At 44.0% G+C, this 1,124,999-nt stretch overlaps 4 protein-coding genes across 7 annotated transcripts; 1 reads left to right on the top strand and 3 right to left on the bottom strand.

Annotated features, from left to right (window-relative positions):
- Positions 1-818: 818 nt before the first annotated feature.
- ACTR8 (actin related protein 8) lies at positions 819-18,302 on the bottom strand. The gene is given in 21 exon segments (XM_053447780.1): positions 819-2,358; positions 3,208-3,239; positions 3,242-3,273; positions 3,275-3,368; positions 4,087-4,180; positions 4,182-4,252; positions 4,255-4,351; positions 5,288-5,432; positions 6,315-6,337; positions 6,339-6,407; positions 7,120-7,196; positions 7,199-7,272; positions 8,754-8,850; positions 8,853-8,885; positions 9,101-9,194; positions 11,664-11,837; positions 12,064-12,168; positions 12,795-12,841; positions 12,844-12,904; positions 14,384-14,554; positions 18,031-18,302. Coding segments are annotated over 21 exon segments (1,863 nt in total). The 5' UTR covers positions 18,160-18,302; the 3' UTR covers positions 819-2,214.
- Positions 18,303-21,554: 3,252 nt separating this feature from the next.
- SELENOK (selenoprotein K) lies at positions 21,555-28,248 on the bottom strand. Its single transcript, XM_053447779.1, has 4 exons — positions 28,099-28,248; positions 23,775-23,865; positions 22,223-22,306; positions 21,555-21,645 (listed from the first exon to the last, which is right to left on the bottom strand). Exons 1-4 carry the CDS (start codon positions 28,115-28,117, stop codon positions 21,555-21,557), a joined length of 285 nt encoding a protein of 94 aa, XP_053303754.1. The 5' UTR covers positions 28,118-28,248.
- Positions 28,249-228,092: 199,844 nt separating this feature from the next.
- CACNA2D3 (calcium voltage-gated channel auxiliary subunit alpha2delta 3) lies at positions 228,093-1,108,124 on the top strand. Of its 4 annotated transcripts, XM_047691706.1 has the most exons (38): positions 228,093-228,375; positions 229,053-229,134; positions 415,809-415,925; positions 487,214-487,273; positions 576,082-576,244; positions 627,261-627,392; positions 635,198-635,258; positions 635,357-635,507; positions 647,145-647,219; positions 698,098-698,187; positions 706,317-706,430; positions 798,784-798,862; positions 809,821-809,954; positions 856,061-856,078; positions 881,835-881,906; positions 883,244-883,324; positions 891,835-891,909; positions 916,050-916,133; positions 923,554-923,625; positions 923,889-923,950; positions 925,308-925,375; positions 929,354-929,399; positions 929,558-929,655; positions 931,982-932,075; positions 935,210-935,305; positions 941,101-941,222; positions 943,757-943,837; positions 1,007,261-1,007,322; positions 1,008,315-1,008,359; positions 1,016,842-1,016,904; positions 1,020,114-1,020,184; positions 1,032,338-1,032,413; positions 1,035,131-1,035,183; positions 1,036,737-1,036,792; positions 1,046,121-1,046,232; positions 1,104,689-1,104,801; positions 1,105,023-1,105,105; positions 1,107,715-1,108,124. In XM_047691706.1, exons 1-38 carry the CDS (start codon positions 228,254-228,256, stop codon positions 1,107,805-1,107,807), a joined length of 3,276 nt encoding a protein of 1,091 aa, XP_047547662.1. In that variant the 5' UTR covers positions 228,093-228,253; the 3' UTR covers positions 1,107,808-1,108,124. The 4 variants fall into 4 exon arrangements, with proteins under 4 accessions (XP_047547662.1, XP_047547672.1, XP_047547681.1 ...); XM_047691716.1 differs by lacking the exon at positions 856,061-856,078; XM_047691725.1 differs by lacking the exon at positions 1,107,715-1,108,124 and having other exon boundaries at positions 1,105,028-1,105,105.
- Positions 962,276-971,689, bottom strand: LRTM1 (leucine rich repeats and transmembrane domains 1). Its single transcript, XM_047691744.1, has 3 exons — positions 971,676-971,689; positions 968,047-968,643; positions 962,276-962,716 (listed from the first exon to the last, which is right to left on the bottom strand). Exons 1-3 carry the CDS (start codon positions 971,680-971,682, stop codon positions 962,283-962,285), a joined length of 1,038 nt encoding a protein of 345 aa, XP_047547700.1. The 5' UTR covers positions 971,683-971,689; the 3' UTR covers positions 962,276-962,282.
- Positions 1,108,125-1,124,999: the final 16,875 nt, after the last annotated feature.

Raw genomic sequence — 1,124,999 nt, 5'->3', positions numbered from 1 at the left:
TGCTCTGTTCAAAGTCAGCCTCTTGAAGTAATCTTTTTATAAATGAGTTATTGTAATAGTTTAAAATAAAAATTACCAGAACTAAATATGTATGGTATTTTACATCTTCCAACTTTTCCTCTAAAAGTATCTTTTTGGGGCACCTGTGTGGCTCAGTGGGTTAAAGCCTCTGCCTTCAGCTCAGGTCATGATCCCAGGGTCCTGGGATCAAGCCCCGTATCAGGCTCTCTACTCAGCAGGGAGCCTGCTTTCCCCTCCTCTTACTCTGCCTACTTGTGATCTGTCAAATAATAAAATTAAAAAAAAAAAAGTATCTTTTTCTACGAATGCTTGTCTCTCTCAAACAGTACAATACTGAATCTGCCTAGAATGTGGATCAGCTTCCTTGGGTACCTGTTAGTATGTATTTGTGAAGGGTTAAAACTATCCTTAAAGAGTCAGGTCTTGTGGATAAAGTAAAAACCAAAATAAGGAAGCACTGAGTGAAAACTCACCATGTCCAACTTCAGAAGTAGGCACTTAGTAATGGCTGAGGCAGTATGTTTATGTGGTTAAGATCGCTTACTTGCATGACCAGTTTTCACATTTATAAGTGCTGGTAACAGAAAGACAAGGCTTATGTCAAAACTTGGACAAGAAACCAACTTCCTCTGAATCAACACCTACCAGTTATAAGAACAATAGGTTATACTATGTAAAAAAAAAAAAAAAAAAAAAAAAAAAAAAAAAAAAAAAAAAAAAAAAAACACAAAAATACATTTTGCTTTTGGAACTAGGGTAGCCATGAATAAATTGTGTTGAGACAGCCCAGAAACAAATCAATATTGTATAAATTTATTTGCTAAAAAGTTAATAAAGAGCATACAGTCTTCAGATTGAAGGCACATATCTTCCATAGTACCCACAAGGTAAAATCCTTTTGTTATTGGGATGGACTCTTCTTCATTCCTCGCCTACTGATCACATACGTGGGAAACTCATCGCTATGCTAATGCCCCAGGACCAGCATTTCCTCCAAGCCCTGAGACTTCTAGCCATCCTGTTCTTTCTACATTCCACTCTTACCTCCATCTCTTTTCCAGCCCTACGTTTGTCAACCTCCCGCCCCCTCTGCCACTCCCATTCCACTCCCGTTATCTCCATATCTCCAGTTTGGGATGAGCACATGGTGGAAGCAGATGCCCAGCAGGGAGTGGCAGGAATCAGGCATCCCCCCAGTGCTCCCAGGTCTCTCAGCCCGTGGCTGTGCTCACTGACGGCTTCTGTCTCCAGGCAAGGTGTCTCTTCCTCTGACCAGGGCTTGGAAGGCTTTATCAGGCCAGGACCACGGGCGCTAGTAGCTGTCTGTACTTAGATTTTGCTTCAGATGGTTCACAGATGAAGGTCAAATGAGCTTACTGAGCACAAAGAGTTCCAGAACTTTCTCTTGGTTCTTCAGGAAAAGGAAAATTGGGGGCTTGATGACTAAGTTGGTAAGCAGCAGCCACCTTATTTATAAGGTAAGGTACAGACGGCAGTCACCTTATTTACCTGCACAAATGACAATTACACCTGAATTGTTTCTATTTGGCTTTAGGAAGGAAATGGGTTTTCCTTTTCAGTTTTTGTTCTGTTTTGGTCAGATACGGACTGTTTTCTTTCCCCAAGCCTACCCTGAAGCATGTCGAGTAACAAAGTCAGCCAGCCCAGCCTTAAATCTTTGCCTCTGGAAATCCAGAGCTCAACTGGTCACTGTCTTTTTTGTAATCCAACAGAAAAAGAAAAAAAGGACCTTTTCTCTCCCCATTTAGAATTCTAAGAGCACACGAGTCAAAACAACGTGTGTCTGCTGTTAACACACGAGGAAAATGGCACGGCCAGACAGCGAGTCACATACCCATCCTTTGTGGCTGTGTAAGACTGTCTGAGGACACTGAGGTCAACCTAAACCAAGGCGTGCCGGAACATTTCACATCATCAGGGACTCCTGCGACCCTGAGAAAGGGGCAGGAGAATTTTACCACTGAAAACTAAGTTCATATTATTGGTAAATGTCCTGGCTACAAAAGCAGGTTATAATTTCACACCAATATCCTGTTGTCAACGTAAAAGTTAAAATTCATTTATTTTCCATGAAACATAAGCATCTAAGTCAATAATTAAAATATATATATTCTTTGAGTCTTTTATACCAGGAGGCCTGTTTTTGGTCTTCTAGTGACTTCCTGCCCATTTTCACCAGACGAAAGCAGCTCGCTCTCGTAACATGCGGACACCGAAGCGCTGCCACTCTCTCTGGTAGATCCACAGTTCCTGTGTGGTGTCCAAACAAGCCAGCACGGCCCCTCCTTTCCATGCGATCAGCCGGGGATCCATGTCCTAGGGAAGTGAAGAAGATATTTCAGCAAAAGTAGACAAGATGTATATTTAATCATTTCCTTGAATTTGGGGGCTAAAAAAACCCTGCTGAGTCAATACCTAAAAAGCCAGATTTTCAACCTGCATTAAAGACTCATCCATAGAGGACCATGAACTACAGACAACCTTCTGTTCCAACTGATAAGAGAACTTCAGTGTTTACTACTGAAGATGCTACTACTCACTGTAATTCCACAAACAGGTGCCCATGTGCAGGAACATACATAAGGAAATCATTATTCTGAAGTTAGAATGGAATAAATATATCCCATTACCCCTTCCTCAGGATTAAAATTAAGTAAGAACATCCCCATGAATTGTTCGTAGGATATAATGAAATACAGACAACAGTCTCTTTCTAAATTCCAGGGTCTGTGTTTCTTCCGAGATAGTTCAGCCAGAAGGAATCTGTAAATATGCCCTCGTCCAGGACCAGCAACAAATCCTTGATAGGAAAGCGAAAACTGGAGTTGTTCTGGCTGACGGGAGACCAGCCAGTCTTCTTGGCCTATCCAGTCCTTTTCCAAAGGCATGGCTTTGGAAGTCAGTCATGCAAGTCTGAAGAGCACAGCAGGGACACCCAGGGGTCCGGAGTCCTGCGAACACCCAGGACTCCAGACCCCTAGCCCAAAGCTCCTTGCACCAAATCTGTGACCTACTGAAATTTTTCCACTTGCCCAAACCCTTAATTAAGAGCTGCCCAGATGCAAGCTCATGGCTCCCAGGATTTTATCTGTCCACATACAACATTATAAAGAATCAGTCCTGGTTTTATGTACATATAATTCAACTGCACCATGAACAACAGACCTTGGGCCTTGTGATCACATCCACATTTTCATAATTCGCCTGAATGAAGGTGGCATTTTGTTGAGATTCTATGTTGCGAAATTCTTGAGCTTTATGAAACATCAAACCACCTCCCACCACGAGGATGGAACTGTACATCTTCTTTTTGGTATCATCAGATGCTGAAAAGACAAGGATAGTCTTCAACTCTTTTCTCTCCATATCCACCACCACCCTGGGCCAAGTCACCACCATCTCTTGCTTAAGAGCCTCCTCAAAGATCTCTCTCCAACCCATCCTCAGCAATGCAAACAGAAGAACCTTGTAAACACCAAAGTGAACAAGTTGCTACCATACGGCACCCTGCTACTTGCAGGATTAGGACCAAAATCTCCACAGGGACCTACAACGTCCAATGTGGCACGTATACACGGCTTCTCTAGCTCCATCCTGGCCCCTTGCCCCCCAGCCACACTGCCTCCACACAGGCCTCTTCCTCTGCCTGGAATGCCATCCTGTGACAGGCTAACCCCCACTCACCTCCTAGATCTCTCAAGTGGCTCTTCCCCAGGAAGGCTTCCCTGGCAAGCCTCCCACCCTCCACACTTCTTTCTAATAAAAATCCCTCACTAAATCCTATCAGAAGCTCTGAGAGCCAGTACCTTTAGTTTGATTTTGCAGCCCCTGCTACAGTTGTGAGTTCCAACGTGTGGGGCAATTTAACGTCTTCGGTCTCCCCTAGTAGTAGGCTGTATGCCCAACAAGGCCAGGAACCGATTCCTAACACCAGACAATGTGAGCACAAAGCAGGAGCTCCAGTTTCTCAATGCATACGCTATGCTGCACAACCACACTCTAGCTTGACCCCCTTCACCTGACCAGCCTCCAAAACATGCTTACAACAGCAGTCGATGCTGTGAAGAATGGCTTTAATCCAGGCCAGGGCTTTCCCTTCAAACAGTGAGATGGCAGTCTTCCTGGACATCAGTGCTGTGTAGAGCCTCCTCAGATTCATTGCCAGCCATCAGACAGTCTCCCGGGGAGGATCCCAAATCCACCTCCTGGCATGGAGTCTTTCTGGAAGATCGGAAGACTGGCCACGAAGATCCCCCTCAAATCCAATGGGTTTGGACGCAGACTTTCGGTCAGCAGTAGCTTTGGCAGACTTTAAATCAAGCAAAAGGACAATCAAGTGGATGGTAGGACTGTCACAGAACAGTGTGGGTGTTTCCCAGCTAGATGCCACCCCTCCTTGAGGCACTATTTACACCACCGTAAACAAAGGTCATCACTGTGGTGCAAGGGAACGCATTGCCAGTTCACAGCCAACCACCCAGACCCACTCCCAGCTCGCCTGGTACTGAAATGCGGTGTGCAAAAGAGGAGGATGTGCTGACGATTCCAAGTAGTCCAATAACAGTCAGGGCAAGTCTCACGACCTTACTATCACCCATTGGATTTAAAACTGATACATCAGTGTACATGGGCATTTCCCCCTTGAACAGAATTTTTAAGTGGAGTATTTCAGTAAGATTCTTGCGCCTGTGGCTACTGTGGAACCCTCATTTTCAGACCTGATCTAACCACCTCATGCTCAGGGACAAGGACTAGAAAAGGTTTAGAGCCCTCCTCTCTTCATCAGAGCTGCTGTTTCATTGGCAGGGAAGAGCTTCTGTGCCCCTGCATCAGACATCCTATTACTGGGACCATTAGCTCTGGACAAAAGAATTCAGTTTGTGCTACCATTACATTACATTACATTACATTACATACCATTTAAGTTATAATTTTAAAATAGGTGAGATTTACTGAAAACATGCCCCTACTGAAAAAGAAATAATGTATACACCAAAAAGAAGTATCTTCATTAAATTAACTTTTAAATGTATGGACTGGTATTCTGAAAATTGAATTAACGTCTGCTGAATAAAGAAATCTGTCATCTGGATTTGAATTTAGACTTCATTTCATATACAGTTCTAAAAACAGTATTAGCTTTAGCATGCAGTCATTTTGCAGTGACTGCCAATGATCTATTAATGACAGGCAAACTGCTGCAGTGGGCAAGGCTGCCCCCTCTCACACTGGAATCACTGCAGACCTGTTCCTGCTTGCTCTGTGTGGCTAGCAGGTAATGCTCATCATGAGGATCCTCAGGGTCTCCCTGGGATCTGTGCTGCAAAGTTGTCATTTTCTGTCCAACAATTCCAAAAGTTGCAGGGTAAAACAAAGCCATTGGGGCCTGTGCAAGGAAGGAAAAAAAAAATGATCAACCAAGGACACTCCCTTCTGAAAAAACTGATCCATTAAATTCTGTTCTTCCCAAAACAAAGCTGGCAGATCAGATCCTAGAAGGCAGACTAAATAAGCACTCACTTTTGGGAGTAGCATTATTTCCTCATTGCACAAGAGGCCAGAAAACTTACAGAAATCATCCAACTGAGTGAGTGATATGACACCAGAGAGAAATGTCAAAGCAAATATAATGCAAGTGCTGGGATGCCTGGGTGGCTCAAATATCTGCCTTCTGCTCAGGTCATGACTCAGCGTCCCAGGATCGAACCCCACATGTGCTCCCTAAGTAGGAAGTCTGCTCTCCCTCTCCCTGCTCCTTCTCTCTCAATAAATAAAATTTTAAAAAAATGTAATGCAGGGGGCGCCTGGTGGCTCAGTGGGTTAAAGCCTCTGCCTTCGGCTCGGGTCGTGATCCCAGGGTCTGGGATCAAGCCCCGCATCAGGCTCTCTGCTCAGCAGGGAGCCTGCTTCCTCCTCTCTCTCTGCCTGCCTCTCTGCCTACTTGTGATCTCTGTCTGTCAAATAATAAATAAAAAATCTTAAAAAAAAAAAAATGTAATGCAAGTGGCCCAATAGCTACTTTATAATTTGTTAGAACAGTACTCCTCTCTCTAAATAGTAACTATCATATAGTGGCTAATTAAAAAGATGGTCCTTGGAACTATTCTAATCTGTATTTCTACTGGTGCTTAAAAAGCTGGTTAGTGAACAATCTAAGCCAGTCGACACTCTGACCTCATGAGGTTTCAGACAAGCACACTTTCTCTCAGTCTTACTGAACCTGGCTGGCTTTCTTTCTGTCCATGAAAATATAGAGCCATATATTACCTGGGAGTTTTTCATCTCCTAATCGAAAACTGGTAAAGTAGGGCAGGAGAATCTGGATGGCGAATCTGAAACTCATGATCCTGAAGTCCAGAGATGTCCTGATTCCAGGAAAAGATGCTGTCAGTGAAGAGTGCATGTAAACTCCTCAAATGACAATTAGCCTCTCCACCATCTGAATTACCTCTATCAAGGCTGCCCTGCAATTTTCTGCCATTTTATCCTCCCGTTACAACTGGAACTTAGTAAAACAGGAGTCCAAAAGTACCCTGCTTCCCTTTCAACTTTTCTGAAATTTCTACCATCTTCAACAAGGACCTAAATCAGTAAGTCAATTCCCTCAGTAACTGGGAAATGATACCCAGTCTTAGGTTTTCTCAAAATTTTGTTATTTAGAATTAGATTGCTTGAAAAGTGTCAGGGAAAAGAAAAAGACCTGAAACAGAAAGCATAAGAAGGTAGAAGTCCACATATGGCAATGTTAACATGTTGACTGTTCACAACACTAAGAAAGTGCTTCAACAGATGCCATTTTATTACACGTCCGTACCTATACATTCATTACACCTGACATCTCTAAAGAGAGACAAATTTGCTAAATAACTTTTCTTTGAAAAGCCAGCTGTATTTCTAGAACCTGAGACAACCTAACAGTGCTGACCTTACCAAAACACTCGCACTCCTTAAGAACTTCAAGCCCCTCTCAACTTAGGTTGAAAGGTTAGCATAATACTATTATATTTTTAATTGCCTTTGAAATATCTTAAAATTTTCCCAGAAACACAAATAACCAGCATTTTGATTTGCTCTCACCTGATCTAAATGACAAAAAGTTTCTTTAAGGTGCTGCAGAAGAAGACAATCCATTTTATTTGTTAGCTGGCATTCTCGTAAGGGAACCCGGCTCGCTGCATCAGCCAGTAGAAACACCTTGACACGTCAGACCCCCCATAGGCCAGACAGAGGCTAGAGTTAGAAGAAAAGGCAGGTGGGTAATCTGTTGGTCAAGAAGGTACGAAGGGCATTTCAAAAACTCAATCGGGGCACAGTGAAACATGACAAGTCTCAAAGGATGTTTACAGTAGGAATAAAAATGAAAGGACAGGGGGCGCCTGAGTGCTCATTGGGTTGAGCCTCTGCCTTCGGCTCGGGTCATGATCTCAGGGTCCTGGGATAGAGCCCCACATCAGGTTCTCTGCTCAGAGGGGAGCCTGCTTCCCTCTCTCTATGCCTGCCTCTCTGCCTACTTGTGATCTCTCTGTCAAACAAATAAATAAAATCTTAAAAAAAAAAAAAAAAATGAAAGGACAGGATGGATGGATGGGAGGTAGAAATGGAACTCTAGCAAAAGACCAGTGGTGGGCATCTAGCAGCAGTCATGCTATTTGCAAAAAAGTTCCAAGAAACAGAATACTCACAACTAAATGCACTCATTTCTAAGACATTCTATTTACCATATGAGAGTTGTCTGCCTGTCCATACTCACCAGTATATCAAGTTGACAGGCAGTGACACCACAAGACAAACTCATAGGAGAAAACTTTAAAGTGTATACTACCCACTAACTGAATGGTTCTATGGTTTGGGAAAAGCCCTGCCATGTTATTTTAGAGGTGGGAGACCCAGGCCCAGTGTTTCTCCATATTTTGAGAACCAAAAGCATTAAGTAACATATAAGCAATGGATGAGCCAAATGAATGTATGCTGGATTTTAGAATGTATCATAATCTGGGGTGCGAGGCAACAGATCAACCGTTCTTATGGACTGCTTAGCTCCTCTTTTAAATGTTTCTATACCCTGCATCTCGAACTATCAACATGAGGGATAGGAAGAACTACAGCATCCTAAAGAAGCCTTCCTGGGAGCACATAATTGCTGCAGAGATCCTGTGCACTGCCTGAGTGTGCTCACCCCGTGCTGGGCTTGTCGCAGGAAGGAGAAGCAACAAACCTGCTCCTGAGAGTTATTTTATTACCTCTTGTATCAGTGATGACATTATAAAGGGACTTGACCAGAAAGCTACTCATCACTCACTGAATAATTATGATAAAAGCAAATACTCACAATGCTAGAAAGAGAATTCAGAATTGAAAACCTCTTTTCCCCAACATGGCCTGCCTAAATGGAGCTTTGCTGTGAGCAAACTGGTATGTCTACAGCAGACCACAGCACGACAAAGAGCTGCCTTCGTGGGAAAGCACACAATGCAAGCTAGGATTTTTAGGAGCTGCTGATGTGAACTCACAGTGGAGAGTTCTAACAGGAAGGATAAAATCAGTGGTTTATAGCCTTCCTAGAATTTGTACTTCCCCAATCTGGGTATACTATGCAAATTTTGAATATATAATTCCTTATAAAAAATTTTCTTTTTAGCTTCTAATGCTTTATAGCAACATAGGCTATGAGGGGAGAAGGAGCAGAGAACGCAACTTTCCAAGGTTCTTACCGAGTATTCCGATGAGAGACCCCATCCTCCACACAGCACACACTTGTCTTCTGGTCTCCAACATCTACGATACATGTGCTGCTTAAACCACTTCCAAGGTGGCACAGACAGACTCCTGATGGACCACAATCCCTGAAACACAAAGGCAGAGAAGCAATCAGCTAGGGAGCAGTAAAGAGCCAAGGACGAATCATCAGTTAAAGTCTGGGAACCCCTGGGCAATTGTCTAAGCAAGGCTGAGACACTCAGAATAAGCATTTCAATACAGCACTGACTTAGATTAACGTCAGTAAAAAAGAAAAACAAATCTCATCTCAAGCAGCTTTCTCTGGAATATCCAGACTTACCTGAAAAACCCATCTTCATTAGGATCATATTCACTAATTCTTTCACATGCTGTTTATTATAGATATCAGGAATTAGCAAGATACATCTATAATACTAAAAAAGAAGAAGAACAACAAAACAGTTAATATTAAAATCTGGTCAAAATAAATGTCACTATACTTGTCTTCAGAGACAATTCTCTCTAAAGGATGGCAGCAATGGTTAGAGGCCCAGAACAAAAGCTCAAACCTCTCTGCTATCTTATAGGTTCAACAAAAAATAGAAAATTTTGAAACTGTGTGGGTTTTCCCCCCCTTTAAAATATTAAAAACTGTGAAATGGTATCACAATCCAAGATTTCAAGATATACTACAAAGCTATAATAATCAAAACAGTATGGTAAAGACACAAAAATACACAGACCAATGGAACACAACAGAGCCCAAAAATAGACCCACACTTAAGCGATAAATTGATCTCCGACAAAGGCAGCAAGAATATGCAATGGGAAAGAGTGTCTTCACTAAATGGTGCTGGGAAAACTGGACAGCTACATGCAAAAGAATGAAATTGGACCACTTTCTCACGCCATGACAAAAATAAACTCAAAATGGGTTAAAAACATAAATGTGAGACCTGAATCCATAAACTCCTAGAAGAAAACATAGGCAAGTTCTTTGACAACAGCCCCAATTTTTCTAGAGATGTCTCCTGAGGCAAGGAAACAAAAGCAAAATTAAACTAGTAGGTCTACACCAAAATAAAAAGTTTGCACAGAGAAGGAAACCATCAACAAAATAAAAAGACAACCTACTTAGCTGGAGAAGGTATCTGCAAATGATATATTTGATAAGAGATTAATATATTGTCAAAATATATAAAGAACTTACACAACTCAACCAGAAAAACAAATAATCCAATTAAAAATACGGGCGGAGGATCTGAATAGACATTTTTCCAAAGAACACAGGCAGATGGCCAAAAGACACGGAGAGACACTCAACATCACTCATTAACAGGGAAACGCAAGTCAAAACCACAATGAGCTATCACCTCGCACCTGTCCGAATGACTACTACCAAACAGACAAGAAATAATAAGTGTTGGGGAGGATGTAGAGAAAAAGTGGGAAGGTAAATTGGTATAGCTACTATGGAAAACAGAATGGAGAGTCCTAAAAAATTAAAAATAGAAATAATACATGACCCACTAATTCCACTATTGGCTATTACCCAAAGAAAATTAAAACAGTAATTTGAAAGAATACATGTACAGCCATGTTCACTGCAGCAGTGTTTACAACAGCCCAGATATGGAAGCAACCTCAGTGTACGTCAATAGATTAATGGGTATAGAAGATGTGGTATGGGGCGCCTGGGTGGCTCAGTGGGTTAAAGCCTCTGCCTTCAGCTTAGGTCATGATCTCAGAGTCCTGGGATCGAGCCCCGCATCGGGCTCTCTACTGAGCAGGGAGCCTGCTTCCCCCCTCTCTCTGCCTATCTCTCTGCCTACTTGTGATCTCTGTCAAATAAATAAATAAAATCTTTACCAAAAAAAAAAAAAAAAAAAAGAAGATGTGGTATGTATATACAATGGAATATTACTCAACCATAAAAAGTAATAAGATCTTGCCATTTGCAACAACTTGAGTGGACCTACAGGACCCTTATGCTAAGTGAAACTGGTCAGAGAAAAACAATTACCACATGAATTCACTTATATGCGGAATCTAAAAAACAAAACAAACCAAAAAAAGCAGAAACAGACCCATAAATACAGAGAATGAACTGGTGGCTGTCAGAGTAGAGAGAGGGAGGGGGATGGCAAAATGGGTGAAAGGGAATGGGAGATAATGGCCAGTTATGGAATGAATAAGCCATGGGGATGAAAGATACCTCAGCACAGGGGAGTACAGTCAATAGTACTGTAATAGCACTGTGTGGTGACAGACGGTACCTACCTTGGGGCGACCACATTATGTACAAAGTGTCCAATCACTGTGTTGTACACCTAAAACTGATAAAACTTTGTGTCTCATCTATATTTCAACCAAAAAAGGAAAACAAAAACAAAACCAAAAACCTTGTGAAATTAAAGTAAGACAACAAATGTGAACTGAAAAAGGTCCAAAGAGAAGATATAACATGAGCAAGCCTTCTGGTTGCAGAGCAGCAGATAGGACACAATAGAAAAAAACAAAATAAGAAAAAGAGAAATCACCAGAGATGAAGTCAGTGAAGAAGGAAAGCTATCCTCAAGCTATCCCTGAATGCTTCAAGGACACTAGATTACAAACAACTCACTGATATGTTCTTTTACTGATCAAGACTCTTTTTTTTTTTTTTTAATTTTTTAAAGATCTTTATTTGTTTATTTGACAGATCACAAGTAGGCAGAGAGGCAGGCAGAGAGAGAGAGGAGGAAGCAGGCTCCTTGCTGAGCAGAGAGCCCAATGCGGGGCTCGATCCCAGGACCCTGGGATCATGACCTGAGCCGAAGGCAGAGGCTTTAACCACTGAGCCACCCAGGCGCCCCCTGATCAAGACTCTTAAAGTCAGTTCAGGTAACTGAATTTTAGCTCACCTTTAAATCTTTCAGCGGGATTTCCAAGTATTTTTGGATTGCGTGAGACCATATTACTTCAATATCTGCCAGAACAGCAGTAAGGGAGCCCCCAGGTCCCGGGTGAATATTTAACTGACCTCTTCTGATAGGCCAGTGAATATTGTAACAGTCCAATGGATTAACGTACAAGGCCTAGAAAAGATGGGGAGATGAATACATTGTTAAAACTTCTCTTGGGCGTTTTCTGGATTCACATTAAAAAAAATCTAGGGCCAGAGTTATGATTAACATTTGCTGACTATTCCAAATGTTGAGAGTGGAGAATCTAACATCACAGGAGCCAGTGTATCTGGGCCTGCAAGAGAGATTATGAACTCTAGGAAACACTAGAACTGGACAGCACTGCAAATTTGCCTACCTCTTCTCCCACCAAAAACTCCGGATGATGAGATGTGTTTGTCCACTTATTTCCAGAACAGTGATCTAAAATTGCAGGTCGCATCTGCTTGTTGTAGGAGCGTGCCTGAAACAACAAATTATCTGAAAATTTACGTAAGAAAAAAGGGGGAGGGGAAGAGAAATGTAGTATGAATCCTCTTTTCTCCGCTCTCTCATAGACCAGATACAGTAGCAAAACTAAATCACAAATCCTAATATTGGCAAAATAATAACTGGTCACAAAAAGAGTCTTTTGGCCTTTTCCAAAATTGTGATTTTTTTCCCCTGGGTTTTAATGCCTAGGCTGTGATTCATAGCCAGTCCAAAAATTAATACTGCACTCTGTTTAAAGCTGAATATACATTTATGTATCATACCAACTCATGTCCATTTCTAATAGTATTTTTTATCATATTAAAATGGCACATGTAGTAAGAATATTGCTTCCCACGAAGATCTTGGAATTACACACTTAAGACTCTCAAGTACACTATAAATTTTATCAACTTGCCAAGAAACACCATCTTTTAAATTATTCATCTTGCCCAAGCATTTGTGACACTGATTTGGTTATTATGTAGGTGGTTATGAATGGTTTTCTTCCTTTTTTAAAGAAATCCCATCTTTAGTTTGCATAATGAAATCATGAATAGCACTTATTGACAGAACAGCGGTGACAGAATGAATCTGAAGAAAGAGTGAAGACTGAACCTGTTCAGGGGACACGGGAATCCGTCTTGTACCATTTGACATCTTTTAGACCATATTGCTTGATCCACCATTTTAAGGCCATTTTGTCTTTGTTCATTACTTTCTGGTTTCTGGGGAGAAAAGTGAAAGATGAGCGGCACAAAGATTTAGTGAAAAAAGAATGCAATGTGGCAAACTACTGATTTAATCTATGGAGAGGAAATGCCCTCTCATAAACAAGTAGCTGCATTTCCTTAATTTCTGCCATATGTATCAATCTTTAGGATTCAAAGTAATCTTTTTATTCTTTATAAATAAAAAGTCAGAAAGGAACCCTTACCATAAACCAACTATTTGCAAAATCTATAACCTTAAGTGAAGTTTAAGTGATAAAACTGTTCATGGCACTAAGCACTGGATAGCTACTTAGTATTTACAGAGTATTTTAGAGACTTTTCCAAACATTTCCATATTCTCATATTTATAATTTTGTAACAACGTTTTATTCACTCGGGTTATTTTGTTTATTCAGCAGGTATTCAAGTCCCCGTAACACTATAAAGAGCACATCTATAAATAGCTCCATGGAAAAGTTACTGTTTTCTATCAACTTTTACTCCTGAGATTTATGTCCTATTGTAGAAGTGTAAGATCCAATGATAGAAATGGATTTACACTCTTACACCCTCAAGTTACACTTTAGCTTAGAAATGGACTTAGGTAGTCTTGCTAAAAAAAAGTGGAACCTTAAAGCTAACAGAAGTATAGAAACTTCAAGTTCCTAAAACTATCTTTCATTTAAAACTTAAAAGTGGATTACAATGCAATACCCATATTTTCACATCTACCATGAAAAATGTTTCTGATAATTACTATCTGCAAGGTAGGATAAAGTAAATGCTAACTGCAAGGATATATACAGTCTTGCCTTTATATTATAATTTGATCTAAAACTGGAGAAAGTGATTGTAACAATTCGATTTGCTTATGGATTGAAAATACAAACTCAATATAAACTCTAAGTATCTGGAAGAGAAAAATATGTCTGTTAAGAGACCTTAATGCATCAGTAAGTGAGTGACAATTCTGTACCTTCCATTAAAAATCTCCTTCATCAATACCCAATTCATGCTGATGGGTTAAAATCATTTTATTTGCTTTTGTCATAATTATTTCTCTACAATCTAAAACCACTAGCTCACATGAAAAATGCTACTTGTAACCCTGAATGTTATTATTGTGAAACACATTAAAGCTATGAAGATGTTAATTCAAGTATACACAGCATACTTGAAAGTCTAAGCTCTCCCAGGAAAATCACCTTGGGCTTTCTCTCCAGATCCTCCATTTCTTTTCTTTTCTTTTCTCTCTTTCTTAAGATTTTATTTATTTGAGAGAGAGAATGAGAGAACCAGAGAGAGAGAGAGAGAGAGAGAGAGCGAGCAAGCATGAGAAGGGGGAGAGTCAGAGGGAGAAGCAGACTCTCTGCTAAGCAGGGAGCCTGTGCAGGACTCCTGATCCTGGGACTCCAGGATCATGACCTAAGCCAAAGGCAGTCGCTTAACCAACTGAGCCACCCAAGTGCTCCAGATCCTCCATTTCTGACTTACATTTAGTCCTTCCCTTAGGAGCCAGCTGTCCTTATATAGCGGCTGCCCTTGTTGTTTGTGCCTTCGTGCAATGACATGAGGAATGCTGGCAGGAAGTGTGTCTGTGGCTCGACCAATCCTTAAGGTTGTTGAACCTGGATGTATGACAACAATGAAGTTGCTCTGGATTTGCTGCGAATATAAAACACGGGAGTGTGACCTTAGTAAATAACATACAGGTAACAGGCTAGACTAAGAAGTGAGTCTCCTATAAAGACTACCAGACTCACAGGTTTCAAAATAATTCAGTGAAGGTAGCTCTCTGAGAGGCAACCAATTATTGCTCTCTGCAGAATGCAAACTCTTTTCCAGTATCTGACTCAGTACACAGGTCAACATCTGTTCAAATGAACAAAACGATAAATATCCAATATAAGTTAACCTACAATTACTGAGCATTTCTGTGCCAGTACTGCGGGTACAATGGTGATCAAGACAAAATCCCAACCACCAGAGACCTTTTAGTCTACTAGGGGAAACAGACAAGGAGTAAGCGTAGGGAATACTATGACTAGCAAAATACTAGCTACATTTGAATCACCTAAAGATGCTTGTAGATTAAAAAAAAAAAAAAAAAAAAAAAAAGCAAGCTAGACTCTAAGCCTACACTACAAATTTTGATTCAGAATTTTCAGAGAAGGAGCCTAGATATCTGCAACTTTCAAAAGTTCCTGAGGTGATCATCATGACTACTCAGGTTTAACAACTACTGATCGAACAGGTTAGGGAAGAAATTCACATAAGCACAGAATTATTATTTTGTAATGCTGGAAAGTAAGGCTTTATACGTCAACTACTTCTGAGTGTATGCATAAACCACATTTTGGTTGTTGTTTTTGTTTTGTTTTTGTTTTTTTTATTTGACAGACAGAAATCACAAGCAGGAGAGAGGCCCTCCGCAGAGAGAAGGGGGAGGCAGGCCCCCCACCGAGCAGAGAGCCCGACTTGGGGCTCGATCCCAGGACCCCGGGACCACGACCCGGGCCGAAGGCAGAGGCTCCAACCCACTGAGCCACCCAGGCGCCCCTGGTCATTGTTTTTGAAACACTTTACCCCTCATTAGTTCTGTGCTATTCACCTAATCTGGCAAAAGTTTGAGGTTAAAATGCCAGAGTTCACTATTCTGTCCTCAAGGGTGTGAAAACTTTGCTGCATTTCACTCTTGCATCCACTCTTGGGAAGTGGTGAACAAGAAATGACAAAGCGGCATATGTCAGGACGTGGAGTGATTACCTGTGGGCTTTACGTTTAGATGGTAATTGTTTCAGATATGTAATTTGCAAAGGGGGCAGAACATAATCTGAATCAGTTGGGGGACTTTCAGTGGAGAGCAGGGAAAGAACCCCTGATGATCCCTGACAACAGGATCCCTCTTGGAGAACCACCACTCCTGCACAACTTCTTAGCCTGCCCTACTCTTCTTCCACGTCTCCATTTACATTTCCTAGCTTGCCCATAAGATAAAGGCCAGAACCTGTTGAAATCAATATCCGGTCTACTTCTCTAGCCTTACTCGAGAACCACCTCCTTTCTGGTCTCTTTAACCTTCTTAATCTAGATCTCTCTTGATTTCTTAACTCACCATCATGACTTCTAGGTCTGCACACAGGTTAACTCCCTCTGCCTGCCACGTCCTTTCTCCCTGGTAAATCTTACTTCTCCCTTCAGTTCTGAAGTTAAATGTTATTAGACTAGTTTGTTTTCCCTGTGCAATATAATTTTCACGGCAACTGTCATGCCTGTAATTAGTTACTGTCTGCCCCGCCAACAGAAAAAAACCTTCATGTAAGAAGGGATCACTTGTGTCTTGTTCACTACTCTGTGCCCAGCAGAAGGCATAAAGGAGCCTAGAAATTGTCTGCTGAATGCACCTCTTCCATGGGGTTGGCATGATGTTAAACAGGACTTCCCGAGCTTTTCTGGAATATGGGCGACATCTGTCCAGTAGAGTGGAGAAAAAAGATGAAGCTGCTTGCCGTCAGGGATACCTGTACCTCATTTACAGCACACAGGCCGCAGCACATTGACTGGAAAGCTCTGGGGTTAGGAATGGCAGGTTTCCAAAAGTGTGAACAAATATTTTTTAATAATTCCATATTTATATTAACATATTAGGGAAAAAAACTAGCTGGGTAGGTCCCACAAATCATTTCCCAGAATAGTACCACTTAAGTAAGACTGAGTAAAAAGGTACTAACTAAACAAAAGGGTGTTTGTTTAACAACAAACTAACAAACTAAAGGGTGTTCTACAACAGACTGACGACTGACGTTAAGGAAATGCCGCTAGAGTGATTAAGGGCCCAGGCTATGGATTCACAGACCTGGCTTCCAATTCATACTGCAGCACTTCCGTCTGGATGAAGCTCCCACCACAGTTACTGTGAGGACTCAGCCAGTTAGTCAGTCTGGCTAGCTCTTCCAAAGTTCTCCACTGCCTTCCAGAAGACACTGACTCTGGGTTTTGAGACTCTTGTGATAGGCTCTGCTAAGATCTCCAGCGTCACCTTTTGCACCTTCTTCCTCACTTCCAGACATCCTGATGCCAAAACTTCATATGATCACCAAAAACTTCACATTCGCCTCCTGGCCCAGGTCACTTCCACACTGTTCTCCTTCCCTGAGATTCCCCTGACTCCTAATCATTCTTCAGGTCGTGGTCCTGAGGTCACTTCCTTTTCAAACCATCCCAGGCCATCAGGGCTAAAAGGGGTACCTGCGGTGCGTGCCCAACACTTCCCTATGACCTCTTCTGGCACTAGCCCGGCCCAAGCCTGCCCTAATACCTGCTGCCCCATGCCCAACTGTGAGCTCTACCCTCCTGCCCTCCCACTCACAGATGAGGGAATCCTAGAGGGTGAGAACTGGCAAGGCCCTTACAGACCAGCCACTCTGCTGCCTCAACTCCATGGGTGGAGAAACTGAGGCCTGTACCACGGGAAGAACCACCCTCGGGGGTTTACGGGGACAGGGTGCTGTATATATCCTACGGCTGCCTGGCCGGCTGGGTGTTATCCTTAACCCACCCACCAGTCAGGAACTGCCTCAGAGACGGTCAACATGAAACTGAACATTTCAATGCCTCCTTACTTTTGCTGTGAATTTGCCCATTTTCCTACGGGAACATTGATTTTTTTCACTGATCATAAGCACACACACGTGCTCCGTGCTTGCCCTGCAACTCCAAATAATTCTTTCTGGTTAGCAGGATTTGCTCTTGCTCTGGTTCTGACACACAAACTCTTCACGTCTATTCACACAGTCGCCAGCCTTGGATTTTCCTAGCGTTATGCTTGAACTGGACGCCACGCCCTGAGGTCTCTCCTTCACAAAGGAATACGCCTGCCCCGCCAACTGTCTCTGCCCGGTGCCAAACTATCTGCGGTCAAGGACACCCCAGGGCAGCGTGGAAGGCGGGTGAAAGCCCGGTCCTGGTTCCGGTTCCGCGGCCGGCCGGGGAGGGAACTACCGCTTGCACCAACCACCAAGGTTGTGGGGGGGGGGCCGGAAGCCTCGCGTCACCACCTCCCTCCCTTCCCCCGCCTGCCTCCTCTCTCCCGCCCGGCCGGAAGGCCCTCACCGAGACCCGCCCCCGGCGCCGCGCCTCACCTCCTGCAGCGACTCCGGCACTAGCGCGGGCACGATGGGCCTTTTCACGCCGCGCTGCTCCTTCTCCTTCTCCCCGCCCTTCTCCTTCCCGTTCTCTCTCTCCCCGTCCCCCTTCGCCGCCTGGGTCATTGCGGGCCCGGCGACGCCTACCGGCCTCCACCCTCAGCGACGCGGAGCGCCGCGCCGGCGGAGCTGGAGAGGCCCCCGCGCACGCGCAACCTCCAGCCGGCCTTCCCGCAACCAAGATGGCCGCCGGGCAGCTACCCCGGAGACTTCCGGGAAAGCGGAGGGGCGGAGCCATCCGGAGGAGGGGGCGGGGCGGGGTAGGGCGTGATGAGTGAGTGTTGCTGCGATTGGTCCTGACGGTAGCCTGCCCAGGGCCGACTTGTTTTTATTTCGAGCGCTCACGCAGGAGCAGCGGGTACGCGGTTTTTGGCTTAGCTCACAGATTCTTTACTGGCCTCCCAGACCCCACGCATATTCTAGTTCTCATACTGCGCTGGTGATGCTCAGTCCAGCCTCTAACGTTAAGGTGTTCTTGAATTAGGGCGCCTCACTCCACATCCCTTGCGCGAATTTATCCAGTTTCCATGGCTTTACGTATGAAGATAACTCCCAAATACATGATTCCCGTCTGGAAGTCTCCCTGAGATCCAGACTGACAGCCAATTGCCTGCTATCTCCATTTGGATATCCACAAGGCATTGCAAACTTAAATGAGCCCAAACTGTAACTCTTGATCTGTCCCGCCCCCACACCCCAACACTACAGTCTCTCTCACCATCTCGGTAAATAACACTTCGATTCTTCAGTTGTCCAATCCATCAGCAAATCCTGTTGTCGCTAAAATACATCTTGAACGAACCCACTTCTCCATTCCTACTGCTACTACTTAGCCCAAACTACCATCTCACCGGCACTGTAACAGTCTTTTAACCCAACTCCCTGCTTGGTCTTGTCTTCTTTCAGTCTGTTCTTCAGTCCGTTGCCCAAGTGTCAGGTTTTAAAGTATGTAGTTAAGACAATGAAAAAAAAAAAAAAAAAGACAATCAGTACTACATACCCAGCACTCCATATAATAGCACCAATGAGTATTCTCAAAAATTAAACCAATGCTTTGTTTCCTGGCTTATGGAACAGAATCTAAACTAACTACAGCCTAGAAAGCCATTCTTAATCCAGTCCCTGCTACATCACTAAATTCACCTCATCTCTCTCCTTCTGTTGGCATTTCCAGCTACACTTACTTTCTTTCAGCCTCTCAGACATGTCAAGCCCCTCTTATCATTGAGCCACCACTCATGCTGTTGCCTTTTGCCTGGGGTGCTCTTCCTTCAGTGGGCTCATTTTCAGCCTGTCTCAACCCAAATGTCACCTCAGAGAAGCCTCTCTGTTATCCTACTACCTCTGAAGCAGGAATTAAGTCCGTACTTGCCTGCTCACTGTTTCCCACACTAAAAAGTAAGTTCCATGAGGAGGAACTTTGTCTTACTCTCCACCATTATCTTCAGCACACAGTAGGCACCTAATAAATATTGGTGGATTAAATACTGCTGAATGAAGAATCCCTTGAAGTAGGAATTTAATTCCCACTTCATAGATGAGTACACTGGGATAGAACGACATGACTTAGTCAAGAACATAAGCTATTGAGTAGCAAAGACAAGAACTGAACACAGGCCACTTAATAGGCTACTTTCTGCCCTACAGTGGTCTGCCTCATGCTCAGAGTGAGAGAGCTAAATTCCAGAGGCAGTCAGGACTGGAGAATAGCCCTAAAAGAGAGTCCTGCAGAGGAGTTAGGGGGAGGGGGAGGGGCACAGGGATCATGAATCACATGCACGGAGAAGCCATCAAGTTCTGAGACTACCCAGGTCTTCTCCCCACTTAAGTGCTTTGACAGAATGAGTTCTGCCATTCACTAGCCACACAATCACAAAACTTTGCTGAGTCCTTGCTTGTTATCTGTATAATGCAAGTATCATCTACCTACTGTAGTGTCAGAATATGTAAGATAAAATGTCTGACACAGACTTGATTAATAACTACCTTTAACCTGAAAATTGTCTTGTAATCGCCCCTTCCCTTATGTTTGAAGATCAGTAGCTCATGCCACTACATCTCCATTTCCTGGCAAACAGGGTTGAATAAATACATCCAAGTAAATATAAAAATGCCTTTACCAAGGGTACCTGGGTGCCTCAGTTGGCTAAGCATCTGCCTTCAGCTCAGGTCATAATCCCAGGGTCCAGGAGTTGAGCCCAGTGTTAGGCTCCCTCCCCTTCCTTTGCACAACCAGCCACCCCGCCCCCAAGTTGTGTGCTCATTCATTCTCTCAAAATCTTAAAAAAAAAAAATGCTTTTACCTGAACACTTTGGTCCAAATACTGTTAAACACAAAGCAGAATTATCTGTATTATTCATCTTTCCAACAGATAATTCAGTGCCTATCACATGCAGTCACTGTTCACAGCACTTCGGTAAAAAAGACAAAATCCCAACCTCATCGAGCTTCCATTCTAGTGATAGAATGTGAGAGTTAGCAGCATTCACGGGGTGTGTGTATGTGTGTGAAAGCTAACAGGCAGTATCTTAAGCGATGTTTTAGAATTTAAATTTGTCAATATAACACAGAAGTCTATGATTTTAAAGACCATCTAGCCAATCTTCATTTTGTAACTCAGGTTTGTTGGTTATGGCTTTATAATTACCCCGATAATTATATATGATAGCAAATCTGATACTCTGTATTAAAGATTCATAGGACAAATAGGTTTCAAGATAAAGTTGTATGCAGACTACTGGAATAAATACAATGTGATTTATTTATAAATGAGAACAAATTAACAATGGATACTATTTCAAGTTAAAAAGGTGACACTATATTCAATACAGAATACACAACCTTTTATTTTTCTTCAAATTTGGAGTTTTTTAATTATACAAAGATGAGAAGTCAAGGTCTGTAACCTAAAAATATTTACTTATTAAAACTATATTAATACTTTCATAAACTATACAAAAAGATAATGAGACAAACATGTACATTTATAGAAGAACTGCATGTCAGTCATGCCAGATCCCTGGGAAGGGAATTCCCAGCATGACCTCATTCGTCTGTGAGGACACAGAGCAATCCCTGTTCAGGCACACACATTCAATTCCTTGTTCTGCATGGTCAGCACTCGACTTCTTGATGGTTTCCCTCTCTTACGAATGTGCATGTCCAGTTGTCTGCTTCTTAGAGCAGACATTTACCTAAATGAAAGTGTTATAACAATCAGTTACTAGTTATTGATTTGGATTTGCACCAAAAAATCCAACAATCATTTTTTTGAACTGTTTTTCAAAAGACACTTTGATAATAAAATACAATAAATTTTTCAAGGGTTAAGATATAATTATTTTTCCAGATAAGATGTCTGAATAGTAACAAAATATTGGATAAGTTGTTTTCTTAAAAAAACTTTCCCTAAGAGGATATTTCAAAATGAAATCTCTGCAGAGTAATTTCAAATATTAAGTTACCTTCCTCATCCACCAGCCATTGGAGGAGGACTAGGGCCACGCAGATGATTAATTCGACCCATTCTTCTGGGAGGGTTGCCTGGTGGCCTAATAAAAGAAAATTTAATTTTTGCTGTTTAGTAGACATCAAGCGATTTCCTTCCAAACACTCAAATAGATTCTTTATTTAAAATAGGAACTGCCAATTATGTCAGGAGTTGAGAAAATTCAAATACAGGGAACTGACACTTAATGCACATGAGAAAAGTGAGTCAAGCAAGGAATTGTGATGATCTGAACAGTCCTCCCTGTAAATGAAAGCCCAAATGAAACCCAGCTCCCTGGAAATGCAAGCCCAACCCCATGCCACTTCATCTTCTCTGGTTTTCTTTACCAGTGGGAATCCAGATTCTAAAGTAAAATCTCTAGATTTAAGGGTGGTCATCAGTTTTCATCCTCTAATTTGGACTTTTCCCATAGGATATTTGATATACATTTTAGCTTTGTCAAAGTGACTCTAATGATCAAATCAGAGGCAACTTGACTTAATTTACAGTAATGCATTAATTTTATGAAATAGAATTTAAACCTTTTATTTCCATGAGCCTATGCCTATCCATCTATAATAGTTAACTTAAAATTACAGAGTGGTAAAAATATCTATTATCAATTTAAAAAGCTCTACCCTCTTCCATCATCGTATCTGGAATCAGAGGAGCTTCCATAGCCTCTTCTCTTCTTCACATCTTGCTGAAGCAGAGTCTTGAAACTGAAACAAGGGGCAGAAAACAAAAATACCACTTTCAACATTATAAAATGTATCTCCATAGTTTCAGTTATGTGTGTGAGCAATGACTAAAGTAAATAAACTTAGTTCCGACCCCACATTTCTCGAAGCCACCTGGACAACAGCATGTAGCACATGTCTACACAGGTGCCGTGTTGTGGCCCCAAAGCCCCCATTCCTTGTCTTTCTTACATGCTAATAACTCTCCTTGACGAAGTCTAGGAGTGACTCTGAAACCAGAGCCATCCCCAACTTCCTTTCTCCACTTTACATCAGCTGTCAGGCCTCAGTGTCTGTTCCTACAGCACTGCACATTCATTTCCCCCACATTTCCCCTGTCAACAGTCTGTCCAATGTTACCCTGCTGAGGGAGGAGCCTAGGGTGGTGCGCCAGAAGCGCAGGGCTTCTGGGAAACCATCTGTATGGAATTTTCTTTACTTGTGGAGGGGGAAGAAGTTAAAACAATGTTTTAAAAAAATAATAGGGAGTAGGTGAGATGTGTGAGACTTTAAGGAAGTTTTGTATTGGGTAACTTAATGCCCCTCTGTCCCACTGTATTTTTCTACAGAACGATCTCTTCCATTTCCCTCCCCCCTTCTACTTATGCTACATGCAGCCTTCAGATTAATCTTTTTAAATCACAGCGACAATTCAATTAAGTATAAAGATCTCAGTCTGCTATTCAAACCTCTCTGCCATCTTTCCTGTGTTTCCTCTACTCGGAGTAACTTGCTCTGATGTCCACCTCCCACAATCATGCCCAGCCCAACACCCATTGTAATATGAATTAAAGTAGATGAAGGGGCAGTCTCCCACATCTCTGCATCCATGCAGCTCTCTGCCACGTGACGTTCAAATATATACATATATTCCAACTTAACGTGAGTAAGACTTGTTGGTAGGTGATGAATAATTTTCACAAAACAAATAGCATGGGAAAGACCAAAAGATGCATTTAACTAAAAATTGCTTGAAATTATGGTAAAGTTTAAATTTTTGGCTTCTGTGTCAATTCTAACAATTTAAAAAACAATTTTATTACTTGGGATATTTTGTATCAAGATCAAATACCCCTCGTTGGTTTACTGTATAATCTGGAGTAAGAGCTGCACATACACACTAAAGTTGAAACAGCAGAAAGTGGGGCATGTCATTTGGCATTAGAATGGGGAGGCCTGGCTCCATAGATGCAGACTGAAATGGTTACAACACCAAGGCTAAGCCACAGTCAAGCTTCTAAACTAACATATTCATACTTGTTAGATGTATAAGGCAGCTTTACCACCACAAAAGTCTTCATTTTCCTTTGCAAAGCTAGTAATTAAAAAATATATATTATAATTAAAATCTGTTTTGGAAAAGCTCAGCTTAAGAACCTCAACATAACGTACCTAATGTACTTCTGTTAACTTAAATATCAGGGCTATTAAGAGCACTGTTAACACTTACAACAAAACCACGAACTCTGCTATTCCCCAGAAGAAATCTGTTATCAAAGACAATCTCCATGGGGACTGACTCCGGCTGTCCAATACTTGTCCTACAGACAAGAAAAAAGAAACTTCAGTTAGTACTACAGATCTCTGACACAAGATATATTACCATTCGTTGCTTAGGGAACAGTAAGACTCAGTTTTCAACTTGCTCATTGTTCCAGATGGCCAACACAAGGAAAGGTTTGTTATCTGTGCATCCTTCAAAAGAAGGGTTCAGGGAAGTAAAGCTCTTTGATCTACGGGTCTTTTAATACATCAAATGTTTTCCTATGTTCCTAATTTCAGTATGTGACAATTCAAGTATTTTTTTCCTCTTTCTAAATTGTGGTAAAATACAAATTAAAAATTCCCATTTTAACCATTTTTGAGTGTATAGTTCTATGGTATTAAGTACATTCACACTGTTGCACAACCATCACCATCATCCATCTCCAGAACTTTCTGAATCTTCCCCTAACTGAAACTCACTCTCATTCAACACTAACTCCCCTTTTCTCCCTTCCCTTACTTCCTGGCAACCACCCTTTTACTTTCTATCTCTATGAATTTGACTGCTCTAGGAACCTCATGTGAGGAATCACACAGTATTTTTACTTTGATGACAGGCTTATGTCTTCATGTCTCACCCATGTTACATTGCAGGTATGTCAAACTTACCCCCCCCCTTTTTAAGGCTGACTAATATTCCATCATGTGTATATGCCACATTTTGTTATGCATACATCTATTGATGGGACACTTGGGTTGCTTCCACCCATTGGCTATTGTGATCATGCTGGTATGAATGCCAGTGCATGAATCTCTGTTTATTCAAGTATTTTGAGGAAACAAATGGAATGAGTAAATATAAAAGAATATTCACACCACTTGAATGTGAAATTGTAAAATATTTCACAATGTGAAATGTGAAAACCTTTTTCACCTGCAAAGTCTCTTTCCTGTATAAAAAAAAGTTGTTTATACACACCCTTAAACTCTTTACAGTTATGGGTGCCTGGGTGGCTCAGTGGGTTAAAGCCTCGCCTTCGGCTCAGGTCATGATCTCAGGGTCCTGGGATCAAGCCCCACATCGGGCTCTCTGCTCAGCAGGGAGCCTGCTTCCCCTCTCTCTCTCTGCCTGCCTCTCTGCCTACTTGTGATCTCTGTCAAATAAATAAATAAAATCTTAAAAAAAAATCTTTACAGTTATGTCAAAATTTCCATAAATCAAAGAGTCTGGGTATTCTAAGTACTGAAGAGAACTTGCCCTGTTCATTAAAATAGCCACTATTTTTCTGTAATTCCACTGTAATGGGATGCTGGTGATTCTAATTATGGATTCCATGTTTGTTTGTTTTTTAAGTTATTTATTTACTTGAGAGAGGGAGAGAGGAACAAGCAGACTCCCCACTGAGCGTGGAGCCTGACATGCTAAATCCCAGGATCCTGAGATCATGACTTAAGCCAAAATCAAGACTTGGACGCCTAACTGACTGGGCCAGCCAGGGACCCCTATGGACTCGTTTTATCTTAAGCAAAAATGAGGATCTATTTTTCAAACAACTTTAAATAGTGGAAGCTACAACATGAAAAGTTAGAGCTCTAGAGTTTTAGCCTTGAGAATTAAGAGGTCAGAATATTTTGAAGGAACAGCTGTCAACCACCTCTCCTCTCCATTTTCTCAAGGGCTTCACCACACTGACGTCCACCCCCTCAGTCAGGGTCTACAATTCCTCTTTGACTGCCTTACTTTCAAGGATCCATCTGGATCTGAGCTCTCAACGGAGCTATTGACAAAAAAGGGATACACTTCAAGCCAGTGCGTGGGTGATACGCTCTGGTTCTGCCTCTTACTAGCTCTGCTTCATTGGCTGATGTGATATTTTCCTGCTCTGAGAAAAAGTATTCCAAAGCTACTCATCATTTAGGATTGCTGAAGAAAAAGTCATGTGATAGCAAGAGAAATGTTCTGTCCTGTGAAGTGCTAATAAATTCAATTCTTCTAAGAGAGATCTAACTAGAACACAACAATTCTTTCTTTGGGACTCTAAAGAATCCTCTGCATGCACTTGCATTGTTCTATCTTGCTTTAGCACTTTTCCCTCCTCGTTTCTGAAGGCAGAAAGCTCCCCACCCAATATCTGCAGAGGGAGATAAGTTGCTTGGATATAACTGGCATTTCTCAACTATAAAGGTGAGATAAAAGGCCTTAATAGAACCTTTATGTTATTTATGTGGATCCACTACTGAGTAAGGGACAGGTGAGGCTAGGTCGGGAGAGGTTCGTAGCTGGCTACGGGATCAGGCTCACAAAAATCACAAAAAATGTGGAGGTGTGAGGGAACCAGAGATAAGGGAACAAACCTGACCACCCTGCCCTAGGTGTCAGAGGTGGGATCTTGTTATAACAGCTACTTGTGACCAACAAAGAATTATCTGACCCTAAAAAGAAAGTAAGCCATTGAAGGTGCTATTACTAGTCCTTACTCTATGGTGCTATCAATAGAGATGTTAAAAGGATTTAAGTTCCCTGGTTAGCTTTCTATAAAAGACCAGCCCTAAAACCCCTCAGTGGCAACCCTGTTGGGGCCCCTCTCACTCCTGAAAGCTTTTTCTGTATCCTCACTTAATGAAACTCTTATCACTTTACTCCTCTCCTATGTCCACGAGATTCAATTTTCAACTGTGTGAGATACAACCCTCACTCTCCCACTTCACTATGACAATGCACATACTACAAAAGACGTACTACAAAGAATGACAACATAATGCATACATAGAAGCTGCCAGCCTTACCCATAAAGGATATAACACAAAGTCTGCAAAAAAAAAAAAAAAAGTGCCCCAAATAAGATGAAACTTTGATGCTTTTGGGTAGTGTCCATCACCCCACTGAGATTTTTAATTGGAGGAGGAGGCAGGAAGGCATATTTGAAGAGAAATGCAAAGTGCACTCAGCCAGAAGACTTCTCACTCGTCACCTGCATCCTCTCTGAAGACAAACAGATGATTCACACAGAACTAGGACCTAGCTCCACGGATCCTGCTTGCTAAGACTGCACCAAATATCACATGATTCCACCTGAGTCAACCAGGTGGGCAGAAGGTTTTGGCATTGGTCTGACCCAGTCATATTGTGTCTTTCCTTTTCAAACACTTCACTATTATTAAGATTCATTTGTTCTGGGGCGCCTGGGTGGCTCAGTGGGTTAAAGCCTCTGCCTTCAGCTCAGGTCATGATCTCAGGGTCCTGGGATGGAGCCCCGCATCGGGCTCTCTGCTCAGCGGGGAGCCTGTTCCCCCCCCCCTCTCTCTGCCTGCCTCTCTGCCTGCTTGTGAGCTCTGTCTGTCAAATAAATAAATAAAAATTAAAAAAGAAAAGGTTCACTTGTTTTGTTGAAAGAGCGAGCGAGCGCAGAGGGTAGGGACAAAGGGAGCGAGAATTCCAAGCCAACTCCCCACTGAACGCGGAGCCCCAGACAGGGCAGATCCCACCACCCTCAGTTCATAACCTGAGTCAAACCAAGTGTCCGATGACGCTCAACCGACTGAGCCACCCAGGCGACACTTTCTTTGTGGAGTCACGGAACGAAGTCACTCTCGGATTCTCTACTCCAGGAATAGTTACCTTTGTTCCTACAGGGGGCGGTGCTTCTTCCTGCGCCCCTTGGAATTAGGGCAAAGAAAAAAATTACGTGTCTGACTAGCTGCCTACTCCTGGGGGCGGGAGAGGGGGAAGGGAAGGCTATCCCACTTATTTAATTCTCCTTATACATTATAAAGACCGTCTAGTCGATAACAGCAAGGACGCGGACAACAGTCACCTCTGCTCGAAAGCCGACTGAGCCATCATTAACTACCTTCGTGCGGCCAGGCAACCTACCGGACCTAGCTGCGCCTCAGGATCTCCGCCCCTAAAATCGGGTAACAAAACAACGACCTCAACAGGGCTGCTGTAGAGACCGAATGGGTTAATAGCGCGAAAGTTACAACAGCGCCCAGACACAGGCGCTACGCAGACAGACGGTGCTAACCCTGTTGTCATTACTAGCTAAGGACGCGGGCGCCCGAGAGCAAAGAGCGCGTTAGCGACGAAGCTGGGCGAGGGCGCAGGGCAGCCGGCACCGTCGTCACCACCGGGACCTCGGCCCCCGCCTCCGGACTCAGAGACGCTCGGCTGACGCGGCGCAGGGCTCAGCGACTTCGGGAAATAGGTCCTGGGCCGGCGAGCGAGGACGGAAGAAACCGGGGTCCGGCCTCCCAGGCCAGCGGCCACCCCTCAAGACCCTGCCACTCACCATTCGAGATGTAAACCATCTTCGCTGCTAGTTGCCGGCTTCCGGAGCGACTGAGGGGCTTGGCTCCTCTCGGCCTCGGTATCTCCCTCTGCGCCCCGCCCTTGGACGTCACAGTCCGCGGTTAGACCAACCAGCGACGGAGGAAGGAGGTGGACAGAACCCATTGGCTGCTGGGAGGGACACGCACACGACTGCCGTTTTTTGCGTCTCACGCGGGCGACTTCCGGTCGAGCGAGGGCTGCGGGGCAGGTGACCGGAAGTGATGGTTGGGATTTAACCCGTAAGCGCGCGCTTACCTGCCTGCCTGAAGGGTTTGTTTTCACCGCTCGGCGAGGAGAAGCTGTTTTCTAGTTGCTTGCTGGACCCAGGGACGGGAAGGCGAAGCTGTAAAGTGGCTTGAAGAAGTGCTGGCAGGAGGAAGTTCCTGAGAATATTCCGGAAGTGTTGATATTTGAGGGTGTGGAGGGCCGTGCTCTCGGGCCGAGGCGGTGACCAAACGCGATGGAGCTTTAGTGTTCTGTTTTCGGAATACACAGGCACCCGTTAGATGTGTTCATTATTTGTAAAGCCAGTGTTTCTGCTCTGGGTTCGCCAGAAGCGAATGGGGTTACTAGCTCTTGTGAGGCAACCGTGAAAATAAATCTGTAGCGCGAGACCATTCTCTTGTTCATACTGGTGGCCACGTGGCAATCTCAGTCCTGTCTCAAGGCCTTTGTACTTGGCTGCCCTACCCCAAGTCATAACGGCTGTGATTCCCCCCCCCCACCTTTCCCCCACCCCCAAGTCCCGAGTGCTCAAGCCACGTGTCAGCTCGAAAAGGTTACCCCCTCCAGATGATTACATTTTGTACTTAATAGTGTTGGTTAAGATTTTAAGTATGTCCTAAAACCTAGAGCAAACATTTAATTTAATATTGACTTTTTGGGGAGCAATTACCTCCCTCCAAATTGTATAATAGGACAAGACAATATCCTTTACTTTTTTTTTGAGATTATTTTAAAAAATATTTTTATTTATTTGACTCAGAGAGAGAGCGAGCACAAGTAGGCAGAGCAGCAGGCAGAGGGAGAAGCAGACTCCCCACTGAGCAGGGAGCCCTATGTGGCTCTTGATCTCAGGACTCTGGGATCATGACCTGAGCCGAAGGCAGCCGCTTAATCCACTGGGCCACCCAAATGTCCCCTCTTTTGAGACTTTTGCAGCACAATCATAAAGGATCATTTTTGCAAAAATAGTGGGAAAGGTCATTAATTGTACCAAGGACCGTTTTTAACCGGTTGAGCCACCCAGGCGCCCTCCCCCAAGGACATTTTTTAATCTGGACCATGTCCCCATCATCCCTTACCTGCTCTACTCTCCTTGCCTTCTAATTGAAATTCCAGCTTCCACCTTTGACAGCCTTAACCAGTTTTTCAAACTGCAGCAGGAATGCTTTTTTTTTCTTTTTAAATAAAAATCATCTCATTCCCTTGTACCTTTAAGATGCTAAGATTTAGTGATTTCCTATTGCTCTTAGAATGAAATCCAGTTTCTTGGCCTACATGGCCTACAGGCTCATCATGACCTGTCCACTTGCATACGCCTTTCGCTGTACCTTCTGCCACAGTCCCCACCCATATTGTGCTCTACCAACATTGTTCTTTTAGTTTCTGGAGCATGCCCATGTTTTTTCATGCCTCCAAGACCTTGCCTGTGCTTTTCCTTCCACCTGGAGTACTCTTCCCCTGGTTCCTCGCATTCCTCACAGATCAGCTCCTTTTATCCTTTCGATCTCAGTTTAAGTGTCACCACTTCTGAGTACCTTTTCCTGGCCACTCATCTCCATGATCATCTTCTCCATAGTGCTTAACAATGTAAAATTATTTTATTTATCTGATAGTTGATTTTTGTCTCTTTGGAGAAAATACAGGATCTAAGAAGTCAGGAACCCCACCTGCCTTGTTGCCTTTTAGACCTTCAAGTTCTATCATGACCCTTGGCAGATAGTAGGTACTCAAATATTTGTTGGTTGACCTGGGGGTGGGGAGGATTGGTGGAGGTGCTGTCTTTCTAAAAGTTCCCTGAAAAGTTCACCAGTCAAGAAAGGAGGAAGGGAACTAACATCGGGATCTCTTGAGTACCAGACTCTGCTAAGTTATCTCTTCCTTTCCATTTCTCTGTCTTGATCATTTCTTCCCGAGATTTAATGCAGTGATTTCCTAGTGAACTACCTTTAGCTTGTCCCACTCCATTTTATGGTGTACATAACTGTCAGTTTAATCCAATTTTGCCTCCTTCCTGCTACCAACCTTCACTTTCTCCCATCCCTGCCACCTAATAATGCCCAGCCTCCCTGGTGTAGCACTGATGGATTCCCTGATGGAGCTCACATTTATCTTCCTGACTTCTCATTTCCTGATAGGCCCCTTGTCCTGCTTGTCGCTCCTGCTCATGTGCTTCTTCTTGATGAAAATTTTCCCCACTTCATAAAATCTAATCCATCCTTCCAAGTGAGACATGTTCCTATCAAATGACATGATGAATGTGAAGGGACTTTGCAAACTGAAAAATAAAAGTGTAATTAGTAGCAAGGTGGGTGGGGGACAAAGATAAGATTTCCTCGATTTCCCTAACCTTCGATGTCTGGAACTGTATGTTAACTACTAGCCACATGTGGCTGTTGAGCAGCTGAAATGTGGTTAGGCTGAATTCATATGTGCTGTGCATACGAAATACACAGTAGATTATAAGGACTTGAAAAAAACGCAAAGTATCTTATCTTCTTTTTAATATTAATTACATGTTGAAATTATATTATTTTGGCTCTCGGATTACACAAGATATTTTAAGATATTTTATTAAGAGTCCCTTTGCCTGTTTCTTTTTGCTGCTTTAACGTGACTGCTAGAAAATTTTAAATTACACACTTGGCTTACATTTATGGTTCACATTACATTTCTGTTGGATACTGCTGGTCTAGAATGAAGATACTGGCTTGGCACAGAAAAGGCACTCAGTGGGGCACCTCGGTGGCTCAGTGGGTTAAAGCCTCTGCTTTCAGCTCAGGTCATGATCTCAGGGTCCTGGGATCGAGCCCCACATTGGGCTCTCTGCTCCGCGGGGAGCCTGCTTCCTCCTCTCTCTCTCTGCCTGCCTCTCTGCCTACTTGTGATCTCTGTCAAGTAAATGAAATCTTAAAAAAAAAAAAAAAAGAAAGGAAAAGGCACCCAGTAAATATTTGTTGAATGAATGAATGAATGGTCTTAATACTGGATAATATTTTAGTCTATGTGCTGCCAATGTCAGCATCACAATGAATAATACAGGGTTTTATATATTTTGTATGTCAGACACTGTTCTATGCACTTTATTTATTACTTCATTTAATCCTTACAATAATAATGATAGCTAATATTTATATAGCACTTACCCTGTGCCATGCAATATTCTAAGTGCTTTTCCTGTATTAATTCATTTACACTTCAATCTTATCAAGTGGGTTCTACTCTAATTCGCATTTTACAGATGAGGAAACTGAGTCACATATAGCCCAAGTGATCTGTCCAAGGTCATACAGCTGGTTAAGCAAAGCAGAGGTTAAGACCAAGAGTGTGGCTCTGTAGCTTGTGCTCTTGACTCCTGTACTATAATACGTCTCCACTCAGTTATTAAATCAGTAGTCCTCAACATAGAAGGGGAGGTGGTTTCTGGAGATTGAATGTATCTCAGTTTTCTCCAAGTTGCAAAATAGCTTCCCCTGGGTTTTCTTTTCTAAACATCCCAACGCATGAAATTCCCCTAGGCATCAAAGTTAATCACCTTCCGATCTCTGCACCAATCCCCTGGCCAGAGGGCTGGGCTGTTGTGAAAGCCAGCTACCTCAGGAGCTGGGGTCAATCCCACTGAAACCACGTGGTTTGGGAATTGAAGAGGGGTAGTGTTTACCACAAGGTAGTGAAGGGAAGCTGGGTTGCATCAAAACAACAAGATGCCCCCAATACTGCCTTTAGGGAACATGGAAGATACTTGACATATATATTCATTATTAACCTTTTATGGATTTGTTCTTACACTTATTGTCTTGTATTCTTTATTACATTCAGGCTCAGAAATCTTAGCTCTTTCATTGTCTCATTTTTTGACTAATCCTTAAAAGCAGACTTTTGGTATTTTTAGACTTGCATTCCCTAGGACAAAAAAAGTATTGCTTTCTCAGCCTTATCTCTAGATCCTGAAAAATGGAGTAAAGAAATGGAAATGTACATTCTATTACTATGTTTATACCTCTCAAGATAACATTGACTTTTTTATTAATTATTTTATTAACGTATAATGTATTATTTGTCCCAGGGGTACAGGTCTGTGAATTGTCAGGCTTACACACTTCACAGCGCTCACCACATCACATACCCTCCCCGATGTCCGATGTCCGTAACCCAACCGCCCTCTCCCTACCCTCCTCTCTCCAGCAACCCTCAGTTTGTTTTATGAGATTAAGAGTCAGTTATGGTTTGCCTTGAAAAAATTAGAGTAGAGATATAGGCCCATTGATTTTAAGGAACATATAATTCATTATTCTTCTTCACTAAATGGGTCAGAGCAGAGCATTTAATAATAGTCCTTAGATTTGTTTTTGTTTTAATGTGATTCCTGAGCGGGGCACTTGGGTAGCTCAGCTGGTTAAGCGTTTGCCTAGGGCTCAGGTCAGGACCTGGGATCTAGCCCTGCTTTGGGCTCCCTGCTCAATGGAGAGTCTTCCCTTTCTGCTTCTGTCCCTCCCCTATGCCCCGCTTGTGCACGCATGTTGGCGCATGCTCTCTCAAATAAAATCTTTTAAAAAAAAATGTGATACCTGAGCATGATATAAAAAAATCAAAAGATACAGATACTCCATGAAGGACTCGTCTCCTTTCTTCCCCTGTAACTCAGAATGCTAAACTTTGATCTCCTAGGTTAGCAAGGATGTTGTAAGCACTGCTTGGCAAATTCCTCTGGGGCAGTAGTAACCTTCATGACAGACTCACCTCTCTCAAGTTCATCTTCTCTTAGATCTTTATCGAGAAATTCCTCACTCAATTATTAGCTAAGTTTTGAAAATATCTTTTCTATTATTATTTCAGCCAGATTCCTTTTAGTTGTCCTCTGAAGGAATTTCATAGCAAATTACTTAATCCTCCATAGCAAAAGTCACGTTGATGCATTTATTTAACCAAATCAAAGTGACAATTTAGGTTAAGTCGTAAACTTTGCTTTGCCTTTGAGTTTAAAGATTCTCTTATGGATGTATAAATAAATTTTTTAGAACAACTGTTTTCCTAATATAGTCAAAACACATTATTTCTCGTGAGCAGAAAGGGCCATTATAAATAGTAAGTTAAATGTGTGGGTGATTTTAAAAAATTATTTTTTCAATAAACATACTGCTTTTCATCTTTCCACAACCAAACAGATAAATAAAACCATACTTTAACTTGACATTCTTGGTTCCTTCATTGGCAGATTCATTGGAAAAGGGTTTTTTTTTTGTAGCCTCTTTTAAAAAAATTTTTAAATATATTTTTTAAAGATTTTATTTATTTATTTGACAGAGATCGCAAGTAGGCAGAGAGGCAGGCAGAGGCGGGGTGGGGGGCGGGAAGCAGGCTCCCACTGAGCAGAGAGCCTGATGCAGGGCTCGATGAGCGGAAGGCAGAGGCTTTAATCCACTGAGCCACCCAGGTGCCCCTATTTTGTAGCCTCTTAAAAGAAATTTCTTTATGGCCAGTGATGAATGTTCCTTGGAAAGATTGTTAGCCAGGCTCAAAAGGATACTGGAGGAGGTCTTTGTCACCTCAACTCAGTGGCCAGACAGTCTATTGCTGATGTCTCAACATCTTTTTTCCTTATTAACTGTATAACACATTAGCTTGGTTCATATCACCCAAGGTCAAAGATGGTTCTTAACTTCACAAATTCATCTTTCACAATGATCAGTAATTCATCTCTTTTGCTATGAAACCCTAACTCGTTTTTGATGGGAAGTATAAAACAGAGACTCTGAAAATGGAATCTGGCAACTGAAGAAGTGTTGCTTGATATTATTTTCTCGTTTCATTTTGAACGTATTTAGCTTCTTCTTAGTGGCACCCAGTCTTTCACGTTCAGACTGAGACATTTCACAAGTGTGCTGAAGACCATATGCCCAGAAAAGTAGAGAAGCAAGCAGAAATGGATAGAGTCACCTTGGGTCTCTGACCCGTTTGATCTCTGCAGTTCCTGTGCTACAGTCAGCTGGCTGGCAGGGGAGCAGAGGATGTAGATGCTGCCGGCAGGGCTGGCACACGAGACTGAGGGGCTGTCGCACAGGCTTACAGCTGCTGCAGAAGTGGCAGAACAAACAGGTCACACTGGGGCTTAATCAGCTAACCAGGTACCGGGGAGTTCAGCTTCGGGATGGAGGGAAGCCTAGTGACTAGTGATTTCACTGGAGTCACTGCTTTTAGACATGCAAAATTCCAAAGAAACCAAGCTCAATTACATTTCCCATTGGAAGCTTTGAAAATGTTCATATCCTTAACCCAACATTGCTAAAGAAACGATGAGAGTTCAGATATGTGCAAGGATCTTTACCCCAGGTTATTTGGAATGAAGAAATGGAAACCACTAACTGCAATAATGGGGACTGGCTAGGTTTTAGAATACAATAGCATATTGTCCACCAAGGTAATGGGAAACCATTCATGCCATGTTCAGTGAAAAAAGCATATTACAAAGTATGTACAGTAGATTAGTGCAAAAAAAAAAAGAAATGCATGTATATGGAAATACACTAAAAATTGGATTATGAGAGCTCTAAGAATCAATCAAAATATCCATAATTTTTTAAAGTTACATTTGTTAGAAAGTGAGGGTTCATCTTTGGTTTCATTGAATGGTCTGGGCAATTCCTTAAAAATTGTCCCCAAATATTTTTTTCTCACAGAGTGAGAAAAAAAGTGATAAGCAATTAATAACTAAAGGATTTGCTCAGGTAGTTGTTAACTTTTGGAGTACAACTTAAAGGACATTTTATTGAATAAAGTTGTGTTTGCTATCCCTAAATGCTCTCATACACAAAAGTATATGCATAATACCTGTGAAAGTCCACACATGGGATACATTCCCAGCAAGTGAGAGAATTTGCAAAGGATCCACAAAATCTGGGTTTAGAGAACACCAACTCAGATTTTGCAGGACCATAGGTAAGAAATTTTCCAGTCCTCTTTGCTTCCCTTCCCGTCGCTGGACGAGTCTGCGACCACAGTAAGCCAGCTCCAGGAGGGGAGGAAAAAGCTGGACTGTTGACAAGAAGGAACCACCTAGTCACAGACACTTCCTGCCTACAGCAAACCTCATGTGTTTGTCAATATGTTTTGGTTTCCCTTAAGTCCCAACAGAGTCTGGCAAGAATCAAGTAAACAGAGTTTCAAAGTCCGTGCTAGTTAGCTCAAAATAATCCTGACAGCTGATCAAAATAGAGACCAATCTGCATGTCCAAATTGTGCGAATGATCCACTGGCAAGGTTACTGAACAAAAACGTTCGTTTTAAACATGTGTTTTTTCAGAGTCCTCACATACTACTAAATAAAAAAGAAAACTTTTTTAAAGATCTTATTTATTTATTTGACAGAGAGAGATAGATCACAAGTAGGCAGAGAGGCAGGCAGAGAGAGAGAAAGAGAAGCAGGCTCCCTGCCGAGCAGAGAGCCTGATGCGGGACTTGATTCCAGGACCCTGAGTCCATGACCTGAGCCAAAGGCAGAGGCTTAACCCCCTGAACCACCCAGGCATCCCAAGAAAACTTTTTTTAAAGCATTCAAAAGGGGTTATGGACCTTTATAGACCTTTAGCCCTTCTTTTGGGTAGCTGATTGTTGACAGACAGTAGAATCATCTTACCAGTGTTTGGACCATACTGAAAAAAAAAAAAAAAGGACTGTTAATCTAGAAAATTTATGGAATTTTATATAATGGCAAATAACTTGAACCCTGCCCCCCCACCAAAGCCTCAAAAACAAAACAAAACAAACTCAAAATTTTGTTGTATCAGAGTTTGATCTAACAACCTTTCCTTTGATAGAATTTAGATGTTATTAAAAATATGCTGTGGCAACTTTCTTACTTTCAGGGGAATAAATCAGAATTCAGCTCAATGATTTTTGCCTCCGAGCTAGAAGGCACTCTCTAGAAATAGCATACTGGGAGTCGACACTGAAAATAAGCTAAGTTTTTTTAAATTCATATACAGTAAAATGCAAGACTTAAGCTGCCTTCTAAAACAGAGCAGAGGAGGGCTGCAGAGACCGTGGGTTGTGCCTACGTTCTACAAAGGTCCAAGAAATCTGGGAGGTTCTGTCTGCGCAGTGCCCACAAAGTGTGCTCTGGAATATTCTCTATGGGCAATTTGTTTTCTTTAGTTCTCTCACAAATAAGCAGTGTTTCAGTCTTAGGGCTAAAGAAATGACTGTTGATGGGGCGCCTGGATGGCTCAGTCATTAAGCATCTGCCTTTGGCTCAGGTCATGATCTCAGGGTCCTGGGATTGAGCCCCGCATGGGGCCCCCTGCTCAGCAGGAAGCCAGCTTCTCCCTCCCCCACTCCCCCTGCTTGTGTTCCCTCTTGCTGTCTCTCTCTGTCAAATAAATAAATAAATAAATAAAATCTTCTTAAAAATGTTGAAATTTAAGACTAGTGAAGCAAATGATTTCCTTTGATCCTCTGGGTGATGTGGGGCCTATTTTACGGCCTGTCTAGTTTTTATGATATAAGCCAGAAAAAAAGACCTTGGGATACCATAGGGTATTCTCTTTTTATCCTTTTTAATGAGCTGTAGATTTCAGGAGAGGCCCTCAGAAAAGTTCTGGACCCTTTACTTTTTGCTCTAGATCTTAAAGATCCATTAAGTTGTTCAATTACCACTACTATGAGTTCAGTTTAACTTGATAAAACATTAATTAGGCTCTTACTGTGTACAAATCATTATGCTAGGCAATGGCACAGGTAGTAATAATAGCTCATATTTATTTAGGACTTGCTATATGCCAGGTACTATTCTGAGCACTTCTGATAAGTATCATTGTATTGAGCAAACTAGATCTATGGGTCCTGATGATAATTTTATTTTTGTCTCTCAATACTCCTTTACATTTTCTTCAGTGGGGCTAGTTCTTCTCTGCACCTAAATGAAAATTTGGGTGTGTCCCATAACTTCTCCGGTTTCTCACAGGTCACGTTATCCAAATTTAGTAAGAAAAATGTCCATTTATAAGTAATAGTAAAACCCCTGATCTCGATGGAAAATTAAGGCTTTTCCCTTCCTCAGGTAAGGTTTGCTATAGGCAGGAAATGTCTATGACTTGGTGGTTCCCTCTTCTTGTTACCAGTCCAGCTTTTTCCTCTACCTCTTGGAGTTGCTTACTGTGGCTTCAGACACCTCTAGGGATGGGAGAGGAAGCAAAGAGGACCAGAAAACCTCTTACTTATGGTCCTCCATAATCTGAGTTGGTGTTTTCTAAACCCAGATTTTGTGGGTCCTTTGGAAATTCTTTCAACTGAATCACAAAAAAACCCCTTGATAAGACCAAAAGCATTGGGGCGTGTGGGTGGCTCAGAGGGTTAAATCCTTTGCCTTCAGCTCAGGTCCTGATCCCAGGGTCCTGGGATCAAGCCCCACACCAGGCTCCCTGCTCAGGAAGTCTGTGCTTCTCCCTCTGCCTCTGCTGCTCCCTCTGCTTGTGCTCTCTCTCTCTGGCTTTCTCTCTCTTTCACTCAAATAAAACAAACAAACAAACAAAAAAGACCAAAACATCTCAATTCCTGATCTTGGCTTGCTCAGAGCTCATTCCTCTGCTTCGGATAATCTATGTTTTACCTCCAGCCTTTTCTGCCGATGTCCCTGCACCCTGCCAGGCTACCAGATCAACATAATCCCAGGCCCTTCCCACATCCTTTGCTTGCCACATTTTGGGGGCACCAGCCAAGTCAACATAGCAGCAGCAATGCCTTCAGTCCTGCTTTTAAGGCAGCCATCCAGACCATTCCTCAACTTTTAGGTTTTCCAGGCAGCCATCGGATACCGTTATGTGAGAAATTACCTTGATGCAGAGGTAGCTTCTGGTATATCATCCGGCAAGCTATCCCAGAGATTACAAAATAGAGTCAGTCATAGACAAAAATAAGTTACTCAAACGAAATGATTGAGTCAATCAATCTAAAACACACAATGAAGGACAAAGGAAACACATGGGTAGGTTTATCATACCTCGGGGCAGTATACAAGCAGGGCAGAAAGACTGCATGATCTGAATCTTCTGTTTCTCATCATTCATCTGTCCCCTCTCAGCCCCAGTCCTCTTGCCACATAAGTTTCGCCATTGATGGTGTGGTTGTAAGAACCAGATCTGAAAATGAGCAGAGGCTCAGTGCCTAGAGCCAATATGCTTGCTCTGTCAGAGACACACTTGAGCCATTAGCTTGCCAGTTAGCTCGTTGAGCAGCACTGGGTTCTACGTGCACATTTTGGGAAGAACACTGGGTTCACAGTAGGACCATAAAGGGTATCACCAGTGGATGAACAATTTAGGGGTAACACAGTTGTCAGTCTGGAGGTGGTATGATCCACTCCCTACCTTATAACTTGGCCTTTCCAACCTTTTCTATCCTAAAACGTACTCTTGTATATTTCATTAAAAAAAAAGTTATAGTCCGTTATTCCCTTTATCTTTAACACATTTTAGATGTTACTAACATACTACCTTTCTAACAGCCACCCTGTTTTTTTTTCTTGTCTTTTATCACAGAACTGCAACTTTTTAATATAATCAACACACCTAACAGTCTTTCCAGAACTCAGGGGGTACATCTGCATCTTTCTAGGTGTTTTCCTTAAAGCCTCCCTCTGGTGACTCGAGATGAAAGAAGGGAAGCTCCCTACCCATTCTCCTTGGAATGGGAATCACAGAATAACTAATCCCAAAGAAATTCACCTTTTAAAAATTTCCTCCCTTGAACCCTTTTGCATTCTTATGTGCAGAAAGGCTAGGGAGTTCAGAACTGGTTGTCAGACACATTCAGGGTGACATGGCTGGCCGCAGCAGACAAGGAGCTGGTTTTCAGATGGCTACTTTGAAAAGATACATCTTGCTCTAGTTCCTTTTGCAAAATGTTATGTTTGTTCTATCCAGTCACTGAAATCAAAATTTCCATCTTAACATCCTGTTACACATGTCTGACTTCAGCGAATCCTCCTAATAACGCTTTGAAATTGGTCTGATTATCATGTCCATTTCATAGATGAAGACACTGAGGCTTAGAGAGATTTAGTAATTTGTTCACAGGTAACAAGTGGTCAAGTAGGACTGGAAACCGAGGCAGTCTGGCTGCAGAGTCTCTGCCCCTAAGGACCTTCCATTCTCTGCAAGGAAAAGGGGATTAATGAAAGCACAAATAACTCCTGTAAGATGGTCACGTGCCCTAGAAGAACCACACAGGAAGTGCCCCTGGGATGTGGTGGAGGGAGAGTGCCTGTTCCCTGGCTGGAGTCAGAAAAGAATTCCAGAGTAGTGGCAGCTGACGTTAATCTTGTAAAGAGTATCTTGGGAGGAACAATAGGAGCTAGAAATGAAATGAAGGATGCTCGAGATTGCTTCTGTCACTCAGAAATCCTCCCACTTTAGCCCGATCTCTAAGTGATCACATGCCTTAAACTTAGGAAGATTTATGGTTGGTGAGTTAACTGTATTTTAAAGTTTTTATTTAGGGGTTTGGACTGGGTGGCTCAGTCTGTTAAGTGGCTGGCTGCCTTTGGCTCAGGTCATGATCCCAGGGTCCTGGGATGGAGCCCCATATTGGGCTCCCAGCTCTGCAGAGAGCCTGCTCTTCCCTCTCCCTCTGCCTGCCACTCTGCCTACTTTCTGTCAAATAAATAAATAAAATCCTTTTTAAAAAAATAACGTTTTGAGGAGGCGCCTGGGTGGCTCAGTAGATTAAGCCTCTGCCTTCGGCTCAGGTCATGATCTCAGGGTCCTGGGATCAAGCCCCAAATCAGGCTCTCTGCTCAGCGGAGAGCCTGCTTCCCCCAACCCTCTCTCTGCCTGCCTCTCTGCCTACTTGTGATCTCTGTCAGATAAATAAATAAAATCTTAAAAAAATAATAAAAAATAACATTTTTGTTTAAATTCCAGTTAGTTAACATACAATATAATATTAGTGTCAGGTTTATAATACAACGATTGAACCCTTCCATATAACACCCCATGCCCATCACAGAAAGTGCACTTCCTAACAGAATTGACTTTTTTTTTTTTTAAGATTTATTTATTTATTTATTTGACAGAGAGAAATCACAAGTAGGCAGAGAGGCAGGCAGAGAGAGAGGAGGAAGCAGGCTCCCTGCTGAGCAGAAAGCCCGATGCGGGGCTCGAACCCAGGACCTGGGATCATGACCTGAGCCGAAGGCAGCGGCTTAACCCACTGAGCCACCCAGGCGCCCCCAGAATTGACTTTTTTTAAGCACCTGTTTCCATAGTTTATCTTATGAAAGACAATTGCTCTGTCATTGACTTAGCTTTGCTGTCTGCCTGTTGAAGCCTAGCTGGTAGACTGTCACCTTAGAAGTGTTGTAATTGGCAACAAGTCTTACATAAGATATTTTCCTGTCTCGTTCAAATTTTTTGTACATGGGTGAAATGTTATATCTTAAACCATTTTTGTGCTTCAGAACAAAATGTCTAGCTGTATCGTACATTGATTAAACTCAAGTAAATTATTTTTTTTATTTTTAGATTTTATTTATTTATTTGACAGAGAGAGAGACAGAGAGAGAGAGAGGGAACACAAGCAGGGGGAGTGAGAGAGGGAAAAGCAGGCTTCCTGCTGAGTAGGGAGACCGGTGCAGGACTCGATCCCAGGACCCCGGGATCATGACATGAGCCAAAGGTAGACACTGGCTGAGCCACCCAAGTGCCCCTCAAGTAAATTATTGATTACTTTTCATTTCATCTCCCATTGTCAACAAGGTTTTGAAGCATAGTAAGACAGGAATGGCACATTTGGGTGACTGCAAAGGCCAGGAAAATGGGACCTGTGGCAAATGGAGAGTCCCTTTCCTCTCTAAAGGGTACAGAAACTTTTCCATTCCAGCCAGTTGTCAATGTGTGGGATGTAGGTCCAGTGCAGCCAGAACTTCTGATGGCTTCAAGACAAGCTTGAAATCTGGATGATTATCTGAAATTTCCGTGTTTAAAGCATTAGAATGTTGGTAACTAATTCATATCTTTTTAAAAAAAGATTTTATTTATTTATTTGACACACAGAGATCACAAGTAGGCAGAGATATGGGGGTGGGGGGAAGCAGGCTCCCTGTTGAGCAGAAAGCCCGATGCAGGACTTGATCCCAGGACCCTGGGATCATGACCCAAGCTGAAGGCAGAGGCTTTAACCCTCTGAGCCACCCAGAAGCCCAAGTAATTCATATCTTAAAAACAAAACAAAACAAAACAAAACCAGTGCTAGCTAAACAAAACATGCCTATGGGCCAAATATAACCCAAGGACCACAAGTTTACAAGGTTTGTTTTAAGATATATCCCCTAGAAATGGCTAAAATTCCTCACAGGCTCAGGCTTGAAGAAATGTCACATTACAAACAACAATAACAACAACAACATGCCAAGTCTTTTATGATGGAAGCTTCAAACAATGAAAAGCAGAATAGTATAACTTGGTATCCATTACCCAGTTTAGACAATTATCAGCTCATAGTTAGTCTTGCTTCATGAATACTTTCATGAGTAATTATCAGCTCATAGTTAGTCTTGCTTCATGAATACTTTCTACTTTCCCTGTTTTCCTCAGATTATTTTGAAATAATTCCTAGACATTATGTAGTTTTATTTGAAATACTTCAGTGTGGGGGCGCTTGGGTGGTTCAGTGGGTTAAAGCCCATGGTCTCAGGGTCCTGGGATCGAGCCCCGAATTGGGCTCTCTGCTCAGCGGGGAGCCTGCTTCCCCTTCCCTCTCTCTGCCTGCCTCTCTGCCTACTTGTGATCTCTGTCTGTCAAATAAATAAATAAAATCTTAAAAAAAATACTTCAGTGTGCATTTCTAAAAGACAAGAACTTTTAAAAATACAAATAACTGCAATGTCAATTTCCCACCAACAAAAAATTAACAATGATTTCTCAACATCATTAAACATCCAATGTTCAAAATCCCCTCCTAATTGTCACTTTTCTTTTTCAGTTTTCATTTTTCAAATCAGGATTGATACACATTGTAGTTAGTTGGTCTTTCTTGATAAATCTCTTTTAATCTATCAAACACAACATTTATTTTTATTTTTTTTAAAGATTTTATTTATTTATTTGACAGACAGAGATCACAAGTAGGCAGAGAGGCAAGCAGAGAGAGAGAGGAGGAAGCAGGCTCCCCGCGGAGCAGAGAGCCCAATTTGGGGCTCGATCCCAGGACCCTGGGATCATGACCTGAGCCAAAGGCAGAGGCTTTAACCCACTGAGCTACTCAGGCGCCCCTCAAACACAACATTTAATAAAAATAAAAATTTAATAAAGAAGAGAAAACAACAAAACTTATACCCATGGGAGAAAAATCCACTGTTCCGGTAATGTGATGAATGATAATGTGATAAGATTTCTGGGAACTAGGGAAATATCAAATACCATGTAGATAGCCCCACATCACTTTATTACCACAGTACTTTTTAAGAAGTACTTTTTTAACTTAAAAAATCATAAAAATAATACACTTTCTAGAAAGACATCAGCCAAAATAGTGAAGTAAGAATCTCCAAAAATTCTCTTCAACTTGAAAGCAATGAGAAAACTGGCCAAAACGGGCAGAATCAACTTTTTCAGAACTGTGTGGAAATTAACCAAAGGCTTACAACAATCTGGAGAGCAAGTAATCAAGAAAAGTGAGTGAATCTTAGTAAGAATAGCAATCTTTCTGGCATGTTAACTTGTCCTATTTCCATCCTTCCTCTCGAGCTCTGCCGTAGTCTGGGGAGCTGATAGCCTGACCACCATTACAGGCCTGGAATGGGGTTGGTGCTTCATTATGGCCTCATTCATAGAAAATGGTCGTTGTTTGACCTGTCTGGAGGTTCCCTATAAAACACCAATTGCAAGGCTGCTGGAACTCAGAGAGTACAGGAGAGACTTTCCCCGGGGGCATTTGTTGAAAACAGTTAAAAGTAATGGCCTAACTTTGTAACCACCTGTGTCAGCAAATAACAGTTGGGACAAACAATAGGCTAACCAGAAACTTAAAGGGAAAAACTCGAGAACGAGATGACCATAGAGGCTTTGAAAAGCTCTGACAGGTTCTTGGCAATCTAGAAGGTCACCTTGTATGACGAAGGCTGTGCCCATACCCATGCCCATGTGTGGTCAGGAAACACCCCAGAAGGACCTAAGTTCTCAGCCCTCGGTGATCTTGAGACTCCGCACAAGCAGGAAGTAAAGGGTAAGGCAGAATCACCGACTGCCTGACTGAACGCTGAAGATAGGCCCCAACACACAGAGGGCTTCAGCACAGTGGGAAACTTAACGGGTTCCAAACATTGAAAGAAATGTCTAACCACTAAGCTTACTGGGCAGGGACGTCAGTGACATCACATGACAAAGGATAAAGCCTTTACAGGATTCCTTCCAGAAAGTCACTAAACAAACCATGAACAGCAACAACAGAGTAGAGGAGGGAGAAGAAGCGTATTTGTGGAGTTGCCACAGTATATTATTGGAAATGTCTGGTTTTCAACAAAAAAAATTGGTGGCTTATGGCCATATTTAACCTGCAAACTGGAACGGGATAAAAATTCACAGGCCGACACACTCAGACAACTCATGGATTTGAACAGTTGGAGATACCGAAGGTTTTGCAGTCAGCTGGAGTCTGCTCCATGCCATGGGACCCAATGACATTTGGCAGGTTCATTATCAGGGTTATGATAAAATCTTCAGAGGTGTTGAGGTAAAATCAGATTCCAATCACCACATTTATTGTACATTGACTATATGTGAGACACTATGTTGTAGTTCAAAACTGATTTTGCTGAGGCTGATTATGTTTATAATGAGACTCGACAGGAAACAGAGTAAAAGGAAAATTAGGAATGTCTTGAAATGTATCATATCACTGAAGATAGTTTTATTTTTTTAATTTGTATTTTCTGAAAAATTCTTTTTTTTTTTTAGGTTTATTTGAGAGAGAGAGAGAGAACAAGTAGGGGAAGGGGCAGAGGGCAAAGCAGATTCCCTGTAGAGCAGGGAGCCCAATGTGGGCCTGGATCCCAGGTCCCTGGGATCATGACCTGAGCTGGAAGCAGATGCTTAACCGACTGAGACACCCAGGTGCCCCCTGAAGATAGTTTTAGAACACTTAAATTTCTTGTTGTGGGTTTAATTTTGTACTTCTCAAAATTTGTATGTTTAAGTTCTAACACCCAGCATCTCAGAATGTGACCTCATTTGGAGATGGGGCCTTTACAGAGAGAATGAAGTTAAAGTGAGGTAATTAGAGTGGGCCCTGATTTATTTATTTATTTAAAAGGTTTTGTTTTTGTTTTTGTTTTTGTTTTTAAATTTATTTGACAGACAGAGATCACAAGTAGGCAGAAAGGCAGACAGAGAGAGAGGGGAAAACAGGCTCCCCACTCAGCAGAGAGCCCGATGTGGGGCTCCATCCCAGGACCCTAAGATCATGACCTGAGCCAAAGGCAGAGGCTTAACCCACTGAGCCACCCAGGCACCTCAAAGAGTGGGCCCTAATTTAATGTGACCGGTGCTCTTATAAAAAGGGGGAACCTGGGCACAGAGATACACACAGAGAGAAGATGGCATGAAGATACATAGGAAGAAAATAGCCATCACCAGTCTAGGGGAAAAGGCTCCGAACAGATCCTTCTCTCGAAAGAAACCAGTTCTTCTAACATCCTGATTCTGGACCTTTAGCTTCCTGAACAGTGAGACTGTCAGTTTTTGCTGTCTAAGCCCCCCAGTGTGTGATACTTTGTTACAGCAGCCCTAGCAAACTAACACATTACTCACAAGCCAACCAACTCTTCAACAATGCTCTAGAAGCCTACAAGAAATGGGAATATTTTGTGACTATTTTCATTTTGTCATTTTTAAAGTTGATGAGAATTTACAGATCACTTCTATGTCAGGCATCTTTTCCCAGTGGAGATCTACTTTCATGCAATGAGGAAATAAATACCACCTTTGCCTCCTTTCTTCCCATTATTTACAGAGTCCTGTGACATAATGCCACTGGCTAAGTTTCTCCTTGAACGTGTCCCACACAGGGGGAAGCTCACTTTTGATGTTGTTCTACTTATGGCTCATCAAAGGTCTCAGAGCTTCTGTACATTACGGCTCTCGGCAGAATTCACCTGCAACATAGCTGAGGCCTGAAAGCCATCTTCCCTCTCAGGGCCTTGCAGACTGATTTGTAGGTTGCTGAATGTAGCTAAATTGAAAACTGCTCTATTTGAAAGGTAATGGATACCGTCAATCCTTCCAGAATAGCAAGAGCCACAGAACAGATTGCTCACAAAATACAATGACTGCCTAGAAAACCACCTGTAGAATGGCGGCAAGGACATCCTACTGAATTTTCATCATCCACTTGGCCTATTGCTTTGGAATCATTTAATTTTGAGAGCCACTTTCTTCATTTCACAGCCCATGGGATAACTTGCACAGACAAAGAAAGAGACAAAGAGACAAAGAGACAAAGAAAGACCTCCCAGCCTTGTGGAACCTTTCCGTGATACTTTCACTAAATTGTGGCCCACATTCTACTATATTCCTCAGAGCCGAATAGACAGACAGACAGACAGACAGACAGGAAGAAATGAGCTTCTTCCAACATTAGGTGACTCAAGTGGATGGCTGTGGCCGTGAGCTTTTGAGTCTCCTATTTCCAGGTTCTTTGATGGAATGGTGCCTCCAAAATTTTTTGGTGTATCCGAGTCTCCTGAATTCCCAAGTTCACCCAGTGATACATGCATTTGGGGGGAAATGTGGGTTTGCCAACTCCTTTCAAATGTGTTGGGATTATGATCAAGCTGCAGAGGGAACTTCACTTGTGGGAGGACTTGGAATTTTTATGCAATGACTAAGAGAATCAAATCTTCTGTTGAAATGCCCAGGATGATGTTGTGGTATGTGAACGCTGTTTGCTATGGAGATGAGTGACTTGGATGTACAGATATGGCTTGATATCTCTTGGGAAGACTTGGGACAGGACTCGAAGGCAGACAAGGGAGCTTCCTCATCTTACCCTACCTGTTTCAATTTGGTTTTTTTTTGAAAATGAGAGTATGTGTTATGTCATTTAAGCTCAATGGAGATAAAAATATAAATCTTGAACTAAAATGAAAACAACCCCCACATACTTGGCTAATTAACACCAAACATTTTGGACAGTTTTTGGGAAAATGAGAACTGGGTATGTGCTGATGAACAGAAACATAATTTTCTTGTTTTCTCTTTCCTGGTTCTCATGTTACACTTTTAAAAAGTCTGTCGCCACAATCCATAAAAAGTAATAGTAGCCTGCACTTCACTGAGCACTTACTTAATGTGCTGGACACTCGGTAAGAGTGTTACAAAGGTCTTTACCTCCAGTCCTCACCAGAATCCTAGGAAGGAAAAAGGGGTGAATGTCAAAGGGTTAACCATATAGGTATCATCTACAACTACTGCACCAAATGTGTTATTTTTATTTTTATTTTTTGTCAGAGAGACAGAGAGCATAAGCAGGGGGAGCGGCAGGCAGAGGAAGAAGCAGACCCCCCGCTGAGCAGGGATCCTGAAGTGGGACTTGAGTCCAGGACTGTGGGATCATGACCTGAGCCGAAGACAGGTGCTCCACCGACTGAGCCACTCAGGGGCCCCTCAAATATGTTATTCTTAGGAATATGTCATAAATACCAAACTCCACAAAACACTGTTTGGACATACTGGTCTTTCATTGGATGTGCTATGCATTTGATGGACTGTTCAAACAGAAATAGACATAATTTTATTTTTCCCTTTTAGTCATTCTCTTGCTGCTACAACATAAATCCCTGATGGGCGCATCAGGAGGTCTCTCCTACACCTCTAGAAATAATGGATGTTTTGGAGTCTCGGCTTGAAGATCATATTCCAGGCTAAAAGAAACGAAATGTCAAGATGTATTCAGAAGTGAATTTAATAATATATGAAATTCTGAAAGAGAAGGAGCTGTCCCACACGGTAAATTCTTCAGATAACTGATATTCCAACACCAGCACTTTTAAAGATTTATTCTTTCTATTGGAAGTCTTTGAAATTATTTATAATGCCTTGTAGTAAACAGTATACTGCTTGTAATTTAATCTTTTTGTAATTTTTTAAAAAAGATTCTATTTATTTATTTGACAGAGATTGCAAGTAGGCAGAGAGGCAGGCGGGGCCAGGGGGAGCAGGCTCCCTGCTGAGCAGAGAGTCTGATGCGGGACTTGATCCCAGGACCCTGAGATCATGACTTGAGCAGAAGGCAGAGGCCTTAACCTACTGAGCTACCCAGGCACCCTTGTAATTTAATCTTGATAACACAAGCTTATCATTATGAACATCCATTATTCTTCTCTGCCAGAATGGGAAATAACATAATTACTTTAGAAGGCTCTTTTAATGTCTACCTCCAGTTGCATAAGGTCCTTTTCAAAATAGTTGATTATCTTGTGAGCTTTTATATTATTCTGGCAATGCTGTTCCTGTGTACAACATGTTTGAAATTCTTCCTTTCAATTGCCCTACTTAGCCTTAGTCATATTGCTTCAAATGTCCGTAGTGATGGAATGATCTCATCTGTTGAAGGTAAACTTGATTTTTGGAAGTCCATCGTACTCAGTTGGAACCAAATCTAAATTACCATCTGAGGTCAGAAACAACCTGTAATTATCAAGAGAGGAATGCAATTGGTTTCTTGTCTTAGGTCTTTGTATTTTTAGTCACTTCTACCTTTGATATCTGCATTTAAGATCTCCCTTTTTATTAGAAAAAAGCAGATACATTTCCTCACATTCTGGAACAGGAGAACAATGCATGAGTATAGTGACAAGTTAGGTGTGGGGCTTAAGGAACTAGAAGAGTAGAGGGTTTTTAGAAGTTTTTTCTGTGTGCTGTGTCTTTATTTTTTATTTTCTTGTTGATGATTTTTTTAAAAGATTTTTCTTTATTTATTCAACAGACAGAGATCACAAGTAGGCAGAGAGGCAGGCAGAGAGAGAGAGGAGGAAGCAGGCTCCCCGCCGAGCAGAGAGCCTGATGCAGGGCTCAATCCCAAGACCCTGAGATCATGACCCAAGCCAAAGGCAGAGGCTTAACCCACTGAGCCACCCAGGTGCCCCTCTGTGTGCTGTGTCTTAAGTGGTCCCTCCCAAAAGACCTTCAAGAAAGACTCATACAATTTTCCTCAACATTTTGTGATGACATTTTTCAAATGTACAGAAAAGTTTAAAGAATGCTAGAGTGAACATCCGTATATCTACTGCCTATTTTCAACTGTTAACATTTTATTATACTTGCTTTGTCTTTCCACCAATCTCTTCGTTCCTGTACCCATCCATCAGCATTTCATTTTTTTTTTATTCATTTCAAACTTCCAACTTTGTTCTTCCTTTTCAAGATTTATTCGGATATTCTAGGTCCTTTCCACTTCTATATACATTTTAGACTCAGCTTTTCAATTTCTACAAAAAAAAAAAAGGCTGCTGGAACTATAACTGAAATTGTGTTAAATCTATAGATCAGTGTGGGAAGAATTCACATGCTAATAAGACTGAATCCTCCAATCTGTTGAGCATGGTACAGTTATCTTTAAATTCTCTCAGAGTGTGTCATGGTTTTCACTATAGAGATCTTACAAGAAGTCTTCCTTCTACCCTCTTAGGTTCTGTGCTGGACCTAAGGATTAAACCGATAGAAGACAGATTAACAGGAAAAAACCCCACATTTTATTTCATATTTTTACGTGTATACAAGTATCTTCAGGAGGAAAATGAAGACTTGAGGAAGCCATTAGGACGCAAATCTTGCATACCCTTTTTAACAAAAACAATAAATTATGGGGTTGTAATAAGGCAAAGGGGCATGGTGAAGGGGCAGTAAATTGTGGGAGAGTGACTATGGGATATTTGGAGGGAAGCTACTAGAAGATAAGCTTCTTTTAGTAGGTTTTTTTTTTTTAAGATTTTATTTATTTGTCAGAGAGAGAGAGAGAGAGAGCACACAAGCAGGCAGAGTGGCAGGCAGACGGGGAGAGAGAAGCGGGACTCGATCCCAGGACGCTGGGATCATGACCTGAGCCGAAGGCAGAGGCTTTAACCCACTGAGCCACCCAGGAGCCCCGCATAATCTTAGTCTTAATATTTCACTACTAAGAATGATCTTAAACCTTGCGGTACACTATCAACAATGGTCAAATTACGAAAAGAGCCCAAATGTCCATTGACTGATGAATGGATAAAGGAGACACACACACACACACACACACACACACACACACACACACACTGGACTATTACTTGGCAATCAACAAAGAATGAAATCTTGGCATTTGCAACACCCCAAAAGGCATTATGCTAATCAAAGTCGGTCAGTCAGAGAAAGACAAATACCATACGATTTCACTCATGTGTGGAACTTAAGAAACAAAACAGATGGACATAGGGGAAGGGAGGGAAAAATAAAATAAGGTAAAAACAAAGAGGGAGGCAAACCATAAGAGACTTAAATACAGAGAACGAACATGGTTGCTGGAGGGGAGGTGAGTGGGGGAAGGGCTAAATGGGTGATGGGCATTAAAGATGGCACTTGTTGGGAGGGGCACTGGGTGTTGCATGTGGGTAGTGAGCCACTGGATTCTGCTCCTGAAAGCAGTGCTGCACTGTATGTTAATGAACTTGAAATTAAATAAAAAAGAAGGAAAGAAGAAAAGAAAGAAAGAAAATAGTAAAGAAAGAAGTAAAGGAAGAGAAGATATAAAAAAGTAGTGCACAGAAAAATAAGTAAATTGTTAAGAAACTTGAAAAAAAAGAATGATCTTATCTGTAGGTTTATTGTAGATAAACTTTATTTGATCTTGATAGAATAGAAGCCCACTTGAGAAAGTGGGTTTCTATCCCTAATTTTCTGAGTTGTTAAAAAAACCATGAATTGGATTTTGTTGAGGGCTTTTTCTACATATGTTGAAATGATTATATGGATTTTCTCTCTTATTATCTTAATTATGTATTAAGATAATTATTTCTTATTATCTCTTATAATCTTAATATTATCTTAATATTGTGAATTACATCGATTAATTTTTGTTTTTTTCTTTTTTTTTTTTTTAGGAAGACTTATTTATTTATTTGACAGAGGGAAAGAGAGCACAAGTAGGCAGAGTGGCAGGCAGAGGGAGAGGGAGAGGGAGAAGCAGGCTCTCCGCTGAGCAGGCAGCCCGAGGTGGGGCTTGATCCCAGGACCCTGGGATCATGACCTGAGGAGAAGGCAGCCGCTTAATCAACTGAGCCACCCAGGCACCCCTGATTTTTGTATGTTAAGACAAACTTGCATCTTGAGAGAAGCCACCTTTGATCATGATATATTATTCTTTTATATATTTTTAGACTCAAATATTTCATACAATTCACAGGTCTATTGTAAAAATGGGCACCTGGGTGGCTCAGTGGGTTAAAGCCTCTGCCTTCAGCTCAGGTCATGATCCCAGGGTCCTGAGATCGAGCCCCACATCGGGCTCTCTGCTCAGCGGGGAGCCTGCTTCCTCCTCTCTCTCTGCCTGCCTCTCTGCCTACTTGTGATCTGTCTAAATAAATAAAATCTTTAAAAGAAAGAGAGAGATTTCAAATAGAGCAGGCAAACCTAGCTACATGTCTCTTAAAAGAGGGTCAGGAGGTAAGGGAGGTATGGATTTTTGCCTGTCCCAGTCAGAGGAACATGAACTTCTTACCCGCGGCAAGCCCTCAGCCAACCCTGACCTCCCTCCACCCCATAACACCTGGATCTTTGGTATTCTATGGAGTTGGCTTCTTTTGCCTTTTTCACTTGGAAAAGAGCCAATTCTATTTGACAATTTTCAGTCTCTCATTTGCATATTAACCTAACCAATCCCAGTTAACTGAGTTTCAATACCTGGTTTGCATAGAAGATCATTCCTCTGTAACTCTGTCCCTTCTTTGTCTTTCCCGGTTTCTCCCAGACCTCAAGTCTCCTGAATTGCAATTCTAATTGCCCAAATAATGCCTCGTTGCTTAAATTTTCCATGAATTCTTTCTGGGGTGATGATACTCTTCAGTTTCTGAAGGACATTTTTCTGTTTTTGTAAATAAATAAAAGGGTCTGCTGAATAGTTTGGACATTCCAAAATTCACTGTAAAAGTTTTGTTTTTGTTTTTTTTTTTTGTTTTTTAAACAACTATCTTGGAGTACTTTAAAGTTGGAATCTGAGTGGGACTGTGAGGGTGTGTGATATAATAACAAATAAATGATTGAGCTTCGTCCCAACTTTCTGGCACACAGCTCCTCAAACCTTTGGAATCTCAGGAGCGACGATGATGTAGGAAAGACCTTAGGGTTCGAAGCCAGGGCCCAGAAAGAATTCTTGAGATGTCTTTGGTGCAAAAAGGTGGTTTTCTTAAAGCACAGGGACAGGACCCATGGGCAGAAAGAGATGCACTGGGGTCATGACGAAGCAGGAGGGCTAGGTGCTTGTCTTACAGAATTGAAGAATGAAACCTCGTGGACAAAGGAGAGTGAGTAAAGTGATAGAGTTTTTATTAAACAAGGGTACGGGGTGGGGGGGAAGCCCTCAGGAGTGACAGGGGTCCCAACAGGGTTGTCACTGAGGGCTTTTGGGGTTGGTCTTTTATTGAAGGCTAGCCCCGGACCTTAAATCCTTTTAACATCTGTATTGATAGCACCATTGAGGAAGGACTAGTGATAAGACCTTCACTGGCTTACTTTTTTTATGGGTAGGGTAATTCTTTGTCACAAGTAGCTGTTATAACAAGCTCGCACCTCTGACACCTAGGGCAGGGTGGTCAGGTTTGTTCCCTTATCTCTGGTTCTCTCACACCTCCACATTTTTGTGGTTTTTGTGAGCCTGATGGCCTAGTCCTCTACCTAGCCCTGCCAGTCCCCTACTCAAGGAGGAGTGGACAATTACAGACTTTCAAGCTGGGAGGAGATTAGGGAGGATGAATGTCTCTAAGGAGTTTTGGAAGCAAAGTTTCCTGGACCTTGAGGGGATTGGTTGTTGATAGGAAAATGTCGTTTGTTGTTATCTAATAAAACCTTAGTCACAAGACCCTTCAGATGTATATCGGTGGTCACACGCTTGGGGTATGACTGACAACATATATCCTGGGGAGTAGAGATAAAGGAAGTTTCCAAAGGAATTTTTATAGGTTAAAATAGACTTACAGGGAGTAAGTCTAACTTACTGGGGGTTGGTCTAAGATTGCCTTTTGCCCTTAGCAAAGTGTTAACATTGAGGCAGCTGCGTTCCTAGAGGAATGTCAACTCTGCCTGTTTCCAGGACTTGTCAGTGGGTTATAGGTAGTAAGGAAATTTAATTTTTTCCTTTGTCTTTGTTTCCCACATCAACAAGAGTGTCCTTTTTACGCTATTGAGATGACTGGTGGCTGGGGGCTCCTACATCATGTCCGTATGAGGGCTGGTCTTCATACCAGAAAGACTAGACATGATGAGAGGATTGGAGGTTTCAGTCCCACTCCCTGACCTCTAGAGATTGAGCTCAATCACTGATGGCCAATGATAGCCAATGACTGATTAATCAGATGTGCTTATGTAAGAGAACTTTTGTAAAACTCCCTAAAAATGGGGCTCAGAGAACCTCTGGATTGGTGAACTTGACTGCATGTTGGGAGGGTGGTGTGCCCCAACTCCATGGGAAAGGAGCACCTGTGCTCCAGACCCTTCTAGACCTGGTCATACGTACCCCTTCATCTGTCTGTTCATTTATATTATAAAGGCTGTATCCTCTATATCCTTTATAATAAAAGTGTTTTATAATAAAAGTAAGTAAAGTGTTTCCTGAGTTCTGCAAGATGTTCTGGTGAGTTATTGAGCCCGAGGAGAGGTTGTGGGGACCCCAGAATATATTGTCAGTTGGTTGGAAGTGATAACCCAGGACTTGACCGGCATCTGAAGTGGGGTAGTCTTGTGGGACGGATACTACTCCAGGTAGACAGGGTGAGAATTGAGTGGAATTACAGGACACTTAGCTGGTCTCAGGGAGCTGGAAAAGTGTTATTTAAAAGGTAGTATGTGTTTGGTGTCCGAAGTGCTGTGCGTGACCACAGTTTGGAGATGACAAAGGGTCTTGAGTTCCTCCTACCTTTCCTCTCATTTTAATTCTCGTCCTTCCCACCCCCAGGCTCTATCTTTCTCCCCACCACTGTGTTTGCTCCATTTTCCTCAGAGTCCAGACCTCCTCTAGTTGCTGTAACCATGCAAGGAACTCTTGAGGTCATCCAGTTTGATCGCATGTCTCAGTTCCCCTTCTAGCTTCTTTGTAAGTCCGTCGGTCTCAGCTCTACCTTCCTCAGAAGGTCAGCATGGCTCTAACTATTACCCATGGCCTGTGTTATTAAGGGCTGTGGAAAGTCTTCCAGTGCTAAAGGAATGAACTACAAAGATGGAAATCCAGGCTCTGATATATAGGGGCGAGGAAATAAATATTTGGGAGGCAGAGAAGTTTTTCCAGCTTCCCTAGTATGCCACGAAATAGGCTGTTTCTTAGCACACCTATCCTTAAACCCCCGGCCAGCCGCGGGGCTACTTGCTTTACCTGCCTTAGGCATTCCAGTCTTTGCATGGCTGTATTCCAGGCTTCTCCTGGGCCTCAGATGAGTGTCATTTCTGTGGGGGTGGTGTTTTGGACAGAGCAGGGTTTACCGACATAGCACCTCTCCACCTTACTCAGATAGTAAATATTTTAAAAGGAGAAAAGGCTTCATTTGTTACCAGCAAGGAAGGAAACCCACAAGAGCTTTTAAGCGGGACCTTGTGCCCTACCCCAAGGTGCATTTTCTGTAACCTTCATCCAAAGAGTCACCCAAAGCACAAATGTTGTCCAACTTTCTGCTCCCCTTTTTTCTCCCACTAGGTGTCGCTACATGACACAGCAACGCCGGGAAACGACCGTGGAGCGTGACAGGCTTCCAGACTTGGGAGCAACGGTGGCATTTAGGTTAGCAGCACAGTGGGCATAATTGGTTTATTTAATAAACTGTACCTTTAAGATAGGAAAGTCCCATAAAATCAGGCCAGAGAGTCAGTTTACCTCTTTTCATTCACTCTCTTAAAATGTGATCAGTCCCAGAAACCCCAGCCGAGAGCCGTTTAGAGTGACTTACTCGATCTGCCACAGGCTGGCTGGATTAGATCTGCTGATGACCCTGCACGGCTGAGTGGATCTCACCCCTCAGGATGGTAAGTCTCTTTGTTGAGAGGTTGGATTACCGCTAGATCTTTTTTTATCACTAGAGCTGAGCTCTTGTGGCTGCTGGGGATTAGACACAATCCTTCTCCATCCATGGGGCTTTAGCTCCCGCCGGCCTTCTGGCACCTCCTTTGTGGTCACTCTTCTGTGAAGGCAAAGATAAGATGCTGGAGATAAGGGAGGAGTGAACACAGCAGCCTCCGCAGCATCTCATTTCCAACACCCCAGTCGCCAAGCTGTCCCACTGGAAGTATAAAATATCCTTCCTATTCCCTGAGCATCCGCCTCTGCTAGCCCAGACCCGTGGATATCAGCTTGACCTCCAGTCTAATTTAGGATATTGGGATGCTCGCTGGAAAGCAAAACACAGCTCATTCTAGGTATTGCACAGGATGAGTGATAAATGCTTGTGAATGTACCTCAGTCTAATGAAGCTAAGCTCTGCTAGGCTGACCCCTTCCATCTCCAAGACAGGGCTCCCTGGGTACCACCATCTAACTTCCTATGGATGATGATTTAACATCCAGGGGTCAAAAGCTGGGAGAGTCAGTGATCACTCCACGTTCTGTTCTTTGGCAAGGACGAGATGCCACGAACATCTGGCCTTCCTGTTGGTGCAAGGTTTAACGTGTCATTTCAGCTAGGTCATCTGAGATTGCTGTAAGAATGTCCTGGAAGTTTGCAGGTTCTCAGAAGGAGAGCCATCACAATGAGTATCAAGCAGCATTGATAAGTTACTCCCCGTGTTTACCGTGGGGCCAGAGGGGTCTTAAATATGTTTTTCACGAAATAGAACATCTCCTCTCCCACACTTCTAAATGAAATCTCAAGCCGCATACAGTTGTGCACAACTCCAGGGGGTGCTGTCTGCCTTGCTGGCCGCGTGACCGGTCAGTGGGAAATACCCTTTTGATGAAAATAAAAATCTGAATTCACGAGCTATGCTTGGAAGTTGTCCTTTTGTCAGCATCTCAGGTCATGCAGATAAGCAGTGGAAATTTTAAGTACACTTTAATCAGACAGATGCAGATGCTCATAAATAAGAATAACAGGGATTACATATTTTGAAATTTGGGTGATCTCTGCAGAGGGGAAGAAGACAATACCTAGCAAATACACATAGGGTTTAACCCAGCAAGTCCACTTCTGGGATGTTATCAGATGTAGTCTCAAACATGAAAAATAACCTACAGACGGTTATTCATGGCTGCATTATTGGTAACAACCTAAATATCTGTGGGGGATGAATCACACAATGGAGTATGTGGCCGCCCTCACAAAGGAATGAGGAAGCTCTGTATGTGGGGTGGTTTCTAGGACAGGGTCCCGGGAGAAGAGCAAGGTGCAGATATGTGTGAATAACATATAACCTTGAATCTGTGTGTGTGTGTGTGTGTGTGTGTGTGTATTTCTCTGCTTGTATATGCATGAGAAATTTCTGGAAAGATATCCAAGAAACTAATAGCACACTTTTCTCCAGGGCAAGATGCTGACTGCCTGGGCAGAGATAGAAGGTGCTTATTGGATACCTTTTGTACCTTCTGAATTTTGAACTACACGAATGTATTACCTAGTCCAATAACAATAATAAAAGTAATATTTACAGTGGTCAGATTTCTCTTGCGACCCCCCCATCCCCTCCCCTCAAGACGTGTCATAATCACCATAGAAATCTCACATATAGTATTCTCCCAGAGTGGCCAACCCATTGCTGATTTACTTGCGTGGTACAACTTCTTAACTAACATGACCATGTAATTTAGTGCTGGGGTTAAATTCTGCCTCTGTTATTTATTAGTTGTGTGACCCAGGGCAGACCTACTTAGTTTCTCTGTGCCTCGGTTCTCTGTTTAATAGATGATGACAAATCCTATGTTGAAGGGTTATTGAGAGAAATTGACGAGTTGGGCTCTGTTAAGTGTTCAAAGAAATGTTTCAAAAGATCCAAAGAGAACAAAGAACCCCACTGTGCCCGGCTTTAGTTGTGATGTGCCTGGACGTGGTGATATGACTGGTAAGCCAGAGAATACAAGTGTAGTCCGTGGCGCTTAACAAACATTTATTCCCTCCTCACCCGCAATTAACTGGGCTGCCAGGAGCTTTATAGACTCTCTCTGAGCAGACTGAGTAGTAATTTTCTACTGGACATATTTGTGATCTCTTCACTTTAGTCTGCAGATGGACCCTTTGAGCTGTCTTAGACTGGGCCAGGTGCTTTTAAAATGGAGAAACTGTTTTCCTCTATTATTTTCATGTCAGTTTCTTCTGTCAGTTTCAGCTAAGCAAACATTTCTCTCTCTCTCTCTCTCTCTCTCTCTATATATATATATATATATATTTTTTTTTTTTTCCTCCCATCCAAGATTACGTGGCTTAAGTTGTTGCAGTGGAAATGTGCCAGGCTGTGAAATGGAAAATCTTTAGGCATAAATTGAAAGAAAGGTACAAGGTAATTATATGAATAATTCTCAGGAAAATGGAAATAAAACCAAAGGTAAATAGCCAACATTTTTAGAATGTTAGGGATCATGCCAAATATTTCACAAATTTTATCTTTAACCCCTTTGAGTTAATTACTACTATGAGTCCTAGTGTACACTTGAGGAAACTGAGGCAACTTGTTCAAGGTTACAAGGAAGTGAATAACAGACATAGGATTTAAATCTAAATTGGGATAATTTCAGGTTCCAGGTTTTGTGTACATTCTTTTTCCTCAGAGCCAAATTATCATCGAATGAAATTCATAAGCCTTAAGCAGAAATTGCTAATTGATTTTAGGATGCAGTTTTCTTTTTCTTTTTTAAAGATTTATTTATTTATTTGAGAGGGACAGAGAGAGAGCAGGCAGGGAGGGGCAGAGGGAGAGGGAGGGGGAGAATCTTAAGCAGACTCCCCACTGAGTGCAGAGCCCAACACCTGGTTCCATCTCATGACCTTGAGATCATAACCTGAGTCGAAATCAAGAGTTGGACACTTAACCAACTGAGCTACTCAGGTGCCCCGGGATGTAGTTTTCTAAGTAAGGAAGAGGCTATCATATATGTACTGTTTTTTATAATTCTTACATTTGCTCTGTGAGTTAGGGATTGTCCTCATCATCCATGTAAGGAATCCAAGACTCAGAGAAGTTAGATAACTTGCCTATGGTTGCACAGCAAGTAAAGAAGAGGGTGTTTAAACCGAAGTCTCTCTATGTCCATAGCCCTCAGACTTACAGTTCTTAAGAACTTCAAGTCACCTTTAGTCTTGTCTTGTTTTCTCTCACCCCCCTGCTGAGGCACAAGTTCAAAGAACAGTTTATGCACGGTCCCGGTGCCTGAAATTGGTCTCATGGAATTCTGTTTCTCCTTATCTAATGCCCCTGTGACTCAGAGTAAAAAACAAACCTTCACATGGAGGTAAGTCTGTCTTGCTGTGTCTTGATTCTCTCTTCTCTTTCGATCTGATACAATATTTCTCTTTAGAATATACATTTGTGACATGATTCTTAAAACAATGCAATAGTTTTACTTTGTCAGTGCCTTCAATTAGGTGGAACCCAGACTTCCTCTCAGATTAGGAGAATATGAAGGGGTTTGTTTGGATTTCCTTGACGCGGCTGTTCACAGCCAGATTCTCCTTGTCTGAGCACCCAGCACCCGAGGGGACTGACAAGGGACAAGAGAGACCCCCGCAGGCACCCTTGCTCAGATGATGCTGGGGAGGTGTGGGGGGAGAAGTTCCTGAAGGGGTAGAGAGAGACCGGAATGGTTGGAGCTCTGGGCTCTGGACTGAGTTTCACCATCGTGGTTCTGGGACTCCACAGCTGGAGAAGAGGGTGGGTTAGGTGGTCTGTAAAGTAGGTATGAAACCAGGAAGCTGGATTATGGTCTCTCACAGAAGGGAGAGGAATTCTTCCCATATACTAACTAAGTGCTTGCCACGGGCCAAACAGTATGTTGAGCACAGTTCAGGGACAACTGCTAGAATCCTCCTAACAGCCCAATGAGGGTGGTTCTGTGAGTACCCTTATGTCACAGATGAAAACGTGAGACCCTGAGAGTTTCAGTCATCTCACTGATGTCCCACAAGCCAAGAAGAGGCAGAGTGAGGACTCAGAGGCAGGCCAGCTGGCACAGGGCCTTGCGCCTTAACCCCCTAGCTCTATGGCGCTGCAGCCAGTAGAATTACCCATCATTCCACTGCCCGAAGAGAGCCCATTCTTTGTGCAAACGCATTCACGTGCACACAGTAGCCAAAACCGGATCCTTCTACGTGCGCTGTTTGTAATGGGTTTTTCTCTTAACAATACGCTCACAAGTTTATCTCCATCTTCAAGGTAAATCCCTCGCCCCCCATCCTGTGGGGTTCTCCGTGTACAACTAGGCAGACTGAGGGGTGGAATGCCGAGAAGGGCTCAAGGGCGGTGTGGGGCTCATGCTAACGGTCCGTACCAGAGCCTTTCAATGACCCCCAAGCAGCCAGATCCCATTTAGCCACGGGAGTGAAAAAGAATTTTCTTGGCTTTGTTTTATAGCTTCCATTAGCTTAACTGTCATCAAGAACAATGCTGAGTCAGGGCCCAAATTATCTTTTCCTCTGCTTAAGTTCTTGCCTTTGGCATGCTGCCATTCTCTGCGTGCTACAAGGGATGAAGACAAGTCTCACCGCCTCATCCATCTCCCAAGAAAGCGGATAGGTGTTATATATAATTTAATGGGAGAGCAACAGAACATACAAGTTAGAGGGATGCGTTCCAGTCCTCATTCCAACCTCTGTCGAGCGGTGTGTCCTTGAGCACGTCATTTACTTCAGAGCCCGGGTTTCTTCATGCATTCAGTACAGACACTGCCTCTGTCCTCAGGCCATTGTCCCCTGGGTGGGGGATAAGCTAGGCATGGAGGATGCTCGGCTCAGTGTCGGTACACCAGTTCCACACTTGGCTGGGAACATTACACCTCTGTGTCCTTCAGAGCCACCTGGGATCATGTTGCTGTTCCCAAGCCACTGGGTAAAGATCACTCTGTCCAGACAAACCTCACCACACGGGCCCTGGGGAACTCTGGGTTTTGTGACCTATGAGCTCCCTGGGGACAAGGGCATCACTCTCCCTTTCTCAAATATCCTAAATTATCTAGAGGAGATCTGTCTTCCTCTTCACCAGGAATGTGGTCACAACGATAGGGTACAGGGCCCCCTTCTCAAGGGATGTATCAGCACCTGCCCCACCCCCCGCCCCATCTTTTTCCCACTTGCTCCTTCCCTCCCAGCTTGGGGAATTTTGGAGCAGGAGAGAGCGAGTACTGTTGGACGGGATAAGCCATTCCCTTGTTCCCTACCACACATTCTTGCAAATTTTTTGACTAATGTAAGGAGATGTTTTTGAAACCCAAAAGCCAAATATTGATCCCTATTTTTGTTATGTTCTACTATTTCAAAATGGTATCCTGACATAGGAACAGGGCTTTACTTTATGGAGAATGCTAAGAACTCCTTACTTTTGGTTGCCTGGCTAATACCAGTACAGGTTAGCTTTTAAAACTTTCATGTGAGCACTGCCATGAGAAGCCTGTGAACTCCTCAGTCTTTGGCACCCAGCATAGTGTCTGGTATACAGTAAGCACTTCATACATGCCTGTTAAATGACAGCCTATCTAAACCAAGAGATATACTTCTCCTACTTGTTAAATGTGATTTTTAAGGTCCTCAGTGGTAGTTTTTGTGCACAAAGGAGATTATTGATAAGTAACATGATTTTTAATCTTTGATACATTAAAGTTAGAGTAAAAAGAACTCTTGTATTTCTTAGGCTTTTAAGTTTATATTAGAAATCTTATTATTTTGCATATAAGCCTATTTTGCATATAAGTCACTTTTAAGGGGCCTTTGATTAATGTTTGGTCCTATTTACAAACTTGGTTAAACTCTTTTTAAACTGTTTTGAAAAATTTAATATATTCAATTTCCTTTTAAGTACTATAACTGTCTGGCTTAACAAAATCTTCTTAAATACTTAAATAACTCTTTTAAATCTAATACATTAAACTTATAAATATGTTCAGGCTTCAGTTCTATTGAATTATTCAGTTCCATAATAAACTTACTATGATTTGAACTTAAAATCACAAGCTTAAATCAAGCACACATTTAAAATTAGAATCACAAGGATGACCTCTCGCTTCATTAGGCTGAATTCTCTTTTTTTTTTTTTTTAAAGATTTTATTTATTTATTTATTTGACAGACAGAGATCACAAGCAGGCAGAGGCAGGCAGAGAGAGAGGAGGAAGCAGGCTCCCTGCTGAGCAGAGAGCCCGATGCGGGGCTCGATCCCTGGACCCTGAGATCATGACCTGAGCCGAAGACAGCGGCTTAACCCACTGAGCCACCCAGGCGCCCCTAGGCTGAATTCTCTTAAACATAAATACATAAAAGGCCAAAAATGCACAGATCCCTTAACCTGAAAAATATTAATACTATACATGTAAGATTCTTAAATATGCCTATAGTTATTTTAAAATCATCCCAGAGTTAAAAGATGGTGATGCACTGAGAAAATAACCGTGCCATCCTGAACAACATTCCTTGTCTTTTTTCTCCTCTATACATCTGTTTTCCTGACTACCTTTCCATCAAGTGCCTCGGTAACCTTCACAAAAGCCATTTCTATCTTAGGGTTTTTGTTCTCTTTATCTATTAAAAATCGAGTTAGCTTAGATGGTCTTTAATGTCTTAACCACAAAATTCTGGAATTCGTATTTTTCTGTTTACTTACAAGTAGGTTTTTTTCCATTTAGGCTAATGGGAATGCAGAAAACTACTAAAAATAGGAGCATATACTGCCCATGAAAAGCCCTCATCACAGACAATGCTCACTATTGCACATATTATGTTTGCAATCCGCTCCTGCTCAATGACACCCATTAGGTTGTATGGACCCTAATGATTTTTGGACTTTTTGACTTCAGAGCATAGTCAAGAAGTCACATTGGAAAACATCTAGGAAGAATTTTAAAGCCAAGAGGATCCATTTGTAAAGTATATGTTCCAGTTTATTTTGTACATCATGTGCCTGGTAGATGGGTCATGTCATTGCTATGACTTCTGAAAACTGGACTGAATGAACATCGTCATGCCTGCCATTTGATGCCTGGCTTCTCCACCAGCATACTGAGTAACGAATGAATGGGAGGCAGCATGCATCATAGTAAAGGTTGAAGGTATGAATTAGACCTTCTTTTGTTTAAATCCAAGAGCCATTCCTTAAAATCATGTGACTTTGAGGGCCAATTTTATACAAACGAATTTGATAACTTGGACGAAATGGACAAATTCCTAGATAGACACAAGCTAACTGTCTGAAGTAGAAATTTTAAAAAACAAAATGGACCTTTAATAAGTAAATAAATTGAATTAGTAATCAAAAATTTTTGCACAGAAAACATCCTGGGCTAGAGAGTTTCACTGGTGAATTTTATTAAATTTCACTATTTGCAGAAAAAATAATCCCCATACTACACAAACTCTTCTAGAAAATAAAAGACAATGAAATCTTCCCAACTCACTCTTTGAAACCAATATCATACAAATGCCATGGCATGAAGAAGACATCATAAGAAAGGAAACCTAAAGACCAATACTGCATATAAATACAGATTTGAAAATCCTCAATAAAATATTAGCCAAATCCAACAATATACCAAAAAGATTATGCACCATGATCAAGTAGGATTTATCCCAGGAATGCAAGGTTGGTTTAACACCTAAAAATCAACAAAGGTAATACAGAAAAAACCATATGATCATCTCAGTGGGCACAGAAAATGCATTTGCCAATATTCAATATTCCTTGTGATAAAGCAAACAAATAAAACACTTAGTGAACTTGGAGTATAAGAGAACTTCTTCAGTCTGATAAAGGGCATCTAGGAAAAAAAAATCAATGAAAAGGGCATCATTGAAAAATCACACTAAATGGTGAAAGACTGAATGGTTTCTTCCTAACATGAGGACCAAAGCAATGATATCTGTTGTCAGTTTTTTTTTTTTTTCAACATTGTCTTGGCAGTTCTAGCCAGTGAAACCAGGGAAGAAACAGAAATAAAAGACATGCAGATTGGAAGGAAAGAAGTAAAATTTTTTTTATTGACAGATGATGTGACCCTGTGTTTAGAATATTCTGTATAACTGCACATTCTACACACACACGCGCGTGCACACACACACGCACTATTAGAACTAATAAACAAGTACAGCAAGGTTGCAGGATATAAGATCAACATATAGAAATCAATTTTTGTGTATACAAGCAAGCCATGAGCAGTCCAGAAATGAAATTAGAACACACTTCAATATCAAAAATAGTAAAATAGTAAGCAATAAATTTTTAAAAAGAAATTCAACAGTTATATGCTGAAAATAATAAAACTTTGCTGAAGAAAATTAAGGAAGATTTAAGTAAATGGAGAGACATTTCATGTCCATGGGTTGGAAGACACAATATTGTTAAGATGTCAGTTATCTCTAAATTGGTCTGTAGATATAGTGCAATTCTTTTTTTTTATTTTTTTATTTTTTTTTATTTTTTTTTTTAAAGATTTTATTTATTTATTTGACAGAGAGAGATCACAAGTAGACGGAGAGGCAGGCAGAGAGAGAGAGGGAAGCAGGCCTCTTACTGAGCAGAGAGCCCGATGCGGGACTCGATCCCAGGACCCTGAGATCATGACCTGAGCCGAAGGCAGCGGCTTAACCCACTGAGCCACCCAGGCGCCCTATAGTGCAATTCTTGTCAAAATCCCAGCACACCTTTTGGGAGCAAAATTGACAAAGGGATCCTAAACTTTATATGGAAATACTTAGACTAGAGAAAGCAAATTTGAGGAAGAAGAATGAAATTGAAGGATTTTCATCTCGCATTTCAAAACTTACTATTAAACTGCAGTTATCAATAAACTGTGATATTATTACAAGGATAGATATATAAATCAAAGGAATAGAATTGAGCGTCTAGAAATAAATCTTGATATCTATAATCAATTTTTTTTTTTTGTTTTGTTTTGTTTTTTACAGATGCCAAGGAAATTTACTGGGAAGTGGATAGTCTGTTTAACAAAAGGGACCAAGATAAGTAGATATCCACATGCAAGAGATAAGCTTAGACCTTCACCTCCTATCATACACAAAAATTAACTTAAAATGGATTATAGACTTAAATGCAAGGGTTAAAACAATAAAACTCTGAGGAAAAAAATGTGCAAGAGGATTGTCAAGACCATGAATTAGGCAAAGATTTCTTAGGTACAATACAAAGAAAACATAGTCAGTGAAAGGAAAAAAATGATAATTTAGATCTCATCAAAATTCAAAAATTTTTTTGCCCTTCAAAAAGACACCATTAAGAAAATGAAAAGACAGGAATCAGACTCGGAGAAAATATTGGCAAAACACATTTATCCAATCAAGGACTTGTATTAAGAATTTGCAAACATCCATTTGCAACGATGTGGACGGAACTAGAGGGTATTATGCTAAGTAAAATAAGTCAGTTGATCAGAAAGGGACAATTATCAAATGATCTCAGAGATTTGAGGAATTTGAGAAATAAGACAGAGAATCATAGGGGAAGGGAGGGAAAAATGAAACAAGAGGAAACCAGAGAGGGAGACAAACTTTAAGAGACTCTTGGTCTCAGAAAACAAACTGAGGGTTGCTGGGAAGTGACGGGGGAGGGATAGGGTGGCTGTGTGATGGACATTGGGGAGGGTATGTGCTATGTTGAGTGCTGTGAATTGTGTAAGACTGATGATTCACAGACCTGTACCCCTGGGGCAAATAATACATTATATGCTAAATTAAAAAAAAGAATTTACAAACATATAAGCACATTTGAGTTATAAGATAAATAACCAAATCAAAAAAGAAAGGGCAAAAGATATAAACAGGCATCACACACACACACACACACACACACACACACACACACACACACACACAGAAGAATGAGCAAAGATGCTCAACATGACTAGTCATTAGGGAAATGCAAATAAAAACCACACTGAGATCCCATTTCACACTCGCTAGAATGGCGGTAAGAAAAAAGACGGTAACAAATGCTGGTGAAGGTGTGGAGAGATAGGAGTGCTCACACACTGCTGATGGAATGTAAAATAGTACAGTCCCTTTGAAAATCTTTTGGCAGTTTCAAAAAGATAAATATAAAAACAATGTAGAATATGCAGTTCCACTCCTAGGTAGAGGAAAAGGAAAACAAAAAAATTACACACGAATGTTCATATCTGTGTTATTCATAATAGCCCTGAATTGGAGCAACCAAAACATCCATCAGCTGGAGATAGATACATATATATAAAATCTTTGTAAATATATATATATATATATATATATATTTTATGTATACACACACACACACACACACACACTCACACAATGGAATACTGTTCAGCAATAAAAAACAGTGAACTACTGACATATGCTAATTGTGAGTGAACTTCAAAAACATTATGCTAAATGAAAGAAGCCAGACACAAGAGACCACATATGGTATGATTTCACTTACAAGAAATGTTCAGAAATACAGAAACAAAGTAGATGAGTGGTTGCCCGTGGCTCAGGATATGAACAAGGATTAACTACAAATGGGCAGGAGGGATGTTATTGGGAGGATGGAGATGTTCTGGAATATTATGGTGATGGTGGTACCACTTTGTAAAGTTAACTAAAAACTATTGAATTGAACACTTTTTTGTGTTGGAGAGAATGGAGAGAATTTTATAATATGTGGAATATACCTCAATAAAGTTGTTTAAGAAAAAACACGTGACCTTGGGCAGGAAAGTAACTTCTCAATGCTTTAGCTTTTCATCTGTAAAACAAGTACAATGAGATTACTTACCTCTCAGATCATTGGACAGATCCAGTGAGAAAATATGTATGTAATGTTTAAAGTTACAGTGCCTGGCATATAGTAAACACTCTTTTAAATATGAGCTTCTATTATTATTTTCAAACATCAGAACAAGGGTCTGAAAGAATAAGAAGTTTGTTCCTTTTATGGATGATACTGGTGTATTAAAAACCACTTGAAAAGACAGGCAGGAACCTTAAATGCCTATTACTAAATGAAAGAAGCCAATTTGGAAAGACTGCATACTGTCTAATTCCAACCACATGACATTCTGGAAAAGGCAAACTATAGAGACATCAGTGGTTGCCTGAGGGTGGAGGGTGGGGTAAAGGAGATGAGTCACTGGACCACAGAGGGTTTTTTTAAGTCAGTGAAAATACTCTTATGATAGCATAATGATGGATCCATGTCAGACATTTGTCCAAACCTATGGGATGTATAACACCAGGAGTGAACCGTAACGTGAACTGTGGATTTGGGGTGAATGTGGTGTCCGTGTAGGTTCATCCACTGTAACAACTGTACCTCTGTGCTGAGGGTTGTTGATGGTAGGGGGGCTGTGGATCTGTATGCAGCCCAAGGGTATGTGGGAATTCTATACCTTCCTCTCAATTTTGCTGGGAACACAAAACTATTCTTAATAATTAAAGAACAACTCCCCAAAACCCACATTTTTTTTTTTCCAACACTAAACTATCTGTAGCACAGAAAACCTGGAAGGTGAGGAACGAACACTTGTGAGAAATACAAATTTTTGGATTAACAGATCAAATAGGTAAAAAAATTCAGTTTCAGGAATAATGAAACCAGAAAGATTCATCCTTTCCATTGATGAGATTCCAAGTTAGGTAAAGTGAAAGATTTTGTTAGCTAAGGTAAACTTCCATCAAGACCCAGGAAATGTTTTTGTTTTTGTCTAAAACACTTAAGTATGTAAAACATTCATAGGGTTCCTGAGTCCAAAACTACCCAGTAAAGTAGTTCTAGAAATCTAGCTTCTATCCCCATCGCCGTTTACTCTACCTTGCCCCCTTCCTTCTTCTCGAGGTAATCACTTAAAAAAATTTGGGGGGGGGATTATTCTATTTCAATTATTCATTTTCACTTCAATCATTTCATTTTTTAAAAAGGTTTTTATTTATTTTTTTTGTCAGAGAGAGAGAGAGAGAGCACAAGCATGCAGAATTGTAGGCAGAGGCAGAGAAAGAAACAGGCTCCCCGCTGAGCAATGAGCCCAATGTGGGACTCGATCCCAGGACCCTGGGATCATGACCCAAGGGGAAGGCAGAGGCTTAACCAACTGAGCCACCCAGGTGTCCCCAATCCTTTCATTTTTTGACAATTCAAGTTAACATGTATTTTTTACTTTTTTCCTCCTCCTCTCTTGCCAAAAGATGCCATTCTATAAACCTTGTCCCCCTGCTCCTTTTGTCCCCCCTGTGTCCTAGTGATTATGCTATGGGGGGGAAACGTGGTGCCCATTCCTTTGTCACTGGCATAGTACTCTGTGGTGTAGATGCACCGTGGTTTTATCCGGCTGGTTTCTTGGTTGTGATCATTTGGATTGTTTCCAGTCTTTTGCTATTATTCATAATGCTGTAGTGCATAGCCTTGAAGTTGCAGTAAATTTAAGGTGTAAACTACAAACATCCCTTGGCATCTGAACACATTTGTCCTTTGGCAAGCCAAACCGGCTACAGCTTATATAATGAACTCCGTACTGTTCGCGAAGAAATTCCACTTGGGGTACATGTTGGTTTAAATCACTTTAAAATTATTCATTTTCCTAAGCTTCTAAAATATTTTGGGAGCAAGTCCTTGAGAGCAAAGTACACTTCTTATTAACTATCACAGGCAAATACTGAATTGTTTAATACCTACAACCAAATTGCTTGATTATCTTTAATATTTCTGGGAATTTCCATTTTATTGTATGAGTTATCAATTCTGTGAACCATCTTTCACATGTTAAAGTGTGGAAATTTGGGGTCTAACAAAATTGACCAAGTTAAATGTTGGGTACTTGGAGTTTGACAGAGTCTTGGATATATTTTGCGAAGACTTTCAAATATCTTGAGTCTTTTACAAACATTTATATTTTTAACTTTTATTGATTTTTTTAAAAAAAATAAGGTATCTTTGATTAGTAGAGAAAAATTAGGAAGTTCAGACAAGCGGAATGAAAAAAAAAGACAAAACCCAAAACCTACCTATAATCCCCAACCCCCAGTGATAACAATATTTCGTGGACTTTTTCAGTGAGCATAAACAACTTGCCTCCCCTAAATACATGCACATGTAATTTCTTCATCTTTATGTGTTATGTAGTCCATCAAGATTTCAACTTTTCTATTTATTAGCTATTATCCTTTAACTTTGTTGTTCGCTTGCTTTGTACACCACATAAATGTTTTTTTCTATTTCTCCATCAAAGTTAGCCATTTTGCATTTCTCTCTATAGTGTTTACCTTAGAAACAGAAAAGCAAGTTTTTCTTTTTTTCTTTTTTTTTCCTGGGTAAATAAGTTAGAAATCGGCAAGATTTGTCTCCATGGTGCTCCAAGGCCTTGAACTGCCCTCTGTGTGTTTGCCCAGGGCCGTTTGCTGACTCCTAAAGGGACATAAGGAGATGAGATGACTGGAGCCCTGTCCTTGGAGAGACTGGTTATGCAGAAATGAAGGTCACACAGATGCTCCTTGCTTGTTATTTTGCTATTCAAAATATTTGCTGGGGAAAAAAAACCCCACAATTCTTGCAAGTGCTTTCTGTGATCGTGACAGCTTTATATCTTTTTCTAACTACTGACATTGCATTTCTAAAACTTGAAAAGTTTAAATATCTGGATGTTTTAGCGCCATGTCCCCAAAATAGTTTCTGATAATGAAATGAATTTAACATTTTCTATGTGGTTGTATTTTGACGTTTTGTACCCTAGAGTTGTGTATCTGGGGTGAAGGTGAAACATTTTTCCCTGCCATGGGTCACTGAAATCAAAGGTCACGTGAAAGTAACTTAATATTGTGTTTTTTTTTTTTAATTTTTATTTTTTTTTTAAAGATTTTATTTATTTATTTGACACAGAGAGATCACAAGTAGACGGAGAGGCAGGCAGAGAGAGAGAGAGAGAGGGAAGCAGGCTCCCTGCTGAGCAGAGAGCCCGATGCGGGCCTCGATCCCAGGACCCCGAGATCATGACCTGAGCCGAAGGCAGCGGCTTAACCCACTGAGCCACCCAGGCGCCCAATATTGTGTTTTATGACTTTTTTTTCCTTAGAGAGAAAGTAGGACATAAGAAAGATAAAATTAAAAAAAAAAGAAAGATAAAACTATCTGATTATTTATTTAATATGTGGAAACAGAGAACTTCATTCATAATGAGTTAAAATTTTAAATATGCCTTTATGTCGTGTTATAGTTGGTAAACAGGTGGTAAAATGGTGGTGGGGTAAATGTAGTCTGAGGTAGGGGTGGGTAGACGAGGAAGATAGGATAGAAGAATGAAAAGGAGGAGGGAAAGGTGAAGAAGACAGATAAGAGGGGGACAGGGTAGGGAGACAGTTGAAACAGCATGCTCCACAGCAAGAAAGGAACACTGGCAGAGCAGAAGAAATGGGTTATGAAAGGCAGTTTGAGGGCTATTGGGCAGTGTCTATCAAATATTTGCATTCCTAGTTCTTCGACCCCCGCAGCAGTACTTCTGGGCATCTCCACTCCAGGAGTACTCACTCATACAAGGATGTTTCCAGCAGTGTCCTTACAATAGCAAAAAAACTGTAACAGCCAAAAATGGTACACAAAATGTGGCACAGTGGGAAAATGGTTAAATAGATAAAAGAACATTTATTCAGTGACATTCCAGGCAGTCTTCAAAAAGAATAAGGATGGGGCACCTGGGTGGCTCAGTGGGTTAAAGCCTCTGCCTTCAGCTCAGGTCGTGATCCCAGGGTCCTGGGATGGAGCCCCACATCTGGCTCCCTGCTCAGCGGGGATCCTGCTTCCCCCCCGCCTCTGCCTGCCTCTCTGCCTACTTGTGATCTCTGTCAAATAAATAAATAAAATCTTTAAAAAAAAACCCAAAAAGAATAAGGAAGAATAGTAGCAATGTCCACTGTAGCCAGACTGTGGAAGGAGCCAAGATGCCCTTCCACAGATGAATGGATAAAGAAGATGTGGTCCATATACACAATGGAATATTATTCAGCCATCAGAAAGGATGAATACCCAATTTTTGTATCAACATGGATGGGACTGGAGGGGATTATGCTGAGTGAAATAAGTCAAGCAGAGAAAGACAATTATCATATGGTTTCACTCATATGTGGAACATAAGGACTAGTACAGAGGACCATGGAAGGGAGGGAAAACTCAATGGGAAGAAATCAGAGAGAAAGACAAACCATGAGAGACTCTGGACTCTGGGAAACAAACTGAGGATTACAGAAGGGAAGGGGGTAGAGGGATGGGGTAACCAGGTGATGGGTACTAAGGAGGGCATGTGTGGTGATGAGCACTGGGTGTTATATGCAACTAATGAATCGTTGAACACTGCATCAAAAACTAATGATGTGCCATTATATATGGCATTATATCTCCATTATATATGGCACATCATTATATATATAGCCATATATACTGGCTAACTGAACGTAGTAATAATAATAATAAAAAGAATAAGGAAGAGTTATGTATACTGATGTGGAAAGATAGGCACACTGATCAAACAATAATAGTGTGTTGCAGATCATATACTGTGTGATTCCAGCTTTGTAAAAACAAGAAGAGTGTGTGTTTATATGTGAGTATACACTGAAACACAGTCTAGATGGATACATGCTAAACTGTGGATCTGGAAGGGAAAGTTTGAATTTTGCAATGCTATTTAGTAGTCTCCCGAGAAGATGAAAATGAGAGAATAAGTCATGTGTCTGGATGCATTGAGAAGAGATTTTGTAGATGGAATGGAGCTGGTAGGAGCCCAGACAGATTCAGTTGAGGGCTGAGCCAAACCTGCAGCTCTCTTGTTTCCTGTTTCTCATGGACACCATAGAGCCCACTGGACAGACAGCCCAGACTCATGTAATTCTGTTTTTGGATATTTACAGGCTATTTTCATTACTATCATGGGATTTGGGAGTGTGTCTCTGAAGGAAAGGAGATGTCCTCATCTATCATTTGAGGACAACAATAATCCTTGCCTTCAAGGATTATTTTGAGTGTTAAATGTAGTAATATATTTAAAAAAATGCTTAGCTCAGTGTTTGGGACATGGTCAGGATTCATAAATGGAAGTCACTACTACTACTATCAACATTTTAGAAAGATTCAGAATCAAATCTCCATTTTTTAGGCCTTCATTTTCTTTATTTATGCTTCCCACTCTTGTAGCATTAGAAAGCAATTTGATATACGGAATTGGAAGTAGACAAAGTACCTAAGATTTTATGTTAAGCCATCACAGCTATGTTCTAAGTCTGTATGAAGAAGAATCTTTTGTTCATTTTGACTCCTCTCTCATCACAGCCCAGTTACTTACCTGATCCTTTGTATTTGTCATTAAGGCTGCCTCCCTCAAAAGGATCTGTTCCTTTCCTGAGCACAGACTTTTAATTTTAAAATGTCTCATATAAGCTTTGGACATTTTTGTTATTTTTAAACGAAACAACTTTTGACACATTAAATTCATTCCGGGAGATGGCATTAGGCCACATTCCTGTGTCTGCCCTCTTGGGTAGAATTAATGCACTTCCATCTTCTTCAGACGTTTTTATAATAGCTTCGTAATTACAAGTGATGCTTTTTGCAAAGTGTCGTCCTACCAAAACGGAGTTACTCCGACTTGCAGTTTTTACGAAATTTGCTAGTTCCTTAACGCTTCAGCTTCAACCAGAATGTAGGAAGGAAAAGGTCACATCACACAAGCAGCCAGTTCAGCTGTAAAAGTTCCGAGAGTCAGGAAGCATTTATATACAGGGTGACTCTGTAGCCTAGGAAGGTGGCTGTTGTGTTCTTTCCTTGATTTATTTAATCATTTCATTTAATCATGGAGGAGACTAGGTACTTAGAAAAACAATTGCCCTTCAGTGAAGAAATGTAAATAGTACATTTGTACTTTTGAAACCATTTGTTTCCAACAAAGGACTAAGGATTTCTTTAAGTGTAACCATTATCCTGTACCCTTTCTCCGATATTATCAACATCAGATGCATTATCGTTGGTTTGATGCCTAAGAGGTACTGGTTCTTGCCTCCTCCAATCCTACTCCCACCCACCCCTTACCCCACATACCCCTGCACCGTCCCCCACCCCCCCACTCCCTTGCCACACATCCATGATGGGCATCACCAAACAGTCAGTAACTCTTTTCCCACTGAGCTAAGTATGATCTCAGAAGACTTTTAAATAGGGGAGCTCCTGGGGCACCTGGGTGGCTCAGTCAGTTAAGTGGCTGCCTTCAGCTCAGGTCATGATCCCAGGGTTCTGGGATCGAGTCCCACATCAGGCCCTCCTTGCTCAGCGGGGAGCCTGCTTCTCCCTGTTCTCTGCCACTCCCCCTGCTTGTGCTCTCTCTCTCTCTCTCTGTCAAATAAATAAATAAAATCTTAAAAATAAATGAATAAATAGGGGACCTCCTGGGACTTGCAGTCAGCTGCTACAGAGGAGGAAACTCGTCAAACTTCCAAGATTTATCAAATACTGACAACATAACTAGCCAGTTCAGGCAGGTCAGTCCCCAAAGCAGTCAGTTCATTTAAAAAAAAAAATAGCCAAATTATTTTGGGCACAATGTAAACAAAAATAATTAATTTGGGGCAAAGACATTTACTTTTCAAATGAGTGTTTCAGTGCAACGTTGGTAAAGTCCAAACAACAAACTCTATCATTAAATACAATGTATGAGTAGCGTTACATGAAATAAAGTTAATTGCAAAACAGCTGATGTTTAGGCAGGCTCTTATCGGCAAGTGTGAATGTGTCCTGAACTTCTCTTGCTTTGAAACAGATTTCTCACTGACCTTCGTTCTTTGCTGTCCTCCTGGTGTATATAGGATAGTTGTTTTTTTCCGCCCCATGAAAATTCATCACCATGTCCCAGCGTTGTGGCAGATGGGAGATCTGTGGCCGGGCATCTTTTTTGGAGCTCTTCCCTGTCTATTCAGTACTGCTGAGTAGTTTTACAATGTGGGATCGTTTAGTATGGAAGGGGAAATAAATCTGACTCTCATGCCATATACCAATCACGGGCATGAAAACACCTTCGATCTCTCTCTAGCAGCATGGTGCATGGTACCCTTGGCATAGCCCGTTTGTGCAGCACACCCTGAACGCTCCTGTTAATGACTGTCTTGAGAAGGTAGAGATCCTCTCCTCTCACTCTATTTCCATCCAGCCGAATGTGCAGAAGAACATGCTGTTCAATGTTCAAGGTCAGGGCCTCTGGGGTGGTGGAGTGTCTCCTCTGAAACAGAGTGTCCGGATGGTAGGCCTTGACCTCCTAGGCATGCTGGCTGTGCAAGGAGGGGAAGAGCTATAGATAGTTGCTAGGCTAGTTGCTATGATATAAGAACTTGCTCTCCATAGATCCCAGCAATGGATGCTTTGTCCAGCCGTCCAGTCGGCTGCTCCTGGACTCCTAGTATAAGAGTAAGTTCCCCCAAGAAATGTATGTCTCCATCACCATCTCTGAGTCTTGTCTTTTCTTCTTCTTTTTTATTTTTTGTAATAGATTTTATTTGAGAGAGAGAGTGAGCAGGAGAGAGAGCTCACAGGAGCAGGGGCAGAGGGAGAGAGAGAGTCAGGCTCCCTTACTGAGCAGGGAGCCCAACACGGGGCTCGATCCCAGGACCCTGAGATCATGACCTGAGCAGAAGGCAGATGCTTAACAACTAAGCCACTCGGGTACCCCTCTCTGAGTCTTTTCTTTGGCCTTACCAGACTGTTATCCACCTAGGCTTAAGAGGCTGCTGGGGTGTGGCTGTACATATGGTCAAGGTAAGCGGCACTTGGGAGCTATGGCATGTGTTTTGTCCTTTTCTTCCAACACTCTGTTGGCTTTGTACTAGAATTTACAAAAACTAGGTGTCCTAGACCGGACACCTGGGGATTCAGAATCCCCTCTGTTCCCCTTTTGCTATGCCCTCTCAGTCTCCTTTAATAGGGACAGAAACAGAGTTAGGAGGCCAGGGGTGCTGCTGTTCCCCCAAGCACAGTCTCTAGACTTTAGACCATGGGGAAAGGCATGAAGAGGAATAGTATGAAATAAACACATGAGATGAAAAGAGAAGATGTTCAAAAGAGGGGTTCCATTTTTAGATCGTTGCTTCTTTACCCGTCTCTGGGGCCTGTCCCTGTCCTCCGAGGCCCCACTCCAGGGCATAATCACTTTAGTCTTAGCCCCTGGCTATGCCTCTGACTGACCTCTTTGTGTGGATGTGCACCACCTGCCTATTCATGAACTGGAGACCTACTGCAGGTAGAGACGCGGCGCAGCAGATCTGGGTACCAGTGCGCTGAGTACGCTGTGTTCCTTCTGCAAGATCTGCCAATTCCTCTCTTCTTCCCTGCCCCCTAAGGTGCCCTGGCGGCTTAAAGCTTGAAGATGGCACCCCAGTTTGTGAATTGAGTTTGTGGCTCAATTTCTCAGGCAATGCAGGGCATGTATGACAATTCATTCTCTTTTATTTTGAAAATTAAAGAATTTTTTAAAAAGATTTTATTTATTTACTTGACAGACAGATCACAAGTAGGCAGAGAGTCAGGCAGAGAGATGGGGAAACAGGCTCTCCACTGAGCAGAAAGCCCAATGCAGGGCTTGATCCCAGCACCCTGGGATCATGACCCGAGCAGAAGGCAAAGACCCAACCCACTGAGCCACCCAGGTGCCCCCAAAACTAGAGAATTTTTAAAAAGATTTTTTAAATTATTCATTTGACAGAGAGACACAGCAAGAGAGGGAACACAAGCAGGGGGAGTGGGAGAGGGAGAAGCAGGCTTTCCACAGAGCAGGGACCCTGGGATCATGACCCAAGCTGAAGGCAGATGCTTAACGACTGAGCCACCCAGGTGCCCCAAGATATTTTTATTAAAGTAAATTTCATGCAACAGGACTTTGGTCTCAATTGTGTCTTAGTTTTGTGTTTGATAAATAATTAATGGTCCATTGTTCACACAAGTCCATGATTACTAATGCCTCATTTGCATATGGAATTAATATGCCCTGTGATTGGTCCAAACATTTAAGCCTAAGCCAACAGGAGGAGGCATGTTGATTTGAGCAGAAGTTTAGGTTGCCATGGGATAAACTACTGGGTTTGTATTTGTATTTTGATGCTCTAATGGCAGTGCTGGGGGCAAGGAACAAGGACAAATTTTGGGGGGATAAAAAATGTAGTAACAGACTTGTCCTGAATATCAGGTGCCATGAAGATTATCCTATCATTCAGCAAGTATTTGGTCTTAATCCTCCTGTGCACATACCACTGTGCACATACCACTGTGTCCAGAGCACCTGTGCCCAAAGCATCAGCTATCCTAATGGTTGTTAGGAATACAGTAAAGAAAACAAATATGTAACCCCACTTTAATATGGAATTGGTTCCTAGATCCCAATCATAGACTATTATCAGTGCTTTCAAATTCTCTGGCTGCCGGACATTTGTCAGCATTTGACAGTGAGCCCATTAACCAAAACCTTTCCCCCCTGAATCTTAGTGCGTCATCAATAAGGATTATCAGTTATGATTAAGTCCATCATCAATATTCTGTTAACAAGCAAACCATTTTGTTATATAATGCAAATTCTAAAGCTAATTTTTAAAAATTAATGTAAGAATTATACATCAAGGGCACTTGGGTGGCTCAGTTGGTTAAGCGTCTGCCTTTGGCTCAGGTCATGATTTCAGGGTCCTGGGATCAAGTCCTGCATCAGGCTCCCTGCTGAGCAGGGAGCCTGCCTCTCCATCTCCATCTGCTGCTCCCCCTGCTTCTGCTCTCTCACTCTCTCTCTGTCAAATAAATAAACAAACCTTTAAAAAAACCATATAGATTAATATTCATTCCTTACCATATTGTGGTGGACTTCCATAAATCTTTCAAAAGTAGAACCTGAAGGGTTAGGAAGTACATCAGATAAACTCCAGCTTGAGTGTTAATGCCAGTCATGTCCTTAAACAATAATGTTATTATTTCTTCTTTTGGTGGGGGCATTGAGGAGGATACTTTTAGTTTTAAGAGGGGCCATGTACCAGTCATAGCAGGCAATATTATGTTGTGGCCACTATAGGAATAATTCTCCCCCTACCCTTTTGAGTTCTTGGTTGAGCCCCAGTTAATAAAAGACAAATTCACAAGAGAAAAACAGACAAGTTCATTGGCATGTATATGGGAGATACCTGGGGAAAATGAGTAACTCTCTGAGGTGGCTTAGAATTTGGGATTAAATATCATCTTAATAGGGAAAGAGGGGGCATGTTGGCCTCTTAGGGGGACTAAATGACTTTTAGGAAAGAAAAGCGGGCCCTTAGAAGAGTAAGTGGGAGGTATGGAAGTTTGCAGTTAAGTTTGTCTGGGTATGATACTGACCACAAGTCTCCTCTCCTGGGATAAGAGTCAGTTTTTCCTGGTTGTTGAAACTCCCAGGGAGGGGATTTATGATCACTGGGTTTCTTTTGGAGGCTCTGTCTTTGGGCAGATAAGGGGAGATCAGAGAGATCCTCTCCTTGTACATACTGTTTTCAGATGACTACATTTCAAAATAATCCATATACAAAGGAGGCATATTCCAGGATGGCATGTCAATTCCCACGGTCATATATTAGGATGACGTATTCTCTTACTGTCCATAATAAGTAGTCCCCAATATCACTGGCTTAGCATAACAAAACTTTCTTTCTTTTTAAAATTTTATTTATTTATATGATGGAGACAGACACAGTGAGAGAGGGAACACTAGCAGGGGGAGTGAGAGAGGGAGAAGCAGGCTTCCTGCTAAGCAGGGAGTCTGATGCGGGGCTCAGTCCCAGGACCCTGGGATCCTGACCCGAGCAAAAGGCAGACACCCAACGACTGAGCCACCCAGGCGCCCCAAAAGTTTATTTCTCACTCATGCAAAATCTGTGGTAAATCAGAGCAACTTTCCAAAGCAGCTGCCCTCAGTGTGTTGACTCATCATTCATCCTTCCAGAAAGTGTCAATCTTTTGCCACATCCATGCTAATACGCTCTTCTGTGATCATTGTGTCAGGGAAAGGAGGTCTGGGGAGCAGAGCAATAATGTTGCATGCTCTCAGCAATGAAATGCAGCAGAAGAGCCGTGTGCCACTACCGGGCTCATGGAAGGATTGCAGGTCACTTGGCCGTGTTCGTCTTCAGGGAGTGAGATGTTGTCCTTCCATGAACCTGAAAATAGGCGATGTCCGGACATTGACGGACAGGATGCTTGTCAATTGGTCTCCTTCAGGTCATTAGTAAAATCCAGGAGAACTTTTATTTCTCCTTTGATTAGTAAACTGGAAAAATGATTAGATATCCCTGATGAGATTTTCTTTATCGCGATGATGATGAAATAGGTGAGAAATTCTTCTCAATTCTTTTTTTTTTTTAAGATTTATTTATTTATTTTAGAGAGAGAGAGAGAGAGTGCACATACAAGTTGCGGGGGGAGGGGAGCAGAGGGAAAGAGAAGCTCAAGGTCTGCTGAGCGCAGAGCCTGATGTGGGTTCTATCTCAGGACCCTGAGATCATGATCTGAGCTGAACCCCAGAGTCAGACGCTTAACTGATTGAGCCACTCAGGTGCCCCAGTGCTTCTCGATTTCCAAAGTGGCTGTGCCACAGAAATCAAAAGTAATTCCTGATTATCTACGTATTTGGATATCTTCAGAACTCATGGACTCCCTCTTAGAGGGCTCATGTGTTGTGGTTTGCAGAATGATGGATCCACACCCGCACCCCTCCATGCCCATGCCCCAGTCTGTGGAAGCTGTGAATTTGTTGTGTGTGTTATAGGGCAAGGAGGACTTTGGGCTGCAGACAGAACGTCATCAGGTGACTTTAAGATAAGGAAATCATCCTGGCTTACTTGGATGGGGCCACTATACTCACAAGGGTCATTTAGAGTGGAAGAGGGAGGTCAGGAGCAGAGAGATGACAGCACGAAGAAGACTTAGACTGATATGGCTGGTTTTGAAGATGGAGGAAGGCGGGCCACAAGCTAAGGAATGTGGGTAGGCTCTAGAACCTGGCAAAAGGCCAGGAAGTCGATTCTCCCCAACAGCCTCCAGAAAGAATGCAGCCCTTCTGATACCTTGATTTAGTCCAGGGAGACACTGATATCAGACTTCTGACCCTTAGAACTATCACACAATCAACCTGTTGATTTAAGCCACTAACCTATAGTAGTGGGAAACTAATAGATGTCCCAAGTTCTCCAGAAGGATTGGGGCAGAAGGTTGGCATTTTCTGGAAAGCTATGCATGAAAACTGTGGAATTATATTCTCTTCTTGTCCATATCTCTCCAAGCAGCCTCAAACAGCCTTCTTCCTGGAGGAAGGAGAGAAAGCTGGAAAAGCACATTTTCTGGGAAAATTGTAAAGCTGAATCTTTTCTATTTTCCTCTAAGTAGGCTCATCGATCTGCTGAGAAATGTCTGCAGAATGTCAGGAAAAAAAGGAGAAAGGAAAGCTCTGATTTTGTAAGAATTCCACATGGCATTGAAAGAACTAAGCTTGGGGCTAAAATTGAGCAGGTGTTCAGTGGAATGCCTATTAGGGGGCTTTAAGGACTGGGGTGGATAAACCAGAAAATGACTTCATGGGAGATGCTTTATTTGGTTAGGGAAAGAAAAGTTTAGGATTATGGCTCCTGTGCACAACCTGTCTGTCTTGAACCTAAGGTGTAGCCAAGGTGAATGGCAAAGTTCCTAGTTTCCAAAGAAGACTGGGTGTGCCAAAAAAACCCTATCTTTGCATTAATGCATGACTATCTAGTTTATATATGTGAATATATATGACTATGTATAAGTATATATAATAAATACATACAATAACTAATATATATAAACTTTACATATATATAAAATTTATATATATTAATTATTGTATATATTTATATAACCTTTATATGTAAGTAAAGTTTATATATATATATATATATATATATATATATATATATTCCTAAACAAAGACTAAAAAAAACCAAAATATATATATATATATTCCTAAACAAAGAATGGAAAAATACAGCAAAGCTGTTACTTGGCATATACATGTATAGTGAGACAAGAATTTGACCCAGAATAAAAAAACTATTGAAGACTGTTCATTGAGTGGTTCTGAAGATCACCAATGCTAGACATCCAGCTAGTTTGGTTGTAACAGTCATTTATATTTTACCAGGTCCTGATATACAAGCATCATTATCTATTCTAGTTGCTAAAATGCTGCATTGAACAGAATTAGAAAATACTCCTAAAGCTCCTTTCTGTCCATGCTAACCTAGACCGCTCGTCATTTTCTCCCCGCTGCTTCCTATCCTAGTTAGCAGGAGCCGTTTTCTACTTGAGAGTGTTATATTTTGGTCATTAGTAGCTGCTTTACTATAATTACAGCAAGAGATAGCTGATAGTTCTATTATGTATTTATTTCCATTCCTGATTTGTTCCAAATAGGATTGAAGGGGGGTTGCATATGCCCTACAACAAGATGAAACAGAGATTAGCAAAGTGAGGAAATCAGGGTAAAGGAAGATAAAGGTGGGAAAATAAGAAAATGGGAGTATAAAATGTGTTCCATGAGGCTCTGAGCTTTGGCCAGGGGTGGACCCCAACTTTGGCCCTGGCTTCCTAGCAACCAGTTCAAAAAGGGGAAATGATCGGTTCCATGAGTCACACGTCAGTCGGTCAGAAGCATCTCAGTAATTCTTGGAACAGACCAGAGAAAAATTTCTTCCACCAGGCTGCACAAAGAGGACCCCTGTGGAATTCAGCCAGCTGAATCCTTAGCAACATCCTCCCAGAAGAAATGACAAATTCCCTGGGGCTGTGTCTTATCACTTGTATCTGCCTGCAACATTATTCCCCAGTCAGAATTCAGCAGAAACTCCCTGCAGAGATCAAAGGGAGGTATTTCAGGTTCTCTGTGCATTGCTGGTTTAAACAGAGGCGTAGATTAAGAGATGGGGAAGCAATTCTCCATAGACACTGTTTCTTCTCAACCGAGCCCTAAAGTGTGTGCACATTCTTTCCTGTGCTTTTGTGAAGGGGTAAGTGGTCAAAGGCATTTACAGAGAGAGTCAAGGTCTGGGAAAGAGCTTCATTCTCCCTTTTTGTGTTTGAGAGCTTTAAAAGGAGAACCCATCAGGCCCAGCAGAAGATGCTGGGAGGAGGTAAGGGTGCCTGGGCATATGTGATGTGTTGCAATGGTCTGGTGGTAGCTGGCTCTCATGCTTCTCCAAGGTCAGTCCTCTTCCAGCACCAAGGCCATTCAGGTCTTCACAGCTGCCTTGAAGGTTGCCTGGGTCCATGACTCAGAGCAAGTTGGCTCGGTGTGCTGAGGATCCTGATGGGTGACCCATGAGCCGGGTTGGCTGGTGCCCGTTGGCCATCAGCAAGGGCCAGAGATCCTCATCTCAGGCTCCTTCCTACAGGCAGGCCTACTCTGAGGCCCTGGGTGTTCATCTGATGTCCTGACATGTTGTAAACGAAGACCACCAATGCTGTCCTCCAGCAGCCTAGCACCTGCTTCTCAAGACCTCCTGAATCCTTCATGGGGTTTGAGGCCCCTCTGTGCTCCAGCAGTAGGGCCACTCACATCTCTCCAGCGGCATTGTCCTTGTACATTTCTGGCAGGAAGAGGACAAAAGGAACATGTGTTTCTTCCAAGAAGACTCTAATTCACTCTCCACACTCCAGGCACCATGGTCATTCTAAAGCGTTAAGTCTCACCATGTCACTTCCTTAATGAAAACCTGTGCCTCTCAGGAGGAAGCTGCAGGTCTGAGTATGCTTACTGGCCCCTCAGCTGCTCTCCAGCCTCGACCCTCCCCATGGCTCACCGCTGCAGCTCTGCATTTGTCCATGCTTTTCCGTTCCTTGAGCTTCCCATATGCTCCTTCTTCCTCTGGGCCCAGGCATGTGCTATTCCGTCCTCTCAGAAAACTGTTGTTAGCCTTTTTAACCCATTAAATTGGCCTTTGCTTCCTTATGTTTCAGGTTCCAGCCCAGGAGTCAATCCCACTGGGGAGTGGTCCCAGTGGCACGCCATAGCTTCCTTTGCTTTCCCCCAATCCTAGCGTTGTAGGAGTTTGGCAAATGCCAGTGGCAAAGACAAACCTCAAGACCTCAGTGGCTTTGTGCAATAGAATTTTATTTCTCCCTCATCTAACCATGTGGTGCAGGTGATCCTGGCTGTTAGGCCGGGGTGATTCAAAGCATCATGCTCGAAGCCAGGCTGATTCCTGGCTGTTCTCTCCAGGGTGATTTGAAGCCTCAAGCTCTTTCCATGTTATGGCCCTGCCACCTTCCAGAGGCTCCAGTCCTCAGCATCCAGCCAGGGCAGAAGGAGTGAGAGGGGCTTGAGGGCACATGTGCTCCCTCCTGTCTCGCTACAGAGGCCCCCTGAGTCCCATGTGCCCCCCTTCTGTCGGCATGATCATGCTGCTGCCTCCTTGCTAGGGGCAGCTGCCATTCAGGGACAGTTATAACACAGAAGGAAGGGCATGGATTTTGGTAGGCACACAAGCTCCCGGAGCATTTATTTTAATGACCTGTGACTCCACTCGACTCCAAGCTCAGTGAGGGGAAAGAAGGTGGCAGGACTGCTCACTCTTCTGCCCTTTGCCAGCGCCGTGCCTGGCCCTGGGGAGAGGGGATCGCCTGATGAGTAAGAGTGGTACGTCGGTGCTTGGCTGGAGGGGGGGAGCGGGTCACGGAGACCAGTGTCCTCTTGAAGGTCCCCTCCCCCCACCCCACACAGGGGCAGGACAGGTGGGGAGAGAGCCAACAAGCAGTTAGGGTTCCCTCGCTGTCTCTGCCAACCAAACCCCTCTGAGCGCACTGCTTCCTTCCACAGAAAGGCATTCACTGATTGCGGAGAGGGTCGTCATCACAGGTGCCCATAAAGGCATGAGCCTCCTTTGAGCTGATGAGGCTTTCTGATTAGAGACTTGTTATTGGTACTTTGTGGGGCAGAGAGAAAACACACTGCCATCCGTCCTGGCACAGCGGCTCCCTAGCACATCTGGCACCTGTCTCCGAGTCCAAGGAGATGGGCGCTGAATGCGTGTTTTTCCCTCTTTAGAAGCCAGCTATGTCTTTAAAGTGTCTCTTTTCAAGTCTGTTTTTGTGCGTATGTTGGTGCGAGCACATCATGGCAAGAAAGCAATCACCTATCAGATTGTCTGGGGAGAAAAGAAGGAATGAATAGACATGATGTCTAATTGATTTGTGAAATTGGGGAACGAGAATTCACTGTTCTTAAGCAGTGTGGTTCTAGTTCGGACAATCCTCAGGTAGGAGCATAGCGCCTTGACTTGTGAAATGGGGGCCTTGCACTTTATATGGTCCAAGACCCCCAAAGTGACCCAAGGTAGTCAGTGGAAACTCTGGAGCACTCCAACCCCACAGTCCCATATGGGAAGGGAATCTGGTACTTCTCTTCCCAAGGCCCCTCTCTTCCAGTAAGTCCAAGAATCCCACGGCTGACTCAGTTCAAAGGGTTCAAAGTGATCGGTCTCCACTGCCTTTGGTGTTTCTGCAGAAAACCGATAGTCCAGGGGCCCTAGTGATAGAGTCCAGGAAACGTTATCTAAAATATGGCATGTAAGCATGTCGACTATTTCAAGCAGGAGGGTCACTCTGACCTCCTTCCCACTCTTGCCCTCCACCCCTGCAACAGGTCATAAACCTTTCATCTGACAGGGGTACCCGGAGGAAAGGAGCATCATTACCTGCGAAGACCAAGGGGTCCCAAGAAGAGTCTGAACGAAACTCTGGGTTAGAGCCCTGACTTCCTACTCCACTTTTCATCCAACTCAGCGTATACATACACAGGTCTCACGGATTCCTAAGGTTTTCATTTCCTTATGAAGCCTTTTGTGCCGTGTAAAACTGACATTAAATACCTTTGTATGCTTTTGTCCCATTAACCTGTCTTTGTCAGTTTACTTCTCAGACCCAGCCAGGGGCTCTCAGAGGGTCAAGGGAAATGTCTTCCCCCTACATTGGGCAGCTTCTCCCCAGGGCAGGGGGCAAGGCAGGGACCCAGATGCAAGTTGCTGTGTCTGGTCTTGCCAGTTCGCTCAGGGTTTGAGAAAGGAGGGAGCCTCCCTTCTCCCGGCCGATGGTCCGCTCATCCGTGGGCACTGCAGGCCACGTGGACAGCATGGCTCTCTAGTGAGACCATCCTGTTCAGGACAGTCACATCTCTGCCTCCAGGAGAGCCAGGGCAGTGCAGAAAGGCATCGCTTTGATAAGGGAAAAACTGTTTGGCAGACCAAACCAGCAAGGGAATTCCAGTCCCCGTGTATCTTAAGGCCTATCCTGGTTCTTTGTCTCTGCCCCCTTCACGCATGCACACAACGTATCGAGTATGCGGAAGTAGAAGGGTATGAATCACCCTTCTTGCTTGTGCTCTGGGCTCAGACCTTTGGAGAACTCTCTCCTCTGAACCCGCTGGTGTTAAGTCAACCTCCGATCCTCCAAAGTCTCCGAGTGCCGCTTGGTTCTTCAGTCAAGGATCCAGTCCAGGTTCCTGACCAGGATACCCACCCGCGCTGGTCCATTGGGTGATGGAGCGGAGTGGAGAAGGCGCACCCTGCCTAATCTTCAGCAGCCTCCCACCTGGTAGCCTCGAATGGGCCCTGCTCCGCTGTTCCCGCCTGGACTCAAAGGAGACTTGGCAGGTGAGGACCTGGTCCTGACATCGGATTCTGGTAAGGCCCGGGGCCCAGTCAGGCCCAGCCATCAGAGAAACTGATCACCTCCCAGAGACCTCTAAGAGGTGTCACAGTGGGGGAGATCCCTCATGTCAGGAATCCCCCTGGAAGGGGGGACAGGAAGGAATTTCCAAAAGGAATTCCAGAGGTCAGGGCCTCCTGGGGCGCCGAGGTAGGGGAGGAACTATAGTAACTTCGGTGTGAATGCATGAGTGAATGTGCAGTTTGAGCTGGCTTGTCAGGCAGACTGATTCTTTGGCTCCACGGGTGGGGATCTTTAGGGTCCCCAGAGGCCTACAGAGTCAAGTGGGCCCTAACCTGTTTCTGTGGTGACCTCATAAGGTCTAAAGCGAGTCCTTCCGGGCACCAGTCCGGGGTTTATACAGACTTGCTACGGGCAAGAGGTACCCAGGCCTCCTCCAGGAGGGCGGACGGGTGGTTATCTGGCTGGTCTCTCCTCTGGAGGGACACCTACCCTTTGTGTTTAGGCCAGTGACACAGGGAGAAAACACACAGGGTGGACAAGAGAACCCCTGCTGATTATGGGTGGGAGCTCTTCAAAGCCTACAGTCTAAGGACTGTGTGCTCGAAAATTTTAAGAAGGGATTCTCAGGAGAGTATGGGATCAAAACATCTGGAAAATTAGGCACATTATGTGAACTGGAATGGGCCACCTTTGGGATCAACTGGTCCTCTGAGGGTGCCATGAGACCTACCCACTGTCCAGGCCATTTACAAAATTATGGTCAAGACTCCAGACACCCTAATCAATTTCCATATATTGATTCTTGGATTCAGGTGGCCCAAAATCTCCCCTCCACGGGTCTGATTCTGTGCTAATAGGAAGGACCAAAGTAGGATATTTGTAACCCAAGTAAATGAGCCCAAAGGCTGTAAAGGAAGCAAAAGCCTGTCAGGGAGGCACCTTCTGGGAGCATCAGGGGTAGCAACTCGGATGAGCTCTGCACAAGGATGAGCCTGTCAGGAAGTGCAGGGACCACAGGCCTCTTACCTGTGGCCTCTGACCTGTGGCCTAAAGCTGAGCTGCAGGAAAACAGTGCTCCTGCTGCTTCTAAGTGGCAAGTATGGTGAGATAATCTAATTTAGCAGCTCCAACAGCCCACAGGAAACCTGATCCAGACAGAAACGGGATGTAAAATAACAGGAGCTCTTGTACTTATGTTTAAGAGAAAGGTGGAGGGGCTGGGGGGTTCAGTTGGCTAAGCGTCTGCCTTCCACTCAGGTCATGGTCCCAGGAGTCCTTCAGGAAAGGGACTTTAAGGAATAGTCCCAAGCAGCTGCCAAAACTCCCTTTGCTTCTGGGAAATTCCCTGTCTTCTCTGGCCTGACAGGGACTGCCTATCCCCGCCCCACCCCCGTTGGCGGGAAAACATGGCATCTGCTCCTCTGTTGGAGCTAATGAGCTCCTGAACCAGCAACCATTTTTCCCTTTTTCCTCTGGCAGCACCTTGTCTCTTTCGTCTCCCCTCCCCCTTTTCCCGGGTTCTGGATCACCTTGGGTGTGGCCTGCATTATGGATTCTAGACCATCATTGGAGCCTCAGCCATCATGGCTCCTCCCTTCACCCTCAAGGAGTAAGAAGAGCACCACCCCCGGCTTAGCACCACCCACTCCAGATTTCCCCACTTGTCTCAGGTAAAAATTGACCTTGGGGAAGATCCAGGTGGAACATGATTCAGTATTCAAACTAAGTTTAGTGTGTTGGTTTAATTAAGATAGATGTGTCTTTTAAGTTATCAGCAATAAACAGGAAACTTTTATTCTATCAAGGTTTACTGAAGGTCAAATAAGCTCATGCTATCTCTGTTGCAATTTGTAAGCAAAAAAATGACTAAACTAATAGTTAATTGTCTCAAAGTTTTCTTGGGTAATTAAAATAGCTTTCAAAGTCTTTGGTAAACTAAATTTGGTAAACTAAATCCAAGTTTTGCTTGGATGATAAATGGAATTAAATTCACTGGACATCTAGGTCTTTTCCAAATAGGATAAAGTGCTAAGTCGTTAATTACTGGATATAGGTTTGTGCTTTTGACTTCTTACTGCAAAGAAACTAAGGATATTTAAATCTGTTGGTAAGCATGTTTTATGCTTAACTGAATCATAAATTTGCCATCTAAAGAATTCTGTTGTAATAGTTCACAACTGGTTACTCCTTAGTGTTCAGTGGGGATTAAGGTTTCCAAAGAGTGCAAAAGTCTGCTCACCTCACTGTAGCTAAGACTGATGGAAATAATGAAACAACTCTGTATGTAGAAAAGTAGGAGATAGGTAAGAAAGAGAAGGAATGGGAATGCATTTTGTTGAAGGTAAAAGAAGGTAATTTTGTCCTAAATGAGATGGCTGTTTGGAAAGAAATGGCTTGGGACAAAGTCAGAATTCGACAAAATCAGAATGCGAGGGAAAGTTGTAAGTTTATGGAGGGAAAACTTTAGAATGGAATTTTAGATGTGGTCGGGATGGACCAAGATTGAAATGAATGGATTTTAAAGTACATTGGTATGAGATTGAAAGTCTACGTTTCTCTCTGTTCAAAAAGACAAAGGATTCTCCAATTGTTGCTCTGCTCTTGATAAAAAAATGCAAATAATTGTCTTCTCTCCAGCTGCCCAGAAAAAACAGTTTCTGTGTCTTGCCTTTATTAGGTCTTTAACATCCCTAATCCTATTAAGGCATGTGCTTTAAAACTTTCCCAAAACAAAAATAAACTTCCGCAAGATTTGAATCATGAACAAAGTCTTGGTGACTAATTAGGCTTGCTTGTTTGGTATGTTACCTTCTGGTTCTGGCTATTAAAGTGTTATGTGTCAGAGAATAACTGAGTTTCCTTGTTAATCGTATCATAGTGACTCTCCTATCAGCTCATTAACAATGCCCGTTTCTGAATTTTGTTATCATTTATAATTATTGTAATTCTCTTGGAAAATGAGATTCATATTCAAGGAAGTTCATAAAAAGGACTCTTAAGACAAATACAGGTGTTCGATATCTTTAAAATCCTAAAACTGAAATTGGTTAGAATTTCCAGAAATAACTAAAGCTGCATTCCAACTGAACAAAAATCAGTAACATGGGACTAAATGAACTAAAAATACAATTATAGTTTTGTGGTTCTTGTTAGAAATATTGCTGGTCTTCTAACGTTTACTCTTCCAGATTAAGGAAACTTTCTCTTAAGATAGCCATGACTTATAAAAAAATGTGATAAAGTATTCATTTGTGAACAAATTGAAGCATTTAACTTTTCTCTCTACTGAGCCCTCTAAGATTCAAAAGGTCTCAATAAGTATTCTTTCTTCCCTGGCAGTCATAGTCATTTGCATAAGTTCAATAAGAATCTATTCTCCTTGTAACAGGACGCCATTGAAAACATTGGTTATTTTACCAAGGCTTTGACTGGAAGTCTTATTTGAGAGACATGCATAGACTTAGATGTGACCAAACAGCTTTAAGGAACTAAGGTTGACTTTATGAAACATGGAGCCATAAAGCCCCTTGGAAATGTCAGCCTGATCCCTTGCTTACAGTTTCCAGCAGCCTCACCAGGTGAGTAAAGAATGTCACTTCCTGGCAGGTGCAGGAACCTCAAGATACATTGGGGGGCCTCATGAAGAGAAAGCCACCCAAATCTACAGGTGTCGCAGGCATGTCTGATGGCAAGCACTTGGACTGGCTTCTGGCCTGGAGAGGCTACTAAAAGTTCGACCTAAAGATTCCCTGTGACAAATTCCAACAAAGCAGGTTCTATTCTTGCTGAGCTTATGGAAATAATTATGCCATTTGTTAAAACTGGATTTGTTTTTTAAACAAATCAGTCTTTTTGGCTATCTCCAAGCTATCCTTATGCCTGGACCTGAACATTGTACTTCTATAGAACATAACTATTGGAGGTCATCAATCTTGTTTATTCTAGTCAACTGGATTTAAAGATTCCCGTAGTTATAATTCACCTCAAAGGCTCTATGGCAGCCCCCCCCCCCCCCCCGCCACGCCAATAAACAGGCTTGGAGGAGACCTCAAACAGAATGGTGACTAAGAGTATCCCAGCACCTCCCAGCTCTGGGAAAAACTCTAAGGCACATCGCCTGAGAAGCTTTAAAAAGGACCCTCTCAAACCAGTTCCAACCACCCTACTGCCCTCAAGGTCTCAGGTGTCACCCCATGGGTCCACCACTCTCGAGTAAAGAAGGCTCACCAGTTGGATGAAGAATCACACCAGTGGAAAGCACAACCAGACCCTATGGACCTACTCCGGCTCCACCTTCGGCAAGACCCCACCAACTGATGGACATCTGTTCGCCATGGTCCCTGGCTATCATTGGCGCGATATCCCTCACCTCAGGAGTTGGACTTTACGCTGTTGCCCCTTCTGATTGCACTTTCTCCCAGAAACTTGTTATTGTTATTGATCATTGGGCAACCTTAGGAACCTCAAGATGGATTGCTAAGTTCATAGAAAACACCACCACCCAGATACTAGCCATGCAGGGCTATTGGCCCATAGTAGGTGAAAATGATGCCCTCTAAACGAGGCATTTAAAGGGGCATCAAAGGGGGGGAATGATAAGGGAAAAACTGCTCTAGGATGACCGACAAAACCAGCAAGGGACTTCCAGTCCCTGTCCCGAAGCTCTTCCAGGTTCTTTTTCCCTACACCCTTTCCCGCATGCACCAAAAGTACCAAGTAGGCAGAAGTAGAAGGGTATAAATTACCCTCCTTGCTTGTGCTCTGGGCTTAGACCTTTGGAGAGCTCTCTCCTCTGAGTCTGTCAGTTTAAATCAAGCTCCGATCCTCCAAAGTCTCTGAGTGCTGCTTGGTTCTTCCATCAGGATCCAGTCCAGGTTCCATAACAGCTTGATGCCCACTTTGCTCACAGCTGGAGAGCCAGCCCTCTGGACTTGGTTCAGTGGACTCTGAGGTCAAGCTGATGCTCATCTCCCTGGCCCTCCCTGGCCCTCAACTGTAGTTATAGCCCCCTAGGCCCCAATATGCACCCGTGGCTTTGAATCTCAGAGGCTTTCTTGGTTCTTTCTCTCTAGGAAGTCTCAGTCATCTTGATCTTGGACTCCCAACTTCCAGAATTATGAGGAATAAAAGTTTGTTGCTTAACCCACCCAGGCTGTGATATTTTTATTACACAAGCCTGAAGGAACTAGGAGAACTACCTTTTATCTTTATAGCCTCTCAAGACCCTGCGTGTTTCCTTTGTTATGTTGGATTGGTGGGTGTTTGGCTTTGAAATGGCTTCCCAGGGACTAGCCCTTTCTGAACAAGGGGTTCCCACAGGCACTACCACTAATATCATCCCTAATATTTATGAGCATTTACTATGTGCAGGCCTTGTCTTCAGTCTTTTATATGGATTGGTTCACTTAATCTTCACACATACTCTATCAAGTTGGCCTTAATATCATCTTCATTTTCTGTAGGAGGAAATTAAGGCACAGAGAAAGTAATTGCCCAAAATTATGCAGTGCCTGGCTTGAACCTACCCTGCCCATGCTGGCTTCTTAGAGACTCCGTGCTGGTCCATTTACAGCAAGAGCTGATTCTTAGAACACAGATGGGCTCCAAAGCCACCGGACCAGCTGCTATCATTATTGAAAATGTAAATGATGAAGTTTAAAAGTATTATGAAGTATTCTTTTTTCCCTGGCAAGAGTAAATCCTCCCAACCCCTACTTATGCATTTCTCATGCAAAAGCCCTCGGCACCTTCCTGGGCACCTTCCTGGGCTCGTAAGTCAGAGAGGTCTTCCCTGACCACCTTCCCGAAGGTAGCAATCCTGCTTGGGACTGGATGTTTGTATCCCCTCCCATTTATATGTTGAAATCCTAGTCCCTAAGGTGGTGGTATTAAGAGGCAAGGTCTTTGGGAGGTGGTTAGGTCGAGAGGGTGGAGTCTTGATGAATATAATAGGATTAGTGCCCTTCTTCACCCCTTCCATTGAGAGGACACAGTTGGGAGGATGGCCGTCTATGAACCAGGAAGCAGACTCTCATTAGACAGGGAGTTGACTGGCATCTTGATCTTGGATTCTCCAACCTCCATAACTATGAGGAATAAAAGTTTGTTGTTTAACCCACCCAGGCTCTGGTATTTTTGCACACAAGCCTGAAGGAACAAGAAGAACCCCCTCCCATCTTTACAGCCTCTTAAGACCCTGTGTTTCCTTTGTTATATGGGATTGGTGGGTGTTTGGCTTTGAAATGGACCTACCAACAAATTAATTCCATGCGACACCCTAGGGGTGGCTCACTAGCTTACTACGAGTCCTATTCAGAATCAGCCCCTTAGGCCTGGTTAATAAGCATAGGAAGATTAGAAGTAATGTTTGGCGAGAAATTTGTGGTAGTTAGGCTATGCTGGATGGGCTACACAGTTTGCTGAGTTCAGCACAAAATGAAAATATAGGGCCCCTTGTTTAAAAAAGCAGGGGAAAGTGCCATTAAAGATACTGAGGGACACCTGGGTGGCTCAGTTGGTTAAGCCTCTGCCTTCAGCTCAGGTCATGATCCCGGTGTCCTGGGTTCGAGTCCCACATGGGGCTCCTTGCTCAGCAGGGAGCCTGCTTCTCTCTCTCTCTGCCTCTCCTGCTGCTTGTGTGCTCTCCCTCTCTCTTCCTCTCTGACAAATAAACCAATAAAATCTTTAAAAAAAAAAAGATACTGAGACATAATGCTTTTTCCTTTTGCCCATTGTCTGTCTCTTGACCTGTCATGGTATTTTACAAATTTCTTATTTAATTCTGTACTCCTTCAACAACGGGTACATGTAGAGGGGTGCCAACCCACACGGGCACCCAGGTGGGGGTGAGCGGTCTTCCTCTATGACTCAGTTTGTTCAGAGGGCCCATTGACTTCTCGTTTCCTTTCCTGCCAATCTCTGTCCCAGTGCACTGTGCCACTGGGAGCCAGACATCTTCTCTTTCCATGGGCCTAGTGCCTACCCCACACTGGGTGGGTGCCCTCCTCTGAAGTATTACAACTTCTGGCCAGCACATGCTAGGTATCTGATTGGGCTGGGCAAAAAGCTTGCCCCAGTGACATTGCCAACTTGGGATAGGGACAGTCATGCCATGTTCCAAGCAGAAACACTGCAGGGCACCTACACCTACCCCAACAATCTCCACACTCTTGCCCTGAATCCCCAGTGGAAGCAAAGGCTGGCAACAGTCACAGGGTGGGACAAGGCCTGGAGGAGGAGGCCAGGCCTGAGAACCTGTCCTCTGAAGGCAGTAGGAGGTCCAACTATGGCTCCAAGCCTCTGGCATCTATTCCATTGTCCTTTTACACCTCACTTGCCAAACACAAATTCTAAGATAAAATTATTGGGAATTCAATATGGTGTCTGCAGAACGTTAAGCCCAAGTGTGAGCTCTCCTCTGCGTGCTTGCACTGTTGGCCTGCCTGTGATGCTGGCCCTGAGGTCCCCTGATAGCTCAGGAGTAAGGTGGCCAGGCAGGATAAGGTGTGGGAAGTGGGAAGCCCAGGACCTGGAACCACTCAGGGCTTCAGGGGTCCTGTTGCAAAGTCTACAGATCTTGTCCTAAGTCTACTAAATGTCTTCCACAGCAAGGTGCTGGTTCCCATACCAGAGGCAGAAAGGGGGCTCTCCTTGCCTACTACTAACAGGCTGGGGAGTCTTCCTGCTTGGCAAGAAGAAATCTGTTCATGCTCTGAATTTGATCTAGATTTGCTCTCAGTGTACCTAGTAACAAGGTGGTAGCAATGGGGGTTTGCAGCACACCCCGCTGTGTTTAACCACCCAAAGTCACTGATATTCCCAAAAGGAACTTGAGGCAGCTTTGCCACATCTTTCTAGTCCTTCTCCTGATTGGTGATTACATTAGGTATCTTCTTAACTTAGCTATTGTCAGTCTGTCCTTTGTATTGTAAACGTCCTGAAGGCAGTGGCTTTGGCTGCTTCCCATTGTCTCTTTAGGGCTCGGCAACCTGTCTGGCCCTGACTATGGCTCTGTACAATGCCGAGGGTCCTCCAGTATGAAGCCAGGTAGTCAGACGCTCGGTTTGTCATGGGGAGAAAGGAGGAGAGGCCGGTTTTGCAAATGTCCTTAATTAAGGACTGTCCAGCCTACCAGTTGTCTGGCTATGTCTACTTGTTCACGCCTAGTATTGCCTTTAGGTTGTACTATGCTTTTGAATATTCCAGGCAGAGATCAAAATAATTTTTGCTTCCATATATAGAATTCTCCTGCCTTCATCCTTTTCCCAGACTTAAATTTTTCTGAGAAAAATCTGGAACAAAAAGGCTGACAAATTTCTGTGTGCCATGATGGGACCCAGCAGGAGGAACAGGGATATAATATCAGACAGATAGAAATTTGTATTCTGTCCTTTCCATTAAACATAACAACAGCATCTCAGGTGCATGTGTGTATAGCTTTTTTTGAATCCAGAATCCCTTTGTAAAGTAGGGATAATGACACTATTTTGGAGGGAGATTAAACAAGATCATGCATATTAAGATACCACTACAGTTCCTGGTACCCAGCAGGCCATCCGTATACAGAGCAGCTCATATTACCTTTGGCATAAGGAAAACTAAGTGACATTTGATTTGTATTTTCCATTCGTTGCTCTCTTGCTCTCATTACTGATATTAGCACCATAAATGGAAAGCAGAGAAATAAGCCTAAAATATTAACAGCCTAAGAGAAGATGGTTTTCTCCCTTGTCCTACATGTCCAGGGTTGGTGGACTGAGTACGGTCCTTCATGTCTAGGGTTGGGGGACTGAGTATTCTGCTCCACATCACTGTCATCCTCTCTCAGACCCAGGCCAGGGGAACTTAGCTGGTTGCTGTGTGGCAGAGAGAGCTCTGGAGGGTCTCATAGCAGGAACCGATACTTGGCCTGAGAGTGACTTATGTCATCGCTGCTCACAGCTCATTGGCTAAAACTGGTCACGTGTTCCCACTCAATGGCAGGAGAACAGGAAGTGTAAACTTGCCATGTGCTCAGAAGGTAGAGAAACAGAATATTCAGTGAGCAGTATTAATGACAACTACGTTACAGTAACCACTACTTATTGAGTTCTTCTGCTAAGGACTGAATATTTCTGTCACCTCCCATCTCTAATTCATGCATAGAAACCTAATCTCCTAATAATGATATTAGGAGGTGGGGCCTTTGGGAGGTAATTAGGTCACCATGTATTAGGGAAGAGCCCTCCTGAATGGGATTAGTACCCTTGACCCTCCTGCCATGGAAGGTCATAGGGAGAAGATGACCACTTACAGAACATGAAGCAGGTTCTCATTAGATACCGAATCTGCTGGTACCTTTACCTTGGGCTTCCCAGCCTCCGGAACTGTGAGGGAAAGAAGTTGGTCCTTAGGCCACTCAATCTATGATATCCCGTTACAGCAGGCAGAACCAAGACAGCCTCCTACATGCCAGGTACCGTACTATGGACTTGACACCCACAGAACCACAGACTCCCCGTGAGCCCCTGAGTTTATTGGCAGTGAGAGTAGGGCTTTGGTTTTGCTCCATGGCTTGTGCTCTGCACCCCTGTGGAAGGAAGCACAAGCTCTGTGAGGCACTGCATCAAACCAGGGTACCCGTGTGCTCCCTCCTCTCTTTGCCCAGCGGTTCCTGCAGGAGGAGGGCAGATCTTCCTTGCTATGGCTGCCTCAGGGGCTTCTCTCTCAAGAGCAACTTGTCTCCAGTAGTGTCCTTTCCCTGTGAGATGTTCCAGCGGGACCTAAAATGGTGGAAGCCTGGACAATGAGACCATTTGCTTCCTGGTCACTGGAACTTCAGATGTTAGGAAGGGTTACCCCCTGCCCTGGACAGCAGATTTTTGGATTATAATTCTCCCTTGTGCATTTTGGGCATTTCATGGTTGGCAGAGTTTCTCACCAGCATCCAGGGGCTGAGAGCAGCTCTGAGGGGTTGAGAGAGGGAGGCAGCATCAGTATGGTTCCTGTGGTTCGGGCAACTGCATAAGTCAGGGAAGGCAGAGCGATGGGGTTGTGTTCGGCCCCTCCCTCCTCGCGCACACCCCCAAGCCCTCTACTGATGAGGTATTTTAAATGCAGCTAAGGAAGCTCCCAAGGGAAAATTCCTCCTCTTAAAGTTTACTCTGTTCCCCCATACTTGGTCATTCTGGCTCCTTAGAATGTAATACAATTGTGATCCGCTTTGAGGAAAGAAAGATTATTTTATTTAAGTGTCAGATTTACAAAAGAATTAAATTAGGAATTGATTTTAAGAAGACTCACCTGCAAGCTTTCTTTAAACAGAAAGGTACCTTGGAGGCATTTCAAATGATTTAATTTGCACACAACCTTTCAGGAAGATATAAGGCAGAGAGAGGAAGGTAGACACCCTGTGATTTGTGTGGGCATAACCACAGTACAGCTTCTAAACCTTGTACATATTTCTGTGATTCGATCTATCGTACTCTTTTTTTTTTTTTTTTATAAGTAAGATGACAAGAGCATCCCATCGTATTTTTTTTTTAAGATTTTATTTATTTGTCAGAGAGACAGGAGAGCGAGCGAGCACAGGCAGACAGAATGGCAGGCAGAGGCAGAGGGAGAAGCAGGCTCCCCGCCAAACAAGGAGCCCGATGTGGGACTCGATCCCAGGACGCTGGGATCATGACCTGAGCCGAAGGCAGCTGCTTAACCAACTGAGCCACCCAGGCGTCCCCGATCTATCGTACTCTATATGTTGTGATCATTTGTTCTCATGTCTGTTATTACCGTTATAATGTGAGTCTCTTGCTTGTAGGGAGCCCATCTCCATCATCCGTGTATCTCCAATATCCAGCAGGGTGGTTGACAGCGGGACTCATGCCTTACTTTCTATCCTTGGCACCTGGTTTAGGGACTGGCATTTGGGGACATTCGGAAAATATTTGTTGAATTGAAATGGCTGAAGATAAGCTTTCCTCTTTGGAAATAGTGTGGATGTTTTTGCCCTTGTAAAAATCCTCTTGTTGGTATAGTCTGTGAAAACAATTGCTGTATTTAATGTCCCCAGTCATTGGCTGTCTGCAGGCACTCTGGCTTCCCACTGATGAGTTCATTTGTTGCATGCCTATGACATGCCAGGCACTGAACTAGCAGTAGCTGGAGATATGGTGAGCAAGGCAGATGGGGTTTCTGACCTTGTGGTGCTCACGGTCAAGGCCAGGCAGAGGAACAAGAAATAACAAGACTGTGGTACGTGCCGATACGGTGGAGAGCAGGACAAGAACAGAAGTGATGTTTTACCTAAGATCTGAAGGCCAAGGAAGCATTAGTCAGGTAATATGGATGAGAAAGAGGTTCCAGGTGCAAGGTCCCAGGTTCTGAAATGAGGTAGAGCCAGAACCTAGAGAGAAATGTGCAGAGAAGTGAGAGGCAGCAGTGGAAGTTGACCAGGGTAGGTTGGGAGAGGCCATGTTTCCTCAATGGTCAAGGTTGGAATGGATACTGAGGAGGGGAAGCAGGAAGGTGGCTCTGACCACAGCTCTGACACCAACACCTCAGGCAGGTGGGATTCTTAGTATCCAAGGAGCACTTATTTTTTTAATTAATTAATTAATTAATTAAGTTTTAAAGATTCCATTTATTTATTTGACAGAGGGAGAGATCCCAAGTAGGCAGAGAGGCAGGCAGAGAGAGAGGGGGAAGCAGGCTCCTCGCTGAGCAGAGAGCCCGAAGTGGGTCTTGATCCCGGGACCCTGGGATCATTTCTTCAGAACTTGCTATATAAGGGGGTCTTCCACTATCACTTGTGTTTCCACAGACACTCAGTGGCAGGCAGAGGAGTGGGAAAGCTTTGGAGTGGGAATAAGGGGAAGAGGCTTTAGATAAATCCTGAGCCACCACAGTTGGCATGAGGAGCTGTAGGCAGACCAACTAGAAGGGGGACGTCCTATAGGACTGGTTAGGGGTGCATATTTGGTTTTTATCTAGTTAGTCTTATGTTGGAAGCAGAAACAAGCATCTGGAAAGCTATCAGTGATTCATTGTGTCCTGGCCACTTTGGGTTGATTGTTACAGAAGTTATTGTTTGACTTCTTGGATTGTTACTAGAGATAGCAGTCTGACCTAGAAGTCTCATTCATAGCAGGCCAGTCTTATTGCAGAGAAGGTGTTGTTTTTCTGGGCAGGTGACTGCAGATTATGGATCGATGTCCTATTTTTATAAAAACATACCTATTTTTATGTATGGTGTGAACATTTTCTGTGTATAGAGTGTCTTGTTATTCTTAGGGAGAACCCATTTACAGTCGCAGGTATTTAAATTAGAGTTGCAAATAAGAGCAATCACTTTCATTAATGTGTGTTAAATTCTCCTAAACATTTATCCCTAATTATACCATTCACCAATTAAATGGTCTTAAACACATTATACTACATGCGTAGATTTATTTAATGCATTTGATTTCTTTCAAGAATTCCAAATGCCTGATTGGGAAGACTTATACCCCTCACAGGCGACAGCTTCTTGAGCATTGAAGCATTTCTTGCAAGTATAATAAAACAAAATCTTAAGTATCACAGGCCATATTATTTTAAGCCATTCTAAAAACCTTTATCAGCCTGGTCATAGGCATTTTAATGCATCTTTTAAAGTTAAAAAAAAAAATCTCCCATCTGTAGTAAATTAATTGCATAGGTCCACCAATATGCCATATCAGTCATTGCATTTTAAATAACAAATAACATCTTGTCCTGAAGATGATAAGACTAGTCCTCTTAGTAGCATTAAATTATGGGGTTAAGGTACTTCTTTCAAAACTATCTCAGTTTGTAAAGTCACTTACTTAAGTTAAGAGAAGCAGTTTTGCCACCTTAGGCAGGCTTGGGTGGTAGGTCAAAAAAATCATGACCAAAATATTGTTACTTCTCAGTCATAGGGACCTGGTACTATAGACCTTCTGGATGATTCTACCCATAGCACTGAGGAACACACTGGGCCCTTTCTTAGAGAAGTTTCTGATTTCTGTTGTTGGTGGATGCCTTCCATGGCTATATCATGGCTATACCATGCCTTCCATGGCCATACCTTCCACTGGGATTTATTGCAACCTAGTGCATTCCATTTCTCTTGGGAGGCTCTCACCATTGCTCATGACTTCCCTTCACTTCCTTTTAACTCATTACCTGTGCAGTGGCTAATTTGTTATCACTTGATTGGATTAAATTATTCTTTTTACAGTCCCATTGGATTCTGAATTCCTTGTATGTTTTGCTTGGCAGCCTCTCCAGGGAGTCAGGTTAGGAGGCTGCCATGGTCAGAGGCAGCTGTGGTGGGTGGCCTGGATTGGGGGCGGATCGAGGCAATCTCAAAGGTACTTGGACAGAGGACAGATAAGATGTATTTATTTTTATTTTTTACAAAAGATTTTATTTATTTGAGAGAAAGAGAGAGAGAGCACACAGGGGGAAGAGCAGAAGGAAAGGGAGAAGCCGGCTCTGTGTTGAGTGTGGAGCCTGATGTGGGGCTCGATCCCACAACCCTGAGATCTATGATCTGAGCTGAAATCAAGAGTCAGATGCTTACCCAACTGACTCTTGATTTCAGCTCAGATCATAGATCTCAGGGTTGTGGGATCGAGCCCCACATCAGGCTCCACACTCAACACCCAGGTGCACCAGGACAGGTAAGATTTAATGACTGATTAGATGTTGGGAAAGGGGGTGTTGAAGGGAGAGGAAAGAACCAGAGATGTTGCCCAGATTTCTGGGACAACTGAGTAGAAATATGTTTTACATAAAAAATCCCTGACCACTTATTGAATATTAACTCCTTATGTAAGACTGATATAATTAGCTAAACATGTGGTAATTTGTCAACAGGCAGATGCTAATGGCAACGAGTTGGGGCAAAGACACCCAGAGTGGGAATCAGGCAACTAGGCTCTCTTCCCAGTTTGGCTACTGATTTTCTAGTTATGTGCTGGACAGATCCTGCCTCTTCCCCAGGCTTTCCTTCTCTTGAATAAGCACATACATGAAACGTCAAGAGTCCTCTTAGCTCTAAAATGCGTGAATTTGCCAAATGAAAGAGTTGGATTAGACAAAGGTTCACAAGTTTCTTTGACAATTAGTTGAACACCAAGGACCCTCTCCCTAGGAAAACGCATGAAGCATTCACACGCTCTTTCATGGAATTTATCCCTTCTCACGCTCAACACTCATGGATTAGATGGTCTCCCAAGCTCTTTGTCAGGCTCTTAAATTCTCTGATTTTATGATTCTGTGAACAAAGGCATGCCTCTTCAGCATTTTAAATCACCTTACCTCTTCCAAAGAAACAAGGATAAAAATAATTCTGCTTTTCTTAGCTTCTAGGTTCTTGCTTTCCTCTTTGAATTACCCGGCCATCTATTTGGAGTGGAGTGTCCGGGGCAAAGGCTGTCTTTCTCTGTCTTTGTATTTGTTCCAGTGGCTAGAGTGCAGTTGGATGCTTAACAATGCCTAATTATAATACTATGGCTTACAGTGTAAAGTCATCTGAAAACTGCGATAAATTCAGCACAGATTCTTAATATCTTAAAAACCCGCACAAAATAGGTGGACAGGGGCACCTGGGTGGCTCAGTGGGTTAAGCCACTGCCTTCGGCTCAGGTCATGATCCTGGAGTCCCTGGATCGAGTCCCGCTTCAGGCTCTCAGCTCCGCGAGGAATCTGCTTCTCTCTCTGACCTTCTCCCCTTTCATGCTCTCTCTCACTCCCTCTCTCAAATAAATAAATAAAATCTTAGAAAAAAATAGGTGGACAACATGTAAAGGGTGTATATATATACATATGTATATATATATACTATATATACATATAATATATATACTATATATATAAGCTCCTGAGAACTCTATATATATATAAGCTCCCAGTAACCCTATATAACATGGAAACTGGGACATTCCCAGGAGCTATATATATATATATATATATATATATATATATAGTATATATAGTATATATATACATATGTGTATATATATACACCCTTTACATGTTGTCCACATATATATATATATATATATATATATATATATATATATATAGTGTTTCCATGTTACAATGTTACAATATGGGGTAACTGGGACATACCCAGGAGCTTATCTCTAGAAACCTATGTGTCACAGAATATCAGAATATATTTAAGAATATATAAGTATATATATATATATAGAGAGAGAGAGAGAGAGAGAATATATTCATGAGTTATATATTGAATATATATATATCCCAGAATTATTTGAAGATATCCAGATTAATCATTAAACTTACTGTTCTTTAAAACCCTTTCATATTCAAGGTTGGCTTTCTATATACCACTGGAACCCTTATGGAAATATTCAGCTTAGATTGTCTAATTTGCTGAGAATTTACCTCTTGGAGTGTGAAATCTTTTCTTTTTCTTTAACTATTTTACAGAGATATCTTTCTGAAATGTACTATATACTTAAGTGGCTTCTTAAAACATTATCTGGAACATAACCTTCCCCCCCATAACATTCATTATTATCTTCTGTGACAGTCTTTAATAATCTGTAGTCTTAGGTAATCTTACTGCCTACTGAATTATATGCAGAATTGTTTGCCCCTGGGCGACAGATTTTTTAGTTTTATTCAAGTTCCAAAGACACTTATTTCAAAGAGACAAGTTCTGTAAGGTTTGTTAAGAAAAACACTGGTCCCCAGCCTGCCTTGCCCCTAGTGCCCCACCCCCATAGGGAAGCACTTTTAAATGTTTTAGCTGACTTAAAAGTTTCTTCCAGATCTGTAAATAACATGGTTGTATGCTCCTTGTTTATTTTTCTTTTTTTGGCTCTCTCTACTGCCTTCCCACAGCAGAAGATGAGGATTTAACTCTTGCCTTTTCTCATTCTTACCACACATGCTCACTTCCCATCCTCCAAAGATCATTTATCATAATTTCAGTTAAATCAACTTTCAGTGTTTACATTATTATAACTCTATATGCTATTCACGGCTCAACCATGGAGAAAACAATAATTGCTTTTCCTTTCCTGTGCAATTTTGTTTTCTTTCAAGTCAATAATTGTCTTTTTTTTTTTTTATAATTTGCTTCAGTTTTCTGTGTATTTATTTCTGATTCAACCTATTGTGTAAATTAGTGCTTCTCAAACTGTGATGAAGGACTAGTTCTTTTTTTTTTTTAATTTCTAATCTGTCACAGATAGATACTTATAAAATACAACAACCACAAAAATACATTTCTGGAACAGTTCATAGATCACACCAGTCCACCCACCATGCTTTGTGTGGCACGGAAAGATCTTTTATTATCATATTTAAACACACTGAGCATTCTGTCAGTTTTGCCTTCTTGAAAGAGCCTCTTCAGAGCCTTCTGACCTGCCGGTATGGACTGATGGCTTTCTGTATACCAGGTATGCAGCTGTTCGTGGGTCTGAGTTCTCCTCCTTAAGCCTCAGTCAACCCTTTTATTCTGGTTCCTGTGCCCTCCTCGTTCTTGATTTACTCCCTTGTTTTTATGGAGCATATCCTCCCATAGCTTCCTGGAAAAGGGTGTGTGGAAAATAAATATCGAGACCTCAAATGTCAAAGACTGAGAATGTTCCCGTTTTACTCTTTCAGCCTATTCATTTGGCTGAGTATGGAATTCTTGGGTGGAACTCCCTTTTCTTCAGAAAACCTTTCTTGTCTTCCAGCTCCTAGGGGCCTAAAACCATGCTGTTTCCAGAACCTTTTGATATGCTCTTTTTTATTTGTGGAAGTCTGTAAGATACTTCACACATGGTGTGGACTTATTTGTGTTCATTATGGTGGGCCCTTGGTGGACCGTTTTGGTGGTAGGAAACATTCTCGATCGATTTCTTTCATTCTCTTTCCTTTGTTTCCTCTTGCTGGCAGTGTCATGATTTGGGTGTTGGCCCTGCCACAAGCTCTGTCTGGATGGGGATTCTCTGCGTAAACGGACGGAGTTCTCTGCCAACATGGGAATCAGCATTCTCCCAGCTGCTAAGTGACTCGCCCTTCTGACTTCCCAAATTACGTGTTTTTGCCTCCTCTCCTGTCCTCCAGATCCAGGTAGTAATTCTTTTAATGATAATTTAGTGGGCATTCAGAAGGAAGCAAAATTAGAGAGGCGTGTTCAGTTGGCTGCCTTTCCCCAGTACCTGCTGTCTGCGTTCTAAATACTGATGTCTGCTTTGCATGGTGCTCCAGCTGCCAGCAGTGCCTTCCCTTCTGCCCAGGAACATATTGGTTGAGGATGCAGCTGTTGGCTTTCAAAGACCTTGGTGGCCAGCCCCACTGACATCACCTACCAGTCGTGTGACTTTGGTCGAATCACTTCACTTTCACAAATTCACTTTCTTCATCTGTCTGATGGGAAGAATAATCCTACAATCCCATGTGATTGTAGTGGGGACTGGAGAACTGGACATGGCACTCAGGACAAGGTCACCTCTCCATAAATGGCAGCTGGTATTGCTGCTACCGCTAAGGCTTGACCCTTCTCCCTTCCTCCTCTCTATCACAAATAGTCTGTGAACTAGAAAATTGAACTGCCATTCATGTTAGACTGAAGTAAGACTCCCAGGGGGGGCTCTCCTAAGGTATAAGGGAAAATGTTATTCTGTGGACTTGGTGGCATCTAGTTTGGCTGCCTAGAGACTCAGATATTGGCTTTCGCTATTCTTCCCAGTTCAGCCAGGGTCTTCTCTCCCAGATGCAAATCTTTTTTTTTTTTTTTTTTTAAGATTATTTATTTATTTATTTGACACACAGAGAGAGAGATCACAAGTAGGCAGAGACGCAGGCAGAGAGAGAGGGGGAAGCAGGCTCCTCACTGAGCAGAGAGCCTGATGCGGGGCTCGATCCCAGGACCCTGAGATCATGATGTAAGCTGAAGGCAGAGGCTTAACCCACTGAGCCACCCAGGTGCTCCCCAGATGCAAATCTTAGCACTGAGTCTCCTGAGCCTTCATGATGCAGGCCAACTCTTCCCAAGATGGCCGGAGGTCTTCCTGGATCTCCAGCACCTTGTCTCTGCCTCCCCCACTGGTGGCTCATAGTAATTACATCCTTGTCCTCCGAGTTCTGCTTGGCAGCCCTGTAGACCTAGACCCCAAAGCCTATCCTGTTCTTCCAACAAGAATTAGATCAGCTCTCAGCCTTTTTGGGAAGCTTCTCCTGGCTTCTCATGGCCGCCCCTCCCTGACTGTTGTCTCTCAGAGCCCACTTTGGGTTAGTGAGTTTTATGTGCCTCATCGTAACTGTCACACCTCCATCACATTTGTGAATCTCTACTGTATGTTTCTCATCTACAAAACTGTAAGTGCTCTGTAGCTAGAGGACGTGATTTTCTTATTATCCCAATCTTGGCACCCAATATAGTGCTGGTGCATCCTAAGTGTACACAGTTTTTGAAGTGAAATAATATTGGTTGAGTGAATGAATGAAAAGATCTCAAATAATAGTTTGGCGTGCACATCCTTAAAGAATGAAATCCTGGAATCAAGGAACTTAAAAATGTAATTCTCTTTGCAAGTCTTCAGAGTTTAACCCCCCCCCCCCCCCCACAGCAATCTTTACTTGGCATTGCCCTTAAAAGCCTTGAGCAGTGAAATCCTTTGGGTAGCAAAATTGTAGTTTCAGGTGCTCTAAATGCTCTGATCCTCTTCTTCCTACTACTCCCTAGCGGCCGGGTGCAGCTATCATGAGAGCAATCACCCTATTACAATTGTCCAAAAGCAGACACAGGCAGCTTTGTAATGTCTCTAATCAGTCCAGCAATAATATTTTGGTCACATTCCTGGGTGCTCATTGCCCTTCCTAAAATACAAACGATCTGCATGCTGTTTCTAGCCAAATTAAGACAGGGCAAGCTTTACATGTCTAATGAAGGAACAGCTCAAAAGATTAGGAACAAAGCATTTCGGTCGCACCAACACGCATCACAGACATGTGAGGGCAGGGAGTTCTGTTCCTCCACCAAGAGGTTCTGTCAGCCCCGGCTTTTATCCTCCTTGCTCCTGAAGGAATCTGGATTAACATAATGAGGGGGCTCATGAACCAGCTCATTATTATTTTAGAAAACTTCAGGGCCGAATAAAACACCAGACTTTATGTTCAAGCTGTACTTCCGGCAGACATTTATTTAATGAACTATTTTCCGCTTACAGATGGAGGTTGAAGTAGCACTCACATGCTCTGAATGTCAGCCTACATCTTTAGACTTGGAGCGGGGAGGAAAAGACAAAACAGGGCACTCTGAACTTCGTTATGTTATCCCAAACATGGGCATCCAGCTTCTGGTAGCATACCCTTATTTCTCTCTTGGCCTCGCTGATGGAGGAGAAGCCAAGACAGGGATTCTGCAAACGGAGGCATCTCCTGAAGCAAGTCACCCATCCAAGGTCTGATTAGGGCTGTCATTTCAAATGTAAATAATACCAAGCAGCCCTCTGGATTTGAGGTGAGAACAGCACTCTTCACAGATACGGGTTCCATCCGCGGCTGTACTCAGCAAATTGGACAATCTCGAATTATATATCGTCAGGAAATTTTTCATCTCTCAACATGTATTCATGTTTTACCCAAAGAGCGGGAAGACCCATCCATAGCCATCATTTAGGAAGGTCACAGGAAACTGGCAAAGCAAGACGCAAATTGCAAAATTGACATTGAGGAACAATGTGAAGCAGCCTTATCATTATTAAAAGGAATAAAAAGTCATTAAATGCATAAGAACCCAAATTTTGATCAGAAGAGTTAATCACCCTCATCAAGTTACATTTCTGGCAGTGCCCTCTGGGTGCAAGTTATCACCACTCTTGGACACTGGCTGTTCCTCTCTTCAAGGGCAGAACACTCAGAGCCCTGAGCCCCCCTGATCTTCGGTTGGGGCTCAGGAGGAGGAGAGAGAAGAGGATCATTGGCCAGATGGATTCCATTTATGCTGCTCAAGATGTCTGTGGTTCCACTGACTCCAACCAGTTTGCACCCATAGGTATTAAAAAATAATCTCTGTGTTTAAAGGGCTTTTAGTGTCTTCTAGGGAGGTGTGACATGTCTTTGTATTTCAGGTAAATTGGATTTAGTTGTTGAGTCTGTGAGCCACGTGCAGACAGGGAGCTTTATTGAAGAGTGACGTTGATTGATTCACAATCCCTTGGCCGCAGGAAAGGCACAAGGGAGAGCTAATGATGGCCAGCCAAGTGTGTCCATCCCACTCTCTGCCGCCCTGGGCAGGAGCTGGTGGAGTATGGATCCAGCTCTCCTTAAGGCATTCAGAGTCCCCAGACTTGTCCTGATGTTGCGTTAATTTTTTTTTTAAAGATTTTATTTATTTATTTGACAGAGATCACAAGTAGGCAGAGAGGCAGGCAGAGAGAGAGGGAGAAGCAGGCTCCCTGTGGAGCAGAGAGCCTGATGTGGGGCTCGATCCCAGGACCCCGGGACCATCACCCAAGCCGAAGGCAGAGGCTTTAACCCACTGAGCCACCTAGGTGCCCCTGTTGCGTTATTTTTGCTCCTCTCCTATGAACTGGATGTAAAGTAGCATTATATCTTACACATTTAAAATACAGTATTCTGTTGTTTTAGAAAACTGAGAGAATAGTTACTATTTATTCATTGCCCATTCTTTCCGGGCATTTGCTCGTCGTCATGCGCATCTGTAATCAAATCTTCACATCCTCAAGATAGATTTTATTATTTCCATTTCATAGACGAAGAAACTGGAGCTCAGTGAGATGAGGTGATTTGCCCAAGATCTAGTAGGTGTTGCAGCCAAGACTTCTACCTAGGTCTGTCTGAATTGAAGGGCCTTCTCTTTCCACACTGGTTCAATAAAAGATCATGTGTGTGTGTGTGTGTGTGTGTGTGTGTGTGTGTGTGGTGTGTCTATATATTTATTTATATAAAATTGGGGCCATAGTTTATATACGGAGAAAGTCTAGATTTCTCACAAAGTCAAACACAGCATTACCATATGACCCAGCAATACCACTCCTAAGTGTAGACCCAAAAGAACCAAGAATAGGAACTCAGATACTTATATACTAATGTTTGTTGCAGCATTATTCACAGTGGCCGAAAGGTGGAAATAACCCAAATGTCCACTGATGGATGAGTGGCTAAACAAAATATGGTATAGACATGCAATGTAAGATTATCCAACTTTAAAAAGGGGTGACGTTCTGATACATGTACCATGTGGATGAACCTTGAAGCCATTATGCTAAGTGAAAGAAACCAGTCACAAAAGGAAAATATTGTGTAATTCTACTTTCTTTTTTTTTTTTAAGATTTTATTTATTTATTTGACAGAGAGAAATCACAAGTAGGCAGAGAAGCAGGCAGAGAGAGAGAGGAGGAAGCAGGCTCTCTGCTGAGCAGAAAGCCCGATGTGGGGCTCGAACCCAGGACCTGGGATCATGACCTGAGCCAAAGGCAGCGGCTTAACCCACTGAGCCACCCAGGCGCCCCTGTAATTCTACTTTCATGAGGTATCCAGAATAGGCAAATCCATAGAGACAGAAAGCAGAATAGAGGATATCAGGGGCTTGGGCGGGGGGACTAGGGGATCATTGGATTATAGAACTTCCATTTTGAGTCTTGAAAAAGTTTTGGAAATAGATGGTGGTGATAGTTACACAACATTGTGAGTGGCCTTGATGATACCGAATTGTATATTTAAAAATGGTTAAAATGGTAAACTTCTTGTTATATCTATTTTTACTATAATAAAAAAAGAAAGTTCTGGCAGGATGGAAAGAGTCAAGCAGACATAGGTGTGAATCACAGATAGTCCTCCTACCTGTATGAATTGGGCAAGGGACTTGGTATCTCTGAATCTTTGTTTTCTCATTTTAAAATGGAGACAATAATGCCTAGCTCAGGAAGTGGGTAGGATGTGAATTATGTAGCCAGGACTTAGCACAATGTATGATTTTCAGCTCTGGAGTTGCATACCAGAAACCCAGACACATGGGTGGCGAGCATTTCCCACCACACACACCAAGGAATGGTTAAATGATAACTGGGATTTTGTTCTTGTTTTGGAAGGACTCTTTTTTTTTTTAAAGATTTTATTTATTTATTTGACAGACAGAGATCACAAGTAGGCAGAGAGGCAAGCAGAGAGAGAGAGAGAGAGGAGGAAGCAGGCTCCCCGCCGAGCAGAGAGCCGGATGCGGGGCTCGATCCCAGGACCCTGGGATCATGACCTGAGCAGAAGGCAGAGGCTTTAACCCACTGAGCCACCCCGGTGCCCCAAGAACTTTTAAAGACAGAATGCCAAGAAAGAACCAGGTGTTTGAGAAATGTGGCTGTGTTAAGTTAAACGAGGTTGTTTTTTTTTTTTTTTTTTTTTTCCCTTGGACACCAGATAGGATCATAAAGCTATTTGAAACCCCAATGCTCTTTCCTGGTTGATGCTCAGATATCTAACAGCGAAATGACCGGCCACAGTGCAGAGGAGCTGCCCACATGCTTGGGCTGCCGGCTCCTTTTCGGAAAAGAAGTTAGAGCAAAAACTCATAACCCTTGAAAAGAAGAGGCTTGTGATAAGAGGCCCCTGAGATAGCCTTTCATCATGGCATTGCTGAGGCGCTAGGCTAATCACAGGGCTTGCAGATGATTCCCTTCTGCTGAATGGAGTCCTCCTTTGCCTCCTGCATCAGGAAATGGACCTCTGGGGTGACAGAAGAGGAGATATCTACCTAATTAGGGAAGACCCACAGAAAGCTTTTAAATACAGCTATTAGACTGTTGAATTTTTGTGTCCTGTGAAGTGGATGATCAGTCTTCCCTTTCCATACATATTAAATCTGCTTTCCACACACGTTAACATTTTCTTGAGTAAGTTCACGCCAAATTCTTACGGGTATTGACTGTAGCTCCCTAATAAAGCACAGCTGTAGACCTGGAAACTTGTCCTTTGAACATTTGGAAACAGCTCTGCAGGCTCTTTCCTTTGCTTGAGACACATATGGCCCCTGGAAAATAATACGCCTTTGTATTTAACCCTTCGGGTCTTTAAAGGAACGGTTTTGTGGAGTTGAGCTTTAATTTATTTAGCCATTCCCTAATGATCTGCAAGAGTGAATATAACCTCCTAAACGTCCCCTTAGGTCCGTCCGTGCTCCCCGTGTGCCACGTGGAGGGACTGCCTTCAGGGATGGCTAGCTATTCCTTTCTGTTTCTCCCTGCTCAGCTGGAAGTGAAGGTGTTTAGGTCATACTTAGTGTCTCACACAGGTCGGATGCGTAATAGCTGTTCATGATATGAAATTAATCAGATATTCTGCATAGAAAACACAGGCTAAGGAAGCCTGCTGATACCTATAAGTAATTCGACTACTTCTAGACAACTACTGTTACATTTTGGGGTATAACTCTTCAGAGTTTTTTCAATACATGAGATCAATTTTCATCTTTAAAAAAATGAGATTATACTGTGCACAGCGCTTTTAAACCTGCCTTTATCAAATACCAATATATTGTAACCCCTATCTGTATAGTATAAATAGTATAAATGGCTACTTAGATTTTATCATGTGAATTGAACTAGTTTTCCACTGTTGGACTTTTAGGTTGTTAATCCCATGTACAAGCTAGAAGTCAGCTCAGCTTTATTTCCAGAAAACTCCAAACAGCAGAGGCTGAAAAAAAGTGGGTGTTTGTTCCTTCTTAATCTAAAAAATAGTCCAGCGGTGGCTGGTATGGCAGCCATTCAGAGATTCAGCCTTCTTTCCCCTTTTCACCATATCATTTTTCTGGATAGCTTCCATCCTTAGGGTCACTTCTTGGCCCAAAATGACTGCAGGAGAGCCGGACATCACATTCAAGTTCTAAGTAGCACAGACGAGAAAGGAAGGCAGGCTCCAAAAGGCTCCTCCCCAACCTTTAAATAACCTCCCTAGAAGTTCCATCTAACACTTCCACTTTCGCAAAGTTGGGCCGATTCAGCTGCAGGTGAGACTGACGGGGAGGCAAAGAGTTCTGCGAAAAGGAAAAAAAAAATGGTGCAGCAACTAGTGGTTCCTGCATCACCACTTTGTGCCCTTGCAATTGACGCTGTCACGTACGCCCTCTAGCTAAATGCTTTCACACACCTGTGACTATTAGAATTTATGCTAAGGAAATATTCATGCTAGGTCAAGGGTGAGCACATAAAAATATAAAAAAATATATATATATTTTTAAAGATTTTATCTATTTGACACAGAGAGAGATCACAAGTAGGCAGACCAGCAGGCAGAGAGAGGGGGCGGGAAGCAGGCTCCCGGCTGAATAGAGAGCCGGATGTGAGGCTCGATCCCAGGACCCTGAGATCATAACCTGAGCTAAAGGCAGAGGCTTAACCCACTGAGCCACCCAGGTGCCCCTTCTTTTTTTTTTTTTTTTTTTTTTTTTTATTGTTGCACAAATGATGGATGCTTGTTGAAAAACCAAACATCCAAAATAGTAGAAACGTCACCTGTTTTTTTTTTTAAGACTTTATTTATTTATTTGACAGAGATCACAAGTAGGCAGAGAAGCAGGCAGAGAGAGAGGAGGAAGCCAGATCCCCGCTGAGCAGAGAGCCCGATGCAGGGCTCCATCCCAGGACCCTGGGATCGTGTCCTGAGCTGAAGGCAGAGGCTTTAACCCACTGAGCCATCCAGGCGCCCCACGTCACCTGTTTTAATACACATCACCACTCTGAAATGTTGTGCCAATCCAATTTAATTAGCAGCATAGGAAAGAGTCAATGTCCGTATATTCTCACCACTTTCCTGTGGCCCAGTTTTCTTATCAACTGATCTAATAAGTTAAAAAATGTATTAATTTGTACTTTCTTGATGACTCACCAATTGCCTATTGAGATCCTTTGCCCACTTTTTAAAAAAATTGTGACACTCATTTAAAAAATAGTTTTAAAAAGGTTCTTTCCATATTTAATATTTACTTGATGATTATTATGTGGTTTTTTTTTTAAGATTTTATTTATTTATTTGACAGAGAGATCACAAGCAGGCAGAGAGGCAGGCAGAGAGAGACAGGAGGAAGCAGGCTCCCCGCTGAGCGGAAAGCCCGATGCGGGGCTCGATCCCAGGACTCCGAGACCATGACCCGAGCCGAAGGCAGCGGCCCAACCCACTGAGCCACCCAGGCGCCCCGATTATTATGTGTTCTAATGCTCTTCCAAATGGTCTCCTTCTTTTAACTTCATTTACAGTGTTTTTGCCATGTGAAAAATGTAAGCTTTATACACTCAAATCTGTTTCTCTTTTCTCACAAGGCTTCCCCTGTGGTGTAAGCGCTAACATTCAAATACAATGTTTTTTATTTTCTTGGGGGAAAATTAAAAAGCTCTGCGTTGGATTTGGACTTAAGGTCTAAGTGTGGAGAGCCAGGCATGGTAAGATGGGCAGCTGGAGAAGAGGTAATCTTCCCCCTTACTCCCAAGCACGGAGCCTTGTACGGATCGCCCGAGGGGCCAAAATCCGTGGGTGTCTCCACAGTAACGCAGTGCAGGTGAGCCTCGTTTTCTGCAATACTAGGTTTCTGAGGCCTGAAATGTAAACGATGTCTTTGTTTCGCTAGAATGCTATTTTTCCTTTAACCTACATCATGCCTAATTTCAGGGAAATAGTTCACTAATGAGCCCCCTAAATATTTACTAATTTAAATTGAGCCTCCCTGTGCCTGAGAAGGGTGTGGGACTGCGAGATAAACAGGAGCCTTGAAACCTCTACGTCAAACTTCCTGGGTTGAAATCTTACCAGTTCTTACTACTTCTGGAACCTCAGGCAGGTCACGTGACCTGCAAGGGCGTCAGGCAAGCAGGAGGATGAGGAGAAATAATTGATGTGAAAGCACCTAACTCCAACATTAGCTCATAGTGATGGATGTGTCACCCTTCTGCCCAGAAACAAGTTTATGTGTATTGCTGCTTGATAATCTCTTTGGTACAAGAATTCCTTTATAATGTAAATAATCACCTCTTACTTTTTCTGCTTGGTGGTTCACATTTTTATTCTTTATTTATTTTTAAATTAATTAATTATTTTTTTTAAGATTTTATTTATTTATTTGACACAGGGAGAGGGAACAGAAGCAGGGGGGCGGGGGGGAGTGGGAGAGGGAGAAGCAGGCTTCCCACAGAGCAGGGAGCCCAATGTGGGGCTCGATTCCAGGACCCTGGGATAATGACCAGAGCTGAAGGCAGACGCTTAATGACTGAGGCATCCAGGTGCCCCAGTGGTTCACATTTTTAAATATTAGGGTAGCTGAACTCTAATAGGACCTCCCTGGTCTTCCTTGCTCTGTGAGGCCAGTCTTGTACGTCCTAGATTACCCTCTCTCCTCTTTCTGTCCCGCAAATCAATGCCAGATCTGTATAGGTGTCATGTGAGGCCACAGAGCTAGCAAGTCATTTGAGCTAGTGATCAGCCCCACATCTGATCCCTTCTTTGACTTTTAAGAATTCAAATAGTTCGGATGTCTTAGACCCACTAGGGTCTTGATATCTGGGGTGAGGGGTGGATGGGGACAGGAGGGCCAGGAGGTTTTTTTTTTTTTTAAGATTTTATTTATTCATTTACTTGTCAGAGAGAGAGTACACACAAGCAGGCAGAGTGGCAGGCAGAGGCAATGAGAGAAGCAGTCTCCCTGCCGAGCAAGGAGCCTGATTGTGGGACTCGATCCCAGGATCCTGGGATCATGACCCAAGCTGAAGGCAGAGGCTTAATCCACTGAGCCACCCAGGCATCCTAGGCCAGGAATTTTTACTGATGCTCTGGACCTGAAGAAACTGAGGCCCAGGGACAGAAAGAACCTGTGCAGTTAGTGGTGGGCCTGGATCCAGGCCTACAGCTTTATCAACCCTGCCCTGCCCTCCCGGTCCCTTGCTGCTGATGACCTGACTTGGTGAATAGCTCCCAAGTTTGCACGTCAGAGGTCAAGGGATCCATTAGACGCAACCTTGAGAAGAGCCATTTCACGTCCAAGGGGAATAATATGCCAGATGAATAGGAACATTAGTGATTTTCATTTGCTATGCACTAATTTCTCTTGAGAAAGGTGAGCGGATTTTTTAAAGCTACAAGCTGGCAGGTCTCACTCTGTGCTATTTCTGAGGTCTTGGCAGCAGAGCCACTCTCCATCCCAGATCTCTGAGAACTCAAGAATCTGGTGCAGGGTGTTCCTGTGAATTAAGATTTTGACAAGCGTCAACAGAATCTGGGTGAGTGGAGTGGAACAGGAACGCGTGGTCAGCTGCTCGGGCCCCCGAGCCCACAGAGGCTTCCGGCGAGTGAGCAACAGCCAAAGGACTCAGGAAAACCATCTGTGGGGGCTCTTACCGCCGAGATGGGCATGGAGGGGGGCGTGGGAGTGGGGCCCGCTGGAGTGGGTGACCTGCCACGAGCCACCCAGGTTTCCCCAGCTGTGGAAAGCATTTTCATAAATATCAATTACCAATTTTCCATCTGGGCCTGGCACGTTCCATGAATTTACAAGCAAAATAGCTTTAATAATTTCATGTCTGGAGCTTTTGTTTATTCTCCAGGAAGGTCATGCACATTTGTGTGAGAAGTGGGTGGGTTGGCCCCAGAATTTATTAGTAAATGTAGGATTGTAAACCCAACTACTTGGGCCCTAGCACAGTCTTCTCTGTGGCTCTTGCATCTTTTTGGAATGCCCACGCTGTAGAGTTGGTTCAAGTCATCCTGACTCTACGCCCTGCATCTCTAGCTCCGGCTGCTTGGGGGTATATGGGGCAAAGGCTCTTGGAAACAGCCCAGAGGTCATGTTCCCTCTCTCTGTTTCAGAGTGGGGCCTTCTGAACCACTCTCCCCTTGCACCCCTGTCCCTCGTATTTTATCAAGGTGCCCAGCCTCACAATGGAGGTGGCTAACTGGGGAGCAGGAGTCCAGGCTGGGCCAGTGGTGGGGATTCTGACCGTTCAGGGTGTATTCGATGAGTTAGTGGGGCAGGTGGCCAGCCTCTGTCTCTCTGAGGAAATTAATTTACACAGGCAAGGCAGACTTGCTCAGAGAGGAAGTTGTACAGCTGGGAAGAGATGGGGAGGACAGGAGAACAGCATGTTGTATGTTTTAAGTGTGAGTCCTACCACAGGGCCCCTGGGCCTCATCAGTACCCTTTGGAGTGGCCTACAGGCCCAAGCCAAGCAGCAGTTTTCATTAGGACGGGGGCCTGTGGCAGCACCAGCATGCCCCTTCAAGGCCCAGGAGACTCAGGACAGCGCAGAATGGGACAGACATGTGCTGCTGAGAGCTGCTTTGCTGTGATGAAAATGCCAGTGAAACTAGCTTGCATTGGCCCCTGCAGGAGTGTCCCTCTGGGACGGTCTCAGTGAGCACTCAGGGCATGGTCACGTTCCCATGGCGGGTGGGCAGCGGCAATAGGAGGGATGAGTCTTTGTGGAGAGCTGGCATCGTCCGGGGGCTCAAGTATGACTCCAAAGGGCTGTTAGTAATTCAGGCAAGACACCTGAGGATGTCTCAGAAGTCTCTGGATAAGACTTTGTGTGGGACAAGGGCCAGTGAATTTGGGGCCCTATTCATATGAGTTGCAAGGTGCCTGGGAAATCTCAGGCTACTCTGAAGTCTCTCCCTTCCTCAAGAAGAAGAACAGCCAATGAGTGTGGGGTGTGGTGGCCATGGTAACAGTCTCTTCCTTTGACTCCCCATCCATAGTCTTTGGAACCCAATGCCCTCAAGCCCTGTCCTTGCCTTCCTTTCCCAGGTTTCTGGAACTTTCTTCAAGTTGTCATTAAAGTTTTCTGCCTGCCACGTTCTGCTGCTCGCTCTTTCTCACTGCTGTTCCCTGTCCTTCTACACTGGCTTCTTGATGATGTCATCGAGGTTTTACCTAATTGCTTTTTCCTGCTGTGCTGACTCCAATTTCTCGAACCTGTGTTGGTGTTTGTACCATTGTAGACCTTGATGCCAAAGCCATCCCTGCCGAGGCAGGGAGCCCTCTAGAGCCATCAGAGTTAAACTTTTCCTGGGTTCTTCAAAATAGGCTCTTTTGCCCCAAATCATCTCCTCCTTCTTCCTCTTCTTCTTCTTCCTCTCCTCCTCTTTCTTCTTCTTCGTCTCTGTCTTCATCTTCTTCTTCCTCCTCCTCACCCTCACCATTCTCCTCCCCCTCGCCCGCCTCCTCCTCCTCCTTCCTCCTCCTCCTCCTACTCCCTCCTCCTTCTCCTTCTCCTTCTTCTTTAAAGATTTATTTATTTATTTATTTGAGAGAGAGAGCACACAAGTGTTAAGGGCAGAGGAAGAGAAACTCTGAAGCAGACTCTGCTGAGCACAAATCCAACTCAGGCCATAATCTCAGGATCCCAAGATCATGACCTGAGCCAAAACCAAGAGTTAGCTGCTTAATGAACTGAGCCACCCAGCACTCCTGCTCCCACGTCCTCTGATAGCCTCCCCATGCAAAGGACTTAAGAGCAAGGCACCACCAAGAGTGGTTGCACAACACGTGAACAGCTTTGCAGTGTCTCATGGAAAAGTTCTCTGCACACTCATAGTCAGGGTCATCTCAAGTTCCCTCTGCTATGGGAGAATTCTCTACTCACGCCCTTCTGCTCATTGCCCATTTTTCACATTCATTTTACAAATTCATGATTCTAAACCTTTGGCATCTCTCCTTCCAGACTGGAATTCCATGAAACAGTCTAGTGCTCTGCTTCAGAAGATTTTCCTTATGAAATATCTGGCAGTTGTTTCTGTTTGTTTAAACTTCGAAAAATCAATGATTTCAAATTGCAAATTCAGTTAAGATCTACTTTGTGATAATGTTGTAGGATAATATTGCCAGAGTTTGGAAGCAGAAAGCAAATGAGGCAGGAAAACAAGATAATCGAGAGGATGATAGAACAGGATCTCTGATTAGTGAAGCACAATTACACGGAATAAATACGATATCGATTTTTGTGTAAAAATCACCCACAGAAGGGAAGAAAAAGGAGGGTGTTTGTCATCTTTCCTTTTTTTAATTTCCATTTTTTGAGACATTTTCGACTTTTCTGAACTGGATTAGGTGGGTTTTTCTTTTTTTAAACACAATTCTGATTTAGATGATTGATAACTGTTTTAAATGCCTCTGGTATTCCCTCTTTGGAAATATGTTTCATCTGAACCCCCACAACTCTGTGTCAGTTCTACTCTTTGGCCGTTCCTCACTTCCCACATGGTGTTATTGGTATTTGTGTCCGTGACTTCACTCCTTTGCTAGATTGTGAATTTATTGAGAGTAGACACATACTTGTATGTGCTTTATCAACAGTGAATTCTCCAGTGGCACGAGTAGGTGGAGTTCTTATTTTAAGAATATGATTTTTTAAATTGAGCTGTAAAATAATTTTATAATGAGAAAATTTCTCATGGAATGCATGTTTTGATGACTTTGAGACAGAGAATTCAAAGTCCATTTATATCTTTAATAATTTGTAGGAGGAAGAGATGGATGTTTCATCTGTAAGCCATTTTTTTTTTACTTATGTTTGTTTATGATTCCCAGGGAATATGTAAAATTTAAAGAGACACAGAAACACACTTATACACACACTCACACACACCGACCTTTGAAGAGAGTGGGGATCCTATGGTGCTGTGTGGGAGGAGAACAGATGTGTTCCTAATTCCAACACTGAGTAGAAGGTTTGCCATTCCCAGAGGACTAGGGACCCCCAGAGGGCTAGGGAATCACAGCTCCCCAGGGATGAGTTTGGTTACAGGGCTGTGCTGGTGTCTAGAGGCAGGAACCACCTGGGAAAAAGGGAGGGCTGGCTGTGGCTTTGGTTGACCAGAAAGCCCATTTGTGTTCGAAATGAGAACACCAAAAAAATGCAGAGTGAGTTCCTACTTCCTTTCTCTGTTTATATTTTGACATTTGATGATCGTGAATTTGAGGACTCTTCACCTGGTTTTTAGCTTAGCCTTTGAACTCAGGGTTTCTGTGGAAATTTTATTGTGTAAGTGACTTTACAGAAAGCATCTTGGGTATACTTTTGGCATCTTTATGGAAGACCATTGCTAGAGGAGAACGCCTCACTTAACTGGAGTTGTACACTCCGTGTTAATTTCTTAGGTAGGCAGTATGAAGAGTGGAGGTCAGTCAGGTGCTCAGGGCCTAGAGCCAATCAATTTTTGGATTAGGGCTTCCCCACACAATAGCTGTGCCCACGCCTGTTTATCAGGAGCTGGGAATAATTCAAGTTTAGGGTGCCTCCTTCCCTGGAGGAGAGGTGGATACTGAGCAGCAAATTATAACAAAAAGTTTCAGGTCATATCAAATGAACTCAGTAACGGAAAGATCAATCTTATTCATTCATTTAGCAATAAAGAAATATCAACTAGAAATAATGAAGAAGCACTTGGAATTTTGATAATTCAGTTAATGAAGAGGAGAGAATCATATGGCATGTTGGGCAAATATTTATTTATTTATTTTTAAAGATTTTATTTATTTATTTGACAGACAGAGATCACAAGTAGGCAGAGCGGCAGGCAGAGAGAGAGGGGGAAGCCAGCTCCCTGCTGAGCAGAGAGTCTGATGCGGGACTTGATCCCAGGACCTGGGATCATGACCTGAGCCAAAGGCAGAGGCTTAACCCACTGAGCCACACAGGCGCCCCACTGGGCAAATATTTAAATTACTTGCTGATTTGACACAGAACAAACATAACATAAAATTCATACATACATCATTTAAGTGATGATGTCTTTTGACAGCAAACAGGTTGATGGGTGTTGTCAGCTCAGTGGTATTGATTCAAGACTGGTCATTGACAAGGAAAGTTAAAGTGCCCTGAAATGTTTATGGCTCAGATACTAAAGAGACTCAATAGAGCTTTTACCCAAATTTGATGACAACCTTAAGGAATTTCCTGCAATCATCTATAATGAATCATGAAGCTAAAAGATATTTCCTCATCTATCAATTAAAAAAGCAAATTTTGATCAGCCACAATACAGGAAAGATAAATCATCTTTTCTCTTTATAGAAAAAATACACAGCCAACAAATGCAGGGGATAATATGATAGAGCTATGTCAGGCAGATGATAAAAATTCATTATTTTTCCAGATTTCATGATACTTATAATACTTTTACATTTGTGATTTGTTGCAATTTCTTTCCTCATCTTAAGTAAATACTCTCTTATATACCTAAATTTTTTTAAAAAAAATTATTTATTTGACAGAGAGAGAAATCACAAGCAGGCAGAGAGGCAGGTGGGGGGTGGGGTGGGGGAGCAGGCTCCCTGCTGAGCAGAGAGACTGATGCGGGGCCTGATCCCAGGACCCCGAGATCATGACCTGAGCCAAAGGCAGAGGCTTAACCCACTGAGCCACCCAGGCGCCCCTATACCTAAATTAATATTTGGAGTTTTGTGTTCCTTTCCTTAAATCAGGGATCCTCAAACTGTATCAGTTTCAGGCTCTATAAAACCTGAATCTGCCTTATAGCTAGCTAACCCCGGAGAAATGATGCCAGTGTTCTGAATCTCAGTTTTCTCATAACAGAGCGAGGATCATATGGATTCCCAGTTATCAGGTCAAGAAGCTTATGTGAGATAACGAGGATGAAGAATTTAGCACAGAATCTGGAATGTGGCAAACACTCCTTATCAGTACGTCCATCCATTTGTTGAGTAGACTAATTCAGTACCTGAATGTTCAGGTACCACGGATTCAGCAGGGAACAAGATAGACAAAGTCTCTGCTCTTAAGAAGGTTCTAGTTTATTCTAATCATTATTTTTTTTACTACTCTTGTTATTGGGTCTCTTTGTGGTCTTACTAGAAATGTTATTGGCTCCTTACCTTTTTCACATGATGTGGATTGAAGTTCATTTGTTTTGAAAATTATACGCCACCCTTTAGACATCTGGTCCTTCCAGTGATGTTGCAAAACCAGTGTTGGAAACCGACAACTCAGTGTTCTTTCTAGTCCTGCGGTAGGGTGGGGCGGGCATTCACAGTTTGTGACTTGGCCTTCTGAGTGGTTAATGATGAAGATGGAGCGGCTCACGGGGGCGCTCATCAGAGCATCTTGAAAGAGGGCTGTGGCTCTCACTCCCAGCTTCCCTTAGAACCTCAGGGTAGAAGAGACTTCTTGGAACTAGGACATAGCGCTCGTTCACTTCTCTATGGGACTACCTATTTTTGCATAGTTTTCTGGGGTAACTCATCATTTTGAAAATACTGTTTTCTGCACTAATAGCTTCCCAAAGCACAGCTTTCTAAAGCTGGAGAGAGGTCAGGGAAGAAGGCAGCATGCAGATTCTGAGGACCAGAGGGTTGGCTTTCCACTTGGACTCTGAGTCCAAGCATCTGCTGGAATTTATTTATAGGCTTATAGAAAGGGTCTTAGTTATTCTACAGCAGAAGCCCAGTATACTGGCTTTGGTCCAGTTTTGGAAAGCTAAAATGTTTGACTCTTTTTGTTTTATTTTAGGCGTGTACTATACTGGTGGAATCAAACAAGGAAGGAGTGAGTTGTGAACACCATGTGGGGGTTTTGGGTTTCTTTTTTTGTTTTGTTTTGTTTTGTTTTTTGTTTTTAATATGGATGACTTGGTTAGAGGTCTGATAATCATTTAGTCATTTAGTGGCAGCTACACTGAGTTCTTAAGAGAATCTATTCAATCTCTTCTTGTGCTGAGATTCTGTTTTTGACACCTGAAATTTGACTAATAGATGGTATTCTGGTTGCCTTCTTTTGAACAACCCTGGATACAGACTGTGAGCCCCTTCAGAGAAGGAACTTCATATGCTAAATCCTCGGAATCAGCAGGATGTCTGGTACTTAATAGGTCATCAATAAATTTTTCTAAGTGAAGGAATGAATGATGAATGAATAAAGGAGCGTGTAAAGTGAACGGCATTTCCATGACGGAGAAGGCCTCTTCCACCAGAATAAGTCATATGGTATTCATTTAAAGCATGCTAAGAAGACTCTGTTAAATACAAAGTTCCCTTCAAAAATCAATGTTGTGTTTTGAGAATAAATCGCTTCTTGTATTGGTAGGTAATAAACTGCTTTGCAGCTCCGGCTACATTTCTCCAAACAGGAAACATTCAAATATGTGTCAGAGTATCCGAGCTGTTTTCTAGGGCTTGGTATACAGGCCCCTGACTCGGGTCATGGGATTTAAGTCAGAGAACTTGGGCTCTAAAGCCAACTCTGACACACACCAGCTCCCTGGTCTTGGCTAAGCTACCTAAGCTCTCTGAGTTTTCTCATCTGTATAATGGGAATAATAAGAACGACTTCATACAGTTCTTGGAAAGATTGAATGAGACAATGGTTGCACAAAGTAAGTGTCCAGTAAAAAGTTCTCCCCCTCCACCTTCCTCCTATTCCTTCCTCTTTCTCATCCCTTCCCTCCTGCTAACTAAGCTGGCCAGCGGCAATTTCTCCGGCTCACTTCCTCAGCCGATCTGCCCTGGAAGCAAGGTAGAGTATGGGGAAACTTCCTGGAGGCCGCCATTCAGTCCCACCCGGCAGTAACATTTTGGCATAGCTTTTGAATATTCAGAGAGGAAGCACATAGAGATTTTGTATCCCTAGATTTTATAAAAGAGTTCAGCACTTAGATTTTTGCTCATTTACTTAGTGGCTGTCCCCCTCCTACACCCACCCTCCCCGCCAAGTCGGATCTCACCAGCATTCCAAATCCTCTGGGATTGCTCTGAGCTCCTTCTTCTTCTTGGAAGTTAAGCCTGCTTTTATTTTCCTTTTCAGGGATTTTACTAGGTGAGAAATTGACATTGAAGACAGTTTCCTTAGGGCTTCGGCCTTGAAGGTGACTGACTTCTTACAAGCTATTAGTGATGTAGAGAAGCCAAGCAAAACCTGCCCTTCTGGAGAGAGCTCACACCTCTCCAAAGCGGCCCTTTCTCCTGGCTCCACCCACTGTGACAGTCCAAGGTCAAGCTCATCCATGGCAGCGGCTTGATTTTGCTCATTTTGTACATTATTTATGTAACATGCGGGTTGCGAGGGAGTGTGGATGTAGATGATTCATAGGCACAAGCAGTTGGAAACAGATTGCAGAGGCCTGGCTCCTTCACTTGGGTGTCCCCCCACCCCCTGCCCCCCAAGCTGCTCATGTGCTACCTCCTGCCTGCCCTGCCCTGGCTGCTCAGGCTAGATGCCGTCCTGGCCCCCCACAGCCCTAAGGAGCAGGGAGCACGCTGGCCCTTTAAGGCGCTAAACCTGCGACAGATTCCGGGGACACACCCACTTCCTCAGATGTAATTCTCATTAAAAAAAAAACCCTACACCATAAAATAGCATAAGGAATTCTGAAAAAGTTAGGATGACTACTTCAATGCCTATTTTTTGAAATATCAAGTTCTTTAAAAAAATTTTCATTTTCATGTTGCTGCCCCTCCTTTCTTGGCACGCCTGGCCCAGTGCTTTGCTTGCCTCTTGGGCAGCCCCGTCACAGTAGGCATGCTGTTCTCTACAGCTAAACTGCAAGGGAACCCTTTCTTAACTTGCTAAGAGCTCTGTCCCACCTGGGAGACCTGCCCTCTGGTGACATCTAACACGGTCTGGTGCATTGTGGGGCACAGACTGTGAAGTCAGACAGGTTTTGTCAGACGACTCATTAGTTCTGTATATCAACCAGCAACTGTGAAAATAATGCCTAGGAACAAAACCAGCCCAAACCTCTATGACGCACAAAGCATTTATCACTCACACTTCAGGGATGGTTAGCTAGGCAGCTCTGTTGATCTTAATAATCTTTGCATTTAGGATGGCCTAGGCCAGGATAATGGGATGTTTTGACTCTGTGCCACTTACCTCCCAGCCTCCAGAAGGCTATCCTGGGCATGCTGTCATGGCAGTGGTAGACCAGGACTGAGAAGAGCCCCAGTCACTCAAGCACTGTGTAAGCATCACATTTGCTAACATCTCAATGGCTGAAGCAAGTCATGTGGCTGAACCCAGCTTTGGGGTAGATGGAACCCTACAAAACCCAAAGTTAGGTGGCTAAGAGCTTAGAAACAGAAAGAGGTGAAGAATTTGGATCATTTTTGCAATCTACTATACTGTTTGACCTTGGGAAGGTTAATTGACCTCTCTGAATGTGACTTTCCTTTTCTTTTGAAATAGAACACTCATGATCCCTAGCCATCAAGGCTGTGTGGGGATCAAAGGAGGATACTGGATTGAATGGGCATGATTCATGGCTATTTAAGCTCACAGAAGTGCAATGAAACTGGTATTAGGCAAGTTTCCAGGCTAAAGAGGGTACATACATACTCCTGTGGCTAGTTTCTCCATTAGCTGATCAGGTGCTATATTATTCAGGGTTGTTCTGAGAAACAGAAACAACAGGATGTATATTATACAGGGAGAGTGAAGTTTATTTTAAAGGAAGTGTTTCATGTGATTGTAGAGGCTTGGAGGGTCTAAAATCCCCAGGGCAGGTAGGCAGAAGACTTAGGGGACAGTTGTAGTCAAGTCTAAGGGCAGTGTGCCGGCAGAATTCCTTCTTGTTCAGGGGAGGTCAGTCTTATTCTATGAATAGTGTCTTCAACTGATTGGATGCGGCCCACCCACTTAATGGAGGGCAAGTTGCTTTACTCAAGGTCCACAGATTTAAATGTTCATCTCATCCAAAAAACACCCCCACAGGAACATCCAGAATAATGTTAGCAAATACCTGTGTGCCATGGCCCAGCCAAGTTGATACCTAAATTAACTATATATATATATACGCCCTATGGGTCCAGGTCTAACTTAATTATGAGTTCAATGAATATTTAAGGAGTGCCTACTGTGTGCCTGGAACCAGGTGTTACCCACTGGAATAAAGCAGGTAATAAGCTGCCAATCCCGTCTTCAAAGAATTGGCAATCTTGTAAGCAGTAACTAGGCAGGTAAGACAATGAGCCCAGCCGAATGCTGTGGAGAGCTTGTGGGGGAGTGTGCTTCCGCTCAGAAGGAAGGTTTTGGCGTGCATCATCTCATTCAACCCCCTCAGCAAGCCCAAGAGGCAGGCACTGTCGTCCCTAGCGTGCAGACGAGGAAGATGAGGCCTGGAAGGATCCGGCGAGCTGTGCAGCGGGTCACTTAGCTAGTGAGCGTGGAGCCCAGACTGAGGCCATCCCTCCCCGCTGCCCTGATGGAAGCCTGAGGACACCAGGAGAAGCTGGGGGAGCTCAGCTGTTCTCCGGAAGCTCAGGCCTCCCGCCCCGGTGGGCTGGTTTGCCTTGCCACTTCCTGAGCCTCTGGGATGTGGGCGGCAAACAGGCCACCAGTATTCTCCTGGAGTCTGCAAGTCCATCTTGGGAAACAACCCTCTCAGTATCCTCGTCTTTAAAGGGACAAATGAGCATGTGTCTGTGTGTAGGTAGAGAGAGGGACGATCTGAGCTTTTTCCAGGAAAGCCACCCCTTCATGCATTCCGCTCAGGGACACGCTCTGGGTGAGTGTGTGTACAGACATACATATGTAATATTTCCAGACTTTATCCACTTCCAAACTGCTCCCAGCAGGGGTGCAGATGGAGCTATATGCTAATGGACGTGGGAGAAACACGCTCCCCACAAGAGGACTGCTCCTATGTATGTCGAAAGCAAGCTCTCCTCCAAGGGGCTTTTCTCCCCTAGTGGTTAGCGGGCCCTCCATGGCTATGCACACACTGGCTGCTGGTTTGATGCTTGCTGGCCTGAAGCCTGACCCGACCTGCAGATGAGGAACCTGTGGAGGCGAGGGAGAAGGGGGCGCTTTATGTAAGTGGTTTTTAGACAGATGGAAGGCTCATTTTAATTGCATAAGAAGCAATCTTTCCTAAGTAGAGATGTAGGTCCTCTTGCAGACCTGTGCTAGACAAGTCTTTGTTGCTGCATCTTTTCGAAATGCACCTTTATTTCCATTAGGATTGCTCATCAGTGTGTTGAGTTGTATCTGGGGCGTTTGCTGCTCCTAGAGGCTCAGCAGCCCTCCGCATGCCCCCTACTCAGTGCAAGTTCACCCCAGTGCTGATGATGTCTTCTCAAGAGTCTGGAGCCTGGGAGGAACCAAAATGGTGGTTTTTGAGACTGGACGGGTGGATGTTCATAACATGGGCCAGTGGGCTGTTTGAACAAAACAAGGTCGGAGTGATGGTTTTCAAGTCATGGTCCTGTGGGTGGCCCAGCTTCCGGGAATCCATCGGGTTCTTTATCTTTGCCCCATTAAAGTCCACCATCGACAGAACTTCCACGTTCTCCCAGAATAGGCCCCTGAGACCGAGAGGACTCTGGGTCCCAACATCTCCATCTTCAGAGCTCATGCTGGAAGCCAACGTCAGGGCCCTCAACTCAGGGACCTAAAAGGAGAGCCTGGCTTCCTGGATATACAGTTGGGCTGAAGAATTCTGAGTATAACAAGAAAAATACCAGAGCTTCGATCTTGGCTTTCCTAGGCAGCTGTACTCAAGCTTGAAATCATGTGTCCCGGCTGTTTATTTTATCAGCGGCAAGTGAGTAAAACCTGGTCTTCTTCAGCAGGAAGCAGCTCATGCAAGCTCAGGCTCTGTGGGATGAGATTTTCTCAAGAAAGGACAAACTGGTTTGAGGTAGCTTAGAGGGAGAGCCTGTGCCCAAGGTCATTGCATGCACGAGGGACGGGAAGGAAGTTCATCTCAGGTGCGGGTTTTGGCTGGCACTGTGCCATTTGTTAATCTCTGTCTAGCTGGTGGGCTTCATTGAGAGGCACACAATAGATGTTTGATAGGAGGGTGAATGATTCTGTTGAGAGCAGCTGGAACGGAGGCGGTCTCAACCAAAATAATCCTTCCCAACTATAAACCAGCCCGCGAAACCAAATTTCCTGTGCAGGTTACTGGCGTTGGCTGTCTCGGGGAAGAAGGAGGGGAGCAGAGCTTCCTGGCCATTCCTTCCCGGCCCCTCCACACTGCCAGTCCGAGATCTGATGAAGTCAAAATGTTCTTCTCTGGCCTGTCCATCTGTACCAGGTTATTTCTTCCTTGGAACGTTGGCTTCCCCCGTAAGTAGCACATGGTTTTTCCTCTCTGAGTCTTCGCGCGCGTTGTCACCTCTGCCAGGAATGCCTCCCCCAACCTGGTGGTCCCTGACCTGGCCTCCATCACACACCTCATGCTTCTGTGCAGGTGGGCTGGTGTGGACGGAGGCCCTCAGGCTCAGGAGCCGGCTGCTTGGACTTTCGTGCTGGGGTTGCTACTTCTTACTTGTGACCTTGGCCGATTTTCCAAGCCACCCAATCATTCTGGACCTCCATTTTTTTTTTTTTTTTTTGGTCTGGAAAATAGAAATTCTAGTACCCAAGGCAGAGGACTGTTTTAAGATTGAATTAGTGAGTACACAGAACAGAGCCTGGAACATGGCTCCTAGTTCCCATCAGCCTCCATGTCCCTTGCCTTTGGTACCCGTGTTTTAGTGATTTTCTCCTTCACCTCCACCATTTTGTTCTCCCCTCTTTCCAACTGGGCACCTTGGCTGGCCCACTTCCTTAATCAACAACTCGCAGGGGCCCTCCAACACCTACCCAATGATGCTCAAAATCTCCTTAGCAGAATTCAAGGCTTTCCATTTTCCAGGCCAACCAATTTTGCTGATCTACTTCCCCTACGTTTCCTGCCCCACACCTGATGTTTCTGCACTTCAGCTTTATTTCTACACAGGCTCTGCTCTCTTTCGCGTCCTTGCTCTGGCTGGCCCTGTTCTTGTCCTGCCTCTGCCTGCTCAGACCTTTGCACATGGGGAGGGAGAAGCAGCAGGCCGAATTTCAGGGCTCACTTTCCTTGATCTGGAGGCTTCAAATACTCTTAGCTTGGCTTTGGAGGTCAGATTCCTCACTCACATTAGAAAGGTAGTACGTCCTGGGATCATATTCAGAGGTACATCTGTACATTGTAGCAAACTGAGCTCCATCATTTTTCAAGCTTATAAAAGGTTAATGTTCCCTCATCACCCAAAGTACCCTGATTTGCTTGCCTCCGCGAGACATGGGTTTTATTACACCAAATTTGGTTACTTCCAGGGCCAGGACTGGTCACTATAAGGGCCTGCCCTTCCCAGAGGAACTGGCTTATGGACCCCGGATGTAGGGGTGGGGCAGGCCCGTGGAGACGTCCAATCGGTGTGGCGTGCATATATACACTGGGGTGAATTGGGATTCAATTGGCCGCCTGTGTAGGGGCGGGGCTCAACCACCCCCATAAAGGTTGGTCTTCGAGGCTGGCGGGAAGAGAAGGAGAGCTGTCAGAAGAAGAAGAAGGAAGAAGAAGCAGGAGAAGAGTCGGCGGGAGCAGAAGAAGAGCTGTAACAGCTCTTGTAAGAGCTATAAGCACCGCCGGCCGCCCGAGCCTACAGCGGCCCTGAGCAACGAGCGGTCCTGACGCCAGCAGTTCAGCCGCCAGCGGTCCCGCGCCACCAGCGCCCCGACGCCTGCTGCCCTGAGATGCCTGTGGCACCAAGACGCCAGAGGCCCCCACGCCAGCGGCCCCGCCCACACACTGTGACCCTCGGCAGCGGCGCCGCGGAACAGCCTAGACAGCAGCAACCTCTCCGGGAACCCTGAGCCGCTGCCTCACCGGAGCTGTGTCATTCCGGGGAGTGGCTTCGTCTGGGAAGAGGCCTCCTCGGTGAGCGGCCCTGCGGAAGCAGCATCGTCAGGGAAGAGGCCTCCTCCAGAGCAGCCTCGCCGGAGCAGCCTTGTCTGGGGAGCAGCCTTGCCAGAGCAGCCTTGTCAGAGTGGCGTCATGGGGAGCAGAATCTGTGTGTTGGGTGTTGTTCTCCCTGTCATCATTGCTGTTGTCATCGCCTCTTCTTGGGAGCGGCTCCAACCAGGGAGCAGCCTCATCTGCGGAGCGGCCTCGTCTGGAGCGGCCTTCTTGGGAGTGACCTTGTCAGAATCATCATCGTCGTCTTTTCGTAAGAGACAGCCCTGACCAGTCAGTTTGATTTTTGATGCTTGGCGTGAAATAAAGCTTTGTTTGATTTTTGTTTTATATCAGTCTTGTTCCTTTGATCACGGACCCTAACAGTCATCTTGAGGGATTTTAATTTAGAAAATAGGGAGGAGGCAACTTGGGCTATAGAGAGGGTCACTGAACCCTATTTGTCCCTGCATATGTACGGCTTTGGAAATCACCATTTAGTAATTTGTTTATTGCAGAAAATGCTTATCATATGATGTTAGCTGAAAAAACCCAGAATACAAAATTGCATTTACAATATGATTATAACTGTACAAATCATGTGGGTCAGGACTGGAAGAAGCTATGGTCAAATGACAATAGTTTGATTTTTGGGGGGAAATGGGATGAGAGACAACTTTTTTTTGTTTTGTTTTTTACCATCGCTGTGTTAATGTTTCTACTATTAATGCAAAATGGAAAATACCAACTAATGTTGATAGCTACCATTTGTTCTTATATGAGCAATACAGTATAAGTGTATGTTCCATCCGAGCCACTGAGTTCTACATTTTCTCATTTAATCTTCCTGGCACATCTGTGAGGTGGGGATATGTATCTCTGGCTTGTGGACAAGAGATAAAAGGGTCTCCCAAGTGGCACAGCCAGTGTGGACGCAGATGAGCAAACCTTCTTTGATGAGCAAACCATGAGCAAACCATGGCTTCTCTCACTTTAAACCTTCTTATTAAAATAAAACCAAACAACTTACCACGAGTCAATTTCAGAACAGTTACAGAAGGAAGAAATTTACAAAGGAAAAAAAAAAAAAAACCACTTTGAAATAAAAAGTAGCCTGTAATGTCAATACTGGGAAATCCATGTGTACGTCTTGGGACATACACTCTAGGGCATTTCTTCCCATGGCTGCCATGGTGATTCTCCTGCACATCTCTCACTGGGAGCTGTTAGTATGTTTCCCCCATTTGGGAAGTACAGAAAAAGGAGAAATACTTGTTCCAGAGGCTAGAGCCTAGAAAAGTCATGAAAATACTGTTGGATGGCAGAATTTCCTAAAGTATAATAAGATAAGAATGGCTGAGGAATTGGAGCTTTGGATGGAATGAGTCAACTCTACAAGATAGAATGAGGCAGGGTGAAGAGTGACATTGTGCCCATGGGGCTGTTCTAACTCTCATATTTCCAAGGGGAGCAGATATATTCCAGAAACTCATGAAAATCTTTTTAACTAAAATTTGATCTTTAAACAACACAGGCATATCAGGATGAAGAATAGAGACCATGTCATACTTTTTTAAAAATAACTTTTTAATTTTTTTATAAACATATAATGCATTATTAGCCCCAGGGGTACAGGTCTGTGAATCGCCAGGTTTACACACTTCACAGCACTCACCATATCACATACCCTCCCCAACATCCATAACCCCACCACCCTCTCCCTACTCCCCTCCCCCCGGCAACCCTCAGTTTGTTTTGTGAGATTAAGAGTCTCTTATGGTTTGCCTCCCTCCCAATCCCATCTTGTTTCATTTATTCTTTTCCTACTCCCCCAAACCCCCCACGTTGCATCTCCACTTCCTCATATCAGGGAGATCATATGATAGTTGTCTTTTTCTGATTGACTTATTTCGCTAAGCATAATACCCTCTAGTTCCATCCACGTTGTCGCAAATGGCAAGATTTCATTTCTTTTGATGTCTGCATAGTATTCCAACATATATATATATATATATATATATATATATATATATATATATATACCACATCTTCTTTATCCATTCGTCTGTTGATGGACATCTGGGTTCTTTCCATAGTTTGGCTATTGTGGACATTGCTGCTATAAACATTTGGGTACACATGCCCCTTTGGATCACTACGTTTGTGTCTTTAGGGTAAATACCCAGTAGTGCAATTGCTGGGTCGTAGGGTAGCTCTATTTTCAACTTTTTGAGGAACCTCCATGCTGTTTTCCAGAGTGGTTGCACCAGCTTGCATTCCCACCAACAGTGTAGAAGGGTTCTCCTTTCTCCACATTCTTGCCAGCATCTGTCATTTCCTGTCATTGTTAATTTGAGCCATTCTGACTGGTGTGAGGTGATATCTCATTGTGGTTTTGATTTGTATTTCCCTGATGTCGAGTGATGTGGAGCACTTTTTCATGTGTCTGTTGGCCATCTGGATGTCTTCTTTGCAGAAATGTCTGTTCATGTCCTCTGCCCATTTCTTGATTGGATTATTTGTTCTTTGGGTGTTGAGTTTGATAAGCTCTTTATAGATTTTGTATCTATCTGATATGTCATTTATCTGATATGTCATTTGCAAATATCTCCTCCCATTCTGTCAGTTATCTTTTGGTTTTGTTAACTGTTTCCTTTGCTGTGCAAAAGCTTTTGATCTTGATGAAGTCCCAATAGTTCATTTTTGCCCTTGCTTCCCTTGCCTTTGGTGATGTTCCTAGGAAGAAGTTGCTGTGGCTGAGGTCGAAGAGGTTGCTGCCTGTATTCACCTCAAGGATTTTGATGGATTCCTTTCTCACATTGAGGTCCTTCATCTATTTTGAGTCTATTTTTGTGTGTGGCATAAGGAAATGAGACCATGTCATTCTAAAAAACTCCATAATATTGTAAGCAATTAAGTAGTGCTCAAGGACTCATGGTTCTCCTACATTGTTAGTGCCATCAGGAGATAATCTTGACTTTCCTAATATTTTTATTTGATTAAAATAGCTAATATCTTCTGTACTGTTTAGGTTTATGTAAAAAGAATTTCTTTATTGGTCTAGCAATGATTGCCATCTTCATTGGGCATTTAGTTCTATCATTCCGACAGGTTTATGAAGGGTTGTGTGTTGGCAATGTGACTGAGCTGTTAGAGACTTATCTTTTATTCATTCATTTATTCATTTACTTATTAATTCATCTAGTAAATATTTGTTGAAAAACAACCACATAAAAATCTTTCCTTGTGCATTCATTATAAAAATAATGGTCAAGGGCATTTCCACATGAAAAGTTTCTTCAAGGATTAAGTTCCAGAAAAACACTTAAGCTCTCCTGAGTTATACCAAGCTTTCTCCTTTCTGATAATAGGCATTTATTGCTGTGTTTCCCACTTTGCCCCAGCTGTCAGGAAGTTGAGAGATACTCGTAATGTTCAGTCATAAACATTGTATTAACCTCGTGGTTGGTATATTTAACCCTTTCTCTTTTCCTGGCCCTGATTTTCTGCTTTATTAACTTTAGTATATATCTGTTCCTTTGACAGGCCACCTCAATTCTTTTTGGAAAAAGTTGGGGAGTGGGGCATAGCTCAAGGCAGTGCTAGACATCCACTTCAGATGCCTTTCAGTTGGGACTAGGTGGAAGGGATGGTTGCACAAGACTGTGAATGAAATAAAGACCACTGACCTGTACACATTAAAATGGTTGATTTTATATTAGGTGAACTTTACGCTAATTAAAAAAAAATAGAAAACTCCTATCAGTGACTTTGATGACGATAATGCTGATTACTAGGCATGAATTGAAGTCAGAATGTTTTCCATAATGGCCAGTGGGAACCCTGGGAAAGTAATCCAAAGAATCTGCCTCATCGCTTTAGAAGAGCAGTAATTAACACTGGTTTGTGTACAAGGCATTTGCACAGCTGGCTTTGAGAATGAGAACTCCCTTTCCCATCTCCATCCCTTCTCCAGCCATCTAAAAAAAAAAAAAAGTAACAGAAGAGTTTTGTTATTTTAAAATTACATAAAAAGAAATGTTCATTGTGGGGAAATAACAGATAATAATAATAACTGTTAACATTTCGTGCATACCTTCTAGACATCTGTATTTGTTCCTTGATGCATCCCTTCAATCATCCCTCTATCTGCCTTTTCCAAAGTGTGGTCCCTGGAACACCCATCTCATGATTAATGAAGCCTACAGATGGGTCACTGAAGCACCTCCTTTTGGAGGTTCATGATGGACTTTAGCACGCTCTAAGATTTGAGAAATGGAGTTGCTAGAACTGCATTCACTATGATTAATCTAGAGTTTTTCCAATGTCCTTGGACATGGATCCTTCTTTTCTGCAACTCAAGCATGAATGTGATGTTTCACTGAAGCTGAGGGAGCTAAGGTATACTTGATTGTTAAGTCCTAGTTCATATTTAGTCTATGTAGTCATACTGGAGGGACTGCCTGTGTTGATTCTATGGAGTAAATTTCTCTCCATGTCAGTTCCATACTCCTGAAACATCATTCTTAATGGCTGCATAGAATTGTGTTGTATGGGTGTCCCATGGCTTCCAGAATCAATATCTCATTGCTGAGATTTGGATTTTTCCCATTTTGGCACTTATAATGAACATTATTATTGCTAAAGTCCACCTCTAGAACATCGCTTCCCATGAAGTTTGGTTTTCCTGGGGAGTATCTGCAGATTCTCCACGAGCATTTTTGTTTTTTGTTTGTTTGTTTGTTTTTGCCTTTATCTCTACTTTATTTATTTTATTTAAAAAAAAGATTTTATTTATTTATTTATTTGACAGGGAGATAGAGAGCACAAGTAGGCAGAGTGGCAGGGAGAGGGAGAAGCGGGCTCTCTGCTGAGCAGGGAGCCTGATGTGGGGCTTGATCCCAGGACCCTGAGATCATGACCTGAACTGAAGGCAGCTGCTTAACCCACTGAGCCACCCAGGTGCCCCTTTGCCTCTACTTTAAAGGAAAACTTTGGAAAGAGAGAAAGGGATAAAATAGGAGGAGTAGAAGGGTAGGAAGAGGGGATGGTTTGCCACCGAATTGGATTTTTAAGAACGTTTTAGAAAATGTATATTTTTAAATCTTGTATGTCTATGGCCAGAATTCTAGTCTAGCTCCTACCCACTCCAGGAAGGGCCTGATGTTCTGGGACAGCTGAGCTTAGATTTTCTGGGTTTTCTAGTTTAGATTTGTAGGTCTAGAGCTTCAAGCAAGGGTTAGGCACTCATGGAATGGGAGAACAATTTGTGAGTAGTGTGGTATGAATCTTTCAATGAGCACACACTCAATTTTTAGAGAGTGGCATTGGCCACACTGGTATATAGAGGGATTGATGGTGTAGAAGTTTTCAGTGGAGGTCTGTGTGCATGGATCCTGTGATGGGAGAGTAATTTCCTTTTTCTTTTTTAAAGATTTATTTATTTGAGAGAGAGAGAGAGAGCGAGCGAGCATGAGCAGGGGGTGAAGGGGCAGAAGGAGAGAGAGAAGCAGACTCCCCACTGAGCAGGGAGCCCGATGTGGGGCTCGATCCCAGAACTCTGGGATCATGACCTGAGCTGAAGGCAGACGCTTAATACTGAGCCACCCAGGAGCCCCTTTATTTTATTTTTTTTTTTTTTAGAGAGAGAGAAGGTGCAAGTTGGTGGGGCAGAGGGAGAGGGAGAGAATCTTAAGCAGGCTCCATGCTGGGAGCCTGGGCATGGAGCCCAGCCATGTAGGGCTCGATGTCACAACCCTGAGATCATGACCTGAGATGAAATCAAGAGTTGGACACTTAGCCAACTGAGCCACCCAGGGGCCCTACAGTGTGAGCTCTTTATAACTGTATCTTGGTATGATTTTCACTCAGGAATCCGTTTTGGGTCATCAGTCTGGTTTTCTTCCTTCTTTCTCATCTACTTCCAACTGCCTGGGAGAGCCAAGGAAAACTTTGCACAGTAGGGACATTTAGTTGGGTGAGTGAGCATTTGCCGTGTAATAGAGAGTGGGCACACAGACCCCTCGAGGTGGCCGACCTCCACTGCAGGGCACTGTCAGCCTTTCCTTTATCACAAGGGAAATTGCTCTTAATGGGAAGTGTTAGCACTTGGAACCAAGAAATAGAGAAGAATTCACTGAAAAACAGTTTGGCCAATGAAACTATTTGGGAATTGGAGAAATGTTTTTCCCTTTCCCTCTGGTAGCTGGGGCAGCAAATAGCCCTAACAGAGATCTACAAATAACAGTAATAAAAACTAAAGCCCTTGCACAAGACCAAAGGAGGATATCAGCTTTAAGAAGGGAAAGACAAAGGACTAAGAGTGGAACAGAGCAAAGAAATGTAGGTTTAAGCCCATGAGGCACAGGTGGGATTTTTATATTAAATGAGTGAAAGACTACAGGGGGGAGAGCAGGAGGACTTTATTTTTTTTATGACAGAATCAATACAATCTAATCAAGTTTTGAATGCAACCAGAGTAAGACAAGAAATACCAAGTAGGTTCCTGGAGACAGTAACCAGAATAATTGTGTCCGGAAGGGATTACCAGAGTGATAGTCCACATTTCTCTCCAAGCCCTGCTGGGGAGACTCTGAAATTAAGGAAGGGTGACAGAAATTCAGGTTCATGTCCCCAGAATTTTGATGCCCTGTTTTATGTTGGATTCTTCTTCCTCAGAGAACTCCCCTGGGACCAGGCTTTCTGCTAACAAAGTAAAGAGAGGTGTCCTTTTGAAGGAAGGCAGTGGTGACTGTCACAGGTCACATTGTAGGGTGCACAGACTCAGATTACAGACCCTCAGCTGGAAGGTAATGAGAACTGGGAACTCCACAAACTCCTTTATAATCTCCACACACACTCAGCCTGAGTCACCCCGTATATCAATAATCCCAGCAAAGACAGACCACCTACCATGCTAATAATGCCGCTTTGAGCTCCCTGCTAACAGTCATGCAAAAGCAGACTACTTGAAACAAGCCCGCTGATCACCGTGGGCTGCTCTGAAGCACTTGGGTGCCCCTCTGAAGTACGCACCGTAGAGGAATTCTGAAACCACCAGTGGGAGGTGATTAAGATCCGAAATTTGTTAAATCTGTTGATTACACGAAGAACAGGAGAAAAAAATGCAAAACTATGTACGGACACTGACTCCAACAGCTGCTTTAATCATACAGGTTCTGGCTCATGAGGATTCGCTGCCGGGTCCTGGGAGATAGGGCTGGGGTAGGAGCCAACCTCATCCTGGGGAGCCCTGTCAGAGTCTAAGTGAGCAACGGACACATAGTCAATGATGTAATGTGATCCAATCAGACTGTGATCGCGGACCTTGGTCCAGGGCTGTCCAAGTCAGAGGAGGCTGTAACCAGCTGTGGTTGGGGCAGGGAGCAGGGAAGGGAAGGAAGGATAATGAGTGGGCATAAATTCCTCCATGTTTTATTCCCAACAGTGGTCTCAGGCCACACAACCCTATAAGGGAGGTGTTGCTACTTTAGATACATAGCAGTTGTTCAAGAAACGTTTGTGACTTGCATGAATGAAGAAACAATGTCTCCAGGAAAGAAACTGGGCCTCCGAGAATAAATACCTTATCTAAATCACACAGTTTATCAATAGCAAAACTAAAGTTCAGACCTAAGAACCTCGTTCTCTTTCAATCACACAGCATTTGCCGGGTGCTGGTGTGGAAAGAGCTAGAAAACCCAGGCAGCCACAGGGAGAACTCAAGAGGAACCATCCAAGATTAGGATTTGCAGAAGACAGGGTATCAGCCCTTACTCAGAGAAGTCTGATTCCCTCTTACGGGCAAGTTCACGAGAGCCAGTAAGCACACTGCTGATGCATATTAACGTTTGTCTCTAAAAAGACAAAACCAAAAAATGATGGTACTCTATCTTCACTCTCAATGGGCAGCTCTGGTGCTATAAATCCGAATTAGCCCTTTAATAATAAGCCCCTTTCAGCCCACTTCAGTTTGGATATTTGATATAGAAACAACCAATGAAGTCCATTTGCCATATGGGTAAGGGAACTTTTTTTTAAGTAGGTGTTTTGCCTCCCTGCAGCTCTGGGATCTGTTGTCATAGTAACATTTCCCCCTCTGCTTGCAGAATGCGCGATCCCCGGGAGCCAATGGCGATGTAGGTCATGAATGAAAAGGGGTTCGGTAGCTTTGCCTCATTTTGGCAGAGCTGGGGATTGTTCACACTCGGGGCTCCAGAGGGGCTCACATTCCTCAGAATGTTCTGTAGTAGGACTGAGTCAGAAGAGATACAGGGATGGAGGGTAGTCGTAGAAACAGGAGGCTGAAGTGGTGAAAGGAGGCTAGCAGAAACTCTGCCCCTGCATGGAGATCCAGAAAGTCCCAAGGGCCCAGGATGACCTGAGACAGGTCACCATGGAAGAGGGGACCATGTGAGGCTCTGGGGGCTGACTGTCCCAGCCGTCTAGTGGGAATTGGTGCCTCTGCAATCCAGAACCCTTCCAGAATTGTGTATGAAAGCCCACATCAATTACCGATACAGAAGTTGTGGCTGCAGGAGACCTCCGCTTTATATACAGTTTATATACAGGTTGGAATGTATTCCAGAAACTTGTATTTATTCATCTATGCATGTAGCAAACACTTACCAGGCCCCTCTTCTGTACCAGGCAGTGCCTGCTTCTTGGGTGAGCACCCCGTGCCCTTGAACAAGGAGGACCCCATGCTCTTAGTTTAATCATGCTTAGTCTAATGCTCTGCTGTTGCTGTCTTGAAATTCATAATCATTTCCGAACTAGGGCCCGCTGAAAGTGAGTGTTGTGGAAGACCAGTGCAGGCTTTTGAGAAAGGAGGGCAATTTCACCCTCAAGGTTATGAAGATTAGGAGGGTATCTACCTGTCAAAGCAAGTGCTTTGGGTGCAAACCTGTTTCTCTTTTCCTTTTCTAGAGTTTTCTCTTTTAACTTATTAGTTTGACATAATTTCAGTCTTACAGACATGTTGAAAGAAGAGTACAAAGTGTTTCTATAGATCCTTCATCCAAGATGTTACATTTTATTATGTTGGTCTTATCTATGTATCCAACCGCCATCCACCCATCATCAGAAGGAAATTCAGAGAGCTTTACTAGATATGAATATTTTGAGTGAGAAACAAAGTGTTCCTGGACATGGAGATGTCAAACCCAAAGGTATGAAGCACAGCAGTATGACATTATGGGCTGGTTTACGTAGTGAAAATAAGGAAGTTGCTTCAAATTTAGAATGATGGGCTATTTCAGTGGAGTTTTTCGGATGGAGGGATCAGTTAAAGTGATTATCTTATATAATTTTAGGGAGATGCCTTAAGTGTTGTTATGATTATCAGAGGCATTGACAACAGATGACCCAAGTTAAGTTTTGCTTACATTGATGAAATAAACTAGAATAAGCTTCGCCTATGTGGCTTACCTGCTTTTGTCTGCTAGGGGTTTGCCAAGCCCGGTCTCCACTTTATTTTAAATACTATCCATCCATCCAGCCGTTCATTCATCCATTTTTCCAATCTCTCTATCCATTTACTGTTTGATCTTAAGTTGTAGACATGATAAAATGTCCCTTTGCTGCTAAATACCAGAGTTTCTATTTCCTGAAAACAAGATCATTCTCTTCCATAAGCATAGTATAGTTATCAAAATCAGGAAATTAACATTTACACAATATTATTCATTTACACAAATCTTATTCAGATCTCACCCATTGTCCCAATAATGTCCTTTATAACAAAAAGAAATAATCTGGGCACCTGGGTGGCTCAGTGGGTTAAGCCTCCGCCTTCAGCTCAGGTCATGATCTCAGGGTCCTAGGATTGAGTCCCGCATCGGGCTCCCTGCTCAGCGGGGGAGCCTGCTTCCTCCTATCTCTCTGCCTGCCTCTCTGCCTACTTGCGATCTCACTCTCTGTCAAATAAATAAATAAAATCTTTAACAACAACAACAACAACAACAAAGGAAATAATCTATCCCATGTTGTATTCACTTCTTTTGTCTTTTCAGTCTCCTATGATCTGAAATATTTCCTAATCTTTGTTTTCTCTGACATTGCCACCTGGAGGGAGTGCAGGTCAGTTATTTTTTAAAAATCAGGTGTATCAAAGTGTCATTTTTATACATTAAAGTTCATCCTCTTAGATGTATACTTCTCAGGCCAGTTATCTTACAGAAGGGCCTTTACACTGGATCTGTCTGATGTTTCCCCATGATTGGATTCAGACTATGATTCTTTAGCAGAAATACCCCAGAAAGGATGTTGCATTTTTCTCAATGCATCACATCAAGAAGCCCATAGTTTGGTTCCCCCAGTACAACTGATGCTATTGGAGACTGTGAAATATTCTGCTACTCCTCAAACTTTCACCTCCAAAACTTTCACCTCCAACTTTTCATTCAATGATAGCTTTTGCCTGAAAGTGACTAGTATGGTAGTTGCCAAATGGTGTTGTCTTAAGTCCGTTGTTCCTTTTACATTACATTATTGTCTTTCTACTGTAAGGTAGACAACATCTCCCCCAACCAATTAATAAATTGAGTGTGGGCTTACTCATTTTTATTTTATGCAATAGGTTCAACTCTTCTCTTATCATTATTTGTTGTTATGTTCACATTGTCTCAAATTTGGCCCCTTCAAGCTGGGCCATATTTTGACCCATCCCCCATCATTCTTTGATTCTTCCTTCTAGCACAAGATGTTCCAAGTTCCTTTTGTACTTTTTGTGCCCCAGCCTTGGAGTCAACTGCTTCTCCAGGGAAGGGTGAAACTCTGGGAAGGTGCACATGTTGCCTGAATCATTTCAATCTCGAGATGCTTTCCAAGTTCCTGTGGTATAAACAGAAAGGGGAAGACTCTCCATGTACAGTTTTTTTTTTTAAAGATTTTACTTATTTATTTCACAGAGAGGGAAAGCAAGCACAAATAGGGGGAGCAGCAGGCAGAGGGAGAGGGAGAAGCAGGCTCCCAGCTGAGCAAGGAGCCTGATGTGGGGCTTGATCCCAGGACCCTGAGATCATGACCTGAGCCAAAGGCAGAGGCTCCACTGACTGAGCCACCCAGGCGCCCTCAATGTACAGTTTTATTCAGGATATGTGTCTGGCTCTTCCCCGCCCCCCCTTGATTGAATTTCAAGGAACTTACCAAAAAACTCATGCAAAAAAATTATGAAATAAGAATTTTTAAAGGAGAAAAAAGTGGTAGAAAAAGGAGGAAAATAGATACGCCAGCAACAAAAGTTGCTGGGCTTGCCCAGAATAACTTGGTGTTCAACGTTCTGGCAGCTAAGTTAAAGAAGGAACTGCATGGGGAGAAGATGAGATGCCCAGTGCTCACAGAACACCTTCTGGGACACTGACCTGCTGGCAAAGGCACGCGTGGCAGCAAGGGGCCGGGCTGGCACTGCACTGGGGGAGTGAAGAGGCTTTCACGATGACATTCCAACCAGGCAGACACGGGCTAGGCTACAGAGAGGATGCAGCAGGGCCAGGATTTTTTTTTTTTTATTATTATTTTCCTCTTGAGAGCAATGTAGGGTATATTTTAGCTCTTGGACCCGAACTCAGTGAGACCTGACAGCTAGGAAAGAATGGGTATTTAAGAGCCCCACAATTACTCCTTCACTCATTCACTGTCTCATTTGGTGACGTTCTAGCAAATATTTATTAGGACCTTGGGGGAAACAGAGACAACTAAGGTCTAGACCCTGCCCACCAGGTCCACTAGGCAGGGAAGCTTGACCGTGAATGATGGCATATGTGATGAAACACTGACCGTCCTCTGAGAGGGGCTGTAGGGGTTAAGAGGCATGCACCAGCAAAGCTTCTCTTCTAGCTGGAGGGACCGTGCTGAAGGAGCTGCTGTGTTGTTAAAACCTGGAGCTTCTGATCTGCAAAAGTGCCTTACAGGGAATCCTGGCCAGTGGCCCCATTAGGTGTTTGAATCTATTCTGCCACCGGAACTTCTGGGTGAATTGCCATTTGATAGAGGTAGGGGTCTAGATCCTTCACTTACTAATTCATTTACTCAGTGACTGTCTACTGAGGCCCTATTATGTTGTTGGCACTGGGTTAGATGCTGGTGAGCAAAAGTGCACTCACTGTCTGCCCTCCTGGCACTTGAGATCTAATGGGAAAGTGGAAATTAATTAGATCAATCAAAATATATGTTTATTATTACAAATTGCTCCAAGGGCTTGGATTAGGTGGGGTCGAGGAAGAATTTCAGCTTTATCTGTAACGTCTTAATTTTACTATGTGAACTTCCAAACATATACAAAAATAGGATGATGTAGTCAACTCCCAAGTACTTGTCACCCACACAGTCCCTCCTCCAGGATTATTTGTAAGCACCTTCAAGACAATGTATTCCATTCATGAATATTTCTGTAAGTATCTCTAACAGATAAAGACTCATTGAGAAAAGCATAACTATAATGCCAGGATCACACCTAAGAATACCACTAATAATTCCTTAGAATGATCAGATACCTAGCCGGTGTTCACATATCCCTGTCTTGTAATTACTATTTGTTCAGATTCGGACCCAAATAAGGTTCATACATTGCAATTGGTTTAGAGTCTCTTCCTGTGTCTCTTGATGTGCAATCTTGGCAGTGTGTGTCCGGGACAGGTTGCTTGAAGCAACTTTTTTGGGTCTGAGGATCAGGGCGTGTGTGATTTTGTGGTTATAAGAGGCCCCACTACAGAGCTGTAGCAGTTCCCGCCACTGAAGGGCCTGCCCATTCCCCCCCACCGAGCCTAACCCACAGATTCTACTATCAAACTTTGGGACTTTTGCCAATCTGATAGATGAGATGTGGTATCTCATTGTAATTTTCATTTCTTTAAATTAAATTTCAAAAGAAAATGGGCTCAGGGTGGATTCTGAGCCTGCAGAGGAAAGAAGCAATTTGCATAGAAATAATAATATTGCCAACTACCATCCAACACCCCTGTTATTTTATTTTACTTAATCCTCAATCCTCCAAGGATGAAAAGTCCTAGTACCCTTTATGGGGAGGAAATGTCTAGGGTCCCATGGCAAGGAAGTGGAGGCCAGACGTGAGCCGCGGTGCTGTGTCTGGGAAGGGTTCCTGAGCTGCTCGGCTAACCTGATGTGCCTAATCGGCAGGACAGCACAACCCCAGGGTGTGAGCCTCCCCCGAGGTCTGGTCCTTCTTTCTTACTTGTGGCCACCTTACAGAGCTCCTGGCAACAGCAATCATCTGTCCCAGCAGCCTTAAGGGCCAGGAGAGGGACATCACAGGCAATTCCTGGATGTTAGCAGCTGGGTCCATGGCGGTCTGGACGAGCTTGCGGTCAGCGGGGTACCCCTGTTATTATGATATTAGAACGCGTGTTTCTCCTCCCCTCTTTTTTTTTTTTTTTAAAGAAGACATGAAAATAAGACGAGAATGGATTTTAGAAAGGAGAAACCAGCTCAGAAATGCAAACCTACCAAATCCAGACTTCTAAGCGAGTGCCCTTCTGCCCGGTGCCTTTTGTTTCCTGAAATACCGCTTCGTGCACCTCACTCTCCACATATATTATCTGGTTTTGGTGTTAGAGAATTCCTCCAGTGGGCGAGAATGGCCGCCCCTTCTGGCTCCTTCTGACTCTTTCCAGCTCCTTCCACCCGTGCTGTAGAGGGAGACTGAGTTAAAGGTGTTCTCGGGGGCTCTGCTGGCTGGAAGCGGACCAAATGCAGCCCCTCTAGGGAGTGCCAGCCAGGGTTCTCCACAACATGGATTTTGATCGGAGTTGGGCTATTAGAGAAAACAAGCCTCCTTGCGTGCTTCCTTTAGCACCTGGAGGGTGCTATAGGGATTTCTGCAACGTCGTCATCTGTCTTGAGTCCTCAGCACCAGGCTGGGTTTGGGGGATACAGAGGGGATCGGTGCACAGGCCAGCCTTCCAGGGCTGGGGTGTGGGGAGGGTGGGCATAGGAGGAGGTGACTAAAGTAAAAGACAGTCACAGCCCTAGCTCCCTCCGGTACATACACATACCAGCATGCACAGTGCCAACATGCTAGAGGAGCCTCAGGAGAGGAGGATTTGAGCTCCAGAGCTGTCGCTTCCTGGCTCTGTGGTTTGGGGCCAAGTCCCTTACCCATCTAAGTCCCAGTCACTTCTTCTGGAAAACAGGCCTTCTACCCTAGGGGTGCTGTGAGAGGAAACTAAATAGAGTAGAGGAGGGCCAGAGGGCATGGTTAGGACAGGGCCTGGTGCACTGGAAATGCAAGCGGAGTGCCACCCAGGGAGCCTTGTAACTGCTGGAAGCCAAGGGCTCCTCTTTATCATTGGGAGGTGTGTGTGGGGAGGAGCCGGTGCCTTGCCTGGCTCTGGGGCTCTAGAAGTCCGCCTTCCGACCCTCATTCCGGGCCTACATTGCCAGGCCAGACCTCAGCCAGGCATCCTCAGCACACATGGGCTTTTGTGTGAGTGTGCTCACACCGCACTCCCATCTCTGTTCTCTGGGTGCCAAGCCCTCACCCCCAACACACAGACCTTTTAGCAGCCTGACAGAGGACGGCTCGGCGCTTTTGTCTTTGGATGTGTTTTGAATCATTTGCTTGTCTTTACCAGGTGGGTTTTGGGTGTTTTGTCCACTTCCCACTTCTATCTATCAATCATGAATGCCAGCAAAAATTCATTTCTGGGTTGTAAAGAGAGAGAGTTAGTGGATAAACCTCAACAACCGTACTACCTCCCTCCCAAATCCTCAACAACAGTGACCCTCCCTCTCCCAAGTGGACAAACCAGGCCCTTCCCTCTCCAAGGGCTCTGGGAGAAAGAGCCGGAGAATTACTCTGGGTTCTGGCAGGACTTCAGATTCTTTTGTTTTTTTTCCCAGTCAAAGCTCAATAATACTTGAGATCCAAATTTAGAAGCCTGTATGGAGAGCCCTGAGAAATCAGTAGTAAGACAGCCAGCCTTTCTAACTTTTTTTTCCCCAAGCAATCTAATAAAGCTATTGCACAATCATTTCCCAAGGTCAATTTTCTGCTTTTAATAGTTTTAATGAGCTGTTTAAAAGGCTCCTCAACTTGTGTTCATCCAAGCTTGCACGTGTTTGGGTGTAAGGAGAAAAGGAAGGGACAAAGAAAGGAGGCTGAGGAGGGCACAGGAGAGGGGGGTCTGGCCCACTAACTGGGTGCAGGAAAGGGACCAGCTTGCAGGTGAGTGTCCTTCTAGGATGTTCCCAGGATGCTCAGGGAGTACCGTCTCACCCTTGCGATCAGATCTAAGTAACTCAGGCACCTGAGGGCCAATCACCACTTCTCCCTGCAAGTGGGACCCCTGAGTGCCCCCCAACCCTAGAAATATGCAGGAAGGTGAGTGAGATCTTAGAGTTGGGGGGAGGTAAGGAAGACAGAGGGAGAGCGGAGAGAGAAGAGCCTTCAGTGTTCAGTGAATGCTTGCGTTTGATGAAGGGGCTGAAGATGAGGAAGGGGCGGGAAGAGAAAGAAGGCCCAGCTCAGGGGGAGTGGTGCTCCCTGCACGCCGAGGCCCATGTGTGAGGCAGTCTGATGCTAACAGTCACCATTGCCTCTGTGTGACGCTAGTGAGGCCCCATGCTCTCCACCCTGGTCCCCATGGACCGGGCCTGAGGCTATACACGTTGTAGGTTTTTGCTCCCTCGATGCTCACACTGCTGGTGAGGTAGGTTCTGCTGCTCCCATGACACAGCTGGGGAGAAGGCCTGTCACGGAGGAGAAAGCATTGGTCCAAGGTCATCCAGTTCATAAGGCTGATTCACACCCAGACAGCCTGCCTCCAAATCTGGGATCATTATATCTGCGACCCTTATTTTGTACACCACCTGAGGACAATATGGAAATTTCCAGAAAATCCAGATACCAATGTAAAGAAGGAAATTAAAATACCCCTAGGCTGACTTCATGTCATCGTCACAGCCACTTTAGAATTTCAGTGCAGGTGGCCAGTACCTCATACTGTCCACCAAAAGCCATTCTTTTTCTGTAGCAATGAATTGATGGCCAGGCCTCACCCACTCAGCTGGACAGCCTTGCCCAGCCTCTCTGGCAGTTAGGTGATGCAATGATCAGCTGTGGAGCCTGAGTGGAGGTGATACAGACCATCCACGGGCCTGGGGGTGACAGTAGGGCTGAGTCCTCTGCGCTCATCCCCCTTCCTGCTGGCTCGAACCTGCACGCCCAGCCCTCCAGCTTCAGCTGTGTTTGTGATGGCAGCACCAGGGCAGGGGGCCCACAGTGCACAGAGAGATGCCCACCTCGTGCACTGCCCACCTTCACCTTGACATTGTTACAACAGCGAGAGAGAAGTACAATTCTTTGTTCTTCAGGTCACCGTATGATTGCCTCCCTCCGTTACAGCAGCTTTCTCTGATGATGATGGTACGTTTCTTTCTAATGTTCTTCCTTTGGAATATGCACCGTCATTTTTCACATGCCGGCCCCCTTAGGGATTTGTTCTTTTGCTCATATTTTATGATCCTCGTTAGGGACCAGTGGGCCCAGACGCACCATCAAATTCCAGTACAATGTTAATTAAAAATGACGCTCAAGCTACAAACCACCCATTGTATGCCTCTCCTCTGGTTGGAGAAGTCCTTCCAACCTCCAGTGCTCAGTGGGCGGAATACAGTTCCCCCAGGATCATCAGGTACATCTGAGGTTCTTAAGAGTCTAGCATAGTGCAGCCATCTCTCAGTGATGTGTGAGCCTGAAACCTGGTCCTTGTGTCTGTGCCGTGATGGACAAGGCCCCGGGAACCTCGGTTTCCTCATGTTGAGTCTTCCATCAGCACTACACCCTAGTTAGGTCCCAGTATTTCTGTTTAGAGGTGAGGGCACCGAGGCTCAGGGAGAATCTGGTTTTCTGGCTCTACGTCTGGTCCAGAATCCATGCCTGGCCAGGAATGGACCATGGAGGCCAGACCCTGTACTTTGCAGCGTTGATCCCCAAACTAGGACCTTGAAAAAATGTTTTAAAAAATTATTTTCCTTACATTTTCAAAAGTGATTTGTGTTCAGTATGCACACTATCTCAACAGAGGCCGAAAGAAGCCTTTTTAAGTAATAAAAAGACAAATAACCTGGTTTTTAAAAACGGGTAGGGATTTGAAAGACATTTCTTCATGGACACATTTTTTTTTTAATAAAATTAAAAGTCACCAGGCTTCAAGCTGTATTACAAAGCTGTCATCATCAAGACAGCATGGTACTGGCACAAAAACAGACACATAGATCAATGGAACAGAACAGAGAGCCCAGAAATAGACCCTCAACTCTATGGTCAACTAATCTTCGACAAAGCAGGAAAGAATGTCCAATGGAGAAGAGACAGCCTCTTCAACAAATGGTGTTGGGAAAATTGGACAGCCACATGCAGAAAAGTGAAACTGGACCATTTCCTCATATCACACACGAAAATAGACTCAGAATGGATGAAGGACCTCAATGTGAGAAAGGAATCCATCAAAATCCTTGAGGAGAACACAGGCAGCAACCTCTTCGACCTCAGCCACAGCAACTTCTTCCTAGCAACATTGCCAAAGGCAAGGAAAGCAAGGGCAAAAATGAACTATTGGGACTTCATCAAGATCAAAAGCTTTTGCACAGCAAAGGAAACAGTTAACAAAACCAAAAGACAACTGACAGAATGGGAGAAGATATTTGCAAATGACGTACCAGATAAAGGGCTGGTATCCAAAATCTATAAAGAGCTTATCAAACTCAACACCCAAAAAACAAATAATCCAATCAAGAAATGGGCAGAAGACATGAACAGACATTTCTGCAAAGAAGACATCCAGATGGCCAACAGACACATGAAAAAGTGCTCCACATCACTCGGCATCAGAGAAATACAAATCAAAACCACAATGAGATACCACCTCACACCAGTCAGAATGGCTCAAATTATCAATGACAGGAAATGACAGATGCTGGCAAGGATGCAGAGAAAGGGGAACCCTCCTACACTGTTGGTGGGAATGCAAGCTGGTGCAACCACTCTGGAAAACAGCATGGAGGTTCCTCAGAAAGTTGAAAATAGAACTACCCTATGACCCAGCAATTGCACTACTGGGTATTTACCCTAAAGATACAAACATAGTGGTCTGAAGGGCCACGTGCACAAGAATGTTTGTAGGAGCAATATCCACAGTAGCCAAACTATGGAAAAAACCTAAATGTCCATCAACAGATGAATGGATAAAGAAGATGTGGTATATATATACAATGGAATGCTATGCAGGCATCAAAAGAAATGAAATCCTGCCATTTGCAACAATGTGGATGGAACTAGAGGGTATTATGGTTATCAAAATAAGTCAATCGGAGAAAGACATCTATCATATGATCTCCCTGATATGAGGTAGTGGAGATGCAACGTGGAGGGTTTGGGGGGTAGGAGAAGAATAAATGAAACAAGATGGGATCAGGAGGGAGACAAATCATAAGAGACTCTTAATCTCACAAAACAAACTGAGGGTTGCCAGAGGGAGAGGGTGGTGGGGTTATAGACATTGGGGAGGGTATGTGCTATGGTGAGGGCCTGTGAAGTATAAACCTGGCGATTGATTCACAGACCTGTACCCCTGGGGCTAATAATACATTATATGTTTATAAAAAAATAAATAAAAATATTAAAAAAATAAAATTAAATTAAAAATCAGTTTATTCTCTTTACACACTTTGAAAATTGATGCCCCCTCCCCCCAACGTGTCAGGGACATCTAGACGCGTCTGTGACCTTCACCTCCTGAGGGAGAGCTCACTTTCCTGGTGTTTATTTACTCCTTCAGCACTTACTTAGCCCCAGCTATAATGGCTGTTATAATGACCATGGGCAGGACAGACCAAAAACAGGGGTGTGTCCTGGCTCACAGGGGATGGGAGAGGATGAGGAAACGCCAGTCCTGACCTCGGGGAAAGCTTGGAATCTGGCTGGGGATCTCCAGGAGAGGGATTTCAGGACCTACTCTAGGAAGCAGGGTGGCCCCAGGGGTCAGGAGGCTGCAGACCCTCAGGCACCCTTTGTAATCAAACTCTAACGGCTCTGATTACAGCTGCTGGCTCGACATCTGCCTCTACCAAGGGCTGGCTTGCTGGCGACAATGCCTACCTCCGAATCTGGGAGGAACAAGCGTGGGGTGGTTCCATTCTTGGGCTCTGCACATAATGTAAATGTAATTAATCATGTCTATGGTGGTTTATAATTTAGTATTTTTTTTCATTTTTAGCAGTCTAATTAAATTCACTTGAGCTTTATAAGTAGTTATTTTAGAATTTTTCTTTGTACCCCCACTGTTGGAGTGCTGGAAATTCACAATAAATATGTCTCAAGGTGGCTACTGCTGTTTTCAAAATGAATCTTAGAGGCTATTCAAGTGAAAAGTATTTTTGTGTTACTACAACTTAAATTAGCCACAGAAAAAAACTGGAGGACTGCTTCTTGTTTCTTTCTCCTTACAAACTTTACAGTGCTTTTAAGAATTAGGATGGGAGCTGCTATGAGCTGAGGGAGCAGTTTGGCGAGGTCCTTACCCACCCAGGATGAGTGGGGACACAGAGGTGATACGAGCTTCTAGGAGGTGAACTTGGCTTTCAGCTTCGGCTTTAGAAAAGAAACTACACACGCTCTTCTCTGTCTCTCAGACAAAAGCCCATTTTCAGAAACATTGTGTGGAGCTCATTTTAATGGTGTAGTAATTAAGTTAGAAATATGCCGTGCTTATCCCTTTTATGAATGTCCTACTCACTGACTGGACAAATTCTCTCTTAAAGTCATAGAAAAATTATTTAAAATAAGGATTTTTTAAAACTCTAGTAATAATTAAGGAAATGCAATGGAAGGCAACAGCAAGATGCCATTTTTCTCCCACCCAACTCTCAAAAATTCGTATCAGTGATTAATAGTCTGGAATTGACAGAAGTTTGCGTAGCTGCAATCTTTGTGGGAATAATTCAAACAGTAACAAGATCTGTACTTTTGGGTAAGGTTTTTGGGTTTTTTTTTTGTTTTGTTTTGTTTTGGTTTTGTGCGTAATCTTTGATCCAGAAACCCCACCCTTCAGTCTGCATTCTAATGAAGTACACAGTTTTTGAAGGGTGATCGAAGGAGGTGCATGGGGCATGGGCTAAATGAGTGATGGGCATTAAGGAGGGCACATGACATGATGAGCACTGGGTGTTGTGTGTAAGTTATGAATCACTGATTTCTGCTCCTGAAACCAATAGTGCATTGTATGTGAACTGGCTAGGACTTGAATAAAAATTAGAAAAGAAAAAGAAAACAAAGTACAGAGTTTAGGGAAATATGTAGATCAGAGGATTCTTATTCATCCAGTTATTATTATGTATTTGCTAAAAGTCTTTTTTTTTTTAACAGTTTATTTATTTGACAGACAGAGGTCACAAGTAGGCAGAGATGCAGGCAGAGAGCGAGAGGGAAACAGGCTCCCCGCTGAGCACAGGATGCAGGACTCAATCCCAGGACTCTCAGATCATGACCTGAGCCAAAGGGAGAGGCTTTAACCCACTGAGCCACCCAGGCGCCCCTGCTGAAAGTTTTTAAAAAGAAAGTTGTTGTTGTTGTTTTTTAATTCTTCTTTTCTGTGTTATCTTGTAAGTAATTTATGCCAGTTCCCCCAGAGGAGCCAGGTTGGAAATGACGGGTGAGCCCCTTTGAGAAGAACCACCCAGATTCTGGCCCTGGAAACCGTGATATGACCTTAGACAAGATGGACGAGTCTTCTCCACTTGATTTCTTCGCTGCTGTTATTTGTTCCTGAAAGTATCTTGTTCGTTCTTTTACTCATTTTCTGGGTCCCCATTCTAGAAAGGTCAGCTCTGTAAGGGTAGGGACCAATCAGGGCTGCTGATCACTGTGTTTGTGGAGCTCAGGTTATTGACTCCGTGACGGTGCTGGGCCTCCGTTTCCTCAGATGCAAATAGGGGTAGTGACAAGACCTACCTACCCCATGTCATAGGAGTTTAATACATGCAGAGTGTGTGGAACAGCGTCCTTAAGCACTCGATGAACAGTGAGTAGGACTGAATTTTGTAGTCTCCCAAATTACTGAGAAAAACATGGTGGGGAATGAGGTTAATGGAGAGAAAAGGAGAGATTAAAGCATTTCTAAGGAGATTATCATTTCTGCAGCCTTGGACGCTGAATCCCGGTTGCTGTCTGGCTCTCCCCACACACTGAATCCCGCTTTGCTGGGAGCTGGGGTGTGGGGGTGGGGGCTTCCTGTCCCACGGTCCATGGTGACTCGGGTCTCCTGGGAGCCTGAGCTTGTTGACATTCAACTTCATGTAGAACCAGTACTTGGGGTAAAGATTTTGTGAAGTCATCGTGTCTGGTGTGGGAAGCACTGCAGCCCTTCACCAGCCTTGCTTAGAAGGATTCCCTCCCACCCCCACCACGAATCTGTTTTGGTACTTCAATAAGGAAAGTCATCGCTTGAAGCAAATTCTGGCTCTTTCCCTTGGCTTCTATGACTCAAGCAGTCAAGTGCCATTGGGTTAGACCTTGGCATCAATCCTCAGAGGAGGAAGGACAGGAGGGGTGCTTAGCAGCTTGTTTGGTCTTTCATGGAGGCAGCTGACTTTGGTGCTGGATGGGGAGTTAGAGATCTTGTTGGTCTCCATTAGCAGAGTGGGACACCATGGACAAAGCCGTGGCTTGTCCAGGGGTGTTCAGTTGGCTTGGGGCAGAATGGCCCCAACTCCTCAGAGGCTGAGCTAATCTACTTCAGTCCAAGTCCGCCAAGTCCAGCTTCCTTTATTTTGTCAGCAGGAGAAATGAGGGCAAGGGAAGCAGCCTGCTGGTACAGGAAAGGCTCTAGCCAAAGAGGAGCTGCTAGATTTGGGAATGTTCTCTGGGCAATGGCCTCAGCCCTTGGCCTCACACACCTGCACCCCGAATGCTGGAAAGGCACTTCATCATGGTTTCGTTGGTATCGTCTCAGTGTGTTGAAATTTAAATTTCTGGTTCTATCTAAGAATAATGCAAATTCATTTTGCTTTTAGACTCAGGTGGTACCCAAAGGTAACACCAGAATTCAGTCTTGTGTATCATGTCAAGATGGATTCGTGTTAACTGGGATTCCATGTTCTTTTGTGTGGAAGAAGATTGTGCCTATATGAATCCATTCCTGTGTTCCTTCAGCAAAGATTTTTTAAACTTAAAAATGGTCCCTTTTCTACTCCCAGCTTTTCTATTCTCTCTCTCCCAACTGTTCTCATTGATGCATCTGTCTGTTCTTTTTTTTTTTTTTTTCTCCCCATTCAGTAAAATTAGTGGAAAACTTCCCATGTGCCAGGAACTATGGCTGGTCCTGGTGATGCAGGGCTGAAATAAACATTCAGAAACACACCTTGCCTTCAACACACCTTGCCTCATTCTAAGGAAGGAAGACAGACATTGAATGAGTTAAATAATTTCAAAATATCAAGCGCCATGAAGGAAACGAATATTTCTAAGTATCTTTGATACAAGTCCTCCTACTAGATGACCGTCTACAACCTCACAACAGTCAGTCAAAATAACACTCGTTTTTTCCCCCTCAGTCTGATTTCCCTCCCTGACTGCTAGGTGTTTATTAGCAATGTTAGCACATAAGAGTGATTTTTAACATTTTCAGACAGGGACACTTTTGAGAACCCACTGAAGGCTTTGGGGGCTCATGGTCTTGTGCATATAGTCACAGGAAGCTTCCTGGTTCCTAGTTAAGGATTCCTATCCTGGAGGATAGCATGGGGAATGGAGCCCAGCTCAGCCAGAGCGTCTGTTCCCTGGGGCTGAACACTGATGGGAGAGAGTACTTACACTGACTTCCCTCTATAGCACTTAAAATTCCTTGAACTCTTGGTATTGAAAAGCTTTCCCCATCTCCATCTCACAGATTTCTCAAGCCCTTCATATTTAGAAATGATTTTCATATGTCCCACAGATTATTTACTCGGTACAAACAGGAACAAGTAACTTAACGGTGGAGAAGTCATGATTAGCCCTTTAACCAAGTAATCCAACTTGTTGGAGCAGGAGGACAGGGGCCTCCTGAGGTCAGGCACTGAGAAAAACACAGCATCTGTGGTGCCATACTCTTGCCAGAAAGTTTCACCTAAATCTAACGATGAGGAGTAACTCAGGCAAATAGAAATCGAAGGGTATTATGTAAAACAACTAGCTTGAATTCTTTTAAAATATTGATGTCATGAAAAGCAATGTGAAACAAAGATGGGGAACTGTTCCAGACTAGAGAGGCAGATAAGTAACTGCCATATTGATTGGGTCCTGAATCAAAACAAAAACAAAAAATAAAAGCCAACCCTGACATAAAAGACACTGAGGGAAATAACAGCTCACAGTTTTGTTTTGTTTTTTTCTGGGCAGTGTTTAATGATGTCATGTATTAGGAATTTGATTTGCAAACCCTAAGCCTTAGAAAAGTATGAGCTTCTTTAGAATAATTTGTACTGTATTTCTGTTGACCTTAAGAAGGATAGACACAAAACAGGTCCATATCATATTAATTAATTCTTTCATTCATTCAATATGTATTTATTGGTCTGAGATGCAAAGGAGTACATTGACTTGCCCAAGGTCACCAGTTCAATTACTAAGCAGTACCAGGACTATAGCCCAGGTCTTCTTGTCCTCTAGAGAATGTGGGGCAATGTTCATGGAAGATCGTGGGTGTTGTTCATGTGGATGGTAGTAGGCAAAGTGATGGTGTTGATGATGGTAGTGGCAACAATGGTGTTAGTGGTGTTGGTAACTGTAGAGTGATGAGGTTGGTGGTGCTGGTCATGGCAGTGATGGGATTGGTGGTGGTGATGCTATAGGGTAATATGGCAGAATGATGATGGGCATTGAAGATGAACCTGCATGCGATCAATAAGATAGAAAGGTAAAGTTTAGGAAATACAAAAGCTGGTATTCTTGCTGCCTTTCCAGAACTCATTTTGCTTTTCCTGTTTTTTTCTTTCTCTCTTTATCTCCCACATTCTTGGTATCACAGGTATCTGATTTCATCTAGGAGTTCTCTTTACTTGAGGTTTGCTTATTATGCCTAGAATAAAAATATATATTATTAGGATGGTGGACCATATATCTTCGCATTGCTTTATAAATCATGACAATGTTCTATTGTTCTGGAACAAATGGCTGCATTCTATAAAATGCAGTCCTTTCAGGACAAAGCTCTTAAATCTCCAGGACTTCCTTTCAACTTGTGTTTTGTTGTACATAACCTAACAAGCTGCGATTGTAGGCCGCTCAGAATGGGGAGGCTGATGGCTGCCATAATAATGACCCATGGGATATGTCAGACACCCTTTACTATTCCCTCCGCATCAGTGTTAACGCCTGTGGGATGAATCTGCCCTTCTTCTCCCGCTGGCATTAATACCAGGAAAGGTTCAATCCAAATGGCTATCAAGTTGGTATATTTTTGGAGACACTGGTAGGTCTGTTATCATTGTCAGACCAACTGCTAGTATTGTGTTTGCATTTAGTCTCTAGTTGCTGTCTTATTCAGTGTTGTTTTCTTTTCTTTTTTTTTTCAGAGCTGAGTGGGTGAGTACATTGATGGCATGCTGATCAGATTTCCAGGCTGCCATGGGGCTGTGAGTAGAGCTGATAGACTGGATGAAAGAATAATGAGCCGAAGCAATGTTTTTAGGCTGGGAAGCAATCCGATCCAAGGCAGGGACCAACACAAAGTGTAGCACTTGGGGCCGAATGGCAGGTATGGGATACAGCCTAGGCATCTGGGAAGGAGTCATGCATGGTAGCCAATGGCGACCTCGAAGTAAGGTGGATGCCAAGAAAGTGAAGTTGGGGGTGTGAGAATGGAGAGGACACAGCTCTGTTTTGAGCAGCTTTCAAAGGACATGGGGGGCAGCATGTGGGGTTTTCTTCACTGCACCTGACTAACAGGGATTGTATTGAGGCGACAGGTTAGGATGGGGGGGCTGAGGTTGGGGCTTAAAATGTCATACCAATCAAGGCAGATGGAACCTACAGTTCTGGTGAGCAGTTACTGGTTAAGATGTGTTCCATTACAGCTTACAGAAAGCTCAGCTTCCAGTGGTTAGATCATCTAATAGAATAAGGTGTCTGGAGGGAGGTCACTCCAGAGTGAGCAGCAGTGGCTTACCAATAACTTCTAAGGCCTAGGCTCCTTCTAGACTTACATTCTGCATTCTTGGTATGTTGGCTTCTTGACCTTAAGTTTGTCACCTCATGGAACCAAGATGATTGCCAGAGACCCAAGCATCACACTTCACACAACAGCATTCAAGGGAGGAGTGGGAAGAGGCAGAGCCAGTGGGCTCTTTCAAATCATCAGGGACCCAAAACATTCTCAGAATTTTCTTAACAGGCTTCCCTTCTATCTCTAGCTAGGTTGTTTCAGATGCCTATCCCTTTGGTCCTTCAGTTTCAAACATAGAGTAAACCTCATCTATGGGGCTGGGGAAGGGATGTCTTTTTGCATGGGTGTATTTCTGCCATATCATAAGGAAATGAAACTGGTGTTCTCTTACCTCAGAAAGAGGAGGTGTGAGAAATGGCAGTCAGGTGGGCAACTGAGTGTATCTGTCACTGGGTATAGCTTACTTTGCAAACATGAAAAGATACTTCTCCTTGGTATGCAGAAAAGGGTTTCTAAGGTTGCAGACACAAAGTCTGGGCGGTGTTGTGTCAAGTGGTGGACTTTAGGAGGAAGCCAATTTTTAGTCCTACTTGGGTCAAGATTTCTTGATGGCTATAGTTATCCAGAAATGGTAGGCGCTGCTTTGATGGAGGTGGGATGCAGAATCAGCATCTACTTGGTAGGGACACAGTAAAGGGGATTCCTATACCGGTTGGGGGTTGGGGAGGACAAGGGGAGAGGGTGGGCATTTACGCTGACCTGTGAGTTTCCTTCCAACCCAGAGAACCTGGGATCCTAGTAATTAGTTTTTCCCCTTTGAATGTTCATTGGATAATTACGCTAATTGCAGATAATGTTTCTACTAAGTGAAGAACAATTTCAAGTTGAAGGTATTTTTTATCTTTAGCATCACTGCATGAGATGCAGAGTTTGCCTTGGACCTAGACCCATACTTTGTTTGAAATTGTTACTTTTATGAGGACAAAGCAAGAGGGACACATTTTTGAGTAAGGTTATGGATAATGTGCACACTGGCCCACAGACTGGCACTGTAAGTACCAATACCCATGGCCCCACAAACGTTGTTGGACTTGCCACACTGAGGCTGAGTATCAACTGGGCAGGACGGCCTTCTTTCACTTTCGCTATCCTCTGTCCAATAGGATAGCAACAACCTCATATGGATTAGGGTATCAAGGAGAAAAGGTTGAATCCAACCCTTAAAAGGACTTGTTAAATCCATTTCCAAATGAGATATTTCTAGTGGTTTCTAGTATTCATGGCAAACACTATCTCTTGTCTGAAGCCTCTGGAAGCTTCTTGAGCATTGTTCTCAATTCCCTTGCTGTTCCTTAGTAAGAAGAAGGGATGAACTTGATTTAGACACTCTTTGGGCATGCTCTTTCCCCATCCTCTTGGAAACTCATCCTTCCACTGCCTGATGTAGTCTTAACTATTCATTCTGTATTGAGGGAGCTGCTCCCTTCTCATGATCATTGCTGGTGAGACCATGGGTGTTCATCTGACCAATCAGATTTTCTCCTCAGGGAATTTGGAAGTGGGAAAAGAAGTAGTTAATCAGTTATGTTGGATGTCTGGTCATAGAAACAACATGGGTAAACCACCTCCTACTCTGAACTGAGAGAAGTCAAAAGGAAAGGTTCAGGGAGAGATCCGGTGGCCAAAGAGAGGCTGAGGCCTTCCCTGCTGCATCCATCATACTAGCTGGCTCCAGCCTAGCTTCCCCCAAGGCCCCTGGACATTTACTAGCCTCCTATTCTGTGCTGCACTCAAAGTCCATTCTATAACCCCTTCTCCGTTTTGTTTAAGCTGGTTTGCACAGATATTTGTCATTTATAGCAACCTGAGAGGATCCCAACCTCAGAAGGACCCAATAGAAAGTTAATATGAACTTTAAAAAGAACTTTGCTCCTTTTTGCAAATATAAAATTATAAATGCTTATTGTAAAAAAATAGAAAAGTTTTATCTTTGAATGTGGAAATTCCCACAATACTCCCAAATGGTGATTGCTCCCAGTATTTTGGAGGCAAGTGCAAGGAGCATGACCAGGCACAAACCGGCAAGCACCCATCTTTGTTGGGCCCCGAGGAGACACACATTGTTTCAAGCCCTTTGCTTGCATTAACTCTTAGGGTCCTTATTATGAGGCAGGGGTGGGGGTGGGGGTCTAGTCCTACCCCTGTGTTAAAGCTGAGGAACTGTAGTATTAGCGAGGTCAAATAGAGAGCTGGGGAGCAGAATTCGAACCCAGGCAGTTGGACTCCAGAGCCTGGGCCCTTAACCACCAGACAGTATAGCCTCTTGTTTTATTACTATTGCTGCTTACTTTTGTTTTCTGTTGCTGTGTAACAAATTACCATAAACTTCGGGACTTAAGGAAACACACATTTATCATCTCACATGTTCTGCAGGTCAGGAGCCCATGTGTAGCCTGCTGGACCCTTCCCTCAGGGTCTTGCCAGCCCATAACAAAGGTGTTGTGTGGGGCTCCCCTGAGACGGGGCTGGGGATGGACCCACTTCCAAGTTGTACGTGGTTATTGGCGGTCCCTGTGAGCCCCTGGACTGAAGATGGCCTCAGACCCTCACTGGCTGTTGGCAGAGGCTGCTTGCGGTTCCTTGCTACGTGGGCTTCTGCATGGCGGCTGGCTTCATCAGAGCCAGCAAGAGAGAGAGCCTGCCAGTCTGGAGGTTACTATCTGCTGTCACCTAATCACAAAGGGACATCCCATTACTCTTGCCCTATTCTACTGGTTGTAAGCAAGTCCCCAGACGAGACTACATTCAAGGGGACTAGCCTATGTTCAATCATACAATTGAATTGGTATTTGTATTTGGTTAAAGTTATACAAATATCAATTATTAATACGTTTAACTTTTATATTTTTCATAGCTTTCTCGTAATGGTTGGATTGGAGCAGTTGGTTCAGGTTGAGGCCAAAATGGCAACTTGAATTGGAGTAATGAGACTCATAGCAGGGCAAGGCTGGCCTGATCCCCACTCCCTGATGCAGGAGGAGGTGGAGCTGGACAGAGAGAGAGAGAGAGAGAAGGGTAGGTCTGCTTGCCTCTCCTTGCCCCATCCTAGTGGTTTCCCACCCAGGGACAGGAAGTCTAGGGAAGGGCCTGAGAGGGGGTGAGCACCTGCCATACCTGGGAGCAGGCGGCTCAAGATCTGGGAGGACTTGGGTTCTTTTCCTCACTTCCCTGCTCTTTAGGAAACTTGGTGCAGGGGATGGCCAGCTGTCTTGGAGAGGCATGAGCCAGGGGCAAGTTGGGGATGGAGACGGAACTGGGAGGTGTTTGCTGCAGGAGTCCTCCCTGCATGTGTAGAGTGAAGAGGAGGAGGAGAGGTAAGGAGGAGAGGATCCCTGACCTGGATCCCATGGAGAATCTTGCACCTTGCTTTTGTCAATAAGCCGTACATTTGGGTGTCTTTCTATGTCAAAACATGCGGATCTGATTCATACCTTTTTGTGGCTGCTCAGTATTCCACTGTGTGGGTGGCCTGGTGGAACCTGATCTCTAGAGCTCTGGACGCTCACCCAACTCCATTTGAAGACTGTCATTTCTGGGGGGTGGGCTCAGGGTGCTCTATCATTGTTGCAGTGTGTCCTCTAAGCAGAAGCCCCCTCCAAATTAGTCTTTCTGAGTTTGGTGCGCGTATGTCCTCCACGAGCTCTCACAGCCAAATGGGGCCGCTGAGGCATTCCATTAACAGGCAGGCAGGAGTGTCTCAGTGGAGGTCCTGGGACCATTGAAGGAACATAGCCAAGCCCTCACCCCTTCTTGGAGGGCTGAGGAACTCTGCATCTGAAAAGGCTGGTGTGTGAAACCAAGGTTGACATCCCAGTATTAGCTCATCTTGCACCAAGTGAAAGGAGGTGTTATTTCCTTTCAAGCAGCTTTACCTTTAGCCCCCCTACACTTGCTTCCATTCCATGCTCAGCACACTCTTTCCCTGGGCTTGGCGCAATTAGCAATGTCTGTTTCATGAGTACCACTCCAGTAACAGGCTGCAGATAGGCTCTCATCTCCCCTTGGCTTTGTTCAGAGTTCTCATCAATAACCTGTTCCCTCACTTATCTTTTCTTCCCTACAAAATCCAGAATCATCTAATGTGACTTCTGCATACCACTCAGCTCCCTTTCACTGCTCTCCTCTTGTTTATTTCAAGTAGCTGGAGTGTTGCCTTCATTAGTCGCAATAGTTGGTTGTTATTTACTGAGGTTTTAGTGTGCACGGGGCCATGTGCTAAATGCTGTGTAGGAGAAAGCTCTTGAAGCTTCACCACAGACAGCCCTCTGAGATGATGTTGTCATCCCTGGGTTACAGAGGAGGAGACCATGGTGGTGAAGCTGTCTCCTTCAAAGACAGCTTGCTAGAAAGTGGCTGGATGGAGCTACATCACTTAGAAAACCAAACTCTGAAGCCCTCTGCCATGCAGAATTATGGCCCTGACTCCTCTGTGGGTTCACAGTGGGTCCCACTAAGAACAAGGTTATTCAGCTTCTCAGGAGGACAAGGGGAAATTGGAGAGCCTCCAGGGAAGGTCTTGGAAAGTGATTAAGAGAACAAGAATAGCACTGGTGAGAAGGCTCAGAGGAATAAGAGTAATTTAATCTGGAGAAATAAATTCCAGGGCCTAATTAATGGCAGTCCACTGATGTCTTCATGAGAATCAATTAAAAATATTTTAAAACAGAAGCCAGTCCACTGGCTTTATTATACAATGTCAGAGGAATGATTTAACTATTATTTTATTTATGAATTCAACAGATCTATAGTAAGCAGTCCCCATGGCTTCAATGCATGGTCAGCAAGACAGGTAAGGACCCTCCTCTGGTAAGACTTAGAGTTTGGTGGCAGGGGTGGGGAGGGAGGGAAGAGGGATGGGCTGTAAACCTAGGAAACCATACAGAGAGAGGATCGTGCTAGTCAATGATAAATGCAGTGAAGACATCAAGGCAAGACAATGGGCAGCAAATGTTAGAGGTGGGCTTCTCTGCGTGGGGTGAGGGGTTGGCGTTTGAGCTGAGGTTGTACGTGAGCCTATGGGGATGGAGTGGTCTGGACAGAGGGGACCTTGGGGTGGGAACAAGTTTCGCAGATACAAGGGATAAAAAACAAGAGGGTAGGGCTGGAGGTGGAGAGTGGTGGGAGATGGGCTGGGAGATCCCATTGGCAGTGGAGGGTAGGTCTGCTTACCTCTCCTTGCCGCTTCCTGCTGGTTTCCCTTCTCACCCCTCAGTGAGGGCTGCCATGTTGGCTTGGAGTAGGTGGGAGGTGGGTCAGGTGGAAAGAAATGGACCTTTGCATCTCTCTTGTGTTCAAATGACAGGTAATCATGGTGGATGAGGTGTGGCGTTGGGGTAGAGATGAGAGAAAGAGAAGACTCGAGAATGGCCATGAAAGCTTTAGAAAGAAGAATCAGCTATTTATTTTGCTGTCGTTTTACTGGGAGAAGAAGGATTTGAGGGTACCTTGCTTAGCAGTTTTAAGCTGATATTCCTGGACCATCAATTCTAGGTAGTATTTTGGATCTCAGTATACTTTCTAGGGAGAAGGTCCACATGTCCCCTCTGTTTCTTGGAAGGGAAAGCCTCCCACTCCCCATGTCCCAACAATGAGAAGGTTGAGTCTGATCTAGGCCAAGCTGTCCACACCCCACCTCATTTTGCAAGCAGGGAAACCAAGCCTTTGAGACTAATTTGCAGCCTTCATACCCCATCTAGCTCTTGGTGGAGTCTCGGGTCTCCCAACTCTTCAGTCAGGACTCTCTCCACCGTTTGAGCTGTCTCGTGGCACAGGGAAACAGAAATTTGAACAAACAATTCAGTCCCTCCTAACCTGGACAAAACCGACAGTCCTTGCTATTATTAGGGGTCTGTTCTCGGAATTAGTGACCTCGGCCCCAGCCGTGTCAGTGCCTTCTCTTTGGCCAACCTAGTAAAACAGGTCAGCTTCTAGGAAATGTCCTCAATATTCAAGTGTCTATGAAATGCAAAAGATCCAGATGTGACTGGGACTGAAACTGAGCAGCAGTGAGGTATGTGTGCCGATCTATTTCGGGGTGCAGGTCACCAAGGTTTGGGGCCCAGGGCGGCAGGAGGGTAAGCTCCTCTGGGACGTGCTCCCTCAGTAGTTTTTCGGGAAGCCCTGAATTATAGTCCATCAGACAGGATCTTGAACAGAACCTTCCATGGTGGTAATATTGCTCTGCACCTTTCAAAAGCAGGAGATAGAGTATTGGGAGTAACCCAAGGTGAAATGAATACCCGTTTTTTTTTCCATCTGGGCTTTGCATACATCAGGCACACTTTTATGGGTCAGTCTCTGAAGGTCAGCTAAAGAAAACAGAAGAGAAAAAAGAAGTTCCTTTAAAAAGCTTGGAGCCATAATGTTTCTAAAAGTGTAGATTGATAAAATAGGGACTTCCAGAAATTTCCCCCCCAAAAAAAAAAAAGAACTTTATAATGATGTTTTATGCAGCCTGGTGAGAAAATGCACAACATGATGAAAGCGTTGCAATTAAAATTCCCCCTACCCAGAAGCTTAATGCAACATGGCAGGAATTCAGATGTATCTACAGCCACATTTCTTGTGGAATCCTAGCTGTCTCAAGACCCAAGGCCAATGTTTATGGTATGGCATACTTTTAGCCAAACTGAAACTGATAGGATTTCTAGGACAAAGAAATAACTTCTCAACCAAACATACTCCACCAGAATTTTTAGATGTACTTCTTTTGTGTTGAGGCAGGTAGTTTGTCTCAAAGAGGCCTCTGCTTAAAAAATACACATTATTTGGGAAATGCTGTGATGGGCAAGCATGAGTGACATTATCAGGTTAGTTAGTTGACTGAGTGGTTGGCAAAGATCTGAGGGAATGGGCCATACAACAGATATGCATTGATACATTAAGGAAGGGAAGAAAAACCCCAAGGTTGGAGGGCTACTCGGGTTGGAGAGCTTCTGCAGTGAGGAGCGCTGGAGAGGCTATTGCTATAACTGGAAATCAAGCCAGTCTCCTGGTCTAGCCCTGTTGGGACTGGTCAAAGCATTGTCTTTGCCAACAGCTTAGTTCCTTTTGAAAGGACATGGAAGCTTGGAGTTAAACGGTTTGCTTAAAGCTTCAGGCTTGGTGTTTACCACTCCAGGAGTGTGGGTTAGGGTCTAACATGCTCGAATGGCAACAGGCATGTATCCTGCTGGGTGGCAGTCTACCAGGCATGAGCTGACAGAGCACCTAGAATTAAGTCACCTCCCCAAATGGGGCCACTTCCTCCCGGGAAAAGATTGCTATCCTCATTCAGGTGCTGGAGAGAAGCTGGTCAATCTCTACTTCTCCATTTTTAGCTTAGTTCGCGGAGTTGTAGAACAGTGATGACTGTGTCTGCAAAATACATTCTGGGAGTAAAATGTTTACTACACGAAGGCGAATTCACCTCTAAAAAGGGATGGTTTCTCTTAGTCTCAGAGCTTGTAGTGTTGAGTTGTAGTGTTCCAGCCACAAAATGCTGGGAAACCCTATTACACCCCTAGGACCCCTGGATGACTATCAGTCATGCCTAGAAAACTCAAGGTATTACTGGTGTTGCAATAAGAAATAATGAGAAGAGCCCAGGAGTCTAATGCTTATTGAATGTTTACTCTGAATGGATAAGTAAACCGTGGTTCAGAGAGTTTAACTGTTCATTCAATCCAGAAAATGATGCAGCTAGGGTTTAAACTCAGATCCACCTGCTATAAAACCAACCCCATTTTCACTATCCTGTGTTTGATGAGAGCAAATAGCAGGGAGCTGGTAGTTATGGTGGGGGCAGGACAGGAAGATATGCCAGAAGATTTATATGCAATTTGGTCTTGACCTATCAAAGCATTGCATTCTTCCCAGCTACAGCCATTGGTTTGGAAATGGGCATTTGAGCCAAGCAGTGCCCTTGGGGAAAGCTCTCTCTCTCTCTTTGTTTTTAAAGATTTTATTTATTTATTTGACAGAGAGAGAGAGAGAGAGAGATCACAAGTAGGCAGAGAGGCAGGCAGAGAGAGAGTGGGAGCAGGCTCCCTGCTGAGCAAAGAGACCGGATGTGGGGCTCCATCCCAGGATCTGAGATCATGACCTGAGCTGAAGGCAGAGGTTTAACACACTGAGCCACCCAGGTGCCCCAGGGAAGGCTCTTTTCTGCTAGATTTGAAGCTGTGATTAGCACACAAGCTGCTGAGGGCGATCACATAGAAGAGAGTGGTCATAGAGATTAGAACCATGACACAGGGAGCTTGAGGCTGGGTGATCTGCTGGCATTGCCCAAGCCCTGGGTCCAATCACACTTGACCTTTCCAGGATGGATCAGTTCCTCAGCCATTCTATTATCTCCCCCTTTTGATTATGTCATGGGGGGGGGTACAGTTTTTCACTTGTCACCAAAAGAATACTGACTCATATAAGCAATCAGGAGGAAGAAGGACTGAATGAAAACAAAATGAAAGCAACTACAGGTTCAATGGCATGCTCGCTATCACATGTCCTGTGGCAGTCAATTTTCTACGTCATCAATCTTTATCCACTCAGTTTTAGAATGAACGAATCAATAAGCAGTCGTGGGGGCCAGAGACATGGGGAGAGTGAACCAAGATTCAGCCAAAATACAAGAACAACTGGTGAGAGGTCTCAGGGTTACAACACCACCTGAGCTAGAGCTACACATTTTTTTCCATATAATGTTTGAGAACGTGATACATTAGAACAAATTATTATAACCATAACTTACATAATGAGTATATATCACAATGCAAGTTTTACAAATAAACGCATTAGCTGTAAATTATTTTTCATTCAGCTGTGGTCCAGCTTGAATTCTTCCCGAATGCCAAGGCTCAATTATCATTGCAGGAGTGATTGTACCAGTATCGCTAGGCTTGGTTTGGAAGCTTTATACTAGCTGTGAAGAAGAAAAAAAGAAACAAATTTCATAAGACAGACAATAACATGAACATTTCAATAAGTATTTTCAGTATTGAGTTTTCTTTGCTTCATTTTCAAATTCATAGTAATTATTATACTCCCTTATTCAACCAAATTCAGAAAGAATGGATGAATAGAAAATTTGTATAATTTAGGACTGAAAACTCAACTCAAAATGGTTGAACTATCAGAGAGTAATCTCTCTAAAAACCTGAGAAGTCCAGAAGACCAGATGTGCAGTCAATGTTGTTCTAGATAGTAAGATGAAGTCCTTCATGATGGGGAAGGTAAAGGGAAATGACCCATTTCCCCCCAGTTTTCCCCATGGAGCAGTATCTCCAACCACAGGCTTCACACAGCAGAACTGGCCATCCAGTTTCTCTTGGGGAGAGCAAAATAGCCACAGAACACCTCACCAAAGAAGATATATAGATGGCCAATAAGCATATGGCAAGACGATCTATGTATCACTTGGTGTTATAAATCATCAGGGAAATGTGAATTAGAACAGCAATGAGATCCCACTACACACCTATTAGAATGGCCAAAATTTGGAATACTGAATACCGAATCCTGGAGAGGATGTGGAGCAACAGGAACTCTCATTCATTGTTGGTAAGAATCCAAAATGGTCCAAACCACTTTGGAATATAGTTTGACAATGTCTTACAAACCTAAACACTCTTATTACACAATCCAGCAATGACACTTCTTGGTATCTACCCAAAGATGTTGAAAACTGGTGTTCACATGAAAACCTGCATATGGATGTTTATAGGAGCTTTATTCATAATTGCCAAAACTTGAAAACGACCAAGGTGTCTATCAGTAGGTGAATGGATACCCTGTGGTGCATTCAGACAGTGGGAATATTATTTGGCTCTAAAAAGAAGCACTGTCAAGCCATGAAAAGACATGAAAAGCCATGAAAAACTTGAATGCATCTTCCTAAGTGAAAGAAGCCAATGTGAAAACTGTATGATTCTAACTATAGAACATTCTGGAAAAGCCAAAACTATGGTGGTAATAACACGATCAGTGGTTGCTGTGGGTCGATGGGGAGGGAGAGATGATAGGAGAGATACAGAGGATTTTTAGGGTGGTGAACTGTTCTGTATGATATATTACTCTGAATGATGTAATAGTAGATACCTGTCATTATACATGTGTCCAAACCCATGTGGTGGACAATACCAAGAGTAACCTGTAATGTTGGCTATGAACTTTGGTAATTGATATTGTCAGTGTAGGTTCATTGTTCATAAAAAATGTACTGCTCTGGTGTGGAATGTTGATAATGGGTGAGGCTAAGTATGTATGGGGCCAGGGGTACAGGGGAAATCTCTGTCTCTTCTCAATTTTGTGGAGAACCTAAAGCTGTTCTTTAAAAAAAAAAAAAAAAGAAAAAAGAAAAAAAGCTGTGATTTCCAGGCTGAGTGAGAGGGTCTCTTGAGGAATCCTTTGTTTGCTAGAAGCACTGCCTCCTCCTGTGTGCCAGTGGCCAGTCACTGGAGCCAGAGGGTCAGGAGTATTGATCGGCCTAAGCCAATCTGGGCTCCCACACTGATGGGCTTTCTGTCTCCACTACATCACATGGCTGGCTCCAGAGTCTAAGTTCCTAACCACGCATTGAGGGTTGCTGGAGGGGAGGTGGGTGGGGAAGGGGTAACTGGGTGATGGGCATTAAGGAGGGCATGTGATGTGTTGAGCGCTGGGTGTTATACGCAACTGATGAATCACAGAGCTCTACCTCTGAAACTAAAAATACACTGTATGTTAATTAATTGAATCTAAACAAAATTGAAAAAATAATAAAATAATTTTTTAAAAAATCACATAGCTGGGCTCAGAGGAGGGTGTTTTCCCAAAGGAAATGTGGGAAGACTATTCCAAGGAAGTGGGTGAATGAATGATGGGTCACAGATGGCCTCTATAAATGGGCAGTTTATTTTCTGAATATCCCTATTTCTCAAAGTTCTTCTTCTTTTTTTTGAAGATTTTTATTTATTTATTTGACAGACAGAGATCACAAGTGGGCAGAGAGGCAGGCAGAGAGAGAGGAGGAAGCAGGCTCCCTGTTGAGCAGAGAGCCGATGCCGGGTTCAATCCCATAACTCTAGAATCATGACCTGAGCCGAAGGCAGAAGCTTTAACCCACTGAGCCACCCAGGCACCCCCCATTTTTCAAAGTTCTATGGCATTTCTTTCAAGAGTCCTTTATTTAATTTTGGCACATTGAGCTGGTCTCTAAGGGATGTAGACAATCCTCAACAGATATTGTTGAACGACAGAAAGGTAAAGAAGGAAAGACTATTGATAAAATAGCGCTAGTTGTAGCATCAAATCCCCGTGTTTCAGTGGCTTAATGCCAGGTGTGAGTCCTTTCTCTTCTAAAGGTGCTCATGCTCTGATTCAGAGACCCAGGTTTTTCTGCCTTGTGCCTCATCAAAGACCTCAGAATTCTTCACTTTCAGACCCTAGATGAGGAAAAGAGTGGAAGAGTCTTGAGGTTTTGACATACATCACTTCTGCTCACATTCTATTGGGCAGAACGCAGTCACCAGGCTGTGACTACCCGCAGGGGAGACTGGGAGATGTAGTCCAGCTGGGTGTTGGCGATGGGGGCCCAACCTAGAAGAAAGGGAAAGAAGCAAGGCATTGAAAGCAATCCCATTCACCTAGTGCATTTACAGGTACAGAAAATCTTCCATCTCAGTTAAAAATCCTAGAACAGAAGGTGAAGATTGTTGTAGATTATATGGCGTAAGCATGTTAATGCTATTTTAAAACTTTTAAAAGTCGACCTCTAGGGAACTGACACGGACAAGGGGCAATGTCTCAGAGTTCCATTAAGAATAATTCAACTTGAAATCTAGGACATGGTGAAGCCAAAAACATATTGGGAGCATTGAATGTCATGATATATTTTTTTTATTTTTTTAAGATTTTATTTACTCATTTGACACAGAGAGAGAGAGAGATCACGAGTAGGCAGAGAGGCAGGCGGAGAGAGAGGGAAGCAGGCTCCCCGCTGAGCAGTGAGCCTAATGTGGGGCTCCATCCCAGGACCCTGAGATCATGACCTGAGCTGAAGGCAGAGGCTTAACCCAACTGAGCCACCCAGGCACCCCATGATATTTTATTTTTGAAACAACTTGTGCTGAGATATAATTTACATATGATAAGATGCTGGCATCTTTGGTGTAGAGTTTGATGGGTTTTGATAACCCTATTATTGCATCTTTGATGTGGAAAATGGAGAGGGAAGGAGGCCCATACTACCACTCTGCAAAGGCAGTGTGTAGGGAATGTCTGGAAACAAAACAATTTCTGTTTCTTTGAGTTAATTAATAGTGAAAAAGGAATTTTGTCCAAAACAATGAATTTATTGCTTTGGTTTGTTTAACCAGGACAGATGTGACTTCAGCCTTTGATAGCAAGAATATGCATGTAAATAACAGGTTCCTCATAAGCACGTGGGCCACAGATGATGAACCACAGAGCCTGGCCTTTGGCTTTAGATCGACCTGGGGTTGGGTTCTGGCTCAGGCACTTTCAACCTGTGTTGATCTTGGGTATTTTAAACCTCAGGTTTTTCTTCCATGAAACAGAACTTAAACTATCACTTACTTTGTAAGGTTGGTTTGAAGCTTAAAAGAAATAAAGCATAAAAGCATTTGGTATATGGCTGGAAAAAGTAAGTGCTCAATTTGCATTAGCTGCTATTATTAATTATTTATCACCCATGAGAAGTTACCCACTCCTGCAGAACCTCTGATTTTGTACATTATATGCCACTCGAAGGCTCCCAAAGAAATCATGTTCAACTTGACTTTCTGCATCGTTTTTTATTCACCACCCCATTATTTTTTTATCAGATATTCTGAATTCCCCCTGGAAGCAAGAACCATAGTAACAAGCTTTCAGCTTCATTTTGCTTCTGAGATGATCATTAAAGGAGTTATTTTGATACTTTTTTTATAAGACAGCTTTAAGCTTAACTACAAATGCCTTTAAAAACTCCCTGATTTATTAAAAAAACAAAAAAAAACAAAACCCAAAAACTCTCCCTGATTTATTTTTCTGTTCAGCTGAACTCTTATGTCTTTGTCTTCGTATGTTTTTGATGAATGGGTGATGCTGTCTTTAGATGTTCTCAACCATCCTGGTGGGCACATGAAAATCACCCAATGGCTCTCATCAAATGAAAGACAAGAAGGAAAAATCCAAGAAAAAGATAGCGCAGGCTCTGCTTCCTGGGACATATATGCACCTGCTAAGGGACTAGTGTTAGGAAACTTACAAAGTCAGCCTCTGATTATAAAGATTCTTCCTTAAGGAGAAAAGAAAAAAAAAAAAAAAGCAAAAGCAAAAAAACACATTTACTTCAAAGAACTCCTGTCTGATTGAGTGGAGAAAAAGTAGCCTCATTGCTTTGATCCTTTCACTGAGAGAAACAACATGAAAAGAAAAGAGAAAACAAGGCTCAAAATATGGGCTTTTGTTGAGAGTATCATTAGGAGTGTTTATTGGCTGCAGCAAACACACATCACAGCTCTGGAACATTCTGTTAGGCTTTGCCAGCTTCTGCCTGGAAGGCCAGCCAGTTGATTCTGGGCCACATTCTTTTTTCAAGTGAGGGAGCAGGGACTGTAAGTCTCAACCCCCCTTGACCTTTAGCAAGTTCAGGCTTTAGAAATAAACTTGAATTTTTTTTTTTTTAAGGCTTTGGTTTGTTTACCTTTGGTAAACACTGTCTGATTCTTTTTTCCCCTTGAAGAGAAAAGCTCTTCACAAAGCTGATGAAAAGGCTTTTTGCACATCAGCTTCTTCAAAACAACATTGTGATGAGTTAAGTGCAAACAAATCAGGATCAGATGAATTGCATTTTCCCTTTAAAATACAGAGTTGAACAGATTTAAGGTGGTGGGGAAGTGTTTTTGCAAAAGTACTCTTCACATCCAGAATACTGAGCGGTAGTCGATTTCAGAGTATGGACAGAATTTGCCTTCCTACTCTTCTGAGACGTTATTTCTTAGACGGTGTGCATGGCCTCGGTCCTTTACAGGTGAACCGTTGGATTCTGATGAATGCATGAAGTTCATTTGTTCTAACAGGAAATTGCCAGCATAGCAACTGGGCGGATGGAATGCAAAGCTGAGTACAGGTCTACTGTCTGCTATGAAGAGGTAAAAGGTACAATTTAATTGTAATTGGCACCAAAGAAAGATGGTGTAATATGGGGAAGGTATGAGGTTTGGGCTTCGTGAGCACATAAAATAGTGTGGTCAGAGCAAGAAACAATTCTACGAAAACAGCTTTGCTGTAAATTCCATGAAGGCTGACTAAAGCTCAAGGTTCCCTGTAGAACTGGGCACCCACTGCCTAGCACGGGGTTAGCGTAGTAACCACTCAGGCCCAGTAGAACTGGGCGCCCACTGCCTAGCACGGGGTTAGCGTAGTAACCACTCAGGCCCAGTCAAGTGGAACCAAAATTAACCATCCCAGTCGCCAGGAGACAAGGCTCTGTTGAGGCCCACTCTCAAACTAGGCCAGAAAAGCAAAAGGCTAAGAACCTTCGTTTTGAGCAGGGCTGAGCCCTGTCTTTTCTACTTCTCCTGGCCTGGAAGCTCCCTGGAAGCAAGGAGAGGAAGCTCCTTGCTTGTCTCGTCAGGGTTTTCTACTCCCCAGAGTGGTGCAGGACACGTGACACCACATAACTGTGAACCCAGGGAAGAATCCAGCCTGTCTTCCCGTCATCACCTTCACGATCATCTTTTTCTCCTTCGTTGATTTCATTTCGCATTGAGACAGCGTTGTGCTGATTTCTAAGTCCTTGCATATGCACGGTCCTGCTGTTGGGACATATTCGCGCTCTGCCCGATGTGGTTGGCATTTAGGGACTGGTCTGCACTGGCCCCTCTTTTCCAGCATCGGCCACTGGTTCCACTGGTGCTCTAGGCACATCTTTAAGCACGAGTAGCTCAGGTGTAGTGAGGAAACCTATCTCGGGAAACAAAAGCTAATGTTCACTAGTTAAATGGTTTACAAAAATAAATGATTCAAACAGTCTCTAATAAAAATGGGACTAGGGCTGCATTGTGTCTGGTCAGACTGTTCGGCTTTGACCCTCTTGTGGCCAGCGCTTTCAGTGGAGAATGCCCCAATTCTTAAATATCACATTAATCCCTTCTTGCTCTTAACAAGGTAACAAAGAACGATGCCTGTAAAGATGGTGAGAGCAACCTTCCAGTCCCACTGACGTCAGTGTAAGGAAAGATATCTTTTGCTGCAGTGGATCTTACCTTTGAAAAGTGCCACAAATGCCTTCATTTCATCCTTTTGGATTCTTCCCTGGTTTTCGGAACTCCCGTCTTTTTTCTTTTTCTCTGTGGTTACTTCTGTCAAAAGCACAAAGTGGAGATTCGTGGAAACTTAGAGCAAGTTCTTTTGCTTTTGGGCAAATTCTGTGGATAAATTTGGGGGGAAGAAATTCAAGTAACTCAACCTCTTACCCCAAGAGGGAGAACTGCTTTGAGCCCGGTCTAAAATGAACAATATTTGGGAACCTTTAAAAATTTTAATTAAATTGGGACACCTGGGTGGCTCAGTCAGTAAGCACCTGCCTTTGGCTCAGGTCATGATCCCAGGGTCCTGAGATCAAGTCCTGCAACAGGCTCCCTGCTCAGTGGGGAGCCTGCTTCTCCCTCTCCCTCTGTGCTTTCTCTGTGTCAAATAAATAAAATCTTTAAAAATTTTTAAATTAAATTATTTGCTTTTATTTTTTTATTTATGGGCCTTTTAAAGGAAGAATGATCCTAGAACCACACCCCTACCCCCACCCAAGTGTGGACTTTTACTCTTTGTATTATAAGATTACTTAAACATATATTGCAGAAAAGTAGGTAGACACTTCATATGTTTGTAGTTCTTATAAAACTGTAAAAGAAAAAGAAAATGAATTTAGAGTTCACATTAAAACCAAACAATAAAATCAGTAAAATTCAAATTGACAACCTTAATGTTAAAGAGGATGTGGTTTTTCTGGAACTAAATCCTTGCTCGGAACAAGATGCTGACCACCCTGACTTCTTGAGAGCTCCTTTGACACACAAGCAACACTCCAGTGTTTCAACCAATTCAGTTCTTTACTCCCTAGCCCTTGACAAAGCACTACCATTGGGTGCCAAGAGAAATGGAAACACTGATGTAAACTTGGCCTTTGGCATTGCCTCCCATAGGCTGGCCGTCCAAGTTATACAGACTATGCTAATATTGATTGATTTTTTTTATCATCAACATGAAAACCCCAAATTAAAAACTCCCCTTTAGAAACTTCACAGCTACCCATAAATTCATCCCAGTAACCCATGGGGTTAGAGTACAACTACTTAACCCAAGTTTATAATGAAAATGTTTTGATTATAACACCATGACCTTTAAGCATTTCTAGGGTGATTTTGTACTTTTCTTTTTAGACTTTTTTTTAATTTGCATTTTAAAAAATTTATGTATTTTTTTTTTATAAACATATAATGGATTTTTATACCCAGGGGTACAGGTCTGTGAATCGCCAGGGTTACACACTTCACAGCACTCACCATAGCACATACCCTCCCCAATGTCCAAAATCCCACTCCCCTCTCCCAACCCCCCTCCCCCCAGCAACCCTCAGTTTGTTTTGTGAAATTAAGAGTCACTTATGGTTTGTCTCCCTCCCAATCCCATCTTGTTTCATTTATTCTTCTCCTACCCCCTTAGCCCCCCATGTTGCATCTCCACTACCTCATATCAGGGAGATCATATGATAGTTGTCTTTCTTTGATTGACTTATTCCGCTAAGCATGATACCCTCTAGTTCCATCCACGTCGTCGCAAATGGCAAGATTTCATTTCTTTTGATGGCTGCATGGTATTCCATTGTGTGTATATACCACATCTTCTTTATCCATTCATCTGTTGATGGACATCTAGGTTCTTTCCATAGTTTAGCTATTGTAGACATTGCTGCTATAAACATTTGGGTGCACGTGCCCCTTCGGATCACTACGTTTGTATCTTTAGGGTAAATACCCAGTAGTGCAATTGCTGGGTCGTAGGGTAGCTCTATTTTCAACTTTTTGAGGAACCTCCATGCTGTTTTCCAGAGTGGTTGCACCAGCTTGCATTCCCACTAACAGTGTAGGGGAGGGTTCCCCTTTCTCCGCATCCTCGCCAGCATCTGTCATCTCCTGACTTGTTAATTTGAGCCATTCTGACTAGCGTGAGGTGATATCTCATTGAGGTTTTGATTTGTATTTCCCTGATGCCGAGTGATGTGGAGCACTTTTTCATGTGTCTGTTGGCCATCTGGATGTCTTCTTTGCAGAAATGTCTGTTCATGTCCTCTGCCCATTTCTTGATTGGATTATTTGTTCTTTGGGTGTTGAGTTTGATAAGTTCTTTATAGATTTTGGATACTAGCCCTTTATCTGATATGTCGTTTGCAAATATCTTCTCCCATTCTGTCAGTTGTCTTTTGGCTTTGTTAACTATTTCCTTTGCTGTGCAAAAGCTTTAGATCTTGATGAAATCCCAATAGTTCATTTTTGCCCTTGCTTCCCTTGCCTTTGGTGATGTTCCTAGGAAGATGTTGCTGCGGCTGAGGTCGAAGAGGTTGCTGCCTGTGTTCTCCTCAAGGATTTTGATGGATTCCTTTCTCACATTGAGGTCCTTCATCCATTTTGGGTCTATTTTCGTGTGTGGTGTAAGGAAATGTCCAATTTCATTTTTCTGCATGTGGCTATCCAATTTTCCCAACACCATTTATTGAAGAGGCTGTCTTTTTTCCATTGGACATTCTTTCCTGCTTTGTCGAAGATTAGTTGACCGTAGAGTTGAGGGTCTATTTCTGGGCTCTCTATTCGGTTCCATTGACCTATGTGTCTGTTTCTGTGCCAGTAGCATGGTGTCTTGATGATGACAACTTTGTAATAGAGCTTGAAGTCCGGAATTGTGATGCCACCAACTTTGGCTTTCTTTTTCAATATTCCTTTGGCTATTCGAGGTCTTTTCTGGTTCCATATAAATTTTAGGATTATTTGTTCCATTTCTTTGAAAAAATGGATGGTATTTTGATAGGAATTGCATTAAATGTGTAGATTGCTTTAGGTAGCATAGACATTTTCACAATATTTGTTCTTCCAATCCAGGAGCATGGAACATTTTTCCATTTCTTTGTGTCTTCCTCAATTTCTTTCATGAGTACTTTATAGTTTTCTGTGTATAGATTCTTAGTCTCTTTGGTTAGGTTTATTCCTAGGTATCTTATAGTTTTGGGTGCAATTGTAAAAGGGATTGACTCCTTAATTTCTCTTTCTTCTGTCTTGTTATTGGTGTAGAGAAATGCAACTGATTTCTGTGCATTGATTTTATATCCTGACACTTGACTGAATTCCTGTACAAGTTCTAGCAGTTTTGGAATGGAGTCTTTTGGGTTTTCCACATATAGTATCATATCATCTGCGAAGAGTGATAGTTTGACTTCTTCTTTGCCGATTTGGATGCCTTTAATTTCCTTTTGTTGTCTGATTGCTGAGGCTAGGACTTCTGGTACTATGTTGAATAGCAGTGGTGATAACGGACATCCCTGCCATGTTCCTGACCTTAGCGGAAAAGCTTTCAGTTTTTCTCCATCGAGAATGATATTTGCAGTGGGTTTTTCATAGATGGCTTTGATAATATTGAGGTATGTGCCGTCTATCCCTACACTTTGAAGAGTTTTGATCAGGAAGGGATGCTGTACTTTGTCAAATGCTTTTTCAGCATCTATGGAGAGTATCATATGGTTCTTGTTCTTTCTTTTATTTTATTTTTTTTTAATTTTTTTATTTTTTTCAGCATAACAGTATTCATTATTTTTGCACCACACCCAGTGCTCCATGCAATCCGTGCCCTCTACAATACCCACCACCTGATGCCCCCAACCTCCCACCCCCCACCCCTTCAAAATTCTCAGATCGTTTTTCAGAGTCCATAGTCTCTCATGGTTCACCTCCCCTTCCAATTTCCCTCAACTCCCTTCTCCTCTCCATCTCCCCTTGTCCTCCATGCTATTTGTTATGCTCCACAAATAAGTGAAACCATATGATACTTGACTCTCTCTGCTTGACTTATTTCACTCAGCATAATCTCCTCCAGTCCCGTCCATGTTGCTACAAAACTTGGGTATTCATCCTTTCTTTCTTTTTTTTTTTTTTTTTTTACAGCTTTATAAACATATATTTTTATCCCCAGGGGTACAGGTCTGTGAATCGCCAGGTTTACACACTTCACAGCACTCACCATAGCACATACCCTCCCCAATATCCATAACCCCACCCCCCCTCTCCCAACCCCCTCCCCCCATCAACCCTCAGTTTGTTTTGTGAGATTAAGAGTCACTTATGGTTTGTCTCCCTCCCAATCCCATCTTGTTTCATTTACTCTTCTCCTACCCCCTCAACCCCCCATGTTGCATCTCCTCTCCCTCATATCAGGGAGATCATATGATAGTTGTCTTTCTCCGATTGACTTATTTCGCTAAGCATGATAAAGGGAAGACATTTTAAGGAAATAAAAGATTAATAAAGGATACGCACTGGGCAAAGTCATCTTTGAAGAACTGGGTGAGAATGGTTAGTTGAAGCATTAAGAGCATTTTAGCTTTGGAGCATGTGCTGTGGGGAGTATGCACGGAAATCACTAGAACATGAATCAAAAGAATGCAAAATAGCAGTGAGGATGTGGTTAAAGTTAGAGTCCCCCAAGCACGACTGATTGACTCTTCTGAGCATTATGCCCTCCGAAGAGAAGACGGACAGTTGTAGCCGCGGCAAAGTTAGGTTTTACGGCTGGTACAGCATGCTCTGTGTGAGGTCAACGGGAGAACAAAGCTAGCAGAGAAGGCGGCTTTAACCCCGGTGGTTAGAGAAGATTAAGAAAAGCCAGAGCTATTGCACCCAAAACTATAAGATACCTAGGAATAAACCTAACCAAAGAGACTAAGAATCTATACTCAGAAAACTATAAAGTACTCATGAAAGAAATTGAGGAAGACACAAAGAAATGGAAAAATGTTCCATGCTCCTGGATTGGAAGAATAAATATTGTGAAAATGTCTATGCTACCTAAAGCAATCTACACATTTAATGCAATTCCTATCAAAGTAACATCCATTTTTTTCAAAGAAATGGAACAAATAATCCTAAAATTCATATGGAACCAGAAAAGACCTCGAATAGCCAAAGGAATATTGAAAAAGAAAGCCAAAGTTGGTGGCATCACAATTCCGGACTTCAAGCTCTATTACAAAGCTGTCATCATCAAGACAGCATGGTACTGGCACAAAAACAGACACATAGATCAATGGAACAGAATAGAGAGCCCAGAAATGGACCCTCAACTCTACGGTCAACTCATCTTCGACAAAGCAGGAAAGAATGTCCAATGGAAAAAAGACAGCCTCTTCAATAAATGGTGTTGGGAAAATTGGACAGCCACATGCAGAAAAATGAAATTGGATCATTTCCTTACACCACACACGAAAATAGACTCAAAATGGATGAAGGATCTTGTTCTTTCTTTTATTAATGTGTTGTATCACATTGATTGATTTGCGGATGTTGAACCAACCTTGCAGCCCTGGAATAAATTCCACTTGGTCGTGGTGAATAATCCTTTTAATGTACTGTTGGATCCTATTGGCTAGTATTTTGGTGAGAATTTTCGCATCTGTGTTCATCAAGGATATTGGTCTGTAGTTCTCTTTTTTGATGGGATCCTTGTCTGGTTTTGGGATCAAGGTGATGCTGGCCTCATAAAATGAGTTTGGAAGTTTTCCTTCCATTTCTATTTTTTGGAACAGTTTCAGGAGAATAGGAATTAGTTCTTCTTTAAATGTTTGGTAGAATTCCCCTGGGAAGCCATCTGGTCCTGGCTTTCTTTTGTTTGGAGATTTTTGATGACTGTTTCAATCTCCTTACTGGTTATGGGTCTGTTCAGGTTTTCTATTTCTTCCTGGTCCAGTTGTGGTAGTTTATATGTCTCTAGGAATGCATCCATTTCTTCTAGATTGTTGAATTTGTTGGCGTAGAGTTGCTCATAGTATGTTCTTATAATTGTCTGTATTTCTTTGGTGTTAGTTGTGATCTATGAATGAATGTGATTCATTCATGATTTTATTTATTTGGGTCCTTTCTCTTTTCTTTTTGATAAATCTGGCCAGGGGTTTGTCAATCTTATTAATTCTTTCAAAAAACAAGCTCCTAGTTTTGTTGATTTGTTCTATTGTTTTTGTTGTTGTTGTTGTTGTTGTTTCTATTTCATTGATTTCTGCTCTGATCTTTATGATTTCTCTTATCCTGCTGGGTTTAGGGTTTCTTTCTTGTTCTTTCTCCAGCTCCTTTAGGTGTAGGGTTAGGTTGTGTACTTGAGACCTTTCTTGTTTCTTGAGAAAGGCTTGTACCGCTATATATTTCCCTCTCAGGACTGCCTTTGTTGTGTCCCACAGATTTTGAACCGTTGTGTTTTCATTATCATTTGTTTCCATGAATTTTTTCAATTCTTCTTTAATTTCCTGGTTGACTCATTCATTCTTTAGAAGGATGCTGTTTAGTCTCCATGTATTTGAGTTCTTTACAAATTTCCTCTTGTGATGGAGTTCTAGCTTCAGAGCATTGTGGTGTGAAAATATGCAGGGAATCATCCCAATCTTTTGATACCAGTTGAGACCTGATTTAGGACCTAGGATGTGATCTATTCTGGAGAATGTTCCATGTGCATCAGAGAAGAATGTGTATTCTGTTGCTTTGGGATGAAATGTTCTGAATATATCTGTGATGTCCATCTGGTCCAGTGTGTCATTCAAGGCCTTTATTTCCTTGTTGATCTTTTGCTTGGATGATCTGTCCATTTCAGTGAGGGGAGTGTTAAAGTCCCCTACTATTATTGTATTATTGTTGATGTGTTTCTTTGATTTTGTTATTAGTTGGTTTATATATTTGGCTGCTCCCACGTTAGGGGCATAGATATTTAAAATTGTTAGATCTTCTTGTTGGACAGATCCTTTGAGTATGATATAGTGTCCTTCCTCATCTCTTATTATAGTCTTTGGCTTAAAATCTAATTGATCTGATATAAGGATTGCCACTCCTGCTTTCTTCTGATGTCCATTAGCATGGTAAATTGTTTTCTACACTCTCACTTTAAATCTGGAGGTGTCTTCGGGTTTAAAATGAGTTTCTTGTAGGCAACATATAGATGGTTTTTTTTTTTTTTTTTATCCATTCTGATACCCTGTGTCTTTTGATTGGGGCATTTAGCCCATTAACATTCAGGGTAACTATTGAGAGATATGAATTTAGTGCCATTGTATTGCCTGTAAGGTGACTGTTACTGTATATTGTTTCTTCCTTTCTGATCTACTACTTTTAGGGTCTCTCTTTGCTTAGAGGACCCCTTTCAATATTTCCTGTAGAGCTGCTTTGGTGTTTGCAAATTCTTTCAGTTTTTGTTTGTCCTGGAAGCTTTTAATCTCTCCTTCTATTTTCAATGATAGCCTAGCTGGATATAGTATTCTTGGCTGCATGTTTTTCTCGTTTAGTGCTCTGAATATATCATGCCAGCTCTTTCTGGCCTGCCAGGTCTCTGTGGATAAGTCTGCTGCCAATCTAATATTTTTACCATCGTATGTTACAGACTTCTTTTCCCGGGCTGCTTTCAGGATTTTCTCTTTGTCACTAAGACTTGTAAATTTTACTATTAGGTGACAGGGTGTGGACCTATTCTTGTTGATTTTGAGGGGGGTTCTCTGTGCCTCCTGGATTTTGATGCTTGTTCCCTTTGCCATATTAGGGAAATTCTCTCCAATAATTCTCTCCAATATACCTTCTGCTCCCCTCTTTCTTCTTCTTCTGGAATCCCAATTATTCTAATGTTGTTTCGTCTTATGGTATCACTTATCTCTCGAATTCTCCCCTCATGGTCCAGTAGCTGCTTGTCCCTCTTTTGCTCGGCTTCTTTATTCTCTGTCATTTGGTCTTCTATATCACTAATTCTTTCTTCTGCCTCATTTATCCTAGCAGTGAGAGCTTCCATTTTTTATTGTACCTCATTAATAGCTTTTTTTTTAATTTCAACTTGGTTAGATTTTAGTTCTTTTATTTCTCCAGGAAGGGCTTTTATATCTCCCAAGAGGGTTTCTCTAATATCTTCCATGCTGTTTTTGAGCCTGGCTAGAACCTTGAGAATCGTCATTCTGAACTCTAGATCTGACATATTATCAATATCTGTATTGATTAGGTCTGTAGCCTTCAGTACCGCCTCTTGTTCTTTTTTTTGTGGTGAATTTTTCCGCCTTGTCATTTTGTCCAGATAAGAGTATATGAAGGAGCAAGTAAAATACTAAAAGGGTGGCAAATACCCCAGGAAGATATGCTTTAACCAAATCAGAAGAGACTCCAAATCGTGGGGGGGAGAAAGGAGATAAAAAGAGGTTCAGAAAAAAAAAAAGAAACAATTAAAAAGAAAAATAATAAAAAAAATATAAAAAGGAAAAAAATATGTATATTAGATAAACTAGTTAAAAAACGTTAAAAAAGAAAAGGGTAAAAGTTAAAAAAATTTAGCAGAAGAAGAAAAAAATTGAAAAAAAATTAAATTAACTGCAAGACTAAAGAATCATGGGGAGAAAGCCTTGAGTTCTGTGCTTTGCTTTCTCCTCCTCTGGGATTCCGATGCTCTCCTTGGTATTGAACCTGCACTCCTTGGTAGGTGAACTTGGTCCTGGCTGGATTTCTTGTTGATCTTCTGGGGGCAGGGCCTGTTGTAGTGATTCTCAAGTGTCTTTGTCCCAGGCGGAGTTGCACCGCCCTTACCAGGGGCCGGGCTGAGTAATCCGCTCGGGTTTGCTTTTGGGAGCTTTTGTTCCCTGAGCGCTTTCCATAGAGTTCCGGAGGGTGGGAATGAAGATGGCAGCCTCCCAGTCTCCAGCCCAGAGGAGCCGAGAGCCCAGGGCCCCACTCCTCAGTGCGCCCTCAGAGAATAGCTCCCAATCACCGTCTCCCTGGCCTCTGGCCGTGCTCCGAGCTCACCGAGCCTGCGACCGGTTCAAGGTAACCCCGAGCTGAGAGCTCACTCCTTGGCTCTGTCTCTGTAACCGGCTTCCCCGTTCTAATACCTGCAAGCTCTGTGACACTCAGACATCCCTGGTCCTTCTGTGACCCTGTGGGACCTGGGGTCACGCTGACCCCGCGTGGCCCTCACCCCGGTTTAGCCTCTGGAGTGATGTCCTTCAGCGGAACAGACTTTTAAAAGTCCTGATTTTGTGCTCCGTTGCTCCGCCGCTTGCCGGCCCCTCCCCCCGTGGTCTATCTTCCCGTCGCTTTGGATTCACTTCTCTGCCAGTCCTACCTTTCAGATAGTGGTTGATTTTCTGTTTCTAGAATTGCTGTTCTTCTTCTCTTCGATCTCCCGTTGGATTTGTAGGTGTTTGCAATCTTTAGATAAGCTATCTCACTGATCTTCTGCTTCCTGAAGTAGTCTCAGCCTGCTACTTCTCCGCCATCTTGACTCCCACTCCTGATTTTGTACTTTTATGTGGGGTTCATTGAGTTTACTTACGCTTTACCAAATGCAGAATGAGTGTCTCAACAGGACCACAAAAGGCCTTTGAATGAATTCAAAGTCTCTTCCTTTCCCCCCCCTTCTGTATAGTCAGTATAGGCTGTTTTTGCTGCAGTAACAACCCCAAATCACAGTGGCTTAACTTACCAAAGGGCATTTCTCTGGTGCTGTTGGGAGTAGACCTCTGCTCATGGTGTTCACTTAAGGACTCACAGTGATGGAACTTTGACCTTGACATGTGCTTCCACCACCTCCTTGGCTGCAGAAGGGGGTGTAATGACCTGGATGTGGCTCTCTAAACTTCTACTTAGAGGTGATACGTCACTTGTATATACAAAGCATAGGCCACGGGCAGTCATATAACCATCCTATTTCAAAGAAGTGCAGTCCCACCACATGCTCACCGAGGGGAACCAGAACATTTGTTTCCCATCCTAGGGCCTGCTATCTCTTCCTTTAGCATCTCTCACTTATCACAGAGGCAGGACCTGCAGGGGGAGGTACTGCCTCTGATGTATCTATTAGGTTGTCTGGCTTTGTTAATCTACAAATGCCCTTGCCATTTTAAAGAGTAAATGAGTAATGTGAAATAAAATCAATTTATTACTTTTGGGGTGGGGGGGAGAAGTATATAGGTGAGCAAAGCATGAACAAAAATTGTAAATTTTATGTTTAAATGTAATTAATAAAAATGATACCATCTTCCTTCCTGCCATAAAACTTATCTCAAATGGGTCTGATTGCAGGAAGGTTATCTTTGGAATTTTAATCCTATCGTAGATCCTCTAGTAGAGGAAACAGGGCCCTCCAACATGTAAGGGGTACATGAACCATTTAGGGGTTACTTGATAATTATTACTTTTTTGGTAACTGTAGTTATGGAGAAAGAAAAACTTTGTGAGTACTTCATATTTTCACTTTTTAATTTTATTTTTAAGTGGCAGTGGAGATCAAGGGTAATTATGCATGTAGTTTGTATTTAAATAAAGCATGTGAGTGGAAATATCACTTAATTTTCCACTCAGAAATCAGTTTTCAATCTCGATGTTGGAATGTGCCATTAAAAGTACCTCATGCTATGATAATTAAGTATTATGTTTTCCAAAGATGCTAAATGATATCTCCTGAGGGTCTCACAATTTGCAAGTGTTTCTATTTTATATAATGGGACTTGAAAATGAGCAAGAATAACTATTTCATAAACTGAGGATTTAGAACGAACATTGGACATACTCATGCTCTCAAGATATTCTGTTCTATTACACAACCAATGAAAAATCCATAACTATCGGATATAGTACATAAAGACTAGAGATGTTCATCTTTTCCAATAGATTATGTTAGATATGCTACTTCTAGTTTTCTTTTGGCCATTATATTAAACAAATTAAAAAGCCTCTTTTGTGACAGGAAGTGTAAAGATGGAAATGTGTATAAATGGAAAACACACCTATTGCCTTTGATGTCTAATCATAACAAGTAAAGTATATTCATTATAGGAAAGTCAGGAAGTACTGAAGAACATAAAACACCAAATCCAACCAAACTGAACAGAATTGAAACTCTAGTAATAACCCCCACCTAGAAGCAAGCTTTTAACTTTGTACTTTTCTTGCCAGTCTTTCCTTGTGTGTGTGTGTGTGTGTGTGTGTGTATGCCCGCGCGCGCGCTTCACTCAGTTGGCACCATGTATAAGAAATTTTATTTTCTGCATTTTTCAATTGACATAGGAATATTTGGGGTGCAGTGGTGGTAAGGAATGTATCAGATCCTGTTCCTAGAGTTTTTCTCAGAATTAAGTATTCATCACCCAAATTCCAGAACAATGTTCTACTTGGGATAAAGGCAACAATCCTTATGCATAAGGAAGTATCCAGTGTGTTGCTTTTGGAAGCAGGTGTCAGAAAACCTGGCTCAAAATGGCTTGAACAAAAAGGAAATTTATGATCTCGCTTTATAAGAAGTCCAGAGGTAATTCTGGGTTGCTTGATCTAGTGACATAACAGATATGGTCAAGGACCAAGTTTTTTCCCATCTGGTCTCTTTGCTGTCCACCCAACTGGCTTCATTCCATGGCTGACAGCAGCAATGAAGTCAACAGTCTTCTTTATTTATGCCTAGAGGGAGAGAAAGACCTCTCCCCATTGTAGGGTGAACTTCCTCCCATCCTTTAGGGGTCTGACTGGTCTAGTTTAAGTTGCATTCCTAGTCTGGTCCCTCTGCAGTGCTTAAACCAGGGATCTGGAAGGATTGAGGTAGACCTATTGGAACCTACCCCTGGAGCTGAGGGTGGTGTCCTCTTTTCCTGCATTACATAAGCTGTATGGAGGAGGTTGAATACCGAAACAAAATTAGAATTCTATTGAGAAAGTTGGGTTAGATGCTGGATAGGCATCCAACGTTGTCTAGCAAAAAAGTCCCTTACGGTATTACTCCTGTCTACCCATACCTTCTAGTTTCACTTCGTACTGTTTTCCCTATTCTTTCTTGATTCCAGTTTCTACTCTTGTGGTCATTTTCTCCACCTCAGGGCCTTTGTACAAGCTGTCTCCCTTTTTGGGCTGCTCTTCCCTCCTCTCCTCTTTTTTCTTAGTTAAAATCCTACTCATCTTTCAAATGTCAGCACAGTTTCCATTTACTTCAACTAGGCAAAATCCCTGCTTTTCTTTCTAACATGTGTTAGCCTCAGTCTTTAGTGAATAGAGTCTTTTTAAAAAAGATTTTATTCATTTACTTGTCAGAGAGAGAGAGAGAGAGAAAATACAAGCAGGGGGAGTGGCAGACAGAGGGAGAAGCGGGTTCCTCGCTGAGCAAGGAGACCAATGTGGAACTCAGTCCCAGGACCCTGGGATCATGACCTGAGCTAAAGACAGATGCTTAACCAACTGAACCACCCAGGTGTTCCAATAGTCTTTTTTTTTTTTTTTTTAAATAATGTGTTTCCCGCCCTGTACCGCCCCACCACTAACTCTGGGCTCCCCTCTGGGTAGAGATTACCTCAACATCATTTTTATTTTCTGGCCCTAATACAGTGCTTGAAATGCATAAAGCATAAATAAGTAATTTCTAAATTAAAAATGAGAGACCGAAGCTCGTTTTAAACAGAGGTTAGATGTCAGTGTATCAGGATGAAATATAACGTTCAAAGTATAAAGTAAGTGTTTATCCTATTCCCTTCAAGTATTTTCTTATAGAGTAATAGAAATGATATTTCACAGTTGACAGCACAGGAGGGACTCAGAACATGGAGGCAGGGAAAGGAGAGGATGTAGTAATTGCTTGTGATACCATGTGGTTAAATGACACTTACCACACTATTCTGGCAGCTATCATGGGGACAGAAGATAACCTCATTCCCCCTTTCTCTTTCTTACTTTGTCACCTGATGAAGGTAGATCTCTTTTTTTATTCCTGTGAAGAAAGAGAAAGTCAGGGATATAGATTTTGATGAGAAATGAGAATATAGTCAAGATAGGGGATTTCTTGGGGGTAGTATTTTTGTTTTATTCAGTGCAGAAATATAGATGCTGTGTTCAGAAATTAGAAAGGGGTGTTTGGGTGGCTCAGTCGGTTAAGCATCTGACTCTTGATTTTGGCCCAGGTCATGATCTCACGGTTATGAGATCGAGCCCTGCTCAGGGTCTGCGCTCAGCTGGGAGTCCACTTAAGATTCTCCCTCTCCCTCTCTCACTGCCCCTCCCCCCTCCCAGTTGTATAGTACACATGCACTCTCTCTCAAATAAATAAATAAAATATTTTTTAAAAAAATTAAAGAGTTTATGTGCTTTGAACCTTTAATATATGTGAAGAGTATTTATGAAAATACTAGTAACTCACTAGGTTTCAAAGAATTAATAACAAACTTCTATCAGTAAAAATACTAATACAAATGGTCATGGGGGTAATAGATAAAAGAAGTTAATTCTTCACAGAAAAGCCATTCATCAATATTTTTCCTATATACCTAAATACTCTTGTTTATATTATTTTAATGTTTGCCTACTATCTCGTGTCTGCACATGCCATATCAAACTTTACTTGTTAGGACATTTCATTCCCCTCTCCATCTCTTGCTATAATAAGAAATGCTCAGATGACCATGTCGCACCTAAATCTCAAGGAAAATCCACATTCCAGGTTATGTCCTCCAGATTCCCAGAAATAGTGTTACTGGTATCTCCACTTTTAACCTCCACTTTGAAAGACTTCTGTGAATTCAATATTCTCAAAGTGTGCTGGCTTACCGCAGTTCTGAAATCGGAGAAGTGAAAATAGAGGAGATGAGGTGTCTAGCTCAGGGCATGGCACCGATTCACTGGCGATACTCAACAACGGGGGACTCTGCAAATGTGCCGGAGGCAGGGGCATCGGGACCCAGCCAGATACGTAGATTGTCATATGGCTGCATTCAGAAAGGTGGGGAAATTTCTTGCCCAGACTCAAGGGTGTGAGAGCCCTGAGGGAAACCCAGGTGGAGTCTGTGTCAGCAGCTCACCTTTGAGTATTAGACTTGGGATGTGATCAATCAGCAAGCCACGAGGGAGTAAGTATAAATAAAACATGTCCCTCGCAAAGAGGGCAAAGCTGCAATTTGCCAAGTGCACTGTAATTGCTTCTGGTTAATTATCTCAGTGGTGAGCTGGGAGCACCAAAGGCACACATTTACATTCACATTGTGGATAAAAATAATGCCACTCCTTGGATAATTCTGATTTTGTCGTTGAGATGTGGACAGTGCATACCCGGTTCCCTTGGATGGTGAGAGACAGAGAGTGACTTTATATGCTCTCCTTTTGGGGCCATCAATTTTTGTCATCATTGTAATTACTTTTATTCATTTTAGTAATATGGTTATTAATAATAAGTCTGAATAATTACAATAATCCTTACCAAACTGTAGTTTCTGGGATATCTACTTCACAGGCATGAGTTTACTGAATGTTCCCAACAACCCTATGAGGGAGGATTATTCTCTTAATGTTCAGACTTGGGAACTAAGGCTTTAGGAGTTTGAGGGACTTGCTCAAGGTCACTCAACTGACAATAAATCCCAGCTGTTGGGGCCCCTGGGTGGCTCAGTCAGTTAAGCATCTGACTTTGGCTCAGGTCATGACTCTGGGGTCCTGGGCTAGAGCCCTGTGTTGGGGTCCCTGCTCAGCCAGGAGTCTGCTGCTCTCTCTCAAATAAGTAAGTAAGTAAGTAAGTAAGTAAATCTTTTAAAAAAATCCCAGTTGTTATGCTAGGATCTAGAGAACTTTCTCTTAACCACCATAGCAGACATCTGGGTGCCCCTCCTAGATCTCTTGGGACCCCTTTGACCATTCAGTGCACCCATCCTGCAATGCTAGAGTGTTGCTGTTAACAGCTCACCCCTGAAACCCTTTGGGGAGTATGGCCCTTCAGAGACTAGAGCCGCTTGGCCTGGAAGTACCTGGGAGTAATGACACCTGTCCTGGACCAGCCCATAGCTAATAACTAGGTGCAGCAAAAGCTTGAAAGCCCAGCAACCTTGTCCTAAGGGGACTCAAGACCTGTGATACAGATGTGCTCTAGAGCTCTCTGCAGAATCAGGTTATGGCCAGACACTACCATCAGCTGAACTCCATTCTTGCTTAATTTCTCTTCCTTCTTATCCTATTTCCCTCCCCACCATACAGCGTCTCCTGACATCATTCCCTTAATAAAAGCCTTTTAAACAAATTCTCTCTTGGGTTTTTGCTTCTAGGGAACCTGACCAAGGACAGCACACTATGCTAAGTGTACTGATTTGCTGAAGGAATTCTTCCCAGGGAAGCAGTATCACCATGCCTTTTCTACATGACCTTGTGTGAGTCCCTGACATTACAGGGCCTCACATCCCTTCTCTACAAGACAAGCAGAATAGACTGGAGTGTCCCCAGAGCCTTTTCTGGTCCTGAGAGCCACTGACATTTCCACCTTCTAAAAATCCATTTGTTTGTAGATAGCTTTATGACTGTGTCCAAAAAGGGACATTTGGTTTGGCAGTTTGCCCCGGTGGGATGACTCCCAGGGAGTGTGAGCTTGCTTTTCTCCATCTCTTTCCATCCCCACTGCAGGAAACTCCTGAAGAGAGTGGAGCCCACTAGCCCACTAGGTCTTTGGGTGTGTGACCTTAAAGGCTGGAGTATTCTGTAAAACCTGAAATGTCTTTAGGAGGAAATGGTATTCCTAGGGTTAGGCAACAAGGTCAGCATCCCCCAGGCAGGCAAGTTACTGACTTGGGTTGGTGCAGGGTCAAGCATTCCATGTCTGGAATGGGTAAGGTGAGCACAGTGGGTAGATTATTGGATTTATCAAGATGGAGGTCACTGGTGTCTTTGACAAGAGTAGATTCAGTGGAGTGAGTTAAATAGAGAACAGGAGGTGAAGAAGTGGAGTAGGTCAGATAGCAGGGAGACAGGTCATCCATGGAAGGAGGAAGGCAGTGTACGTGGTCTAGCTAATAAGATTGGTGGACTCATTGGAGTAATGACAGGGTCCCATCTTCTAAATGCTCTTCTAAACAGGCATAAGTTGGGGGTGAGAAAAGGTAGAAAGTGGAGTGATTTAAGGAGAAAGGACTTAACAAAATTTGCCTAGTTGTGGCCTCAAATGTCCAGTTGGGGTTCTGAGGTTGAGAGGTGTATGGACTCCTGTGGGGTATCTGGGTGTGCACAAGGGAGTCATAACTGGAACTTGTAAGGAAAACAGTTCAGTTATTACTTATATGCTGATGCTTCTATTATTACAGTCTACCTGTAATCCAAAGACAACTTTTAAGCCCAGAGTTGTATATTCAAGTGCCCATTAGATCCCTTGTATATTCAAGTGCCCATTAGATCCCTCCATATCCTCTAGGCAAACCTGACTCAAAATCTCCAAAACTGAACTCATCATTTCCCCCTTAAGATCTACTATAAAAACATTAAAATAGGGGCACCTAGATGGCTCAGTTGATTAAGTGTCCAACTCTTGATCTCAGTTCGGGTCTTGATCTCAGGTCATGAGTTCAAGCCCCACATTTGACTCCATGCTGGGCGTAGAGCCTACTTTAAAAAAAAAAATTAAAGAGAAGTTCTAATAATAGTCTTGAGGGCTTGGAAGCAGATTTCCCAGGGAAATTTCTAGGCACTGCAAAGATACAGAGCTATGTTGTTAAAGTGAGACCTGTTAGTATGGTATATTCCCCTGTAGCCAAATTCAGTAGCTCACATGCAGAGTTGGGTGGTTTGGGTTTAACTAGAATTGGGCTTTTGCTGAGGATTTGATAAGCAGGCTAGAGAGGTAGGAAGTTGAGAACAGAGTGAAGGAATTAGTGAAGTGATGGGCTATGGTATCTAAGCAGAGAAATGAAAGCAGAAAGGACCTGATGAATAACCAAAAGCTAAAAGGTTAATGGACTTCAGCTCCTGGTAGATTCAAAGAATGTGGGTATCATTGAGTAAGTGAGCTGGAGATTCTAGAAGTGGTGTTCAGCAAGTAAACTGGATGCAGCTGAGGCATTGAGGGGGTGCTAACATTGGAAACGTCAAGGTCTAGAGCATGCTGAGAGATGGTGGCTGAGATGGGGTGGAGGAATGGAGGAAAAGATCCACAGATGTACAGGTCAAGGAATAATGCTAAGATGCTAGATGGTCATTTGTGCAAATGTTGAAGTCACTGAGAATGATGAGGAGAGGAGAGGTGGAGAGAGACGGTGAGCAAGGGGATTACAATCTCTAATGAAGTCATAATTGTCTAAAAGAGTCAAAAGATTCTGAAAAAAAAAAAGCTGTCTAAAAATGGAGAGAGAGGATGGTCTAGGCTTCAGAGGAGTTGGGAATTTTGAGAGAGAAAGGAGGGGAAATGGTCTGGATGTGGCAATGAGGAGCAAAGAGGATGCCAGTCCAATCTTTGGGAAACAAAGCAGATCCCACCTCGAGAGACCTGCTGGAAAGGTGTGCTTTCAGAAGCAGACAGTGCTCATAGATTCCCTTAGCTCCCACTTAGTGCTCTCAGGAGGGAAAGAGCAGTTGAACAGGGTGCCATGTTGGAGAATTTCTACCGGAAGATCACTTGCCAGGCTGTCATGAAAATGGAAGACTGGTTCTCTGCATCAATTCTGACCTCCTTGCAGTATGTCTTCCTGTACTGTGGAGGCTGGAAAGGTGAAGGAGGAATTTCCCAGACTCCCTTGCAGCTAGGTTTCCAGATGTGCTCCAACTTCAGCTAAGCACACAAGCTCAAGTAGAATCCAGGAGGTAGAAATGAGGCAGAGGCCATGTTTCCACAGCATCTGCTGACAGCACCGGTGATGGAGCTGTGGAGGGTGATGAGGGAGGCGTCAGGTTACCATGGGCTTTGGGTATATTAAGAGGCATTGCATAGGGCACTCGTTTTAGCCCTGCAGGTTGTAGTGGGCAGTGAGGTTGTAGAGTTGGCAGCAGCAGTGGAAACTTCCTGACTACAGTGGTTCTCTGATCATGGTAGTGGTTCCATGGCTATGAGCCCAACAGTTAGAATGGAAGTTTCTGGATTAAGCAGGGTTTCCTTGTCATGGAAGAGGCAGCAGTCATTGGGATGGTCCAATTCTGCCATTCGAGAAAACTTAAGCTATTTTCTTCAAGTCTTCAGTGATTCTGTAAGCCATCCCATGCCCTGAAATGAATCACTTCTACTTAAGGATTGCCAGAGTATGTTCACTAGTCTACCACTGAACTCTGATGGGAAGATGGAACCAAGTTAAATAGTGAAACAAAGATGCCTTACAAACACAAAGTTGTGCCCTTAATATAAACCACTGGATCCCTAGGGAATAGGAATTTCCCAAGAGCAGGTCTTCTTAGTGTGCCTGGCATCATTTTGATGTCTTACATAGTTGTGTGGTGCAGACTTGGTCATTGCGTTGTGTAAATGAGGAAATTACAGCACAAAGAAGCTGCTTCTTTTTAAGGTCACACAGCAGGGAGATAGCAAAACCAGGTCTGATAAATTGTCATTATACCACGCTGCCCCTTGGGGTAGGGACTGCTCTATCTCAGAAACAAGTACCTGAAAAAGTTCCTAAGTACAGAAAGGTGATTTTTTTTGTGTGTGCTAAGAAATATCTCGGGGGATGCATTCTTACCTCTAAATAACTTCAGTAAATTGGAGTAACTTTATTATGTGAAAGGCTAGACCTGCTTCCTTTTGGCCAACTTACTAACTCACAACGATTCCTAGATGGTAAGGATTTGAAGATGAGATGAGAAGGGATGTGGGAATCTTCGGCTCCCAAGAATGGAGAGGAAAAGAGAGGACTATTTTAGTAAAGGAAAGAAAAGGTGCTGAGCTCGGCTGTACAGAGGGGTGATGTGACAGATGTTCAGTTAAGCTTGAAGTCTGAGGCAGAAGTAGAAGAAGTCATGGGCTAAGCGAAGAAATGGAAGATGGTGGGGGAGAAGAGCCAGCACCACCCCTCGGAAGGTGTTCTGCACGAGGCCACCATCCCAGCTCCGGAGTGAGGAGAGTCCCACAGACGCAGGGTTGGCTGCAGTTTCTGGGGGGCAAGGGGAGGAGAGGAACCTACTTAGAACAGCTGACAGGAAAGGAAAGCAAAATCAAGAAGCGGAGGAGACAGTGACCAAGAAGAAAAACCCTTGCGATGTGGTGAAGCTTTAATTGGCTCTTCTCAGCATTTTTCTCGACTCTGACCCGTCTGGTTCAGCCATCCCTGGACCTGATTGTCATGACCTTAATCTTGACACAGCCTCCGGAGGCCGCACGCCTTCCTTCAAGGCAGCACTTCCCTGTCACCCAGCTTGTGATTTTCTGTTTCTTTCGCTGCTGATGACACAGAGGCTTGGACCCAGGGTGTGTGAGGCTGGGCCAGCCGTGCAACTTTGGGAGAGTTACCCAACTTCTCTGAACCTGTTTCCCATCAGGAAAATGAGAAATATAATCATACTCATCATATAGCTTATTTTATTTTATTTAAAGAGTTTATTTATCAGAGAGAGAGAGTGAGAGAAAGAGCACAAGCAGGGGGAGCAGCAGGCAGAGGAAGAGCAGGCTCCCCGCTGAGCAAGGACCTCCCCACCTCCAAGGTGGGAGGCTATCCCAGGACCCTGGGGTCATGACCTGAGTCCAAGGCAGATGCTTAACTGACTGAGCCACCCAGGCGCCCCATTTTAAATGAGATAATACATGAGAAAGGCCCATCAAAGGGCTTGGTAGCCAGGAAGTTCTCAATCGATGCTAACTTTTGTTATCTTTATTTAGCGCCCTATCCTTTCTCTCTATACTCTTAGCTGGCAAGCTAGAAAATATTAAGATGAAAGAATCTGGGTTCGTACTTGTTTCTACCACTTACTTGCTATGTGATTTGGGAAAGTCTCCAGACCTCTTTTGGCCTCAATTTTCTTATCTCTGAAAGAGCACAGATGAAAAAGTTGAAATGAATGAGGTCTGTCCTTGGCAGGATTTTGTAATTTATATTCCGAAGAGACACCCTTGGAAAGTCAGAGTTATAGCCTACCTTCCGCGAAGGTGGAGACAGTCTTCACTTGGGGCTCTGCGCCGAACCGGTGCGATTCCACCAGTCATGCCACCTGGCCTCCCTCGTGCCAGGCATGGGGTCAGATGCTGAGGGTAGGAGTGGAGGAGTCGATCTCAAGTCGCTGCCCTTGAGGTGCTCATGTCTAGTGGAAAAAATAGGAAGAAATACAAGGCTAATTTCTACCCACTGGGGTCCAGGCAGTAATGGCCGTGGCACAAGATAGAGACGGAGTGTGGAAGATCGATAAATTTGCTTGCTGCGGGAGTGGGAAAGGGCTTCACAGAGAAAATGAGAAAGAGCCCCTTTGCTGTTTGGTGGAACAAAATATAGAACAAATAGAAAAATATACGGAGGGGAAAAAAATCCCGTTTCGGTGCACGTGTCTTCCTCCTGTCCTGTGTGTGACATGAGCGGGGACATAACCAAATGGAGATGAAAGTTTACATAGTGTGTTGTTGCTTGTTTTTCAGGTTTTAGCAAAATGGCCTGAAAATGAACAGGAGTTGGTCTGAAGGCAAGCAGGGAAAGGGGGAGAAGGGGGCGGCAACCTTCCAAGCAGCCAAGACAGCATGGGAGGTAGTAGCTTTCGCTTTGTACTCGAAAGTTGGTGCATTTCTTTGCTGCATACAGTGCAGTAGTGACGGGCAATGATGCATTTTATCTGCACGGGTCTGAGTTTCAGGTTATAGGGAATCTGGAAGCAACTGACTCTCTATTTACTCAGCACTAGAGAAGAACCTAGTTCAAAATCAAATAAGCCACAATGCTTCAAAGAGCCCCATGGCTCTTCCCTAGCACGGTGAGATGTGCAGGACAGGATTTGTGGCCCTCCAAAGGCCTGCCATGCCCACATCATGTTCCAAGGAAAGACATCCCAAGAGGCTCCCTCTCCTTCGGGTTGTTAGACTCCGGTTATGTATGTCTCTGGGAAATCTGCAATTTCAGGCACAACCAGCTGGACCAGGGAGTATAGCCTGAGCTGTGACCATCAGATGTGGGCTGGTCCCAAGGGAGGCCAGCTCAGCCCCAGCTTGTCTTGGTGCAAAACTTCCACGTTCCATGATGCTAGGTGTTTGGAGCTGGGTCACAACGAGGTCAGGCTGTCTCCACAACCAAGCAGATCATTCCAGTTCTTCAAAGGACTCAATATCCATTCTTTCCCTAAAAACCCCAGTTAGCCTTTGACTGATGAGCGGGGCTACCCCACTTCCTAGCCCATCATTACACTGAATCCCCACCCCTGGGATGATCCATGTCTGATTCTTCCTTGAAATCAAAATGACTCAGTTACAATTGCTTTTCCTGACCTGACTTAATGGGGTGCTGGCCTGGCTTATACTGGCTTGTAAGAGCTGATAGTTAGGTTTTGGGGACTCCTATAAGGTAGTTATTACACATAGTCATTATTAAACATTGAATTATATATGTGTGTGTGTAACTAAATTATATTAAAACAAAAATAATACTCAAAATTCATTTCTACCCCATTATTTTATACATTTCGCTCTTATCTATGCCTCTGAGGTTATTATATGTATTCCTATCTATATGTTATCTACATAACGGTGTGCTATGGCACCGGTCTCTTCCCAAGTTCACGTTCAGTGACTTCATGTCGGTAGCTTGCAATCAGGCATGGTGGGAGTATGGACCCCTCAGAAATCAGCAAATGTTACAAATCACAGCTTTCCCCCTTGCGAGCTGGTTGTTAGACCTTTACCAGTACACCGCTGCCCGCAGGCACTGGAGGAAAGTGGGCTTCCCGAAGGTGCATTATCAGAGAACATGGAAGCCGTGCTCAGTGCCCCCGGTGAGTCAGCAGGGCCCGCAGGTGGGAAGCTGTTCTGTATTTGTCATCCACGTATTAATACAATTTGCCCACAGCAAAGGTTTCCTAGCCCGTTTCTAAGAGGCAGATACCCTTGATTCGCCCACGGGACTGTTATCAGCACTGCATTGCTGTTTGGCTTTTTACAATTTAATGAACGCGGAGCAGCCAGGATACCTCTTCTTGCTGTCTCCTTGCTCCCCTGAAGTACTGTCTGGGCAGAAACTAGAGAAGTGCTCAGTGCCTGGGCCACTTGCTGCTAAAGGCAGGACAGCGTGTGGACCCAAGCGGACTTCATGGGGAAACAATTCCACACCGCCTCTCCCCCGCCCCCTCCTCCACGGAGAAGACAGTGCTGAGACCCCCCTCCTCTGCCTTGCCAGCTGTGCACCGGATGCCAGGCAGTCCACGGGCTGGCCCCTTCTCCCCAGAGGTGTAGGATGGGTTACTTGTGACGTCACAGAGAATATTAGTTAACTGGTCTATTGTAATCTCCCATATCCACACCCGGGCTACTGGCGTGGGTGGAGGTAGCAAAGTGACCGGCAGCCTTTAAATAAGACCCTGGTTATCACTGCAGAACAGTATGTCCCCCGAGCAATGGACAGGGAAGCCTCACAGTGCTGCTGTGTGTCCGCTCACTGCTGAGCTGGTCGGTGTGGGCCAAGGAAGGGCACAGATGTGGCTTGGAGTGAGGAGCAGAGAATGGCAGGAGGTGGGCTGGGAAACTTTCAGGGGCATTGGGAAGCACTTTGCTTTTATTTCTGAAATAAACCCACAGAATCCAAGTGACCCTGAGGCTTAGGAGTACTTTTTGTAAACAGGATCCCAGATGGGGAAAGGTCCTGGCCCAAGTGGGAGGGGCCTCAGTATGCAGACAAGGTCAAGGAGATGGGCTTGGAGGCCAGCATTTAGGTTCATATCCCAACTCTGTCCTCACCATCTCAGTCAGGTTCAGCTTCATCATTTCAACCAGGGAGGAGAATAATAATCCTGGCCACATAGGGTTGTTCTGTGGATTAAATACAGAATGTAAAAAGCCTGGCCCCTTGTCAGTGCTCAATAGATAGTGGGGCCAAGGGACAGGGATGGGAGAAGAACATTTCACAGTAAATTCTTTCGTATTGGTTGAATTTTTTTTTTTGAAGATTATATGTTTATATTACCTATTTTTAAGGTGAAAAAAATAATGCTACACAAGAAAAGTTGTCATGGATTGGAAAAAGGATGAGAAAGTTCCACAAATCTCCCTCCTAAGAGTCATTTTACCTGACCTGTAAAAGAATAGCACCAGTATCTGGGGCGCCTGGGTGGCTCAGTGGGTTAGGCCGCTGCCTTCGGCTCAGGTCATGATCTCAGAGTCCTGGGATCGAGCCCAGCAGGGAGCCTGCTTCCTCCTCTCTCTGCCTGCCTCTCTGCCTGCTTGTGATCTCTCTGTCAAATAAATAAATAAAAAATCTTAAAAAAAAAAAAAAAGAATAGCACCAGTATCACTGGGTGTTTGTGAAGAAGGCTCAGCCCAGTGCCTGACATGTGGTTTGCTTGCCCTTATTAGTGAAAAGCCCATGACCCGAGGTCCTGCATACAGCCTGCTCTTCTAGCCTTATGTCTGCCTTCCTCAGAGCCAGTATTAGGGAAATCTCTACAGAGCAGGGAGCCAGTTCTTAGCAGGGGAACCCATGCAACTGGTCTTGGCAGGAACCTCAGGGCTCAGTGCTGAGTCTGAGCCTCCTAGATGGGATGGCTGAAGTCCCTAGGGTCACCAGTTTCTCGAAGGTTGTTCCAGAGGTGCTTCTGGCTTGTCCCAACTCTGGTTACCTATAGGCAAGGATGCAGGATTTAGGAAGATAAAGGGAGCTCTGGGATCTTTTTGTTGGGCAGGAATGAAAGGTCTGGCAAGGAAGTTAGGAGGCATGGGCTAAATGTGGGAGGGAAGGCTTATGTAGTTGAGAAGCTTTCCACTGCAATCCCACTGCAACCTCCTTGAGGTAACTGAGAAATCCAGGGGCATTGGGTTTCAGGCTCAGCTGGATCCAGGGATTCAAACAATGTTACCATTTCTCAGTTCCATTCTCCTTATTGGCCTCCTTCCCAGAGAAGGTGACTGCCCAGGGCTCTAGGTGTGTACCCTGGCAGGTTCAAGCCCCGTGAGGAGTGAAAGGCCATTTCTCTGCCAGCCACCATGGAAATCCCAACACAACTCTTTGACTTAATCAGGTCCCAAGCCCATTCTTGAACCAAGCATGCTGTCAGGGGAATTTGATCAGAGGTAACTGAACTCTACCCAAAACCCATGGGGTGCTGTGGGAGAGACCAGCGTTCACCAGAGGGAAATTGAGGCACCATCAGCAAAATGGATAAAGAGGTGGAAACACAGCAATGTCCACTGCACAGGGAAGCCCAGAAAGTCAGAAGTTAATGGTGGTGGTTCAGTAACAAGTCCCAGAGCCTCCTGGGCTTTCTGTCTGTGGGGCTCTTTGACCAGTGGTTTTGGATTGGCTTCTGGCTTCAGGGTTGTTTCCAGGCCATAAAATCACTACCCTCCTCCACCCTGCGGAGGCAACTAGGAACCTCACCTCCCATTAGGCTCTTAAGAATAGCCTCATTATTTCCCCTAATGTATCAGTGGGGGCTTGTGTCCAGTTCCCAGAAGGACACATGGAAATGACAGAGCCATAGACGGGAAGGACTGCATGGTGGTCCCACCCAGGCACTGTGACTCCCCTCCTCAGCCAAGATCCCTAGACCCGGACTGGACAGAGAAGCAGAAGAGCCTCTAGCTCCCATGCAGCATGCTGGCTTGGCTCTGAAGAGCAGCGGTGATCAGTGGTGGCCAAAGGCAGGAAGGACCTCACCAAATAAATGTTCCAGACCAGATATGACCAGAACCTTCAAATGGCTCCAGTGGAGGGAGGGGGGTCCTGAGAGCAAGCCTCCAGGATGGCTGGGATTGAATTTACCATATTTCTCACCATCTTGGTGATTGGGAAGTTGGAGTTAGATTTCATTTGATTGAGCAAAACAAAATCATGTGATGTTTACTTCAGAGCATTTGAGTGGAATGAAAATCAAACCTACCTGACCAGTATTTGCAGAGCGTGTCTTTCACTACAAGGCTGGATCAGCTTTTACCTAAAGGATCCTGTTGAAGGGTCTTTGGAGACGGGGGTGCCTTCTCTTTTGTGACTATTTCCCTTTGTTTCTCAGCCTTCCTAAAAAGGGAGTTATCCTGAGGTGCTACGTGAAATCTTCCCCTTTGCTCTTAGCCTGTCCTCACTGGGGACGGAGATCAATTCTTTACTTTCAGTCATCCTGCTTAAATTCTTCTGTCCCTCTCCTAGGCTGTAGAAGCAGGATCCTGTTATGGGTTGAACTGTATTCCTCACATCACACCCTCCCACTGAAAAAAAGATACATAGTAGTCCTCATGCCCAGTATCTCAGAAAGTGGCCTTATCTAGAGATACGGTCTTTACAGAGGGAACGAGTCAAAATGAGGGTCCTAATCCAATATGTCCAATGTCTTTATGAGGAGGGGAATTTGGCTACAAAGACAGTCACACAGGCACACAGGGAACACCATGCGAAGAGACAGGGTAAAGATGACCCGCCCTTCCCTCACAACCCTCAGAGGGACCAATCCTGTCGATGCCTTGGTCTTGAACTTCTAGACTCCATAATTGTGAGCTCATGAATGTTTATTGTTTAAGTACTTCATAGCACTTTGGTGTGTGGTACTACACATTATGTTCGTAAAACTGTTATGGCAGTGCTAGCACACTGACAGAGATTTCTGTGTCCTTGAAAATCTTTACTTGAAGAGCACCTTTCTTTTTCTTTCATTCTTTTTTTTTTTAAGATTTTTTTTTTAAAGATTTTATTTATTTATTTGACAGAGAGAGATCACAAGTAGACGGAGAGGCAGGCAGAGAGAGAGAGAGAGGGAAGCAGGCTTCTCGCTGAGCAGAGAGCCCGATGTGGGACTCGATCCCAGGACCCTGAGATCATGACCTGAGCCGAAGGCAGCGGCTTAACCCACTGAGCCACCCAGGCGCCCTTTTTTTAAGATTTTATATATTTATTTATTTGACAGAGAGAGAGAGAGAGAGAGTGGGAGATCACAAGCAGCCAGGCAGAGGGAGAGGGGGAAGCAGGCTCCCTGCTGAGCAGAGAGCCCGATGCAGGGCTCAATCCCAGGACCCCAAGATCATGACCTGAGCTGAAGGCAGAGGCTTAACCCTCTGAGCCACCCAGGCACCCCCAAAGAGCACCTTTCATAGTCTGATCTCTGTTGGCTGTAAGAGATGAAACCTAACTCAAATTGGCATACACATAAGGGAATCAAGTGATGCCTGTCATTGAAAAGCTGATTCCTCCCAGGGTGTCCCAACTTCAGGCATGGTTGGGTCAAGTGTTAATATTCCAGCCGTCTCTCTTTGCATCCCTTGGGCAGGATTTTTCCATGATGGCTGCTGGCAGCCTGAGCCTTGCCTCCTATGAGCTTGGTAATGACAGTGGAAAATGCTGGCAGGAGAATCCAGGGGAGAGCAGTTGATTGGCCCAGCTTAGGCCAGGTGCCCATGATGGGACATTTCCGCTTAGCTCCATATTGAGTGTGTTCTCTCTGGAAAAGAAGTTCTGTTCCCCAGTGAAGGGGGATGATTTGCTGGCCAGGGAAAACCAGCACGTGTCCCACCAAAGTGCTTCGTGATGGTTGTTTGGCTAAGCACGTGGGCCCCGGAAGCAGGTGGCCCGGGTGCCAACCTCGGTGCCATCAGTTACCAGCTGGGGGAGTTTCTTGGCCTTAAACAAAAATGAGAGCATTCTCCCGTTTGGAGGATATGGGGAACACTGACTCTGTGTAACCACGTACAGCACTCCACAGCACTTGGCACACAGAGAGCCTTCCTAATGCCTGTGTTTTCTTCTCCAGGTTCTCTAGTATGTCTTGACTATGGGGCCCTGTGTTAGTCTGGATTCTCCCAGAAACAGATGCCAAGATGGGATTAAACATGCAGGGATATTATTAGGGCAAACATTTTGGGAGAAGATGGGAAGGGAGCTAGGGTGCCTGGGGAGCCCTCAGACTGTGAGCCAGTCTGGCCCAGAGAGGAGGGGAAAAAGAGGGAAGGAGTATGGAGTGGCCCCCTTTTAGACTTCCGTGTTGTAGCAGAGTCCTCTAGACAGAGTAGGCCATCCAGGGAGTCCCCAGGGTCTGCCTGGCATGGGCCTGCGTTGGTATGCTGGTCACACTGAGTGGAGGCTGGGAGCAGGCTTATCTTCACAACCCTGGAGATCCCTCTAGGCCTTGAGTTCCTTGCGGGGCCCTGCCTTCCCCCACTTGCTGTTAACTCTGAGACCCACATAAATATTCATAGTGTTTGTGACCAGCAAGCAGGAGTGGTTTGTAGCCCAGATGTGGGGCCAGCGGAGTTTCGAGGCTGGTTTGCTTACAGGGACGAGAGCTCCAGAGTATTCTTCTCAATGTCCTTTCTTTGTAGAAATTAATGAAATGCCTCCATCTGAGCTTGGCCAGCTGCTCCACACTTTTCTCTCTGAGCATAAAGTCCTTTCATGTGGAAACTGCCCCCAATGCCTTCCCACCTCTGTACCCCCCTCCCCTGCATCTAAGAATCAGTCCCCTGCAATGAATGGCTCCCTTGCCAATAAACCACCAAAGCTACAAATGAAAATCAAAGAACATTTTTAATGAAAAAGAACCCTTTACATCCCTTTTTCTGCAAATCCACTGCAATAACTTTGAGCTCATTAGTGACATTTAAACCCTTCTAGATATTCCGAGGCTAGAGGGACGCTGTTCTTGCAACATAGTCTCAAATAGTAAAATCTCTTTACATTTTACCTGTGACCTTTCCTTTCATATAATGTCAACAATATATAAAACAAATGTTTGAGGTTTCCAAGACAGGTCTGGGCGCTTAGGTAACCAGTGTTTCTTGCCATTATCCACGCTCATTACTCACTAAGTGTCTTTGGAGTACTTTTTTTTTTTTTTAACAAGGTTAATTTGCCTATGTATGTCTCTTTTGTACTTCATGCTATCCAAGCATGGCTCAAACTCACTTTTCTTTTTAAAATAACTATCCTCTCACATTATGATAGCATTAAGAGGGATTTCTTAAATTAAGCATCCTGACTTACTTGGTGAAGCATGGAAGGGATGGCTGGCATTTGAAAAATAAGTCAGTCCAGAACAAAGAAAGCAAGGTTCTCTTCTGCATGGATGAGTAATAGGCAATAGATTGCCTCTTGGCAATCTTGTTTGGAACCAACATCTAACCATTTCTAAGCATCTATGAGTGCAAGAATTTTGTCTGCCTTATTTTCTTTCTCACAGCATCCCTGGATATTAAGGGTTAAGGTCCCCATTTTCCAGATGAGGAAAGTGAGGCTCAGAGAGATGGGTTAACCAGTCTATTGTCCTTGGGTTAGTAAGTAGCACGGCAGGGTCCTGCTCTCAGCACTGCCTGAATGCTCAATGTTCCTCTCCCTCTCCCCTGCCCCTTCTCCCTGCAATCGCTCTCTCTCTCTCTCTCTCTGTCAAAATAAATAAATAAACAAATCTTAAAAAAAAAAAAAAAAAAAGCCCTCCTCATCCCACATGATCACCTTGTGCAGCTGGGGTTGTCGGGGAATGATGGCTCTGAGAGATGTAAACCCAGCTCCAGAGGCAGAACTTGGCTGGAGCTTGGAGGTTTAGTTTGAAACATTGTATCTTCTGCACATGGACTGGGCTACAGTTGTGCTGCTTAGGGAGGGAGAGAAAACAAAGGTGTTGATGGTTAAAAGGGGGTGGGTTAAGTTTGGGCTCAAGAAATAAGCAAGATGTGCTTCCTGCCAGGAAGGGAAAGTTAATAGACATGATTTGCTTTATTCCCCAAATCCACCCATCCTTTTGGTAAGGGCACTCTGATCGTGTTTAGGGAGGAGCGGAACCCCCTCCCTCACTCTGCGGAAGACATAGTCATGTGACCCAGGCCTGGCCAGTCAGGACATGGTATCCCCAGCTCAGTGATTGGTTCAGGATGGACACAGGACCCAAGCCAACCAGCCAGGTCTCGTCAGCCCAACTGGATACTTTTGCTTGGATTTCAAAAGAGATGTACTCTTTCTTTTTTCCCCGGAGACATGGATCTGTAAGAGCGTGGAGCTGTAGGGAAGCATCTTGGTTTCATAAGGGAAGAGTGTGTCTAAGAACGGAGTCAACACAGATACAAGAGAGCTGAGAAATAGAGGGAGACCAACCCCTGCATTGTTTGAGCTTTGGACCAGTTGAAACTCTGCTTATAAACTTCATAGTTATGGGAGTCAGTAATCTCCCTTTGTGCTCAAGACAGTTTGCTTTGCCTTTTTTTTTTTTTTTTTTTTGTCACTTACATCTGAAAAGAATTCCAACTGACCCAGGATATCAGACATCAGACTCACATAAATCTAAATAAAGGAAATACGCTTTTCTGGTAGCAATTACATCTACTCATTCATTCCATAAATATTTATTGAGCTTCTGCTATGTGCCATTCACTCTCCTACGTGCTTTGGGAGATTCAGGAGCAGCTCTCTAGGGACAGATGGCCTGATTGAAAGAGGATTTCAAGCAGAAGACAAGGGTAAAACAAGGTGGGAAGGGAAGATGTCCCAAGAGATGTAGATCATATGCTAGAGGGATCCAGTGGGGGAGCACCCACACCGAGGGAGGGCTTCTCTTCCAATCACGGGACCATTTCTTGTGTCCTCTGAATCCAGATGCTTAGCTCAGCACTTGGCACAGGATGAGCGCTCAGTAAATCCTCAAAGGATGAATGGCTTTGTGGAGGGTGTAACACTAAGCAAGAGGACAGCTGAACCCTTGATCCAGGCAACAGGGCGGAAAGGTGGGAAGTCACAGACCCCTGCCCATGGTTCCTGTTGACTCAGTGCTCCGGTGGAAGAGGGGACGCTTTACTAATCAGAGGGCAGAGGAGCTAACACACTTCCAACTGCGTGTTCAGCAGCCAACTGATTTCTATCTTCAGGTTGTATGGGAACTTCCCAGGATTAATCTTTGTCCTTGGGTTTCTTGATAAATACTCCCCCCCTTTTTTTAAGAAAGAGAATTGTCAAGATTGATTCTTTTCTTGATTATCATTTTTCTGTGCTTACAAAATTTTCACTGAGTACGTACAAGTATAAAGAAGAAACAAAGTCATAATTCTGCCACTAAGAGATAACCACTGCTAACGCGTGCACACACAGAGATGGAACTGTACTGATTTAATCCACTTTCCCATTATGTCATATCTTTCCTTGTCAACAAACAGAGCTCTACATTATTGTTTTAATGGCCACTGAGTATTCCATTATAGGGACGAACCAAAATTAATTGAACCAATTTTCTGCTGTTGGACATCTAGGTTGATTCTAGTTGTACGCTATTATAAAAACACTGAGTGAATGAACATCCTTATAGCTTAAATAGTGTACATTTTAAATCATTTCTTTTGGATAAATTCCTAGAAGTGGAATTGCTAGGTCAAATGAAACGAATGCTTTTAAAACTCTGTGACACACTCTGCCAGTCTGACTTCTGGAATTTACTCTCAAAGGGGCCTACTCCTCTACTCTCTCCAATACTGGTTGTTACCATTTTTCTTTCTCTTTTGCGTCTCTGAAGGGCAAGAAGGTGCAACCTTGCCAACAGTGTTGGGCAGAGGGTGATGATGGTCCGTACTGTCCCTTCCCATACAGCTCCCTGACAAGGAGACCTTTCTCCTAGACATGGGTCTGAGGAGAACAGCAGGTGCCCCCTGTAGGAGCCCAGCCCTTAGGTTTAGAGAGGCCAGGAGCCTCAGTTTCCCAGTTTCAGTTTCCAGGAAAATTACCTCCTTCTTCCATTAGTACCAGGACACTATTCTTCTGAGAGCTCAGGGTGCCAAGTTCCTGACACAGTGTGGATACTAGAGAAGAGTAAATGTGAGGACCCAGTAGCTGACGGGTAAGAACTGGGAGTTTTCAAGTGACACGGTGACAGCAAGGTCTTTCATCATGCCACAGTCCCAACTGCTTTCAAGAGATGCAAGTAGATCAGGCATGATTACAGCATGAGTTTTGTGAGAACAAAGGCTAGTTTATTCTTGCCCTAATTACTATTTTTCCCTCTTTCTCACCATGAAAATTTAATGCTACACTCTCAGCAAGGAGGCTTCTTCTTAATTGATGGGCACTCCATTAAGTGAACCATCTCAGGGGGTGCCAGATGATAGCCACGAACAGACCCAGTGTGAACAAGCCCCCTTAACCAAGAGGTGTTCTCCTGGAAGTCTGAAGACCAAATCTGGAACCAGTATCCCTTGATTATCTGACAACTAATGACTGAAGGCCTGTGTTGAGTCATACCATGAGCTGGCACAGAGTTAGTTCAGGAAGATCATCGTTGTCCATGTTCTCTTCTTTATTTTTTAAAGATTCAATTTATTTATTTGAGAGGGGAAAAGAGAATGAGCTGGAGGAGGGTCAGAGGAAAGGGAAGGGAGAGGGGGGAAGCAGACTCCATGCTGAGTGGTGGAGCCTGTTGCCCGCCCATTCCAGGACCTGAGATCATGACCTGAGCCAAAGTCAGACGCTCAATCCACTAAGGCACCTAGGCACCCCACCCATGTTCTTTTAAAAGAACGTTCTCCAAATTCCTGGAGCACCATCATACCGAAGCTCTACAGTGTAGGGAAAAGTCCCAGTCCTTGGAGTTATGTGGACCTGGACTCCATTCTTGTTTGGGTGGAGTTGCTGACATTCATCATTTCTCCTCTTGGAAACATAGTCTCCTCATCTGTGAAATGGGGATGGTAATGATCTCAACTTTGTAGAGTTGTGAGGACTGAGCAAGATGATCTGTGCAAAGTGCTTAGCATAGACCTTCATACATAGTCGGCACTCTGTAAATCTTAGCTCTGTACAGGTGATTATCATCTGTAAAATGGAGAAAATGATGCTAATCATAGAGAGCCATTTTAAAGATGAAAGGAAACAAAGCTTGTTAAGCGTGTGGAACCTAGAAAGTTCTCATGAAATGGCCTTTTTGGGTTAATTCTCTGTGTTAGAAATATCACCCTCAAGAAGTGAGGAATGAGGAGGGGCAGGAAGACGCAGGTCTAAGGGAGCAGTTGAATTTTTGAAACAGAAGTTGTAGATGTTACCTTTAAAGGTAGGCTCCTCTTCTTGAAGAGTTTCCAGTAAATGTGCAACTGGGAGGAAATAACTGCTATTTGAGAACACAAAATATCTGTAGTTGCTTTTTGAATGATAGAGTAACAGTGGAATTCATGTGGCAAAAAAGAGGAAGTCTTTTGGAGATGAGAGAAAAAGGACCTGTGACCCAAGGCCTCAAACAGATGACAACTAGTACGAGAGTCTTAGGGGCCAGCTGATGGATTCTCAGTAACCATCCCTGCCCTGCAATCTGTTGGTGTCCCTCTTCCACCTCTGTTTAGTGCTGTGATTACCTTCTGTTGACTCCAGATTCAAAGCAGGTCTAGTATACACAGAGTCTGGATTGGTGGCACCTGGGAAATGAAAGCGAGGTGGTTTTGCTCATGCTTGAGAAGAAGGGGCTGGATGTGTGAGTTCTGAGCAGGAACTCAGAGCAAGAGGAGACCAGAACCTGTGTCTTTGAACTGTTGGGAAAGCTTTGGACCTGTCACTAACAGGGCAAGGACACTGTAGGTCATCATAGTTGGCTGTTAAAATAAAGGGTGACTATCCCAGAAGGCTGAGGAAATTCGAATAAATAAATTCAAATAAACCTTCAGGACAAGTTATTAAGTAGGTTTTTAGGAAGGTCTCCTGGAATCCAAAGTACTTGAAAACAAAACAAAATAACATGCAACATATGCACAAGTGTCTGGAGAGTACCGGGCGCCAATTTTTTTTGAGAAGCCAAAGCTATTGGTGATTTCTGCCATAATAGAGAGATGAGTTTTGAGGACTCAAAAATGTGTGTACATCAGCCTCGAACATGGTTTCCAAAATGCCTTTCTACTCACAGAGGGACCAATTTGGCATCCGGGACACACATTTTCTGTGTGCTACCCCAAGCTTTGGCATCATAATTAATGAAGAGGAGCTCAATGATGAATTAGAACATTCCCTTTGGGGATAAATTACCTGTCATTTAAAACACAAACTAGAAAGTCCTTATTTTGCTAGTTGGTTGTGTAAAAGCCACCAGCCTTCTCCAGATTTGAGCCAGCCTGGAGTGAATGAATATTTGTTGCAGAGGCAAGAGTGTCCTGGATTTTTTCCCCTTAGTAATCTAGCTGGATGATTTCCTCCTTCCGCTTGGCACTGCAAGGGATTGTTAAATATATCATATGGCAAAATGGGAAGAAAGAAGAGGGAAGAATATGGGAATTGAGAGAAACCTCACGAATCCATGACCTACAAGTCAGAAAGAGAAATGTGGGGAAAACGGGAGCAACACTTAGTTTCAAGCAGGGAAGAAGAGAAGAAAGAAGTGGGATAATTAAGCATAAAGATTTGTGACAATAATGTGCAAATAGCTGCTGTTTTACTAGAACCTACTATTTCTAGCACTGGGCTAGCAAAGTCTGCCATGTAGAGCATGATTGTTCCCTGTTCTCCTGGAGCTGCCCCTCTTGGCTCTACTTCATTGAGGTAGGTAGCTGTGGCAAAGGTCATGTCCCCTGCCAGGCGGGGACATCTCCAACTTCACCTGGCATCACTCTCTTGCCTATCTTTCCCCTTCAGTCATTCTGGAATCATCTCAGTTCTTCCATCCTGCCAGGCTGTCCTCCTCCCTGCTGGTCTTCATTCCTACTCTCCATGGACTAGATGTTCTTTGCCTGGCTATCGCCATTACTACTCCCCTGAAACTCTCCCTTCCCTGAACCCAGATTGGGTTTGATCCTCCTGCTAGATGTTCCCATATTCTCCTGTATTGTTTAATTCATAATTAGTAACTATTGGCCTCGGATCTGTCTTCCCTACTACTCTGTGGGTCCATGAAGGCTGGCACAGAGTCTATTTCCTTCTTTAGCTCCTCGGCCTGGGCCTGGTTCATATTAGAGACTTGATAAACATGGGAAAGCCAAAAGGTTTATTCCTTATAGCCTAGAAGATACAAGTCTTAATCGAATTTCATTTTTAACCTTCGATTGTCAGTCCTTTTTTTCCTGCTTCTAGGACATCTAGCTATTTCTTTATTAGTACATCTAGTTTTTACCCACATCACTCAGGCAAAACAAAGGAGAAATGCAGCCAAAGAAATAAGCAAATTTTCTTCTGACATAGTAAGCAGGTCTTAAGAGGATGGAAAATTCTCTTCGAGGGGAAAACTGGAGAATTGGTAAAGATGTTGCTCTAAATCTGAGACTTGGACAGACACTTCATTTTAAACCTCGTAGTATTAATCTATGATTATGACTTTTCTCATTTTTCACATTTGAGAAGGAAATACCTACCCATTGTCATTGTGACTTTAGATTATAATGCAAGAAAATCTTCGCTAGAAGAATGTAAGCAAGAAAATATGCTTTCATGGTGCTGTTATGTGGGGCTGGTATCAGTGAGGGGAGGTGATTTCTATGTAAAGGGCACACACTTGAGTGCCGGGTGGCACCTGGATTTACTAGCCTGAAGGAAAATTAACCAGTGCCAGAGTCTCTACCACAGACAGTCAACAGAATGAAATGCTGTCTTCTCTAACATGGCCTTCCAGAAACTATAGCTCCCTGCTGGTGGTTAACATAGGCACTGACCGAAAATGACAGTCACCGTGTTTGCAGGTGATTTCATTAAACTGAGCAGTGGCTAAAATTGCTGGTAACCATGTGAGGATCTAATGGGGCAGGAGAAGAGGTTCAAGAGCATTTGAAGACACACAGGCCAGGATTTCAGACTTAACTGTACAGCCTACAACAGAGGAGACCTTGGGCAGTTCCCTCATCTGCAGGCTTCACTTTCCTCTCTGCAAAATGGGTTTAATAATACCTCCAGGCACAGGGTTGCTCCATAGAACACCCAGGGGGGACCTGGCTCTAGTAAATGCTCAGCAGGGGAAATGGGTATGCCTCTCTGTTCCCTCAGCTATCTGTCCTGGAAGGCTACAGGTCCCTAACCTGGAGGCATGTGGTGAGGGAGTCACCAGAAAGTCCAAGCTGGGCTCTCCAGTTGAGTCTCAATTTTAAGTCAGTTAGCAGGGTTAGAAAACTGTTTTCTTCCACTTTCCAGGTTTGGTTTATTAGGAGCAGGACCTTCAGAGGATTCCTAGGGCCATTAGGAAGTTCAAATACTGTCTTGAGAACAATGCAAAGACTTGTGTGTGTCAATTTTTCCTCCAACTAAATGCACTTAAGAGAGCATGGGGCAGGCAAGGAGACTACAATGAGAAAAACATTGAAAGGAAAAGCGGGGGAAGGTTGTGAACCAGGCTGACCAGAGATTACTTAAAAAAAATTTTTTTTTCTCTTTAAATCAGTTAGAACACTAGCCGCTTTGTTGGCCTGGCAGCTCAGAGGGGAAGCGTGTTTCTGTGGAAAGTCAGGGCGTCCACACCCGCGGCTGTGAGTCCACAGCGTGAGCAGGGGACCCCGGGACCTGGGTGTGCGAGCTTAGGGGTGACCCTACACCACCTCCAGATGCCCCCTTGGGTGGCCCCCCTGAGCCTGGGCGCTGAGCTTGCTCTCCGGAATCGCCAGCCCGCCACTAGTTGACAAGCCGTTTTATTTCCTTGCTGATGGCTTTTCTTCCCCGCGCCCCCTGCGACAGGGCACCGCCCGGCTCTCTCCGCTGCTCCCGCCTGGGTCCCTAGACCCGGTTTCTGAACCCCGACGTCCCGTCCAGCGAAAAACCAAAGCGTTCCAATATGTGGCCAAGTGGCCACCCTACAAGCCCGCGACAGGCCCCGGCAGGTCCGGAGATGGGAGGCACTGAGCGCTCCTGAGGGCAGCAGTGAGTTCCCCAAGCCCATCCCCTACCCCGCCTCCCAGCCACGGCCGCCCGCCCCGCCCAATCCCGCGTCCCTGGTTCCTAGCAGCGGACGTGTGTGTGCAGTCTGCCGGCAGTTCTAGGCGATTTGGAGTTACCACCCCAGCGTTTGTTAAATGAAGGAAGCTTTGCATCCCGTAAAGCGCAGACAGCAGCAAGGTGACTGCAGCCAGCCTGGGAGAATTCGTGCGTTCTCTGGTTGAACCCAGTCTTCCCTAGCACCTTCCTGGCGCCAGACTCTGGGGTGTGACTTGCATGTGTCTCATGCAGACCTCTTGGTACACCTCGCAGGTGGGTGCATTACGCCCCCCTCCCCGCCCCACGCCGGCGTCACAATGAACAGGGAGGGGCTCAGGAACTAATACCTGGTTTTCTAAGCGGCCATTCCTCAAACTTTTCTCTTGGGGAATTTTCTTTCCTTACTCCCAGCGGGTTTGCATGGGGGAGAGCTCATTCCCATGAGGATCAGATGGGTAAGGGGCTCCATTGACCCAAGTCCATCCATACATCCCACCCCGGCCATGGGGACTGGCAGGGCAGGAGTGTCACTGGCAGGGGCTGTGGAGCGCTAACCAAGCAATGGCCCTTCTGTTGGAGGAGAGACGTTTTCTTTGACTCAGCTGGGACAGGGGATGAGATGCTGTGTTTGGAGGCGGAGGGAGGTGAGGAGAAAGCTAATCCAGGATGATAGACTCCGGACTTAATTTATTTAAAGCTTCCCAGCTTTTTAAAGGAAGGAAATTTTATATCCTTATCATAAAAAACAAAACCGTATGGCTTGTCATACATGACTATATTGAAAATAAAACCATATCCTTAAATTCTTGTTTGATCCTGCTGCTAACTACAGTTGAACCTAAGGCTCATTTTCCCTCCCTCCCTCCCTCCCTTCCTTCCTTCCTTTCATCTGATATTATTTCTTTATTTGAGAGAGAGAGAGAGAGAGCGAGCTAGCAGGGAGAGTAGCAGAGGGAGAGAGGGACAAGCAGACTCCCTACTGAGCACAAGCTCGACTTGGGGCTTAATCATGACCCTGAGATTGTGACCTCAGATGAAATCAAGAGTCAGTGGCTTGGTGGCTTAACTGACTGAGCCACCCAGGTGCCCTGTTCTCTCTTTCTGAAGATGAGATTCTACAAATTATTAGAGAGATGTCAAAGACTATCCCCAAATGGGGCTTGTTCCTGGAGTAATATGAAGGATTAAAAGAGAATCCATTTAGTGACATGTTCACTTTCCACCAAAATCTTCTCACAGGTCTCCCTTGGTAGGTGTCCCACACCAGAGGCAAAGTATCTGTACTTAGTAGAGATGATATACATTAAGAAACACATCGGGGCACCTGGGTGGCTCAGTTGGTTCGGCATGTACCTTCAGCTCATGTCATGATCCCGGGATCCTGGGATTGTGCCTCGTGTGGGGCTCCCTGTGCAGTGGGGAGCCTGCTTCTTCTCCATTTGCCCCTCTCCCTGGTCATTCTCTCTCTCTCTCTCTCAAATAAATAAATACATCTTAAAGAAAGAAAGAAAGAAAGAAAGAAAGACATTAAACATGGAAGGTTCTAGAACATTTTATGAAGGATCTATTGCAGATAGAATTCTCCTACCTCTGGCCATTTGGAATGGCCACCCAAGACCATACCCTACAGCTTGCAAAATTAAAAAAAAAATTTTTTTTAAATTCATTGTATATTGAATGCCTAGATGCAAAGCAGAACTATGGCCCTATGTTTAATGTTTTTTTTTCTAAGTAAGTAATTTAGTTCCTTAGTCATAGATTCTTTTTCTGTATATTATTAATAATAGACTAGTAGCCTGTGCTAAACACAGGCTACCACAACCCTCTAATGTACTAGTGGGGACACCCACTAGTAAAATCTAGTGAGCCTACTGGACTGGTTGGGGGGTGGATAAAATTTTAAGGTAAAAGAGACAAAGAGGTGGCACTTTCTTCATGTATCTCTCATGACCTCCACCATGGCCTCCTTCCTCACCAGCTCCTGGTACTGACCACTTTAACAGTTGACTGGTTAGCATATATTTTAGCATGAAGGTCATATCGTCTGAAATAATTCTGAGTTATATGCTAGATAGAGCTGAGGCATTTCAATAGGAATGCGTCCATGGGAGACATGCTCTGTCATGAATGAATTTATTGGTTAGTGTGTTAATCATATATTGCTGTGTAACAAATCATCCCAAAATTAGGGTCCTAAAAAAACAACATTTATCACGTCGTAGTTTCTGCGAATCAGAAATCTGGGCACAGCTCAGGTCCCGCCCATGCTGCAGTCAAGGGGTTGGCTGAGGCTGTGGTCATCTCAGGGCTCCACAGTAGAAGAATCCACTTCCCAATCTCACTGACTTAGTGGGTGGGAGGATTCAGTTTCCCGAGGGCTGTGGGCTATGGGCCAGTTCTTTACTGGCTGTTGGGTAGAGAACACCTTTAGTTCCTGGCCTTTCCATAAGGGCCTTTCCATAGGGTAGCTCAGAATAGCTTGCTTTATCAGAACAAGTGAGAGAGAAGACAAGAGAAGTATCAACAGACCAAAGTTATGGTCTTTTGTGAGTTTGAGAAGTGACATTCCATCGCTCTTGCCACATTCTTTGCCTAAGAAGCGAGTCCCCATGTCCAGCCCATATCCAAGGGGTGGGGATCAAAGACGAGTATGAACACCAGGGCAGAGATCACTGCAGCCAACAGAAGAAGGCTATCTATCACATTTAGTTCATTCGTTCAATCTAGAGCTTTCCGGGCACTGGACATTGGCCTTTTTCAACGTATAAAGCTAAACTAGTTTGTCTCCGTCACTTAGATCTAAACTTCATGTCCCATGGGAACTTTTTAAGGATTAGAAATTTGGATTAGAACTATTGCTACTTTCCTATTTTATAATTTCTCACCCTGTTTGAGGAAAATTACATGAATTAATTTTTCTTTTCATGTATATAAAAAATACTTTTCCTGATTAAAAACAAAACAAAAAATGTTTCTCTGATCCACTCTGTGAAGCTAAGACATTTACTGAAGGAATAAAAAACACAATTCCATACATGAAAACTGAATAAGGAGAGAAATCTGTTTAAATAAATAAAATGATGTAGGTTGATTCACTTAATAAATTATGGTTATTTCATTAACTCTTCAATTGAATTCCAAGTCCCCATTCTATTTGCTGAGGTAAATTTGTTTAACATGAAGCCTTGACATCCTTTAAAATAATTACGCTTCTAAATGAAAGTTTAATTTTTAATCATTTGCTTTGCTAAAATAGAAGCAAATGAGAGGATAATATGACAATTTAAAGGATTTGCAATAGATCCCCTTGAGCTGGAAGAGACATGAATTTTTCCTGAATGCTGCTGACTAGTGGAGGAATTTTAAATATGGTAATAGAACTGCTTCCACCCAATGTTTGCTTCTTTGATGGAAATGAAACCAAAGGGAATAGAAACCAACAGGGGTGAGGCAGGGCAATGCTCCCCGATCAATGGCTGACCTTAATGGGGACTCCCATCTCCCATCCAGAAGGCTTTCTCCATATAGACTCAGGTATTACCATGCCAGTCCCAGGATGAAAAAGAGCCAATTCCCAGCAAAACAGTGAAAACAATTTTCAACTTAGAATGGGCAAGGCAGGCTACTGTGCATTTGCAAACACTGAAATCTACACAGAAGAGAGACAGGTTAGTTTGTTTCAACTTTTGGATACAGGGCCTGATTTTTCCTTTGTTTGCTCTTTAAATAACTTCTCAGCATTTGAATGTATCATCTACCCAGTTCAGGTTAGGAATGTGAGTTTTTGTAAGATGTTTTTAAGCAGAATTACCAAGTGGTCAATGAAAAACGAAGCTTCTCTCTCTCTCTCTCTTTTTTAAGATTTTTAAATATATTTGACAGACAGAGAGCACTAGTAGGCAGAGAGGCAGGCAGGGGATGGCGGGTGGGTGGGAGCAGGCTCTCCACCGAAGCAGAGAGCCCGATGTGGGACTACGATCCGAGGACCCCGGGATCACGACCCAAGCCAAAGGCAGCGGCTTAACCCATTGAGCCACCCAGGCACCCCAAAGCTTCTCTTAATAACTCTCTAGATGATGGGTCCCATCAAGGAGGATTGACTCCCTCCTTCACTGAAATACAATCTTGCAGATAACCAAATTTTTTTCTCCATCTCCGGAAATTGTGAATTGTGTGGATTCTCTTTACCTCCTCCAATTCCTCATTGGGTCACATGGTAGAGGGTAAGATTTTCAATAATACCCCATGTGCTTATTTCCTTTAAGTAAAATGGACAAAGGCATAGAAGGTAAATGTAATTGTGATTTTGTTACGGGGGGTGGGGGGCGTTGAGGCATTGAGCTCAGAGGTGAGGGTTCTTTTTGCAATGGCCTTGACTTGTAGTCTGTGTTTTGTTTGTTTGATTAATTGTCTCTGGTCTTTTTAAAACCAGTGAGGGTGCAATGACATTCATGGTAGTCAGAGTCTTTTAGAGTTCATATATGATTAAAAAAATAAAAGCTTACTATTATTATTTATTGAACAATCTTATAGTACTGTTAATATAAATCAAAATGAAAAAAGTTCATTCATCATCCTACTAAAATTTTTTCCATTTTTCAAGTTCCCTCCCAAATCTTGGTTATGTACAGTATTTTTCACACAGTTGCAATAGAAAGGTAGGTAAGGTTTTGCATTTTACTTTTAAACGGAAGGTAGCATACACATTTTTCAGTATTTCATTTTGTTCTTCACAATTAAAATGCTAATATCTGAATAATATTCCTTTGAATGATGGAGCCATAATTGTACTAATCATTTTTCAATTATGAATATTTAGATGAAATGTATTGTAGTATATAAATATTGCTACAAAGTGTATTTTTATTGCATAATTTAGAAAAGTTCTTTTGGATTATCTCCTTGGTATAAAGTCCCCAAAGTCAAAGAATATGAATATTTTCATCCTTTTTAGAATATTGCAAATTTGTATCCTTAATGAGTTGTATTCATTTACACTGCAATTTTTGACCATATCCGTTTTACTAGTTAGCATTGGGAATTTTTTTCTTCTTGAATGGCTGGAAAGTGGGCACCTTTTGATGTCATTGTATCATTCTTTGTCGGTAGACAAAGGATATTATTTCCAAGTCTTCACTCTTGCTCTCTGGGGAAAGAATATGATGATGGTTTCCTCAATTCTTAACTCATCATTTCTTAAACTAATAATTAGAACACAACCCAGGGAAATACTATTTAGATGTATTAGCATAATTTAATTTCTCATATTCCCTCACTTTCTTTTGTCTGTTGTTAGCTGGAACATTAGAAGTAAAAAGAGGCCACAGCTGGGACTGAAGGGGGAGGCAGTGTTGATCTTCCCCAAGGTGTACACTTGTTGCTCTGTCATTTCCCCGTATCTTTGCTTACTTTCTCCATTTGCCTGGAAAGTTCTTTCCTTCCATCTCCATTTTAATGACTGTGGCAGGGGGAATGCTAAAAATGGCTCCCAAGTCTCCAGTGCTCCTTTTTCATTTTACTTTTTACATTTTGCATTTTACTCCTAGAACCTATGGATATGATGAATTATCACTCCCATGACTGTGCAGCATTTGAATGTATTTGAATGTCATATGGCACAGTTAGCTTTGGTAGGTTTCTCTGGGTGGATCTGAGCTAATCACACGAGCCCTTTTAAAAGCAGACTTTTCTGGTAGCAGGAGAGGAGGTCATGGATTTGAAGCATGAGGGGAATTTGACACATCATTGCTGGCATGAAGATGGAGAAGACTGCACGCCAAGGAATATGGACAGCTTTTGGGAGTATTCCCAGCTGACATCTAGCAAGGAAATGGGGACTTCAGACCTACTACTGCAAGGAACGGCATTTGACCAACAACTTGAAGGAGTGTGGAAGTAGAGTCTTCCCTAGAACTTTTGGATAAGAGCCCAGCTTGCCCACACCTTGATTTTGGTGAGATCTTTGTGAGACACTAAAGGGAGGACCCAGTTGAGCCCACCTAGGACTTCTGATCTTCCAGTCTGTGAAATAAATGTGGGGGCTACTTTAAGCTGCTGAGCTGTGGTAATTTGCTATAGCAGCAGTAGGACATGAATCCCATGACATAGGAAGAAGGTTGTTGAGCACAGTAGATCTTACTTTTAACCAACTTGTTGGGCTTAATAGATTCCATGTGTAGGAATTGGTTCCGGAAGCCCTCAGCAGGCAGCCCGAACACTTCCACTGCTGGCCACCAGAAGATACTCCTGTCCTCTCTACAGCTGCTGGCTGAGTCATCGGCTCCCCAAACTCTTGACAGGTAGTTGTGCTGGTTATTGTAGTTACATGTTTATATGTGTTTAAGTATTATGTCAACTGGGATGTAAGAGTGAACGTGAAAAGTGTCCAACTTTCTACCAAGATAAAATTCAATGTTTTGTAATGACTGGATACATGGGAGAGTCCCTAAAAAATGCTATGGAATTAGGTGCACGAGGTAATTAGAAGACCAGAAAAGAATAGTAAGGTTCTAGAAGGTTTCTCCAAATTCTTTGTCCTGGGTAAAGAGTTTTTTTTTTTTTTTTAAAGATTTTATTTATTTATTTGTCATAGAGAGAGAAGCAAGAGTGAGCACAGGCAGACAGAGTGGCAGGCAGAGGCAGAGGGAGAAGCAGGCTCCCCGCCAAGCAAGGAGCCCGATGTGGGACTCGATCCCAGGACGCTGGGATCATGACCTGAGCCGAAGGCAGCTGCTTAACCAACTGAGCCACCCAGGCGTCCCTGGGTAAAGAGTTTTGAAACTAGGAGTTGTCCCTAATGCTTTTAGAGGATAGTTTATGCAAGAATACTGGTGTGGCACTCTCTCAGCAATGTCACCCCTGAAGGAAAGGCCTGGGCCCTACACCAGAAGAGTGGCAAATGAAGGAACATGACTTTTAAATTAAAATAAGGATTTTAGGCATGGTTTTTATTATATTTGATGATTCCTCCCTTTGACTGATTTTTTTTTTTTTTTAAAGTAGGGGAGCCCAACACAGGGCTTGAACTCATGACCCAGATCAAGACTGGAGCTGAGATCAAGAGTCAGACGTTTAACTGACTGAGCCATCCAGGCACCCCTGATTTTTCTTCTTTCCTCTCTCTCTTTCTTTCTTTCCTTCTCTCTTTCTTTCTTTTTTGTTACTGAGGGACTAGCTGGTACTTCTGATTATGTCAGATAAGAGACTCTCTGTTGTAATATTAGGTGTGTACATGCACACACACACACACGCACACACCCAATGGGGTAAGCAGGTTGCAACTCAAATCATGAAGTATGATCCCTTCATGTTTTTTGTATGGGGAGTGTGTGTGTGTGTGTGTGTGTGTGTGTGAAAAACCCATATTCCTAGGAAAAAATGGTACTACCCTTGATAGTTATATCTGAGTTATAGAATTATGGGAAGTTTGCTTATGTATATTTTCTATAATACAAACATATTTCCTTTGAAATAAGGCAATAAAAGAAAATAATGATAATAGAGGAATAACTCCTAGTTATCCTTCAAAGTCAGGGTCCAAAAAAAGAAAACCAAAAAACAAAAACGAGAAACAAAAACCAAAAAACTCCTCCCTGGGGCACCTGGGTGACTCAGTCAAATAAGCTTCTGCCTTTGGCTCAGGTCATGATCCCAACGTCCTGGGATGAAGTCCTGAGTCAGGGTCTCTGTTGCTCCCCCTGCTTGTGCTCTTTCTTGCTCCCTCTCAAATAAATACATAAAATCTCAAAGACTTCCTTCCTCCCTGAATTTTCAGGATCCATATGAGGCTCACCTTTTCAGGCTCCTGTAGCTCCTCACTTGGACTTAGGGCTGCACACTCCAGTAGTTGTGATGTTTAGCTTGGCCAACTGTACCTTTCCCTCTCACATGAGAGCAGGGACCGTGGTTTATAACTACCCATGATCCATCAGGCCGAGCATCCTGCTGTTGTCATAAATACGTGAGAATGTTAAAAACGACCACCCAGGACTCTCTCAGCATCTGCTGGTAAGCAGTTTTACCATCACGCTCCAGCTCCTGGATCCAGTGATCCAGGTCGTGTGTTTTAGCATCTTATATCATTGGAAAGTGAAGGCCAAGCACCCGGGCCTTGAGCAGAGCCTTGCTGGACAAAATGAGAACAGCTTCTTGACAAACAAAGGCACACTTGGCACCGGATGCTCAGGCCCCACGCCAGATGTTTGCCAGGCTCTGGACTAATCTACAGGTGGGATGCTCTCTTTACATTGCCCTCCTGTTCTACGTCTAGACTGCCTGGTACACAAACCCACTGGGCGTGTAGGAGAACATTGGCAAAGCGTTTTCCAGTTTGCCTCTCCTGTGAGCAGACTGGGCTGTGTCCTCATTGTGTTCATCACGATGACTGAAAACAGAGGGGTCAATTAACAGGCAGCAGTCACTGCCTCCTGACGGATCTGCTTCTCCCAAAATGAGTGCCATGGTGATGGACTGGCAGAATCTTGAACGTGCAAAGGTGTGTTTCCACAAATATTTTGCATAAACAGGAATTCGCTTGCAAACGTGACTCATTTTCCTTCGTGTTTTTTATTTGTTGTCCTGTACTGTTTGCCATGCATCTTTTGGTGCACGTGGGGCCCTCCCTGGAGGGCTCTGATCAGTGATTCCATGGGGAAGCCAGAGGAAGCTTGGGGTTGTCTCTGTGCCTGCCCACCCGTGTTTCTAGAGTTATCCCTCTGCTTCTAAGCTCCTGCAGAAGGGGAGGAGAAGGGGAAAAAATCCTCAAGGGAGAACCAAACATCCTCACTGGAGCGAGGAAAGCTCTGGGCCCGGGGCGGGGGGGTAGTTCTTTACTAGAAAGACAAGTCTGTTTAGTGACTTGAAAACTCCCTGCCATGGAGGGTTCAGGGGAGGGGAGATGCTGGAGATGAACAGGCAGACCACGGGGAGTTTTTAGGGCAATGCAAATGCTGTCTGTGATATAATAATGGATTTATGTCACTACCCTCTTGTCCAAATCCATAGAATGTACGACACCAGGAAGATGGGAACAACACCGACCATGGTGAATATTGTGTAATGTATGGAATTGTTAAATCATTTTGTTGTATACCTGAAACTAATATACATTGTGTGTTTACTATACTTCAGCTTTAAAAAGAGTTGAAATAGAAAAGAAGGGACGCCTGGGTGGCTCAGAGCCTTCGGCTCAGGTCATGATCCCAGGGTCCTGGGATCAAGTCCCGCATCCGGCTCCTTGCTCGGTGGGGAGTCTGCTTCTCTCTCCACCTTTGCCTGCCTCTCTGCCTGCTTGTGTGTACTCTCTCTCTCTCTCTCTCTGACAAATAAATAAAATCTTTAAAAAAAAAGAAAAGAAAAAGAGTGAACTCTAAGGTAAATGGTGGACTTTGGGTGATTCGTGTGTGTCAATGTAGGTTCTTTTCTTGGCAAAAAAATGTACCATTCTGGTGGAGGAGACATTTCACAGAGATGGCTAGGTGCATAGATGGGCAGGGGGTACTTTCTCTCAATTTTGTTGTAAGCCTAAAACTGATCTTAAAAACAAAATATTTTGGGAATGCCTGGGTGTCTCAGTCAGTTAAACGTCTGCCTTCTGCTCAGGTCATGATTCCGGGGTCCTGGGATCAAGTCCCGCTTCTCCATCTTCCTCTGCCTGCCACTCCCCCTCTCTTGTGTGCACACGTTCTCTTTCTCTCTCTCTGTCAAATAAAATCTTTTTAAAAATGAAATCTTTTTGAAAAATTTTTATTTTACTTTCTTTATGGAGATATAATAGACATTAGTTTCAAGTATACGACATCATGATTCAATGTGTGTATATATTGCAAAATGATCACTCCAGTAAACCTCGTTAATATCACTGTACATAACTACATTTTTTTTCCCTGTGATAAGAACTTGGAAGATTTACTCTTTTAGTGGGGCCCTTGGTTGGCTCAGTTGGTTAAGTATCTGCCTTTGGCTCCTATCATGATCCCAGGGTTCTGGGATGGAGGTCTGCATCGGGCTCCATACTGGGTATGGATCCTGCTTAAGATTCTCTCTCTCCCTCTGCCCCTTCCCAACTCATTTTCTCTCTCAAATAAATAAATAAAACTGTAAAAAAAAAAACACACAAAAACAAACACACAAATATTTACTCTCTTAGTAACTTGTAAATATGTAATATTGTATTAACTATAGTCACCATGCTGATTAGATATCTGTGTGATTTATTTATTTTATAACAGGAATTTTGGACCTTTTGACCACCTTTACCATTCTGCACACCCTGCCCCTCTCTTCCCTCAGAATAAAGTCTTTTTTTTTTTTTAAAGATTTTATTTATTTCTTTGACAGAGAGAGAGATCACAAGTAGGCAGAGAAGCAGGCGGGGGGGGGGGGGAAGCAGGCTCCCCACCGAGCAGAGAGCCCGACACGGGACTCAATCCCAGGACCCTGGGATCATGACCTGAGCCAAAGGCAGAGGCTTAACCCACTGAGCCACCCAGGTGCCCCAGAATAAAGTCTTTAAAAATACCTCCCTACCTTCTTTCCCTTTGTCATTGAAGCATTAAATGACTACTCCTTACATTGCCTCCCAATGTCTAGAAAAACCAGATCCAGAGTGAATGGTTTCACCCACTACCGCTGGACCCAACACCCTAGACAGATGAACCGTGATGTGTTTCCAGGGATTGGAACCCAAACATTCTTTCTAGTACAGCATTCCATTAAGAACTTTAGGAAATGCACTCAGCTGGAGATAATGTCTCCCTAGGAGAGGAGATACATTAAGAACCTTGTCCAACAGGTCAACAAACCTGATGGATTCCTAAGAGAATGGGATGCCACTGGGAGAAGGGCCAAGATTAGTTACTTATGAGATATTAGGAACCAAGGCATTTAAACGGAGAGAGGGCACCACACACCACCAATGATCACCCCTTCTCCATGACTGTAGAATCCTATTCTCATTTACCACTGGGCCTATAGATGCCCATCTATTGGTTGTACTTGCCCAATATCCGTTCCTCCTCCTGCTGGTGGCTGCTCTGATTTTCCTTGGGGAAGGCTCTGTTCAGAACTCTTAGATTTAGGTTTGGATGAAGTTGACTTCACCTCTGACCTCTGGGGTGGGCCTGTGATCCAGGTCTAGCAAGGAGGTCCACACTCTCTCCCCGGCCAGTATAGAGATGTGTGTCTGACCCCATCAGCAGATGTTCGATTGTTATACATTGGATGTTTTAAAAATTCTGCCAGAATTCTATATATGGAGGACTTTCTTGGTTGTATCATGTAAAAATCTCCCTCGCAACATTCCTTTCATCATGCTTAATATTTGTCTCTTTGGTTGTTGTTCTTGTTGTTCAATATTAGAGAATTTGTAATGCAGTTGAGTTAACACACACAATACTTAGCAGCCTGAGGGTAGGGGTTAAAGATAGTTAACCAGCTGGGAGAAGAATTCATTGTCTAGCTTAATATTCAGAGAAATGTGAAGACGGGGTACTTTTGGTGGTGGAGCATTCTAAGATAAATGGACCTTGTAAGAAATGAGACTTGCAAACTCAAGGCCAGCGGATTGCTTCAACCAGATCTGGTTAGCTGTAAACATCATTAGCTTAAAATATTCTCTCCTACCCCTGGTGCCTGTGATAAGATAGGCCTCTTAAAAGGAAAAGTGCTGTTCTCTCACATTTTAACTCCTTCTGGGGTATTTAAGCTAGTTGAAATCAGGCTTCCTGCAAGCTACATTAAACTTGTGTTCCTCCTCCAGGCCAGAAGGGAAAGCGTGATGTGTCTTCTGGGTTTGGAGGTTCCAACAGCAGGGCAGCTTCCTTCCCCATCTCGGGTCTTAGATAACAAAAGTGAGCCGATCTGGGTCCATCTACCTTTATTCCAGTTTCAAGACATTTTTCTACTATTCCCCCAACCCCACCTTAACCCCCACCCCCATTACCTTCTTGATGTCCAAAATCAAGATTTGCAAAATTTTGGTGTTTAAAGATGAATCTGACGTTGTGTTTGGGGATGATGATTTTTTTTTGCAGTGAGTTCTTTGGTGGTTTTCTCAAACCATTGTTTAAATTATCAGAAAACACTTCCAGAACAGCTGACCAAATGTCTTTGAGTCAATACATTATGAAAAAAAAATTTAAAGAAAATAGTGATGGTGATGATGGGAACTGTTCTAGATTTTAAAATGATTAAATTTTAGAAATTCATTTAATTTAAGGTCAGTTGGACCTTATGTGGATCCTAGTTTAAACAAATAACTGCAAAATACATTTTGAGGATACATAAGGTAAATGTGAATGTGGTCTAAGTATTTGATGATATTAAGAAATTATATTTAATATTCTAAAGTGCGAAAATAGGTTTGTAGTTATGTAAGAAGATGTCCTTTTTTTAAAGAAATGCATGCTGAAGTATTTGGGGATGAAATCGCTTAACGTTTTTTGTTTTTTTTTTTTTAAGATTTTATTTATTTATTTATTTATTTATTTTACAGAGAGAGAGAAGAGAGATCACAAGTAGGCAGAGAGGCAGGCAGAGGGGAAGGGGGAAGCAGGCTCCCTGCTGAGCAGAGAGCCCCATGTGGGGCTTGATCCCAGGACCCTAGGATCATGACCTAAGTCGGAGGCAGAAGCTTAATCCACTAAACCACCCTGACCCCCCAAGATTTTATTTATTTATTTGAGAGGCAGAGAAAGAGCATGAGCGTGAGCAGGAGGGGCCAAGGGAGAAGCAGACGCCTCCCTGCGCCGGGAGCTCATGCAGGGCTTGATCTCAAAACTCTGGGATGGTGACCTAAGTAGAAGGCAAACACTTAATGGACTGAGTGTCCCTCATAACCTTTAATTGATTTTTTTTAAGAGCTGAAGCAAATATGGCAAAATGTTTGTTAAATCTAGGTTACGGTTACACAAAGTCCACTAAAGAATTCTCTATTTTTATATGTGCTTGAAATATAATACAGAGGCTTCTTTTAAAGGACAAATAAATTTTCCACAGATTCCTCTTCTACATGTATTTTAAGAAGCCAATATAAACACCATCTCTGATGGAAACTATAGAATAAAACTCCAAATGTAAGTTAGTTGGATTGAAACGACTTTAAAGACATTCTCTGCTTTTGGAATATAAAATTATGCAGCATTTGTAAGTAAAAGTTCATGAAGCTCTCTTAATTCATCCATGTTCTGTGGGTGGGTGGGGATAAATGAATAATAAAAGCACTGCCTGTTGAAGGAATAACATTTCAACTCATAAATTGAACTCCATGAAAATTATTTAAAGTACTTGTAAGTATAATAGGTTCACCAGAAATAGCTCTCATTTGCATGATAGCATTTCCTATAAATGAGCAGAAAGTAATATACAGTCATTGTAAAAAAAAAAAAACCCAGATAATCCATGAAAAGGAAAAAAATCTCCCATACTTTCACCCCCTGTTACAAATATGTTGACATGCTTTTATCCGGTATTTTTTGGAGCATAGGTATGTATCTATCTTCTTTCTTTACTTTCTTTCCTCCGTTTCTTACTGATCTTTTCCCTTTCCTTCCTCTATTTTTCCAGACTACCATCAGACATGGAAATAAAACCAGAAACAGGAAAAGTGGCTACACCCGAGTGTTGAGTCCACTTGTGACAAGAGCATTCCACTTCTAGAGTAAAGGCTGTCTTCACTTTGCTGATTTAGGGCATTGAAAAAAAAAGTTGTTTTTTGTTTTGTTTTGTTTTGTTTTGTTTTAAAGATTTTATTTATTTATTTGACAGAGAGAGATCACAAGTAGGCAGAGAGGCAGGCAGAGAGAGAGAGAGAGAGAGGGAGAGGGAAGCAGGCTCCCTGCCGAGCAGAGAGCCCGATGTGGGACTCGATCCCAGGACCCTGAGATCATGACCTGAGCCGAAGGCAGTGGCTTAACCCACTGAGCCACCCAGGCGCCCCGAAAAAAAAAGTTTTTAAGAATTTTTTTTTTTTTTTAAGATTATTTATTTATTTATTTGACAAGGAGAGAGAGATCACAAGTAGGCAGAGGTGGGGGGGAGGCAGGCTCCCTGCTGAGCAGAGAGCTCGATGCAGGGCTCGATCCCAGGACCCTGAGATCATGACCTGAGCCGAAGGCAGAGGCTTAACCCACTGAGCCACCCAGGCGCCCCGTTTTTAAGAATTCTTATGTATAAGGGCGATCAGCCCTTTGTCGGAAAGATGAGTTACAAATATTTCCCCAGTCTGCTGGTTGTCATTTTGAAAGGTTTCACTTTATTATTGGAATTGATCACATTTATGAAGATTTCATAAAGTTACAAGCAATTATAATATAAAAAAACACAAAAACCAGTTACCATAATTCAAGGGAGTCCATCAGCACCTTTTTTTTTTAAAGATATTTATTTATTTATTTATTTATTTATTTATTTGAGAGAGTGAGAGCAAGAGAGGTGACAGAGGGAGAGGTAGAAACAGACTTGCTGCTGAGCAGAAAGCCTGATGCGGGGGCTCAATGCCAAGACCCCCAGATCACGAGCCAAAGGCATCTGTTTAACTGACTGAGCCACCCATGTACCCCTCCATCAGCAACTCTTAAAAACAAGGGTATTATTGCTGAGTAACAATATTGCACAAAGAAATCTATTAATCATATTTTTTGTCATTGAGGCATAATTGACATGCAATAAAATGCACGGGTTTTAACTGGCTCCATTTTATGAGTTTTGGCAATAGTATTCACCACCCAAAACAAAATGTGGCGTATTTTCATCACCCCACAAAGTATCTTTGTGCCCTTTCCAGAAAATTACCCAATGTCTCCCAACTGGGCAAGCGTTTTATTTGTCACCACTGACTAGTTTTTATTTGCTTCTGGACTTCGCAAAGAGTATATATACTCTTTTGTACCCAGCTTTTCTCACGCAAGCATAGTGTTTTTGAGGTTCATTCATGTCATTTGCACTTGTCTTTGTAATTGACGTTCAGTGCTGAGTAGCATTTCAGTGTACTAATATACTACTGTTTGTGTATCGGATGACTTATTAACTGACAGTTGGGCTGTTTTCAGTTAGGGGCTAGGAGCATTTGTGTATAATTTGTAGGTGTTTGTTTTCATTTTTCTCAAGTAAATACTTAGGAATTTCTAGGCTATAGGGAGGGTTTATGTTTATAAGGAATTAAGTAGTTTTCAAAATGATTGTACTCAGGAGACTTCCATTTTCTCTACACCCTCACCAACACTTAATACTGTCTGGCTTTTCAATTCTAACTCTTCCAGTGATGTGTGGTGTTCTTATCGTGCTTTCAAATTTATATTTCCCTGTTGATAATGGCAATGAGCTAATGTTCAGATGTTTTCTTTGCCATCCATAAATCTTCATTTGTGAAGTGTCTGCTCAAATCTTTTGTCCATTCATAAACTGTGTATCTTCTTAATATTGAGATGTAGAAATTCTAAATATATTCTAGATACTTATGTTATATACTGTCATCTCATTTTCTTGTCTTTCAAGCAGTAGGTGTTTTCAATTTTGATGAAGTCAAAACCATTGTATTTTTCTTTTTTTGGTTAGTGTTTGTTGGGTGCATAAAGTAATGTTTGCCTAAGCCAGGGTAATAAAGCTTTTTCTTATATTCTAGAAATTTTAGTTTTAGCTTTTAGATTTATATATATAATTGACTTGAGTTAATTCTTATGTATAGTGGGATGCAAGGGCTGAGGTTCATTTTTTTCCATATGGATTCCAGTGGTGCAAGGGACTCTTCTTTCCCCCATTGAATTACCTTGGAATCTTTTTTGAAAATCAATTGAACTTGTAAGTATGGGTCTATTTCCAGGTTCTCTGTTTATTCTATTTGTGTCTACACCTGTACCAGTACAACATTGTCTTGATACTGAAACTTTAGAATAAGTTGGTTTTTTTTTTTAAGATTTTATTTATTTATTTAACAGAGATACTCACAGCGAGAGAGGGAACACAAGCAGGGGGAGTGAGAGAGGGAGAAGCAGGTTTCCCACCAAGCAGGGAGCCCCATGAGGGGGCTGGATCCCAGGACCCTGAGATCATGACCTGAGCCAAAGGTAACAGCTTAATGACTGAGCCACCCAGGCGCCCCTAGAATAAGTTTTAAAATTGGACTATATAAGTTTTCTAACATTGTTCTCTTTCAAAATCTATTATAGTTTTTTATGTTTGTATTTTTAGAATCAACTTTTCAACTTCTGTTAAGATGTCTTCTGGGATTTTGATTGGGCCTTGTGATTTCTTGCAAGAATGTTTTGTTGTTTTCAGTATAGAGGCTTTACACATCTTTTCTTAGATTTATTATTAGCTATTTGTGTTACTTTTTAAATTTCATTTTTAATTGTTTACTAGTAATATATAGAAATGCCAGGGCACCTGGGTGGTTCAGTGGGATAAGCCTCTGCCTTTGGCCCAGGTCGTGATCTCAGGGTCCTGAGATGAAGCTTCACATCGGACTCTCTGCTCAGCAGGGAGCCTGCTTCCCCCTCTCTCTCCTTCTGCCTCTCTGTCTACTTGTGACCCCTCTCTCTGTCAAATAAATTTAAAAAAAAAAAAAGAAATGCAGTTGATTTTTATATGTTGATTTTGTTTCTGTCACCTTGATAAGTTCACTTATTAGTTTTGGTACTTTTTATTATACAGCTATATGCATATTTTTAGATTTTATAGGGTTTTATATGTAAATAACCAATATATATGCAAATCATGAAATTTTTACTTCTCTCTTTCCAGTATTTTTCTTGCCTTATTGCATTGGTTGAGAATGCCAGTACAGTGTTAAGTAGAAATGGTGAGAATGGACATCCTTGCCCATTTCCAGTTGGAAGGGGAAAGTGTTTGATGTTTCACCATTAATCTGTTATCTGTAGTTGTTTAAAAGAAAAAAATTTTTTAATGTATCAAGTCTTTATTTAAATTATAGTTAGTTAACATATAGTGTATTTTAGCTTCAGGAGTAGAATTTAGTGGTTCATCACTCACATATAACACCAGTGCTTGTCACAACAAGTGCACTCCTTGATACACATTGTCTATGTAACCCATCCCCCATTTAACCCACACCCCACCCACCACCCTTATCCATAGTTTTTCCTAGAGAATCTTTATCATGCCCATTTACACATGCCCATATCAGGCCCTATAAACGCTCCCAATGTTTCTGCTCCTTTGGCCTTTACTTGTATTTTATAGTCTGCACACTACATCTGTCTTTAAGTTTTGATGAAAATAAGTTTGTGGATTTTAAAAAATCTTTGTTGCTTTTTTATGATTCCTCTGTGAAAGGAAAAAAAAAAGGGTGAATTGATATAGCCATGTTCCTACCTAAAGTCTGTTTTCTCTGTGAGTCCAGACACCCTGCCTGGTTTCACAGAGACTGATTATAATAAAGTACATAGCCATCTGTTACTGTAAATGTGACTTTTGGGTCTCAGTTTTTATAATGAATCTGTAAATAAAGCCTGGAAGAATAACTTGTGAGATGCAAACATTATAAACATTGACAAGGTAAAAATTGTTATATATATTTGCAAATACTCCTATTTGAAGAGGAGAGAGTACAAAAGGGAGGGTAAGTGCATGAACTCGAAAGCCGTCTTTCACTGTGGTGTGTCCAAGGATACTGGGTAGAGCAGCGTCCCTTGGACACTAAACTCTGCCAGGCACAGGCTGCCTCATACGCCCTCACATCCATGGCATTTGGAGTCACAGCAGCACATGTTAAGGATACTGCAAAAATGGCTAAGCTGATGACTACATAAATAAAAATGCTGAAATACAGATATACTCTTTAAAGTTCCAATGAGAATCACAAAAATCATTAAAAAAAGAAATTGTGAACAATGATTTCTTTGCGTCTTTTTGTTTTTGTTTTTTTATTTCAAGAGAAGGGAGACTTTGCATATCATTACTTTTCTGTACTGGTTGGAGTCTTTTAAAAACTGTTCACCCATCGCTTCTATAATTTAAAAGAAATGATTGCATAAAAAAGAGAGAAAAGCCAAAGGAGTTTTCACCAACAATAATTACTTTCAAGAGCTTTTTATTGTTTATGCTTTCATTGGTAGTATCTATTCTGAAGCACTGGATTGCTACACACATGTTTATAAGAGTTTTTAAATTATTTTTTTGTAATTAAGGTGTCAACATCATTTTTAAAATCAGCTGCATAATATTACATGAATCAACTGTGATTTATTTAACCAATACCCTGTGTTTAGGCATTTCAGTGGTTTCTTATTTTTTCTCTTAGATAATATAGTGGCACATATTCTCATAGCTAAATTTTTTTATGCTCATGAATTATTTCTCTAAGATAAATTCTTAAGATTCTGATGAGCAAAGCATTTACAAAATTTTGATTAATTGGTATTGTCACTTTAATTTACATCCTAACAAGCAATTTTGTCAAATGAAATTTAATTATTCAAGTTAGTGTGAGATTAGGCCCCATGGTCCTTAACTTTAAACATTTCTCCTTAAATATATGATTCCTATGATCTGCTACAGAAATGACTCTGTTTATCTGACCACTTGGAATATTTGAATAATTGACTTATTTTCATGTGATGAGGGATCAACCCCTCCCCAAACCATGTAATAGGAAATGCTTTGAAGCAAAGTCATGACAGAATGAAATGCTCATCCAATGAAGGGACTTTATGCTCTCTAAGTGAGCTGAAGATTTAGAGTTCCTGTGCCTGCAACAGGAAGTTACTGCCAGCTCTAGTTCATGAGAAAAAGAGCTATAGACAACGAACACTCAAAAACTCACACCCATACTTGATATTTGCTTTCAGAACATATGTGTGTTTAAATAGATCATTTACCAACCTAAAGGAATTTTACTGATCCTATTTAAAAATTAAATTTTAAATTAAATTTTACTGATCCTATTTAAAAATTTTCCAAAGTGTAGCCTTACTGAATCATGGGGGGGAGTTGCTAGCCCTCGGGAAGCTAACCTGGGATGTGAAGTTGGGGTAAATCATCCAAAAATTGGCTTCAAACAGAAGGTTTAGAACATATATACTTGAGGGCGCCTGGGTGGCTCAGTGGGTTAAGCCGCTGCCTTCGGCTCAGGTAATGATCTCAGGGTCCTGGGATCGAGTCCCGCATTGGGCTCTCTGCTCAGTGGGGAGCCTGCTTCCCTTCCTCTCTCTCTGCCTGCCTCTCTGCCTACTTGTGATCTTTGTCTGTCAAATAAATAAAATCTTAAAAAAAAAAGAACATATATACTTGAAACCTGATTATTTCATGCCAACTTTCAAATACTCTATTTATCTTTACTATAAAATAGTAAAATAGCAGAAAACAATGTCTCGCTTTGATTATTGAAATTCCTGGAATCTAAATACCTTATGGCCCTCCCCAAAACACAGCTGGTGAAACAATTGTTTTCACGTGTAACAGATACTTGCATAATTGCAAGTCAGCATTTCAAGAACAGTTATTAGCAGTGAAAGCCACAAATGCGTACACTGCCTTGGAGGGTGGGGGGCCTTGCCACTCTACCATCTGTGCCTGCTGACGGGGTCATGTTTCTCAGTTGAGAAGACATGTATCATTTCCTCCAGAGAGGACTTGGCTCTGAGGATCGACCTCTTCTCCTCCTGCTCATTCATTAACAATGATGGGTCTTCCTTCCTGCCTCATCATGATTCTGAAAACAGGTGATCACACACAAGGCATCTTGGAATATCCGTTGTTTGGAAGTTTCCTGTAATAACATCTACAGTCATACTATCTTCTACTCTCCGTGCTTTTGTAAAGATTCAAACAATAATGAAATGTTGAAATTAGAAAGTGAAATGTTTCCTTTCCCAAACGTTTCACAATTTCCCGATCCTGTTGTCTAGAGGAAACCAGCATCAACAGTTTAGTGTGTGACCTTCTAGTCTGTTCCATGCTTCCACACTCAGAAGGCATAGAGTGATATATCTACACCTTTACTTATATCTATACCTATATTTATGTTTCTAAAAAACAAAAATGGGTTTATACTACACCTTCTGCTCTACAACCTGTTGTTTTTTCCCATTTAACACTTTCGCTTATCATGGACAGCTTGCCATGTGGGCATGTCAGTTCATAGAAGTCACCTTGTCCTTTTTAAAGGCTTTATGAAATTCCATTATATGATAAACTGTGATTAATTTAACCAGTTCCCATTTGATGGACACTTGGAAACCTTGTAATTTCTTAACGGTATTCTCAAAGAAATGGATCCAATTCTGGAAAGATGTTTTCTTCTAGCCCTCCACTCCAGAAGGCAGCCTGCCCTCTCTGAAAACAGGCAACTCGGATTCAGATAGGTAGAAGTGTGTTATGTGGGAACACTTTCCTCCTCTTCCCCATTTTGCTCAATGTTTTGGATGTAAAACAAAACCAGAAGAGTAGCCATGGCATACAGTAGCCATGACATATGTTGCACCTGTTCATTTAAGGGCTCCTCTTGCCACACATTCTTCTTTTGCCCAGAGAATGTTTGCTGGAAGTCTGTGTCACTGTGTGTGCAAGGGTGATTGTGTGAGTATGAAGCCACCCTTCTCCAGGGATGAGGGTAGAGGTTGCTCTAAAGGGCTCCCCTCAACTGAATACTAGAGCTGCCTTACCCTAGAGGAGACTACCTTTTGCAAACAAGACAACTGCAGGGTTAGGGTAACTGCATTTGCACGCACACTTATGCACACAGTGCACATACATGTGCAAAAAAATCACAATTATATTCTCACACATACATTCGCATATGCATACAGGCACTCACACACAGTCACATACACAGATCCTCACATATACACTCATACCTTATATACTCATACTGAGACATAGAGACATATTCTCATGGATGTGTGTATATGCATCATATATAATGTGTATATGTTATATACAAACGTATATCCATTATATATAATGGATATATATTATATACAAAGTATATACACACATTTTGTGTGTATATACATTCTGTGTATATATCTGTATATATGTACATTCAATATATACATTCTGTGTGTATATACATTGTATGTAATATATACCATATTATATACACACAGGATATGTACACACACACACACACATATACAGAAACACTTTATTCAATAAAAAGCTATGAGGGTTCACAGTGTGCTAGGGTGTGGGTTTGGGGACAGGGAGGGGAGGCGAGGGCTGGAGGAGCACACAGCCTCCCAAGCTCAGTTCCTGCCCGAGGACAGTAGGAGGGACAAGATGCCGCCAATATCTGTGGGCCAAAAGATTGCTAGGGTGAGCTGCTCTGTGGCCTGCTGATCCTTTCAGGTCCTTCCCTTCTCAGATTTGGGATCGGCTCTTGGATGGTGGGGGGCACATCTAATACAAAGTACTTCCCCATCTGTTGCCTTTTCCTGTGTCGAGGACTCAAGAGCCCTCCTTTTTCAGTGAAAGATTTAGAAATGTTTGAAAGGTCATCCAGTTTGGTTGAAGTCAGGTGAAGCGGGCTTCACATCCACTCCCTGCAGGGAGCTTTGGCAGAGCAAATGGACACTATCTTTCCCAAAGGCTGCATTTCAAATATATTCAAACCATTCCAAAAAGCAGAACATTCTTCAGTGCTCCTGGTGGTCTCTTTTGCATCTGTGTCCTGAGCAGCACTGTGGGGCTAGAAATTATGTCACTGTTATATGGTCAATAGAATTTTGAAGACAAGTAAGTTTCTTTCTGCTAATTGTTTAAAATACAGCATTCCGTATGGTGTTTTCCCAGTGTCTTTAAAACTTGGAGAAATCTTCCTTATTTCTCTTCTTCTTTCTCCAACCAGCATCTTCCTATTCTTTCTCCAACCAGCATCTTCCTACAGAGTTGTGACCGAGAAATTCTCAGAAAAACGGTTTCCTTGATTCTCTCCTTAGCAAATCTAGTGCTTATTGAAAGACTCTGTGTCTTGGGTGAGGTGGATGCTGGAGCCCGAGGAAGAAGGAAACAGACGGGTTCCTAGGAGAAAGGAATTTCAGGCTGACATCCATTCTGGCCGTTCCATTGATGTTTATGGAGCCTTCGTAATATCAAAGGCCTTGCTGAAGCCATTACAGTCAGAATGATGAAAAGTTGGACACGACCCATCCAATGGGGGAGGCACAATGGAAACAAATAAATCACTCTATCGGTTAGTGATACTGCTAGGAAGAAAAATGGAGAAAGGTAAAAGCATAGGGCTATATGGGTGTGTGTGTGAGAGAGAGTACGTGTGTGTGTTTCTCTTTTACCTGGTGTGGTCAGGGCAGTTTTCCCCATAGAGGGGATATTTGAACAGAAGCCTGAGCACAGTACAAAACAGCCCTGGGGCCATCTGGGGGAAGAGTGATCCAGGCAGAGGGCACAGCACACGCGGAGGCCCAAGGTGGAAACAAGCTCAGCATTTTCCAGTAATTCCAAGGAGACAGGTGGGAGCACAGTGAGCAGTGGGGAGAGGGAGGGAAAATGAGGCTTCTGGGGGTGAGAATCAAGGGCCTTGTGTGCCTTGGTGGAGAATCTGCATTTTAATTTAAAACAGAAACCACTAGAGGATTTTTGGGCAGGGGAATGCTTATGGTCTGATTTTTGTTTTTAAAAAGAGGGCTCTGGTTACTGGAGGAAGAAGGAATGTGTTTGAAAGGGGCAATGTCTTATTAGGAGTCGGTCATAGGAGTTTAGGGAGGAGATGATAGAGGTTGGGCTAGGCCAAGTGTGGTGGGATGGAGAAATGGGGTGTGGGGGGGCGGGTTGGGGATAATGGTGAGCAGGAAGCTGGGTTTCAGCTGAGGGCTCTGTGGCTTTGACACTCTGAGGCACAGTGAGAGCAGAGCAATAGCCCAGGTGTGGGAATACTTGCTGTGTCTGCAGAATGGTAGTTGTAGCCAATGCTGGTTGAATACTGAGCTGTACTCCCCATTCCACCTTCTTCATGGCTTAGTTTTCCATCTTTTGCAGTTGGGAAAAGGCTGGCTCAGAGGGGACAGACAACCTGCTCAATTCTCACAGAGGGCATGAGGGTGAGCTGAAGACCCGAACCTCGGTTTGTTAGACCCTGAAGTTTATAATATGACCAGGCTTGCCATGACACTTCATGTATGAAATGCCTTGTGCTCAGGGCACTTGGGTGGCTCAGTGGGTTAAGCCTCTGCCTTCGGCTCAGGTCATGATCCCAGAGTCCTCGGATCGAGCCCCGCATCAGGCTCTGCTCGGCAGGGAGCCTGCTTCCTCCTCTCTCTCTCTCTGCCTGCCTCTCTGCCTATTTGTGATCTCTGTCAAATAAATAAATAAATAAAATCTTGAAAAAAAAAAAAGCCTTGTGCTTTCAAAAAGTGGTCCATGGCCACCTGCAGCAGAATCCTTGGAGGGGCTTATCAGAAAGAAAGATCCCCCTCCACCTCCTGTCCCAACTTGAACTTACTGAATCAGAACCACTGAGGGTTTGAGATCCACTTTTGTAGGGGATCAAGGGCTTGAACTCTGCTTCACATTTCCTCCCAATGACCTTTCTCTCTACCCCAGTTTAGGCCCCAGTATCTAAACTGTTATAAGAGCTATTGAATATTTACATTCTTACTGTTTTGAATAAGTAATACATTCACAAGTCTCAAAAATCAAAATGATTTAAAGCGATAAACATTGTGAAACGTCACTTTCAATCCTGTCCCCATTTGCCTGTTCCTCCTAACTCCCTAACAAGTAATACCTATTTGTAGTTTCTTGTGTATTTTCCATGTTTTAAGCAAATAAAAATACGTATCATTTTCTACCTTTCTTACAAAAAAAAATATATATATATATCCTCGAGATCGTTTCACAACCATATATAGAAAGCATCCTTGTTTTTTAAATAGTTGCATAATACTCCATTGTGTGGATGCATGCTTAACTAATGGCCACCTGGGTGGTTTCCAGTCTTCTGCTTTTATTTTATTTTATTTTTATTATTTTTAAAAAGATTTTATTTATTTATCTGACAGAGATCACAAGTAGGCAGAGAGGCAGGCAGAGGGTGGGGGGGAAGCAGGCTCCCCGCTGAGCAGAGAGCCCGATGTGGGGCTCGATCCCAGGACCCTGAGATCATGACCTAAGCTGAAGGCAGAGGCTTAACCCACTGAGCCACCCAGGTGCCCCCAGTCTTCTGCTTTTAGAGATAATGCAGAAATGAATAACTGTGTATGTATGCAATTACTAACTGCAAGATAAATTCCTATAAAAGGGATCAGTAGGTCAAAGTTTAAAGCATTTGTCATTCTTCAGCTTCAGGGTGAAGCATTTTGTATCCCTCTGAGCAACAGCACAGGCTTTTAGCCCATTTCCCTTTCTGATCTGGAGCAGATCTTTACCCAGGTAGACCCAACACCCTCTTTGCCATCTCGATTTGAAATTCTGAGACACTGTAACCTAGTCAGTCAGAATTTTTTCTTAAAAAAAAAAAATCAATATGATGATTTATCTGGTAATATTCAAGAGAAATACAAGTAATTTATAATAAAACAAGAGATATTTCACTATGTGAAGCACTCATGCAAGATTACACTGCAAGATGTTATGAATTCATTAGAAGCTCGCACCTGTATGCAGACCAACTGTGACTGCCACACTGCCACACTCGAATGCTGACCAATACAGCTGGGCTCTGCTGGTGACTCAGGACCTGGGAGCAGAGTTGCCACTCCAGGACTGATTTTCCAAAATGGAACAACAAACACCTCTGGCTAATCTTCTATTCGATAGGGATGACAAGCTTCCCTTTATTTACACAGGAGTTGCCTTTCCGGAAAATTCAGATTGCGAAAGCCATGCAAAAGCTCCTTTGTATTTTTATATAAAATGGGTTTATGATCTAAATTCAGATAATGATGACCAGGTTTTTCTCCTACCTGAATGTCTAGGTATTTGACATTCCTCCTATTTGGAAGTCCTGTGGGGACACAGGACAGTTCTTCCCTGTGTGGGACTGTCCTCCCTCCATCTACTAAATGCCAGTAGGATTCCAAGTCATTGTGACAAAGAGAAAAGTCCCAAATGTTCAATTTGCTGCTGGGGGCATTGTCCTCTCCTGCCCTGAGAACTGCTTTGGGGTCTCCTCTGGAGTCCATTCCATACACCAGGACTGGGTGAACATTTCTGAAACATTTCACCATGTTTCATTTCTGTTCAAAGCCCTACAGCAGCTCCTCATTGTAGGACTAATACACCATCCTCTGCTGATGGGGACAGAGCATGCAAGTCAGCCAGTGGAGGGATCATTGGGCTGGATTCAGTGCTTCAACTGAGAGCCTAGCCAGGTGTTGAAATACAGGCTTTTGGGTGAGAATGGCAAGTAGGACCCAGTGCCTAACGCTGCAATTGGTATGTTGCAAGGTGCCCCTGGTTCCTTATCCTGACATAGCTCACAAATCCCAAATCCTCTGACACTTTGAGCTCTGAATTTATTGGTATTAGATTTTGATACACGAAATATTTTTATTTTTGACAGTAAGACATGTTCAGTGGGATTCATCTTAAACATATTGTGCATCATGCTGTTTACACTGGTTCATGTTAAAATAAATAAGATAGTTCAAGGTTATAAATGCTAAGATGTCACCTCTTAGGACTGTGATTCCATGTGCCAGGGCTCCTCTCCTGGATACTCTCCAGTTGCCCAGAATGCCTGTGAAATTCAGGGTGACAGAGCATAATAACTTTATGAAACGTCATCTTGACTTTGGTGTTCAAGTGGCCCTCAATAGAGCCCAGATGTCCAGGGGTTGCTCGTATATGCCTAAGCTGTGCCTCAGTTCTCCCATCAGTTAATAGGGAAAACAATACTATGGATGCTACAGGTACTTTTTTTTTTCATATGCACTGTAATTGATCTCTTATCAAAGTTTATTATCACGCATTCACCATTTCTGGCTTTTTGAATAAAGCCTGCGTCCCTTGCTAGGTAGCCTATGAGGCAGGTGTCATGTGTTGGCTGCTGGATCTCCAGCATATATCCCATCACACGGATGTTGACAATTCCCTGGATGACTGAGTGAATGCGTGAAGGGCTATTATCATATAGATTCCATATAGCTAACGACTAGTGCTATATGGTGCTTCCATATAGCTAAGGACAGCTGAGGGCTAGTATGGTTCCCTCCTTTCCTCACTCATTCATTCATTTAGAAAGAAGGCTCCTGGGCTCTGACAGGAGAAATAATTTTTTTCCAGCCCCCAGTCTGAGCAGCAAAGCCAACCCGACCACTTGCCCCGAGGTCAGGCCACGCTTGGCTCGATTTGGAACTGCTAGCACGCTTCCAATGACGGGAGGTGTGCACAGAAGCGGAGAATTCATTATAACCGGTTAGTCATCCGTAGAGATCGTGGACGCTGACCGTGGGCGGGACGCACCTGGCGTTTCCCCTATGGGGCCTGTTTCGGGCGCGGAGCCCCAGGTGGGAGAGCGACCGGCCCACGGGAGCCCGGGGTCTGATCAAGCCAAGTCCGATCAAGCCCAGCATCGGCTGGCGTAATTGTTTCGAGGGGCCACTGGCCAGGAGGGCCGGCTTGGGTTCTCGCCCGACTACCCCCGGGCGGCAGCGGCAGCGGCAGCCCACTCTCACTCGCTCCCCCGCCGCCCGAGGTCGCCGAGGCTGCAGGCGGCCCGCGCGCAGGAGCGCACGCCGGGGTTGTGGAGGCACGCGAACCAGCCCCGCCCGGGCGGTGGACGCACGAAAGACCCCGCGGCGTCGGGAGCGCGCGACTCCCCAGGGGCCACTCGAGGTGCGCTCGGCGGGTCGAGGATGACTCAGCCTCCCTCGGGTCGGTCTTCACTGCCGGTTGGCGCGAGCGCCCCGTAAAGTTCCCAGTCACACCCCGGACGTCGCGCGCGGGCCGGGGGCTCCTACAGCCAGGTCCTGGGTGGGGGGGGCGAAAAGGCCGGGGGGCAAGCCGGGTCCTCTGGGCTCCCAGGGCTTCCCCGACTTCCTTGGTCTCGCCCGTTCTTCAGCGCGCGGCCGGAAAGCGCCGCCGGCCCAGGGGGTGGGGGTCGGCGTGGGGGAGCGGGTGGCCTCCAGGCCTCCGAGGAATCTCGCCTTCCCGAAATCTAGGGGGTCCGCCAGTCAGGAGAGACCGGGCGCTGCAGTGGCTTCCCTTCCCCGCCCTGACAGCCCGGCCGCCGCCGCAGTCGCACGGACCCCGGGCTGCGGCGCGCTCGAGAGCCAGCAGCTCGGAAGCCCGGGCCGGGCTCCGGGCGCTTCAGGGGCGGCCCCGCTGCGGCCGGAGCCGGAGCCCAGCGCTCGCGCGCCAGCGCCACCCTTCGCGCCCTCCCCTGTCAGGCGCCGCGGCTGGGGGAGCAGCCGCGGGCGACCACGCAGCAGCGCCCTAGCCGGGACCCGCGGAGCCCCCAGTCCCGTCCCCGCCCCGGCCCCTGCCCCTTCCGCAGACTTTTCCCTCTCCGCCGGCCCCTTCCCTCCGGAGAATCCTCTGAGGCTCGGCGGCACCCGCCCCCGCCGCCCGCGTGCGCACCCCCTCCTCCCGCCCCCACCCCCCACAAGCAGCCCCGGCCGCTGGGGTCGGGGCACCGCCCGGGGCCAGTCGGAGAGTCGCTCCCGCGGCGGCGGACTGCGGAGTTGTAAAGAACTCGGCGGCCGCAGTGGCCGGGCGGGGCAGGGCGCGCTCCGCGGCCGCCAAGGACACTGGAGTTTGCGAGTCCCCGCCCGCGCGGCGCCTCCCGCCCTCCCGCAGGGGCCAGCCGGACTCCCCCGGGCCGCCGAGGCGGGGCTGGGCGGTCGCCGTGCGAGAGGCGCGGCTCCCTCCCTCCTCCCCCGCCTGCCTCCCTCTCCCCTCCCTTCGCTCCCTCCTCCTCCTCCCCGCTCTCCCCCACCCCCCGCTCCTTTTTCTGCTCCCCAAGTGAGCCCGGCGCGCGAGAGGCAGGCGGGGCGGCGCGGAGCAGGCAGCCCAGCGCGCTCGCCCACCGCCCGCTCGGCGCAGCTCCCCGCGGCCGCTCCTGTCGCCGCCGCCGGCGCGTCGGAGGGAGCCCAGCATGGCCGGGCCGGGCTCGCAGCGGCGCGCGTCCCGGGGGGCCTCGGCGCTCCTCGCCGCCGCGCTTCTCTACGCAGCGCTGGGGGCCGTGGTGCGCTCGGAGCAGCAGATCCCGCTCTCCGTGTAAGTGCCGGCTCCTGCGCCGCCCGGGGAGGGGACCCGGCCGCCCGCGACCTGCGGTGCCCAAGTTTGGGCGCCTGCAGGTGCGGCCCGGCAGGACCTGCCGCGGGCGTCGGCCTCGCCTCTGGAACCTGTCTTCCAGGACGGGCGTGGGGCGGCGAGGCTGGGGTGGGATGCTCTAGCCTCCTCGCTCGGGTCGGCGAGAGAGACCTGGAGAGGTTCACCTCAAGTGACAGCTCCAACTTTGAAGCCTGTTTACCGAATCCAACTTCCACGGGCCGTTTATTTACTCCCGCGTCGCTGTCTTGCCATCTCACTTCTTTTTGGGGAGGGGGGATGGGTGGGTTTCTTCCGACTAGTGTTTGCCAGGTGATGCCCGGTTTGGGTGATTAAGTTCTCAGACAATTATTCACATAAAACCCGGTGATCTTTTCAGAGGGCTTGGGAGACTTTGCGCATTTTGAACTGGGTGACCCCCCTCGGGCCCCCTCCCGCGTTGCGCTCTGCAGTTTGGTGCTGACAGTTTCTACCCAGCCGCTTTTTCCATCTTTTTTTTTTTTTTTTTTTTTTTCCCCTCCAATGTTGCATCGCCGGGCTCCTTCAGCCACAGCCTCGTGTGTGCGTGCGTGTTGACTGTGACACGGGTGTTACATTTGTTCCTGTGCCCTTTCTCCCTGTAGGGTGAAGCTCTGGGCCTCCGCTTTTGGTGGGGAGATAAAATCCATTGCTGCTAAGTACTCCGGCTCCCAGCTTCTGCAAAAGGTAAGGTTTCTGTGGTGGCAGGAAGCGATGATTTTTTTCCAGCACAGAAAATGGAGGCAGATTGAGTTTTCCAAACAAACGTGAACCCCGAGCAGCATCAGTTATCAGAGGTGTCTCTGATCCCCTGGTTTCTTGGTAGTGTACGGTGCAATGATTTCTCCCTACCAACCGGTTATTTTTAGATGACACTTGATTCTAAACACAAAGAAAAGCAGGATCCTCACTGGCACTGTCCTGGCTGGGGCTCGGAAACTGAGTGTGTTTGCACGGCTCTCCTTTCAGTGTCGGTATTGCTGTTCCTGTGTGAGCGCAGATGCTTCTCTGGCCAAAAAACCCGCTAACTTCATCCAAGGGACAGCCTCGGTGCCTGTTTTATGATATCTTTCACCTTGCCTGGCTTGGAGACTGGGGTTCAGCGTATCTGAGAAAGACGCTGCACTATTGTTTGTCATCCCTGCGGTTGTACAATCCCATTATTCCCCAATCATCTAGACCCAGGGCTGGGATGCATTACATCATTACAGATAAGGAGAATGAATGTGGTTATCTTTCCACTCAGCTGCACTGCCGGGTAATAACCTATGAGAGTAGTCCACAAACTTAAGAAATTGGTCTGCGTCCATATAATTCTGGAGGGTAATGAGAATGGAGAATTGATTATTAGGCTTTTATCAGAAACTGCATCAATTTTAATTTAAACAGGCAGCATTATGCTTAAAATTACCTTGTGAGAGATATGGTCCTTTGCCCTCCCCTCCAAGAAAAAAAAAAAAGGAAAAAAATAGCCTGGGAAGGAAAGATTACAAGGGTTCAAAGAATTTCAAGTTAACAAATCAACAGGATCAATCCAAGTATTCTCTCAGCGATAGAAAATAAAATTGGCCTTTAGGGGATAATACTCTGAAAATGGGTACAAACAGATTAAATTGTCAAGTTAACTTTTCAGCATTTTTAAATGTGCTTTTTGGGCCAATGTAACATATGTGTTATGTATGCTGCCTGGTAACCAAGTACGTATTTTATTTATGGCATTCAGCTTCAGAGAGTCGCGTTTTTGGGGACATTATATGAAACAGTTTGTCACATGGAATCCAAATATCGTAATAAGGCATCAGCCCACCATGGAATGAGGGAAGTTATTCTTAAAAATTGCCAATAGCCGTATTCTTTGAAACTGTGGAAAGACTGTTTGCTCCACTCTGTTATTTGGGGAAGGAGTTCATTGAATTAGGGGCAGCTGATAAAAACTTGAGGCTGCGATGTGCCTTTATGGAAAATGATGACTTACATACCTGAGACCCACCTGTCAGTTTATAGGACTTGTCTCTTCTGCTAGTATTTGAATCTGGACCAGTCTGTATCCTGCTTTGGCATCTTGCCTGCGTGTCAGATGTTTCCTGCGAAGAGTTTTGGACTGTCGTTGCTGCCTGCATTGCATTGCTTGTGTATTTTCCTTATGCTTTTAAAGAAGAGAACATTTTTGTATAACTTTAAAGGAATATTTTTCATCTGCATGTTGTCGTTTAGTTGTAGCAACTCTGAAACTATCCCTTCAGAGCCTGTGAATGTTTTTTTTTCTGTTGTGCTTACATAGCTCTTATCTCACATTTTATAGGAGCGCAGGAGATGGGCTCTCCGAAGTTAGCACACACGCGCGTGCACACACACACACACACACACAGTGCACAAAGCCCCATCAGTCATATTATTGGCTACTCTATAATAGCAAATTGGAAACAGCTAAAATGCTCCTCTTACCTTCTCATCAGCATCCTTTCTGATATTGAATTCACAAGCCTAGCTTTGCTTTTGCCCTGTTTGCAGCTTGACAATTGTGTAATTATTTCCAGCTGTTTATGGCTTTGTTGTCGTTCCTTGCTGTTGCCTGGCATTTTGTAATCTGATGCAAGGGGAAGGTGGGGTGTTGCTCTGCATTTGGTTCTGGGGTGGATACCTGCTCTTCTTGCATTTCCAAAGCAGTCTTCTGCCCAGGAGTCCTCAGGCACCTATGGCTTTGGCTTGATAGGCAAGGACTTCCATGAATGATGGGCAGGACATGTCAGGCAACTTGGGGAGTACTTTTGCAGGTACCTTTTGGCCATCTTGGTCCATTGACTCCAAATATGATGGATTTTTTTTTAAATTAGCAAAAAACATTGATTTAGATAGTTCAGAGTAGAAGAAAGTATAAGAAAAGATCTAAGGTGCTCAGAGTGCGGGAGGCTTAACATCATTTGGAAAAGCAAGGAGACTGTTGCCTTTCCCTCGCTTATTTTCAAGTTTCTGACCATTTGCCTGAAGAGATACTCCTCTAAGTCAAAATTCTGTGCATCTTTTCATCACATCGCTGCATCCTTAACAATCCAGAGACTTTGAAAGTGAGTTAAAAAAAAGAAAATACTTGGCTGAAAAACGAAGTTAACACTGTATTAAGGGGACTCAAAGGTGACGATACCATGTTGCATAACAGACTATAATTACACTTCTAAGGCACGGACATTTAAATTTGATTTTCAGTGAAGTAGGCATACTGTATACCACTGTATAATTTTACATATTCTATGTAGTTTCTCTAGCTGACACTTCATTGTGTTGTGAGTTAATGTAGTATGTCCATTTTTAGAACGGGGGTTTAGTAATTTCTGCACTAAAGCAAAAACTTTACAAAATAGCTATTGTGACTACGAGTTAAATAACAATTGGCCATTTATTTTAAGGTGTTTGAGGACTGGGAAAACTGCCATTTTGGTAAGGTTTTTTATTAGCTCATATAATTTGAGCGGTAGAATTATCGCCGACTTCATCAACATAAATACGAGTGCTTAACAATGTACCTCACTGTCATGGCTTCAAAAAGGAGAGTATTGCCCCAATTGTTTCTGTGTTTCATACCATGGCTTTTGCTACTTTACCTTATGACAATATGTTAGGTATTCTCTGCCAGACTTTCCCTTCCCCCCCCCCTCCTTTTTTGTCTTTGCTGAGCACAGGAATAGGAACCTATTCGTTTCTTTAAAAAAGGATATTTGAATTTGTAGAACTCCGTTGTCGTGCGTTAGCAAAGTGGTATGTTTTCGGGACGGTGTGGAAGAACCTGAGACTTACACGTTGGACTCAGAGTTAATCTTGAAAGGTTGTTCCAGAACAATGGCCCCGAAAGGGATGCTCTGGTGAGCCGCTGTGTGTCTGTCTCCCGCCTTCCTCGGCCAGCAGAAACTGCAGAGCTTTAAATTGACTTCAACTTCTAATTAACTTTCCTATTTGACATATCCATACCAGTATTCAGCTGCCTCTATCTTGCTTCATTTTCCTTAGAGAATGCACATTGTTTGGGTTCTTTTGCAGAGGCATAGTTTTATTACCTCTCTATTTTGGGAATCAGTGCCCAGCGTTCCAGTAGATCCCGTAGCCTAGGCTGTTAAACTCATGGGCTCCACACCCCAGACACTCACAGTGCAAGGTATTAAAGTGTGGTGATTCTCATTTCCATCCTCCTTAGGAAGACTTTGGCAGAAGCTGGGTTTTTTCATTCTGTTTAGTACCGCATTCAGAGAGTGCTGTGTTTTGGGGGGACGAAGGGTTCCAACGATATTTTCCAGCATCGGGATGATAAATACGCAGCGGAAATACAGGTCCTGTGCGTCTCTGCCATTAATGCGAGGAAAATAATGGACGTTTACCTTGGATGCCTCATGCAACATTTACCAAACATGCATTTCCTGGAATGCACAGCCAGGTTTTTGCGTTATGAACTATTTATTGAGAGGACAGCTTTCATACATACACGTGCTGTCTCTTTCCACAAGACAGAGTCAGCAAAGTAAAAGGTTGGTTCTTTAACCCATTTTGATAATTATGACTTTTCATCAATGTGGAAATCGATGGACTTTTAAATAATTAAATAGGAGTATTCACTTATCAGGAACAGTGCTGTGCTGCCCGTAGGAAGCCTGATACTCTACAGATCACTGTTCTAGGGGAGATGCTCCTTCGCTGAACATTTTTGTTGAGTAAACACGGTTTTTTGTCATTCTGCAAGATTAATGCATTCAGCCCACACCGCCAATGGCCAAGGCTTTACTTCACAGCACCACTTCAATTACTGGACTTTTCTCTGGCAGCTTATTTTTAAAAGTCTTGAAATCTCAGAAATGACAGTTTTCAGTGTTTCGGGACAGTTTATTGGTCTCATTATCCCAGTCAGCAGCGCATTAGCAGGACAGGGCGAACCAGCTGGAATTCAGTGATGCATCTTACCCCTACATGTATCTAACTGCATTGTAAACTCACACCCTGCCCCTCTCGGACCGGATGAAATCCTTTTTGTATGGCTTCACTAAATTTTTGTCTGAGCTCCTTTTGTTCATGTCTTTTTCCTTCTCCCAAAATTTCTTTTCTGCCGGATATATTTCTGCTTTGCTTTTTTCTCTCATAGGGAGCTGCTGCAGCCTCTGTTGCTCGATTTACAGATGCTAGTCAAAATTAAGGGGAATGAAAATAGAGACATTGTTTTCCTGTCGGAGGCAAACTCAGATGTTTATTTCAATGTGGTTATAATTTTGATCAATTACTCTGGGGAATCTCATGCTGGCTTTTTATTTCATTTTGTGTTTTATCTTATTCTAATACCAGTGTGCTTTGAGGCACACACACGAGTACCCAATCACCTAATAATTATGAAATCTGTCGGGCGTGTGCAAGCGCAATTAATGTTTCCATTTCATGTTGAAGACCTAGCCTTGTACGCGGATGAACCAAAGTAAAAGAAAGGTGGAATCCTTACCCCAAGCACCTGTGGTCCCGCCGGGGGTTGAACTGTCCTGCAGGCTAAGGACCTATTCACAGAAGTGCACGTTTGAGGTTTGAGCCCTTTTCGAGTCTTGGATGGCTCCTCAGTTGGGGGGGGGGCGGTGCTCACACTTGTGCCCATCAATACATGACTTGGTGTGTTGAGCTTCCTTAAAGAAGGGTACATTCTCTCCAGGATCTTTTTTGTCCGGTGTGTCACTCATCCAGATTTACCATTGTAGATGCCAACAAATAAGCTTTTTCTTTATCCACGTTCACGTCTGCCAAGGGTCCCCCATCTTCTGCAGTCACAGTGTTTTACTGAAATTGCCTCCTTCGCTGAGACCCAGAGCACCTTCTAGACAGAGACTTTGAGCAGATTGTGTTCCCCGGGACACTGGGATCTGACTGGGAGGTTTGCTATGGCTGAGACTGAGAAAAAAAATGAAATAGGTGTTGTCAATGCCAGCCTCTGGATTAACCTATGAGATCCTTTTAATGAAGTGTTTATACAAGAGACATAATGTCTCTGTGTTTTATGTCAAGTGAGTGCAGTCCTGCTATTGTGTATCGTTCAGAAAGTGAAAAAGTTCCTCATGTCAGGCTTCTGGAAACATTGATAGGATCTTTATCAGCCCTCTTTGGTCCATGAAACAAAAGTTAGCCTCTCCTTCAAAGGAGGGAAAGGATATAGAGGGGGAGGAGGGTTGCGTGATCTCCTTCGATTTTCCTGAGTATTTAGTGACCAGAAGATTGAGGTGGTTGTTCCTGAAATGTCAAGCCAGGCTCAAAGACCCCTCCGTGACACAGTCCTCTGCCTGGCCATAGCTCCCCCTCGACAGAGTAGGCGTCTGCATAGCTGCTGTATTTTCAGGAGATTTCTGTGTGCATAGCCAGCATGTCTGCTTTTCAGAAGAAAGTTATTTTACCGACACAGCTTTGAAAAGAGTCCAGTGCGTTTTCAATAAATGGTAAACATTTCAATTTCCATTTGCTTTGAACAACACTCATTGGGTGTTCATTCCAAGGCTGTTTAAATAAGGCATTAAATTTATAAGGCGTATTAAATTTGTATGTTACATAGCTTCCTGGTGACCTCAAATCAAGATTATGAAAATAACTCCGAAGCCAAACTAGTAATGGGCATTTCAAGGCCATATTGGAAAGGAGAGCATTATCTCTTGACAAGAAATAGATGGCTATTTCTTCACTTTGCGTGCTTCAGAGTGTTTATCTTGGCACCTGATATTGGAAAACAGTACCCTCCCAAGGTTAAAAGAGCTGCTATCCATGTAAATGATTGGGACAGGGAAGCTGGGCAGGGCCATGAGTGGCTGTGGGTTCGCAGAGCAGACCTCTGGTTATGCATTTTAGGAGAAGCGACCGCCAGCTGATATCAGAGCTCGCACGTGTTATTACCATTATACTTATTAACTGCGTGCACGCGTGCGTGTGCCCGTAGAAAAAGGTGCTGCTCATCCCAGAATGCGTCAGATGCCGCCTGCTGTTGGAGAAGACGGTGCTTGTCCTCTTGGGCTTTTGCAGAGCATGGCTTGAGGTACCCAACCAGGTCTGCTGGGACAGGACCAGTCCACCGGGCACCTGAGATCCTGCAGACGGTTGGAAGCTGAGGATCTGCTGGGACCAGGACCAGCTCCGTAATTTGCAGGGCCCCGTGAGTGAGGAGAATATGGGACTCTGTTCAAAAACTATGAAGAATGTGAAGATGACGACAGCAGAGCATTAAAGCACAGGGCCTGTCTGCCCTGGGTGAAGTCCCCTATGGGGCTGCCCATCCTCATTTTGGCTTTGTCTTTCCCCTGCTGGGGGGCTTGTCCAGGCCACACTCAGTCTATGAGGCATCCTTCACCCCTCTTTGTTCATCGTCATAGTAGGTGGAGAGCTTGGAGCATTTTCAGAGACGCACATCTTTGGAGATGCGTTGTTGTTAAAGGAGAGGTCATTGGCCTAGGAGCTGTGGCATCTGCATTTTTATCTTTTCTGTAGGTGTTTCCTGAGTGGATTTGGGAAAATTGCTTAATCTCGTTGTAAAAACAGGTGGCCTTCACTCATTCACTCTGGTTCCTACATTCCAGGTACCATGATAAGGACTTATGTGTGCCATCCCATTATATTCTCCCAACAACCTAGTAAGTCAGGGACTACCACCCACCAACACCCCCCCCACCCCTTTTACAGATTTGGAAGTTGAGACTCCCAGAAGTTAGGCAGCCGTTCCCAGGGGACTAAGTCTGTTTACGAGGCCACTGTGCTGCAGTGTCCCCTCCTCTCTGTGTGATCTTTCCTAGCCTCCGTTCCTGTTTGAGAAAAGTGTGGTTAATACCTGTGTTTCTCTAGCTCATGGGTATTTGGGAGGATTCAATGAGGCAGCAGCCTAGAGGTTCCGTCAGAAGCTGAAAGCCTGAGCTAACAGCAGAGAAGACAGGTGTGAAGTCAGAGGGACTTGGATTGGAGTCCCAGATCTGCCATGTCCTACCCGGGTTGTCTTGTTTGTTTGACATTTCTGAACCTCGCCTGTGAAAGGAGACCAATACCTTCTACCTTGGAGGCTGTGATGAAGATTAAATGAAATAATGTACAAAAAGCACTTAGCATGGTGCCTGGCACCTGAAAGCCTCCTGCCAGGGAGTTGCCGAGGTCATTACTGGCTGCATGATACAACTAGAAGGTTTTTAGTTAACCTTCACTGAGCACCTGTGGGCACCGGCTGCACAGAGCTGTGTGACCGCGCGAATGAGCAAGGGCACGGATGGGTGGGTGCATTGGCAGCTGGTCCCACCAGGCACCTGACAGGAGGGAGCTTGTGGACCCAAGCAGGAGGAGGCAGTATGGACGCAACCTCTACCCAGACATTCCCCTCTCCTCCTTGAGGTCAGCTCTCTGCTCCCTGAGGGTCAGGAGAAGAACCCCTCCCACGAGGAATCAGGCTGGAAAAACGTCGGGGTACCCCTGTTCCCTCCCCCCCGACTCTGCCCTGCTGTGGGGGTGGTGGGTCAGGCTGCAGAGTGGCTGGGTGTGCCGCCGGGTTCCCAGTGCGGCTGGAGCCGTAGGCGAGCACAGGCATCCAGCAAGCCCCCTGCTGTGGGGGTGCGTCCAGGAGCCAGCCCTGTGCACTCATGAATCCAGGTGCCCCCTTGGACAGCATTCCAAGCATTTCCTCCCATGAATATCCCATCTGCTGGACTTCTCCCAATGACTTCCCGGGGAGTGGGGTGGGGTCTAGGGGGTGGTCCTGGAGACCAGCAGGAGACAGGGCATCTCACTGGGTGGAGAGAGGGAATTCTTTCCTTCAGCATGGATAGGGAGGTGCAGTGGTGCATGGGGACTGCCATCTGCCCCCAAGTCTCAGGAGGCACTGAAGGGCATCCTGTGTCCCTTGGCCCTTCCCACTGGCCCTGCCTGCCTCTGCTTCAAGGCTTGCTTGGCACATTCTGTTGTGTTTCGCTTGGGAACATCTGCAGTTCTCTGCCGATCTCCTTGAAGATGTTGAAGGAGTGACACGGGCTAACCTTGTTGGTGGCAAACATAGGCACCAATACTTGGAAATCATGCTGGGGGTGGGGGTTGCTAGTGTAGCTGCACACATTAGGAACATTGTTTATGTACGAAGTTGTTATAATCAGCGGTGAAAGTCAGTAAGAAGTCAGGAATGAAAGGAGACATGCAAATCTGTGCTGGTATCACTTGGGCCGGGTAGTTTAGAAAAGTGCCCAAGAACCGTCTGTGCCCAGGAATGTTACAGAACATCAGAGTCTGACTGTACTGGCAGCTTCTTGAAATCTACCAAGGTCATAACCAGCTTAGGTAAACAGATGGTCGATGGGGGCTGGATAGGAAGGAAATGGACTTTTTTCTTTCGGTGTTCCGTATGAGCCAAGCATTCTTCGTAGGAAAGTAGATCACGTTAGGCATCTGATGTGGTCCTTGGTTCTCTCTGGAGGTGGCCCCCATTACCTACTTCTCACATGGGGCTCTTGCAGCTCAGGGAGGTGGGACAGCTGGCCACGTCGTGGGGCTGGGACTCGCACTGGTTTGTTTCCACCCGCCAAAGCCTGGGATTATCCTTTAATAGGACAGACCACCTGTGTGGGCTGATCCCACCTGAGCTCAGTCTTCAGTGGGGTCTGCCGGAAGGGAAGGGCTGGGTAGCCTGGGGGTCCCAGAGCCTTCGCCTCTTTCTTTCCCCTAGACATGTTTCCTCAGGTGGGGTATCGGGATGTGTACTCTTTGGGCAGCGAGGCTAGGAAGGACTCTGAACTCTGGTGTGGGCTTGTGCCTGCCGGGGGACAAAAAAGGGTCCCTAGAGGACAGCGGGCAGCGTTGGCTGGTCTGGCCCTGACTGGTGGGGGAGAGCGGGCAGTATAGGGTGGGCACCTTCACCCCTCTTCTCAGCCTGGAGGGCGGAGCTGCCAGGAAGAGAACAGTCTGGTGGGATCCCCAGGCAGGATGCTATCTCAGCTAAGATGAGAGGATTCAGCCGTCCATGAAAAAATGGGAAGCATTTCCCTTCGTGTTTTCCCTGAAAAGTCAAACCTGCTCTTCCTCTGTTTGCTCAGGTGTCTCGATATGGCAAATACGGTGTTATACACTTAACAGTCTTTTCCCAAAACTTTGACATTTTGCATGAAAATAGAATGAAAGGTGTAATCTGGCCTGTTGGAATTCCCCCGAGTCTAGACCTTCCCTTGATGTAAACTTGACCCTGCATTTCCTTCTTGACAGATGCTAACTCTTGGCTCCCAGGAGGGAATGAAGTGTCTGGTTTTAGAAAAATCTAGATTTCTTTTTTTTTTTTAAGATTTTATTTATTTGACAGAGATCACAAGTAGACAGAGAGGCAGGCAGAGAGACAGATGGAAGCAGGCTCCCCACTGAGCAGAGAGCCGATGTGGGGCTTGATCCCAGGACCCTGAGACCATGACCTGAGCCGAAGGCAGAGGCTTAACCCACTGAGCCTCCCAGGTGCCCCAAAAAATCTAGATTTCTATTACAGAGAACGTGCATAGCTGAAGAGAGATTTTTAAAAAGAGCATGGGCCTTGGAGGTGAAGTCTGCTCTGCCAGTCACTGTTTCTACCTCCCTAGGGCTTGGTTTGCTCATCGGCAAACTAGAACTACTAATAAAAGCACCTGTGTTATAGGCCATCGGGGAGCGTTAAGTGATATAACCCATATGAAGTAGTTTAGAACAATATGTGGCACATGGGAAGCCTTACTTCTCTGGCTACCCTCTCATTTATGGTGTCCAATTTCATTTTTAAAGAAGAGCAAAAGAGACTCTTGGAATTTTAGTCACTTAGACCACATGATGGGTTCATAAAATAGAGACAATGAATGGCACACTCATTTAACGCTGACAAAGGCACGATGGCAAACAAAAGCATTCATGTCTTCCCCAAGGAGGTGGGTTTCTTTTGCTTTCTTTCCCAAATTCTTCTAATCTGGACCCTTGTACAGTAAAGGTGTGCAGTTTGGGGATTCAAGTTCCTTCTTGCTATAATATAGTCGGTAATTTGCAAAGCAAGGGGAGAGTCGGAAACATCGGGTGGGGCTTTGGGTCTTTGTACCTGTGCCACCACCCACCACCGGTAATGCCTTTCCTATTGTGCTTTGTTGAGGCGGAGGCAGAAAAATGTTGTAAAAAGAACAATGGGTGTGGGAGGCGATAAATCCATGAGAAGTAGGTAATCTTTGGCCACGCGTCATAACATACAGCTTTACTCTTTGCTTCCTACCACTTTCCATTATTTGTGAAATTTCTATGAACACAACATGATCACGTCGTGTATCAGCAGCTCAATGGGCAAGGGTTTTGCCTCACTGACAGTCCTTGGCTTCTCAGATGCTAATGCTGAAGGCTGAGTTTTCTTCTCGGTTTTGGCCTGTGCCCCTCAGAAGGCTGTTCATTTGCAAACCAGCACAGAGGACTCTGTTTAAGGGAATCGCCATCAGACAACCAGTAAAATTGTGTGTGTGTGTGTGTGTGTGTGTGTGTGTGTGTTTTAATATACATGGGCTGTTTCCTTTTGTAAATAAAAACTGAGGTCTGCTTTAAAATCGCAAGGTCTGGGGCCAAGTTTGAGTTTTTCAGAGCATCAGGATCATCTGGTGGTCACCCTGAAGCTTCTTTCCTGTGTAATCCTCTCAGGAAGAGGGCTCACAGCTCACGAATCTTTTGAAAAAAGCCAACAGTATACATTCCCAGGACAGGCATTTCAGAATTATGGAACCATAGCTGGATTTTCTACTTAAATAGCAAGATTTTCATGTTGTTTTTTTTTGTTTCTGTTTTTTGGTTTTTGTTTTTGCATGAAACAAATGTCCTAGGAATGTTAGGAAAAATATATAGACTTAGAAATCAGGGGATTATTGATCTTCAAAAGTTTACTTTTAAGGCAGGCGGTTGGTCTTGGGAGGGCAGAAATGTGTAGGGGAAGGTCAGGATTTGACTCTGGCTAATTCACATTTGAATCCAGGGCTACCCTGACAAGTCAGTTGTGAAACCTCACAGTTTCTATCTGCCAAATGGACACGATGATAATAACTTCTAGGCTGGAGCTGAGAAGTCCAAATGAAGAGATGGACATAGGATACTTAGCAATCAGTGGCTCACGGGAAGTGTTTCGAAAAGGTGGGCTTGGGGTGCCTGGGTGGCTCAGTTGGTTAAGCAACTGCCTTCCGCTCAGGTCATGATCCCAGAGTTCTGGGACCGAGCTCTCTGCTCATCGGGCTCTCTGCTCAGCGAGAGGCATGCTTCTCCCTCTCCCACTCCCTCTGCTTGTGTTCCCTCTCTCACTGTATCTCTCTCTCTGTCAAATAAATAAAATCTTTAAAAAAAAAAAAAAAAAAGGTAGGCTCCAGCCGTCATTCCCCAGGAGCTGCTCCCGCATCCCGGTCGTGTTGGCTGCTGCAGAGAGCCGTCCGTCCGCTGCAGGGAGAGCTAACATCAGGCCACCTGGAGACCTTCTTTGGAGACCTCCATTAAAGCTGCCCACCACTGAGCTCCACGAAGGCGTCTTGGACAGTCATCGTAACAACGATGCAGGTGCTTGGTGTGTTGTGCTATGTTTTATTTGTATTCTTTAAGTCCTCAGAATCACTCCTGAGGTCAGTTCTGTCATCCCTCCATTTTAGACAGACAGAAACCAAAACAGAGGATGTAGATTTGCCCAAGGTTACCCAGCTCCAAGTGGCAAAGGCAGGCTTAGAGCCTGGGTTTTGAGCGTCCTGTTCAGGTGCCTGGGCTGGGGCTCCTGGTATTTCTAGGACCAGCATGTTTTGGGCAGGACTGGTGGTAGAAACTTCTTCTTCATCCTTAATCCTTTCCCCTTTCCCCTTTGGAATTCTTTGTCTTATTTGGATTCATTGTCATTTACTTTTATAATACAGAATTAGGGGCACCTGGGTGGCTCAGTGGGTTAAAGCCTCTGCCTTCGGCTCAGGTCATGATCCCAGGGTCCTGGGATCAAGCCCCGCATTGGGCTCTCTGCTCAGCAGGGAGCCTGCTTTCCTTCCTCTCTCTCTGCCTGCTGCTCTGCCTACTTGTGACCTCTGTCAAATAAATAAATAAAATCTTTTTATAATACAGAATTAAAGGGGGGGGCAATGATGAGGGGAGGACCCGGTAACCCTTCTAGCTTTCTACAGTTTTCTCTTTTATCATAATAACATGACGCTGCTAGTTTTTGGTTCCTTTGAGGGTCAGCCAGCCCTCTCCACATCAGCTCTGACTCTTAAGCCTTTCTGAGAACCTCATTGAATTTGGTTCGGTTTCCGTTTTTGTATTCCCTATGATGGTAACGGGGGGTGGGGTGGGGCTGGGGAGGACCCTGGTACAAGATGGATCTGACTGGAGACTGAGTTGTGTTCCTTAGCTTTACTTCTGGGCCTCAGGTCCCTTACCTATAAAATGGGGTCATGGGGAGGATTAGCTGTGTCAGCCTGTGCCAGTCTTCATGCCCCGTAAATTTCAGCTCCTTGGTTTTTGATATGCTCATTCTTTGTCTCTCTTCCCTGGGTGTTTGTTGGGGCTTATTTATTATCTTTTTTTTCAAGGAAGAAACACAGTTCTGTTTTTCTGCTTGATTGACAGCCAGCTTGAAGGCCACAGCCCTTGGACCCACTAGGGTCAGTTTTATTTTGCATGGAATGAGTCTGGCAGATCTCTTCATGCCCCTGGCAGTCCTGGGGATCCATGATATCCTGAGGACCCCTTATCTCTTTCTGTGTGGGATGTCAGGAAGGAGGCAGGCAAATAGACCTTAAATTCTCCAAGGGCAGACTTGCTCTTTCTGACTGGAGAGGTTCCTCCTTTAGCACTTGGAACAGAGCCACGTTTGGGTGGGGTTCAGTGGTCCTTTGTGGGATGTACAGATTAAACAAAAGAGGAACCTTGCTGAGTCTTTTTTACTGGTGCTCCCGTGCTGGTGAGCAGAATAAGAACAGTATGGCACATAGGCCAAGAACTAGGTCCTTCACATCTCTTTCTGCGCTTACTCTCTAGCACTGGGTTTTTGAATCCCTGGTATCAGGCACCGATGTCTGCTGGCTGCAGCAGTCCTGCTCTGAAGCCCTGCGGGCAGGTCCCTCGCCCACAACCCTCTTGGTGACTGCAGGGACAGCCAGACATCAGAGCCAGCTGGTCCTTACCCTTCTAGCCAGCCAACCCCCCTCGCCCCCGGGGAGCATCCCGGCAGCATCCCCAACACCGAACTTTCTCCCCCAGAAGCCTCCCGGCCGGGTGGAGAGGTCCCAGCACCTCCGCGGCGCCGAGCGCAGCTGCTGCAGCGGGAGCACCGCAGTGCCGCGCGGGAACACCACAGTGCCGCGCGGGTGCACGAGGAGCACCAAGCGAGACTGATGGGGCCTCCGCCGCAGCCGCCACCATCAACCTGGGGGAGGCAACTCGGCAGAGGCAATTAGGGAGCTGCTACAGCTAATTCCATGAAGTGCTCGGATGCCACATTCCCAGTGACATCAGGGAGAGATGAGAATTTTAATTTCTATCCCTTTCACCACCTCCGAGGCCGGGCTGGCGTGGGGATGCCACATAGCGTTTGCTGGGCTTGATTTCACCTTCTCTGTGCAGCTTGCTGTATTTTATATTTGTCTGTTTATTCTTTATGTCCCCGGGATAGGTCTGTGCATGTGCACTGAGGGCTGTCCTCTGTGGGCCTCCGTGCCAAACTGCAGCATCCACGGGGCACTGTTCCCACTCCTGGACAGCGTCCTGGCTGCAGCCTGCAAGGCTGGTTCTCCCACCTCCACAGAGCAGGAAACTGTGCAGGAGGCCATACAGCCAGTGGGGGGAGGGGGGCTATTTGCATTTGCTTTTGTGTCCTGCAGGTGCAGTTGTCTGCCTTCTTCCCTAGGCCTGGCCGCGGATATGCGGAAAGCTCACACCGGAGGGAGCACAGCCCCTCTGAGATGAGGGGAGCAGCTGGTTGGGAAGTGGGAATTAAATGATGTGGCTTTAATGGGGGGCAGTTTTGCCAGAAGATGTTCAGCTCCAGCCCCACTAGCCCTAGGGCCCAACAGTATTGCATTGGGAGGCTCACGGAGGAGTCTCTGTCCAGCTCCTGCTCAGATGTCCCTCTGTGGAGGCTGCGAGGCTTCTTCGGATGGGCTTTGCTCCATGTAGCCCCACAGTGACCATAATCTGATGCCCGCTTTCTCCCTTCCTGCTGAGCCTGACCACTCAGAGGGGAGGGAGAGGGCCTCCACCTGGGGCAGATCTTGGGAACCCAGGCCCTCTAGCTCCGGGTGCTGGGGCCTGGAGGCATGCCCCGTGGCATAGTGGATCAGGAACAGGCCAGGCCGGGGGCACGGGCCGTTTTGACTGCCAGCTCCTGCATTCATGAGAGCATCAAAACCACAGAGGGAAGGAAAGCTCTGCGTCCCACAGTGGGCTTCTTAGAGGAGGGGGAGAGAAAGCCGCTAGCCCCAGGCTGCCCCGGACCTGTCGGAGCTCCCCTGCTGGATCCCACAGGAACCTTGCTCTGTACAGCCTGTCCTCCGGTCCAGCCACACAGAAGCCTGAATTTCACCTGGTGAAAATGTTCCCCAATGTGTCTGTGTTAAACGATTTTATTTTTTAATTTATTTTGAGCAAGAGACTGTGCACAGTGCACGTGCATGAATTGGGGGAGGGGCAGAGAGATATAGAGAGAGAGAGAGGGAGTGGAGCCCACAGGAGGCTCAATCTCACTTCCCTGAGATCATGACCTGAGCCGAAATCAAGAGTCAGACACTTAACCCACTGTACCATCCAGGTGCCCCAATGTGTCTGTTTTTAACAGCCAGAATATTTTGTCCCAGTGCATCTTGGGGAACAGTCCCCTTATTAGCATGATCTACGTTGAGTTGCAGGGAGCAGGAGACAGAACAATTAGTCAACAAATGTTGACTAATTTATTCAACATTGAGAAGCCTGTCTGGAAACCCGAGGCTTCATCCTTCTCCTTTTTCCACAACAGAGGTGCACATGACCGACTGCTTCATTTTGGGTAGAACACCGTGGTTTGGGAAAATCTTCAGCTGTCTTAACAGACTCATGAGAACACATTTGCTTTTGACCAAATGTTGGAAATGTTTTCTTCCTTCCCTCACTTCTTTCTTGCCTCAACAAACACCCATGGAACACGCAGGGCCGCATGTGGGCTGTGTCAGGTGCCCAAAGCCCCTTGCTGGTGTGACCACCTTCAGTGACATCACCCGGAATGCTTCGGTGACAGCACACGCTCACACTCCCCAGGCACGTCAGGCGGTGTCATGCCTCTGTGCCTCGGCCCATGCCAGTCCTGCTGTCTACACTGCTGACCCCGTTGCCCTTGGCTGACTGCTGAGCCCTGCCTCTCACGGATGTCAGACTGTCGCCTGCTGAAGTATCACCTGGGGGCCTTACTGCAATGCCTTCTTTCAGGGTCTCTCCCCAGGTGATTCAGACTCAGTAAGCTTGGCGCAGGGCCCGGTCACCTGCTTCCTAACAAACTTCTTAGGTCATTCTGATGCCGGTGGTCCAGGGACCATGCTTGGAGAAACACTGCTTGTATCCCAGCTCTGGGAAGGCTTTTGGATTCCCCTAAAGAGACCGAATTATTCCCTCTCTTTCCCACTGAGAGGAAAGGTGCACATCTTCTCGCTGTAGTTTGCTTAAGTATCTGCGTGCATAAAGTCTGTGCTGGCCTGGGCCAGAGGCTGTGGCTGCTTAGTTCCCAAACCCAGCTTCCTCGGTGTGGATGGCATGAATGGAGATTTTCTATGCAATAGAACTGGGGGCTTTGGAACAAGTCAGGCATTTTATCTTTTAAGTCAGAAGGTACCCAGGAGCACGTCTGATTGTTGAAGCAGTTTATTTAGAAATCACTAAGCAGAGTTTAAGAGGCCATTCTCCAATTTGTAAGATGGAGAGAAATTTGTTGATCTGTCACCAATGGCTTTTCTTCCTACCACATAGGTTACTGGGACCTTTAACAGAAAATTGTTTGGTGAACATCAGTGTGAAAGACGCCATCTGCTTCCCATGAAAGGCTGCTCCTAATCTCCCTGGTCCAAGAATTACTCCCCCAGGGCCCTGTTGGGCACAAAACTGCATTTTTTCCTAAGTCAGCGACTTTCATACTTTTTTGACCATGACCCAAAGTAAGAAATACACGGTTCAGTGCAACCCATTGCCTACAACTTTACATGTGCAATGTAAGTTTCATGCAGCATTACTTAGCTTTCTTCTCTGCAGTGCAATCTGGTCTATTTGTTCGACTGGACTCTTATTAGATTTTTTCTGCTCTATTCTATTCCACTCTCTTTTACTCCTTTCTAACCTACTCTGCTCCTTCTATTCATTTTGGAAGGCTGGCTGTGGCCAATACATTGTTTTTACAATATCATAAATATGTTAAGAGAGGAACCATGCCCTCAGTGTTACCAGAGTAAATTATAGGCTGGTTCATTTTCATTCTGGGAGGTGCGGCATTGATTTGGAGATTAAAGCTATATTTTCCTTAATAATAATGATAGTGGAGGATAACATTGGTAAGCCAGTTGCAATGCTAAGCTTCTCATCTATCCCATGACACAGGAACTTGGACAGCACCATTTTCTAGATGAGGACACTTAGGTTCAAGGAGGAAAAGTGACTTGACGAATGTCACATAGTTAACAAGTGGTGGCATTGGTTCCTGAACTCAGGGCTGTCTGACCGTGACCCTGTTCTTACCGGTTTGCATTTGCCTTTCCTCTTGCCAGCAGCCAACTTAGTTGGTCACAGATGTTACACTATGGGCAGCCCAGCTAGAGACAATATGTGGGTGACATGATGGGGAGCAATGGGGAGGAAATGTGAGAGACAGGGAGGAGACTATAAAAGGCAGGTTTGGGAAGCACAGGGTGAGCATTGGTCTTCAAGACACCTGATATTTTACTTGGCACTTAGTGGAATTTAGAAGGAGTTTGCCCATCTATGTTATATTGGCCTTGGAGTTTGCCCATTTATGTTATATTGGCCTCCTGCTCTTAGAGCATCCCTGCATTGGGTGTTTGTTAGTGTACCTGCCAGGCGTTTACTTGTTTTCTCATCATCTTCTCTGACCAGGTGTTGATTGTCTCTCTGAGGCCAGGAATGATGCCTTTTCCTTCTTGGCACAGCCAGGACCTGGCCTGGGGAGATGCTCCATGAGTGTTTGGGGAATGAGCCAGTGCATAAAGAGACCCTGTGACTTCATCCTCACAACTAGCCCATGAGTAGTACCTCATCCTCATGTTGTATTTGAGAAAACGGAGCCCAAGATCATGAAGCTAATGATGGAGGAGCCAGGTGGAGGACACCCCCCACCCCATGCAGCTATGACTGTTATGTTCATATTTGTCTGTTGAAGATTGATTTGGTGATTCCACATCCTCCCAAGAATTTTTCTTCCTACCATTTGGATTTGGCTTTTCTGAACTTGGTTTCCAGTTCTGTTTTTGCCCCCCCCCCCCGGCCCCTTTTGGTTATTTGGGTGGGATGTGGTTCGAGCAGAGGGTCACAGGGCTAGAGAGGGCAGGGCCCTGCCTGGAAGTGGGAGTCCAGGTTCTAGCTTGGGCTGTGATGCTGCTGAGTTCACAGACTGGGAGCAGTGTGCTGCTTCTCCCTGGGCCTGTGCGTGATAGAGCTCAAAGGTCCCTCCATGCTGAGACTCAGCATGCTTCCCGAGGAGGGCAGAGCCCACCTCATTTCCCAGTATGCTCCACCATGAGATGCGTGGGTGCTCTGTCCATGTTGTGCCAGCATCTGTACATCCTGCCCATGTGGGCTGCCCTGCCTCTGTCCCCAGCAGGTGCCTGTGGGGGGAGGGCATACAGCGATCTCCTGGCCACACCAGGGTACTTGGAGTCTAGCAGGGCCAGCGATGCACACCAGTGCAGACTCTTGTAGGTGATGAGACAGACTTAGCCGAATAGCCAAGGGAAGACAGAGTGGCGTCGAGGTCAGAGGAGACCAAAATGACATCCCGTCCTGGTAAAATCCTCCTCTCCATTTTTGCCAGTGTATTTCCCAAGCGTTCTTGTACCACAGACTCATTCTGAGAGTCGTGTCAGGGAAGGGAGTCATCCTTGGATATAAAAAGCAAAAATAAAAGGGACTAAAATATTTGACATATGATGAAGTTCTGTGATATTTTAGACAGTGAGTAAATTGACATTTATGTAACCTGGTATATTCATTTCCCCCATGCACCCTCCCTTGAATGGTGACTTAATAACACGCCCGACTAAATGACGTTAATTGCTTTAAACTGCCAAATTAAAAAAAAAAAAAAAAGCCAGCATTCATTCAACAAGTGTGCTCTGTTCTTTTAGGCTGCAGCTAGGAGAGGAGCTGGGGTCTCTTGGGGGAGGGAAGGCTGAGATGGAACCCGAGCAGCATGGGGAAAGCGGGCTTGTATGTTCTAGAAACCCCGACCACTTAGGCGCCACCTAAGTGGTGGAGCCGAGAGTTCGGGTCCTGGCACTGAAGCTACCTGTGGATGGTTGATGGCCTTGAGCGGCCACTTCATTTCAGGGTTCCCTCTTCTTTAAGTGATCCCTATCTCACTGGACTGTTGTAAAGATTTTTTTTTAAAAAAAGATTTTATTTATCTATTTGAGAGAGAGAGTGAAAGAGCATGAGAGGGGAGAAGGTCTGAGGGAGAAGCAGACTCCCCATGGAGCTGGGAGCCCGATGTGGGACTCGATCCTGGGACTGCGGGATCATGACCTGAGCCGAAGACAGTTGCTCAACCAACTGGGCCACCCAGACACCCCCTGTTGCAAAGATATTTACATTAGCTCATGACTGCAAAATTCAGCTCCATGTCTGGCAGTCGTAGGAATTCAATGGAAGGCAGCAACCATTATGGTAATTCTTACTTTCTTGGAGTCATATACTCACCCCCTTGGGTCGGTGGTGCTACCTCCCCTGGACGACATTCACTCTCCATGACCAGTTCGTTCTTCTCTTTCTGGTTCCCATGCTAGTCTCTATCAGTAAACATTTGTGGAGTACACGAGTGAGTGCCAGCAATGAGTGAACTTGGTAGGCTGAGAAAACGGAGGCCCCGAGAGGCCAGCCAGATCCTAAAACAGATCAGAGATGCACACCAGCTCTCCTCTGTCCTCAGCTACGACCCTCATTGAATAGGGGCTGTCGTCTCCTCAGTAAAGAGTTACCTAAATTCGCAGGAGAAACACCACTTGTTCCCCTGCTCTCTGAAGGTGAGGCATGTGGGGATGTGCTCACGTGTGTGTGTGTGTGTGTGTGTGCCCGTAAACTTTCCAGGATGGCATCCCAGGAAGTTAGGTCATATTAGAGGTAGCCTCGTGGCTGTGTAGAAACTAATGATTTGGTTAGTGTTCATTCTGGGGCAAAATGACAGACTGGTAAACCTTTATCTCCTTAGGAAGAAAGCTCCTTAAAGTGCTTATATTCTGAATTAGCTGCGAAGACCCACTACGATGTTGAAAGAGCCTAGACTCATCAAGCCCCATTCAAAGTGCTTTATCTGAGAGAAAGCTTTCCCCGCTGATCTACGCTGATCTGTTCGTGTATGTGTCCTCTTTCTCTCATGTGTTGCAGAGGAGATTAAGCCTCTCAGCTCTGCCCCAAAGCCATGAACACTCCCACTGCAATGGGCTAGGAAGCTTCACGGTGCCCTCTCTTTCTTAGATCTGGTTTGTGGGCAAGCTTCTGGGTTGAGAGAGCAGGAGAGAGAGCAGCAGAGGGGCTGGAGAGTGGAGAGAGTCCCTTTCTGTTCTCTTTTGAAAAGTCCTTGAATTCAGCCCTTGAATAGTGCAGTATAAATTTGAGAGATGATTGCTATTAATACTTTGCTTCTTGTGTAGCAGCTTTTAGGCCAGGATGTCAAAATACATCAATAACACATTTTTTCTCCATTTCTCCATTTCACATGGAGGGAGGAAGTGGAGAGCATCTCCAGAGAGCACATGGCTGCCTTGGACCATGACTGGTCCCTGGCAGGAGCACAAGAAAACAGTCTGAATTTGATGATTTCAATCATCCATTCATCATTCAACAGAACAGATGTTTTGGTGTCTTGCTACTCCATCCCAGGTATTGTGCTGGCTTTGGGGATATAGGACAAGAAGAATCAGAAAGTCTGCACCTTCATGGAGATGACAGTCTTGTGCAGAAATCAGGCATTTCTCAAAGAATTAGAGTTAGAGGACCACATGCAAGTCTCCCTGTGGTGACAGCATGGGGCCTGAAGACCTGCTCTGGCCCGGGGTCAGAGGAGGCTTGGTGAAAGGGACCAACTTTAGCTGAGACTGGAAGGCTGGCGGGAATTAATATGACAAAGAAGTAGATGAAGGGACCTTGGGTCCTTTGTGCTGCCTCCTCACCCATCCTGGCCCAGCCTTACCCTCACCACCCTGAGCGCACCCATGCCTCACCTCCTACATGAGTTCTGGGTCCCAAAAACTCATCCCATACTTTTCTTCTTGGTCTTTGCTTTCCCCGCTCCTACTGCCCCAAACTTGCATCCTTGTCCTAGAGCTGCTTGTTGAATTCTCAGTCTTCGTAGCCTGGTTCCTGAATTCAGCAATCAGCTTTTGAGCTTGTCCTGGGCCGGGAGCTCTGTGCTGGGCCCTCAGTTGCTACTGTCTTCGGGCAGCCTTTTCCAATCTCTGTCCTTGCTGGCCCTTTGTACCTCACTTGGGCTCATCACAGCTGACTTGGCTTCTAATTACTTGTGGCTTCCAAGGGCAAAGCCTTGTGATGGTGGTGGTGTGATGATGACAGCGCACCGATACTCTTGAACGTCTACCACAAGCCAGATAGCATTCGAAACACCTAATGCGTATCAATGCATTTAATCCTCCCACAACACTGTGGACAAGCTGCTCCATTATGATCTCTAACCAATGAAGAAACTGAGGCACAGAGACCATTAATTAACCTTCTCAAAGTCACTTGGCTAAGAAGTGATAGAGCCGGGATTCCAGGCAAGCCTTGCACCATCCTTCCTTCCTGGCATGGTGTGCACCTGTCAGGGGACCCACGGGAACTGACTGTGCTAGTCAGTGACAGGTGCGAGGTGCCCTTCTCCAAGAGTGTGCACCAGGACAGCGGCCCTGAGTGGTAAAGGAGCAACCAGTTAACACTGGTCCTCCGAGTATCACGAGAAGACAGTGGTGACTAGATTCCTTACCCCAGAATTTGTTCCCATCACGGGAAGTAGGGAGCTGATGTGCGCATCAGTCATGCCAGGAGCCCTGCTGGGATCTGGCCAGATTCTTTCTCCCTAGTTGCTTTTCTTCCCAGGATTGAAGAAATCCCTAGACCAGACCAAGTTGTCGGGTAGGTGACGTCTCAACAGAAATGCCCAGTTCACACTCACAGGTGCAGAGTCTTGGTGCCACCACGTGACCTTCAAAAGGGGCCACAGACCAGCGTTTCCTTCCCCTGCAGTGTTCCAGACTTCATGCTGGATGACCACCGAGGAAGAAAGTATAACTTAGGACAAACGATTGCCTTTTACATTACAAAGCATTATCTGTTTATTATGGAAATTTTTTGAAATACAGATAAATAAAGAGCCAATATAAACAACTACGATTCCGGCCTGATCAATGTTAAGTTTTGGGTGCATTTCTTCTAGTCTTTTTTCCTTTGAATATGTGTGTGTATGCATACCTGTGTATTTACTTTACATAAATGGGATCGTAGTGTACCAACTATTTCATAATGACAAGACGTTTCCAAGTGGATTCAGGCAGGCTAGGGGCCACTTAAAATGATTCTTTTCCCAAGAAAAATAAAATTCATTCTCTTCTTTGAAAACTTGGAAAGTACCAAATGATATAAGAAGAAAAGAATTATTCCTAATCTCATGCTTGTATGAATAACCACATTAACATTTTTTTAGCATTTCTTTTGGGCTGCGTGAAGTTGGAATTAAACTGTAGATATGAAATTTTTTTCCCCTCCTAACTTTACAGCAGGACCTTGTCCTCTTATCATTTAACCTTCTTTAGAGTGACTTGTCTTCTGGTACAAAACCTTTCATCATGCGAACGTGGGGTGACGTGTCACCTTCCCCCAATTCCAACACGAAGGTTTTCTAGCACAGGTTTCCCCCCAGTGTGAACAGTACTTGCATGAACATCCCTGTCTGTCTGCCCGTCCCGGTTCTGATTATGCCCTTGGAGCTGTCATTTCAAGGGGAGTCACTGTGCCAGAGCACGTGAGCTTTGTCAGCGATCTCCTTTCTTGCTGCCGTGCGAGTGTGTCTTTGCACGTACGTGTGTGCGTGTGCTCATTTGCCTTCTTTGTTTCTCCTGTAGCGTTCAGCTCTGTTCCATGCCCAGGCTTGCCTGGGAGACCAGATGGCATCGGTTGGACTAAGTGACCTTTATTTTTCCCTACATGTGTGGGACAAATGACTTGGAGCTCAAAGCAAGGCTCTGCGGTCAGATGTACCTTGGCTCAAGTCTGTGCTGCTTATCGGATGGGCAGGCTTGAGCAAGTGATTCAGCCTCCCTGAGTCTCAGTTTACTAAGAGAAAAATAATATCCCCTTATTAGATTTATTATGCGGATTATGTAAAATAATATATGTCAGGTGCTTAGCACAGAGTAATGGCAAATGTCATTTTTATTATTTTTACTATGTATTCTAACAGTCAGACTTTAGGACTATAGGAATTTGATTCAGTGTCATACAACTAGAGCTTTGAAACATCCCAGAGATCAGTTGTGTGTGTGTTTTAGCCTTCCTGTGTGTGGGTTAGAGGGAGGTGTTGGGATATTGGGTGTCGTTTTAAATATCAACATTTGGGATCCCCCAAATAATTTGAGATTTTGGATTGGCTCCTACTCTAAAAGACTGGTTTTAAAAAAATAGACCAGGATCTAAGTGTTGGCTGGGGGAGAGAAAACTGCCTCCTTAATCTCCCAAACGCAGTTGTTTTAGAAGTCAAATAAATTAAGGGTAGCAGTAATAATAGGAATTAACAATGACTAATTATAAAATGAGTTATATTGCCAATTATGGAGTGGTATCTAAACCCCAGAGGGAATGGAGGTATTTGCAGATGCGAGCTTGCACTGCACGGTGTCAGGTGGCGGAGGGGTTGCATTTGGGTAATGAAAGCACAGACTTCTGGAATCCGGGTGCCACACCAGAAACTGTTCACTCCTCACTTGAAAAACTGGGACTCCACTGTTGTAAAGAGCTACATTTTTTTCTTTTAGGGAACTGTCCGCTTTATTCACTTATTCATTTAGTATCACGAAAATGTATAAGAAAGAAGAGAGATAATCCAAACACTTTCTGAATGCGAGTGGTCCTGAATAGCAGAGCCTAGTTCTGCCACGGAATATCCCTGTACCCCGGGGTCCTCTCCAGGGAAGCGTGTGACATAGCAGAGCACCCCAGCACTGGTGGGAAGAGAGACGTCTCCGTGTGGTGGAGAGGGTGAGGCTGCAGGACGATGCGGTGGTTGGTGCTCGTTCCTGATCTTTGATCTTGATCTTCGTGTGGCTGTGGTGGGGCGGGGGGAGGGTGGGTGGGCTGCTTCGGTCAGGTGATGATAGTCCCTTTCCATGCGTGAACTCCGTTCACCCCCAGCACCTCAAACACCTAGCAGGGCCCAAGGGAGCCACCGTGGAAGATGGTGTCTGTCTTCAGATGACACTGAATCTCGAGCCCTGTTTCTCTCTTATCTCCAGAAATAAGGGGCAGGTTGCAACCTGCCCGGAAGGGGGTTGTTAGGAGGATGAAGTGACTCAGTGGTGTTTTGTGAGCTGCCCTTGGGGGCTAAGATCTCGGTGGCAGTCGTCCACATCTGTAGCCCTTGGACTCGTGTGGCTGCTTTGTCCCGTGGAAAGGCTTGGAGGCGGCTGCTGGACACCCAGAACATGTCAAAGCCTTTACCTTTCCTGTTGTTCAGAGTGCTTGGCTGCTTCTCAAACCATTACCCTGGATCAAGCAGCAGAAGTCCTGGGAGTAAGAGACCGATGATTTTGATTGCCACCCCTTGGTCCTCTCCAGGTGACCGATGCCTTTTGCTGCTTGGATCAGCCTTTGACTGTTCTCTGTTCCCATCGATGTTCTGCTGTTCTGTTGTGGAAATCTCTTTTCTCAAAGGAGACATCCGGTGAGATGGTTTATAGCCTGGCGGGATATTCTGGGAGATGGTTCTCTGTTCTTCTGCTGAGGACAAATCCAGGATCCCGTGGTTGGCTCGGTGGGAGCCCCTTTGGAGGAGACATGAAGCTGGAGCCCCGCTTCCCCTGCTGTGGAGTTCTGGTGAGGCATGTTTGGGGAGGCCTGGCCTGAGGCTCTCCTCCACCATGGGCAGGAGTCACAGCTTGCATCCCTCTCCAGCAGCCCGCCTTTCGGAGGGGGCAGCATTCTCCCTCAGTGAGCATTTATCCGCTAAGTCTTCTCTGAGCAGGATGGTGTGCTCAGCCCTCCACTCGCATTGTTGAATAGAACCCTCACCACATCCCCCTGAGAGAGATGTACTCCTATCCGGCCTTCCTTATAGGTGGGAAACTGAGGCAGGAGCCTCCAAGTAACTTGCTCAATGTCCCGCAGTCAGTAAGTGACTCTGGAGAAGCGGAGGCAAGAGGGGAGCTTGATTAGCTCGAAGCTGGAGCGTGTGGAGTCTGAGGGAGGTACGGTGCTCAGGGTAAGTAGCCAGCGATGGCCAGCCTGTAATTGCTCACCACTGTGCAGGCGGGATCCACGTTCTTCTCACTGAGTCCTCCTGAGGACCTGGGGAGCAGGTGTGGTGACTCCCAGCAAAGAGACCAGGAGCTGTGCTTCGGGAGGACAGTTGGCCGGTCTGGGTCCCCCACAGAAGGAGCCGCAGGGGGAGGTTTATATGCGCATCTGTCCAACTGTTCTATGCTCTGTCTATACCCAAGATGAGGGCTCTGAGTTTCCCCCTATGACTCCAAAGTCTTGCTGTGAAAAATAAGTCTGCACCACAGAGTGCATTTATGAGAGAGTGTGGCTGGAGAGCTTGGCTTCCAGAAAGGTATGGGCCCAGTCGGAGGTGCATTCTCTGTGGCCATCATGCCCTGTGGTGCTGATGGGGGTCTTTTCCTTCCCCCCCATAGGACAGGTGGGAGCAGAGTCAGTGAGTCTCCAAGGTCTCAGTGATGGCATCTGGTGGGGCGCCCAGAAACTGGCCCTGGAGCCTTGGGACATCACTCCTTGGAGGACTTGAGCCCAGGTGCCCCCACAGAGGAGGCTAGGGCTTCCTTGGGGCCCATGGATCTCTTGTCTGCCTTGGTCCCCATACCCTGTTTGGCCATGTGGCTTTCCCACCCACAGCTGGGATCTGCCGGGGGAGACGCTGAGGGCTCCTGCAAGGGAGTCCTTGTGGGGGACCACCCCGACTGTCCCTGACCCATCTGGTCCTCCGTGCTCCCTGACTGTGATTGCCGCAGTTGGTCACAGGGTGGCAGCAAGAGTCAGATGCCGAGGCTGCATCTGGGCTCTGGGTAGCCCTGGACAGAACTCGGGCTCCTCCTCTCTCTGAGGACCCACTGTCTTAGGCCCGGCCTCTTCTTGTGGCCTTTTCTTGCCTGCATCTCAGGTTCAGGGAAGAATGAAAATATACCCTTTTTAGTGAATGATGCTAATAATAGATTTGATTTCTAATTAGTCCTTTCTGCCTCCCAAACCAGTCCTTTTCTGGGAAAGCCAGTGCATAGCTACCAGAAAAGGTGGAAAGTGAATGTCAGGGTAAGAGGGAACAGCTGCATGTATCCCCTGCATTGTTGGCTGGCTCGTCCCTTGAGCATGTGGTTTTGCTCTTCAGGGCCTTGGGGTCTCCATCTGTAAAATGGGGAAGTAGCTTCAGCATCATGAGGTCATGGTGAGCAGTACATGAATTTAAGGCAATCGCCATTGCGCTTGGCATAGAAGAATCATTAACTAACTTCTCTGATTCTTTAAGAACTAGTGTTCGATTGGGACACCTGGGTGGCTTAGTTGGTTAAGTGTCTACCTTTGGCTCAGGTCGTGATCTCAGGATCCTGGGATCAAACCCTGTGTCAGGGTCTGCACTCAGTGGGAAGTCTGCTTCTCCCCCTGCTCATGCTCTCTCTCCCTCTCTCTCAAGTAAATAAGTAAAATCTTAAAAAAAAAAACCAAAAAACAAAAAAAACACCTCATCTTGGGTGAATATATCATTAGCATGTGAATGACATCATGGGAGCCCTTGCTTGGAGCATTTCCCAGTAAGGTCTGGTAAAGAAAGGACCAAAACTGATGCTTTCCTGTTCTTCTCCACTACTGTCAGTGGTTTTGTATAGAAGAAAATGCAACAGGCTTTGGAGCCAAACGACCTGGATTAGATCCTGACTCTTCCAGCCTCTGTGTGATCTTGTGCAAATTACACAACCACTTGGTGCCCCTGTTTTCCTCATCTGTGAAATGGGCATAGCTATAAGATTTCTGTGAGGATTATAGTGTTAATGCAGGTGCATCTGGCACGTGGTGAACACTGTGTTGCTGTTTGCTTTTATTGTCCTGCCTGATCTCCGCTTGAGGGCCAAGGCGAGCTTTTCTGAAGGTTTCAGGAATAGTTATGATTAGAATGCTCTTATACCCCTAGCGTCCATGGAGTATGATCCTTGAAGTGTCCAGGGACTCTTGGCCTCAAATATCTCCTCCATTCTGCACTTGGGGCTGGGAGGCAGAGACCAGGCTGGGGCTCACAGGGCAGTGGGACAGGTGGATACAGAATCTGACTTTGGAATAGTCAGAAATGCCTCCCAGTTCAGATGGCAGCCCCAGAGAGAAAAGCCACCTAATTAAATTTTCCTGGGAGGCCTTGGGGTGCAGGAGACTCAAAAAAGGGGTGACGATTGAGCCAACAAGGACTTGGCAGCTGGAAAGGGCTTGCCAAATGGAAGTTGCATCTGGGCTGGGGGTGGAGGCAGCCTGGGGCACTGCCATGTTTGCAGGGAGGTGGGGTGGGATGGGGACAAGGAGTCTGCTGCAGTCCGAGCCCTGCATCTGGGTGCAGAAAAAAGGAGATGGAGCTGGCAGGGAGAGCAGGAGCCAGGAACTTGGTGGACTTGTTTCCATGCTAAGTATGGACCTTTAAGCATAGGTCCAGTGGAGGATGAGGGCAGGGTGTAATCTCTCACACCAACTAGTATAGGTCATAAGAAGACATGGGGAGACCTGGGGAGAACCAGAAAGTCTAGTGATGAAGGTTTTATACCAGGGCAATGAGGACTGGGAGAATGGGCACCAGTGAGATGTGTCAGAGGCAGAATCCACATCGGTCCTTAGCATTTGCGGACTCAGGGATGGGGCAAAAATGGAGACCCCTACTCTGCAGCCTCTTTTCTCCCCCTACCCCTTCCTGGCTCTCGTTGGGGTCTCACACAACATGTAGGAACACCCCAGCTGGAACATCTGTGCTCCCCCTACCCTCCCTTTCTGCAACCAGCACCTCCTGGCTACCCTGGGGCTAGGGCTGCACACTAGGCTAGTGGCTGCCCTCAGGAGGACCACTTGGGGAAGGGACCCACACAGATCCTGGAAGCAGGCTCAGGGAAGACATTTGGGTAGGGAATTTCAGGATCCCAGGTACATGGAACTGAGTATAAAAGGGGAAGAATGTTGGTTCTGGGTGGGCACATTCCCTTGGGTCTTTAAATTTTTATTTTTTAATTTTTAAAGATTTATTTATTTAACAGAGACAGAGAGAGAGGGAACACAAGCGGGGGAGCTGGAGTGGGAGAAGCAGGCTTCCCGCTGAGCAGGGAGCCCGATGTGGGGCCCGATCCCAAGGACCCCGGGATCGTGACGTGAGCCAAAGGCAGGCGCTTAACGACTGCCACCCAGGCGCCCCTCCCTTGGGTCTTTAGAACCTTCTCTGCTTTGGAAGGATACAGCTTCAGGAAGACTAGAGAGAGACCCTCTGATGCTTGGGGCCCACCCAGCACAGGGCCTTCACTGTTGGATGGTCTCAGGAGCCAACCAAGGAACACAGGAGGACAGCAGATTGTAGAGTGAGGATGACAAGCTTGGTTCCGACACGATGAGTCTGGGCTACCCTTAGGAGGTTCTCGGATGTTTGCTGGTGCTCTGGGTTTGTCAGAAGTCTGGTTAAGGGGAAGATGGATTTGGTGTCTGGCTCTTAAATGGGTGTTGCACTTCTTATTATTTTATTAACATGCCGTAAAAATTCCTAAAGGTAATTCCCTCCCTCCCTCTCCCCTCCTCTCAGCGTTGTGTGTGTCTCCTAGGCAGATACATAACAACACACACAGAGAATAGAAGCAGATTTGCCCTTCTCTGTGGAACTTCAGGTTTGAGGGTCTACTTCCCTCCATAGGAATAGAAAAGGTTTCTGATGGTCCTTGGGGTGAAAAAAACCCAAAACCAAAACCCTGGAAAATCCCTAAAACTCTAATGAATTAAGATGCAGCTTTCCTGTTGGCAACCGAATTTATCATTTTCTAGTGTCTAGTTTCCTCCTTTCGGTTTTTACTTTAAGTGCGCATGGCCTAAGCTTTCCGGGAAGTGCTTTGATAATTTCAAAGGAAAAACAGAGTGAAAAAAGAAGGCAGATGGGATAGCTTTATTCCCTGGGCAGGAGGAGACTAGGAATGAATGAGAGCCAGGCATTCCTGCCCAGCTCCCTCCCCTCTCCTGAGAACATGGGTAGGAGCTGGGCAAGCCTGGACCCTCCATTCTGGCCTTGCTTCTTCAACACAGTGTGCCTATGACATCTAAGCTGGGGATGAGTCTGGTGTCTCTGGGAACCCTTATGAAGCTTCACCAGATAATCTGGGATAAGGTCAATTCTCTGCAAATGGTAACATCATTATTATTTCTACTATTGTAATTACTATAACTTAGTTCCCTTATATGGTAGAGTTTATTGTCACATTACTCTGGGAGAAGCATGCATCATATATTAAAACAAAAATATTACAGAGGAATAAATAAAGTGATAATTAAAATTCAGCCAGAATTGGAGAATATTCTACAACGAGATAGCTCTTGAAGTAGTTGCATAATGGGTGCTTAATATATGATGGGTAAGTGGATGGGGGAAGGGAGGGAGGGAGAGATAGAGGAATGAGTGAATGGGTGGATGGATCGAGGGAGGGAAGGATGGAGGGAGGGAGGGAATACATGGGTGGAGAATTGAATGGATGCAGAGGAGAGGAAGGGAGGGAGGATGGATGCAGGATGGATGGTTGGATGAAGGACTAGATGGATGGATGAGTAGATGGATGATTGGGAAGGCAGACGGATGGATGGAGGAAGGGATACATGGGTGGAGAAGTGAATGGTTGGAGGGGAGAGGAAGAAAGGGAAGATGGTTGGATGGATGGAAGGAGGGAGGGAGGGAGGGATGGCTGAATGAAGTTTTGAACACAAGTAGTTCTTATATTCCCAGGGGCCTTGGAATTCTTGGCCCTTCTCCTGGGTAGTTGTTCTGTTCCCCCACCCAAGTTGATATATCCACCTACTTGGCCAGTGCTGGTCCATGGGGGCAGTGGGACACCCATGAAAAGGGGTGTTTTGTTGAGTCAGTGCTGAGAAAATGACCAGTCCAGGGACCAGGAACATGCTTGGCTTCAGCCCCTGGCATAATGCTCTTGTGTAGTCTGCGATGTGCTACCTGTTTCTGTGTAGTCAGGGTGCCCCACACAACACTCCCCACAACTTTCTTTCTTACTTCCTTACCCCCACTCCTATCCCCAGGAAGAAACTCCTTTCCCTTAAAAGGTTATATACTTTTCCCTCTTCTCGTTGTCACCCATCCAGTTCCCTGGCAAACCCGCTCAGAGTTATTAATATTCCTGGCATCTTTGTAGGCTCTGTTCCAATATTACCTTTTCTATGAAACGTTTGGTAGGCTCCTTGGAGGGGTTAGAGTTAGAAGTGTGTTCTTACCACTGTGCTTCTGCAGGACCCGTCTACACCACTGTCACAGACACTTATGAGCATTGATTCAAGGTTGCCTGATGTTTGGCTATTTCTGTCCTTGGTATCTCTTTCAAGACACTGAGATCTGGAGGGCAGGACCCCTCTGGTTCACTCCTGTCTCCCAAAGGGCCTGGCACCAACCTGTAGTGGTTAATATTCCATCCTTGAAGCAAATGACATTCAAAGAAACATTGTCATCTCAGGAGAGGGGCTGCTGTGCTGAGGCTGAGTTTATACCAAATGCCACACCTGGGATGTTTTGGCCATTGAGCTCATGTCTGTTTCTTTAAAAGTATTTCTCTTGGGCCCCTGGGTGGCTCAGTGGGTTAAAGCTGCTGCCTTCAGCTTAGGTCATGATCCCAGGGTCCTGGGATCGAACCCCACATTGGGCTCTCTGCTCAGTGGGGAGCCTGCTTTTCCCTCTCTCTCTCTGCCTGCCTCTCTGCCTACTCGTGATCTCTGTTTGTCAAATAAATAAATAAAATCTTAAAAAAAAAATGTATTTCTATTGATGGATCCCTCTTATTTGGTGGAACTTTTTTTTTTTAAGATTTTTATTTATTTATTTGACAGAGAGAGATCACAAGCAGGCAGAGAGGCAGGCAGAGAGAGAGGAGGAAGCAGGCTCCCTGCTGAGCGGAGAGCCTGATGCAGGACTCAATCCCAGGACCCTGGGATCATGACCTGAGCTGAAGGCAGAGGCTTTAACCCACTGAGCCACCCAGACGCCCATTGTTGTTGTTTTTTTTAAAGGAAAAATACGAAGCTAATACTTCCTAGCATTTGTTATGTGCAAGGCACTAAAGTAAGCACTTTTATGTAATTACTCATTTGATGCTCTGGATAACCTGATTAGGGAGATACTCTTGTTACCCCCATTTTACAGGTGAGAACTGAGCTCAGGGAGGTAAAACAAAGGGCCTAACATCACGTGATGGAGTTACATTTGAGTCCAGAGCTCTTGGGCCCAGGATTGTGTTTTTAACCCTGTGTTGTTTGCTAGTGTGTTAAAGCAGTACATGTACATTCTATGCCTTGAATGCCCCTCGCTATTTTTCTCCCTCCAAATTATTATTTCCTCAACTTATTCCCTCCAAATCATTATTATTTCCTCAAAAATAATTTGAATATGCCTGTTTAATTTTTTTTCTCTTCCAGGTTGCCTGTCCCAAGGACAGCCACTCTTGTTGAATTCTGCATTCTGGTCTTATTTACTCAGTTTACCCCATAATGCCTGGCCAAACGAGGTTTTGCCCCACCTGATTCTGAGCTCATGTGACATGATGCCGTACGGCCACATTAAAATACCCATGATCTTTTTGCCGATATACAGTTCAGACCCGCCAACAAAAGAACATGCTTCTGTGATTCCCTCTTCCTCCACAAGGTCAAAGCCATGTTCCCGGGGCGCCTGGGTGGCTCAGTGGGTTAAGCCTCTGCCTTCGGCTCAGGTCATGATCCCAGGGTCCTGGGATGGAGCCCCACATTGGGCTCTCTGCTCGGCAGGGAGCCTGCTTCCCCCTCTCTCTCTCTGCCTGCCTCTCTGCCTACTTGTGATCTCTGTCAAATAAATAAAATCTTCAATAAAAAAAAAAGCCATGTTCCCTACATTTCAGTTATTTGGTTTCTTGCCTTTTCTTGATAGTTACTTTTTTTCCATAAATTGACTTCCTTTTTTTAACTTTAATAAAATTAGTCAAATAGAGATCTTGCATCAGTGCTATAAATACATAGCAAACTATTATCACCTGCCATAGTGCGAGTAGCTGCTGTAAAAACAAAACAATTGTATTAAATTCTATTTTTGCCTGCTGAAGGCCCTGTGCTGGAGGCCTGTTCTGCCTTTTAGGAAGGGCCTTTAGAGAGGTGGTTTTATGGGTCAGGCTATGCTACACTGTTACAATAATAAATACGCCTTGGAATCTCACCGGGTACTCTAACACAGCTTTGCCTGTGATGCACACACTGCCTGCTGAGAGCCGATGAGCCTCCAGGCAGTGTCCATCCTGAATCTCCACTCGGGCCTCTGGGCCACTTCCGTCCTGGTTCTTCCCGCACACCTTGTGGCCTGTTTGGTTGCTGTGGAAGGAGGAGAGAGGGAAAGGATGCTCCCTGGCTCTGTCTGCCTGGGCTTGGATGGGATACACACAACTTCTTCTCACCTCCATTGTCCAGAACCAATTACGTGGCCTCAGCCTAGTGACAAGGGACGTGGATATGTTGTTAAAGTTAACCTTGGATACAGCATTGTTGTTTCTTTCTTTCTTCCTTCCTTCCTTTCTCTTTCTTTCTTTCTTTCTTTCTTTCTTTTTTTTTAAAGATTTTATTCATTTATTTGACAGAGAGAGATCACAAACAGGCAGAGAGGCAGGCAGAGAGAGAGGAGGAAGCAGGCTCCCTGCTGAGCAGAGAGCCCGAAGCGGGGCTCGATCCCAGGACCCTGAGGTCATGACCTGAGCCGAAGGCAGCGGCTTAACCCACTGAGCCACCCAAGCGCCCCTCTTTCTTTTTTCTTAATGTGAGCAAAAGAATTCAAAGCACGTTGAGAGGAAACTCCCTCATGGTGTGGATGAATGCCATTTCACGTCGGCTCATCACTCCTGCCCAACGTGCCGGAAGATGCTGTTTGCAGGTTCCAGCGCCAGAGATGGGGCTGTGGGGCAGTTGAAGGAAGGTCATTCAGGTGGAGGGCTGTTTCCTGGAGCAGAGGTTCAACACGAATGCATTTTTATTCAAATGGTTTGTTTGAGAAATAGATACGTTTCAGAACTTTTATTTATTGTAGTTTAAAAATACGCAGAATGTCATTTTTATTGTTACTCTACCGAAAATCCTCTGCTTTTCATGTTATCTTGTCCAGTGTATTCTCTTTTGGAACATAATTGCTACTATAAGTCTATAGCTTGTTTTTCGAGGCTGTGCAGCCTGATTTAGGTGCCTATGTGACGTCTCCCCAGCTAAAAGAAAGCTCCAAGGATACAGGAAACTTTTTAGTCCCCTCGTTGCCTTGGGTTGGGTTCCAGCAGCAGAGCCTGGGTTAGTGATAGGAGAGCAAATAGCTTCTTTGTAAGAGGCACCTAGGAGACAACATCTGTGGGGTACAGAAGTGAGGAAGAGATGTGAAAGCAGGCAGGAAAGGGGGCTTTCTCAAGCCAGTCACCACGGGAAGGTGGTTGGCTGGGGGACTCTGGGAGTCAGAGCAACGCACCCAACTGTGGAATTTTCCATCTCAGAGGGTGACGGAACAGAGGCCTTTGTGTCCCAGTGCCTACCAGCCTTTTGAGGGCTGCTCCCAGGAGGCAGTCAGTCCTCAGAACTTCCCGCCATTTGGGATTTGGGGGGGATTGTGGGTGAGGGACCAATTATATCTGCCATACTCGTAGTGCCTAACAGTCTGTCTCTTTGACTCCCCAGGAGTCAAACTCCAAGAGGTCCCCCTTGCTTCCTGACCTTCATGCTCTTATCTTCTCCCACCCTGAATCAGGGTGGGCCTTTCCTGGTGGACGTGATGATGTGTGACCTCCGAGGCTTGGTCTCTACTGCGGTGTCCTGGATGTCTTGCCCTGGGAGAGCTAGGCCCCTGCCATGCAGGGCCGGAGTAGAGGGGAGCTAAAGCCCCTGGCCAACAGCTGACACAGCCTTGGTAGCCACGTGCATGAGCCCCATTGCATAGTCTTTGAGTGAGGGCACCCCTGCTGAGAACTGATGGCACCCACTTGGGAGACCCCACATGAGACCTGCTCAGCTGAATCCTTCCCTGTTCCCAACCCATAGAAATTTCGAGACTCAAGAAATTATCATTACTGTTTCAGTCCAGTAGGTTTTAGGGTGACTTGTTGAACAGCCAGAGATAACGTCTGTGCTCACCAAAGTCTCGGAGTGCTTTGCAAGCCCCTGGTGCTGGGGTGATTTCTTCTTTCACTGAGGAATGACACACATGTTGAATAAAGCTGGTGATTTAGGTGGGAACAGACAGAAGAAAGGAGAAATTCTCTGTGCAGAGGCTCTTTCCAGTTAGCAACTTGCTAGTAATCATTGCATTCAAAAATTTTCTGGGGAAAAGGGAGAAGCAACAAATAATTTTAAAAGGAGCTGCAGAAGGAAATTACCACCAGGGTGGGGAACAGAGCAGCTCTAGGATGCTGGAAGCCCCGGAGATTGTCTCTTGTGCTATTGTTGTCAGTAATCTCTGCTGTAAATCTCTGGTTTCCCCAGTGGGGCTGCTGGAGCTCTGTGATTCTCTTGCAGGGGGTAGGATGGGATTAGGAGCCCCCTAGCTTGCAATTTCTGTGGGCTTTTATTTGGCCTCTCTAGGGGGTGTGTTTTCCAGTGTCAGCTCTGAGGTCAGCCTGGGCGAGGGAGGAAGATTCCCCTAGTTGTTAACTGAGCTCCCTTTGTGAGCTGTTTTATTTCAGATATCTTCTGTGGAAACTTTGTTCCAGACCAACTTGAACAGGTTTTCAGTATCTATTCTGTCTTTGAACAATATATGGAGTCTGCCACTTGCCAGGAAAGAGGGAGCTGGTGTGAGCTTTCAGAACAGCTTGTGGGGTCCTCTCTGCATCCAGCCCTGCCCAGGCAGAATCAAGTAGTAGAGCTTCTTTCCAGGATAAACCAGACTCTTCCTTTTTTGCATAAAACCTAATCTCTTGAATAACAAGAGTGTGGCAGCTGTATTGGCTTCTTGGGAATCTGGTGGCCATGCTGTTTTCCCAAAGTTAGTGGTGGTTTTTCCCTCAGTTTTCTTTTTCTTTTTTTTTTTTTTCCTGAAGGTTTGATGGAGGTCCCACCTGCTGTGCTTGCTTCTGTGTTCTTTGAGGGAGTGGAGAGAGGGTGCTTCCTTTTGTGGAAATATTTCTTGTGTGTTAACCCAGCAAAAACTTCTGGAATTTGTGCCTCTTGAAGCTTTGGGCAGACTCACTCATTTGCATAAATGTGAAAGAAATCGGCCTTCTGGATCCTCCCCCTGTGATGGTCCCCAGTGATGTTTGCAGATGGTCCGTGTGTCCTTCCTCAGGTGGCACGATGAATCGCTCTTCCCGTGCTTTTGACGTGAAGTGTGGCCGTGTCACTGGCTTTTGGCCAGTGGAATAGGAGTGGAGATGATGTGTGCTACTTCCAGGGAGAAGCCTGTAGGAATCACACGTCTGATGAGCCAGCACAGCAACTGTAGGGTTTCAGACGGTCTTAGAGGCTCTGTCAATCTGTCCCTTTCAAATCATCCCTCTGAACTGAGTCCTCTTCAGACTATCCCCTCTGCCTGGACAGAGTCCTGGCCGGTTCAGTCACCATCAAACTAGTACGTGATCGCTCATGAAAATCTGAAAAATGGGGAAAGAGAAAAAAAAAAAAACACCATAATTTTATACTCAAACATCACTACTATTAACTTGTCTTTTTTGTCCCCCATATACTTTGTTCCTTGCCCAGTGCAGATTTTTTTTTTTTTAACTCAGATACAGTCATTTGGTATCTACAATCTTGTCTCCTTTCTCATTCTCAGGGTTATTTTTAAGATGTACTTATTTATTTTCGAGAGAGATAAGTAATCATTAAAACTTGTTTATTTTATAAGTCAAGCAGAGAGAGTCAATTATCATATGGTTTCACTTCTTTGTGGAGCATAACAAATAGCATGGAGGACAAGGGGAGATGGAGAGGAGAAGGGAGTTGAGGGAAATTGGAAGGGGAGGTGAACCATGAGAGACTATGGACTCTGAAAAACGATCTGAGAATTTTGAAGGGGTGGGGGGTGGGAGGTTGGGGGCACCAGGTGGTGGGTATTGTAGAGGGCACGGATTGCATGGAGCACTGGGTGTGGTGCAAAAATAATGAATACTGTTATGCTGAAAAAATAAAAAAAAATTAAAAAAAAAACTTGTTTATTTGAGAGAGAGAGAAAGAGGGGACTCAGCAGGGAGTCTGCTTGAGATTCTTTCCCTCCTGCTCTGCCCCTTCCCTGCTTGGGAGGGCGGAGCCCTAACATAGGGCTTGATCCCACAACCCTGAGATCATGACCTGAGCCAAAATCAAGAGTCGGACCTTAACCTAATGAGTCATCCGGGCACCCCCATCCTCAGTGTTCTTATACACTTTTCTTAAGAGTCCTTGGGCGCCTGGGTGGCTCAGTGGGTTAAAGCCTCTGCCTTCGGCGCAGGTCATGTTCTTAGGGTCCTGGGATCGAGTCCATCATCAGGCTCTCTGCGCAGCGGGGAGCCTGCTTCCCCCTTTCTCTCTGCCTGCCTCTCTGTCTATTTGTGATCTCTCTCTGTCAAATAAATAAAATCTTCAAAAAAAAAAAGAGTCCTTCTTAATGACAGGGAATAAGGGATATAGTTTAAATAAAAAAGACTTTTTAAATTTCAAAGTCATAAAAATTACATTTTGCATAATTGTCCTATATCCAGTGGTAGAGGAGGAGGCAAGTGAAAAATAAAAAAAATAAAAACAGATTTAATGCATTTCTCACACATGCCTCTCATGGACCAGGCCTGTGCTGGGTATGGAGGCCAACATGACAGAGTACTCACATTCCTACAGGCCTGACGCTGATAAACGTTAATTCTATTTCTTTTCTTTTCTTTCTTTCTTTTTTTATTTGTTTATTTGACAGACAGAGATTATAAGTAGGCAGATAGGCAGGCAGATGGAGAGGGGGAAGCAGGCTCCCTGCTCGATCCCAGGACCCTGGATCGACCCTGGGATCATGACCTGAGCCGGAAGCAGAGGCTTTAACCCACTGAGCCACCCAGGTGCCCCCAATCTATTTCTAATCCTTTTTTTTTTTTTTTTTTTTTTGACTAGTTTGGATTCATTACCCAGTGAGTTCTTTGTCTTCCTTGGCTAATGGAATCTACCTGTTTTGAAAAACAACACGCACAGAAATTGCCCCTTTCCCGGGGGAGGACCCCAGCGTATACGGTTTGGGGAGGAGGACACTTTATGAAAAAGAACACAAAGTGGTGAATAGAAAAGAAATCACCGCAGTTTGTTTACTTGAAAAGTTGAAAGTGTCGTTTGTGTAACAAACATACCACAAACATAACAAAACCCAGAAAATGACACGAAATTATTCTTATGATTCTTGTTATTTTAATTAACTGCCTGACATGCTCCATAATCTCCTTACGGTTTTTGGCTGAATGCTCGTTGATCAACGCGCTCTTCATATGGTGATGACTTTGTAATATCGTTTTCCAGGGAGAGAATGGAAAGATGATTCATTCTTGTTGGCAGGGTTCTTTCCACGGGATGCCCAATAGAATAATTTGGGAACTAATAAGACTCCTGAAGCCCACATCGCTCCCTAGACCAATGGAGTCAGAATTGCTGGGACATGGGCATTCATCTTCGGTGAAACCATGGGTGAGAACCGCAGCTCTGGACAGATGGTGGAAATTCGACTTTTATTTATTTATTTATTAAAAGATTTTATTTATTCATTGGACAGAGAGATCGCAAGCAGGCAGAGAGGCAGGCAGAGAGAGGGGGAAGCAGGCTCCCCGCTGAGCAGAGAGCCCGGTGTGGGGCTCGATCCTGGGACTCTGAGATCATAACCTGAGCCAAAGGCAGAGCACTGAGCCACCCAGGCGCCCCCAAATTCGACTTTTATTATTGACGGCTTAGCAAACCTTCTTTCAGCTTCACTGCTTGTTACTGGTATTGTCACGTATATTTTTAGGCCTGTTGTCCAATTTGGGAAAACCCCCATCAAACCTCTTTCATCTGCGCGCTGTGAGGCCGCTGTACGGCATTTCAGATTTTCCGTGCAGTGGCCAATCTTAAATGTTCTTTGAATTGAAGACACTCATTCACCGGTTTGTCATCGGTGTCCTCATTTCATCCAGGCATTTAACGAGATGTATGCTATTCTTCAATGAGGTCAGTATTTCGTGTCAAAGGAATAAGAAATCAAATGGCCTGAAGCAGGGTGATTGGATGAGAGCGTCGCAGCTGAAGGAAGAATGTGCACAAAGGCCAAGTCCAGCTGGCGAGTGCAGTATAGATAGAGGGCAGTGGGTCGGTGGGGCAGCTGGGGGCTCTGCAATTAGGCCAGGGAGCCCGGGCCCAGGTGGGAAAGTGCCACTTGCTGGCAAGTGCTGGAGGATGGACCCTCTGCTTTTTAGCGAAGGGATCAATAAACATATGGAAAATAGTCCCTTGGAGGGTTAAGATTATTCCCTTCAGAGACATTGCAAAGCTTTGTGCGAATGCCACAATATTACTGATTACTAAACACTAATGATTATTCATGGAAACTAGACATATGTATAGCCCCCTTCACGGGATCTCCAACACCACTTGCCCTTCACTGCACCCCTGCAGTGGCACTTGGCACTTGGCCACACCAGTGCCCCGTGCCAGGAAGAGCGGTGTTACCGAGGGCAAGTTGGTGGAAAGAAGACAGTGGTCTTGACCAGTTGAGGTTATAACCTCTTTTTTGTTAACTTGGCAAACACATATGAATGTGAACACAGTCCTGAGTTTTCTGGAGGGCACCCCTGCCAGGGAGGGCTCCTGGAGGTTGAGTCCTAGCTTCCCAGTGTACCCACCCATCTTTTAGCACGTGAATTAGTGACTGAATGTCATGTGGGAAGGTTTATGAGGGAATGACAGAGCAGCTGATGACCAAGTTTCAGCCCTAGGACTTTAAAGAACCATTCAGACTTTTGTGTCTGTCCTTCCATTTTCATTATAGGAGAAATGATTGTTGCTTTTTGGGGCAGCAGCCTCACACAGTCTGTAGATATCATGATATGAAAATCATCACTCTTAGGCTGCCATCCTGTTTCCATTGTGGACCTTGACAAGAGGCTCCTTTAGGAAGTAGAGCAAAGGCTGAACCAAAGCCAGGCTGGTTAGGGGTTCTGAGTGTTGTTATTCCCTGACATTAAGACAGTGATGATCACTCCTTGGGGAGTAGCCACTATGTGTTTTTGTACCCTACCAGCCACAGGTGCAGAGGTTCATTGGCTCATAATCTGGGCTCACATCCATAGTCAGGGCCGTTTCTGGGATGTGTGGAGCCCCAGGAGTCCTGGAGGGGCTCAGATCACAGACTGCACTCTTCCCCAGCTCTTGTTGGAGACAGGCAAAGGATGGAATTTAGCCTAATCTGAAAGCAAGGACACTGAGCCAGAGCTGTCTTCCACACAAGGTTATTTATTATGTGCCCACTGTATGCTGGTTTTGGGTAATATGCTTGGCATGGAGATATTTTGGTTACTATTGCTGAGTGACAACAGTACCCCAGAACTTCATGGTGCAAAACAGCATTTGTCCTACTCATGGATTCTGGAGTAAGGAATTTGAACGTAGCAGGGTCACTTGTTTTTTGCTGGGACCTCATCTGGGAAGACTTGAAGACTGGGGATGACTTGGTGGCTGAGGGTTGGAGTTTTCTGGAGTCAGCTTCACTCTTGTGTGTATCCCAGGACCTCAGCTGGCCTCTGGGAGCCCTACATGTGGCCCATCCATGGGGTATCTCTGCATAGGATGGATTGGACTCCCTTAGAATGTGACAGTTGAGTTCTAAAAGAACAAGAAGTGAATGGCACCTTAGGACCTCATTTGAAAAGTCTTAGTTGGCCTCAGTTGGCTTCACTTCTGCCACATTGGTTGACTCAGTAAAGGTCTATTCACATTCAAGATGAAGGAGTGGTACGATTTTTTAAAAAAACATGTGGGTTGGGAAATATTGTTGGGGGCCATCTTTGGAAAATGCAGACTGTCTCAGAGGGACCCAGGTGCTGGCCTCATGAAGCTTGTAACTTGGTGGGTAAGGCAGCCAATCATTGAATTATTCAACAAATATTTATTGAGTACCTACAATCTGCCAGGTTCTGTCCTGAGTGATGGGGATTCAGAGATAAATAAGATGGATGTACTCTCTGACAATGGAGTCTAACTGCTGATGGTAGAAACTGTTAAGAAATAGTTAAAATTAATATATAATGTAATGTCATGTAGTGATTAAGTGAAATAAAATGTAAGTTGGGTAAGGCGACAGGAGACAATGGGAGGTGCTGTGTTAGGGCAATTAGAGAAGTAGAGAAGCCGTATTGATTAGGCGTTTCCTAGGCTGAGGGAAGAAGAAGAAGTGCAAGGTCCAGAGGCAGAAATACCATTGACATGTTTGAAAAATGTTCAGAAGGCTGGCACAGTTGGAGCAGAATGAGTAAGGAGAAGAGTGGCTAAAAATGAAGTTGGACAAATAGTCAAGGGTCAGATGTTGTGGGGCCCAGCTGTGTGGTGCTGACTTTGGGTTTGTCATTGAGTGCAATGGGAGCTTGTAACAGTTAGCTTTTGCAGGGTTATGCTGCAGTAACAACCAAATCTCGGTGACCTACGACAACTAATTGTGATAAGTTCTGGGATTGGCTATAGTTCACCTTTCAAACATTTAACCAAGACTGTTATGGTTAACTTCATGGGTCAGCCATGGCTCTGCTCCACGTCCTCTTCATCCCAGGATCCAGGCTGAGTCATCCTTCTCTGGGAGAGTGCTATGCTGGTGGTAGAAGGAGAAAGCAGTAGTGGAATCTGTGACAGCTCATAGAGCTATTGCTTTGAAGTAGGCATGTCACTTCCATTGACATTTCATTGGCCAAAGGAAGTCACATAGTCAAGCCTGATGTCAGTGGGATGGGAGTGACAATCCTCCCAGAGGAAGAGGTAGAAATCAGTTATGAACAAACAATATGCTTAACCTAAGCCATTGGAGGCTTTGAGAGAGCAATGACATCTTGCTGTTTCAGAAGATCCCCTGGAGAAACAAATGTAACACTGCTGTTGAAATGAGAGCCGGATAGGATAGAGTGCGGTGCCGTAAATCCTACAGTGACAGGTGAGCAGAGATCTGCAGGAAGAGGAAGTGTCAATGGATCTGTATAGCCCGCGTGGTGGGCACGATGTCAGATGCTGCAAGAGGTGCTCAACCCCTTCCCACACGGACCACATGGTCTAGCTGGGGAAAAGACTAGTGAACAGTCAATTTCAGTATAGCGTGGTCGGTTCTTGGCTAAAAGGTCAGCCCAGAGGGCTATGGCAGCACCCAGTGGGGTGCCTAATCCAATCAGGATGTCAGGGCAGGAGATGACTCCTTGACTGAGACTCAACATTAAGTAGGAGTTGGCCAAGTGAGGAGACAGGAACAGGGGATAGACAGAGGGATCAGCATCAGCAAAGTTTCCTAGGTGAGAAGGATGGCTTTGTGTCATCTGCTCTCTGTATTAGGGGAATTAGCTAAGATCTGAGTGTCCCTGCCCTTCCTTGTCCTTCATCTCTCCAGGAGCCCCACATGTCTGTCTGGTAGGTATCCTGGTTCCATAGGCATTAAAGCTGTAAGTCTCAACCTTAGGAGTACCTCCGCACTACCGACGTGTGAACAAACAGCTCTCCACCCATGGCTGGGATTAACACACCGAGCAAGCCCTTAGAGCTCATCCCAAGACTGGGCTTTCTACCATATTCTCCTCCTCCTGGAGGTGCAATTGGAATTTTTGTCATTTTGCTTTCTTGGCTCTGCAGGTTCCATTCAGATTATTGTACCTGACCTTTGTCTATTCAGGTCCTGAGCCTCTGAAAGAGCTTTTTTCCTCCTCTGGATTCAATTTTCAAACCCTTTGAAGGGAAGGGAAGACTTAGTAATCTTCTAGTCCTTGCTTTTTTCCCAAAGGCCTTAGGAGGTGGGTGATTTGCAGTGAGGGGAGGGTTGGCTGGGTGTATCCTCAGCCTCTCCTCAAAAGTCCTCTGTGTGGTGTGGACCGTGGTGCCCAGTTTGCCACTTCCAGGCTCTGCGGCCTCTAACAAGTTAGTTACCCTCTCTGTGATTTCGATTCCCTTCTCAGGAACCTTGTGCAGGTTCAGGGAAGTAAAGTATGCAAAGCACTTAACCTAGGACCATGGTAAAGGCTCAGTAAACAATGCCTACCACCTCTGTTACAGCCGTGTCTAGCTTTCCTAGTGGCGGAATAGGGAAAAGCAGCCAGAAAACCCGAGTTCTGGTCCCAACTGGCTTTCTTAACCAGCTGGCTGAACTAGGGCAAGGGTCTCCACTTCTCTGAATCATCTCTTTCTTTTGTATCAAACAAGATGAATGAAGATCAGTCTTTTTTAACGGAAACTTTAATGGCATTTGAGGAGGAACAGTAGTTGGTTCTGTGTTCATGCTAAATGCCGGTGACCTCCCTGCACTGTTACAACCCCAAATAGCATCCCCCACCAAATATTTCTGAGTGTCCCCTGGAGGGGGTGATGGCCCTTAAGAAGTGCTAAGTAAACAAGCTCGTCCTGAGCCTTGGTTCTGGCATCCCGTGTGGGTGGCAAAGTGAGGATCTTCTAGGGCGGTTAGATGAGAAGTAGTTCACAGGTGCTCTCCGCTCTGATGATTCTGAGACGGTTTCATTTCCTCTGACTCAAAAGCTCCTGGACCCCCATAAATAGAGGAAAGAAGGGGTCTCTAAGAAATGAAAACACAAACCAGATTTTGTTCTAAGAATGCCTCTTTGTCCCCTAGTCACATTCTTGGCAATTGATAAATGAGGTCCTCCTGGGACAGTGGGGAGGTGACTGTGTAATCACCGAAAATACATTTGACCTCCAGTGGTATAACTTGGAGTATGCAGCTCAGAAAAAGGAACCACGGCAGGATAGGGGTTGGGGGGAGTCTGGCATGCTCTGTTAAGAGGGGAGCCCAGGCACGTGGACCACAGCCTAGTTCCTGAATTCCTGCTTGCCCTGTTTGCCAAGAATCATTGAGATGGGCAGTGTGGATCCCAGTGGCGCTGGCCGTGTTTCTGTTCAGAATGTCTCCATATCTCATACAGGACGTCCGAGGCTGGAAATTTGACCGTGGTGGACTTTCCTTTTCCAGCCGATGTTTTGTGGTCTTGAGGACCACTGGCAGCTTGAGTCCCTCATGTCCCTTTGCCCAATTATTCTCCTGAGGTTGACAGTCCTAAATTATAATGCTCCTAGCTGTGTGCCATTAATCTTAAGCAAGCAACTTACTACAAGTTATTAGCTGCTCACCTTGAAATCCTGTGAATAGAGAAGAAAATTACCCTACTGTCCAGAGCCCTTTATTAATTGAATGTGTGGCAGAAGACTACAGAGAGTGCCATTAATTTCGAGATATGGGAGTTTGTTGTCCCTTTTTATTTTTATTTTGTCCCTGGATGTTCATCTAATTAAATTATTTAAATTTGGTAATTTGGAGGAAGGTTTTCCTTTCTTCCCTGGTACCTTTCATCACAAACGTCTCCAGTGATGTCTCTGACTCTGCTTATTTTATAGACGATGAATTTTGAAGAGTTTGTTGCATTTATCAGATAATTTTATGAACCTTTTGGAACATTTTTAATGAGTTTTTATGAGACTTTCTTTGACAGTATTCTGAACATCTCTTTAGTGCAGAGAGATGAAGATTGCTGACTTAATGGCCTGAAAAATTCTGACATTTTTGTTTACATTTGACTGTTGATAGATTTTAGGTCATTTCTTCTATCAAAGATATCCTGACGAAAGTTAACATTTGGTGGAAGATTTTATGAGATATTACCTGGATTACTACTTACCTGGTAAGAAAGGTTTGGGGGGAAAAGTTGTGATTTGGTCTTTGGTTTAGGGGGAATTTTCTCTCATTCCCTATATAGAATGAGCATTCCTACTTACACAGTACATGCTGGTTCCTGTCTTACACTTACTTCTCGTATGTTGAGTTATTTCCTCATCCCTTTCGTTACGGAGACAGCTGTTTCCCCCACTAGGGGGTAAGCTCTCTGATAGTAGTGTAGACGTTCCCAGACCAGGCACACAGTTGGCCCGTGGTCGAATGTTTTCAGTAAAGGTTTGATTAAGTGCAGAGCCAACCTTTATAATCAGAGAGTGTGGGAGGCAAGGGATGGGCCTTTGAGCTCATCTTGTTCATCACTTTCATTTCAGTATCGGTAAGTTGGAAGAGCGACCTGGTGGGAGTGTGAGGGTCTCTCACTGGAGAGGCTCAGGCAGAAACTGGAATGGAAGCCCATTTGGTTGTGTCTGTTATAGGAAGCTTCAGGTGTTGGGGTGAGGCAGTCTGGGGAGGGTGTTGGAGCAGAGGACCTTAAAGGATTCCCTTTAGATTCTGAACAATTTGCTCACATTTTGCCTAATTAGAGGATGAGTACTGGGTTTCTAGATTCTTTTTGGCTTTTACTTTCTTCCTCTGTCTGGCAGTCTTTTCTTTGTCTTTCTTTTTTTTTAAACCAGGACTCTCTTCTTCAGTCTACCCTCTTCTTATTTTACTCTCATCCCTTTCAGTCACTTCTTTTTAATTTTTTTTTTTAATGTACATTTCTTTCTCTCCTTTCCTATATTTGGCTTGTTAGTGAGCCCTTCAACCAAGCAAAGCGAGACTGTTCTCTTTGGCTCCTGGTGATTGAAGGAATAGTCTTGCGAAGGGGAAGAATCAGAGCAAGTGGTGGTGGAAACAAGGTCAGTGGGAGCCTCCGGCACTGAATCTGGGACATGTAGGTTCTCCATAAAGGCTTGTGGAGTGAATGAGTTTGTAACTTTTATTCACTTCTGCTGACATTATTTCACATTTGCATAATGGGGAGTATATTTTGTTTTGTCGATTCGTGCAAAAATATCCTTTGACTTTTCTTTCTGATCGGGGTACTTATGAAATGAGAAGATCAGTGAATAATCTGGAGGTGATGTGGAGCAGGTAGGGTGTTTTGGGGCAGAAGTTGTTTGGAGCCTTAAGTGGAGAGCCCGGATTTGGAATCCAAGGATGCTCACCTCCCTCAGGGCTGTGGGTGCTGAGAAGCCATTTGATGAAGGCTGGTCGAATTCTATTTACAATCAAAATGAACTCCCAGACACATCTGCCAAGGTCCGCAGCCTTCTCAGCATTCCTGCCCATGTTACTGTGGCTGGCCCAGGAGCACCTGGCCAAGACCAGACTTCTAGAGCATGATTGTCGACTCTCTGGAGTTTGCTTATGCAAATGAATTCATGAATTGATGCAAATGAGGAAGGAAGGAAAGGCTCTGTCTGGCGGCCTGGGCCAGCACTCTGTTGAGTCCAGAGGCTCAGCAGACCAGACTGTGGGGGCCTTGCCTACTTGACTGTTCAGTGTCGGGAAGTCTGATGTTCTGAGAGCTGCTTCTCCAGGGCTTGAAGCTTAACGGTCGCTGCCTTGCCAGGATGTGCGTCTGTGCATTGGCCTGAAATTCCCTCTGAGTTTTGGTATATGTTGTGTCATGTCTGAGACACAGATTGAAATGGACATTTCAGGACCATCAGGAATCTGATCAGGAATGTGCTTCAAAACCTGCAGAGGGGAAGTTGCCTATTATAGGAGACTGGTCATAAGCAGTTGGTGTGCTGTGGGAAAAGAGTCCTTTAAGAGTCACTGGTCTTAAAAACACAAAACTGAAAAGCTAAAAAACAAACAAAAACACGGTTCTTCAGATTTCAGCGCAAGTATCAGGTCTGGAAAATAGTGTCTGATCTTAGACTCGTAAAGAGAACAGTAGCCTGTGTGAGGGGGTGGGGGTGTTCTCTGGGGGGAGGGGCAGAGCCCTGGATGTGCCCAGCTCAAATAAAGCAGATTTATTTTTAGGATATAGAGCTCTTTTCTAGACTCTAAAGACTGAAAATTGTGCCTCATGGTCTGTGAAAAGGAATCAGGAACCAAGTTACGTTTTGCTCAGTGGGCCGTGCTCTCTCGTTTCTGGTTGTTTTTCATGCATTTATTTTGCAGTTCATTATTGTACTTTTACCATGGAGTGGACACGGGCCCTCAAGGAGCTTACAGTCTTTTGGCAGAAACAGAAAATAAGTAAATAAAAATTTGAAATTAAATTGTGACAAATGCAATAAAGGTAATAAGGAATAGTGATAGAGAATGTGTGTGTGTGTGTGTGTGTGTGTGTGTGTGTGTGTGGTGATGGTGTGTTAAAGGAAGATGCATTTTCTTATATTAGGTAGTGAAGGAAGACCTCTCTCTGAGGAGCAAAAACTCGTCCAAGACTAGAAGGATGAGAATGAGCTATCCAGGTGGAAAGTAGGGAGAGAAGGTGGTCTGGGTATAGCCACAGGTTTTGCTAGAGACCCAGAGGGAAAGGGACCTGGGCCATCTGCCTTCACATAGAGGTTTTCACATTGTACCCATTAGAAGCAGAAGTTTTCGGATTCCTAATACAAAATAGATCATGAATAAAATTCAAATCACGATTAAAAATTAAACAACATGGGCACCTGGGTGGCTCAGTGGGTTGATCCTCTGCCTTCAGCTCAGGTCATGATCTCAGGGTCCTGGGATCGAGTCCCTCATCGGGCTCTCTGCTCGGTGGGGAGCCTGCTTCCTCCTCTCTCTCTCTGCCTGCCTCTCTGCCTACTTGTGATTTCTCTCTCTGTGTGTCAAATAAAATCTTTAAAAAAAATTAAACAACATGATAAACAACATGGTAAACATATTCCTTATTCACATAAGTCTTTTTTTTTTTTAAGATTTTATTTATTTATTTGACAGAGAGAGATCACAAGTAGACAGAGAGGCAGGCAGAGAGAGAGAGAGGGGGAAGCAGGCTCCCTGCTGAGCAGAGAGCCCGATGCGGGACTCGATCCCAGGACCCTGAGATCATGACCTGAGCCGAAGGCAGCGGCTTAACCCACTGAGCCACCCAGGCGCCCTCCTTATTCACATAAGTCTTATTGATCAAATTTGGAGGCACTCTGAGGCACAGTTTGGAATTTCAGAATATTGCTGCTGTGGACTTCTTCCGTATTGACATTTTTGCTCTGAGAGAGTCAAGAAATGTCCCTCCCTTCCCTCCTTGTTGCTGTTCACTGATATTGCCCAAGGGTGGATCAGTGAGAAAACCTTTCTCATATCGGAATCAATTTTGTTCAGTAAAAGCTTTTTATATGAAGTCTGGCAAGTGTACATTTTAAAGCTTCTGTTCTACTTAAGAAACCAAATTTTTGTCAGACTTGAACTCAGCTGGAAAGAGGAGTAGATTTTATAATTTTTGCTATACCAGTAGATTTCAGTCTTTCTGTAGCTTTAACTTAAAATTAAATTTTAAAAAAGGATAGATGGAGTCATTTTATGAAAACCTTAGACAAAGTAATCAGAGACTCTACATACTGATGGAAAGACTTTGGACAGCTGATCTGACAGTGTAGCTGGCGGGGGGCAGAGAGAGAAGGTGTGTGGACCAGAAACTCTTTTTTTTTTTAAAGATTTTATTTATTTATTTGAGAGAGAGAGTGAGAGAGAGAGAGAGAGTATGAGAGGGGAGAGGGCCAGAAGGAGAAGCGGACTCCCCAGTGAGCAGGGAGCCCGATGTGAGACTCGATCCTGGGACTCCAGGATCATGGCCTGAGCTGAAAGCAGCTGCTTAACCAACTAAGCCACCAAGGCACCCCAGAAACTCTTAAAGGACCTTATAGTCTGGAGCTTTGAGGATTCTCTATTTTGGGCATGTTTGTGGAACTATTTAAGGAACTTTGTGTTTACTTTCTAAGATGATAGCCATTTCTTAGGGATAGCTAAATGTTGAGTGAACTTACTAGTTGAGGGCTTTTCTGAACTCTCTAATTATCTTTTACAAAAGGGTAACTTCCACTCAGTTGTCTGAGCTTCTCTTGTGTCTGTGGTTTCTTAAAAGTGATGAGCCTAAAATAATTAATATGCCAAGCATATTTTGGGGTGTCAGAATTTGCTTCCTAATACCCACATTCTAGATGTGAAATGTTTTATGTCCAAACCGATCAAAGAAATGACCATCTAAAATGAAGGTTAGGGTCACCTGGGTGGCTTAGTTGTTAAGTGTCTGCTTTTGGCTCAGGTCATGATCTCGGGGTCCTGGGATTGAGCCCCGCATTGGGCTCCCTGCTCAGCGGGAAGCCTGCTTCTCCTTCTCGTACTCCCCGTGGTTGTGCTCCCTCTCTCGCTGTCTCTCTCTCTCTGTCAAATAAATAAAACCTTAAAAAAAATAAAATGAAGGTTAATCAAAGAAACTCAGATGTCCTTGGCACTTAGAAACACAAATGATTAGGTAGGATGAACTCACCAGCAGCTTGAAGGCTTGAAGGCAGCACTTGTAGGCCTCCAGAGTTTGAGGAGGGCAGCTCCTTCTCTACACTTCAAAATGTTTAGCCAGCATGGTCAAGGACTGTTGGCTGTTGAAGAAAAGGCATGTTATTTCCCTAAGTCTTTCTGTTAAAATCTGAATGATTCTAGGCTGAAATCCTTGCTTCTATCTCTCCCTATGTATCTGTCTAGTCTTCCTTCTCTCTTTTGGTCCGTCTCACTCTCTCTTCTCTTCTTGTCTGTTTGCATGTCTAACCCTCATTTCTGTCTGTTGTTGGGTGTTCTTCCTTCCTCAACCAGAGTCCAGAGAGCCTCCTTCTCGCTCTCCCATATCCTCTAAGTTGTCAGTCAGTGAGAAAGCTCCCTCTTGCCTCCACAGATGACCAGCCTTTGGAGAAAGCACCACCGATCCGTCAGACATTCCCACTGCCCCCATGCCTTTGCACAGCAAAGTGACCCAGCAGTTCTGCCCCCATGCCTCTCTTTAGGCATTCTCTGCCTCCACTCTTCCTTCCGGATGCAGTAATGCACGTAAATCCATGTTGAAAGGTGTTCATTTGAACAAGATGGGATCAGGAGGGAGACAAACCATAAGTGACTCTTAATCTTGGGAAATAAACTGAGGACTGCTGGAGGGGAAGGGAATGGGTGGGAGAGGGTGGCTGGGTTATGGACATTGGGGAGGGTATGTGCTATGGTGAGTGCTGTGAAGTGTGTAAGCCTAATGATTCACAGACCTGTACCCCTGGGATAAATAATACATTATATGTTAATAAAAAAAGAAAAGAAAAGGTGTTCATTTGATATGGCAGAAGATGTGTTAACTCATATAGGGTCCTTATACTTATTTTCCATTGAGCCTTTGACAAGCCCTGGTCCTACACACAGCAACATTTGGGTATGGCAATAGCATGGGATTTCTCTCTCTGGACTGTGAATGTTGGCCTCCTCTCCATACTTGGCATAGTAAAGGGTGGTCTCACTGTGGGTATGGCCCTTTAAATGTTGGTTAAGGGGATGTAAACCCAGTGGGGCAAAGCTTTTGACATGTAATTGTGGGCTTAGTACCTAATGGTGAGTATGTGGGTGGAGGAAGTGGCTACAAACTGTATATATTTTGCACATGAAAACCTCACTTCTAGAGTAAAACCGTGTACATTAGGTTGAAACTTGAAATTCCCAATATATGACTATTTCTGACCTATAAAAATGGTGATTTCCTATGGCTCAACCTAGTAGTATTGAATAAATAGGGGAAATGTGCCTGTTTAAAGGATTCTCTGATTTCTGTTTCCTTACTGGGTTTATTCAAGACAGGCCCATGTAGCACATTTCTCATTCTAAGCATTTTGGTAGGTGTTACGGTTACAAAAAGAAATTGATCTGTCCCCTCTATCCAAGAAACTAACTCAACTAACTCTCCTCCAGGTGTTAGGGGTTCTGAGGAAAGTCTCTTCGTGTCTGAGGGCACAGTGGGGTGACTGTCTCGGTTTGCCGCAGACTGTCCTAGTTTTAACTGAAAGTCCCGGAAAAATGGATCAGATTACTCTAGGGCATGAGGGCGGGGGTGTGGAATGGCAGCTATGGTTCTGTGTTTAGGACTGGAAATGAAGCCCACCCCTCGATAGAGAGAGAGTCAAGAAGCATATTAGCAAAATAAAGGCTCTGTGAAGTCTCAGCTGAGAGAACTCTTTAATTTATTTAATCAGGATTTCTCCAACTTATTTGACTTTGGAACTCTTTTTTGTATTTAACAGCCTGTGAACCTCTTTGGGTTCTCCCCTCTTTGTCCTTTGGGGGAAAAATTGCATCATTCTCCTTCGTAAAGTGCACATTATTGCCTTATATTATTAGTCTTATCCGTGATTCGGCCAACAATTAGTATTTAAATAGCCCATCATGAGGAAATGTAATAATAATGCAATCTTGGGATTAAAAGGTTTTTCAGAAGGGTTGCTAATGTGCTGGGGCGGGTCGTGAGGTACCGCGAGGCTATTTTTTTCTGGCTGACACGCACAGAGCCTGGCTGGCTGCTCACCTCTTTCTGCAAGTGGGTTTTTTGCACTGAAGGCTGAACCAAGTTGTTATGGAAACAATAACGGTCTCCCCTGCCTGAGAGTGGTGCCTTGCTAATAATTAGAGAGCATGGCTGAGCAAACTTTAGTGGAAATGATTAATCTTTGTAAAGCACAGGTAAGCCCAAAAGATTGAACAGGTGTTTTTTGGCCTTTGCACTTTACAGCCCTAGAAAATTTTAATTTGGAAATAGCCCAGCAAGTTCAGCCTTTGAGTTTTTCCTTCCTTCCAAAAGGAAAGCCACTCTTTAATATTATGGTAATTGGCTTTTAATATTAAACACTTTAAAGGTGTCTCTTAAGCCTGTAGAGTTTTTCAGAAGGTTTTGTCACTTCCAGCTCGTGAAAATGCAGACCCCAACTCCTCTCGAGACCCGCTTAGTCCGACTATCATGGGGAGGTCCCAGAATTTGATTCTGTGAATGAGCCCTCTAGTCGAATTTGATGCTTGCTTATGAAAGTTAGGTTTGCTTTAGGATCGGGCAAACTTTCTCTATAAAGTAGAGAGAGAATAGCTTAGGCTTTGCAGCTCAATCCTTGTAGCTTGAAATCAGCCATAAATGATACATAAGGAAACCGGCACGGCCGAGTTTCAGTACCGCCTGCGTCAGGCAGTGGCGGATTTGGACCTAGGCTGTCATTTATGGACCCTTGCTCCAGAATCTTCCAAGTGCTGTGCACTTAATGGGACTCCTGCTTTCAAGGGTGTTTGTGCTAGAAGTCAGCCACTCGTCCAGATACCCCCCTTCCTTTCTGGCTTGAAGACAGGCAGAAGGAGAATATGCATTTGACGGGGAGTGGCAGGGAGGGAATCATACACGATTTGCTGGTCCATTGGGTTCTGATAACCACATTTGCTGACACGAGTTTTGGGGTGGGATAGGACTCTCCTTAGCACCCATCTGGATTGTGGATAAGGTGATTTCCTGGTTGGGGGGCTAGCATAGAAGGGAACAGGTGAACTTGGATCTGTTTTGAAGCAGAGCCTCGGGTTTTTCCTGAGGGGTGAGACGGAGGTTTGGTGTTGGTGGGGGCTGGTTTGAGAGAGACGGTTTCAACTTCTTGTTCTTGGCCCCACTCGCTGCTTTGGTCCCTTCTGTGGGAATTCCTGCTGTGTCTCTTGGACCTGGCCTTTGGAGCCAAGGCAAAGGTGCCCTCATCCTCAGGGCGATGCTGGACTTCAGGTAACATGGAACTCTTCTTTGAGAGTACACCTAAGGCCAGCGACCTGCGTTTCCCTTATCCCCTTCAAGTGCCACCTTGGCCTGCTCTGCCTTACATTTTCTACAGCTAAGTTTAAGAACTTAAAAGGCTTTCGATGTGAAAGGGGGCTCTGTTGGGTCAGTGTCAGTCCTGAGCACCAGGGAATGGACTTACCTTGCACACTTCCTTGTGTTGTGCGGGGCCGGGGGTTTGACTGTCCCAGCTGCGTCCATCCAGCCAGATTCTGAGCTCTCCTGCTTCCCTTGTTCCAGGATTCTGTTTCCCCCGAAGAGTTTGCTTTGTTTCAAGTTTTCTTTTTCTGTGTTTAAGGAAGAAATTGCTCCTCTGGACCACAGCCACGAACGCACGGGCTAATATGGCTTTCAGAGCGTGTGTCTATTCACACCCCCAAAGCCTCTCTTCTTTGTGCTGCCGCAGTCCCTTGCTATTATCTTATTTTCCGATTTCTTTTGAAGGGGTAATGATGGTGGCCAATTTGTGCATTTTATGATTTTAATTCAGTTACGCTCACACTGCAGCTGGAAACATAATGGCACACACACCTGAGTCGTTCTCTTTGATTCAGCCTTAAAATCTGGGTCCCACATGATTCCAGTCTGTATATTATGGTGTCATTAGCTCGTGTCACTTTGGGATGTCATTGTCATTGCGTGTTATCAAATACAAGAACATTTTCTTTTGGTATATTTGTACCCACTTCCAAAACAACTGCATTCACGTATCACAAAGCGATTTGGAGACTTCTCTAGTTCATTGTTGTTTATTTTTTCAAAAGCCTTGGCTTTTATATATTTTTTAAATATGAAAATTTATGCTTTGCATCTGTTGTATGTCATTTTCTCTCTTGATTTTTTAGAAAAATGTCTTCTTTCCAATAGATTTTTACTTTCCACCCAGAAAACATTTACACAGTTCTTTCTATGGGCAACAAATGTTCCTCAAGTCATTGACACAGACTTTTTCCTAGAGGTTGTACCTTCTCCTTTGGTTGGTGGCCTTTGGGGTGAGCATTTCTACAACCTGGTGAGGGCTTAGGAGGCTTGGAGTCAGCAGTGGGAAGGGTCTGGGTTTTCAGTGTAACCCTGATTCCTGGCCAGGTGACCTGGAGCCTCAGGCCCCTTGTCTGTAATGGCAAAGGTGATAATACCTTTCTGGGAGGGCATCATACTTCATGCCTGTAAAATGTTAGCTTACGCCTGCCAGGGAGTCAGTGCCCTAGAAGCGGGAGCTGTTACCATGATAACGAGGAGAGGTGGATGAATCCTTTCTATCAGCTCCACAACCAACTCCATTCCCATCTCCCGAGGAAGAAATGCCATCTCTCTGAATATGCCAGTTCCTATGAGCCCTGCCTATTTTCAACCGGGATGCTGTGATTCGTTACATTTTCAGCTTGCAAATTCAGGTTCTTTCTCTGTGGCTCGCTATTTTAGGTATTGGACCCACAGTTATTTCACAAGAAGAATTTGGCAGGATGTGTTCAGTTTTCTCAGTTGCACTCCTTGTAACAGAAAGGGTAGGTGCAATAGTCACATTTCATGGCCAGGTCAGTCTAGGGCGAGGGTGGGCAGAGGGTAGGGGGTAGGGAGTGGGGGATGGGGACAGGTTCGATCACATCAGCGATGTAAGCTCCTTGGGCCCTTTTATGGGATAGTCAGCTTTGAAATTTCCTGCCTTGGGAAGATAAACCTATCACTGTACTTCATTCTTCCCACTGTAAAGCTTCTGCAGTTTTTAGGAAACATCTTTACTTTCTGTTGTGCAAACTGTGCAACATGGTAACAGTGCCTTTACGAAGTCAATGAGGGACCCAAGACCAAACCATGGGGTGGGCACAGCCGATCCTCCTTCAGGCTCTTGTGATCGCTGCTGAGGTGGCCTTTTCTTAATTTCACCAGTTTCCTGTGGGGCTGGCTTCTTGCTTCTTGGTCCCAACATTTATCTTGAACCTCAAGAGTATGTTGCTGCTTGTGTAACTTACGGGCCATGTACGCTCTCAGGTTTCAGCTCTGTGAAAGTGGTGGAAAATTAGGTGAGAAGAATTTTTTTTAGAGGATTACCTTATTTAAAAATATTACCTTATTTCCGCTGATCTGTCATCTGTTTCCATGGAAATAGAATTAGGAGATAGTTTCTGACGATCGCTTTCAGGGCTGGCTTCTCATTCCCACTCCAGTTTCCATAGAGATGGAAGCAAAGGGGTGAAGACAAGGTAGAAAAGATTCCATCAAGTGAGGAGCTGCCATGGGACTGTGGCCCGGACCTTCCTCTGGAGGTTCCTGTGTGCTCAGTTGGGTCATGAACTCTCTGTGATGCTGATATTTGCTGCAAGCTCAGGAAATACCCAGAAAATAGCCTTCACCCTAGCAGGAGAGACTCTGATGTTTTCCACACTCCCTTTGTCTTCTAGAAGCTTTAGAGACAGCTTTGCCTTTCCTGGATACTTATGTCACTTTGTCGTCATCTTTTTTTTTTTTTTTAATTTTTATTTATTTTTTAAATTTCTTTTCAGTGTTCCAGAATTCATTGTTTATGATATGATTGCCTTCTTTTTAGACTCGTCTCTAAAGCATTTGAGATAATCGGATATTACTTGCCCGGCAGTCTTGGAATCTCTGGTCTCCCAAGGCAGGCAGAAGGAGAGAAACCAGCTTTTGTCTGCCAGGAGTTCAGCCTCCTTGAGTCCACGCCCGGGCAGAAGCTTTCAGATTTTCCGTCTGCTTTAGTGAAGCAGACAGAGGAACAAAAAGGCAAGGTCGAGTAGCACTGTCACAAACTGCCTTTTGCTATTTCTGGGGGCTGTTCTGTTTCGGTTGTTTACCTGGAAATGATGAAATTACTGTTATGCTTTTACTTAAATCCAGCTGGTCTGCACTTTGAACAGAACAGTTGGTCAGGAGCCCACTAATTGATACCATTAGCAGAAATTATCTGTCAAAAAAAAAAAAACAACAACGATGTCTTTGAAGAAAACAGTTTTAAAATAAGTAAGGATAAAATGGGATGTTTGAATGGGCTTCTCCTCTTCTGGATCTTGGGCTTTCAGCTCTGGGCTACAGAGGGGCAGGATCTGGGACCTTAACCCCTGAGGCTACTTGGTGAGGGGTTGGTTTCCAGGATCTCTTGATTCTTTGTTGCAAAGGTACTTTAGGTGCTGGTCTGGAAGTGTTTGCACAGCAAAGCTTGTTTCTTAAACTTCTCTGTGGAGATTGGTTTGAGTTGCTGGCTGATGGTACCTGCACTGTGTCCGCCTGCATGGTCACCCCTTTTTGGGAGAGGAGGAGAGAGAGCAATGGCTTGAAGTGCTCCCCTGGGAGGCTGTACACAGGTCATCCCTGGGAAGGCAGTGATAAACAGCCATGCATCTAGTGAGGATTAAACTGCTTGACCCAAAGTGGGAATGCTAACATGCATCTTCTGTCAGCATGTCGGTAGCTGTGTGCACATGACTGATGAGCAGAGAAACTGAGAAAGCCAGGCCTTCAGGAAGCCTTGTTCTCTTCTTGCTCCCCAGGGAAGCTCCTTCTGTGGGAACGCTGCTTCTGCTCTTGGGGCGCATGTTCCCCGTTCTTCAACTTGGACCCAGGTTGATCTTGACTCTCCAGGTTGCTTGTCCGAACGGTCTGGACCTCAGCTTCTCTGATGGTGGAGGAACCTCACCTCGGTGGAGTTTCGCTGAGGTTCTCTGAAGTTCTTCATCTGGGTCTGGTTGGGGCCCCTTTCAGACCAGGCCCATCTTTATCTGTGCCATGGATTTTCTTCACTTCTGTTTCTGAGAGGTTCTTTCTTTTCCTTTTCTTCCCATTCTATGTTTTAACTTTTTTTTTTTTTGGCTTTTTGTTAAGACTTGATTAGGAAAGGAGAAGGAAAATCATTCCTAAATATGGATGGAACGTGAAGAACAGCCTTAGCTTGGCAGAGTGACTACGTTTCTGAAACGCTTGGCCAACAGTGCTGAGAGCTGGGGAGAGTGTGGAGGCTCTCAGGTTAACAGATGGGGCCATGCCTAGGTGTGTGTGTTGCACACTTGCTCTCGGCCAGGTGGGATACAGAGTGTGACCTCATTTAATGCCTAGGACCTTGAGTGAGCGTGTGACAAAGACCTGTCCTGTGGGTGAATGAATGTTAGCATCTGCATTTCACAGACAGAGCGACTAACGCTCCTGACTGGCGTGAGACCAGCTTTATAAACCCCAAAACCACACAGTCCCTGAAATATGTGAACTCACTTCTGAAGAGAGGGGCCCACCCAGGGCTCCTTCAGTCCAAGAAGGCCCCAGGTCCTTGTGTCCACAGCTGCTGCTCCCACCCCAGGCTCATTAGCAGCTCCCTGTGAAGCTATCGCCCTGTCTTCCTTCAAGATCCAGGTCATGAATTGCTTCCTCTCTGGTGTCTTCCAAGAACCATGTTTGACTCCTGCATCAGCAGGCCCGTCGGCTCCCCTGCTGATGTCTTGGGGTCTGTGTGGTCAGTGAGCCTAGAGCAGGGGGTATGTCCCGCACTAAGCCCGTACTTGTCTGTCCAGCCTCCTAGCCAGGGAGGTCCTTGAGGGCCAGGGTGGCATCTTCCACCCCCACATTCAGCAGGTGCTCAGGAAATGTTTGTGGAAGGAAGGGACCCTATAGGTATTAACTCTGAGTAGATTCTGTGAGCCAGCAAGCCATCTGGTTGACCCCATAGTGATGCACAACAGCGGTTTCCTACAGCCCCTGCCCCTTCCACATATAGCTGGAGTGGTCCCTCTTCTCTGTGACCAGTGGATGGTTCTAGCCTGAGTGGAAACAGCAGAACAGCTGACACTTACAATATTCACCCTTCACTTACTGTGTAAAAGGGTTTGATTGTAGGGTCATTAATCAAGCTGTCAGGTAGAACATGAAGGTCTTATTTATTCTATAAGGGGGTACTTTATAAAGAAATTGAGCTGTAGTGATGAATAGGTATTGGACACCAATTATGTTGCTGCTATTAATCAAGATATTCATATTTAGAGTAACAGCTACCGTGAGGGGTTGTAAAAGTAAATAAACTTCCCCAAGGATGAATTATACCATTTAATGATTAACATTCTATTAAGGACACTGGCTGTTTACAATTAGACTTTTAAAAAAGTAATAACTCTGCATTTAAACAATAGTTATGTTTGGGCATACCAACAGAAGGAGACATTGCTAATTACTTTCAGTTAATTATAAATAAATTTTTGGATTTAAAACGTACGCTCCTGTGAAAATCTGTCCTAGAGAGTCACGTGATTTGCCTCAGTGTCACAGCTGATGGGCAGGGTCAGGATTGGAACCCATCACCTCTAATTCATAACGTTTTTCAAGTGCTTTGCCATGAACAGCCGTATTTACTTTGTAAGCAATTCTTGGGAGCTGGCCCGAGTTTTACTTGCATTTTATTGAGGAGGAAGCGGGTTGTCTGTGGACACGGGGGCTGGAGTTGATTCTTCTGTCCTTGTGTTCTGGTGTTAGGTGCCCCTCGGGGCATGAGGGGAGAGGAAACCGTGGATGTCCTGGGTACAGAGTCTGGCACATGGTAAACTGTCAGAACATGTGAGCTGCTTTTTAAAATGATGTTTTTAGTGGTTTGAAGCAAATATCTAAATTTGGAAGCTGGTTTTGATACCTCAAATAATCCGGTGGGCTTGAAATGGTCAATAAATAAACCCTTCTGGAAATGTGTTTAGAGGCAACAATATTTATCAAACGTAGGCTTTATTTTGCCCCAGAACTGAAGTTATAAAGTAATTTTAGTGCAAATACTTTCTATGCCAGGAACCGATGAAAAATGAGGGTGTTTTGGGTAAGCCACTTAGCAGTACAACTTTCTCCCACAGTCACGGAGGAGAGCTCATCAGCATTCAATAACTCTGTCAGACTGGAAGAGTCTATTTGCTTTAAATGAGATTTTGCTTGATTGCTATTTTTATTTTGAAAATCCAATTTTAGCTTTTTTGTCTCACATAATAATGAGTTTTTTTTTTTATAAATATTGTCACCCTTTATGATAAGTGTAAAGGAGAGGTAACAAACAGCTTTCTGCAATGAGACTGTGTGATAAATAAATCAGATGCTGGGAGTCCGCTTGTCCCCAGCATAAGTAAATACATTCTTTCTTAATGGACAGAGGGGAAGAGCGTGCTAGCGTAACTCGGGAGAAATTTGATGCTGCCTTGGAAAATCCAGAGGCTGAAGTCTGCAGTGAATGCTCCTACCTTATTTGATTTAGAGTGGCTAAATTAGATAACTTTCACAATTAATTCTGCTTGGGTTTCTGGTTACTGTGGCTGAGTGCTCTTCGCATGCTGGCGGTGCTTACCCGGGAAGTGGGCCCTTGGCGATCCCATCCTCGCTGTAGGTTTCCTTTGGGATGGTAGAGACTGCTTATCGTAGCACAGGACAGAAAATAAATCCTGGAAGCCCCATAGAGCTCAAGTGACAATTCGAAAATAACAATCAGAGCAGTGAATAGAGGCTGAGACACAAATTCAGTTAACAGAGGAGCTAATCTGTCGGGCATTGGTTGGAAAGCCTATTTCTGAGTTTATTTCACAGCCCATTATGACAACAGTTCTTTAAATCACAATTCATCTCCATTAAAAAAAATAATCTACATGTCATTATGGGAAATAATCAGAGATGAAGCTTCCCTATTCTTTTCCCCCCTGAAGTTGACCTTGTCCTCCCAAAGAACATTTTCACACTGCGAAATGTAATTTACTTATACCCAACGAAATTGGAATAAAAACCACCACAGTTACCGGGGAGCAAGAAAGTGAAATTGGGTTTTGGAGAATCGGAGATTAAAAAACAAATTATTTTTTGCCATTCAGAAAATAAATATACCAAAAGAAAAGCAGGGAAACTCCACCTTTCCATAGTAGCTCATACCCATTTCTGGGTCATAGCACGGTGTACGTTGAGGGTGATGGGTAGTCCTGGAGCTTTTGGTGGTCTCCCTCCTGGCTCAGCTGCAGGGACCCTGGATCCCAGGAAGGAGAGGCAGCTGCTAAGGGTCACATGGCTGCTCTGGGAGCAGGGCTGGATCTGCGTACTGGTTCCGGTACTCGAGGCTCTTTGCTAAGATACCCTTTGCCTCGCTAGAGCTTTTCCTTGGAGGAAGCCGGTAGGGTTTTGTTGTTGTTGTTGTTTGTTTGTTTTTTTATACCTTGGTGCATTGTGTTCTCTGTTTCTAGGTTCACATTTACCTGAGTTTAACAGGAGCTACAAAATAAGAAACTCTTCAGCAAAGACTTCCAGCAGTGACTGATGGAAGCACTTCTCTTGTCTTGGACTGACTTCCTTTCAGTTCAGGGAATGTGGAAATGCCTTGACTGTAGAGACACCTGCTTTCTCAGGTTATCTGTCCCTGTGCATTTGTGATGGTCGTAGATGAGACTCCTCTGTCAGAGGTCAAGTTCAAAGGGGGCGTAGTTGTTGTGAGCACAAGAACATGTAGTTGTCAGCCTCTTTGAGTGCAGGACGCAAGTATGCTTACAGAGCTGGGGGATCAGAGTGACCAGAGGTTCTGGCTAGTTGGGAAAAGCCAGAGCCCAAAAAGAGTCGGTCTGAACATTTTCCACATGCGACAGACCCTTGAGGGCAGATGCTATGGCCTTGGTGTTTGCCCCATCCCCAGAGTGTGCTAGGCATTCATTCCTTATCTGAGTGGATACCATCCACCCCTGTGATTACTTACCATGTACCAGGCTCTGTGCTAAAGCTTTATGGTCCCCCTTCCCTTCTCCAATTTCAGAGGCATAGACACAAGGTCTAAGAGTCTGTGTCACCAGCCCCGAGTCTGTATGTCTGGATTCCAACCTGCATTGTGCCCTGCATCAGGAATAGGAGAACAGGGCATTTGTGCCCCCTAGCACAGTTCTTATCCCTCCCAGCCTTATTTTCCCCTTGCCGTCATAGTCGATTCCTCTGTGAAATGAGCCATCCCCTGTGGAAGCTCTTTATGGTTTATATAGGTTATTATTACACCAGATGGAATTGAATCCATTTTAAAAGATGAGCGCCTCTCCTAACCGTGTTTCATGTTCTCATCCCTTCTTGGCTTGCATTTCTATTTTTCCTTTGATTGAGAGTAGTGAATGTGGGCGAAAACGGAGAGAGGTTTTCTCTGGAACTGGGATTCCGGAGTTTTCCAGAGCTAATAGAGGCACGCTGCAGTGTTTTTTCTGTCGGCAAGATTCTGTGCGAGGTGAGAATCCCAGCCATTACCACCGGTTCCATTCAATGAGGAGAATGACTTTCGCGGGTGCCGCGACTTAGGTGGAGAAGCACGGGGTGGAGACCATTCATCTGTTCACTGGGCATTGTATTATTAATACACTGAGGGCCTGAGCCAGAGGGCCCCACGCCTTGGATGTGGGAGGGTTTTTTTGTTTTCTGTTTGTTTTAATTTTTTATTTCTGGTAGGTTCTATTCATAAATGTTGGAATTCTGTTCACAGGGCAGTAATGAGCCCATTGGTTTGAGAGGTGAAGTAATGGAAAAACCTGTTTCAGTACTACAAAGTTGTGATTCTTGTACTTTTTAGGTTAGTTTTTCCAAATGACTCGCTGAGTCCAGAGGTTTCCAAGCTACGTTTTGTCCCGAACATAGGCTCTTTTGAATACAAAAAGAAATACATGTTAGAATTAAATGGCTTTCTTGGGGTGCCTCCGTGGCTCAGTGGGTTGAGGCCTCTGCCTTCAGCTGGGTCATGTTCCCAGGGTCCTGGGATCGAGCCCCACATCAGGCTCTCTGCTCAGCAGGGAGCCTGCTTCCCCCTCTCTCTCTGCCTGCCTCTCTGCCTACTTGTGATCTCTCTCTGTCAAATAAATAAATAAAATCTTAAAAAAAAAGAATTAAATGGCTTTCTTGCAAAAGAGAGGATCTTCACAAAAGGAGTCTTTTGAAAGATAACTTTGGGAAATTCTGCTTTCTCAGTTTTTTTTTCTTGGCAAATGTGCATTTGCATATTAAAGTCTCTGAAAAGTCCTGAGGAAAGAAACCTGTTTAATTTTGTCTCCTGGCATTTTCCAACCTTATTTACCACCCCAAATTTTAATTTGTCTGAAGCGCACTTCTAGAAATGGGGTTTTAAATGCTTAGAAGTCAGTCACACAACATCTAAAGGTTAAATTATATTTATTCGCAAGCCTTTTAGTCTATGGATTAAAAGCCAGATCCTTTACATTAGGAATCAACAAACTCTTTCTTTAAAGGTCCAAATTTTAAGTATCTTGGACTTTGTAGGCTGTGAGGCCTCTGTTGCAATTCTGCCATTATAGTGTGAAAGCACACAGAGACAGTAAATAAATGAATGGACATAGTTGTATTCCAATAGAACTTTATTTATAAAAACACAGGTGGCAGCCTGGATTTGGCCTGTTGGTCATAGTTTGCCCATCCATAGTAGATCCCTGATCTCCAATTACTTTATTGCACATTCTGTGCTGTCCCTCTGGCTGTAAAGCATGCCTTGATTTAATAGCTCCTTCTCAGTCTCCCTCCTAGAAGCCTTCTTGGAGTCCCAGGACAGCTTGAGACCTGTCCTCCATGGCCTCCTCTATCATAGCCTTAAGGAATGTGCTGTCATCACTCATTTCCTTCCCTCCCATCTCTGGCCCAACTTCCAGCTCTTGGGGCAAAGACCTTTTTACTAGTGTGTATCTTCAGCTCAGACAATGAGGACAGTGTATCAGGCATACTACAGGACCTCCCTGGGAGCTTATTGGATAAATATGGTGTTGTGATAACTTGATACAGCGTTTTGTTTGGGAAACTCTTAGAGTTCATCGTAAGTACAGCAGGAGGAAATGCTCTTTCCAAACAAAAATTTCAAGTTTCCTCAAGGACATGGATCATTTGAATGAATCTGGGGATGAATTTCACATCCTCCCAGGATATAAGCTTCTCAAGCAAAGAAAGGAAGAAATGAGGCTCCTGTACACTGTGGTAAATTATGCATGTGGAACAGAAAAGCTGAGTGAAAATGATAATTTAGGGGGCAGTGGGGAAGTATTTGAAAGATCTGAAGGCATATTTTTCTCCTTCTTTCTCCATGTATTAGAGATTAAGTGATATAGACCTTTTTCTCTTTTCACCCAGGCCTTTAAAATATTTTTTTCTGGTAATTTCTCTTCATATTACATGACTGCTCTAATTACATCTCTAGTTTTAAGATAATAGAACTGCATTTTTAATGTGCTCTCTGCTGTATCTGGATTTATGATATCTCTCCTTCCTTACGCCTTCTGGAAAAAAATTTAACTGAGTTAATATTAAAATAAAGTAGGTGAATTAAAAGGGAATGAGCCTTTAAAAAATCTCAGATCCAGCCCAAGTGCTCATTCAATGATTGTCCTCTCCATCTCTGAAATCATGATAGCCTCACTCTCACCTGCCTCCTTGAGAAGCTCTGCTGACTTCTAGGCATGGTTGTGATCCTGAGCTAGCCTGGTGAGGTGGGGGGAAAGGAAGGCTGGCGTCTTCTTAAAAGACGTCTTCTTAGACTCGTCTTAGAAGAGTCTAAAGTGCCTTCATCTAGAAAAGACATCATGGCTATCCCAGAGTCCACTGGTGGGAATCCAATAATCTCTCAGCAGTTTGGCCCCCTTTCGCTGCTGTCCCTAGGAACACTGCAGGGTGTAGTGACTTTCCACGTCCTGGCGAGCTGGGCGGGTCCTATCTTGATGCCATTGCTGATGAATAGAGTGACCTTGGGAGAGTCATCTGACATCTTGGCCTTCAGCCTCCAGATGACTCCATCTGTGTCTACAGTGATTGATTGCCCTTCTTGGTTGTTTTTGATGTTAGCAAATAAAACTCCATGTACCCAGTTGAATATTAAATACCGTCATGTCTGTGTCTCACTTTGATCTTATAGGAACTAGGTAGAAGGAAACTACAGAGATTTTAAAGCTTTGACAATTGAAATAATTGGATACCATTTTGTGTTAAGTCCTTTCTTCAAGGAGCTAACATTGGAATAAAGGAAGTAGACACAAAAACTCAGAACTTCAGGGCTAGGGGATAACAATGTATAAATCACTGTGGGCGTGTGGAGGAAGGCATCACTGTGTGTCTGTCTGGAAATGGCAACTAGGCAGTCAGGAAGGGCTTCCCAGGTGAGGTCACGATTGACTTGGGTGTTTAAGGATGACCTGATGTTCACTATATAGAGGGGCAGGGTACCAGACATTCCTCACAAAGAAAGTAGAATTCCCAAATAACTGTAAGGTCCACAGATACAGTACCAGGGTAATAACGGGGCGGGGGGCTCGTGCTTTCCCAATCAGCCACTTAGAAGAACATTTATAGCTATGGAGCATATGTCCTGAGAACTCATTATGTAGATTGCTAAACATAGGTCATGGTTATGCTTGTTCCATTTTTTTTTTCATTGTTACACCCACTTTTATCAAGTGTAAAAGATGAACTAAGAAAAACTGGGAGTAGCTGCTGAGAGGATGTGCAGAATTACCCTGAAGGGACAAGGCTGCCAGGTGACGGTTCAGCACCGAGGACAGCGACGCACAACCCAGCTGAATCCACGATCTAGTAAAGCCTCTGTTGATGATACTATCCATAGGTGTTGAATGCAAGAATGGCATTCTTTGCATTGCATGTTTACCATGCACTCAGGACTGTACTCAAGCCACCTTTGACCATCGTCATAGGTTAGGATGTGATAACCCTCTGATAGAGGCAAAGTATCTGAGTCTACATTCCTTTGGTAAGGCTGCTTGGAGTTAGAATAAGACCATAAGGGTTCTCCTGCTCCTGAAACAAATGAAAGGTCATACTTGCTGTTTTCTGCCAGACAGTAGTCCCAAGATATTACTTTTACTCTCTATTCCTTTTCCAGGTCATAGATAATGGACAGATCCCAAATTTCCAAAATGGCTAGTTTCTCTGTTTATCAGTTGAGTGACATTAGTAGAGATATTAACTGCCAAAATGTGTGGAGTGTCACTCATTTAGTTCTTGGCAGGCTACTCTGATGTCATTTGTGGTGTTTGTCCCCCCCAACAACTTAAGATAATAGATTTGGCCTTTTACTGACTTTGTTAGGTCAATAGAATTTTCTCCACCCTTCCCTCAATACATCTAGCCTCAGCCAGAAGTGAAACCAAGGTGTCTGAGCCTTTGGCATGCTTCTGCATATTTTATTGGAAACCGTAGCTAATGGAACCCCTTTACATTTTACTTTGGAAATGAGGACTCAAACTTGTTGAAAGAATCCTTAGATTTTATGATCAGAAACTTTGATTTTTCCATTCCACCTGGCCAGGTTGTCAACTGGGAAGCCTTTGGATAAGGACTGGGTTCCCTGAAGAGACCCAGTGGAAAGTTATATTTGTATAATCATAGCTAAAAGGATTAAAAAGAGGCTTTCCTTGAAACCAGCCTGCTGATCCCATATGTGGTATCTCTAGTCTGAAAGGGTTTGTGTCTTTAAGATACAATTTCATATGAATATTTCAAAACAAACAAGAGTGAATTGCACTCATGGACTTTTACAGCTTGGTGTATTCAGGGACGGCTTCACGAACGTGTGTCCTGTGCAGTCACACAGAGCCCCACACTGAGAAGGGCCCACCTTTGCTTTAATACTCTACTGCCACCTTCTTGAAATTCTTCATCACTTTTGAATAAGGGGCCCTACATTTTCATTTCACATGCAGTTCCATAAATTATATGAAGTCAGTCCTGGGCATAATCTAGTGAGGAAAGAGAATAACAACTAGAGTACCAGGGACTTGTAGAGACTTGATGAGTTCTGAGTCCATAGAGGTACAAGGGATTTTAATAGATGTTCTATCCATAATAAAGATTACATAACTGTTCACCTTGATAGATAGCTTTAGCAAAAGACCAGGGAAGGGTAGAACCAGATTTGAACACAAAGGCAGTTAGTGGTCTGTGGATCTCCAACTGGCCTTATTCCTCACTCCCCCATACCTCCAACCATCTTTTGAGATCTAGAGCCCAGGAGGCAACAAGGAGGAGGGCTCCTCACTCTCCCAGGGGCCACTCACTAGACCAATGTGCTGTGTGAGGTGGGATGAGGGCTGCTTCCTACCCAGCTTTAGGAGGAAGTTGTGTGGGGCTGTGAGAGTTTGAGGAGGCATGCTGGAAGCTCCCCCCCCCGCCCCACTGAGCATGAAGCAAAGGCAGGAAAGCCAGATGCCCAATCTCAGCAGCTAGATTCCACAGGCAGGCCTGTCTTCCCTATTAGCTGAATTCAAGCCCTTTGCACCTTCACCTTAGAAGCTTTGCAAAGGGAACTTTTTATTCTTGTGCATGAAGGCTAATGCACACACATAATTTTCTACTTTTCAGTCTTTACGTATAGCAATCCATCCTCATAAATTCTGGAGGTAGGTTATTACAAAGTATTAGCGGCAGGTAAAGGACAAGTGTTTCTGAAAATGCTCTTCCCTGTAGAGAAGGCAGAGAGGTAAGGGGTGGCGGATACAAGACTTAGGACCTCCTGCCAGTGCTTCGAAGGTTATGTTCTAGGTGAGTGACGCCTCTCTCAGCCCTGCCACCGGCGCCCATGCCACTTTCCTCCTTCCTGAAATCTAGAGATTTAAAACCTCAAATCCTTATAACTTTGATTTTAGCTCCAGCTTAAACCTCAAGCCTGTCACCCTCAGAGATCCCGTCTATAGAAAGCTTTGAATGTGGACCTCAAAGTGGTCTTCCTGGTGTGTTTTCTCATCTTTTTCACAATGACGCCACTGACAGTAAAAGCCATTGTGCTTCCAGGGAAAGCAAATTTCTTTCTTCCTACTCTCCTTGTAAGATCATATAGGATTATAAGTAAAATGTTCTAGCAACATTTTCCCAGCATCTCTTGTGATATCAGAGGTGTTACAGTCCAGCAGGCAGGACACAGGGTTAGAATCTGTAGAGCTGAATTTGAATTCCGACGCTGCCATTTGGTAGTCATACGATCTTGAACAAAATATTGAACCTCTTTGAGCCTCAGTTTTCCTCATCTGTAAAATGGGGACCACTATCTAAAATGACAGAAAGCCCTTCAAGGACTGTCAGTGGGACCAAGGCAAATAATATCAGAACCTGGTGTGGTGTGTGGTGTCTGGTATGGATTGCTGCTTGACCAAGGTTGGTGGAAACTGAAGGAAAGGTTCCCTTTGTTGAGTTGGATTTGTCTCAGTTACAGTGAACCAACTCAGAGGCAGTTGTGGAGAACTCCCGTGGAGTTCACATCCTGCTTTGGGGAAATGGAGGATAGCCCCAAAGCTTAGACACAGCAGCCATTCCCCTCCCCTGAATGACAAGCAGAACTCAAGCGGCTTCAACGAGCTGGGTTAGGGGACAAACATGTAATCTTCAATGTCTTTTTGTAATGAGAGATCACATCAGATTAATGATTTTAAAATGAGGATTGTTCTGCCTTCTGGCCATATTTAATGTTCTAATGCCTTTTTTTTTTTTTTTAAACATCATCAGCAATGATGTTATCATAATATTACTTCACTTAGTATTTTTGGTTTTATAATCATGCTGAACCATCCAAACCGTTAAATGGACTTCTAATCTGGTATCCAGAGAGCTCCTTGGAAAGAGATGGGCTGTTTTTTTGTCTGTGTTTTCACATTGAACTGACCGAGTATGTGGGACTGGGTGACATGTTCTCTGCCTGTGTGTGTGTGTGTGTGTGTGTGTATGTGTGTGTGTAGTGTGTGTGTGTTTAGTCCTACTCTGGAGTTTGATTTTAAAGAGCTAGGCTTGGGACAAGTTATATAATTTCTCTGGGATTCTGTTTTCTGATATTTGGGGATAATGATGGATAGTGACACCAGCCTCCACAGGGCTGTGGTGGAAAGGAAGAGAGAATGTAGGTAGAACGCAGAGTCGGCGGGCAAGGAAGTTCCCTGTAAACATGAGCTGCTGCTCTTGCCAGTATTCTCGTAAACGGATACCTCCTCTGCTGTTTCTACCCTGAATTTGGAAGTGGAAGGTTCTGGGATACATTGACATTGAGGGGCTTTGTTTGGAGGAGATTTGGGTTTACTGGGGACGTGACAGCTGCCTTTGAGTGCATTCATGTTCTCCCTGCAACTTGTCTTTAGAAAGTTGTATGCCATCGATGATGATAAAACCTGGTATGCAGTGTTGTGTTTTTTTTTTTTTTAATTCCCTGTCAGTCAGGAGTGCCAAGTGATTCAAGAGTGGGTGGCCCTTCATCCTCCCACTTCCAGAAAGTTCTTTTAGAGATTGCTGGGGGGTGGAGGGGAAGACTTCTCTTTTTAACATAAATGATGTGTTTTGACAAAAATATATCCCCGTGGTGAGTTTATGCTAAATGGGAAATGCTTGCTGTCACACACCGTGGTTATTTTTTCTTCTGCAAAGAGGACTTGACACTTGTTTCCCATGCAACCTGTGGGTGACAAGTTCTGACTGAGGCAGGGCAAGTGTGATCTGTACACACATCTCTGGTAAAATCATGGAAACCACAGCAATGCCCACACAGACTCCTGAGACCTAAAGGAGTGTGCAGGAGCCCACTGTGAACACATGCTTCAGCATGTCGGGGTCTCAGGTCCCGGCACTGCCTCCACTGTGGGGTCTTTAGTTATGTGGCCATGGGGAAGTTACTGCCTTTCTGTGCCCTATCTTCCTCTTATCTAAGATGGGAGAAGGGTATCTACCTCACGGGGATGTTGAGCGCTTGGAGTGTGACCCACAGTCAGCTCACAATATGTAGGAACTATCACTAAATTCACAACTGAGAAGCAGAGACCTGATGGTGGGAATATCTCCCAGTTGCCTAAGCTAGAAACCCAAACCCAGTTTTCTTTCCTGCATCTCTTCTACTTCATCTTTCCAATGTTTTGTCTGGAATATTTCTCCTGGCTGTTTACCATATGGAGGGGGCCCTTACCACTTAAGTCGAACTACCTCCTACCCAGCCTCACTGTCTCTGGTTGTGCCTCCTCTGACCCATTTACCATATGACCGCCAGGTTGCTCTGCCAGCAAAGCACACCTGACCTGGTCACTTACAGCCAGCTGTTGTGGAACCTCACAGGACTTCAGAATCCGTTGGGGAAGTCACCTAATCCACACGTTCTGGGGCCTCCCCCACCGCAGACTTCTAGTTCAGCACATCTGGGTTAGGCTGTCCACCTGCTGTCCCAGGTGGTTCTGATGCATGAGATCTGGGCTGGAACACTGACCCATGAGGATCAAGTCCAAGGTCCTAAACGCACTTCCTCAGACTGGCTTATTTCTGTCCACATGCCTTTGCTAGGCCATCTACTGTTCCCTGCCTCTGCTTCCCCTTCCATCTGGCTTCTGCGTTTTAAGATTTAGCTCTGAGAGAGACTGACACAAAGACGCAGTGACAGAGATAATCATGGTGGCTAGTATTTATGGAAGCCTCATCGTGTGCCGGTGGAAGCTTTTACAAGTAGTAAGCCATTTGGTCCTCACAGCCCTCTGAGCTCCATGTAGTTCTTGTCCCCACTTCCACAGATGTCAAAAGTGATGTGTCCAAAGGTTGGGTAACCAGCAAGGGAGGAGCCCAGGCGGTCCAGCTCTTAGCCAGGTGGGTGGTGGAGGCACCTTCTGTTGGCCAACTCTGTAGCCCTGGCTCAGCAGGTAGCCCTGTTTCTGGAGACATTGTCCCCTGTCCCTCATGACTAGCAGATAGTCTGCTGGATGTTCGTGCAGGTGAAAAACCTGATCATAATCGAATTTGAGCCTCAAATCTAATCTAAACACACTTTTTTTTAAAAGATTTTATTTGTTTATTTGACAGGGAGGGAGATCACAAGTAGGCAGAGAGGCAGGCAGAGAGAGAGGGAGAAGCAGGCTCCCTGCTGAGCAGAGAGCCCGATGTGGGCTCCATCCCAGGACCCTGAGATCACGACCTGAGTTGAAGGCAGAGGCTTAACCCACTGAGCCACCCAGGTGCCCCTAAACACACTTTTTTAAAGAAATTTTCTGGCTTTTCTACACACGGAGTTTTCCTGGAGCTTGAACACCATGAATCATCAGTAGCTCTTTGTGTTTTGGGGCAGTCACATCTCCAAGGGCAGTATTAATAGCCATAAAGACACATCTGCGTCCACCTGCACGGGGAGCAATTGCATTTTTGGTGATTCCGAGTAGAGATACAAGCATCTGATAACGTTTTTTAGTGTGGCTGTGCCTAAGTGTTTACCTACCGAAATACATAGTGCTTTACCATAAACCACTTACCTTTGATTCTCTTTTATGAGACAGGTCAGGAATAGTACCAATTAAAAAAAAATATGTTGATATTATCTGAATTTCATTTCAGGATAGTAAAGGAGGTGGTGATTCCCAAGTGGTGATTTAAAAAGGGGGGGCTTTCATTTTATCAGATTAAGAATGCATAATCTGGCCTCTGAAGGGATGAGTGGGCAGTGAGTTCCCAGGAGAGACGCCTGGACACTTCTGGGGTAGATCCTCACAGGAGAGTTGTTCAGATACAACTCCAGTCTAGAACGCCTTTGCTAGACCTCAGCTTGCCTCCTGCCTACACATCATTGCCCTCCCCGTTCTTTTTGAGATGTTAATTTGTTGCTCTGAAAATTATCTTGTCACTGACAAACCGAATCTGGAAGAATCAGCTCTTCTTATAAAGCGGTTCCTATGGCGTCTGCAGGGCTTTGTCAGTTGGCAAGTTATGAATATTTATGTCTCAGAAAAAATTCCTCATTTAAATTGCATTTTCGGTAATTTCCCACTTAATTTGCCACAGAAAATAATGACATTTCCAGCCTCTGCCCAGGTGAATGTCTTCAGAGATGGCCGTTTTTGCACGTGGGATCAAGGGGTATCGGGATTTACTGAATTCCAAACCCGGATGAGGGGCTGCTGTCTTGCAGTTACGTCCATGGAAAATGCAAGTGCCGGATACATTATCAACGGGAGAGAAATGCCAGGCGTGATTATGGTAAATTAGACCTTTTGCATTATTTATGAGATCCACAGTAAAACGTGTTTCACTTTTCCCCATTAATGTTTATATAAAACCTGTTGTGGGACTTATTAGTAAACAATTTTAAAATTTATTATACAAAGGGCCAAGTCTGAAAGGCTGTTCTAGCTCAGGTTTTCCTCATCTCCATTCATGAGCTGTTAAGGCAGAAAAGACTATCTGTTAACAGTGTTCGTCAGGTCCTGGAGAAGCTGAACATGCGCATGGTGGGAAATAAGTTCACTGCGGCCACAAGTCCGCCAGCCCCGGCCGCGGGCACTTGAGCATCTGCAGGATGGTGATGGCATCTGCTGCATGTCCTTGTCCCTCCTCAGTGCCCAGAAAACATGGTATGCCAGAATCCAGTGTGGAACCACCTTCAGCACTTTTTCCATTTCAAAACTTATCAGAAGCTCTTTCCATACATTCATGCACTCATCCATTCATTGTGGTACCACTCCCCCCCCCCCCGCCCCCGCCCGGTCTGGTCTTACACTGATGTCTTGGCGGAGCCAAGGAGGAAGAGCTGGTGGATACAGTTCCTTCCTTGAGCTGTGTGTCATCACAATGGAAGTCATCACCGTGACGTCTTCCACTTGTTTCGGATCTCACAGCTTCAGAAGGTCTGTGTGTGAGCGTCTCTGATGTGCAGGGCATTGAGAGGGGCTGTCCCATGAGCGGATATGGACCACTGAGGGACGGGCTGAACAGGGACGGTCACTGAGCCCATCCTTTCCGTATTCATTCCTCCATTTCCTGGTTTCCTGAACATTCTTTTGGTGGGCCATGTCTGAAACCCCTCCTTTCCCATTTCCTCACCGTCTCCAACCTGGAGTTAAATGTGTCTAGCCTTTGAGGTGTCAGAGACCCACTTGAGAACCACTTTCTCTAAAGAGGTGAGAATCTTGGGTTTGGGCTTTGATTAGGGAAGTGATATTGTGTGTATCTTTGGACGCCTTCACGATGAAAGTCAGAACAGCAAGTCAGAACAGCGCCTCTGAAGTTCCAAGGAAGGAGAGGGACCAGAGGCTAAGTTGGTGACTCTTTCTTATCAGATTTTTCTTTTTTTAACCTAAAAGATCTAAAAAGCTGGTTCTGTTCTGTACCTGTGCATAACAAAGAAGAGGGTGAATCACTGCCTTTTGTGATCCTTTGTGTGTCTTTGTCTTTGTAATACCTAAAAGAGCCCCATCCTAATAGGCTCCTTGTGGCCCCACCCGTCGGACCACAAGAGGTCCCCTGCAGTGAACCCACTGTTGCCAGAAAGGCCTGACTTCTGTTTGCCTGGTATAGCCTCTCCAAGAGCGTTTTAACGTGCACGGAACCCTCTTCTTGCGAACCAACGAGGGCCAGCAGCCTGGTGTGAGGCCAGAGCCTCTGGCTTCCTGTGGCCCAGGGTATTTCTGTAAACCAGCTGGCAGCGAGCGTCTGGCCAGGCTCCCTCAATACAAGGTTGATGGGCCAGTGGCTCTGCGGGGCTCTCTTTGCTCATTTATACCATTTGCTCACTTTTTATGCTTCAGTTCCCGTATGTCTGGACAATGAAATTAAACCGGCCCATTTCTAGCGCATTAAAAGGCTTTGTTCTCCTGCTTTGGCACTGAGCCTCACGTGGAATTGTATAAAAGGAAGACACTCTGCTTGGGAGCTCAGTGGAATTCAAGGTTTCCTATCTGTCAGTTCAAGGCTGTGCTTTTGTCCCTCAGGCCCCGGGGTGGTGACTGGCTCTCTGGGTTTGCCTGGTGGCATCGTCGGCAGCCCAGGCTTAGAGAGTCCTCCCTGTGCTAGACCCCGAGTGCATGGGTCTGGCGGTCACCATCCATCAAAACCTCTATTCTTTGGCTGATTTTCCTGTACCAAGTAATGGCTAAGAGCTCCTAAGTACCTGGCTCCTTACATTTGTTGTGGAATAGAAGGCCATTGGCTTTCTGAGATTTATTGCATTTTTCTTATTCCCATTCCCCTTTGTTTTTGCCTCTCTCCTTCCTTTTAAGCCCTTATGTTCCTTCTTTACCTTCTTCTTGACTCCCCTCCTCAGCCTAACGATCATAGTCCCTGTTTTGGTTTTATTTATGGATTTATTTTTACTGTGGACATCTTGCAACACATAGAAAACAGAATAATAAAATCTTCCAAGTTCAACGGTTCAACTCTTGGCCAAGTCTGGTTTCATCTGTACCCCTGCTATTCCCCTCCTCTGCCCCCTGCATTATTTTGAGGCAACTTTCACATATCACATCATTTTATCTCTCAGTATTTCAGTGGGCATCTCTAAGAGATTCTTGCTCTCTGTTTTTTATGACAAAATAATCTTTTTTTTTTTTTAAGATTTTATTTATTTATTTTGACAGAGATCACAAGCAGGCAGAGAGGCAGGCAGAGAGAGAGAGGAGGAGGAGGCAGGTTCCCTGCTGAGCAGAGAGCCCGATGTGGGGCTCGATCCCAGGGCACTGGGACCATGACCTGAGCCGAAGGCAGAGGCTTTAACCCACTGAGCCACCCAGGCGCCCCTATGACAAAGAATCTTAAAGGAGGACACCACAGAAACTTGATTCTTCCGAGGCTGTTAACTGTCATTAAAAGCAGCATTTCTCAAAGTGCAGTGTACAAGACCATTGAGGTGGTATGTGATCGTTTAAAAATTATCATATATTTGTGTTCCTGAATATATTCTATGTATAGAAAGTGATATTGCTATTCCCTTTTTGTGATATTAACATTAATAAAGTGAATCAATTTGAAAGTAAAAATACTAGGTACATAGTAGCAGAGGACAGGGGGTCAGAATCTATGATCTGAGGATTAAATCCAGCCTGGTGCTTGTGCTTTGTAAATAAAGTTTTATTGGAACAACATTTCTCTCGTCTGTTTACATATTGTTTATGGCCGCTTTCATTCAGCGATGACAGAGTTGAGCAGTTGTGACAGAGATTGTCCTACAAAGTTGAAAACATTTACTACTGGCTCTTCACAGGAAGGTGTTTGCTGACCCATGGTATAGGAAGTAGGTAGATACAGCTTCCATCACAAGCTGGGCCCATAAATAGTGAGGTGTGGGAAATGCCAGGCAGACCCAACCGTCCGCTTGCTTTGTGTCTGACGCAGCTGAGATGCAGGCAGGGGTTTGCTGTGAGTCACACAGTTGGGAGTGGGGTGGCGACATTCATTCTTCCGCCCACACTCTCAGATCCCATCCCTGGCCTTTTCCCAACCCTAAGATCCCCTCCCAGGCTTTGTGCTAATATCTCCAAGCATTTTGCATTGGTTTCTTGTTGGGCAGTTGTTCATTTCAGAGCAGACATAATTTCTCGTTTTCAGTAATTTAGTATAAAACGCTTTTATTAAATCTATGTTGCTGGAGCCCCTCAAATTATTGTACTGACTAGGAGAAAAATAATTTCAAAGATGTAAGAAGGGTGTTTTTGAAGTTGAATAATTTGCCACCAAATAAAATACACCGAGGGTTTGTGAATATAGAATGTTGAGCTGATGTTCTCTGTGATACCAATTTCATTTCCTAGCTTTTGTGGAGGATATCCAGCTGGGAGGAAAGCACCAGGTAAAATAAAATGTAAAAGATCTCTAGCATGTACTTGTGATTTTTCTCATTTCAGTATCCACTCCTGCCTTAATTGTCAGAGCAGGTACAATGCTGTAGGGAGATCTGTTCTTGGGTGATATAGTTCGTATTATTCTGTGACTTAGGGTCCAATAGCTGTGAGATTTTATTGACCCATAGCCTTTTCTGAGGTTTTCCCATTTCCTCCCCCCATTTTTAGGCAAGTGTTTAGGAAAATAGGAATATTTTCTGGCTGAGATGTCAAGATTTTGGTGTGAAAGTATTTTCCTTATTGATAGTTCAAAATTATTATTATTGTATTTTGTGGGAGACACAATTTGCTAAAATGGGTCTGTGGTTTACTTAGAACTGCACAGTCCGATTTGATAGCCCTGGGGCCACTGCTCACTACGGAGTACTTGAAATATGACTGGTGTCCGTGGAGATATTGTTTAAATGTGAAATAAACCATAGATTTTGAAAACATAGTACCACTAAAAGAATGTGAAATGTCTCATAATTTAAAGATATTGATTACATGTTGAAATGGTAACATTTTGGATGTATTGGATTAAACCAGGTACGTTACTGAAATTGATTTCACTTTTTTTTTTTAACTTTTAAATGTGGCTACTAGAAAATTAAAAATTACACATGTAATTATCAGATATCTATCTTGGAACATGCTGAGAATTAAGGTGAGAATAAGTACATTTTGAACAATTCAGGCAATGATGAGGAAGCTTGAGTTATTTGATACTGAAGAGTATTGCCATAGTGTTTGGAACTACAGTAACAAAAATGGTACAGCATTGGCTCAAGAATCATAGATTGATGGAATAAAGCATCTAGCTTAGAAACCAACTCTTGCATTTGTGTTCAGTAAAGGTAAATGTGGTCTGAGATCACTAGGAAAGTGTAAGGTTATTAATAAACAATCCACAACTGGTTAACTATTGGGTAAAAGATTTGAGTTTCAGCCTCCTGTTAATTTAATCCAAAATAAATTCTAGATAGATTAAGGAAGTAAATGTAAGAAATGGAACTATTAAGTAGAGCCGGAACATCATCTAGTCAGATGTGTTTTTGATTTCAGAATTAAATCAGTAGAAGGAATTGTAAAGGAAAAAACTGACTTGACAGCAGAGAAATTGGGTTCCATTCTTTAGAAGAAATCAAATAGAATTAAAAAGTTGAACAAGTCAGGTGTAAAAACAGGCGACTCATCTCAGCTTCTCCTGACCACCCTTAGTGGATATCAGGATGCTGTGAATTCCAAGTATTTTCCCCCCAGTCCTCGTTCATTCATCAGGTAATCAGATTTAACAAATAAAAATATGGCACTCTCCATTAAATTCAAATTTCAGATAAACGACCAACAATTTTTAGTGTATAAGCGTGTCTCACACAGTATTTGGGACATAGTTTCACTAAAAAAATTTTGTTAATTATCTGAAATTCAAATTTAACTAGGCATCCTCTGTTTTATTTGGCAATCCTAGGTTGGAGGGTTTCAACCCCCAGTATACAGAAGGAGGAGGGAGGGTCAGGACCTGGGTGGGCGTGGGGCAAGAAAGGACCTGGGGTCCCAGGGCTCTGCAACTAGGCTTTCAGTGGATTGCCTTTTTGAGCTCTGCACTTCATCTCTGGCTCCTGGAAAATAGGGAACCTTTGTGTTTTTTGTTTTAAGATTGTATTTATTTATTTGTCAGAGAGAGAGAGAGAGGGAGAGAGAACACAAGCAGGGGGAGCAGCAGGCAGAGGGGGAAGCAGGCTCCCCGCTGAGCAAGGAACCTGACCTAGGACTCCATCCCAGGACACAGGGATCATGACCGGAGCTGAAGGCAGATGCTAAACTGCCTGAGCCACCCAGGCATCCCTCTATGTTTTAAACCTGCCCAGGCTTCAGCACGATCAGCTGGGTGCACCTCCTGCAGGCAGTTAAGAGAGTAGAGGGATCCAGCCCTAAGGCCCAGTTACCATGGCATCTTCTAAAATACATGAATCTTGTTGCTCTAGCCCCTCCCCATCCCATACCCTTAAGTTTATATACTCACTTTATTCCTTTACTACCTTCTAATGTGGTTTGAGAAAGAGGAGAAAAGGGCATGTGGTCTATTTACTATGGTTAATAGAAAGGCAGCCTTAATCAGAACACGTTTTAATTATCCAGTTAACACATGGATTCACTTTTGTTGAAAGAAAAATAATACGTACAAAGTGAGAGTTCTGTTGATTCCTCAGTTCCTGGCAGGCAATCAGGAAATAGGAAAAGAGATCTAGATAAGAAGACCTGGTATCCTGGGACAGTCCTGGTCTATACCTGATGTCCCAGTGGTTATGAATGGTTATTAATTGTAGGCATTAATAGTGTCACTTTTCTTGCCCTGAACTTTATTCTCTAAGGGGTCTCTGTTTGGATAGGAAATTGTGCCATCAAGTTAGTCCTAGGAGAGAGTGCATGTGAAGTGCAGAGAATGTGCTCACCAGGTAGAAGGTGTAAAGGTTGCTTTCTGGTGAAAAGATTGGCTCTGAGGAAACCCAGTAGCTCACACACACCGAGAGAGCTTCCATTCAGCTTTAGGGGTCCAGTCCTTTATGAATAGACATTCAAGGATAGCCAGAGTTAAAGAAAACAACTAACCCGAAGGAGACAGGACAAACAACGGAGAAGGAGAAATCCCAGAGAAATGCAAAAACAGAAGACAAAAAACATTTTAAAAAACTTACCGTAAGAATAAAAAAAACAACAACACATTGAGGATAAAAAGCAAGATTAGAAAACTATAAAAGAATATGAAGAAGAAGGAAAAAGTCCTTGGAATTGAAAAGTGATAGCCAAGATAAAAAATTCAATAGGTGGGTTTGGAAGACAATATTAAGAACATTACTTATAAGTAGAATAAAATGTCAAAGACATAGAAACAGATAGGAAAAGAATAGAAAGGGGCACCTGGGTGGCACGGTCCGTGAAGCATTCAACTCTTGGTTTTGGCTCAGGTTGTGACCTCAGGGTCATGATCTCAGGGTTGTGGATGAATAACATGGGTGAGTCTTGGAACATTGTCCCAGGGGCGCCTGGCTGGCTTAGTTGGTAGAGCATGAGACTCTTGATCTCAGGGTTATGAGTTCAAACCACACACTGGGTGTGAACCTATTTAAAAGAAAAAGGAGGGGTGCCTGGGTGGCTTAGTTGGTTGAACATCTGACCCTTGGTTTCATCTCAGGTCACAATCTTGGGGTTATGGGATCTGGTCCTATGTTGGGCTCCATGATTGGCTGGGAGTCTGCTTAAGACTTTCTCTCCCTCTCTCTCAGTCCCTCTCTCCCCCAACTGCTCAAATAAATAAATAAATAAATAAATCTTTAAAAAGAAAGGAATAAAGGAATAGAAAATCAGGAGATTAACCTAGGTGGTAAAACATTTAACCAATCATAGGCCCACAAAACAGAGGGGTGGAAATTATTACAGCTATAAAAGACAGTTTTTTTAGAACTGAAGACGGAGTCTCAAGATGAGAAAATCTCACCTAGCATAATGGGGGACAGTGATAAGTGAGGAGCCCATACCTAGGCACGTGAGAGTGAGATTTGAAACACTGGAGATGGAAAGACCATTCTCATGTTTGGCATCAAAGTTTTCAATAGTAACAGTGGCAGGTAATAATCTACTCGGAATGTAATTTCCAATTGGACGTCTGTGCTCTAATAAACTCTTAGTCAAGAGCAGGTTAGAGTAGTAATACTCAGAAGTGACTAGAGCAAAAACTCACCCTTTTTCTTCTTTGTCAAGTGGAGGCTATCTCATCCTGTGGACATCCAGTCCAATGCAGGCCCCAGGAAGCTCCGTCATGATGGGCTGGAGATGCCATTTTGGCTGGAGCAGGAAGAAGGAGGGAACCAGAGTGAAGTCTTCAGGAGAAAAAGGAAATGGGGCTGGTAAATCATATGATGTGATAGAGCAATAAAATCCTTCTTTGACTTAGCAGTGAGTAGTGTGTTCATGGTCAGTGTTTACAAGGAGTGACTTGGGACCTCCACTCTTCTCTTCTGGAGGCTCTCCTCCTCCCAAAGGACTACCAGAGCCCTTGCTTAGCAGGACTCACTCTATGGGCCAGCTGTGGACAAAGAGAGCTAGACACAGGGTAGAAGAGATGATTCAGGGACCAGGACAGAATGTGATGTACATCACGTCTGCTCCCATTCAATGGCCAGAATGTGGTCATATGGCCCCGACTTCATTGCAGAGGAGACTGGGAAATATGGTCCTCTTGAGTTCCTAGGAAGAAGAATAGGTTTAACCAAGCCTGTAGGCACTGTCTGCATAAGAGCTATTGTGTGCTGAGCTCTCACTGTAACATATGAACTATATATTAAATGATTTATATACACCATCTCACTAATCCTGGGAGATCTGTTCTAAAGTCTCTCTTCCTCACCAGGAAAGTGAAGTTCAGAAACGTTGCCATTTGCCATGGTTGCACACCTAGCAAGTGGGAGAATGGGGCTTGCCCATCATCTGACAGCCCTGTATTCTGAGTGGTCCTCTATATGCATTTTAATCATTTATTTAAAAAGAAAGTGCACCATGCGTGAATTTAGGACATGTTCAAAAATCTCTCTTGGTTGAATTCTTTGGCTCTTTTCCATACCGTGTCTGAAGCTTGGAACAATGCATCCCTCTCCCTTGCAACCAACCCACTGCCAACTTTTCTGGATGAATGGATATTGTTGTAAGATTCCTGGTGATGGTCTTCCTGGCCAGCAGAGAGGAGAAACTTGCATTTGTCTGAGTTACCTCGGGAATGTCAGGTACCAGGCTCTGCACGTTGCACCAAATGGGGAGTGGGCCCTGGAGCGTGGTCACCAGAGAGTGAGGAACAGTGCTGGTGGCATGAAGGGGAAGTGACAAATCTCTTCTCTCTGTAACTTCATCACAAGAGCGGTGAGATGGAGCCCCTTGACAGAAAGCATTTCCACAAGATTACTTTGGATTAACTTCCCTGGGTGCAGATGTACCCATGACACTTATCCATTATCCAGAAAAGTGATCTATAGCCCAGCTGGCTGAATGGCTGCCTAGGTGTGAGTCCTGCTTCTCATGTCCTCTGTCAATCCGGCCCAGTGATTCACAGCCCCTTTTGACACTGGGGTGGTTCAGTGTCATTGACTTGATTTGGTGATGCCTTTCCTCTCCTTTTTTTCCTGAAAAAGTCTGAGTGGTGAGTGTGTTCTAGAACTTCTGTAGTAGGTTGGTCTTGTCTACCAACTGCCTTTCAAGATCTGCCTTGAGGATCTTCTAGGGAGAGTTGGCTCTCCAGCAAGCCCACTTAAATGTTTTAGGAAGGTTCCAGCTTGGTGGCATGGGTTGGTCCCTGAATATCCCCACATTGGCCCTGGATAGCCTGCAGTGCTGACCGGGGACTTGGGTGGCACCTTCCCCTTCCTCCAGGTAGGGGCTATCTGGTCCTGGTTCTAGACTGGGCTTGCTGGTGTCCATCCCCTCTCACTCCACTAGTGTCTCTGCTTTTGGTGGTAAGTGGCATCTGGGGCCCTTCCAGTGGGCTTCTCCATGCCTCTTTCCTTTTGGAGTGGCATATCCAGTTCTGGTCTATATAGGTTTTCCTTCTTCGTGTAAGAGCATCACTGTATGGGTGGTAATTAATATAATTTTCCCTCCAATTATACCAATATATTTAGTGTAGAGAATGAGGTGGGGAGGAAAGTTTCAATGTATATTGGGTTTACCATCTTGAACGGAGGGCTCATACACTTTTTAGAGAATTTAAAGATATGCATTAAAATAATTGGCAACCCCTGAAGATGCAGTAAGATAAGACTGGAGATAATTTTGGCCCCTTACAAGCCCTTTAATAAGGTCAGTTGTCCATCATGCCTCACCCGCCTGTCCCTTTGTTTATACCTGGTGATCTTGTGGCAGACTAGAGATCTGACTGGGGCAGCATCTCAGGGGATATGAAAACTTTGCACGGAACTTTTAACTAATGAAAATAGAGGTCAGGAGTAATTATTCCTGTATCCATTCTGTACCGAGTGAGGCTGGAGGGAGTTCACCCATTAAATTACATTTCCAGTGTTCTGTTCCAATGTACGCTCCTTTACAACTTTATTTAAAGAAAGCGTAATGTGAAAGGCTTTTAACTCTGACGGAAGAAAGACAGGAGCCTTAGTAATGGTAGAATCTCTCATCGCATCGTCTGTTCCGAGAACAAAGATCTTTTTAAAACCTGGACCCAGGCAGTCCCGCGGATTATATTAATGGAACATACCTTAATAGATCCCTTCAGGGGATAATCTGAAGTACGAGTTCGCTTTCTCTAAACACCTCTGATCTTAAGCTTTCTATTATTTTGTTGCAGACATTTTCTGTGCTCTTCTTGCCTTTATTACTTTATCAAATGTCTAAGTGTGTTTGAAAAGTCAGAATCCCTTTAGAGATGAATGGTGCATATGAGTTATCTTTTACCCAGTGGAGATATTTGATCTTTGATTTTGAAATGTATTTAGCAAGTATTTCTTGAGCCTCTGCTATGTTCCATGTCCTGTTTGAGACCCTTAGGATTCACCAGTGGGCCGGAAAGAAGACCCATGCCCTGGTAGGGCTTACAGTCTAGTGAGGGGAAGCCTGACAATAAAGATAAGCATAATAAGTAAGAAAACCACAAAGTTTGTTAGCAGGGGGTAGGTGACGTGGAAACACAAAAGTAGAGACGTAAGGAAGAATTGGAGTCCCTGGGGATAGAATGGTGGTGGGCATAGGAATGCACAAGGCCAGAGGCAGCTCGTGTGGTCAGCCCGTAACTTTCCATCTTGTAAAATTAGGATGTTGAGACATGACTTTGAAATTTACTTTAACAATGAAGTCTAGAAGATATAGTGGAACAAGTTCTTCATGAAAATTTTCCCAATCTCGCGAATGGAGCCAGTGTTCATGTACTAGAGGCCGAATGGTCTCCACCCAAGATTATAGATTCCAAAAAAACATCAAGGCACCTGATAGTCAAATTGAGGAATCATAATTGTAGGTATAATCTCTTGAAAGCCGCTAGGACAAAGAGGCTCCTTACTTACAGAGGAAAGCCCATCAGAATAACGTCAGACCTGTCCACAGAGACCTGGCAAGCCAGAAAGGGCTGGCAAGATATATTCAGGGCACTAAATGAGAAGAACATGCAGCCAAGAATACTTTATCCAGCAAGACTGACATTCAAAACGGATGGAGAGATAAAGAGTTTCCAAGACCGGCAAGGCTTAAAAGACTATGCAACCACCAAGCCGACACTGCAGGAAATATTAAGGGGGGGTTCTATAAAAGAGGAAAAATCCTAAGAATAGCATTGAACAGAAATATAGAGACAATCTACAGAAAGAAAGACTTCAAAGGTAACACGATGTCAATAAAAACGTATCTATCAATAATCACTCTCAATGTGAATGGCCTAAATGCGCCCATAAAACGACACAGGGTTGCAGATTGGCTAAAACGACAGGACCCATCCATATGTTGTCTACAAGAGACCCATTTTGAACCTAAAGATACACCCAGACTGAAAGTGAAGGGTTGGAGAAGCATCTTTCATGCCAATGGGCCTCAAAAGAAGGCCAGGGTAGCAATTCATATCAGATAAATTAGATTTTAAACTAAAGACTATAGTCAGAGATACAGAAGGACACTACATAATTCTTAAAGGGACTATCCACCAAGATGACCTAACAATTGTAAATATCTATGCTCCCAATATGGGAGCAGCCAATTATATAAGAAAACTGTTAATCAAGATAAAGAGTCATATTGGTATGAATACATTAGTAGTAGGAGATCTTAACACACCTCTCTCAGAAATAGACAGATCAGCGAAGCAGAAAATCAATAAAGAAACAAGAGCATTGAATGACACATTGGACCAGATGGACCTCATAGATATATACAGAACATTCCACCCTAAAACAACAGAATACTCGTTCTTCTCAAGTGCACATGGAACCTTCTCAAGAATAGACCACTTCCTGGGTCACAAATTAGGACTCAACCGATACCAAAAGACTGAGATTATTCCCTGCATATTCTCAGATCACAATGCTTTGAAACTGGAGCTCAATCACAAGGAAAAGTTCGGAAGGAACTCAAATACCTGGAAGCTAAAGACCACCTTGCTTAAGAATGCTTGGATCCACCAGGAGATCAAAGAAGAACTGAAACAATTCATGGAAACCAATGAGAATGAAGACACTTCGGTCCAAAACCTATGGGATACAGCAAAGGTGGTCCTAAGGGGGAAATACATAGCCATCCAAGCCTCCCTCAAAAAAATTGAAAAATCCAGAATACACCAGCTGTCTCTACACCTTAAAGAACTGGAGAATCAACAACACATCAAACCAACTCCACACATAAGAAGGGAAATCATCAAGATTAGAGCTGAGATCAATGAGGTAGAAACCAGAGATACGGTAGAACGTATCAATGAAACTAGAAGCTGGTTTTTTGAAAGAATCAATAAGATCGATAAACCTTTGGCCACACTAATCCAAAAGAAAAGAGAGAAAGCCCAAATTCATAAAATTATGAATGAAAAGGGAGAGATCACAACTAACACCAAGGAAGTAGAAACAATCATCATAAGTTATTATCAACAGTTATATGCCAATAAGCTAGGCAACCTAGATGAAATGGATGCATTCCTGGAAAACTATAAACTCCCAAAATTGAACCAGGAAGAAATTGACAACCTGAATAGACCGATATCTAGTAACGAGATTGAAGCAGTGATCAAAAACCTCCCAAAAAACAAGAGCCCAGGACCTGACGGATTCCCTGGGGAATTCTACCAAACTTTCAAAGAAGAAATAACACCTATTCTCCTGAAGCTGTTTCAAAAAAATTGAAGCAGAAGGAAAACTTCCAGACTCTTTCTATGAAGCCAGCATTACCCTGATCCCCAAACCAGGCAAAGACCATACCAAAAAGGAGAATTTCAGACCAATATCACTGATGAATATGGATGCTAAGATTCTCAACAAGATCCTAGCAAACAGGATCCAACAGCACATTAAAAAGATTATCCACTATGACCAGGTGGGATTCATTCCTGGGCTACAAGGATGGTTCAACATTCGCAAATCAATCAATGTGATAGAACAAATTAATATGAGAAGAGAGAAGAACCACATGGTCCTCTCAATAGATGCAGAAAAAGCATTTGACAAAATCCAGCATCCGTTCCTGATTAAAACGCTTCAAAGTATAGGGATAGAGGGAACATTCCTGAACTTCATAAAATCTATCTATGAAAGACCCACAGCAAATATCATCCTCAATGGGAAAAAGCTTGCAGCCTTCCCGTTGAGATCAGGAACACGACAAGGATGCCCACTCTCACCACTCTTGTTCAACATAGTATTAGAAGTCCTAGCAACAGCAATTAGACAACAAAGAGAAATAAAAGGTATCCAAATTGGCAATGAAGAAGTCAAACTCTCTCTCTTCGCAGATGACATGATTCTTTATATGGAAAACCCAAAAGACTCCAGCCCCAAACTACTAGAACTCATACAGCAATTCAGCAACGTGGCAGGATACAAAGTCAATGTACAGAAATCAGTGGCTTTCTTATACACTAACAATGAAAATACAGAAAGGGCAATTAGAGAATTGATTCCATTTACTATAGCACCAAGAATCATAAGATACCTGGGAATAAACCTAACCAAAGAGGTAAAGGATCTGTACTTGAGGAACTACAGAACGAGGTAGCTTCTAAAAACAAATTGTCCTGTAAGGTTAACTAGACACCTAGGTAAAAGGAGCTAGTGTATTTCTTTGTAGGAAAGTCAACAAATAGAGTTTAAAAATCTATTCATCTACCATGCAAAAATATTTAGCCGATGGTGTAAGATAGCTGAAATTGGCTGAAGAAAAAGTCTGTGTTTTTTTTAATATGGGTTTATGTGTCAACGTGAGAAGGACACTGGACTTCTGTAGACCCAGTTTCCTCATATGTCAGGTATGACTCAGGTTTTGGAAGAGTAAATGAGGTAAAGGACATGAAAAGACTGCGAAATATAGCTCATCGGGTCCTGGAGTAAAGCTGTGTGGGGATTCACAGCCATTCATGAAAGCCTCTGAGGGAGGATAGAGTAAACTCATCAGGTTTCTTTGCTCAGGGCCTTGTGGTGTCCATTGCCAGATTCCCCTGTGTGCCTGTGTGTCCATTGCCCTGTGTGCCCTCCCCCCCAGGCCTGCCAGCCCCCTGAAGCTTCCCATCCAGGTTTACCTTCCCACCTTCCAACCTTTGCTGAGGCCCTGAGTCAGGCAGAAGAGAGAGGTAGTGGATTCCAGTAGTTCTTGACAGTGTGTAAATGACTGATAGACTGTATCCCGAGAAGGGGGACTAAGTACTGATAATTTAAAAAGGGGATTTGTTGGGGCGCCTGGGTGGCTCAGTGGGTTAAAGCCTCTGCCTTCCGCTCAGGTCATGATTCCAGGGTCCTGGGATAGAGCTCCGCATCAGGCTGTCTGCTCAGCAGGGAGCCTGCTTCCTCCTCTCTGTCTGCTGCTCTGCCTACTTGTGATCTTTGTCTGTCAAATAAATAAACAAATAAAATCTTAAAAAAAAAAAAGGCAGGGATTTGTTAATAGAAACATATATAATGATGGGGGATTCTAGACTATATTCAGTGTTTGAAGTAGGCAATGCACTTGATGAAAACATCAAAAAAAGCATAAAATGGCACACAGAAAAAGTTTCTTACCCCTGTTTTCCATTTGCCCAGTTTCTATCTCCCAGCCATATAGGTAATAACTGCTGTTAATTTGTCCTTCTAGATATATGCTCATGCATATATACAAGTCACCACAAATACCTAGTCTTAATTTCCCTCTTTATTACATAAACAACAGCACAGTATATACGTTGCTATTTGCCCTACTTTTTTCCATTTAAGAATGCATTTTGTATTGCTCAGCCTTCAAAAAGAATGAAGTCTTGCCATTTGCAACATTGTGGGTGGAACTAGAGGGTATTATGCTAAGTGAAATAAGTCAGTCATGGGGCACCTGGGTGGCTCAGTGGGTTAAGCCTCTGCCTTCGGCTCAGGTCATGATCCCAGGGTCCTGGGATCGAGCCCAGCATCGGGCTCTCTGCTTAACAGGGAGCCTGCTTCCTCCTCTCTCTCTGCCTGCCTCTCTGCCTACTTGTGATCTCCGTCAAATAAATAAATAAAATCTTAAAAATATATATTTAAAAAAAAAGAAATAAGTCAGTCAAAGACAAATATCATATGATTTTACTCATATGGAATTTAAGAAACAAAACGGATGAACACAGGGGAAGGGAAGGGAAACTAAGACAAAAGACAGGGAGAAAAACCACAAGAGACTCTTAATCACAGGAAACAAACTGAGGGTTGCTGGAGGGGAGATGGGTGGGGGCTGGGGTACCTGGGTGACGGGCATTAAGGAGGGCACATGATGGGATGAGCACTGGGTGTCATATGTAACTGACAAGTCCCAGTATTCTACCCCTGAAATGAATAATATAGTACATGTTAACTAAATTGAATTTAAATTAAAAAAATGTGTTTTGGAAGCTTTCCCATATTAGAGCACAAATACTTCCTCGGTTCTTTTATAGCTATACAGTAGGGCATTGTACAAATGGGTCATTATAATTTTAACCAGGTGCCTTTGAGAGACCTACCTTCTGCTGTCATCCACACATGCTACTGTGAATACCTTGCACAGACATCATCTCACATGTGGCACCTCTATTTTAGGTAGAAGTGGATGTGTAGGAATGAAGGCTGAACGCATTGGTAGTGTTGATAGATTTTGCTAAATTAACCCTTAGAGAGGTTGTATCAGTTTATACCCCACCGGCCATGAAGGCTATCATATGTTTCCCCACAGTCCTGCCAGGATCGAATGCTAGCGAGCTTTTGGACTTTTGGCCTCCTGCTTTATAAAAAGGGAAGCAGTTTTTAGAAGGAGGGGTTTCCTGAATCCCTCCTGCCCTCTGTACTGCCAGCTCCTCTTTGTTCTGCATCCCCCCCCACCGAAGGGCAGGTTACCAGCACCTTGGAACCCTACCCCCGAACCCCATAATCTGCTCTGAGCTACATATATTCCTTAAATTTGTATGCAAAACTCAGACCCATTTATTTTTTACATGCTGCTTACTTTCCTCCTCCTGTCGAGGTGTTCTTAATTGCTGTCTTAGTTGACAATGACTGAATTCTTTCATTTTCTCTGCCATTAGCCTCTTCGCTGCAGTTGATAGTCATCTATGAATTAATGACTAATTAATGAAAGGGAACCCATTATTTAAAATTACTTACAAATTGTTTCATGAAAATATATAAGATGTAGATTATTCGCTTTTTCTTTTCTTTTTCTTTCTTTTCTTTTCTTTCTTTCTTTCTCTTTCTTTTCTTTCTTTCTTTCTCTCTCTCTCTTTCTTCTTTCTTTCTTTCTTTCTTTCTTTCTTTCTTTCTTTCTTTCTTTCTTTCTTTCTTTCCATCATAGGCCCTTAGGCATTGTATTTGTTACAAAATGGAGGTGAGGTGCCCAGTGAGGCAAAGGCACCATGGAAGTCAGGTGAATTTATTCAACTAGGAAGACCACAGCAAACACTGCAGAGATCTTGGCTCTACTCAATTCTGTCTTGCCAAGGTATCCTCCAGACACTTTGAGGAACCCTACACTTTTAAGGCTCAGGGAATGGGAAAACCCTTTCACCAACAGTGCCGAGATAGGCCAGCTTAGAGCCCAGAGTGTGTGTTCTGTGCTCAGACAGGTTTGTGCTCAGCCTCTGGCTCCAGGCCTCAGTGTCCTCATCTGTGAAATGGGGATGATGATAGTAACTTCCTCAGGGGCTGTTCTCCTCGGATAAATGAGGTGACATGTGATCATGTCCCAGGCCTGGGATCAGGAGGTACTTATAGGCCTCCTTATTACCCCTCCTTGTAAACTGGCCACTTGGATCTCCATGATTCCTCACAAAGAGTCTCTAACCTGTGCATATAACATAGATGTTGTTGATCTAAGGTCAGAGTGTCCACTGTCCCCTCTTCTTGTGAAGTCTGCAGGGGACCTGCTTCGGGGACTGGGAAGAGGGCCCGGAGCTCACAAATGCATCCACACATGGCTCTTGGTGGCTGAAACTGGGTCACATTTCCTTCCTTGAGGAAAATGCTCAGGCCATTTGCTTCCCGAAAACCTGATTTTTCACCCTTTAGAAAGGTTGTTAATGGGATTGTTTGAATAGAAATGAGAAAACCTCTTTTCTTCAGTCCCTCTCTGGCTGTAGTAATTAGTATATTTCTATAGTGTGAATGTAGCTATTTACCTGGGTTTGGGCCATTAAAGCCCCAACCCTTCCCTTCCCCCCAGGGAACATCAATAATACAGGAACAGTTGCTCCCTTGGTGTTTTTCCTGGGTCACGGCTTATTGTTCCTTTAATGGATGTCTCCATCAGAGTCTGCTTGTGGAAGATAATAGCATTCTTCTGTGGCCCTCACCTTAAGGATGGTCCCTGTCCTTGCACTGCTCAGACTTAGTAGGCTGCATTAAGGGATTCCTGGAGACAGGATGCTAAATCGGCGGGGTGGCTTGCTACTGTTGCCTGGCCAAATGCAGGGACTGGATGTGGAACTGTTGTGCTGGAGTTTTTGTGTCTGAGAGACCACCAAGGAGCCAAGCACCGATGCAATCACATGAGGGTTTATTTGACAAGCTTAAGCTTGGGCCCAAGTATACCCGACACAGCGGAGTAGGGACTTGGACCCCGAACCAGATTACAGTCGGAGTTTTTAAAGGCAGAGTAGGGGTGGACTCGGCGGTGGGTGAGGACAAAGCGGGTTATGGATGATGTAAGTCTCTAAGGAATTTTGGAAGCAGGGTCTCCAGGACCTTGAGGGGCAAGCTGTTGTCTGAGGAAAAGGTTATTCATTACCAATAATAAAAATCTTCCTGTGAGACCCTTTAGATGTATATCAGTGGGTCATATACTTGATTCTCGACACTATCTTGGAGGTTTAGAGATAAAGTTTCCTAAAGGAATTGTTAAAGTAGACTTACAGGATTCTGGTCAGACCTGTCGGGGTAGGGGGTCGGTCAGGCTAGGATTGTCCTTAGCAAAATCTCAGGGTGAGGGCAGTTAAGTCCCCAGGGTAGAGCCACTCTGTTTCAAGGGCTTGTCATTGGTGAGGAATTTTAATGACTTTCTTCTCCCTCTGTTTCCCACATCAGCTAAACTTGAGGTGGGATGGCCTTAATTTTCTCAGCCTCCACAGAACACCGTCCTCGACAGAGTCAAATAGCATACAGTTGTCAGGTTATCTCCTAATAAGGGGGAAAGATAGGCATGAGGGCATACGTGAATGGCAGAAGACGTTAGGATAGAAGTAAAAGTGGAATCCATGGGGATATTTATTTTTCTCGGTGTCCTGCTTGGATCAGGTGGGAGACGGGTGGGGAGGAACCTTAAGCCTTTGATGCCTCTGGCCTGGATTTCCACTTGGTCCCTGCTGTTGACAGAGCCCGTTCAGTGGCAGAGTGCCAGAAGAAGAGAGGCCCCAAGAATCAGATGAGTGGCTGGTCCACCCACCGGCTCGACCCTTCCTTGCTGGGAGTGCTCTGAGTCTCGGCATTTTAAATGGGAATACTGAGATCCTTTGGGTCCTGGAGTGTAAGCCTGTTGGAATGGTGCCTTGGAGCCTCTCGAGATGTCTCATAAAGACTTGAGAGGCCTCTGGCAGGGAGGAAACTGACATTTAAATAATTCTCATGGGGGAAATTCTCATATTCCAGGAGACTCCGGCTGAGTTAATTCGTTAGACCCGTCGTTTACTGTGCCTCAAGCATCCAGCATTAACATTTTGTCTTTCGCAAGTATTTCCAAGTGCCACAATATTAATATTTTCTATACCTTTCTTTTGATTAGTAAACACACCGAGGAGCTCTGAAATTCATCTTGAAGTCACAGCCATGAAGAGAGACAAGTGGGAGGTCCAGCCTCTCTGGTCTCTAAGCCGCACAATCTGGAGGAAAAGGCAGGGCCTGGTTAGTACCTAGTGGGCGGTCACTAAAGGCAAATTGGAGAAGCGAGTGGGTGTTATCTGCTGTGGCCCTTGTCCCTGACGGCCAGTGCCGTTCTGCTGTAGGTCTTAGGGGGATGTAAACAAGGTGCCTGTAGCTTTGAGAGAAGGGGGTTGGTTCTCCTGTTCTAAACAGTTCACAGTTACAGAACCCGTAACGTCCCAGGGCACGAGAAGGCCATCCCAGCACAGTCAGAAAGAAGCAGCTCTGATCTGTGTCCCATGCCAGTGTCTAGAGATGACAATTCCAGATCAAAATGGCAACACTAGTGTTTTTATGTTTCATAATCCCTAACTGCTAGTAATAATGACCCTAACTGCTAGTAATAATGACCCAGTGGTCAGAATGGTGAGAATTGGTCCCCACTGTTTTGGGGTTCAGATGCTGACCCCAACAAGGGCTGGGGTGCAGGACCCAGACCCGCTGTCCTTTGGCTGGAGTCTTTTCACAAGCCTGATGGGAGCAGGCAGTCTGCAGAAAGCGTAGTGCCCTGGAGGAGGGATCCTCAGAGGTGACATCTGCCCGGCATCCATCAGTTGGCTTATGGCAGGGACCTCATCCCACCCGCTCACGTCCCCCTCCCGTGCACGCTGCATCCTCCCTACCCTCTCTCTCCACCCATGTCAGCTCCCCAGAGTAGCCACAGTCCCCCAAGGCCCTGGGTTGATGTGGGAGTGAAAGGTTCTGCCCCACTTCGTCTCCCTTCAAATACTCTTATGTACATGTAGACTTGACCTTTTGATTTTAGAAGGCAAGAGTTATCTTGTCTTTGTTTGCTGGGTTTACCTTGCCTTCCTAGGGGTAGACGTCCCTCTTTTCCAAGTGAGTAAAGCTGGTGGGAGGTGGGACTATACATTCTTTACTTTACTGTCACTCGGGTTTTCACAAGTAATTTCCAAACTCAGATCCATAGGCCAGCTCCTGCTGGTATGAAATTCATTTTCGCTGGTCTCAATGAACCAAAAAGAAATAAGAATAGTGTGGGGGGTGGGGAGTGTGTACATACATGTAAACATATTCCATTCGAGGGCTAAGCTTATTTATTTTGAGCTTGCTCTTCTTTTTGATTTAAAAAAAAAAATCAAAGGGCACCTCGGTGGCTCAGTGGGTTAAGCCTCTGCCTTCGGCTCAGGTCATGATCCCAGTGTCCTGGGATTGAGCCCCAAATCGGGCTCTCTGCTCAGCGGGGGAGCCTGCTTCCCCCTCCTCTCTCTACCTGCTGCTTTGCCTATGTGTGATCTCTCTTTCACTGTCCAGTAAATAAATAAAATCTTAAATAAAACAAAATATCCTTAGAGAAATGATCATAATAATAGGCGGTAGGGGTATGTGTGTGCATTCCCTCTTTAATTTCTTTATTTCGTTAAATCTCAGTAGTCCTGTGCTGGGCCACCAAATAAGGTGATCTTCACCTTTTTGGGTTGTGGACTCTTTTGATATCTGTGCCTCTGTTCCTCTCTGTTTTATATTCCCTTTCCCACTTTTAATTTCTAGGAGGTTGGGGGGGCATACAATTTAAGAAGCCTGACACCCACCCTTTGCAGAAGATATTTTAGAGCTGAGGAAGCAGAGGCCTTGAAAGATGGGATTCTTTGTATTCCAAACTTACAACTTCTTAGTATTGATCTTCTTGCAATAAAACATTGTTTCACTTTTTTTTTTAAAGATTTTATTTATTTATTTGACAGAGATCACAAGTAGGCAAGAGAGGCAGGCAGAGAGAGATAGGAGGAAGCAGACTCTGCTGAGCAGAGAGCCCGATGCGGGGCTCGATCCCAGGACCCTGGGATCATGACCTGAGCCGAAGACAGAGGCTTTAACCCACTGAGCCACCCAGGCGCCCCACATTGTTTCACATTTTAATGATTTTTAAAAATTCATGTTTTCATGATGTTTAAGGAGTCCAAGTACAGATGTATTTCGTATAATCTAGACAAAAGCTAATATTTGTTGAATTGTTGAAACGTCCCGTTTTTCCTTTGAAGTTTGCACGGATAGGTTACTACCCCATTGTCGTCCCCCCAGAGGGACGGGGGTTGGCTGTGAGTACCCCAGGGCCACACCTGCAATCGAGCTTCTGGATTAATATCAACATTTGAAACTAATTAGGTAAGGAAAAAGTGTCTCAAAGAAAACATAATGGCTTTTGTACTCCAGCTGGAAGGCAGCACCATATAATTGTCTGGTTAGAAAAGCTTTTTAACATTACTGCTTTAATGGAGCACACTTGAAGGAAACCCAGGAATAATGTATTAACTATTTTATTTTTGTCAAAAATGAGCCCAGGTGGAAGATAGCGGTACCCAGGCAGGACTTGAAATCATCCTCGTGGTGTGAATTGGGGAAACCATTCATTTGCCTTTGATTATTTGGAGCACCAGCCCTGTGGGCCTGGAGGCCACTGCGAGATTAAGCTGGACAAGGTCCCCTGGTTTCCTTGAGCTTCTATTTGGTGGAGGGGGACAAAGAGGGACAAAGTAGAACAAGATGAGTAATTCCAGATAGTGACAAGGGCCAAAAGGGAGGGAAGATAAGATAGCTCTGATGTTAGGTAGGAGGCTGGGGAAGGCCTTTTCAAGGATGTCCTTTCTGGGCTGAGAGAAGGGGGAGCCTATCCTGTTGGGGAGAAAAAGGAGGCAGTGGGTGGGTGAGGGGAGGGGAGAGGGCAGCTCCGCGATCTGAGAGGGAGGCAGGGTTGTATTTCTGGTATGATGGGGAAGCAGCCAGAGGATTTTCCAATAGGGCAATGACTGAGAGGGCAAGAGGGGTCTCTGGGCACAGGGAGCCTGGCTCCTATGTCTCTCCTACCCCCTCATATTGGCAGCCTCTGTCTGTGATGGGGTTCCTTCCCCTGGCTCTTCCCTGGGCTAGGGAGTTAATGGACACTGCAGTAGGTTGAATAATGGACACTAAGGATAACAAGTCTTACTCCCTGGCATTTGTAAATATCACCTTATTTAGAAAAAGTGTCTTTGTAGCTGTAGTTAAGGGTTTTGAGATGAGGAGATGACCCTGGATTATTCAAATGGGCCCTAAATGCCATCACAAGTGTCCTTATGGGAGAGAGGCAAAGGGAGATACAGACATCCAAGGAGGGGAGGAAGTGAAGACAGACCCAAGAAATGCCAATAGCCACCAGAAGCTGGAGGAGGCAAGGACTGGATTCTCCTCCAGAGCCTTTGGAGGGAACGTGGCCCTACTGACATCTGGATTTCAGGCTTCTGGTCTCCAGAACGGCGAGAGAGTAAGTGTCTTGTCTTGAGCCACAAGTTGGGGCAGCTTGTTAAGGCAGACCCAGCAAACTAACACAGGTTCCTGGGAGAAATGGGGGGATGGAGGTGTGCGTCACCTCCTCTCTTCTCTGGAACTCTCAACACCCATGTGGGGATGGAAGGGGAGGAAGGGTTGAGGGCAATGGGAGACCACCTTCCCACTTTGTGGGACTTTCCCCTCATCTCTGCCTTCTTTATGTGCCGGCCAAGCACAGTGTAGAGCAGGGGTTTCCTACTTTCATACACCAGGGACCAGACAGGCCATTCCTTGTTGATGAGGGTAGCAGGTAGGGGAACTACATCTCCCCTCTGCTGATGTGTTGCCCTATGAGTTGTGGGGTCAGTGGGATTAGATGTCCTGGTTTTCTCAGACAAGCCTGAAAAAAAGTCTGCTTTTTTTTAAAACATGAAGTTTCCTGCTGTTGAAAGCTGTTTTTCTTACTTGCAGGTCTGAGTTGACTCTGGGGTGAGGTGAAAGGCTCTATTTTTGGGACTTCTGTCTTACAGTTTGTATTTGTCTCCAGCATGTGGATTTCTACCTGTATTTTTATGAGTCTGGGGTTTTAGTCAGCGTATTAGTTTCTTACTGCTGTTGTAACAAATAACCACAAAACTACTTGCTTAAAACAATACAGATTTTGTATTTTACAGTTCTAGAGGTCAGAAGTCAAAAATAGTTATATAGGGCTCAAATCAAGGTGTTTGCAGAGCTATGCTCCTGCTGGTGGCTCTGGGGAGAATCTGATCCTTGCCTTTTCCAGCTCCCAGAGGTCATCCTTGACTCATGGTTCCTTTCCATGGCACACTCCGACCTCTGTCATATCTCCTCTATCATCTCGCTTTCTCCCCTTAAGGACTCTTGTGACTCCATAATCCAGGATAATCTCCCCATCTCAAAATCCTTAATTTAATCATATCTGGGGGTTCTCTTTTGCCATGTGAGTTGACATATTTATAGGTTCTGGGATTAGGATGTGGACATCTTTGAGGGCCATTATAATGCCTTCCATATAGGTAAGTAGCCAGTACTTACCTATAGATCTGCGTATGAAAGACCTCTGTGACTGCCTTATCTCCCTCTTACCCATTCCAGTTTGTGCTGAAGCTGGCTGATACCAGGTCTTAAGAGCCCATTGTGCTTGTCTGTTCCCAGTTTCATGTTTAGTGACTTCATGTTGGAAGCTTGCAGTTGACTGGGGTAGAATATTTACACCATGGAAATTGGCAAATGTTGTAATTCAGGGCTCTCCACCCAGCCTTCTTCCATTCTTTGTCCTGGGGAGCTGGATGTTAAACATTTATCATTCCCCCAGTGACTTCCACCTCCTCCATTTGGTCTAAGATTCCTGTTTTCTGGGACACCCTCCCCATTTTTCCATGGATACATTTGGAGAGATGGATAAGGATGCCTCAGAGGCTTTACAGGGATCTCGGTATGAAAACTGTTATTGACACCTGTTGGAACTTTATAAGTTTGGGTAATAAACCATGGACCCTTTGGGTTTTCCTTCCTTCAAAGGAATCTGGAGGATTTATGCTCATTCCTAGCAGGCATTACAACCCTCCATTCTTCACAGAAAGGAAATATTAAATATTTGCTGTCTTTGAATAAATGACCTCCTCCTTCATAAGCATTTTGGACCTATTTCCTGTGTGTCCTAATATTAAGGGACTGTCAGTATCCCTACTAGTGTTTTGACTTTGATAGATGAATGCAGTCCTGCTGAAAATTTGGTGATTATGCTCCTTAGTCATCCACAGAGCCTGGTAGAATAGGGCACATCTTGAAGCATGCTGACAAGTAGGGGGCAATTAATTAAGGATTCTTCTTATTAAAACTCTCTCTCTCCTTCCTGAAAGATTCTTGTAAATATTCTAACAAAACCTCAGTCTTGTTTTGCACTTGGCATTTTATCATGCTAACTGTGCCTTTTGAGTCTCTAAAATTGTTCTTGCTATTTTCTTTTCTAATGGGATTTCAAGCAAGTTTTTTTTTTTATCAAGAACTTTCATACAATGGTCTATCTGAAATATTACAAAATTACAGTTTTCTCCTATTATGTCAGTATTTGGTTAATTATTTCTTGGTGACTGCTATGAAAATTTCTTCCATCTTTGTTTTTGGTCAGGGCTCTGATAGGACCAGTATTTTCATTATACACATGGCTAGCATGTTTGGGACACAATTGCTCTTATCAGTTAGGTTCTCAGGAAAGCCTCATTAATTAGGTGTGTGATTATTGTCTAATATTCCCTTTGTAGATGAAGTTTCTTTCTTGTTTTTTTTTTTTACCTTTTTTTAATGGCAGCAACATTTGTTTTATTTTATTTTACTTTTATATTTTTATTAGTTATGTTAGTCACCATACAGTTTGTTCCAGGAACTCTTTGTGCCTTCTCTTTTATTTTGGTTTAAAAATGTATGTGATGTGGAAGATACCATGTGACCTTTGCCGGAACTGAATTTCCACCTGGAGCTCAGACACCAGGGACAGTAGAATAACGCACTTTCAGAACTTCGAGGGCGTAAAGAGATTTGGTTCATTCTCCTGATTTTATAGTTCAAAAGTGGAGACCTGTTTAGAGGTCTACATTTTGAGCCTTAACAGATCTGCCATTTGGTTTCCTTAGCAGGATGGGGGAACAGAAGCCTGGGTTCAAAACTTAGCTCTGCCACTTAACTGGGTGTGATTTTATGGAGGGATCTGACATCTTTGAGTTTTTATTCGTCACTTGCACAATGGGGATAATACTTGCCTTGAACTGAGAATTAGACATAATGTACATCAGTCACCCGGCCCAGGGCACCTCTAAATGATGTTAGAGTGATTGAACAAATATTTATTGACTCTGACCGGATTCTTTGGTGGGAACATGGGCTCTGTGTTTGAGGAGGAGGCCACAGTTGTAGCAGTGATCTCTTTATCAATTTCATAAGGATTTGAGTCTTATTTCAAGTCCTTTTATTTCACACATGGAATTCAGACCTTGATCAGAACCCTAAGAACAAGAACCTGTGATCTATTGTACCTGCAATTTTATTCTATCCCCATTATTGCTCTCAGCAGGTCCCTACTGATTTGTACTAAGGTGTTCACTGTGGTGACCAGACAATATCCTCATAGTCTGAGTTGAGAGATGGCAGAATCACTGTTTCACAGGTGGGGGACAGAGGTGCAGCATGACTGCCTGTATTGTCTTGAGAGGAGTTTAGTTTTCAGTTTGGGCTTTCACATATGGGTTTCAGATATGCTCCTAGGAGCTTACTTTTTTGTTTCTTTGTTTTTACGGAAGAACTTGACATCTTTCTAGAGGCCACTGGCCCCTAAAGATTTGTGTGTCTTGGGCACCTCTGGGAGCCAAATTTGTTTCTCCCATTGTGCCAGACCTATCTTTGTGCTATGTCGAAACATCAGGAACGGATCAGACATTTCTTGAACTGGCAATGCTGCTGTGTCCAGTCTGGGCGGAATTGATTCTCTTTCTTGTTTGGGCCTTTTGTTCTATAACAGATGATTCTATTTTACCTTGTCTTTGTAAGGCCTGAAGGTCTAATAATTTTTAGGATTTGAAAGTTATTGATAAGGAAATCTGAAGTCAATGGAGTTTGCTAAATTCATTTCTGCTTTTTCTCTTCTTACGCTCTGTTTTGCTCACATGGCAGGTACCCAGTTATAAAAATGCCAGTTTTCTCCTGAGTACCAGTTGCCTTGGCAAGCTTTTCATGTCATGCACCAAATTTACTGTTCTGGGATCCATTTTGTTATATCTTGTTCAGAGTACTTGTTTCAGTAGAAGGGCAAATTTTAATCATTTGGATGGCTACAGATTATAGGTACCTTCATTCCCTCCTTATCTTGATGTAACTTCATGTCATCTGTATTTATTTATTTATAACATATAATCATACTATTTGTTTCAGGGGTACAGGTCTGTGATTCCTCAGCCTTACACAATTCACAACACTCACCATAGCACATACCTTCCTCAAAGTCCATCACCCAGCTACCCCATCCCTTCTACCCACCCTCCCCTTCAGCATACCTCAGGTTATTTCCTGAGATTGAGAGTCTCTTATGGTTTGTCTCTCTTTCTGGTTTCAACTTGTTTCATTTTTTCCCTTCCTTCACCTATGATCCTCTGTCTTGTTTCTCAAGTTATTCTTATCAGTGAGATGGTGTGATAATTATCTTTTTCTGATTGACTTATTTCACTTAGCATAATAGCCTCTAGTTCCACCCATGTCATCGCAAATAGCAAGATTTCATTTTTGGATAGCTGCGTAATAGTCCACTGTGTGTGTGTGTGTGTGTGTGTGTGTGTGTGTATGTGTGTGTGTGTATGTGTGTGTATAGATATAGATATACCACATCTTCTTTATCCATTCTTTCATTGATGGACATCTAGGCTCTTTCCATAGTTTGGCTATTGTGGACATTGCTGCTATAAACATTTGGGTGCACGTGCCCCTTCAGATCACTACATTTGTGTCTTTAGGGTAAATACCCAGTAGTGCGATTGCTGGGTCATAAGGTAGCTCTGTTTTCAACTTTCTGAGGAACCTCCACGCTGTTTTACCAGCCTGCATTCCCACCAACAGTGTAGGAGGGTTCCCCCTTTTCTGCATCCTCACCTACACCTGTCATTACCTGATTTGTTAATTTTACCCATTCTGAGTGGTGTGAGGTGATATCTCACTGTGGTTTTGATTTGTATTTCCCTGAGGTCGAGTGATGTGGAGCACTTTTTCAGGTGTCTGTTGGCCATTTGGATGTCTTTGCAGAAATGTCTGTTCACCTCTTCTGCCCATTTCTTGATTGGATTATTTGTTCTTTGGCTGTTGAGTTTGGTAAGTTCTTTATAGATTTTGGATACCTTTATCTGGTTTGTCATTTGCAAATATCTTCTCCCATTCTGTCAGTTGTCTGTTGGTTTTGTTGAGTGTTTCCTTTGCTGTGCAAAAGCTTTTGATCTTGATGAAGTCCCAGTAATTCATTTTTGCCCTTTCTTCCCTTGCCTTTGGTGACGTTTCTAGGAAGAAGTTGCTGCGGCTGAGGTCGAAGAGGCTGCTGTCTGTGTTCTCCTCAAGGATTTTGATGGATTCCTGTCTCACACTGAGGTCTTTCATCCATTTTGAGTCTATTTCTGTGTGTGGCATAAGGAAATGGCCCAGTTTCATTCTTCTGCATGTGGCTGTCCAATTTTCCCAACACCATTTGTGGAAGAGACTGTCTTATTTCCATTGGACATTCTTTTCTGCTTTGTTGAAGATTAGTTGACCATAGAGTTGAGGGTCCATTTCTGGGCTTTCTATTCTGTTCCATTGATCTATGTGTCTGTTTTTGTGCCAGTACCATACTGTCTTGATTACAGCTTTGTAATAGAGCTTGAAGTCTGGAATTGTGATGATCCCAGCTTTGGTTTTCTTTTTCAACATTCCTCTGGCTATTCAGGGTCTTTTCTGGTTCCATATAAATTTTAGAATTATTTGTTCCATTTCTTTGAAAAAAGTTGATGGCATTTTGATAAGGATTGCATTAAATGTGTAGATTGCTCTAGGTAGCATGGACATTTTCACAGTATTTGTTCTTCCAATCCATTAGCATGAAATGTTTTTCCATTTCTCTGTGTCTTCCTCAATTTCTTTCATGAGTATTCTGTAGTTTTCTGAGTCCAGATTCTTTGCCTCTTTGCTTAGAATTATTCCTAGGTATCTTACAGTTTTGGGTGAAATTGTAAGTGGGATAGACTCCTTAATTTCTCTTTCTTCTGTCTTGGTGTACAGAAATGCACCTGATTTCTATGCATTGATTTTATATCCTGACACTTTACTGAATTCCTGTATGAGTTTTTACAGTTTTGGAGCAGAGGGTTTTGGGTTTTCCACATAAAGTATCATATCATCTGCGAAGAGTGAGAGTTTGACTTCTTTGCCAATTTGGATGCCTTTTATTTCTTTTTGTCATCTGATTGCTGAAGCTAGGACTTCTAGTACTATGTTAAATAGCAGTGTAATAGTGGACAGCCCTGCTGTGTTCCTCGCCTTAGGGGAGAAGCTTTCAATTTTTTGCCATTTGAGAATGATATTTGCTGTGGGTTTTTCATAGATGGCATTTGTGATATTGGGGTATGTATCCTCTATCCATACACTGTGAAGAGCGTTGATCAAGAAAGGATGCTGTACTTTGTCAAATGCTTTTTCAGCATCTATTGAGAGTATCATATGGCTCTTGTTTTTTCTTTTATTAATGTATTGTATCACATTGATTGATTGCTGCGGATGTTGAACCAACCTTGCAGCCCAGGAAAAAATCCCACTTGGTCGTGGTAAATAATCCTTTTAATGAACTGTTGGATCCTATTGGATAGTATTTTGGTGAGAATTTTTGCACCATGTTCATTGGGGATATTGGTCTGTAGTTCTCTGTTTTGGTGGGGTCTTTGTATGGTTTTGGGATTAAGGTAATGCTTGCCTCATAGAATGTGTTTGGAGATTTTCCTTCCATTTCTATTCTTTGGAACAATTTTGGGAATAAAGGTATTAATTCTTCTTGAACTGTTTGGCAGAATTCCACTGGGAAGCTGTCTGTCCCTGCGCTCTTTTTTATTGGGAGATTTTTTTTATTACTCCTTCAATTTCCTTACTGGTATGGGTCTGTTCAGGTTTCCTATTTCTTCCTGGTTCAGTTTTGGTTGTTTATACGTCTCTAGGAATGCATCCATTTCTTCCAGATTGTCTAATTTGCTGGCGTATAGTTGCTCATAATATGTTCTTATAACTTTGTATTTCTTTGGTGTTGATTGTGATCTCTCCTTTTTCATTCCTGAGTTTATTACTTTGAGTCCTTTCTCTTTTCTTTTTGATAAGTCTGGCCAGGGGTTTATCAATCTTATTAATTCTTTCAAAGAACCAGCTCCTAGTTTCATCGATCTGTTCTACTGTTCTTTTGGTTTCTATTTCATTGATTTCTGCTCTGATCTTTATTATTTCTCTTCTCCTGCTGGATTTGGGCTTTCTTTGCTGTTCTTTCTCCAGCTCTTTTAGGTATAGGGTTAGGTTGTGTATTTGAAACCTTTCTTGTTTCTTAAGAAAGGTTTGTATTGCTATATACTTCCTCTCAGGACCACCATTGCTGCATCCCAAAGATTTTGAACAGTTGTGTTTTAATTTTCAATTGTTTCCATGATTTTCTTTTTAAAGATTTTATTTATTTATTTGACACACAGAGATCACAAGTAGGCAGAGAGGCAGGCGGAGAGAGAGAGGAGGAAGCAGGCTCCCTGCCGAGCAGAGAGCCCGATGCGGGGCTTGATCCCAGGACCCTGGGATCATGACCTGAGCCGAAGGCAGCGGCTTAACCCACTGAGCCACCCAGGCGCCCCTGTTTCCATGAATTTTTAAAATGCTTCTTTAATTTCCTGGTTGACCCATTCATTCTTTAGTAGGATGCTCTTTAGCTTCCATGTATATGAGTTCTTTCCAACTTTCCCCTTGTGTTTGAGCTCTAGTTTCAAAGCATTGTGGTCTGAAAATATGCATGGAATGATCCCAATCTTTTGGTACCAGTTGGGACCTGATTTGTGACCCAGGATGTGATCTATTCTGGAGAATGTTCCATGTGCACTAGAGAAGAATGTGTATTCTGTTGCTTTGGGGTGGAATGTTCTGAATATATCTGTGATGTCCATCTGGTCCAGTGTGTCATTTATTTCCTTGTTGATCTTTTGCTTAGGTGATCTGTCCGTTTCATTGAGGGGGGTGCTAAGGTCCCCTATTATTGTTGTGTTATTGTCAATGTGTTTCTTTGATTTTGTTATTAATTGGTTTATATAATTGGCTATCAATTTTAATTGATGCCCATGTTAGGGGCATAGACATTTAAAATTGTTAGATCTTCTTGTTGTACAGACCCTTTAAATATGATACAGTGTCTTTCCTCATCTCTTATTATAGTCTTTGGCTTAAAGTGTAATTTGTCTGATAAAAGGATTGCTACTCCAGCTTTCTTTTGATGTTCATTAGCATGGTAAATTGTTTTCCACCCCCCACGTTAAATCTGGAGGTGTCTTTGGGTGTAAAATGAATTTCTTGCAAACAGCATATCAATGGGTCTTGGTTTTTTTTGTCCATTCTGATACCCTGTGTCTTTTGATTGGGGCATTTAGCCCATTTACATTCAGGGTAACTATTGAAAGATATGAATTTAGTGTCATTGTATTGCCTGTAAGGTGACTGTTATTGTATATTGTCTCTGTTCGTTTCTGGTCTATGTTACTTTTAGGCTCTCTCTTTGCTTAGAAGACCCCTTTTAATATTTCCTATGAAGCAGGTTTGGTGTTTGCAAATTCTTTTAGTTTTTGTTTGTCCTGGAGGCTTTTTATTTCTCCTTCTATTTTCAATGAGAGCCTGTCTGGATATAGTATTCTTGGCTGCATATTTTTCTCATTAATGCTCTAAGTATTTCATGCCAGCCCTTTCTGGCCTGCCAGGTCTCTGTGAATAGGTCTGCTATTAAAATTCTAATATTTCTACCATTGTAGGTTACAGACCTCTTGTCCCAAGCTGCTTTCAGGATTTTCTCTTTGTCTCTGAGACTTGTAAGTTTTAATATTAGATGACAGGGTGTTGACCTATTTTTATTGATTTGCAGAGGGTTCTCTATGCCTCCTTGATATTGATGCCTATTTTCTCCCCCATATTAAGGGAAGTTTTCCACTATAATTTGCTTCCATATACCTTCTGCCCCTTCTGTCTTTCTTCTTCTGGGATCCCAATATTTTAATATTGTTTTGTCTTATGGCATCACTTATCTATTGAATTCTCCCCTCATGATCCAATAGTTGTTTATCTCTCTTTTCTCAGCTTCTTTATTCTCCATCATTTGGTCTTCTATATCACTAATTCTCTCTTCTGCCTCATTTAGTTGAGCAGTAAGAGTCTCCATTTATGGTTGCTCCTCATTAATAGCTTTTTTGATTTCAACTTGGTTAGATTTTAGTTCTTCTTTTCTCCAGAAACGGATTCTCTAGTATCTTCTATGCTTTTTTTTGAAGCCCAGCTAGTATCTTTATAATCATCTTCTGAACTCTAGTTCCAACATCTTACTAATGTCCTTATTGGTTAGGTCCCTAGCAGTCGGTACTGCTCTTGTTCTTTTTTTTTTTTTGAGGTAAGTTTTTCTGGATTTTCATTTTGTCCAGAGAAGAATAGATCAATGAGAGAACAAAATGCTAAAAGTGTATCCATAACCCCAGAAAAATATAATTAAACAAATCACATGGGACTCGAAACTAGGGGGGAAAAGAAGGGGAAAAAACTGATTAGGCTGGTGAATAGAACAGAGCTACACACTTGATTTTGGGTATATTTAGGTCTATTAGAAGAAACTGCATCTCAAACTTTTAAAGAAAGAGAAACACACACACACACACAAATAAGGATAAATATGATGAAGTGATGGAATATGGCTGTAGAAATGAAAATTTAAAAAGATTTTTAAAAAGGTATTGATAAGGTAAGATGTTGGTTAAAATGGGAAAGAGGAAAAATTAGAAAAATAGAAAAAGAAATAAAGAAAATGCTAAGATTTTAACTTTGAAAGACTAAAGAATCATGGGGAAAAGCCATGAATTCTATGTGCTGTATTCCCCTAGTGCTTTAGTTTTGCAGTTCTCTTTGAATGGTGAACTTGATCTTGGCTGGATGTTCTTGCTGATCTTCTGTGAGAGGGGCCTATTGCTGTGATTCTCAAATGTCTTTACCCGAGGCGGAATTGCACCACCCTTGCTGGAGCCAGGCTAAGTAATCTGCTTGGGTTTGCTCTCGGTAGCTTTTGTTCCCTGAAAACTTTCCATACAGCTTTGTGGGATGAGAATGAAAATGGCGGCCTCTCCTCTGGCCCCAGATGCTGAGAACTCAGGACCCCAGTCCTCAGTGCGCCCTCAGAGAAAAGCAGTCAGTCACTCCCATCTCCCTGGTCTCTGGCTGCCCTCCATGCTCACCTGGCCTGTGACCGAGCATTTTTGTCTCTGGCACATGACCCTGCTTAGAGTTTCCTAACCGAGATGATCCCTGCAGTGTGCTTCCATGCCTCTCCTCCCAGTGGAGGAAGGAGAGGGTCTCCCTGGATCTGCCACTTGTGGGGGTCCTTGCTTGAAGAGCAGTGGCCCAACTGTGCCAGGGATCATGGTTTATGGCAACCCCGAGCTGAGATCCCACTCTTTGGCTCCGTCTCTGCAGCTGGCTTCCCTATTCCAATCCTTTAGAGCTTTGCTGCACTCAGGTACCTTCAGTGTTTCTGTGACCCTGAGGGACCTGAGACCACTCTGTTCCTGCAAGGGTTCCACCCCCTGCTTAGCCACTGGACCGACATCCCTCAGCAGCGCAGACTTCTACATGTTCTGATTTTGTGCTTCACTGCTCTGTCACTAGCCAGAAGCTGGCTGATGGAGGCTCCCTTCCCCCGGAGTCTATCTTCCCAGATATCACCTGGGATTCACCTCTCCATGCATCCTACCTTCCAGAAAGTGGTCACTTTTGCATTCATAGAATTGCTGCTATTCTTTTCTTCAATCTCCTGATGAGTTTGTAGGTGTTCAGAATGGTTTGGTAACTATCTTGCTGAATTCCTGGGACCAGACAAAATTTAGATCTCCTACTCGTCCACCATCTTGCTCCTCCTTGTCCTCTCTTCTTTGCTACTTTAACACAGATGCTTCTAAATAACCCAGAGCAGAAGGAGTACCAACCATGACAAAATATTATGCAAGCTGGAAGCTTTGTCAAAGGTAACTTTAATTTTAAGCAAAAAAAAGAAAAAAAAAATTTTTTAAGGCAACTAATAAAAAGGAAAAAAATCAGGCCTCCTAACAGGGCCAACTATAAGTTGGCTTAATTTCTTCTTTTGCCTTGTGGTTTAAAGTATTTTTAACTGATTAGTGATCCAGTTTCTTGCCCTAAAAACAGATATGAATGTAAAAGATAATATAGTTTTATTGTGGTGAAATGATGCTAGATTTCATTTTTACCCCTCCATTCCTGCCAGTGGAATATTTCTTGGCCCCTTCTTTGGGGTCCCCAAATGATGAAGATCCAAGAGTCTGTGAAATCCTTCTTTCTGACTGCCATGGACTTAATTTTTTGTTCCCCTCCCCCCAAAATTCATTTTTTGAAGCCATAATCCCCAATGTGGTAGTATTTGGGACCTTTGGGAGGGAATTAGATTGAGTTGTGATCATGAGGGTGGAATCCTGGTAAAATGGAACCAGGGAGCTAGCTTACTCTCTCGGCAGTGTGAGGATGGGGAAAGATGGCATCCATCTGCAAGTTAGGAAGATGGAACTTGCCAGGCACTAAATGTGCTTGAATTTTGATCTTGGACTCTTTAGGCTCCAGGACTGTGAGAAATCAGTATCTGTGGTTTAAGCCACCCAGTTTATGGTGGTTTTTGCAATAGCATTCCAAACTGACTGAGACACTGACGAACCTTACTTACATTCAAGAAAATGTTTCCCAGTTCTCACAAGAATTAACTAAGCCAATACATGTTTAAATTGGTAAGTTGTGAGGGTCATTAATTTCTGAAAAGGCATAATAATTTTTGTAGATAATTTTTGAAGTGTATATCTTATGATCTATGAATGAAAAAGTCATCTTAGCATGTAAATCGTTTTGGAGCCACAGCTAGACATAGGAGATTCTAAAGGCAAGCTCTGCCGGACTCTGTGGGAGACAGGTTGCCAATGTAGAGCTTCATTAAGCATGTTATACTTACAGCTCAAGAAATGCAATAAATTTGTATGAGAGATTTTTCAGGCTGCATGTCACCTCCACAGTCTTATAAAATTCCTTCTATCTTGCCAAAGAATCTTGATTTGACATTTTTATTTCAACAGTATTTTATACAGATAGATGTATACAAATCTCTCTGCAAAAGGAAGAATTATAAATGCTAATTCAATCAATTGAGCTATAAACATTTTCTCTGCTGCTTAATAGGACAAAATACATAAAGATTAATTAAATGATCTGGAATTTCCAAGCTTCTTTTTAATTGCATAAATTGAGTCTGTTGCCAAAAGATAGCCAGCTCTGGTAAACATGATGGATGTGATGGAGACATGTGGTGACTTGGATAGACTCCACTTCTGGATTCTGCCTGAGGATGTTGGCCACAGGCTGCAGTTTACAAGAAAATATCCACTCCAATAATGGAGAAGCCAGGCCTCTGTGGTCAGTGGTTTCATATGATGTCTTTAGAGTGTCACCATGTTGAAATGACAATGGGGAATGCTCACTGGTTGGGGGCTTGGGTCTTTGGGAAATGTGTGGCTCCAGTGTTTTAGCTGCTAAATATCTGGGTGTTGATAAGGGTTTCTGTTTGTTGAAATGCAGTACCTTGGTTGAGTGGAAGAGGTTTTTTTTTTTTGAGGATTTATTTATTTTTTTTAATTAATTTTTTATTTTTTCAGCATAACAGTATTCATTATTTTTGCACCACACCCAGTGCTCCATGCAATCCGTGCCCTCTACAATACCCACCACCTGGTGCCCCCAACCTCCCACCCCCCACCCCTTCAAAATTCTCAGATCGTTTTTCAGAGTCCATAGTCTCTCATGGTTCACCTCCCCTTCCAATTTCCCTCAACTCCCTTCTCCTCTCCATCTCCCCTTGTCCTCCATGCTATTTGTTATGCTCCACAAATAAGTGAAACCATATGATAATTGACTCTCTCTGCTTGACTTATTTCACTCAGCATAATCTGAGTGGAAGAGGTTCGTAAGTCAGAATTAAAAAGCCTACTGGTCCTTGATCTGATAGCTAAGCACATGGAACCGTAGATCTACCATCTGTAAGGTAGGGGCTCTGTGACTTGTTTCTGCCTTTCTGGATAAGGGTAAGGAGCCCTCCGAAGTGATGATTGTCAGAGCTCTTTGAAAAATCTAAAGCAGTATATTCATTACTATGTTAGCATCTGCTAGAGAAGCAGGCCTTGTACTGGGCTAGCCTTGTTGCATACATATGTAACTAATATGTGGCTGTGTTGTAAGAATTCTTCTAGATGCTGTTAGAATGCTGTCTTGGAGCTGAAAGGGATTTTTGTCCAGTTTGTTCACCTATGTATTTCCAGTGTATAATAAAGTATCTGGCCTATACTGGGGGGTCCATAAATCGTGTTGAATGAATGAATGAATGAATGGTTTCCACAGGCAACCATTAGAGTTAATAATACATGGTTTTGTCAAGGGCAAGCTTACAAGTTTCATGGCTATAAAGATGTATTTGTTATATTTCATTCCATGGAGATAGGTAGCTGCCTAATATCACACAGCTGTCTGATGAATGAAAGGGGTAGTCCTGGGCTGTGGTGGGAGGAAGAGGTCACACGAACTCAGGTAGCAGGACCAAAGCTGTGGCACTAGATGTGACCCTTGTCCTTTGGCACACCTGGAGTTGCTTTTTCCCACATGGCATGGCATGACAACCCCAAGCTTTGGGTCCAGTGCCTTGTTATCCAAGCATTGCACAGGAATGTTTCCCAGGAGTGGCCTCCTCTGTGCTGTGGGGTATCAGCTTTGTAAATACATGCATGTGTGTATGCATACAACACATGTATGGTGTGTGTGTGTGTGTGTGTACACCATGCAGGTGTACTTTGTGTGTGTGTCTGACATGAAGAGCTGAGCTACAGAGTCAGACAATTCAGGCATTCCAATTCTAGATCAGTCATTTGCTGGTTTCATGCTCTTGGGACAGTTACTAAGCCTCTTGGAGCTTGGGGTTTTTGGCTACAAGGAGATGGTGGTTTCACCTCGCTCCTAGGGTTACTGTGAGCATGAAATGAGTTCGTGCATAAAAGGGTTTAGCAAACTGGGTGGTAGTCTATATAAGAGTGTGTTAGTTAGTTAGTACCATTATGTCAGTACCATTTACGGTAGAATTACTAGGGGCCGGGTCCTGGGCGTAGAATCATGCGTGCAATCTTTTTACATTTTCTTAGCAATAGTATGAGGAGAGTTTTTAAGCCCAGGAGGAAACATGTCACAAATGGTGAATTGAATGAGTATTTTTTTTTTAAGATTTTATTTATTTATTTGACAGAGAGAGAGATCCCCAAGTAGGCAGAGAGGCAGGCAGAGAGAGGGGGGAAACAGGCTCCCTGCTGAGCAGAGAGCCGGATGTGGGGCTCGATCCCAGGACCCTGGGATCATGACTTGAGCCAAAAGCAGAGGCTTAACCCACTGAACCACCCAGGCGCCCCTTGAATGAAGATTTTTGTTCTTGGTTTTGGCTAAAAGGGCTTCCTTTCTAGACACGTCATATTCAGACAATTTCTGGTCCTCACCCCCACACTGAACAAATTTCCCCAATCCTGCCCTGTGTTCAAGGTCTGTTCCTTTCACATCATTGTTTTGGATTTTTTCCATGTGTGGCTCTTCATAAATCTTTGACTAATACTGAATGGTTTATTCTTTGAGATGCAGATATAGAACACACAGGGATTTTTGATATACGATAGCATAAGATACAGCCTTCAAATTATTTAATTAGGAGACAAAGCTGTGTTGCAGTCCATGCCCTCATTGTTTGCAGAATCTCATGCCAATCAATTGCCTTGGAGTTTGTCTGATGCTTTCTGGGGGCTGGCTTTCCACACAGCGCTGCACCAGTGAGATAACCCTAACCCATCTCTGCTCCCAAGGAGTCGTCAGTCCATGGGGGGAGACAGACAAACAGTTACACTCAGCCTAGTAAATGACAGGTAGTGCTAGAAACGCAAATATAGCAGGCTAAGGTGAGGGAGAGTGGTGGGGATACGTTCAGGAAGGTTCTCTGATGAAACCTTGGTCCAGAGACTGGGCATCCTTCCTCACTGGCTCCAGTGTTCTTCTTAGCACTTATGACCACCTGCCATTTTTCTGCTGCCCTGCGTTCCTGTGGAGTATCAGTTCAGAGAATAGGGCGTTAGTCTATTAGCGTTCACTCTTATATATCTCAGGTCCCAGGGCGGCCTGGGCCAGCCTGGCACAGTGTGGAATAGATGAAATGATAGATGGAGCCATTAGCTGGGAACCAGAGAGCAATCATTTATAGGCTGTGGAGTCTGTGAGAGGTTACCCGTTAGATAAGGGTGAGCCCCACAGAGAGGGTAGGAAAAGGCAGTGGAGGACATGGGGTCAGCTTATCCTACAGAGCCTGGAGACACCATAGGTGCACATGTCCTGACCACATGTTTTTAAGGAGGCTGCCTTGCTTTTTTGGCCCCTGTGGCCTTCTGCACCCTTAGAAACACATGAAATGATATGGCACTAGTGAAGAAGGGCAGGCTCTTTGTGCTCCATTTTCTGAAGGTGTTTGGGAATGTTCATTCTTTGGGACAAAATTCTCATAGCATTGAGAAAATGAAAAATCTGAACCTGGCGGGCTACTTGACAATCTGATCTAAGGAGGAGTTGTGGATCCCTTCTCAGCTCAAAGGGATGCTGGGAGTCATTCGGCATGGAGGATTTAAGTTCTCTGTTTATCAGACAGTTTGTTTTCAGTTGTCTTGTGTGGTTGCATAGACAGGGATTGATTCTGTTTAGAAGATTAAGGATGGGCTATTGGTAAAAGGTAAAAGGTTTTCATGAACATTAATAAAAATTCTTTCCCGGATCTTCGTTTCTAATACTGTTTCCCAGTAAAAGGAGCTAGGGCTCCTTGGAGAAATGGCAGATTCTTGGACTGGGGCAGGGAATTCATAAGAGTCTAGAGAATTTGTATTGTCAGAAAGGAATCAGCAAGTGCTCAATGCACAAATAACAAAAACACAATGGTGGGATTCTGCCAAAAACACAGAGAAAGAGCTCCCAATGGCCACACTGGAATCATTTGAATAACAAAATACAGTAGTACTGGATTGCAATCTAAAGGATAAAATAAAGTAAAAGTCAAAGAAATAAGTGATATGTACAAATGGGGGGCGGGCAGAGATAGATCTCCCATGTGGAAGAATTCAACATAATGTCTATAGCTACTCTCCCTTCAAGGAGGTGGACCATAACTCCCACTCTTCAAATGTGGGCTATACACAGTGACTTCCTTCCAAGAATACAGTACAGAAAGGGAGGGAACACAGAATAGCTATACAGTAGAGAAACTTGATCACCACCTCAGCCAGAGGATCAAGGTTAGCATCAACAGGGATAAGTCATGCAAAGTGATAGGAATGGCACTTCCTCTTCAAAACACCCATCATCCCAGCCTAACCATGAGGGAAAAAAACGTCAGAAAAATCCCATTTGAAGTACATTCCAGGAGATACCAAACCAGGACTCTGCACAACTGCCAAGGTCATCATAACAAGGAGAGTCTCAGAGAAGCTGTCACAGCCAAGCGGAACCCATGGAGACATGATAAGTGAATAAGATCCCGGAACAGAAAGAGGACATTAGGTGAGAACTCAGGAAATCTGGATCAAGTGTGGATTTTAGTTAATAATAATAATAATAATAATAATCCATATTTCTTGATTAGTTGGGACACATATACCATGATAGTTTAAGAGAATAGGAATAGGAGAAGCTGGTCAAGGTGTATATAGGAACTCTGTACCATTGTAGCATTCGTTCTGTAATCTAAAACCATTCTAAGACAAAAAGTTTATTGAAAATTACCTATTGAGCTAAACCCTGGAGTATTGTCACTTTTGATTGAAGAGCAGGATGCCATGTCAGCATGCCAGTATGTTCTATAGATGAAGGTTGAGGGGTGGTTTCGAAGACCTAGCTCACCAAATAGACTCTGCACAGAAGTTGTTAGGGATGTGGAAACATCTTGCCAGAACCAGTTGGGTGGCACGTAGAGTAATGCAAACGTCATATGAAATACCATTGTTTCAAGTGGCCCAGACCAAGAGGGCTATCCAACATAGCAGCTGAGCCATACTGCCTTGTATTCAAATCCAGCCTTGAAGTATACCAGCCATGGGATTTTTGCAGAAGTGGTTTTATGCTCTGAACCTTGGTTTCCTCCTCAATAGAATGAGTATCATGGCAACACCAAATCAACAATAAAATGAGGGGGCTGATGTGTATAGAGCACTTAGCACAGTACTCGGTTCTCATTAGCTGTGCTGTAATTGGTAGCTTCTGTTGTCACTGATAACTTCTCTCTCTGTCTCTCTCTCCTTTTCTTTCTTCTTCTTCTTTTTTTTAATGTGCAAAATATATTCCATTAACACAGTCTGCGTGATTCTGCTTAATGGCAGAGATGATGCCAGTGGCTACTTTGATCTGATTTCAAGGGTAGGAGGACGTTCTTCCCTTGCAAAATATCTGTTATCAATGCCTCTATCCCCCCCTGGAAGAATTAATTATGTTAAATAACTTGTATTAAACATTATCATACCTCTTTCAAGCTGCTCATGTCCCTAGAAGGGATAACACATCTGGCATGAAAGGGCTTACAAGATTTGCCATGTGGGAGAAACCAAGTGCACTGGGACCTTGGAACAAGAGGAGAAAGTGCTCAGAAAAGAGAGCAAAGGCACCCCACTGGCCTACGAAACCCACCTACATGTATACCCAGGGATGGTCCTATTGCTGTTTATCTATAAGTCAGTATTTTCCATTTCCTGCTAATCTAGGTATCCATGCAGTTTGGATTTGTCTAAGTTGTACAAATGAAATGTAGGTCAAAAACATTTTTATAGGTTTTCATGGTAAAGATTAATCTTTACTCAAGCAGCTGGATCTCTGGAACTTGACTGTCATGAAGAGGAACACCAGCTGACCCACCAAGACTTCATTTAATGGATTCAACTTTCTAATTGCCTTTTTTCTGCCTCTCAGGAATTATTACATCAACATGTTTTACCCTGATTGAAAACCCGAATGTATCTGCTGTTGGCATGTGCCACAGCAAAAGCATGCTGGCTTTGGCTTACTTCCCCCTTGGCTACATTTCCCAGTGTTTTCCCCTTTCGACTGCAGGATTTCTGCAAAGCCACAGAAGTTTAATACGTTTTTATAGATGCTCAGTAGAAAAATAAAAATGGCTTCATGAGTAACTAAGGTTAGGAAATACAGAGTTAAACCAAGTTAAGCAAGTTACCTTACTTGCAGACCTTTTCAGAGCTTAGATTTTCCTGATGCACCTTGGGAGTCTCTGAGAATGTGTGTGGTATAGGTTATCTCTAAACTTTCACGAAACCTACTTTTTTTTTTTTTAAGATTTTATTTATTTATTTGACAGAGAGATCACAAGCAGGCAGAGAGGCAGGCAGAGAGAGAGGAGGAAGCAGGCTCCCCGCTGAGCAGAGAGCCCGACTCGGGGCTTGATCCCAGGACTCCGAGATCATGACCTGAGCCGAAGGCAGCGGCTTAACCCACTGAGCCACCCAGGCGCCCCAAAACCTGCCTTTTTTTGCAGTGTCTCTCGAGCCTGATGCTGAGAGATCAGAGGTTGGAGGTACATACTCAAAAAACACCATTCCCATTCCACACTATTTTTCAATTTATTTGCACTCATCATATTTGTCTTTTTTATGGCTACAAGTCATCTGTAGCAAAATTTACACATTTACTAAATTTTTCTCTGTATCATCCCTCTGCCCCATATAATATCATATTTGTAATTTTTTTTTAAATAGCATAGTTGAGCCTCTGTAGAACTTCGGGTTTTATTTTAGTGACATAATTGCCGACATTGGCATTAGTGAGTTGTTAGTCATTGGTGCATATTAAGGAGGTAGAAGCAAATTGCTGCTGAACCCAGAGTTAGAGCAAATCACCTCAAATGATTATGCAAAAAATCCAATTTGTGTCTTATAATTGTTTTAGTATAGCAGTCCCTCATTGTGGACCTATTTTAATAGAAAAAAAAAAACAACCTTGTAACATTGTTGTAGTTGCTAAGATATTTTCATTTGTCATCAGAGAGTTTCTTATTAGTGGGGAGAAAACAGTAAATCTCAAGACATCTAGTTTTTTATGGTGTCAGTTTTCATATGAGGCGGTACCTGGTGGAGAAGTGGATACAATGAAGCAAATATATCCTGCTTTTCCTTCTTATTCCTCATTTAAGTCTTTAAAAAAAAAAAAGGTTTGCAAGAGCTGCTGAGAAGAAGACTGACCCCCAAAAAGGAGGCACTTTTCTCCCCAATGCAGTCTGTACTGTCCAGGATGAGGCCAGCCAGGACATGGGATAGTGATTCACATCAACTCTCTTTCTTTCTGTGGCCCAAGGAAATTAGCTTTTTTATGTCTCCCAAGTGCTGTTTGCCAAAAACATAAGCCACAGCACTCATAAACTCATTTGAGGTCTTTAAATCATCGTGAATATTTTATTTATTAGCAACTTATAAGCCAACAGATGTGTTTATTATTGTAAACCATATACATATTGGGGAAGTAATGCTCATAAACTCATTATCAGTCATTCTTCCTTATCCTTGTCAAAATATTATCATTTGATATGTAAAAAGGAGTGGGTGTCTGGCCCTATGGCTAAAATATAGGACACAAGGCAGTATTGGACAATAATTATCGAGTCAGCTGAGTGCTATTCTGGGGTAGGGCTTGGCTGGGAGTATGGTCAAGACCTTTCAAAGATTCTTGAAGAACAGGAGAAAAAGAAGGAATTGAATTTTTTCCATGCTTTGCATTCAGCCCTAGAAGCAAGAATGCAGTTATTGCATGAGTTAAATGTGGAAATCAATCAGTTAGTGGGTATTTATAGGGTAGCCCCCATGCAAAAGGAAGGGTATAGAGCGATAAACCTAGTGGCTCTAGCCTTTAGAGATTTTGTAATTCAGACCGACAGATGAGATAGAAACTCATTGACGAAGTTCATTGCCAATGCAAGATTCTCAGAGAACGGTGAAGCAGCCCCAGGTTTTTAGTAACTGCACTGGAAAAGCATGATGGTGCATGTTGTGGTTCCAGTTGCCGAATATGGAGTCGGGGTCAACAGGGCTGTGTCACGGTATGCTGAAGAAGTTTGGGAAGGACAGGTGTGGCTTGACTGGCTGCCGTGGTTCAGAATGCAGAAAATCTGTCTAAAAGCAGAAAATCTGAGCCTCGCTCAAAAGAATGGCATAGGTGGTAATTGAGTTGAGTGAGTAAACACAAGGGCTTCAAGGCAAACTTACATGGCACTTGGGGCAGGTCCTCTGAGTCTCCAATCCTTCCTTTATTCAGCATTAGAATAGGGATAGTGAAAATATAATATCACTGTACTAACTGCCAACATAGTTTCTATGAAATAAAATCAAATAACACTTTTATTTTTTTTAATTTTATTTATTTATTTGACAGAGAAATAGAGATCACAAGTAGGCAGAGCGGCAGGCAGAGAGAGAGGGGGAAGCAGGCTCCCCACTGAGCAGAGAACCCGATATGGGGCTCAATTCCGGGACTCTGGGATCATGACCTGAGCTGAAGGCAGAGCTTAACCCACTGAGCCACCCAGGTGCCCCAGATAACACTTCTAAAACAAAACAATTTTACATGATGCTGGACGCTTGAAAGGTCCCACATCAGCTGCTGTACGAATCACTGTAAACAATGCCTGCGGACTCTTATTTGGGGCCAGGAACAAAGTTTATAGGATAGGGAGTAGAATATATGGCTAAAGAGCTGAACTTCTAATTTTTAAATATCAAACATCCCTTTGGCATTCATGCCAGGACTGTCTGGAGCAGTGCAACATGTTAAAGGGGCTCTCTGTATAAGAGGGAGCTTGGGGTGTTCAACCCATCAAGATAGGAGAAAAGAATTAAGTAGTAGTGATCATATTAGGTGGATTTTTTTTTTTTTCCTGTTAAGTGAAAACAAACCTAGACAGGGGCCAGAAAGGGGGCTAGCCAATCCTGTAGGTTGGTTGTTGTGGGTCGGAAGCTCAGCGGCTTAGGTTAAGAGATCAGCCACAATAAGCTCGTCTGTTTTGTTCCAACCAACCCAAGAGAACAGTAATTACCAGATATAATAACGCTTGTCAGAGGCGGTTCCTGAAAACCCTCTGCTGCTTCAGCATAATCAGAACGACAGAAGTTGCAGGATGATTTTCCTTGTGAGAGGCATCCACTCAGAATGCTAATTAGGGGAAGTACAAGGAATATGGATCAGCAGCTGAGCGATGCATTTCCCTCCAGTCCATGGAGGCGAGACGGGAAGCGGGCTGCGGAAGAATTTGACTTACCTGATTGATGGTTCATGATGTGATTCTGTACATTGATTTCGGGCTCTTAATTCTTCTTATCTGCTACTTCGTGAAGAGATGCTTGGAGGAAGCACATCCGAGAGTAGGCTGGCTTCTCCCTTGGAAACTTTGGAGGTGCCGTTATCCTTGGAAATATCTTGGTACAAAGCAAAAAAAAAAAAAAGAAAAAAAAGAAAAAAATATACATTAGGACCCGGTGCCAGTTGTTATCATCCAAGTTCTGGGAAAAAAGCTATCTAAAAATGAAGTTTGGACTCTTTACTCTTTTATCCAGTTCTGCTTTCTCTTGGGTGACCTTAAAGTGGAACTTGAATGTAGTGGCAAGTGGGTCCAATCTCTGAAAAACAGCCCCTTGGGTCACTCTCTATCTTTGCTTTTTTTGCTGCCAAGCGTTCAGTTTGTAAGAAAAATCTAAACATTTATCCAGAAGCTCCCAGTGCTGATTTGCACCTGGCTGTGGTCTCGGTGACCGTGGCTGAGGGCTTCCTTCTTGCTAGGCACTACGGTGAACACTTCACAAGGAGAATTCATATAATCCTCATAGCATATTGAGTGGCGGGTCCTGTACTATCATGAGTACCTGTGTTAGAGATGAGAAAAAGCACCCTGAGGCTAAGTGTGTTGCCCAAGGCCACACAACTCCTAAATTGGGGAGCCAGGGATTTAAACCCTGGTCATCTGACTCCAGAGTACACGGTCTGAGAAAGTGTATGAATCACAAAGGGGCTTTTGGACAACTTTGAGGTGAAGATGTGGCCTGCAGAACAGAGTCTGAGCGAGGTCAAGCTGGGCATGTCCTATTCAGACATCACTCAGGACCATGGGCTGGTGTATGAACCGTATGCTGGTCACGTGGCTGCTTTGGAGGTGCGAGGTGGACACACTGCATGACAGGTTGGCAATTTCTAGGGTGCTCCTGTGGTTGAAGGTACCAATGAGGGGGAACGATTAAGAGTTTGGTTTCTGGAGACGCATACACCCAGCTCCAAATGTGGAGGGTGTCAGTGGTGGTCACTGCATGGCAGTTCCAAGACTTGTTTCCTGTGTGATCTTGGGCAAGTTACGTTGACTTCCTAACCCTGAGTCTCTCCATCCAAACTATGATGATAAGACTACCTATGAAATAGGGTTGCTGCAAAGATGAAGTGAGAGAAAACGTGTAAAAGCTTTAATGCAGGGCCTGGAACATGGTAAGTGTGTCATCTGTGGTGGCTAGCATTGTTTGGTTGCTCCTAGAGCAAGGAGGATGTTTTAAAGATCATGGGCGGGAAAGCATCTCCCTCCAGTTGCCAAAATACAGAAGTGTTCTCTGCCAACAGAGATGCTGGAGGAGGTCGGGGCTCGGGAGAATTGCCATCAGCTTCCTCAGTTAGCCCGAGCCCCAGTGTCAGGTCATAAACCAGGTGCTGTCTGATTCTAAGGCACAAGACCGTGCCTTCTGCCTCTGGTTTATTTATTCCATCGCTTGGCAGTGATCTCCCCTTTATCCCATGTCCTCGTGGAGTTGGGGAAACCCAAGCCTGTGGAGACTTTGGGTTCACCACCCAGGAAGACAAGAGCATGGTGCGGGAAGCCTTGAGACCCCCGGGAGCCATTCAAGGCTTGACAAATGCCAGTTGAAGCTGGATAAATCTGGCGAAAAAGGGAGTGGGTCCTCTTGATTATATTCGGGGTTTTATCTTGTGTGATGAGCTCACATGGTTCCCTTCTTCTCAGCACTCCCACACTTGAGGGCTGGTGGCTGTTCCCTTCACACGGGGAGCTGTGTGCCCCGTCTCCACAAACTTGCTGTGCAAACGATAGAGGTTTTTTTTCATTATACTTATTCTTAAGGTCAGTGAAGCATTTGATACTTCTGACTAAAAAAAGATTAATTAGAATCCAAAGGGAGAAAGAACCAACCAAACAAAGTATCCTTTCTTGCACACACATAAAGCACCTCTTGGGGTAGGGGATGGGGCTCAAAGTTAGCTACCTATTGCCGGGCTCCAGAATTCAGACTTTTTTTTTTTTTTTTAAGATTTTATTTATTTATTTGAAAGAGAGAGAGACAAGAGATAGTGACAGAAAGCAGGCACAGGGAGGAGAGGGAGGAGGAGACCCCCCCTGAGCAGGAGCCTGATGCAGAACTCGATCCCAGGACCCTGAGATCATGACCTGACCTGAAGGCAGATGCTTAACCGACTGCACCATCCAGGTGCCCCCAGACTCCAGACTTAAGACAACCAGGCAGAATGTTCTTGAGCTCTGAGGCAGGTGGGCCCTTTTTTAGCAGCATGACTTTGGACAAGTCACTAATCCCTCTCAACCTCATTTTCCTTAGTTGTGAGTATGGATGGTGACACCTGCCCTGCCTTCCTTATTAGATTCATATATACCGAAATTGGAATGTTTCTGGAGGCCCTTTCCAAATCGTACAAAACTAGTTTGGGTTTCTTTTTTTTCCCCCCGAGGTCACAGAGCTTAGTGCAATCATGATGTGCATCTGGGTGGCACAGGTGACATAGAGTCAGCCTGCAATAGTGCATGGAAAAGACACTGGTCATGATCGATGCCTATGTCTTAGATACACCACCTGGGAAGACCTTTGAGCTTCTGCTTCCCTCCTGTTAGGCATAGAGAGTCAGGGGCCAGTACTCCCCCAGCCTCTGCTGGAGAGCAACCTGACAAATTCTACAGCACGTTCTCCCCAGAGCCTCATAGTGCTCCTTAGTCCTTTTCAACCTAGGATGCTGTGGGGACGAACAGAGAAACCACAGAGTCCAAGCTACGGTGTGTCCTACGAGTAAGCACTTAGCTGCTGAGAAAAATGGCCCCAACGGCTACAGATGAACAAAACTAATTTGGGCAAGGGAGTGGAAAATGCCCAGAATTTTGACGCTGGGGAGAGCAGCCAATGACCCAGACGCAGATGGCATTAGAGGTGATCTTGAAAACGAACATTTCCTCTTGGACTTTAAACTGATAACTATTTAGTTGAATGAGACTATGTTAAAATTGTTAACTCTAAAACACAGTCTTCCACGTTATTAAATCAAACTATCAAATGCCTCATTATCTTTAAAAATAGCATCATTTGTGCCAAAGAATCACTGGCTAGCAAGTTCCCTGTGGAGAGACCAAAGTCACCGCCGTGGCCCCAAGATCTGAGATAATGCCCTGTTCGTAGTAAGGTTTCAGCAAAGATTTGTTGACTGATAGATGGGCTGGAGGGAAAAAAGAAGCATGCATTGAAACCATGGAGGGATTGACCCGTTGTTTTTAATTTAAATCAGTGGACATTTTGAAAGACTTTAGTTTCATTGTAAGTAATAAAATATGTGAAATCATGTGTTTAAGATGCTACCTACACATTATTCAATTCACATTGAAATAGTTGACTAATAAACACAAAAATGTCCATATACCTCTTAAAATCATCTTCTTCCTACCCTTGGGGATACTTTGATAGTCTGGTAATCATATGGTGCATATTGTTTGTGCGGAGGCTGGGACAAGAATTCTGGAAGGATTTAGGTGACCTATGAGCAGTTTAGTATCTGTTGGGTGGTCATTACCTGGGGTAACATTTTGTCCTGTTTTTGGCCAGGACAGTGCCATTTATACCAGTTGTCTGGCATAATTATTAATGTCACTCCTTTTTAAAAAAAAAAAAATTTATTTGTCAGAGGGAGAGAGCGTGCACACAAGCAGGGGGAGCAGCAGGCAGAGGGAGAATCAGACTCCCTGCTGAGCGGGGAGCCTGATGCAGGACTCTATCTTAGCACCCTGGGATCATGACCCAAGCTGAAGGCAGATGCTTAACTGACTGAGCCACCCAGGTGTCCCTATTCATGTCACTCCTTATCAAGCTCAGCCATGTCTTCATTTGAGCATAAATGCTTTGGCCATAGCTTATAAGTGGCTGGATTGTCAAAGAACACAGGTTTTTGTTTGTTGGTTTGTGTTGGTTTGTTTTAATAGTTGTCAATGAGTGAGTGTGTGAATGAGGGAGTAGGAATAATCATTCCCTTGGGGACTCAAAAGGTAGCTTGTACTGAACAGAGAGAAAGGTCAAGACTCCTGGTTCCAAGGTTGGTTTCTGTTTGAGGACTAGGGCCTTTGACCTTAAGGCGGGCCTCCCCTTCCGTCCTCCATTGAGAGACTGGTGGTTAGAATTGCTTCCCACTCCAGTGATGTGGCAGTTGGCCTGGGATGTGGGTTCCAACAGCCAACTTTTGATCCTCTGTGTAATGCAATTGTTAATTAGCATAATGCAGAGACTGAGAAACAGCTTCTATTCAAAAAGCCTCCTTTTGGGGGTTGACGCTGTTCTCTCTCAGACCCTCATTGCTGTTACCATAAGGGAATGTTGATTGTGGGAAATCAGGAGCTGTCCCCAGTGCCCCCACCCCTTGTCAATTCTCCAAATGGAAATGGAACACAAGAGTGGATACTTTGTAAAGAGTGTATGCTCATGATTAGTTTGGGGTTTGCTTGTCTATGGTCACCTGATCATTCCTGGCAGGGAATTTTTATAAGTTAACCTGATTGCTTTGGGGATTTATGTGTTTTTTAATTTATTTTTGTTTGTCTTCCTCTCCCCCACATTAAGGGCACAGATATTTTCTATCTCATTTTTTTTTTTTTTTTTTATTATTATTATTATTTTTTTTTTAATTTTTTTATTTTTTTTTCAGCATAACAGTATTCATTATTTTTGCACCACACCCAGTGCTCCATGCAATCCGTGCCCTCTACAATACCCACCACCTGGTTCCCCCAACCTCCCACCCCCCACCCCTTCAAAACCCTCAGATTGTTTTTCAGAGTCCATAGTCTCTCATGGTTCACCTCCCCTTCCAATTTCCCTCAACTCCCTTCTCCTCTCCATCTCCCCTTGTCCTCCATGCTATTTGTTATGCTCCACAAATAAGTGAAACCATATGATAATTGACTCTCTCTGCTTGACTTATTTCACTCAGCATAATCTCTTCCAGTCCCGTCCATGTTGCTACAAAACTTGGGGATTCATCCTTTCTTTCTTTTTTTTTTTTTTTTTTTTTTACAGCTTTATAAACATATATTTTATCCCCAGGGGTACAGGTCTGCGAATCGCCAGGTTTACACACTTCACAACACTCACCATAGCACATACCCTCCCCGATATCCATAACCCCACCCCTCTCCCAACACCCTCCCCCCATCAACCCTCAGTTTGTTTTGTGAGATTAAGAGTCACTTATGGTTTGTCTCCCTCCCAATCCCATCTTGTTTCATTTACTCTTCTCCTACCCCCTCGACCCCCCATGTTGCATCTCCTCTCCCTCATATCAGGGAGATCATATGATAGTTGTCTTTCTCCGATTGACTTATTTCGCTAAGCATGATACCCTCTAGTTCCATCCACGTCGTTGCAAATGGCAAGATTTCATTTCTTTTGATGGCTGCATAGTATTCCATTGTGTATATATACCACATCTTCTTTATCCATTCGTCTGTAGATGGACATCTAGGTTCCTTCCATAGTTTGGCTATTGTAGACATTGCTGCTATAAACATTCGGGTGCACGTGCCCCTTCGGATCACTATGTTTGTATCTTTAGGGTAAATACCCAGCAGTGCAATTGCTGGGTCATAGGGTAGTTCTATCTTCAACATTTTGAGGAACCTCCATGCTGTTTTCCAGAGTGGTTGCACCAGCTTGCATTCCCACCAACAGTGTAGGAGGGTTCCCCTTTCTCCGCATCCTCGCCAGCATCTGTCATTTCCTGACTTGTTAATTTTAGCCATTCTGACTGGTGTGAGGTGATATCTCATGGTGGTTTTGATTTGTATTTCCCTGATGCCGAGTGATATGGAGCACTTTTTCATGTGTCTGTTGGCCATCTGGATGTCTTCTTTGCAGAAATGTCTGTTCATGTCCTCTGCCCATTTCTTGATTGGATTATTTGTTCTTTGGGTGTTGAGTTTGCTAAGTTCTTTATAGATTTTGGACACTAGCCCTTTATCTGATATGTCATTTGCAAATATCTTCTCCCATTCTGTCAGTTGTCTTTTGGTTTTGTTCACTGTTTCCTTTGCTGTGCAAAAGCTTTTGATCTTGATAAAATCCCAAAAGTTCATTTTTGCCCTTGCTTCCCTTGCCTTTGGTGATGTTCCTAGGAAGATGTTGCTGCGGCTGACGTCGAAGAGGTTGCTGCCTGTGTTTTCCTCGAGAATTTTGATGGATTCCTTTCTCACATTGAGATCCTTCATCCATTTTGAGTCTATTTTCGTGTGTGGTGTAAGGAAATGATCCAATTTCATTTTTCTGCATGTGGCTGTCCAATTTTCCCAACACCATTTATTGAAGAGGCTGTCTTTGTTCCATTGGACATTCTTTCCTGCTTTGTCGAAGATGAGTTGACCATAGAGTTGAGGGTCCATTTCTGGGCTCTCTATTCTGTTCCATTGATCTATGTGTCTGTTTTTGTGCCAGTACCATGCTGTCTTGATGATGACAGCTTTGTAATAGAGCTTGAAGTCCGGAATTGTGATGCCACCAACTTTGGCTTTCTTTTTCAATATTCCTTTGGCTATTCGGGGTCTTTTCTGGTTCCATATAAATTTTAGGATTATTTGTTCCATTTCTTTGAAAAAAATGGATGGTATTTTGATAGGAATTGCATTAAATGTGTAGATTGCTTTAGGTAGCATAGACATTTTCACAATATTTATTCTTCCAATCCAGGAGCATGGAACATTTTTCCATTTCTTTGTGTCTTCCTCAATTTCTTTCATGAGTACTTTATAGTTTTCTGAGTATAGATTCTTAGTCTCTTTGGTTAGGTTTATTCCTAGGTATCTTATAGTTTTGGGTGCAATTGTAAATGGGATGGACTCCTTAATTTCTCTTTCTTCTGTCTTGTTGTTGGTGTAGAGAAATGCAACTGATTTCTGTGCATTGATTTTATATCCTGACACTTTACTGAATTCCTGGACAAGTTCTAGCAGTTTTGGAGTGGAGTCTTTTGGGTTTTCCACATAGAGTATCATATCATCTGCGAAGAGTGATAGTTTGACTTCTTCTTTGCCGATTTGGATGCCTTTAATTTCCTTTTGTTGTCTGATTGCTGAGGCTAGGACTTCTAGTACTATGTTGAATAGCAGTGGTGATAACGGACATCCCTGCCGTGTTCCTGACCTTAGCGGAAAAGCTTTCAGTTTTTCTCCATTGAGAATGATATTTGCAGTGGGTTTTTCATAGATGGCTTTGATAATATTGAGGTATGTGCCGTCTATCCCTACACTTTGAAGAGTTTTGATCAGGAAGGGATGCTGTACTTTGTCAAATGCTTTTTCAGCATCTATGGAGAGTATCATATGGTTCTTGTTCTTTCTTTTATTAATGTGTTGTATCACATTGATTGATTTGCGGATGTTGAACCAGCCTTGCAGCCCTGGAATAAATCCCACTTGGTCGTGGTGAATAATCCTTTTAACGTACTGTTGAATCCTATTGGCTAGTATTTTGGCGAGAATTTTTGCATCTGTGTTCATCAAGGATATTGGTCTGTAGTTCTCTTTTTTGTTGGGATCCTTGTCTGGTTTTGGGATCAAGGTGATGCTGGCCTCATAAAATGAGTTTGGAAGTTTTCCTTCTATTGCTATTTTTTGGAACAGTTTCAGGAGAATAGGAATTAGTTCTTCTTTAAATGTTTGGTAGAATTCCCCCGGGAAGCCGTCTGGCCCTGGGCTTTTGTTTGTTTGGAGATTTTTGATGACTGTTTCAATCTCCTTACTGGTTATGGGTCTGTTCAGGCTTTCTATTTCTTCCTGGTTCAGTTGTGGTAGTTTATATGTCTCTAGGAATGCATCCATTTCTTCCAGATTGTCAAATTTGTTGGCGTAGAGTTGCTCATAGTATGTTCTTATAATTGTCTGTATTTCTTTGGTGTTTGTTGTGATCTCTCCTCTTTCATTCATGATTTTATTGATTTGGGTCCTCTCTCTTTTCTTTTTGATAAGTCTGGCCAGGGGTTTATCAATCTTATTAATTCTTTCAAAGAACCAGCTCCTAGTTTCATTGATTTGTTCTATTATTTTTTTGGTTTCTATTTCATTGATTTCTGCTCTGATCTTTATGATTTCTCTTCTCCTGCTGGGTTTAGGGTTTCTTTCTTGTTCTTTCTCCAGCTCCTTTAGGTGTAGGGTTAGGTTGTGTACCTGAGACCTTTCTTGTTTCTTGAGAAAGGCTTGTACCGCTATATATTTTCCTCTCAGGACTGCCTTTGTTGTGTCCCACAGATTCTGAACTGTTGTGTTTTCATTATCATTTGTTTCCATAATTTTTTTCAATTCTTCTTTGATTTCCTGGTTGACCCATTCATTCTTTAGAAGGATGCTGTTTAGTCTCCATGTATTTGGGTTCTTTCCAAATTTCCTCTTGTTATTGAGTTCTAGCTTTAGAGCATTGTGGTCTGAAAATATGCAGGGAATGATCCCAATCTTTTGATACTGGCTGAGACTTGATTTAGGACCAAGAATGTGATCTATTCTGGAGAACGTTCCATGTGCACTAGAGAAGAATGTGTATTCTGTTGCTTTGGGATGAAATGTTCTGAATATATCTGTGATGTCCATCTGGTCCAGTGTGTCATTTAAGGCCTTGATTTCCTTGTTGATCTTTTGCTTGGATGATCTGTCCATTTCAGTGAGGGGAGTGTTAAAATCCCCTACTATGATTGTATTCTTGTCGATGTGTTTCTTTGATTTTGTTATTAATTGGTTTATATAGTTGGCTGCTCCCACGTTAGGGGCATAGATATTTAAAATTGTTAGATCTTCTTGTTGGACAGTTCCTTTGAGTATGATATAGTGTCCTTCCTCATCTCTTATTATAATCTTTGGCTTAAAATCTAATTGATCTGATATAAGGATTGCCACTCCTGCTTTCTTCTGATGTCCATTAGCATGGTAAATTCTTTTCCACCCCCTCACTTTAAACCTGGAGGTGTCTTCGGGTTTAAGATGAGTTTCTTGTAGGCAACATATAGATGGTTTTTGTTTTTTTATCCATTCTGATACCCTGTGTCTTTTGATTGGGGCATTTAGCCCATTAACATTCAGGGTAAGTATTGAGAGATATGAATTTAGTGCCATTGTATTGCCTGTAAGGTGACTGTTATTGTATATTGTCTCTGTTTCTTTCTGATCTACTACTTTGAGGGTCTCTCTTTGCTTAGAGGACCCCTTTCAATATTTCCTGTAGAGCTGGTTTGGTATTTGCAAATTCTTTCAGTTTTTGTTTGTCCTGGAAGCTTTTAATCTCTCCGTCTATTTTCAATGATAGCCTAGCTGGATATAGTATTCTTGGCTGCATGTTTTTCTCATTTAGTACTCTGAATATATCATGCCAGCTCTTTCTGGCCTGCCAGGTCTCTGTGGATAAGTCTGCTGCCAATCTAATATTTTTACCATTGTACGTTACAGACTTCTTTTCCCGGGCTGCTTTCAGGATCTTTTCTTTGTCACTAAGACTTGTCAATTTTACTATTAGGTGACGGGGTGTAGACCTATTCTTATTGATTTTGAGGGGGGTTCTCTGAACCTCCTGGATTTTGATGCTTGTTCCCTTTGCCATATTGGGGAAATTCTCTCCAATAATTCTCTCCAATATACCTTCTGCTCCCCTCTCTGTTTCCTCTTCTTCTGGAATCCCAATGATTCTAATGTTGTTTCGTCTTATGGTGTCACTTATCTCTCGAATTCTCCCCTCGTGGTCCAGTAGCTGTTTGTCCCTCTTTTGCTCAGCTTCTTTATTCTCTGTCATTTGGTCTTCTATATCGCTAATTCTTTCTTCTGCCTCATTTATCCTAGCAGTGAGAGCCTCCATTTTTGATTGCACCTCATTAATAGCTTTTTTGATTTCAACTTGGTTAGATTTTAGTTCTTTTATTTCTCCAGAAAGGGCTTTTATATCTCCCGAGAGGGTTGCTTTAATATCTTCCATGCCTTTTTCAAGCCCGGCTAGAACCTTGAGAATCATCATTCTGAACTCTATATCTGACATATTACCAATGTCTGTATTGATTAGGTCCCTAGCCTTTGGTACTGCCTCTTGTTCTTTTTTTGGTTGTGAATTTTTCCGCCTTGTCATTTTGTCCAGATAAGAGTTTATGAAGGAGCAAGTAAAATACTAAAAGGGTGGCAACAACCCCAGGAAAATATGCTTTAGCCAAATCAGAAGAGATCCTGAATTGTGAGGGGGGAGAAAGGGGATAAAAAGGGGTTCAGAAAGAAAGAAAAAAAAAAAACTATTAAAAAAAAGAAAGCCGATAAAGAAATAAATATAAAAAGAGGAAAAAATATATATATATTAGATAAACTATTTAAAAAACGTTAAAAAAAAGAAAATGGTAAAAGTTAAAAAAAATTTAGCAGAAGAAGAGAAAAAGAAAAAAAAATTGAAAAAGAAAAAAAAAATTAAATTAACTGCAAGGCTAAAAAATCATGGGGCGAAAGCCATGAGTTCCGTGCTTTGCTTTCTTCTCCTCTGGAATTCCGCCGTTCTCCTTGGTAGGTGAACTTGGTCCTGGCTGGGTTTCCCGTAGATCTTCTGGGGGAGGGGCCCGTTGTAGTGATTCTCAAGCGTCTTTGCCCCAGGCGGAGTTGCACCGCCCTTACCCGGGGCCGCGCTGAGTAATCCGCTCGGGTTCGCTTTCGGGAGCTTTTGTTCCCTGAGCGCTTTCCGTAGAGTCCGGAGGACGGGAATAAAGATGGTGGCCTCCCGGTCTCTGGCCCGGAGGAGCCGAGAGCCCGGGGCCCCACTCCTCAGTGCGCCCTCAGAGAACAGTGCCAAATGACTCTCGTCACCCTGGCCTCCGGCCGCGCTCCGAGCTGACCGAGCCTGCGACCGGCTCAAGGCAACCCCGAGCTGAGAGTCACTCCTCGGCTCTGTCTCTGCAGCCGGCTTCCCCGTTCTAATACCGGTAAGCTCTGCGACACTCAGACACCCCCGATCCTTCTGCGACCCTGCGGGACCTGAGGCCGCGCTTACCCCGCCTGGGCTTCACCCCAGTTAAGCCTCTGGAGCGATGTCCCTCAGCAGAACAGACTTTTAAAAGTCCTGATTTTGCTCCGTTGCTCCGCCGCTCGCCGGGAGCCGGCCCCTCCCCCCGCGGTCTATCTTCCCGTCGCTTTGGATTCACTTCTCCGCCAGTCCTACCTTGCAGAAAGTGGTTGATTTTCTGTTTCTGGAATTGCTGTTCTTCTTCTCTTCAATCTCCCGTTGGATTTGTAGGTGTTTGCAATCTTTAGATAAGCTATTTAGCTGATCTCCCGCTACCCGAAGTAGTCTCAGCCTGCTACTTCTCCGCCATCTTGCCTATCTCATTTTTTTACCATCTTAATTTTATTTTTATTTTTTTCAGTGTTCCAAGATTCATTGTTTATGCAGCACATCCAGTGCTCAAAGCAATATGTGCCCTCCACAATACCCACCACCAGGCTCACCCAACCTCCCACCTCCCTCCCCTCCAAAACCTTCAGTTTGTTTCTCAGAGTCCATTCTCATGCTTCGTCTCCCCCTCCAATTTCCCCCAAATCACTTTCCTTTTTCTTCTCCCCGTCTCTTCTGAGTTATTCCTTATGCTCCGCAAGTAAGTGAGACCATATGATAATTGACTCTCTCTGCTTGACTTATTTTACTCAGCATAATCTCTTCCAGTCCCATCCATGTTGATACAAAAGTTGGGTATTCATCCTTTCTGATGGAGGCATAATACTCCATAGTGTATATGGACCACATCTTCCTTATCCATTTGTCCATTGAAGGGCATCTTGGTTCTTTCCACAGTTTGGCACCGTGGCCATTGCTGCTATAAACATTGGGGTACAGATGGCCCTTCTTTTCACTCCATCTGTATCTTTGGGGTAAATACCCAGTAGTGCAGTTGCAGGGTCATAGGGAAGCTCTATTTTTAATTTCTTAAGGAATCTCCACACTGTTTTTAAAGTGGCTGCACAGCGTGCATTCCCACCAACAGTGTAAGAGGGTTCCCCTTTCTCCACATTCCCTCCAACACATGTTGTTTCCTGTCCTGTTGATTTTGGCCATCTTTCTCTCTCATTTTAATTGTCTTGTGTTTCTTTGCAGTTTGACCACTCAAGTGTGTGCATCCCAGACACTACCTTTCGTTTCAGTCATTTTCTTAACTTTGATATCTCTTACACTTTTTTTAACCTGCATGCTCCTCCTCCATCCCTCTTCCCCTGCCCCTTACAATTTATCAGTTAAAATGAGGCCATCTAACTTGTAGAGTTTGCCACAGTTTGCATTTTGCTTATTGCTTAGTCGTGATGGAGTTCACCCTGTTCTTCTGTCCTTGGAATTTCCTATAAATTACTTGGGAGCTGCAGTCTACAGGTTTGACCGGCCTCAGGTCCGATTCCTTGGCAGGACTCTGGGTAGTGGAAGAGCGTTCTTCCCTTGGGAGGCACATGGCACCTGTGGCTCTCTCTGCTATTGGTGCTCTTTGCCTAGAGTCATCAGTTCTCTAGGATTGCAAAGCAGTGCATATCATTGCTTTCTCATTTGTTAGCTGGAATATTTCTATAATGAAGTGTTTCCTCATCTCCTTTGGTTTATCACCCAGCATAATTCATAAAAGATAAGCAGGATAAATCCTTGATTGTTTGCCTTTATTCATCAGGTTCATAGTAGGGAATCTTTCCCCTACCATCCTTTGACAGCAACCGGTGAGTTGTGTGCTTTTTTTTTCTTTTCTTGTTTTTTGGTATTATTACGAACAAATGGATTTAAACATATTTTATGGGTTTCAGTCAATTGCAGTTATCATCTTTCTTTTTTTAAAAGATTTTATTTATTTATTTGATATACAGAGATCACAAGTAGGCAGAGAAGCAGGCGGGGGGCGGGGGGACCCTGGGATCATGACCTGAGCTGAAGGCAGAGGCTTTAACCCACTGAGCCACCCAGGCGCCCCTGCAGTTATCATCTTTATTGAAATGCAAATCTTTGCCTTGGGAGTGCCTCTTCAAGTTGGCTCCATTTGACATGGCCCTAAGAGTCTTTGACAGCTTCCCTGCTACATGGAATGACAAGATCTTCTAGGCTTTTCTTATACATTTCCTGCCCCAGACCAGGAAGCAGCCATTTCTCCAAGATATTCTGATTTCTTTCAGTGAGAAATTAGTATATCAAGGCCACACTCTGGGTGCTAGAAATGATCAATGTTACTTGGGTAGACTTTGTTTCTAGCTGTTTAGAAGAAAAGCTAGAAGCTGGCTAGGATATGGATGTATAAATATAGCTCTGTGTGTGTGTGTCTACAAAATGACTTATAATTTCATATTGATACTTTTAATTCAAATACCATATATGTATAGTGTATGTGTGTGTGTGTGTGTATGTGTGTGTGTATATATATATATATACATATATATATATATATACATATATATATAATATATAGGTATTTTATATATTTGAATATATTGATACATCTGTATCTTTCACATGAAGAAACTTGGTTCTAAGGACAAAGGGATGATAAAATTAGAATATCTCATAACTTTTAATAACTCGTACTTGGATCTCATATATAAAACATCTCAAGAATAATATTATTTCACAAATATGGTTTCTCAAAATACTTAAAACATTTTTAAAAATTTGCTTTTCCTATTCTCTTTATTTAAAAACAATAATTTTACTACATCTACATTTTGAGAGCATGCATCCATTTCTTTTTTAAGATTTTATTATTATTTTAGAGAGAGAGAGAGAGAGAGAGCACTTGAGTGGGGGGAGGGAGAGGGAGAGAGAGAGAATCCCAAGCAGACTCCCTGCTGAATGCGGAGCCTGACACAGGGCTCGATCTCACAACCTTGAGATTATGACTGCTGAGATTATGACCTGAGCCAAAACCAACTCAGTTAACCAACTGAGCCACCCAGGTGCCCCAGCATGTTTCCATTTCATACTATACTTTCCCTTGCAACCCTCATTCAGTCTTAATTTTTTAAAGCATCTATATATTTAATCTTCACCACTAGTCCTATCTCTTCTTTTTAGCCATTTTGGTTGAATCTTATTTTCTAGCATATTCCTCAGAAATGGCTCAAGGGGACCGTATTTCCTGAAGTTTTATATGTAACTGTGTCCCTTACACTTGAAAATAGTTTTGCTGAATATAAAGTCCTTGGCTCATATTTTATTTCCTTGAGCTTTTAAAATGTTACTTTCAAAGCCTGATTATAACATTTTTTTCCTCTTGTAAATCACTTGTTCTTTTGCCCGGATGCTCAGAGAATTTTTTCCTTTTCTTAAAAGTAACAAAAGTGAACATGAAGGTAGAAGTAGAGCCAGGATATCTCAGAAAGCACCCAACATATATTTTTTTCTTAACACAATGTGAAAACAACAGAAGAGGGAGCTCTGCAGTGAGAAAAGCTACTGTGAACCATGCTTCCTAAAAGTTTAGGAAAATTAATTTCACATAAATGTAAGCGATAGAAAAGGATGGAGGTAAAATCTCATATGAAGACAAAGTAAGATAAAAAGAATAAAGAGCAGAGTAATATCTTTACATATAACACACTAAATAGATGAACCCATTCAACAGGTTAAATCTATAATTTTCTCTTGTCAAAATGAAATAAAATTCATTAAGAAGGTGATAAAAGAGATAAAAAATGAGGTGACAAGTAAGGAAAAGCATTGGAAATAAAGGAAACTCTTTTTAGAAATAAAGATTAAATAAGAAGGAACACAAGAGCAGATAAACACAACAGGTGATGCCTTAAAAGAATGAGAGAAGGTGAAAATTAGGAACATTTTAAGCAGAAAAAACTAGAAAAAGAATTCAAGAGACAGGGACAAACATTGAAGACAGGCAAAGGAGGTCTAACATATATCTAAGTGGAGCCCCTGAAAAAGAAAAGTAAAGCAAGGAACAGAACTAACACTGAATCTATAATTCAAGAAAAATTACCTGAAATGAAAAGGATTTGAAGTTCCATCCTGGGACCTCATGTCTGAGAACAGTGGCCCACAGTGATCAACAGCCAGAACATTTGCTGGTGTCTTATTTGATCACCGCTTATATCTGCTGCCATGCCTAGAACAGTGCCTGGGACACAGTAAGTGCTCAAATGATTGACCAAATGTATTGATGTTGAGTAAATACATAATATACCCTTTAAAATGCCTAGAACATGTCATAATTTTATTTCCCTTAACTATTACTTATTGCATATGACCCTGGATGAGACTAGGGATAGTATTACAAGCTTTTATGTATTGAATTGTTTTTCCCCTCACCCAAATTCATGGGTTGAAGCCATAACCAATGATTCTATTTGGAGATTGGGCCTTTAAGGAGATAATCAAAGTTAAATGAGGGCAATAGGACTGGTGTCTTTATAAAAAGATGAAGAGACACCGGGAGTGTGCGGATACAGAGAAGAGGCTGTGTGAGGACAGAACAAGAAGCGGCCACCTGCCGGCCAGGAAGAGAACCCTGCCTGTACCTTCATCTTGGACTTCCAGCCTCTAGAACTATTGGAAAATACATTCCTGATGTGTAAGCTGCCCAGTCTGTGGCATTTTGTTAGGACTGCCCTAGTTTTGAGATTTTAAGGTTTGGGTCACTCTGTCTGGAAAAGAACCACAGCATGAGGTACTTGCTAAAGGCAAAGGGAACAGAGAACAGAGAATTGGAAAAGGGTGGATATAAATACCAACTATGACCACCTGACTGGTTACAGAAGTAAGGACTATACTAGTCATGAGTATGTCCTCCTTATTTGGTTATGAATGTGTGTATGTGTGTAGCAGATGTCTTTGTTTTCTTCCCTGTGTTCTTCTCCTATAATGTAACCTAAGGTGTGTTGACTTTATATCATAGTATTTAAGTATTGTTGACTTCACATCATGGTATTTAAATTACTGGATATTAAAGAGAAGAGTCAACATCATCCAAGGATTTCACGCCCTCTCCTGGGGAAAGGTTTATTAGTACATTTTGGTTGGAGTAGTTTTTATCAGTTGTATCATGTGAGGTGGAAGTATGACCTTGTTATTGCCTTTATTTGGAGATTAGGTATGATTTAAGGAGATGCATCTGGGCACCAAGTTGACCAGGGGTGGACTTGTGATGGTTAATTTTCTGTTCCACTTAGAGACTTTTTTTGGAGGGGAGTAACATTTAAACTGGTGAACTTTGAGTAGGTAGATTGTCTTCATTTATGAGGTGGGTCTCATCCAATCAGTTGAAGGCTCAAATAGAATAAAAAGACTGGCCTCGTGGAGCAAGAGGGAACTTTTCAGGAGACTGCCTTTACACTTCATCTGTACCATTGGCTCTCCTTGGGTCTCCACCTGCTGGCTTTGGAACTGAAACTGTGCTACTGGCTTTCCTGGGTCTACTGCGGATTTAGACTTGGTATTCTCTGTAATTGTGTGAGCTGATTCGTTACAGTAGATCTCTCACTTCCTACATCTATACATCCCTATTGTTTCTGTACCTCTGGAGAACCCTGATGAATATACACATATTCAACATTGTGTACCAAAACACTGGATTTTGGAGGGTTGAGTAGGACCATTATTTTTCTTGTCTCTTACTAATATAAAGGTGGTCAAGAGTGACTCTAAATAATTACAGATGACTTTTTCATCGCCTTTTTGGTGTTTGAAAATATCATATTATGATGCTTTTGACACTGTGGAGTCAGTGCCCTGAGTCTCAGTTAGTGGTGGAAAGTTCAGGACTTCTCTGAAATGTGCATCTGAGCATGTGCATCTGGTAGGGGCCCTCAGAGAACCCTGCTTTTCTCTAAATCGTCATGTTCTCTTGGAACATAATCTTTGTGATGTCTGAAGTTTGAAAGAAAGCAGCCAAGGTCAGCAAGAGCTTACGAGCCCAGTGGCTATTTCTACTACTTTTCTTATTTGATTTTCATGACTAGTTACTTTATTCTGATACATATACTGGGATCGGCAGACTTCCTCTTTGTGGTCCGTGGTGAACACGTGGTTTCATAGAACTATAACCCCATTTTATTTATGAAGGTTATCAAAGTGCTGCTTCTAGGAAGCTTACAGTCTTGTAGGGGGCAGGCAAGAGACAAGTGAGCAAGAAAGTATCAGACGCAGGTCAGAAGGGGGCAGAGCAACAGGCCGTCAGCTATACAGCAGCTAGGTAGTGACTCATGTTCCGGGAAAGTATCATTTACTCTGCAATGAGGGTAACATTCACTCTGTGACCTGATGATGAGAGGAAGTGGAGATGGGAGCAAAGAGCACTCTAGCTAGAAGCAGCAGCAGGTGCAAATGCCCCGAGGCAACACAGCTTGCCGATTGTGAGGTGTGGACAGTGTGAGCCAAAGAATGTAGAGGGGACAGTGGGGAGGGGTAAGGTAGGTGTGGGCAGAGCCAGATGAAGTACAGAGGCTGGGACATAGGAACCTGGGAGGGAAATCAAGCCAGGTTTGGCTCCTGCATGGTACAGATCCTGCTGCAGCATTTTGAAAAGGAGCGTGGGGTGCCCTTGGGGTACAGGAGGAAAGCACGGAGTACAGTGAAGAGGATTCCTCCGAAGGTGGAAGGGGATAGACTCCAGTCACTGGAAGAGGTCGGGGAAGTAGCGTCAACCCCTGATGCACAATTGCAGGGCATCCCCAGCTCTGCTGTGATGATCAGTAGCTCCGGATTTTGATGGTAAGAGATGAGAAGAATATCTGCATAACCAACTTAATTTGAAACCCTAGATTATTTAGGATGGAATAAGGTGACAGTTGCAGGATTCTTCGTGGAAGCATCATTACTGCCATCTGCCACTATTTATTTAGAATCTGCAGACCGTGGCATTGTAGTGAGTGCAAACGAGTGGAAAATTCAAATGTCAACCGATTTTGGTCAAAAAGGGCTCTTGGAGCCTCCCCCCACCGCCCCCCGATCCCATCCCATCTAGCTCTTAGAGCAATTTCAGAAATTGAGTAGCTTTATTGCCTCCCTAAGCGATGTTTGCCTTACATCTGCCCTGGCCCTTGGAATCTCTATCTTCTCTTGAATCTAAATAAATATTGTTCCTTTGGAACAGGAGTGTGGCACCGATAAGAAGCAGAAACACTGTTAGGTGTCCTGGCTCCAAGGGGCTAGTTAGATAACTATCAAAATGATATTGTCATAAAATGATGCCACTGATAAGGCAGAATAATAGCGTGAAATTTGAGGACCTGCTGGGTTATAGCGAGGCCCTGGTGTTTTACTGTTCCAGCTCTCCTGTTGAACTCTGCCTGCTTCTCATATTTATGTACTATCTATTAGCAGCTTTTGAAATATTTTATTCATGCAGTAATATCTCTAGAAATCCTCCTTAATTGGGACCTCGAGATAAATGTATGTAAAGTGCCCTGGATCCCAGTGGTTCCAATTTTGGTTTTTGCAGAACTGCCTTTTTAATACAATAATCTCATTTAAAAAAAAATTCCTTTATACAGTTCTGCTAAAGGACAAGCAGGTCCTTACAGGAGAAACCTCTGCTTTCTCAGAGGATGTTCCGGATGATGCAACTGTCAGAAAATTAGCACGAGATTGGGTTTGAACTCCTTGTACTGGATTTCACACCAAACATTATGTGAGAATACTTTCATTGTACTGTGGGTCTACATGGATTTGCTAGTAGATAACATAAGCTACCTGTTATGGAAATGTCTTTCTTATGGGATCAGGAATGAACAGGCAGTGGTCTCATCTCTGGGGTCCAGGGCAGTGGGCTGCCGTCTTGGCTCTCTCTTGTCCACTAGGATTTATTTTTACTTTTTCTTTGTTGTAGAAGTCTTTTAGGGCCTTCTGAAAGACTTCCCTGGCCTGTGGCTTTGTAACTAGGACTTGGCTGCAATTCTTTAAAAGCAGACCTTTTTTGTCTTCCAGAGTTTCTCCTCCCCCTGTTGTCCTGCTCCTATCTCTGGTGTCCTCATGTAGGCTGCCCACCCTGGGCCACAGAACCGGATTTCTCTGCCCTCTGTTCCACTGTCACCCAGGACCAGGCGTTTGTCATCTGTGCCCCATTGTCTGTCTGGGGTGGCCCTGCTCATTTGTGCCAGGGATCCGAGTGACCCTTCCCACACCTCTCTTATTCCAGCACCCGCTGTGACCGAGGGTTCGGTGAGAGGGTGGAGAGGTCTTGGGGTGGCTAGAGGAGCAAAGCCAGCAGGGAGAGCAGGCTCCAAGAAAACACAGTGGATCGTAGCTACACAGGCATCATGGTTCTTACCTGCCCTCGCTTCCTGGCTTCGGCGAGCTGTTTGTGCTCTCTGAGACTTTGCTGGCCATCCTAGAGTCACACAACTTTTGCCTTTTCTGGACCCTGTGGTTCTGGCTGGTCTTTTAAGGTCAGGATTTGATTCTTACTGAATCCTTCTTTGCCCTTCTCTTTTTACATGTGGCTCTGAAATGAAACCTTTAACCCACTGAGCCACCCAGGCGCCCTGAACTTAGACCTTTAATAGTGAAGTTGCAGAACTGCACTGAGTTTGACCAGCTGTTTCAGGCAGTGTTGCCCAGAGCCTCTTTGTGTCAACAGAGTGGCTTTGAGGTGTTTCTTTGTTTAGTCCAAGGAGCTTTACGGTATTAATTCTTCTGCGAATAAGAGGTTGGGGGTGGGTCTCTTTATTCCTGTTACACATGTTTGATTGGGAGGGAGGTATGTGCACGTTTGTGTATGTGTTGGAAGAGTCCACGGTAGCGAGATTGGGATGACTTCAGTTTCTAATCCAGGAATCTCCCTAAAATCATGCAGGGATCTTGTTTAAGACGCAGTTCCTTGTGTTTGCTCGCAGAGAGTCCCTGGGCTGGGACTGGGCTCCGAAATACGGATTTTTTTTTTTTTTCCACTTTCCCAGATGATGTCGATGCAGTTGGAGACCACTTGAGAAGCACTTCTCTGAGGAGGGATGCTCTCCCACCAAATGACAGGTTTGGGTTTGTCAGGGACGTGTCTGATCTCTCAAGGTCATTTTCCATTTCCAGATAGGAGATGAATTAAGTGGTGGTTCTTTATCTCACAACTGGCTTCCTCTCTAGCCTTTCATTTCCCCTTCCGGGGGCTGGAGTAGGGGGCCAATTGAAACCTTTAGCATGGAATAAACCACTGTTGCTTTTGGGAACAATACAGCATATTCACTCTGTGAGTGCAATGATGTATCCGTCAAATGCAACCTTCTGGTAGCTACCAGGTAGTTTTGTGTGTGTATGCCTGTGAGTGTGAATGGGAAAGACAAGGATTTGGGCAGATGACTGAACTTCACTGAGTTTCAGTTCCCCTGCATGAAAGTGGAGGTCCTAATAGCCCCTAATGCACAGGGTTGTTGTATAGATTCCATCCTAAATGTTAAGAATACAGCCTAGCTCGTAATAAGTGCTCTATCAGTGTCAGTTGTTATTAGTATTATTGTCGTTACTAATTGTTACAAACTTACTTGAATTGAAATAAAACTCTTCCGCGTCAGGAATTTATAGAAATACAACAAGGAGGATATGGGAGAACCCTATCCACAGTGGCTTGCGTGCCCTAAGGGAGTCAGTGGATTTCTAGCAGGAACACAGCCCTGATCTGCAAAGTAGAAGCTTTATCAACCTCTCTACCATGCAGAGCATCAATAGGGCAATTTCCCATCCTCCAGCCCCAGCTAGGGTGCTGCCAATTGCAGATAAAAGAACTAGAGTAATCTCCGTTGACTGTTGTCTGCCTCCTTAATCTCACCATCAGTGAAATGAATATTTGGTTGCTGAGGGAAGACAGACATCTGAAACTTTTTCCTGGTGGAATGGCTGTTCGGTTTCTACTGCACACGTATTTTTTCCTCTCAGGTTAAAAATTGTCGAAACCTGATTTCCCCCTTTTAAGAGGGAATCCTGTTTGAGTCAACAGTAATGTTTATAATGCTAAGGAGAGTTAAGAGTCATTCTGGGGTTAAAACCTTGTAAGCCTTTATATAAATAGATTGTTATCTTGAAACTCTCCAAACTGAACTCAGAATTCACTCCGGCATTTCGTAGAGCTTCAATAAATAAGGGGAGAACAGCTAATGATCCCGTCAATTCCTAGCAGCGTCGTGGCCACTCTCGCAGTGTGCAAATAACAGAAAAGCAGGGTGACGAAGCCCACGGGCGGACGTCCACGTGAGCATTTGTCAACTTGCTATTGAAAATAGTGTCCCAATTACAGAAGATTTGTTTTGGAAGAGTTTGGTGTTTGATCATCATCTGTCTTCCTAACTTGCCTTTCGGGATCCTTTTCCCTTTTCAGTTCCTCTTGCACAAGGATTCTGGCTTACCTTTTGTACAACAGTGTTCCCATCAGCTGGCCCCCCGCTGCCTCCAATGAAGTGTAATTCTTGAAGCAGCTCTGTATGGCAGGCCCTTCTTGGCATGCTTCCCAGCCTACATGGGGCGTCTCTGCCTCAACGCTATTGTGCTGTAGATGACACTGGCAACCGCCTGGTTGCCTGGCTGGCCTTTGCTGATGTTTATGCTGCCGGAAAACTCATCCCCTACCACCCCTTCCAGGTACTCTGGTACTTTGGGAATCCCTTAAGTCATCTTGAATGTCTTTCAGTGTGCCTTTTCTAAACAGTCTCAGCATTAATCGTTTCCTCCCCCTTTATCAGAGTGTAAATGGATGTTTGGAGGCACAGAGAGGTTAAGTGTCAGAGCTGGATGGGCAATGAAATACTTAATGAAAAAAGGAAAATGCAAAAGCATAGTGGGAAAGAGAATGTCAATGTCAAATGTAGGGACAAGAAGTAAGGCTTTGTGAGGACTAATCATTGGACTGTACCCAGAAAGAAGATTGCATAGGCTGAGTCCTGGAAAGGGGACTGGAAAGGACCACCTCTAAAGGTGAGGTAGCCACACCTTTCCTGGTGGGTCTTTGATCTTGTCTGGAGGAAGGTGTACGTTCTGTGCTGTGGGGGGGGAAGTGCTGAGCCAGGTCTTGCTAGGACTGGGAAAGGAAGTCCTCAAGATTGAGCTGCTGCCCTCTTTCCAACTGTGCTGGTCAATGGGGGTCTTCCTAGTCCATGTAGGGCTGCCCCAGGGATGGCCTGATTATAAATAAAAAGGCATTGAGTGAGAGAAAAAGGAAGGAGGTTTATTAAGCTTATGTGGTACTGTGAGTAGCCACAAGTTTATGTGACTGTCCAGAGACTCCAGATTTTCCCACATGAGCTAGGAAATGATGAAGGGTACATGCACGAGAATTTCACATTAATGATATTGTGTTACCCCGTGACCAATGCCATCCATATCGAAGTGTAGAACTTCCTGCTGTTGGGGACCTCTGTAAGAACAGCAACCATAAAGTATACTGGTTTCTGTCTCACCCAGAAACTGTGTAAAAAGAAATAATGATCTTCTCCGATTAGCAGGACATAAAATTATTGAAGGTAGTTTTCCACATTATTTGTTCTGCTTTTTTTGGTCAGTGCTGGCCTTTCCTTCATCCACTTGGACCGACTTTCAGGCTACAGTAAGCAGGGTCTAGTTATGAGCACTGAAGCAGAAATGCAGATTCAATGAGTAATTATTAAGAACTTTCCAGAATATTAGCTGTTTCAGTTGCTGCAGTGACTAGTGATGGAATAGTCCATTAGACATTTCTGTTCCCAGCAACTCCTGAGAATTGATTCCAATCTGAGGCAGCCAACCGCTTTGATCAATACCATAATTACTCTTATTGATGGATTGTTTTACAATGGTAGCCATCAAGGTAGTCGGTCAGCTCGGGAGGCACCAGAACTGTCCCCTGCAAGCCGTAATGTACCGCAAATATTTGATTCAAATCAACTTACTATTGAGGCCAGGATGACAAGCGTGAAATTAATTGTTCCACTTCATGTAAGACCTGCATTCTTCTTTTGAGAGAGTAATTGGTTGCCGCATGTAGCACGAGAGCTGGGGGAGTCTTGCCTCTCTGCAATGTTTATGGACTCGTTTTTTTTTTTCCCCCACCAGCTATTTTTTTCCCTGACTCTTTGAGGTGTCAGCGGTATCGTACAAGCTGCTGTTCCTGCCGTGGTTGTTTTTCAGTGGCTCTTGTCATGTCAGAGAGAATGGTTTCCTTCTAGAAAGGTTGATTGCCACTGGAGTAAATTTCTTATCTGAAAAGGTTGTTTATAAAAAGAGGGGGTTTGTTGGCCAGCACAAAAGCAAGGAAACCTCAAAGCGTTTCGGTGAAGATATAAAAATAAAATATTTTATTATTACTGAATATATAAATATATATTATTGAAGATATAAAATAGATACATTATATATTAAATATAAAAATATATATATTAAAAATAAAATATAAAAATAATTAGGCAAATGGCAGTGGGTCAGGTGTTCTGTCATGGTTGCAATAGGTGAATTCAACAACTGTGCTCATTTTGCTGAGAATCTTCTGAATATAGTTGCCATCAGAGTCCTGTAGCTGGTGAAAGGATGAGAGCACTGCAGATGGCAAGTCAAGGACAACTGAGGTAACTGGAGAGTAGGGATCGTCCCAGCAGTGGCTGGTCATTCAGTCCTCATCAACCAACCAGTCTGTGTTGGAGAAATTCAACATAATTCTCAATACAACTTGAGAGAAGTGTCGTAAAATATTTTTTATAAGAAAATCAAGTATGCACGGGATGCCGGGGTGGCTCGGTCGGTTAAGCATGTGACTCTTGGTTTCTGCTCAGGTCATGATCTCAGGGTCCTGAGATTGAGCCCTGTGTCAGGCTCCGAACTGGGGGTGGGACCTGCTTACGTTTCTCTCTCCCTCCCTCTCTCTCTGACCTTCTCCGTGCCAGAAAGAAAAAGAACATCAAGTATGCAAGTTCATAGTTGGTCCCAGGAAGGGTTAAAGACCTGTAGAAACAGCGAGGCATCAAGGAACAGTAGTCTTCATGGCCTCAAGGGCTTTCTGAAACCCTGGTTAGGGGATTTCCTAACCAGGGTATCCTACTGAAGAGGAGTATCGCTTGGATGCTAGGGATAAGTCAGAAGCCAGTTCTTCTGGACATGGCAATGCTTTTTAATTTTAAAAGTTGTTTATTATAGCATTTCCAAGTTGGATGCTGAAGGGGTTGATGGCGCAAGAGGGGATTCTGTGACAACCAGTCCTCGAGCCAACCAGTAATTTTGAGTGCCAGCTATGTGTGAGCACTACGTAGGCCCTGGAGCTACCCTAGTACCTGAGAGCCTGGGTCCCTGAGGCGTACATTCCTGTGGGACAGGCAATAACCATACGCCCAGCCATGGCAGGTGCTGGCAGATCGCGTCTAGGATGACGGATGATGGAAGGTGCCAACTCTGCCGGGTGTTGGAGAACAAAGGCCAAGAAAGAGGAAGTAACGCAGGTTTGACTCCAGTCCGGTTCAAGAGCTTGAAGCCACCTTCATCATCAAACCTGGTGCGTCTTTGACACGTTCTAGTGGCAGAGCTTACCTTTCACAGCTGGGGATCGGGAGAGTCTATGCCGTCCCAGGTCAGGGCAGGGGAAAGAGCCACTTTAAAGTGCCCAGTTGAGGATGTTGGGGATGGCTCCAGAGGTAAGTGATTCTATTTCTGCTCAGTCATGTAAGTGTTTGGAAGTATTGATTGAACACTTTCACAACACCTGAAGGGACCAGGAGTGATTAATAATAAATAACCTCGGAAAGCGGAACACCAAGAATTCTAAAGCAAGCTCCGGATGATGCTGGCTCGGGAGGAGGACTCCACATTCCTGTTGGACACGCTCAGATGCAGCACAGAACCTCAGTAACTCACATCTCTGCTGGAGGCGACTGAGGTGGCTGAAGGCCATCACGCTTTCCTACTTCCCAGTGTTGGGTGTCTTTGGGGATCATCCCTTTCTTCCTGTTGATACTGGAGCCCTATAAGCTCCAGCTGCAAGGTGGAAAGAATGCCCAGACTTGGCTCACCAGGGTCCTAGGTCCCCCTGGATATGGGAGTTGCCTCAGAAGAGGGCTTGTGACCTACACTCGGCCAATCCGAGCTGACCTTGGACTTCTTTCTGGGAGCCAATGAGAAAGACATTCTTTCCACAAGGGTGGCTAAGCTGATGGAATGAGTCAGACATGGGGACATGAACCTAACAGACCACTTAGGGAGTGGTTCTGTGGAAGCAAGTGAGGCGGGGCTGAGAGCAGCCTAGAGTGGAGGGAGAAACAGAGCAGATGTGGATTTCATCCAACACTTGTGAGTTGATTCTTTAACCTGCCTTGCTTAAACCAATATGCATTTTCTTTTTTTAAAAATTTTATTTATTTATTTGACAGAGATCACAAATAGGCAGAGAGGCAGGCAGAGACAGAGAGAGGGGGGAAAGCAGGCTCCCTGCTGAGCAGAGAGCCCGATATGGGGCTTGATCCCAGGACCCTGGGATCAAGACCTGAGCTGAAGGCAGAGGCTTTAACCCACTGAGCCACCCAGGTGCCCCCCCATATGCATTTTTAATAGGAAAAAAATCCTCCAAAAACAAAAAAATGGAAATATGCTTTCACTTCATTGAGCCACACGGGTGAGATTTCATTTCTGTTGTATGGAGAGCCTGGCAGAAGTCTTTTTCCTGTACGTTGGGACCGAAAGACCTTCTCCAGGAGGGAAGGGCTGAGTCAACCCCTGGCCTCCAGTTCCCAGGACTCGCTGGTCGTCACCCCTGGAGGCACTTAACCCTCCTAAGTAACTTTTATGATGATGGTATCATAAATACATATCGTAAAGGCTTTCTTTGAAGGACACATCTACAATTTAAAAAGTCCATTTCATTAAAACCAAAGTCTGTCCATACATTTATGTAGCTGCAAAATAGGGGCTTCTGAGAAGAGACAAAATTTGCAGCTGCTTACGCCAAGCGCGGGGATCTAACTGCTCGGCTTTTGTGGTGCTCAGGGATTTTTCTGTGGTGTCTGTGGACCAGCTGTTCTGCTGAGATTCAGTAACGGATGGGCAGAAAGTTCTCGAGTTAATGTGTTTCCTCCTTCTCCTCCTTGGGAATCCAGGGTCTTTAGCCCTCACTCCTTCTAAGAAGCGAACCCGGTAATGTTTGATGTCTGTGAATGAGTCAACTATTCCCTTAGTTATCTGAGCCATTCCTTGTATGGAACCCGCACATGACACGTTTGTCTGCTTTCTAGTGGAAACTGCATTTATTATATCCACGCTGAGCTGTCACTCCCTGGAACTGCTCATATTGCTGTTTTTTTTTTCCCTCCCCCTCTGGGGAGCAGACCCATAGAATCGAGTGCCTCACATTCCCACCTTGGCTTACAAAGCCTCCAGGATGTGTTTCCCCCACCCATCCTCCCAGCGTTCAACAAGGCTTTGCCACACCCGCCTTCTTTGTCCTCTCTTAGCCATGCCAACCTCTTTTCTGCTCGGACTTTGACTCTCATGTTCTCTCTGTCTTAAACACTGTTCCCTCACTTTTCTTTGCATACCTGGCTTATCACTCAGGTCTCAGCTCATATGTCATTTCTGTGGAGGAGCTGGCATTGGAGCGGGTGACCTAACCACCTTTGCCCAGTAACTAACTCTGTGATGTCAAAACCTGTTTCCTTTTCTCCTTAATAGCTTTCTCTGAGACCTGAACTCAGTTCTTCCTTGTTCCGTCTTTCTGTCCACTAGAATATAAGCATCATGAGAGTGAGGGCATAGCCCGTCCCTTTCCCTGTTGTATTTTTGGCACCTATGTTCTGGCATGTAGTAGATGCTCAGTTATATTTCCAGAAAGAATAAATGGCTGAGTAGTCTACTCATTCCTCTGAGCAGTGAGCTCATTCAGGGAAGTCAAGCGGTTTAGTTTCGCATCTCCAGCTTCTCTGATCTAGAAAGGGAGGTGGAATGGGGTTTGAGATTTCCACAGTAAGCTGAATTCTGTAATGATCTCATTTAATCCCTGTGAGAGCCTTAGGAACCTACAGTACTGAAGCCCATCTTCCCTCCGTATCCAGGGTCTCGTTTCACTTTTTGGCCCCAAGAGTTCTATCCTGACACTTGCCACTGTGTGGATTAACTGAATTTGTGATCATATGTGTTTAGTCTTCTTTACCTGCTGAACCCTTAAGTGTTGTCCTTAAGACTGCTATGTCCACTCTTGAACCCCTCTGATCCTTGCTAAGGGCTTGGCACAGAGTGGGCGTTCCAGGCCTTGGGGCTAATGACGAGGGTGGAGGGAGATTCCTGGCTGAACTCCTTACTCTGACGGGTCTGGGGACAGCATTTTGCGACCACGGAACTTCTTCTAAACAAATTTGTGATCCCTCATGGTTAGGACATTAAAAAAAAATTCATTGTTCACCCATTCTTTGCAGAGGTTGAAGGAAATATAAAATGTTTCTCACTGGCTCAGGCAGGCCAAGTTCAGAAAGGTCCCTGGTCTTGTGGGTTTAGTGATACCAGATCTTAGAGTCTATCTGCCCCACCTGCCACCAGCTGTGCCCCCCTACCTGCCTTGTAGGTTTACAGGGGCAAGTGTTTGAAAGGTCCTGCCCTCCCCTAAGAATTGTATAGCGCCCTCCACGCTGCTTTAATAATGACCCACCCCAATCAGACAGTTAAGGGGAGGGAGGTTCTCTGCAGATCCACAGGGTTTTTTTTTTTTTTTTTTTTTTTTTAGGGGGTGGGAGGGATGACCTCAGTCTAGGAAGAGAGGGGGTTGGAGTGGAGGGGGCAGGGGTTTCTATTTTTTGCTGCTACTCTCTGAGGAGTTCTATATTTCACTGTAATCTGTTCCCCAAACCTGTGACAGCCTATATAATTGCTGGACCGACATAAATCTGTAGCAATGATGGGTAGATTTTGCTGACGCATTTGCTTCGGGCTGCAAGACTTGGTAGACCATGTCTGCAGAGCGTATCACAACCTCTGGCCTTGTGGGATCCACAACGAAAGCTGTTTGTTGTGCCTCTGAGGTCATGACGTGAGATTGGGTGGGGGAGAGGGTGAGGGGAGACCAGGAGAGCATAATAAAAAGAGCACCATTTTGACAGGGAGAGTTCCTCACATATCTGTGATTTAAACATGCTCGTTAAACCTCTGACGGACCAGAAGTGTTTTCTCATCCTTTGCAAGGTAAATAAGCGGACTTAGACTTTCAAAACAGATCCTGAAAAATGAAAGACCTTCTGCAGTTGCTTAAAGGATTTTGGACTTTTTCTCTTAAATGCATCCTTTCTGTCTGTGGATACACGCTGAGCACCCACTGTGTGCCAAGTGCTTTGATCAGTGCTGGGGACACACGTGTAATGACAAGGCAAATGGGTTTCTAGCCAGACAACCTGCCATCCAGCCAAGAAGAAGGTATTACTTAAGTAATTACAATTCCCTCCTCCAGCAACCACATGGGGAGCTCCCTCCTGGCGCGGCCAAGGGAGGCAAGTCGTCTTCTTCTTCTTTTTTTTTTTTTTTTTTTTGGGTTTCATTTTTGTATTTATTTTTGGTGTACATTTTACATGTTTGTTTTCCAATGTTTCATGATAGCTTAAGAAAATAATTCAGGAATCCACTTGCTTTAGCGTGGGAACATTACAAATAAAACGTAAGCTCCTTTCGACTTTCCCCACCCCGCGTAAGCACTATGATAGATGGAGCTCTGCAGAGAATTTTTGTTATATTTATTTATTTATGTATATTATTTATATATATATTTATGTTATATTTCCACACGTGTGTGTGTGTGTTTACCCCCTTGAAATCTACTCCCATTGTTCGAACACAAATGCCAACACATGATGTGCATATGGATATGACGTTTGCTTCTTTTATTTTGTAGTACATTTTTACATTAGTTTACATTCATTACTGGAAAAACAATTCATTAATTTTAATTACTGAGAGTTGTGTTTATTTACATTCCTCCTTGGAAGCTTGTATGTTGGTGACTGCTGACCTACAAGGGTGCAAGTAATTGAAATAGTTGGCATTTATTGAGTGCTTAATGTTTGCCAGACTGTTCTAAGTCCCTTACGTGCATTATCTCATTTAATCATGAGAGCACCTCCATGCGCTGTGTCGTTTTCACAGGAGAGGGGGTTTGAAGCAAGGAGAGAGCAGGTAATTTGCATACAGCTAAAAAGGGATGCCAAGATTAGCAGCCAGGTAGCACAACACCAGAGCCGTTCTCTTGAGGACTCCTGGTTATCCGGGAATTTTGTTGCCAGCTGCAACCGTTGAAACAGTATGTGGAGGGATGGGAAGATACTCACTGAGGACTCACGGCAGGGGGCAGGGGCAGTGACTGATTTGCACATTTGTCTGTTCATTGATTCAGCAAACACCTGTTTAGCACCTTTGGCTTGCCAGGTTCTTTGTGTGTCCTGTGTAGAGAGTCAGTGCAAGGACAGCACACAGTCCTGTCTCACAAAGCTCCCAGAGATCCAGGATGATGTTGAGACCAGCTGTGTAACGGCAAGCATGGTCTGTCCCTGGTAGAGTGGGACTCTTGTCCCCTCTGGGGTTATAGGATCTGGGTGCTGTGCTGTGTTCTGTTTCATTTTCTTGCATATTAGATGGCATTTGTTAAACTGCAATATGACGGTGGGTCCATTGATGGATTTGGCAGGAGACTCGCCTTTCTGTCGTGACATTGTTGCCTTCTGTGTTATGCTGCAGTACATCCTGGATGCTGGTGTTTTATCCCCACTGGCTGCCCAGCCACAATATGACAGATTTGCTATTCATCCAGCTCAATCATAGTTAGCATAATGGGCTCTGGTGCCCACCCAGATGCGGTGGGCGGTGTCCTCAGCTGATTACAAAGATTGTAGCCCAGGCATTTCAGGAAACCGCTCTTCCTTCCTGTCCTCGTATCACTTCTGGGGGTTGATTTTTCTGCTCTTGTGTTGAGAAATGCAGTAAGGGAAAGGTTCTCTTATATTTAATGCGTCTTGTATAATGATGAAAGATAATCACAGTGCCTAGGATTTTTTTCTTTGAAAATCAGAACAATTATGGATAGAAGGAAGTGTAAGCCACTTGACTTTGAACTCGGAGATGCATTAATTGTCCTGGAGGCTCAGATGAAGGAGGCGTGCTCATCTTTTTCTCTTCATTTCGATCTACGATAATCTTTTAGTTTAGGAGTGGAAAAGGTTTCAAGTCCTCACTCTTTTCCTTTTCTTGACTTTTTTTTTCCCTAAAAATGAAGTGGAAGGGCAGCCTAAAGGTGATGTTGGCCAGACTTTTTATCTAGCATTTTAGTTTATGATGGACTTGTGCTGGTGGGTTTATACCAACTGACTCTTATGTATCTGGTCATAGTTGTTGATTTACTTATTTATTTGGGTCTACTTGGCTACATGAAATTATAGTTGTCTACTTTTTAGTCTGTTGAACCAAAAACTATCAAGTTTTCTTTCATCACTTAAAGACCACAGTTTTTTTAGAGACATCATCTTCTTAAGTGACGTACTTCTCATTTTGGTATGCGTCTGAAGGGAAGAATGGGAAAAACATATATAGGAGAAGAAAGCACACTTTTTATCTTGGCTTAGAACCCACTTGTACTTTAAGGAGGTTCAAATTTCAGAGCGACCTAAAACGTTTTGAGGGTCAAATTTAGTTTGCTCTTAGCAAAAAAGGCGCTTCGTAGCTCAAAGAGGAGGGAATTTCAAAGACTTACAAGATACTCAAATGCCTTCTTAGGTATCAAATAGCTCTCAGAGAAAGCATCTGATGGATGGAGGATGTAGGAATTAGAAAAAAATGTGAGCTAATTTTTCTTGACATATAATCCTATTTAAAAGCAGTGGAAAAAGTTCTTAGGTCTTTTGAGAACTGGGGCTTAAATCAGTGACTCTTGGAAAATTTTGGTTGTTGCCAAACCCAGAAAATGGTCCGGTTTGGCCTGAGCCTCGTAGAATTGAAAAGTCCTCTAGCTGTCTCTGTGATGTATGAAATGAACCCAAGAGATGTTGGAACATGGGGTTGCGGTAATACTTCTTGGAGCTAGAATTGGATCGCCCGCTAGCCGCTGTCAGTAATAGATGTACGATGTCTTTTTGGCTATTATGACAGATAACTGAAAGGCAAAATAAGGTCGAGAGAGGTGAGATGGGGCATCCAGGAGTCCTCTCCACTTTCCTCAGAGTGCCTGTTTCCTGAATTCCCATGTTTTGGATTTGGGAGTTTAATGTTGCCTGAAGTTTCTCTGCCTTCTGGCTGAAGGAGGTGGATTATGGCTGCAGAGAACAGAGGCCTCTGCTGTTGCATGATCTGCTCAAAGCAGGCTGTCTCTTCGGGAACGGAAGCCCGGGGATGGGGGTGGGGGGCGTGAAACGGCTTCCTCTCCCACATTGCAGGGCGTCGTGGCTTTTCATGGGGCAGTGATCCCTGCTGTATTGAGTGAGTGCCTGGCTGACGGAGGGTTGTGACAGCTGCCTGGTCCATGCTGAAGGAACGGGATGCGAGGCTGGCGGGAGTGACATTGGCAGGCTCAGTCTGTGCTCTTTGGGTTCCAGTTTGGGAAGGACACCGTGGACAACAGGGCAGGGTGATGACACCCAGCCTGACCTGGCCTCTTGCTCACCCTCTGGTACTGGGGGTCTGTGACTGGCTTACCCCACTGTCATTTCAGTGGCCCTTGGCACCAAGGGACCCCATCAGCAGAAACTCAGACACACTTAGATGGTTTAGGAGAGCAGGCAGGGCAGGCCCTTGCACAGAGAGCACGGAGAGCGTCCACGGGCTTCTTTTTTTAGCAGCACTGCGTGATCCTTGACACACTTCCTCTTCACTTTGCCTTGAGCATGAACCACCGATGGCTTACGTTTTGGTGGTTTATCAGCGTGAAGTGGGGCAGCATCGGCAGCACAACCATGACGTCAGTGTCATTTGGACTGGAGGATGAGGGTAAAGTAGGCAGTAAGAAGAAACCATGAGTTTATTAAGAAATATTGCAGGTGGTGTTCGGACACGATCATGGTGCTGATACAACTCTGATAGTTTGGAAACCGTATCTTTGCATACTGACTCATACTCGATGGTGTGTTTCTACCTTATATAGCTAGAGTCTTGTGAAGTGATATTTTCAGTGGGGAATATGTACTCAGCCTCCTCAAACGGCCCTCTGTACATACTCTTTAATGGCAATGGGGTTGGGGTTGTTGTTGGGGTTGCAGAGGACGCTCTGGCAAACTGGAACCTCCTGTCCTGGGTTGCTCAGTCATGAGTAGATGGTTTTAGGGACTTCATAGGTGTTCACTGGAGGTGTGAGGAGGACCCCTCCCCCAGTCACAGGGAGGGGGTCCGTCAAGTTTCAGAAATGTGGTTAGCATATAGTACTCAATGCTTGGTTTTTAAAAAACCGAATTAAAATTCTCCTTTCTGAATCAGAAAGTATTTAGTCACTGTTTCTCAGGAGTCAAAAGCTGGATGTGAGTCTGAGCTCATATGGTGCTTTTTGTACTGAAGGCTGATGTTGAGGGCAAAGAACTCCTAATCCCGACTGTTCTAAGCTTTTTTATAAGCTTTAGAAAGTCTATCCTCGATGAAATATAAGAGATGAGTACCTATAATATTTTGGTGTCTATGGGGCAGAGTATTTTAAGTGATTATTCCAGAGCCCACTGCTCTCGAGTTATTTTTTCCATCATAAACATTAGGGGTTTGCAAATTCATTCGTATACTGATTTTGGGACTTAAGGTAATGGCACGAAAAGGTTTCAGCTTGGGAGCAAGGGATGTTTTAAGGGTGTTTTTTATGTTTAAAATATAAATCTCCTTGGTTGCTCCAAGTTAGAAATGATAAAATGAAGAGGAAAAGGAAAGAAGTTAATGGTCTGAAACATAGGACTGGTATGTGTTTATATTCAGAATCAGAACAGTGCCCTGGCTTTGGCGTTTGGGAAATATTAATATTCTGAATTGTGGCATGGGAATTTGGAAAAGAGGTTTGAAGAAAAAGCTCATATGACAAATTTTTAATAGGAAGGATAAGCAGTACTTCTGTTCTGGTACTTCTGCTCATCTGTTCTGGGTGGGGCAGCCTTCATGGAGTGGCCATTAGGAGATGAGAAAACCGAGGTTTGGAGAAGGAAAAAGAACTTGTCCATGGTCTCTGAGCTTGGCAAAGCTGGGACTGGAAGCCAGGCCTGTCTTTGTATTCTGACAACTATGGAATAGGATAAAGGAAGCAGAGTATTTGGGAACGGTAAACTTGGAAGGAGTGGTTCTGGAACCATTTGTTTTTTGTATGAATTTGATTGATGAAAGACGCTTAAAACAATGTCAGATATTTTGTAAAGTGCCTGGTACAAGTGGAAAGACCTCAATATACGGTATCTATTGTGTTGTCATTGTTTCCGGCTAATACTATTAGTATTGATCAAATATCAGTCCTCGAGAACAGACACATAAAAGCTTTTCTTGGCTTGATACACCAGAAGCGGACACAGCTAGTCTGAGTTTGAGGTTGAGCAAGGCCCTATGTGGATACCACTTAATTCAGACCTCGTGATCCTAAGCTTGAAAGTGTTCTTGAAATTGCCTTATTCTTACATTTAGCAACCTCCTCCCATGGACTGCAGATTTAATTGTTAAAGCAGCCTTTAGCAAACTTATGTGCTGAATTTGCAAATATGAATGAGAAAAAGAGTTTTCTTCTCCTTTTTTTGGGGGGGGGGTCCTGTTTAGCCTCCCCTTTGGAGATTATTTAGGATTGATGATTGCTGTGGTCATACAGACCTTGGTTTCTTTCCATAGAGAGTCTAGAAATACTGTGTGTTGGGTGTCCCAGGAATTAACTGGCCTGGTCCAGCCATGACCTCAACACTTCTCTTGAGCTTACCACACGAGTTGCTTTTCACCATTGCCGCTACTCAACAAGATGTTTGACAGTCCTCATTTCTCAATCGTGGCTTTGCCAGCCATCCACAGGAGGCCCATTTCAGCTGCCAACTCTGTTGGCTTTCTCTTCTTGCTTAACCATTTACCAGAAACCAAGAGGCTTAAAACAGCTCCCATTTATGATCTCATAGTTCTGCAGGCCAGCAGTCCAGGAGAGCTCTGGGAGGTCCATGTTCATCTCACCATAGGCTGAAATCAAGGTGCCTCCTAGGTTAGGTCATGATCTGGAGGTTCTGGGGAAGAACGCTCTTCCATGCTCAGTCAGGTTGCTGACTGGACACAGTGCCTTACAGCCATAATGCTGAGGTCTCTACTTCTTGGCTGGCTGTCAGTTGAGGACGTGTCTCAGCTCCCTAAGGCCACCCTCAATACTTCTCCTGTGGTCCCTCCCCTCCATCTTCAGAGACAGCAGTCGTGTCCAAAGGACTTGCCAAGTTTGGGTCTCTCTAGCTTTGCCACCAGTCAGAGGAAGTTGTCTGCTTTTAAGAGATTATTCAGTTTTATTTATGATTTTACTATAAAATCAGGAACAGTGGGCTACCAAGAGACACTGGAGAAAAGCATTTGCATTTTTTTAGAAGTAATTATTTCTAAGCCACAGCTTGTGATTATAGAACTATAATACACAGGAATAGAGACACAGGAGTTCAAGTCTTGGTTCTGGGACCATGAATCTGGAGAGCTTTGGGCATGTTATCTGGGACTTGGTTTCACCATCTGTAAAATGAGAGAGCTGGGTTCTTAGGGTCAGATGGTTTTTTCTTCTTTTTCCTTTTTTCCCTCTGTTCTCATTCTGCCTTCCCCTGGCAGACCTCATTAATCAGCCATCTTACTTTTCCCTGCTGAGCTTGGACACTGTCCTAGAATCCTTTTGACGTGGCCCTCCAGGGAGTCACCAGCAATCTACTGGAGTTGGCACTGCAGATGAAACCTGTGTGTCATCCTAACACTTGGAGGTCCCGTTTCATCTGAAATGCGATGATTGTCTGGAAAGAGAAATTATCAACTCCCTTGGCCAAATTGCAGACAGCCAGAAAAGAACCAGTTGGCCTTGGCTCGGCTTGTCATACAGACATCTGGGGAGTGGGTTCAGTTTTCAAGCCACAAATTGAGGTGTGCAGAAAAAGTCACTTTTTCTCTTTCTAATTGAACTTCATTTCTAGTGTGAGTCCCTGTCCTGCCAAGTTGTTGCAATGAATCCCAGTCAACTCACCATACTTCTTTTGGCTCTCCTGGGTTTGTTCTAAGTTCCATGGATCCACATAGGTCCCAGGCATGGAGGTGGAGGGGCTGCTGGTACGTGGCTGTCACCTGCTTCTGGAGACATCCTTGCTCCCAGTTGTCTTTGATTTTGTTCGGGAGAGACCAGGCCAACAGATTAACCCCCCAAACTCAGTGAAACACAAGTTATTTTCTTATTCAGACCAAGTCCTTCATGTCTTAGGCAATTATACAGGACATCTTTCATCTCCATGGTGATCAACGAATTATCTGTCTGTCTTATTTTAGCATGAAGCCTCTAGTCCGTCAGGCAGACAAGACAGAGCTGGGAGGTTGCTGGGTGGCTCTTAACTGTGTTGGTCTCAATGTGACCCATGCCCTCCCATATCCATTGACTAGGGCTGGACACATGGCCTTACCCATCCCCAGGGGGCTGGAAAATGTGTGCATGGGGGTGATACATAGTCAAGCAAGCATTGCTGTAGTGTACCACAGTTGTCCATTCATTTTGGGTTGCTTCTGCAGGTTCTCATCCTGCCTGCCAGTCTTGAGCAGGATGCTAGCTCTCTGTGCTATGCTCAAGCTGCTTTCGGCCAGTGAGGGAACTTTTCTATCCCTCCTGTGCCTCTGGGCTTGGTGAAGTGCTGGGGTTGTTCTGCTCTTCAGCCCACCTGCACCATACATCTATGTATGTCTTTTGCCCCCTTTCTTGACAATAAGGATGCTTAGTACTTTATGTCGAGCTGATTTTTGAGGCCCATCACATTCCCCAGAGCAAGCTGGGAAAATCAGGCAGATGCTAGTGATTTTGATACCACCGCATTTTGATAGAGACCCACCTCAGAAGCAGCCTTCTTCATACCAGAGATCCGTAGTTATTCCAGCCTTTGTTTCAAGGGCTTCCTGAGGGGTATACCTGCCATACTGGGGACTGAGACCTCTGCAGAGGCCGTGTCAAACATGGTCACTGAGATTAAGAAGATGTCTGCTATTTCTTGAAGAATTATGTATGAGTTAACATCAAAGCCCCTAGAAACTACTGAGCCAGAATGGTAAACATCTTATTCTATTAAAAAAGAAAAAATGCTGGTATGGGGTCACTGTGGGACCCTGCTGGCTTTCTGCAGTGCTGTGAGAACAGAAAGTGTGGGTGTTTCCAGGTTCCGGGCTTCTTTTCTTCCTGTCCTCTATCTCTGGCTCTGCCCATGTGGGATGATGAGCACTCAAGGCTCCTCCCCACAGAGCCTTCCTAGGGACACTCCTTGGTTTCTCCTGAAAACTCGCCATCATTTTCAGCCTGCGAAGACAGGCTCTTGCCCTGGGCACCGGTGAGTGTGGGTGAGCAGAGTGAGTGGGCAGAAGCACTTCCAGCTGTCTCTGACCCCATTCTCCCCACACTTAGTTTATCCCCAAGTTCTACATTAGAGAAAGTTCAAAGCCAAGCCTTACAGTCCATTGTTCTGGGTCCTGGTGTGGACTATGAGGAGAACTATGAAGAGTCTCCTCATAGAAGACTATGAGGAGAACCAGTTTCTCCTCCTGGTTAATCCATTAAAATATTATTCTGAGTCATCATATTCTTACTCTGTCTTGCTTGCTGTAAACATGTCACTTGAGAAGGGAAAGCAGATTTTTGTGGTTCCACATGCCCAACACGAGGATCTCTTTTGGTGAGGAGACTTGCTGTGGAATTTGTGGAGGTCTCAGCTTTGTTCTTTCCTCTCATCCAGCTGGGCTTCTTGGCTGGGAGGAAGGTTTGGATTTGTCTCATTACTCTTGGCTGCTGGGTTCTTCCTTTCTCAACTGTTCACAAGTTGAAAGAGATTTTGTCTTCATTTTTCTCTCTCTGTCTCTGTTTATCTCCATTTCTTTGTCTCTCTGTCTCTGTCTGTCTTTCTCTCACACACATGCCCTCCACCCCACCCTGATCCTGTTCTAGCGTCCCTAATTTATTTTCCACTGCTTTCTTTAACCTATCAATCATCCGGATAGATTAAATCACTTTCTGTGCTTGCTTCGTTCCTCTTTGTGTTATTCAGTCTATTGGAAATGACCTCTTATGAGAAGGTCTTATGACCTCTAAAGTGTAAGTCTTTTCCCATTTTTTAAAAACATTTTGTATGAAGCAGTATGTATGAAGTGTAGAACATCTGAAAATTGTATAAATATATATTTCTGTATTTATAGAATTGTTTCTATCTATATAGAAACATTTAGGAAATACAGAGAAGTATCAGGTCGAAAGCAAAATCCCATTAACTTTATCATCTAGTTATAAGCATTTTGATTTTTCTTTTCTTTTCTTTTCCTTAACTTTTCCTTCCTCCCTGCCTACCTGCCTGCCTGCCTTCCTTCCTTCCTTCCTCCATTTTTAAAACTTCCTGAGGGATATCCTTGATTTTGAAGTCTACCTCAGGTGCAGGTCTTTCCAGATTCCTTTGTGTACAGTCACTCCCAGCTAAGAGGGATGATGTCGTCCTCAGCATCACTAGAAGGTTGGCATGTGTCCCTGCTCATCATTGTGTGCCCTGGCTCACTGTATAGCAGATGACCCTAAGATATAGTAGCTTAAGACAACAGAAAAATCATTATCCTGCAGTATCTGTAAGTCAGGAGTCAGAGCAGAGCCTGGGTCCTCTGAGTCTCTTACAGGCTACAATCAAATTATCAGTTGGCTGTAGTCTGCTCTGAGGGCTCGACTTGGGGAGGGTCTGCCTCCAAGCTCACTTGCATGGTTCTTGGACCAAAGGTTCTTGGTTCTTGGACCTCAGTTCCTTGCTGGATGTCGGCTGGAGGCTTCCCTCAGGTGTTTGTCCTGTAGGCCTCTCTGTAGAGCAGCTCACAACATGGTGGCTGGCTTCCATCAGAGGGAGCATGGGAGAGAGCAAGACAGACAAGCAAGAGAGGATCTGGAGCCCTTTTATAATCTAATTTTGGAAGCGGCATCTCATTACTTTTGTCATACCTTGTTCATTAGAAAGAAGTCACCCATGCATGTTTAATGTATGAGAAAAATATTTACCAATGTGTTGTCCTCTGATTCTTAAAATATAAATACTATACATGCCAGAAACTACTCATTTCATATAGTTACATTTTAGTGGGACTATTATAATGAGGTTTCACTGTACATTCATGCTGTGATGGGGTTCCACCTTCTAGGACATGTATATGGATAGAGATTTAAGTGCACAGACAACAAGCCCTCATATTCCTGCTTTAAGTTACAGCCAAGCTACCACCTAATCACTACTATCATCGCCACGAAAATTTTCAAAAACAGTTGTTGACTACTAAAAAGTAATCAGTAGACAGGTCCTTTTTTGGGAGCAGTGAGCACAGTAGTGTGATTATATCTGGAAAAACATCTAAGTTGTACAGCTGAATCCTCCTCAAAATCCGGTGAAGAATGCTATTTTTCTAGGCTGAGCTTTTGTTATAAACCTAATATTCAGAAGGGAAGAGTTACAATCCTGATGTGTCTTCTTTTTTTTTTTTTTGCGTTTGTTAATTCTGAATGTATTTTTAACAGAGTGATTTTTTTGACTTACTAGTGTAATTTGCATTTTAAAAATAAATGGAAAAACAATTAAAAAAAAAAAAAAAAAAAAAAGAAAGAAGTCACCCGATCTAGCCACATTCCTGAGAGAGGAGCTCCACAAAGGCATTAATACCAGGAAGCAGGATTGGCCCCCACCCCCAAAGCTACCCACCTCAGACAAGCTTATTTATGAGCTGCTGTCTCTCCCACACTGGACTCTGTGGCAACTTGGGCAGAGCCCTGCCTGATCATGTTCAAACCTCTGCCCTCCCCAGGGTAGTCAGATACTGCATCTTGCACATGACACAGGCACTTGGAATCCTGACCCTTTGGATTCAGAACACATGCCTTCTTCTTGGCGGTCTCTACCCCATCCTACCTCTGTGCCTCACTGGGAAATGCTTCTCAGGCTCTCGGGTCTCAGCTCATGTACCCCTCTCCCAGGTGGGAGGTTCTGACTTCTTTCGTGCCATTGATTACTTGGATGGTCTGACACTTACTCTTTCTTAGAAGAATACATTTTCAAGTTCATAAAATAAAATGAATAGAATTATAAGAAAGCCCAATCATAATGAAATACAGTTATCAAAATATAATCTCCTGGATATATGATATAGTAATTTATGTGCTTTTTAAAGAACATCCCAGATAGCAAGATCCAGCAGCAGGCTTAATTTCAATATGGTGACGATAGTGAATACAGTTTGGATAAAGCAGCGACAACTGAAATGTGGTAGGAAAGCATCTGATTTCTATTGGTGATGAAGTCTCAGGTTCTTCAATATGACTTTTTTTATGTTCAAAATTCAAGGGAATGGTGAATTTCAGTGACACATAATTAAAAATCAAGATATGATTCTTTTTTGAACATCCTGAACCCCTGATTAAGAACTCCCACCTGAAAGAATGGGCCAGCTGCCTCTGTGTACCCCTCAGTCTCTTTTCCTCCCATGTGCACCCCGACTACCATCCCAGATTAAGGGGTCCTTGCTTGACCTCTTGCTGCAGAGTGGAATGCCCAGTGGGGTTCCCACTGGCAACATGAGGCTGACCTGAGAGAAGAGGAAGGAGCAGTTTGGTGAGAAGATGAAAAGGGACACAGTGAGTAAGGGAGTCCTTCCTGATCATGGAGCAGGGAGTCTGGTGTTCTGTAGCCAGGAAAGCAGAGCTTGGGGTGGGCTGGAACGGAGTGGCAGGGCTTGTGTGTGAGAGATAGGGTGTGAGGCAATGTGGAAGGCATTGACTAAGTATTTCTGTCACATTGAGGTAAAGATTCAAATTGTGTGTTTTCTGGCTGCCCAACTGTTGTGTCTGTAAGCTCATCTCGAAGCTAGAGTAAGACTATCCCGGGGCATGCTTGGACTGGATTTGTTCACTGGCTACCCTGTATCTTGATTATTTATGGAGACCAGGGTTGACGTACCAAATCTGGCTGGCCACCTGTTTCTGGACAGCTCCAGTTCTCAAATTTGGGGCATGGTTCTTTCCCAGAGGGTATATCACTTGGGGGCTGCTCCGTGGCTTGGAAGTGCGGCTTGAAGACGGAGACCCCCTGGGAAACTTCCTGCACTGCCCTCCCCTTCTGATCATGCCCCAGCACAGAGCCACCTTGCAGGACTGTGCCACTGCCATTTACAAAAACCTGGGCACTTTTCTTACCTCTTTGAAACATGCTGGTATTGACAGCCCAGCCACGGAGCCGACAGAATCAAATTAGCATTCGTTAATGTACACGGATTCTGTGAAGATATCTAATTCAGTGCTATAAATGGACTTGTTTCCTCCTTCCCCAAAGCTTTGCCCCTCCCCTGTGAGGCTCTGGCGATGAAGAGATTGGCTGTGTCACTTTGATGACTCATTTAATTTCCAGCTACATGAGTGGAATGCACAAGTCCAAGGCAAGGGTGAGGTGTGGATTCTGACTAAGGAATTGAAACATCACAAGTAACTTCCGGGGCACCTCTCAGACCTGGCTGCAGGCAGGCTGACCTGACTTTCTCTGTGTGTGCATGAGGGGGGGACCAAACAGGAGGGCCCTGTGCTTATGCATCCCCAAGTAGAGCTAAGTAATTGCCCCAGGGACAGTGGATTTATTAAATATTGGAATCCTGACAAGCTCTGTTGCTTTCCATCTCTCTGGTGATGTGCCCTGCCCAGAGATGACCTTGACTGTGTTGAGATTACACAAAGCTTGCACCTTGCAAGTGGGGCTTTCACAGAGAAGCCTTGTCTGCATGTAGCAAGAGGAGATTTGATATTCTAGAACTTTTCTTCTTCTTCTTGCTGTCTTTGGTACTGGAGAGCACCAGGTAGCGTGAGCAACGCTACAGCCACAGGCGTGAGCAGAGCTCTGGGTTAGTCCTGATAATTGAAACTCTTTTGTGCCATAGAATCTTGAGTAGGCAGCTGTCTCTGCCTTCAAATGGAGGTCTGAGGACCCCGGCTCGGGGCCTTGTGTTTTATGCAGCTGTCTCAACTACTCAATGCAATAGGAGACAGGATTAGGGTCCAACTGTTTAGTGATCTGTTTTGGTGCAGCCTGAAGCAGAGGTTCCCAAAATTACATTTCATACCGAGTTTTCAGTAGTAGAAGCCAGGCGAGGCTAGCCTCACCTGTAGAGCGCGTCAACAGTGATTTCTTTAATATAACAAGTAGGAATATGAGAAACTAGCAAAGATGACTTGTTTGTTCATCTAATACATATCCGTTGCCCACCTGTGCCTCTTGGAACTCCGGTGTGGTGTGCAGTGGGGAGAAACACACAAATAACTCTTGCTTGTGAAAGTTCTGAGCTAGTGGAGGGGGCACGAGTGAATGGGGAAATACGACGCATGAGGTGCTTTGCAGCCCATAAGCAACCGTACTAAGAGAGCGAAGAGGGAGGGAGTCATGGCAGGCCTCTGAGAGGAGGTGACCTGATTGAAATCCCAGGCTGGGCCTTGCCTGCCTCAAAGCTTTTAGGGTCCCCCCAAGCTCAGAGAGAATAGCCCTTGCAGCCTGCTTTCTCTCATGTGCCCCTCAGTCTCTTGTCTGTTTGGTTTGCCTTTGCATTGCTGAGCCTTGTGCATGATCCTCTCATTTGATCCTCTTTCTTCCCCAAGTTCTCATCATCCTTTGGGTGTCAGTGTAGGTATCCTTCCCCTGGATAGCCCTTCATGACTCTCAAGCCCGGAAGGGGTGCCACTCCTGGAAATTGTTTGCACATCCCGAGCTTCCCTTATCATGCCGTTGAACACACCAAAGTCTTGCTTTCCTCCCTTATGAGGCTGTGAACTCCCAGAAGGCACGGACCACGGCTGTCTGGTTCGGTCCTCTGTCTCCGGCCCCCTCCCTGGTGGCCAGCACACAGAGACACATGGGAATGGGTGCTGGACGAGGCTGTGGCTCCTGAAGGTCTTGGAGTTGAGAGGAGGAAGGAGCACACGGGGGATGGTGGGAAGCGGGACGGCACATGCTGATAACTCACCAATCTCAATTAGTCATGGGAAGAGCAAGGTAAAATAAAACAGCATCATAGTCCATGCCCTCTGTCTCTGGCTTTGAGCCAGTGGGAGTATTTCATGATCTCTGAAACAGGAAGGCATCTCTGTCTGTGTGTAGCTTCTTCATATATTCTGTGACTCTTTTTTTTTTTTAAGATTTTATTTATTTATTTGATAGAGATCACAAGCAGGCAGAGAGGCAGGCAGAGAGAGAGGAAGGGAAGCAGGCTCCCTGCTGAGCAGAGTGCCCGGTGCGGGGCTTGATCTGGGACCCTGGGATCATGACCTGAGCTGAAGGCAGAGGCTTTAACCCACTGAGCCACCCAGGTGCCCCATATTTTGTGACTCTTAATTTCTTCCATTGTCCATCCAAGTCACCAAAAAGCACATGGCTACTTACTCTATTAGAGAGATCGGGTGGCTGGTGTGTAGGGAGTTCTGGTAGGCCTACTCCTGTCCCTCCCTGTGTCGTGATGGACCATAAGGGGAAGGAATGGCCAGGCTCCAAAGGAGGGGAGGTAGACCCCAGACTCCAGACCCCAGAGCTCACTCACACATGGCAATTCTGTAATGAGGTAATTCTTCACTCCTTAAACTACCGGGCATGCAGGTGTGTGCTCCTGGCAATCACGGGGAAACCGCACACCTCAGAGAACCCACGGAACGTCCACTTGGTGTGGTTATGTGTTACTGGTGTCTTCCCTCCTCTGCAGATTCTTGCTGGGAATCGATGAATTTGTTGTATAGAATTAAAGCCTTAGATGAGGAGCTTAAGCCCTGTGTTAGTGCAACAGATCAGGAGGTGAGGCGGGTCTGAATCAGTAGAATTTCCTGGCAGTTAGGAATAGATATTTGCCTCTGAAGGATGTGCAGTCCCAGTGCATCTTATGTGAACATCTGACAGGCGGTTTCTGCCATGTTGTCTGGACCCAGCATTGCTTACCAAATTTCACAGGGTGGAGGCCTGCTTCCATGTGTTAAAGAAAACCATCCATGGGGCGCCTGGGTGGTACAGTTGGGTAAGTGTCCAACTCTTGGTTTCGGCTCAGGCCGTGATCTCAGGGTTGTGACAGCAAGTCCTACATGAGGCTCCATGCTCAGCTCAGAGCCTGTTTAAGACTCTCTCTCCCTTTCCCTCTGCCCCTCCCCACCAAACTAATAAACCTTAAAAAAAAAAAAAAAAAAAGAAAACCATTCTTTGCTCTCGGTGTCTCTCTCTCAGCATTTACAATATTAAACAGAATGGATGTTTATTAAGTTTTTAATAAACAAATAATATCAGATATGGAGAATGGGACCGTGGAACTGAGTAAATACAAGGTCTTCATCCTGCCTTGTAAGACAAGGTTGACATGCTAATAGCTCTTGTGGATAGTAGTCATTAGTGAAGTAACAGACCATTAGGTATGAAGAACAGATGTGTCAGTGTGGAGGCAAAGGGGTGCTGTGTGCATGCTGCTGGGGCATGCGCACCCTCACGGAAAGTGGTCATGTGTGCGTGTGGAGCTGAGGAATGGGAGCTTACGGGTCTTCCTGCCAATATCATGTGCATTTCTAGACCTCAAAAGGGATCTGGGAAAAGAAGTGACTGTGCTGAGGGACATACTCTCCTCCCAATTCTGAAGCCACCGATCTGTGTGCTGGGGTCATTGATACCTTTCTGAGCAACAGTGTAACGAATGAAAATACATGATACACTAAACAAATAAATACGTGAACATAGCACAAACCGCAAGGTTGCAAGCTGAGGGGATGAGAACTATCTCTTTCCCTGGGAATTAGCCCACTAAGATGAGCGCAGACTTTCAGTTTTGGCTTCTTTGCAATTGAATGCAGTCATTATTAGCTGAATCACAAGCCATATCAGGATGCCTTAGCCTTGTTGGTGCCTGTAGATTAAAGTCTGTTATCAGACCAGGAGCCATGTATGCGAGAAATAGGTCTTTATTTCTGAAGGCAAATTTACCTTGCAATGAAGCAGTTGTGTGCTGAAGGATGTAGTTTTACAAGAACCTCGAGTCATTTCTACCTTAAGAAAAGAAAGGTATTGATTTACCCTGTGAGCAAGCAGGACTTAGAAATGTGATTATAATTACAGGATGCAGGCTGCAACATTTCTGTGAGAAGAAATCTTGTCCAAAGGGAATTAATAGGAAAGGCGGAGTCAGGTAGTGGAAAAGATGCCAGTCCAGCTGTCCCAGGTTCTGGGTGTTCATCTGGCAGGAATCCCAGCTGTCGACTGCTTTGGAGTAAATCCTTCCCGTGCCCTGGGCTGGAATCCTTCCTCTGATGAGTCCAAGGTGGACTTTCAGGTAACTCACAGTGTGAGGTGTTTATGGTCACAGAATATCATGTGAAGGTTGGATTTCGAAGTAAGTGTATCTAAAATATTAAACACGAGAACAAGATTCTTCATGGGTGTCTTGGGTTTAGATACTTATTAACTATAGGGGCAGGCAAAGTGTTTTGAGGAAGCGTTCATGGCAAGGGAAAGAAATTGCTCTAGTGGCTTACTGTATGTCCCTGGCTTTCGCTGTCCAGGGCGATGTTTTGAAGACAGGATTTAATCAGTGTTACAAGTGTTGTGTATGTGCCCAGTTCCACAAACTGGCTGACTCACTGGTGAACATACTTCATTTGTACATTGTGGATCATGACAGCTGATCATGACAGCATTGTTTTTGATCTTCCGACACCAGACGGGTTTTTGTTGGAGATCTATCTCCAGACAGATACACTACTGATTTCTTCACTCCTGCTCTGAGATGGGAATGTCCGTAGATATCTGCTATATGAAAACTTTTCTCGTTTTTTCTTTTAAATCATAAAAAGCTTGATTAAGTTTTATACCAATGTTAATTTTTTAGTTTTGACCAATGCGACACGGATTGATAGAATGTTACATTAGAGGAAGTTGGTTAAAGGGTAGAGGGGACTCTGCTTCCTAGACAACTTTTCTGTAAATCTAGAAATTTTTTCAGAATTAGTCTGTTTAAGGAATGCATTTTATTGAAATGTCTTTTAGTTGTAAGAATGATATCTAACATACTCTGAGCAGTAAATGTCCCTGTCTTGATGAACAACTTCAGTGTGAACCTAAAGCATAAAAAATAAATTTGGTCCAGGGGTACCTGGGTGGCTCAGTGGGTTAAAGCCTGTGCCTTCAGCTCAGGTCATGATCTCAGGGTCTGCTCAGCAGGGAGCCTGCTTCCACCTCTCTCTCTCTGCCTGCCTTTCTGCCTACTTGTGATCTCTGTCAAATAAATAAATAAAATCTTTAAAAAAAATTTTGGTCGGAAGAAAGCTCCTTCAACACTAGAGCATCTTAATGAAAACAGTCATCCAATTGCCTCAGTAATTTTTCCAAAATCAGAATCAGAAGAAGGTGCTCATTGCGGTGCTGTTTACAAGAGTAAAACATGTTTCCAGATATTTGAGTCCCTTCTTTCATTTCTTTTGGGTATCTATGAAGGAGTGGAATCAATGGGTCATATGGTTAATTCTATGCTTAACTTTTGGAGGAAACACATACCGTTTCCAGATTAGGGATTGGTTAAATAAATAATGGCCTTTCAATATCCTGGAATGCTATGCAGCAAAGACAATGATGGTGTGGAATATGGTTGACATTAATAACGTTCTTGATATGGGGAAAAGGCAGGTCATAAAGGAGTATGTGAATAAAATATGTAACTACATGCAAATGAGGATAGAAAATGTTCTGACACGCTACGTACCAAATACAAATGTTGTTTATAACTAGCATGTGGGATATGAATGATTCTTATTAATATTTTTGCTTATGTTAATTTCCTGCTTTACCTGCTGTGAACACGTATTAGTTATTTAATAAAGACAAAAAAATTGGGGCGCCTGGGTGGCTCAGTGGGTTAAGCCGCTGCCTTCGGCTCGGGTCATGATCCCAGGTCCTGGGTTCGAGCCCCACATGGGGCTTTCTACTCCGCAGGGAGCCTGCTTCCTCCTCTCTCTCTGCCTGCCTCTCTGCTTACTTGTGATTTCTCTCTGTCAAATAAATAAATAAAATCTTTTAAAAAAAAAAAGACAAAAAAATTAATCGCCCCTACTGTCAGTACACAAATTTTTAAAAAGCAGCTGTAGGTATGATTAATATCCTCTACCTCAAATGGTGAAAGTGACATGCCCATATGTAAACACTGTCCGAATTTTGTCCTTTAAATATAACCGTTAAGGTGCCTTTTGCTTGAAACACATCTTTTTTCTTTTGGCTCCTATTCTTATCCCTGAAAACTCAAACCACAGTTCATCAAAACCTCCTGTCCTTTTAGCCAGTGATGTTTTATGTCACTAAGTGATCTGAATCTGTAATCTTTTTTTTTTAATGTATAGACTTGTCAAATCACTCAGTTGTACACCTGAAACTAGTATAACATTGTATGTCAAGAATGCTTCAATGAATCCGTAATCTTTTTTTTTTTTTTAAAGAGTAAACATAACACACAACAGAATCAGGATAGAGCAGGTGGCTTTCTGTAACTTTTGTTCACAGTGTATCCTATCTATGTGATTCGGCTTGTTTGTAGGTTTCTGACTTGTTGGTAGGTTTCTGACATTGACTAGAACCTAAATTATGATCTGTCCCTGGAGCAGAGGATGTTTGGTGGAAATGGTTAACTCTAAGCAGTTTGTTGGACAGATTCATCATAATGTCCAGGAAAAGAGCATTGATTATTAATTAATTTGTTTGCTCAACTACTGAACGAATCCATGATATGTGCAGATGCTGGACTAGGAATTATAGAATAAAACACAATCCAGGAAGGGAGATAGCATGCAGATAATTTGTAAAGGAGAGTGATTATTTACCAAAAATTATTTAAAAATTAGTTTAACACAGAGGCCAGAGAAACAACCCTCATATAGGTGGGCAACTGACTTTCAACAAGGCTGCCATGATCTTTCTCAATGGAGGAAAAAACAGTCTTTTCAACAAACAGTGCTGGGACCTCTGGATACTCACATTCGGAAGAATGGAGTTAGAACCTTGCCTCACACCAAATATAAAAACCTGACTCAAAATGGATCAAAGACCTAAATGGAAGCGCTAAAACTATAACACTCTTAGAAGAAAACTTAGGGCTAAATATTCATAACTCAGATTCCTCAATGGCTTCTTAGGTATGATATCCAAAAGAACAACAAAAATAGATAACAAAAATAACAAAAATAGATAATTGGACTTCATTGTAATTAAAACCTTTTGTACTTGATGTACAAACATCACTTGATGAACATCATCAAGAAAGTGAAGAGACAACCCATAGAATGGGAGTATATATTTGCAAATCATGTATCTTATAAAGAGCTTATTTCTAGAATATATAAAGAAGTCTTAAAACTCAATAATATGAAGACAACCCAATTAAAATGGACAAAGGATCTGAATAGATGTTTCTCAAAGAAGATACACAAAATGGCAAATACATCCATGAAAATGTTACATGAAATGATGCTCAAAATATTGAGTCATCAGGAAAGCATAAATCAAAAGCACAGGGAGATACAACGTCACACCTATGAGGATGGCTAGAACCAAAATGTCAGATAATAAGTGTTGGTTAGGGTCTAAGATGTCAGAATGCTCCTACGTTGCTGGTGGGAATGTAAAATGGTGCAGCTGCTGTGGGAAACGGTGTGGTGTTTGCTCCAAAAGTTAAGCGTAGAATTAACCATATGACCCATTGATTCCACTCCTTCATAAATACCCAAAAGAAATGAAAGAAGGAACTCAAATAGATATTTGTACATCAATGTTCATAAAAGGATTACTCACAATTGCCAACATGTAGAAACAACCCAAATATTCATCAACAGATAAGTGGATAAAATGTGGCAAACACATACAATGGAATAGTATTTCACCTTAAAAAGGAATGACGTTTTGACACCTGCTACAATGTGGGTGAAGCTTGAAAACATTCTGCTGGGTCAAATAAGCCAGGTATAGAAGGGCAAATACTGCATGATTTCACTTATGTGAAGTACCTGGTAAAAGCAAATTCATAGAGAATGAAAGTGGAGTAGAGTTTCTCGGGGAATGGGGGAGGTGGGAATGGGGCTTTATTGTTTAATGGGTATAGAGTTTCAGTTTGGGATGATAAAATATGCTGGAGATGGATACTTCTGGATGATGGTTGCACAACATTATGAATGTACTCACTGCCCCTGAATGGTACACTTAAAAATGGCTAAAATGAGGGGCTCCTGGGTGGCTCAGTTGGTTGGGCATCTGCCTCTTGGTTTTGGCTCAGGTCATGATCTCAGGGACGTGAGACTGGTCCCTGAGTCGGGCTCCACACTGGGTGTGGAGCCTGCCTGAGATGCTCTCTCTCCCTCTGCCCAGCCCCCGACATCCCTCTCCCTCTCTAAAAAAGAAAAAGTGGCTACAGTGGTAAATTTTATATTATGTTTATTTTACTACACACACACAAAGAATAACCTGTAAAATCTCATCTTAAGGTATGAGAGGAATCTTGAGTTTTCCAAGACAAATTTTTCCCAAATTCTCTCACTTAACACAGTTAATTTGTTAGTAATTATAAGAATTTTTGTTGTTAATTTTATTTTCCAACAAAAGTGAACTGTTGTTATTAATGTGCTAACATTAAATTTTGTAATGCACTCAATGCATTAGTTTGTAAAAATGAGGCTTGAATAATCAGATATCCATATATAAAATAAATGAACCTCAACCTTCACATCTTTTGCAAAAATTAAGTAAAAATGGTTGGTACATCTAAGTGTAAAGTGTAAAATGATAAAACTTTCAGAAGAAAACAGAGGAGGAAACCTTTGTAACTGTGGATTTGGCACAAGGTGTTACACATTACACCGAAACAGCCATAAGAAAAAAAAGAAATTGAAATTCATTAAAATTCAAAGTTTTTTCTCTGTGAAAGGCACCATTAAGAGAGTGAAAAGACAAACCACAGATTGGGAAAAATATTTGCAATTCATGTGTATGACAGAAGACTTGTATCTAGAATATATAAAGAACTCTCAAAACTCAAGAATGAGAAAAAAAAAACAGTAAAATTAGGCAAGATTTGAACAGACATTTCACCAGAGAAGCTATACAGAAGGCAGATAAGCATATGAAAAGGAGCTTAACATCAAAGTCCTGGGAGAAATGCAAGTTAATAACCCAGAGAGATATTACTCTACACCTATGAGAAGGGCTGATATTCTCTCCTCCCCTCCAAAACCAAAACAGCAACCCTTGGGTTGCCTGGGTGGCTCAGTCAGTTAAGAGTCTGCCTTCAGCTGAGGTCATGATCTCAGGGTCCTGGGATCGAGCCCCACATCGGGCTCTCTGCTCAGTGGGGAGCCTGCTCCCCCCACCCCTTCTTGCCTCCACCCCTCCCCATTGCTCGTTTTCTCTCTCTCAAATAAATAAATAAAATCTTTTAAAAAAAAATAGCAAATCCTGATAACACAAATGTTGGAGACGATGCAGATCGAATGGGACTAACACACATGGCTGGTGGGACTGTGAAATGGCGTGATCACTTTGGAAGACAGTGTGGCAGTTTCTTATAAGTTAGGCATACGCCTGCCTTAGAACCTAGCCATTCTACGCCTAGGCAGGTACTCAAGAGAAACAGAAACTTACATTCACATAAATATCTGTACTTGAGTGGTCATAGCAGCTTTATTATTATTTACTACTCACAATAGCCCCAGACTCTACAAGGTGGCGAAGACTGTGATGAGTCGGAAGAGTCAGGGTCCCCAGGGGGGCGTGGTCACGCAGCAGGCTTCATCTAGTTTGGGTGCAAGGAGCCTTGTGTGGAGGGAGTGGTGCTCCAGGGTATACCTGACTTGTAGGAGACAGCTTGGTGATGGGGGAGTGTGGTGCATGAACATTCCAGCTGTAGTCAGCTGGATAGGGCTCTGCGCCACCCACCCCCCCGCCCCGCCCCGAGGTTCAAGGAATTCCTAGGCTTTGGAACAAGAGGAAAGGGTTGAGTGTGGCTGGAGCCCTGGTACAAGATGGTGTGATGATGGATGAGGGGGGCATTGGCGGGGTTCAGGTGGAGGACGGCTCCCGGGCTGCCTCTGTACAACCTTGGAGGGGCATGTGTTCTCAGGTACACATTCCAGGGGCCCAAAGGCAGGAGGCCTGGACACAGCAAGGCTGGAAGGACCCTGGGGAGGTCCCTAAGGCACCGAGGCAGTGACATGGGTGTGAATGGGACTTGGCTTGCTTGGAATGGTTTAAAGTGAACACATCTCAGCAAAATCCAGGGGGAAGGTCAACCAGACCTTTTCCAGAAGATTGCTTTGGCTTTCTCCCTTCCCCTCCTCTTCTTTCTTGCAGTTTCTCAGAAAGGTACAGTCCGTCTGGTTGCTTTCTCTTTTCTTCCCCTCAGCACCCCCCACCAACACACCGTCTCAGGTCTGTTGGAGAGGGAGTCTTACTAACAGAAGATGGATGGGTTTGGCCACAGGGCATTCTGCATTTCCCAGGATAACATTTGTCTTTATTTTAAATCATCAAAACAGCATTTAAGGGAGAACAGGGATCTGTGCATGCTTTTATTCACCGTGTTTTCCAATTGCTGGCATTATTCTCTAATAACAGGATGTGTACATGATATGATGTAGAGGCCACTGGGCTGCAGAGCAGTCATTAGCTTTCCCTCAAAAATAAAAAGAGAGGCTGCCGTTTGAATAATGATCCCTGGCTGTTTTCTTTGTACATGGGCCATTTCCTTAATTAGGTTTCAAGCTTCATCTCTCTTGTTTTTAACTAAAAAGCCAAGTGAGGGAGAGACAAATTGCATTGTGGGGGAAAGGGACAGGAGTGTGTTTCACGCACAGCGAGGGGCAAAGGAGTAAACCGGGAGCTCAGCGGACACCCCAGCGGTCAGGCTGGCCTGGGCAGACGGGGGCTCGTATCTGGGTTTGATTCAGCATTTTTTTGAGGTTGGGGGACCTTTGTGCCCATGCTGGGGATTACCTCCCCTGCTTCCTATCTAGAGTCTGTGATCCAAGTCTCAGAATTTGTCCCGAGGGTCACCTTTTTTCCTTCATTCTGCCTTGAAATGACCTTGAGAGAGTATCTCACAGATGATCGCTTTAGGAGTTGAACAGCCTGGGTTCAAATGATGCCCCACTGTGACCCGGCTCTGTGACTGGGGCATTCCTCGCCGTCCCAGGTAATGCGGTGATGATAGTCGTCACTTCGCAGCGTTGTTCTTGGATGAAACTGCTGGCTTTTTTTTTTTTTTTTAAGATTTTATTTATTTATTTGACAGACAAAGAGCACAAGTAGGCAGAGAGGCAGGCAGAGAGAGAGGAGGAAGCAGGATCCCTGCTGAGTGGGGCTCAATCCCAGGACCCTGTGATCATGAATGGATCCGAAGGCAGAGGCTTTAACCCACTGAGCCAACCAGGCGCCCAAAACTACAGGCTTCTTAAGGGAAGTGCTTAGAAGGCGCCTGGGGCAGTTAAGCTAAGGGCTGTTGCTCCTGCTTCGTTATTATTGCTATTAGCCTCTGCAAGAGTCCTAGCCAAGGCTTTAGGACAGATGCAGATTGCGATTTCATCACCCCATCGCCAGTGAGGGGAAGGGAGTCTGCACATCGGAGAGGCAAATTACAAGGAACACTGACAGCCTCATTTATTCCCCCTCCCCCAAGAGTGTTGTGTTTTCTCACCTGTTGTTTTAGCTCCCGGAGATGCCGAAAATGCTGTCATAGTTTGAGTCCGTTGAATATGCTAGGAAGTAACGTTGAAGTTAGACTGGGACCTTGATTCATAAGTTCTATCTTTTCAAATCAGGGTACTTTTGCATTTTAATGGAGAATTTTTTTTTTTTAAACTGGACAAATGGCAGCACCATTAAACAGTGTTCCTGATCAATGTAGGCAGGAATTCCTCTTTATTCCCTCAACGAGGCTCCCCCTCACCCCCTTTCCCGGGGTTCCATGCATGGGGAATAGGGAGATGCAATCCGCGGTCTCTTTCCTTTAGAACTCAGATTGGGGTCCGTGAACTGATAGCGTCAGCATTGCCTGGGGACTTGTTAGAAATGCAGAGTCTCTAGCCCCACCCTTGATCTGAATCAGAACCCCCATTTTAACCAAACCCCCTGGGAGATTCATGTGCATATTAAAATGCGTCAAGTGCTGTGATATTTTGTTTTCATTGGGAAGATGGACCAGTAAGTCAAAATATAAGTACCAGTGAGGGAGACTAAAGTCTGGTCCTGGGGGATGAGGGCACTTGCTACAGGTAGTGACCCCGATCAAGGTGTTGACTGAGGAGTACGAGTTGGGTAGGAGAAGGTGGGATGAGGGCAAATAGAGGAGGGAGGGGCCTCTAAAAGAAAAAAATGGGGTGTACAAAGCCAGTGATGGCGAGATCATAGGACCTCACATAGGACCTGACCTTTTCTCAATTTGGTATTTATCATTCCCTGGATCCTTTTTAGCGCTCACACAGGGCATCTGTCTGGGTCATGGGAAATAATTTTTGAAGAATGCAGAAGTGCTTTGATTCCCTGGGAATGAGAAAGAAAGAGTACGGGTGGGCTTTGGAGTCCTGCATCTGGGTCCGGATCCAGACTCTGCCTCTTGTGGGAAGAAACTTGGGCCAATTAAGAGCCTCTGCGAGTCTTTGAGTCTTCATTTGTGACATGTAGTTTTGGATACTGCCTGGTTTGTTGGGAAAACTTGGTTTATAATAAGAATCATGAAATTCATGCTTCTTGACCTTCAGGTATATGATTTCCTTTTTTTTTTTTTTTAAAGTTAGTGCTTTATATCTGAAACATAATATCTGAAACTTAATAAAGGTGGGGAGGGGGACATGCACTGGCTTTCCTGGTCTGGGGCCATGGAGAGCTACCCTCCATTCATTCATTTGCAAGGAGAGTTTGTGCCCAAGTAAGTACTTTATGATGGGTACACTCTACATGGGTATATCATGTTTTCAGAGCTCATTTTCACTTCTTGTTTTTGGTTGATAGTCCAGTTTTTTTCCTTTTGCTTTCCTTTTTGTGGTTAATCTTAGGTAGCCCACCACCATATTTAATAAAAGATGAATGGGTTAAAGGAGGCTCAGTGATGACCAGACAATGGAACAGCTCAAAAAGCATTCAGTTAAGGAGTGAGGCCACAGAATGCAAAATGAATGCAGGAAAAGGCAGATAAATTCAGGGCTTGTTTATTAAGTACAATTCACCTTGAATTCAGAAAAGAGAATTTTTTCAGTAAAGGATAAGTGACAAGATTTAAAAAGATTCCCCCAGGGAAAGAGGATTAACAAAGGAGACATTATACAATGAAATAGAAGTGAATTAACAAATCGATTTTTTTGTAAGGGTTAGAAGACACAAGATTTATTTGGAAGATAAATATTTGGTAATTGAATCCGGCAAGTATTTTGTTGCTGGTTTTTACCCAGGGAAGCTTTCCCTGCAGTGAAAATCTCATGGATGATGAGCACGGAGTCGGGTAGAGACTGTAAAAAGGATCCCGGACTCTCTTGCTCTCATTATTTGTCTCTACGTTTCAGATACATTTTTTTTTCCCTCCTTTAGTGATTCAGAGGATTTCTCTTCTAATCAAAAGAGTTAGTTTAAAACTTACTGAGAATAATCCAGAACCAGAAACTTAAATCATATTTTTAACAGAGGTTGTTCTTTTATGAAGGGCTTTGTATTAGATTTTTGTTCATTTCTCCCTGCACTTCCCCTGAATTCCATGAAAGCGTTTCGGTGGGTTGCAGAGGAGCGTCCCGAGACCCATCTTGCCTGTTGACAGCAGAACATGGCAGTTTACCTGATGGAGGTTTTATAGGATGTGATGCCCTGTCGCCCGGTGATGGACTTGATATAGGAGATGCCACCGGCAATCTCTGCCACGTGGCCCGTTCTCTGAAACGGCCCTTGCGTGCCTCCCCATCTCTGACCCTTGCACAGAATGTTGGGTTGGATTGCTTGACTCATTAATTCACAAAGGATTATTGATTTTCTGATGATCTATAGCTTCTTTGCCTTCAGGATACAGAGAGGGGGCGGAGGTTGTTTGGAGGTTGTTAGAAGACAAAAGTGACTGTGTGCACCAGCGATTGACTTCATTCCAGTCCCCTACCATTATCCTTGATTCATGCTCCTTTCCCCCCTCGTTCTGCTAATGGAAGGAATGGATCTTTGATTGCATATTTGGCTTTCGACTATGCTGCTCACAGGGTACCAGTACTACCAATCCTGTTATTGTTACCAGTTCTTATTTTTTTAATTTTTTAAAAAGATTTTATTTATTTATTTGACAGAGAGATCACAATTAGGCAGAGAGGCAGGCAGAGAGAAGGGGGGCGGGGAGCAGGCTCCCCGCTGAGCAGAGAGCCTGATGCAGGGCTCTATCCCAGGACTCTGAGACCATGACCTGAGCTGAAGGCAGAGGCTTAACCCGCTGAGACACCCAGGGGCCCACCAGTTCTTATTTTTGATGGCCCATTGGGTGAATTGGTCTCTTTAAAGTAAGTTGCAAATATTGGTGGTCAGAGATAGGAAAAGGGAAAATAAGACATATTTTAAAAAGATGGATTATAATTATAGAACTAATAATCAATGTAGATATTATACAGATAGAGTAATTTTTATAGGAAATTACTGCATATGACAGCAGCGCCCTCCCTACCCCCCTTCCCTCCATACACAGCTTTGCCTTCTGTGGTTTCAGTTATCTGTGGTCAACCATAGTTTGGGAGTAGACAGTCCTCCGCCTGACATTTTGTCGGAAGGTCAGTAACCTAACGCTATGTCACGATTCCTGTGTCGCTCACCTCCCTTCATCTCATCATGTAGGCATTTTATCTCATATCATGAAAGCCAAGTGCAACCCAAGAGGGATATTTTGAGAGAGACCACACCCACATAACTTGTTACAGTATGTTATTACGATTGTTCTATTTTGTTATTATTTTGTTAATTTCTTACTATGCTTAACTTCTAAAGTTTATCACAGGTAGATATGTGTAGGAAGAAAAAAACATAGTAAATAGTATTCGTAGGATTTGACACTATCTGTGGTTTGGTTTCAGACACCCCTGTGGATAAGGGGTGACCATTGTATTGAAGTTGCCAAGATACTGCATATGTTAGCTTGGGATTTTCATACAAAACTTGGTCATTGGACCAATTGAAACAATCCTAATTTCCTTTACTTGTTCTAGTTTTCTTTGCTCCCAAAATGGATCCCTCTTTACCCCATGAAACACACTGTGCGTATGTACATGGACAGACACACACAGACACAGACATTCCAGGTCTTGGGGAGAAGGGAAGAGAAGAGTGATTCCCATGGAACCGTATCTGTTGGATCAAACCTTGTTTGGAAAAGATGAGTCATAGGACTCAAGCAGACATATGTCTCCCACCTGACCGTTGTTTGAAGATTCCTTTTGTAGATCTGACATACATTACAGAGTATGTAATTTAAGGGAAGAGAAGAAAATACTTTCCTAAAATTGAACTTGAGAAGCCTGTGGAACAAATCTACACACAACTAGAGTAGTTCTTGTTGTACTTTGTCACTGTTTTGATACCTGGTCTATCATGTAAGGTTAGCATTGACGTCTGACTGCACAAGCTCAGATTTCCTGAAAGCCCTTAGTGTTCCAGTCAGTTTTATACCAAACCTCTTTACTTGAACAGTAGATTCTCCTCTCACTGGTAAACTCTTTCAGTCAAGGCTTCTAGCCTTATAATTTCTCTGCCGAGAACAGTTCCAGCAGCTCCCAGGTGCAGTAAAATTGATGAACAGCCCCCAGAAAGTGAAATCTCTATACGAGAGCCGGGGAATGGAGATATGGACGTGGTTGGCACAGTTCTAGGAGTGTGTTTTAAGAAAAACTTTTGCTTGTGGAGAGGGTTCTCCACCACATCTCTCTGATGTCAGGAAGGTGGTGTTTTCAGCAAAACGTGCTTCTCGGAACATCACTAAACTTCTATGGAGAAAGTTCTGAAGAGCGTTGAGTACGGAATGGAGACAGCACTTGGTGGATCTTCTAATTCTCCATGTTGAGTTTAGTTTTTCCAGGCTGTTTGCCAAGAGCATCGCTCAGGCTGAGCATGCACTCTTCACCCACATACGTATTCTCCCACTCAGCAGGACCGTCTAATAATTGCAAATGCTTAAAACGAGACTGGCATTCACAAAGTCTAATGAGCTATGAGGAAACTATGTCCACATACCAGTGGGTATCAGGGTGGCCTTTCATGGCTCCTCTCCATGACCTCATCCTATCTTGCCTGTCCTCTCTTCCTTCATCCATTTCCCTTGTCTTCCTCCTCCTCCAGTTGTACATAGAGGCATTTGCTTGGGCTTGGTCCTGGGTTTGGGTTCCTCTCCTCTCCTTTGTCCTGCCTTCTGTTCCTGTGAGTGAGCTCACTCATTCCTGGCGCTGTCTGTTTTCATGGTCCCCCTAGCTTAGGGTGTGGGGACATGCCATTCTCTTTGCCTGCTGGTTTCTCCTCTTCAGTTCCCCCTCCCCTCTCAACTCATTCCTCACCCCTCCATTCTCACAGCGGTTCCTCAGAGAAGTCTTTTCTCTCAGTCTCATTTCGGTCTCCCTGGTTGGATGCTAGTTGTTGAGGTATATAATGACACGTGTGCTCTATACTTTTATCTGATGAGTATCTCCCCAGTAGACTCTTAACTCTGTGGGGGAGGGAGAGGATGTCACTTCTGCTCTTCAGAATGGTCCCACCATTTAGCACAGTACCTGGCACATAGTATTTCCTAAATATTTAAGACAATCTGTAGTTATTGTTCAGTAGCTTAATAGTCTTTTCCTGACAATGTCATGATCTGGTTGAAAGCATTGTTTTTCTTCTAATGATACTGGATTTCCTAATGGATGCTGCTTTGTTGGCTTGTTTCCTGAAAAGAAATGGACTCAGAATTCCTTATTCTACTGAAGACTTACCTGTGTGAAATCTCTCATTGGGCGCCATCTTCAAAACCCTGGTTTTCGTGGCAGAGTGTGTTCACATATATGCAACTGTGCTATGGAATGTGTTGCTGAGTCTGTGCAGTTTGGTGGCCCTTTTGAAGTTTCACATTGGGATGTCCACACCCAGGGTCTTGGCTCCTGGACCCTCAGGAAGCCTAGCTCAGAGGACATGCTCAGCCGTTGTTAGCTGCTAACATGATTGAGTAGGTGTTTGAGTAGGTGGTTGACTTGGGGTGAAAAGTCCGCTCTTCTGCTGTCAACCTCATCGGTGACTTCAGGCTCTCCACCCCAGGAATCCAGGCCTCCTGGTCCTATTTCCATCATTCGTGGTCCTCATCATAAGAGCCTGTCTAAGGGCAGTTCCCTCCAAGAAGCCTTGGCCTAATAGCTTACCTGTCTCTGGAAGTTGCGTGCAGCTCACCTGTTTTCCGGCGACCCGGCCCTGTGCCCACACGGGGCCGTAACATGGTGAGGCCAGTGGCTTCCCTAGAGCTAGTGCTGTCCCAGGGGCCGTGAGGGCGCTGATGGGGTAGAGCAGAGAAGACAGTGCTGCCCTGGGCCCTGCAGCAGTCAGACCAGACCTGAGGGGTACAGACAGAAGGTGCAGGCTGCAACTTTGAGGAGGAACAGGGACAAACAGGGGGTTAAGAGGAGTCATTGTTCCCTGAGAGATCACAGGGAGTATGTTTACCCTGAAAAAACAGGTGACCCAGGCAACAGGTGATGCCAAGCCCTGCTTTAAAGACTATATAGAAAGAAGCCCCTGTCATGGTCATAGCAACCCCATGAGGTCATTGGTATTATCAACCCCGCATTTCTCAGATGAAGAGACTGAAGCAGGGGATAGCTGTGACATCTTCTCCAAGGGCCCATGGAGAGGAAGTGGAGAGGAAGTGGTGGACTTGGGATTCCCATCCATGCAGTCCATGGTCTTACCCCTATGCTGTATGGCCTCCCCATCTCTCTTACCATATGTCAAGCCAGGATAAGACTTGGTTTGTAATGCACAACTGAGTTCTAAGGGCAGCCGTGTACAGAGGGGCCGAGAGAGTTCAAGTTGAGTGTGTTTTCTGTTGCTTAGCACTACCCAGCCATGAGGCCGCAGGAGCCTCCCTGGAAGGGTCCAGGGGCCCCTTGTCCAGATGGATAGAAGTTCCCCTTTTGGAGGGAGATTGGGCCTGATGGTCATTAGGATTTGTGTTGTATGCATTCAGTATTGAAAACAATTCTCTAACCCAGGCCTTAGCAACATCTGCACATGGACGTATTTGTCTGGATAATCCTTTGTTGTGGGGATGATTCTGTACTTTGTACGATGTTTAGCTGCATCCTAGTTGTACCACTGGATACCAGGAGCAGCTTCCTCCTCCAACCTGCTTTCAGTTGTGAAAACCCAAAATGTCTCCAGACGCTACTAGATATTCCTGGGGAGACATTGAGAACCACTGCTCTAAACGTACCTCTCCTCTTTTGTGACAGGCCCGTATTGTATTATTTTGACCACATCCACCCCAAGGGCTGCAGCGTAACCCGGTGAGGGCCCCGGGGTTATCAGATCCTTGAACACTCCCCTTCTTTATTTTGGTGGTCCAAAGGATGAACTGTTTTGGGCTTAAGCCTCCTGAAGGAATAATGAGAAGACATATCCCATTGTCATCTATAGAATGATCTCACTGTGATTAGAAAGAAATAGTTATAATTTTACATTTAAAAAAATCTGTGAGGATATAATCCACAAAGTAAATCATGGTATTTGGGGGAAGTGGGATTAAGGGTTTTCTTTTTGTTGTTATTTTCTGTTTGCTTCTAGCCATGTTCTGATAGTTCTTCCTACAGTGAGAACATTTTGCTTTCATAATAAGAAAAATTCTCATTTTACCAGAACTTGGGTTCGGTTCTGGAGCCAGCCTTCCTGGACTTGAATCCACCCTTACTTTCTCTTTTTCACCATCTCAGACCTTGCTTCTTCCTGTTTTAAAAGCAGCATCACATAACAAATTTAGAAAACTGGAAAAATTGAACCCAAATTTTGCCACCATACCCCAGCTATGGTCTTAAGAATTTTTTGGTGGCCCCACCCACTGTCTTTTGCTTTGGGTTTTGACATAGCTTTAGTTTATAAACATAACGCACTTCACTTAGCATTATTTTGTTTAAGAATTTTATTTATTTATTTGACAGGCAGAGATCACAAGTAGGCAGAGAGGCAGGCAGAGAGAGAGAAGGGGAAGCAGGCTCCCTGTTGAGCAGAGAGCCCGATGCGGGGCTCGATCCCAGGACCCTGAGACCATGACCTGAGCCGAAGGCAGAGGCTTTAACCCAATGAGCCACCCAGGTGCCCCCACTTAGCATTTTTTGATGAGCAGATTTCTCTGATGGCAGACAATGGGTGAACCATTTTTTGATATGGACATCTAGTAGCTGTGGGGAAAGTCTGGGCTTGTTCAGTGGGTTGTTTAATTTATGTCTCAAGTGTAGCCTTCTGAGTTAGTCATATTTCTCTTTGCATGTTATGAGGCATTTATTATACTTTTATGCCAGTGATTACTAAATTTCTTTGAACTCGACACTTTATATATTTTTAATCACACAAATAATACATGAATGTATGGTCTTTGTGAAGAATTCTAATAACCCAGTGGTATAAAGGGAAGAAAATGATTGTGCCCATCAATTCTGCTCTAACACCATGGACTGAGATAAATATTTTTTCCAGTTTAGTGTTTACCGTTCCCCGAAACATTTGAGAAATCATCGTTTATTGACAGAGCACCCAGAGAAACTCATCAACTACGAGCTTCACTTACACAGACAGCAGGGCCATCTGGGAGAATTAATTATTGCAGGAAATGTCCACAATTTGATGTATATGTTTAATATAGAGAAATCTTACATTGGGTTGTGAATGTGTGTTAGTGACCGGAGACGGTCCACGTGACAGAGACTAGCAGTCAACAGGCAAATGCCCTTCACCCTCCATACATTGGCTGACATTTTCTGGGACCTCTTGCTGTTCTTGGGGAGTGTATAGGGGCGCTGAACCAGTGTCCATGCCTTGGGAAGGGGGCTCTGAACTGAGGTGGGAAAAAGAGACATCTTTTATTCTTACTAACCTCTAACCGTAATGTATGACTTTATCTTAGAAATGTAGGTAACAAGCCACAATGGTGGCTGTGACTTTGTCACTGCCAGAAAGCACAGATATCTTCATATCATACCAGAGCTGATGCAGGCAGCTCCTTGCCACGGGCACTCAGGCCTTGGCACTGGGCATTTGGCGGCTACAGACTTACTACGAGATCTTGCCATTCCATGAGCCCATGAAGAAAGACCGACATTACTGCATCACAAATTTATGTTGTAGACATTTTGAAAACTGAATTTCAGTATAACTGGTTTCTTTCCTGTTTGTTTTCTTTTCTTTTTGAAAGGTCTCCTTCCAGGGTACCTGGGTGGCTCAGTTGGTTAAGTGTCTGTCTTTGGCTCAGGTCATGATGCTGGGGTCCTGGGATTGAGTCCCATGTTGAGCTCCCTGCTCAGTGGGGAACTTCCTTTCCCTCTCCCTCTGCCCCTTCCTTCCCTCCCCCTTTTCTCTCTCTCTCTGTCTCAAGTAAATAAATAAATAAAAATATTTTTCTTAAAAAGTATCATTCTGAGAAGGGGTCAGTGGGATTCACGAGATGCCAGAGTAGCGCCCCCAACCACCCCAAATCTGCATCTTAAAGGCACTTCATAGCATGTTGATAAGAATAAAATGGATGTATTGGTTAATTTTCTTATATTTTCCTATGTGCATCTTAGGAGAAAAAATACTGGTAGCATAGTGATTTTGTGTGTGTGAGAGAGAGCAAGAGGGAAAGAAAGAGAAAGAAGGAGGGTGTGTGTGTGTGAGAAAGAGAGAGAGAGAGAGAGAGAGAGAAACGGAAATCTTAGTTAACATTCCCTAGGACTCTAGAATTCTTCAAACCACCACAGAAAAAACCCTATTTCAGGAATAATGTGTGGGCTTCTCTCCGCCTGTCTAGATTCCTCAGTTTTAGGGCTTTATCTCCATGCCTAGCAACCCCGAATGCCCGAGGAATCCAGTGCTTCTGGCTGTAAGTTGGTGGGGGGCTGTCTGTCAGGGAAGCCAGCATCAGGTGACCCAAACGGTGAGGAGGACCCTGGCTCTGTCCGCACTGGCTGGGATGCTGGGAAGACAGGAGGTGGACATCTGTCCCTTATTGGCCCAGGCTAGCAGCCGCCCTCTTGGTGCCTCCCACTCATATTATAGTAAAGATTGTAGCAGCGCCTGCTTTAGGAGTTAGTGGCAGATGCCAGGAAACCGTCCACACCCTCCAGCACATCTCTGCCTACGGGAGAGGGGAGCCCTGTTCTTCTGTCTTGGGCTTCTCACGTGAAGGTGTATGAGGAAGATGCTGAGACACGGTTGGTATCTGGGTCCCAGAGTGTTCAAAGAAGCAGGTTCAGCGACAGATTTCATATGAAACATAGATTGCTGGCACCTCTTAACACATGGAAGGTTGGGGGCTCACTGGCTGCCCCTCACCCCACAAAGATCAGCAGCAGTGGAAAAGTAGCCACCATTGAAGGATGGGACAGAAGCTCTGCTCTTTGCCAAAGGCTCCGGCCCAGCTTCATTCCCTTACTGGGTACGACCCACCTAGCCTCAGGAAGCGTTTGAGTTAGAACATTCCCATCGGATTCTAACAGCGTGAACTGAAAGATGCTGGGGAGGAGTGCTCTGCACTGGGCTTGGGGAAGTATGTCAGGAAATCTCTGGATTCTGCAGTGAGGGACAGCTGAACCCCTGATGGCTCCGATTCTGCTTTGCATCTCAGCATTGGGGCGGCTCTGCTCCAACACCTTCGTTTTTGGACACTGTTTATGGTGGATAAAATGGGGTGTCCCCTGCTGCAACCTCCTGCAGCACACATGAGGTAAGGGTATGTTTGCAAGGAGGAGGCTGGTGCTGTGGACTGTTTTCTCGTAGCTTCTGATGTCAGCATCCGGTAACAGAATCTCCTCCCTCCCTTTGGACAGGGGAGACTGAGTTTTCAGCTCTTCCTTTCAGTAGGACGGAGAGCAGGTTCATACTATTGGCCATGGTCCCACCACAGTTCTCCACGTTCCCCCAGGAAAAGCTAGGGTCCAGCTGCGCCATAAACCAGGACCTCTCTGTTCAGCTTGGGATGGATGGAGTTAAAGTTCTATTCCTCTGCAGGGTCCTAACCTTCATTCCGGCTTCTGGCTCTGTAAGTACAGAAACCACTTGAGTAGCTGCAAATAGTATTAGCTCTAAGCTTGTTATGGATCTCGCAGACTCATTCATCGATTGCCTTCGATTTCCAGGACATCTTGGATATAGAATTAAAGAGACTTTAGTTAAACCAATTAACTTTTGTGGCGCCTAGGCAACTCATACTGCACGCTGGAGAAGGTCACTGATGTTACTCAAATAGCAGTTTTATTTGAGTGGGGATTAAGGAAATCAGACAGAAGGTCTAAGAATTGTTTATAATGTGTTCCTTTCTGGGTTGCATATCTTGGCCTTTAACATCCGAGCCTGACCGTAATTACACACACAAGTGATTGGATCATATTATCCTTTCTGTAGATGGTGACTTGATTGTCCCAGCTCTAAATTATCCATCTTGCAGATGCTTCCCGGCCAAATTTTAATCGAAGGTTTCCTCTACCTACAGCTTATCAAGCTTTTCAACTGAAGTGTGGTGGTTAAGAGTATAGACTCCAAGGCCATGCTGTCTGGGTTCGAGTCCCGGCACTGGGACAGCAGCACAGACAGCTCGCAGGTCCTGGATGATTTCGGCCTCCATTGCCATGGTGTGGCTTTAGAGCCCGGACATGGCTCCCCAGCCTCCAGTTCCCTTTCCTGCACCCTGGTACATTGGGTTGGGCCCAGCGGCTCACGAGGTTCCTGGAACATGGGCAGGGTGGCAGCATGTCGCTTCCCGGCTGAGGAAGCAGGTGTGTCTTCTCCTTGCCCTCACTCCCCACCTGCTTGCTGAATGCAGAAGCCTCCAAGGCCCGAGGGAGAACAGGATGATCCTGGGTCCCTGAATCACCATGTGGAAGGCTGTAGGCAAGGATGGGGTGGGGTGGCTGTAGGAATGAGGGATAAATGTCTATTGTCGGAGACCACTGAGACTTGGGGATATTTTTGTTATATTGGCTACTGTTCCCATAATTGATACAACCATGTACTGGTAGTGTAACCTGGGCAACTTGGCTAATCTCTCTGTGCCTCAGTCCCTAACCTGTAGAATGGGAGGGAACAGTATCTCTCTGACCCAAAGTTAAGTGCTGGTTATTATTAAAAATAAATTATATAATAATAATAATAAAAATTATTGTCATTGTTGCTATTCCCTTGGATACTTGGGGAGCAAGACAGGTGAATTATTTTACATTGGAACACCAGAAAAATGTGTTTGGAAAGAGTAGGCTGGAGAAAGTAATCTATTTCAAGTCATCCGGGCTTTGTAAAGTAATGTTTTATTATTTGCAGTTTGGCTGTGTTTAAATTTGCTGGTGTATATAAAATGCACTCATAAATGCATACAATGAAATTATTCCTCTCCAACACATGTGGACCTGTAGTCATTATTTTGGCTTTTAGTGTTGTGAGGATGTAGGTACAGCATAAAAATGTGCATTTCAGAGCCTCAGATCCCATGCAGTAATCCAGAAAATACCCAGGAATTGGATTTTTTTTTTTTTTTTAAGAAGCCTCAAGATCATTTGGTTTTGTTCAGTAGGAAGATGACTCCCTGTTTTAAAGCAGTATAGAATGTCACCACGCTTGGGCAAGGATGGTTGTATCAACAGCTGGTTTTGTAGCTTGCCTCTGACTGAACTCCCCTTGTGTAAAACAGGAATCGAATGAAACACTCACACTCAGTTTTATCTCCAGAGCTAAAATGTATCAGTAACATTTGTCCAGTTGACTGTGTTGAACAGCAAAAGCTTATGAGACTTATCAAGGTTAAAAAAAAAAAAGGCATATAGACAGTAAAGCAAGGAGAGGAGAGATATCCATCTTTCAATTCAGGACCTGACAATACGAGAGTACTAGAAATCTGTGAGAGACCACCCACCGCCAAGCCAGCTGCTCTGAAGGGTAGTGTCCCTGGAACCCTGTGATTTAGGAGGGCACTCCAGAAAGCAAGTGGGGAACAAGGATGCTAGGGCCATGAGGGCCAGGGGGCCCCGGTAACTCCCGCGGTAGTGCTCCTTTGAGGTGAGGACCAGGAGGCACCTGGAGAAGTCATTTAGACCAGACCAAGACCTCCATCTCCCAGCTGGAGGATGTTAGTAACATTTTGAGCAAACTCTGCTCCCTCCGTGGTGGCCCGTATCCGTGCTTTTCTCCCCGCGGAGCAAGAACTGGTTACAGGTGGTTGTCCAGGTCCCACAGGTGGTGTCCATGTGCCACAGCCCTGCAGAGGTTAGAGCCCACCTGCTTCCTCCCCACCCTCTGTTTGTTCTTTGGGTTGTAATGCGGTACCCCATCTTTTCTCCTTCGTTCCTTCCTCCCTAGGGTCTCTACTTCTCCTGCAAATGGTCTCTTATTCTGATGGCTTTAACAGAGAAGAACTGCATTCTGTAAAGATTTTCCCCACCTACCTAGATCTGGAAGAGCACCGGATGAATTGTGGGTGGTTTTTGGACCTTGTAGACCCTTGATTGGAGTTACCTATGTGAAACAGAATTATTCGTACAAAATGGCACTCTCCATTTTCAAATAGAAAAGTATTCCTCTGTGACCTACAGTTCCGTGCATTCAGTTAGGTTCGTTGTTATGGTTAAGAAGAAGCGTTCCTAACCTCAGCTTAAAGGATTTGGAAATATATTTACTTAGAAACATAATTGCTTTGGAGTGTTGTATTTTGAAGTGACACTTCTGTATGCAATAATTGAGTCGAGAGGAATACTAAGTACATTTATGTCATAATAAGAAAATGACACTGCCTATAAGGAGAGAATCCAAAAATTGTAGATGATTAGTTTTTACTGCAACACCTTTAGTGCCATATCTAAAAACTGTCATTTCTTCTGTGTAAATAGAGACTTCTAGCATCCGGTTCCTGCCAGCAGGGAGCCATTCCCCAAAGAGTTACTGTTGAAGACCCCTCAGTGCCTTGGGAATGTATTTGAAAAATACCATTGCCCAGAGCACCATTCAGGGCTAGTTCATCAGTTAGACTGTGAACGTTGGTTCAGAGTATCTTCTGGTTGAGGCAAGAGAATGACCATTCTCAGATGTTATAGAACAAATGTCAGAATTTATGACCACCTCCGCCAACACCATCACCATTTGGGAGGGCACTACACCATATCCAGCACTCTGCTGGGTACTTTACACACTTGACCCCCTTTGATCATCCTAAGCACACTGTGAGGTCTGATGTCATCCCATTTACTGATGAAGGAAAGAAGGCTGATGGAGGCTGAGCAGCTTGTCACATAGCTAGTGAGTGGTGACGCTTGAACTTAGTGTGCCTAGCTGAAAAGTCCCTGCTCTTAGCACATTACCAAGCTGCCTAGCAAATGGGATGCCTGTTGTTGATCTTCCTGTATCTTGAACCCCAGCCAGTGATTCTAAGCCAAGCAGGATGCTGCTACTAGGTTCCAAATCAGTAGTATTCCAGCAAAATCCATGGGGATTCTTTCCCACCCATCCCCTCGTAGTCAACCACCTCTGCTAGGAATGAGACAGAGCAGGAACTGCATCACCTTCTCCCCATTGGAGGGGTATCTCATGAGTTTACACACATCTAAAGAGACTTTCCCCTCCCCTTCTACCCCTTCTCCTCATCCTACCCTTGTTTCCACTGTCCACCAAGCCTTGATCACAGATGCCCTGCCTCTGTTTATCAGCCACCTTGTGATGGCTCATGACTGTCTCGGGAGATTAATAGCATATTTCATAGACTTCATTTCCCAGGAGGAAGGGAATTATACCTGGTGTACGGTCATCCCCTTTTCTTTGCCCCTTGGCAAATTCATTGTTTTATATCCTTCCCTGGAACCTTTTACCTCCCTGGTGACTGTGATGTCCTTCCTGTTCCTGGCCAAGTTTTCACTGTTTATAGAACTGTTGATTTGCCCATAACTCCTCGTCCTCAACCCTCCCTACTCAAGGAGAAATATATGTCTGTGCTTTATAGACTGTCACGCACTCCGTAGAAGACACACAATGCCTTCCCACGGATGGCAGATGTGATCAACCTGCACGGCACACAGGTGTGACCTTGGAAGGAGAACTATGCAGAATGGTCAGGTGGGATATCAGGGCTCAAGTTTAGATAGAGATGATCCAGGCAGCTCTGTTCCAACTTGCTTATTACCTATTTTTAACAAAATGGGCCACAAATTGGCTTCTGTCTACCCCCAGGGAATACACGTGTTTGCCAATAGTCCCCTGTTCCCTCCACCCGCCTGGCACATGATAGGCTATTTCCAAATATTTGTTGGATGAATGAAAATAGCAGTGAGTTCAATTTAGGTTCCGTGTGTGTGTGTGTGTGTGTGTGTGTGTGTGTGTGTTGGTGTGATCCTTATTTAAATGATGGGTTTAATGAGTTCAGCTTCTGTATTGTGGTTCCTTCAGAGCTAGAAGGAATGAGAATAAGATTGAAAATTGAACCTTAAGGTAGGAACATGAAGTATCTTCAGCTCTTATGTGAACGAGCCACCTTTCAGGTTCTGGGCTGCGCCTGTCTCCAGAGTTTCCCAGGGACAGGGTTTAATGCAGGGATCAGGGTCAGGGGGTTTCCAGGGAAGTGCTGGAGGCTTAGGAGAGGGATGGAGAAGCAGGCCGATTTCTCACCATTTCTCTCACGTCATGGGCGTTGAGGCAGGCTCCCCGGATTCTCACTTGGGGATGGGCAGGTCTTTGCTTTGCCATCTCCTCCCCTGGACCTTCTGTCGGTCTTCATCTAGTGATTTAATGATGCTGGATCTAGAGCTGTAATTTCAGGTTTTGCTGAGAAAATTCAACCAAGAGACCATGTTCAGATGCAGCAGCTCTTTGCTAAATGTAATGCCTGCATCCGTCTTCAGCAGGAGGCACTTTGTTCCTGCTGTAGCCGCACAGGTACTCGGAGCCTCTCTCCTGTGTTTGGCTTTTATCCCAATTAACTGCGATTGGCCAGAAGTCTCCGGACCGGAGTCCCCTCTTTAGGGTCTGTTCCAGGTGACTCACTTCTAGATACGCAGTCATTACGTAGGAAAAAAATGACCCAAATGTATGAACAGCATTAAGTGTTCTGACAGTGAAGTAGTGCTTTTCTCTTCCTGGTGTTTGTGTGAAATGATCTGGCAAAAGAGACGCTGCAGAAATAATGCATTTCTGTGTCTCCCTTCTCAAATGATGAATGTTCTTGGCTCATCACACGATTTCTTGCCAAATGCTGATTCTGCTAACAGAAGGTATGGAAGCTTCAGATGTTCTCTTGTGACAGAGGGAAGAAAAAGTCCCCAGCTTGCCCTCCTTCTGTGTTATGAATGCAGGGAGGTGTTCTTGGGAAGAGCCGTGCTCTGCCTCCACCCCGGTCTGGGCTGTGGGGCTCCGGTCTCTCTCTGGCCACTACTTTGAGCCCCGGGGGGGCAGCCCAGAGGCTGGGCGCAGCCAACTGAAGTATACCGGTGTCCTCAGCCAACCTGTTGGAATTAGTCTTTTACATTAAGAGCTTCAGTTCAGGAAGGGTTAGCACAAACATACAGCACTCACTAGAATCCTCTGTGGCAGAAGGGCCAAGAGGGAAACACCAGAGCTTGAGGATTTGGAGCGGGCATTCCGTGCAGGCTCTGTCCTGGGGCTTTCACAGATGTCCTTCTCCCACCCCGACTCCCCAGGCCCTGGAAGAGGGCCTCGTGATCCCTGGTGCTCTGACTCACGACACCGAGGCCCCGGAGGTTCAGTGACATGGCCAGCCAGCCGCCGGCCAGCCCAGACTGCTGTGGTGTCCCCCTGTCAGCCCTCTCGATGTCTTCCAGGGAGCCCTGGAAGGGCTCTGACCCTTGTGGCCTCCCCACCATGCCATCTCCCGAATGCTGACCACTCAGGCCCCTCAGCTCCTTTTCTCCATCTGGTATTCTTCCCTCCTACCCTTTCTGCACACTGAGGTTTCTCTAAAAGCACACATGGGATTACCGAGTCCCTCCCACCCTTGAACCCTTCCATGGCTCTGACTGTTGCCTATCTCCATAACCCACCCACCTCCATACCCCACCCACCTACCCAAATCAGGAGAAGGTCCAAAATCTTAATCCTAACCCATTCCCTAATGGCCTGGCCCGTTAACTTCTTTGGCCTCGGCTCTCAGTAGAGTCCCTACCTTGGGCATCTGCGCACCAGTGAAGTGGAACGGGGGTGGTTCCTTGAGCCCCAGACAGCCTCTTGTCCCTGAACCTCTGTCCCTGCTATTCCCTCTGCCTGGCATGTTCCCTGTTTTGTCTCCCCACTTCCCAACCCTGTCATCCATTGAAGGGTCCAGGAAGCAGGGAGGCACTGCCTTGACCACCCCATCAGGGCACCTACCATGATGCTGTATCTTCTCAGCCCATTCACTCATCAGAACACTCCTGACCAACAGACCACCAGCTTTCTTCAACTTTGCTTGTGCCTAGTACCTTGCCTGGTAGAGAGGAGACACAGTATAGAAGTGACACGTGCCGGGGACAGGATTCAAATCCCGACTGGCCTGACTCTTTCATGAGGTGCTGCGGTATCGCCTGTATGTCCTTTCTTCTGCCTTCCTTTCTGTGTTTACGGGGGCCTGCTGATTCCTTCCTGACTTCTTTTCCTGGTTGAAGGGCTGCTGCTGTTTTATGAAGCAGAGAAAATTGCTAGTACACTCCTGGAAGCCTTAGGAAAGAAAGCGCCACTGCCTACCCAGCAGTGGGGGAAGGCAAATCCTGAGGGAAGAAGAGTGTGGGTGATTTGCCTCCAGGTCTTTCTTGGTACCTTGGAGAACAAAAGACATTTTGTAGCTCAAACACAGCCAGGGAGTGATTTATAATTAAGGCTCCACATCTCCTTTCAGAGTGGGCTTGCTCTTTTCTCTCTGGATGTTTTTATTCTCAGGAGCTATGTTTGCTCCTCTGAGGCCAGGCTCCAAGCCAAGCCCCTCAGTGGCCCTCGGAGGGACAGAGTCCTCTGCTGCGACGTCCGGTGTGCCCCAGCTGTGGGAGCAGCTGCCGCACTCCTTGAACAGGTGCTGTCTCTGGCTTTTGGTAATTGACTCTCTTGGTGAGTCCTAGCCACCATTGGCGACAAGAACAACAAGACGGGTCACGAAGGCAGTGAAATGGGCCCTCTGAAACAAATTTGCAAATGTTTGGACTGTCGGTCCCTTACCCCCTGAGTTCAAAAAACCTAACGATTAGAAGTCAGACCTTAATGGGTTTAAAAGCTCACTCTTTTAACCATTTGACGTCCAACTACTGTCTAAAGCCTCTCTGTGCCTCAGTTCCCCGTCTGCAATTTGGGGATAATACCTACCTCTTGGGGTGGCTGTGGCTGTGAGGATTAGACAAATTAATATGTGAAAAGCTTCCGGCACCGTGCTGAGCCCATGGTACACGGAGGACTTGTTTTACCGACTTCCTTAGGCTCTGCTAATGAAGACATGCTGCTTAATTACACAGATTCTAATTGGGACTGCATTTCCCTAAAGAAATCTGTTTATTAGGTGCCCATATGCTATTTGCACTACAACTTTTATATTTTCTAATTTCCAAAATAGTATGTTCATTATAAAAATTAGGAAATACAGGTAAACACAGAAAGAAAGAGAAAAATCCTTGGCGATCATATGGCCAGCTGTGAACATTTGGCATATGTTCCTTCTAGCATGGTGTTCCTGGGTATGGGTGTATACAGCAGATTAGTAATTTAAAACAAAAAGTTACGGACTACTATCTGTAACATATTGTAACATACTGTGTGTGTACACTTCTTAGGTTCTTGTACACAATTTGGGATGGCTTTGTGGAATTCTTTTGTACCGTTGTAGCTTCCTTTATCTGGTTGCTGGAGGTTAAAAAAAAAAATTGCTTGGTTTTGTACACTAGGCACATTTTTAAAGGTTCTGGGTGGCTATGACCATCCCAAGCCATTAAGGGCTTGCATTTGACCAATGGCTATCACTGTGTTACTCTCTCTGTTCTTCAATTTCTTAATTCCAGCAAAGTGTAACATTTCCTGGTAAGAGTAAGGCATTAAGCTGTTCGACCCCATTCCAACAGGCATTAACACATCTTGAAAAGCAGGATGATTTTTGCTTATGGGATAACTTCCCCAGGGTGGGGAGAAAGTAGTACAGGCTTGGCTCATTGGCAAAGGAGGACCCATTGCCGCAGGTCCTGGGGGGAGAGGATTTCGGCTGGCAGAGGACTAGAACCGGTGAATGGTTTCATTTGTCCCAGATCTGAGTCTTTAGCTTGGCAAGGAGGTTTGCATTGAGATTCTGATTAGCTAGGTCACCAGGCACAAGTAGGCCTGGGAGACTAGCCCCCTGTAAAGTTACTGGCTCGTTTTCACAGAGCAGACTCATAGGAAGACAGGCTGCAGGGAGATCTCACTGAAAACTTGGGGGATGGTTATAGTGAAATAAATGAATTCCTTTCTAGAGGAAAAATACAGGTAAGAACGGATATGACCAGAATAATGGGGCCCTATCTAGGAACCAGAAGATTCAGGTAAAGGCTAATTGTGAAATGCATTTTATTTTTCTTTATCTTATGCCTCTAGATCACCTTTCATTACAGAATTACTTAAGACAGAGACTTACTATATCGATTCTGTAAATATTAGACTGGCCATTTTGTTTTGTTTTACTCACTTCTTGAACTTGGTAGTTTGGGTAGTGAATCTGCCTTGGGTATAGGCTGGCCTCAGCTGCTGGCTTTTGGAACACATCTGGCAGGCAGCAGAGAACCCCCAGGATTTTTGGCTCCAAAGACATTGGCTTGCATACGAACTTAGGGAACATTTCCAGTGATTGTCCTTGAAGTTTTATTCACACGCCAGAGGACACTGTTAGCTTGAGCCATGGTTGGTCTGGCTAGAGCTCCACATCTCAAGCCCACCCAGTCAACCTCTCAAGGGGTAGATAGGTCACCATTATGGGTCCCAGAATAACGTAGCTGCGTCCCTACTTGCACCCTCCTAATACTGTAACATTGAAATGGTTTTGCAGTGAGCCTCATTCAGAGAAGTCCTGTGACTGTCTGCTGTGGGCTGCTGGGTGAGCACAAGGACATGTCCTTGTCTCCCAGGCCACACAAGCTACAGGGCCAGGAGAGGACACAGGGTGTCCCGGAGTGTCATTTACAACCCATAGTCCATTGACAATGTGGAGCAGCTCGGAGCGTCCTACGGAATAATGTAGCAGATGTCTGTCTTGGTCCAGACTCAGGCAGCCTAGAATAACATTTTGTATATTTCCTTAGGCTCACCTTAATTCTCAGAAATACCAAGTCCTCAGGCCCAACGTTTCAGCCGGAGGCCCCGATGCCCAGTCTGGGAGTCCCTTCCTGCTCTTCTCACATCGGCTCTGTCAGTGCCCGGCTCTGAGAGCTCTAGGCAGAATGCCCTCAGATACCAGGGCTTTCACTGGAGTCTCAGGGGTCGGAAGGATTCTCTCTTATGTTCATTCCCATAAGGTCCTTCTCTCTGTCCTCAAACCCTCCTCTTCTCTCTCTAAGACACCCAGTATTACTGCCTCAGTGGCCTTGGACATCTGAGCTCGGAAGGGAAGTGCTCACACACACACACACACACACACACACACACACACATACCCTTCCTCTGGGCAAGGAAAAACAGTCTCCTCTCACTTTACATTTTTTAAAGTAAAGAAGGGGGAATGGGGAGAAAACACAAATATTTACTGTAACAGTGATCTTTCCATTAAAAAGCCATTACATTTTCCACTTCAAAGCTGACTCTCAAGGTCTTTAGAGCCAAGATAAGATGTAGAGCCCCTCATTTTTTCTAAGTAGGAGGTGGCAGTGAGGGGTTAGTAAGAGGTTCGGTTCTCCGAACAAGTAAGGGTTAATATCAAGGCCCCAGTAGTTTCAGTTCCTCAGCCTTTCATTAGCGACACAAATGTAAGGGATTTCTGTCAACACTAAAAGTATTCAAACTCCACTTGGGAGGTATTTACTAATAAACAATATTTTTTTTTCCCATGGGAACACAACTAAATCTCTAGTTAACCCAAACTTTTAGGTCTCAGGATCCCTTCAGAATCTTACAAAATACTGAGGACCCCCCAAGGGCTTCTGCTCATGGGGGTTGCATCTATTAACAACGTGTTAGAAATTAAAATGCGTGTTTGAAATTAAAATGCAAACGTTTAAAAATTAATTCAGGCATAAAAACACAGTTATCATAAATAGGTGCTTTATGAAAAATAACTGTATTTTCCAAAACAAACAAACAGAAAAAGTGGAGTGACACTTTTTTTGGTGGGGGGGGGCAGTCTTTTTAATGGTTAAAGAGAAGACAGGTGGATCCTCGTATCTGCTTCTGTGTTAAGTCTGTTGTGATTTTTTGAAATCTAGGAAGAAAATCTAGCTTCATGTAGATGTGCTGTTGGGGAAAAGGAGGACTTGGTGGGCCCCCGAAAGGGTCTCAGGGAACCCTCAGCAGATCATGGGTCACTTTGAGAACTGCTGTACTAGATACGTCACTAGCTAGATAAGTCACTAGGGTGTGGTAGGTTTTAAATGAAAGATTGGCTTGGAGAATTTGAGTAAATTATGGGTCAGATCAGTTTCTTATGAACAGATGAACCCGTTATGGAATATAGAAAGTATTTGTTTTTACGGTTTTTGTACTTACTGTACATTCTCTTTTCTGTGAGCTCATTGAGGGTACCTAGGAGGTCCTCAAAGAGCATTTAGTGGATTGAAGTGAAACATTAAAATCCATAGCAAGGACTCTCTCCTTATAAAATGTTTATGAGATGCTCTGCCGTATGACTTTCTTCAGTTTCCATTCCACCGTGTGAGTTGGCAAACTTTTTCTATAAAAGAAAGTAAATATTTTAGTCTTTGTGGGTCATCCCGTCTCTGTTGTGACTACTAATCTTATTGAATATATAAACAAATGGGTGTGGTTTTGTCCCAATAAAACTTTATTTATAAAAATAGGTGATAGATTGGATTTGGCCCAAGGATTATAGATTGCCTACTCCTGCTATAATTATACATTACAGTCATAGCCTTGAAACTAATTTTCCCTAAGTCCCCAGTGATTGGCCAGGAAAAAATTAAGTTAGTGATGTTCAAGGAGAAACACACACACACACACACACACACACACACACACGAGTTAAATTTCTTCATTTTTATTTTATGACACATTTGGAATAGTCAGTTTCTAGTGGCACTGGCTGTGGGATAGCTAATGAATCTGGGCCTGTCCTCCAAAAGAAAGGCTGAGTGTGGTCAAGTTGGAAGTGTAGAGTGTTGATTTCAAGAGCTGAAGAGGACAGATGATGAACAGTTTGATTGCTGTAGGATTTTTCTTTCTTTCTTTTTTCCCTTTCCTGGGTGCTCATTAAGTTTCTAAGAGATCCAGAGCCAATTTTCACGTTTCTCCTTAGCTGGTTTAATAATTTTGAAGTACAGTCCCGTATGTCCAAATCCAACAGAGGCAGTAACTAGAAGTGCTTTGAAATCATGGGTATGGTGTCTCATGCCTTTCCTGTTGCCCTCCCTCCTTACAGAAATACAAAGAGTATGAGAAAGACGTTGCCATAGAAGAAATTGACGGCCTCCAACTGGTGAAAAAGGTGGCAAAGAACATGGAAGAGATGTTTCACAAAAAGTCAGAAGCCGTGCGGGTAAGTGTCTCTGGTTTCTACTCTGTGTTGCCCAAAGACACGGAGGTACCTTCAGATGACTGGCATTGACGATTCCAGCTCTCAAAGATCAGAGTTGCCTCAGCTGTTCTGGTAACACTTTATTTCTTTAGTTCGCCCGCAAGAGCAGTTAGTAGGGGCACAAATGCCCTTTCTGGATAGGGTGCAGGTGCCAGTTTTCATCTTATAATCTTATGCCTTCAGTGGAAGTGCCACCAAGTATACAGCCTCAGAGGATGGCTTGTGACTGTGTGATATGTTCGCTCATTGCCAAAAGTAATTCAAAGGTACATTGTGGTTCGACTAAGCAACTATAAAAAATGTAAGCCATGATTGCCAAAATGTGGAGATGAGAATTCAATGGAATGAATGAGTCCAGATGAGGTGTCCAGAGGAGGTTCTCCTCACCTCTTTTGGAATATTATTATAATTGTGATGAATGTCTTCTCCAGCAGGAGCTCCCTGAAATTTCATATTGTCAGCAGGATGAATCCAAATGTATCTTTTTGGATTTACAAGATGGCGTCCAACTCTGTTCCTTCTTGTCCACTAAATGGTGCGTCTTAGGTTCTTGCTTTAGAACACGTGAATGTCATAACATCCCACATTTGTGCCACATTGGCACAGGAGTATGGGAAAGAATTGGAATCTGTAGAGTTCTTGATTTCTAACCTTTGGTCTGCTTACCTTTCAGTTTCAGTAGTTAGCACTTTGCCATAAATGGCCACTTCCTACGTGAGCTTCTCTCACAATTCATTGGCCCAGCAAAATTTCCACATGTTATTTCTGCTTTGGGCCTGGCAGTACCACATATCTGCTTGTCTCCAAAATATTTTTATGCTATTTTGATTCAGGGGAGGAGGGTTGTAGTTTAGTAGTTAAGAGTGTGAATCTGGCCTGGGTTCAGTACCTGTCTTGGTCACGTTCTGAGCTTTAACCTTCAGTAAAACTGCCCTGCGTGCCTCAGTTTCCTCATGTGTAAATGGGAAGAACACACAGGCTGTGGGACAATCAAATAGTCAGGATTTCGAGCTACTTAGTACAGATCCTGGTACCTACGCAGTGCTGAGTGAATGACAGCTTTGTACTGTCGCTATGATTATTAACCAAATAAGTTGAGACGTTTTGGGGGGAATCTCTGAAGTATCTTAGAAGAAAAAAAAAAAAACTTATTTGCTATAGAAATACTGCTCTGACAGCCAGCCCTGGTCACTTCATGGTGATTCCTGTATGGTGTCCCTATGTCTCTACCTTAAAGCAAGTGATAATCCTTTTTTTTTTTTTTTTTTGTAAGGAATCATTTGTTTTATTTTTTAGAGAGAGAGAGAGTGGAAAGGACAGAGGGAGAGGGAGAGAGAATCTCAAGAAGACTCCCCTTTGACCACAGAGCCCCAAGCAGGTCTCGAACCCGTGATCCCAAGATCAGGGGCCCAAGATCAGGACCTGAGTCAAAACCAAGAGTCAGGTGCTTAACTCACTCTGCCACTCAGGGGCCCCAAAGCGAGTGATATTCTTTACAGACACGGTCGCCATTCATATCTAACACTCAGAACCTGAAATTAAAATGCAACAGCTGCCCCCCCCCGAAACCCACCATAATTACTATTTTCTATTTATAACATGAACGCCCCTTTGGTGGAACTTTAGGAATATACTGAAAAATGTCAAACAGAAAAATATCACCTGAAAGTCAGGCTTGTGTTCTTGTGTTTCTTTCCTTCTAGTTTTTTTAAATTTGCAAGTCTATGCGTGTTCTTGGGTGTTTTTCTTTTTCAGATTTGCAGGTGCGTTGCCTGTTTGCTTTCCTGTCCAGCTTCTTTCCACTTCTCTACACTATTGCAGTGGGAGCTGCTCTTGGCATCACTCTAGTGAATGATTTTCTTAAATGGCTGCATCCCCTTCCAGTCTATGGGTGTGTCATGAAGGATTCGACTGTTCCTCCAAATATGGATATTTAAGTTGTTTGCAAGTCTTGATATAAATAATGCGGTGAATCTTCTTGTGTATTAATAATACATCAAATGACTCAGCACCACTACCTTTGGTGTTCCTCTAAGGATTTTCTGTGCACTCTCTTGTCCTTAGAACAGCCCCCAGATGGAGGGATTATATTATTCCACTTTTACAAAAAAAGGTGAGAGAGGCAGAAGTTAAGTCGCTTCTCCAGGGTCACATGGGGAGTGAGGGACAGGCTCCAGGCACAGGGACCCAAGTCCACATTTCATCACTGGCGTGCTCTCAGCATCCTGCAGGGTAATCCCTGAGTGCAGAAGCCAGTTCAGAGACTTGCTAACCTCATCTTCCCAGCTCTTTCTGCATGCGAGGACATTTCTCCCCAGATCAGGTCCTGCCGGCTCCCAGTTCCTCCAGCAGCAGGGACAGGTGAGGGCTCATTTGCCTGAATCCTCCCCCCCAAATTGAAATGTTTTATTTTGTTTTCAATACTCGTAACAATGTTGTCAAATTGAGGGAAGGAAATGCTATTTTTGTTTCAACTCGGGTTTCCTTGTGAATCGCAGAACTTTAGAGCAGAAAAGGACACAAATTTCCTTAGTTTCTGCCTCTGCAGTTGACAGATGAGGAAGCCTCCAGACCTGGCATTCCAGGGTGGGGTGGGGGTGGGACTTATGCAACACAGCAGGATACCACAGAGGTCCAGCCAGCTCCAGAACGTGGACTTGGCGCTCAGAGACAGGGGGCCCACGTGGCAGCTGAAAGGTTGTTGAGAAGAGCTAAGGGGCCAGTGAACCTCTTTTCCTCACTTACCTCTGTGGACTTTCTAGGAGGAGCAGGAGATTAACTACCCTGTGCTTAGTGAGTCTCGATGCACCAGGTCCTGTGCTAAGTAAGCACTCTGTATGTTATCTCATTTTGCCCTGGCATCCTCCCTGGCAGGGAGATGCTGTTCCTGTATCATGGGCTTAGAGATGAGCATGCAGGCTTGGCAGGGGGGAGTCACTGGCCCAGGTCACATGGGCAGGCTCAGGGGAGTTCCTTTTGCCCCCCACAGGTAGGATTACGGTGCCTCTGAGTGTATCTGTGCCAAGTGTTTTGCACAGGGACTGGCGAATGGTAAGCTTTCGTAAGTGTTTGCTCTTACATTGCTGGTGAAGGGAACTTACAGTTTGTAAGTATTTCATAATGAGAGAGTCTTAAAGCTTTAAAAAGCTTCAAGGATGATGACAGGAAGGAACTTAATTTTGAAACCTTTTGTTTTAAGTTCATGATGTTAAAAAAAAATGATATGGTTGGTGCAGTTCCTTGAGAAGGAAAAAAAAAAGGTGTTTTATTTAGATTGAAATGTACCCAGACTGAAGGCATCCAGGTTCTCTGAACTGTGTGTTTTAAAGTAGATGTATGAGGGCCTTTGGAAACACAGTTGATGCCATAAAATCTGGATTAACTGGTCCAGGGGTATGTGGCACTCCCTGCTCCCAGTCTTTAAGTGGGAAAGAGGGCGTGTATGTCAAGTTGGGGTTTGGTTTGGAGGCAGTTTCGCTGTTGAGATGGACCTGGTCCCATTGTGGGCCAGGCAACGCTACTGGCAACAGTCATGCACCCTGTGGCACTGGGAATGAGAGGAGGTGGCCACGGAGAGACCCCCTGGATGTTGCTTTATGTGGAGGCCAAGGAACAGTGGGTGTGACTGTTTTTCATACGATAATGAGACCTCAATGAGGAAAGGTTGGTCTTTGCCCCTGGGATTGGTGAGCTTTTGAAGAGCAAACACTTCAAGTGAACATTTGCCATTTGGGTTTTCAGTGGAGTCCTGATTTGCTGCATGGTACTAGAGTGGACCACAGTGCACCGGGGCCTTTCCTGTCCCGTCCCATGCCACCCACGGAGTAGGTGCCCCTTTCTCAAATGGCCCAAGAAAAGAATGGAGTTTAGAATTTGCACCATCATTCTGATGCCCCAGAAATCTTGTACTGCAGCCTCCATCCCAGCAGCCCAAGTCAGGTCGAAGGTCCTAGTGCCTTCCTGGCCATCCCTGATCCAGTGCCAAGGGCTCACCGGCGGTGGGTGTGTGGGAGGACTCGGGAACACGCATGAGAAAGAAAGAACTGGCTGACAAACAACATGGATGGTTAAAATTTCCGTGGATGTCTATAAAATATTTTTGAGACCGGCAGTTGCAATTTAGAAAGTGACTCTAACTGCTCCGGTCTGTGAAGGTCGGTGCAGTTAGCCCATCACTGCTGGGAAAGGGAGCAGGACTAGTGATCTGGCCCATCCAAGCCTGTCATCTCTTGGCTGTGAAACAATGTTGATCTTTTCTCTGTCTCTTCTGGCTTGATTTCATCATTTTCCCCCATCACTTTTCCCAAGTGATTAGTTGAATCAGAGTGATTTTTATCATACTCATCCCCTGTTTGAATTACTCTTCACTATGCAATTATCCTATCACAGAAAGTCCTATTTTCTCCCTGTCAGATGTCTGGAGTAAATGTGAAACCCAAAGTGGCCTGCCCATTACATAACCTCTGTCATCTGGTTGGTAATGGACTATATGTAACTTCTTTTTTTTCTAGCCTAGCAAATTACAAATAACCTTAGCTTCCATAATTGCCATTAACATAATGGTGCCATCATTATGGTAGCATGTCTTAACTAATATTTTTTAGCACTTTTTAATGCCATTGGTGGTTTAAATAATTTTTTCACACCCACTCAGAGGGTTGACGTGCAGGTTATTTTAACTTAAAAGCCAGATTTGGGGGCGGGGGGGTGACACAGCGATGCTGTCATTTGCTTGTGTGCAGGATGTTTGTGCCCAAAGCATTCTCTCCCACCTTCTTTGTTGGAAAATATTCATGCTTACCAAGCCCTCCATTGATGTTGCCGAGCAGTTTATCAAGTTTGAAGTCCCCACAAATGGACAAGAAATGGATTCAGTTTGATTTTTAGTTCATTAACATTTCAAGGAAGACAGTCCACATGCTGGACAAGGAGGAAGTGATGCCCATTATTCTCCTCCAGCAGCGGACCCCTTCGGTGGGGGGTGGGGGGGTGGGGGGAGGGGGAAGACACCCTCATTCCTAAGTGACACCTGGAAATGCTCAACTTGGTGACCAGTCAGAGCTCATCTGAAATATTGATGGGAGGCACATTTGACCCAGCTCCCCTTCCTCCCGAGTTGCTGATGATTCAAGGGGAGTGAGAAGCCAAAAGACGTGCCTTCCGTGGTGCCGTTATATGGACAGGCTGCCATAGCATTTCCTTTGTCTTTAAAATCCAGTCCTCCACTGGGAGTAGCACACACCATTACACAGTTGACAGGATCATCAGCCCCGGGGAGCTCTGAATGAGCACAGACAAACCTGCAGGTGGAGAAGAATCTGTAGGAAGGCGTTCTGCATAACTGTGGGCATCTCTGATTCCAGGCATATACTTTTAGGACGGATTCCAACACAGCCGGAGGATGTCGTGATCCCGTGATTGCGGAATCGTCCGTATAGTCGAGATGAGCAGCCCGACCAGAAAGAAGTAGATAAGCCTGGAAATAACAAACAGAAGGACTTTGGAGAGTGTATAAATGTATCCTAGTACTCTCTAGAGTGGCTTTCTAAGAATGAGTTTTCCAGAATGGTGATTGCCTTCGATCTTGTGGAACAGATTGGGGGCAGGCACACTGCCTTTGTTGCACCGACCTTGGCCAGAATTATAGCCTCCTTCCAGCTTCAAAGTTGTTCCCACTTTCGGGGCCAGGAGCCCATCCACAGGGCTTTCACTGCCACGCTGGACAGAGTTCAGGCCTCCACAAACTTAAACACATCTCAGGCACAGAGAGAGGATTATAGGATGCTATCTGTTTGGGTCGCTGATCAGGTAAAACATGAAGTATTTCATTTGCCATTCAAGTTCCTCTTCTCTCCCAAACAATTAATGAGAAATGTCGAAAAGAACAAATTTTCTTGGGGACTATGAAAAGACACCAAACACGACTTGGCCCTAAACTTTGTAAGCCAAGAGTCTGTTGTTTTCCAACCTTGGATAAGAGTATGGAGTACATTTTGATCATGCTTTCACGCTCAGTCCTGTAAATAATCTGGTTTTACTTACTTTCCGATTTACATTGATAAAATGATAAATCAGGTACTTGAAAAAAGAGTGTTTTGCTTAAAAATAAACGTCCTTGCTTCTTGGGAGAAGCTGAGAGAGACCAGATTATATATTAGGTTTCTCTCCTCTCCTATAGCTACCTGCTGTTGGCCGCCGAGCCGATTCCCATTATAGCTGTACTGTGGGAAGTAATTGCTGTTGTACAGTAATTCAATTTCGGTGCATTCACGCATCGGTTCACTGATAGGGGTTTATCTGGACAAACCTGGGACTTGAAAGCTTTTTATCGAGAAATTCCACATGCCGCAAGACGTTTTTCCTAGGTAACGAATATCAGTATTTGCATTTAATAAACATTTACCTTCTCAGAAAAATGGATGTCTCCCCCTTGCAGAAGAGATTTACGCCAATCTTCCAGAAAGCTAGAGGGTACTATTAAAGTAACTTTCTCTGGCTGTTTTTCGACTGGTGTGTGTCTACATATGTATGACTATAAAACACGTCTACGTCTTTATATAAATATACCCAGTGAAGCATGGAGAGCAGGAGGCACTCCAGGAAAGCATGATCGGTACCAAACATATATGTGATAGAAGGGATTAAGGGTGATGGAGAGTCTATGAATACTTCCAGCTTCAAAACTCATCTGTACCCGCAGGCGTGGTGGAAATTGTTGGTGAGGAATATTTTCAAAAGGATACCCATTAAGTTAGAAATGAAGTCAACCATTTTGTTGGTAAATTTCTAAAGTAAGGGAAGGTTCTTAAGACAGCTGGTTCTTCCTGTATACAAGGACTCTTGGAGCCTGAGGACTCTTCGGATACTCAGTCCAGAAGGAGCTGTGGAAGTCTTGGAAGCCAATGTTCCTAGTGTTGCTAGGAGGGCCTTCAGTTCTCAGCCAGTTGAGGCGACTGGACACATCCAGAAGACGTTTCTGCCTTTGTTCATTTCTCATCTCACTCAGAGTTTCATAACATGTTCCCTGAAAGAGAAGTCAATTTGTTTGAGACAGTAAAAAGAGTGTTGTTTTTTTTTTTTTTAAGATTTTATTTATTTATTTGACAGAGATCACAAGTAGGCAGAGAAGCAGGCAGAGAGAGAGAGAGGAGGAAGCAGGCTCTCCACTGAGCAGAGAGCCCGACGCGGGGCTCGATCCTAGGACTCCGGGATCATGACCTGAGCCGAAGGCAGAGGCTTAACCCACCGAGCCACCCAGGTGCCCCAAAAACAGTGTTTTAAGTCACAAATGAAAAGACTTTTATTATGTTGCTGTATCTTCTGGCCTATTTGCTTTTTCGCTCTTCCCTCTGTCCTTCTGTTCCTTCCCTTTGTTTCTTCCTCCTCCCCTCCCCTCCCTTTCCCTCCCTCCTCCCTCTCCTCTCCCTTTCTTCCCTCCCCTCCCCTCCCTTCTCCTCCCCTCCCCTTCCCCTCCCTTCCTTTCCCTTTCATTCCCTTCCATCCCCTTCCCTTCCCTCCCCTTCCTTCGGCTTCCCCCCCTCCCCTCCCCTCCCCTCCCCTCCCCTCCCCTCCCCTCCCCTCCCCTCTCCTTTCCACCTTCCTTCCCTCCCTCACCTCTCCTTCCCTTCCTTCCTTCTGCAAACTGGGTTGCAAAACCCCATACATATGTGTAAGAAAATTTACAGCAGAAACCTCAAACCAGAAGAAACTTAAAAAATAGCACCGATCTGGATTCACCAGTTTTATGAGGTCAGGGAACCATTCTTGGTTAATGGGTGAGATCACAACCTCCACGAACCCGGTGGGTGGTCTTCTTGGGTTTCCCTCCAGAAGGGGTTGGGTTTCCTCTAACAAAGGTTAGATTGTATCCACCGGAGCCTCATCTCAGGCCCACAGGGCTGTTCTCCCACCTACACTGAGAGTGAACTACTCGCCTGCCTCCTGGGGGGAATGAGCTTCTGCTAAGAGAAGGGAGAACTTCTGGACATTTCGCAGGGGACATTTTATCTCCTGTCTCCTCAAGCCTGTCCCGTCAGCCTTGTGCTGAAGTTGGGTTGGCTTTGTGAACCATATACAGGCTTTCCAGCTTACTCTGCGCCTGTTAGCCTGTAGAGGGAGTTCTTCTTTGTGGGCGAGCCACTGTACCAAAGGCTTGCCAGCTTCATGGTTATTTGTCCCATTTTTAACTGTTTGGCTAAAATCTCTCCATTTTTAAAGCTTTGTAGAAGACTTAGTTTTGGATTTTCTGTGTAACTCACTTCACCCTTATTTGCTTTGTTTTAGTTTTTGTTTTCCCTGATTATACATATTCATTGTTTTTTTTTAAACCTTAAGTTCTATAACAATTGTTTATTATAAAGGCAAATCCTGATCCATATTCATTGCAAAAGAAAGAAGAACGTGCAGAAAATGATAAAGGAGAAAGTAAAGATCACAGCATCAAGAGGTATTAAAAGGCAATTGACATTTAAAAAAAAATTTTTTTAAAGATTTTATTTATTTGACGGACAGAGATCACAAGTAGGCAGAGAGGCAGGCAGAGGAGGGGGGGAGGCAGGCTCCCTGCTGAGCAGAGAGCCCGATGTGGGGCTCGATCCCAGGACCCTGAGATCATGACCTGAGCCAAAGGCAGAGACTTAACCCACTGAGCCACCCAGGCACCCCGGCACTTGACATTTTTTAAGTGCTGTTTCTTTTTAAACATCATAGTTTCTATTTTTCCAGATATCTTTTCTATTTTTGCATATGTGTATACACACACACACACACACACACACACACACATATATATAAACTTCTAAAACATTGGATTATTCTTGTAACCAGCCAACTGATTTTTACAAAACTAATTTTGTATGTTGTGGACATCATTCCACATCAGTGAATATATATAGTTCTCTTATTTTTCATGACTATAGAATAGTCTGCATTCTGGTTGTTCCAATCAAGAAATTCTCTTTTGGTGACCATTGATATTATTTACGGTGTTTCGCTATGAAAAGCAATGATGTGGAAAACTCTTTTAGAGAAATTTGGCTTTTTATGTGATGCATGTATTAGGACATATTCCTAGGAATAAAAAGAAGGCTTTTGGCATCCTTGCCAACTTGTCCTCCAGACAGCATCCCCCTGTGAGGCTGGAGATGCTCTCTTTCTTCACTGTCCTCTCTGACATTTGGCCATTACTTTTGATTTTTGTCAGTCTTACAGGCACAGAGTAGTATCTCATTTTATTTGTTTTCTTTAATTGCTTACTGTTAGCATGGTGGATCTTTTCTGGCTCCCCACCTATGCTGTAACAAGGTTTGTGGTAAATTATACCACGTCTTAGAGCATTATTGTCACAACACAGAGAAGGTCTAGGTGCTGGGCCCCCAGCACACCTCAAAGACAGGTGTGGGCTCAGGAACTCACTTGGACACACTCGGAGGGCCCTCCCTACCCCTTCTGTCTTCCTTCCTGGACGGTATCTTAAGAACAGCCTAGTTGTGGGGGGAGGGATGTGGGACACTGACAGGCACCAAGCTGCCTAGATTTGGGGTGCTGGTTTGGAAGAGTTTTCTGGGAATACCAGTGACTCAGCACCTGAAGAATATGGTGTCTGGGTGTTTTAGACCCTCCTACTACAGGAGAAAGGCACTGGTCCTAAGAGAAGTTGAGTGCGGTATATCCCTCTCACTGAGAAAGGACTCCATTTCCAGCCCGCTCATTGTTAGACGCCTAGACTAAGGACCAGGGTCACTTTGGGTCTCTTCCCCTTATGGTGCCATCTTTCTGTCTGTTCATCGATCATTTCTTCTTCCTTTTTTCTTATAAATTGCCTGTTAATGCCCTTTCCCATTGTCCATACTATAGTGTTTCTTTTCTTTGTCCCAGCTGGTCCCCACTCCTGCCCCAGTACCTATCACAGTGTATGAGTTTATAGTTAAGTGCTCATTAGGCATTTGGTGATTGACTCACAGATCTTCATCTTGGAGTCAGGACTTAAAGTCAGACTGATAATAGGTTCCACCTCTTCGTTCAGAAAACTGCTGAATGATGATGGGAAGAGAAAAGGTTTTGATCTTAACTACAGAGAAGCCACGTAGCTCATGATCCTTCCAGAACCCTTGACCATCTGTTTCAAGTAAATGGGTCCTTTGCATGCCGTCTCAAGTCAGACTACTGCCTTCTTAGACTCCACGCTTCAGCCTCAGCCCAGTCCCTCCCTACATGGCCCTCCTCCCAGAGCAAGGTGAATGGGGTACTTGAAATGGGCAGAAATCAGGCCAGCTGCTCAGAGTGGAAATAAAAGTTAGTGATTTCTGTAGAGGGAATCAAAGAATGGCCTCCCTCCCTCTCTTCTCCCCCCCCCTTCCTTTCTTTCTTCCCTCTTTCCTATTTGGTTGGAACTGATGAAGGAAAACTTGACTGGGGATAGGGGAAAGGAGGAGGAAGTCTGTGTTCTGAGGCTGTGACTTAGCAGAATAGCCATGGGTTTCCTTGGTGTTCTCGGAGCCTGGCTGAGAGATCTTCTGGTCATAATACAGGCTGGAGGCTAGAACTGGGGTGTGTGCCTCCAGGTCTGGCAGACGTTTCTCTTCATGTGGCACATGGTGAACACAGGCATCTCCCTACCCCCTAGAAATGGAACACACTGATGTCTGAGCAGTTTCAAGGGGTTCTTCATAAATTTGACCAAGATGTCATGAAGGAGAATTTTGGAGTGGTGCTGAGAGTAGTTGCCAAGCTCCCCACTTCTGGGCTTGGTATTGTCCCAGTTATAGCATGGCTGGGTCAGGGCACCTGTCCAGAGCCCCATCCCACCCTGCCACCATGGTCTATAATACCATCTTGCTTACTTCCTTTATTAACTTTTGGGTGTTGTACTTAACTTCTGTTTAGCTCAGTGTTGACTTGATGGTGGCTGTCTCCCCACTAGGACCCTGGTGTCATGAGGGCAGGGACCATGGTGGTCTTGCTTCCCCTTACAGCCCTGGGACCCAGCCTGGGCACTTGGCAAGTATCGGTGAATGAATGGACTCACCACCCTGGTAATGATGCTGTCATGGGGGTGAGCTCCCCATGCCTGGGAAGACCATCTGGTCGCCAGGACGTGGTGCTGGGTAACGTTTCCTGGGTGTTTTCTGTGTGCTCGTTCTTGCCCTGGCCCCTGTTTCCCACCAAATGATCCATTTCTCCTCTGTCTCAGAAGTTCAGATTTTCTGTTGTGCGATGATAAAGAAAAAGAAAAATTTCTTTCCCATCTGAAGTGGAGTATCATTTAAAATCGTCTTTCCCATTTTCACTGCCTATTTTTATTCTCCATCTATAAAGCCCAGTTTTGAAAGATTTCCTGTCTTTGGTCAAGACCAAGTGGACCAAACAGCCCGGAGAAGAGAGGCTCGTGGCCATGGAGACCCGTGTGAAATTATAGTGCTGATCCCTGCCTTTAACACGTAGCGATTACGCCCATCAGGGCACCCACTTGGAAGCTTTGAGCTCGCCTCGCCGCCTTCTCTGCCTGCATCGCCCACTAGAACTGAACGAGAGCGAGGTGTCCTCTGTGGGTGGGAGACATGCAGGACACTTGTCCAAGCCGGAGTGGGTGGGTGGGGACCACTCAGTACAGCAGTGTTACACCAACCGACTGCTTGCTCCGCTGATTTCTCCAAAGACTGGTGTTGTTTCCATACCAGATCAAGTAGAGAAATAATGCCACTTAGTTTATACTCAGGCGAGGCAAAAGAAATCTTAAAAGGTTTGTGGGTGGGAGGAAATTATGGTGAATCACTGAAGTGTCACCATCAATAGATCAAAATGACAGAATAAAGCCATAATAATAATAATAATAGTAATAAAGACCACTGGCTATAATTGTATAAATGACTGGCAACAAATTAGGGGTTTTCAGCAATATTTTGAATGCGTAGTTAATATGTTTAGCTGAGGATGTGTCGGTGGCATGGGTTGTCTGGTTTTGGTCTTTGCTCAGTTTCCTGGAGGTAAGGAGCTGCTGGGCCCACAGACACAGCGAGACTATTTACGTTTTGTAAATTAGGTTATGAGGGGAAAATGAAAAGGTGGCTGGGAATTCACTGGCATTTCGTTTACACTGCATTCAGCAGAGGGATGCCGGCCCTCTTGAGTAATCAGGGTCTTTGTTGAGAATCAGCTGGGGTATCATTGACTGCGTGTCCCGAGCTGTACTGGCTGCTTGAACACACAACAGATAATGCTTTTGTACGATTGGGGGCAAATGGGATTTTTTTTTTTTTTCTGGTGTGCTTTTTAATTGATTTTATGTGTCAGTGGGGGAGGAGAATCATATCCTGGGGAATACACTTAGCCTTTCTCACTGTGCACCCAGTGATTCTGGAGCATCTCATCGGGTTGTTTGATGCGCTTCAATGAGAGGAACATCTTGGGGCCCCTAGAAGGCTGTGGTGGTCGTCAGAAAGCAGACCGTCATCTTGGTCTTGTTGGGGAGCCGTTCATTCACACCCCAACACCAGCCAGTGAGGGGGCGTCTCCTCTCCTCCAGCAGGATTCTCTGGAAGAACTTCAGGCCAGGCAGCAGTACTGGCCCTCCACACTGTTACTGAGACGTGTGCTGACAGGTACCAGCTGTGGAGGGGCAGTGGAAGGAGCCCAAGGCAGGAGCAAGGCCAGACCCAAGGGGGGGCAGGGCCTGCCAGCCACTGTTTGGATGGCTCGATGGTAGCCTCTGGTAGAGGAGTCTTATGGGGCCAGGCAGCTTGTCTCCAGGAGGACATCCCCCAAAGGCTTGGGGGACCTTCTCCCTTGCTGTGCCAGATGTCTGTCATTGCAGTCCCTGTGGTCATCATCTGGGGAGGCCAGACACAGTAGACATGATTTTACTCCAAGGAAGTGTGTTGAGCCTTCTTCACTTGGCAAAAAGGAATATGGGGGGGAGTCCTTGGGTGTTCTCCTCAAGCTGTGTGTATGTGTGTGTGTGTGCGCGCACGCGCGCACATGAGCATCTCCACACCTGAGTGCAGGTAACCGTGTCAGGGCGGGAGCTGGGTAGTGGGGACTCATGGATGAACATTCACCTTCACGGGAGTTGCTTCACTGGGGACAGGGAGGTCCGAAAGAAGCCTCTCTGTCCCAGTTCTAAAGCTGTGGTCACCAAGCCTGTCCTGGCCAGAGACACCTTTTACTTGGTCCATGTGGGCTTTGAGAAAAAAAAGTAAAATCACATATAAAAGTATGATGTGATAGAAAAATATCCAGATTGAAAGCTTACGAACTTGAGAGACGTACCCCCGCCCCACACGGCAGCCATCTGCAGGAACTACCCGTTCTGTTGATTTCCGTGCTGCCTTCCTACCACGCCCCCCAGTCTTGTGTATTGCTCCTGTGGCCCCCAAGAGGGTCGAATTTGCAGCCTCTGGTGTCGTCAGATCGGGCCCACAGGCTGTTTCAGCGACCTTCGCAGAGTGTTTGAGTGTTTGCAGTCTGCAGGTTCAAAGGCGGATACTCAGAGCTTTTGTAAATGATGCTGCAGAAGGTAAGCTGGACTGGTCCTTGCTATGTTCATCACCAGCATCACATCATGGGGTGTGTTTGGTCAGCCAAGCCGCCGTGCTATGCTTTACATGTATTGTCTCACGGAAGTGTTAAATCCCTTGAAGTTGGACGAAACGATTCTTGGCTAGGGTTGGGGAAGATTGTTCACAGCATGTGGGATAAGAAAGCCTTGGAAGGGGGCGCCTGGGTGGCTCAGTGGGTTAAGCCTCTGCCTTCGGCTCAGGTCGTGATCTCAGGGTCCTGAGATCGAGCCCTGCATCGGGCTCTCTGCTCAGTGGGGAGCCTGATCTCCTCCCCCCTTCTATCTGCCTCTCTGCCTACTTGTGATCTCTGTCAAAAAAAAAAAAAAAAAAAATCTAAAAAAAAAAAAAAGAAAGAAAGCCTTGGAAGGAGGCATGGGGTCTCTCTCTCTCTCTCTCTCTTTGTGTTTCTGTGTGTCTCTGTGTGTGTGTGTGTGTGTTTGCACGCGTATGTCTCTTTAAGTCTATGAAACACTGGAAGGCTCTTTCTGAGATTTTCTTCACCTTTAACATTTCAAAATTTCAGCTCTTGTGTTGGGCTTTTATAAACAAGAAGTCTTATTTCTCTTGTGTATTTTCTCTCATCTCAAAGAAGACCTGATCTATGTAAATAACTCCCCATCTGGTCTCATTCACAGAATTAGGAAACAAAAATCAGAGGGCACCCCCCCCTCCACTGTCCCTCCCCACAACACACACTTTTCTACTAGAATGATGACTGAGACAATATCTCTCACGGGGAGAAGGGAATGAAAAATGCTGAAAGTGGTTACATTTGAATGTGTGGCACTTATCTCTCTGTGCAGACACCTTATAGAAAAATAATTCATCAAACTTCGTTCAAGAAGAAAAGAACATTACATCTTCATCAACAACAACATTAAGAGCTCACCGTGGTAGGAACAGGACAATAAAGGAGTTATTTTAGCAGAATTAACAGTAAGAAATTAGTCCCATGTATCCTTCCTTTTTATCATGGTGTGGTACATTTGCATATTCTGAAATTTCACATTTGCATAGTCAATGATTTTAAATTAGAGTCTCACATCGCCTCTCTGATGTTTGTCATATGTATAACTCGTCTTAATAACTGAGTTGTTAGCATTTAAAAAGCAGCTCATCTTTGGCCCAACCCTGAACATACCACACTGAGTTACCTCTGCAAATTTTTGACAGCTTTACTAAGATACAATTCCCATACAATACTATTCACTCATTTAAAGTGTACAGTTTTTTAGTGTATCCACAGGATTGTAGAACCATCCCCCCCCAGTCACCTACAGAAGCTTTTCAGCACCCAAGGGAAAAATCCCAAACCCACTGCCAGTCACCCTCCATTGGCCCCCCCAAACCTCCTTCCTCCACGGAGAACAGGGAAACGCTCTTCTACTCTCTGTTTCTATAGATTTACGTATTCTGGAGATTCCACTTAAATGGAATCATCCAGTTTGTGGTCTTTTGTGACTGCCTTCACTGAGCATAATGTTTTCAGGGCTTATCCATATTATAACATGTGTCAATACTTCATTCTTTGTTATGGTCCAGTAATGTTCTACGGTATGGATGACCACGCTCTGTGTATCCGTTCACCAGCTGGTGGTCACTTGTGCTCTTTCCACTTTTTGCCTGTATTGACTATGCTGCTGTGAATATTTGTATCCATGTTTTTGCATAGAAGTATATTTTTATTTCTCTTGGGAATATGTAGGAATGGAGTTTCTAGTCATATGGTAGCTCTATGATTAACCTTTTGAGGAACTGCCAGGCTGCTTTCGCACATGGCTCTGCCATTTTGTGTTCCCATCAGCAGTGTTGGAGAGGTCTGAGTTCTCCATATTCTCATCGACACTTGTTACCTGTCACACACATTAGTGATTGAGAAGTGGTAAAAGTTTGACTTGCAGTTCCCTAATGACTAATAATGTTGAGCATCTTTCTAGCTACTTATTGGCTATTTGTATATCTTTCTTGGAGAAGTGCCCGTTCAGATCCTTTGCCAATTTAAAAACTGTCATTTGTCTATCTGTTACTAAGTTGTAAATGTTCTTTGTATGTTCTAGATACTAGTCCCTTATCAAATACATGATTTGAAAATATTTTCTCCCATTCCATGTGTTGTCTTTTCACTCTCTTGATGGTGTCCTTTGTAGCCCAAAGTTTTAATTTTGACAATGTCCAACATATCTATTTTTTCCTTTTTGATGCCTGTACTTTGGGTGTCATATCTAAGATGTCACTACCTAATCCAGGGTCGCAGGGATTTGTGCCTATGTTGTTTTCTAAGAGTCTTACAGTTTTAGCTCTTCCATGTAGGTCTTTGACCCAGGTTGAGTTAGTTTTTGTACACGGTGTGAGGTGGGGGTCTGATTTCGTTCTTTGCATGTGGAAATCACTTGTCTCGGCCATCTGCTGAAAAGTACTCTTGCCACTCAGAGTGAGTTCCTTTCAGCTCTGACATGTAATTAACCAAATGTTAGCATCGGAAGAGCCGATCACTCTAGCTGTGATCAGAATGGCACTGTTGACTCTGGCAAGCAGGTATTAAGCATTCTTCGTATCTTATCTGATTTAATGCTTACAAGCCTCTTTTGAGTTGGGTAGCGTCATTACTGGTTAGGAACTGGAGAAGCAGCTGAGGCCCAGTTTCTCACTGTAGGTAGCTGAGACTCCAGCCTGGACCATCTTCCCCCTCCACCCACATGTTGTACTGTCTCTCCTGGGGTTTTTATTAAGATCCTGTAGACAGTGGCAGTCAGAGGTCAAGGACCCAGCTAAGCACTCAAGGTGAAACATTTGCACCCTTTTCAGAGTATGTGGTTCATCGGAATCGCTCAGGAGTATTGTTAGGACAAAGAGTCCGTTTTAGTGGGTTGAGAGTCTGCATTTCCAATGAACTCACAGAAGCAGACACCACTGCTCAGGGAAATCACATTCCAAGCAGAAAGATTCGATTGTTGGCTTTCAAGCTTGGGAGGTGAGGAGGAATCACCTAGAGGCTTAAAAAAATACAGATGCCCCGCCTCTCCCCCTGGGATTCTAGTCTCGGTCTGGGGTGTGGACTGGGTGTGAGGGTTTCCAAAAACTCCTCAGGCTGTTCTAATGTTCAGCTGAGAGTGAGCAGCACTGAGTTACCTCATCCCACCCCACAGGGAGCCCCACCAGGAGGCACTTCAGTGTGCTCTGGGAGGTGAGGCTTCTAGCTTTCTGGGGCTAGCTAACTGGCCTGCAGTCACACAGCTACAGGGCAGGAGAGCTGGCAGTCCAGTTCAGGCCTGATTGCGGGGGCAGTTACCAGCTCTCTCCTTGTGCTCCATGGTGGCCTCCCTGTCACAGTCCATTTGTAGAGGAGTGAAGTGGGTGACTTCCCCTGGCCTGAGCCAGCCCTTGGAGAAGGTGGTCCGACCCCCGCTCCATGCGCTGGGCCCCTTCTCCACCTTCTGACACAGGGACCTCTGTTCTCTCATAGGGTGCCAGTGGGACTCGCATGCATCGTTCGCTTCCTGCTGCTCTGAAACACCTGGAGGTGGCGTCCCAGTCCCTATAACTCAAGTTCAGGTTCTCTCATGTGTCTGGTTCCTTCCTCAGGGAATCGGACAGGGTGAGCAATGCTTTGAACTAATGCCTGTTGGAAGTGGGGAAAAGTACTCATTTCTTTGAGAATTCCTGCCATTTTAAGGAGAAAATAAAAGTTGAGAGTAGTGGTGTAGTCTGTTTGTTGGCTCTTCCTGTCCTAAGCTGCCTTCATTCCTCTAAGACTGAGTGGCTGTGGGCTTTCACCACACTGGCTTTGACCATCCTGTCTGTGCTGTGGACTGTGAGCTGTGTTTCCTAAAACGGACAGCCTGGGCCTCCTCGTGGGCTGCTCTGGGAACCAGGTTGTAGCGGTGAGAAGGAAGCCAGTACCCTCCCCACGTGGGCTTTCCTGCTTCTTGGGGGAGTCAGATGCTGAATCCAAAGTTAGGGGAGTGGGACAGGCCTAGAAACTGGCAGTCCCGGCCACCCCGGTGGGGCCCACGGAGGTGGGGGGACTGAGCCCTGGTGAGGAGCAGAGTCTGGGGCCCAGAGATGGCAGGGGATGGCCCCAGCAGAAGGAGCAGCACACGGAAGCTGGAGAGGGAGCAGGGAGATCGGGGCAAGTTGACAGGGTTGAAAGGAGGACAGAGCTGGGAGGGGCTGGAGTGGGGAGAGCAAGATGTGGGGCCCTCTGAGGTATGTGAGGTGAGAGGTCAAGGCCTCAGGGCCTGGTGCATTTCTGGGGTCTGAGCACCAGGGCGCTCCCCGCGTTTCTTGCCCCCAGCACCTTTCACCCTGGGCTCTTTGGCCAGAGGTGTTCACTGCAGGGTCTGGGAGTCACACCAAGGATGCAGGAAGTCAAGGGAATGTTTGCATTTCTCTTTTTCATTGTTTCCCTTTCCCCATGTCCCCAGGGCAATGCTGCCCTGGTCCTGGCTTTTCACTGCGCATCTGATAGATATCCACCCACCCCTCCCCTCAGAAATGGTTTTGTCCTCTCAGTAATCGGAAGCAGCTCCTCCAGATCACAGCAGGAGGCTCAGCTGCCCCTCTCCACTGGCTGAGTGCACTTGGAGGGGTAGAGAGAACAGGTCCTTTGTACCACCCCAGGAGCCAGTAGCCCCAGAAGCACTCAGGAGGAGGCGGCCGAAAAGTCCCTGCAGCCTCTGTTGTGCTGGGAGAAACCATCGGGTCTGTGTTCAGTGGAGGCAAAGAGCCCCACTTTTGAAAAATTTCAGCTACATTTAGCAGATGGATCTGTTCTGGATTGTCATGTTTTGGTGAGTCTGACCCACCACTCAGGCAGTAAGTGGGTGGGGTACCTTGTAGGGGCGCTCACCCATTAATTCTTCAATCTTGTTTCCCAGGGAGGCTCAGCTCTCTGAAGGCAGTTTTATGGAGTCAAGTGTGTAATTACCTTCCTTCATCAGTGGCTTCTGGAAGCATGCCCCTTTTGTCTCAGTGACCCCAGCAACTAAAGAAGGCTGGCCTTGGGAATTATCCTCTTGTAGAAGTGGGAGCGCGGGGCCTTTGCCCACACCATTTGCTTTGCCATAGAGTTGAGAGACACTATATATTCAGTTGGCCCTCAGGAGACTGGTTCCTCTCTTCTTCTAGCATGTCTGCCTGGGATTTGGAGGCTTGGAGTCCTGGGGCTGGCCATCATTTACTGAGTGTGATGCCTTTCCCTTCTAAGCCTCAGTTTTCTCATCTGTGAAATGGACATGATTACACGTCTGACATCGCACTCTTAGGATAGGGGCAAGGCTGGCTTTATTGTGGGTTCCATCAGACTCTGGGCCCAGATCTCTCCCTCCTTGAAATGGAGACACTGAGGTAGCCCATCTCAGAACTGATATGAAGGTCCAATGAGAAACACATGTGCAGATTTAGCCTGGTGTCTGGGAGGAGGCAAAGCTGCAGATTAAACAGAACAGTTTAAATAAGAGAACTAGATTGATAACCTGAGCACATCAGTCCCTGCCTTTCAGCTAAGGGTAGGGTATTTGTCCAGTGTGGGCAACATTAGGCCAGCCTCTAGTGGGGTGATGCGAATAGGGGAGCCTAGGGGCCATGCAGACAATTTTAATAGTTGTACATATATTTTAATCCATATTAGATAAAATATAACTACCTTTTAAAGCAAAATTACATAAGCTATGTCAGTTGATTTAAAGCAATGAAATAAGGAAGGATGAGATGAGGCCAGTTGCAGAATGTTTTTGGGGGCAGTTGGAGACCCCCTGGGCCCCGCCATTACAGAATGGGACAGGTCAGATGTGTGTATGTGGCCATGGGAAGTGATGAACTGGATGAATACAAGGCAGCAAGGTTGAGCTTGAATGAAACAATGTATAAGAAATAGAATCAGATTTATAACATCGTAACACCTATGTAAATTAAAAGCATGTAAAACCATGTGCACAATTAAGGCTGTTTATCAAATGGAGTAGAGTGGGTGCCAGCGGGGGTGGGGGGTAAAAGCTTAGGTCAGGGCTGCAGGGGAAGATGTAAATGAACAGGGGGCCTTGCATGGACCAGGGACGGTTATATGCTGAGTGTGAACAACTCAGCCTTCCGTTTGAGTGGTAGCTGCCCATGCACACGAGGTGTGAGCCGCAGAGGGACATACCCTTCTCCATCTGCACACAGGATGGTCGGCTGAACAGGCAGATCGTGATGGTGGGATGCAGATGTGTGAAGTGGGAGCCGTGGTGCAAAGGTAGAATGCTAACCCTGACAGTGAGCTTCTCTTAACCTTTCTTCCCACTGCCCCCCCTTCCATGTGTGCTTTACACACAGGATTGCACTCCTTTTTCTCAGCAACCTTGTGAGGCAAGCCCAAGGTCATGGAGGGAAAGCATGGTAGAACAAGCACTGACCCAGTCCCTCGGACCCCAAAGCCCATGGCTACCATTCACGTTGTGCACAAACAACATTAGTATAAAGATTCCTTTAAAATGGGCACACTTTTACCTCCCCCCCACCACCCCGTTAATTCGTGCATTGCTTGAGTTCTGTTGTTTCTACATTAGTTGAATATGGTCATCCCATAGTAGTTGAAGGCCGTGTTAGCAATATTAGGTTGAATCTTTTTTCTTTTTTTAAAGATTTTATTTATTTGTCAGAGAGAGAGAGAGAGAGCACGTGAGTGAGCGTGCGCACACAAGCACAGGGAGCAGCAGAGGGAAGGGGAGAAGCAGGCTCCCTGTGAGCAGGAAGCCTGATGCTGGGCTCAATCCCAGGGTCCTGGGATCATGACTTGAGCCTAAGGCAGATGTTTAACTGACCAAGCCACCCGGGGGACCCCTGGGTTCAACCTTCTTGTGTGGAGGAAGATTTGTTGATGCAGCCCTTTCACGACTCCTGATACTTAGTTTTGTGCCTCTGAAGTCCAATGTCTTACCACCTCATTTCTTCCTTTCTTTTTTGTCATTTGCATTTTGGCAACAATAATGCTGTCGCCCCCCTCCCTCCCCAGCCATGAGCCAGCCAGGCAAATGGCCTCGTTCCAAATGGCATCTTCATGCTTACTGCTGCTAGCAGGCAGGTGTGTAACATTGGGCTCCCACCTGTGTACCTGCAGAATGATCTACCAGGAAGATGCAGGACTTCTACAGCAGACAGCAGAATCACCTGGAATGCTTTATGGTTCATTTCACTGTCCACACAAGTAGATCAAGCCGTGGAGCCCTTCCTGGTCCTGAGGATGTCTTCTGGCTTGTGCATCCTAAGCGTTTGGGTGCCTTAAGAGAGCAGCCGGTCTGGCTGACGGCTGTTGGCTGGGCTCTGAGTGCTCCCAGGGGCAGACAACGCCCATAAATCGTAATCACAATGGAGCACAATGGAAGAGGTAAACAGCTCTGAAACTGTGCTGTAAATCCTCGTCCAGGGATGATTGTGTTTTATTATGGAGGTTAAATTACAGCAATCATCATTGCACAAAGGCGCTGCAGTAAGAAAACATTTGGGAACAATGTGTTCTTCCCTTGGCTTGGGTGATGGGTACACAGGAATAAAACACCATCACTTGATTACCGTAAGGCCAGGAGGGAAAATAGGGGCAGTAGCCCACCTCAAGGTGGGTGCTCTTTTTCTTTTATGAACCAAGCAGGTTGTGAGCGCATGGCAGTTTCCCCAGGAAAAGATCAACTGGACTGGAAGATGACTTCCAGCTATGTTGGACTTCTTTCCTTATCTTCTCCCAGTGTGTGTGTGTGTCTGTCTGTCTGTCTACTCAGGCTCGGATGGGCTAAGATAAACCTAACAGTAGAACAACGCCTGCCCCACTGGTCACCAGCTTACAGATGCTGTCCTTCTGAAGCTCCCCACCTCGCCATCCTGCAGGGACTGTGTATTCTGGGCCAGTTGGTTCCGTGGTGAAGGAGATGGGCTTTAGAGCTCCCCAAATCTAGGTTCAAATCCCGATTCTGCCTCCTGACAGCTGTGTGACACAGGGACCGTCATTTCTCTGTCTGAGCCTCAGGATAGCCAACTGTAAAACGAGAGTGGTGATTTCCCTCCCTCACGGGGGCCTGTGAAACACACGTCTCCATTCTGGACACACAGTAGGTGCTCAATGATTGCTCCCTCCCATTATTCCCATACATGTTTCCCAGAGCCCAGAGCTCCCACTGGGACCTCCCGCTGCTCCTTGACCGTGCCTAGCCTCTTCTATCCTCATTGCCCTTGTGTGCAATCGTCTTTGCCAAGAGCTGGCTCCTCCTTGTCATGCAGGGTTCAGCTTATCTCCCCAGAGATACCCCTTCTTAAGGCAGCCCTTCCTTGGCTGCCTCATCCAAGACAGAACCCACCCCTCACAAGCCACGCTCATTCCCCTTCTCCCCCTCCCAGGCTGCAGCGTGCCTTTCTGACGGAATGCGCCCGTCACCTTTTTGTGTATCTGATGGACTTGTTCCCCCAGAAGCCCCAAGAGAAGGAGTTCACCCAGCACAGTGCCTCCCTAGGCAAAAAGTCTTCTTCAGAGGAGGAAACAAACAGATGTTTTTCTGATGCGCAGGCGATCAGATCCTAATATTTTGCCTCTGAGAATATTGGGAACTCGGGCAGGTGAAACAAATCGCCATTAATTAATAACCTTTGAGCATATTATGCAACCAAACCGCTCTCTGAGAGTCGGTTGCAGGTTGTACCCGAGTGGGTGGAATTCTAGCTCATGGTAATTACAGGGTGGAGAGGAATATAAGATTTAATCGTCAAACCCTAATTTTCTCGTGGCTTTAAACAGTATAATTTGCGACAACCTGTAAATATTTATTGAGTAGCTCATTATGAATTTTACATGGGTTTATTTGATGATGCCGTAGGGTTATTTTTTGGAGGAAAGATTTCCCCGGAGGTGTTGAGTCACATGGTGATCTCACTCTTGAGGGTGATGGAGGAGGATACAGAAAAGTGGCAATATCAAGAGAAATGATTTTAGAAAACTTAGGTAATAGGCAGGCTCATCCTACTAATTTTTTTTTTAAAAAACACTTAGAAAATCATATTGCCACCAATGTTCTTCTTTGGGTGTGGGCTGATAGCATTCCCCTCCCTACACCTGACACTTCATTATGAAAATGTTCAAACGTAGGACGAACTCGAATAGTTTAACCATGAGCATCCGTATACCCACCACTCATTTCCTACCACTGACATTAAGTATATTCACTTCATTCCGTCTTTGCCCATCTACCCATCCCTCTAGGCATCCACCAACACGTGTGATTTTTGATGCATTTTGAAGCGCGCCACAGACTTGTTGACAGCATTTTCAGTACTCCATTTGTCATTGAAAAAGAAACATGTTTATAGAAGCTGGGGCTGATACCCAAGTCGAATATAGCTAATGCAAAAAACTTGAAGTGGACATAGTAAAATATTCAGCTCACTTAGAACCCAGAGAGTCTTCCAGGGCCCTAACCTTAGGTTGGATGCGACCTGTAATTTTCTGTATACTATTTTAGACAAAGACACTGTTGACAGATTTTGAAGTTGTTATAGTATGAAGAAGGGTGCAAAAAATCCACGCAGGTATTTCAAAGAGGAAGGGCTTTTCCATGGAGAATTCAAGGCTCTCAGAGGAAGGGCTGAGGGAACCAACACCAAGGAAAGCTTGCTCTAGCTTTTAGGAAACCAGGAAGTGGGGGAATCCCAGGGGACACTCTGGCTGTGATTTGAGCTGTCTGCGAGGCGGAAGTGGGCAGTTGGCTGGAGTCTGTCCGAAGCTGCTGGCAGAGCCACCATGAGTGCACATTTCTCAGCTGAAGCGCACGTTTCCACTCCTCACCAGGAGCCAATGTGCCTGCTCTGCTTCTCCAGCTATCCCTTATCTCCCCAGAGGGCCTCTCACTGGCTGAACGTAACACGGACCCGCCTGGAGTAAATGTCATTCCTGGGCCTCCGGCCTCTGCGATCCAGGGGTAAGCAAATTACCCACCAATCTGCACCAGCATGTTTACTGGATCTTTGATCAGAAACATAGAACTTGTATACCTACAACTCTCTCTAGAATATCTATGTGCGGTACTTTATATATTTCTGTATTTTTTTAACGTATTATGTACAATATTCTAGTTTGGAGACCCAATAATAGTATTTTGTTTTTACAAATGTTTGGAATTAAAATTCACCACTTGTCTTCTGTCATTTTGAACTTTAATAAATTCACCCTGCCCGAAAGCAAATGTGTTTGGACAGATGGACGAGTAACTGGTGAAAGAAGACCTGTATAATGATGCCTCTCCAAAGTATATGTATTTTCAAATGGTCCCTCAAGGGGCCAGGGGCGGGATCCTTCCAACATGCAAAGGAATGAAGTGGAAATGATGTAGTGACAACATGGGGTTGTGTTTCCTGGGGGGTGGGGTGGGAGTGTCTGGCTTGGAGCCCTGTGTAATCATTTATGTGGCTTTGGACTGCAGTCCCCCACCACTATCCCCAAGAATTCCCCAGGATTCTGTGTTAGAGCCGCACACTCAGGTTAATGCATGTTTTGAGCATCGGATTGGAGCTCAAAGGACACTGGACCCTTCTGGCATGGACGTCAGGTATGTTCTGCCTTCCCGGTGTGCATCCCCCTTACTCAGCTGTCCACACCCCAACTCTCTCTCCTCCTTCTAGACTGTGGGTGGGGGCAGGGATGGGGATGACGTGTGACCCACATACCAGTTTGGGGCAGTCTGTATACTTTCTCTGACTTGGTCATTTGTCTCAGGATGGGTGCTTGACCTGGGTCAGTCCCAGGAAACTCCCTGCAGGAACTTGTCTTGGAAAGACGAGGACAAAGGTATTCTTTTCACCCGGGGGGGCTGAGCTGTGAGGATAGAAGTTGAAGGTGCCACTGTTCTGTTCCCTGATGGGGACTGCCCCAGAACAAATCGCACCACCAATCCAGACTGTGTGTGTGTGTGTAGTCTCACATGTGCTCATGTGGGGGTGCACGGTGATGCGGCGTAACGATCTGAATCCAGCTATGCCTGAAACTCGTGTTCTCCTGGACATTGTGCTCTCATGTCATCTCATCCTCATCGTGGAGCCCCATGCAGTTCCCTGAGCTTGTGCTCGAGTCAGAGCCATGGGGCCTGATTGCTCCCAGCAAGGTCACTCAGTGGAGATCTGGTGGGAGGTTGTGCAGAGAGAAGATGAGACCTGGAGGTGTGGTGTGGACCAGGAAGGTTGGTTCACCCTCTTATCTGATACACACACACAGGATGACGGTACATAGGGGAAACGGGAAGGGAGCCCCGTGTCATTGCCACTGGCATCCCCTTCTCTAGGAGCTCAAAACGCTGACAGGCTGAAGGGGCTGGACCGTCTCCAGCAATTAATAGCCACTAGATACTGAGAACTTTTTCCATTCATCCGCCTGCTGATCCTATAGATTCAAGATGCCTATGTCGTCTTAGTTCCTGATCTGACACCTGCTTAGTGGACATCATTGACCAGTTTGCTGTATCTGTTACCGGCGATTCAGTATGTCCCATGCACATGCACTGAAAACCACCACCACCACCACCACCTGAGACCATTCTATGATTTTACACTGGGGCACCTCTTAGGGACTTGCTCTGATGTTCCTATGTTGAGACTCTGCTACCTTCCACTTGGGTGTCTACTTGGACTGTAATCCCCTGAGAACAGACTTGGCCCTTTTCTCTTCAATACCTCATAAAACTGTAAGCTCCACAGGGCAGGAATTGAAACTGCTTTAAATGCATGAATGGTCCTTTGCCTCCTTTCTACTCCTCCTTGCTTTGAGGATTCATCGCTGGGATGTGAGTATGTGAAGCTCAGTAAAGGTTAGGGTTCCCACCGACTGACCCTCACTGCATGAGGGTCTGCTGCCCCCTCAGCCTTAGAGTGTGTGTAAGGTGTGTTGACCTCCTGGTTTCATTGTGAACACCAAGCTAACAGGACATTCGGTCCACCTTTAGCTGTTTGATGCCTCTGGCTTAGATCTCTCTTTCTCTCTCTCTCTCTCTCTCTCTCACACACACATACAGACACACAAAGACACACACACACACAGTTTCATTTCTAATCTCTAGTGTAGAACCTTGCCATGATCAGATCATCTCCTAAGCAGTGCCCAAATTGAAACAGACATAAATATGTGTTGTTTCCAGTCCTCTGTAAAGGGGTTGCAGTGTAGTTACAGGCATGCAGGAATCACTGTGTAGTTTTATTAATGTCTTTCACCAAGTTATTTTTGTCAGCCTGTGTGTGCGTGTTTTCCATTTAGGGCAGTGGAGCTGGTTCATTCAGATTTGGATTACGGAGAGAGAGCTTTCGGTTAGTGCAATGACTCCAAGACCCTCAAATCCCGTGCCGCTCTGGCCACATTACCCCCCCTGATCGCACTGCCAGCCATTTTCTCCTTCCCTCCCTGAGCTCCGTCTCCTGCCTCTGAGCCTCTGTGCCTGCTGCCCCCTGGCCCAGACTGTTCTCCCCTCTCAGAGCCAGCTGGCTTACCCCGCACTTCATTCTGGTCTCTGTTCAAATGTCACTTATGAGAGACACTTTCCTGCTCATCCTCCTCACGAAGAGCATCTCTGGTCCTTTTCGTCACTGAGCTAATACGCCCCCTGTGTTGTGTAAGCACCTTTGAGTCAGGCTTTGGTTGCTTCCTCCTGAAGAGGTCCAGGTGAGAATGCTGCCTTTGCTCAGGCTCCTTCAGCATGTGTTCTCACCATCCTCCGAGATTCCTGGGGCTCAGACCCCACCCGTGGCGGATCCCACAACCTCATCGAGGAGCGCCGTGCAGCTCCCTGAGCTCGTGCCCGAGTCAGAACCAGAGGGCCTGATTGCTCCCAGCAAGGTCACTCAGTGGAGATCTGGTGGGAGGTTGTGCAGAGAGATGAGACCTGGAGGTGTGGTTTAGCCAAACTAGAGTAGGATGGTGTGGACCAGGAAGGTTGGTTCACCCTCTTATCTGCTACACATACACAGGATAACAGTACATAGGGGAAACAGGGGAAGGGAGCCCCGTGTCATTGCCGCTGGCATCCCCTTCTCTAGGAGCTCAAAATGCTGACAGGCTGAAGGGGCTGGACCGTCTCCAGCAATTAATAGCCACTAGATACTGAGAACTTTTTCCATTCATCCACCTGCTGATCCTATAGATTCAAAATGCCTGTGTTGTCTTAGTTCCTGATCTGACATCTGCATAGCGGACATCATTAACCGGATTCCCTCTGTCTTCCAAGCTAGAGTGGGGTCTTTTTTGTTCTGTTTTGTTTCTGTTTTTTTTGGTTTTTTGTTTGTTTGTTTGTTTGTTTTGTAGTCTTAGTACATAGCATAGTGCCTTAGTCAACAATAATCCTCAATAATGGTCAAATTAATAGAATAATAAACATTTATTGTTTATGATGCTCAGGCATCATTCTAATCATATTGCATATATAACCTTATTTAATGTTGCAGCAATATTAAGCAGATAGCTAGTCCTATTTCCCTATCCTATCAATGAGGAAACTGACTCACAGAGGTGTTATGTGACTTACCAAAGATCACACAGCAGGCAAGTGGTTGAGCTTGGACTTGAGCCAATATCCATATAATATGGATCCATATATAGAGAATATTTATTTTTATAATCTGCAGAAATAATATATCATAATAATCTCATAGTCTATAATGTTCCTGTGTTACCTACACGTGGATGAGAATGCTTGTAATGGAGTATCACAGACTGCATAGCCACTGACCACCTGCTGAACCATGCTTTTATATCAACGGTCAGCATTAGAGAGATTGAAAGATGAGTAAGACAGTTTGATGATCTTCGAAGTTTATAGTCTTGAGTAAGTGATAGACAGCTCTGCGTAAAGCTATCCTGGGAGGTGACGGGACTGAGTCTTAATGATAAAGACATCACATTCTGTTGAAATACACAGGCGATGGTGGTAGGTGCTGGTCTATGCAGCAGGAGAGGGATCTGAGAAGAGGTGCGGGTAGGCTGGTTGGGGGCACTGCGGGAGGTGGGAGTGGTGGGGTAGGAGGAGGCAGAAGCGTAGGCAGTGATCTGGGAGCAGGATGTCTTCCTGTGGGAAGCACTGATGCTTCGGAACCTGGAGCTTGTGTTTCCTCCAGGACCAGAAGCTTAGATGGCGAATCAGTGATAAGAACAGCATTGAACAAATGACTGACCGCTTTAAGCTTTGAAAATGCTCTTGGGTCCCAGGAAAGAAAACTGACCTCAGGAAAGAGTGTCTGAGGTGGCCGACCGGGACAGGCTTGAGGTTGACAAGGTGGATAATTGGCTTCTGGCGAAGGGGGAGAGGTGCTCCCTGAAGCCTGATCTGGGCTGGGGCCACCTCGAAGGGGAGCCTCTCTGCTCTCTGGGGCTTGGCAGGCAGCCTTCTCCAAGCCAGAGGAGCCTGGGGGTGGGGGGGAGGGGCTGGAGCAGCTTCCTGTGTGGCTGCCCGCCAACAGATGCTGCCACACATGAAAACAATTTATTGTCTCTGCTTTTTGCATCGTGGTTCCTGGATAGTGAGCTCTTGAAAGTAGGTTTATTGCATTAAAGAACTTCTTTCAACATTTTTTTTTTCTTCTTGGGAAAATGTATTTAAGTGAATGTAAGCATCACCTGAGAAGCCTGACAAATGCAGGTTCACGGACTACACTCCCAGAATTGATTCCGCGTGCGGGGAGGATGACTGGGAGGCTTATGATCCCACTGCTGATCCCACCCCCAACCCCCAGGCATGTTCCAGCCTGGAGGTCACAGGATCTCATTTTGACAAGACTCGGAGCCAAGGCAGTAATTTCTAAAGGAGAGCGTATAAAATGTTCCTCTGTGGTGCAGAAAGAAACTATTAGATTGTCTCTTATAAAATACCCATTTTTGTGTATCTTTTTTTTTTTTAAATAGGATGAGATTTGAGGCACTTAAATGATGCTATGATCAGAGAACCCAGTAAAACTTCAAGGTTCTTAAAGATTTTTATTTATTTGACAGACAGATCACAAGTAGGCAGAGAGGCAGCCAGAGAGAGAGAGGAGGAGGAAGCAGGCTCCCTGCTGAGCAGAGAGCCCAATGTGAGGCTCAATCCCAGGACCCTGGGATCATGACCTGAGCTGAAGGCAGAGGCTTTAACCACTGAGCCACCCAGGCGCCCCTGTGTATCTTTTATAATGTGCATAGTCGAGCCTTGTATTAAGTAGTAGTACTAAGCAGTACTCCATAGTAGAATAGCCCATTAAGGTGATGTACCCAGTAGTGATGTTTATATAATATATATATAAATGTATCTGTTAGCAGGCATAGGCTCACCTTTTATGCCAATAAGAAAATGCATTTTTTAAAAAATGCAGATAGTTGGAAGGAAGGTCTTAGGATTTATCTTGCTGAAATAGACCAGGCATACTGTGTCCAGGATAATTAGAAGAAGTAGTAATGAAGTATTACATCTCACTTATAGTGAGTGAACAATCAATGTTTTGTTAAGGTGCACTACTAGGTAGGCTCCGGAGACCTCTTTCTCACTGAGGTTTCTAGGAACTCCACAGGCCCTCTCCCTGTAGTTAGGCCTCCAAGGCTTCATTATCTGACAGCGGGGACCCCTGATGAGATTAGGAATTTCTCCGGGACAGAGCCAGTGTGGTTTTTTTCCACTTTGTGTCTCTGCCCCCACCATGGTGCATGGCTTCCCAAATGTTTGGGGAAGGTGGGGATGGCGTGAGGGGTGGAGGGAGAAAGTCAGGGAAGATGGAGGGAAGGTGGGGAGGCTTCTATTCATTGTACGCGTGGTATGCTGGGAACCATTAAGAAGAGCAAACTGCATTTTGGCAATGACGAATCATTTATCTCTATCCAACTCCTTTCTGCCTTAATATGCCATCTGACCAGAATGTGCCTGTTCCTTAGATAACATCTCTTTGGCTGGATATGTAGAAGATTTGGTTTGGGTTCCAGCTTGGCTGCTGATTATCTCTGTATATGTATGGCCTTTGTATAAATTTTCCCTCCTTTGGGGAGTCTCGGTGTCCCCATTAGTGAAAGGCGGGAGCTGGAGCCACCCAAACTCTGGCTTTTCCTACTTTGCCTTTATGAATTTTTGCCTTATTTGAGTAGAAACTACAGAAATGTTTAACAAGGTGTTTTTCTTCACATTGACTTTCTTTTTCCTTAATTTTATTTAAAAAGTAGAGTTTAGATCCCGATCGTTGAAGGAAAACCAGCTGGCCCTACAGGAAGGTGGTTGAGGAGTAGTGTGAACCCCAAACAGCCTTGCTCAGCTCTTCACTGGGGCCTGTGGGGCTTTGAGCCTGAGGCCCGTGGTGCGAGGGGGCATGAGTCCAGATTGGAGAGGCATTTGAGTCCCAGAATGGCCAGCAGACATCTTCCTTCCCCTTGTCCCAGTCCCAAGGCTTGCAGGAGAGCTGGAAAAGAAATAACCTTCCTGTGAAGTTCAGTGTCCTTAATAGGGTGGCTAGTGGCTACCCACTGTCCTTCACCCAGAGCGTCTGGTACCATATGGGTCCCCACTGACCTCTACCTCTGGCCATGGAAGATTCCAAGTTAGTTACTTGGTCTCTCTTACTGCCATTTTAAATTTATTTCATAGAACTGCAATTGCAGTGTTTGAATCACAGCTTCCTGGGAAACCAGGTGTCTCTTACAACTGTTTTCACTTTAAATAAATATAAGGGACTGGGAAGATCCCACTGGCATCATGAATCTGTCCACTCATGCCAGGACTCACAGGGCGCTGCCCCGTATTTATAGGCTGAGCTAACTTCCTGCCTTAGACCCCTACTGGGGGCTGGGAATAAGCAATAGGGGAAAAAGAAAAAAAAAAAAAAAGAAGAAGAAGAAGAAGAAAAAAGAAAAGAAAGTGATTCCCATCCTTAAAGAGGGGGAAACCAAATACTGGCTTAAGAGGTTTGATGACTCTGTCTCCATTAGTTCAGGCTTGATTTATAGCAACCCCTTCATAAGTGTCATTTCCTGAGATGACCATAAAACGCATGGCAGTGGGGAGAGATGGTGCGACCCAGAAGTCTCCTCCTCAGTGACATGCACCTTCACTGTCTGGTCCAGCTCAATGCCAGGGAGGACAGCTGTCTGAAGAGATCCTTCTGGGCTGTCAGAACAGACTGCATCAGGGAGCATGGCATGGGATCTCTTTCCCCTTTCGAATACCAAAGAGCCTCGCCAGAGTTTTCTGTATTCTGTTTCTAATATTTAGAGGTTAATTGTACTTGAATTTGTTGAGATAGCATAATTGCTGTTCTTCTCATGCATCTTCTTAAATTCATAAACATTCTGTTTTATAACAGTTTTAGGGTTACAGAAAAATGGAGCAGAAAGTACAGAGTGTTCCCCTATACCTCTTTTCTCCTCTGTTACCCCCACGGTTTTGCAGTTTTTCCTATTATCAACATCTTGTGTTAGTGCAGTACATTTGTTAAAATTGATGAAGATGAATACATTGTTATTAACTAAAGTCAATAGTTTCTGTTAGGGGTCACTCTGTGTTACACAGTGTCTTAGTTCAGGCCGCTGTAACAAAGAGCCATAGACTAAGAGGCTTATAAACAACGGAGTCTAGTCCCCGTGGAGCTGGAGGATGGAGATCCCAGATCAGGGTGTCAGCAAGGTCAGGTTCTTGTGAGGACCCTCTTCCGGGTTGCAGACTGCTGACTTCTCGCTGTATCCTCATGTGGCAGAAAGAGAGCAAGCTAGCTCTCTGGTCTCTTCTTATAAGGGCACTAATCCTAATAGTTATTATTCCCTCTCACATTTACCAATAAGGAGGAAGAGGCTGGGAGGCCAGTAGCTGAGCTGGTAAATGGCAAAGCTGGGATTAAATTCCCATCTGCCCAACTCGAGGGCTCCTTCTCTTCAGGAGTGCACTTTCCTGCTGGCGTGGGGACTTGAGGAAGAGACTGTTTAGATGCTCTTTTAGGATTGTGATACTCACTCCCTTTGTTGGAGACCAGCTGGAATGGAGATCTTCATTCTGCCTTGCTAATAAGTCCGGTAGATGTTCATTTAAGATGATACTTGTCTTTCTTTTGCTTGTTTGTCTGTTAGATTTGACAGATGTCTTGTAATAAATACCCTTAACACAGAACCTGCTTATTTCTGTATTTAACATCAGAGGTTTGGGAGGGTACCGAATAAAGAATGAGATTATTCTGGGTCAGGATCAGAAATAACTTGTTTGGGCTGATTTTTTTCCCCCCTTTAGTCTCTGCACCTTCTTCATAAAAGCTCTTTTGGGGTCTTTGCCAGGAGACCCATGGATCTGCTAAGATGCCTCAGGGCTCTGCTCTGCCCTATCCCAGGTAGAACAGGGAGACACCTCCTTGCCTGGGGGTCCACTGTGCATTCACAAATAACCTTAGGGCCCTTGCATGTGCTGAGTGGTCTGGGCCCACCTTCCTATCGCAGATAGGAAGCCCCTGGAAAACAGGAAATCGCAAGGGGACTTGTACCCTAGAGGGACTTGCAAATGCTTATTTAGTAAATGCAATTGTGTGGGGCTATATGCTTTTCAAAGCAGGCCCATGTACAGAAAATCACATCATAGCATTTATTTGACTCCCATGTATGAAGGTGAAGAAGTTAATGTTTCTTGATAGAAAAATTCCTGGACTCTTCTGCTTTTAGGTTTGTTGGACTGATGAACTGACAGCAACACATGGCTTGATCGAAAACACACAATGTGGCAGCCGGGGATGAAACTGCATCTCGACTGTAATCCAGTTCTCGAACCGTAGACCCCTTTGCTGCCTTGTGAATGGGTTCAACACCACCAATTATTGTTCTTTCTGAAGTGTGGCCATCTTTCTCAGCCTGAGCAAGCATTTTGAAGGGTTTCTTCTTTATCTTATTGGCTGGCATTGCTGCTAAAAGAACCGTGACCCATCACTCATTGAAACATTTTAACGGCAAGATAAAATAGATTTTAATTGACAGGATCTCCATAGTCAAGTCAAAATGGATAATTTTCTGGTAATTTTATTGCCAATGCTCTGATATCTACAATATTATGTTTCAGTTAGAAAATGCTCGATACAATGAACTCAACAGAGACATCTATTTCCGTGGAAATGGAAATTCAAGGCACATTATCAGGAGTCTCTTGTTCTCCAAGAAGCGCTGCTCTTTCTTTACCCGTAACTCAACTTTGCCTCCTTCTGTGGATTATTGCAAATGGTCCTAAAATTACTGGCTCATCTTTCTTTTCGGTTAAGAAGAGAGATGCTCACTTCAGAAACACCTAATTGCGACTGTGGCTTTTTTGATTAGCATCCTGCAGTCCGGGCAAGAAGCTCATGGATCTGTCTCAGAGAGGGAGGAGCAACACGGGTCTGGGGATGGTGCTGGGGCAGTGCGATGGGGGTAGAGTGGCAAAACAAAACAGACATCTCAGAGAGTGCGGTGCTGAGTTTCTGAGTTGTCCTCTCAGTTGTAGCTCCCAACTCCGCAGTCACACTGTGGGGCTCAAGGAGAGAGACAGGACGATGGCAGCAAGCAGAGTGGGGGTTGCCCACCCATCCTGAGCACACGGAGCCGATGCATTGAATCTGTCCCGGCCTGGCTTTCTACAGCCATTCGTTCTGAACATTGCACTTTCTCATTAGGAATCTCTCATTAGGAGACATTCCTAAGAGGCAGCTCCTTTTAGGAATTTCAGAGCAAAGACTTCATGGAGCCCATCAACACTACCAGCCCCATCTGTCACTCCTCCTCGCCACAGCCCTTAATGGCTCCCCTGACTCTGCGCCAAGCTGTTTCCTCCTTATCTTTCCAGAGCATTGCTGTGTTTATCTTTATTTCACTCTGCTCCTTTAATTTTTGTCTGTCTAACTTTTCATTATTTGCTCCCTTATCTTTAAAATCACCAATAAGCTCCTTTTTTTCCTTTTTAATTAGGTTTAAGCCTCTTTTGTCCTCAAACCTTCCTGAAAAATCACACCGCCAGGGTGAGCCGTCCACCAAGGACAGCCCCCAGCTTGGCTTTGTTAGGGGAAGGTCCTCCCCGTTTCAGCATCTCTCCTTTGTTAGGATGCATATCCTGCTCTGCCTGATCCTGACTTCTTTAAATTCTCATCTCATTTCCCAGTCTCCTTTCTGCATCTAAGCATCAGGAACCTCTGTTCTTTACCCCGGTGTCCAGAGTGGTGCTTGCCTTCTGTGATGTGTCTGTGAATGCTGGTTGCCATAATGTAAATTCTCTCTAACACATTCCTTGGACACGGAGCTCTTTGGTTCAGATGTCGCTTGGACCTTTGTCTTGTATTTCGTCTATTGGTGCAGCATTTGACACTTTGCAACCAAAATAGCTGAATTCAGTTATACCTTCATAAGAGTAGATTTGGCCGCCCACTGGGCGGTGCTTCCTTCCCCCTTGCTGCTCAGTGTCTGTCCTTCCACAGCTTGTATTGTGAGGGGATAGAGAGACTAGCCTTTGAAGGGGAAATGGACTGACTTCCTGCCCATTTTTTAAAGATTTTTTTTTTTAATTTCTTTTTTGAGAAAGAGCGAGCACACATAAGAGTTGGGAAGGGTCAGAGGGAGAGGGAGAAGCAGACTCCCCACAGAGCAGGAAGCCCGTTGTGGGACTCAATCCCAGGACCCCGGGATCATGATCTGAGGGGAAGGCAGAGGCTTAACTGACTGAGCCACCCAGGTGCCCCCCACTTATTAAAGATGTTCAAATAACTACACTCTTGCTAGACATTCCAAATGGGTTACTAGCTGTATAGTTTAACTTTAGTGCTCATTTTATTTAAATGGACATTTCAGAGAAGTGTAGTATTTTCCTGATTGAGGCTAATCACTTTTCTATTTATTTTTTTATTAATGCAGGCTTTATTAAGCATCTGTTACACTTCAGGTGCGGCGCCAGGTCCCGAGATGGAGAAGTGAGCAAGACAGATGCGGTCTTTCTCCTGCTGAGTTTAGGTCTGGGTGTGTTGGGAGAGTCCACGACTTTATTAGGATTAGTAATAGATAGTAATAGATTAGATAGAAACTTTACCCCAAAGTTGTGGACAATTTTAGGTTCTTCTAAAATAATTCACTTTCACATTTTGTGCATGCTTTACTTAAGTGCAGTCAGAAGCATCTAGAAGTTTCAAGATGACTGGTTGAACACTTCAGCTTTTAGCTAGCCACATGGTACCCTCTCGCTCACATCCCAGGTAATCACTGTGCGGGAGAGAGCTTTCCAGATACCTGAAGCATCAAGCCTTGTAAAGTAGGGTGAGTTTCACGGGACCTGTGTTTTGAGTGTGTTCTCTACCTGACTGCCTACCTGAATGGCATCATAATTTAATATTTCCTTTGTGGTCTCCTCAGTGACATTAAAGTCCATTAGTCATGGCATAGTTATTTAGTAAAGCATTCAGAGCTTGTTTGCTTCCAGGTCAAATGTTTCCAGGCTGCTACAGATTTCGCGTTTTTGAGTTTGATTTTTAACCATTTTCGGTCTCCTTTTTTTCTCTCATCTGTTGACCCTTGGTGGCTGACTGCTGAGGCTTACTGCCATTTTCTATTTTGTTACAGTGGTGTTTAAGCTACGAGTCAAAAAACCTTCATACATTTATGTCCCCTGCTTTGTACAACTCTAGTTCTGAGCTGTTTCTCTGTGTTTGAACGTTCTAGGTAACCAAGGGGAGTTGGGATGTGTTGCCTTTAAAGAGTGATTGATGTCTGCAGGTTCCTGTGGTTCCACCTTGTGTAACAGGGGGAGAAGCTCTTTCAACATGACCATGGGTAGCCTCCTTTTTAGACTCGCTGTCATCCCCACGCACATTACTTTTTGTGGAGACAGTTCTTGGAAAGTGAGCACTGGCCCCCCCTGCCTACTGCCCCATATTCAAGGCTCAGCCCTGCCACCAGATGACTTTTCCAAAGCACGTTCCAGTTTTACACCCGTTGCTCAGCTCCCTCTTGGCTTCCCACAGACTGGTCCCAAGCTACTCATCTGATTCACTTGTACTGAATCCCTCCTTTTCAGAGTCAGTCTGATTCTGCCTTTGCTACACTGTCAGAGTCTGCAGCTAAGTCTCCTTCCTCCCGGTTCTCAGGGCTCTTGATGCTTTGCTGTTGATGACCTATACTGCATTGACACAGGGTGCAGATGCTGGTCTAACTTCCCTAGTCCGGATGACATGCCCTAGATGAGCCAAAGCATTCTTCTTTGTTCTGGCAATCCCCTTGCACTTGGCCTAATGGAAGGTCATACAGCACCAAAGTCAGAGCACAGAGGATGTACCTGATTTCTAGTTTTGGCTCTGCCTCTTTGCCCCCACCATCCAAGCTCCTTAACATTTCCATGAACTACTACTGAGCCATTTGCAAAAATAGAATTGAGAGTTAACACCTACCTCATAGGATCATTGTCAAGGGAGAGTCCCAGGGTTCAGTACAATTGAAAGACAGTGGCGTGGTGTTGGTGGTTGTGTTATTGTTACTCCTCCTAGGGATACTTTCACTGGTACTCATACAAGATATTTGATAAACACTTGTTAAAGGGACTTAAATGTGAACAAATTGATCTGTGCCAATCATAGGCATAAACTTGGGGGAAAGTCGATTATAACTCATGGGGTCACCAGCACATAATACATGTGTGGAAAGGTCGCAAACAAAAAGCAGCATCTGCTAAGGTTTTTAAAAGCTATTCTCAACCAGATCAGACACCTCATGGTTCCTGGGGTAACAGGAGAGCCAGCCCATCCTGGATGACACACAGCTCCAGCAATCTGAGGTAATGTGTAGGTAGGAAGCAATGGTACTTTATTCCAGGGACATATCTGCAAATGTTAGAAATAGTCACTTCTAGGGGCGCCTGGGTGGCTCAGTGGGTTAAGCCGCTGCCTTCGGCTCAGGTCATGATCCCAGGTCCTGGGTTCGAGCCCCGCATCGGGCTTTCTGCTCAGCAGGGAGCCTGCTTCCTCCTCTCTCTCTGCCTGCCTCTCTGCTTACTTGTGATTTCTCTCTGTCAAATAAATAAATGAAATCTTTAAAAAAAAAAAAAGAAATAGTCACTTCTAGGACTTTGGGGATACAGCTGTGGTTGTAAATCCTGATAAATTCTGGCCAGTTTATCTGGTGGTTTTCTAGTCACTTCCTTTAAGTCATGTGACCAACTTAACTAATACAGCAGCTTCCTCAGAGTCAGAAACAGCAGGACAATTAGGGCAGCAGAATTTCTCGGTAGCTCTTAAAAAAACGAAACAAAACCAAACCCAGAGATTGAAATTTGAAATTATTGGGGGCACAGAGCCATTGCCTCGTGGTCCACGACCAGCAGCTAAGTGCAGGGTCTCAAGGTTTGAATGTGGCAGGTTTGAATCGCACTTCTGCCCCATACCAGTGTATGCCGTGTAGACCTGGTTCAGCAGGTGTGGGAGTAAGGAAGTCCAGGAATGGTATTTTTATAAAACCAACACCCTGCTCCCGCTTCCCAGGTGGTTTTGATTATCAGCTGAGCCTGGGAACCTCCGCTGTCCACAAAGGTGGCATGGGTGGCTGGGCATTCTGATGGGTCAGTCAGCATCCCCTCTCCCTCAGCAATGGAGGACACTAGAGTGATGTACCAAAATGCCAGCCTCCACTCAGGGACCTGAAGGGACCCCTTGGAAATACCCTCCTCTCCCCCAGCAGGTTTTAGGGAGGGCAGTGGCATTTCCAAAGCAACCTCCCGGCAGACACGGGCTTCTTGCCACCCTGGCCTGATTTGAAAGTCAGGCCAACCAGCCCTGCTCTGGGCGAGGCCAGGGAGCCCCAGGAGAGGCCCCTCTGGGGCAAGGCTGTGTCCCAGACTCAGCAGAACTATTTTCCCATCTAGAAGGTCTTCCCCACCAGGACGCTTTTTATCCACTTTGCCCGAGATTCCTGTTACCCCTAATTATCTCCTCTGTCTAGCTCTGGTCATTATTTTCTTTCCCCTTCAGTGTTTGCTCTGTCAAAAATTTAAGGGCAGTTATCATGTCTCCTTAGCCAAACTATACACATTCAGAGCTTTCTCATTTTTGCACATAAATCTCAGCCTTCCGGCCCCTCAACACCTACCCGTACGTGCTGTGCAGTGTTTGCTTTGGATTAGATCTCGGAAGTGGAGGAATTTCTCTCCTTAGAATTATTGGCTTTGGTGCGCACTTTCTAAGTCCGCTGCAGACACACTCACACGGGGAATTAAGGGGACATGATCCAGTTTACTGTTGTTTTAAGTACGGCACAGGGCCCTTTAGCCCCCCCGATGGTATCTCCTTAAATTGAATTTGAGGCATGGGCAAAAGTCAACAATGACTAGTGTTTCCATTACTTTAAAGCTTATACAATATGAAGGATTTTTTTTAAAGGCCTAAAATCAAAAAAGAAAAAAAGCACGTATAATAAAAACTGACAAGCAGTGCGGTGGTGAGCTGCAAGTTTAATAGGGTTCCAGTGGTTTCCATCCATGGGCCCCTCCTGAGTGTCTTTGAGTCTCTTTATGGTGCATTCAGAGTTTTCTGTCAATGCTTTTACTTCTCAGCAGAACCAATTTAAATCACGCAAAATCAGCCAAAAGGAACAACAACAACAAAAAGAAGGGCAAAACTATTTCAATATTAAATTTAATTCCACTTGTCATTCTGCCCAGTGGCTGGAATGTGAGCTCGAAGACCTGTGTCTGCCGGACCCCTCAGGCTCCTTGGTTCCCACATGTCTCTCCTCAGACTTGAGTAGGATTCCAGCGTTTAATGATACGGATCTTTTTTGTACAACCTGGTCTGCAAATCTAAGCCAATTACTTCCTCTTTTACTCAACATCAGTAACAAAAACAAAAATCATCTACAACAGCTGAGAGGAGAATGATTATATGGGAATTATTGAATGATGGCTTTTCAGTTTCCATTCCTTCCACAGAATATTTGCTGGGGACATTCTCCATCCTGGGCAGTAGAGATACTGTTGTCAACAGACCCTGCGATTGTGTGTGCATGTGCGTATAGGAAGAATGGTAGGTCCGCGGCAGAGAATGGAAGTGACAGGCTATGGGAGGGTATTCTCTTTAGAGGGGGAGTCAGGGACAGTCTCTGCCAAAGTAATGGTGTGATGCCGGGATCTGTACTAAGGATGAGGTTGAGGAAAGGGGTTGGGGGGTCAGGTTATACACAGCTTGGCAGGCAAGGGATGGGAGCAGAGACTTTCCTTAAAGTACAACTGGAGGCCATTGAGGGATTTCAAGCAGGAAGAGAAGTAATCTGATTTATGCCATGGTTGCTCCCCCTGCTGCAGGGAGACTAGCCTGCAACCAGTGAAAGAGGGAATGAAGCCAGCAAGGGGGCTTTTATGTTTGTCAGTTTCCAATGAGTTGAAAACTAACATCGACACTCATCAGTAAAGAGATCAGGGAACAGGGTTTATCAGGAGAGATGGAGAGAGGTACGGTCAGGGTACGTTTGACGTTAGAGTCTTCTGGAGTTGCATGTAGATTGGCCGTGGGGGAGTGACTGTGTTTGGGAAGGTTGAGGGAAGGAGAGAAAGGAATGATTAACTCCTAGATTTTGCCTTACAGCCTTTAGTTCCCTTCTGCCCCCCGCACCCCAAGTTTGAGAAGTCTGTTAGACGTGCAAGTGGAGATATATAAGATGCCATTGGCTCCATGAGCGTTAAGCCCAGGGCTGGAGTCCAAGTTGGAGAGGAAGGCTTGGGAGGATTGTCATAGAGATGGTCTGTCATAGTAACATAGTCATGTCACCAGGAAGATTCTGGGGACTCCCTCCCTCTGGGGAGGGAGCCCAGTTGGACTGCAGACGCTTTTTACTTTGCTCACTCTGGTTAGACTGGGGAAGTCCATTGTATAAGTACATGCATAGCCACCCTGTTTACTGCTCTGCTCTCACTGACTGCTCTGGAAGCTAGGGCCAGTGACTGGAATTGCTCCTTTCTTTGTCAGCAGGATGTTTGGAGATCCGCAGCGCTGGCTGGATCATCCTGGCCTGATTTCCTTACAGACAGCAGAGGTCGCTCCAGATGTGTTCTGGGATGACCACCCTACCCCCCCCCCCCCCCCCCCCAGTGTCCAGACCTGGGGTCGGGGCAGGGGGCTCTCAGAATGTAATCTGGGAAAGTCTTTACAAGATGAGGGTCAATGTAGGTTAGTCGCCATTCTCCAGAGAGAGAGAGAGAGAGAGAGAGAGAGAGAGAAGAAGAGAGAAAGAGCACTCATTTAAGGAACCTGAGCTGAGCTAATGGGGTGGTGTTTCCTTAATCATTTTAACCTTATTTTTTGGTTTTCCATGTTTGTGTGGTCTGCTCTTCCCTATCTTTGTCATGTGGTATATGAATTAAAAACTGTCTTTTCATCTTACTTTTTGCAAAGAACTTCCAGAGCTCTCTGCCAACCTGAGTGTTCAGGTCACTGCAAAGACACTGCTGATTCAGTTTTTTGAACCTAATGAATCTTTATTGGCATCAAGGTCTAACCTTGACACGGTGCAGTGAGTTATGCCTTGGCAACCCCTGTCAGGCCCTGTGTTCCCGTCTCTGTGAAACCCTTGTAAATAATGTGGGCTGGCTTGGAGATGCTCCCAGCACAGCAGAGTCTGTGAGTAGTCCCAAAGAATAGAGGATGGATAAAATGGTAGCCTTAAAATATAAGGAGTGCTCAGTATTAAATGTTAACAAGTACCCCCCCCCCCCAAAAATACTGATCAATTTTGTTAGTGCAGTTCATTGAAAATAGATCAAATGGGTCTAAAAAGTCTGTTCAGAGTGGTATTAATTTAAAAAAAATTACATTTCTGACAGTGTTATCAGAACACTTTTAGAGATGATACACACACTCTCACTCTCTTTCTCTCTCTCTCTCTCTGTTATGTTAGTCACCATACAGTACATCATTAGTTTTTGATGTAGTGTTCTATAATTCATTGTTTGTGTATAACACCAGTGTTCCATGCAGTCTGTGCCCTCCCTAATACCCATCACCAGGCTCACCCATCCCCCCAACATTCTCCCTTCTAAAACCTTCAGTTTGTTTCCTGGAGTCCATAGACTCTCATGGTTCATCTCTGCCTCTGATTTACCCCCCATTCATTTTTCCCTTCCTTCTCCTGATGTCCTCCATGCTATTCCTTATGTTACACAAGTAGGTGAAACCATATGATGATTGACTTTCTCTGATTGACTTATTTCACTCAGCATTATCTCCTCCAGTCCCATCCATGTTGATGTAAAAGCTGGGTATTCATTCTTTTTGATGGCTGAGTAATATTCCATTTGTATATATGGACCACAGAATAGGAGAAGATATTTGCTAGTGACACTACAGATAAAGGGCTGATGTCCAAGATCTATAAAGAACTTCTCAAACGCAACACCCAAAAAATAAATAATCAAATCAAAAAGTGGCAGAAGACATGAACAGACACTTCTCAAAAGAAGACTTGCAGATGGCTAACAGACCCATGAAAAAATGTTCATCATCTTTGCCATCAGGGAGATTCAAATCAAAACCACACTGAAGTACCACCTTATACCAGCTAGAATGGCAAAAACTGACAAGGCAAGAAACAGTGAATGTTAGAGAGGTTGTGGAGAAAGGGGAACCTTCTTACACTGTTGTTGAGAATGCAGGTTGGTACAGCCACTCTGGAAAACAGTGTGGAGGTTCCTCAAAAAGTGAAAAATAGGGGCACCTGGGTGGCTCAGTGGGTTAAGCCCCTGCCTTTGGCTCAGGTCATGATCCCAGGTCCTGGGTTCGAGCCCCGCATCGGGCTTTCTGCTCAGCAGGGAGCCTGCTTCCTCCTCTCTCTCTGCCTGCCTCTCTGCCTACTTGTGATTTCTCTCTGTCAAATAAATAAATAAAATCTTAAAAAAAAAAAGTGAAAAATAGAGCTACCCTAGGACCCAGGAATTGCACTACTGGGTGTTTACCCCAGAGATACATATGCAGTGAAAAGAAGGGCCATCTCTACCCCAGTCTTCATAGCAGCAATGGCCACGGTTGCCAAACCGTGGAAAGAACAGAGATGCCCTTCAACGGACGAATGGATAAAGAAGATGTGGACCATATATACAATGATAGACACTCTTGATTCAGAAACTCCCAGAAGCACTTCCTTATTTTAGATTTTGTGTCACCTTTCTCCCTGGCTTTTCTGGCAGAGCACATTCTTCCTGGCAACTTCGCAAAAACACAGTTGCAAGAAGTTTAGGCCCTGGGGCGCCTGGGTGGCTCAGTGGGTTAAGCCGCTGCCTTCGGCTCAGGTCATGATCCCAGGTCCTGGGTTCAAGCCCCACATCGGGCTTTCTGCTCAGCAGGGAGCCTGCTTCCTCCTCTCTCTCTGCCTGCCTCTCTGCCTACTTGTGATTTCTCTCTGTCAAATAAATAAATAAAATCTTTAAAAAAAAAAAAAAAGAAGTTTAGGCTCTTTGTTTTGTCATCCTGTGTATGAATGTAGGACCCCTTCCTTGTGGGCTGTTGTGACTGAGGGCTCACCATAAGGCTCACATTTGCCTCATGTACCTTTGGTTTATCTTGATGGGAGGTGACAATGAGTGGCACCTCCCTGGTGTGTGCCATGCCATGCAAGCTGTGAGTGCAGGAACCATATGTCTTGTTAATCACTCTGTCCTTAGTGCCTCTGCATTGCTCAGGGTATAGGAGACCTGAGCATTTATTTATTAAGTTTTGTTAATAATTAATTTTTTTAAAGATTTTATTTATTTATTTAACAGACAGATTACAAGTAGACAGAGAGGCAGGCAGAGAGAGAGGAAGGGAAGCAGGCTCCCTGCTGAGCGCAGAGCCCGATGCGGGGCTCGAACCCAGAACCCTGGGATCATGACCTGAGCCGAAGGCAGAGGCTTTAACCTACTGAGCCACCCAGGTGCCCCAAGTTTTATTTATTTATTTGTTTATTTTTTTAAAAGATTTTATTTATTTATTTGACAGACAGAGATCACAAGGAGGCAGAGAGGCAGAGAAAGAGGGGGAAGCAGGCTCCCTGCTGAGCAGAGAAACCCATGTGGGGCTCGATCCCAGTACCCTGGGATCATGACCTGAGCCGAAGCCAGAGGCTTTAACCCACTGAGCCACCCAGGCGCCCCTGCCCCAAGTTTTATTAATAATTATTAATTATTTATTAAGTGAGTGCAGTGTGGTCAATGAATACAATTAGCCCTATAGCAACCTGGGATGATGGATTTAGGTATCTTAAATAGCCAGTCATGTCCCTTGGGACACAACAGCTATGTTCCATAAAAGTGGTTGTAAATTGAGGTGGTCACACTTACATCTTTTATAAAAATGTAATATGCTTAACATCAAATGCTAGAGAGGGTATGGAGCAACAGGAACGCTCATTCATTGCTGGTGGGAATGAATAATGGTATAGTCATTTCGGAAGATAGTTTGGTGGCTTTTTATAAAAAGAAAAATACTCTTTCTGTACAATCTAGGAATTGTGTTCCTTAGTATTTAGTCAAGTGAGTTAAAAACTTACGGGTACACAAAAAGCTGCCCATGAATATTTATAACAGCTTTATTCATAATTGCCAAAACTTGGAAGCAACCAAGATGTTCAACAGTGAATGGATAAACGGTGGTATATTCAGACAATGGAATATTATTTAGTGTTTAAAAAAATGAGCTGTCAAGCTGTGCACAGGCTCAGAGGAACTTCAAATGCATAAGAAGAAGCCAGTATGGAAGAACTCTATACTGCATGATTCCAGCTATATGACATTTTAGAAAAACCAAAACTATGGAGACAGGAAGATGATCATTGGTTGCTAGGGGTTTGGAGAAGTGTGGATGAACAGGGGAGTACAGGACATTTTTGGAGCAGGGAGACTACTCTGTATGATACTATAATGGTGGGTGCATGTCATTATATTCATAAATCGTACAAAAAAGGATAAACCCTAATGTAAACCTGTGTACTTTAGTTAATGGTATATTGTCTTGTTGATTGCAGCATATGTAGCACTGTAATGCAGATGGTAGTAGTACGGGATGTGGGGTGTGTTTGTCTATGTGTGGTGGGGGTTGAGGTGGTATGTGGGAGTCCTCCTTACTTTCCCCTCAATTTCTCTGTAAACCTAAAACTGCTCTAAAACATAAAGTCTTGGGGCACCTGAGTGGCTCAGTTGGTTAAGCATCTGGCTTTGGCTCAGGTCATGATCTCAGGGGTGTGGGATTGAGCCCTGCATGGGCTCAGGGTTGTGGGATCTGAGCCCCACGCTCAGCATGGAACCTACTTGAGGTTCTCTTTCTGTCCCTGTCCCTCTGCCCCTTCCACCTTGCTCACGCTCTCTCTAAAAAATAAAAAAATAAAAAAATAAAAAAAAAAAGTAAAAATAAAAAGTAAATAAAGTCTATTTTTTAAAAAAATAATACACTGTAGAAACATAAGGGATTAAAAGGAGAGGGTTAATCATGTCTTTTTGTCATTGCTGTTATCAAAAAAAGGTATTACTTATATTGGAATCCAGAATTTGTAAAATTGTTTCTTTGTGAAAGGAATATGCGGTTTCATTTATGTTGTCTCTCTGAAGCCATGACAGGAGGAAGCACCAATTTGTGGCATCTCGGCATTAACATTTGGTGTTCAAGGGAGCCGCTTGGGCAGGCCACTCAATTTCTCCTGGCTCTAGTTTCATCAGCTGTAAAATTAGGATGGTAATGCCTGAGGATACTTAAAATCAGAAGCCTGTGGAAGGATAAGAGGGGTGCCTCATGGCCCTTGAACAATCTCCTGAAATGTGAGGCATCCGTGGGAGAGCTGCTGGGGCGAGGCGCCTCCCTGCTGGCCCGTGGCTTTTTTCCTTGAAAAATGATTGTGCTGTTCTCTCTAGCCCTGGCCATTCAGTCATTCCTATCCCGGTACCTAGTGTGTGAAATTGCCTATGAATCAACAACACGGCAAATTGGGATTCAACCAGAAACGAGCTAGAAGACCAATATTCCCATTATTAAAAGTCAAAGGGTAGAGGGAAAAGTTGGGGAGTCGAATAAGAAAACTAATTTTAATAGTTTATATTTGGTATTTCTTGGATGTGTTTTAGGATAATTTCTTTCTTTCCTGCCCTTCTTTGCTTTCTCCCATAAATATTCCCCATATCCTCCTACTTAGTCATCCCTTTGTGTTGTCTGGTGAGTCCCCAGTAAATAATATGGGGTAGAGAGAAAGAGGGGGGAGTGTATTTAACAAAATCATAACATACCTTATGGGAAAAATCACCTCTTATTAAACTGAATGCATTGCCCCAAATTAGAGGAACTAGTAGACAAAGACTTGAGGTCTTTCCTCAAATTAGTCATTCAAGGTCATAAGTTCCAAGGGGATATATCACTTCCTCTAGGATTATGTTGCTCACCATCAGGTTAAGAGTAAATCACATTGTACAGAATAACTGAGTTATTATTTCCAATATTCTCTGGGCATTAAGACCTGGGAAATAACTAACTAACTAACTAACTAACTAACTAACAGCCTGGGAGAGGCTTCTTAAACATGGCATTGGTCCCTATAGTACAGGATTGGGTTGGCAGATTGCGTTTTGGCATGTGGTGCAGTGTAGAGATATGAAAAACCCCCGGCGTCTTGGGGATGTGGGGCACAGCTCCTGTGACAAGGGTAGAGGATATGTTGGGTGGGTCCTGGCAGGTGCAGAACAGGAACTCTGTGGAGCTTCGAGCCACATTATAAAAAGACACTCACATCATGCTAAGGACTGTGTCATGTGGGAGTGTGTGCCAAGGTGTATCCCTTGGAGTGCAAGTTCCTGGTGATACTCTTGGAACAAAGAGTTCCATAGTCAAGCATGTTTGAGGAAAGACTGTAGCTCCTCTGTAGGACTGCAGGATGCCATTAGCGCGTAGTCCTTAGATATCCTGCAGTAAAGGTATCTTTAACTTTGCTAGAGAAGCTGGCACTTCTCAAACACATGGTATTGATGATAGTACCCTTGTGTGGGTAACTCTGCCATGAGTGTCTGGACTCATATCACGGTATCCCTGGTATAGATCTTGAGTGCTACTCCAGACCATGGCGGGGCACATAAGGGTTGACAGAAGAGGGACTTGCTCAGATCTGTGCTGTAGACATCTCTAGCAGCAGGTGGAGGATGGAGTGGGAGGAATGACAAGCATTGGAACACCAGTATGTGAACCGAAGAATGTGTCAATGGAAAAATTATGAGTGTCCTGGGCATGTTTTCAGAGACCTAGGTCAGGAGTCAGCCAATGATGGCCAGTGGGCCAAGTCTGGTTGATCTGCCACCTACTTTTGTAAATAAAGTTTCACTGGAAAACAACCACACCTGTTCCTTTACACGTGGCCTTTGCATTATAACAACAATATTGAATAATTGTGGCAGAGACCACGTGGCCTGCAAAGCTGAAAGTATTGACCATCTGGCCCTTTGTAGAAACATTTGTTGACTCCTAATCTGGGTGGTTGATTGGATTTTGGTGGTTTTGTTTTGGCAAGGGTAAGAGAACCATTTAGGTTTTTCAGTTCCATTTTCTTCAGACGGATGGATGAAAAAAATATCTACCAACAGAATCCCAAATATCACATTCTGGGAGTCAGCCCTAACTTGAATGTTGCATAAAAAACCTCAGCTCTGCGAAGGTCCTAGAGAACCCTAGACCTGCCTTCATCTATGGTGGGCTCTGTTATCCCTCGCCTGGTGGGACCCAGGCCACAAGGGCATCAGGAGGCCTCAGGTTGAGCCCTGTAAACTCTTAGTCATTACTGTTGGCACTATCTCAGTCCAGGTTGCAACCTGAAAGGATCTAACTGCTCTTTCTGGTTCCTCCAAGCCCCGTTGCCTCTACATAATGTAGATACTGGCAGATTTTGCCTGCTCTCCCTTGGAGAGCAACTTTTGACCCATATTTCTTGGGGCACATATATTTATAGACCATTTATAAGGTAAAGTCTCATGATGATGGAGTATGTGTTGTTCCAAAAGGTAGAGTGTTGAGTAGAGGTAAGTGCCATTCAACTCCATCATTCCCGCAAGACAGATTGATGTGGTCCATTCAAGGCCGGGGCTGCCCAATGCCCTGTATGTATTTTATTTCATTTTGTCTCATCCACACAGCTATCCAGAAACTTGAAAATGTATTGTTTTCAGTGGGTGCTTGAGAGTCTATGAAAGTTAGCAAAAGAAGAGGAAGGAGATGATGATCTATAAGAATTGCTAATACTGGGGTGCCTGGGTGGCTCAGTGGGTTAAGCCTCTGCCCTCAGCTCAGGTCATGGTCTCAGGGTCCTGGGATCGAGCCCCGCATCAGGCTCTCTGCTCAGCGGGGAGCCTATTTCCCCCTCTCTCTGCCTGCCTCTCTGCCTACTTGTGATCTCTCTCTCTGTCAAAAAAATAAAATCTTAAAAAAAAGAAGAATTGCTAATATTTGTCTATTTGTGGTTGCAGGTACTTTAAAAAATCCCATATTCTCAGGGCTCTGCCCACAAACCATAAAATATCTAATATTTCTCAGCTGTGAAACATGCCAGTGAAAATGGTCACCATCCAATCATGATTTGAGTATTTGTTTTTACGGCAACTTAAGTACCGGCAAAGAATTCCACAGCTTGTAAAACAGGTGGTCATAAATGAAATGCAAAAGTTGACGCAGAACCTGTGATGTGAATGGAAAACGTTGCATACCTGGCTAGAAGATCTGAAATTATGCACAGGTCAGACATAGAGCAGCTTTGGTCTGCGAACCCCATGTCTTCATATCCCCAATACCGTTGGGCTGGTTTTTAACTCGCCCTGCAAAAGGCAGACTCTAAGCATGATGAATCTTAGGCCCAATTCAACTTCTGGGATTTTGCTTATGGGAATATCTCCTTTATTTATTTATTTATTTATTTATTTTCATTTGAGAACCAGAAAATACAGTTTACTCTGTGATTTCAGGATGGGCGGAGATCTACATTATCATCAATGGCATCCGTGATGTTTGTAAAATTTATTTTTGAAAAACTGTAGGAGGCAGCTTATTGTAGCTAAAGAAATCTTTGCATTTGAAAATAAAGCTGCTGTAGATTATTTTTAAAAGATGAGTGGTCTGGGCCACTTTCATGAGCCAACTGGCTATGTGAGGGGTTGGGCCGAGTGGAGCCTCAATATTTTGCTGGTTTAATGCAAATTGTAGTATTTGCCTTACCAACATCCGAGGCTTATCACAAGTATCAGGAAGGACAGACACAAGGGGGGACCTAAGGGTTGTAAGCTAGTTTTTGAAAATGCTAGGCAGATTGTTCTCTGTGGGAAGGCTTATGACGTCTGTTGGAATTTAATGTATGGGAATGTGGGTGCTTGTACATGCATATAATTTAATTACTGTGTAAGTAGGCTTACTCTGGCTTATGAAAACCAGTCGTCAATATGAAATGGCTGCCTCTGTGACTGAACAATGAGGACATGCTCGCCACCAAGCATAGATGATTTCTAACCCTCGTAACAACCCTGTGATTAGTAGGTATGACCCTCTGTATTAGTTTTCTATTGCTGCGTAACAAAGCATCACCTTTGTTGTTATTATTATCTGTAGGTCAGAGGTCTGGGCACAGCATGGCTGGCTTCTGGGCACAGCATCTCACTAGGCTGAAATCAAAATGTTGGCAGGGACGTCAGTGTTACTGGGGATTCAGGGTCCTCTTCCAAGCACATTCAGGTTGTGGACCGAGCCCAGTCCCTTGAGGTGACAGGACCAAAGTCTGCGTTTCTTTCTGGCTGTTAGCCAGGGTTGATCTTGGCTCCTGGAGGCCACCCTCAGGTCCTAGCCACCTGCCCTGCTCACACTGTGACAGCTTACTTCTTCAAAGCTGGCAGTGAATCCACCTCTCCCATTTCTGCTGACAAAACATCTTATATAATGTTACCTCCTTAAGCCAGTGACTCTCCAGCACATTTACCGGTGTCACTCACGCTCAAGGGGAGGGGGTTAGGCAGGATGCGTTGACCAGAGAATGGGCATCTTCGGGGAGTGTCTTAGAATTCTGCCTATCATACAGCCCCATTTTGCAGTTGGGGAGAAATTCTCGGAGAGGTTACGTTCCTAGCCCAGAGTCACCAAGCTGGCAATGACAATGCAGGTACTTGATTACTAATAGCCTTCAAGGCAGGGTTCACCTGCATATTCTACCAGGTGGGCTGTCACAGTGTCTTTAGGAAAGCACTGAGTAAGGCTGCCCGAACAGCTGTGCAGAACCCCAAGACAACTGCAGGGTAGACCAGAGCTCCTCGCTCTGTGGCCGTGCGGACCATGGGCTGGTGTTGTATCAGGAGCTGTTTATCACTGCAGTGAGTTAAGAAATTGAGAGCAAGTGTTTAGAAATATTTATAACAGTATGACATTGCTGGGACATCAAGCACAGTGTACTTTTTTGTGCTTTATAGGAGTACTGGACTTCAACAGACTAGAAAACACACACACACACACACACACACCCACCCCAGAATAAAGACAAAACCAAAAATAGCCCAAAGCTGACCTTTAACCACTAATGTGGGAAGAATATTGGCATCAGAGCACAGCTTGTAGGCCATGTTGTGATCAGATGGGGCCCGATGCCATTCACTTTAGAACGCACCTGGGCAATAGGACAGACCACTTCGACCTCCTGAGTTAAAGTAGTAGCTGAGATCTTTGAAACTTTTCTGGCCAGTGCTCTTGTCCATTGTTTCTAGCTAAGCCACACCTAAAAATACTCCAGCTGAATTTCCAACATTTTTGGGTGCCTTCTGAGTCAGAACATTCAGAAGGCTCTGATAGTTGTTACTCTGTCATTATTTTTAGAGGCTATAGAAAAACTCTCTTGCTGGCCTGCCCCAATGGCCAGGGTTGGCTGACAAGATCTTGTCAAGCTTCTTTTGGTGACAGATCAGTAGAACCCATGGGAAACAGTGCTGGTGGAAATGAGGATTTCATGGTGAAGCAACAGAGGGGTATGGTGTAGCCTGCAGAGAGAGGTTGGGGCCAGGAGGTGACCAGGAACTGAGGCAGCTGCCCTCCTTCTCTCACCTTTGCTGCTCTGCCTCGGGCTGCACTGTCCTCTTCGAAACCTGGCTGTCTTCTGGTCTCTGGACACTGTGGATGATGACAGCTATGACCCCTTCCCAATTCACATGCCTTCCATTTAATGTCCCATAGGGGTGGTTGAGGGTCTCCAGCCTCCAATTCCAAATTCTCAGAGGGGAGCATCTGAAAAGCCCAGTTCGGTCAGATGTCCACTCTTGAGAAAAGATTGGTCAGGACAGTATGGCATCTGGGCCCCCTCAGCAGGGTGCCCGAGTGGCTCCCAGAGGAGAAGCACGGGCTGGGCAGACCCCGCAAAAGCCTTTTAAACCGGCCCATGTGTAGCCTTCAAGAGGACACATTAACATTCTCTCCATGTAGAGTATGTTGATTAGCTTCCTAAAAAAAATAATTAGTGAAGACCTTTTCGACACTCTGTAGCTCAATCATTGTCTGAAACATGGTCCTGTTTTCATTAAGACCAAATATCAAAACAACAGAGACATACAATTTTATCTTCCTGAAAAATCTCTCCCTTCAGAATAGAAAGACCTTGGGCGACATCTAATTATTCCTGTGACTGTTAATTTGATAGCTTGAAAAATGTTTCTAGTCTTGAAGAATGTCTATGGAAATTTCCTGTCCCTGCCACAGATCAAATTGTTTAAATGATGGACGGCAATTTTATATTGAACTGTGATAATAGTATCTCATTTGCTGCTACTTAAGTGATTTCTTTTCCTCTTAACACATGTAGGTCAAGTTACTCCTTCAGTCTAAAAAAATTGTGAATAAAAAAGGATGGCAGATGGAAGAAAGCCAATTATACAACAATTTTAGACGTTTGAAGTAAGACCATTGCATTTCCCAATATTGATTATTTTTTTTTCGCGTGATTACAGTGACTCTCCTTGGCTCTTTATTACAATATAGATCATAATTCACAGACTGCATTTGTTCTAAACTAAAAATAAGTGCAAGGAAGTGGAATGAGGAAGGTGGTGAATGAAAAGTAGCATTTTTGACATCAGTGAATAACCATTGAGTAAATAATCATATTTAGCTTTTCGGAGCATTATGTTTGACTAATAACATATTGAACTCCCATTGTCAGAGAAACTTGAATTTCTTACTGTGTATCATCTCATGCATCATCCCCTTTATTCTTCTATAGTAGATGGAAGATAAATTTGATATTATTTCTGTCTGAGAGGAGAGGAATGGAGCACTGAGAAACCTGGTAGCACTCACTGCGTGTTGTGATCTGTAATTAGATAGTGACACTTGCGTTTCACAAACCTCAACTTACCAACTTACGTTGTTGGACCTTCTTCGAGGGAAGGGGGGCTATCCCAAATATCCTACTATTCGCTGAATATTGACTATAGGCACGGGAGTGGTTTCTGAGTTCAGGATGCTGCACTATATGCACTGAGTCACCAAGCAAGTTCTAGACCTCAGGAGGCCTCTATTCCAGGAGATAAAACATGTCCATAAATCTCTAAAACACAAGATAGAAAACGTGGAGTGACAGGAGGGATAGGCAGATAAAGAAGTTCTGAGAAGGGAACCATTAATTCAACATGCGTGTTGAATGGTCATTGGAGACTGGGCACTGTATGCTTTTACATTTTTTTTTTTAAAGATTTTATTTATTTATTTGACAGAGAGAAATCACAAGTAAGCAGAGAGGCAGGCAGAGAGAGAGGAGGAAGCAGGCTCCCTGCTAAGCAGAAAGCCCGATGTGGGGCTCGAACCCAGGACCTGGGATCATGACCTGAGCCGAAGGCAGCGGCTTAACCCACTGAGCCACCCAGGCGCCCCTGCTTTTACATTTTTTGACTCCTTCCCTCACTGATGCAGTCAGCCCAGGCTAACTGAGTAATCACTGTGTGCTAGAGGTTGGCAAAACCTACGTCCCAGAGATCAGCCTAATAGGAGAGGAATTGGCTAGAGAAAGATGAGAGGAATCATTCATTGCTGAACAGTTGCTGTTCAATGCTGACGTTGCTGGGGCATCACCAGGCAGGGGGTACCCCGCCCCCCCAAGCCTGAGCACCCACTTGTGGACAAGCCCAGGGTATCCAGGGATGGGAGGAGGGATGGGTCAGCTCTGTGGCTGATGTTTACAGTACAATACAGATGAAGTGTGCCTCTCAGCTCAATATAGATTTGTCAAATACTCCATGGAAAGTGTTCCAGGACCACAGAGTAAGGAGCTATTCATTCTGCTTTGGAGTGTTTAACAAAAGTTTCATGGAACAGGGGTATTCAATGAAGGGTGTTGAAGGAGAAATAGGAGCTTGCTGGGCAGGGATGAGATGAGGCTAGCCAGAGGCACCACCTATGGAGAAGACACACCTGCTTGTTACTGGCTTGGAGAACACCCAGAGTTCAATGATTATGACACGGGACTTACTTTTTCCACTACTCTGCACTTTATTTAGAAAACCTATCAAAGTGAAAGAGGAGTTAGGCTTTCCTTTCGAGAATCAGTAACCCTAGGGCTAGAAAACGCTTTGCTCTGAAATCTGGAAAGCAGATGTAAACACATTTTCCCCCTCCTCAGAAAATGTTTAAACCCATTAGGATGCAAAGATTAGGGGCTTACATTGGATTCGCAGGAGATATGCCAGCTCCACATATGTGTTAGATTATTATTATTATTTTTTAAAATGATATAGGCTTTTTGCCCATAAAGTAGAGTAAGGCTTCTTGATAAAACTGCACAACCAAGAGAGGAAACTCGGAGGGAGACGGAGGGACTCCAGTCTGGAAACCACTAGTTGAAACATCCAGTAGACACGGACCCCGGATTTTAGACTCAGCTTCCCTTGACTTTTCTTCTTTTTCCTTCTTTTTTTCCGGGTTGCCTCTTGATGAGAAAAAGGCAGCCGTTTCACTGCATACACATTTGCCTTATCCAGAAGGATCTCACAATTATGGTTAAGGTTCTTAGAAGAGGCTGCTATGCTTAGAAAGAGAAGAGTAACCTCCCAATGGAAGGGTGCTATAGATCCAAAGCAGAGGGCAGAGAAAACGGGGAGACAAAGCAAATGCATTTCATGAGCAAATGTTGTGGCAGGAATCCAGGCACCTGCCAGGTGGAAGTCCTTGGGAGTGATTGAAGCGGCTGTTGACTTAGAATTCATGCATCCTCCCCTGTTCGCACTTGATAAACCAAGTCCAATTCTCTGACAACCAGCGCACTTTTCCAAAAATTTCGTCCTCCTATAGCTATCCAGTCATATTGCTAAGAGTTGTTTTTTTTTTAAACTACAGACTAAACCAATATTTCTGCACAATAAATTGTCTTCAGTGAACTCACTCCCTTGACCCTTCGGTAAGGAAGATATCTCTTTAAAATCAATAAAATCACCGGAGAGCAGAGCACTCCAGTTGAGTATGAGTTCTGCCCCCAACCTGCTGTGGGTACTGGGGGCGGGGGTTCTCTGCCCATTGGCACTCATGTATCCCTACCTTTGTTCCCACCTAATTGTGTCCAGCCCTGAGTGGCCTCCCTGAGGGCCAGCATCTAGAGAGAGGGAAGCTGCAGTGTCTAGTTCTGACCACCTCCAATCTGATCATAAGTAGCCATCCAAGTCCCAGTGCAGGTGTCATGGGAAATGCTGCTTAAAATCATCCCAGGGGAGTATTGCAAGAGACGCACAGGCTTAGAGGGTCTGGAAAGAGCACTGACCACAACCCTTGCCCCCTAACTTGGTACTAGAGGAGCTTCTTCTAGTCTTTTAGTCCCTTTATAAACCATGCCAGCTTGCCTTTCTGTCTGAACCCACCTTGAGTGGGCCGGGATCTGGCCTCGGCATCATGTCTTCCCAAACTGCAGTTATGTCCCCACTGGCCCTTTGGGGCTTCAGAACACTGTTTTGCTCTTTCCTTGTCCCCGACCTAGTAAAACATTACCTGCCACTTGCATGGTCTAGATGGATGTCCTCGCCGACCTCCAATACTGGTCTCTCCCCCGGTGACTCACCATCCATTGCTGGATGTTGTTACATGTTAGTTACTAGCTCTGTCCATAGTATGTGTTGAATTAGCATGTTAAAAGCCATGACTTGGGGTGCCTGGGTGGCTCAGTGGGTTAAGCCGCTGCCTTCGGCTCAGGTCATGATCCCAGGTCCTGGGTTCGAGCCCCACGTCGGGCTTTCTGCTCAGCGGGGAGCCTGCTTCCTCCTCTCTCTCTGCCTGCCTCTCTGCCTACTTGTGATTTCTCTCTGTCAAATAAATAAATAAAATCTTTAAAAAAAAAAAAAAAAAAGCCATGACTTACTAAACAATAAATTAAGAGGTTCGCCTTCAGGAAGTATTGGCAAATGAGGGAAGTTATATGAAGAACAAGATTTTATTAGAATATGTAGGCACATGCTGGTGTTCTTGTTTTGACTTACTTTATTGGCATTTATTCTTATTTAAATGTTTATTTAAAGTTGCCACATGTGAATTATTTGTAACATTCATCATATTCCATAGTAGTTACTTGACTAGACATTTGTCTCCTTTACAGTTTTGTGCAATGGTGTTCTTCAAGAAGAGGAAACGTGTCTTACTAGTTTTCGCTTAATAAATAATGGTTGAACTTAATTTCTTTTGAGAGTCAGGGGGTAGGAGAGAGAGGGAGAGAGAGAGAAAGAGAGAACCCAGGAAAGTCACTGGTCTCTTCTGGTGTATATAAACCTTAATTCTCAGCATAGAACCAGCTTATATGATATAATCAGCTTACTAATCAGCGTCTGTGTGCTGAGGCAAGCTAATATTTGGGGTGTGGTTCCCTCATAACCTTTCTTGCTTATGTTATTTACCCTGTTTACATTCTCCCCACATAGTGGCACTAAATTCACAGCATAGAAATAATCACAGATACGTACACCCATAACATCAATATATTTTCAGTGTTATCTTTCTTTTTTTGCCCCCCAGGCCTGAGACGACTAAGGAACACTGTTCTTTAAAAAAACAAAACAAACAAACAACAACAACAAAATGCCCCTGTTAATATAATTTAATGACACATTTTTTTTTTTTTAAATAGCAGTTTAGAATGGGAACAGGTTCCTTCTGTTGGTCGGTGTGGCCAGCCTCCGCCAGGACGGCGGAGAGCCAAGCTGGGGAGCCCTCTGCATGGTGATCAGAGCTGCACACACCACCCCGGGGGGCTGTGGGACAAGACAAAGCCTTGTCCAGGGGACTCTGGCCTCTCACAACCCTGGGTCACTTTTCCTCTAGCACCTCTTTGAACTGATGTAGGATGAAGTTCAGCCCATACACCGATGGTCCGGACATTGCCCAGCACCGGGCCCGGCTCTGCTGTCGGGCCTTGCTTAGCTCTCTGCCCGGACTGCTGTGTGCTCTGTTTCCGAAGCATATCCCTCTTCTCTCCTCGGAACCTGTGTACGTTCCGAGGAGAGAAGACACCTTTCAGCCTTAGATCAGAATCCATCTGCTCTGTCTTCCTGGCCTCGGTAGGGGGAGTCAGCGCTCCTGCCCTCAACTTCCTCCACCTCTCGAATTTGAAATCTGCAAATAGCATTGGGGTAATTATTTATGATTGCCAGATATGACTCTAAGTTCCCATGGGACAGAGACTATCACAAGTATTTTTTTTTTTTTTTTTAGCTCCCTCCAGTGCCTGGCCACTGTCTGATTCTTTGTATACAGCAGATGCTTAATAAATATTTGTTGACCAAGAAAATAATGAAATAAATGTCTTGACTCATTAATTTCATTTCCCTTAAGATGATCTGTTCTTAATTAATTTAATAATAGAGGCCTTTTTTTTTTCCTTAATGTTGAATGTACAAACAATAAGAAAATCTTTTTGGAATGAGGTGGGATATAAATAAACAGTAAAAAATTATTATAAACCTTCCAAAACATTATTGCTAACCTATGATCTTTTCCTCCATTTGGTGTTTTCTTTCCCAAGAAGTGAGAAAATTTTTAATTAGTGCTATTTGTGGGTTAGCTCTGGATCGACCTTAGAATTCTGCTAGATAGCATCAAAGCTGTAATTCGTAGACACCAGGGGTTGAATGTTCAAAACAGTGCATGTCTAAGGATCGTTTTAATATATTTAACTTACTTTTATCTGAATAATATTATTTAGTGTTTCTTGTCACGCTTATTGAAAGTGATAGTAATTTAGCTAGTTAATCGGAAACGGGTTGTTGTGCTAAAGACATATAAAAGATCCTAATTAAGAACCAAGTAAATACGTAAGTCTTTAAAGGAGATTGACATCTCTCCGCAGACTTGCCCAGGATGAGAACTTTCCCTCTGTTGATGGTGATTGACAGGTTGTTCTCGCTTAACGTGACAGGTGCCAAGGGGCCGTTGTACGCTTTGAAGAAGATCAGACAACAGTACATATTTAATTCCACCCTAGTATATTAAAAAGACTTTTTTTTTGGGGGGGGGCGACAGTTTTGTTGAAATATAATTCACATGCTGTATAATTTGCCCATTTATAAAGTGTATAATTCCATAGATTTTAGTCTATTTATAGTTGTTCAGTCATCTCCACTATCAATTTTAGAACATTTTTGTCAGCCCATAAAGAAACCCAATACCTTTAGTTATACAATATGCAATAAAGACTTGCTTTATTTAGCATGTTTCCAAGGTTGTTTTGTGTAGTGGCATGAAGCAGTACTTCATCCCTTTTTATTGCCAAATAATATTCCATTATGTGGATACATCACCTTTTATCCATTCATTGCCTGATGGACATTTGGGTTATTTCCACATTTTTGGCTATTAATGAATAGCATGGCTAAGAATGTTAGTGTATAAACTTTTGCGTGGACATAGTTCTTTTTCTTGTGTGCCTACATAGGAGTGGATTAACTGAACCATATGGCAAGTCTATGTTTAGCCTTTCAAGAGAACTGCCAGATTGTCTTCCGAAGTGACTGTATTATTTTACATTACTAGGCACGTGTTTAATGTGAGAAAATAGGATCGTGTAATATGTAAGAGGGTTTCTACATTTGCAAAATAGAGCATTCACATTTCAGTTTCTCCCATTGATATATTTTTCTTAACAACTTAATTGAGGTATAATTGACATCCAGTACGATTCACCCGTTTTCAGTGTACAACTCAGTGATTTTAGTAAATTTGCCAAGTTCGGTGTATGTATCACCATGACATGATGATTGATGTACACATCACATTGTCTGGGTATTTTCATCATGGCGATAAGACCTCTCTTCCCATTCCCATTTATTTGATCTGTCCTTACTCATTTAATGTTGTGGTTTGCTGGCCCAGGGGATAGTTGAGCCAAGGGCTAAGAAAAACTTCATGGCTAACAACATAAAACCGAGACTTTTTTATCAACTTAATTTTTTTTTTCAAGCCTGAGTAGGTTCACAATCTCCAACTGCAATTTTCAAATCTAGAACATTTCAAAAATTGAGCATATTTCATTATTCATTTGGTGGAAAAGCTTGATCTGAACAGACATATGGATAGGTATAATAAATTTTTATTCTATTTAATGTAAATAATCATATCTTACGATAGAAATAGTCATCTTTGATGATGGGGTGCTGCCCCAGCTCTCACTGAAGATTTATAATAAACATGGATAATAAGTATGCATCATTTTCTTTTTTTTCTTAAAGATTTTATTTATTTATTTAACAAAGAGAGACACAGCAAGAGAGGAAACACAAGCCGGGGAGTGGGAGAGGGAGAAGCAGAAGTCCCCCCCTGAGCCAGGACCGTAATGGGGTGCTTGATCCCAGGACCCTGGGATCATGACCAGAGCCGCAGGCAGATGTTTAACAACTGAGCCACCCAGGCGCCCCAAGGATGCATCATTTTCTTTCAAAAACCTAAATAAACGGAACTAGCATAGGATACCTGGCCCCAGCAAGTTTAGATATGGTCTCAGGGACCTATTTTTGGTTTTAGCAACCAGCACCTCAGGGCCTTTGCACTTGCTGTTCTGCTGCTCTTCTTCCTAGAACATTCTTCTTTCACATGGCCTCTAGCTTCCTTCTTCTTATTCAGGTATCAGCTTTGCAGGGATTCCTTTCCTGACCACTCCACACATCTATACGGCTGTCTCCCCTGACTGCATTGCCTTGTTTTATAATCTTTAGGATACTTATTCTCACCTGATGTGATCTAATACATTTGTTTCCTTGCTTGCTGTCTGTCTCTCCAACATAAGCCCCATGAACGCAGAGATCCTGGCTATTGATTCACTGAGATGCTGCTGACAAGGCACTGAGTGCTACAGTGTTGGGACCCCGCCTCCTGGTTGCGGCGGTGTGTCCCCGTGGACAGGTCTCCTGCTACGAAGCCAATTCCATGCAGCTCACCCCTGGGGAGCGAACTGGTCTTGACCTAATGGGCACCACTGAGTGGCTGCTACCCAAGCTTTCTGCTTCTCCCAGCGCATCGAAAACTAAACGTTCCGTCCTCACTCTAGTGCCAACCTCCTGTCACCATGGAGATGGAGACAGGAAGTTCTCTGAGTGGTTTCTAGGCCCAAAAGGGAGGACCACTCAGCAGTGAGAGATAGTACACAACCATCACAACCAGCCTACCAATGATCTTTTTTCCTCAAAGTTGATTTTCATCCATGTTTTTGGGACAGGAGGATGTTGAAACCAAAATCAGTTTGTTCTTCTCTTATCAGATAACTAGCTGACCGGAGTGCTTTCTGATAAGGATGCTCAAGATAAGAGAACAGGCCCTTTCCTCTGTTCTGGCTCTTTGCCCTCTGTTTACACCTGGTTTTAAAGCAAAATACTCTTGAAAGTCAAGGTCCAGACAAGACATCCTGGCCTCAGTTTATTTGATTGTTAGCTGTGTTTTTGCTGAAGGATGTTGAGACAGCTGCTCCTGGCCATGGTTCCAAGGGCATTTGGAGGTCACTCCAGAGGGCATTCATGTTGGCATCAATGGTTCGAGTCTCCATAAAGTTCAACCACGTGAGTTCCATTCCTAACCTTATACCTCACCTGCTGGGTCACTATATGGGGTGGTCTCTTCATGCCTCTGAGACTGTACCCAGTTGGTGCAACGGGGAAGTGATAGGACCCAAGGGCTTATGATAAAGCTGAAATGGACAAGCACCTGTAACATTTGGCACAAAGGAAGGCCTTGATCCTGCCCATTCTCTTCTTTAGCATCTCCTAGGATTGCTTGATCTGCTCGACCTCATTTCATCCTTTGGAATATTAACGGGAAATTAAAAACTAGTGAAGCTCAAATATATTTTTTGAATTTGCTTCAACTTTCTAGAACGGCTGATGTCCTTTTGATTCACAAAGTGGAAATTTGGTAAGGTTGACCCTACTCCTTCTCTACTTCACAGTAAAAGAAGGGGAGTAGGCAGACGAATGGTGAACATGGAGGGTGGGCGTGGTCAGTGCATTGTGCTCAACCTAAGACTCCATTCCGTTTGGTCCTTTGAGAGCACTGGAAAGTTACAAGAGTGTGAACTGGGGTCGAGGAGGGGTGTACGTGTGAGCAAAACATGATGAATGTCAAGTGCAAACTTGGTTTACAAATGAGGTGTTGCATGAACAATAAACATTGAGAGAACTTAAGGTTTTGGTCCTGGTATACTTTTATGTAAAATGGACTTAGTCCTTCAGGGGTTCTGTCTTTTCTTCATCAATAATAATAATAATAATAATATAATAAATCTTCAAATCTTGTACCACTACCACGTGTTTCTATATCTGCTTCGTTCTTTGCCATTTTGAAATAAAGTTATAATTACAGGTCAACAGAGCAGAGAATTGAAACTGAGAGAGAATAAAGGATAAGAATAACTTCCCATAAAAATTCAAACTTATATGTAATTTCAGTTCATTACCTGGGCATTAAAAAGGGGGAGAGCTGGCTTATCTTTTAAGCTAGCATCTCATCCTTAGAAATTTAAAAAAATGTGAAGTTTGGTTCTGGAGGGCAAAAATGTCATTTCTTGAACACAAATGAACATAAGGAGAGTTAGAAAGGGAAAATAACAGAAAATGAGCTTAAGGTACACACATTCTGTTCCGAACCCAGTCCCTTGGTTGTTCAGCTCCCCGTAGACTCAAATGCTCACACACACAGTGTCATGCCACAGGGCAGGTCCCCTGCCACCCCACATTTTGAGTTGGAGCTGTCATCTTCTTGCAAGTACTGGGCAAGGTTCAGAAGATTAGCATCAGGCCTCTCCTGAAGACATTGATGGAAGGCAGGGGGCTTGTGTAAAAGGTTTGGGGCCTAGGATCATGGGATTAGTTTTATTTTTCACATCATTCTTGATTTCATTTGGAATAAGCTTCCCACATAAGTACATGTGGTTTACTTTAGCAGAGAGGAGTACAAGCCAGCTTGGGCCTGTTTCCCAAGGTCCTCCAAAAGTCAAGGATGACCCAGGCCATTTGGACTCTTTATTCCCTCAAGGCGCCCAGTATGTTAGGAAGTGAAGAAATGACAAAGCGTAGTTCAAGTTGTGGTATATTTTAAATATTTACATTGAACAAATTATGGCTTTATAACAAAGAGTACCTATACAGTATAGTTGAGCTCCTCCCAAGAAAATAAAGGATACAGCAAAAAAAAAAAAAAAAAAAAAAAAAAAAAAAAAAGTTGTGATGTCCCACAGGCTGTATGGTTCAGGAAGGGGATGGCAAGAAATAGCCTTTGCCCTCCAGGCCAGTGGTTTTTCTGTGACCTGTAATCTCCTTAGGAGATAAACTAGAAAGTCTTAAGTTTAAGGACCTTTGAATTGGAGGCCTGGGCCCAATCGCCGGTCCCTGGAAAGTATCCTAGAGCTCCCGGAGCTGAGTGGGCCTTCAGGGAGCTTCCCAGGACAGTTATTATTACTTTTTTTGCAATAAGCATGTTTTTGTCCTAAAGCCTTCCTTCCCCCTGCATTCCCTTCGTGCTATGCCCAAATCTCTCCTCCCTCCCTCTTTCCTTCTTTTCTCTCCTCCCTCCCTCCCTTCCTTCCTTCGTAGTATTTTGATACAGAGAGTCTGTTTTTTTCTCCCAAACTCCTGTCCTTCCCACTTTTCTGCTCTCTGCACGTTGTCCCCTGCTCCTACCTCTGCTCTGAAATGGTTCTTACGCAGCCTTCCTCTAGTTCGCTCATTCAGGATTGGTCAGAAAAGTAAAAAAACTTTTAGGTATTCAAGTAGGCAAGGATTAATATAGGGAATTAAAAGCTCACCTGGTAGTTGGAAGAACCATGGGCGTGAGGTCGGGGAAGCTGCTGTCCAAGTGCGTGGAGTCAGGAAGTGCCGTGGTCTCAGGGAGAACCACCCCCAGCCTTAGCCTCTGTAGACTCCATGGGTGGTCCTCAGGAGGGCATCTGGATGAGTCCAGCCAAAGACAAGTATCATGTACCAATGCCCACATACTGGCTGTAGCTTCAGTTGGAGAATATTGGCATCTCCCTCTTTGCCTCACTGGTCTCTCCAGGATCTAATCTGAAGCCCTGCAGGCAAGGGATTCTCAAACATGTAGTTTTCAGGCTTCTGGACCCTGCCATAGAAGGGGTCGCTTATAGGTGTCATCCAACGCATATCCTTACCCAGCAGATTTTCCGTCTTTACATTCCTTGGTGTTACTGTAAGCTTTTGCAACACCTGCCACCCTCCTTTCCCTGAATGTTCCTCCTGAGCTCCGAATCCCTTTCTGACCATTCCTTGGTATCCTGGTGGTACTAAATAGTGGTTCACAGCCCTAAGCTAGTTACCATGACTCCATCCATCTGATTCTCTCTGTCCTGTTGGCCTCTGAGTTTTACAGATTTCTTTCCTAAATAGCTTTAACGTGCCTTTTGTATCATCTTTCTCTTTATTGCTTTGGATCACCCTCTGGAAAAGTTTTTAAAAATCTGGATAACTTCAATAATATTAAAACTCTCCAGCTTCCTTTTGTGCTACCTCCCTCCATGCAGTCCCGCCTCTGTGTGTGTCCCTATACTGAATTCTTGCAGTTGCCTGAATGTCATGTTCTCTTTTGCTCTAGGATCTTTGTACATGCAGTGTCTTCGTCCTGGAAGGACCTTCCTGTTGTCTGGGCTGGTTCTTATCCTTTAGGTCTCAACATAGATGAGAAGCCTCCTTGTACCCCTTAAACTTAGTCTAGTTGATCCCCTCAGTGGGCTTTCTCCTCTTGGAGCCTTTATCATATCGAGTGTGGTTGCCTATGCCTTTGTCTCCTTTGCTAGACTATAATGTCCTTGAAGGGAGGAGATGCATCTTGTAAATTTTATATTCCCAGCCAAACACCGTGGCTGGCACATAGTAGGGTGAATAAGAGACCGTCTTTCATTTGTGCAATGGCTGTATTTTGAGCCCCGGCCGTGTGCTTGGTGCTGTTTTAAAGACCAAAGCACGTCACCATTCTGTGGGAGGTGGGATGGTGATGGTGACCCCAAGGAGGGGTCGTTGGACCTGCAGCATGAATGACAAGGAAGAGGGGGCAAACATTCGAGGACCTGGGAGAAGTCACCAGCCAAGAATACAGGAAAGGTTCAGGCAGAGAGGAGTCTGGTGGTTTGGGGTTAGAAAGATGGCCGGAGTCTGGGGCCCAGGCAGGAGGGGGCCTCCGAGCATGCAGAACCAAATCGTGAAGAGCCTGTGAGTCATGGTCATGAGTGATCAGTCATCAGAGGGTTTCAACAGAGGAGGGACACCATCAGAATTATTCTTAAAAGCTCCTTCTGGCAGCCATGTAGATGGTAGGACTTGTCTGACTCCAGATCCTGCTCTCTGGACCAAAATATGTTGCCTCCCGACTCCCAGCTGGAGTTGCCTTTAACCACTTGGCTGGATGGTTAGAAAGAAAGAATAAAAAAAGAATTAGAATAGCATTTTCATGCATCAGATGTATGTAGAAATCCGTCTGGAGAAGGTAAAGTCTGAATGGACTTGGAAATTGCTCTGTGTTCTTCCACTTTGAAGGAGAGAGAGGATTTTCCTCCTCTGGCCATGGTTGGGGTGCAGGGGTTGGGAGCTCCTTGCCGTACTTGCTGGCCTATTCCATCCCTCTGGTGCCATCCGTCAAAGGAGGCTGCTTTGGCAAACAGCTTAATTTCTGTATTTGTGCCATTCTGAGGATATCAGTCCAACCTTTCGCTGAAGAACCTGGCTTCATTCCATTTTCAGTCTCACTTATCACAGATTTTGGTGCTGAAGCTGGAAAAGACTGGTGGATTCTGAAAACCAGTCATGGAGCAGGTGCACACACAGCCTTGTGTTTGTGAACACGAGATTTTGGAGTCCTTTTCTTGGCAGCAGAATAACACTCGTATAACCTCCCTGGAACTGTGAACTTGGGGAGCTGTTCCAAGTTCCCCCCATGTGAGCGCCAAACGTGGGAGGCATAGGCTTTGTGAGCTGTCCTTGTTACAATCAAGCTATGTTGTGCCTGAACATCTTGTGTCTTCCCTTGCCTCATCATAATAATTTCTTGCACCCGTGCGGAATCCTTTAGGAAATAATTTGTGTCTACATCCTCCTCTTGAAGTCAAGAGCACAGAGGGTATTATTTTGGTGCCTCAGATAAGAAAACTGGGGCTTAGAGAAGTGAAGTTTTCCCCAGATCAAGCAGTTAGTGAGTAGGATGATCTAGATTCAAATCCTTGTTCTTAGGCTCTGAGACCCATTTTCATTCTACTGGACCAAAAGCTTTCTGCGGGGTCAGGACTAAGTTATTGCTTGGCGTCCCACTCAGTTCTTGGTGCCATTCTGATTACTTAATGGGTTATTATCAAATACTTATTAAACTAAATTGAACAGAGGTGGATGACAACTCGGAATAGAAACTCTGTAGGACAGATTTTCCGCACTGACCTCAAGACCTTGTGACCTTGGCTGTGCCTTATCTTATGTAGATGTTCCCACCTTCCTTGGCTAGCTGGCTGGTACCTTCTGTGCTCTGCCAGTAAGGGTTCCAGTCCACACTTCTGAGTAAGTCCTGGAAAATATGTAATTGAGGGCTGGAACAGAATTTTATTCACCACATCAGAGCCTTCATTGACAGGTGATTTCTTTCATGGAAAACAAATGTCTATTTTCAAGCTGACATAGTCCCATTCATCCTGGACTGTCCTTTCAAGAAGTTAATGATGGTTCCATGGCCCAGGAAGGAAATCGCCCAGTTATTCTCCCCCAGCTGAAGAGTCCTGAGAGGACTTTTTAAGCTTTATGGTTCAGTAGACTTGATTTTGTTATTCAACGAAGCCATTCCCAAGAAGGCTACATGAGCAGGAGCCCGTGCCATCAACTGTGGGATCATTTGGAAAAAGTACTTGTCTTCTCTTCCTTGCTCCCCCGCCAGATGCTGTGGTCCTCGGGCAGCCCCTGGAGCAAACTTTGGATCTTTCTATTGGCAGTAGCTTCGCACACGTTGCACTTGGGCAAATGTAGCCTTAGCTATAGAATGAGGTGGCTTTGGTTTGGAAATTGACCATTCGTGTTGATAACAGGCACTGATTTAATCAGCCTCAAATTGATAACAGCTATCTCTCATGGAAACAAAGATAGTTTGTTATTCATTCTGATCCTGTCTTCTGATGTAAGCTCTAGGCTTATTTTGTCTTGTAAAAGTCTGATGTGGGCTTCGGTAAGCTGAAGGAGTGGGGAAGGGGGAGGAGTGGAGGAAGGGAAGAGAGCCCCAGGTACAGGCTGGGTGTGTTTGCTCTTTTGTTCCGTTACCTGCTTTCTCTGGAAACTTTATAGATTAGCTTTTATCATCCACTTTGAAATGTTTGCCGTTTTGAAAGCAGAAGCAATCTTTGCAGCTTTCAGGCAGAAGGTCATTTTATACAAAATGTTCATTGGTGTGCAACAAAGCTTATTTCTTCTACAGGAACAAAGAAATAATGAGGGCTCCTTAAAAGCTGTTTTTCTCTAAAGAAATGATCGTCTTGATAGTTGGTGATTTGTAGGTGTCATTTCTATCGGAACTGAGAAGTAAAAACATTTGTATCAATAAGGATTACTGAATATTGGGAAGCTCTCAGATAGGACTCTGTGGATTTCAGGGTTCCACGGTGGGATGGAAAAGAGTTCCCTGTTTAATTGTGTCCATCTTTCCAGGTTCTTGACTTTTGCCGTGGCTTCTTGCCTGCTGGTCCTTGGTTGATGTGGCCCTCTGTCTAGGTCTCTGAGATCTGGTTGTTTCTGGAACATTTTCTTGCCTCCAGAAGTTTGTTTGCAATGTTCCCATGGGCTGGAACACTGGCTCAACACCTTTCCTTGTTCTGCAAGAGCCTTCTGTTCTCCTTAGCAGCACAACTTTGATGTCACTTCCTTTTGGGAAGCTTCCTAGCCTGCTGCCAGCATTCTTTGTCACTTGCCCCTTTATGATGAAATCACTCTTTCCCTTGTGTGTGACTCTCACCCTTCTGCAAAGCTTCATGTTGCCTCATGGCTCCCTGGTGGTACAAGTCCCACGCTTTGGGAAATAGTGATCTGAGTGTTCCAGCTACAAAAGCAGCAAAGATGAATCTACACGGTTAGAGTAATAAAAATAACCTCTTGAGAACAAAGGGGAAGGGATTTCCACGCAGAAGGAATGGAAATGTAAATTTGAACATCCTCCTCTTCCCGTCCACCCCCCCCAATGGTTCACAAACTGTTGGTTTCTGACCCTTCATATAAGAAAGGAGTGTTTGAAATTAGCCCTGGGAACAAATCAATCTCATTTTGTCCAGATTCCCAGAGACATCTTTTTATGTGCCGACAGCATTTTAATGAGGATAGAGATTTTTCGTTTTATTTCTGGGATCAATTGAGTTTGAAATCTGTGATACAGAGAGGACCAGGGTCTCCTCTGTCCTCACTCCTGTAGATGGTCAACATGTTGCGTTCAAACCCTGCCACATAATAGGGTGCTAGAATAGCATTAACCCCAGGCACACACTGCTGGGCAGAACGTGTAACTCTTCCTCCATCAAACTACAGCCCTTTAAGCAAAGGCTGGTGAATTTAGTGTAAGGAAAAGATGAACCATGCCACTCGGTATGGTTATGACCTCAATTATCACTCTTGATTGATCTATTTGGTTGTTCTTCTGCACTGTTTAGTGTTTGCTAGATTTGAAAAAAGACTCATGTGATCTCTAACTCTGATATTTTTCACAATTCAATCATTAGCTCCAAGTGAACCATTGGTGCAGCCCAAAGCCATGTTAATTGTTATAGATTTTCCTTAGAATCACCTCAGTTGAGCTTAACCCCCCCCTTTTTTGAGAAAGAATTATGTATTCATTCCAGGAAAAAAAAGGCAATAAAAATTCTGACCTGATTATTAAATGTGTTGTTGCAAAATGTTAAATGAAAACCACGAAATGTATTAAGTACTTTGAAATCTTTGTTAAATTCCAATATCCCATTATAACAGCAATTACAAGCCAAAGCTTTTTAGTTTTAACATGAGAAATAAAAATAACGTTTTTCTTTCCTGCTCCATATGGTTTTTATATTTCTGTTTTGCTTTAAGGATTTTCATCTGTAATTGCTCCCTCCCCCGCCTTTTCCCCTTTTTTATTAAGAAACTTTTTTTCACTTGTACATAGTTTGTTCATTCTGATAGAATTAGTAGGAATCTAGTAGTAGGTTATTTTGTTGCATATCACATTTTCTGTTACTCTCCCCCATCCCCCCACTGTACCATTCTTTCTTTCTTTTCTCCCGTTAAGCTGACATGATCAGGAATAAAGAAATAATAATAATAAAATAAAATACAAGTAGAACAAACAAAATCGTTTTCTTTTTCTGATCTAATTTATACTGTGACTTGGTGTCCCATTTTCCCCCTCCTGAACCATGACAGAAAGCTTGACCTCTACAATGTCTTTAGCTGTAGTCTTGATTTAAGTGTTTTTGTGGGGAGGAGACGGGAGACTGCATTCTGTAGCATTGTACTGATTATACGTGGGGTCATTCTAACAAGAAATAAGATGTGATCTTAAATGAAACGCTTTAATATCCCACTATTCTCCTTGGTAGTTTTGCCTTCACCATGGCTATAAATAGGGTCCATGGTCCATGGCCTCTAGCATTTCTTATTTATAAAGATAGTTTTGTTTGTGTTTATTTCACTAAAAGGGAAGAGTTATTTGGAAATATTAAAAGTCGCTGAAACATACATCAACTCATGAACTGCAACTTTCTGGCTCATAGATGCTTTGTTCCAAAGCCAGGATGTGTATTCTGGTACACTGTTACCATTTTTGTTGAGTGACAGATAGCTCTGGCATCAGAGTGGGGAGGATCTGTGGACAACACTGCTGTTTCCTTGCCTCAGAGCTCAGTTTTGAATGCTAGTCTTCAAAACCATTTTTATTTCCAGTGTTCAGTTTTAATTAAAAACCACATTCACAATTCTATAATCCCATCTGCAGATCCGAAAGGGGAATTCATACAAAAGAAAATTAACTTATTATTATTAAAAGCACACTGCCTTTCCAATAGGTATAATCGAGGAACAGTTTCCCTCGGGCTCAGTGGTTCCTTATATAATAACTAAAATATTAGCAAATTTTAATTGATTTTCCTTACGTGCAAGTGGTAATCAAACTTATTTTTAAAACATACTTAATTTGACTTAGATGATAAGGGTATTTGCTCAGGAAGGAGAGATGAGAGGCTGTTCTTTTCTACTGGCAAACGTCAGAGGTGGAAGTTGAGTGGTCTTGACTTTTAAATGGTGATTCAATTTATTTTCATTTTATCAACAGTAGGAATTTCTGTCCTCAGGATTCTGTTTTAGGTAAATTGATAGCACATGATATCCTTCTTAAATCACATTTCTTTTGGGGCACCTGGGTGGCTCAGTGGGTTTAAAGCCTCTGCCTTCGGTTCAGGTCATGATCCCAGGGTCCTGGGATCAAGCCCCACATCGGGCTCTCTGCTTCCTCCTCTCTCTCTGCCTGCCTCTCTGCCTACTTGTGATCTCTGTCTGTCAAATAAATAAATAAAATCTTTAAAAAAATAACATTTCTTTTTACTTGTGTATCTTTTTAAGAATATTTCGGAAGAACATCTGTCCTTCATTCTTTCCCAAAGGGGCACAGATCTTGATGTGCTGTTTGTCATTACTGTTGTGCACCAGAGATGCACTTGTTTTGGGGGATTTGCCCCTGAATTTTCCCATAAAATGTAGGCCTATCTTCTGGTAGCATCATAGGGCAGATTGGGATAGCCCCGTGGTCCACTGCAGCAAGTGTGAATCCTTTCAAAGAGCCCAATTCCAGAGTACTTCCTTCCTTTACATGAGATAACATAATAGTTATCTCATGCTGCCAGGGGACCATCTTTTTTTGAATCTTATTTCTTAAGGCTTTGTGTAAGCTTGATGGGAAAATATCTTCATGGAAACAAAAAAAAATATGAATTAAATCAAGTTAAAATTTAAAAAAGCATGTGGCAAATTTAACTTGAGAATGAACATAAAAGCTGGCTAGCTGGCTAGCAGGGTACTCACTGCTCCACACAGAAAACAGGGGTCTGGCTGATCTTAGTAGTTAGTGCAATGGTATTGAATTGTTTCCAATATATTACCTTCTTGTATCCCGTTGTTACAGGATTTGTGTCCCCTTGGTGCCCAGGTTCTTGGTCACACTGCTTTGAAGAACGAAGACGTAGACCAGATGAAGAGTGGTGGGCAGCAAAGCAAAGTTTATTGAGCCAGAGTACAAAGGTCCTGGAGAGGGAGGGAGACCTGAGTGGGTTGCGTCAGAGTTTCTAAGTTTAGGGTTTATACCAGCTCTTTTGCAGAACTTTCTTAAGCAATCAGGGTGTGCTGAGTTGTGCTGATCAGGGCTTTGGTCACGTATCTGTCTACCTATTAGATTCATGTCCACGTGCTGATGGTCTTTTTTGACTGACATCTGGGGGCTTAGGTCTTAACTGCCCCTTGCATTGATATTGACAAATGCTTTTGTAGTTAATTGTCTTATTTTAGGAGGTTTTGTGGAAGTCATTTCTGCAAAGGCTGCAAAGCAGAATGTCAGTGTGGTCCTGTCTAAGCTGCAGAACAGGATGTCAGTGCTGTTTTCTCTTAGCTGTCGTGATCCCATATTTTCTTGTCGGGGATGCTGGCCCTGACTACCTAACCATCTAACCGTCTAACTAACTCCTAACACCATGACGTGTATTACAGTGGTTGAAATACATTTCATGTTATGTTATATATGAATTTTGTATGGTGTATGTGATATACATGTACATATATACACACAAAGGCAAATGAAATGCATTTTTCTCGATACATGAGATACATCTCGTGCTGTGCTATTTCATGATAATTTCAACTACCTATTATTTCCATCTTGTTCTCTTATTTCTTGGTGTTACACTGCTTCATTGTTTCCCTCATTTCCAACTGTTCACTTCTTCCAATACTATCTGTCTTGGTCATCATGAAATTTTATCCTGTTCTTATCTTTCAATTGTTTGTACATGTCATCCCCATTTCTTCTCTGGATTCTCAGAGTACTCAGAGACCATGAAACAGCAACCTCTGTGTGTTTAGGTAAGTATATAAAATATATATGACTTTTAAATATATATGACATGACTTTTTTTTGATAATGTAAGTGTCCAGACATGTATAATATTTATAACCATTCTGTAAACCTCAGTATGTAACTGATTTCATGACACATACATCAACATTCTAAACCTGTTACAAAGATGAAGAGAATAAGCTCTCACAAATACGTAGGTTCCTTGCACCACTGTCAATCACTCATCTGTCAAGGTCCACCTGGATCCATTTGCAGATTGGATCATGTGATCCCAGGAGGCTGCAAACGCCATTGTTGAGGATGACTCTAGGAAGACTGTGACCCAAATGAAAGCTTGGAGCCAGCGGATCCAATCTACATAGAGTGTGTCTCCTTATTTTTCCTTTTCCCTGTTCCTCTTCCTCTCCATGGTATGCTTCTCTTCTAGAAAACATTTAATGTCTTCTAGTGAACATACTTATATACACAGATTTTAAAAAGACGAACGAAAGTTGAAAAACCTTGGAGGGCTGGGGGATATCATTAATCAAGGCAGCAGGGATGAGTTCAGCTCTAGGATGAATGCTGCTGTTTTTTGCCACTGGTTCTCAAACTTTCGTGGCTTCTGCATTCCCTGGAGGGTTTGTTAAAGCAGATTTCTGGTCCCACTGCAAGGGCTTCTGATTCTGTAAGATGGGATGGGTCTTGAGAACACTCATTTGCAACATGTTCACAGATGAAACTGCTGCTTCTGGAAGGGGACAGCCCTCGGAGAAGCACTACTCTAGGGTCACTGTTTCAGGGGTTTCAGATGAAGAAACCGAGGCCTGAGAGGGGAAGGGGCTTGCCTAAGATGTAGTGGGTTGCGCCTAGGCTAGAATTAGAACTGGGTCTTCTGGCTCTGTTCTCCTGGGGTCTGTTCTTTGATTGACCAGAGAAGGGAAAATCTCTTCCGGACCATCTGAAGGAAGTGTGGGAAGCCAGATTTGCTACCCCTCCCCGATTCCTGTCTGTGGGCAGCACTGTCCTGGCTGGCCTCTCTCTTTCTCTGTATGTTCTATGGAGAGAGAAAATTTAATGGTCTGTATTGGTGTATTGTTACCCACATATATTCCAACCTCTTCTTTCCCATCTCCAATTTAGTAATTATTCATGGAACATTTGTCTGTTGATTTGTAATCATTTAGAGATGATGAATACCCATGTCATCATGTTTCAAACATGGCCTTAGATTAAACTCAGGTCTGTATTATGTCAATTAAAAACAAGTTAAAGATAGCCTAGGCTACAAAAGTAACCAGGAGAAAAATAGAAATGGCTGAATTTTTACCTGGATCTGAAGGTTTTGCTTTTAGTTCGATGAAATTTCAGTAAACTGTTATCTCACTAAATGAGTTTTCTTCCATATTCTCTAGCCTATGTTTTCAACTTAATGTTGGCAAATTCAAATCAAAGTAAAAATGATTTCTATAGGTGACTAATGGCCTTTAAAATGGAGTTTTATGAAATTGCTTTCATAAGAATATGGATTGGTTGAATTTATTTGGCTAAGAAGAATAACAAGAGTTGTGTATTTATGGGTACTGCTTATTGATTTAATTTCAGCAATTTTCTTACTGGAATGCAGATTGTCAAATGGCATTGAGGGGCCATAAATTCAAATAATTGTCGGCTGATAATTACATCCTAGAACTGGATGCAAAAAGAACTGCTTTGAATGACTGAGGGAATTCAAATAAGCAGTATTTCTCAAACCAAAGGGGAAGAAAGTTAGCCCACTTAGTGTTGGGCTCAATTTAATGAATCCTGACTGAGAGCCTTCTGTACCTAAGGAAGACCCTCTTCTAGGTTGATTTCAGCATCCACATAAGGGGCCTCGAGGGCCAGTGTCTTTGAATTGTTACAAATTGCTATGAAAATGGATGCAGAATTTGTGTGCACGTATACACACATACCATGCTGGAAGAACGCTGGTTGAATGATGAAGGCAAAAACCAGATTTGGATACTGATGTTGCTCTTCTCAGTTTTGTGGGCACAAAGGCTCCAGGTCGCAGTGCGCATGCCATGACACAGTCTGTCACCTTGGGGCAATGGAGAAATAATCTGTCTTTTCACATTGTTGGCAGGGGGTCCGGGCCACATTTCTGATCTTTCATGTTGCCTTCTATCTTTTCAGCGTCTTGTGGAGGCTGCAGAAGAGGCACACCTGAAACATGAATTTGATGCAGACTTGCAGGTAACCGATTCTAGTTGAGTTAAATTTTTCACGTGTCGGCTGCCGAACGAGAATCATGAAGTGTGCTGGAAACACCTGCTTTCAGTGCATGGGAGGGAGAGGCTTTCAGGAGGGTGGTACAGAGTTGGAATAAATGTGCCTATTTCTTGATGGGGCAGGGTGGTGATCCCCAACCGTTTTCCACCATGACAATTATAGTGGGTAACGACACCCACTCATGCACAAGCTTAGAACTAGATCTGGATGAACTCCTCCCCAGTTCTGAAGGACGTAACCAGTCAACTAACAAGAATCATCAGGACTCCTAATAGCATATTGATAAGTTAGACAGCAGAATATGTGTAAATCCCCCTTCCCTGACTGAAAGCAAAATTGTGATGGATGTAATCTTGAATTGACTGTTAATTGTATCTAAAAATTAAAGCATTCACTGACATGGGGTTAGAACATCTACTTAATGAACTTATGCAGTAGATCTTTTATCCGACTATGGCATACCTGTGTTCGGCTGAGAAGGATTTTGATGTTGCCATGTGCATAGAAAACATTTTAAAAGGTAGCAAGTGAATCGAGTAATACTTGGAGGTTCCTTTGAGTCCCTCTTCCTCTTGAAGGAAATCTTACCTGTATTCTCATTTTGAGTTCTATGGTGTTTCCTCACTGCTAGGTAAACAGAAGGAGTGAATCTTAATCCTTAAGTCTGTTCTTTGCTAGAATGTATCTCTTCTAGTGGCATGTGGTCACAGTTAGGAAGTAGTGTTTATTTTGCTGTATTTTCATTTATTGGAAATGATAAAGGCAGACATAAATATGCAAGCACAAAAAAGGTGGTGTTACAAAAATAGCCTTTGGTGTCTTCATTCCGTGGATGAACCTCTTCTCATCCCTCCCCATCTATATTTTTTGCCTTATGGGTAAAAGAATGTGCACCCAAATGGGAGTAATTGAAGAAAGTTTAATAAAGGGAGTATTTACAAAGGTATGGTTAGAGAAACCAAGAAACCAACAAGTGATGGTGTTATCCCAGGGCAAGCCACACTCCTGGCCTGAGGAGCAAGAGGAAGGAGTGGTTTCCAGAACCAAGGAGGGGTCGCTATCTGGAAAGGGTATTTGATAGAGATGCACAGCCAATCCTGATGAGCTAGAAAGATGAAATTTAGGGGGATAACGGATAACGGAGTCTAGCCTTCTGATATCTTGTTGGTACCCACCATTGGCTGAAGCCAAGTACTGGTGGGGTTGATGTAGTTCAGTCTTCTGAAATTGAGCTACGTGAAGAAGGATGAAGAAAGGGTCTGGAGAGGAAAGAGAAACTGTCAAACCCACCATTTGGTGGTCCTTTTCAGGCATAAACACCAACATATGAAGCAAAGAGAGCCAGGACTGTAGCCAAGCACAAGAGGTTCCGGGGGTAGAGGTGGGTGGAGAAATGCCAGGGACTATTGGTAATGTCAGGAGAGGGGCAGGGAGGCCAGCCCAGCTCTTTGAGCAAAAGCACAGAAGAAGGGGCAGAGGAGTCAGCTGAAGAAGCACCTTGCTGCCTCCAGCCAGGTCTACATGGTGGCTGTAGGAAGACCCAGGGGTCCTGTACTGGCCTCATTTTGAGTGTGCCTCCACTTCAGAGAGTTTGGAGTTCTTAGAGTGGGACAGAGATTTTGAATGGAAGCATCAGGAAGCAACTTTGTGACTAGGAGGGTTGTAAGGACCTCTTGAATATGTTGCCAAGAGAAACCTTCTCCTTCTCCTGGGGGAATATTCTGGTTGTAAGTTACCAAAACCCAACTCAGAGAAACTCAAGTGAGATTATAATGTTGAGTAAAATAAGAATCCCTCTAGTTCTAAGGGTCCACTCAAATAAGATACAAATAAATAGACATAGATGATAAATAAGTATATACATAAACAAGAAGGGAAAGCTCAGGGCACCTGCGTGGCTCAGTCAGTTAAGTGTCCGATTCTCGATCTCTCAGCTCAGGTCTTGATCTCAGGGTTGGAATTGAAACCCCACATTGGGCTCCAAGCTGGGCATGCAGCCTATTTTTTTTAAAATGACAAAGAATAGGGAAAGCTCTTACAGTAGAATGTCAATAAATACAGGAGAGATGGTGGAGATAGAAGATTAGGGTAGTAATTCAGGCAAGAATCTTCAGTGGATACTAAAACTAGTAGGAAAAATTTCGTTGAAGAATAGAACATTGATAGTTTCAAAGTATCTGCCCATAAGTTACTTATTAATTACAAAGGGGAATATAGCAACTTTACCATGGGAGAAACCTGGCAGATGCCACTTTAAAAAGGTAATCAAAGTTAGTGTCACTGTTGATGAGACAAAGTGACATCAAATGCCTCTGGATGTGTGTTGAGCTTTAGGACAGCATCCTGATGTAGAATTCTTGCCCAGAATGTGTAGCCTGAATTTAATCATGATAAAACATCAGACAAAGGGCACCTGGGTGGCTCAGTGGGTTAAGCCTCAGCCTTTGGCTCAGGTCATGATCTCAGGGTCCTGTGATCGAGTCCCGCATCAGGCTCTCTGCTCATCGGGGAGCCTCCTTCTCCCTCTCTCTGCCTGGCTCTCTGCCTACTTGTGATCTCTGTCTGTCAAATAAATAAATAAAATCTTAAAAAGAAATCAGACAAATCTGGATTGAGGAATTTTCTACAGAGTAACTGGCTGGACTCCTCTTCAAACCTTCCAAGGTCAAGAAAGAGAAAGAAACATTGAGGACCTGTTCTAGACTACAGAATGCAAGAGATATGTAACAATGAAATGTGACGGATCCAGAACCAGAAGCTAAGATTTGAAAATGGACTCTGCTTTAGATAATAATGATGGATTAATGTTGAATTTCCTGATTTCCTTGTATTATACTTATGGAAGAGACTGTCCTTGTTCTTGGATTTTTCTGGACCAAATATTTGCATCCACTGGTCCAACAGGAAGCAGTGAGTTTATAGGAGAGTGAAAAAGATTATTGGAAAAATCTGGTGGTGTTTAGGGCTCATATAGTCAAGTTTATTCTGAGATCAGTTGTCTACAGAACATGAATGGGCAAGGGAGGTAATGATGTAATGACCTGAGGGGATTATTCTTTAGCAGAGGACAAATGTTCTGTGGTTTAACTCAACTAACCTAGAACCATCCTTTTTTGTCCCTAAGAAGTGAGTGTTACTTTCAAGAGTGCTCTGACTTCCTAGTATTGAAACTTTCAGTGGAATTCTAGTGTAGAGCAGTTGATTCCCTTGTCAAATGTGGTGTTATAGGTGTAAATGCAGCATTAGCATCTCTCTCCAAAGGAGAAAGACAGACAGAGACAGATAGAGAGACTGAGAAAATGAGTTGCAGTTTTTGTTCTCTTGGGCACAAAGAAGGGGAGCCCAGTTTATATCAGGGGCTATAGCTATGGTCTGAATGAGAGTAGAGGTTGAAATAATCTGTCATTATTACAGAGTGTCATTTACTACCTGGACCTCAGACCTTGGTGAAGTCTTCTTTGGGTCAGAGTAAACCATGTGTGTTTTTGTGAGAACCTGTGAAAGAGAAGGCTTTGAGAAAATGAATGTGCGTGGAAGAACGCATGTCTTCTTCGATGAAGGTTTTGAAGCCGCAAAGTTTCAATGCTATTAAATGCGAGTCTTAACAGCTTGGATGTCAGCCCCATCGCTGTCACTGGGATAGCAGGTCTGCGCACGGGCTCTGGGTTTATTGCTACAGCAGTCCATTAGAGCTGATCAATTGTTAATCTGGGTTCCACTGACCTCTTGACAACCCCTGCCAATGGATTGTTTTTATCAAAAAAATTTCAGACTACCATCTGCTCATAGGGAGCTAATGCGGAGGGTGTCCCCGTGCTATTAGTTCTGAGAGAGCTGGGAGTCTGTTTCCGTACACAAACAAACAAACAAAACAAAACGGTGCTTTTGTAAAATTTCCTGAACTTTTTAGCTTCGAGTCTTAGACCCCTGTCCCCAAAGTAGAAAAGAAATGATGGGTCTGTCTCTTTCCATTTAGATTAGAGTCTGCATCAGTGCTTTGAAAGTGAAGGATTTGCTTCTCATTGGTAGAATAATCAAGAGTTGTGGGAAGAAAGTCATGCCTCCTTGGTGGGCAGGATTTTATTTTTCATTTAAATGTTGTCTTACAGTCTCTTTAGAGGTTGATGTTTTTCTCGTGGGCTTCTGGCCTTGATATCAGCAGTCCCCTTTGTAAGATCCTCTAACGCGGTATTAGCTTATTCTGAATAAATACTATATGGGGACAACAAGCAGAATCCAGCCTTGGAAGGGTAGCCCACGTACAGCCCACCATACAGCAGCCTCCGTGGAAACCGGAACTGCTTGGTCCTCTTTGTTGGGCGGAAAACTTTATTGTTAGCATGAGGGTCAGTTCAGCCTTCTCTCTGGCTTGTCCCTCTCCATGGGTGGCCTGAGGGTTCCAAGATGGGTTTTCTCTTGGTTTTGTTCTTTACCCTCTGATATCTCTCCACTTGGGCAATTTATAGTTATAATTGAACAGAGGCCTTGTTAAAGGGCATCTTTGATTTTTTATTCTGTGCTTTGAATTAACATAGGTTTAGGTTTTTTTTTTTAATGTAAAGCTCATATGAGATGGATAATTATAATGATAACAATTGAAAAAAAAAACCTGTGTCTTAATTATAACATATGATTACTTTGGTGTTTTGCCTTCATTCAACCCAACGAGAGGTAAGGCTGGAGTGGTGGGAGCAGACGCTGGCCCCGATTATCCTGTCCATTGATGAATTTCCAGAAAACTAGGTCTACACGTGTAGCATAACTTGGAGAGAATGCTTTCCCCCTCTTATATACTCCTTCTTTTTGGGTTTTTCCATTGGCAGTGAAGAAGATGAAAAAAAAGTCCTTTTGACAGTTTACTAAAAACCTGCTTATCTTTGAACCGCAAACATATTTTCTTTGAAAGCTGTCTCCAGTAAGTGCCAATTGCACAGAGCTGGTGCACAGCAGAAAAAAAAAAAAAACAAACCACGTGGTTTTAAATTGTGTAGCCTACAGAAGGCTTTGCAATTGCAAAGTTTTCTATAATAATTTTTCTTTGTTATTTTGTAAGAAATAGGAAAATAAAAAGCCTGGGGACATACAGAGGGATAACAAAAGTGTGAGTGGGAGGGAACTGGGGAATGGAGTGTCTTGAACGTCCCCTCCTGGTCATCCCCAAGTCACAGACCTACCTTGCAAATGCAGTGGCCTGACTGCAGTGTTGGGGTCGGGAGTTTGGAGGGAAGGAGTCCGACACTATGATGGGGAATCTCCACGTGGTGATACACCATCCTCCCCGGGGCAGCCTCCCACCGCTGTCTCCTGGCCAGACCTGTTAGAGTGGGAAGGTCCTTGCTGAGGGGGACCCTGGTGAAGGGGGGGGCTGGCTCAGGAGCTCCAGGGTCCGCCACTGTAGGAGCCTGTATCAGCATTCATGGGGAGAAGAAAGTCTTTCCCAGAAAGGCTGAGAAAGGGCAGTGGAGGGAGAGCAGGAGAGCAGAGCTGTCCTTTTCCCTGACAGCACCTTCCGGCAGGTCAGTGAGCCTTTGCCCTGGGGAAACTCACATGTTCTGGGTATAACTATAGGATGGGTTTAGTAGAAGTTCTTTCTGAGCAGAGGAAATCATGATCCTCACAAGATTTTTCATGCACTCCTGTCAAGCCCCAATCCATCCTTGTCCTCTCTGCCTCAGTGAGGCATCGAGCTCCTTGCAGAGGGAGGAGGCAGAGCACAGAAGACCCTGTCCCCAGAATTAGAAATGATGCTTTTCCTAGAGGTAGCGAATCGGCTTTTTGTTCATTATCAAGAAACACAGGGGTCACGTAGACAAGAAAATAAATGACAAGAGAAGGAGGTTTTCACTTTTTCTATTAAAATAACACCCCCCCTTTCTGATCTAACTTATGAGACCATGCCCATTTTTTTTTCCTTTTTATCAGCTTGGCGGTGGGGAGGGGGAGTGACGTTAGTCCTCTGCATTTTAAGATATTACATTTGGATATTTCTTAGTTAGGCGCCACAGGTCATAGATGCACAAGACTGACATGTAAATGTTCCCCCAGAATCTCTGTGCATACACATTTAAAAATGAAAGCCATTTCTCAGTTGCCACATACACACTCTCTGTGTACACACACTATTGTTTTGTTCATTTGGCTAGAATGTTACAGCTTTTCTTTCTTTTTTTTTTTTTTTTAAAGAGGGTTTCAGTCATTCACACTGCAGTGGCAGCTGCTTTCTTCCTAATTCTGGCTGAGGACACTAAGGCAGTGGTTATGAAATCTTATTTTTTTTTTTAAAGATTTTATTTATTTATTTGACAGAGAGAAATCACAAGTAGGCAGAGAGGCAGGCAGAGAGAGAGGAGGAAGCAGGCTCCCCGCTGAGCAGAAAGCCCGATGTGGGGCTCGAACCCAGGACCTGGGATCATGACCTGAGCCGAAGGCAGTGGCTTAACCCACTGAGCCACCCAGGCGCCCCTGTTACAGCTTTTCATAAGGTCCATGCAGGACTGGGCTTTGTGTTAATGAGTTGTCTGGTGGTCCCATGTGAGACATAGTACCCTGACTGTCGGTCATGTGAAAGTTTAAGAAGGGTTGGCAGATGGAACCTCCACTTGACCCAACCCAGAGAGCCTTGGTCTAGAGGTCTGGAAATGTGGGTTCCAGTAGATCCCATCCACCTGGATCATTTATGTGTTTCAGAGATCTGCTACTGTGGTCTCTTTGCTCCTCTATGAAATGATGCACTTGTAGCATCTACACAGTTTCTAAGATTTCATCCATCTCCCAAGTGCGGCGGCCATGCCACAGGTAGTTGTCCTTAACCTCCTCTGTGTCCAGTGTCTGCTGTGGGGTATGACCGTGAGCTCAGCGGATGCTGTCTTTTCTCACAATATGCACCATCTAACAGTAGTGATGGATATTAAAGCCACAGTGATGTAAATAATTATTACATTTCAGTCATGATAAATGACATGACAGAGAGGGACAGAGCATTATCACGATGCACAACTAGCAGAACCTGGGAGTTCAAGGCACCTTGGAGCAAAGCCCCCAGCAGTGAGCCTTGGCAGGGTAGAGAGTCTAGAGTTCACTACCACCACAGCTAGAAGAAATGACCCCAGACACAGAGAACCCATAATATCTTTATTTCCCATAAGTGCAAAACTTTTATCTGCTTTTCACATAATAATTTTTCTCACCTCTAAACGCTAATGACATTTTCTTTCTGCTTCTTTTCTGATGCTCGCCATTTTCTATGCTGTTAATTTTATTCACATATGTCTATGTATTGCTTAACTTAACATTTATCCAGGACTCAGTACATGTTAGGCCCTGTTCTAGCATGTTCTCAGTATATATTAAGCCCTGTTCTAGGTGGTGGGACTTCCACAAAACTGAGATGTGACCCCTGCCTCCAGGAAAGTTCTAATCTGCCTTTTAAAGTATATTTTTTAAGTTGTTGCTTTAAGGATTACAGTGAGCATCCTTAAGTGTACAGTGTATCTAGACTTAATTTAGTGTATGAAGTACCACTTCATGTGGAACAAAAACTTTTCAACGGTGCAATTCTACCTACCTTTGTGGTATTATGGTATATTGTACTTCCGTACATGTTATAAATCACATAAAAGCGTTATTTTTATTCGGCTTTATGTTTGGTTTAATCAGCAGTTTTCTAAGAAATTAAATAGGAAAAAAAGATAGCAATTTATTTACCCACACATTTGCCATTTCTGGCACTCTTCATCCCTTCCTATGGATTTGAGTTTCCATCTGTTACCATTTCTCTTCAGCCTGAAGAACCTCTTTTAGCATTTTTATTTATTTTACTATTATATTTTTACATTGCATGTCTGGGAACCACAACTTCTCTCAGCTTTTGTTTACCTAAAAATATCTTTATTTCACCTTCATTTTTGAAGGGTAATTTTGCTGGTTATAGAATTTTTACTTGACAGTTTATGATTTTTTTTTTTAGCACTTTGAAGATATAATTCCATTCTCTACTGATCTTTAATGTTTCTGATGAGATGTCAGCCATCATTTTTATCTTTATTCCTCTGTATACAGTAAGTCATTTTTCTTTGCTACTTTCATGACTTTTCTCCTTATCTCTGATTTTCAGTACACTGCATAGTGTGATAAGTCAAGGGTGTTTTTAGATGTGATTTTCTTTATACTACTTGGAGGTTGCTGAGACTGTTGAATATTCTTAACATATTTGAAAATATTTTGATAATGGGGAGCCTGGGTGGCTCAGTTGGTTAAGTGTCGGGTCCCACACTCAAGGTGGAGTCCACTGGAGGGTTTGCTCTCTCCCTCTACCCATCCCCTGCTCACATGCATGCTCCCTGTCTCTAAAATAAATGAATCATATGGTTTCACTTACTTGTGGAACATAAGGAATAACATGGAGGACATTGGGGGAAGGAGAGAAGGGAGTTGGGGAAATCAGAGGGGGAGACGAACCATGAGAGATGGTGGACTCTGAGTGACAAACAGAGGGCTTTGGAGGGGAGGGGGGTAGGGAGTTGGGAGGGCCTAGTGGTGGGTATTAAGGAGGGCACATATTGCATGGAGCACTGGGTGTGGTGCATAAACAATGAATCTTGGAACACTGAAAAAGTAAAATAAAATAAAATAAAATAAATGAATAAATTAGAAATTTTAAACAATGATTTCTTAAAAATTTTATTGCCCCATTCTTTTTACATTTCCTTCTAGAAATTTAAGTCACACCTATGTTAGACAGCTTCACCTTGTCCCACATGTCCCTGTGGCTCTGTTTTGTTTGTTTCCAACCTACATCCTGTTAACTCCAGGTTCACTGACCTGTTCTTCTTCTGTTAAACTCATTCAGTGAACGTTTTATTTTATATATTGCACTTTTAGTTTGAGGATTTTCATTAAATCTTTTTTATAGTTTCTATTTCTGGCTGAAATTCCTTGTCTGTGAACTGATTATAGTCATATTGTTGTTTTATTTAAGTCCTTGAACACAGCTACAAAATTTTAAAATTTCTTCTCTGATAATTCCAGCACCTGGGTCATTTCTGTGTCTGTTGACTCCTTTTTTATTTTGAAGTGACTTTTCTTTCCCTTATTCATGTGTCTAGTAATTTTTTATTGTATGATGGACATCATAATCATAGCTTTGACTGATTTTTATAAATTTCTTCACTAGGGGCGCCTGGGTGGCTCAGTGGGTTAAGCCGCTGCCTTCGGCTCAGGTCATGATCTCGGAGTCCTGGGATCGAGCCCCGCATCGGGCTCTCTGCTCTCTCGGGGAGCCTGCTTCCTCCTCTCTCTCTGCCTGCCTCTCTGCCTGCTTGTGATCTCTCTGTCAAAAAAAAAAAAAAAAATCTCTATAAATTTCTTCATTATATTTTAATATAGTTCCATCCATGTGCTAGGTGTTCTAAAAATACCAAGTTTATTGAATTTGATTAATTGGCAGTAGGAAACACTTACTTATGGCATGAAGAGACAGAAATGATACATCATATATAGCAGGATAGCCTCCAGTGTTTTGATATTCTGCATTCTAACATTACATAAATATTGACTTCTTTGTTCCAAAAGTACCAAACAGGGCCATTTTCTGGCTGAAAGAAAGAGAAAAGTGCATTTTTGTTGATAACCTTAAAATGCAAATATTGTTTCTTAAAAAGTTATCATTTCTATAGCTTAGTTATATTAGTACCATCATGTGTTCTAAATCCCAATAAAGGGATTAATATTAACAAATTTAGACAAAAAAGGCAACTTAATAGCGAGAATAATTGATTTGGTTTTATTTGACCAGTCATCTTACTTTATAGATCATAGGGGGAAAATTGCATTATTTGCTCCTTTCAAAGTTATTTTTTATGTGTCTATACAACATTTACATATTAGTGACCTTTTTTCTATGCTACTTTTGTGTTTAGAAACTCCGGATCTTGTATCTAATTTCATTAACAAATGCAATTTGGTAAAATGCCTATGTGTTTTCCTCACTGTCCTAGTTTTCTTGCTATAGTATTCTTTTTTTTTTTTTATCATGACCATGTATATTTCAATTTGTAGCTAATAGTGGTTATATAAGTCTGAGTTACTGCTTTTGAGAGCATTTGCTTTCTTAACAAACTTATTGGTTCATTTGTGATTCTTTTAACTTCTGGGTTTTCCCAATCAGGCTTTCTCAAAGCTGGGAATACTTATTTAAAATAAATATTTGCTTAAAACACATTTGTTTTAAATAATATATTTTAAACACAATGAAATATTACCAGTTTAAACTTTATTGAATGTTCCAATTTACAAATACTTTTAAAATTTAGTTTTATTGTTTTCATATACACAGTGTGTTTGTGGTGTTTTGGACATCAGCCATTTTGGCTAACAGGGGCATTTTGGGACACCAGGACCACCATGGAATATCTACAGTAATGTTAGGTAAACCCTTAGTGGCTCTTTAATTGTAACATTCAGAGTTCCCACAGTACATTTTAGAAACTGTAATGTCTTTTGTGAAGATTGCTAACTGCAGAGGTCATTGGCAGACCCCTGAAATTAACCTTGAATCTTTCTCTAGAAAACTGTTTGGCTGCAGTGGTAGTGTCCTTAAGTTGCTGATTTTTCACCAAGTATCTTTGTGGTCCAGGGATTTGACAACTGCTATTGATTATTATTATTTATTTATTTTTTTGAGTAAAACTTGAACTTGCTGGCAATCCAGAAAGTAGACAACTCAACAGAAATTTTCTGTTCTCACTTAAGCCTATTCATAAAGCACCTAAGCATCTGTACTCAGATGAATTAATCCTCATCTTTCATAGTTTCAGGTTAGTTTGTGATGTAGATGTTTGTAATGCCTACAATATGTCTTTGGTATGGTAATCCTAATTCTTCACATTAGAACTTCTTTCATGACAATTTTAGGATATTTCTCTTTGTTGATTAATTAATATGAATAGACTAGATAACAATGATAAGAATAATAGACACCCTTATCAAAAATGTATTAAGTGCAGGCAGTGGCTTAAACACTTAACAGACATTATTTCATTTATTTCCTCTTCATGATCCTATGAAATAGATACTGTTATTATCTCTGTTTGACACATGGAGAAACAAGATTGAGAGACCCCGTGATGTGCCCAAGGTTTTACAGCAGTGGGTGGATGAGTCAGAATTCATACCCAAGTCTGATGGCTTCAAAGACCAATAACTTATGTTGGGTCATGGAGCCACAAGTTGTAATATGAACCTTAATTTACACTGGACAAAATCTTGTAAGGCAAGAAATTTAAGATGATAGTTATCATGGGTTATTGAAAAGGTCTATCAAATTCTTCAAGAAGAAATTCTTTAAAGTGGTAAATTCTGACCCAGAAACCCATGAAATGAAAAACTCTTTTTTAAAAAGATTTTATTTATATATTTGTCAGAGAGAGAGAGCACAAGTAGGCAGAGAGGCAGGCAGAGGCAGAGAGAGAAGCAGGCTCCCCTCTGGACAAGGAGCCTAATGTGGCACTTGATCCTAGGACCTTTGGATCATGACCTGAGCCAAAGGCAGTGGCTTAATCGACTGAGCCATCCAGGCATCCCCCAAAACTCTTTTTTTTTTTTTTTTAAAAAAGGTTTTATTTTTAAGTAATCTCTACAGTCAACATGGGGCTTGAACCCACAACCCTGTGGTCAAGAAGAGTTGCATGCTCTACTGACTGCTCCAGCCAGGTGCCCTGAAAAAAAAAAATCTCTTAATAAAATAGAAGGACTTAGTAAAAATGACTAAACATAGCTTTACTGATATTATTAGAATCATAAACATAAGGGAGACCCCTCCTCAGTTGGACATTAGATCTGTCTTCTCTATAGTAACAAGTGTGACCTTTTAAAACGTAAACAGGGTTGGGTTACATATTTGCTTACACTCATACTTCACTCATTCTGAGAACAAAAAATGAACTCCCCATGTACCTACAGAGTACTACATGGCCTGCTCAAAATGTGGGATTAACAGCTGCCTCCAACTCTTTGTGTCTGCTCTGCTCCTGACTCACTTTCTTCTGTTCATGGAGCACACCACTAGGGTTTGCTTGTTTATTTTCTGTCTCCATCAGCAAAACATAAGCTCCATGAGGGCAGGCACCTGACATGTGGTTGACGTCCACAAGTACTTATTAGAATTAATAGAAATTCACAATGGTGGTATAATTACTAAAATCCACAGTTGACGGGTGATCACCTCAGTGCACTGTGAGTAATTTATGAAGTTGTCATCTGTTTATTTTAATTGGAAAAACATCTGATCCTTTCTTCGAATAAATACAAATGGCTTGACCAGAAGTGATTCAATTATTGCCGTAATAGTCAAAGACATTTTCATATATTAATGGCAGCCTTTTATTAAAAGAGTTGGCTTTTGTTGTCGCTTGTAATAAATTCATGAATTTGCTAATTTTCCTCACCCAAAAATATTTTTCTGCCACTCAGTATGTAGTTACAAATATATGAATACACTAATTAATTGTAAACTAATTAATTATATTTAATGAATATTATAGTAAATGAATATTTATCAAGTTGTTTTATTTAACAGATATGTACCTATAGAGAACATATGTTTAAAATTGGAAAGGAGAAAAATTAGACGGGAAACATGCTCTTACAACTTGGGGTTCCTCTTTTGGGCAGGTGCCCACCTACCTTCCTATCTGGCATAATCAGAGCTACAGATGTAGTATGTCTGTAGTAGGGGTAGCCTCTCACATTACAAGCAGGAGTTCTGGGGGAGACATAATCAGTTTCTGAGAGTGACTGTTCAGCAGCAAAATGGTTGTGATTGGAAGTCATCTGAATCTTTGTGTCTACTAGGAAGGGAATTTCCAACAGTGTCATCCCCTTAGAATACTGTTAAAATCTTTAAGAATCTGCCAGTCCCTCATGGAAAATCCTAGATCTTACATTGCACTTGTCCATAGCATAATCAAACAACAGAAAAAATAAGCAAATAACATTGAAAACAAAATAGCCTTTCTCATGCTGGTAGTCGTTAAAGGGGGAAAGATAATTTTCTTCCTTGAAGTATTTCATTACGTTAGGAGCCTGAAGTTTTGCTAATCAGCTGTGTGACCTTGGGAAAGTCATGTGATCTGTCTGACTTCATGTTACTTCAGGCCACTGGGGGAGTTGGAGTGTGGGGGGAGAGCTGGTTTGATTTTCCTTCCTGATCTAGAGCTACCTAAGTTCGTGAGGTTGTGACATTTCGTATGGGAAGGATAGCAATCATTTCTCCATAGGTTGCATGCTCATTCTTATAGGAAATCCAGCAACTTCTACTGCATAGCATTGTCCTGAGGGAAACATCTCTGAGAAAAAAATTCTCTTTCTTTTTTCCCCCCTTCTTCTAAGTAGATATATACTTCCTATTTTAAACTTGAAAAAGGGAAATTTCAAGAAAAGATTCCTTGATTGTATCATTTTCAGACACCCCCATCAACAATTTTATTATTTTAGGTTTAAAGAGATTCTTATGAGTAATATAGAAGGACCTTTGTGTTCATGTATGTATGTGTGTATGTGCATGTGTGTGTGTATGTGTATATGTGTATGTATGTGAGTGCATGTGTGTGCACATGTGTATTATGTATATATATATGTGTGTGCATGCATGTGTCCGTTTGTGTGCAGTGTGTGTGTGATTTTAAGAACTTAACTGTGGAAATAAAATGACTTGCTTTGCTCCAAACCTTTGTTTGCTGTATAGTTAAATTCAGAACCAAATCAAACCTTTGCCTTGACCTATTTGGAAGTGATTATGTTGTGCATATGAACGTATTCATAATATATGCTTCTTCCTAAAAGGTTTCAGGTGACCGAGAACATACAACCACCACGAGGAAAAATTTTTTCTAGGTTTAAAGACTTTTGTCATTTCACTCCATGAGACTGGCTGAAATGTAGAGGTGGTTCTGATGAAAAGAAGCAAGAATAGAGAGGAGAAGGTTTTACAGCTTCATATAATATTTTCTGAAACTCAGGTCAAGAGCACAGTGGGCCAAGGCCAGCTTTAGTCTGTTCAAAATGCTTTTTTTGATTATGAGGCAATAAAAGAGGATTCATTATATCTGTTGATTAACATTCTGGATGAGGAGGTATTAGCTATCCAGAGAATATCTTCTAAAGGTTGAAAGGTGCGAGGTTGACCCTTGGCTTTTTTCCTGGCTAGTGGCGAGACCCAGGGCAAATTTCTTAGCCTGTCGGAGTCCCAGTTTCTTCTGTGTAATTAGGTTGGTGATACTCTCCCATATGGGTGTCAAGCTCCCACGGGGTTTTTGACCACATGGAGTATTCGGCACACTGTCTAGTACAGAAGATGATCCCAGTTTGGCGTAACCATCGTCACCATTGTGATTATTATTTTAACCAATACTCTCGATATGCAGAGACGTTGATTACACTTATAATTGCATATTTAGTCTCTGCCTCCTTTGCGGACTACAAGCTCCGTGAGGCAGACACCACGTCTGGTTTTTGGCATTGTGATTGGGGCTTAGGCACATGGCTGGGACTCAATGAATATCTTAAGAAGGACTGAACAACTGGGGGAAAAAAATGAAGGATCATCTCAAGAGTTAGATACCCATGAGGAAGGAGGTTAAAAAGCATCATTTGCCAAAGAGAAGATAGGTGATGTTTCTGGAATTGGTAGTAACTTCTGCAGCAGGAGGGCTGCCCAGGCTTAGCATGTGAGCCATTTCACGCTTCTTTGGGAACCTGGTGGGCCACACAAGTGGGTGTTTCATGTCCAAAGGTGGGCTGAACTCAAACCACCTTTGGCCATGCCTGTACCCTCCTAGGAGTTCATGGCAGATAGTCAATCAGAGGCCCCTCCTCAAAGTAAGCAGAGAGAGCAAAAGACCTGGAACAATTTCCCCACATCATCATCAGCCAGCGTTGGAACACGAGGCTAGCTAGTTGCTCAGTCTGGTTTCCTTGTTGTTTAAACAGGTTTCTTTCTGTGTCAGACAAGGCGCACAAACAGGAGACTGCTGCTAGGACATATTTTCTCTTCCTGTTCCAGTTTCATAAATGGCTCTAAGGGCAATCTCTCTTGTAATTGCCTGAAGTATTCTGTCTTCATTATTAAATACCAGGCATTTTTAATATTCTACACTTCTTTTTGACTCTCTGTGCCAAATTTTTCTGTGACCTTCTGAATAAATAATGACATTGAACTGCAGAGCAGGTGGTTCTGGGAGCATGCCTTCCCATTTAAATTTCCAGGAGCACCACCGCGCTCTTAGAAATGACTTAGCAGGGACAGATGTCTGGAACTTAACTGTCTCTGGCTTTATTTATTCCACTCCAGAGACAACATTAACTATCAGGTTAAACTCAGCAAAATTCCCTTTGGTGTGGAGACACCTAGATAGACTTTATGGGTCTCTTATGCCATAACCTCAACTGCAGGTTTAATATTTTTTTATTTTTTATTTTTTTAAGAATTTATTTATTTATTTATTTGACAGAGATCACAAGTAGGCAGCGAGGCAGGCAGAGAGAGAGAGGGGGAAGCAGGCTCCCTGCTGAGCAGAGAGCCCGATGCGGGGCTCTATCCCAGGACCCTAGGGATCATGACCTGAGCCGAAGGCAGAAGCTTAACCCACTGAGCCACCCAGGCGCCCCCCAGCTGCAGGTTTTAACCTTGAATCTTAATCATACCTCCTGCCAGGTCCCTCTCCTGCCTCAGGGTATCATTTGAGAGGAGTTGTGGGATCTTGACTCAGAATCCCAAGGTGTGTCTTATACTTTAGACTGTAGGGCGAGGTAGCGGTTGGAGGGATCCTCACCGTCACATTTAACCCTCACACCAGTCTGGTGGAGGTGGCTATTATTATTGCTTCCACTTCACGAATGATAAAACTGACACTTAGAAAAGGTAGCTAAGTTCCCCAAAGTTCCATGGGACCCAGTGATAGGCCTAGGGTCGGAAATGAACTGGTTTCAATTCCATGAATGAGGCTTAAGTCTTAACACTTTCTAGAAAGCCTCCTCTGTTTCTGTTTGTGGATGCTTATTTCCCTGGCCTTTCTCAGAGCTGGTGTTGATGAGCGACAGGAGGTTGTAATGACCTTGGAAAGCAGACTGTCAGAGGTATGGGTTGAACGCAGTAGAGTTGAGTAGGTGTTGTTTCCATTCTCCTACTCCATTGGGCCACAGCATTGCCTCCCACCATGTTTAATGCTACTGCTTCTACATTGTCCCAAGTCCCCCTTTACAGTCCACAGGATGCTCTTCCCAGGGCACGGGGGGCTCTGCTCTCAGAGGAAGCCAGAGACACCTTGTAAGATACGATCCTGCAGCGAGCTTGTGAGTGGTGTGTGGGGAGAGCTGTCATCTGCAGCATTTGCATACCAAGGGTATACCCTGAGTATTTATTCATTAGTTTCTTCATTCATTCATTCATTCATTCATTCATCTTTTCTTGGATTTACCTATAAAGGAAAAGATTTCAGAATATTTCCCTGAGCTTGTGGGACCATGCAGGAAGCCAGCAGCAATTGGAGGTGCCCAACACCATGAGTCAAGCACCCAGGGCTCTCTCTTTGTTTCTTTCCCTTGCCTTTCACCTCTTACCTGTAAGTTGAATAGATTAAAAATGGGAAAAAGGTGAGCAGGTGACTCCTGCACTTGAGCAAGGAGGTCCTTGGGGGTCCCTTGGGAGTGTCTGCGGATGGGATTCAAGTTACTGATGTATGTTCTTCCCATGTGGCAGAATCCAGCTCCGATTTGAAAAGTTCACCTGGCCTCCGTGGGGGGAGAGCTGTTGTCGTATTTGCTTTTCTGGGAGAGGTAACTATTTCCTGCTGCACGGTTATCATGTTGAGGGTTGGGAATCAGGGCCCGCTGGCGATAAGGATTTAATGAATACATATGAGAAGAAGAGACTCAGGCCACTGAGCGGAACGGTGCCCCAGGCCACTTCTCATTTCAGGATGGTAAGATATTTAGGGGAGTAAATTTCAGATGATCACGGAAGAAAAAATATTCGAGGGGCCTTGGGGTGAGATGCATTCTCATCGGTGTTTTCAACAGCAGATGAGTGGTCCACATCACTGAGAACCTTGTCAACCACCTCTTGGTTTTGTCCATTGTCTTTTTTTTTTTTTTATAATTCACTTATAGCTTTAAAGAATATGAATAAGCCTGCTCCTGTGCTCATTATTGCACATGGCAGAGAAGATGTGCTTTTAATTTATTCTTTGCTTCTAATTGTAGTGTCTGCCTGTAAGGGTTCACTGGCTAGAGAGAGAATGAGCCCTGCTTTTGTAAAGCAGATAATTGAACCTAGTAACGATTACTGTCAGAAATCCCCTGGGGTTGTGCTGGTCACCGTGCAGCATCCCTCATGGTGATTTCCAGCATTTTGTCTGCTGGGACACTGAGGATTTTTTGCAAAGGAAATAGCAAATTGGAGTTTGTGCACTGAAGCCCCCAAGTGCTGTAACGTTAGTGCCCTTTTCTGGGTTTGTACCCGTCTCCACGGTCTCTGGTGCTAGGGACTTCTGAAGAGAATGTTTCCAATGTTGAAATGTTTAAAGAAATGTTTGCAACAGACAAAGGACGAGTACTTGGGATAGAAACAGAGCCTCTCATACCAATAACAAAGATCCTATAATTAAAAACTCCTTTATATCAATCCACCACAAAGAAGCGGTAGAAAAATGGGCAAAGGACATGAACAGTCAGTTGACAGGAGTAAAATTACACGGACAAAGAAAAGCTGTTCAATTTCAACTAATAATCAAGGGAAAACAAATTAAAGCAGTGAAATATTTTTACTGATCGGCTGACAAAATAATGGTGATGACGATGGGTGACGGTGATGGTGGTGGTGATGATATCAGATGTTGGTAAGGCCGGGGGAAGTGGCCCTCTGCTGGTACAGCCACACTGTGGGTCAGGTTTACAGAAGTTTATAAAACTGAAAATGCACAGACCCTACGAACCATCAACCCCACATCCTGCATCTGCTGACGGAAACACTCTCATGCCAACTAGTATGGGAGAGGCTGAGGAGAATGGGGCAGAGGCATGGAATGGGATACTAGGGAGTCGCTAAAAGGGATAAAGCACATACGCAGGTAATTGCAAGGATGGTGCCTAGAACGTATATTAACTTTAAAAATCAAAGGCAGGGTTAAGAATTACGTGGACAATGTGATCTAATTTAGATTAAAACGATCATGCAGAGGGGCACCTGGGTGGCTCAGTGGGTGAAAGCCTCTGCCTTCGGCTCGGGTCATGATCCCAGGGTCCTGGGATCGAGCCCCGCGTTGGACTCTCTGCTCAGCGGGAAGCCTGCTTCCCCCTCTCTCTCTGCCTGCCTCTCTGCCTATTTGTGCTCTCTGTCTGTCAAATAAATAAATAAAATCTTTAAAAAAAAAAAAGATCACGCAGAGAGGGAGTGAGTGCTTATGTATGTCTATCATTACAGAGGACAAGGTCTGTCAGTAGCATCTGGGGAGGGGCTAATATTAGCAGTGGAGGCAAAGGGGATGTGAGTCTCATCTGGGATGCTTCTTAGAGGGTTACCAAAGAAATATGTGGGATCATCAAAATTTAACTTTTCTAAGTTTTCTTTGAAGAGAGAAAGAAGAGGTGGTTTGGTGGGTAAATATCCATTCTGTCTGCCGCTTGCCTTCTGGTAGCCTCCCCAGGAAGCCAGAGACCAGAGCCCCTGGCATCAGACTGCTTGCATCCACGCCTTTTCATTCTCTTATTAGGCCTCAGGATCACACTGCCCAGAGGGGTTCTGGGGAAGATCAAGTGGGACTTGTATGCATCTTGTGCTGGGCCCTGAGCATGGTGCCTGGCATGAGGCTGGCACTGAATAATTAGGTATTGGGTTGGCATCGAACGTGGAGATCTGGTGTGGTCAGCCTCTGTCAACTGTGGCTATCGGCATGTCACTGGTGACAGACTGTTGTCCAGTGCCTGACTGTCAGAAATGTCCTGGTTTCTGATTCTGGGGTGTGTGCTCTGTGCCCAGGCCCAGGGGTTACATCTCCTGATATGTACTTGCTTTCCTGAGCAGAAAGTCCCTTAGTCTATGTCACAGAGAGACTTTCAGTCCCCTGGCCCGAGGCTTCTCTCTGACCCGCCTGGGAGTATTAGAGCCAGGGCTGAATTCTTGGGCCTGCGTCCTATATGGGGACACAGGGCCCCAAGCTTGGTTTAATGCTCTGGGCTGTTGCCATATTGAAATTATTTTTTTAAATTAATTAATTTTTGAGCCCATAGCACCTTCTTTTTCTTAACAGTACATTTGACACTGCTTTTCTTTATTGTATAAAAGTTAATACATCAACTTACATAAAAGAGGAAGGAAAAACAGGATATGGAGACTTATATGGAAGTACACTGAAAATATTAACTTTGGTTCTGTACTTTGGCAAATATGTTACAATTTGCATTTTTTTCAGCTTTACTGATAATTTACGTACTTCACTGTACACGTTTGAGGGCTATAGTGTGATGATTTGACTTACACATATTGTAACATGATTAGCACAATCGGTTCAGCTAACATCCATTTGATTTTTCATGGTCCTCGATTCCTTTCGTTGGTATCTGCGCGTTTGAGTAGTGGGGCTCTTCTTTCAGAGTTTGTAGGTTTATCTCAGCAGAAACAGCTCTTCACTAGTCAGCCCAGTACGGGTTTCTGTGTGTGTCTGCTGGTAACGTGTTTGGGCAGGTAGGACCTGCTATTATGGTCCATTTTTAGGCATGACAACTCTGAGGACAGGGACACAGGTGTGCCTGGCTGGGAACAGCTGGGCAATACCGTTGTCCCAGTTCCCCCCACCCTGCCCCCACCCCAAGTGAGGTGTAGGATGGGCTCCGCAGTGGCCTGGATTCTCTCCCGGGCTGCCAGCATGGTCCAGACTGGGCGCTATATTCAGTGTGAGGTGGGGCCATGAATTAGCTGCCCACGCCCTGGCCGGGTACCAGGCTGCGGCCCAGAGCATGTATGGCTCGTTGTTTGGGGGCCCAGATCGGGCCGAGTGTGCACTGAAGTCCCCGGTTAGGGGAGGCCACAGGGCTGCTCTGTAGACAGGGGAGAAGCCACGGGCTGCGCTCTCGTTCCAAGTGCCACTGTGTATAGGGCCCCTGAGTGGGCTCTGGAGCTCCCCCTGCTCTCAAACGTCCCCCATCAGACAGCCTGGAGACTGGAACCCACAAGGGTCGCAGCTACAAAGTAGGTTCCCTGCCTGAATGCAGTGGGAGAAGCGGCTCTAAACGCAGTGAAGCAATTTGTTGTCTCAACTCAAGCCTGTTGTACCCCCAGCTCCGGGCTGCATAGGGCTCTGGGCTTCACTCCGTCTGCCCATCTCTCAGCTCGAGGGCCACGGGGCCTCACAGCTTCCAGGAGTCGTGGCCAGCCACCTGGTCACATGGGGTCTCCATAGGGGTGCGGCTAGGGCTCAGCCCCCTGGCCCGGGTCCGGAGTAGCAGGGGGTAATGCAGGCTACTCTCAGTCTCCCAAACAGGCTCTGGGGATAGGAGGGGCTGGGAGCTACTTCAGCTTTGGCTATGAATCACCTTCTCACTTGCGCAGAGCCTGGGAAGTCTGCACGCCCAGTCCTGGCTTTGCTCTGGGGGGGCAGCTCCGCCATCCTGCCCCTTGAACACAGCTTCCAGGAGCCAGGGCCAGCCCCTCTGCTCAGAGGGGGCCAGGATGCAGGTGGGACTGTGACTCAGTGCTTGTCTGAGTGTGGACAAACTGGTTTCCAGAGCAGAGCTGCACCCCCCACCCCAAGTTCTCTGATCAGAGTACACCCCGACTTGGTTCTGCAGAGGAGCAAAGCCCCTGGTTGGGGGGCCCAGCTGGATGCTGCAGGTGTGAACTCAGTCTTCCAAGATTCAGTGCTGGTTTATGGCAAGCCCCTCCCCCTTCTTCATGACAGATTGCCAGCGGCTGGGCCCCAAGAGTCTCCTGCAGCCCCCATGGCATGAGATCAGAGAAGGGGCTCCCACAGAGTGGCTCCCAATGCTGGGGAAGGTTGGCAGTCACCCCAGGCTCCCTTTTCTGGCTGGAAGAAGTGGGTGTTCGGGGGGACCTCTTGGCTGGGTGCTGCACTGGCCTGGGGAAGGGGAAATGGGGTGGCTGTGTCACTGCTTCTCTTCCCCACAGTGCTGTCTGCCTGGGTCTCTGGGCTGCAGAGGGTGCTTCTGCCTCACCTCTGCTTCTGGGTTTCTCTCAGTGGCGTCCTGTCCTTGAATGCATGTTAGTTGTTCTCATGACAGGGAGCAAAGTCAGGAACAGCCTATGTCACCGTCTTGGTGACATCACTACCCTTGAACATCTTAATAATTTTTGAACAAGGGGATTTGCACTTTCATTTTGCCCTGGGCCCTACAAATGATGTAGCCAGTCATGGTTAGAGTGACTTATGGTTCTTATCCGTGGCCAGGCAGTGAGTACAGCTGATGGGAACCTGGGACCCTGGTTGGAAGAGAAGAGAAGCTTCTGGCTCATGGCTCCAGGAAAGCAGATAGGTCTGATGTTGAAGCAAAAAAAGGAGCTCTTTATGACAGACTTTCATGTTTCTCAGAGGACACCATGAATCTGTTTGTGTTTTTACCCTGAGGGCAACAACCACTTTCTCCCTTTGTGCCCAGAAGCATATTAGATGATCCCTGTTCCTGATGGACCGGCACTTCTCTGAAGCCAGGCTTTACTACATGACTGATGAGAATGGTGAGGCTTTCATCCCACTGGGGGAGGGCTCTGTTTTGCATTTCAGTCAGGTCTCGAGCTGCAGATGGAGCCAGGACCTCTGGTGGGCTCTGCACCCTGGGTGATGGGGCACGCAGCCAGGAGGCAGCCTCTGCCACATGCCCATAGCTTCTGGACTGCTGTGGTCCATGGCACTGGGTTCCTCCACCCTGCCTTTGCTTCCCACTTCCATCTTCTTCCCACATTCCTGCCTCTCTGCATCCCATCTGCCTTGTTCACAGAGCTGAACGAGGAGATGCAGGAGGAAGAGATGAGAAGTACCCAGAGTTGCTCCTCCTCCTTGAAGGAAACTTCCACTAATGAAGGATTGTAAATCAAGGAGTCAGGCCGATCTAATTTCAAAGCCCAGTGCATTTAATAGCTGGGCAAGTTCTTGGGCAAGTTCTTTAATTCCTCTGAGCCACAGATTAAGGATTACATGAGAAAGAAACCAGGTTCAGAGTTGTTTAAGCACCTTCCCATTCTGCTGCTCTTCTCCTTCTCAGGAATTTGCCACTGGTATCACTTTCATCCCCTCTCCCTTCTCAGCTCTATCCCATCTGAACTGCTCTGGGGATACTAGAAATGGCCAAGGCAGAGCAAATCTGGCTTTTCCTCTAAAATGTAGAAAAATCAATGTGCTTACCTCTCCATTATCAGGCACAGGGAAGCCCCAGGATTCCCTGTGGAAAGTTTCCTTGAACAAGCCCTGAGCTGCAAGCGACTCTGAGACCCCAAGCCCAGGGTCAGGCGCTGGGGATGTGGGGAGGAGCTGGTACCCAGCCCTTGAGCATCTCATAGTTCTGCTTTGTTAACCAGCACAGAGTACAGCCTTTGGGAGACATGATTCAATGAGTGGTCTTGCTGCTTTTCTAGAGACCTAGACTGGCGGTGGACATGTCATCTCTTTGCAACCAAGGAGTTAAAATCAGCATACTCTGAGCCTTGGAGACATGAGCCACTCCAGGGCACACTGGAGGTTAGTTGGTTTCAATGAGAGTTGAGTTGGTCCTCTGGGTCAGACAGGTGGATTACTAACTACAACCTGAACGTGTACTCTGGGTCACTTTCCAGGCGGCTGTCGATCTCTTGCTTATCTCCGTCAAGAGAAGGCAAGAAGATGCCTGTGTCATCAGTTTGCTAGTTGGAGAGAGCTGGGACACACATTTTTATTTATATTCTAAAGATACAGGATGTCTGCAAACTGTACATCAGGCCCCAAAGCCTTATTTAAAATATACTTATTTTTCAAGAATGCCATAAAACAGCAGTAATTTTTATAGCTCCCAAATATTTTGATCTTTTTCAGCCTTCCATCTTTGTCGTAAACTGTACTTTACGGGTCTGTCATAATATTTGCCTTTCCACTCCTTTTAATGGGTTGGGATATTTTGGAATCAATTACACGGTGCTTTTGTTTCTCACATGAAATAACCACCTACTCTCCCCTTAAATATTTTGAATGTTGAAAATAATTTCTTAGGTGACATTAATTATGATGCACATCCCTGCTGAGCCATTCTTCCCAGGTGATATTAGTGATGGTGTTTTGGCATTCCTGACTGGCTCTGTCATTAGCCCATCATAAATACCAGCCCCAATTGGTGTGCAGAAGTGAGATCAGTCGAGGAGTGAAACGTATGTGCCACACAGAGAGTGTAGGTGCTGTGTCCCCGCGGAACAACTGAATTTGTCAACTGTCGGATCTGAATGCTTAATGGTTCTCCTGGTGAAGAAATGCATTCTTTGATTTTTTTTTTTTTTCATTTTACAAAATAATCTGTAACCACCGTTGGCGGTGGTGTCTGTTTGCAAAATCTTACACTTTGATTTCTTTTCATTCCATTAAATCAGAAAATCCTCTTTTTGATTCAAAGATACTACGCCGAAGATATTCTGTCTGCGTGTATTGTCTACCTCTGTGTCTTCCTTTACTCTGCATTTTGTTTTTCCTTTTCTACCCTCTCTCTTCCCTCCTCAGTCCTTTATTGTTTGCTCCCTGCTTCTGCCCCTCCGTCCCTCCTTCCTTCCTTCTTCCCTCCCCCCCTTCCCTTCCTTTCTTTATGTTCTCTTGTCCTCTGTATTTGTTTTGGAATGTGTTACCGGAAGTCAGCACTGCGACTGTTTCTTTATGTGTAGACTGGGCTTAGCTCAGAAAGAGCAGGAAATGCTTCCTGCCTTGTCACGTGGCAGTGTAGAGTGCTGGAAAGTCCCCACGAGAGGGTCATCAATACGGATCTATCAGCAAGTAACCTTTCTCATAAAACAGATTTTTCTGAGTATGTAACAGAGGGTGGTTTTTCAAATTAACAACCGTCTCAGACACGTGTGCTTCCCTTGGGTTTCCGTCCAGAAAAGAGCCTTTCCTTTGGTCAAAGAAGATGCATGGTGGAGAGTCTCTTCTGTTATTGGCAAGTGCTTGGTGTGGGCTTGGAGTCAGGGATCCACAAGTAGTTATCTCCAAATCAAGAGACTTTTGAAAGTGAAAGAGGAGCTATTGATAATTACTGTTGGACTACTCTGGGCAAATGGAAGGACTGCCAGGTAAAATACAGGACACCCGGTTAAATTTGAAATTTAAATTCAACCGGACGTCCTTTGTTTTTATTTGTTATCCTGGCAACCCTCTTTGTACTCTGAAACACACGAGACATGCTTGTTGCCAGCCCTGAGTTTACAGTCTAGTGATCCTAACTCCAGACTTGACCTCGGGCACCATGCTGAGTATTTCACCTGTCATGACAATGCTGGGCGGTAGGTGGTGCTTTCCAACTTGGCCGTGGTGGGGTGGTGGGGGGATTGGCAGGTAGGTGCCATCCCCAAGGTCAGACATTAGGACCTGGGCAGGTAAGGTAGGGAATGGGAACCAGGAGCTCAGAACCTGCCAAGGCTTTGCCCTAACCACCATACCCTCCTGCCTTCTGACCAGCGTGTGACAGCAGCGAGCTCCTTTTGCAGGGTTTTAAAGAGATCCTGCAGGAAAGTGAGGAGCCTTCAACATTACTTCTCTGCTGCTGCATTTTTAGGCAGCAGGAGGCAACCAGCTGTTTTCACTGTATCAAACCCAAAACATGTCACGCAGAAAAAATGTCAAGTCATTTTGAAAAATGTCTGAAGCATAATATGCTTGACAGGGGTGAAATAGCATTGGCCATAGTCACGTAATTACTACCTCCGTGTTTGTTTATGGTGCAACCCTTTCTTCTTGCACTTGAATTATTTAAATCAATCAGAGTAACAATGTAGCTTTATAAAACCCAGGCCTCCTCATGAACAACAGTTAGATTTTTCTCAGGTTCTTCCCAACCATGCTCCTAGCCACATTGACTAAGCAACTTAACAGTTTCTTCCGTGTTCATATCTTTAGACTAAACTCAGACAGACTTACTGAATTAAAGCAAATCAAGGTCACCTATTTTTTTTTTTTTTTTCCTGCATACAGACAATATTAAGATGGGGTGAGGCACTGAGGTCCGAGATCTGGTGTGAATTCAAACTGCGGCTAGACACCATAACGCTACAATCCACTAGATGTCGCTGATGATTCACACCAGTGCCAGTGCGAACCCATTTATGGATGTTAAAAAAAGTCCTTAAAAATGGCCAGCCACAGTTAAAAATATGGAACTCCCAAGTATTTCTTTTTTTTTCTTTTTACCTTTGCCTTTTTTATATCGTCTTTGTGTTCATCCAAATGAGTCTTCTTTGGCCTGTCGGTTATCTCTTTCTACCTTTCTAAATTTACCAAACAGCAAGTTGAGGATCCCAAAGGCTGTTTTACTGAAACCATCTTGCTCTTTGTGTATGTTGCTTTTTTTTTTCAAACTTTTGTGAAGTTCTTCAATTTGGTTAGTTTGTATTCACGTAACACATCTCATTAATGCAGATGTCCCACATCCAGGGAAGTTGAGTTTCCTTTCACAGATCTACGCTTGATTTATTGTGAGAAAGGAAAAAGATGTCTTTTCCATTGGGGATTTGCCTCTGATAATAGGAGGGATTCGATGCCTCTTGCAGTCCAAAGAGGTGACACTTTGGTCAGCCATTCTGGCTTAAAGACTCGGGCTGGAGGGATGGATGCTCCTGGAGGCAGATGAGATGATTGGTTACAGGGTTATGAAGCCAGTCCCTCTAGTACACAGAGTAGGTTCTAGGCTGGGCAACAACAAAGGCAGAAAGATTGGTAGCTGCTATAGATTTCCACTCCTAATGAGCTACATTTTTTCCCTCAGAGCATGGCTAATATGGCATGGGATCCTCAAATTTAAAAAAGGAATGTTAAAAGTGAGGAAGGTTAGCTTTAATCAACCAAAAAAAAAAAATCATAAAACTAATTTTCAGAAAAGCTTGAGACCCATGGAAAGTTCTTTTGTAACTATCATAATGGCAAGCATTTTTTTTCCTTTTTAAATTTTGTTTGTTTCGTTTTTGTTTTGTTAAAGAGAAGGCTCCTCTCTTTTAAACAGCAAATCATCTGATTGGAGGGAGATGTTAGAACCCTATATTAGATTGGGAATTGGTCTAGATCCTGTCTTTATAAGAGAGCCCTGATATTGTAGTACCTTTTGTAAGAGGCGTCTGATGCTTCTTAGCTGTAGCTGGGATTTCATAGTTTAAAGGGACTAGGACATCTCCTGGGGGTTATACTGATAGTCCTTCACAGATAACTATATAGTGAATGGCACTTGGCTAACCCTCTGCTCCCCATCTCCCGTCCCTACCTTGGTACTCAGCAATATGAAGCCCCCTAAAATGGGAAGTAGTTGTCTTTGCCATGACCTTTACTTGGATGGTGGAATGAAATATTTGCTTGAGTTGATTTTTTACATAATCTTCTATGGATTTCATTGTATTGCAGGAAATGTAACATCCATGAAATAAGAATAATGTAATCGTAAGAGGGTTAGATTTCCTAGTCACTGGAAGAGAAAGGCCCAAGTTCCCTGATTATAATCTGAGATTCTGTGTAGAATTTCAGGGAACGAATGCTCTATAAATGTCTCCTTAACTGCGCTGTGGACAGAGATTGGGGAAAAAGAAGCTGCAACACGGTATCAAAACACAAAACACTTCCTGAGTTTCCCCACAGTATGAATTAATCATATTTAATACTAATTATGTCCTTGCTACACAACAACTTCCTGCGTAAATTGTGGGAAAATGTGAAAACATTTCCAGGCCCCAAGCAAGTTTTAAAATGAGCTTGTACATGTGAATTAGTTATTTGCTACATGTCCCTTTCGATGCAAATTATTCTCTGCGGATTTACCAAGATGCAGTGTCGCTATTTTTCACTTTCTGAAAAATTCCTGATATTTCACCTCCCCTTCAATCAACGTGTTAAAAGTATTGGGGTTGGGTCAATAATACAGCTTTGATCGAGTTGTTGGGCTCATTTAGAATTATTTGTACATCTATTACAAAGATCCCCAGTGAATCATTTGACTTTGGTAATTTATAACTTTGTCCCCAGGGGCAACATTTGGAATGTAAACGAATGTACATTTGGCAACATTTGGAATGTAAAAGTAACCATTTTTTTTTTTTTAATGTCTTTGATTAAAGCTCCTCTTCCTAGTAAACGAACTCAGGAGTTGACCTAGTCCTGAATATGGTTTGGATTCTTGACGGGTCTTGGGTATTCTGGGTCCCTTAGATGTGCCCAGGGTCCATGCTACGAAAGTTCCCAAATCAGCCAGACCCTTGAGTGTCCTCCAGATCTGTAATAACGTTGGCAAGACCAGCACTTTCAGATCAGAGTGAACACCTTGAGTCACGAAGACTTTGTCAGTGGGGGATTTCTCTGCATTTATTTAAGTAGTGTGAAAATTTGAGAACAAATTCTTTCATACAATAGCATATACATGTATAAATGCAGATGCATTTCTGTATACCGAATACAGTGTCATTCTCTAAAATATTATAATTTAGGGGCACCTGGGTGGCTCAGTGGGTTAAAGCCTCTGCCTTCAGCTCAGGTCACGATCTCAGAGTCCTGGAATCCAGCCCCGCATCGGGCTCTCTGCTCAGCAGGGAGCCTGCTTCCCTCTCTCTCTCTCTCTCTCTGCCTGCTGCTCTGCCTGCTTATGATCTCTCTCTCTGTCAAATAAATAAATAAAATCCTAAAAAAATAAATAAATATTATAATTTAAATTTATGTCCTTGAAATAAACCTAACCTTTAGTTTTATCAAAATATGTGCTTATAAAATGGGTTAATAAAGTCGGTTGTTCAAACTTAATGTCCATCCATAAGGGACTCAGAATAAATTACAGACATAAAAACTGTTATGAAGGTCCATGTTTGTTAATGTGGGAAGATGGCCATGCCACATGCTCGGGCAAAACAAAATAAAATAAAAACTGCAAAGTACCCTGTACTTTTGTGGTTTCATTTTTATGAATGTGTATTCATAGATACATATCTGAAAGACTGCATGTCACCAGACTAGTAGAAATATAGCTACTTAAATATTTTTGATCCTCTTGTACCATCTGATTTTTATGATGAAATTATATTACTTTTATTATCAAAAATCAATAGGAAACTCTTTTCTGTTGGAGATAAACAAAGGTCATATCGTTTTAGATCTTTTAATTGTGTGTTTTCAGATACAGATACCAAAATGTATAACTAAGGCAAAAAAAATGCAGATGCATTTCAGTAATAAAGTGAATTCTAGAATACAGTGTCATTCTCCAAAATAATGTAATTCATTTCAAAGAAGGGCATTTTCTTTTCCTAATGATCTGTGAGTTTTTACTTGAGAACAACAGCATTGAGATCACTTTCTCTAAGTGTTTGGTGCTAGTAGACCCATTTCATGTGTCTCTTTCCATCCAGGCTTGGATTCTGTTAAGGTTTTATCGAAACATTACAAATTTATTAGGAATGTAAGACTTTTGGCATATGTGCACTGCTGTTGCTGTTTATTATGGTTTTTTTTTTTTTTTCCTAAATCACTTCAGGCATTAATTTTACGAAAGCCTGCCTGGATTCAATTTATTTTAATTAAAATATAAAATGAGAAAGAAGTAAAGGTTGACACTTTGGGAAGTTCTCTGAACAGACTGTCTGCATTGTATCTTCTGCATTCCAATTATAAATGGAGACCAAGGATTACTGGGTCTTGCTTGATGTCATAGCCTTTTCACCATGCCTTTTGCTTGGGCTAAAATAATTAAGCAGAGGAATTCTTTAAAAAAAAACAAAAGGTTTTAATTTGGATAGGCTAACACATTTTAGTCAGAATATTATGGAGCTGATGTTTTGATTCAAAGCAAAAAAAAATGCCCACAAATCCACTTATGAAATGGATAATAAGATGACTCTGTGTTGAGCTTAATTTGACATTGGAGATTGGGCAGAGGAGGAAGGAAAATAGCTCAGTCGAACAGTTACCACTGTTGTGAGTAGCCAAGTACTCATATACTTGATCAGTGTCTAGTTCCCTTTCCGGGTACCTAAGCTCTGTGAGAATGGAGACAGTGTCTGTTATGTTCTTTATTGTTATAACTCTGAGAACTAGCTAGTGTCTGCAACTTAGTAGATGTGTAATAATTAAATACTGAAAGAATATATTCTGGAACTGGTGGAGTTGTCATCTTCAGATATTTTTTGCCAGTGGTTAGGTTTCCTTTGATAAAATATTCTTCAGCCTTTGAAGACTTAAACTTTGAACTGTGCAAAGTAATACCTGAATCCATCCTCCTTAAGAAATTTTAGAATATTACTGATCCATCCATTTCCAGCAAAGATGGAATAGCCTCATTACACCCAGGTCCTCCCTCTTACCACTAAAAGACTCTAGAAATCATATAAAAAATGAATATAGGAAGACTTTGAAGGGTCAAAAGAAGATGACAGATGGCCTCACACATGAGGGACCACATGGCTGTGGGTCCCCTGAGTTTCCTTATTACTTGTCATACATCACGTACAGAGCACTCCAGAAGCTTCCCACCTGGACCTCCAGTAAGCACAGACTATAAGAAAAGTCAGTTTCCCCTAGGCAGAGGACCAGGAAAAGGATGGCCTAATAGCAGAAAACCTTTTTGGCAATATTCACCCTACATCAGCCAGATACCAATGGAAAAAATAATCCTCCACCTTCCTATAGTTTTAATAGGGCCAAACAGAGAGCTAATCCCCCCTCATACCTGACCCCCATGCTCCCCACCAGCAGAATCAATCAGCAGTGTTTCAGTCCCCCTTCTGATGGTGTCAGAAGAACTAGGCAAGGAGCTAATCTCTCATTCCCTGCCTGACTGAAGAAGGCAGTGTCAGCTTCCCTCACTTGTTGATATTTGGGTAGCTAAGCAGGGATCTTGTCTCCCATCTCCCACTTGGTGCAGCAGAATGAGCTAAGCCTCAGAGTGAGCTGAGCCTCCACCCTTGCCTGGCATCAACAAGACCTAATGAGGCAATACAAACTGAAGGTTGTTAGCATCCTCCTTTCTGCTACTCCAGTGTGAAGCTGAATCTCTACCCTCTACACCCATGCAGCCCCAATGAGACCAGATGAGATGGTGTGAAGCAGAGCTACTTGGCATTCTTGTCTGGCCAACCTCCATCCCCCACACATATGGGACCAGTGAGATAGGTCAAGATGGTATAAGGTGGGGCTGTGAGCAGTTCACTGTCTCCAGGCCTAGTCTAAGTAGGCCCCAGTGGGAAGCTGAGTGTCCATGTCCATTCTGTAGCAGAAAAGCATTGTGCCATTTCTCTCTCCAGTCTTTCACTCCTCTAGTGGCAGTTGGAGTCCAACAGGGAATTGTGCTGACATGCCTACTCAGAGGCAACAAGGTGATGTGAGCTGAGTATCACTTTGACCAGAAAGACGTCAGCAGGGCTGAGAGGAGATCTGAACTGCCACCCCACCTGAACGCAATAAAATAACATAACTCAGTGTGTCGCTTTTGCCAAGATAGTGTTGACAGGGCCCAGTGGGAAGCTAACACACACTCAGCCAGCCTCCTGCTACAGCTCAACAGGGGGATGACCACTAAATAAGAAGACTAAATAGGAGCCAGTGTCCAGGATGTCCAGGACATAGTGGAAATCACTCATTTTATGAAGAACCAAGAAAAATTACAACTTGAATGAGAAAAGGCAGTTAATGAATTAAGAATGAAATGGATGTTGGAATTCTTTAACAAGGATGTTAAAGAAGTCATCATAAAAAAAAAGCAATCACAAATTCTCTTAAATGAAAATTAGAAAATTTCACCAAGAAGCAGAAGTTCTAATAAAAGAACTAAATGAAAGTCATAGAACTGAAAAATACAGTGTCTTTCTCTGTCTCTCTCACACACACACAAACTTGCTGGATGGGCACAGTAGTCCAGTGGAAATGACAGAGGATAGAATGAGTGAACTTAAGAACAAATCAGTAGAATTCATCCAGGAATTTACGCAGTCTGAAAAGCAGAAATAGAGGAAGACTAGAGCCTGGGGGTGGGGAGTATCTGTGGGACAAAAATAGAAGAACATAAGAACATACAGCATGTATAATAACATTCATATCAACAGAGACTGAAAAGGAAAAGAGAGACTGACACTGAAAAAGTATTCGAAGAAATAATGGCCAAAAACCTCTTAAATTTGTTGAAAGACATAACCTACAGATCCAAGGAGCTGAAGATGAGAAACCCCAGATAGGCTAAATCCAAAGAAATTCAAACTAGATGGAGGCACATTGAAGACAGTTCAACTTAAAAGGTGGGGAGGGTAGAGAGCCATAAATGCTACATGCAAGTAAGTTTCCCGCACGTCACGAGAAACATCTCTACAAGTGGACTTTGACAAATCATGTATCCATATTGTAATACCTGGAACAACCACTATTTAAAATTGGTTATTCTCTTTCCTGACATTTTTCAAATCATGATTACACACCGGTGTACGTACCTTACAAAACGCACAGCATTGGCTTAGGAGGATTTTACATAATTGGTTCCATGTTCTCCATGGTCTTCTGCAATTTGCTTCTCTATTTTTTTAGTCCTTATGTTTTTTGTTTTTTTTTTTTTTACAGTGATTCCTCGTAACGACTGTGCTAGCTATGAAGGCACCACTTTATTTTTCTGTTCCTTTACTGAGATGATTTTCAAGGCATTTTTTCAGTTTAGCCATTACGAGCAATGCATAATGGGCATGCTTGTTGGAGGCTCTTTGAGTCTGTGTGTGTGTGTGTGTGTGTGCACGCGCACATGCGTGTGTGTGTTTCTGAATTTTTCTAATTGAGATAAAACCCCTTGGGTATTTCTTGTGTGTTGTTTCCTTGGTTCACTCTGGCCCATATTAGATTCTTAGACTCCTGCAGATCCTAGTTAGATTCTTGCCAAGTTAGAGTCTTGCAAATCTTATTTTACATGGAGTTGCTTTCATGGAAATGCAAGGAAACAGAAGAGAATCAGAAGATGGGTGCCTGAATCACAGTAGGCCTCAGCCAACAGGTTCAGACCTTGCTGGTTGCTCCTCCCAGATCACAAAGATGTTCAAGAAATCTTTTCAGTATGTCCAAGGATCCCTGATTGCCTATAGGTCCATTTTCTGGAGGATTCCTAGGTGCACTAGAAACCATGTTCTCTTCTTTTCTTGATTTCTTACAGCATGGGTGGACATGACCCCTTGTACCTCTTTGGGCAGCCGAGATAGTTAAACTAGCTAGTCAGTAAGCCAAGTGAATGGCAACCAGAGATGCCAACACTGCACGCAGGTAGCAAGGGAAACAGTCTGTGGCTAAGAGCGTTTGCGGGTTGGTATACCACCACTCACTGGCCACAAGTGGACAAACAGTATGGCTGCCCTGCAGCTCATTAGTGGGGTGGGGAGAGGACACATAGATGTAAATTGTACACATTGTGTATATATCAGTTTTGTTGTGGTTGTATTCATGAAAGTATCAGAGACAAAAAGAATTATAATGAATTAGTGATGATTGAATGCCTAACTAAAATTTTTCTGAGGATAAGAAGGCTTTGTTAACTCCATGGGAAGGGAATAGGAAGTGAGGCAGTCTCTCCTTTATGATCATAATGCCCTTTGCATGAGGAAAATCTATTGGTTTCTAAGTGATTTTTTAAAAAGATTTTAATTATTTACTTGTCAGAGAGAGGGAACACAGGCAGACAGAGTGGCAGGCAGAGGCAGAGGGAGAAGCAGGCTCCCTGCTGAGCAAGGAACTGGATGTGGGACTCGATCCCAGGATGCTGGGATCATGACCTGAGCTAAAGGCAACCACTTAACCAACTGAGCCACCCAGGCGTCCCATAAATGATTTGTTTTTTAACTTCCTTGTGGGTTACTTCTTAAGTGTGATGATAATAATATAATTTTGCAGGCTGATGTGTAGGAGATTTTAGTTCCTAATTTGTGTTTCATGATATGCCTTAGGATGGGTGACTTATCATTATCAGCTCCCATAGAAGGAGCATGAAGACTTTTACAAATAATTTTAAGTTCTGAAAATTTTTCTAAGAAAAAGTTGCTTTGGGAAATAAGGATGACCTCTTATTGCAGATCTTCAGAGCAGCTCTCTGGGAGGTAGAAAAACTCTTTGAGAAATCAGTGTATAAAATTGATGCATATTTCTTTGTTCAGAGAAAAAAATGCACTGGATTATTGGATTATTATTAAAAGCATTTAAGGTGACCTGTCTTTTGTAGTAAGGGCATTTAGATGGCTAAATCATGACAAAGGGGACATCGTGTTTGCCAGCTATTATCAGTCAAATTTGCATAAAAGGAATCATTATGGTGAGAGTCATTAAATGCATTAATTATCTATTAAAGGGGTAATTTAACAATCATTAAGGGAGGCACTAGTAGATTGGTGATCATTTTTACAAATGATGTACTTGATCTAAGCTTTATATAACACCAAAAAGATTAATCTGCCATTTTTACTTTGTAAAAACATACATTTTGTTTCCATTTTCTGGTAGCTTCTGTTAAGAATTGAATATTGGAATGAAAGAGCAAACATAAATTTGGTGCCTGTGCTATAACTTCACACAAGATACATTGGAATATCAGTGGCCGATTTTTGACCAGCTATGGGTTGATGGCACTGGTTGACTGCCTCCATATTTCCACCTGCCACAGATGAGAAACCTTGCCATTGTCCAAAGATCAACAGCATCACTCTCCCCACTGCCCCCATCATGCTGGTCTTGTGGCAGTTGGAGGTGCCTCCCTCCCATCTTCTGGACATCACAGCTAACAGTCTGGAGTCACCTTTGTCTAGCCCTTCACGTGTCTTATTTTGGAATGTCTTTGCCACTGTGATTGCAAATGAAGGAAAAACACTCAAGCTAGCCTCCACAGAAGAGATTAATTTTTTTTTTTTTAAACCAGGATAGAGAGTAAGCTTATGGAACCAAGGGCAGCAAAATAGCAATGTCTGCTGAAGGGCTGGGGAAGGACAAGGGGAGTTTTAGTAACTTCGTTAGGTGCTTTCTCTCCCACCCACTAGTGTCTGCTGCTTCTCCTTCCAATTTCTTTGTAGCACTGGTTTCTGTGATCTGCCAAGAATACAAGTCCCAGCCCTGAACTCATGTGCCTTTGTGAGGCCAGTGCTGGTTTGGGTCCCAACCCCAGATTCCTGGGAGGGAGAAACTGGCTGTATTTTCATCATGCTGTGGTTCACAGCCCTGGTTCATAGGCTGTGGCCAGGGGACAGGTTCTTTCACAAAACATGCAAAGAAGGTGGGTGGCTGGCAAACCACCCAAGTAAGTCTGCCCTTGACCCCTGGGAGTACCCTTTCCTTGCATGGTGAGATCATGTTCTCACTCTTTTGAATTTTCTTCCCCTCCCGTCTCCCTCTCCTCTCTTCCCTGCCACACAGCTGTCTGATAGGATTTTCCAGTGTGACAGTGACATCATATCACTGTCACACTGAGTCACTAGGGTCTTTCTGTTACTCTGATACCCACAAGTCCAGACCTCCTCTCAGATTCAGACAGCTCTCTGACCTTGTCTGGCCAGACTGTGCTTCATTCCTCTGTGGCCCTTTCCAGTACCCAGCAGGCTTATGACCCACCCTCTCCTTACTCACACCCTGGACCTGTGTTCCTTCTTTGCTCCTTCTCTGGGGTGCTCCTAATCTCTATTCTTTCCATTTCCAGAGATCCAGCTCAGTCCAGGCAGACCTGGGTTTAAGCATCTGGAGTGTGTGTATGGTCAGGGGATGGGGGGGGGTGTTGTCTTACAGACTTGAGGGTTAGTATGAAAAGCAGCCAGCACTGAGCCTTCCTCCTGGGGGCCGATGGTGGTGTTAACAGTGACGTCAGCCATGGTAGGTGTTTTTCTGACAGGTCCAGATCAAACGCCACCCTAAGCATGCTTCCCTTTCCTACCTGCAAGCTGCCTGTCTCATTATCATAGCTTCGGAAGTGACTCTCCTACAGTCTGCGCTTGTGTTGCAGAGCTCTCTTGCTGAATTACAGACTCTCTAAAGGTGGGAATTTCATCTTCTGTTTCTTTTGAATTGTTGCATCCAGCGCTAAGGAAACATTTTCTTCTTCGTTATTAGACAAATATGATCTATTTCAATTTAATACTCCTTTCTAAGTGCCTTTTATGTGCCAGGTATCATTCACCGAAAAAAAAAATTATCCTTGACCCAACAAGGGCTCGTGGGGGTGAATGAATTATGAAGGATGATATATTTGATTGCATGGTAACAGCACAAAAACTCTTACTTTCAAGTCTCTAATTATGCATGGTTTTATATTGGCTCTTGAACTAAGAAAACCAGACTATTCCCTTTGCTTGAATTTGATTAAATTATTGATATGGACTTAAGTAATGGACCTGTCATGGTAGGCTCTGTAGGAGGACTCAGAGAGCCTATGTCAACCCCCGTCTCCCTTGTCTTCTCCGTGATTTCTCAGTTGTGCACTTGTGAATGGCCACATGACCTAGTTCTGACCAATGGCAAATTGACAGATACTCCTAGAGACGGTTTCTCCTACCACTTAACAGCATAAAGATTTGCAAAGAGAAGGCTTTTCCTCTTCTCTCTTCTTCCTGCCTGAAACACAGATACTTCGCTTAGAGATGTAGCAGCCATTCTGCCACCATGAAGATGAAAGCCATTGGCTAAGCATGGTAAGCCTTGGAAGATGGGAGAAGCTGGTACTTCAGTGGCATTCTTGAGCTGCTCCATCTGTCCTTAACTGCCTACTTCTGGACATTGTTATGCATGAAAAAAAGCAAAGCTCTTACTTATTTAAGTCATTGTTGGGTGGTTTTTCTGGTTTTTTTTTTTTTTTTTTTTGCAATTGAATGCACTGTCAATGGATTAAAATCCACACGGAATCGTCAAATCTTCAGCTGAAAAGTGATAGGAATCATACGGTTTGGGTGCCTGGGTGGCTCATATGGTGAAGCATCTGCCTTCTGTGCAGGTAGTGATCCCAGAGTCCTGGGATCGAGTCCCACATCGGGCGCTCTGCTCAGCAAGGAGATTGCCTCTCCCTTTCCCTCTGCCCCTCCCCCCTGCTGGTGCGAGTGTGCTCTCTCTCTCTCTCTATTATGTGCTCTTTCAAATAAATAAAACCTTTTTTCAAAGAAGAATCATACTGCTTGGTCGATCTGGCTTAATTTAGTTGTTCCCTCAATAATCATTTATTCATCCATTAATCCAATCAGGCATCTATATGTGCAGCACTGGGCCAGCCCTCTGAGAAACTGGGTTCCGGACTTACTTGTGGCCAGTCATAAGTGAAGGTCAGAGACCTCGTGGAGAAAGAGCTTGGGCTTTAGTGCATTTTGGAGCCATCCCAGTATTTGCTTGCTGCCTGGGAACATGATCCGCATCTCCCTGAGCCTGCCTTGCCTGTAGAAATGGCTATCAGTGGACAATACCCGTAGGGAAGGTCTGTGTGGATCATTTAAAGACATAATGTGCGTCCGCTCACGCCATGCAGCTGCTGAACGAAAGTAAGGAAGAAGGCAAAGGGAAACGGTTGATGAGGAAAAAGTGCCTTGAATCCACGTCTTTTATTTTATTGGCAAAAGAGACTACATACAGTCGGGGAGAAAAGGGATAGCTTCATACGCCAGAACCAGTCTCTGGGGAATCCAGGCTAGACCAGGAATTCTTGAATACCACCAGCTGTCTGCCTTTTCCCGGGTTGTTTAGTTTTGTCCTCTGAGTATATGTGTGTCTGTGTGTGTGGTCAGGCGGGCAGGCGGGCATGGTGATGAGGCACAGTTCATTTTAGGCAGTGTCAGGTTGTGGCAAATTCGTTGCAAAACTCCTAATGGGCAGGTTCCAGTTTTTGTATATTGGTTCACCATAGAAGCTATCCCTGTCTACGACTGCTAATTGCTTAAGGCTTCTTTGCTTGGAGAAATTAGGCGGCTGGGAAGGGGAAGGACCCCTTGCTCTGGGATGCTCTGTTACCCTCGTCTGACGTGTCTGCTCTGTGTTTACTGGGAAGAGAGAGACCGAGCTGCCGCAGTCCACGTGGCACCAGACTCCGGACCCTGCTGTCCATCTGCAGCCAGCCACCGGGGATTTGGGACCTTTTCCTCGAAGGGTTGGTCACACTGTGTTCAGCCTTCCTGTTTATTTCTTACCGTGTCTTGTCTTTAATACAGGCAGATAGAAGAGATTGGGAAGGAAAATGACTTTCACGGTCTCTTCCTTTGATCTGAGTCACGGGTCACAGATCAAAGTGGCCACAAAGTCATCTTCACTTTATAGCGTTCTAAAACATGCTGCCGTTTTACTTTGGTGGGGAGAGCACACTGAAGATCCCGTTTTTATGTACTCCAATTCCCTTCACTTCTGGGCTTCCTCCTTGTGCTGCCCAGTGTTGAAGGTGGACACGAAACCACTAGGTGACGCCCAGTCTATGCCAGCCAGGAAGGAGAAGAGACCTATCCACATGTAGTGTAGCAAAGACACTGAGTATGACACCCTGTTTCCCCCTTATCATCTGTTCTCACCTTCTTCTGGATGCTTCCTCAATGAATGCCCTTGGTTGTTAACCAGCTTCCCAGCTTTCTCTAAGCCAGAGGAAAGCCCCTGGCCCACACCTGGCTGTCGGACTCTCCCAGGATTTCAGTTTCTGCAGAATGTCCTTGACACTCTTCCTCTGCCGTTCCCCAGACCATAATGTGCATAATTTTTGCCACTTGGAAATCCATGGTGGCCCTCATTCCTTCTTTCTCAGATCTTATTCTCCAGTCTTCCTGTTGATTCTCTGAGGTCTTGTATCCTTTAAAACATTCCCTCTTGGTTTAAATCACTACAGTAAGTGTGTTTTGCTTGCAGTCAGAGAACCCTGCCTGGTGCCTTTTCATAAACTAGCCTATTTCTTCTCTTGCACATTTCCATCTCCTTTGGTCCACAGACAACTACCCCCTGAGATGGGAAACAAATCAAGGGGGCCAAGTAACATGAGTTGAGGCTCTTAGAGCTGACCCTCTCCTCCCCAGGGGGCACTTAGCTGCCAGCCTCATGCAGCTCTCACTTTTGTTGACTTGAGGTGAGTGGCCTGAATTTTGAGATCCTTAGAGCTGTATGTTTGTATATAACATGGCTGTAGGGGCTAACGAATCCTTACTCAGAACTTGGCTTATTGCTCAGAACTGCTTTTGGGATTTCCCTATTAAAAAATAACAGTTTGGGGGCACCTGGATGGCTCAGTGGGTTAAAGCCTCTGCCTTCGGCTCAGGTCATGATCCCAGGGTCCTGGGATCGAGCCTCGCATAGGGCTCTGCTCAGCTGGGGGTCTGCTTCCTCCTCTTCCTCTGCCTGCCTCTCTGCCTGCTTGTGATCTCTGTCAAAAATAAATAAATAAATAAATAAATCTTTAAAAAAAAATAACAGTCTGTTCCCTATTGCTTTAGAGATAGATATTCTTTTTGGAGGAGAGTCTGCCTCTCCAAGTACAGCTAAAATTCTGCATCGTCCCTGAAATATCCCTTTCTCACTCCTGCCCTTGCCTTTGAGCAGTGAGCCCCTGCCTCAATGAGTCAGAGCTGCAGGTGCCATAGGGATGCAAAGCTCAGAGTCCACCTGGGCCGGGCAGGTGTCTGCTGATGAACAGTGGTGACTGAGCCCCAGGTGAGGAATATGATGGCAGGGGAAGGGACTGGGACCAGCACAATCCACATCCCCTCTGAGATGGGCCCCCACTGCTCAGCTCCAGCCTCTGCTGCCATATGCAGAGTAGGTCCACTGTTGTCAGAGCTGGTAATCCATATTTTGAAGTGAACCATCCCATTAAAAAAAGTGTTGGCAAGGAATTGAAATTTAAAACACTGTATAGACCTCACTACTTGGACCAAGAACATACCTGCAGACTGATCCTAGCATGGGAGCTCAAGAACTATTGGCTTTCATAAAATTCTTGGGTAGGGGTGCCTGGGTGGCTCAGTGGGTTAAAGCCTCTGCCTTCGGCTCAGGTCATGATCCCACGGTCCTGGGATTGAGCCCTGCATCGGGCTGTCTGCTTAGCATGGAGCCGGCCCCTCCCACACCCGCCCCGCCGCCTGCCTCTCTGCCTACTTGTGATCTCTGTCTGTCAAATTAATTAAAACTCTTGGGTAACAAGGCCTGAACTTTGTTAATTCATAGGAAAAAAAAAAACCAACTTTCTAAGTAAAACACAGAAGAGTACGTATAGGCTGTATGTATACGTATATGCATATGTATATATAGATATGCATGTGTAGAAGTATCTGTAGATATAGGTATAGATAACTATATACGTGTACATGTATATAAATATACATGTACACACACACATACATTTGTATACGAATGGGGAGAAAGTAGAGAATCCACATCAGTGATTGTCATGACCAATGATGATTATCTCTTGGAGGAGGTGGGGAGTGTTGGGACACTCAGAGCTTTCAGGTCTCATTTCTGTTATGTGTACAAACAACTTGGATAGTTGGAAGAACCAAAAATGATACAACTAAAATGGGAGGAGAAGAAGTAGGGGCCCAACGGTGCTATATTCTTGTGGTTTCCATAGCCACGCCCTTGCTCCGTAGAGTGTGTGTTTACAGGGCCTCTGGCCTGCTTGTCCTGGAGCTCCCCGAAGGCAGGAATTGCCTTATATATTGTTGTCTCCAGTGCCCATCACAGAAGCCGTCTGGGTATGTGACCGACCGTCGGTGTGCTCTGAGTGGACTGAATGGGCGGATGCAATGGGTTGCTAGGAGCAGCTCTGGTAATGACAAAGGTCAGGGGCAAGTTTGGGCTGCCTCGATGCTGGGTTCCATCCACCTGTGTTCATAGAAGGGGAGACATTTTCATGTCTTGCTCAAGATGTCTTTGCCAACCTGTGGTTTTGCAAGATGCTTCGGGTTTGACACCTTCCGTGTCTCCCAACTGACCTGCTGTCTGTCTGTCTTTGACATCCTGTCAGAATCAATGCCTTTACCCATTCAGGCTCTCTGTTCCCAAACTCTGGCAGTTTGGTCAAGAACTATCATAGGGGAACATGTGTGGAGCGTAGAAAGGAGAAAGACACAGATGGGAATAAGGAGGCCTCCAGGAGGAGCTGATTCAGGTGAGGCCTCATGGGTGGTAAGGGGGAGGGAAGAGGCCAGAGGCCAGGGTTCCAGGCCCACCAGTCAGGCCTCTTCCGCATGTGCTGTTGCCTTTTCTTTAAAAACTTTCAGAAAAAGACAGTGAGTAAAGTAGCCATCACTGATTACCACCCAGAATTAATGGGTATTCATTCACCTTTTGTCATGTTTCCTTTTTTTGGGTATCCTTCTGTCTCTTTTCCTTGAGGAGGATGGTATCTTCTCAGTCAGATCATATTTGTGGCATTGTCCAAATGACTGGATTCCTAACTGATATCTTAGGAGGCATCACGATGGTGGGTCCAAGCCGTGCCTGAATGCAGGCCAAGGACGACGTTCTTATCACTCCTGCCCGCAGCACTGGCGCGCCTGCGGTGTGTGGGGTCTGGCGTGACTGCCCAAGCTTGCCCATGCCAGCCCCTTCCAGCATTCTCTGCATCTTGGACTCCCGTGGAACGGCATGTCTCTGAACCCTATGCTCCAGAGATGAGGTTTCTTCCACATTCCAGATTCTTCAAGGTGGGATCTGGGAAAAAGACCCCTCAGGAGGAACATTTTTCAAACTGAATGCTGACATCTCGGCTAATGACACAATAGGGGCTTTTTTTTTCAGCCAACAGGACGGTCCTTGTTTGCAAACGTTGTGAACCAGACGTCCCAAGCTCATTTTCCCTTTGATCCGTGTTACACAATTTCTCTCAGTGCTAATCTGTTCCAATTCAAAATAGATTACAACTGCCACATGAATGGCAACTGCTTGGTTTTTGTTTTTCTTAAAAAATCATCTATCTGAGGTGTGGGGGGGAATATCTGAGAAATTCCGTTATGCTGGGTGAATGTATTAATGATGACTTCCTTGCCAAGACGATTAACATGAGGAAAGTGTGGAAGGAGAACAAAAGAGGAATCCTGGAAAAGCAACTTTGTCTGGGGAGGACATCAGGCGTTTCGGACGTTATTTCAGGAGGGGGACTGGTTCAAATCTAAGAACGTCAAGTGGCTTTGAGAGGAAGTTTCCAGAAAATGAACTATTTCCAGTGTTTTGTGTTCATGGCAGTCAAATGTAGAATACACAAGGCTGGTGAGCCAGACCACAGAAGCAAAGACTTGGCATCTCGTGTGGTGTGGCGGGGCCTGGGAGCCTGGGAGCCACACAGTGCTTTTGTTTGTTTAGATTGTCTTTGGCCTTGAACGGTGACAGGAGAGCATCCATCTGTTGCTTCTGAGGACACTCAGGCAAGACACTGCTTAGCTCTTACAAAGTCACAGTTATACATCAGAGCAAATATGGGCTGGAGAGTTCAGCTTCCCTATTCTTTTGACGGTGATGCTTAGGCAATCATGGAAGAAAGCCATGAGGGTTCATCTTTCTTGTAATGAATGACATATATTACTGAGAACTCGCCTTTTGAATTTTTTTTGTTTTTGTTTTTTTTAGAAAGGGAGGCGGGGTGGGGTGAGGGAGAGGAGAGTGAGAATCCTAAGCAGGCTCCAAGTCCAGGGCTGAGCCCAACGTGGGGATTGATATCATAATCCTGAGATCATGACCTGAGCTGAAATCAAGAGTCAGACACTTAACCAGGAAAGCTGCCCTGGTGCCTTGCCTTTGAGCTATTTTAGAAGATACTTTGGAGGATTCTAAAAAGGAGGATTCTGATCTTGGCCTTGGAGTCCTTGGTAATGGGTCCCTTGGTAATGAGTCCATTACCTGAATCGAAGGTAATGGATTCAGGTCCGTCAATAATTCCTCTGGGAGAAGGTTCCAGAAATGACCAGCTCATACTGAATTTAACAGTAGAAAAGGCCTTGTTATTGATTATGTAAAACAGAAAACTCAACCCAAAGGAGCACAGCAACCAAAAAACTTAGAAAAATGTTCCAGGGGAGATGTGTCTCCAAGGAGGGTGAGTACAGGGTCTCAGAATAGGTCGTAAGAACAGTCGAATCAGTTTTCATGGTTGAGTCCCATATTCCTGGGCTACAGTCCAGTCCCAAAGCCAAGTGGAAAAGAAGAATTGCTTCCCTAGAACCTCAACATAAGAGCCTCAACTGAAGCTCATTGCCTCTACTTGGCCTGACAAATTTAGCCCAGGTCACATGTCCCGCTTTGAGTTGGCCACTGAGAACTGGTTACTGAGGCCGGAGTCAGGAGCCTCTCCCCTGGAGCAGGAAGAACTATCTTCTCTAGACCCAGAGTTCAGACTATGCTCCATCCAGGGATTCAAACAATGTCATCAGGACATGGGCACATTTGAACAATGTCACCAGGAACTGTCTCTCAGGTTCTTCTCTGTGTGGGTTGTCTTCACTCCCAGTAAGTTATGTCCTCCTTAGGTCAAAAGTAGAGGAGAGGTCTGCTTCCACTCAAACACTGGGGGATGGAGCAAGAGGTAGAGCAGGGCTGCTGAAAGGCCCACACCTTGTAGGAAAGTGCCAGCGAGCTCAGAAGAAGAAAAATGAGTGAGCAGACCTCATGTTCTCAGCAGTGCGGTCTGTCTGCACCTCGTTGGTCACCACTGAACCGTGTATCAAACCACCCCAGACTTTTAGCGTGCTTGCGGAGCAGACAGATTCAGCTGTCTCTGTTGTCCAGAACGCAGGACTCTGCGACAGGTGCTTGGCTTCTGCATTCTTTCATCATCACGGCGTCTTAACTTTCCAAGTGCAAGGCGAGCTCTGTTCCTCTGTTTGTCGGGGGGTGGGGCATACATCATCTCTGCAGAGACTTGTTCCTCTATAGTTATTTCGTGGCTCTTCACATCTCACTTTGACTCAAGATGAACTTAATCATGGGTACTTGGGAACCACAGGAGACTTTATTTCATACTTATTTATTTTAGAGTGGTCAGGATTACTCAATCAGCCTTTCAGTGAAAAACAAGAAAAGGCAAACTACTTCTAATGTGATAGTTGAACTGTATTTTTGAATCCCTCAGTCCTGCATGCTACGTTGGAATAACAGAGAGCAGAGGGGCTGGATCCAAGAATCAGTATGTGTTCTGTATTAATCACACTCGGTTCCTACTTCTTAGAGAGTGGATGCTGCAAAACACAGGAGAGACAGAGCTCTGGCTTCTTCTGATAGACACAGCAGAAAGGAAAAGAATCGCTTTCGTTGGCAGATACTGAAGATTTGGCTAAATAAATATAGGAATTTGTCTCTTCATGTAGCTGAATATATAGGGCAAGTCAGATTCACTCCTTTGAATGAACATAGTGTGTTTGTGGTTTTGACGGAAAAGATTTGCTAATTCACCCTTTTAAGTTTTGTTTCAAGTTTGTGTTTCTTTATATTAAGGAAAGTAATAAACTCACAGCAGATTTTATGTCACTCTGTATCTAAATAAATAAATAAACATATATAAATAAATACACACCCACAGGCTCTACTACAATTTGTTTCCTCTTTGAGAATCCTATCTATAAATGCAGTAATTGTAGCAACTAGTTGTTTATGGAAGAAATGGTTGTTAAAGTATTTACTTATTTAATTCTTTTTTTTTTTTTCTTTGTAAGCCGAATCAATCTAAAAATCAGGGTCACAGTTCACAGATTTGCCATCGATTGGCTCTGGGGAGCTGGGTTAGTCTTCATCCGCATTTGTTTCTTAGGGATACCATAGCAAAGGATTAACAAAGCAGGGATTTGTTATCCCATGATTCTGGAGGACAGAAGTCACATTATCAGCTACCTGTGGTTAGGACTTCAACATACCTTTTGAGGGGACACAATTCAATCTATAACATAACATAACATAACATAACATAACATAACATAACATAACATAACATAACATAACGTAACATAACCATCCTGTCCTCTGAACCCCCAAAATTCACATCCTTCCCACGTACAAAAGATTTTCAACTCCATCCCAGCTCCACCAAATCTTAACCCATTCCAGCATCAACTGTAAGTCAGAAATCTCACCTAAACATCATCTGTCCAAAAGGCCCGAAACCTCATCTTCTAAATCATCTACATCAGGTATGGGTGAGACTCTAGGTCGACCCAACCTGGAACAAAATTCCTCTCCATCTGCGGACCTGTGCAACAAGATATCTGCCTCCAAAAATAGAATGGTGGGGCCAGCATAAGGTGGATAGTTCCATTCTAAATAGGAGAAAATCGAAGGCCCAAGCAGGTTTGCAACCCAGCAGGGCAAGTTCCATTAGGTTTCAGGGCTTGAGAATAATCATCTGGGGCTCCAGGTCCACCTTCTGGGCCCCAGGTGGCAGCTCCTACCCTTTGGGTCCCACCTCTGGCCTTGGAATTTGTGGCTCTGCCCTCAGAATCTTTCTTCCTTCCCTTTGGCTCATCTCTGTCTCTTTCAGGCCAGGCTGACTGTGTTTCTGCTGACATAACAGTTTTCCATGAATGTCAGGGGCATCCGTGGCAACAAACTGGAGGGTTCTCCACGGATTCTTCCTGGATGATCCCGTTCCTGTCCCTTGCTCCTGCAGAAATGGCTGATTGGATCCGGGAGTCACACCCCTCATCTCTCTACCTGAAGTGGGCTCACCCACATTCTTAGTGTTCTCTCCAGAGCCCACTTTCTCATTTTTTGGTATCTGGGTGGGCAAAAAATTTTCCTTATCACCAAGTGCGAGTTCTTTTTTTGTTTAACAATGCTCTCAATTTATCTCTTTCCTCTGGAATTAGGCTGTGAGCAACAAGCAGAAACCAGGCCCCACTTCCATACTTTGCTTTGAATTCTCTTCAGCAAAAGAATCCGGGTTCATCATTCACAAGCTCTACTTTCCACCCCACAGCAGGACAGAACTTCAGCCAAGTTTTCTGCCACTTTATCAATAAGAATCACCTTTCCTCCACTGTCCATAACACATTCATAATTGCCTTTTAAGGCCTCACCAGAAGAACCTCTACCATTCCTATTTCCAGCGACAATCTGTTCCTAATGGCATATGTATTCTTGAAGATAAACGGAGCTTTCCTGTAGCCCTCTTCTCCTTTGTGAGCCCTTCCTGAAATTGCTTGTAATGTCCTTACTTCTACTGACAGTCTCCTCAAAGCAATCCAGGCTTTTTCTCCTGTGCCTCGAAATTCTTCCAACCTCAACCCATGACCCCATTCCAAAGCCACTTCCACATTTTTAGGTGTTTGTTACAGCAACCCTCTATTTCCTGGTACCAGGATCAGTGTTAGTGTTCTAGGGCTGCTGTAGCAAAGTACCACACACAGGTGGCTTAAAACATAGGAACTTACTATCCCATGGTTCTGGGGGCTAAAGTCTGAAATTCAGTTGTTGGAAGGGCTAACCACCCTCTACAGGCTCTGGGGACGAGTCCTTCCTTGCCTCTTCTCGCTTCTGGGGGTTTGCTGGCAATCCTTGGCATTGTCGGGCTTGTAGCTGCAACATTTCCATCTCTGCCTCTGTGTGGGTCCATTTCCCCCATACGAGTCCATGTCTCTGCATTTCTTCTGACACGGACACAAGTCATATTGCGTTTAGGGCCCTCTCGGCCTTATCTTAACTTACTACACCTGCAAAGACTCTTTTTCCAAATAAGGACATATTCACAGGTAGCTGGGATTAGAACTTCAACGTATCTTTTGGAGGGACATAATTCAACTCAGAACCCTCTCCTTCTGAGGGTTTTCACATCCCCCGTTCACGCGAACAAGACCTTTTTGGTTGCACATTGACAGAACACATAAAGCCAACTGGCTTAGGCCAAAAGAGCCTGTCTGACTCTCATAGCTCATCTATTCATGGGTAGTTCCCATATCAAGGCTGGGGCACTCTTGCTTTCTCTACCTGGGCCCAGTACCTGCCCTGCGCATGGGCGTGCTGGGCTTTGCTGCATGGCGTGTGTCTGATATCTCTCCTGGATCCAGCGCTGTGGTCAGCACCTTGGGCTGAGATCATGGAAATCAGGATGCCATTACCGAAAGGTGAGGGGGAGGGAGAGCCTGCCAGGCCAGGCTGACGCAGGAAGATGACCATACAGGAAGATGGCCGTCAGGGAAGATGGCCGTCAGTATGTGAAGGGGCTAAACCAACAGCCCTCCAGGGGCCCCTCAGCTCTAACTTTGTTGTGAATCTTGCTGCATGCCCTCCCCCGATTCTTGGCCAAGTAGTTGTACATGGAAGTTTTAGCTTCTTTGTCAATAAAACACCACTTCATCTGGTGTTTTATTTTTTTAATTTAATTGTTTGGAGAGTCAGCTTTGATGAAGTACAATTTACATACAAGAGAATCTAAATGATAACCGTTCAGTCTGATGAGTTTAGACAAATGCTGTGTATAGTTGTGTAACCACCACAATCACTGTAGAGAACATTTCCTTCACCCCCAGATGTCCTCTTGTACCCCTTTATCACCAGTCTCCTTACCCCGTCCCTCATCCCTGATAAACTCTGGTCCACTTTCTGATATTACAGTTTTGCATGTTGTTTTTTTCTTTTAAGGTTAATCCATTAACGTTCTCGGTATTTAATTTTTAGGGCTAGAATTAAAGCCCTGGTCCAAGTTCTACATAAATACCAGCATTTATTAATATGAACAGGTCTGCTGAAATTAGGGAGAATCCGCTCATCATTTTAGGAGGAATCATATGCCAAAGCTGATATTTGAGGGTTTTTAACGTATGAAAAATGGGAATTTTGTGGGGTTCAGTCTGATAAGATTAGGATAAAGAGGTCACTCAAACTACTCCTCCTGGTTGCTGTATAGGGAATTCGGCATCCACCAGCTCTGTCTCTTGCCTTTTTCTCGTTTGAAACATGTGGCTTTCTGCTTGCTGATGTGCTGACATGATAGGATTAAGAATGGGTTATCACTGTAAAAAGATATGCTGTCTTCTGAAGGTGATTTGCCCACCCCATCTCCATCCTTCCTCTTTTAGTAATATCCCCTGATTTTTGTTGGGGATCCATCAGCCCTCAGGGTTTACGCCCTGCCCCATGCCTTGTCAAAGAGCGGTATCTTTCTGGTCACAGTGATTGGCTCAAGGATGAACCCAAAGCCCCAGGCTTTGCTGGAGCTGCAGAAGAAGACTGACTCTTTTCTCCTGCAGAGGTTTCAGCCCTGGGCTATGAAAGCCCTCCTGCCACATGGTGGAGAGAGCCCCACTGAGAACAGAACTTACAGAGAAGAAAGCAGAGCTGAGAGACAGAGTGAGACAGAATCCAGATGACATTATTTGAGGCTCTGTCATATCCAGCTGTGCCTTAGACTCCTGTTTCCAGATATCTCACTTCCAGAAGCTGGTATGTTCTTTGCTTTAAGCAGTTGGACTTGCTTTTTTCTGTCCCTTGCTGCTGAAGATTCCTGTCTGTGACACCATGCCATCCCAAAGAGATGAGCGCATGATCCATGTCTCTGGAAACCATTTAAAATATGTACTCAATGGGCATCAAAACCAAAATTGTTTTTAAGAATGCATCCCCTTTAATCCAAACAAACAAACAAACAAACAAACAAAAAAGGAAATCTTTTATCTTGGTTGAACCTCATAATGAAGAGAAAATCTAGCACTTTCTGTCCTTTTTCTGTTTCTCTCGTCTCTGGGACACAAACATTTAAAGAAAAAAAATACCTTTTGGTTTCATTCTCTTGTTAAGCTATAATAATGATTTGGAGAAACATTGGAACATCAGTAGCAGAAGAAAAACATCTGGTGCTATGGACTTTATCTCCTATTTTACAAGGGCAAGATAGGATCAAGGAAGCAGTCTCCAGAAGCCCTGGGTTCCACCTGGGAGTGATTTGTGCCCACAAAGATTGTATTTTCCCCTTTCAGTCTGTTCTAGTGCGCTCTTCTTTTGAGGAGGCTGGGTGTGTGGCAGGGGTCATCACCGGTGTCCTGTTCCCACTTACTAGTCCTAATTCTCAACCAGATTTGTGTCACGGTCACCCAGCCTGGTTAAAAGAAACTAGACAGATTTACACTAGAAACTTGGGGTTACAGTTTTCCAGCAGAGCCAACAACTTCCAAATCAGTTAGCGTCAACTGGACCCTGGTCTGAATCCTGGTTCTGCTACATATTAGGAGTGTTTCCTTAAAGACTCTCCTTTAGGATCACTATGAGGATTAAGTGAGATAAGGCACAAATAATGAACATTACAGCCAACATTCGAGCACATCCTTTATCCCAATCCTGTGCTAAGAGCTTCTATACTGGATGCTACTGGGAGTCCACCCAACCTCCTTGCCCCTCACTTCCATCCTAATAGAACCCTGATTTGGTTTACGAGCCTACACCTTCTCTGGAGAGCTCTGTGTGTTTTTCCAGGGGTCTCTTCCCTTTGGGGGAAGCTTATCTTCCTCTATTTCCTTTGCACATGATTGTTTCAGGTTTGGGCATGTGACCAAACTCTGGACAATGAAACTGGAGGGGAATCCTATTAGGGGGCCTCTGGGGAAAATGTTCCCTTGATCCGAATCTGCTTCTGGACAGCCTTGTTTTTGAATGCAAAGACCAAAACAGCTACAGCTATCTTCCACCAAGTAGAATACAAAATCATCACAGATTGGCAGAGCAAAGAGATGGAAAGAATCTGGGTCTTCCAAGTCATTGTCATCTAAACCAGTCATGCCCTTCCCTACCATAGGACTTCCTGTTATGTCCCATAATACAGTTTCCTATTGTTTAAGTCAGGTAGAATCTAATTACTGATGCAACTTTATTTTATTTATTTATTTTTAAATATTTTATTTCCTTATTTGAGAGTGAGAGAATGAGAGAGAGAACATGAGAAGGGGGAGGGCCAGAGGGAGAAGTAGACTCCCTGCTGAGCAGGGAGCCTGATGTGGGACTTGATCCCAGGACTCCAGGATCATGACCTGACTCAAAGGCAGTCGCTTAACCAACTTAGCCACCCAGGTCCCCCTATTTTATTTTTTATTTGATCCTTAAATAGCCCTGCAAGGAACCTGGTTGTTCAGTGCACACTTTCCCAGGATGTTCTTCCATCCTCCAATTTGCTCAGTCCTAGAGGGCTTTCGATCTGGTATTTGTCATCCAATTGTACCTCTCCCTGTTGTTCACTTGTGCCTGACTTTTCACAAAAGGACTTGATGCCACGTAGCTCGGTGGACTTATAAAAGGAAGAGATGCTCTTAGCTCATGTTCTGGGAGAAAGACTGCTTGGTAACTGACCACATAAGTGAATACACTTCCTCTTGGAATCTTCTAGCAGAGAGCCATGCACATGGTAGGTGTGTTGCTATTTTATTTTATTTATTTTATTTATTTTGTGTGTGTGCATGTTGCTATTTTTGAGCTGCTTAACAAATTGCCACATATCTAGCTGCTTACAATAATACCAATTTATTATCTCACATTCCTGTAGTCAGATATTTGGATAGGTTTGACTTGGTCTCTGGGTCTCACAAGTCTGAAACCAAGGTGTAGGCTGGGCTAGGTTCTCATCTAGAGGCTCCGGGAAGAATCCACTTTCCAGTTCTTTCATGTTGTTGGCAGAATTCAGTTCCATGTGGCTGTCGGACTATGGTCCCCACTGCTTAGCTGGTTGTCGGCTGGGGGCTGCTCTCGGTCCCTAGAAGCTGCCTTCTGGTGCTAATATGTGGCCCTACCATCTTCAGAGCCATCAAGAACACACTGAATCCTTCTGGTGCTTCAAATATGTCTGATTTCCTCTTTGGTCAACAGCAGGAAAAAAATCCCCAAACAGAAAAATAAGTTTCTGCTTTTAAAGAGCTTATCTGACTTGATTAGACCCAGATCTCATATTTTTAGGTCAACTGATTTGAGACTTCAGTTCCATCAGCCAATAGCTCCAGATTAATGTGTAACTGAATAATGAAGGTACAGGAATTTTGGGTAGGGGCCATCTTTAGAACTCTGATTACCATAGTAGGGTTGTATAAAATTATTATTATTATTATTATTATTATTATTATTATTATTATTTTGGTATTGGATCAAGGAGAGGACAGAAAAAATTGTTAAATAAAGTATCACATTAATTGAGTTTTACCTCTGTTAATTTCAGGATTCCTTTAATATGATATTAGTGTTACTCTGGTTATTCTGCTCATTGTTGTAACCAAGAAAACCACAACCTAACAGGAAAAAAAAAACAACAACCAAAAAAACCCCAAACAAACCAGTAATTATGCTGATGTTGTTGCCTTTTTATTTTTGGAAGGAAGAGAATTGCTGATCTGGGCCAACATTTTCCCCTCAATGGCTGGCACTGCTCAGTAACATTCCAAATGTTATTCATATATTGTGTTTATTTATTTTGGGGTCTTGGGAAAAAATTACTTATTTTTTTAAAATAAAAATGGATTTGAACATGTGGAAAAGTTTAGAAGAAGAAGGTTAGTACAATCAATATAAAATAGTTGTAAAAAGGAACCTGCTTCATTATAATGTTGTGATTTTTGAGTTGCGTTGAGTTTTGATAGTTGCCCAACACTATAATTACAAGTAGAGCTAGGAAAGTAAGTACACTTCAAAAGTTTGGGACAGTTGATTGGGATTTTATAGGCAATCCAGTGTCGAAAGGTTTTCTTCATCATTTTGTGGTGTTATCTTTGGTTTGAGAAACAAGGATCATATAAAAAGAAAAGTTCAGAGATTCCTGATGGATTTTGCCATACTGTGGCTTGTAGCCTATTCGCTGGAAGCACCATCAAGTCCTCAGCACTAAAAATCAACTTTAATTAACTTTCTAACAGAAAAGCAGCTGGGGTGTGTGTATGTGTGTGTGTGTGTGTGTTGTTGTTGTTGTTGTTGTTGTTGTTGTAAAGTGAGAGGTCCAGGGCTGCATTTTCCCCATACTGAATAAACAAGAGGAGTCCTAGCTGGCAAAAGCGTACAGACCACTACCTCAGTTGATCTGTCTCCAGGAAAATAAGTTCAAAATAAAGCCCCAAATGGCATCTGAATGGGGGTGTAGCTCTGTGGGCTGCCCGTGACAACCCATGTGGGCTCCCTTCTGTGCTTGAACAGTAAACCTAGGAAGAGTTTTGGAAATACATCAGTACTGCGTGAACCCACTTGGGCTTATGGAAAGGGAGAAGGGAGGAGGTAGAAGAGAAAGAAGCTTGGTGGTTTAGGAGGAACCATTACGGAGTCAGCCAGATGGGGTAGTTTGAAGGAGCCAAGTCATAGTTTGAAGAAGAGTTGGGAGAATTGTTGTGAGACTGGGAAAGTTGCCTCATCTTTCGAACTCTGGGGTCTTCATCTGTGAAATAGAGACGATGATGATGATGATAAAATATTTGTGCCCTTCCCTCCAAATTCATAGTTTGAAATCCTAACCCCCAGTGTGATGGTGTTTGGAGGTGGGGCCTTTGGGAGGTAATCAGGTCATGAGGTAAGAACCTCATGAATGTGATTAGTGCCCTTATAAAAGACCCTAGAGAACTTCCTTACCTCTCCTGCCATGCAAAGTTAAAGCAAAAGGGTAGTCTGCCTAGGAAGCAGGTTCTCACCAGACACTGCATCTGCTGGCACCTTGACCTTCTTGGAATTCCCAGTCTCCAGGACTCTAAGAAATAAATTTCTGTTGCTTATAAGCCATCTGATCTTATGAAAGGTATTTTGCTATAGTGGTCCAAAGGAACTAAGACCATACCTCTTATCTTTGGGTAAGGTAAGTGAAGCATGAAAGCATTTAACCCAGGACCTGGCTTGCAACTGCTTAGTGAATGTTGGCTGTAACGGAAGGAGATTCATGAAAGAAGGAAGCAGGAAAGATTGAGAGAAAGAGAGAAATAAGAGAAGGAAGAAAGGGAATATGAAAAAATGAGACTGTTGTGGGCAGACAGGAGGAGGAGGGTGGTCTGGGTCACCAGTATTTGATGCACTTAGAAGAATACGTTTAAATTAAATATTTCATTGCCTCATGAGGCTGAGTTCCAGGGATGAACGCTGTTTACTGCATACATCCTTTGGAGATGCTGAGTTTCTCCAGTCTTTGATTGTAGCTTTAAGGGACTGGCCAACATAGCCCACAGGACGCCTCTATAATCCAGTGGTGATATTAGTGGAGCTCGGGGAAATATTTTGTAACCACCAGTCTTTATTTGTAAATTTAATCTATACCAAAAATGTTGGCATCAAACTTTTCACTGTGACTCTGAGCACGGAATCTCAGAAGAACTGCGATCTAAGTAAAATACTACCCTGAATAGTGGGGCAGGTTGGGAATGAGTGATAGAGCTCGGGGGAGAGATGGTCCCTGTGGAGCTTGAGACTGAAGCAGTGGCCTGTGCTCCTCTCCCAATGCTTAGCTTTGTTCCTGGGGTCCACTGCCACCGCCGCTGTCCTTTTGTGAGTTGTAAAGGAAAGAGCACACTTTTCATGAGCAACAGGGTCCTGCTTTAATCTGGGACAGAGGATCTCCAAGGTCTGCCAGTGATTCTGCCTTTTGGAGAATAACATAATTGAATCACTTCCTTCGGCAAAATGGCAAAGAGTGTGGAAAGTCTCAGTTGCAGCAAGGGAAGAGACAGGGCTGGAGGGCTGTTTGCTTTGTTTTGTTTTGACATGTTGGTACTGAAATAATCCATTCATTTAGGATAAATGAAGAACTCTCCTTTTAAGAGAGTTAGCCAACATGCTTGGGAGGTCCTGTCGGTTTCCTTGGGCTCTTCCTGGGGTCTTGGGGGACCCATCAAGTTCAATTGCTGTTCTCTACCTCCAATTTCATCTCCCATTCAACCCTATTTTGAGAGTCAAGCCAAATAAAAAGGGGGCTTTTTAGTTTGCAACTAATGCTTTGCCTAAATCGGAAGGCAGCTTTATAGTTTCCTAAGGCTCCAATAGCCCCTTCCCTTGGCTGTTGAAGATGTTGGTGGGTATACATAGGAACATAAGCGCCTCTTTCAAGTCCGCCTCAGAGGAAGCCATAGATGGGGCCACCTGGTGGCTCCATCAGTTGAGGGTCCGACGTTTGGTTTCAGCTCTGGTTGTGATCTCAGGGTCTTGGGATCGAGCCCTGCATCGGACTCCATGCTCCATGTCTGCTTGAGATTCTCTCCCACTCCCTCTCCCCACTGCTCCCTTTCTCTCTCAAATAAATAAATAAAATTAAAAAAAAATAGAAGCAGTACATAAGACTGCAATTTAGTGGCTGGATGTCCCATCAGGGGCAATACAGGGGACGCTGGGTCCTTTTGGGGAATGTCAGCAGAGACTAGCCCAGGGCCTGGCTCATATTGGTCACTCTAAGGATGTTCATTGATCAACAGATATGTGGATAAATTGGGCTTCTAGGAATGATACTGATAGCTAAATCTTAGAGCTCAGAGTGACCTGCCTCGTATGCAAAGTGATTAGTTGGTATGGAGTTCCTCACCCAGTGAGGAAAGAGCTACCCTTAGTTTTTTTGAGATGGGGAAACTGAGGCACAAGATGAATTAGCAGCTTGACCAAGGTCATTATAGTAATGCCTAGTAAGTGGTAGAACAGGGATTCCACACCATTCAGCTCAACTCCAGAGCCTATCTGGTTATCTACCTTGCCAGGCTGTCTGTCTCCCATTACTGCTGATTTAAAACCGAACAGCCATCTTGCCCCCCACACACCTCCGCCTGCTTCTCTTGCTGTGGTTCCTCTCTCTGAGAATAGTCCCACTATCCACTCACTGACACCGGATATCCGTCTAAGGAGCACCCTTGACTTGTTGCCCACCATGCGCCCATGTCAGCCAGTCACCACATTTTGTCGGACTCTGGATCCTTTCTCTCCACCACTATCCTGGTCTAAGGTGTCCTGGTCCCTTGCCTGGGTTTCTGTCTCAGTTGGTTAGCTTTGGTTGTCCCTTCTCTAGTCTAATCTCCATAGTTCCTAGAGATTCCTGGACTTCGCATCAGACCCTTCCTGAGGTTGAAAGCCCTCGGTGGCTTCCTTATCACGTGACATAGAGCCGTCTTCCCTACATGGGTGTGCCCTCTGGATGCCCCTGGAGAGGAGTTTTCAGGGACGTTCACAGGCAGGGAACTTGGACCGGCATCGATAGACTTATTCTCCTCTGACAACAGGAAGAAAGTCTCAGTTTAACATTAATATATCTTCAAGATCTTTCAAATTCTTGATTATCTTCCATTTTTAACCAAGAGAGAGCAAGCAGCTGTAGTTAGTTAGAATTTAATACCACTGCTTCTTTTTATTGTATTTTTAAGGTTTCTTTCTACTTCATGGCGTAGGATGCAAGTTTTTCCAGTTAGAGTAGTGATACAAAGTGATCTTTTCAAAAGAATATACTTAAGTTTTAAAATAACAACGTGATCAAAATGATTAATTAATGAGCCCAACAGGTGGTAGAGGACAGTGGAAACTGATCGTGGCAGAAGAAAGCCTGGAGTCTGGGGAACCTTAATTATAGCACTTTCTGGAGCCTTCTCCCTGCCTGTGTTGCAGGATTCAGCTCTCCCATGTTTGGATTGTTTCTTGAAGTTGGAGTCCCATGTGCCATTCCCACCTCCTCCCCTTGCCTTCTCAGAGCCACCAGAGCTCAGTAGAAGAGAGGGTCCCGTATCAGTCCCCATGTCCTGCAGCCACAATGCCGTCATTGACAGACATTATTTTACTAAAACATTTCATTACAGGAAGAAGTGGTGTGAGCCATGTTTTTTAAACATGAGGCCATGTTGAGAGCCTCATGTTGAGAGATTGAACACTGTATTTTCATATCTTAGAGGAATAAATGCTCTAGGAGGCCCAGTGGGTGGCTGTTAGTCAAGCTCTTTACGGGTCATTATCCAGTGGCACATCCTATCTCCAGAAGCTGGGAGATCCGGCTCTGCCTGGGCGGGCTGTCTTATCTCTTACAGGGTGAATTCTGTAAACTGCCAGGAGAATTTCTTCTCCCCTTAATTGTTCATCAGAACACGAGACTCCCAGGAGACTACTTGCCCTAAATCTCACCCACTGCACGGGTTTAGACATGTCACATCTGTACTGGACTTCACACTTCCTCCGCACCTCTCAGCCTATACCCCGGGCGCTCCTTCTGCAGAAGATCATGCAGAGTTTGCTGACCCTGAGAAACCATTTCTTTGCTCTTGCATCATACCTCTTCTTGGATTTATTATTATTATTATTAACATATAATATATTATTTATTTCAAGGGTACAGGTCTGTGATTCATCAGTCTTATACAATACACAGCGCTCACCATAGCACATACCCTCCCCAGTGTCCATCACTCAGCCACCCCATTCCTCCCACCCCGCTCCACTCCAGCAACCCTTGGTTTGTTTCCTGAGATTAAGAGTCTCTTTTGGTTTGTCTCCCTCCCCGGTCCCATCTTGTTTCATTTTTTTCCTTCCTTTCCCCCTACCCCTGCCCTGCCTCTCAAATTCCTCATATCAGAGAGATCATATGAAAATTGTCTTTCTCTGACTAACTTATTTCTCTCAGCGTAATACCCCCTAGTTCCATCCACGTCTTGCAAATGGCAAGATTTTTGGGGGGTGGGGTTTGATGGCTGCAAATATTCCATTGTGTATATCTACCACATCTTCTTTATCCATTCATCTGCTGATGGACATCTAGGCTCTTTCCATAGTTTGGCTATTGTGGACATTGCTGCTATAAACATTTGGGTGCATGTGCCCCTGCAGATCACTACATTTGTATCTTTAGGGTAAATACCCAGTAGTGCGATTGCTGGGTCGTAGGGTAGCTCTGTTTTCAACTTTTTGAGGAACCTCCATACTGTTTTCCAGAGTGGCTGCACCAGCTTGCATTCCCACCAGCAGTGTAGGAGGGTTCCCCTTTCTCCACAACCTCTCCAACATCTGGCGTTTCCTGACGTTAATTTTAGCCATTCTAACTGGTGTGAGGTGGTATCTCATTGTGGTTTTGATTTGTATTTCCCTGATGCCTCTTTGTGGAATTTTGAAGATAGAATCCTTTTGCTGAGATCATTGCTTGCTACAAGAGCCATGTGACTTTGCAGCCACTGAGCCTGCATCCCATAATCAAAAACGTTTTCCTACATCTTGGGTCACCTCATTATGCTTTCTTATCCCATTTTGCTGCCTTGCCCCACTACCAGTGTTGCTTTACAACAACTGGGTAGAGGTCAATACACATTTCAGTTGCTGAAATAGGGGTCTTATAATAAGAAAAAGCATAAAAGCAGGGTTGCAAACAAGTTAGAGAAAAAATAGGTATGAAAATTTTAAGCTTCCATATGGAACTTTCAGGAATATAATGATTGTGACTGGTCATCTTGGGCTGCCTCCTGCTTTCCAAAAATACTTTAATTCCTTCTCCATTTGGGTCACTTTTGATGGGAAACATGGACTTCTGCTTCCATATACTACTATAACAGGTGGTGTTCAAAGCCTGAAAATCATGGGAACAGACTCCAGAATCTGAAGTGTTTGGAAGCAGGGAGGTGAACCCTGGGGTCAACTGGTGGAAACGCCTTGCTGACAGATGTGGGAGACGAGGCTCCAAAAGTTGAAGACTCATGCAGGTGTAAAAGCAATCCTGAGCACAAGATCCAGGCCTTCTGACTCAGGCCTGAGATCATCCCTTTCTGTCATGATCACAGGCGTCCCTGGGTCCTGGGACACTCTCTGATCCTGTGTGTGGCTTCACCTCTGTCAGGAGAACCAGCGAGGTCTGGAGGTGCTCGTTTCCCTGCGGTCTCCTGGAATCCACGATCCCTGGAGATACCCAGCACTAACACTGTTGCTTCTGGAAAGGATAATGTAGAGGTCAAACATGAAAGAGTGGCCTCTGGCTGGGCCACCCTTGGGTAATGAAACAGGAAGGACATCTGATGAGAAGCCACACATGTATTTTGTCTTCCAAGGCTTTGGGACAATCACCAGCTTCTCCCCAAAACTTCACTTGCCTTTGTTATCTCCTTTGCACAGCCAAAGTAGAGTTGTGTTTTCAATGTGTTCTGGGTTGCCTGCAGGATTTCTCAGAAACCTCAAGCAGTTGGATAAGCTGTGTGATCTCCATTACCACCCTCTGGAAAACCTTTGGCTAATATTTCACAATGGCCCTGGAATCTGGAGTAGCTTGGCTTCTCAGTGACCTGGCTTCCGTGGCTTCTCTGAGGGTAGATCAAAGACTTCAGAACAGCCCGAGCATGTGAAATGATGGCTAACTGTTCTCGGTTCTTCCACAGCTATTTGTTCTCGAAAGCCCATCCTTTACATCTTTTTCCAAAAACTGTACACGGCATTCATTCTCCAAAGCAGCTGAAAAGCTAATAGACATTCTCATTTTATTCCACCCTGGACTACAGGCAAATCTATTGCTAGATGAGTTTATCTGAATTCCATTTGCTTAGACCTTCTGAAATGAATACATTTGAATTCATTTGTAGCTTTCCGAGGAGAGGGAAGTGATGCTTTGAGGAGTGAAGCAATGTCTGTGTTAGTTTATATAAATGGGTCTTTACAAGAACAAACATCCTCACACCACGTTACCATATCAGGTCTATTGGTTTATACAAAATTTTCATTAAGTGATGCTAAAATATACACAAGGGGATTTTCGAAAATGAGTTTTTCCCTTTGAACAGCCATATATTTATGTTTCTTTGGGTTGCGTTGGCGGATTAAATATATTTTTCCTTTTAAAGCTAACACTGGGGAGAAATATGCATCAATAAGTATGTAAGTTATAACTCCAATTCCCAACAAACTGCATTTGCTGTATTTGGTAACTCTCTAATACTGTTTCTTTCCATAATAATTAGAGCAGAATTGAGACGCCATAAAAGAAACTCCAGACTTTGCTGTCATTTGTTGGAGGGGGTGGGGAATTCAGAAGCGTTTGGCTTCTTTGGAAGTTGAAATTTTTTATTATTGTATTTGTATTTCTAAATGACTGTGAATAGGACATTGGTGGGTAAACTCATGAATGTTAATCTGGCTGTAGCTTCCGCTTTCATAACACTTAGTTATTCCATCCTTTATTACATTCTTATAGACGTTGATGGTTCAACAATTGGAGCTTTTAAACTAATGGAAGGCTTTCAACCAAATAGAATGCCTTCATTACTAGTGAGCAGGGAGATCTGAATGTGAATTGAGGTGGTTTAAACTAATCTAACATTTTTATAAAAGACTGATACCCATAATTTATGTTTATTTTCAGTTTTCTTTGATTTGAATAAACGAGGGCAGGGATTTATATCATTTCTCATCTTTGCAAAAACATGCCTAGCCTGGGGCCCAACTGCATTAGGCGGTATAACAAACAAACCTGAAATGTCAGCGGATTAACACACAGAAGTTTATTTTTTGCTTATATAAATGCCGCTGTGTGTCTGTGAGTGATCCAGGGCATTTCTCTTCCAGTGGGAAACTCAGGGACCCAGGCACCTTCCATTATCTGGAATATGAAGCTTCTGTTACATTATCTGGAATGTGATTCCAGTGGGAGACTCAGATCTAGGCACCTTCCATTATCTGGAATATGAAGCTTCTGTTATATTATCTGGATTATGATTCCAGGGGGAGACTCGGGGACCCAGGCACCTTCTGTTATCTGGAACATGAAGCTTCCGTTGTATTTTCTGGATTATGATTCCAGGGGGAGACTCGGGGACCCAGGCACCTTCCATTATCTGGAACATGAGGCTTCTGTTATATTATCTGGATTATGATTCCCGTGGGAGACTCAGGGACCCAGGCACATTCCGTTATCTGGAATATGAAGCTTCTGTTACATTATCTGAAATATGATTCCAGTGGACAACTCCAGGGCCCAGGCACCTTCCATTATCTGGAAAATGAAGCTACTGGAATCGCCACAAGAGGGAAAGACAGTGTGTAGTACTGAGCCCTCTCTCAAGTACTTTAGATGTTGAGTGACGCCTGTCATATATAGTCTTTGCCCATTGGCCAAACTAGTTACATGGCCCACAGGAACTACAAAGGATATTAGGGCATGGAGGAGACTACGTGGGATCCTCTGCACTGCCGTTTTAGCCACCCCAACACATCACAGGTGCCTGGCAAGTGTTAATTGAGAAAGCAAATGAATGAATCATGAATCCTGTTAAACCGCCTGGCAGTCAGAGAAAGCTATTGCTATTGCCAATGGAGAAGGGATTGAAAAGCACTGGAGAAATATTAACCTTAAATAGGTTTTTGTGTGTATTTGCATCGTCAACAGCTTGAAGATTTGGTTACTGGTTTTAAGTCTAGGTATCTCGGCTCTGCCCCACAATGATTTTTTTTTTCAAGGTCCCGACACAGCAGCCTGAAAACATTCCATTTTTTGATCTGAAAGGCCTCTAAAGCAAACAGCGTCTTGTGGTTTATTAGGTGGAAGTGTTTCAGAGCCTTTGCAGTGTGCTTGGTAGAATGGGCCTTATTAAGGTTACAGAGAAGGTTAACCTCCATTGACAAGATGAAATTGAAGCTGTTTTCTGTCGCCACAGAGCAGTTCCCGATCTGTATTGTCAGCACGGGAGAGTTTATCCATTTTCTCCAAAACATTATCTCAAATGAGGTGTCAGGGCACTAAATGGATTTACCGGCTTCTCTTATTTGTTATTTTGATGTTCATTTTTTTTATCCCATTTATTTATTGCCATATGAAGTTAAAACCATAACAGAAATAAACAGGGGAGGCCGAGCAAGAAAAAGATCACAACCTTACAGTCTTCCACCTTATTCTTGAGTAATTGTTGCAGAATCCTTAAGGAATGTCCTTGTGTTTAATTTCTAGTTTTCCTTTTCTTGACTCATGACATCTCATTTCCTCAACTTATTGTAATTCAAACAGGTCAGCTCACTTAAACGTATTCAGAACACCCATGAAGTGCAAGACGATGTATAATATAGGTATGTTGCAATGGAAGCATGCTTTTCCATGATACCTTGTTAACTTGCAATTCTGGAAAGCAGTCCAGGGCAACCAAAAATGGCATAGGTGTTGGACTGCATCACATCGGTTTCCAATGTAGATTTTGCTACCTCCTAGCTTTAGGACCCTCAGACAATTACATAGTCATGCCCAGCTGCAGTTTCCTCATGGGATCATAGGGTGCAGGAGAGTATGTGGGAGAACTTAAGAGATCCTAAGCAAGGACACAGTACAGTATCTGGATATATCACCCTTGCTGTAGCTTCAGATAACACTGGTATTTTATGAAATGACATTGAACTTTGTGTTGAAAGTACAATAACATTTTTCTAGATTTTACAAAATTCTGTATACTCTCGATGTGTCTAGAAAAGCTTATAGTTGCTCTTCATTCCATTCTTTACCCTGACCCCCAACAATATCCCCACCCCAAGCGTATACTAGGTCAGTCTTCGAAAACCTAGCCCTGCACATGAGGCACCCTAGTGGTCACTGCACTAATTATCACTTATTTTTTTCTTTATCTGAGAAGCTGTTCATAAGATGTCAAGTAGTGATGGGAAAGACATTATAATTTGTAACCTTGGTAACTGGCAGTGGCTGTTCCCCTCCTTTTGTGGTATATATGCTGTGGCCTTGAATGTCTCTTCCTCTAATTAACATCCTGTGAGAAATGCTGAAGTAAATCATCAGAGCAACTGGACTACTGTGATAGTAAGTGCTAGAACATTCAAAATTGCAGTACTCACCATGATAATAAGGCCACATATTCTATGTCTCCCTTTTAATGGCTTCTTCACTCTTCTCAGTAAGCATGGCAAAATTATCATGATGTAGAGACTAGGGGGTGATTTATTTCTTGCTTAAATTGGGCTTTATGAAGTTTTTTAAGTCTATTGGGAATTGAAGAAGAACAGTTTAGGTATATAATTTAAATAGAGTTTAATACACTAATAGGCAGCCCCATGAATATGGATTTACCTTAGAGGCAGGGGATGTCATGCATAAAGGCATCATGCTCTAAAACCCAAGCACCCTGGATGAGTCTTGCTCTTCCACATTCTGCTATTTGGTTAGGGATTTTTTTTTTTTTTTACTTGAACCAGAACATCTATTTATTAGACACTTAAGGAGCTTGTTATATAGGATGATTTATTAGATTTGTAAGCTGTTGTGCTGGTTTGGACCTTGAAGTCACATGTTTGATTCAACCTACAGTTCTTTTTTTAAAATATTTTATTTATTTATTTGACAGAGATCACACGTAGGCAGAGGGGCAGGCAGAGAGAGAGAGGAGGAAGCAGGCTCCCTGCCGAGCAGAGAGCCCGATGCGGGGCTTAATCCCAGGACCCTGAGATCATGACCTGAGCCGAACGAAGGCAGAGGCCTTAACCCACCGAGCCACCCAGGCGCCCCCAACCTACAGTTCTTAAATATGAGCCATGAAACAATCAATGATTTCTCACTGACAATTTCATATACAGCATGTTAGGTCAGTAAGTCCTTATAATCTTCTGTAGTATAGTATAGTAGACACATTTTGAAGTCTCTGCCAGGCTCAAAATGACCCTCCCTGCCATAGTAGCCCCTTCATTTATGAGGATGGGCTCCAAGAACCATGTTTACGTAGCTTGACCTTATTACCGTTCCACTCACCCAGGACTACTTGACACATGGTGGACCAGTCACATTCTCTCACCTTGGATTTGGGAATTGGGTCCAAAATTTCAGTTTATTCTGGATTAATCTCTGAGTAGAAAGGTGCAAACAGGTCTTTCTCTTTGCTCTGTGAACCCATGGGCCAAGAAAACCAGCCTTTAGAGAGGAGACTGGAAAGGGACAGAAAGGAGAAGTGAGAGAACTCGGCCCAGGAGGCTGGTGGCTTTCTTGATCCCAGTTCCAAGCCTTTCCTGAGGCCGGTCTGCTTGCAGTCCCTTGAATTCCATCAAGCACTTCTGTATCTTGGGATAAATTTTGTTACTTCTAAAAATAAATAAATAAATAAATAACATAAGTAGTTGTTTCTGTTTCTCTTTCACTTGTGGAAAAGACTGAGGCTCAGGGAAGTTAATCTTATGGCAAGCGTTGATGGCAGTGTTTCTCAGCTCTTGGTCAGGGTCCAGCAACCCAAGCAAAATGAGAATCAAAAACTGAAAGGGGATCTTTGGCTCACTTATCTGGGTATTCTAGGGTGTAACTCTGCCTTTAAGCATGACTAGAGTCAAGATTCGACCCAAATCATTTGATCAAATTTCTTTCCTTGCCAGCTCTTGTTCTGTTTGTTTCTATGTGGCTTTGTTCTCAGAAGAGTGATCTCTGAGTGTGGGGCAAGATGGCCGTTGGCAGCCCCGAGCAGCAGCACTGACTGATACAAAAGTATGTCAGAGTCAGTCTCCCAGCATCCATTGCATTGCCCAAAAGGACTCTGGTCAGCCTGGGTCACATGCTGGAGTGTGAGGGTCCCCTTGATTGACATCGCCCCCTATGTCAGAAGTTTGGGGTTCTGTTACTGAAATAAGGGAGAAGAGATGCTGAACAGACCAAAGCAATCTTATTCGCCACTTGCTGTTTTTTCCCACCTGAGTCGAAGAGACAGCTGATGCGCATCTGTGTGATAGACTCCCAGATGTAGTTTTTCTCTTCCAGCTGCTAGTCACCTCCACTCTGTCCCACTCAAGAAAATCAATCTGGATACAGATGATTACAGCTTATTATTCAGATAACCTTAAATCTACTCTAACTAATTGGAAAAAGGCAGTCCTTTGCAAATGTGAGTATTTCCACCATTTGTTGTAACAAGTCTGACACATCTCCCACTTGCATGGGGTACAGATCGTGGGGTGGAAATCCCTACTTTCAGATGAATATTATCTAGATCCATCTGAGATTGATGGTGAGGATAATTATATCAGTATCTTTTTTGACACAAGCCTACATACACGTTTGAGTGCATCCCAACGGCCAGACCCTGTTGTGGACACTGGGCTTCAAGCTATGAACAAGAAAGAAAAAATTACTATATTCATATGGAGCTCAAGTTTTAATGAGGGGAGATGGACATAAGCTTATGAACAAATAAAAAGAACTTGAGCTACTGAGTGCAATAAAGAAAATAAAACAGGGTATTGGACCTGTTGTTGTCCAGTATGGTAGTCACTAGGCACGTACAGCTATTTAAAGTCAGATTAAAGTTTATTAAAATGAAATCAAGTTAAAAAAATAAGTTCATCAGTCACACCAGTGACATTTCATGTGCTTAATAACCGTAAGTAGCTCGTGGCTGTTGTATAGATAGTGCAGATATAGAGTATGTCCATCATTGCTTAAAGTTCTGTGGCATTGGTCTTGACAGTGACTACAAAGATACAGCCAGGGGTGCTTAGGAAGGCTTGCTGCAAAGCTGGAATTTATATTCAGACCTAAAGTGACCCATGCCAAGGTCTCGGGAAATAGCATTCCAGGAAGATCAGAGAGTAAATGGAAAGACCCTGGGATGGAAGCAAACTTGGCCTATTTCAAGATCCAGTTGATGGCCAATGTGTTTGATTGAGCTGGGGGGGGGGTTGAGCTGGGAGCAGGGGGAGAGTTTGATCAAGTATGATCTTGGGTTTTATCCTGCACTAATGGAAACCATTGCTTAAACAAAATAGTGACAGCTTTGTTTAATTTCTGAAGAATTGTTCTGGCTGCTGGTGGGGAAGGGGAGTGGCAAGGTTAGAAGCAGCACACAGAAAGCTTTCAGAAATCATTTGATGAATGAAAAACCTGATGAAAGGGCCCAGCCAAGCTAGGGTGTCCATTAGTCTGACATCTCTTTGCTAGAGCTTGGGCCATGATAGAGCTCACAGAGGGATGTCCAGCTGCCTTGAAAGGTCTATCATGATGTCAGATCGAGAGGTCCGCCAAATAGACCCTAGAGCATCCTGAACCCTAGATCATGCAAGTTCCCCCCACAGCATGCTCTGTCTTTCAAGGCCAGGGCTTGGCTCACTGCTGGCTGCCCTCAGCTCTTCTGAGCTCCCACCATGTCTTGGGGACCACTTCAGGGCATTGTTGCTATGGGATATTCATCCCTTCATATTTCTTCATTGATCTATTGTGCTTCCCTCTGTCCTTTGTCTACCAGTCATCTGCATCCTGATAGCGACTTCTACCATCTATCAAAACCCTGTTAGCTAGAACTCTATGAAATTACCAATCAAGACCCACAAAAAAGGCAGCCTTCTACAAGACAACCTAATACTGTGAGTCAAGCACTAAACTAAGTGCTTTTTGTTTTTGACCCTTTCTTTCTTTCTTTATTCCTCACAGTGACTCCTCTCTCATGTGGGTGGTTGTAATTCCATTTTATGGATGACCTAATGGAGAGACTGTGGCAAAGCAGCAGAGCTGGGATTTGAACCCAGCATGCTGTAGTTAAATGCTCCCACTCCAGGGCTCTTAAAACTAAATGCCAAGTGGCCGGTGAGCTTGCAGAAAGCCGCAGTCCAAGGCCTGCGTAAGTAGCTTGTGAAGTAGGCCATTAATACTTGTACTAGAGTATTCTCAAGTGGCCGGAGATTCCAGATGGCTGGGAGTGGGATATACATTATCTGTTTTGTTTTTTTCTTTTAAAGAACTGTGACACTTGGGGAATTATAAGTGAGTTAATGTAACATTAGCACCTAGAAATATTCTGGAACAGATCATTAAAAAATCAATTTTCACACATGCGGAGAAGATGAGATTATTAAGTAGTAATCAGACAGCACTAGACCTTCGGAGAGGGGCATGGATCAGTAGCCATGTAGGTCGCTCCCCCACAGGACCTGCATGCACTGGGAGTTTGGTATTTGCTTGGCTCATTTGGAACTAATATTCCTAGTAATTTTTATTTTTTAATCTAAGTTGTAAAAAGCTGGCCATCATCCCAGAGCAGGGAAGGGGGGGAAAATGAGGAAAAGAGGAGAGAACCAAAACACATGAAGAGTCTGCTAAGGGCACTGCGCCCATTGCTTTTGTACGTTTCATCCCCTTCAATCGGCAGAAAGACCTAAAGAGGCGGGTGGCACCATTGCCCTTTCAGAGACAAGGAAACTGAGTCACAGAGCTGGTAGAGTGCCCTTTGGAAACAAACATGGTTTCAACCTTCGGCATCAGGTGCTGAAGCCCTCCTCTCCTTCCCACACCCGGCCGGTTTCCTGCTTCGCAAGTGGAGCATAGGGTAGAATCGAGGCGGAGCGGTCCCTGGGATGGGAATCAGGAGGCCTGCCCAGATCACTCCCCTAGCTGGGAATGAAGTTCCAGGTGGGAGGTGGAAAGGGTCTGCCCAGTGGGTTAGTGAAACATGAAAACGTAAGTGGTGCAGACAAGGAGTATTGTATCCGTTCATTCATCCCAACGCCTGACCGAGGATGTCCAGGCGCTGTGCTTGGTGCTGGGAACGTGGGGATGAGGAAGGCACTGGGTCTCTGGGAAGGACAGAAGCTCCTGAAATCCTGGGATGCATGAGGGCCTGTGTGCCCTTAGGGGGCTTACCTCCCCCAAACAAACCCTCTAAGGGCCTCCAGAGGAAGAATAAGAGCAAATGCTGTGAAGGAAAGAGCCCAAATCCCCACTGATTTCCTGAGTGGGGAGAGCAGATCAGAGCAGGTGGGGTGTCTGGGAAGAGAAAGACGACAGGGTAGTGGAGAGGCATGACCTTAACCTCGACTGCCTTTGACTGAGGCGTCACGTGTGAGAGGACCTCGATGGGCCTCTGTGAGGGAGTTCATAGTCACCTCACTTTATAGGGGAGGGCGTTGAGGCACATAAAGATCAGGTAGGGAGAGAGGGATGATTGGGTGGAGAGGACAGGGGCTGAGTAGAGACTGAAGTCAGTCATGGGGCCGGTGGCGAGGAGGGCAGGGAAATGTACACAGGACAGGGACCCACCCAGGCTGGAGGCGAGCATCCCCGTGGGGCCTGGATGATGAGGCGAGTCTTCCTGATAGGTTCTCGGGATTCTTCATCATCAAGATGTGATGAGTGTACCAGTTAGGACTCAGTGCTTGCCAGTAACAGAAACCCAGTCGAGGGAGCTCCTTGGAGTTTACTACAAAGACTGAGAGGGGGACCTCCTCAGGGAGTCCCAGGGCATTGCTTCTGCCTGCCTGGAAGGGTGGGAACTAGGGCAAAAGCCTTCTGTGGAGACAAGCCTGTTGTTCCAACAGTAACAAGAGGGCTGTGTGGCAAGTGTGGTGAGAGCTGTTCCATGCAGGAGACCAGGTGGGCAAGGTGGGCAGCGGCTGGACCACAGAGACTTTCAGACCTGGGGAAGGGCTTCTTTTTTCGGGGGATGTGCAGAAAACTGCTGCAGAGTGCCATCTGATTCTCATTTCTCAATAGTCACCTGCTGCCGCCTGGCAGGGGACAGGGAGTCGGCCGGAAGCCCAGCGGGTCGCAGCTGCCACAGCCCTCCGTGAGGGGACAGTCACTGTGATGGTTAATTTTCTGTGTCAGCTTGGCTAGGCCATGGTGCCCAGCTGTTTGTTTGGTCGAACTCCAGTTGCAGTGTTGCCATGAAGGTATTTTTCAGATGTGATTAACATTTACAGTCAGTAGACTTGGAGTGAAACAGATGACCCTCCCTAACGAGGGGCACCTTCTCCAATCAGCTGAAAACCTTAAGAAGCAAAGACAGATTCTGTGAGGAAGAAGCAATTCTGCCTCAAGATGGCAACATGAAAGCCCTGCCTGAGTTTCCAGCCTGCCTGACCCACCCCCTGGAACCTAGACTCAAGACTGCAATAGCTTATCCTACAGATTTGGGACTTCCGAGTCCCCACAGCCAAACAAGCCAATTCCTTCAATAAATCAGTATCTCCCTCTTTTTCTTGGAGTTCTCCTGGAGAACCCAGGCTAATCCAGACATTTTTTGTGTGGGTTCTTGCTTTGCTTGACCATGGGTTCTGGGCCCAACCCTTAGGCTGGATTTTACCAGTTGGAGTTGTCCTCAGGATCAGGGGCTAGTAGTGAGAGAGGCAGAGGCCCAGTTCCCAGGGAGTTCAGTGCTGGTCGGTTGGACAGGACACACACATAGGAAACAACTGTAGAACCATAGTGGCAGGATTTAATTAGAGCCCAAATGTGTGGAACAGATACTTCCCGCCCATGAAGCAGGCCCTCTGTAGTGAGGCCTTGTAGTTCTGTTATGCAGCTTATCCCGCCGGAAGGGGAAACGGAAGTCACCCTTGGAAAGAGTGTGTCTCGGCCTGGGCCCCACATTGCGATCACTTGGGAGAGGCTTAAAAAAAAAAAAAAATACCGCCTTGGGATTCGGATGTAATTGCTCTGAGGTTTGGCTTGGACATCTGGATGTCGCCAGTCTCCCCAGCTGGACTTGAAAGGCACTGCCTTAGGACATCTTGACTGGGAAATGAGGTGCCCCTCACCTGGAAAGAGTAAAGAGGGAACCAGGGCCCCAGTTCAGAGCACTGCATGGCCGACCAGCTGCCTGTTTTTGCAAATAAAGTTTTATTGGAACATAGCCACACCCATTTGTTTATGTATTATAATTGGTTACTTTTGCTATAACAGCAGAATTGAGTGTTGTGACAGAGACTGTCTGGCCTGCAAAACCTAAAATATTTACTCTCTGGTTCTTTACAGAAACAGTTTGCCAACCCCTAAACTAGGAAGTGATGAGTTTTCGAGGATGTGGGTGGTTTCTGGGGGGAGGGTGGGCCACCATTACCGAGAGAGCATATGTCCTTGGGTTGAGATACAGCCCTCTCTGCACATATAGGCAGTCACCACCAACCAGTCAAAGAGCTCACACAGACTGAAGGCGTTTTGCCACCTAGTGATCATTCCTGTTGAAACTTCACTCTACATGGTGACTGGAATCTGGTTGAGTCAATGAGATGGCCCGAGCCGTTGGATTCTACAGCTTTTTACAGAGGGGTAGAGTGATGAAGTGTTTTCCGCTTGACCTCCTCTAGCTTCCTCCCCCCCCACCCGCCATGGGAGACATTGCTTACAGTGTGATCGTCCTGACCTGCTGAGAACATTCCCTGGGAGCCCTAACTGCAAAGATGAGTCTTAGGATACCTCCAGTGGGACACCTGGTGACCACTTGGATTCTGACAGTCATTTGAACTGTTATTCAGCCTACAAGTGCTAGGTGCTGGGCATACAACAGTGAGCAAACACAGGTTCCTGTGGTTGCAGAACTAGTCCCATGGGGTGGGGAGCTGCATTAACAAAGCATTAACGAGGACTTGTAAAGCCAGCCCCTCCCCCCAACCAATCCCCACCCCCCAGTAAATGCTGAGAAGGACACCTACCTGATCAAAAGATCCTTTGAGGACTGGTGCATATAACGCCTCTCATCCCAGATATTCCAAGTGCACGCAGTATACTCTCAGAATGAGTTAAAGGCCCTGAGAAGTCCTGAAATGAAGACATCCCTTGGCTCTTCCTTAAACCCCAGCTCTTCCTGCGTTTCCCAAACTTGGCTCACCATGACCCACATTTAAAAAAAAGAAAATCCCTTACCCCATCCCTTACCATGGGGTGGCTTTCTGTTGCTCAGGTCGTCATTTGGAAATGCTGCTGTGGAGTCCTGCTGAGAAGTGCTGCCCCCCGGGGGTTGCACAGAGTGAGCCCCTGGGATGCCCAGGGGGTATATGTCACATTATTCCTATTCGCTTTTATGATTATTTTTGTAGTTTGTTCGATAGTGTGCACATGCCAGTATTTATAATAGTTGGTGGGTAGTACCCATGAGTTATAAATATAGAGGGAGATGGTACTCAAACACTTTTTTGAAAAAGAATTTTTTTTAGAGCAGTTTTAGGTTTGTGACAAAATTAAGGGGAGAGTACAGAGATTTTGCACACACCCCTGTACGTGCCCGGCCTCCTATGTCAGCAGCATCCCCCACCAGGATGGTGCATTTTACCAACGATGAACCTTCATGGGCACCTCATCACCCAGGACTCATAGTTTATCTTGGGGTTCACTTGTGGTGCCTCTCATTCTCTGGGTTTGGACCCATGTGTAATGATATGTATTTGTCATTATAATAGCATATAGACCATTTTCAGTGTCTTTAAAAAAACCTCCATGCTCTGCTTTTTCATCCCTCTCGCCCCTATTTTTGGCAACCATTAACCTCATTATTGCCTCCAGAGTTTTGCCTTTTCCAGATCGTAATATGGTTGGAATTATATGGTACTTAGCCTTCTCAGACTGGCTTCTTCCACTTCGTGATATGCATTATCCTTCCTCCCGGTCTTTTTGTGGCTTGCGAGCTCATTTCTTTTTAGTGCTGAATAATATTCCAGCATTTGGATATATCACAGTTTAATTGTTCACCTACCGAAGGACATCTTGGGTGTTCCCCAGTTTTGGCAATTATGAATGAACCGGCTAGATAAACATTCGTGTGCAGGTTTTTACATGGACATCAGTTTTCTTTTCTTTTGGGTAAATGCCAAGGAGCAGGGTTGCTGGATCATATGGTAAGAGTATGTTTAGTTTTTTGGTTTTTTTTTTAAATTTTTAAAGGATTTTATTTAGTTGATGGAGAGGGAGACAGCCAGAGAGGGAACACAAGCAGGGGGAGTGGGAGAGGGAGAAGCAGGCTTCCCACCGAGCAGGGAGTCTGATACGGGGCTCGATCCCAGGATCCCGGGATCATGACCTGAGCCAATGGCAGACACTTAACAACTGAGCCACCCAGGCATCCCATGTATGTTTAGTTTTGTTTAAAAACAAAACAAAACAAAAACCCACCCAACTGTTTTTGCACACTGGCTGTCTCCTTTTGCATGCCCACGAGTAACTTTTGAGGGTGTCCGCTGCTCCACACCCTTCACAGCATTTGGTGTTGTCCGAATTCTGGATTTTGGCCACTCCTACTAGGCACATAGTGGTGTCTCATTGTTGTTTTCTTTTGCATTTCTCTGATGACACACGATGGAGAGCATCTTTCCACATGCTTTCTTGCCATCTGTATATATCCTATGTGGAAGTGTCTGTTGAGGTCTTTAGCCCATTTTTTAATCCAGTCGTTAGTTTTCTTATTGTTGAGTTTTAAGAGGTTTTGGTCTATTTTGGATAACAGTCCTTTATTAATCTGTCTTTTGCGAATGTTTCTTCCCAGTATGTGGCTTATCTTCTCATTCTGTTGATGTTGTCTTTCATGAAACAGAAGTTTTTAATTTTAAGGAGGTCCAGTGTATCAAGTACTTTTTTCATGGATTGTGTCTTTGACTTTGTACCTAAAAAAGCCTCACCAAACCCAGGGTCATCTAGTTTTCTCCTGTGTTACCTTCAGGAGTTTTGTAATTCTGCATTTTATATTTAGGTCGCTTATCCATTTGGAGGTAATTTTTGTGAAGGGTATAAGATCTGTATATAGATTCTTTTTTTTTTTTTTTTTTTTTTTTTTTTTGCATGTGGACATCCAGTGGTTCCAACACCATTTGTGGAAGAGACTGTATTTGTTTCTTTATCAAAGATCAGTTTTTGTATCAGATCCACTGTATTTATGTGGATCTATTTCTGGGCTCTCTTCTACTGATCTGCTTGTCTATTTTTTCTCCAATACTGTGCTGTCTTGATTACTGTCGTTTTAGGGAAAGCCTAGAAGTTGGGTAGTGTCAGTCCTCTGACTTTGTTCAATATTGGGCTCCTAAATTTTAGTGAGAGAAATGATTGATTTATTCCAGCCAGAAATTTATTCCAGCCAGAAAATCTTATTTTTATTTACTATGGGAAAATCTTATTATTATTATTTTTTAATCTCATAACACCGTACTGCAGGGGTTGGCAAACTATAGCCCGCAGGCCAGATCTTTTTTGTCATTGTGTAAAGTTTTGGGAAATAGAGTTTGAATGAAGCACAGCCAGGCTCATTCTTTTATGTATTGTCTGTGGCTGCTGTCCTGTTACAACAGCAGGGTTGAGGAGATGCAGTAAAGACTCCAGAGGTCCCAAAGCCTAAAATATTTACTCTCTGACCCTTTACAGAGAAAAGTATGCCTACTCCTATCCCTGTCTTATTGACTCACTTTTAGACACTTACTCAGTGGACCACTGCATTCTGAGCTGGTGTGTGCTAGGTGCTGGGCAACAGCACACCCGCCATTTTGCCTCTGGTATATATTTGCCACATTTTGTCCCCTGGTTTAGTGTCCTGTGTGCCCCATCACACTTAGTAGGTTATCGGATTTACTCACAAAAGAATTGATTTACTCTGACCCCATGGGTGACAGGGATTCAGAAATACTGAGATGGAGTAATATATCTTTTCCTTGATCATATAGACAAAGCCACTGAGCCCTGTAATTATAGCAATGAATTCCAAGGACCAAGAAACGATTCTTCTTGTTTGCACTGAGTCAGCTTTTTCAAAATCAATACAGAATGGACAAATGGATTTGGGAAGGAGGCACAGAACTCCCAGTCATCCGTGGTGAATGATAAGCAGAATCCTGCCTGTACTTTCATCCTTCCTTCATTTGCATTCTAGTCTGTGAGGATTATTCCATTAAATGGCAGTTTAGAAGCTGCCTCCAGAGAGCCCATAAGTGAACCGTGATTGTATTGGCCTTCACCAAGCTGGCTGAGGCTTTGTGTGTTAATTTAGCATTCAGTTATAATGAAACAATGGCATTGGAGGCTTGCATTTTTACAAGCATCATAATATTATGTGAAGCACTTGGGTCTGTGGAAAGTTGAGACTTCAGTTAACATGGAGCTGTGCGAGGATTCCCCAATGACATGTTTCCTACAAAGCAGAGCCCTTGAGAAGAAGGGGCCTTCCCCTACTTGGCCAGTTCATGGGCTGGTCAAGGTGTCTCTGCCTAGTAGGGTGTTGTCTTGGTTCATGTTTCAGCAGAAAGGGTTGATTTCTTTTGTTTTGGGGTGTCATATCATAGTAAATAATTTTTCAAAAAATAGTTGTGGGTGGAATGTATTAAACTGAGTTTTGTTTCTCTCAAGTTTTTGATTTAATAATTTTAAAAAGTTAAAATCTTTTGTGACATGATTATCTGTTTTCTGTGTGTTGAGTTTGAGGAGTTTTTTTATAGATCTTGGAGATCAGCCCTTTGTCTGTACTGTCATTTGCAAATATCTTCTCCCATTCCATGGGTTGCCTCTTTGCTTTGTTGACTGTTTCCTTTGCTGTACAGAAGCTTTTGATCTTGATGAAATACGAAAAGTTCATTTTCACTTTTGTTTCCTTTGCCTTTGGAGACATATCTTGAAAGAAGTTGGTGTAGCCGATGTCAAAGAGGTTACTGCCTGTGTTCTCCTCTAGGATTCTGATGGATTCTTGCCTCATGTTGAGGTCTTTTATCCATTTCGAGTTTATCTTTGTGTATGGTGTAAGAGAATGGTCGAGTTTCATTCTACACATAGCCTTACACCAGTTAGAATGGCCAAAATTAACAAGACAGTAAACAACATGTGTTGGAGAGGATGTGGAGAAAGGGGAGCCCTCTTATTACACTGTTGGTGGGAATGCAAGTTGGTGCAGCCACTTTGGAAAACAGTGTGGAGATTCCTTAAGAAATTAAAAATAGAGCTTCCCCATGACCCTGCAATTGCACTATTGGGTATTTACCGTAAAGATACAGATGTAGTGAAAAGAAGGGCCATATGTATCCCAGTGTTCATAGCAGCAATGGCCACAGTCGCCAAACTGTGGAAAGAACCAAGATGCTCTTCAATGGACAAATGGATAAAGAAGATATGGTCCATATATACAATGGAGTATTATGCTTCCATCAGAAAGGATGAATACCCAACTTTTGTATCAACATGGATGGGACTGGAAGAGATTATGCTGAGTGAAATAAGTCAAGCAGAGAGAGTCAATTATCATATGGCTTCGCTTATTTGTGGAGCATAAGGAATAACATGGAGAACATGGGGAGATGGAGAGGAGAAGGGAGTTGGGGGAAATTGGTGGGGGAGATGAAGCATGAGAGACTGTGGACTCTGAGAAACAAACTGAGGGTTTTGGAGGGGAGGGAGGTGGGAGGTTGGGTGAGCCTGGTGGTGGGTATTATGGAGGGCATGTATTGCATGGAGCACTGGGTATGGTGCCTAAACAATGAATTCTGGAGCACTGAAAAGAAATTTCAAAAAATAAATAAAAATTTAAAAAATCTTTTGTGACTTAATTTTTTTATTGAAACATAAATTTCTATGTAGTAAAATACACAGCTCTTTAGCAAATAATTCAGTGAGTACTGACAAATGAATATACCTGAGTAATTCATACCTCATCAAGATATAGAACATTTCCAACAACCCAGAATGTTCTCTCACGTCTCTTTGAAGTGGAAACCCCCCTCCCCTTGGAGAAGCAAATCACGTGGCTCTCACTATTGAATAATAATTTTGCCTGTTTAGAACTTCATATAAATGGGATTGCACATATGTTCATTTTTTGTTTCTGGCTTGTTTCACTCAAGATGTTTGTTAAAACCAACCATATTTTGAGTGTATAGTAGTTTTTTCCCTAGTAATAATCCACTATATGAATATATCACAGATTTATTTATCCTTTCATCTATCGATGGACAGTGGGCTTCTAGTTTTTGGCTCTTGTAAATGGGGCTTCCGTGAAAATTCACACCACATTTTTGTGGCTATATTTCCATTGGATAGATACCTAGGGGTGGAATTATTGGATCATAGGGTAGATAAAAGAACTGGTAAAATGGTTTTCCAAAGTTTTTTATATTTCCATGAGTAATGTATAGGATTTCTGCTTACTCTGCATTCTTGCCAACATTTAGTATTTTCAGAAATTTTAATGTTAGCTATGCTAGTGAATGTAAAATTGCATCTGGTTGGACTTTTAGTTTGAGTTTCCCTGATGACTAATCTCGTTGAACCCTCTTTGGCTTGCATATTAGTCATTCATACACTTTCTTTGGAAGGTGTTCAAATCTTTTGCCTTATATTTTCTTTTTCTTTTTTTTAGAGATGGGGAGAGAGAGAGGAGTGGGGAGGGGCAGCCGAAGGGGGGGAGAGAGAGAATCGTAAGCAGGCTCTGTGCTCCCCACGGAGCCCAACACAAGGCTTGATCTCACAACCCTGAGATCACAGCCTGCACACAAATCAAGAGTTGGACACTTAACTGACTGAGCCACCTAGGTGCCCCAGCTGCCTTATATTTTCACTGATGTTTTGAGTTATAGGAATTCTTTACATATTCTGGGCATAAGTCATTGGTCAGATGTGTATTATGAATTGTTTTTCCTCAATAATGCTTTTTCTATTTCTTTTAATAATAGTGAATTTAATGATTAAGATTTTTGAAAATTTTAAAGTCTAAATTATCGATTTTTAAAATTGTTTAAGTGTTTTGTATGTCCTAAGAAGTCATTGCCTACCTGAAGACTACAAAGAAATTTATCTTTTTTTTTTATTTGAGAAGTATTACAGGTTTGTTTGTTTGTTTGTTTGTTTTTGAGAAGTATTACATCAAACTCTGTCATCCATCTTGAATTACTATGTATGTGTTGTGAATTAGGTGTGAGGATGTTGTTTTCATATGCTTAGTCATTTGTCCCAGCACAATTCGTTGAAAATATATTCCCCATTCAATTATGTAGGCACCTTCATTGAAACTCAGTTAACTCTGTGTGTATGGCTTAATTTCTGGGTTCTCTATGCTGCATTAACTGTTTGTCTATTCTAATGCCAATACCACACTGTTTTGATTAATTACATATATAGTAAGACTTAAAATCAGGAAATGTGACTCCTTGGATGATTTTTTCTTTTTCAAAATTGTTTTTCATATGCTAGATCTCTTTCATTTCTGTATAAAATTTATAATTAACCTGGCACCTCCTAGAAAAAACCCACTGAGATTTTGATTGGGATTTCATTGAATTTTTAGATCAATTTGGGAAGAATTAACATCTTTTTTTTTGTTTTGTTTCTATTTTTTTTAATTTTATTATTTTTTTATTTTTTTTTAAATTTTATTTTTTATAAACATATAATATATTTTTATCCCCAGGGGTACAGGTCTGTGAATCGCCAGGTTTACACACTTCACAGCAATCACCATACCACATACCCTCCCCAATGTCCATAATCCCACCCCCCCTCCCAACCTCCCTTCCCCAATCAACCCTCAGTTTGTTTTGTGAGATTAAGAGTCACTTATGGTTTGTCTCCCTCCCAATTCCATTTTGTTTCATTTACTCTTCTCCTACCCCCTTAACCCCCCATGTTACATCTCCTCTCCCTCATATCAGGGAGATCATATGATAGTTGTCTTTCTCCGATTGACTTATTTCGCTAAGCATGATACCCTCTAGTTCCATCCACGTCGTCGCAAATGGCAAGATTTCATTTCTTTTGATGGCTGCATAGTATTCCATTGTGTATATATACCACATCTTCTTTATCCATTCGTCTGTAGATGGACATCTAGGTTCTTTCCATAGTTTGGCTATTGTAGACATTGCTGCTATAAACATTCGGGTGCACGTGCCCCTTCGGAATACTACGTTTGTATCTTTAGGGTAAATACCCAGCAGTGCAATTGCTGGGTCATAGGGTAGTTTTATTTTCAACATTTTGAGGAACCTCCATGCTGTTTTCCAGAGTGGTTGCACCAGCTTGCATTCCCACCAACAGTGTAGGAGGGTTCCCCTTTCTCCGCATCCTCGCCAGCATCTGTCATTTCCTGACTTGTTAATTTGAGCCATTCTGACTGGTGTGAGGTGATATCTCATTTGTATTTCCCTGATGCCGAGTGATGTGGAGCACTTTTTCATGTGTCTGTTGGCCATCTGGATGTTGTCTTTGCAGAAATGTCTGTTCATGTCCTCTGCCCATTTCTTGTTTGGATTATTTGTTCTTTGGGTGTTGAGTTTGCTAAGTTCTTTATAGATTTTGGACACTAGCCCTTTATCTGATATGTCATTTGCAAATATCTTCTCCCATTCTGTCAGTTGTCTTTTGGTTTTGTTCACTGTTTCCTTTGCTGTGCAAAAGCTTTTGATCTTGATAAAATCCCAATAGTTCATTTTTCCTTGCTTCCCTTGCCTTTGGTGATGTTCCTAGGAAGATGTTGCTGCGGCTGAGGTCGAAGAGGTTGCTGCCTGTGTTCTCCTCGAGGATTTTGATGGATTCCTTTCTCACATTGAGATCCTTCATCCATTTTGAGTCTATTTTCATGTGTGGTGTAAGGAAATGATCCAATTTCACTTTTCTGCATGTGGCTGTCCAATTTTCCCAACACCATTTATTGAAGAGGCTGTCTTTTTTCCATTGGACATTCTTTCCTGCTTTGTCGAAGATGAGTTGACCATAGAGTTGAGGGTCTATTTCTGGGCTCTCTATTCTGTTCCATTGATCTATGTGTCTGTTTTTGTGCCAGTACCATGCTGTCTTGATGATGACAGCTTTGTAATAGAGCTTGAAGTCCGGAATTGTGATGCCACCAACTTTGGCTTTCTTTTTCAATATTGCTTTGGCTATTCGAGGTCTTTTCTGGTTCCATATAAATTTTAGGATTATTTGTTCCATTTCTTTGAAAAAAATGGATGGTACTTTGATAGGAATTGCATTAAATGTGTAGATTGCTTTAGGTAGCATAGACATTTTCACAATATATATTCTTCCAATCCAGGAGCATGGAACATTTTTCCATTTCTTTGTGTCTTCCTCAATTTCTTTCATGAGTACTTTATAGTTTTCTGTGTATAGATTCTTAGTCTCTTTGGTTAGGTTTATTCCTAGGTATCTTATAGATTTGGGTGCAGTTGTAAATGGGATTGACTCCTTAATTTCTCTTTCTTCTGTCTTGTTGGTGTAGAGAAGTGCAACTGATTTCTGTGCATTGATTTTATATCCTGACACTTTACTGAATTCCTGTACAAGTTCTAGCAGTTTTGGAGTGGAGTCTTTTGGGTTTTCCACATATAGTATCATATCATCTGCAAAGAGTGATAGTTTGACTTCTTCTTTGCCAATTTGGATGCCTTTGATTTCCTTTTGTTGTCTGATTGCTGAAGCTAGGACTAGTACTATGTTGAATAGCAGTGGTGATAACGGACATCCTTGCCATGTTCCTGACCTTAGCGGAAAAGCTTTCAGTTTTTCTCCATTGAGAATGATATTTGTGGTGGGTTTTTCATAGATGGCTTTGATAATATTGAGGTATGTGCTGTCTATCCCTACACTTTGAAGAGTTTTGATCAGGAAAGGATGCTGTACTTTGTCAAATGCTTTTTCGGCATCTATGGAGAGTATCATATGGTTCTTGTTCTTTCTTTTATTAATGTGTTGTATCACATTGATTGATTTGTGGATGTTGAACCAACCTTGCAGCCCTGGAATAAATCCCACTTGGTCGTGGTGAATAATCCTTTTAATGTACTGTTGAATCCTATTGGCTAGTATTTTGGCGAGAATTTTTGCATCTGTGTTCATCAAGGATATTGGTCTGTAGTTCTCTTTTTTGATGGGATCCTTGTCTGGTTTTGGGATCAAGGTGATGCTGGCCTCATAAAATGAGTGTGGAAGTTTTCCTTCCATTTCTATTTTTTGGAACAGTTTCAGGAGAATAGGAATTAGTTCTTCTTTAAATGTTTGGTAGAATTCCCCTGGGAAGCCATCTGGCCCCGGGCTTTTGTTTGTTGGAGATTTTTGATGACTGTTTCAATCTCCTTACTGGTTATGGGTCTGTTGAGGCTTTCTATTTCTTCCTGGTTCAGTTTTGGTAGTTTATATGTCTCTAGGAATGCATCCATTTCTTCCAGATTGTCAAATTTGTTGGCATACAGTTGCTCATAGTATTTTCTTACAATTGTCTATATTTCTTTGGTGTTCGTTGTGATCTCTCCTCTTTCATTCATGATTTTATTTATTTGGGTCCTTTCTCTTTTCTTTTTGATAAGTCTGGCCAGGGGTTTATCGATCTTATTAATTCTTTCAAAGAACCAGCTCCTAGTTTCGTTGATTTGTTCTATTGTTTTTTGGGTTTCTATTTCATTGATTTCTGCTCTGATCTTTATGATTTCTCTTCTCCTGCTGGGTTTAGGGTTTCTTTCTTGTTCTTTCTCCAGCTCCTTTAGGTGTAGGGTTAGGTTGTGTACCTGAGACCTTTCTTGTTTCTTGAGAAAGGCTTGTACCGCTATATATTTTCCTCTCAGGACTGCCTTTGTTGTGTCCCACAGATTCTGAACTGTTGTGTTTTCATTATCATTTGTTTCCATGAATTTTTTCAATTCTTCTTTAATTTCCTGGTTGACCCATTCATTCTTTAGAAGGATGCTGTTTAGCCTCCATGTATTTGGGTTCTTTCCAAATTTCCTCTTGTTATTGAGTTCTAGCTTTAGAGCATTGTGGTCTGAAAATATGCAGGGAATGATCCCAATCTTTTGATACTGGCTGAGACTTGATTTAGGACCAAGAATGTGATCTATTCTGGAGAATGTTCCATGTGCACTAGAGAAGAATGTGTATTCTGTTGCTTTGGGATGAAATGTTCTGAATATATCTGTGATGTCCATCTGGTCCAGTGTGTCATTTAAGGCCTTGATTTCCTTGTTGATCTTTTGCTTGGATGATCTGTCCATTTCAGTGAGGGGAGTGTTAAAATCCCCTACTATTATTGTATTCTTGTCGATGTGTTTCTTTGATTTTGTTATTAATTGGTTTATATAGTTGGCTGCTCCCACGTTAGGGGCATAGATATTTAAAATTGTTAGATCTTCTTGTTGGACAATTCCTTTGAGTATGATATAGTGTCCTTCCTCATCTCTTATTATAGTCTTTGGCTTAAAATCTAATTGATCTGCTATAAGGATTGCCACTCCTGCTTTCTTCTGATGTCCATTAGCATGGTAAATTCTTTTCCACCCCCTCACTTTAAACCTGGAGGTGTCTTCGGGTTTAAGATGAGTTTCTTGTAGGCAACATATAGATGGGTTTTGTTTTTTTTATCCATTCTGATACCCTGTGTCTTTTGATTGGGGCATTTAGCCCATTAACATTCAGGGTAAGTATTGAGAGATATGAATTTAGTGCCATTGTATTGCCTGTAAGGTGACTGTTATTGTATATTGTCTCTGTTTCTTTCTGATCTCCTACTTTTAGGGTCTCTCTTTGCTTAGAGGAACCCCTTTCAATATTTCCTGTAGAGCTGGTTTGGTATTTGCAAATTCTTTCAGTTTTTGTTTGTCCTGGAAGCTTTTAATCTCTCCTTCTATTTTCAATGATAGCCTAGCTGGATATAGTATTCTTGGCTGCATGTTTTTCTCATTTAGTACTCTGAATATATCATGCCAGCTCTTTCTGGCCTGCCAGGTCTCTGTGGATAAGTCTGCTGCCAATCTAATATTTTTACCATTGTACGTGACAGATTTCTTTTCCCGGGCTGCTTTCAGGATCTTCTCTTTGTCACTAAGACTTGTAAATTTTACTATTAGGTGACGGGGTGTGGACCTATTCTTATTGATTTTGAGGGGGGTTCTCTGAACCTCTTGAATTTTTTTTTTTAAAGATTTTATTTATTTATTTGACAGAGGGAAATCACAAGTAAGCAGAGAGGCAGGCAGAGAGAGAGGAGGAAGCAGGCTCCCTGCTGAGCAGAAAGCCCGATGTGGGGCTCGAACCCAGGACCTGGGATCATGACCTGAGCCGAAGGCAGCGGCTTAACCCACTGAGCCACCCAGGCGCCCCTGAACCTCTTGAATTTTGATGCTTGTTCCCTTTGCCATATTGGGGAAATTCTCTCCAATAATTCTCTCCAATATACCTTCTGCTCCCCTCTCTGTTTCCTCTTCTTCTGGAATCCCAATTATTCTAATGTTGTTTCGTCTTATGGTGTCACTTATCTCTCGAATTCTCCCCTCGTGGTCCAGTAGCTGTTTGTCCCTCTTTTGCTCAGCTTCTTTATTCTCTGTCATTTGGTCTTCTATATCGCTAATTCTTTCTTCTGCCTCATTTATCCTAGCAGTGAGAGCCTCCATTTTTTATTGCACCTCATTAATAGCTTTTTTGATTTCAACTTGGTTCGATTTTAGTTCTTTTATTTCTCCAGAAAGGGCTTTTATATCTCCCGAGAGGGTTTCTCTAATATCTTCCATGCCTTTTTTGAGCCCAGCTAGAACCTTGAGAATCGTCATTCTGAACTCTAGATCTGACATATTACCAATGTCTGTATTGATTAGGTCCCTAGCGTTTGGTACTGCCTCTTGTTCTTTTTTTTGTGGTGAATTTTTCCGCCTTGTCATTTTGTCCAGTTAAGAGTATATGAAGGAACAAGTAAAATACTAAAAGGGTGGCAACAACCCCAGGAAAATATGCTTTAGCCAAATCAGAAGAGATCCCAAATCGTGAGGGGGGAGTAAGGGGATAAAAAGAGGTTGAGAAAGAAAAAAAAAGAAACAATTAAAAAAAAGAAAACCAATAGAGAAAAAATATAAAAAGGAACTAGATAAACTAGTTAAAAAACGTTAAAAAAGAAAGGGTAAAAGTTAAAAAAATTTAGCAGAAGAAGAAAAAAAATTGAAAAAGAAAAGAAAAAAAATTAAATTAACTGCAAGGCTAAAGAATCATGGGGAGAAAGCCATGAGTTCCGTGCTTTGCTTTCTCCTCTGGAATTCCGATGCTCTCCTTGGTATTGAAACTGTACTCCTTGGTAGGTGAACTTGGTCCTGGCTGGGTTTCTTGTTGATCTTCTGGGGGAGGGGCCTGTTGTAGTGATTCTCAAGCGTCTTTGCCCCAGGCGGAGTTGCACCGCCCTTACCCGGGGCCGGGCTGAGTAATCCGCTCGGGTTTGCTTTCGGGAGCTTTTGTTCCCTGAGCGCTTTCTGTAGAGTTCCGGAGGGCAGGAATGAAGATGGCGGCCTCCCGGTCTCCGGCCTGGAGGAGCCGAGAGCCCAGGGCCCCACTCCTCAGTGCGCCCTCAGAGAACAGCGCCCAATCACTCCCGTCACCCTGGCCTCCAGCCGCGCTCCGAGCTGACCGAGCCTGTGACCGGTTCAAGGTAACCCCGAGCTTAGAGCTCACTCCTCGGCTCTGTCTCTGTAGCCGGCTTCCCTGTTCTAATACCTGTAAGCTGTGCGACACTCAGACGCCCCCGATCCTTCTGTGACCCTGCGGGACCTGAGGCCGCGCTGACCCCGCCTGGGCTTCACCCCAGCCAAGCCTCTGGAGCGATGTCCCTCAGCGGAACAGACTTTTTTTTTATTTTTTTATTTATTTTTTTTTTATTTTATTTTTTTTTTAAAGATTTTATTTATTTATTTGACAGAGAGAAATCACAAGTAAGCAGAGAGGCAGGCAGAGAGAGAGGAGGAAGCAGGCTCCCTGCTGAGCAGAAAGCCCGATGTGGGGCTCGAACCCAGGAGCTGGGATCATGACCTGAGCCGAAGGCAGCGGCTTAACCCACTGAGCCACCCAGGCGCCCAGCGGAACAGACTTTTAAAAGTCCTGATTTTGTGCTCCGCTGCTCCGCCACTTGCCGGGAGCGGGCCCCTCCCCCCGCTGTCTATCTTCCAGTCGCTTTGGATTCACTTCTCTGCCAGTCCTACCTTTCAGAAAGTGGTTGATTTTCTGTTTCTAGAATTGCTGTTCTTCTTCTCTTCAATCTCCCATTGGATTTGTAGGTGTTTGCAATCCTTAGATGAGCTATCTAGCTGATCTCCCACTACCTGAAGTAGTCTCAGCTGCTACTTCTCCGCCATCTTGACTCCTCTCCCCGAATTAACATCTTAATACCAAGTTCTCTAATCCTTAAATAAGGCATCTCTTACCATCTGTGTAAACCTGTTTAAATTTCTCATAGCAATACTTTGTAGGTTTTAGTATACAGGTATTACAAAATTTTAAAAATTTATACTTAAGGATTTCATGTTTTTTATACTATTGTAAATGTTACTGTTCTTTCAATTTCAAATTCCAATTGTTCTTTGTTAGTCTATTAAAATATAGTTCATTTTTGTATATTGATCTTATATCATGTGATCTTGCAAAGTAAACTCACTGGTTGTAATAGATTATGTGGATTCCTTAGGGTTTTCTAACATAGATAGTCGTGTTATCTGCAAATAAAGACAGCTTTTTCCTATCCAATTCCTAAGGCATCCATCCATCCATTCATTCATTTATTCATTTGTCTTACTCTAAGTACTGGGACCACCAGTACAATGTTGCATAGAAATGGTAACCCATCCTTGCCTTGTTCTAGATCTGGGGAGGAGAATATTCAGTGTTTCATAAGAAATATAATATCAGCTATAGGTTTTTTTGTAAGGTGTTCTTTATTAGATTGAGGACATTTTATGCTGTGTCAAATTTCCTATAAATTTTTATGATGAGCAGAAATTGAATTCTTTCAAATGTTTTTTCCACATTGATTTGGTAATGTGATTTTTTTCTTCTTCATTCTTTTAATGTGGTGAACTGTGTTGATTGATTTTTCAGATAAACCAACCTTGAATTCCTAGTATAAGTATAGCTTAGTCATGATGTATTATCCTTTTAATTATAGTTGGATTTCATTCAGTATTATATTAGCATTTTTTCCTCTAGGTTAATGAGAGATATTGGTGTATAACATATATATTTTTAAAGATTTCATTTATTAATATGAGGAAGAGAGAGAGAGAGAGCACAAGTGAAGGGCAAGGGCAGAGAGGAAGGGAGAAGCGGGCTTCCTGCTGAGCAGAGAGCCCAATGTGGGTCTTGATCCCAGGACCCTGGGATCATGACCTGAGTTGAAGGTAGACACTAAACTGACTGAGCCACCCACTTGCCCCTGTAATATATCCTTTTTAAATGTTCATGTCTGATTGGATTCAGAGTTATGCTACCCTCATTAAATAAGTTGAGAAATAGTTGCTATAAGATAGTTCTTTTTTTTTTCCTTATACATTTGATAGAATTCATCATGTAAGGCATCTGAGCCTAGAGCTATTTATTTTAGCATGGCTAGTAATTGTAATAGTAATAGTAATGGCTGTATATATAAAGCCAGTCATATTTTATATTTCTTCTTGTGTCCATTTTGGTAGTTTATATGTTTCAGGGAATTGGCACTTAAGTTATCAAATATTAGCATTAAGTCGTTTGTAATACTTCCTTATCCTTTCATTATCTGTAGGATCTATAATGTTGTTTCTTCTTTTATTCTGTTATTTCTTCTTTTATTCTGCTGAGTATTTTGTACTTTCTTACATTTTTCTTCATCAGTCTAGCTAGGGTTTTAAAATTTCATTAATCCTTTTAATGAACCAAATTTTGATATCTTTGATTTTTTCCCATTATTTTTTTCTATTTTTATCATTTCTGCTTTTATCTCTATTATTTCATTCCTTCTTTTAACATTGAGTTTCATTTCCTCTTTTTCTGTCTTTTTACAGGAATATCTTAGACTATTCATCTTAAAGTTTTCTACTTTTCTATTATAAGACTTTAAATTTGTAAATTTTTCTCTAAACTCTGCATTTCTCTAAACTGCTACATCTGGCAAATATTTTTTTTTTTTCATTACCATTCATTTCACAATATTTTCCAATTTCTCATGTCATTTTTCTTCCTTGACTCATGTATTATGAAGTAGTGTGCTGTTTAATTTCCAAATCTTTGGGGTTTTTCTAGATACCATCTTTTCTTAGGTATCATTGATATTTTTCATGTCATTATCATATAATGACCTCTAAAATGAGCCCATTGTTATCAGAGAACATACTATGTGGGTTTTAGCTATTTTAAACTGACTGAGACTTGTTTGGTAGCCTAGTGTGTAATCTGGAAAAGAATGTGTGCTCTTCAGTTGTTAGGTATAGAATTCTATAAATTCAATGAGGTTATGTTGGTAGGTAGTGTTGTTCCATGACCACCCCCCAGTAAATGTCCTTAGCACTGTGTCTTTATCAAGCCTTCTGGTGGGCAGCTTTGCAAATGTGTTGTCACAGTTAATTGCTGGAAGTATTAGGGCATCTTATGTGATTGCCCCAGAAGATAACTCTTGGAAATCTGAATCTGGATTCCTGGGGACTTTATCCCATGTGGCCTCTTGGCTGATTTGCTTAAATATTTTCATTGTAAGGAATCTTTTCAAAAAACCAACTTTGGTTTCATTCATTTTTCTCTATTGATTTCCTGTTTTCAATTTCGTTGACTTCTGCTCTGCAAATAAAACAGTTTGATTTTTTTCTTCTGGTTATTTTGGATTTAATTTGCTCTTCTTTTTTTAGCTTTCTAAAGTATAAACTTAGATGTTTATTTTCCTTTATTAGGAACATTTGTTTAATGTATAAATTTTCTTCTAAGTTCTGCTTTTGCTATGTCTCACAAATTTGGTAAATTGTATTTTAACTTTTAGTTTATAATTTCTCAAGACTCCTTTTTTGAACTATGTGTTATTTAGAAGTATGTTCTTTGCTCTCTAAATATTTTGGGATTTGTCCAGCTATCCTTTTGTTATTGATGTCCAGTTTAATTCCGGTATAATATAGAAGCAGAAACTGTATGATTCCTATTCTTTTAAATTTGTTAAGGTGTTGGGACACCTGGGTGGCTCAGTTGGTTAAGCAGCTGCCTTCGGCTCAGGTCATAATCCCAGCGTCCTGGGATCGAGTCCCACATCGGGCTCCTTGCTTGGCGGGGAGCCTGCTTCTCCCTCTGCCTCTGCCTGCCATTCTGTCTGCCTGTGCTCGCTCGCTCTCCTCTCTCTCTGACAAATAAATAAAAATCTTTAAAAAAAAAAAAAATTTGTTAAGGTGTGCTTTATGGCCCAGAATGTGATCTGTCTTGGTGATTGTTCCATGAGAGCTTAAGAAGAATGTATAGTCTATTGTTGGATGAAGTATTCTATATATGTCAATTAGATCTCATTGATGGGGTTATTCAGTTTAACTAGATTTTTACCAATTTTCTGCTTGCTGGATTTGTCAGTTAGTGATAGAGGGGTATTGAAATATTCAAATATAATACTGAATTCATTTATTTCTCCTTGTAGTTCTATCAGTTTTTACCTCACATATTTTAACACTCTGTTGGTAGTGTATACATGTTAAGAATTGTTATGTCTTCCTGGAGAATTGACCCTTTTATCATTATGTAATGCCCGTCTTTTTCCCTAATAAGTTGCCTTACTTTGAAGTCAGCTTGGTCTGAAATTAACATGTCTACTCTTTCTTTTGATTAGTGTTGCAATGGTATATCTTTCTCTGTCTCTTTACTTCTAATCTATCTGTTCTTTATATATACAGTGAGTTTCTTGTAGAAAACATACAGTACGGTCTTGTTTTTTCATCTGCTTTTAGTTTTTGCTTTTTAGTTAGTGTATTTAGACCATTCACATTTAAAGTGATTATCAATATAGCTGGATTAGTATTACCATATTTGAACATGTTTTTTATTTGATGATCTTGTCTCTCTTCCTCCCTCCTTCGTTCCTGCCTGTCTTCTACTCTTTCTTTGCCTTTTCTGGATTTAATTAATTATTATTAATTAATATTAATTATGTACTATTATATGTAACATATATTTATATATATATATTTGCCTTTTCTGGATTTAATTATTATTAATTATTAATTAACACTACATATAATTACATATTATTATATATTATTATTATTAGTTAATATTAAAATAAATATTTTTTACCTTTTCTGGATTTAATTTTTCTTCTTGCTTAGCATGTGAATTATACTTCCTTTGAATATTATTTTAGTGGTTACCTCATAGTTTGCATTATACCTTTACAACTAATTCAAGTCCAATTTCAAATAGTCCTGTACCACTTCATGGGTACTGTAGGTAGCTTTTAACAGTATTCCCAGTTCCCCACTCTTGTTCCAACAGTGTTGTAATTCCTTTCACTTATCCATAAAGTATAATTACCCAACAATTTGTATTATTATTTTGAATAAACTTATCTGTTAGGTCAGTTAGGAATGAAAAAAATGATTTCTAAATCATTGATTTCTGCTCTTATCTTTATTATTTCTCTCTTCTCCTACTGGATTTAAGTTTATGCACTGTTCTTTTTACAGCTTCTTTAGGTGTAAGGTTAGATTGTGTATTTAAGACTTGTAGTTTCTTTTTATTTTTTTAGAAGATTTTATTCATTTATTTGACAGAGAGACAGAGATCACAAGCAGGCAGAGAGGCAGGTGGAGAGAAAGGAGGAAGCAGGCTTCCCGCTGAGCAGAGAGCCTGATGTGGGGCTTGATCCCAGGACCCTGAGACCATGACCTGAGCCGAAGGCAGAGGGTTAACCCACTGAACCATCCAGGCACCTCTAAGACTTGTAGTTTCTTGAGAAAGGCCTGTATTGCTATATACTTCCTTCATAGATCTGCCTTTGCTTCATCCCAAAGGTTTTGAACACTTGTATTTTCATTTTCATTTTTTTTTCCATGAATTTTTTCAATTCTTCTTTAATTTCCTGGTTGACCCATTCATTCTTTAGTAGGACGCTCTCTAGCCTCCTGTATTTGAGTTCTTTCCAACTTTCCTCTTGTGATTGAGTTTGAGTTTTAAAGCACTGTGGTCTGAAAATATGCATGGCATAATCTCAGTCTTTTTGTTATATGCAACAGATGAATCATTAAATTCTACTTCTGAAACTAATAAAAAAAAGAATAAGAAAATGATTATTTTATTTTACTTTCATTTATTCCTGCTGTAACAGTCTTCTTTATGTAGATCAGAGTTTCTGACCTATAACATTTTCATTTTCTTAAAGGACTTTTAATATTTTTTGCAAGGCAAGTCTAGTCCCAAAAAATTTCTTCAAATTTTGTTTATATGAAAAGGTATTTAGTCTCTTTCCATTTTGAAAGACAGTTTTGCTGGATACAGAATTCTAGGTTGGTGGGCCTTTTCTCTGAACACTAAGTATTTTACTCCACTGTCTTCTTGCTTGCCTAGTTTCTGAAGAGAAAGTCGATATAATCCTTATCCTTGTTCTTCTAAGACCCCCCACCCCCATTTCTGACTTTTAAAAGATTTTCTTTTTGTCTTTGTTGTTGTTGTTTTTTCAGTTTGGTATTATATGCTGATGTGTACATTTCTTTATATTCATGCACTTCGTGGTCTTTGAGGTTTTTGCATCTGTGGTTGGCGTGTGTCATTAATTTTGGAAAATTCTTAGCCATTATCACTTCAGATATTTCTTTTGTTCCTTTCTCTCTTTCTTCTCCTTCTGCTAATCCCATTACATATCTCTTACTTTTTGTAATCGTAACACAGTTCTTGAATGTTCCATTCCCTCTTTTTTTTTCTTTGCTTTTCAGATTAGAAAGTGTCCTTTGACATATCTCCAAGTTCACTCATTATGTTCTTGGCTATGTTCAGTCTGCTGATGAGCCATCAAAGGCATTCCTCATTTCTGTTATAGTGTTTTTGATTTCTTGCATTTCCTTTTGATTCTTTCTTAGAATATCCATCTCTCTGTTTCTTATCCATCTGTTTTTACCTGTTTTGTACTTTTCTATTCATGCCCTTAGCATATTAATCATAGTTCTTTTAAACTCTCAGTCTGCTAAATCCAATACACTTGCCATCTTGGAATACTGCTCAGTAGATAAGCACACAGACTCTGGAAGTAGATGGCCTGTGTTTGAATTCTGGCTCTGCTCATCATCTGTGTAGTCTTTCACAATGTACCTCTGTTCTTTCTACCTCCGTTTCTTCATTGCTGAAGTGGGACTCCTCACAAAACCTACCTCATAGAATTGTTAGGAGAAATGAAGCACATGAAAAGCACTTTGGGGGAGCCTGGGTGACTCAGTCAACTAAGCATCTGACTCTTGATTTCCACTGAGGTCATGATCTCAGGGTTATGGGATCAAGCGCTGCGTTGGGCTCTGTGCTGAGCATGGAACCTGCCTAGGGATCTCTCTCTTCCTCAGCTCCTCCCCACCCAGATAAATAAATAAAACACTTAGAATAATGTCTGTCACAAAGTAGGCCTTCTGTGTATGTTAGATGATGATGATCATGACCGTGATGAGGTTGATGATGAAACAGCCATTTGTGCCATATGCCAGCACACTCCCATGCGAGGCCCATGACCTGTGTTGTCTCCTCTGCCTGGGGTGCTTCTCCCCAGATGCCCACATAGCTTGTTCCTCCTGTTCTTCAGTCTCTGCCTGAGTGTCCCCATAGCACTGAGACCTTTCCTGAGCACCGTATATAAACACAGCCCTTCTGCTGCTGTTCTCCCTGCCTTCCCCGGCTTTGCTATTTTCCCTAACAAGTATGGTTATAAGACATTTTACAGGTTTACTTGTTTTTTGTTGTTGTTGTTGTTGTTGACTTCATAGTCTCCTTCAACTTAAATGTCATCTCCTTCAACTTAGGGGTAAGGTTTGTCTTCAAAATTTAAAGAATTAAAATATCCTTAGGGCAGTTTTCTCTAGTTATAAAAAGAACTACTCTGCAGCTCCTTACAATAAGGTTTTGAAGAATATTTAATGACATTGAGAAATATTTATCTGGTGCTATCACGCCTGTGCAGGATCAGCCACAGATGACAGGGAAGACTAAAGGAGATAGTGTGACTAAGGCAGGGTCCACGCCTGTAGGGGACCCCCCGCAGCCTGTGCCCAGGTCTGTCTGAGTTCACAGCCTCTGGCCCTAAGCCACAAGTAATGCTTTTTGACTTTCTCTTTCAGTATGAATACTTCAATGCTGTGCTGATAAACGAAAGGGACAAAGATGGGAATTTTTTGGAGCTGGGGAAGGAATTCATCTTAGCCCCAAATGACCATTTTAATAATTTGCCTGTGAACATCAGTCTGAGTGACGTCCAAGTGCCCACGAACATGTACAACAAAGGTAAGACTCATTGCTGGCGCTCCTTGTAGAGGGTGGCGAGCAGAGGGTACAAGGGACGGCTCCGGCTGGTTTGGGGTAGTGTGTTTTTGAAAAATACCATTACAAGCTGGGTGTGTCAGCATCAGCGGGATAGGTGGGGTGTGTCAGCATCAGCGGGATAGGTGAGGTGTGCCTGTTCTGCCTGGAGATGGCTTGCTGTTGTCCCAGCTGGTGTTCGCATCAAGCCATCTAACATGTAATCCAGGGGCTGGCAAGCCTTTTCTGTGAAGGGCCAGCTACTAACTAACTTAGGCTGTGCGGGCCACAGTGTCTCTGTTGTAGCTCCTCAGCTCTGCTCTTCTGGCACAAAGGTAGCCTTAGACACCGCATCAATCAGTGGCTACGGCCGTGTGCCAGGCCACCTTTTTATCTACCAAAACAGATGGCTGGGTTTGACCCGCAGGCTGTAGTTTATGACCCCTGCTATAGTCTTGTTCTCTTCTCTTCCATTCCTTATCATGCTTTTATGGGTTTGGAAGCCCCCGGGGTTGCAACAGAATCAGCTGTGGTCTTTTCTTGGAGTACAAAGCAGGATGGACCTCTGTGGGGGCCCCCTGTTTCAGGCTTGAATGGAGAATCCACTCAAATCCAGTCTTCTCATAGACCCCCAGTTCTTTCCCCCAAATTCTCATCTGCCCGTGCGAGCTGGGATTATAATGGCTGGGGATGGGGCTCTGGCCTCAGACTGTCTCTGGTTGGTCCCGCATTCCATCTCTTACTGGCTGTGCCTTTCATGCACCCCCTTGTCTTTAGAATTCCGCTTCCACATATCTAGGATGTGGATAATAATTGTGTCCACTGCATGGGGTGATTGTGAGGGCCACACCTCATAAGTTGGTGGGAATGTTGCATTCAAGTGGAGGATGTTGCCCTCTTTATCCTCACCGTCAAAGCGTAGGACTTTGCTTTGCTTTGTCACACCTGACCAACAAAGAGCCATCCTCCCCAAAATAAATCGGAAAACCATGGCATCTTCAAAGCAAAATGCCGCCCCGTTGTCTGTCAAGGTTTCAAAGACAGGGGGAGCCGGTTTCCTCCCTCCCCCCCCACCACTAGTTTCAGCGTCATATCCAGAGTGCAGTGGTCAAGAGAAGAGCTCTGGGTATGAGTCCCACTCTTCCCCTTGCTGGCTCTGGGATCCTGACCAGGAAACTTTGTCTCTCCAAGCCTTGGTTTCCCATCCTGTAAGAGAGGAATAAGGCTACCACCTCCTTCTGGGGTTATTGCAAGGCTACGGAGTGAAGTATGCACAGCTTTAGCAATAAGATTTGCTCCCAGAAAGCACTCAGTGCATTTGAGCTGCCATGGTTATTACTGGAAATACCGTGAATACACATTGCATTTCTAAATTATCCTAGGTCACCATTTCAAGAGCTTGGTCAATGATTAAAGAGTTCCCAGCTCACGGCCTGAAACACTCTTGTGCTTCTCTGTTGTGCCTGGATACCTAATATCTCCCTTCCCGGGTTATTCATTACCCATGCTTAAAATTTAGAGGAGACAGTATCCTATCCATGAACGTCTCTGATGGTTATTGGGGACCCCATGGTGAACCAAGCACAGCCCCTCCCTCAAGAGGGCCACAGTTTATTTGGGGGAACAGGTAGGTAAAGAGATCAGTAGAACACCCTGTGTGTCACTTGCTGGCCACAGTTACAGACAGTGGGGGGCAGCGGGAGCTCCAAGGAGGGAGCCCGACCATAGACTCACATGGACAGCCATGTATTTATCTCTCTCTCTTCCCTTCTCTCTCTCCGAGAGATTGATGCCGATCTGAACCGTCTCTCGTGGGTTCTGGACTGGACCATGTCCTGTGGCTGAATCCTCACTTTGGACTCTTCCTGAGGGCAGATCCCTGAGGACCCAGACTCTAGAGGGCTCAGCCCCACCTCGTCGAGTACAGTTTGTTCTAGTTCCCCAGGGTGAGCCTGTCAGCCGAGGAAGGAAACCCCCTTCTGTGTGGTGTGGCTGGAAGAAAGCCATCCTCTCAGCATTAAATGCATTCTCAAGTGAAGATGAAAAATTCACAAGATTTTACAGAGCAATTTCAGACATAAAACTATTGAGACTGATCTTTTAAAATGTGGTAGCTGCTTCAAGGTTGCTCGAGCCATTAGCACCGTTATCGAGATTTAATTGCACCTTGAGCTTTAAAGGCATAATTGTACCTTTCAATGACGGCAGCACGTTAAGGGACTAGCCCTGCCATTGATCATATGGGCTGCAGAGTCAGGGCTCTGAGGCTCACAGAATCCTAACAGATCGCTTGAGCCATGGAACTGGGTAATAATATTTAAAGTCAACCTCCAGGGGCACCTGGATGGCTCAGTGGGTTAAGCCTCTGCCTTCAGCTCAGGTCTCAGGGTCCTGGGATCGAGCCCCGCATCAGGCTCTCTGCTCAGTGGGGAGTCTGCTTCTCCCTCTGTCTTCCTGCTTCTCTGCCTACCTGTGATCTCTCTCTTTCTGTCAGGTGAATGAATAAAATCTTTAAAAAAAAAAATAAAAAATAAAGCCAACCTCCACAGCCCTTGTGGGACCTCCCTACCACCCCTACCCAGACTCAGTGCTCCCTCAGCGAGGCTGTGGGGTCATGGACCAAGGTCAGCCAGGCGCTGTGTCCTGTTTCTGCCAGCCAAGCAGTGAGTAGCCGCACAAGGGAGAGAGGAAGGGACTTCGGGAAAATTCCTGTCTCCATTCCACCTAATTCAAACCAGCCTTAGTCTTTTTTCTTTTCAAGCTGCAGAAATATATTTCATGTTAAGAGGGCCCGCCAGCCCAGATCTGGTTACTGATGACATGTGCTCGGAACACATGCTCCAGGCTTGGTCACTGTCTGGCTGTGCTATTCCCGGGTTAGAAATCTTGCCCCAACAAAGGAAACCAATACAGGATATGCTTTCTGGGCTACTTGGACAGAGCAGAGTGGGTACTTAGGAGAGTGGGTACATAGCAGAAGGTCTGATATTTGCCTGGGAGCTGCAGTGCCCTGTGCTTTTGGGCATAATGGCTGGTCATAGCTGAATGTAGCCGGTAAAGTCTGTTTTCTGCGATCTGCTCTTCGTCTCCTTGGCCAGGTCAACATCTGCCTCTGCTCATGGTGCCTTTCTCATGGGCACTACAGGAGACTGGAGCTTCAGAGGTCATGGCCTGGGGGCAAGCGGGCCCACTGACCAGGAAAGTTCAAAGAGCCCCACCCCAGAGTCCTGAGAAATGTGTCTTAGGGTCCCGCTAGCTTCTTCACGAAACCTCTTCTGTAGATGTTTGCTGAGCGGCTGCCTTGGCACCTAGCTGGGGCACCGTGTCATCTGTGACACTCCTGGGAAGACTAGCTGAAGCCCAGAGAGAGGCACTGCCTTGATGAGGAAAGCATGGAGTGTGTGCTTGTGTGTGGACCATTGATGGTCTGCCCGTGGGTTCAGATAATACCAAAGTCAGTTTTATGTCCTCCCTGGGCTAAAACGGTGTAAAAAAATACACACGCAAACACACACACACACACACACACACACACACACACACACCCCTGGACATGGACACATACCTACATAGGTCCACCTGTTCGCATGTCTATATCTACACATGTGTGTCATGTGTGTTTGTATATGTGTCATGAAACCTACCCCTTTATTCCCGCATGTGCCTCTGCACCCAGAAGAGAGCCCCTCTTCTCATTCACAGTATACCCTACTCTTTCCTCCCTGGTACCCCGTTTCTCTCCATTTCTGTTATCCTTGCCTCCCCTTTCCTGCTTACCCAAATGCTCCTCCCAAAAGCCAGCTCAGGAAACCTCTATCATTCACTCTTTCCTTAAGTGACTTCAGTTTATTCCTTTGTTCTAGGATTGCTTTGTTCCAGAAGTGCACTGCGTGTCTTGTTGTTGTTATTGTTGTTGTTTGTTTTTTGTTTTTGTTTTTCCTTTTCCACTTGGAGTTTTCCGAGGGCAGGGGACTCTGCTGCTTCAACCTGGTGCCCTACTTTCTCCCAACACCATGCTCTTTACTTACTGGGTTTTGCAGAGATGGGGGATGAGCTGGGAGAGAGCAGTGCCCCTGCCTCCTGGGATGTGAGAAGTCAAGCCTGCCTGGAGTGTTCTCATGGTGTTTGCAAGCAACGAAAACATATCCCGGCTGATTTAAATGGAAAAGAAACTTTTTGAAAGGATGTTGGTTGGCTCACAGACTCTCCAAGAAAGCTGGAGAATAAGGCTTGGAAAATGGTGGGGAAGGAGGGCGGCCAGGGGCCAGAGCCACACCCAGAGCCAGCCTGGCAAGGCTCTCGCACCACGGCTTTGCCTCACCAGTGCCTCTGTGACTGCGAAAAATGTCTGTGCCCCATTTTCCTCAAACAGACTTCGGAAATGGTCATCCCAGTGGTCTGCCTCAGCAAGTTGCAGTGTGGATGAAGCCTGTAGAAGGATGCCTGGTGTACGGTGACCGCCCGGTACCTGAGCTTGAGCAAGTTTCCCTTCCCCTCCCACCCTCAGGATCCTTAGCTATAAGATGGGTATAATATCAATATTGACCTTCTGGGATTTGCGGTGAGCACTGTAAGAATAATGCCCGTGTGGGCTGGGGAGCAGTGACTAGTCCACTGATGTTGGCTCCTATCCCCTGCTGGAGGGAAAAATAAAACCCATGTCATGAGGTTGGGGTCCAATAGCCCAGGGAAAACATGTGGCCCGTCAGGGAGACTGGTCCTTGACGTGGGCCGAGGCACCCTGCTCTTGTTATGACCCCATGACTTTGTTCCCTTCTCAGGAGCAGTTATGGTTAAGGCAGGAGGGACTTCAAGAGGAGGCAGGATTAGAAGCCGGTGTTTTCATCATGTTCTCTCTGGACTACATGCCACCTCTGTGCTGGGGCTGGTGGATGGGGAGCCACTTCTCTCAAGTGCTTGAAACCCATGAACTGGAAATAGACCAGAATTTGGATGGAAAGTGTCTGCTTCTATTTTCTCTCAGAGTTGGTGCAGAACAGCAACGGGTGTTCTGTGATTCTGTGTTTTTAGGGTTGTTGGCTGCTAATCTGAGGGTTTTCCCCTTACTTCCTTGTCCCACTTTGTTCCCCCGCTTTCCTCCTCCCCATCGCCATGATGTCAGGGCTCTGCTGGGAAGACAGAAGGCGGCCCGGTGATAATAGTGGGCTGGAAGAGGTGATGGGTTACAAATATGCCCAGAGTAAACACGAATGACTGTAATTTGGCTGGGGGGTTAGTGGGAAGGGAAAGAAGCCTGTAGCTTCTGAGTATTTTTAGACCCAGGAGAAGAGAGGCAGCAGTTTTAGGCTGGAAAAAGAAAAACGCGGATTTTAGACGTTATCCATTTAAACTTCTGCATCCTTTTACCACTTTGGCCTTGTTTTCTTCCCTCTTCAGCCCCATGAGAGTGGTTAGGCAGTGTTCTTGCCTCTGTTTTTCAGATGAAGTCACTAAAAGTCAGAGAAGAGGGGTGCCGGGTGGCTCATTTGGTGAAGCATCTGCCTTCAGCTCAGCTTGTGATCTCAGGGCCCTGGGATTGAGCCCTGTTTCGGGCTCCCTGCTCTGTGGGGAGTCCCCTTATCCCTCTTCTCCTGACCCTCCTTCTCACCCTACTCATGTTCTCTCTCTTGCTCTCATGCTATCAAATAAATAAATAAAATCTTAAAAAAAATAAACAAAGGTCATAGTAGCGCATTAATCCTTGAATCCTACATTACTACATTACTCCCCAAAAGCTACATTTCTACATTACTCCCTGAATCCTACATCCTAAATCCTACTTTTCTACATTGCCACCTGAATCCTACATTACTACAAGTCATCACAAATGGATTGGTGTATGCTTGTTGTTGTTTGTTTGTTTTTTTTAATTGGTCTGTCCATTCTACTTCTATTTGAATTTGATATTTGGGAGGGAGTGTTGCTTTTGAAGACAATTGTTTTAGAAGTATGCTTAATAAAATAATAATTCCCTGGTCTTTTAATTTGTTTGTATTTTGTAATACATAGAATAATAACAATTGAGATAATAGAAATTGAGATGGAGGCTTACACTGGGTTAGGAACTGAATCTGGGCTAAGAGGAATTTAAAAGACAGTGCCCAGGCAGTTAAGGACAATGTAAGAACAGGAATGATTGCTCATAGTGTTCTTTTTTTTTTTTTAAGATTTTATTTATTTGACAGACAGAGATCACAAGTAGGCAGAGAGACAGAGAGCGAGAAAGGAGAAAGCAGGCTCCCTGCTGAGCAGAGAGCCCGATGTGGGGCTCGATCCCAGGACCCTAGGATCATGTCCTGAGCCGAAGACAGAGGCTTTAACCCACTGAGCCACCCAGGTGCCCCTCATAGTGTTCTTTTTTTGTTTTGTTTTGTTTTCACCTGATGTCTCCACATTTGTGAATTGTCACAGTAATAGTAGAGAGCCAGAGTTGGAAGCTGATTTGCTTTAAAAAAAAAAAAAATTAATGACTTAGAGGGAATTCAAAGTCATTCCTATGATAACATCACTCATAGGAACTTGCTTTCTGATCTTGGATTGGGAGGGAGAGCGGGGACCCCCTTGAGCACTCTGGAAGTGATAGCAGAGGTATTGCAGCCTGGGCTGCCAGTCAGGTGTGTTCCAGAAAGGGAAAACGGGGTAGGAACCTCTGTCCCTGGACTGACGTAGCCAACCTCAATATGCCACACGTCCCCAAGAGTGAGAAAGGGACCACTTTGCTGAAAATGCATGCCAGGCCTCCAGGATTTGGAAAGAATGGGGAGACATGTGGATATGTGGACAGTCCTGTGGTTGCTGCCAGTGTCCTCAGCAGCCCTCCCCGGGAGGCCCTGTGTCATGGTACGGCTTGTTCAAGGCCGTGTAATCCAAGTGTGACTGATGCTCGTTGCCCTGGGGCTGACCCAGGCCACCATCCCTGAAGTGGGCATTATGGCAGCACCTCTCCCCTGCGGGTTTGTGGGCGTTAAATGAAGTACTGCTCTACCATCAGCACCGCGGCTAGTATGAAGTAAAAGCTTGGTAAGTGTCACTTTTGTGACATATACGTGGAACATAAGGAATAGTGCAGAGGATCCTAGGGACAGGGAGGGAAAACTGATTGGGAAGAAATCAGAGAGGGAGACAAACCATAAGAGACTCTTGACTCTGGGAAACAAAATGAGGGTTGCTGGAGGGTGGGGGGCTGGGGTCAGTGGGTGATGGGCATTAAGGAGGGTATGTGATGTGATGAGCACTGGGTTTTATACTGAACTGATGAATTATTGAACATTATATCAAAAACCAGTGATGTACTGTATCTTGGCTAATTGAATTTAAATTAAAAAAATAACACAATCCCCCCCAAAGAGTGATATTGAGAAACCCCCAGTGGTGTGGCTTCTTCCTGGGAATGTCTCTGACACTGAATAAGGTAACATTCTCTTTTCTCCTGCACCTTGCGAACCCTGTTATTACTGGAGTTTATACCAAGAAATTCAGTGAATAGCAAAGAGTGTACAGCCAGAGTTGTTTGTGGGCATTGGAAGCCAACGAGCACCTTCCATAAGCAGCAGGATCCCCAGTTCTCACACCTGCCCTCCTCTCACTCATCGTGTTCAGACACTCAGGCAGCCTCTGTCAGTTCAGGTCCTGCTGCTCAGGCCACATGGCTGCTGGGAATTTTGGTGTCCATGTCAGTTGTTGATGTCAATGATAGGGCTCCAAATAATGCTCTTTGCTTTCCTTTTGTCTGGGATGAGGACTCTCAGGAGGGCACTGTCCTTGGCAGGGACATGAAGGACACCTTCTTCCTTTTCACTTCTCGCACTGCTTCCCCTCTTTGTAGCTCAAAACTAATGGAAACTTCTGTCCAGGATGCACTACCCATTGTACTTGGAGACACTCACCTGCTCATTAGTCCACGATGTCTCCCTCTATCGGTTTTCACCCTCTAGATAACATGCTATGTGCAGGCACAAGCATGATCTAATACAGTCCGGTTCTACCCACAACCCCGTGAAGCTGGAGCCCTCATTGTTCCCATTTCACAGATGAGAATACTGAAGCTTTGAGACCTGCTGAGGATGACTCAGCTAGTAAGATGGGCAAATCAGCAGGCAGCCCTGACACTGACTTTGCAACCACTGGGATCTCTGCCTCTTTATTCTGTGTCCTGTGCATGGCCAATGTTCCCTACCTGCCGTGCCTGAGTATTCCGTTAGCTGCATCACGCCTGTTCACGGGCACACTTCACACATGTGGCAGTGGAAGGCCCTGGTTTGTCAGACTGTGCTATTTTCTTCTCAGCATGCAAAAATCCATCATAAATGAAAACTAGTCTTATTTTACATAAACACTCCCAAGCTCTTCCCCGGATCAAAATAAATGTTGCGGCAGAAAGCCTTTTTTAAAATGTAAAGCAAATTCTACATCAGAATGTCAGTGGGTACCAACTGCTCACACGTTGGGGATATTTCTGTCGGGAGATGAGACGATTCCACATTTAATCCTGCAAACCTGCCATACCAGAATGCACACCAGGGAGTAAGGGGGTGATGACTCACAGTACAGAAAGGCTCTTCGCCTCACCAGAAGGATCCCTGCAGTGTGTTCAGGAGAAATACTTCCTCCACTGTGGCGGCTGGAGTGACATTTGCAGAGCTGGACTCCAGAGACCCCACGGCCATATATTGATTTCATAGACATCCACAGAGCCCATCTTGGGTGCAGACCTACTATGTTAGCATGAGGAGATGTGGTGATGAATGGGCAGACACTCTCCATGCTCTCGTATTGCTTAGGGGCTGGCAGGGAGGCAGATGGGATGTAAGCACACCAGGGAACCTTTGATGAGACCAGCAGGATGGTTTGCAGGAGAGGGTTGTGGCCTGGTGGCAACATGGCCCGGGATGGGGGACACGCTGGGCCCAGGGCGATCTAGGGCTGGGCGATGGCCATGATCAGAGGGCATTTTCCTGAGGAATGATGGGTAGGAAATGATTTGGTCAAGGGCTGGGGTGGGAGGGGGTGCACAATACATTGTTAAGGGGCCCTTAAAAAAATGTCCTGGGATGAAACAAGGGAAGGAGATGCTGATGCCGTGTGACGCTTGGTGGTCAACTGTGTGCATGAAATACTCCAGGAACATGTGTTTCTACCATAGAGAAGACCATTTAGTTGTATGAGTCTGCTCTCTCCAGACTTACTTGATTCTATTCTCTTGTTACCTATTACCTATTCTCCTATTACCACTATCTCAGAAGGTACAGGATTCCCCAAGATTAGGACGGCTGGGACACTGGAGCTCTCTGGGCTCAGGTAGCTGGGTCCAGAGGTAAATCCACAAATGATCAAGATGAGGAAAAGATGTAGAAGAAAATGCATAGTACAATGTGTGTGCATGTGTGTGTGCGTATGAAGGATATACATAAATGACTGTATACACAGAACATTTCTGGAGGCATGTAGAAGAAATCAAAGTGCATACTTTCCACTTTCCACCTTTCTGTTCAGTTTGAATGTTTCATCATGAACATCTATTTTTTTGGAGGGCATGAAAAGCCAAAGAACAAAAGAACTTGATTTACAAAAGCTACTCATCTTCAAGTAATTTTCAGGTGCATAGGAAAACAGCTGTGTGTCAAAGGTTACTGGCTTTCCAGCTGATGGTTTTTCTGGCTTCTTAGTGGCCATGGTTGATGATGGTTTTGTTCAAGGCGGGAGGACTGTTGAGTACGTCTTGCATGGACGCTGCCTTCGCTGGAGGTTGTAGTTAGTGTCATGTTGTGTCCTGATGGTAGTGGTTATTGTCATACAAACGATGTTGGCCTAGGAAAAGAGAAATGGGTTCCCTCTAAAGTGGTTCCATAATGTTCCTGTCACCCGCTGATGGGTGTTACAGACATGGGAATGCCCTGCCTCAAATATGAAGAACATTCTGCCTTTGGAAAAGAAATGTGTCAGTGCTTCCAAGGGTCAGATAGAAAACTGGGATTAGAAGTGAGGGTTTCTGGTTTCCAGCCAAAGGCAGGCAGTGTGCAATCTCGTTCTGTGCTCTCTCTTTGGCATTATCTCAGAGAACTTGCAGAAGGACCGTGGAGATCATCTGTCTCTGGGCTTCAGTGGTCCCTTCAGACGTGAGGAAGTACCTAGTAGAGGCCAAGGGCTAAGGTGCGTAAGAGCATGTCCCAGCCAGCCCCTGTTGCTTTACCCTCTGTGTCAGGCCCCCTTGACAAGCCTGGCCTGCATCAGTGATATGTGTCATGGGGGACTGGAGCCAGCGGTGACATTTTTACTACCTGAAAGATGCCTAACAGCACAGGGAGGTCTTGGGGACAGGACTCCCAGGTCTGTTCTCTGCTTAGGGCCACTAGGTCCTCAAAACACTTGCTAATGAAAGCTGTGATGTCCAAAAATTTGTGCCTCAGATATTTGGGGTGAATTTCAAGTAAAAATAACCTTGGTTACCTTACTTATTTATCAACACATCAGGCTCTGGGCAAGGGGGGCAGTTCCATTTTCTAATCGCCAAGGGCCACCATCTTGTATTCTTGCAAGCGGGAGAGCTACTTTCCTGATCTTCTTCTTTTCCCCCTCTTACTTCTTGATGGTACAGCCCCTTGGTGTTCTGTGCCCCCTCAACTGCCACCGCCCTCTTTCATGTAGATGTTTGCGTATCTCCATATGCAGATAGGCGCAGTACACTCTGGCTATACCTTTTCGCAGATGGGTTAACCCACATCTCAGAGAGACTGAAGCCACACAACTCTACATGGTAGAACCCAGACTGGAGTTAAAACATCTTCCAGCTCACGGGGCATCTGGGTGCCCTGTTGGCTAAGCGTCCAGCTCTTGATTTCAGCTCCAATCTTGATCTCAGGGTCTTGATCTCAGAGTCATGAGTTCAAGCCCTGAGTTGGGCTTCCAACATGGAGACTATTTAAAAAAAGGATTCTTGGGCACCTGGGTGGCTCAGATGGTTAAGCGTCTGCCTTCGGCTCAAGTCATGATTCTGGGGTCCTGGGATGGAGTCCCGCATCAGGCTCCCTGCTCAGTGGAGAGCCTGCTTCTCCCTCTGCTTTTCTCTCTCTCTGTGTCCCTCATGAATAAGTCAATAAAAATCTTTAAAAATTTTAAAAAAATAAAAAAAGAATTCTTCCAGCTCACAATGTAAATTTTTTTCACTAGAACTTGAAGCAGAGCCTCTGTTGTTGAATCTGTGTGGACACATCTTCACTTGGGTCCATTTTATTCCAGGCACAGTGCTGGGTTCAAGGAAGCCGGATCATTCTCCTCCTTCAGAGACTTTTCTTGGGTGGGTTTTCCTGTCCTCCGTTCACTGCCATCAAAGGCAGAATGGGGGATGGGAAATAGCAGGGCAAAGTGCTTCAGGAACCCAGAGGAAGCAAAGAGGAGGGGCTCACTGTTGGGGGACAGGTTTGAGACCAGTCAGATGTGCATGAGGGGCCAGCATTAGGGAGACGGTGGATGGGTTTCCTTGGCAGGAGCAGGAGCCCTGAGAAAAGGTTGTGCCCTCCTCAGGTACACACAGAATGGGTAGCTGGTTTGCTTTTTCACAAACCAGACTTTAAAGAATGTCTAGAAACTGTTTGCTCAGTAAGGTTTGACAGTGTTCCTGGAATAATCTCTTGGATTTCAAGAACAAGTTGTCACACTCTCTGTTCTCATCTCTTTCATCCACCACCCCCGCCCTGCCCCCCACCCGCCATCCCTTCACAGCACCTTCTTCAGGATCCTTCCCCATCCTTCACTCATGAATATCTCCTCCCCGTCCTTCACTCATGAGCCATGGACTATCTCCCTTCACAGGATATCTGTGTGACTCAAATGGATCAACTCAGAAGGCTTTATTCTTGTTTTTAATTGCCAGTTTATTCTCCTTCCAAAGATTTTCAGTAAAAAATGGCCAAATCATCCTTCTCCCCCTGAGCCCAGATGGTCTTTCTTCCTTGCCCTTCTCGCCCCAATCTCTCTTCTGTGAACTGAGTCTAGCAAATGGTTGAGTGACATTTATATGCTGCCGAAGGCTCTAGTTAAATAAGCACTCTCGGGGGCAAAGGTGATGAGTGAAAAGAAGGACGCTACAGAACAGAACCGTCAGTTTTGTGCGCAGGAGCCGCTGAACTCACAGGGAAGGTTCATTCTCATCATTCCTTTCGAGGGAAAGACCCAACAAGCATCAACATAATCTCCATAAAGTCACTCCTGTTTCCCAAGGGATAGTGACAGATAAGGACAGCAGTGTCCTTGTCTGCATGCTGGGGGCCGGTGCTGCCTGAAGCACTCTGTCTACACTGTCTCCCTGGATGGCTCAGCCACCCCCGTGGGCAGGAGATCGTCAAGCGGAGGGTCAGTGGATGAACCGTGAGGCCAGACAGCCACGTTAGAATCAAGGCTGCACCGTTCAGCTGCTGTGGGATTTCAGACAGCACGCTTCACCACTCTGGGTCTCCGGGGAGAATAACCATACCCAGCTCATTACAAATTGAATTTTTTGGGAGGACTAGATGGGGCAGAGACAGATAGATACACTCTGGCCTATCAGAAGGCTCAGAATGTGTTAGCCACCCTGATGGCCACTGCTCACCCATTGCAGATGACAAGCCTGGGGCTCAAGGAGGGGAAGTCTTGTTCAAGTCTGAGTTCAGATCCAGCTCTGCCAGACTCCAGTCCGTTGTCTTACCTGCCATGCTTTCATGAGCACCGGGAATCTCCCAGCAGAGGGGCCTGGGGGAAGCCCAGCACCCAGGCTGCTCCTCATGGACCACGAGCCTGGACACAAGTGGATCGGGATGGCTCCATGGCTCATCCCCTCCATCCCAGTTTCCGTAGCCGGGCTGTCCTCCAGCTGAGGAGCCTCAGTGTGGCTGAGTTGGTGGTTCAAATGTGGGAGCGATGTGTGGAGTTGGTGACTAGCCCCGAGAGCCGAAGCTTCTGCCCATCTTCCTTGGTTGGCACCTGCCAGGTTGCAGACACAGAGTGTCACCCAGCTGCAGCGGCTCTGCATTCCATTGCTGCAGTTTAACATGGCTCATTGAGTGACCGCAGCGGTGGGTAAATGTGTGTCTTCTTGGAACCCTGGGGGTTCTCACTCTCCTCTGTGGGGTCCAGGCCTCTGTGTGTCATTTCTCCTGAGGTAGCCCTGGGCCGCCTGGCTGTGGTCCCAAGTTCTAGCAGCTTTGCCTCCCTGCAAGGGTCACACACTCTTGGAGCTGACGAAGGACCTCTGGGGCTTTCCTGTAGCCAAGGGATCAGGACCCGACTCAGCTGAGGAGCCAGCTTAGGGTTTCCCTGGGCATCCTAGCAGAGAGGATGAGGATGGCAGCCTCCACCCCAGCCTGTAGCCCTCAGAATCCCTGGGGTTCTCATTCTCATGTGGCTCTTCCTGGGGTCCTTCTAATGAAACACAGTGGCTCAGAGTGGCTGCAGAGACTTCCTGGTTTTCTTCCAGGGGTAGGTAGGGAGGGGTGGAATTGTTCAGCAGCAGGAGTCGAGCCAGACCCGCAGCTGTTGTATATTTGGGTGGTTATGAGGGGAGGCTTGGGGTCCTGTCCCTGCCCCTCTGCTTGCTGGCTGCCAGACTGGACCAGTTGTTACCCTCTGTAAGAGCAAGTTAGCTACTGTAGGGCCCACGATCCCACCCCCCACAGTGTGATGGCCGGAAGCTACCTGAGAGGATGGAAAAGGACAGTAGAGAGGGTGGAGGGAAGAAAGGAGTGGAAGAGGGAAGGGGCTCAGGAAGGAGAGAGATGGGGGAAGGAGGGAGGGAGGGAGAAGGAGGGCGGAGGATGAGCGTATGGGAGGGATGGGGAGAGGGGAAGGAGGGAAGAGACACAGGGCCAGCTCCCCTTGGCCTCAGCCACCTGGCTAATTATTTTATTTTTATATTTTTAAAAAGATTTTATGAGAGAGTATGCTTAAGTGGGAATGGGGGAGAGGCAGAGGGGGAGGGAGAAGCAGGCTCTGCACTGAGCAGGGAAGCCAAGGAGGTGTGGCTCCATCCCAGGACCCTAAGATCATGACCTGAGCTGAAGGCAGACACTTAACTGACTGGACCACCCAGATGTCCCCTGGCTAGTCATTTTAGTGGCTGGTATTAGAATAGCCTGACTCCAGAAATGTTCTCCGTTTATCCTAACACACTTCATTCTAGAGGTGAGATTTCTTCCCCCCTGTAGCTCATTCTAAAGAGTTTGAAGAAGAAGATATGATGAGAAGTTGTTTCACCTGTCAAGATATGAAATGTCTTTTGACACTTTTTCACCCGTTGTTCCCCTCCCAAGTCTCACTCAAGTTAATAAAAAAAGGAGACAGGACCGGGGGTTTGGTGGTTTTTTTTACTTAGACAGGAAAAGACACCTTCTTCCTTCAAATTCAGAGTTGCATAAAGCACTTGGAAATGACATTTATTAGCTCATATTAGGAATTAACAAGTACATTGTCACTTGAGCAAAAAAAGGACGCAGAGGATGCGGGCGGAAAACTAAGGAGTTGGCCTGGGTGCGGGCGCCGGTGTGCTGCCTGAGCAAGGAAGGCCCTTTGACCTGGCTCCGAACCAGCGTGTCTGCGGGGAGGGACGTCACCTGCTAGCTTCCATCGGGCGGCTCGCGTGAGGAGTGAAATGCCCACACGCGTTCTCAGCGTGGGCGTTACATAGGTCAGTTGTTCCCCATTTGCCAGCTTACCACGCAAGAGGGGTGCTCCTTAAGGGCCATTTATGATTAGAGGTTCATCTCCAAGTGTTAGCCGTGCGCACGCTTGCTAAGGAAAGAGGCTTCGCAGACGGGGCTGGACCTGGACTGCCATCAGCCTCGGATGCGATCGAGGGAACACGTCCACCCACCCTCCAGGATCTCCATATGTTCTTGGTCATACATACTAGCATTTGAAAGGCAGGGATGACCCTTTCCATGGAATCAAAGTCTAGAGACTAGCAGCCCCACAGCAGAGTGAGTCTGAGATAAAGTCAGACCTTCCAATGGTCTGGTGTGGAGTCTACGTTGAGCTTCGTCCCCTTTGCAGATAACAGAGATAATGTGCTTTTCCCATTTTAAGCAGTCTCTTTCCTTAATAAATAGCTTAGTCATAGGAGATACGTAACACACTTTCAGGTTGTGCCAGAAAGAGCTTTATCTTCCATTTCCAGGCCGATGGCATATATTTCTGGATAACGGATGGCCAAGTTAGGAGGAAGTGTTTTGGAGATTCTCCGTCTCTGGAGGGATGTGGTTTATATTAGCTCAACTGGCAGGAATCTAAGTCAGACATTCTGTTGACAAAGGATGGAGATCAAGGGCTGATTTTAAATGGGTGGTGATTATTATTTGCTGCGAAGTACAACTGTATGTTGGTGCTGAGTTGCTTAACGCAAAGGCCACCGGGGGCTCGTCCAGCCTCAGATGGTGGAGGGAAGAGTCCTGGAGTCAGGGCAATGCCAGCCGGGAGTGAAGCAAGGAGTTTGAATTCATCTCTTATGTGTCGGTGTGTCCGAGTTAAAGAGAAAAATGCCAGGATGAGGAGTCTCAATACTGCGGAAGTTGCAACAGCTAACAGCTAGGAGGCCGGTCCACGAAAGTATGCGTGAAATTCCCAAGGGCCTCAGGAACCCTCTGCATCGCCATTTACCTGTGCAGCTGCTGATAGTTCAGGAGTGTTCATGCAGTACCCCCACCTTTCTCAGATGGCGGCACACTCAGTGATCACAAAGAGGTAAATTTCTTCCATGCGAGGTGCTGGGCTGACACTTGTCCCAGCCTGAGAGCCGAGGGGTCAGTGTCTGGACCCAGAGGCTGGGGGACTGGCCTTAGTGTGGAATCTGAGAAGCAGAGGAGGCTGGGGCTTCACATAGCTACTCTGTCCGTGTTGTTGGCCCAGACCCATGAACTGTTTACAAAGCCCAGAAGCACTCAGTCCAGAGCCAGCATCATGAAGGTATAAAGGAACCAGAAGTGACTTTCCATGCTATACAGAAAACCTGGGGACATGGAACAGCAGACGGTGGGGCAGTGGTTCTCATCTCAGACCATTTACTGATCATGACCACTTAGAGAGCTTCCTTAAAACAACAACCAACAACAGCCTTATTGAGATACAGTTTGCTGACTCAAACTATACACTTCTCTGTTTTAAGTATCTTCACAGAGTTGTGCAGCCAGCATCTCAGCCAATGTTAGAATGTTTTCCTCACCTCAGAACCATGAGGGACTGAGGACTCTGAGAAACAAACTGAGGGTTTTGGAGGGGAGGGGGTAGAGGGTTGGGGGAACCTGGTGGTGGATATTAAGGAGGGCACATAATTGCATGGAGCACTGGGTGTGGTGCAGAAACAATGAATTTTGGAACACTGGAAGAATAAAATAAAATTAAAAAAAAAAAGGAAAAAAAGAAGCCCTGTACCCTTTAGACATCACCCACCCGTTTCCTTCCCTATTCCTCCCAGCTGGAAGCCACTGCTAGTCTATGTCCTATCTCTATTGATTTGCCTTTTTGGAGCATTTCATATAAATGTAATTCTATAATATGTGCTCTTTCGTGACTGGCTTATGTCACCTGGCATTTTTTTCAGGATCCTTCCATGTTGTAGCAAGCGTCAGTATCTGTTCCTTTTCAGGGCTGAGTAATACTCCTCTGTAGGATAGACTACAAATTATTTATCCATTCATCAGTTGATAGATATTTAGGTTGCTCTTACCTTTGGACTATTATGAATAATACTGCCACAAATATTCAAGTGCAAGTTTTTGTGTGGGTATGTTTTGATTTCCCTCGAGCATATGCCTAGGAGTGGAATTGCTGGGTCATATGGTAACTCTATGCTTAACAACGTGAGGAATGGCCAGACTGTTTTCCACAGTAGCTGTACCATGTTCCCACCTGCAATGTATGAGGGCTCTGATTACTCTACATTCTTGCTAACATTTGTCATTATCACTTTCCTTGCTGTCATTTAAAACCATGTGGTGTGTGAGAACTATCTCATTGTGGTTTTGATGTACATTTCCCTGATGACTAATGATTTTAAGCATCTTTTCCTGTGCTTATTGACCATTTGTATATCTTCTTTAGACAGATGTTTATTTAGATCCTTTTTTTAAAGATTTTATTTATTTATTTGACAGAGAGAGAGAGAGAGAGAGAGATCACAAGTAGGCAGAGAGGCAGGCAGAGAGAGGGGGAAGCAGGCTCACTGCTGAGCAGAGAGCCAGATGCGGGGCTCGATCCCAGGACCCTGAGATCATGACCTGAGCCGAAGGCAGAGGCTTAACCCACTGAGCCACCCAGGCACCCCAGATCCTTTGTTTTTAATTGGATTGTCTTTTTATTATGGAGTTCTAAGAGATGTTCATTTACTCTAGATACAAGATATGGTTTGCTTATCATATATCAGATATATGATTAGCAAATATTTTCTCCCATTCTGTGGGTTACATTTTCACTCTTTTGATGGTGTTCTTTGAAACACAAAAGCTTTTAATTTTGATGAAGTCCAATTTGTGTATTTTCAAAAATTTTGTTGTTATGCTTTTGGTATCATACCTGAGAATCTGTTGTTCAACTTAGGTTGTGAAGAGTTAGCGCTGTGTTTTCTCCTAAGAGTCACATAGTTTTAGCCCTTCCTTTTAGATCTTTGATCTATTTTTAGTTCTTTTTTTTTTTTAGTTCATTTTTTAATATGGTGTAAGATGAGTGTCCAAATTCATTCTTTTGCATGTTGCTATCCAGTTGTCTTAGACTATTTGTTGAAAAGATTATCTTTCTTGCATTAAATGGTCATGGCCCCCTGTAAAAAATAATTCACATAGACACACAGGCTTAATTCTGGATCTTCACTTTTGTTTAATTTCTCTATATGTCTATCCTTATGCCAGTCTTAATTACTGTTGCTTCCTAATAAGCTTTGAAATAAGCAAGTGTGAATCCGCCAACATTTCCTTCTTTCTCAAGATCATTTTGGCTATTCCGGATTTCTCGCAACTCTATCTGGATTACAGAATTAGCTTGTCAATGTCTACAAAAAAATCAGCTGGGATTCTGATAGCGTTTGCTGAACTTGTAGATTGCTTTGGAGTACATTACCATCTTAACAATAGTAAGTTTTCCAATCCAGGCAGATTAGATATTTTTCCATTTAAGTGGATTTTTAATTTCTTTCAACACAGTTTTATAGTTTTCAGAGTACAGGTTTTGCATTTATTTGTAAAATGTTTTTCAAAGTATTTACTTTTTTGATGCTATTGTAAATGAAATTGTTTTCTTAGTTCATTTTTGGGTTGTTTATTATAAGCTAATAGAAATTTAATTAACTATTAAGTAAATTGAATCCATAATTAAATACCTTCCCTGAAAGGAAAAAGAAAAAAAAAACCAAGTATATAGAAATTCAATTCATTTTTATATATTTGATCTTATATTCTGAAACTTGCTCAACTTATTTTCTAATAGTTTTTTTAACTGTGTTTTTAGGGTTTTCAATGGCTCATGCCGTCAGCAAAGAGATACTTTTATTTCATCCTTTCCAATCAGGATTCTCTCCCTCTCTTTCTTCTTCCCTTCCTCCCTCCTTCCCTCCCTCATTCTCTTTCTCCCTCTTTCTTTTCCTTCCTTCCCTCCCTCTTTCCTTCCCTTCCTTTCTTTCTTTCCTCCTTCCTTCCCTCCCTCTCTCTCTTTTTCCTATTTACTTGCCTAATCACTCTGAGTAGAACTTTCAATACAATACTGAAAAAAAATGCTGGGAGAAGACATTCTTATCTTGTTCCCGATCTTAAGAGAAAGCATCCATGTTTCACCATTAAGTGTGATATTAGCTGTAGATTTTATGTTGATGGTCTTTATCCAGTTGAGGAAGTTCTTTTTTATTTCTAGTTGATTAGTTTCTTTCTTTTTTTTAAATCACAAAACAGTGTTGGGTTTTGTCAAATGCTTTTCCCTCGTGTGTTGAGATGATCGTGTGGCTTTTGTTTTCTATTCTACTGATATGGTATATTACATTAATTGATTTTCAGGTATTAAGCCAACCTGGCATTTCTGGAATAGATTTCCCTTAGTCATGATGTGTCATTCTTTCTATGTATGTCTGGATTTGTATTTGGTTTTTAAATCCATATTAATAAGAGATAACAGTCTACAGTATTCTTTTCTTGTGATGTCTTTGGTTATTACTGGTCTCATGGGATGTGTTGGGATGTGTTCCCCCCCTCTTCTATTATTTTGGAAGAGTAGTGAAGAATTGGTATTCTTTTTCAGATGTTTCACCAGTGAAGCCATATTGGCCATGGCTTTTCCTTATGAAGTATATTTTTGATTAATAATTCAATCTCTTTAGTAGGTACAAATCTGTTCAGGCTGTTTTTTTTGTTTGTTTGTTTTTGGTTTTTTTTTTTTGAGTGGTTTCAGTAGTATATGACCTTTTAGGTATTTGTCCATTTCAACTAACTTATCCATTTTATTGGTATATAATTATTCATAGTATTTTTTTTTAAAGATTTTATTTATTTATTTGACAGATAGAGATCACAAGTAGGCAGAGAGGCAGGCAGAGAGAGAGGAAGGGAAGGGAGGCTCCCTGCCAGGCAGAGAGCCCGAAGTATTTTTTTTCTTATTCTTTTTGTTTCTATAAGGTTGGTAGTACTGTCCCCTCTTTCATTTATGTTTCTAGTAATTTGACTTACTCTCTCTCTTGTTCAGTCTAGCTAAAAATTTTCAGCTTTATGGATCACTTTAAAGAATATTCTTTTAGTCTTACTGATTTTCTCAGTCATTTTTCTATTCTCTGTTTTATGAATTCCTAATCTAACTTTGATTATTTCCTTCCCTCTACTTGCTTTAGGTTTAGTTTGCTTTTCTTTTTGCATTGTGTTAAGGTAAGAATTTAGATTTAAGATCGTCTTTCCTCCCTTCCTCCCTCCCTCTTTCCCTCTCTCTCTCTCTTTCTTAGTATATGCATTTGTACATATAAATTTCCCTCTAGTGCTGATTTAGCTGCCCCTCATGAGTGTTGGTCTGTTGTATATTCACTTTCCTTCATCTCAAAACATTTTTTTGATCCTTTGGTCATTTCAAAGTATATTATTTGTTTTCCACATATGTGAGAATATTCTGAATTTCTTCCTGTTACTGATTTGTAATTTCATTTCATTATGGTAATAAAATATATTCTTTATTATTTATACCCTTTTAAATGTATGATATTTGTTTTCCTGCCTAGCCTATGGTTTATTCTGGAGGATGTTCTATGGGCACTTGGGAAGAATATGTACCTGGCTGGTGTTGGTTGGAGTGTTCTACAGATTTCTGTTAGGTTTAATTATTTTATCATGGTGTTTAACTCTTATTTACCTTTCAGTCTTTTGCCTAGTTGTCCTATACTTTATTCAAAGTGATATTGAAGTCTCCAGCTGAAGTCTATTAATTTGTCTGATACGAGTGTGACGATTCCAACTTTTTGTGGTTGCTGTTCGCATGAAGTAGCTTTTTCATCATTTTACTTTGAATCTGTTTGCATTTTTAAATTTTTTTAAAGTTTTATTTATGAGAGAAAGAGGGCAGGGGAGGGGCAGAGGGAGAGAGAGAGAATCTCAGGCAAACTCCCTGCTGAGCACAGAGCCCAATGCAGGGCTTGATCTCACGACCCTGAGATCATGAGCTAAGCTGGAACCAAGAGCTGGACAGTTAACCGGTGGAGCCCCCCAGGTACCCCACTGCATTGTTAAATTTAAAGTGTATCTCCTGTGGACAGCAGGTCAGTATTTGAGACTGTTTCCTCCCAGTGGCCCCTTCCTCAGATTTTCTCCAGCAAACTTGCCAGCCTGCCCTTGAGTTTGTATCTCCAGTGAGTCTGTCCATCTCCTCCTGTCTCCTCCCAACTATAACCTCTAGGGGTTTTGAGACTTCCCTTAGGCTTGAACTTCTCCACCCTTGGTTGCAAATGAAGTCAGTTCCTTTGGAAAGAGATTTCTAACTCTCTGTTTTGTGACCTGCTTTGCTGTAGCTTTTCTCCCCTGGGCATGATCTCTGAGTCACAGCTTTGGGGCCGGTGGTGGGGACAAGAGCATGATTCTCTCTTGAGTGACACGTAGGCTTGAGGAGCTAAATGCTCACTGGAAAGGGAAGCAGTATCCTCAGGGGTTTTCAGCTTGCCTCTCCTAGCATGGAACATTCACCTTGCAAGTCCAGTCAAGGACAGAGCCCCAGTTTCCTCTGCGTGCTGAGCTCAAGGTAAGCCTTCATCCTGTGGGTACTGTAGGCAGTGTGGAAGAAAGGACCCCTTACCGACCAGCTGTACATGCTCAGCATTTAGCCTTCTCAACAGGTGAGCTGATACTCTGCCCCTTCAAGGCTGAATGCCTTGCAACTGGTAGTTTGGGAGAGAGAAAGAGAGAGAGAGAGAGAGAGAGAGAGAGAGAGAGAGAGACCACACCCTGTATCTTGGCTGTCCCAGTCTGCAGTGGAGTTTGTTGTGTCTTCCTGAGCTGGGAAAGGAGAGAGAGGAAGCACATCTTGGTTCAAACATAATAGATACCTGCTGTTCTTCCTGAGTTTTAGTTGATTTTCTTTAACAGCTGTTTCTTAATTTCCTGTATGCCACTAGGACAATTTCTAGACCCTTTAAATGAGTTTTAAAAAGATTTTATTCTTTCTTATTTGACAGACAGAGATCACAAGTAGGCAGGGAAGCAGGCAGAGAGAGGGGGGAAGCAGGCTCCCTGCTGAGCAGAGAGCCTGATGTGGAGCTCGATCCCAGGACCCTAAGATCATAACCTGAGCCGAAAGCAGACGCTTAACCCACTGAGCCACCCAGGTGCCCCCAAATGATTATTTTTAAACATAGTTTATACTAATTTCCCTGGGGAGCAGGGCTGAGAAGCTCCATATGGTGTTGTGCCAACAGTGGGACCTCTCAGGGTACTTCTTAAACACTCAGATGCCCAGTCCCCCTCTGGAAGATCAGAAAGTCTGAGATGTGGATAGAGCCTGGAAAAACCCTGGGGGATCTGGGTGTGCATCCAGGGTTAGGGTTCCCAGTGTCAGGTGAATGGGAGTGTGGGCCTTGGAGAGGAGTCACAGCCCTGACATTCAGCAGTTAGCAATCTTAGGCAACATATCACTTACAGATCAGTTTCTTGATCTATGAAATAGGGATGAGAATGACTCCCAGCCCAGAAGCTTGTAGCATGAGATAAGTAATGCAGTAAAACATGGAAGTAGAAAAATAAAAGTATAATCATATATCATATAGTGATAGCTCAACTATGATTATTTCTCCAAAGTGGTAGATTTCGAGCTTAAAGAAAAGGTCATATTCTTAGAGTTGGTTATCTTACCTTATTTGTAACTCTTATTTTTGTTTTTTTCTTACCCAGTTTGGGATATTCACTGATGTGAATTTTTTTTTAATTGCTTTACTTCAGATGTTTTAGATTTCACAGGCTGTCATCAGGAATATAGGGTGTGCATTTGGGCATGGGGGGCAGAGGGGGGGCAGGGCGGGGATGGCCTCACTGACTGCCAGACCTCTTCAATGCTGCCTGTAGATGCTGTCCCTTGGCTTGGGTGAGGTCCTAGATTCGTAGCAGCCTTCAGGGAAGGGCTGGCAGTGCCCAGGCAAAGACCTCATTGAGAAGGAGAGGATCTTTTTTTTTTTTTTTAAAGATTTTTATTTACTTTATTTGACAGACAGAGATCACAAGTAGGCAGAGAGGCAGGCAGAGAGAGAGAGGAGGAAGCAGGCTCCCTGCTGAACAGAGAGTCCGATGCGGGGCTCGATCCCAGGACCCTGGGATCATGACCTGAGCCGAAGGCAGAGGCTTTAACCCACTGAGCCACCCAGGTGCCCCGGAGAGGATCTTTTTTAAAAGATTTTATTTATTGGGGCGCCTGGGTGGCTCAGTGGGTTAAGCCGCTGCCTTCGGCTCAGGTCATGATCTCGGAGTCCTGGGATCGAGCCCCACATCGGGCTCTCTGCTCAGCAGGGAGCCTGCTTCCTCCTCTCTCTCTGCCTGCCTCTCTGCCTACTTCTGATCTCTCTCTGTGTCAAATAAATAAAATCTTTAAAAAAAAAAAAGATTTTATTTATTTATTTGACATCGAGAGAGGGATCACAAGCAAGTAGAGAGGCAGGCAGAGAGAGAAGGGGAAGCAGGTTCCCTGCTGAGCAGAGAGCCTGATGTGGGGCTCGATCCCAGGACCCTGGGATCATGACCTGAGCCGAAGGCAGAGGCTTTAACCCACTCAGCCACCCAGGCGCTCAGAGAATGAGAGGATCTTAAGCTGAAGTTCCTTTTGGGAGGCTTCACTTCTGGGAGTGTCTCAGCACAGTTCAGTTTGTTGGTCAGCTCCTTCAGAAAGACCCTCCTAATTGCACAGATGAGACCAGGGGTCCCTCTGGTGCCACCTCCAGGGCCCCGGTCTTGCAGGCACTATGCTTTATATTACCACCTCTGGGGCTGCTCAGCTACCCCCTCTCTAGCCAGGCACTTGCTGGGGGCTCCGTAGTTGTTGGCTGAAGGATACAGGTAGATTCCACAAGCCCCTCGAAGCTGGAAATGGGGGCTGTTCCATACATGTGATTCAGTAAGAAGGGAATAAGGAAGGAGTGTTTCTCTCTCCTCTGAAAGGCATTGGATACAGCTATGTATAGCGCAAAACAGAAGCAACCCCAGGGAAATTGTTCCTTCCTTTCTTGAGCATCTCCCAAGAACAGCTTGGACCATGCCTTGTTGTGTCTTCAAAGGAAGATAGGAAATCCAGGCTCAACTTATATAATACTAACATTTTTGAAGTACTGACTGTGCACCAGGCACTGGGGCTGTTTTATTTTATTTTATATTTAAAAAAATTAAATTTAATTAGCCAACATACAGTAATTAGTTTCCGATGTAGAGTTTAGTAATTCATCAGTTGTATATGACACCCAGTGCTCATCACATCACGTGCCCTCTTTAATGCCCAACACTCATCCCCTACCCATCTCCCCTCTGGCAACCCTCAGTTTGTTTCCTAAACTTAAGTGTTTTAAATGTACATTTCCTTTAATCTTCACAGCAATCCTATGAAGATCAGCTCTGTTTCTATCCCCATTTTATAGGTGAAGAATGGTGTTCAGAGATACCCAACAACTTGCCTGGGGTCACACAGCCCATTAATATACTCAGCCATATGTAATATTGCCTGCATGTGAAATCTTTTGTAGGACGTGGACATCTGGAAAATTCTGTTGTGTTGTCCAAGCTGAAAAAGGAATAGTTATGCCCTGAGGTGGCCCCTGCCCCAAACGCACACTCCAGCATCGCCTGGATCGGCCAAATGGGCTGAGCAGGCCAGAGAATACTTTCCTTCTGTGCTGTAGTCCTGGAGAGATGGATCCTCTTTTGACTTAACAGAGTTCAGGACACCAGAATTAAAGCCCTTGAAGAGCCTAGAAGAGCCTAGAAACATAGGCTGGCAGCCTCCATGGCTTTCAAGATGTCATTGCTCTGCCTTGTGTTTTTGGTTTTTTTAAATTTTATTTTATTTTTTCAGTGTTCCAAGATTCATTGTTTATGCACCACACCCATGTTCATAGCAGCAATGGCCACAATCACAAAACTCTGGAAAGAGCCAAGATGCCCTTCAACAGACGAATGGATAAGGAAGATGTAGTACATATATACTATGGAGTATTATGCCTCCATCAGAAAGGATGAATACCCAATTTTTGTATCAACGTGGATGGGACTGGAGGAGATTATGCTGAGTGAAACAAATCAAGCAGAGAAAGTCAATTATTCACTTTGTGTTCTGGTTGCAGCTGGGTTATGAGAGGTTGTGGGAGCAGAGGACATGCTCTAGTAGTTGGGTTGATTCTCATTTCTGCATTCTGTACCTTTCAGAAGAGTAGCTTTACCCATCTGCTCTTTGTCGATTCTCATCTCCCCACACCTGTTGGGGATAAACTTGGGCTGGGAGTTCTAGTGCTTCAGAATTACAGATATCCTTGACCCAGCTGCCTTTTGGACCAAGTTGATTAGGGGTGTGCGATGGAAGGATATTCACAACTCCCTTTAAGTGGCAAATTGAAAAACCCTACTTATTCAAAATAAAATGGCAGTGGTTCACCACATTTCACTCTCATTTTGAGCTGCCTCTATACCCTCAGAAGACTTTTCCCCCCCGTGCCAGTAGAACTTTTGATTACTGCCCGCACTCGTCAAGTTGGAGCGAATTAGCTTGTCTTTGAGCACGACAGCGAGAGCCAGGTTCTGGAAATGCATTCAGCGGCTGAAGGCATTGCTGGCTGTGCTGCAGAGTTCAAGGGGAGCAGAGTTAAATGTGTGTCTGTGAAGTCCACATCAGGAACGTCAGATGTCACTCTTCAAAGGCCGAGGGATCGGCCAGCCGCTGAGAAACTTGAATTGCTGGGTGGGACACGGACCAAGAGCACTTTGAGGCAGAGGAGATAATATTAGAAATTCGCAACATGGGAAAATGTAACGAAAGGAATTGTGGCCAATTTGTTTGCCTTCTGGCCACTGTCCTTGTCATGCTAATTTTCCTCTTCAACTTGTAGGGTCCTTCCACCAGTGATCAGAGTGCCAGGAAGTAGCAGACCCCGAGCTTCCACCTTTCTGAGTTCATCCCTGGGCTGCCTCTCAGTGTCTTTTCTCTCTGGTGTGCCCATCCTCCCTCCCTGACCTCATTTCGTACCCCTGCCATCAAGTTCCTGCCAGCAGGAGGCGGCCTTCTGTCTGTCACTCGTGTGTGCCATACCTATTTTCTCCTCAGGATCTGTGCACACTGCCTTCCCCGCTGCCCCGCATTCCTTCCTTTCTCTCCCCTGTCTGTCAAAATCCTGTCCCCACGTAGCCTCATCTCCGACTGTGCTATGTCTCTGAAAACCTCCCGCATCCTGTTGACCTCAGAGCTCTTGTACAACTTAGTGGACTCCCACAATCCAGAGCTTAGTGGCTTTTTTGCATTGTTCCCATTGTGCCGGTCCCTCGCTGGGCTGGATCATGAGCTGATATTGTGTTTTCTGTTGAACCCAGTGTCGTGACCACTCCAACTAGCCACACACATACAACTGCACAGACCAGGCTGGGAACGCTGTGGTTCTGAGGTATTTAGGGAGGAAAGGCCACAAATGTGTGTGGCTTGTTCTCAAGAGGTTTGGAAAGGAAAAGAATGTGTGTGTGTGTATCTGTGGGAGGGTGTGCAAGTGTTAAAGCAAATGGGATAGTGTTAAGGGTAGGAGCATCTCAAAGGACGTACAGGTGTACTCCGTGCTATTTTTATTCTTGCAACTTTTCTGTAGGCTCGAGAATGTTTCCAAATAAATGTTTTCTTTCCACCCGCCCTCCCCCAGCCCCAGTAAAAACAAGACAAAGCATTGTGCTCATCCATGCTTCTTTTCCCCCCCAACTTACCTCACATCCCACAAGAAGTGGGTCAGCGCCCCCTGCAGGACGTCTTCTACCTTCCTGAACTGGCCTGAACTGGCGGTGACCACCTGGGTCCAAGCATTCATCATCTCTAGGTGCCTCCCACCCGGACTTTTCTTTTCCATCTTTGTCTCTGGACAGTCCTCTCTCCCCACCTCAAAATAGTCCAGGCTGCTGCTGTTGCTGCTGCTGCTGCTGCTGTTGTTATTATTATTATCAGCAATCACATCACATCACTTTTGCACCCACCCTCTTCCAATACTTGTCTTGTCATTCTACTCCACCCTCTGCCCGCTTGGAATGCCTCTCCTGCGTGTCTCTGTCTGGACTGGTCTTGCTGTTCTGGAATGTCTGAAGCTCACTACCACACAGGTTTCTTCCCGTGAAATGCTCCCTTTGTCTGACGCACGTTCCCCTCCGTTTTTGCCTGGCCTCCTCTCTCTTCATTCGCTTCATTTGTTTGAATGATGCCTTCTCGACCCATCTTCTTTTAAAAAAAAAACATCCCTACCTCCTCCCTCATCCTCGGTTCTTTTCTGACTTTATCTTTCAGGGTAGAGATAAGTTTGCTAGCAAAGAAATTATGTTATGCCTAATTGTTATCATGGCCTGTAGAATGTAAGCTTTGGGGAGAAGGACTTTGAAATATTTGTTCTCTGCTGTATTTCCATAGCTTGGCCCATTGTTCTTCATACTGTGGTCCCAGAACAGCAGCCTCAGGTTCCTCTTGGGGCCTTGTTAGACGTGAAAATTCCTGGATCCTTCCCAGATCTATTGAATTGGGTGCTCTAGTCGGGAGGGGAGAGTAGCAGTCTGTGTTCTAGAAGTCCCTCAGTTGATTCTGATACATTTTAAATTACGAGAATCACTGCTTTCAAATGATGCCTCACATAAGTTACATTCTAAGAAGTATTCATTTTTTTAAAAAGATTTTATTTGAGAGAGAGATGGACACGTGCGCATACAGGGGCACACGCCCACGTGAGTGGGAGAGGGGCAGAGGGAGAGAGAATTTCAAGCAGACTCCGTGCCGAATGCGGAGCCCAATGTGGGTCTTGATCCCATGACCCCGAGATTATGATCTGAACCAAAACCAGGAGTTGTTTACTTAACCAATTGAGCCACCCAGGAGTCCTCAAAATATTCAAATGAATAGACAAGCATTTGGGGGCTGTATGTGTCACAATGTCCACTTCGTGTTACCTTCTTGATTTCGAACCTTAAAATGCTAGTCTAATGAAAAATCTAAGTTTTTCATCATAAAAATGTTAATGTTTCAACTTTGGCTTTGTGAGGACTCAAGGTTAAAATAGGACTTCTGTTTTTATTCTCTCTGTCCCTCTTGCCTCCTTTGTATTATGCTGATGCTAAGCTGTTAATTTATTTCTTGATTTACGTTTCTGATAATGTAAATTATTTGGGGGAAACAATACAGAGAGCTCCAAATTATATAATAAATATAGGAATAGCAGTTTGTGCTACCGAATGTTTGTTGGAAGGATATATGATGGCAGACTGTGTCCTGAGCCTGTGAATGGCCCGAGTCAGGATTCATATCAGGCCTCATTGCTCAGCTGAAAGTCGAAGTTTCGAGGTGGACAGGTCACCTGTCAGGATGCTGAGTAATGTCTGGTATGACCAGAACCTCTGCCAGTCAATTTGTCATTGTCAGCTCTGAATTCTTTCTTGTCTAGAGAACAGATGAGGTGGCCACCAAGTAGAACAGCCCAAAGAAAAGGGACTAAAAGGTGATTTGTTGAAAAATGGGAAGTTTCAACCTAAAGAGAATCTCTTAGCGATTTTACTGCTAAGAGCTATTTATACACGAGTATTCGTGATCTCACTTAAGTAATCCATCTAAAAATGTGGGCTTTCCACTTGAATTACCCCAGAGCAGAAAAGAGTTATTAAGCCATCTAGTTTTCAGCCTTCATCTCTCACCTGTGGTAGAGAGCTAATGAAGAATTGCCAGGCTGTTGCCGGTACTGTTCTATGTGGTGGGACAGGGTGGGTGGTAGGATAGATGGGCATTTCCCAGTGTTACCAACGATCGTCGTGGGTCACCAGAGTGTGGGTTGCTTTTTTTGGTTGTCGTTTTCTGTTCTCTGTCTCTTTCTGGATTTTCTACAGTGAACATTTATAAAAATTTTAATTCCAGTTAGTTAACATACAGTGTTGTACTTCCAGGTGTATAATATAGTGATTCAGCCCTTCCATACATCATGACAGGTGCATTCCTTAATCCCTATCATCTATTTTCCCCATCACCCTCCCCCGTCCCCTCTGATCAGTTTGTTTTCTATAGTTAAGAGGCAATTATATCTCGGTCTCTCTCTCTCCCCACCTCTTCTCCCTTGCTTGTTCGTTTTGATTCTTAAATTTCGCATATGAGTGAAATCATACAGTGAGCCTCATTTAAAGATCTTGTGAGTGTTTTTTTGGAAAATTAGTTGGGTAGGCTGGGCCACTTCCCATTTGTACATAAACTGAGATATTCAAAGAGTGAGCTGGGTAATCATAAGGACCGTTTGGACCCTCCCCACCAGGGATCATCCGAGATCCCCTGATTGAAACCACTCCAGAAACCATCTGTGTCTTCAGACCAGCAGTAAGCAAGTGTATTTTGCACGGGGTGGCCGTTCGTCCTGATATCACACGTTTCCAGGGCCCACGTTGCTGCAGCTCTGTGACCGGCTTAGGGTAGGTGGCCAGGGCGGAGGCTGCGTCCTAGAGGCGGAGATCCTGGCCAAGAACAGACCAAGATGAGGACCCTGGGCATTTCTGAAAAGGATCTTCCTGTTTCTCTTTCTCTCATTTGGTAGAATAGTTAAAGTCTATTCCTCCAAGATCATTATTATTTTATTTTATTTATTAATATTATAAGAGCAGCTGCTACACATGGAGTGTTTCTGGGTGGGTGTGCAGTGCTGAGCTGACTCTGGAGAAGCACTTAGGTTCACTCTCCTGTGAAATGGGGCTGTCAGCGCCACCCTTCGGCCACAGAGACAGAGCGCTGGCACCGAAGACACTGGTGTGCATTAGCAGAGGCTCAACAGATGGGTAGGGCTCTTGTTAACAACGGTTATCCCTCTCCAATCCTACCAGCTATGCATTGTTCTCCTGGTTTTACTGATGAGGAACTTGAGGCAGAGAGAGAGGTGGAAGGAGGAAGGGACAGACAGGCAGAGAGCGATGGAGAGACAGGGATGCCCACGTGTGGCTCAGCACGTGTGGGGAGTTCCTAGATTGGCCACATGGGTGGTGAGGGTGACCTTGTATGGGCACACCCATGCGTGGTAGGGAAGGAAGTGATCTTACCCTTTCATTCCCATGCTGTCTCACCTTGGGAGATGATGTGCCCGGTGCTGTCCCTCACCTGCCCCCTGACAAATTAGGTGTTAATAGTACCATTTCAGAGGAGTCACCTAGTTAATAATGTTTATCAAACACTTACTATGTGCCCTGCACATTCAGGGGAACAGCCCCGCCAGGGAGTCCTGGTGACTTCATTTGTTATCTGAATAGACCACATTCGCGCATCCTTGAACCACCCTGAGTCTGAAGCTTGGCAGACGCCTTGGGATCCTGCTGGAACAGGAGAGGACTGGGAGGGCTTATGAGGGCTACATTCTTCCCTGGTAGGCTGTCCTGTGAGAGTTGCCCACTCCCCCTCGGTTCCAGTGAAGATAAGGGCTCTCGGTCCTGCCCGCCCAGAACAGAGCTGCAGGATATAAAGCCGCTGGGCTGCAGCCTCGCTTGGGCTCCCCAGCAGTGGGCTGTCCCACCACTCACACTGCAGTTCTCCAGCCCTTTTATTTCATGTGGTCCCTGTCGTTGCGTGGGACAAGAAGCACAGGCACCCAGCTGGCGCAGTGGCTTCCTTCCTTTCTCTGTCTAGGGAATCCACATGTTGCCCAGATCTGAAAGTGGCTCTTCATATCTCCCCCTTTGGGGTCCAACAGGTCCTGGCTTTGACCTGTTGTGTCTGTTTGTGGAGCTGGACTGTGCTGGCAAATACAGTGGCCATGCTTCTCTGCTCTCCAGGCATTTCCAGCCTCACAGGGAGGATGGAAGACAAGTAAACACACACAGAAGTGCATAAATCCCGAATGAGGCAGGTGCTTGGCGAGGTGATGTGTGGAAAGCACGTCCCATCGCGTGCAAGCACTCAGCAGAGGGATCCTTCGATTCCCCTCACCTGCTCCCCCAGCCCTTTTGCTAGCCCTGGTTCTGGAATTTCAAAACATGGTCTAGAGCACACTTCATGTGAAGGGTCTTTTCCAAAGGGGCTCCTTTGGGCTTTGCAGTGTGCCCCGGTATGTGGACCAGGGATGCCTGACGCCGCGCGGCCTGGCATCTGGGCTGTCTCGCTTTCCCGATGGCCCTAAGACTGAGCAGACAGCACAAGCTGGTGATGACAGCAACACCTCACCGGGGTCCAGGCTCCAGCAGGTGGGTTTGTGTGCCTGAAGGCCAGGGTCAGGCCTTCCCCACGGCCTGAACAAGAGCTCCTCAGGAGGGAGCCTTTCCTGACTTGCCGTGGGGAGGATTACAGCCCGTGCCACGCAGCCAAGCATCCTCCATCCCAGCTGGCACCTTCTGTCCTCCCTCGGCTCTGCTCTGCAACCCTGGCCCTGAGCAGACAGCTCTGCCCTCTCCTTGCGCCTCCCACCGGGAAGCTCAGCATGTGGCAATTATTCCCTCAGGGAGGGTAGACGACCCCTTGGACCGCACCTCAGAAGCTGGAGATTAATAGCGGATGACGTTCTGAGTGCCTGCTCTGGGCTGGGTCCTGCGCTGAGCCCTTTTCCCGCCGTGTCCCCTATGCTCATGGTCACAGTGAGATTAAGACACAGGGTACCGTGTTTGGCAGGGATTCAGGGGGCTCACACCAGAATTGAGTGGATATTTCTTCTCAGATACGTGAGGTCCCTGCTTCTTGTGTTTAGGGACTAGGCAGACAGAGACTGAGCGCATGGGGACTGTGCTGGTGGCAGAGTTGAGCTCTGGCCTGTGTCCCTAGGAAAGCAGGGCCTCTGCCTTGTGCTGCGGCTGGGTCTAGAGCCATTGTGGCCTCCCTTTGCTGAGAAGCAGTGTGGCGACCCCCTGCTCTGGTCCTCTGGTGCAGAGGTGTGCAGTGGGTGGCCCTAGTTCCTTTCTGTGACCCACGCCCATGACCGTGGCCATGCTCTTCTTGCTTACCATCCTTCACACCCACGTGTGTTCCATCCAGTCTATGTCCACCACTTGTGGAGTTGAACCTAGGAGGAGGTCTGGGCTCTGGTCACCAAGTTGCTGAGAACTGGCTCTGGACAGGTCCATCACCTCCCAGGCCTTTCAAATAATTCAGTACCTGCCAGCCCTGCCTCTGTCCTCCCCTGGGACTGCCCTGTGGTGCTCCAAGAGGCTTGACTTGGAGTGACAACAGGAAAGTTAAATGACGTGGACACGGATCTCAGCTCATCCCCTGATGCACCGAGCACGGACGTGATGTGTACACATTCCAAGACACACAGCAGTCTTCCTTTTCCTTTAGTTCCTCTGTCTCCCTTCCCTCCGCTTCCTCTCAGCTCCCTGGGAGGAGTCCTCTGTCATCAGGACACCCTGTCATGACTCCGATCCCCTTCTGACAATGAGAAGGGGATTTGTGCATTCAGGGGAGCAGGCAAGTTTCTGGGCGTTCATCACTGCTCCCTCCAGGGGAAGACTGGTTCGATCTAAGCACACTTAGCCAGTGTTCTGGGAAATTTGCTGTTATCTTGCATGGCTTTGTTCTCATTCCCCCCTGGCCGTGGTACAGAGATGCATGGAAGTCTCAGGGTCCTCCATCTGCTTCTGCTCGAGGCACTCCGAGGTGCGTGGGAGACCCCAGGCCTACCTCTCCTGAGGCTGGTGCTTTATCTGTGCAGCAGGACCAGAAGGACCCCCGTTCTGTGTGCATAGGTTGTTTTGAGCTCGTGGAAATGTGACCTCTGGAATTTACTTATTCTCTCTGCATTGGTGTCTGCCGATAAAACGTGGTCCAGAAGACCTACCTATAGGGCTTTGCTCCTAACTGTGCAGCCTTGGGTGTGGTATTCAGCAGCTTATGCTCAGTTTCCCCATAAGTCAAGTGGGAATTACAGGGGTACCTACCTAACCGTCGTTTGGAGAATCAAATGTTAGATGTCTTCGGATAATTTCTGGCTCATCCTGAAAGGTCAGGAGTTGTCGACTGTGTAGATTTTCCACCACCTTTTAAAGGTCCTCTGGGGGTTAAATGACTTCAGTTCTCTATTACCCCAGCTTCCTTGTTTGCAAATGTGCACAGAGGGCCTAGAATAGACAGAATGAAGTGGACCGAAGCCTGAAAAGTGCTTAGACACATAAGGTGTGCATACATGGCCGTCGTCCATCGTTACTTTTAGTGTGATCGGTTTTTGAAATTGAACCCACTTTTCCCTTTTCCTGTGTTCATTCTTATTCAAACAAATCCTAGTAAACAAAGCCCTGTAGGTAGGTCTTCCAGGACCACCAGTATCACTCATATTCCCTTGTATTTTGTGCGTGTGCATGTGTGACGTAGGTGTGTCTTCCTGGCTTTTCTTCTGCATGGCTTTGTGTGTGGTTGTGCACCCAGTTCCCATGGGAAGGTTCGTGTCTCTTTGCCTTGCCCGACCAAGGACATCCCAACTGGAATTCACCTCCCTGGGGCCACATGGACAATGGTGCTTGTGCGGGTTTAGTGTGCATGCGCGCTGTGAATATTCTTCTCTTTCCAATGCTTTCTCTTTTTGAAATTGGGAAACTTGAGCCTGAGGCAGCAGCTTGCAGAATGGGAGCCTGAGGGTTCTCCTCTGCTTGAATAAGGAAATTGCCAAGGAAGAAATATGTTCGACTGTGAGACTAGTGAGATGTGCCGGAGAGCATCTGTAAGGTCAGCCAGCTTGTGGCCGGGCATCTCAGGACCAGGTGTGCAGACCTGGCAAGGAGCAGGCTCTGCTGCCTTACTGGAGAAGAGGAACCATGGTCCATTTTACTTAGAGAAAAAGAGGTGAGCCTTGAAAGCCTACACGTAGTAGCGAAATTACTGCCAACTCAATTTGCAGTCATCTTGGAAAGGACAAGCTGCTGTCTCTCCTTTCATGAATTTCTGCAGGGAACAGACCCTGCCAAGCCAGCCTCATCTCCTTCCCTAATCAAGAGGCAATGGGGCTATTGAGCATGATGATTGTCCCAGTTGTCCTTTTTGCTTGGCCCGTGAGGCAGAGGTAGAGTCTTGGCAGTTCTTGGAAATTATGACCTCCTACAAGAACACCCAATTCAGAAGCAGCTTCAAACTCCTGTTGCCTTCGTAGACAAAAGTGTTTACGTTTCTCCTCTCATCAACAGACTGATTGCTGGTCCATTTTCAGCTAGAGTAAGAAACAGTAGTGAACTGGGAGCCCGCTGCTGAGTTGTAGCGGTAATTGAGATGCCAAATGCAAAACTAAATATAATTTGCCATTATCCTCCCTGAGATACTGTGGGTGTTTTGACTTTGTATGAAACTAGTCTAAGAAATAAAATAATCCTTTCACCAGCTCCTGCTGTCTTATATTTAAGTGATATGAGAAATTGTTGAACAGGACTAAGCCTACTTATTGTCTAAAATATTTTAAAACAACTGATTTGAAGAGCCTGTAGAGGCTGAATAGGACTCCTCTCAAAAATTCTTATCCACTTGGAACCTCAGCCTGTGACCTTATTTGGAAATGGGGTCATTTCCCAGATGCAATTTGTTAAGGATCTGGAGATGAGGTCATATTGGATTTTAGGGTAGACCCTAAATCCAGTGGCAGGTGTCCCTATAAGAAGAGGAAGGCACACAGAGGAAAGCCACATAGAGAAGTTGAGATTGGAGCTTTGTGTAGACACAACAGTGGATGCCAGGAATTGCCAGTAACCACCAGAAGGTAGGACAAGACCATGAGTCAGTTTCTTCCTTAGAGAATTCAGAAGGAACCAGCCCTCTGATGCCTAATCTCAGACCTCGGGCCTCCAGAAGTGTGAGAGGCAGGACTAGGAAAGTGGCTCACCAGCCAGGGCCCTTCTGGACCCGGGGGTGGAGGTAGGGCTGCCTGGGGAAGTGGAAGGCATCCGGGTCAGGAAAGAGAGAGGAAGGCTGAGCAACCCTGCTAAATTAGAGATGGAAGAGACCACACAGCAAACGTCGTGTGTGATCCTGGATCGGTTCCAGGCCCAGACAAAGGACAGCGGTGGGGCTGTTGATACAGTTTAACTCAGATCTGTGGTTGAGTGCTGGTATTGTCGGCGTGCCTGTTGTGGTTTTGGCTATTGGACTATGGTTAAGTAAGAGCTTAACATTTGGGGAAGCTGGGTGAAGGGTATATGGTTGGGTTTTTTTGTTTGTTTTTCATTTTTGCAATGGCTTTAAAGTCAAAGTATTTCATAATGAAAATTTCTAACAGGGGTACCACGTATAGGAGCAGGGATGATTTGGGACATGGTCAGGACTGTGAGCTGGCTCCTGTGAACATTTCTGTCGGGAAGACACAGCCATTGTTTCTCAGTACGCTCATACTTTTCTTCTTACCCTTGTGAGGAAGGCCTATTTATTCATTTTAAAGCAAGCCCCTCCAAATACTCTGGGTGCAAAGAATGTCACCCATGAAAACAGACCCTTTTGGGTCTGTCTCCTCACTTGAAATGGGATGCCATGCTGCTATTCCAGAGGAGTGTAATGTGTGTGGCCCAGGAAACCCATATGTGCAACAGAGAGGGAGGGTTTCAGGTGGAAAGGGGTGTGTACAGCACAATCCCGTGTTACACAGATAAAACATAGGGACGGGGGAATACTCGGCCTCCTGTCAGGATGCGCACAGTGGATATCAACAGAACTGGGGTGAATTTCATTTCTTTTTGGTCATGTGGGCTTTTTTGGTTCATTAAGTATGAAGCTATTTTTTTTAAGGAAAAAAATAAGACGATTTTTAGAGGGCGTTCTCTACTCTCTTCCCCCTAAAAAAAGAACTCTATGTTTGGTCTAAGATAAAAAGCCCTAAGTGGAAACTTCTTGCAGAATACATTTATTATTCCACTCTCTCCCCACGTAAGACTGAGGCTGGGGCTCTGTCGCTGTTCTCAGTGGTGGCCCACATGACAGCACGGTCTGTTTTGGTGGTCTGTTAGAGTCTGAAATATCCAGCTGAGGAATAGGCTTGGCTCAAGACCTCAAGACTTTTCTTCTCATTTTTTCTTTTTGAAACACTGTCTGCATTTTGTTTATCAAAAGGTCTTTCTTTTTGGCACAATTAAATAGACTTTAGAATTTGCAGTTGTGGGTCCTTAATATATTCATCCCAAGATGCCTTTGTGCATCTGTTCTATATTTCCATATTGTTTTTGCTAATAGTTTTGGAGAGATTTTAAACATTTGAACCTCTTTTTTCCCCCTCTTGCTTTAAAGACAATGTCTGGAGAAAGTTAAAGGCCCAGAAAGTTATTAATTTTTTTGTACTCCTCAGTGCACTGAAGTCAGCTACTTTCAAGACAAAAGGGCCCATTTTTCCTTGCCGTTCCTCCCTGTCTCCTTAAATAGACTTTGCGTTCTTCAAAAGGATTGGATTGGCCCTCTGGTATGAATCTGTACTGATCCCATATGCTAATTAACTATGTCTTGTCCCTAACTCAATTGTGAGATAAGGTCTCCACATATATATGGTAAATTACGTAATATATCTTAGAGAACAAATATTGAACAACTTAAAAATTGAATATGTTTTAAGTAACGTGTTTTTTTCTTAAAAATTTCTAACTTTTATGATGGGTTGTTATTGTGGAACAAGCTTTATCATCTTCTCTTCATATCTCTTGTATTGGTACTGATTCTACCCATTCCCGGGCCACATAGTGACCAAGCTGGCCTTCTTTATTTCGACCTGGTAAACTCTGACCTGACATCATGGATATCCTTACTTGCTTTGGGACACTCTGTGAGTGACACAGCTTTCTGTTCTGACCAACACTTTGTTATATGTTAATCACGGGAACGTATTGGAATAGCAACACCTTTAAATTTACATGTCCTCTAACTCACATACAAAATAGAACCAAGCTATTTAAAGAGAATCAAACAGACCAAAGGGTGAAATCATGGTGGATGAAATAACAAAGTGGAATTGGATTCTAGCTGCAGAGATGACTTGTCTTATTTCTAGGGAACTGCTGTAATAAAATCAGTCATCAAATGTGTTAGGACTCCGAAATGTTATTGGAGTTTCGATTTGCTCTGTACTTCTGGTAGTCTAAACGATGTTCCACACTGTTTAATCAAACCAGTTACATCTTTACTACTAGAAGATCTTTCCAAACAAGTATTTCTACAAATAGGAAAATAACAAATTTGGACTACTAAAATTTTTAAAGATTTTATTTATTTATTTGACAAACAGAGATCACAAACAGGCAGAGAGGCAGGCAGAGAGAGAGGGGGAAGCAGGCTCCCTGCTGAGCAGAGAGCCTGATGCGGGGCTCGATCCCAGGACCCTGAGATCATGACCTGAGCCAAAGGCAGCGGCTTAACCCACTGAGCCACCCAGGAGTCCCTGGACTACTAAAAATTCTAAAAGATTTTTCAGACTTTGACTTAAAAGTATGCTTTTATGAAAACAATTCTAGCTAAACATCTGTAAGTAGCTCTGTCCTTGAAGGTTTTGGAGCTCAACCTCCATTTCTGAAGGTTTGTCCTTGTCATACATCATTTTTGTAGCCGCTGACTTCTTCCTCTTTTGGTGCAGTTACTGTTAAATATGTCTGGTCTTTTTGGTCTTATCTTAGTAGCAATATTTTCTTCTTTTTCATTGTCATTTGTAGCATGTAATCTGCTAGATTTGTAGCATTGTTTCCCATGAAATACTTCTTTCTCTCTTCTTTGTTTTTTTTTTCTTTGCATCCCAAGAGATCTATCCTTTTTGCACTAAACTTCCCTTGATAAAGTTCCTTCTGTCTGCCATGCAGTTATAGAATGCTCAACAGACCTCTTGTGCATAGGTGCAGTGTGGAAATGCTTCACTTGGGAAATGGTCCTGCCAAATCCAAATTCTTTAAGTGAATTAGTGCTTGGGGAAATAGTCACATGGGTTTTGTGGCCTCTGAGATGATATTTTGGGTGTTTGTGACCATATTGGAAACTTGGAGGACGTGTTTATGGTTTGGCACACTTACCTTCTTCTTCTTGCCAGTGGCACCCTGGATTTCTTTTAGGGACCCATTCTTTATGGATGCTAGGCTTGAAATCGGACCCAGGGCTCAGCAGGTTTACACGGGTTGGTCAGCATGCCCCATCCCCATCCTGTGCTGACTAGCTCGGAGATGGGTTTACAACTGTCAAAGTCAATAAACGTAAGGAAACATTTGGAGATCGCACATCCTACCCCTGAGTAGAGTGGGAAAAAGATTCGTGGCTCCAAATGCTGCAGCACTTTTGTGACCCTGTGAGAGGAACAGCTAGAGATGCTGGCACAGAGGCTATTGGGGGAAAGGCCAGGTGTGTGAAAGAGGGGGTCTGAGGATACAGCCAACTCAGCAGGTTGCAAGATAGAAAGAAAGCAGAGTACCCCAGTCCTTGGTGCAACCATTGGCAATCTTGGGATCAAGCTTCTCCTTAACCATCCCTACCCCTCATCTTTTTAGTTCTATAGACCCTTAACTTTTCAGGTATTTTGAGTAGGATGTTTGGTTCTTCAAATTGAAAAGATTCCCAACTTGAAGTAGTAGAGGAGGCTACATTGAATCAATTGCAGTGAACACGCTTAAGTAATCTCCAGTTAAGAAACGTAGTGGGTTAATTAATATTCTTCATTTCTGCTCCCATTGGTTAAACACTTTGGCTGGTGTCGAGAGTGTGCTGAATGTCCACAGCTGGCAAACTGCTCCGGTGCTCAAAAGGCCATGATTGTACACGCAATGACTGGCCAAGTGTTAAAAGTAGGTGTTCGATGCATTATTTTAGAAATTATTTCTTGTGTCTAATCCTTTTTGGTTAACCAGCCAACTGCACCTCATGATCATATCAAAGATTAAAGCATGCACACACAAGCATATACACACACAGTCATTGAGCTGCATTCCTTGTGGAATGGGTTGAGTTATAAATGGGGTGCTTGTCCATTTTGGTTTGCTAAGGAGAGACCTGTTTTATACTGCTTATCTCTATAAATTAAAAAGGACCCCCTTCTCAAAGTGATCTGGTTTGGATGATGAGTTACATGGCCATCCTCGTTATAAATCACATAATGGAATTAAACCTACACCCTGTGATTTTTCATGGCAAGAGGAGGGCATGGCCCTTGGGTGTCAGTGAGCACCGGCTACTGAAGGTCCATACAGTCAATCATTTGGTCTCAATTAATTGGGTCTCAATGCTGGTGTTCAGCAAAAAATAGTTGACGGAAGTATTTGCAGGATGAGCGTGACCTCGTGGAAAGACAGCTGGAAGCTTATTCCTAATAGTGATTGGTCAGCGTGACTGGCATCTGGCATCCTTCTCAGTGTGCGTCATGCTTTTCACGAGTAGCGCGAACTTCCAGTAGTAGAGTCCAGGGGAGTTTACGACCTACAGATCTTCACATGAAATTGGGCATCAGAAGCAAATTCCTATAATGTTCTGGCCCTGTGAACCCAGCTCCCCCGGTGCCATATCTGTCAAAACCACCTTGGCATGACACTGGCTTCCTCCCAGGGGCTCTGGGAGGGGGCAGATCTTTCTGCAGTTTACTAGCAGAGAACATGATCTGCTTCTTGGGACTTCTTCTTGCACTTTCTCAGGTGACTTCTGAGTCCGGCTTAAATGCTCTCAGGGCGCCGACCTAGAAATGCCCTTTGTGATGTGACCACATTTACCTTTTTATATTCTTGGGTCTGAGTAGCTTCAGGAATTGGTCAGTTTCAGAGCAGGGGTACATAGAGGATGTATTTATATTTTATTGAAGAAAAAACACAATTTTCTTTGTACAAGGAACGGATGCATTTGTTCCCTGTTGTCCCACACACTGTCAAGACTTGGAGGTGAGTTTCCTGCATGGAAAGCTGTGGGAGGGGATGGCGCGGACATTGCTATGCTGAGCCACTGGGATGCATTTTTCCCAGCCCCTGTAGCTCATAGGCCACACTCGTGATGTCACCTGATTCTGCCCAACACCTGTATGTTGCCTTCATGCTTTCCTATAAAACAACTCTTTATTTCTACCTAAATGAAAATAGCCTCATTCTGAGCAATGATCTGAGTACCCATTGTTCCATGTGTTGGTTAAAATTCTCTAATATCATGAAATACATAACTACTAAAGTCTTTATAAGTTTCTTCGTGTTCTACCTGAAAGCACTTGCCTAGGATGGGTTGTGGTGTGTGTGTGTGTGTGTGTGTACACGTTTGTGTTGGGAGGGGGTGTGGGCAAGGCATGAACCCCTGTTCAACCGTGGTTCTGGAAAGAAGAGAGCACACCCAGATCTCTGCCAGTAGCGTTCCATTTGAAAAGGTGTTCTCCTCTCATCGGAATTTAAAAGCAAATGCTGACACAAATGATTCTATTACTAAACCTGGTCCTTCGGATCCCCAAGCCCAGGCCATTCATTAGACACCACCCCCTTCCTCACCCCAAGTCTTCTGGTTACAAACCAAGACCCCCAGGGCATCTCAAAAGATGACTAGAGATTGTGTCTGTACCTCCTTCCCCATGACCATCCCCATCCCACCACTGCTGTGTCGCCTGTGAAATCAGTAACAGCAATGGGAACTAACACAAAGTCCTTCCTTGGTCCTTCTCAAGGCTCACCTCGGATCCCCCTTCTGCCGACCCCAGCCCTCCAGCTGACCCGTCTTTCCTTCTACCTTACTCACAACTAACCTTTCATCCCTATGCACCCCATCTTTCTTACCCACAGCCAGTTTTTCAGGCTCCTGCCACTGTGACAGCCCTTAAAAGCAGTGCAGTGCAGAATACAGATTCCTTCCCATGCCCTGCCCTAGTACCCCCCTACCCAAGCCAGACTCAAGGCTGCGTGTTGTGTCTTCAGTATAAAGCTCACAGCAGAGACAGGAGAGCCTACTCTTGCTTCGTCTCCATGTGTTGAAAACAAACACCCAAGTGCAGCTCAGCTGCATCTCCACTTGTAAATGTCCATAATCCCCTTATCTCCCTGCGTGGGATTTCTGGGCTCTGTGCAGGAGGGGTGTGCGAGCCTGCCACCCCACTGCCTTCCCCCAGCCCTCTGCTCCCTCTGCTTCCCGGCTTACGCGCACCCCCCACTTTCTCCAGCCTGCAGCTCTGTGTCTGCCCCAGCAGTATCCCTGACAGCTCCTTAATTGCTACACACATTTGTGTGGTTCCCTGGCAATTATATTTCAGACCCTGTCAGGGTACCTGCTGGCCTCGGGCTTCTGTTTATATTAAATATCAATAAAAAGCTGATAGCATCAGTGTAGATGGCAGGTTCACAAAATCATATTTTCCTGGGAGCCAAGCCTGTCCAGAAGATGGAAGGAAGGAATGTTTAAATTTTGTTCTCTCTTCTAAAAGGTTAAAATGAGAGGAGACTTTCTGCGTGACTATCAGGGACCGGTTCTTACTGAATGATGATGGCTCTCTCATCTCTACCTGGGTCTTGTCCTTTATTGCGTGTGACTTGTCATAATATCAATTTTCTCCAGAATTATTTCTTTCTGTCCCCCTTGCCCTCCCTGGAACATAGGACAAGGCTTCACATACCCTAAATATTTTTAAGGGCTTATTGACAAAACGGGTGACATTTCATTTGGCTTTCCTTTGAAGAGGAGTGTGTTTGGGGCGGAGGTCCAGGGCTGGGTGGCTCTGAGTCCCACAACCCCTGCCCCGCCCTCCCCTACGGAACACATTAGTCCCTCAAGGTTGTGTGGCCTCCCGTCACTAGACGTGTCGGCTCATCTTTTGGAAGGAGCACAGGCACTCCCAGGAGCTGTGAATGTGCTGGAGAATGAGGGCATAGGGCAGCTGGCCCCTGTGGACACTTAGCAGCACCCAGAGGGAAAGCCTCGCTGAGGGTGTGCCATACCCAGATGTGGGGGCGAGGATTTCCTGTTCTTACGGTTGTCATTCTTTCATGCCGCTTATGAATAACTTCTATCAGTGAGAGGCGTCCTGCAAGGATGGCTGGCAGGGATGTACGTGCTGAGGACTTTTCAGTGTTAGCAAATCTGTGACAGGCTGGTTATTTGGGGACACACTTTTCTCTGTTGCCTTCAATAGAGTCTCCTGTTTGTTCGCGATCTGAGGAGCATGCCAGTTCCCTTCAGGCAGACCCCCTCCTGCTGAGGAGCTCAGGAGAACTGTTGTCGGGGCTCTTTGCTGCTGGCCACGCCCCACAGGGATCCTGGGACAATGAAGAAGAGGGTTCCTGGCTTGGCTGTCAGGGCTCAAAACCTGGCCCTCCCATGTTTGCTGAGCCTGTTCTTGGTCCATACCACTGGCTTTCTCTCACGGCCACCCTAGTGCAGGCCCCATTATAGCCCCCTTGAATGACAGCAGGAGCCTCTACACACTCATTCCACCTTTGCTCACCTGCCCCTGCTTGGTTGGTCTCCAGAAGGCAAGGTATTACCACCCTCTCTTCAAACCCTCCAGGAATCACCACTGTTCTTGAGATCCACAGCAGACTGCAGACGTGGGGTCTTCAAGGCCCTGCTCGATCCCCTCGCCCTGACTTCTCCCACCCATTTTGGGTATTTAAACTTGCAGCTGACATTCCCAGTATCACCTTGTCCCTCCCCCTCTGAATGCCTATTCATTCTGAAGATTCCAGCTTCACCAAATCGGTGCTAGCAGGACCTACCCTAAGAGCACGTTTCCTAACATGGTGCTTTGCCCCTTCCTATACTAATCATGGACTATAATTTCATCCATAATGAGATAATTACTGGGTTCTCTACTTCCCGCACTGGTCTGTATGACTGGTTTTGCCCACTGCTTTATCCCCAAATCCTAGCATAATGCCTGGGCAGTCAGCAAATATTTTCTGAATGAATGAATGAATGCAGATATGCTAAACCTAGTGCATGATTTCTGCCCTTTAGCCAGCTTGTCCAATGGTAGTAGAACTAGCTACTACACGTGGAATAATTAAAAGAGAAGAAAGGAGAAGCCTCAGTGAGCTTGACCAGGGTACAGATGTCAAGGTGGAGGCTGGACAGGAAGTGGATTTGTCAAGATGGAGGCTGGACAGGAAGTGAATTTGAAAAGGGATCTTGGGCCAGAACAGAGCGTTGTGGGGCACCAGGCAGTGGGGTGCAGTCTCTGCGTGATGGGTTAGCAGTAACTGCCGATGCTTCCAGAGCAGGCTGAGTGGTCGGGCTGTGTTCTGCAGCACAGATTTTTGAGCAAGATGCTGAGTTCCGGAGAACTGCTGTGAGGGTCTTGCAAGGCTGGTGTTGTTCTAGTACTTTCTGGTGGAAAAAGGGTAACTCTGTGCTGACCCCATCTCTGAACCTGTCAACCATGAGGCTTGTTCCCTTTCCAACCAGAGCAAATCCTCAGGAAGGAATGAGGTTCTGGTTCTTCAGCTTTTTGTTAGAGACCTGAAGAGAGACTCGGTTGGTGGGAAAATAATCTCTGACACACCCATCAGAGGAGGGGTTTTGAATTAGTCAACACCAGCTTAACTTCGATCTATAAGAAAATGCTGCTTTAAAATCAGAAGTCCCTTGAGATGTGCTTATCTTCACTCTACAGTGTCTTATCCAAGATTTTATGTCTTGTAAGTGCCTCCTCTGTGAGAAGCCCCCAAATCCAAATGTTGATGGTGACCGAAGACCTTTCCTGGTGGCTTGGCAACAGAGAACCCAAGGTGGATGGTTAGGGGGCTCTTGTAGAAGGCTCCGAATTGGCCCCCAGCACCACCTTCTCTTCACCACCTTCACACCACCATGTCCCCTTCAGCTCATGCACAGGTCCTGAGCATGAGGTGCAAAGATGCTATGTCTGGGCAGGAAGACACCCTGATCCCAGCCACTTTCTCCGGGGACCACCCACTGCATTCATTTGCTGACCTCTGGGGACAGGCAGCCTGTGGCAAGCCACATATTACCTGGTGTCTAGAGCAGGAGTTCCATGCTTCCCCTTTCTCCCACCCTCTACTACTGTCTGGTAGGCAGTAAATGAAGTTCAAGGCCTCTGTGCAAGTCTACCTTCACTTAACAGTTTAGACAAGGAACTTAGCTAATCTCTCCCTTGGACAAGGCGATGGACTGGGGAAATGGACTCTGGTGTTCTGAGGATCAGTCAGTTTCCACAGGTGGAAAATGGGGTAGGAGAGTAATTTGTGGCTGTCCTGCCTGGGACATGGCACATTGCAAATGTTCCAGAAATGGCAACCTCTGCTGCTGTTGTCATCATTATGATACTTTGATTTCTATCATATCATTTTCCTCTTCTTACCATCTCCAACAAAGACTTGGGAATGGTTTATTCCAGAAGGATAAGGAGTGACAAGGAGGAAGAAAGGTGAGTTTCGCCACAAAATTTAAAATACGTGAAGGGGCACCTGGGTGGCTCAGAGGGTTAAGCCTCTGCCTTCGGCTCAGGTCATGATCTCAGGGTCCTGGGATCGAGCCCCACATCGGGCTCTCTGCTCAGCAGGGATCCTGCTTCCCCTTCTCTCTCTGCTGCCTCTCTGCCTACTTGTGATCTCTCTCTCTGTCAAATAAACAAATAAAATCTTTAAACAATTATTTCACATAGCAATGTTATTAAGGCAGTCATTTACTATTAAGAATATGTCTTCTCCAGTACTACCTTCCTCCAGTAGCTCACAAAAGATATAATTTAAAAAAAATTAAAATATGTTAAAAGAGAAGGGCTAGTTTAAGGCAAAACAAGCAAAATAAAAAAACAAGTGGAGTCACTGATGTGAAATCCCCATGGAGAATTAACCCTGATATCTAGCACATGGAGATGACAGTCTGAGGGAGTCTAGAGCACCTTCTGGCGTTTGCCAAAGTGGTAGGTTTGTTTTCCTTTCCTTTAGCTTTCCAGATCCATGCAGAGTGGCTCAGTATCGGACCATCAATCCCCCTCATCCCTTTGGTTTTGGAGTTGCCAGCAGTTGGCTCCAGCTTTGTGAAGAGCAACCTGCATTTAATATCTAGCACGTCACTAAGTTTAGAGGAAGGGGAAATGTTTGGCAAATAAATCTATTTTATAATTCAACACACATTAATGGCTATTTTCCAATACATATAAGTGCTTGATAGTTAGTATCAAAAATAGTCATTATTTAATCTATGATCTATTTAAAATGAATGAGAGAGATGTCACTTAGTTGCTGAAATGGGAGACATGAAGACTCTGCAGCCATTCTCCTCTTGTACGGGGTCCAATGTGCAGCACTGAGCAAGGCTCCTATGTGGTCTCCGTACACCTAGCCCTCCCTGTGCCTGTTGTAATGTCACATCCAGGAGACACACATCTTCAAAGACCTTTAGGAAAGCCTGAGACCATTCTTCCAGCTTGTTCTAGGCAGGAAATAACCCTTTTTACAAGGGCCAACTTTAGAAACCCCATTGAACGTGAATTCAGACCCTTCAAACAATGGTTTGGGGTGAACAGTAGTTTATAATTCTATATTAGCCTGTAATTATTCACAGACACTCAAATTCACTAGAAAGGATCTGTGTTTTGTGATAGAAAATGTCAAGTTTAAATTAATGCAGAGCTGCTCATTCATTGGAGAATAAATGGTATTGAGAATAAAGATGGCATGCCTATCTGGGGACTAAGGTCTGGAGGAGAAACTCAAGTGCGAAGGCATCCATAAAGATCCTGACTACTCGAAGGAAGTAGGCTATGATGGCTGTAGATTTCAGAAGACAAGAAATTTGATTTTTGAACCATGAATAAAAATGTGGTGGGCCTTGGCATTGGCAGAGCACAGATTATGTCTGCTGGAAAACATATGCCTGACCGGAAACTGTCTATCTGCTGAGACTTTCACCATGGCCTGCCCATCTTGCCAGCTGCACCTGGAATGTTGTTCCCTTGCTTATGGGGCTCCAGGGGCACTCACTGCCTTGCTGGTCCCCAGGACCCAGGTTTCTTCCTGCCTCAGGGCCTTTGCACTTGCTACTCTGCCTTGAAGCTTTGGCAGCCAGTGTGTTTTTGAACTGACACCTTCTCTGCATTTGGGTCTGTCCTCAAAGTGGTCATCTTGGACCACCCGATTAGAGTAACTCCCCTTCTCCTTCCCACATGTAGGGACTTTCAGCCTCCTGTCCCTTTTGATTTTCTTCATCACACTCATTTCTATCCGGAGTCCTCATTTATTTGCCCACTGTCACCCTCCTCAGACTGAAATGTCAGCGTCATGGTCTGTCTGGTTCACTGCTGGATGCCTGATGTAGGAGGTGCTCAGTGCATGGTCATTGAATGAACATGATAATTGGAGAAAGGGACAAAGTGGCATAGGTTGAGGTCTCACCTTGATAGCCCTGGGACAGCTGAACTGCCCTGGGCGGGGAAGATGGGGACTCGCCCCAGAGCTGTGACTAGTGGTGTGCCTGCTGACAGTAATGAAGCCCTCCCGCCGCTGAGCACCCTCTGTGCCTTGTCTCAGAAGCCTTTGAGCAAGAGTTGCTCTGATTCCCCTTCTGCCAATAAAGACACTGGGGCTTGTGGAAGGTAAGTCACAAGCCCAGGACCACTGATTAACAAGTGCCAAGTGAGGTCTCATATCCCAGACTCCCAACTCCAAAGCCTGCATTTCAGACTGGTGTTCTGCACGACCAGGGTGCTGCCCAGGGATTCTTGCTGCAGAGAACAGGGATGGAAGAAGTGGGGAGCTCTTCTTGGGACCTTATTTATTTATTTGCTTGTGCATGGCGTAAGTAATGGCCATGTTTATGGGCCATTTTTGGATGTGCCAATTGCAGTGCTAAGTGCTTTACATCCATTAATTTGCTTCAACCCAAAGAGCTGATTGACTCAGGAGGATGGACCTTCGGATGACAAAAGGGGCCGCTCATCCGAAGATATAGAACTGAAATGGAAAGGTGTGTGAGTGTGCAGGGGAGTGTGCAGAGAGAACATCAGCCTTCTGTAACATCAGACAACCCCCATGTAGCAAAATGTAAACTTGTTGGGGAATGGGGAAGCACAGGTGAGAGCAGTTCTTTGGGTGGAAATAAAAGAAGGGAACTATGAGTGTGATTTGGGGGTGGGTTGTAGGATACATCATAAAGACAAAGCAGGCACGTGTGAGCTGCTTTTCAGATACAAATTGATCACAAAGGTGGTGTGGGACTTTGGTCTCTAAACATCTGCTAGTCGTCTGTTCTACTAAAAGCTGAACATCTGATAAATCTCTGACTGGCGTCAGAGGTAATTTAATGTCTCAGAAGGTAGAGGAAGCAGAAAGCAGAAGTGCTATTCCTGAACCTCATTTGACCACCATGAATAATAAGTTGGTGCTGAAGGGACAGAGACGTTGGAGGAAATGGCCAACTGACTTGGAGTTCACTTTACTGAGCAGAGAACACTGGGCATTGACATACACTGGCCATTCAGGGAAATGATTTTAACCCACGTGAGAGCATTGAAGGTAGGACCCATTGACAGAGACTGGGGAGAATGATAAGCTCATAAAATTATAATGCAGACATGAGAATCCAAATTGTTTCCATTAAAAGGCCTTTAAACATCCTTCACTAAGAAAAAGGCATACAGTGTATTAAACTCAGATTTTAAAAAGAATACATACAAAATACAAAATATGGGTATATAGTTATGTAGCATAATTAAGGGAGTATGAACACATGGAGTAGATCTAATGGTGGTCCCAGAAGATATGCCCAACTCCTAACCTCCAGTTCATCCTGCAGATGTGACTTTATTTGGACATGGTGTCTTGCAGATATAATGAAGTTAAAGATTTTGAGATGAGATCATCTTGGATTTAGGGTGAACCCTAAATCCAGTGACCCAATTTCTTTAAAGAAAAGAAGATATGATACAGAGGTACACAGAGGGAAGGCCATGTGTAGATGGAGGAAGAAACTGGAGTGATTGTATCTCCAAAGCAAGAAAAACTAATGGTTGCTGGTGACCACCAGAGGCCAGGAGAGAGGCTTGGAACAGAATCTCCTTCAGAGCTGCAGAAGGAACCCATCCTGCCAATACCTTGATTTTGAACTTCTGGCCTCCTGAATAAATTTCTGTTGTTTTGAGTCACCGAGCATGTGGTAATTTGTTACAGCAGCCACAGGAAGCTCATACAGTACATTGACCCCCTAAGCAGATTAGCAGTGGAAGTGGACCCAAAGCTCGGATTAGTCTAAGACTCCTGAAAAACCCTAAATGAGGCAGTGGGGAGCAGGGCTTTTTAAACAAAGTTTGACACAAAATACAACGAAGGAAAAAGGCAAACTTGCTGTTTAGGAGGATGCTGATGTTTTTGCAAGTGACCTTAAGAAAGCACATCTGCTCAGCAGCCATAGAGGGAACGTGCAGCCAGGGTGCTGGTCCAATGTCATGTTCACCTTCCCCACAGTAGAGAATGGAAGGAACTGGGGACCTGGCCACATGTGGTGTGATGCGAAGCACTGAGCCTTTGGACTATGTCATTTCTGCTTTCTCTCAACCATGTTGGGAAAACGATTTTTATAAACTTCTTTAAAAACCCAGATATTTAGATGAAGTCCTCATTTTATAGGGTTAGCATTTTCCTGTTTCTCTTTTTCATCTCTCTCTCTCTCTCTTTTTAAAAGGTTTATTTATTTTAGAGCAAGAGAGAGAATAAGTGAGCAGGGAGAGGAGCAGAGGGAGAGGGAGAGAGAATCTCAAGCAGACTCCCAGCTGAGCACAGAGCCTTCCAGAGGGACTCCGTCTCAGGACCCTGGGATCATGATCTGAGCCAAAGTGAGGAATCGGCCACTCCACTGAGTGAGCCACCTCGGTGCTCCTCTTTTTTTCATCTCTTAGAGGACTAATAATCAATAGCAATTCAGGATTTTCCATTTTATTAAAATGGCTTGCTAAGCAAAATTCAACACACTGTGATTACCTCACGAGCCAGAGGACATGTTATCTCAAATAACTGATCAAATAGGTGTGTGTCACACAGCCCTCATTTTAACTAGACCATATATTTTTAGTGATTCTACTTCCTTTGTTCACCATGCCCTGGGAAGATCAAAGCCCCCTTTTCCTTAAAAGGCATAATTTCAGAGGGAGACTTAGTGTCCAAATGATTGGTGAAATAATCCTCTGACCATTACCATTCCTTTTGCATTTCTGAAGGAGCTCACAGTCCCCCAAGGGGCAGTCTTAGGTTTCTAGGATCATCTGAGGGCATGGGTAGCCTTTTACTACCCCCAAAGAAACCACAGTCAAGAAAATAAATGCTCTAACTAGAAACTGTTTGACTCCTTAACATGTTGAGACAGTGAGTGAGTGAAATGGAATTTTTGCTTCTAATTGTGGAAAGTTTTTATATGATGGCAACATAATTGAGGCCATTGATGGAGGAGGCAAGAACCATGGAGTTTTCAGTGTCATTATTGTATTTACCTCTTTGTGGATTAATTTAAGTGGATTTTGAAGCAACGAGTGAATCATAATAATTATTGTCAAGCTTGCACAGGAACAATAAAGGGTTCCATTTTCCAGGATTGTGAGGATGAAATCTTTCTCAAAATTACTTTGTGGTCAAGGGTTGAATTGGTTATTTTCACTCTCCCAGCCAAAGATCTGGTTTATTATAGTTTATAAGAGTTTGAGCACTTACCTTTGAGATAAGAGTCAGTATCCCACTTGTCTATAGAATCCGGGTAAGTGATCTAAAAGAATAGTCAGGTTAGAGGTAAGACAATACAAGACATCATGTCTCTCCACTGGGTCAAACACCATTTTGTGGACTCTGTCTCATACAACTTCTGATGAGCATCGTGGGGCAATAGGCTGGCAATGGGCAGGCCACTGTGGAAGAGGGATGGGGTACACTGGCCAACAGTGAGTTTCCTTGTTACTATACCCAATGCACTTGAACATTTCCAGCATTATTTTGCTCATTGATTTACTATGCCACTTGAGGAGTAGAGTGACCAAATCTGTCTTCATCTCCTCCTCTCCCACCCCCGTGCAGAATAGAGGAATCTTTGGAATAAAGATGCTGTGGTGGGATTGCTATGATGTGGAAGCCCACAGGGAATTCTGGTGAGGGCGCTGGAATCCAGGTGAATGGAATTGCTACACGGATGACCCTGTGAAGGCCTTTTGCCATTTGTCCTCTTCTGTAGATGTGCTTAACCTTCCAAACAGCCCTTTAAGATGGGTATTATTATCCTATTTTACAAATCACAGATCAGAAGCTTTGTCATTGATCAGTGGGTGCTTTTAGGAAAGAACCTAACTCCTGATACCCTGTTTCCACCTGTGAAGTATGGAGGACAGCAGTGAAACCTGTTTTGGAGGGCTGTGGTAGGGGTGACAGGAGGTGAGCTAAGCACAGTGCTTGCATCACAGGAAAGACTCAGTAAAGGTTTCTGCTCCTCTCCCTCCTCTTCCTCATCATTAACATGCTCACCTTGTTGTCATTTTTACCCTCATCATGCTGGAACTGGGTAATGATCTCCCCTCTTAACAGAATGTTGCTTTATGTGGCATCATTTTGAAATAGGATCTCCAGTAGTTTAAAAAAAAAAAAAGGTGGATGATCATAAAGCATCCTTAGTGATCCATTCAACCAGTATGCAAACAGTACAGCCTTATTTTCCTTCTTTGTCTTTGCCCTTCATTCTTATCAAAGGGCAGAAGGCAAGGGGTTCTCTTTCAGCTACCAAGGGTGAGGAAAGATTTGTTCAGGGGACCACAAGAGTAGAAGAGTAGACAGTTGTCTGGAATCTGGTGAACAACCTTTGTTTTCATCCATCCATCCATCCATCCATCCATCCATCCATCCATCCATCTCTTCATGCGTCCATAAATGTTTGGAATCTCTGCCACGTACTGGTCAAAGGGGTACAGGAGAAGACTGAGGGAACTGGTTCCTGCCCTCCTGAAGCTCACCATCTGTTGAACAAAATAAGTAGAGAGATGTAGTTATGCAATTCCAATTTACTTATTTATTTAATTTTTAAAAAAGCAAACTTTTAAGTCAAAGGTGGAGATAATTGGAACCGGGACAGTATTGGCTGAGGTCATCGCAGTGAGAGAAAACACATTTTTCCAGTTTTTAATGCTGGGTTCTGACTCAGGAGAAGAAAAGGTGGAAAATAATGCTGAGAAGGCCTCTCTTTGCTTTCTCAAGAACTCTGTGCCCTGCAAGGTTGAAAGTTACAAATGGCAGGGACGGGTGTTTCAAGTAAGGAGTCACGAATAAAGGCTCCTGGGTGGCTATGGGGGGTTGGGCAGGATAAGGAAGTGCCAATGTATGGAATTCCCAGGAACTGAACATTTGGGAAGCTACATCTTTCTTCACAGATTTCTGCAAGATGAACCTCATGCTGGTATCGGCCAGCTCTGAGAGATGCTGGCCGGGTTCTCTTTCGCTCTGGTTTGTAACATTTGTCTTCCCTTTCTTTTCAGACCCAGCAATCGTCAACGGGGTTTATTGGTCAGAATCCCTAAACAAAGTTTTCGTGGATAACTTTGATCGTGACCCATCCCTCATATGGCAGTACTTTGGAAGTGCAAAGGGCTTCTTCAGGCAGTATCCAGGTGAGTATCCCTGCCTTGAGACTTATGATGGAGATTAATGATCTTGTGATAGTTTTCTTTCGTGCTCAGGGTTAAATTTTTTTCCCTCCCGTTAAGAGAAAATGAAAGATTAAATTCAGATCAGTTAAATCTCTCGCCAGGGTGCAGATAGGCATGGGAGCATGGCATCTGCACGCGCATGTGTGTACATGCGCAGGAGAGTGAGCACATATACGTGCGCAGGAGACTGTGCACACGCGCCGTGCCCCGCGCACGCGCGCACACACAGGCATTTAGATCTGCATATGGTTTTCACATCTTTCTCAATAGAGCAGTTTATAGAGCTGCCACTAAAAATGAGGCATTAGAACGTGAAACGCACCATATTTGATCTTTCTGGATGAGAGTTTGCTTTTATTAGTATGAAACTACTACAGATTCCTCTTGTCGTCGTCGTCGTTACTGTGGAAAAGAACAAGTCATCATTGGGCTGAATTAAATTCTAACCCAAGGTGTAAGAAATGGAAAATTTGAACTTGGGTTTCCCCACTCCAGAGCTGACCGCCCTCGGAGGAAGACCTTGCGATGACCAGAGCACCACTGGGGTCAGCGACTCATCCTTGGGACCACCAGTCGCACCTTCAGACGGGTTTGTCTGTCAGTTTGTCCCTCATACCTTTGGAGCAGGTGTTCCTTTTGAGGCCTCCCCAGGCCTCTGCTTTGCAATAAGAATTTAATTCTGGCTTGGTTTGAATTTTAATTAAGAGAGGAAGTTTTAATTTTGCTCACAAGTTGTGAAAACAGGACTCGAGGCTACAATCGTGCCAACATCACAGCTGCAGAAATTAACAAGCTCAACCTAAAAGAAGGAAAAGATGCCCTGCATAATCTTGGAGCAATTAAATGGAGTCTTTTATGTTTTCATTAAGTAAGACTAGGCACCTGATGTCTTCCCACTTTGAGGCACAGAGACTGTCAGCCTCCGCCTCGAGGAGCTGTTTGCCCTGCACACAGCATCTGTCCCCTGAGACTTGCCTGCCAAGTGTCTGCTTTGCCAGATTACTCAACATTTCCCAAGAGCCTTGTTCAGCAGGGCATGCGTGGTTCCTCCTGGAGCTCACAGAAATTTAAACGATAAGCATCCTAGTAAAGATAATGTTATAATAAACAGTGGTCTATTAAAGTTTCAGTGTCACCAAATTGCAGTCTGCTTTGATACCCTCAACAGAGTAAATTCAATGTTGATGTTGCTGAAAATCAAGTGTGGTAGGGGGCTGATCCATTGAGAAAGCCACAGGGAACTCTTACCATCCTACCATGGGGCATTTGGATCGAGGTGGAACTGATAAGAAGAAACCACAGATCATCTGTTGTCTCCATTAGCAGGAAGTCCTCAAACTATGGTCATGAGGAAATTTGAAAAAAAAAAAAAAAATGAAAATAAGAAGGTGCATTAGTCATCTCAGACTGCCATAATAAAATACCAGAGACTGGATGGTTTAAACAACAGACATTCATCTGTCATAGTTCTGGGGGCTGCGAAGTCTAAGATCAAGGTGCTGGCAGGTTTGGTTCTCAGTGAAAGCCCTCTTTCTGGCTTGCAGATGACCACCTTCTTCCTGTCTCCCCACATGGTAGAGAATAGAATCTCGGCTATTTCTTATTCTTTGTAGAAGAGCTCTAATCCTACCATGGAGGCTCCATCTTCATAACCTCATCTGAACCTAATTATCTCCCAAAAGGCCCCACTCTTCACACCACCAAATAGGGTAATGTTAGTCTTTAACCTATGAATTTGGGGTGGGGGTGGGGGGGGTGACAAACTTCACTCCATAACCAAAAGGAATCCTCATGAAGATTGTATGTAACAGGGGAGACTAATTTAATTTATATAGAAGGTTTTTATCAGTCAGAACAGTGGACTGAGAAATGTTTCCCATTTTTATGATATTTGTAGCAGAATTTTCACTTTATAAAATTCTTGCATCTTTTCTATGTTAATAAAGACATGAGTCACTGCCCTCCTAAGGGATTTCACTGCCCTGATAATGCCTTGTGCTCACTCGGTGCTTGATTCTGAACAGAGAACACACCTCGTGTCTCTTGGACATAAAATGATCATTAGAAGAGTGATCCATGGACATTTTGTGCTTGGATTTCTTATTTTCAGGATACTTCTTTCCATGTTTAGAGTGGTATAATAGTGTGAATCAGTGGTAAGGGTGCATATCCTTAAACAGAAGGGATAGTTCTTCATTCTTACATAAGTATGTCCCGAGTTCTTATTTTGTTCCTAGCACTATGTGAGGTCCAGAGGAGAAAATGGTGAAACTGAACAGCTAAGATCTCTGCCCTCATGCAGCTCCCGCTCATGGGGAAATGCATTCCTTCCCATTCTAGCTAGCTCTGGCAAGGAATGCATTTATTGGCCCATGTAACTTAAAATCTAGGAAATGTGTTGTTTTGAGACACAGCTGGGTCTCAGTATTCAGCATTGTCATTTGGATTGTGAATATTTCCTTCCCCCTTTCATCTCCACCATTCTCTGTTCTGACCATGTTTCACTGGCAGGTGATCTCCTAGTGATGGCGAACATGGCTGTGTGTTTGCAGGATTAGTTTTCAATTATGGTCGCAGAGGAAGAGAGAGCATCTGATCCAATGTCTCATATGAAAGTCCCGGGATTAGGCTGGTCTGGGTCCCATGCTCCTACCTCAAGCGAGGGAGCCTGGGCAAGTGGGTAGCTTAGACATCTGAAACCATGGGGAATGGCCAGGATTACTATGGCCTTGTCTGGAGGGGATCCTAAAGGAAGGAACAAGGACCACCAGGGAGACAGAGATAGGTGAGCAGGTCATGATGATACAGTGTGTTTCATGCTAAGATTGGGGAAATAGAAGATGCTAGGAGATCATTAAGGAGCAGCACAGTCTCAGCTTCTGGAGGTAGGAAGATGGAGTTCCTAGAAGGGGAATTTTAGTAAACATCAGCCTAGTAGCATACCTGTCATGATGATTTCTCTTTCTTTATAGATTTATCTAGGCCTCCACAAGCTCACCGTAGGTCCTAGAGGCATGTGGCAACACCTCCATGTGCTGCCTTTTGGATGATGTCGTGTTCTATGTCTACAATGTCTGATATGGTCATGAGCATGTGAGATGTGCCTGATGAGACTGAGAAACTAAAATGAGAATTTTATTGAAGTTGAATTAATTTAAATCTAAAATTAAATTGCCACATGTGGCTTGTAGCTATCCCATTGAACAGTGTGACTTATGGGAAGAGACTTTTGTGGGTCTGATACCCAGTTTCTGAGGTACTGGTCTACCTTTCAGTACCTATGTTACTGAAAGGTCTCACCAGAGAGAAAACTTCACGGAGGCTCTTCTGAACACCAGCAACCACCACAGCAACAAAATACTAGTAAAGGGCCTGTGAGCTCTACAGGATTGGTTACTCAGGACTTATCAAAGCTCTGTTTATTTGCGTGTCATCCTTGGTAGCCTTTGCTGGTGCTGACAGTATTAATGTCATATTAATACTCGTGCTGATGATAGTTGATAGTGGCCCCCATTTATTAAGCCCTGTGCTGTGTGCTTACACAAGCATTGTCTGATTTAATCCTCATGGTGATCCTGTGAGCTGGAGTCATTATAATCTGCATTTTACCAATGAAGAAACAGACCAAGAGGTTAACTGACCAACCAAGTCATACCAGCGGGATGGGAGGGAGTTGGTGATGGTGTTAATATTTTCACCACTTCTTTCATGCTTTGTTCTCATGGCAGCTCTTACTCTATAAAGTAGGATCTCTTCCCTGTAATCCTGAGCCATCAGGCTTTCAATCCCATGTCCTTTGCTAGGATATCTGCCCCAGGAGAGTGTCATATGACTATCACTCTGTTACCATCTTCAAGCCTACATATTTGTATGTATTTGTTGAATGAATGAATCACTCAGTAGATCAAAGTTTACCAGATCTATTGACCTGTCACTGGTAGCAGCAGCCCAGCCTCCACAGATATGGTAGAGCCACTGCTTCTCTGGGAAGCTGATCACCGGCTACTGTCTGGTGGGACTCAGTGACCAAGGGGGGAACTGGCAAAAACACAGTATAGAACTATGGTTCCTTTCTTTTCTCTACTGCTCCCTTTCCTCCATGTCTTCCCAAGCCAATGGCTGCATCATGCCTTTTATTTTGAGATTCATGCCCCAGCCAACCTGGTGGCATCCCAAAAAGGCATATTGTCAATTCTAGAAATTATATAGCTCATGCAGGTGCTTCCTGGTTAAGTATTGATTTCCCAGTTCTGAAAGATTTAGGATGAGCCAACTATTATTTCTCTGGGATTTGAAGTTACTTGGACACATTCAAAATATCTGTGTTTACAAAAAATTATATACTGGAAAGTCGATATGTCCTAGGGGAGATAGTACCACCTGGGACAAGGTTTCCTGAAGTCTGTCTCCTGAAACATTTTGTTGTGAGATTAGAAAAGGAAGGGCTCAGTGGTCAGTTAGCTTGTTCAATGCTGCCTCTATGGATCCAGTTGCAGAGATTCAAGATGAGGACAACAGATTAAAGGCCCTTAGGTGTCTTCCCATGCAGGGCATAGAAACCAGTTTTTTATTCATGTAACTCATGCTAACATCCAGAGAACTTCTCATGGGACCACTTCATGGAATTGCCTATATAAGGAAAAGCACAGTGGGTGGGGACTTGGGAGACAAGTCCTAGTCACAACTGTGAATCTCAGGAAAATCTTTTGAACTCTGAGAGCCTAGAATCCCTGCTATGTGTTGAAGATTTTGACCCAAGAGTCAGGTTTGGGCAAGATGGCCTTTCAGGGCCCATCCAGTCCTGACTTGAGTCAAGGTGTGTGACCTTTGCCACCTTAGGCAGCTGTGCCTAAAAATGTCTCAAGGTACTGTCTTCATCCCCACTCAATGTATACCTCAAATCCTCACCAGGAAGGGCCTGGGTCTCATGGTTCCTGCTGCCACCCAGTCTCCTTTCCTCTGGCATAGACATTCTCTATGCACAGCCATACCAGAATTACTCTAGTTCCTTGAACTTGATATGATTTTCTCAACCTCAGGACCTTTGCACATGTCATTCTCTATGCCTGGGGTATTCTTATTCACCCTGTGGCCACCATTTATTTTTGTTTTATAAGCACTACCTGTCTGCATTAGGTTGAGAAGTGTCTCCCCCCCCCAAATTTATGTCCTCCTGGAGCCTCAGAATATGACCTAAGTTGGAAATAGGGGTGGTATGTTGGGATGAGATCACAGTGAATTAGGGTGGGCCCTAAATACAGTATGAATGATGTCCTTATAAGAGGAGAGGAGAGACACAGAAGGAAGACAGAGACAGAGACTGAGGTGATGCAGCTACAAGTCAAGGAGCACCAAGGATTGCTAGGAACCAGCAGAAGCTGAGAAGAGGTGAGGAAGTGTTCTTCTCTAGAGCTTTAGAGGGAGTGTGGCCCTGCCAAGACCTTGATTTTAGACTTCTTTTCTCCAGAACTATGACAGAGTTCTTTCCTGTTAAGCCACCCAATTTGTAGGACTTTTGTTATATCAGCTCTAGAAAACTAATACACCTTCCTTCTGTTCTCACTTGAAAGAAGATCCTTCTTCCCGTTAGAGATTGGAATCACCTTTTGCGTCCTACTGTAGCACCAGGCACTTCTCCTTTGTGACATCTCTGGTGCATGTGATTTCTCTTCATGTGCCAGCTGGTCTGCTTGGCATGAGGCCTCCTGAGGGCAGGCAGGGGCCAGGCCTGTGTTTCTCAGTCCATCGCCTGGCAGAGTACTGGAGTTTGATGAACATTGTGATGAGTAGGCAAAAGGCTCTGGGGTTGTCCCATCTGTTCCACTTTCCTCTGGAATTGTATCCTTTCCCAGTTTTCCCAACAGACAAATTTCCCGTCAGCTTTTCAAAAAGCACCAAGTACAGCAGTGCCTGGGAGGAGTTGCGAGCCCAGCTGCAGGGAATGATCTCAGTCCAGAAGAAGAGTGTTGAATGTCATTAATCCCTTCCCTCCAGGCCCTAGGCTAGATGCTGGGGCTATAAGAAAGAATGGCACCTTTCTTTCTTTTTCTTTTTTTTTTTTTTAAGATTTTATTTATTAATTAGACAGAAAGAGAGAGATCACAAGTAGGCAGAGAGGCAGGCAGAGAGAGAGTGGGAAGCAGGCTCCCTGCTGAGCAGAGACACCCCCCCCGCCCCCCGCCAATGCTGTGATTGATCCCAGGACCCTGAGACCACGACCTGAGCCAAAGGCAGAGGCTCAATCCACTGAGTCACCCAGGCGCCCCAGAATTGCACCTTTTCTTGTCCCAATGCAGCACACAGGGATGGGGCTGCGATGGGGAGGAAGGATGGCCCAGGGGGGAGGGGTGGAGCAGGATCGGGTACAGTCCTTGTCTAAGAATACTTACCACAATTCAAGAAATAAATATCCACTGAAGGTTTACCATGGGTCAACACATTAAAAAAGAATTCCCTTTATTATAGGCTGGTTCAAACCAGCCCTTTGTGAAATTGGAACATTACCTAGCCTCACCATGGGTATAATTTTATTATGTGTTAAGACCTTACTACCCTAACTATACTTGGCTTTTATACAAAGCAGTGTATTTGTTATTTTTAAATAAACTGTGTTCTTGTCCCTTAGTGTACAAAATCATGTCAGATTTATTTTGTCTTCATTGCCTAATGACCTTCAATTCTCTTACTTCTGGTTTCTGATTTGCTATAGGAAACTCTGTAAATTAGGCCCATTTGTAGGTGGGGCATGTAGGTACAAGGAGAACAGAATAAAAGAATTCTCTGGGTAGCAAACTGCCATCTCATGGTTTTCTGAATACTAATTTGGGGGTGACATCTCAAGCACATATTATTTCGACATGGTCCAAAAGTTGGTCATCAGTAATTGGATGGAAGACTCCCAGTGTTACCATCTGAGTCAGGATTTCCTCCTGTGAAAATCATTTTTCTGTTTTTATTTTCTTCACTCTCAAGTCTGTATTTTAAATACTCCATCCCTGGCAGCACTGACGGTTGAAAACAATGATTTGCTATCTTATTTTCCAGGCAGCAGCCCCTTTTCTTTTTAAATGAAATTTTATTCTTAACAGCCGGGTTGTAAATAGCGAATGTCAACCTTGGACCTATCCTGACCAATCTGCAAACCACAAGACGAAGTATATGGGATCCCATCTTACACAAGGGGAAAACTCCCCACGATTCAAAGCCTGAAATTCAAGCTTATGCAGCATAATTAGAGTCATTTTTTCTCCGTCTCAGTCTGGAAAGCCAGGCCAGTATTCCTGATTATAAATACAGAAGTGAGGGGAGAACAGACCTACGTAAATTCTGAGGTGGAAATGTGGTGAGGCTTTCTACCCACCATGCGGCACACATTGCTTTGTCCAGACACAGGGACGTGGCCTGATTCTACCCAGAAGTCTATGAATGATGCTACCAGGTCTAGCAATTTACTGGACAGTGAGAAAGACCACTGGCCACGGGAAGGGGCTGGAGTCATGTCCTATGTTGACAGACAGCACGTTACTGAAGACGTGCCCACTCTCCATCAGGTCTTGGAGCAAATGGGCTAAGGCCATGTTTGCATTACTGTTCGGCCCTAAGACACCTTCCCAGAGCTGACGATGGAGTATGTGATGAGCTCTAACGCTGGTTGTTGTCGTGATTTTTCACCCTGTCTGTTCAATCAGCAAAGCAGAGCAGCCTTGAAATGCTATGAATAAATATTTGAAGTTTCTGGGTTTCTCATAACTCCATTTTTCTTCTAGGGATTAAATGGGAACCAGATGAGAATGGAGTCATTGCCTTTGACTGCAGGAACCGAAAATGGTAGGAAATGGTCACTCCTCTTAGTTAACATTTTAAAGAGAGAACTCATGGAGAGGTTTATTTTTACTTCATTTACACTTAATTTTCCCCTGACCTAGGTACATCCAGGCGGCGACTTCTCCGAAAGATGTGGTCATTTTAGTGGACGTCAGTGGCAGCATGAAAGGCCTCCGTCTCACTATTGCAAAGCAGACCGTCTCATCAATTCTGGATACGCTGGGAGATGATGACTTTTTCAACATAATTGCTGTGAGTGCAGCTGTTTTGTGCTTTTTCTGTACTCTGGGTTCATCCACTCTTTTAGCAGAAACCGGTTCCCATTCTTACTGCTTTTGTACGCACAGCATTGGATGTCCCACCCAAGATGAGGGATGGTTAGTCCCGTGGGGGTTCACTGAATCAGGAAGTTGGAATGGCTTTCAGAGCCTGGGAGAGCAGTGGAGCTCCATTTCCCCTCTCTACCTGGCACTCAGGCACTGCCATCTGGAAGAGTAGCACCAGATTTGATATTCCTTGGGGGCCAACCTTTTTGGAACCTTGGGGAATTAGACCTTGCAAGATGGTCCTTAAATGGCTAGTGGAAATTAACTATAAGCTAGATGAGTCTGATGACAATGATAGTAATAATAATCCTGAGGCTGAAGCAAGTAAACTGAGTTGTTTAAGGCTCCCCGAACCCTTGATCTCAGCTTTGGAAACAGAAGGGTCATTTATTAAGTGCCTACTGAATGCTATTTGCATTTCTTTGTTCCTCACAGCAGCTCTCAGAGGCAGGAGGTGGTTTTTGGCATTTTCTGAGATGCAGCTGCTGGGGTTGAGAGGGTCAGTAGTGCCTTGCCTGAAGTCCTAGAGCAGGGATGAGGGAGACCCAGAGCCAAGCAGGGTAGCAGTTTGCTTCCTGGAAAGGAGCAGCGATTTCTGGTTTCCATCTCCGGTTCTTTTTCCTCTTCTCCCCAGTTCTGTGGTATGAAGTCTTTGCCACTCTCTTCCCAAAGATTAGAGTCACAACGAGCCTGCTTCTTTTCCCTAGGTGCTTCACCAGGTTCTCGTGTCTGGTGGTCAACTGCACTTTGCCCATCACCTCTATCGAGGACGCCGACGGGCTGCAGGAGGCAGCCGAGGCAGCGCACAGGGGACGGCGCTTGGGCTTTGGGGTCAGGACTTACTTTGAACCCTAGTTCTGCCACATAGAGCTAGCAAACCACATGCGTCTGAGCCATCAGCCCACCCCCTGAAGCTTGAGTACTCCCCTTGCCCACACAGTTGCTGCCAGATTACCTGAGCCCGGGCACAGGAGGCCCCACATTGAGAGCAGGATATGAAGGAAGGGGTGTTATTTGAAGAGCCAGGCAGACGGGCTCCAAGCGTGTGGTCCGTGTGGCTTCCCCAGGCTCCTGAGCAGAGTGCATCATCACGATACCCTCTCTCTGCGAGGTCTCTGCATGGGCACAATAGCTGCTTTTACTTGCCGGGCAAAGTTTGCAAGGGGAGGGCATGGGGGTTTAAAGGACATTGGATTTCTATCGCATTGAGATTGTTTGACTTAGTGTCCTGCCGCATGCTTCTGATCAGACTGAGCAAGAAGGCGCAGCTGCGGACTGCCCATGATTTATAACTCTCAAATTTAAAAAAACCCTAAAGAAGAAAAGGAAGAGAGACAGAAGAAGAAATTCCGTGGTAACAGGGGTTAGTTTATTTATGGTTTATTTATTCAGCTAGACCCGGTGCCTGGGCCAGTGCCTGGCCAAGAGTGAGGGTTCAAATATGTGTTGAAAGAATCATCCCTACAGCCGTCTTGCCCACTCCTCCTTAGCATCCGATGTGGATGATCTCGTGGGGGCTTCCCCCCCGCTCCGTGACACATGGAGTGGAGGCGGAGACACCACGAGGCAGAAGCCACCAGCTTGAGGTCACACAGCTGGAAGAAGTGGCCCAGGAGGAACTCAGAACCTGCCTGGCTTTCCCTCATTCTGCTTCGTGAGCAGAAGTGAAGACACGGGCTCACCCTGAACCTGGATGGCCCCAGGGCACCATTCGTTCGGGGCGGGGGGGGGGGGGGGGGGGGGGGGACTGTTCAGACAGAACTTGGGGTTTTTAAATCAAGCCAAGTTGCTCTAGTTACCAGTCTCTTTGTGAATATGCAAATGTAGCTTGATCCCCCACACATCCTGAAGCATTTCCAGATAAGAAGCAGCTAATTTGGGACTATCTTTCTTATTAATCTTTAATTACTCATTACAGAAGCATCAGAAATTAGCATAGTAAGAAGTACTAACTAATTATATCGTGGGTCCTTTATCAGTCAGGATTTATTGTTCTGTTAACAAAACCAATCGATTGAAATAATCTCTGTAAGTTCATTAAGATATACAAACAGTGTCAACTCCATAATGAAGACAGAGTGATTAAGATAATTGAAAGTAGACATGCTAGTTATTTTAGAATAGTTAAGGGGAAAAAAAGTATTATTATTATTTTTTTTTTGCTCCAAATTGTCCCCTTATATAAAGAAACCCATTAGAGGTCCCATTAACCCTCACCGTACATCTGCTTGTTAGTTTTCAACATAAATGATCAGCTTCGAGACTATTTACATAATTATTTTGACGAATAGGAAGATACTCTGAACTTTTTTTATTTTAAGCCTCTATAGTAAAATCCATGAACTCTGTCCCCCTAATGGATAAAAGAATGGATCAAGTTTGTTCATGAATTTGTATATAAAGGCCTAGATGGTAAAAAGCACCACTAATTAACAGTAACTTTTATACATTGATTGTTTTATTATAGGCAATATATGCAAAAATTTTAAACAACTCTGAAAAGTTCCCCTTCCTTTGCTGTTTGCCATTGTTCCAAGTTCTAACATGTATATGAACATACATAATTTTTCCACAGCAATAGAATCCTATTTTCTGGGATATTCAGCAACTTGCTTCTATACTCATATCATAAGCAAGTATATTTGAAGAACAGAGCATTTCTTTTATTTTTTTTTAAGATTTTATTTATTTATTTGACACAGAGAGAGAGATCACAAGTAGGCAGAGAGGCAGGCAGAGAGGGAGAAGGAAGCAGGCTTCCCGCTGAGCAGAGAGCCCAATGCGGAGCTCTATCCCAGGACCCTGAGACCATGACCTGAGCCAAAGACAGAGGCTTAACCCTCTGAGCCACCCAGGTGCCCCGAGAACAGAGCATTTCATCACCTCTAGTTGACGTTTATTATTTAACCAGTCCTCCTTTCCTGGGTATCCTGCTGTTATGGGTCTCTTTTCCACTTGAGAGTGCTGCAGAGAATGAACTTGGGCGTGTGTTTTTGTAGTGTTGGGTATGCTTCTATTGAATAAAATCTAGAAGTGGCATTGCTGCCCCAAAGGGTATGCACATACTTAGGTATTATGAGGATGTCCCTTAAGTAGGCTGGTGTAATGCTTATACACTCAGAAAGCATACAGGCATACCTTGGAGATATGGCAGCTTTGGAACCAGCCCACCAAAATTTAGTGGGTATTCTGATAAAGTAAGACAAATGAAGTTTTTGGTTTCCAGTGCGTATAAAAGTTATGTATACACTATATTGTAGTCTGTACATGTGCAGTAGCATTATGCCTAAAAATAATGTATGCACCTGAATTTTAAAATACTTTATTGCTAAAAAATGCTAACCATCATCTGAGCTTTCAGTGCTGATCCCAGAGCACCATCACAAATATAATAATGAAAAAGTTAAAATATTTGAGAATTACCAAAATGTGACAGAGAAACACGAAGTCAGTAAACACCATTGAAAAAATGGTGCCAATAGCCTTGCTCTGCAGAAAGTTGCCACAACCTTTAAAAAGTAACCTTGTAAAAAATCACAGTATCTGGGAAGCACAATGAAACAATGTATCCCTATATTAATCAGCTCCACCTGCTCTAACAAAATACCATAAACTGGGTGGCTGACACACAGAAATGTATTTTCTTACAGTTGTAGAGGCTGGAAGGTTCAAGATCAAGGTCCAGTAGGGTTTGTTTCCTGTGAGGATTTCCTTCTTGACTTGTAGACAGCCCCCTTCTCACTGCGTGGGAGGGAGGGAGAAAGAGAGAGAGAGTAGGCTCGGTAATGTCTCTCCTTCTACGAGCGCTAATCCCATCATGAGGCCTGGACCTTCATGACCACAGCTAGCCCTAATCACCTGCCAAAGGCCACATCTCCAAATATCACCACACCATGGGATAAGGCTTCAACATGAAGTTGGGGGGAGGGGTGCACAAGCAGTCCATTACATCAATTGACGATTCTAGATAGTGGGTTGATAATTGGTGGATTTCCATGTGTATTCCCTGGAATTGTCTCTTCTCAAAGCTGAGTATGTTTCACCAGTGATGCCTTGCCACATCATGGTGGTTTGTTTGTTTGTTTGCTGTTTTTGCCACTACCTTATATTTCTACACTGGCAACATTGCTCTGGTAATATGGTGTATGTGGGTTTTTGTGCCTATTTAAATGGTTACTTGCCTCCGTCTAGAGGGATAACCTACTGCAGTCTCTTATAAAGGCAGGGGGATGGGTGGTCTGAAGCTCTGTCCAGAATGCCCTGGAAATCTGTTTGAGGGGCATTGTTCTTGTCGGCCGGATTCCATTTACGGGAGAGGACATTATCATTTCACCCTTCATTACACCGTCAGCTTTCTCCTGCTGGCTGGGTAGATGTGTGAGGAGACATTTCAGAGTTTTAGGGAGAAAGTAAAGAATACATTCTTGTTTTTCCATGGCAGAAGCCCTTGTGTGTTGTAGGTATTTGTTTATACAAATGTACTTCATCATTGCGTCTTGGTATTCAGGGCCGTAATAGGGAGGGGAGGAGAGGGGGGTAAATAATGAAAAAGCCTTTCCTTGGCCATTTCAGTCATTTTTGCATGTTTGCATGTTTGTGTGAAGCTCATTGACTAGATGCATCTTATATATTATACTGTAAAGCTTCCAATTCAGGTCTTTCCGGAGAATAAACATGAAACGATAATGTTAAAAACTGTTTTAGCTTTCATGGGCAGGGTATTGCAAAGTCTAAGACTGATGAACTAAATGATTGAATTATAGAAGAATAGAAGAAATATGAGAGTGATTTTGTGCAGCCGAAGTTAAAATTTAAGGTCAAACCACTGGTGCATGAAGAGAGATGTCACTGACAAGAGAAAAGGCATATTTTTCTGATTTGCTTTGAAGTCTAACTACAAGCCATGCATTAAATTAACAATATTATCATAAAAATGAGGGTGCTAATTCTGTCCGATGCTGAAATTTGAAAAATGATTTTACGGAAGCCTAAGCCATGCATTAAATGAACACAGTATTAACTGGACCGATATTGTTAAATCAATTTAAATGCCTCCTACAGCCTGTGTTTGTGCAGAGCTGAACAGAGAGGAGCATCATTTGTTAGTTCAACCCAGAACTTTCTGGTGCCCTGGTTTTAATTTGCAGGATTTTCTTTAGAACCGTTTCTCCAGTGCTTTGTCTGCTATGGATTTGCTTTTTAAAGTAATCGATTCCGTATTAAAAGTATGAGGATGGTATTTTCTTGCAGTGCTCATTTGTTCTGTATACTAATTACGTCCAGTCGTGTTTCAAATTACACAAGAAGCTTTTGTAATGCAGAAGATCCCTGGGATGCCTGTGTTGGTGAAAATATTGTGGGTTCATCTGCTTCGTTACATAAGCCCTACACATTTTCATTCTAAAGGTTGTTTAATCAAAAGCGCACCGATAAAACCATATAAATATTTAATGGGGTTCCAGTAATTCTACATCACTTTCTTGCATTGCATGAGCATGCCAGCACTTTAATTCTATGTGCTTTTTGTTTTGTTTTGTTATTTTGGTTTTTTTTTTTTTTTTTTGAACTTAGGATTCTCTATAACGTCCCCACTTACTTCATTTACTTTTTGTTTATCTGTTTTTTGAAAGGGGTGGAGAGTCTCTTTTTTTTTTTTTTCCTTCTGTGTCAATTTGTGTGTGTGTCTAGGCTTTGTTTCTCTTCTTTTCCCTCTGTAATCTTCTCTATAACTTTTCTTTTCATTTCTTTGTTCTGATTATTCATTAACAAATTCTGTTCAATGCCAAGAATTGAGTATTATACTAGGGCTGCCTCTGTAAATAAGGAAGACAGGTTGTTCCCCCTCCCCCTCTATGGAACTTGAGGTTTTGTGTGTGTGAGTGTTGGGTGTGGGAACAAGTGAGAAGCTGGTGCTCACTGCAGAGTGGGGGGTGGGGCAGGGAGGGCAAGTAACCAGCCGGGGACTCCGCAATGGCTTCTTGGAAAAGGTGATGACTCAGGGAACACCAGGGCTGGGGGCATCTACAGGAGGAACGGGCTATTTGCCGGTGGTGTCACTCCTCCCCACCCACCCCTGGAAGTACAAGCCTGGTTGGATTGACTGAAAGGTGTTCATTGTTTGGACTTACTGGAGTTGGAGGTGAATGGGGGAGATGGAGTGGACGTGGAAGTGGTTGATGATAAAAGGAAGGGCTAGACTGAGGGAGGCGGGCTAGACCCAGCAAGTCTGGTCAGCCACATAGAACAATTGGGACTTCATCTACAGACAGGGGGAGACATGGAGGGGTCAGTTGCAGGGTGATCTGTGGGGATGTCCCCCGAAAGTTTCTCCCTTCTTAGGTCTCCCCTCAACCTCTTTCTTAGGCAACTAATGGTCTTCTTGTTAGTTCTGAAAACTCCACTGCTTCCAACCTGAAGTGGGGCTGAGTTCTCACCATCACCCAGAGCCCAGAGTTAGCTGGTTTTCACTCTTGGCCTTTAGGCTTTAATTTACGTGACCCAGCATGTGACACAGTACTACACCAATGCCAAAGCTTGTGTGAGCCTTGGTGGGTGAGCCCAGCCCATTTTTTCTTTGTGTTTAGAGCCTTCTCCAACACGTTCTGGCCATTCATTGAATGAAACTTGAAGCTTGGCTTTCCTATTTTAGATTATCATTAAAATTCCCATTGAGGATTTTGGCATGTCCTTAAAACGGTAGATGTAGGGAATGGTTACAAGGATTTCACAGAAGGAAGGAAAAGGCAGATGACGACGTGTCCTTGCTGTCAGAGTGCAGAGTTGTGTGGTTGGCGTGGGAGAGAGGGAGGGATAATTCCCGAGAGAAGATACGGGTGGGATGTAATCTAATCCCTGAAGATCATGAGTTTACCTCAAGTCTGCTTTTGCTTTTCGGATGGACCATGGTAGCATCCTAGATGAGCACTTTTTAATCATGAAAAGGAAAAACAGCCATTATCTTTAGATGTAATGAGCATATTCTTCTATGGAGAAATGTAGGAGAGAGTGGTTCGTGATCGTTCCCCAGTGAAGGTCATGTGCCAGTTTAGCCAGTGTTTTATGTCCCTGAATATAGTGGTGCTTAGTTGATACTCAGTAGGCAAACTAAGGACCAAAGAGCTCCATGGCAGATCCTTCCTGGGAGGGGATTTGGTAGTAAGCTGGATGCACTGTCTTGACTCTATGTCTGCTGAAGACCTGGTCACTGAGAGGGTTCAGAGTGTGGCATAGAGTGGGACAGTGGACAGCCACACACCCTGGTGGTTTCTGTCTTGGCTATTTAGACAGTCCCCCGTGTCTATGGGTATATCACTTCCATCCAGTGAGGGCAGAGTCTGTACTCTCCAGAGGTGGTCAGGGGCACATGACCCCTGTCCTCACCATGCCCTGCCTACTTAGTAAATGCCAGCTCCAGGTGGAGGGCATGTTTGCTGGTCTTTCTCTCTAGCTAGCACACATGACAATTGCATATATATTTTCTTTCTTCCTTGTGCATGTGCATCCAGATGCCTTCTTTCTCTTTCTTACATGACGAGCTCTGTGTTGACACTTCACCAAATTACTTCGTTTCATCCTCACGGTGACTTCACAATAGAAGCTCAGTTACAGTTCCAACACAAAGTCCAACAGTCCTCAACACGAAGCCTGAGACTCAGGAGAGAGGCCTTGGCCAAGGTCACGCAGGTGGTGTATGACAGAGCCAGGATTTGAACCCAGGCCTGCCTGCCTCCATTGCTTTAGGTTCACTGCTCTACCTTTGTGTGGATCAGAAGAGGAGAGCCAACCAGAAAGAAGAAAGGGAGAAGGAGACAGACGTTGACCATGTGGCAGTCCTAGCTCTTGAAGGGGTGAATGTTCTTTGCCCATCTTCTTACCAAGTGGTTGGTGGACTGGCTGGACCATCTCTGGGGATGCCTGAGCCCTCTCCTGTCCTGTGAGGAGACTCTTCCCATTTCCCAGAAATTTGTAGGAAGGACCACCCACTTCAGAGTGGAGACGGAGATGACTGAGTCCCTCTCTAGGGTTCATTCTTGGTAGTGAGATGGAGCAAAAGCAGATGGTGGAAGAAAATTCCACCTGGACAGTGAGGATGGTGTGCACTGCATCCTTTCCTTTTTTAGACAACTAATATCTGATTGTTTACATAGGGATGAAGGAGAGCTGTTTATCGGGCTACTGTATCTTAGGGCTGGAGGAGATCAGATCGTCAGCTGTGAATTGATATGGCCATCCTGCATCATTGTTTCACAAAGTGGAAATCTAGAGAACATCCATTAAAATGTAGAAACTGGAAGGTTTCCAAATGGAGAGCTGCTGGGAACTTGGAAACAGTTTCACGTCCAGGGTGCCTTTGGTGCTCCCCTAGGGAGGAGCACAGGGTAGCATGGTGAGCACGCACGGCTGATGGGCCTCCTTGGCACAGCCGCCCTGTGCGCACCGCTCCCTCGCAGGGACGGCTGAGCCCAACTCCCTCTGGTGATCCAGACCAGATTGCTCAGCATAGCTTTATCCTGATGCAGTCAAGGGAAATTAGTCAACTGCAAGCTTGGATGATGCCACTAACAAGCTGGCAGGGGTTCAGAAGAGCAGATTCCTCCACTGTGGCCACAGCTCACACAGTGATGGGGAGCATGGTTTTGATTACTGCACATGTTCCTCCCTGATGAGGGCAAGAACATCTTGGTCCTCTTTCTTTTCCAGCCCCCGCGGCAGTCCCCCCACGTGTACAGGCCTTCGTACTAGCAAAGCAATTTCTAGTCTGTTGCCTCGTGGGACCCTCGCAGGAGTCCCTGGAGGGTAAACAGAAGATCATTTAGCACCTTCCGTTGGAGAAGATAGGGGGACTTGAGGTTCAGTGGCTTTCCCAAGGCCACACAGGAAGTATGTGGCAGAGGCAGAACATGGACCTGAGGGTCCTGACTCTCAGCTCAAGTTCTGCAACCCCAGGGATCAATATTGATAATGTATATTAGATATGTATATTATGTGCATATGTATATTAGAATGTAGATAAAATTTAAAATTTTCCCGGCAAATGGAATTGGGAAGTTTGGGAGTGCAGGGTACAGAGCAACCAAGTGTTTCATGATGTCATGGATGGGAGCAGGGCTGCTGCAGGTTTGGTTTGATGCTTCAGCAGCTCGGTCTTTCTGCGTGTTGCTCTCCAGGCTTAACCTTGTCACCTCATGGTTGCAAAATGGCTGCTGAACTGTGAGGTGTGTCCCAAGTGGGAGGGAAGGAACGTAGTGGGTAGAGAAGAGTTTTCCTCTAATGGCAAGAAAAAAAATTCCCTGAAACTGCCCAGAAAACCACCCCTTATGTTTTGTTGGCTGGGAATGGGTCACATGACCACCCCTAGCTTCAGGGCAGGGTAGGTAAGCATGCAGCCAGCAGAGGAGGAGGGAGTGGTTCTGACTGGCTTCTGCTTCCGGCCTTAGGAATGGGCATCTTGTCACCCTTGACCAGCTCCGTCAGCAAGGGAGGTGGAGGACAGGGGAATGGCTATCTTTTTCTCCAGCAACTTCCAGCATCAGCCCCATATGGACTGAGAACCCTGGAGAAGTTCTTCTTCAGATTGGACTGTGACATGCTTCCTGAACCCTCAGATGGTGTCCCATTTGTTGACTGGAAGTCATGCTCCCGCTTGTCAATTGCTAATTTCCAGAATCACATAAACATGTTTTTCCTCCATGCCTCTTCAGAGGAGATCCAAGCTATATGATCATGGAGCTGTAATTTTTTCAAATGCTCTGTGTGACCAAGAACAAAGACTAATGAGGGAGCCAAAGTCAGACTGATGAGAAGCATAGAGGCTTTGGGGGCCAGAGAGGACAAATCGGGGGCTTTGAGGTCCTGAGGTCATTGGCTGTGAGGTCAGACTGTCTGGGTTTGTATCTGGACTCCACCCCTTGTAGACTCCCCAGTGATGTGGGGCAAGGTGATCATCCTTGCTCTGCTTTGGTTTCTGCATCTGTAAAGGGGGTGTGGTTAGAAGGGCTTGCCATGTGAGGTTAAGGTATGCTGTGAATGAAGTCTAGCCTGTGCCTAGATGAAGTGAGTGCTCAGTAACAGTGAGCTGAGGTCATGATTATCACTGCTCCCGCCTGCTTAGCCAGCACCTTAGCACTGAAACAGGCTGTGTCTCTGTCACTGTTCAAGCAGCTGCGTGTCTGGCCCCCTTCAGTCTGTCCCTGTAGTGTGCCCAGAGCAGTGGGCCTTCGCTCATCCTGTTAGTCACTCACTTCCCTGTACATAGCCCTCTGTGGTCCTCACGGTGCACACAATTGAAATCTGAACTTCTTAGCCAGACTTTGTTGGGGAGCTGGAGCTTTTAGAGTTGGTTCTGGTTCCTTTTCTCTGGAGCTCTGGGCTGGGTTCTTGATAGCTGGAGTGGAAATGTGATGACATGCATTGAACACTTTGTTCTTGGGCACTGACTGCAGGCCCAGCCCTGTACTTGTCACAGGCAACACATGGAGGAACCGAGTATGGACCCTGACAATGTGGGCCTACCCATGGCAAGGGATCCAGGCACCAGGCTGTCAGAATTTGGGAGTTTACAGGAAAGGAGCCTCAGCTACACTAGAGGCATCTTCTGACAAGAGGCAGGGATGAACTTGCCCGGAGGATGGATAAGAGTCAGCTTGGAGATGCCAGAGCAAGACTCCAGACAGAGGGTCCTGTGTGGGAGGAGAAGATGGGATAGCCCAGAGGACAGGAAGGGAATCAGGGCTGGCTGGTGCTAAGTTTCTGGGGAGAGCTAATGAGTGAGTGAATTTGGAAAGGTCAATAGGGCCAAGTGTCCAGAGCCCTGCCATACCCTGAGAAGGTTTATCTGCAGAGCAGTGGAAAGTGTGAATGGGTTGGCAGGAAGTGGCATGACCTGGTTGGCATTTTAGAAGGACCCAGCCTAGCTCCAGTGCAGAGAATCATACTTAAATTTCCACTTCCTTGTTGTTAGCTTTGGACAAAAACAAATGGTCATATTCTGGGTATTCTTGGATAAAAACTAATAGGACGGCTGGTATTGGCCTGTGTGGAAGGTGGTGCCATGGCTCGTGGGTAGTGCTCTCACCAAAAGCCACAGAGCCTCCCAGAACGATGGGGGAACACCAAGGCTTCTCCTTTTCTCCATTCTTTGGTCACTCATGTGCAACCCACGCACAGGTCTTGTGCTCCAGAAAACCAAAGACAGGGGCTGCAGCTGTGTTCGCCCAAGTCTGGGATGCTCTTTAGGTCCCACTTGGGTCATACACTGTCCAGCATGGCCACAGAGCCCCAGTGTTCGGAGTCACCCCTAAAGGATTGTCAGTTAACTGTGTTTGCCCTTAACACTGCCATCTACCAGCACACGCTCTAGAACTTTCTTCCTCAAACAAGAGAGGACTATCCGGTGCTTCAGCACAATCTTATATAAGGGCACCAATGAGAAAGTCACCTAAGTGAATGAACTGAGCCCATAGTTCTGTTGCATTTTGGTTTGTTTGCATGTATCCTTCAATTACCTAGTAGACCTCAAGTGATTAATTATGTGTGTCCTCTTGGCTGTTTCATCTCTTTGCAGTATAATGAGGAGCTTCACTACGTGGAACCTTGCCTGAATGGGACGTTGGTGCAAGCTGACAGGACAAACAAAGAGGTAGGGCCTGCCGCCAGGCAGGGGAATCAGGGGTGGGGGCATGGTCTCGTCCCCCTCACAGTGCTGGCTGACAGTAATTCCATTCTAGTTTTTAGAAACTCATCAAAGTATTGGCCTTTTGTTGAGGGCCTTGGAACCCTAGTGCATAGGACAGTTATGAAGAGGCACAAATAAAATCCTTGCAATAAAATAATGGCATGGAGGGCAGAAGCTCCATAGTTCTGAAATACTTGTATTGTTTACTTTTTTCCTTGCTCTGTGCACATCCTGTGTTACACCTGATACCTGTGTTGACACCATTGAAAGATTATGGCTTTTGCTGAGATTTCAAAGAAAATTGAGCCTACTTGCTAAATCTCTTGAGTTGCTCTTACTATAATTGATTAAATAATCTTTGAGATGGCTATTGGGGTAACTTGTCTCCTGGTTGGAAGGTAAGCTTTATGAGGATAAGGATGATATCTGCTCCCTGCTATATATCTAAGGCTCTGAAGCATTGCCTGCTATATAAATATTGTGAAACAAAATGAAGATGTATTAAAGGAGGACCTTAGGAAGCGGGGTAGAAATTGTCCTTCTAGTTGGAGCATTCTAGGAAAATTCACTGAACAGATTTCAATAAAATCTGTTTCCCCTTAGCCATATTCATTGTTTATTTTTATTTATCTTTTTTTAGAGAGAGAAAGCGAGAGAGAGAGAGAGAGCACACAAGTATGAGGGGAAGGGCAGAGGGAGAGAGAGAGAGAGAGAACCTTAAGCAGACTCCATGCTCAGGGCAGAGCCTGATGTGGGGCTCAATGTCACAACCCTGAGATCGTGACCTGAGCTGAGATCAAAAGTCAGACACTTAACCAACTGAGCCACCTGGGTGCCCCTCCCCTTAGCCATCTTTAAACTTGTTAGTGCAAAACACCTCAGCTACCACCATACCACCCCTTACAGGACCGGGTAACGATTTAGGTCGAAGGTGTGGCTGTGGCCCCAACAATATCACACCTCCTGAGACACAGAGCTGCCACTCTATGTCATTTTGCTTTGTTATATTTGCCATGCAGGGCTGCTCCTCCCCCTGAAGAGCAGGCTCCCATGAGGTGGCTGAGGGCAGTGGCAAGGCAGATTCCTGTGAGGCACTGTGCCTGTGCTGGGGAGATCCTGTTGGCTCAAAGGGGCAGGGAGTGGCATTGGTACTATCTTAAGTGCAAATGGTAGAAGCATTTGGTTGGGCATCTCTGAGGGAGTGACCAGCAGAGGATTGGGAGAAATTTCTTCCAGCTAGAATACAAAGTGAGAAAGAAAAATTATACCAGAGTTAATATCCAAGCTTCAATTTGAGGGGAAAGAAATACCATAATAAGCTTTATGTTTGGAGGGAGAAAGAAGTACATGGTAGTTCAAAGAACAAGTGTATCTAGAGAATGTTTATTCATGGTCATTTTGTGGGGTAAGGTAGAAAAGAATGACTTAGACCTCCACTTATCTTTTTAAATAATTTAAATTATTTAAAATTTATCACCGAATTTTCCTAGGGATCTTCCCCTTGTTTGATCATTGCCTGGGTCTGTATTCCACCCCTTTCCCAATAGTGTAGCCTTGAAATATCCTCCAAAGCCTCAGATAGGTGTTCAGTGATCATGTCTGAAACATGAAATAGAAAAGATGCTTTAAATGATCAAAACCGCCCTTCAGGTTGCATCCCAGATAAACAGGGAGCAGTGTGACAATTAGATATCTGAGGTCTTATGAAGGAAAAAAAAAGTGTTAGGGAAAGTGGAATGAGCATTTATTTAAAATTGTCTTTGAAAATGTATGGCTATTAAAGACTGGAGGGCTTTTGAATACAAAAATTTACCCGGCCATCTGATTCTGCCAATGGGGATTAGCCACATTCCAATCATATTCTCTCCCTTACAACTAAAACACCCTGGATTGAAACCTACACCCAGTTATAGGAAGGCTGCAAGGTGAGCTGCCTTGACCTAAAGACATGTACCTGTGTTCCTTGGGTCTCTTGTTGATTTCCACCATATGTCGGAATGGAGCACTCCAGAAGCCTCCTTCCTGTACCTACAATAGGCAGAGACCAAAAAATAATAATTAAAAAATTTTTGAAGAAAAGCCTGTTCCTTCTAGCCAAACAACCAGGAAAGGGGTAACCTCGTAACAGAAAACCTTTGTGAAAGTACCTTTCCTACTCCAGACGGACACCAGTGGAACAACTATAGAGCAATCCTCCACAGTTTCAGCAGGGCTGAATGATAAATTGACCTTCCAGCCCACCCCACCCACTTGACCCTCAGCTCAACACAGAGACCAATGGCTAAGAACAAGATTGTTTAGGATCTGGAGTCTCACAATGTAAAACCCAAAATGCCCAGAATGCAATAGAAAACCCCTTGTCATTCCCCCAAACCAGAAAAATCACAACATGAATGAGAAAAGACAATCAACAGAAGCCAATATTGACATGAATCAGATGTTGAAATTATAAAATTGCTTCAACAAGCAATTAGGAATTCTCTTGAAACAAATGAAAAAAAAATAGAAAATTTCTCAAGAAAGAAATAGAAGTTGTTAAACAGAGCCAAGTGGAAATTATAGAACTGGAAAATACAGTCACCAAAATAGAAAGCTCACTGGACCAGCTCAATAGTAGAGTGGAGATGACAGAAGATAAAATCCGTGAACTCCAAGACAGATCAATAGAAATTATCCAATTGAACAGCAGAGAGAAAATAGACTGAAACAAAATGAACAGGGTTTCAGGGACATGTGGGATGATAACAGAAGAGCTAATATTCATATCACAAAAGTCCCGGGAGAGGAGAGGAAGATCAGGACTAGATATATATTTGAAGATGTATTGGCTGAAACTTCCTGCTTCCTAAAATTGGTGAAAGTCATAAACATATATATTCAAGAGCTGAACAAATTTCAAATAGGTAAACATGAGTCACTCCATGGCAGGGCACATCACAAACATAATTAGACAAGGGGGAAAAGTAACTTGATAGCAACAGAGAAAAAAAGGCACATTGCTTAGACTACATATTTGAATGGCAGCAGACTTCTCCTATGAATGAAATCATGGTGGCCAGAAGGAAGTGGCAGAACATTTTTTTTTTAAGTATTGAAAGGAAACAACTGTATATTCAGTGTAAACATCCTTAATAAATGAAGGGGTTATAAAGACATATTCAGATGAAGGAAAACTATACAAATGTCTTACCAGCAAATCTACTTGTAAAAAATGGCTAGAGGAGTTCCCTAAATAGAAAGGAAAAAAACAGAAAAAGGCTTGAAACTTCAAAAAGGAAAGAATATCAGACTGGGTAAAAATAGGAGGAAGTATAATAGAGTATCCTAATTATCACATTATTAAGTCCTATTGGATATTCGAAGCAAAAATTGTAGCATTGTTTGATGTAGAGCCCACTGTTGCTGAGGAAACAAGCCAATTATATTTTAAAAGTATGGAGGGTAAAAAGACCTAATTAGAAATAATATTTTTACCTCTTACTGGAAGTGGTAAATGCTGATACCAGTAGACTGTAATAAATTCCATATTTACAGTATGACACCCAGAGCAACCATTAAGGAAATAGTGAGAGAATGCATATGGGTATCTCTCAGTTTTTGAAAGTTCACTTTATACCACTTTGCTTTCACAAAAGACTTACATTAGCACCTGTTTTTGCTAACTGAAAGATAGATGAACAGGATTTTCACTTTTATGGAAAAAAGGCAAAAAGCAAAAATAGCATCCAGCATTTGTTTTGCAGTGAGCCATTATCGAGGCAGGATGCACCCTGGGCAGTGACAGTGTCCCTGCCAAGCTCCTTCCCCAAGAACCACACTCTACAACATAGAATGAAGCCTCCATGGCTTTGAACTGTGTCTGTGAGCATCTGTGCTTTATCTCCATTTATTTTCTGCGTCACTTAGCAAGATGTGTCCTAAGGTATCAGAAAAGCCTAAGAGAGATTATTTTTGGGTCCAGGAATGCACAACCATTTTTCCATATGAGTTACTGGTAATTGCTTCTTTGCTTTATGCCATTTCAGTTTATGATAAGTTCCATAAGAATGTTCTACTTTCAGATAGCAGGGGGAAATGTACTTAACAAGTAATTCATGAGAATGTAAGAAATAAGACACAGAGGAAATGAATAGGAAAAAAAAAAAAGATAAATTGGCAGACTTAAGCCCTAACATGTGACTAATTATCTTAAATGTAAATGGTCTGAGCACAGCAATTAAAAGACAGAGATTGGCAAGTGGACTTAAAAAAGGAAGTCTAACCATATGCTGACTACTAGAATTTCACTTAAAATACAATGACACAGGTATGTCAAAAGTAAAAGGATGGGAAAAGAAATACTATGCAAACTTTTTTTTTTTTTTAAATCAGGAGTGGCTATATCAATATCAGATAAAGTCATCTTCAGAGCAAAGAAAATTACTATCACTAGAGACAAAGAAGGACACTACATAAGAATAAAAGAACCCATCCATCAGGAAGACATAACAAAGCTAAATGTGTTTGGACCAAACTACAGAGCTTCAAAATACATGAAACAAAAACTAATAGAACTGAGAGCCGAAATAGATAAACCTGCAATTATAGTTGGGGACTTGTACGCTTCACAGACAGTAACTAATAGACTACTAAAAAGAAAGTCAGCAAGGTTATAGAAGAACTGAACCACATCATCAACTGATAAGATCTAAATAACATTTAGAGGACACTCTACCCAACAACAACAGAATACACATTCTTTTCAAGCACTCGTGGAACATTAACCAAGATAAAGAATATTTGGGGTCAAAATACAAACCTTAATAACTTACCCAGAGTTGTGAAATCATACAGAGCATGTTTTCTGTTGATAACGGAATCAAATGAGAAATCAAGAACAAAAAGTCAACAGAACAATCTCCAAACACTTAGAAATTAAGTATACTACTAAATAATGCATGGGCTAAGAGGAAGTCTTGAAGGAAATTTTAAAAATATAAAACTGAATGAAAATGAAAACATAATATATCAAAATATGTGGAACAAAGCCATCACAGTGTTGAGGTGGAAAGTTATAGCACTAAATGCTTATGTTAAAAAGACAAACCCTCAAATTCGTAATCTAACTTTCTACCACAAGACATTAGAAAAAGGAGAGGAAAATAAACCCATAGCAAGCAGAAGGAAGGAAATAATAAAGAGCAGAAATCAGTTAAATTGAAGCAGGAAAACCACAGAGAAAAATCAATGGCACCAAAACCTGGTCCTTCCAAAAAATTTATTAATAAAACTAATAAATCTCCAGAAAAACTGACATAAAAGGAGAGAAATCACAAGTCATCAACAATAGGCATGAAACAGAATATTACTACAAAACTGAGGTAACTAAAAGGATAAGGGAATATTACAAATAACTTTACACTCATAAATTTGATAACTTAGAAGAAATGTACCAAATTCTTAAAAACTATAAGCTACCAATATCCAACCAAGATGAAATAGATAACCTGAATAGTCCTATAAATATTAAAGACATTGAATTCATAATTTAAAATTTCCAAAAATAAACTCAAGTTCCAGATGGTTTCACTGGACAACTCTACTGAACATTTAAAGAAGAATTAATATGAATTTTACAGAATCTCTTCCAGAAAAATAGAAGAGGAGGGAAATCCCTCCAACTAATTTTATGAGGCTAGTGGTTCCCCAATAAACCATAGAAAAATAGTATGAAAGAAGAAAGCTATACTTTCCTGGCAGGGGAGATACCATGATGAGAAAAAGAAACCTATCAGATATAACCCTCATGAAGGTACTCATGAGGACCCTTACAGCAAGAGTCCTCAACAAGATTTTAGCACATCAAATCTAACAATATTTATCTATTTCTACAGAATAATACAACACCACAAAGTAGGATTTATTCCAAATATGCAAGACTGGCTTGACCCTGGTGTCAAATCAATCCATGTAATTCACCATATCAACAGGCTAAAGATGAAAAATCATATGATCATAGCAATTAACTCAGAAAAAAACATTTGATAAAATCCAACACACAATCATGGTTTAAAAAAAAAAAAAACAACTCAGCAAAATAGGAACAGAAGTAACTTCCTCAAATTGGTAAAGACCATCTACAAAAACCTACAGCTAATATCAAACTTAACAGTAAAGGTTTAAAAAACTTTCGTCTTATGATCGTGAACCTGTAAGCCTGTCCACACTCACCACTCTTCTTCAACAGAGTGTTATAATTTCTAGTCAGTACAATAAAACTAGAAAAAGAAATACATAGCATACAGTTCTGGAAAGAAGAAATTAAACTCTCCCTATTTTCAGATGATATGATTGTATGTGTAGAAAATTCCCAAGACTCTACCGAAAAGCAAAACCCGAACTAATAACAGAGTTAGGCAAAGTCACATATACAAGATCAACACACAAAAACCAGCCACATTTCTATATACTAACAACGAACACACAGAAATGGAAATTTATAAAAACCAATACCATTTACAATTGCTCCAAAGAAATAAACTTAATGAAACATGCAGCTTCTATGTGATGAAAGCAAAGGAGGCCTAATTAAATGGGAGGACTTACCATGTTCATGGATAGAAAGACTCATTATAGTCAAGATGTTCATTCTTGTCTAATTGATCTATAAGTGTAATGCAATTCCTATCATTCCAGCAAGGTTTTTGTAGACATAGATAAGGGTAGACTAAAATTTAGATAGGCACAGGACCTAGAATAGAAAAACTACATGAAAACAAAGAATAAAAGTAGGAGGAATCAATTTATCCTATGTTAAGGCCTGTTATATAGTTACAGTAATCAAGACAGTATGCTGTTGATGGAGGAGTAAGCATATAGATCAGTGGAGTAGAAGAAAAGTGCATAAATATACCCACACAAATATGCCCAGCTGATTTTTGACACAGGTGCAAAAGCAATTCAATGGAGGAAAAATACCATTTTCTAAAAAATGGTGCTGGAGCAATTGAACATCCATAAACAAAAAACAAACAAAAAAACTACCTTGACCCAAACCTCCCCACTTGAACAAAATTTACCTAAGATGGTCCAAAGACTTAAATAAAAGTGGACAACTTTGACACTCTTTAAAAAACATAGGAAAAAAATCTTTAGAATCTAGGCCTAAGTAGAGTTCTTAGGCTTGATAGCAAAAGCACAATCCATAAAAGGGAAATGTGATAAAATAGATCTCATTAATATCAGGGGGAAAAAAACCCAAAAACCTTCTGCCATGTGAAACACCCTGATGAAAGGATGAATAGATATGTGGCTTGCAAAGATCTTCTCCCATGTTATATTTGCAAGCCGCATATCTGAAAAAAAGTGAGCATATAGGGATATACAAATAACTCAAACTCAACAGCAAAGACAAATAATCTGCCTCAGCTAGGAAAATGCAAATTAAAACCCCAATGAGATATCAGAAAGGCTAGGATAAAAAAAGGAATAAAAGAATAAAAGAACACCAAATGTTGATAAGGACATGGAGAAACCAGGCTGATAGGAATGCAAAACGGTATGGCCATTCTAGAAAACATTTGGTAGTTTCTCAGAAAACCATACATGTAGTTATTTTGTGTTTTTAGCAATCACACTCTTGGGCATTTATCTCAGAGAAATGAAAACTTAATGTTCACACAAAAACCTGTATGCGCATGTTCATAGCAGCTTTGATTCATTGTAGCCCCTGACTGGAAACCACCCAGATATCCTTCAGGAGGTGATTGGTTAAACAAAGTGGTATTTCCCTCCCACAGAATGAGTCTTTGAATCTTTGGGGAATTATCTTGAGAAAAAAAAAAAAGCCAATTCCCAAATAATATATACTGCATGATTTCATTCATATACTTGTTCTTGAAATGACAAAATTATAGAAATGGAGAGTAGATTAGTTATGGTCAGGGGTGAGGCGTGGGAACGGGAAGGGGTGAAAGGCTAATAGAAGGGCAGCTGGAGGGATCCTTCTGGTGGGGGATGCATTCTGTCTCTTGTCTGTGTCAGTGTCCACATCCCCGTCGTGCTGTTGTTTTGCAAGATGTAATTGGAGAATGCTGGGTGAAGGGTTTGTGGTGTCTCTCTGTTATTCTGACAATGGCTATGGATCTCTAATTACCTTAAAATGAGAGTTGAATTAAAAATAATCTGAAATCTATGTGGAAATATTTAAAAGGGACTTTATCAAATCAGTGTGAATCAAATTTAGGATGCTTTGGTTATCTTTTAAAAAGTACTAACAGTAGTGCAGTTTCTGATAGCAAGAGAGTTTCATGTCTTACCTTGTGGGCCCCCTTTTTTTTTTTAAGATTTTATTTACTTACTGGAGAGAGAGAAAGAAAGCAGGGGGAGTTGCAGAGGAAGAGGGACAAGCAGACTCCATGCTGAGCACTGAGACCACATAGAGTCTGATCTCAGGATCCCAAGATCATAACCTGGGTCTAAACCAAGTGTTGGACACTTAACCAACTAAGCTATCCAGGTGCCCCTTATGGGCCTTTTAATTTGGAAGAAATCTCAGAAGACAAACATTTATTTTCCATTGAAACATTGGGACATTTTAAAAACCAAGGTGTGCTCCTTTAGCTATTTTTTTAAAAAGATTTTATTTATTTATTTGAGAGAGAGAAAGAGTGAGCATAAGCCAGGTGGGGGAGGATGGGGGGTAGGTAGAGGTAGAGGGAGGGGCAAGCTCCCTGCACAGCAGGTAGTCCAATGTGGGACTCGATCCCAGGACACTGGGATCATGACCTCAGCCGAAGGGAGATGTTTAACCAACTGAGCCACCCAGGCGCCCCTCCTCTGGCTATTTTGAACCAATTTCCAGGTTATCATCAAACTGATGTTAAGGCAGTGTATATTGAGGACTTGGTGTCATGTGACAAAGCCTAGTGAGTTCATATGAAGCAAAATGAGAATTTACATCAACTTGCCTAACTGCAAAGTCCTCGGGTGGAAAGACTGTATCCGTCACACCTTACACATGATGTCGAGGGTCACCCCCCTCTCCCCAGCTGCCTCCCCTATGTGCCTTCTGTGGACTCTGATGGGTTCTGCGAGGCCAGATGCCCATCCTGGACCCATAACCGCATCTCCAGAGTGTGGAGCAGCCCAGCTAGCAGCCTAGGCCAGGTGTCTGTAACTGTGGCCAGAAGGCAGGCCTGTGTTGGAAGAGCTGCTTGGTATTCCCGAAGGAAAGAACTCTGCGTACCCAGGCCAGGACCTAGGAGGGAGATGCTTGGGGGAAGCATTCATGCATGAAGGAAGGAGTTGATGGGCCACCTGGGGGAGGCTTCTGGTTGCAAATCAAATTTTTCCATTTTGTTTGTTTCAACAGAAGATCCACAAAACATTAAAAACAAAGCATGAAGCTCATTACAATTTTTTTAGATTTTATTTTATTTTATTTTCAGTGTTCCAAAATTCATTGCTTATGCATCACACCCAGTGCTCCATTCAATACGTTTCAATATAACTAGCACACTCTGAATTAGACTGTGGGTGAAATGATCGGATTCCGGCCTTGGCCGTCCTCATGAGTGAAGGTCACATCCCCAGAATGGCAGCTTGGAAGCCATTTTCTTGTGTTGTCTGTGAAATGGGGCACGGGGAATTGTAGCCTTCTGTATAAGCCTGTCCGGAACTGGCGGAGTGCGCGGTGACGCTAGCCTTCCTTCCTCTGTGCTCAGTAATTCTGACTGCGGTATGCCGGATCCTGTGGGAGCCTTCATCCTTCACTCAGAATTGTCCGTGTGTATCCTGACAAGCTCTCCTGACAGCCAAATAACCGAGATCCTTTCCTACCCATCCCTTTTCATCTTGTGACGTTTCCCTGGTGGCTGCCATAATGTTACTTTCAGTTAATGAAAGGACTTCTGGGAAGTGACACAGGGGATTATTACGTCATGTACCTTTAGTTCAATGGTATCATGCTCTGGTTTTATAATATTCTGGTGACCTCCCGAAAAATCAGAGCTAGGTAATTTTAGGTAAAACAGTATTTGATAAAATTCGTTTAAAAAACTTGAAAACAGGAGAGGGGGGCATCTCAGTGTGTCGTGAACTAGAAGAAAAGGTTAGGGTAAAGATGCTGGCCTCTGTCAGACTAAATTGTCCTGGTTCAAAGATTTCCTGTGATTTTGCTTGAAATAGCCTATGACACATCATCCCTGAACAAGTGATCTCCAGGTTCTAAGTTTTTGTTTTTGTCTTTTAAAGGTATTGTTTACTGTCTGGAGAGAATTTTACTTTGTTGCTTTATGTACCAGATAACTGACTTTTTTTTTCTTTAAGAAGAAAAGAACCATGACAAATTGAGTGAGCCTGGAGCTCAAATATAGAATTCAAATGAGTAAACTCTCATCCTAATCTACTTCAGACCTTCTGAACCATTCATCAGACCTAAAAATGAACCTCTGTGGTCTCTCTGGGGGGAAGGGAGAAAGGAGGGTGCTATGGTTTTTCCCCGGTTTTATAATGAAGCTGTTCTGAAATTCACTGAATTTCATGGCTCTGTTTAAGATTCTTGTGTGAATATTTGTTGCAAAATCAACCAATCTTAGCAATCCACGTAACTCTCAACTTCCTTGGCAGTTTTGATCTTTTCCTGTGGAATCAAGAGACATTGAACCTCTGTGAACTGACAAAAGTACACATCTGAGTTTCTGGGTTTTTCACAGTCCTGCTTTTTTCTATCCTGAGTTCTGTCAAAAGAGGCACCCTACATTCTAAGACTTGCCACCCATGGCGTTAGGGGCATCTAGTGTACATGCCATTGATACAGAGGTAAGAGATATGTGATGAACTGTAAGCAGGAAGTAGTCCTCTGCCCATCACTGAGTGTTGGCTGCCCACATCCCAAGAGAGAACAGGCACCAACCCACTTTTATTCAACTCAATACTAACAAAAGGTAGTGAGAACTGCATTGCTTTTAAAATGTCATGAGTACTTTAGAAATAACTCACATAGAGAAAAATTTGGAACAACTTAATGTAAATAAATTCTTCCAGATCCAATATAACTTCACTCCCTGCAATGTTAAACAAGAATAAGGTATGTTTATTGGGGTGACTGGGTGGCTCAGTGGGTTAAAGCCTCTGCCTTTGGCTCAGGTTGTGATCCCAGGGTCCTGGGATCGAGCCCCACATCGGGCTCTCTGCTCCGTGGGGAGCCTGCTTCCTCCTCTCTCTCTGCCTGCCTCTTTGCCTACTTGTGATCTCTGTCTGTCAAATAAGTAAATAAATAAAATCTTTAAAAAAAAAAAGAATAAGGTATGTTTATGTATGTTACCATGAAAGAGTAATAGGGGTATGTAATTAGATTAACTATAGACCTGCTGTTCTACAGCAGATTTCTAGACCTTATTCATCTTGCATAACTGAAACTTTATACCCATTGAATAGCAAATGTCTACACTGATCCCCTTTTTACAATCAGAATTAAAATATTTCTTAATAATTACTTTCTTATTCTTGAAATTAACGCAGATGTTTTACAAAAAAAAAATTCTAGTAGGCTTATGAATACTAACCCAATTGTTTCCCTGTGCTTGTAAGAATGTCCCTTCTGCTAATTACCAGATAGGTTTTTCTGGGAAAAAAAAAAGAAAGAAAATGAACCGATCTCTGCTTATCAAGGGGAAGAGATCTAGCCATATTTTAATTCCATATCACCTTGTGGGTTTACATGAATTAGAATACTATTACTAATTTTCCATATTCCTCGTGTAGTAGCCTTGTAGAGTTAAAGTTATCAAAATGAGGATCTAAGGACTGTTTCTAGAGGAAATGTGTCCTAGAAATCGTGCTCAACTATTTCCCCCTTTATATCTTATTACATATTTATGTTATTTGGTAAAATTCACTTGTTTGAAAATAGTCAAACTACTACTACATAGTTTGGGTTAAAACCATTAATATAGTACAAACATTTTGTGTTAATCTCCACTGTAGTATAGTGTGCTGATGGTGAGTTCCTGATATGCATCTAGATCAGGGGTCAGCAAACATTTTTTGTTTGGGGCCAGATAGTAAATATTTTAGGCCTTGTGAGTCATGCGGGACGTGCTGTAACTACTCAGCTTTGATACTATGAAACGAAAGTAGCCATAGGCAATACATCATAAAGAGGGCAAGGCTCTGTTCCAATAAAGCTTTATTTACAAAAATTGGCACAGGTTCATATGGACCATGGGCTAAAGTTTGCTGATCACTGGTCTAGACTGTGGCCAAGACTAGAAGGAGAAATCTGTTATTAAATAAAGAACATACATTATAGTCAGGTTAAATTTTTTCTGGAGTGGCCACACTGAAATTGGTATTTGAGAGCTAGAGTAGAGTGTGTCATATTCCTTTACTCTTCTCATTTAACTTTTATGGTCAGTGAAGGTTTGGGCAGATCTGAACCTTAGACTGATTTTTTTTACTTGAATAGACTAGCCAGTTCACTGATTGCTGATTTTCTAATTCTGTGTGAGCGGAGAACTACTTAAGGGCAAGAAGATGTGGCTGTATATTGTGAATCGTGGTGGGTAAAAAAATAGTACCATCAATAATACAGCATTTTAAAATTCAGAAAATACTTCTCATTTGATTCTCCTGGTTATTTCCATTGTTATTCCCAACTTGCACATCTGGAGTCCTGGGCCCAGATGCTTACAGTCAGCTGAGTGGGTAGAGAATGAGAGATGGAGCAGAGTAGTGTGAAGGATTTGGGCAGGTGGACGCAATCAGTGTGTGCAGAAGCCCATCACTAGTATCCATCTTGTGTTCCAGATACTATCCTCCCACTCCCCTCACTATCTGAGCAGGTAGGGTCACTTCCTCACATGGCTCAACACTACTTCCTTCTACTACAGTCTTAGCGTAGAGAGAAAGCCTCATTCAGATATAGGTTGTAAGAGAAAGCCACTGACTACAATGTGTTGGCGATGTCTATGTGATGAGATACCCTTACTCAGCAGCAGTGTCCTCCCTAATAGAAAGGGCTGAACCACGTGCCTGTGAACGATAATCCAGACATTTGTCCACCATTTTTCTCTCTCTGCATGGGAGTCCATTGAGTTCTTTATCTTGAACTTCTCTGTGGCTGCACACGGCAGGTCTGCTGTAAGCCATGTGTGTGTGTGTGTGTGTGTGTGTGTGTGTGTGTGTGTCTGTATGTGTCTGTATCCAGTAGTCTTGGTTCTACCATTCCCCTAACAAGGTGACTCTTGAAGCAAAATGCTGACCTGTGGTTGCTTAGTGGTGGTGAGCTGATGGTTGTGCTCCTGCCATTTTCCCCAGTGCCTAGCCTGGAAACAATATGGAGACTACCTTTTATAAACTCTGTCCTCTAGTGCCCATACCTTGATTTGCCTGGTGACAGCTGTTCAGGCCTGGTAGCTTTGCCTGTGTTTCATCTCAGCATTCCATCGAACACTCAGATGACCCTCCTCCCGAGGCTAGAGCTTCCTCTCTAGTGTCCTGTCCTGATGTATCAAGTTCCGTGGGGCTTTGGGCTGACAGAGATAAACAATGATCAAACCCAGAGACCATAGGAGGTAGTTTCCCAGATGCCCTCAGATATCTTATCATAAATGTTCACACATCATTCACCCAGAGAACACAGATCCAATCACTACTTAGACTCCAGTGGGGGAGAAAAGCTACTTAACCTCTGTGGGGCCCCTTCAACTCTCAGAGATTGTTGACTTTTACCTGACACACAGTTTTAAGCAAATTGTGTATTAGCTGACACTGAAGGGAAAGAAACTGGGTAAGGAGAACAGGGCAGGCAGAACTATCTGGAGACACTTTTTTCCTCTCAGCATTCTCCGTCCTGGGCATGGTTCCCACGTTTATCCAGATGCCCAAAATGTAAACCTCCAAGTCTCACTGGGTCCCTTCCTCAGTCTCCAAATCCCACTGATTCTTCCTCTTCAAAGTCTCCAGGCTCTCTCACACCTCTGCTCCCGGTCCTCTCTCCTGGTCCTGCGCCCCATTGGCGCCATATTCCCCTGCCTCCCACCAAAGGCCTCCATACAGAATTCCCTGCCTGAGGTCCTGCCCCACAGCCCATCTGCTTCTGCACTGGAGGCAGAGGGTCCTGGCGAAGCTGCTCTGTGCCTTCCCTGCTTATCTTCCTTCATTGCCTCCCTGTTGCTCATGGGATAAGGGTAAACTCCCTATTAATAACTAGAAGGCATACGTCCCCCTAGTATTAAGGGCCAGATAGTAATATCTGCCCCATGTATGCCTACTGTCAAGATTTAATTGGTAAGAAAATCCCAACTTGGATGATTGCATTATGAGATTTATCTGTCTATCTATGTGTTCTCTCTTGCTGTTACGGCATTCCCCCCTCCCCAACCCCTATCCTCGGTTATGTCCCTTTCTTTCCCTCCCTCCTTCCCTTTCTTTCCTGATCCAGCCATGCTGAAATCCCTCTCATCTTGAGGCCATTGTGCACCCTCTTAGAACCAGGCCTTTACACATGTTCTGTTTCCCCCATCTGGGACATACTGCTTCTCTCCCCTCACATGCCCCCTTTGCCCAGTGAACTGGTTTTCATCCTCTGATCCCAGATAAAATACCATTGCCTCTAGAACACCTTCCTTCCCACCCACAAGAGGGCTCAGTGACCCTGTGGTTTCCCCACGAGGTTGTGTGGTGACCTGGCTTCTCTCTGGCCTCCCCACTGGCTGGGGCCTCCTTGTCCCTGTTCCCAGCTCATCCAGTGCAGCAACAGGCCAGCCCTGAAAGGGCACTGAAGGAAGGAAGGAGCAAACCAGATCAAGTCAGTCTCTGGGTCAAAACCCTTTCATGGTGCAGCTAGAATGAGGGAGCACAGGCCTTGGGGGATCCCGCGCTGCTGGTCTGTGCTCCCCCTGTCCTCTGCACACACAGGGCCTCCTGTCCCTTTCTTTGCCTGCCCTCCACCTCGGCCTCCTTCCCAGCAGCTCTTCCTCCTGGAAGAAGGAGACGTGCTCCTTCATTTCTGCTAGATCTCAGCGCAAAGGCCACCATCCCTGACCCCCTCGTCCGTGCTTCTCTGCTCCTACTCTTGCAGCTCTCGTGATAGGTGTTTCTTTCTCTTTTCTTTACTTGTTCATATGCCTGTCTCTTACCCACCTTTACCACAACCTTAGAGTCTACTCTGTAGCCTCTGACACTCTGCATTTTATTTAAGAGCTGCATCTATTAGAAGGATCTCGGTCCCAAGGACGTGAGTAAAGGGATAAAGGAATACAGGTTTTCTTATCTGCTGTAGTTTAAAATGGAGCCTCAAGGGGGCACCTGGGTGGTGCACTTGGTAAAGTGCTGACTCTTGGTTTTGGCTCAGGTCATGATCTTGGGGTCCTGGGAATGAGCCCCATATCGGGCTCTACACTCTGCATGGAGTCTGCTTGGAACTTTCTCTCCCTTGGCCCCTCCCTCTCCTTCTGAAATAATTACATCTTTAAAAATAAAATAAAGTAAAATAAAATAAAATTTATAAAAGCCTTAAGTCTTTAGTAAAAGGAAAAGCTAAAAGTAGGCAAACTGATGCTCGAAAATGGGAGCTGACAGCCTGATATTTGTGGGCAGGGTGGAAGGGGCGGGAACCAAAAACCATTCAGGTATAACAGGCAGGAGTACACAGGCAGACACTTGAGGTGTCTGGAATTTGGGGAAAATTGACAGCAATGTATTCCACAAGTGTTTCTGTGTGGCCTGGCGATTTGAGTCACTGGGATGAATTTAAATTATCCTCATAGTCTCTGTTTCAGAGAGAGGAGGTAACTTTAATGCATGGTGGGTAAGAACTAGGCAAACGTGGCTGTGGGTCCTGGCCACGGGACCCGCTGTGGGACAGGGTGTCACCTCTGAAAGTCACCCTTTCCCTGTCACAGAATCAGTGGTATCCTCCCTTCCTACACCTGTCACCCCAAATGGTTGACATATAGAAAGATGGAGTGTATGAAGGATAAACTGAACTTTCCACAATAAGCTACTTTCTGGAGCATTGCTCCTAGAGGAACCAGCCTTCTGCATCAGGTTCTCACATGCATAAGTGACCTCCAAGCCACCCACCCTTTCACATTTCTAACGGGAGCATCCACTAAGCTAGAATGTGCTGTCCATGATTTCACAAATATTCAGTTAATAACGATGGGAATTTTGCCTTAGAATGTGACACAGAAATAGGCTGACACTTGGAGGCACACAAGCTTTTGGTCATCAGTAAATGTAACAATCTTTGAGTAGAATGTGACCCAATGTCCCAGGGCAGCTAGCCTGTAGACCACTCCAGAGATGTGTTCGAATAATACCGTGGGGGACTGTGGTCAAGAGGTTGGAGTTTTGATCAGCATCAAATATCTGAGAAACTCCTGTCTTACATGGACATCCATATGATTTTTTTTATGACAGGTGGATAGGAAGATAGGAAGGAAAGTGCAACCGGCAAGAGGTCCCACTGTGCATTTTAAAACCCTGCCCTATCGAGTGGCTCGATGGTACAGCCAGCTTGGCTCCTGTCTTGCTAACTGGCTAGAATATCGCGAGTGTGGTCAAGATAATGGGAAGGCAGGCACGCTCCTTCATGCTTGGGTTATGACTCCTCACTCACTAAAGTCTTGTCTTATCTCTTCTTTTATTTGGCCATCACTGACTCTGTGGGAGAGGAAATCTTGCCTTGCAATCTCATTTTTTTTTTAATTGTATGAAATGAATCCTGGGAGCCTTGCTCAGAATAAAAAGCTAGTAGGAGGAACCATCTTACATTGCTGTTTTTGTAAATCAAAACATGTTCAAATGGTAGACGTTTCCTGGGAGTGCAGTCAATACTTCAGTGTTTCTCTTACATATGACTGTGGCCTGTCCTTGTTAATTGGAGGTGACCTCAGATGTCACCCATTAGCCCGTGTGCTCCCATTTTGGTTGTATTGCCGATTCCATTAATATCACTATTAATTGTATTAATGAACTGTGCAGGAGTCTACAAGGACATAAAAAAATTCATTAATAACTTGAAAAGCCAACCTGGCAGGCAAAATGAAGGGCTTTCATGTGAAGATTGCCCCATCTGTGTGGGAAAGCAGCCTTGAGGTCTGCTCTCTATCTTCAGTGATTTCTGGGGTGGGGATAAACCTGTTGTTTTTGCCAAACCTGGTTAAAGTGAGCTATGAGAAATCACTGAGGGTTTTGATGCCACAGGACTGTACCCTGTGCTTGTTCCTGAGGTCTGGGTCTGGATGCAGTGTCAGCATTAACTGTACTGCCCACTAGTCAGCCTGGGGAGGGACTGGCTGTCAGGATCCTTGGCTCAACCAAGAGCACAACCACTGAGCCTGGGGAGGACCCCGATGCCAGGCTCAGACCCTCTGCTCTCCCCGCTGAGGGCCCTGGAGGAGGTGTTGGCTAGCGGGCATGGGCTCTGCACAGCCCCAGGCTTTGTGGTTTTTAGTCTCCCCAAATAGTTGAGGGTCAGGTGGAGATGAATGCATTTCCCAGAGCAGAAGCTGCTGCCTCACCTGAACCTTGCCAGCTCTGCATTTTCAAGCCTTTGGGGGTGTAGCCTGTCACCTCCCGGGAGAGGAGGGGTGATGCAATCAAATGGCACACTTGGATAGAGGGCCCACAGCGAAGGGAAGGAACCGCCTCCCACCTAGCTCCCTCTGGCCTGAGCCCGCTGAGCTTCCCTCCTTGGGTCCTGTGGCTACTCCAGCAGCTGTCTCTTCCCCCTGAAACACGCTCGCTGCACAAAGCAGGAGGTATTTCCACCTGGGCCACTGCCTCTTCCTTATCTTTACGGAGAGAAGGTGTAACACAAGATCTGCCTTCCGTCTAGCAGCTTCCTTGGGTGTTTGCTGCGAGCTCTTGCTGGGTTGCACTGGACTGACCTCATCTAGCAGCTAGCTGGATCCCCCAGGGGCGCATCCAGCACAGATCAGCGGGCCCCAGTGGGAGCTGAGTTTTCATGATCATTCCATGGGGTGGGGTCAGAAGCCACATGCCTGGCTTTTCTTCAAGGACAGGTTTGTGGAAGTGCAGACAGCCAGGCACCCAAGGAGTGTGCTGTGAACCATCCGGGGGGGACACTTCATAAAAGGAACCTCCCACCGCACTTGTTTCCGGCTTTCCTTGCTCATCAGCTCTCAGAGCCTCCCCCATGAAGGCTTCACTATGCGTCCATCTGACGAGCCGGGCTTGGAGGCTGCAGGTCTTAGAACAAGTAGCTCACCTAGTCCAGCCCAGACCCGCCATCTGGAGCCCTCGCTGTCATCACACTCTGGGATGCTGCACGTGATCTTCCTGCCCCTGGGTTTTCCAACTTCTGATACTTGGTCACTGATAATCCAAAGGGTGTCTCTTTGTTTTTGGTGACTCTCAGGTCACATGCCCAAAGTCTGGCACTTGGAATTGTGTGATCCAGAGTAGCTAATCAACTCCATACACTCACCGTATGTGCATCCTAGACGCATCCTGCCGCATGAGATTGGTTACATTTGGCTAAAAGCACGTTGACTTAGACATTTTCTAAATTCCCTTACTGGTCTTGGAGGTAGGGGATGATCAGAACTTGGCAGCTGGGTCCAAGAATCTCATGCGTGGATATCTGAGCCGTTCAGCCTGGAGCCCCAGGATGTTTCTTAAAAAAGTATCCAGGGGCATCTGGGTAACTCAGTTGGGTAAGCATCTGCCTTCTGCTCAGGTCATGATCCTGCAGTCCTGGGATCGAGTCCCTTGTCGGGCTCCTTGCTCAGTGGGGAGCCTCCTTCTCCCTCTCCCCTAGTCCCTCCCCCAACTCGTTCTCTCTCTCTCTCAAATTAATAGAAATAAATAAAAACTGAAAAAAAAAAAACAAGTTTCCAGGGAATTTTGTTATAGTCAGTCCACAGGCCTACCATTAGATACAGTTGGAATCTGGTATGAGCCCAAATCGCTTGCTTGGGTCACTCTACAGAAATCAGCAAGTCTGCTTGGATCTGTTTGAGTATAAGAACCTCATGAGCACACGCACACCTTCTGATCTCTCACTGCCATTGCTGATCCAAGTTTTGGAGCCTTATTTAAATGTATGACTCGGTTTTGGAGTTAAAATATTAAATGTGAAATTCCATGGCTATGACTTGCTTTCTAAATATCTTCCTTTTACTGATGTTCAACATCAGTTAACGTTAACGGTTAGCACATCAAACTTACAGTCATGAAGGACTCTGTGAGCAGTTCCCAGTTGAGGAAAAAATGCTGTACTCTTATTTTAGCCTCTCAGGACATTGCAAAATAAACCCAGGCATTGGGGCACATGGGTGGCCTTTATACAGGACAGAAATTCCATGAATGGAGACAGTCTTCTAACATAATGTCAGGCTTCTGTCCCTCTGTCTGCCCAAGCCACAGCTGTCATCAGGACTGGCTACATAATTTGCAGCCCTGGTAAAAAGAAAACGCAGGGCCCCTTGTTCGAACATTAAAAATTTCAGGATGGTGACAACAGAGCATTACACCAAGAATGGGACTCCTCTGCAGATGGGTTCATCTGTTAAACCCAACCCTGGGATTCATCTCGAATGTATTCACTCTGAAAATCAATAGTTCCTTTTCCCTACCTGTTCCTAAGAGAAGCCTTCGAAAGAGCATTTATGTCAAAAATAAGAGAAGAGTCTTGAGTTACCCTGGAGATTTCTGAAGTAGGTAGACTGAGTTTTAGGGTTGTGTCTGTATTATGATTTTAGGTAGTATAACATTTGTTTCCACTTCGCTTGCAGTGCTGTGAAAGTTCATCAGGCCACCAGAGGAGACAACTCTCCTACCCCCGCCCAGGAGGGGTTCTGGATTGGGACCCTTTATAACACCAGCTCCATAATTGGGGATTTGAAACAGTGCAGTGTCTGGGGTTGTTTACGTATTGCTGTTGTCTGAAGTTGAAAGTGTTGGTGGGTGGTCCCCCTCTGTTCCCTGTCACTAGCAACAAACGTGTGCAGGGAAGAAATCACCGGGGGATGCGGACAAGCTTCAGTCAGCTCTGCCTTAATGGGCGAGTCGGCCCAATTTGCAGCACAGGCAGAATGAATTAGGGAGCTGGCCCTGCAGCCCACCAGGCCCACAGAGCTCCCGCCGGTGGCTCCTCCCCCGAGGAAGAGGTGTTGTCCCTGCTCCCTCCTAAACAAGGCTCCAGGGCTGCTGGTTTCATCACTGTGTCCAGTTCTTTTATTATCTGAGAATTCCTCCCATCCCTCTGTCCAGTCTCCCTTTCACTCAAGGGCCTGCCCCTCCCAGGTTAGCACTGGAGGTCTTCCTGGCTCCCTCAGAGGCAGGCACCGTCTTTTCTTTCACTGTCCCCGCTGCTCCAGGTCCAGGGTCATACGGACACCCAGCGGGCCCTTGATAGCATGCTTATCATCCCAAGGGGCAAACTGGTGTCACTGGCTACGTGGAAGCAGGCTTTGAGCCCAAGATTCCAAAATACGGCATTGTTCCGCAAATATGGACAGGCTGAGAATAGAGGGTCACCCACAGCCATGAGACTTTGCTGTATAATGATGCCTTCACAGTATTTGTTAATTATTTTTATCGTTGATCAGTATACAAAATAATCAAGAACATGGATAAGCAAAAGAAAGGAAAATTTCAAAGTCATATTATAGTCCTGTTATAAAAACAAAACAAAACAAACCTGTAATATTTTTCTGTTTATCCTGAAGGTCATCCCATCAGGTATATGTGCTTAAAATAAAAAGGTAGATTGTTGGTTCTTTAAGTGCCTTTTAAAATTAACAGTAAGCGGGGCTCCTGGGTGGCTCAGTGGGTTAAAGCCTCTGCCTTCGGCTCAGGTCATGATCCCAGGGTCCTGGGATTGAGCCCCACATTGGGCTCTCTGCTCAGCAGGGACCCTGCTTCCCCCCTCTCTCTGCCTGCCTCTCTGCCTGCTTGTGATCTCTGTCTGTCAAATAAATAATAAATAAAATCTTTAAAAAAAATTAACAGTAAGTTGTGATAACCCTTCAGACCCAGAAATGGGCTTCCTCAAAATTTTAGATGGCTACACAGCATCCCAGCCTCCCCCATTGTTGAAAAATATAGCTTGCTTTCATTTTCCTTTCTTTCTTTCTTTCTTTCTTTCTTTCTTTCTTTCTTTCTTTCTTTCTTTCTTTCTTTCTTTTTTTTTTTCTATTTTAAACAGTGCTGTGATACAGATATTTATATTTAAATCTATATATGAACTTTGGAGTATTTGCTTAATTAATTCCTTAGAATAAATTTATAGAATTGAAATTGGGTCAAATAATATTTAACTTCTGCATACATGTAAGGCTTTTAATATGTATGAGTTTGTTCAACAAATATTTGAGTGTCTGCCTTGGGCTGGGCCCCATTAGGGCATTGGGGTGTATCATGGACAAGATTCATGAAGTCCCTTCTGTGGAGATGTTACGTTCTGGTGTGAGGAGACTGATAATAACTAAAGTGATTATTAAACCAGAACTGCAGACCCCAGTAATAGCAGCATTCACACCACTAGCAGTGATCTCAGCCCTGCCTTTGGAACATCTGTCAGGAGTCTCAGGTTTCTGGCATCCAAACCCACCTTCCTCACCCCATCTTCCTAATCTCAGCATATGGCAGCCCCGGACTCTCAAGAGTCAGGCCTCCAAACCTGCCATCCTCCTTGTGTTTTTTCCTTCCTCCCGCCTCCAGCAAGTCCTATCACCTCTGTCTTCCTCAGAACCAGAATCTGCTTTACCTCACGTCTTCCTTCATGGCGCCCTGGCCGAGCCACCATGCTGTTCCCTGAAGTGTGGCAATGGTCTCCTGACTGATCTCCCTGCCGACACTGTTCTCCACCCCCTGTAACTCCTCATGTATAGTCCATTCTTCACTCAGCGGGCAGAGTGGTGCTTTATCTTTTGAAAACAAAGGTCAAGTCATGCCTCTTGTGTAGGTAACATCCTGAAGTGGCTCAGGGTCTTAGACTAACAGCTATGAGGACCTATGTTACTGGTCACCCATCTGTCTCAGACCTCATCTCTCTGTTATCTCCCGCTCACCCAGCTCTAGCCACACTGGCCTCCATGCTGTTCCTTGGACCCACAGAATGAGCTGCCATCCTGGGGGTCTTGGCACTTGTGTTCCTTGTGCTTGGAGGGACGTGCCCATATAGTCATGTGATAAGCTCCCTCATTGCCTGTCTCTGGTCAAGAGCTGTCTCCCCAGAGCCACCTTCCCAGCCTCTCTGTTGGAAACTGTAGCCTTGTCATCCTCTTTCCCCATGTCACCATCATCCAGGGCACTTACCCTAGGAATTCTGTCTTATACTGGGTCACTGAGTGTCTCCCTCATATATTTGAGTACAAATTCCATGATGACCTGGCTCATAACAAGTACTAATATATGTCTGTTGAAGTGATCAAACAAACACAGAAATAAAGAGCTAAGTGTTGTAAAAGAAGTTAGCGGAATAAGGTGGTGGAGAGCAACTGGGTGGGGATGGGTTGGCAGTCAGGGAGGGCCTCTCGGAGGAGCTGCCCGCTGGAAGGGGATCGGCATGAGAGAAGGCTGCATCCCACTGCCTTGTCAGAGGCTGGCTGAAGCCATGTCGTGGCGGTTCTGAGGAGGTCACGTTCTGCATACAAAGCTTCTGAAAGACAGTGGAATGCATTACATAGGGGAATGGCATGATGTGATGTACATTAAAACAAACAAACAAATGGAAAAACAACTTGGAGTGCTGAGGAGAATGGTCATATCATGTAGAAAAGCAGCAGGTCCTTCTCCGAGTCTCAGTGCAGGAGAAGGGTGCCTTGGAGGGGGCAAAAAGTGAATGGGTTTGGAGCATATTCTGGAAATAGAATTGGATTGAGTAAGGTCAATAATGATGGAAAGAAATTAGATACTCTTCAGGGGGACTGTACGAATTTCGGTCGTCATATAGGGGGGTGCCCAGGACCGAGTGAGGTTGACTATTCATGTAGACAATATATGAACATATATTACACAGTATCCATATTCTTTATGAAATATTGTATCTACAGTGTACTATGTGACAACATACAAAGGAATGTCAAAGTAGATTAGCCTTGTTATAAAGTTGGATGGACTGAATGATATCCTCCTGTTTCTTCCCCAGAAGGGTTTGAATTGTTCTGAAGAGTTCATGTTACCATCATTCCAGGGAGAAGAGGACCAGTCTGGATAGATTGTAGCACTCCCAAAGTTCTCTGAAGAGGAAAGGATTTAGCAAGTAACATGGGTTTAGCAAGTAATATGACTCTTTCTCTACATAAATAGAAAATGAAAGAAGGAGGAAAATGTTGAAAGAAAGGAGTAATGAGTTAATAAGATAATAATAATAATACCTGGTTCTTTGAAGGATACATAGTGTCACAGAGGTATCTTGAAAGGACCAGATATGTGAGAGGATATTCCAAATCATAAAGAACTATACTCATGCAAATCACTGCTTTTGCAATTTTGGGGGTGGGACATACCTTGTTGGAAGTAATCAATGGTGATGATTTCACTACTCATGCTTCTTCATGAGAGACAGCTTCCAACACTGAAATATCTATTGCCATGATTGCAACTAAATTTGGGTTTGTAGCAGGGATTTCAGAAACAGCTATGATATATCAAACATTTAAATTTTATCCTGCTAAGTCAGAATAAGATTCATTTTTATCAATGAAAACAGTTGAAAAAATCTCTCAATTTGTTGTATGTGTGAACTGCAGTACTATTAATTAGAACAACCGTGCTCATTTGTAACGAGCTAGCAATGACTTCTGAAAATCTCTGTAGGTTTATAGAAAAGTGATCACCAGTGTTGTAGAAAAAAGTTCACTGACTTGAAGATTTGAAAAAAAATTTTCCCATTCATTACAGATCCATATGCGGGAAGAAATGAGAGGCTCACTGGCGAGCGGCTAGGACCACCCCACCTCTGACCTTGACATACAATCTCCAGGTTCTCCTTAATACATGTAGATGAGCTGAGATGCCCAGCTGCTCCCAGGAATCCGTTAAAATATGCAGGGAAGGAAGGGCCTTACATCCACTGGGAAGCAGGCTTCAAGGAGTTACATGCTTGAAAAGAGATTCAGAGGACTATTTTTTGAAAATAAGGGGAATCCCCAAAAAGAATGCCCTGTAACATTCATGCAGAAGAACAGAAGACATGTGATGTAACAGATGTGTAAAGGAGCTATGGTGGTTGCTCAAGAGAGGAAAATTTTGGGGATGCTTTTTACTTCGTTGAGTTTTTGACTTGAGGAATGAGCATTACCAAGGTCTGTTGAGTAGGGAGCCAGCCGGAGGACCCTGCGAGCCCTGGCCTGCACTCCTTTACAAACTACGTTCTGCTCCTCTGGGGGTGTTGGGCTGTTCTGCATCTGTGATCCTTCTTTGGAACACACTGAGTTTAAAACCTTGGCAGGATAAATTGATAACTCCAGGTGTGCTCCCCCTCATAGCGGTTGATGAGATTTCTGTTCAGGACTCTGAGAAGTCAGGACAGGGAAGAGCCGTTGGAAGCAGCTGACTGTGGCCAGTACCCTGACTCTTCCCAGAGATTCCAAAAGCTATCTGACACAAGCCGGACCGAATTCATTTCTGTTGCTTGCAACCAGAGAATGCTGGTGCGTCAGCAAGTAAGCGTCTGAGTAAGTTTGAGTGTATGCACTGTCATCATGAGTGTCATGTAGTCGGGAGAGGGGTGGGCTCCGGGTCCCTGCATGTGTGCCTTAGCATGGGCACGAGTGTGGCTCATGAAGATGTGTGACTTGGGCTTCTCCCAGGTAAAACCTATAAGACGACTGCTGACGCATACAGAATATAACTAGATGTCTCAAGCTATGTGACTTTCAAGGCATCGGAGAAATATAAGCTAGTGGCGTTTGTCGGCAGAGTTCATGGATTTTGAATTTCTTGGAGACCTTGAAAATCATGCAGCCTGAGCCATGCTGCATGGTGGTCTGCTAGGGCTCCGTGACAAAGCACCACAGACTGGGTGTCTTGCGACAGTGGGGATGGATGGTGTCACAGCGACCGAGGCCAGAAGTCTAGGGAAAAACAAACAAACAAACAAAAACCCAGAGCGTCCGCAGGGCCATGCTTCCCCTGACATCTGGAGGGGATTCCGTCCTTGTGACCGCTGGCTCACCAGCAGTCTCTACAGCGACATCCCTTCCTTCCTGTTCTTATGGGCTGCTCTTCCGATGCTTTCGTCTCCATGTGAGGGGTCTTCCTCTGGGCTTCTCTAACAAACATCATAGACTGAATGACTTCAGGAACCGTGTATTACTCACAGCTGTGGAGGCCAGGAGTCCAAGTTCAAGGTGTGGGCAGACTGAGTCTGGTTGAGAGCCCTCTTCCCGGTTCACAGATGGTGGAAGGGCTAAGGGAGCTCTCGGTGGCCTCCTTCACAAGGCTTTTAAACACCTCCCCAAGGTCCCGCCTCCACATATCACCCACTGGGGATTGTTCCAACATGTGAATTTGGGGGAGATGCAAGCATTCCGTCTATAGCATAAAGATACCAGTCATATCAGATTGGGGGCCATCGGACTCCACTATGACCATATCTTAACTAATTACATCTGTAGTGACCCTTGTGCTTAAGGTTCTGAGGTAGTGTGGTTAGGACTTCAACACATCTCTTTGGAGGGCCACCATTCAACCGCTGTTACTGGTTGAAGCTCCTGACAGGGACCGGAACGTTCAAGCTCTTCGCCACGTACCTTGTCCCAGTGTGGACGCACCTTCTAATCTCATTTAGTGCCAGCCTCTGCCGTTCGTACTAGTTCAAACTGACCCTTTACCGTAGGACCCAGCAAGCCCAGTTATGGGAATGCAGCCCAGGGAAGTGAAAACGTATGTCCAGAAAAACCTGTTTGTGAATGTTCATAAGAGTTTTCATTATAATTGCCAACAACCCAAACTGGGTTGTTATAATTGGGAACAACCCAAATGTCCTTCAGCAGGCAAAGGAATAAACAAGGGCTCGTCCAGCCATGCAGTGGGGTGAAAAGGAAGACCTGTAGATGCATCTGACAACTTGGATAGATGAATAGTAAGGTGATGATGTTGCTGAAAAGAAACAGTCTTACAAGGTTACATACTGCATGATTTCCTTCGTGTGACATTCTCAAAATAAAATTACAGTGATAGAAAACCATCCGTGGTTGCCAGAGGCTAGGAGAGTGGGAGAGATGTGAAGTGAAAGGGCTGGGACCAGGGAGTTTGTTTGCAGGGCTGGGACAGCTCTGTACTCTGATTAGGGTGGTGGATGACAAGAGTTTACTCGTGTGATAAAGTTCCTTAAAGCTATACACACAATAAAAATAATGTGCATAAAAAGTGAGGAACCCCAAATAGTCTGTGGCTTAGTTTAATAGTATTATCCCTCTTGTCCATTTTCTGGTTTTGATAATCATATGGGACAGATATTATCATTGGGGGAGGCTATGGAAATTCTTTGTTACTAATTTTTGCAATTTCCATGTGTGTCTGGAAGTAGCTCGCTGGGAGTAGGGGGCTAAGCAGTGGAGAGAAGGGAAAGGAGACCTTGAGTTGGAGGCTGTTGAGTTGCAATCTAGGCTCTGATACTTGCTGGTGACCATGAGCAACTTACTTAACCTCTCTGCTCTATTTTCTTATCTGCAAAACAGAGATCTATGCCCCCTGACTGAGCAGCTGGAAGAGTGGAATGGACTGAATTGTGTTTCCCTAAAGTCCATATGTACGAAGCCCTAACTCCCAGTCTAACTGTATTTTCAGATGGGGCTTTTAAAGAGGTAATTAAAGTAATTAAATGAAGTCATGTGAGTGGGGCCATAATCTGCTACGAGGGCTGTTTTTGTACAAGGAGGAAAAGACACAGGGATGCCGCACAGGGAAAAGGCCATGTGAGGACACAGCAAGAAGGCACCAGCCGCAAGTCAATGAGAGTGGCCCCAGGAGAGTCCAGCCTCACTCACACGTTGATCTAGGACTTCCAACCTCCACACCTACAATTGTGCAAAAATACATTTTTGTTACTGAAACCACCCAGTCTTTGCTCCTTTGTCACGGCAGCCCCTGACCTGTATTTTCCCACCAGCACCAAGTGGCGCTCCAGTTCTCACTGGACACTGACTGGGTGTCCCACAGATTTTACTCTGTTCTCACATTGTCTATCCAGAGATAACCTTAGATCCCCTAGGTTAAGGCTCAGTCCCATAAGACCACCCACCCCGCCCCCACGCCATCCTGTTCAGACACCAGTTTGCATGTCCAGGCTGGACCTATGCTTCTGACCGACTGGCCAGAAGGACAAGTTTCCCAAGACACCTGCCTTGGATTCATTTAATTTGTTAGAGCGGTTCAGAGAACTCAGAGAAACAGCTTATTTATGGTGTTACTGGTTCTGAGAAAGGATACCACTCAGGAATAGCCATATGGAAGAGACGCACAGGGCCAAGTATGTGGAAAGGGGTGCAGAACTTCCATGCCCCACCCCGCTCTGGGGACGCCAATGAGATCACCAACTCAGAAGCTCTCCAAGTCTTGTCCTTTTGTGCTTTTATGGAGGATTCATTATATAGGTACACTTGATTAAATCACTGGCTATTGGGTGATTGAACTGGAGGTCTTGGGGGTGGAGGGCTGAAGTGCCAACCATCTAATCTTGTTCGGTTTCTCTGACAACCAGCCCCCATCTTTTGGGGCTTTCCAAAAGATACCACATTAACATAAACTCTCAGGTGTGGTTGAAAGGGGCTTGCAATGGAGAATAAAAGGATGCTCCTTTTACCTCGTAGCTCTTATCACATAGGAAATCCCAAGGGCTTTAGGAGATCTATGCCAAAAAAGGTGATGAATGAAGATCAAATATGTATTTCTTACTATAAGTCACAATATCACACAGCCCTAGCAAACAAATACAGAGGATAACTCAGATAGGATCTGAAAGTGTTAGGAAAGTCTTAAGTGCTGATTGCCTATCAGGCAGGCAGGTGGCATGGAAATCTACATCCGGTTGTGTTTGTAGCAAGTCTGGACCACACTGCCCCCCCCCCCCCCACCTTTTTTAATTGTCCAAGCCAGTGTTTCTTAAAAATATATTTGAAGAAACAATAGTTCCAGGATGAGACATGAATAGATGTGCTGATGGCTAACAGGAGGGAGGAGGTTTTGTGATCAAATAAAGCTTAGTATTGGCAGATTCAATATATTTAAATAAACTTATTTGCTGTAGGACTGCCCAGGGATCTTCAAAGATTCATTTACTTTAGAGAGAGAATGAGTGATTGTGGGGCAGGGTTGGGTGTTAGAGGGAGAAGGAGGGAGACAGTCTCAAGCAGACTCCCCTGCTGAGCATGGAGCCGTGGGGGGCTCGATCTCACAACCCCGAGATCATGACCTGAGTCAAAATCAGGAGTCGGAGACTCAACCTCCTGAGCCACCCAGGCACCCCTAAAGCAGCAGATTTTAATCAGCTGTGCATAGAATAATCACACATACACTTAGAAAGTCTCTTTCCACCCCCTGCCCACCTCAAGATTCCGATCCAGTGCGGGTGGCCGATAGACTTTAACACAGGCTCGTTTGAAAGCTGCTGCATTTGAGAGACTAGATGTGACTGTCTGGCTTCTGTGTTCTAGACTTTTCCAGGGCCCACATTTAGATCTTCTTTTTAAATACCTCTAATACCTCATTTTCGTAGTTTCCCCTTGACCAAAAAGTCATGGTGCCCTCTTTGTAAGTATGTGGTCGTGACACATGAGACGTCCCAGTCTCATCCTAGAACCCAAGGAGGGACATGTAGCGAGGATTGCATCTGGGGGACCGATCACACGTGTTGGCCAAGTACTCTTGCAGCAATAACCTTGGAGAGCTTTCCCTCCAAGTCTCCTGGGCCTGGGCAAAGTGTGGACGCAATCAGACTGGACTGAAAAACAGGTTAAAATTGTGCTCTGTGTGTGGTGTTTCTTGTGTGGGAGTTACATGGAGCTGAGCTGGGGTTTTGAGTCTCGTGACATTTCTAACTATTGACCATTTCTCAGACTCTATTTCTGCTTTAGGAAGTGATTTGAAAGCTCATTTAACAAAGCAGCTTTGAAATGACTCTCTCTAAATTCTTGCCACTTAGCGGGGTGGTCTTCTGTCTTTGTCCTCAAGATCCTCAGGATGCTACTTTGACCCCCAAACATTCAGCAGTGAAGTCAGTTTCCATCTAACGTGCTGACCAGAAGAGGTTATTTTACTCAGTTGGTATGCCTGCTCCTGTGCTCCAAGGAGAGGTTTCCATGAAACTAGGAATGTGGAAGATGAAGCCTGGGACACACGGCCATCATTCTTTTCTCTAACTTGGTACCAGACAAGGGATGGAAGCCTCAAGAATCTTTGCAGACTTGGACCAGAATCACCGTCTTAGGGAAGGTTGTATTTAATACATGGTGCTACCCTGAAAATGACATTCAGATCTGGCAGGGAGAGGAAGGAGAAGAGTCAAAAAAAAAAAAAAAAAAAAAAAATCAGTGCCTATTGCAGAATTCCATATGTGAGTCATGTGGCATTTTCTTTTTGAAATAAATGAATTTCAGCACACAGAATGTTAGAGGAGTGTTTGTGTTTTATCTCTTTTTAGAAGATCAGGCATTGTATTAACTTACTCCTAGTGCTGTAACATAGTCCCAGGAGGAGCACATTAAAAGGACAGGTTTAAAGAAAGCGTGCTGGTGTCCTCACAGTCTTGCCCTGTTGTTGAGATCACTCCAGCAGCCTGCTCCCTCTCCCAGCAGGCCGCCTTCCCCTTCCTCTGCTCTCTCCCGGGAGGGAGGCAGGCTCAGAGCCTGACCACCTGTGGAGCTCATAGAGTAACTTCACAAAGCACTGCTCCCTGTTAGAGGAGAGTCTCTGTTTTTCTTTAATGCCTGAACCTGTCCTGGTCGGGGCACTCTTGACCCAGGCGGACTGCAGGGCGCTTCTCCAGATGGATCCCGGAGACCCTCTCCTGGACTGCCTACCCTTTAATCACCGTGCTGGTGATATGTCACTGTAGCTCACCTGGAAACAGAAGCAGCCCAGAGACCTGGCACCAACAGAGGAAGAGGACAGATCGACTTTGTGCAGGTGAAGTCAGGGGTGGCCCGGAGAGGGCTTGAACCCCCAAAAATGGACCTACTTCTGCTCCTGCCTTTATTAGATTTGTGAAGAGCGTTATCCAGAAGTCAGATGACTATTTGGCTGTTTTTCTCCACCTGAAGGAAATAATGATGTTCTTCCTAAAGTCCCTTTAATTTCAGTGAGAGGTGAGTAGAGATTAACCTAAATGCATCCACCTACTGCCTACCAGGCGAAGGAGCAGATAGCCTCCTGGGCACCGGGAAGATGCCCTGACAACTGGGGAGGCCAACCAACTGTGGGAAAGGATCAGGTCAGCTAACCCACTGGAGGACGCTGAGTGGCTGATCAGCACGAAAAAACCCAGTTTGGGGGCCAGCTGAAGTGACTGGTATCCCAGCAGCGGCCAGGATGTGGGAGCAACCCTTGCCTTCCTCAGACCAGCAGTCTCCATGCTGAAGCCGGGTGCCTGCTGGCAGATGCCGGGGGCGGTGGGGGGTGTGGTGTCAAAGTGAACCACTGTGAACTTACACTGCCTCGGTGGCTGGACGTGAAGCTGAGCAGGGCGGGTGACCTGCATGGGTGGATACAAATAAGGAACCTTATGAGACTGTCCCCCGTCAGTAGGTCAAACCAGCAGGACTTAGCGCGGTTGATGTTCGGTTGATCTATGACTTGGAGACATGGGGTTTCTTATAATGTACATGCTTATGGATGTGCACTTGTACTTGTCAGGTAGACTGCACATTTGCAAAGAGGCATTTTCCTTCAGAAAAACAACTGGGATATTTATAGGGGTTGTATCTTTAATCTTACAATGACAGTGAATCAAAAAAAAATTCCTTTATTCCCCTGTCGGACAATTCTTTGGAGAGATTTCTTCTGCTATGTTGTGTACCTTGCTAGTGACTGAATCTTAAATTTCCTGGAATGAGAGCATGCCTGTGGTCTGTGAAGCTTTCTGTTGACTTCGTGTCCTGTGATTGAGGATCCGTGCGTCCATTCCTGTCGATGACTGCAGGTTTGCTTTTCAGGGTGTGGATGGCCCTGGGCCTCTGTCCCTGGTTTGGTGAAGTCTGTGCTCTGGTTTACTCTCATGGCCCTCCTGCTGCTGATCTAGGAGTCCCTGTGAAAGTCTTCTTGTTGGGTGTTATGTCATTCTGTCTTAGCTCTGAGTCTTAAAGCCTCTTGAGTCTTAACAACCTACAATTAATAACATTGAAAATAGTCCTGAATGTTGCCTGCAAGTTCCTACCACGTCTGCCTCCTTCCTATCTCTCCAGGCCTGTGTTTCCTTCCTCTCTCTGTGCTCAGTGACCTTATTACAGTCATTTATGTGTGCTGTTTCTTCCTCCCACAGGACCTTGGCACACGCTGTTTCTCTACCTACAGCTCTCATGTCCTACTCTCCTTGTCTTTGCCTACTTGATCTCCCTGCTTGATCTGCTTGCACACTCCCTCAGTCCTCCGATGCTGTACTATCAAATCACCATGAGCATTTCCTTGATGGCTCTTATAAGTCTTGCAGATACCTGGGTACTCATTGATTACAGTCTATACTCCAGATCCACTCTTTCTAAATCGATCAGGTAGAGTATGTGATACTTCATGGATTCTTCATCAGTATTTGGTGACTTATTGAATGGATATGAGCCAGCAGAAGGCTAAGGATAATTGAGATAACATGTGTACCATGGGCAAAGGGAAGAAGAGTCTGTAATAAGAAAGATGTGGGGTCAATATAGTCAGACTTCACTTGTGCAGTACAGATGGGGGTTGGATCAAATGGATGCCCTTGGAGGCGACTTCCATCCTGAGGTAGTGGAATTTGGGGTCTCACTGTGGTCCTGGCCAAGCACAGAGCCCACTTTAGTTAAGAATGCAGATCCTGCCTCTTTCATAAAATTTGTCTTCTGGCTCCACTTTTTAAAATTTTCTCACCATGTTTTCTATACCTGGAGTAATTCCTGACCTGTGTTTAGGAAGTACTTCCCCACCTTATTTCCTTGTCCTTTGCCCACCACATTTTATGCCTTCATGGGCTTCTCCGGTGACTTTTCTCTGAGTCTTCAGTCAGCCCGTTTTGGCTTTTTCAACTGTTTCTCCTCCCCTCTCATTTTCCAGGTGTTACCCAAGAAAAACAGAGGCTGTAGAGTGTGAGTGGTTAAGAACGGGGTTCTTAGGGGCGCCTGGGTGGCTCAGTGGGTTAAGCCGCTGCCTTCGGCTCAGGTCATGATCTCAGGGTCCTGGGATCGAGTCCCACATCGGGCTCTCTGCTCAGCAAGAAGCCTGCTTCCCTCTCTCTCTCTCTCTGCCTTTCTCTCCGTCTACTTGTGATCTCTCTCTGTCAAATAAATAAATAAAATCTTTAAAAAAAAAAAAGAACGGGGTTTTTATTGGGCTCCTTGGAAAAATGGCCCATTCTAGGTCAGGGTAGGAAATGAACAGGATGAGCCTGAAAATATCAACTCCTATAAAAAGGATTTGGTTGTAACCCTAAAGGGAAGAAGCTCCTACTGGCCAAAGATGAGGCAGATTGAGCATCTCTCCCTAAAAAATTACCAACAGATTGAAATGCGTGATGTATGTTACAATCCATGCTGCTGATAAAAATATGAGGCAGTAAAACCACAAGTTCATAATGCTACTCAAAAAAGAGGGAGGGAACCCCTTATAGGTCACCTTTGGACAAATCTTTATTTTGAAGACCAGTAAGCGAATGAAGAACAGCAAGCATTTATCCAAATTTTCTCTACAAATGGTTCCTCAGGCTGCACAGTAGTGCAAGAAGGGAAGCTTCTCTTTCTGGAAATTTCTAGAAACTTTTAATTTAATAAATGGTGAGTGCTGATAGAATTAAAGTATGATCCCCTAATGAATTAGTGAAGCTAAGCATCGGGCATCAATGGCTGTCAGCATCACAAGAAGACTACCAGACATTTGTCTGAGGGAAGTAACAATAGCATAAAGGAAGTAAATATATCTGTCCATCCATTAGTAATCAGCCCTGAAGCTGATCAAGCCCTAAATCTAACCATTAGTTTACTAATATGTAGGGGACAGAGGAACATGTTAAATGACACCTCAGAATAGCACTCAGTAAAATTTGGATTCTGAGACACTCTTCGTGAAGCAACTTGGTTTCTTCAATGAAAAATTGTGAGAAGAATAGTGAAAAGAAAACTCTGGAATGAGAGATTTAAGACGCCCCCCTTCAACAAAGCACAACATGGGGACTTTATTTGAATCCTGATTCAAACTGTGACTGTGACCATGACTGACATAATGTAGAATGACTATTATGCTTTTGGTTTTAAAAGTCTTTTTCTTTCAGGGACACGTATTATATTGACATGATCACAGATGAAATAATGTGATGTCTGAGATAGGCTTCAAAATAATCTGGATGAAAGTGTGTTATCTGTTGTTGTAAAATGAATTACCCCAAAATGTAACAGCTTAAGACAAGAAATATTTGTTATTTCACACATTTTCTGAGGGTCAGGAACCTGAGAGTGGCCCGGCTGGATGGTCCTGGGTCAGAGTCTCTCATAAGGTTGCATGCAGGATCCTGGCTAAGGCCCGCAGTCATCTGAAGACTTGACTAGGATGGAAGATCTACTTGTAAGCTCATTTATGTGGCTGTTGGGAAGAGATCTCAGTTCCTTGATAGCTATTGGTTGGAAGATTCAGTGTCTTACCATGTGGGCAACTCCATAGGGCTGTTCCCATCAAAGCGGTTGCTCTCCCTAGAGTGAATTATCCAGTAGGGATTGGGAAAGCAACCATAACAGAAGCCATAGTGTCATTTGCAACCTCACCTTACAAGTGGCTTATGATCACTGCTGTATTCTCTCGGTCATAGAGACTAACTCCGGATCACAGAGCCATAACCCTCGGTGGGCCCCACACAAGGGTGTAAATATCAGGAGGGGAGGATCGTTGGAGGCCATCTTGGAGGCTGGCTCCCCTAAGGGAGATGGAAGAGAGTAGTAGTGGGATATTGATAAAATAAGATTCACCATGAGTTGGTAACTGAAGTTTTCTATAACAAAAAGATTTTTGGGGGGAGAGGGGTTGGTGACAATATATATTTTAAAGACAGGATGCTTGGATTTAAATCTCAGCCCTGCCATTCATTATCTGGGAGATCTTGTCAAGTGATGTGGACCATCTGAAACTGTTTCTCCATTTATAAAAGGAGGGTAATGAGAATGCTGTGTCTTTGGGGCTTGTTGTAAGGCTTGAAGGACACACCACTTGTGAGTGCTCAAGCCAAGGCTGGTACACAGAAAGCGCCCAATAAATACTAGTTATCGACAGTGTTATCTTTTCTTCTGTCGCAGGCATTCTTCCCACTAGACCTCAAACCATTCACAGGACCACCTATTTTCTTTTTTTTTTTTTTTTTAATTTTATTTCACAGATAGAGATCACAAGTAGGCAGAGAGGGAAAGAGAGAGAGAGAGGGAGGAGGAAGCAGGCTCCCTGCCTAGCAGAGAGCCTGATACGGGACTCGATCCCAGGACCCTGAGATCATGACCTGAGCTGAAGGCAGAGGCTTAACCCACTGAGCCACCCAGGCAGCCCAGGACCACCTATTTTCTAGAAATCCTTTACTCTCACTTTTTAGAGGCACATTGTGATTTTCTCTGGGGAAAGCTGCCATTTGTTTCTTATCTCCTCTCTACATGTGTTTGCCTGTCAGTATGCTGCAGAGAAAAGCCCTTGCTCACTGTGGAAGTATGTGTGTGTGTGTGTGTGTGTGTGTGTGTGTGTGTGTGTGTGTGTGTGTATTTGGACACGTCTTTGCTTTCCCCGCTGTGTCAGGCACATTGAGAATGTGAACTAAGCCAGTGAAGGGCTACACCTCGCCCACAAGCTGCTTATACATCAGTTCTTCTCTGTCCCAAATCCCCCTCCTTCCTCCTCTCAGTGAAATCCCTCTGTCTGTACCAAAACCGTTTGGTAGAATTTAGGTGGGACTTTCCTCAGATCTTGCCACTGCAACCTCAAGTTCAGAAAATGGGCACATGGGCACATGATCCAGACCTGGGTAAGCCAACGGTCTCATTCTCTGGTCACCCGATGAGTGCAGGCCCAACCACATACCTAGGCTGGGCTAATCAGAATGTTTCTGGGGGCTTTTCTGATAGAAATATTGTGGAAATTGGTCTGGTGTAGAGGTGTCAGATTTAGCAAAACAAAAAACAAACAGGGCACCCACTTAACTTTGAATTTCAGATAAACATTGGATACATTTCCAACATGATGGCTTATCTGAAATTCAAAGTTGATTGGGCATTCTGATTTTATCTGGCAGCCTTGGCTCTGGCCACTGGGCAGGCTGAGCCAGGTACACGTGACACTACTGATGTAGGCAGCTGTGTGGTCAAGAGCCCGCTGGCAGAATAAAGCCAAGTGATTCCAAGCAAGAGACACAGAGAAATCCAGCCTAGAGCCATTGCTCCCAGTTGTCCCCTAATAGGAGCCAATGACTTTATTTTCGCTACAGATAGACTTTTAGTGGTTTTCTGTTTTTGTTCTCAGAATTTCAGTTTGGGTACTTGAGTAGTCTCAAAAATACAGTGCCATCAGTGTCCTAATGGTAACACCTAGCCTTTATTGACTGCTTGATATATGTGCGGGGCTGTTCTAAGCTCTTGGTCTACATTATCTCATTAAATTCTCATTGTAACCCTGCATGGTATAAATGAAGAAATTATTGACCTAGGAACTTTCTGTGAAGTTGCTATGCTGGTATTACTATAAGCATATGCATTGTGACACTATAATGTGTGTACAAATGTACAAATATGTTGACCATAGTAATGTCTGAAACAATAAGACAGTAAAAAATTAAACTTTCATCAGTAGGGGACTGGTCAAATGTTGATACATCCCTTAAAAAAAAAAATCACAGGGCCATGCAGAGTATTTGTTTATTTGCTGACTTGAATGAGAATGGATTCTTCCATTCAGACAATTAAATTTGATATCCATATGTAATTAATTTGGTGAAATAGAGGTCACTGAAACAGATATGTTTTAATTGAGTACAAGTTTTATAAAACTATGAAAATCTTCCAAGTGATTATGCCAAGAAAGTTCTCATTTAGTCGTCCCTGGGGTCCCGCATCTTTGCCAGGCTGTCCCAGAAATGAGTGTTGCTGTCACTGAGTGGATGAGCAGGGGTTGGGTCAGGGGACATCCTTCACCTCCTCCCCCACCCTCCTGGACCATGATTCCAGATGTGTGTTCCTGGCATCTACCACCTTCCAGTCCGGGCTGTAGCTTTGCATCTGTGTCCTCCTGACCCTGACTGTGAGGAGATGGCTTGATGGAGAAGAGCCCTCCGCCTCCCCAGGACTGCCTCTGCATTCCGTTCCCCCTGGATGCGGGCTGTATATACACATGTCTTCAGAGTCAAAGCTTCCACAGACCTTGGCACAGTGCTCGGAATGAACTGAAACTGTGACTTCTGTCTGCTCTTGTCACTGAACGATGAAAGCATTCTTCCTCCAAGAAGCAGATTTGAATCAAATCAAGGTCTTCCTAAAGTTTATAGAGGATGAACTTGGACCTTCAGAAATGTCCAAAAGATGTGAATGAAGGGTAGGGCCTACTGTTGAGACACATACTGTTGCAGAGTTGAGATACAAAGTGGGCATATCTGTCCTGGTAGCATTTGGGCTGTGGCTTCCCTCTGTCTCTCAGAGGGGCCCAGAGCACGTTCCCTCCAATGCCTGACGGAGAGGACAGTGATCTCACAGGCTCTAGCTGTGAGTCTTCTGGGACACAGCCTTGCCCCGCCATGGACAGCTTTGGTGGAGGCACCTGTCCCACTGGAGGTATTTTCCCATCCTGGAGACCCACCAGCTGTGGGCTCGTCGCCGCTGTCTCACCTGGTATAAGTAGTGCCTTTGCCATCAAAATGACGTTGTCATGAACGTAACCACCTGGTGTGAAACAGTGTTGGTTGTTCACATCCAGGAGATCGTCCCAGTCTCCAATTTGGTGTCAGCACAAAACAGCTGCTGCCTTCAGACACTTGAGTTTGTTACAGACGACACGGAGGAGAAAGCGGGCCTGGCCCAGACAAAGTTCTCTCCGTGTCTGTACTTTCTCCCCCAAATTGCAAACATCTGGGCCTGCTCTCTAATACCACCAGCCTCTTGAGCCATTCTGTTGTCATGTTTGAGAAGGACCACATCACTGTCTCCTTCCCCCACTGGAATCAAATGCCAGACTGATGCCCCAGAGCCCGGACCATGAAGCATGTGCCCTTCCTGTAAACTGTGTTGACTGGGCACTGCCCTAGGTCACTGGTGTGTGTGTGTAACCCCCAAAGACGCAGTCAGGTTCAGCCAGGGGAGCCTGGGAGGATGATCCCAGGGTTGGCATTGCCAGGGTGTGGTCAGGAGGAATTATATCTGTGTTTACACTAATCATCACATGCCCTAGCTTCTACCCTAGTCGGGTCAGAAGAAGGTATGGATGCCTTCTGGGTTTCTGGCCAACGGGCCTCTGCACTTTGTGTTTGCAAAGGGGACCACAGGGCTCTCTGCCATCAGAATGAGACAGACACTTGTCTGTTTGGGCTCACTTAACCGACACAGGCCATTTCCCTATTTGAGAAGGCAAGTGGGAGCGTGTCTATTACTAATAGAGCTGGCAGTGGGAGGGCCTATACAGGGCTTGTTTAGTTTGTTTAGCTTTTATCTGGCAGCCTTGGCTCTGGCCGCTGGGCAGGTTGAGCCAGGTACACATGACACTAGTTTGTTAGTAAACATGTCCCTTAAGCCACTGGACGGCACAGTGCTAGGTAGTTATAAAGTCAAGCATGTCTGATGAAGGCCTGCACTGTCGCTCTTGCCCAGGATTCTGGGCTCCCGGCCCTGGGGGGTAGAGGGGTGCTGGGTGTGAACACTCAGGGAGACACACAGGGGGCATGCAGAGCCCCCTGTACCTGCTCCGCTCACATGCATGACCTTGTTCCAGGGGACTGCGTTTGCTAGTTACACATTCAAAAGTAAAATTACTACAAATCTCAAGCCAGGGATAGTGAAGCATGAACCCAAGCCTGGGGCCCTCCTGAGCGTGGGGCCCTGGGTGACTGCACAGGCCACACGCCCAGGCAGCCAGCCCTGAATGGGATTGCGACTTTGCCCCCCAGACTCTAGATGCCCCCCACAGGCTGGACTGTGTCCGGGATGTGGAGAGCTGTGTTCTGAGTGTTCAGAGGGACTGTGTGGCACAGGGGTTCAGGGATGGGGCTCAGCATTTGGAGACTCCCTCTCCTCATACTTCCTCGCCCACCTTGGGCAAACATAACACCTTTCGGAGACTCGATTGGCTCTTACATCAAACAGGATCCCAATGGTACTTTTTAAGGATGTTAGGAGGACCAGGCGAGGTGATGCACAAAAGGCCCACAGCACCCCGCATACGGTTGTCCTTTGGCCAGTGTTGGCCACCGTTGGAGGACTTGGGTGAGAATTTCTGAAAGCCTTCCCATGGCTGAGATGCTGCTGTGACCGTCCTCCACACCAAGTGGGTATAAAATTCAGGTCTGCTGAATGCCAGTGACCAGGTTGAGGATTGTGGATGGGGGCGGGGGCCGTTAGCCTTGATCCCCCCTCCCCCGACAGCCTCCCAGCCAGGACCGCCAGCTCTGTGGATGGGGGATGGTTTTGTCTCCCGATGTCCACTTTTCCCTTCAGTCCCCTGCTTCTAATTGGGAGGACTCAAGCATTCGTTATAATTATGTCGACAGGAGAAAACATGATTGCTGTTATCACGGAGAGCCCTATTGGTGTGGACTCAACCAAATCGAATGCCGGTGGAGGGAGAGGGTTATTTCTCCAGGCCCTTCTGCCGGCCTGGACGTTGTGACTGTTGCGCGGAGATAAGCAGCCGCGCTGGGGCTGCTGGCACTCGGGCGCTCCCCGTTATCTCCCCAGACATTAAGCCGTGCTAATTGCTTTGGAAGCCAGGCCTCTTCTGGGCAGCGGCATATGCTGCCTGAGTGCGTGAAGCAGAGATAAAAAGCCACCCTCCTCCTCCTTTGCTGAAGTTTAATAATAAAATGGAACTGTCCCCATTTCCAATAAATTGTTTATTTTAATTCAGGAAAAAATAATGGAAACGGGCCACCTTCCGGCACACGGTTGGGGTGCGTCTTCCTGGCTCGAGCTGTCTTGAACCTTCGGTTCTCTGGAGCAGGCTCTGGAAGGGACTCGGGTCCCGGTGTCATGAAATCAACCACGTGTCTTCCTCCGTATAGTAAAATCTGGCCCTCACAGGGCAATAGAAGTCATTTTCCAAGGCCTGTGTTAAACTGTAAAGCTGCAAAGCAGGAATTTGGCTTAGAATGTGTTGGAGGTATAAAGTTTTGTAGGATTTTTTTTTCACATATTTATTTTAGTGAATATGAAATTGACACAGTCTCCCATTTCTCTGCCATCCCTGTTTTTCTGATGACTTCTTTCTCGTCCTCTCAGCAAGAGGTCAGCCCAATATGCCTTGCATTAAGAGAGAGATCAAGGCTCCGGTGAAGGCAGCGTCTTACTCAGGTGTTGAGAGAGGGTGGGAGGCAGCATTGGAATTCAGGCTTGCTGGCTTCTGTCTGCTGCTCCAAGGTCTGCTGCGTCCTTACTCTCCCACCACTGTGCAACCACGTTCTGATCCCCATGTCACCGGGAGCGAAACTGGGGCCTAAGAGCCAAAGCTCTTAGGCAAGCCTCAGGTTCTCATAGCTGGTAAATAGCATAACCAGAAACTAGGACTCAGTCTCAGTCTCCTACTTCAGTTTGTTTTTTTTTCTTCCAGAGTTCATGGAGTATAATAGCAATAGCTTACGTACAACAATTATAATGTGATGGCATCAGATAGGACACATTTTGAACCTCAAAGCCACCACAACTGAGAGCAGAGGAGCAGAAGAATGTATTGATGGAGAGGCTGCAGAGCAGTGGGAAGGGCCCCTTCCTTGTCTTCCAGACTCTACCCTTGGAGGGCACATCCCTAGGGTTCCTCCTTGGCAGATCACTCTGTGTCATGAACAGTGAAACAGGGGGTGTTCAATGTATGCGGTGAAATGCTTTACTCTGTTGGCAGGAGCACAGGACAGTAAACCACTTGATGTGGTGCAGTGATTATAAAGGGATGGGGGGATGGGGATGTAGAGGATCCTTGTAATCCAGGGCTGAGGCTTTGGAGGCATTGTCCTGGCCAGGGTCCTTGGGATGGTTGTAGCCATCAAGGTCCTTTCCTTTAAGTGGCCCAAATCCAGCTAGATCTGGGCGGGCAAAGGAGCAAATCTATTGGCTCACTTACCTAAAAAAGCTGGGGATGCTTGGTTCTAGGAGCTCCAACCATGCTGTCATGATACTGTCTTGCCCCCTCCATTATGTTCTCTGTTACCTTGGCCATTACCTTTATTCAGGCAATAGCCGTCAGACACAGGGCTACTGAGCACTTGAAATGTGGCTGAAGGATGAAGCAACTTTTTTCATTTTATGTAAAATGTCGATGGCTACGTTTAGCTCATGGCTGCCATAGGGTACAGGGCAGCTCTTGGTGGAACCACATCTCTGGAGATGGTTCCCCGAAGCCAAGGCCCTGTTTTTTTTTTTTTTTTTTTTTTTTAAAGATTTTATCTATCCATTCGACAGAGATCACAAGTAGGCAGAGAGGCAGACAGAGACAGAGAGGAAGGGAAGCAGGCTCCCTGCTGAGCAGAGAGCCCGATGTGGGGCTCAATCCCAGGACCCTGGGATCACGAGCTGAGCCGAAGGCAGAGGCTTTAACCCACTGAGCCACCCAGGTGCCCCAAGGCCCTGGTTTTGTGTAAGACGAAAGGTAGGCCGAAGGTTAAACACAGCTTGGAAGACCAGGCTGATGGAGCAGATTTGGTCCAGGTATGGTGGAGGAGAAAACAGAGTGGACATGAGGGAGAGGAGAGGGAAAGAAAGAGAGAGTGTGTGTCCTTCATCTGTGATGGCATTTAGAACCCCTTAACCTGGGGACATATTTTTCCCATGTACTCTAGAGACCAGATTTGTTCCAGGAAGAAATAAAATCAGAACTGACTTTGTTATAAAATTGAGTCGAGGGGAACTCCATGGCACGTTATTGCGTTTTCCTCTAAGTGTCCGGCAATAAAAGCAACCGTTGCCTGAAGCCTTCTTTCTGCACATGACACATGGATTAAAAGACAAATTAAATGGGGTTGCTATGTTATTAATAAAAAAACAATACTGTGTAAACTTATGTGGCTGAGCACAATTAAATGCAGTTGACAGAAATGACATCAGATGAATACAATGAACTTTGTCAAGGCAGGGTCTGGCCACAGCAATGTGAACCTGGGGCCCTTTAAAGTCCAGCCTCCCCACAGGCTGTGTGATGGGCAGGTCACAATGTCCTGTGGGGTGTGTGGGATCTGCCCTGAGGTGCCTGCATAGCCTTCCTGGTGGTAGTTACTCGCCCATGGGTCAGGTCTTCGAAGGTGGAGATTCTTGGATAAGGCAGACTGATCTGGTTTGATCCCCTCCCACCCACTGCAGCCAGGATACCTAGGCATCCTCGGATTTAATTAACTGTCTGGGTTTGTTCACCAAGTGCTCATGAAGGACATGCCATGTGCCCAGCATCCTGCTAGGGCTTGGACATCCAGCAGGAAGAGCAGAGGAGTGTAAGGCTTGGTTCCCAGCTGTGTGGTTTGCCTGGGTCCCTGGCCATTGGCATTTTTCTCCCCCATGGTTCAAGCCTACTGACTCAGATAGTCACCTGTAGACTCTGCTGTAGTCCAGGTATAGAGATGAAGAGCTCCTGGCCAGTGCCTTGCTTACAAAGTACTAAAAAACAAACAAACAAACAAAAAAAAATAGCAGGTGTATAGGAGAAAGGAGGCATTAGAATGGGTAAAGCAGACCTGGGGTGGAACCTGGGCCAGGCAGCTAGGAGATGTGTGAACTGAGGTACAGGGCTGAGCCTCACTCTTTCCATCTGCAAAGTGGGTTGATGGACCCTTACAAGGTTATTGTGAGGACACAATTGCATAATATTTGCTAGGGACCTAATATGAAGCAGGTTTCCATAACTGTGGCTGCTCTGGTGAGCATGAGGGCATGATCGCTGTGAGGGAGGGGTGGACCCAGGAAGGGGTCTTGTGGGTTACATGAATATTCCCAGTGTGAGCAGCCAACTTCAAATCCAGTCTTGATTCATGTTAGGTCTGGTTGTCATTAAAGCTGAATCACTGTGAGGAGCCCACCAAAACTTTCCAGTCCAGTTTGCCAGCAAACTTGCAGCCCACCCACCCCCATGACCAGTGTGGTTCCTGCTGCTCCCTAAGGAGAGCCTGGGAGAGAAGCATCTTGGAACCATTGGCCATGTCCAAGGATTGATCTCTCTATTCTTACTCCACAGTCAGTTTTGGGGTTCTAAGACACATCATAAGTAGGTGTCACCATGCTGATAGAATATTTGGGATGTTGATGGGCCCTAGGGCATGGAAGAGAAAGAAAGCCATTCCACAGCCAGGAAATCACCAGCCAACATTTTCCATGAGTACACCCTTCCTGCCCCTCTCCCTCCTCGTGACTCCTCTGTCCAGTTTCTCCAGCAGACAAGGGCGTGGATGCCTTTGAGGAGAGAGAAATTCATTTCTGTAGAAGAGAAGTGGTTTTGGAATAGGGCAGTTGGAAAGTAATGCCAAGCAGCTGTGCCACTGTGGACATTAGCTTTGGGTCAGTGGACATCTCACTGGCTCATGTGTCCCTGGGCACATGCCTAGACCACTCTTGCCTCTTTGCTGAGAAGCAGAAATGTAATGGGCTCCACAGTTACTTCCCTTTACTGCCTTTACTCTCCAACTCATGCTGGGCTTCTGTGGAACCAACTAGGAAGATGGCCCTGGGAGATGTCTCTGAAGAGATTTGTTCCCATTTTGCATATCATATGAAGCTCTTCTGAGTTCTAGCCTGTGTCCCCCTTGCCATAATCACAAGTCTTACCTTGTGATCCAATTTTTTAAATTAACATATAATGTATTATTTGTTTCCGGGGTACAGGTCTGTGACTCATCAGTCTTACACAATTCACAGCACTCACCACAGCACATACCCTCCCCAAAGTCCATCACCCAGCCACCCCCATCCCTCCCATTCCCCTCCCCTCCAGCAGTCCTCAGTTGTTTCTTGAGATTAAGAGTCTTATGGTTTGTCTCCCTCTCTGGTTTCATCTTGTTTCATTTTTCCTTCCTTTCCCCTATGATCCTCTGTCTTGTTTCTCAATTCCTCTTATCAGTGAGATCGTGTGATAATTGTCTTTCTCTGATTGATTTATTTCGCTTAGCATAATACCCTCTAGTTCCATCCACATCATTGCAAAAGGCAAGATTTTGGGTTTCTTCGATGGCTGCATAATATTCCACTGTATGTAAGTATGTATGTATGTATGTGTGTGTGTGTGTGTGGTATATATATATATACCATCTTCTTCATCCATTCATCTGTTGATGGACATTTAGGTTCTTTCCGTAGTTTGGCTATTGCGGACATTGCTGCCATAGACATTTGGGTGCACGTGCCCCTTCAGATCACTACATTTATATCTTTAGGGTAAATACCCAGTAGCGCAATTGCTGGATCATAGGGTAGCTCTATTTTCAACTTTTTGAGGAACTTCTGTACTGTTTTCCGAGTGGCTGCACCAGATGGCATTCCCACCAACAGTGTAAGAGGGTTTCCTTTTTCCACATCCTTTCCAACACCTGTCATTTCCTTACTTGTTAATTTTAGCCAGTCTGAGTGGTGTGAGGTGGTATCTCACTGTGGTTTTGATTTGTATTTCCCTGATGCCAAGTGATGTGGAACACTTTTTCATGTGTCTGTTGGCCATTTGGATGTCTTCTTTGCAGAAATGTCTGTTCACCTCTTCTGCCCATTTCTTGATTGGATTCTTTGTTCTTTGGGTGTTGAGTTTGATAAGTTCTTTATAGATTTTGGATACCTTTATCTGGTATGTCATTTGCAAATATCTTCTCTCATTCTGTGGGTTGTCTTTTGGTTTTGTTGAGTGTTTCCTTTGCTGTGCAAAAGCTTTTGATCTTGATGAAGTCCCAATAGTTCATTTTTGCCCTTGCTTCCCTTGCCTTTGGTGATGTTTCTAGGGAGAAGTTGCTGCAGCTGAGGTCAAGGAGGTTGCTGCCTGTGTTCTCCTCAAGGATTTTGATGGATTCCTGTCTCACACTGAGGTCCTTCTTCCATTTTTGAGTCTATTTTTGTGTGTGGTGTAAAGAAATGGTCCATCTTCATTCTTCTGCATTCTTCTGGCTGTCCAATTTTCCCACACCACTTGTTGAAGAGACTGTCTTTCTTCCATTGGACATTCTTTCCTGCTTTGTTGAAGATTAGTTGACCATAGAGTTGAGGGGCCATTTCTGGGCTGTCTGTTCTGTTCCATTGATCTATGTGTCTGTTTTTGTGCCAGTACCATACTGTCTTGATTACAGCTTTGTAATAGAGCTTGAAGTCTGGAATTGTGATGATCCCAGCTTTGGTTTTCTTTTTCAACATTCCTCTGGCTATTCAGGGTATTTTCTGGTTCCATATAAGTTTTAGGATTATTTGTTCCATTTCTTTGAAAACAGTTGATGGTATTTTGATAAGGATTGCATTAAATGTGTAGATTGCTCTAGGTAGCATGGACATTTTCACAATATTTGTTCTTCCAATCCATGAGCATTGAACATTTTTCCATTTCATTGTGTCTTCCTCAGTTTCTTTTATGAGTATTTTATGGTTTTCTGAGTACAGGTTCTTTGCCTCTTTGGTTAGATTTATTCCTAGGTATCTTATGGGTTTGGGTGAAATTGTAAATGGGATCAACTCATTAATTTCTCTTTCTTCTGTCTTGTTGTTGGTGTGTAGAAATGCAACTGATTTCCGTGCATTGATTTTATATCCTGATACTTTACTGAATTCCTGTATGAGTTCTTGCAGTTTTGGGGTGCAGTCTTTTGGGTTTTCTGCATAAAGTATCATATCATCTATAAAGAGTGAGAGTTTGACTTCTTTTTGCTGATCTGGACACATTTTATTTCTTTTTGTTGTCTGATTGCTAAGGCTAGAATGTCTAGTACTATATTGAATAGCAGTGGTGATAATGGACATCCCTGCCATGTTCCTGACCTTAGGGGAGAAGCTTTCAGCTTTTCTCCATTGAGAATGATATTTGCTGTAGGTTTTATATAGATGGCTTTGATGATATTGAGGTATGTACCCTCTTTCTCTATACTGTGAAGAGTTTTTTTTTAAACATTTTATTTATTTGACAGAGAGAGACACACAGAGAGAGGGAACACAAGCAGAGGGAGTGGAAGAGGGAGAACCAGGCTCCCCACTGAGCAGGGAGCCCGATGCAGGGCTCGATCCCAGGACTGTAGGATCATGACCTGAGCCAAAGGCAGACACCCAACAACTGAGCCACCCAGGTGCCCCCTGTGAGGAGTTTTGATCAAGAAAAGATGCTGTACTTTGTCAAATGCTTTTTCAGCATCTATTGAGAATATCATACAGTTTTGTTCTTCCTTTAATAATATATTGTATCCATTAATTATTTTGTGGATGTTGAACCAACCTTGCAGCCCAGGAATAAATCCCACTTGGTCATGGTGAATAATCCTTTAATGTACTGTTGGATCCTATTGGCTAGTATTTTGGTGAGCATTTTTGCATCCATGTTCATCAGGGATATTGGTCTGTAGTTCTCCTTTTTGATGGGGTCTTTGTCTGGCTTTGGGATCAAGGTAATGCTGGCCTCATAAAATGAGTTTGGAAGTTTTCCTTCCATTTCTATTTTTTGGAACAGTTTCAAGAAAATAGGTATTAATTTTTTTTTTTTAATGTTTGGTAGAAGCCGTCTGGCCCTGGGCTCTTTTTTGTTGGGAGATTTTTGATGACTGCTTCAATCTCCTTACTGGTTATGGGTCTGTTCAGGTTTCCTATTTCTTCCTGGTTCAATTTCAGTTGTTTATATGTCTTGAGGAATGCATCTATTTCTTCCAGATTGTCTAATTTGCTGGCATATAGTTGCTCATAATATGTTCTTATAAATGTTTGTATTTCTTTGATGTGGATTGTGATCTCTCCTCTTTCATTCCTGAGTTTATTACTTTGAGTCCTTTCTCTTTTCTTTTTGATAAGTCTGGCCAGAGGTTTATCAATCTTATTCTTTCAAAGAACCAGCTCCTAGTTTCCTTGACATTTTCTGCTCTTTTGGTTTCTGTTTCATTGATTTGTGCTCTGATCTTTATTATTTCTCTTCTTCTGATAGGTTTAGGCTTTACTTGCTGTACTTTCTCCAGCTCCTTTAGGTGTAGGGTTGGGTTGTGTATTTGAGACCTTCCTTGTTTCTTGAGAAAACCTCGTATTGCTATATACTTTGCTTTAGGACCACCTTTGCTGCATCCCAAAGATTTTGAACAGTTATGTTTTCATTTTCATTTGTCTTCATAAATTTTTTAAAATTCTTATTTAATTTCCTGGTTGACCCACTCATTCTTTAGTAGGATGCTCTTTAGCCTCCATGTATTTGAGTTCTTTCCAACTTTCCTCTTGTGGTTGAGTTCTAGTTTCAAAGCATTGTGGTCTGAAAATATGCAGGGAATGATCCCAATCTTTTGGTACCAGTTGAGATCTGATTTGTGACCCAGGATGTGATCGATTCTGGAGAATGTTTCATGTGCTCTAGAGAAGAATGTGTATTCTGTTGCTTTGGGATGGAATGTTCTGAATGTTCTGTGATGTCCATCTGGTCCAGTGTGTCATTTTAAGCCTTTATTTCCTTGTTGATATTTTGCTTAGATGATCTGTCCCATTTCAGTAAAGGGGGTGTTAATGTCCCCTACAATTATTGTATTATTGTCGATGTGTTTCTTTGATTTTGTTATTAATTGGTTTATATAGTTGGCTGCTCCCATGTTAGGGGCATAGATATTTAAAATTGTTAGATCTTCTTGTTGGACAGAGCCTTTGAGTATGATACAGTGTCTTTCCTCATCTCTTATTGTAGTCTTTGGCTTAAAATCTAGTTTGTCTGATATAAGGATTGCCACCCCAGCTTTCTTTTGATGTCTATTAGCATGGTAAATTGTTTCCACCCCTCGCCTTAAATCTGGAGGTGTCTTTGGGTGTAAAATGAGTTTCTTGCAGACAGCATATCGATGGGTCTTGATTTTTTTATCCATTCTGATACCCTGTGTCTTTTGATTGGGGCAGTCAGCCCATTTACATTCAGGGTAACTATTGAAAGATATGAAATTAGTGCCATGTTATTGCCTATAGGTGACTGTTACTGTATATTGTCTCTCTTCATTTCTGGTCTATGTTACTTTTAGGCTCTCTTTTTGCTTAGAAGACCGCTTTCAATATTTCCTATAGGGCTGTTTGCCAATTCTTTTAGTCTTTGTTTGTCCTGGTAGCTTTTTATTTCTCCTTCTATTTTCAATGACAGCCTATCTGGATATAATATTCTTGGCTGCATATTTTTCTCATTTTGTGCTCTGAATATATCATGCAGTCATTTCTGGCCTTCCAGGTCTCTCTGGATAGATCTCCTGCCAATCTAATATTTCTATCATTGTAGGTTACAGACTTCTTGTCCTGAGCTGCTTCCAGGATTTTCTCTTTGTCTCTGAGACTTGTAAGTTTTACTATTAGATGATGGGGAGTTGACCTATTTTTATTGATTTTGAGGGATATTCTCTGTGCCTGCTGGATTTTGATAACTGTTTCCTTCCCCAAATTAGGGAAGTTCTCCTTTATAACTTGCCCCAATATACCATCTGCTCCTCTCTCTCTTTCATCTTCTTCTGGGATCCCAATCATTCTAATATTGTTTTGTCTTATGCTATTACTTATCTCTTGAATTCTCCCCTCTTGATCAAGTAATTGTTTATTTCTCTTTTTCTCAGCTTCTTTATTCTCCATCACTTAGTCATCTGTATCACTAATTCTGTCTTTTGCCTCATTTATCGTAGCAGTAAGAGCCTCCATTTTTTATTGCACCTCATTAGTAGCTTTTTAAAATTTCAACTTGGTTAGATTTTAGTTCTTTTATTTCCCCAGAAAGGATCCTTTAGCATCTTCTATGCTTTTTTCAAGCCCAGCTAGTATCTTTATAATCGTCATTCTGAACTCTACTTCCAACATCTTACTAATGTCCATACAGATTATGTACCTAGGGTACTACCTCTTGTTCTTTTTTTTTTTTTTTTTGAGGTGAGTTTTTTTGCCTTGTCATTTTTTCCAGAGAAGAATAGATGAATGAGAGAACAAAATGCTAAAAGGGTAACAACAACCCCAGAAAAATATACACTAAACAAATCAGAAGAGACCCGAAACTGGGGGAAAAAGAGAAGAAAAAGAAAAAAAAATATGATCAGGCTATTGAACAGAACAGAGCCAAACACTTGATTTTGGGTGTATTTTGGTCTGTTAGAAGAAACTGCTTCTCAAAAGTTTAAAGAAAGAAAAACATGCACACACACACACACACACACACATATACATATATACAAAAAAATGGGTAAATATGATGAAAGGATCAAACATGATTGTAAAGATGAAAAGTAGAAAAGATTTTTTAAAAATGAATTGATAAGTTGAAAAAACAAAGGAAAATAGTAAAAAAAAAAAAAAAAAAAAAAAAAGGGAAAAAGGAAAGATTATGATCAGGCAGGAGACCAGAACAAAGCCATATACTAGATTTAGGGTGTATTTTGGTCTGTTAGAAGAAACTGTATCCCAAAATTTTAAAGAAAGAAAAACTTATATGTATATAAATAATAAGTTTAAATACAATGAAGAGATAGAATATGACTAGAAAAAAATTTAAAAATATTTTTAAAATGATATTGATAAGATGTTGGTTAAAATAGGAAAGAGGGAAAAATTTTTAAAACTAGAATAAGAAAAAATAAAATTAAAAAAATTTAACTTTGAAAGGCTATAGAATCATGAGGAAAAAAGCCATAAATTCTATGTGCTATATTCCTGTAGCTCTGAAGTTTTGCAGTTCTTGTTGATCAGTAAACTTGGTCTTGACTGGATGTTCTTGCTGATCTTCTGTGGGAGGGGCCTATTGCCATGATTCTTAAATGTCTTTTCCCGAGATGGAATTGTGCCACCCTTGCTGGGGGCCGGGCTAAGTAATCTGCTCAGGTTTGTTCTTGGGAGTTTTTGTTCCCTGAACTCTAGCTCTGGAGGATGGGAATGAAAATGGCGGCCTCCCAATCTCCCACCCGGAGGAGCCAAGAGCTCGGGGCCCCACTCCTCAGAGCACCCTCGGAGAAAAGCAGTCAATCCCTCCTGTCTCCCTGGTCTCCGGCCACACTCTGAGCTCACTTGGCCTGTGACTGGGCTTTCCCATCTCTGGCGCACAGCCCTGTTTGGAGTCTCCAGCTGATTCCTGCTGCGTGCTCCCTCACCACTCCTTCCAGAGGAGGAAGGAGGGGGTCTCCCTGGACCTGCCACTTATGGGGTCCCTGCTCAAAGAGCAGTGGCCCAACTGTGCCTCGGATCATGGTTTAAGGTAACATCAAGCTGAGAGCCCACTGCTCGGCTCAGTCTCTACCGCAGGCTTCCCTGCTCTGATACCTGGTAGCTCTGCCACAGACACCCCCGATCTTTCTGTGACCCCGTGGGACCTGAGACCACACTGTCCCAGCAAGGGTTCCACCCCCCCACTTAGCCACTGGAGTGATGTCCCTCAGTGGAGCAGACTTATAAAAGTTCCGATTTTGTGCTCCTCTGCTCTCTCACTTGCCAGGAGCCAGCTGGCAGAGGCTCCCTCCCCCTGTGGTCTATCTTTCCAAATATTGCCTTGGATTCACTTCTGTGCACATCCTACCTTCCAGAATGTGGTTGCTTTTCTGTTCCTGGAATTGCTGCTCTTCTCTTCAATCTCCTGTTGAGTTTGTAGGTGTTCAGAATGGTTTGATAACTATCTAGCTGAATTCCTGGGACCAGATGAAATTTAGGTCTACTCCTCTGCCATCTTGCTCCCTTGTGATCCAGTCTTTATCATTGCTCTTTGGAAAACTTTGTGTATCAGATGTGTGGTCATGAAGGGAGACAGAGTAGGCTACTGGACATGCCTAGTCTCTGGAATGTCATAGTCTTGGATGGAGGCAGAATCTAACTGGCAGTTCTGTGTGCAAAGTACTAAGTGCATGGGATGCATCATGGGGTCCTAAGGAAGCATTCAGAGGCGGTCTCAGAGATAGGGGTCTGGGAGGTTCCCCTAGGCCAGAAGGGGGTGATGTCCAAACTGAGGTCCCAAAGGTAGGTGGGAGGAAAATGTGGCAGGAGAGCTAGGAAATGGATGGAGAGTGGGTTCCCAGTAGAGGAGAGCATGTGTAGAGTCCCAGGCGTGATCAGGAGCAGGAAACTCGAGCGTCAAAGGGGCTGGTATGGGTCATGGAAGCTGAAACCGGAAAGAAAAGTAGGAACTTCAGATAAATTAAGTACTTTCTACCAGAATTTTCTAGAATGTAATCAAAGCTGAAAATGCATATGGAAGGTAAATTTTATATTGACTATGTTCTTATGTTTTGAATGCTGAAGGATAAAAACATATTATGACCATTTTGGTCCTAGACTCATTGGTCTTAGTGTGCACCTGTTCATTAGAGAATGGCATTTCATGTAACAATTTGGATGCTAATGTATTCTCTACTCTGTTGTTCCAGCATTTCCGGGAGCATCTGGACAAACTTTTTGCCAAAGGAATTGGAATGCTGGATATAGCTCTGAACGAGGCCTTCAACATTCTCAGTGATGTAAGTTCCTCTCTAATTTGCCTTTCTTATGTCTGGGAGAAGAGATGGACTTTTATTTTATTAAGTTTTATTTATTTATTGTGGACCAGCATTACTATTGACCCTGGCTGTCACTGAGTGATATCTACAGGCACCAGATGGGAGGGTGAGGCTGGCCATTTGAGTCATCTGGGGAACAAGGTCCAGCCAGTGAGGCTAAACCAACCCCCCCACCTCAGACAGAGCCAGTCATGCCCTCTGATTGGGGCTCTCACCCGCTGTGCTTGTTGACTCTGGGACCACCCCCACTTGAATACCTTCCAGTGCAGATCTTGTCTCAGAAACTTTCAGTTTTGGGACACCTGGGTGGCTCAGTTGGTTGGACGACTGCCTTCGGCTCAGGTCATGATCCTGGAGTCCCGGGATCGAGTCCCGCATCGGGCTCCCGGCTCCGCGGGGAGTCCGCTTCTCTCTCTGACCTTCTCCTCGCTCATGCTCTCTCTCACTGTCTCTCTCTCAAATAAATAAAATAAAATCTTTAGAAACTTTCAGTTTCTTCATAGTGTGGACTCATTCTCATTGTGTTTCACACTGGATCCCTGCCTGTGGCAATGTTTAGCAGAAGGGCTTTCTCTGTGCGGTAGTATTAGGGAGCGCCCTACCCATCCTTCCCTCTCTTCTAGCTCCTCACAGATTCACGATACTCAGTAACATAATCACGTTTCCAGGAAGCACAACAGGAAGGAATGCTGCTCAACTGACTGTTCCTTACACCTCTTAGAACAAGAATCTGTTTTTCAAGTAGCACCTGTTAACGTTCCATGAAAACCTCTGGGGGTCCTGGGCTGGTGACTCTGCCCTTTGAATCCAAATGTGTTAAGCTAAAAGAATGTGCCTGTGTGACTTTTGTGTTCTTTTTAGTCTGGCAGAGTATTAGGAACATAATGACTATCTTTTTTAATGCAGGTTCTGTATCATTTATGTAACTGGTAGATGCAGTGCGCTTTCAATGCCAGACACTGAGAACACATCAGAGAACAGACTAGACAAAGTGTTTGCCTTAATGGAGCTCATGTTCCAGTGCAAAGGTTTGGAAATTATGGCCCATGAACCAAATCCAGCCTGCATCTTATTTTTGTAAAAATTGTTTTATGGGACTGCATGCATACCCACCTGCTTACCTAGCTATCCTCTTTGGCTGCTTTTGCATTACAAGGGTAGAGTTGATTAGTTCCGACAGAGACCGTATGGTCTGTAAAACCTAAAATAGTTACCGTGTGGCCCTTTACAGAGGAAGTTTACTGACCCCAGATCTAATGGGAAGAGGCAGATGAAGTGTGTTGTCTTACAGAGAACAACAGCCCCATTGTTCTAGCTTAATAAGGACTTGCTGCTTTATACAGCGCAGTCGCGAAAGATCTCTCCTAGGTGCCCTTGGTTGGAGGAGAGACCTTAAAGAAGTGAGGGAGTGGCGATTTCATTTTGGGGAAGAAGTTTCCAGCAAGAGGAACAGGTACAAAGGCCCTGAGGCAGAGCTGTTTGGCATATGTACCATACAGCGAGGAGAGCAGTGTTAGGAGCCAAGTTGGGGAGAAAAGGCTAGGGAATGAGATCAGGGAGGGAGCAGGGACCAGACCACATGACTCCTGTGGGGACTTGGGCTCTTACTCTGTGTGGGATGGACAGTCCCTAGAGTCTGAGCAGGGAATGACGTGACCAACTTGAATTTTAGTGGGATTTTTCTGACTGTTATACTGAGATACAAAGACAACCACAGAGAGACCTTGACATTATCTGGGTGACACGTACTGATGTCTTGGACCAGGGAGGAAGGTTAGGATATTAAGAAGTTTAAAAAAAAAATAGAAATCGCTCTAGGTGTGTCCAATGGCATGGGTTTACTTCAGGGTTTTGTCTGCATAAGGGATGGAAAAGGTCAGAAACCAAAGAGAGAATGAAACAATCTTGGAATTAGCACCAGCAGGAGGGAGGGACTCCATTGGAGCCTCCGCCCCGTGACCGTCCAGATGGGAATCGAACCGTGGAGGGGCTGCCCAGCGAGAGCTGGAGTCACAGGGAGAAGGCCTGCCCTGTGGAAGCTGGTGTCTTGGAAAAGATGCAGCCATTGCCAGAAAGCCCCCACACCCCCGGATCTGAAAAAGGGAGACCTAGCTGAGGAAAGCCTTGGCTTCTCCCTTGTACCCTCTAGTATTCTCCTTTGGGTGAACCTGGTCAAAACTCCTGGGGAGCCTGGAGACTGTGGCATCCGGGGAGAGGCGTGGGGTAGAACTGAGTGCAAACAGGCACTAAACGGAGCCACAGTCCCGTTGAGGTGTTGTGGGACCTGGGAGAGCCCCTAGAGGCTCAGCGGCCTCATGGCACTCAGTCTCCAGGCTGCTGTGGGGGGCCCCACGTGTTAGTGTGTGGGAGAGCGCCCACCCACCGTCACATGGCTCATCCCAGCGGTCAGTTGTGCCCAACTCCAAAACTTGAGCTTTAGTTACTCAGCGACGCTGGCCTCTCCAGCCGAGGGGAAGCCCTAATTCTTTACTCCCTTTTACCATTAATATTTATGGGCACACAGAATGCCGTTTAGGTTTCAATCCTGAGCCAGTGTCCAGAGGGTAGGGGAGGGAAAAATCAGGAGGTAAGGTGCCACATCAGCATCTTGAATTAAACTCAAGTTAAACCCATGGCTATTGCCTCCTACTTTGCTGCCCTGGGGCTGCTGGCTGCAGAGAATTCACACGTAGGTGAGGTTCAGTGTTTGGGTCAGCCCATCCCTGTTAACAGCTTTTGAATAATGTATCAACATAGCTGATCAGGGCAAGGGACCAAGCTGCACCTTTAAATTCTGAATTGAACTCTGGATAGGGCTTGGAATCTTCCCTGGGTTTGGAGATGCCAAGCTCTGCATCTTTACAGTCTCTTTCCAGAGGGTCATATTGGAAGGACTTGTCACAATGATAAAATTGATTCTGTTTTTTCATCTCAAGAGCCTCTTGTCTACAGCAGGGGGAGGCTACTCTGAGCTGGTGAGTCTCTTGTGTGGAGAGCTGCTCTGCAGCACATTTCTATTTCCTGGCTCTTTGGCAGAAAGTGGGGAAGGAGCAAGTTTGGGGGATGCTTGTCATGTGAAGTCTGTGGTCTCTGGAGTTAGGCAGGTTGGGCTGAGAAGCCTGACTTGGTCAGAGCTTGCTGCGTGACATTGAGAAAACTCTGCTTAGCCTCACCTTTATTTTCCTCTTCTGAAAAATGGGGACAGGAATAGACACAGCACTGGCCACATAATTGGTGAAGTCCAGAGCAAAATGAAGATGCAGGTCCCTTGTCCAGAAGTCATTAAGCCTCTTAAGAGAAAGGCAGCACAGTGTTAAATGGAGCGAGGGGTCCCGTACAGCATCACATGCCCATGAACCTGGCCCTGGTAGACCAGGGTTGAGGATTCAGCACAATGAAGCCATACCTGCGTCCCTTTCAGCAGGGCTGGGGTGGGTGGGTAGAGCCATCTCTGTGACCATGGAGACACTGGGCAACCTCCACTCTGGCCGGGCTGCCTTTGGCTTCTAGAAGGAACTCGAGCTCCTGATGCTTTGGTCTTACTTCCTGCCCCCGTCCTCAGGATCATCAGCTTGCCTTCATTGTCCCCTCTCTCTTTTTCCTTGCCCTCTGACCTTCTCTCTGCCCAGCCTGTCCACTTATTGGTTTTGTTCCCCGACCCTTCCAAGCCAGTGTTTCCCACCACATGCCCAGCTCATGCTGGTCTGCTGAGGTAGTCCAGCATAAGTGTTGTCAAGGTGGCGAGATGCCATCCTCCTTTCCTGGAGACTCACAGTACACCTGTGCATAACAGACCTTTTCAAGATGTATTTATGCCGGTACCCAAACACATTGGCTCAAGAACTCTTTATATCATATCAGAACCTCACAGTTAGACTCTTGTAGAAGTCACAGCTCACCAAGTCCACCTTCAGGCATAATATGTTTGTATGCTCCAAGATACTAACCTCCCAGCACCTCTCAGATCCAGAGAAATCACCAACACGTGGCAGATTTCTTTCCTTAAATCCTGGTGACAAAAATAGTTTTGAACCAGGGAAACCTTCCATATGCCTCCCTGCTCTGCCTTCACCTATAAAATCCCTCTGGGGTCTGGCCAATCAGAAAACCCAGTGGAGGGGCGCCTGGGTGGCTCAGTGGGTTAAGCCGCTGCCTTCGGCTCAGGTCATGATCTCAGGGTCCTGGGATCGAGTCCCGCATCGGGCTCTCTGCTCAGCAGGGAGCCTGCTTCCCTTCCTCTCTCTCTGCCTGCCTCTCTACCTACTTGTGATCTCTGTCTGTCAAATAAATAAATAAAATCTTTTAAAAAAAATTTAAAAAAAAAAAAAGAAAAAAAAAGAAAACCCAGTGGATCCAAGGTAAATTCCAGATAGCAAGAAATGGAAGGAACAAAAATGTTACAGAATATCTTTGATGGAGGTTGGTTGGTGGGTGGCACCCTATTTTCTGTGCTCGTTTATCTCATAGAGAGAAACATTTCCATCTCATCGCTTGCCACTGGGCTTTTAAATAGCCAAACATTCTGAAAAACACAGAGATGGTTAATCTCCCATGAAAATGAAGCTTTAGCTATTTTCCACTTCATCAATATGACCTTTAAGTGGTATAATTCTCTTCTGTGGATTAAGCCTGCCCTTGGAAGCCAATATGAATAGTTACTTCTCAACCACACAATCATACCTTCTCCCTGTGTGTGTATGTGTGTGTGTGTGTGTGTGTGTGTGTGTGTCTCTCTCTCACACACACACACATAATCACAAGTGTGATTGTGGCTGGGGCTCAGAATGGTTCAGAGGTTACTCTAACTGAATCAAGCAAATTTGATTTTGCAATTACCTGCATTTCAGTGTCAGTATTTGCTCCAATGACTTAAAGGCTTACAGTTGTTGTACAAATGGCTTTGAAAGGAGCATTCGAATAAACTTCTAAGACCCTTCTAGCTCTTGATCTCTGCTGCATTCATTAGTTTCTGTAAGAACACAGAGCCAGTCTGCTACAGTAGTTAGCATCTACCTTGTCATGTGACAGCTGCAATTATCTTTTTTGGCGATGAATATGATCTTTGCGGTGATTACCTTTTAAAAATTTTTCTTAGCCAATTAAATAAAATTCGGTGACATTTCAAAGACTGTTAATCACAACCAAATGCTCTAAATGTCAGGATGCATTGAAATTTTCGCTGCTAACTGATGAATCACTGAGCTAATTGTAGTTCATCATCAGGCCCTTGTCATTGTTATTATTATGGAAAACACTTTCATCACTCCCGCTATTCAAAAAAAAAAAAGTTCTAGACAAATATGAAGAGAAGAGATATTACTCATCAAAGCATTTGAATTTAATTGCATTCTTCAAAATTCTCCAACTGCAGATTGCCGCAGAAAATACCAGGGACTCAGCCAGAGAGGAAAGTGATGTTTTTAAATAAACAGCTCAGGGCAGCCCCTTCTTCCAGTCTGCATTATTCAGATATCTTCATTTCCCTTTCTTTCTTGCCTTTCATTTGGAAGAATGTTGCCAGGATGCTTTCCAATAAGTTGCATGCACAACAGTTGCAAGGTGTCTTGATTTTTCATCCCCTTTCTTTAGCCTCTGCGAACTGAAGCAGAGCTCACCTTTATTCAGTGGTCCACTGCTGGGTTTAGTCAATGATCTGAAGATGTGTTGAACGTAGGCTCCCCCAAAACATTGCCAGAACAACTTGTTGATAGGACAGGACCCCGGGGTACGTTTCTTCCTACCGCAGCAAGGAAGAAAATACACTATGATGATAGAATCTTAGCAGTGTCTCAGAGTGGAAGGGACAATGCCATTTATTGAGACTATGAAGCTTAGTGAAGGTGGGTCTTTCAGAGGGGAGGGAAAGGAAGGAAGGAAAGAAAGGAAGGAGGGAGGGCGGGAAGAAGGAGGAAAGGAGGGAGAGAGGGAAGAAGGAGGGAGGAAGTAAAGGAGGGAGGAAGGGAGGGAGAGAGAGAGAAAAGAAAGGAGGAGGGATGGAGGAAGGAAAGGAAGGAGGGAGAGAGGGAGGAAGAGAGGAAAACAGGGAAGGAGGGAGGAAGGAATTGCTCGGGGCCATATTGGAGCAGAGTAAAGCTTCCCTCCCTTCCATCCATCCTTCTATCCATTCATTCATGCAGTTAGTTGCAGTTTTCTCTCTTGAGTTGAAATCAATCTCTAAAATCCGAACTCTAACTACTCAGAGACGAGGCATTAAATCTCAACTTGAATGCTTTAGTACCTCTCTGCTTCAGCAGCACCCAGCAGCAAATCCAAGAATGGTCTCCATCCTTCCCCAGTGTCTTGGTCAACAGATCGAATGTGCCCACTCAGTGCCTTTGTGTGTGCTCTGGGCCCTCTCTGGGACGTCCCTCCCCCAGACGCTCAACTCCTGCGGGTGTCACTCATACGTCACCTTCTCAGGGAGGTCTTCTCTAGTTTTTTCTAAAGTTCCTCCCTCCCATTTCTTATCCCCCTCTGCTCTTTTTTCTTTCTTTCTTTCTTTCTTTCTTTCTTTCTTTCTTTCTTTCTTTCTTCCTTCCTTCCTTCCTTCCTTCCTTCCTTTCTTTCTTTCTTTCTTTCTTTCTTTCTTTCTTTCTTTCTTTCTTTCTTTCTTTCTCTCTTTCTTTTTTCCTTATCATCACTGTTATCACACATACAACAAAATTGACTTATTTTCTTTGTTCTGTATATCTCCCCACATAGAATTATGAACTACGGGAGGAAAAGGATTTTTGCATGGTTCAGCTCCAGCTCTGTGTGAGCACTTAGTAAATAATGTTAGAATTAATAAAGAAATGTCACCACTTAAAATGGTGGGAGTTTTCACTGCTCAATGTTAAAGACTTCTTGTATGTTTTCATGCCTTGGCACTGTCATGTTAATTGTGGGGGTTTCGATTTTGATTATTTATTCATTTAATTTATTTAAGATTTTATTTATTTGAAAAAGAGAGGGGCGCCTGGGTGGCTCAGTGGGTTAAAGCCTCTGCCTTCGGCTCAGGTCATGATCCCAGGGTCCTGGGATCGAGCCCCGCATCGGGCTCTCTGCTCAGCAGGGAGCCTGCTTCCCTTCCTCTCTCTCTGCCTGCCTCTCTGCCTACTGTGATCTTTGTCTGTCAAATAAATAAATAAAATCTTAAAAAAAAAAAAAAGAAAAGAGAAAGAGCGTGAGTGGAGGGGAGGGGAGGGGAGAGGGAGTAGGAGAAGCAGACTCCCCACTGAGCAGGGAGCCTGATGGGGGACTCTATCCCAGGACTCTGAGCTAAAAGCAGACACTTTATCAACTGAACCACCATGTGCTCCGATTGTAGGGTTTTTAAAGGACCCGGTGTTGCTTTGAATTGCAGCATTGATAGTATTCATTAAGAGAGTTCTTCACCCCTGATTCAAGGGATGGACACTGACTTCTGGTGACCAGTCTACCCCGGTCTACCACTCACAAAGCCTGGGAACTTTTACAATGCCACATAAAACTGAAAGTTGAAGAAATTTAGGGTCTTGCACACCAGTGGGCACAATCTTGGAATTTCAGTCTGCTATCCCTTATAAGCCATATAAACCAATATGTAATGTTACATGCTAACAAATATATATTTAAAACAAACCCTACAAAAAGAATGCTTAGGCTTCTAGTCTGAATTGACACATTCCTGATTTTATTCTCCATGTGTCCAAAACCTCACTGATTGTATCCTATAACACATCAAACCAGACTCCTTTAGATTTTGAAAGAGATGTTGCCTGCCTCTTATTCTGCGGCTCATGTGTCCCTAAAGGGTGACTGTGCCAACGCTTTAGGGGCTTACATTCTGAGGCACTGTCTGTGCCTGAAGGAAAGAGAGGTTATTTGTCCTAGAGTCTCACTTCCCATCTTGCGTGTGTTTTTCAGGAATACCCTCCACGGCCAGTATTTAGTTCCAGTTTGTCAAAGCAAATCGGGTGAATGCATAGGGAAGAGCTTATGGTGTAGGTTCTGTTTTGCAGAACGAGCTCTTGCTTGGGGAGGCTTCCCGAGCCCCATGTCTCTGAAGTCTTGTGCAAGTACAGACGTCTCTGGTGTGTTTTTTAATTTGAACTTGTTTCTTCCCCCAGTTCAACCACACAGGACAAGGAAGCATCTGCAGCCAGGCCATCATGCTCATCACCGATGGGGCGGTGGACACCTATGATACCATCTTTGCCAAATACAACTGGCCAGATCGCAAGGTAAGGTACCTGTGCCACCGTGCAGTGCAGTTGACAGAGAACCTATGTTGTGCTGTGACCCCCAGGTTGTCCAGGGTTAGGTGCCCCATCTAGACTCCATCTCACAATGACCTATGGTTTCTCAGTCTCATGTCTTCTGGTTGACCAAACCGAATCTGACGACTTTCCTTGTTTCAAAATGAAATTTTTGGGGGGGAGAGAAGAAACCCATAAAGACATGGTAAGTGGGTTCAGTGGAATGTTTCATTGAGAAAAGTGCTTTGTCCATATTGGGCAGCACTTTGGTCTTCCATGGAGCCAGAGCTGCTCGGTGAGTCTAGCATCTATAGATGGTGAAGTCAGCCATGGTGGCCACACAGTCATCTCCTGGATGCTTCTGGATTTCTGTAGTTCCTCCTTCTGTACCCTCGTGATCACCCGGAAGCTTCTCTGTATCTCCCAGGGCTGTTCCCCACCCTGTCAAAGCTTGTTCTCTATTCTAATTCCTTCTTTGCTTTCCAAGTTGACATTTATTTATCTGATGAATCCATATGTTAGGATATCAGTGATGATTATTAACATTTTTGGTGTATCTGAGTACCTAAACCCAGATGTTCCTCAAGCTGTTAGCTAGTTTGGATTCTCTGGGGAGATTTTTAAGATTATGGATATTGGTACTCTATCCCATACCTACAGAATCAAAATGTCTAAGGATGTGGTGTAGTAATCCATGTTTTTAATAAATTCCTCTGGTGGGCACCAATTAGTAGATTCGCAGTCCATCATTCCCTTCTCACCTGAATGGTAGAATTTTCACAGGAAAAAGGTCAGTCAGAGAGGGTGCTATCTCAGGGACATCACAAAGGCTCTCTCGTGTCCCATGAGCCAGTGGCATTACTCTGTGTCTGTAAGACCCTTCAAATCAAGTCCGTCCTACTTTTCCTACTTTGTGTATTTAATTTCTCGGAACTAAACTAACCATACATACTTGGCAAAAAGAAAGAGAAGACAAATGACAGCTGTGTCCTCAGCTGTATCCAAAGAGTACATACCCTTGAGGGAACCTGATATGTCATTCCAAGTTCCCTTAGTCATTCGTGGTCCCTGCATTTTCTCCGCTAACACTGACATCTCACCTCATCAAGTGTACGTCTGCTTTTTAAAGACACATCCGTTTTGTACAACATGGTCCCTAAAGGGATGCCTAATCCTTGCTCTGGTGCCCAGCCATCACTGTTGAAGCTGGAGGAAAAGTTAGTCATGCCAGACTTCCTAAGACAATGTGGGACTCTGCCATGGCACCTGCCTAAGGGATGTCCAGGAATAAATTTGGCTGATGGCGGCTCCCACAATAAGCACTGCCTTTAGAACCCAACCCTTGAATAAGATGGGAATTCACTGTTAGACAAGGTATTCTAGATGTTGGGATTTCAGGTGATGATTTCCGGGGACTTAATTCTTGGGTGGACATATGTCATGTGGAGGGAGGAACATGCTGGATACGTGTGGACCCTGTGGATCATATGTCATAGTGCTAGGCTCATGACACGTGCCTAATGCACAATCCTAAGGTGTGGCTGAGTGACGGAAAGGCCTGGTGGGGTGGGAGGCCACAGCACTAGTAAGCATGGGTAGGGCCATTGACATTCTGTGGTCATGTAGAATGTTTGCAGATGCCATGACATTGCATAGCATGTTGGAGGGTATTTTGAATTATTTAGGACCATCTGACATAAAAAGAAGAAAGTGAAGGGGGCTTTTTATAAGAAGTTCCATTAAGGCCAAATAAATTATCAGACAAGCCCTCCCATACTGAACTCTATGACTCCCTCCCACATGGTGGTACTTGGTGGAGAGCAGTTGCCCAGTAATATTGGTATTTAAACATCCAGTCCTTACCTGCGGGAAGAGGCAGAGGACAAGGGCTTCAAATAAAAGACAAATTTTTTTTTAAATTTCTTTTCAGTGTAACAGTATTCATTGTTTTTGCACCACACCCAGTGCTCCGTGCAATACGTGCCCTCCCTAATACACACCACCTGGCTCCCCCAACCTCCCACCCCCTGCCCCTTCAAAACCCTCAGATTGTTTTTCAGAGTCCATAGTCTCTCATGGTTCACCTCCCCTTCCAATTTTCCTCAACTCCCTTCTCCTTTCCATCTCCCCATGTCCTCCATGTTATTTGTTATGCTCCACAAATAAGTGAAACCATATGATAATTGACTCTCTCTGCTTGACTTATTTCACTCAGCATAATCTCTTCCAGTCCCATCCATGTTGCTGCAAAACTGGGTATTCATCCTTTCTGATGGAGGCATAATACTCCGTAGTGTATATGGACCACATCTTCCTTATCCATTCGTCCGTTGAAGGGCATCTTGGTTCTTTCCACAGTTTGGTGACCGTGGCCATTGCTGCTATAAACATTGGGGTACAGATGGCCCTTCTTTTCACTACATCTGTATCTTTGGGGTAAATACCCAGTAGTGCAATTGCAGGGTCATAGGGAAGCTATTTTTAATTTCTTGAGGAATCTCCACACTGTTCTCCAAAGTGGCTGCACCAATTTGCATTCCCACCAACAGTGTAAGATGGTTCCCCTTTCTCCACATCCTCTCCAACACACGTTGTTTCCTGTCTTGCTAATTTTGGCCATTCTAACTGGTGTAAGGTGGTATCTCAATGTGGTTTTTTTTTTTTTTTAAGATTTTATTTATTTTTTTGACACAGAGAGAGAGATCACCAGTAGGCAGAGAGGCAGGCAGAGTTGGCAGTGCGGGGGAAGCAGGCTCCCTGCTGAGCAGAGAGCCCGATACGGGGCTCGATCCCAGGACCCTGAGATCATGACCTGAGCTGAAGGCAGAGGCTTTAACCCACTGAGCCACTCAGGCGCCCCTCAATGTGGTTTTAATTTGAATCTCCCTGATGGCTAGTGATGATGAACATTTTTTCATGTATCTGATAGCCATTTGTATGTCTTCATTGGAGAAGTGTCTGTTCATATCTTCTCCCCATTTTTTGATATGATTATCTGTTTTGTGTGTGTTGAGTTTGAGGAGTTCTTTATAGATCCTGGATATCAGCCTTTTGTCTGTACTGTCATTTGAAAATATCTTCTCCCATTCCGTGGGTTGCCTCTTGTTTTGTTGACTGTTTCCTTTGCTGTGCAGAAGTTTTTTTCTTGATGAAGTCCCAAAAGTTCATTTTGGCTTTTGTTTCCTTTGCCTTTGGAGACATATCTTGAAAGAAGTTGCTGTGGCTGATATCGAAGAGGTTACTGCCTATGTTCTCCTCTAGGATTCTGATGGATTCCTGTCTCACATTGAGGTCTTTTATCCATTTCGAATTTATCTTTGTACGGTGTAAGAGAATGTCGAGTTTCATTCTTCTACATATAGTTGTCCAATTTTCCCAGCACCATTTATTGAAGAGACTGTAGATAAAAGACAAATTTAAACATATCTTGCCAAAAGTACAATATTGATTTTAGGCCTGGTGCTTTCTTGGATTAATTGGAACCAGAATCTTAGAGATTTCAACATTACATCAAGGAGCTTCATCTACTTACAAAGTATTATCAGGTCGAAGCAGATTTGCTTTTTGTAGCAAGAAAGTCTTCTATGATTGGAAATTCATAGCAGGATCCCTCCTGCTCCATTCTGGAGAGTTCTATGGTGTTCATATACATACACATACACATTCTTCTTGATGACTTCTCTGTGGAGATGCAGGTAGTGAGTCTGCATGGATCCCTGTGTGTTGATTCTACACATTAGATATTTGGTAGAGGGTTATGTCATGCTATATTTGGCAATCTTCAAGATTATAGAAACAGGAAGTAGATTCAGAAGAAAGGAAAATGGTCTTAAGGCTGAAAGGTGATTCCCATAAGACCATGGTTCTCAAGCTTGAGCAAGCATCAGAATCATCTGGAGGACTTGTTCCAACACCAACTACTTACCCCACACTAGGAGTTTCTGATCCAGTAGGGCTGGGGCCTGAGAATGTGCATTTCTCACAAGTTCCCAGGTGATGTGGGTGCCGCACACTTGGGGAACGACTCCTGTAAGTAAGAAGCAGCCCAAGGAATAGCGTTTGGTTCCTCTGTGGGCTTGGCTACTTTTGTTCCCTCTGTTTACTTTATAAGAACCTATTCCCTTAGTCAAATGCAGCATACAACTTTGTGTTTCCTGGCTCATAATTTGTTTTAAAAATTGCCAGTTACTGATCGTCATTTAAAAATCTGGAGAGAGTATATAAAATTTTTGTTTTAGTTTCTCTCATAAATGGGTATACTTGGCATTTGGGAGCTAACATTTTTATATGGCAAAAAAAAAAAAAAAAAAAAAAAAAAAAGCCTGGAGCTGAGATATGGCTGCCCCCTGAGATGGCAGGTGTATGCTGCTTTTGACCATGACCTCACCATTCTGTCTTCTCCCCCTTCTCTCCTCCTCCCTCCCACTGCCCTACCACCCACCGCCGTACCAATCCCACCAGCCCAGTTCCCTAGTCTGGGTTTGAAGTTCACAGCCCCCCAGCACCTCATACTCAGCCATACCCAGAGCCCCGGCCGAGCCCTGTGTTCATGTTCAGCACTGTAATTACTTCTAGGCCTATATTTCGTCTTTATTGGTTTGGTGAGTTCTTGGGGACAGATTCTGTATCTCTGAACAGTACCTCTACCATGCAGCATATCCCAGTGCTGCTGAGAAATGTGGCATAGAGACACCTGCCTCTAGGTGTTTACCCCCTGGATAATCTCCTCACCTTGAGTATGAATGGAGCTTGTGACTTGATTCTAACCAATAGAATATAAGGTCAGGGGATTTTGTAGATATCACAAGGTCTCGAGTTAGTTGGTTTCAGTTCATCAAAAAGGATATCCTGGGTGAACCTTACTTAGAAGATCTTTAAAAAAGGGGCCTACACACTTCCTGAAGGCAGAGAGGTTCTCCTTTCCAGTTAGAGGAAGTAAGCAGCTTTTGGAGAAGCCCATTGGCAAGGAACTGGGTGAAACTTCTAGGACCGAGGACATCCTCCAGCCAACAGCCAGCAAAAAGCTGAGCCCTCAGTCTTGCAGCCACAAGGAAAGGAATCCTCCAACAATTTGAATGGGCTTGGAGGCAGATTCTTCCCCAGCTGAGCCCCCAGATGAAAGTGCAGGCCAGTCCATACCTCGATGGCAGCTTCGTGAGATTCCAGACAGAAGACCAAGCTAAGCTGTGCCCAGACTCCTGACCCAGAGAAAGTAGGGGGTTGCAAATGTGTGTTTATTTAAGCTATGACATTTGTGATAACTTGTGATGCAACAATAGAAAACTAATAGGAGAGACGAGGAGAAGGGGAGAAAGAGAGGAAATCATTCATCTTAACAATTCAATTAAACATCCCCAAACTGAATGGCTTAAGAGAACACTTTATCGTTTCTTGCAAATCTGTGGGTTAAATGGGTGGTGACTGTGCTTCACTTGGAGTCAGGTCAAGTCCCTTATGAAGCGGAATGAAGTTGGGAGCTTGGCTGGGCTGTCTGGGTTCTCCTCCCGAAGACCTGCCTATGTGATGTCTCACCTTCCAGAGCCACACTGGGAGTCCTCTCCCCTCAGTGCAGTAGCCTGGACTTGCCTATAGTATGACAGTGGGGTGCCAAAAAGGGAAAGCAGAAGGAAGTGGGGAGCAGGCCAGAAGGGCACTTGTGGGTGTCATTTTTTAAAGCTGTCTATCACCTAACCAGGGCCTCGTTCAAGGCACCTGCTTAATAAAAACATTTTAGAACGAGTTGGAAGAAGGATCCATTATTGATGATTTAACTGTGAGTCTGAAGGCAGCATCATTATTACCATGCAATGTGTCCCTTGCCAGCATTTTCTTTCCGAGGGCCAGAAATGAGGAGCTATTTATTCATTTATTGGATGCCATTTACTTTTGCCTAATATCCATTGGTTAGCAGCTTAACAGCCGCTCTCACATACTTGGAATAAAATATGAACTTCTCTCCATGGAAGGGATCTGCTCAAGAAATAAAAGTGCCTGCATTTAAGTTAGAAAAATGGTCATACCTGCTACCTATATAGTTGCTCTTCCAAGTGAACTAAAAAAAAAGAAGAAGAAGAAGAAGAAGGTCATGGAATGATATATCATTACCTTCCCTGTTGCATAAGATGGAGGGGAGAGTGGATAGGTAAGAAAATGGTGGGAAAGTGATTTAAGGAATCTAGCCTTTTAGCAAGTTTGTCAACCCCTGATTTAAAGGAATCAATCAGTGGTTTGTTAAAAGTCATTGAGATGCCCTTGGAAATCCATGCATTTACTGAATTCAACAGAGGATGGTTTTGGTGGTTTTTCCGCCTCCTTTCCACTCCTCTTTTCCACTTGAATGAACTATACTAGCCATATAACCAGTGGCTGAGAGGTGGGAGCCTTGATGGGAAATCCCTCTCTCTGTGCCTTGGAGTCTCTCCCATGTCTGGAGCAGTGCTTTCTGCTCTCCTGGCCTGAGTAGTTTTCTGTTTTTTCTCCCTTTTCCATCAGCGCTGCCACCAGGGCCAGGATACAGGACTGATCCTGGGGCAGTTCAGGAAGGGGCTGCGCTGCGAGGACCCAGCCTGGGGCTGGACCCAGTGCCCAGCACGGAGAGTCTCCCTAACCATCAGGCTCGACTGCCCCTGGAATCCTATTTTGGTGGTGATGGGAGCACGTGGCAGTGTCACGGTTTTCATATCACCTGAGTAACAAAGGATATACCCCAGAGAGAATCACATTCCCTCTTTGCCAAGACCCAGGAAGCCAGAGACTCCTTGATTCCAAGGACAGCAGGATCCCCAGGATGCCTGTCAGAATCCACCCACCCAGGGGCTAACCACTCCCTCTGCTGCGTGTGATACCCCGGGGAGTGAGACGTTGCTGCAGCCACCGCACAACACACGGCAGAGTCTCCACTCACTTCTGCTGCCGGTGAAGCGGTGGAAGCTTGCCTGAGCGTGCAGCGTGGATAGTGACCCTTCTGTGCCCATTAGACGTCCCTGCACAATCTGCCCTTCATGTGGGTCTGTGATGAGCAGCGCAGGCAGCACCAAGATGCTCCCTACCCTTCCCTGAGCCTGAGTCTCCCTCAATGAGAGAATGCTTCCAACTGCTTTCTTGTGCAGAAATCTACATACAGAACTCATGAGAGCTCATCCTTATCAAATGCCAAGGGGCAGGTGCCATTCTCAATGGTACACATACATTTAATTTGCACGGAACCCCAGGAGGCAAGCTCTCCTCTATCCCCTTTCTTTATACAAAGGAGGAGACTAAAGCCACATAATTGAGTCAGGGCTCCACGACTAGCGTTTGGAGCTGAACTGGCAGGACAGCATCAAACAAGGAGGCTGTCCCCTGAACCGGGATGCGGACAAGCTGAAGGGAAAAGCAAACCAAAGGGCGGTAGGACTCCGGAAGAGCTGCTCGTCCATACCACTGCACTGTCACCCAGGAAACGAGTTCTTGTCCTTGAAACCTTCCCACCCCCAAGTGTGTGTGGGGGGGCGGGGGCTGGTCTGCAGAATGTCAAAGGTTTGGGACCCCTCGGGGCTGCAGGCAGAGAGTAACTGGATGGCGAATGGGTGGCTTTAGGTCGAGGCTGTCTGGGTGTAAGTAAGTGGTTTTCTTCTTTTAGAAAGAACCTCAAAGGTGCTTGCTATTTTGGTTATGTGTGCTCTGTGTCCTATTATCAGTTGTGTCCAGAATGAAAGCAAGGACAGGAGCCGTGGTGAGGTCCTTGGACAGATAAGCAGGGCTCAGGTTCCTGAAGGATCCTCGGTGAGCTGGTGGTGATGGCACAGAGGGTTGCAGCTAGATCCGCCACCCTGGTTTGGGGTCCAGGGGAAGCCTTTGATCACTGAATGGTTTGGGGGTCTGGCTTTGGAGCACTTTTGGAAATGCTTCACTTTTGGAAGTCACTGTCCTTTGACCTATGTCACAGAGATCCCAAGAAGGAGCTCCCTGGGGGTTTCTGCCCCCAGCCTCCCTGGCTTGGCATAATTTGAGAGCTGAAGCCTCAAGCCAGCCATGTCTTTGTGGCCTCAAGGAGGTACTGGAAGGCTGAGCTCTGTCTTAGTGCCCCTGGGGTGGTTTTGGAAAGCTCAAGTACCCCTCCCTCTGCCTCTTTCCACAGGACATGTGCCCCTCTGGAGCAGAGTTTCTGAGCTGAGTCAGTGCTCATCCTTCTAAGAACCCAGGCCTTAAATAGTCTCAAACAATCAAAAAGGGAGTTTTTGTTCTTTCCTTTTTTCCTAAACTACATTGTTTCCTTTTCTGATTTTCCAATGATTTTACAAAGCTCCTAATCTGCCTTCCCTTGAGCTGGTCAGGAGGAGAAGGGATTTACCCAAAACAGAGCAACTGGGGAAGGAATTTAGGTCATACTGCTTGTAGGCGAGGGGTCTCTGCTCCCCCACCCCACCTGTACTCTGGCTCTCTCCCTCATGCCACAGAACCAGATAAATGTGGGGGCTTGAGAGTGGCAGAGGACATTGGCAGGGGAAGGAGAGGGAAGTGGAGGGAAGGGAGTAGCCATATGGTTTGTGTGTGTTGGGGAGGGGGTTGATTCATTCATTCAACAGATTTTTACTGAGAACTGGCTGTGTCCCAGGCCACTGTACCAGACCCCAGGAGCATGGGGCTGACATGACAGCTCCAAGCAGACCCCAGACAGCAGACAACAGCTCACAGATAACAAACAAGTGAAAAGACCACTTGGTTAGGATCCATGATGAGTCTTCTGAAGGAGACAGACAACAGCCCGAGACAGAGAACGGGGTGGTCTGGGCAGGTCTCCCTGCAAAGAGCACGCGTGAGTCAGGGGAGCTGGGCAGGGAAGGACTGAGGGAATGGTATTTCTGAAGGCCCCGTGGGGGAGCAGCTGCGTGTGCGTGAGGAGCTGGACGAAGGGCAGGTGGCTGGAGGCTGGTGGGTGCAGGGGCAGCACCGGGCAGGGGGAGGCTGGCAGGACAGGCGGATGTTATCTCTTCCACTCTGAGATGGGCCCAGCGCAGAGCTTTGACAGTGACCCAAGGGCCATGGGGAGCCATGGGAGTCTCTTGAACAGGGGAGAGATGTGAGCGGACGGTTTTCTGCAGAGCTGACCGCTGCACGGGGAGCCAGCCAACAAGGCACGGGCGTGGCTGGGTGTGACTCCTCATCAGAGTTGATGTCAGTGGGGGCAGGTGGTAGGTAATAGGTAGGAAGTAGAGTTTTCTTTTTCTTGTTCTTGTTCTTTTTTTAAAATTTTTTTTCTTTTTTTTCTTTTTTTTTTAAGCTTCCTTCGAATGCTCCGAGACGCCCCCCATGTCCCTCGGCTGTTTGATTTCAGGGCTCAGTTGGGTGGTTACATTTCTCTGTCTTCCCCCCGACTTCCTCCCTCCCTCCATTTCTTGCCCCTTCCCTGACAGCAGTCACATTTTGGTCCGAAAGTTTCTGGTCGGTGGGTGTCGTTGCTGTATTTTTTTCAAGGGTGATAAGTCCTACAGCTGTCTTAGGAAAATAGCAGGAACATTCATTTCTCATGGTCAGTCAACGGTAGGACAGGAATAGGCATTTTCAGTCACTGTGGGGAGAGCTCACGCAGGCCCTCCTTGCCGCCAAAGGGAGGGTTGAAATGGTTCACTGTCTCCCGGTTTATTTTTAATTACTTCTGCTGGTGTTAGACATCTTGAGACTCCAGCAAGAAGAACATGATGAGACAAGTCAGGAACGAGGCCCACTGATGCATGCCTGCTGCCGCCCATTGAAAATCACTCCACGTCAGGGGCTCCGACTTTTCCTGCGGCTGCGAGTGCTGCTTCTCTTCGCAGGCTCTGCCTTGGGGCCTTGGCCTCCATCTGGGTGCCACTGTCCTCAGGAGGCAGGTAGGGGACAGTGTGCATTTCTTCCTGTTCCCCTCGACCCCCACCGTCTCCATGCTAGGCCCAGAGTCAAATGCTTTCTCTGCGCCTTTCATTCTTAGCTCCGCATTGTGGGTAGACTCTCCTAGTGCCATCCTTACTGCACAGGGGAGGGAGCTCAGGCTCAGGGAGATCTAGTTACTTGTCCACAGCGCACAGCTATGAAACTGGGAGTCCTTGATCCTGACTCACATCAGACTGTCTCTACACCTGTGCATCCAAACGAAGGGGTTGGCGGTTGGGGGCACTTGCAAAAAAAATGTTTCCTAGGTCCTGTTCTCTGCAGGTGCAGCCCTGGGATTGACATTTTGGTCGGTGGCTCAGGGACGACATGTTGTGAGTTAGGAGGGTCTTTGTGCCCCCTCCGTGGCCCGGCGGGGTGAAGACCATCCACACTGGAGCCTGCTGAGAAATGTCACACGGCACAGTCGTGTTCCCAATGAATCAGGCAGGGTCCGCTCAGGGGCAGAAACCCTAAAGTTATTCTAACAGAGAGAATTTAATGTTAAGAGTTGTTGACCAGAGAGGGCAAAAGGAGAGGTATAAGGTGTCATGGAAGTAGCAGCTTTACTACCCCATGGCTGGTGGGGGCAGGCAGGAGAGAGGAAGGGAGGAGGAGAGGTCATTAGTAAAACTTGAAGCTGGGAGGAGAGGCCTCAGGAGCTGGGACCCAGACCTCTAAGAAGGGCACACTGGTTGGGAAGGCGGGCAGGCTTTTGAGGAGGGGTGCTGCGGTCTTGAGAGGGAATAGACGTGATTCCGTAAGTGTTGGAAAAACTATAAACTAACCTTGTTCGCTGCTTTGGGGATGAACTGTCCCTGGCCGGGGCAAGGAGACTTGATGGAGCGATGGCACTGGGAACCAGAAGCCCGCAGGAGCCAAACAGGAGGGAGCAAGTGCATGTCCTTCCTCCATCCTTGTACCCTCCCCCCACCCCCCAGTGAAGAACCTTGCCAGAAACAGCTGGCAAAGTGGAAAGGTGGTTTGCAGAGCCCAAGCCCCGGCCTCATAAAGCCAGGTGGATTTGGGGATGGGGAAACTCTAGTTTGTTAACCGTCACCCCTAGGAAGAGCTAGAAGCTTCTTGAATGAGTTCAGCCTTGTTTGCAGGGTAAGGACACATCAAGGTCTTATTTCCTGGGCTTTATTCCTCTTGGTCTATTTTTTTTTAAAGACTTTATTTATTTATTTGACAGACAGAGATCACAAGTAGGCAGAGAGGCAGGCAGAGAGAGAGGGGGAGGCAGGCTCCATGCTCAGCAGAGAGCCCAATGAGGGGCTCGATCCCAGGACCCTGAGATCATGACCTGAGCTGAAGGCAGAGGCTTAACCCACTGAGCCACCCAGGCGCCCGTCTCTTGGTCTACTGAGTAGGACTCTTTGGTAGGTGGGCAAGGGTAGGGAAATAGCATTGTCTAATGGAAAGAGGGTGGTATCTGGACGCTGACAATTCTGTCCCCCACATGTGTCTATCGGGGTTAATTATACACACCTTGCAGCGTTGTTCAGAATGAAATGAGATGATGTACTGGCAAGATCAGTGCTGGGCACAGAGGAGGCGGGGAACATGATGCTATATTCTCATCATTGTCACTGTGACTGACAAGCGCCGGTATTGTTAAAATCTTGTTATAGTTAGAATGCAGTGGTACTGGCTGAATTCAAGATTGGGTAGCAATAGTTTTTCAGATGTGGAAATAGAAAGTACATTTTTATCCCTGAATATGGATTAATCTTATGCAGTGTCTTGGTTGACTTATAAGAAGATTAAAGTATTCAGAGGCATTTTAAAAGCATTTTTAAGCCTTTCCTTTTACCTGTCTCATGAATAAACATACACAGAGAAGTAAACTTCTGACACTCTGTAAAATACACTGAGATCTGTTTGGTCACTCACTATCATTGATTAATTAGTCTACATCACAGCTAATATACCTCAATTCAGACAAGCAGCTTATCTGTATTAGTGAAATGTGAAAAGGAGATTTGCAAAGTAGTGCTGCTTTTATATGAGTTTTCTCTTTTCACTAGTGGTGGTTAAGGCTCCAGGCTTCACTGTCTCAGCGGGGTGGATTTTGGGCAAGTGATTGACTCTCCCGTGCTTAGTACCCTCATCTAGGGGATAGGAGGGGGTAGCACGCTCTCTGGGCAGGGCTGTCGTGGAGTGGGGGGCAGGTGTCTCAGGTCCTGGGTGGTGGGGAGGTGGGCAGCAGGTTCTTGGAAAATGTCAGCGCTGGAGAAGAGACAGCTGTCTGCAGGATTCCGGGCCGGGTCCCACGGGCGCGTCCTTGGACGGCCAGCTCTGCCAGGAAGCAGAAGCGGATGCGGGCTTGGCATGGCGGGTTTGTGAATGTGGCAGGTTTGGGAATGCATGTGGGTTTGCAAGTGCCTGGTTCTCATAAGCGGCCTTGGATCATCTCCTTTCGTCATTGGCTCCCTCCAAAAAACTTCCCCCATAGATGGTTTGGTGGGAAGCCTCACAAGCAGGTGCTTGTGGGGGACCTTCGCTTGTGAGCTGGTCAGTCCAAGTTAACAGAGGAGCCCCCGGCAGAGGCTCCGTGGCTCTGCTAACGGAAGCTGTCCGGAGGCCGTCTGGGAGAGCCCTGCTCACACTCAGCCTGTCTTGCAGGTTCGCCGCCTCGTCAGGTGAGCTCTTGCCCACTTCGCTGCACTTCTGTCCTCGGATGGGCTGGAGGGGGCACTTAGCAGGACTGAGAGGAGGGCAGAGCACATCTCTACTATCTGGCAATGTGCCCCAGTGGGTGGGGGGTCAGGAGCCTCCAGGCCTAGAAACCACCTGTGCTCCCCCAGCCTCGGTTGCTCTCACACCTGCACGTAAATTTCAATCAAAGCATGTTTCATCCCGAGCTTTGGATGGATCGGCTTCCTCAGAGCGCCCTCCACAGGCAGTCAGGCACATTGTAAACCAGAGGCTGGTTGTGCCCATGAACTCCCTCCAAACGTGACCGGCTCCCTGCGCTGTGCTGAGTCTCAGCTGAAGTCCCAAGAGAGGTCCACAGGGCCTGGCCCAATGGTTGCCCATTCATCCCAGACTCCTCTCCACTGCTGTGGCCTCATGTCCTCCACACAGCCCGTGGCTCTCAGCCATGCCTGGTGCACCGTCACTTTAGGGCATGAGCACTGGCTGTTTTCTCTGACCGGGGCACTCTGCCCCCAGATTTCTTGGTGGCTCACCCCTCACTTTCTCCATATCCTTGTCCAGACATCAGCTTTTCAATGAGACCTACTCTGACTCTCTGATTTAAAGTTATCCCCGGCCCTGACCCCCCAGCCATCTTAAGTACTGCTTCCCTCTTAATGGCAGCATTTGGGGTCTGGTCTATAACATAACTAGGTAACCATCACAAGGAATTGTGCCCCCCAAATCCCCCCAAATTGTGGAATTTTTCTAATTTCCATTAGAAACATGACCGTACATATGAGACTGACGCGCTACCTACTGCGCTAACGAGGCACCTGATGACCGTACGCATGAAACAGAGCGGGTGCTATGTCTGGTTTGGCCGTCGGTGTGCCCCCAGTGACCGGAGCAGGGCCCAGCATACCGTGTGTGCTCAGGGAGCCTTCCCAGCAGGAACGAGCCTATGCAAGCAAGGCACTTTGCTGAGCACTTTCCAAGAATCATCTCATTTGACCCTGGCAGCACCTTTATGTATGGATATTTATAGAACGTCCCTTTTATAAGTGGGGAAATGGACTTGACAGTAGGTTAAGTAACTGGGCTGCAAAGTCCTAGCTTTAACCTGCTCGCCAGCACCCCCTTCTGGTCTGAGGCCATGGGGTGGATGGAGCATAGAAGCCTCCTGAGTATTTCCCAGGGGAGGGTCTCTGGGACCTGGTGAAAGGCCTCCTCCAGGTAATGCAGTTTCTAGCGTCTTGAACATTTGGGCAGCATTTCATCCCGAGCTAATCGATGATGATGGTGTCATTACCTCTGCAATGGTCATCTTTCCAGTAGAGGCCAGACTGGCTCCTGTTTCATTCTCTCCTGAAGCTTAGTACTTGATGCCATGATGGATACGTACTAGGTGCTCATTAAACAGCTGGGGAGGGGAGGAAAGAACAACTAGATTTAGGTCAAGATGGGATTTCTGCATCCCCTTGTGAATCCTCACCTGCTTTGAGTTTCGAATGTCGTGCCCACAGAGGTCTGACTTGCCCTTTGAACTTGATCCCAACAGCCCAGCAGAAAGGCTCCCCAGCTCCAACCTGACCCTGAGCCTTGCACCCCTTGGTATTTCTTGCTTGTTTTCACATTGTGGGATCTTCTTCATAGATGAGCACTTTGCTTTTTTAGCTAACTTTACTGGTAGAGAAACCCCTGAAATCACCTTTATTCCTCATAAATGAAATTCCTTTTCCCAGTAGATTTCAGGAAATCCAATATTCTTTGTAGGCTGACCCTTGTATGCCCTCTTCGAACATCTGGGGATAAAACCTGAGGCTTCCAGTGCCAAACGGTTCTGGCTGTCGACCTGGTATCCGCCTGGCCAGCCTTATGTTAATCATTCCCATAAAAAATATGAAGGGAGGAGATGGATGGAGCTTACTGAACATGTTTCATCCCTGCAGCCTGCACCGTGGGCCCTGCTCTCAGCTCCCAGCCTCCCAAGAGGCCTCTTCCCTCCCTCTTCACATTATGGCGAAGTTGACCCTGCTTCATTGTTCACTGGTCCAGAATCTAATCATAGGTTCTGAGTGATACTCTTCACTCCCCAGGGACTCCTACCCACATGGAGGCGACCAGTGGGGCCTCTCCAGGGTAGACTGGTATGGACTGCATGCTCACCTCCCAGTGGGAAGCCTGCTGCCTTATTATAAATCAAGAAGCCCAGTCTAGGAAGGTGTGGTGTACAGGGAGGTTTAGCTAACCAGCCCTGCAGGCTCCTGGGGCCACCTCAGGCCCTGCGACAGATTTCCACGGTACCCTCGGATGTGGAGAGGGTGAATCTAGTTGGGGCCAAGATTCTGGTGCCTTTTGGATCAGGAGCCTACTTTTTTGGCACTCCCCGATCCTTGGGTCCATGAATCTGATCCTTCGAACTTGTAGAAACATTGCTTTCACCTGATTTGTTTCTTTGCCTCCATGGGACAGAAAAATGATGGTTTTAGAATTTCAAAGAAGAGTGCTCAGACTCCACATGAAAGGATCTCTGTGTAAGCCAAAGAAAGATACTTACTGAAATGTATTTTCTTCGCACAGAATAATTATCTGAACCCTGCTAAAAATCCGGATCCTCTCTCTTCCTCTGGACTTAGGAAATGATCCGTTAGGAGTTCGTCTCACTAAAAACAATCAGGACCTGCTTTAAAAGACAACGTCCAGTGGAGAGTTGTCTTGAGTTAGGGATGGACAGCTGGTCCCCGCCATCGGAGGAAAGGTGTGAAATGCTGCGAGCTTCTAATTTGTAAAATGGCCTTGCCTGTAGTAGCTCCTTTCCAGTTTTCTTGGAAACACCATGAGAAAAAGCACCTGGCAGTAGCTTCTGGTTCATAGACCCAGTGAGGGACATGGGACAGAATTCTTGAAGAAGGGGAACAAAGTGAATGAGACAGGATCCTTGAAGAGACCTAGATGGAACCTGAGATCTTGAGAATGCAAAAACGCTTAAGAGGAGTCCTCTAGACCTTTCTGGGAGGATTGCTCTCTGCCCTTGCTGTGGCCCCTGTTTTCACTGACTGAATTGTAGGCTTTGAGGCTGGGACTGACCACTGTCTGCTCTGTTACCTATGCAACCTTGCCTACTTTATTGTGGGCATGGGGCTCTGCGGGCTTCGACGTCTATGAGCTTGAGAGGGCATTGGCTTGCGTTTAGGGACAGTGCGGGACCCCCGTCATCCTTTGCCCCATCTCAGTACAAGGAGCGAGTGTGGGTTACCATGTCCATGCCTCATGTGAAGCCCCAGCTTCTCTGAGCTATTGGTGTGATGACTTGGTCTTTAGGACACACAGACTTTGATCAACCTGTGGCGGAAGGTTTGTGTGAAACCCTTCCTGGTTTTCTTTCTTTCTTTCCTTCTTCTTCTTCTTCTTCTCCTTTTTTTTTTTTTTTTTTTTTTAACAGACAGGGGATCTGGAATTGATCCCAGATAATACATCTGCCTCTTCATTTCACTTCAGAGGGGCAGAATAACAGGAAAGGCAATGAAGACAACTAAATGCATTTATGATTTATGCCCCTGTGATAAATCAATGGGTGATTTCTCCCCAAAATGTGGTCACTGCCCGGCTAACTCACACCAGCTGCCACATCTGTGAGATGCAGAAGGGGTTGGGGGCCGAGCCTGCCCCATGCCATGTGCACACCAGGCCTGCAGCCCGCACCGTACGGGTGGGATTGGGACGTGGGAGCGGGGCCGGCTCTATGCAGTCAGGAAGATGGCTGTCTCGCCTACCACCTTTCCCTCTCCCTCTGGTCCCTGTGCGCCTCCCTTGCGGCCTGCCCGTGCAGTTCCATGCTAGCTGGCCTTGTCTCATCTCCAGCATTCCTTTCTGTGCTTGCCTTCATGTGTGGGGAGTTAGATTTTTCCATTCCCTAAAGGTGATTCGATCAGGCCAGTTCTCACCAGAGTCCCTCAAAGCAAGCAGGGAGAGTGGAAAATCACATTAACTCTTTCATTAACTCCAGCTGTTTTGCGCCGAGTGGGAGACGGCAGAGAGCTTTCGTCTGGAGGGTCAGCCCCAGGCCTGGGGAGGGGCTCCCTGGAGCGCTGGCTTGGGAAGGGGTGCAGGGGCCCATCTGGCTGGGAGGGGACAGGGCCATGGCCAGAGGGCAGTGTCTGCCCACGAGAAGGCCAGCGGAAGCCCTGGGGCCATGCATCTGCCCTTCCTCAACTCCATGGTCTCTCTGCCTCCTGAAGGCCCAGCCTTGCCTTTCTGAACCTGGGAAGCTAAATCTACATGTTCCAAAAAATTCTGTCACTAGAAATTTTCAAAAATCTCTTGAACAATTTTTTTGGCTGCTTGGCAGTCACATAGCAGCTGGATTACTTACTTCTCCACCATTTTTTTTTTTTTTTTAAGCATCATCTGAAGCTAATTTATCCAGGAGTAACTTGGGCTTTGGGGGGAAAAAGTCACATTCGTTTTATAAGTTACCTGCAAATGAAACTGCCTGGTTTTGCCTCTCATTTCCTCCTGTTGAAAAATGTCTTTGTTACTCCATTTTTGCCTTTTATTACACGAACTTGAGAAACTCTCAGGAATGCAGTTTAAAGAGTTCTGCAACATTATTGTCCTCAACTTGCTTTCTGGGGGGAAAAAAAAGTGCCAAAGCCATTTCCTGGGCCTAGACTAGGGGGTGAGATCCCCTGGAGATGAAAAGGCAGAGCAGGACGGTCCAGAGGCCAGCGAGATGGCTGATGGCCCTTGTCATGGCCGATGGCTGAAGATGGAGAGACGCGGGCTGTGGGCAGGGACATGGGACTCCAGCTGGAACCTTGGTCTCTAGGCCAGATCTCCCTGCTCCGTACAGACTAAGTATAGAAAGGAGAAACGAGCCAGCTAGTAAAGGTTGTTCATTTGATGTCTCTGCTGATACTTCACATTACCATTGTCCCAGCCAGAAATAATATACCTGCAGCTGTGTTTCTGTAGGACAACGGGGACATCTAATAATATATCGGGCTGATCTAAGCTGCCTTTTCTCCAGCGATGACCCAAGGGGAAGATAGATACTCTACCTTTATATTATCCAGTGGTACTAATCAGAAACCATTGCCGTGGAAATGACTTGTCCTGTTCGGTTCCCTTCTAATAGGAAATCATAAATTAAAACAGAGTTTGATAGATTCTGCTTAATGCCAAAATGAAATCCTCACATATTTTGTTGGATATTACATAATGAGTTGACTTCTCAAAGGAGTTCTAATTATGCCTATGGAATCAGCTCCAGATAATGAAATGCATTCATCTCTCTGGCAAGCTGTCTGTTGCTTAGCACTGAGCTCCGAGTCAGTCCTCTGGGGTTCGCCTTCTCGCTCCAAGAGCAAAGCTTTATTTACAGCCACAGAACTTGGAAATGAAATACAAAGTTATTTGGTTATGTACTTCTTTCTTTATTCCTTCTTAGGAAGTCAGTTTTTCTTAGCTCCATAGACTGTATAAATGGCCTTGTGTAAAATAGCAGTACTAATCCCCAAACATAAAGATTCCCCCCCGACCCCGCACCCCCAAATGCATCACTAAGATTCATAATACCAGAAAAACTGCCAGAGATAGGAAGAGAATAATGACAGGGCCAAAGGGAATGACTGCTTTGACTCTGAATTGTATTATCTGTAACATTAGTACTTGGGAAAAGAGTTAAATACATGGGTGGGTGGGTGGGTGGGTGGAGAAGCAACTGGATGGTGAAATGGGAGGGCAGATGTCTATTTGAACAGATGGATGCATATTTAATCAGGAAGGGATGTAGATGGGATAGAGCTAGTGCACAAATTCCACCTTTGCATATGTTATTTCGAACTTGATTGTTAGAGAAAATTATGAAGAGCGAGAGGGCATTTATTTTTTTCTAATAATTTCTTATCGGTAAAAGGAGAGCTCAAAATTCTTTTAATTGTGCAGCAGACAGCTCTGGAAGGTGACAGCAAAGATGTAGGGAAAGTTGGCTTGGGAGGGAAGTAGAAGAAACATCTCTGAAACAAACCAGGTGAGAGAGAGTATTACGTTCCAAGAACAGAAAATATCAGATACAAATATATTCTCTATAAATAAGCCATTCACAGCCAAAATTAGAACAAAGCTCTGCTTAAATTTCACTGGAAAGTAGACTGTTCCAAATCACATTAGTGAACGAAACCCAAGCCAAGAAGGAGCCATTCAGAGTGACATTTATGGAGTGTTTCTGTCTCAATTTTTACATTTAATAATGAGGATGCCCTGTCCAATGCTATTGTTGACCCAGCCCTAGAGAAAGTGCAGGGATGCCCACTGGTTTTCCTCCCCCAATTTAAGCAGTCATGAATCTCTTCTGATGGGCATAAGCACCAAAGGCATTTTTGCTATTTGCTGTGAAGTCACCTCCTTTCCGAATATGCCTTAAAAACAAAACAAAACAAAACAAAAAACATGTAGCAAGAAAGCACTGGAAAGGTGTTAGACCAGGTTTTCCTAAGACAAAAGATGTCTTGGTTTATGACACGTGATTCAGGGTGACTGGGGAATTACCTAGCAGTGTGAGGACAACCTAGGCTTACATTCTCCCCGGCACACTGGGAAATACTTTGTGCCGTCAAATGCCTTCCATCCAGCCTAGCACCTGGGGCAGAGAGAGGAATCCTTACCAGACCCTGTCCGCGTGCTTGGTGGCTGAATGCCCGTGGAGCACTTGTGGTCTTTTGTTCTGCTCTAGGGTTGGATTCTCTTCCCATCCAATGCACCATTCATGAACTCTCCGCTGCCCAAAGCATTTGTTCTTTCATGTTTTCAGCAGAAGCAACTCACCTTGGCTTAAATTCCTGAAGATCAAGTCCCATCGTGTTACTCATCTGTGTTCCGGCTGGCACAACACTGTATGTCCACGAACATGGTTTTAAAAACCCTGCATGGGGGCGCCTGGGTGGCTCAGTTGGTTAAGCGACTGCCTTCGGCTCAGGTCATGATCTTGGAGTCCCGGGATCGAGTCCCGCATCAGGCTCCCAGCTCCATGGGGAGTCTGCTTCTCCCTCTGACCTTCTCCTCGCTCATGCTCTCTCTCACTGTCTCTCTCTCTCTCTCTCTCAAATAAATAAATAAAATGTTTTAAAAAAATAAAAATAAAAATAAAAACCCTGCATGGGGTGGAGGTGGGGGGCGCCTGGGTGGCTCAGTGGGTTAAGCCTCTGCCTTTGGCTCAGGTCATGATCCCAGCCCCGCATCGCATCGGGCTCTCTGCTCAGCAGGGAGCCTGCTTCCCCTTCTCTCCCTGCTTGCCTCTCTGCCTACTTGTCATCTCTCTCTCTCAAATAAATAAATAAAAATCTTAAAAAACAAAACAAAACAAAAAAAACCCCAAAACCCCTGCATGGGGTCCCTTCATGAGACAGTCACATGGAAGGACCTTTCCTTGAACTATTCTTTCGGATATAACGTTGGGATCCTAGAACCTCAGGAACCCTAGGACCTCACTTGATGTAATGAAAGATAGGAATTGGTCCCGAAGACTAAAACCTAACATTTACAGTTTTGTTTTGTGCCCATTGGACGTGTAATCAGTAACCACGATCGAGCATCATCTCGAAGACAGAAAATGAAAGAAGCAGTATCAGGTCAGTCAGGTCAGTCAGTCAGGTCAGTCAGGTCAGGTGGCAGTCGTCCTGGGTGTGTGTGTGTGCGTTGATTACCTGAGCAGGTTTCCATTTCATCTCTGTCCCTTCGGAGACCGCAGCCACACCCTCAACGGAGCCGAGGGGTTGAGCCCCGATAACCGATGCACTGCCCGGTTACCAGCAGACCGCTTTGTGCTGAGTTCGAGGGAGAGATACCAGTCTAGGTTTTTGAACCATGGTGCTAAATATTTGGACCCTGTATTAAGAGTCAAAATGGGCATTTTTTTTTTAAAGGTTTTATTTATTTATTTGACAGAGAGATCACAAGCAGGTAGAGAGGCAGGCAGAGAGAGAGGAGGAAGCAGGCTCCCTGCTGAGCAGAGAGCCCGATGCGGGGCTCGATCCCAGGACTCTGAGATCATGACCTGAGCCGAAGGCAGCGGCTCAACCCACTGAGCCACCCAGGCGCCCCCAAAATGGGCATTTTTAATTTTGACTTTTCTAACCGACTTCAGATGGCAAAGAAAAAATGCAGATTTGGCATGAAAAAAGCATTTCTTTTTTTTTATCTTTTTTTTTAAAGATTTTATTTATTTATTTTTCAGAGAGAGAAAGAGAGCGAGCACAGGCAGACAGAGTGGCAGAGGGAGAAGCAGGCTCCCCACATAACGAGGAGCCCGATGTGGGACTCAATCCCAGGACGCTGGGATCATGACCTGAGCCGAAAGCAGCGGCTTAACCCACTGAGCCACCCAGGCGTCCCGCATTTCTTTTTTTTAAAGATTTTATTTATTTATTTGACAGAGAGAGATCACAAGCAGGCAGAGAGACAGGCAGAGAGAGAGGAAGGGAAGCAGGCTCCCTGCTGAGCAGAGAGCCCGATGTGGGGCTCGATCCCAGGACCCTGAGATCATGACCTGAGCCGAAGGCAGAGGCTTTAACCCACTGAGCCACCCAGGCGCTCCCGGAAAAAAGCATTTCTTATTCAAACATTCAAAGGGCTGTTGATTTCTTATAACTATTACACCATATTTAAGGACAACTTTAAGAACAGATATCATTAGTAGGTCTCAAAAAAAAAGCAAATCCTCTGAGTGTGGGAGGGGAGGCTTTATCGATTAGTAATAAATTAGGTCCTATATAAAAAAAAGAGTGGGTCAATCCAACATATACGCCTTGAGTTCCTACTCTTTTTCCAAGTTGAGTCATTACTATGTGGCTGGGAGGCAGAAGACCCTAGCCTTTGTTCTCCCTTCTCATACTAATATTTAATCAAGTGTGAACAGCCTGGCAGATTTCAGGAAGCCAGGATTTGGACTGAAATCAAGAATCCGACGCTTGAGCGCCTGGGTGGTTCAGTCAGCTAAGCATCTGCCTTCAGCTCAGGTCATGATCCTGGGGTCCTAGGATCGAGACTCTAGGCGGGCTCCCTGCTCAGCAGGGAGTCTGCTTGTCCCTCTGCCCCTTCCCCCTTGCTTGTGCTCTCTCATTCTTTCTCTCCCAAATAATTAAATAAAATCTTCAAACAAACGAACAAACAAAATATAACCAAGTTGGATGCTTAACCAGCTGAGCCACCCAGGCTCCCCTGCTCGTCTTTTAAATTAGAAACAGAATCACTTGTTTCTTCTGGAGTTGTGAAAGCAAATATCATTACCGAGCCCACCCAGATTGCTCTAAGGGTAAATCAGTTTGTCATTCCAGTCACCTGAGGCAGGGGACAGGACCCTGGAAGAGGGTCCATGTGAATGAGAGAGAAGCAGTCGACTGAGGGCTCTCCGCCAGCGTGCCTTCAAGACTGGCCTGCAGGGCCCTGCAGAGGGCGGACATCTGCTCAGCTTCGGGCTTGACCCCAAACCTGGGCTTTTTCTGCACCAAGGCACCACACCCAATGCCAGAAGGGAATTTACATATGCTGCTCCATCCCTTGCCATGCTGCCCTTCCTGTTTCTGACTCAATAGCCCACACACCTCCGGTTGTCACGCCTTCACATGGGATACAGCATTCCTTTCCCTCTGAGCACCAGTGTCTGCCTCTTCTCCCCTCATCAGGGGTGTTGTCTTACTGTTTCCCTTCCTCATTAAGCTATACTCTCTGCACAGTAGAGTCGGGGCCATCTTCCTGGGCGTGCTACAGCATCGTCGCTCAGAACTCTATGTTTATAAGGGCCCTGGGCTCGTCCTGATGCTCTGCTCTTGCTGTCCTGAACTCCTTCACACATTTCGAACCAGGGACCCGTAATTTCATTTTGCACTAGGCCCCACGAATCATGTCGTCGGTCCTGGATTGGACCACGTCTGTTTCTCTCGGATCTCCGGCCCATGGTACACATTCAAGAAGTATTTTGTAAATGAATGTTTCATTGACAAGAGATGATCTCTTCCCATGAGCACATGAAGTAGACAAGGCCTGATACCTAATTTCAAGTCAGGATGTTATATATTTTCCTGGCAGCTCACTACCTACTCTTATTCTTTTCATAAAGTCTGGCGCACGCAACCAAAATTGAATTAAAGAGACATGCATATTATAATCTAAGAACAAAAACGGGTTGTCAACCATAGGAAGTATTAAAACTGGGCTGGTATGTTGTTCGTTTTTGTTCTAAATTTAGAACGGAAAGGGTGCTGTTCAGAGAGCAAAAATGCTAATTGTCTTCCAAAGGGTGCTGTGGTGAGCTGGGGCCAACACCACATTGGAGACCGTATCTTTCACATGATAGAGGACGTTGAGACAGTGGCTGGGGCTCCTCGGAAGCAGATACAAGCGCTTGCCCTGGTGCTCATGGAGGGTCAAGGAAACACTGAAATAACAAATTGTCCAGTTTGATCTTCCCATCACCCAGTTGGGAGACTTTGCTCTCTCGCACCGTAAGCTTGGCCAAAAGTCGGCCGAGGAGTTGGGGAAAAAATGCAAGCCTTCCCCGTGTTAAGCAGCGTGTCCACACATTCTCTGTCGATTGTCTGGGCCGGACGCATTTCCCGGTTTCCCCCTTGCCCACCCCAAAGGTGACTGCCACAGACTGTGGAGTTGGCAGGATTTTCCAGGCTGTGCCAGCACACGCTGTTAATAAATTAGGTGCACAGAAGTGTGATGGCAAGGCGTTTCCTCCCGGAGTTCATAGGCCTTCCAGAACATTTATGTCTCATTACAGCCCGTACAGCAGTTTATGCCCTAATAAATCAGAGACGCTTTCCAGAGATGGGCTGGACCATAATGAATCTTTCTGCTGGCATTTTCCCTTTACAGGCGCAAATAATGGAGCAAAACCGCCCCATCTGGCCACTCTGTAAGAGAGAACTCACAGTGGGAGCAGTTTTCTCAAGCGTGACAAAGGTCATTGCAGGTAGCAGGAGCAGGGGGGCGGCGGCAGCCTAGGCTGGGACTGACAGGGTGGAATGAAGCCGTTTACAAGCCTTTATCACTGCGATTATAGGCATTAGCTGGACTGTCAGAGCCCTGTTCTCCCTTCCTGTGATGGGCCTCGGGTCTTCCCTGATTTTTCACATTTAATTTCCAGACCTGTTTGCTGTCTTACAAGCAGTGCAGGACAACACACATCCTCAGCATGACATGTGGGCCAACTCACTTTGATTTACGTTCCATTATCTTAATAAGGTGTGCTCTCAGCTAACCGGGAATGGTTGCCAAGCTGGGGGATGGCGGTGGGGGTCGTCTTCTCTCTCTCTGCCTTCCCTCACCAGTGCAAAGAGATGTGTGCGGAGAGCCAAGTAACTGTGGAAATTATTGCTAATTACGTAGTGATGGACAGAAATATGTTATTCTGGTTGGGAGATCAACTTATCTCTGGTGGAGGCTTACCAGATGTACAATAAATAAATGAATGCATAAATAAAGAAATCTATGTATGTACATATGTATGAATCATACTAACAACAGTGCCTAGAAATAAGTGAGAAACTTGTTTTTGATGCTTAGGCATTTTCACATAGGAACCCGTCACCCATTTGGGAAGTAAACAAAGATCAATCATTTCCTTCGAACCTAGTAGCTGAGGTCTCATTCATGGAAGGAAAAAATTACATCTACTTACGTCAAGGCGACCATTTTGTTTTTCCTGCGTTTTCATCCTAAGTGCTCCGTGCTCCTGCCCTTTGCCGGGCTGTGGAGGAGCTCTGAAGGTGCCTGGGCTGCTTGTCTGTGTTTGTAGAGAGGCTTCTGGGGGCCATCAGACAGCAGGCTGTATCCAGCAACACCTATTCTATTCCATAGAGGCTCGCCTGGTGCGTCTGGGAAGGCAGAGGAGAAGTAAGTGAGGGAGTGCACAATTTATCAAAAGTGACAGGGAGAACAGAGCTCCTCCATCAGCCTCAGCTACCCTCATATTTACATAACACCTTCCTTCCAGTGTTTTCCCCAGCAGATGGCCAGGTAAGGTTCACAGACTCTGCACGGAAATACAGCTGCCCCGGAGCACGCACAGGGGATATTTCGAGCTCTCGCTCAGCAGAATTATGCAATGGTCCAAGGAGGGAGGGAGGAGACAAAGTCACTCCCTAGTTGAAGAAGGCCTGGAAATAGATAGTCAAAGCCAAGTGCTGCTTTGCAAATTAGGAGGTGGCCAAGGCCTGGTCCCCCAGGACTCAGGGAAAAAGCCAAATCCTGGGAGAGTAAGCAATTGACTGTCAGTGGGTCTGCCCATCTGCTCTGCTGTAATGGGAAAGTTAGTAAGACTTGATGGGGTCACAGAGGGACATTAATGTATTGACTGAGATGATCACACGCTGGCCGAGGGGAAGAGCGGTCGACCCTCCAAAGGGATTCTCCAGTTAGAATGAAAGCGTCCTCATCGTCCTGCTTCATCAAGATCCCAGCACCAAGTGAAGGACTTTGGGACTTCACTCTAGGACTGAGCATGTGTCAGGAGACCTCATCTGCAGGATGTTGAACCCACATAGCTGCTTTTATTTAAGGTTTCCATTTGAAACTGGCTGAGCTCTAGCAGGTGATCAGCACCTTTGCTGTTGGAGCAAATGGTGCTGGTGTTGGTTGGGGTTTCCTAATGGAGTTCTTGGTAAGAGAGTCAAGAGAGAAGGAGAGAGAGAGAGAGAGCGAGAGAGAGAGAGAGAGAGCATGCCAGAGTGGGCTGGGCATGTTGGTGTGTCCCAAGGGGTGAAGCCAAGGTGAGAAAATAGCCAAAGAGTCTTGATTCAGCACCCTGTCCCCAGTGCCGTGTTCTAACCCCACTTAGGCCTTTTCCTTCCTCTGAGATCTGGGCAGACCCCAGAACTTGTTCATATATCACATTTCTTTTCTCTAAAATCTGCTGATAGAGACTATGACCTCATTTTAGGTGGTTGTTTCCAGAATAAAAATTATAGAGAAAAAGTGTTTGTTGGGAGTAGTCTGCTGTCCCAGAGCCGAACATCTTGGTTGTCTAAGTCAGTATCACACTTAAGACTTAGACAGGACTGAGGCAGTACCCTGGGGGTGTAGCTAAGATGCCAGATAAGCCACTTCCAAACTGGGTGACCTTGTGCGAGATGCGAAAGGTATCCTTGCCTCAGCTCAGACGTGTGAATAGAGATTGTCGTATGAACTCTTTCAAGGTTGTAAGGATTGAAGCAGACAGCTGTGTAAAGCCATAGCATGGTGCTAGCACAAAGTCAGTACTCAAGAGGTGACAGTTGTGGTGACAATGATGGGGCAACAACAAGGACGGTGATGTTGTTACCTCGGACACCCACAGCCTGAAGACCTGGCAGCTAGTTTACGATGAACAATGGATTTCAGTCCACATGCCAGTGTCTACTGGTGGGGTGACTGTGTTGAGCAAGATGCTGAGCCTGCTCTGGACTCAATGAGAAATCAATTAGGATATTGGCCTTTAGAGGTGGAACCAAGGTGGTGACACACTCTGTGAATTTGCTGTCTCTTTAATGTTTCATTACAGCCCTCAATAGCTGTGTGATCCAGGGTACATCTACCTCTCTTGGAATCTTTTTTTTTTAATCCATACATAGAATGGGGAGGCTGGGCCAGATCGGTTTTCCTGGAAGTGTTCAGCTGGATGTTAGAAGATGGTGGGAGCAGGTGTAGAAAATCTTCTTTGGGTAGGTTTTGGAAATGCTGTGGATAATTTAACAACTCAAGGTAGGTCTCCTTATTGCAGGACTTCTCAGAACCTTTAGTGTGCCAAAAATTCCAAGAGGGGACATGCTTCCCAAACTTACCTGATCATGAACACATGAGTGATGTTCACTTGTGAACACCAAGTGTGGTGAGGCTTGTGTTGCACACATAAGCCAAATGTGATAATCCTTGAGGTCCATTCTTGCTCTACAAAGTCTGGAAAGCTGTTAAGTCTCAAAATCTCAGATAATTTAATGACTGCTTCTCCCCACCATGAGCTTTTTATATCTTATAAAAAGTACAACTCTTTCTTAAAAGCCACATTTAAATGATGATTCTCCATTGGCTTGGAACACCTTCGAAAAATACCAAAGGTGATACTTAGGAAAACACTAAGCCTTAACATTTACAAACACTTCGTTCTGAATCTCCACTTCAGGTAGAGGTCATTCTGAAGGGTTTGGTTCACTCTTTGACTTCTTTCTCAGTATTTGACTTTCCTCTTTTTTTTTTTTTTTTGTTAAGATTTTATTTATTTATTTGACAGAGAGAGAGATCACAAGTAGGCAGAGGGGCAGGCAGAGGCGGGGGGGAGCAGCCTTCCCACTGAGCAGAGAGCCCGATGCAGGGCTCGATCCCAGGACCCTGAGATCACGACCTGAGCCAAAGGCAGAGGCCTAACCCACTGAGCCACCCAGGTGTCCCTTGACTTTCCTCTTTGGGTTGGTCTATACTGAGGACCTGTGGGGTGAGACACGGCACCCTCTCCTCCCCACCTTAGACCCCTGTCACCTGTCATCCTGTCTACGCTATCTGAGAGGCAAAGGAAAGCCCCAGTCTGTCTTTTACACTTCCTTTGGTCAGTGTGTTTTCCACTGCAGGGGAGGAATAACAAGGATGTGCCCTGATGGCACCAGAAATTTAAGGGTTTGTGTTGATTTCTCATTTGTCATCAATAAATAACGTTCTCTTTTGTATTATCCCCAAAGGTGGTTGAAATTATTTTCTTGGTATCAATAATGCTGTACTGTAATTTTGCGTAATCAGTCTCTTTTAGCAAGCAAAACCTGAGAACGTTAGAATGTAAATATGGTCCCCAGTGTTCTTTTCTTCTGCTGGGCAGCACAGAGCATTATTTCCCTGAAGGGTTCCTGCAGAGCATTCATTCACTTACTCATTCATGAGTGAGAGAGGCAGGGCCCGGTGGGTGGGGTGGGTATTGTTGGAGGTCAAGAGTGAAAAGGGGGAGGAGGATGGAGAGTGGGGCAGGGAAGAGGTGTAATAGTTGTTTCAGGAGGTTTGGGCAGAGAATAGACCAGTGGTAAACTAGAAGGAGACCCTGGAATGGGAGAACCCACTTGAGATTTTTAATTATCAATTTATTTATTTATTTTTAAAGACTTTATTTCTTCATTTTAGAGAGAGAGAGAGCATGTGTGCCAGGCATGAGTTGGGGGAGGGGCGGAAGGGGAAGGAGAGGAACAAGCAGACTCTTTGCTGAGCGTGGAGCCCTACGCTGGACTCTCTCTCAGAACCCCGAGATCATGACCTGAGCTGAAACCAAGATTTGGACGCTTAACTGACTGAGCCACCCAGGCACCCCTTTAATTATCAATTTAAAGTGGGACTGGTCAACACTTTGGTGTGTTTTTCTCCAGCTATATTTAGCTGCTTTGGTATAGGCCAGAGGAGGTGAAAAGTCGGATCTAATCAGGGATGGGATGTGAGCTGGATGGAAGGAGAATTTAATGGAATTGAGATTTCACTCAACGGGAATGAAATGAGCCTAGAATCTAAAGTGGGTCAGGAAGGAAGCGACACTAAGAGGCAGGTGATGGAGAATGGGTCTACTACACTGAGGTCCCAGTGGAGGGAAGTGAGCTGGTGGCCTGATAACTGAGTAGAGGAAAATTGAGATTTTGGAGGTAACACAGTATTGGCAGTAATAAAGTGTGGACAGTGATAACGACTTTCCATCAGCCTAGACAATCCAGGTGCCCTCTTGTTGCTCCCATGATCTCCTGATCACTCATGAATACTTCAGCAGTGGGCTCACTGCCTCTGTCCCCACCATCTTCCTGTTGTCATTCTTGGTGGCATGAACATCCAAACAGATGGGTCATCTGACTTCCCGATTTCTGAATTGCTTAACACCATCCCTCCCAAAGGTGATGTCTTCTACCCACTTCAACCACCTCCTTCTGTGGTTGTTGCCTAGAATTTTGGATTAGGTTTTCTTTCTTCCACAGAACCCTCACTGATAATCTGGAGAGGCCTTCTCTGGGTCATGCTTCTGAAGGTGCCAGCTTTGTATCCCAGTACAACCACAAGCCGCCCATCACTTATTTTCTTGAGCCTCTAGTGTCTCCACCTTTGGTAACATGGACCATGTGCAGAGTGGTTGTGGCAATTGTGAGTGAACATATGTAAAAACCTTGACTCAAGGCTTGGCATATAGCCCTTCCTCAGTAAATGAGCATCCCCTTCCTTACCGCCCCCCCCACCCCAGCAGCTTCTGGGTGATCTTGATATTGGAACTTGAGCCATAAATTCTGTCTGTTAAAGAAGTCATGCTCTTCACACATAACAATAATGATTGAGGGGTTGGTAAATGGGGGCTTGGAATAGGCGTGTTGGTTTGATCATCCCGGAGTCTCGCTAGGACCTTGGTGGACGCTGACTCTGTCCTGAGCGTTGCTGGGCTGCTCCGTCCCTCCTGCAACAGAGTGTATGCTGTGAGACAGAGAACACAGGTGCATGCTGGGTCCTACATGTTGAACTGTTTGTGGGACAGAAGGGTTCAGATAAATGAGCCAGGTGGATGGAATCTGAGGAAATGACCTTCTGTTTTATCCTGATATCTAGATCATTAGACTGTCCTTCCCACAGGGCTGGCAAGAATTCCAATGAGCAGAGACCCAACCCACTTTTTCCAAGGAGTCTTCCTGATGTTATGTTAACTGGAGAAGGTCAGAGGAGTGTTGCCAGCTGTCTGCCAAAGAGAGGGCAGAGTGGATTAATTAAAACTAAAAATAAACCTTAACTGGAATTGCACTTGTTGGTGGAGGGAAGATGGATTGTCCAGAACTAAGAATTTTGAGACTGTCTCCTTTGCATTTAACTTTGACCCCTTAAAATGACTGAGGAAGAGGAATTGTCTTTGGCACAGGTAGGTGATCTGACATCCACACCCTCTTAGTTCTGGCTCAGCACATTCAAGGAGGTGGTAGTTATAGCTTTTTTTTTTTTTTCTTTTTAAACTCAAATATGTGGTTTTTGAGAACCAGAAAGGAGCCATTATATTTTGGCCCTTGAGCATAGCCCCCAACCACATAAATAGATACTGTCTTTGGATGAAAACTTATCCAATCTACTTTAGAAGCTTGGGTTTTCTTTTGTAGTACCCCAAAATAACTTTATGTACTAAACTTAAAACCAATGTAATGTTGGTTATTTTTGAATGGGAAATTGTAGAAGCATTTGGTACCAATGAGCCTTCTAGGCAGTTGTTAGAAATTCATCTGGCTTTTTTGATACAAAGAAGCCTAATTTTGGTAGTTCTACAGGGGGTGAAAAATGAAAAGAAAAGGCAGACCTAAGTGTATGCCGTATCTTCCAAATTTCTCTTATTTCATGGCCAAGAGCTGTAAATGGCAAGGTATGATATTTGAACTAAGGAAAAAATTAGCTCTCATCACCTGAGCTAACAAATGGTAATCTTTAGTAAAAAGAATTGGCCTCATTGGCCTATTTCAAGACACATAGATTTAAATTCTCTTCAAATACACATCATGGTTTAACATACCTTCAAAAGCCAGGCATTAATTATGAACTGTATAGAGTGACTGGATGAAAATTCAATGAACAGTTTGAGACAACTTAGTGGTATTTGAAGAATTGCCTTATGTAGCCAAAGTACTTTCTCTTTTACTCTTCTGTCCCAGGGATATGTTATAAACTATGTTTTATTATTATGAAATATTAACATTTCTACCCCAGTTGATTCCTTATTTGGGTGGGAAAAAAGTCAAATCTCTGAACCAAAGAGAGTATTGGAATCATGTCGCTGTGGCCATAGGAGTCGAGTTTAGTTGTTTAAGCTAGGGGGATGCCAGAGAGAAGGAATTTTAGTCTTAAAAAATAGATCTCATCAGAGACAGAGGGAGGGCAATAGTCCACAGTATTTAGAAGGGAAAGTTAGGTTCTGAGAAATTCACAGAATTCTAAAAAAGACTCAAGGGATAGAGAAGGTAGCTCTAGATGGACCTTGTTTTTGAAGACTTCCATTGCATATAATAATCTAAATCTGAGGAATTTAAGAAAAGTTTGAGGGGTTTAGATCAGTGGTGATGGTGGGATCTGAGAGAATCCTAGGACAGTAGGCTTGCCTCCTATTTTAGATGGGTCTTTCTAACTTGGCTAGAGGTTTCCAAGAGTGACATGCTCTGCCCATGGCAAGAGTTAAAATCTTTTTGAGCTAACTTTTGGTGTCTGTATGATTTCAAATTTGCTGCCCATGTAGAATAATGAGGCAAGAAGGGAGATTTCCAGTAAAAGAATTCAAGAGAGAGATTTTAGTAGGAAAGGAGGGACATATAGGGAATCCCAGAAAACCAATCACACATGAGGGCAAAGAGCAAATTAAAAAAAAAAAAAAATAGGTCAACAAGTCTGTTAACTGCATAAATATATCTGTGTTCAGGAAAATTTGCTTTTTTCTTAAGTTTAAAGATATAAATGATGACATTTCCTGCAGTTGTCAGAGAACTGCTGGCAAAAACACTGGCTTTATGATCAGATGGGAAAAATACACAGTGGCAGCTCAGTAAGGGGCTGCATGGGAATCCCAAGGAAAATGGTTCTTTCAAACACAGGTGTTAAGAATCCATTGCAGGATGGTACAAGTGATGATTAAAGACCCTTATATTTGGGTAGCCCAGTATACAGAGTTCAGAAGATGGATAAAAAAGGCTCAAGACTTACCTGTTGACCATAATCTGTAGAGAATACCTTCAGGCTCACAGAGGAACCAAATCCCTCTTTCTCTGGGTCCCTTTCCATTAGAGTCCCATCAGTCCTTTTCCTTGGCCTTCCTAAGGCTCCCTTGGGCTCCACTCCAGAAGGGAAGGGACCATGGGGCCCTTTGAATCCCAAGGTTGTGACAACTACAAAATAATAAGACCTTCAAGGCTCGTATTTCTGGGTATTATTATATTCAAAGAGGCTTGGTTCTTCTTAGGTCTTCTCAAAGTACACTTTTCTTACCCTGCCTTAGATGCCAAGGAAAGAGGTTGAAGGGATAGGAAGAAGTTAAGTGACCATCGAGGCAGAGACCAGGAACTCCAAACCCAGAGCTAGGAGCTTCTCAAGATGCATCAACACCCCAAGGAGTTGGAGAAGTAAGAGAGCCAAGGCTTGCCCAAGTGCTTTGTGGCTTCCCAAAATGTGGTATACCTCCATACGTTTGCTCAATGCTGAAGCCTCGTGGAGGATGGCCCCTTATCTGTCTGTCACATTCCGCCTCATCTTTCAAGACCCTGTTCAGGGGTGCCTGGGTGGCTCAGTGGGTTAAAGCCTCTGCCTTCAGCTCAGGTCATGATCCCAGGGTCCTGGATCAAGCCCCGCATCAGGCTCTCTGCTCAGCAGGGAGCCTGCTTCCTCCTCTCTCTCTGCCTGCCTCTCTGCCTACTCATGACCTCTGTCTGTCAAATAAATAAATAAAAATCTTAAAAAAAAAAAAAAAGACCCTATTCAGAATTGCCCTCGCTGCTGGTCATTGCTGACTTAAACATATTCAGGAGTCCCTGCAGACCATTCCTTCAAAATGTGCTTCATGGTGGGTTTAAGGTCAACAAAATGAGACCCAGAGCATCAAGAAGGTGAATTAGATTCAAAGGAGAACCCATTTCTTATTTTGAAATAAAATGGCAAATCACAGCTAAATATTTCCTCTAGTGAATAAAAGTACCTTTTTGGCAATTGCCAAATTTTTAAATCCATTCAAATTTTGAAACTTCTAAGATGCAGAATCCAATCTTTTATTGCCTCTCTGACCCTGAACCGGTATGATAGATCTGAGAGAAGCTTTTTCTTGCTATGAATTTAAATTCTAAAACCTATACTCTATGAACACTGATAGCAGTAGAAAGAGATACTTTAGTTCATCTTTCATGTAAGGACAAAAGATAATTTTCTCATGCAAATCACTTTTGTAAGGGTGGGTGTAGGGCATGGCTAGGGAAGGCTGGGATTGTAAAATAGCCTCCCAATTCACTTAGAGGCTTAAAAAAAAATGTTTACTGGAGAGGTGGGGGGGTGGGGGGAGTCTCCGACTATGCCCCAGGATCAAATGTGTAGATACTTCCAAAGATATGCCTCACATAATTGTGGAGAAGGAGAAGCTGATAATCTTACCCAGCTCAACAACGTTTCCTTTTTATTTTAAGGTTTTGTTCTGTTGGCTATACAGATGTTTTTAATCTTTCCGGGTGTGTTTATATGTTTGCAAGTTTCTGAGGCTGTGCTGATGAATGGAGTTTTTATTGAATTTTTATATAGCTTTCAGATAGTAAAAATAAGCATAAGCTTCTTCAGCTTGCTCTGTACCCCCAGTTTTGGTCTTGTCTGAAGAAACTCATTCTACTGTCTTAGTATCCTCAGGGTTCCCCAGGGTTTCCCTGATCTTTGCCTCCACAGGCTACTGTAATTAAAACACATGAAAAAGGGGGCACCTGGGTGGCTCAGTGGGTTAAACCTCTGCCTTCGGCTCAGGTCATGATCTCCGGGTCCTGGGATCGAGCCCCACATCGGGCTCTCTGCTCAGCAGGGAGCCTGCTTCCCTTTCTCTCTCTGCCTGCCTTTCTGCCTACTTGCAATCTCTCTCTGTCAAATAAATAAATAAAAAATCTTAAAAAAAAAAAAACACATGAAAAAGGAAAAATGGCGCCTGTAAGCTTAGTGTCAGGACCACAAGACGGTGGATTCGCTCGTGATGATTTTCCCCTCGCATGGCAAAAACTGACCCAGCCGAGGTGGTCCTCAGTGAGTATACACTAACACATTGTCCACAGAGAAGAGCATTGATTTTCAGAGTGCAGCCAAGACTTTTGAATGATTGGGAGGTTTGGGAAATTATAGCTTTTTTGTTACATTTTTTAAGTGGGGTTATGTTCAACAGCGGGTAGAGGTAAGAGAGCCCGTCCTGGGAGTCTGTTAACTCCCAAGCATGTAGTGAGCACTCACTCCCTATATGGCCACGGGGGGCATGGGGCAGCAACTCAGGGGAAGTGTAGATGCCTTGGTCCAAGGAATGTTACTTCTAAGTGAGAGAGCTCTGCTGTCAAGAGAGAACATATTTGGGTTTTTTGTTTGGTTATTAGCTAATGGCTTTTTGCCCCTCAAACCATACAGCTGTGTCAAGTTCTTATTTGTGAACATTTCCCTTTCTATTCTAGTATATAAGAGGGTGAGAGGGAAAATAAAGACAAGAGCCCCGATTACTCCTGACCATATCTGTTAAGTCTATGACACTATGTGATCATGTATGCAGATAGAAAAGGATGGTTACGGTGCACCTGGGTGGCTCAGTGGGTTAAGCCGCTGCCTCAGGTCAGGTCATGATCTCAGGTCATGATCTCAGGGTCCTGGGATCGAGTCCCACATCAGGCTCTCTGCTCAGCAGGGAGCCTGCTTCCCCTCTCTCTCTCTGCCTGCCTCTCTGCCTACCTGTAATCTCTCTCTGTCAAATAAATAAATAAAGTCTTTTAAAAAAAAAAGAAAAGGATGGTCATGATATGAAACAGGAGCAAATAGAGAAGAAGGTGGAAGTTTGAACGGGCAGGAGAAGGCGAGTTAACATCGAAATGCTTGTATGATCCAAGTTTTTAACTCATGAACAATTTAGGGGCAGAGAAAATAAGGAATTTGCCCAAGGCTGTAGATAATATGCAGGGGCTCAGGATTTGAATCCATGTTGGAGTACCTGTGAAGTGTTATGTGGCCACTGTGCTGTGCTGCCTCCTTGTCGGGTCTTGTTTACACAAAACAAGACAAAAACACTACACACAAATACCCGCTCCCCAAAACCCTAGTAATGTAAGATAACGAAGAAAAGTATTTCCATAGAGAGATGAGAAGATAATGGAGGAACATAATTATGTGTGTGGACCCGAATCTCTTCTATTTTATACTGCTAGTGCATGGAGAATGAAATCAGCAAGGAGTAGAATTAATTTTTTTTAAAGATTTTATTTATTATTTATTTGACAGGCAGAGATCACAAGTAGGCAGACAGAGAGAGAGAGAGAAGTGGAAGCAGGCTCCCTGCTGAGCAGAGAGCCCGATTCAGGGCTCGATCCCAGGACCCTGGGATCATGACCTGAGCTGAAGGCAGAGGCTTTAACCCACTGAGCCACCCGGGCGCCCCAGAATAAAAGAATTTTAAGTTCGGAAGGCGAATGTTCATGCAGAGAATGGTCTTAAAATATACCTCTTTTCATAAACATGCCTGGAAACCTGAAAATGCATATTTATTTTCTCATAAGGTCATCAATACTGATGCCAAAGCAGTGGGCACTGGGAGCAGCCAGAGGTGTTGGGCTGGGCTGGCTCCCACTGCCTGGGGACACTGACTGGGAACTAACTATGTTCTTACCACCCCAAGATGTGCTGCCTGCCTCACCGCTGGGCCGGGCCTGATGGCATCTCTGAAGCGGAGTTATTAATTTTAACTTCTGAGCTGATTAAATTGTGTGACAACACAGTGCCGTGAAAGTATGAAAAATGAAAATTGAATCCTGGTTATCTTGCAAAGGCAACTAGATAAAGGTCCCTATAAACAAACTAATAGAGATGGTATCTTCTCCATTTGCACTCTCTTTCCAAAGTTTCTCACTGACAGGAATGAAAAGGAAATAGAACCGGAAGTTCATTTCTGAGATGAAACACTGCGCATTCGATTTCTACACGAGTTTCACAGGTGCCCCCCGCCTTCTCCGGCTTCATTCCGGGGAGTTCGCATGTGAGGTGGAGTCTTCCATTGCTTAAGAGTTCCGAGTCTTGTGTCCTCCTGGGAACAGGCTCCTGGAGCCAGCTTCACCATGTGCACCAGCTTGCTAGGTCCCCAAATAAAAACACAAAGACAGACAAACAAAAACCTTCCATGTGGACGTGGGCAGCAGTATGAAGTACTGGTTTTGGTGTCCAGCGACCAATGTTCGGATCCAGACCTTGCTATTCACTAGCCCTGAGACTGCGGACAAGCTCTCCAGGAGTTTCTTCAACTGTAACATGGAAATAACCAATGCTTATCTCAAAACTGGTAAGGTTTATAATCATGTACACAACACAGCTAGCGTGGTACTTGGGGCATGGAAATCTGTCTCTGTATGTTCACTGCCATTCTCCCTCTCCTCCATACACATTACCATGTGTAGTTTCTTGGGCTGCTGTCACAAAATTCCACAGACTAGATGGTCTAAGACACCAAAAATGTATTCTCTCATGGTTCTGGAGGCTACGAGTCTGAAATCAAGGTGTCGGCAGGGTCTGCTATTTCTGGAGGCTCTGGAGATGAATCTCTTCCATGCCTCCACACTAGCTTCTGGTGGTTGCCATCAGTCCTTGGTATTAATTGGCCTGGGCCAGCATAATTCCAATCTCTACCTCTGTCTTTACAAGGCTGTCTTTTCTCCGGGCCCAAATTCCTCTCTTCTTAGAAGATGACGGGATTAGCCCACCTTATCCAGTATGACAGCTTGATTACATTGCAAAAACTCTGTTTCCAACAAAGGCCACAACCACAGATACCAGGGCTTAGAACTTTGACATACCTTTTTGGGATATAGAATTCAGCCCACAACAACTACCATCTTTATTTTAGAACCAAGGAAGCCCTGACTTTGTCCTAGATCAGGTACATCTGTAAAGTCACCTGCTTTGCCAGCTGCTGTATCTTCTCTTCGCCCACGAGTGGGCCTTGCTGATGGCACAAACATTTGTTGAGCGACTGCTTCAAGGGACTTGTTCTGTCTTGTGTTCCCCTGATGCATTTTGTGGCTTGAGTAGATATTGTAGATGTTTAATAAAATGGCAGGAGATACTCTTACCTTCCTCATTTCCTGTGAGGCCCAGGAGACAGCATACAAAATTGAAAACCATTATTAAATGTTTGTCATGTTCAGAAAAAAAATCTCTGCATTGAGAAGCTCTTAGCGGATCACAGAACCCTGCAAACAGCCCCGTGGGTCCTGTCTGATAAGGGTGGGTATTGGCTGAATGGTAGGAAACTCAGCCAGATAAGAGAAGGGTCTACAAAGTTGCCTCACCCTTCAAGCCCTTCTGTTCGCTTGACGCATGCATCCCACCTGCTTGGAGCATAGGAATCAGCAGAGACATCTGTTTACTTCAAATTTAGCAAGACTGGAAAGCCCTGACTTTGATTCAATGTCACCTCACCATCTATCAACTTCTGCATGTCCATCATGGCAGCTGGGCCAAATGTGGAGAATGACAGCATTCCCAGAGAACAGAGGCCAGTGGAGTGGATCTCAGAGAACGGCTCCACAGCTGGAAGTGCAGAGGGACAGACCCCGGGAAGCCGAGAGCATATGGACTGGCTCTGAAATATGTGAAAGAACAGAAACAACTAAAGCAAACAAGCAAACAGAACAAAACAAGGAAGCAAACAGAAACCTTGAATTGAGTGAATGAATCAGGGGTCTTCAGTATTTTATGCAGAGTACCAGAGAGTAAATGAATGGCTTCATAGGCCATGACAGTTTCTGTTGTGCTTATCAACTCTACTACTGTCCCAGGAGAGCAGCCACCGACCATATGTAAATAAAGGGACATGGTAGTGTTCCAATAAAACTTTATTTGCAAAAACAGGGAGGGGGCCAGATTTGGCGCATCAGCCCTAGATTGCCAAACCCTGGAATGACTTAATCTGATTATTTTGCTTCTGATTTCTAGAAGCTCTTTCCTATATTCAATATTGTAGGAGCTCATTTCCTTCCTTTCTCTTGAAGCTATGTAAGGCAGTGATGAAGAGTCAGATTCTAGAGGAACAACACCTAGGTTCGTATCCTGCTGTTGCCATTGACTTGCAAAGTAACCATTACCTTATGTTTTATCCTCTGGGAAAATGATATAATACATAGAAAGTGCTTAGTATGGTTGCTGACCCATAATAACTACTCAGTAATAGTTTGTGTTCAGCTATTATTACAAATAAGCGTAGAAAGACTTCTTGGATATAAAGTCCACCCTGGATGGTCATTTTGTGTTTTGTGAGTTGTTTTGTTTTTGTTTTTGTTTTTTTAGTTGCTGTCACGTGATTCCTTCCACTGCCTCAGCAGGTCAAAATCATCACACCCTTATGTGCTTTTAAGCTACAGTTATTCACTTATACTTGTGCAACATAGTAGTCTGTGAGATTAGAGAGGGCAAGGAGTGCCCTCATGTCTCTGTATCCCACTCCACTACCTGCCTTAAACAGTGATAAGCAAATGCTTGTGGAGTTACCTGTTGAGTACAGAAATGTTTTTTATTGTGACATTTTCAATTGTCCTATTTCTCATAAGCACCACTGTATTAATTCAAATCAGGAAAGTGCCATCTCCTCATCTAGCTAGACTGGGGTTGGCCCAAATACAACCGATAGGCCAAATCTGGCCCGCCTCCTGTTCTTTGTAAGTAAAGTTTTATTGGAACACAGCGACGCTCATTCATTCACATATTGTCTATGGCTGCTTTTCTCACCAAGCTACTGAGTTGAGTCGTTGCAACAGAGAACAAAAAAGCTTGTTGAGGGGCGCCTGGGTGGCTCAGTGGGTTAAGCCGCTGCCTTCGGCTCGGGTCATGATCTCAGGGTCCTGGGATGGAGCCCCGCATCGGGCTCTCTGCTCAGCAGGGAGCCTGCTTCCTCCTCTCTCTCTGCCTGTCTCTCTGCCTACTTGTGATCTCTCTCTCTCTCTGTCAAATAAATAAAAATAAAATCTTTAAAAAAAAAAAAAAAAAAGCTTGTTGACTCCCGGCTTACTCTTCATTAGTACCCTAACATTTGTCTTTAAACTGCAGGTGGTTTTGATCTACAACTTCAGACTGTGTGTGCAGAGATAGAGTGTTGTTTGCCTATTTCAAGACTCATGGTCAAGTGTTCAAGTAATATTAAGATTGAATCTACAAACCAACAGAAGGAAGTTTCAATTACTGGATTAAGTTTAGGCGTCTTCCCAATCTACATCGTATCGGGTTTCAGACATGCTAAAATTTAAGCATAGTACGTGGCTGCGGTTCCCAAATTATGTCCCAGGCACCCCAGGGCATGGCAGCAAAGTCCCAGGAGCCCTACAGGAGATTTTAAATTTCCAGGGTAAGCCCAGTAACCTTCAACACGGACATGTTGCGTGAACCACTAGCTTCAGTAGATCGTGCAACTTCCTCCGGTGATGTCACATCTTTGTGAGGATGGGATTTGGCAGTTGCTCTGATTAAAAAAGCAAGTACCATGTGAAAATCAGGATGGAACAGGAAATGAGTGTGTTACTATCCAGGCTGATGGCTTCAGGGCTTGAGAATGTGTGCCTGGTCTATCAGGTATAAATATCTTTGGTTAGGAATGATATAAAATACTCCTTTCAAATGGCAGTTGAGTTGTTAGGACACAGGTACTTACTGAACAGGACTATTAGATATTTTGGCCTGGAGTTATTGTAAATCAAGGAAGTTTTGGCACTCTGATCTGTGGTCTTTACAACTAGATATCTGAGTATCAAGAAGAAGTACTCAATATATTTTGATATTCAAGTGGGACTTTTTCTTTTTCTTGGGAAAACGAAGGCTATAAAACACGCTGGGAGAAGGGAAAACAGGAAATTGATCATCTTAAAACTTGCTGGTTAATATGTCTCAAAGTATAATATATCCCGAAGTATCTAAACCGAAAGGAATCACTTGGGTTCAGCTTCTTTAATAAATAATACTTTAATGTGTACTCTTATGTTGGCGACATGACACCGAACAGAAAGGCAGGTGCTTGCAGGAGGAGGTGCTTGTAGGAATCATTCTGACAAAGCAATTTGGCTTCTAAATGTGAGTCTGTTCCCCACTCAGCTGCGTTGGATTTTCAAAGGGAACGTTGAGTGCAGTTCTTTTGCAAGAGAAAGCACGCTGGTGTTAGGTTCATGCAATCACTAGAAGAACTTTATTGCTAAGAATGCTTCTTCTATAAACAGACCCCCACAGAAACCCTTTGTCTCAACACCTTGCCCAACAGATACTTTGTAACCCATGAGAAACACTGTGGATTTTTGTTTTGCACAGCCATTAACCAGAATGTTCTCCTTCAGTGATACACATTGAGTTCCTTCTCGGTTTTATTATCTTCCGAGTCATACGGGCAACTTCTTATGTTTCGTATTTTCTTATTGTTTACTAGAAACACGCTGGCCTTTAAAAACAGAAGAAAAGGATTAGCCGATAAATCTTTAATTAATGGCAAAAACGGGTCTTTGTCTCTAAGAGCATGGAGCTCTTATTCCTTACTTTCTATTAACTGGCCAACTACTCATTATAAATATTCTGTGTCTTCCAAATTACCTGCTGATGTTAACCCAAATAGACACCATTTGTATCCATAAAGAGACTTTCGTTTATTTCCTTCTTTTCTCCCTCTTCTCCATACTCATTTTTTATTTGCTACCTTTTTACCTTTTCCTTTCCTTCTTTCCTCCTGTCTCCTTTCCTGTGAACGTTGGAAGGACAGGGAGGAGGGGGGAGGACGGAGGCTTCACAGCTGCTAAGAGCACGCAGGGTAGATGGCATGAGGTGTGCCCTGACATCTGCTCTCTCTCCACCTTGGCTGCACACGCTTCCCTCCTCCAGACCTCAGTTTTCAGCCTGTGTCATGATGACAGTAAGGTGGGCTCTGTGGATGGTTGTAAGGACTAAAGGAGGTAATATCCATAAAGCACTTGACCTACATCCTGACAAAGAGAAGGAGCTGGACAGTCATAGCTGCTCTTGGCAGTGCTAGTAATTCTGGTGATCCTTGTTAAATCTTGCAGTTTGTAGCCTTTCCCTTGCTTCTTTAGTGGCAGCATTTGACATAGCTGATCTCACCCCCTTGGATGTTTTCTTCACTTGGCTGCCAGGAAGCTCAGGTGTCTTGGTTTCCACCAAGTCTCTCCCCCGCAGCCTTTCCTTCTGGATGTCCTTTCTGGTTCCATAGCATATCCATATCATATCCTTTGACCCTGAATGTTCCAGGTGCATGCTTGATGCTGGTTTCTCCTCTGTGTACATGCACGTCCTTGGGTGGGGATCTGTGTGTTTTGTTTGATTCTGCATACATGTTAACAGCTCCCAAACCTGTGTGCCCAGGGTCTGCACCTCTTCTGAGACTCAGACCTGTTTGTCCAGCCATTGCCCCGCCTCCCCACCTAGGTGTCCCCTGGGCATCTTGGATCCTGCCTGCCCACAGCTCAGCTCCTCACCAGCCTACTGCCCTCTCAGGCACCGCCCTCGTGTCAGACACTAATGCTGTCCTTCTGGTTGCACAGACCAGAAGCTCGGAGTCACCACTGATGCCTCCTTTTCTCTCACACCTCTTATCCATTAATCCCTACATCCTGTTGGCTCTGCTTCCATTATACCCAGACTCCGACACACACACACACGCACACACACACACACACACACACACATCCCACCTCCATGCCTGCCTCCCAGCTTCCTTGGCACAGTCATCTGTTCTCAACACAGCAGCCAGAGCAAGTCTTTGAAAATGTATGTTAGCTCACGTTTCTTCTCCTTTCACAATCCTCTGGTGGTTCCCATTCTCTAGGAGGGAAAACTAATTACTTATTAAAAAAAAAAAAAAAAGCAAACCCATCTCTACTTGCCCTGCTCTACCTGCCCACCTGGTAGCTCTCTGTCTTCTCCCAATCCCCTCTTCATTCCAGTGCTTCCAGCCCAGCTGGCCTCCTTAGTACTCTGAGACAAGGCAGATACTCTTTCCTGCCTCAGGACCTTTACACTGGCTGCTCTCTTTGCTGGGACACTTTTCCTTCAGATATTTGCCCAGCGAACTATCTCACCTCCTTTAAGTCTTGGCTCAGATGTCCCTATCTCCAGAAAGCCTGTTTAAAATTGCATCTCCCCACTAACTCTGCTTCAGTACTTCTTAGTTTGCTTTAGGGTTTTTTTTTTTTCTCTCTAGCATTTGACATATTACCATCTCACATACTACACCATTTATTTACTTATTTGTAGGGTTTATTGTTTATTCCTGTCCCATAGAATGTTAGCATGATAGGAATGGAGGACTTTCTAGCTTAAACATTCATGAATCCATGCGCTCCAAACAGGGCCCAGCACATAGTAAACATTGGATACATACTTGCTGAAGCAATCACCGTCACCACCATCCCTCTTATCATTGCATCTGTGCCGACAGCTCACTTGGGCCACACATTCCATGGAGCGGGTGCCCTGGCCAGTGGTATTAGGACTGAATAGTCATTGTTTTATGAACATCTAATTAGACCTAGTATGCATTTCCTTCAGGCAGCTTGTGATTTGATAGCAAAATTAGAGCTGATTGAAGAACAAACGTGAATGATGAGAAATTGTATGGAAAATTAGGAAAACATGACTTCATAGGTACCATTTGTTAGGGCGCGATGAATAGATTTTGTTTTGTTTGATTTCTTTGTCTTGCTTTTTGATTTCCGTTGTGTCTAGATTAAGGGGAAAAACTGAAACTGGCTCTGGAAGGATTTGGGCTAGTCTCCTGGAGAAGGTTACCTTTTAGGGGTAAGGCAGCAAAGCCCCACTCAGGTGAGAGGTCACCCTTCCTGCTCCCCAATGACTGATGATATTTGATGGTATTGTATGGCCTACAAATGGCGAGAAAGTATAAAGTCTGTCGATGAAGCTTTTCTCTATTTTGTTTGCTTGGTGTGTTTGAAGATGACTCTATACATATCATAGCCCTTGCCTCTACTGGGCTGGGCTCTGTCAGTTCTTGAAGAAGAGAGACCTGGGTCCCAGCCATCCAGAGCCCTCTCCAGCCCTGTGTGGCTGACCCCTAAATGAAAGAAAGAGGAGCTGTACCCCGACAGAGTTGTACATGTGTTGTACATGGAAGTATCCATTCAGGCCACAGAAATAGTCTCCCTGTCAGCTCATAGTGGGGTCCCTCTCTGGACTGACTCTCCTGCCCTCTCCCTTGGGTATCCTGTCCAGATTTCCACAGCAGCTGGTCACTTGGTTACCAGGGGACTTCCCATGGGCTCCAGGAGGCCATATAAATAGCCCAGTGTGTATAATCAGCAAAGGAACATACTGTGGAAGGTTCAGTGGCTTACCTTCCAGTCACAAAATGGCGGCGGCATTCAGCAAGAAGGAGGGGCAGGGGGCTGCTGCGGGAGGGAGGCCTGGCCATATTAACTCGCCTTGCTGGGAAGAGGTTATCAGAATGCCAGGAGAAGGTGCTGGACGTGTATTCCCAGCAGACAGCTTAGAAAGAAAAGTAATTATAGTAATCTCTAGCTCGAAGTCCTTAGTTTATTAACATGAAAATGAGCAAATGCTGAATTCCTTCAGACTTCAGTGGCATGGAGAAGGGCCAGCCCCAGGCTCTGTGCGAGTGGGGGTGCGGCTGCCTTTGCCTGAAGGACATAGTTTTAATTTATTTACAATTTTTGTTTTGTTTTGTTTTGTTTTGTTTAAGCTTCAGGAGCTAACTTTAAAGTAAGAATGCAGTGAAGGCCTCTAGCAATCTCTCTGTATCTTTTAATTTTGACTCTGTGAACATCCCACAAGTTACCATGATGCCATTCATCACACACAGCTGATAGCTAGTTAGGTTAGTAATACTCATTTCTGTGGATGCTATACACAAACTTGTTCTCCCCACTCCCCCTTCTCCCCCACTAAGAATCCTTTTCCAGCCATGCTGTCTCCTGAGAAGCACATCCTGGGAGAAGGCCAGCTCACACATCCCCTGTCCCATGTCCCCAAGCAGTGCCAGGCCCCCTGCCTACAGAATGAGCAGGGTCCCAGGGGCAGATCTGGGCGCCAGGAACCCCAGGCTCCCTGCTTTCTTTCTTCCCTGCTCAGTCAGGTGACTCTTATGGACAGTGATTGCAAGGAAGTAAGCTTCCATCAGGATGCCGGCGGGGGGTGGGGGGTGCGGTGCTCAGTTGGAGAAGTGTCTGTCTTCATCTCAGGTCGTGATCCCTGGGTTGTGGGATGGAGCCCTGTGTCTGTCCGGTATCAGGCAGGGCTCCCTGCTCAGTGGAGATTCTGCTTCTCCCTCTGCCCTCCGCCCCTCCCCACCTCATGCTAGATCTCTCTCTCTCTCTGTCTCAAATAAATAAATAAAATCTCTAAAAAAAAAAAAAATGAAGAAGAAGGCAGTGAAGAAGAAGAAGTAAGCTTCCATCTTTATAATGGAACCTCCCAAAATTTCTTAGAAACTCCTAGCCGTCAGCTCTCTGAGTACAACCCACGGACAAGCAGGATGTACTCCAGCCCAGTTAACAGTTTCAACTTGCCAATGTCCAGGATGGGCTGCAGTCCAGTCAACCGTTCCTGTCATTCTGCAGGCAGCTTTGCGTGCCTCTAGAAGCCTTTTCTGGAAAGAGTCACTCTTATTTTACATGTGTCTCTGCCCAGCCAAACCGTGATACTCTGACATGGCTATCTCCCATCCTCGGCTGAGACTGTATCCAGCAAGGGCCTGAAGAAAAAAGCCATGTGGGTTTTGTTCCCATGAATGAAATTGGCAATTCTTTTTAATTAGGGCTTGTAAGTTGGGGAGTTGGCTGCTGGATATCTGGATTTCATGGACCAATAAAACGTCAGAAGGAAAAAATATGCGGTAGCATGAGGTTGGCACGTGGATGTTGTGCTTGGTCAGGATGTGAAGAGAAACAACACGGGACAACCATTTTCTAGTGTTTATCATCTCATAGAAGAATGGACATTTTTATTTTTTTAAAGATTTTATTTATTTGAGAGAGAGAGAGAGCGCGCAAGCACAAGCAGGGGGAGTGGCAGAGGGAGAAGGAGAAGCAGACTTCCCGCTGAGCAGGAAGCTGGACACAGAGTTCAATCCCAGGACCCTGGCATCATGACCTGAGCCAAAGGCGGGTGCTTAAGGACTGAGCCACCCAGGTGCCCAAGAATGGACATTTTAATACTAAATTATAGGCAGGACATTATCTCAGAATGAAAGATCATCCTCTGAACAGAATGCATTTAACTTTATGGAAAACTGTGCACACTTACTATTTTGCCCGAACCTGGTGGTAACAGGTTCTCAGAGAGGGGCTCCTCTACCTACCAGCATTTGGTGACACCAGGACCCGTTAATGAAAGGATTCAGTGGGTCCACAGCTCAGGTCCTGTGACAGGACAGCTGGGGGATACTTTGTGGTCCACATACTCAAAATGCCACAATTCACAGCCTCAACCAGCTACCGTGAGAAAGAGTCCGAGACTCTGTTAGCTGAATTGGGGTCCCTTCCCTTTGAGAGGATCCATTCTGCCCACCCGCTACTCTGCCTCTGTGGATGATGCCACTCCCTTCTCTTTCTTGCTGTAGCTTCACACCTTTGCCATATTATTTTTGTTCAAAGAAACAACAGAAAAATATAAGAGAAAAACAAATTTTTTCCTGTAAGTATACCTCCTAGAGAACACATGGTCAAATTCCTGATGTAGTTTTCCCACAGAATGAAGATCCTACCGTCTTTCCAATCATTTTGCATTTTGACCCCTCTTTCCTTTCTCTTGCATCATTACCACTTTGTCATGTGATGCAATGGTTTATAAAAATGTAATTTCAATGAAGTAGTATTCAAGTTCAGATTTTTCCTTTTTCTCTTTGCTTTTTTTTTTCCCCCAAAGCAAAAAACTATAATCTTGGTGCAAACTAAGTTGTTTTTAGGATACATCGTAGTACCGCGAGTGGATCCAAGGTTCAGAGCACTTTAAAGCTGTGACTCCCTGCTTCCAGCTGGCCCTCAAAGGGAATCCAAGCAGTGCACATGTCCACTTGCTCTATGCTGGTGTCGCTCTTCCACCACCTGCCAGCCGTGGCTAGAGATGAGCCGTTGGACTTGTCTGTTACCTTGATGATGCTGGTAGTATCTTGGGTGTTTGCAAATGTCCAAACTCACCAAATTGTACATATGAAATATAGGCAGCTCTCTGAAAATCAGCAATACCTCAGGAAAGCTATTAAAAATAAAACACCTTAGGGCGCCTGGGGGGCTCAGTCGGTTAAACGTCTGCCTTCGACTCAGGTCATGATCTCAGGGTCTGGGAGTGGAGCCCGACGATGGGCTCCCTGGTCAACAGGAAGCCTGCTTCTACCCTCTGCCTCCCCCACCCCCCATCTCGTGAGCTTGCTATTCTGCTCTCTCTCTCACATAAATAAATAAAATCTTTTAAAAAAAATAAAAAATAAAATGCCTTAGCCAATCAGTTGCAGAATAAATGGAACTGCCTCTTATGTTGTAATTCTTTTATTACTAATAAGATTTCGTATAGTCATTTGTATTTCCTTCTCTGTGAAAGACTTACCGGGGCCCGGGCTTTCTTTTATTTCAAATCAAGGAATTCAGCGTTCTTCTTATTGGTTTGTAAGAGGTCTTTTTATATAAGTTTATTAAATTTTGCATCATCCACAAATATTCTTCTCACTTCTTTATTTGCCTCTGATCTTCATGGTTGCTTCTGCTATGCCAATGTTTGAAAGTTGTGTTAAGTCAGGTGATCGATTAATTTCCTTTACGGCTTCTGCTTTGGCTAATGCTCCTGAAAAGGACAACTTTGCTTTCCTATTTCCTCTTCTTTCTGCCCCGTTTTCTCTTCTCCCTCTTTACTTGTGTTCCTAAGTGGTCCGAGGGGCTGGGGAGAGAAGTGGGAGCCATGGCCATGTTTGGCGTGGCGGGGGGGTTCCTGCTTCTTATTTTTCTCTCTGGTTTGACTCCTATACTACTTTGGGATTTGCTTCTTCTCAAATCTTGTGGTCTGGCTTCTAGTAACTCCATCATTATCATCAGATGAAGACTTCTTAGTAGCGTCAATGATAGCTGTTGACAGCTGGAAGTTAATAATGACTGGTGTCATTCTGGGCTACTCCCTCCCCATGTCAACAGATGGCTACTACTGAGGTGGTTGGTGAGAGGGTCCCCGTCCCGGGAGCAGTGACGTCCCTTGTGGTCAGGGAAGAGTCCATTTTGGCTGCACCGACAGGAGGGAACTCTTTACCAGGGCCTCCGAGGCTCGATGCTATCAGCAAAGCATAGAAATGCATTTGTCTTCTTTCATCAGTTGATTTTGTAATTCACGTTGTTTGCCTTTTCTTGATGTAGGTTGTTTCCTTGGGAGAAAGGTTTTGTTTCTCTGGTGGGATTCATCCTGCCTGTGGCACGACGAGCACTTACTGTCATCACGTCACTGTCAGACCATGTCTTCCTGTTCTTCCGTCTCACGGAAGACCCCAATTCTCTGCCCATGACTAGACTCCAGATGACATTTTTTAAAGATTTTATTGATTTATTTGAGAGAGAGAAAGAGACCGCAGAAACAGGAGGAGCAGCAGGCAGAGGGAGAAGCAGTCTCCCTACTGAACAGGGAGCCCAGGACCCTGGGATCATGATCTGAGCCGAACGCGGTCTCTTAACCGACTGAGCCACCCAGGTGTCCTTCTAGATGACATTTCAAAGGATGCTAAAATGAGTGTGGTCTCTTCAATAAGCTGGCAGTATTATGTTAGAAGTCATCCTTTCTTACTTTCCATTGTCTCTTGGCCTGTTTCCTACAGGCCCAAGAGTGTACGCAGAGTTCTTCTGCTTGGGAGAAGCTGAGGAGAAGCAGCATTCCTGCCCGTGTGACTTGAGGCCTCCTGGCTTTGGGGTTTCCCGGAGTCTCTTGACAGAAGTCAGATTCCAGGTCCCATCCCCTAAGCTTCTACCTCCGCTTCTGGGGTCAGTCCCAGCTCTCTGCACTTGAACAGGTACCCATGGTGGTAATTATCCACAATGAAGCATGAGACCCTCTGCTTCAGAGAAGTCCCCTCAAACTCCCGTCTGTGTCCCTGCTGTCTCGGGGAAGGCAGGCAGGTGAGGGGGACTTGCGGAGGGTCAGAGCGCACTCTGGGAGGGCAGCTGGGTGGCATAACGCTTCTCAGGTCATGTGGCTCTTCTCATGCTTCCTTTCTGCATTTATGAGTACGTGGAACCCTAGAAGAATGTCAGGGGACCACCTCTTGGGCACGGTGACTAAGTGGTTAAGCCATATTGGCCAGTGCAGTCCCTTTCTCACACATTCCTCAGGACGGGGCTTAGGCCATGGACTTGGGGGAATAGACAGCCTCACAGAAGAGAGAGGCTCTGATTTTGTCTGATTTTAGAGGATGGAGGGGCCTCCTGTGAGAGCCCAATCCCATGACCTCCTCTGTGAATCCCCGCTGAGACTCAGAAGAGGGATAAGAATCTGTGCGCCTCCAGAAGATTCTTAAGCTCTGCCGAATTTCCTCGAAGTAGGCCTTCGAACAGCCTTGCATTCAAAGGCGGGCTCTTGGTAACAGCAGCGGCGGCAATCCTGATCTCTCCAGTTCGAGGGACGAGGAAGAGTCCGAGTATGTGGAGAAAAGTCCCTCTCTGACCCGTTTGCATGGAAACCCATCTCGCAGTCATGCGTGTCTGCTACCCTTGCTGGCCTCTCCTCTTTCCTGTTCCTTCCCTCCCTGGCTGCGAGGTGCCCCCCTGCCAACTCCCTCCTATGGCCTGGAAGAGAGGGGAGCAGTGCACACACTTAACTTATTTTTCATGCATTCCAGAGAGAGGGAGTCAGAGCAAGAGTGCTGTAGGCAAGATACTTCTGGTCCTTCCCTAACTACCTTCCATGAATTCAAATCACCCATTTTAAGGGATGCCAAAGCCACAGCTGAGAAGGGAGTGGGGGAGGGGAGCGGGAAGGGTGTTTGCTAAATATCTTTAAGATGGAACAGCTAATTCCTTTTTCCCTTAGCCAGACGTAGTTTTTTCCTTCCAGAGTCTCATTTCACTGATGGGCATGGTGATCGGCATTGTTGGCCTGTTCATTCTTATTTTCTAAATTACGCCCAATATGTTATCTTAGCAACCCTTTCCACAAACAGAAAATAATGTGCATTGCCCCTTTTTCACTCATGCTGTCGCTGCTCGCTCCTTACCTCCATTGAAAACAACCAACTGCAGACAATCCAAATAACAATATTTTCAAGCTATTGTTAGAAGCACAGTGACAATTGATTCCTTACAGTGCTTCCCGGGAAACTGCCCCGGGGAAGTAGAATTAAATGGCAACAATAGCGGATTTGTAACCAAGGAGCAGGCTCAGGAATCCAAGTGGCAAATGAGGGTTTGGGGGGAGAGGTTTGGACACCAGGAGCTGGGGGCAAGGTTAACTTATTGACAGACAGAGATGATGTTGTTTGTTTAGAAGATGAATCACGATCCCGTTTTCCTTTGAACTCCTTCAAAAAGAACTGGCTTCCAGACAAAGGGAAATAGAATACCGCGAGCACTGTCTGTTTCCATAAACTTTCAGCTTGCTTTGTGGCCTGTCCTGTGCTTAAAAGTTGCCGTAGAAAAACATTAAGACATGTTTAATATTCCGCTCCGAACGATCTGATACTCATTCTGATACGTTTTTGGTCCCCATTGATTTTGAAAATGCTGAACACAAGTTCTTGACATGCGGGGAGGGCAAGCGAAGGATTCAAACGGAATCTCTGCTCCCTGCTTGCCTTTGTCTTTGAAGACATGAAAACATTCAAGTGAGCAGAATTCCTACAGTCAGAATAAAACATGATTAGAACACTTGGGGAGGGAGATGCGATGTGACTGGGGAAAATGTTAACAGCGGAGAGATGCTAAATACATTTGCCTAAGACTTTTCATCTCTTAGGATGCATTTTATACGTTGAAACACGGCCAGTGGCCTGCATATATTCTTCTCCCACCCTGTGGTTTCTTCCCCCCTCTCCCCCCAAATAGAGCCGTTTAGACCAGTGCGAGGATGTATGGGGTGGGGAAGGGGGCGGTGAGAGCTTGCGCAAACCACTAACAACCACGGAAATGCAGGCAGCTCAGCCAGGGCTGCAGACTGATAGCGAAGATTATTGAAACCATAGGAAGCATTTGGGTAAGAAGGGTGTACTTACTGTTATTATTTAACAGTTACTGAATACTGATAGCGCGCTTCCTAGCAACAACAGAAGACCTTGAACTTCCTCAAAAGACTTAAGATAAAAGTAAGACAAAGGCATCAAGGAAGCACAAAACCCAAGGGTGTAAAAAACTAACTGGAACAAGTCATAAGTAGTTGGTGGTATCTGGTTTCCAGTTTTTAAAGTTTTGTACCTTCTTATGGACCCCAGACCAGCCGGTCTCTGAGAGCGCCAAACAGTGGATGGGGTGCCGGGGAGAAGCAGCAGGCAGGAGAGGACCAGAAGGAGGGGGAGGACCGGTCCAGATGCTGGAGGAGTGAGGGGGAAAGGGGCTGAGACATGAAGGTCCATGGGATAGAGAGTGTCCTCATCTTGTCATGATGAATCAAAGCCTTCCCCTCCTCTGGAAAATGACTAGCTTACTCACTTAGCCACTCGCTCCGCATCCAAACTGCCCAGAAGCCAACATTTCTTTGTGGTCTCTTCTCTTCTCCCCATGACATCATTTGTACAACTTTTGATCTTGTCTTAGGTCCAACATACCTTCCCTGTTAGGCGAGTAACATCCTGTTCTAAGTCCTACTCCTTATAGGTGTGGTTCTCAGCAGCACTTCTTTTGAAGGGAGACTTTCTACCAGGCTGGATTTGAGCCCCTGCCTGTCGTGTGCCCTTGGGTGAGCTCTCTAACCATCCACTCTGGGCCTCAGTTTATAGTCTGGGTAAAATCCAAATTGCCATACTGCTTTCCTCCCCGGTTGCCAGGAAATTAAAGGAGGAGATGTATGAACTGTACTTAGCTTGTGTTAAGTCATGATAATTTAGCTATTCCTCTATCCCCGTAAGTCCCCCCCCCCAACAGAAGTCTGCTTAATGAGACCCCTCGTGCCCTAGTTGAATGAATGATCAGAAATAGGCCAACCCGAACCATCACATTAGCCATGATGTTAAATTGTGTGTCTATGGGGATGCCTGTGTGACGCAGGTATGGTCCTTAAGGAGAGAACCCATCCCTAGTCTTTATGATGTCCCTCACCATCTAATCACACAGCCAGGGGCAACCAAGGAAAGGGGCAATCAAGGACGCTCATAGATTCACCCTGACTTACACAGCCTATAAGTAGCGGATCCAGTGTTTGGACACACACCCCCGCTGCCTAACCCCATGTGACCCCTCAAATGTTCGCCAGGTGAGTGCTAAGTAATCATTCTCATCCAAACATGGCTTTTCCCACTGGTGCTTATTTCTTTGTTGATTTGTGGTCTTCAGCCTGTTTTCTCTCACTCTGGGGCTGACTGTGCTGTCCAGTTGGGTGACTGGGAGCCATGTACAGCTACTCAAATTGACACTTAAGTTAATGAGAATTAAATAAAATTCAAAATTTATTTCCTCAGTCACAGTGGCCACATTTCAAGTGTTTAGCAGTTACATTGAGTTCATGGTCATCATGTTATCCCAGATACATAATGTTTTCCTCACTACAGAAAGGTCTCTTGGCCAGCACTGCTCCACAGAACGCCTCAAATAAATAACAGTCAAGATGCAGAGTTTTATTTATTTTATTTTTTTATTTTTTTTCTGATACACATGGTTCTTATCCTTAGTGTATGTAACGTATAAGACACTGACTAACCAGCTGGTAGAAGAATGGTAATAGTTATAAGATTACATTTTGGTTTAATGGACTTTATAGTGCTTTTTGGGTTTTGTGAAGAGTGCTTTCTGTGAGTTGTCTTATTTAATTCTTGTAGCAGCCCAGTGAGGTAGGCACTGTCAACAACCTCTTTAAAATAGCACTGGAGGGGCGCTCAGTCGTTAAGCATCTGCCTTCGGCTCTCATGATCTCTGGGTCCTGGGATCGAGCCCCACACCAGGCTCCCTGCTCAGCGGGAAGTCTGCTTCTCCCTCTCCTAGTCCCCCTGTTTGTGTTCCCTCTCTCACTGTCTCTCTCTCTCTCTGTCAAATCAATAAATAAAATCTTTAAAAAAATTTTTAAATTTTAAAAAATAAAATAAGGTTGGAAAGTATTCTGAGGTCTCAGAACTGGTCGGTGGAAGCCTGTGAGCCTAACACCAACCCAGGGGTCTCCAGAGCACTTGCCTGTAGCTGCTGCATTGCCTCCCACAAAGTCACCGCAAGTTCTTGAAAGTATGAGCTCTCGATTCTAAAGGTGGAGGCAGCAGGATTCTCTGTTCTGAATTTAAGTGGACCTGGGCCACGATGGGGCAAAGAAGTCAGAATCTTTTCATAGGGCCCTTTTGGCAACTGAACTGAAGTTTTTCTCTAGGCCTTAAAAAAAAAGTCATCTCTGGTCCTATACATTGGCTTTATTTCTACCAACAAAAATATGTGTAGTCCATCAGAAAAAGATCATCTGATAGTCAAAAGTGGATCAGAGATAAAGAGAATGAAGAGGTACAAACCTCCATTATAAATAAGTCACGGAGATGAAAAGGACAATGTAGGGAATATAGGCAGTAATATTGTAATAATGTTGTATGGTGATTACACTTATCATGGTGATCACGGAGTCATGTGCAGAATTGTCAAATCGGTATGTTGTACGCCTAAAACTAATATAACACTGTATGTCAATTATGTTTCAATAGTAATTTTTTTAAATCAAAAAATGCAAAAGTAGTGCAACAGTGCTAAAAGCTAAAAAAAAAAATAAGAAAGCATTCAGTGTATAGATGGGCAGAGAGACAAATTGAGTAAGAACACGTTTTGAGAATCAGTCTTTAAATATTGACTGCACCCCTTAGCTACTTCTATGACCTTGCGTAAATTAGCTGCTCTAGCCTTCATCTGTAAAATGGGAATAGCTATAATATGTACCTTCTAGATCATTGGGTGCATTTAATAAGATAATTCATACCAATCACACATAAGAATATTCTGTAAATGTTAGTGACCACTCAAAAGAATGGGTCAGAAACAAATTATATGAGAAACTGGTATGTCATCAAGGTTTTAAAAACTAGTGATCTTAACGAAAAGAAAATGAGCCCCACTGACTGCAAGAAACTGAGAGTTGTTTGCAAAAAAGTATAGGACTTCTCCTGGGCTTCGTTCCCCATTCTCTCTATACCCAGCACAACTAGCTCCTGTTCAGAGCATGTGCTTAAAAGATGTGAATACATCTTGTAGAGGTTCATTCTGTATAAAAGGTCATTTAAAAGTTTTAGGTTGGACAAGCACCATGGAGTTTGCCTTGTTCAAAGCCACCTACACAAAATTCATTTTAGCCTTTGGGGGCTAGAATTTACCTTTAAGAATCTTATAGGACCAACTCAGTTCCAGGAAAATACACGTACAAGTAGTTTCCAGATTCTTGAGTACTATTACAATTTCTTCAAAATACCTAGTGTCCGTACAATTGGAATGGTGGCTTCTTGTTTAGATTAAAAAAAAAAAAAAATTGGGACAAAACTGAATCCCTGTACCATGTTCCCATTTCTGCAAGGGTCTCTTTCTCTCATTGATATTTAGGAAGGAGAGGTCACATAAAAAGTGGTCAAGTTCACAGTGTGTACCTATCTCCACACCAAAGTTTCATCCTTAGTGTCCCTCATGCTCCAGATTGGAAAACGTGCCAGTCAGAGACTCACAACAGAGACCAAAGGGAAGTGATGGCTAGAGATAAAGAAACAGAGGCTTTGGGGCATAGACAAAATTATTAACCGAGGGCCACGTGTGTTTGCAGCACTTTTAACTACTTTGGGAATCTTGAAGTGACTTAATTCATTATCCAAATCCCTACCTCAGCCCCCAGGTAATCACCAGAGCAATGAAAAATACTACATTCTCTCTTTCTTTTCCTAAGCTCACTTTAATCTTGATCTTTGAAAAGTAAATGGTTTTTCTTGTGCAAACAGCTTCATAGAAATGTCAAATCTGGCACCCACAGTCTGTGCTGAAGGGGGGAGCCTGGGTACAAAAGGCTCAGTGCTCAGGGCCTGGGCTTTGAAATGACTCCAGCTGTATTGCCAATGCAAATGCAGGAGGGGAAAAAATTACTGGAACAAATTGAAAGGTTATTCAGACTGGAATTTAGAATCTCAATAAAAAGGGCTTTTTATAAGCCAAAGCCCTCGGAGTAACCGGATCATTTAAAAATACATCTTTTCTGCATTAAATGTAGTGTGACAGCCGCATTAGAAATACTGCAGTCCAAGTACGTTCCTTCAACATTTTTAACTGACTTGTAAGGACAGCTAAAATCTTCTAATGGGGGTGGGGGAAGGGTGTGGAGATGCCAGATCCCCTGTCTGTAAATGGTTTCCATTTCTTTAGTTTTGCCTACTTTTTGATACCTGGCAAATGGGTTTTCCCCTTTCCCCCTGTTGCTTCCTGCAGGCTCGGTGATCTCTGTGGGCTGTGTGTCTTGATAAAAATTTGTTGAGCTAGTCATTTCCTTTTTTGACTTAGTAGAAACAGTCTTTCTGATTGCCCAGATGTTGGTGATCAGAAATAGCACATAGTTGTGCTGGGGTGGAATCCTTTTAACGAGAGGCATTTAGGCCAAGAGACACAAACATAACTCACCTAATGTAAGGCAGGGACCCAAATGTGGGACTCCCTTCCCATTGTTTAAAACCTGGAAACAGATGATCCAAACCCACTTGTCGTTGAAGTGCATGGCAGTCTTCCCCACCAACCCCACCCCAGCAACTTTTATTTCTTTGAACCACTGGAAGACCATTTCCAGGGGAAAGATCTCTGTGGAGTGTGGAGAATGAGTTGGAGTCAAAGCATGGGACATTCCTGAGGGGGAGGGTAGGCCCACTGAGTCCCGCCCCCTCCTGGGCTCAGGGCTACCACGGACCCTTTGAGTGTCTCAGGCACAGCTCCTGATCCGCCACCCTCATGGGGACCTCTTCCCATTTCTAAAGGTGGCTCCGTCTCCGAAAGATTGAGCTTGTGGTTTTAATTGAAATCAGTATTTCAAATGTACTGAATAGTCACTGAAACTAGCAAATATTCACACTTGACCATTTTTTATTTCAACCCTTTGACCTTATTTTAAGCCCTTCCTTTCTCCTTCTCCAGGAGTCAAGTTGTTTCCTTTCCCCTAGGCAGGGTTAGCTCTTAGTGCGGCCAAATGTTACTGTCTGATCGGTGTCTTAGGAATTCTGCTGTTGAATCAGACTTACAAGGTAGCTTCTCTGGAAGGTCCCTCTAGATCCCAAGTTACCTGAGCACAATCACTTCATCTTTTTCTCCCTCTGATGACGGTTAGCGCTGCAGAGAGTTCTTACAAGGTTTTTGTTGCCATTGTTTCTTTGTATGTGTGTTCTGAGGGAGTGGATGGCTGCAGAATTAAAAAAAAAAAAAAAAAATCGATGATCTCAAGAGTTTCAGAGAGCACACGGACAGCCTCTCTTCTCACAGATGACCAGTATCCATACTGGGTGTTTTAGCACAGGTTCATTATTTCATTCAACAGTTTGAGTCTCCCCCAAAGACGTCTCTGTAGCTAAAACCTTTGCATTAACCCTCTTTGGATGATCTGATACAATTTGTAAAATAAGAAGGCATCTTCCTGGTTAGAAGAATGTAGGTTGCTCCAAATAACGAGCGGGCCCTAACTTAATGTGTTTGTGATCTGGTGTGACGAACTTTGCCTGAAGGCCATAGCTTTGCTCATACCCGAAAATGGACAGTGTCCTGAACAAGCTCTTGAGTGGTACTGGGCACTCATCCTGAATGATGGACCATGGCCTCTTTTCCCAGTCCGTAATCCTCATGCAAGAATAGACTGATCTGCTCTGTACTCTGCCTCTCTTGAGCACCTGTAGCTCATTCCCACAAGCAAGGCAACCTCCTGTTCCCATACTCTAAAGTCAAGTGAACTAGATCCTTATTCTTCCTTTAAGTCCAGTTCTTTCACGATCCAGCATCTCCTTGACTAGTAGCATGCCCAGGAAGATCCAGCAAGGCCTTGTTTCATTATATCCAGTAAAGCTAACTTTTGACACAAGGAGATAGCATCCTCCATTGTTTTTAGCTGGACTGGAGTTTGAGTCACGCCACCCACTGGTTCTTTTCCTGACACTGACATTTCAACAGATGGTTGGCATAGGGTGCCTAACCCCCTAAAGCTACATTTTCTTCTCAAAGTATTGGCAGGGCTCAACAACCTTGTTCATCAGGAAATAAATAGTGCGTGATGTTTCCATGTTTGACACGTACTAGTGCCTGTCTGGTGTGAGGCAGTCCCTTCTTTCCCTCCCACTCGGGAACATCCTTTAGAATACAAGTGAGTACAGTGACATTATTAGTAGTAGGACTAGAATCTGTACTTATTCAAAATATTATCTATTCTCAGACTTAGGTTCTTGGACTTTCATTAACTACTGATCACCCCTGACCCACAGCAGGTTGACGCTGAGACTAACCGTGCTTGAGGGGCAATGCCTCTGGAGACTGTACCTTTACCTGAACTGCTGTGCAACTGCTTGCCTTTAAAAATGATCTTGTAACTGTTCGTTGGGGGCACTGTGAGAACTGAAGTTCTCCAGCTTTAGACCTTCATTCTCAGGGTGAAGAGCAGTGGGAGGCTTTGATAACTTTTACAGCACACACAGGGAAACATTTTTGCGCGGACTGTGCCAGAATCCCATGCTCTGTGGGCAACATAATGGATTTCATTCAGAACCCTGCACAGGCCAACTGTCATGATATGGTTGGGAAGCTTTCCATCAGCTACTGTGAGCTCCATCACTCTGTTCCCTACCTCCGTTTTTGGCTTCTCCATTCCTGGTCACATTTTATGAAGCAACCAACCATCCAGATTGGGATTTCATGCTCTGCTGCACTGTTGCCTGGGTTATTTCTCTTACAAAGACCTCCTTTACAAAGTCCTTAATCTAAGTAATGCATAGAAGGTGTATGAAGGGGTAACAAGTGAAAGAAGGCAAGAACCAGCAACTTCCTGAAAATTGTTGTCGTTAGAGCATTTCCGTGTAGGCCCAACGATTCATTAGAGTGAGCCCAGACAAAAGCCCCACCCCCCAAAACATATGTAGTGAATTCAGACCTAATTGGCCATGGTCCAGTCCAGTTCTAAGGGGGACATTCTTGGCATTTTGGAGGTCAGAGGAGAGATTTGATTTGAAACTTGTCATGTGTGTTTCCCACATGCTATATTTAAGTTTGTTCATTACGTTTATTGGGTGTGCCCGTTGCCTCTTAATTTCTGGGCAAAGTTAATATAAATTGGTCAACCATGGCTTTTATGACATCAGTCTAATACCTCAATGCAAAAGATACCTACACCTTTGTGCCAATATATGAAAAGCCTTCATAGAGCAACCAAGAGTTTAGGAAAGAGACCCTACATTATGGCTTAAGATTGACATTGGGTTTGTTGGCTGGAAAAGAACCCTGACTCTGTCTTTCATCTGTGAAATTTTCTTTGCAGTCTCAATAGTAGGTATGGCTAGTGTTTCCAAAGCTTACCTGGAAGCTGTATTATGAAAAAGCCTGTGAGTGAGGGCAGCTTTCCTTAGGATTCTTGCAAATCTGTTGAATTTCCTTGGCCAGAATTTCACTGTGTGAGGTAGATAGAATGTGTTGGGGGGGGTAGTTCTGGGGCATACTGTAGCCTGAGTTTTTGTTTGCTTATCTGACTTCAGCAGGGAGGTGAGGTGAGAATAGTGAGTAGTGTGTTCTATTTGCCTATCAGGGGAAACATTCATCTGATGGAAAGGCACCTTAAATCCTGTTTTCATTACCTTTTTTCCAATTGGAATCAGATCCCAGCTATAATAATCAAAGCTTGGGTGTGTGACTTCAGTCCACCTGTATCCACACAGAAGCTTTGGGTATGCATTGTTTAAAGCTTTGAAATACTACTCATGTTGAAAAATGGAGAAGGGTTAAGGTCTGAAAAGATAATTATTTATATGAAGCCAAAAGTCAGGGATGTGGGAGTCAATTTAAGGAGCCCAGAGGCCTTATATTCTTTGTCTTGATTCAGTTGAAGGACCTATAAAACCATCAAGTGAAACTTTTCTGGTCTTGCAACTGAGTAATTTGTTTCAACTCACTGATCTGTTATCTCTGAGAATAAGAAGTGGCCGGATAGTATTATATTATATATACAAAGGTGTTATCTAATTTGATAGCAGGCTACCACTGTTCAACCTGCATATTCTAATAAAAAGTAGAAATTTCAATGCAATGAAGTAAGTTTTAAGGTTTAGGTTATTAGCCATTTGGCTTACTCTGTAGGGCTACCCAAGACAAAGTGACAGAAAAATAACCCAAATGAACACTTCTTCGAAAGGATGGAATTGAATAAGATCCTTTTGATTGGAGACCTTGGGATTACTGCCAAATTGGACTTCGGGTTGTTTATAATAGGTACATGTTAACTGAGCAAGATGCATGAAATATGGGATCCTAACTTGGATACCCATACCCTTAGCCCAAATATGCCAGAGGCAGAGAGCAGGGACTATTTGGAAAAGAGACAGGTAGCTATCTCTTTTAAAGAATGCTTTTAAATGCAAACATGTAAATTAAGCCATAATTTAAGAGCCACATCCCAAGAGACCCAACAATTTCCTCCAACCCCTCAGTTCTTGGTGGAGGAGTGAGATCCTGACAAGTTTACCTTGAGTTTTAGTTAACAGATTTTCTTTCTCCTAGCCCAATTTGGTTTTGACTAAAATCTTGGATCTTAATATTTCCCCTTCTGTGTAACTTCATCAGTTGAAAAGACATGGTTTTGTTTTCTCACTATGTCTAGTATGATGAGATTAGACCAATCTTAACTGTTGTTTACATCTATGCATCAAACCCTAAAATCTCATCCCGCCCCATCCTCATTTTTAAGCTCCAGTTACAGACTGCTTAAAATTTTATCGAGGGAAAAAAAAAATCCAATGCTTAGCACCTGGTACAGGTGTTGTCTTCCAACAAGAAAATATGCCTTTGCTTTTCACTAAGAAAAAGGGCAAAATCTGTCTCTCTTTTGTGAGAGACAAAAATCATAGAGTAGGTTTATTCATTTGCTAAACATCCATTTATTCATGCATTGAACAAGTACTTGTCAAGTATCTATTGTGTATCAGACACGGAATTACCACCCGGCTAATTATAACACAGGTGACCAGTGGTTACCAAGGAGTCAAGAAATAAGCAAACTCCAAGTGATATATTTCATAACAAATGTGGTAAGCGTGAAGAAGAAAAAGCAAATGTCTTGATGAAAGATTTGTGTTAATAAAGTTAGGCTGGACTGTGTTGCAATAGCTATGTGTACTACATTCAAATGGCTTAAACACACACACACACACACAACCAGTTTTATTTCTTCCCACATCCAAAGTGATAAGATTGGTTAGTTCTTTTGGGAGGAGGTGTCTCTCCATCTTCCATTATTGATACCATTGACTTCAACATATGGTTTCCATAATTGTGTCAAGAGAAAAAGATTGAGGAGTATTAAATAGGCATGGTTTTGGCCAGCTAGGAAGAGGGTATATCATTTCTGCTTGTATTACATTGGCCAGAACCTAACCACATGGACCCAACTTACCTTTGAGTGAGACTGGGAAACAGTCCTCCTGAGTGCCCAGAAAGAAGGAATGGAAATGGTGAGCATCTTTATTCAAATGGAAGACTTCATTCAGACTAGAAGCTCCAGAAGATCTCTATGCAAATAATTTTTAACCAGTAATTAGAATATTAAATATAGCCACATTAGCAGAATGTACATTCTTCTCAAGTGCACATGGAACATTCTCCAGGATAAATCACATGACAGGTCACAGAATAAGTCTTAACAAATTTAAGAAGATTGAAATCATAACAAGGAGCATTTGACTGAAATCATAACAAGGATCTTTTCCAACCACAATGGAATGAAAGTAGGAATCAACAGCTGAAGGAAAACTAGAAAATTCACAAAGGTGTGGAAACTAAACATACTTTGAACAACTAAACATACTTTGAACAGTGGGTCAAAGAAGAAATCAAAAGGTAAATTAGAAAATATCTTGAGACAAATGAAAATGAAAATACAACACACCATGGGATGTAGCAAAAGCAGTATTAAGCAGGAATTTTACGGCGATAGATATTTACATCAAAAAAGAAGATTTCAAATTACCTAACTTGACACCTCAAGCAACTAGAAAAAAAAAAGAGCTAAGCTAAAAGTTAGGAAAAGGGAAGAAATAATAAAGATTCAAGCAGAAATTAGAGATAATGGAAAAAACCAATGAGACTAGGAGTTGATTTTTGGAAAAGATAAACAAAATTGAAATGACTAAGGAAAAAGAGAATTAAGAGAGGTTTAAAAAGAAAAAAGATTAAAAAGAAAAAAATTTAAAAAGAAAAAAGAGAATTAAGAGGGGAAAAAGAGAGAAGATCAGAAATGAAAAAAGGAGACGTAATTGATGTCATTGGGGGGGGGTGGAGAAGGGCCCTAAGATGTTCCTATGAACAGTGATCCTTTATCCAAGTGTATAGCTGAGATGAAATTAATGAATTTTGAAAAGCATACAACTACCAAGCCTGAATCATGACTAAAAAGTCTGAATAAACCAATAATTGGTAAAGAGATTGAATCAGTCATCCAAAGCTTCCCTGCAAAGAAACACCCAAGGTCAGAGAACTTCACTAGCAAATTCTATCAAACATTTAAAGAAGAATTAATGTCATTTTTTTTCAGGAATCAGGAACAAAGAAAGAATGCGAATTCTCAGCAGTTGTATTCAGCATAGTGCTAGAAGCCCTAGCCAGAGAAATTACGCAGGAAAAAGAAATGAAAGGCATTCAAATCAGAATGGAAGAAGTAAAATTATCTGTGTGTAGAACACATAGCCTTATGCACAAAACCCTTCTTAAGACTCTCTACACCCCCCCAAATCCTCTTAGAACTAATAAGTGAGTTCAACAAGGTTGCAGGAGACAGAATCAAAATACAAAAATAAGTTATGTTTTTATACATTGAAAACAAACTTTGTGAAAGAGAAATAAGCAACCCCATTTATAATAACATAAAAACGAATAAAGTACTTAGGAATAAACTTAACTGAGGTGATGGAAGACTTGCATGCTGAAAACTGGATAAAGATTGTTTCTTTCTTCCTCCTTCCACACAATAAATATTAAACTTGTTAAATAAAACCTCTGTTTTAATGAAAGAAATAATGGGGATGATTTTGATAATAGGAGGGGTGGCTTTGGCAGGAAGGTAAAATGTAGTAAGAGTGTGGGCTCTCATCAGCATGGTTCAAATTCTGACTCTGTTACTTACCAGTTGGATGACTGTGAGCAGTACTCTAAAATGCTCAGTGCCTCAGTTTCTTCATCTGTAAAATAGAGATTATGATCATAATAAACCTACCTGTATTAGTTTTACATTTCTGTTGTAACAGATTACCACAAATGTAGTGGCTTAAACAACTCACATTTCTATAGGTCAGAAATCTGACATGGGTCTCATTGGGCTAAATTCAAAGGATTAGCATGGCTGTATTCCTTTCTGGAGGCTCTAAAACATAATTTGTTCTCTTGCCTTTCCCAGTTTCTAGAAGTTGCTTTCTTTCTTAACTCATGGCTTTCTTCCATCTGAAAAGCCAGAGTGGCCAGTTCAGTCTTCCTCACGTTATAGCACTGACTTTGATGCCCTCTTCTGCTTCAAAGGACCACTGGGGTTCCATTGATTCAGCAGGATAATTCAGAATGATTTCTCTATTTTAAGACCATTGGATTAACAATTTTAATTCCACATACCCCTTTCATTCCCCTTTATCATGTAACATAACAATAATCATAAATTCCAGGGGTTAGGATATAGACACCTTATTGGGGGTAGGGGAAGGAGGGGCATTACTCTGCCTATCACAGTATCATGGGAATGTTGTGGCAGGTAAACAAGATGGCTTCTATAATGGCTTAGAACAGAGCCAGTCATGTAAGTACATGCTCAACAAATGCCAGACATAACCCCATTATGTGGTACCTTTTCATGAAGTTGTTTTGCAGAGGGGCAAGCTTCTGGCAGTTGGGTCTTGAGGAAGAATCCCATGCTTCCTCCCTCTAACTGGTAGAAGTGATGATAAAAGGGTATAGATAGGAAAAAGAGTCAGTTCCTCCTTAAGGCTGCACTCTGCTTTCCAAAGCCAAAACTTAAAGCCTGAAATCCCTTTGGAATTGTATGATTCTCCAAAGAAAACGTATGGTTTGGGGAAAGGGAATTTTATGAATAACAAGAATGAAACAAATGGGGTTAAGTCCAAGTAGATAGCATTATCCTCAAAGAAAAATAGCCAGCAGAAAGGCAAGGAGCCACACACTCCAGGATGTTATTAGCCCATGTGGGAGCCGGAGTCCAGGGTGTGGTTAAGATAATGGGCTCTTGAGTTGGAATCCCTTCTCTTCTCACTAGTTGAGTGACCTCAAGCCTTAGTTTCCCCATTTATTTTATGTGAATAAAAATAATATCTACCTTAACATGAGATGAAGACTAACACAGCCGAAGTATTTGGCACAAGGAGGGCCTGGCAGTAAGTGCTAAATCAGGGATAGATCTGGGGTGTTTTGTAAATACTCGGGACCTTGTTGAAAATAATTAGAATTGAAAGAGCCATTCTGCTAGTCTGGGGCCAAGCTAGCAGGATTCTGAGCATTATTTTCAAAATCCTATTCCCATGTAGTTAAATCTCAGAGTGAATGTTTATTCCATTAAACATTCCTCCCTAGATTGCATCATATGTAATTATGAGATGAAAATGTTGTCTGGAGAATGAAAGTAGCCATTGTTCAAGTTTTTTGCAGGTGATGATAGTTTTTGAATCTTCTTTGTGGGGAGGTGGATGGATTTGTTGGTTAGGGTGGATTATGACAAATGGGCCAAGGGACAGAGAGCAGAGAGCCCCAATTTCTTGGCTGGAAAGAAATAACGTTGTAGGACCTGGACTCAGCAGGAGTAATATCTTGGGCTGTTTTCATCCCATGGCGGGAGTGACTGAAGATAAAGACAAAGATGATGAAAGAGAAGATGATATTTAATATCACCAGGCCAGGAAACAAGAGTGCTATTGTTTGCACACAGTCTTTGTTCATCCGTGTAAGATTAGCGATGGCATTAATTTATTCAAGGTTGTTGTTCAAAAGGAGAGTTAACAAAGGTAGAGCTCTGTCATTTAAGGAGAACATTGTACTGAGTCTGGCTCTGGAGTAGAGGGGGAGTGGCTGAGTACTCCGTGGCCAAGGATCCTTCCAAGTGAGCCATCTTCACCAGATGGCTTACCCAGAGGACAAACTTTAGAAGCCACCCTTGCCTGCCTCTTAGCTACTGTCAGGCTTGATGGGCCCCAAGATTCTTTAGATCTTGAACGGCAAGAGCAATGACCATGCTTAGAAAGTGGAAACCACGGGCGCCTGGGTGGCTCAGTGGGTTAGGCCGCTGCCTTCGGCTCAGGTCATGATCTCAGGGTCCTGGGATCGAGTCCCGCATCGGGCTCTCTGCTTGGCGGGGAGCCTGCTTCCCTCTCTCTCTCTGCCTGCCTCTCTGCCTGCTTGTGATCTCTCTCTGTCAAGTAAATAAATAAAATCTTAAAAAAAAAAAAAAAAAAAAAAGAAAGTGGAAACCAGGAAGGTCAATGAGTCTCACCTAGAACTACTGTGATTCAGCCCCACTTGTCCAGGTCCCAGACGTCCACACTTTTGGCAAAAATACTGCAACCATAGGCCACTAGCCCAGCGTCTTAGCTCTAGAGCACTTAACGCTTATCATCACGCGGATGACGGCAGTGCTGTGTTTTCACACAGACAATTAACAGTAAACAAAACAAAACAAAAAACAATACCTGAACTTAGGAAAACTTTTTATTAGGAGTAGACTCCTAATAAGTGAAAAATAGTTCAAAGTGTTCCCATGTACCCTTCCCCCAACTTCCTCCAGTGATATAATCTTACATAAGCACAGTTAATTAACTTTTGAATGACCTTATGTACTCAAAGTTTCAAAAATACGTGTGATAAGACATGAAAAGCTTAAGTGTACAACTCTTATGATTTCTTTTTTTAAACCAAGTGACCACTCTCGTGTAAACATCACAGACATCAAGATAACCTACCGGCACCTCTAAAGCTTCCCTCATCACAGTCGTTCTGTGCCCTGAACATAATTACTTTTCTGAAGTCTGTCACCCTGGATGTTTTACCTATTACTGATATATACTGGTGTAAATATACTCTTCTGTGTTTAGCTGGTATCTACTCCCATATATACTCTTACGTGTTTGGCTTCTTTTGATCAGTATTTTGCTGTGAGTTTCATCCAGGTTGCTATTCTTTTTTTTTTTTAAGATTTTTTTTTTTTTTTTTTTTTTTTTTGGACAGAGAGAGAGCGAGGGGTCACAAGCAGGCAGAGAGGCAGGTGGGGCGGGGTGGGGTGGGGGGAGCAGGCTCCCTGCTGAGCAGAAAGCCCTATGCGAGGCTCTATCCCAGGACCCTGAGATCATGACCTGAGCTGAAGGCAGAGGCTTAACCCACTGAGCCACTCAGGCGCCCCCAGTGGTTGGTTCTTATCATCACGGTGTTGTACTCTGTTGTATGGATAGACCATGATTAACTTATATCTTCTAGTGTAGATGGAAACACAGATTATTTCCAATTTTGGCTATTTCCAATGATGCTGCTATAAAAATTAATTCCACTCACCTTTATAACACACTTGGGCACACTTTTATGTTGGGGATATCCCTGAGAGTAGAATTGCTGGCTCATCAGGTAGGCATATGTTAGGCATTAGTAGATACCGCCAAAGAGTTTTCCAGAGTGATTGCAACAATTGGAGTTCTAGTTCTTCTCTGCCAACAGCTAATATCCCAGCGTTTTTAATTTTAGGCATTCTGGTGTGTCTGTGTTTTAGTAACTAAGGGTCATTTTGTTTCGCTTTTCTGTGATGACTCATATTTATCAGCTTTACATATGTTCATTAGCTATTTGAAAGCTTTTGTGAAGTTTCTGTTCAGGGTTCTTGCCCATTTAAAAATTTATTTTTTTACTTTTTGTTGTTTTATAATGGCTTCTTTATATGTTGTAGACATTGGTTATTTATTACATATGCATACTGCAGATATCTTCTCCCAATCTGTGGCTTCTTCTCTATTATAATGCTATCTTTTGATAAACAAGGTTTTCAATTTTGATGAAGTTCAATGTATCATTCTCTCCCTTTATGGATACCTATGGAAATGAACTTTTTTATGTGCAATTTAAGATATTTCCCCACCCCAAAGGTGGATGATTTTCCCCATACTGTCTTCTAGAAGCTTTATTGTTAAGCTTATTATCAAAGTTTGCTAGTAAGAGTCGTCTGGAATTAGTTAAGGTTAATTTTTCTCCAGATGGATAGAATGCATTCCTATACAAATTTTGGAATCAATCTATTGATTTGTATAAAATATCCTGCTGGGACTTTGAGATTGAGTTGAGTGTGAAAATCAACTTAAGAACTGACACATTTTTATAGTATTGAGTCTTCTAATCTGTGGATTGGGTCCATCCCTTTACTATTTTATTTCTGCGATATTGTGTAGTTTCTTGTGTTAACGGGTCTTACACATCTTTTCTTTTTTCTTATTTTAGGTTTATTACCAAGTATTTGAGGAATATTGCTATAACTATAAACAATATAGTTTAAAGATATTTTCTGTTGACTTTGTGTCCCAGGACTTCATTAAGTTCATTTACTAACTCTAATGGTTATGATCTCTATATCCTTTTTGATTTTCTGGGTGCATAGCCATTTTATTTTGAATAATGTCTGTTTTATTTCCTCCTTTTCAATCAATATACCTTTATTTCTTTGCCTTGCCTTGTTGCCTGGCTAGGAGCACCAGCACAATGCTACCAGGGCAGGGATTAGCAGATGAATGGGGTAACATTAATGGTCATGTTTTCATCATTAAATATTATGTTGCTGTTTATTTTTGTACATCTTCTTTTTGAGGTTGGAAGTGTTATTCTATTCCTAACTTGGTAAGAATTTAGTTTTATAGCTGTTGAATTTTATCTAGTACTTCTTTGGCATCTATTGAAATAACCATATTATTTTTTTCTTCTTAATCTTTTAATGCCTTGGATTACATTGTTTGATTTTCAAATGTTAAACTAACCTTGCATTTGTGGCATAAAACCAACTCAGTCATATTAAGCTTTTATCTTTCATTGAATTAGATTTGCTGTCATTTTAAGAACTTTGTATCTATCTTCAGGAAAGATAGTGGTCTGAAATTTTCTTTTTTGTAAAGCTTTTTTCAGATTTTTGATTAGAGTATGCTGGCCTCAAATTGAGCTGGGCAGTGTTTCTTCTTTTTCTGTTCTCTGGAAGGATTTGTATAAGATTATTCTTTCTTCCTTAATTGTATGGAAGAATTCAATGTTGAGACCACAAGGGGCTGTAGTTTACTTTGAGGGAAGATTTTTCATTATAGATTCAATCACTTTAATAGATGTAAGGCTATTCCAATTTTTAAATTTCTTCTTTAATCGGTTTTAGTAACTTGTTCTTTTGAAGGAATGTGTCCATTTCTCTCAAATTCTCTTATTTATTGGCCTAAAGTTGTTTATAAAGTCCCTTCATTTTTTAAAAAATATAAAAGAGCTATAGAACTTTCCTTTTTCCATTCTTAATGTGGTTAGCTTGTGTGTTCACTCATTTTTTCTTAACCTGTCTTTTTAAGGATTCATCAATTATTGGATTTTCAAGAAGCAACTTCTGGTATTGTACATCTGTTTCCTGTGTCATTGACTCTATTCTTATATTTTGTTTCCTTTCCGCTTTCTTTGGGTTCAATTTGACACTTGCTGAAATGGAATCTTAGATCATTGATTTTCAGCCTTTTGTCTTTTTATCATATGCATATAGAGCTATCCTTCAGTTGCTTTAGCAATTTCCTACATGTTTTTAGATATCACATTTCCATTATCTTTGAATTAAAACTCTTTTCTAATTTTCACTGTGAACTATTTTTAGTTCCAGGGGCTATTTAAAGCATATTACTTAATTTTAAAGCCGTTTGGATTCCAAATTTTCTAGTTCATATTTTATGATTTTTAGTTTATTCCACTGATATATGGAATAGCTTCTCTATGATTTTCATCCTTTCAGATACATTTAGACTTGCTTTAGAGACAAGCATATGATGTATTTCGGTTAATGAACTTGAGAACTTGTAAAAAAAAAATGCATTCTGCAGTTGTTGGATCTACTGTTCTCTATATGTCAATTTGGGTCCAATTGACTAACGGTGATATTCAGATCTTCTGTGTTTCTTTTTTTTTTTCTTTTTTATTTATTTGACAGAGAGAAATCACAAGTAGGCAGAGAGGCAGGCAGAGAGAGAGGAGGAAGCAGGCTCCCCGCTGAGCAGAAAGCCCGATGCAGGGCTTGAACCCAGGACCTGGGATCATGACCTGAGCCGAAGGCAGCGGCTTAACCCACTGAGCCACCCAGGCGCCCCAGATCTTCTGTGTTTCTATGGATTACTTTGGTTGCTTATTCTGTTAGTCACAGAGAAGTGTTTTAAAGTCCCCCATTTTGACGTCTTTTTCTATTTCTCCCTTTTGTTCAGTTTTTGTTTAATACATTACTAAGTCTCAGTTATTCTCAGTATATAAATGTAGGATTGTCGTATTTTCCTGTTGAATCAATCCTTTTATTATTACATTTATTAAAAATCGTTATTGTTATTTATAATCACGTTGGATTACAAGGCTTGAAAGTGAAAGCATGACGCATGATATACTAAAAGATAGTTAACATTCAGTGTAACTATTGATATGTGTGAGCTTAATGTACCATCTTGAGTATTTGTCCAATCTATGCTTAGCTTCTTTTTTCTTCTTTAGTTAATTAATCTGAAAGAAGGCAAAAAATGTTTTATTTTTCTGCTTTCTTCTCTATTAGCTTGCTAGTAATGCATTACTGTATATTTATTTTGGTGTTATCCTAAACATTGTAACACTGATTCTTAATTTATTAGACTCTAACTTAAATGATTACTGCTACCATTTTCCAGATAATGTACCTACCTAAGAGCAGTTTAACTCTATTTTACCCCTCCTGCCCTTAATGATGCTATTTAACAAAACCATGATTATTGTCATTTTAATTACTTAGATTTACTCTTTTGTTTCCCCCCCCTTTCTGTGTTATTAATTGCTTCCTACATTATCATGCTAACTACTGGGATCATTTTTCTTTCTGCCTGAAGCATTTGAATTCTGTTGATAACAAGTTGTCTGAAGATGTTCAGATTTTTGCTTTCATTTTTAAAGGATGCTTTTACTGACTATAAAATTCTTGTTTGAGACTTAGACTCTTTTAGTCCTTTAAATACATGTGCTGTTCTCTCTACCCTTCTTTGTTTCTGTTCAGAAGCCCATTGTGTCCTATTATTGCTCTGTAGAAAGTTCTGTCTTCTTTAGCTGGATTGGAGATTTTTATCTCTAGTTTTTAGAATTTTAATTATGTTATGTATAAATATATTTTCATTTTTTACTCATTCTACTTCAAGTGTGTATATCTTCTTGAATCTACAGCTGTATGTTTATCATCAGTTATGTAAAATTTTGGCCCATTTTCTTCAAATATTTCCTTTGTCCCATTATTTCTCTTACTTCCTTTGGAATTCCAATTACATCTCAGAATATTTAACCAGATCACATACTTGCTTTTTTGCTCTCTCTTTATTTTCCATTATTTTTCCCTCTCTGCCATTCAGTCTGGATATTTTCTACTGACTTATTCTTCAGTTCATTAATCTTCTTTTGCAGAGTGTCTAATCTTCTATTAAACCCATATGTGGAATTCTTAATTTCAGTTTTCAGTTCTAGAATTCCATTTTTTCTTTTTTACACTTCATCTTTTCATTTGTTTTATTTGATATTTTAATCATAGATATTTTAGAGTTCATGCCTGATTAAAATCTGTATTACCTTTAAGTCATTTTTTTCTCTCTTGATTTTCAGTTATTTGACTATTATTTCTTGGCATGCCTGATCATTGTTGAGGGTTTAGATATCCTTACCTTCCTCTTGAAAGGAATAAATACTATGGTAGGCTGACAGAATATAGACAGAGTACGTAGATCCAATTATGACCAGCTCATTTATGATTTGTTCTTACTTTAAAGGCATAGCCCTTTTAGGGGTTTCACATGAAAGCCTGTGTTTCTACCTGTGCCCCTCTTTTTTGGTGAACACTTAACTTCAATTTTTGATTTCCTAGCATTTGGCAACTGCCAAATTCTCTGCTTAATATTTCAAACTCTAATCAGCTGTTGTTTGCTTGGTTTCATGAAGTCTTGTCTCACACATGTCCAACTTAGGGGTTAGCAAATGCTTCAAGTAGATATTGCCTGCATCGTATGGAATTACTTCTGTAGGGTTCCATTTTATGTAGGATCTTTTCCCTCATCTTACGGCTTTCTCTCTGGCACTGAACCCAGTTTTGTATCCCAGTGAGCCTTCCACTAACTCTAGTTCACTCTTTGGCTTCCCTGTCCTGGTCCAGGAATTGGTAAATAACACAGTGAGGGAAAGGACAGTAAAAGTAGAGCTTTGCTCCGTGTAATTCCCTTCCCTCTAGGATCTGGAACCTTCAAGTTCTGGTTGCCATAGTTGTTCTCTGATTCCTCCATGCAGCTGTTTGTGGTTACAGTTTACCCAATCTTAATGGATGTTCTTGGTGTTAGGGTTCATCTGACCATATCTAGTCTATCGTAGCTATCAGTAGATTTTTCTCTAGTTATGCTTTTTAATTTGGTTATGAAAGTTGTTCTCTCAGGAAGCTGGACTCAATCTGTTGATGCTATTTGATTGTGTACAGAGTCACCAAATAGTGCTGAGTATCAGATGCAGCTCTGTTGATGAAATGCTTAGCACAGAGATGCCAGCTTCTTCCATTCGGGGGTTGTCGATAGGAGTACTGCCTTTACTTCAGCATGGCCAAGAGGTAGTTCTTTCTAGTATACCAAAGTCTATGAATGCCAATTTTTCAAGGTGCTCTACATTTTAAAAATTAATGTTCATAGAAGCTTTTAAAAAAATTTTACTGACTATATGGGGGCAGCTTAGGAAGCTTAGAAAGACCTACTTCTTATTTGAAAAAATATACACTCTATAGTGTTAGCATATTAAAGGCATAGACAGCATTTTCCATACTAATGCATTCAGTTTTGCTGTTCTAAATGTTGAGAGTATAGTAATGAACAAGACAGAAAAAATCCTTTGAGGGGACTGAAATTTCCTGTGTAATCCACACTAGGGATACCAGGACTGTGTACAGAAGACATATTTGTGAAACACTCAGTTGGATTAGTCTCTGTGGACAACTGTTGGGCCTTATTTCTGCTCCCAGTGGTCACTGACTCTATTTTTAAAAAGCTAACTAGAGCATGTAGATATGAAAGAGTGTCTAATGGAAATGGTCATTTTGGAGTGTTTTGCTTCCTCTTGGGAATATATCAGATTGAAACAGAATATTTAACTTACTACAGTGAGTCTGACACTTGGCTATGCATTGTCACACTTTTCAACAACTATTACTGCATTACTGAAACAAAATTAATTTAAATTTTCTTCAAACCCATCTTTTGGTTTGATTTTCTAAATTAAAACTGTCAAGAGATCAAATACCAGTGTCATTGCATTGAAAGATAGGGTACTATGCTTTAAAAACTATCAGTCCATTTGATCTACCATACAGAACTTGGTTGGCAATTATCCTAAAAGAGTCAACGTGGCAAAAAATAAAAAAATCTAGAGAGTCAGTCAATGATTGCATGTAAATCTGTCTTGTGATTTTATGTAGCTATGTATTTAAATGACTGTATACATAGCCATATCCAAATACCTGTTTGTACATTTTTTTCATATTCCTGGACTGATATTCCTCTAAGATAATTAAGAAAGGTATATCTTCCTGCACAATCATACTGCCTTCTGAAATAAATGAACACTTAGAACCTATGACATTTTATACTACTACCCATGGCAGTGTCGACTATTACCAGCGTCGATAATTGCAACTTGATTTTATCTTTCTCACTTAATGGGTTCAATGGACTTCATTCATCAGAGCTATTTTTGGACACTCTATATAAACCCAAAAGTTGTTGAGGACCACTTTTGTGTTTATACTGTAATGTGATAAAGGCAAGATGACATGTAAATGTGTTTTTTTCAGGTCATGGTCATTTACATCTACTCTTTCTTTAAGGTCAAACTTTGTGTGCCGATTTTGCCTTTGATACAGAACATGTCCAGGGCCCATAGTGGACCTAGAAGAGTCAGAGGGTCTGTGATAGTGAAGGATTTTGGAGAATTCTCTATTTGGGGGGAGGAGTATGCCACTCATCCTAGGAAAATAACTACAAAGCCCACATCTCTAAAATTTTTTATTTTCATCAGGACCCAGGACTCTGTGACTATGAGTTAAAATGTTTGAGTCCTCAGACTCTAAATGAGGCAGGACTGTTTGAAGGCAGGTAATGCCTTCTTTGGAGACACTTGAGTATTTAGGCAAACATTTCAGTACAAGCAAAAGTGTGTATGGCAATGGCATGGATCAAAAGCATCACCATGTAATTGAAACTGACTTTGTATTGGGCTCCTTCAGTGTCAAGGCCCTCTTTTTTTTTTTTTTTTTTTTCTTTTCGAGAACAGCATTTTCCCTCTTATCTTCATTTATGTCTGTGTTTCCTTAATCATCTTCAAATGTTTGTGAGTTGATGTTCACATGTCCCCATTCTGTTTTTTAAATCTCATTTGTTGCCATTTCCCTTTTACAGAGAGAGGAAGCATTCTGTTTAGGCTACGTGTTTAAGGGCGAAAAGTGTTTATAGAATCTTCATCTGTTTCCCCTGAGCCTGATCTATCTGATGACATCACTCTATAATTTTACATGATTTGGACAATGCAAAGTGCACAGGGTAGAATATTCAGGCTGGCAAACAGGACATGTTTTTATAATTAGCCAGAGGAATCAGGCTATAGCCTGTGATTCTTTAACAAACAAACAAACAAAAAAGGTCCACCTACAAATCTCATGGGAACAGATGGTCCTCACTGATACATCCTTTGGTGGCCCAAGACTGACTTTGAGGGGTTGCCTAAATGCTTGAGGTTCAGCCTTTGAACTCTGGGTTAAATTTTTTGATTGGGATTAGGTCATTGATAATAGCAATGATCAAAGATTTTGGAGGCAATTGAATTAAATCCCCTATCATCTGGAATTTTGAGACAGTAAGGGAAGAAGTCCCACACTGTCTCATTCTTTTCATCTGAATTGGTTATTCAGGGTTCTCTTTACAAACTCCCACCGAATGGTGAGAACCTCCTTTTGAGATGCAGTCCATTGACTGCTGACTCTTGGGACATCATTTCTTTAGACCTCCATGTCTTAGTCATCTGAAGTGTATTGGGCCTTTTAAACAATTAAGAGGTCAGAGCACCGAAGAGAGAATCTTGTTGAAGATTTACAAAACATCAACATTTAACACATGTAAGATTTACATTTAATTTTAGTACAAATAAAAGCTCTGACTAGTTTGTACGAAGACACCAAAAGAAGTAAAACTGATTAGAACTTTCTGAACTGGAGACAAACTGTTCTCCCCCTGTAAATACTTAGGGATCTGTCCTGGGGTGGGTAAAATCATGGTAAATCATGGTAAAAAACTTTGTGTTTCTGCCTTACTATGTGAAGACACTTGCACCTTGAAGGTCCTGGACAAATAAAAGGGTTAACCCAAGTATCAAACACTGTTTAGCTGTCTTGGGACATTTGTTCTGTGTTCATGGATTTAGTAAATTTAATGTAAATAGGCACCCCAGCAGCTGTGTCCCCTTAAGCATATTTTATTTAGCAGCTGAGTAATCCACATCACTTGGCAACCATAGATTTTCAATTTTTTCTTGTGCCAAGAGGGCAGCTGGAATAATTTGAGTACTCATTAATTTGGGAAAAATATGAGCTGTGTATGGCAGACAGCACGAGTCTTCTGTATGGTGTTGTACCAGGATAAGCAGATCAGAATAGAAGCAATTTGCCCTATCCCAATGGGGCCCTAGGATTTTAATAAGCTGGTTATGAAAATTCTATTTCTTTGCAATTTGAAGCATCTAATTAGAGCCTGTAATTTCTCTCCTAGAACGAGAGTGGATGAAGGTTAACGGTAGGCCTCTCGGGCCCTTTCACATTCATTTACAGAGAGAAATCAGGTAACAGTTGTAGCTAATTAGTACAGGGTATTAAATATTTAGTCCATCCTGATTGAACTTGGAGAACACATGCGTGTTTTTGGAGTATGGAAAATGATAAAGGGAATTTAAATTTAATTTTTAATCAAAGATAAACTTAAAGGCAGTGTAATAATTTTAGTACTGACTGTCCTAACCTGACAGCCAGAGCAGCAATTGCTTCCTGTTGTCTGAACTGTCAAGATAAAGGAAGATGATGTCGATTTAATTTCATCACTGAACACATTTCCCAAGTTCAAACAGCTGGGATTTATGCAATCTGCATCGAGTACAAAGAACTCCATGATTTTTATTACAGCAGCGACATTAAAAAAAAAAACAAAACACTTTCTTGATGTTTCAGAATTTGGGTTTGGAGTTTGGATATGAGTGCGTTTTGGGGAACTATCCTAGGGAGATGTATCATTCACTGGCGTTTCTTTTAAGCGGGGACTCACGTGTAACAAAACTACTCTCTGAAAGGAAATGCTCCGAGAGACAGGGCCCCCTTGGTAATGGGTAGCAATCAGGTCTGACTTAGCCATTGACGGATACCCTAACTAGTGCAGGCAGATGACAGTGTTATTCTTCTCTTGTCATAACCTGACCCAAATTACCTTCCTAACGTGGCATTCAGTTAAGTCAGAGCGTGCGGATCAGAAAGAAACCCCTCAGGATCAAGGCCATGACTGGTCTGCCCTCCAAGACCCTCCCAGGCCGGACCCAGGGGTGAAAGTTCCCAGGAAAGCTCTCAGGACTTCTGTAACCTTCCCGAAATCAGGCATTTAAGGACACCGGAATATTACAAAAAGTCAAAGATGAGGGGATTACAAAATACACAGGTTTCAAAGAGTAACTCTAAGGCCTGGGGAGGGGGTTTCTCTCGGCCTAGGAAACCTATCACAACTCTATTCGTCTCATTTAGGGATGCTTGAAGCGTCTTTGCAGATTCGTGCAAAATAAATGGCGATTCCCAAAGACCATCTTACTTTTTGCTACATTGGCTTCCAGTTGCCAGTTATTATAAAATAGTTTCTGACGGCAATAATCCTTTGAAAATCGCCTGTTATTGGGGATAATAGCTGGTTGTCAAAGCATTAACCACCCTCGACTTCACTTTGGGCTATTACATAACGAAAGAATGAACTGGTGGTGAGTCTGCCAGGTGTGTTAAATTATATCTTGCATTATAGAAGTTCTGTGATGGGGATTAGCGTCCAGAAAAGACGACCAGAGATTGCCAGACTCATTATCTGCTGAGGCAGGAGGCTGGCCTCAGGCCTGGGGATGCAAGATGTCATTGTTTGGAACTCTGAAGCCACTAGCTGCTAGTCCATCCTTCCTAGCATGGACATGGACAAGAATCATACCAGCCTTTCTGCTGGCCTTCCACCTCCAAAGAAAATCAAATTATGCTGCATTGATTATAGTGAGCTGCAAAGCTGCATTGAAATGGACTTCTTCATTTCCTGATTTCTTGATGACAGACCTACCTCTTTGGGCAGGAAGCTATCATCATGGAGTTGGTGGATCCTCCCACCACTTTTTGGAAGTCAAGATTTTGTTCTCTAGTTCCCTTTGGACAAAGTGTGGATGGAAGACTTTCAGAGGGCATGGCCATGCTGTAAGCACCTGTTTGCTCGATTCACATTGGGCTCAAGACATCAGATGTTTTCCAAAGGGGAGAAGCATGACATGAAAGGATAATTTAATACCCGTAGAAATAAGATTTCAGCTGCAAACATACAGACAAAGCATGGTTTGCCGGTTCTCAACAAGTCTGGGTGATCCTTCACATAGCTCTTAGCCTGGTCCATTCTTCATGACCTGGAGAACAGGACCTGTTCTAATTTTCCATGGAACGTCCCTATGAGACTTGTTTAGTCATTTCCATAATCCTAAAGCCCTAACCTGCATTTTCCTACCTGAATCTTTTCTGCATGGAGCTGGGTCCTGAGGCAATATTGCATCCTTCCTGCCTTGCACAGACCCTGACATGTAATAGATGCTCTGTAAATATCAGCTGAGTGGAATTGAATAGAAATTTCTTATGGTCTCTTTCTGAAAAATATTTTCCTACAACCAAAGTGTTTCCTGTCCATTGGAGAAAATTTTTCAAAAGACAGATAACAAGAGAGAAAAAAGTATCTGTTCATACCTTCTGCCCATTTTTTGATATGATTATCTGTTTTGTGTGTGTTGAGTTTGAGGAGTTCTTTATAGATCCTGGATATCAACCTTTTGTCTGTACTGTCATTTGCAAATATCTTCTCCCATTCCATGGGTTGCCTCTTTGCTTTGTTGACTGTTTCCTTTGCTGTGCAGAAGCTTTTGATCTTGATGAAGTCCCAAAAGTTCATTTTGGCTTTTGTTTCCTTTGCCTTTGGAGACATATCTTGAAAGAAGTTGCTGTGGCTGATATCGAAGAGGTTACTGCCTATGTTCTCCTCTAGGATTCTGATGGATTCCTGTCTCATGTTGAGGTCTTTTATCCATTTCAAGTTTATCTTTGTGTACGGTGTAAGAGAATGGTCGAGTTTCATTCTTCTACATATAGCTGTCCAGTTTTTCCCAGCACCATTTATTGAAGAGACTGTCTTTTTTCCACTGTATATTTTTGTCTGGGCTCTCTACTCTGTTCCACTGGTCTATATATCTGTTTTTGTTTTTTTTTTAAGATTTTACTTATTTATTTGACAGACAGAAATCACAAGTAGGCAGAAAGTCAGGCACAGAGAGAGGGGGAGGCAGGCTCTCTGCCAAGCAGAGAGCCCGATGTGGGGCTCGATCCCAGAACCCTGGGATCTTGACCTGAGCCGCAGGCAGAGGCTTTAACCCACTGAGCCACCCAGGCACCCCTATGTATCTGTTTTTATGCCAGTACCATGCTGTCTTGGTGATCACAGCTTTGTAGTAAAAGCTTGAAATCAGGTAACGTGATGCTGCCAATTTTATTTTTGTTTTTCAACATTTCCTTAGCGATTCGGGGTCTCTTCTGATTCCATACAAATTTTAGGATTATTTGCTCCAGCTCTTTGAAAAATACCAGTGGAATTTTGATCAGAACGGCATTAAAAGTATAGACTGCTCTAGGCAGTATAGACATTTTATGAACAGACACTTCTCCAATGAAGACATACAAATGGCTATCAGACACATGAAAAAATGTTCATCACTAGCCATCAGGGAGATTCAAATTAAAACCACATTGAGATATCACCTTACACCAGTTAGAATGGCCAAAATTAGCAAGACAGGAACCAACGTGTGTTGGAGAGGATGTGGAGAAAGGGGAACTGTCTTACACTGTTGGTGGGAATGCAAGTTGGTGCAGCCACTTTGGAGAACAGTGTGGAGATTCCTCAAGAAATTAAAAATAGAGCTTCCCTATGACCCTGCAATTGCACTACTGGGTATTTACCCCAAAGATACAGACATAGTGAAAAGAAGGGCCTTCTGTACCCCAATGTTTATAGCAGCAATGGCCACGGTCGCCAAACTGTGGAAAGAACCAAGATGCCCTTCAACGGATGAATGGATAAGGAAGATGTGGTCTATATACACTACGGAGTATTAAGCCTCCATCAGAAAGGATGAATACCCAACTTTTGTAGCAACATGGACGGGACTGGAAGAGATTATGCTGAGTGAAATAAGTCAAGCAGAGAGAGTCAATTATCATATGTTTTCACTTCTTTGTGGAGCATAACAAATAGCATGGAGGACATGGGGAGATGGAGAGGAGAAGGGAGTTGAAGGAAATTGGAAGGGGAGGTGAACCATGAGAGACTATGGACTCTGAAAAACAATCTGAGGGTTTCGAAGGGGAGGTTGGGGGAGCCAAGTGGTGGGTTTTAGGGAGGGCATGGATTGCATGGAGCACTGGGTGTGGTACAAAAACAATGAATACTGTTATGCTGAAAAATAAAAAATTAAAAAAAAAAAAGAAAGAAAGAAAAAAGTATCATCTGCTAGCCAACCACCAGAGGTTAGGTACTTTTTGCATATAATGGAAAGATATATACAAAAAGTACCTAATGCCATAATATACATTATTATGTATATATTATGTATGTGTATATTTTATATATGTATATATATTATATATAATATGTATATATATTAGATTGGATAAGACTATACATGGCATTTTGGAGCCCATTTTGTTCTTTTAGTAGGGTCTTTCCAAGTCATTAAGTGATCAACTTTACCATTATTTGTAATAATGTTACAATAATGAAAGTTAATCGAATGAATGCACTATAATTTAGTCCCCTTTCTGTGGGTACATTTAGATGGTTGTAATTTTTCTCTAATACAAATGGCATTGCAACATATATCCTTTATGTTAAATCGTTTCACTGGATGATGGTTTCCTTGGGCAACATGGAGAGTCAAACAAAGAAAACATCCATCAAGACTTTTGAAAAGACAAATTACTTTGGTGGGTAGAAAGAAAGGCAGACTATCAGAGATCTGAACTTGCTCTGAACAATGGAGGGCAACAGCATCTTATGGAAATCATCAACGGATAAACGTTTAGAAAATGTAGAATGTGGACTATTATATTAATTTGATTTGTATATTTTAGCAAATGAAAAATTTCAACTTGCTAGTAAAAAAAAAAAAAAAAAAGTATTTGGGGGTGATTTCCTAGAAGTGGATTGCCATGTCAAAGGTTATATGCATTTTAAATGTTTGAAAGATTTGGCCAAGTTATTGTCAGAAAGCTTATGCCAATTTACATTCCCAGCAGTAGAAAGACTATTTCCCAATAGTCTCATTGTCATTAACAAGTCATTTTTAATTCCCTAGCAAAAAACCCAAAAATACCCCAAAATTCCTAATTGTATTTGTATTTGTAATTGTCCTTTAAAGAACATTCCATTCTTGGGAGTTTCTGTTTGTTTGTTTGTTTGTTGGTGTTGCCATGAGTATTTCTTCCTCTTCTATGATCCAGCAGTTCCTGATCTTTGGTCCATTATTTTGCTCTCATGTAAAGTGTTGCAATTAAGAAAATGAGCTTTGGGGGTACCTGGGTGGCTCCTTCATTAAGCGTCTGCCTTTGGCTTGGGTCATGATCCCAGGGTCCTGGAATCAAGCCCCACATGGGGCTCCCTGCTCTGCGGAAAGCCTGCTTCTCCCTCTCCCACTCCCCCTGCTTGTGTTCCCTCTTTCTGTCAAATAAATAAATGAAATCTTTTAAAAAAATGAGCTTTGGAGTCCCATAGGCCTTAAAAGGGTTTGACAGCTGTCACTTACCAGCTCTGTGACCTAGGACAGATTCCTACCTTTTCCAAACCTCAGTTTGCTCATCTGTTAAATGAGAATAATGCTAATGCCTGTCTCATGGCAATCCTACCGTGTATGATAAATGGCAACGGACCAGTGCTCAACATAGTTTTAGTGCTGTCCTACTCCATTATTTCTCTTAGCATCTTCCTACTGCATCCATCATGATGGACTATCCCTACTTAGCTTGTGTTTATACCTTATAATTACTTGTAATAACCACATTTATTCATTTATTTGACAAATATTTGGGGGCAATGGCCATGAGTCAGGTTCTGGATTAGGAGTTAAACAAAAGTGAACAAAACTAATTACCATCGTGAAGATTACAGGGGTGTGTGTGTGTGTGTGTGTGTGTGAAATAGAACATCACCAAGTGACAGAAACAAATAAACCAACTGTAACTTGCACTGATTACATGCAGAAAAACAATAGGGGCTGAGACCAACCATAAAAGGATATAGATAACAGGATGAGGGAGGGACTTTGGGAGGTGGAAAGTTGGTGATAAGACCAGAAGGATGGGAAGGAGATAGCAATACTAGAATATTTCAATGTTGTGACAGCAGCATGTGCAAAGGCCCTGTAGCAGGAAAAAACTTCAGATGTTGGATGAATTGGAAAAAGGTCATCCTGAGAGGAAGTGGGTGGGTGGGAATTTGGCAATGGTAGGGTCAACCTAAAGTGGGATTGTGGAACAAGACAGGGGCCAGAGCACGGGTTGGGGGTGGCCTTTCGTTCTTATTCTAGATGAAAGCAATGCCCTTGAAGAACTTCCAGCAAAGGAGGGACATGCTCTGATTCTTACTGCAAGAAGCTTTCCCTGGGACCAGAGAGCAATGGAAAAGCTCAGATAAGACGCCTGGTGGGTTATCCAGTTGAGAGGTATTAGTGGCTTGGACTAAGTGTTGGCAGAGGAGATGAAAATCACTAGGATTGTATTTAGCAAGAAACTTCCAAAGAAATTATTTCCCCATCCCATGCCATTCATTAGGATCTTTTAACACTGAAGTCACTAGAAGTCACCAGCACTCTGGAAGAGAGGGTTTCCAGGCTGCAGCAGATACTCTGGCCCCTTCCTCTTGTGCAGCCTCATGTCCTCAAACTTGATCCTCCAGGAAAAGACCTAATCTCCCAGAAGGTGATGTTTAAGACAGAAGACTGGAGAACTTCCTTGCTGACATTAGAGCCAGCAGCTTTGACCAATCCTGAGGATCCCAAGTGGGAGACATATATTTTGGAAAAACAAACAACTCCGCTCTAGGATATAGGGTCTGTCGTTCTCTTCCCTTGATCCCCCCCATGAAAAGTCCTCACCTCAGAAAAACAACAAACCAACAAATAAATAAAACCATGAAGGTGAGAAACTCAAACAGGTTCCAGCTCTCAGGACTACCAACTTCGTGTGACTTTATGTATTTTGTTGAATTAAAACCCATCGCTCTTCCCGGTTGACATTTCGCTAAGGTGTCCGATGCCTCCCAGGCCACCTTTTCCCACCATCCCCATGCATCCCATGGTGATTCTTCTGGGTTTGTGGCTTCTCCCCACCACAAGAAAGTTCCTGCAAGACAGAGGTGGTCTCTCAACCCACATGACCTCCCCTTCCTGAGTGCTTCTTGGTCACAGTACTTTTTACACCAACTTATTTGCATGACCAATACTAACTTTCAGTTGTTTTTCTCTAACACATAAAACTTGGGAGGAAAAAAGGAAAACAAAAATGTGGGAAATGCCTAAGGGTTCATTTCCAGGAGCAAAGAGTTGGGGGGAAAATCAAGAAGGATTCTTTTGGCTTCAAATATCCCTCCAACTAGTGCACAAAGCTACAAGAAGGAATATAAGGACTTTATAGTTACAAGCATTTGACAAAATTTAACCCCCTTTCATGATAAAAGCACTGAAAAAATTTATGACCTAATCATAATAGAGCCAATAATAATAAAAGCAGAGCCAAAAAAACACTTACTCTGTTGGAGGTGTTTGAGCCCCTGGCTTGAGGGCAGCCAATGCCAAGAAGGAACACTGGACAGCTGTAAGGCTTACAGTCTGTAAGATTAAAACATAACAATTCTTAGGATAAATACAACTCCTACTGATTGAAGAAAAGAAATAAATCTTCTTCTGGGGTTTTTCAGAAAGAAGCTATGTGCCCCTGGTTGCCCTCTGGAAGTCTAACTCCCTTTCCTGCCCCCAAACAGTGGCTCTCAACAGTACGGTCTTTGGCTGGGGGCATGATCTCATGGTGAGCATTTGGAGTCTTGGGAGCACTGTAGGGAACAGAGGTCAGGGTACGGTAATGAGCATGTATTGATTGCCAAAACCCCACAGGTGATTCTGATACACCACCACCCACCCCACACACATACTCCCCCACCCCCAGAGTCCTGTCCCTACCTGTTTGCCTCTTGGAGAACCATAGGTAAAATGGAATGAACACTGTCCTCAACAATATCCTTGTTGAGGATATTGACTGAGTCCTTGACTTTTCTTACTGACAGTAAACCCCAGAAGGTGGCAGGTGATTTGACAGCAGAAACTGCTATTTTAGACTAATTCTTAGTGACAGGGAGGATTGGTTGGGAAAATAGAAGTGACAAGAACTGTACTAGCTCAGAATTCACAACAGCTGTGGGTTTTAATGAGTTCGAGAATGATTTGGGCGGAATTCCAAACTCCTAAATCCTCGACCTATAACCTGCATGGTGCCGATTCACTAGGGTGGTCTGTGGAGGGAGTGTTCTATTCAAACGCATGCTGCTTCTTACTGTGGGGCTTTGGCCCACATCCCACATGAGGACCACATTTGTGCCCAAGGCCAAGTGAGTCTCGGTCCTGTACCCTGATCTGGGAGGCAAACACAAACTTGGGGGGAACATTAAGGGAAAAGGGGCTTTTCTCTAATGTCCAGACCAGCAGGCCAAGTCGTGCCTTCAAGCTTCACACCTCTGGGCCTTTTCCTGCACATTTTCTCTTTAGGATCCAGGCAAGATGCCCCACTGGAGATCTCCTCTTAGAAAGGACCCCCCACATATACACTCTTTAGTAGCACAAACCCCGCTCCAACCCCTACCATCTTCGTTCCATTTAAGAGCAATCTTGCCATATGGGTATGATTACGTTAACCATAGTGTCTTGCAGGTAAGGAAAATAAGGCTCAGAGAGACCAAGTAACTTACCCCAGGTTACCTAGTTCCCTTTGGGAAGACCCAGATTCTAAAACTGGGTGTGTCCAGTTCTCAACCCTGCCTTACATCTACTGCGTTCTGCTCACCTGTCCACCCAGCCATTTCTGTTTTTCATGAAACTTTGCCATCTGTTCAAACTGTTCTAAGGCATGAGGGGAAAGAGAAACTTCACTGAGAGTTTCTTGAATAGCAAACTTCCCATTACCATTGTGAGTTGTCATCTTTTCCCTGTGAGGTAATACTTTAACCAGTTATTTAAAATACAAATGACGGAGCTCCTGGGGGGCTCAGTGGGTTAAGGCCTCTGCCTTTGGCTCAGGTCATGATCCCAAGGTCCTGGTATCAATCCCTACATCAGGCTTTCTGCTCAGCAGGGAGACTGCTTCCCTCTCTCTCTCTCTCTCTCTCTCTCTGCCTGCCTCTCTGCCTGCTTCTGATCTCTGTCTGTCAAATAAATAAAAAATCTTTAAAAAAATAAATAAATACAAATGACTTCAGGCTTTGCATGGCTTCCATCTGGAATGAAAGGGCAGCACCTAGGGAAAAAAACCATACTATAAAACTGATGATCTACGCATGCGAGGCCTCAGCTAAGACACCATTTTCTGGCTCCTGAAGATGAGATGGTAATAACAAAGACCAGAGCTTTTCAAACCACCCCTTCCCCATTTATTACTATTTATCACTGAGCTTCAGTGTAAAAAAATTCATAGGGGAAGGTGAAATTTCAGCTGGTTGATAGCAGATCAGTCTGGGAAAATAGGAAAGCATTTAAAATGAAGTTGGCAATGAAGGAAAGAGCTCTAACCCTGATAAATTAACGTGTGTCCCATGCTGACTTATTTTGACCTGTAAAATTTGTGAAAACAGAAGGGGAGAAAGTGGGTGACTGATACTCTCTGAAAATCTGCTACATCCCAGATGCCGAGTTGGGTACAGTTTGCCTCATTCTGCCCCCACAACATCCTCATTTCTGTTGGGAGGGAGAAGTCAATGTAATTCAAGAAAATAAACAAGTCATTAAGATAACTACAAAATGTACCAAGTATCATGAAGGAGACAAATGGGATGAGAGGGAGTTAGCTATAGAAAATGAGAGAGTGAAGAACATTCTAGGCAGTGGGACAGATAGATGATTGATAGACAGATTTAAAGCAGAATGAGGTTGTCATGTTTCTGAGTCTTCTGGGCATCTTAGCTGTGATCAGGGATTGGGAATATTTTCCAAGTGCAATGGGAAGACATCAGAGGGTTCTAAGGTAGGGAATGACATGATCCCAATATGTTTCATAAGTGTAACTATCAGCATGCCAATGTGTAATTAGTATCCCTTTTTCATAAGTAGATCTTCTGATCTGTTCCACTAAATTTAATGGCTTTACACACATCGGTTTGTGTTTTTGTTCATGGTGTTGAATGTGTAAGTTTTCTTGGAAAAAGGGGCATTCCTGTGAACAAATCACTGTCACCGCTTGATTTCTCTAGGTCTGAGAAGGCAAGGGAAGCAGAGAGGGACCTCCCAGCCCTACAGATCCATAGGCCCTGAGGTGGTCAGCAGTCTGAATCTTGGCAATGAATTTGTTTTAAGAGCCCTCATTTCAGCAGAAAAGGATTTTTATGGTATGGCCAGTCAACATAATGTTTGAGTGCTAGCTCCATGCCAAACACTGCACTGGATTCTATGGATTCAAAAATGAATGAGATGGGGGTTCTATCTGTCCATTCTATCCCTCCTCCTTTAGATGTGGTCATCCAAAGGCCCCATGATGTGATGTGCAAACTCGGGGTCTGTAGTGGTGCCTCTTCCTGGCATATCCACCTTGTTCTTACATATTGAGGACTCATTCCCAATGTGAACTCTGGATCTGGTCATGGATGGCCAATATCTGGGGCTCACCAATCATTGGAGAAGGGGCGTATAAATGAACAAATGAACTTCTCTCTCAGTTTGCAAGCCCTGAAGATGAATAGCTCATTTTGATTGTCCAAAGAACACAATTTGCTTTTGAGAAATTCCAAGTACAGAATACAAGAAGTATATAAAACAGAGGTTCTTGACCTGGGATCCAAAGGTGCCTCAGGAATCTGGGTCTTTGGTAGAGGAGATGCCCCACATCTCATGACTCTTATCTGAAATAGTGAATGTACAACTTCAGGCATTTTTTGTAGGGGTAAAGTCCACAGCCTTTGCCAAAGTCTCAATGGCTCTTACAACTCTGCCAAGGTTAATAGAAGTTGTCATCACTGTGATTCTACTATTAGGGACTGTCAGTCCCATTATCCTTGGTAACAGCAGGTATCAGTGATGACTCCTCAACACCCTCCCCTAGGAAGTATCCTCTTCTTCACCCACAATAGTCCATTTCCTCTTTAACCAGACCTCTGGGCAGGGTCGAGTGGGGGGTGTCTGTGGATGGGAAATTTGGCTTTCCTCAGCTCACTTTGTTGAGTTTTACTGCACCAAATTGTATCAAATACACTTAGATGCAGCTCTCTGCCTGGAATTCACTGCTTCTGACCTGCGCTTGCAACCATTACTGGGTTTGCTCTCGCCCACCGGCAGTGGGCGGATGATCCACATGCTAGCCACACATAAGGATAGTACAGCCTGAGGGTTTAACTAACTTGCTCAAGGTCACCAAGCCAGTAAGTGTGGTGCTAGCCCCACCTGGAGCCCACGTTTCCTGATTCCCAGCTGTTTTGAGGGTACTCAGTATTTATTTGAATCAGACATGGTAAGGCGCACAGATGTAGAAATGCCTGATGTGAAGGAAGTTTGTTATCCTGGTAGTCCCTTAGAAGCGAGGGGCATGCCTTACCCCATGGAGCTGCACCAAGGGGAAGGACCAAGGCAAGGTGAGTGGGCAAAGAGAGAGAGGGAGAGGGAACTAGAGGGCTGAAGGCTTGTTGTGATTTCCATGGGAAGAAAGAGGCAAAGCAGGGTAAGCAGGCTTAGGGTTGAATAATACTGGTGGGCATGGGAGCACTGGGGCTGTCCCTTGCTGTCTGGTACCAGGCCATGGAGCAATTAGGGTAGGCCGCTAAAGGGTGAGAATGTAAACAGCTGGTAAAAAGAGGAGTTGTCTTTGGTTTGTTTGCATTCACAGATGCACTCATCGACAAGTCATTTGTTACCTACAGGAATTAGCGAACCCTCGGAGAGGTACTTCCTCCAAGGCAGCAAGGTCCCAGGTGTCAGAGCCTCAAAAATACAGAACCTAAAAAGACATAATTAATATTCTGGCTTTGCCTCCTGGATGAAGTCCATGGGGCTAGACAGTTGAGTGAATTGTGTCACTCCCTTTGAGGATGTTTGTCACTTGGCTCCTCGCTGCTCCGTGAAACAGTGTCATAGCCTGTGTTCTCCCAGGCGAACTCAGCTCACGTCTCCGAGCAACTCAGAGACACCTTCTCCTTCACCTTGACAAAACGCGTGGGCATGACGCTGCACTTGAGTCTTCCTGCTCAGAAGATCACAAATAGCGTTTTTTTCTGAATTGGGATATTTTCAATACCACACATGAAGTATCAGGCATTGTGCTGGAGAGGAACGAGATTATACAGACTCGTAGAGCATCCCCCCCAATGACAGTCCATTTATCATAATGATCTATGATATTCATTTGTTGAGATTTTATTATTTTTGTAATCTAATTCAATTTGTCCCATCTTACTGTGGCTCAGGGCAGTGTTCCCTTATGTGCCTCTCCTCATCATTTGGATAAGGTTGTTTCTTCTTTTATTATGAGCATGATGGCTTCTGGATCAAAGCGGCCTGCTCAATATAACTGTTTCCATTGGCATCAACCTTCTCTGGGGCTACCTCTGCCCTTGCAGTGCTTTTGTGAAGATGTTATTGGCAGTGACTGATGGAGCATTTGGGCAATAATCAAGTTCCAGCCCTGGTCTTCCACTTAGAGTTTAAAGATTTTATTCAGGAGTGCTTCTCTGCACCAGAATTCATTGAAATGAGCAAATAGGGAAAGTAGGTTAGGAATATCTTTTGTGAAGATACAGATTAAGAACATACTCAGGGGGCGCCTGGGTGGCTCAGTGGGTTAAGCCGCTGCCTTCGGCTCAGGTCATGGTCCCAGAGTCCTGGGATCGAGTCCCGCATCGGGCTCGCTGCTCAGCAGGACGCCTGTTTCCCTTCCTCTCTCTCTGCCTGCCTCTCTGCCTACTTGTGATCTCTCTCTGTCAAATAAATAAATAAAAATCTTAAAAAAAAAAAAAGAATGCAAGTGGAATAGTAACATCTCAATATTGCTATAAAAAAAAAAAACATACTCAGTAATAGTAAATTGGCCTTTAAGACATAAAGACATCAGGGGACGTATTTCTAAAGTCGATGTTGCACACCGTTTTTGAGAAATCCTGGAGGTATTTTAGGGAATAATTGAGTTGGGCAGTGAGTCTGAAGGGGCATGAGCAGGTGGGAGGACATGAAGGTGAGTTCACGTGCTTATTTAAAGAGGCTGCCTCTCGGCTGAATGAAAATTTGGGACCCATGGATGTGGGCCCTCAGAGGACTAGACCATTCTTTTAACAAGTCCCATTTATATGTGTAATCCATTTAAATTGCATGTTTAATAAGGTGTAAGTACTAGATTTATAGTTAAATGTTATTTTTAAATGAAAGGTTTTTTTTTTTTTTTTCCTTAAATAACTGTAAAGACTATATATTTGGAGGTTTTTAAGTGTTCTGTCCTCAGCCCTTTCCTCGGTATGTGGGAGCAAGAGTGGGGTAATTATCACTTCAGGGAGCAGCTTTGGGTGTGTAGACTCGGCTCTAGCTGCAGACATGTGGGTACAGATCTGCCCTTTCATAGAGGGACAAAGAAGGGCAGATAGCAGACCCTGCTTACCCAGTCTGGTTGGTGTGTGATGTTCGTGCCTAATTGGGTTGACACAAACTTTAAAAAAGAAGTAAATGTCCTTTTGATCCATCACTTCTTTTTTTTTTTTTTTAAACCACATACAGGATTATAAATTCCTGGAAGTTAGCCTCAATCCTTAGCAATCTATAGAAACACACTTGTTTGAAATGGCTCTAATGATTTCTTAATTCCTGGTTCCATTTGCCTTTGCTGAGCCCTCATCTTCTCAGTGTTTTTTTAAAACATGTTGGTGTCAGTCTTACCTATGTCAGACCCATAGTGCTTTAAAAATGTAGATCCATGGCCTACTTAGTCTAAGTCTCTGGAAGGGGGTGTTGGAGTAATGTATGATTCAAGGTCCCTGGCGAATCTGATGTCCAGTGAAGTCTAAGAGCTCTCCCCACCCTGGCCAGAGCCACTGTCATCTCTCTCTCACCTGGAACATATCAGTGGCCTCCTACTTCAGTGGCTCTGTGTCTACCCTGTCTCTCTCTGCCTGTGGTCTTCAAACTTGGTTGCACACTGGAACCAAGGGAGATTAAGAGACCCTCTGCTCCCGAGGATCTGATTTATTTACACTTGGATGAGACCTGGGCATTCAGAATTGTAAGAACATCACAGGAAAATCAAATGGGCAGCCAAGTTGAGCATGACTTGTTCTCCACACTGTAGACAGATCTATCCTTTTACAAGATCATGTTTGGCTCACGTCAGGCTTCTAGGCAGTCTCTTCTGTGGTTCTGTTCTCTAACAGTGGTTGCAAGGGCCCTATTGTCTGCCCACATTGATTCTCTACGACTTGTCCTGGTTGAGTGCACTCCATTTCCACTGGTTTCTTCAATATCCCTTGAGCATGCCTATCTCAAGGGTTTCAGACCTTCTGTTCTCTTTGCCTGGAACATTCTTCCCCAATAGCCATGTGTCTTGTTCCGCCCCACCTCCTGCCCCTGTTTTGTTCAGATCCCTAATCACATGTCACCTTATCAGGGAGGGGGTTCCTTCCTCTCTTCCTAAAGTAGCAGATTTCATCCCTCTCCATTGCCTTACCCTGCTTTATTTTCTTCATAAGCATTAAATCTTACAAATAAATGTTAGATACAAATTTGCCATTAATTATCTGTCTCACCTTCATGAAAATGTAAACTCCCTGAAGACAGAGAGTTTGTCTTGTTTATCCATTTTATTCCCAACACCAAACCCCATTATGAGCATGATGGCTTCTAGATTAAAGCCAAGAATGGTCCCTGGTTCATAGTAGGTGCTCAGAAGCTACTCGTGACAGATGGGTGATGACTTGCTACTCTTGAACTGTCTCGAAAGCATGGTCATCGGTGATACCCCATTCATTACCAAAGGGAACGTGTGTGGGGGGTGGCAATCTGCTTTCTGGTTGTGCTGTGCCCATGATAGCTCTGTTGGAAGGCACTCTCCTTCCTCTATTTTAATGACTATAGAAAGAATAAGTTTGGTTCATTATTAAAAACTCAAACTACCTATATTCACCCAAGTTGAGAGGAATGGTACCCCTCAAATTTCTGGTAGGAACTGCATCTACATGAGTCAGAGCATAATTTGTTTTTTGGAAAAACAGGAGTGAGTTTTTTGTTTGTTTCGCTTGGGAAATTTTATACTAAGTAGATTAAATTAAGTGACTTTGAACTTTGAAGTGTCCACATTCTAACATTTTATTAAGCTTAATTGGGTTTACAGAACATTTAAAGACCATACAAAATTAAATGGGAGATCAAAATGAACTAATAGGTTGATGCAGACTTTTTTCCCCCCTGCCTTTGTGCTGCTTTAACAAAAGTGGTGCCTTCATGCCTACAGAAAATGGGCACAGAGGCCTGACTTTCTGGGGAGCTTCGGTGTGTCCTGTTCCTGCAGTGGTCCAAACTGAGCCACAGTTCTGTTCTTGATATTCTGTGCTGTGAACTTGACTTTTGGAACGACCTCTGACCTGAAAAGTATCTGGGCTCGAGGCGGACTTGTGACTATGTCTTTAGCGGTGCTTCTTGGATAAGAAATCTCCGATTGTTGGAAATAAAATCTATCAGGTTACAGAATCTGCTAGTGATAGAAGTGAGGAGCAATTTGATTATGTTGCTCTGGAAGGTTTTGCACTCAGTTAATTGAGTCATGGAGCATGGCCACCCATGACTCAATTAACTGAGTGCACCATGACTCAATTAACTGAGGCCATCCACCCTCAATGGATGCAGGGCTGGGTAGTAATGTCCACATAATGTCTCTTCCAGTGTGACGTTTTCACCCCTATGGTGATTCTTCCTAGATCCTTACAGAATAGTTGAGGAAGTTGCAGTGTGATTACTTTCTCCTCATTTAAAATGATCTTTCAGGGACGCCTGGGTGGCATCTGCCTTTGGCTCAGGTCATGATCTCAGGGTTCTGGGATCGAGACCCGTATCAGGTTCTCTGCTCATCAGGAAGCCTGCTTCCCCCTCTCTCTCTGCCTGCCTCTCTGCCTACCTGTGATCTCTCTCTCTCTCTGTCAAATAAATAAAATCTTTAATAAATAAAGTAAAAAAATAACATCTTTCATCATTAAAGCAATACTTGTTTACTTGTAAAAACACTGAAGACGTAAAAAGTGACACAAAAAGTCTAAATCTCCTTGAAGAAAAATACGGTTGTATGTTCTCCAATATCCCACAACTTGCTTTTCTCCACTTACTAATTGATAATGGATGCCTTTCTGCATAAATATATGGCTACATGGTATTCCACTCCATCAATACACTATAACCTTTTTAGCCAATCAGCTGTCAAGAGACACTCGAGCTCTAACACGTTTCGACTATGACAGATCACGAGGGTGAGCATTCTTTTTCTGTGTATTTGTGAAAATGTATAAAATGAAATTACAGGGTTTTAAGAAGCTGTGCAACTCTGTATTTTTTCCATATGCCTACCACTTCCTGTCATCTTTGATACCCACTCGGCCCCTCCAGACATTTTATTTGGTATCTGGGTTATAAGATAAATGCCTAGAGGTAGAATTACTGGGCCTGAAAAAATTACAAATATAAATTGCTTTGGATATTGTTAAAATGCTCTCCAAAATATTTATTTTGGAGTAAAACGCCTTCTCTCTTGTTGCCAGTTGAAAGGCATCATTGTGAGAAATCCAGGGCGTGAACCGAGTATCATTTGATGATGTTTATTTTATAGGCAAAGATTTGACAAGTCATTCCCCTGCCGTTTCTACTCAGATAAGGAGGCCAGTCCACTGGGAGCCAAGGGCGCCACATAAATGGAAATATTGAACATGATTCTGATTTTCTTTCATAAGCAATACAATAAAATGCAAACCAACAAAATAAATATGATGCGTATAAATCCCTCAGCATGCACCTGACCCCAGGGGATGGTGCTAGCTAGGGAGCCAGGGCAGTGGTGTAGGAACATGGTGGGGGTGTGGGGGCAGGGATGCTGGTTTCCGTTGTTGTGGTTATTGTTAGCACAATTATTCTTGAGCAATCGTGTCTGGTCGGAAGTTTGGCACAATCCTACTGGTTTTCCGAACGGGTTGCCATCTATTTAAGTGAGGAATTATAGATGTTTGGCCAATGATTCCCAGCACTGTTCTGGAGTTTTAACTATGCTGCTGAGAGAGAACTCAGTTCATCCTGAGCTGCTTCTTCTGGATGGCAAGGGAGATTTGGTATGTGTAGGTAGCTTTCCTTGATAATAAGCGGGCTGCTCTGTGCCAGATCTTTTCTTCTTTGCCCACAAAGGTAGACTCCTGGCTTCATCTGCTAATAGCTATCCTTTAAGCCATCCGCTTTGTTAAGAACCAGTGGAGAGGCAAGATTTGATAGGTTTCGTGTTTTCCCTTTATTAAATAGCTTAAATTTGAGGGGCACCTGGGTGGCTCAGTGGTTAAGCCTCTGCCTTCAGCTCAGGTCATGATCTCAGGGTCCTGGGATCGAGTCCCGCATCGGGCTCTCTGCTCTGCGGGGAGCCTGCTTCCTCCTCTCTCTCTCTCTCTGCTTGCCTGTCTGCCCACTTGTGATCTCTCTCTGTCAGATAAATAAAATCTTAAAAAAAAAATAAATAGCTTAAATTTGAAAGAAAGGTGAAGATGTAGGAGCATGGGTGCATGCTCTGGGCCATGGGGCTGATTGGGGTTTTCTAAATGGACAGATGCAGCATCTTCAGGAGATTGAGAGGAGGCCCCAGTGTTATCCTGAGGTCGCTGAAGACCTTTCCCATTGAATTGGGACTTGATGAAATTAAGCAAATCATTTTATTTAACTGAACCTCAGTTTCCCCCTTAATCAGACATCTTCAGCTAAATGCCAACAGTGGCCAGGCAGGAAAAGTGAATAGGGAAGCTACTTTTTTTGGGTGGTGGGGAGGTCAGTGATAACTACCTTTGGCTGCCTTATTTTTTTCCCTGAAAGAAGCCAGAATCTCCCAATTAAAAAATCATAATAATAATAATAATAATAAATAAATAACATATCCTTTCTCTGTCAGTGTGACTCCTTTGGGAATAGTGTGGAAAAGAGTGAAGGGAATGAAGAGAGGCAAAGTTCTCTTTGCCTACTCAGCGACCCAGGAAGTCCCTTGGGAGCTCTGATGGATGGAAGGGCTGCTTTGGTGCACACAAATGAGAACTGGCCAAGGTGACATAATGACAATGTGTATTTCAACATTTCTCTCTAAGCTAGCTCCTAAGTTACGATGCCCAGATAAGAGAAGATTTATAGTTAAAACAAAATCGGGGGCACCTGGCCAGCTCAGTCAGTAGAGCACACAGATCTTGAACTTGGGGTTGTGAGTTCAAGCTCCACATTGGGTATGGAGCCTACTTTTTTTTTTTTTTTAAGATTTTATTTATTTATTTGACAGAGGTCACAAGCAGGCAGAGAGGCAGGCAGAGAGAGAGGAGGGAGCAGGCTCCCTGCTGAGCAGAGAACCCGATGCGGGGCTCAATCCCAGGATCCTGGGATCATGACCTGAGCCAAAGGCAGAGGCTTTAACCCACTGAGCCACCCAGGCACCCCATGGAGCCTACTTTTAAAAACATTAACTCATTCATTCACTAAAGCAAAATCTGCCTTTTTTATACTCAGCTAGGAGCATTCATATGTTTGTACCCATTCATGTATTGAGCATGTTCTCCATTAGGACACAGCCAAGAGAAAGAGACATCCCACCCTTCCCTGTGTCAGGGGCACCGTCTGTGGAGATCAACCTCACAGATGTAATTGCACGAGATACTACTTCACAACAACTATAGTAAAGGCACTGAAGGAGCAGTGGGTGCCTGAACCAGTTTCGGTGGGCTGGACATCAACTGGGGTCACATGCTCAGCATCTTCATCTGATGGCATGTCTTCCTTTAACTTGGCCACAGGGAGGTAGTCATGGGGCTGTGCGTGGCCTCCAGCAGAGTTTTGTTTGGACTGGGTACTGTTGACCCACATACTGTTTTAACTTTGAATTCAAGGGCTGCAACCCTTTTAATCCCCTATCTTTCTTCCATCTAACCCTCAAGTACTACTTTGGGAGAGGGGTGGTGCTCTGTTTCAAAGGATTCTGGCCTCATGAGAGAGAGTTGAGAAAGCAGTAGAAAATGAGAGAGCCAGGGTTTTACACATGCTCTCTGCTCTTTGGGAGCCAAAAGCTTAAGAAGGCTAGAAAGAGTCCCCATTGGTCTCCTGGCTACAGGCCGTGCCTCTGGACCCAGTTAATTACCTCCTAAAACCATGCCAGACACCACAGATGGTAAGAGTGTCTGCAGCCTGTCCTCACCATTGGGGGGGAACGTTGAAGGTCTTTTGGTGGCGTTTGTATTCCCAAGAAGAGCACACTGTGTGTTTCCTGTGTGGATGAGGAAAATGGTTACGGATTCGGTCCAGACAGAGATGGTCCTTGCCCATATGTGTGCACTCCACCCCTCCCCCGGGCCTGCGCTGCTGCCCATTTCCTATTTTAAGTCGCTCTCCTCTGTCGTGAGTTGCACACCGAAAAACAACCACGGCCAGTGCCATATGGTTGAAAAGATCAAAGCCTCCAGTTTTGAATATATTTCTAGCTGACTGTGCTTCAAATGTCTTAAATATGTTCCTACAGATGGGAAGCCTGGGGCATTAAAGAGGAAAAGCACATGTGCGGGAGCCCCGCATGTGGTCTGGGCAGTGCGGTGAAAGGTGCGTATCGCTGACGCCTGTGCTCCTCTTCCTCCCAGGTCCGCATCTTCACCTACCTCATTGGGCGAGAGGCTGCTTTTGCAGACAATCTCAAGTGGATGGCTTGTGCCAACAAAGGTAGGTTCTCCCCATGTGCTGGACTCCCAGTAACTTCCCCTTGAGTGTGCCAAAGATGGGATAGTCAAGAGAAAGCAGAAAGTTCTCAGATGAGGCTATGAGTTCTAAGATAAGATTTGGATATTTCTAAGTGGTGTGTGATAGACGTGGAACAACTTCTCCCAAAATACGTTGACAGATTTTGAGGACATCGTCAAAGGGAGTGGTTAAGCCTCTGCACTCTGCCGCGTAGTAGCTGGGTAAGCTTGGGAGAATTACTGGCCATCAGCAATTTACTGTCCATCCAATATATCTATGTGCTCACTCCCCACTCTCCATCCCCTTGCAGTTAGGTGGGGCCTCAAGACAGGCTCTGGCCAGTAGGCCATGAGCAAAACCGAGCTGGGTCATTTCCGGGCTAAAGCTTTTCGGAGCTGGTGTCATAGTGTCCATACTCTGTTCTCCTGCTCTTGTGAACTCTAAAAACTCTGTTCCAGACGAAGTAGTCATTGAATGACTTCATCAGCCTGGTTCCCTGAGTGACCACCAGAGACTGGTGCCCTTCTACTCCTCCTGCATCCTGCCAGCCCACATGGATATATATGTGTAATTGATAACCCTTTGCGCGAAGCCACTGAGATTTCCAGTTTGATACGTTCCCATAGCGTGACTTAGCCTACTTAACCTGATTAAATTCATTAACTTTAAACAGCCTCAATGATCTGATCTTCGAAATTAGAATGTTGAGAATACTTCTTCCTTTGATTCCTATTAAATATCAAGATTAGTGAAATAGTGTAGATTAGGTGCCTGGTTCAGTGCTGGGACACCGTAAGTGCTCAATAACCATTGCCTTTTCCATATTCTGGAGTCCATTGATTAAGAATCCCCTGTTGTGTGTTGGAAACAACAGTTTAGGGAAGGCAGAGGGAGGGAAAGAATAGGGCCCTCTCGTTTATGAAGGGCTTCCTTCCTTTCATGCTATACACGACCAAGAAGGCAAAGCATAGGCAGCAAATAGGTGGTAGAGTCCAGACTACTGGGGTCTTTGACTGGAGTTCAAATCCAGCCTCCACCATCCACCACCCACGCACAAGTTACCAAACCTCTCTGGATCTGAGTTGTGTCACCTACAGAAGAGGGGTAGTGATGACACGTGCCCCAGCTGTTGTTAGCCTGAAATGAGACTGTGCAGGTCAAGCTGGGAGCGAAGTGCCTGGCACATAAATGCCCTATTATTTCCTGGTGCCATTTTGATCTGCAAGCATTGTCCTCTTCCCCCCTCAGAGGCTACATGCTCCATGAGAGTAGCCTTTAGCTCTGATTACATCATGAGCACTGGAGGAGCACCCAGCCTCCTGTCTTACTCAGAAAGAGTGCTCATTTAATGTTTGAAAAATGAGTAAATTGCTGTAAACACTAATAAAGGAAGACATGTCCTATCGCAAGGTACACTGGTCGTGATGGACATAGGTGGTCTTTTTTTTAATATTGTCTCCTAAACCATCCATTATTTTTAAAAGTTCCAGAGTTTGTGCCTCCGTGGAGGAAAGAGGATTCCATGAAGAGTTTGCACATCCCAGCTCTTAAGAAAAAGTTATTTCAGTTGCAAGCAAGCAAAGTTGCTCTCTGAAATTAAAAAAGAGGAGTGTTTTTGGAGAGGAAAAGAAGTGACTCAGAGCCCAGAGTGGGAAGGGAAGCTCACGTCTCATGAGGAACCAGGGAGCTGAGTTTCAGTTCTTTTCCTCCTTGATTTCTTTCATTGCTCTTTGGCATTCTTCCTCTCTGTAGACAGACCCCCCACCGCATGGTGCAGTCTAGAAATGACCACCCCATGCCATGCACACTCATCTGTCCACACAACACAGTGTGGGCGGGACATGGTATTAAGACAAAGAGTTTGTATCTTCTCCACTTGAGACTGATCAGCACTTTAAATTCTATTTCAAGTCCCTTCCTTCCCCCAGAAAAGATTATGACCCCCCTCTAAGCTTGGGGTAGGACTCCCCACTGCTGAACTGGGTGTGGGCAGAGGTAAGCCCATGGAGAAAAACAGGTGCATTCTGGCAGGGTCTCAGCGCCCTGGTTGGGTGGACGTGGGAAGTGAGTCGTGAAAACGTACGTGGCCAAGCAAATGAACATTGCTCACCCTTCCCTTTGCTTGACATTGTTTTGAATTATCTGCTTCTACTTGGAACCATCTTTTAAGCTAGTGTCAGTTCCCTCCATCTAAAAAGTAGACAACTGCATGGGAGGTTTTAACGTCTCCTTGAAGGGCTAACAGAACACATCTTACGATGATTTCAGTTTATTGGCCGGCTGGCCTCACCAAAAGGTATCAGCAATTTGGATTGTCTCAGAATAATGCATCTGGCTTCACTTCAGGCCAAAGTACAGGGGAAACATAGGCATCAAGATATGGGGGCTGTGCAGCTCCCAGATTTCCTCTGAGTGAAGAGGCCATTGTTGAAATAAGTTTTGGAACTTTGTTGACCTTTAAAAACCTTGAGCGAGCTATACACGTCTCCCCATTTTTTCCTTTATTTTGTGGTCTTGAAAAGAAGGAGTTCCTTTCCATTTTCAAATTTTTAAAAATGTTGCTGTTATTCCTGCCACATCAGATTTGCCATCCTTCCCCACCAGCTAGTACGCCTTTAGTCATGGGTTCTTGTTTTTACCACTGTCTGTGTCCAGCTGATGAAAATTACTCAAATTGAAGTCTTGTCTTAATCAACTAATATTACACCATAATTTAGTTTTAGTCATTGTTTATAAGAATCTTTGAAGCATCCTTTTGAAGACAATTTGGTCAACTCTGAGTATTCCAGGGCCTGGCTATAGAACGGAGCCCTTTAGATTTAAAAAGTCTGAGTGCAGCAGCTTGGAAAACCCAAGGAGGTAATAGTAGATGCTTAGCTGGCCAGGCCATTGGATTCCACAGTGATCCTCCTTCTCTTCCTGTATAAATCCAGTCATTGCCTTCCCTGCCAAAGCAAGTCTCTCTGAAGAGGTCTGCCTTCCTTACTCTGCTTCTTTTCTTGAAGGGCCTTGGGAATAAAATGTCATTGTTTGCCACTCTTCAAAGTAACAGTTGCCATCAAAATTTTAGGTTCCAGTCATCTGTGCCCATATAAACATTGGCTTCACGTTGCGTCAGTTATGGGGTTTTGGACCACGTAACATCGGTGAGCAAGTATTCTTCTATGGTCATTAATTAAATCATTGTTTATAGTCTCAGATTGTTATAGTATGGAGGCAGCATAACATTTTTCATCTCAAGTGACATGAGGTCCAGAGGGCCCCCCCCCCCCCTTACATATTTTCTCCCTGAGTCAGCCAAGTTCTTCAGTGAAATGAAGCATTAGCATTCGGGGACCAAAACAGACCCAGGGAGAGCCCAGGGGAGCCCAAGGAGAAGCCTGCTGGCTCACCGGCCAGAGTGACTCAGGAGTCACAGGACCAGCACCGACCTTTCCCCTGGTTCGGTGGCTGAGAACCCACGATCAGTACAGGTCCTCTTGCTGGGAAGTCTGGTAGCCAAGGGCACAGTTCTCAGCCAGTGCGCCTCAGACACTGTCCCCTGGAAACGGATTCCTGGGGACTCCCACACCCGTGGCAGGGGTTCTCTGCCTTGTCCAATCTCCTAGCAAAAACCAGAGAGGCCTGGAGCTCATCGGTTTGTTTCATTTTATGCATAACTAGGTCCTATCATGAGGGAGCCAGCCCTAATGAGGCAAAGCAGCAAGCCATTTTAAATACATTAAAACAATCATTGCCACTGTAGAATGGCTCATGGAATTTAAAGCTCTGCTTTCACCCTATTGGATAAACAAGTGAACTGGGGAAGCAGAAGAGAGGGGCTGACTAGCCCAGATATTCCATAAAGCCATGATGACCTTCTCTAACATTCAGTGTGCCAAGATTTTAAATAAGCACTGCCTGATTCTCCTTCAAAAATCATGGTGAAGGGAGTGTTTTCCAGCTGTGCAAATAAAGAAGGGCCTCTGTGTTTGGGTTCTCAACCAATCCGTCATCGTTAGGTCAAATGGAAACACCACATGAGTCTCTCTTGGTTGTCTGCTCAGCTTGTCCCTTCTTGATGGGTTAATGGTCATTTTCTCATTTGAAAGAGCTCTGGTGGACTGAGCCCTCCTCAGAAGTTCAGACCCACAGTCTTTTTCTATCAAAAAATTATGAACTACACTCTACCTTTCCAACTGTCTTGTTCCCTCACTAAATTTATGAGGCCAGAATGGTTGTAGGTAGGGTTGAGTGAAAAGTGGAGATTAAAACATTTTGCCATTTTGGAACAGGTGGGAGAAGGCAAAAATGCCATTCCGATATATTTGTGTAATTCTTTTTAAAAATTTTTGTACCTTTTGACTAATATCTCCCTAATTCCCTCAAAAACTCCCCTCCCTCCCACCCCTGGTAACCCCATTCTACTCTCTGGTTCTACACCACGTTTGGATTTTTTTGATTCCATGTAGAGTTCACATATAAGTGAACTCTAGTAAACATAAAGTATTAGTATTTCTTTGTCTGACTTATCTCATTTAACATGGTGGCCTCAGTGTCCATCCATATTGTCCATATTGTCCATATTGTCCCAATGGCAGGATTTCTTTCTTTCTCATGGCTCCGTAATACTCCAGGGGGTACATGTAGAGTTCACATATAAGTGAACTCTAGTAAACATATAGTATTAGTATTTCTTTGTCTGACTTATCTCATTTAACATGGTGGCCTCAGTGTCCATCCATATTGTCCATATTGTCCATATTGTCCCAATGGCAGGATTTCTTTCTTTCTCATGGCTCCGTAATACTCCAGGGGGTACATGTAGAGTTCACATATAAGTGAACTCTAGTAAACATATAGTATTAGTATTTCTTTGTCTGACTTATCTCATTTAACATGGTGGCCTCAGTGTCCATCCATATTGTCCATATTGTCCATATTGTCCCAATGGCAGGATTTCTTTCTTTCTCATGGCTCCGTAATACTCCAGGGGGTACATGTAGAGTTCACATATAAGTGAACTCTAGTAAACATATAGTATTAGTATTTCTTTGTCTGACTTATCTCATTTAACATGGTGGCCTCAGTGTCCATCCATATTGTCCATATTGTCCATATTGTCCCAATGGCAGGATTTCTTTCTTTCTCATGGCTCCGTAATACTCCAGGGGGTACATTCTGTATAACATGAGGATTGGAGTGGAGAGGATGACGGTGATGAAGCTGAAGACGGGGGTGTGTTGTTAGTCACAGCTAAGCATGCTCAGTGATAGGTAGAGTGCCAAGGACATCTGTATATTATCTCTTTTTACCTCTTAATGCTTTTGGAGGGGCATGAGCAGGAAACAGACCCGGAGCAACTGGCACCTTGCCCCAGGTTAGCAGCCCACGGATGGCAGAGCCAGGATTCAGGCCCAACAGATCCGAAGCCTAAGCTTAGCTCCTCACCAGGCTGTGAGGTCACCTCTCTCTGGGAGGAAGAAAGACCTGTTTCAAGGAAGACTTTTGCATGCGTCCCATAATAGGAGAGAATCTAGAAAATGAAATTTAGAGATTGAGGCAGGATTTTAATATGCCATAGCTAATAAAGGCTGGACGAGGATTTACACCCAACTGATGTGACCCACAAGTGGTCGTGCCCCCGCCTGTGTAGGCCTGTGGTCCAGTTCCTGACATTTTACAAATGGGGACACTCGGGCTCTGAGAGGAGACAAGGTAGGGGCATTTGGCTCAGCGACAGAGCTGCACACAGGCCAGCATTCCTAGCTCCACTGCCTGATCCTTCAAATTATTTTTTCTAGCATACCATTTGAAATTAAAAGTGTCCTGTTATTCACCAAGGAAAAGGTTTGCCCCTAAGGGGGAGGTTTGGGGCTGATTCTGATAGCTTCATGCTCAGGAGAGATGCCCACAGAGGCAGCTGGGTGCCCTGCCCTGGGGCAGGGGGGCGTCCTTTCCCAGTGGGTTCTTTCCAACTCACTGAACATGCACCCCTCAGTTCTCAGGGCCATTGGACCTCTTCCTCAGTCTCCATGAAATGATCAGGAATCATAGAAACAGAAACCTGTTTGCAAGCTGTGTGTTTCTCTACAGAAATAAGTGCTTTTTTAGTAGTGTGTACTGTTGACAGGGAGGAGGAAGAGGGAGGACTGCGAGGGTCTTCCAAGTACACTGCTGCTCCCTTAGTGAATGCAAATCCACCCCCCAGCCCACCCCATTGCCCTGGCAAGACTGAAATCTGGGTACCGGCTTGCTCATTTCCGGTGTGTCTTCTTTAAGAGGGCAAAAGCCTTTGGGAAGACTCACCAGGAGCAGTGTCCATCGCACCCAAGATGGAAAGAGGACCTTGGCGTGTGAGGTGAGGTGCCTAGCCAGAGACTCCTACTGAGGAGTAGCCTCGTGGGGCCCTCAGCTCTGGCCCTGCTGCAGAGCTGAGTGTCAAATGATGTGCTGAGGGGGCATCGTCTGCCGAGGCCTCTTTTAGACAAGGGCCCTCAGCACATCTCGAAGCGAGGGCGGTAAAATCTCAGAAACACAAAACACCAGGCTGCACGTGGTTGATCTCACTGAAGAGTGGTAACCCAGAGTTCACAGAAGGCTCTGTGAGGGAATAAGGTAAATAAATCGATGTTAGGTAGAAAAATGAGCAGACCACTTGTAATAGATGGCTAATTCCAGCATTAATTAGTCCTTGGTAATTACCAAATGATTGCTGATTCTGTTTTCTTGCATGATCTATGAAGTCTAAAAAGGCACATTAAAGAAGAGAATAAACATTCAAGGGCTAGAATTTAAAAGAAATAAAAGTGAGGGGCGGGAGGAGGGAAGGTGGCTAGTCCGGAGAGTGCAGAGGGAAAATAAGGGGAACACCTACAGTTGCAGCCAAGGCGTCCAGCCCTCAGGGACTTCCTGTTATCCATCAAAAGGTACATTTGTTAACTAAAACTTCTATGAAAATATTGAAACACAAAAAAGAGCCTTTCCAAAAGGTTTTAGGTTTTAATGGATTGGGGCTAGATGATAAATTTGCATTAAGCTCTTTACAGTGTACAGTACTCATAGCATTTTTGTAACTTCAGCTTCTCTTTTATACATCTGCATCTCTGAGATAAAACTCAGAACTGTGATCTGGATTTTCAGTAGATCTTTGGTGCTAATTACTGAGCATTTCCCAGGAACCTCAGAGAGCCCCACATTTCCCAACCCCATCCTCAACCTTCTCAGTCACCCAGACACAAACAGCCCATGAGGGGTGCCCTCCTGGGACGGGACCTCCAAACAGCCATGCCTGACCCTTCCCAATAAACTTCTCTGGTGGTTAAGAGCAGAGGCTTTGGAATCTGATGAACTTAGATTTGAATCGATCCAGGTTAAATTACTGTGGTTTCTTTCCTGTCTATACAGTGAGCCCACAAGTTGGGCTCTTGCGTGGCCCCAGTGCAGAGAGGCAAGGTGAATCACAATCAGACCTCATGACTGTTCTTGCATTCCTATTGGCTGCCCCGGACCTCTGGGCCTGGTTCTGAAAATGGCACTCTGGACAAGATGGGCGCCAGCTTTTTGTAGATGTCATGGAGCTAATACTCCAGTGAAATAGAGCAGAGTAAACAAAGAACGTGGTGGTGGGGTGCCATGAGAGGAATGAGTTCTGACAGCTGATCGCTGAACGATAGCAGAAGCCAGCCACAGCAAAACTGGATAGAAGGTGTGCAGGGCCGAGGGGGCAGCAAGTGCTAAGGCCTGGGGTAGGGGGGTCGGGGGTGGGGGATGAGCATGGCCTATGAGAGGAAGCAAAAGGCCAGGGAGCTGGAACAGTGAGCAAGCGTGGGAGTACAGAAGGGGATTCTGTCATGCAGGTGGGGAGGGGCCAGTTGAGGGAGAATCTTGGCGGTCAGGGTTAGAAATTTGGATTTTATTCTAACTCTGAACAGAAGGTGTTTTAGGGTTTTAAGCAGGGAGGTGGTGATCTGCTTTATACTTTCAGATGATCCGTCTGACTGCCCAGAGGAGCCTAGATAACAAGGAGGGAGAGGGGCACGGAGGCTCTGGGGAAAAGACGGTGGAGTCTTGGGTTAGCTGGGAGCAATGGAGATGGGAGAGAGGATTTCCAATGTATTATAGAGGTAGGGCCAGAGGGACGTGCCATTGGATTAGCTATGGGGTGGGGTGAGGAAATGATGACTATCAAAGATAATTCTTAAGTTTTTGGCCTAACTGGACAGTGGCGCCATTTACTAAGATGAGAAAGACCCACCAGGGGAGGAATGGATTTGGACAGGGAAACGGGGAGTTGGCTTTGGACAAGTTGAGTCTGAGAATCCCGTTACTCATCCCCATTGGAGGTGTCAGGTATACAGTTGGCTGTGGGTTTGTAGCTCTGGGGAGAAGCCAGCTTTTCAGAGCTCTGAACATGATAAGCAAGGCCAAGTAAGGGTGGTGTCCCAGTTCAGTCTCCTTCCAAATGCATGATTGTGTTTCCTTCCTACTCCCCTCCACCCCTGCCATATAATGATCTGTCTCTCCCATCCTCCTCCTTACATTCATTCCCTTTCTTCTCTTGGCCCGGTGTTGGGAAACCCAAATCAGGGATTTTTACTGTTGGCTTTGAGCATGAGAATAAAAATGCAGACAAGCAAGAAAATTCCCACTGTCTTCAGTGCCCATTTGGTACATGACTCCATTGGGGTTGCTCTACACTGTGAATGGTTCACCCACGTACCCTGATGGTCCAGAACTCTCAGCTCTCTCCTTCTCCACTCAACATGGCAACACCTGTCTTGGCTTGTCCTTTATGCCTTGGCTGTGGCTCTAAGACCCTTCCTCCAGAGCCTAGATTCGCCTACTAGAGAAGTAATGGAATGTTTTCTTGCTGATTCACACACTGACTGTAGCTGCCATGAAGGAAGGATGATAACTACAGATGCTCCCCATCACCCAGCAATGCTCTTGCAACTTGCCTCCCCCTACCTTGCCTCCCAGAAAGGGGTCTCCTGGAAGCCTTGGGAGAGCCCTGTCCCAGATGGGTGTCCCTCACTGGGGTACCTGGCTTCAGGGAGATGAGCCCCCTCCCAGCCTACAAGCTAGAATAGGCACTCACAGCCTGCTCCTTTGGGGCCCCATTTCCCCTGGGATGGGCGAGGCCCTGGCCCTGGACAGGAGTGACAATGCATGTTAATTAGCACTGTGCAGAGCTGTCATCAGGAAGCCAGAAGCCACATGGTCCCAACCTGGTTTGGGGTTGGCACAGCAAATTCAAACCAGCTGGCCTCTGTTTGGAAATGCCCTGGGAGGGCCCTGCCCCTTTTCTGGACAACAGAAGGGCTGGCATTTCCTTACCCAGAGCATGCTTTTAGACAGAAGGTTTCACAAACACTGTAGCAAGTGCTGTGTCGTATCTGGCTTCAGGGGCACACGTACCCTTCTCTGGTTTGTTGGCAAGTAGTACATGCCATGAACTTAGTTGTAAGGGTCCTTATGTGAAGGCATAGGGAGGAAACATGAATTTTGTCCATCCAGTGTTCCCCTTATTAAAATCCTCCCAAAGCTCCCTGCCTAATAAAGGAGGTTAAAGTCTAAACTGCTTCCCAAGGTCTTGTGGGACAGGCTGCTCATCTCTGATTTATAGCATCTGATTTCCAGCCCCTCTCCCCCAGCTTCCTCCTGCCATTCTGAGCTCTTTTCAGCTTCTAGAAAAAGCGTGACTCACACCATCGGCCTTTACTCAACTTTGTGGGATACACAGTTCCTCTAGCTACCTGGCCCTCATCTTTCAGGGGTCAGCCCCGACCCTTCCTCAGGGTAGCTGGGTTGGATAGGCTGTCCCTGTTGTGATTTTCAGCATCATATTCGTTGTGCTACTTTGCAGTAGTCTCAGACCTGCCAGGCCCCCGGAGGCAGGCGCAGTGCTCACCTTCTTAATCCCTGCTTCTCCAGTGTTGTGCCCCAGGAAAGACTTCCATAAGTGAATGAAAGCCCCTTGCTACCCCACCGGGGATCCAGACATTGCTCAGTGCATGCCTTCCCTTCTCACATCTCCTAACCCGGGACGAAGCCAACCAGAGCCCACACGAAAGACAACTCAAGATCAAAACGGTGTCCCCATCTGGGAGATGATAGCATGTTTAGGACTTTTCCTGTTACTGAGAAACCATGTCAACCCAGCATATTGAAAAGGCAGGTCTGGTAACCACATGAGGGGTGTGAGCTGGAGTTTCCACCTCAAACACACAAAGGGCAAAAAAATTCTGAGGGAGCAAAAGGCACAGTTGAAGAGACCCCTACGCACAGGTGACCTTTGCTGTTTGCTGCCTGATACCTGCGAGAACGTGGGCAAAATCCGTCTCTCATCTGCCTCCGGCATCTTACCTTATCTGCCTCCGGCATCTTACCTTGCGAGTGGGCATTGTATCTGCTTCATCGTGTTCTCAAGAACAAATGGGACAAAGCGTATCCACTGTTCAGCAGATTCTGTGCCCCTTCAAATTAATCATAGCTATTGTTAAGTATTAAAAAGAGAGAGAGAGAGAGAGATGTGGCCTTTACATTTCGTGGTTCATAGTTTTCCTATTGGAAATAAACACACTGAAGTAAAAAAAAAAAAGTTCTAGAATGGCATGTAAAGAGGAGCCCCCCATTTCTGCCAGAAAAGGTGTAGATGTATGTGTCCATGCGTATGTATTGAAACAAGTCTGGGAGGACATTCTCTAAAGGGTTAGCAAGGGGCTTCCTCGGAGAGGTGGCTTTCTGGTTGACCTTACTATGATTCCTTTTGCTTGATTATATTTTCAGTCCCGAGAACGGGTGACTCATGAAGTGGGTGATAGTAAAGAGGAGATACAATGTTTAAAAAGGATAGGGAAAGAAACAAAAGAAGTTAAGCAGAGGCCAAGAAGGCGTGACATATGCACGCTCTGCCGTTGTCCGTCTTTCTGTTACTAAGCTTGGTTCTCCCTTGGCAGGATTTTTCACTCAGATCTCCACCTTGGCCGACGTGCAGGAAAATGTCATGGAGTACCTGCACGTCCTCAGCCGGCCCAAAGTCATCGACCAGGAGCACGACGTGGTATGGACTGAAGCTTACATCGACAGCACTGTGAGTCCTCGGGGGCCGCTGGGGGTGGCCTGAGAGTTGTCCTCTGTTCATTCCAGAAGACGGTGTTAACCTTAAAAACAAAACTGTCAGTTATTTTTCCTTGCAAAAGTAGGTTTATTCAGGAATAGCAGAGAATTGCAATCCAGGACAGGCAAATTACAGCAAAACCTAGGCAAATCCAACAAACGAAAAGAGAGGAATATTTTATGGAGAAGAAGGAGAAAGTTGGAAGGGGCTGTTTTGAACAAAAACCCAGTTCAAGAGTTCAAGATGATGATGGTTTCCTGTGGGCTGAGTTGCAAGGGTGCTGGATTTCTTGTAGCAGCTGCAATGTATCTCTTTTCCTGTTGGGGCCTGTAACTGATGCTTCTTTCACGTTGAGCATTCTTCCGTAGGGTCTGTACTTGACAGTGCTTCCCGCTGGCCTCCCTTCTAGCATCCACTTTCATGAGGTTTCCCTTTCCTGATTTTTCCAATGGCAGTTGTCACTTTTCCTCCATGATAGGGCCCAAAGACATTTTCCCTTTGTTGTGCCGTTTGTGTTGGTCTTCTCGACAAGCAAGTTGGGTGGAAAATCACAGTATCAGAATGAGGCTTGCACTTCTGGAAGGAGTTCAGTGGGCAGAGGAAAGTCCCCTTTTTACCGTGTCTTCTCTAGTTATTTTGCTTTCCTCCTGTGTGTCCAGGTTCTGCCTGTAGTCATGTCTGTGGTCACGTTAGAGCCCGTCTTCGCCCTCTGAGATGCCCGCTCCTGGAGGTGAATCTTGGGGGCTCAGCTTTCGGGAGGGTAACCAAAGCTCGGCTCCAGCAGCGAGCGGGAGCCACGGTAGAGGCCAGCAGGTGCACTTTCTTCCCACGGACAAGCAAGAGTGTGCTCCCGCGGTGGTGATAGCCACACGGCACTGCTGTTGGAAGTCTGGCCACGGGCTCATTCTAACGCCGACTTCCAAGCAAAAGAATCTGATGCTGAATTAGCGTAGAAGTCGCTTTGCCAATCATCCTGCGATGGCTCAATGGCTGGGTTTCTTGTGTGATTTCAGGGTGATTTTTCATAGTGATAATGAGTCTGATGGGAGTGGCGTTTTTCATTTATTGATTGTAAGTGTTCTCACGGGGCCTCTTCTCCCATCGTTTTTGTTGGGATTAACATCACATTAATCACTGTAACCCAGACACAGCTGTCCTCCAGAGTGATCTCAATGGCTGCGGTGGGCCGGCTTTTCTCTTGCTGGGCTTGCTCACTCTGGCTGCAGTTCTGGCAGCTGCAGCCAAACGCAGAGCGGGAACAGCATATGGGAACCCATCTTGGAGGCCACCGCGGCCGCCTGCCCCACCTTGGCCTAAATAAAGGACACGGTGGGACCACGGAAATAGGAACTGGTCAGTCGCCCTGCATAGAGATGGATGTTAAGCTGAAAAACCCTCTCTGGTCACCAGGGCTCTCGTCGTTTTCACAGTCTGTCCCCAGGCTTGTTTAGAAGCATGGCAGCAAAATAACCATAATTCCTGTGGGCGTCAGCTACCACTCACAGCCATAGCATCGGCATGGGTGGGTTCCCCTCTTCCTGCGTGTGGCTGAGTAAGGCAGGAAAGGCAGGTAGGAAGAGGAGCAGCAGGACTGGAGCTAAGAACGAAGTGAGCCTGTCACCAGGTGGTTTTGTGTGCAAACCCTAAACGACCACTTTGATCAAGTGTTCTATTTGTTCCATCAATTTAAAACCTATGAAACAGAGAGTCTGTGATTAAAACACACCTGGAGAGACAGACAGGTCCCTCGACTAGGAGGTCCAAGAAAAGGGATCCAACTGCATAGAGAAATTCAGTAAAGATAATGGTGGCTTCTCCGCTCTGTGGGGTTAGCATGGTCTTCGTAACAGATGCTTTTGAGAAAACTAGGTAGCCATTTAGAAAAAAATAAAATTAGTTCTATTCATCGGGCCATAGCCAAGAAAGAAAACCGAGTGGATCTGTAAAAAATGAAACCATACAAGCACTAGAACAAAACCCTCTATGACCTGGATTCAGAGAAAATCTTTCTAACAACGACTCTAAAATCCAGATGCAATGAAAAGACTAATAAGTTTGACTACATAAAGGCAAAACAAAATGAAAACCAACTTTTATCAGTCAAAATCCATGATAAGCAAAGTCAAAGGCACAGGGTAATATGGGAGGAAATATTGGCAACGTAGAGCACACAGAAATCAATAATCTTAACACATAAAGAACTTTTCAAAATTGAGGGCAAAACCTTAGAATTCCTGTAGAAAAAGCAAAGACATGAGCAGACAATTCACAAAAATAATAAAAATGGCTTTCGACAAATGAAAGATGTATAGCTTCACTTGTAGAAAGAGAAGAAAAATGAAAATTATACTCTAGTAAAATACGATTTCACACCTATCAGAGTGGCAAAAATTAGAAGCCTAACTGTGCACACTGTACACTCTGTTGGTAAGGCTATGGGGAAAAGAACACCCACAGACACGTGTGGGAAGAAAGAATGTGACAATCTCTGTGAAGGGCAGTTTGCATGTACGCTTTGATCCAGCAACTCCCCATTTAGGGATGAACTCTGAAGATGAATCTACAACAGTTAGAAAATACAGATGATACAACAGGTCTGCTCATTACAGAAATGCTTGTCATTTCAAAATATTGAAAGTTACGTAAATACACAAACATAACAGAGAGATCATGATAAAACTGTGGTACACTCACATCATGGATCTTAATGTAAAAGGAGGAATGAGGATGACACATTACTACTGGTTGATATAGAATGATTTCCAGGATTTGTTGCTAAGGAAGGGGAACAAAATGGAAGAGTATTAATAGAATGCCACTTTTTGTATAAGAAAGAAGAGAAACTCAAGATATGCATGTACCTGCTTCTTTTTACGAAAAGGAACACAGCCAGGAGACACCGGAAACCAATAGAATCCCTTACCTATGAGAAGTAGGAGGAAGAATGGAGGAGGAGATAGTGAAGGAAGTGGGACGTCTCTGGGTACACCTTTTTGGATAGTTTGGACTTTTTGAAAGCAGCTTGATGTTCTATGCATGCAAAAATTAAAATCACTAAGAATGGGGGGAAAAACCCATAGTGAATGCAAACAGAACCAAATGAATCTGATGGCATTTCAGATGAACTACAAAAATTATCAAGAAAGGGAGGAAAAGCAGTGTATATCTTGAATATAACCATGATGCACTATATTAAAGCTCAAACATAGTTCTAGTTCATAGTTAGTCTAGGTAGGAGAGAGGATGGGAAATAAATTTTAAACTCCTTTTGGTGTCATTTGGAGTTGTATGGGTCCAGCAATTCTGAATCAGTTTTGTGAGCATGGTAGAATTGAGCAAAGGCATAAATGAGGAAGACAAGGCTGACACCCATGGGATGAGACTAGGTCGGAGGTATCAGAATGAAACCCCAACCAGGTCCTTTGAAAGGGCCCAGAAGCAGTGGTGCCCTAGTAACAATGAGCACATCTAGAACCCAGAGCCCAGCTTCTAAAACCATTCCCCACCAACAGAAACCAGGGTTCCTTAGAGAAATTGCTAATTCCAGGGCTTGGGCTGGGAAGGTGCCCCCTCTCTGCTCCCCCCAAAACCCAAAAACCTGGAATATTTTAACCCACTGAGCCACCCAGGCCCCAAAAACTTTGAATATTTTATGCCAGAAACTAAGAAGTGCCAAAAACAACAATGAGGTCATATCAAAGGACACAGGAGTCAGTATGAAGGGGCCCTTTCTGGTCAACTCTGGGACAGTAATGGGTTACAGCCTGTGGAATAAAACAGAAATCCACGTGTTCTTACCGTTAGTGAACAGATCAACACATGTCAAAGAGATGAACTAAAGAGATAATGAGATAGGTGCGCAGGGTTGCAGTGGACAGCAGGCTGCTGACTAGTCAATGTGAGGAGAGTCGTGGAGATGGAAAAATCACAACTTTTTAGGCAGTTTGGGAAAGACTGGTTAGGACAAATGTCATCAGTAGATGCTAAACTAACAGGGAGATTTGGTACAGGGTATTTTCATGGTCTCAAAGATCTTTGACTAGTTCTCAGGGGGAAAAGTAGTGTCTTCACAGTGGAAGAATCCAGACAAAATCTAGAGTGGGTCCTCAAAATAAGTGTCATGGATGGGAAGCAGATGGGCATGGTATGCTTTTGGAGAAGGACATGTCCGACTTACAGAGGATTCTGGCTGGGATACGTAAACCTGAAGGTCATGGTGAAGGAAGGTCATGGAAGAGGATAAAGCTTGGTATTAATAGGTTGTCTTGCCTTAGATAACGTTAATCACTTGAATAGATTGTTTTAGATTTACTAAATTACATACACACATGCACATGTATGTACGTATGCATATTTACATTTGTAGGGATGTTCAGAGCTAAGGAGCTCCCATCCCTGCTTCAGCTTTTCCACTAAAGAATTCTCAACAGCAGAGGCAACGTAGAGGTCTGGGAGCAACTCTGGACATGAAGTTTTAGAGAAAATGTCTTTGAACAGCCTTGTGCTTTATCTTCAATACTTTATGAAGTTTGCCTTCTGTTCCATAATCATCTTTCCTTACTTTAAAATGAAATAATGCTTTTAAGTGGTTCATAATTGAGTAAAAGGGTATGCCAAGATAACAGAGCTCATTTATTCCACCTCTTCGAGAATCCTTTGATAGAAATCCTTTGACATAAAACTAGCCCCCCAGAATATGTCTGTCCTTGAAATGAATGATCGCTCAGCACCTCATTTCCAGCTTCTGTTGTATCTTTGCAAATAGCCCTGATAAATAAATTCCCTAGTAGAATGTTCTGAGAGTCCCTTCTCATCTTGGTGGTGCTGAGAAACCTGCTGGTTTGGGGCGGACTCTGGGGTTTCCCTCCATCTTCTTTCTAGGCCTGTTCAGTGAGGATAGGCAGCTGCTGCTCCAACAGATCCTTCTTTGGCCAGGAAGCAAGAATCTTTCCAAAGTCTTTATCTATAAATAAATAAATGTATGTATGTATGTATGTATGCATTTATCTGGGCCTGGGTTCTGCCAGGTCAAGGACAAAAGCCCCCTGTTGTTTCTGCAGGCTTAAAATAGGATTTGTATGCCCACCAACATTGGAACACCCCCCCACAACATGAATGGGGGAAGGGATCAGCAATTGCAAATTTATGACCATCTTAACATATTCTGGAAAGTCCCAAGCCAGCATTGCCCTAATGTGTTCCACCTTGAAATAATGAAAGAGACCAAATTTAGAAGCATTTGACATTGGGACTGGTGACCCCATTTTCATAATGTCCTGGTTTAGCGATGTCAGCTTTGGATTTTTTTTTTTATTGAAGCATTTATAACCTACCTTAGTTTATTAACTGATAGCATTGAATTTAGAGTTAGGGCTGCTTCAGTTTGAATTCCATGTCTATGCCCTACAAGCTATGTGACCATAAGCAAGTCACTTAACTTCTTTGAGTGTTCTTTTCTGCATTTACACAATGGACATAAAACCTACCTTCCAGGGTTGACACTAAGGATTAAATGTCTGCATGGTGAGAGCACAGTAAATAATGCCTGTCATCCTTCCCCACCCTCAGGAAGTCAGTGGTAATTTTTCTCCTTGGCTGTGGGAAGTTTTGGAAATCTTCTTTTTTGGGCTGGATTTTGCACAGTGACTACAACATGGCTTATACCACTTTGATACTAGAATCTGGCACTTAGGTATAATGAGTACCTTGGAGCGCTCACTATTCGTCTAGAGACGAATATTCGTCTAGTCCTTTGGAATTCATTTTGCTGTAATCACCTGTTGTGGGCGGGGCACTAAAGTCTGGGGCTGGTATTGTCCCCAAGAAGGACGGCTGCACCATCCAGGCAGAGCCCCCATAGCCTCACAGACTGCCCAAGGCAGGGCATACATGGTAGGAGCCCTCTTACCTACCTGCCATGTGAAGGACTTGGTGCCCTCCCTTTGCCTTGACACAGTTCGTGCCGATTGCCCGAAGCACCCTGGAGGTTGGATCTGGAAGGCCATGCGGGTACCACGAGTTGATGTACACGTACGATTGTGCCAGGATGAGTTGTGAACTTACTCAAAGTTAGTTGTCTTCATACTTAGCCTTCCCACGCCTGTTGATGCCAGTTGTGATTTTATCATAATTGTATAATTAATTAAATATTATTGAAACCAATAACTTAGGAGTGTTAAAAGCTGTTACTTCTGGGGATATGTAAATGAATGCATTGGAAAGACTCTAAAGAAAATTGCTAAAAATTTACCAGTATGTTAACTATGGGCAAAGCATCTGTAAGGCTGGGGAGCACAGCTTTCCATGCATTCAGAAGAAATTGATATTTTGCCTGCCTGCCTGCCTTTCTTCCTTCCTTCCTTCCTTTCTTTTTGGTAAGAGTGGTTTACCTAGATTTGTTTGTTCCATCTTAGGTTGATGGGGAATTCTGGTGGCTGGGTTAGTATCTGCTTCTTGTCTTATTGCCTCTTGGTGGCCTCCAGGAGCTGGGAGCTCTGTGGACAATGACCTTACCAAAAGACCCTCCACTCAGAGCCTTGCAAGGCCCCACTGCAGTTCTCTGCAGCTCAGGGACCTTTTCCAGGCTCTTTCAGATTGTTGGTAGAATTCAGTCCCTTGTAATTGTAGGACTGAGGTCCCCATTCTCTTGTGTGTTCTCACCTAGGGATTGCTCTCAGCTACTAGAACCGAAAGTTCCTGCCACATGGCCAAAGATAGGCAGTCATGCAGGGCTGTTTGCTTTCTTCCAGACCAGCAAGAGTGCATCCCTCTCTAAAGCTTTGCCTGCTTTTGAAAGCTTCTGATTAGGTCAGGCCCACCCAAGATAATCTTGTCATTTAATTAACTCAGTCAAGTGATAGTAACCTAATCATGCTAGTAATACCCCATCCTACTCATAGTCAAGGGGAGGGAAGTGTAAGGGTCATGTACCTACTGAGGCAGACATCTTGGGAGCCCTTTTAGAATCCTACCTATTGCAACAGCTTCTGTCCATGCGCTGTGGTCCGAGAGGGAAAGATAATGCCAGAAGGGAACACAAGCACCACCTCCTGCTCCCTGCCAACTCTCCCTTCAGAGCAAGTCTCAGGGCAGCGGTGCCTGTTTAGCATAACACTCTAGGAGCCTGCTTCTTTTTGTGACATTGTAGACTGAAAGTCGCTTTATTTCTGGGAATCAGAAGACTTGTGACCCTGCTGATGTAAGTCGTTTCTACCAACTGCTAAGGGATTAGGTATTCATCGGTTATCTAGTAAATGTAGACGCTTGATTCCACAAGCGGGCTTAACATGGTCTGAGAAGCCTTCTTTCTTTTTAATTATCTGGTGGTTAAGGCGAAAGGAATTCCTGTTTGCTTGACTCATCAGTCATTATGGCTGAAGACCCAGCAGCAACAAATACAATTATATAATTGATTTAATGCTTAAATGAATAGCTTGAAATGACCCTGAGTATGGTATTTTCCCTTTTTATGAATTACATATTGATTCATACGTTTCTGGGTCTGGGCAAGCTCAAGATAAAAGTTTGTAAAGGCCAAATACAGAGTCTGGCTCATGAGTCAAAGATTGCGTTTCACTAAGCCTGATCTAGACTTGGGACTGACAAAATTTTCCTTTCAGGGCCCATCCTCCCTGCCTCTTACTACCAGTCTGATTAAATATTCTGCTTCCTGCCTGGCTGTTCTATTCAATTTGCTTTCCTGGTGAAGCCCAAATAAATGAATTAATGTTAACAACGTTAATTATGTTTAATCTAATAAGATCTCATGTATTAATTGACAAAACAGCAAACACCAGAATTCTGAAATTCATGGGCTTCTTATCTGAATACAAGTTGTGCACAGTCATTATCTCTTAGGTGCAGAGCGAAAAATCATTAACAATGGAATTTGTTCCATTTTGTAAGCAAATGGCTTGTGCTTTCCAGTTGGGATTTAATCATCTCTGGAATGCTACCCAGCTTGGTGTGCAGGGTAGAACCTGTATTAAACCAAGGAAGCATCAGCATCCCTGATCAGCCCCTCCAGGGGACTTTACACAGACCATGGTGACACGCAGAAGGGAAGCAAAGAAGTCTTTTAGAAACAGTGGGAATGTGACCATTTAAAATAATGAGAATTCATTACCAAGCCCGCTGCCCCGCCCTGTTGATGGTAATGCAATTCGGAATGCAATTTGTAGGAACTTTCAAACCAATTTAGTTGCATTTGCAAATTGGACATGTATCCTTCCGCTTCACCCCCCACTAAGTCCAACTTGGAGAAAATGCTTTGCATTTGATAAATTGCACATTTGTTTCAGTTTCCCACCTAGGAATGGTACCTAGGTCGTTTAGGAGTCCTTTGGGTGATTGCTTTAAGCTTCAACATCTTATTGCCTAGAAGCAATTACTCAGGGGGTCGAAGCCATCATAAGGAAGTTGTTGGGGCTTGGAAGCTGAATTTACAGTATTTTCCCAAGACACCGCTGCATAGCAAAGAAGTTCAAATCGTCAAAACAAAAGACACACATATAGAGAAACAAACCATCCTGCTGGGTCGTGGAACAGAGAATGCCATCTGCATTACATGGCATGGAGGGAACTGATTACGTTGGGACCTCTATTTCATAGCAGATGGGTTCATTAAATTTAATAGCCTCCAGAGCCTTTAGAAACCGTGTTAAAAACATGTGGAGCATGCTGTGACACTTCACTTCTGCCCCTACAGTCATTATAACTCTGGCACAGACTATAAATATTATAGTACTTTATTTCCATTGAAACAGATTACTATTATAATTATATATATACATACATATATATATACATACATATATGTGTGTGTGTATGTGTTTGTGTGTGTGTGTGTATATATACATAAATGTATATATATATTTATATATATATATGTACATATATATATATATATATATATATTTTTTTTTTTTTTTTTTTTTTTTGGCCAGGAGATGGTGATGTTAAAGAGAATGCATTCCTGATTTCTGGTACCACTTATATTTATCCAAATATTTTCCTTTTCTATTTGATTCTAGATTTCTTTATTAAATAGTGGGGTTTTTTAGCTCAATTTTTTTTTCCTTTGAGTTCATGTTGTAAAACTATGAATGGAAAGTATTAAAGTATCTTCAGGAAAGATATTCTAATACATTATGGATGACTGTCAGCTAATAGAAAAGCTTAGGGCTGAAAATGAAAAAAAAAATTAGATTCCAGGGGCTTGTTGTTTTTTTTTTTTTAGATTTTTAGATTTATGGTGATTTCTGCTATGATGGTGTAATAATTTGTAGCTGTCTCTAATGAAAGAACAAAGCCTCTAGAAATAGATAAGACCTTATAGAAATGGATAAGAACATTAAGAAGCCTGAATAATCATTTAGCATAATGGATTATTCAGGATTCTTTGTTTACAAGTGACAGCGCTCAATTCAGAGTAGTAAAGGTCAGAATATCTATGTAGTTCTGTGTTGAGGCATGACTAGCTTCAGGAATCACTCCCATGTTACCAACTTCCGATTAATCCTATGAGTTCCTTGATTTCTTGGCTTCGTTCCCAGGCTGGCAGGTTCCCACTCTGTAGCGTGGCAAACATGACCTCAACCACCCACCCGCTTTCATTGTTTTAGACCCTTGATTTCTCCCTTTCTCTTCCAGCACCTGTATCAAATCCATAATAGTCCTGTTAGGGTTGCAGCCCCATACTGAGAGGTGAGACGGAGCTAACTGATGGCTGGAATCTCACAGATCGGGGGAAGAAACCAGTTCCAAAGGTCATTGATACTGGGAGGGCTGCAAGGTCACAGAGCCCTCCATAGAGCTTGTTTACAGAACCCAAAACTAATCCATGCCCAAGACTGTATATTTCATCAGTATGGTATTCATTATGGTGCCATGTTTTTAAGCAGTAGAGCTCTTTTTCTAGTGAACTGTTTCCATGGACACTTGGTGTATGAAGCATACAGAAGCAGAGCTACTCTGATGGATGTGGGGAGTGGGGGCATGGAGCCCCGGTCGCTTGGCCACCTCCAGAATGACTAGGAAAGCTCCACAGCACTTTTTTTGCTTCCCCTTGGCATTGTAGAGGAGCCTAGATAATATTCTCAGTAAACAGTGAGTTAACCTCTGAGAATGGTAAAATGGGATTTTCTGTTCTGGGTTATCTGCTGTGCCCTTAAGTTTACAGCAAGGTAATGGGTTGGGTCCAGTTAGGAAAGATGGCTACGGGGATTGGGAGGTTGTGTCCATGATTGTATTAGAAAACCAAATTGCGTGTGCTTTTACCCTCAAATATCTGTACTTTTTATATTCTCTGGAGACCAGTTTTCTTGGCAACCCTCATTCCTGAAACATGGTCTCCTCCAAGTCCTGCTTACCATGGTGTCCCAATTCAAAGCCAACAGAGATGAACTCAGTGTCTGTGAATCTGAGCTCAGTTCTGAGCAAATTTCATAATTTACTCTAGCCCACCATCCCACTGAGGTCAGATGTATACCACTTAGCCAATCAGCTGTGGCTGGGGAAGGGTCGTATGATGGGAACAGGTTAGCCAGGGCTGTGGATCACAGATTCAGTAAGAAAGAGGTATGAGCAGGAGGCAATGACCAGAATCTAGAGGAGGTGACGTTTCTAGACCTCTCTCTATCCAAGGCTTCTATAAATTGCATCCCCAGCTAGCTTCTAATAATAGCTCTTTGGACCATGGCTTCCTTTTCACTCCAGCTGCTCCAACAAGTATCCCCCAGTCCTCTCCCTGCCTCCCACATCTTGACATTGCCCTTTCTTCATCCACCCATCTGTTACACAGGAGATAGGAATTCCTCTCCCTTGTGCCTTCAGAGAGTAGAGGGAGGTATTTTGGCCACCACAACTAAATCTGTGCTGTTTTTTTCCCCCCTTAATGGCCCAGATATTTGGGCAACTTAGATTCTCAGAGCTGATTCTCATGCTCTGACCTGGTTTAAACTAAAATGAATGCATTCCTCTTATTACCAGCATGAAGAACAATTAAAATAATCCCAGAAAATCAGCCTGTGGTTTGATATCAGCTGCCAGTTTCTCTTCTCTTGCTGTACACAGAATTTTCTCCATGTAAAAGATGTAATTCTCCTACTCTGATTCCATGAGGATTGCTGTACCAACTATTAATGGATGGTCCGATAGACCACGGCTCAAAGATAAAGCATAGATGAGAGTGTTTCCCCGAACTGGGCTCTTCAGCTGCTTCCATTGAAACATGGCAGAGGATCATTCTTTTGCCTCCTCTTGGCTTTCAAAGATCATTCCTTCCTGGTTTTTCACACCTGCTTGTGAGTCATATAGCAACCGGAGGCTCCTTCATCATGATTCTGCTGATGGTATGCACTACCGTTAACTATCCAGACCAAGCAGGGTGCTCAGTGCCTTGAGGGAAATTCTCTCTTGTTCTGAACAAATAAAGGAAAATCAAAGACATGGTTTATTCGGGCAAAAGGAGCATGTTTTTAAATCAATTTCCATTATGTTTACTCAAAAAATCTGGAACATCAACATTTTTGCTGGTTGATGGAAATGATTAAACACTCTTGTAACTGATTTCTCCTGTGAGGTGATGAGACTGACAGTAACCTAAGAGGGAACAGGCACAGGTATTCATCTCTCTCGTTCTCACTTAGCACACTGGTATGGGGCATTGGTTTCCGGTTGTGAAAGATCCTTCCTCTGAGGATGGAGTCAAATAAACTGCTTGTTCGTCTGTTCACCTCCAGTGGCATTCTAAGAAGGGACCCAGGGACAGGACTGGCCTCACACCTTACAGGACCATTTGATAACCTGACCCCTGTTCACCTGTCAGTCTTCCCTTTCAACCTGGCTTTTTTCCATTCAGTCCAGACTCATGTGACCCACAAATTCATAGTCTTAAAGATTTTTATCATACTTAACCACTGCACATACTCCCTCCACAAGAAGCAGCCTCTTCCTCCCACCCCATCTGGGAGCCTCTGGGCTTATCCTTTGCCTTCAGTTCCATCACTGTCTCCTCTGCAAAGCACCCCCTGATCTCCTCAGATCCATCCCCCAGTCTTAAACCAGGCTCTCGTGATATGTTCTTAAAGCATTTAGCACAATCCTAGAATCTTGTGCTATATCAAAAATTCCATTTAAAAAAATGCGTTTTTTTCATCTCACTGAACTATAAAGTCCTTGAGGAAATGGAGGATATTTGTTCTTTGATATCCTCAGTACAGCACTGGGGATATAGTAGGTGCTAAAGAAAGACTCAGTTGTATGAGTCTCATAGAATCAGACCTCTCAAAGCTGGGAAGCATCCGACAATATCTTTATTTACTAGAAGTTAGGTAAGAATGGCATCATCTCCAACATTTCATTGAGTATGCTTCACACTTGCTCAAGGCCATGTTTGTTATATAAATGATAAGTGGATTCACCTTCACCGTATGACTGGGATTCTCATTCAGGTACTCAACACCACCAACCCAAGGAACCATTCACCACATACATCAAAGAGGTCTGAAGTCATGTGTCCATGCTTTGGGGAGCTAGGGTGATGACATTCTGAAATGGAAAGCTGGTTTAATATCAGCCACCGCGTTGTTAAGATAAAATCTATTGTAGGTTTGCTATATACATTTCGTTGCCACAGAACTCACCTTACTCTTAAAATCAAGGGAAGTTTTTAAAAAGGCTTTGGCACTGTCAGAATCCTATCTGGTTGCTGGGCATGTAATGGGCATTCTTGAAATCCTTAAAAAGAATCCTTTACATTTGTTCTTCATTTCCTGGCTTTCAATGTGCTTTCCTAATATTGCCTCTAAGTATCTTACCATGTGCAACAGAGCCCCACCATTGCTGGCCACTCTCCCTCGGTCTCCACACACCAGCCATGCTGCTTACCCTTTTGTTGCTTGAACATCACCAAACTTTCTCCCTCCCTGGGTCTCTTGAACATGCTTCTCCTTCTGAACTGGCCTCCCTCTCTGCTCCTTTACTGAGGGAGAGGCTCTTTCCCACTCTCTGTGTCTCTGCCAAAATGTCACCTCCCCTGTACACATTAACTTTTATCTCTGGTCCCTATTGCCTTCCTTCATAGAAATTATGATCGTTTGTAACTATTACAATTATTTCAGTTAGGCACTCTGAGATTTTCCCCCCTCTTTAAATATTCTTCTTAGACTGTCTTCCCAGAAATAGCATAAGGACTGGGGCAAAGTCTGTCTTGCAGCTTTACATCCTAGTCCTGTGCCTGGCACATAGTACCACACACTCAGTATTAGCTCTGAGACATGAAATGTCTTCTTCCTCATCGCACCAGTCTCTTATGACTACGCACTAGAGCTTGTTTCTCCCTCTCTACACTATATTTCTCCTAAAAAATGTACAATGAGACACCAAGAATTAGGGAAGAAATAGTCCAGAATATTAGCTACAAAGTGCATGGTGGTGCCAAGGAGAGTTTAAAATACTGTCCCCCAAATACAGCTGTCATATTTGTCAAGTTCAGGTCTGAAGCAGCTGGTTTTTATGAATGCCGGCCTTATCTATTCAGGGACAGTCACTGATTTTTAGAAGGAGGAACAGGGAACTTTTGAGAGTGAAGCAGATTTCCACAATGTTCCCTTTCTATGCCTGTTGTTAAAAGCAATGGTTTGGGGAAAAGGTTGATTGCTTAAGGCACATTGTTTATACTACATTACTTAGGTCTGATGGAAAAGTTCCTAACGGTGGTTTTCTTGCTAAAGATATGGTCTATGGATGAAGAGTGGAATGTGATTTTTTTGGTAGGGCATCATCGTAATTTAGGTGGACTCCAGAGAAATTTGATATTGGGAGAGGCTGGGAAAAATAGGCCCATGGAGCTTCTTTAATGTTAGCATTGAATTCTTCATCAAAATACAAATGCTGTCTGCTTTTAATTACCATCCTTCTTCAGGCCAAGTTAATTACTCTGGGCCAGACTGGAAAGGAAAATTCCCAGAAAGTCTGATATGATAGAATGGTAGTGTGCTTTCTGAAGAAGATGCTGAGAAATTCTTAATGGATTACTCTTTCAGTATAACTTTTGCAACAGAATACTAAGGGAATGAGAGTGGGGGGAGGAAATCATAGATTTTTCGCAGCTGTTCACCATCGTAGCACTTGACAATCTGCTTCTTATTTAGTTTTCTGTTATGTAAAAGCATGGAATTCTCAAGTTAAGAAATATTGATCACTGCGTGACAATACATACGTAACAAAACCCTGTTGTGTTGAAAAAGCTCACCTTTTAAAGCGAGATCCTCTGACTCTCTTCATTTTGTAATTAACATGTGTGGGTCTTCTTACTTCGAAAATAATGTGGTTTTGTTAGACGTAGTTATTTAAAGGTTAAAATAATCTTAATTTTAGCTATTAATATTATTAGGAACAGATTTTCAACCAAGCACAGCTGAAGGCAAACAAGGACAAACTTGGAAAAGAAAATAAATGGGTGGCTGGGAATGCAGAGACGCACAGAGAGCTGTGTCTTGGCCACAGTGAGTAGGTTCGCAGTGGCCCTTTGCTATATTGGCAGAACCATACATTTTTGTAAGGTCTGCTGATTTCCCCAGACTTCATGGAATCTAGATCAAGTTTGTCAATTTCGCATTTCTCTTGTGAGGATAATCCAACCTAGGGCTGAATTGGGAGCGCTGAGGGTGTGTGGGCTTCATGGCCCTGGGACCCAGCTGGATGGCTCCTTCTCTGTAGTGTCAGTAAGTAAGAGAGTCTATTCTCTGGCCATCAGTGCTTTGGGAAGCTTCTGAAACCAGATGTACGGTTATCTAGTTCATTTACCGAATCCCTAAGCTGAGGGTCAGTCTCTATGCTAGGCAACAGGGTATCATTTTCAGCAAATACAGTTTAAGTCCCTGATGTGAACAATCCAAGCCGATGAGGTCATTTCAAATTATTAGGATTTTTTTTGTTTGTTTTTTAATAGCTATCGGTAACTTCCCACCTTGAGCGGAAAGGGCTGTAATGCCGACTTTCTCATGATCTTATTATCGGGTCATGGTGAAAACACGTCTTAGACAAATTCTGCCATCCACGCAAACGTTTATTCGCAGCCTGCCCGAAAGTCAGCTAAGCGTTCTGAAAGCCCAAGGAAGCCCCTGTTCTCTATCCTTTCAGACGTCCCAATGGCATCTTGCATCAGAACACATTATTTGAAGGGTCAGTTAACCTTCTCTTTGGACTCAGGTGACTGAGAAGCCTGCTGAGCAGCGAGACCTGGTGTGGGATTTCTCAGGATGGAGGCTGCTGAGTTCCCAAAGCCCTCTGTGGAGCTCTGCAGTCTACTGAACCCATCCGCTTAGAGTGGACACCCGCTCACCACTGAAAAATCCTTTCTAATGTGGGTTGTTGTGGTAACTGACAAACCCTCTGGTGTTGCTCAGAGATACATACCTATAGCACACGTTGCCTTTTGCTTCAGTACCTGAGCCTGTACTCCTGATTAAGGCACCTGACTGCCTCTAAGACATAGATTAAAATCAGCGTAGGCTTTTATATCCTATCATCTATGCTGAAGTCGTTTACAGTAAACTGCCTGCCACTAATAGTGTTGTATATCGGTGACCCTTGAACAATGCAGGGGGTTAGAGGCACCGACCCCTGTGCCGTCATGAATCCATGTATAACTTTTTTTTTTTTTTTAAAGATTTTATTTATTTATTTGACAGAGAGAGATCACAAGTAGGCAGAGAGGCAGGCAGAGAGAGAGGAAGGGAAGCAGGCTTCCTGCTGAGCAGCGAGCCCGATGCGGGACTCGATCCCAGGACTCTGGGATCATGACCTGAGCCGAAGGCAGCGGCTTAACCCACTGAGCCACCCAGGCGCCCCCATGTATAACTTTTGACGCCGCAAAACTCTAAGGACTACTAGCCCACTGTGGACCAGAAGCCTTACTTACAACTTAGTTAACATGTATTTTTTTGTGCTGTATGTATTTTGTACTATATTCTTACAATACAATAAACTAAAGAAAAGAAAATATTAGTAAGAAAATCATGAGAAAGAGAAGATACAGGACACCTGGGTGGCTCAGTCGGTTATGTGTCTGCCTCCAGTTCAGGTCATGATTCCAGGCTCCTGGGATTGAGTCCCATATCGGGCTCCCAGCTCAGTGGGGAGCCTGCTTCTCCCACTGCCTCTGCTGCTCCCCCTGCTTGTGCTCTATCTCTCTCTGACAAATAAATAAACAATTTAAAAAAAAAAAAGGAAGAGAAGATACATTTATTGTACTCTACTGTATTTATCAAAAATTTCCACGTATAAGTGGACCCATGCAGCACAAATCCGTGTTGTTCAAGCATCAACTATACAATCAAGGTTTCTTCCTTGTGGAATGGGAGTAATAATGGTGCTGATCTCAGAGACTGTGAAGATGAGAAAACAAAAAAGATGATGCTGCTTAACACCATGTCAGGCACCTATCAAGTGCTTCACTTAAACGCTCATCCGTTTTATCTAGAAACTCAGAATAGCATTATTTATTCTTCCAGACACAGGGTTTTGTGGAATGAATTCTGCCTTCTTTTTATGTTAGACTTGCCAAATTCTGACACTCTCCAAAAGAAAGGGGATAGAGAAGTTCATGCATATATGTCCCTTCCCAACAGAGGGATGTCCCCGAGTTGCTCCCATTCTTTGCAACCACACTCTCTACTCTAAGTGGTAGATCCACGTATCCTGTTTGGAAGCTCCATTCCATGCTCGGGAATGAGAAAGGGAAAAAAAAAAAAAAGTCCACAGATGCCCTTGGGATCTAAGATCTAAACCTCAAACACTGTCGCAGACGTGTCTATGGCAGCGTCCTAGAGCAACAACCCGGGTGAGCGTAATCCCAGGGCTGGAGTCAGCCATGGTCCCGTTCTTGTGCTGTGGCCAGCAGGTGTGAGCCAAGAAGCCTGGGAGGAATGGCTGAGCTGTGAAAGCTCCTGGAGATCTTTGGAAGCATCCTTTTCAGTGCCTCTGCTGTGCAGTAGGCTAGGCCTCCCCTGCAGCACAGTGAGGATAATGGGCGCCAGAGCCACCGGTATGGGGCAGTCCCCATGCACCCCACATTGTGCCAAGTGCTTTTGCATCCCTGGCCAGCGAGTCTTATTGCCTCATTCTCCAAAGGAGGAAGCCAAGACTTAGGGAGGTTGGGAGGAATTTGCCTGAAGAGTTGGGATAATCAGTGGAACAAAAGGGCTTCAACCCTCATGTGCCTGCCTGGGCGGGATGCCTGTGCTCTTGATGGGGTGCGGGCAGGTGTCTTGCGTATACGTATGTGCTCTGATGATGGGTGCACGCCCAACGGGGTGCCTTACAGAGTGCCCGAGTCTTTAAAGTGCTTGATGTGAGATTAGAAATGGCCTTTCCATTACCGTCAGCCTGAATGACATTGCTTCTCCTGAATTTTGAAAAGCTCATGGTGCTTGCCTTGAGATACAAAGAACCAGAGCCTGACTTGTCCTGAATCGTGTTTCATAGCACTGGCAGCATGAGATAGGAAACTTGAAATTTTGCAACATTGTCTGTCTCACGTGGCCACTTCTCTGTGCTCTATTAAGTGACAGAAGGAAAAACTCAGCTCATCCTACTTATAAAAAAAAAAAAGAAGAACATTCCTGGGCTTAAAATGAGTCCTCACAATTCTATTTGATGGGCTTTTAAATACCCTGGAATTTGCATTTTGAATGTGTTACGCATCACAAAAGGATTTCCATAGTGTTATCACAGCAAACACTGTAATCACATCCTATAATTTATATCACTCCAACTGCCGGCTGTCAAAAATCATGATATGCTGTTGCTGATCATCACACAGCTTCGTCTCCTGAAGGAAATTAAGGGTCCTGAATCAAACTCCTCGGGGGCATTTTTAATAACTTTGTATGGAAAGTCTGGCCACCTTGATGGGTAGTCAGGTGAGTCAAGCAGTGGGTTAATAAGAAGATCTAAACCTCAAACACGAAATTGAACAAGCCAACGTGTCCCGAGGGCGAGCCATCTCAGAGAGCTCTATGCTTGGATCCCAAGGAAGCTGAGCGATCTGGGAGCCCCTGCACTGCCTGGAGCAGCAGGACCTTTGGCTCCTGCTGGAGGCCTTCCAAGAGGGGGTGCAATTAACCTTGGGATTCAGAGACCTTGCCTGTGTCCAAACCTTTGCTCCCATTCTGCTTTGGATAGGGCCAGAAGGGAAAGTGGTGACATCCCCAGGCATTTCATTTCTGAACTCTGCTTTTCCTTCCCACAAATAACCAACTTCAGTGTTTTTCTTTTTTAAGAATAGAAAGTCAGATTTAACCTCTTCCCTCCATGCTTAATCACTGCTAACGGTTCACCTCCAAATCAGAATTCCTCAGGAAAGGTTTGGGGCCAAGAGGACGTGAAAGAACAGGCCCAGGTCAGTGCCTGGCATGGAAGGACAGAACAGAATTGCCCTGTGTAAGAAAATAGGACAAATGCAAAAAAAAAAAAAAAAAAGCAGCCTTGCTTCCTAAGAGAAGACAGGGAACGGCAAGCTTATTAGTAAGAGGGCCGGGGGCTGACCCCAGTGGCACAAAGCAACTGAAGACCTTTGCAATGGCCGGGCTAGCTCTTACTGAATTTGATGTTATTTTCTATTCTGCTGCCCATCACATTTGCTCAAAGGCCTCAGAGGAATAGTGTTGGAGGGCAAACTGTGGGAAAGTTCCAGTTTTTTACATGTCTACATTCTTGGAAGGGGATGGAGGGGTGCGCATATAGGGTGATGGGGTCGTCTGCAATGGAATGAGCTCAGCGGGAGCAGAAGATGAGAACCAGTGGTGGCTGGAGACCTGGAGGTCCCATCCTTCCCTAAGATCCCAGCTGCCTCCAACAGAACCGTGGGGCTTCCCCTACAATGGGATCAGTCTGGGTCAGGTATATCTAAGTCCTGCTGTTCGAATATCTTGACTGAAATGTGTGTTTCTGCCAGAAGCTCCATAGATTACAAAATTCAGAGAAAGGATCAGGCGATAACACTTCTGGGCTTCTCTCTTTTGCAATGTTATAGAACGTTCACTCCTGAGTTTCTCCTATTGAAACATGGGAGGACTGATCTAAAACAGGGCATCTCAAAATCTGACATCTAGCCATGTGTGAATTTCGGGCAGTGTGTGATCCCTCCCATGGAAATGTGTACATGAGCAGGTACAATTTTCCATCATGCCCCACCACTGTTGAGAACCACTAGAATAGATCTCTAAGGTCTAGTCTAGCTATATGGGCCTGATTTTGTTATATTTTATTATAAATTGCCTCACTCCACTTAAATGGCAAGCAAAATACATTAATCATTTGTTGCGGGAACGTTCAGAAGACAACAAGCCCAAACACAGATCCTGCTTTGCACGTCATAATATATAAAGACGTCATTGACTTAGGAGAGAAATTGGTCCACTGGAGACAGCCATGATTGATACCAAAGAATAGTGACCCTGAAATCCAGCAAACCTTGCCATCTTGTTCTGGCAAATGAGGCAGCACCTGGGTCACTGGGTTTGAGATGCAAGTCTTACCAATTCTGCTCCCAAAATATATCTCGAATTTCTCTTCTTGCCATTTGCAATGTGCATCTCTCCTGCTTCGACCATGCCTCTTGACTCCCAACTGGTCTTCTGGCTCTACTCTTACACCTCTAGGCACCCTTCCTGCCTTTGTCTCAGTTCCTTGGAGGTGAGCACCCACCACCTCCTGCCATTAGGGCCCTCACTTTTTTCCTGGCTGACTCCCACTTCATCTTCGGGTCTTAAATTACAGATTCCTTCCCTGACTCAACCGCCAAATAGAAAAGGACCACCTACTAGTCTCTCATACAATCTGCTCTTGTTCTCAATAGTATTGCACACAGCTTATTGCTACATATTGCTTCGGCTATTTTTAAAATTATGTCTCTCTCAGGCTCGTTCTAAATTATGCATGGTAGGGGCGCCTGGGTGGCTCAGTGGGTTAAAACCTCTGCCTTTAGCTCAGGTCATGATCCCAGGGTCCTGGGATTGAGCCCCACATTGGGCTCTCTGCTCAGCAGGGAGCCTGCTTCCTCCTCTCTCTCTCTGCCTGCCTCTCTGCCTACTTGTGATCTCTGTCAAATAAATAAATAAAATCTTAAAAAAAAAAAAGACAACTTGAAGTTATGCATGGTAGCGACCTGATTTTTTTTGGTCAGTTATATTCCCGATATCCAACACAATACCATTATATTCCCAATATCCAACATAATACCATACAAATAGTAGGAGGGATACACTAATGGTAGAGAGAAGAGGAAAAGTACTTTCTACGCTGCACTCTTAGGTTTAATGACATGGACCCTGCAAATTAAACTGACAAAAGATAAACCAGTAGGAAGAAAGGTTCATTCTGTGCCCATATGGAGGGCTCCAAACAGAAGAAATGAAGACTCAGAGGCAGTGAGGCCCAGGGGTGGGAAGATGGGGATAGGACTTACACACATCTTAGCAATGAGCGATACATTTGTGGAGAAGTGATAAGACAGAGGGCAATGACTTTGGGCTTCTACAGGTGGTAAATTGTGGAAAGGTAAATATATTGGGGAACAAATGGAAGTTTGGGTTATTTTAGTAAAGCTTGTTTTGCAGACTCAAGCTTATGCAGTCTCTGGAGTGATGAGAGAGTCTCTCATGATTAAGAGTCATTCTCCTGTTACTGGTATGGGAGAAGAAAGGAGGGTACCTTCGCAGAGGGAAATTTATACCCTACGTTTAGGCAGAAAGGGGGAAGGTGGAGAGCTCTTCCTGCATCTGCTCTTTCTCAAGTGACTTCAGCCCAAATTAAAAATTGCCAAAGGGGCATACTTTGGGGTGGTGTGTTCTAATACCCTTCCGGTAAAATAATCTCTGCCTGGGGTAACAGGATTTGATTCTTGTTATAGTTGAAGCTGTTTGCCTAACACGCATTCGTCTGTCAAATCTCTTTCTAAGCACTGCCTCCTCGGAGACCTGTCCCTGCTCTGGCTTCATGGCCCACTTAACACAGTACAATTATCTTTGATTTACCTTCATGTCTTCCCGATTTGTTCCACCTAAGACAGAGTAAGAAGTATGCCCAGTATTCTTTCTTGGCTCAGGGACTGATGCTTAGTGGATATTTAGTAAGTAAATAAAAGCAAAGAGCTGCATAGGCTTAAAACTAAAAAGATGTGAAGGTGGTGACTTTATGACTCAGTTTTAACACTGGGGATAAACTGTTTGCGAGTGCACATTCATATGACCCATGCATGGTTACACACACACACACACAGACACACACACACACACACACACACACACACCTGATTTTACATGCAAATATTAACACTGGGGCCACATACGGTGGGTGATACCTCAAGGAGCCTGTATCTCATTTATCTTTGCATGTGGTCTGCATACTCAGTATCCCTATAGATACTTATTGTGTGCTTGAGCAGATGAGTTCCTCAATGTATAACTTAATCATGCTATCTTTTATTATATTTTCAGATTTCGCATATGGAGATGCAGAAGCCATTGTTATTTGAAAGAACTATAGGTTGTATTCATTCATTTCAGTTAACGGGAAAAAAGATGAAAACACCCAAATCTTACCATTCCCACATGTCTCTGAGCCCTTCTCTTATGGTGGGTGTTTCTTGCACACACATAGCTGAATGAGTGTGCAAAACTCACAGCACCTTTCATGACGGTCGCCTTGCATTTCGGAACAGCTGAGTTCAGAGATAGCTCACTGGGGTTAGTTATGGCTGACACACTATCAAGGTAACAATATAAGCTTAATCTCTTGGGTTAAACTACCTTATCAGCTCAAATCCATTGCTTCATGAAATCTTTTAAGCCCCTCCTGTTAATTAAGTGAGGGCACCATTAGATATTTTTAAGAAATCTAAATCACCGTGAATCTTTCCTTTTCTCTTAAAAAATTCAGGCCAGAACCACAATTGATTTCTGTCTATGAAACTGGAAGGCAGCTGTTGATGGTCTTCCTTATACTTAGCAGTTCCCTACTCTTTACTCTGGGCTTCCAGTGGCAACCACTGTAGACTGCTCTGTCCCCAACACTCTTACTGCAGTTGCCCGAACTTCCTTATTACGGGAACTCTGTCATATTCTCTGACTCCATATTTTCTGTCTTCCTTTAACCATCTGATCTCACATGTCAATCATGACATAGCTGTGGGTCAGAAGGGCTTTGAGAATGCTTTTATTTTTTTTGTACTAGGGTTGGACTTTTAGGATCGTGAGGAAGTCTGCTACTTGACATAGTGAATCATGTCTACATCTGTTGAGGTGACTGTGTTTGGCTGGTTCTCCTTATGGGCTTTACCCAGGGTATTCCTTCCCTGATTGTCCAGGAAGCTCCCACCTCCTCAAATACTCAGTGTCCAAGTGTGGGGGAACAACTGTTGTGGTGCCCAGACACGAGTGCCCTCAAGACTCCTAGATGTCTCTGTACCAACTGCCTTCTTCTTTTAAAAAAAAAAAAAAAATTTATTTATTTATTTATGTGACAGACAGACAGAGAGAGAGATCAAGGCAGAGAGGCAGGAAGAGGGGGAGGGGGGAAGCAGGCTCCCTGTGGGGCAGAGATCCCGATGCGGGGCTTGATCCCAGGACCTTGGGATATGACCTGAGCCGAAGGCAGAGGCTTTAACCCGCTGAGCCACCCAGGCACCCCAACCAACTGCCTTATTCTTAATATCTGTTGGGGGAACCAGTCAGTGGTGTCTCAAAAACTCACTTTTGAAATTCCCCAAATGAGAAGGAATGGGAAGTGTGGGGATATTGAGAAACTGACCTATATCCTTCTCAACACTGTGTTATCACTCACCCCCCAGAATTGCTGTGGCTTTTGACAACTGAAGGGACACTGGGGAAAGAACCACTGAGTCACTGAAGGCTGAGGTCGAGTCTCTGCTCGGCCCCTCCTTGACCATGTGCCCAGTGTAAATCACTTCCCTCTTCTGGACCTCAGTTTCCCTACTTGGTAGGGCCAGATGCTATATAAACTATAATATGTAATAAAAATTAGCATGGTGATGCTATGGATATTGAAAATATTCACATTAAGATAGCCATTGCAGTCATGACTCAGTGCACTGATTTTACCCCTAGTGTTTCCAGATATTTAGTGCTAAAAACTTACTCCATCAATTCTCAGTTTCTCTTGTGTAGGAATAAACTTTGTGGAGTGAAGAAAAACACCACCGTTGCTTCGATCCATCAATACTGATTAAACAATACAAAATAAGGCTAATAATTGCATCTACATTTATTGGCTGCTTACTGTTGACCAGGCACAGTTCAAAAGCTGGACACATAACTCTGTGTCAAATTATCTCTAAATAATGTGACATTAATACTGTATTTAAATATAAAATTAAATCTGTCATTAGGTATAAATATATAACAGTCTTACAAGATAGGTGCTACTGCGAACCTCCGTTTGCAGATGGCAGAACAGGACACCAAAACATGGGATAACTTTTCCAAATATCCATTAGCGGTCTTTAACACAAGCCAACAAGCAACTGTCCTTTCTCAGGTAGAATGGGAATGTTTTAAGATAAAACCAGTGAGTTATTTGAGCATTAAGACTCTTGCCTTAAGCCCAAACATCCTTGGGTTGCTCTGCCTAGAAAAGCGTTGTGATATTGGAATTCCTTTATCATCACCACGTGGAGACTCCTGACACTGTGAAGTTACCCTGGGCTTGGTCCTGAAGGAAGTTTGCGAGCCCATCCATGGGTTCTCCCGGACCCGGGTGCACTGCCGTATTCAGTGAGCAGGCTGTGAAAATCCTCGTGGCAATGGCCAAAGTCAAACTGTTCGGCCAAGCACGCTTTCTCCCCTCTTAATTGAGAAACCTATGGTTATTTGGATGGAAATTTAATCTGTGACTCTGGTTCATTTACTCATTACTCATTAAGTTGCTGTTTAGTTCTAGCTATATGAGTTGTTAGAGCTTCCCCTAAAGCTCCGCTACACCAAAAGTGGATTATGGCCACGTTCAGCGAGGCCAGTCTGAGTCACTTCTAAAGTGAACTGAGCCGGGGCTGTGAGTTCCATGAGGCTGAGTAAGCAAAGGCGCACCAGCTGTGTCGGGCATTGGTGCCTGTTCCTCCGCATTTTGATGCCCCCCACTTTGTTCTCAAAAAAAAAAAAAAAAACAAAAAAACAATATGGAGTTTCTGGAGAAAGAGTCCAACTTCTTGTATAGTGAGAAATTGGTGCTTTTTCCTTCCTAATAAGGTATTTGTGCCACTTACAGAGGTAAGTGTCTCCTCCTGGTTAAGGACGCAGCCCTGGAGCCAGTGGGCCTGGCTTCGAACACCCGAGGCCACTTAGATGTGTCATCTGGGACTGTTGGCTTAACCCTTCCTTCTGTGCTTCTAGTTTCGTCAGGTATGAAAGGGATCAAGAGGGATTCTGCGCCACTGGGATATTGTAGGGGTAGCTGATGGGGTGTCCTCCCTTAGGGACCTGCCTCCTCCGCTCACCGGCTGGTTTCCTGGCCGCCGAAGCAGAGATCCTAGTGCAAGCCAAGGACGTAACATGCGTGTGCTGTTTATCATCCAGGGGCATGATGTCAGTGTGTGGAGGGGCTCAGCTGGGAAGCAAGCATGGAGGACGCTGGCTATAAAAAAAAGAGTGGTTGGGGTCAGGGCATGGTAGTGACCTAGAGCATGTATGCACCACCTAAAGGCTGGCATTTCCACACTGTAAAAGTAGCTAATGGCCAAAGGAAACTACAGGAATAATCTTCGAGAGGCTAGAAATGTCTTTTGCCTGATTACGCCATTCCCAATTTTGCTTGGCCCCCTTCTCCTGACCTCCAGAATCCACTTTGATCTTCAAATTTTAGAAGCCCCTGGCACCTTTTTTCCTGTGCACAAGGACTCCAGCAGCTAGAAAAGCATCTCAGTCTCTACACCGAGGGTTCTCCCTTCCTGTCCCCCCATGCTTGCCCCTATGTCTCTCATTGCCATGGAGAGCTGACACTGCGCTGTGTGGCCTGCAGTCCTGTGGCCACAGAGCATCATCTAGAAGGGGCTTCCCTCTTGGCCATGCTCTGGGGTGTATGCTGCTGGGCAGTGCCAGACACAGTAAAAAGGGATTATGGAATCTCAGGCTGTCTCACCTGAAAACCCTCGCCTGAAGCCTAGGATCCTAGCTTCTGTGGTGTTTCCCCCTGGTCGCTGCCTCTGGGCCCTGGAAGATTTTACTGTCTCCTCTCAGCTCTACTCACTCAGCAGCGTGCCTGCACACAATAGATGCTCAGGGACCATGTTCCAGGCTCTTGATTCTGTTCGGTCTCCATCACCAAATACTGGCTAATGTTCATCCGGACGTGGCATGATTGGGGCACGGCACGAAGCTGTTCTAATCCATTTCTTGGTCTCACTCAGTGTTTAATAAGAGTATGAGGAATTGGCAGAGGATGTAAAAACCACTGAGACCATGGTGAGTGAGGACAGGCATTGTTTCTACTCAGAGCAGGTGGGAAGACAGAAACATGGTAACGAAGAAGCAAGGAAGAGAAATCCAAGTTCAATTCACACGTGATTAGACACTTTCCATTTTTAGCTTCGTGGCTTAGATTTGCATAATTCTTTTAAAAAGAAAAATTAATTATTTATGACTGTAGCTTTTAACCAAACTGTGCATTTAAAGTAATCACTCTGGGTAATTTAAATAAAATCTTTTCTGTAAGCAGTTTATGCTCATTAGAATGAGAAAACTGTTGGTTTATTCAATTAAAAGGACATTATTGCCAGTTTGGATTCTCTCTCTCTCTCTCTCTGTTTTTTTTCCCCACTTCAAAATAGAGGGCAGCCACATGGAGACAGATGGGACTTAATTAACTTGTCTCAAAAGTGACCAGATTTTGCTTTTTATTTATTTATTTTTTTAATTTTCAAGATGATAGATTCCAAAAGCCTTTTCAAAAACCGAATCACTATTTTAGAACACTGAAAAGAAGTTCTACCCTTTACTCTGACAGGCAGTGGGTACGGAAATAAGTTTGTTCCCTGGCAAATGGCATGACTTCCTCCCAAGCCTGGCACAAGGCAAAGAAGATGGTCAAAGGTCTCCCATATGGTGATCTTTAAAAATACAAAACCATTGCACCTGCTTGGTGCTTTTGTAGGCGACACCCTTTGCTGTAGTTACAGGGGCTCGTCCCGTGAAGCCTACCACGGTTCCAGAATATGACTGGTTAGTTTCCTGAAAGTCTGTGATCCATGATACACTCTGAGAAACATGCCCCCTGGGCTCTCTGCCCAGAGCATAACAGGTATGGAGTGGTGACTCAAGGATGTGTAGGTTAATACCACGGGTCCCTCCTACATGTTGGGATGAAGTGCCTAGAAGCCACAGATCTGGATGGATCCCAGAAGCAAGATGTAAAGCTGATACAGTGTCAACAGCCTTGGCATTGGGGGACCACAGGGAGTGCGCTGGGTGGCCCAGGCGAGCTTCTGTCACAGACTTGCTTTGTCAAAGCCCTTTGGGTCTTCTGGACCTCTAAAATAAGGTGGTTGAGTTGAATAGCTATCTTTTTTTTTTCTTCTTTTTCTTAATTGGCAAAACTCTTTCATTTAAATGAAATGGTAACACAGCCATCACCTATAAAATAAAGAGCAGCTCTGACTTAGGGTCAAAAACCCCTGTTGATTAGAATTTTGGGGCTCCACACACCTGAGTTCATAAACCACTGGTATAGATAGTTGATAATACGCTGACTTAATGAATCAGGTCTCTTTGGCTGTGAATCAGGTTCAGCTCAGCCAGACTTACGTGATTAAGGAGAATCTATTTGATCATAAAACTGAAGTGTTGATGTGTAATGTCTTCAGGCATGACTGGATCTAGGTACCCAGCTGCTGTCAGAAACCTGCCTCTCACCATCTGTGGCCTCTGTTTTCCTCTGTGGGGCTTTATTCTCAGGTGAGACACCCCCTTCTGATATCAAGACAGTCCGCAACAGCTCCAGGTTTTTATCCTACTGGTGGAGTCCCTTGTCCCCAGAAGAAAGAAATCTCTCTGTGGTTCTACCTAAGGCCTGGGAGCTGACTCTCAGGGCTTCAGGTGCGTACTTATCGCTCCCTGAACCATTCACAGTGGTCAACAGGATTGAATGTTCTGATTGGCCAGGTGTAAGTCACATTGGATGGGGGGGCAGGAGGGTGGAGTCAGCCCTCTACAAGACCTGAGAATAGGAGATGATTTTTGTCTCCTAGGCAAATCAAATTGCCGTTACTAAAAGAAGGGAGAGCTTTTGTTCAGGCAAGAAACTGCTAGTCTATCTAGCTCCCTTCTAGATCTAAGAGTCTGTGCTCCTTTCTTCTTCATCTATGGAGATTTTGTTCAAGTCCTGGTGATAGAGGACTTGTAGCTCTGCGGAGAATAAACCAGTGCTTGCACAAAGGGGAAGAGGACTAGTGGGGCTGGGCAGGAACAGAGGAGAAGACAACAGAAAATAGAAAACGCCAACCGATCTTAACCATTCTGAGTGCAGTCATCTTTCTAGGAAGGAAATGAGTCAATTACATTTGTCCTGTTATCATAAATATTTGCTGGTTCACCCCCCACCCGCCCCCCGCCATATCTCCTGAGCTGCACTGCAGTGGGAGCCAAGGTTATAACAGGTTTTAGTCCTCTACTTCCTGCACTCTTTGCAGCTGTTTGGCAAGAGTTCCTGAAGCTCGTGTTTCAACCAACTCTTGTATAAATGCCCAGAATTCATGGCTGATTGAGCTACTTGAGCTTTGCAAATGTAGACATTGGGGATATATCTTTGCAAAACGTTTCATAGTGAGATGGCTTTGGCTGTGTGACCCATACATACCAAACCCTCACCTCAGATGTCTTCCCGAGAGAAGCAGACTCACTGGGGATAGGTCATCATTTTGTGAAGATGGCAGCAGAGCCTCCTTAGATGTTCCGGCCCAGTGCTAGAACTCTGGTAAATGGCCTGGGACCACACTCAGGATGCCTTTTGTCTAGGTCAGTGCATGTGCCGTCTTTGCAGGGAAAGGTGGGTTGAAACCCCAGCTTGGCCACTCACCACCCACACTAACTTATCCCGGTCCCCCTCGTGAGGTGTGGTTTCCGCTTTTGTAAAACAGGTATTATGATATTTACTTTCAGTTACTACTGTTGTGTACTGAACTTCCTCGAACATAATGGTGTGAAACCACTTTCCTATGTTCACAAGTACTGTGGCAGGAATCTGGACACAGAACATCAGGGCTGACTTGCCTCTATACTCCACAACATCGGGGGTCCTCACTATGAAGACTCAACCACAGGGGTAGCTCAGTGGCTAGGGACTAGATCACCCGGAAATATCTGTATTCACATGTCAGGTGGTTCATACTGGCTGTTGGCTAGGACTTTGGGTGTGCTGTCTGCAGGATACCTATACTGGCCACACCTACACTGACTTTCCACGTGGTTGCCTTGCATGAGCTGCTTTGAACTTCCTCACCACATGGAGGCTGGGTTTCCAGAGCAAGGCAGAAGTGCCAATGTTATGTTTATAATCTGTCCCTGGAAGTCACTGGTACCGTTTTCCCCATATTCTCTATTGAGGCAATCACAAAGGGGTGGAGACATAGACTTTATAGGAGGAGTGTCAACATTTCACCGTAAGTAAGTATGGCGTGGGAAGTATAGTTATGGTCCACTTTGGAAAATGTAGTCTTCCATACGACAAATTATACCGATTGATATAAGTTGTGAGAATATCATAGTAACTTTGCCTTCCTGTAATAAACACTACTGGCCAAGATTTTTTTTTCCTTTTTGTATATTGCTGGATCTTTGCTTTTGTGTTCACAAAGGATATCAATCTGTAGTTTGGTGGTGGTGGTGGTGGTGGTTTTTATTTTTATAATTTGTCAAGTTTTAATAATGACCACCTAATAAAATGATTTAAGAGGTATTTCCTTCTTTATCTTATGGAAAAGTTTGTGTAAGATTGCTCTGTTTGTCCTTGAATACTGTTAGCATTCACTAATGAAACCATTTGGGCCCGGACCGTTCTTTGTGGGGAAGTTTATTTATTTAGTTTTTTTAAAGATTTTATTTATTTATTTGACAGAGAGATCACAAGCAGGCAAAGAGGCAGTGGAGGGTCGGGGGGAGCAGGCTCCCCGCTGAGCAGAGAACCCAATGCGGGTCTCTATCTCAGGACCCTGAGACCATGACCTGAGCTGAAGGCAGAGGCTTAACCCACTGAGTCACCCAGGCACCCCAGTAAGTTTTTCATTCCAAACTCATTTTCTTTTACAGAACTACAGCTTTTTAGGTTTTATATTTCTTATGTTAATTTTGCTCATTTGCTTTTTAAGGAACCTGTCTACTTCATCTGAGTTGTTGAATTTATTAGCATAAGGATTTTCATAATATTCTCTTATCCCTTTAATGGTTTTAGGATCTATGATACTATCCCCTCTTTCATTCCCGATATTAGCAATCTGTAATCAGTGTAGGTCTACATCTTTCAACTTTGGAGGGCTACTTTCAAAGAACCAGCTTTTGGTTTCACCAATTTTACTCTTCTGTTTGTTCATTTTCTGTTGCATTGTATTTTGCTCTTCTTTTTCAGTTTTTTAAAAAATTTTCCTCTGATTATATTGTGTTCAATTTGTTCTTTTTCTTTCTTAAGGTAAAGCTTTGACTGTTAATAGTATACTTTTCATATTGCATCTGAAGCTGTATGTTTCTGTCTAAGAACTACTTGAGCCACCTATCACAACTTTTGAGAGTTAGATGTTCATTTTTATTCAGATCAAAATATGATGAGGGGATTTTGTGATATGTCAGTTCTTTAGAAGTGTGTAATTTTCTAAATACCTCCAGATTTTATTAGATACATTATCGTTACTGATTTCTAACTCGATTCTCTTGTGTTCAGAGAATATACCCTATTATTCAATAATTTTCATTTTTGACACTTATTTTATAGCCCAGCATATGGACTGTGGTGACTATTTCATATTTGTCCTTGAAAAGAATGTGCATTCTGTAGTTATTATGCCCTTGTTCTAGAAATATCAATTGGGTGAAATCATTTGGTAATGCTGTTCATGTCTTTTATATCTTTACTAACTTTCTGTCTAGTTGTTTTATCAATTATTGAGAGGATTGTTGAAACCACCAGTGAAAATTCTAAATTTATCTGTTTCAGTTTTTGATTCTGCCAATTTTGCAGTGTTTATTTTCAAGCCTTATTATTAGGAGCACACATTATGTCTTCTTGATAAGACATTTTATTATTATGAACTATTTTTATCTCTTATAACATTCCTTGTCTTGAAGACTATTTTGCTTGATATTAATATAGCCACCTAACTTTATATGATTATTGTTCTGTTTTGTTTATATTGTGGTATATATTTCCCTTTTTTTCTTTACCTTTAACCTACATATCTTTTTACATAAAAGGTATTTTTTGTAGGCAAAATGTTTGGATCTCTTTTTCTTTCTATCCAGTCTGACAGTTTCTACTTTTTAAATGGTGTATTTAATCCACTTACCATTTTTTTTTTAAAGTTCCATTTATTGGGACGCCTGGGTGGCTCAGTTGGTTAAGCAGCTGCCTTCGGCTCAGGTCATGATCCCAGCGTCCTGGGATCGAGTCTCACATCGGGCTCCTTGCTTGGCAGGGAGCCTGCTTCTCCCTCTGCCTCTGCCTGCCACTTTGTCTGCCTGTGCTCACTCTTGCTTCTCTCTCTATGACAAATAAATAAATAAAATCTTTTAAAAAAAATAAAGTTCCATTTATTTACTTTAGAGAGAGAGCACACAGGAATAGGGCTAGAGGCAGAGAGAGAGAGAATCTCAGTCAGATTCCCCCACTGAGCATGGAGCGCAACATGGCTCTTGATCTCCGGACCCTGAGATCATGATCTGAGGTGAAATCAAGAGTTGGATGCTTAATGGACTGAGCCACCCAGGTGCCCCTTATCCATTTACATTTAAAGTAATTGTCTCAGGGCACCTGGGTGGCTCAGTCCATTAAGCATCTGCCTGCGGCTCAGGTAATGATCCTAGGTCCTGGTTCAAGTCCCACCTTGGGCTTAATGCTCAGTCGGGACTCTGCTTCCCTCTCTCCCTCTGCTTGCCAAACCCCCACCCCCGCTTGTGATCTCTCTCTCTGTCAAGTAAACAAATAAAAATCTTTTTTAAAAAAGTAATTATCTATTGTTTGGGTTTAAGTCTACCATATTATTAGAAATAGCTATCTAATCTCTTATTTTTCTTTTTATTTAACTCTACCATATTTTCATTAAAAAGCTATACATTATATGTATTTGTGTATATATATACATATATATGTACACATAAATATACACACACATATGTACATATTTAGCCCTTGAACAACATGGATTTGAACTGCACAGGTCCACTTCTATGCAGACTTTTTCCCAATAAATACATTATAGTACCATAAATGTATTTTCCTTTCCTTATGATTTCCTTAATAACATTTTCTTTTCTCTAGCTTGCCTTATTGTAAGACTCCAGAATATAATACATACAACATACAAAGTATGTGTTAATCAACTGTTTATGTGACTGATAAGGCTTCTATCAACAGTTGACAATTGGTATTTAGGTTTCTGGGTAGTCAAAAGTAGCAAAGTTGTACCTCTTAGTTGCTCCTTCCAGTGGTTGCTATAGTGTAACAATTTGCATCTTCAACTTTTCACATCTCCCTCTCTCATAAGGGAAGCAACTTACAACAGTAGACTCCCATGCTCTCCTTCCGTCCTCTGTGCTACTATTATCATACTCTTTATTCCTACGTATACTATAAACCCTGCACAATACATTGTTTTTTATTTAGCTTAAAATAGTTAATTAAACAGTGAGGGAAAAAAATCTCATGTTTACCCACATAGTTTCCATTTCTGGTCCCATTTATTCTTTTGTATAGAATCAAGCTTGCATCTGGAATCATTTTCCTTCAGCTTGAAGAACTTTTTAAAAAATCTTTTCTAAAGTGCAACTCTGCTGACAGTGAATTCTCTCAGATTTGTGTGTGTGTGTGTCTGAAATGTTTTATTTCCCCTTCTTTGGAAGGATATTTTCACTGGATATAGAATTTTAAATGTACATGTTTTTTATTACAGTACTTTAAACCGGTAGTTCTATTATCATCTGGCTTGCATTGTTTCTGGTGGGAAGTCATTGATAATTCTTACTTTTGTACTGTATATATGTACTTTTATTGCTTGCTTTTAAGATTTTGTTGTTTTGATTGACTTTCAGCAATTTTATTGTACTGTGCCTTGGCATTGGATTTTGGCGTGTGATTATCTTGCTTGTGGTTTATTAAGCTTCTTGGATTGGCATGTTTATAAATTTTATCAAATTTGAGATATGTAGCCACTATGTTTTCATTTCTTTTCAGTCTCTCCCCTACTGCACATGATTCTGGAATTTCAGTTGCACATATATTCGTTTGCTCGATATTTTCCTACTAGTTACTGGTTTCCTACTGGTTACTAAAATTCTCTTTCTCCCTCTCTCTCTCCCCTCTTTTTTTCTCTCTTTCAATTTCAATGATTTCCATTACTATATCTTTAGGTTCACTGATCTTTCCTTCTGAAATGTCTAAATTGCAACCGAGCCCAACCCATCCATCCGGTGAACCCCCTTTTTAAATTTTTAAGTAATAATTTTCAACCATGTGGGTTTTATTTGGTTTTGATTTTTTACTCAGTTTTGGCATTTGTTTTTAGTTGTTAGTCCTGTCTTCATAACGTTAAAGTTTCCCTTTAAATTCTTGACTATATCTTTAATAACCAATTAATTTAAAGTCATGGTTTCCAGTTGCATCATTTCTGGGTATATTTCTACTGATTGATTGTTCTCCCTTCTTAAGAGTCACATTTTCGTGTTTCTACATCTAGTAATTTTTTTCTACTAAGTGTTGGCCATAATGATTTCATGATTGTGGGCATTGTGGTAAGTGTCTAAATTTGTTGTCTTCCTCTAAAGAGTATTGAGTTCTGTTCTGGTGGCCGGTTAATTTACCTATGTATGATCTTGGCCCTTTAAATGCTTGGTTTTAAGCTTTGGTTAGGCAGGTATGGTGTATCTTTCAGTCTAACGGCTAGTTTAGTTGTAATCCTAGGAACAACCTTCCTGGGGTTCCTACCAAATGATCCAGGTGTTTTACAGAGAACTCTATTCTGACTGGTTGGAACTTGTAAATTCCCAGCCATAGTTGGAGCCCAGTGGATTTTTTTTTAGCTTACAGCTTTATTGAAGTTCTCTGCCCCACCCTCCCTGGCCCCTATAATTGTGCTTTTCCCAGTCTTGTGGACTCTCACCCTATGCATAATCATTTTAGTATTACATCAAAGACTCAAGAAGTCCTCCCTCTGAATTTCTGGAGCTCTTTCTCTGTAGAGCTTTCTCTCTCCAGTGCTCTCCTTGGAAAATTTCAGTCACCTCAACCTCCATAAACTCTGATCAATTCCTCCTCAATTCAGCCTAGCTACTAGGGCTTTGCATGGGCTCAGCCTCCCTACACTAGGGTCTTGTAACTGCCTCCGGGCAGACTATCATGAATCTCATCTCAGTTTTGTGCCTTCTAGGAAGTGAAATCTGTATTGATTGTTGACCAATATAAAAGGACTTTTTGGTGTGTGTTCTGTCCACTTATTTCTTTGTTTGTGTCAAGAGGGCTAATCTAATACTAGTTATTCTATTGTGATCACAGTAGAAATTTAGAAATAAAAGATGATGATGATTAGTTGATTAGTTTGTTTTATCTTCAAGATTATTTAATTACATTGTTTCACTTATTTATTCATATTCAAAATTAACAAACATATTGGGTTTAGATTACTGTACCAAAGAATAATGCTAATCTCTCTTTTTTTAACTTTTTGAGACAGTGACAGTTTACTGGATATGATACTGAAACAATTTTTATTTAAGTGTAATACTATACTTAGTTTAATTACAAGATAACCCTATTTATGCTTCTTTCTTTGTTCCTTGATCATGTTCCCTAACTTATGAATTCAATATAAATGACAGCATTTTGTAGCTCAGGTTTTGGCATTTGGATTCCATCGAAGTATATGTTTTAAAGTGAACTTCCGAAGCATATTAGCCTCTTTGAGATTTGGGCCCAAGTGTCACTGGTAAGATCTGACTTTTTTAACTAAGAGAAAGAAAATCCTGTAATAACAGAAAAAGAACTAGGAAATAAAGATATTCGATAAGAGTTACTCTAGTTTTATGACTTAATTATAAACTAATCAAGACCATGAGAAAAATCCCACTGTTAATACACATGGACTTCAAAATTATAGGAACATGTTTTTGGCAAAATGTGCCTAAAGATTGCCAACCACCAGATTTGGGGGGTGGAGAGCAAAATGTATTTTGAGAGATCAGCAGTTCTCACGTATTAATAGGTCTCCTCCTTTCTAGGTCTGACCAAAACAAGCCTGAAGTAGTGTGGTAGTCAGTGTGTCAGCAGGCTTGAGGGAAGGACAGAGCTCCCTTCTATTCTACTGCCAAGTAAACCACTTAAATTTTAGTTTTATATTGGATTCCCTTCATTAACCATTCAGAGGTTATTCTAAGTTGTTGTTTTTTTGTTTTGTTTTGTTTTGTTTTGTTTTTAGAAAAAAGACTAATTGGATTGTATGACTTGTTTATCCCATTGGGTCAGAAAACACGGTCTGGAGTCAGTCTTACTTTCCCCATATTTGGGATGTAAGTGACTGTATCTGGTCCCTGGAGTTATATGAGAATTTCTCATGAGGGAGGATGTGTTCAGAGGCCTTAAGTGGCTTAGAGTAAGGCCTCAGCATGTGCAAGTTCTCCTTGTTAGTAAACAGCAACCATTCTTAACTTGCAAAGTGCTCAGATGCACAAAGAGAACTAGTATCATCCAACTCATGGCTTTGCCAGTTCTTCCTCTTTCCAGGGGAACATAAAATATATTCATTGATGGACCAAGGTGAAAACAACATCAAATAGAAGGAAATACTCATAGCTTTTTCCTAGAAAAGAACTCATGAACTGGAATTACAGACAAGAATCACAGGGTAGGAAGTCTCCCGAAGGATTTCCTAATTGAGAACATCAACAGAGGATTAATTATCTGTCACCCACAGCTCGTACCTTTCCCCACAAATGTTTATTTAACGTGTTCACTTCTGTGAGGTACAAACTTGATAGATAAACTGCATAGTCTCTTGCTTTTACTTAATAGGTTATAATGGTTTTCATAGGCAGCAGGAAAGGGAAGGATCTTTAAGCTATAGATACTGAGATAGAGATCATCTGTCAGTAAATGTACAACTTACCAGGTTGGCCACTAAAGACTATGGCATTGACCCAGTGACCCATCCTTTGTGAGTATGCAGAATATGTGTGCACTTTCTCTCCTGGCTCCTTTGATTTTTTTCTGTGTCAAATTCTGTCTTTATAGATTTTTTTCCCACTGGAGACACAGAGGGTGACTGGAGATTCATTCACTTTATAATTAACAAAGGATGTGTATTAAGGGGAGGGTTCTACTGGTCATCTTTCTTAGAGGCCTAATATTTCTAGTTAAGTTGCTACACAGACTTCTTTGTGGTTCAACAGTTTGGCAAATCTCTGCAAACTCTCTTTTGGAAGACATCTGTTGAGTGAAGTAATGGTTTCATTGCAAACTCTTGAGTTTTCATTAATTTTCCTCTGTGGGTTTTTAGTGTCTCCTTTTGTGGGGAGAGTGGGAACCCATTCATCTCTTTTGGAGGGTTTCAAGTTCTTTGGCTCATCATCTCCCCTGGTAAGACCTTCCTTGGAGGACCATTCTGGCTACTGCTGACCCTTCTGGTTCTCTGAGTCTGTGACCTGCCAAATGGGCTCTCCACTTCCAGACATCAAGGCCCATATCTCTCCCAGGTGGCTGCAGATCCAGGTGATGGAAAGCTGAAAGAAAGCATCATTACCTTCCTGTGTTGCACCCCTGTTGGTACTTCTTCTCCTACATCCCTTTCTCCCCCAACCTTCTCGGTACAGTGTCTCCTTATAAGGCCCTGAGTTGGCTCCAAGTTCACAGTCTCAGAGGAATTATATGACATGCATAAATTATGAAACGTTTTTGCAAATTAAGTTTTAATTAGAACCAGCAGCTTAGAGCATCCAACTGGAAGCAGTCACAATGTTGAAAAGTGACACTGGTAGGGTGGGAGTTCAGGAGAAGGTCTGAGTGGGTTTGCCTCCTGTTCAGATAGTTCCAAAATGAATCCTGCAGAAAAGAGCTTCCTTCCCTATCAGATCCTCCTAAATCTGCACTGGTCCCTGGACTGCCATGTGGACCAACGTGGTTTTCAAACAGCAAAGACAAATGCATCATGGTGGTGGTTTTATCTGGACTTCGCCAAATCCCCTTTAGATTCTACCAGTGCATGTTCTCACAGGAAACCGGCAGGACCTGGGGCTCCCCCACATTGCCAGAACTCCAGATAATTTTTCAGCAAGATGACCACACAAAATAAAGCTGAAGAATGACAATTTTAATTGGAAACTTATTTTTCCTATACAATGCAGAGTTCGAGCCTGATGAGAAATGACTTCTTATTGTGAGAATTTTTAGAACATTATAACAAGCAAAATGTCTGGGGCTTTCCCCCAGCTGATAGTCCTTAGCTATATGTAATGTGAGAATTGTTCTGGTCTGCCCATTAATAATCCACATTTTCCAGCGTCCCCAAAAATGTCTGCCATCAAGTGAATAATTTATGCAGGATTGCTTTTCATCTAGGCAGGGCTCTACTGCTGGAACAAAAACACAGTGGGTTTTTTTTTTTTTTTTGATCCAAAATTAAGTTTAAAAAATATGACCTTTAGTTATCAATCCACTTCTTTTCCACTAAATAACCTGGAGGTGCGAGTCTATAGTAAGCAACGCACTGCTATCTGGAGACCCACAACAGAGTGAACCCTTTGGCCATGGGATTTTAAAGTTGATTATCCTCTCTCTCTCTAACTCATTTGAATTATGGAAAAATTTCATCCATATAATCTAACCTTTAAAAATTACTGGAAGATTTTTTAAGATGATAATTCATAGCTTTGGCTCAGGGGTGGTGAAGTGAACATTGGAAAAAGAGAATCCCGCTCAGAGTGTAAATTAGGACAGCATTCTAGAAAGCACATGGACTGAAATATGCAATGCCCTTTAACTAATAATTCAGCTTCTTGGAAAGTTGAGAGTGTGTGCAACAGTTTTACTACAAAGATGTTTATTACAAACATGTGTCCACTACAAGGATGTTTATTGCAATCATTTACTTTAGTGACAAGGAGAATACAGCATACATCGCTCATAAGTCATTTATCGTATATTCTAATACTGGAATACTGTGTAGTCATTTAACATAATATTAACTGAGGACAACAGTGGATGTCAGGGGGACGAATGTATCAGAGGTGGCCTTAAATTCTCCTTTGCCTCCCTTCTACATCTGATTTTCTCCAGGGAACATGCATTACTGATATGATTTTTGTTTTAAAGAAACATTTTGAAAAGCAAGTGTGTTGCAAAGAAAGGTCTTTTTATCCATACTTTTTTTTTTTTTTTGCTTTTAAACGCACTACTGGAAAAATAAGTTAAAATTCTATTTGTATGCCAAACTAGATATTGAGAAATCATTAAGAAATTGCATGTGGTCAGATCAAAGAACACTCAAACTGACAAAAGCAACGTAATTTGGATTACGGAGATAATCATTCTCCCTGTGAGTCCTTCTAACAGGGCTTGAAGGACTTCCAGGATGTGAAGCAAAAATTCCAATGGGAACTTGAATAGGAAAATCGGTTATGTTTATTTTTCTTATTGACCCTCTTTTTATTCCTGTCTTCAGTCTACAGGGTTGTCTACATAAACCACTGTCCTCCTTCCCACCCTCTCCCCTCTCACCACCACCATGAGCAGGGGAGCACCACCATGAGTTGAAGCCATGAGCCCGGAGGGGTGGCCTCACTGAGGGGATTGTAGAATGAGCAGAAGGGTGCCCACATTTCAGGAGGAAGAGAAGTAGAGGAAGTAAGACCATAAAAAATGTAAGAAGTAGAGGAAGTAGACTAACTGAAAGCCAGGGGAGGAGGAGATTCTGAGGAGCAGGACAATGACACAAAGAGACGCCATTTTGTTTCTTGACTCATCTAACATTGTCATAAAGATCAAAACATGATGCCGTGTTTTTGTGAGGAACTTTCAAGTATGCCATCGGAAATCTTTTGAGGCAGTTACTTCTGAGAATTTTTGAAGCTGAGCAAAAATACAGAACTTTCTGAGGAATCCCTTGATTTGTGCAAGTAAAATCTAGTCATGAGCAGCCGTGGTGTATCCTAGAGATGACCAGCTACATGTATCTATGGGAATAATGAGAACCCCAGTCTCTTAGGTTGTCCCTATGGCTTCTACTAAGCTGGAAGCCACTAGAAGCTAAGTCCCCTGAATGGACATGGGGCTTAATGATGCCATGGGCCCTGAGTTCTGCCCCTATAACTCCCACCTTTCATACTGTTGGCCTTACTCTCCGGTCCCATTGGGTGCACTGTTCCCAGAGGTGCATCCCCCTCAGACTCTAGTTGAGAGAGGAGAGGGAAGAGGAGAGACATGGGAAGAGGGATGTAATTATTGATTACTCCTATAAAAGTCCTCACTAGATCAGTTTATGTCACATGTCCATTCTTAGCCATTTGCTGTAGCCAGGGGAGAGCAATGAGTTGGTTGGCTTAGGTCTTGGCACTGTCCGCATCAAGGAGCTTGGAACAGAGCCTTACCCAAAACGTGGGAACTACTACAAAAAGAAGGGGCTTATGTTGAGAGCCAAGAGACGCAATCCATTGTAAGAGTTACATACTGCATAAGACACCTCCTCCAGGCTTTGTCACTCCTCCACATAACCACTGTGAAGAAGCGACGGCCCACTGGGGAAAGACTATGACTCCAGGTCCGTGGGCTCGTTTGTGGACCATGAGGTACTTGGTTATTACTGTAATCTCTCATCTACTGTAAGATTGGGGCCCACTCTGAAAACCGCAGAGGTTACAAGGTCAAGGTCAAGGGGTAAAAAGAGTAACATTATGGGGCAGTGGCTGTTGTAGGTTCTCAACAGGTATGTATCTCATGTAATCCTCCCATGAATTCCTTGTAGTAGTGTTACCATTACAGTCTCACAGATGAGAAATCCAGAGCCCTAAGATAATATATTATTGCCCAAGTCTTCACAGCTAGGAACTGGTAGAGGGAGGATTTGAAACCTGGCCTACCAGACTCTAAGGCTCTCCCCGCTTCACCCCTTCCTTCCCGCTCCCTTTCCTTCTCTCCTTTTTCCTCTCCCCCTTCCTGCCTCCCTTCCTTCCTTCTTTCTTTCCTTCCTTCTTTCCTTCCTCTATCCCTCCAACAAATAGGTACTAAATGATTAACAAGGGCCAGTTACCGTACAGGTGTAGTCTGTGGTGATCAAACCATGAATACAGTAGATATGGGTCCTGGATGGATCTTAAATTCTTATGTGGAGAGGTAATTAAAATGTCAACAGGAAGATTCCAGAAGGTGATACATGCTAAGGCAGGAATCAACAAGATGAAGTCATAGAAAGATGCTTGGTTGAGACAGGGCCTTCAGTCAGGGGAGCGGCCACCAGAGCTGCCGTTGGACAGATGGGTAAGCATTGGTGAGGCCAGGCTTGTTGGGGGTGTCAGGGAATTGGCATGGCCAAGGGACAGAGCATTAGGCCACCAGAGAAAATAGCCACACACAGCCTCTGAGGCAAGCGAGGGCTGACAGAGTACCAGGTTTATACGTTTAAATTATTCTGGATATAGTATAGAGATGGGGCTGGGGGGAGGAGTTGGAGCGAGGGGACGGAGAGCCACAGCAGTGGCTTGGCATGGGTGGCAGAAGCGGCTGGATGTGGGACAGAAACTACCCAGCCAAACCTCAGCTCATCAGAGCCCTTCCATCCTTGGTGTGCAGGTTTTTGAGTTTGAGCCAATTAGCAGAACTTCCTCTGATACATACGAGGAATAAGGATCTTTATCCACATTGCTTAATGAAGAAGAATGGAAGATTGTAAATGCAAACACGCACAAGAAAAATAAATGAACACAAGGAAACTTTGCAGAGCAGGGATTTATCGCTCATTCATAAGGCCTGAGGCAAAGGGCCAGTTTTACAAATGGAATAAACATATGTAGACCAGGCTTTTAGGGGTTTTTGCCTTTTTCTTTTTCTTTTTCTTTTTTTTCTTTTTCTTCTTCTTCTTTTTTTTTTTTTTTTTTACACAGTTGGCAGGAAAATACTTTGTTTCCCATTTGGTCTTTATATATTTCACAGTGGAATGTGTTGTTTTGATCAATAGTTCTTTAATTGGAGTTTTATTTTTGAAAAGGAGTCCATTCAACTCTGGAACTTCATTGAGCGAGAGTGATGGCTGGATGTCCCCTCTGTTGCCCCCATGACTCTGAGCAGAACTCTGAGATAGAAATGAAGTGAACAAGGATAGTTAAAACAAAAGCACGCCCTTCCCTTAGTGGAGGCACTGTCTCACTTAGAAGCACTTTTATTGAACGTCGGGGACTCAGGGCTCTCTGATCTCCCACTTCCCCCCAGCTCCTCACAGCTCTTCTCAATGGCTCCCTTCAGCTTCCAGACCTCTGCCTGGTGGGATGTTCCTGTTCTGTCTCTGACACAAGCTCTCCTCTCTCTGTGTGCACTCCCTGAGTGACCTTGTCAGAATACTGACAGTGACCATGCTCCCCACCCTGCGCTTCTGCCTGCAAGGCTAAGAGACATCCCAAAATTGTCAGTTGTAGACAAAACCCAACTCTGGAGAACTTCCCTCAAATATTCTCCACCTTTTGTCTTTCTCTTTTCAGTAAATGGCTGTTCCATTTTTGCATTCGCATGGACAGAAACCCGTGGATGCACTCTTGATGTCTCTCCTTTCATATTACCATATCACTCTCTATCGAGTCTACTCTGAAATAGATCTAAGGTCAGACCACTGCCCATCACCTCCACCACCAGCACCCCGATTTGGTTCTCCATTATTTCTCATCTGGATTATTCACTGCCCTTCCTACTGGTCTCCCTTCTTAAATCCTATCTTTACTGTTTTCTGGCCATGTGATGTTGTAGTTCCATCATCTATAAAACTGAGGTAATAATAGAACTTACCTAATAAGATTCCTGTGAGTTTTCAATAAAGTAACATAGGTGAAGCAATTAGAATGGTGGATAGCTGGCCGTAGCTGTCATAATTACCTGGCATTACTGCTGTCCTCACTATCCTAGTGTGTGGTTTTCATCCTCAAGATAACCTCATAGCCCAGAATGACTGCTGGATCACCAGCCATCACAGGTACCTTACTGGCAGCAGAATGGAGGGAATCCTTTTAAAGACACTATCTGGAAAAGCCACATCCATGAATATCTCACTGAGCACAGCTGAACCACTTAGCCACACCAAACTCTAACAGGGTCGTTTAGCTATCCTGGCTAAAAGTTTGGTTCCTGTTACCAAAAAAAGAAGGGCAGAATGGCAGCTACCACAAGGAGGAGTCACTATACCATGAATGGGAGGCATGTGGTTTTATGAGGGCATGTGATGAGGGCATATGATACAAGAGGTCAGACAAGGCTTTTCTGAGGCAATGATAACTGACCAGAGAAGTAGGCATTTGCTAGGCAAGCAGGGAGGGGTATGAGGGAGAGTCCCAGAATGAGGAGAGAGTAAGCGCAAATGTCTGCGACAGGAGAGGGCATGGTAAATATTTATGCTACATGGTTACATCATGCACCACATGCCGAGAACTGTGGTAAGCTGGATTTTCTGTCTCCATCCAGACTCTCCCATGAAGGGTGGTGCTGGGATTTCTCATTCTCCTTTCCAGTATGGGAGATGCCCAGATGGAATGGCCTGAGAAGTCCCCAAGTCCTTCAGGAGCTTGGGTTGGTGCTAGTGCCCTTGGTCTGCAGGAGGAGTGGCACCTTGATCCTGATGGTTAGAGGAGAGGTGGGGCTGCCGAGAGGCTTGACTTTGACCCTCAGCTCAAGCATTTCCTGCCTCAGTGACCTTGGCAAGGTACTTAGCTATTCTATTATCCGTTTCCTCATCTATAAATGGGATGATACTATTGTCTAACCTGGAGGTCTGCTGTGAGAACCAACATCCCTCAAGATGAAAAGCGCTTAGCAAAGTCCCTGGTCCATTGAGAGTGTCCACTGAAGAGTGGCTTGTGCTGTTTTTACTATCGTCTTCATCTTCATCACCTCCCCTCTCCATTCTCTTCCGATTGACACTTTCTCAGTTTTTCCACTTCAAGTGTCAGGTATCTCATGGAGGCGTCCAGCGCCCAGCTTTTCTTCAGGAATGCGGGAGTCCAGAGCCTACCACTACTTATTTCTTCCTTTACCCTCCCTTTTAAAAAGTTACTGGAGGGTGTGCACGTGGATAGAGAATAGTGCAACTTGGGGCTGTTGAGCCTGGAAGGAACCTGAAGCTGCCCACGCAGACCCTTCTATAGTGTGAAGAAACAGGTCCAGAGATAGGGAGCCTGGTTAACCATGCCAAGGTGGCTTTTGTGAAAGAGATGTTGCCTCAGCTTAGGGAAGTTCCCAAGCTGGTTTTATGTGCATCCCTGGGTCCATGAGACGGTCTGCCCATATATAGACATCCATGTCAGACGTGGGAATCTGAGAATTCATGTCCATCCTTCGGTCAGAGACATTTCTTTTTCTCTTGACAGCTGTCAGCTTGGGTTCTCAACATGGTGTGTTTGTGGAGGTGTGTGGATTCAAGGTGTTTTGCCCAATTCTCTTTCCCTAGCATGGGCACTCCCTAGTAACAAGGTACCTTCTTCAGCGAGGCAGACACCAGTTACAGGCACAGCTTAGATAACTTCGTAGACTTACACACAACGGAAATACCCTCCTGCCCTCGTGGAGCTTGTGACCCAGCAGGGGAGAGACATGAAACAAATAAATGACATAGAAATCATAGATGTGCTCAGAACTACCAAGAAAAAGTACAGGAAGACCTTGAGAGATCATCATGTCCAGTGATAGGGTCTGCAATTCCTTGGTTTTTAGCCCACAAAGGACATTGCTATGTGGCTCTTAAATTCTTTCCAACAAAATTCAGACATAACTTCAGAATCCTTCTCAACACAGCCCTCCAGACAGCCATAACTAATCAGTCAGACTTGGCTCTCAAGACAAAATCCATTGGCCATTCAAGATTTGGCCCATTTCCCAGCCCTCCCTCCACCATCCCTTTTTACAGACAAGCATCTGGCCGAAGGCTGGAAGGCACATGGCTCAAGACCCCAGCCAAAGGCCCTCAAGTGTCCAGCCGGTCAGGTTCCCAGCTCAGGCTCGTGGACACCGTTGGTGGCCATTGGGTGGATGGTGTGTCATCAGGAGAGCCGGCCCCCAAGCAGTAGTGTCTGTGGCTGCTAGCGATCTGATCTAAATTTGCTGTGTTCTATTCTGAAGCTCCTTCTCAGAGGTCCAACCTGTTGAGGGCACTGCAAGCTGTAATTTCTGTTCCTTCAGAGCTCCGATAGGAAAGTGATTCTTTGTTCTCATGAGTTATTTCTTGAGGAAAATATATGTTTTGTGGAGAGTTTGAGGACAAGGACATCACCACAAAGGCCTAGTCTCTCATTTTCCTTCTCATGTGCTTAAATGGGTGAGTCAAAAAGAGATGTTTCCGGCTTGACTGAGATGAAGCTTCCAGAAAGAGAGAGAAAGGGTAGCTCTCCTTTCAGGGGCCTGTCAAGTCCGGCAGTTTGTGCAGGACTGAACCTTGGTATTTATTTTACAGTTCATCAAACATTTGTAATTCTCAGTGCCCCCCCCCCCCCGCATTTCAGATGACAAGCTGTGATTCAACACAAATGCTTTCCTAAGGAAACGTGCATCTATCATTCCCTTAATGTTTGTGTCTCTAACATTTCTTTTCTGTCGTATGAAAAAAATGTTTACTATTTAAGAGATCTTGAAGTGATCCCTCATTTTAGGCTGGATTTCTCACCTCTTGATACATATTTTCTGAACTCTTAAGAAGCACTAGAGGAGAGGCGCCTGGGTGGCTTAAAGCCTCTTTAAAGTGGATTAAAGCCTCTGTCTTCAGCTCAGGTCATGATCTCAGGGTCCTGGGATCAAGCCCCACATGGGGCTCTCTGTTCAGCAGGGAGCCTGCTTCCTCCCCTCTCTCTGCCTGCCTCTCAGCCTACTTGTGATCTCTGTCTGTCAAATAAATAAATAAAATCTTTTTAAAAAAGAAGCACTGGAGGAACTCACAGGCTTCCTTTTTGAGTAGTGGTCACCATAACCTTGACTAGAATGAAAGAATCAGAAAAGCATGCTTATACTATTCCTGTTTCCTTAAATTGGGAGACCTTTTGGGATAAAATTGCTTGAAAAACGAGTGTTGGAGAGATTGGGTCCGCCCTTCATGGACATTCTCCAAATTATTCTGGAGTTGTCTCTGAGAATCAAGGCATTTTGTTGGCTTGGGTCTATCCCTTCTGCCCTTTGCTGGACTCTGTCCACAGGTTCAGGGCCTTAGGAAGCCCTGGGCTTACTTAGTGCATATGAAGAGAGAACATTCTTCCCGGGGCTAAATGAATGGGAAAGGCAAAAGGTTCAAACGGGCCCCCAAAGTATCTGGTTTAGTTATCTTGCATCTTCCAGCACTTCCAATGTTATAAACTCCAGAGAGACAGAAAAGTCTGCTAATTTCCTAGTGCTCGTGGCCTTTACTATGTGAGTTTGGTTGAATTTGCACCTTCTAAGGCATCCCAGCTCTACAACTTATTATCTATGGAACATTATATAATTACTTAACCCTCTAAGTTCCATTTTATTTTTCATCTATAAAATGAAGATAATGAGGGGACCTCTATCGAGTTGCTTGGATTTGCTGGGGTAATGCAAACAAAAGGCTTTAAATGGTGCCTGGTGATGAGTTCACACACAATAAATGTTAGTCTCTACGATGAGAAGTCAGTCTTGAAAATGATGTAACTCCTAGATTTGGTACTTAATACATGGATAATGGAATTTCCATTTCAGATTAAAAAAATGCTTTTCAAAACACTGCATGCTTTCATGGCAGGCACAAATACAGTGGCATTAAACCACAGCTTAATAGTCTCAAGGTTGAAAAATAGACAAGTATGTCTCATAAATGTTCATCTTTTCCCACATACCTATAATTTCAGTTTCTTGCCTGTACCATTGGGAAAGCGATTATGTCTTATTTTATGGATTAACTGACTGCCTTTTCGTTGTTCTTCGAATATCGGCTTTATTTCAAATGCACAAACCCTTGTGCATGCTTTCTTAAGCACCGATAAAAAGAACAGTTAATGTGCTACAAAGCAAGAAAAAATGAGTTTAAAAACAGAACATTCTTCGAATGGTCTTACCTTTATGTACAGAAGGGTTTCTCAACTTTGGCACAATTGACATGTGGGCCGGGTAATTCTTTCCTGCGGGGACTGTCCCCTGCATTGTAAGGTGTAGAAGCAACCCTGGTCTTTACCCACTAGAAGCCAATAGCTCTCGCTCCCTCCCCTCACCAGTTGTGACAACTGCAGGTGTCTCCAGGCCATCCTCCTCTACTAGGAAACCACTGGTGTGCAAGAAGGAGGAACTGGGTCTTCGAAATGAGTGTTTGGGGCCCCTGAACAGAAGAGCTTCAGGTCGAGCATTGCGGGAAGTTGCCAAACTGCCAGCATGGGCGTGGTGATTCCCAAAACATGTGCTCACGGATTGTGTGTTGAGACTACAGATACAGACAGCAGGTTGAATAATCAGCACCATAGCATAATTTGGGGGAAATGACCCGGCTTTAGTTTTATTTCCCTCGTTTTTCTCCCAGTTTTGGTTTTTCCATTTGCCAATGGTGATCAAATGAAGTTTTACAGTTAATCTTGACTTTTTAATGTAATGATTGCCTTTTTCTTTTCTTTTTGTCTTGTTTTCCTGTTGTTTTTCAGCTCCCTCAGGCACAAAAGGTAAACTGTTTTCTGTCACGTTGCGGTCACCCCCCAGAACTCACGAACTGTGCATGTCTCCATGATTTTGTGCGTTCAGTGCTGTTCGTGACCAGTGAAATGGTTTTCCTTTTAAGATTTCAAAAGCCTGAGGTTGGGCAGGAGCAAAAAGGCCACCAGACTCATCTGTCCACTGTCTCCCTGCCAAGTTTGTCCCATCAAAGAACCCTCTTGTGGCCAGTAGTTTGGGGACAACTCTGCACCCAAACATTTTGCTAAGAATTCTCAAATAATAGGTCAAGAGTAAGTTCAGCACATTCCTTCAAACACAGCATTCCAGGTCTTCCCTGAGGTTCTTTCCTAGGGATACAGCTAATGTGAATAATTTGTGAGACCTGGTGACTAAGTTTAGATGCTGGGCTGTTGAGTCAAATCTCTGAAGACTCGTGTGGGCTTCATTAATTGCAAAATCAATAGCTCCTTTGCTTGTCTCATTGCCTGTACCACCTGGAGAGCATTAGAGCAAAGTTCTTGCCAAAGCCAGACCCTTTCACTGGTCCTCATTGTCTGTCTGAGATGATCTGGTTTCACCATGTAGAATGTTCTCTGTCTAGTAAGAGTCCATGTGATTGCCCTGCTGGCTTTGTCGTGTCGTCCCCATGGCATGTCATTGTATCCTAAGGACAGTTACAGAAGAAAACATGACACATGATGCCTGCTGACTTGTTCTGGGATAGTTCACAAACACAAGCAAGATTTCCAGAAGACACAATGATTTCTGGGGGCCAGATGTGGGTTGGTTTGGTTTCAAAAGTTGAGGTAAGGCACCTCCCGGAAATGTAAGCAGTACCTCCCAAGCTTTCCAGTTTGGAGCAAAGATGATTTGATTCCTTCCCGTTGAGAGAGATAGCACAACTGCTCTACAAAAGACAGTCTGTTCAGACCATATGGACAACCAGAGGCCTAGAAATCATTACACAATTACTCAAATATATTTGAGATATTTAAACAAGGCGAGACATGCTAGTGTGTGACTTGGCTTGTGGTAGTGTTTGATTACACTTCAGTGGCATCACAAAAAGACTGAACACTTCATTAAAAGTTAAAGGATTTGAGGAGAACAACAGCTTCCAGAGTAAATATATGGTCAGAATTCCGCATTATCTGGAAGGATCGGCATCTTTAATAGGTCATGCTTTCTTAATTGCCCACATTTGAAATTTCTTTGTAAAGAGACTTAACGAATTCAGTGCCTAAAACTGGACCAGCCTCAACGTACTGGCATTTATTCATCAAGTTTCCACTGATCCATATACAGAAGCACTCTGTCGTAGAAGATTCCTCATGAATTTGAGGTGCCATCAGCCATGGGATTTTTAAAACAAGGTTCAAAACAAACCAACACAGGAATATGGTAAGAACAAAGGTTGCTGGGACATACGGTTCTTCAGTAGCACTTGGCTCCTTGCTCTCTTCCCTCCTGTCACTCACATCACATGCCATACATGTAGAAATTTGGAATTGAGGAGGATGCCCCAGTGCCTTTGCAAAAGACGTTGGGCTGTTCAAGGACTTGCTGCACAGCCCTCTGTCACAAGGAATAGCTCTGCTCCCCACCCCCTGCAATTCCTCACCAGGGATACAAACTGTCTTTTTATTAAAACAGAGAAAGGTACTTACCTTAAAAATTATTAAGAGCCCTGCATGAAATGGTCTCAGAACTCCTTGGAGTCATTTCTGGGCAATTCAGCTCTTTGGAGGAGGAGTTTAAATATAATAAACCTTGGGGATCTGGGCTGGAAGGTGGAGGGCAGCTAAGGTGGGTCTCAGTGCAGGTGGAAGGCACCTCACCTCAGGACAGCTAGTCTCAGTGGCTGGTAGATGAGTGTATGTGCCTCTCACTCATCTCCATCCTTCTCTTCTCCATCCCCAGTGTTACTTCAGTGACATTTGCAGAACACTCTTCTGGAAAGATAGGTTCCTACGAGCATCAGCACCACCACCACCCCACCACCCCGCCTCAAACTCATTGTCCTGCTGGTTGACCAGCAAGGAACATGGGGGGTGGCATCCCAGCTCCATCCATTTGTGACCATGGGCAAGTTAATTGACTTCTTGAATCTTTAGGATTCTCTTTATTTAACAAGAACAATAGACTAGTTTTCCATTTGTGTTATGAGAATAGAACCTGCCATATGCTAAACACTCATAAAACTTAAGAGTTTCCATGGCTATTTTTGTGTCTTGGCTTCTGATGCTTTTGAGCAGCAATCAAGAGAACATATGAGCAGATCCCATGGGATGTGGTAGTCTGGGGGGTCTGCAGTGATTTGTGGTTCTGACTCAGGCCTAATGAATAATCAGGAGACAGCAAAAGTGCTGGGAAGATACGTGATGCTTCTCTGGTTCATGAAAAACTCTGTGTTACCTGACTTCACCTTTTACGTGGAGTCAGAGGGAAATGCTTGAAACCCCAACAAAGCAAAGGCTTCCAGGGACAACTGTTTTGAGAACTTTCTTCCCAAAGCCTTTGACGTTACCCATAGATTTCACCCAGCCATGGACATGATTATGATGGCCCCTTCCAAACCCAAGAGTTGTTGTTCCAGGGGTAAAAGGGAGGCATCTCCAGCTGTTATGTCTTTGGCCTTTTTTTCACATGAGGTCATGGGTGCATACATTGGACCATATGGTGTCTGCATTTGTACTGTGTTTTTGTTGGAATCTCTCTTGGTATCATCTGCAACTGTTTTCTCCATAAATATTTTAAATAGTTATGTCTCTGTAAACATGCTTACTTTAATCTCTTAGCTGATCTATCACTAAAAATGTCCCATTTGGGTATCCCTCATATGTATGGTAGTCATTAATGATGGTTGGCCAGAAGTTATGGTTTTCATAATTCTGATATTTTGAGGGTCTTTCAAAACTTATCTTCTAACTTATGACTACTTTCTAGAACAATGGTTTGCAAAAAGAATTTCATTTTGTTTTTACTGTGATTCCTTTCGGAGTCTATAAATTTCAATCCTTGCTATCACATTGGGATAACACTAACTGGTGATATGCCTAATCGGTATTAAATATTTTCACCAAATGCAGCGAAGTGTCCTGAAATTTTGGTTAAAAACCACAGAGCAATACAGACTTGATGCCCTCAAGCCATCACAAGTCTGTTCTTTATAGTGGAAATTGCCCCACTTTCTCCAGGGGGTTGATTGTCCTACACTGAACCATGAAGAAAGGTCCATATGTAAGATAGGTTTGCCTTTTTTTTTTTTTTTCCTCACATGGAACTTCTTGGCTTCTACAGAAATATCTGGGAGATCCCATTTTATGATAATGACACAGCAGAATTACCCAAAACCATTTACAAGCCTACATTCAGTTGCCATTCTTGGCCCAAATAATCCATTTTTTCAAACTGCATGTTCATTCAGATGGGTTTTGTCTATGGGAACGAAACCTGGGTTGTTCACCACACCAGTTAATCACTGTGGAGTGGGACCTTGAATACTTAAAGGCAAAAATACTCTTGGGGGAATTCCAAATTTCGCTGTGTACAGGCGTTAACTTCCCCTCCCACCCCCATTGGGACCCCCTCTCCTTTCTGTTGTGCTGCCTTCCCACAACTTTGGAGTATGTCTGAGACCGTTCCATGGAGGTTTCGAGAGTGCTCTGTCTGGCCTGGCACTAGATTAGTTAATATCAGTCTGAGAATTTTGAGCAGCATAAGCATTTTTCTCAAAACCATAGTTAAAGAAAACCACATCTCTAATCCTGTTTGGGACAGCAATTGATGCATTCAGGGCTGCACAGTATGGCAAAACGACCCCTGTTTAATAGCCCGACGACATGTTTTGTTTCCTGTTAGGAATAGCTAACTTGCCTCCTTGAACAAACACAGCAGGGCTCAGGTCTGTTGTTCTATGCCTGCTGTGATACTCTGGGCTGCTTAACTTGTATGAGGACTCAGGAGTGCATAAATTAGCTTCTTAAATGGAGGTCGATTTGGGGGTTTTCTTTCAGGATAGAACTGGCTTATTAATATCCCCCCCGAGTGTCCATGGGATCCGGAATCCATTTGCATATTCTTTGTGTCCTTGTTTATATTATATTTAGGAGGAATAAATGGAAGCATTCATTTCCCTAAAGTTTTTTTCCCTTTTTGCTTTTTTCTCCCCCCTCCCCTTCTTTCTTTCATTGGTCTCATGCTTTAGGTCCAAACTTGTGCAAGTAGAATCTGGCCCGTTCTTATCTCTGGGTAATCAGATTTCAGCAATCGTGGGACATCATTTATCATTCTTCGCCTCATTTAACTTCTGTACTTTTTAATGTTGAATTAACTGTCATTGAAAATAGAAAATTGAAAGTTTGCAAAGCTGCTGTTTTCATAGGACTTGGTTTAGTGATTTTCCTGTTCCATTACAGTTATATAACCAGCAAAATCTGTGCAAATCAAGTGTGAAACTGAGAGGTGGTAACTATTTACATTTGGTTCTGGTTTATGACTCATTTGCTTTTACCTTTACTTGCTCTGTGTGTGAATTATTGTATCTTGTTTTGATAACCCCGTTTCCTCCCCTTATCATTTACTGTTTTATAGGAACATGTACAGGCATCTTTTATAAGTGTCCCTGAGCTGGGGCTGTTGTGATTGCCTACACCAAGTCTGTAAGATGGTAGCTGCCACTTGAATTAGCAGATCCACTCTGTGAATAAATCCAGGGAGGAAGAAACCAGAACGAGTCTAGCTACTACAGCTCTCCCATGACCCGTGCACTAGAACTCTGGAGATCAGAGTCACAACATGTTGCCAAACCAGAATGATGATCACAGAGCCCCATACTTTTTTCCCCACTGTAGTTCTGTGTGGGTAGATTGGTGGCAGTCCAGATCAGCTGACGAAGAAGGTGTAGTTTGCCTGTTTCATATCCATGTGAGTCTTGGCCAAACCCTCACCCATGGTCCTCTCCAACACTGTGTTTGAGACCATTGGTATAGGCATGCAAGACCCCCAGATTCAAAGGGCATGGCTCCCCAATGGCAGGAGGGCTGGCAGAACAGCACAGAAGGACTGCAAACCCATATGGATTGGTGGGGGACCATGGAGTTCCGTGCAGAAGCAGGATGCTATTCACCTTTCTTGTTTGAAAAAGTTAATTGGTTAATTTTAAACAGACTCATAATGTGTGTTTACTTGTATATCTGGAAAAAATGTTCGCGTTTCATCCCATTTTCATATAAATTGTAACTTTCATAGTATTTTATAATAAGGATAAAAGCAAGGTAAGAACCAGAATCCAATTATGAAAAGATGGACATATATATATGTGTGTGTGTGTGTGTGTATATACATATATATATATATATATATATATATATATATAGTTTAGTTTTTAGCTTTTACACTGTTAGACATGAAAATTGGTTAAAAAAAAACCCACAAAACAAAATGAAAAGCTTCCAAGAATACATTGCTAGTACATATGAAGAACTTACATACTTGCATGTTTTAACCCAGTAATCTTCCTTCATAGAAAGAATATAACCTAAACAGGTCAGTGACTTGCAATTTTACCTATAATGAGGAAAAGAAGAACCAACATATCCAGCGATAATAAAGTGGTGGCAAAAGTCACCCAAATTCCAAAGGATGGGAAGCTATTATAAAATTGTGGTCAAAATGAAATTGAATAATATAAGAACATAGTTTTAAAATCAGAATATAACATTTTATGAACATTATGTTCTTTGTGTGTGCATGTGTGTGTGTGCGTGTGTGTGTGTGTGTGTGTGTGTATACATATAGTTGGATAAAACAATACTGGAAAGAAATACATAGGCGTGCCTCATAGTAGCTATTCCCTTCTGAGAGGAGAACAAGTATTTTGCTTTATTTTTTTTAATATTTTTTAAAGATTTTATTTATTTGAGAGAGAGAGAATGAGAGAGAGAGAGAGCCTGAGAAGTAGGAGGGTCAGATGGAGAAGCAGACTCCCTGGTGAACAGAGAGCCTGATGCGGAACTCGATCCCAGGGCTCCAGGATCATGATCTGAGCCAAAGGCAGTTGCGTAACCAACTGAGCCACCCAGGCGTCCCTATTTTGCTTTATTCTTAATAGAGTTCTGTACTTTTCATACCCTGTGTGGTGAACATGTATTTTTATAAGTAACTAGTTATATTTATAGTAAAAGTGAACCAAGCCTATTTCTCATAGTGAACTAAATGTATTACTCATAAATGGACAAATAAGGCTTAGCCTAATAATTGTTTGCTGAGCCTAACTCACTCCAAAAACAAATGAAAAACTGGAAAAATCCAAACTCAGTTTTAAAAACACATACAATTACATAGATTCTTGGTACAGATAGCTCTGAACAGAAGATATGCTGTCTTACATGTGACAAATCTAAAAGCACCTTTGTTTATCAAAACTCTTCATTTTCTAACAGAGAAATCATCTGTGATCTTTAGTCAAAGTCCCAGTCCACATGAGATCCTTAGAGCAACATGGACCTAACATGGGTGGTCCACAGAAGTGCAGGGGCACAGTTGAACCTGGGGGCTACCTACCCTACTACACACACCTCATTTGGAGGTGTTACCTGTCCTATTCATGGGTCAGTGCAGGGTTGGTCGGAAGGAAAGGCTACCGTGGCTTTCAAATGGGAAGAAGGGAGCAGACGAGTGACCTTTGCCTGGCTGCTATTTGGAAAGTACTGTTCCCACACAGTCCAGCCCTTTGTGGTGTGCATGAGTGACAGAATGGGGCTGTCCCACTCTTAGGGCAGAAGGAAGAGAGCCCAGTTGTCTAAGGACCAACTGTAAGGTTGGAGGGAGGTGGAGTGGAGGCCCCTCCCTGCCAGCCCTGCCTGGCAGACTTGGGCACAGGACGCCAACCCCCTGAGCCTTGGTTTTCTCCTCGTTGTAACATCCCCTTTACACAACTCTCCTGAGAAGCCCATGAACAGTGCTTGCCAGGACCATCCACACTGAGTGGCCGACTGGAGGGGAATCCGGTCATGGAAGGAGCAATGCTACCCATCATACTAGTAGTATATTTTGTTTAATAGAGGCAAATTTGACATAAATAAATTAGAAATGGTTTTGAAACAGTGAGGTAATCTGATGTTCTCAAAAAAAAAGTAGGTATTTTTGTTAAAGCCAAAAACCAAGAATTGATTTAAAGATCCCTTGTATCTCAATGCTTTCTTGTCCCAGACTTAATGTTTAATGTCTTAAGAATTCAAAGTCTTCTTTAAAAAATTCTCATGGATTTAAGATATGTGAATGTTTTCTACTATTTCTTTAAATCAAGCATAACTATAAAATATGACTGTCTGAGGTGTTAAAACAATTCAAGCCCTTCTCATAACATTACTAAATGAAACTGCCTTTTCTTTTGAAAGTCAAAGAAACATCTGAGTAAAACCAATGAAATTTGAAGAAATTATTTTTCATTGCCATTTTCTTAGCTCCCCCAGATAAATATATACACCCTTTTTTCTTCTACACAGAAAGGAAGGCAGAGAATTGAGGAGAGCTCTTTCACAAAGCCAGTGAATTTGTTTGTAGTGGCATTAATGTCAGCATGACTTATGTCAAGCCTAGAGGCTGTCTTGAAGAGGACATCAGAGGACACCTGATGTTCTGATTTCCTTGCCTCTAGATGCCATTCTCCAAGGCTTGCTTATTGACCCAAGGGCGATCATGAGCTCAAAGAATTGCCATTTTGAGGGTTCCTCTGTATTTATGGATAGATTTAGAACAACTGTATCTACCATGTGACACACTAAGATGTGTTTCCTCAAAGCAGCCTCTGAATCTACCCCTTATTGGTCAAGACCCTGGAAGAGAGAGTATCATTTAAGGGATACCTGCATGGAATCTATTCATGAAGAAAAGAATCAGAGAACCCAGAAAGTGTGGGGTTCCGTGAAGAAAGCATTTATTTTGTGATTGCATTACTGTGTTTCTGTGAGTTCTGCAAGAGAGAAGAAGTGAGAAGGTATGCACCATAAAGAACACCATTCATTTTGACACAGGGCTAATGAAACTCAATGCATTCATTGACTCATCCAGAAACCAAATCTATGTCAAAATGTAAATCTAAGCCAAGTCTATATGAGATCAATGCCAAATCACCGTCAATGATATTAACCTGACTTTATGTGTCCTCATTGGTAGAGATTTCCTGTGTGGCAGGTGTGGTACGAAAATGCCATGAATTACTCAAGAGAACATACACACACACACACACACACACACACACACGCACCATATACTCATAGGCAGAGCCTTGCCTTTCTCAAGTTTTTTTTTTTAGCATAATGTTTTCATATGCACTATTCTAGTTTTCACTGGCAGAATTTATCTACCTTATCATTTCTGCCCATTGCAATGAGATTTTGATGTTAATGAAGCAACTGCCTTTACAGTTGTTGTTGTTGTTGTTGTTGTTGTTTTCTTTCTAAACGGAGTCCTGTATTTGTTGGGCTGGTCATAGTTCAGCTGCCCGATCCTTTTCCCAGTCATGTTATTCGCTGGTCAGACCCCCAATTAATGGCTCTATAGTCATTACAAATCCTAATGTAGCCAGGTTCCCGGAGAACTGCAGGGATGGCTCTGTGTGAGCTTCCAGACAACTCACGCCGGAGGGTTCAACTGAAATGACCCTCTGGGGTTAAGCCAGAGCAGTTGTGCAATCCTGCAGAGCAACACGATGAACAAGTTCAAAAATGGAAAGCTAGATGTTTATCCCTTCAAATTAACTGGAAGGATTTTGGAAAACCCAACCTAGTTTCATGAGGTAGAAAAATGTCAGGCAAAGGACGAATGCCATGGTACGGACTTTCTTTTTCCAGAAATGACTCACAGGACTGAACCACTTGCTGAGTCAGGAGCCCTTGTGTGCTTGGATTGACCCCATCCATGTTGGCCCAGGCCTGGGAGGCAGTAACTCCTCTTCAGGCTGGGTGCTTCTGCAGCATCTGTCCCTTCTTTCCCAGCTCCGTCCTCCCCGCAATTCCCTTCCCAGTCTGCTTCCTTCCTAACCTCCTTCCATATTCACAGTTATGATAACCAGCCCCCGCCCCACCCTAGCTGCTTCCTAAGGCCTTTTGTTTGCCTATCAAAGCCATGATGTTCTATCATGGGATAAAGGAATCATATTTTTCTATTTTGTTTATGCAGTTCAAATGGAAAGATGGATGGAGTGTTCTAATTTGGTAGAGCAGGGGGTGAGTTCCAGAGGAGCTAATCGACTCCTCTCCCCTCCCCTAGAATGGTCCTGATGAGAGCCTGTGTCCCTGTGGGATGTGCCAGGAACTGTAGTGGAGGCTTTATATCTATAATTCTACTTAATCCTCCCAAGAACTGTGGACGATAGTCCTACTTTAGCGATGATTAGTGTGGTTCACTGCACTCCAGGCTCCTTAAGGCAAAAAAGAGGCCCCAGGTTAGAAAAGGACAAGCTTGCCCAAATCCTGGTACCAAATCGCTGTGACTCCTTTTCCTCCTTGGAAAATTATAAAATAAATGAAAGGGCAGAACCAGAATCCATTCTTTCCAGGATCATTCACTGAGGGCTTCCTAGGTACCAGATCTATGCTAAATGCTATGGATAAAATGCTCATCTTTGTCCTTCACAGAAAGGAGGTTGAGGGCCCAGTGATTGGGACAGGGCCTCTAGCATCAGATGGTCCAAGGCCTAAATCCCCACCCTGCTGCTCTCTGAATGGGTGCCAGATCCTTTGTGCCTTTATTTCTTCACCCACCAGATGCTCATGGACACTTTGCAAGGTCTGTGTCAGGGTTAAATCTGAGACTACAAAAATATAAAAACATTTAAAGCAGTGTTTAGTCCTAGCAGGTTGTGCTTGGAATAGATACGGATGGATGGATGGATGGATGGATGGACAGAAGGATGGATGGAGAGAAGGATGCATAAATAAAAATGACTCAATAAGTTTGGGTAACCTGCACTGGGATTTAATTCCAGATGCTTCTATAGCTGATTCTCCTCCCTGTGCTGCTTTCCAGAGAAGTCATAGTGTTCAACTAAGCTGTTACATGAGCCTCTGTCCCTACCAGCGGTAGCGGCATGTAAGCACCAGCTTCTCAGAGCCTCCTTCAGTCTCACCATGCTGGGGCAGGCCCAACACACTCAGACACTGAGTGAAGGAGGGAGGAGTGAGCAGAGGCCCCAGGATAGAAAAGGACAGGCTTGCCCAAATCCTGGTACCAAATCGCTGTGACTCCTTTTCCTCCTTGGGCCTCAATTATAAAATAAATAAAAGGGCAGGATTGGAATCCGTTCTTTCCACGATCATTTGCTGAGGGCTTCCTAGGTACCAGATCTATGCTAAATGCTGTGGATAAAAAGAAGTATCATTCCCCGCTTTTGCCCTTATAGTTTACAAGCCCTCCAGAATTTTCAGTTTTTCTTCCAGCTATGGTGTTCAGTGACTGCTGTATTAACAGTTTGCACAAATTTGGTCCTAGATGGTATCTTAGGTTGTAGAGTAAATATGATTATCTTTGTATTAAAGTTTGAGAACATCTGGTTCCCATTTCCACTTCGTTAGGGAAGGTTTTATGGAGGAAACGACGTTTCAGGGGGTCTTTAAACAGGGGGGAAGGTTTTATTCTGGGGCCTTAGAGCTCCAAGAGTTGACTGTATGTTTGAGCATCTAATTGGGAGGTGTCTAAACCACATTTGTGAAAATATAAATGCTCTGCTATACTGAGGGGCAGGGGCCAGTCATGTGTCGTTATGTTAGCCATCATGAATGTTAGCCAAAATCCAGTGTCCCGTGGTAATTTGTATTGTCATTATTCTGGGACAGTCTTGAAATAAGCGTGTTGTACCCTAATCACCAAACAAAGCAGTCTCCTAAAACAGCTTTCAGATATGTCAATCTGTAATATTGTCTTGCCCATGGGTTTCCTTACATAATGTGGCCATGGCCAAAGACCACATCTCCCCTCTGTCTAAATGTTTCCTAAATAAAATGCATTCCCTGCTCAATGACATATCTCAGAAATGCTGGGAAGAGAGGAAACAACATAAAATCTTTCCCAAATAGTCACAACTTTATTAGAAAAAAATTCATTCTGAGATTCTCATACAGATGTTCCAACATTATCCAACACTATCACTCACAAAGCTGTCTTCAGGTTGTTAAGAAGAGAAAGAGAGGACAAACAAATTCGACAGTTGAGTTCATACAGGATACAAAGTTCAAAGAGGGAAATCTGTTTGCTTTTGAATTGAGAGAATTTAAAATACAGTAAATCTCATAAGAATTCAGGGTCTCCAGTGGGGAGGAGTCAAGATGGCGGAGAAGTAGCAGGCTGAGACTACTTCAGGTAGTGGGAGATCAGCTAAATAGCTGATCTATCTAAAAGATTGCAAACACCTACAAATCCAACGGGAGACTGAAGAGAAGAAGAACAGCAATTCTAGAAACAGAAAATCAACCACTATCTGAAAGGTAGGACTGGCGGAGAAGTGAATCCAAAGCGACTGGAAGATAGACCGCGGGGGGAGGGGCCGGCTCCCGGTGAGCGGCAGAGCAACGGAGCACAAAATCAGGACTTTTAAAAGTCTGTTCCGCTGAGGGACATCGCTCCAGAGGCTTAAACGGGGTGAAGCCCAGGCGGGGTCAGCGCGGCCTCAGGTCCCACAGGGTCACAGAAGGATCGGGGGTGTCTGAGTGTCGCAGAGCTTACCGGTATTAGAACGGGGAAGCCTGCTACAGAGACAGATCCGAGGAGTGAGCTCTAAACTCGGGGTTGCCTTGAACCAGTCGCAGGCTCGGTCAGCTCAGAGCGCGGCCGGAGGCCAGGGTGACGGGAGTGATTGGGCGCTGTTCTCTGAGGGCGCACTGAGGAGTGGGGCCCCGGGCTCTCAGCTCCTCCGGGCCGGAGACCGGGAGGCTGCCATCTTCATTCCGGTGTTCCAGAACTCTACGGAAAGCGCTCAGGGAACAAAAGCTCCCGAAAGCAAACCCAGCAAACCCAAGCGGATTACTCAGCCCGCCCCGGGTAAGGGCGGTGCAACTCCGCCTGGGGCAAAGACGCTTGAGAATCACTACAACAGGCCCCTCCCCCAGAAGATCAACGAGAAACCCAGCCAGGACCAAGTTCACCTACCAAGGAGTGCAGTTTCAATACCAAGGAAAGCGGCGGAATTCCAGAGGAGAAGAAGGCAAAGCATGGAACTCATGGCTTTCTCCCCATGATTCTTTAGCCTTGCAGTTATTTTTTTTTCTTTTTCAAATTTTTTCTCTTCTTCTGCTAAATTTTTTTAACTTTTACCGTTTTCTTTTTTTTAACGTTTTTTAAATAGTTTATCTAATCTATATATATATATTTTCCTTTTTATATTTTTTATCGGCTTTCTTTTTTTAATAGTTTCTTTTTTTTTTTTCCTTTCTGAACCCCTTTTTATCCCCTTTCTCCCCCCTCATGATTTGGGATCTCTTCTGATTTGGCTAAAGCATATTTTCCTGGGGTTGTTGCCACCCTTTTAGTATTTTACTTTGCTCCTTCATATACTCTTATCTGGACAAAATGACAAGGCTGAAAAATTCACAACAAAAAAAAGAACAAGAAGCAGTACCAAAGGCTAGGGACCTAATCAATACAGACATTGGTAATATGTCAGATATAGAGTTCAGAATGATGATTCTCAAGGTTCTAGCCGGGCTTGAAAAAGGCATGGAAGATATTAAAGCAACCCTCTCGGGAGATATAAAAGCCCTTTCTGGAGAAATAAAAGAACTAAAATCTAACCAAGTTGAAATCAAAAAAGCTATTAATGAGGTGCAATCAAAAATGGAGGCTCTCAATGCTAGGATAAATGAGGCAGAAGAAAGAATTAGCGAGATAGAAGACCAAATGACAGAGAATAAAGAAGCTGAGCAAAAGAGGGACAAACAGCTACTGGACCACGAGGGGAGAATTCGAGAGATAAGTGACACCATAAGACGAAACAACATTAGAATAATTGGGATTCCAGAAGAAGAGGAAACAGAGAGGGGAGCAGAAGGTATGTTGGAGAGAATTATTGGAGAGAATTTCCCCAATATGGCAAAGGGAACAAGCATCAAAATCCAGGAGGTTCAGAGAACCCCCCTCAAAATCAATAAGAATAGGTCCACACCCCGTCACCTAATAGTAAAATTTACAAGTCTTAGTGACAAAGAAAAGATCCTGAAAGCAGCCCGGGAAAAGAAGTCTGTAACGTACAATGGTAAAAATATTAGATTGGCAGCAGACTTATCCACAGAGACCTGGCAGGCCAGAAAGAGCTGGCATGATATATTCAGAGTACTAAATGAGAAAAACATGCAGCCAAGAATACTATATCCAGCTAGGCTATCATTGAAAATAGAAGGAGAGATTAAAAGCTTCCAGGACAAACAAAAACTGAAAGAATTTGCAAATACCAAACCAGCTCTACAGGAAATATTGAAAGGGGTCCTCTAAACAAAGAGAGACCCTAAAAGTAGTAGATCAGAAAGAAACAGAGACAATATACAATAACAGTCACCTTACAGGCAATACAATGGCACTAAATTCATATCTCTCAATACTTACCCTGAATGTTAATGGGCTAAATGCCCCAATCAAAAGACACAGGGTATCAGAATGGATAAAAAAAACAAAACCCATCTATATGTTGCCTACAAGAAACTCATCTTAAACCCGAAGACACCTCCAGGTTTAAAGTGAGGGGGTGGAAAAGAATTTACCATGCTAATGGACATCAGAAGAAAGCAGGAGTGGCAATCCTTATAGCAGATCAATTAGATTTTAAGCCAAAGACTATAATAAGAGATGAGGAAGGACACTATATCATACTCAAAGGAATTGTCCAACAAGAAGATCTAACAATTTTAAATATCTATGCCCCTAACGTGGGAGCAGCCAACTATATAAACCAATTAATAACAAAATCAAAGAAACACATCGACAAGAATACAATAATAGTAGGGGATTTTAACACTCCCCTCACGGAAATGGACAGATCATCCAAGCAAAAGATCAACAAGGAAATAAAGGCCTTAAATGACACACTGAACCAGATGGACATCACAGATATATTCAGAACATTTCATCCCAAAGCAACAGAATACACATTCTTCTCTAGTGCACATGGAACATTCTCCAGAATAGATCACATTCTTGGTCCTAAATCAAGTCTCAGCCAGTATCAAAAGACTGGGATCATTCCCTGCATATTTTCAGACCACAATGCTCTAAAGCTAGAACTCAATAACAAGAGGAAATTTGGAAAGAACCCAAATACATGGAGACTAAACAGCATCCTTCTAAAGAATGAATGGGTCAACCAGGAAATTAAAGAAGAATTGAAAAAATTTATGGAAACAAATGATAATGAAAACACAACAGTTCAGAATCTGTGGGACACAACAAAGGCAGTCCTGAGAGGAAAATATATAGCGGTACAAGCCTTTCTCAAGAAACAAGAAAGGTCTCAGGTACACAACCTAACCCTACACCTAAAGGAGCTGGAGAAAGAACAAGAAAGAAACCCTAAACCCAGCAGGAGAAGAGAAATCATAAAGATCAGAACAGAAATCAATGAAATAGAAACCAAAAAAACAATAGAACAAATCAACAAAACTAGGAGCTGGTTCTTTGAAAGAATTAATAAGATCGATAAACCCCTGGCCAGACTTATCAAAAAGAAAAGAGAAAGGACCCAAATAAATAAAATCATGAATGAAAGAGGAGAGATCACAACGAACACCAAAGAAATACAGACAATTATAAGAACATACTATGAGCAACTCTACGCCAACAAATTTGACAATCTGGAAGAAATGGATGCATTCCTAGAGACATATAAACTACCACAACTGAACCAGAAAGAAATGGAAAGCCTGAACAGGCCCATAACCAGTAAGGAGATTGAAACAGTCATCAAAAATCTCCAAACAAACAAAAGCCCAGGGCCAGACGGCTTCCTGGGGGAATTCTACCAAACATTTAAAGAAGAACTAATTCCTATTCTCCTGAAACTGTTCCAAAAAATAGAAATAGAAGGAAAACTTCCAAACTCATTTTATGAGGCCAGCATCACCTTGATCCCAAAACCAGACAAGGATCCCATCAAAAAAGAGAACTACAGACCAATATCCTTGATGAACACAGATGCAAAAATTCTCGCCAAAATACTAGCCAATAGGATTCAACAGTACATTAAAAGGATTATTCACCACGACCAAGTGGGATTTATTCCAGGGCTGCAAGGTTGGTTCAACATCCACAAATCAATCAATGTGATACAACACATTAATAAAAGAAAGAACAAGAACCATATGATACTCTCCATAGATGCTGAAAAAGCATTTGACAAAGTACAGCATCCCTTCCTGATCAAAACTCTTCAAAGTGTAGGGATAGACAGCACATACCTCAATATTATCAAAGCCATCTATGAAAAACCCACCGCAAATATCATTCTCAATGGAAAAAAACCGAAAGCTTTTCCGCTAAGGTCAGGAACATGACAAGGATGTCCGTTATCACCACTGCTATTCAACATAGTACTAGAAGTCCTAGCCTCAGCAATCAGACAACAAAAGGAAATTAAAGGCATCCAAATCAGCAAAGAAGAAGTCAAACTATCACTCTTTGCAGATGATATGATACTATATGTGGAAAACCCAAAAGACTCCACTCCAAAACTGCTAGAACTTGTACAGGAATTCAGTAAAGTGTCAGGATATAAAATCAATGCACAGAAATCAGTTGCATTTCTCTACACCAACAACAAGACAGAAGAAAGAGAAATTAAGGAGTCAATCCCTTTTACAATTGCACCCAAAACTATAAGATACCTAGGAATAAACCTAACCAAAGAGACTAAGAATCTATACACAGAAAACTATAAAGTACTCATGAAAGAAATTGAGGAAGACACAAAGAAATGGAAAAATGTTCCATGCTCCTGGATTGGAAGAATAAATATTGTGAAAATGTCTATGCTACCTAAAGCAATCTACACATTTAATGCAATTCCTATCAAAGTACCATCCATTTTTTTCAAAGAAATGGAACAAATAATCCTAAAATTCATATGGAACCAGAAAAGACCTCAAATAGCCAAAAAATATTGAAAAAGAAAGCCAAAGTTGGTGGCATCACAATTCCGGACTTCAAGCTCTATTACAAAGCTGTCATCATCAAGACAGCATGGTACTGGCACAAAAACAGACACATAGATCAATGGAACAGAATAGAGAGCCCAGAAATAGACCCTCAACTCTATGGTCAACTCATCTTCGACAAAGCAGGAAAGAATGTCCAATGGAAAAAACACAGCCTCTTCAATAAATGGTGTTGGGAAAATTGGACAGCCACATGCAGAAAAATGAAATTGGATCATTTCCTTACACCACACACGAAAATAGACTCAAAATGGATGAAGGATCTCAATGTGAGAAAGGAATCCATCAAAATCCTCGAGGAGAACACAGGCAGCAACCTCTTCGACTTCAGCTGCAGCAACATCTTCCTAGGAACATCACCCAAGGCAAGGGAAGCAAGGGCAAAGATGAACTATTGGGATTTCATCAAGATCAAAAGCTTTTGCACAGCAAAGGAAACAGTTAACAAAATCAAAAGACAACTGACAGAATGGGAGAAGATATTTGCAAATGACATATCAGATAAAGGGCTAGTGTCCAAAATCTATAAAGAACTTAGCAAACTCAACACCCAAAGAACAAATAATCCAATCAAGAAATGGGCAGAGGACATGAATAGACATTTCTGCAAAGAAGACATCCAGATGGCCAACAGACACATGAAAAAGTGCTCCATATCACTTGGCATCAGGGAAATACAAATCAAAACCACAATGAGATATCACCTCACACCATTCAGAATGGCTAAAATTAACAAGTCAGGAAATGACAGATGCTGGCGAGGATGCGGAGAAAGGGGAACCCTCCTACACTGTTGGTGGGAATGCGAGCTGGTGCAACCACTCTGGAAAACAGCATGGAGGTTCCTCAAAATGTTGAAAATAGAACTACCCTATGACCCAGCAATTGCACTGCTGGGTATTTACCCTAAAGATACAAACATAGTGATCCGAAGGGGCACGTGCACCCGAATGTTTATAGCAGCAATGTCTACAATAGCCAAACTATGGAAAGAACCTAGATGTCCATCAACAGACGAATGGATAAAGAAGATGTGGTATATATACACAATGGAATACTATGCAGCCATCAAAAGAAATGAAATCTTGCCATTTGCGACGACGTGGATGGAACTAGAGGGTATCATGCTTAGCGAAATAAGTCAGTCGGAGAAAGACAACTCTCATATGATCTCCCTGATATGAGGGAGAGGAGATGCAACATGGGGGGTTGAGGGGGTAGGAGAAGAATAAATGAAACAAGATGGGATTGGGAGGAGACAAACCATAAGTGACTCTTAATCTCACAAAACAAACTGAGGGTTGATGGGGGGAGGGGGGTTGGGGGGTGGGGTTATGGATATTGGGGAGGGTATGTGCTATGGTGAGTGCTGTGAAGTGTGTAAACCTGGCGATTCGCAGACCTGTACCCCTGGGGATAAAAATATATGTTTATAAAAAATAAAATTAAAAAAAAAAAAAGAATTCAGGGTCTTCAAATCTCAGATGCGAGTAATAATAATGATTTAGTAAGAAGCGAATATGTCTTGGCTAAAAGCAAAATACCATTTATGAGCATCCTTGAGGACTGAGGACTGACCTTTACCAAGAGAATCAAATGCAAAGTGAGGGGGAAATATTACTTGGAAGAGTCGCTTATTCTTGTTTCTTCTAATTTTCCACTTTCTTCTTATTCTTCTACTTTCTACTTTGTAATGCCTTATATTGTTTAGGATTCAGGCGTCTTCCACAAATGTTGAAAGATGCCAGTGCAAATGAGAATCTAAACAATGGTTGGTGTTCTCAAATTGTCTAGATTTTAAAGGGTCGCAGTTAATCTGAGTGGCACCATAAAAGGCAAATAATTCACATTGCTTACATTGAAAGAACCAGCTCTTCAATTAAAAATAGTAATGCCTGGGGGCGCCTGGGTGGCTCAGTGGGTTAAGCCTCTGCCTTCGGCTCAGGTTATGATCTCAGCATCCTGGGATCGAGCCCTGCATCAGGCTCTCTGCTCAGTGGGGAGCCTGCTTCCCTCTCTCTCTGCCTGCCTCTCTGCCTACTTGTGATCTCTCTGTCAAATAAATACATAAAATCTAAAAAAAAAAAAAAATAATGCCTGCTTTTTTAAACTTCTTACTATAAAGAACACCTAAAATACTGATAACCAAAAATATGTTTATAGCTCAGAATATAAAAACTTTATCCTCATAGCATTTTCATGTCAAAGTATTACCATAGTTTGTTTAAAGAAGTATTTTGATCTTATGCAGAAAGATTTGTTTGAATAGGATTACTATTACTATTTATTCTAAGGCATTAATATTCATTGCAAACATACGCTGTTGGGTGATTTTATTTATAAAAATGCTGTCTGTAGATGAAAATTAATGGGGATGTTCTTTCTATTAAAATTTTCAACCATACAGAAAGGAGATTAAAGAAGAAAAAACAAAGATGCGGAGATAGACTACTAAAGATGATTTAGAAATCTTTTGGCTTTATTACTGGAACAAGTTATTCTTTCTTTCTCTTCTCATTTCAAAGTGGCTTTTTAGGTTATTAAGCAAATGTATTTTTAAATATGCATAGTTGTGTAAAGCCTGTCACTTAAAACTGGCCACTATTGAAACAGCTAGTAAACTTCATGATTATCGCTAACAACTGTGGAGATCTAATGAGAGTAAAGTTCAGAGTCAGATGATGTTAACATCAGCCAAGCATATAATGCTGATACAGTGCACAGATACTTTTCAAGCATAAGGTGCACCAACAGGGTTTAGTTTCCACATTCAGTGGCTTTCACTTGTTCTTCCTCTGGAGCATGTCTGCATCTCCAGCAGGTGTCTCCAGGACAGAAAGTCAACACCCTTCCTTGAGTATGGCTCTTACTAGATTTCTTTCCCTGGTCTCTATTCAATATTGAAGATAAGGGATGTTGGGATGAGGGAAGGATGGGGGAGGGACTGTAGATGGGCATCAAAAGGATAGGTATAAAGGACTTTTTGGTCTGGGAATAGGAGGGAAGGTCCAGGGATTTGTTCTTGTGGAGGGTCTCTACATAGCCACATACTCTGCTCATGTGCCCTTTTCCAGGTCTTGGCTTCCCTGTTGTCCTCCCTGGTGCTCTCACTAATTTGCAGTTTTATTCTGGTGGCTTTCTACTGTTGGCCCTCCCCTTGCCACAGTGTGAAAACTGAAGGACCTGGCTGCCATCTATTCCCATCTTGTTCCCTTTGCCCCTCATCATATGCTACCAAAAGAATGGCTCTCGGGGATTCCCAGATCATTGGTGAACTTAAACTCATGGAGAGAGGAAAGAGTAAACCTCCCCCTTCCTGCACTCCCTTGTCACATTCTCAGAACCTGCATACCTTGAAGAATTAACTTCTATTTAAAGATGTACGCAGCTGTGTTTTATCACCTCTTGGTCCTATTTTTTTTTTCTCTGTCAAGCTACAGGTTATTAACAGAACCATGAGTTTATATAGCCTGTCTTTTCTCCCTCTGGGTGGGGAACTAAGTGACATCGCCTGCCTTTTAAGTACATTTTTATTGCTAAGGCTATCCTCTGGAAAAGGCTCATCTTCCAGGACCTTGTGCCTGCAATTCATACCAAATGCCACTAGATGGCGGCAGTGTCTTTTCATGGAGTTCAGGTTGGTGTTCATGCCAGGTGTTGGAAGGAAGACACAGCAGAAACCCAGCTGTGTGCTCACAAATTATGTACACATGTATAAAATATTTAAGTATTATGGTATACATTTATATGATGTACTCCATTAACATAGTCAATATGTTGATTGACTTTAATAAGAAAAAAAAACATATAAAAGGGGCAACATAGAGAAGAAATATCATCTTTGAGAAGAGTTGGTGAGTTGGCCTTTGTCCTTGGCTTGGAGCCATTCTCTTCCTGAGCTGAGTTCCCCATTTCTGCACAAACTTCTCTTTGAGCCCAAGCCTCTAGGGCTGAGCAGTGATGGCAGGAAGCTCTGCTGAAAACCACCTGTCAGCCCTCAAATGGGCCATCAGTCACGCTGCCCCTACCTCATTCAAATCCCTTCTGAGGGCCTGGTTCCCGCTCACCTCCTTTCTCTAGAGCTTAGCCCTCATTCCCAGAGGCCTCCAGCTTCGGGGGACTCAGGTCCTGCCACTGGTCCTGGCAAGCTTCCTGTGAGTGGAGATCCCTCATGGGCATCCCTGAAGCCACAGCTGGTCCCAATGGAAAGGGCCCTGCCTCCATTCCTGTCCTCTTTCCCGGCAGGTTCTTGCATCCCTGCCGGAGCAGACTCAGGCTTTGCAACTCCTCACTCAGGTACTCAAAGCAAGCAAACGTCTATTCGTTATGAAAGTTTTACACAAAGTCGTAATGACAATAGTTTTGATGCTATCATAAAGAGTCCTTGTTTCCCCCAGAATACTGCCCATTGCTATTCAGTAGGAATTTCCTCCGTTGTGGAGACGACACACAACCACGTATCTTGAGGTTGTTAGGACCATCTTCCCTTTGGCCTTTCTGGCCTCAGCAGTGTCTCCCTGTGTGGGTTATACAAGGTACCTGGGACCAGATCAGTGGGAATCTAGAGCTACTTGTGTCATTTATGGTCAAGATGGGCACTTGTGCAAGTTAGGATTCTTCTGTTATAAGAGTTACAAATTCAATCCATGCTCATTTGGGCAAAAAGGGAAAACAAAAAACAAACAAACAAACAAAAAAACATGGCTACAAGGAACCCAATAATGGAAAACAGCATGGTGGAGTTGAGCTTAGGGATGAAGGCATCCAGGGACTGGTTCTCTCCCTCCCTGCCCCTCCTATCTCACTCCCTCTCCCTCCCTCCTCACCCCTCCTTCTCTCCCATCTCACACACACACACACACACACACACACACACACACACACACATATTTCTCCTCCTGTCTCTGGGTTGACTTTATTTTCCCAGCCCCTTTTCTATGGGGAAAGGATTTGGTTGTCAGGCTTACCTTCTTCTAATTATCCACAAAGGGAAGGAGAGAGTTTTTCCTGTTAAGTCTGGATGGGAAAAAAGAAAAAAATAAACAAAAAACAAAACAAAAAAAACAACGGGTGACCTGGGCAGGGTGTGTGTGTGTGTGTGTGTGTGTGTGTGTGTGTCTAGTGCCCTGGCTGGCTCAGCCTGGGTGTGATGCCCAGTAACATGCAGGATGGAAGAGGTTAGTTGCCAAGAGAACCTTGTGGAAGAAAGAGATAAAGAGGATTTCTCTAAAGAAAGGGAGTAATATTTAAAAAAAAGGGGGGGTACTGGGCAGTTTTAAAAAATAAATAATAAAAACATTTAAAAAAACGGTATGAACACCAAAAAAAAAAAAAAAAAATCTCCCGCTTCATTGTTCCATTGATACATATTCTTAAGTTTAAAGCAAATGGATGAACAGCTCTATCACAGGGAAATTGTCCCTGCTGTCATTACATGGGTTTCTAGGAAGCATTCTGAATCTGTCATAAAAACCCCAACAGATGTCAGTAGCTCCTGGATGTTTTTACTTTAGTCCCGGCTAGTCCTGAAGAAGAGAGCTCCCCTGGTCACATGACTAGAGCCAGTGCACCCTGCCCCCCACCAGGCCAGCATTTCTCCCTCTGTCCCATTGCTTTTCGGTCTCCTCTGGGGGACTTGGGGTTTCTGGTGGGTAAGACTTATGTCTCCTGCCTGGATATCTTCCAGAACATGGCATGGAGCTTGGCACAGAAGCTGGTGCCCAAGGAACATTTCCCAAGGGAATCGATGAATGGTCATGACCAGAAGAACGGCAACACGGACGGACCACAGCTCTGGCGGTCCTCCCGTCTGGGCCCACACTGGAGGGTGGTCCGCGCGGCCAACCCGGGCCATGGCAGGAAACTAATCGAGCATCAGGAATAGAAGGAGCCCCGGCCCCACTGCGTGTACCTCACACATGACTCCAAATGCATATTCATACAAGCCCACATGCATGATTAACTTGGGAAGCTGACAGGAAGCAGTCAGTCTGTCGAGCAAGTTTGTGCTTTATAAACCAGATGTTTGGTATTATTATTCCTCATTTCCTTTGATACCAGAACGGCCCCAATTATGTAGCAGAGGAAATGAAGGATATGGAGGAACATACAGTATTATACAACAGAGCATCACCACCAAGCATTTCGGAGGCCTGTTCAGAGCCTGGGTGAATGCCGTTGAATGGCAATTCATTTTAGGATTCCCACTTGGACTTAATAGGATTTTTCCCAGATGGACCATGGTGACCTCCCTCCCCTACAGCTACCCTCTAGAACATGAATGTTGACTCTGTGTCTGAGTTTTTCTTGGAAGCCACGTGCATGAACCATAAGTAGCTCTTGCCTCAGCAGCCACGACAGGTTGGGGGGCACAGAAAAGCAGGGACCCCCTAGCGTGTGGGGACAGAGGGTTTTTGGCTGCAGCTGGCTCTGTAACTCCTGCTTGGTGGTCTGGACACAGCGCCTCGGCCTCTGACTGCTGTTGCCTGTGGCAGGAGTGCAGAATGCGTTTCGATCGTAAAGTGCTCGCAGTGCACATTAACATCCAAGTTCATGTTTCTCCTCCATGGACTGTTCAAGCTTCGTAGAACTCAGATCTGCAGAGACTGGAAGAGGTGGAGCTCGTGGGTGCAGAGGAACATCTTAACGTCACACACTAATATTCCCAGAACCCGCCAGCCTTCGTGGCCATGCTGGTGAGCTGTACACATCGAAAAGGCTCGGGGTTCAGGTTCTGCCCAAGCCAGTCCAGATCGGGGCCAGAACTGCCCTGGGAGAGAGCACATGTCCTCCCAGCACAGTGACTAGACCAAGATCATGGCAGTTCCTTTGTTTACTGGAGGCTGGTTAAAAGAGGAGTGGCTTCAGAACACGTGTAACATAATGAGGAGCCATAATTACTTTTAGAATTAGCTTCTGAGTGAAGTTGATACTGTATGCTGGCTTAAAATTTGAAGTCAGTTTCCTGTGATCTTGAACCTGTGCCAGAACAATTACCAGTGAGTTACAACTGATTCTTACTGGTTGCAGGAGAAAGCTTCATTTCTCATTACTGTCAGTGGTATGTTTTGATTTCATCCATGATATATGTTGGCATCGCTTGAAAATTTGATTGCAAAGTGGAAGTTGACCAGGGTTCTGGATCAGCTCAAATCAGTTTTCTGTATGGCATTGAGGATTAATCAAGGAGTCGGAATATGGGGAGATCTCCCATCCTAAGAGAGGTGTTTACTATGAGTTGGTTCTGCCTTTGAAAATGGCCCTCCCTACCCCCAACAGTGGCCATAGGATACTTTAAGTACTTTTAGCAAGATGTTGGAACCATGTCTTCACAAACTATCATTATCATCTCATGGTTAATTTTATTTAGTTATTAATAGTATGATGTAGTAATAAGTTTGTTGTCTTATTCTCAGACCCAAATTAGCTGGCCCAGATAATGGATCACATGATTACCATGTGTATCATTCAGGGCTCTCCAGAGAAAGAGAAGCATAGGGGATAGATACATTTTTCTCTCTGTAGGATATACATCATATATATGCAGTGGGGGAGAGAGAGAGATTGACTGTAAGGAATTGCCTCTCACAGTCGTGGGGGCTGGCACATCAGAAATCTGTAGGGTGGATTGGCAGGCTGGAAGGTCCAGCAGGAGGGGATGAGGGCAGTCAGGAAGTGGAATTCCTTCTTCCTTCAGGGACCTGTTTTTTCCTCCTAAAGCCTTGAACTGATTGGAAGAGACATACTCCCGTTATAGGGGGTCATCTGCTTAATCAAAGGTTGCTTATTTAAATGTGAGTCACATTTAGAAAGGTACATTCAGGGCAACATTTAGACGGGTGTTTGATCAAAACATTGGGCACCATGGCCAAGTTGATACATAAAAATTAACCATCACACCATAAATTCCCAGCCCTTGAGTGAACATATGATTCTTGCCTCATCTTGTTAGTCATGGAGGAATACAGGTCCACCTTGACGGAGATGGCTAAATCATGGCCCCATCTGTCTCTGGTAGGAGCCCTTCCCTACACCTACAAACTTCTCTTTAGCTCTCATGAGTATTGATGGTAGAAAGGATTGCCCTATAATAACGCTCCTTGAATTTTAATATGCATACTAATTAAAACATTCAGATCGGAGGGTCTAGAGTGGGGCTCAGGATTGTTCATTTCTAATGCAGTCATGCGGCTGTTCTGTGAGCCGTATTATACCCTACAGCTTGAAGAATATGTTGAAAGAACAAGATGGGTGGAAGATGGCTTGAGTTCGATGACCTTTTTTCCAAAGGGCAGCCAGTCCATGGACATCTAAGTTGATGGGGACCCTTAGGTTTTAGAATCTTCTCTTTAAAATGTCTCTTCCCAAGAAGATTGAGGGAACAATACCTGATTTTTCTGTGGAACTAAAGCTATGGAGAAGTACTCAGACATCAGAATATACTGTACACCGGAGATAGTGGAGTCTCATTCACAGATTGCTTCAAGTGAGGCCAGAATGGGCCACAAAACTAGAAAGGCTCTCTCTCCCACCAGACTTGCCATGGTAATTTTGGTCCCTGTGGGAAGTGTCACATGCCTTGGTCTCACTCTGGACTCTGTTACTTACTAGCCACATGACCTTGCAGGCATGGAAAAGAAGCCAACATCCTTTGAGAACGTCCTCATGCCAGACACCGTGCTGGGCAGTGTCACATTTTATCTTCACGGCAACAATGCTGGGGAATAATTGGCATTATTTCGTATGAGGATATGGAGGCTTAACAAATACAGTTAATAAAGATTCAAAGCTGAGAATTAAAACCAGGATTGTTTTGGACCCAAGCCTACTATGGTGCAGGACTCTGTTTCTCCATTTGTTATTGGGGCAAAGTAGAGTTCCTGCCTATCTCTGAACCCTGTGTGAAAAGCAGATGTGATGCTGGGTCTGAATACATTTGTATGCAATTCAGATGGTCCCAGAAGGGTATCGTTTGCCCTCTTTCAAGGGCTGCTGTTCCAGGAGAAATGTTTAGCTTCTTAGCAGTGATTTTGGGATCAGGTGATAAAGTTATTTGTTGTGTTTTGTTTTTCTTTTGTTTCCTGTCGGGGACTGGCACACAGAGATGTGTAGAGGTACCAGAAGACCTTGACTCAGCTACCATGGGGAGAATAAATGATTCCAGATTCCATTGTTTCCAGCAGGGGCAACTCGTAAAACCCCTTATGCTCATGTTTTCTGATCCTCAATTTTCAGATTAAGGAGAAGCATTCTTATTGCACATAAATGTCTGCAAAGCAAAAGGATAAAATCAATCTGTGATCATAAAATGGAGTGAATCACTAAGCTGCAAACCAGGCTTTCTCTGACTGACGGTGACTGACTTTGTTTCCCCAGCCATGGATGGGATCCTTATCTGCTAGTCAGAGTAGAGGGACATTGTACTCTTCCTAGGCTACTAGCCTGAGTGGGCAGTGGTACATTCCCAATGGCTCTGGTCAGGAAAGGATGAGACGGTCAAGGGCCATGGCCACCAGCCATCTGTGGTTTCCAGATCATTCCCGGGTAACTGACTTCTCTCTCCATCCAGCTTGCCGATGATCAGGGCCTCGTCCTGATGACCACAGTTGCCATGCCTGTGTTTAGTAAGCAGAACGAAACCGTGAGTACAGCAGCTGTGTTCCTGCGTGATGTTAGGAGGGTTGCCATCTCAGACACTCTCTGACTCGAGCTCTGGTGACCTTTCTATGTTTATGTTAAGTAAGGTTAGGGGATCTATCACTTGTTCTTACTTTTAATTCTGTTGTTAGGATCACGACAGCAAGAATAAATGAGAGGACTTCCGACAGGTGTCATGTGACAATGTGAAGCACTTTTCCCAAAATTAGGTGTGAAGTGATCAGAGGAAGGCAAAACCCAGAAAGAATCCTCATGTATGGTGGGATGATCCCTCCCCGATACTTCGTGACCAGCCTTGTGTTAGTTTCCTTGGGCTGTAGTAACAAAGGATCACGAATGGGGTGGCTTAAAACAATAGAAATTTATTATCACAATTCTGGAATCTAGAAGCCCTAAATCGTGGTGTTGGCAGGACCGTGCTTCCTCAGAAGGATCTAGAATATCCTCCCAGTGCCCAGATGTTCCTTAGTCTGTGGCAGCTCTGCCTCCATCTCCACATGGCCTTCTCTCGTGGGTTTCTCTGTCCTCTTATAAGGACACCAGTTGTTGGATACAGGGCCCATCCTTAATCCAGGATGGTTTGACCTCAAAGTGATTACACGCTGTTTCTAAAAAGGGTCACCTTCCAAGGTTCAGGGCAGATTTGAACTGGAGGGAAACAATGGACAGTAGCAATTTGTGCCTTCTTCCAGGAGGTCTTTCTGACCCTGACAGCTTCAACACATCATGCAGACTTTGGAAACTGGGACCCTCCATGGAGGCCTATTCCTTCTCCTTGGTCCTTGATTCCAACCCAGGTGTGAGGGTTATTCCATTTTTCCTCTGGGCACCAGGTGGCAGTGTAAGTTGAGAGAGCAGTTATGCTAGGTCTTTCCTGGAGAAAGCTTCCATAAAATAAACTGGTCATAGTTTATAAAATAAACTGCTCATAAAATAAAATGCTCATAGCCCTTAGCTGCTAAAACTTCTGTGTTTCTTCACATTAATTTTGAATTTTCAGAAGGGAGAAGAGATGTCTGTTAGGGCATCTTGGTATGGGTGTGTGTGTGGAAAGGTACAGTGGTCCGTATTTGGCCTGAGAAGCTACCATCCTTGTCTAGCAATATTTGTGGGTGGGAGTGGGAGCTAGAAGAGAAGCCTTGTGGAAACCTGGGTTAATCTCTAGAATTCCTCTTGGAACCTGGGTTAACCTCAATCTCTAGAAGCTTCGAAAAGACACCAGAGGGTGACCTGTGGTGTGTTGGATTCTCACTCAATTCTATTCCTTCCCCCAAAGTAACTCATAATTGTCATTGTTACTTACTGTTTGTTTTTCAACAGAGATCAAAGGGCATTCTCCTGGGTGTGGTCGGCACGGATGTCCCAGTGAAAGAGCTTCTGAAGACCATTCCCAAATACAAGGTAATATGTCACCTAACAGTCAAGGGCCAGGTGTCTAAGATACTTTCACAACCTGACACAGTGGTAATGAAAACAGGAATTAAAGAGGCCCCTTTACTCTCTTTCTGGCAGGAGCTGCTTTTTTTTTTTTTTTTTTAAAGAATAGTAATATTTCAGGCAGATCTGAGTAGGTCTACACGTGCTGCCCAAGTTTTTAATGGGTCCGTGTCTATATGCTTATGCGGGTCTACACAGGTCCTATATCTCTGATGGTCCTCTAAACCAGTCCTAACTCACCCCAATCTGAGGAGTCCCTAAAATATGTTACTTCTTAGTGTTGGAACTCAACGAGGCACAAAGAGAAATGGTCGCTGACTCTGTTGCTTGCGCATTCCCTCTAACTTGGAAGGTCATGATGTACATGCAAATTAATACACTTTTCCTAATTCTTAATTAAAATCCACTAAGAAAATTCTAAGTTTCTTTTTTTAACTTTGGGGGCAATCAAGAGGGTGGAGTAGGTAATTTTGGAAGAAAGAGGACGCAGTAAGCTTTAGTGGGCCACTGCTTTGGGAGCCTACACCAGCATAAGAGTGTTGCAAGGAGAAAGAGCATAGAAGGAAGGAACTCAGAAACAGAATGGAAATGCCAGAACCCTGCTCTGCGTGCAAGGCCAGCCCTGCATCGGGGAGAGAGGGAGGCCACGCTTGCCCCTTTATCCAGCCTACACTGCATTCCCGGTACTCTGTTCCCAGCACTGTTCCTTCCGTTCTTTTAGTTTTGCATTTGGGGACAGAGGTGGCCCTTGTGGGCCATCCCAATGCACAAGGGTTGAAACCACACCCATGCCCTCTCCCCCCAGCACCCGGCAAATGGGCCTGCTCATGTCTTCTTTGACCCACTCTTGGATGGACAAGCACTCCCTTTGACCCCAACTGGAGGCAGGCGAGCTCCTTTGGGCCAGGAATCTGAGATTACTGACTGGCTAACAGGGCCCCTTCCTTACCACCTCCCTCCCTGATGTGCCGAGCCTGATTCACCACAGTTGTGAGGGGTCAGGGACCTTCTTGGGCCTCAGCAGAGGAAGACAAGGGTTAGTGCTCTGGAAGCAGATAACACCGGGATCCCAGCTCCATTCCTGAGGAGCTCTGAGTGGACAAGTCTCTCAAATCTTTAGTTCTTCCATCAAGTGGTGACAACAGTACAACCTGCTCACAGACAGGCAGGAAGAATTGACCATTATCATTATCATTAACTGGGAATGATAGCGACACACTGGCCAAGAGGACGGGTATGACTCACAGCCTTGGGCCCTCTTCCATGTGGGATGCTGCCAGCAGAGAGCTGTTAATACCTTCCCCATGCCAAGCACGGGCACTCGTGGGCTTCACGTCCACTGAACCCTCGCTAAAGTAGAAGGCCCAACCAACCAAACTGTGAATCGAACGGCCAGCTGACCACATTCTGGGATCTTCTACCACTTTTCAAAATGGGGTTTTCCAAGAATTTTGAAAGACATGAGGAAAGACTTATAATACAAGGTATATGTGGTAGGCAGTTGACAACAAGGACAGGCTTACCTTTGGACAGAGGGTCAGGACAAGAGGAAGCCAATGGCTCAGCCCATCACCAGGCATCCCAGCAAACTCTCATCTGAGCAACTCAGCTGAGCAGACAGCTTCGGCCAAATCAGGTCTCCTCTCAGCTGGTTGGAGGCAAAGTGAGAGATGCATAAAGTGGCTGTTTACAAAAGACACACACTGTGTCTTGTGCTGTAGGATTAGCAGATAACATTTGCCAGGACCTGGCACTGTGCAAAGTGCGTGACCCACATCATGGTACCAGGTGTCCCTTAGGCAAGTTCGGTGCTGTTGTATCCATCCTACTCCTAAGGAAACTGGTTCCTGTGGCTTCTGTCCACCGAGCTTGGGGCCACATCAGTAGGAAGTGGTGAGTGTGATTCCAGCCAGGTCTGTGTAACTCCTAGACCCACGAGCTTAAGGAATATCTAAGCCATTCACATAACACTGCATGATTTGTTGTCAGGCTTCTGTGCCATCCCTACCGTTATTTACATAATAGTTCATTTGCAAATGAACTTTTGAAACTTTCATTTTGAACTTCATTGAAACTTTCTCCACTTAATTACATATTTATTTATTTATTTATTTATTTATTTATTTGACAGACAGAGATCACAAGTAGGCAGAGAGGCAGGCAGAGAGAGAGCGAGGGAAGCAGGCTCCCTGCTGAGCAGAGAGCCCAATATGGGGTTCAATCCCAGGACCCTGAGATCATGATCTGAGCTGAAGGCAGAGGCTTTAACCCACTGAGCCACCCAGGCGCCCTCACTTAATTACATTTTAATGGGAAACACTGTATCACCATTTTATCACCATTTTCAAAGGAAAGCCTGTGTCCTCAGCCACTCTAGAAGAATTGTAAAAATATATATATACAAATCAAAAAATAAATAGTATTAAATGATTGTTTTATAATCTAAAGTTCTGAACTTGAGGTCTGTTCTCTAATTTTTAAGGTAATATAAAAGGCGAGTGTGAAAGATAGACAAAGTGGAAACTTTTCTTTTTTATATAATTGGAAGGATGGAAGAAATTTAAAAAGAGCTGGCTCTCGCTAGTGATCCTGGCTAATGCATTCAATACCAGGCCCACATGCCACCTAAAATCGTCTTTGCTCTATACTCTGGTTTTGTTTTGGGTCTGTTTTGTTTTTTTAAGAAAGCTAAACAGTGCACGGGAAGATGAGGGACCACTAGAGTGAGGACCATGGGATGGTTCAGCCTGGGGCAATGGGCGCCCCTGCCTTCTGGAATCCTCCCAGCACCATGGCAACCATCCAGAAGATCAGGGCCACCCCCGAATAATGGCCCAGGCATCTCAGAGTCCGCAGAGTCTGATTCTTCCCAGCACTTTCTGTCTGGCCCTTAGCACCTGTTCCACCCATAGGAAAAGAAACGTCTTTGAACAAGCAAGGCTTGTCTATTCCCATATGCTCATGACACATAGCTGATCAGATTAGAAGGCCAACTTCATAACAAGAGGACGTGAACTCTGAGCTAAAATCAGGTGGCTAGGCTCCCAAAAGGTGGTCTCTTTAGCAAAAGAACATTCCTGGTTGAGTTCACTGAGATGACAAAGGCCCTCTGTCCTCCTGCCACCCTGGGCCTCTGATAGCCTGCGTCATCTACCCACAAGGCTTCTACAGTTGGGAGTTAAGTTCCAGAGGCATGATGGGACAGCTGGCTGACCCTAACCCACATAGTCAAGTGTTGGAAACTATGTAGCTCCCCTGGGGGCGAAAAGCCCCGGGATGAGTGAGGGATCTGAGGCCCCTCAAGATAGTGGACCTTACTTGTATTGAAATGCCCAAACCCAGATGCCCAGGGTTCCTGGCTCAGTGTTGAAGGAAGGGCAGCCCATCTTTAGAGAATGTTTCCAAACATCTCTTCAGCCTCTTATTTCCTGTGAGAAGATGTAGAAACCCAAGTATAGAGCCACCACTGGATACGTGCCCGACACTCCAGCCAGTAGGAACATGATAGGGAAATGATACTGATGACCCCGTGTGTCTCTTTGTCCTCAGAGTTTCCTCTACCGATCAACGTGCCGAGCTCTTTACAGCATCATCTCCCTTAATCATAGGTGAATGCTGGCATCACCCCTGTGTATAGCTAAGGAAACTGAGGCACCCAAAGCTTAAATAGCATGCCAAGTCTCACAACTAGCAATGTAGGATTTCAACCGCTATTACCCTGAAGCCATTAGGAACAATAAACGGCAGTAATAATAGTAGCAGTTGAAATGATAGTTAAAATACTAAAAATAATACAAGAGTTAGAATCAAATAAGGCAATAAAACATTCAATGAGCTTTTTACTGTGTGTTTGGTATGGTAAAAGGGCTTTAAAGGGCCCATTCCCGTTGAATCATTGCTACGCTCCCCTAAAGTGGGTGTTACTCGGCCCTACTCTTAGTTGAGGATGCTTAAAATGACTTTCTCAACATAACTCAGCTGATCCAAGATGAGTGGAATAAAGTCTAACCACAGAGCAGAGGACAGTGGGCCACAGAAAATTCACCAGCCAGTGCCCGACTTAGAGGCCTTTCTGCCGCGTGCTTTCCCATGGGTCAGGCTGGGAAGTGGAGACGCAGGTATGATCTACCTGAGCCCCAGTTGGCCCTCCTAGGTTCCCACAGAGAGGCTTGGGAAAGGGGGTGCACGTCAGCCAGGGACAGCCGCGGCTGAGCATGCTTCTCTCATCCAGAAGAAGAGGGCTCCAGGGAGCGGAGTGTGGATCACACCTTTTCCTCCTGATTAACACCTTGTAAAGATGAGTCAGCTCTTGGCTCTTGGGGTTTTCCCAGAAGATAGAATTCTTTCTTTTCCCTTAGCTTCATAGATTTTCCCACAAGCAATCAGACTTCCTGTAATTTTTATTAAGAATTCCAGACACCCCAGCAATAACTTCCAGACACCACAGCCTCTGTTAACATAATGAGCCATTTTATAATTGGAGTCACTTCATTAGGCCAAACGCTCTGCACTTGGAAGGGAAGTACCTCCTTCCCTGGGGTGTTGGACCACGAGGCTCCCGGCCTCCAGGAGAACATGCTTCAGGATGAGGGCCCTTTTGGCAGCCCCCAGTGCTGGAAGGCCTTGTGTCTGATTTGTTCCTATTACTCTGTGGGATTGCACGGTAGAATGGACAGGAAGACTGGTTCTAGTTCAAATGAAAGAAAAATGAGAGATTTCATCGTGATACCGATGTGTGGCCAACAACAAAGGTTGGGCACTGTCTTACTGTAAGCTTTTGGTTTTCTGAAAGGTTCATCCCCAGAGTGTGTTTTGAGACTTACTTGGGATTTCTCTTCTTACGTCTCCATTAAGTTATTCTCCATGTGCCACCAACCAAGCAACACAACATTGTGATGTTTTGTTCTCCTGGGGAAGACTTCAGCCAGATAGTTTCTGAATGTCAGGATGACTTTCTCAGGTCCAGCCTTTCCCGAGGGCCCACTGTGCACCTGCCATGGCTCCCCTTTTCAGCTTGTTTGTAGTACTACTTTAGTTCAAGCTTTAAAGATGAACTAGACAATATTTGGGTAAAGCAACAAATGTCTTAAATACTCACAATCCTTCCTGGAGCACTGCCACGTGCCAGGTGTTATGCAAAGGACTGTAGAAGTCAAAGATGAGTGAAATGCTCCATGCCCACAAAGAGCCCATTTCGATGGGGCAGGTACTGCCTCATGGAGAACAAGGCAGAGGAGAGAAAGAACCAGCTGGGGCTGAGAGGCAGAGAAGTAGGTGTCCCATTTTTCACGCATTAGGGTGAAGATAGTAGTGGAAAAATGCTCAGGCTTTTATGGAAACATGGTATGGAAAGGAGGGAGCAGTGGGAAGAGTCAGGAGAGGCTTTATATAGGACATGGTCCTGATGCTGAGCTTAGGCGAGAATTAGCTGGGGGAGATGGAAAGGAGAGGTGCTCTAGAGAGCTGGTGTTTATGAGTAAAGGTGTGGGTGGGAGAGAAAACTGCAAGGGGGTTGTTGTCATGGCCGTGTGCCCTAAGATGTAAAGCGTGGAAGGAGATAGAGAAGGGTAGGGATCAGGACCAGGACACCTGCCGGATAGCCCTATGGATTTTATCTTGCATGTGAAAGAGATCTTTAGTGGGTTTTATACAGGGGAGCTACAGGGTCACAGTTGTTTTTGACCTTGATCAATCTGGAGGATGGCTTTGTTGGGGCCTCTGTTTGAGACATGAAGGGCAGTTAGGACCACTGTGGAAATCTATTACATTAAATCAACATGGATGGTGGGGTTGGGAAGCAACAATGAAACTGAGTAATTTCTGCAAGAAAAAGTAGTGATTACTTGGATTAAGAAGTTGGGAATGAAAGAAAGGAAGAAGTCCAAGGCTGATGCTCTGGCTTCTAACTTGGGACTCTGGGTGGATGGGTGGGTCTCCCTCAGAGAGGAGCAGAAGGAGCAGCACCCACCATGTTGGGCTGGGTGAGTCTGAGGCACTTGGGGGATGTCCAGGTAGAGATGCCCAACACACTGTTGGACACTGGGACCTGCCAATGAGGGGAGAGGCTATGGAGTACTGACCTGGGATCAGCAGCATCTGGGTGCTTGCTGAGGCGTACTAGGGGAGAGAGCTAAAGCAGACGATGGGTCCTGGGATAGAAGCTTGGGGAAAAAGAGTGCTTGAGGGTGGGCAGAGGATGGGGATCCTATGAAAAGGAGGATACCTGGGTGTATGGGGCCTGGAAGCTGAGGATATTGAGAGTGTAGGGAGGGAGGGCAGTTGGCCAATAAAACTGGCAAGATTCAAGAGAGCTTTCTGTAGGGCATGGCCAGCCATCAGGTGGCCAGTGGCCACAGTAAAGAAGGGAGTTCTGTTCTGGTGGCATCTTGGTGGGGGGCAGGGGCACAGCAAAGGCAGATTCCAGAAGCGGCACCAGTGGGCAACGGGGAGGCGGAGATAGTGGTTCCACAATGAGCGGAGGACACTGGGTGAGAAGTCAGCTCAGCCTTTGCATTCCAGGGGAGGAACCAGGATTTCGGTCAGCTGTGTGGGATCTGTGCTTGAGTCCATTCCCTTCATTGTTTCCCATTTCCTGCTTTTCCACTTTCTCCCATCCCTCCTCCTCTTCCTTCCATCCCAACCACCAGTTTGACCACATGGTATGACCTTGGCCATCAAGGAACCTTATACTCAGGCGGCGAGGCAGGCATGAAATAACCAAAGACCTTGCTTGATGGATATCTTGATTCCTTATCATCAACCTCACAAACAATAGTCATCATTTTGATTAGTACCATACAAGAAAATTAGAGAGTTTAAGGAGACCATATACAAGGAGTTCTACCTTCTTCTGAGTATTACTTCCTACAAGCAAACCAAGAACTGAAGTAGAATGCATTAGAAGGCCCTGCATATATTAGCAACTATAAAATATTACTTGTTTGGTCGAATTTTGAGTTTGCATTTCCAATCAAATACCACTCTTGCCTTTAATGGAAAAAAGTCAGTCTCTCGGAGTCCTTTTTGACCCCTCGAGTCTGTATTAAACTGGGACATAATAATGGTAATTAATGCAGTGTTGACTGTGTCTGACATTTTTCCAAGAGACAAGATGAAAGAGACGATATACATCTCAAAGGATAGGAAATCTCTGGTTTATCTTTCACAGCATAATGAAATACACTTTATCATTAGAGTCTTGTAGAATCTTATTAAGGCTTGCTGGGCAAGGTAACTCCAGGAGAAAATGTCTGTCGCCCTTGACGACCACGGGCATATTTGCCTTATGTAATGCAAGGGAAACTTTTAATTGTCGGTGTTAAATTCTCTGAAGTTAATTCCACATCACCTTGACGTTAAGCTAACAAGCAGACAGGGTCATTCTTGGTTTGTAAACTCTGTTGTCTGGATCATTTAATAGTATCATATTCAAGAATGTGAGTGGCAGAGAATTTGAAAGAAAAAGAACACTGAGGGCTCAGAACTATGAAATAACTTGTCGGAAAAAATAGAGGGTTCCCCCCGCCCTCCTTTCACGACTCTGGCAAAGTGGGTTACATTTTCTTTCTTCAGTGAGAGAGAGATCAGTATGGGTTTTATGCCAGGGGCCATTTGAATACATGAATGATTTGTAGGTAAATTTATTGTAGCCAATGGGTGCAGTCAACTGTGTAATAGAAATATTGTCAAAAAGCCGGGATTATTATTTAAATAAGTGCAGTGTTAAATTTGATTACATACTTTTTAAAGCTAATAAAACATTTCATTGCTCTCAAACTATTTCCCATAGTCCCATTTAGTCAGAAAACATAAATTAAGTGAGGCTCTGCATAGAAAATGACCCAGGCTTTGTGTCGATGGAAGCATGCATGGAAAGGCTTGGCAGCCTCCGAAGTTAAAGACGAAAGGATATAAAAAGGGGTTGGCAGGCTCCTGTCTGGGCTGGTGGGGACACTTTTATCCATGAAGAATTATGGAAAATGACTGTCTCGTGCATACTCAAGATGGCCCTTACGGGTGTGGACTTATAGGAAGTCTAGATGTGAATCAGAGGAGGCCTCCTCTTTGCTTTCCTTATCATGGGGGATGGAAGACACAGGGAGATGGATAAGACTCTGTTCGCGTTGACAGAGGGTATGACCAGAAATGTCAGCTACTTTCTTTAAAAAAAAAAAAAAAAAAAAAAAAAAGAATTGTTTTTGTTTTAAATAAATCAGAGGAAGGCCCTTGGATACCAACATGGGGATGTGACATTTTAAATTGTGCTATTTGCTGAGCTTATCCCGGGACAGGTCTTCATTTCTACCAAATGTCAAGGATCAACGCCTTGCATTCATTTTAATGAAATATTGTACTGATAAGGGTTATGAATGCCAAGTTTAAGCTGTAAATTACTGAATGTCGAGCTGCTTTATGCTTTGTGAATTCACTGGGGAGCCAGCTAATGAAGGTTCCTTTCTCACTTCTTCTTACAGTTAGGGATTCACGGTTATGCCTTTGCAATCACAAATAATGGATATATCCTGACGCATCCAGAACTCAGACCACTGGTAAGAGAAATGCCTATTTCTATGTTTCTCCTTTGATGATTTTAAGAGATTTTCTTTGGTTCTACAGAGAGGACACTTTGCAGCAGCATTTGCCTTGAAAGTTCAATTTATATTATTTTGACACGTAACGCATAAGTGATGGAGGATAAATATATTTACTATCATTCTCTGATACAGAAATCAATATATATCTATGTGCCTTTATTTATTTATTTCACATCTGCCAACACATGCAAAAAAAATTTTAACTCCAGACATTTAAACCCATCATAACGGGTACCTTTATGTAACAAATGATCCCTCACACTCCAACAAGACCCACTTATTACAAGTTACATTGGACACAACAAATTAGACCCAGGATCCCTGGTAATTCATTACGGTGGGATTTGACCCTGAATTCCATGGCCTAAGCTCTGTGCCTCCTGTGTTGAAGATATTCAACAATACCTTTTTTGTTTAATTTGAACAGTGGCAGTTTTCTCCATTCCCTGCCTAAGCCATATCCAGTAGCATTGTTTGATGACCTGATGTATAAACCATTTTCCTTCTGAAGTGAGTCGGGTGGGTCTAGGACGGGCCATGGTGTCCTTGTTCACCCTGCCCCCTGGGGAGAGCCTGCCTGGAGCATTCAGAGGAATCCGAGGGGCGGGGCAGGCTGGCTCAGTGGGTGGGAGGCACCAGGCTGCTGACGGTCTCCCCTATGGACTCTGTAGGGGCATTGGAGGGGAGCGTGTCAGTTGTCTCTGCACGAGTGGCAACGTGTTGAAAGAAGGACAACCCTTTGGGTTTGAGTGTGTTTAGCTAATTTTACAGAAGATACAAAATCGTAAAAAACAATTATCGTATGCTTTGCTTTTGCGAGTTAAGAAAGTGTCAGTGGTTTTCTATAGCCACACAAACCCGTGTTTGCTCGCACTCTCCCACCCCACACATCCTTGTTTCTCTCATTGTGGGCAGAAAATAGTGGCTCGGGGTCTGCCGGGCAAATGTCAGCTGGTGTGGCGTTGCGAGGACCGGTTTGCTTCTCGCCAGGGTGGTTGTCTAGAAAGAGCTCATCCTCGAAGGGCGTCATCATCCAACTTTGCTCTAATTGCCCCGCTGTTATTGAGTCATGGCCACACCATGTGGATCCCATATGCATGCTTTCAGATGGGACTTAGGATAATATTTGATTTTGCCAATCTTTTTATCAGAAAAGGCTTGGGTTAACTGGTCAGCTAACTCCAGAATTGTAATATAACTCAGAATTATTGAAAAGTTTGATTGGAAAAGGCTACTAATTTCTGGAGGATGTTTAGGTCTAAAAATATATTTGAGTCTAAAAAGCTCAGCCTGTTCTCGGTGTCCAAGACACTCTGTGAGACTTGTCTGTTGGGGGTGGGAGAAGTTATGTGTCTGTGGGGGAGTATGGGCTCCTAGTGCTTATTCATTCCAAGTTGGAGTGGATCAGAGTCAGTAAAACAATCAAGCCTGGATCCTTCCTATGAATTTCCTTCCTATTTATCAGCTTTTTAAAAGGGAATAAAATGGAACCAGGCACCGGAAGTCACCAAGGTAACTTTTCTCTGCAGCAGTGGACATGAGTAGCTCCCCTCTGCACAGCGGACTGTCAGTGCCTTCCGGGTCTGTTACATGTCCTGGTCATGCAGCAGATGGCTTGTTTGCAAATAGTCCATTCGATGCACTTTGCAGAGCTGTGGCCACTGAGGGGGCAGATGGAAGGCTTCTAGAAAAGCAGGGCAAGCAACTAGCACCCATCATCCCATGACAGCGCAAGTGCTCACCAATACAAGTCCTTTCTGTTCTTCTCACTGCTCATCCATACAGTTATGGATGGTTTCACCAGAAGTGATGGCCAGGGTTAAGTTCCCATAAATGGGACGGCCCAGGCCAGGGCCCCAGCATCTCACCTGTGCAAATCCAAACCAGATGTATCATTTTGCAACTGATCCATGGTAAGAACATAAGGGGTCCACCCGGGGGGCTCAGTCAGTTGAGCCTCCGACTCTTGGTTTCTGCTCAGGTGATGATCTCATGGGTCGTGAGATGGAACCCCACATCAGGCTCCAGGCTCGGTGGGGACTCTGCCTGAAGATCCTCTCCCTCGGCTCCTCCCCTCACTCTCTCATGCACATGCCCTCTCTCTCTCTAAAATATAAAATAAATCTTAAAAAAAAATAAAACATAAGGAATGACTGGGCCATTTATCTATCTCTGACTCTGACTTCGTGAGGTACTTACTTGGCGTGATGCCAGCTGTCGAGGGTTCCGTGAACGCATCCACCTGAGTGTGGTCCGTAAGTGGTATGGACGCTGCCTTGAGTCTGATGTTTTCCTCTTGGGCAAAAGACAGTGGTGAAGCGGGAGGAGCTCAGCTTCAGCAACACACAGCTGGCCCTTGACTCTTGTCCTGCCACGTCCTAGCTGTGTGACCCGGAGTCACGTAGCCTCTCTGAGCTTCATGTTCTCTTGGATCCTGCCATAGCCCTCATGCAGGGACCATAGTTTTGTTGTCAGAGTAAATGGAGTCATGCGTGCAAAAAGCCTTGTGTGACAAAGCGGGCCCCAGGACATCATGGGGCCTGAGGGGGTTATCCCAGCCTCCTGTTTCTGTTCCGTTGGCTCTGTCGATCTGTGCTCAGCTTCTATAAAGGTTGGAGAATGTGGTGGTGGTGGCAGCTTAGGAGGATCCAAAGGATCCTTTTTGATGAATAGGTTGCTTTGATTCCTATGATAAACATTGGTGAGGGATTGTACACACACACACACACACACACACACACACACACGGTGTCGGTTTTCTAGGCCACCTGGGGTCTGGAAGACAGGTAGATGACAACTGTACAAGAGGTTCTCTGGCAGCCGCGCCATGTGTGGAAACTAAAGTCCATTGTTGCTGTTTGTCTGCTTTTAAACTATCAGTAAAAGTGAGAGTAGGAATTGTGGTAACAGGAGAGTGATAGGTAATAGTGATAAAAATGGTAGCTAAGCGTCTGTCCACGTGGATGGACCACTTCCGGTGCTGACGTGCGCAAGTGGTTAGTTCATCTCGGTTTTGCTTACCTCGACAACAAGGGCAGACGTTTGCCCCCCTCCTTCCCCCTAAGCACCAGCAGGGACTCAGGAGATGAGCCAAAGAAGGGGCCCTCCAAAGCCACTGTTCATTTCCACTTATTTTGGGTCCTTCTGGAAAACGTAACTTGTGGGCTTGCCCTGGAAACCTGGTATCTGCTCCAGACATCAGTCTCCCCTGCCCAGGCCCCTCCTGCAGGGCCAGGGACAGCCAGCCGTGCTCCCTGCCTCCCTGGGGACAGGGAACCCTCCTTCCAGCCCGACTCGCCTCTCCCATACCCAGCTGTATCATCGAGTCCTGATAATCAATGGACGCCCCCCTTGGTTTGGCCAGGCATGCCAGATTTCCACAGCGGGGATGAGTGTAGGGTTGCGGGCAGCACGGGGGGCAGGGTGCACGCTCACGTCAGATAACTCCGATTCCCTCTCCCTCCACCACTGGGGCTGTTTCTTGCCCCTGTAGCCAGAGGAAAGAAGTGGGTTTCTCTGAAGCACAATACCAATATTTTTCTAATTTGTCCAATAAAATCTTTCCCTTGAACTTCATGTTTGGCTTGATTTTATCCAGTATTTTCTTTAATCTTGGGTGACTTGGGTGTGAATCATGAGGCGTCTCCAAAAACAACTCAGACATAGGCACTCTCACTCAGCAGACTTGCTTTGGTTTCATTGGCAAAACTGCTAAAATAATACTTTTCTGTTGATAGCCAGGCTCTCCTTAGTCTTTCTCCAAGTGTCTCTCGACCTCTCTATCCTTGCTAGCACCTTGTGACTTCTGGAAGACTGGCGTTCACGCAGCACCCCTTTACCTGGGTCCAGGTATGCTGGGTCCTGTGGTGGCCTGGGGGACACATTGCCAGTCCCTCGGAGTTGGGGGGTGGGGGAGTGAGGCAACATCACAGCAAGAGGGACTCAAATTAGACCTTGAGGAATGCTGTTCGGGTAGTTCTTAGACATCTGGAAGTTCTCTTCTAGACCTATACCACTCACGAGCATTCAGGTTAAAAATATTTCAGAGTATAGTTACTGTTAGATTTCATTTTCTCATGCTTTATTTTCCCCCATGTCTTCCAAATATCTATGGATTTTATTTTTTCTTAAAATATGGAGCCTTACTGTATCTCTTTTTCTCTTGCCCAACAGGGCATTGAAGGAAATAAAACTGGGAAGGCACCCCCGTTAGCATGATCTGATTTTTGTTGGAAGTGTAGTGATCCATCTGCCCCTGCCTCTTCGAAGGAGGGTCATCTGAGTTGATTTCCTTCCCCAAGGAGGCCTGGAATGTGGACCTGGTCAAACCACCAAAAGAACACAAATCAGTCTCCTTCCCGGGAGCCACAACACAGGCAGGGCTCCACCGAGAAGCCTGGGGCAGGACTCATTTCCACAGAGACCGCATTGACATCTGCCAAAAGCTGTTTGCTCTGCGTCTGCAAGCGAGGAAGATGGTGAAGGATGCTGGAGGGTTTCTATTCTGGATGAAAATTTGCCAGTTGCATCAGCTGCTGGGTGCTGTGGGTGGATGAGTTGGGAGGTGGGGATGAAGGAGAGAAAACTCCATTCGTTCCTTCTGTGTTTGCGGGGTGCCCACTGAGTTCTAGACCCAGCAAAGTGCTCAGGGTGGTTGCAGAGATGTGCCCGGTCTCAAAGAACTCAACATCTAAAGGGATGGATAAGATCTTGCACTTTGGGTGCATACGGAACTGTAGACATTACTAGGGAGGGTGCATTTCTGTGTGTTTGTTAATCCCGTTGTTGGTTTTAGTGTGTTCTTACATCTGTTGATGACTACTTCTATGACAGGCATGGTGCTAGTTGCATGTGTGAAAACTTTCTTTAACTAATATAATAGGAAACCTAGCAGTCGGTGCTGTGCAAGGGCCCAGAGGCTCAAAGGAAGGGAACCTGTGGGTTCAGGCCTGGGCAGAAGGTGTGTGGAGAAGGCATTCTGCAGTCAGACTGTAAACCGATGTGCATGCCAGGCCAAGGAGGTACAGATCTCTGTGGGGAAGGCGGCGATCCCCCAGTGATAAAGGGATAAGGTGACTAAGAAGTTTCAGAGCCAGGAGCCCTAACCCAGTGCAAGTGCCATGTGCTCAGTTCAGCTCTGCTGGCTGGTGATCTTCAGGAAGTGGGAGGCAGAGTGTTGGGGGACCAAGCGGCCTGGTCTCTGCAGCCCCATGGGTGAACAACAGGGTCCTCAACTGGACGATAGCAGTTAAGATCTGGCTAGACGAGCACCATCCAGTAAAGATATAACATCAGCCACACACATGAGCTGCTTATGTCATTTAGAATTTTCTGGTGGCCACATCTGAAAAAAGCAAAAGAGAAACAGGTGGAATGCAGTTTAAGAATATATTTTGGCTATCCCGTATATCCAGAATCACAGAGTTTCAACATAAAACCAATAAAAAATTACTAATGTGCTATTTTCCATCATTTTCTTAACTAACCTTTGAAATCCGATGTGTCTTTCATGCTTTCACGACATCTCATTTAGACCTAGCCACATTTCAGGTGTTCCAGAACCACGTGTGGCTTGATGCTAGCAGATGGGACAGCGCAGGTCAAGAGTGTGACCAGACATTTTGGACCCTTTCCTTAAAGTGGGCTGGAACCAACTCCACCAGCAGCAGCAGCTCCTATTGCTATTCCGTCCTGGTAGTCTGTGCAAATGGTGGGTGGTTAGTTGGTCCTTCCCTTGTGGCCTCAGTCTCACCCTCACAGGCTGTGGGGTGGAAGCTGGGAGTTGTTCAGAATTCAGGAACATAAGGTCAATGGTCAGAGCAGATGGGCTCCTGGCTTTGGTCATGCGGCTCTGGCGGTTTCAGCCATGTGAGTTCACTCCTAAGCCACGCAGCCTTCCTCCACCACACTGCACAGCCACAGCCAGCAGGTGGGAAGCCTTAGCCATCTGGGGGGAGCCCGAGCTGTCGGGTTTTCTAAAATCAGAATGCTCAGACACCCCAGCCATGTCTGTTGTTCTGCCAAACTCACGTCCACTCTTGCAGGAGCCCCAGTGGTGCAGATACGTGTGACGTCTTCCCACCAATTACAGACTCTTTCTATGCCCTCTGGGATGCAGCGTTGCCATGCCAGCCGCTGGCTGGCTGTCCACAGCCTGCGTTCTGTCTGACCTCACCAGCCTTGCCCATGGGGCACTCCTTGACTGTTGCACTCATTCTGCCATTTTGTTCTTGTGGACCTCTGGGAGGGTCATTTGTCTTTGTCCTTCTGCTATTGCCCATGTGTTCTAGATGGGCTGTCGCAGAAGTGAGTTAACACGTGGACGTGCTGATAAATACATTCTTATGCTGGATTCCTCTCCTGTGGAATTAAGTGGACATTCCCATCGGCTCATGTAAATGTATGTTAAATGCGAAGGAGACTGTACATATCAAACACTGTTTAAATAGGAACTTAGAAGTTGGGGGCACAGGTAGAACCCTTGTCCAGATCCGACTGATTTAGCTCAAGCAGTGGATCACGTGAAGAGCCTTTGTATCGTTGCCAGAACTGTTGATGTGGGGCTGAGATGTGATCTTCATCACATCTGGGTAGATCTTTGGGTTATGCAGGGGCTGGCTCCCCTCCCACACATCTCATGGTTTTATTGTTTTGGTCATCCCTGCACTGGAGACACCTCGGTTCATTGCCCTTCATTTCTTCCCCTCATCCACACCTGCTCAGGCAAATGGGAATGGTTCTTTCTTGGTCAACAGGTGTGGGCGTGGCCTCCCCATGCCCATCCCCATCCCCCCCGCTGCCAGTTCGATTGGTCTGGCTGCAGAATGTGCCCAGAGCCCTTCCACCTCTCCTGTCTTTACACCCTGGCCAGGGGGACCCTTCTTCTGTCTCTCCCAGATGGCTGCAGTCCCCTTTCCGCTCCTCTCTGGAGACCTGGCTTTGCCCCACCCCCTCACCCCGCCCTGGCATTATTCACTCTGCAGGTCAGATGGCAATCTGACAATCAGATGGCAGGGCCCCTGACTGCCATTTAGTGTGAAACCCAAACTCCTGGCTGTGAACCACTCCCTTCCCTCCTCACCCCCCATCATATCCCTTGCTCTCGCTTCCTTGGATCACTAATCACCCCTGGGAATTGTTGATGTGTTCAAATTTTCCCCTCCTGTCGTTTGTGGGTTCCTGGGGTTTTGCTACTGCACAGAAGAGAGTCAGTAGATATTTGTTGAATGACTTTGATGATGTTTGAATGATGTTGATGACTACGTGTCTGGGTACCAATTTCCCACAATAAATGAGAAGTGCAGGTGCCACACATTCACTCATGAAACGTGTATTGAGTGCTTGCCCTATCAGGCACAGAAACTGAATTATACGTGATTGGCCAGTCCTTCCTCGTTCTGCCTCTCCCTCTGCCCTCCCGCTGGCCTGCAGCGGTTCATCAGATGCTCCTAGAGTCCAGCACTGTGCTAGCTCATCGGGACGTAGAAGTAGGTAAAAGGGTGTCTCTCCCCACAGAAGCTTACTGCACAAAACAAGAGTTTCCTGACAGCTAGAGAAAGGCCAAGAGGAGCTACGGGCTCACAGTGGCAGTTAAATGCTAAGTTAAATGTTTTTCTTGAGGAAAGGTGCCTTGAAATGCAGGAGGCCTTCCCAGAGGAGGTGGCATGCACACCAACTGCATCCACCCATCCCCTAGAGGATATTTCCCCCCCCCCTGCTCAGGAGAGTCCTCACGCTCTCCTCAGGATGGCTGTCCTCAGCCCTGACCAGACACACGACTTCTTTATTTTTTTTTTTAAGATTTTATTTATTTATTTGACAGACAGAGATCACAAGTAGGCAGAGAGGCAGGCAGAGAGAGAGGAGGAAGCAGGCTCCCTGCTGAGCAGAGAGCCTGATGCGGGGCACAATCCCAGGACCCTGGGATCATGACCCGAGCCGAAGGCAGAGGTTTTAACCCATGGAGCCACCCGCGCACCCCAGACACACGACTTCTTGCTCTGGTCTCAGAACCATGCAGGAGCCTGTTGGTTTCACGTCCCTTCCAAACCTTTCTCTCATGGGCTAGATAGAATTCCCTCTCGCCCTCCTCTCAGGCTGCTGAGGAACTGGAGAAGACTCCCCAGTAGGTGGCGCCCGGGCACTGCCGTGTGCCGTGTCCCCGCGCAGATGGTGTCCCTGCCCAGGCACCTTCTCAGAACAAAACCCAGGCGACACCAGCTCGGGCCTGGTCTGAATCCATTCTGTTTCGTTTCAGAGAAAGAATTAAGAGATGCCCAGTAAGTGTATCTGCTCAGAGGAGTGTTTTCTCTGAGAAAAAATAAACAAGGCTGTGGGACCCCCATGTAGCAAGCCCGTTCTTTTTTAAATACATCATTTGGCAAAGAACAAGACAGAGCCTTGCATGCCTTCCTCTGGAGGAAATTGCTGGAGGCACTGTTTGCGCGGCCCTGGTCTGGACACTTGGGTGCCAGGAGCAGCCCCGAGCAGGCAGCGTTTTCACCTTGAGAGCCCCGGGAGGAGGCAAGGTCGTGGTGTGCCAGGATCTGGTGGGCAGAAGCTACCCTGTGTCCCGGAAATAGCTGCTGGGTCCCCAGGTTCTGTGCTGGGCGTGTGCTTGGGCACTCAGGGCGTAGACGGAGTTGAGCAGATGGGGGGACTGGCAGCAAGGGCATGGGGTTACCTGGCGGGTCCACTCTCAGACTCCAGGAGAGCATCTGTGCGTGTTTTGTCTTCTTAAGTGTCCTGCGAGGTGGTGCCCACCCTAGAGGGAGTAGCTAATGCCTTGGCCAAGAACTATCGGTCAGAAAGCAAATTTGGGCCCATTTTCTGGGGAAAGGGAAAGAAAAGGATGATGATAGACAATGACATCTGGTCATTTTTCAGAAAGTTAAATCCATTCCATTGAAAGGAGGTCCTTAATTAGGAAGCAGTGTTATAAGGTTCTTTGGCAGAGTGCAGTTCGGGCTGGAGAGCCTCCGTTAGCTCCTGCAAACACTTTTCCCCTTCTGCTCTGCTCTCTGCCCCGACACACTGGTCCAGACGGCACTCAGCAGCGGATCCTCTACGCTGGGCACTGGGTGGGGTTTGGCGAGTGGGCCCCTCCCCTGCAAGAGGGAAAGAAAGGCCAGTGGGGTGGGTACACATTCAGCCCTGTGTCCCCGGAACTGGCTGCACCCAGTCTAAAGCCACATCAGCCTCGCCGTCTCTGTAGCTCTCTCTCTCTCTGGGGGCTCTGTCCCTTCAGGCAGAGTGCTGGAAGGGCCCCACTGCTCCCGGGGAGCAGAGTGCACAGTTTCTTCTCGTCTCCCTCAGCCTGCCCACACTGCCTGTTACAATAGCCTCTTTATTAAACCTTCCTTAATTAGCCAGCGTGACTATGCCATGTGCTTCCTGCTGGGGGCCTGACTGATATAAAGGTAAGAGTAGACCGAAGGTTTGCTTTTCTTAAGCTCTGACTCTGCCAACAAAGAAAGCAAGAAGGAAGGATGGAAGGATGGAAGGAAAGCAATGGGAAGGAGGAGGGAGGAAGGAAGGGAAGGAAGAGCAAGAGACGCCCCATTAGTGCCTTGATTATTCATGTAGGTAGTTATTTCTAGGAGCAGTGGGAGCAGAGAGCTTCCATATACCCTTCCAGTAAATTCCCCTTTTGCTCGAGGGATTAAGAAACTGAGACCTGTTGCTTACAACGACAGCAGCCTAGCCCGTACAGCCCTGAAATCCCCAAGTCTGGGAGCCTCTGCTGGGTGTGGTTCTGACCCCAGCTCTCAGGGACCTGTCTGCACCCCTTCCACCCGCCACCCACCTCCCTCCCCATCCAACCAGGATTCTTGCATAGGACTTTGAGTTTGGCCTCTGCACTACATTATAAAAATATCTTGACACATCTGCCCCTGACGGCAGGGCAATCCACCTGAATGCGGATCGGGTTGTGTTCTGCTCCCCCGTGTATATCCATGGCCTGGTGGGGTACCCAGCGGAAGACAGAGAGTGGTGAGTCGGTGGGGAGACAAGACTCACATCTAGGAAACTGATGACAGGCTATATTCTTAAGCACCAGGGTGGAAATACCGATAAGAAGTAGACTTTGTAAAAGGACTTGGTGTCTTGCTGTGGAAGGGGTGGCTGGAGGAGGCCTCGGGGAGCTGGTGTGCAGCCTAGAAGCTTGAGGTCACGGTCTGCAATCCAGGCCAGCACAGCTGGGAGCAGCAAAGGGCCCTTCAGACGCCAGATGCATAACCAGCTCCTTCTCCCACTGCTGATGCGGTGAGCCTGCCCTCCCTCCCTTCCCTCTTCCCCTCCCTCCCTCCCACCCACCATCCCTCCTTCACCTGGCCTGTAGTCATTCGGCACATCTCACGTGCTCTATCAGATGCTGGAGATCTGGCCCTAAGACAAGACAGACATAATTCCCCTTCATTTCCTGTTTACAATCTCCTGCAGATTTTTTTAAAGCTCCTAAGTAAACAAACAAATAAAAAAGCACTACACATTTTGGATCAACTCTCCAAAAGAAACAAGGATCTGAGAAAACAAAAAAGTAGGGAGAGGCCCCTCCCTTAGCTGGATGGTCAGGGAGAGCCCTTCCTGGGAATGGCATGTTTAGCTCAGCCTTGAGGGAGGGGGAAAAAAAATCACCGTGCAAAGCTGTTCGGAGATTCACTGAGGCTGAAGGAACAGTGTAAACAAAGACACTGAAGCTTGGGATGTTCAAGATGTCGCGTGTCTGGAACCTGTTGGTACATCTAGGACAGACTTCTGAAGCACCAGGGGAGGTGACTGGAGCTTCTTTTGATAGGGTCCTACTTGGGAAGAAGCTTAGGGAAGCATGTGACACTCTGCCCTTGTCCCTTCGGTCCCTGCCATTTTCCACACACACCAGCCTGGCTTGCAGCTGCCAGCACCCCGCTGAAGACTTCCCCCGGCTTCTGGAGTGCGCTCCTCTGGGGCACACAGCAGGCCAGAGGTGCCAGGGAATTAGAAGACTGGCGAGCACTCCCACCTCCCAAGCCCGGTATCTCCAGGTGCCTCTTTGGCAGCGCCCCCTGGAGCCCTGCGGTGGGACTGCGATCCAGCTGCTCACAGCGCCAGGGGGCTTGACGATGCCCCTAGTGTCAGCTGCCTGTCTCTCTTGGTGTCTGAGTCACTTGGCCATGTCCCCACAGGCATTTCCGTGGAACCCCTCCCAAGTGAATACCTTGCTCTTGAATCCTGGTCTCTGGGGCTGCTTCAGAGGGAAAACTCAATTCGGAACCCCAGCGGACCCGTGTTTCTCTGCGAAAACTGATTTGCCGTAGCCTAGAGCATCAGATGCACTTTGTGTGCCCCCACTCCACCCTTGGCATTAACGTGATGCCATCCGCCACATTTTCTGTTCCTTTCAGACCCCTGTGCGTGAACTCACATCACACCAGCCTACTTGGAGAATCCGCATTTGCGCTCAGAAGTACCAGGGAGCACGGGCTTTGTGCTGTTAATAATCAAAGGCAGGCGTTTTAAGGAAATCTGGTTTAGAGATAACATCCTCTGCTGCTTTATTGTTTGGCGAAAAGATTTGATGAGGACAAAGCCTTTCTTTACACTGGACGCACTCTGACCTTTGTTTTACTAGATTAATTTCATATCTAGAGTGCCCCATCTTGGATGATGAATTAGCAATAAAAAGCTCATCAAAATGTAATTACATGCAATGTGTTGAATAATGATCTCTTAAAAATTCCTATAGATTTGTCTGCACCTCCTTCCCCTCCTGGGGGAAATGAGCCTCAGCTGCTTGCTACTAGCCCCAGCTCAGGAATGCAAACCCTGGCCCTATGGAGGGTCTGAGATGGGAGAGCTGGCTTCCATCATTGCCCGGTGTCATCCATTGATCAATTGCTTTTCTACATGTGATGCACATCTTTATATGATTTAAAGGACCATCTCCACGGGGGTAGGAATACACAGGAAGTGGAAGCCCTCACCTCTTCCATCTGCAGCAGCCTGTCGCAGGGAGGGAGTTCTTAATTAAAATGTTAACTGCCCCGACAATAGCGGGCAGACCAGCATGGAGAAGGCCTGCAAAGCAAGCCTTAAAGCTTTCATAACTGTAAATTCCAGGAAAGTTTGCTCCTCCTTAAAATAGGAAAACAGAACCATCTGTGTCTCAGAGGAGACTTAACTGAGCTGTGCGAGTGTTGCTAGGCTTTCCCCAGGAGCCCGGCTGGTTTCTCTCCAGGGGCTGGTCTTGGACAGGGAGAAAGCCGAGCCTTACCCCTGCTTGCTTGAGGAGCCCTGTAAACCCTACAGCTGGGGCTGACAGCAGACTATTCAGATGATTCCAACAGTGAAAATGCCCCACTCATTTGAATAACTGAAGAATTCAATCATTTGAATGCCAATGATTATTCCTCCGGGAGTTTACATTTTAGAAAGATAGTGCATCTGAATCCCCATGAGGGCATTAAATTGCTATCTAATTAGCAGTCCCAAATTATATATATTTAAAAGATAATTAAAGGTTTGAAGGCTGTTGGAATAACTGGTTATACATTTAAATGAATCACAAGAAATTTGTTAGTAATGTGCGGAGTTTTTCTTTTATTTCTTGCTTCCCTCTTTGAAGTTCAGTAGACCCCACCTCTCCGGGTTAAGTTTGGTAGCGGTAAGATAAAGGCAGATGGTTTTAATTATTGCAATCCAACCTCCAAATAATTATAAGCAGCTGTCATTTTTACATAATCCTAAATGATAAGACCCAAAGAATGCAAGTAGAAAGGTTGACACCATGGGCTCTTGAGCACCGTAATTTAATAATGCCCACCGCGCTGCCAGGCTGACCACTGCACTTTGCCGAGAAGGTGCCTGAACCTTTCGGATCCTCGGTCGACTTTTAAAACCAAGCGGTGGGCACGTGCATTTCTGAACGGGCTCCCCAGGTGCCGCTTCTGCATTCTCTGTGGGTGTTTGCAGGGCAGAGGGGAGCCCTGATATGCTCGGAATATGGAAACAAGAAAGTAGTTTGGCTCAGCCAGACGGGGCTTTGGCTGCAAGTCCTCCTCGGCCTCCCTACCCCTTTCTCCTTGGGACGGGGTCTTCCCCTGTTCTTGTACCACTGAGCCCCTCCTAGAGGTCATGGCCTGGTAGAAGGCCACCCAGCAGCTGGCATTTCTCTGGGCTGTGGCTGGGGATTTCTCAGGGAGGAGTGCTCACGCAGCTGGCCAGGGTCAGAAATCCCAAATGACTGGCTGACCTGCCGGCCTCCAACCAGGATGCTCCAGGATCCCATTTACATTTACATTTTGGGTGTGTCTCTCTCTGGAAGGACAGAGACCCCCCTGAGGAGCAAGTCAGGGGGATACTTATCATAGCCGCAGTGGCTGCTCCCTATTGGACCCAATGACTTCAAAACTGAAGTCTGACAAAGGCGCACCATTCACCCTAGGTAGCCCTGCGGTTGCACTTTGCCAGAGACAAGTCTAGAGCATCCTCTAGAAGGAAGACACACCACACCACACCACACACGCACACACTCCAAATTGAATCAAAAGCCCAAGGACCCAAATGCCTGCTGGCTTCTCCCAGAAAGCCTCTCCTGGGGTGTCTCCGTTTCTAGCTACATTCCGGGAAGAGGGTTTGGGGGGAACTGAGACAGGTGAAGGGAATTCCCGGACTCCTACCATTGCAGCAGGATTGGGGGTCCTATGACTGGAATGCCCGTGTCAGGAAATGGAGCCTGCTTCATCCAGGCTCAGATACAAATATAAACAGTACCTTCCTGTACATTTAGTGGAAAGAGACCTTTGAGAGTTAACCATCGAGGTTCAGCTATGCTCAATGTGGGATGGCAGGGAGGTGGCTGACTGTGATCCCAGGTCACCTCGTGGTCATCCCTTCCTGTGCCCTCGCAGGACACATCACAGGCAAGCACCTGTCCACTGGGGGCAGCCTCAGGGCCACCAGGATATGTCAGTCCATGAGCCAGAGCAGTCTCTGAGGCTAGGGTCGGTCTCCGCTACAGCCTCCCCGGTCAGCTGTGTGACCTTGGACAAGTCACTCAACCTCCCTGACCACAGTTTCCTGTGATGAAAAATGAATGCAAAAATAGGGCCCCTGGAGGGGATTGTTCTGAGGATAAAATGAGCTCATGTTCCCATGAGGTCTGGAACTGGCCAGGCACGTAATATGTGTTATACACGTGCTTATGAAATGAATATAGGTCCCAATGTGTTCACTTACTCTGTTTACTCATTCGACTATTCAACTATTCATGGTGAACCTTCTGCCAGGTACTCTCCTGGCACTGGCAGGTTCGATGCCAAAGGAGAAGCAGCCTCTTTCCGGAAGACCTTGGGACCTAGTGGGGGACGTAGGCAAGTAAGCAACAAACTTGCAGTATGCTGTGATGGGTGTGGAGACGGAGAGACCGCAGGAGGCCTAGGAGAGCACAGGAAGGACCTGAACCAACTCCGCACTGGGCAGCAGACGTCCCAGAGGAGCTGCTGCCTCCTCTGGTCCTGGGAGACACTGGACTTTGAGCTGAGGTGAAGAGTGCTGGGAACAGTTGGAGTGGGGGAAGGATGCAGGGGCCTGAAGGCAAGGATGGTGATAACATTGTTAGCAGCTGGCTGGATCTAGCTGGAGAGCAGTACAGAGGGAGTTGGGAAATGGTGAGAGGGAGGTCTGAGCCATAGGCAGAGGCAGACTGATGGGGACTGTGGCATTCTGGAGCATTGGACATCATCCTAGAGGGCATGGGGAGAGGAGCTGTGAGGATTCCAGGCCAAGTGGTGGTTTTGGTTGCAGAAGAACCCCCTTGGCTGGACCCTGAACAGTGGATGGCAGGGGCACAGTCCATGCAGGGGGACTTAGGAGATGCTCACCCTCATTGAGGGGAGGGAGGGTATTGTGGTGGCTGAAACTAAGTTGGTGGCAAGAAGGATGGAGAGATGTGACTCAATTTCAACATACACATTGAAGATAAAAGCAGTGGACATGGTGGTTTGATGAGCCCTGGTTGCCTTGCCTGGCCCACTGGCCTCTTTCTCTGACTATTCGCCTCTCCAGCCTCTGCCCAACATTTTCATGATCACAGACAAACATAAGACCCAGAGGACTGAGTCAGCCTTGCAGGGGACTTTAGGTTTTCCTATGAGTCATGGGCGACATCAGAAGTCTCTTGGGCTTATTCAGACCAGCATGTATCCAGAATTTTTTTTTTTTTTTTTTAGATAGATCAGTGTATTTCAGAATCACCTGCAAAAAAAAGAAAAGAAAAGAAAAGAATCAAACCTAAATATTTTGCTGGGCCACCAGTCTAGTGGGCTGGACAGAGTAGTGACAGATGAGAGCCTACTCAGTTTGGTGGTCAAGATGTGGCCAGGGCAGAGAGCAGGTGGGTGGGAAAGATGGTCGTAGGCATACTGATGCTACAATACTGTGTGTCCTTGGGAAGGTGCAGAGCAAGGGCCACCCCAGGGGAGAAGGGAGATAGACTCTAGCAAAGGATCAGAGAAACATCCTTGGAAGATGTGGGCACAGAGGAGGATTGGTCCCTTTATGTCTTCTCTTCCTTCACAAATATCTTGAAAACTTTAAGCAGAAAAAGAGAAACAAAATGAAGACATCATGCCAAGCATTCTGCTAGATAAAATCACATGCACGCATGTGCGCACACACGTGCACGCACACGCAGACACACACACACACACATTCATTTAGGTTTGAGGAAGGCTCAGCTTTCTGATATAGGTTGATCCCATCACAGGCATAAACCAGAGTCCGGGGTAGTGGTAGCTGGCTTGGAAGGAGGGATTCTTTTCCCTCTTTCCTTCCTCTCTCTCTTTCCTTCACTTGCAAATTCATTGCCCACTTCCTGCTGTCATGCCAGTTAGCACAGAAACCTGAGCATGGAGAGAGTTCTCTCCGTTCCAAGCACCGTCCCTCCGAGGAGAACCAGTAAGACTAGAGACTTCTCCCGGGAGCTGAGCCAGGAGAGGCACTGGGAACGGGGGTGGCAGGTAAGGAAGGCGTGGAGAGGTGCTGGCTACAGGAGGAAACACCCAGAAGAGAGCTCACTCTGTGTGGACGCTCAGCTACAGCACCCCTGGACAGGAAACGTGTCTCATCACACTGTCGGTTGATGCGCTTTTCTGATCTCACCTGAGTGAATAAGAAAATTCATTGTCTTGGCAGTTCCAAAATTGGAGTCTCCTTGTGGTACCCAATTATAGTGCATGTTCAAAATAGCCTGACACATTTCAATTCCCAAGGGTCTCTTGCTCGAGGGAATAATGCCAACTAAAGTTCTGTAAATGCGCAGAAAACTTGCCTTGGCAAATGTCACATACTTTCAACTTATAGAGGTCCTCTTTTATCCTAGATGTTATTTCCTAATGACTCAGGTATCTCCAACCTTTGTATGAAATCAGCTTTGGGATATGGCACTGGATGCTTAAGATCCTGGTGCAACTGTGTTTGGAATTTTGAAATTCATTCTTTTCTTTTCTTTTTTTTTTTAGAGAGAGCAGTGGAGGGTGAGCAAGAGGTGGGGGCTTGTGGGGTGGGCAAAGGGAAAGAGAGGGGGTGAATCCCAGGCAGACTCTACGCCCAGCACAAGCCCGACTCAGGGCTCCATCTCACGACCCCGAGATCATGACCTGAACTGAAATTGAGTCAGACGCTGAAACAGTTGAGCCAGACAGGCGCCCCGGAAATTCATTTTGAAGGCTGATCTGCATCTAAGCTTTGCCCAGAAAGCCATAGTGTGGGTTTTGTCCAAAGTGTTCTAACCTATCAGAGGGGCCGCCTTGCAAGCACCCACAGGCGTCTTTCCTTTGCAAGTGGCATTTGGGTTCTGCCTTCTGTGCTACAGGCTGCTCTTCCCCCCACCCCCCCCGAATGGGCCCTTCCCCTGACTCAGGTCCTGCACTCCCTTCCCAAGCCCGTTGCTGGCACAAAAGCTCCTCCCGCCCCCGCCGCTCAGCCCGATTTTCATTTTTATGACTTGGCTATGACAAGACAGACCGGCTTCCTGGGAATGGGAATTTCAGCCCAGCCGCCATGGAGAAGCCACGCTGAAGGTCAAAACCACTGGCAGAGCTGGGCCGCTTCCTCACACCATGTGGGTGACTCACGGTGACTTGGAGGACACCGATGCAGATAAAGGTCATTTGGGTTTTCAAAGCAGCCTGTTAATTGTTGTTTTTTTAAAAAAATACCAAAGCTGTTTGAGTTTTACAACTATCAAAAGGACTTTGTAATCACACTAAGAGAGCACGGGGAACTTTTCATCTTTGAGACACTTAAAAACATTAATTAGTAAGAGCATGGTACCTGGTGGAAAAAGGAAAAGCCTTGTTGTCTGGACATGCCCAGTTGTGTCTTTCCCACCTTCCGGCTGCTTTGGGACACACCCGCTGGGCTTCCCTCCTGCATACCTGGGCTGCTCATCTTCCCATGCGCACGAAGGATTTCATCTCCGTATACAGACTCATCGGGACACCGCCGTGCTTGTCCCTGCCATCCTGTCATCTAGCTTACCTAGCAAGGTCTGAACCCCATGGCGGCACACCACTAGAGGGCCAGCACCATTCTGATGGAAATCCCAGCTACCACGGTGCCATCGGATGCCACCAGGCTTGTCTGAGACTCTGAGTCAGATACTGGCTAATGGGCCTGGTGTTGCGTGTCCTGCATATGTGGCCCGATGCCAGCTCTGTGTATGCCTTCAGTGTATCCTTCCTTGTTCTCAGTTTGAAACTGACTCTTGTGTGGGCTTCCGCCATGGTTCCGCACCTGCTTAACATGCCTGCTGTGTGCGGCGCTGTGGGTGGTCGCTGTCGGAGCTGAGACCCCTCCAGGGAGGCAGTGCGGACGATGATGAGGACCCAAGGCTGAGCTACCGGGCAGAGGTGGGGTGGAATCGCTCAGTCCTAAGGTCGATCAGCTGTGCCACCGCCACATGGTCTGCATCCCTGGACTCCGCATTTGCCTGTCTGTGGGGCAATCAGCCCTCCAAGGAAGTACATGCTGCGTTTAGCACCGTGCCTGGAAAGAGAGCATTCACTCTTCCTGAGCAATGATAGGAGGGGAGGGAGAAGCTGGCCGGCAGAAAACTCTCTCTCTCTCTCTCTCTCTTTTTTTTTTTTTTTTTTTTTTTTTGGCTAAAGGCAGTTACTTGGAAAGCAGAACAGATTGGTTGCTACATTTTATAAATTCCTTGTGGGAGGAACAATGAATTTAGAGAACTGGAAGCAGTAACTTCTTCCAAGGACTTACCTTTGGGCCAGCTAGCTGAATAGTGGGTGGCGATGCCCTTGTTGCCCATTTTGTGATAGCAAATGTGATAGTTTTCCATTCTTGCACTTTTTAGTATTTTCCAAATTTTCTGCAGTGAGCAGTTTTTACATGGAAAATCGGGGATCGGGGTGGGGGGTACTTAAAAAACAGCAAAAGCTTAAACTAAATGTGGACTATCGCCGGGAGAGCAGTGTCCGATACTCCGCTTCTACTGAGTCTCCACTGACTGGGGCGACCCACTCTGAGGCTGGACCTTGCATGACAGCCAGAGAACTTGACTTGCAAATTCTAGGGGACGAAGCTATAGCCCTGTCTCAGGCCCACCTGGCCACATGGCCTTGGGGCCACGTCCTGTTTGCGACCCTTCCCTTTGACCTTGAGAATGGACTGCAACACCAGGTTGAACTGCCACTTTCAAAGGCTAGAAATACTATTAAACAGCCACACTGTAAAGAAACATTGTATCCCATGAGCTTCGGCGCTGGGTGGAGGCAGGAGCTGCCACATCCCTGAATCAGTAATGATGCTGGCATTTACTGGTGTTGGCCTAGTGGGTGTTTCTCAAGACTGTTTGTCAGAACATACTCTGTGATGTGCTACATTTGTGCCCATTTGCTTCCCACGCCAGCCCTGTGAGCTGAATGCTATTACCCCACCCTGCAGACGAGCAGCACGGGGCCTAGAGAAATGCACGCCCGCCACAGAACATGCAGCCTGTGTGTGACTCGGAGATCCAGGCTGCTACCTGCTCTTTAGCCGCCCTGATGGGCAAGCAGTGGGTCATGACCTACACCTTGAGTGCAGGAGACAACCCTGCTCAGACAGCTTCTCCATGCTTCGCTGGGGCTCCCCTAGGCCTGGCTCAGTGCCTGATAAGTGTATTTGGGGGGGGATGTAGGTGAGTATAGGAGCAAATAAGGGACCAGATGGAGGCAGGAGGGAAGGAACGAGGTGCCCGGGAGCCATTAGGCCATGCTGTCTTGTGTGCAGAGGAGAGAAGATGTGCCTCCTTTTCCTTCTCCTGAAAGGACTACTTCAGCCCCTGGGACGAGAGGAGACTCAGGCCTTGGGGGAGGTGGCAAAGGTGTTCACCAGCCGAGAGCCTTGCCAGCCTTGGGAGAGAACATCTGCCCAGACAGTGGCTGGCTCCCCTCCCTTGGCCACACCCCTGTACCAGATGGCATTAGCTCTGGGCAAGTTTTCTTCCTCTCCAGTTGTGGGCCTCCCAGCCCCATCTCCTTCCTTCCTGTTGGCAGCGTGGAGTGGCATGTACAATTTATCAATTATTAGCATACACAATATGTGCCTCATGGAGGCTGTATGGCTGTATGTAGATAATTTTCTCTGGCCCTTCCAAAAAACGCTCAGGAAAAGCAAAGGCATTTTTGGTTCTTTCGAATAAACGTGAACGTGACCATCACCTTAGCCCATCCCGTTGTGCTTCTGGAAGTCGGTCTGTAGGTAACCCCAGCGAGCACACTCACGGAATCCAGGAAACACCACCTGGCGGGTTCAGGCGTGGAAGGTGTGCCCCCCGATGGCTCCAGCTGGCCCCTCAGATGGGTGCCCGTCCTGTCCCGTCCTCCCAGGCCACAGGCTGGTTTGTGTGTTCACCACATCTGGCCTTTATTTGAAACCCCACCTCAAAGTATTTCATAGCACAGAATATCTTTCCTTATTAAATTCTCCCCCACATATTTTTTTCATAAAACAGGCACCAAAAACTACAAACCTACCCGTGGCTCTCAAAGTATCTGTTTATAAACCTTTGGAAACCGTTCGCAATTCGTTAATCACATTTTCAAAGGAAGTTACAGTTTATAGATACACTAACAAATGCCATATCCGATGCCTCAGCCCCAGTAACGAGATCCTCACGCAGGGAGAGAGGGAGTGGAGCTGGTGGATCCAGGATGTGTCAGAGGCTAAATCCGGAGGGACAGGAGAGAGCTGGCCCAGGAGGCTGAGGTTTACTTCTGTTTCTGTCACTCTTACTCTGTGGCCTCACATCTCTTCTCTCGTGGGGAGAGTAGAGAGAGGGGATCAGCCGTACTCAAACACAGCAGTCTATCTACAGTGACAGTGAGATAGATATTTTTCAGGTCACATGCTCCTAAAAAACTGTTAGGAACACTTCACTTAAAGTGTACTTTAAAAGTGGTTCATTTACAAGGGGAAATGTTAAAGGCATTAAATATATCCAAGTCAGAACTCCGAAGTTCCCAATGCTTAAAACCCAAGCCAGCTTAAAAAAAAAAAAAATCTTTAAGAAGGAAAAGGGGTAATGTGGAGAGCATATATTTGGTACCTAAAACATCCAAGGGCATAAAGCTTTCAGGTGCAGCTTGATCCAGGCACACACACCATGTTTTTAGGACTCTCTCCTGTTTTTTCTCCGCTTGCTCTGCACTGGCTTCATTCTCAGGAAGGCTCTCTCCAAGCAGAAGCAGAGATAGTTATGAGGAGCTCAAGTTCACATCCTACCACCTTAATGGTGCTAGCAGATGTGCACTCCTCCACGGCTGGAGGCCATGCACAGCTCAAGTGTCTGCCTTGTGGAGGTCTCATCTCTAGCCTTCCCATACGCTCTCCTAATGGGAGAGAAGATAAAGGTGGACCTCAGGTCCTTATGCTGCAGTTTACTCATCACCCTCAACCTGTCTTATTTTATGCAAACAGCCACTGATTTTTCCCTCTCTCATTCAAAATAATCATTCTGTTACATTACTGCTTGCACTCTGAAGGAGCTCACCCATTAATAAAGACCCCAATGGGAAGCGTTTTAGACTGGTCTCCCAAACTCGGGTAAGCAGACATTGTAGAGGGCCATTCCCACAATGGCGTTCTAGAACGGATCTCCCCAGCCGTGCCTGTTTCCTTCAGTGAAATGAAATTACTTAGACTCAGTGGCTTGTGGACCAGTCCACTGTGAATGCCTCTTCACCTCCAGGTTTCCTGAATATCCAAAGTGCAAAGTACTGAATTCCTTGCATAGTTATAAGAAAAGAAATGAAGAAGGACATCCAAGAGTGGTCAGAAGTCAAGGGTTCACTTACAGATCTGTGAATTACAGAATTGCCAAGTACCATCTGAAAGGACTTGGGGCTTCGTAGCATAGGTATGAGTTTTTCCTGCTGGGACAGTCTCGAGTCCCAGCTGAGCTATAGTCCACAAGTCGGTGCATAAGAGATGTGGCTTCTGTGAATCACTGAATGGGTCACCTTCATTTCAAGGAAATGACCTGTTAGCCAATTGTATACGATGAGCCTGTGTCTTGACCAGCAAGCTCACGGCTCTTAGGAGTCATGCTAGCTATATATTAAGGCTTGATTCTGTGCCAGGAATGGCTTTGTCCATTTGCATACAGTATCTAGTTAATCTCTCAACCTACCATTGCCCAGGAGGTACTATTGTTTTTCCTATTTTGCAACTGAGAAAAGGGGACCGTGGAGGAACTTGGCGCCCTGCTCAGGATCACAGGCCCAGTAAGTGGCAAAACTATCCTCACAAAGACAAATGGACATTTTCTGAGGCTAAGGGAACATTGGGTGCTTGGGACCTCAGGAGTCTTTTTAAATTTCTTTAGGAGTGTTTGAAATAACGTGAGGTTCAGCCATGAAAATTTGGTCAGGGGCTGGTGATGGGTGGGGTATGTCCTGCCCCAAGCTGGCTGTGGGATCTTATCTAAAGTGTCCTTTTACCCATTATTTAGCTTGTGACCGCCTCTTTTCCTGTATGTGCGATGGGCAATAAACTGACCTTGAAAAGGCAAAATTAATGGTGATAACCTGCAAGCAGGTCCTTGGAGAAGAAAGACAGACTGCTTCATTGGCTTTGTTTATAGTACTGGGTCCTTTCTAGGTGTCTGATAAATGTATTTGAATAAATAAATAAAGGAGCATTTTGAAATAACCAAAGGAAGTACTTCTCACCAAAAAACAAAACAAAACCAAAAAATGAACAACAACAAAAACCATTTTAGACCTAACATTGCACCACCCACGGAAGCTCTGCCTTTAATGCCCAGAAGCTGGGGTGTGTGGGCTTCTGGGGGCAACTAGCCGCTCTCAGTAAGGCTCTTACCAAAATGGAGCTTGGAGGCCGTTAGGCAGTTAACAGAGGTCGAGAGCGTCTGACTCTGCCTCCTTGAAGGGATGTGGCAAGTCTTTTAGCATCATGGCCCCTTCCCCATCGCACATCCTCACTGTGAGACATGGGTCACAGCTCTACTCGCCTTCTTCTGTTCCTTCCACTCAGCCTCCGTCTGGCTCTCGCAAGGGCTGGAGCTTCCATGAACACACAAAGTTTCCATAATGGGATCCAACTGCAAATCTGCTGTCATTTATGACCGCCTCTCAGGCAGCCACTTCCCCTTCTCTTTGTCTGCGATGGATCCGATGTCCTAAAACTGACCTTGAACATCTGTGAGTTGGAAAACCTGAGAGAAGGGAGTGGACAGGTGGCTGACCCAGGTGACCCGAGCCCACTGCCCTTCAGGGACAGTGCAGCCTTCCTGGGGGGCGGGGGGGGGGGAGGGCTGTGGAGTGGGCACACTCCAGAGGCGTCCCAGGTCTCCTGAAATGCACTTGACAGGAAGAATAAGAGGGCAGGAAAACCACTAGACCCTGTTTGGCCCCACAGTGGCCAAGATCTACCCTGTCTAGCCTCTGTCCCCTTGGTCCTGCTGGGGGCCCATTCAGATCTGTGTGGTTCAACATCTTGGCAGTGATCTTCTCCTTCACAACGATGTGCCTTTAGCACCTGTGTCTACAGCAGCCAAGCAGCGTCCAAAATAGTAACCTGTGCTTTGGGGGTCTGAAAACACAGTGACACTGTCCCCTCTCAAATCTTACCAATTCAATCCAAAGATGACCGACTTAGGGACCGAAAAAGAAAAAAACTGTACATACATAGGTATTTTTTCCAATATGCCATTGGCCGTAGCTTATGAACTTAAAAGGGGTTGCTTATCTTCAGCCCGCAGTAGAGGGCAGACTTTCCTACATTATAAACATCCCAACCACCAGCATTAAAGTCCCTGAGACACAGGAATGCCCAAACATACACCCGTCCAGCGGATAAAATGGTAGTCTTGTGGGGTGACTAACACCAGTGATTTAGGGTGAAAAAAGAAAAACCACTCTCCCAGTTCTTAAGACACTCATGAGCTTTTCCAGATAAATGCCCTCATGGCCATTAAATCTGTCAGTGACTCTCAGCACCCACATCCACTCTGGGCACAGAGGCCTTACTCAGTTCAGTCCTGCCGCGGCCTGTGTGATAGCAAGTAGTAGGCTCCGTGTGTCTACAAAATGTCGCCAGGATGTTGACCCCAACTGTGGAGACCAGTGCTTTTGTTTCCTTGCCGAAGGGTATGGCATGGGTTTGAGACTGGAGGGGGACAAAGGGATAGCACTACAGTTTTGATAAACTGTGAAAAGCCTTTTCCTGTGTCACAGAGGGATGACTTTTAAAACTTCGGGGCAGAGAAGGAGCTCCCCTATTCCACAAAGGTGCCATCCAGGCAGGGGAAATCTTCGCTTTGCTTCTGGTGGATTCAGAGGCAACGAGTCCAGTAGGCAAATTCACATCAAGGAACATCAACTCTTTATCCCCTCAGCTCGGACCAACTGGCCTGGGCTTTCCTGCTTTTACAGTCTGTCGGACTTTACCCCGCTGGGTTCTCTCCAGTGTCCCTCCACTCGGTCCCCATCCAAGAAATAGGGCTTGGGTAGGTAAAGGCTGTCCTGGCTGATGATTCATGGAAATTTTTTTTTCTTTTCTTTTTCTTTTTCTTTATCTTCTCTTGCTGCCAGTACGAAGAAGGAAAAAAGCGAAGGAAACCTAACTACAGTAGCGTTGACCTCTCTGAGGTGGAGTGGGAAGACCGGGATGATGTGGTAAGTGACTTGATTTCCAAGCCCGGTGAGGTGGGAGTGCTCCACGGGACCCACTTCTATACCTGGCGGCCACCTGAGGAGCTGGCCGAGGGGCCCCCCCAGAGGACACCTGGCCCCCAGAGGGATGTGAAGACAATGGGCTCTTCTCATGGCATTGGTAGTTTATAAGTCTCCTGCTGGCTGGGACGGTTACAGCTCGGCCAGCCACCTGCCTGCTTTGCGCAGTTAGCGGACACCATTCCCTGCCGGGTTCTGGTCCCTTCTGCTGTGGGTTCATCCAGACTCTTCCTCAGTGCAGTTTAAGGGATCTGCCACCTCAGGGGAGCCTGGCCCGAGCCCGGCTGGGCAGCAGAAGGCTGTGCCCACCATCCAGTCAGGGCCAGATGAACTTGCCAGGATGCCTTGCTTTCAGACAGTCACTCAGGACCCCTCTGCATGGATGGCGGTCTGTTTCCTGAGCTGTCCCAGCTGTCCCCCTTCCGGCCACACTGCAAGGGCACACTCACTCCTTTCCCACCCAGACTCAGCCTTTGGCACTGTATCAAAAGCCTTCCTTATGCCCATGACTTAACCCCATCCATCTCCTTGTTATTTCCTCAATAAATCAGATTTGTTCGACATGGCTGACTTTGCGTGAATGTAGGCAGACTGTCCTTAATTAAATTGTCACTTCCCGTGAGTTCCTGCCTGGATCCTTGCTCTTGACTTTCTCTGTGGTGTGCCCATGCCAGGATCACAGCTCTCTGCCCGCGTCCTCCCTGACTTGTCCTGGGTCCTTTCTTCAGTTTGACCACAGAGAGAGCCGTGGGTCTTTCCCTCAGTCTGTCCTGCTTTCCAAAGAGTTGTTGAGGGAAACCATTTGGATTCCCCAGCTGGGTTCTCTTGCTGTCGTTCTCTTCTCTTTGTGTCCTGTGCTCCCTGGACGTCTCAGCTAGCATAAATCTTGGCGTTTCTTCCTGGCCTGTAAAAGGCAAGAAGCATATCTGAGAAGTGTAGCTGATTTCCTTCATCTGTACTAGGACTCTTGGAACTCAAGTTCAGAAAAAATAACTACTATTTGATAAAAAACAACTCCCTCACCTGCCTCTTTTCCCCCACCTGCTGGTGGCCTGATGTCGGGTCAGCTCAAGACCTGGGAGGGCTCTACATCTTGTTCCTTAAACATGGTCATCAGGGTCTTTTGGTTGTGCCATTCCCAATGTCCATGCTCTCCCCTTTCCTCCTGCTCTTACCAAGAAGCAGGCTGGCACAGCTGGAAGGGGCACTGCTGGAACATTAGCCCGCCTGGGTTCCAATCCCATGATGGCGATCTGCTGGCTCTTGGTCTCAAGCACACAGTTATTCTCTCTGTGCCCCAATTTTGGTTTTGGTCCTTCTTTTCCCAGTAAAGTGAGGATGATGATGATACTACGTACATCAGACCTGTCGTGACTCTTAAGTGTGTTAATATGCTGAAAGATGAAAATGCCTGTCCACCACAGTGTGGACATAGGGAGTGTCTGTGAGCGTGGCTGGTCTCTGTACTATTCTCTTCAGCATTAATCCTCAGGTAACCTGTTCATGAATGAATGCCCCATGGTTTTGCAGCTGCTAAATTGTCTCGTGAGTGTCTGAAGGGTGTATTCCACTTTTTTCCTTTCTCTTCCATCTTCACTTTATCAGTTGCTTTATTTTGACTCCACTGGACCTTTTGGTTTCCTTTCCCAGAAGGCTGGAACCTTGTCGTCAACATGCCTCTCCCTCCCTTCATCCCATCCATTTAGATCAATAGGGGAGGAAAACTGCTTTACGCTCCTTCTCACTTCGGAGCCCTCACATCATGTTACTGGAAGAGATTTATGTCTTGGCTCACTCTAGCCATTGCCTGCACGCCAGTTAATTTTCAAGGAGCTAATATCTCCTTTTATTAATGGTGGCTTCCTTGCTCTAACCTCTTTTCTCATCGGAGCTGCAAACATTGGATTCCCAGCCTCTTACATGTTCTTCACCTCCATCCAACTCCCCACACTGGGTTTTCAGTGTCCACCTGCAGAGTTCCCACATCTCCTGCAAGTTCACTGCCCTTACTCCACTCCAGCTGGTCTCTCGTGGTCTCTCTGGTTTGGGTCTCTTGTCTTACTTCCTTGAGGAACATGGTACACTCCAAGTGTGAATTCCTTCACCTCCAACACATTTGGTGAAGGTAGCCATTTCTTTCCTAGAGATTTGCACTCCCTTGACTGGAGAATACTGGAACCTACACAGAGAAGCTTTGTAACATTGACATGTCATCCCACATGCCCATGTGTGCACCACTGGGGTTGGCATGTAAGTGACAGAAGGCAGGCTTTGGGTCAAGATCTGGGAAAGACTGTGAAGCAGAGCCTGCCCAGCTGCAGAGAACTCCTTGGAAGGAGCTTCCTACTTCTCTTGGCAGCCCCGCTCTTGTTGAATGTAATGATGGTATTTATAACATAGACCCTGTGTCCTTCCAAAAAAGATGTGAGGTCACAAATACTATTAAAACATGTGCAAAATAGACTGGCTAAAATTAGAATCTTAAAAAGAGGGAGAAAAATTAGAAGCCATTTAGAGGTGGATGAACAGGACATCTGGGCCAGACTCCAGGCGATTTAGGCATCACATCAAAATACAATGAGTAAGGAGGCTCTTTGGAAACCCAGAAGCCAGGAAGGGAACCCGAGACACCCATAGCCTGACCTGAATCACCAGTGTTGGTCACCTCTGGGAAGGAAAAAAAAAAAAAATCTTTTAAAGTGGAGTTTATCCTTTGGTTATAAATTCCTACAGATGGTTGAAGGACTTAAGGATGGCATCTTTCTTCCTTCTGTTACCTTTTAGTCATTCCTAAAACTTTCCACAGTGAACATGATTATTTCTGTGGAAAAAAAAAAAAAACAACAAAAAACAAAAAAAAAACAAAAAAAAACAAATGTAGATCATCATAACTGACATAGCGAGTCCTTCCTATATGCCAGCACTGTTCCCGGTGCTATGTGTGGAGGACGAGTCTACACAGCAGTTTTACAAAGTCAGTGTTACTGCTGTCCTCATCTTGCTGTAAGGAAACTGAGGCAGAGAACGGATTGGTCCATGGGCACGCCGTGTGGATTCCAGCCCAGGCCGCCTGGCTCCAAAGCTCTTGACCAACTTTGTTATGCCCTTGAATCCAGGAGTCCTTAAAGACTCTGTGTCAGTGCCCTCACAACATTCCCACAGCACCCTCCCCTGAGGGGTGCAGCAGAAATGGGGAGTCCTTGCAGCCAGCTGCTGAGCAAATGCTCGCCATGGGGTGGCGCTGTAAACACCCTCCAGAGTTGGCCTCGGCCCCCTGAAACCCCTTCTGCTGCCCTGTGAGCCTTTTCTGCAGCTCTCCAGTCAACTCACATTTTGCCTTCTCCGCAATGATTCTGTGGAAAATTTCCTTCGAGTCTTTTCTTTCTAAAGCTCCATAAACCTCTTCTCCTGGGGTAAATTGATGGGAACTTGCTCCATTAGTCTGTTCTTCTTCACACCCACTCCAGTGTCTCTGCAGCTCATGCTTGAGTCCTGGGTGGCCAGACCAAGTGCAGCGCCCCCCCCGCCGCCCCCGCCCCTGACACACAGAGAGAGAGCGAGAGAGAGAGCACGAGGATTTTGATTTTGTTGTACAGATACTCTGTGCCCGAGTCTGTTTTCATATCTTGGTTAAATGCTTGCTTGGAAATGACAGACCTGTTTATCTCCTGCTTCTCCCTTCCCCTTTCATGTCTTGGCTTGGCCCACATGGCTTGGCCTTGGGGGCCTGGAAGTGCGTGCCACCTGCGCCCCAGGAAAGGTGAGGCTCATGTTCTGATGTGGAGAGCAAACCACCGTCAGCAGAACGAGAGATCATTACACACTTATGCGTAAAACCCAAGGCGGCCAGTGAACCTCTGGGGAAGAGCTTCCTTAACGAGCTCGAACACAGGAGGAAGAGCCGGAGGCTCCTGATGGAACCAGAAGCATGATCAGCAGCTTGTCATGTGGGGGGTACTCTGAGTGGTCTGCGAAGCTGTTTCAGCTCTGGGGTGTGGGCGAGAGAGACAGGCGCACTGGGGGCTCTGCGGAAATGTGTCCGATCTGGATAACGCAGGACCCAGGAGAAGGAGGGTGGTTCCCAGAGAGACAGGGGAGTTGATCACCATCCCCCAGAAAACTATTTCTAACCAAAGAGGTTAAATAAATCTTTCTTTTATCAATCCCACTGTGGTGAGAGCTGCTTTAGTGTCTGCTGCATTATCACGCTTGCATCAGATAGGGAGAAATAAAGGCGTATTGTTGATGTTTTACTTTGCTCTCCTTTGGCGCTGTTAAGTAGAACATTGGCACGTGTGATTTTTTTTTTACTGACTACGTAATATGCTAACATTGGGGCACACCCAAACTTGCTTGGGAATATTCCTCCGCCAGGCCATTTTCATTTCTCCAGGTACTCATTGCTGTAATCCAGGTCGTGGCAAATTCAAGGGCCATTTGGCTAGTTCTGAAGAGCACCATGGATCTTTGCCCTTCCTGGCCTGGTGGGGACTGCGAGCTTCAAGACTCCTTCACTATTCTGGTCTCTGCTCTGGGTCCCTCCGCCATCTTGTCTTATAAACTGACCCCTGGGGCAGTGGTGCCACTGACTGACCATAGTGTTTGGAGCAAATTGCTCCCCTTCTCAAACCTCAGTTTCCTCCAATGGAAAAGTGACATTTCTAGATTGTTCTGGTCTCATGGTGCTGTATTCTCACCACACAGTCTGTTGAAAAGGCGCAAAATCCCCCTTTCCTCCCGTGATCACGAGGTCAGAAACCACCTTCTTGTCAGCCCCAGTTCACAAAACCCAGAACTTGTAGGAAAGTTAAAACCTAAGATTGTTGCCTGGTCAAATTTAAAACCTTTTCTTTCATTAAAAAAAAAAAAAAATCCAGAAATAACAATACATTCTTTTTGTATTTATGCTATACCATTGTTATATTAATGCTTTAAATTTGTCTAAATGCTTTCTCTCCTGATTTGGGAAGCAAAACTAACAGCATGGGCTTAAGGGGCAGAGAGCCTGTGTGACTATAGGCAGGTTTCTTAACTCTGTGCCTCAGTTTCTCCACTTGTAAAATAAGGAAAATGATTCCTTATTTTGAGGGTTTTAAAACCTGTGTCTGGGACATTGTAAAAGCTCAAAAGATGGTATCTGTCCATATTATCTGGGCTTTATAAGACTGATCAACACCGTTACATAGCACCTGACAAGATCCCTGGGGTCTGGGAGTCCTTGCTCAGGACACTTTGGATGGAATGAATGAAAAGGAGGAAATGGAGCGGAGTGGTCACAGAACAAGGGTGTCATGGGTAAGACTTGAGTCTTGACACCTGGGTTATTTCTCTTTGGTGGCCTGCCTCTTTTTTGGTCTGTGCCCTCCCATCGGGGGTGAAGAGCAGCAGTTTTAATGCAGGAGTTAGGGGGAGGTCACAAAGTCCATGACTGGTCCATGAGCAGCACTTACGAGCAATGAAATCTATTAAAAGAGGAGACAGCGGAGAGCATCCCAGAGGAAGATATATTTCTCATGTGCCTCATAGTCGAAGTTTGAAGAATGTTGGTTTAGAGCATGGACATCTGTGTCAAGCAAACTCGAGCTTGAATCCTGGTCTGGCATTTGAAGTGGGGGAGGGCGGTAGTGACGATGATGGTGATGGTGGTGGGGACGATGGTGGGGAACAGCTGACATCTACTGAGTGCTTAGGGTGGATGAGACACTCTTCTAAATATCAGCTCATCTACTTCTCACAGCAGCTCTGTGAGATGCGTGCTGTCAGGAGTTCCATTTTGCAGAGAAGGAAACTGAGGCATAGAGAGAGTAAGTGATTCTTTCATAAGCTCTGGCTGCAGAGTCCTTCACTACAGCACCGTCCTGCCCCACATGTAGGTGGTTAGTAAGTGTAGTCCAAAAGAGAAAGACTGGACTCGTCAGTGACCCTGGCCTTGGAGCCGCCCAGCCCTCACCAACCCCCACCCCCACCCCATGCTGCGTGTTCGGTGCTACTGGGAGTTGGGGGCGGGGTGGTACGGACTCTCCGAGAAGCTTACCTAATCTCCGACCCGCCTGGGGAATGTGAGAGGGGAAGGTCCCAAATGGCTTTAGGCAGGCACCAGAAAGAGGAAAAATGAAAACCATGTTCAAGATAAATCGAGCCGTTCTTAAAAGTTAGAAAGTAGACTTAATTAGGACCAGCTCTCCCCATCCAAAACCACAAAAGTTAAAATGGGAAAATATTTCCAGAAATGCCCATTATGTGTTGTTAAAAAATATCTAGAGTAAAATATATGTTTTATTTTATACATGCCTCCAGCTAAAAATTATGCTTTTTACTCTCTCTCTCCCTCTCTCACAGAAGATGGGAATGTGAACCCAAATCTAGACGGCCCCGAATCAAATTTAGGTTGCTTGCAAGCTTTGCAGTTTTCTATCGGCCAGATCTTAGTCAAGCTCCTCAGAGGAGAGAAGAGGGAAGAGGATTGGGGGGTGGACAGGGGAAGCCTTGGGGCTGGGAAAGAGCCTTTCCCGACAGGCTGTGGCCTGTCAGCATTTGCTCCTCCTCCATTCACTGGCATCTCCCTCGTCTCCCATTGGTGCCCACGACGGCCCGTCTCTCATCACGGCGTCTGCGGTCCATCTCTGAACCCACAGAAGGGCCGCACGTAATTAGAAGAGGTCAGCCGGGGAAGGGGGGAGGGCACGAGGCTTGGTGTCCCTAGATGGAACCTCCAAAACTCAGTTACCGGGTCCCCACCTCGGCTGCCTGTTGCTGTAAAGCAAGACTTTTAACTTCACCAGGTTTCTCCGGGAGCATCTGAAGATGCTTCATGCTATAGAAAGCGAGTCCCTGTCTTCCAGGTGGATGGTCTTTAAGAAAGCAAAGAAGAGAAAAGAAAAACTTATTGTGTAGAAAAACACCTTTGACTTGGTTCTGTTTTGAAAAATGATTTCTTCATGACAAATGAATACCCCTTTTGGAAAATGTGACTTGTCCCAGAGATGTTCTTACTTCTAGAGTGTTTCCATGCTGGGGGGGCTCGGTTCCTGGACCCTCGGGCTTCATCCACATTATGGGTGCTGCCCTGAGGTTCCCAGGAGCACCCCCAAATGGAAGTTGACAGTCATTTATTGTTGTTAGCCTCTCTCCCCCGGCAGGGCAGCTGGATGTTTATTCTGCAGGAGCCGTGTTTCAGAGGGCTGAGCCCAGCATGCTGTCTTGGAGCCATTGTGCCCACCCTTTGGTGGGGACACAGCCCAGCCCTGTCATAGCTCTGTTTTGCACAAACCACCAAATGTCTCCCGAGCTGGAGGACACAAGATGTCCAGATAACATGCAACCGGGGGAAGAGCTAATACCAAACTTTCTTTGATCATTTTAGTTAAGAAATGCCATGGTAAACCGGAAGACTGGGAAGTTCTCCATGGAGGTGAAGAAGACAGTGGACAAAGGGGTACATTTTTTTTTTCCTCAAACCTTCTTGCCTCTTAATTTAAAACAACCCACTGTGAAAAATTAGCTTTGAAAGCTCTATCTGGAATAAATATCTTTCGCTGAGATCATTTTTCTCTTGTCTTTACTTATCTCAAACGAGATTCATGTAGTACTGTTAACCTGATCATAGTGTGTCCATTTGCTTTTATTTTTTTCTGAAAGCTTCACCTAGCAGACTAACCGTATTTTCTTCTCTCTACGACTTTTTTTTTTTCAATCTAGAAACGGGTTTTGGTGATGACAAATGACTACTATTATACAGACATCAAGGGTACTCCTTTCAGGTAGAGCTGACCATAATACATGGACATTCCATCAGATCCATCAGTTGTGTTTGTACAAAACCTGCTGACGCTCTCAGAGCTCATCATCTGAAGATAACCAAACACCCTGCCGAAAGGCTGGAAAGAGTGAGGAAGGGGCTTTTCCCAGGCTGCTTTTGTTTCTGTTTTCCAGAAGGGGGAAGACGGTTCAGGCTCACCTAGGAGAACTCACTCGATTGATTGGTTATGGCTTTTGCATCTTATTATCAAGCAAGTCAGCTTTGGGGGTTCCAGCTAAGGGTGGAGCGGGGTGTTCAGAGGGCTGCCAGGTCCTTAAACCATCTGGCTCACTTGCTGTCCAGTGAGCTCCATTTCACCTTTTATTTCCATGATCAAGCAAGCCTGTGCACGAGGAGGTAGCATACCCATCCCTCCATGTTGTGCGTCCATTTTAATTTCTCCGAACTGTCCTTCTGTGCCTGTCCACCTCTGGATCCTGTTACCTCTCTGTGACTGTCCTGAAAGATGGCTTGGCCTCATTGCCTGCTTTTGGACGTGCATGTGGCCTCCTAGAGGCTCCTGCTATGATGCCCTTAGTCCTGTAACACTTATTTAAGAAGTTATTTCTGTGGGGCTGCTTCACTCCCAGACCGATGCCTCACAGAGCTGAGGAGAGAAAGAATTTCCTGACTCTCGATGAATCAGAAAAATAAATTAGGGCATTGTGTTGTCGTAGACTGCCAGGGATCCTGAGTTTGATTCCATTTGGAAGCAGAGTGGTCGAGGGAACCCATGACCACTAAGTGGGTTTGCCACATGAAGAGACTATGTTTCCAAAATATATTCTCTTCCTTTAGAAAGGAGCTTAAATCAAGCCCAGGAGAAGGGTCAGGGGAGCATCTATTAGACTAGAAGCCCAGAACACAATAATGTGGCCACACCCTAATGTAGGGAAAGTTTTCATTTCGTCCTTGAGAGGGGATTCATTTTTCCCAGTTGTAAACTCTAGGGTCTGGAAAGCCCCATGGGAGGCTGACTGGGAGGAGGCAGGAGTGCATAAGGTAGTGGTGAAGAGCAGGGCACTTGGCTCTCCCGAGGGCATCCGAGAGAAGGGCGAGCAGTTAGTCGCGTCTCTGAAAATGCATGTGGGCAGCCAAGGGTTGCTGGCGCGTCCAGGAAGACATGGCTTTGAAGCAGCTGATTGAACCTCAGAAAACCAACACCAATGATAACCAGTGGGGTTTTGAAAGTAAACTGTTGGGACAGTTGTTGACAGAATGTGAGATAGAAATGTGAACATGGAAAATAAAAAGTGAAATCACAAGTCTATTCCAGTCGATGCCATGGGTTTCAAGGTCTGTTTTGTTTCTCTGCACAGCTTAGGTGTGGCGCTCTCCAGAGGTCACGGGAAATACTTCTTCCGAGGGAATGTGACCATTGAAGAAGGTAAGATGCCGTCTTGACCTGTCTTATCCTTCCGTCCTGGCCATTTCACTCAGCTAACTGTCCACTTGATGGGAGCTTGCCTTCCAGATGGTGGGACACCCCAAGCCCCCAACTCGTGGTGGCCTTCCTGATGATTTCATTTCTTTCTCTTCTGCTTCAATTCACAAAACTGCTGGACCAACCCAGGGTATCATCCACCGACTATATTCTTCCCATGCATAAAAATCGCTTGCAAGAAAAATACAAAGTAGTATAAAAATTCAAGCCCAGGGAGAATACCATGGAAACAAAGGTATGCAAGCCTTAGTCTCCTACACAGTCGAGCCACAAATCTTGTTTGTGCTTTAAGCAGTTCAAGTCCAGGGGGAAATAGGATCATTTGGATGATATACACAGGTCCGAAGGAATAAAGAGCATTTTGAGATTCCCAAATCCTCTTGTCTTCATAAAGCTCAGGCACATCTAAACTTCCAGCAAGTGGTAGCTGTCGTTCCAGCACTTTAAACTTTAAAACCACTGTCATGCCTGCAGCATCCTTTGCCACGAGCCAGTGACTCAGTTCCTCAGAGAAGGGACCTTCCCTGGTATCACCGGCTCACGGGGAGGGTGAAGCTGACCTCTCAAAGTCTCTGCTCCCCAAGTGGCCCCGGTAAGTCACTCACCCAGTGTGGGTGTTAGATTTTACATCTCCACGAAGAAGGAGCAAGACCAGACCAGGGCTCTTCCTGAGTGTCCCCAGAAAGTATGGCCAAGAGCAGGAAGGTCGGTTATGAGCCAGTTTTAATTAGTTAGGCCTGGTTACAAGTGCATGGGGTGAACTTCCAGAAGCTGGACCCTCTCGGGGCTTACTCTGATGATGTAGTGGAGAATGAAGAGATTGGCACTTCCTGAGATGCCAAGTTCCACAGCCAGCTTCCTGGGGTACTGCCAACTAGTGTGCATTGTTTTACAGGTGTTAGTTTTTGTCTCCCAAATAATCGTAAGGTCTTAAGGACAAGGAAGGAGATTGAAAGGTTTTGTTGTGCCCACTAATCCATCACGTGGTATCTCTTCCCAGAGACTAGAAAGAGGGAGCAGGTAGCTTTGTAACTTGGGCAAGATACTCAACAAGATGTGTTCTCAGAAATCTTCTTCTTTTTTTTTTTTTTAACTTCTAGAATTTTCTGGATGAATGAGCCATGTGTAGCTCATGTGAGCCATGTGTAGCTCTGCAGATATCACTGCCCATGAGGCCAGAAAATTCATGTCTGAGCTATCTGAGATCAAGCTGAGGAAACAGCTCATGGTCAAAACAATAGAAAGAGAGATTACTAGTGGACTGTTGGCTTCTCATGCATCCATTCCCTTAGCCAATCCTCAATACATAGGCCTGTCTCTCTCCCTCTTTCTCTCCCCACCTCACCACCACACACATTGTTTCACACTGTCGTTTGAGTCATTCTTCATTCACTTTTACCTGCTGTTCCATAGCTGTTATCCTGAGAGGTCACAGAGAGAATTTCAGAACTCACTATAGTCACCATGTTAGAAATCGGTTTGAATCCCAGCAAGGAGAATCGTATCTGGTTTTCCATACCAGCGAGGTCAGAGCTTCCTCTCTGTCGGTCCTCTCTCAGTCCTGCCAACCTGGAGGAGCTGGGCCTGAGAAAGCAGCTTCCCCTTGGACTAACTGGTCGAGGCTCTTGTTCTCATAAGGGCCACAGCACAATCATTGGCCTGCTCTGTTCTGGGAAAAGTTAGGGATGGCAGCCACACTTCTGTAGGATCTTCCGTAAGGAACAGTACCCCACAGAATGTGGGCACTCTCAGCATGGTTTGCCATCGTATGTACTACAGAGATGGTCAAGAAGCAGACAGATTGCTGACAGTGTAAGGAGTTGCTACTAAGGCTGAAGGTATGGACTACAGTCTACTTGCTGAAATTGTTTCTCTTCCGAATCTCCTTGACACTTTGTATCATATATATGTACATATGTATATGTATATATGTGTAATGGTATACATATATGTGTGTATATATAGGATATGTGTTTGTGTATATATATGTGTGTGTATATATGTATATACACTGTTACATATGTATATACTTATATATATCGTGTTATATATATATATATATATATATATATATATATATATAGACAGAGAGAGCATAGTAGTTCAGTGAATTAGAGCTTATGTCTTATGTCTGCATTATCAGTCATCAGTAGATGTCATGTCAGGAGGACCAAAATCAAAGGTGAGCGGCTTAGAGAAAAAATTCCATTTCCTTGGTTCCCTGGGAACTCAGAGAGGAAACAATCAGAAAGATATCCCTTCTGGGGATTCATCTATAGGACCTATGAAACAGAGCCAGAGAGGGCTTTGTGGATGAGAACAGATACTAGAGAAATTCATAGAGTTGACATCATTAACCCAATATTCCAGGAAGGTAAGACCTCAGGGCCTTTGCACTGGTTATTCCTTCTGTAGAGCTCTCTCTCCCAGTTATCTGTATGGCTCTGTCTCTCACCTCCTTCAGGTCTTTGCTTAAAAGTCACTTCCTCACTGAAGCCTTCCCTGACTACCCTACTTAAAAGGGGAATTCTTTCTCCTTTATTTCCTATCTCTGGCTTGGCTCTTTTACTTCACAGCTCCCATCACCAACGATATGCTATGTATTTTAATCTTGTCTGTGTATCTCTTCTCACCGCTAGAAGACAGATACCATGAGGGTGGTGATTTTGTTGTGTTCACGGCTGTAGTCTCAGGGCCTAGAATAGCATCCGGCGTACAGCTGATGCTGGGAAGGAAGGCAGGAAAGGGAGCAGGCAGGGAGAAAGGGAAGAAAGGATGGACAGAGGCAGGCAGGGATGGCTGCGTAGATTACCGTGGGGACTCGTCACTGTCCCACTTAACCCTCTCACGGAGTCCATAGGGTTAGGGTCCATCATCCACACCTTCTGACTAATCGAACTGAAAGAGTTGAAATGACACCCCCCAAATCATTCAGCCGGTGGGTGTTGGAGCCAGGAAATGACACTTGGCTCCCATATGATGATATTCTGTCCAATGTGCTCCCTACTTGCTATAAAATCAAGCAGGAGTGTGCAATATTAGGTCTAGTGTTTTGCTATTTATGTTATACATTTGTATTTGAGGAGGAAATTGGCATCCTGAGTCCAGTACGATACCATTGGCCATTTGGGAAACTCTGACCCCCTCCAACAGCCTGTATACACCATTCGAGTTCCCGCGGTCATTACTCAGAAGTGTGTGTCTGCCGATGAACCTCCAAAGGGAATTCACGTGAAGCTATAATGAAAGAAAGTGATTCCACAGAGTTAGAGTGGTCTAGAACATTCTGTTAAAAACTCCCCAATTCCCTGCAAACCCCAGTGGTCCCAGCTACCTTTGTGGACCCACGGCTCGTTTTTACTTAGGATCCTGTAACAACTAGCAATGTTTCCTGGTCAAAACCAGTTGAGTCTTGGCAATTTCCTATCGTTCAACCTATCGTTTTGCCCTCACAACCACCCAGCAGTTAGGGACTATGATTATTCCTGTTTTGCACATGAAGAAACTGACATGTGGAAAAACAAAGTAAGCTGCTGACCTCACGCCTGAGTTAAGCGGCCCAGCCCAGCTCCCTGCGTGGGCTGGGCGGGGCTCCAGCATGGGTGTTTGCACCATCATACTAAGCTCATCTCTGGGACTCGCTGGGTGTTTTGTGAGTTCACGGAGTTCAACCTTTCCTGGGTTACTCAGCCTGGGAAGGTGCAAGGTGGTGGGCGAGGGAGATGGAAATGGGGAGAGAATGCTGTGTCCTTTCCTTTGTTCGGAGTCCCACCTACGGAGCCGGATCTCTTTGGGGTTGATGCCTACTCATCACCACTCCACGGCCCGTCCCTCAAAACTTGAAGCACAAGAGAAAATAAGGGCTGTCGGTGACCCATGCAGGTGGTCCTTACTCATTAACCCTTTCTCCTTGACCTCCAGGCCTGCATGACTTAGAACACCCCGACGTGTCCTTGGCAGATGAATGGTAAGAACTAAACCATCCTTCATCAGCACGGGTGTTGCTTGCTGTCTTTGATTTCGAGTCCTCTGTACTCCCTTCCAAACCCTCCCGGCTCAAAGGCAAAGGAAGGCGATACCACAAATCCTCCCATGTTCTTGTTTTGGCCCCTGTCACGGCCTTAGGTCCTACTGCAACACTGACCTACACCCGGAACATCGTCATCTGTCTCAATTAGAAGCTATTAAGCTCTACCTCAAAGGCAAAGAACCTCTGCTCCAATGTGAGTGTGCTTTCAACATGTCCTGTCCGGGTACGCGGCCATAGTGGGGGGGGGGGAGGTGCTCAAGCCACACTTCCCCTCAGCTTTCAGGGGAAGCTTTGCTTTGGCTGGGATTATCAGCCCCATCATAGCCACCCAAATGTCCGCTTCCTGTAGGAACAGGAGGAAAAGCAAGGGCTCCTGAAAGTTACACAGGATCCCCAATCCTACTCCAACCCTTCACAATGGATTTGTCCCCCTACCGGACCATTTTAGTCAAGTGCCTGAGTAGCATGGAAATGTTATCACTGGGAAGGGACTGTGAATATGTGCTCCGTTATTTTACAAATGAGAGATGAGGGCAGGAAATAGGACTCCTCTCGGCCCATGCTCTAGGTCTGGTTCTCTCTGGAGCGGGATCGCCAAGTAGAGGTGTTGCCTCCTGAGGCATATAGGCCACTGCCTGTGCTCCTACCAAAGGCCCTTGAGGGCGCTCACTGAGTCAGGAATGGTCCGTGGCTGCTGCAGAGGGGGCAGGGAGAGAGCTGCAGTCCTGACACTCATCCAGTGCACGAGCAGCCCCTGGACGGGTAGATGAGTTCCAGCAGCTAGTCTGGTCAAGGAGAGATTGGCCACCAGTGAGCCCAGCAGCTGCCCCTACCCCTAGCCGGTACCACTTCCTCAGTGATGGGCGCAGTCCTTTATGGGTATTACCTCACAGAATCCCCACAGCAGCCCTGTGAGAGATATAGGGAGGTTCATCTAGCTTCTAAACTATAGCTCTGTGGAATGGATTGACTTTTTGGCACAGGCTCCAGAAGAGAAAAGATCAGATGAACATCACATAAGCCTCATTTTTCATTTTCTTGGACTGTCTGAATGGCATATTTAAAAAACAAAGGTACAGGGGTGCCTGGGTGGCTCAGTCTGTTAAGCATCTGCCTTCAGCTCAGAAGGGAAGCCTACTTCTCCCTCTCCCTCTGCTGCTTCCCCTGCTGGTGCTTGCCCTCTCTCTCTCCTTCTCTGTCAGATAAATAAATAAAATATTTTAAAAAATGTTTAAAAAATAAAAAATAAATAGAAAACGAAGGTATAGAGATAATATAAAAAATTTGCCTTTACCATTCAGCTTTATGAAATCTTAATATTTTGCCATATTTCCTTTGGGTACTTTTAAAGGAATGAAACATTACAGATAATATTAAACCCCCCAAGTCCCCCTGTACAGTTCCATTTGCCTCCCAAAGAGAATCACCCCCACCCCGAACTGGTCCCTTACCTCCCACGGATCTATACTGTTACTTTCTCTCTATAGTTATCTCTTAACAGTATGTACCATTATTTTCATTATTTTGTGTATTAACATTTATATATGGTATACTATCTGTATTACCTATGGTCTAATATATGTATTGCTCAAGTTGTGTTTCACTCATGGCATTTTGAGATTTATGTGTTGCTCATTTACCTCTGATGCATTAATTTGAATTACTCTCCGGTATCCCATTACATAACACTATCTCAGTGTATCCGTTGTCTTTCTGATGATGAATTGTTTTCAGTGTTTGCTTTTACAGCAAAATGCCACTTCCTGAGGGACACAAGCCGAGGGGAGGAAGTGATGATTAGTTGGCCACTGGTCTGGACCCCTGATATCCCCCAGACTCCTTAGCATCTCCGGCAAGAGTCCTTTTGGATAGGATCAGATTCCCCACTTTAGATTGGGGTGGGGGAACCACAAAAACAAAAACGTTTTATTTATTAGAGAGAGAGAGTGAGCAAGAGAGCACAAGCCAGGGAGAGAGGGAGAGGGAGAAGCAGGCTCCCCGCTGAGCAGGGAGCCCAATGCAGGGCTCGACCCCAGGACCCTGGGATCATGACCTGAGTTGAAGGCAGATGCTCAGCTGAGTGGGCCACCCAGGTGTCCCAACAAGAACCTTCTAAATGGAAGGAATCACAAAATAGGAGTGTTTCATTATTACATCCCTTCCTCTTCTTACAAATGACGGGGAGCAGGGCCCTGAAGAATTGCAGATTATGACAGAGGACAGAAACGGGGACACACAGAGCGAACTTCTAAGGCAAGCTGGTCTGCGGCGCGAACTACTGCGTCGATGAGACTATCCCTTTACCGTCATCTCCCTCGAACACTTTGGGGGCCCCCGTGGTGCTGGCGTATCAGGTGTCGGAACTGTTCCATATTTTCAGCTGGTGGGAGGTAAATGCATAAAGTGGGAGAAAGCCGCCTGCAGTTCCTACGAAGTGAGTGAGGCGAGCCCCTCGTGTGCCCCCCCCCTCGCGGGGGCCCCAGCCACAGCCATCTTCTCAAGTCTGCCCCTCCCAACAGGTGATAAAGAATTGATACAAGAGGTCCTGTTCGACGCCGTGGTGAGTGCTCCCGTTGAAGCCTACTGGACCAGTCTCGCCCTCAACAAATCTGAGTAAGTGTTTGCACGTGTCCTCCTTTCATGGTCATTTCCCCACAAGCCGTCCGAAATATGGTTATGGTTTAAAGAACTAAACTGTTTTAGGAACTTGGTGTTAAAGTGCTTTAATTTTCCCCAAAGCTCCAAACCACAAGAGCTCGAGCAGATTAGCGGCTCGGGCTTGGGTGGCAAGCTCCTGGGTTTGACATATAATTTGAGTTTTAGCGTTACATGAAATGTGGTGTGCTGAGGTGGGGGGTGCTTCCGAGGGAGCAGGAGGCAGAAGGAGCACTTAGCTTCTTGCCTGCCGTGGCTCCTGCTGCTTCACAGTCTGGAAGGGACTTGGGATCTGGGCCAGGCTGGGTTGTAAGTAAGATGGGAAAGTGGGAGCTCTGTTTCATGAGGGTGTCAGGATATAACCCTGTGGTTTTAGTTTTGAAGTGGAGGATGTGGAGAGAGGGGGCTGGGCAATGGTCATTGTTATCAAAGGCTTTTGGCTCCATTCCTTTCTTCACCTTCCCTTTTGTATATTCTCTTCTATCCTATCTATCATTCATTCTGTTCTCATTCATTCATTCATGTTCATCCATTCATTCATTCACTCACTCATCAGATACTGATTGAGTGTCTCTTACGAGCCAGGCACTGGACTAGATGTTGGTGAAATGGAGCTAACTCAATCAAACATAGTTCTTGCCATCATGGTGTCTGTGGTGTGTAGTATGCCAGATTATTAAGAATTGTGATAACTACCTTGAAAGAAGTGTAGGGACATGTACAGTGTGACAAGGCCTAGAGTGGAGATAAAAGACAAAAGGTTTTTCTGGGCAGAAACCAGTTCAAGGGTTAGGGAGCATTCTAAGGAAAATGGAGCAGCATGTGCAAAGGTCCTGAGGTACAATAGTATTCAACACATTTGAGGAATTTAAAGAAGGCCAACGGAACTAAAATGTAGAAGGTAAACTGGAAGATGTTGGGAGATGAGGTCTTAGAGGGGCCAGATGGCTCAGGCCCTTGGGAGTCAGGTGAGGGATTCTGGAGTCTATGCTATGAGTTTTGTAAAGTCATTGAATGATTTTGAGAAGGACTTTTAATTTTAAGAAGGAGTCTACAGCCATACCACCCTGAACGCGCCCGATCTCGTCTGATCTCGGAAGCTAAGCAGGGTCGGGCCTGGTTAGTACTTGGATGGGAGATTTTAAGAAGGATATGATCATAATTGCATTGTTAAAGAATATCCCTCTACTGCTATGTGAAGAATACAGTTTAGTGGTATAAGAACAGTGATAAAGTCTCCTACGGCATTTCAAGGGATTTTCCACTTGGACAAAGGCAGTGGCATAGAGAGGAAAGATCTTCTTGTGCTATACTTCAGAAATGAGACCCCCCACCCTGACCCCGCCCCCAACCCTGATTTGATGATGGATCTGCTGAGTGAGAGGAGGAAGGCTGAGCTGTCAAGGATCATTCTCGGATTTACAACACAAACACCTGTATAGATAGTGGTTCCATTTCCTAGGGCAGGATACGATGAAAGAAGACTAGGTTTGGGATATTCAGGCATGTCCAGAGTTCTCTTGTAGACATTTTAAGCTCAAATCTCCCAAGTGGAGATGTAAGACAGGCAGTTTACTCCAGGAGTCTGAAACCCCAAAGAGAGATTACTGTTCTCATTATACTTGGGGGTGTCCTTGGACTGCTTACCTACATGGTTCTTATTCCCTGGGTAGGTTGGGGAAGAATCAGAATCTTTCGTGCAATTGCATTCTCTGGTGAATGTGGAAATGTTTCTTTTAAGCTCTCACGAAACTCAAAATCCTGTGCAAAGATTGCTGATTCACTCCTAACACATGCTAAAGATTTCCAAAATGGTAGCTTACTTTGTAGTCCACATCTGTAACTGATTGGGCAGCCTGGCTTTCCAATTTGGGTAGACTGCAAACAGAAACAAATGCATAGTGTTGGTTTTTATTCACCCCTTAAACACTAAAAGGTAGTATTGGCCACTTTGACTCCCATCAAAGATCAAGAAACCAAATTATCTTATATTAAAGATGACATGGATGGTGCTTCGAGTCAAATTGCTACTAGCATTTAGGGAAGGGAGGCAAAGTCAAGAAACAGTATTCTCTCCATACTTTTATTGTAGAATGAAATTATGTATGTGTGGACAAGGACCATTTGCTTTTTTGTGAAGGGGCGGGCATTTTGAACATCCTGAACTTGCTCAAACATACACAATTTGCCTTGAAAGTGGAAGAAAATATCTGCAGTGAATTTTAAAATAAGTTTTCTTTGATAAGGCCATTCTTAGGGGTCCTGTGCATGGTATCCTACAGGGCCATTTGAAGAAACCATTTTTTTACTCATCTCTTTGGGGGTGGTGGTAAGAATAAACCTGTGCTCTGGGAGAAGGTACGAGATGGTGACCTGAAATGGTATAGAATTCAGGTCCTAGACATTTCTAGGCTGTAGAACCTGAAGACTGGATTCCGTGGCTCAGTTGCTATTGTCACTAATGACGGATTCCACTAATAAGATTCGATTTATTAGGTCAATGCCAAAAGCTTCCTCTAAGCATTTTCGTCCTCTCCTTTAAGTTGTTCCCATTCCAGCCTACTGTCCTGAGTTTGCACCCAGAACCCTCAGATAGGTGTGTTTATTCAGTCTGGGCATGCCTTCCTCATGGTGCTTTGGTGTTCTTAGGTTGTTTTTTTTTTTTTTTTAAGATTTTATTTATTTATTTGATAGAGATCACAAGTAGGCAGAGAGGCAGGCAGAGAGAGAGAGGGAAGCAGGCTCCCTGCTGAGCAGAGAGCACAATGCGGGGCTCGATCCCAGAACCCCAGGATCATGACGTGAGCCGAAGGCAGAGGCTTTAACCCACTGAGCCACCCAGGCGCCCCAAAGGAGTTCTTCGTTTTTTGTGCAAGAATTACCACAGAACTTTCGTGAGGGGTGAGATTGCCTTCTGTCCTTGGTGCATGCATGCATCTGTGTGGGTGTGTTTCTATAATTTCTTTTAAAAGTTCAGGTTTCAAAACTGCTATTTCATACAACATTCCATGAGTCTTAAAATGCAAAAGCCATTATCTGCGCACTGGAAGCATCCCCCACCCCCTACCCTGTTGTCTGCTGCTGTGTTTCAGAAATTCTGACAAGGGCGTGGAGGTTGCCTTCCTCGGCACTCGTACCGGCCTCTCGAGGATCAACCTGTTTGTCGGGGCTGAGCAGCTCACCAATCAGTAAGTAGGAAGGCTCCTCCGCAGGGGCCCCGGGAGCCGCTGAAATGGGAAATTCAAAGGGATGCTTGTGTTTCTTGATTCCACGAGCTGTAGAAATAAAATTCGGGCCGCCCCGGGCCTGCTGACATTGTTCCCCTCTGTTCTACCACGGGGGCCCCAATGTGTGTGTTCACCTGCCTGTTGGCCTTTCCACAACCCTTTGTTCTTCACGCTCGCTGGCTTCTGTCCACCGTCCTGGAGTCCTCTCCCACACTGGTGAGTCATTGCAGGATCTGGCGATGGTGGGGCGGCCGGGGCAGCTGCCAGGAGGAGGACTCCTGACAATGGCTCCAGGGCAGTCAGCTGCTCCCCGGTTCTGCGGAGGAATTCCTCCTGTCCGAGAATCAGGATTTCAAGTCTGTTGTTTATTTGTTTGTGTATATGCTTTCATAAACCTCGGAGCCTCTTCTTGGGCCTGAGGGCCGCGGAGCCCCACACCTGGGAGTGGGCAGTCTGGTGGGACGTGGGTTGGACAGCGTTTCCTTGTGCTTCCAAAGAGACCCAGATGGACAGCGGGCCGGGCTTCCCCGAGTCCAGGACCCAGATGCCCTTGGAAAGCACTGCTCAGCCTCTGTGTCTACACTGAACATGAGGGTCTTACCACTTCAAACTGGTGTTGGAGCGGAGCTGGAGGGAGCTTGGGAAGTCTTTTCTGACCCTATTAATGTTTCTCAGTTTTTTGGTTTGGTTTTGTTTTGTTTTTTTTTTTCTCTGAAGTAAGAGGCAGTTTTAGGCCAGGGACGAATCTAGTCCAAGATTCAGAAAGTTTGCCAAGTATGGATGGGAGGGTTCAGACATCGCCATAGGACCTCACACACCCTGACCTAGGGATACCTGGGGGGTGAATAACGAAGCCGCAGGCCGGCCACTGATCTTAAAGGGGCTGGCCCCACGGAGACCCGAGCAGGAGGTGCTCCTGCCCCAGCAAGCCCCACTCAGCAGTGCTCTGCCTCTTAGCCGAGACCCCGACTGCAACCACGTGAGATTATAAACCAAGTCTGGTAAACGGTGTATCCGTAGGTCTGGAGATGGTTTGTGACCTGGCTTTCAATTCCTGCTCTTTCTTAGCACCTCAGATTTGTCATTTAGGAGGTTGGTTGCAGTTGTGACTGGATTTTTTCCAAGCCCTCTCTAGCCCTTTAGCTCTGCCCAATTGTTTTTCCAGAGGGCAAGTTCTTAGAAGGACTAGAAGTGTCGAGACACATATTACCTTCTCCTTTTGGGACCTAGAGAGACAGAAGGAGACACAGAAACAGACTTTCTCATGCTCAGGAGAAAGGCTGTTGTTTGTCTTGAGATTAAAACAGATAAACCAGGACGCCTGGGTGGCTCAGTGGGTTGAGCTGCTGCCTTCGGCTCAGGTCATGATCTCAGCGTCCTGGGATCGAGTCCCGCGTTGGGCTCTCTGCTCAGCAAGAAGCCTGCTTCCCTCTCTCTCTCTCTCTGCCTGCCTCTCCATCTACTTGTGATCTCTCTCTGTCAAATAAATAAATAAATAAATAATCTAAAAAAAAAAAAATTTAAAACAGATAAACCAGAAGAACCACCACCACAACAAAACAGAACACCTTGCTAGTCTGACCTGTAGATCGCACTCAGGACTGTTGGGGGGAGCACCTGGCTCGGCCCACTGGTTTGCCTCTGAGAAATGGCAGTGGTGATTTCCCTGGGTTCTTGTGAGCATCAAAAAAACTATAGACGTAGAGCCATGTTGAGAAGCTAAAAATACCTGCAGGCACAGGTTTGTTCTGCTCTCTGTGACACTACTACTGTGACCCGGAGTGAGTAGTCATTGGATATCTGGATGGATGAGATCATTTTCTGTCTTCAAGAAACTGATACCATTGGTTCATATGGAGACATCTTGTGGCATATTGTGCCTCTCTGTGTCCATATATATTCATATAGAGGCACAACGGAATCGAGTTCTGTTGTCTGAGGGTCTCGTACCTGTCTACCCCATTCAAGTAAATGGCATTTTTTAAAATTTAGATTTATTTATTTGAGAGAGAGAGAGAGCCAGCATGGGGGAAGGGAGAGTGGGGCAGCCAGAGAGGGAGAGAGAGAATCGCAAGGGGACTCCCCACCGAGCGCGGAGCCCAACGCGGGGCTTGATCTCACAACCCTGAGCCAAAATCAAGAGTTGGACACTTAACCAACTGTGCCACCCCAATGGCAAATGGCATTTGTTAAGACCCAACCATTCAGATACACTCTTAGCCAGGCTAGAAAGCTTTTAGATGTTCTGTGTTTTCAAAGAAGGCATACAGAAAAGAGTGCAAAGTGACGGGGGGAGGACTAGAGACTATGAAGGCCTGTGCCAGGACTAACTGGTCCTAGCATCAGTCCCTTACACCACAGTTCCATCTCCCAGCACCACCACCTGCTTTTAGAAGCACATTGATTCTCACTCATGGCACCTGGACTTGAGTTCATGGCCCCATGCAGCAATGAATCTTGCACCTTCAACCTGGCCTCTTGGAGCACGTGTAGGACACATGTAGACGCAGCGATGTCAGCCTCCGCAGGGTGTCTCTGCTCCTCCCAGAGTTCTGAGTCTAAGAGATGACTGCTTCATACCTTTCTTGTGAACCACAGAGAATTCAAGAAGCTCCTGATCTCTGAGAATCCCTTATACTTGTGGGAGCTATTTTCAGTTTCTAGCCTGTGTTCCGTAACTCTGATAGAATCGTGGTAAGTGTATTTTTTCTTCCCAACTTGTACATGAAGAAATGGGGCTCAGAGACTCATCTTGTCTCACACACCACCACAAGAACCCCTAGTATCCAGAATAGGCTTTCATCCTCCCCAGACGAATCACTGCTTGGTAGGTGTCAGGAACCCGCAAGGTTTCCTGGCAACCAGACCCTCTGCTGTTAACACCAAAGCCAATGGAGATGGAGCACTGCAGACTCCCGCTGGCCACCCTGGGTGCCAGCAGGGGCTGGTCGTGGGCAGCAAGCACTGGGCCCTCATTATGCAGTGTTCCAAGCCTATCACTTGCTGTCCTCAAATGTGCCCATCAGTCTAAGTTATTTTCCCACCTTCTGGGCCTGGAAAAGGGCTCCCTGTAGCACCGTTAACTGCTAAATGAGAAGGGTGCCTTCCTCCCTGTGGTTATATGCATCCTGTCATTGAACAGGACCATCACAAGTGAAAATGCATGGTGTGGTGTGGGAGGCGGCTGTCCCTTCTTCCCGGGGCTGGGCAGCAGAGTCTCCTTCACACACCTGTCCAAGTCAGGTTTAGGAAGAATCTCATGTCTAAAGAAAAAAAAAAATGCAAAAGCTTACATTTCAGAATTGGTGAGTCATATGGATTTTAGGGTGAGAAAGCATTACCACTGAACAGATCAGTGCCAGGAGGAGCTGGTCTATAACCTCAGTCCCGGGACTTCCCACGCCCCGCACTCTGAATAATTCAGGTCTGTGCACCATCTCAGCCCCGCTCACAACTCCACAGATGGTCTTCTGAATGACAGCAGAGAGCCTTTACATGGGAACATGGCCATACGGACGAGGAAATTTGAAAGAATTGAGAAATCTTGTTTAGAAAAGATGTAGCGGACCACTTTGAATACTTGAGGAGATTGTATCAGAATACGAGATTTGATTTATCATGTGATCATTAAGCATACAATGAGTGTCTGATGAGTGCCAGGCCCTGGAAATGTCAAGAAAAATAAGGTCTCTGCCCTTAGAGAGGAATTAGGACATAGTAGTGCAAGTTAAAAGGAGGCATATGTCCATGCTAAGAACTTTAAGGGTGGCCTCCAATGGTATGGCTTTCCTCTGGGAGTGAGCTCTGCATCTTAGGAAGAGATCAAGGGATCACTGGTTGGCCATACCCTAAAACTACAGAAAGCTTTCCTGAATTAGAAGCCAATTCAAGTAGTTTCCAAGAACCAAATAATTTTAACTTAGCATATAAATTCAGCCATGCTGTAACAATGTAGAATATTTGAGTATTTGTCTCCCTTGTCTGTGGGATCCAACTCCTCACTGCAAAATGCTAGATAGAAAGTAGTGCCATTTCTGATTTCATGAGTGGCCTCTTCCCTGCATACATACTGTCTCCTGATTGTTCTCCCTTCCTGCAAGCCCTCTGCAGACTGTGGGCTAGCAGGGCAGTTCCTTCCTCCCCTGAGTCCTACTGTATGTGTGTCTGGAGAGGAACAGGAAGGAAGGGAGGAAGGAAGGGAGCAAGGATCTCTACATGGCCAACTCCTACCTCTGTTACACTTTTCTAAGAAAAGTAAAAATCTACTTAAGAAGTTGCTCTTCCCAAGGATATGTGATCACGTGTGAATTTTAAGGCAAGACAGAGCTTTCTGAATTCCTTTATCTTCAGATATGATTTCTGGAGGCTTTGTTTGTTTGCTTGTTTTAGATGCTAAGATAGTCCGTTCACTAGATATACTAGGAAAAATCATTCCCCTTGCTGGCAGTCTGATTGCTGGAGTTCTACAAGGTATTTGAGTAATTTGGGGTGCACGGTGTTAGGTTCCCTCTGCACTGGGAAAGACAGGCTGGGGTTCTGGAAACCAACACCATTTTTACCCAACAAAGGTGACTGGGACGCATTGGCATCTGGCTTTTCCTTGCTGAGTGATGCCAGGATCCCCTCCCTCTCCTCCTCCTTTCCTCCTCTTCTGCCTTCCCTTCCCTCTCTTCCAGTTTTATCGAGAAATAATTGGCAAACACAACTACAAAACTTTCAGATGTACAGCATGATGGTTTGGGTTATGTATATGGTAAAATGATTACCACAGTAGGTTGATTTAACATATCTCATGAAGATAAATTAACGAACAGGAGAAAAATCCCCCTGTGATGAGAACTCTTAGGATTTGATTTAGTCTCTTCACACCTTGACTGTGGGTCCTGCAGCCGTGTTAGCTATAGTCCCCTTGTGCCGTGACAGCCTTAGGACCCACCTGCATTATCCCTGGACGCTTGGACCTTCTCACCACCATCCTCTCATTCCCCTTACCCCCATCCCCTGCCTCTGGTGACCACAACTCTGGTCTCTTTTTCTGAGTTTGGTGAGGATTTTTTTTTTGTGGTTTTTGTTTGTTTGTTTGTGATTCTTTGTGTTCCATCTCCACGTATAAGTGAGCTCATACAGGATTTGTCTTTCTGTGTCTGATTATTTCACGTAATGCTTTCAAGTTCCATCCGTGTTGTTGCACTTGGTAGAACTCTATCATTTTTTATGGCTGAGTAATATTCCATTGTGTGTATTCGTACCACCATTTCTCTTTCCATTCATCCATTGATGGACACTCAGGCTGTTTCCCTCTCTCGGCTGTTGTAAATAATGCTACAGTAAGCAGCAAATATCATTTTGAGTCAGTGTTCTTGTTTGCTTTGAGCGTATTCCCAGCAGCAGAATGGCTGGGTCAGACGGTAGTCTTATTTTTAAGTTTTTGAGGATCATCCATACTGCTCTCCACAGTGGCTGCTCCAGTTTCCATTCCCACCAACAGTGCACAAGGGTTCCCTTTTCTCTGCGCCTTTGCCAACACTTGCCGTCTCTCATTTTTTGATGACAGCATCTGAACTGGTGGGAGGTGATATCTCACTGTGCTTTTGATTTACATTTCCCTAATGACCAGTGGTGTCGAGCATCTTTTGGTGTATCTGTTGGCCATTGGTATGTCTTTTTGGGAAAATTGTTTATGCAGGTACATTGCTCATTTTTAAATTAGGTTATCTGTGGCTTTTTGATGTGTTCTTATTCCTTTCCATTTCAAGGGACTTCCTGAAAGCTGGAGACAAGGAGAACATTTTTAATGCAGATCATTTCCCTCTCTGGTACCGAAGAGCTGCTGAGCAAATTCCTGGGAGTTTCGTCTACTCCATCCCATTCAGCACAGGTGGGTGTCCTTGTTGGAGGTGGGGGGGGTCTGTCTGTCTGGTCCTGCTGACCCAGGCATTGCATGCAGGGTGTAGGGGAGTTGTTTGAATGCCGGAGCAAGGCAAGTTCTATCTTGACAGTGAATGCTGAATATTGGCCTAGCAGTGAACCATCGACCTGTCCCATAAGTATAACGACCCCAAGTAAAATGGAGCTTTTGCTTAACTAGAGTGTGCAAAGAGTGTTTCTGGAAGTAGGACTGGTATTTTTTTACTGTGTGGAATTGGAGTACAGACATCTCAGTAGATTTTTTTTTAATGTTGTCATGGCCCCACTTAGAGAAGATTCAAGGAGGCATAACATCCTTTGCCAGAACCTTCAATGAGTCACACTACTTTGGAGGCCCACAATTCCCCCATCAGAAACTAAATTGATTCGGATCCACATGCAGGAGGGAAGGCTTAGAGATTATGCGTGTAGCCTTGTGCTCCCTGACAGAGGGTTACGACCAAGGAAAAGCACATAGCCAGTGATTTTTCTAGTCCTGAGATTTTATAATTAAAAAAAAAAAAAAATTTAAGGTTGCCTCCCTCCAAAAAAGAACTGAACACCATCTTATATCAACCAGGTTTAGAAGCAAAATAAACTGAAAATAGGTTTTAATTACCCTTGGCTTTTTCTTATCTCTCATAGCTGATACTTTTTGGTGCCCATTTTCTTTAAGACTCTGACTATGCTTTGTAGTTAACTTTGGAGGTAGATAAGACCTAGTTCTATAAGCTTGGATTGCTTTGGACCATTCAAACTATACTTACGTTTTACCTTAGAACCTCTCAACCTAGTCTTCTGCAAACATTCCTAAATCAACCCTAATGGGGGTTCTCTAGTGCTTCGTGTCCAAGTCCCCTCCCTGATTCTTAGCTTCACTCATTTCCATGAATGAACACATCTTCAGAAAGAGTGCTTTCAAAAAATTTGCAGAAGACATGTTGACAAGAGTTCTCAAATAATTAGGTGAATAGACTCATTAGGAAGAGGGTCATTAACAAAGCTGGTCAAGGAAAGGCTAAATGTTACTGTAGAAATTCCCTGAGCAGGTGTAATTTTAGAAGCGATTATCTTAGATTCTTTCCAGGATTGAGATTCACTAAAGCTCTTTCTTTGTGTCTGTTTGTATGATGCTTTATTGTCAAAAATATCAACTGGGAGACAGTGAACTTTCTCATTCTGCTGCAAACCTATCCAGGTCTTCTTTTATCATGAAATGTCATGATACTTTCTCTTTCTTGATCTTCTAAGAAAAAAATAGAACTTGGCTTGCTAGAATTGGGTTGGAAGCATCAAGTTATCCTTTTTTCTCACAGGATGGGTTTTGCTCCAAGCTGGACAGGGAGAAGGAGCCTTGGGAAATCAGAGTTATGAGCGATCAGCCCCTGTGTATGTTTGCTTTGTTACTTTTCACCATTTTCCCTATAGAAACTTACATCTGAGAAAAACAAATTCTGGTTAATTGGGACTGGTGTAGAGTTGGTTTTCGGCAAGTGGGATTTTCATTGAACTTTCAATGAAATCCTATAATCAAGAGGAATTTACCTTGTTCATGGTAAAGTTAAGGATGACTTATCTTAGGAGATTTCATTCTTCCTTTGGATTTGGAGAGGATGCTAAACATTAAGTTCAAGTGTTGTGGTGGAGCTCTTCCTCATTTTTTTCTACTGTGCATTGATTACCTGTATGCACTGGAAAAGAAACTAGTCTTTATTACTGCTTAGACTTGAGCCAGGAGAAAATTCTCAATTGCTTTGGTCATAAGTGTATTCAGATTCAGTTCTGCCTTCTCCGTTTCCCAATTCAATTGGATTCCATTCCTCAAAACCTTTTATAAGGCAAGCATTGTACTAACAATGATTAACCCAGGGGCTTTGAAATTTCTGCTCAGTGTCTTTCAATGTATGGGTATAAGAATCATTGTTAGTAAATGAAAATCTCTTAGTAGTAATGCCATATTGTTACCACATTAATAAAAATTTGAAATGGGGATGCCATTCTGAGTCTATCTCTGATTGGAATGGGTTTTGCTAAGAAAAACTGAGCTTGAAATTAGAATTTTATAAGTCAGTAAAGTCATCACCAACAAATGAGAGCTGAAGTTCCCGATGCATGGAACCATTTCAAAACCTTATCTCATGTAGCCCTCCGCGGCTATATTCAGAGAGGCAGTGTAAATATGTCACTGACAAGAGTAAACACTGTAATTAGGAACCACAAATCATAAAAAGATGTGTTCCCTCCAAGGGTGAGTAATAATTTTGATGTGAAGAGGCTGGACACCCCCACCCACTGCGGTGGTCAGAACTTGGTACACCAATTCCCCTAACTGAAAGGACTGTCTCCGCAGCACCTGTGGCCTCACAGAGTTGATCTACTCTGGGTTCTGGGAACCAAGCACCATTACCCTCTGCTAGGTTGGTGACCGTAGGCCAATATGATTATTCTCTTAACCTATGCACGTGACTCTCTCTAGTTTTGTCGTGATGGTTTCTCTTCTTTCAGGAATCGTCAACAAAAGCAACGTGGTGACAGCGAGTACCTCCATCCAGCTCCTGGATGAACGGAAATCTCCTGTGGTGGCAGGTAAATGATGGATTTTAGTCAATTAATTTAATAAACATGGCCTCCATTCGATCTGGCCAATCAACTGCTTCTACACGGCGTGTCCATTCTTCACAGAGTAAGTTTTGAAAGGAAACAAAAATGAAAAATTACTTCTTCCTTAGCTTGGTGTCATCATTACAATCCCAGGTTCTGACAGCTGGCTGTGTTGGATGGAACCATGGGAATCTTTCCTAGCACCCTTCCTCTTAAACTCTGAGCCAGTAAGAAACTGTTGGTATACAGAGAGGAGAATTTCTTGAACGTAGGCAGCATGCTTGTTTAAAGTAAGCTCCAGAGCTGAAATGTGCTTTTTGTGAAGAGCCCGAGATTTTCACCCCTCTCCTCCTGCTAAGGAATTAAAGTTAGATGTATGTGCAGGGGCCAGGTTTGGGACCAGGAGAAAGCCAAAATGTTTCATGAGGTAGTCTTGAGTTGTCAAAGAAATCCTGTCTCTGGCTTTTGCCATCTCTTTCACTCTCAAGGGTGGCAGTAGATGTCTGTGGTGGCTGGGGGCTTTCGTTGCTGATCTTTTGGCCTAAATTAGGGTCCAAAACTGCCCCAAGTGTTCCTTGGAGGACAGCTGACGGCAAAAATGGAGTCTGTAAGTCTGTCCGGCACCTCGTCTATTTCTGATATTGGTGGAGCCATTGGTTGGTGGACGGGATGGGCAAGACCCTCCAAGCACCATCATGATGCTGGTTAGATTTACCAAAGGGAGTTGTTCCATTTCTGGGCAGCCTCCGTGAATAAGCTATACTGTAGGGGGACATTGAACATCAGATATTGTGTCTTTGCACACTGTGAATATTTGTGAGAAGGACTACGAATGGAGCAGACATGTTTGAAGTGGTGGTTCTCCGGCTGGGAAACAATGGGCTCCTTTCCCCACTTTATTTCTGACTTAGCCTATGCATCATAATTGTATTAGTAGGGATTGAAAGGTCTGGGGACAGTTGCCCTGGTTATTCCCGGCTTGTTGGATAGGGGAAAGAAGACAGTCTTATGTATCTGACTTGTATAGCCTCTTGAACTAGACAGACCTGTAACTAATCAGCCAGGAAATAAGGACTCTGGGGATTCACGGCAGCTGTCTTCAAATTTTGTCACCTAGCATCTCCTTGAAGAAGAAAGTAGGAGACGGGATCATTTAACTCAGTAGGGTTCCTTGAAGAAAGTAGGAGACGGGATCATCTAACTCAGTAGGGTTTACTTTTGCTCAAAGGAGGTGAGCCTTGCTTACCCCTAGGGTGACCCTTCCAGCTAGTTCTGGAGGCTCGTTATCTCCTTGGATTGGGGCCACTCCCACAGCAGCTGTCAAAGACATGGTCTGACCAAAGTGACTGTGCGTCTGTTTGGAATTTTCTGAAAACATTTTCATTAGATTTCTCATTCAGTCATCGTGAAGAATGTTCTGTGTGGGCCGTAAGATCACGGTGCCCAGCCCAGCCACCCCAGTCCAGGCTGGCAAACCCAGCTCAAATGTTTCCAAACACCTATTATTTCATAAATGTCTGGCTGAGTATGGGTGAAATGGGAACTCAGCCTGGTACTGTGCATGTAGTGTGGAGGAGAACACGAGTTTTCCAGATGGTTTGCTGATCTAAACTGGTCTACTGTGGAGTGACATGGCTGCCCAGAGACACAGGCAGGTCCTGAGACACGCTTTGGCCAACTGTGAGTGGGTGGAAGAGACATCCTACTGTTTACTGCTACTCAGTGTGTATCAACCAGTCCCCATCTTCAGAAGATAATTACAGAGCAAGACAAAGAAGCAAGGTTACCCAAGGAACTGTATTTAATACTTACCTTTCAAAACTGGTGGTGATTAACCTTCTTTTGAAGAGTGTGTTTGGTAGACGTAAGTAAAACAGATTTGATTGGTCTGCTCTTGAAGGCCGCTGGGGATGCGGCACCATGAAGGCAATGACCTGAGGAGGACCCTTCCGTCTCCAAGAGCAGAGTGGTCTCTTCAGCTCTCCCTGCAGATGCTGTTGACTCTGACTCACCCATCATGTCACTGTGTGATTAGGTTCAGTAACTTTCTTCTGTGTATTTTCCTCAAGTTAAGTAGACATTGTTTACTCCTCTAAAATAAAAAAAGGTCATTTTAATTGGGGAAGAAGCCTTGTTTTGGCAAGGGAAGCTGAATATGTGAGCAGGCTTGCCCCCACCAGTGTGCCTCCCACAGCAGAGGGAATATAGCCAACTGGCAGTAATTTGGGGTTTCAATGAAATCCTTGTGTTAAATTGAAATGTCTCTGGAAGGAAAGGTGTACAACTTTGCAAACAGGTATCAAGGATGACTTTGAAAGGCCTGTGCTACTCTCAGGCCTGATCTGGCATTCTCACGTTCATTGGCTCTGTGTGTCTGTTTGGGACAGAAAGAGTTGCTTGTTTTGTTTTGTTTTTGCTTTATTCTTTTTTTTTCCCCTTTCTTTCTCTCTTTTTCTCTTGTTGTCTTTTTTTAAACAAAAACATGTAGATACTCATCTGTCAATGACATCTTTGAAGAAAGGGCAGTCCAACTGGGCAGGATGCCATCTGTGCGTCAGCCTTTGGTGCATAAATGGGCCCCATCCATCTTCTTGGCCTACGACGTTGCTTACAGTCCTTCTCTTGAGGGACCTGCCAGCTTTCCAGCTGCCACTAGTGTGCTGGATTTTCTTAATGGCTTTCCCACTGCAATGGTAGAAGTGGTAGGACTTTCTCTTTGGCCTACCAAATCTTTCCAGAGCCCTGGAAATTTCTGTGCATGTCAGGCCCCTCATCCGTTTTTCTGTTGTTACTAGGAACACAAACTTCAGACTATAAAGTCTACATAGGTTTGTCACTCCCTCTGTCACCAACTAAATGTGTGGTCTTGGGTCTCTGAAGGTCTATCTAAAATAAGATCGGGATCATTGCCTCCCTCACCTTACTCTGGCTTGATTTGGGGATAAAATGAAAAAAAAAAATTAGACTATGAAAAAGTACAAAAATGCTAGGATTTGGGGTGACCTATTTTTATCTTCAAGTAGGCAGCATATTCATTGACTCATTTATCACTATTTCCTGACCCCCTTCTTTTACCAGGAGCTCTAGATACACTCAAGTTCAAGAACCAGGCTCCACAATGACATTCCCTCCCTCCCCTAGAGACCTGTAAAATAGCAGTTATTTTTAAAGCCATGTCCACAAAGGGCAGGTGAATAGAAAAGCTGGACAATTATCTAGAAGGTCCCAGAAGTCAAAGACTTCGCTCTTTTCCTCTCCCGTCACTCAAAACAGAGCCCTATAGAGTGCCCGAGGCACAGTGGTGTGATCTTCAATAAGAATTCTATAAAATGAATTGAACTTGTAGAAACCTGTTTTGCCCTCACTTAGTTATTATTGACTTGAGTTCCATAAGTCACGTAGATCATGTGTTAATTCTCTACTGTGCTCTTAATGGGGAGACTGGGCCGTATTGACCAAAGTCACGGGTGCTGCTTCTACCACGAGAGGATGGAAATGACATGGAGAGAAAAAGAGATGCATAGAGGGAAGACCTGAGTCCCCAGGGAAGGTGGAACTGTGCGGGGAACTTCTCCCCTCCTTGGATCATTTGTCCACCCCCCCACCGCCCGTTCTCCTTCTGGACTCACTCTGACGAATGCACAATTCAGCATCTCGGTTTCCCCTAACGAAGTTCAGATTTCAGGATTTTTTAAATAACTGATAATAAGTTCTGATTTTTTTTGCATTTGCTTTACAATGTAAATTTTAGCATATCAGAATCTAGAACCTCTTCTACAAGTGTTCCATTTGGATTTCTTTTTTTTTTTTTTAGAGATTTTATTTATTTATTTGACAGACAGAGATCACAAGCAGGCAGAGAGGCAGGCAGAGAGACAGGAGGAAGCAGGCTCTCCGCTGAGCAGAGAGCCCGATGCGGGACTCGATCCCAGGACTCCGAGATCATGACCTGAGCCGAAGGCAGCAGCTTAACCCACTGAGCCACCCAGGCGCCCTCCATTTGGATTTCTTAAGTAAAATTTAAAAACTCTCCAAAGGCAAGCGCAGTTGCGATTATCTTTGTATTCCCAGTACTAAGCACAAAGATTGATATGTGACAAAACTGTCAAAGATTGTGGCAGAATAAATAACTCACAGGAGATGGGCTTCATTTTCTTCTGCCCTGTGTAGTTACATAAGTGCAAATTGTACCATCCAAACAAGGGGAGCACAGTATTTGACGAAAACTCTAAGAGGCACATTCAGCAGCTACAACTCCAACCCATACCCCAGTAATCGGACACAGACCACTATGGATATTTTAAGGAATAGAAGAACTGTATAGTGCCCTAACCTAATGGCAGCTGTGATGGCCCAGTAGTTATCTCTGCATCAGTAAATGTCTTTTCTGAGGTCTGAGCGTTGAAGAGATGCTTAGAATAGCTAATCTCATCAGCAGCAGGAAAAAAAAAAAAAAAAAGCATATGAGAGACCCTAGAGGCATTGTTTTCTTACAGAAGCAATTTTTTTTTAAACAGATTTTTTGGATATGTGATTTACATACCAAAAATTCACCTATTTAAAGTATAAAATTCAATTATTTTTTTGTAAATTTGGGGGAGCTCTGATATGCCAGTCTGTTTCTTTGAAAGAAACATGTTAAAAAATAAAAAGAGGGGCGCCTGGGTGGCTCAGTGGGTTAAGCCGCTGCCTTCGGCTCGGGTCATGATCTCAGGGTCCTGGGATCGAGTCCCACATCGGGCTCTCTGCTCAGCAGGGAGCCTGCTTCCCTCTCTCTCTCTCTCTGCCTGCCTCTCTACTTGTGATCTCTCTCTGTCAAATAAATAAATAAAAAATCTTTAAAAAAAAAATAAAAAAAAATAAAAATAAAAAGAAACATAAAAATATATAAAAAAATAAAAAATATTTTAAAAAAGAAACACATTAAATCCATTCATTGGGAGGAATTTGAAAATGGGGTGATGTGGCCTCATTTACATAATTCTAGGCAGTTCAGTGAAGGGGAATGCTTGATGTTAGGACAGATCTCACTTTAACCAGCTAATTAGGGAACAGATGAACACTGTGGGCCACTAGCTATTGCAGGTATGTGATATTTAAACTGAGTCTACTGCTTAATATGAACCTTTCATTAGAAATGGGTGAATAATGGTTGGCAAGATGTTGTAGGCAAGTCATCAGATTAACAATATTCCTTTGGTGGCATTTCACGTATTTGGGGCATACTAGCTAACTAGTATGGCAGGAATTACTGCATACTCGTTAATCTGCATTGCTAAGCTTCTAGTTTGACAGATCTGAGCAATAGGAGTAGTTCATCTTGGCAGAAATGAATACTTACCCATTAAACCAGTAGTTCTCCACCAGAGGCAATTCCATCCCACCCAGGGGACATTTGGTAGCACGCAGCAACATTTTTGTCCCAACTGGGTAAGAGGGGGATGCTACTGGCATCTAGTGGCTAGAGGTTGGGGATTCTGCTAAACGTCCTATAAGACACAGGACAGACCCTGAAAACAAGAAGAATTATCTGGCCCAAAATGTCAGTAGGGGAGAAATTGAGAAAACGACAGGCAAACTCCAACTTTTAGCACTTTCAAATTCAAATTCAAGGGGCACCTGGGTGGCTCAGTGGTTAAAGCCTCTGCATTCGGCTCAGGTCATGATCTCAGGGTCCTGGGATCGAGCCCCATATTGGGCTCTCCGCTCAGCAGGGAGCCTGCTCCCCCTACACCCGACCCCCCGCCTGCCTCTGCCTACTTGTGATCTTTGTCTGTCAAATAAACAAATAAAATCTTTTTTAAAAAAAATCAGATTCAAAATGTTTTCCCTTATAGGCCCATTTATTAAAAAAAAAAAAAAAAGATCTTGTTCCATTTCTTCATTCTGTAATTAAATCATTCAATACATGTAAATCTAGCACATACTGTGGACCTAGTGCTGGGGACATAGCTGGGAACAAGCACCCTCCAGGTCATTGCCGAGTGTCTGGAGGGTTGTTGGCTGATACACTAGGAGGGCGCTGTTGGCATGGCGTCGCACCCGGAGGCTGGGTTGACAGCTGCCCGGTGAAGAATCCTTCCACCCAAATGCCACAGCACTCCCTGAAAACACTGAGTAAGTGTTTCTCCAGCTGCTGCTAGTGGAGAGCTCCGTTTGTGTGGGATACACAGAAGCAGACACGTATTGCAGGAATGGGAGAAATGGGAGGAGGAGGGCGAGAGGAAGGGCCCCAGAGTGGTAAGTAGGCTATAGAAAATTGACCATGTTAGGGCGCCTAAAGCTCAACCAGTGAAGCTTCTGCCTTCAGGTCCAATCATGATCTCAGAGTCCTGGGATCGAGTCCGGCATCAGGCTCCCTGCTCAGCAGGGGAATCCTCTTCGCCTTCTGCCCCTGCCCCCTGCACATGTGCTCTCTCTCTCTCTCTCGCGCTCAGATGAGTAAGTCAATTTTAAAAATCTTAAAAAAGAAAACAGAGCAGGGTAAAGAGAGGAGGTGATGCTGGCTGTGGCAAAGGCAGAGATGCGTGCTCTACTTCACCCATGTCTGTTTGGCTGTATGGCGGGGCCGTGCCTCTCCAGCCTGGGAAGGTTGGGGCAGGTCAGGGAAGGCCTGACCCGAGCAGCATTCCAGGTGGTGAGATGCAGCCACCATGCCCAGATCCGTGGGAAGGGCATTCCAGGCAGACGGAACCACCTCAAGAATCTTGAGTGAGACCTCTCCTACATGTTGTAGCCACGTTCCAGGTGCTGTGAGACACAGACGAGCATCTCAGGTGTCAGGGGTATTTAGTGTGATCTTGAAGCAGGACCGACAGGCAGGTGGGCAGATGACGCAGGGAGAGGTGGGGCACCCAAGGCAGGTCTGTGTTCTAAATGTCAGCTACGAGGTGAGGCTTTTTATGTGTTTGGCATTTGGTTTTCTGCTTTTTTTTTTTTTTTAAGCTGACAAATAGCAGCAATGCAAGGGCACAAAAGAGGTCTAAACCAGTATGACTGACAACAGCAAACATCACAGAAATGGGTTAACGGCGGGGCTGCTAATTATGCTGTATTTCAAGTCGCCACATAGAACAGCTGCTCCGCATACCACCGTAGGCAGGGAGGGGGGACACGGTAAGGATTCCTGTTCCAGGAATAAAAATAGCCCAGAGTTTTGAGAAACCGGATCCCGGTGTGCTAACTCCCCAGGATACTCACTGCCAGGAGTCGCTGTCCTTTTATAAACCTTATCAAAAGCTCCAGCGTATCCTCCACCCAAAAATCAGTGGCAGAATTTTCAGATAACAGGTCCTCATGCCCGACTTGTGTATTCTGAATCGGCAAGTTGAGACCCCTCTCTTTGAGGTCAGGGTGTGAGTTGGGCATTAAAGCCAACGTGAACCAAGGCTTTGGAAGTGAGCCCAGGGCCTTTTCACCCCTCTTATAAAATGAGGTTAATGGGGGCTTCAGTTGGGTTTCTAAAGCAACCTCGTTTTTGAAGAGGGAGATTCATTTTATCATCACAGACAAGGGAAGGGATTTACCAATAATGGGGAATAATTTACACCCAGGTTCTATCTGGTTTTAGGGGACCCTGTCAAGGGGATTCCTGTCAAGAGAAATAAATTTGCTATAAATATAGATACAGGGCTTGACCATGAGTAGCAGCTAAATTATTGCAGTTGCTTCTGTTGTACTGCTGGCTATACCCACCACTACTCACTCGCCCGTACTTACAGCCACGTGCTGTTCTCTGTGAGACCTTGCACAGGAAATGCCGTTACGTTATCTTGACATGTTTCACAAAACTTTGAGACTTGCACTTTCAGGTACCTGTGCCTAAGAGCAGAGGATGGCCAACTATAGCCCATGGACCACATCTGGGCTGCGGCCATGTTTTGTTTTTTTATAGTTTTATTGAGATATATTTCCCACTATAAAATTCACCCATGTAAAGTGTACAGTTTATTGGACTTTAGTGTATTCACAGAGTTGTGCAACCATCATCACAATCTAATTTTAGAATAATTTCAGGGTGCCTGGAGGGTTCAGTTGGTTAAGCCTCCGACGCTTGGTTTCAGCTCAGGTTATGCTCTCACCATGGGAGGTGGACCCTTGCGTTGGGCTCCATGATCAGTGCAGAGTCTGCCTCTCTCTCCCTCTCCCTCTGCTTCGACCCCTGCTGTGCTGTCTCTGTTTCTCAAATAAATAAATGAAATAAATTTAGAATAATTTCAACATTCCAGAAAGAACCCCTTGTACATACACACTCTCATTCTTGATATCCTATTCCCTATCCCAGCCACAGGATACCACAAATTTACTTTCTGTCTTTATAGATTTGCCTATTCTGGACATTGTAGATATAGGGAAACACACAGGACATGGCCTTGTGTGGTTAGCTTCTTTCACTTAGCCTAATGCTTTCAAGGTCAGTCCATATTATAGTATATGTCAATACTTTTGTTTCTTTACTGCCAAATGGTATTCCATTGTTTGTACATATGCCATTTTGTTTATCCATTCACCAGCTGATGGACACTTGGGTTCCCAGTTTTTGCTATTATTAACAATGTTGATATGAACATTCATATGCATGTTTTTGTGTTGATACATATTTCCATTTCTCTTGGGTAGTAGACACCTAAGAGTGGAATTTTGATGTCATGTGGTAACTCTATATTTGATATTTTCTAGAACTACCAAGCTGTTTTCCAAAGCGGCTGCACCATCTTACAGTCCCATCAGCAATGTATGAGGGTTCCAATTTTTCCACACCTTCAGCAGTACTTGCTATTATCTGTTTTCTTGATTTTAGCCATCCTAGTGTGTGTGAAGTGATTTGCATTTCCCTAATAACTAGTTATGCTGAGCATTTTTCCTATGCTACTTGGATTTGTTCATTGGAGGATGTCTTTTTAGATCCTTTACCCATATTTCAATTACATTCTGTGTCTTTTTATTGTTGAGATATGAGTTCTTTACATATTCTGGATATAAGTACTTTTCTGATATCTACCAGGTGTTTTTGTAAACAACATTTTATTGAAATACAATTATGCCCTTAGTGTCTTTGTACTCTTTCCTGTTAAAATGGCAGAGCTCGGTAGTTGGATAGAAACCATATGGACTACAAAGCCAGGAATGTTTACTACCTGGACCCTTATAGGAAAAGGCTGCCAACTTCTGCTTTGATGAAAATATGTCATAATCTATTTAAAAAACAAAACAAAACATAAAACACTTAATTTGTTGACTCACTTATTTTACCATCTTTTTATCTTATCAAAATGAAGTGGATATTTAAATCAGAGGCTATTGTAAATAAATGTTGAAGACAGAGATTCACGTTATCAGAAGGTGCCTATCTGTTGTGCTTGATGTTTTTGTATATGCGGTTGCACAGAAATCCCAATCAAAGATCCCAAGCCTTCTAAAAATATATGCTTTCGTTGTCAGTCAAGATGGTGATTTACTTAATCTTTGCTCTAGTTTATAAACCTCTGAACAGTGTAATCAGCATAATGCTCGGTAGAGCATTGGAGATGCCCTCACATGCTTTGGTGGAAAACAGTTTATGGGATTGTTTTTTTCCCCAGCATGGCTCATGAGAGATTTGGGGATTTATTTAGCTGCCTTTATCCAAGCAAATCTCCTAGTGACCTTGTTGGGATCTTGATCTTGTTTAAGACTAGAATATATGTGACTCATGCTAAGTAACGTGCCCACAGAGGATAAATGAGCTGATGTGAAACTCCCCTCCCCGGAAGAGAGGGACAAGCATCAGCAGAGTCCTCAGCGGGAGCATAAATGCTCTGACAGTCAGTCTGAGAATTCTCCTATTCATGAAAAATGCTTTGGCCAGTTGATGGTGGGCAAGGGACAGTGCTGGTCAAAGACTTGGAATTCCCATGGCCTCCCAAAGTCTGTGCCCACCTTGAGCTCCTGGGTTCTATTCTGGATGAAAAGTTCTGTGTGAGACCAGCTTGTCATTCCTACTTCAAGACCAAATTATATGTGAACATGCTGAGGCAGATGGGAGTATACAATGGTCTTTAAACAAACAAACAAACAAAAAAAAAAAAAAAAAAGGAAAGAAAGAAAAGAAATTTTGGAATGAATAAATAGTTTGTGGTCCTTTTTTATGCTTTTGATCCACTAACTTACTCCTACCAACTCCCAGATTTGTACTGATATAGTCAGGATTTAAAGCCAAAATTATTTTGTTACTGAATTATATTATTTGTCTCATGCATTTCTTGCTCTATTGTGCTTTAGGATCATCCCACATACCCGCCCCCGACCCTGAACCCTCTCCAGAACCCACCCCAGACAGGTTTCATCCACAGTGAAATGCTTCTCTTTGATGCTACCTATAACTTCTACATTATGGAATCCAAACTGCAAATATTCATCATCTCACAGTTTCTGTGAGTCAGGGATCTGGGTGAAGTTTAGATGGGTCCTCAGATTCAGGGTCCCTCACAAAGGCTACAATCCAAGTACCATGCCAGGGTCTCTCATGGGGCTGCAATGAAAGTGTTGTTGGGGCTGTGGTCTCATCTGAAGGCTCAACAAACAGAGGAAATGCTTCCACATTCACTCCTGAGAAGCAGAGCAGCATTCAGTCCTCACGGGTTATTGGTCAGCAGCCTCCCTTACTTCCTTGCCATGTGGCTGTCTCCGCAGGTCAACTCACGATGCACAGGGTCCTTCATCATTCGACTCCTCATTACCCTGTAACCTCAGCTCTTTCTACTTCCGCCTTTACTCACTCAGCCACACTGCCCTTTTTTGTTCTTCAAGCGCATTAAACTTGTATGTCAGGGCCTTTGCACCTGCTGTGCCTTCTCCCTGGGACAGTTTTCCTCTAGATATCTTCACCACTGTATCCATCTTTTCCTTCAAGTTTCTGCTCAACTGTTTAATGAGAGGGATTTCCTGATCACCACGTATAAAGTAGAAACTCTTCTTCTCCCATATCTCCAGTACTCTGTGCCCCACACACCTGTTTTTCCACCACCTGCTATATATTTTATATGTCTTTATCTTCTCCTTCTGTGAGATGTTATGTTCCATGGAGCATATACTTTATATTTGTTATTCTCTGCTTCATCTCTGATACTTAGAAAACTGACTGGCATGCAGAAGGTGCTTAGAAATGTGTCAAATTATTAACTTTGCATTGTTTTGTAACCATATTAGCTAAATCACTCAGACTTAACTCTGACTTTAACTGACTTTAGTGCTTATCACTGGCACTTGAATGGCATGTCTCCCACGTTTTTAAGATCTTCTTGCTCTCCTTCTCCTCCTCCCCTTTCCTCTTGCTTTTCATAATTTGTCCTTCAATCAATTAAAGGAGATCTTGAGTCATTTTTCTTCAAAAGCCATGTGTAGGTGGCACGCTCCCTGAACCGTTATGTATTTGAGAACTGCAATCTTAGTTTTGTTCCTTGTTAAGTTTCACTTTTTATTTGTTTGGTTGCTTTCTAGATTCCAGAATTTTTAATTTGTTCCTTAAAACTTGAAAATTTTTACCAGGATCTATTTATTTTGTTTATGTGTTTTTTTCTAATATACACTGATTGAGACTTTCATGTACCGAGCACTAAGCTAGATTAACTTATAAGATTTTTTTCATTAATCTCTCTTATAGGAAGCTTTTCTTTATATATATAATTGGAGTTTTTCTTTAGCTCAGAAAAGATACTTCCTCAAACTTTCTTTCCTTCTCTGATAAATTCTAATCTATTTATCAGGAAAACTAATTATCCATATGTTAGTTCTTCACATTTGCTCCTTCATTTCTATCATCATCTATTGCTTTCAGCTCTGTTTCTTTCTTCCATATTCCTGGAGTTAATATTCTCTATTAGGTATTCTGTATCACTGATTCAATATGTTGCAATGTTTCCTTTGTACCTCTGATGGCGGCCGTGGTCTATTTTATTCATTTACTACTTAGTTATGTATTTATTTTTATTCATTTATTATTTACTATTATCATCATTATTATTTTATTATTCATTAGTATTTTATGATTGTTTGCAATTATTTACCCCTTTTTTCTTATAAAGGGACCTAATATCCTTGCCCATTGCCATGACAATCACTGTGCCTTCCTATTGGAGCTGTATGCTTCTGTGCTTCCTTAACTCTGAACTTAGCCAGATGCTTATTGCCAGTGGAATGTGAGTGGGTATAATGACACCAAATCTAATCAGAAACTTTAAAAATTTTACTAGGGTATGTTTTTAAAATAGGTATTTCATGCTTCTTCTGCATCTTGTGGGCCGTGCTGCCTTTGTTCTCTCCCTCTCTCTTTTTTTTTTTAATATCTTTTAGGAGGGTCTATTTAGGTTTCTTTCTTAATTTTCACTACCATTACAATGTGGGATGGTTGCCACTGAACAAGATGAATGACTTCCCCTTAAGTGTCCCTTATCGTTGACTTCAGATTACTCCTTGGAGGCTAAGATAGAAAACTATCTTGATATGCACAGCCTCTAAATAAACATCCAGTGTCTAGATGTCTTCCATCTAGAGTGGCATTGCAAGACGGGTAAGAGATCCCATGTCCCGTAGCCTGGTGATCTGACTACTCAGGTGAACTAAAATTATATGTTGTTTTCATTCCTTGTAAGAAACAGTAGATAAAAACTGTAGCCTCTAAACTGTGCTTATCTTACTGTCCTCCCTTCCTTGTATCATCCTATTATACGCTATTATTGTTGAGATTCTTCCTCTCTCATGGAGGAATACAGCAAGCTCTTCATGGCAGATATTGTAGGAGTTAAATGTCCGCAGACTTCTTACATGAGAGGAAATGGTTTCCCTCTGGTTTGTGAGTCCCCTGTCTCAGAGGAAAGACACCAGAGTAAGACTGGGTGGTATAGACTTTCTTCCTTTGCATCCCACTCATCTATCTCATGGTCATATCTCTGCTTTGGATAGTGGGTATCCCTCCTAGAGACTTGGATATCATGAGCAGCATTCCCAATTTCTAGACCCTCATAACTTTTTTTCTTATTTGTATTCATGAGAAACACTACTTAATAGGCAGTACTCAATTTCATCATTTTCTCAAGTAGCTGCAGGAGAGTACAGCTGAATTTCTACTCTTCCCATTCTAAGAACATCTTTACCAGCTCAGCAGGGTCATGGGTGATATAAGAACCTTCATTTTTCTTGGCTTTTCATCTGGTTTCCTGGGTCTTGGTGAGACCAGAGTCCTGGCAGTGACACACTAGCTGGTGGTTGGGTTTCTTTTCTCTGCCATATTTTAAAGTAGGTGTTGGCAGTGCTAGGAAAGGATCCCAACTCTGACTTCTTCAAACCTGTCACATCCCAAAAAGTGTTATTGGGTGTTGGCCTTAGAAAGACCCACATCCAAATTCCTACTCCACTACTTATTAGTGTTACAACCTTGAACACATAACCCAAATCCAGTGATTGTCTTTCTTCTGTAATGCAGCCATGAAATAACTACAGGATTTGGTTAATACGAGGCTTAGAAAAAGTGAAAATATTACACTTGGGGAAAAACTGGCACAAAATTGGGTGCTTAAAAACATTGAATGTGTTATTACAATTAATATAATGCCATAATCCTGAGACTGTGGTTCACACAAAATGCATGAAGAATGGTGGAGGGGTTTGTATTATTCTTGTATTATCCTACAACTGCACTTGTCAAGCCTATACCCAATTACCTGTATGACTTTGGAAAAGTCCTGTTCCATTTCCATGCTTCTCTTTGTAAAATAAACATAGAAATATATCAGAGTAAGAGATAGTTTTAATCTTTATTGTTAACTCCAGTTGGTTGGTACTGGGAACCCAGAAAACAGAACTGAAATGATTTTGAGGCCATAGTTGGGCTCAGAAGATCAGTTTGCCATAATCTATTAGCAATGTCTAACATGGGTAGGGAGGCTGGTTCTCACACTGTCCCAAATTTGCCAAGCCTAAACTAAATGCTCTTTAGGGATTTTCTCAGTGCCCAATCGTCCGGGTCTTCTTGATGGACCTTTGTAATTCAGTGACTTCCTGTCCATCTAAATGAATATTTAGTATCAGTGGAGCCAAAAGTATGTGTGGGTACTCCAGTTAAGAATCTGAAAGGGGGGGCACCTGGGTGGCTCAGTGGGTTAAAGCCTCTGCCTTTGGCTCGGGTCATGGTCCCAGGGTCCTGGGATCGAGCCCTGCAATAGGCTCCACACTCAGAGGGAAGTCTGCTTGAGATTCCCTCTCCCTCTGCCTCTCCCGCTTGTGCTCTCTCTGTCTCTCTCAAATAAATAAATATAATCTTTAAAAAAAAAAAGAATCTGAAAGGAGAGTGGTAGATCATGAAGCTGGTTCTCCAAATGGAATGAGGTTTTGAGACTTCATTGCAATTAAAGAAAGAAAGAAAGGCAAGCATTTTTATCAAAACAGAAAACAAAATAGTTCCCAAAGTTATGCATATAAACCACATCCCAGTGATGCCATGTAGGGTTTGGAATATCATTTGCTGGTAGATTTCTGTCCAATAACATTTAGCAATGGATTTAGCAATGGTGGGTTTGACCAAACCAGAAACAGTTATTTTCTGATTTCCAATTAAGTTATAGGTTTCTAACAGTTATATTAATGTGTGCTGCAGACAGATTATTTTAGAAATTGATTTGTCCACTTCCTTTGACGTTTAGGATCTAAGACAATAGTGTCTTATTTCTGGGGTAACTTGGTTAACACAGGTAATGAGATTCAATTTTTATGAACCTCCAGGAGGAAATCATGTGAATCACTTCTCAGTCTTGAATTTTTGCAAGGAAAAATTAAACACCCAGTTGTCCGTTGGTGTTCTATACATCTTAAGCACAACATTCTTCTTGCAAGTCAGGGATACTCGCCTTAGTTTTAAAAGCTTTTGGGGCGCCGGGGTGGCTCAGTGGGTTAAAGCCTCTGCCTTCGGCTCGGGTCATGATCCCAGGGTCCCGGGATCAAGCTCTGCATCGGGCTCTCTGCTCAGCGGGGATCCTGCTTCCCCCCCCCCCCCTTTGCCTGCCTCTCTGCCTACTTGTGATCTCTGTCAAATAAATAAATAAAATCTTTAAAAAAAAACCGCTTTTCGGGTATCGGTTTGACACTTTCTCTACAATTTCTGTGGCAGGGTATGTTCTTCATACTTCCTTTTTATATGCCTCACTTCAGACAGTTACAACATCTGTTGGGTCCGGCTGTTGTGAGTTTGTGATCTCTGGCAAAACAAAAATCACCAGTCTATAGTCATGCTGTTCCACTAAATGTGATTAAAAAAAAAACCAGTATTTTAGATGGTTTTCTCAGAAACTATCAATACTGTACATGAATTTTGTTCACAGCGATTGCTCAGCAAGGCTCTATGGTAGAAGGGCATTTGTCGAGGGGAATTTATGAATATGACAGCAGCGATAAGCAGCTGAAAATAATCTATGAGACGTTTTCAAATTACCCCTTATGAGATGTAGTCCTTGTGAAAGATAATTTGCGGTTCTCACAGAATACCCTGCAAATTGGGTCTTTCATCTGCGATGTTTTTGATAGTTAAAACATTTCATTTCTCATATTAACAAGTGATAACTGCATTTGTTCATCTAAACAATTTGATTTCTATTTTTCTGTGCCGAGAGGCTGTTGACATTTCAGGGTACGTAATTATTTTCATTGCCAACTGCTGTTTGTGGTGACTGTAGGCAAAAGATAGAAATCTGAATATACATGGGCATTGTTTTAAATCATTTTCTGTAAAGACTCGTCCTAAAACAGGAATCTATTTGCCTGAGTTATCATCTATACTTAGAAATCTAACAGGACATGGGTGTTGATGAGTGAGGAATCTAGCCTCACTCCAGGTTTTCTGCAGTGTACTGGAAGGTCTCTCATATACCCACTGTGGGCAGAGGGAGGCGGTTGACCTGTGGTATCACCAGACCTCTGGCAGAGCTCTGTGCACTCACCGTCTGAAGTCTCAGTAGCAAAAGGGAACCTGTGTTATTGGCCTTGGTAGCTCCCAGCTTATGAAATACCTAGTCAAGGATCTTAGCACTGGTTGCCAGGATTACATGACAAATGCTCATGGGAACACCTCTCACCATGCCTGGTACCTAGCGCGAGCTCTGGAAACATTTGATGAAATGGGGACATGGGGATGACATATAAAAAGATCTTCTAAATTTCCTTTGTCATGTTGCCTTCTTGGCCAAGGACTTACAGTCCAAGACAAAGGAAAGAATGATTTTTTTCCCCCACTTGGAAAGCAGCCATTCTGTCCTGAGACTGAATGTTCAGCCATACTTATGGAAGAGCCATCCAACACAGAGCAGAAAGGAGGCACCAGTGCTTGGGACCATATTCTTTGGGGTCTGTACTTGATCTGAAAACATGCTATTTTTTTCAAGCTACTCCTCAACATATTGGAAGTTTATTTTAACATTCAGAAAAAAATGAACACCAATGTTGATACTGCCCATTCCACCCCCCATCCCCCCAAATTGCGTAGCAAAATTGCTATCTTTAGCTTGCAGTGTGTGGTGCCCACGCTAGTTGTGAGGCCCTGTGGGCAGGTGTAGATGGCCTGTCTGATGTTTAGGGGTGCATCTGTGTGTGTCCCATGGGGTAGGCTGTGGTGAGTTCCTTAGTGTTTCCCACAGCCTCTTTATATTATTGGCTGAGGCTCTGGCTTCATCCGACAGGGAGAAAATACTGCTTGTGTGGACCTCCCATTTACATTCCAGGTTAGGGAATGGACTACTAATTTAGGATCCAAACTGATTTTTACATGGCCTGAAGGAGTGAATGTAGAGCCAGTACCCTGAATGGCAAATGTGTTTTATCCTTTGAACCGATTCCAATTGATTAGTTCTGGTTGCCTATAGTGCTGACTTAAGAAGGCATCTGTGTTGCATCAGGGCTCAGCTGGGAGGAGTGCTGGGATTGATTAGCGATGTCTGTCAAGGCCTCTGGAGGGAACGCTGACCCTATATTTGCCATTCTTTGCTTTTGACGTGTCCTTAACTCCTCTCTCTGAAATGATTTTAATACTAACAGGTGACTCTAAGTATCAGATAGGGCATCATGAAAGAGAGCAGGTAGATGACATTTCAAGAAAACCTAGCATGAGAAAATGCACATTTACAAAATGCAGAAATCTGGAGCCAATTATTGCCATTACAGAAAGATTCCATGAAAGGCTCCTTTAAATAGCGAGCTCCCCTACTGCATTAAAATGATGATTTAATTTACAAAAATTCACTTCTCATGCAACTCTTCAGGACTGCGCCTGTGGAGAAAAGTAAGCCACACCTGATTTTTTTTTTTTTTTTTAAACCTTGACCTAAATAATGTTCAGGATGCCTGCTGCCACCTATCCTGGGTCTCTGATAATTTCCACTCTCTGCAGACTTCCTTCCTACTTCCTCTCCCGGAGTGTTGAGTAGACAGTCTGGGTGGTGGTCAACAGCGCTGGCTTCCACCGTGCCCACGGCTGCATTTCATTAGTGGGTAAACTGATTGCTCCCAGTATGTTTATGTGTGGGTGCGGCTGTACAAGTCTGTGCACTCCGTGCCCTGTGTGTGTAGATAGATACACACAAGCCATTATCTTGCTCTCAGCCCAACCTAAATTCATTCCTGCTGTAAGAGTTATAAATGGAAGGTTCTAATAGCCCAGTGGATACAGACTTTCAGAACATGTGCCCCGGATTCCAACTCCCCGTCCTTTTTGTGTTTGTTTATATGTTATTTACCCTTGCATCAGAAAACTTCCCCAGACCCTGGGCCTGAGTCCCATTATCCAGACATGGAACCCTCCTCTTCCTCTGTGGCCTAGAAAGCCCCAAATGGTTTTCTGATTTAGAAAATTAAATATAATCTGACTCTTGTGGCAAGCTTTGCAATTCCCAACCAACAGACTCTCCCATTAAATATATAACATACACAACATCTAAAAGTATCACCAATCTCACATGAATTTGAATTATAGAAGCATTCAGTGCCCCTCGGGTAAGATTGCCAGCTTCTTCCCAGGCACTCAAAATTGGGCGCTTTTCCAAAAGACCATAAAGCTCCCAGGAATGCCGACTAGCACGTGTGTTTGCGTTTCTGTTGTTCTTTTAAAGCAGCTTAATGCAGGGGGGAGTACCTGAGAGGGGGATCTCCCCTCCCCCACACCCCCCGTCCTGCCTTCCCTCACATAGAGAAATTGCAGTGACTTCTCAGACACGGAGCACAAGTGTCACCTCTATTTCAAATGCAGTATTTTTAAAATCGCAATATAATATTTTTCCCCAGGGAATATTTATGCGGACAGGTCTTTTTTTTTTTTTTTTTTCTTTTGAGAAAAGCAAGATGAGATCTTAGCATCAGCCCTACTCAGACTGGTTCTCTGGCAGGAGATGATGCTTCCTTTCTGAGACAGAGGTTCTCAGGCTGGTGAGCTGGCATACAGCTCTTTTCCTTCCATCTTCACAGGCTCATTGGTCTGAGCCAAGCGTCCCCCATGGTACTGGGCTGTGATGGCCGCATAGGTGCAGCCATAGATGGCTGCAGCCAACATCATGAGACATACAATCCCGCACACAATCCCTGTGATGATGACAGTGGCCACCGCGTGACGCAGGCTGGCCGGCCTTGGTTTGGGTTTGAGCTCACACTCTGAGGGTTCTTGCTCCCCCAAACTGTGGGTCTCGGGAGACACGGGAACAGGCTGGTGGGCAGAACCCAGCTGCTGCCCCCTGGAGGAGCCTACATCCGGAGAAGGGAAAGGGCAGGGCTGGTACAGCTCATGAGGGATCTTCAGGAGGTCCTCTCCCTTCCAGGTGTCTGGTGACGCACAGATGACACTGTCTGTTACTCCCCCTTTAAAAAGCAAAAGCAAATAAGTATGGCAGATGTCCTCTGTTGTGATGTTGTGCCCTGATCACGAGGACCCTGTGTGTCTACCAACATTCTTGGGTGATGCCAGGTGGGGAGGTCAATGGCCTTTTGAGTGTGTGTGTATGTTTGACGGTAATATTAGTTTAGTTTGTGGGATTAAGTATAATTAACATGTCTCCTCGGGCCTTGGAACGTTCAGTAATTTGAGCTCCGAACTTTCCAACACGTTATTGGAGTAGTTTCCACTGTCTGTAAGGTGATTGATTTCCTCAGGTGTGTAGACTTGTATTGTTTAAGGGTGGATTTGGGTGCCTAGTAGTTGTTTTCTAGAAAGAACTGAACTAACAGATTTTGTTCTGGCCACATAGGACCACTGATTTACTATCTCAGGCAAATTAACTTCTCTGACTACATTTTTTTTGGCCATAAAAACACTGTGTTTGTATCTGACTTGAGAATTTACAGAGCGCTGTTTGATAAGTCCTCACAGCTCTGCTCTAATGGGTAATTATTGTCCAGGGTCACCCAGGTAGGACATTAGTGGGCAGATCGGCACTCAAACCCAGCCCATCCCCTTGATCCCAGTTTTCCCACTGTGCTCACTGCCTCTTCTTCTGCACTTCTGCACTGCACCGCTTCTTCTCCCTTCCCCTTCCCCCCTAGGAGCCTCTTGAGGTCAGCAAAGTTAATGCAAGGACTCTCAGTGTAGCCCTTTGACTGGGCAGAACCTGGCCTGCAGGTTCTGTGGCTCAGCTCCCCTGGCGGCCATGAATTCCTTCTCCAGGAGGACTGTGAAGCCTGGAACTGCTTTTAGCCAAGTCAGATTGGAGGCCTTTGTCCACACCACAGGTGGATTATGAAATTATACCAGAAAGGCCTGTGCGGGAGATGGTCACAGCAGTTACTATCACCTTCCTTTGCACAGCTCTTCAGTTTGTGGAATGCCTTCTATCATCCGAGCCTCCTAAGCTGAGGCCCTCTGACTAGTTGGGGCCACTTTCTAGTACCATCATTATCATGGTCCAGGTCACACCGGGATTAGCAGCTTGGCGATATTCACCCCACACCTTTTTGTCACCACTGCTTGGAACTGAATCGCCTAGTGCTAGAATCACTTGGGCCCCTTGTGGTTTCTTCAGTGATTTCCTTGAGGCAGGAGCCCCAACTCAAAAGCAAAAACATAAATGAGGAGTTCTCTCCTTTCCTGAGCTGACATGTGGGAGGCCAGAGATTCGGGGTGGCCCTAGGTGTCGTCAGGCTATGCTGAGACTAAGGATCCCTTCCTCAGGGACCATTTCATGCGTCTGCCCAGGAATTTGTTGTAAGGCAGAAGACCAGAGAAACTGAAATGGAGTGTGGGACTTTGAGAAGAAGCGACGATATTCAACATGGCCAGAGAACACAGAGACTCCCCCAAGGGGAAGAAAGGCTGTGTGCTGTGGGACCAGCATTTCTGCCGTTGACTCATTCCTAGATTGGAGTGGTTCACCCAATCACTCTGGGCCTAAGCACTATCTTCTCCAGTTTCAAGCTTCCTGCTGATCAGTATTAGGGTGGGAGATGTGGCCTTGGGACCCACAGTGCCGACAAAGTACGCAGACTAGAGCCTGGGGCACAGCTGGAAGTCAGGGGCTGTGGCCCCCAAGAGCTCCATGACCACCTGTGGATTCACCTCAGGATTCACCTCTCAGCCTTGCACCACTGTCTCCTCAGCCATGACCCCAGCTTGTGGGCCCCCCTCCCTTCTAGAACCATGGAAGCTAATAATGAAAGAAGTCCCAGCTTGCCGAGCCCTTGTTATCCCCCATCTGGCCACTGGTAGCTCTTTACCAGCGTCTTGGCAGAAACTGGATTCAAATCTTGAGTCTGTTACTTAGCTGGGCAACCCTAAGCAAGATACTTGACCATCCTTGGCTTCTGCTTCCTCATCTGGAAAGTGGGAGAGGGGAGTGATAATGATAAATCATCTCACGAGATCACCCTGAGGTTCAGCTAGGTGAAGCAGGTCAGGTACTCAGCACAACGACTAGCTAAATGTGTTCAGTACAGTCAGCTTTGACATGGAGAGGATTTGTTTACTCTTGAATGGAGAGAGAGCAGTACTAATCACAAAATCTCTATGCATGCTTTTGTAAAGAAGTCATTTAGTGGGTATTCATCAGAGCATATGTTTTGGCTATTGGGCCCACAGGAAGGCAAAATTTCCCCACTCTCTGTAGTCAGGTTGGAGACGGAGCTGTGGCCCATGGAACCAAGGAATGCCACTTTCAGACCACAAAACCCCCCTTGCTTCATCCTCCATGTGATCTGTGCCCACTTGGTGGTGATCTTAGAGGCCATGTGGTAAAGGGGCAGCATCAGAAGCTGGAAGGGGCTTATGTCCTTGAACGACTGTGTGGGACCCAGCCCTAAGCCTCGGTTTCCCTTGGGTCTAACACAAGCAACAGACCTTTATTGTGCCCATCACCGACATGGGTGTCATATCAACCAGCCTGTCTTGACTAATATTGTTACTATTTGTATTTATTTATGGATCCTTTAAAAGAACAAGGTCTTGACCAATACCTATTTTTGCCTTACGTGGTATATATTATTCCTCAGGGAGTCTGAGAACCAGAATGGGCCTCGGATCTCTCTAGCTTCACCCTGTCACCTTCCACCTGTGACACTGAGAGCTGGGTGGTAGAGGGAAATGTTAATTTGTCTGAAGGTCACCAGTGAGTGTGTGGCAGAGTGGGGGAATGATCTCCTGTCTACTAGCTCACGTTATTTCTAGTGTCCTGGACCTGGAAACGGTCTTTTGTAAAGAAACATTCCTCCGTGAAAGCTCTTTCTGCGATGGTTTGACTTATGCTTAGCATTTAGTCAGAACACAACAGCTAAACCCACTCTACCTCTAGGTGGGAAAAGTTTTCTTGGCAATGCCCTACAAGAATGATTTTTGCCAGAGTCTATGCACCCCCTTTGTAGGTCAGCTTGAAGATTAGTTGGCTAGGGATAGGCTATTTGCTATTATTTTGTCGAGAGGGATTTTTAACTCAATATTGAATATCTGGGGCCCCGGGGTGGCTCAGTGGGTTAAGCCTCTGCCTTCAGCTCAGGTCATGATCTCAGGGTCCTGGGATTGAGTCCTGCATCGGGCTCTCTGCTCAGCGGGGAGCCTGCTTCTCCGCCCCCTCTGCCTGCCTCTCTGCCTACTTGTGATCTCTGTGTGTCAAATAAATAAATAAAATCTTTAAAAAATATATTGAATATCTGAACTCACATTGTGCTCTCTTCCCCTTCCTTCTGTGTAACTGCTGCAACCGTCCAGTCTCTAATGACTCCCTAATTCATGTCGTTAGCTCTGAGATCTTCCTGAGTTACAGGCTCAAACATACAGCCAGCAACTCAGCAGCACCCCTTGGAAAAGTAGGGGGCACCCCGAACTTGACTTGCCCCAGATTCAACTCTCGATTTACCATCTCCCCCATGCACTTGCCCACTTGCCAAAGAATGCAGGACCAAGACCCCACCTCCCAGTCTGCCCCTTCTCAGCTCCTGACATCACTCTTTATGTGGTTAATCTTGCAGGACCAAATAAATCGAGTTTCCCATGATATACTTTTTTCTTTTTTCCTTCATTTCCCATTCCAAGCCATTAACAATTGCTATCCGTTCAGTATTCCAGATACATCCACAAAGATGATCATTTCTCATGACCCTGATCTGAGCTGCCCTTTTGTCTTCCCTGGGTGACTGAAATCAGTTTCTTCCCTTATCCCCTTGCTGCTTCTCCTGTAGCCTATAGTCTGCTCTCCCTCCAGTCGCCAGAGTCACCTTCTGAAATGTAATTAGATATTGTTCCCTTGACTAAAATTCTTCAAGAGATTTCCATTTCATCTAAAAAAACCCCGAATGACTCCCCCTGCTCTGCACGTTCCTACATGAACCTGTGTTGCCTCCTCTCTGCCCGCTCGTTATGTCCCTTCTCTTCTCACCACTTTTCATGCCTCTTTCTTCCCTCAGTCAAGCCAAGCTTAGTCACCTGTCAGGCCCTTTGCAATTTCTGTCCTTTCCCCCAATTATCTCATGGCTCATTTCTCTGCATTGTTTAGGGGCTGCTCACCCATGTTATCTCCTTGGAGATAACATGCCCTTCCTATCTGAAACCGAACTCCCATCACCTGCCGCTGTCTCTCCCCTCACTCTGCCTCCTTCTACCCTTAGCACCAAGTGCTGTCTGAACTTGGGTATTGATTGGCTATCTTATTTAATGCCATTTTCTGCTACCAGAGTGTAACCTTCATGTTGGTAGAGATTTTCTTGTTCACCTTTTCTCATTGTCTAGAAAAGCACCTGGCTCATAAGTGGCATTCAAGCACAGGAATGAATGAATGGTGCTTGAAAATTAAGAGGAAAGAAGCACTTGGATGTACAGGAAAGAATGTGGGGCCCAGACCCAATAGTCATTCCTTCTATTCTTGTCTGTGCTTCTATCCTGTCATCCTGAGGAAGTCATTGAACATCTCTGGGCTTCCATTTCCCATTGATTATAGACTAGCATTGAGTTAGAAAGGGTTGGAAGACTTTTCTATAAAAAGCCAAGTAGTTAATATTTTAAGCTTTACCATACACAACTATTCAGCTTTGCCCTGGTGACAATACATGATATAAGTCAGCGTAGATGTGTTCCAATAAATATTTGCAAAAACAGGAGATGGGCTGGATTTGGCTCTTAAGTTGTAGTTTGGTGACTCCAGGGTGATTTCCAGAACCCTCATCTTTAATACTCTAGATTATTTTGCTTTGATTTTTATCATCTGGTTAAAGAAATAGTAAGCAACTTTAGGGAGTGCAGCCAATTTCAGTAACAGTGGTATTGGCTAAAGCAGAAGGGATAATCTCAGGGAAGATTTATAGCTATCAAATTGGTAGAAGCATACACAGAGGGAGAAATCCCAAGGAGAGAGACCATGCTGGATCACACCTGAAAATTAGAATTTTGTGCCCCTTTGGAGCCAAGCAATTATTCAAGGGGTGAATTTCCCTCCTTCTTAAGGGCCTGCGGCTCTCAGATAAATAATGTGGTTAATCACTAAGTGGAAAGTTGTCTCCGTGAATCGTATTTGTAGATGAATTTAAATCATGAATTTAAACACTCTCTAATGACTCACTGCCTCTCTTGCCATCCCCTGAAATGACCTCAGTGTGGAAAAGCTTACATGGGCCCCTCGCACACTCCTCAACGTCCCTTCTAATGCTGACAAGAGATGAGGTTCATCCTAGGCTGGTAACACACAGATAGGGGGTTCCAAATGGACGTGACTGACCTTTATAGATAAATTTCTCCAGCCAGAGTTTAAGACTGAGCAAGTGGCAGTTGCATTTCCAGAGGTTGTCCTTGAGAAGTAAAAGCCTCACTCTGGGCATGGATTCCAGGAGTGCTCGATCAAGGTGCTGAAGCTGGTTTTGTTGAACTGCAAAAACGGTCAGGTTCTGCCAAGGCTTCCCCGGGGATGTGGGAAGGTGCCTGATGTCGTTTGATGACAAATCAAGCTCCCTCAGCTGTGGGAGGGAGTGGAAAAGCCTGCTTTCCAGAAAATGCAGGGAGTTCTGGGTCAGGTTCAAGACCTGCAAGTGCTGGAGTCCATGGAAAACCCCGGCGGCCAGATGCGAAAGGGAATTGTTGCCCAAGTTCAGGGTCGTGAGCTGTGGCACCGACCTAAACGCAAATGCAGGAAGCTGGCCTATCTGGTTGTCTTGCAAGAGCAGCGTTTGAGTCTGCGGAGGCAAATCCTGAGGGACCTCAGCCAGCCCCCTCCGGCTGCAGTCTATGGATCGTGAGGAGGAGTGGCAGTGGCACTTCTCTGGGCAGCTGCCTGCCAGCCGGAGCAGGGCCAACGCGCCCCAAAGCAGAAGCAGTTCACCTACGACCGACAAAAAGGAACTGAGATGTGAAGCCAGTTTGTAAGCCGTGTCTGTGTGTGTGTTCCCCTTTAAAATCACAAGTAAGGTGACTCTGGGACAGCGAACACCTTCTACAACCTGAAGGAGAGTTTCGTTCATTCCCATCCTTAGGAAAGTCGGGCTGGCCAGGGTACATCCCTATGGGGTCAATAACACAGAGAAAGATGAAGAATATCTTGTGGGGGGGGGCATGCCTGTTGTAGGGTGCAGCAGAGTTATTTGAGGCCAGGGGTTTGGAACAATGATAGGCCCATTGGAGAGTCACATTTCTGGAAAAGTAAGCTCCAGATCAGTACTGTCCAGTAGAACCTGCTGTGGGGATGGAAATGAGTTCATCTGCTGTCCAGGATGGCAGTTCTGAGCTACATGTGGCAACTGAGCTCTTGAAATGTGACTACTGCAACCAAAGAGCTGAATTTGTATTTGCATTTAATTTTAGTTGATTTTAAATTTAAATTCGCCACATGGTGCTAATGGTTGCCATCTTGGATCGGGCAGGTTTAAAGAATTTTTTTTTTTTTTTTTTTTTATTTGACAGAGAGAGATCACAAGTAGGCAGAGAGGCAGGCAGGGGCAGGGGGGAGTGGAAAACAGGCTCCCTGCCGAGCAGAGAACGGATTGGACGGGTTTAAAATGCTCCTACGTGTTGACATGCATCTCCGCAGGTTTAATAATTCTGTGAATAGTGACCGTCTCCCTTTTTATTCAAGAGATTTTAAAAAGGCAAAAAAAAAAAAAAAGATTTTAAAAGCACAGAAAAGCATGTAATAAACACCCATATTCCTATAACACAGTTCTGTCAATCATTCATAGGTTGGCATATTTTTCATCTTTTTTTCTTTTAACTCAAAGAAACGAAGCATTCCTGATACAGTTGCAATCACTCTGATTAGCTCCCAAGTCATGTTTTCCAATACGAAGCCTCCTCCCCCCTACCATTACTGACCTATCCCTCTAGGCCTATTAGAAAAAAGCAACAACAATGCTTAATAACAGCAATTAGGGGCACCTGGGTGGCTCAGTGGATAAAGCCTCTGCCTTCAGCTAGGGCATGATCTCAGGGTCCTGGGTTTGAGCCCCACATCGGGCTCTCTGCTCAGCAGGGAGCCTGCTTCCCCCTCTCTCTCTCTGCCTGCCTCTCTGCGTACTTCTGATCTCTCTATCAAATAAATAAATAAAATCTTAAAAAATAATAATAGTAACAGCAATAGCAGATAGTCATGTAGCAAGGGTTTTGAGCCAGGCACCATTATAAGGGCATTATAATGTTATATTACTTGTATATATGTAAGTAATTAATATTATATATAATTATATATTATTTATAATTACATAATATTACTATATTATATATTGTAATATATATTTAAAATATATAATTATATATCACTATTATGCATTATAATAGCAGTTAATACATTTATTATTATAATTATATATAATGTTATAATATATTATGTATATTAATTTAATCCTCATAACCTTGTAAATCTGGTTCCATTATGTCTGCATTATAAAGGTGAGGGAACTGAGGCACAGAGAAGCTAAACCACTTGTCCAAGGTCATATAGGTGGTGAATAGTAGAATCCTGATTTGAACCCATTTGGCTTCCAGAGTCTGTCAGGATCCTTTCGGGCTGTGCTTTACCACCCATCAAACTTTTACTTTTACACACACAAGCAGAGTACACAATGTTTCATATAGTGGCTTTTAAAACTCGACACACATATAGTCATTGGCATGTCTCATTTTGTCATGTATTCTGTTCACTCAAACTGATCTGTCCACCTAGATCCAGAGAGAGTTCATTTATTCCTGTTAAATACTATAGGCCATTCCATGGTGACACCATGCCAGATTTAATATTTAGCCCCCTTACTGATGGACGTTTGAGTTGCTGCCATTTTCCTCCACTACAAGCGATGCTGCAGAGGACATCCTCGCCAAGGACAACTTGCCCATGCAGAAATTACAAAGAGGGTCTCCAGTGTCAACAGGAGCTGGAGCCTGGCAGGGCTCAGAGAGGACACTGAGTTGACCTTTTTTTTTTAAAAGATACTTCTAGATCATTCTCCGGAGTAGCTACATGACCTCCTGCTTTTTTCCTGGGACTTGAATTTCAAAATATGGCAAATATCTGTCAAGAACATTTTGTGAAATTGGTAAAAGAATTCACAAGGCCAAGCAATAATAATTAAAACTCAAGATGGTAATCTATTCATGAAGAAAGCGCTCGGAAGAGGTTGTCTGTGCGGTTTTGGTCTTAATGGGGGAAATAGATAAGGTGGCCATCCAATGCCCTAGACCGTTGAATTCTCTACTAATGGGAAACGGCACTGAAGGCAACAGGGAAGATACCTGGAGAGCCTTCTGAAGATTCTGCTCTGTTTAGTTTAGCTCAAGGGAGGTGGAACATCGCAGTCCCCTTCCCTGTTCCAAAATACAAAAGAGCAAAGTCCTTGTTTTCCTTTCTGTAATTTTGCAAATAACCTAAACAACGGCTTTCAGAGCCAGCGCACCTTCCTGGCTGTGGGTCTCAAGCATCAGTTATCTGCACGAAATCAAATCTTAACCAGAGAACTAGTTTTCCACAGAATCCACTAATCTATTAATGACAGGCTTTGTCTTTCTGAGCTGTGGCCAGTTTGCTCATTCTTCCTTTAGTTCCACTCCCCTGGCCTGACCAACAGGATGATATATGAACTCCAACTTGAAGCTCTGTATTTTCTATGAAATGGCCCATGACATGCCAACTACGTATCCCATCGTGGCTGGGTACATTCGTCCCCACACCGTTCTTCTGACCCAACATGGCACAAACATAAATTACCCCACTAGAGACATTTTTTATATGTTTGGTCTTTAGATAAAGACAACCTCACGGTTAAGTTTACCACAGATACCTTGTTGAGGGGACCCCATTCCGCCCCCCCATTTCCTCTCAAGGACAGAGAACTTTTCTAAGGCGTGAGGGGACTAATCATGGCTCACCTTTCATGGCGGAGTCTCCACAGGCTTTCTCATGGAAGGCGTAGCCCACCTCTCTTAATCTGCAGATCCCCACGCTGAGGGCATGGCGAGCTCAGAGCCCAGCTTGTCATTCCAGCACAAGCTTTGCTGTCACGCAGAACACTGTTGTCGCTTTCAGGGACCACGTATTAAAGAAATCCCGCCCCTGTCTCCATCTGGCTGGGATTGTTTTCCATAAGAGGGCCTTTTGACGGTGTCCCCTCTTCTTTCTTAAAGTGTCAGCCTCCCCAGGATCATCCTGGCCTTTCCCATTCAGACGACGAGCCCCAGAAAGAATGTTTGTCAAACCTCCGTGAACAGCTGTAGCATTCAAACATGACCCCGATGGCTCGGCCTTTCTGATTATTTAATCTGCTTGGAGTCCAGGGCACCAAAAAACAAAAAAAAACCTGCCTTCCTAATCCGGTGGTGGTTTCTGAATTCTGTTGACTTATTAACCATGCTGTGTTAGCCCTTGCCGGGCTGGGGGATGCTCGCCGTGGATTCTCAATCAGGGTGTCTAGCAACAGAGCCAGCAGAGTGTGTAATGTGAGGACAAATTGGCCTGCTGGAGGCTGACACGGTTTGCACAGGGCACTTGTTTGGTCATCGAAGGTGCATTCAGTCAGCATCCGTAGGGATTAGCTGTGTTGACAGGGTCTTGATGCCCTGAAATTCATAGTCATGGTTTCCTTCAGTGGACACTGCAGGCTCTTCTCGCCAATGCCACAAATACTTCTCAGCTGCTTCTTTGCTTACCCCCCCTCTTCCCACCTGCCCCCCTGCCCCGCATTGACCTTTGGGTTCACGTGACTTTGGAAATGCTTCTCAGTCTTTCATCGTTTCCCTGATGCGGAAGTTCCAGCCCTTTCCTCGTTTCCCACATATAAAACAGTAAGCCTGCCCCATGAGCATCAGGTAGCGATGTACTGCAACTGTTCCCTAATTGAAGCTGCTGGGGACGTTTCTAGCAGGGACTGGAGCATTTCTTTGAATGTGCAAATCCCCGTCATCTGCTGTGGTGGGTTGTCAGGGCCGGAAGCTGCTCCTTGAAATGTCCCTATGCTCCTGGGCCCAGGGTCACCCCAAGGAAGGCAGAAACCTGGCTTTTATTGAGGCAGCTTGGAAAGGGGCAACCCTGGCCCCAGGCAGTGCAGTGAAGCAGGGGAGTGTGGGATTTGGAGTCAGATGGGCCTGGATTTGAATTCAGCTTCACCAGTCACCAACTTGATGTCTCTGGGTGAGCAGCTCACTCCCTGGGATCCTCATAGCCCATATCTAACACGTGGATGGTGGTATTTTTTTGCTTCATGGGATTGTTACCAGGATTAAATTAAAGCAAGCCATGCATGCCACGGTTCAGGATTGTCTTCATAAATGTTCAATTATCCATGAGAATGCCTCCCATGACTCCTGTGCTGCTAGCATTTGAAGGGCAGCCTTGACTCAACAGGTAGGAGCAAGATCCTGGCAAAAGCCTGGGACACCCGGCCCCTCATGCCACTTGGGTGGTACCAGACCCTTATGAACGAAGCTGAAAAACTGGATGGTGACTCTCCTTCAGAGCCCGCTCTTTGGAATCCCTTATGTCCTTTGGCCATGTCCCTTCCAGCCTCACAGAACCCATCCTGCCCCCTTCCTGAAAAATCTGCTTTACCCAGTCTTCTACATTTTGTCCTCTTCTCCAACATTCTTTGAGTACTGGTGATATCATGGAGAAAAGGCTGGTATAGGTGACAGAGGGCCGTTTAAATATTTATAGTGGCTAAATGACTCCTTCCTTCCTCCCTCCCCTCCTTTCTCTCTATCTGCCAGTGCACAGAATTTAAGCAAAATCATTCCTTGGTGATACATGACCAGTGATAGCCCATTCGTAGCCTTCGGTCATCATACTATAGCAAACATGCATCATGCATCATACTATAGCAAACACCTATGAACCTGACCCTCGCTCTAAGAACTAGGAAGTTATCAATAACGTATACCAACCTGTGAGTCTCTGTCTTTCCCTGGGGTTGGCAAACATTTTTGTGTAAAGGGCCAGACAGTGAATATTTTAGACTCTGAGGGCCATATGGTTTCTGTCACAACTGCTCTACCCTGATGTTGTAGTGCAGAGCCAGCCATAGTCAATCCATAAACAATGGATGGGTCTGTGCACCAATAAAACTTTATTTATAAAAACAGATGGAGGACTGGGTCAGTCCACAGACCATAGCTGGCAAGCCTTGCTCCATCCCATTCCCTAGCCACTGCGGTCATTCTCTTTCACCACCACTGGTCACCCCATCAGCTAGACATACCTACCAGCCTATCTCCTCATCTACAGACTGAGAGGGCTGGAAAGGAGGATCTTAGGGTATTCTTAAAGCCTAAAACCTTGTCATTCTCATTAGAATGCTTGAGTGGACTTGAAAGAGTCTTGCAGACTTTTTGGGACCTTAGGCAAAGACTGTCTCTTTGGGTTGCAGCAGAGCAGATCTTACAGGATCCACCCAAGGTCCCAGTATCATGGACTCCAGAGGCCTGGGAAAGATGAATCCATTGACAGCATGGCTGAGTGTAGGAGGCCTGGACAGAGAAACCATAGACAGTCATGACACACCTGCAGGTAGAGCCAGGTCGTGAGGCTAACTGAGGAAGCCCACTTTCCTGCCGCATATACTCTGAAGCTGGGTGACCTTGGGCAAACCACAGGCTCTCTCTAAGCCTCAGCTTCCTCCTCTGTAGAATGCAGTTAGTAGCTATGTCATACGGTCCAAGAAGGATCGAGGGCTGTATGTTAAGTGCACAGCCCTGTTCTGACCGAGCAAATGATCACAACTGACATCTCCTATTAGCCCCAAAGAGTCTGGATTAGCTGTTCTCACCTAAAACATGGATAACCTGGGAACATGCAGAGAACCCACACAGCTGAGGGTTTCCTGGGAGACGAGCCTTACTACCCAAAGGGGCTTTTTGGTTCTGTTTTGCTCCTGCTGACTCTAACAGGCGATGAAAAGATGGGCAGTGCACGCCTGGGGGAGACACCTCCTGGATGTTGAAGGACTTGGATGTGGAGGCTAATTGATTTATTCCATCTAACCTCAGCCCAGAGAACAAAGGCAGTTTGCTAATGCCTGTGGCGCCTTCTCTCTCTCCTTCCCTTGGTGAGCCAGATCTGAGAAGTGGCAAGACAACTGTACATGCAGGATGGAAACAGAGATGCCAAATGTCAGGTCAGGCCAAGGCGCTGTAGAGGAGAGAAGGCTCTGCTGTGAAGGCGCCTAGCACTGAGATCTGGTCAAGAGCCCAGTGTCTCATGCAGGAGCTTTCTTAAGTCAGAACGTTTCCTAATATAAATGGGTCTTTTTAACATTTCACCCTCCTCAAAAAAATCATCAACAATTATTAACATTTAAAAGTGACGGGGGCGCCTGGGTGGCTCAGTGGGTTAAGCCGCTGCCTTCGGCTCGGGTCATGATCTCAGGATCCTGGGATCGAGTCCCGCATCGGGCTCTCTGCTCAGCAGGGAACCTGCTTCCCTCTCTCTCTCTCTCTGCCTGCCTCTCTGTCTACTTGTGATCTCTCTCTCTGTCAAATAAATAAATAAAAAAATAAAATAAAAAAAAAATAAAAGTGACGATGTTTTGAAATCCAGCAAATGTGTGTTAGCAGGTAATACACAGGTAAATGCAACTATTTAAAAAAAAATAAGTTAAATACACTCACCTGGGAGGGCATTCATAATAAATTGTTAGGTTAGATAAAGCAATTTGAATAGGAATATACATTGTGTAATCTTATTTATACTGCCAAAAAAAAGATTTAAAAAGTCAGAGGTGCAGAGCTAGAAGGGTTAACTCTAAAAATGTGTGTTGGTTTGTCTGAAGATGGAATAAGTGGGGAAGGGCAAACACCAAAAATACTGATTGCCCAGAAGACAGGGGTAATTTAAGAAGAGAGGGAAAGTAACTTCTTTTTTTTTTCTTTAAGATTTTATTTATTTGAGAGAGATCACAAGTAGGCAGACAGGCAGACAGAGAGAGAGAGAGAGGGAAACAGGCTCCCTACTGAGCAGAGAGCCCAATGCAGGGCTCAATCCCAGGACCCTGAGATCATGACCTGAGCCGAAAAGCAGCGGCTTAACCCACTGAGCCACCCAGGTGCCCCGAAAGTAACTTCTGTTGTTTACACCTCTGCATATTCAACCTGCTACAACAAATGTTATAGCTGTAATTTCAAAAATACAAAGGAGGAGAAGAGTTAACTTCTGTTAAGTAGAAAGAGGTGCATTTCCTTTACTGGAATATTGGAGATGACTGCTTCTGAGTAACTAGCTGAGTTTTATGTGTCCGTATGGCATCCTGGAGTTCCCGTTGTCTCACTCCATGAGGATTAGTCCCCAAAGTGACACATGTCTTTCTCTGCCAAGTGATTGCCACATGTGAACAGACCTTATACCGCGTGGAATATTTCTCCCAGTTTTAATAACTGCTTTGGTAAAATCATGGTAAATGACTCCCCCATCCCTACCAGCGGGCCCCCATCCAAAGCAGGTGCTGTAGTGATCTGACGTGGGGGACGCCAGGCCAAGTGACAGCTGGTGCCCAGTATAGCTCAGAGAAAGACCTTGGCATCGTAAATCCATGCAGAAATTTCATTTGGTGGTGGAGGAAATTTGGCATTTGGAAATATTTCCCCAGGGTTGTAGATGACCAAATGGCACTCCAGCATAAAGTTTATACAGAGCTATTTAAAAGTCCTCAATATTCTTTCCTTCCTTCCTTATTTCTTTTGTTTTTTTTTTTTTTTCTTTTTCTCTTTGGTCTTATAAAACATATAGTGAGTGAGCTAGGAATATATTTTCCAATGGCTGTAGTATTATGTATTTAGTGCTTACGATGGGCCAGATGTTGCTGAGGATTTGTTCTGGTTAGATACAAATCCTTAATGTTGCTACTATAATGAGTAAATTTCCAATTTTTTGCTCTTTATCACAGTCTAGTTGAGGTTGACAGGGGGCCAGTCTTCATCCAGTTGTTTAGGGTCCCTCTATCTTGCCACTGTGCCTTCCTCCTAGTTCATAGTACCCTCTCCATCAGCTGTAGATGGAAAAAGATGAGGGTCAGACATGGTCCCTGCCTGGAAATGGTACTTATCACTGGGCTTACATTCCACTGGCCAGGATGAAATCACATGACCATATCTAACAGCAAGGGAAGCTGGGAAATGTAGTCTGACTGTGTGCCTTGGAAGATGAGGAGTCCTAGAATATTAGCAATCTCTGCCTCTACCCTTTATTTACATTATCTCACTTAAAGCTGACAACAGCTCTCTGGCCTATAAGCTTAAGATGGTTTCTTTTATTTCTTCTCATAGTTTCCGTAATACCATGTAGAACCACCACTGAATAAATGTTGAATGTTGAAGGAATACATGAATGACAGATCTGAAACCCAGAAAAGTTAAAGTAACTTGCCTAATGTGTCCAGCCTATTTATTGCAAATATGTGCATCATGAGTCCCCACATTAAGGATGATATTCAGGGAACTTATAGTTCTATGTATTTCATGTCTTAAGTTATTTTTTTATACAGTCCATTCTGACAGGAAGCTACAAATTTAATTATCTGGTTGCTCTCCCTAACTCAGAAGATAGAAACACAGTTTCCTTTTGAGCCACTCAATGGAAAATCAAGGCTGTCGTAGGATTTCTGTAATGAGAAGGTGGGAAGGAGATGTACCTCTCCTCATTCTGTCTTGCCTTTTTGGTAAAGTAAAACTTCCTACCTAGGGCTACCTAGGGTCATTCAGTTTATATTACTATCTAGAGAATTTAAACTCCCTTGACATGGCCTCAAGATATCTGATAAAATTAGTGGAGTAGCGGATAGGAAATGTGTGCCTTCAACCTCTCTAAAACTAAGAAAGTCAATGGCCTAAGTGTATATGACTGCTTCCCAGTCCCCACTTGCCTATGGAGCCCAAGTCTGAACTAGGTGCTGTGGGAACTAGAAGAGACATAGAACACTGGCCCTTGGCCTTCCAAGAATGTATCTGTCTGCCGGGTGCTACTTAGCGATCTTTATTTATTATATCAGAGTCAATGCGGATCATCTCATCACCTTGAATCTGCTACCCATGAGAAGACCGCACATGACTTTGTTGGACACTAACACTGCCCGGCTCTCCAAGAGACAAGTCTCAGAAATCCTTTGGCTAAGTAGAGGAGACAGATCTAGATTGGTTTTTGGTTTTTTATTTGTTTTTCTGTTTGTTTGTCTTTTATTTGTTTTTATGGGGTTTGTTTTTTGTTTGTTTGTTTTTTTAATCCACCCACTCTGCATTGTCAAGGTTAGAGGAAGTACAGACTTCACATCCTAGTGTCTTCCCAACCTCAGCCTTCTAGCACTTGTTTTCCCTGCATAGAAGATGTACGTAAAGATAAAGATGCGTTGGAGATAAGTATGATTAGAGGTAATTAGTGAGCTCATGTGCCTGCTGGAATAAACACAGACAGATGCTGGTTGATATAAAGCTAACAATGAAACAAAAAGATCGAGAAACATGGCAGCTTAGGAAGTTTGGCCAAGGCCTCACACTGACACACTGTTTTATTTAGATCTTTTGATTGGCCTCTTTGGTCTCTGCCCCAGGAATAGAAACTGGAATCAAATTTACATTCATGGTTGATTGTTGACTCATGTTACACATAAATTGAGTGTTTTGTGCAGCTCTTCTTGGTGAATATATATTTGCGTTTGTGCTTTTATGATAACATGATGGTCCGGTTTCTGTAATAGATGACGATGTGTTTTCATATTTTCAAGTTACAGTTTAGTATGTGTGCCTTGGGATGCACTAGTGAATCTATGTTTTGCCTTTTCCTCCTTCAGATTTGCTCTATGTGAGCTGTTTGATACACGTAGCTTGGAAATGTCATAGAAAACACAACTGTCTCAGGCAGGACTTACATTGTAACCCACCAATTACAGATCCAAGACAGCTGAGGATTCCTTTTCATTATTCCAGACTTCCTCTGTCCCACAATTTCGTTCTAGAACAGTGTCCCTGTTAAAAGCATGGAAAATGGGCTGAGCCCATCTAGGTTCAAAGGCTGCTTCCAACATTTACTGGCTCTGAGAACTTAAAGACATTATTTAACCTTTCTGATCTTCAATTTTGTCATCTGTACAAAGGAACCCAATGGGCAGGTTTGCACGGTGGGTTAAATAATATTTTTATGTAAGAGTCTGAGCAGAAAACAAAACAAAAACCTGTCTTTGCACATGGCAATATGCATGAGCTAGGATCTTCTCCATCATTCTATCTGTACGGCTTGTGTCAGCTAAGCACCTAGGCTGCAGGTACTTAATACTAATCAGGAACAAAAATGAGCAAGTTAAAGCAAGGGAGCATTTTGCCCACGTGACAGAGTTCACCATCTTCTGCGACTATAAAGCAGGTTCATGTAGGTGTTATCTGGCCAGAATCAGTTCTATCTAAGTGAATTCATGCTCAACCTATCTGATTGTCATCCAAATAGTTCCCCAGACAAAAGAAAGTTGTAACCCCACCTTCACATGGGACATTCATTTGCAAGATAAAGGTCCTGTGTTGGCATGGACACAGCTTCCATCCTCATTAATAATGGCAAGTGCCCATTCTGGTGCAGAGTCAAGTTCTGTTCATTTCGCTTCATCTGAGAAACCCATTAGGCCACCTACTATGTGCTTGTGCTGTTGCTTCTTCAAGGTTTCCCCACGACTCTTTCCTCTAGCCAGCACATCCCTGGTAGGAGGCCCCTTTCCCCATCCTTGCATAATTAGAGAAATCATATCATCAGCTCCCCAGAGCCGGTCCGCTTTCATCAGGAAGTACCACTCGTGGAGTTTCCAGGTTGATAGGAGTGGAAACATTTGTGTTCGACAAGCAGGCTCCTTCATGTGTTGTCAGCATTTCATTTGTGATTTTAATGAGGGCCAAGAAGAAAATAAACTCAGCATACCGCTCTCCGCTACTACCGCTGATGTCTCCAAGTTTCTATCCGTGGCCTCAACGTGCTCCTACCAGGAAGGCATTTGGAAATGCAGCAGTGTGTCACTGCTGGGTGTGACCCAGAGCTCAGATGATTGAAACCCCTTCCACACGTGCCTGAGAGACAGCAGAATGGAACTGCCATCTCTCACCCCCACCCCGACCCCCGGTGTCTTGAGTCCGGTGTGGTTAGGGGCAAGCCAGCCCTGCTGACACTCATAGGCTACATCGATGCAACAGAACTTTCCCTCCTGAGCGTTCAAGGGTATGTTAGTGTGGACGTAATACACGGCACACCAGGAGTGGTCCATAAGTGCTTTGTAGGGCCAGGTGACCCCACCAGCAACCCCATGAGGCCCATCATGGCCTCACGGCCTCACAATCCTTTTCAGCCCAGGGTTCAAGGCAGACAACAGCAGACAGTGGGTGGCATCGTGCTAAACAATCCTAGTTGCTGCTCCCAAAGAAGATGCTTGCTGTTTGCAAATTTGACCATGTCTGGCATTCAAAGCCAAGTGCCATTTTGCTGAAGGGAGAGTTGGAATCATGACCTGGGGAGTTACTGACTGAGCCCCCTACCACCCACCACTGCCCCCGACCATGCCCCCACCTGGACTTCTTTTTTTTTTTTTTAAATACTTTATTTATTTATTTGACAGACAGAGATCACAAGTAGGCAGAGAGGCAGGCAGAGAGAGAAGAGGAAGCAGGCTCCCTGCTGAGCAGAGAGCCAGATGCGGGGCTCGATCCCAGGACCCTGGGATCATGACCTGAGCAGAAAGCAGAGACTTTAACCCACTGAGCCACCCGGGCGCCCCCCCACCCGGACTTCTAAGTCTTGATGTAAACTTGCTGTTTTCTCCTTGTCCTCGGAAGAATGGTACTTTTTCTACAGTGATAAAAATAAGTTCTTTATTTCCTAATAATGCCTTTCTAAAAAGAGAAACACGATTTTAGGACATAGTGGGAAGGGGCTAAGCTGTAGCCTGTGCATTTGCACAGCCAAACGATGGCTTGCACTAGAAATAGGATTTCAGAAAAGATGGCGGGGTGGGGGGGCGGGGTTAATGGCAGGGACATTTCGTGTTCCCACATTTGGACACACGGGCGACCCCCAGGTGGACCTCTCCGTGATTGCCGAGGGTTTGCTGGGAGTGGCAGGCCAGCAGGGAGCCTCGTGCCTGTCGTGTCACAAGACACTCTAGCAGAGCCTGTCCGCTGGCTTAAGACAATGACGCCGGGTCCAGAGGAAGTCCGTCTGCAGGGGAGACAAATGTTGGACTGACTCTCGTTCCCCATTTTGTTCTCCTGCTTCCATCCCATTTGCAGTGACAGGCACTGTGAGTGAGCAGCTGATTCTTTGTTTAGTTCTTTCTCTGTCTGGAGGTTTGAGTGCCCTGACTTGACACCAGAAGTTCCCAAATTCCCAGGGCTGAAAGGAAACCTCCAAGCCCACAGAACACACGGCAAGCCTCAGACTCAGGGTGCTTACCTGGAGACGATCACGGGTTCTTCCACCAGGTGAGGAGTGGCACTGTTATTTTCTACGTCTGATTGTGGAAAAACTCGAGTCTTGAGAAGAGCAGATCACTTTCCAGAAATCAGTCTCTAAGGAGCTGAGCTGGGACTTGAACCCCCGGCTGCCTGATTTCAAAGCCTTTCAAGTCCTGTGTCCTTTACTCCTCCTTTCATCAGGGGAGAAGCCAAGGAAGGACCCCCAAAAGAGATAGCCCCCACAAAACAGACTGGGTGGAAAGAATGCATCCACCCCCCCTGGGAAGATTTACTCCCCTGGAGGTCCCCAGTGCCTGCTGCTTCTCGAGGCTGAGGGCCACCAAGAGAAGGGGAGAGCCTGCTGCCTGTCTGCCAGGGCTGCGGTCAGGAAAGACATCCCTGGGCCAGCAGTGAAGAAAGCGGGGCACTTGGTGCATGGAGTTAGCACTAATCCGGTCCATCCCCAGCACGCTGCTATCAGTCAGATCTCGGACATATTTGTCATGGCTGTTCCCCTGCCCAGAAGCTGCCCCCACAAGCCCATCCCCCCTTCATGGCTGTGCAGGAAGGGGAGAGCTCCCTTTGATCTGGAGACCGGTAGCCAGAGAAGCATGGCCGTTGGCAGACCTGCTCCTGCCCCTCTACCCGGCCGAGTGTGTGGACAGCCACACAAACAAAGCCCCTTGGCCATGCTTGCTTTGAGAACAGCCAGACTCGGGACAGAACATCTGCCCTGGAACGAGGCAGAAATGGGAACGGCAGCCCCCTTCACACTGAGGAATTCTAGGTCACGGTACCCAGGAGAAGATGCTCAGACTGGGATAAGCAGCCCAGCAAGAAGGCAGAAGAAAGAGGGGATGGGACCAGCCCAACGGCCATCCCGCAGGAAGGCTGGACTCCCGTGGTCAGGAAGGAACCCCACACTCGCCGTGCAGGTTTCTATTCCACCTGAAACCAAACTCCCGGAGCAAAAGGCATCAGCCTGGAGACAGATCAGCTAGCTTTTGAGGTCTAAGGAGTTGAAAAAAGTAAGACAGGTAGCTCTGGGGAGAGCGTAACTGTTTTCTACTTACCCTCCTTCAGAAAGCAAAGTTTTGAGTCAAGTAATTCTGAGTAGGGAATGTATGTCTCTTAAAAATATATTTGGCTTCCCTGTAGTATAGTATACTTTGCTGTATTGAAATACAGCTCGCCCCACTCAAATTACTGCCTCGGTGCCTAATGCTGTAAAATTAAACTATTCCTTGCTGATATTTTATTAAGCCTCACCAGCATTTCAGACTCAGACATCTCACGGAGCTTCGGGCCATATGTTTTATATGCTGTCATGGTGAACTCTGACTTCAGCCCGCAGGGTCCCCTTCCCCCCGTGTCTTTATATAGTGCAGGATTTTCAAAAACATTCATGCAGGCCATTTCCAAATTGTGGACTGTTGCAAGTAAATATCTCTGGTCATGTGGGTGTTAATGCTTAAAAAGACAACAACAACAACAAAAATAAATAAAAAGAAAGGAAATGAGTTGTTTTATGAGAAGTTCTTATTTCCTGGACATCATTTTTGCATTTCTTCTAAGCTTGATTATTTTCTTTTTCCACCATTTTGGGTGTGGGGGAGAGGGAGGATTTGTGGGGGCATGGAATATTTCCCAAAATCCATATGCAGAAAAGGGTCTGCATTTATACCCCATGAGTTCACCTCTCTAGCAGGGAGCCAAAGGTACCTGTAGGTTTGCATTTTGAGAAATAAATGGATATAGCCATAAATGACGATCTCCTTAGCAAGACTAACTTTGTCATTTAATAAGGGAGATTATTTCGTAGATTTAAAACCAGTTAACACATTTAAAACTTGATAAGACAAGGCAATCCTGGTATGTTTCCTGTTCTCCCGTGATTAAAGCAATTCAAACGCTGGACGAGGGGAGGAGGTTCTCCATGGTACGAGTAATGCCGTGAATGTTTCTCCTGGTAATGCAATTAGGAAATATTGGCCCCAGTTAATGAAACTTAAACAAAACATGTTGCCCTCGTCAAACTTGTTCAAGTTGTTAAACAGGCAAAGCCTTGTCCCAAAAGTTAAAAAACAGGGGCATATAGTGTTTCCATGGAAACTCTGTTAAAATACTGATTTGTGGATATGATCATAGTCAGCCCCATAATCTAATATGACTGAATTAAATGAAAAAGAATCTTAGTTATGAAGTAAGCCCCCTGTGAGAGAGTATTCTCGTACATGCAGAAAACATATGGATCCTGATGGACACTGTTTTCAAACTACTTATTGGCACAGGGATGGAGACTTAAGACTTGGGTTTTGTCCGTCTGTTTCCCCCCACTCCATTCATTGTTCGTCGTTTTTATAATGCCAGGATTATGTGGGTGAGCAGTAAATAAAGTCTTGACGACATTTGGATTTTTCAATATAGATCACTGCTCCCCACACAACACCCCATATTGTTTTCATTGTCTTTTGTGACAAGGGAAGGTAACCCGTAATATTTAACGGTTTGTGGGACATTACAAGATTAAGTTTTACTAAGGTAATAATTTCTCCCTGCTAATAGGATCTTGGTAGAATTCTAACTATGCGGTTTCCAATGGATGTCCTTGACCTCTAGAGGAAAGGGTACAATGCCGAGGCTGGGTCGAGTGCCCTGGGGACCTGGGGCAGAAGCTTCAAGGGCGTGCACTTGCTTCCCCATCACACACACACACATCCCCTGAGGCTCACCCTTGCACCTGTCTGGGCTGTAGCAAAATGGAAACTGCTCACCGTAGGATACACTTCAGCCTGGTGGAATGGCGAAGGCAGCTGTCTTTCAGCAATCTTACTTGATTTATTTGGAAACCCTTCCATCCAGAGAAGATCACAGGTGCTGTTCATGGAATCAGTTTCCCTCTTGCAAAAATATGTCCTCAGTCACGTACGAAGATCAGATAGGATTTGCTGTGTGATTATTAGTTAGCAAGAGTCTGGCAATTCCTTGCATCTTAGCCATGGCATCCCAGAGCATTTGCAGAAGGACTTCTGCGGATGTACCCTGCACAGGTGTTTCCACACATCTTCTGCCAGCCTGGTTCCCCAGAGTGGGGGGCCTATGGGTCCTAAGGTCACAGTGTGTCTGAGACTCACTGTCTGGACCCAGCTGTGCTACAGAGAGTCAGACAAAGCTCAAAGATTCAGACCCTAATTCAGGGAGCAAGAGTGGACTTCTCCCTGCATTCTTCCAACCACCTTCCAGAGCGTCTGGGCTTTCCATTTTTATCTGGGCACAGAGAAGAATGCACACGAGAGACATGGGCTGAAGCTTGAGTCTGGCTCCAGGAGCTTGAATCTGCTGATTATTTATTCCCCTTAATGCCTCACTTTCTAATTAACTTGGTTTTATAGCAAAGTCATCTATGAATACAGATTTTAAAAATTAAATAGTATTAAAAAAAAAGTTTACAAAGATAAAAGGAGGCCCCTGACCCACCACCACCCCCTACTCTCATCCGACTTCCCAGGGGCAAAAACTTCCGCCTCTCTTAGCAGCTGTATTTTTTGTTGGCAAGTTGAGATTGCTGGGTTTTGTTGAATTTCAGACATCACTTGCTTACTTCCTTGAATACGTGGCACTTTGGACTTTTTATATCAGCCCATCTTGCCTTGTCCATGTTCTACAGCTGCACACGTATCCCATGGCTTTGTGTTAATTAGACAGTGATTACATCATTAGGACTATCCGTGTATATCCGCCACTGTGTTAAATAGGATGTTACTGTGAGTTTCCCTTTTTATGGTTTCTTTTCCTTGGACCGAAAATTCCCTGCCTCTTTTTATTTGCTTTGTTTTTCTTCTATCTAGGTATTTTTCTTTTCCCATGTATTTCACCAACCATCTCAGATGCCTGTTAGGACTGCTAGGAAGCAGAGACCTTGCTGTAGAGGTCTCTGGTATGTGCAAAGACCTCACTTCCAGCACCCGTGGCCGTCCTGTTCCAAGCTGGAAGGTTGGTCTCGCTGCTGCTGGGCTCCAAGGTCTCCTCTCCACGTTCCTCTATTAATCGTCCTCTTTCTTTCTCCCAGACCCATGCCTTCCTTTTCCCTGACTTCATTCCTCATTTTGCTTATATTCTCAGCTCATTTTCTGGAAAAGGGAGGTAAAATGTTTTCAGTCCTCATAGCTCTGGAAATGCCTTAACTCTGCTCTTACACGTAACGATTACTGGGCTGGATAGAGAATTCGGGGCTGGAGATCATTTCCTCTCAGAATTGTGAAAGCATGGCTCCCTTATATCCCGCCTTCCTGTGTTAACTTGTTAAAAAGTCTGATGCCTAATTCCAGACCCTTTGTTATGATCAGGTTTGCCCAGCCTCCATCCCAGAAGCTTTCAGAATGTATGTTCTGTCTCTAGGGTCCTGAGATTCCTTGATGCTGTGAATCCTCCTCATTAATTATGCTGGGCATTTTACTGACTCTTGAATTAGAAATGCATAAACTTCAGCTCTAGGAAATTTTCCCCTATTGTTTTCCCAAGTGTTTTTATTTTGTTTTCCAGAAGATTTTCTTTTTCTAAGTTATCTCTGTTCTTCAATGTATGTGTTGATTTTGATGCTTTTATCTTCAATTTCCAACAGTTCCTTTCTACAGCAGCCTGTTCTTATTCTAAGGATATAGGGTGGGCTTTGGTCTTTGGTCTCTGTGAATATGTTGACTGGGGTTAAAAGTTATTGTACTTTTTTTTCCTTGCTGGGCCAGCTGCTAATCCCAAGTCATTTATTTATTTATTTATTTATTTATTTATTTATTTATTTATTTTTGGTCAGCTTTTGTCTTTCTTTTTTGTGCCGAAGTCCCCTCATGCTGATGTGTGTCTTAATTCTTATTTAAAAGTGAGGCTCTTAAAATCTAAATCTAAAATGTTGTTTGGAAATTTCCCCACAAATGGGCTTTACTGTTGGGTGAATCAGTGGGAGCCCAGCCAGCTGGGAGGTGGAGGTTTTGTGGAAATGTTAGTAACTCTAAGGCCTGGTTGTTGGCAGCTGAGAGCAGGACAGGGGGAGAGTCTCATCAGAGAGCAGGTGCATTTTCATTCTTCTGGTTCAGCTCCTCACCCTGACCTCATCTGGACATTTGCATTTTTCAGGGACTGTAAGACAATGCTTGTGACATGTGAGCAGAATAGTTCTGGTGGTAACAGCTCGTTCTGGGCCCTCCAGCCTATCCATGGCAGTGATTAACATTACTAGGGGCTTAAAGCCACTCAGTGGCTCAGTCGGATAAGTGTCCAACTCTTGACCTTGGCTCAGGTCATGATTTCAGGGTCGTGAGATAGAGCCCCGCGTCGGGCTGTGCTCTACAGGGAGTTTGCTCAAGATCCTCTCTCTCCCTCTGCCTCTCTGCTCCTGCCTGAGAGCTCACTCTCTCTCTTGAAAGAAAGAAAGAAAGAAAGAAAGAAAGAAGAAAAATTTCTAGGAGATCTGGTTCTCTAAGCATTATTCCACAGTCTTAGCCTTGAAAGTGACCGATTGGGGCCAGTTACCCATGCTCAGACGCCACCACTTTTTCAGATCCCTCTGTCTGTATACAGTTTGGATGTCTGTCTCTTTCTCCTAGGAGCCTGTGAACGTCTACAGAACATAGACAATGACTTATGGGTATACAGTGACAGAGAACAGAGTCCCACTCTGTGTTCTCCTTTTCATCAGCACCACAACCTGGGGCAATTTATTTATCCGTTGTAATCTCTGGTGTCACTAACTTGTACCCCAGCTCAGGGGTCTCAGTCAAGTGTACCCAGGTTGACCACTGCCTCCCCTGCAAGTATAGGTGTCAGATGCTTCCTTATCACTACTCCATTAGGTGTCTAGAGCCACTCTTCCCTTCTCTTAAGATAATAGGTGTCCTGGTGCATTACAAGGATGTCAGGAATCCGACGGGGACCAGGTGGGGTTTGCAGCATGGACAGAAGTTACCGCTCAGCAGCCAGTGGGCACTGCAGCAAGGCTGGGCTGTCCTTGGTCGGTGGTCCTCCTTACTGGCATGAAGCAGGGTCCAGATCCCCTGTTCCAGCTCATCCTCCCCACAGAGATCCTTCCCCACTGCCATTCACCAGCTCTTTCCAAGTAGCAGGAAGATTTGTACCCTGCCCCCACGATCACACTTCCTTGATTCTAAGTTGCCATGAATAGAAGTAACAAGTAAAAAGCAACACACATCGATGAGTATGTGCGGAAAGCCTCATGCTTCTTCAAGCCTCCCCCCCAGGGATCTTTGCCTCAAATGCTCCCCTTTATTTCCCTTTGCCTGTGAATGCTTTACCTCCCACCCAGGCTGCAGGCAGCAGACTGAAACTCCTCTCTCCTGGGAACCCCCAGGGACTCACTTGGGTGCCCCCTTGGACCCTCCTGAGTCACCCTGTAAATGTCTTTCGAATCACTCACAGTGGTCGCTAAGTGTGTATTATCTATACAGTGTTCGACATTTTCAGCCCTGAGAACACAAGGGCTGTACAAGTCCCTCCCTTCACTTCATCCCCCAGCATAGGCGATGCTCTGTGAGTATCTATCAAGTGAAAAGAAGTAGAGGAGGGGAAGAAAGTGTAAGGTAGAGCCGATGTGAGCAACTATTAAGAGCGGGGAAGATGAAGCCTTCCAGTAGGTATGAAAAATTAGAAGTCTGATTTCACAAAGAGGCAAAGCAGGTTCACCTGCACAGATGCCTTGTTCCAGAATCCCAAATAATGACAGGGACCACGGACCTTCATGGGAACCCGCTCCAGACTTAGGGGGGAGCAAGCATTCTGCCCAGCACTGGAAAAACACTTTGCTTTGCCTCTTCTCCACCGACTGAAAAGAGCCCAGTTGTTTCTGAAACACTTGAAACAAAGAGATAAAAGGTTAGAAATGCAACTTTGGAAGCAGACGCAGTTTGTAAAAACAATCCCTGGGACCATTGGGTCCCCCAGCTGAGATTACCGTTAAGGCACAGAGCTCTAGCGTGCGTGATCTTGAGCTGTAATTGTAATACTCTGTTGATAAAAATAGTTAAGCATTGTGAGAAATTAATCTGCCTGTGACCATAGTGCTTTTACGATGATTAGAATTACCCAGGGAGCCTCAGGCAGGGAGTCGGCTGCTCTCTGCTGTGGCTGGCTCTAAGCAGCACCAATTCAAGGAGGATTTCATTTTTCTGTTCCAGGAGCCACTGGTGAGAGAGAGGTGAGATAGTGAGCCATCTCCAAGGGGAGTCTGTGGGTCTGAGAGCCTTTTGCTCAGGAGGGGACAGTAAATTGCTGACTCTGGGTGACAGAAGGGTCATTATTAATCCTTCCTGGAACCCCTTAAGGAAAATGGTCTTCTATTCTAGGGAAATGTTATAATACCCAAGGTTGCAATTACTGCGTTCTCACTGTGCGCAGGTGCTGTGCTAGATCTAATGTGACAGCACAGCATTCACGAGCGAGCCCAGAGAGCCTGGATGCTGGGTTCTAATCCTGAGTCTACCATTACCTCCCTGCAGCCTCTCGACTTCCCCAGTAGACTAAGAAACAGCAAATGTGGAGTCATCTCCCAAGCATTGCTAAAGCAGACCTAGGAGATTCAGAAGACAATGGGCATGAAAGACTCTAGCTAGGACTTGCTGGACAGGGAGGAAAGAAAGGATTCCCAGAGTCAGGCTGGGATTCCAGTGCGGGATGGAATCTGACAGGAGTCACTAGGGGGTTACCCCCAAAGACCTGCAGGAGACCATTGAGTCTGTGGGAAAGTCGCATGGATCCAAAGCGTCCTGAGTGCTGGGTGGCTCCCCGTACACTGGGGAAGGGCCCTACCGACAGCATGGAGGCAGCAGACACATAGCAGTGTGAGCCCTGGCTATGCCCCATGAAAGTAGGACATCCTGACTCTATCAGCCAGGACACAGTCCTGGGAACGCGGGTATCCCAACTATTAAGGGCTTGAATACAGGGAAGCAGAAGCCTTCACCAACACCGAAGGGCGGGGAGCGTGGGTCATGAAGCACTGATCCTGGCCATTTGAGAGCCCCTGTGGGAGCTGCTTCAGATGGTACCTCTGCCTGCCCCTGCCGCCAGAGTCCCCCGGGCTGCTGTCTCATTGCTCCCTCCCGCATCCAGCTCCGCCACTCTTGTAGGCAAACACTCAGCCGGCACCACGCCTGGGGGAGGTTCAGCAAAGGCACTTCTAGCTTCTCTTCTCCGATGCAGGATGGGTCCCCTGAGAAGGTGGTAATGTCCGGTTGAGAATCAGCCATCCGTGCCCTGGAATTTCCTAGGCCATTGTTACGCTGTCAACCTGTTTGCCACCCCCTCCTCCCCCCTTTCCCTCGCCGTCTCAGTCAGGGGGTGAGAGAGGAAACCCTTTTACATGGGAGAGTTTCGGTGTGGTGCGAGGCTGAGGTCCATTCCAGGTGAATTCCTGAAAGCCCATCGCGCTAAGCGGCTTGCTCGTTTTACCACGGTGCCTTGGAAAAAACTGCAAGATTCTTGATAATTGTCATTGGGAAGAAATGAAAATACTTTGCAAAAGTTAGCCACCAGGCCCTTCATGGAGACACATACGTCTGCCTTCTTTGTGGTCCACAGAATGTTTACTAAGAGCAGTCAAAGGGCCTAGGTGTGTCTGCCTGGCCACGTTTCCCACAAGGTTCTGTCACGAGCAGCAGTGTTGGTCATGCCGAATGGTGGCCATGGTTGCCTCGGGAGCTGCCTGGGCTGGACTGTGAGCGTCCCTAGGAAGGAGGACCAGGCTTCACGATGGATGCCTGACATGAAGTCAGGAAGGGCAGGCTGCATGATGCAGATTTGCCCTCCTCCCCCGGGCTGCCGTCTGCTGCTGTAGCTGACTGACTGCATGGAGCAGCTTCTGGGATCGATCTCCATACAGGAAGATAAGTTGCCCTTCTCCTATCAGAAGGAGCCGCCAACCTGGATAACAACTGCATTTGTCAGGATGCCATCCACGGCAAGCAACAGAAACCAAACTCAAAGAGGCTTACGCAAAAGAGGTTAATTAAAGGAAGTTAATTATTTGGTTGGTTTGGATCGGTGGAAATTCGTTGTCTCATAACTAAAATGTCTAGAGCTCTTTCTGGTTTCAGGTACAGTTGGATCTAGGGCTCAGCTGAACTCACTGGGATTCCCAGTCTTTTATTTTGTCTTTGCGTCAGCCCTGTTCTCAAGCAGACTCTCATCAGCTTGGCAAACTCCATAGAAAGAAGCCTCCTCTTTCCTGAAGGTCTCCAAAGTCCTAGGGGCTGGTTCTCATTCCCAAAGCTGGGATCGGTGCCCATTGCTATGGAAGATGAAGGGCGGATGCGTTCCAATGCCTGTGGGGTAGGGGGCAAACCTACAAAAAGCACATGGTCTGAAATTGGGGGGAGGACAGCTGCCTCAAGAAAATGGTGTGGGTGTGGAGGGAAGGGGAGGTCTCTGCCAGCCAAAAAAGGGGACAAGCATGCCCATCTGACAAAAGCAACAGCTGTTATTCGAGCGCAACTGGAGTTAGTATCAGTCTGAGCCATCTCTGAATCATCTGAGGCAAGTTGCTAACTCCTTTGGACCTCTGGTTACTCATCTGAGTAATAAGCAGGTTGGGTTCAATGGTTCACGCCGCCATGCCAGCTCTCAATTTGCACAGATCTACCCATCATCCGCAAACAGATGGACCGCACTGGGCTCCATCAGCGACAGGCTCAGCAAGAGGGTCAGTTACTTATCTCAAGACTAATTGTGCTGGAAAGCAACAAAAAGCAGCCTGAAGAATCACCCAGCCCTGTCCATCAGGGTCTCAGAAAAATGAAGAACCGATTCCGGAGAGGCACACTCCCCAGAAGGGACCACGGTCTCTGCTGGAGCAAGAACACCTTGTTGGATCCTCAGTGGAAGATCCCTTCTGCCCGCAGTTCTCTTGGCAACGGGGCCTCCGCCAAACCCATCTGCTGTGCCGTGCTCTGGGTAGAAGTAATTATGTTTACGAGGCATTATTCACGTCTCGTCTACCTGAGGGCCACCCCAAATAATGCTTCTCTAGCTATTAAAGGCTTTATCAGGCACGCAGAGTCTCTAGCAGTTTCCTTCAGGGGAGAAGAAAAAGATCCCTCTTGAAGTTTACCACCTCCCGCGGCAATTTGCTGCCCGTTTCAGGGCCATGTTAAGTGGTTGGCACCCGACAAAAGGGCCGTCTTTTTCTTTTAAGTGCGGCCGGAAAATGGGAGTCATAAGTGAAAGTAGGGAACCGGGAGACACATTTCCATGCAGCCAAGGCTAGTAGCTTTCTTGTTTTGTTGTGAGCTGGCGAACTTCAACATGCTGGAGCAACGTTTTGTCAAATTTCTTAAATGCTGAGTGTGGCACCAGCCCAAATGAATGTAGATGTTATTTTAGTGCTAAGAGAGATTTATTTTAATGTACAGTTGTAGCCACTACAAAGGCCCCTTTTAATCTACTGGGGGTTCCTTTCCTTGCTTTTTCCCTCTGCTCCCCCCACCCCAGGCTAGGGTCCTGGTGTACGTTGTGAGATTGCAAAGGATCCCCCCGCCCCCTTTCATCTCCTAAGACAGTGACAAAAGTGCTGACAATCATGGTAATTAAGAAAAAGTAGCCTGCAAGGCTCTGGTGCTTTTCACAGCCGGCCCCTGGGATGCAGAGACAATGCTGCTTGATAGTAGAGAAGGCACCAGCGGCAGAACTGACTTGCCTAGCTCCCCACTCGAGCATAAGCAGCCCCAAGACAAGCTTTGCCTTATCAAGGACCCGGATGCTCGAAGCACGGAGAGGAGCTGTCCCTTCACCGCTCACCTCTGCGATGGGAAATCCATCCCTTGAGCTAAACCTCGGATACCAATATCTTGCACCTTGATGGAGGCCAAAATAAACAGGAAGGGAGACGCAGAGGAAGCATGGCTACAAGTGAGGTTTGGACCAGCCAAATCTATGCTTTCAAGGCAAGGGGAGCAGAGGGGAGCTACAGACAAAATGGTCGCAGGGGCCTGAGGTGAGGGAGAGAAAAGGGGGAATGATCACCAGACCCGGTGGCACAAGGGAAACTAAAACCAGCTCTCAGTTATGGCCTCTTTGGTCCATCCAGGGCCCTCTTTTAATAATAATTTGTAATATTCTCTATGCTATCCCAAAAGGAGATCCATAGAAAATAGAACCTGTTTCCCTATATGGTGTCAAACAAACGAAAATGAAAAGAATGCTCCAACTCCAATATCAAGCAAAGAAAGAAGAGTCGTTTATAGAAGGATAATATATATCTTGGGATGTCAATGTTTGGGCACAATGCCAAGAGGAGACGGAATGAACTAGCCAGAAGCTGGCGTGGCATCTCTGGTGTATGGACACCTCAGCCCCAAACCAAACCTGGCTGGTGATGGGGGTCTCTAGTGAAGCAGCCGGCAAAGCAAAGTACACTCATCTCTCTCTTTCACAGGACTGTAGCTACATTTCTAGAAAATTCCATGTGGAAGACATACCTTGTGTTTAGATGTATAACAGAATCCAGTTCAAGGCCCAGATATGGATCATGCTTTCCGAGCGCATCAATCACAGCAGAGCACTTGAAAGCACTGGGAGGCTGAGCCATGAACTGTGGGCCTTCCATTATTGGTGACAAACTGCAAACTTCCAAAACAGCCCCCTAGGGGGTGACGCAGTCCTATTGAGAACCAAGAGGAAAGGGCTGCAGATTTCTGGGTCAGGTGTGTGGGCTCCCATCCTGGGTCCACCAAGTCCTCCCAGCAGCTGTGTGGGCCTGGTTAAATCACTTCCCTGCTAGCATCTTGTCTTTAAAATGGACAGAACATCCCCTCCCTTATGAGCTTGCTGGGAAAGTTAAGGAGGATGATGTTAATGGAGTTTTATGTCATTTTAGGCCATTCTCTCTGGTTCATTTATTTTAGATATTTGTTTCCTACCTTGAAATCACAAAGATCCGAGTTCGAATCCTAGTTCCCCCAGAGTCCCTCCCAGCTTCCAAATCGGAAATTTCTCTCATGAGTACTCCAGCGTGGTTACTCAGAAACTGCCACGCCCTCAGCTATAAACCGGAGGTGACAATAAGGACAGCATCTACCCGGGAGGATTATAATCAAATCCACAGATATTATAAACTCACAGCAGAGCTGAGAATATTCTGGGTAGTTGTGATCATACCGGGTCCAACTTGCTCACTCTTAGCAAGAGAGACGAAACATTACATGGTGGTTTGAAACTCAGTGTTGCTGTAGGCAACATGGAATTTGCAAGCCTAGGCCAGCAAGTGGGATGAATCCGGGGCCTCTGCTGGAGGGACCTGGGTTCCTTGACAAACAGAGTGCTGAATGACGGCAGTGTGTCAGTCCTGGAAAAACTGTGTGGAGACGGAGCTCTAGGGAAGGAAAACAGGATATGTACCATATGAAATAGTGCGTCTGTGGATCGCTGTTACTGTATGTGTGTCTGTCTGTGACTTTTACTGAATATTACTCTGTGCCTGGCACTGTACCAGGCTCATGACATGCGTGAGCCCATTTAAGTCTTACTTCCATCCTATGCAGCGTGCGCGACTCCGGTCCCATTGTGCAGACGAGAAACTGGACTGGGAGGGTACCCTGCTTGAACAGGAGACAGGCAGGACTCAGACCCAAGTTCTTCTGACATTTCCCAATCTGAAAGCAAGTATAAGGAAACAGACACAGATGGCAACTAAGAAAACACCAGAACTGTGGGGCCTATTCCCAAGGCGGAGGCTTCTCTCCTACAGAGGTGGGATTCATGAGGTACCTCACCCCTAACACCAATGGGAGGGGGCCCAGACCACAGGGCGGTGCTGAGTCCATAGCCCAAGGTAGGCTGGGGGCCCGCAGTGCCGGCAGAGATGAGGAGCTGGCCATTACAGTGGGGGCCCCCAGAGGACCCTCTTCTTCCAATGCCACTTGTTGTGAGCGGCATATCTGTAATCCTTTCAGGGAAAGACTTTTCATCCATATCAGAAGGTCCAGTTTCCACTGAGCAGGGCAGAGGCAGAGATGACACGGCTGTGTCCCTGGCTCCCCTTGCCTGTGGAGAAAGCCGCTGGAAAGTTCAGGGTAGCTCGGACACCTGCCCCTGCCAGCATAGCAGGTACTGGGGTGTGTGAGAGGCCAGGCCCCGCCCTGCATGGGAGTGAGGGAAAGACCTCCCACCCGCATCTGATTGCACTCCTGAGGACACCCCGCTTTTGTTAAGGTGACTGTGCTCTTGAGTGGTGAACAAGGAAGGGATGGGAAAGTCAGCCAGTGCACTCCGGGTGGGCCAGCGGGGCAGCTTTATCCGGACAGAAGCCTCAGATACCCCACAGGATGTGGTCTCTCACGGCTCTCCACCAGGGCTCACCCGAGGCTGAAGGCTGGGGGACGCACGTACTCTTGAATCCTGCAGGCGTTTCCTCTTAGGTCCTCTGTCACGGGCCTGTGCACGGGTTAGTGCCACGGCCCCGCCTTGTTCCTCTCGAGGGTCACCCTGGAGTCCAGCAGCTCCCTGAGCCCTGCGGGGACCTGCAAGGACCCTCAGGCTGGGCTGTCCAAGGCCTCTGTCAGGACCTCCCGTTCCCAGCAGCAGCAGGGATGGAGAAGGCCGGGCTCCTATGTCCTGCCACTTCCCAGGCTGACTCAAGACAGGAGCACGTGCTGGGGAGTACCCCCCTCATCGCAGGGAGCCCCCTTGGCTTTAGGACCAGGGCGGGGGAAGGGAAGGCAGACACCTGCAGGGACCTGATGGTGCCAGCCTTTCCCTCAGGCTGCCGGGACCTTGGATTCTCCTCCCTTTCCAGTCGAGGCATCTTTCCCAAGAGGTCTGTTTAGGAGGCTGGAGGCAGGGTGGAAAGGAGAAGCACCCGCCCAGGCAGTTCCCTAGTCGTCCCTCCCGCCCTGGGATTCCCTGAGGCCTCCATTTTTGAGACTCCAAATCCAGAATTTACTCCTTTGTTCTCCGAGTTCATCCATGCCCTCCCTTCCCTGAGGCCCTAAGCATGGAATGCTTTAGCTGAGGGAACAAGAAGAGCCAGGGGGTGCCAGGAAACTGGGAAGAATGTTGGTAACAACTGTGTTTCAACTGTTATGCCTCCAAGAAAGCATGAAAGGCAACTGATTAACTGCCTAGTGCCCAGAGATACAATGTATTTGCTCGCTCACTCATTCATGGATCATTCCGTTTCCCGCCTGAAAGCTTACAAGGCCCCACAGAACCTTTGTAGCGTGGATAAGGTCTGTGTTGAGGGATGGTGGGCCAGACAGGCCGGGCGTGCCACAGAGGCCTCCATCTACACAGAGGGCTTCGGGGTGTGGGCCCTGCGGAGAAGGATTTGCACTTCTCTCCCAAATCAGAAAAAGGGGTACCTACGCTCACCCCCAGCCTCTCCAGCTCACCCTTGCCATGTACAGGGATCTGACCAGCGCAGCCTGTTGTGAAAGCCTGTCCGGGAGCCCAGGGAAGAGACTCAGGTGTAGCCAGGCCACATGTTTGGAGGCAGTCACTTCATGATGGAAGATAGCTTTTCCATCCTCAGCCTCCACCTGATTAACTGGTGGAATAAAACGGGTCTCTTTCAGGGCAAGACTGATTTCCAAACATTCCAAGATCATGACATTCCAAGAGGTTGGAGAGCCAGAAGGGCTTCGTTACTCCAGAGTACTGCCTGAGTCCTGGTTCTCTTCTCCCTCCCTGTATCACCACCTTGCATGCAGCTGTTCCGAAAACATGTCCGCCTTGGGCCAAGTCTGATAGCGTCAGGCACAGCTGCTGCCCAGGTGTCTGACTGTGGCATCAGCACCTACACGGTCGGAGGGACTCGGGCCCAGCCGCCTGCGGGACTCGTTTTCCCAAGCTGCCTTGCGGCAGGAGCGCCCTCATTAGCACATGGTCTTCTTTTGACTGCTTCCGTTATTGTCCTTCTCGTGTCAGATGACGTGGAGACACTGGATACAGATTGAGAAGGATGGTCTTGTTGGCCCACCACGAAGAGGGCAGTTGTGCTTGTGAGGAGCTATCCCCGGAATAATCACAACCTTGGTTTGAACTTCCTCTTTGAGTCCTGGTGGTTGTCTCGTAAAGGCTAGGGACGTTCAGCTTCTTGGCTTGCACTGGCCATGCAGGTGGTCTCTTGGAGTTCTTGGACTCAGCCAGGATCTTGCAGGTGGCCTAAAGTGCTCTCTCCATCCTCCATCTTCACCTGATCGTGAGGTCCTCATCAATTTCTGCCCATCCTCGGGGCTGCCCTCTTTCCTGAATCCTTCACGAACTACCTGCAGAGCAGACAGACAATGTGTTCTCAGAGTTGTCATAAGGTGATGGGCCAATCACCTAAACAAACCAGTCATCCATTTCTGGAAAAGACAGAACCAACTGGCGTATGCTGATAATTGGTGCCGACAGTCTGCATTATTTAAACAGAGAATGATGTGTAACTTATCTTAAAACCTCCAGTCTGCATTTTATCTGCCAGAAAACCCACAGAGAGCATGCTAGAACTCATGATGGTGGAAGCCTCTTCGCCTTTGCTCTCGGAGATGAAAACAAAGGTGAAGTTCGCTTCCTGACAGGGAGACCTTAGGCTTATAACTTACGTCTCTGGAGGCAGTCTTCTTACACATAGAGTGTGGCTAGGAGTACTGCCCACCTCGCACAGTGTTGGGAGGAATGTCTGGATAGTATCTAAAGCTTCCAAGGTGTACCTGGCACATAGTAGGAGGCTTAATAAACAGTATTAATTACTGATATTAATGTTACTATGACTATGTGATATGATTTCTGTGATCCAATTTATAAAATATTTCCCATCTTGGAATATGTCGTATATAATTCCAAGACATGTCTGGTGAGCAGGGAGACATGGTTCATGAAATAATTCACATGGAAACCAAGTCAGAGCATGCTGAAATTTACTAAGCAAAAAGGACAGAGCCTCGAGGTGCAGAGGTAGTGGTATCTGACAAGGTGTAGCTGAGATTAAATGTACTGATAGCAGAACTCGGGTTCCAGGCTTCACTTGGTCGGATCAGCGAGACCAAGACCACACCTCTCCTCTCCTCTCCCTCCCCACTGCCCCTTGCACAGTGAAAGTACATCATCCCTCACCTCCTCACACAAACCATGCAGCCCCCCACCTTCTCCTCCAGATATTTGCCAGATTTGTTCGTGTGTCACACCTGTACCTTGCTGAGAAACTTTCCGCGGCTCTCCGTTTCCCTGAGGATGGTGTGCATCCACCCGAAAGCCTGGGCGGGTCCCCCGAGAGAGATTATCTGGGATCAGCTGACATCACCATCAGCCCCACATCAAGCTGTCCAGTCTTTCATTCATGTGCCTGCCCGAGCTGGGCACTTGTTCTAGATGCAAGGGAATATAGGTGTTAACATCCTCTGCCCTCAGTAGGCTTACCCCCAGTCTGATGGGAATGAAACACCATCAATAATACATAATATCATTTAATGCCAACTATTGATAAATGCTTTGAAGAAAAATAAAGCAGGTGTGACTGTTGTTAAGAAAACCATTAGACCAAGCAAGGTCATGATTGTTTCTTCTTGCAGTGAAGCGGAACACCACCCTTCCAGGGTCTTAGTATGTCCCCGCAGGGGAAGGTCAGCAAATACTGGTAGGGTTCTGGGGTCTAGTGGATATCTCAGCATGGGGATCCAATTGGGATTGGGCTGCTTTAAGAATGGTAGACCTCTCAAATCTTGGTTTGATAAATGAGCATTTTCCCCTATTGTCCTGAGCAGCCTGCTGTTCAGATAAATGGCTTTGGGAGAAGTTTCCCAAGTAAATCATGAGGTACTTTTACTCGTTGACAGCCTTGTATTTCTGGGCAAGAATTTTCTGGAACAAATAGCAAAGTCACGAAAGTCATGTTGATGGAGGCAGCCTTGATATTTTGCTGCAAAACCCGAGCTACCTCAGGGTTCTCAGAGCTCCTTGTGCCACAGAGGTCACCCCAGGTCCTTGCCTGGACTGTGCTGCCGTGTGACCCTCGGAAGAGGGTTGCCAGATTTAACAAATCAGAAGTATTTTATCTGGCAACCCTATGGGAGTGCTGTGAATATTTCAGTGAATCGTCTGCGTATGAAATCTAGATTTTCAGCTTCTCCTGCATGCATCAGAATAATGGGCAGCCTCCAGACCCCATTCCCACAAAGTGTCCACTGAGGCTAGTGGCTCCCTTGATGCCCGCATGCAGGGCGGTTTCTCATTCCCTGTGGTTCCCACCCAGCCCTGGAAAGATCCGAGGTGGCGGGCTCTGGAATGGACTTGGGCTCCCTTGAATGAGCTGGGTGTGCTTGCATGAGTCCCCTTCCCTCTCTGTGCCTTGGAACATGAGCTAAAGGATAAGAGGAACTGGGTGCATCCCGGCCCGTTCCCCACCCCCTCCCCCCGCCAAGCCCTGTGAGCCACCCACTTGATGTTATAGTGCTGCTTTGCATTAAGTACACTCACAAATGTCCAGCTCAGAGGTGTTTGGCAAATAAATGTGACCATTCGATTATGGGTTTTGAAATGTTTGGAAATCTGACCCCTGATTTTGTTCTAATCTCTTCGGTAACTGTTATTAGGTGGTGACCTAATAAGAAATTATTAACTGGGGAGCTATAATTTGGAAGCTTATAATTTTCTTAATGGACATTGATTTGTGTAACCCTGATTAAAATACAATGAGGCCTGAGGCTTAAATGTTTTATTCTGAAAGGTTGAAAAGATGGGAATGGACTCTAGAAATGTATTGGCTCAAAAACTTTATTGAAATATTATTTGAAGAGTTTTGTGAGCCTAAAACGATGTGACAAAAACTATTCGATGCCAGCTCCCATGGCCTCGGGAAGCTGAGGGAATATAGGTTTCTTCAGATGAAGTCTGGAAACACGCTTCCAGATTACCTCAGGAGTGAAAAGAAAATTATTATTCCATCCCACGGCCCCGCTAATTCTCTTCAGCGTTGATTTTGTCAAGTAATTAGAGCCCAAATGGAGGAAACATTCATAATTGTCACTTATTACACTCTACCAGAGGTGACTGCTCCTGAGAAGCTCCGGCAGGACAAAAACAAAGCAATTACCAGAGAAAACTCACACAGGCCGACGACGGTGGGGCCTTCCTCACACATTCCCAGAAGCCAGTCACAGGCTGGGTGGGGATGATTGTGGATTAGAATACCCCCCCACAGCTAGGAGTCTTCAAAGAACATCTTTCGCTATTCGTGGTGTCAATCGAGAGATAATGAGTCCTGTTTCCCCTCCCTCTCTCACCACAGACATCCGTGGTGCAGCTCTTTGTCACTTGAAAGCATGTATGAGACAGGCTACACTATCTGCCCCTCCCCCACCATGTACCACAGGGAATACCTCACAAGTGAAATATGCCCCCACAGTTGGGGGGGGTTATTTGAAACACCTACTCCCCTTTTATTGTTGTATTTCTTCACTTGGCGTAGACAAAAATACAAGGTGTGTCTGCTGTTGTGAAGATGTCCCCCCCCCCCCACCGCCATTTCTGAAATAATACCATACCTCGGAGATTAATGTTCAGGCTTTACCAGGATTACAATAAACGAATATTGCTTTGATCTGAATATTTTTCGAACGGTGGTTGCTGATCGCTCTCTCTCCCCTGTAAATTTTTAAGAAAGCCTTTGGACTTGCCAGTCTGACACCCAGGGGGACATGAGTGCAGCTGCCTTTCCTTCCCCTCATCTCGAGGATAGCTCTGTTCTCGGTTTCACCCAAATTAGTCCCAGGATTTCAGTTGTCTTTTTTGTCCAACATTCCATCATGCAATTCATTAAAATCTTCACATGAAATATTTAACAGATGAGTTATGTCATAATTCACATTACGGTTTTCAGTTGTTATTCATGTGGTAAGTCATTTATCCTGGACATTAGCAGACCTCTGGAATGGGCTTCTATTTGATGTGAGGAAGGTTAAGATTCTTTTCCTCAACACCCCAGAACAGTGGCCTGACTCCACACCCCCGGTTGAACATGAAATATTCCCCGAAAAGTGATATTCAGACTCATTGTTAGTTCAACTTGCAATTAACTATGTTGAAAACAAACAGAGGAAAACATTTAAACAAATGTGGCCTGGCTCACAGCTTTTACAATCGACCGTTAATTAGGCCAAGTTGGAATTCAAATGTGCCAGGCCTTGTTACTATCACCGCTGGGAATCATTGCCATTGTACACAAAGGAACGAAAATTCAGGGGCTCCATCAAAAGGGGGCTGAGGACAGGATGGGAGATATTAAGCCAGTAAAGCTCAGTAAAAATAGCCACTACTCAGCTTGAGAAATATGACCCGTAGGAGCTCATTTTCTGGGTGAGATAACACATGTATGGCCAGCATTTATTTGTAGAATTTAGGTTTTAAGAAAACTTGTCCCCCTCTTAAGTGATGAATTACATGGGATATTCTTAGCAGATATTTTATTTATTAACTTTAATTAGAGTTTCATTTTCTCTAATAAAGATGCCGTTTTCTACCACATCCCATGGATTGGAATCTATTAGAAAACTCTGTTTGTGAGCACTCTAGAACCTTTCTGGGCCGAGCACTGGACTGAAATAATGGTCACATGCTGCCCACAGTGACTAGTCCGCTGAGAAGCTTTGATAGGATGTTGGCTGGTGAGCACATGGAACTGGGGGTGTCAGTACTGGGGATAAGAACCTTCTTGGATTCTGTATGTGTGCTTGTCTAGCCTTGTCCCGAGGGTGTGTAACTGATCATGGTTCCAGAAGGGGCACGTGATGGTGTTTGAATGGTAGGGCACCACTTTCCTTAATTCTAAGGGGAAAAAAAAAAATCCATTCTGAAAGTTGGCTCAAGTGAAAGAATCATCACCTTCTATTCTCTGCTTCATCTTGCTAGTGCTTATATGGTCTCTATCCCCCTTTGGTGTCATCATTTAGTTGGGCATTGATCCACCAATATTGTACCATATATTTCACTAGCAGTGAAGAGTATGGATTCATCATGGATGAATTTTTTGTTCAGCCTCAGTATCTTGGCACGAAAGATTGTATGTGGTGGTGAAATCCAAGGATAAAAGCTAAAACTCTAGGAAGAAATCATCATAGCAGGAATGTTGACAACAGTATCAAGCCTTTAGAGTGCCCTAAGGCCCACCATTTTATTTTGTGTCATGTCTCCCCAGCCCACAACAGTTCTGTTCAGAAGCTAAAGCTAGTATGACTCTCTTTGCAGGGACAGGGAGGGGAAGCAATGTATCCTTCGCACACATCCTTAGCAGTCTTAGAAACAGGGTTCGAATCCTGTTCTCTTGGTAAGAATGTTCTTGGTTATGATTCTCTGATGGTGGCTGGATTGTTATTCTGTCTCCTGGATGAGCTCTTAGGGTGTATGGGAATATATTGTATGGCTAGAGGAGTGGGCAAATGGAAGTAGGGGTGTTTGTGTGAGCTTGCATGCCAGGCATGGTGAGCACTATTTTACAAACCGGATTTGTGCTCCTAGGGGTATGTTGCAAGTTGAGGCCAAGCCCACAGAAAATTATTTCTAAATGAATAAAATATGAAAAAGTTATTTTATTTCTAATTTTACATGTAACATTGTTCTTTGGCGAGTCTCAGATTACACTTGAATGCATGTCTATTAACCTGATATGAGATGCATGCATGATTTCATCTTGAATGCATTTGAATATAATAGCACTGGAAATGTAATTTGTATTCTCAAATTTTATAAAGCAAAATAAATAAATCTTGAGGGTGGTAGCCACATTGAGCATATTGCATTGATTTCTTTGGGTTTCTCTCAAACTAGTTACCAACTTCCCCTTGCAAATCCAGGTCTTCTCACACTGGCAGTTCTATCTGATCTAAATCCTCTGTACCTAAGTCATCCTCATTTTTTTGCACCTCTGGGGAGTAGGTAGCATGAACAGGTCTGTGGAGAACTTTACTGTTGATCCTTAAGGAGTGCCAATACCCAGTTTCTCTCTGTGGTTGCTCCTGTTACCACCGATCGCTGTCCAATAGAACTCTCTGTGATGATGAGAATGTTCTAGATCTTCATGATCCAGTACAGTAACCAGTAGCCCCATGTGGCTACTGAGCACTGAAAATGTGACTTGTACAACTGTGGAACTAAATTATTAATTGTATTCTATTTGAATTTAAATAGTCACTAACTTGGAAAGCACAGGACTGGAGCATTTGAGGTCAGCTGTCTGTCGCAATCCAAGCAACAATAGTCATGGACATTCTGTACATGAGATGACTACATGGTTAGGTGGGTGAGGCTCTGTGCTTATTTCTATCTGCTCTGGGAATCCTGAAGAGCTGTCCTGTTTTCAGTGATCTGACTGCCCTCTGCAGGTCCCCATCCCTGGCTGTCACATCGTCATCTCAGTATACCCACTACCTCGCACATACCAGGTTTCTGCTAAACATGGAGGAGGAAAATGGCGGGGGGAGGGGGGGGAGAAGGTTGTAAGGAAGTTAGAGAGTTGAGGAAAGAAAAAGCTAGGCACATACTTCATTGAAGTTACGTGGTCTGCGTTGCTGAGCTAAAAATCTGTACTGAGGCCCTCCTCAAGTATTGAGGAGAATTCCAGGAACAGTAACCTGAACAATTCAAACCAAAAGTGATGTCAGTGCTCCAGGAGCCTGAATAGTCTCTATGGGGCTCTTTGGGATGGGAATTCTCATAACAATGAGTTTGTTGTTTTGCTGGTTTCCAAAGACCACCCCAGTATCTCAGAGTCAAGGTCCTAGAGGCTCACACAGTACCGGCCCATTGAGAAGGTTGTATTTTTCTGGGTCTACTCCACTCCTGGAAGGTGAGTAAGATGCTGGGATGGAAAAGGGGCTCTTGCTCCATCCTCAAAGTAAAAGCCCTTAGCAGGGACTCTGAGAGCATTTGTAATCAAATGGAAGTAAGGAGCACCAAGAACTACAGGAGAAAAATGTTGATGATTTTCTGAACTGTCTAAAAAATTTCAAACTCCAGGAATGGTGTTTTTATTTTCTGCATTCTCTTTGGGACTTGGGTTTCACTAAAGCATTTTCTGTCCTTGTTTTCCTTATTAAATTAGCAAGATTGACTTGAATCAGAATACACTGTTATGGCTTAAAATGTTGTTGGAAGAACAAAATAGACAGGCATGACAAATATCTCAGGTTCCATTTGGGATATGTGGGGGTAGGGGAGGACAGTGGGACTGAAGGAATAGATGAGTTTTCTTCTGATAAAACTTGAAAAAAGAAAAAGAAAAGAAAAATAAAGGAAAATAATGAAAGGAATCTAAATTTCTGTTTGTGGAAGCTCATGTTTGTTTTCTTGAATAGAACTGGCCAGAGGATGCTTTTAGGCATTTTTTGTTTGTTTGGCGGTGGTAGTGGTGGTGGGAGGATTTTAATTCTGTTTTTTTTTTTTTAATCTTTTTTTTTTTTGGTGTGTTTTTCTCACTTTAAATCATTTTCATGCTTAAGAGATTATTAGCCAAACTCAGCAAGGGGCTGTGGCTGCTTAACCCCTCAGGTTCTGGTCTCCCCCTGTCTGGGCCATTTCCCTCATACTTCCTCTTCAAGGTTTCCATCGTGGACTTTCTGAAATATAGGTCAACCCTAAGTGGCTCTTTAGATCCTGTAGCAGTGTCAACACACTTTTTCTGAAAAGGGACAAATAGTATTTTAGGCTTTGTGGGCTTTTCAGGTGCCTTTGCAAAAACTCAACACTGCTGTTACGCCATAGACAGTATAGAAACAAATGAGTGTGGCTGTGTTCAAATAAAACTTTATTTATAAAAGGAAGCTGAATCTGGCCCAAGGGCCTATAGAATACTCTTAAGACGCTTTGGCCCGACATTCAAGTCCTTTAGTCATTTGACCTCAGTCTGTACCATGATGTCCCCCGGCCCCATTCCTTCAGCCTCAGAAGGCACTAGGGTCTTTCTTTCTTTTTTTTTTTTTATTTTACTTTTTTAAAATTTTATTTATTTATTTGACAGACAGAGATCTCAAGTAGGGGGAGAGGCAGGCAAAGAGAGAGGGAGAGAGGAGGAAGCAGGCTCCCTGCCGAGCAGAGAGCCTGATGCAGGGCTCGATCCCAGGACCCTGGGACCATGACCTGAGCTGAAGGCAGAGGCCCTCACCCACTGAGCCACCCAAGCGCCCCGGCACTAGGGTCTTTTAAAAAGCTGCATCCTTTTGCCTGTGCTGTGTCTGGACTTGGAGTACCATCTTTCCTCTGTTCTTCCTTTTCCTGCCAGCGGGGTCTCCAGGTGTAGCCTTACCCGAAGCGCCTGCCAGCTCACCCCCCTCCATCCTCTGTGCCCCAGATTCCTCTGGGGGGGAGCCTCTGACATTGCATTTACCACATGGCTACTCCCCAGCTAGACACCACACGAGCGTGTGCTCTCATTCCCCTTAGCACCCAGCTGAGAGTTCGGCACCGGGAAGGCCACCGAGCAAACGGTCATGAAGCTGACTTGCCCATGAGCTTGTGATTCTCTCCATCATAGAGAAGCATGTCAGCTTGGAGGTGGAAAGGCTACACATCCAGATGTGCCACAGGGAGCCAAGGGCCAGAGTGGCTGGGAGGGGCAGCGGGGTCAGCCAGCAAAAACACAGCCGGGGTAAAGCCAAGCAGAAGAGGCAGTCGGGACTGTGAGGAAGCCCTGTGGCATTGACCTCACCGCCCAGATGGGGGTGAGTGAGGAGCGAGGAAAGCCATGTCTCGTTTAGGGCATCGGGCGCAGGGAGGGGACACAGCCCGCTGGAGGGGGATCAGAGAGAAGCAGCCTGCATGATTAATGGGACGGAGGGGCTGACTCAGGAGGAAAGATTAAAGCGCTCTGAGGAGCTGGGGTACAGGCTGGAAGGGACAGATGATAGCAGGCTTCAGGAATGTGAGATGGATAAACACCCAGGAGGGAGCAGCGAGCTTCATTAGGGAGGTGAAAATTGGGGGGCGGGGGATGTGGAGGGCTCCATCCAAGAATGAAAGGGGTTCTCAGAAAGGGCACGGGCCACTGATGGGGATCTCCACTGATGATGGGTGGGTCAGGGGCACCTCCGGGCTGCTGGAACAAGAAACACCATGGAAAGTCCACTGTAGGATGACGCTTTTAAGAAACCCTCTGCTTTATGCTTTAGTGTCTGAAAGCCTGCCATGGCTGTTGACCATAGCCCTCAGAAGTGGCCTTAGAATTATTCTGACTGCCAGGCTGGGAAGAGTTGGCTGGGGAGGCATGCAGGGGGTAAGCTGCACGGAGAAAACACACGAACATTGAGAGAGAAGCTCATCTCCACCCTCCTCCTTGATACCAGGGAGTGGATGTCACAACAATTTGAGGCTGTCCGTCCTGAAGTCTGCTTTCTGCCGTCCTTCCCTGTCTTTGGTGGAACCAGAGATACTCCTTGCAAGCCCTTCTTAAGGGCAGGCTCTCACCTCTGCCCACTGGGGGATCTGAGCAAAACCCAGCCTGTAGCCTGGTCCACAGCTTCCTCTGTTGGCTCATCCCCAACAAGGATACGGCCTATCAGGAGTTTTGGAAGATACGATTTATTTGAAACCACAGTAAGCAGCCATCAGTCTCCAGAATCAGGTTCCTTCAGGTTATTCTCTGAGATTTTCTCCGGTGCTAGGAAGAGCAGCTTGTGTTGTCGTCTGACAAAGTGGGCCACATTGTGGCAGGTCCTCGACAGCCAGTTGACTAAGGCCTTATCCTAGAGTTTGACATGCTAAGTCCAAAGGCAGAAGATGAGTCCCTCCAAATGTACATACCCCAGTCAACCTTAAGTCTCAGGGCTTGCTTCAACAATTCCAGGAAGTAGAAATGCACTTGATAGTTACAAAAGTGACAGCCCAGCACTTTATGAATCTGCAGCTTCCTGACATCGGCATGGCAATGGTTACCTAAGTGGGTAGGGGTGGGGGGGGTCAAACATGACAGCATGCAAGATTTTAAGCATCTTGAGTGAACTTTTTCCTTTCATAATTGTGTATTTCCTTTGGTAGGAACTATTATTTAGGTTGAAGCTACTTTAGGTATTTTAGTAAAAGAAAAAAGTGTGCAAAGATAAATAACAATACTGGTGGTGTGCAGATGTGACAAGAACTGGAGAGGGTGTGTGCAACGGACTGAAGTTTGCAAAATGGCACTGGGATAAGTGGTGTCCCGTGTGAGGTCCAGTGTTTCCAGCCCAGAGTCTCACTCTGTCTTTTGAGACTCCTCTAACATCTTCTCACCATCTGATGAGCTTTTTGCTCTGCCTTGAGCACTTTCCGAAATGGTTTCAAGAGTTACCTCATTTTGGCTTCGTCGAGAGAAGCACTGTGAGCTTGTCCATGTCCCAGCTCTAAGGCTCCACCAAATGCCTCTTCCCAAAGTTTCAAGTCACTTTCTAAACTTCTTCTTTCTGTACATTTTTCTCACTGGAACCAGCATGCACTGTTGCTCGAGGGAGCCCTTCACAGTCAAACAGAATTGCAAAATTCCCCCAAAGTTCCTGGGGAGGGAAAATCATCTTCATCGAGATGCGGATACTGGGGGGCCAGTGTAACTAAAGTCACATCATAGCAAAGTGACTCACTTCCAAACACCAGCCTCATGACAAGTGCTTTCCAAATGTTCTATCTCAAAAACACATGCATAATATACATTTTAGACATGCGGGTTCATAGATTAATAACTAGAACAGGAACTCCGAAGAAGCAGTGGTTTCTAAATACACTTTTTTGTTGTTGTTGTTCCTGTCTCTAGCCTGGGTTGGGGAGGGAAATGTTCGCAAGTGTATGAATTTGAGAAACACACAGATAACGTGTCTCCAAAGAGTCATCGGCACTGTGTTCAGTGTCAAAAGCTCTGCGAGTGTAATTAACTTGAGAATTCCTTACCTGAAAGATGAAATGTCTTAGTTTGTAGGCTTCACTGTAAATTTAGTTTTTAAGTGTTCTTATCTGATAGGCTCGCTTTAGTTTCTTGCCAGGACAGATAACTTTCCATGATAATCTTAAATAATTGTGTGAAGGAATCTCTAATGCCTTGTTTTATTTATAATGTGTCCCAGCTGTAGGCATCCAGATGAAACTTGAATTTTTCCAGAGGAAGTTCTGGACCGCCAGCAGACAGGTAAGGTATAATCAGCGTATTGAAGCATTAGTGGGACTGTTATTACACAGGTGTTTGCGTTTGGGTACCCAGAGCCTAAAAGTGCCCGATTTCCGATGAATGTTTGTCAGATGAACTGCTGGCTGCTCAGATTACCTTTCATTTCACTGCGAAATAAAAGGCTGTCAGCACGTTAGACACCCCATGCTGGGAAAGCAAGCAGTTTGCTCCTACAAACAGTTTTGATTGTGAAATTGAGATAGTGACCTTCCAAAGGAGAAGTTTCCCCTTTATCTATTGGGGACTTTTGTGAATTTCCATAGCGACTTTTTTTCTAATCTTGTGACGCCTGGTAATTTATTTGTGAATTTCTTTATTGCACTTTGGAAGGCCTTTGCATAACTGGATCTGACTAAGCATGCATCTGCCCTCTTTGACCAGAGGGTTTCTCTGCTTTGGAGAATCTGGGAACCTTCTTTCCTTGCACTGTATTCTCTGGACTGAGTAGTCTCGGTGGTATTTGCTTAGTAATTCAGCAGAGATGGCAATTTTGCCTGATTCTAGTTGTTGGAATGATATATTATTTCTTAAACACTTTAAGAAACTATAGACTAAGAACACAGGAGTTTTGTGGGTTTTTTTTTTTAAGTCATTGGGATTAATTTAAAATTAAATAATGTCACAATTATACTTCTTATTATTTAAAGATTTGAGATCTTAAGAAGATATCAATATGGCATGTCAATATAAGTTAAAGTAGACAACATAAATTAAAATGAAAAAGAGCCAGTTACCCCCAAAATTGTCTTCTTTATTACTATTTGGAGTTGGTGTTGATCCTGGGGAAGGTAGACGAGACACATCTTGGAGGATTCCCTTTGGATGAAAATTGGCATTTGCATAAAGGGCAAGAACTTCTTGTAACCTGTCCTTGAATAATTAAGTGACAGCCTTAGCAGACGCTGGAATGTCCAAGTAACACGTTTCCCCCTTGCTTTCTCCCCACCCCACAGTGTGCTGCTTTGGATGGCAAATGCTCCATCAGCTGTGATGATGAGGTAAGATAGCCCCTTGGCCCTGTTTCTGCCCTGGTCAAGGGGAGGTGACACAGAGCACCTTCTTACAGAGGGTATGCTGCTGTAAATGCAGCCAGGTCTGACAGATTGTCTTTGATCAAGCTTCAAGCTCCAGAACACGTAAGGGCATTTTCTTCTCTCTTCCTCTTCTTTCCTTCTTTCCTTCCTTCCTTCCTTCCTTCCTTCCTTCCTTCCTTCCTTCCTTCTTCTTCCTTCCTTCCTTCCTTCCTTCCTTCCTTCCTTCCTTCCTTCTTCCTTCCTTCCTTCTTCCTTCCTTCCTTCCTTCCTTCCTTCCTTCCTTCCTTCTTTCCTTCCCCCCTTCCTTTCTCCCTCTCTTTCCCTCCCTCCCTCTCCCTTCCCTTCCCTTCCCCAGCTAGTTTATGAGAGCTAAGAAAATGTGCTTTTAATGTCCCTTTGAGGGGTGCTTGGGTGGCTCAGTTGGTTAAGCATCTGATTCGTGATTTTGGCTCAGGTCATGATCTCAGGGTCCTAGGATTCAGCCCTGCATCAGGCTCCATGGTCAGCAGAGAGCCTGCTGGAGATTCTCTCTCTCTCTCTCTTTCTGCTGTTCCCCCTTCTCTTATGCGCCCCCCATCCACCCATACTCTTTCGCTCTCAAAAAATTTAAAAATAAATAAGTAAATAAATCATAAATGTCCTGTGGACAGCACTATTGGAATTTTGGCACTTTTATTTATTTATTTTTTTAATTTTGGCACTTTTAAAGAAATGATAAAACTCATTGCCATTTGAAGCTCGCATTAGTTCTCAAAGCTTTTGCCCATATGTTCTCTCTTCTCATCCTGATAACAACCCAAGGAAATGGGGAGGAATGATCATCCCATTTGGCAGAGGGGGAAATGGAAGATGAGAGAAATTAAATGACTTGCTTAATTTCATGTAATAAATGGGCTGAAAATCTAAGGAGTTGAAAACTCAGAATTTTTCATTCTAGCGTAATGTTCCCTCCCACAACTCTTTCCCTCCCTTCCTTTCTTTTTTTTATCTCTCTCCCTCTCTGTCACTCTTTGGGAAGATGAATTCAAATCCCACACATAAGAAATAGAAGAAAAAAATGTACCCCTGTCATAGGTCTACCCATCCGATTTATGTTTTTACAGCATTCAATCTCATACGCCCTCCGCCTTTAGAGCAAGCAGGTGTGTTATGGCCTTTCATCATGGCTCAGGTAGTCTGTCTTTCTCTACATCAGCTAAAACATTAGTACATAAATTGGAACTTACAAATAATCATATTTGTATCTCTTCTGGTTACCATAGGGATTCAAGAAATCCTAACCAAATTTCATTTCAACATAGAAATCGTAAATTAGAGGGGCATCTGGATGGCTCAGTTGGTTAAGTGGTTGACTCTTGATTTTGGCTTAGGTCATGATCTCAGGGTCCTGAGATTGAGCCCCACATCAAACTCCGCATTCAGCACAGAGTCTGCTTGAGATTCCATCCCTCTCCTTCTACCCCTCCCTTCACTTTGGGGTGTGTGTGCTCTCTATCTCTCTAAAATAAATGAATAAACCTTATAAAAAAACAAAAAAAGAAAGCATAAATGAGAGATATATTTCAAAAAAGTAGGCAAAAGCAAGGAGAGAAATATAAAAGGGAGTCCAGAATGGAGTTAAAACACCAAATGTTCGGTCCCCAAAGATCATAATTGTATGAATCATTATCCAAAGAGGAAAAGCCAATTAGCTTTTCAACAGAAGCCCAATTTTCTCTGGCCATCAGATCAAAATAATGTTCCCTTAGGAAAGAGGATCCTGTGTTATTTTATGATCAATACCCTTTCATTAAGTTCGAGAATGCCATTCCTAAGACAGTCAGGCAGCCTCAAATCTCTCCTCCAACTTTTGAGATATTTATTATCCTATTGGAGCACTCAGCTCAAGACAACACAGCTCAGTGGTAGTATTCACTGTTCAGTGTCACGAGGCCCTGCGTTAAGCCTTGCGCTTGCACAGGAGGTACGGTTACTAATCCCAGTTCACGGCAAGAGAAGGAAGGATAGTTCATTGGTTAGTTGGTGACTGTGTGTATGGTTGGTTGGCTGGTGAGATGGACAATGTTTTGGATAGCTGATTGGTTGATCAGTTACTAGGTTGGATGGATAGAGAGATGAAAACTGAATACTAGGTTAAACAAGTTGATGAATAAAACCAGAGAGGGTAATTTTCCTGTATCCATACGTACATATAAAAGTAAATGGGAAGGGTGCCACTTAGAGTTAGAAACACCCAGTATATATTTGTTGTTCAGTGGCTGATTTCTCAGATGATACAGCATGGAGGTTCAAAAGGGCAGGCTATGGAGTTAGAGTAACTAGCTTCAAAGTGTGAGTCTGACAGCCTTGAGACCCTGGGCAAGCATCTGAACCTCTCTGTGGGGAAAGGAATATTCATCTCACAGGGCAATGGCGAAGAATGAATGAAATAATATATTTTAAAAATTCATGGGGGCACCTAGGTGGCTCAGTGAGTTAAAGCCTCTGCCTTCAGCTCAGGTCATGATCTCAGGGTCCTGGGATTGAGCCCTCCATCGGGCTCTCTGCTCGGCTGGGAGCCTGCTTCCCTCCCCCCACCCCTGCCTGCCTCTCTGCCTACTTGTGATCTCTGCCTGTCAAATAAATTAAAAAAAAAAAAAAAAAAAAAAAAAGCATGGCACAGTTCCTGGCAAATGGTAAGCACTCAGTAAGGGTCAGCTGTAAACCAAAAATGTCTGCAGACTCTTTCTTCCCTGAGAGTTAGTGGTTCCCTTGAGTCTGAAACTCAGACAGCAATGGCATATACGCACTAGGCATTTTGTAGTCTCCCCCGGGCATAGTGAGCACAAGACGCACACCTTCCCCATTACTAACGATCTTCGTCAGTAGTTGTTGGGATAAGCCCACATACAAATGGTCATGGAAATGTTCACATGCTTGGGAAATTAAGCATTGAGTTTGCTCTGATTTCTGAACTTGATCTGATGCTCATATGTCCTCATTTTGCACTTGTGAAACTATCAACCATCTCCCATTTTGGCTCTTAAGTTTGGCTTCAGGCAACTAGTGGACATAGTTCAAAATGGGAATGCCAGTCCTGCCTTCCCACCGAAGCCCCTTCCCACCCTTTCAGCAGACTTTTTTCATGTGTCATTCCACTTTCAGGACTTTTAATTAAGCCTTTGAGACCATGTCCCTCCTTCTCCCCCAACTTCCCTCAAGTGATCAGGGCCCCATTAAAAACAGCTGTGGGGGCTCATTAAGTTCACATGCTCTGCCTTCTCCACTGTGCTGAAGAGCTAGCCCAACTCCCTCTGACTTATCAGACATGCTCTGCATTGGACCCATCCCAGCCCCTCTGTCTCCCCCATCAGTGGACTCCCTGGCCCCTGACCGGAGTGCCGTAGGCTGCTGGGTGGAGTCAGTATGTCCAGATGGCTTCCCATCTTGAAGAGTATACATATTAGGTTGATCCAGGCAGAGCCTGAGCCATGTGCCTTGGAGAGCTTGGCAGTGGGCCTGACTGAAGGCTTTGAAGGAGCTCCGTTCCATCCAGGGCTAATGTCGACTTCAGAGACTCACTCATTCCCTCAAAGCATGTTTACTGAGACTTCCTGTGCCTGCTAGCCGGTGGACCCCTGGGGATTCAATCGGAAGTAGAGTCAGAAGTGGCTCCTTTCCTACCGGAACTGGTTAGCAGGGGAGATAAGTGTAGGTGATTATCTACTGTGATAAGTACTGTGAATTAATCCATGAAACAAACATGGGGCGGTGGGGGAAGACTTCCCTGAAGAAATAACTTGTAAGTCAACTGAAGAGGGAGAAGGAGAAGATGGCATTGAAAACAGTGCCTGAAGCATGAGAAGAGCTTCACGGGCAGAGAACACCACGTATAAGGCACAGAGGCAACCAAGGTTACTGCCGTCTATGGACACGTGGTTGGCATTCAGATGGAAGCAGAGAAAGAAAGTGGTGCGCACCTCTCATCTCAGTCTGACCTGGGGTACTACTGTCTCTGCCTCTCATTTCCTTCTCCCACTCACCTTTCCAACAGCCACCATCTCCTGATGAGAGCACCAAAATTTTGCAGGGAGACTGGAAGATGAGAAAGTTCTCTTCTACTGGGACGTTTGGAGGAGCTATTGAGGGCAGTGAGTGGATCTAAAACTTCATATTCAAATGCAGCTTCCACCCTTGCTTGTCCCAAAGGAATCGAGCTTAATAATCATGCCTAGACTTCGTAAGACCTTACAGGCATTTCCTCTGGAATCTGAAGGACCTCCTCGAAGGAGGACAGGCTGGAGAAGGGCTAAATCCTAGCAACCAGGTGCCTCCAGCTCTGGAACCATTCAGCCCAGCATGGAGGGGGTTTGAGTATCGGTGCAGTAGCTCTTGAGGGCAAGGGCATGAAAGATCCTACCAAGTACTTCTTTCCAAAATAACAGATTTGCAACAAATTTTTTTAAAGACAGTATCTTGATAGCCTAGTTGACCAACGATAAATAGGACCATCATGTGGCGTGAAGTTAGGGTCAGTCTGTTCCGCAGTCAAATATCAGGGCTGAAAGTGTGAGACCTGGAGAAAAGTCAGAAGGAGTGGCACTTCCGTGGGCCTATAAGGCAGAGACCCAGACCCCACCCTCAGGTGGAAGAACCAGCCCTCCCCTATTCTATCTCTGTCTTTCCCACACTCCTCACAAATGAAAACAATAGGCAGGATGATACTGAGCTTCTAAGGGAGCTGTTTCAAATCATTGCTCAGCCTGCACCAATCAAAGCCAGCAGAAGGCATCCCGCCAAAAGAAAAGGCAAAACAGAAAGCAACAAAGTTCAGCCAGCCTTGCCTGCACAACCTCTTACAGTGAACTGTGGAACAGCTTCCCTTTCTGAGAAACTCTGAATCTGTAGCATGAGGATACTTACGAAGGTGGCACGTAGTAGGTGGTCAATGACCACAGGTTCTCGGCTTACTATGCCCCGTGCATCTTACACTGTGCTCAGCCCTCTACACTCATCATTCCATTTAATCTTCCCAACAACCCATGAAAGAGTTGTCCCTACCTCCATCTTTCAGTTAAGAAAACTGAGACAGTACTAAAAGACTTCGCTCAAGGTCACACTGATAGCAATTGTCAGAGTCTCTGATTCCAAACCAGGAATGTCAGCTTCAGGGATAAAACCACCTTCCAGGTAACATAAGTGTGGTGCTGTGTTTCTTGCTCCCAAGTGCCCTTCCTCAGTGGCTTTCATTACCACCCGGGGCTGCCCGGTTCCCATGGCCTAGCTGTGGGCTCTAACCTCAGGTCTCTACCTGATCTGCCTTTGGGGCAAGAATCAGACTTCTCGGAGCAGTCTTGAGCTATCCAGTAGTTGAAGAAAGACGTTTTTTTAAAAATCAAGTTCTCTCTGCCTCTTTTTTTTCCTCTGTCTTTGCATTTCTTTTCCCCCAAACAACCTCATCCCTACATGCTTTATCAAAGGTGGCTGTGGACTAGGCACTTGCAATACCTTTCAATTTGAGAGCTCCTCCAAGCCCCTCTGCCTATCTGTCCTCCCTTGGGACAGGGCGGGAAGTGGGCACCTTCTAAGATGCTTGGTTTCATTGGGCGGGGGGTGGGGTGGATAGCATAGGAAGGGAACTGAAAATCTCCTCTATTTTCTTTTATTGGGGGTGGGTGGGGTAGAGTATGGAAAAGACCACATTGAATGTAATTTATTGTAAAGAGACATAGAGGAAACAGTCAGCCTGGAATCTGGCAATCCTGTCCCAACCATTCCATAACCCAGTACTGTGCTCACCTATTGCCATGGGCTTACTCAACTCCACTGCCCTCACCAATAATCATTTAATTGAAGCACTTGTTGGCAGGGAGGTCCATTTAGGAAATCATCATGGTCACTACATTGACCTAACACAACAGCATTGCCTGTCTTGAAAACCAGATGACACATTTCAGACCATCAGTGACAACAGCATCCTGAATTTGACCTTGGTTTTCACAGTGATTTGTAAATCATGATATCAACAGTTATCTACTTCTTGCTTAATAGGCAACCACGTCTCTTTATGATCAGTGTAAACTTGAAATTCCAAGCTACCCATAAATAAGCATGGTACAGCACTGTGCGTCTTCTCTGCCACCAGGTTTTTGTTGTGGAATCCTAATTTAAGGGGGAGTAGGGGAGGGAGAAGTGAATTTAAAAAAACATTAAGTGGAAACATAGCCCAAAAAATAAATGTCAACTGATACTCGGTATAGAAGAAACCAAAGCTATATTCCTTAGTCCTTACCCAGGAGACCATGCCCGCTTATAGAGCAAAATCTAAAGCATTTTTGGAGAAAGTGGAAGCCTAGGCATATAATGCCCCAGGAGCCTTGGCTGGCCCTTCGCTTCCTCTTCCCAACATTTCTGGTACGATGTAGCCTAATCTGACCCACACGAGTGGATCGCTAGTATATGTTTAAACTACAGCCCAGCAGAGCTCCACGAGACGGCCCTGGGAGGTCCGATGTGCACACACGATGTGCCTGTGTCTTCCGCTGTGATCAGAGCTGATCTCCAACATCACTCTCATGGACTTCATGGAATCTTCCCTCTTTCTCTAGATATTCACTTGACTTTTTAATCTATTTGCCTCGTGCCTGCTTTGTATTATCCAGTATTTACAACATTAGATGGAAAGATAGTGACCAAATATGTAGAGGTCTAGCCAGAGTACTAACTGACCAGGCATGTTTGATTAGGGACTAATTTTATAATTTGGGAAGGAGGTGGTATGATGATTTTGATTCTCTAAACAACTGGGAGGATTTAGTCAATATCCAAATGTGGAGGTCACTCCTGTCCTTGTGCATTTATTGATTGAGTGGAGGTTAACCTCCTTTTGCTTCAGAGTCTATACCTGCAAAACGAGGATCATGACATTCAAATAAGCAAAGATATGGATTTGTCTAACACGACCCAGTGTGGGCTATATTAAAACTCGCAGGAATACTAGTATAACCTAAAAGATTGCTGTTCCGTCCGAGAGAACTTTCTAGAGCGATGGAAATGTCCACAAGGATAATCACCAGCCAAGGTAGATCAGAGCACTTGAAATGTGACTGGTGCACCCAAAGAACTAGATTTTTAATGTTATTGAGTTTTAATTCACATAAAATTGAATTTAAATCTGCATGTGGCTGGCGGCTGCGACGTTGGACTGCCCAGCTCTGGGGGATTGCATTCTTCATCATGCTGTCTCCTAAAAATGGGGAGAGTTTGTCAAGGTTCCCACCCAGTATGGCCCAAGTAGTGTCCATACAGCTAAGAGCTTCTTCAGATAGCAAGAGTGGAACCAGGTTACCCAAGTTATTCACTCTGACTCCTCCGGATAACTGAGAAAAACCCTATGGCTCACCAAAGCAGCCAATTCCTTTATAAAAGGTGACAACGGGACTTTTTACTCTTCTGATGATTCTTCACTACAACCTAGTAATAAAGGGTGAATCTTTTGGACCAACTCACTGCTGGACTTTCGTCCCCGACTAAAACCAGCTCCTTGGATAGGTAGCAAACAGTGCTGCGGTGGCCCGGAGCTAGGGGGATCATAGCTCTGGGTAACGATATGGTACACATTAAATGTTGTAGTTAGTATGTAAAGTTGCAATAAATAGAAACTGAGTTACATCAAGGATAGAATTAAACCTGAAGTTTAAACTCCGCAGCACTATAATTAAAACTTAGCCTGTAGCAAATCATTCACTTGAGATTAAAGTAGTGTGGGGAAGCAGAGGTTTGGGTTTACCTTGCTTTCTACAATTTATAAGTCTGAGCTACCAAAAGCTAACAGCCCTGCCCCCAAATCCAGCTCCCAATTAAAAACACAGTTTGAAAACCTTTAGGAGACCTGAGGGGCCCTTTTAACAGAAGTCTGCCCCTTCCCCCCTGCCTAAGTCTATGAACAAATTAAAAAATATTACCTGGTCCCCTGATGGTCTTCTGAGCTGACACAGTGTTTTCATTAATACATCATTAGGGTAATGACATTGTGCTGGCGTTTTGCTTTCAAAACAGCCTGTACTTCAACGACCAGGAATACAGGCTCGGGGCCTGTGAACACTTTGTTCCTGGGAAATAGTCTTCTGGTCCTAGAAAGGGGAAAACAAAACAAACAAACAAACCAAAAAAAAAAAAAAAAAAAAACCAAGGAAGACTAAATGTAATTAATGTTTTAATGTGTGTTCTCTTTATCCTAATCTGGGACGTTCAAGGCTTGCTTCGTGTTTGATTTTTGTTTGTTATTTTGACAAAGTAGACACTGGGGTTAGCTTAGCCATGGCCTGAACTCCTAGAGCCAGCAAGCATTTCCAGTTCCCCCCAAAACAACCTCAAAGAGGTTTCTCTCAGGTTGGAAGTACGTCATTTTGTGTAAAAGTGGTCTGAGGATCTGAAGTTGAAACTGTGGTCTTTTTTTATTTTCTAGACTGTGAATTGTTACCTCATAGACAATAATGGGTTTATTCTGGTGTCTGAAGACTATACACAGGTGAGTGAGAAATTTCTACCGGCTCTGAGTAAGGAGCTCATGACGTTCTCCAGTGAGGGTGAGCAAAGGACAGTGTTAAAACTTTGAGTCAATGATCTATATTTAAGAGGTAATAGTAAGAGATTATAAAACCTGATTTCTATCCCTCTAAAAATGTCATAGCCTACTTCTCAGCAGGGCCCAAAGAGTTTTTACCTCCCAGTTGGGGGGTGGGGAGGTGGGGGCAGAGCCCAGGGTCTGCTTTCTCACTCATAAAATGTTCAATTTATAGGAACTCTTTGCCTCAAGGGTAGAGGTGCCTCAAAGAGTTTGGGCAATTTTAAGGAGGTTTCCTTCTTTTGATATTTAGATATTTTTCCATACATGACACACACACACACACACACATGTATACAAACACACAGTCACAGACACACACACACACACACACACATATATATTACAACATAATTATTCTTTATGGCTTCTTTCTGGTTTTTGCCTTTTAAAAATCAGTTAACTGAGTTCAGGGATTAACTTGGGCTCTCACACTGAGGGACAAGGATCCAGAAATAGGCAAAGAATTTTCTTCCTTCCTTTGAGCTGTGTGCGCAGTGTGGGGCAGGAGGGAAAGAGATGGGAGGAAACCAGGCCATGGGGCCAAGCACAGAAATCTCTACTGTGTTTGGAAATCAAAATAGGAGTCCAAACCAATAGCATTGTCCTAGAGAAAACAGGTTTTTCCTTTAAAACTTTGTGCATAAGAACCTTGTCTGGAATTACAAATTAAATTAGCAATTTCAAAGAAGGTAAAATACAGGCGTGCTTAGTAGTATGACGTGATGAAGTAGCACTAGAGAAGGAGGCACGTGGTCTCTGGTGCTCGTTCTCTTACTTCCCTAGTTTGGGGATGGAGGGCATATCACGTGACCTGCCCAAGCCTCCTGGCGGGCTCTGTAAAAGGAGGGGTTGAGGACCATTTTATAATGAAGTCCCGTTTAAATCATTTGAGGGGCACCTGAGGGGCTCAGTCAGATAAGTGTCTGCCTTCAGCTCAGGTCAGGATCCTGGAGTCCTGGGATCGAGCCCCGTGTCGGGTTCCCTGCTCAGCGGGGAGCCTGCTTCTCCCTCTGCCTGCTGCTCCCCCTTCTTGTGCACACGCTCTCTCGCTCTCTCTCTCAAATAAATAAATAAAGTCTTAAAAAAAAATCATTTGAAATTCTTTAGCAGTCAACAGTACAATAGGCCCTATTAATGCCAAATAAATTAGTTAATTGTCCTTAAGTCCCTAAGGAGTCTGAGCTTAATGCCTTGTTAATTGATCAACGCTGGCTCCAGGTCACATGTGGAATCGTGCTTCAGTTTTCCTTCTTATCCAGGAAAAGCTTGTGGAATTTTTAAATACACTTGTGGTGGGTGGAAAACATACAGGGTCAGAAATCACATTTGCCCCACCCTGTCTCCTTGGATGCTGACCATCACTGGACACAGGGACAGTTGGTAAAGATGAGATAGCAGTGAGCCCAGAGGTCCATGGTAATGTGTCTGTTCGGCTGAGAGAAGAAGCCCCCAGACATCCAAGAATCCATGGAGGGGGAACCCAAGTTAACCACCTGTGAGGAGGAGCCCTGACATCCTGCCATGATGGTGGAGGGGGGAGATGGGAACCTGGTCCCATGCCAGGGTGGGGAAGGGCATGGTGGATATCTTCCATGGTCAGTCCTCATCTAGCCAACAGTGTAAAGTGCTCGGACCTGGAGGGACATGCATGCAGGCTCTGCTCCTGGCTGTGTCTCTCCAGGGTGCAGACCCCACAGCCTGACCCAGGGAGCCTGTCCGCCAGCTCTGCCCAGCTTGTTTGATGTTGTCTGGTTTCCTGCACCCCAATTAGGATAATTCTTCTTCGTCTAACAACCAGTTCCATTGACCCTGGCATATTTACACACACAAGATACAAATGTCCTAGCTCCTAGCACCAGCTCACACCCACAGGGTTTGCGAAAGACTCAGATTGCCCCCGGAATGAGACTGGCAATGCTCCACGTTCAGTCAGTGAAATGTCATCTCCTTCTTCCTCCTCTCTTTCTTGACTTTTTGGCAAAGTCTTTATATGCCCTTCTGCCTGAAAATTCCCAGGAGCGTGGTCGAGGTCACTCCATGGTAATCTGAATCAGGATTTAGCAAATACAAAGCCTACAGAATTTACTAATTCAGCCTCTTAGAAGGATGTCCTCCACCCACCCACACGTGAGCTATAAATCCTTAGTGTACCCACAACAGTCATGGGGGCTTTCTCCTAGTCTACACCGGCTCAGTCCGGGGTGTTGGCTGCGGAAAGACCGTTGCCCCAAGCTCTGTGCTGCTGCAGGGCTACACCCTCCCCCATGAGACCCGGATGCTAGCGGTTCCAAGAGACTGGAGGGATCGACCAGGATGTTAATCCTTCATCCCACCATTCAGAGTCTGCAAATCTCAGCCAGCACCAAGACCTAGTCTAAGGCCCAAACATCAGCCAGGTTGTGGGGAAGGGACTGCTCAGTCCCAAATGCCCTGCAGGCGGCCCCACCATGAGGGTGAGCCATTAGAACTCTGCCTGGCCGTGCTGCCTCCTCCAGGGCCGGACTCTGGACTGCCTTGTTTGTCAACGTAGCAACTGCCCAGGGACAAAATCGCGAATGATCCTCAGAAAGTGATTGGGAGAAAGGACCTATATCCTCAACAGCGGGAAATTTATAGGGCTGATGTAGAGGACTGCTGTATTTCCCTAAACAGGTCACCCAGGAATTATAAACAATCCTCTTTATTACTGCTTAGGAAGCCCTTTCTCCGCCCGTTCCTGTATATGAAGTAGTGTTTTCATCACAGGGGACTGAGTGCAGATTAATGCTTACTCCACGCGAGCGTGTATGTGTGTGTGTGTACGTCTGTGCACACGCGTGCACGAGTGTCCAATTCCAGCGCTCGGCCTCTGTTACTCAATGCCACCCCCCCTCTGCCCATGCCATGTACTGTGGAACATTCCCATCTGCTTACTAGTCTGCTCTGTAATCCCATAACTTCTCTTGACTATCAAGACATTTTCCACTTTTTATGTGGCCTGAACACCGGCCCTTTGCTTCCGTCAGCTCCAGAACACAGACTGGCGGGGCGTCCGTTTCTGATTCTCCTCTGGTATTTGAGCACATTGTTGATCTCTGCTTCCTCCTGGGTTCTTCTTTTCTTCCCCGCAGACTGGAGACTTTTTTGGTGAGGTCGAGGGAGCGGTGATGAACAAACTGTTAACAATGGGCTCCTTTAAAAGGTAAGGATTTTATGGTCCCCCGCGCCCCCTGAAAACATTTGCCTAAATAAAATAAAACAAACCAAGGTCAAATAAAGCAAGCCCAGACTTGACCCTGTGACTGGTTTGTACTTGTGTCCCTGCTCCAGAAGATCTTGCTGAAATTCGATGCCTCTTGAATGAGTGTTAAGAGTCACAGAAACTCAGCTCACAATGAGTTTCCTGTTCGCCCAGCTCAGGGTTTATTGGAGGCCAATATTGAAGTCAGAGCCTGCCCTGGGACACGATTATAACAGTCTTGAGCAAGTGATTGCAAAGAAGTAGGAAATGTTTTCCCCTGGCTAAAAATGAGGAGTGTATTTTGTCTCATATTGGCAAACTGGGGGAAGCTTGCTAGGAATCTGGAAATCGAGGATGAAAAGTGACATTTAGAGACCTGGCGAAATAATTTTAGAAAATCAAGTGAAAGTTCCCCAAACCTGCTCCCAGATGGAGGGGAGTTTAAATTGCCACTAGGAGAAAACCCAGATGGTGTCAGATGCCACTGGAAGTAGGTACTACTCACCTGGGCCAGGAGAAGGATTGCTTCTGCGTAGCCCCACGTCTCTCCCGGGCAGGCCAGCCATGAGCTTGGGGACACCAAAACCTATGGGAGAAGCCATCTCCCCATGAGATCAGGATGTCAGTTATGTCCCCCCAGGAGTCAACATGTCCCCCCTCCCCTGGGCTCCCAGGAAACAGCAGCCTTTGAAGTGCTGCTTCGGTGGACATATTTGATGCTGTTCCGTACATAATAGCAGGGACTACTACGGACCGGGCTCGCCTGTGAGAACCACTGCTGCTGGTGGGAACAGCAGGCCCCTCGCGGTTCAATGGCCAGGAAGTGTTAGCTCAGGAAATCGGACTTTTAAGCCAGTGAACAAGACCCACTGAGGGCCGTGCTGAAAGCAGGGAATTCAAAAATGATGACCCAATTTTTGAGATTCCATAGCTTGTTTGTGCCAGAAGGAGGGAAAAAAAAAGAAAAAGAAATGATATAAAAAAACTTGGCCTCACTCCAGCCGTTCTGCAATCTCTGACACACTCGCCTACCCCGAGCCCGCCCTCAGCAGTGTGTTCAATTCCCTTTTTAAAATTCAAGTGCAGTTTTGTCCTTTTTTTTTTTTTTTTTTTTTTTTTTTTTTTTTTTTTGCCAGGAGTCATTGGACACGTGCTTGAAAACTCAGCTCAGAGCTGGGATGGGGTTGCTATGGAGTTTTCCACGACCTCTTTAAGCTTTCCAGGGCAGCTTCTGGATTGTCTGCCCTCGGGGGCTCCCCTGGCCATTCCCATCTATACATGGTTGTGTGCCTTTGTACCTCGTTCGCTTGTTTTCAACTCAGTGGTGGGGGGAGACAAAAGACGAGAAGAATCACACACGTGTTTCTCATTCGAAAGCATATTTTCCAACTTCTTTAACAAAATCAGGTTTTTTTTTTTTTTTTCTTTTCTTTTCCCTCTCGGACAGTCCTTTCAAACAGCTTGGTAGGAGAAGGAGGAAGGTTGTAGTGGGATTTTAGATTGCCAGTCTTCTCCTTGATGTGAGCAAAGTGTGGCTGGCATGAATCTAGAACTTTCTAGAACTTTCTTTGACTCTGAGAGTAGCTAACATATTTGAGGAAAGGGAAGGACCGGGGACTTGACTCAAGTTTAAAAGCATCTGTTGTTGTGGGAACTGGTCAACAACGCTCAAGGGCCTCTTCGAAGCGGGCCATCACTGGGGCCACGAGAGCAATGAGGGTTTACGTTTTGGAGTCAGATGGTTTGGATTCAAATTCAGACTCTGACATTTGCTAGCTTCGTGCCTGAGAATGAGTCAAGTGACCTCTCTGAGCTTCGGTTTCCTTACGTGGAAAATGAAGGTGATAATTACAGTTGCTTCCACAGGCTGCCGTCGGAGTTAATGAGATGATAATGAGCAGAAAGTTCGTACACAGTGCCTGGCATATATTAAGGGCTCAATGATTGCTAGCTGCTTGCTGTGATTCACATTGTTGGAGGTCTTCGCTCGGGCTTGGCTTTGCTGTCTGCCTGGCACCAGGTGGTGCTCCTTCTGCATTCCCACACCTCCTAGCAGGCTTCCCTCGAGGGACATCTGGCCAGGGGGCCTCCAGTTTTGGGGCCCTGTGGTGCAGCCTCAGAGCCCAAGGGTGACAGTCCTTTCATTCAGAGAAGACCTATATTTCAGAAGCACTGAAAGGATGTAGCCAAAAGTACCTGGCGGTGCACTGGGACGGAAGTCATCCCCAGAACACAGGATGCCTGGAGGCTGAGTTGCTCTGGGGACATGGTTGAGCCCAGAGAAAGCTCAGGACTGGTTCCCTGCACTGCCCTCGAATCGTCTCTCCTCCCACTGTCTTGGACACTGCTGGAATGGCACCAGGTTTCTTAATTTGATCTGCTTATATCCAGTCTTAAAGAATGATTTTTTGGAGATAAGAACCCTCCAAACCATCTTCTCCACAAAGAGCTCACAGAGAACAGCATCTGTTTGTCCTTCTTCCTTTCTCCCTCTCCCGTGCTCCAGATTTGCTGCCTCTCTCTCTAAAGCAATATGGTGCTTGTTTACATGGCAGTGGACCCTTTCCTAGATTGGCTGGTCACTTACCTAGTGACCTGATGGTCATTTTACTTAGCAAGGGAGGGAGGGAAAGAATATCCACTTCTAGGTCTATAGTGCCATGGGGAAGAGAGGGAAGCCATAGACTTGTGCTAATCACCAACTTGAGGGAGCTTTGAGAAAGTTCTGCTGCAGTGTGTGCAAACAATCTAAGAGGCAAGATGGTCTCTCTTGGTGACTTTAGCTCAGTCTTCGACTTGACTCTGTTTACCCTGCTTACCTGTGACATTAGTATCCAGGGTCCAGATAACATACTAATAGCCTCAGCAGTGTGAAAGCAATGATCACAATGGCTCCTTCCCTGAGCACCTACCCCACACCAGGCCTGGGCTGCCCCGACACATCTTAACCTCTTGCCGTACTTTCCAGCAACTCCGTGGGACAGGTATAAACAGGACCTGCTGCATAACTTGCAGGGCCCAGTGCAAACTGAAAATCTGGTGTCCCTTGTTCAGAACGTTTTAAGAATTTCAAGGCAGTGACAGCAGAGCCTTCCACCAAGTATGAGGTTCTGTGAAATTACACAGGCTGCGTGCCCGTGATGCTGGCCTTGGGTATAAATATACCCATTTTATAGATGGTAGTGATGAGGCTTGGAAAGGTTAAGAACTTGCCCTAAGTCTCTGTGTAAGAGAGCTGTACTCTGAGCATGGAGAGAATGTCTAGCTCTGCCCTTGTTCAGGGCACGATAGCATTGTGCTGTGCTTGGAGCTTCCGCCAGTTCTTTTTGAGAAGGGAAAGGTAGCTGAGGAAGATGTTGGCTCAGCAGTGTCTTATCTGGGTGAGCAGAACTTGCGGGAGGGGAGGCCAACCACGCGATAACATCACCCAGATTTCCTCCAGTTGAAGCTGATACCTCTTTGAACCAAGCCGCGTTCCCAGGCTCCCTGTGATTTCTCATGAGATTCCGTCCGCCCGGTCAGCTTTCTGGGTTTCAAACCGAGAGCTCCGGGTGCTGCTTCATTCTTAAAATGAGAGTAAGTGGACTCCCTGGGTGGTGACTCATTTAGGGTTTTTCAGTTAGCTATTTTTCTTTTTCACTCGCATTCACATCCCGGAAGAGCCTTGTTTTCATATTTCTCAAAATCCACACTCCATGGATTCTCTCTGCTGTCATTGGCAGTGACATCACCCCTCTCATGATTACTAAGAGAACATCTAGTTTCAAAATATTTTTCTTAGAGTTCTTGTAAGAGCAGCAATTTCTTAGAATTCATTTGTCCTCCCCACCCCTTGCTTGTCCCCAGTGATTCAAATTCAATGTCAAATATCCAGGAAAAGTGAAAATCTATGTATGTATGTTTTAATATATATAAAGTGAAAAACGTGTGTGTGTGTGTGTGTGTAGCCAGTCACAGGAGAGTATCCACAGTTCCTGAGAGGGTCTCCTTGATACACTGGGCTTAAGCTATGGGCACTCCGGTTGGGCACCAGAATCGTACTGTGTGGCTTTGCCCAGACTTCCCGTCTCTCCCAGCCTCCTTTTCTTCCTCACCCAAATATGGACCTCGGGATTTTGCGAGAATTAGCTAAAACAGAGTATATGGAATTGCTCAGCAAATGGCAAAGTTAGTGCAGATAGAAGGTGAGATTAGCTCTTGGATAAGAGCTCCAAATGTCTGAGATCTTTTTTTTTTTTTTTTCTTTTCATTTTCTTCTTTATTTTAATCCCTAAGGTCCCCCCCAAGTGGTTCCTTAGCAACAGTTACCTCCACGGCACAGCCTTGGGGGTGGGCCCGGGGGCCTGGACTCAACCAGCATCCCTGGAGAGCTTTTAAAACATGCCTGTGCTCAGGCGGCAACCCCAGGAGCTTCATGGGAAATCCGGCTGGGGTTTTTATGCTTTGTTGAGAGCATCCACATGCTTCTTGTGCACAGTCAGGGTCAAGGAACATTAAGTCAAGAGCACCAGGGTACCGGTCTAGATGCGGTCCACTTTAGAGCTGTCTGACGTTGGGCCACGTTAACTCACTAAATTGCAGTTTTCTCAGCAGCAAAACAGACCTGAAAGAATTATTCACATACCTGCTGGTGGGGGTTAAATGGAATAACGAACGCATGCTTATACCAAACGTCCTGGTGGGTTCTGCCAAAAGGTCTTCCCTTGTTCTTTGTGGATCTGATTAAGCTTGAGGAAGCAAAGACCAATTGGGCACACCTGGCCTTTGGCTTGTGGAGAAACGGTCTGCCTACTAATAATCTGTTTTTGCTTTGGGGGCTACCGATAGTTCCCCTCTGTTTGGACTATGTGTTTTTTGGTTTTTTCAGTTTTGTTTATTTTATGCGCTTGGTGCCACATGCCTGAGCTCTCACCCCTTCACGACCGTGTTTTCCCCATGGGGCCTGGTGAATGTCTTCCGCACCTCACCCCACACATTCATTAACATATCTGACTTGTGTAGAATTCCCCGCAGTGGCTCCTTCTGCCCTTGAAATTGCCTTTCTAGAAAGGTGACACATCAGGCAGAATTCGGGGCTTGGACCATTTCTTCTCCCATCTCTGCGGGATGGAACTATATAAGGCTCTATTTAGGTTCCATGGCCGGTGAGGGGAGCTCTCCCTGTCCTTGGTCATCACATCACATTTCAGCCAATGCCCTGGCCTTGGAGTCTCGAGAGTGTCAAAGGAGACGTCGGTCACCTTTGAGGGCTGCTCTCTCCTGCCGACTGCTCCCCCAGTGTCTAATACTCAACACTCATGTCATGAGTGTAATGGCTTCTCGGCTTCCTGTTGACCCGACCGTTTCCACAGAAGTATGCTTTGTCAGAGCCAGCACTGAAAGGAACAAGAAGACAGATCGGCTTGAACAAATGTGTTTCTGAGCCAAACTTTCTGGAATGTGGAGACATGAAGATTCCAGGGCACTGCACTTTAAAATCCTAAAGCTGCTGCTTGAGCATCCCTCATGACAACACTAAGAATCGCTGCCCTCCTCTTCATCATAATAGCAGCACACCTCATTTATTAAATACCAGGTACCGAGGCCTGACATCATTCCAGGTAGTTTACGTGTATAACCTTCACGCATCCCCCATAACAATCCCGAGACATAACTACCACCATTATTTCCATTTGACAAAGGAGGACCTGGACATGGAGACTCTGAGCATCTGAGGGCCTTGTCTGAGTTCACCCACAGTAGCGAGTGGGGGAGATGGAATTTGCACTGATGTCTCTCAGATTCTGGATTGCAGACCATATTGATCCAATCCTCCCTCATCTTCTCCCCTAGTCGGAGTAGATTGAAGTATTTCTTTTAGAGATATTTGTTGACATTTATGCTCATTTGGCTTTAGGAGATATAGAGAAAGAAAGTTTCTCAATCAACCAGTTAGTTTTTCTAAAAATAATAGGAAATTCCAGAATAACAAGGGGCTAAAGAACATAGCAGTTTTTTTTCTCTTTTGTATGAAGGAAGTCTAAAAATACCAATTTGTTGTCGTCATGGACTCACAACCACATCTTTTTTTCCCTCTACCTTCTTCTGTTGGCATTTAAACTCAAGGTTACTTCATGGTCCAAGATAGCTGCTTAGTTCCAGCCATCACATCTGCTGTCTAGGCTGGCAGAAGGAGGAGGATCCAGGAGGTCCAAAAAAGTCCAATTAAAATTTCTTGATTGAAATTTATTTTAATAAGTAATTTTATTGATTTATTGAAGTAAATTAAGGTTTATTTATTCAAGTGTTGAGTCCCATACAATATTTCTGCTTCATCACACAGCCTCTCCTAGCTACAAAGGAACCTGGGAAATGTGCATACCAAAAAGTCAGGGTTCTGCTTGGCAGAAGAGGAAAATGGACTTTGGGAGACTATAATAATCTCTGCCACATCCATCATGCCTGCTGGCTTCGGAACACACATGTCCTCTAAATATTGAATCTGATTTCCTGTGATATCCACTTGGAAAAACTTCTAGAGATGGGGCTGTGTTCACAACACCCAGTTCCCCCCACACCCCACCTACCCATTGCAGTCCTGAACACAAATGGTCATAGGCACCGACTAACTCATCTGTCCACAATGCTGGACCCCAAGCAGCAACACTCAATAAGACCCGTGGGGGTGACCAGTAGCAATAATGGCGCCAGCAACACCAGCGTCCCGAGGTACTGACACGCTGAGCCTCAGTTACACGCCTTGCACCATGTCGAGCCGTGCACAGGCATCGCGTGGTGGTGCGGTGCTGTGAAATGTAGACATGAACTTGGCAGAGCCCAAAGAAGCTCCCCCAGCATCCAGGTTTCTTGCCTTAAATGGGTTTTATGTGAACTCATTCCCCAAGCAGCATTCCACTGTTTCCTTCTACTTCTTACTCAAACAAAGAGGCAAAAGAAATTTAATCTTTTCTACGTGGCATTAATCAAGATTCCATTTTCCCCTTCAGTTAAGCTCATTTTTGTGGAAGGGGCAGGCGAACGGACAAACAGACTGCCGGCTAGGTGCTCTTACCCCCATGCATGCATAGTATCCTTAGCCTTGGGATCCAAGCAGCTGGTCCACTCAGGGCTGTAATAACCTTGCAGCAGTGATTTCACCTTCTGAGCCTGTTTCTTTTCCTAAACATGTCGCCGTTGCCCGGACACAAGAGCTGATGGCCGCACGCTGGCAGAAGGTAATTGGTTATTATTGCTACTGCTTTTATACCAGGGTGGGATGCTGACATGACCGCTCTCTGAAACTTTGCTTTGTTTTATATTATCAGCACCTGCTGATGAAAAGCATTTGGTGCTTCAGGTATACAGAGAGGGAGGCGTTTTCCCATGGCTCGCTCCTCAGGGGTCTGCACTAGACCCGCGGTAGCCCCAGGACCTTGTGTGTGGCCACATGGCACTTCTTCTCTGCTAAGGAAGGATGCTCATTCACTAGATTTTGTGCCAGGGATTCCCAGGCAGGGCTCAAAGGCAGCAGGGCCAGGATCATGTAAATTCAGCATCTCTGCTGTATTCCTTGTGCTGGGCTGACCCTGAAAAGCGGTACCGTCTCTGTGAGAAGTTGCTCTGGGATGACATGGCCACCAGTGTGAAAAGGAGAAAAGGGATAGCACCTATTGGATTTCCTGTTAACACTCAGATCAACAGACTGAGCTTCTCCCCTCTCTTGGTTTTCTGAGATGTAAGAACGAGTAAGGCTTCCCATCGTGATAGTGGCTTTGTTAAGAATTTTCTGTGTTCCCGGGCCCTGTCCTATCACTTGCGAGTTGAAAGCTGCCCCAGAGAGTACATTTTATAGCTCGACAAAAGAAGACGTATTTTTACATGCTACCCTAGGGAGTCACTTTACTTCTCGTACTTGCAGATTCAGAAACGCTTAAATATGTCCCATGGTGAGTTTCTGCGTCAGATGCCTCCCTGTCCCGTTTTTAGGACTGTATTTACAAACATTAAGTGGTTTCAAGATTGGTTTTTGGGCAAATTGCTTAAGCAGCCCTCATCCAGTGAGTCATTGTAGGGAAAGGACCTGGCCTCGTGGGCACACAGTAGGTGTCTAATAAATGCTGGTCTCCACCGTTACTCACAAGTCGAAACAAGCTGAGCTCATGCCTTTGAAATTGAACCTTCTAATTCTTAGCAGAAATATCTTTCTTGGTCATGATTTTTGTCTCGTTGGAAAAGTGCAGTAAAATCGCTTTCCGCAAGTCCCAGTGTTCTGGGCCTGTCGTCCACGGGGCACACAGGGCTGTCTAGGTTTTCTTTTCAGCACTTTGAGTTTCTCCTCACTGTATCTGCCTTCCTTCGGTTTCAAAGAGACCCGTCTGGGGAGCGCGGAGATGTTAATGATAAGGTCTCAGCGGCAGCCTGCGGCTGGAGTGGCCTGGTGGGGATGTCATGGGGATTAAGCCATGTTATCTGTAATAAGGATAAACTCCCACTGCTGAGGGCAGCCGTGCTGCACCAGTCTTGGGCCGGGCATGTGGCTCAGGGCTTATTTTAGAGCCGAATGAAAGCAGGCAATTATCATGTTCTTTAACTATAATCAGCCAAACAGGATACAGGTAGCCACAAAATGGAGTTATTTAAAACAGTAACAAAATCACTTCAAAAAGGGTAATAATCTGGAAGTCTCTCTTTCTGCAACATCTAGTTAAAGCTGTCTAAGCGTGGAGAAGACAGGGAAGGCTTGTTCTCTAACCTCCTCGATGGCAACGGGATCAGGAAAGCTTCCTTGGGAAACGAAAGGCAGGATCCCTGGCCCGGAGGCTGCCCCACAGCCGTTGAGTTTGGCCTCACTGTGTAAACTCCAGCCTTTGAAGATGGTCCCAGGAGAATCCTGAGCTTTCCTGGGAGGGTGGCTGTTGAGGGGCTCTCGCTGGCCCAGCCAGCTGGTCCCTCCTGGCCCACTGACCACAGACTTGAAAGCTGATTCAGGACTTGGGCTATGAGACCTTATCTTAGGCAGCATTTTCTGTGACATTCCAGTGAGACTGGGATGGGGCACGGGGCGGGATTCTAAGCATTTCCCAGAATCTGTCAGAGCTGGCTCGTGAGCAGAAGGCAGAGTGAGGGGGATTCCTGGAATTCTGGCTCTGCTGTTTGTTAGGAGTGTGAACTCGGACGCACTGCTGCAGCTGGCTAAGACTCAGTTTGGCTCTCTGTGAAATGGGGATGATTAGAATCTATCTTGTAGGGATTTGCTTCCTGGAGTCCCTTGCTCACGGTTGCTAAAGAGCTCAGAAGACATGAGCTCTTGTTATCACGGTCCTCAGCTCTGAAACCCACGGATAGAAGTTCCCATGTCACGTCTCCGTAACCCCAGTGCGACTCCTGAAGGTGTTTTATACCGCAGTAACAGACATGAATTTTACGCTGCATCCTTTGTGCCAATGAGCTAAGAAAATCAGGAGGCCTGTCCATCCTCCAGCCAGCTGAGTAAAGCTGAGTCAGTTCCCATTGCATTAAACATGACCCCCATTAATTAATAATGACAATGAAAACCAGACTAATAAATTCTAACAGCCACACAGCCCTGCCTTCTGTTGAAAGCTTCCTCTGGACCAGATCCTGTGCTAAATGTGATACGTATGTAACCTCCGGTAATCCCACAACTGACCCATAACATAGCCATTTTTCTCACCATATGACAGAGGAAATTGGGGTGCCCAAAGAGTAAAACAAAACAAACAAAACGACTGTAATACGTGGACGAGTTAAGATGGAGCTTCCAACTGGCTCCTAACCGGCCTCGAAGCTGCTGCTGTCAAGGCCACAGGACCAGTCACTTGAGGCCTTGGGAATGGGGTAGCTTGGAGATTCCAAACTCCAACAAAGAACAAAATGAGGCTTTCTGTTACAAGAATCATAACAAAGCCAGCATGCCACATAGTATATTTCAGTGTATTTCCACGTCTGATTATTTAAATCTTAGGACATCTTTGTGAGTCATTTTACAAGGGAGAAAATGAAATTTCAGAAGAGGGTTAGCATCTTGCTCAAGATTATACCCTGGAGGGACACCTGGGTGGCTCAGTCGGTTAAGTGTCCTATTTCAGCTCAGGTCACGATCTCAGGGACCTGGGATCGACCCCGTGTCGGGCACTGGACTCCTTCATCCTCTGCCTCTGCCCTCCCCCTGCTTGTGCGTGTTCTCTCTCTCAAATAAATAAATAAATAAATAAAATCTTAAAAAAAAAAAAAAAAAAAAAGAATGCACCCTAGATAATGGCACCTGGATAATAACCATCCAAACCAAGGCCATATCCACGTCTGCACGACTCTAAGCACAGGTATGTTCCACTCAACCCATGCCGCCTCTCACCACACTCTGGCCCACGTTCCCGCTGTGGAGACAGAGTTGAGCAGTATGAAAAGGACGGAGCCAATCACAATCTTGCCAAGTCCTAGAAAGCCCTTCCAGGGGCACAAACAGAAATCCCCTGGATGAGGTGGAGACTGGTGTGGTGGGGGAGTCCAGGACCGAATAGAGTTGTCCCTCCAGGTCTGCAGTAGGTTCCATGGCTGGGGTAGCAGCAGGACTATGCCAACGATGACCATTTCAGTGGAAATTTGTTTGGGGACTTCCCTGAGCCAGATGCTTGGCTGGTTCATGGGCTACGTTTCTGTATCAATAAACTCAGATTCTCCTGGCATCTGCCAGGAAGGAAAAAGCTAGAGGACAGTGAATGAGACCAGAATAAATGTTCTGATGAGGGAGAGGCTTTGAGGATTTGCTGGGAGATCATGTGACCATTGGAGCCCTCCTGGGTTCTGCTGCCAAAGTCGCCTATATGGTTCTGGTTAGGAGCTGGTTTCCATCTCGACCTGGTCAAGCATGGTTAGTTCTCTACTTGGTGCCCGTAGATGGTTCTTTGTTCAATCCGTTTGTGTGATGCCTCTAGCTTATTGTCTAGAGGAGGAGGTCTTCACCCCTTATTTGAATTTGACCTCTTCTGTCTAGTTGTGACATCTTCCTGTCAAGACTCAGGCAATCAGGCAATTATCATGCTTTCAACTTTTGGCAGCCGAATGCTTTCTTCATGCTGGGTGTTGGGCTAATGCTCAGGGTCCACACCAGTCCTGCTGCATTGAACTTTGCTAAGCACTGTATTATGCTAGAAAGGAACTCCTTCAGAGAGAATTCCTTGCAATCATTTAGGAGTTCATGTATCTCAGTATTAACACGTCATCTGGTAGTTACATAATTCAGACCAGACTTCAAGTGCCTCTTCTTTGGGGTGCCAGAGTAATGGGAAGGGGAGCTGGTGGGAGGATGGAAGGCATGCTGCCTCTGGGATAAGGTGCTTGCTCCTTCTAGAACCTTTAACTGACTACCATTCTCCATTCTCTGTAAAATTGTTGATGAGTATTAAAATATCTGCAACAAGTATAAAGTGAAATGCCTTGGCCATTGAGTAAAGGTTGTAATTGGAAATGGGAGCTCTACTTTCATCCCCAGTGGAGAAAAAAGAAATATCCATTTTCTTGTTTCATAAGTGGCACTGTTTTCAAAAGCAAAAATATAGTTACTGTGATGGTGGTGGTAGCTGGGAGTGGGGATTACAACCGATAAGCCAACTGATTTCCAAAAAATTGTCAATGTGCCGGGCTGATCTTGGTGTAGGATTGTTTCCTAGTGCTTGAGAGAGAGTGGATCCTGCCAATTCTGAACTCAAAATGGCCCTTCCCAGCTCTCCTCCATCCTGGAGACATGGCCCAAGCAAACTCTCCCCAAGGCCCAGAATCCAGTTCAGAACAGCAACATCCCTCTGGAGTATCCTCATCAAGGCACATCAACCTTGTTTAAACCAAAATGATTGTTTCATCAAGCTGGTGGGCTTCCATCCCTCTCTCCTTACCTAATACCAATACCTTTACTCCCTTGGCTCTGCAGGTTCCAAGTGTGACGTGGCCGTGTCTCCGGTCCTAGACTTTGCATGTTCCTCATTTGTCATCTTTGTTAGACCTGCGTTTTTTTGTGTTTGTCACTGTTGTACTTGGTGGTGGTGTGGTGACCATTCACCATGCTGGTTTGCCCGTAGCTTCCCATTTAGTGATCCTCCTTTCTATTCTTTCCTATAGAATTACCCTTTATGACTATCAAGCCATGTGCAGGGCCAACAAGGACAGCAGTGATGGCGCCAGCAGGCTACTGGATGTAAGTATGGTGCAATCACCCAAAAAGACAGGGACACGTTTCTATCTGCCTCTGAGTGTGAGCATGTTTTTACCTTTGGAGTAATCAAGTGTATCTTTTTCAAAACCATGAATGTTTTAACCAATGTTTAACCAATGTTTAACCCAATGTTTAAACCATTAATGTTTTAAAGTGTCTCCCGATTTTACTGGTTAAGAAAAACCACTTACATTCAAACCCAAATCCACTGATTATATGAATGATAAGTGGGTCTTACTTATATCTTTGATGGACAGATGTGCCCCCTTCTGATGGATAGAAAAGGGGACATGTTTTGGCGATTCTTTGATTCTCATATAAAAGAGAATTTGGGTTGGCTCATCAGAAGTCTTCCCTTTGGTTTGTAAGAAACTGATTAGTCTGAGAACAAATTCACATGTGGATACTAGATTCTCTACCCTAATCAGGGCTCTGCTGAGCTTCGGTGGGTCATTTTCGCTGGAGCTGGTTCCATCGGTGATGTCACAATGATGTCATATCAACATAGATATCGTATCATTAGAAACAGGCTTTCAGACTGCCAGAAATTAACTGTTATAATTTACTGCCAGTTAAAAAAAATATAATTTACAATGTATAAGCCATGTAAGTGTGGCCATCCATCACCTGAAAACCCAGGAAAAACAGTTACAGTATACTTCGACGTAACCCTGCATGTGTGTATAATAAATATAATCTTTGCGTGTTATCGCTTTGGAAATTCCAAAAATTAACCTGAAATCTGGTTTGAAACACAAAATTTATGAGCTATTTTGGCTTTTAAAATATAAACACACACCTTCTCATTTGCAGATGTAAGATCTTTAGAGGAGATTATTTAAAATCCAAATATTTAACGTGGTTCTCCTCCACTGAGGGGGCAAGAAATGATTTGGAGCTGGAAAATCTCTGAAAGGCAGCTAGGAAGTGAAAGTTGAATGTTTTTGAAAAATACCGCTTTTTAGTGAGAATCAACATGCCTTCCCAAATCCAACTTCCCTAGACTTAGCGTGAATATTTCTAGACTTAAAATGTTCCCAAGATATGTTTTCATCATCAGGCTTAAGAGCTCAATGGCTTTACCCTTCTGAATGATAATGTGCATTTAAATTTTTAATCCTGTATTTACATAATCCCTTTGTGTACCCATACATTGAGTCAGTGTCTGGCACAGAATGCTTGAGTGCCCTTCCCTCCCACCCCCACCTACCCCCTTGGCCCCAAGGGAGCTGCCTGGTTGCCTGCCCCTCCCCACCTCCAGAGCTGCCCTAATCTCTCTATTCATTTCCTCCTCCCAGGGACCCACACTACCCAGGACTCCCGAAATGTCACTACCCATCCCGGCAGGTACAAAGGCACAGAACAGTCCCAGGGTCTGACCACCAGGGTCTTTTTGAAAGAAAGATGGTTCTTTTCCAAGCAGTAAGAAAGAGAATGGCAGAACCACAGGACGGCGGGTCGCGTTGGGTTTTAGGAAATAGTTAATAATTCACATCCTTATCTGAATCTAATCCTGAGGGCCCTGTGATTCAGGCAATGATGTTGACACACTCAATTAAATCAGAGCCAGAGAACCGGTCTGAAATCTGTGTGGGCGGAGAATAACCCCAGTAGACTGTTATTACTGTTGTTTTGTTCATTGAGTTACTGACTTGAAAAGGGAAATGTCGAGAATGATTAGAGGTATATAAATTAGTTTTTGTTTTATTTAAAACGGGATCATCCCCCCATTCCTGGTTCTCATCTTTATCATCAAAATGCTCAGAATGTAGGATTAAATACCCATAACTTTGGAGACCAGGATTTGGCATTTCAGTTCTCTGATAACCTAAAGGCAACCACAAGAGGTTCTGAGATTTTTCTGGACCTGCCATCTGGAGGAGGGCTTTGCCAAAGTCAGCGCCTCTCTCAAGTGCACCTTCTACTAGAATATCTGGCATATGTAGATTCAAAGAACCAACGGAGGGGGAAAGCTGCTATTTTCCCAGAATTCAGGAAATTGAATTATCCACATAGAAAATATCATAGAATAAACAATCCAGCTGCTTTTTTAAATTAAAATATTCTAAAATAAAGATTAGGCTGTCAATGCCTTCTTTTATAGAGTTGAAGGGGATTTTCTGCAAGGATAAAATCACATGTTTTTCTGGTTGTCTTTCTTTCCCCGCCGCCCCCCCAATCCAAATATGTCTGCAGGAGAAAAGGCAGCTTAAATCCTGCATAACTCATGGGCAACATTAAAATCAAGTATATGCAACTTGTGCTTATTTCAGTGAATGACATGCAGTGATGGAGAACAGGGAATCAGCTTTCTGAGAGGCAGATCTGTGAATTACCATTTGAAATTAGTTATATGATTTTAGCCCCTCGGCATTAGGCTGCAAAATATTAGCCCCTGGAGGGTAAAGGTTTAAACATCGTTTGCTGAACTTCCTTTTTCCTCCCAGAGATAACCCCTGTATTAGATCATGTTTATTTTACTTGTAAATCACCTCTCACTACAGGAGAGTTCAAAGTTTTAAAGTGTTAGTTTTAGGATACAGTATCCAACCATGTCTTCTTTTAGCTAGACCTTCAATGTTTTTTAACGTGATATCAATCTCTCTTGAAGAATAACATTGTCTTTATGTAAAGCCTTAAGTTAAACTACAAATTTCGTGTGATGCATTGTTTTCAATGAACTGAATTCTTCTCTTCAGCCTTATAATGCCTTCCTCGCTGCAGTAAAATGGATAATGACAGAACTTGTCTTGTAAGTACAATTTGCCACATTTTAAAATAGTGTTGTTTTTCTTTTGTATTATACAGTGAATCGGAAGACTGTGTTTCATGTTTTGAACAACCATTAGATTCGGACTGCTCTGAGATAACCTCACTGAACATCTCGAAATACTGAAAGCTGAGACCAGAAAATTATCTTTCAGTTACTCATGGTCACTGCTTATGCCCTTATGTCATTGCTTAGCAGACTAACAGCATGCAATATACAAACCAAATTTATTTATTGTGGTTAGTGTTAAATTTAACATAGATGTCTGGCTGTTTTTAATGCAGCCTGGGTGGGCTGTGGTCAGAAGAACAAATTGCCAGTGCTGCCCAGTGTGTTCCTTCGGATGTGTTGGCATGTGCAAGGGGTGGGGGAAGGGGAGGGAGGCCTTATGCAGGAGATGAGGGCTTGTGTATTTCGTGGGTCAGGGGCTGGGGGCTTTTCTCAGGTGTGAATTAACTGTTTACCCTGTCAAACTATGGTCCTATTTGAAGGGTGCTGGATGCATGTGTGTGACTTAAGTCAGATTGAAATGGGACAAAGATGAAAGGCTTGACTCCCAGAAAAGATACTGGACACATGACAGAAACACTGTATTCCGCGAAAGGGAGGAATTCCATAGACGAGCATGAAAACCAAATTGTTTAACCTGCTCCAAATTCTCAGGTTCTGATTTTGCCCACTGCGGCTCCAATTCTGAGGGCTGGAGGCAGATTTCTTCCGATTTGACGAAGAGCCATTGTCTTCTTTATTGCTTTCATGTAACCTGTATTAATTTCACCATGTTATAAATTGAAATTCATTTCTCTTACATACATAAGAGGCAGAAAATACAGTAACAATGGTGAGATTTTGATTGACAGTGAGCTGCTTGAGGTAGTAGCCTAAAAGAGAAATGATGGGATTTTGATTTATCACTATTCATTTGGAGGATGATTTATATTACTTTTGCATTTTTTTATCAGCAATGGAGAAATCCTGATTTTTTTTTTTTGAAATTGCATTGTGGCATAAGTTCATCAAGAGAAATTTGTTCCATCTGTGCCTACACACACACACACACACACACACACACACACACACACACACACACAGGGCTGAACAAGTTTGCATTGCAGTATAAATCTGGGAAGCATCCTTTATTACTGCAGATCATAGTCCAGGTAAAGAATATGCTATTTGTATCTCAGCATCAAGGCAGAAGAAACACTTTGGAAATTGACTTTTTACTATAGACTCAGACTATAGCTGGAAAACCATTTCTGCTGACAAACAGGGTATTTCTCAACAGAGTCCTTGAGTCTAGAAGAAACCCAGTTTCAGGGTTTGGCTGGCATTGATGATCAAATAACCTTTCACAAGTAAGATAAAGCCCAGCAAAAATTCAGTGGTCCCAGAACCAACCATACTGGGTACCTTCTGATCATGGTGTTATTGTTTCAAAAGCAGTGAGCAATGCTGAAAAGAACAGAATGTCGCTGTTCTGTCCAGGGGGGCAGATGACCAAATAACCCTGGGCTTTTGCATCCCCTGTTCAGGTTCCTGGTGGAATTTAACCTCTGCAGTTGGTGGCACTCAGATATGACAGCCAAAGGTAAGCAGCCACCAATTCCTCTTTCTCAGCTCAGAGTGATAAAGCTAGAGTTCCCCAGCTCCTTTTCATCCAGGATGAGCTCACATACAATTACACAGGACAAAGTGATGATTTTTCTGCTCTGTCAGTGAAAGGCATCCCCTGTGCTGATTTGGCAGCACCGTCCAGTCTCACAAAAATTCCAACTTTCGGGGCGCCTGGGTGGCTCAGTGGGTTAAGCCTCTGCCTTCTGCTCAGGTCATGATCTCAGGGTCCTGGGATCGAGCCCTGCATTGGGCTCTCCGCTTAGCAGGGAGCCTGCTTCCTCCTCTTTCTCTCTCTGCCTGCCTCTCTGCCTACTTGTGATCTCTGTCAAATAAATAAATAAAATCTTTAAAAAAAAAAAAAATTCCAACTTTCATTCTGCCCACGTGGAACATACACTTTGACCTGTTTCCTTAACTAAGACTTTGAGGTCATAACATTGCACAGATGAATTCTCCAAAAAGCTCGTGGGCAGTGCTTAAAATAGGAGGGAGACACATCGCCTCTTTCAGGCTGAGTGAATGGATAACCACTCTAGTTTTTTGTTTGTTTGATCATTTTGCATGATTATCCTCGTAAAATATAAATCTAATCCTATTACTCTCCCTGTTCAAAAGCCTTCAGTGATTTGAGCAGTAATTAGTAGGAACCATTAGAGGTATGAGTTGCAGAGGTGGATCAGTAGGGATTTCACTGCTGGTTTCCAGGTTTGCCTTTGGCAAGTTAGCTTATCTCTTCAAGACTCCGTTTCCCCATAGTAAGCAAAATGGGAGACACAGCACATATTTACCTCCTATCATGTGTGTGTTTAACGATAAATCATACTCTGTGCTGAGCATGGTGACTGGAACATAATTAGCCCTCAAAAAATGACAGCTGTAATTAACTTAGTATACCAGCACTGACAGCATTGACCGACGAGTCAAGTCCCCATGCCCTACAAAGCCAGGGCTCTTTAATGAGGGCCGTCTCATAGCCGTCTGCCCCACCTGCTCCGTCCCACGCTGTTTCTCAGATAACGCTCTGCTCTTTCTTTCCTGCGTGTGTTCATGCATGTTCATTTGCTTACCTGGGATGACGGGAACCGACAGTAGACCAGACGGCTACCATTTTTATTATGATTATTTTTAAGTTATCTTTTTCAAAGAGGTAGATGAAAATTGTCTCAGCCTTCCCCAGATGCTGGATATATTTCAATCTGACATTTCCTCTCCCATCCCTTAAGATCTCGGTCGGGGAGGATTCCCACAATTCTCCCAGGAAGAGTTAGCAGCATGTCCTTCTTGCTCCCATCCCAGTCAACTCACCTATTTATGTCTCCAGCTCTTCTGCACCACCATTGTCTCGCTTTGTTGGCTTCACACGAGAGTTTCTTGATGGCCGGAGCTATGCCTGATAGCCACTGTTATCCCTTAGCACCTAATGTTGCTCAGCACATAGCAGGTGCACAGTGTTTGCTTACTGAATACCCTAACTGTCCTTAACGTCGGGTATGACCAGTATTGCCACTGTCATCAAGGCTTTATAATTTACAAATGGGCCTCTGTTGCCTAAATTCAGGAACTCCCTCATTTCTTGTTAGAAGATGACACGGAGGGACACCTACAGAGAGGTGGTCCCAGGCACACAGCTGCACCGGATGGACTCTGATTACAGTGAACCGAATCCAAGTGTGTTTGGGGTTGGCCCCATCCCGAAAAGCTGAGAACACAGCGGAACAGCATCTCTGTGACCTGCTCTCTCTCATTCACACACACACACACATACACACACACACAGTCCTGGTGACCCTCAGTGTGTGAGCTCCATACTTTCCCCTTCCTGGTGGGTTAGGACCTGCTTTGAAGGTCCACAACCCCACTTCGAGAAAATCTAGCCTAGGAAAATAAACTGGGGTCAGAGCCAAGGGTTCTAGGACAGGATGATTGTCACTAAGGAACCGAGGACTGCAAATACTGGTAACTCTTTAAATGCTGAATAATAGAAACAATTCAAAATAAGTAACAGCCAATCCACAGAGAGGCAGAGAAAACCTTTTAACAAGATTCTGTTTCTGAAAACAGATCTTTTCAATGGGATCAAAAATGTTCATGAAATTAAGTAATATAGTAAGATAAACAATATACAGAACTGTATATACCCCCAGAAAAGCATCCAGTGATGGGGGAGAAGGGGTTATGGATTTAATTAGGGTCAGCAATCAGTATAGCCAGCAGGGACTCAATAAACGGAGAACAAAGTATGAATTAGGAAGGGAAGACTATTATGTCCCCCAAGAAAATTCTACCTATAACACAAACCTACTTTGTTTGAAAACTGCACGTGATTTGAAAGTGAGAGCTGAGAAGGGTTCTACCAAATGAGTGCTTGCTTCCTTCTTCTGTTTGCTTTTCTTATTCCATAGGCTTCTCCACAGTTTTACTATTAGGGATGAAAATGTTTAGATGAGATGAAAAGGGAGGGACAGAAGAAGGAAGATCAATAGAGGACAAGAGAATGAACTACAAGCTGGTCATAGGGCTGCTATCACCGCGTCCCGAAGTGTCTGGGGACAAGTCCCCTGGACTTCCAAACTGGCTTTGCGCTCTCCAGGCAGCCTTCCTCTGCTGCTTGCTAGCTGCTCCCTCCTAGGCAAGTCTCTTGATCTCTCTGGGCTCTGGTTTCCCAATTGGTCCACAGAAGTTACCATGAACCCAACCGGTGTGAGAGATGGGTTAGGCGGTGCACACAGTGCATGCGCAGACGAGGCCCCGAGGCAGCGCACCCCACGCGGTGGGCGGTGCTTACCTTTGGGCCTCAGTGGCTTTTGTGGCTGAGAACCTGGCTCTGTGGAAGGAGTGTATTCAGTGCGGAGGGCAGCAGGCTGATCCTTTTGGCATTCCTCTTCCCAACCGTATGCCTGCCCACCTTTGGCTGTGGAGCTTCCGTGGTAAGCGTGAGGATGGCCCATCTTCTCATGCCAGCCCGCATCCCCATTCCCCCCATTCTCTCCCTGGCCTGCTTCCCTTCCCCATAACCTGTTGCCGCAGGCATCTGCCCACGCTCCTGTTTGGGTCCTTCAGATTTGACAATCAGTTTAAAAGTTTTTGTTGATGTGACTTTGCAATCACTGTGATCTTTGCTCAGACCAGTGGTTTTCAACCAGGGGGACTGGAGGAGGCGGGGCGGATTTTTTTCTCCCAGGAGTCATTGCCATGTTTGGAGACATTTTTGATCGTCACAGCTGGGGGTGATGGGGGGGCGGGTGGGTGGGGGGGTGCTACTGACAGCCAGTGGGTAGAAGCTGGGGATGCAGCTAAACATCCTAGGACACACAGCCCCACACCACAAAGAATGATCCTACTCAAAATGTCAGTAGTGCCACTGTTGGGAAACCCTGGTATAAGACCAAAGAGGATGGGGTAGGGGATGCAGAATAAAGCAGAAGGATATGGGGCACCTGGGTGGCTCAGTCTGTTAAGCGTGTGCTTTCAGCTCAGGTCATGACCCTGGGGTCCCAGGATTGAGTCCCACAATGGGCTACCTGCTCTGTGGGGAGTCTGCTTCTCCCTCTGACCTCCCCTCTTCTTGTGCTTTTCCTCTCACTCTCAAATAAATAAATACCCTTAAAAAAAGAAGAAGAAGAAGAAGGAGGAGGAGGAGGAGGAGGAGGAGGAGGAGGAGGAGGAGGATATGGTCTTTGCACTCATGATGCTTACAGAAATGTATGAAGGTCCACATTCTGAAGTTTCACATCCCCTCCCCCTAATCCCCCTGTACCAGGACCAACAGCAGGCCGAATTTCAGCTAAGAGCAATTATGTGATCCTTAAGCTCTCTGTGTTATGTTTTAGAAGCATTTTTAAAAGTTCCTTAATAGATAATTCCAAGTCCTGTTGCCCTTTTGCCACAATGTGAGACCTGCCCCCAGACTGGAGACAGACCTTGTCAAACGATTGTGTCGTCACCACACCATGTGCTAACATACAGTGAGTGCTTTCCCATTTTCGGAGTGCGGGCACTTGACCGTCTTCAGATCCCTTCATCATCCCTGAGAGGTAGGGACTGCTGGAATTTGTCACTAACCCTTTCTGAGCTGCATGAGTCAGACAGCTACTAGATGATGGGCTCAGATGTGAGCCAAGAGCTCAGCTAGATGGCAATGAGCAAGTCAGCCTGCCTTCTTGGACCCTGTGTGGTTCTGGCTGCTGTATGCAGATCGTCTCATTCAGGCCTGTAGGCCTCTGCTGGGCAGAGCTGCCTTTTTCCATTTCACAGATGGAGAAAAGAATCGAACAGGGGAGCATGTCCTCGGGCTGGGGCTGCTATCAGGGGGTATCTTTGTTAAAGGAAAATGGAAATTCTCAGACCCAGAGCATAAGGAGAGAAAAGTTTCACAGCACTATTGACTTGCAAGGTTTCTTCATTCTAATTTTACCATTCCCTCGCTAGATAAAGACCCTGGGCTGAGACATACATCTTTGTTTAGCTAAAAATGGAATCCATAATTACACTGTTTATCTGCTTCATTTCCTTAATGAAGGGGACTGTGGAAGCCCATTTCTGCTTGATTATCACAAAGGTATCATTTTGGCGAAGTTGCACAAAGAACGGAGCTTGCTGGCACCAAGTATGAATGGGGGTGCATTCACAGAGACAAAAGAAGAGGAAAGCTTTTCAAATGGCAACTCTATTCATTCCCAGTTGTCTGCCCATAATTACTGTGAACCCCAGTCAGTTATTCTCATCAGGGACATTTGTTGCTAAGGGAAAATTAAAGAAATTCAATTGTGTGGCTGCTCCATTGGGTGCTTCATTGTGAGTGAGTGGTAGGTCACGGCTTCGGCCTGGGGCCGCCGGCCTCATGGGGACGGGAGGTAGAGCGGTGTAACGGTGCAGAATGGCGGCCCCACAACGTGACCGCGCACAAGCAGGTCTGGGCTCCCGAGCTTACGGCAACGTGACTTGGGGCAGGCAGTGTCACTTAATTTCTCTGGGCTGTAGTTTGTCCATCTGTGAAGACAGGAGAGCGGCAGGCCTTCCTCACTGCATGACGGTGAGGACTCCATCCAGGCAAAAGACCTAGCGGAGTGTTTGGCATGGGGTGAGTGCTTCGCGGGTATGGGCTATGAAAGTGGTGATGGTAGTTTTGGTGTTTAAGTAGATGATGGTCATGGTGAGCCTCTCTCCGGGGGACTCCAGGCAGGCCATGTCTGCTTTCTGAACCCCAATTTTCCCTACAACAAGGAATCAGCCCAGCCGAAGTTCATGACCTCTAGTACCTCCACCTTTGTAAGATAATGTGATGTAAATGCCCAGTGGCTAAAACAGCACTCAGGAGATCCCTGGCAGCCAGATCGGTTCAGAATGGCATAGATGAGCAGTAACGACCGGCAAATATATGCGGTGTCCATAGCGCTCCAGACAAGGGAAGGTCTTCATTGTAAACCATGTTATTTAGATTAAATGTGGCCATGGTTTTATACGATAATTCGCATGTGGCCCAGAAGCCCAGCAGACGACTTGCAGCCAGTCTATAGTCGTGTTGCAAACAGAGTTGACGAGGGTTTATCGCCACATCAGTATGGGTGCCTTGCGAAGGGAACACGAATTTCATCTCCAGGAAGGATCCGAGCCAAATGAGCCTCACCATTGAGAGCGCTGGACTCGTTCCATAGTAACTGGGCCCAGACAATTACAATTAGAGATGGTGCAATTATCGGGCCCATTTAAATCATGTGTGCTGGGGCACTTGGGTGGCTCAGTGGGTTAAAGCCTCTGCCTTCAGCTCAGGTCATGATCCCAGGGTCCTGGGATCGAGCCCCGCATTGGGCTCTCTGCTCAGCAGGGAGCCTGCTTCCTCCTCTCTCTCTGCCTGCCTCTCTGCCTACTTGTGATCTCCATCTGTCAAATAAATAAAATAAATAAATAAAATAAAATAAATCATGTGTGCTGCCTATCTCAGCCCGCCCCAAAGACCTTCCTTCCTTCCTTTCATTGGCCGAACATCACAGAGCAGTTAAATATATGTGTGCTGGAGCCAGAAGGCCCAAGTTCAAATTTTGGCTCTGTCACATACTCACTGGATGAATTTGGGCAATTCATTCAGTTGTCTTCCATTCACTAACCTGCAAAAAAAAAAAAAAAAAAAAGATTCCCATCTTATACTTTATTCTTCTTTTTCATTTTGTCATGTTTTACTGTTAAATAAATTAATACATGTAAAGCAGAACAGCATCTGGCATGTAGCAATTTCTTAATAAGCGTAGCCGTTACCAACATGAGCTTATTATGTGCCATCTGCATACGTGAACCGTATCCACTTATAATCCGCGTTGTTTGGGTTTTGTTTTGTTTTTTTACTTGATCTTTATTTCATTTTAAGGGACTCACTTTTTTTGAAATTCGAATGATTTAAATATTAAAAGGAAGTTTCCCCAATGGAAAGTCGCTCTCACTTGCTACTCAAAGGAGTCAATTGCGAACACAAGAACCATGAAAATAAAAAGTGTGACCAAATTGTAGCCAGATGCTCTGAGCTTTATGGGTGGCCTCCCCAAATTAAAAAAAAAAAAAAAAAGAGGCGGGGGTGGGGTGGGGGAGAGCAAATGAAAGGATAATGAAAAAGAAAGAAAGGTGGGGAAAACTTCCTAGCGTCTGACAAAGCTGTCCTCCTGACAAAATCAGAGGCAGTGGAGAAGAAAGTGGAAGGGAACGATGTTTCCACCAGGTGCCCCTGCTCTGTGCTGGGGCTGTTTAACCCTGGGCTTCCTAAAACTGACCTTACCTTCCCCTTGAAGGCAGGTGATTTGTCATGAGGGCCTGAGATGCTTACATTCCCTTTGTCTGTTTGCCTGAAAAACGCCTTTCAGGGGAATTATTCATATATTCAGTAAGCTTGTGTTGACACTTGCATGAGCCAGCACCTCAGGGCACGGGGGAGGGGAGGGGAGACAGGCAGGGTTGGGGACCCAGGCTGTTGGGAGCATGACACTCGCCCATGCTGTCCCTGCAGTGAAGCCAGGACTCTGGGAGGTAGCCATTGGCCTTTTCTAACCAAAAAGTGATGCTTCAGAAAGGCCCACCGTTTCTGACGATTCGGGGTAATAACACGCAGTCACGTGGCAGGAAGCATGTTGGGTTAGAGAGCCCCTCACAGTGCCCCCGCCGCTTGCCAGGCATGAATGCGTCTGACTCTCACACAACCACGTGAGGTTATTCCGTCTTATTCCCATTTTACAGAGGAGAACACGGAGGCGTCAAGAGATTGAACTCACCTGCTGTCCCACAGCGGTGCCAAGATTCGTGCCCCTTAGTTAGTGCCCTTCGCTGCTATGTGATTAGTCCAGCTCCTGGCACGTGGGTGGTGACACGCTCCAGAGCTAGCAACTCATGAAGGCTCTTTGCGTGTCTGCACCTGCATGTATATGGAAGTGAGCACACGCGGCCCCTGGTGAAGAGCCGTGCCTGCCTTGGTCGGTTCATTACTCAGAACAACTCCGTGCCTTGGCGTGGGCATCGTGCCTTTCATGTCAGTGACCAGTTTCTGAAAAATCGCAGGTCATACATTTTTTAAAAAGCTGATTGAATCCACTTCCTTCTTCTCCTTTGAGAGGAGAAAAATGACAATGAATTATGCTTTAACCCCAAGCCCCCAATCAATTTCCTCAAAATAATTAAAGCTTAGGGAAAAGCCTATTTTAAAAAAAGTCACATTAGAATATACATGCTTGGAACATGGCTTCCTAATCAGCCAACAAATATCTGGTGGTTACCAAGGGCTCCTTTTGCACTTAGCAATCCTGTGCTGGCCCACTTAGTGCCAGCAGCCTCCCCACGGCCATTTCACAAAATGTGACATGTTTTGTCGGGCTTCTGATGAATGAATGAAATGAAATGTCGCCGGGCTTCTGACATCCAACCAACTGCATTGGGAATATAACTTGAGATTTTGTCCAAACAGCATTTTGTTAAAATCCTACCAAGTTTTGGAGTTGAAAATGTAAATTATATATTCTATATTTATAAATAGGTGTTTATATTTCCATATAAAATATCAGCCACAACCTTTTTACAAAGTTTGGGTCTTGGAAACCTATGAACATTCTACTGATAAGATCTTTTTTTTTTTTTTTTAGAGGAGTGGGAGGGGCAGAGGGAGAGGGTGAGAGAGAATCGTGAACGGGCTCCCATCCAGTGTGGAGCCCAAGGCAGGGCTCCATCTCAGAACACTGAGTTCATGGCCTGAGCAGAAATCAAGAGTCGGATCCTTAACCGACTAAGCCACCCAGGCGCCCCCTACTGGTCAGATATTAATGAGTGACCAGTCCTGTGACAAGGACCCATACTATTGCCATTTCCATTTTGCAGATGAGAATACTGAGGATTAGCCAGAAGCAATGGAGCCGGGGATTTATACTCCAAACTTCTCTTTCAGTCTTCAACCTTAACCACTATGTTACAGTATCTACCATTATCATTTTAGTATTATGATGGTGTCATTAGAATGCTAGTGTTGTTGTTCTTATTGGTTACTGTTGTTACCATTTATTATTATTATTAGCGGACATTCACGCAGCACTCATTATGTTCCAAGTACTCTACTAAGTACTCAACATATAATGTTTCATTTACTTCTCAAATCACCCTCTGTTAGAGGGACTGGATTAGCCCCAATTTAAACATTGAAATTGAAACTTAAAGAGTTTCTGGAACTTGCCCACTGGACATAACTCGTTTACATTATTTTATCAACCGCCGAAACATTACCAAGTTCCTACTAGGTACCCATCCATGTACCAGGGTTATCTAGCTGCATTCGTGGACAAGGAACTTCATAAGAGTAAGATCAGTTATATGGCTGTGGTTCAAAGACATTACGTATTTTACTATTCCGTACTTCAATTTTGTTTCTGTCATAAAACCATGCAATTGTATCATGACCTTTGTGTCACCCTAAATAATATGGTGTAACTTCTATTTTATACATTTATTCCAATACACATATGTGTTATTGCTGAGTTCAAGTAAGTCTGAAGTCAGAGACCCGTTGACTGATGTTGTCCCAGAAAGTATTCTTGTGATGCATAAATGATAGTGGATGAAGCCAACACAACGGCTTGAGGAATTATAGCTTATAGAGTTGCTTGGCAGATGAAATCACTTGACTAATTAGAAAATAATGCATTATGCTATGCCTAGAAAAATCACAGCACGGCAGGAGGAAAACTGTGTTCTGAGTTACTGTGGGCTGCCAGTCACAAGAAAGCCTGTGCCTTTGTTCTTTATCTTTTTTACTTTTTCTTTTTTTTTTCCTATTCCTACAGCCCAGAAATTGAAACAGACCCTGGAGCCTTGTGATACTGAATATCCAGCATTTGTCTCTGAGCGCACCATCAAGGAAACCTCAGGGAACATTGCTTGTGAAGACTGCTCCAAGTAAGCCTCCCGCCTCCTTTCTGCTCAGTGTAGAACTCCCAATGTGTCCGCGTGCTCACAATCACAGTGAGAGGTGGAAACATGGTGACCCTCTTGTGTGAGGAGGTGTTTCTACTGGCTTGAAAAAAACGTCACTTGGCTTTGTTAGATCATTTAGGACTTGGGAAAGGTTCAAAATGCTTGAGAAAGTATCCTAGAATAGACAAGGTTTTTAGTTGAGTTTATTGCTGGTTGGAAAAAGTCCTAATTGGTGTTTTCCCAGTTGATGGTTGGCCATTTCAACCATCTGTTGGGAAAAATCCTTCTGTATCTTTCCTGGAGGCATCAAATCTTTAGGAGTCACTGGAATCTGACATCTGGGGAATGAGTCTTGGTCACTTACTAGGCATTTCCCTGATTCCTAATGACGTTGGGCTTTTTTAAAATGGTTTTAGTGATCATTTGGGTTTCTTTACCCTTCATTTGTTGGCAGTTGCCTGTTGGGTGATGAATCCACTCTTACTGGTTTGGTGTTCTAGTTTTTGGGTGCAATTTCTTTCCAGTTGTATGCTTTACATATGTGTCTTCCTAGTCCTTCGTCTGACTCCTCATCTTCTGTAATGTCTTTAGATGCATAAATTTTCCTTTGCCTTTATTTTAATGTAGTCTAATTTATTCTGTTCTATGATTTGTGCACTTGTGCTTTAAGAAATTAGTTTGTGCCCTCATGTCATAGTGGTATTCTCAAATCATTTTATTCCAAATACTTCCAGTGTTGACTTTCACCTTCAGGACTTGAATCTCTCTTGAATTTATTTGTGTGTGCCATAAGGTAGCATCTAATTTCATCTTTTTCAATATAGTTCCCTGTCAACCAGCACTGCTTATTGAATGGTCTTTTTTTGTTGTTGTTCCAGTTGATTTATTGTGACACCTGTGTCATATAGGGTGAGTTCCCATCTGTATGCAGGTCTGTTTCCTGGTTTTATGGTTTGTCAGTACTGATGTCAATACCATAGCTCTTTAATTATTAGAGCTTTATAATATGATTTTATATTTAGGAGAACAAATATCTTTTCCATATTCTTCTAAGTTGTCATGGCTATTTTTTTCTCTCCTCTTTGATATTAATTTTATAATCAGCTTGTTCATTTCTAAGAATTATGACATAGTTTTGATTAAAATTGCTGTAAGTTATAGATTAATTTGAAGATAATTGCTATCTTGTATAATACTGGAACTTTACATTTATAAACTTAGTATGTCTCTTTATTTACATGTCTTTTCATAGAGTTTTATAATTTTATGTTAGATTTATACCTTGAAAACATATAGTTTTTCCTGCTATCAGAAATGGCATATATTTAAAACTGCATTTTCAAAAAAAAAAACTGCATTTTCTAATTGATAATTGTTAGAATATGAGAACAACTCTGTATATTGAAAATCTTGTATCCAGTTGCTAAATACTCTTTTAGATTTAATAGTTTGTGTATCGCTTCTCTCGGAATTTTTTTTAAATTAACATATAATGTATTATTTGCCCCAGGGGTACAGGTCTGTGAATTGTCAGTCTTACACAATTCACAGCACTCACCATAGCACATACCCTCCCCAATATCCATAACCCAATCACCCTCTCCATACCCGCCTCCCCCTGGCAAACCTCAGTTTGTTTTTTGAGATTAAGAGTCTCTTATGGTTTGTCTCCCTCCCAATCCCACCTTGTTTCATTTTTTCCTTCCCTACCCCCCAAATCCCCCACTTTGCCTCTCAAATTCCTCATATCAGGGAAATCATATGGTAATTGTCTTTCTCTGATTGACTTATTTTGCTCAGCATAATACCCTCTAGTTCCATCCATGTCGTTGCAAATGGAAAGATTTCATTTCTTTTGATGGCTGCATAGTATTCCATTGTATGTATATGCCACATCTTCTTTATCCATTCATCTGTTGATGGACATCTAGGTTCTTTCCATAGTTTGGCTATTGTGGACATTGCTGCTATAGACATTGGTGCATGTGCCTCTTCAGATCACTACATTTGTATCTTTAGGGTAAATACTCAGTAGTGCGCTTGTTAGGTCATAAGGTAGCTCTATTTTCAACTTTCTGAGGAACCTCCATGCTGTTTTCCAGAGTGGCTACACCAACCTGCATTCCCACCAACAGCGTAGGAGGGTTTGCCTTTCTCCGCATCCTTGCCGGCATCTATTGTTTCCTGACTTGTTAATTTTAGCCGTTCTGACTGGTGTGAGGTGGTATCTCATTGTGGTTTTGATTTGTATTTCCCTGATGTCAAGTGATGTTGAGCACTTTTTCATGTGCCTGTTGGCCATCTGGATGTCTTCTTTGCAGAAATGTCTATTCATGTCCTCTGCCTATTCCTTGATTGGATTATTTGTTCTTTGGGTGTTGAGTTTGTTAAGTTCCTTAGATACTAGCCCTTTATCTGATATGTCGTTTACAAATATTCTCTCCCATTCTGTCAGTTGTCTTTTGGTTTTGCTGACTCTTCTGCTGTGCAAAAACTTTTGATCTTGATGAAGTCCCAATAGTTCATTTTTGCCCTTGTTTCCCTTGCTTTTGGCGATGTTTTAGGAAGAAATTGCTGCGGCTGAGGTGGAAGAGGTTGCTGCCTGTGTTCTCCTCAAGGATTTTGACGGATTCCTTTCTTACATTGTGGTCTTTCATTCATTTTGAGTCTATTTTCGTGTGTGGTGTAAGGAAATGGTCCAGTTTCATTCTTCTGCATGTGGCTGTCCAATTTTCCCAACACCATTTGTTGAAGAGACTGTCTTTTTTCCATTGGACATTCCTTCCTGCTTTGTCAAAGATTAGTTGACCATAGAGTTGAGGGTCTATTTCTGGGCTCTCTCTTCTGTTCCATTGATCTGGGTGTCTGTTTTTGTGCCAGTACCATACTGTCTTGATAACGACAGCTTTGTAAAAAAGCTCGAAGTCTGGAATTGTGATGCCACCAACTTTGGCTTTCTTTTCCAACATTCCTCTGGCTGTTTGAGGTCTTTTCTGGTTCCATATAAATTTTAGGGTTATTTGTTCATTTCTTGGGAAAAAATTGATGGTATTTTGATAGGGATTGCATTAAACATGTAGATTGCTTTAGGTAGCATAAACATTTTCACAATATTTGTTCTTCCATTCCATGAGCATGGAACGTTTTCCCATTTCTTTGTGTCTTCCTGAGTACAGATTCTTTGTCTCTTTGATTAGGTTTATTCCTAGATGTCTTATGGTTTTGGGTGCAATTGTAAATGGGATCAACTCCTTAATTTCTCTTTCTTCTGTGTTAATGTTGGTGTATAGAAATGCAGCTGATTTTTGTGCATTGATTTTATATCCTGACCCTTTACTGAATTCCTGTGTGAGTTCTCACAGTTTTGGAGTGGAGTCCTTTGGGTTTTCCACGTAAAGTATCATATCATCTGCAAAGAGTGATAGTTTGACTTCTTCTTTGCCAATTCAGATGCCTTTAATTTCTTTTTGTTGTCTGATTGCTGAGGCTAGGACTTATAGTACTATGTTGAATAGCAGTATGATAATGGACATCCTTGCCATGGTCCTGACCTTAGCAGAAAAGCTTTCACTTTTTCTCCATTGAGAATGATATTCACTGTGGGTTTTTCATAGATGGCTTTGATGATATTGAGGTATGTACCCTCTATCCCAACACTTTGAAGAGTTTCGATCAAGAAAGGATGCTGTACTTTGTGAAATGCTTTTTTAGCATCTATTGAGAGTATCATATGGTTCTTAACCTTTCTTTTATTAATGTATTGTATCACATTGATTGATTTGCAGATGTTGAACCAAGCTTGCAGCTCTGGAATAAATCCCACTTGGTTGTGGTGAATAATCTTTTAATGTACTGTTGGATCTTGTTGGCTAGTATTTTGGTGAGAATTTTTGCATCTGTGCTCATCAAGAATATTGGTCTGTAATTCTCTTTTTAAATGGGGTCTTTGTCTGGTTTTGGGATCAAGGTAATGCTGGCCTCATAAAATGAGTTTGGAAGTTTTCCTTCCATTTCTATTTCTTAAAACAGTTTCAGGAGAATAGGTATTAATTCTTCTTTAAGTGTTTGATAGAATTCCCCTGGTAAGGTGTCTGGCCCTGGGCTCTTGTTTGTTGGGAGATTTTTGATGACTGCTTCAATCTCCTTACTGGCTATGGGTCTGTTCAGGTTTCCTATTTCTTCCTGGTTCAGTTTTTGTAGTTTATATGTCTCTAGGAATGCATCCATTTCTTCCAGATAGTCTAATTTCCTGGTGTATATTTGCTCATAATATGTTCTTATAATTGTTTGTATTTCTTTGGTGTTGGTTGTGATCTCTCCTCTTTCATTCATGATTTTATTTATTTGGGTCCTTTCTCTAGAAAGGACCTGGCCGGGGTTTATCAATCTTATAAATTCTTTCAAAGAAACAGCTCCTAGTTTCATTGATTTGTTCTACTGTACTTTCAGTTTCTATTTCATTGATTTCTGCTCTGATCTTTATGATTTCTCTTCTGCTGGGTTTAGGCTTTCTTTGCTGTTCTTTCTCCAGCTCCTTTTGGTGTAGGGTTAGGTTGTGTATTTGAGACCTTTCTTGTTTCTTGAGAAAGGCTTGTATCGCTATATACTTTCCTCTCAGGACTGCCTTTGCAGTCCCATAGATTTTGGACAGTTGTGTTTTCATTATCATTTGTTTCCATGAATTTTTTCAATTCTTTAATTTCCTGGTTGACCCATTCATTCTTTAGTAGGATGCTCTTTAGCCTCCACGTATTTGGATTCTTTCCAACTTTCCTCTTGTGATTGAGTTCTAGCTTCAGAGCATTATGGTCTGAAAATATTCAAGGAATGATCCTAATTTTTTGGTACTGGTTGAGACCTGCTTTGTGACCCAGGAGGTGATCTATTCTGGAGAATGTTCCATGTGCACTAGAGAAGAATGTGTGTTCTGTTGCTTTGGGATGGAATGTTCCAAATATATCTGTGATGTCCATCTGGTCCAGTGTGTCATTTAAAGCCTTTATTTCCTTGTTGATCTTTGCTTGGATGATCTGTCCATTTCAGTGAGGGGGGTGTTAAAGTCCTTGACTACGATTGTATTACTGTTGATGTGTTTCTTTGATTTTGTTATTAATTGGTTTCTATAGTTGGTTGCTCCCATGTTAGGGGCATAGATATTTAAAATTATTAGATCTTCTTGTTGGACAGACCTTTTGAGTATGATGTAGTGTCCTTTCTCATCTCTTATGGCCTTTGGCTTAAAATATAATTTATCTGATATCAGGATTGCCACCCCAGCTTTCTTTTGATGTCCATTAGCATCAAAATTAGCATCCCAATTGTTTTCCATCCCCTCACTTTAAATATGGAGGTGTCTTTGGGTCTAAAATGAGTTTCTTATAGACAGCATATTGATGGGTTTTGTTTTTTTAATCCATTCTGATGCCCTATGTCTTTTGATTGGGCCATTTAGCCCATTTACATTCAGGATAACTATTGAAAGATATGAATTTAGTGCCATTGCATTGCCTGTAAGGTGACTGTTACTGTATATTGTCTCTTTTCCTTTCTGCTCTACTAGTTTTAGGCTGTCTCTTTGCTTAGAGGACCCCTCTCAATATTTCCTGTAGGGCTGGTTTGGTGTTTACAGATTCTTTTAGTTTTTGTTTGTCCTGGAAGCTTTTTATCTCTCCTTCTATTTTCAGTAATAGCCTAGCTGGATATAGTATTCTTGGCTGCATGTTTTTCTCATTTAGTGCTCTGAATATATCATGCCAGCTCTTTCTGGCCTGCCAGGTCTCTGTGGATAAGTCTGCTGCCAATCTCATATTTCTACCATAGTATATTACAGACTTCTTGTCCCGAGCTGCTTTCCGGATTTTCTCTTTGTCACTAAGACTTGTAAGTTTTACTATTAGATGATGGGGTGTAGACCTATTTTTATTGATTTTGAGGGGGGTTCTCTGTGCCTCCTGGATTTTGATGCTTGTTTCCCTTGCCATCTTAGGGAAATTCTGTATAATAATTAGCTCCAATATACCTTCTGCCCCCCCCCTTTCTTCTTCTTCTGGAATCCCAATTATTCTAATATTGTTTCATCTTGTGGTATCACTCATCTCTCGAATTCTCCCCTCGTGGTCCAGTAGTTGTTTGTCTGTATTTTGCTCAGCTTCTTTATTCTCCATCATTTGGTCTTCTATATCATTTATCCTCTCTCCTGCCTCATTTATCCTAGCAGTAAGAGCCTCCATTTTTCATTTTACCTCATTAATAGCTTTTTTGATTTCAGCTTGGTTAGATTTTAATTCTCTTATTTCTCCAGAAAGGGCTTTTATTTCTGCAGACAGGGTTTCTCTCTTATCTTCCATGCCTTTTTCAAGCCCAGCTAGCACCTTGAGAATCATCATTCTGAACTCTAGATCTGACATATTACCAATATGCATATTGACTAGGTCCCTAGCCTTTGGTACTGCCTCTTGTTTTTTTTTTTTTTTTTTGTGGTGAGTTTTTTCACCTTGTCATTTTATCCAGATAAAAATATATGAATGAGAGAATAAAATACTAAAAGGGTGGCAAAGATCCCAGAAAAACATACACTAACCAATTCAGAAGAGACCCCAAACTGGGGGGAGAAGAAAGGGTTAAAAAGAAATTTAAAAAAAAATTATATATATATATTTTAGACTGGTGAATAGAACAGAACCACCCACTTGATTTTGGGTGTATTTTGGTCTCTTAGAAGAAACTACCTCCCAAGATTTTAAAGAAAGAAAAACTTATATATATATATAAAAATAAGGGTAAACAAGATAAAGGGATGGAATATGAATGTAAAGATGAAAATTTAAAAAAAATTCTAAAAAAGGAATTGATAAGATATGTTGGTTGGAAAAAAAAAAGAAAAAGAAAGTGGAGAGAATTTGCTTAGCTAGAGGTAGAACAAAGCCCTGTGCTAGATAGGATATCTTTTGCTCTATTAGAAGAAATTGTATCCCAAAATTTTTTAGAAGAAAAAACCCTATATGTATACACAGAATAAAGTTAGATACAATGAATGATAAAATATGACTATAACAATGAAGATTTAAAAAGATTTTTTTTAAAGAAAGGTATTGTTAAGATACACTAGTTAAAAAACGTTAAAAGAGGAAAGAGGAAAAATTTAAAAAATTAGAATAAGAAAAAAATAAAATTTAAAAAAATTAATTAACTTTACAACACTAAGGAATCATGGGGAGAAAGCCATGTATTCCATGCTTTGCTTTCCCTCCTCTAAAATTCCGCTGTTCTCCTTGATCAGTGAGCTTGGTCTTGGCTGGATGTTCTGGATGATCTTCTTGGAGAGGAGCCTGTTGCCATGATTCTCAAATGTCTTTGCCCGAGGCAGAATTTCCGTGCCCTTGCCAGGGGCCAGGCTAAGTAATCTGTTCAGGTTTGCTCTCGGGAGTTTTTGTTCCCTGAACGCTTTCCGTAGAGCTCTGGAGGACAGGAATGAAAATGGCGGTCTCCCAATCTCTGGCTGGAGGAGCAGAGAGCTTTGGGCCCCCACTTCTCAGTGCACCCTCAGAGAAAAGCAGTGAATCCCTCCCATGTCCCTGGTCTCTGGCCGTGCTCTGAGCTCACCCGGCCTGTGACTGAGCATTTCTGTCTCTGGTGCACAGCCCCGTTTGGAGTCTCCAAACCCAGCAGATTCCTGCACTGTGCTCCCACACCGCTCTTCCTGGAGGAGGAAGGAGGGGATCTCCTCGGATCTGCCACTTTTGCTGTCCCTGCTCAAAGAGCAGTGGCCCGACTGTGCTGCAGATCACAGTTTAAGGTAATCCCAAACTGAGAGCCCCTCCTCAGCTCCATCTCTGTAGCTGGCTTCCCCGCTTTGATACCTGTGAGCTCAGCTACACTCAGCCACCCCTGATCCTTCCATGACCCTGCGGGACCTGAGACCACACTGTCCCCTCAAGGGCTCCACCCCCACTTAGCCTCTGGAGCGATGTCCCTCAGTGGAGAAGACTTCTAAAGTTCGGATTTTGTGCTCCATTGCTCTGCCACTGGCCGGGAGCTGCCCCCCCCCCACCCTCACCCAGTCTATCTTCCTGTTGCTTCGGATTCTCTTCTCTTTCATGTCCTACCTTTCAGAAAGTGGTCGATTTTCTGTTCCTAGAATTGCTGCTTTTCTTCTCTTCAATCTCCTGTTGGGTTTGTAGGTGTTCAGAATGGTTTGGTAACTATCTAACTGAACTCCTATAACCTGATGTCATCTCAGTCTGCTACTCCTCCGTCATCTTGACTCTCCTCCTCTCTCAGACTTTTTTCACACACAGTAACACCCTTTGTGAAAATTTTCCTTTATATCCTCTGTACTTATTTTGTTGCATAAAAGTAACCTGGATTGTTGACTAGAAGCACTGAGAGTAGACAACTGTATCTTGTTCCTAATTTAAAGGAATTTCTTCTAATAATTCCATGTTAACTATGATGTTTGCTACAGGATTTTTTTTATTGAAGTATAATTCACATACAATATCATATTAGTTTCTGTTATACAGCATAGTGATTCGACATGTGTAGACATTATGAAATGGTCACCACAATAAATCTAACTCCCATCTGTCACCTTATGAAGTTAATACAATGTCATTGACTCTATGATTTATTAAATCCCCATGATTTATTTATTTTATTGTTGAAAGTTTATAATTCTTGATCCCCTGCACCCATTTCATCCACCCATCCCCTCCCCTCTGGCAACCACCATTTTTTTTTTCTCTCCATCTATAAATGTGAGTTTTGTTTTGTTTTGTTGACTTATTTTTTAGTTTCTCCAGGTAAGTAAAATCATGTGGTATGCTATAGTATTATATTATATTGTATTGTATTGCATTGTATTATGTTATGTTAGTCACCATACAGTACATCATTAGTTTTTGATGTAGTGTTCCATGATTCATTGTTTGCATATAACACCCAGTGCTCCATGCAATCCATGCCCTCCTTAATACCCATCATCGGGCTAACCCATCCCCCCAACCTCCTTCCCCTCTGAAACCTATAGTTTGTTTCCCCGGGTCCATAGTCTCTCATGGTTCATGTCACCTTCTGATTCCCCCCTCTTCATTTTCCCCTTCCTTCTCCTAATGCTATTTCTTATGTTCCACATACAAATGAAACCATATGATAACTGTCTTTCTCTGCTTGACTTATTTCACTCAACATAATCCCCTCCAGTTTCAACACGTCGGTGAAAATGGTGGGTATTCATCCTTTCTGATGGCTGAGTAATATTCCATTGTATGTACGGAGCACATCTTCTTTATCCATTCATCTGTTGAAGGGCATCTCGCCTCTTCCACAGTTCAGCTATTGTGGACATTCCTGTTATGAACATTGGGGTGCATGTGGCCCTTCTTTTCACTATATCTTTGGGGTAAATACCCAGTAGCCCAGTTGCTGGGTCACAGAGTAGCTCTATTTTTCACTTTCTGAGGAATCTCCATACTATTTTCCTAAGTGGCTGCACCAACTTGCATTCTTACTACCAGTGTAAGAGGGTTCCCCTTTCTCCACATCCTTTCCAACAATTGCTATTTCTGCCTTGTTAATTTTTGCCATTCTTACTGGTGTAAGGTGGTATCTCAATGTGGTTTTGATTTTAATTTCTCTGATGGCTAATGTAGTTGAACATTTTTTTATGTGTCTGTTAGTCATTCACAAGTCTTCTTTGGAGAAGTGTCTGTTCATGTTTTCTGCTTGTTTTTTGACTCGATTATTTGTTTTTTGGGTGTTGAGTTTGAGAAGTTCTTTATAGATCTTGGATACCAGCCCTTTATCTGTAGTGTCATTTGCAAATATATTCTCCCATTCTGTGGGTTGCCTCTTAGTTTTGTTAACTGTTTCCTTTGCTGTGCAGAAGCTTTTTATATTGCTGAAGTCCCAAAAGTTCATTTTTGCTTTTGTTTCCTTTGTCTTTGGAGATGAGTCTTGAAAGAAGTTGCTTTGGCCGATATTGAAGAGGTTACTGCTTATGTTCTCCTCTAGGATTTTGATGGATTCTTGTCTCATGTTGAAATCTTTCATCCATTTAGAGTTTATCTTTGTGTATAGTGTAAGAGAATGGTTGAGTTTCATTCTTCTGTTTTCTAAATTATAGTAAAATATTAATAATATTAAATTTACCTTTGTTACTATTTTTAAGGACATTTTGACAGTGATTTTCTTTTTAAGTTTACTTGTTTGTTTGTTTATATACTCTCTACACTGAGAGTGGAGCTGGAACTCACCACCCCAAGATCAAGAGTTACTTGCTTTCCTAACTGAGCCAGCCAGACCACCCCCATTGTGACTATTTTTAAGTGTACAGTTCAAGAGTATTAAGTAGATTAGCAATGTTGTGTAACCGTAACTGTTATCCATTTCCCGAGTTGCCTTAGATTTTTGATAGTTAACTATTTATTAGGCTAAAGAAAACCTCTTCAGGGGTATTTGTTGCTCTTGTTGCTATTGTTTGAAATTTGAATGGATGTTGAATTTTATCAAAACATTTTTTGGGGGCACCTGGGTGGCTCAGTGGGTTAAAGCCTCTGCCTTCGGCTCAGGTCATGATCCCAGGGTCCTTATCGAGCCCCGCATCAGGATCTCTGCTCAGCAGGGAGCCTGCTTCCTTCTCTCTCTCTCTGCCTGCCTCTCTACTTGTGATCTCTGTCTGTCAAATAAATAAATAAAATCTTAAAAAATATATATATATATATATAAAAACATTTTTGTACATTAATTATGAAAATAATTTTAATTTGTTATGTTGAGTTACATTGGTAAATTTTTTAAAAAAATTTAAATCATGAAATATATCATATATACTATATTTTTAATGGTAGATGGAGTCTCTAATGTGAAAACATGCATTTTTTTCTCAGGATAGTCTTTCATTTCCATGATTACAAAAGACAAAAAATCAAAACCATCTTTCTAGGTCCATTTGCTCGTGTTATATTGAAGTTGCTATCTGTTCTCAAAAAGAAGAGTGGGTTAGGGGCACCTTTGGTGCGCAATTGGCTAAGCATGATTCTTGATCTCAGCTCAGCTCATAATCTCAGGGTCCTGGGATCAAACCCTGCATCTGGCTCTGCACTCAGTGGGGAGTCTGCCAAAGGTTCTCTCTCCCTCTCCTTCTGCCCTCTCCCCGCCATAAATCAATAAATGAATGTTTAAAAAAAGGAAGAGTGGGTTATGCTTTTCCTTTCATGTACTGTCATTTGGCTTTGTTATTAAGGTCATTTTATTGTCATGAAATTTCTTGGGTCTTATACATTTTGTATGAGATTAAATTATCTGCTTCTTTCTTTCTATGGTAAAATTTATCCATAAAATGATAAACAAGCAATACATTATTTATTTATTTATTTCTGTGTGAGTAAATTTTCAACTACTAAATTAATTCCTTCAGTGGTTAGATATCTTTGGTGTTTTTATTTCTTTTTGAAATGATTTTGGTAATTATATTTCTTAGAAAATTGACTATTTCATCCCACTTTTCATGTTTATTGCATGCATTTGTTAATAGTCTTCTCTTTTGATTAAAAATGCTGCCATATTTGTGATTTTCTCTCCCTTCCCCTCCCATTTCCCCCCATACCTTCTCTTCTCACCCCCTCTTCCTTCTCCCACCCTCCCTCTCCCTCTCTTTCCCTCTCTCTCACTCTCTCCCTCTTTCTTTCCCTTATTCCCACTCCTTCTTGCTCTCTCTCTCCCTTCCTTTCTCTACCTCCCCCTCTCCTTCCGTCTCCCCTCTCCCTCCTCCACCCTCTCCCTCTCCCACCTTCTCCCTCTTTCTCTCACTCTCCCTCCTTCTTTCTTTCCCTACCTTTTTCTTCCTCCCCCTCCCTCTTGCTCCCTACTTCTCCTTCCCTCTCCCTGTTCCCTCTCCCTCCCTCTCTCTCTCTCTCCTTCCCTAACTCCCTCCTTCCATTGTTTCCTCCTTCCTTCCCTCACTCTCGGTACTAACAGAGATGTTGTTTTCTTTTCCTTTTCAAAGAACCATCATTTAGTTTGTTAGATTTTCTCTGTTGTTTCTTTGATGTTCTATTTCATTTATTTTGCTTCTTATCTGTATTATTACCCTTCTTCTATGTTTTCAGGCTTTACTCTTTATTATTTTCTAACATTTCGTGTTTGATGCTTAGCTTTTGTAACTTCATTCATATATATAATAAATATATTTTATATATATGTATAATTTTTCTCTGCATTTCAGTTTATATAGAGTTTTCATTATTATTCAGCTGTGATAATTTTCTAATTTTCACCATATTTTTAACTAGTAAATTTTTAAGTACTGTTTGAAGATTTTCTAAAATATGTGGGTTTTGAGACTATTTTTTTTTCCTTATTGACTGCTGGTTAAATGACATTGCGGTCTGCATACCACATGGTCTGTGCAGAAACTTGTTCTGTATTCTGGTACCTGCCCACATGTTTTTGAAAGCAGGTTTCATTCTCTAATAGCTGAGTACAGGGATTTTAATGTGTATCTATTGGTTCAAGTGTGTCCATTGTGTTCTAAACTTTTGTTGCTATTGTTCTGTTTTAGATATCAGGCTCTCACCAGATTTATAGATCTTTCCACTCCTTCATGTCATTCATTTTACTTTGCTTTTTATATTTGGAAGCTATGTTACCATAGATATCCCCGTTCAAGATTGGTATAACATCCTGATAAATCACTCCTCTGATCAACTGGATAGCCCTCTCTGGGAAAGCACTTTATGCTTTAATGTCTATTTTGTTTGCTAACAGCACAGATGCAGCATTTCTTTGGTGACATATCCTAGGCCTGTTTTCCCCCTTCCCTCCATTTTCAACTTTCTTTTTTTATCTTATAAATAGAATGCAGCTGGCTTTGGCATTTTTATTATCTCCATTATTGGAGATTTAATCTTTTATAATTTACTGTGCTTAGAATTATTTTTACCATCATTTTATGGGCTGTCTATCCCTGTGCTCTTTCCTTCTTCCTTCCTTCCTTCCCTCCCTACCTCACTTCCTTCCTTTCTTTTCCTCCAATTGGACCTATTGAGTTTTCTCTATTCCTGTTTTCTCCCTTCCTAGTATGTAAGGTATGCACTCTTTTCTTGAAATATTTACCCTTAACCTTGTACATGTATCAGGATCTCTTCCCTCCTCCAGAACAAACTCTTAGAACCTCTGACTTGGGTTACCTCCCATCTCTTTCATGTGATATTTCCTGACATTTTAGCTCTGCTGTGTTTTTAACCCACCAAATATTTTATTATTGCTGTTGCTGCCTGTAGTAAATGAGGTGTTTACCAGTTTGTTTACACACTTTTTTTTAAACCATTGCTTCTTGTTTTACCATATTTTAGAAGTTTGTTTTGTTTTGTTTTGTTTTTCAGGAATGATCTAGGAGTGGTAAATAATCTCATTCTTTGTCTGAAATGTTTTATTTACTATGTACTCTGCAGTGATCATTTAACTCCACGCTACCTAAATTGAAGTATTGTGAAGATATTGTTCCATGTCTCCGAATTTTAGCTTTGCACCTCTGTAGGTGGGCCTGCCCCCCCACCCCACCCCCACCCTGCCCCATCTCAAAGGGCCTTTAAAGGGCTTTTCTTTGATATTCTGGTTTCACTGACACATGTCTAGATATAAATTTGCTTCTCTGTGTTTATATGCTTTCTTCTGGGTAATTTCCCTAAACTCAAGTTCATTAATTTTCTTCTGGTTGTGTCTAGTCTGATGCTTGGAGCCCATTGAATTTTTAATGTAGTTGTCTTTCTATTTATTTTTAGGTATATTATTGTCTTCTTTTAAAATTTGTGCATTCTTGGATACTTTAAAGTTGCCAAGAAAGTAGATTTTCAAATACCTGTGTCTCCTTTGTATAGATTCTTTTTTTTTTTAAGATTTTATTTATTTATTTGACAGAGAGAGAGATCACAAGTAGTCAGGGAGGCAGGCAGAGAGAGAGGAGGAAGCAGGCTCCCCGCTGAGCAGAGAGCCCTATGTGGGGCTCCATCCCAGGATCCCGAGATCATGACCTGAGCCGAAGACAGAGGCTTTAACCCACTGAGCCACCCAGGTGCCCTCCTTTGCATAGATTCTTACTCTTAAATTTTCTATACTTAATTATAAAGCCTTTTAAGGCTGTTTCAGTAGTTTAAATTTTGGGGGGATGGGTACCAATTTCCTCGTCTCTTTTGCCTCGTTTCTTTCCTGGGAGATAATTGGCTCATGCGTTCTGTCATTTTTTGCCATGAATTGATTTTTACTGTTAATTATTATTTCTGTGGGAACAGAACAGAGCTTGAGTTTTTCTTCACAGTAGATTTACAGTTGGGTTTCAATCATGTATCCTGTTCGTATCGACTGCCTGGGAATTCTTGTTATGTAGGTTTTTATATTTAGGAGTTTCCGCATCATATAAATTACAGTAAATATTTTTCCTAAGTGGCATGTAGTTTCGGCTTAAAGTCTGATTTCTCATGCTAATATTGTTTTGCCCGTTCAGACCCCAGACAGCACCAGATTATCTGCTTCTTACACTTAGCTATAAATGTACATGTTGGCTTTTAGTGTCTTGTCCTGTAAGTTCTTTTGTTTTCAAACATGCTTGTACTGTTCTACTGTTTCATCCAGCATGTCTAAGTGTTTAGAGCAGAATGGCTTCCATATTGGCTTAATCTGCCATGCTGTATTTGCACTTCAGACTGAGGACTTTCTAGACTCACCACAAAAAAGCACTGGAGCATAGTGGCTTAGCTTGGGAGCTGTGGCATCAGGGAGTTCAGAGTGTGTGAGCCCCAACTCCAGCAACTGCTAGCTGTGTGACCTTGAGCAAAAACCTAAACTCTCTGAAACTCAGCTCTTCCCGGGTAATTTTGGGGGAATAATAATACTGAGTACATCATAGGCTGGTTGTACGAATTAAATGAGAAAATTTATGTTGTGGATTGAGCATGATGCCTGGAACAGAGTAAGTTCCCAATAAATGGCCCCATTTCATACTAGCATAATGCCCTACCAACTTTGTATGTAAAGATGATAGCCCCCATTAACCATTCTGTTAAAATGTTCATTTTCCTTTTGATAGTTTCACATCCCTTTGCTACTGTAGAATTCCTGTAGGAAAAGATACAACATCTATGTATTTTTGATGGCCGAAGTTCACGTAACAGGAGGATCATTGACAGTTCATGGCTGTGTGGTTCCATGAAGTGGATGCTGTTGATTTTATAAAGACTGCGAACCTTTTTGAGCAGAGGGATATCATATCCTCAGTATCATAACTGATCATAACAGATTTCCTAAGGTAGTCACTATCTCTTACTGCATAATAGGTAATCAGATTTAGTGGAGTAAATTAGGTTTCTTATTTCATTCTGAATGAGAAAACAAACAGAACCAAGACAGATGATTGCTAAGGCCAGCAATATTTTTCCTTGTTGACTTGCAATCTGAAGCCAAAAATATGAATGCAGTTTGATTAAAATAAGTAAACTATGATTTCAAACTAAAGAGAGACTACTTTTCATTCCATGGAGGGTAACTACATTCCTGTTATGGCGCAGGAATTTCAGGTGCATTGGGAAATCCAAGGCTGGGTGAGACATGAAGTTGACACTCAAGGTCCTTGCGTCCTCTGTGACGAGTCTGCTTTGGGCCTTGACTTCCACACTGGGTTCCAGACTCACAGGCAGCTGGGAAGTTCAGTGGGCCTTATCCCATTTGCCGGCAACACTGAAAAGACAGTGCAGGCTTTGGAGGATTTTTATTTCAAAGCTTCAAGACCACCACCTGGTAATTCAGTCATATGCAACAGAAGCAAAATAATAAAGGCCCAAAGGTGTGAGTAGGGAGAGGAATGGAGACTTGTGCTTTTTCTTTCTTTTTCAGTAAAGTTTTTATGGAGGTGTAGCACGTACAAGAAAATGTACAAACCATATGTGTGCAGCATGATTAATTTTCACGAAGTGGGCATATCTGTATACGCAGGACTCGGTTGAGAAGTGAATGAATGACTATTGCTAGCCCCTTGGAAGCCCCCTACCTGGCCCTATGAGGAGCAGCGCCCCCACTTACCATAGGACAACCCTCTCAAGTTCTAACATCAGTGATTGGTTTTACTTGTTTCTAATGTCTAACTTGTGAGATGGCAATTAGTTCATAAGATATGAGGGCTGATGTGTTAATGACCTTGAGGGAAGTTTCTAAGGAATCAGCTTAGAGAACAACAACAACAACAACAAAAAGGCCTTAGAGAAAAAACATTAAAGACAGCTCAGGGATTTGATGTACATTTCTTGATTGTCTGTCCTATCAAGTGGCCTAGACACTGGGCCACACTGTTGGGGACCAGAAGGCACACATGATTCCTGTCTTCATGGAGTTTACAGAGAGATACCTGGATGTTGTCAACACTCCATGTGTAGGGTCAGGATTATAGAGTAAATGCCACACAGAAGCACAGAAGGGAGGTTTGAGGTATTCAAGAAAGGCTTCCTGGAAGAAGTGATATTTAATGACAGACCACCAGGATATGAAGGACTTAACAGGTAAGAGTATCCAAGCAGAGGGGAGAGCCCCATGTAGGCAAGAGGAATTGTGGTTTGTTCAACAGATTTTTTGAAGTTCAGGGAAGCTGGAACACAGAACTGGGGGTGAGGAGGGAAGGGAGAACAGGCAACAAATGAGTAAGGCTGAATAACACTTCCCCTTCGATTCTCCTATCAAAGAGAACTAGTCCTACTGCCTACCCCAGCTCCAGGATGGCACCACAGAAAACTTGTAAAGAAGGGAGAAAAAATGATCAGATTCCAGATGATGGGAGAAATGAACACAGCAATCAGAGTGATGGTAATGGTCTCTTGAAACAGAAAGTCATGGTCACCCGGGTGGCTCAGTGGGTTAAGCCTCTGCCTTCCGCTCAGGTCATGATCCCAGGGATGTGGGATCGAGCCCCACATCGGGCTCTCTGCTCAGTGGGGAGCCTGCTTCCCCGCACCTCTCTGCCTGCCTCTCTGCCTACTTGTGATCTCTGTCAAATAAATAAAATGGTTTTTTTAAAAGGTTTTATTTATTTGACACAGATCACAAGTAGGCAGAGAGGCAGGCAGAGAGAGAGGAAGGGAAGCAGGCTCCCTGCTAAGCAGATAGCCCAATAAGGGACTTGATCCCAGGTCCTAGTAGAGCAAAAAACCCATTTGTTTCTCCTCCGCCACCTCCTCCTCTTTTTAAGGGCTAGATATTGACAGATCAGCTAGGGTAACTAGTTGAATGAGAAATCAATTCATGACTTTTTTTTTTTTTCCAAGCTGAAAATCCTTCTGAGGCTTTGTTATAAAATCATCGTACAATGCTCGTATCATAACAAAATAGGCTCGTGATTATAGTCTCAGATACTGTGAAGGCCTGAATCTTTTGGTATCTCTTTCATATCCCTTTCTTTTCTTGAGCCATTTTATGAAATGAAGTTTATTAGAAGATACATCTGGGTATTTTTTGAAGTATTATGATAACAATTTGAATTTCATACGATCTTTGGATTCTTGGAACAAAATAGGTTAAGGAGAAAAATAATGCTGTTTGACTTTTGTCCTCATTCCCTTGTTGACGACTGGTAGATTTTGCAGTACACTTCCCAGCATGTTTGGTGGCAACCAGGAAGCCGAATTCACACGTCTGCTTTATATCTAATTTGTGTAGAAATTTGTCAACCTTTGCTTGGAAAGAGTGAGATTTTGCAGGCCTGGTTCTCTAAGACAATTACTAATTTTCAACCCGCTTTGTAGGTAACTTCAGGTCAGGGGCAGTGACATTCAAAAATAACACAATCCTACAGCGTTTGGCCAGGAGCGAGTTGGAAACTGAGTTTGGTGGAAATTATAGCATTTCAGAAATTACGCACTAAGATCTTTTTCAAAGAAAAACATCTCGCCTCCCGCAATGGAACATACAAAGCTGTGTCCGTTACAAACCATTCTGAAAGCAGCGATTACTTTCCTCCACAAGCAACTGCAAACCATAGAGCAACTGTGCGCTTCCCACGGGAACATGCTTCATGCTGTAGTTTGCTGGGGACTGTCATTAACGATCTGCCCGTCTCTTAGACAAAAGCGGATGTACTCGGTGCCTAACCATTTTGCTAGAACTCAGGAAACCAAGTCAGGTCGTTCTGGCCACATAGTAAAGTCTTTCTGGTCTCCAGTGATCTTTGAAGACTGGCTGCTCCTCACTTCCTTTTTATCTCCTGTTTCCAGCATTGCTTGATGGTTTTATATGGAAAAGACATCAAGAGGTGACTCAGTTGCTCTAAGTAGAAACCTTCAAATTGGCAATTCTAAAAGTGGACATTTATATATCATAGACAGATATATTATAGCCAAGGGACAGTATGCAGTGTTTAAAAAAGGATTTTCAAAAATATAGGGTTTATTAAGAATGCAGGAGCCTAAAAGAAAATAAGAATTTACATAAGAATGTCATTAGGGTTGGTGGTTTGGCTGCTTTAACCAATAATTTTCGTCATTCAATATCCCACTGATTATTAAATTAATCTGTTATTCAAACAGCAATTGAAAAAAACTCAGCCCATATTTTCTGGGCATTTGTGACTGTCAACAAGTTTAACAAAATTGGATATCTAAAAGAATGCAGTGTTTTACGATTTTCCAATACTTTTTTTTTCATTCCTGATACCCTCTCAACCTTTGCTGAGACAGGGATCCACTCAGAATGAAAACCAATCCCTATGTTAACTACTTTGAGCCCATTAAGAAAAATAATTAATCAAGAATAAAGGGAAACATGTGTACCATGGTCGATGCCAGAGCTTTAAAAATCTTGTCACATTTCAATGCTGGCAAGATATTCATTTGTAAGGCAAATTAGATTTTTTTGTTGGTTGTGTGTGTGCGCGTGTAAATGCGTACAGATATCATTTTGGGGGGGTTAGTATCACTCATCACTTTTCATAAAAATTATGTTGCCATCAGTTTCACTTTGGGATCAGAACACAAGCTTTGCTCATCTTCTTGGAAGCCCCCAAAAGCTGTGGCTACACTTTGCTTCTCTCATCACTTCTCCCCATGCGCCTTTCATTTGTCCGCTAAGCTGAAAGAAAGTAATTGGTCTCGAAGCTGTGTTGACATGTTTCGTGGGCTACGGTTCAGAGAACCATAGTTCAGGGATTCCATTTTCCTACAAACTACTCCAATTTCCTGTTGAGGTCTCACACTGGGTGGGCGTTTTACCACAAGTCTTCAGACTGTTCCCAGCGAATGCCCTGCAGGTGTTCTTATCCGTGGGCCTTCTGGAAACGACCTGTAAAATGGATCCATGGCACATCGGGGACATGGCGTCTTCCTGAGTCAAGGCTGAGAGGCTGGGCTTGGGCAGCTGGACTACAGTCTGCGCTACCACCCTTAATCATATTAAGAGGCTGACCGGTTTATTTAAACGTCTGGGTTCTGCTCTGCTTACCTGCCCAAAGGGCATAATACCTGCCTTATAGGCTCTGTATGTGGGTTAAAAAAAAAAAACAAACAAAAAGTATTACACGCATACTTAGCCCAGTACCCAGCACAGAGTAAATGCTGCATAGATGGGAGATATTTTTATAGAGCACAATCCACAAACCCATCTGTGCTGACAGAGATGTAGGAAAACCACAGAACTCCAGTCAGCCTCCTCTTCCAGATTTCCTCTTAGACTGGAAGGTAAAACTACTGGTTTCAATCGTGAAAAGTAGTTGGTGAGGTTTTTGCTCCAACAAGACTGTCCTAGATAAATTAGACCTTGGAGTTTCGCCACTTCCTGGATCCCCTTGAGTGCTTGGTTCATAAAAAAAAAAAATAAATAAATAAAAATAAAAAAAATTGGAAATATGAATTAGGGACTACACATACTCAATAGTGATCAGATACTTCATTACACAAATTGGACACAGACTTTGCCAGTGGGAGTACATTAATGTCATGAATAATGTAATTTGTAGGCGTTAAAATATAACAGTTTCAACCACTTCATTTGCAAGTGTGCACTAATTTGTTGAAATATTTTTGTATCTCCTGCTCTATAGATTCTTGCCAAACTACTGTACTCAATCTTGTTTAAAATATGTAAATAAATGTGATTCAATTTCCCATGAAATAGTCATTGGCCCTTTCCAGCGGGCTTAGTTCACTTCTAAACAAGACAACTTTCCACTCTACAATGAGATTAACACCAAAGGTCAAATTCTTCCCTTTGGAGATCGAGGGCTGCGCAACTCACTTTCCTTCACGTTTTCCCTTGGTGCCATTTACTCACTCATACCTCGCCATGTTGGCTGTCAGTGTGCAGGGCCGTAGATCACCCAAATCAAAACAGTTCCTGTCCTTTTGAATTTTACAGTGTCACCCACACACTGCAGCGGAGGAAAGCCAGGCTCCTCCTCCTCGCTAAGTTCTTGTTTCCTATTCCGCCTCACAGAAAGGTGGTAGAAATAACTTCTGGATCCCAAGAATGATTTCTTTCCATCAGGGAAGATTTAAAACAGGATGATCCCATCTGAAAGTTTCCCAACACTTGGTCACTTCCTGTTGAGAACGTGCCGCTCGTCCCTCCATAAACGGCCACCTTCTTTTCATACTATGGGTATGGTGACAGGTTTGAATAATTCAGTACCAGCTCTGACAATCAACAACCTAGTTAGTGCTGTATGTGTGTGGTTGCTAAAAACATCTTGGCTTGAAACTTTAAAAAAGAGGGAAGGGGAGGTCCATGCTTTATCTTGGGAGCTGTCTTTTGAATTGTTGAAATCGTGCCAGAAGATGAAAACATGTCCCAGAGGCATTAGAATAATGAGGATTAAAACCTCTGGTTGATTTTCCTACCAGTTCTTTGGATCTCAGTTCAATGAGGTGTTTTACCAGAGATAGGAGTTTGCTGATTCTCTTCCTCAGATACCCCCAGGAAGAAGGCGCCCTATTCCAAATGCAAGGACGATTACAATTTTGAGGTTTCAGGTAGAACGGTGGTTGTGTAGGTGTTGCTATCTTTACTTGCCCTTTGATAATCAGTGTTTGGAGAGGTTTTAGTACAGGAAATGTTGTAAATTACTGTTTTCCCTCGTGAGTCCGTGATGCAAAATGAGAGGGGCGCATGTCTATAATGACTGGGCAGGTCTCTACCTGACATGAATTAGTCTCACAATTTCCCATTTGTGCGTTTCTTAATGTGTGGGAAAGCAGGGTGGGAGCACATGTAAGTTTGGCTGGGCTCACAACACAGGGAGGCTTTCCTCTTCCATGCCGGAGGGTAGGAGACCAGCATAGCCAAGGAATATTTTTAGAATGTTTATTTGCATGGGGAATGGAGGAGCGCAGAGCTGTATCCACACCATTGACGTTTTCGCGCTGCATTTCTGCGGTGCATTGTCTCCATCCCGATGGCTGTTTGTGCTGTGACGCCCACCATCCCTGCCTCAAAGAGTAGTCTGTGTTCCTCCCTTGGGCTGCCCGTGCTGCACCTGAAGTGGCTTAGCAAGTTGCCAAAACCCTATAGATGTGTGTTTATTAACTCTCCAGCTTGCCCTCCATTTGTTTAGCTTGGAAAGAGTTTATATATTCCTATGGGTATTAAAAACCCATCTGATGTATTAAAGGAGCTCAAAGGATCAAAGTAGAAATGCTGCTTGAAATGCAGCATATTGAATATAGACATAAAATTTCTAGACACAAACCAGTTTTTCACGGGACATTTTGTATACTTAAGGGAATTCATTTTATAATGATCAGCTTTTCTTCAGGATTGGCATTTCTCTCTCTCTCTCCCTCTTTTTTTCAGGTGAACTCCAGTTCCGCCTTTTTAGGATTGCTCATGATTTTGACAGGAAAACCCATTGGCCAACCTAGGGGAGGCAAGCAATAATCTCAGTACCATCTTCATGTCTAGGAAGATAGAGCCCAAGATCCTTAACAAACACACCAGCCACTGGCTCATGACCAAGGTTCTTCATGATGGGTGGAGAGGTTACAAGATGACAGTCAGAATCACCCGTGATCCCTATAACTGGAGGAGTAACTAATCAGTCAAAAGGAAGTGGGAGAAATTCTCAGGATCATTGTATCAGATGTTTCACAAACAATGCACTGCTACACTGACTTTTGGAAATCACAGTGCACATTTCACAAATGATTCCATTTCTGTTGAAGTAGATTGCCCCTGCTGTCTTGCATTATTTCTGTACATCCAAACCTATCTGAGAATTTATATACGATTGCTGTTTACTGAATGTCTACTTTTTGCTGAGAGCTTCATGTCTATTTCCATGTGTATCATTCTTGCAATTTTTTCATTCCATCTGCATTTCACCAAGGAGGAACTTGAGGCTCAGAGGTGGGTAGACCCTGACCAGTGCTACAGAGCTCCTAAATTCTTGATTTGAATTAGGTCAGCATCTGTCTGACCCTGACCCTGAAGCCTGATAGTAAATTCCAGTGGCATCCGGGTGAATGCCTCACTGTCATGGTACCAAGTCACTATGTCAGACTGAGTTCATCTCACCATGAAGGTTTGCTTTGGAAACTGACAACTGCACTCTTCATTTGACCTATGGGAAGAAATTAGAAACATCCAATTTGACAAGAGCCCTGCACTTCCTGCATGCCAGTTTCATGCAAATCTCCATTGGATCTTTTTGGAGTTTTCTCACAGCATCTAGGGCATAACTGTTTAAGCATCTGTTTATTTGTCTTTCTTCCCCACCAAATCAGGTGAAATAGGCTGGAACCATGGTAAAAAGTAGTTCAGGCTTGATATCATGCAAACCTGGGTTTGAATTCTCAATGCCATTCCTTCTTAATAGGGCGATCTTTGCCAGCAAATGAATTAATTACCCATCTCAGTTGCCACTTGTTCATTTCTAAAACGACGATGCTAATAGAGCCTGCAGGGTTTTGGCTTGATGTAACGTTACAAGGTGCAGTTAAAAGGAAAAAGAGTTTCATCCAACACCTGGCATTTAGTTGGTGTTCAATGTCTGGGAAGTCTTCTACTGATTTCACTATAGATGGGACATCCTGTTAAATCCCCTATTCTTACAGCTTTGCATATAAAATGGTGCTCAGAAAACTGCTGATTGAGTCAAACTTTCCCAAGAGAATAAATGTGTAAGTGAGCAACAGGGGAGAGAGTATGTGTAATTCTAGTAGCTGAGACACCTGTTATTTTGTGTGATATTTGAAAACAAATATGTATGTGTTTTGAAAACAACTAGAAGGTCAGATTCCCTAGAGTGGAAAGAGAATTTTGTGATTTTCCTTAGGAAGAGGGAAGATGGTCCAGAGAAAGGGCTCGTCTAAGGTCCACAGGGAGAGCAGCTGATTCCCATACAAACCCCAGTTGGCAGCTTGTTTAGGACTCTTTCTCTGGGGGCTCCTGGGTGGCAGGGTGGGTTAAAGCCTCTGCCTTCGGCTCAGGTCATGATCCCAGGGTCCTGGGATCGAGCCCTGCATCGGGCTCTCTGCTCGGCTGGGAGCCTGCTTCCCCCTCTCTCTCTGCCTGTCTCTCTACCTACTTGTGATCTGTGTGTCAAATAAAAAAAAAAAAATCAGATCAATTGGGCTCTTTGCCCTTGAACTTGTAATCTAGTTGAGTGACCCTCCCAAGAAGTCTGCAGCTATGGGGAAGGAACAATGTGACAGAGAAATATACTTTTTTTTTTAAAGATTTTATTTATTTATTTGACAGACAGAAATCATAAGCAGGCAGAGAGGCAGGCAGAGAGAGAGGGGGAAGCAGGCTCCCAGCCGAGCAGAGAGCCCGAAGCGGGGCTCGATCCCAGGACCCGGGGACCATGACTGGAGCCGAAGGCAGAAGCTTAACCTGCTGAGCCACCCAGGCGCCCGCTGATAATTTTTAAAATAACTATTATCTCGCTAACTGAATGCGTAAATAAATGGTTATACAAAATATGCTACACGAATATAGTAAATAATTCAAATAGTACATGAGGATATGCAATGAGAATGAAATCTTCCCCGCCGCCATAGCTGATAATTTTTGTAATAACTATTTTTTTTAAGATTTTATTTATTTATTTGAAACAGAGAGAGAGATCACAAGTATGCAGAGAGGCAGGCATAGAGAGAGAGAGGAGAAAGCAGGCTCCCCGCTGAGCAGAGAGCCCGATGCGGGCCTCGATCCCAGGACCCTGAGATCATGACCTGAGCCGAAGGCAGAGGCTTAACCCACTGAGCCACCCAGGCGCCCATTTTTTGTAATAACTATTAACTGAACATGTAAATAAGTGATGTTACAAATTATGATACACAAATACAGTAAATAATTCAAACAGCATAAGGATATGCAATGAGAATGAAATCTCCTACCACCTGTGTGACCCCCTGTAACCTGTCTAAAGGATAACCAGTGCTTCTGGGTCCTAATGCATCCCTCAAGAATGCCTTCTGCAAATACAAACACATAGGCGTGTTCGGCATTGCGCTGCTCATTTATTACAGGAAATGAGAGCAGCCTGTGTGGACTGAACTTCACCTTTTCTTTTCTGCTTGCTGAAACCGAATTCACATCATTACCTAGATTTGTCTTTTTATTAAAAATAATCACCTGAGATTCCATTTCGGGGAGTAGTTTCATTTAACCCAAACTGGATCCAAAACATTGGCTACTTGAAGCAGAGTAGAGAGGAATATTCTCGTAGAATATGCAATTTATTTATTCGTATGATAAATGACTAGAAGAATTGATGGGTCAAAGGGTGTGCATATTGATAATTTTGATATCTCCTGCAGAAATACACCCTGGAGAAGTTAAACCACTTTGCATTTCTACTAATTTCTGAGGCTTTACTTACACTCTTACCAATGCAGTGTGTTATCAAAATGCTGTGTCCTTTGGCAGTCTGGTGGATGAAAAGTAGACTATTACTGTTGTCTTAACTCTTCTATGCATGACTGAGGCTGAACATGCTTCCTACATCTTCAAGCCATTTTAATTTTTCTTTCCATGTGTTCTCTAACTAGGTCCTTACTAGTTCTGTTTTCCTCTTATTGTTGTTCTCTTTTTTTTTTTTTAAAGATTTTATTTATTTATTTGACAGAGAGAGAGATCACAAGTAGACGGAGAGGCAGGCAGAGAGAGAGAGAGAGAGAGGGAAGCAGGCTCCCCGCTGAGCAGAGAGCCCGATGCGGGCCTCGATCCCAGGACCCTGAGATCATGACCTGAGCCGAAGGCAGCGGCTTAACCCACTGAGCCACCCAGGCGCCCATTGTTCTCTTCTTTTAAAGTGTTAGACTTTTTTTAAGATTTTATTTATTTATTTGACAGAAAGAGAGATCACAAGTAGAGAAGTAGATCACAAGTAGAGAAGAAGGCAGAGAGAGCGGGGGGGGGGGGGGGGGAAGCAGGCTCCCTGCTGAACAGAGAGCCCAATGTGGGGCTCGATCCCAGGACCCTGAGACCATGACCTGAGCCCAAGGCAGAGGCTTAACCCGCTGAGCCACCTAGGCCCCCAAAGTGTTGGACTTTTATATTAAACTTACATAGTAACAAAACCAACTATTTATCCCATGCATTATGTGAAAAATAGAGCTTATCATAATTATTTTCTCATTACAAAAGTAATATATGGCCTTATGGAAATGGTAGAGAAGTATCTATAGGCTTATCCCTCCGGAGCAAAACAACTGATAGAATTTTGGTGTATTAGCTTACATTGGAGTTTTCTGTAAATTATTCTGTTTGTTTTGCTTTTCAAAAAATGGCACAATATTATAAATATTATTTTATGACATGCTTTTGTTTTTACTTGAAATGCCATGAGCATAGTTCCTTGCCCTTAGTAATTCTGCAGCATAACTTTTTAAAATAACCACACAGTGTGTAGGTTTACTAATTTCCTTAACCAATCCCATTTACACTATTTCTAATATTTGCTATATAAATAATGACATCGTAAGTCAATGTCTTTCCTCTTAAAACTCTATGTACCCATGTAATGATACGTTTAGTATCAATTTCTAGAAGTAAAAGAGTAGGGAACCCTTCTTTGTTAAGATGTCTTGATAATAGTTAGTTACATAATACAGATACACATGTTTGTTTTTCTTTCGCTTCCTTTTTCTGTTGCTGGTTTTTGGGGAAACAATGTAACTTTTACAAAGAACAGATAATAGGTACAAGTTATTTTCCAAAAAACCTTCTCCAGGAAGACATGGTGCCAGCTGACAGTGGAAACGCAGTTTGTTGTAAGCTTTTATTTCTCATAATAAAGTGATAGAGGAGAAGCCTGTTTGCAATTTAGCCTAAGACATAAGAAAAACAGAAAGTACAGTAGTGATAGACAGGTTTGTACATTTAATGCTTTTGTTAGTAATCATTTATAAACCTCCTTAGATGATTTTTTAAAGTCATTTCACAAAGGTATCGACTTCTAGCGGGGTGCCAAGTTAATTATTCCAACTTAATAATAAGCAACACTGAAATGACATTACACAGCCTCGTGGAGGGGGTCACAGAGAAATGAGCCTCAGAAACACTTTCTGAATGTGTGAGCATGGCTGTAAGTCCAACTAATTGGGAAAATTAAAGCAACATGAAAAATTGTTGAGATTAATGAGTCCTGATGAAAACAGGATAAAGTGCTCAGGGTGTTGAAAGTCACAGAGTTCTCGGAGCAGGGCTGTGTGCTCCAGAATGCTGATTTCAACCTACAGTCCACGTCTCCAATAAATTATGCTAATGCTATTGATCCTAACCACATCCTGACTGGGCTTTTCATCTCTTCTTGAGTCTTCACACAGCCTCAATGCGTGCCTATCAAGCCTGGGAAATTGAATCTGGCTTTTAAGAAAGGAGGCAAAACAAATAGCATACAACCTTGTTTCCTATAATTGAAAACTGCTTGCCAGGAAAGGAAGAGTGGAATGGTCAGGGTATCTAAGATCAATCTGAAAATGCTCTCAGTGACGTCTCTACTTATTATGGGAGGCAGTGAGTGCAGGTGACTGTCTTGTAGTTCATGGGCTAGGAGAGAAGTCAAACCATGTTTGCCCCAGTGATGGAGCAGACCGGGGAGAGAGATCATCAAGACACATGAGCTCGAATTCTCCACTAACTTCATTGTGAAGAGGTAACATCAGTTTCATCAGGGGCTTTCCAAACAGTGGTGTGACGTTGGTTTTAAAGTAAAATTGGACAGGGTAATGATGGCTGTTCTTCAAGGGGCACCAGGACTCGTGAGCACCTTCATTAAGCCTTTGGCTTAGGCTAATAACCACATAACAAGCCAGAAAGTCATATTGTGATTATCTCCATTTTATATTATTAGAATGTCCCATATGATTTATTTTTGGAAGATTTTGTTTATTTATTTGCCAGAGAGAGAGAGAGAGCACACAAGCAGGGGGAGCAGCAGGTAGGGGGAGAAGCAGACCCCTTGCTGAGCAAGGAGCTCTATGTGGGACTCAATCCCAGGACTCTGGGATCATGACCTGACTCAAAGGCAGATGCTTAACCAACTGAGCCACCCAAGCACCCCCCCCCCTTTTTTTCTCCTTTGGAATACTTAGCAATAGTTTGTTTTTTGTTTTTGTTTTTAAGATTTTATTTATTTATTTGACACACAGAGATCACAAGTAGGCAGAGAGGCAGGCAGAGAGAGGGAAGCAAGCTCCCTGCTGAGCAGAGAGCCCAATGCGGGGCTCCATCCCAGGACCCTCAGATCATGACCTGATTTGAAGGCAGATGCTTAACCAACTGAGCCACCCAAGCATCCCCCGCTTTTTTTTCTCCTTTTGGAATACTTAGCAGTAGTTTTTAAACAGAGGACAAGGCTTGTCAAATCATCTGTGGGGTGCTTGTGGGAACGTATGTTCTTGGAGCTCACCCTGACCCACTGATTCCCAGTCTCCAGGAGGTGGGTCAGAGAATCTGTATCTTGGCTAGGTTCTCCAGACGAGGCTGACGCGCAGTCAGGCTGGGAGGCTTCCTGAGCATCTCCTAGGATAAATACAATAGGACTTCATTGCCAAAAGCTTGATTCTCTCTCTTTTTTTCTTCTTGGCATACACTAAGAAGGGGCCAGACATAACTAAGACAGAGAAAAAGAGGATGAAACCAGGGGTGGAGTAATAGCAAAAGTTTCATTTGCATTTCACCCTCCCTGAAGATTTAGAGGTTGTTTGCAGGGGTGCCCAACCAGCATCTCAGAGGTGTTCTCACCCAACCGGGCTCCGAGAAAGAATCCACCCAGACATCACTGGCATCCTTGGGAGGAGGAATTTTAGAACTTGTATCCTAGGATCTTGGAGAAAGCAGGTAATACCTCCCTGCAAAAGGGTGTGCCCAACTATAAACAGAAGCCAGGATGCAGGAAGTCAGTCATTGCCATCAATTTAGAAAGAGAAGAAAGTAAACAGGAATGGATTTCTCCAGATTACCACCACAGTGATTTTTAAAGGATGAGAAAATTAACTGCTTAGTGTCTCATGGCAGACGTTTCCCCTCTCGTTTTAGTGTATGTTTTATTTCTTTTCCTAAATTGTCTTCCATGATGTCACTTTCCTCCTCTGAAGTCGTCTTTTTTTTTCCCCTCTAGCATTAAACATATATATATTTTTTAAAGCAAAAAAAGTACAGCCCTGCTGCTTTTAGATTAAAGTAAATATATTTTATTAAATGCATTCATTTATGTAATAATTTGTTCCCTGTGCACATATGTGGTGATGGACACTGTGGTGAGGGCCCGGGATTTAAAATCAGGTCAGTTGCGGGGCTCCTGGGTGGCTCAGTGGGTTAAAGTCTCTGCCTTCAGCTCAGGTCATGATCTCAGGGTCCTGGGATCGAGCCCCATATTGGGCTCTCTGCTCAGCAGGAAGCCTGCTTCCTCCTCTCTCTCTCTGCCTGCCTCTCTGCCTACTTGTGATCTGTGTGTCAAATAAAAAAAAAAAAAAAATCAGGTCAATTGGGCTCTTTGCCCTTGAACTTGTAATCTAGTTGAGTGACCCTCCCAAGAAGTCTTTGCATCCATGTAAGGGTTCATTTTGCATAATTTTGAAGACTTTCTTTCCCTCTCACTAACATCTGTAGCAAAGTAGTTGCTTCTAAAAGTTGACTGTTTTGTCCAAATAGTCATGAAAACCTCAAGCAATCAAAATGGTACAGTTGAACAATTTGATCATGGTACCTAGAAGAATCAGAATAAAATCCATAGTAAGGTCTATGAATGTGTCCATTTCCTTTTAAACCTTTTATCCCTCTGCCCCATACCTTAAGTTATTAAGGGGATCATGCCAGTTGCCATTTTTCAACCTACAGTTTTTTTCATGCTTTGGCTTCTTGAGGCCATGTTTGTCCAGTGAGTTTGAGAAGTACTATATATCCATGTACGAGTATGTATTCATACGTATGATATGAAGTGCTACATATACACATGTAAGTATTCATCTACAGGCATTCAATAAAATTCATCTACAGGCATTCAATAAAATAAAAATATGTATGGACATATGAATACACACCTACAAGCATGAAATGAAGTGATGTGTATGCATATAGGAGTATTAGAGATATGAAATGTGGCATATGCATATATTAATATGCATTCACAAGTATGAAATTCCATTATTCCTTATTCCTCTTTTTTTTTTTTTTCATTTTTTAGAGAGAGGGAGAGAGAAAATCTTAAGCAGGCTCCATGCCCAATGTGGAGCCTGATGTGGGGCTCGATCTCACAACCCGGAGATCATGACCGGAACTGAAATCAAGTCAGATCCTTAACCAACTGAGCCACCCAGATGCCCCCTTATTCCTCTTAGAAAGTTAGAATTCAGGTGCCTGAGTTGCTCAGTTGGTTAAGCATCTGCCTTCAGCTCAGGTCATGATCCCAGGGGCCTAGAATCAAGTCTCCCACGGGCTCCCTGTTCTTCAGGGATCCTGTTTCTCCCTCTGTCTCTGCCTCTCTCTCTGTCTCTCATAAATAAATAAATAAAATATCCTTTTTTTAAAAAGTTAGAATTCATTATAGCCTTTTAAATGCTCTGAGAGGGGCGCCTGGGTGGCTCAGTGGGTTAAAGCCTCTCTCTTCAGCTCAGGTCAAGATCTCAGGGTCCTGGGATCAAGCCCTACATCGGGCTCTCTGCTCAGCAGGGAGCCTGCTTCCCTCTCTCTCTGCCTGCCTCTCTGTCTACTTGTGATCTCTGTCTCTGTCAAATAAATAAATAAAATCTTTAAAAAAAAAAAGTAAAATAAATGCTCTGAGAAATCCTACAGTGAACAAAGCTGTTGAGCTCCTTTTAACCAGGAATCTACCAAACATTCATCAGTATTTGGCAAAACGATCTCATAAAACCCATCTTGAGAGTCACTCTGTTAGGCTAATTTCCATTACAGACTGGGTGAGCTAGATGTCTGTCATGATGCTTGAGATATTTATGAGATGATGACTTGGACATAATGGTAAGATAAGAAATAGCCGGGATGCCGCATATATACATCCAATGTAAATATTAATATATGGGTGCAGTTATGAAGCCAGGAGGTTTTGTGGGATGAACTAGCCTAGAGCCATGTGTCAAAGAGGAGGGAGTCGGCTGCTGTCCGACCGGGTTTGTAAAGTAGAGGTGCTATTCTTGGCTGTTTAGTTAAAAAGAACAGAAAAGAGGGACAAGTTGGCTACACTGAAAGATTCTTCTAGCACCTTCCCAAAATACATTTCTTGAAAGTAGGACCATAGGGAAACTTAAAAGAGGCATAAGCATTCATCACTCCACCCTTAGAATTCAAAGAACAGTGAGGGCCAGGCCCAGCACTTTCTCAACCATGTCCGTCTTAAGAAAATGCCCCAGTGCAAGAGTGCTGTGACTTTCTTTTTATTCATCATAAGTGATAGTTTGCAGATTGACTAAAGGGAAAACATGTAAAAAGTGCCAGAGCTCAGAAAAAAGTTGATACATAAATTACTTTGACCTCTTTTTTTTTTTAAGGTTTTATTTTATTATTTGAGAGAGAAAGAGAGAGAGAGAGCATGAGTAGGGGGAGGGTCAAAGGGACAAGCAGGCTCCCTGCTCAGCAGGGACTCCAGGACCACGACCTGAGCCTAAGGCAATTGCTTAACCAACTGAGCCACCCAGGTGTCCTTTTTTTGGCCTCTTAATGCTCGCTGGTAAAGACTAATTTTTAAGCCTTTTCAATGGCAATGTCATAGACATGCAAAATGAGGAATTATGATATAATGAACTCTATGTACCTAGGACGCAGCTTCAACAATTACCAATGTTTTACCAGTCTTGGTCCGTTTAACCCAAACTACAGGTTAAATGGTTATGATTATTAAATCATAATTTAATATTATGATTATTAAATCATTAATATTATGATTATTTTGTATTTTGCTAGAGGTTTCAAAGTGAATCCCTGATACCACATTTTTTCATCTGTAAATACTTCAGAGTGTTAAGAGTACATCTCTTATATAAAAGGACTTTGAAAAAACTTTGTAACCACAATGCCATTATCACACCCTATAAAATTAAGAGTAATTCTTAAATACTATCTCTACCCCCATCTGTATTCAAGATTCACCAGTTGTTTCAAAGTGTAATATGTTATTTTCGTGTAAGTATAAAAGTTTAAAAAGTATAAAAGCTTTTGTTTTTCTTTGTTTGAAGCAAGACCAAATGAATTGCACACATTGGGCTGTGAGGTCGTTTGCCTTATAGGATGCCCTATATTTTGGACTTGACCAGTTGCTTCCTGGGGTGTTAACCAGGTTCTCTATTCCTGGTAGTTTCTGTAAACTGGTGGTTAGATGTTGACATTGATTAGACTCTGATCAAGTTTTTTCAGTGAGAATATTTTATAGACAGTGCCATGTACTTCCTATTACATGGTATCGGGAGGCACACAGGGCCACGGCGCCCTCACACTAGTGATGCTGAAGGAGGCTGATCCTTGACTCCTCCTGGCAGCCTGACCCTGTCAAGTTGCCCTCAGTCTCCACCAGGTGCTTTTATACCCACTGATGATCCATTCCTGGATCTGTTATTGCTCCAGAATACTGGAAAATAACTAGAAAATGGTGGTTCCACCATTTCTCTGAATGGTTAATGATTTGGTTGCCTCAACAGATCATTTGTAGTGATCAAGGCAGGACAAAGCCTTGACCCTTTCTCAGTATCAATTTTCTGGAATAATGACGTGGTGCCTTAGCAACTTTCAGTGACGAACAAGTTGGCTTTTAAAGTAATATATGACAGACTTAAGGACGTAGACGTCTTTATGTGTTTTAATCCTTTGTGGACTTAAAATCATTTCGATAGGCAACTTTTTCATCTGTAGCCCATGGGAGCCCCTTCGGTTTGATCCCGGTGTTGTTTGTGACAAGACCTCCTCCGTCTTTGATAGTTTTCTCAGATTCTGTGTAACAAGATATTCTGGGCTTATTTTGTACATTTTATGCCTCAGATCTGGAATCAGCTATTTTCCAGGGAAGCTTGGTTCTGTTTATTGGGTGACATTATGTAGAGACCACAGTCTAGGCGCAACCATTCATTCTCGTGGCTTTGCCAAAGTCTTCTAAGTCTTTTCAGGAGTAAGAGCCAGGAAATATCTGTTTTGAAAGAGGAAATAAATCCAGGGCTCCTACCAATTATTCTGATTCCAATTCAAAATTGCGTGATTTTTAATTAGCTACTTTGACTTACTCTTACATTGAAAATCTCCGTCCCTAGCCACATTAACATATTAATCATTTGCTTAAGCTACAATATACATAAAATTACTTTGAAATAGCAATACCGATATTATTGCTAACAATAGCATGACTGTGTGTTGTTTAAGAATTCTTTGTGGTCTTTTTGTTTGTTTGTTTTTAGGCTAGATCCCAAGATGGAATTAGTATGAAAATTCTGTGTTTTAAAGTCAGTGGAAATACTTCTTTTCTTTCTGCAGTAATGCCAACAGTTTCATACACAGTAAGGGATTTTGTTTTTCATTTGAAGAAGATTGCTTTTGTTTTTATTTATGTATTTATTTATTTTAGTTATGCAAAATGTGCTCAGAAGGTATCAAGGTCACAGCCATGAGATGATGTAATTCAGAGGCACATCCCTTCCATCCCTGATTCTCTATTTTCTCCCTGTCCTGATTGGGAATCATTTTCATTAGCTCTTGGTTTAGCTTTCCACTGTTGTTTTTTGTCTTTTAAGATAAGGGGGAAAAAAAAAGAAAGAAAGAAACGTCAGGTTTTCTTCTTTCTTTCACAAAAGAACAACATAGCATATATGCTGTTCAGCCCCTAATTGTTTATATTCTATGTCACTTCTTCATCAGTTTGGGGAGTGAGATCTTCCTCATTCTTTCACACAGCTGCTTAGGAAGACCCTGTTGTGTGGATACAGAAATACACAAGTTTATTCAATCTTCTATTGATTGACATTTGGGTGGTTTCCAGTCTTTTCTAATTATGCGTAATCTTGCAGTAAGTAGCAGAACCCTTATATAACTTAACTTTTTTTTGCAGAATACTTGGGATTGAATTCATAGAAGTGGCATTGGTGGGTGAAAGGATAAATGCAGCTGTAATTTTCCTTAGATATGTCCAAATTCTCACAGAGGTGGGACCTTTGTCCATTTCTTCCAGCAAAATCTGAGAGTGAGTACCTCTTAACTTTTTAGCCTTGCCCATGAGAGTACTGTCACACTCTTAGATATTCTTCACAATCCATGTGAGAAGTGTTTTTATTATAGTTTTAATTTTAATTTCTCTTATTAGATGTGATATTTGCAGATTTTTACATGTATTAGAAATATTATTTGTAGGGATGCCTGGGTGGCACAGCTACGGTGATCTCGGCTCCAGTTAATAGTTCAGGGTCCTGACATTGAGGTCAATGTGATTGAACTCCAAGCTCAGTGTGGAGTCTGCTTAAGATTCTTTCTGCCTCTCTCTGCCCCTGTCCCTGCTCATGCTCTCTAAAATAAATAAAATATTTTTAAAAAGAAATTTTGGTGCCTGGGTGGCTCAGTGGGTTAAAGCCTCTGCCTTTGGCTCAGGTCGTGATCCCAGGGTCCTGGGATGGAGCCCCACATCGGGATTAGGGGGCAGGGAGAGAGTTGTAGTCTTGATTCTAAATGTCATGCCATGTCTACTGTTTAAGGTAAGAAGTAGCAACTTTAGGGGCACCTGGGTGGTTCAGTGGGTTAAAGCCTCTGCCTTCAGCTCAGGTCATGATCCCAGGGTGCTGGGATCAGCCCCACATCGGGCTCTCTGCTCAGCAGGGAGCCTGCTTCCCTTCCTCTCTCTCTGTGCCTGCCTCTCTGCCTACCTGTGATCTCTGTCTGTCAAATAAATAAATAAAATCTTTAAAAAAATAACAAAGAACAATTAGTTATAGTAAAATATGTTGCAAATAATGTTCCAAGGTTTGTCTTTTGCCTTTCTTAAGGAACCATTTTTTTAAAATTTCTTGGAGATTTTTATTGTTCATTTTCTATTTCATCAATTATTATTTTCATCTTTATATTTACTTTTATTTTCTCCAGTTTTATTTGCTCTTTGGTGTGTGATTTCTCGAGGTAAAAGCCTAGATCGTTATCTCTGTTTTCTTTTCTAATATAAATATTTAAGTCTATAAATTTCCCTCTAAGAATGATAATAGTAGACAGATTTTGAAATGTTGCCTTTTTACTGTCTTCTAGTTAAAAATATCTTCTAGTCCATGTTATAATTTTCTTTTTGCCTTATATGTTATCTAGAAATAGCCTCCTTAATTTTGCAAATATATGGAGAGTTTTTAGATTTCTTAATATTTGATTCCTACTTAAGTTCTGTTGCAGTTAGAGATAATATTTTGTATGATTTCAGCCCTTTTAAGCTTATGAAGACTTATTTTATGGCCTCGTGTATGTTAGTGACTATTTGCCATGTTGGTGACTATTTTACAAGTACTTAAAAAGAATGTATATTTGGCAATTTGGGTCTGCAGTATTCTCCCTTCATTCTGCAAATTGTTATTTTGTTATTTTGAGATTCTGTTATCAGCTGTATGCACTTAAGATATTTTGTGCTTTTTTTTTTTTTTCTTTCTTTCTTTCTTTTTTTTTTTTTTTTTTTTTTTTTTTGACAGAGACCACAAGTAGGCAGAGAGGCAGGCAGAGAGAGGGGAAAGCAGGCTCCCCGCTGAGCAGAGAACCCAATGCAGGGCTCGATCCCAGGATCCTGGGATCATAACCTAAGCCAAAGGCAGAGGCTTAACCCACTGAGCCACCCAGGTGCCCCTTTTTGTGCCTTTTTGATGAACTTTGTTATTTTCACTCTTAGGAAATGGCCATCTTTATTGCTGGTGATATTCCCTGTCTTTGTCTGCTGTTAATATATCCAAACCAGCTTTCTTCTACTTAGTATTTGCCCATTGTATCTTTGACCATCTTCTTACTTTCAAGTGACTTTTTATTTAAATGCATCTCTTGGAAACTACATACATTTTGGTCTTGCTTTTTACTTCTTTTGTTGTTGATGTCTATGGTATGTTTTATTGTATTTTTTATTCACATTTTTAAATTACATATGATAAAATTTGCCCTTTTTGGTGTAGAGTCCTTTGAGTTTTTACTAATAATTGCAGTTGTATATCTACCATCACAGTCAAATATATAACAGTTCATCACTACAGAAGATTCCTCTGAGGTGCCCCTTTGTGGTCAACCCATCCCCCATGCATAGCTCCTGGCTAACAGGGATGTGTTGTCTATCCCTATAAATTTGGCCTTTTCCAGAATGTCGTATAAGTGAAATCATTATAGGTTCTTCCGTCTGTTTTCTTTTACTTAGCATAATGTAATTGAGACCTGTTCATGTTATTGCTTGTGTCAGGAGCACCTCTTTATCACTGAACAAGATGCCATGGTAGGTCAGGGTGTGCCATATTTGTTTATCCATTTTCCAGTCCAGGAACATTTGGGCAGCTTGGAATTTTTAGAGATTATAAATAAAACCACTATAAACATTCACATATAGGTGTTTCTATGGACATAGTTGTTGTTATATTGGAATGAATACCCAGCAGTCGGATTGCTGGATTGGATGGTAAGCATATGTTTAATTTTATTAAAAAATCACCAAACTGTTTTGCTAGGTGGCTGTGCCACATTGCCCTCTTGCCAGCACTGTATGGTGTATTGGTGTTCCAGTCGCTCCCCATCCCTGCAAGCTCTTGATTTTGTCATTAATATTGATTTATCTTTATTTTAGCCATTCTAAGAATAGCATGGTTGCATCTCATTGTGATTTAACATTTCCCTAATGAATAATGACTTTAGGTTCTTTGACATGTGCCTACCTGCCATCCACATGTGCAAGGAAAAGTGTGTTCCAGTGTTTTGCCCATTTAACAAAATTGGTTTGTTTTCTTTTTTTTTTTTTAAGATTTTATTTATTTGACAGGGAGAGAGAGAGAGATCACAAGTAGGCAGAGAGGCAGGCAGAGAGAGAGAGGGGAGGAAGCAGGCTCCCTGTTGAGCAGAGAGCCCGATGTGGGGCTCGATCCCAGGACCTGGGATCATGACCTGAGCTGAAGGCAGAGGCCTTAACCCACTGAGCCACCCAGGCGCCCCGGTTTGTTTTCTTTTTTAACTGAGTGTTTTGAATGCTAAGAATTTTTCGCATAGTCTAGCTACAAGTCTTTTGTAGAAATATGTGATTTGAAAGTATTTTCTTCTAGCCTGTGGTTTGTCTTTTCATTTTCTTAGCGATGTCTTTCACAGAACAGAAACCACTTGATTTTGTTGAAATCCCACTAGTTGATTTTTAAAAATGGACTGTGCTTTTTTTCCGCCCCCTCTCTAAGAAATCTTTGCCTAACCCAGGATCTCAAAGATTTTTCTCCTAAACTTTCCTCTAAACTTGTTATGATCTTCAGCTTAACATTTAGGTCTGTAATCCATTCCGAATTATTTCACACATAATTACATGATGAGAGGTACAGAGTAAAGTGTTTTTTTTTTTTTTGCATATCCAGTTATTTCATTATCACTTGTTGATAAGAATCCTCACTCCCTCTAATTGCCTTTGTACATTTTTAGAAATGAAATGACTCTTTGTGTGTCTATGTTTGGACTCTCTGTTAATTCGTTGATATATGTGTCTATCTTTTCTATAATCTACAGCTGTTTTGATTATTTTGACAGTATATTAAATCTTGAAATCAGGCAACAAGAATCTTACACCTTTTTTTTTAAACTTTTTCAAAATATCTGTGTCCATTCTATACATTCTAGTACTTTTACATCCCATGTAAATTTTGAAGTAAACTTGTCAGTTTCTACTAGAAAATCCTGCTGGGATTTTGTTTGAAATTGGGTTAACTCTATAACCCAGTTTGAGAAGAATTAACATCATTACCCTATTTATGCTTCTAAACCATAGACATTGTGTATTTTCCCAATTATTTAGGTCTTCTTTTATTTCTTTCATCAGTGGTTTATAGTTTTTAGCTTACAGACCTTTTAAATATTTTGTTATAATTATATCAAAATATTTCTCATTTTGCTGCAATGTTAGGTGAGACTTTTTTTTATTTCAATTCCTAACTCTTCACTGCTAGTATATAGAAATATGATTGGTTTTTCAGACTGAGCTTACATCCTGTCCCATTGGTAAACTAATTTGTTAACTTCTACTTACTCTTTCTGTGGCTTCTTTAGAATTTTCTTTTTTCCTTTTTTTTTTTTTTAAGTTTTATTTATTTATTTGACAGAGACACAGTGTGAGAGAGAGGGAACACAAGCAAGGGGAGCAAGAGAGGAAGAAGCAGGCTTCCTGCCGAGCAGGGAGCCCGATGTGGGGCTCGATCCCAGGACTCTGGGATCATGACCTGAGCCAAAGGCAGACGCTTAATGACTGAGCCACCCAGGCGCCCTTCTTTAGAATTTTCTGTGCAAACAAATGACGTCATAAGTGCACAGAGACAATTGTATGTGTATACTTTTTATTTCTTTTCTTGCCCTGTTGTCCTGATTAGGTCTTCCAGAGTGATGTTGAAGAGGAAAGTGTGAGCAGACCAACTTGTCATGTCATATCACAGAAGAAAAGTGTTTAGAATTTTATTATTAGGTCTGGTGTTAGTTATTAGCTTCATTAGTTACTCTTTTTTAGGTTAAAGAAGTTCCATTTTATTCCTAATTTATTATCATGAAAGGATGCAAAGATTTATATAAAAAAATTGTCATCCTTTTATCTAATCAGTCATATAGTTTTTCTAGTTTAGTCTTTTAGTATAGTATATTACATTGATTTTTGAATCTTCAACCAGCCTTGCATTCCTGGGGTAAACTGTACTTACTCAAAGTGTATTATTCTTTTCATATATTGCTGGATTCAATTTGCTAATATTATGTTGAGGCATTTTTTTTCTCTATGTTAATATGGTCTACTGTCATGTCATGTCCTTTTCTCATAATATTGTTGTCTGGCTTTGGTATCAGGATAATTCTGGCCTTATAAAATGATGTGTGAGATATTCTCTCTTTCATGTTTTAGAAGATCTTGGTAGAGTCTGATTATTTTTTCTTTAAATGTTCGGTAGAACTTCCCAGTGAAGACTCCTAGGCATGGAGATTTCTTTGTAGCAAAATTTTAACTACAAATTCAATTTATTTAATCAATATAGCATTCCTGGAATTATCTACTTCTTTTCAAGTGAACTTTGGTTATTTGCATCTTAATCAAGGATTTTGTCTAGTTCATCTACATTGTCGCATTTAGGGCCATGCTATTATTTTTTGTATTCTCTTAGTACCCTTTTAACATGTATAAGATCTCCTTTTTCATAACTAATAGTTTTAGTTTGTGTCTTCTGTCTTTTTCACTTGATACTAGGAAAAAAAGACTAGAGATTTATTAGTTTTGTAGACCATTTTAAAGAACCAAGTTTTAGTTTTATTATTTCTCTTTTGGTTTGGTTTTCAGTTTTATTGTTCTTCTAGTTTTCTTACTTACTTTGTCCTCCTTGTTTTGAAATTTCTCTTCTTTTCCTAGACAGTTTCTTATGACAAAAAAATTAGATTATTGAGGTAAGAACTTTCTTCTTTTATAAAATAAGCATTTACTACTAGAAATCTTCCTTGAAGCACTTGTGTAACAGGATCCCACAGATATTTACTTGTGATAAATATTTATGTGTTGTTATTTTATTTTTCATTACATTTGAAATATTTTCTTATTTTCCCTGCAGCTTCCCTTCTGAACTTAGAGTTATTTAGAAGTGTGTTATTCAATTTCAGAATATGTGGGGATTTTCCAGAAATGTTTCTGTCATTGATTTTGGATTTAATTTCATTATGGCTTGGGAACATTCTTTGTATAATTTTGATTCTTTTAAATTTGCTGAGATTTGCTTTTTGACCCATAACATGATCTAATTTGGTGAATGTTCCATATGCATTTGAAAATACATATATATATATATATATATATATATATATATATATATGGATGTTGTTGATTTGAGTGTCCTATATATGTCAATTAGGTAAAGCTATTTTCTCCACCCTTATTGGATTTCTGTCCTCTTACTCTATTGCTGTGAAGAGAAGGATGTTGCAGTCTCCAACTATAATTAAGATTAGCATTTTTTCTTTTCAGTGTACATTAGATTTTGCTTCATTTATTTTGACATATTTGGTTGTTAGGTACATACGCATATAGGATTGCAGTGACTTCTGGTGAATTGACTTCTATCATTTTGTGATATCCCTCTTTAAGCCTGTAATATTCCTTGCACTGAAGTATACTTTGCCTGATGTTAATATAACTATCCCATCTTCCTTTTCCTTGGTAGTTTCATAGTCTATCTTTTTAAATTTCTTCACTTTGAGCTTATTTGTGTGTTTACAATTAAAATGAGTTTCTTGTAGATGTATAGTATATCTATAGATGTATAGATGTAGGGGTATAGTTGGATCCTACATTTTTATCCAGTATGTCAGTCTCTATTTTTTAACTGGTGTGTTTCGGTTATTTATTTATTTATTTATTTATTTATTTAACATTTTAATTTTAATTCCAGTTAGTTAACAGAGAGTTTTTCTTAGTTTCAGGTGTACAATATAGTGGTTCAACAGTTACACGTATCACCTTGTGCTCATCATGACAAGTACCCTCCTTAATGCACCCCCCGCTCTGGTAACCATCAGTTTGTTCTCTATAGTTGAAAGTCTAATTTTTGTTTTGCCTCTTTTTTTCCCCCATGATTGGTGGTTTTATTTCTTAAATTCCACCTGAGTGAAATCATATAATATTTGTCTTTCTCTGACTGATTTCACTTACCATTATACTCTCTAGCTCCATTCATGTCATTGCAAATGGCAGATTTCATTCTTTTTTTATGGCTGAGTAATACTCCATTGTATGTAAATACTATACCTTATTTATCCATTCATCAACTGATGGACACTTGGGCTGCTTTCATATCTTGGCCATTGTAAATAATGCTACTATAAACATAGGGGTGCATGTATTCCTTTGAATTAGTATCCTTGTATTCTTTGGGTAAATACCTTCAGTAGTGCTATTGCTGGATCATAAGGTAGTTTTTTCTTTCTTCTTCTTTTTTTTAATCTTTTTGAGGAAACTCCATACTCTTTCCTCAAATTACGCACCAGTTTGCATTCCCACCAACAGTGCATGAGGGTTCCTTTTTCTCCAGATCCTTGCCAACACTTGTTGTTTCTTGTGTTATTTTAGCCATTCTACTAGGGGTGAGGTGATATCTTCTGTGGTTTTGATTTGCATTTTCCTGATAACGAGTGATGTTGAGCATCTTTTCATGTGTCTGCTGGCCAAAGCAGCTTTTCATGTGTCTGTATATCTTCTTCAAAGAAGTGTCTGTTCATGTCCTCTGCCCATTTTTTAATGGGATAATTCATTTTTTGTGTGTTGCATTTTATAAATTCTTTATATATTTTAGATATTAACCCTTTATCATATCTGTCATTTACAAGTATCTTCTCGTACTCCGTAGGTTGCTTTTTAGTTTTGTTGATTGTTTCCTTCACTACACAGAAGCTTTTTATTTAGGTTATATATTTTTAATGGAGCTATTGATAGTTTTGCTTAAAATATGCCATCTTCCTGGTTGTTTTCTGTTTGTTCCTCTTTGTTTTTTCTTCCTCTTTTCTATTCTACCTTCTTTTATATTATTTTATAAGCCCAATTTTTTCCTACTACTGCCTTATTATTTACACCTTTTTTGGATTTCTAATAGTTGTAGAAAACTTTACAACTTTCCTCTTCATTTTCTCAGGGACTGCCTTCAAATAATATTAAATGATTTCATGTATAGTGTCCATGCATTATGATAATCTACTCCCAATTCCCCTCTCCTATTTTAAGCCAGTCACTATTTCTTCGTATATTTTCTGACCCATTCCCTCTTTATTTGATGCCAGGATTCCAAATACATGTTTGTTAGACTTCTTGATACTATGTCATCACTTATTTAGGTTCCATTCATTTCAGATATTTTATTCTTTCGATTTTAGGATTTGTATCTGGTTCATTCACGTAGTTTCTATGTTTCTACTGAAATTCCTCCATCTCTTTGCTCAATATATCCATGGAAGGCTTATTAACATATAAGTACCTGTTACATATACTTATACATGTTTGTAGTGTCTAATACATGTGTCATATGTTGGTTTGTATTTAGTGACTAATTTTTTTTTTTACTTTTTTGTTACGTTTTACTGCTTCTTCACATGTATAGCAAATTTGCACACTGGCTGTTGTGTGTTATGCATTATGGGTGCCCTGGGTTTTGTTATCTTTTTCCAGGAAATGTTATTTTATGTACTATGCACTTACATTAGCAGTGGATCACCTTGCTCTTTTGATGCTTTGGTTTTAGACTTTCTTGGTTGACTCTATTTCATTTTTGCCCCTAGCCCTGGTATATAGTGTTTACTGCTTTAACACTCCTTGCCTTGGTCATCTATAGAGTTTGACCATGCTAGTTAAAAAATGGTATACAGGTATCACCCTAGGTTAACCAAACATTCAGAATTTTAAAATTTTGGGGTGCCTGGGTGGCTCAGTCAGTTAAGCATCTGGCTCTTGGTTTTGGCTCAGGTTATGATCTTGGGGTCCTGGGATAGGGCCCCACATCGGGTTCCACACTCAGCGTTGAGTCTGCTCGTCCCTCTTCTTCCGCTCTCTATCTCTCATAAATAAAATCTTTTTAAAAAGAACTTTTAAGTGTTAACTTCTTGAGTCTAAACAACTCTTTTTCCCTTTTACAAGAAATATCTGCTTCCCTTTAGAGTTGGCAGTGGAAGAAGCTAAAGGAGAAAGAAGATGGTCGTTACAAATGACCCAAGTCTATTATCTCAGGCTGGAGAAATTAAAGAGTTTCATACAAGGTGAAAACAATGATGCGATTTTAGAATGTTAGTTTGGGAAGGGAAATCACTTCTGAGATAGGAAAACTAAGGCTGAGAGAAGGAAGGGGACAATAGGTGACAAATATATGGTTTGCCTACTAGTTTCACATGGGGAACTTGATTCAACTCCACTGACTTTTGAACCAGTCAGCTTTCCATTATCCCCCATCTCCTCCATTTTATTTCTCCCCTGTATTTCATCTTGCTATTCTCTGCGTGGATATGGAAGATTAGTTCTGATTTTTGTTCTGGGAGACTTTTTTCTTCCCCTCTGTGTTGGAGTATATCACCAATCATCACAAAAATTTGTGTGAACACCAATGTTTAAAATTGAGAACATTGCCTTTCATACAGTGTTTCTGGAATACATCTGTCTCTTGAAATTTCCCTATGGCTGTAGGTCTCCACCTCAGTACTTGTTCTCTTCAAAATGAAAAATCTTGCTGTGTTGTGATAAGAGAGTGTTGAATAGGCCTGGGAATTATTAGAAACATGGGTTTCAGAAGTTAGATCAGAAAATACAGCACAGTACATAATTTGTCTGACTCTCTCCCTGGGACACTGATTCAAAGCTACAAGATACAGAATTTGGAAAGTTTAGAGTCAGAATAGGAAGATATGGATTCGGCCTCTATTTCAATCAGTGAAAATGGATTGATCTTCACCTATAGACCAAGCAGTTTTAAAGCTGATATGATAGAAGGATTCAGAAAGGCTTCCTCGATGTCACTATCCCTAAGGATATATAGTCACATTGGGCATGTGGAAGAGAAGAGCAAGGCTACTAAACTAAGGAGGTATTTCCGTGTTCTTTCAATTAAGGTTTTTGGAAAAATATTGCTCTGATTTTATCATTTCTAGTAGTTAGCGAGTGAGATTATAGAGCAAAATACTGATCACTGAGATTTAGTTTTCTAAATAGGTGTGTCTGTAGTCTAAAACATAGAAAGTTATTATTCTGCAGTTACTGGTTCTTATTAAAATGCAATTCCTGGGGTGCCTGGGTGGCTCAGTCAGCTAGGCATCTGCCTTTGGCTCAAGTGGTGATCTTGGGGTCCTGCGATCAAGCCCAGTGTCGGGCTCTCTTCTCAGCAGGGAGTCTGCTTCCCCTTCTCACGCTCCTTCTGTTCCCTTCCTCTCTACTCATTGTAGAAAACGGAACAACAGAGAAACATAGGAAGAAAAAAGTAAAATCATTCAGTCTTACCATTCAGAACTGAGGCAGAGAAGTTACATGCTTAAACTCTAAAGCCAGATGGCCTGGGTTTGAATCACAGCTCCATGTCTGATTAGCCTAATAACCTCTGGGAGGTTACCCGGTTTCCTCATCTGTAAACTGGGGGTAAGGAGAAATATTTAAATAGTGCTATATTTCCTTCCAGTCTCTCTCTCTCTCTTTTTTTTCTCTGCAAAAGTAGCCCCATACTTAGCTTAATTTTTTCTTGCCCTTAACTTTGTATGCTGGACAAAATGCTTTTTTCAATTAATGCAAGACGTCCAATCTTTTAGAAAGCAAATATTGATGGTCAGAGTCTGACTTTGCCAGATCACTTAGAATCAGATATTTAACCCCCCAGTGAATTCCCTATACTTTTGAGTCTATACAGGCCTCCTGGTGGTTCATTATGATGCTGGTCTGTTTTGCTAAATGAATGGGATGATTCACATGGGGATAGTGGAAGACAGTGTAAGGCTTAGGGAGTGGGAAATTATAACTGTAAGCCCAAGGTAATGTTCAAATGGCCCCTGAAGAAATGGGACAGAGTCTCTGCTCTCGGTTTATCAGTAAGTTGTGGCATGCCTAATGTCTCAACACTTCTACGCAGGAGATTTTGTTATTCGATGGGTAAGATGGCAGTCTATAAAATCTGGCAGCTTAAATCCAGACCGTGGCTCTGAAACCTATTACGTGTTCTTAGACCAAGATGGGTCCAGATTACTTAAATTCCTTAAGCCTCAAGTGCCTCTTTGATAATTTAGGAATAGCGTTAACTAGCTCATGGGAGTTGTGCAGTTTTCAGTAAAAGACCTTCACACCCTGCATAGCGTAAGTGCTCAGTAAGGGGCAGATGCTGATGACTGACTGGGACGGCAGTTAAGGATGATGGTGCTGGTGATCAGTTATAGTGCAATAGTGGACATAAAGCTTTGAGGTCTTGACACTTGATGGCTTTTAGTACTTGGAAATATTGTTTAACATCTCAGAGTTTGCATCAGTGAAGAAGGTAACTCTCTGAGCCGGTGTTAGGATTAAAGGGGACTGCTTTGAGAAAGTACTTGGCACAAGGCAAACCTTGTATACAGGTTAGCTCTTACTCTCATTATTTATACTCTCATTATTTATAACAAGACACTGCCAGTTCCAGTGAAAATATTTAATAAATTCCTTACTCTTCTTAGGGGATTAGAAGAAAATGGTTCCTGTCATAATTAAGAGGATTTTCTGAAGACCCTAGTACAAAAACAAACAAACAACCCCCCCACACACACAAAAACAAACAAACAAAAAAAACAAGATTGGAAAAGAGCTCTTGTTGGTAGCTTTTTTGAGATTCTCTTCTTCTAGAATGAGAAAAGCAAACTGGGTGCCTCTTGCTTTCGACTCCATGGGGCTCTCCCACCCATATTTCAAACACAGAATACCATTCCTTGCTACCTGCTTTGTGCTGTTAATGCCAAAGGACTTCCTGCCAAAGTTGTTTTTTGGCTCTAGGTTGGCACCAAAAATCTCAACAAATCACTGGTGGGACTGAGGAATGGAAGGCATTGCTGTGGCTCTTTCTGACTCATTCCGTCAGCAATATGATAAATACCGGCACCACAGGACACTGTCTCTTGCAGACAAAGCACGCCTTGAGCTTTTTGTGTGCTCTCTCATCAGCAAGTCCCAAATGGAATGCCATAATGTGTCCATTGTGTATATTTTTTAATAAGTCAGTATAACAAAGATAATATGCTTGTTCATCTAATCTCAGCTCCTAACTTTGAAAACATGGCATATTTCTTACACTAGTGAAATGGAGCAGGAGAAGCCTACACCAGTCTGGTTCCTGGTGGGCTACCCAAGGTACACTTGGTGGGAACCAAGCTGATGGCTTTTAGGCTCAGCTCCTTAAAGTCTAAGTTTTTCAACAACGATTCAAGTAGGCAACATGTTGACCATCATAAGAACTTTAAGTGTGCATCTCCTAGTATTCTTTCCTTACAAATAAAAGAGGCTCCAGTTCCTCTCAAGCAAGCTTAAAGAATAAAGTGAAAAGTTGAGATGCAGGCTTCAGGAACAGCTTACTCTGGTTTCGCAAAGTCTTGTCACCAAGACTTAGGTTTTCTCTTTGCATTTTCCAGCAAACACTTCCATTCATGAGCACAGGAGAACTGCCAGTGACTCCTAAGGCTGAAAGCTTCCTTGCTTCCCAATGTTGGGAGTAGAGATAGAATTCTGGATTTCAGTCTGATTGGAATAACTTAGGTCCAATGCCCATCTCTGAACCAGTTGCTTTCTTCAGAAGGAATTGTACCAATCAGCTTAGGTTCAGGTAATATGCCTGGGCAGGACTAGCTCTTCAGAAGCACCTGGGCTGCCTGGTGGAAGGGTGAATTCTTGAGCAGAGTAGGATATTGGTATCAAAAGGCGGGAGATTAGATATCAAAGAAAACTGCTTTAGAGCACTTGGACAGGGCCCTTTTTTTTTTTCTGAAATCAACCAGGAGCAAGGAGGCGTGGATCTTGCAGAGTCCTTGGAATTACCCACTCTGGGCTGCTGAAATCTTGTACTATACTCTGTATAGTATGAAAACTCATTTGCCAAGGAACTTGTGTTGCTTTGAATTTTCTTTTTTTTTTACCTTTGACTGTTTTTTTCATCATCCTTCAGTGAGCTTTAGTGCTTAGCCGATGCATAGAAAACAAAATAAAGGTCTGTGTCTTGTTCTTGAAGGTCTAACAGGAGACAAAACCACCTGAATTAAAAAATAATTTAATTATCTGGTTATCTAGAGGGACAGAGGAAGGGGATGAGAAAAGGAAGGAGCTAGAGGGGAAGGGAATAGGAAGAAAGGGAAGAAAGGAAGAAGAGACACTTGCTGACTTACTCGTAGTCCTGTGTCATTGAGTAAATCTGTCCCTCCTGCCACCAACCCTAGAATAAGCTACATCAAGGGACCCATGCGGGGGCAATAGCTAGGTGGCCAATCAAGTCCTAAAATTTGAAACATCTGCCTTTGTGACTTTTGATTTTAGCTCCTTTGGCAAACACTTTTTTCTTTGTTTATTCATAGCTTCTTAATGTGTGTGTCCTCTATGCCCTATCAGACACCAACAAGGGCCTCTTGAAACTCAGTTTTAGTTGCTCTAGATGCTAACGTACATGTATTTCCCTGGGTTACCAAAAGAGAACTTTCTTCTTCTTCTTTTTTTTTTTTTTAATTTTATTTGTTTATTTGGCAGAGAGAAAAATCACAAGTAGGCAGAGAGGCAGGTGGGGGGTGGGGAGGTAGCAGGCTCCCTGCTGACCAGAGAGCCCGATGCAGGGCTCCATCCCGGGACTGTGAGATCATGACCTGAGCCGAAGGCAGAGGCTTAACCCACTGAGCCACCCTGGCGCCCCCCAAAAGAGAACTTTCTACAGGTTCCATAGCTTACAGTTTTCAGGCCATTCCAAATACTGCCTAGAGGAAAGTGTCTTATGCTTCCATTCTTTTCTGGTTGGTGGTACAAGGGTAGTAACATGGTTCCACATGCACATAGAAGTGTATGTGTCTTATGTGGATGATGCCGGTACCTACGATATGTTATGGGAGAATGGAGAACACGCTTCCCCGAGAGAGAGCTCTCTAGAACTGTGACGGGGTTCTTCAAGGGTGGGGATGGGGTGGCTGCAAGCCTCAGAGCCTTGCTGGTTCCTGAGCCAGCAGCATGTGCACTAACTGGGAGCAGGTGAGAGAGGCAGAATCACTGACCCCACTCCAAAGGCAGGGGTCCGCCATACATTTCAACAAGATGCTTGGGTCATCTGTAAACATGTTAGGTTTAAGGCGCACTCCTTCAGATCAGTAGGGTCTCAGCCTGGGCAGCGCGGTGGAATCACTAGAGTAGCTTAAAAAAAAAAAAAAATACACCTGCCTTGGCCCAACCTCCAGGATTCTAATATAATTTGTTTTAGGTGTGGCCTAGGCATCTGTTGAAAACCAACAAAACAGGAAGCTCCGTGGGCAATTCTAATGAGCTCCGTCTGGGTCTCAGCACTGAGGGAGAAGAAGCAGGATGCACTTAGGAGCCCACAGCAGTGAGCATGGCTGCGTGGAGGGAAGGAAGGTGGCCCGGGGTTGGGGCTGGTGAACACATCAGGCTGGAGGGACAGCCAGCGGGATCACCCAGGCTCTTGTTTGCTTCCCTCATGGGCACACCATTGCGTAGTTGTAAGGGACCTGGGGAAGCGTATAAAGACGGGGATGGAGTAGTCAGCCTTGCATTTGGGGGGTGCTAGCCCGCCTTGGGAGTGGAGAAGGGCTTCAGGCAAGGAAGCCAGTTGAACGGTGTGCTAGAAATGAGACAGGCTGGGAGGGCCAGCCACGCAATGTACAGGGCCCGGTACAAAATGAAAATATGGGCTGCGTCTTTGAAAAGCAGGAGGAAAGTGTCATTCAAGGTCCCTAAACAGTAAAACATTTTCCTTCTTTCTGTGGGCTCTCTTGACCTGTCCTGCTACTTTTTATGTACTTTTTAATCTTGGGCTCCCTCAGACACAGGGACTCGGACTGGGTGAGTACAGACCCTCAGAGGCATTCCCAGGTCCTCCGCCCATGACTCCAGGCTGTGCAGCCCGCTGGCCGCTGGGTGCTCCCTTCCACTAATCGCTGGACGGAGGTGCCATGTCCTACTTGGAGAAATAGCTAAAGAAAGCAAATTTAATGATAACTTTAAAAATTTCAAGACAGACATGCAGAATAGTAAACCCTCAGTGACAAGAGCTTCTGAGCATAGGCCCCTGGTGACTACACTGGAGCTTGCCCATAAGGCTGGCCCTGAGTCGTGGCTGATGGGAGGGTGGGCTCGAGAGGTATCAAGCAGATGGCCAAATCAGTGTGTAGTGACCCTCAAAGAGGACCACACTGAGAATCACGGAAAGACCTCTGGCTTGTGGGATCTATACACGCTGGTACTGTTAAGAGATCCGGGGAAACAGAGGCATTGATTATTGGGATTGGGGGCAGGAGCAACTTTTAGGTACCTGTGAATACTTTCCTTGTTCCAACATTTGATCATCCCTCTTGTCTCTGGTTTAATTTTGTGGGCTGGCACTGTCAGAACAAGAATGAATAGCGGAGGGGACAGTGAGCCCCTATGCCATCTTCTGAGTCTAATTAGACAACTCTGAGCCATTTGTCCTGAAGGTGATGCTAAATTTGTTTCGCAATCAAGTGCCTATTTCTGTTCTCTTAAAGACTGTTTTCAGGAGTAAGACATTCATTAAATGTCTTCTAGGCACCTACAGAACACACCCCCAGCACTAGTTCTCTTCCAACTCCATACAGGATGCCTCACATGAATACACTCATGGGACTATTTGAACAGGATGTCAGGTGGGGGTTTCCTTGTAGTTTGGGGTTGAGGTGAGGACAGAGTGGCACTAGGCACCACAGGTTCTAAGGAGAACAGTCTTTGAGCGTCACTAGAGTTGGAAATCTTTCCTCCACTCCCCACCCGCAAACCCACTTGAGGATAGACAATTGGCCCATTTTTCCTTTGCCCCATGAGCATTGATGAGGGGCCCAACAGGAAAGAGACTGGAGTTTGTGGAAAGAGGTTCTTGACTCCAGGGGACGCTGTTTCCTGCTGGGAGCCTGATGGGCAGCAGAGCAATGCTCCAGAAGACTCTTCTATATTTTGGGCGGTGCCTGAAGAAGGGTGAGTCCAGCACTGGTCAAATGTCTATAAGCAACAGACATACTAATATGTCCACGTACCTGTTTGAAAAGGGCAAAGAGACCTGGTGGGAAAGAGCGAAGGTTGGAGAAGGGACAACACTGAAGTAGCCTATGTCAGACCAGCAAAGATCTGTGTTTCCCAAGAGTCAGGTGAGCAGTGTGGAAGAGAGCGGTCAACTCGCTTAAACCCAACAAGATGGCTGCTCTTGGAGGAGGTCCACACGAGGGCAAGAAGCTTGCTGTAACTGCTGATGGCAGTTGCTATGTGGGTGGACCAGTTGGGGCGTGTTGAAGAGTGGTGGCTCCTCTGAAGACTCCATCAGAACCTCAGAAGAGAGCCCCATGCAAGTGCTGGGCAGCACCGAAGGCACCAGAGGCCAAGCTGTGTTGTAAGAAGACAAAGCACAGTGAGAACGGCAGCCTGGTAACTGTTTGAAGAGGCTAGAACCTAGAAGCTTGAAGGAAAAATCATGTAGAGCTTTGAACTAGATGCAAAATCAGAGTCTCCAGCTAGCCTAGCCTAAGGGAACTAACCTAAAGTTGTCAGAAAGTTAGGGAACCCATACAAGGTACCACGTAGAGATGGGGAAGCAGGAACTCCGCATAGTGGGCTAAGGACAGAGTCAAGAACGGAAAAGGGAAGGAATTGTTTCATGCTTCTACTAAGCCCTGACACGTTTTGGGGGTGAGCAGGTAAGGCCCCTCTATTTATTCTTTGACTTTCTTTGGGCTGAGCATGAGTAGGTCCACGCACCTTCCCCACGCTGTCTGACAGCATGGCTGTGGAATTATGCTAGAACACATCGTCAATAGTTAATTCCTAACTTGAATTTAAATAGTCCCCATATGTTTGCTCCCCCCAAATTATGGGCCTGGGTCAGTGTAGGTCTTCGGGGCATGGTGGGGAGGACAGCCTTCTTCCTAAAGACAGTAAGATCCCATTGGAGAGCCATGGTTGCATACCCAGCCCCTCTGGAGAACAGTACTGCAAAAGACAGGCTCGGTGCTCAATTCAAATCCTCTGTGACTTACTCATTGTCTTTTAGATGATGTTAGGGAAATCTGGGAATTTTATAAATGGTGAAAATCTGTAAAGAGGGAAAGACTTCAAAGTGTTTTTTAGTCCATCCTGCCCTGATTATTTGTTAAGCCACCGTTTTGTATCCAGTTCATAAAAGACAAGCCAACCAACTTCTCCAAACGTGCGTCACCAGGCCTCTGGGTATCTTATCCCCGAGTCCTCCCCATCACGTGTGTTTGTCCAGGGAGCGGCATGATCTCTTCCCTCATGTGGTCGGTAAAGCCCCTCTTAGTGGATAGCGTGCAGCTAATAGTCTCTCTTGTCAGGGGAGGCCGTCTTGAAATCACATCATTTCCTCCCCCGCTGCTAGTCTTTCTCAGTCTAGATCCAGTGGAAAAGGGAGGACTGGGTTATTTCAGTTCCGGTAATGGACACATCAAAATTGCCTCTCTCTTCCCTCCTCTTTCCCTAGAGGACCTAATTTATTTCACGCATTTTGACCTATCCCTGCTTAGAAACCGCCGCTGTGATTCTGTGTTGAGGCATTTCCCTGCTGCCTTTTTTGGCCCCCAGGCAAACCCAGGCCACAGTTTCCCTGCACAATGATGTCAGTCTGGCTGCTGGGCCCAGCTGGATGGAGGTGTGTTTTATGAAGTTCAACCCTGCACCCCGGGCCATAAATACACGTTGTGCACATAAATGTACAGCTAACATTGCCCAGACCCCTCCGAAGCACCATGTTAATAAGCAGACAGTAAGTCTTTAAAATATGGAAAAGCAGTTAATCTTTCCGCTGGCAAATCCTTTGTAGGGGGTGTTTTCCTGTGCTTCAGGATAGCTGCATGCAAGGCTTTTCATCTCCTAGGATTTGGGGGGTGGGAGAGAGAAGTTTGCTGTGGGGCTTCATTGAGAACACTTGGGGAGCTTCTACTAAGAGAAGAAGTTAAAATATTAATAAATAATTAATAATAATAAAATGGAAAGCAATAATATCTTGCCCTTCTCCTAAAGTGAGGAATCACTCTGGGTCTGCCCTCAAGGAACTTGAGCACTAATAAGTCCCATGCAAGACAGCACATCTGCTGCCCGCTGTGGTCATGGACCCACAATGGGCTGGGCCTCACAGGCTTGTCTTCTGCCCCTGTCGCTCCAGGAAGTCACCCAGCCTCTTGTTTCCTGGTCTCTGAAATGGACACAAGCGTGTCTTATTCGTGTAGCTTCTGTAAGAGTTTACTTACCCACTCTGAGTCCTGGTTTTCTCTTTTGCAGAAGGAGGAAGTCAGTACTTGCCCCTTAGCATAACACCCCATTTTATAAATATTTGAGGAATACTGGAACACCTTCTTCTAAAGAACTTCAGTATTACGGATTCAGCTCATTTGTTTTGACAATTACCCTCCTGGTCAGTTTCTCCCTTCCTCCCTTCCGCTGGCCTGCTCCCTGGCTCTATTTCCCCCGATGACATGGTAGAAGGAGCAGACTTGAGGGTGAGGTTGGGGGCTCAGCAGGCAGAGAGTGCCTTGGGCCAATACCTGCTTGCTTTATGGGCGAGAGAGCAAGTGTGTAGTTTGCCTCCCACCTGCTGGGCAGCCGTGACTTTTTCCTTGTGTCTCAGGCAGAGAATAGGAGTTGCCAGTGGGTTGATTTAAAGATGACGTAAGTGAGACCTCTCAATTTGGAGATGACATAGTCTTTGCCTTACAAATATTTCATTTCATGTAGTACTTTCATTTCTTCTTATTGCTAAGAAGACCCTTCCTATGTTCTGCCTTTTGTTGCATTCAACTCACATGTGGTCCTGCTGTTGTTTAGTCCATTCATTCTTGCTGTGACTAACATGAGTCATGATGCATGGGTGGCTTACCGATTTGCCATCCCGAACACATCTGATACACCTTATCCATCCCACTTATTTTTCTTGTTTTCTGTAGCAGAATTAAATACCCTTAGATGAATATTTCTACATATTCTTAAATATTCATACTTTATTACGGTTTTGCAACATTGTTTTCCCACTTACTGTGTTTGCGGGTATGCTTTGACAGCAATAAACAATTCCCTTTCCCCTTACATCTGGTGCCAAGGAGACCACAGAATGGACACACTGTTGCTTACTTAATCCTTCTTTTTTTGATGGACTTTGAGATGGGTTTCCTTTATTTTTTTTTCTCCCCTAAATGAACAGTGTTACCAAGAACATCTTTACACATGACTTCTTAGGTTCCTGAACAGGAGTATATCTTACTGAGAAGTAAAACTACTGAAAAAATAGGATCACTAATGATCTCCTCTGGAATAATGACGGATTGTTCTCATTGTGGTCATATTCACTTTCCCACCAGCAGTGCAGAATAATGTTCAATTTTTCAGATGCCATCGTTTGACGTTACCATAGATTAAATTTTGACCAATCTGCTAGTAAAAAGTGCATTTCACTACTTTAGTCTCATTTTAATGTACATTTTCTCTAACCTTTAGTGAGATTGAACCCCTTTTACTGTATCAGGTGTCCATCTGTGTTTCCTCTTCTGTAAGTCCTCTTGTGGATTTTGATACTGGTAAGGCACTCACCTTCGCTTTGCTTCCCTTTCCCTCAAACTCAAGTTTATGCAGTTGTCCAGATTACTCTTTATATTTACTCTTCTGAATGAATCTTAGGACCGTTACCTCAAATTCCATCAAAAATCCCAATAACTATCATATGATCTCCCTGATATGAGGGATAGGAGATGCAACATGGGGGGTTAAGGGGGTAGGAGAAGAGTAAATGAAACAAGATGGGATTGGGAGGGAGACAAACCATAAGTGACTCTTAATCTCACAAAACAAACTGAGAGTTGATGGGGGGAGGGGGGTTGGGAGGGGGGTGGGATTATGGACACTGGGGAGGGTATGTGCTATGGTGAGTGCTGTGAAGTGTGTAAACCTGGTGATTCACAGACCTGTACCCCTGGGGATAAAAATATATGTTTATAAAAAATAAAATTAATTAAAAAAAATCCCAATAAGAGTCCCTTTGAATTCCTTTGCTTGAATTAAAAGGTCCATTGAAAGAGGAATGACATCTTTTGCATAGAAGTGCTCCCTTTGGGGCGCCTGGGTGGCTCAGTGGATTAAGCCTCTGCCTTCGGCTCAGGTCAAGATCTCCGGGTCTTGGGATGGAGCCCCGCATCAGGCGGGGACTCTCTGCTCAGCAGGGAGTCTGCTACCCCTTCTCTCTCTGCTGGCCTCTCTGCCTACTTGTGATCTCTGTCTGTCAAATAAATAAATAAATAATCTTTAAAAGAAGAAGAAGAAGAAGAAGAAGAAGAAGGAGGAGGAGGAGGAGGAGGAGGAGGAGGAGGAGAAGGAGGAGAAGGAGGAGAAGAAGAAGAAGTGCTCCCTTCCACCCAATTGTACTTCCCTCCAATTCTTAGTTTGTCTTTTATGTTCAGTAAAATTTGGTCATTTTCCTCATAAAGAAGTCTTTTGCTAGATTTATTCTCAGGCATTTCATAGTCATCATTGATGCTCTCAATGGTTCTTTATTTCATAAATATTTTTTTTCATTGGTTATTGCCTGTGTCCAGGGAGAGGCTGTGGTTTCAGATGCTGGTTATGTAACTGGTCATCTTGCTGGCTTCTTTTATTCTAGTAGTTGGTCGGTGGGTTCACACGGGTTTTCAACGAACACACTAAGATCTGTTCTTCAGGTGACTTGGTCGTATTCACTTGTGGGTAGATTCTCAATGAGCATTTCAGGGTTGTTGTTGTTTTTTTTTTTTTTTTTTTTTCACAGCAATTGGTCTGCTTGTGTTTTTACAGCTTGGCCAAATGTTGATAATTTATACTTTATCCCCAAAGGTGTGTTTGCTCTAGCTTTTCAAATTGTTTGCCATGGTATACATAATAGTCACTTAAAATGCTTAAATGCCTCTGGATCTTTTGGGTTTTAATGTGACTTTGCGATTTCTTTCTTCTGTGCCGAAGGCTGATTTATGTCAATTTTTTTTTTAAACCAGAGTTGGGTTCTTTCAGTTATCTTCACAGTTTTATTTGCATTTATTCTTCTGCTTTTATCTTTATAAATTCCATTCGTCACTGAGTCAACAAATATTTGCTGAGAACCTGCTCAGTCCCAGGCACACCTTTAGGTGCTGGGGATAGCAGATTGCTGGGGCCAGACAGACGCAGCCTTCCTCCCATGGAAACCGCCGTCTGTGGAGAAGGGTGGACCAGAAGCAATTAAGGAGGGAGAAGATGTACAGGAGACCAAGAGGAAAGGTAGTTGGGTCCCTACCTTTAGTAGGTAGTTGGGACTGATTCAGTGATGTGGAAAGGACTACAGAAGAATTGCAGTGGATTTGTGAAGAAAGGAGGGGCGTGGGGAAGTGGGCAGATTATGGAGAATTCTTTTAGGATTCGTGCTATGAAAGAGGACAGAGAAGTAAGGCCTAGCTGGAAGCGAGGTCAAGGGAGAGTTTTGTTTGTTTGTGAACTGAGGGGAACTATGCGATGGTCACCTCCCATCCCTTCCATCAGCCCCATTGTCAGAGACACCTGAGAGCTGGTGAAGAGAGCCATCAATACCCAACCCAGAGCACCAGAGGGAAGACCAAGGATAGGGGCACAGGTGCAGGCCTGTGTTCTTATTTTTTCCAACTTCTCCATCCAAAACTTAGTTCATTTATTGGCAGACTGTTTTTCCCCAATAAACATGTTTAAGGTCATACTGCACAGATTGGAGTCTGGGCTGTTCTTAAATTGTCAAGGATTACTTGAATATGTGTTTTTTTTTTTTAATTTTTAATTTCCACTCTTTATATATCTTTTGCTATTAATTTCTAATTATACCCTACCCTAAAAGAACATATCACTGATGCTTTCAGCTCTTTGGAATGTGTTGTGGGTCCCTGGGTTTGAAAATAGCTCATATTCTGTTGTTTATAAGATATGAAGAATTTCCACTCTGTTCTAAAATAGATCATGTGTTTATCAATCACTTGTGGCATTTCTATCAGTTTGTACACTCTGATCGTAAATGTCCGTATCATAGCTTGTTTACTACTATACCATTTTTCAGTACGAACTGTTTTCTTTATTACATTTTAATGATTTCCCCTGTGAATATTTGTAGAAGAATACCACTAAACCTGTCCCTCTTTTTTTGTCTTTAGCATTTTCTGGTGTCTTTTTGTCCTCTCCTGTCATTCTTTTTTAGAGGTGTCTCTTTGCAAATGACATTATGCCAGTGTTTTTATCAACCCAATTTAAGAATCTCTGCCTTTTATTTGAATTAATTCCTTTGTTGAGCTCTGCCTTTTATATGTGAATCTAACCAACAGACATTAATTGTGTTTGGTAATAATTTTCTCTTATTCTGGTAGTTGTGTGTGTACACGCATGCACATGTGTGTAATTCACCATGCTCTCTTGGATTAATCCCATTTTCATCCTTCAGTTTTTTTTTCAATAACTACCCCTAAATTTTAAAGCAAAATTTCTACCTATATCTCTAGTTTGTTAGAATCTATTTTCCTCTGGATTCTGACATACCTTTTATTTCCTTTTTTCCATTCCCTCAGAACTTTAAAGATGTTGCTCCGTTTTCTTCATCTTAAGTCCCCCATTGAGAAGTTTGTGTCATTCTTATTCTCCTTAAAGTAATTTGTTTCTAGAGAAGCTTTTAGGATTGGTCTGTATCTTTGATGATCTGAAGTTTCATTCATGCATGAATGGGCCCTTTTAGTGAAAAAAAAAAGTCAAATTTTTCTTCAATTGGAAAATATTCTTTCCCTTTGGAGCTTCTAGTTTATATTTAAATCTCTTGTTCCTCTATTGGCCATCTGGTAGATTCATTTGGCATAATATTCTAGTCAATCACTTGTTCTTTTTTTTTAATTTTTTAATTTTTTTATAAACATGTAACATATTATTAGCCCCAGGGGTACAGGTCTGTGAATCACCAGGTTTACACACTTCACAGCACTCACCATAGCACATACCCTCCCCAATGTCCATAACCACACCACCCTCTCCCTAAACCCCTACCCCCGGCAACCCTGTTTGTTTTGAGTCTCTTATGGTTTGTCTCCCTCCCAAGCCCATCTTGTTTCATTTATTCTTTTCCTAACCCCCAAAGCCCCCAGATTGCATCTCCAATTCCTCATATCAGGGAGATCATATGATAGTTGTCTTTCTCCGATTGGCTTATTTTGCTAAGGATAATACCCTCTAGTTCCATCCACGTCGTCACAAATGAACTATTGGGACTTCATCAAGATCAAAAGCTTTTGCACGGCAAAGGAAACAGTTAACAAAACCAAAAGACGACTGAAAGAATGGGAGAAGATATTTGCAGTCACTTGTTCTTTAAAGAGTTGTATGATCTTGGTTTCGCATTTGTCTTTGAGACTCTGTGAACGTAGCTTCACCATTGGTTCTCTGATGAGTGCCATCTTATTTTCATTCTGATAGGCATAATCCATTCCAAAAAAGCCACCTGCTAGAGCAGTGTCATTGCAGAGGAGGGAAGTTACACGTGCAGAAAGGGGGAGGTAGAGCCAGCAATGTTAAAGTCTTAGTGAGACAGCAAGTTTGAAATTTTTTCTCAAGCCAAGTAGAGTTGTGGAGAAGGGTGGGAGGATGGAGTCCATGTTCCAGAGTATGGATGGTGGTGGAGCATTGAAGAAGCTTCTCTGAGCAAAGGCATGCCTTGGCCCTTGCCAGGCCTTAAAGAAGAAGAAGAAGAAGAAGAAGAACATAATTGTAGGATATTAGATGACTGGGCATCAGGCATTTATAGACAAGAAACCAGTTGTGTTATAATCTCTGAGCCATTTTTGGATAGCTCAACGTAAGAGGTGTTAATTAGTAAAAATAAAAAGGAAGTCCTTTCTTCTCTTTATAATTTGCCACTATAGGGGCGCCTGGGTGGCTCAGTGGGTTAAAGCCTCTGCCTTCGGCTCAGGTCATGATCCCAGGGTCCTGGGATCGAGCCCCGCATCGGGCTCTCTGTTCAGCGGAGAGCCTGCTTCCCTTCCTCTCTCTCTGCCTGCCTCTCTGCCTACTTGTGATCTCTGTCTGTCAAATAAATAAATAAAATCTTTAAAAATAATAATAATAATTTGCCACTATACAGAAGGGTCCTTCTTCATTGCATCTTGGCAAGCTGTGGTGATACACTTCAGAGAATAAAAACAAATTTGTGGAGAGAAGGATGAATGAAGGTACCACTTATGGAGAAATGGACCACTTTGTTCTGTCACAGTCTACCTCATCCGACTGAACAGAATTTAGTGAAATGTCCTGAAAAATTATATGACAGGGATTCTAGGATTGGGGCTAAACAAGGGGCTGATCTGTTTGCTCTGGAAGATTATGGGATTTTGTTTTGTAATTTGTTCCTCCAAAGAATCAGTAGTATTTCTTACTCCAGGAGTGTTTTGACTTTGTCATTTCATTGCTTCGGGTGATGAGAGAGCAGGTGCCCATTAGGTGTACCTCCATTGGACTGTTCTGATGGACCCGGCTGTCAGCACATCCGTACAGCCTGAGCCCTGGCACACTCAGCCCCAACACTGTGAAACTCCAAACAACCAGCATTAATCTCGTGCAAACATTGAACCTCTCTTTTGGGCAGACATTGTGCAAAGTGGTAGAGGGAAGGGCCTAGAAACCTCATCATTTTGGGAGGAGAGAAACAAAGAACTTTGAACATAAACTAGGAAGAGGAAGTGAAGCTTGGAAAAGCTGACCCTGTAGCCTTGGAAATTGGGCTCATTTAGCCAATCTGACTCTCCTGGTTTGTACGCATAACATTCCAGTCTCCCCAAGGTGAGTTTTATGAGCTATGTGTAGCCGCAGCCATAGGTTATAGACTGTTGTCTTTTCAGTGAAATTTGGTATTTAAAAATGAAAAACCTCACGGAGGAGGCAACTTTCGTAGTAAGGCAGTCTTTAAAAACTGTTTCCCAAAATACCAGAGGAGTTAACTCCCCAGAGGAGAAGTTTTCCTCAGGATTCTTGACTTGACAGATGGTAAATGACCACTCACTGTCTCTGTCCTTCATATTCCAACAGGTCCTTTGTCATCCAGCAAATTCCAAGCAGCAATCTGTTCATGGTGGTGGTGGACAGCAGCTGCCTCTGTGAGTCCATGACCCCCATCACCATGGCACCCATCGAAATCAGGTATATCCTTTTGTGCGTAGGTCCAGCACTGCTGCTGAAGCCAGTGAGGGGAATGGACAGTAAAGAAATCTAGGGGAGAGAGCCTAGAGAGGGGGAAATGACAGCCTTTCCACAACTGGAGAGAAAAGAGTCATTAAGAGAGTTCAGTACCAAGGTTTGAGCTCCAACATGCGGAATAAGGGAAAGTGACACCTGGGCAAAATCTGCCTTAACTACAGTCAACATAACGAATCCCTTAAGTGTGAACGTTTAAAGGCCCAGAAGATCAGAAGGCGTCCGGAGTCTTGTCATGGCTTCCATCCTGAGGTAAGTCTGCGAACCCTTCCTGTTCTCTTTTTCCATCAGATTCACCCTGAGAGTCTCATAATGGTCAAAGAACTGTAGCTAAGAGGTTTACTAGTGAGAAAACAATCCCTTGCCGGCAGATCAGTGGAAGCAATGGAAGGTGAACAGGGCTCACCTTTTAGCCCCTCAGTGCCTTCGTGTTCAGTCTGTGCTTCACGGTCTTATTCTATCTGTGTCTATGGTTAAAGCTTCTTTACTATCTCCCTTCCCTCTTATGTTGTGCTGTAGTTTTATTACTTTACCTTATTACATACGCTGTGGCTCTGGCCATCTTGGTTTCCTTATTTCAAATTGTAGTTCAAATGATGTTTCCTGGCTGACTTTTCAACAGCCTTTTATTTACAAGAAGTCCATGCAAAGCAGAAGTGGTAATACTGGTATCAGATCAAGAGTGACAGTTTAGGGGCACCTGGGTGGCTCAGTGGGTTAAGCCTCTGCCTTCGGCTCAGGTCATGATCCCAGGGTCCTGGGATGGGGCCCTGCATTGGGCTCTCTGCTCAGCGGGGAGCCTGCCTCCCTTCCTGCCTCTCTGCCTACTTGTGATCTCTGTCTGTCAAATAAATAAATAAAATCTTAAAAAAAAAAAAAGAGTGATAGGTTATACAAGTGGAATGATAAGCCTCCCAAGCCCATCACCACCTGAAGCCACAATATAAAGGCACTCCATTCACACCAGAAGTGAGGATCTGAAAAAAAAAAATTAAACTTAGCACTAAGATGAATAACCCCAAAGTACCATAGGCAAAAAAGCCTTTTTATTCCAGCAAAAAGAATGGAAATGTAAAAATTAACTCTGAAAAACACAAAGCTTATCTAGACCAATTATTATTATGGGGAGCCTGGGAAGGTCTCTATTTTTAAAAATGCCACCAACTCCAACTGACTGACTTTAAATCCCACCTTTAAATAACAAATAATTTTAATGTGAAACTCTCCAAGTCCTAGAGAAGATGTTAAAGTCAACAGAGCACCAGTAAGAACTTGGAATTTATTGAGAATGTTTGCTTCCATGTTCAAAGAACTGTTCAGTAACAACATATTATGCAAATATATGCTGGAAAGGTCTTTGATCAAATTCAGTGATAAAATTCAAATAAAAAATTCTTTGTGTAAAATTCAAATACAAATAATAGTCCCAAACACAAAAATCACTTCAGTTAAACCAGAATACCTATGTAGACAACTAAAGTCACTAGAGAAAAAATCTTCTGAAGTTCATAAGATAATTTACTTGGGTAAATAGAAGATCAACATTAAAAAATTAGGATTTTGGGGGCGCCTGGGTGGCTCAGTGGGTTAAAGCCTCTGCCTTCGGCTCGGGTCATGATCCCAGTGTCCTGGGATCGAGCCCCACGTCGGGCTCTCTGCTCTACGGGGAGCCTGCTTCCACCTCTCTCTCTCTGCCTGCCTCTCTGCCTACTTGTGATCTCTGTCTGTCAAATAAATAAATAAAATCTTTTTAAAAAAATTAGGAATTTTTTCTGTAGTTTCTAGATCTAGTAAGATGAGGTCAGTAGGACAGCATAGAAATTCTTAGATATGACAAAGGTTTGATTCAAAGGAGAAAATACGGATTAGATTTAAATGGTGAAATAATAGTCTCACAAGAAATTTTAGGGATTGGAGAAATCTTCCTATCCAAGACCAGATAGCTATGAAAGAAAACCAGAATTTCTTTATAAAAAATTACAATTTTTTTATGGAAAAAGATTACTTAAAGTCAATAACCAATTTATACAGTTCAAAAAGTTATTGATAAACCAAATCATGAAGAGCTTTTTACAATTGGTAAGGCAAACAACTATATATAAAAATAAACCAAGGGCAGGGAAGATAAAAGTCCCTGGGTGAGCAAGACCTACAGGCAATGATGAAACCTCCAGTTATAGCCATCAAAAGCAAAAACACCCTACACTCCCACTCCTGGGCATCTCCACCACAAGTCAGGTGCACGGACGAGCATCATGGACTGGTAAATGACTTATCCTTAGCACTCTCCATAGCCGCAAAGAGCAGAGAAGAAAATCTTTCCCATCGCTAATACAGTAGAGCTAGAAATATGGAGTTGGAAGAATTTCCATCAACCAGTGGATAAAAAGCATGCTGCAGAAAGGATTACATAATATGGTTTCATTTTAATAAAACAGTCCTCCTTTCCCCCGGATAAAAAGAAGGAAGACACACCCAAAACCTTCTATAACTGTTTCTGCAATGATCAGGCTCCTTAGATGTCAACTTTTACTTACATTCTGACAGGAGAACATTAGACGGCCAATATTCTGCTGTTCTCTTTTGATCACAGCAGACATCTCTACCAACAGTCTTTACCTCTTGAGTGTTCTGTGTACAGAGTAATTCGGAACATTTTGTGCACTGACAACTAAAATCAGAGATTCTCATCATGAGCTCAATGAAATTTAGACAAGTCCATTTTCTTGCACTATCTAGTTTCCAAAAGACTTGATTCCTACACTGGAGGGAGGAGGGGAGAGGTCTGGGGACTCAACACAGCTCGGAAAGTTGAAGGTGTCTTGGAATCTGGCACTAATGGCTCCTGTGTTTCCCTGTAGGAGAATGCAAGGGAGTGTGGAGGGGCGCCAAGTCTACAGGCCAAGATGGTCCTTGTCCTCTTCCCTCTGCTCTTGATGCTCTTCTCAAGGTGACATTGACTGAGATGTTCTCTTGGCATGCTAAATTATGGATAAACTGTGAACCAAAATATGGTGCGACATAGGGGACATGAAATATAGTCCAACCATCAGCATCTCATGATTCTAAACTGTGCGTGATATAAACTCTTAAAGATATGTTGACAAAAAAGTTATCTTTTTACTTTGCCAGTCATGCAAATGTGAGTTTGCTACATAATCACCCTTCATCAGAAATGGGACTGTGAGTGGGCAGTGTCCCTTCTGCTTGAAACCCATTGAAACCAATTTAAAACTGTGTACTTTTTAAATAAAGTATGTTAAAATCATCACCTTTCGATTTTTGCTTTATTGCTCAGACTACAGACTGAATGTTGCATGGAAAAGTCGCCCGCTCCAGATTCCGGGAAGGGATGGTTGTTGGCAGAGACTTTGTTCTAAAGCAGATTCTAGACAAATATTTCACAATTGTTTAGGTGCTACACTCTCTGTTATAAAAATATTTACAGAAGCAAATCAAAATATCATCTGCATGGGAAGAGTTTATGACAAAGAACCCTGAATATTTTTGAACTAAGCTTCAATAGAAATCATAATTTGGATGAGAACACAAGCTCCAGTAACACTCAAGTGTTGAACTGTTTGGGAGTAGAAAATAAAGCAGTAAATCCTAGGAATTCATTCTGAAAAGACTTGACAGAGGAAAAGGACAATGACTACAAATGACCCTCAAACTTATTGCTTGAGCATTTGGCTTCTGGCTTCCCCATAAACAAGGAATGAAATCAGATCTCAAATATTACAAGACGTGAAACTACCCAGACGTGTAAGCATTCCTGAAAAACTGGATCCTGACCCAAAGAGAACAGATTCCACTGGATCATAGTTACCAAATAAAGTGGAATAATTTCCATGCCTCAGTAGAATCGAGGATGTCTTATCTTATAAGACAGACATCTGAAAGTCATGGGGAGAATGCCACTGAAATTGAAAACAAAACAAAACAAAAACAAATACATTATGCTATTGATATTTTAGAAAAACTGATGGAATCACACTGCCGTATCCTAAGGTGATGCTAGTATTTATAAGAATAACAATACTGCATTGCTCTCTTTCTTGAAATTCTAATGCCTCCAGTGTTGTTAACAATATAGCAATACTGTAACATGCCAAGTTGTCAAAATTCCAACAAGGATGGGGCCACGGTGGTCATTGATATTATTCACTTCTGTGCACTAAGGAAATGAATGAAATCATTCGTAGCCTACACAAGTACCAAAAATGCATTATATTTACACTAAATAACCATAATTTTTTTAATAAAAAATAACATTATGTGATCCATGATTCTTCTTTATATTTCTGGAGAACTGGCAAGAATAAGTCAAATATATAATAACATCCATAACTGAATACTAATGATACAAACTATGTGTCTGATACATATTTATAATTTTGCTCTCTCTCTAGTCACTCTTCATTAGTTATAAATCGACTCCCTGCTCTAAGCAGGGATGTGGCGTCATTTTCAGTACCTTGTGTCATGAAGACAGCATAGCTCAGTCACCCTGTTGCTTTGTGACGTCCTCAGGCATCACCTTCAGGTGAATGACCACCCCCCCACCCACGCAGCACCTCAGAATCTCTGTTCCCTCAGGGACTCCAACCAACTGGCCATTCCATTTATCTATTTGGATATCTAATAGTTTTCTCCAACCTAATATGTCCAGAGGAGAAATTGATTCCCCCTCCACCAAACTCTTTCCTTCTACCTGACTCAGCTTCTCAGACCAAACTCCTTGGACACTATCTTGTCTGCTCCTTCCTTCTCAGCCCGTCACTCAGAGACTCTCATTTCAACAATAATGGGGCTATACGGTATTAGGGCCTTGGGTAAAGAGATGTTCCTCCTTGTGTCTTTGTTTCTTCTTCCATAAAAGAGATGGTAATCCCATTTACTCCCTGGGTTGGATGTGAGGGTCACATTGGTTAAGTAAACAGGGAAGGTATTTTTAAAGGGCCCCAGGGTGTGCCTGGGTGGTTCAGTGGGTTAAGCCTCTGCCTTCTGCTCAGGTCATGATCTCAGGGTCCTGGGATGGAGCCCCGAGTCTGCCTCTCTGCTCAGCGGGGAGCCTGGTTCCCCCTCTCACTCTGCCTGCCTTTCTGCCTACTTGTGATCTCTGTCAAATAAATAAAATCTTAAAAAAAAAAAAAAAAGATTTAAAGAGCCCCAGGCAGAGAGTGAGATTTCAGGAAACATTCACCGCTAGGTCCTCTAGGTTTATGATAGTTCTTGGTGCTTTTATTTCTATTATATGCCAAACACTGTTCTAGGACCTGGACACAAAGCCACAGATGATAACAGAAAAGTCCTTGCCCCCAAGAGCTACAAGAGAGTAGGAGAAATAAAAAAATAAAGCTATTCCAAATACAATGCAAAGCTCACCTAGTTACTGAAATTTTGGCTGGGACATTCAGTATACACTTGACCCTCGAACAGCATGGGGGTTGGGGGTGTCCCCACCACCTGCGCAGTTGAAATTCTGTGTACAACTCTTGACTTCCCAAAACCTTAACTACCAATGATAGTCTACTATTGACCGGAAGCCTTACAGGTAACATAAACAGTCGACTAACACATATTTTGTGTGTTATATGTATCATAAACTGTATTCTTACAATAAAGTAAACTAGAGAAAAGAAAATGTTATTAGAAAATCATGAAGAAGAGAAAATACATTCACATTTACATGTTGTATTTATAAAAAAAAAAATCAGTGTGTAAAGGGACGTCAGGGTTCAATCCTATGTTATTCACGGGTCCCCTGTAATTGGTAACAATCCAGAGGTGCCCATGACTCATTACAGGGTAATATTGCAGCAATATTCTTCCAAAGAGATAGAAAGCTTTCACATATATATACATGGATATCCATATATAATAATATATGTATGTATGTATAGAATAGGTAAAATTAATAAAAATATAGAAGTATTACAATATTTATTGAGGGTAGAATAGTAATAAAACTTGGGATACATGGGTGGCTCAGTCAGTTAAGCATCTGCCTTTGGCTCAGGTCATGATTTTGGGTATTGGGTTCAAGGCCCGCATCAGGCTTCAGGCTCCCTGTTCAGCGGCGGGACGTCTGCTTCTCCTTCTCCCTCTGCCTGCTGCTCCCCATGCTGTGCTCTTTCTCACTCTCTCTCCCACTCTCTGTCAAATAAATAAATAAAATCTTCCTTAAAAAATTAAATAAAACACAGCACAGGCAAAAACACAGTATTAGGACAATGGAGTCCCCTGAAATAAGGTAGTTATGGCGGTGGTAAAACTGTGGCTTAATACGTAAAATCATTTAAGCTCGGGAAATGTGGTATTATTATTTCCATTATGAACAGTGTAGCACTACAGAGGAGGTTATTTCTGTTATAAGAGATTACATTTTTTTTCCCTACTAAAATCTCATGTGTATTTCAGTCTATTTCTGGATTTTCTGTTATAAGAGATGACAATAAAATATTATGAGCAGAAGAGCACAATTTTATTACTATCAATATTGGAGGTTGTAATAATTTAACAGACACTCGAGGGGTGTATGACTGTCTGTAGTTTGGGAGCTTTGTAACGATGCTCCCGATTGGTGTGTATGTGCAGGAGAGACAGAAGGGGACATTTCCCGTGAATGGCGGCTTGTGGCGACCATCATTCTGCTGGGGGCATGGCAAGGATCATTTTACCTAAGCCAGTGGTGATGAACCTTGGGCTACTTTGCCCCACCCCCTCGGCCCTGGGGACATTTGTCAGTGTTTGGAGACATTTCTTGGTTGTCACGCTTTAGGGCGAGAGGAGGTGCTGCTGACATCGTGTGGAGAGAGCTAAGGAGGCTTTTAAAGATCCCGCCAAGCCCAGGAGAGCTTCCATGACAAAGAATTTTTCGACCAAAGATTTCGGTAGTGCTCAAGTTGAGAAGTCCCACTCTGATCTTGTAGCAGTTATGAGGTTTTGTTTTTACAGACTAGAAGATGCCATCGCCCTTCTGGATCCCTGCGTGGCATGGACATGGATGTTGGCCCCACCAATGTCAGGAATCCTTACACAGTGGGAGATACTATGCTGCAGATTCAGTTCAGCAGACAGCCAGCTAGGTCCCCTCCTGAAATGTTCAGATGCAGCCTCCTCCTTGCCATGCAGACCCCAGCAGCCTTCCACTGACCACCCAGCAACATCTCTCTGTCCACTCACCTGCTCGTTCATTTATGGCATGGTGCTCATGAGAGCAGATATGTTCTTGCTGTCAGTTCCCCGCCTCCCACACGCTGGGAGCGAGGCCTCTCCCGTTCCCAACAGTATTCCCAATGCTCGGAGTTACTCCTCAACCTCAGTGACCCCCAGGAAGTATCTGCTGGATGCCTACACGAGCCACCCCATATCTACCAAAGTCTTCTATTTACAAAGTACCATGCGGAGCCCTTGACATCATCATTCCATGTACCTGCTATTATCCCCATCTCCCGATGAGGAAGCCAAGGCTTCATAAGTGAGTTATTTAAAGGTTGGAGAAGCAGTAGGAGGCAGGGTCTTCTTACTCCACACCTTTGACCTTTCACCTTTGCCATACCGTGCACCATATACATAGATACCAATACCATGTACCATAGGTCTCCACTGCAGCAAACCCCAGGCAACGCAGGGAGGTATTTAGTCAAGACGGCAATGCTTTCTACTTTGGGAGACTATAATTCAGCAACGTTTGGACACATAGAGGCTATGTGCAATCGCAGATTAGAAGGGTCCTTTGTTAACTCTGATTACAAATAGCATATGGTAATAAGACACCATGGCTACCCTTTTTCTACACTCAAAGTACAGTACTTTTTACTCCCATGCATACTTTGGGTAATGCAGGATGCTTTAAACCAGGGGCCCGCAAGCTTTTCCTGCAGAGGCCCCGAGTAAAAATACTGGAGGCTTTGCACACCGTGTGGACTCTGGCTCCACTCTTTACCTCTGCCATGGGAGCCAATGGGCACTGGAATTTCAACAGAACCTTCTTTAAGGACACTGATATTTGAATTTCATAAATTTTCACGTGCCACAAAATATTAGTCTTCTTTTGAGTTTTTTTCAAGCATTGGGAAGTATAACCACTGCTCCTAGCCCACAAACTGTGCAAAACAGGGGCAAGGCCAGATTTGACACATGGGCCGTGGTTTGCCAACCCCCTAACTGACAGTGCTGCTGATGTCGATTTTTGAAACTATCACAGTACGATGAATTAGAACTGTCCTTGCAGCTCGCATACCTCTGTGTAGAGAGACGTGGGGGCTATCGATATTGGAACTACCGGGCCTCTGGGTGGCTCAGTCAGTTAAATGTCTGCCTTCAGCTCAGGCCATGATCGCAGGGTCCTGGGATCGAGCCCCGTGTTCATCTCCCTGCTCAGTGGAGAACCTGCTTGCCCCTCTCCCCCTACCACTCCCCCTGCTTGCTCTCTCTCTTTCTCAAATAAATAAAATCTTTAAAAATATATTGGAGTTAACGATGGGACACAGATGACCGCATGATTTTTACTTTAACATCATGCGAACTAGCACCATTTCAAGCCCCGTAAGGATCTGAGTATGATCCAATGTCTTCATACTCCCATAACCGCAAATATAAAGGGCACAGCTCACTGCAGTGTATGGGCAAACCTGCGACCTGAACGTAAGGTGAAGGTTAGGGGCCGACATAATGCAGCTCAGCACAGCATATTATTGTCTCTGTTCCCACAATTACATGTAATAAAGTGAAGCATAAAGTCGCATCTCCCTGCCGGCAGGGGCTGTCTGCAGGGCAGTACCTCCCCTCAGCCATGCTGAGTCGTGCAGCCCTAAACTCTAAGATTGTGTGTTCTGTGCCGTGACAGCCCGTGTGGTAGGCCACCAAGAATCTTGTTAACGAAAAACCTACCACAGAACCTGACACCAAACAACCAAATTGTAATCATCCCAGCTCCAAATGGTTAACAGTAGTGAGTTATGAGAGAGAAATACTTGAGTGTAGCTTTGTAATAAGATACTGTCCCTATGGCATGACATGCCCTTGCTGACCATAGCATCAAGACAAGGACTCATTGCAGTTACACTGCAATGTTATTTATTAATAACTCTCCATTGTCTTTGACTGCGCCTTTCAGTTATGCTTGCATATAACCTCCACATGAGAGCAGTGAGCTCTGGGTAGGGATGGGGCAGGCACGGTGTGCTCACCATAGACAGTGCTCCCTGGTGAGCACTGCTCAAACCGTCCCTTACACTGAGTGGCTGCATGCCACAAACAGATGCACCTCAAAGACCAAAGTTCTGAAGTTCAGGGATTACACAACTTGACTGAGTCACATGGGCAGTCCTGGACAAAGCCAGAATTTGAAGGCAGCTTCCTGGACCCGAGAGCGTGTGTTCTGCTCGCTTTGCCACCAAGAGAACTTTCATCACATGGCTCTTTTTCATGCCACGTGCCCTCGAGGCTCAGTAAGGAACAATTCCAAAGCCCCGCGGCATTTTGTTGTCTGTAATGCTGAGCCAGCATGAGTCCTGTGTCATTCCGTTATACTCTTTTAACAGAAAGATTGACGTATCACGATTCCACAATAGGGTGAGTCAATGCCACTGTCCTCAATTTCAGTAGGAACAGCACAGTGACATTCTTTATACTTCTCATAACAATAACACTGCCCCTCCCACAGAATCCTTCCTTCCTTCCTTCTCCGTATGGAACCATACAGCTACTACACTAATGTGGCCTCTAGTTTTAGCAACACCAACAAAAGTGCCTTCATGGAGCCCCGGGGTCTCCACTCTCCTATACCCCGTGTCTGGAAACCCAACAGTTTAGTTTCAAGTTTGCAGTGAACTAATTAACCATGCATTGCTCTGTCTCAAAGCAGGACTGGGGGGTGTGACAGCCTTGTCTTTGCGTCACTACTCCCTTGCAAAGTGCCTGACATTCTCAGCCACCATTTGGGTTCCACGGCATCTCAGAGGCTGAAAGCAATACCTTTGCTGCACATCTGTATCCAGTGGTCCTATAATTTGTGAAGATATTTCTGCCGAGCCATGTCATCCTTCCAAGCTGGAAGCAATTCTGTCTCAATAATAACTAGTGTGTGATAGCTATAATGTTAGCAAAAATATTAATACAACTTTCTTAACGCTTACTAGCAAGTATTCCCTGACAAGACCCACTATTCAAATTATCTCCAAAATCGATGTACCAGGATGCATTTTGGTTTAGTACAGTGATAAGACAGGCTTCTGATTGACCACACATATTATGAGTGTCCCCATGTTAGTCCTTTATGGTTTTATATGAGTACATATACTATACTGACTGTATTTACAGTCATTGTCCTCTAATAGATACACTGCATGTAATAGACACAGTGCAATCAGATATAGCGCATAGAAATACAGTTCAGTAAGACGTGAACAGTGTGTCCTGATGAGAGATCACATTTACATCATCACTCAGGGATATCATAAAGTTCTAGTAACAGGTCCTTCCTATGATATCAGGGTGAATAGTCGTCTATACCACGTTTTCTTTTATTTCTATAAACCCAGAAACAACAGTGATACCATAATAAATCACTATCCCCAAAATGGGGAGCCACACTTACAGTCAATGGGGCAATTGTACAATTAGTTGCCATAAGTTTGTTACTGGACAACATGTACCAAAATATAACAGGCACCATGTCTTAACTTGTAACAATAACAGCTGAGTACCAGCCTACCATAAGTTGAGTTATCATTTCGGTTTTTATTAGTATTATTTTCAGCCAGAGAGTTGCTATCACTATGCTATGCCACATTTTACGTCCCACTCTGACACCACCAAAGGGAATAGAGTGAATATTTTATAACACAAGGTCTTTGAAGTCAGATGTAGTCAAACTTAGGCTCAAGTGACAGCTTCCCTGTCTGCTTCTTGTGTGATGATTTCACTCAAAAACTGATAGTTTTAGCCCAAAATTTATAATCTGTGTGGTGCCCCTAATCACAGGACCAATGTCCCAGTGTTCTTCTGCGCTTGCTTGCCTGCTTTATTTATTTATTTATTTATTTATTTATTTATTTCCTGTACTTCTAATGAGACCCTCTACCTAAAGGAGGAATCCTTCCGATTGCCTAGGACATGGTGATTTCAATAATTAGAAGCCGCTACTGTGTTAATTGTCTTAGCTAGTAATCCCTTATACTCATTCTGGTAATTTTCATACTGCTAGGCTACTTAGCAATAATACTCCTACCAGTGATAATATGCTATGGATTTCTTGAACCCATTTTGTAAAAGCGAAGATGCATATCGTTTTTGGCTGTGTTGACCTCTACTTTCTTCTGCTTTGATGCAGTTAATGGTACTTTTAGCTCTTTTCTTTTGCCCATGCTTTAAGCTATTCCATCTGAAATTGCACCAAACTTCCAGTGATGCCTGTATGCGGACATTACTGCTCTTCCTGGGTTGTTTGTGACTTGGTCACTTAATGTTGGCTGTTAAGCTGGCAAAAAAAAAATAGTATTTATACAGCATATCCTACAGCCCGTTTTATTTTAATTTAAATTTAGTGCTGAATAGTAGCACTGACATACCTCTACTATGCCACATTCTATTCTAACCTATGCTGTATCCCACATGGGCCTGGTGACAGTAACAATATTCCATCATGCACATTGGCAGACCATAACATACATTACCTCTAACAGAATAGCTATGATAATTGTATCTCCTACTGCTGCTCACGCAATGTCTACAACATACAATGTATACATTTAATCAGAACAGCTGCACACTATGCTCTACTCTTGGGTGTGTTACACCATACTTGTTCCATGCTGTGCTACCTGGAATTACAATAGCAATAATAGCACAACATCACCATAGAGGACTGCCCTGATCTCACTTGTGATAGTAATAAAGAGGCTATACTGTAAGCCACTATACTGCCCAGTTGGTGACATAACATTCCATTCTGTTAACTTTCATGCTGTGACATTCTACATTCTTCTGCCTATAGCTAAATTAACTCAGTAGTGGCAAGTCATTGCCAGCCAATATTGCACAACAGCACTGTTGGTAGGCTAGCCGCCTACCAGTTGGGGAATAGTTGCTGTTCTGTGTATAATTCAGTAATGGTATTTCTTTGTATTGCTAATTTTGTAACAAAAAAGAGTTCAATGCTGTTCTTTACTCTGCCACATAATGATGAGATGGCCTTACATATCTTAAATATCTTAGTTCTCTCAAGTCCCAATGGAACTCAATTCATTTTAGTTTTGTCAAACGGCAGTCTTAAGCACTTAATGGTCTTCCACACTTAATCCTAACCATTTAAACATCTGATAATTTAGTGAGTCTCCAGAATTGCCCATGCAGTTCCAGGCTAAGATGTCGAAGTTTAGTTACATACTTGAGCTGGGTCATGTTAACATGATACCAGTCTTTACCAAACTGACCTCTTACTGGGAAGTGTACACTCAGAATACTTCTCAATTCTGATCCCACATTCATATTACTGAAGTCTGTGAACAGATCTGACTTTAGTTTTAAGAAGGGAAACAAACTTTTACAGAGCCTGAAGGGGGTATATGTACAAGGAAAACAAAGTTCAGATTTTGACCAAATGGGTCAATGGTCAGTGTTTCAAGACAGTTCTGGAAATGACTTCGTTAGATATGAGGACATTGTGGAGGACATTGTGAAAGGATAGGAGGGGCAAAGAATAGAAGGAAAATAAACAGTTATTAGGTATTGCAATAACCCAGCGGTGGGCACAGATATAAATGGACACATTTATAATGTAGTTAGGGGAAGACTTTTTTTTTTAAGATTTATTTATTTATTTATTTATTTATTTATTTATTTATTAACATACAATGTATTATTTGCCCCAGGGGTACAGGTCTGTGAATCATCAGGCTTACACACTTCAGAGCACTCACCATAGCACATAACCTCCCCAATGTCCATAACCCCACCATCATCTCCCTACCCCCTACCCTCAGCAACCCTCAGTTTGTTTAGTGAGATGAAGAGTCTCTTATGGTTTGTCTCCCTCCCGATCCCATCTTGCTTCATTTTTTCCTTCCCTACGACCCAACCCCCCACTTTGCCTCTCAAATTCCTCATATCAGGGAGATCATATGATAACTGTCTTTCTCTGAGTTATTTCGCTCAGCATAATACCCTCTAGTTCCATCCACATCATTGCAAATGGCAAGATTTCATTTCTTTTGATGGCTGCATAGTATTCCATTGTGTATATATACCACAGCTTCTTTCTCCATTCATCTGTTGATGGACATTTAGGTTCTTTCCATAGTTTGGCTATTGTAGACATTGCTGCTACAAACATTCGGGTGCGTGTGCCCTTCAGATCACTACATTTGTATCTTTAGGGTAAATACCCAATAGTATGATTGATGGGTCATAGGATAGCTCTATTTCCAGCTTTTTGAGAAAACTCCATACTGTTTTCCAGAGTGACTGCACCAGCTTGCATTTCCACCAATAGCATAGGGGGGTTACCCTTTCTCTGAATCCTCGCCAACATCCGTCATTTCCTGACTTGTTAATTTTAGCCATTCTGACTGGTGTGAGGTGATATCTCACTGTGGTTTTTGATTTGTATTTCCCTGATGTCAAGTGATGTAGAACACTTTTTCATGTGTCTGTTGGCCATTTGGATGTCTTTGCAGAAATGTCTGTTCGCGTCTTCTGCCCATTTCTTGATTGGATTATTTGTTCTAGATGGGATTGGGTGGGAGACAAATCCTAAGAGACTCTTAATCTCAGGAAACAAACTGAGGGTTGCTGGGAGGTGGGGGAGGTAGGGATAGGTTGGCTGGGTGATAGACATTGGGGAGGGTATGTGCTATGGTGAGTGTTGTCAATTGTGTAAGACTGATGATTCACAGACCCATACCCTTGAAGCAAATAATACATTGTATATTAATTTAAGAAAAAAAAGAAGTGTCAGTCGGGTCATCAGGACAGAAATGCAAGCAGTGAAACCTGTCCTTGGGTTTAGTAACAGTCCAGAGGAATAAGAATTTTGGGGGTAGGAGGTGGAAGGTAGAATACAGAATGCTGGTGGGGCATGAGGAAGAAAGGAACTTGACTTACAAAGCCCTCAGTTAATTCATGACAAAATAGAAGCTGGACAGACTCTCTTTCCTGTTCTCCTTTAATAAATGTGGAATTATTAAAATACAGTTTCTTCTTTATCCTAAGTACCCCAAATTTGGCATACGATTTCAACTTTTCCATATTTTCTTGATTTCGTTGATGATGGACAAAGAGATCAAACTGATACATATGGGCAAATGAATTAATTAAAGCACTATTTGTAAAAATGGAAGGGATACTGTGCTTGCCGTATGGACAGATCTTTTCTCAAGACCACTTAATACCGACCACCGATCACCAAACTTACGTTCTGTATCTGTGGTTACATGAGCTCACACAATGGACTTGTGATACTGGAATCACTCCATTTCACAGATTCAGAACAAAAAGAAGAAGAAGAAGAAGCAGGATTCAAAGGGTTTAATAATTTGAGAAGACTGCACAACTGGTGAGTGAAGATGCCTCCTTGAGCCACGTATGTTCCATAGAGCATAAAGGACATGCTTGAGATTACATGATGATAACTCTCAACTGCAGGTAGCTATGACAAAAAACACATATTCCACTATTCACAGATAGGAAAGAATAGCTTAAAAGATCTTTTTTTTTTTTTTAAAGAAGAAGGCTGATGCCATGTTAAAATACACAAGGTTGAATTCAAGGCAAAAGCATCAAGTTAAAAATGGACAAAGTTCTTTAGCAAATGAAACCATAAAAATATCTAAAGCAGAACTACAGGGAGTAAATAGGTAATAAAGATTACAGCAGAATGACTTTAACTGGCCTCTCTGAGAATATGACTGCAGAGTGGACAAAACTTAAGAGTAGATAGGTTCTGATGAACTCAATAATGCAGACCTAATTAACATATATTAAAGACTACTCAGAAAATATTTTCTTGCAGTGCCAGTGTATCATGTACACAGCCTACCCACATGCCTCTGTTTCCTTATTTGGTGGTCCATCCCATGAAGATGGGGCATTCCTGGGACAGGCACCAAGGGAAACTTCTGCACTGGTCTGCTCATGCCATGATAACAAAATCCCATAGATAAGGGGGCTTCAACAACAGAAACTTATTTTTTCAGGGCTCTGGAGGCTGGAAGTCCCAGGTCAAGGTCCAGTTTCCTGTGAGACCTCTCTTGCTGGCTTACTAATGGCCACCTTCCCACTTTGTCCTCACATGGTAGAGAAAAGGCAATCTCTGAATTCTCTTCTTCTTTATAAGGACCCCAGTCCTATCACATCAGTGCCCATCCTATGGTCTAATTTAGCAGTCCTCTCCTTAAAGGCTCTGTCTCTGATGCCATCATAATGGGGGGGGCAGGGCTCTAACATATGAATTTATGGGGGAGGGGGCACACACACATTCAGTCCCTAAGACCTTCTAACTGCAAGAGACATCTTACCCACCTCCTATACCAACTTTATAGGAGGAACTCTTACCAACCCTTCCAGCTTTCCCTTTCTGCCAGCCATGTCAGTTTACCATACACTGAACCCAGCCCCGATATTCTCTGACAGTATGGCTCCCATCCCAGAACTAGAAAGGAAGCTGCTTGAGGGGAGGGGAGAAATTTGGTTCTGCATTCCTGTTGCTGACCCAGTGGCTGGAACAGAGAGAAAGATCTTAAGATCCCTTTAGCCAATCACCCAACCCCATCCATCCCTTTTCCACCCTGTCTCCCACACCTGGCATCTCCTTTACCGTCCACTCTACCTCTGTCTTCTTTAAGTCTTTATCATGTCTCCCTGAAAGGACAACCTCCCGGCCCTGCTGCTTCAGTACCATCCTCTAGGGCAGGAAGGATGTATAAAGTAAACCACTGAATTTGTTGGATGAAAATTTGAATCCTGGCTTTGCAGTTTAGTGTAAACTGAGGAGCTTGATTCAATTTCTTAAGCTGTCTGAAATGGATTCTCCTCACCTGTAAACAGAGATAACAAAAGGTCCCTGCACAGGACAGTTGCAGGGAGTAATGTGTAAAGACGGTGCCCAGCACACAGGAAGACACTGATGAACATCCATTATTCAAAACCATGATATAGATCTTATACCATTGAAATAAATTTTGCTAACAACCATCTTGGTTGATTCCATTTTTCTGTTTAAAAACCTCAGGGGGCTTCCTGAGTACAGCTCCAAGACCTTAACTTGGAGTCATGCTCTGACTCTCTTTACTCTCCCAGGATTCGTATCATAACCAGGTCTTGTGCTTCCTTTCTGCACCTCCATGGACACAAGTCTGAGCAGAGGTCTGTGTCCGAATGTCACATTACTCCCTGTCCAAATCTCAAATGAGAAAAGTCTCAACCATATGGTAGTCATCTTAAGTGAATGCAGACCATTGCCCCATTTTTGTGAAAGCATGCAGCACGAGGTCTGACAAATGCCACGGGACCTCTCCTAATGAATTGCAGTTTAGAACAAGGACTGTTCTGTGGTTTTTGAAAGAATGAAATTATTCTAAGATCTTATGATAAATAATCAGCTGGTGTGAGGAAGGTGAGAGGTGCCGCTATTCTTGAAAGGGATAAGGTTTTGGGAAGAAAATTTCTAACCTCGACAGAATTCAAGTGCAACCTTTGTTTGTAAATCATAAGACTATGGGTTTAGAATTAACTAGCATTGAGTCCTTTCCAGTTACCAGTAACTTGGGTCCATTATGCAAGCATGACTCAGTAAGTCCTTCAGAACACCACTTTCAAACACGATGGGCATTAAAAGACAGACTTTGTAAGTACTTGAGATTGCTAGATTAAAATTAATTTGACTCATTTCGCTAAGCATGATACCCTCTAGTTCCATCCACGTTGTCGAAAATGGCAAGATTTCATTTCTTTTGATGGCTGCATAGTATTCCATTGTGTATATATACCACATCTTCTTTATCCATTCGTCTGTTGATGGACATCTAGGTTCTTTCCATAGTTTGGCTATTGTAGACATTGCTGCTATAAACATTCGGGTGCACGTGCTCCTTCGGATCACTACGTTTGTATCTTTAGGGTAAATACCCAGCAGTGCAATTGCTGGGTCATAGGGTAGTTCTATTTTCAACATTTTGAGGAACCTCCATGCTGTTTTCCAGAGTGGTTGCACCAGCTTGCATTCCCACCAACAGTGTAGGAGGGTTCCCCTTTCTCTGCATCCTCGCCAGCATCTGTCATTTCCTGACTTGTTAATTTTAGCCATTCTGACTGGTGTGAGGTGATATCTCATTGTGGTTTTGATTTGTATTTCCCTGATGCCGAGTGATATGGAGCACTTTTTCATGTGTCTGTTGGCCATCTGGATGTCTTCTTTGCAGAAATGTCTGTTCATGTCCTCTGCCCATTTCTTGATTGGATTATTTGTTCTTTGGGTGTTGAGTTTGCTAAGTTCTTTATAGATTTTGGACACTAGCCCTTTATCTGATATGTCATTTGCAAATATCTTCTCCCATTCTGTCAGTTGTCTTTTGGTTTTTTTAACTGTTTCCTTTGCTGTGCAAAAGCTTTTGATCTTGATAAAATCCCAAAAGTTCATTTTTGCCCTTGCTTCCCTTGCCTTTGGTGATGTTCCTAGGAAGATGTTGCTGTGGCTGACGTCGAAGAGGTTGCTGCCTGTGTTCTCCTCAAGGATTTTGATGGATTCCTTTCTCACATTGAGATCCTTCATCCATTTTGAGTCTATTTTCGTGTGTGGTGTAAGGAAATGATCCAATTTCATTTTTCTGCATGTGGCTGTCCAATTTTCCCAACACCATTTATTGAAGAGGCTGTCTTTTTTCCATTGGACATTCTTTCCTGCTTTGTCGAAGATGAGTTGACCATAGAGTTGAGGGTCCATTTCTGGGCTCTCTATTCTGTTCCATTGATCTATGTGTCTGTTTTTGTGCCAGTACCATGCTGTCTTGATGATGACAGCTTTGTAATAGAGCTTGAAGTCCGGAATTGTGATGCCACCAACTTTGGCTTTCTTTTTCAATATTCCTTTGGCTATTCGAGGTCTTTTCTGGTTCCATATGAATTTTAGGATTATTTGTTCCATTTCTTTGAAAAAATGGATGGTACTTTGATAGGAATTGCATTAAATGTGTAGATTGCTTTAGGTAGCATAGACATTTTCACAATATTTATTCTTCCAATCCAGGAGCATGGAACATTTTTCCATTTCTTTGTGTCTTCCTCAATTTCTTTCATGAGTACTTTATAGTTTTCTGTGTATAGATTCTTAGTCTCTTTGGTTAGGTTTATTCCTAGGTATCTTATAGTTTTGGGTGCAATTGTAAATGGGATGGACTCCTTAATTTCTCTTTCTTCTGTCTTGTTGTTGGTGTAGAGAAATGCAACTGATTTCTGTGCATTGATTTTATATCCTGACACTTTACTGAATTCCTGTACAAGTTCTAGCAGTTTTGGAGTGGAGTCTTTTGGGTTTTCCACATATAGTATCATATCATCTGCGAAGAGTGATAGTTGGAGGGTATCATGCTTAGCGAAATAAGTCAATCGGAGAAAGACAACTATCATATGATCTCCCTGATATGAGGGAGAGGATATGCAACATGGGGGGTTGAGGGGGTAGGAGAAGAATAAATGTAACAAGATGGGATTGGGAGGGAGACAAACCATAAGTGACTCTTAATCTCACAAAACAAACTGAGGGTTGATGGGGGGCGGGGGGTTGGGGGGGGTTATGGATATTGGGGAGGGTATGTGCTATGGTGAGTGCTGTGAAGTGTGTAAACCTGGCGATTCGCAGACCTGTACCCCTGGGGATAAAAATATATGTTTATTAAAAATAAAATTAAAAAAAAATTAATTTGACTCATTGCTTCCTGGTTGCCAAAAATGTCTGATAGGTGGGACTTTTTCTATAATCATATATATTATTCATGAGTCTTTTAAAGAATTCCTTTGGGAGATATACAAGGTATAATTCAGTGTATCCATCATGAAAGCAGTGATGGTAAATAATAATAGAGAAAGAAAAAAAAGACAAAGTAAGATTTGTCTTTGATGTGTCAATTCAAGTTTTAAGTCTAAACGCCATGATTCAGTTATAGATGTAGACTGCTGAATTAGTTGTATTGTTGTACCTGATTGATTTTTATAAAATGCTTTATTGAGATACAATTCACACACCATAAATTCACCCATTTAAAGTATATAGTTAAATAGTTTTTTGTGTATTCACCCAGTTGTGCAACCATCATCAAAATATAATTTTAGAATAATTCCACTAGCCTAAAAAGAAACCCCATCCGCATTAGCAGTCACTCCCTCTTCCCCATTTCTCTTGCCCCCATATCTAGGACCCACAAATCTGCTTTCTGTCTTTCTATTTCTATTTGTTTAGTATGAACATTTCATATAAATGGAAGCATATAACATGTGGTCCTTTCTGACTGGCTCCTCTCACGTGCCAGAATCCTTCCAAGGTTTATCCAGGCTGTCGCACATGCCAGTACTTCTTTCCTTTTTATTCATGAATAATATTTCATTATATGAATATGCCATGCTTTGTCTATTTACTCATAAGTTCATGGACTCTTGTGTTGTTTCTATTTTGGCTATTATGAACAATACTTCTATGAATGCTCATGTACCAGTTTTGTGTGGATACATATTTTCATTTCTCTTGGGTAGATGCTTAGGAGCGGAATTGCTGGGTCATATGGTAACACCATATTTAATATTGTGAGAAACTGCCAAATTTTTCCAAAGTGACTGTACTATTTCACATTCCCACCTGTCTTTTATGAATATTCCATTTTCACCATATCCTTGTCAATACTTGCTATTCTCTGTACTTTTCTTTAGAGCCATCCTAGTGGGTGTGAAGTAGTATCTCACTGATTTTGATTTGCCTTTCCCTAACTGCCTTGTAAAAGCATTAGTATTGCAATGTCCAGCTTCAGAGTTGTGATAAATGAGAAGGCACATCTATTATCCAATTAGGAATTAGAGAAACCTAGATACGATTCTGAATCTTTCGGACACGATGTCCTAAGCTGTCCTTGGCCCTGCCTCAGAACCTTCAGAA

The sequence above is a fragment of the Lutra lutra genome, chromosome 1 (assembly GCF_902655055.1).
Source record: "Lutra lutra chromosome 1, mLutLut1.2, whole genome shotgun sequence".
In the NCBI taxonomy this organism is placed as follows: domain Eukaryota; kingdom Metazoa; phylum Chordata; class Mammalia; order Carnivora; family Mustelidae; genus Lutra; species Lutra lutra.
This window is presented reverse-complemented; position numbering and strand designations above follow the sequence as displayed.

What these genes read in the sequence shown, in the direction of transcription:
- CACNA2D3 (XM_047691706.1), top strand. Translation starts at nt 228,254, where the DNA reads ATGGCCGGGCCGGGCTCGCAGCGGCGCGCGTCCCGGGGGGCCTCGGCG. An exon ending in CAAAGAACCTCTGCTCCAAT is followed by an intron (nt 929,656 to 931,981) that starts GTGAGTGTGCTT and finishes CCCTCCCAACAG; the next exon opens with GTGATAAAGAATTGATACAA. An exon ending in GAAATCTCCTGTGGTGGCAG is followed by an intron (nt 943,838 to 1,007,260) that starts GTAAATGATGGA and finishes AATGTGTCCCAG; the next exon opens with CTGTAGGCATCCAGATGAAA.
- LRTM1 (XM_047691744.1), bottom strand. An exon ending in GGAGAAATTTATCTATAAAG is followed by an intron (nt 962,717 to 968,046) that starts GTCAGTCACGTC and finishes TGCTTTTTAAAG; the next exon opens with GGGGAGTAACAGACAGTGTC.